General features: G+C 44.6%; 4 protein-coding genes and 2 long non-coding RNA genes across 39 annotated transcripts; 4 read left to right on the forward strand and 2 right to left on the reverse strand.

Moving 5' to 3' along the window:
• Nucleotides 1-70,038: 70,038 nt before the first annotated feature.
• On the forward strand, nt 70,039-695,286 carry dlgap2a (discs, large (Drosophila) homolog-associated protein 2a). Of its 20 annotated transcripts, none has more exons than XM_069885191.1 (17): nt 70,181-70,465; nt 92,956-93,168; nt 100,743-100,809; nt 103,700-103,914; nt 218,410-218,529; nt 257,839-257,871; nt 561,100-562,169; nt 590,558-590,763; nt 592,348-592,495; nt 601,571-601,790; nt 610,443-610,547; nt 639,797-640,155; nt 665,008-665,099; nt 669,690-670,105; nt 676,945-677,036; nt 687,305-687,457; nt 693,463-695,284. In XM_069885191.1, exons 4-17 carry the CDS (start codon nt 103,836-103,838, stop codon nt 693,679-693,681), a joined length of 3,312 nt encoding a protein of 1,103 aa, XP_069741292.1. In that variant the 5' UTR covers nt 70,181-70,465; nt 92,956-93,168; nt 100,743-100,809; nt 103,700-103,835; the 3' UTR covers nt 693,682-695,284. The 20 variants fall into 20 exon arrangements, 19 of the variants coding, with proteins under 19 accessions (XP_069741289.1, XP_069741287.1, XP_069741281.1 ...); XM_069885173.1 differs by lacking the exon at nt 610,443-610,547 and adding an exon at nt 95,733-95,812 and having other exon boundaries at nt 693,463-695,283; XM_069885180.1 differs by lacking the exon at nt 610,443-610,547 and having other exon boundaries at nt 70,157-70,212; nt 693,463-695,283.
• On the reverse strand, nt 105,806-108,064 carry LOC138736161 (uncharacterized). Its single transcript, XR_011340121.1, has 2 exons — nt 106,706-108,064; nt 105,806-106,092 (listed from the first exon to the last, which is right to left on the reverse strand). It is a non-coding gene; the product is annotated as an uncharacterized lncRNA (long non-coding RNA).
• On the reverse strand, nt 118,484-146,861 carry LOC138737519 (uncharacterized). The gene is made up of 2 exons (XM_069888203.1): nt 145,753-146,861; nt 118,484-118,904 (listed from the first exon to the last, which is right to left on the reverse strand). Exon 1 carries the CDS (start codon nt 146,594-146,596, stop codon nt 145,958-145,960), a length of 639 nt encoding a protein of 212 aa, XP_069744304.1. The 5' UTR covers nt 146,597-146,861; the 3' UTR covers nt 118,484-118,904; nt 145,753-145,957.
• A 26,800-nt stretch (nt 695,287-722,086) lies between the features above and the next one.
• On the forward strand, nt 722,087-772,224 carry cln8 (CLN8 transmembrane ER and ERGIC protein). 10 transcript variants are annotated; one of them, XM_069885197.1, is made up of 6 exons: nt 722,089-722,151; nt 722,623-722,794; nt 723,566-723,629; nt 754,567-754,663; nt 768,271-768,948; nt 771,399-772,224. In XM_069885197.1, the coding sequence occupies exons 5-6, from the start codon at nt 768,385-768,387 to the stop codon at nt 771,711-771,713; spliced, it is 879 nt and encodes a 292-aa protein (XP_069741298.1). In that variant the 5' UTR covers nt 722,089-722,151; nt 722,623-722,794; nt 723,566-723,629; nt 754,567-754,663; nt 768,271-768,384; the 3' UTR covers nt 771,714-772,224. The 10 variants fall into 10 exon arrangements, with proteins under 10 accessions (XP_069741300.1, XP_069741301.1, XP_069741298.1 ...); XM_069885196.1 differs by lacking the exon at nt 722,623-722,794 and adding an exon at nt 764,796-764,918 and having other exon boundaries at nt 722,135-722,204; XM_069885194.1 differs by lacking the exon at nt 722,089-722,151 and adding an exon at nt 722,167-722,204.
• A 2,439-nt stretch (nt 772,225-774,663) lies between these two features.
• Nucleotides 774,664-781,855, forward strand: LOC138736165 (uncharacterized). Its single transcript, XR_011340123.1, has 3 exons — nt 774,664-774,828; nt 775,777-775,854; nt 781,780-781,855. It is a non-coding gene; the product is annotated as an uncharacterized lncRNA (long non-coding RNA).
• Nucleotides 781,856-788,061: 6,206 nt separating this feature from the next.
• arhgef10 (Rho guanine nucleotide exchange factor (GEF) 10) lies at nt 788,062-1,054,951 on the forward strand. 6 transcript variants are annotated; one of them, XM_069885202.1, is made up of 30 exons: nt 788,062-788,222; nt 838,397-838,504; nt 883,403-883,645; nt 890,058-890,336; nt 890,928-890,988; nt 891,323-891,402; nt 893,949-894,008; nt 896,207-896,391; nt 897,831-897,944; nt 904,287-904,395; nt 907,105-907,217; nt 909,882-909,959; nt 912,494-912,673; nt 915,404-915,520; nt 918,316-918,408; nt 924,084-924,254; nt 932,034-932,179; nt 936,114-936,289; nt 951,204-951,319; nt 962,260-962,387; nt 967,139-967,213; nt 970,584-970,684; nt 970,950-971,071; nt 972,802-972,885; nt 980,656-980,879; nt 983,760-983,917; nt 1,005,507-1,005,649; nt 1,015,565-1,015,739; nt 1,043,164-1,043,286; nt 1,049,908-1,054,951. In XM_069885202.1, exons 2-30 carry the CDS (start codon nt 838,468-838,470, stop codon nt 1,050,420-1,050,422), a joined length of 4,206 nt encoding a protein of 1,401 aa, XP_069741303.1. In that variant the 5' UTR covers nt 788,062-788,222; nt 838,397-838,467; the 3' UTR covers nt 1,050,423-1,054,951. The 6 variants fall into 6 exon arrangements, with proteins under 6 accessions (XP_069741303.1, XP_069741309.1, XP_069741308.1 ...); XM_069885208.1 differs by lacking the exon at nt 1,049,908-1,054,951 and adding an exon at nt 1,043,445-1,044,577; XM_069885203.1 differs by lacking the exon at nt 788,062-788,222 and adding an exon at nt 834,876-835,000.
• The last annotated feature ends 14,926 nt before the right edge of the window (nt 1,054,952-1,069,877 follow it).

Genomic DNA, 1,069,877 nt, shown 5'->3' on the forward strand with positions numbered 1-1,069,877 from the left:
TAGAAGGTTCAGAATGTAAATTAGCATTGAGTTCTACCCTTGTAGGTATATTGATACATGTAAGCTGAGCTGACGGAAAATGTTTTTGTTATAACTAATGACAGGGATATTGTTATTAAAAAAAAATCTGCTGAAATACTGCACAAAAATTTTTTAGACAGTAATTTTGGTATCACTCTCTCGGATGGTGTCACTCGGTGCGGTCCGCGCCCCCCGTAATGACACCAGTGCAGAGGGATAGAGAAAGAGAGAGAGAGACAAGGGAGGAGCCTAATGGAAAGCTGAGATTGGTTAATGCCATCCGGCTGGAGAATGCCCAGTCAGAATATTAGGTGCTGCTCCTCCACTCTGTGGGTGGCTCGGCATGGCACTGCACGAGGCCATGGACAGACATGTTGGCATGGGAAGGGGGCACAGAATTGAAATGGGCGGCCACTGGGAGGTCACCACTATTGCAGCAGACAGAGCACAAATGAAACGATCTCCCAGTCTGTGTCCAGTCTCTCCGATGTAGAGACCGCAGCGGGAACACCGGATGCAGTCGATGACCACCGCAGATTTACAGGTGAATTGTTGCTTCACTTGGAAGGACTGTTTGGGGCCCTGAATGGTGGTGAGGGAAGAGGTGCAGGCCAAGTGTACCAAGGGGGGGGGCATTGGTGAGAATGAGTAGATGAGGGAGACCCAGAGGGCGCAGTCCCTGCAGAAGGCAGAGAGGGGAGGAAAAGGGAAGATGTGCCTCATGGTGGGATCATGTTGTAGGAGGTGGAAATTGCAGTGGATGATATGTTGGTGGGTGGTAGGAGAGGACAAAGGAGATCCTGTTCTTGTTGCTTCTTGGGGTGGAGCGGGCAGTTCTGCAGTAAATAGAGATGTGGGTAAGGGCCAAGTTGAGGTGTGAAGGGGAAGTTGTGTTTTTTGAACAAGGGGAACATCTTGGGTGATCTGGAATGGAAGACCTCATCCTGGGAGCAGAAAGCTATCACTTCCCAGTTCTTTTGGCCTTCTCCCCTCTCACCCATATCCACCTACCACCTCTTGCCTGCAGGCCTGTGCTCCTCCCCCTGCCCCCCCACTATTTTATTCGGGAGTCTGTCTGCTTTGTTTCCCCTCATACCTTGATGAAGGGCTCAGGCCCAAAACGTTAGTTTATGCATCTTTGCTACATAAAGAACACTGTGTGACCTGCTGATTTTCTCCAGCACCTTTGTCCGTTGGACGACAATCACAACATCTATTTTGTGTTTAACCGAAGGAATAATCAGCTAGTTTTTAAGGAAGAATGAGTTCAAATACTTTTGAGGTGCATACCCCTGAGAGGCAAAACCATAAATGTTCTGGAGACATGTAAGTAGTAAAAGCGAAATGTGCTTGGAAGATTATTAAGGATGGAAACTGGAACTTGCTCGTGAAAACTAAATGAGATGCAATTTGAGAACTAAACATTGGCCTTCATGAGGGAAGAGCTTGCCTCCAAAGAAATAATGAAGGCAGAGTTGGTTGAGATAGTGGAGAGATTAAAACTTCATGGCAGAGAGTTTTTAGAAAAGTTTGCCATGTTATATCTTGTACAGTGAGAAGGGTTCTTCTGTGAGCAGTCCAACAGGCTATCTCCAACACTCATGCAGCCCTGCAAGGTGGACAGAGGATAGAGTTACAAAAAGTACCAAGCATGAGGGCACTGATGGGGGGGTTGGTCCAACAGCCTGAAGGAAGCTGTCTTTAAACTTGCTGCTACGCCATTTCACACTCTTAAGGAAAGAGTGTGTCTTGTGTGTGATGGGTCCTTCAGTTGGTTGGGCTGCTGTTCCTGGGTCACGGGAGGGTGTGGGTGGAATCCATGAAGGAGAGATTTCATGACGAGGTGCTCTGAGCTGTATTCACCACCTTTTGTAGCTTCTTCTGATTTTGAGCAGAGCAGCTCCCGCCCCGTGCTGTGAGGTATCCATCTTTTGATGGGGTGCCTGTAGAAGTTAGTGAGGGTCGGGTGTGGAGGGGGGGGGGGTCCATGCTGAACATATTCTGTCTTCTGAGAAAATCGAGGTATCAGTGTCCTTTCTAGACCTCTGCTTCAATGTGTTTGTTCCAGGTTTATTCTCAAGAACTTGAAGCTGTCTACTTTTGCCACTTCAGCGCCATAGAAGTTGACAGGGATGTGGCTTCTGCCTTGTCTCCTGAAGACTGATTATTTTGTTAGTGTAGCCGACCACTACAAAGAAACACACACACACACACACACAAACACACAGTGTGGCAGGTTAAGCTCACTCGTTTATTAGGGCTGGAAAGGCTGCTTTTAGACTGTTCAAGTTCCCGCTGTTTTTGCTGGCGGGAACATTCATGCATATGAATGCCCTTCTTCTCCAGCCTGTTTCTGTTGAGTTAGCTGGGCAGCTTGACCAACGCCATTTTAGGGCTGATGCTGCCCCAGCTTCTACCCCTGCCGGTTCGTTGTCCTTGGAGTTGCTTTAGCGATCTCTGTCCACGTCTGCTTCGCGCGATGTGCCAGCCCAATCTCCGCAATTGCAGGCCGTCACATTATTCGTATTAGTGGTGAAAGAGACTTATTGATGCTGAAAGATGCTACTGGACTTTCAATCTCCGTCCTGTATTCCGTCTCATGGTAATTTGAGACGAGGATTTTAATTTGCATCGACTTAATGCCTCATCATTGATCCTGTTCAGAGACAACTCTGACTGTTGAATTTGGTAAAGAAATTGATGTTGAGGGACTTTGGAAAGGGAGTGTTATATTTCTGAAGGAATGCATTTGCTATATTGACCAAGGTCCTTGAATATTTGGGATAACTTGCACTAGAATCGTGTTTGTGTGAAGGTTCTGCTCCCATTAAAGTTCTCGTATACACATAGTGAAATAATTGGAACATTCCAACAGCGCTCATGGCACTTTGTGGCTTGGTTAAGGCACTGTGTGAGTTTAACAGCCAATGGAAGGAAAGATGCTCATTCTCTACCACCACAGCTTGAAGTCCTCCCGAAACATTGCAGCGACAAACTGGTCAAGGACACAGGCCCTCATATTTTGGAGGCAGCAATGGACATGCTTGATGAGAACGGAACATCAGGAGATGCCTGATGCACTTGCAGATCATGATGTGCGGAAGAGTAATGGGGAGAATGGGAGGTTCAGCCAAGGGGCAGTGCACAAGGAACTGGCCTCTGTGTTGGAAGAAGTTGTTAATAACTTTTCAAGCATGCTCAACATCAGTTAACAATTTAACCAGTCCTGTCCACTTATTGGCCTCACAGAATGCTCCACTTTTTACATTGTTGTCATGAATGCAACAACAATCTTGATCGTTTCCCCAGTTTGTGGTATCAACCCCGGATGCATGCTGTGGCTGACCAGTCTCCCAACCAGTCATACATCTTCAATTAGCTCTTGATCTTCTAAGCAGGAGCAGGTGGCAAGAGGCCTGTCCCAGAGAGAGATTGATTGTTCAGTGTGTGAAGGACACTCATTGTTTTGGGACCAGCTGCTGGAGAACATGGCCCTTGGTGGATCTGGGTGAACAGTTGCTTCCTCTCATCCCTCCAAGTGAAGGACAGGTGGTGATTGGGGCTGCTTGTGGGAGGGTAGCAGGCACAATGGTCCTGCAATAACAACAGAGAATGTTAGAGAAACTCACTCAGTCAGGCAGGACAGGGAGAGGGAGAGACAGGGAGAAAGAGTAAGGGATGGAGAAAGAAAAAGGGGAAGGGAGAGTGGGGGAAGAAAAGAGATAAGGGAGGGAGTGAGGAAAAGGGGAGAGAGAGAGAGAGAGAGAGGGAAGGAAAGGGAGAGGGAGGAAGAGAGAGGGAGAGGATAGGAGAAAGAGTAAGAGAGAGAAAGAGGGAGGGAGAGGAGAGATGGAGGGAGGCGAAAGGGGAGAGAAGGAGAGGGTCTGGAGGGAAAAGATAAGGGAGGGAGAGAGAGGGAGGTGACATGGTTGGCGTAGCAGTTATCACAAAATCTTTACTGCGTCAGCGCTTGGGACTATGTCTGCATGAGTTTTCCCCGGGGGCTCCTGTTTCCTACCATCATTCGAAACGTACTGGAGATGTAGGATAATTGGGTGTAAATTGGGCGGGATGGGCTCGTGGGCTGAAATGGGAAGGAGAGGGAAGGATGGGGAAGAGAGAGACAGAGAGAAGGAAAGAAAGTGGAGGGAGAGAGAGGGAGGGATGGAGTGACAAAGAAAGAGTGAAAGGGGGTTGGGAAAAGGTAGCTCTAAGGGTGTGGGTTTAGTGGGGTCAATGTTTTCTGGCTACTTCGGAGTTTGAGTGTGTCCATCAGTGCTCCTGCAGGTGCGATTCGTGGAGCAGAGCCCAGCACAGACCATATCCGATGCTATTTCCACTGCAGATAAAGTCAAGGTCACCCCACGTTGATGCACTGCAGCAGAAACTTTGACTGCAGTCACCTTGTCTGCCTTCCAATATTTAAATGCACATTAAGGACAGCACATAACTGCAGTGAGTGACCCCAGTATATGAACTGGATTGGTCTGGCCCCTTATCAAAGAGTGGACAGGAGAGGATGATTTGGGTGCCTCTTTCAGCATGAGAGGTCATCAGCGAGTCTGATCTCAACAATGTCCCTTGAACCACCTGCACAGATGGCTGCTGTTCATGCGTTCAGTGTGAAGCCTGAAAATCTAGTCTTTACTGGTTGCCTCGAGCTGCCTGATTCCACTGGGTTTGAATCCCCAATTGTCTGTACCTTCTCCTTGTGAGCTGTGCAGCTTTCTTCTGGATGGTCCAGATTCCTCCCATATTCTAGAAATGTACGGGGCTGCTAGGTCAATCAGTTACAGTGTGGGATTGTGGGACGAAGGACCTGCTACCGCGCTGGATCTCCAAAAATTAAAGGTTAGCACTGGAGCAATGGAATGATTTTGGTGTGGATTGGCAGCATAGAATTCTACACAAACTACACTCTTGTGGTCTGTGTTCAGGCAATCTCATTGTGATGGTCGCATGAAACAATAATACCATGGCATTTGGTTCCATTTGTACCATCCAGTGAAATAAATCCTGAAAATAGGGGCCACGTTCACGACATAGTGGAGGCAAGGACTGAGGACAATGCCTTCTGTTCACGCTTGCTGAAAGAAATGTTCGGAGTTTTGACAATGTGGTGATATGCTATTACACCACTAGGTCACCAGGGGCCACCACCTGATGACCTTGTATATAAAGCCGACCGGAGCTAGGCTCCTCCATTTTGATCTAGGCTTGCACAGAGGCAAGACCTAGCTGTATCTATTAGTCTATTAAAACTAGCGTTTAACTTGCACTCTGTCGTGTGTGGTTGATGTTAGTCACAGACAACACTGCATCAAGACTGAGCTCAGGTTGTAAATTATGGGGGCATGTATTTGAGTAATTTTTCCTTTTGTTCATACAATCTTTTTTTTTTTTTGTTTTTTTTTAAAAATTTTTTATTTTTCACACCATAAATCACAATAGCCATGATATACACTTTTTCTTTTCCACACATTTACAGTTGTTCATACAATCTTGATGTTCAAAATCATGATAAAACTATTTTCATCGTTAAGCTCGATTCATTCTTTCTCTCATTCTATTCCATCTGTTGGCACATTCTCTGGACTGCCACAACGATGAACCCAGCAGTTCATGTGGCATCAAGTATGGTGGAGGTCAGCCTGTGCAGTGGGTTGATTGATTGTGATCAAGCCCGTCGCTGTGAACCTGAAGAAAAGTGGAGACACTTTCAACGTAACTTAATCTAATTTACAGCCTTGTAAGTGTGTACCTTGCTTTAATTGCTCTCACCTCCTCATATATCTCTTCTTCGACTCTTAACGATGGCAGTTTGATTCCAAGCTGCTCTCCAGCGGGATTCACAGACATTCACTTTCCAGCAGAGGTCACCTGAGGCTGATGAGCAACGTTTTCTCATGTGGTCTGAAACACATTGAGAGATCTATTGGTGACTTGTCTACTTTCAAACGCATTGCAAGCAGAGGACTGACATTTAAACTCTCCTGGACAGTTCACAATTGACAGGGGAGTACAGATATTTAAATAACAGGTTTTAAACTATTGTTCCTTGATTCAGGATTTGATTGATAATCGTTCATTCATTCCCATGATAATTTTGACTTTATTATTTGGAGCGACAAAGGATGTGGGGTGACTAAATAGAGGTATACAAGATTATGAGGGGCCCAGAAAAGGAGGACAGCCAGCAACTTTTCCCTGGGGTGACAATAGCAACTACCAGTGGACATCAGTTTTAGGTAATTGGAGAAAAGTTTAGGGGAAACATCGGAGGTCATTTATTTTACACAGAGCGTGGTGGGTGCCTGGAATGCATTGCCAGGCTGAAGAACAGTTACAGGACTTCCTTGAGTCAGAGGAATAGGTGGTGTTCAAGGACTCAGCTGAGAACCTGCACGAGTACACTAAGGGCTGTCACAGACCTTATCAAAACAGCTGTGGATGAGTGTGTCCCCACCCAAATCTTTCCCCAACCAGAAGCCCTGGATGAACAATGAAATCTGGAACCTGCTGAGAGCCAGATCACAAGCATTTAAGTCCAGAGATCCAGATCAGTACAGCAGGAGCAGGTATGACCTGTGAAAAGTTGTCTCCTGGGCGAAGTGGAGATTCCGGGTGAAAATGGAAACAACAAGGGACACCTGACAACTGTGACAGGGCCTAAATTCCATAACCTGCTACAAAACAAAATCCAGTGAAGTAGCAGGTCGCAAAGATTCGGTCCCAGAGGAACTCAATGCCTTCTACGCCCAATTTGACCACAGTAACAGTGAAGAACCTTCTGTATTTGAGGATGACGTGAGTGCTGCCTTCAGGAGAGTGAGTCCGAGGAAAGCATCAGGCTGGATGGAGTACCTGGCTGAGTATTAAAAATGTGTGCTGAACAACTGTAGCGTAGATAAAAGCTCACACTCGACTGGGAGAAATAATGCTTTTATTAGCTTACAAAGCAGGTAGGGTTCATGAACAGGCTTCAGAGGGGTTCAGGATTTAGGAAGGAAACCAGGGTTATATACAGGCTCGCCGGGAGGCAGGGCCAGCTGTCGGTAAATGACACTTCTAGTGAATCCCAGTTAACTACACCAACTTACCAAGGTATTCACGGATATCTTCAATATCTCACCCCAGCAGGGTGTGGTACCCACCGGTTTCAAACAGCCATCAATTATATTGGTGCCCAGAAGACTGTGGTAACCTGCCTTAATGACTATCGACCAGTAGCACTTACATCAACAGTGTTGAAATGTTTTGAAAGGCTGGTGATGAAGTATATCAGCTCCTGTCTGAGCGGCGACATGGATACGTTCTAGTTCGCCATACGTAGCAACAGGACTATGGCAGATGCCATCTCACTGGCTCTACACAAAGTCCTAGAACACCTGGACAGCAAAGATGCATTCATCAGGATGCTCTTAATCGACTACCGTTTAGCATTTAACACCATCATCCCCTCAAAACTGATCAGCAAACTCCAAGACCTGGGACTCCACTGTGTAATTGGATCCTGGATTTCCTCACCTTCAGAGCACAATTAATGAAGATTGGTAAGGACAGCTCCACAATCTCCATCAGTACCAAAGCACCACAGGGCTGTGTTCTTAGCCCCCTGCTCTACTCACTTTACACCTACCACTGTGTGGCTCGGTATGACAATAACTCCATCTACAAATTTGCTGAAGATACCATGGTAGTGGGTTGTAGAAAGGAAAGGGATGAGTCAGCGTACAGGATGGAGATTGAAAACTTGGCTGAATGGTGCCCCAACAACAACCTTGCACTCAGTGTCACCAAAACTAAAGCTAATTGTTAACTTTAGGAAAGGAAAGCCAGAGGTTACAATCCAGTGATCATTGGGGGATCAGAGATGGAGTGGGTGAGCACGTTTAGGTTTTTGGGAGTCACTATCTTGGGGATCTTGGACCCAACACACTAATGGCCTCGTGAAGAAAACACGTGAGCACCTCTACTTCCTCAGGTGTTTGCGGAGGTTTGGTTTGACACCAGAAACCCTGGGAAATTTCTACAGAGATGTGGTGGAATGTGTGCTGACCGGCTGCATCACGGTCTGGTATGGGACACCAATACCCCTGAGCATAAAATCCTGCAAAAGGTAGTGGACACAGCCCAGGATATCAGACAAAACCTACAGGGAACACCTACAGGGAACGCTGCCACCGGAGAGCAGCAGCAATCATCAAGGATCCACACCACCCAGCACACGCACTGTTCTCGCTGCTGCCATCAGGAAAGAGGTACAGGTGCAATTCCGTATTTATCCTTCAACTGTTCTTCCCAGTGTTAATAAATTATTTCCCAAAAAACAATTTTTTATTCTCTTGATTCCTTTTCTCTTCCATTCTCCAAAAAATAAGTTGTCTATTGTAAAAGGGATTAGCGGATTTTGGGTCAATAGCATTTTTGGTATTTGGTAATTTATCTTTTTTCTTTCTACATGTATCTTCTTCCATATTTTAAGTAAATGAAGCAGTACTGCTTAATTGTTATATTGCACCAGCTTTTCATCCCATTTATAAAGTATATGCTCCAGTACCTTTTCTCCTATTTTATCTAGTTCTATCCTAGTCCAATCCGGTTTTTCTTCTGTCTGGTAAAAATCTGATGAGTACCTTAATTGCGCAGCTCTGGAATAGTTTTTGAAGTTTGGTAACTGCAATCCACTGTGTTTCTATCTCTCTGTTAATTTGTCCAGCGCAACCCTCGATTTTTTTTTCTCCCTTCCTTAAGAACTTCCTTGTTATTCTCCTTAGTTCTACAAAGAATTTCTCTGTGAAGGGAAATGGTAACTTTTGAAATAAGTATTGTATCCGTGGGAATACGTTCATTTTAATGCAGTTCATCCTCCCTATACCATAAATTTGAAATCTGATGGAAGCTGGTACAATAGGGGGCATTTAAAAGATTCTTAGATTGGCACATGGATGTAAGAAAAATAGAGGGTTATAGGTGTGAGGTTGAGAAGAAGTAGCTTGTTGTGGAGTAGATTTCCATAGGTGCCCTTTGTAAATTTGAGGAAGCTCACTGGGGGATAGTTGTGCCTGAAATCAATGTCGAAAGGATAGGAGAATAATGTACAATACACAGAAGTGCTGAAGAACTTAGCAGGTCACGCAGCATCTGTAGGAATTAAAGGGTAACCAAAGTTATGGGCCTGAGCCCTTTGTCAAGCAAGGTATGTGCAATAAATAGGCAGGTGCCTGAATATAAAGGTGGGGAGTAGAATGTAAAGGAAGGGGCAGGGGGAGCATATAGCTCTGAATGGAAAGGGGTGGTGAGCTGGGAGATATGGAAAGAGAAAGACTCGGGGGAGGGTTTTGACAGAAACTGTTGATGTTAATGCTATCTGGTTGGAGAGTGACCAGACGGACTCTTTTGCAGTAAGCCTCAGTTTGGCAGTGCATGAGACCATGGAAAGACATGTCCATGTGGGAATGGGAGTTAATGGTTGGCGTCATTGTTATTGCAGTGGACAGAGCGAAGGCGCTGAACGAAGTGATCTCCCCATCTGCGTTCAGTCTCTCCAATGTAGAGTAGGCCACAGGGGGAGTACCAGATGCAGTGGATGACCTCATGCAGATTCACAATAGAAGTGCTGCTTCACTTTGAAGGACAGTTTGGGGCCCCGAATGTGAGGTGGTGTGGGCTCAGGACTAGGTATCAAGTGGGCGATTAGTGGGAAGGGAGGAGTGGACAAGGGATTTCCAGAAGGAGCAGTCCCTCCAGAAAACAAAGAGGGAGGGTGGTGGGATCATGATGGGAGAGGATAATATTTTGGATGTGGAAGCTGGTGGCTGGTAGGTGAGGACAAGGGAAATTCTGTCCTTGTTGCACCTAGGGTTGAGGGGCCTAGGGCAGATGTGCAGGAAATAGAGGAGATGCTGGTAAGGGCTGAGTTGACGCAGTCAAGGTTATTCCACTTTTTTTGAAAAAGGAGGACACCTCAGATGATCTGGAATGGAAGACCTCATCCTGGGAGCAGATGCAACAGAATCAGAAGTTGGTGGGTTTGTAGAAAATATCTGTGGTGAGCTTATTTACTGAAATGGAGACAGAATGATCGAGAAAGGGGAGAGTGTTGTCAGAGATGGACCAAGTGAATTTGAGGTCAGCGTGAAAGTTAGCAGCAAAATGGAGAAAGTTAATGAGCTCATCATGAGTGCATGAGACAGCACCAATGTAGTCATCAATGTAGTGGAGGAAGAGTTGTAGTGTCTTGCCTGTGAAGGCTTGTAGCATAGATTTCTCCATACAGCCAATAAAAAGACAGGCATTGGTGGGCCCCATGTGGTTACTCATGGTTACCCCTTAACTTAGAAAAAGCAGGATGAGTCAAAGGGGAATTTGATGAGAAGTTCTTCCAGGCGGAGGAGGGTGGAAGTGGAGGGGGGGCTGGTGGGGTCTATTGTTAAGAAAGAAATGAAGGGTTTTGAGACCTTTGGTATGGGGGATGGAGGTGCATAGAGATTGGATGTCCATTGGTGAAAATGAGGCAGTCGAGTTCAGGGAACTGGAAGTTGTTACAGTGATGGAGGACATGTGGGTGTAGGTGGGGAGGAACTAGATCAGGGACAAAATGGAATTGAGGAAAGATGATACCATTTTGGTGGGGCAGGAGAATGTGGAGTCGATGGGTCCACCGGGACAATTGGGTTTGTAGATTGTGGGTAGGGGGTAGAACAGGGTAGTTTGGGTTTGGGAAACAATGAGGTTAGAGACGATGGGAGAGAGATGATTGGAAGTGATGATGTCAGTCATGTGTGATACAGTGGCTTAATGTTGATGGGATCCTGCTCAAGAGATAAGTCAAAGGAGCTGTCTATAATCGGTTGCCTGGCCTCGGCAAGGTCGTGGTCAGTACGCCAGACTACAACTGTCTGCAGGTTTGATTGTGAAGTTATTATTGGGGCAGAGAGAGTGGAGGGTAGTGCGTTCCAGGGGGATGAGATTCGAGTAAGTGAGGGGAGTTGTGACTTCAAGACGGTTGATGTCTGGAGAGCAGTTGGAAATAGAAAGATCCAGAGTGGGAAGAAGGCAGAACAAGGTGTCCAAGAGGAGGAAGAAGGTGGGACAAAGGGCTCTTTATTGGTGGTAGAGAATCCTGGTTGAAGGAATGGTCACAGAGACAGAGCCAATGGAAGAAGAGTTTGACCTCATGGCATGTGTGGAACTCTATGAGGTGAGGGTGAAGGGGGACAAAGGTGAGGCCTCTACTGAGGGCAGAACATCCCTTCTCCAAGATGGGAAGGTTGCAGGGGATAGCTGAGACAGGGCGAGTCAGAGTGGGGGAGGGGTGGGTCACAGATTGAAGGGGAGGTGTGTGGAGGGTAGAGGGAGAAGGTTGGGGTCAGAGGGGGTAGGTGAAGGGTTGGGTGTGTCAGGGGGGTTGAGGGTCAGAAAGGAGAAAGGTCGAGCTGCAACGAGTAGAAGGGTGGTGGGTTTGGGGAGGTATGAGGGAATAAGAAAGGATGAAGAATGATGGTGAGAGGAAGGGGCAGTGGGATCCAGGAGCAGAGGGATTTTTCACATCTGTACAGAAAATGGAAGAATGGAAAGCTTTCCTGGATCCAAGAGATCGAAACAGAGAAATAAAGAGAGAATACTTTAAGCTTCCGACACGTGAAGAAATCATGTCACAGTTTGCAGATGCAAAGTTTTTCAGCAAGTTGATGCATCATCAAGATTTTGGAAGTTAAAATTGGATGAAGCAGGTTCAAGACTGTGCACATTCAATAGTCCATTTGGCAGATACAGATTCCTCAGGTGACCATTCGGAATTGCCTCAGCTCCTGAAATGTATCATAAAACTATCCACATGGTCTATGAGCACCTGGACAGAGTTGATACCTCAATGGATGACATCATAGTCTGGGAAACCACGAGAATGGAGCATGATGAGAGACTAAGGAAAGTGCTGGAAGCAACAAGGAAAGCAAATGTGAAGCTGAATAGAGAGAAATGCCAGCTCGGGGTGACAGAACTAACATTTGTAGGAGATATTATTGGCAGTGAGGGCATCAGACCAGATCCCAGAAAGGTGTCCGCCATTGGGAACATGCTATGGCCATAATGAAAAAAGGGCATACAGAGGTTTAATGGAACAGTCAACTATATGGGTAAATTCATATCCAACCTCAGAAAAGATGGCTCCATTGAGAAGATGAACAGAAAAGAACATTGAATGGAATTGGAATCACGAGCATGAAAAGTCATGTAGCGAATTATAGAAATTGTTCACAGAAGAACCAGTTCTGAGGTTTTAACGACTCAGCGAGACCCATCAAGGTATCATCAGACGCATCACATCGTGGGCTCGGTGCAGTTCCTCCGCAAAAATATGAACTCATTGCGTATGGATCATGCTCAATGACAGATGCGGAGACACAATATGCTCAAATTGTAAAGGAGATGCTCAGCATCACATACGCCTGTGAACGATTTCATTAGTTTGTGTCAGGACAAGTAATCAGAATAGAGACTGAGCATAAGCCCTTGATTGCATTGTTCCAAAAGCCACTAAATGAATGTCCACTTAGAAGAAAGAAAAGCAAAAGTATTACTTTGACAGAGGAACGAAAAACCTACCGGAACTCTACACTGTTGACCAAATAAGGCTAAAAGACAAAACGAACTTATGGAATCAGAAGGGAACTGTCCTTAGTGAAGTTCAACCAAGATCATACGGCATTCAGACAGATGAAGGTGCTGTTCTGTGAAGGAATCGTCAAGATCTTCAAATGGGACCAGCCACAGTAGATGGAAAGACAGATACTGTTGAACAACTTGAATACACAGCTGAGAAGACACCATCTGAGGCAACAACTCAGATTCAAGGACAATCAATCAGGAGATCATCAAGACAAGTGAATCCTCCTAAGAGACTCATTGAGCAAATTTAAAGACTCCAGTTCTCGAATGAAGTGGTGCTATCTTATTCGCTCTTCAAGTTTTAGTGTATGTAAATGTGAACACACAAAACAAGTTTAAAAAATGTTGACAATGTTGATAATAATGAAAATGTAAAGTTAAAATTGCAGAGTTATAGAAAGAAAACATGTTAGTTAAAAGTAAGCTACTTTTGTTTTCAGAAAGGGAGATGGAATGATAGTGATCGTGGTTGCAAGGCAACTAGCAAGGCCTTACTGTTTGATTAGACTTGGCTGCCAGCAGGGGGCCCACACAGAGCAGGAGACACAGTGTGCAGAGCTTTAATGGAGATCTGCAGCCCCATGGCCTCATGGTGCTGTTTATCACAACTTTAAGTAAAGAACTTTTTCCTTCATCCATGTGTTGCCTAAGAACTCACCCCAACGAGTGCAAGAGGAAACACGGACCTCCTGAGTTCATCAGTGTGGAAGGCGTCTCTGGTCGTGTTCAGGTAGGCCTGGAAGCAACCTAGCCAGTACATGAACTCCTCAGCTGTGTTGGGGGATAGAGGGTCTATCAGCAGCCTACCTGGCTTGAGTAGCACTTCCATCATTAGGGAATAAGCTAATAAAATTGTAGCGTGAGTAAAAGTTTTTAGCTTATAACAAAGTGTTGGGTCTCCCAGAGGTCTTCAGAAGGGTTCTGGGTTTAGGCGGGAAACCAGGGTTATATGTGGGCAGATGGGGGCGGAGCCAGAAGGTTGGGCCAGCCACCAGCACATCACCCTACCCGTGAATCCTGGTTCACTGCAGTCAGAATGGTTCTCCCTTGCAAAATGACAGTATATCGAATTCTGGAACAGACTGTGACAAACCTTCCCTCAGCTCTTCCAATGTATCGAATTGTCACTGGCCTGTGACTTGTGTTGTGCTTTTGTGAAATGTTATATGTTAACTGACCATTCAGTTCCTCCTGACTATGCTATCCCTTATAGTGATCCTCCCATTTTACTAAAACGGGAGCTTGTAAAAAGTTCTACCATTCACCTATAAGATACAGTTAAAGGAGGACGCACAGCCCTGAGGCAGATTCCAAGGGCACTAAAAGAAAAGCTCAAGCAGGAACTCAACCGAATGACACCATTAGAGGGAGTCAGAGACTAGTTTGTTGCAGCTCAGGGATTCAAGATGGATGTCTCTGCACGTTCATGAGTTCTATAGCTAATATAGTTGTTTTAAAATAACCCAACTTTCTTTATTACAATAAAAGGAACATCACAGAATGGGTTGGCCTATGAGGAGAGATTGAGTCATCTGGGACTGTACTTCCTGAAATTTAGAAGAGTGAGAGGGGATTTTATAGAAACATCTAAAATTATGAAAAGCATAGATAAGATTGAGGTAGGTAAGTTGTTCCCATTGGTGGGGGAGACCAGAACCAGGTGACATAGCCTCAATATTCTGGGTAGTAGGCTTATGACAGATATGAGGAGGAACTGCTATTCCCAGAGGTTGGTGAATTTGTGGAATTCGCAGCCCATTGAAGCAGTAGAGGCGACCTCAGTAAATATACTTAAGACAAGGTTGGACAGATTTCTACATAGTTAGGGAATTATGAGGAAAAGGCAGGTAGGAGGAGATGAGCCTTTCAACTAATCAGCCGTGATCACATTGAATGGTGGAGCAGGCTTGATAGGCCGGATGGCCTACTAATGTTCCTATTTCTTATGCTCTTATGAACACCCCAGCGCCATCACTGACTTCAACAGCAAGCATTCACCTACCACTCCCTGTGTAAAACATCTACTTCTGACATTGCCCCTCAACTTTCCCCAACTCACCTCAAACCGATATCTTCTGATTGATGTATGGTTGAACAATTGTACATCTGCCAGATGATGCCCTTTTTATGTCACAACAGCAGCATATTACAATATAGAACGTTACAGCACAATACAGGCCCTTTGGCCCACAATGTTGTGCTGACCCATATACACAGTACACCTACCAAAAAAAAACCCTCACGACCTCATATCTATTTTCTTTCATCCATGTACACGTCAAAGAATCTCTTAAACGCCCCTATCGCTCCAGCTTCCATCATCACCCCTGGCGATGCATTCCAGGCATCCACAACTCTTTGTGAAAAAAAAAATCACCTACCCCCGATGTCTCCCCTAAAATTGCCTCCCTTCACTTTGTACAGATGCCCTCTGGTGTTTGCTACTCCTGCCCTGGGATAAAGAAGCTGACCTTATCTTTGCCATCTGGCCTGTCAAGCCTGCTCTGACATTCAATCAAATTATGGCTGATCTGGCCATGGACCTACCTGACCTACCTATCTGTTCCCACAACAATTAATACTTCTACTATTCAAAAATCTTCTAACTGCGTCTTAAATAAGGCTGCTGCTTCTTTGGTCAGAGAATTTCACGGACTCGGTGTTCTGTGGGAAAATGATGATAATGAGTGTATTGTCATACACATTGTACAATGTACACGTGTTCCGAAATTCCTACTTGCTGCAGTCAAACAGATACTTTTTGATTTAAAAAAAACCAGTACTCATTAACTTATTCCAGAATACATATGGTGGCACGGTTGGCGAGATGGTTAGAACAACATCTTTACAGCACCAGCGATCGGGATGGGGGTGCGAAACCCGCGCTGTCTGTAAGGAGTTTGTACGTTCTCTCCGTGTCTGTGTGGGTTTTGCCTGGGGGCTCCGGTTTCTTCCCACCATTTTAAAACGTACTGGGGGTGTAGGTTAATGGGGTGTAAAAATTTGGCTGAAATGGCCCGTTACTGTGCTATATGTCTAAATTAAAAAAAATATAAAAGGCAGGTAGAAAATAACTATTTACGGTCACAGCTTGAGCAATTTATTATGGTCCTGGGATAGTTTATGGTAAGGGTAGAATGGGGAGCCTGATAACTAGAAAATAAACTGTTCTTAAACCTAGAGATGCTGGTCTTCAGGCTTTTGTATTTGATTTCTGAAGATAGCAGTGAGAAGAGGGAAGCAACATCATAAAAGACCCCCGTCACCCTGATGTTGGTTGCCTTCTTGAGGCAAAGCCTCACATAGCCGTTTTCAGTGGACAGGAGGTTGGAGCCTGTGATGGACTTGGCTACGCTTGCTACCTTCTGGAGCCTTCTGTGTCCCTGGGCACTCAAATTTCCAAACCAGGCTATGATGCAGCCAGTCAGTGTACGTTTTATAGTACGTCTATCGAATTTTGATAAGAGTATTTGATGACATGCCTAATCTCTTCAGGCTCCTGAGGAAGTGGAGGTGTTGGTATGCCTCCACTGAGAAGGGAAAAACAGTTCCCCTCCCTGAATCTTGAGACCATTATGCTTTTTACACAGCTACTTCGTTCCAGGATATTTCTCTTTTTTTCCAGAAAGTGTGCTGTGTAAAAAGCACGGAAATGAACGGGGGTGTCATTCCAGTCCTGTCTTTTTACCGCAAAGGCGGAATGCCTGCAGTGTAACCCTCACTTCTGGCATTTCGGGACCAATTTGGGACATAATGTGTATTATGTACCTTAATTTTTTTTGGGCTGCCTGGTCTCTGCTGCGGCCCATTGTCTGGCTCTGCCCCAGTGGTCCCCTGCCTGCTCTCTCCCGTGGCCCACTGTTTGGCTCTGCCCCAGTGGTCCCCTGTCTGCTCTCTCCTGTGGCCCGCTGTCCCAGTGGTCCGCTGCTTGCTCTCTGTTGCTGTGGGCTGCTAACCCTAACCTGAACCCAAACCCTAGATTTGACACGAGGTGTGCCAGATTGTGAGCAAACAGGTCTGTGGGTTTGTCCTCTTTGAACAGTCTGGAGCCCAGCACCCCAGTCCCCCACTGACAGAATGTCACCAGACCCCAACGATGGGTAATGATGATAAGGGATTATTTAAGGTGGCATGTGAGTGAAAAGAAAAAGTTTGAAATCCACTTCTATAGATCAATACTTGCAGTAGATTTTCCCATACTCTTTTATAAATTCTGTGCATTTTATTAAATTGTACATGTATTTTCCCATGTTCCTTTATATTGTGTGTGTCTTATTAAATTGTGTGTGTTTTTTCCCATGCTCTTTTATAAATTGTGTGTGTTTTATCCCCACTACAATTTTCCCATGCTCTTCTATTAATTGTGTGTTAATAAAAGTAATATTTGATTGCAAACCCTTGTGTCCAGACTCGTCTCTAATAAATCTGACACTTTCTCAACACAACAATAACCAGTGTAGGGACCTACAGTGTTACTCACCATTATCACCCTAATTTTAACCTGGCACATAAAACCTGGGGGGATATTTTTCAGCCATTTTTTGGGAAAAACAAATGGCTCAAAAAAGCCATCAAATACGATATATGTGGCCAATGCACTGGGATGAATGAGCAGGGAACCCCGTACTCCAGGAATCTGGGGAAGATGTCTGTGATCAGTCCCAAATATGAAGGAGAACGAGTGGGACGTGGACACACGTTGAGAACCCATGTTGTGTGTGCGTCTGTGTCTTTGGAGGTGCTACTCAGGGGACATGTATGTTTTTTTACACAGCAATCCCACAATATTTCTGTAATGAAGACCCTCCAATATGCTGACATTGGTCATTCACACTGAAACAAAGCTGGCATTTTTCCGGGTCAGTGCATCTTTTTCACACAGTAAGCGAACAAAAGGGGCAGGACAACAGTGTCTGCATCTAGTGTCTCAGAGGTAGTCAGGGAACTCAGTTAAACTTAACTCCATCGCATATACAGGTGGCTTGAAAGCTAAAATGGCCGACCCAGTTGCATGCATGGGTCTCCGGGCGTGCAGGGCGTATGTCCTGCTGCTCCTCCAGTGACTACAGCATTCGCCTGACAGTGGTGCTCACAACAGTTGCCTGCTGTACTGCAGCACAACAGAGTTGGTTAGCCAGCATCTGAAGACCATTCCTGTCGGCTATTTGGACTTTGACTCATCATTTCCGGTAAGTGCATGGCGCATCATTCAACACGTCATCGCGGGGATGGGATCCCCCTTAAATCGCTGTGTTGGCGATTTAATGGGTTGATCCCCCTGCATCTTGAAAGGTGCTGGAAGCACTGTCACCCCACTAATCGCACCTGGATCCCAGGAGGCCTGCCCAGGTGCTGCAGCTTAAAAATGCCTAATGTTGTGACCTGGGATAACTTGAAAACAATGTTTGAAGGGGTCAGACTCAGGGACAGAACAAAGGAACATATACTCAAGGTTGACTAGAGGATGATAGAATAATAAAGTCATTAAATCCTACAGCCAATGGACCAGATCCAATGAAATGTGACACGGAATGGCCGTGTGACCCTTGGCCAACGAAATTGAACCACAGCAGTAAAGCTGACTGGTAGAAATATCAGAATGGAGAATTTAGAGGAGGGAAGCTCTTGAAATAATTACCTCACGTCGGAAACGTGGAGGTTTCTTCGGGATTGGGAGAAGCGCCTGGCCAGAGAAGACTCTGATTCCTGATGTTATCAGGAACAGATACTTATTTTTGGATGACTTGCGCGCTTGTTGAGATTAACTGTATCAGTGATGGTATATGTTCGTTAATACAGATTCTCCCTGCCCGGAACAATTGTTATTGTTGAAGGTCGAAAAGCAACAAGGGAGATACCTCTCAGATGATAGAACCCTCTGGCTTTGACTATGGCCTCCTTTCAGGATGTGTGACCAAAAACTGCAATGGTTAGCATGGCCAACTTGGGCTGAAGGGCCTGTTTCCATGCTGCATTACTTCATGGCAATCTGTTTCTTCTTACGTTCCTATCTTAAATAGAGACACAGATCGGTGTCAGGCCCTTCGGGTCCACGAGTCTGTACTGGCCAAATATACCAATGTGACCAATCAACCTACTAACCCTGTAAGTCTTTGGAACCTGGAAGGAAACCAGATCACTTGGGGAAAACCCACTTGGTCACAGGGAGAACATACATACCCTTGGCAGGCAGCGGCAGATTTGATTCTGGGTCTGATGCTATGATAGCTTCGTGCTAACCGCTATGCTGACTATTTATGACGATTGCAATGTCCCGTTGCCTGGTGACAAGATGATAGCCAATATAAAATAAGCATTGGCTATAAATGTTATATAGATAATGTGAACTATTTTGTAACTGCATAAGAATACACCATTCTCACTGTAGTAACTGTAGTGCACCTCTCTGGGGCGTATGTATATGAGTGCGTGTGAACAGCTTCCTGAGATGGTGGAAGACATCAGTAAGTAAAGTTTCTTCTGTTATTTGAATCTTGCATCGCTATGTTATTTAAGAAGCCTTCCAGGCAACTCAGGAGACACAAAATAGTGGCAGTGGTATAAGAGAACAGGAATAAAGCCACACAATTGATCATAAGTCACTGAAATACAAAGGGGAAGAAGAGAAAAAACATTACTGAAAAGAATGGCTGGAGCAACAGCAGTTCACCCAGTGATGGATTGGGAGGCTGAGAGATTGTTGAAAAGTTTAGAAAGTTTCAGCAGATGTGCAATTAAGCATTCAAAAGCTATTTTAAAAATGCAACAGCAGAGGTGAAGGTCAGTTATATACTTCTCTGGATAGAGGGAGCGAGGCCTTTACTTATTTAATAGCTGGGAGCTTACAGAGGTGGAGAAAAATGATCCAGAGCAGATAATTGCAAAGTTTGCTTCTCACCTTGAACAACAATAAGGACTCTGACACCCAGATACTGGACATAGAATCCATACACCTTCGCGAGATGTCGGGTGAGATGAAAGAAGGAAGTGAGTTCCACACAAGGATCCAAATACAGAGAACAATCCAGAGCAAGCCTACGATATTTAACCTTAAAGGTGAAGCTGGATACTGGATCATAAAACGGCGTTCTTCCACTCAGACTCTAACACCAGATGTTCCCAGAGAACATAACAAAAGAGTATCCAAAAGCCGGTGCATTGGAAACAGCAAATGTCACATTAACGACCTATGGTGGACCCATGATCAAGCAGCTAGGGAGAGGTAAGATCAATAGCTACCATAAGGGAAAGAACATCCTCTGTACATTCTATGAGGTAGATACAGATGGACCAGGAATTCTAGGTCTAGATAGCTGCTGGGAGTTGCAACTGATCTCTGTTAATTATGAGATCCAGACGAAGAAGATATCCAAAAGGATCAACAGAAACACACAACACAACAGAGGAAATAATTTCCACAGAAGTACCTGCCAGGCCATGGTGCACAGTGAGAACAGACTTGTTCACCGAGAATCAAGAGTGGTATTTAATAATAGCCCATTCCTACTCTAAGATTTTATTTGTCAAAAGGATGAAAGACCTGAGAGTGTCAATGATCACCTCAGAAATGAGAGCCCACCTTACTGAAGAAGGAATACCTGAGCAAGTAAAATGTGACAATGGAACACAGTTCACGTCACAAGAATTAAGAAAGATGGCTACAGAGTATGGGTTTGTTATCACTATGTCATCCCCATACTACCCCAAAGGTCATGAGTTCATTGAAAGACAAGTGCAAATTGTGAAACGCACACTAGTTAAGTGTCACAAAACCAAAGAAGACCCAGACCTCACTCTTCTATCATTACGAGCAACACCTTTAAGGGCTGACATGAAGTCCCCGGCAGAACTTCTAAATGGAAAGAGCTATAAAACAACTCTGCCAAGCAAAATACACCCTCCAGAAGACCAGGAGGAAACCAGAAGAAGGCTGACTGACCCGCAAGAAGAAGGAAGCCAGCATTATAACAAACAGGCTCAGACATTGCCAGAACTCTTCAGAGGGCAGCATCTGCAGATTCAGGAGCCCATGTTGAAAACATGGACCTCAGCAAAGGTCATTAGAGAAGCTGAGACACCAAGGTCACACATTGTTGAGACAGACTCTGGCAATCAGCTGAAGAGGAACAGAATTCACATCCGGCTGACACAAGATACGATGAAGCAGAAAGCTTTAATACCAGCAAAGCCTCCGACACCAATATCAAGTGAAGAGACCACAACCACTAATACCGAAGCATCAACACAGCTGTTGTCAGGTGAAGAACAACAAGCAACACAGAGCCCAACGGTCACAGCCAAATCCACAAGATGGCGAAGGAACCTACTGCTGTCAGTGTGATATCAATAAGGACTATTTAAAAAGATCGTATTATATGGCGAGCTCTCCACTGGCCACCGTGACAGAGGTGCACCAAAGAAAAGGTACAAGGACTGCCTAAAGAAATCTCTTGGTGCCTGCCACATTGACCACCGCCAGTGGGCTGATAACGCCTCAAACCGTGCATCTTGGCGCCTCACAGTTTGGCGGGCAGCAGCCTCCTTTGAAGAAGACCGCAGAGCCCACCTCACTGACAAAAGGCAAAGGAGGAAAAACCCAACACCCAACCCCAACCAACCAATTTTCCCTTGCAACCGCTGCAATCGTGTCTGCCTGTCCCGCATCGGACTGGTCAGCCACAAACGAGCCTGCAGCTGACGTGGACTTTTTACCCCCTCCATAAATCTTCGTCCGCGAAGCCAAGCCAAAGAAAGAAAGATTTAAAAATAGTTGTTTAAATAAACTAGTGTACAAGTTCAGTTACTTAAGTTGCACTGGAAAGAAAGTGATAAAGAACAGTAAATTTTTCTTTTGAGAAGGAGGGATGTTATAAAGTCAGGATAATGTGAACTATTTTGTAACTGTGTAAGAATACACCCTTCTCACTGTAGTAACTGTAATGCACCACCTTGGGGTGTATGTATATGTCAAAATGCATGTGTGTGAACAGTTTCCTGAGATGGAGGAAGACATCAGTAAGTAAAAGTCTCTTCTGTTATTTGAATCTTGCATCTCTAAGTTATTTAAGAAGCTGACAATGGTGTTTGGGAGCACAGTTCATGGATTCATCCAACACATCACCCACTGTCATTTCCAACCACATGTGGAACCCCTATCCCATCCCGTCCTCTTTGCACGCGGTTTTCTTCCAATTCCTCAGTCTTGGGAAAGGATTACAGCTCAAAATGTCAACCATCTTTCTTCTCCCACCAATGCTGCTGGACCTGCTGAGTTCCTCCAGCAGATTGTGGGTAGGTTGTTTCATTCAAGAACTAGGGACATGGCCAGAAGATTCAAGGGAGTTGATTGGAGACAGAGAGGAGGGAGAACTGCTCCAGAGAGGAGGGCACAAGCTGTGACATTTATATCCAAGGAAACATAGAAAATAGGTGTAGGAGTAGGCCATTTGGCCCTTCAAGCCTACACTGCCATTCATTATGATCATGGCTGATCAGTACCTGGTTCCTGCATTCTCCCCATTTCCCCTAATCCCCTTGGTCACAAGGGCCATATCTAACCTACACTTAAATATTGACAGGGAACCAGCCTCAACTACTTCCTGTGGCAAAGGATTCCACACATTTACCACTCTCTGAGAGAAGAAATTTTCCTCATCTCAGTCCTAAAAAACTTCCCCCTTATCCTTAAACTATGGTCCCTGGTTCTGGTTTTTCCCAGCATTGGAAACAACCTTCCTGCGTCTAGTCTGTCTAAACACTTAAGAATTTTCTATAAGATCCCCCTTCAATCTTCTAAATTCCAGAGAATTGCCTAGTCTATCCAACCTTTCTTCATATGCGAGTCCCTCCATCCCCGGTATCAGCCTAGTGAACCTTCTCTGCACCCCCTCCAAGGCAAGGATATCCTTCTTCAATAAGGTGACCAAAACTGCACGCAGTACTCCAGGTGTGGTCTCACCAAGGCCCTGTACAGCTGCAGCAGGATCTCCCTACTCCTGTATTCAAATTCTCTCACTATGAACGCCAACATACCATTCGCCCTCCTCACAGCCTGCTGCATCCGCACGCCCACTTTCAATGACTGATGCACAGCAACACCCAAGTCTTGCTGCATCTCCCCTTTTCCTAAACAGATACCATTTAAATAATAATCCTTTTTCCTGTTCTAACCTCCAAAGTGGATAACCTCGTATTTATCCACATTATACTGCATCTGCCACATCCTGGCCCACTCGCCTAACTTGTCCAAATCACCTTGCACTCTCTTCCTCCACACAGCTAACCCTGCCACCCAACTTTGTATCGTCTGCAAATTTTGAGATACTGCTATTTATTCCCACATCTAAGTCGTTGATATATATCGTAAATAACTGCGGCCCCAGCACTGAGCCCTGCAGTACCCCACTAGTCATTGGCTGCCATTCTGAAAAGATATTCCTACTCTTTGCTTCCTATCCCTCAACTAATTCTCTATCTACCTTAATACCATACCTCCTTTACCGTGCTCTTTAAGTTTAATCACTAGTCTTCTGTGTGGAACCTTATCAAACACCTTACTAAAGTCCAGATATACCACATCCACTGGTTCTCCCCTATCCACTCTACTGGTAACATCCTCAAAAAACTCTATTAGATTCGTCAGACATGATTTCCCCTTCACAAAACCATGCTGACTCTGTGTGATGATACCACTACTTTCTAAATGTACTGCAATTGCATCTTTAATAACCGATTCTTGCACCTTCCTTACTACCGACATCAGGCTAACTGGTCTGTAGTTTCCCGATTTCTCTCTCCTTCCCTTCTAAAAGAGTGAGGTTATGTTGGCCACCCTCCAATCCTTAGGAACTAATTCAGTATCCAAAGAGGTTTGAAACATTATCATCAATGCATCCACTATTTCCTGGGCTACTTCCTTCAGCACTCTTGGATGCAGATTATTCAGCCCCGGGGATTTATCTGCCTTTAATCCCTGCTATTTAACTAATGCAACTTCTCGACTTACAATTATTTCCTTTAGTCCCTCCATCACAATAGATCCCCCCATCCTCAATAATTTCCTGTGGATTAGTTATGTCTTCCTTGGTGAAGACAGAACTAAAATAGTCATTCAAACAGTCTGCCATCCCCTTGTTCTCCATGATCAACTCACCCGCTTCTGTCCGCAATGGACCCACATTTGTCTTAATTAACCTCTTTCTCTTAATGTATCTATAAAAGCTTTTACAGTCATTTTTTTTGTTCCCTGCCAGCTTCCTCTCATAATCCCTTTTACCTCTCATAATCCCTTTTACCTTTCCTAATTAATCCTTTTGTCCTCCTTTGCAGAACTCTGAATTTCTCCCAATCATCAGGGATATTATTCTTTTTGGCTAATTTGTTAGCTCCTTCTTTGGATTTGACACTCTCTCGATCTCCCTTGTTAGCCACGGATGCGCTACCCTCCTCGATTTTATAAATAGTAGAGGCTGCCTCGTGCAGAGAGGTAAGTAAACAGAAATACGCAAAAGCAGCAGGTGCTGGGATCTTGAGCAAACTAAGGCCTGCTGGAGGGACTCAGCGAGTCAGGCAGCATCGTAGGGAGAAATGGTCAGTCAATGTTTTTGGATCAGGGTCCAATGTTTAGATTGGAGTAAACAGGAGGTGATAATACATCTACAAAAGGGGAAAGAAGTTGGGGGGGGGGCGGAATGGTCAGGTATTGGATAGAATGTGGGAAAGGTGGAGAGCGAGGTAGAGGGAAAGGAAGGTATGGGAGAATAGGAATATTAAAGAGATGAAAACTGTGGGATCAGATGGGAGTGGGGTTACCTAAATTGAGAGAACGCTCTGTTCATGCCATTAGGTTTAAGGTGTCCAAGAGGAACATGATATGTTGTCCTTCAAGTTTATGCTTGGCCACATCCTAATAATTGATGGGTCTGCGGACAGACATGTCACTTGGAGGAATGGTTGGGGGAGTTGAAATGGTCAGTTGCAGGAAGCTCAGGTTTAGACCCACACACAGAATGTAGGTGAAGTGGTCCCCCAACCTGTGTTTTGTCCCACTGATGTAGAGGAGGCTACACCTGGTACACCAAATGAAATAAATCAGGTTGGACAATGTGGAGGTAAAGCTAATCCTCACAAGGAAGGTCTGTTTATGACCCCGGATGGAAGTGAGGAAGGATATGGAGGGTCGTTTTGCACTTTATGCATTTACAGGGGAAATGCCTCGGGGTGGGGGGAAGGGTTTCAGGGTGGGTGGGGATGGAAGAATACCGCCGGGGAATGTCACAGAGACTGATCCCTGTAGTAAGCAGATTGGGTTGGAGAGGGAAGATGTGGGTGATGGTGGGATCATGCAAAATCTCCCAGAATATGTCGGATGCAGAGGCTGGTGGGGTAGAATGTGGACCTCCGTCTCTGACCTTGTTCTGACTGGGGGGAGGTGGAGTGGCAGAGAGACAAAGAATTAAAGCAAAAACGGTCAATGATCGGACTTTGGAGAGTGTTGTGGAGCAGAGAAACCTCCTGAAAGTGGAGACACAGGAGGCAGGGTGGTGAAGCAGATGTTTGAAAAGCTTTGACATTTGACCAGAGTACTGAATACAGCAGTTGGGACATCAAGTAATAGCTGTACTAACCCTTGGTAAGGTCATGTTTGGAGTGTTATGTGTTGTCTGCTCATTCTTCCAGAGAAAGGGTGTCACTCAGCAGGAAATGGTCCAATAAAGTTTCACCAGGATGTTACCAGGACTGGAGGGTTTTAATTATAAGGACCACTGTAAAGACACTTATAGAGGCACTTTGATGTAAGAAACATATGGGCATGAGGAAGGGAATGATTAGATTATTGAGTAGATATACACAGGTTTGCAGAACATTGTGGGCCTGTACTGTGCTGTAATATTCCATGATCTCTCTCTCTCTCTCTCTTTCTACATATATATATATATATATATATATGTATGTAGATGTGTATATATATATATATATATATATATGTATGTAGATGTGTATATATATATATATATGTAGATGTGTATATATATATATGTAGATGTGTATATATATATATATATGTAGATGTGTATATATATATATATATGTAGATGTGTATATATATATATATATATATATGTAGATGTGTATATATATATATATATATATATATACACATATGAGAAACAGGATAGGCTGGGAAAGGAACTGAGGGAGGCTGAAACAAGCTGCCAGGTGAGGTGGATTCGGCTGATACAATTAAAACATTTAAAAGATATTTCGGTCGGGATCTAGTTAGGTAAGATTTAGAGCAGTGGTTTTCAAAACTTTTTCTTTCCACTCACATACCACTTTAAGTAATTCCTATGCCATCAGTGCTCTGTGATTAATAAGGGATTGCTTAAGGTGAGATGGGGGTTGGACGGGAAGTTGAGCATTACTGCTCTAGACCCAATTGTTACTGAAATATTTTGCTTGAGAAAAATCGTCACTGGCCCATTTCCTTTGGAGTTACGAAACTGTACACATCACGAGTCAATGTGGAATGATTAAAACAGTGGTTTTCAAATGTTTTCTTTCCACTCACATACCATTTTATGTAATCCCTATGCCATCAGTGCTCTGTGATTAATAAGGGATTGCTTAAGGTGGGATGTGGGTGGGAAGGGAAGGTTGAGAATTACTGCTGTAGACCCAATTGTTACTGAAATATTTTGCTTGAGAAAAATCATCACTGGCCCATTTCCTTTGGAGTTACGAAACTGTACACATAATGAGTCAATGAAGAACGATTAAAACAGTGGTTTTCAAATGTTTTCTTTCCACTCACATTCCACTTTACGTATTCCCTAGACCACAAGTGCTCTGTGATTAGCAAGGGATTGTTTAAGGTGGGGTGTGAGTGGAAAGAAAACGTTTGAAAACCACTGATTTAGAGGGATATGGTTGAATTGGGCTGAAGGGCCTGTTTCCATTGCAAATGAAGTCAACAAATTTCCTCACCCTGGGAGCCAGAAGCAACTGTGTTATGAGGACGAAGTGGACATGATGGAGAAAGAAATATGAGAAAAGTTGCCTTCCATGATGTCCATCTCAACTCTGGACATAGACGATTGTTTGTTCAGGGAGGAAGTTGCTGCACAGCTGTTGCTGACAATGTTCATACAGTCGTCAAGCAACCGGCAAAAAAAAAAATTGCGGGAATATAAATGGGTTGAAAAAAACCCCAAAAGTTTAAAATTGACGCCCCCTCACGGTTAGTTTACCAATTTCACAACACTTAATCTGAGCAACCGGAAGATTCACTTATCTGGCAACTACCAATCCTCATTGGTGCCGGATACCGGGGATTATACTCTACTTTGTTTTGTCCAAATGAGAGAATGGATGATAAGGATGCAGATGATGAGTCAAGTGTCATATGATTTAGACAATGGATATATTACACCCAAAATTCTTAACTGCTGCAGCTGAACAAAAAAAAACCATAATGGTAAATAAATTGAATTAAATTAAAAAGAGATAATAAATATTCACTGTAATCCTTGTGCAATAAAATATAGTTCAGACAGTTCTTTTGTGGTTTTGGAGCAGTCCCTGATTTGTGTACAGTGGCAGAATATATAGAGTATATAGATATGTTTTTGGGAGATAAATTGGGAAAGGTTTGTTAGAGTAGATCACATACAAACAGTTTAAAACAGATCTTACTTGAAATACTGGAGCTCTGCTAATGCTAGACATATTGGGCCTCAGAGCTTTTGCAAGAGCTTTGAAGAGTGCTCAAGTGACTTCACTGATGGATTATTGTTTACAAAAGGCAACAGATGAAAGAGGTTGTCAGAGCCGCAGACAATCTGAAGGAGAACTTGCTGTTCTAAGAGGGTCATGCTATTTTGCAAGCGGAGAGAGTCAAACAAATTCCACATCCCCTATGGACCTGGTAGACATAGACACTGTTCAGCCCTTCAACAGCCAGTCGAGCAAACAAGCCACCATTCCACTGGAACCAACGATACTTTGGAGATCTCAGCGCTGAATAAAAGTGCTGGAGCGGCTGAACCTTTGAACTGTATGGAGTACAAGACCCGTGGCGATGGACATTGCCCCACATCACCCTGCCAGACTTCATTCAAAAAAGGAGGGGTGAATGAGAGAGAGAGAGAGAGAGAGAGAGAGAGAGAGAGAGAGAGAGAGAGAGATTCACACAGAGATCACTTGTACAGTGTTACATCCAGCAGATAGCAGCTGGGACTGGAACAGGACAAGCTGGCAAGAAGCTCCATTTTGGAAGATGGCCTAGTCAAAGGCCTTGTGGTCCATGCAAGAGGAGAGGACTGGCTGTCTAATGTTTCACTTAGAATAAGAGAAACAAAAAGGAACTCTGTGATGACCTGAAAGAAAGGGTTATCATCTGGAGAACCCTGAAGGGGCAAGTTTCGTCAGCAAGACAGTGAAGTGGCTGATGGAAGTAAATCAGTTGTGGGTGTCCTGGAACAATGAATCTCTCTCTGAAAACCGACAAGAACCTTCCTGAGCAGTAACCATTTACTTTTCAAGCACCAAAGCCTGGTGAACTTTATAAATGTTAAATTCTGCACACAGTATAAGAATTGCCTGCAACCAGTGAACTTGGAGGAATGGGAAGTGAACCAAAGAACTTTTCTGAACTTACACACGCATATTACATACACGTGCACTTAGAATTAGAAGGGGGTTAAGTTAGGTTAGTTAAGTTAATAGTGATAAGTTAAAGTGTGAATCTGTTTTCATGTTTAAAGATAATTAAAAGTAACTTTTGTTTAAGTAACCAATTGTCTTGGTGAATATCTATTGCTGCTGGGTTTTGGGGTCCTCTGGGCTCATGACAGTATCAAGGGGCAGGTCAAGGGCCTGATGGCTGTTGGAAAGAAACTGTTCTTGAACCAAGAGGTGATGGTCTGCTCAAAGGTAGCAGTGAAAAGGGGTTGTGACCAGGGTGATGGGGGTCCTTAATGATGTTGAGTTCAACATGAAAACCTGCAGATGCTGTGATTGTAGTTTGCACAAAACCACTGGAGAAACTTGGCAAGTCATGCAGCATTCTTTAGATAGCAGAGATAAAGATACAGGTCTGACGTTTCGGGCCTGAGCCTTTCCTCAAGCAGCTAGGTGCTTGAATAAAGTATGGGGGTTGGGATCATGCAGGGCCACAGGCAAGAGGTCAAAGGTGTATGGGGCAGGGGGGGGGGGAGAAAAAGGTCACAAGAGTAAAAAAAGCTGAGGTGTTGGGGAGGGTGGGGGGGGGTGAAGAGAGGGTTGGGAAAGTCAGAGAGGGGAGGTAGCATTCTGGTGTTCACACTGTCTCCATCGACATTCTCTGCAAGGCTGACATCTTGGATTCCTCTGATGCTGGATGCCACTGCCTCATTACCCTCACACCCCCCCCCAATTCCTTGATCTCTATCCCGTCATCCTACTCACCCTTGAGCTCCCCCCTTTTACCTAACTCCCTCATTTTCCCCCCAAACTCTCCTCTGACTCCCTACTCTCCACCCTCTCCCTACCCCTGCCCTTCACCTCTCTGACCTTCCCTACCTGTTACTTCCACCCTCTGATCTCCCCACCCTCGACCTTCCCTCTCTGACTTCCCCAACTGTCCATTTACCCCGTGATGAATCTGTGTCATGCTGTCAGTCTTTCGCTGTGCTTAGTCTGCTCTACTGACATTGGACGTGTATTATCTCTACCACTAAAGACACTCCCCTTGGCCATAACTGTGTACGCACCCATTATCATTCATTATTGTACTACTGAGTTTCTACCAATAAAAGCCATGATTCCTGGTTAACTGCACAGCCTTTGATTTCTTCGTTAACTGGCATTTCAATTTTATTAGTAGAAACTCAGTAGTACAATAATGAATGATAATGGGTGTGCCTCACACAGATGTCTGTAATAGATGGAGGTCAGAGCTTATGATGGGCCTGGCTATGTTGCCGCTTTCTGTAGCCTTGTGCATTCTTGGGCACTTGAATTCCCAAACCAGGCTGTGAGAAATGTGTCTGTGATTGTTGCACACTGTTTGGCTTTCAAAACTCACAAACTAACAAGAAGTGCAAGCTGTGACGTATAAATGTTGGCTGGGGCGATTGGCAGTTTCTCAAAGTATAACAAAACATATCAATATTACATCCAAGTTCTGATGGAAAGGGATCCTTGATGGTGTTAAAGGGACCACCTCACTCCCAGTGATGGTCACTTGAGAATGCATGCATTGACCCAAAACCTTTGGTTGCCTCATAGCAGGCTTCTGGGAGGCCTTCCCCACCTGCCCCCAACAGACTATGTGTACACCTCTCCCTGCCCCTGATAGACCATGTGTACACCTTCCCCCCCCCCCCCCGACAGACTATATTTACACCTTCCCCCAACCCCGATAGATCATTTGTATACTTCCCCCACCCTTGACAGACCATGTGTACACCTCGCCCGACAAACCATGTGTACACTTTCTCCCCTGCCCCCCGACAGTCCCTGTGTACACCTTCTACCCCCAAAAGACCATGTATACACCTTCTCCCCTGCCCCCGACAGACCGTGTGTATGCCTTCCCCCTCGACAGACCATGTGTACACCTCCTCCCCCTACCCCCGACAGACCGTGTGTATGCCTTCCCCCTCGACAGACCATGTGTACACCTCCTCCCCTACCCCCGACAGACCGTGTGTATGCCTTCCCCCTCGACAGACCATGTGTACACCTCCTCCCCCTACCTCCGACAGACCGTGTGTATGCCTTCCCCCTCGACAGACCATGTGTACACCTCCTCCCCCTACCCCCGACAGACCGTGTGTATGCCTTCCCCCTCAACAGACAATGTGTACACCTCCTCCCCCTACCCCCGACAGACCGTGTGTATGCCTTCCCCCTCGACAGACCATGTGTACACCTCCTCCCCCTACCCCTGACAGATCACGTGTACACCTTGTCCCCCCGCCCCAGACAGGCCATCTGTACACCTTCTACCCCCCCCCCCCACCTCCCACAGACAATCAGTACACCTCTGAAAGGTCTGGTCCCCCTTACCCACGACTAATGATCTTTATACGTGGCATGATCAATGACCACTCACAGACACGAAGCAGGGAGTCAAAGGCTTTTTTGATCAGAAGACCTAGATATGCCTCTACATGCTGCTGGCTCACGTCCAAGGCAGGTATGAGGGAGGAGACAAGGGCTCTTGGCCTTTATTAGGGGATCTTATGGATGGGCTACAGGTACGGAAGGTGGGCCAGCCTGCCCAGCCCAGTGAGGACATGGCCGCAGCACCCTGTTCCACCTCAATCACCCCTTCTTTTTTTGAATGAAGTCTGGCGGGGTGATGTGGGGCAATGTCCATCGCCATGGGTCTTGTAGACTATAAAGTTCAGCTGCTTCGGCACTTTTATTCAGCACTGAGATCTCCGAAGTATCGTTGATTCCAGCGGAACGGTGGCTTGTTTGCACGGCTGAGTGTTGAAAGGCTGAACCGTGTCTGTGTCTACCAGATCCATTGGGGATGGGGAATTTGTTTGTAACAGTGGGAGGGGGGACACTTGGGGAGGCTGTGTTGAAGGTGGGATCACTACTTCACCTGTCAAGGTGATCTCTGGGGCTGACTGGTCGCTGCCAGGGAGTATCGGGTGCACCTCTTGTGCCGGGGCCCCTGCTCACACCAGGTCCCGGATGGACACTGTATCATTCTGTCTGTCCGGGTACTTTACCAGCACATACTGGGGGTTCGCATGCAGGAGGTGAACTTTCTCAATCAGTGGGTCTGCCTTGTGGGTTCTAACGTGCTTCTGGAGAAGCACCGGCCCTGAGGTCGTCAGCCAGACCAGCAGCGTGTTTCTCGATGCTGACCTCCTAGGGAAGGAGAACAATTTTACGTGGGGCATTGCGTTAGTTGCCGTGCAAAGTAGGGACCTGGTGGCATGCAGCTCTTCTGGAAGGATCTCTTGCCACTGGGATACGGGCATCCCTTTTGACTTGAGGGCCAAAAGGATTCCCTTCCAGATCGTACCATTCTCCTTCTCCACCTCCCGCGGGGGTTGTAGCTAGTGGTTCTGCTCGAGGCTATTCCCCTGGAAAGGAAGTATTGTCACAACTCCTCACTCATGAAGGTGGATCCCTGGTTACTATGAACATAACTGGGGTCCCCGAGCAGAGTGAATACTGTGTGGAGTATTTTAATGACTGTGCATATGGTCATATTGGGGCTGGGGATGGCAAATGGGAAAGACGATTACTCGTCCATGATGCTCAGGAAGTAGATGTTCCAATTTGTGGACGGGAAGTGTCCCTTGAAGTCCTTGCTGAGATGTTCGAAGGGGCGAGTGGCCTCGATGAGTGGACTCACTCTGGTCCGTAAAATTGCGGCTTCCATTTTGCACAAACTGGGCAATTGTGAGTCAGCTCCCTGACTTCCTTCACTGAGTTGGGGAGGTTACAGACCCTCACAAAATGATAGAGCATTGTGACCCCGGGGTGGCAGAGGCTATCGTGGAGGGCATGGAGGTTATCAACTTGCACCCTGGTGCAGGTTCCCCTGGACAGGGCATCAGGTGGCTCATTGAACTTGCCCGGCTGGTACAAGATCCCATAATTGTAGGTAGATAGTTCCGCGTGATCTTTTCATTTTTGATTTTACCTCACTGTGTATTGTTAAAAGTAAAAGCGATGGCTCTCTGGCCCGTCAGCAGTTGAATGGTCTGCCATGTAGTGCCTCCAGTGGTGCATGACCTCCACTATAGCCTGTGCCTTCTTCTCAATGGAGAAGTGCTTGGTGGAGGGTGCGGGGAAAAAAATGCCACTGACCTGCCTGCCTAGTTCATTGTGGTAGCCATGGCGAAGTTGGAGGCCTCACTCTTCACTTGGAATGGGTTGAATTCATCAATAGCATGCATCCCTGCCTTGGCAATCTTGTCCCTGATGCCCTCAAAAGCCTTGCAGGCCTCTGCCAATGGGGGAAAGTAAGTGGTTTTCACCAGAGGTTTAGCCTTGTCTGCATAGTTGGGGATCCATTGGGCATAATATGAGAAGAGCTCCAGGCACCTTTTTAAAGCCTTGGGGTTCTGTGGCAGAGGTAATTACAGAAGGGGCCGCATACGCTCCACCATGTACCCCAGAATTGCCAAAGGGTTGGTGCTAAACACACACTTTTTCTTATTGTATGTGAGGTTGAGGGCCTTTGAGTGGTCAGGAACCTCTGCAGGTTCTTGTCATGTTCCTTCTGGTGATGGCCACAGATGGTGACATAGTCCAGATATGGATACGTAGCCTTTAGTTCATTGTCATCCACCATGCAGTCCAGTTCCCTTTGGAACACCGACACCCCATTCGTGAGGCCAAATGGGACCTGCAGGAAATTATAGAGTCAGCCATTGGCTTCTTTTGGGTGAATCGGGATTTGGTGATGCACCGATTTGAGGACTATGGCAGAGAAGACCCTATACTTGGCAATCTCGTTCACAATATCAGCTAATATTGAGGAATGGGTAGGCGTCCAGTAAGGTGAAATGGTTGATGGTCTGACTGTGGTTTATCACCATCCAGCACTCTTCACCACCACTACTTGTGCCCTCTAGGAACTGTTACTCGGTTCTCCTGCCCTTCCCCAGCAGCCACTCCACCTCCAACATAATGAATTCCCTGTCCTCAGGGCTGTATCACCTGCTCATAGTGGCCCCAGGTTTGCAGTCCAGGGTGAGGTTTTAGAACAGTGGAGATGGAGGGACCTGGAGGGTGGCCATTCCGCAGGTTGGGAGCCCGGCCCGGGGTTTGGGCGAGTGATTGGGCCTCTTCGGGTGGAGGGGAGGGGCCTCCCAGAATTGGTTATTACTGCTAGTGAGGGGGGGTGGGGTTGGGTTGGAGGCCGTCATATTAAATCAGCACACCCTTAAGCTGGCACCGGAAATCCAGCTGCAATGTGACGGGTGAGTAGGGGTGGGGCATCACTCAAAGTCTGAAGTTCTTATATTTGGTGCCCCCAGCGGTTAGGGTCACAGAGCATCTCCCGCGGATTTCCACAGAGAGAGATTTGGAAGCAAGTGCACTTAGCTGGGGGCACAGTCAGGGAATAACATTTGACTGTGCCTTGGTGTATGAAGCTCTCGATGCTTCGTGTGTCAAACAGGCAGCTAGTGGTGTGACCGTTTACCTCATTGTTCATCATCGATTGCCCCAGATGGTGTGGTTTACTCTGGTCCAGTACGATGGAAACCAACATCAGCCCACTGTCCAAATCGCTGCTGCCATGTTGTTGGGTTGGCTGCCACCAAGACAGCCGTCTAGTAGATCTTGAAGATGGCCACCCCCATGGATCGCACACGATGGAGTCCGGAATAAAAGCCGGATGTGACATCCCTCTGTGTCGTCTCGCCTTTGGCCTGGAAGTTTGGTTCTCAGCAACCAGAAATGACGACGGAAGTGAGTCAGCCCAAGATGGCGACGCGGGTCATGATCCGCACACGACATTGCTAGAGATGGACTTAGAATGATATACCTTGGCATAGCGTCCCTTTCCTTTGGCAGTTTGAGTAGGTCGCGCTACGGGTTGGGCAGTACTTTTGCTGGTGTTTGCTTTGGCCGCAGTAGTTGTACCTCATGGGCTTGCTGGTGGAAGTGGCAGTCAGGGGCCCCGAGTCCCAAGATGGTGCCACCCGTTCTCCCCACCTGGTGGCCACGTGGCCTGCTGAGTAGGCCTCCGTGTTCTTTTGAGCAGTCTCCATTGCTCGGGCCATATGCACCACTTCCTGTAGGGACCAATCACCTTTCTCCAGGAGTCGTACTTGTATTTGATGGGAGCGGAATCCAGTGACTAGCCCGTTGCAGATGAGCTCCTCCTGGTAGGTCACCACAGTCATGTCTCGGCACCCGCAGTCTCGTCCCAGCTGCCACATGGCCCTCACGAAAGCATCAACCAACTTGCCCAGACCTTGGTGTCAGGTGTCAAGCTGGAAGCATGCGTACTTTGCATTCCTTGGAGTGGGACCATTGCCTCTTCATGTCCAGTGCAGTCGCAAATTAATTGGTACGCTTGGTGGCCCACCGCTGCGAAGAGCAGGTCGTACCGATCACCATTGGCAGTGGTTTCATGGTGCCTCAGGTAGGCCTTCAAACAGTGTAGCCACATATCAAACTTTACGGAGGCCTCTGGATCCTTTGGATTGATCTCCAGCTTCTCCAGTCAGATCGTCTTGTCCGTGGCATTTTAAAATTCTGATCAATAAATTGTGGCACTGTGGAGTTGGCCACAGCCAAGAAAGACACAGCCACCATGTTGAATGTCATTAACGACTGTTTTATTTAAATTCAGCGTGTGCCCATTTAAGGGCAGCATGAGCTCAGTCACCGTGTGCGTGATGACTTCATAATCACTACCCCAGGCGCGTGCTGGGCAGGAGACTTGATTCAGGGAGAAACCCTGATGGTGCCATCTTCACATGGCTGCCCCACCACGTGGCGTTACAAAAGTACTGCCCGGCCCGTAGTGCGACCTACTCGCCATGAGAGAGTGCGCCGCCACACAACCCCCCCACCCCAGAACTGGCTACGTGTCCTGCCGCTTGGGCGGACTGTCCCGGCGTTTTTGCATGGCCGTTTGCACCAGCTGTGATAGGTCCAAGTGCACTACCTTCAAATGGTCCACAGTGAAAAGTTCGCTTTTTCTGCCATGTCCAAAGTGAAAGTCCTGGCAGACCACTGGAGGACCTTGTATGGACCCTTGTACGAGTGTTGCAAAGGTGCCTTATGTGGGCCGTGCCGAACAAGCACAAATTCTACTGAGTTCAGCTCTTTGGGACGATGTGTCGGCCAGGCACCGTGAAGTGAGGGAAGTGGGGGGGGGGGGGGTGCTAGCGAGGAGAGCTTCATATGGAGATCCGCCAACAGGTTCGCATGCTTGGACTTGCCATTGGTCTCCGGGCCAAAGAACTCACCTGTGAGTGAGGGTGGCGTGCTGTATACGAGTTCTGCAGAAGACGCCTGTAGGTCCTCCTTGGGTGCTGCTGTGATGCCGAGGAGGACCCAGGGCAGTTCGTGTGCCCAGCCTAGGACAGTGAGGTGAGCCATGAGGGGGGATTTCATATGACGATGAAACCTCTTCACCAAACCATTTGCTTGTGGGTGGTAGGTTGTGGTGTAACAGAATTTAAACCCCAGGAGGTTCGCCAGCTGAGCCCAGAGTCCGGAGGTGAACTGGGCACCTCTGTCACTGGTGATGTGCGCTGGGACTTCGAACCTAGTGATCCAATGACTAACTAGGTTCCTGGTGCACGTCTCTGCGGAAGCCTCTTTGATGGGAACAGCCTTTGACCATCTTGTGGTTTGGTCGTCTATTGTGAGAAGGTAGCATGCCTCTCTGGACACTGGCAGGGGGCCTACGATGTCAACGTGGATATGCTGAAATTTCCATACCACCGGGTTGAATTGCTGGATTGGGGCCTGCGTATGTTGGTGGACCTTGGAGGCCTGGCACTTGGTGCAGTTCCTCACCATCTCAGCCACTTCCTTTTTGAGCCCGTGCCACACAAACCGCTCTGCCACCATTCGCACCGATGTCTTCACCCAAGGGCAGGGGCTAGGTCATAGACTAAGCTGAAAATCCTCAACCTCCATTGCAGTGGGACTACAGGGCGCGGCGAGCCGGTGGAGATGTCACAGAGCAGCATGTCCGGGCTGTTGGGCAACTGAATGTCCTGGAGATCGAGGCCAGAGATGGCGGTCTGGAAAGCCTGCATCTCTGTGTCCTGCTTCTGGGCTTGTGCCAATTGAGTGTAGTCAAGGCTTGGGTGAGAGCATTGATTGACAGATGAGAGAGCGCATCCGCCACGACGTTGTCTTTACCTGCCCTGTGCCAGATGTCGGTGGTGAACTCTGACACATAGGAGAGGTGGCGTTGATGAGCCGACCACAGATCTTTGGCCATTGTGAATGCCTGCGTGAGGGGCTTGTGGTCCACGAACACCGTGAAGGGCCTGCCCTCCAGAAAATATCGAAAGTGCAGGATGGTTAGGTACGGTGCCAGGAGCTCCTGGTCGAAAGCTCTGTACTTGAGCTCCGGTGGGTGCAGCTGTTTGCTAAAGAAGGCCAGCGGGCACCAGTGTCCAATGAGCCACTGCTCGAGTATGCCCCTACCGCTGTGGCTGAGGCATCCACCGAGAGTGCCGTGTGTGCTGCCGGGCATGGGTGCATCAATAGAGTTGCGTTGGTGAGGGCCTCCTTTGTTGCGGCAAAAGCGGTCTCTGCCTCCTCCGACCATGTCAGGACTTTCTCCTTAGCGGCGATCAACGCGAACTTTGGTCGCATGGTGCGGGCGGTGCTGGGGATGAACCAATGATAAAAATTCACCATCCCTATGAACTCCTGCAGGCCCATGAGGGTGGTTGGCTTGGGGAACCACTGGACGGCTGCGACCTTCTCTGGCACCGGGGCAGCACCTGCTGCCGAGAGGGTTTGCCCCAGGAACTGCAGCATCTGCTTGTCAAACTAGCACTTGGCCACATTGACCGTGAGGCCAAACTCCATCAGTCGGGCAAACAGGGTACGGAGGTGGGCCTTGTGCTCTTTGCAGTTGCGGCTGGCGATAAGGATATCATCCAGGTAGATAAACACAAAGTCCAAGTCCCTACCCACTGCGTCCATGAGGCGCTGAAAAGTCTGGGGCGCGTTCTTGAGCCTGAAAAGCATATGTAGGAATTCAAAGAGGCCAAAAGGGGTGATGATCGCCGTCTTGCCGATGTCCTCGGGGTGGACCGGGATCTGATAATAGCCCCGCACCTTAGATAGATCGACCTTGGAGAAGAAATTGCGCGCCATGGAGATTGGCTGAGAAGTCTTGAATGTGTGGAACCGGGTACCTGTTCAGTGTGGTCACCTCGTTCAAATGCCTGTAATCCCCACAGGGTCTCCAACCCCTGGAGGATTTGGGGACCATGTGATGGTAAAAGCATCAGGTGGAATGGTGCTCCTCTGGCTTGTGCTTGGGGGAGTGTTGCAGCCGGCTGGCTCCTGGTCACGTAACCTGACTGAGGGCTGATTCATTCTCCCTCTTGGTGCGCCAGAGGGTGTCCGCTTGGGCTGAGACTCGGTGTGGATCCGTGAAGTCCTCATCCACCAGAAGTAGTTAGATGTTCCCGGGCACCTGCTCGAGGAAGATCTGACGGAATAAGAAACAACGTTTGTGATCCTCCGCCAGCGACAGCATCTTTTCCATGAGGGCCGATGGTGTGCAGTCCCCAAGCCCATCGAGGTGCAGGAGTCTGAAGGCACGCTGCTGAAGGGAGAGCCCGAAAGTTCCTAGGAGCATGTTCTTGAGGGCAGTATATTTACCCTCGGCCAATGGGCTGTGTATTAGATCATCCACCCTGGCTGCTGTTTCTTCGTCCAGCACGCTCACGACATGGTAGAACATTGTGGCGTCTGCTGAAATGTTCCTCAGTCAAAACTGTACCCCCACCTGCCTGAACCACATACGTGGGCAATGGGTCCAGAAAGGGGGGGTGCAGTTTGACGGCAATGGCGTTGATCTCAGCCGGATCCATGTTCTTGAGACCAGAGAGGCATCTGGGCTCGTCGGGGTCACCAATGTGGAGCTGGCCACAGCCAAGAAAGACTCAGCCACCATGCTGAATGTTGTTAACGACTGTTTTATTCAAATTCAGTGCGCGCCCCTTTAAGGGCAGCGTGAGCTCAGTCACCTCATGTGTGGTGTCTTCATAATCACTGCCCCAGGCACACACTGGGCAGGAGACTTGAAAGAAACCCTGACGGCACCATCTTTCCATGGGTGCCCCACCATGTGGCGTTACACACAGGGCCAGTTTGCCACGAGAGAGTGCACCGCCACAGCGCGATCACTGACCACTCATAGACATGAAGCAAGTGTCAAAGGGTTTATTGATCAGAAGTCCCAGACATGCCTCTACATGCTTCTGGCTCACATCCAAGGCAGGTATGAGGGGGGAGACTAGGACTCCCAGCCTTTATTAGGGGATCTTATGGGGAGGGGCTACAGTTACAGAAGGTGGGCCCGCCTGCCCAGCCCAGCAAGGACATGTCCGCAGTACCGTGCTCCACCATATATACCTGGTCTTCTTTGGGCAAACTTGAGTGAAACTTGCTCCTTACTCCTGGTGAGAAACTTACACTCCAGTGTAATGATTTAAAAGGTCCTTGCAGATGTTTTGTGTGCCAGTGAATTGAATCTTCCTCCTTTCGAGCTCGATAGATTTCCTTTTCTTAACTATTTTAAATTTAAACATACAGCACGATAACAGGCCCTTTTGGCCCATGAATCCGTGCCACCCAATTAGACCTAATTGACCTGCAACACCCAGTACATTTTGAAGGGTGGGAGGAAACCAGAGCCCCTGGAGGAAACCCACGCAGACACAGGGAGAATGTACAAGCTCCTTACAGGCAGCGAGGGATTCAAACCCCTGTCCCGATTGCTGACGTTGTCCTGTGTCCTTTTTATTTGCTCTACCATATCTTGGCCCGACATGCTTTCAAAACAGGGTTCCCATTGGACACTGACATCAGTCTTGCTCAAAAGAACACGATCGACTGACTGCTGACGTTGATCAGCCAGGTAGATGTACTCTGAGCACGAGGATTGACCTTTGATTCGACTGCAGCAGTCTTGCCAAGTGCTTGATCTTCAGTCTTGTAACAAACTACAGGTTGTACCTCTTTAATCCAGTGACTTTGGGACCACAGAAAATGCCAGAAAACAGAAATTAAATATACTGACCGTATATTAACGTAAATTAAATTTACTGACTGTCAACTGGCAGCATCACTGCTCTTTGCATCACTCTGCAGCCTTGAGCCGATCCTCTGGCTGGATGATGGTTTCTATTAAAACTTAAGCCGTACAATTTGCCTGAAGTTCTGCCTTGATGTGGATTCAGCTCTCTGTGCTGTCTCAGCGATGTAACGTTTGCAGCAGGGTGAGTGGGCGGGTTCACCACGCAGGTTTAAACTGTGACCGAGCGAGGGGAAAAAGAACGAGGTCAATTCAAATGCTGCAAAAGCTGCTGGCAGCTCTGCACAGCACTTTTGCAGATTTTGTCACATTAGCGCTGCTAACAGCGCCGCCCCGGCGGCAGATCCACAAACTAATGGTGGCAGATTCAAAACGTGCCGGACCACGGGAATTGCCTGACCACAGATCGCTGATTAGAGAGGTTCAACCTGTATGAATATATAGCATATACTTATGTATTGGCATTGGGATGAAACAAATCATGTTCTTCCTTGGTGAATAGAAACACACAGTGTCATTGATGTTGTTTCCATTGATTCTTGAGCACTATAGAGATGGTGACGAGAACGGTTCGTTCTCAAAGACAAATTCAAAACATCCGCGAGGTCATGGGAACAATACAGATCACAGAGGAGGAGATGCTTGCTGTCGTGAGGCAAATAAGGGTCGATAAATCATCAGGAGCTGACTGGATATTCCTTTAGTCCTTTTTGAAAAATTTAAAAAAAATTTTCACACTATGAACCATACTAACCAAAATACACACAAACATTTCCCTCTTGAATATACACAGTGTCATTTTCTCCCCTTTTCCCCACTCCCTTCCCTCCCTCATTCACCCCCCCCACCCACTCAACGATCAACCTATATGATACATTAAACCCATTAAACAATGTCATCACACAATGAAAATAAACAAGAAATTTGTGTCTTCTACTTTTACATACTGGGTCAGTTCATTTCGTCTTCTTCTCATTCTGTCATTTTAGGTGGTGGAGGTCCACGGTAGGACTTCTCTGTTGTGTTCCATGTACGGTTCCCAAATTTGTTAGAATATTGTGATGTTATTTCTTAAATTGTATGTTATTTTTTCCAATGAAATACATTTATTCATTTCTATGTACCATTGCTGTATTCTCAGGCTATCTTCTAATTTCCAAGTTGACATAATACATTTTTTTGCTACAGCTAAGGCTATCATAATAAATCATTTTTGTGCTCCATCCAAATCGAGTCCAAGTTCTTTACTTCTTATATTACTTAGAAGAAAGATTTCTGGATTTTTTGGTATGTTTCTTTTTGTGATTTTATTTAATACCTGGTTTAGATCTTCTCAAAACTTTTCCACTTTCTCACATGCCCAAATTGCATGTACTGTTGTTCCCGTTTCCTTCTGACAACGAAAACATCTGTCTGATACTGTTGGGTCCCATTTATTTAACTTTTGGGGCGTGGTGTATAGCCTGTGTAATCAATTATATTGTATCATGTGTAACCTCGTATTTATTGTATTTCTCATAGTTCTGGAGCATAGCTTTTCCCATGGTTCATTCTTTATCTTTACGTTTAGATCTTGTTCCCAATTTTGTTTAGGTTTACAGCTTGTTTCCTCATTCTCTTTCTTTTGCAGTTTGATGTACATGTTTGTTATAAATCTTTTAATTATCATTGTGTCTGTAATCACATATTCAAAATTGCTTCCTTCTGGTAACCTCAGTCTGCTTCCCAATTTGTCCTTCAAGTAGGTTTTCAGTTGGTGGTATGCAAACATTGTTTGAGTTATATCATATTTGTCCTTCATTTGTTCAAAAGATAATAATTTATTTCCCGAAAAACAATTTTCTATTCTTTTGATCTCTTTTCTCTCCCATTCTCTAAAGGAAAGGTTATCTATTGTGAAAGGGATTAGTTGATTTTGTGTCAATATTAATTTTGGTAGTTCATAATTTGTTTTATTCCATTCTACGTGAATCTTCTTCTAAATGTTGAGCAGATGGTGCAGTACTGGTGAATTCCTATGTTGCACCAGCTTTTCATCCCACTTATATAGTATATGTTCAGGTACCTTCTCCCCTATTTTATCGAGCTCTAATCTGGTCCAATCTGGTTTTTCCCTTGTTTGATAAAAATCTGATAGGTATCTTAATTGTGCTGCTCTATAATAATTCTTAAAGTTTGGTAGTTGTAAGCCTTCTTGTTTGTACCATTCTGTTAATTTATCTAGCGCTATCCTCGGTTTCCCCCTTTCCATAAGAATTTCCTTATTATTTTCTTTAGCTCCTTGAAGAATTTCTGTTAGATGAATTGGTAACAATTGAAATAGGTATTGTATCCTTGGGAAGATATTCATTTTAATGCAATTTACCCTTCCTATCAGTGTTAGTGGTAAGTCTTTCCAATGTTCTAAGTCGTCTTGTAATTTCTTCATTAATGGCTGATAATTTAGTTTGTATAGATGGCCTAGATTATTATCTAGTTGTATACCTAAGTATCGAATTGCTTGTGTTTGAAATCTAAATGGTGATTCTTTCTTAAACTTTGTGAAATCCACATTATTCATTGGCATTGCTTCACTTTTATTTGTGTTGATCTTGTACTCTGATACTTCTCCATATTCCTTCAATTTCTTATGTAATTCTTTTATTGATATTTCTGGTTCTGTTAAGTATACTATGATGTCATCTGCAAATAGACTAATTTTATATTCCTTCTCTTTTATTTTTATTCCTCTTATTTTATTTTCTGTTCTTATCAGTTCTGCCAGTGGTTCTATAGCTAAGGTGAACAGTGAGGGAGATAGTGGACATCCCTGCCTAGTTGATATGCTTAATTTAAATAGGCTTGATATATATCCATTTACTGTCACCTTCGCCAATGGTCCCTTATATAATGCTTTAATCCAATTAATATATTTCTTTGGTAGGTTGAACCTCTGTAGTACTTTGAATAAATAATTCCATTCTACTCTGTCAAAGGCTTTCTCTGCGTCTAAGGCAACCACCACTGTTGGCGTCTTGTTTCCTTGTACTGCATGGATTAAGTTAATGAACTTACAGATATTGTCCATTGTTTGTCTTTTCTTAATAAATCCTGTTTGATCTAGTTTTACTATTTTTGGTACACAGTCAGCCAATCTGTTTGCTAATAGTTTAGCTATTATCTTATAATCTGTGTTAAGTAGAGATATTGGTCTATATGATGCTGATGTTAGTGGATCTTTCCCCGTCTTTGGTATTACTGTAATTATTGCTGTTTTGCATGAATCTGGTTTTTTTTGTGTTTCTTCAATCTGGTTGATTACTTCCAGGAGAGGAGGAATTAATAAGTCTTTAAATGTTTTATAGAATTCTATTTGAGTCCATCCTCTCTCGGCATTTTATTGTTCGGTAGTTTTTTTAAATATATCGTGTATTTCCTCTATTTCAAATGATTTTATTAATTTATTTTGCTCCTCTTCTTGCTATTTCGGTAGTTCAGTTTTAGCTAGAAACTCATCTATTTTGTCTCCTTTCCATTCGTTCTCAGTTCGATATAGTTGCTCATAGAATTCCTTGAAGTTTTCATTGATCTCTGTTGGGTTATATGGAATTTGTTTGTCCTTTTTCCTTGATGCCAATACCGTCCTTTTAGTTTGTTCTGTCTTAAGCTGCCAAGCTAGTATTTTGTGCGTTTTTTCTCCTAGCTCATAATACTTCTGTTTTGTCTTCATTATGTTCTTCTCCACCTTATATGTTTGTAGTGTTTCATATTTTATTTTTTTATCCGCCAATTCTCTTCTTTTTGTTGTATCTTCCCTTATTGCTATTTCTTTTTCTGTACTTGCTATTTCCCTTTCCAGCTTTCCCGATTGCAGTCCTTCTTCATCTTAGTTACATAGCTTATTATCTGCCCTCTGATGAACACTTTCATTGCATCCCATAGTATAAATTTATCTTTCACTGATTCCGTATTTATTTCAAAGTACATTTTAATTTGTCACTCAATGAATTCTCTAAAATCTGTCTTTTAAGTAGCATGGAGTTTAATCTCCATCTATACGTTCTCGGTGGGATGTCCTCCAGCTCTATTGCTAATAACAGGGGTGAGTGATCCGATAACAATCTAGCTTTATATTCCGTTTTCCTAACTCTCCCTTGGATGTGGGCTGACAACAGGAACAAGTATGTTTTATGTCTACCCGAATAATATGAGTATTCCTTCTCCTTTGGGTGTTGTCTCCTCCACGTATCCAAAAGTTGCATTTCCTGCATCGATTTAACCATAAAGTTGGTTACTTTGTTCTTTCTGCTAGTCTTTTTTCCAGTTTTATCCATCTTTGAGTCCAAATTAAGGTTAAAGTACCCTCCTATCAGTATATTCCCCTGCGTATCTGCAATCTTCAAAAAGATATCTTGCATAAATTTTTGATCCTCTTCATTAGGTGCATATACATTGAGAAAATTCCAAAATTCTGAATATATCTGACACTTTATCATTACATACCTCCCTGCTGGATCTATTATTTCCTCTTCTATTTTGATTGGTACATTTTTATTGATTAATATAGTTACTCCTCTGGCTTTTGAATTATATGATGCTGCCATTACGTGCCCTACCCAATCTCTCCTTAATTTCTTGTGTTCCACTTCCATTAGATGTGTTTCCTGCACGAATGCTATATCAATTTTTTCTTTCTTCAGTAAATTTAACAGCTTCTTCCTTTTGATTTGGTTATGTATTCCATTAATATTTATAGTCATATAGTTCAACATGGCCATTTCATACTTTGTTTACCTCTCATTTCCGTTTCCTCATCTCCTTTTTTTGAACACACTGTAAGACAACACTTCTAAAACATAATATATTTCCACTATTCCCACATCTAAAATTCCCTTAACCCCAAATTCCCCCCCCCCCCTCTCTGAGTTGCCCCTTATTCCTTGCCGGGCAACCACATCTCCCCTCTCAATTTGGATTGTGAACCCACTTGCAAGCGTCAACTGATTTTGCAGTGATTGTTATTCTCCCCCACCCAGCCCCCTCCAGAAAGATTTTTATCTTCACATATAACAAAGCTCACCCTCTTAATTCCCCCCTTGCTTCCTTTCTTCCCCTTCTTAGTTCTTACTTACACATTATTTTTCTTCTTTATATGAAGTTTGTCATCATTCTTGTTCTTGTTACATCTCTTCATCTCTCTGTCTGTTTTGCAGGCGTTCTGCAAATTCTCGTGCTTTCTCCAGATCCGAGAACAGTCTGCTTTGCTGCCCCGGGATAACTATTTTAAGCACCGCTGGATATCTTAACATAATTTTATAGCCTTTCTTCCATATGATCGATTTTGTTGCGTTAAACTCCTTCCTCTTCTTGAGGAGCTCAAAACTTATGTCTGGGAAGAAATTTTTTTTTGACCTTTGTATTCCAGTGGCTTTTTGTCTTCTCTCAATTTTTTCATTGCCTTCTCCAATATATTTTCTCTTGTCGTATATCTCAGGAATTTTACTAGAATGGATCTTGGTTTTTGTTGTGTCTGTGGTTTTGGGGCTAATGTTCTGTGTGCCCTTTCTATTTCCATTCCTTCCTGTATTTCTGGCATTCTAGGACCCCGGGGATCCATTCTTTTATGAATTCTTTCATATCTTTGCCTTCTTCATCTTCCTTAAGGCTCACTATCTTTATATTGTTTCTCCTATTGTTTTCCATTTTATCCATCTTCTGAGCTAACAACTCCTGTGTTTCTTTAACTTTTTATCAGATTCTTCCAATTTCCTTGTTAAGTCGTCCACTTCCATTTCTACGGCTGTTTCTCGTTCTTCCACCTTGTCTACTCTCCCTATTTCTGTCATGACCATCTCTAATCTACTCACTTTTTCTTCTGTACCTTTTATTCTTCTTTTTATTTCATTAAATTCTCGTGTCTGCCATTCTTTTCCTGCTTCCATATATTCTTCAAAAAATTTTCTATCTATGTACAGTCCCTTTATCTTCTATTTCTCTGTGCAGAGCTTGATGTTCTCCCTCCTCTTCCCCTGTGTCCACTCCAGGACCTTTGTCCTCTACCTCTCTTCTTTTTATCTGTGTCTCTCTGACTTTCTTGTTGGGCTGTTTATCTCAAGTTTGCTGGGTATTTTTTTTTAATGGTGTCTTGATGTTGGTCCTCTTCCTTTGGGCTGGTCATCTGCTGTGTCTCTGATTTCCTTTTTTCATTCTCCTCCCTCCCGTTCCCGTTATTTTCTATATCTTCCCGCTGGGAGACCTGCTGTCGGGTCTTTCTCAGCTGTTCAAGCTGTGGAGTTCCACTCCACAGCTGGTCCCCCTCCCGTCGGTGTTGTCTTTGTCGTGCGCATCACGCATGCGTGATTCCTCGTGCATGCGCGGTTGCGCACCTCTGTTTGGCTCCGTGAGCCATCCTTGTAGTCCTGCGTTCGGTGGGTTGCGACGCTTCGGGGTTTCCACTGACCTCAGGGTGTGGGCTCCTCTTTCCACAGCGGGTCCCTGCTTCTTCGTACAGGTAAGGCCTTCACCTTTCTCTTCCGACATCTTTCCTTCTTCTTTTCTTCCCGTTGTTTTTGGCTTTTCTTTCTTTGGTGCCATTTCCTCCACACCTTTATTTTTTATTTGTTGTGGTTTGTGTGTCTGTGGCTTTGCTTTTTCTTTACTTTTTTTCCTTCTTTTCTGGAGAGGGCTGGTATTCTCCTACCGGCCACTACTCCATCACGTGACTCCTTTCTATTCCCTTAGTCCTTGAGGGAGGCTTGTGTAGTGCAGTGAACTGGAATTCAGTGTCTTTGTACTGTTCAGACGGCCGGCTCCTCCCCTGGCTCCACCCTCACCTACCCCAATATAAACCCTGGTTTTACCGCCTTACCTCAGATTCTCCGGCCATTGATTGTCAGCTATTAAAAGCCTGTTTGTACTCCTCACTTATCTCTGAGTTCATTCAGTAGCGTTACATGTAGAAATTGCAGGGCCCCTGCCAGAGGTATTTAAAATGTCCTTAGCCATCGGTGAGGTGCCGGAGGGTTGGAGAATAGCTAATGTTGTTTTATTGTTTAAGAAAGGCTTGAAGAATAATCCGGGAAATATAGGTTGGTGAGTCTGATGTCAGTAGCAGATAAGTTAGTGGAAAGTATCCTAAGAGATTGGATATACATTTCTTGGACAGACAGGGACTGATTCATAATAGTCAACATGGCTAACCAATGAGTTTTTTGAGCTGGTAACCAGGACGGTTGATGAAGGAAATTCTCTGTATGTTGTCTATATGGACGATAATAAGGCCAAAGTCCCATATGGGAAGTTGGTCAAGATGGTCCAGTCGCTTGGTATTTGCGATGAGGTAGTTAACTGGATTAAGCATTGGTTTTATGGGAGAAGCCTGAAAGTGGTGGTAGATGATTGTTTCTAAGACTGGAGGCCTTTGAGGAGCGGTGTGTCAAAGTGATCAGTGCTGTGTTTAGTGTTGTTTGTCATCTATAGCAATGATTTGGATGCTAATATAGTCAATTGGATCAACAAGTTTGCAGATAATTCAAAGGTTGGAGGTTTAGTGGACAGCAAGGAAAAATGGGCTGCAAAATGACAGATGGAATTTTATATTTAGACGTACAGCACTGTAACAGACCATTTTTGCCTACGATTCCGTGCTGCCCAATTCACACCTCATTAACCTACACCCACGGTATGTTTCGAATGGTGGGAGGAAACCGGAGCCCCCGGGAAAAACCCATGCAGACACGAGGAGCATGTATAAACTCCTTACAGACACCGTGGGATTCGAATCCCTGTCCCGATCGCTGGCGCTGTAAAGATGTTGTACTAACCACGATGAGAACTGTGCAAGAGTGAAGTGTTGCATATTGGAAGGACAAACCAAGAAAGGACATACATGGTGAATGGTAAGGGCACTGAGGAGTTCAGTAGAACAGAGGGATCAGCGAATACAGATACACAATTCCATGAAAATGGCATCATGGGTGGACAGGGTCATGAAGAGAGCTTTTGGCACATTGGCTTTCATTAATCACTAGGAGTTGAGATATCATGGTAAAATTGTACAAAACATTGGCGATGACAAATAGGAGAATTGTGTACAGTTTTGATCGTCTAACTACAGGAAAGAGATCAATAAGATAGAAAGAGTGCAGAGAAGATTTACTACAATGTTGCTAGGACTTAAGGAATTGAGTTACAGGGAAAGGTTAAACAGGTTAGGTCTTTATTCCCTGGAGTGTAGAAGGGAAAATTTGATAGAGGTATACAACATTATGAGGAATATAGTTAGAGTAAATGCAAGCAGACTTTCTCCACTGAGGTTGGGTGAGACAAGAACTAGAGGGCATGAGTTAAAGGTGAACATTAAAGGTGAAATGATGGATGCTGATTTGATTTTAATATTTAAGGAACATTTAAACAGGTACATGGATGGGAGGGGAATGGAGGGCTATGGTCTGGGTGCAGGTCAGTGGAACATTATGGATAAATAGCTCAGCATGGACTGGATAGACTGAAAACCTGTTTCTATGTTGTAGTGTCCTGTGCTTCTGCTCTAAGGATTCCTGATACATGTGTGCACAGGTTAACTGGGGAAGAAGCCTTTCTAGATCTAGTATTGGCTAATTAACCTCATCATGTGACAGACCTCTTGGTGGGTTAGCATTTTGGAGACAGTGATCTTTAGCATAGCAATAGATGTGGATCGGAGTGGACAAAATGGACAATATTTAATTGGGAGATGATTAATTATGGTGGGAATTACGCAGGAACTTGGGAGAGTGAATTGGGAATGGGTTCCCAGAGAAAAGCACAGATGCAATGTGGAGAATGTTTAGGCATCACATGTGTGGTGTCCTGGATAGGTTTGTTCCACTGAGACAGGGAAAAGGTGGCAGGGTAAAGGTTGACAATGAAGGTGGGACAGGTCATCAGGGGGAAGAAGGAAGTATACATAATAGTTAGGAGGCAAACAATAGGTGGGGTTCTTGGGAATTATATGGTAGTCAAGAGGGAACAAGAAGGGACTTGGGGGTGCTGGAAGGAGTCATGAAAAGTCCTTGGCATGTAGGATTAAGGAAAACCCTAAGATGTTCTACATGTATGTGAAGAACAGAAGAACAGAAGGATGGCTAGAGTGAAGGTAGGACTGAGTAGGGATAAAGGTGGGGGGGGGGGGGGGAATGTACCTGAAAGCAGAGGAGGTAGGATAGGTCTTAAGTGAAAACTTTTCTTCAGTAAAAGGGAGAAAGAGACCTTGGGGAATGTGAGGTCACTGTTGAAAAGGCTGAAGTGCTGGAGCATGTTGAGGCTAAATAAGTTGTACTGTTGGAGTTACTGGTAGACAAGTCCTTGGGGGCCAGATGGGATATACCCCAGGTTATTGTCAGAAGTGATGGAAGAGATTGCTGGGGCATTGATGATGATCTTTGTACATTTCCTGGCCAAGGGAGAGGTACTGGATTGGAGAATAGGAAATGTGGTTCCCATCTTTGGGTCCAGCTTGGAATCCACAAAGTTGGTGCACATTGATAGGATGCTTCAGAAGGCCTATGGAATGCTGGACTTCATCAGTTGAGAACTCGAGTTGAAGCGCTGTGAGGTCATGTTTTTTTCTCAAACTCTCGTGAGACCACACTTGTTCAGTTCTGGTGGTTTAATTACAGGAAGGATACTTTAGTGAGGGCGCAGAGGAGATTTACCAGGCTGTTGTCTGGATTGGAGAACACGTGTTATGAGAAAGATTGAGCAAACTAGGGCATTTCTCTTTGAAGTGACAGAAAATGAGAGACAACTTAATAGAGGAATATAACATTATAAGAGGCATCGATATGGTGGACAACCAGATCAGAGGACATCTGTTTAAGGTGAGTGAAGGAAAATTTAGGGGATATGTCAAAGAGTCCAGATGGCTGATTCTTGCTCCTGTTCTTATTCTATAACTGTTTGTGGAGGAGATATATATTCAAGATTGAATTTATTGTCATAGTAATAAAACAGTGTCCTATTACATGAAATTCCTTTTTGCCTGCTGCAAGGAAGACAGATTCGCCACTGGCAGGAATTGCCAAAACACCTATTAACAGTCAGACTTACAAACAGAGAGAGAGGCAAAAGGGAGTCCCCCTCCACCCCAGAGTCACTGAATGTCCGTGGATTCGCCTCCAATGCTTCCGCAGCTACCCAGGGTCCAGTCCAAACCATTGGCAACCGAGCTCCTGATCCAAACCTCCGACATGGTAAAGGACCCTTCAGCACCCTTGGCACCTCCTTGCATCCCAGTTCCGATACCTGGTACCCCTCCGGCCAGTTTGAGCCAGTCTCCAGCAGCCCACAGCCTGGTGCGAGTCTCCAGCAGCTCACAGCTTCCACAGGTTCCTCGCTTCAAGTTGCCAGCAGTCCACTGCATGCACTGGTCTGTCAGTTGCAGAGCCCCCTCACTGGTTTGCCACCATGGCCACCGTCCTTGCAGGTCATCTCCTCTGCTTTTCCTCAGAAGGGGGTGGTGGGGTGGGTGATTTTCCCGACCTCTGGTGCCCTGTTCCAGTCCTCCGCTTCTCCGCCGTTTGCAGCCCCTGTGGAATTTCAAAGAAAACCAAGGTTGGCCTCTTCAACGGGCCGTTCAAAGCCCATGCAGAGCCGGTGGCAGTTGACTGGGCTGAACCCTGCTGAAGTGCTGCCACTCTGCTTCCCGTGGGTCTGCACCAGCGCTACAGCGGCTCCGGCAGTGCCGCCATATATGCAGATGAGAAAGATCTGATGTTAGTTCCCTATTTCAATGATTATTTCATTTTTCATGCTGAAGTATGAATGATATAAAAATGTGCACAATGCAATCTAATTTCTGGGAAGGCCTACAGTAAATCTTTGCCTTGCGATGAATTTGGGTTTCGACTGGAAGGGCAGCACGATTGAGAGAGAATGTCCTTGGCCAAGCTGAGCCTACCTGCAAATTGGAGAAACACGTTGTATTCCATCTCGGCACACTCCAAGACAGCAATAACAATGAATTTTCGGTTTCTGATAGTCCCCTCCCTTGGCTCTCTATTTCTCTGCCTCTTTTCTTGTAGATCCTCACCTCTTCCTTTCCTTCGACCAGAGAGCTCCCTCTGCTCTCTCCCCTTTCACAGAGAAAAAAGGAATCTCAGGGCTGTATGTATGTACTCTAACAATAAACCTGCAATCTGAATCTGATCACTTCTCAGCTTCTTTCGCATCCACCCTTCCTACCTCTGTCCACCAATGACCTCTTTCCTGTTAGCCTGTGCTCCTCCCCCAACTTTATTCCTGATTTCTGACGAAGGCTCGAGCCTAAATTGTAAAATTTAAATTAAAAAAAAATTTAAACATACAGCATGTTAATTGGCCCTCGAGCTCGTGCCACCCAATTAACCAGCAACCCCTAGTACGTTTCGAATGGCGGGAGGAAACCAGAGCCCCTGGAGAAAACCCAAGCAGATACAAGGAGAACGAACAAACTCCTTACGGACAGCGCCAAATTCAAATCCTGACCACTGGTGCTGTAAAGGCAACCGCTATGCCAACCATGCCACATTAGCTGTGTGAGCTGCATCTCCAGCATGTTTATGTATTGCACTCCACCTCAGCTTCTGCAAACTTTCTCGATTTGGGGCCTTAATTCTGAAAACTTGGGATGGCAATGATCTAAATCAGTGGTTTTCACACTTTTGTTTTCACACACGTCCCACTTTAAGTAGTCCCTTACTAATCACAGAGCACCTATGGCATAGGGATTACTTAAGGTTGGATGTGAGTGGAGATAAAAGGTTTGAAAACCACAGTTTTAATCGTACCTCATTGACTCGTTCTGTGCAGGGTTTCAGAACTCCGAAGGAAATGGGCCGATGATAATTTTTCTCAAGCAAAATATTTCAGTAACAATTGGGTCTAGAGCAATGATTCTCAACCTTCCCTTCCCACCCACATCCCACCTTAAGCAATCCCTTACCAATCACAGAGCACCACTGGTATAGGGATTACTTAAAGTGGGATGTGAGTGGAAAGAGAAAGGTTGAAAACCCCTAATCTAAATGACGGCATGATTGCATAGAAACCAGACAGCAGGGCCATACTGCTCAGTCCTGATGCTGACAGTTCTGTACAGGCTTTAAACAGCCTGTTAAAGCAGCCAACGGCGTTTTTTGAAATTCCAAAACCACGGAGGTCTATGCCCAAGATGGCGGTTGAGGAGTTGCAGACTCCAGAGGAGCAATCTACTGGTGCAGGGCACCAGAAATGGAGAGAACACCTTCTGCTGAGAAGATGAAGCTTTGAGAGACGATCCTACAGGATAGTGACCACGGCAGCAGACCAGTGAAGGGCTTAGTGGCTGAAGGACCCATGGAGGTTTACGACTTGCGGTCGAAGGACCACGTGTGTTATTTGTGTGAGAATTGTTCATTTTTTTTTAAACCTCTAAACGGGATTTCAGATGCCTGCAATTAACCATTTGGTCTGTTTCCCTCCCTTAGATGTGATAGGCGAGAAACTGTTCACTCGACACCAGCTGATGCTGAGGCTTCATGATCCAGAGGTATTTAGCGACCGTGGGGGATGCATCATCAGCATTGGTTTCTGCTGATTGATGAGACCTCATCAACCATCCTGCCCACCGAATGCATTCAGGGTGATGAAGATGTTTGTCGTCAATGATGATGGGGTTGTGGAGGAAGTTTGCTATATATGGCAAGTAAAGTGAATGATGTCACTACAATAGATGGTTAAAATCTTCATGCAGATCAAATAAGCACTAAAATTTACTCTAAAAATGAATTTGAGGGGATAGGTTCTTTAAAGTACCTTCTCAAAATAATATCTTGGCAATGATTGCACAACTGGTGTCAGTTTCTGGTTAGATGATGCAGCGTGTTTCAGAGATACTGCAAGCAGAGCTTCCATTATGGGAGGAGGTTCAGATCCAGGTTTTACTTTCCACCTTGCATATGGAACATGCATTGCAATCCTCTGCGAACCACACTGCAGCAGTATAGTGTTTTTTTTGCAGTCCAAATAGCAGTGTAGTCAAAGTACAGTGCACAAGGATGGAATAAATATGCCACGGGCCTGATCCTTTGACAAACAGAGAAACCACTCTGTTCTGCTGAATATGTACCTTGTTACTGTGTGTCAGCAAGAAAAGCCTCACTATTAGGATTTTACTGGGGTACACTAAATAGACTTGGAAGGTAAGTCTGGGCAACTCTCATTTTATTATTCATTAGATATATATCAAGTACCTTTGGAGGGAACTGTGACAGAATTGCATTTGAGAACTAAGATTTTAATGATGCAGGTTTGGAACAGTTTTCATGTTTTCAATATGGTACAAAAGGAAAATGTCATGCCAGTGACAGAGCTTGCTCCTTCAATTTGCACTTGTTCATCATTTCCAGTGTGCTATAGCACAGAGTGGTTCACAGTTGCTCACAGCAGCTGTAGTTTAGTATCTGAGCGCTGAGTAATGGCAGACATGGCTGCATTTCTGGCAGACCAACTCCGCGATCTGTTTGAGTATCATCAAATGCTTTGCCTTTTTACTTGATGACATTTCTAATTGAAGCAACTGACACCTTTGTCGTTTCCCTCTTGAACCGTAGATGGCATCGCTGTTTTGCAAAAAAAAATGTGGTGTTGCACAGAAACAGAACGTGTTCACTATGGAAACCATTTGTCAAAAGCAACACTGTAAAGTATCATGAAGGAAAATTCCACACACAATATTAATTACATCTGCGTTCCTCACCAGCCAAAAGGGATGGTCATGATAACACTGCCTCAGATTTGAACTTTGAACTGATCATTTTATCATTTTATTAACACCTGCCCATTCTTTCCACAATAACATCGGGAGGAAGCAGTTCTCCGTGCGTTTATTTTTAATCTGAGTTAGCTGGATTGCCAGTTTATGGCAGTCACTCCAATATATGTTGAGATTTTAATGAGCAGTTTGTTCTTTTGGAGATTTCCACTGAACGGCTGAAGACATTCGCATCTCAGTTATTGCACTGATTAATGGGAGAGGGAGAGATTGAAATAATAGTTTGAAAGTTAGCAACACAGTTTTGTTGGAGTGGAGATGTGGATACATCGTGGATCCAAATGGGAGCAGGGAGGTTAAAATCACTATCCTTGGTTGGTCCGAGACAGTGGTCTTAATTCATCCTGAATTCATTGTCCAGTTTAAAAAAAAACCAATAATTTGCAGATCAGGAAGGGAAGAATGCCACATTTTGTTATTATCTGCCAGCAATAAATTTCCAACATTTCATGATATCTCCTGTTCGAAGAAGTGTTGTATGCCGACAAATCTATTATGTGTTGCTCAGATCAGGAGTTTGGAACTTGCAATAAAAATATATATTATGAGTTGTGCAGAATGCATTTATATTACTTAAGGAGTGCTTGAAACCTTTATGTACATTTTCCTTTATTTTAAAGAATATTATAAAAGCATAATTTAAACATAGATGCCTTCTATGGTCCAGATTTGAACGGAGACTGCCATTTTGTTCTCACACTTGCAGGTCTTGTTTGAATCTCGAATATTTGTGAACAATTCACTCACTGGGTGTGAGTAGAGATTCACTGACCTTCCTCAAGGTTCCTTTTATTGTCTCAAGCTCCAGGTCCGAACCCCTGATACGACCAGAAAGACTTCAGTGCCTTCGGGAGCCCTGCTGGTCCTAAGCACCCTCCAAAATTCCAGTTCCGATACATGGTTCCCATGAGGCAATCTCCAGCGACCCGAGCCTGCGCGGGTTCCTCGACCGCAAGTCGCCCGCAGCCTGCTTGGGTCGTTCGACTGTAAGTCACCAGCCACCTGCAGCCTGCGTGGGTCCTTCAGATGCTCAGTTCCTCGCTGGCCCGCTGCTGTGGTCACTGTCCTGTAGGATTATCTCACAGGCTTCTCTTGCTTTACAGTGATGGGGAGGGGGTGGTGGTGAGGGTTTCCTCCCCATTTCTGGTGCTGTGTCTTCTGTGTCTTAATACATCCATTCTATAAATTGGTCAATTTTAAATGTTGCCATCTCAGTTTGTTTCTCGTTATATGACCTCAAAGTAGCGAACCCCATTTAAAAAAATCAATGTAATGCAAGAATAAAACTGTTTTGGTTGAAAGCTGATTATTACCAAGCAATAAATACCAGTTCTTTCAACAACTTGCAAAATAATAGGATCAGTGGCATGAATCCTGGGAGTCTCTATTATATCTTGATGACCTGGAGCAAATCTTCCCCTGTGAATTAAAATATTTCAGAAATTAGAAGTTGTTCATGTCCCTACATATCTGAAGTTAATCATGTGCATTTGAAATGATGTATTGTTAAAGGAGATGATTAATTTGTGGCAGAATCCCACAATTGTTGTAGAACACCAGCCGAAGCATCCTGTCAGTTCACTAGTAAATAACTTTGTATGTTACGCCAGAAAATAATTTACAAGGATTTTACCGAGACCTGGGCAGCTGAGTTGGAAGGGAAGGTTAAGCAGGGTCAGACTTTATTCCCTGGAGCATCAGAGAATAGGAGGAGATTTGATAGAGGTGTACAACATGATGAGGAGTAGAGCTAGGGTAAATGCATGCAGGCCTTTTCCACTGAGGGAGGGTGACACAAGAATGAGAGGACGTGGGTTAAGGGTGAAAGGGGAAATGTTTAAAGGGAACTTCTTCCCGCAGAGAGTGGTGAGAGTGTGGAGCAAGCTTCCAGCTGAAGTGGTGGATGATGGTTTGATTTTGAGATGTAAGAGAAGATAGGTACAAGACAGAAGTGGTACAGAGGGCAATGGTCTGGGTGCAGGTTAATGGAACACAGCAGAATAAATAGTTCAGCACAGACTCGATGGGCCAAAAGCACTGTTTCTGAGCTGTAGTGTTTAAGAGGGCGGGTCAGTTAGCGTAGTGGTTAGCGCAATACCATTACATCGCCAATGTTCGGGACCGGGGTTTGAATCTTGTGCTATCTGTAAGGAGTTTGTATGTTCTTCCTGTGACTGTGTGGGTTTTCCCCGGGGGCTCTGGTTTCCTCCCACAGTTCAAAATCTACTGAGGGTGTAGGTTAATTGGGTGGCATGGACTTATGGGCTGAAAGGGCCTGTTACCATGCTGAATGTCTAAAAAGAAATGTCTGACTGTCTGTGTATCTGTTTGTGTGTCCATCTATCTGTCCATCTATGTGTATCTATCTATCTGTGTGTGTGTGTGTGTGTGTGTGTGTGTGTGTGTGTGTGTGTGTGTGTGTGTATTATATTTTTTAAAAAAAACCTCTTTCACATTATCCCAGAATATATAGTAAGAGTTTATGTATGAACTGCATTTTATTAGGGTGGAGATCATAATGTAAATATTGAACACAGCGATTGAGGAGAGAAGATTAATTTGTTCATTGGGGTTGCTGTCAAATTGGCCCTTGGACAACCTTTTTCTGTAATATTTATATATTGATAAAGATGAACAAATACAGCAAGAAACGAGAAGTTATGAATCCTATTAGGGCTATAAAAGTATCTGTGGAATACAACTGATCGGGTTTGAATTGTGGGATCCATATCTATAGGGGCGGCATGGTTAGCGTAGAGGGGTGGCCTGATTAGTGCAGCGGTTACCACAGCGCTGTGGCAGCGCCAGCAGCCTGAGTTAGAGACAACGCTGTCTGTGAGAGGTTCTACGTGCCCCCCCCAAGTCTGGGTGAGTTTCCTCCATGTGCTCCGGTTTCCTCCCATTCTTCTAAGCATACTGGGGTTGTCGGTCAACCGAGTGTAATTGGGCAGCATGGACTTGTGAGCTGGAATGGCCTGTTACTGTGCCGTACGTCTTAAAAAAAAACTCGCCGAGTTTAATCTGATTGTTTCTCAAGGAGGCAACAAATATTCCGCAAGGAGATCAAAGCAACTATGTCATGATCAGAGCAGTCAAAATTGTGCAGAGCCTCATGTGGAATACGGAGACCTGCCTTTTCCTCTTTTAATAATTTTGATTGAGACCATGTTTATTCATTTGAGTCAGAAATGTCCTCATTCCACTGTCAGCTCTACCATTTCATTGGATCTGTTGGCTAAACTTTCGATCCCCATGATTTAGATCTCTGCACTTTAAAGGGGATGTACCGAGAAGGGTGTAATCTGAAGAGAAAGCTGTGACAGGTAAAAGGAAAATATGAGATTGAGCAAATCAGGATGTGTAGGGGGGGTTGGTATTTTTTTCAGTAATAGGACTAATTATATTTGATTTCTAAAATGCAGTTTTTGAAACTCATTTTAAATGGTGCAAATGAAATTACGGAACAGATTTTGTTTGTTTCACTCTCACACCAATGATAAAAGTCCATTTTTTAACTGTCATGGTTCTTTCTGTTATGTAACATTTTTATGTTCCCTGAATTTGCATCATGCCTTCTAATACGGTTGCCATGGTGAACCTAGAAAATTACGTTTACAGTTCTTGCATTCTTTTCTTATTTACACTACGATGTAAAGCAGGAAGACTTACCAGGAGAAAATGTAAGGCTTTTAACATTATAATTGGCAATATTTGTTTTACTCTATAGATCGATTATGCTTGCAAAATAACCTGCATTCAGCATGCTTTTAATAACTCTATAAGGCTCTATTCTGGCAGAGGTTGAACTGTCTAATTTACTATTTGCTTTTCAAATCCACAACAAATAAGACAGAGTGCATCATTAAATTTGGGACCGATCTGTAGCTATTAACCTTCATTGAAGGGAACGTAAGACCATAAGAAACGGGAGCAGGAGTTGGCCATCAAGCCTGCTCCACCTTCAGTAAAACCATGGCTGATCTGACCAGCTCCACCCACCTATCTTTGCCCCATAACCCTTAATTCCCCTGCAGTGCAAAAGTCTATCTAACTTTGTCTCAAATACATTTAATGAGAGAGCCTCTACTATTTCCTTGGGCAGAGAATTTCACTGATTTACTTCTCACTGAGAAAAGCAGTTCCTCCTCATCTCCATCCTAAATCTACTCCACAAATGCTGAGGTGGTGTCCCCTTATTCCCGTCTCACTCACCAGTGGAAACAACTTTCCTGTCTTCATCTTATCTACCCCTTTTATAATTTTATATCTATCAATAATATTTCCTCTCCTAAATTCCATTCAGTGCAGTCCCACAAGATGATTTCTTCTCACTTCTGGAATCTAACCACTGAACATCCTCTGCACCCACCTCTCAAGCCAGTATATCCAGTAAGGAGCCCAGTACCCTGTACAGTTGCAACAGAACCTCCCTGCACTCAAATTCAATCCCTCCAACAAACAAGGCCAAAGTCCCATTTGACTTCTTGGTCACCTGTAAGCCAAGCTTTTGCGATTCATGCACACACACTCCCAAATGTTTCTGAACTGTAGTATTGCTGCAATCTTTCATCATTTAAATAATAATCTGATCTTCTATTTTTCTTTCAAATTGACTGACTGCACATTTACCAATATTGTACTCCATCTGACAGACCCTTGCCCACTCACTTGACTTATTTGTCCCTCTCTGCATACTCCATAATTGGCTTTTGTACTTAATGTTGTGTCATCAGTTAACCTTGATTTCGCTACACCCAGTCTCCTCTTCCAATTTGTTAATGATTGCCGTGAACATTTGTGGGCCCAGCACCAACCTTTACGATACTCTGCTCACCGACCCTTACGGCATCTGCTCACCGACCCTTACGGCATCTGCTCACCAATCCTTACAACACTCTGCTCACCAACCCTTACGGCATTCTGTTCACCGACCCTTACAACACTCTGCTCACCGACCCTTACGGCATCTGCTCACCGACCCTTACGGCATCTGCTCACCGACCCTTACGGCATCAGCTCACCGACCCTTACAGCATCTGCTCACCGACCCTTACGGCATCTGCTCACCAATCCTTACAACACTCTGCTCACTGACCCTTATGGCACTCTGTTCACCGACCCTTACAATACTCTGTTCACGGACCCTTACGACACTCTGCTCACCGACCCTTACGACACTCTGCTCACCGACCGTTATGGCACTCTGCTCACCGCCGGCTGCTGACCCATTTGTCCCAACTCCCTATATTTTGCTGGTAAACCAAACCTCTATCCGTTCTTGGTGAAACGGAGGAGCTGCTAATTTGGGAATTGATATTTCCTTCTGCCATTTAGCTGAAAATTTGTTCTGATAGAAACTTAAAAAATCCTTTTATTTCTCTAGTACAGTATCAACTTCATAGACTACAGCTCCTCCTTCAATACCATTAATCCGTCAGTGCTGGTCAAGAAGCAACAAACTCTTGGCTTCTGTACTCCCCTCTGCAACTGGATCCTTGACCTTTTCTTTTGAATATTTTATTTAAATTCCACACATGTATTAACCCAAATACAGAATATAGCAATCATATACCACATATCTTTTATATGTATAATTGTTTCCCCCCCCCCACCATATCCATCCCATCCCTTCCCTCCCAAATAATAAGCCCAAAAATAAGGAAAAGAAATGAAAAGGTAGAAAAGTAAGAAGATAAAGATAGAACACACCAGGTTATTAAAATTTCCATAATTTCATAAACTTACACCTTGACATTTTAATCATATATTAATTAGTTGACTCCAACGATAAGATTCTTAGAGACCTAGGGGATAGCTTTTATAAATGAACATCTACAATTTGTAAATATGGACATCAAATTTTCAAGAAGGAATCATATCTGTTTCTTAAATTAAATGCCATCTTCTCGAGAGGTGTACAACTAAAAAAAATTCAGCATGCCGTCTATCCAATCCCAAATGTGAATCCGATTTTCATGTCCACTGCTAAACATTTTCTTGCAACTGTTAATGCAATTTTCACAATTTCTTTTTGAAACAAATTAAATTTCATTTTTGGTCATATCATGGATTCATTACCTCATAAGAAACGGACAGAATCTTTAGGGGATTTAACTCTGGTAATCCAGTCTAAAAAAACTAGTTCCATCCAAAACAGTCTTAATTTTGAATGTGACCAAGTGGAGTGTAAAAACAAAAGTACCTTCCTCTTGATTACATCTAAAACACTTATCTGATAAATCTGATTTCAGTCTGTGTAATTTCTGTGGGGTAAGATACAACTGATGTAAGAAATTAGATTGTATTAATCTGTATCTAACATTAAAAATATTTGTCATGCTATCATGGCAGAGTTCTAACCAATTTCAATATTTAAATCCATTTCCCATCTCTGCCTAGATCTATGAGTTCCTTGTGTTCACATTCCTTTTGGCAACAATACACACATAGCCAAAATAAATTTAAAAAAATTTATTACCAATCAAAATTTCCATCCCACTCCTTTCAGGCAATAACATTATTGGACCTAATTTATCACATAAATTTGCCTTTATTTGATAATAACAAAATATTCTGTATCGCATACTTATTTTTTAACTGATCAAATGTCATTAATTTTCCCTCTTCAAAACAGTCCATTATTTTCTTAATTCCTTTGGAAAACCAAATGTCAAACAATCATTGTAAATGGTATTAATCTATTCTGGGTCAATGGCATTTTTATGAATTATATTATTCCTTGTTCCCATTTCAACATTTATTTTGTCACATAATATAATCAAATGTTTCAGCAATGAAGTCTCCCCATCTCCAGTTATTAATCTCATGTCCCCTTTATAAATAAAATCTTCACACATTGTTTCTCCTATTTTATCCACCACTATTTTAATCCGTGATGTTTCTCTCCTTCCTCAAAGAAAGAAGAGAGAAATCTCATTTGTGCTGCTAAATAGTAAATTTTAAAATTTGGAAGTTGTAGCACTCCCAATTCCAATTTCCATGTTATTTTTTCTAATGAAACCCTTGCCATTTTACCCTTCCAAAGAAACTTTCTTATGTATTTATTCAATACATGAAAAAACTTATGGGGACAGATACAGGCAATGATTTGAAGAGGTATTGTCACCTTGGGAAAATATTCATCTTAGTTACAATTAACTCTACCTAGTAAAGTTATAGGTAACTGTCCATTTTTACAAATCCTCATCAATTTTCTTAAGTAAAGGATTAAAATTCAAATTAAATATGTTATTTAAATTATTATCTATTTGAATCTCTAGATATTTTATTCCATTCTTTGGTCATTTAAATTGGGTATTTATTTTGCCTTGCATATAATCGCCCCCAGTAATAGGCAAAAGCTCACTTTTATCCCAATTCACTTTATAGCCAGATACTATACCATATTCTTTCAATCTAAATCCTTGACTTTCTCATCGGAAGACCACAGTCAGTATGAATTAGAAACAACATCTCCTCCTCATTGATCATCAACACAGGCGAACCCCAAGAATGAGTGCTTAGCCCACTGCTCTACTCATTATACACCCATGACTGTGTGGCCAGGCACAATTCCAATAAGCATTATGTGTATTTTACAAACCAGGTACCCCCCCCCCCCCCCCGCACATTATATGTGCGCGCTATAAGAGAATATTTTTACTTGGTGAAAGAACATGCACAATTAATAGCGGGCGTAGGAAAGTCGAACTGGAAATTTATAGTGGTCGTTGGAATGTAATAGCAGCATTGAAAGAAAGCGCACAATTAATAGCGGCTGTGGGAAAGATGCGCCTGCAATTTATAACGAGCGTGGGAATATTATAGCGAGCATTAGAAAGTAATAGCGGCAGTGAAAGAACGCGCACAATTTATAGTGGGCTTGGGAAATTTTGATCTTGGAAATATCGCTTTATACTGAATGCCATGGTATTCCAATAAACAGGTTATTCCAGCTTGGGCACCTTATCAATGTTAATTGCCAGACCCGTCCCTCAGGGAGGAGATGAACATATCAAGTGCCTCTGATTTTGATTAGAATTAAAATCCTGCTTAAATTTGAAGCCTGTCTTTGATTTATTTAATTGATACTCTCCAAAGCTTGTTAATGTGTAGCAGGATATCATCTATATAATGGGCAATTGACACCTCTGGGGGAAGTTGATTGGGTGTTAATTGTGGCAGATACTTTTATGTGCTTTGTCTCATGTCCCATTTAAATGCAAATTGATTTTTCCAGTCTGTATTCAGAATACTACACCCACACATTATATGCATGTGCATGTTACATTAAATATTTTTAAATTATTTATGATTTCCTGTGCGTTACATGTGTGTGTATTATATGAGTGAAAATATAGCACAAGTTTGCCGTTGACACCACAGTTGTCGACAGAATCACAAATAGCAATGGGGAAGTGTAGAGGAGGGAGATAGACCAGCTTGTTGAATGCAGTAACGAAAGCAACCTTGCACTCAATGTTAGCAAAACTAAGGAGATGATTGTGGACTTCAGAAGGGAGTCATGGCAATGCAACCCAGTCGTCATCGAGGGCTCAGTAGTGGAGAGGGACAAAAACTTCAAATTCCTGGTTGTCAGTATCTCCGAGGATCTATCCTGGAGCCTCCATGTTGTTGCAATCACAAAGAAGGCTCATCAGCGGCTCTACTTTGTGAGGTGTCTGAGGAGATTCGGTATATCACTGAAAACTCTCAGAAACTTCTACAGGTGTACCATGGAGAGCATTCTGGCTGGTTGCATTACTGTCTGGTACAGAGGCACCAACTCTCAGAATAAACTACAGTGGGTTGTTGACTCGGCCTGCGACATCACAGGCACCCGACTTCACTCCATCAAGAACATCTATATGAGGCAGACTTAAAAAAAACAGCCTCAAACCTCAAGGACCCCCCACCACCCAGGCCATGCCCTCTTCACTCTGCTACCATCAGGCAAAGGGTACAGGAGTCAAAAGATGAGCACTCAGCGGCACAAGGTCAGCTTCTTCCCTGCTACCATCAGATTCCTGAATAATCAATGGACGAAAGACACTGCCTTACTTTTCATACATTTTTTTTAATATAGTAATGTTGTAAGAAGGTTATAAAATGAATGTTTGCCCGATGATGCTGCCGCAAACACCAAATTTCATGACTTATTCTGAACATATAAATAGAGAAATCAAGATTCCATATATTGTGTACACAAAGAACACAAAAAATTCCTCTCCTTTGCCCTCTAAGATACAGAGGGCCAACAACCCCTGTTAAGATGAGAAAGAGAAGCAAGTGAGAGTCCCCTCCAAGATGCTGAGTGTCCGTGGATCCTGCCACTTCCTCTGATGCCGCTGCCTCCTGCGTCCCTGTCACATCCGTAGTCGCAAAGTCTCCTGCCTGTTCCAGCAGGGAACTTGAGTTCCAGGCATCTGTCACACTCCTTGGCCCCTGGTTTTGAATGGGTAGGGTCATGGTGAACATGATATTGCAGCACCAGCAGCCAGGCTTTGAATCAGACATTGTCCTTAAGGAGTGTGTACGCTCTCCACAGTACCTGCGCCGGTTTCCTCGGGGTGCTCTGGTTTCATTCAAGTTTTAGTGTTTTATCGTCTGAGTGTACCTAACCAGATAAAATAGCATTTCTCTGGACCACAGTGCACACACAAATACAAGCAAATATAATCATATGTACACGCAAGTAAATATGTATTAATATTCTGGAATAATTGACTTATAAGAGATGCAGGATTACAAGATACTGTTCATCAATCTCACGGCCTGTGGGAAGAAGCTATTTCCCAATCTGGCAGGCCTGGTTTTCATGCTCCTGAAACTCCTTCCTGATGGTAATGGGTTAAAGATCACCTGTGATGCATGGAAAGGGTCATCATAGTTCTTTGAATCCTATTTAAGCAATACTGCCGCCCTTCAAAACAAACGGTTTGACAGGTTAATTGGGTGTAATTGGTTGGCACAGGTTTCATAGGCCAGAAGGGCCTTCTTCCGTGCTGCATCATTTTAAGATCCCTTGAAATGATCAGGAAATTGTCAGCACCTGAGGTACTTTGGGAGTCCTGCTCACCAGTGGCACCCTCTTGGATCCAGCTCCCAATTCCTGGTTCCCATGGGCTAGACTCCAGCAGACTACAGACTGGTGTGAGTTCTTCAGTCTCAAAGCCCCTCACTGGTCCGCTGCTGAGGTCTCCTTCCCTCTGGGTACCTTCCAGGCTTCTACTTCTTGGTGGGGAAGGCGTGTTCTCCCACCCTGGTGCCCTGCACTGGTTCCATGCTCCCCTGGATCTGCACCCTTCATGGTCTGGGCTGCCAAACGTGGGCGCTACCATCTTGAGCACAGACCTCTGTGGGTTCTCCAATGCTAAAATAAACACCACCTCCCTTTAGACCATTTGAACTTGTACAGGGCCATTGGGGTAGGACCCAGTGGAGGAATGTTGTGTCACTGCTTCCCTGCAGTCGTAAGGATAACAACTGGGCAGAAGGACCCAGAGGAGGAACTCAGTGTATTCGGTCCCCTGGTGTAACGACTGGGCAGTAGGACTCTGCAGAGGAGTCCTGTGTCTTCTTCGCCTGGGTACATGGCCATAGGCGAAACTACCGTGTTGTCTGTCCCAGCGGAGGAGCACTGGATCTTTGGTACCCTTGGGCCATCGGAGTAACAATCGGGCAGTAGAACACGGCAGAGAAGCGCTACGTCCCCCTCTCGCGGGTTTCCACCAGTGTCAATGCTGCCATTTCCATTCTTCCTGGACAATCACCATCTTGACCAATCAATGTATGTGGAAGCTATCCCATCAATAGATTTTTAATCAGCAGTTGACAGATACTTTACTTGTGAGGCATTTGTGGTGGAAGCCAAGAAAATTGAATGCGTTGCTGATGCAACCCATGTGCCGTAGGCTGGTGTACCACCTTGGAATATTGAACAATGCAGCACAGTATCAGCTCTTTGGCCCACAATGCTGTGCTGACCCATGCAAACCAATTCCACATCTATCTAACCTTTCCCTCTGTCACAACCCATAACCCTCCATCCATTTAGAACAGTGAATCCCAAACTTTTTCGGGCTGCTGCCCCCTTGGCTCTGAGGCTACATTCCTAGCGCCGCTACCCCACCCCGCTGCTCACGCGCAACACACACACACACACACACACACACACACACACACACACACACACACACACACACACACTGGCTGAAGATAACTTGCATTGCTTACAAACCAAGAGCCTTGGCCCTTGCAGACATGAAACTGTGATGATCACAAGTCCCCACAGCGTATGATGTCTGATCTGGCTGGCGTGTAGTGCACATCCTGTCCAGATAACATCACCAAGATACATTTTCTTCACTGCCCCCTTGGATCTTTCCACCCCAAACCCCACTCACCAACCCCCCACCCCCCCATCCCCCAATCAGAGGGGAAGCACTTTGGGAATGACTGATTTAGAATAATGCACCTTTGGCTTCTTCACCCACCGTGTTAACTTCCAGCATCCAGGGGGATGCTGACAAGAGGGGGAAACAAATGACCTCAATTACCAGGGTCCCCCGCCCTCTCATCATCATTGCTCTTGGAGCAGCTCCCACCCTTCCACGACATCCATCTTGGCTACATTTTACAGGACAAGAGTTGAGAGGGTCCTGTCCGGCTGCATCACTGTGCTGCAAAGCCTCAAACCTGAACTCAGTACAGAGGATCATCAAAATGGCCAATGTGATCACTGGAGTCACCCTTTCCTTTATTGATCACGTTTACCAGGTCTGTTGCTTAAATAAGACTAAAAAAAATTCAGCACACAGTCTCTTTGACAATGACCATCAGGAAGGTATTAGGATCAGGACGGCCAAGCTGGGAAATAGCATCTTCCTGCAGGCTTTGAGACTGATGATCGGCATCCTGCAATGAACTGAGTAAACTATTACAAAATATTTAAATATAATTATTATAAATTATGTTTGATTATTCTGTGCTGTTATTGTGCGTGCACCATGGTCTGGAGAAACACTGTTTTGTCTTGTTGTAAATGTACAGTCAGATGATAATGAACCTGAACTTTATATATTCTAAAATATGTACAGAAAAAGTAGAAACTGCTTTATAATCACTTGTTCACAATAAACCAGGAATTCTTGCACTGCAAATATCAGGTCTCATTTTCCCTCGGGAGCCTCAAGTTGGATGTCCTGTTGATTCTGTTCCTCAACCTGAATTTTAAGGAAAAGCTTGAGTAATTATATTTGAATTCTTTTAAAACCCATAAAATCAACGAAAAATTGTCTCCAGGTTTTGGTAAATAGATACTGTGCGTTGGGAAGCAGAAGGAAGGTCTTGTTCCGTGAGTAGTGGCTAATTAACAAACCGTTTGCAAAGGTTCGTTGGGAAACAGTGTCACTCTCTTTTAGATTCGCATATATTAGGACCCGGCAAAGTATGTAGCATTCCAGTCAGACTTCCCAAACCAGATGGTCGGAGAGAGATAAATATACTGTTGGCGAGATGATCTATGATTTCAAGGGCTCTTTTGAACTCGAGCGGTAAAATATAATACATCCTCAGTGGATGTAATCGTTGAAAGTGTGGAGATTTTAAAATAAATCCAGAGCACAGAAATGAAGAGCACTGAAGAATGAAGTGTCAGCGGAGTTCACTTTATCTTGCTCCCTTGAGGACATTGATCCTGACAGGGGGCTGAGGTTCAGTTTCAGCCCCAAGTGGAGTTGAAAAGAAGCTGGACCTTTGTGTGTTTTGGTCATTCATTTCCTGTAGTAGGTAGGGAACTGCCATCTGCTCTCAGACCAGTCCACGTGCAGTTAGAGACTTTGCTATGGTGCTTGAAGCATGAGCTGATAACACCGCAGAGAGTGTAATAAGAATCCAAAGTGAAGGGGGAATCTTTTGCCAGTTGGATTGAAGATTTGCAAAATAAATGGGACCAAGATCGAGAGGAAAGCACGTTAAAATGCACAGAGTCAATATGAAATCCGGTACAGAAAGAGGGGTAAAAGGAAAATAGAATTGAGAAAGGGAAAGAAAGGCAGGGTGAAATTTAAATGTTCGTAAATGTTGCTTTTTTAAACTCTCCTGTGCACATTAATAGCCATACTGTTGGAGAACCACGGATGTAGTGCTTAATTCTCGAAGTCATACATTCAGCTAGAAATTCATCAGCCCCTTTTGTCAGTGTGGACCATTCCCTCCCTGTTCGAGGAAAAGTACAGCTCACATTTCTGCGGCAGAAGGAAGTTCTCCTGATCAGTCTCACATCAGGAGTGGCCCTGAAGGGATTGTGCTCACAACATGAGATCAGGAAAGATGTGATAGAAGGATGAGTGTCTTCCGTTTCTCTGTGGATGGGATCATTACTTACATGGGGCTCAAATGATTAAGGATCCCTACCATCCAGCACGCAGTATCTTAAACCCACTACCAGTAGGAAGGAGGCATAGGGGCAACAAAATCAGGGATGCCAGGCTGGGAAATGACATTCCCTCCTGCAGGCTGTGAGATGGATGAACAGTTTCCTGTAACTGAGTAAATCATCCCAAAGCCCAAAATATTTATATATATTCATTAAAAATTCCAGATTTATGTTTGTGTGTGTATACACACACTCACACACTATGAGCTGTATATTGTATGTAAGTGTGCATGCATGCTGGTTCAGAAAAATAATGTTTTGTCCGGTTGTATATGCATGGATAGGTGATGATGAACTTGAACTTTATAAGTGTGGCATAATCTTTCCAAGGGGGAGAGAAGATTCAGCAATCTTCTATAATGTACACAGGAGGCAGTCTCTGTACAGTGGTATCACCTTGCAAGAGGTTGGAAGGCAAGCATGTGTTGGGGCACTGGAGTTCCCTCTGCATGTTGCATGTTTGGAAATTCTGCTTGTAACTAAATTCTCCAGTCAGCCGTGGGCACAGAAGATACACTTAACAAACGTGGGAGGTTCCTAACCTCATGAGACGGCACTTCTTGGCAAACCAGGAGCAGTGTTATATATTGCATGTTTCCGCAGAGGTAGCCTCTGGTGAACAAGGGATAAGGGTTTATAGAGCTTCAATGACCCTTGGTTTGACTTTGGGCATTGCATGTATGACGAGCCCAGAGGATCCTAAAACACAGGAGCAATAGATATTTACCAAGACAAATAATTACTTTTAATTATCTTTAAACATGAAAACAGAATCACACTTTAGCTTATCACTATCAACTTACTTAACCTAACTTAACCCCCTTCTAATTCTAAGCGCATGTGTATGTAATGAGTGTGTAAATTCAGAAAAGTTCTTTGATTCACAGTCCATTCTCACTTCTCATTCCTCCAAGTTCACTGGTTGCAGGCAATTCTTATTCTGTGCACAAAATTTAACATTTATAAAGTTCACTAGGCTTTGGTGCTTGAAAGGTAAATGGTTACGATTCAGGAAGGTTCTTGTCGGTTTTCAGAGAGATTTGTTTTACACTGGACACCCAGCCACTTCAGTGGCTTGCTGACAAAACTTGCCCCCTCAGGGTTCTCCAGATGATAACATCTTTCATACAGTTCCTTTTTGTTTCTTTTATTTCAAGTGAAACATCAGACAGCCAGTCCTCTCCTCTTGCATGAACCACAAGGGCTTTGACCAGGTTGAACTAAGCACTCGCAACTCATCTTCCAAATGGGGTTTTCCACAAGCTTGCCAGCTTGTCCTGTTCCAGTCCCAGCTGCTGCTGCTGACTGTAAAGCTGCAGAACTGGATTCTCTGTCCCTCTCTCTCTCAGATAGAAGACTTGTTTGACTCTCTCTGCTTGCAAAACCACATGACCTTCCTAGAACAGCAAGTTCCACTCCAGAGAATCTGTGACTCCAACAATCTCTTTTTGTAAACAACCATCAATTAGTGAAGTCTCTTGGGCACTCTCCAAAACTTTTGCAAAGCCTGTTGGCCCCAACATGTCTAGCATTAGCAGAGCTCCAATATTTTAAGTAAGATCTGTTTTAAAGTGTTTGTATGTGACCTACACTCACAAACCAGCCCCAATTTATGTCCCAAAAATACATCTATATTCTGTCACACAGGCAGCAGGGTTTTGCTGTTGGACACGTCCTTCTTAGTGAAACCCTGGGGATTGATTATGTTGTCCATCCATGCTGGTTTTGTGGGATCTGAGGAAAATGATGAGGCCATTGTGGGAATTTGAGACTGTTCCATAGAGAGGGCAGAAGATGGATATGAACCTGGGAGGTGGGCAGGTTGTGATGTCATCCACTTCTGCTTCAAACCCAAGTCTTCTATGTTGCTTCTATCCCACGGCCTTGGTTTCAAATGGCACCCAGAATAGTTCATGGCTCAAAGTATCTGGGAATTATTGACAGAGCTACACTTCTGCCAGAAAGGTTTGAGAACATTCCCTGAATACCCAGAGATCAGATATGTATCCATGCACTCCTTTGTAGATCACAGTCAGGGTCACCCCTCTCCGCACTTTAGCCACAAGGATCTTGCAGCCTTTCTCTATTGTCAACTCGGACAGTTTGGAGAAGTCTGTTGGTGCCTTCCAGGGAGATGCCTGCGAGGGCACAGAGGTAAACAAGAATGTCTGCAGATGCTGTGGTTAAGTGCAATCCACAAATGTGCTGGAGAAACCCAGCAGGTCACAGTGTCCACAGGAAATAAAAGGTAACCACCGTTCTAGGCCTGCGTCCTTCATCGAGGTGGAAGTCAAGATGGGAATTGCTGGGGAGAGGCATGTGTGTGAGATGGAGTCATAGAGGGGAGGAAGTTTGTGTGAGGGAGTCGATGGAGGGAAGGGGTTTTGTGACGGAGGGAAGGGGATATGTATGATGGAGGGGAGAGAATTTTTGATGGAGGGAAGGGGATGTGGGTGTGATGGAATTGATGGAGGGGAGGGGATTACTCAGGACCACGCATCCCTCTATGACTTCTACAGATATACCATCAAAAGGATTCTGTCAGGATGCATCACTGCATGGAATGAGAAATGCTCTATTCAAGACCGCAAGAAACTGTAGAGGGTTGGCTCAGACCATCACACCCACTCTCATTCCCCTCCATCATACATCCCCTTCCCTCCATCACACACCCCTTCCCCTCCATTGACTCCTTCACATTCCCCCTCCCCTCCGACTCCTTCACACACCCCCTCCCCTCCATCGACTCCATCACACACCCCCGTCGTGAATGTACAGGGAGTAGGGCAGGGGACTGAGCACACAGCCTTGCGATGCCCCTGTAGTGATGGTCAGCGAGGAGGAGGTGATGTTCCCGATGGGCTCCGATTGGGGTCTGCTAATGAGGAAGTCCAGGATCCAGTTGCAGAAGGTCAGACAGAGTCTCTGTCTGAGAGTTCCAGATCTTTGAGCTTGGTCACGTGTGTTGCTACTATTATGGTATTGAACGCTGAACTGTAGTCAATGAACAACAGCCTGATGTATCTTTTTTGATACTTAGGCAGCCAGACAGTCAGAGGTGTACAGTAGAGTGGGGGACTGAATACCTTGCCTTTCAGGGTAACTGTGGAGGAGGTATCTCTGATCCTCATTGCTTGCAGCCCACAGGACAGCAAGCCAAGGATCTAGTTACAAAGGGAGTTGCTGAGACCTGGGTCCCAGATGTTGGGGATGAGATTTTTTGGGTCTATGATGTTGCAGGCAGAGTTGTAATTAACAAAGAGCAGTTTGACATTGATATCCTTGTGTGCATTTTTCAGGGCTAAATTAGCCTGCTGTGGACCTGTCGGAGAAGTTGAGTGGGTGGAGGGAGGCTGGATTTAACGAGAGCCATAACCAACTGCATGAAGCACTTCCTGATGGTGGATGTGAGTCACCATGTAGTCATAAAGGCCCATTATTATGTCACTCTTGGGCTCCAGAAAGACAGTGGATCTTTAACACAGCTGGGCAGTTGAGGTAGTATTGAGGCAGAGGTGAAAGATGTCCTTAAACACTCCCACCAATTGGTCTGCACAGGTTCTCAGAATACAACCAAACTCCGTGTGAACTAGTCGCCTTTCTCAAGGTTATTTTCTGCGAGGATGACCTATGGAGAGAGGCTGAGTTGTTAGGGCCATTTGTGGAGGTTGTTGCAGGTTACCTTGTGGCCCCTGGGAGCATGATTCCCTGCTGCAGTCTGGAAACGTCCATGGGTTCATCTGCGATTCAGGTTTGAACCTTCACAACGCTGACTTTCATCGCCTTTTCAAAAACCTCAGGGAGGGGTTGAGCAGGCTGGGGCTTTATTCCTTGGACGAGGGATGATCTCTGAGAGATGTACAAAATCATGAGCTGAAATAGATCTGGTGATTGCAGATGCTTTTGCCCAGGGTAGAGGAATCGGTAACCAGAGTACATAAGTTTAAGGTGAGGGGTGGGGGTCAGACCTTTTCACACAGAGTGTGGGTGGGTGCATGGAACGGGCTGCCAGTGACTGAGACAGGTATATTTGTGTTTCAGAAACATTTGGACGGATAGATGGATAGGATAGATTCAAGGGAAATATGGGACAATGCAGGCAGCTGGGACCAGTGCGGGTGGGACAATTTGTTTGGCATGGAAAGTTGGGCTGAAGGGCCTGTTTCCTCACTGTGTGACTCAATGACTCAAAATATGTGGTTTCCCATGCACAAAGCCACACTGACAATTAATTTTGATAAAATTTTAAGCATTTAACATAGGTGTCATTTGGCTGTTGTTTTCAGCGAAGTAGATGGTTGGATTTTATGGGGTATGATTGTTGGTGTTTCCCTGTTTGAGTTCATTGCAGATTCAGCTCCAAATTTCTCCTTTTCATCTTTAGATCTGGATTAGTTCTGTGGGAACAGTTTCCAGCTCCCCCTTTTGTTCATGGTAGTTGAGTGGGAGGTTTGGGTTAATATCAGCTTCTGGCAACTTGGATATCGAACATTACAGCACAGTGCAGGCCCTTCAGCCCATGATGTTATGCCGACCCATATAAACCTACTCCACAACCTACAGGGCTGCACAGTTAGCACAGCTGTCAGTGCAATGCCATTACAGTGCCAGCGACCCGGGGTTCGAATCCCGCGCTGTCTGTAAGGAGTTTGTATGTCCTCCCCATGTCTGCATGGGTTTTCCCCGGAGGCTCCGGTTTTCTCCCACCGTTCGAAATGTACCGGGTTGTAAATCAATTGGGTGTAATTCAGAAGTATAGGCTCGTGGGCTGAAAGGGCTATGCTGAATGTCCAAATTTTAAAAAAAAATTAAAATTAAAAATAAATTACCAATACTTCCTTACCTCATGCCCATAACCCTCTATCTTTCTTGCTTCCACATGATTATCTAAGTCTTTTGACTGTCCATGTTGTGCCGGCCTCCACCATTAGCCAGGCAATGCATTCCAGGCACCCACCACTCTCTGAGTAAAAAAAAGTTACTTCTGGTATCTCCCTTAAACTTTCCTCCACTTATCTTAAACAGATGTCCTCTGGTATTTTCTATTGTTGTCCCAATGAAACATTGCTGGTTGTCCACCATGTCTTAGCACCTCATAATCTTGCCTACTTCGACTGAGCCACCTTACATCCTTCATTCCTCCAATTATATGCAAGCTTCACCGTCGAGTCCAATTCCCCCCACCCCCGAGTTAGGGGTGTTTTTGAAGACAGGGATTGATTAATATTGTTCCACACATAAAGAATAGGTTTTAATAGGGGGGTGTCCTTGTAGCCAGATAACAATTTAGAGTCCCATTTATAAATAAATTCTTCTGCCATCTTCTCACCTATCGTGTTCAGACCAATTTGTGCCCAGCATGGTGTACCTCCTCCCTCAAGGAATGAAACTGCACTGCTCAATAATATTTCTTAAAGCTGGGTAAACTCAGTCCGTCCAGACTATAATCCCAGGTTAATTTCTGCATAGAGACCTTGGCCACCCTGTTCCAAATGAACCTACTTACCTGTGAATTAATATTCTGGAAGAATCTCTGGGACAATGCCATGGGTTAAGTCTGGAAGAGGTACTGAAGCCTTGGCAACACACTCATCTTGATACAATTGACCCTGCCCACTAATGTGTTGGGCAGGGTCATCCATCTGTTTAAGTCCTCCTCAATCTTTTTGAGCAAGGGGCTGTAATTCAGTTTATATAAATTTTGCAGATTATTATCCACCCTGACTCCCAGGTACTTGATCCCCTTTTGTGGCTACTTCAATTGACAGTTTTCTTTAAATTGTCTACATTCCCTTTTGAAAGTGGGATAATTTTGCTCTTGTCCCAATTAATCTTGTACTCAGAGACTTTCCCATATTCCTCCAGTGTTAAGTAAAACTTGGTCAGCAAGCTTGTCAGATATATCAGCACATCATCCACAATCTGGGTTTGAAATAGGCTGCAAAATTGATGACCCTCCCTTCCCCCCCCCCCACCCCCCAACTCTTCCTTTTGTGGAGCAAGCATGCTCCAAGCCTACACAGGCAAGACCCCTCATCTCTTCCTCTGGTACATCGATGACTACATCAGGGGGCCTCATGCACCCATGATGAGATCGTCAATTTCATCAATTTCACGGCCAATTTCCACCTTAAACTCACCTGCTCCATCTCTGATAACACTTTCCCTTTTTTGGATCTTTCTTGTCTCCATCTCAGGAGATGGACTCTCCACTGACATTCGTTACAAACCCTCTAACTCCCACAACTACCTGGACTACTCGTCCTCACACCCTGTCCCCTGCAAGGACTCCATCCCCTTCTCTCAATTTCTCTCTCTGCCCCATCTGCTCCCAAGATGAGGTCTTCCAGTCCAGAGCCTCTAAAATATCTGCCTTCTTCCACAAACGTGGCTTCCCCTCTACCACTATTAACTCGGCCCTCACCCCATCTCCTCCATTCCTGCTCATCTGCACTAGCCCCCCCATCCCTAGAAAGAATAAACACAGAAACCCCACCCCCCCGGCCTGACCTACCACCCCATCAGCCTCCACATCGAACACATTATCCGCTGGAATTTCCAGCACTTACCACAGGACCCCACCACCACAATTTTCCTTCTCCTCCCCTCTCAGCCTTCTATAGGGAATGCTCCCTCTGTGACTCCCTTGTGCACTCTTCCCTCCCCACCCATCGCCCCCCTCACCCCCAGCACCTTCCACTGTGGACATAGGAGGTGCAATACCTGCACCACATCTCCTCCCTCACTATGGACCGAAGTCCCAAACAGACCCTTCAGGTGAAGCAACACTTCACTTGTACCTCCAAAGAACTTATTTACTGCATCAGGTGCACTTTCTGTGGCTTTCTCTACATCGGAGAGACGGTCGCAGATTAGGAGATTGCTTTGCCCGCCACCTCCTCTCCATCTGCAACAAAAGCGACCTTCCGGTAGCCAACCATTTCAATTCTGAGTCACACTCTCAAGCTCACATGTCTGTCCATGACCTTTCACACTACCCCACCCAGACCACCCGCAGATTGGAGCAACAACACCTCATTTTTCGACTGGGCACTCTCCAACACCAAGGCATGAACATTGAGTTCACTGCATTCCACTAATCAGCTTGCCTTCCCCCCCTCCCCCTTAACTAATCATTCCAGTTCCAATTTTCTTTCTCTCCACCTAGATTAGGCTCCTTTCCCCTCCCCCACCCTTCCTCCCCTCTCCACCTATCATCCCCACCCTCATCAACCCCCTCCCCCTTCCCCTTTTGTTCAGACATCTCTCATGTTCCCCCACACCTTGACGAAGGGCTCAAGCCCGAAATGTTGGTGATGTATCTTCACCTTTACTACATAAAGGCACTGTTTGACCTGCTGAGTTTCTCCAGCATTTGTGTGTTTTTTTTTCAAAACACTGGAGATCTTGCAGTTTCCACAGGAGGTAAAGATATATAACCAACATTTCGGCCCTGAGCCCTTCATCAAGGTAAGACTTATGAGGTTCTATCCGGCAAGTCTTGTCCTCCTTGAACTGCTTTTGGGGTATTAACTTCATGGGGTGCATAAACAAACAAAAAACACTTCCTTTCGATGAGCTGAAGGACAACATATGTTTTGTTTTGTTGTCAAAATGTTATTTGTCTCCTGGAGGGAGCAGCGTTCCTTGCCGCTGGATCTAATTATTTTTGCTGAGCTGTTTCTACCTTGGTGAATCCATTGCTCACCTGCCAAATGGGATTGCTGCACTTGTGTTTGTCAGCTGAGCTGTATAAATGATACATTTATATTTATTTTGATCCACAACCAACCCAATTGGTTTTGTCTTAACTCCACTGGTCTGTGGAAATTTTTTTTAGCTGAAGTTATAAAGCACTGTCAACAATTTTGTGTTAAATATTTTTAAATGCATTTTGCTGTTGGCTTGGTGAGTAATTTGTTTTAATCCTCTTTTTATTCCACATAATATCCAACTATCTGCACTCTCTGGCTCAACAATTTTAAGTCAATAGGTGCTAGAATTATTTTATTTTAGTTTCCACAGACTTACAAAATCCATCAAACAAATCAATCCTTCCAGCGCTCATATATATATATATATATATATATATGTGTAAAAATATATTAAAAAAATATATATATACACATATACATACCAAGCCTATATTTATGCCCACCCCACTCACCTCAATGTAGAGGCTAGAATCTTGTGGGATATTATTGTTGCTATTTCCTTGTAGATCATCACGTGGAACCTTTTTATCTGACTTCAACACATGTCACATAACCTGCCATTGTGTATGATAATTTTGTTAATTTAACCATTTCCTTTTTTTTAAATTTTTTTTATTTTTCACACCATAAATCACATTAGCCATGATATACACTTTTTCTTTTTCACACATATACAGTGACTTTTTCTCCCCCCCCCTCCTCCCAAGCCACCCTCCCACCCCCCACTCTCATCCATTTTAGGTATACAATCTAGGTTGCATTAAGCCAGTCAGACAATGTTGTCATTCAACAAAAATATACCAGAAATTTTACTGAGTCCATTCTTTTCTTTCCTTCTCCTTCCATCAACTTAGGTAATGTTTGTCCCATGTAGGTTTTCGCTATTGTATTTAATGTAAGGCTCCTATACTTGTTCGAATATTTCAATATTATTTCTTAACCTATATGTTATTTTTTCTAATGGAATACATTTATTCATTTAAGTTTAGTAGTTTCTTCCTTTTAATTTGGTTATGTATTCCATTAATATTTAAAGTCTTATAGTTCAGCATAGCCCTTTTATATTTTGTTTGTCTTCTCTTTCCGTTTTTCCATCATTACCTTTCCTCCTTTTCCATTTCTGTTTTCTTATTTTCAACTCTTTATAAGACAACATTCCTACAACATCCAACATTTTCCTTATTCTCCTATTTCTATCTTATTTATCCCCAATCTCCCCTTCCCCTCCTGAGTTGTCCTTTATCCCTTGTCGGACAACCACATCTCCCCTCTCCATTTGGATTTGTGAATCCACTCGCAAGCGTCAACTGATTTTGCAGTGACCGCTATTTCCCCTCACCCCGCCCCCCCCCAGAAAAGATTTCACTTTTCATATGTCACAAAGGTCACTCTTTTAATTCCCTCCTTATTCTCTCTATTCCATTACCTTCCCTTATTAATTCTTGTCTATACTATCTATATTTTCCTCTAAGTACAGATACATTCACGTATGCACATTGTCTCTATTCACTCTTATACCTCTTTACCCGCATACATATCAATCGTAATCATTTTTACTCTCATTACCTGTCTTCATCCCTCAGTCTATTTTTGTCTTTACCCACATACATATCCATCGTGATCATTTTAACTCTCATTACCCGTCTTCCTCCCTCAGTCTATTTTTGTAATTGTTCTGCAAATTTTCGTGCTTCTTCTGGATCCGAGAATAGTCTGTTTTGTTGTCCTGGAATGAATATTTTCAATACCGCTGGATGCTTTAGTATAAATTTATACCCTTTCTTCCATAAAATCGCCTTTGCTGTATTGAACTCTTTTCTCTTCTTTAGGAGTTCAAAACTTATATCTGGATAAATGAAGATTTTTTGCCCTTTATACTCCAGTGGTTTGTTGCCCTCTCTTACTTTTCCCATTGTCTTCTCCAGTACCTTTTCTCTTGTAGTATATCTTAGGAATTTTACTACAATAGATCTTGGTTTTTGTTGTGGTTGTGGTTTAGAGGCCCATACTCTATGTGCCCTTTCTATTTCCATTTCTTGCTGTAGTTCTGGACATCCTAGGGTCTTAGGGATCCACTCTTTTATAAACTCCCTCATATTCTTGCCTTCTTCATCTTCCTTAAGGCCCACTATCTTTATGTTATTTCTTCTGTTATGGTTTTCCATTGTATCTATTTTTTGAGCTAGTAGTTCTTGTGTCTCTTTAGTTTTTTTATTAGATTCCTCCAATTTCTTTTTTAAGTCTTCTACCTCCATTTCTGCTGCTACTGCCCGCTCTTCCATCTTGTCCATTTTCTTTCCCATTTCTGTTAAGGTCATCTCTATTTTATTCATTTTCTCTTCTGTGTTGTTTATTCTTTTTCTTAAATCCTTAAATTCCTGTGTTTGCCATTCTTTAAATGACTCCATGTATCCTTTAATAAGAGAAAGTATATCCTTTATCTTGCCTTTCTTTTCTTCTTCTATTTCACTGTACTCTTCCTCTTCCTCTTCTTCTTCCTCTGGGTTGGCCATCTGTTGTTTCTTTGGTGCCCTTTCCTCCTCTTCTTTCTTGTTTCTATTGTCTTCTGTGGTCTCTTCTTGCTGCAGGTGTTCTGCAGCTGTCGTTGCCGGCTGTGGAGATCGACTCCCCAGCTGGTCCCCCCTCCCGTCGGTGTGTTTTTTTTCATTCGCATCGCGCATGCGCGAAGAATCGCGCATGCGCGGTTGCGCACTCTTACTCGGCTCTGCGAGCCATTTTTGTAGTCCATTATTTACCGACCTGAGGGAGCGGGTTTCTCTCTCCGCAGCGGGCCTCTTCGGACAGGTAAGGCCTTCACCTTTTTCCTCCTTTGTCTTCTCTTCCTCTCTTCTTACCGTTGCTTTCGATTTTTCTTTTTTTGTCGCCATCTTCTTTCCACCTTTATACTCACTTTTCTGTAACTTTTATTTCTGTGCCTTTGTGTTTTCCTTTGTTTTTCCCGACTTTTCTGGAGAGGGCTGGAGTTCACCGTCCGGCCACTACTCCATCACGTGACTCCTCCCCAACCATTTCCTTATTTAAGTCAAACTGAACATCAACGATTTGGAATTTTTTTCTTGCATTCCAGTGAAGCATGTCTTTCTGCAACCCCTTTTAAAAAGATGCAATGCATAAACATGCTGGAGAAGTTCAGCAGGCCCTGCAGGATCCATAGATGCTCTCCTCCTCCCCACTTCCTGCACCATTTCATTCAGGCACCTGCCTTTTTTTCTTCGTACTTGATGAAGGGCCCAGGCCCAAAACGTTTGCTACCCGATACCTGCTGTGGATGTTGCGTGACCTGGTGAGTTTCTCCAGCATGTTTGTGTGTGGGACCTGATCCCAGTGTCTGCAGACTTCCTTGTTTAACTCAATTTTAAAAAAGAAGCTGAAGCAAACCATTCACCACTCACTGGTTTTCCTATCCATTACTCATTAAGTTTGCTTTTAATTTTAAAAGCTTTCAAAATAAATTTTTTGGCGACCTTGCCCTGGTTTGAATGCCCTGCTGTCTGTAAGATGTGGGTACGTTCTCTCTGTGACCTGCAGGGGTTTTTTCCATGTTCCCTGGTTTCCTCTCACCCTAGAAAAATGTGCAGGTTTGTCACGTTAATTGGGTGTAATTGAGCGGCGTGCATTTCATGGGCCAGAAGGGCTTTCTGTAATGTATTGTTAAAATGAAATTGTTAAATGTAATTAATATCTCCACATTCGTTATACCTGCCATCCCAGGAAAGATCACTTCTATCCTTCCTGACCTATACAGTATTCCAGGTGCGATCCCACTAAGTCCTCGCTAAATGGAGGCTAAGGTGCCATTTGCATCATTGGACATTGAGGCTCTCTCAATACCAACACCTTTCAATCTTGGACCTTTTAGTTAAGAAATCCTCATTTCTGTTTTTCAACCGAAGATGTGATGCATACTTTTCTCATGCAGAATCCCACCTGGAATGTCCTCGTCTCCTCCCTTGGAAGCCTCTTCGCTGACTTCTGAGAACTCACACTGGCACTCAGCTTTGTACGGGGTGTGGGAGAGGCTCATCATCCATCCCAATTATTGAGAGAGATTATGGGCAACTGTAGTTCTGGCACTGATCCATGTAGTAGTTAGCTCCTTCTTCCTCCCTTCTGCTTTCACCCTGTTACCCAGGCAAGTGTTGTTGCCACAAGTACCACATGTGTTAATGTTGTAGATCAGAGTCATGCTTAGCACTTTACTAATTCACTGATTCTCTCAGGGGCATTCTGCAATTTGCACTCTCTAAGAAGAAGCTTATCTAAGTAGCGAAACACCATTTCCGTTTTCCTAAATTTGAGTTGACTCTGTCCAATCCAGTTATTACTTTCCAAGGGTCCTGTAACCATTTCTTCAACCCTACACAGAGTGGACATACGACCATGTTGTGTTTTGTGTTTGGAAACTGTGATATTCCTGCATGAGAAAAAAATGTACTGGAGGAAGTTGCCAAGGGTTCTTCAACTGCACCTCCCAACCCTGCAGCCTCTCAAACCCGTGGTCTGCAGCATCCTGAAAAACAGCATCTTTTCTCAACCACATGGCATTCTGACTTGGATTTGTTTGAACCATCGTCAACTTTCCATTGAAATTCGAGAATTCTTTATTTAATTGCAATTTGAGAAGCTCTTTAAGACCAGGATGGTAAAAAGTAACACTTCAGGTAAAAAGGATGACCTTACATGGAACTAATTTTGTGAATTAGGAAAGAAATAGCTCAGTGCCTGCTGAAGAAAATCTTTCTGGTCCATTTGCCTGGGGTGGGACTGGGTACCCTGAACTCCCCATTCCAGCGATAGGCTCGAGCAGCTCCCAACATTGTTATTGCGAGGGGAAATTGTGAGATTTAAGTCAGTGGAAATCAAGTGGGAATCTGGTTTAAAACTGGTGCTTTCCAAAGGGATGCAAAATTTGGCAGTGGTAAACACCAGGGCCTCATATTAATGGTGTGATGAGGAAGAATTTTTTTTACCATTCTCTGAGGAGCGTCTAAAAACCTTTCAAATCCTTGATTAGTGAGAGAAAATGGAATGTTTGGAGGGTGATTTAATATCTGGTGAATCACTGATAATGTTGTCAAATACATTGTTCAGTGTACAGATGCACTGCTGCTGAACAGGTACTTTGTTATAAAAAAACACAACTGCAACAGTACACATGATTGAATTAAAGAGACAATAAGTACCAAAGATAAATATTTACAGTTACCATTGTGCAAGAAAAAAATTGATGAAACAATAGTGCAGATAGTCCTTTTGTTGTGTCAGAGCAGTCCTTGGTTAGCATATCAAGGGGAGGTTCAAAATCCTGATGGCTGTTGGAAAGAAACTGCTCTTGAACCTGGAGGTCTTCAGGTTTCTGCACCTTCTGCCCGAAGGTCGCAGTGAGGAGGGGCTGTGACCAGGGTGATGGGGGTCCTTTAGGAAGATGGCTTCTTTCTTGAGGCAGCGCCTCACCTAGATGTCTGCAATGGATGGGAGGTCAGAGCTTGTGATGGACCAGGCGATGTTTATCACCTTCTGCTTTCCTGGGAACATGAGATTCCAAACCAGGATGCAATCCAACTAAGTCAGTATCCTTCCCAGAGTGCATCTAGGAATTTGATTGACCATTCAACAACATGACAAATGTCCTCGTTGGAGTTCCTTCTTCACAGTTGCCTCAATGTGCTGGCTCCAGGAGAGGTCTCCTGAAACATGGACTCCCAGGAATTTGAAGGTTCTGACTCTCTCCACCTCTGGTGGTCCCTCCCTCAGCCTCCCCTTCCTAAAGTCTGCAATAAGCTCCTTGGTCTTGGAGGCATTGAGAGCAAAGTTGTTGTTCTGGCATCACCCAACCATGTTGTCGATCTCAATTCTGGGTTCTGACTCACCATTTCCAGTTATTTGGCCAACAACAGTGGCGTCGTCAGTAGATTAGGTTAGAGCTGAACTTTCATCACGGTCATGGTGTACAGGGAGCAGAGCGCAGGACTGAGCACGCAGCCTTGAGGTGCCAAAGAGGAGGAGGTGATGTTGCCGTTCCGCTTTGATTGGGGACTACCCATGAGGAAGTTGAGGATCCAGTTGCAGGAGGACGGGCAGAGTCCCAGATACCCGAGTTTGCTCATGTTGAACAATGAGCTGTTGTCAGTAAACAAACTGTGTGTTCCAGGTGATCTAACACACATTGGAGGGCCAGTGAGATAGTGTCTGCTATTGACCTGTTGTGTGATAGGTGAACTGAAGTGGGTCAAAGTCCTTCCTGAGATAGGAATCGATCTGTTCCTTAGCCATCCTTTATCACAGTAGATGTCATTGCCCTTGGCTGATAGCCGTTGAGGCATATCATGTTGCTCATCTTTGGTACTGTAATGGTGAGTGGTGGTGGAGTCTGGTACAGTACCAACTTTCAGAAGAATCTTAGATAGTGTGACAGAGTACATAGATATGGTTTTGGGAGATAGATTTGGAAAGGTTTGTTAGAGTAGGCACATAGAAACACTTTAAAACAGATCTTATTTAAAATATTGGAGTTCTGCCCCATGCTAGACAAGTTGACCAACAGTCTTTGGAAGAGCTTTGGAAAGTGCCCCAGAGACTTCACTAATGGATTGTTGTTTACAAAAAGGCAACAGATGAAAGCTCTTGTTGGAACCTCAGATTGTCTGGAGCTGTTCTAAGAGGGCATGTGATTTTGCAAGCAGGGAGAGTCAAACAGGCTTTCAGAGAGAGAGAGAGAGAGAGAGAGAGAGAGAGAGAGAGAGAGAGAGAGAGAGAGAGATCACTTGTACAGTGTTACAGCCTGCAACAGCATCTGGGTCTGGAACAGGACAAGCTGGCAAGCTTGTGGAAAATCCCATGTGGAAGACAGATTGTAAGTGCTTGATTCAGCTTGGTCAAAGCTCTTATGGTTCATGCAAGAGGAGAGGACTGGCTGTCTAATGTTTCACTTGGAATAAGAGAATCAAACAGGCACTCTGTGGTGACCTGAAAGAAAGAGGTTATCATCTGGAGAACCCTGAGGGAGCAAGTTTTGTCAACAAGACACTGAAGTGGCTGTGTGTCCAGCGTACAACAAATCTCTCTCTGAAAACCGACAAGAATCTTCCTGAGCAGTAACCTTTCAAACACCAAAGCCTAATGAACTTTATAAATGTTAAATTCTGTGCCCAGTATAAGAATTGCCTGCAACCAGTGAACTTGGAAGAATGAGAAGTGAGATTGGACTGTGAACCAGAGAACTTTTCTGAACCTACACACACATTACATACATGTGCGCTTAGAATTAGAAGGGGTTTAAGTTAGGTTAAGTAAGTCAATAGTGATAAGTTAAAGTTTGATTCTATTTTTGTGTTTAAAGATAATTAAAAACAACTTTTGTTTAAGTTACCATTTGTCTTGGTGAATATCTATTGCTGCTGGGTTTTGGGCTCCTCTGGGCTCATAACAATAGTCACAGAAATGAACAAAAGCAGAGGGTTATGGGTGTGAGAAAGGGATTGTTGTGGACTAGGTTTACACGACATTGTTGGGCGAAGAGACCATCAACTGCTTTTATAATCGATTATACAGCAACAGAAAAAAAACCCTGAAAAATGTAATTCATGGTGTGTTCAGAATAGTGCAAATAAGCATCTCAGTTTGTATCATTGCACTGCATTGATTTGATGTTCTGGTGACCCATCCAATTTTGGCTTCAAAATGTGAGTCAACAAAAAGGCTTTGATTGAATTCAACATCACTGAATCAAATGAATTCAGGAATCACTGATGTGGTGCATTCAGCAGAACATCAATGGATCACATCCAGACATTATTATGGGATTGTTGTCTTGCTTGGTTTGAACCTTTAAGATGTTTATTCCATTTGAATATTTCCTTTCTGTGCGAAACTCACATTTAGCAAGAGTCTTGCAACTGTTGGAACTTGCCTATTATATGTATCATAATTAAACCATAGAACATTACAGCATAGAAACAGGCCTCTTCAGCCCTTCTAGTCTGTGCTGAACCATTTTTTTTGCCTAGTCTCACTGACCTACACCCAGTCCATAGCTCTCTCATCCATGTACCTGACCAAATTCTTCTTAAATGTTCAAATTGAGCCTGTATTCACCACTTCAGCTGGCAGCTCGTTCCACACTCCCACCACTCTCTGTGAAGAAGTTCCCCCGATGTTCCATCTAAACTTTTCCCCTTTAACTCTTAACCCACATCCTGTGGTTCATATCTCACCCACCCTCAGTGGAAAAAGTCTATCTACATTTACTCTGTCTATTCCCATCATAATTTTAAAAACATTTATCAAATCTCCCCTTATTCTTCTACAATCCAGGGAAAAAAGTTCTAACCTGTTTAACCTTTCCCTGTAACTTAGTTCCTGAAATCTGGGCAACCTCCTTGTAAATCTTCTCTGCAGTCTTCCTATTTTATTGATATCTTTCCTTTGGTTAGGTGACACAATACTCTAAATTTGGCCTCACCAATGTCTTATCCATCTGTACCATATCATCCCAACTCCTGTACTCAATACTTTGATTTATGAAAGCCAATATTCCGAAAGATCTCTTTACAATGCTATTCACCTGTGATGCCACTTTTAGGGAATGATATATCTGAATCCCCAGATCCCTCTGTTCTACTACACTCCTCAGTGCCCTACCATTTACCGTGTATGTCCTTTCTTGATTTGTCTTTCTAAAATGCAACACCTCACATTTGACTGAATTAAATTCCATCTGCCATTTGTCAGCCTATTTTTCCAGCTGGTCCACATCCCTCTGCAAGCTTTGAAAACCTTCACAACACCTCCAATCTTAGTGTCATCTACAAACTTGTACACCACTAGTCACAAGCCTCCAGCTTCTTTGACTTCTCCTATCCAGCCATTGTCGAATCCAATTCATTACTTCGCCATGAATAGTCAGCGTCTGAACCTTTCTGACTAACCTCCCATGTGGAACCTTGTCAAAGGCCTTACTAAAGTCCATGTAGACAACAACCACAGCCTTTCCTTTGTAAACTTTCTTGTATATCTGATCTTTGAGAACACCTTCCAATAATTTACTTTCTACTTACGTCAGGCTCACCGGCCTATAATTTCCAGAGTTACTCTTGGATCCTTTTTTAAATAATGGAATAATATGAGCTACCCTCCAATCCTCTGGCACCACACCCATGGCAAAGGACATTTTAAATATTTCTGCCAGAGCCCCTGCAATTTCTACTCTAGCTCCCTTAAGGTCTGAGGGGATAACATCAGCCCCTGGGGATTTATCCACCCTTATTTTCTGTAAGACAGTAAGCATCTCCTCTTTAATCTGTATAGGTTCCATGACCTCTCTGCTTGTTTTCCTTATTTCCCACGACTCTGTGCCCATTTCCTTCATGAATACTGATGGAAAAGAAACATATAAGACCTCTCCCATCTCTTTTGGCTCCATACAAAGCCGACCACTGATCTTCAAGGGGACCAATTTTGTCCCTTTCTATCCTTTTTTCTCAGTAGAAACTCTTAGGATTTTCCTTCACATTGTCTGCCAAAGCAACCTCGCGTCTTCTTTCAGCCTCATGATTTCTTTCTTGAGGGTTTTCTTGCATTTTTTAATACTCCTCAAGTACCTCATTTGCTCCATTTTGCCCACCTGTTATACATCTCTTTTCTTCTAAATCAGATCCCCAATGTACCTCAAAAACCAAGGTCCCCAATGCCTTCTAATCTTGCCTTTGATCCTGACAGGAGCATACAAACTCTATACTTTTAACATTTCATCTTTGAAGGTCCTCCACTTACGTCACACATCCTTGCCCGTAAACAATTTATCCTAAGCCATGCATTCTAGATCCTTTCTCATTTCCTCAAAATTGGCCTTTCTCCAATTTAGAATCTCAACCTGAGGCACAGACCTATCCTTCTCCATAATTAACTTGAAACTAATGGCATTATGATCACTGGACCCAAAATACTCCCCTACACATACTTCTGTCATCTGTCCTGTCTCGTTCCCTAAAAGGGGATCCAGTATTGCACTCTCTCTAGTTGGTGCCTCTATATATGGATTTAGAAAAGTTTCCTGAACATATTTGACAAACTCCAGCCCTTTTACAGTATGGCAGTCCAGTCAATATGTGGAAAATTAAAATCTACTATCACAACGTTATGTTTCCTGCCAGCTGTCTTCTATCTCTCTACAGATTGCTCCTCCAATTCTTGCTGATGATTGGGTGATCTAAAATGCAACCCCATGAGTGTGGTCATACCTTTCCCATTCCTCAGCTCCACCCATATAGCCTCAGTTGATGAGGGCTCTGGTCTGCCCTGCCTGAGCACAGCTGTGATATTTTCCCTGACAAGCTCTTCCACTCCTCCCCCTTTCAACCCACCATTCTATCATGTCTTAAGCAACAAAAACCTGGAACATTGAGCTGGCAGTCCTGCCCATTCTGCTGTGCCAATCCATGCTCTAACCTTGTCTGCCTTTCCTACAATACTCCTTGCATTGAAATAGATGCACCTGAGAACATTTCCACTGTTCAACCCGTTGACCTGTAATGGTGAATGCAATTTTAGCATCATCTTTTCCTTCTTCCACTCCCCTATCTGCTCTGGCCCTCTGGTTCCCCTCCCCCTGCAAATTTAGTTTAAACCCACTGGTCCAGCACCAGCAAACCTTCCTGCAAGGATATTAGTCCCCTTCCAGATCTGATGCAAACTGTCCCGTTGGAACAGGTTCCACCTTCCCTGGAAGAAACCCCAATGATCCAGAAACCTGAAGCCCTCCCTCATGCACCGTGCCTTTAGCCACGTGTTAAGCTTCATTATCCTCCTATTTCTAACCTCACCAGCACATGGCACAGGTAGTGATCCTGAAATCATTACCCTGGAGGTCCTGTCCTTCAACCTTGCGCCTAGCACCTTGAACTCTCCTTGCAGGACATCCTCACTCTTCATACCCAGATCATTGGTCCCTACATCTACATGGACCACAATATTTGGCTGCTCACCCTCCCTCCTGAGAATGCCGTGAACTCGATCTGAGATATCTCAGACTCTGGCACCAAAGAGGCAACATACCATCTGGGATATTCAATCTCTTCCATAGAACCTCTTATCACTCCCCCTAACTATGGAATTCCCTATCACTACAGCTCATCTCTTCTCCTCGCTTCCCTTCTTAGTCACAGGACCAGAGATTGTTGTGGCTTGTCCTGGTAGTTCATTCCCCCACCCCCCCCCCTACACAGCACCCAAAATAGTATACTCATTATTGAGGGAAACAGCCACAGAGGTGCCTGTTCCATTTCCCTCTCCTGATTGTCACCCATCTACCCTCCCCCTGCCTCATAGCTGTGATAGTGTCCCTGTAACTTCTGTCTATCACCCCCTCTGCCTCCCAAATGATCTGGAGTTCATCCAGCTCCAGCTCCAATTCCTTAGCCTGGCTTGTCAAGAGCTGCAGCTGGATGCACTTATTGCAGATGAAGTGGTCAAGGATACTGCCAGCTTCCCTGACAATCCACATTCTGCAAGAAGCATTCCCCTGCCTTGTCTTCCATTCCCACTGTCCATGACTCAAACAAAACATATCATATTTAAAAACCTGCCCTTACCTGTGCTTACTAGTGGAATCCTTTTTGTTCCTTGAATAGGGTGGCCCTTTCTGACTTCAACTACTCTTTCTCACCTCTTACCTGTTCTCGCCGAAACCTGTTGAACCAAAGTCTCATCACTCTGACTCAGCCCACTCTGATGCTGAGTGCTCCCTCAATGACCATAAAAGATTAAAATGTTTATCATTCATCACTTAATACGTGATAACATTTATTAATTGAACTCTACTTTCATGTTTCTATTACAAGGCTTCAGCTTTTCCAGAGCTTAGAATAGTGTATCTTATCCAGAGTGGACACACTGTAACTTAGGGGCAGACATGTACCCTGGTTTTTTAAATTTTTTTAAATTTTTCACACTATAAACCATATTGACCAAGATACATAGAGACATTTTTTCTCTTAAATATATAGTGTCATTTCTCCCCCTTTATCCCCCCCTCCCTTCCCTCCCTCCCTCACCCCCTTTCCCATTTATTTGAAGTTCAATCTATAAGATACATTAAACCCGTTAAACAATGTTGTCACTAAATAAAAATAAACAAGAAATTTTACTGAGTCAGTTCTTTTCGTTGTCTTTTCCTTCTGTCATTTTAGGTGGTGGAAGTCCATGGTAGGATTTCTCCATTGTATTTCATGTATGGCTCCCATATTTGTTCGAATATTGTCATGTTATTTCTTAAATTATATGTTATTTTTTCTAATGGAATACATTTATTCATTTCTATGTATCATTATTGTATTCTCAAGTTGTCTTCTAATTTCCAGGTTGACATAATACATTTTTTTGCTACAGTTAGGGCTATCATAACAAATCTTTTTTGTGCTCCATCCATATCGAGTCCAAATTCTTTATTTCTTATATTACTTAGGAGGAAGATCTCTGGGTTTTTTGGTACATTGCTTTTTGTGATTTTATTTAATATCTGGTTTAGATCTTCCCAAAATTTTTTCACTTTCTCACATGTCCAAATTACATGAATTGTTGTTCCCGTTTCCTTTTTACAGCGAAAACATCTGTCTGATACTGTTGGGTCCCATTTATTTAACTTTTGAGGTGTGATGTATACCTGTGTATCCAGTTATATTGTATCATGCGTAACCTCGTGTTTATTGTATTTCTCATAGTTCCGGAGCATAGCTTTTCCCATGTTTCATTCTTTATCTTTATGTTTAGATCTTGTTCCCATTTTTGTTTAGGTTTACCATTTGTTTCCTCGTTCTCCTTTTCTTGCAGTTTGATGTACATGTTTGTTATAAATTTTTTAATTATCATCGTGTCTGTAATCACATATTCAAAATTGCTTCCTTCTGGTAACCTCAGACTGTTTCCCAATTTGTCCTTCAAGTAGGTTTTCAGTTGGTGGTATGCAAACATTGTATCGTGAGTTATATTATAGTTATCCTTCATTTGTTCAAAGGATAATAATTTATTTCCCGAAAAACAATTTTCTATTCTTTTGATCCCTTTTCTCTCCCATTCTCTGAAGGAAAGGTTATCTATTGTGAAAGGGATTAGTTAATTTTGCGTCAATATTAGTTTTGGTAGTTGGTAATTTGTTTTATTCCTTTCTACGTGAATCTTCTTCCAAATGTTGAGCAGATGATGCAATACCAGTGAATTCCTACGTTGCACCAATTTTTCATTCCATTTATATAGTATATGTTCAGGTATCTTCTCCCCTATTTTATCTAGTTCTAATCTGGTCCAATCTGGTTTTTCCCTTGTTTGATAAAAATCTGATAGGTATCTTAATTGTGCGGCTCTATAATAATTCTTAAAGCTTGGAAGATGTAAGCCTCCTTGTTTGTACCATTCTGTTAATTTATCTAGTGCTATCCTTGGTTTCCCCCCTTTCCATAAGAATTTTCTTATTATTTTCTTTAGCTCCTTGAAGAATTTCTCTGTTAGGTGAATTGGTAATGACTGAAATAGGTATTGTATCCTTGGGAAGATGTTCATTTTAATACAGTTTATCCTTTCTATCAGTGTTAGTGGTAAGTCTTTCCAATGCTCTAAGTCGTCTTGTAATTTTTTCATTAATGGATGATAATTTAGTATATATAGATGGCCGAGATTTTTATTTAGTTGTATACCTAGGTATCGCATTGCTTGTGTTTGCCATCTAAATGGTGATTCTTTCTTAAACTTTGTGAAATCTGCATTATTCATTGGCATTGCTTCACTTTTATTTGCATTGATCTTGTACCCCGATACTTCTCCATATTCCTTCAATTTCCTATGTAATTCTTTTATTGATATTTCTGGTTCTGTTAAGTATACTATGACATCATCTGGAAATAGACTGATTTTATATTCCTTCATTTTTATTTTTATCCCTCTTATTTTATTTTCTGTTCTTATCAGTTCTGCTAGAGGTTCTACAGCTAACGCGAATAGTGAGGGAGATAGTGGACATGCCTGCCTTGTTGATCTGCTTAAGTTAAATTGTTTTGATATATATCCATTTACTGTCACTTTCGCCAATGGCCCCTTATATAATGCTTTAATCCAATTAATATATTTCTCTGGTAGGCTGAATTTTTGTAGTACTTTGAATAAATAATTCCATTCTACTCTGTCAAAGGCCTTCTCTGCGTCTAAAGCAACTGCTACTGTTGGAGTTTTATTTCCTTGTACTGCATGAATTAAGTTAATAAATTTACAGTTTGGTCTAGATTTACTATTTTTGGTACATAGTCGGCCAATCTGTTTGCTAATAGTTTAGCTATTATCTTATAATGTGTGTTAAGTAGAGATATTGGTCTATATGATGCTGGTGCTAGTGGATCTTTCCCTGTCTTTGGTATTACTGTAATTATTGCTGTTTTGCATGAATCTGGTATGTTTTGTGTTTTATCAATCTGGTTGATTACTTCCAGGATGGGAGGAATTAATGTCTTTAAATGTTTTATAGAATTCTATTGGGAGTCCATCCTCTCCTGGTGTCTTATTGTTTGGTAATTTTTTTTAATATCTCCTGTAATTCTTCTATTTCAAATGGTTTTATTAATTTATTTTGTTCCTCTGTTTGTAATTTTGGTAGTTCAATTTTAGTTAGAAATTCATCTATTTTGTCTTCTTTCCCTTCATTTTCAGTTTGATATAGTTGTTCGTAGAATTCCCTGAAGTTTTCATTGATCTCCGTTAGATTATATGTAATTTGTTTGTCCTTTTTCCTTAATGCCAATACCATTCTTTTAGTTTGTTCTGTCTTAAGCTGCCACGCTAGGATTTTGTGTGTTTTTTCTCCTAGCTCATAGTATTTCTGTTCTGTCTTCATTATGTTCTTCTCTATCTTATATGTTTGTAGTGTTTCATATTTTATTTTTTTGTCTGCCAATTCTCTTCTTTTAGTTGTATCTTCCTTTATTGCTAATTCTTTTTCTGTATTTGTTATTTCTCTTTCCAACTGTTCTATTTCCCGATTGTAGTCCTTCTTCATCTTAGTTACATAACTTATTATTTGCCCTCTGATGAACGCTTTCATTGCGTCCCATAGTATAAACTTATATTTCACTGATTCCGTATTTATTTCAAAGTACATTTTAATTTGTCGTTCAATTCTCTAAAATCCTGTCTTTTAAGTCGCATGGAGTTTAATCTCCATCTATACATTCTTGGTGGGATGTCCTCTAGCTCTATTGCCAATAACAGGGGTGAGTGATCTGATAATAGTCTAGCTTTATATTCCATTTTCCTAACTCTCCCTTGAATGTGGGCTGATAACAGGAATAGGTCTATCCTTGAATATGTTTTGTGTCTACCTGAATAATATGAATATTCCTTTTCCTTTGCATGTTGTTTCCTCCATATATCCAAAAGTTGCATTTCTTGCATCGATTTAATTATAAATTTGGTTACTTTGTTCTTTCTGTTAGTTTTTTTTCCAGTTTTATCCATGTTTGAGTCGAAATTAAGGTTAAAATCCTCTCCTATTAGTATGTTCCCTTGCGTATGTGCTATCTTCAAAAAGATATCTTGCATAAATTTTTGATCTTCTTCATTAGGTGAGTATACATTGAGTAAATTCCAAAATTCTGAATATATCTGACATTTTATCATTACATATCTCCCTGCTGGATCTATTATTTCCTCTTCTATTTTGATTGGTACATTTTTGTTGATTAATATAGCTACTCCTCTGACTTTTGAATTATTTGATGCTGCTGTTACATGTCCTATCCAATCTCTCTTTAATTTCTTGTGTTCCACTTCAGTTAGATGTGTTTCTTGTATGAATGCTACATCAATTTTTAATTTTTTCAGTAAATTTAACAGTTTCTTCCTTTTGATTTGGTTATGTATTCCATTAATATTTAAAGTCATATAGTTCAACATAGTCATTTCATACTTTGTTTATCTTTCCTTTCCGTTTCCTCATCACCACCTTCCTTTCTTATCCATTTCTGCTTTTTTTGAACACATTATAAGACAACATTTCTAAAACATAAAATATTTCCACTATTCTCATATAATTCCTTTAACCCCAATAGTCCCTCCCCTTTCTGAGTTGCCCTTTGTCCCTTGTCGGGCAACCACATCTCCCCTCTCCATTTGGATTTGCGAATCCCCTCGCAAGTGTCAACTGATTTCGCAGTGACTGTTATTCTTCCCCACCCAGCCCCCCCCCATAAAATATTTTAATCTTCATATATAACAAAGGTCACTCTCTTAATTCCCTCCTTACTTCCTTTCTTCCCTTTCTTTTCCTTCTTAGTTCTTACTTATACTCTATTTTTTTTTATATACGTATATAGTTTGTTGTCATTTTTGTTCTTGTTACATCTCTTCATCTCTCTGTCTGTTTTGTGGTTGTTCTGCAAATTTTCGTGCTTTTTCCGGATCCGAGAATAGTTTGCCTTGCTGCCCCGGGATAACTATTTTAAGTACCGCTGGGTATTTTAACATAAATTTATAACCTTTTTTCCATAGGGTCGTTTTTGCTGCATTAAACTCCTTCTTCTTCTTCAGGAGTTCAAAACTTATATCTGGATAGAAAAAAATTTCTTGACCCTTGTATTCCAGTGGTTTTTTGTCTTCTCTTATTTTTTTCATTGCCTTCTCCAATATATTTTCTCTTGTTGTATATCTTAGGAATTTTACTAGAATGGATCTTGGTTTTTGTTGTGGTTGTGGTTTAGGGGCTAATGTTCTGTGTGCCCTTTCTATTTCCATTTCTTCCTGTAATTCTGGTCTTCCTAGGACCCTGGGGATCCATTCTTTTATAAATTCTTTCATATTTTTGCCTTTTTCATCTTCCTTAAGGCCCACTATCTTTATAGTGTTTCTTCTATTATAGTTTTCCATTATACATATCTTCTGAGCTAACAGCTCCTGTGTTTCTTTAACTTTTTTATCAGATTCTTCTAATTTCTTTTTTAAGTAATCTACTTCCATTTCTATGGCTGTTTCTCGTTCTTCCACCTTGTCCACTCTTTTTCCTGTATCTGTCATGATCATCTCTAATCTATTCACTTTTTCTTCTGTACTTTTTATTCTTCTTTTTATTTCACTGAATTCTTGTGTCTGCCATTCTTTTACTGTTTCCATATATTCTTTAAAAAAAATATATCCATGTACTTGCCCTTCCCTTCATCTTCCATTTCTCTGTGTTCTCCCTCCTCTTCTTCTGAGTCCAGGATCTGTGTCTTTTACCTCTGTCTCTTCTGGTTTTCTTGTTGGGTTGTTTATTTTATTTTGTTGGGTATTTTTGTTCTTCTTATTTTTATTAAAAGTGTCTTGGTGTTGGTCTTCTTCCTCTGGGTTGGTCATCTGTTGTTTCTTTGATTTCCTATTTTTATTCTCTTCTATGTTTTCCTGTTGAGAGTCTTGCTGTCGTGTTATACTTGTCTGTTTCAGCTGTGGAGATTTACTCCTCAGCTGGTCCCCCCTCCCGTCAGTGTTATTTTTGTCTTGCGCATCGCGCATGCGCGGTTGCGCACTTTTGTTTGGCTCCGTGAGCCATCTTTGCAGTTCTGAGTTCGGGGTTTCCACTGACCTCAGGGAGCGGGCTTCTCTCTCCACGGCGGGCTTCCTCGTACCGGTAAGGCCTTCACCTTCCTCTTCCGACATCCTTCCTTTTTCTTTTCTTCCCGTTGTTTTTAGTTTTTCTTTCTTTGCTGCCATTTTCTCCACACTTTCACTTTCAATTATTTATGGTTTCTGTGTTAATGATTTTGTTTTTTCTCTACCTTTTTTTAACTTTTCTGGAGAGGGCTGGTATTTTCTTACCGGTCACTACTCCATCATGTGACTTCCTCCATTGGCTGCCTTCTTGAGGCAGCCGCTCACTCAAACCGCTTTCAGGTGGAATCGCCAAGAGAATGCGCCTCCGGAGCCAGCTGCGGGTGTCTGCAAATGGACTTTCACATGCAGCGCTGAAGGCAATGTTCTGACACCTAAAAGATCCGCAGCAGGAAGAGGTGCCGTGGAGCAAACACCAGCTCCTGAGTCGGGGCAGGGGCAGCCGTCTGACAGTTCCCCTCCCTGCTGCCTGACAGCTCCCCTCCCCCCTGCCAACGGCCCCCCCGGCGTAGGACTACCCACACTGGCCACTCCATCCTTGTAGTCCTGCGTCATCCACTCCAGCCCTGACATTCCGCTCCAGGGGGCTGTCAGGCAGCGGGGAGTCAGCCCACCCCATGATAGGCACCTGAAAGCTGCTAGCCACTTTGCCTTGCTACTTTCAAGTGCCTAGAGGGAGCGCTCGGAAGCGGAGAATATACCTCCCCGAGGAGGGTTGGGTCAGTACTTTTCGGAGACAGGTTTCCAGCTTTCAGGTGGCCTCCCAACAGCTGCATTCAGGTATTTTAGGCAGCTTTACATTTGGGTATTCTGGCCACCTGAAAGCGGCTATAGATGACATGCATGGGGAGTCGCAGCCTGTTGACGGACCTGGTGATGTTTGTTGCAGCTTTCAGTGTTCCTGAGTGCTCGAATTCCCAAACCAGGCTGTGATGCAACTAGTCAGTATACTTCCCACACTGCCCCTGCAGAAGGTTGATAGAGCCTCCAATAACATGCCAAATATAAATGTGCTGGCTCCAGAAAAGGTCCTGTTATATGTCGTCTCCCAGGAACTTGAAGGCTCTGTCTCTCTCCGCCTCCATCACAGCAATGCGGACAGGTATGTTCCATTATCCTGAAATCATCAAAGAGCTCCTTGGTCTTGCTGACTCTGAGACCAGGTTCACAACCTCCATCCTGTTTTCCAACTCTTCACTTCCACTAATTGGGCAAACAATGGTGGTGTTGTCAGTGAGTTATAGAGCAGAACTTAGCTCTGCAGTCATGAGAGTTTCTGAGTGGATGTGGTGAAGCTGGAAAAAGTGCAGAAAAGATTCACAAGATCATTCCCAGGCTGGATAGATAGGGACTTGCCTCCCTGGAGCGTAAGAGGCCTAGGGGGACCTTGTAGAAGCTTATAAAACCATAAGGGTCTTTTTCCTGCAGGAGGTGAATGTAGTACGAGAGGCCAGAGATTGACAAGGGACCTGAGGGGCACCTCCTTCACACAGATTATGGCGTTGGGTATGTGGAACAAGATACCCCCAGAGGTAGTGGTGTAGGTGGGAACAAATGTAATGTTCAGCAGACATTTAAACCTGGATGGGAAAAGTTTACAGGGACAAAGGCCGAATGCAGGCAAATGGGATCAGGTTCGTCAGACAGGTTGGGACAATGGGATTGTTTTTGTGTCGTTGAATTCTGTATTGCTGAAGTTGCAGGTCTGGGTAATGTGAAATTAAATGGTGTGGCAACCACCTCTACCAAATCCCACATCCACGTCTGATGCAGATTTCTTCCCTAAAATTCTGTGTGGGAAAAACACCAGTTTGATCAAATGCTGGACAAGTGTTGTACTCTATTATCCTTCAGTGTGTCCGGTTCTAAGATCTAGGATTACCTTGCCTGTGACCAAAGTGAAAATAGCTGTTTTGTTTAATGTCCCCACACACCGATGGTTAATGCCCCCTCACACCGGTTTAATGCCCCCACCCACTAATGGTTAATGCTCCCACACACTGATGGTTAATGCCCCCTCATACAAATGGTTAATGCCCCCACACACTGACAGTTAATGCCCCCAAACACCGATGGTTAATGCCCCCACCCACTGATGGTTAATGCCCCCACCCACTGATGATTAATTCCCCACACACTGATGGTTAATGCCCCCTCATACCAATGGTTAATGCCCCCATACACCGACAGTTAATGCCCCCACACACTGACAGTTTATGCCCCCTACACACTGATGGTTAATACCCAGTCACATTGACAGTTAATACCCCCTCACTCTGGTTATTGCCCCCTCCACCGATGGGTTAATGACCTGTTCCCTCATACCGATGGGTTAATCCCCTTTTCCCATACTTATGGCATCTACACCTCTTTCCTGATGGCAGCCGCGAGAACAGAGCATGTGCTGGGAGGTGAGGGTCTTTGATGATTGCTGCTGCCCTCGGACAGCAGCCAACTTCCCTGTAGATGTAATCAATAGTGGGGAGAGTTTTGCATGTGATGTCCTGGGCTGTGTCCACTACTTTTTGGAGGCCTTTACACTCAAAGATATTGGTGTCCCCATACCAGACTGTGACGCAGCCGGTCAGCACACTTTCCACCACACCTCTGTAGAAATTTGCCAGGGTTTCTGGTGTCCTACCAAACCTCCGCAAACTCCTGAGGAGTTTTCACTCTTTTCAACCTTGTTTCCAAAGTACCACATTAAACCCTTTTATCTTACACGTGCAATGTTGCCCTGTTGACTGCCTTTCCTTCCTTCCCATCTCGCTATACATTGTATCTTTTTGTGTATCTTCTGCCCTATTCATGTCCTCTCATTCTAGTTCCTAACCTCCTGCCAAACCAGTTTAAATCCGCCCCAGCAGCTGTGAACCAGGATATTGGTTCCCCTCTGGCTCAGTTGCAACCCATAATTTTTGTATTGGTCATACCTTCCCCAGAAGAGATCCTGTCGCAGACGCTCGTGAGCCCCAATGCACCTGCGTGGTCCAACAAGGCAAGAGCAGGGACAGCGTCGGGGTCACTTGTGAGAAGCAGTGAATGGGGCAGCGCAGGGTGGGGATCAGAGAGGAGGAGGCTTGAATGGAGTCATGTTACATAAAGACACAATGTGGCATGGTGAGCTTAATATCGTTTGACCTGTGGTGGCTCACCACAAGGCAGGCGAACCAGCCCCGCTTGTAAGCCACGTGGTGGGGCAGCTGGCCAAAATGGTGCCATCGGGGGTTTCCCTTCCTTCCAGCTCGGGGTTCAGAAACCCGCGCTTGCGGACCACGTGATGCCCAGGTGACATCAGTGCCCTCCAACGTGGTTCTTAGCCAGGTCCAGGCTGGGAGTATAAGTGCAGCCCAGCAGCCTGCAATAAACTAGTCTGCTCACTGAGCTCAACCCGTCTGGTTGCGTGTGTTATTGCAGGAGCAGAGTAGCTGCCACTACAGTCCCTTAATTTCTGCGGCAAGATTCGGCAGTTTCTGCAACTGGTACTTCGCAGCACCTTTGTGGCAAAGATGGAAATGCCTGATGATAAAAACATTACGGTGGCGGTTGAGAAAGTCAAGCTCGACGTCAACCAATGCATGGGCATGGTGTTTGATCCTAGAAGCACAGTTCCATTTGTTGAATCAGGGGATGAAGTTCAGCTTGCTCACAGCTCGTCTCCCGCAGGTAGAAGAAGTGCTGCTTCATCCGGACGAGATGGCGCCATGTGACATGCTTAAAGCAGCCATCTTGGAGCCAGCGCAACTGTGAGTTAATCCTGCATTGCGGAACTGCTGGCAGATGTCAATCTCAGAGGGAGGTTAGGGGGCTATCACAAGTGCTGCAAAGATGGGGCAGAAAGGTTCGACAGCGAGATCTGGAAACTGAAGTGCCTCCGCTGCATGCCCACACAGGTTCAGGGGCACCTTCATCCATGACCTTGCAAAATGGGCCGTCGTCGTTATGGAGATGCCGTGCAGCTGGGTGTGGTCATGGCAACAACAATTAGACCAGATTTAACAGAGCTCATCATGTAAGCTGAGGTTTTAACGACCCAGCTGGATCATCCCTGTTTCCAGTTCCTTCCACACCAGCACCTGGGTAATGGCAAGGCCCAGTGGTAGAGGCAACTGGTGCTTGTGGACAAACCAACCACTGCCTTTTCCTGAACAACCGTCTCTCTGGTAAACCATACCTCATCGATTTGGGCATGGAGATATTGGTTGTGTGACAGAGTATATAGAATATAGAGATATGTTTTTGGGAGATAAATTGGGAAAGGTTTGTGAGACTAGTCACATACAAACACTTTAAAACAGATCTTGTTTGAAATACTGGAGCTCTGCTAATGCTAGACATATTGGGGCTTCAGAACTTTTGCAAGAGCTTTGGAGAGTGCTCAAGTGTCTTTACAAAAAGCAACAGATGAAAGATCTTGTCGGAGCCGCATTCTGTCTGGAGTAGAGGTTGCTGTTCTAAGAGGGTTATGTGGTTTTGCAAGTAGCGAGAGTAAAACAGGCTTTCTCTTTTTCTCTTTGAGAGAGAGAGAGAGCGAGAGAGAGAGAGAGAGAGAGAGATCATTCTACAGTGTTACAACCAGCAGAGGCAGCTGGGACTGGAACAGGACAAGTTGGCAAGCTTGTGGAAAGCCCCATTTTGGAAGATGGCCTTGTCAAAGCCCTTGTGGTTCATGCAAGAGGAGAGAACTGGCTGTCTAATGTTTAACTTGGAATAAGAGAAATGTAAAGGAACTCTGTGGTGACCTGAAAGAAAGAGGTTATCATCTGGAGAACCCTAAAGGGGCTAGTTTAGTCAGCAAGACACTGGAGTGGCTGGTGGAAGTATGCCAGTTGTGGATGTTCTGGAACAACAAATCTCTCTCTAAAAACCGACAAGAACCTTCCTAAGTGATAACCATTTGTTTAAGTAACCATTTGTCTTGGTGAATGTCTATTACTGGTGGGTTTTGGGATCCTCTGGGCTTGTAACAGTTGTCCTTCCCATTCTCCCTAACCCAGAATGTGTTTTTGCTATTGCGAGCAATTCAAGCCCACAGACATTTGGCTGGAGGCCAGTCATACTAGATTTCATTCTCCAGTGAATTTCCAAATGTTTCCAAACCTATTGTCGGTGCAAATTTTCTTTCTCATTTTTCCCTGCTGATGGATCTAAAAAAAAATTGCCGTTTATTAGACTGCTGCACACATGCACAGGGGAACTGTATTCGTCGCCCCACAACAGCCATCACTCACCTAACCAGTATCCAGCCCAGTGCCTTCCCATACCAAGAGTTGCTCAAGCTGTTCTCTCTCCTGCTTCCTCCTTCACACCACCACAGCCACGTCCAACACACAGTGATCCAACACCTGCAGACCTCCTGTTTTGGTCCATAATCGTAGGCTACCCTGAATCGCCACAAGATAGTGAAGGCTGCGTTCGATCATATGGAGGAGCTGGAGATCATCCAACGATCTGACAGCTGCTGGGTGTCACCCGCTTTATATGGTCCTGATAAAGTCTCCAGGAGATTGGTGGAGGTGTGGAGATTACTGTGCCATGAATAACATCACCATTCCTGACCGACAAAGCATCCCACATTTGCAAGATTACCAAATCCCGGTCAAGTCTGCAGTTCCCAGTGTTTACTCCTTTCAGTATGTTTGAATTTCACCAGAAGCCGTTTGGTTTGCGTAACAGAGATCAATCACTACAGCAATTCATGAACCACCCTCTCTAGCCTTGATTCGGACTTTGCTTCCATATATGATGTTCTGGTAGAAAGCACCAGCAAAGTGGAGCACATGAACCATCACATACGGGATTGTAATCAACCTGGGTAAATGCATTTTTGGTGCCAGTGAACTCATCTTTTTGGGACATTGTGTGACGCAGGAGAGCATCTGGCCAGAGGAGACAAAGATCTGGAAAATTTGCCGAATTCATTCAACCAGTTACAATGTTTTTTGGGGATGATGAATTTCTACCGCCATTCTCTATGTAATTCTTCCACATGCCTCCTCCCACTGACCCACCTCCTCACAGGGTTGAGAAAATCAATTTCCAAGAAACCTTTATGTTAATGTGAGGATATGCTAATGGCCTCCATCATTGTGAAGAGAACTCTTGTCGATGTCACTATGCAGATCCACCAGAGGCCCAAAGACCTACACTGGCCACATCAGTGTAATTAGCTGCCCTTTGTCATGTAGGAGAAACTTGCAAGATGGCGCCGAGAACAATTTTTGATTCAATGAGGTTGGACTTTGGATCACAGTGAGTCGAGTGTTACAAGTGAGAAGTGTTGAACAGGAGCTGGCCTGAGCTGATACTGTGGAGAACTCATCTGCTGAAGAACAGAGGTTTGGGCACAGCCTAGAGGAGGAGGTCGATCCGCTTTGTGTCGTTGTGGGGTTGCAGCTTTTAAGACTCTTCGGGTCAATGTCGTGGGTGTCCGCTGGCGGGGGTCAAGAGGAGAGGCTGTAGTGGCAGAGTTGGAGGTGGCATCTGGTTGTGACTCGAGTGCGGAGCTGTGACTGGTTCGGAGGTCTTGGGATGCGTTGCTCTGGGCCTTGTGGCGAGCTTCAGGTTCAGGGGCCTAGGGATGCCAACACCAATGTGACAAGCAGCTACTATGGTCTGTGTGCCAGCTGACTTACTATGTTCCGCACATGCCTTGTTTCGACACGACGCCATTCACCATCCATGTCAGCAAGCATATGATGGCCCTTATCAAGTCATCCAACACCAGCCTAAAAGTATCATGATCTCTTTGGTATGGAAAGATTGACACTGTATCGACCGTTTAAAGCCAGCATATGTCGTGAATCAGCTGACCACAGCAGCCACTAACTCCGCGAAGACCCCAGCCCTTCCTGTCAACCACCTTCCACGTGTCCGTACCAGGCGAGATCAGGCCAGACTGTCAACCTGCCAGACTGTTATGTGGATGGGGGGAAGGGTCTGACACGGGAGTATAAACACACCTGCGCGGGCCAAGGAGGCGAGAGCAGGGACAGCATTGCAGTCACGTGGGAAGCTGGGAGTTAGAGAGGAGGAGGAGGCTTGAATCGAGTTGTGCTAAATAAAGAAGACGCAACGTTGCTTGCTGACTGTTTGACCCTTTATTTTTGCAGCGAGATATAGCAGTTTCTACAATGATTGACCAAGCTGAACCCCTACTCCTGGTGTAATCTCTTGAACCACATATTCATCTACCATAATTTCCCATTCCTGCCTCAATGGCATGTGGCACAGGGATGATTACCTTTCTGCTTTTCAACTTGCTTCCTAACTCCCTCTATTCCCGCTTCAGTACTTCATCCCTTTTCCCATCTATGTCGTTGGTAGCAACATGCACCATGACGTCTGGCTGCTCACCCTCCCGCTTGAGAATGCCATGGACTCATTCTGAGACACTGGGAGGCAATATACCATTCGGGAGTCTTGATCTTGTTCATAGAACTTCTTATCTATTAATTCACTATTGCTCTTCTCTCCCCCTACATTTTTGCCAAAGAACCAAACACTGTGCCAGAGACCTGACGACTCTGACTTCCCTGGTAGATCGGTTCCCTCCCCCCCAACATCATCAAAACCAGTAAACCTATTGTTGAGGGGAACGGCGACAGGAGTGGTCTGCACTGACTGCCTATTTCCCTTCCCTCTAACAGTCACCTGATTACCCAACACTTGCCTCTTGGGTGTGACTATTTCCTTACAGCTTCTATCACCCCCTCTGCCTCAATGATCAGGTGTTCATCCATCTCCAGCTTCAGTACAGAAGGTGGGAGGTCATGTTGCAGTGGTATAAGATGTTGGTGAGGCCCCATTTGGAGTATGATGTTCAGCGTTAGTCACCGTGCTGCAAGAAGGACGTTGATACACGAAGATGTTGCCAAGACTGGGGGCCTGAGCTACAGGGACAGGTTGAGCAGGCCAGGGCTTTATTCCTTGGAGCAGAGGATGAAGAATGATCACATAGAGGAGAACAAAATCAGGGGAGGAATAGATTGGGTGAACACAGAAAGTATTTTGCCTAGAGTAGGGGAATCAGTAACCAGAGGACATAGGTTTAAGATAAAAGGGGAGAGACTTAACAGTAATCTGAGAGGTAACTTTGCTTATACAGAGGATTGTGGGTGTATGGAGCGGGCCGCTGGAGGAGGTGTTTGCTATGGCAATGTTTCAATAAATTGGAAAGATATGTTAATACCCAAAAATGCTGGAGAAATGTATCAGGTCCCACAGCGTCCATAGGAGGCAAAGATATGTAAGTAATGTTTCGGGCCAGAGTTTATTAACTGCCATCACAGCATCTGCAGACTTTCTTGTATCATTGGACGGATACATGGATAGGTTTAGAGGGACATGGGCCAAACTCAGGCAGGTGGGACTAGTGTGGATGGGACATTTTGGTTGGTGTGGGCGTGTTGGGCCAAAGTGCCTGTTTCCATGCTGCCTGAGTCTGTGACTCCATGACTCACTCAGCCCCAATGAAGACTCAGCCCCAAATTCACATTCCTATCCACCCATTCACTGATGTGATGCTGTGAAATGGCTCAGCTTTCAGTTATGGCTAAACGGTGATGACCAGTTCTCCCAAGCACACTGCACACTTCTCCTTCAATCGTGTGAAGGATAGGGTTTCCCTACGTTCCATTAGATCTGATGATTTGCTGTTTAATTTGTTTCCACAAGCATTAGGAAGAATGTCAAGGACAATGCCTTCAATACTGAAGTGCACGGAAGATTCCAGCAATTCAAGGTAGGACATTGTGCAGTGGAACTCGGCACACTCATGTGCAAACTTTCTGTCCAAACTTTCTGGAATGGAAATGGTCATCCAGTCTGTTCACACTCATGTGCAAGGCACCAAGGCCATTGTTTCCGGAATGGAAGTTGTGGCACCATCCAACCTTTCCAGAATGGAGGTTATTACCAGTCACTCTCGCTCGTGTACAAGGCACCAAGTTCAGTGTTTCAGAATGGAAGTCATCACCCAATCTGCTCGCACTGCTGTGCTCAATCCAACCTTTGTGGAATGGAGGTCATCACCCAATTGTTCACACTCAAGTTCATGAAAGGTTCACTCTCTGGCAGACCAGCTGCAAATGCAGCATCTGCTGGCCTGTGTCCCAGCAGAACAGGCAGTGGTCACCTTGTGCGAGCACACACTGCACCCGTGAAGACTCAGAGCTATGCTCATGGCTCCAGTACATACAGTGACTGGTTTGACTGGGGCCATGCTCTTTTCTCCAACCAGTTGCAAGTGTGAGACACTGCTCTCCATGAGCGGACACAGTTGTCTCTTCCTGGCTCTCTGTCAGTGTCTTGGTGCTACCGTGGCTGGTGATATGGTGTTGATCATGGTCTAGAACTGCATAGCCACCAGCTCGGAGGTCATGGAGACATGCTGCCATTTGACCTAACCAGTCTGCATTCCTTTGACCCATCCATTGACACTAATTCCAGTTTATTATCGCCCTCAGTCCCATTAACTCCAACTCCCCACACTGTTCTCACGATGCACTTTAGTAATTTACCTCGACAAATCATGTCTAAACCTGCAGAGCTTTGGGATGCGGCAGAAGAACAGAGCACTCAGAAGAAGCCCATCCTATCTCAGGGAGGACGTGCAAACTCCACCCAGACAGCACCCAAGGATTGATCGATACTGGCCCTCTTGAGCTGTGAGGCAAAGCTCTACCTCCTGCAACATGGCCTCCAAAATATTTAGTTATTTGCACGTGATCGCTGTGATTCGTACATCTCCAAGTCTATTTAGTTTTTCAGAATATTGGGTTACCATTCCAATTTCTTCACTATTTCTCTGAACAAGAGGGTCAATTGGCATCAACAAAGGGTTATCTTTCTGTTTTGAGATGTTTCCTCTGGGTGCTCCAGTTTCCTTCCATGCGCAGATGGGGTGAGAAGATTATTTGGTAATGAATGTATTTGGGCGGGGTGGGCTCGTGGGCTGGAAGGGACTGCTACCCTGAATTAAATCAAAATTAATAATTTGTGGCTTTCAAAGATTTTGATAATTTACCAATGTTTCCCTAGCTAACACAATATGAAATGTTATTTGGACTGGAAGGAAGACAGGCATGGCCTAATCTAATTGTTTTGCTACTGCACTGACATTTAGTTCTTTTTATCATGGAAAGTTGAACGGAAGTTCAAAATCTTCAATTTCTGGAATTATCAAAACATGTAGTGAGGGATTGTTTCACAGATAACCTCTTCTGCACATCAGAATCAGAATTTGTTGTCATGGACAAGTCATGAAATTTGGGGTTTGCTGCAGCATCATAGGGCAAACATTTATAACCACCTTATAACATTACTCTATAAAAAAAATTAAAAATGCACGTAAAGTAAGGCAGGGTCTTTGGTTCATTGATTATTCGGGAATCTGAGGGCAGCGGGGAAGAAGCTGTCCTTGTGCCGCTGAGTGCTCATCTTTAGGCTCCAGTACCTTTTCCCCAATGGGAGCAGAGAGAAGAGGGCATGGCCTGGGTGGTGAGGGGTCCTTGAGGATAGAGGCTTTTTTAAGACATCACCTCATGAAGATGTCCTCGATGGGGTGAGGTCTGGTGCCAGTGATGTCGCAGGCCGAGTTAACAACCACCAGGCTGTCGATTTATACTGCAATGACTGACATTCTTCACAAGGCAATATCATTTATCTCTTAAATTTAAAATGCATTACCTGTTCCTGGTTGTTCACTCTTTAATTTTCTATAATACATTTGTTTGACATATTCAGGTTATTATGAAAAGCAATTTGTGATATTTTAAATACTTTAAACTTGCTTTGCATTTGGAGGAAGATATGATCTTTTGGTCTGGAGCTGAATGTAAATAACATCCCACTAAAGGCTGCTGACTGAAGCAAAATAAGGGTCAGCGTGAAGATATTGAAAACTTTTACGCAACTGGTAAACAAGCATTGGTTTAAGTGCAAAGACAAAGTCTCCCGAAGCTCGAGGTTGATCAGGAACAAAGTGCCACCAGAGTATTAAGAGCTTAGAAGAAAATCCAATATTCTTATTGAAACCTTACCATTACAAAACAGTTATTGTAGAATCACAGAGTTAATAAATTTGGACTATTGCTCTTCAGTGATTCGCTTTGAGAAGACAAGGGTTTTATATTAGAGCATTAAGCAATGCAGGATATTATTATCTCCAAAACTAAAACCAGAAAGTAATGCTTGCAATAAATCATATGCCGACCAACTATTTTCACATCACAAGATGAAAATGGGGAATACAACTTGCATTTCAAAACAATATTTGATTTAATTCTCTGGAAAAACTGCAGGTAATTTGATTACAAATGGACACACTAAAACCTGACTCTGGTCTAACTACAGGGTCAGAGTATCAAACCGAATGAACTTTGCATGGTTAAATCTAATGGCCTGTGTATTTTCTGCAGCAGATTTCCACAAAGGCTGCGAAGAAATTTAGCCCACACAAAATTTGTGGAGCGGTGTAAATTGCAAAGTGAATGGTTTGTTTCTTTGGTAACAATGTTAATGATGGATCTTGTTGCGATGACTTCGTTGCATGGATGCATGCTTGGAAACCTTAAATCAGGTCTGGTGAAGGCAGCCCGCTGAGATTTTAAATGTACTTTGTGTGACTGCAGGAAGAATGGAAAGAGAAAAGGCTACTGATGGTGTGGTAGAGAGCCTTCCTAAAGGGGATTCGAAAACAAAAGTCAATCATCTAAAGGATCCAGAAGTGGAGCTACCCTGCTCATATTGACCAGGCTATTGGTGAAGATGCAATCTGTGATCAGTTGGCAGAATATTGTAAAACTGCTTAAGGGTGTTCCAAAGAACAAGTACAAAGAAAATTCATGTGAGTCCAGCAGTGATTGTTTTTGTGATTGATCACACAATGAAAATGCTCCTACCTTTCTTTTTGCCTTTAAACTGTTAAAAATCCAGAAATGACAACGTTAATGTTTTTTTTAAAATTGTTTTTAACATGGCCTTTTTGGTGGCTAGCACTAAGGAATGGATGGCAGGGGAAGTGGCAGAGTCAGGAGCACAGGCTCTTTGGCCCATCCAGTTCATGCCGACCACACTGGCATTCTGCGCTTGTCCCATCTGCCTGCACTTGATCCCTCTTATCCCTACATCTGTCTCAATGGAATTGTTCCCACTTCAACAGTTTTCTCTAGAAGCTTGTTCCAGACACAAATTGTTGAAGTGAAAATGTTACCCCTCAGGTCCCTCTCAAACCTCTCCTGTCTCATCTTAAACCGATGCCCTCCCATTCTGGAAACATCTACCCTCGGAAAAAGACTGTAAGCATTCACTTTATCCACAGTGCCCCCAAGCGTGGTCCCACCAACACCTTGTACAGCTGAATCATGAGGTCCTAACTTTTGTGGTCTACACCCCACTCAATGCAGGCCAGCGTGGCAAATGTCTTCTTCACCACCCTGTTCCCTTGACTTCAAGGAACGATGCACTTGTACGCCTTGGTCTCTCTGTCCTACAACACTCTCAAGGGTCCTGTCCCAATTTGACTAACCAAACTGCAACCCCTCACACTTGTCAGAAATAAATTCCATTTCCCCCTCCTTTTGGCCCACCTTCTCTACTGATCTAGATCCTGCTATAAACTTAAATACCCTACCTCACTGTCCTCTATAAACCAATAGTGGCATCATCTGAACATTTACTAATCGTGTCAGCTGGATTGTCATCCAAATTGTTAACATAGATAACTACCAGAGGACCCAGTACCGACCCCTGTGGCACACCATTGACATAGACCTCCAATCAGAAAAAAATTCCTCCATCCCCACTCTCTGCCTCCTTCTAGGGAGTCACTTTTGAATCTACTAAACCAGTTCACCTTGGGTTCCAATTGATCTAACCTTCCAGACTAACCTACCATGTGGAACCTTGTCAAATGCCTTGCTAAAGTTCACATTTACAATGTTGACTGGCGTGCCCACATCTTCATCACGACTCAAAAAACTCCATCAGATCTGTGTGACGTGATCTTCCATGCCACGGTTGGCGTGGCGGTTAGCCCGGTGCCTTTACAGCACCAGCAATTGGGACCGGGATTCGAAGCCTGCGCTGTCTGTGAGGAGTTTGTATGTTCTCCCCGTGTCTGCGTGGGTTTTCCCCGGGGGGCTCCAGCTTCCTCCCACATTCGGGGTTATCAGCTAATCAGGGTGTAAATTGGGCGGCACGGACTCGTGGGCTGAAATGGCCTGTATGTCTAAATTTAAATTTAAAAACTTTTTAAAAATCTTCCATCAGTCATTGACTGTCCTAATGTCAACAGATCCTGTCCTTCAGAATCCCCTCCAGTAACTCTCCCATCACTGACATCAGGCTGGGAGAAAAGTGGGTGAAAAGAAACAAGTTAAATTTTAAAAAGGTTTAATTTAAAAAGAGACATATTTGATTTTGGCACCTAGTTTTAACATTAATTAAAGCGGAGTCAGGTCTCTGATATTTTGCTCCATCTGTGCATTGAATGTCAACCCATCCTCTCCTTCCCTCTCACCTCGAGAAGTTCCCCATGCCAGTACTGCAGGTTTTTTAATTGCCCATCCCTCTGAACGACAGGTGAATTTGGATACCTGAACTTCACTTTCAGCCCTGACAATCTGCTCCAAGTTGAAATCATCTTGTCGAAAGTCCGGACTAGATTTTAGCTCATGTTTGAGATTGCACTGTTGATTTTCTACTCAAAATAGGAAAGGAATGGTTCAGCCGCCAAATAATTTAACGCTGTTTTTATTGACTTTTGTAAATCTGTTGCAATCAGCTTTTGCAAAAATGTACTGATCTGTTCTGCACAGTTGCCACTTTTATATGTTTCTAACAATTCAGAATATTTATCAAAATAGCAAAAGTTGCTCAGTAGTCATTGCCTTTTTTAGGAAGAACTTCATGCTTGCTGGGAGTTTATATGATAGGAAGATTTCTATCTGTCACCGTGTTGTTGCTCATTTCCAATCTTCTGCTCTGTGTGCAGTTTTGGATTGTCTCAGTTTTGCTCACCTCACTAGAGAAAAGATAAAACAAGAATGTTGCCAGGACGTGAGGAACTGAGTTACAGGGAAAGGATAAAGAGGTAGGAGTTTATTCCCTGGAGATTTGGTGAACGGGAGAGATTTGATAGAGGTATATAAAAGTATAAGGGGCAGAATAAATGCAAGCAGGCTTTTTCCACTGAGATTGGGTGAGTCAAGAACTAGAGGACATGGTTAAGGGTGAAAAATGAGATGTTTAGGGAGAACATTTGGGAGAACTTCTTAATGCAGAGAGTGGTGAGAGTGTGGAACAACCTGAAGCCAATTTTGACATTTAAGGGAAGATTAGATGGGTACATGGATGAGACAGGTATGGTCCGGTGCAAGTCAATATGACTAGGCAGAATAACAGTTTGGCACAGACAAGATGGGCTGAACGGCCTGTTTCTGTGCTGTAGTGTTTTAGCACAGAACAGTATGTGATCAATGGTCTGTGATCTATAGTTTTTAGTGAATGGTCTACGGTTCTGTGGTCTATGGTCTGTCGTCTGCAGTCTGTGATCTGTGGTTTATGGTGTATGGTCTATGGTCCCTGGACTCTGGTCTCAGGTCTGTGGCCTGATCTACAGGTAGATCCCTACTTACGATGGGGTTTCATTCCGGGACTTGCATCATAAATTGAAATGATCTTAAGTTGAAACGATAGTGCCCTCTACTGTTTTTTAAATTTTGTAGAGAGTGGTGCAGTGAATAAAGGACAACAAAAGTCATCTGTGAGCTGAACCAACAGAACTCTTTAATGGAATCTTTAGAAGAGTTAAAATAATTACAGTTGGCGTGCTATCACAATCACCCGATCTCTGAGGTCACGTATCTCCCAGAGTTCTTTGTACCCCCTGGCCACCGGGAACTCCTGATCCTGTGGGAGCCCGCAACTACGGACACCGGTTTGATAATGGGGTGGCACAGTTCACCATATAACCCCCCCCCCAACCTTCCTAGAACTGGGGTTCAGAGATAACACTGCAGTCTCACCTATACGGTTAAAACGGGCCGGTAGATGCCCCCTGCGCCCGGGGGCATGCCACCCAGACCGGCTGATCGAGGTCCACACATGCCAGCTTAAGGAGATCTGCCGAAACTGTTTCTTGCCTGCTGCTAATGTTCATAACAAACGCGGATCTGTCATTCCGAACCATTGGCGTCCTATGCACATCTCTGTACAGGAATGCATAATGACAGTCCTTGAGTTCAGGCAGAGACCCATGCTGAGTAGCTGGGTTAGGCATCAGTGTATACACATGTGAGTACTGAAGTGGGAGATTCTGCTGGCCCCATGCTGCTGGAATGAAATCCCTGGGACCGTTCGGGGGGGCTCCGTAAACCAATTTTGCAGAGGATGTAGCTAGATCTTTCTTCGGTGAGGTACAGATACCTAAAAGTACCTAAGGCAGTTCATCTATCCAATCTGGTCCATTAAGACATGCCATCATGCCATAAGAGCCATTTTCATATGATGGTGAAAATGTTCCACTGGATTGGGGATGATAAACCGTCGATCAATGCAGTTGGGTGCCCAGTAACTGTGTGATTGTGGACCATAACCTGGACGTAAACTGAGCTCCGCTGTCAGAGGAGATATGCATGGGTAGTCTGAAATGTGGTATCCAATTGACGATGAGGGCTCTCGCAGAAGCTGAGGCGGAGGTGTCGGAGAGCGAGACAACCTCTGGCTATCTCGTGAATCTGCCTGCTACTGTGAGTAGTGCCCTTGGGAGGGGGCAACAGGCCGACAATATCCATTTGGATGTGATCAAACCTGCTGAGCTACTGCCAAAGCCGTGTAGTCTACACCGGGAGCAGGTGAATGGATGGAAGCAGTGGTGGTGCGGGATAGCATAAATAGTGAGGTCCAAAATGTCATTTGGACTGTTGGGGTCTCCATTGCAGCGAGTGTTGCAGTAAAAAAAGGACAACAGAAGTTGTCTGTGAGTTGAACCAACAGAACCTTTGCAAGAGTTTAAATAATTACAGTTGGCGTGCTATCACAATCACCTGACCTCTGAAGTCATGCACCTCCCAGGGTTCTTTATGTCCCCCAACCACCAGGAACTCTGGTTTGATAATGGCATGGCACAATTCGGCACAGCTTAAATTTAATTTAAACGTTGAAAACCTGTTAAACAACACAATTTAAATTGAAAAAAAATTACTGCTCTGCACACTACCTTTTTTTTTAAATTTAAATTTTATTTAAACGGCGAAAACTTGGATGGGTGGGGGGCCTGGGAGAAGGCCGGCGGATGGGAACTTGGATGTGTGGGCGGCCGGTGCAAGGATCTGCGCTCGGGAGCTTGGATGCGTGGGCGGCTGGGGAAAGCATTACTGCGTTGCGTATCGCAAGTGTGGGGAAACATCGGAAGTAGAAATCGAAGGTACAGATTCTGACCATTGTAACTTTGAACTCCTGCAGGTCGGAACATCGTAAGTCAGGGTCTATCGATATGGTTTATGAAGGGTGTCACGAATGCTTTCCCTTTTTATTACCCTTCTGTTTCAAAGGAAGCAGATCCTTGAGTGGGGCAGCTTTCACACTTCCCATTGTTTTTAGGAGTTGACATCATCCTGCATTTCCCATTCAGGCTTGCGTCAATGTTTCATTCTTCAATTGTCTTTCATCCACTTTTGTGGGTTTGTACTTCCAGGTTTATTCCCCACATTGCTTGTCTCTTTGTTCTCTACTGTTTGCTTTGCTCCAATTTCGCCAAGTCATTCAACTACCTCACACCTCCCCCTCCCCCTCAACTTCATCAGTTGTCACTCTCTGTTTTTTAAAATAACATTTGCCATCCTCCAGACTTCTCCTGACCAGAGCGATGAGCCTGTCAAGGTCCCAACAAGTTCCTTCCCACCTTCCCACAATGTTCTGGAATTCACCTGGTCTGGACCTGGTGACTTATCCACCTTTATACAATCTAAGACTAGTGCTGATACAGACATGCCCTGGGGTATCTTCAGTTACCTTCCCTCTCCCCCCACTGCTGCCTACTGCTCCACAGAGAACGCATTCACAAAATTTTCATTTAAGATCTTCCCCATCTCTTTTGGCTCTACACTCTCCTGATCTATTCTTTCCTGCGTGACCATTTTGTTCCTATAAAGCTCACAGAATCGCTTTTAATTCTTCCTTACCCTGTCTGTCAAAGCTGTCTCATAACCCCTTTTCACCCTCCTCATCTCCCTCTTCCCTCTGCACCGATATCCCTTTTACTTCTCAAGGATTCCCTCAAACCTGTCTGCCTGTATCTGATATATGCCTCCTTTTCCTTTCTGATCTGTGCCCTGTATCCCTGGTTAAGCAGGATACCTTTACCTTGCCATCTCTGCCCATTACCCTCCTGGGAACATGCTGGTCCTAGACCTTCCTTATCAGAATCTTAAACCCCCTCCCATTGGACAGTCTCGCTTTTACTGTCTAACATCTGTGTCCAGTCAACTATTGCTAACACCTGCCAGATTGACCTTGCCCCAGTTTAGGATTCTAACCTGAGGACCAGTGTTGTCCTTTTCCATGACTATCTTAAAGTTGATTGAATTGTGGTCACTGGCCCCAAAGTGGTTCCTGACCGATACCTCGGCTACCTGACCAGTATGAAGTTCCCTTGTTGTCCTATCCATGTTGCTGGGGATTGTTCTCCTGGACACACTTCACAAAGATCTCCCCATCCAATCCTCTCACACTTTGATATTTCCAGTCAGTGATGAAATTACTGATAACAGCCATGATAACAGCCGTGGCTATTTTCACAGACCTCACCAATCTCTCTGCATAACTGATCCTCTTCCTGTGCTGAATTCGAACTTTTTCCCAGTCCTCAGGTTTGACGCTTTTCCTTGCCAATTTATATGTCCCTTTTTTGGTTAGCACAATGCCGTCACAGTGCCAGCAATCAGGACCAGGGAAAGTGATGCTTCAGTCGTAGTCCTGGCTGCGACCCTTAATCAGGTGGGTAGGCGGGTTGCATTTTTTTTCCAGGACTCTACAAGGGCACAAGCTTCAGAACCCATCAGTGAAGAAAGAGGCTCAAGCCATTGTAGAGGCCATCAGGCAGTGGAGGCACCACCTGGTGGGCAGAAAATTCACACCCTCACAGACCAGAGATCGGTAGCATATAATACAATAATCGGTTCAATAATACAAAACCGGGAAAAATTAAAAATGATAAAGTGACACAAGTAGTCAAGACCCAACAAGACTGGTGCACATAAATTCTTAAGTACATATATTCTGAACTTACAGAATTCCCCCTCCTGTAAAGATAAATGAATCATACAATATTCTTGAAAATTTACAGACTGTGTATGGATGCCAAAAAATACAATGATTAGAAGGATACTCTTTCTAAGTTTTTGGACTGTCTCTGCGACTATGAAGTTCTCAGTCAAGCCAGAGTCAATTAAACACACCAGTTTATGCCCGTTAACTCCCATCTTGATCGTGGAATTGTTCAGTTGGTGTGGTATCTCCTGGCCCAACACCATTGCTGCCAGGACTCCAGAGATGCAGACATTCCCCTCACTGGGGTTGGTCCCCCCCCCCTGCAGATTGTTGGCGCTGATTTTGAAAACCGGCAAGATGGCAGAGACCACGTGGTGCGACAATATGGCTGCTTCCCCTCGTCTGATGAGGATTGCGCCAGTTTTGAAATGCAGCAAGATGACCGCCAGGATTTCCCGCGTCACTGCCTTCGCCGCATGGCCCCACAGGAAGGCCATGGCACACAATACAGGCATTGGGAGGTCGTGGGATTGGGCTTTGGAATCGCCTCAGTCGGCCCATCAGGGGTTGTGCACATGTTGGACCTCTCAGCACTCTCACTCACCCTGCAGACCTTCATCCAGTGCCCCTTCTTACCACAACCAGAGCAGATGGAGACTTTAGCTGGACATCGAGTTCTTGGATGCCACTGCCGACCACAGAAGAAGCATCTCTTGGTGCCGGAGGCCATCGCCGTCAGGGCCGATGCCGCATGTGGAGCCGCTCCAGGAACCAGATCATCCTGGAGGGAGCCTTCTAGATTATCAGCTCCTAGTTGGGCCATCTCTAGCGACTTGGCCATTTGCACGTTGTCAGACAGCACCACATTGTCTTTCTCTAGCAACTGTTGCCTGATGTACTTGGATCTTGCACCACTGATAAGAGCGTCCCGGATCTACTCGTCTTCCCGTTCTCAAACCGTGCCGTCTTTGCAACTGCAGTTCCTCGTGAGTGCTGGTAGGACGAGGTCAAAAGCTGCAATGGACTCACCAGACTGCTGCTTCAGTTGCAAGAGCTGATGCTTCGCTAGGACGACATTTTGGGGTCTCATGTAGCGATCCTTCAGTCTTTCAACGGCCAACTCATAAGTAGTGCAGACCCTAATAATCGGGAATCCTTTAGGCCTGATACGTGAGAGTTCATCCGTGGAGTAGACTATTTGTGTGGCTTCCAGGTACATTTGGAAGCACTCCAGCCAGGACTTGAATTCCTCCGAGGATAGAGGGTCGATTAGGAGCATCGCTGGCTTCAACAGCACTTCCATTCCCTTCTTTATTGAATAAAATTGGAACATGACTGAGAGCACTCCAGACCACTTTCGACCCGAACACCCTGTTTTTTTAATCCAAATCTTTAACAAATGTTTCAATATCAGCATATCATATTGCTATAACAAAATCAAATTCCAATGAAATCCATCAATCCACTAATAAACTTCATCTGGGCTGCTTCATAATAGTTTTGAAAATGTGATAATTTTATTCCACCCAATGTATACTTCCATGTAATTCTGTGCAATGCCACTCAAGCTAATTTACCTTTCCATAAAAACTCTCACACTGGTTTATTCAAATCTTGAAAAAAGCCCATAGAAAGTAAACAAGGTATTGACTGAAATAAATGTTGAATTCAAGGAAAAATATTCATTTTAATACACTTTCACTTAATCAAATCTGCTTTAATCCATCTTAATGTAGGTACATAATTTAATTGATATAATGATTGATAATTAGTATCCATAAACACACCTAAATATTTAATTTTACTTGTCCACCTTAATTTTGTAATAGTTTTAAATTCAGAATAATCTCCCACTCCAATTGGTAAAATTTCACTTTTATTCCAATTAACTTGATATCCCGATAATTCTCCAAATTTCAGCAAACCCTCTTGCAATTGTTTCAATGACTTCCGGTTCCATCAAATATACCAACACATCATCTGCAAATAAGTTAATTTTATATTCTTTATTCTTAACCCTCATCCCTCTAATTTCTGCATTTTGTCTAATAGCCTGAGCTAATGATTCAATAACCAACACAAATAAGGCTGGTGACAACGGGCAGGCCTGTCGAGTTGAACGAGTCAATTTAAATGGTGAAGAAATCTGTCCATTTGTTACCACCTTAGCAATCGGGTTCGTATATAAACCCTTAACCCAACCAATAAAAAAGGGCCGAATTTAAATTTCCCTAACCCTTGAAATAAAAAAATCCCACTCAACCCTATCAAAAGCTTTTTCTGCATCTAATGGTTAGGTTGCTTTCGGTATGCGTTGACCAAAATAATTAATCGAAATATATTGTCTCATGCATTTCTGTTCTTAATAAAACCTGTTTGATCAATATGTACCAATTTGGGTAAACATTTAGCAAGTCTATTAGCTAATAATTTCACTATAATTTTATAATCTACACTTAATAAAGAAAGAGGTCTTATGAAAACACTTTTAATGGAACTCTATCTTTTTTTGGAATGACAGTTATTAAAGCACTTGAACATGATTCTGGTAACTTCTGATCTTCAGTAACTTGATTCAACACTTCTCCAAATACATTAGAGAAATCATCATAAAAAAAGTTTATAAAATTCCACAGGGAATCCATCATCCCCTGGGGACTTTCCATTAGGCATTTCCTGAATAGCTTCCTTAATTTCAAAATCCATAAATGGAGATTCCAATTCCTGAACATCATTTCCAACTAATACCAGTAACTTTAACTTAGATAAGTAAGAGTCAATAGAACCATTATCCTGTTTCCCCTCAGAAGTATATAATTTTAGATTAAATGAATAAAACTGATCATTAATTCCCTGAGGTTTATAAGTAATTTTTGAATTTTTTAACAGCATTAATAATCCGAGATGTCTGTTCAGCTTTCAATTGCCAAGCAAGTACCTTATGAGTTCTTTCCCCAAACTCATAATAACGTTGTTTAGATCGATTAATTAAGCACTCAAATTGATAAGTTTGTAAGGTATTATAACGTAATTTCAACCTCGCTAATGCGACTTTTTTATCTTATGTTACATCTTTCTGAAAATCTTTCTATAACTCAGCAATCTTATTTTCTAACTCTAAACTTTCTGCCATATATTGTTTCTTAACTTTCACAGAATAACTAATAATCTGCCCCCTCAAATGAGCTTTTAAACCATCCCATATTACAAAATGACTATCCACAGAATTAACATTCTTGGTCAAAAATAAAGAGATATGCTCTTTAACAAAAGTAACAAACTTCGTTTTTTTTCAGTAACATTGCATTAAAGCTCCATCCAAACGATGGACATACTATCTCCGAACTTTCACAGGAAAAAAGTAATAATGAATGATCTGATATAACTACTTTTATATTCATCTCTTAATACTCTACCTTGTAAATGTGCTGATACCAAAAATAAATCAATTCTAGAAAATGAATCATGTCATGAAGAATATTAAAGAAAAATCTTTCTCTGTAGGATTAACTTTTCTCTAAATATCCAGCAAATTTAAATCTTTCATTAATGCATTAATTTGTGTTGCCATCTTTGATTTCCTTATACTTTTTGGATTTCTGTCCAATAAAGGGTCCAAAACACAATTAAAATCACCACCAACTAAGACATTTTTATTAGCTTGAGTTAACAACAGAAAAGCTTCTGAAATAAACCACTCATCATATATATTTTAGGGGCATAAAGATTCAGCAAAAATTTTACAGTTCACTCTTAATTTTCTGCCAGCATGCCCCTCTGAAGATTTCCAATTCAAATGGTAAATTTTTATGAATCAAAATTGCGACTCCTCTTGCCTTAGAATTAAAAGAAGGAGAAAAAACATGATCAGCTCAATCTCTTTTCAATTTCAAATGTTCTTTTTCAGTCAAATATGTTTCTTGTAAAAAAGCAATATCAATTTTCATTTTTTTTTAATATAAGCCAATATTCTCTTTCTCTTAATTGGATTATTTAATCCCTGAACATTAAAAGTTGCAAAATTCAATTCAGACACCCTTTCTAACTACTAATATATTTACACACGATAAAATAATGCTCCCCTCTATAATTCTTCCAAAAAACCCCTCAAAATTAAAAAAAATAACATAAAAATACAAAAAAACCCCAAAGGTAGTAATAACCTAAAAATATGGGTGTGGTAAACCCACTAGTGGCAGATGACTATCAAAGTTTTCAGTGCTATCTACCACCCCCCCCCAGCCAGATACATATTTATTATTTAATTAAACACAATAAAGTATAGTCCATATATTAAGCCCAATGATTCCAAGCCCAACGACTGCTCCAAATCTTCAACATCAAGAAGACTTTGTGTCAACTCTTCTTTCTTTCCATTCTTTCCACACTTTCCATTCTTTCCATAGCCAAGTCCATTTCCATTTCCATTTACCCTCCTCTTAGTAGACAACAGAAGAGAACGCCAATTTCTTTGCAATTCTGGCAAAGAATTAGCAAAAACCAAAGCATTATGATCATTCTCAGAGAATTGAGTTTGAAAATTTCCATAAAAAACCTTCAAAATTGCAGAAAAATGAAAAGCAAACTTGTAGCCTTTTCACCACAAAACATCTTTGGCCATATTAAATTCTTGTCGTCTTCTAATAACCTCTTGGCTCAAATCGACATAGAATAACGCTCTGTTATTTTGAACCATTAATGGAGACTGATTCTGCTGTGCTTTCTGTACTGCCATACATAGAATCATTTCTCTATCTTGGTATTTTAAACAATGAACCAAAACTGCTCTCGGTGTTTGTCCTGGAAGTGGTTTTCTTCTCAGAGCTCTGTGAGCCCTATCCAATTCCAAGCCTTCAGGAAAAAGCTCTTTACCCAGCACCTTTGGGATCCAATGCTTAAAAAAAATTTATAGGATCGGCACCTTCAATGTCCTCTGGAAGACCAACTATTTTCACATTATTCCTTCGGCTTTGATTTTCCAACAAATCGATCTTCTTCATTAAATCTCTTTTTTGAATCCTCCAATCTACAAAAGATTATGTTCTACCTGATTTTGACACTCAGAAAAGGCTGTTTCAATTTTCTTAAAATTATCTTGCACAGTATCAACTGATTTTATACATCTATGAATATCACTCTTAACTACAGTCATTTCTCATTTCACAGTTGACATTTCATCACACAGGGTATTCATTTTTATTTTCATCTCCATAAATCTTTGATTCACCTGAGTTGATATTTGTTTTGACATATTGTGTATTTGACAAGCAATCCCTTCCAAAACAGTAAACACTGAATCCATTCCAGATTCCACCTCCACTTTTTGAGATCTACCTCCTTTAACTACAGGCTCCTCCTCTTGGACAAATTTCAATAAGGTAAGTTCCTCTTCTTCCTCAGTCATCGTAGGTCCTTTAGCTGAATGGCTGCGGGTCTGGACACCCGACGCCGGCACCCCGACCTCTTCAGAACACCGGGGTTTGGGTTCCCCCACAGCCCATACTTTGTCCAGCAATTCTCAGACCTAGGATGCCCCACACAAGCCAGGCAAAGCTGTCGGATGCACGGGAGCGTCCTCCGGTGCTACACTGCGTGCCCCCGGGTCACCTAGTGAGGTCGCGGGTTCACAGGTCCCCTTGTCGGCCGTGCCGCCCATGTGCACAGCTTCACGTGAATGTGGGTCGGCAATGGCTGAACTCACCAAGGTGTCGGCGCCATCTTGCGGAGGCAGGATCGGCGCCGGAGTCAAACTCGAACAGGCTGGAGTCCTCTGAGGCTTGGAGACTCCCAACAACATTTCCGTGGATTCAGTTATGCAGGTAGGCCTTAATTCTTCTTCACTTTTGTATCGTAATTTTTTCTGAAGTTGAGGTTTAAATCTTTTCACATTAGATGCCATCATAAATCACTGTTATTTAAACAACTGTAAATATTTTTAACCACTTTTATGTTTTTTAAAAACCGGATATTTAGTGATCCAGCAGGGGAAAGGTGGAATACATGTCTTTTTTCTACGCCATCTTGCCACGTCCCCCCGGCAGTCTCTAACCAGTTGACATTGTCATCAACTTCTCCAATTTCCAGTAGCCCACTCATCCAGTTTTTATTTTTCCTCTCACCCCTCATTTCCCTCATACCTCTGACTCTCTTTCCCCTGCCCATCACCCACCTCATTTCCTCCCCTCCTTTCCTCCAATCAGGGAGCATCTTCCTCCGCCTTCAGTGCTCTCCCCCATCACCTCTCAGCTCCAACCCCACCCACCTATGTCCTCTTGCCAGCCTGTGCTCCTCCCCCTCCCCCCCCTCCACCCTCCTCCCCTCTATTCAGGTGCCTGATTTTTTTTCCATCTCTGGTGAAGGGCTCAGGGTTTTTCCATGGATGCTGCACAACCTTCTGAGTTTCTCCAGCATGTTGGTACATGGCTTCAGCTTCACCTCCCTGCCTTTCCCCATAACCATCAATAAATACCCTGGCTGTGCCAAAATCTGTTTTACTTTGTATCAAATATAAAAACTGCTTCCTTGGGCAGAGAATTCCACAGATTCCCTGTTCTCTGAGAGAAGCAGATCCTCCTCATCTCCATCCTAAATCCATGCCCAAATCTTGATGCTACATCCCCTAGTTGGACTTACCATCCAGCAGAAACCACTTCCCTGACTCTGCCTTGTGTATCCATTTCAGAATTTTATGTTTCTGTAAGACCTGTCGCATTCTTCTGAATTCCAGTGAATATTGTCCCAGGCGAGTTCATCTCCCCTCATAGGATAACACTCTCACCTCCAGAATCAATCCCCACCACCTCCACAGCCAGTATATCATTTCTCAAGTAAGGCGACCAGAACTGCACGCAGTGTTCCAGGTGTGATCTAACCAGAACTCTGTACAGTTGCAGCAGAACCTCCCTGCTCTTAAATTCAATCCCTCCAGCAGAGCAGGCGACATCCAATGTGCCTGCTTAATTACCTGTTGCATCTGCAAAAACAACCTCATGTGATTTTTCATGCACATTCACTCCCAAGCCCTTCTGAACAACAGCATGCTGCAATCTTTCACCATTTAAATCATAATCTGGCTGTCTACTTTTCGTTCCCAAGTGGATGTACACACATTTATCAGTATTGTTTCATTTGTGGTCTTGTCCCTTACCCATTGAGCCCCTGCGACCATTGCTCTGCCTGTCCTCACCTTCCAATGCACAGCCTCAGAGCCAGTCGTGGTGCCATTGGCCTGGCTGTTGCTGCTGCCCTCTGATTGGTCAAACCCCACCACCCCCACACCCCCCCAAATGGGTTCAAAGCAGGTATACTTGTTCATGGTGAGAGTGGCCAAGGGGAACCCTGCACTCCCGTCCTACTCCCTTGACCTCTGCTGGTGGTCACTCAACTGTCCACAGCCTGTACTGCAACCTCTCAATGAATGTTTCTGTCTCTCGGAGAATCCTGAGGTCATCCAAATCCCACCTCAGCTCCGTTCCTCTCCCATTTTTGTCCACCTATCACCTCTTAACCTTTCAGTCTGCACTTCTCTCCCTGCCCCTCCCTCCCTCTTCCCTCCTCCCCACACCTTTTAATTCAGGCGCCTGCTTGCCTTTTTGCTCATTCCCGATGAAGGGTGCAGGCCCGAAGCATTGGTCCCCCTTTACTTCCGATGGATCCTGCGTGACCTGCTGAGTTTCTCCAGCATGCTTGTGTACTGCTCTCGACCCCAGTGTCTGCGGACTTACTTGTTTGACATGACTCATTCAGCCTATTGGATAAGTGCTCTCCGATCCACAGCCATTTAAGGCACTTGTGCTTCTGATGCTCATCAATATTCGAGATGAGTTGAGAGTTTCTGTTGCCATGCTTTGATGAGCGAGTTTCAGATTCCTGATGCAACCTTGCTGAAAAAAATGTCATAATTTACCCTCCAATAATTTTATCAGCCTTTATGTCCGATGACTCCCCCTCCTCGCTGGGAAGAAGCATGGCATCTGAAAACGGGGAGATATCCTCAGTGCGCTTGTGAAAATTTCACCTCAGTCAGTATCAGCAAGCAGACGATAATATTTTTAATTTTAAATGTACTTACCTCATGGTAGAAGACAGTTCTGGACCATGAAACCCATGCTTTTTTTCCCCCCAAAAATATACTTTATTGACAACAAATAATTTTAAAACAAGAAAACCATTTGAGACTTTTTACATTCATGGTGTCAATCATATCGATACATTCTCATCAATTTTACATTGTTCTCTCAGTACAGCATTACCACCACTGTGGTACCTTGTCATTTCTACACATTGTCATTGGACATAGCTGTCGAGAAAAAAAAATATGATTTACAAACAAGAAAAGAATTCAAGTCTTTTTACACTCACGTCAGTCCCAGCTCTACATTCTCGTCCATGTACATTGTTACATGTGTTCTCTCCCCCGCTTGGTCGAGGGTCTTCCCCCTCAGTCTCAGTGCCCGGTAATGGGAGGACTCTCAACCGGGGTCCTTCCCCAGAGTGCCCTTGAGTTTGCTGTGCATCCATCAGCACGTACCTCTGCAGCCAGGAATGTGCCAATCGGTAGGATTTCTGGACAAACATTTAAATTTAAATTTAGACATACACCATGGTAACAAGCCCGTGCCACCCAATTGCACCAAATTGACCTACAACCCCAGTACGTTTTGACATCTCAGTATGAAACTTGTGCTGCCCAATTACACCCTATTGAGCTGCCACCCCCGTAAGTTTTTGGAATGTTTGGTTGTTTTGAATGTTGGAATAATGTGTTTAGGTAGCTAAGCAGCACAGTAGGATTAGCAGAATCCCGGTATCAGCTGTTAAACAACAACAAGCTTTTACTCTCCACCTACGATACTGTGATTTGATCAAAAGTTTACAGAACACTGTATTTTATTTTTTCAACGCAATGTTGCTGGACATGTAACACTCAAAAGTAGTATTTTAGGTGGAGATGAATTTCACATTTCACATTAAAATAATGTTTTGCACTTGCCTTGATTCAGAACCATTTTGGCTATTTCACCATCAGTCATTTTCAACAATACCTTTGTAGCACAGAGCAGAGAATAAGCAAAAAACACAGCGAGTAATGCATGTAGGTGATGATGCTTGGTGAGAAACTGTAACCAACAGAGCATTAGAGCCCCACATGGGCATGTGAGGTCAGGTATGGAATTTTCCACTTGTGGTGTCATTTTTCAGATTTAGAGTGTTTCAGATTTTCAGATACGGGGTGCTCAACCTGTTTATGCAAATTTCCACTGTGTTTTACACGGGTGGAAAGAGTATGGACAGCTATAGTCTGGGTTGATGGGACGATGCATAGACTAGATGCCCACAGGGCCTGTTTCTGTTTTGAGCTCTATGGCTCTACAGTTTTCTGTTTACAAATGTGGCTCCAGTTGAAAACTATCTCAGTGTTGCTGCAGTAGTGCCTTTTCCCACTTTGAGACACTGGATCTCACCAATGCATCCCCATTAGCAGGGGCAGGCACCTTGATGTTCCATTCATCAGCCACTCTGTTACAGCTGCCTGTTGGTTCGATGTTGCTGCCATGCCCCTCCCTTACCAATCCAAGCCTTTTGTCCATTATCACCCAATCTCCTGGCATCGTTTGTCAACACACAGTGGCTGCACCAAAACATTTCCGGCTGGTCTGGGTATCTAACCTGATCTGGAGAGGTGCCTTTGCTGTGCACTGCAGTTGTGGTAAAGCCACCCCTTCACAAGTCATGGTCTCTGCTCCCTCAACCAAGGTTAATGGAAACACCAAACATTACAGCACAGTATAGACCCTTCAGCCCACGATGTTGTGGCAACCAATGTAAACCTTCTCCACAACAATCTTATCCTCCCTCCCTCACACCTATAACCCTCTATTTTCTGACATCCATGTGGCTGTTTAAGAGATTTCTGGCTGCCCCTATTGTACCAACCTCCTCCACCACCCCTAGTAATGCATTCCAGGCACCTATCACTCTGCGTGTAAAAACTTACCCCTGACATCTTCCCTACGCTTTCCTCCACCAATGTTCTCAAGTATTTGCTGTTGTCATCCCCAAGAGAAAGGGGCTGGCTGTCCACCTTATCTGAGCCCCTCATAATTTGATATACCTCTATTAAGTCATCTTTCATCTTCCATTGCTCCAAAGAGAAAGGCTCTAGCTTTGTCAACCTTGCTTCATAAGGTATCTTCTCCAATCCAGGCAACTTCATGGTAAATTTCCTCTGCACCCTCTTCAAAGCATCTGCATCCATTCTGTAATGAGGTGACTAGAACCGAATTCAATACTCCAAGTGTGGTCTAACCTGAATTTTAAAGAGCTGCAACATTTCTATAAGGCTCTTGAACACAATGCCATGACCAATGGACACCATACCCCTTCTTAAACACCCTGTCAACTTGTGGAACCTTGAGGGATCTGGAGACCTCACAATCCCTCTGCATTGTGAAGAATCCTGGCATTAATCATGTAATTGGCCTTCAAGTTTGATCTTCCAAAGTGCATCACCACACTTTTCTGGATTGAACTCCATCTGTCACTTCTCTGCCCAACTTTATATATTCTGTGGTAGAATGCATTGTTAGTTCCATTCTAATGCTTATTTCATGCCAGCGCATGAATAGTGATTTCTCTCATCTGAAGCTCTGCCACAAACCCGTCTTCTCTCCTTTATTCCTTGGACTTCACGGATATGCTCCCTCATGACTTCCCAAACTTGGCTCAGGCAAGGGAGACCTCTGGGTCTCTTGACTGAACACTGAAATAGAGCTAGCTCATTGGCTCTATGCCTGCTGTATTCTGCTATGGAAACCCACTGCGGCACCACTGTCACCCAGGCTCACCATTTCTTTGATGGTGAGCCCTTGCACTGTGCAAATTCCAACATTTCGTTGCTGTCCCCTACAATGGCTCATGCACCCCAAGTGTCGGTCCTCGCTGACTGACACAGGCCCCTGGTGCCCATTCATTTCCTATTTCAAATCCTCAGTTTCATGTTGACTCCACTGAACTTCACCTTCCCCCTTCACCCGTGACCTTGCTGCTCAACATCCAGACCCGAAACCTGAAACATTCCACAGGTTTGTCCTCGAAAACGAACCCTGGGCAACGTGTTGACTGTCCCTCCACATCTTCTCAGCATGCTATTCTTGTCACACGGTTAAATGCCTCAGTATAATAATGGCAATATATAAATGTAAATTGATGTGATTGTTGACTGCTACTACAGTACATTTCTGATTATCCAAATATGCTTGGGACCTGATCTCTTTTGGTTATCCGGACTTTATGGATAATTGAGAAATTTCTTTCAGCAGGCCAATAGCATCAGCAGGACACTTGAATCTGTGGTTAAACAACAACAGAAGGTTCATCAAGCATGAAATAATGCTTAATTCTTACCAAAAAGCAATGTGATCTTTGCTTATAAAATGCAACAACAAACACAAGAATTTCTGCATGACGGTTTTTTCCCAATGTTTCCTCCAGTGCCATCTGCCTCATTAATGATGGTTTTTATCTTAGCAGTCCGTCTTTGATTCTATATTTAACTTAAAAATGTTCATGACATAAAAGTTCCCATTGGAACCTTTTTTGAAGAGCAATATCCTGAATGCAATAGCGTCATTGGGCAGTGTAGAGACCTGCTCAAGAGTGTTTGTAACTTTTAAGGTTTTACGTTGAAAGGAACCAAGTAATTTAAGTATCCAGTATGCGAGAGCTCCGTTGATTCAAAATGGTGTTAACAGCGCAATGACCCCCACCAGATCTGTAAGATCTTTGACCAGTACGTGAGAACTCCATTGATTCAAAATGGCGTGAACAGCACAACGACCCCCCACTAGAGTTGTATCTTTGATCAGTACGCGAGAGCTCTGTTGATTCAAAATGGCGCTAACGGCACGATGACCCACACCAGAGCTGTATGTTTGACCAGTACACGAGTGCTCCGTTGATTCAAAATGGCGTTAACAGTGTGACAACCCCCACCAGAGCTGTACCTTTGACTAGTACGCGAAAGCACTGTTGATTCAAAATGGCGCTAACTGCACGTCAGGCCCCCACTTGAGCTCGTGGGTAAAAAAAGTTTCAACTTTTTTCAAATTGTGACGTCATGTCTCAGCCAAAATTATTTTTCACTAATTTGAGAATTTCGGTAGATTGGTTTGGATAATCTGAGACGTACTGTATTAATAATTTATGTTTACAAATGAGTGCGCTTCATTTCCCCCACCCTGCTCCATCCTGTCTATCTGACACGCATTTAATATTTTACAAAATCAGATCTCTTTCCTGGCATTTTGTATTGTTATTCAAGTATGCGGCCATGGTGTTTTATAGTAAATCAGCTATTCCACAAAGATTGGTATTTGTTGAAAAAGCACATTTTGGATCTCAGATAATGAGAATATTGTGAGGGGTGTTCCAATGCTATTTTATACCAGTAAATATACATAATAGAAATCAATTTTCATAATTGGAATGTGTTGGGTCCACTAAAGTATTTAATAGTTTTTTTTTTAACTGTTTATTGTGAAGGAATCAGAATTGTTGAATTCTCTTGATTCTTGATTATATCTCAATAACCAGAGATTTCAATGCTGGAGATTGTCATTTCTCTGAAATGCAGATTTCATTAATCTCAAATGCACTTGTGAACTGTGGTTTATGTTGAGATTTAATCATCTGATCCAGGTGAAATAATTTTCTCAGTTGCCCTCCATAAGTTCACAACCTATGAGGGTTTGACAGAAGTGTAATTGAGTTACGTATCCGGAAGAGAGGGTTTACGGCTTGTTCCATCTGCCTCCAATTCTTTTCTCGTGAATCTTTGGATCCATCTTCATTCAGCTCTGCTCTTTGCCTTCTTTGTTAAACTTTTGTTTCCAGATAAAAAAAATAGACAGAGCCAGTGCTGTAATTTGTGAGACAAAATTTGTCAGGAAAGGGAGCAAGCAGACCAGCTTATCCGTTGTCCTGTTCAGGACTGTTCCCCTGAGTGCCTCTGCTCCCACCCATTCCATCAATGTTATCAATAAGCACAAGTTGAGAAGATAGGCGCATTAACTTCACTTGGCCTGGGGAGTTTGATTAATTATCCACAAACGTAGCAAAGTTTGATTAATTATCAGACAGCACAGCAACCAGTTTGATTAATTATCCATAAAATGTAGCAACAAAAACTCTACTTGAGGAGAGAAGAGTGCAAACAGTGGTTTATTCATTTTATCACAGAACTGTGTTCATGTGTCTGTTCACACAGTTATCTCTGCAATATTGCTGTTTATTCTAACATCACTGTTTCAGTTACTTTCCTGGAAAAAAATGGACAAGTTCTGTTTGCATCAATGAACTAGAATGGATTTTAAAAAAAGTGATATGAGGTGTATACAGGGCTGAGAAAGGGTAGACAGCCAGCACCATTTTTATGGGGCTACAATAGCAAATACCAGAGGATATCCATTTACGGAGAGTGGAGGGAAGTGTAAGGGAGATGGCAGAGGTACTTTTTTTCCCCCATATATAGAGTGGTGGATGCCCGAAATGCATTGGCGAGGGTGTTCGTGGAGGCTGGTACAATTGGGACATTCAGAAGTCTCTTTGACAGACACATGGATGCAAGAAAAATAGAGGATGATGGACATGAAGGGAAAGGGTTACATTACAGTGGAGCAGATTTACTGTACATAGGTTGGCACAACATCATGAGCTGAAGGGCCTATACTGTGCTGTAATTTTCTATGTTCTATGACACTTTTTTGAATTTTCCTGAATAACATTCTGGTTTGGGAGTGATATTTGAGAAACGATGGTGTTGAGGTGTAGAGGGTATCTCTCTGGTAAGAGAGGGAAGGGGGTGGAGAGCTGGAGGAAAGTAGACAGAGGGATAGGAAAAGAGAGAGACTGAGGGGGGGGGTCAGCCTGATGGAAACTGGAGGTTGATGTCAATGCATCTGGATGGAGAGTTTTCTCAGTCAGAACTCTCCAATTTGTAGGCAGCCTTGGTTTGGCAGTGCATGAGAGCAGGAACAGACTTGTCGATGTGGGAATGGGGTGCAGAATTGAAATGGTTGGCCAATGATCTCCCAGACTGCGTCCAATATCCCTCTTGTTGAGAAGACCACAATAGGGCACCAGATGCAGTAGATGACTCCACAGATTCAGGTGGTAGCAGGGTGTTACAGGTGATGAAGGCCCGTCTCTGGGTGACAGGGTGTTGCAGGTAGTGAAGGCCCGTCTCTGGGTGACAGGGTGTTGCAGGTGGTGCAGGTCCGTCTCTGGGTGACAGGGTGGTGCAGGTGGTGAAGACCCATCTCTGGGTGATAGGGTGGTACAGGTGGTGAAGGCCCATCTCTGGATGACAGGGTGGTACAGGTAGTGAAGGCCTGTCTCTGGATGACAGGGTGGTCAAGGTAGTGAAGGCCTGTCTCTGGATGACAGGGTGGTACAGATAGTGAAGGCCTGTCTCTGGGTGACAGGGTGGTACAGATGGTGAAGGCAGTGTCTCTGGATGACAGGGTGGTACAGATGGTGAAGGCAGTGTCTCTGGATGACAGGGTGGTACAGGTAGTGAAGGCCTGTCTCTGGGTGACAGGGTGGTACAGCCGGTGAAGGCCTGTCTCTGGGTGACAGGGTGGTACAGCCGTTGAAGGCCTGTCTCTGGATGACAGGATGTTACAGGTGGTGAATGCCCATCTCTGGGTGACAGGGTGGTACAGATAGTGAAGGCCTGTCTCTGGATGACAGGGTGGTCTAGGTAGTGAAGGCAGTGTCTCTGGATGACAGGGTGGTACAGGTGGAGAAGGCCTGTCCCCTCTGAGTGATAGAATGTTACAGGCAGTGAATGCTTATTACTGGGCGACAGCTACCTAAACCTTTCAATGGCTTGACTATTTTAGACTCTCGTACAGTCACCAACATTCAGGTGAAATGCCCATGAGCATTCTATGAGAAATTAATCACAATATAAATCAAATAATCTCTTCAACCAACTCCAAGGAAAAATTGAATAACTTGAACACAATTTAAATGCTTTAGTTAATTTAATTTAGTGGTTTGCTTTCTCATTTGCAAACCTTCTCCAACCCCTCCCATCTAGATAAATGGAGTAATTTAATATATGCCAAATCCCACACATGGAATGTTTTCACATCCACAGTGGCCACCTCTGAGAAACTTTGGGATACTTGTTTGGAGCTCCCAGCCAGTTGTGTGTGTTATATGTAATGTTGTAATGATAGTGATCATGGTTGGAAGCAGCTAGCAATGCCTTACTGTTTGATTAGACTTGGCTGGCAGCAGGGGGCTGACACACTGTGGGGATCTGTAATAGAGACTTGCAGCCTCATTGCTTCATGGTGCTGTTTACAACAACTTTAAAGTAAAGGACATTTTCCTTCATCCATGTGTTGTCTAAGAACTCACACGTATGAATACAAGATGAAACATGGTGTCAGAAGTGGGATGAAGGCAATTAGAAGGAAATACTTTAAAGGTAAAATCTAAAATCAGCAACTGATCAGTGAAGAGAAGCAAACACAATGAAAAATGGAAGGATTACATCCACCAGTGAAACTTCAGCTGACAGGTAATGTGGCTGAAAATTAGAACAGATTTAAACAGCTTATTGGATTGTATTTAGTGGCAGTTGGAACTGATGAGAAAAGTGATGAAGTGAAAGCATCAGTTTTATTACATGTCGTGGGTGATGAAGCCCTGGACATATATAATAACGTCACATTTGCAGCTGAAGGAGACCAAATGAAACTGGAAAAAATAATGGAACACTTTGAGGCATACTGCATACCTAAACATAACGTGACGTTTGAAAGGCACAGATTTTTCACATGTACAGAAAACGAAAGAAAGTATTGATCAGTATGTGACTGAATTGAGAAACAGAAGCACAACGTGTGAATTTGATAGACTGACTGACTCATTGATAAAAGACAGACTTGGATGTAATATTCCAGATAATAGTCTAAGGAAAAGACTGCTTAGAGAGCAAAAAGCCATAGCACTCTGTAGGGCTACAGAAACTGTAAAAAATGCAGGCAAAACAGCTGTTCGTTGAAACTACTGCAATGTGGATGCAGTGAACAAGAACAGACAAACCGTTTAACAAAAAGTACGCCAAAGAGGAAAGAGAGATGTGGCCAGTGAACAAAAATGAAAGTGACAATCGAAAACCATGTCGTCGATGCGGTACACATCTACCAAAACAGTGTCCAGCATATGGTAAAACATGCTATATGCGCAACAAAAGCAACCATTATGCCCATTGCTGTAGGAACTAAGTGTAACAAAGCAAGGTTCATGTAGGGAGATAGAGGAATTCTATGTAGATGTTGTGACTGAAAACGTATGAAAACAGACAGGATGTTGAGATTAAAAGTGAATGGCTTATATATTTCAATTAAATTGGATACAGGAGCCCAAATTAATGTAATATCAGAGACTGATTTTAAGAAGATTAGTCCCAGACCAAAGATGTATGGAACAAAAGTGATAGGATATTCAGGTACCGATATATCAGTGCAAGGAGAATGCATGGTCAAAGTGAAATACAAAGACAAAGAGCACATGCTAGCATTCATCGTGGTACCAAAGGATGTACAGGCCATACTAGGATTAACAGCCTGTGAAAAATGAACCTAGTAAAAAGAGTCCTCATGGTGGAAAGCGAAGGAGAGAGTCTATGATGAACTCATGAAAGAGTACAATGACCTATTTCAGGGTCTAGGCTGCCTTCCAAGAGAACACATGATCAGAGTGGATAAACGTGTGCCACCGATAATACATCCATGCAGAAAAGTTCCATTTGCACTTCAAAAGCAACTAAAGGCAGAGTTGGACAGGATGGAAAGACTGAACGTGATTCAGAAGATAGATGAGCCAATGGAGTGGGTGAGTTCACTCGTCGTTGTGGACAAAAAGAATGGAAAGCTTAGAATTTGCCTGGATCCAAGAGATCTAAACAGAGCAATAAAGAGAGAACACTTTTCCGAAGCATGAAGAAATTATGTCACAGTTTGCAAATGCAAAATTTTTCAGCAAGTTAGATGCATCATCAAGATTTTGAAAGTTAAAATTGGAAGAAGTAAGTTCAAGACTGTGCAGGTTCAAGAGTCCTTTTGGCAGATACAGATTCCTCAGGTGACCATTCGGAATTGCCTCAGCTCCTGAAGTGTATCACAAAACTATCCATATGATCTATGAGCACCTGGATGGAGTCGATACCTCAATGGATGACATCATAGTATGGGGAACCACGAGAACGGAGCATGAAGGAAAGTGTTGGAAGCAACAAGGAAAGCAGACCTGAAGCTGAATAGAGAGAAATGCCAGCTCGTGGTGACAGAACTACCATTTGAGGAGATAATATTGGCAGTGAGGGCATCAGACCAGATCCCAGAAAGGTGTCCGCCATTAGGAACATGCCATGGCCATAATGCAAAAAGGACAGAGGTTTAATGGAATGTTCAACTATATGGGTAAATTCATATCCACCTTTCAGAAAAGATGGCTCCATTGAGAAGACGAACAGAAAAGAACATTGAATGGGAGTGGGATCATGAACACGAAAAGTCATGGGGCGAACTAAAGAAACTGGTCACAGAGGAACCAGTTCTGAGGTTTTACGACCCAGCGAGACCCATCAAGATACCATCAGATGCATCACATCGTGGGCTTGGTGCAGTTCTTCTGCAAAAATATGATGACTGGCAACCCATTGCACATGCATCACACTCAATGACAGACGCGGAGATGTGATCTGCTCAAATTGTAAAGGAGCTGCTCAGCTTCACATACACCTGTGAACGATTTCATCAGTTTGTGTCAGGACAAGCAATCAGTGTAGAGACTGACGATAAGCCGTTGATTGCATTGTTCCAAAAGCCATTAAATAATTGTCCACTTAGAATACAAAGAATGATTATTAGGCTGCAACGCTATATACTGAATGTGGCGTACACTCAGAGTAAGGTAATGTACATAGCAGACGATTTATAGAGCTGTTGACATGAGAGAGCCTGCTAACACCAAAATGGATGAAGACGTGAACACCTTCATGGACATGATCACAAGTGCACTGCCCATATCAGATGCAAAAATGGAGCTCATAAAGTCAGAGACAAACAAAGATGAAACACTGAGTCAACTGAGAAAAAGCATCTTGGATGGATGGCCCAACATGAAGCAAGACTGCTCATCTGATGTTTCAGGGTACTGGAACTGCAGGGCCGAACCATCAGCTCAAGTGTGGTATGTCACCAGCACAATTCCTTATGGGATGTAGGCTAAGATCAAACCTATCCATTCAGGAGAAACTCCTAAAAATAAAAGTGGGGGAGAAAGTGAAGAAGTTCAAAGAACAACAGAAAGAAAAGCAAAAGTATTACTTTGACAGAAGAACAAAGAACCTATTGGAACTCTACACTGGTGACCAAGTATGGCTAAAAGACAAAACAAACTTATGAACTCAGAAGGAAACTGTCCTGAGTGAAGTCCAACCAAGATCATGCACCATTCAGACAGATGAAGGTGCTGTTCTGCAAAGGAATCGTCAAGACTTTCAAATGGGACCAGCCACAGTAGATGGAAAGACGGATACTGTTGAACAACCTGAATACACAGCTGAGAAGACATCATCTGAGGCAACAACTCAGATTCAAAGACAGTCAATCAGGAGATCGTCAAGGCATGTGAATCCTCCTAAGAGACACATTGAGCAAATTTAAAGACTCCTGTTCTCGAATGAAGTTGTGCTATCTTCTTCACTCTTCAAGTTTTAGTGTATGTAAATGTGAACACACAAAACAAGTTTAAAAAATGCTGTACCATACATCAATTCTGCAGACATTGCAGACATACATTCTTTTGGAGCTGTTTGTACTCCTAGTAGTTCATCGACCCAGTTGGGGCCAATGAGTCAGGCCTTCAGTGAAGATTTAAGTTATCGATGGGAACGCTCCACCTGGCTGTTGGACTGCGGATGGTACGCAGTAGTGTGGTGTAACTGTGAACCACGAAAATGAGCCAAGGAAACCCATAATGCCGAAGTGAACTGTGGTCCACAGTCCGAAGTTATGTGTGTAGGCACTCCAAATCTAGTAATCCAATTTAAGATCAATGCTCTAGCACATGCCTCAATATCACTGACTGGTAATGGAATGGCCTCTGGCTAGCGTGTGAAGCAGTCTACTACCGTGAGAATATACCTCGTGTCCTGTGATACTGGTAATGGTCCAACCAGATTCACGTGCACATGCTCAAATCTTCTGTGTATTGTCAGGAAAGGCTGCAGGGGTGTCTTGGTGTGGTGTTGAATTTTCGCAGATTGGCAGGATATACACGTTCATGCCCATTGTGCGGTCTTTTTTCAGCCCATGCCACATGTACTTGTTTGATATTATTTTGAAGTCCTGATGGATGGGGGTGATAGATTGTGAATGTCATCAAAAAGACGCCGACTCCAAGATAGTGGGACCAATGGTCAAGGATAGCCCAACAATACTTCACAAAAGAGTTCTGGACTACCTTGTTGTGGTGCCACCTGTTGAATGTTGAGTCCAATAATAGGTGATAATATGCCTGTATATCTGGATCTGTGGATTGTGCTGCAGCCAGTTCAACAATGTTGACTCCACTTTGAATATGGCACACACTTGATCTAGAGAGCACATCTGCGTCCAGATTGTCTTTTCCCGAAATATGACCCATGCACGTAGTAAACTCCGAAATGTAGGACAAATGTTGTTGTCTTGCCGACCAAGGATCTGTGACTTTGCTCAAGGCAAAAATGCATGTTTTATGGTCTGTGAATATGGTGAAATGTCGACCTTCCAAGATATAAATCTATCATAAAAATTTATCATTCCCAAAAACTTCTGTAGCCCTTTGAATGTGACAGGTTTGGAGAATGTACAGATGTCGTCTACCTTGCCTGATAACGGAGATATGCCTTCTGCTGTAATTTTATGCCCTAAGAATTCCATGGTTGACTTGCCAAATTGACATTTGCCAGACTAAAGTCTTGGAGCCATTGGAAAAGGCAGTGCAAATGCAGGCGGTGATTTTGCTCATTTTGACTTGCTACAAAGATGTCGTCCAAGTAAATAGACGCATAGTCTCAATCTCTGCCGAGAGCGTCCATAAGCAGCTGAAAAGTTTGTGGGGCATTCTTTAAGTCAAATGGCATTCTGAGGAATTCAAAAAGACTAAATGGCGTAATAATTGCTGTCTTGGGAATATCATTCTCATGAATCAGTATCTGATGATATCCCTTAGCCAAATCAATCTTTGAAAATATGTGGCAATGATGCAGATGGGCAGTGAAATCCTGTATGTGTGGAATTGGGTATCTGTCAAGTGTGAAATCAATAACCCTACGGTAGTCGCCGCAGGGTCTCCATCCGCCTATCTTCTTGGGTACCGTATGCCAAGGTGAGGCCCAAGGGCTGTTTGAGCGTCGGATGATACCCAATTCTTCCATTGCTTTAACTTCTGCCTTTGCTTGCCACAATTTATCAGGCGCCAGACGACGAGCCCTGGCATGGACCGGTGGGTCTGGTGTGTCTATGTAATGAGACACACCATGGGCTGTTCTTGAGGGATTGAAGTTGGGTGAGAATATGGGGAAATTCCTTGTGTAATGTATGTACTCTGAGCTGTGAAACTCTCCCCTTGATGCACACCAGTGGATATGTCTGAAAGGTGGTGGTGTGAACTAATTTTCTGCGTTTTACGTCCACCAATAAGTCGTAGGAACATAAAAAATCTGCACTCTAAATGGGTTGAGCGACAGAAGCGAGGACACAATTCCAATGGAAGATGGTTCCACCTATTCCGATTGCAATTCGTCTAGTGCCGAAACTTGGAATGGCAGTTCCATTTGCCGCTTGCAGGGTCAAGTGGCATTTTTTAATGCATCCTTTCAAAATAGGTCGGCGGGAGCAAACTAAGTTCAGTATGTGTCTACAAGGAATTTGCACTTACCCGCATCGTCCTGAAGACAATAGGCCTGTATGTATGCCAGCTGCTGAGGCCACTACTGGCAGCTGGCTCTCTCATTTCCTGACTTCTTTTTGTAGTAGGTACACGGCTGGATGCACTTATGGGCATTTTTTTTCCCAGTGGCGATGGTAAAAACATCACTCTCGATGTACATCAGCACCTTCCTCTTTCTTGGATTGGACTGAGATACAGGAGGCTGGTAGGATGCGGGAGATGCTTATGCTGCAAAACCTGGATGTATTGGGGCAGACTCTTGTGTAGGATACGATAGATCCTGTCAGCCTCTCGAGCCACGTCATGGGGACAGCAGAAATCCATATTACCAATGGGTGAGCTGGCAATTTTGACAGAAATAAGATTTTGAAAAGCAGACAATGGGAATGACCATCTGACAATGCCAGGATCTCATTCATCAGGTCTGATGGATTCTTGTCATCTAGGCCTTCCATGTTCAAAAGACGCCGGCCATGGTCATGCCTAGAAAGTTCTAATGTGTCAAGAAGAAACTGGAGGAACCTGGTGTCTTCTGCCAGAGAATGAGCAATAAATTTGCTTACTCATGATGCAGTGCCACGTGCAATGTACTCACAACATGCCAAAATTTTGTGTCTTAGGGCATTATACCCCAAAGACAAAACTGGGTTTCAGCTTGAAGAAACCAAATTTGAGGTGTATGTGTCCAGAAAGGAGGCAAATGAAGCCCAAATGCATTAACTATCATGGCAACAGCAGTTGTTGCTGCTGTTAAAATGTCCTCCTTTTCCATAATCATTCAAATTCATTGAATCTTAACTTCGGGGTCACCAATTTGTAGCAGCTACTATGGTAAATGCTACTAAATAAAGGCAAACACACAAGGGTAATCAACTCAAGACTGGTTAATTGCAGACATACACAGACCTTTTATTCCCTTGCCTGTTAATGAGCTTGTTAGTGAACAGCTGCTGGTCGTGTGGACCAGCAGGTTAAAGCTATGAGCCATTAGCACCCTCTGCCTTTAGGTAGGAGCTTCATCTGATCTACTTGCTCTACTTTGGTGCCCAACACTGCTAGCCCGCAAAATGTCAGGTAAGTCTGTGAACTGATGGTGGCGGTTTGCAATCCCGTGCTGTGTGCCCTCAACAATGTAAAGTTAAAATTGCGGGGTGATACAAAGAAAACATGTTAGTTAAAAGTAAGTTAGTTTTCCTTTAGGAAAGGGAGATGTAATGATAATGATTATGGTTGCAAGCAACTAGCAAGGCCTTATTGTTTGATTAGACTTGGCTGCCCCACAGCAGGAGACACTGTGTGTAGAGCTGTAATGGAGACCTACAGCCTCAAGGTACTGTTCCTATCAACTTTAGAGTAAAGAACCTTTTCCCTCATCCATGTGTTGCCTTAAGAACTCACCAACATGAATACAGGATGAAACAACTATCATTTCTCCAGCGGAGAGGCAGAGCTGTAATGAGATTCATTACCAACTCTTTCAGAATTCATGGAACCAGTGTAAGTGTAATATTATTTACTTTTCCATTTGCAATACATTTTCCTGATTTGTAATGCATGTTTTCACTTACTATTTAGCTTGTGCTTGAATGCAGTAGAACAGCTGGACTCGAATAGATTTGGAATATTTAATGTGAATGTTAAATTTTTTAAAATACTCGTGTTGCAAAAATTTTATTGTCATTTTCCTGAGTAGATGAGATGTTTATGATTGGAATCTTTATTTTTACATGTTTGTGAAGTGGCATGTGTATAGTTTTGTATGTGAAAAGACTCCATAATTTTGTCTTGCCCCCTTGTGTAAAAAGTACCATCTTCTGCAACTCCTTTGATGTCTTTTAAATAATTATTCCTTCAAATAAACCAAATTTACTGATAATTAAGATGTTTACTCAACACAAGAATATAGTACTTTCTCATTATCATCTTAATGTTTCCATAGTGAATGAGCTAAACAAGAAAGTCTGCAGAGAGTGCAGTGCTCTAAAGTGCTGAAGAAACTCATTTCAGGCCTCCAGAGTGTCACAATTCCACAGTCCATTGTCACCCAAGGTGTCTGTCCATGACATTGTACACTGCCAAACCAAGTCCACCCAAAATTGGAGGAACAGCACCTTTTATTTTATCTGGGCAATCTCCAACCAGATGTTAATACATTGACTTCTCCAATTTCCATTTAAACCCTTCCCTGGTCTCTCTCTTTCCCTATCCCTCTCTCTGCCTCCTTTCTTCCAGATTCCCAACCTCTTCCCTTCATAGAAACATAGAAAAATAGGTGCAGGAGTAAGCCTACACTGCCATTCAATATAATCATGGCTGATAAGTACCTGATTCCCCATACCCCTTGATCCCCTTAGCCACAAGGGCCAAATCTAACCTACTCTTAAATATTGACAAGCTGGCCTAAACTATTTCTTGTGGCCAAGAATTCCACAGATCCACCACCCTCTGAGAGAAGAGATTTTTCCTCATCTCAGTCCTAAAAAACTTACCCCTTATCCTTAAACTGTGACCCCTGGTTCTGGCTTTTCCCAGCATTGGAAGCAACCTACCTGCATTTGGTCTATGTAAGCCTTTAAGAATGTTATATGTTTCTATAAGATCCCCTCCTCAGTCTTCTAAATTTCAGAGAATACAAGCCTAGTCTATCCATCCTTTCTTCATATGCAAGTCCTTCCATCCCTGGTATCATTTGAGTGAATCTTCTCTGCACCCCCTCCATGGTGAGGATGTCCTTCCTCAGATAAGGAGACCAAAACTGCACGCAGTTCTCCAGGTGTGGTCTCACCAAGGCCCTGTAGTGCTGCAGCAGGATCTCTGTACTTAAATCCTTTTGCTATGAATGCCAACATTAGCATTCGCCCTCCTCACTGCCTGCTGCACCTGTAGCCCACTTTCAATGACTGATGCACAGAAATGTCCAAGTCTCTCTGCATCTTCCCTTTTCCTAAACAGATACCACTTAGATAATAGTCCTCTTTCCTGTTCTTACCTCCAAAGTGGATAACCTTCTCCTATCAGAGGGCTACCCTCTGCCCTCTCCCCATCTTCTACACCTTCACCTGTATCCACCTATGATCTCAAACCTGATATCCTGTGCTTCCCCCCCACCCCTTCCTCCCTCCTCTGTCTGATTTTCAGCTCAAAACATTGACTACCTTTTATTTGCAATGGATGCTGAGTGACCTGCTGAGTTTCTGTTGCATGCATGCTAACTCCATAATAAGTGGGATGTTCATTAAATTTAGACCTATGGCATGGTAACAGGTCACTTCGGCCCATGAGTCCGTGCTGCCCAATTTACGCCCAATTAACCTGCATTCCCGGTATGTTTCGAACAGTGGGAGGAAACCGGAGCTCCCAGGGAAAACCCACACAGACATAAGGAGAACGTGCAAACTCCTTATAGACAATGCGGGATTTAAATCCTAGTCCCAATCGCTGGTGTTGTAATGGCATTGCACTAAGTGTGCCAAACTTTAGATTGAGTAAACACATGACATCACTTTTTGTGTTAGATCTAGAAAAAAAATCTTGCTTCCAAGTAAATCTTCTAAAAAAATGTATTTGTCTGATATATTGTATTCCTTTTGCTAATAAGGGGAAGTTTGATGATTCTGGGATTGAAAGGGTCATCATCTGAGGAACATTTGACAGCTCTTGGCCTGTACTTGTTGGGATTTAGGTGAATGAGGGTGGATCTCATTGTAACATATAGAATATTGAAAGGCTTAGAGAGAGTAGATGGAGAAAGGTTGTTTCCTATGGTGGGAGAGTCTAGGACAAGAAGGCACAACTTCAGGACTGAAGGGTGCTTGCTTAGAACAGAGGCGGATAAATTTATTTGGCTAGAGGGTGGTGAATCTGTGGAATTTGGTTGTGGAGCTCAAGTCATTGGATGTACTTAATGCAGAGATTGATAGGTTCTTGGTTAGTCAGGCCATCAAAAGTAATGGGGAGAAGGCCAAGGATGGGGCTGAATGAGACAATGTATCTGCTCAAGGCAGACTTGATGGGCTGAAAAGCCCATTTCTGCTCCTATGTCTTGTGGTCTTGTGTCTTAAATAATTAATGCTTCTAATTGAATGGATGAGATTGCTGAGTGTTTTTGCATTAATTAAATAGTCACTATATACTTAAATTTTCAAATTGGTTTCTGTGCCCAGGTGCTCAGTTTTGTAACACTACTTATGACGATAAACACCAGGGCCCTGAAACACCTGTAACATCAGTCGGTGATTTCTTTTTAAGATTGCTCATTCGATCATTAATGTTTTTTAGACTGCAATGTCAGGGAAATTGCTGCATAATTACTGCCCGAGTGGTCGTTCATACTGGGCACCATTTTTTTAAACTGTAAGAACCTGAATGCACCAGTCCTGGGGGTTGGGTGTGCAGTCGAGTGGATGACCAGCAATAAATTTTTATGGTGCGATTTACACTCCAGGCTTCCTCCAAAAAGTTGTAGGGGTCCTGCAAGATAAATCACAGGGCAGGAATCCTGCACATTCCTTTTTCGACTGTCCCGTGGAGCGGCCAAATTTCTCTATTGTACCGTTGTCTAAAAACCAGCTAACTGTGAAAGAAGTGATAAATATCTTTGTTTTGCAATTGTTCCTCTTGTCAGTGGGGTCTGTGCTGATGCTCAAGATGATCAATATATCATTGATCAATATCAATGATCTCTCATTATATCAGTGCTGTGTGTCTGATTCAAAGATGCAATTTTTCAGCAAAGAATTACTGGAGGAACTCAGCAGATCAGAAAGCGTTCATGGGTAGAAATAATCCATTAATGGTTCAGGGAGGGACCCTTTTTCGAGACTGAGATAAAATGAGTAAAATTACATACATAAAGGAGGAAAGATGAAGGGAAGGTGAAATAAGATGGGAGTGGGGTGTTAGTGAGGAAACAGGTTTGGTAGGTCTCAAAGGCAAGGACTCTGAACACAGTTTTGGTAGAGAAGGATTTAACTTACAGAAGGAAAGTGTGGGAAACAGATGTAGCGCACAGAGACAGACAGCCGCGGAGGGCGAGCGCGCGCCGCGGAGGGCGGCTCTATGCTACAAGGGACTCTAATTAAATGCTCCCAATTCTTTTAGCAGTGCACATCTTACCAACAGTTTCTCCAGCACCCTTCCACATTTTTAGGCCTGGATTGAAGCAGTGTTGTCCCAAGTTGGCAAAGAAGGAGAACAAAGAACACATGGCACCTTTGTAGTCCTGGAGGGTCCATCCCAGGTCATTAGTCTTGATGCCAGGAGGATCAATCCAATTTCAAAATCTTCTGTTTTTAAATTGCACTGATCAATTTTCGAGTGGATTACGGAACGATATTTGTTGACTGGCAATGAGAATGAACAATTTTTTTGTCCACTCTCAATGCTGCCACAACAGACCAAGTGGCAGATGTGTCCCTGAACTGAATCAGTACCAAGTGGTTTACTCCGCAAATTCTAATCTGTTTCCACAGTCTGCATGACAGTCCTCTCACACCTGTCTTGAAGGCATCTTGAAATGTGCAAATTTGGAAAAGCAATTTATTATGTAGTTTGATCTGTTCAAAGATGTTGTACTGTTCAGGCCTGCTGAGTCACATACAGGTGGAGTTCAGATGTTGCTTCACAACAGATGCTGGCTTTACATTTCAAGAAGTAAACTACCAGAGCTAAGTTTAAACATTCTCTTCAAATGTGAGCTACTTTTGTTTTTGCTACCTGCTATGTGCCTGGAAATCAGATTCTGTGGACTTGTGGATTTACACCAGGACTGACAGGCCAGTGTAATAGAATACTTGAATCATTGACCTTATTTATACTTGACCCAACAGAAGTTGACTTTTCCTCTATCAACTAGTGAAGACATTTCTGGTTCAATAAAGGCAATTTATATGCTGGGATTTGGATAAATGTTGTCCAACTGTCATCTCCTGGAGCTTTTGCTTGTATCACAGAGTTGGAAAGAATTTTTCACATTATTTCTCAAAGTAACAGCACCTACGAGGATTGCTAGATGCCGGATAAGTGAATTTTCTGGTTGCTTGAGATTGCATGTTGGCAAACTAATGGCGAGGCGTGGCAATTTTCAATTTCCCTATATTTACATGTTTATTTTCTGCTATTATTTTGCCAGTCGCTTAAGGTTGTCGGTTGCTTGCATTTTGGATAGCAGGGGTTTTGCTGTGTTGCCTTTTGCACGTGTGAGTTTCACAGAGATTTGAATGGTTTAGGGCTGTATCAGTGAATTTAAAAAAAAAAAAAAAAAAAAAAAATTAAGCTTAAGACAGCGTCCTAAATGTCTGTAAAAACAGTCAGGTCGAGGAACTCAGCAGATTGAGCAACATCTGTGTAAGAATAAAGAATGCCTGTTATTTTGAGCCGAACCTTTTCATCATGCATTGAGAAAAGAGTTCTGGCCAGAAACATCGACTACTTTTTTTTTCTCCCACTGAAGCCACTCGAGCTGATGAGTTCCTCCAGCAGACTGCGCTTCGTTTGATATTCTGTCATCTCTGGACTGCCTTCAAAATCTCAGTTTGGAGGAACAATGAAAGAGCGGGTGCCTTGAAGAGACTAGTAATTGTGAGGAGATATTCAGTGACGTCAGAGAGTTTAGCGGTGTGGTGAGCCAATTTTATTTGACCATGTATTAAAAGTGGCATTGCTTGAAATGAGCTTTTTCCTGAGGTCTCGTCGGAGTAGCTGAGTGAAAAATCACTTTTATGCAGAGCACAAGTGTGGAGGATGGTGGTGGCATGGGTGGAGGGGAAATGGGTGACTGGGGTGTTTCAGACAGTTACTCTGACCACAGGGTGAAGTGATCTGATTGACAGAGAGAAAAATATGTACAAAGGTATAGGATGACTTTGTTTGAAGATCTTGACTACTCCAGCAAGCAAATGCAAGTTTGTCTGAAGTTAAAAATTTTTAAACAAGGAGTTAGAGATTGGATTTTGTAATGAAGCCTATTTTCTTTTTGTATGCCATGTGAAGTATTTGCATATAAAGTTTGTGTGTACATGGATCCCAGAACATATTGCATTATTTTATGTATAATAAACATAGAACAGACTGGGATATCGCTTTGTTGATCTCCCAGTGGTCACCCATTTCAATTCTCTATCCACTTGCTGACATGTCTGTCCATGGTGAATAAATTGATGCGCAATAAATAACTCAAGAGGCTGACACCGAGTCGCTGATCTACAATGGACAGGGACCTCGTCCTGTGCCATGACCTGGGATCTCTGGGGAAGGGTCAGGACACTGGAGGCTTTGTAGAAGGTCAAGAGGAAAGGGCTACAGGTACAGTCACAGGATGGGGCAGAGCCAGGTAATCAGGAATACAACAGTTCAAGGATAGTCACGGGGAGAAAATAAAACATAATGGAACAGAGAAATGCCAAGATAATTGCCAGTGTTGAATTCACTCTGTGCAGAATTCATCTCGCTCTTTGTTTGTAAGCAGGAAGCATCAATAATTGGTTGCTTGTGACCATCCTCCATGCCATGGGTGTTGACAGCTCCAGCACCATAATTACAGGCCTCACAAGCAAATTTTAGCATCCCTTTTGGTGTCAGTCAATGGAGGATAATTCACTGGAAAGGTTCCTCTTGTTACTGCTCAAGCCAAAGCTATGGTTTCCTTTATGCTCCAAATGTGGCGAGATGTGACTGATGCAAGGTCCAACCAGTATCTGGCTCAGGGTTGGCATTTATATAGAAAAGGTCAAAGCTCTCCAGTATTTCTCTGCTCTCAGCAGTTCAGTCTTGCTACTGTCTTTCTCATGACGGGCTGAAATTTATTCTGCTCTACCATTCATCAAGTAAATACTACACATAGAACACTGAGTATAACAGCACAGTACAGGCTCTTTGGTTCATAATGTTGTGCCGACCTATGTAAACCTACTGCACGACTGGCTGACCCTTCCCAACATCACACTCATAACCCTCTATTTTTCTTACATCCTTGTGATTATTTCAGTGTACCAGCCTCCACCACCACCTCCAACAATGCATTCTCGTGCCCCACCACTCTGTAAAGAAAAAAAAAATTTTAAAAGTACCTGCCTCTGACATCTCCCCTGAACTTTCCTCTATTCAACTTAAACAGATGTCCTCTGATCTTTGCTATTGTCTCCCCAGGTAAAAGGGTGTTATCTCTAAATCCCACATTATCTATTATGTCATCCCTTGGGAAATAAAACCACATGTCCTTTGTTCAAGTCACTCCGATGCTTTTGGAGACTCATCACCACTTAAGTGGTCATTTGGAATGACAATCAATAGATCAATAAATGACCATCAATGCATCTTAATGCAGAGGCAAGACACTTAGTTTAGAGCAGTAAAGCTTCCACGATTCCCTGAAAATATCACTGAATAATTTCACCATACAAGGAAGTGTGGTGACTAAAGTGTGGTGCATACAGGCAAGCACAGAGTGGTGGGTGAATTGTTAGAGAGGATTCTGAGCGACAGGATTTAAATTACCTTTTGAAAACCAAGGAATGATTAGAAACAGTCAGCATTGCTTCATGGACAGGAAATCGTGTCCATTGGATTTGACTAAGTTATTTTTCAAGAGATAACCAGAAGCTTTAAGTTGCATTGAAATGTTACGTGGACTGACAGGCAGTAAAAAGCTTTGTTTAGTGTGCTCTCCAGGCAAGTCAGTCCACACTTAAGTAGAGTAGGTAGTAGAAAAATAAAATAAAATGCAGGGTGCAGTAATTCAAAGAGTAGAGGGTATAGATTTATAAAGACCAGTGAAGGGCATAGTGAAAGGTACAGTTAGAACAGTGGAGGGGTGTCATCTTTTCAAATAAGAGGTTTGTTCAAGAGAGTGATAACAGCAGAAGAGCAGTGCTTGAATCTGGGGCTTGCATTTTGAGCCTTTCTGTCTGAAGGAAGTGGAGAGAAGAGAGCGTGACCCTAGTGAGTCGGATTCTTTAATATGTTGGCAGCTTTCCCAAAATGGCAGGAGGTGTCATCGATGGAAGAGTTGGGGGTGGTGGGGGGAGTTTTATGATGGTCTGAGCTGCTTTCACAACTCTCTATGGTCACGGACGGAGCAGTCCCATCCTGAGCTGTGATGGATCGGGGGGGGGGGGGGTGGGTGGGGGCAGAGAGGAGAGACACTTTCTGCAGTGCCCCTGCAAAGGGTGGTCAGAAACACTGGGGTGTGGGGAATTTCCTCAAGCTTCTGAGGAAACAGAGTGGGAGAGGTTGTCCTCCGTCTCATTGTTGTTTGAAATCCGTCATCTAATGGTGTTTCTGGAACTGGGCCAGTGCTTGGTCACAGTCACGGATGTACAGGGAGTTGCAGGTAGTGGATGAGTACAGAGACATAGATGTACAGTGTGAAAACACCCAAACTGCCTATGCCGACTAAATATCCTACTCACCCAAGTAAAACTTGAAAATCTGCAGACACCATGGTTGAAGTAAAACATAAAAGCTGGAGAAACTCAGCAGGTCAAGCAGTTTCTGTTCTATAGCAAAGGTAAAAATACAGAACCAACGTTTCGAGCTTGAGCCCTTCATCAAGGTATAGGAAAATATCGGCAGGCATCCGAACAAAAGTGGGGGAGGGAAAGGAGTGGTTGCAAGGCAGGAGGAGATGGGTGGAGAAGGGAGGGACGGGGCAGCAGAGATCAAGAGGAGGAGGGATGGCTAGATGGAAGAAGGTGTGGGAAGGAGGAGAACTGAAAAGGGGAGGTGGATGAGGGGAGCAGGTTAGCAGAAACCAAAAAAGTCAAAGTTGATGCCCTCTGGCTGGAGAGGGCCCAGACAGAAAATAAGGTGTTGTTCCTTATTTGTGGATGGTCTTGGTGGGACAGTACATAAGGCTATGGCCAGACATGAGTGTGGAGGGTGACTCAGAATTGAAATGGTTGCTGCTGGGAGGTTGTTGTTGTGGAGGGAGTGAAGGTGCTTAACAAAGCAATCTCCCAGTCTACATCCAGTCTCTCCGACATGGAGAAGGCCACAAAGGGAGCACTGGTTGCAGTAAATCAGTCCTGTGGGTACACAAGTGCAGTGTTGCTTCACTTGAAAGGCTTGTTTGGGACCCAGGACCGAGGTAACGGAGGAGATGTGGGCACGGAAAGGTGTCGGGAGAGCAATTGAATGGGAGGGTTGAGTGCACAAGAGAGTCATGTCCAATCCATGTTTCCATCCAATTTTACTTCAACTTTGCAATGGTACCTGCCTTAACCACCACCTTATGAATTGCAGTCTGTAGGCCAGAGAGGCAAGGGTCCAGCTGCAGAGTGGAGTGCTGAGACGTCAGCCCTGAGTTCAGGGAGGAGTTTGATTGGTAGAATCAATTTGGCCACGATCGCTTTCTTGAACAGCATGCCACTGAACCTATCTTCGCATGTTATCTTAGAACTGGTCTTGTGCAATGACCCACATTACATTAACAATCTCATTGTAAATATCCTCTTGGAAAGAGTGATCACTTCCCACAGCAGCCTGGGGTACATCACGTCCAGCCCCAGGCACTTGCTTTCTTGATGTTTTTAAGAAGATCTAACACTTCTACTGCCTTAATCTCCACATTGTCCAGCACACAGGCCTGTTCTATTCCAATCTCACCCTGATTAAGATCCTTTACTCTTGTGAATACTATTCCTGAGCAGTAATGCTACTCCCCTCTTTTCTATCTCCCATCTTATTCTTTTTAAAACGTCTAAACCCAAGTACCTGGATCCAATCCTGGCTTCCTCCAGCCAAATTTCAGTAACGACCACAACATTGCAGTTCCACTTATTGATCGTGCTCTAAGTTCCCCCTTTATTCCTAACACTCCTCGGGTTGAAATAGACACACTTCAACCCCTCTACTGACTACTTTTATATTTTGTTCACTGCCGGTCCTATCTCACCAACTTAGAGCACATAGGATCATGCTCTTGTCCTTCTACCCTAATCTCTGCCGTCACATTCTGATTCCCACCTCCTTGCCATACTAATTTAAACCCTTCCTAACAGCTCTAACAAACCTGCCTGATATTGGCAGGTGCAGCCCATCTTTTTCGTGCAGGTTAGACCTTCCCCAGAAGATCCACAAATCTTCCAATGATCCACAAATCTGAACCCCTGCTCCACCATCAACTCTTCAGCCACACATTTATCTGCCACAACTTCCTCTTCCTACCCTCTCTGCTGCGTGGCACAGGCAGCAATCCTGAGATATCCACCCTTGAGGTCCTGCTTTTTAATCTCTTTCCTGACTCCCTATATTCTCTCCTCAGGACCTGATCCCTACTTCTATCTATGTCATTGGTCCCCATGGCATCTGACTGCTTTGCCCTCTCTAGAATGCTATGAATTCGATCAGAGACATTCCTGACCCTAGCACCTGGGAGGCAACATATCATCCTGCAGCCTCTATCTTGTTTACAGAACCTCCTATCTGCTCTCCTAAAGCAATGAGCCCACAATTACCATAGCTCTCCTTTTCTCCCCCATTCTGTGCCAGAGGCATAACTACCTCAACTTGCCCCTGATAGATTTCTGCCCCCCCCAACAGTATCTAAAATAATATACTTGTTGAGGGGAACAGTCACAGGGATTCTCTGCACTGTCTGCCTCCTCTTCTTCCCTCTCCTGACCATCACCTATTGTATTCGGAAGGGTTGTGGCTGTCATGTGACAGCACTGCTCTCTACCTAGTTGGAGGACACATCAATTGCCAATAAAGGTTTGGTTCTGCCCCACCCATCAGTGCACACCTTGCTGTGTGTGTGTGTACATGCTATATCTGTTTCCATTTCCCACACTTGACTTCTGTAAATAAAATCCTTCCCTACCAAAACTTTGTTTAGAGTCCTTGCCTTTGAGATCTACCAAACCTGTTTTCTCACTGACAACATGTCTCCTAACTTTTAGGGATGACTGCCTCCCTGAAACTCCTGTCTGTCACTACCCATGCCTCCCTTAAGATCTGAAGTTCATTCAGTTCCAGTTTCCTCATTCAGTTCGTCAGGAGCTGCAGCTGGATGCACCTTTTGCAGGTGTAGTCATCAGGAACAAATGCACTGTCCCTGACTTCCCACATCCTACAACCAGAGCACTGGACTGCCCTAATTACTGCCTCCATTACCTGCTCCTAAGTTAATTAAAGTAATTAAAGAAACTTGCTGGTGTTGCCTCACTAGGAGCAAGCTCTTCCTCAGACTCTGCTCGCCAAAGCCTCAAAGCTCCACTCCTACACTGGCCCATTCACACACTGGCCACTCCTCTTTAGCTACCCCTCCTTTTATTTGTCCCTGCCAATTATCTCAATTACTCCCACAAATCAACACTCTGTTCAACCCTTCAATTGCCCTCTGTGCTTTTTTTAAAGCTCACTCATCTCACACTCCTCTTTAGCTACCCCTCCTTTTATTCGTCCCTGCCAATTATCTCAATTGCTCACTTCTACAAATCAACACTTTGTTAAACCCTTCAGTTGCCCTCTGTGCTTCTTTTAAAGCTCACTCACCTCAGCTGCATTCACTGCTGTCTGAATCTTTCCCTCCTCCTACTTCGACAGTTCCGTGTTCAAAATATCCAGACTCTGACTTCCAACCAGCTGCCAAATGGTGTAGACGCAACCATCAGGCACTTCTGTGTACCCTCTGTCTTTTCACTTTTTGCCTTTCTTTTCCAATCAACGTGTTATATATTTTGTAGCTTACTTTTTTTAAATGCTTGTTTGTCTCAAAATGACTACAAGAAATGGGAAATGTAGGAAAAAAAAAGAAAAAAATGACTGCTAAGAATAGATGCTATTTCTACCCTACTGGATTGACAGACTGCTGGCCTCAAAGCTTCTTTTTGCCTGTTAGAAGTCCAAATCAAATCCGATCTTAAGTGGAGGAGCATGACCAGTGTTTGTTATCTCTGGAACATGCTTCTGAATACCTTCCTAAGCCAACGTGTTACTGAATTAGAAGATGTCTGCTCCAGCTTGTGTGAAAGTCCCTCTAAGTTAACGACTAAAGTTGTTGATCTGGAGAGCTGGAGCAGACGATGGAATCTGCGTATCTTGGGCTTGCCAGAATCTACTGAAGAAGGGCAACTTATAAAATTCTCCTCTGATTTGATATGAGGTTTTTGGGAAGGAGACGCTCCCAGCCCCACCGGATATCGATAGAGCTCTTTAGTACCTAAACTGGCTCCGGGACCATCATTCATTTACATCGCTATCAAATAAAGGACACTCTGATCTGAGGGGCCCAGTGGAGAAGGAAACTGGAATATCGTGGCCAACAGATTCGAGTGGTGAAGATTATGAATCAGTGAGCTGATGTACAATGAAGTCATGTTGGAATGAAACAACCGAAGTTTTAAGCCCTCCCTGCTGTATACTGCAAGACTCCATATCACACTCTCCAGCGGAAACAAGTGGTGGTGTTCAGTCATTGAGACCTGGAATTATATAAATGATCTCCCATATTGCGCCCATCGTAAATATCTGCTCGATGACTGAGGCTACTTGACTATTCTGAACCTTTTGAACTTCTGTCATACAGTATTTAATGGCGAGGACCATCTGTTCGGGTAACACTAATTTGGGCTGTTTTGTGAGTATTTGTGTGCTTTAAATTCTGGGATTTATTCAGTCTTTGTGAGAAAAACATGGGGGAATGTGTAGACTTTTTTTTAAGTAGCAGTTTATGTTTCTACTTCGTAATATACTTTTTTAGAATTGAATAAGAAATTCGAAAAATTAGTTGTTTCTTTTTCATATAATGGTTGTATTCCTATCCAAGTTGAATGCGGTTTTCAGAGTGCAGAGTTTTGTTTTAATAATGATATTGGAGCCAGGATGTTATTACATAGAACAGGAAGGTTGTTTTTGGCTGAGAAATGTTTAATTAGATGAGCTTGCTGCTGAGGGTCTTTGGCAGCTGTCTGGTTTTTGGGTGGGAGGGGGTCTTTTCAAGGTTGTTATTGTGTTAGGGGACTACATACATCAGCTTTGTCCTTGTGCGTTATTTTTATCTTAACATTTATTGAATGCTCTGTTCTTGCTTCAAGGCCAACATCTGGAGTTTAGTTGACATGTTTTTTCAACTCTTTTCTCTAACCATCGTCACTGGATAATTTAAAAAATTTTGTTAGTTGGAATGTGCAGCGCGAATAAAAGCTCTCATGACTGGAGGGAGATCACACGCTTTTAACAAAGGGTAGGGTCTTCAGTAGGGTTCTGGGTTTAGGTGGGAAACCTGGGTTATATATGGGTAGATGGGGGCAGAGACTGGGGGAGGGGCCAGCCATCAGCACAACCTATCACCGGATCTCAGTTCACTGCATTCACCCCTTCCTGGAGAATTAGGGCCTGTGGATGAAGACAGAGAACACACTCAGCAAAAAAAAATATCAGAATATATAAAATTATTTACAGACTTAAATGATCCGGGTGTCTGGAAATCCTGGAGGAACGCCTCAGCACAGGTGGGCCTTGGGCTCCTTGGGTTTCCTGGTCCCCTCGTAGGGGAGGCACGGTGGGTGGTAGGGTCTCCAGTTCTATGACAGAGGGGGATGACTCTTCCTCCTGAACTGAATCTCCTGAGACCCTGATTGGAGGTGGTGAGAAAAGGTTTGTGGTCACCTGAGACAATGGACTCGGGTAGGTGCCAGGTCCCTGATAAAGATGGTGACTTCTCTGTCATCCAGGTACTCCATGTAGGCGTACGTGGGATTGGCATGGAGCAGTCTCACCCTCTCCACCAGAGTGTCGGTCTTGCTTCTCCACTTTCTTAAAAGGACCGGACCTGGTGTGAGCCAGGTTGGGAGCGTCGTTCCCGATGACGATCTCTGCTCAAAATTTAGGAAAAGCTTGTGAGGAGTCAGATTGGTCACTGTACAGAGTAGCGACCAAATGGAGTGGAGCACCATGGGTAGGACATCCTGCCAACGTGAGTCTGGAAGGCCTCTGCACTTGAGGGCCAATTTAACAGCTTTCCAGATTGTGGTGTTTTCTTTTTCAACCTTCCCGTTCTCCCGAGGATTGTAGCTAGTAGTCCTGCTGGATGCGATGCCCCTCACCTGCAGGTACTGATGTAGATACTTGCTCATAAATGATGAGCCCCAGTCACTATGGATATAGCTGGAATACTCAAACAGGATGAAAATAGAATTTAGGGCCTTGATTACTGATGAGGTGGAGGTGTCTGGACATGGGGTAGTGAACGGGTAGTGGGAGTACTCATCAATGATGGAGAGAAAGAATGTGTTCCTGTTCATGGAGGAGAGAGGTCCCTTAAAATTGACTCTGAGCCATTTGAAGGGCCAGGATGACTTTATCAGGTGCACCTTTGCGGGGCATTAGAAGTGCGGCTTGTACTCTGCGCAGACCTGCCAGGACCTGGTCATTTCCTTGATGTCTTCCATGGAGTAGGGCAGATTGCAGGCCTTGACAAAATGAGCCATGGCGAACCGGCCCCGTTTGTATCGCCACGTGGTGGGGCAGCCATGGGGAAATGGCGTCATCAGAGGTTTCTCTCCGACTCCACCATCCCTTCCAGCGCACACCCTGGGCAGCGATTATGATGTCACAATGCACCAGGTGACTGAGCTCCTGCTGCCCTTATAGGGACGTGCTGAATTTGAATAAAAACAGTCGTTAATGACTCTCAACATGGTGGCTGTGTCTCTCTCACTGCTCACACTGCCACAATTAATTAATTTCTATAGCCATACATTTCAAATATAATCCCCACATATCAATAAAGAAAGAATAATTGTTTTTCACATTGTATGTTAATTTTTCTAAATACAAACAAGATTGTAATTCATTATGCCATCTTTGTAAATTTAATTGTACATCATTCTTCCATGTAACAGCTATACATTTTCTTGCTACTGCTAAAGCTAACTTTAAGAAAGCTAAATATGGTTTAGGCATTCTTAAATCGACAAGTGGGGCCTTATCATAACCCAATAAACATGACCTTGGATTCAATTGAATATCCATTTTAAACAAATCTCTCAAATTTTATAATTTCACCCCAAAAATATTTAATTTTCTTACATGACCAAACTGAATGTACATAAGTACCTATCTGTTCTCTACATCTAAAACATGAATCTGTTATACTAAATCCATATCTTTTTAATTTCTCATGAGTTAAATATAATTGATGCAAAAAGTTATAATTAACCATATTATATCTCACATTAATTAATTTTATAACTTGTTGCAACATTTTACTTTTGATGACTAGCCTCTCACATGACTTCCCAAAGACAGCGCACATCAAATCTATTCTATCACGTTACTTCAAGAACTCTCATCCATCTTTGGAGAATTCTAATAAATGTGTTGGGATTGACATGTACTTTATACAACAAAACTAGGCTCAAGGGTTTATTGTTTTACTTGTGTGTACATGCTGTCGTTAAATTTTAAAATGTAAAATTTTATTTACAACACGGTAGAAGCTGATTCTGGCCAGTTAAACCCGAGCCACCCAATTACTCACAACTTGCTGTAGCAGAGCAGGTACTTTACAAAAACTACAACAATTATACATTTTAAAATTTAAAAATTGATGGTAAATTCAAAAGAAAATACTGTACATATCAAATATTCGCAGGGGCCATAGTGCAATAAAAGGTTGTATTTTCAATACAACAGTCCTTTTGTGGTGTTGAAGCAGCCCCTGATTAGTGTAATGGGATAGTCAGTCCACGCTGTCACGGCAGAAAAACATGCACCAGAACCATAAAGCATGCAATTAAATAACACTGGTGGGAGTGAGGACTATTAACAGGTAGACAATGTCACCTGAGTCAATATTGACCCTCACTCAAAGATCACAGTGAAATGGTACAGTGTTCATTACCATTTCTGGCATCGTATCTCTTGCAAGTTGATAAGCGTATCTCTTTGAATTCATTTGAAGTATATTGTTAAAGTTCCTTGCTAACATCAATCATTGTGCCCTTTCTGAAGAAATGTAAATGATTGACGTGATTCAGCTATTCACATGTACAAGTGATACAGGTAAAATTTCATACCTTGCAAACTAATGAGGCGATGTCAAGAAGGGATTGTCTCCAATATACTTTGACATCTGTGTCCTATCTACATGAGGTTAAAGCTTTAATTATCACATGCAAATTTATCAGACTAGTAATTCAATTAAAATCTTAACATTCACAAAGGGAAATAAGTTTTAGTTTGAGGTTAAAACAGAAATACTCTTGGTACCTTAATGTTGACGTGTGAACCCTTATGATTTTTGACAAGCCATTATGCGGCTGGCGGTTGTAAAGCTCAGACAGCTGTTTTTGCCGGGGAAACTATTTATGAATGGAATTGCTGTTTTGACAGTTTTGGTTAGATTGCCCAAACCATTATAGCTTTAGTAAGCCTGTTAAACTATGCCCGAAACGCTATTTATATACTGTTTTCTTTGCCATTTATGGATGCTGCAGGACTTGCTCCAGCAAATGGACAAGGGGTGGGGGGGGGGGGGGGCTTTGAGGCTCTGCCATGAGAGGTCAGTTTGTGGGTGTTCATGGCTTTGGCTTGAGAGGTCAGTGTGTGTGTGGGGGCTTTGAGGCTCTGGATTGAGAGGTCAGTGTGTGTGTTGGGGCTGCTCTGCTCAAGAGCTTTGCACCAATGCTGTGTGACCTGCTGAGTTCCTCCTGAACATTTGTGTACTAAAGTTGTCTCCAAGAGGTGTCCATTCAGTGGCTTTGGCTTGAGACATTTTTGCAAGCAGAGGCTCAGGAAATTCTGCAGTTTTTGACCATGACAGCAACCCTATTGGCATCACGAGGGGGGTGTGCGGGTGTGCAGAATACACCAGGTGACACCATCAGAGGGGGTGACGCCAAAATGTCTGTCCATAAAATTCTTGTGCAGTGTTTCAGCAGAAATTTATTATTATAAAAATATCCCTGTAGTTAGAACAACAAACATTTTCTGTAAGCCCAGCTTACATGTATTAATACACCTAGAAGGATAAAACTTGATGGTAATTTACCTTTTGTACCTTCTAATGTGCTGTTGTTATTACCCAATTATAGTGATTCCCAAACTTTTTTGGGTTACTGCCCCCTTGGCTCCCAGGCCACATCCCTCCCGTCTCCCCACACATACAACAAACACACACCCCTTTCTTGGTATTAGGCTGACTACAAATTTCAAACAACAACTAATCTAACACTATATAAAAGCGTATGTATTTCACAGATAAAACTTTTTGTAAACCAATTTATTTAGCAATATAAAAGAGCAAATTTACATCTCAACTGTAACTACCTTGTTTTTGGGCTGTCAGGAGCTCGATGGGTGGGTGACTGGGGGAAGATCAACCATTGGGTGCTGTATTGGTGGGCGGTTGAAGCGAGGATCCGTGATCGGGCCATCTGGAGCTCAATGGGTGGTAGCTGGAGCGAGGATCTGCGATCAGGACATCTGGAGCTCGATGGGCAGGTGACTGGGGTGAGGATCAGCCGTTGGGAGTTGGATGGGCAGGTGGCTAGGGCAAGGATGGACAGTCGGGGTGAGGATCAGCTGTCATGTGCTGGATGGGAGGGCGGTTGGGGCAAGGATCTGCGATCGACACATTGGGAGCTCGTTGGTTGGGGCCAAAAATGGGGGGAGGGTCAGTGTATTTATACACAATTTAAATTTACCTTACAACCCAAAGATATAATTTGAAATTCTTATAAACCTGGAGCCTTGGCCCTTGCACATGTTAATGTGGTGTGTCCCTCGACCACCCCCTTTCTCCTCACCGCCCCCTTGGATCTTTCCACCGCCCCAGGAGGGCAGCAGCACCCTCTTTGGGAATCATTACCCAATTATAATGACGCTTTGAATCATGTGGTTTCATCTCCATGCGCTACAACCACACGTTGTTGTTTTCATCGCTGCTGGTGTTTTTATAGTTGCTTTTGTCAAATTTTCTAGTGTTTTAGCAACAATATTGTGGTCATTAGTATTTATGAGCCTAGATCAATAACTTTTTTGAAACTGTAGTAATTAAAAGGAACTATGTAAATGCATTTATGTTGAGTATATGATATTGTAATTTAAAGAGATAATTTAAATTTTGCTAGTTCTTTATCTCACTACTAATACCATGACATTCAGAGATGTATACGGGAATTACGAATTCTGAGTAAAATTAGTACAAAAAAAATTACTAAGGATTCTATATGGTCAGGTACGGGAGGAGGCCCATGGGGAGGATAACACTGAGTTACCACATTGGTTGACACTAATGCCACTGAGCAACCCTTCAGAAAAACAGCTTCAAGTCAGAAGACACAGATAAGAGCAGGTGAGTCCAGGTCAGGAATGGCAGCCAGGGCTGTGATACGCTCTTCTTGCACGATGTGGCAATTCTGGGACAGCTCGGGTATACCTGATGACGACACGCGCTGCAGCTTTGCAAAGACCAAGTTAGGGAACTGGAGCTGGATAAACTCCGGATCAATCGGGAGGTGGGGGGGTGGGGGTTGGTGGTGGTGACAGGAGTTATGGAGAGGCAGTCACATCAAAGAGCCAGGAAACGGGTAACTAGGGATGGTCACGAGAGGGAAAGAGAACAGGCAGTCTGTGCAGGGTATCCCTGTGGCCATTCTCCCCCCAATAAATGTATACTGTTTTGAAAACCGTTGGGGAATGACCTACCAGGGAAAAGCTGCAGCCGCCAGGTGTCTGGCGTAGAGTGTCTCTGTGGCTCAGAAGGGAAGGCTGGAGAGATGATAGGGATTCACTGGTGAGGGGAGTAGACAGGAGATTATGGGGAAGGGATCAAGGGTCTTGGGTGATAGGTTGCCTCCCAGGTGCCATGGTCAGAGTTGCCCTTGATCGAGTCCATAGAATTCCTGAGAGGGAGGGTGAGCAGTCAGATGGCCTGGTACACGTTGGTACCAATGACATAGACAGGAAAAGTGTTGTGGCTCCAAGAGGTAAATATTGGGAGTTGGGAAGGAAGCTAAAGAGCTGGGCCTCAAGGGTGGTCATCTGTGGATTGCTGCCTGGGAAATGTGCCATTGAGGGCAAGAATAAGAAGTTATGGCTGAGGAGTTGGCGCAAGGGACATGAGTTCATGTTTGTGGATCATTGAGATCTCCTCTGGGGAAGGTATGATGTACAATAGGGACAGATTGCACCTGAAGTGCAGAGTAACCAATATCCTTTTGGGTGGATTTGATAGAGATGTTGGGGATGGTTTAAACTAGCTAGGCATGGGAACCAGTTAGATGTCAGCAGTTGGTGAAATGTTAGTTGCTATGTGCAGTGAGATGATAAGGAAGGGCAGGCAATGGATGGAGCATAAATGCAGTAGGTTGGATGTGTTAAAATGTGTGTAGTTTAATATAAGGATTAAGAATAAGGGTGATAACTTCAAGCAGGATCAGTACATGTTGTGGCCATTACAGAGACTTGGCTGATGCAAGTTACAGGATTGGCTGAAGCAAGCTCCAAGGTTTAAATGTACCTCAGATGGAGATGGATTTGTCAGGTGTGTCCAGGCATGATCCTAACACAGTATGTGGACAAGGGAACTGGAGGAGAGGCCATTCTGCATCGAGTACTGGGTAATGAACCTGGTCAGATAAGCATTTTAGAGAGAGTGACTCTTTCTAATGGGCAAAAGAAATGACTGGGCTTAGTCAGTCTGGCTCATGAATACATTATCTGGCACCCTTCAACATCTCACCTTCTGTGACTTTTTTTAACTGGATGATTAAAACTGATGATTTAGTGTTATGACTTTGAAAGTCTTAATATTTGTTTTATAGTATTTTGCAGGGAGAGGGCTGTTTTGTCTTATGTAGTTAATAATCCATTATATTGGGAATCTGATGCACTTGGATTGTATTTATGTAAACATTTCTCATAATTAATTTACTGTATTACTTAATTTTTTAATGAGAAGAATAATTAGACCCTTGCATTCTTTTTAAAAAAAGGTTAAAAATTAATATGTTAATTTCAGTATATGTTGTTTAGAATTCTGAGAAGTTTTAATTGATTTTCCTTTTTCTCTACTGTGGTGTCTAAATAAGATTTCTTTATCAGTCCAAAGTATTCCAAAGCATTGGAGATGTTAATAAACAATATTGGACTTGGTACATCTTATCCAGCAAGAAGTAATATTTGGGTTTGCTCAATTAATTGTGCTGAGCTTGCTGTTGTCCTATCCAACAGCCTCAGGTCTTGGGATTGGAAGGGAGTGGGGTAAGAATTGTTTTATTTCCTTCATGTTGTTCATATATTTAAAATTTGTATGCATCTTGGCCAATCTATTCCAAACCTTGGTTTTTGATGTTTGCTTCAAGACTGCCATCTGGTGTTTGAACATTGTTTGTGCTGATGGCACAAGCTCCTACTTTTGGATTGATTTTTATTTGTACTAATCAACCTTTTTTATTAATAGAAAGGTATGGCTAATTCTATTAATTTTCTTAGCTGGAATACGAAAAGCCTGAACCATTTACTGAAACAGAGGAAAGTATTTTCACATTTAAAACAGCTTAAAACTACAATTGTATTTTTACAAGAGACATATTTGTAGTTGTCCGATGCGCTCTAGTATTTGCCAAAGCCCTTTCCTGCTCACGGTGTCGAAAGTTCCTCAACATGATTATCCAACTGCACGAAAACCAACAAGGTCGGGTCAGATACAGCAATGAGCTCTCTGAACCCTTCTCCATTAACAATGGCGTGAAGCAAGGCTGTGTTCTCGCACCAACCCTCTTTTCAATCTTCTTCAGCATGATGCTGAACCAAGCCATGAAAGACCCCAACAATGAAGACGCTGTTTACATCCGGTACCGCACGGATGGCAGTCTCTTCAATCTGAGGCGCCTGCAAGCTCACACCAAGACACAAGAGAAACTTGTCCGTGAACTACTCTTTGCAGATGATGCCGCTTTAGTTGCCCATTCAGAGCCAGCTCTTCAGCGCTTGACGTCCTGCTTTGCGGAAACTGCCAAAATGTTTGGCCTGGAAGTCAGCCTGAAGAAAACTGAGGTCCTCCATCAGCCAGCTCCCCACCATGACTACCAGCCCCCCCACATCTCCATCGGGCACACAAAACTCAAAACGGTCAACCAGTTTACCTATCTCGGCTGCACCATTTCATCAGATGCAAGGATCGACAATGAGATAGACAACAGACTCGCCAAGGCAAATAGCGCCTTTGGAAGACTACACAAAAGAGTCTGGAAAAACAACCAACTGAAAAACCTCACAAAGATAAGCGTATACAGAGCCGTTGTCATACCCACACTCCTGTTCGGCTCCGAATCATGGGTCCTCTACCGGCACCACCTACGGCTCCTAGAACGCTTCCACCAGCGTTGTCTCCGCTCCATCCTCAACATCCATTGGAGCGCTCACACCCCTAACGTCGAGGTACTCGAGATGGCAGAGGTCGACAGCATCGAGTCCACGCTGCTGAAGATCCAGCTGCGCTGGATGGGTCACGTCTCCAGAATGGAGGACCATCGCCTTCCCAAGATCGTATTATATGGCGAGCTCTCCACTGGCCACCGTGACAGAGGTGCACCAAAGAAAAGGTACAAGGACTGCCTAAAGAAATCTCTTGGTGCCTGCCACATTGACCACCGCCAGTGGGCTGATAACGCCTCAAACCGTGCATCTTGGCGCCTCACAGTTTGGCGGGCAGCAGCCTCCTTTGAAGAAGACCGCAGAGCCTACCTCACTGACAAAAGGCAAAGGAGGAAAAACCCAACACCCAACCCCAACCAACCAATTTTCCCTTGCAACCGCTGCAATCGTGTCTGCCTGTCCCGCATCGGACTGGTCAGCCACAAACGAGCCTGCAGCTGACGTGGACTTTTTACCCCCTCCATAAATCTTCGTCCGCGAAGCCAAGCCAAAGAGAAGAAAAAAGAAGATTTGTAGTTGTGATAATTCTTGCCTCATGGTGCAATGGAGGGGCATCATTATTATTTTTTTTGGGGGGGTGGTTGATTCTTAATAATCAAAACATTCCATTTGTAAGCACAATGTCATCAGACACAAATGGTCGATACTTTATTGTTTCAGGAAAATTGTACAACAAAATGGTGGTTTTTGCTAATGTTTGTTTCCAATGTAAATGATATGGGTTTTTAAAAAACGTTTTTTCTTCTTTCCCAGACTTTTGTTTATACTCTCCAGTCCTAGGCGGGAATTTTAATTGTTGGTTAGATCCTGTTTTAGATCATTCATATGTTAACCCTGCCATATTAAGTAAATCCACCTCATTAATTCATTTAAAAAAAATCAGATGATGATATTTTTGATGTTGGGTGTTTTTTTTCATCCTACTAGCAGAATATTCTGTTTTCTCACATGATCATCATACTTTTTTCATGAATTGATTATATTTTTTATTGATAATCAATGAATCCCACAAACTTGTGATTACCATAGTATTGCAATATCGATCATGCCCCTGTTATATTATCAATGATATTTCATAATCTTCCTCAAACAAAAAAAATTGGCTTTTCAATTCTGCTTTATAATCAGATAGTTATTTTGTAAAATTTATGGAAGAGCATATAACTTTTGGAAACTTCCAGTTTGGTTGTATGGGATACCTTGAAAGCCTTACATAGAGGAAAATTATTTCTTATATTGTTAATAAAAAAGGGAAGGCCAATAAAGAAAGATTAGAATTAATTATTCAAATGAAACAAATAGATAAATAATATCCTCAAGTTAGAAATCTGGCATTATATAAAAAGTGAATTGAACTTAAAACTAAATTTGATCTTCTTTCAACATATCCAATGGAATGTCAACTTCTGAAGACCAAGAGTCAGTTTAATGTTTTTTTAAATAATTTTTTAATTTTTCACACTGTGAATCATGTCAACCAAAATATGTACAAATTTTTCTCATTGAATTTACACAGTGACCTTTTCTCCCTTTTTCCCCCTTTCCCTCCCTCCCCTCCCCCAAAACTAATTAGTATTCAACATATACAATACAATAAAACCATAAAACAGTATCTTCACACAAAGGAAAATAAACAAGAAAAATGCGTCATCTATTTATTACACACTGAATCTAGTCATTTTGTCATCTTATCATTTTCATTTTAGGGGATGGAGGTCCTAGGCATGCTTTCTCTGATATGCTCCATGTATGGTTCTCATAATTTTAAAAAACAAAGTCACAATGTTTGAACAAATTTGTTATTTTTTCCAATGGAATACATTTATTCATTTCCATGTACCATTGCAGTATACTCGTGCTCTCTTCCATTTCCCAAGTTGACATTATACATTTTTTTTGCTACTGCTAAGGCTATCATAATGAATTTTTTTGTGCTTTGTCCAATTTAAGTCCTAATTCTTTACTACTTGTGTTATTTAAAAGAAATAGCTCTTTTTTTGGCATGCTATTTTTATAATTGAAATAACTATTATATCCTTGGGAAGACATTCATTTTAATGCAATTTACCATCCCTATCAACATTAGCAGTAATTCTTTCCAATGTTCTAAGTCTTCCTGCAATTTCTTTATTAGTGGCTGATAATTTAGTTTGTAAAGTGGCTTAAATTATTATCTAACCTGATCCCTAGGTATCGGATTACTTGTGTTTGCCATTTAAATGGTGATTTTTTAAAAAATGCTGTATAATCTGCGTTACTCATTTGCATCACTTCACTTTTATTTGCGTTGATCTTGTACCCCGATATTTCTCCATACTCCAATTTCTTATGTCATTCTTTTATTGATATTTCTGGTTCTGTTAAGTAGACTATATTGTCTGCAAATAAGCTAATTTTATACTCCTTCTCCTTTATTTTTATCGCTTTTATTTTATTTTCTATTCTTATCAGTTCTGCCAATGGTTCCATTGCTAAGGCAAAAAATGAGGGGGATAGTGGACATCCCTGTCTAGTTGACCTACTTAATTTAAACTGATTTGATACATATCCATTTACTGCTACTTTTGCCAATGGACCATTATACAATGCTTTAATCCAATTTATATATTTTTCTGGTAGACTGAAGTTCTGTAATACTTAAAATAAGTAGTTCCACTCTAAAAGTGAGTATAAAGGTGGAAAGAAGATGGAGACAAAAGGAGAAAAATCAAAATCAACGGAAAGAAGAGAGGAAGGGAAGACAACGGAGGAAAAAGGTGAAGGCCTTACCTGTCCGAAGAGGCCCGCTGTGGAGAGAAGACCCCACTACCTCAGGTCGGTAGAAAAAGAACTACAACAATGGCTCACAGAGCCGAGTAAAAGTGCGCAACCGCGCATGGAAAAAAAACACACCGACGGGAGGGGGGACCAGCTGGGGAGTCGATCTCCACAGCCGGCAACGACAGCTGCAGAACACCTGCAGCAAGAAGAGACCACAGAAGACAATGGAAACAAGAAAGAAGAGGAGGAAAGGGCAGCAAAGAAACAACAGATGGCCAACCTAGAGGAAGAAGAAGAGGAAGAATACAGTGAAATAGATAAAGGGAAAGGCAAGGTAAAGGATATACTTGCTCTTGTTAGAGGATACATGGAGTCATTTAAAGAATGGCAAACACAGGAATTCAATGATTTAAGAAGAAGAATAAACAACACAGAAAAGAAAATAAATAAAATGGATATGACCTTAACAGAAATGGGGAAAAAAATGGACAAGATGGAAGAGCGGGCAGTAGCAGCAGAAATGGAGGTAGAAGACTTAAAAAAGAAATTGGAGGAATCTAATAAAAAAACTAAAGAGACACAAGAATTACTAGCCCAAAAAATAGATATAATGGAAAATTATAACAGAAGAAATAACATAAAGATAGTGGGCCTTAAGGAAGATGAAGAAGGCAAGAATATGAGGGAGTTTATAAAAGAATGGATCCCTAAGGCCCTAGGATGTCCAGAACTACAGCAAGAAATGGAAATAGAAAGGGCACATAGAGCATTGGCCCCTAAACCACAACCACAACAAAAACCAAGATCTATTGTAGTAAAATTCCTAAGATATACTACAAGAGAAAAGGTACTGGAGAAGACAATGGAAAAAGTAAGAGAGGGCAACAAACCACTGGAGTATAAAGGGCAAAAAATCTTCATTTATCCAGATATAAGCTTTGAACTCCTAAAGAAGAGAAAAGAGTTCAATACAGCAAAAGCGATTTTATGGAAGAAAGGATATAAATTTACACTGAAGCATCCTGCGGTATTGAAAATATTTATTCCAGGACAACAAAACAGACTATTCTCGGATCCAGAAGAAGCACGAAAATTTGCAGAACAATTACAAAAATAGACTGAGGGATGAAGACGGGTAATGAGAGCAAAAATTATCACGATTGATATGTATGTGGGTAAAGACAAAAATAGACTGAGGGATGAAGACGGGTAAGGAGGGTAAAAATGACCACGATTGATATGTATGCGGGTAAAGAGGTATAAGAGTGAATAGAGACAATGGGCATATGTGAAAGTATCTGTAATTAGAGGAAAACATAGAGAGTATAGACAAGAATTAATAAGGGAAGGTAATGGAATAGAGAGAATAAGGAGGGAATTAAAAGAGAGACCTTTGTGACATATAAAAAGCGAAATCTTTTCTGGGGGGGGCTGGGTGGGGGAAAAGAGCGGTCACTGCAAAATCAGTTGACGCTTGCGAGTGGATTCGCAAATCCAAATGGAGAGGGGAGATGTGGTTGTCCGACAAGGGATAAAGGGCAACTCAGGAGGGGAAGGGGAGATTGGGGATAAAGAAGATAGAAATAGGAGAATAAGGAAAATGTTGGATGTTGTAGGAATGTTGTCTGGTAAAGAGTTGAAAATAAGAAAACAGAAATGGAAAAGGAGGAAAGGTAATGATGGAAAAATGGAAAGAGAAGATAAACAAAATATAAAATGGCTACGCTGAACTATATGACTCTAAATATTAATGGAATACATAACCAAATTAAAAGGAAGAAACTACTAAATTTACTGAAAAAGGAAAAAATAGATATAGCATTTGTCCAAGAAACACACTTAACTGAATTGGAGCACAAGAAATTAGAGAGATTGGGTAGGACATGTAACAGCAGCATCGTATAATTCAAAAGCAAGAGGAGTGGCTATATTAATTAGCAAAAATGTGCCATTTAAAATAGAAGAGGAAATAATAGATCCAGCAGGGAGATATGTTATGATAAAATGTCAGATATATTCAGAGCTTTGGAATCTACTTAATATATATTCACCTAACGAAGAAGATCAAAAGTTTATGCAAGATATCTTTTTGAAGGTAGCTAATACGCAAGGGAACATACTAATAGGAGGGGATTTCAATCTGAATTTGGATCCAAATATGGATAAAACGGGGAAAAAAATTAACAGGAAGAACAAAGTAACCAAATTTATAATTAAATCAATGCAAGAAATGAAACTTGTGGACATATGGAGGAAACAAAACCCAAAAGAAAAGGAATACTCACACTACTCGACTAGACATAAAACATACTCAAGGATAGACCTATTCCTGTTATCAGCCCACATTCAAGGGAGAGTTAGGAAAACGGAATATAAAGCTAGACTATTATCGGACCACTCACCCCTGTTATTGGCAATAGAGCTAGAGGACATCCCTCCAAGAATGTATAGATGGAGATTAAACCCCATGCTACTTAAAAGACAGGATTTTAGAGAATTTATTGAAAAACAATTAAAAATGTACTTTGAAGTAAATACGGAATCAGTGGAAGATAAGTTTATACTATGGGACGCAATGAAAGCATTCATTAGAGGGCAAATAATAAGTTATGCAACCAAGATGAAGAAGGACTATAATCAGGAAACAGAGCAGTTGGAAAGGGAAATAATAAACATAGAAAAAAAATTAGCAATAAAGGAAGATACAACCAAAAGAAGAGAATTGGCGGATAAAAAAATAAAATATGAAACATTACAAACATATAAGGTGGAGAAGAATATAATGAAGACAAAACAGAAATATTATGAACTAGGTGAAAAAACACACAAAATCTTAGCATGGCAGCTTAAGACAGAGCAAACTAAGAAAATGGTATTGGCAACAAGGAAAAAAGACAAACAAATTACATATAATCCAAAAGAAATTAAGGAAAACTTCAGAGAATTCTATGAACAATTATACCGAACCGAAAACGAAGGGAAAGAAGGGAAAATAGATGAATTTTTGACTAAAATTGAACTACCAAAACTACAAATAGAGGAACAAAATAAATTAACAGAACCATTTGGAACAGTAGAAATACAAGAGATAATAAAAAATTTACCAAATAATAAGACACCAGGAGAGGATGGACTCCCAATAGAATTCTACAAAACATTTAAAGACCTAATAATACCGCCCCTCCTGGATGTAATCAACCAGATTGATGAGACACAAAACTTACCAGATTCATGTAAAACAGCAATAATTACAGTGATACTAAAACAAGGGAAAGATCCACTCTCACCAGCGTCATATAGACCAATATCTCTGCTAAACACAGATTATAAGATAATAGCTAAACTATTAGCGAACAGATTAGCAGAACAGGTACCGAAAATGGTAAATTTAGACCAAACTGGATTTATCAAAAAAAGACGCACAACAGACAATATTTGTAAATTTATTAACTTAATTCATGCAGTAGAAGGAAATAAAGCACCGGCAGTAGCAGTTGCTTTAGACGCAGAGAAGGCCTTCGACAGAGTAGAATGGAATTACTTGTTCAAAGTATTGCAAAAATTCAGTTTACCGGAGAAGTTTATTAATTGGATTAAAGCATTATATGAGGGACCGTTAGCGAAAGTGACAGTAAATGGACATGTATCAAAGCAATTTAACTTAAGCAGGTCAACGCGGCAGGGATGCCCACTATCACCATTATTGTTTGCGCTAGCTATAGAACCACTAGCAGAATCGATAAGAAGAGATAATAATATAAAAGGAATAAAAATAAAAGACAGGGAATATAAAATCAGTCTGTTTGCGGATGATGTGATAGTGTACTTAACAGAACCAGAACTATCAATAAAAGAACTATATAAGAAATTGAAGGAATATGGAGAAGTGTCGGGATACAAGATAAACGTAAATAAAAGTGAAGCAATGCCTATGAATAACGCGGATTTCTCAAAATTTAAGGAGGAATCCCCATTCAGATGGCAAACGCAGGCAATAAGATACCTAGGTGTGCAAATAAACAAAAATCTAGGCCAATTATATAAACTCAATTACAATCCACTAATGAAAAAATTACAGGACGATTTAGAGCATTGGAAAGAGCTACCACTAACACTGATAGGAAGGATAAACTGTATTAAAATGAACATTTTTCCAAGGATACTATACTTATTTCAGGCATTGCCAATACAACTGACAGAAAAATTCTTCAAAGAGTTAAAGAAAATAATAAGGAGATTTTTATGGAGAGGGGGGAAACCGAGGATAGCACTAGATAAATTAACAGAATGGTATAAACAAGGAGGCTTACAATTGCCAAACTTCAAAAATTATTATAGAGCCGCACAATTAAGGTACCTATCAGATTTTTATCAAACAAGGGAAAAACCAGACTGGACGAGACTAGAATTAGATAAAATAGGGGAAAAGATACCTGAACACATATTATATAAATGGGACGAAAAATTGGTACAACATAGAACTTCTCCAGTATTACACCATCTCCTCAATATATGGAAGAAGATTCATGTAGAAAGAAATAAAATAAATTACCAAATACCAAAACTAATATTGACGCAAAATAAGCTACTCCCTTTTACAATAGACAACCTTGCCTTTAGAAAATGGGAAAAAAAAGGGATTAAAAGAATAGAAAATTGTTTTTCAGGAAGTAGATTCTTATCCTTTGAACAAATGAGAGATAAGTACAATATAACTGGAGATACAGCGCTGGCATATTACCAACTGAGATCCTACTTGAAAGATAAATTAGGAAGCAACTTGAGTTTACCAGAGGGAAGTAACCTTGAATATGTGATTACAGATACAATGTTAATCAAAAGATTTATAAAAAATATGTATATTAAACTGCAAGAAAAGGAGAATGAGGAAACAAATGGTAAAACTAAACAAAAATGGGAACAAGATTTAAATATAAAGATAAAAAAGGAAACATGGGAGAAGTTATGCTCTGGAACGATGAGAAATACAATAAATACGAGGCTGCGTATGATACAATATAATTGGTTACACAGACTATACATTACACCGCAAAAGTTAAATAAATGGGACCCAACAGTATCTGATAGATGTTTTCGATGTAAAAAAAGAAAGGGGAACAACAATTCATGCAATCTGGACATGTGAGAGAGTAGAAAAATTTTGGGATGATCTCAATCAGATATTAAATAAAATAACAGAAAACAATATACCAAAGAATCCAGAGATCTTTCTCCTAAGTAACATAAAAAATAAAGAATTTGGAATTGACTTGGAAGATGCACAAAAAAGATTTGTCAAGATAGCCCTAGCCGTAGCAAAAAAATGTATTATGTCAACCTGGAAATTGGAAGATAATTTGAAAATACAACAATGGTATATAGAAATGAATAAATGTATTCCATTAGAAAAAATAACATATAGTTTAAGAAATAATATTGAAATATTCGAACAAGTATGGGAGCCTTACATTAAATACAATAGCGAAAACCTACCGGGAACAAACATTACCTAAGTTGATGGAAGGAGAAGAAAAGAAAAGAATGGACTCAGTAGAATTTCTGGTGTATTTTTGTTGAATGACAACATTGTCTAACTGAATTAATGCAACCTAGATTGTATACCTAAAATGGATGAGAGGGGGGGGGGTGGGGGGGTGGCTTGGGAGGAGGGAGGGGGGAGGGAGAAATAGTCACTGTAAATGTGTGGAAAAGAAAAAGTGTATATCATGGCTATTGTGATTTATGGTGTGAAAAATAAAAAAGTTAAAAAAAAAAAATAAGTAGTTCCACTCTGTCAAAACCTTGTTCTACATCTAAAGCAGCAGTCATTGTTTGTTTCTTATTTTCTTGAACTGCATGAATTAGATTAATAAATTTACAGACATTGTCTGCTGTTTGTCATCTTAATAAATCCAGTTTGATCTTGTTTTACTATTTTTGGAACACAATCAGCCAATCTGTTTGCTAATAATTTCGCTATCATATAATCTGAGTTAAGTAGAGATATTGGTCTATATGATGCTGGTGTTAATGGATCCTTCCCCATCTTTGGTATTACTGTAATTATTGCCATCTTACATTAATCTGGCAAGTTTTGTTTCTTCTACCTGGTTCATTACTTCCAGGAGAGGAGGAATTAATAACTCTTTAAATGTTTTATAAAATTTTTTTGGAAATCCATCCTCTCCTGGTGTTTTATTGTTCGGCAGCTTTTTTAATATATCCTGTACTTCCTCTATTTGAAATGGTTTTATTAGTTTGTTTTGTTCCTCTTCTTGCAATTTTGGCAGTTCAATTTTACCTTAAAATTCCTCTATTTTGTCATCTTTTCCCTCGTTGGTATAATTGTTCATAAAATTCCTTAAAATTTTCATTAATCTCTGTTGGGTTATATGTAATTTGTTTGTCTTTTTTCCTTGATGCCCATACCATTCTTTTAGCTTGTTCTGTTTTAAGTTGCCAGGCTAATGTTTTTTCTCCCAGTTAGCAATACTTTTGCTTTGTTTTCATTGTTCTTCTCCACCTGATACATTTGTAATGCTTTGTATTTTAATTTTTTGTCCGCCAATTCTCTCCATTTTGTTATCCTTTTTACTAATTCCTTTTCTGTACTTACTATCTTCCTTTCCAACAGCTCTGTTTCCCGATTGTAACCCTTTTTCATCTTAGTAACATAACTTATTATCTGCCCTCTAATGAAGGCTTTCATTGTATCCCATAATATAAATTTATCTTTCACTGGTCCTGTGTTTATTTCAAAATATGTTTTAATTTGGCGTTCAATAAACTCCCTAAATTCCTGCCTTTTAAGTTGCATGAAGTTTAACCTCCATCTATATGTTCTTGGTGGGATGTCCTCTAGTTCTATTGCTAATAATAGGGGTGAATGATCTGATAGTAATCTAGCTTTATACTCAGTTTTCCTAACTCTCCCTTGCATATCTTCTCTTTGGCTTGGCTTCGCGGATGAAGATTTATGGAGGGGGTAAAAAGTCCACGTCAGCTGCAGGCTCGTTTGTGGCTGACAAGTCCGATGCGGGACAGGCAGACACGGTTGCAGGGGAAAATTGGTTGGTTGGGGTTGGGTGTTGGGTTTTTCCTCCTTTGCCTTTTGTCCGTGAGGTGGGCTCTGCAGTCTTCTTCAAAGGAGGTTGCTGCCCGCCAAACTGTGAGGTGCCAAGATGCACGGTTTGAGGCGTTATCAGCCCACTGGCGGTGGTCAATGTGGCAGGCACCAAGAGATTTCTTTAGGCAGTCCTTGTACCTTTTCTTTGGTGCACCTCTGTCACGGTGGCCAGTGGAGAGCTCGCCATATAACACGATCTTGTGAAGGCGATGGACCTCCATTCTGGAGACGTGACCCATCCAGCGCAGCTGGATCTTCAGCAGCGTGGACTCGATGCTGTCGACCTCTGCCATCTCGAGCACCTCGATGCTAGGGATGAAAGCGCTCCAATGGATGTTGAGGATGGAGCGGAGACAACGCTGGTGGAAGCGTTCTAGGAGCCGTAGGTGGTGCCGGTAGAGGACCCATGATTCGGAGCCGAACAGGAGTGTGGGTATGACAACGGCTCTGTATACGCTTATCTTTGTGAGCTTTTTCAGTTGGTTGTTTTTCCAGACTCTTTTGTGTAGTCTTCCAAAGGCGCTATTTGCCTTGGCGAGTCTGTTATCTATCTCATTGTCGATCCTTGCATCTGATGAAATGGTGCAGCCGAGATAGGTAAACTGGTTGACTGTTTTGAGTTTTGTGTGCCCGATGGAGATGTGGGGGGGCTGGTAGTCATGGTGGGGAGCTGGCTGATGGAGGACCTCAGTTTTCTTCAGGCTGACTTCCAGGCCAAACATTTTGGCAGTTTCCGCAAAGCAGGACGCCAAGCGCTGAAGAGCTGGCTCTGAATGGGCAACTAAAGCGGCATCGTCTGCAAAGAGGGGTGAATGATCTGATAGTAATCTAGCTTTATACTCAGTTTTCCTAACTCTCCCTTGTATATGGGCTGATGATAAAAACATAGCAATCCTTGAGTAAGTTTTGTGCCCACTCAAATAATATGAATATTCCTTCTCTCTTGGGTGCTTCCTCCTCCATATATCCATAAGTTTCAGTCAACCATAAATCTGGCTACTTTATTCTTATTACTTGTCTTTTGTCCAGTTTTATCCAACATTGGGTCCAAATTAAGGTTAAAATCTCCTCCTATCAATATATTTCCTTGTGTCTGCAATCTTAAAAAAAATCCTGCATAAACTTCTGCTCCTCCTCGTTAGGCGCATATAAGCAAATTCCAAAATTCAGAGTATATCTGACATTTTATCATTACATACCTCCCTGCCAGATATAATATTTCCTCCTCTAATTGGTACATTTTTGTTAAATAGTATGGCTACACCTCTAGCTTTTGAATTATAAGATGCTGCCGTGATGTGTCCTACCCAGTCTTTCTTTAATTTGTTATGTTCTGCTTCAGTTAGATGTGTTTCCTGCACAAATGCGATAATCTATTTTTTCCTTCAATAAATTTAGTAGACTCTTCCTTTTGATTTGGTTATGTTTGATTTGACAACAATTCCATTAATGTTTATAGTCATATAGTTCAACATGACCATCTTAAATCTTGCTTGTATTTCTTTTTCACCTCTTCACCACCTCCATCCCCCTTTTCCCCATTTTCATCTTAGTTTTCTCTTATTAAACTTCATGTATGTCAACACATTTAATACATACCCCCATGGTTCCCACACCCACTAATACCTTAACCCCAAAAGTTCTCTCCCTCTCTAGTTGCCCCTTATCCCTTGCCGGGCAACCACAACTCCCCTTTTCATTTGGATTGCTATCTTACTCGCAGCGTCAACTGATTTTGCAGTGATGGTTCTTCCCTTTCTCGCCTAGCCCTCCCCAGAAAACACTTTTTTTTTACCACATATAACAAAGCTCTTTTTTTCCACCCTTCCTTCCTTCCCTTCTATTTTCCCTCTTTAGTACTTTACATATACATTTCTTTTACATCTTTAAATATACTTTATCACCATTCTTCATTCTTATTACATCTCTTCTCCTGTCCTGCAAACGTTCTGCGAATTCTTGTGCTTCCTCTGGATCCAAGAACAGTCTGTTCTGCTCCCAGGTTATAAGACAGCTGGATGTCTTAACATGAATTTGTAACCTTTTTCCCATAAAATCATTTTCGCTGTAATTAAACTCCTTCCTCCTCTTTAAGAGTTCAAAACTTGTGTCTGGGTAAAAAAATAAAATATTTTTTGACCCTTGTATTCCAATGGTTTATTATCTTCTCTAATTTTATTCCTTGGCTGTTCCAATGTATTTTCTCTTGTTGTATATCTCAAAAACTTTGTATATTGGTTTTTGATGTGCCTGTGGTTTCGGAGCTAGTGCTCTGTGAGCCCTTTCTATTTCCATTTCTTCCTGTATTTCTGTCGTTCTGAGGATCTTTGGGATCCATCCTTTTATAAATTCCTTCATGTCTGTGCCTTCTTCACCCTCCTTCAGGCCCACTATTTTTGTTTTGTCTGCTATAATTTTCCAACATCTCAATTTTCTGAGATAAGAACTCTTGTGTCTCTAATTTTTTTGTCACTTTCTTCCAATTTTTATCTCAAGTCACTTACTTCCAATTCTACAGCTGATTCCCGGTCTTTCACATTCTCTACTCTTTACCCTATTTCCGTCATTACCAGTTCTAACCTTTCCATTTTATCTTCTGTTCTTTTCATTTTCCTTTTAATTGCATTAAATTCTAATGATTTATTCTTTTAATGACCTCATTTGTGCTTCAAAAAAAGCTTTATATTCTGTCCATCAGTTTTTCCTTCTATTTTTGTCCATCAGTTTTACTTTCTATTTCTCTGTGAAGATCTTGGTCATCTTCTTCCTCTTCTTCTGTGTCTGTATCTGTTTGTCTTCTTTGTGTCTCTGTCTCTTCTGTTTTTCCTGTGGATCTGCTTGCATCCCTTTGTTGGGCCTCTTGTTGCTGATCCTCCCCTCTTGGGCTACTTTTCTGTTGTGCCTCCTGTCATTGATCTTCTTGCCGGTCGTCTCTCTCCCATGTCGCTCCCTTCTCTGCCTTTCTCATCTTTCAGCTGAGTGCCTTGGTGTCTGGCATCCCTCAGCAGTTGGCGCTGCAGCTGCCTGCTCCTCTGCTGAGCCCCCCTCCCACTGGTGTCCTCTTTTCCCCTTATTTTCATTGTTTGCGCACTGCGCACTTTTGTTTGGCTCCAAGAGCCATTTTTGAACTCCACCGGCAGGAGAGTCGCGACTCTGCAAGGCAGGCACTGATCTCGGGGGTCAGGTGCTTTTTGCCACCACAGCATCATGTTCCTTTGAGTAGTGTTAGGTCTGCTTTGTTCATGAATGAGTGAGACAAACACCAGACTGAGTCGAAATCAGGGTTCTTTGTTCTTTATTACCGGATTGTAACACTTGCGACTAACAATGTTAGTCGGAGAATGCATTCTGCCGTTATCAGCAAAATGGTGATTTTTTATACCCTTGGATACATGCTTAGAACATCATCATATCATTACTTGTCCAATGACTAAAACTGTTGCTATCCTTTCCCTGCTAGCTTCCTGCCTCTCAATCCATCAATGTCTCTCTTATCTTGTAAGTACAAGGATGCATTCACATCTTGTTACAGCCCTGTACAGGGTAACTCCTTACACATTCCCATCTCATGATGTTTTACCTTACAGTAGGTAAGGCTTTCTTCTTTGGTAATTTTTCAACTAGTTTTATTCCAGTTGTTTTTATTTTCTCCTTCTTGGATGCCATCCTCTATCTCTGTAACTTTATCTTCTATTTTTTATATTTTATTTTTGTTGTGCTTTGTCTTTTTCTAACTTTTTTCCTGTTTTCCTGGAGAGGGCTGGTTTTCCCGACTGGCCACTACTCCATCACGTGTCTCTCCTCAGTCAGTTTAATGTTCACTGTGATAAATTTGACAAGTTTGTAGCCAGTTGAGAGGATTTTGAGATGAGCAACATATTACAAAGATTTGTAAAGATAATGTTAACATTACTACAGATCACTCGGAGATAAACAACACATTAGAAAATTTTACTCTTATCATTTGTACTTTCAGAAGTATAAAGTCAATAGTATGATTGCTGAATTTCCTCGATCGGTGAAATATTCCCAAGATCTCTTTAGATAATCAAATGAGATTAGATGAGCCGATAACTCAGAAGGAAATAGTTGTTGCTAATTCCTCATTACAATCTGGAAAGTCTCCGGGATGCAATTAATTTCCAGTGCAGATTCTCAACTCATTTTCTCATTTGCTCTTGCCTCGCTTAGGTATGGTGTTAACTGCCTCATTCAAGCAGGGTAAATTTCTAGTATAATTTAATGAAGGCTGTACATCCTTGTAGCGAAAAATGATATAGGTATAACCAAATACTCCTCCTATAGACCAATTTCTTAATTGAATTTTGATATTAAAATTTTAGCTAAGGTTTTGGCCAATAGGATGGAGAATATTTTACCATTAATTATTTCTGAAGATCATCTGCAAAAATCTAAAAGAAATGGATGTATAGTGCTACCTAATTTCCAGTTTTATTACTGGCCAGTCAATGTACTTTGCCTTATGTTTTGGTCACATTTTTATAATCTTGACAACCGTCCATTATGGGTAGCAATGGAATTGAACTCTGCCAAAAATATTTCCAATTTAGCACCTCTTGGATTTTCACTTCCGCTTCCTTTAACAAAGTTAATTGATCATCCTATTTTTAAGCATTCTGTAAGAATATGGCTACAGTTTAGAAAACATTTTGGATTTAAAATTTTTTCGCTTTCAAGCCTTTAGCTAATCATTTTTTTTCAACCTTTACATGACTTAGTCTTTCATAAATGAAACAGCAGGGATTCACTATTTTACAGATCCTTTTATTGACAACTGCTTTGTATAATTCAAACCACTCTGAAAAGTTTAACTTGCCCAGTATTTACAAATTAGACATTTTCTTCAGTCTCTGATTTCTGATTGATCTGGAGCTTCTGATACGATCATGGTGGATGAGTTTTGTTTGGTTTGCAGCCTTCTCATAAAGGATTAATATATTATTTATGATGTTACTAAGTTTTTAAATTTTTTAAATTTTTCACACTATGAACCATACTGACCAAAATACACATAAACATTTCCCTCTTGAATATACAGTGTTATTTTCTCCCCTCCCCCCCCTCCCCACCCACTCAACGTTCAATATATATGATACATTAAACCCATTAAACAATGTCATCACACAATGAAAATAAACAAGAAATTTGTGTCATCTACTTTTACATACTGGGTCAGTTCATTTCGTCTTCTCATTCTTCATTTTAGGTGGTGGAGGTCCGCGGTAGGACTTCTCTGTGTTCCATGTACGGTTCCCAAATTTGTTTGAATACTGTGATGTTATTTCTTAAATTATATGTTATTTTTTCCACTAGAATACATTTATTCATTTCTATGTATCATTGCTGTATTCTCAGGCTATCTTCTAATTTCCAGGTTGACATAATACTATGAGAAATACAATAAACACTAGGTTATGCATGATACAATATAATTGGTTACACAGGCTATACACCATGCCCAAAAAGTTAAATAAATGGGACCCAACAGTATCAGACAGATGTTTTCATTGTAAGAAGGAAGCAGGAACAAAAATACATGCAATTTGGGCATGTGAGAAAGTGGAAAAGTTTTGGGAAGATCTAAACCAGGTATTAAATAAAATCACAAAAAGCAACATACCAAAAAATCGAGAGATCGATCTTCTAAGTAATATAAGTAAAGAACTTGGACTCGATTTGGATGGAGCACAAAAAAGATTTATTATGATCGCCTTAGCTGTAGCAAAAAAAAGTTACTATGTTTAAGACTGGCTCTGTTATTAAAATTTAAAATGCCTGGGAATGGAATTTAAACCTTTCAATATCAGATGAAGTTTGGGATTTCATTTTTATGTTGGCCAATAGCTCAAAGTTATGTAATGGGTGCACATGTCAAAAGTTGTCTCGTTTTTATCCAGATATAAATTCTTGCAGTGTTTTACCCCTGATGTCTCCCTCAAACTTCCCTCCACTCACCTTGTACCGATGTCCTCTGGTGTTTGCTACTCTCGCCCTGGAAAACAGGTGCTAGCCACCCACCCTAATAACCTTGTAATAACAGCCCTCAGAATCATGTAGACCTCTACTAAGTCACCTCTCATCCTTTGCCCCAAAGAGAAAAGCCCCAGTTTACCTCATGGAGTTGTTCAAGTGAACTGGTACGGACTTGAAGGGCTGACATGGCCTGTTTCCGTGCTGTAAATGGTTATATGGTTAGAGAGGAGTGGCTTCTATAATTCATATTGTTTTGGACTTTCCCTGGTCTGGAAAGATACGGGCGAGATGTCTTCCATTCTTTAACTTCACATTCTTGACATAAACAGAGCTGAATCCCTTGGTTGCTCTTTTTGGAAAGGGTGATGTTCTTTAGCCTTCAACTAAATGGTGAACTCTGACCTTTGCTTCTCTTTTGGCAAAGCAAGCGATATTACTTAGATGGAAGGATGTTGCCCTGCCTACTCATGCCCAATGACTGAGAGATATCATGCCATGTTATTCAATTAATAATTCGGGTATAAGATTTAAAATGTTGTGGGGACCATTTATGAATAATTTTCTTAGTCTTTAATATAATATTTGACCTTTTTCTGTTTTCATTTTATTATTAAATATGCATGTTATCATACAAAACATGGACAAAGTAGGAATGGGATTTTTATTTTTAATTGGGATAAAATCATCAATCTGTTTATGAATTGTGGATATGTCTTATGATTTCTGTATTTTTTTACACAATTGCTTTCTGTACTTCTATATTTTTTAAAATCAAACTAAAAAAAACATTTAAAAACAAAAGTGAGACCACATGCATGGGATTCTGGATGGGGTTGTCCCACTGAGACAGGGAAAGGAGCTACAGTTGATACGAGAGGTGGGACAAGTCAGGCAGAAGAAGGCAGCAGGCATAATATTTAGAAAGCAAAAGTCAGTTAGGGTGCATGAGAATTATATGGGAGTCAGGAAAGAACTTGAGAAGGTACTGAGGAGAGCCAGAAGGGCGTATGCGAAGACCTTGTCAAGTAGGATTAAGGAAAATCCCAGGGAGTTATAACATGCATGTGAAGATCAAAAGAATGATGAAAGTGAGGATTGAACTGATCAGGGATAAAGGGGAGAATGTGTGCCTGGAGGCAGAAGAGGTAGGGAAGGCTCCAAATGAATACTTGGCTTGTGTTCCCAAGGAGAGGGAAAATGAGGCCCATGTAAAGCAGGTTAATGTGGATCAGTTTGGGGTGAAGAAAGAGGAAGTGCTGGATCTTCTTCAAAATACTCTAATAGACAAGTAACCAAGTCCAGATGGAATATACCAGAGGGAGGGCAGAGAATTCTGGGGTATTTGCAATGATCTCTGTGTCCTCCATGACCACAGAGGAGGTATGGAGGATTGGAGAATGGTAATTGTAGATCCCTTGTTTAAGAAAGGCCATAAGAATCCTGGGAATTATAGATCAATGAGTCTTATGTCAGTGGTGGGCAAACAATTGGAGAGTTTCTTCAGGACAGGATTTCAAGCATTTATAGAAGCTTAGACTACTAATAGATAGCGCAGCTTGGTGAGAGACAGATTTTGCCTCATTGAATTTTTTGAGGTGGTGACGACAGCAATTGATGAAGGTCAGGCAGTAGATGAGGTGCCTATGGATTTTAAGGTGGACAACCCACACCTTCTTTGGGGCAGCAATAACAAATACCAGAGGACATCTGTTTAAGGTAGGTGGAAGAAAGTTTGTGGGAGATATGGGAGGAAACAGTTTTTACACAGATAGAGATAGTAGTTGGAATGGTTTGGAGGTGGTGGGAATGGAGGCTGTACAATAGGAAAATTCAAAAGACTCTTGCAGAGGTACATGGATCTAAGAAAAATAGAGGGTTATGGGCGTGAGGGAGGAAAGGATTAGATTGTTGTGGAGCAGATTTTCGTAGGTCAGCACAACTTCATGGGCTGAAGGGCCTGTACTGTTTTGCAGTGTTCCACAAATTTTATTTTTAAATGTATTTTATAAAAATGTAGAGATACAGAGTTAAATGTAGAGATACAGCACAGTAACAGGCCCTTTTGGCCCATGAGCTTGTGCTGTCCAGTTACACCCATTAACCATTGATGGGTTTGTGGATCTTGGGTAGGAGGTAGAACTGGGCTGTGCAGGGTTGGGAAACAATTACCCTTTTACACTTGCAAGTGATCCTAGAAATTAATAGCCAATCAGCCTTTAAAGTGGCAAGTGTGAAAGCAAAATCAGCTCAACGTCGGCATCAGATGACGTAATCTCGGCCTCTAGCACAATCCTGGGTGTCTGCAATCGCCGGCGTTGAGATCAGGCAAGTGTGAAATGGGAAATTGCATTGTGGGATTGAAATGACCCAAGTTTTTGCGTGAGTGCAGGAACGTGAAGGAAGAAAAGATTAAAATGAAGGTATAAACTTTGCCATGGGAAAGTCTCAGCAGGAGAGGGAGAGAAAGAGGAAATAAATACCAATAGTGGACATTTTTTAAACAGCCTGGGAAAGTTGGTAGCGGTATTGCATACAATTTATAAAGATCATGGGGAAAAGCAATGATGGACCTGACTTCCCAGAATGCTGTGCGGCACAGAAACCCCTCCATTAATTCTCTGTGCATATAGCCCTTTCTCTGCCACATGGAATTCTGGGAGGGCACATCCGCCATTGCTTTTTCCCATGATCTTTATAAATTGTACGCGATACCACTACCAACTTTCCCACACTATAAATTGTGCACTCTAGCGCTACCAACATTCCCAGGCTGTTTAAAAAATAGTCTGCTATTGCTATTTATTGCTAGCACTTTCCCATGGTCCCTTATAAAGGTTTATATAGGTCGGCACAACAAGGGCTGAAGGTCTCAAACTGTGCTGTACATAAAGCTTAATTATCTTATAATTAAGCATGATTAATTTTGTTCAAATATAAGATCATAATACATTGATCAAAATTTAGGGCAGGTTCACCATCGCTTGATGTGTCATGACATCACCAGTAGAACGGTCCTAACTCTGGGGATGGCTCCTTGCAAGTGTGAAAGCATTCAGTGACCCAGTTAAGATTGGTTAAGTGTGAAAAGCCAAACCCCCATTCCTATCCCAGGACACTGAATGGCCAATTTAGTGGGGCACAAGTGTGAAAAGGGATAATGAGGTTAGAGGTTGTGGAAGGGAGATCATTGGAGGGGATGAGGTGAGTTGTGGAGCAGTAAATGTCAAGTCACCAGCTAAAAGATAAAACTGGAAGATAGATGAGATCAATGAGGGAAAAAAGATGAACAAGAAAAAGGAAAAATATCAAATCATGGATTCAAATTTGCAGCAACCTCCAGAACACCAGGTAGTGAGAGACAGAGAGCAAGCTTTGGCATTTATTAATTATGAATGCTGAGTAAGCAGGATATTAATGGAATTAATTATGGCACTTTACTTCAACTGAACATTAAATATTTATGTAATCTTATGAAAAGTGGGGATGCTGAGCTGAGGATACATTTCTGCAAATCTACTTAAAATTATTTCAGCATTCTGGGGTAAATTGCAATTCATGGAATGTCACCCTCAACATCATTCACGTTGTCCAGTTGTATCAACTTTGTCAGGAACATCTGTCCCAATTTCATGTCTTAGAAAGGCTCCATTTTTGCCCACACCTCCCCTTCACAACTATTCTGGGCCCCAAACAGTACTTCCAAGTGCATCTGAAGGGATCTTCTACTGCATCTGGTGCCGCCAATGTGGCCGCCTCTACTCGATGTTGACTGGACGATTGTTCCATTGAGCACCTTCCCTCTGTCCACTGCAACAGCAAAGACCTCCCAGTGCCCAACCGTTTTTAATTCCACAAACCACTGCTACACTGACATGTTTGTCCATGTCCTCGTGGACTGCCAAACTGAGGCCACCTGCAAATTGAAGGAGCAATACCTAATATTCTGTCTGGGCACTTACCAACCAGATGCCATTGACTTCCAATTTCCATCAACTTCCTCACCTCAGTCTCTCTCTTTTCCTTCCCCCTCTGTTTCCTTCCCTCCACCTCCCCACCTCCTTTCCTCTCCATTCAGAGAGCTACCTACCCTCTCAGTCTATCGCTTTTTTTGTCTTCTATCTCCCACCCATATCCTTGTTGGCTTGTGCTTCTCCCGCTTCCCCTTGCTCCCTCTTCTCTTCTTCCCTCTCCCCTACCTTTTTTCCAAGTGCCTGTCTATTTTTACTCCTACGTTGACGAAGGGCCCAGGCCCAAAATGTTGGTTATCCTTTACTCTTGTGATTGCTGCATGACCTGCTGAATTTCTCCAGCCTATTTGTGTATTGCAAATTACCCCATCATTGGCAAACCTTTTTATTGATGGTCTACATTGGAGATTGCAAGGTCAGATTGATTTTGTTGCAGTTGTCAAAAGTTGTGATGCCACCATTTCAAATTTCTCAAGTGATGAACTGTAGAACCTTACCACAAAATGTCATCATGTGATTCATTTTACTGACTGCGTTCCTTATATGGTTCTAATTCCATAATCAAATTTGCAGATGACACCACAGTGATTGGCCTGATTGGGTGTGGGGGGTGGGAGGAGAGAAGGGGAGAAATGATGAAATGGCCCAAACAGTCAAGGTCCAGCATCTGGCTGCATGGTGTGGTGTGCCGACGACAACTTGACACTTAACGCTTAGAAGACCAAGGAGATCTGTAGGAGACTTCAACAGGGATTTTATCTGAAGGTTGGACCTGGCAATTGGAGTCAGGTGACTCAGGCAGTTGGATTGGAAAAGCTCAGATCAGCAGGAAGATGATTGGGCAATAGAGATCAAGTGATCCAGGGAACTTGTGACACAGGGTGGTATTAATTCACATCAACTCAGCAGATTTGAGGGATGGTGCTATTGACTGGAGTTCCACACAGGGAGTAGGAAATTCACGACCAACTATTTTTTTTCTACAGATCATGTGGACTTCAAGCTTGCTGAAAGCCACACTCGCATCCCTATTTACATCAATGGAGATTTGGTGGAATGCGTATCAAGCTTTAAATTCCTTGGTGACCATATTTCTGATTATCTCAGCTGGTCCCTAAATTTTTCCAATCTTTATTTAAAATATTTTTGTTTTTCTTTTCATTTATATACATAGAAAATGCTCCAATATGAAAGTATTTTAAACACATATATATTTCTTACAAAAATAAAACAAAACAAGCCCTTCCCTCCCCCTCCCTTTCACAGTGTAAATCTACACACTGTCAGGGCTTACATTTATGTTGATCATCAGGAATTGTATCTGGAGAAGTCACTTGTATTTGTACTGTAGCAGCATCTATTATTACACTATTTATTATTGTATTTATAATTATAATTGGGCCCCTTTATGATCCAAATATGGCTACCATATCTTGATAAATATGTCATATTTGTTCTTTGAGTTGTATGTAATTTTTTTCTATCGGTATGCAACTATTCATCTCAGCATTTCATTCTGCTGTCTATTGAGGGGAGTCGGATTTCCAAGTAATAGCAATATATTTCTGAGCCACAGCTAAAGCTATTTTAACTAAATTTGGAATTTAGTTAGTTTATTGCTTATTTCAATAAAGTTGCCCAAAAGATAAAGCTCCGGTTCGTCCATGAAGGTCACCCCTGTTATAGTTGTTAATATTTCAGTAATATCCTGCCAGACAGGTATCACCTTGACACACGACCACATAGCATGTAAAAACGTACCTATTTCTGTCCCACACCAAAAACACATCTCTGATATTTCCAATTTTGATTTATGCAGCTTCTGTGGTGTGAGATATAATTGGTGTAGAAAATTGTATTGTATCTTGCATTTATAATTGACATCATGCTATTCAAACACCAATCAAACCAGCATCTTTCCATTATTGCAATACCTAGATCTGACTCCCATCGCTCTCAATCTTTGTAAACTGGTTTTGCACTTTCATTCTGGAGAGCATAGTACATCTTAGTTATAAATTTAGGTGCTTTCCCCGACCAAATAGTTTGTTCCATTTCACTAATTTCAAGTGGGGCCAGACTTGGCTCTTATCATTCTCTTAGGAATGATCTCAGCTGGAGAAAACAAAATAAAGTCCCATTATCTATTCCGTATTTGTCTCTTTATTGACCAAAAGACAAGAGATCCCTCCACATAAATAATCATCATGTTTTATTCCTGTGTTATACCAGGAATTCAACATTTCGTTACCCAGATGCACAGGCAACAACACATTTTTACATAATGATGTTCTTAATGATATACCTGCTTTTATCCAATACACTCATTTAATTCTTGCCATATTCTAATCATATTGGGTTATCTGTCTTTTTGTTATTAGCATTCCACTTGTAAATAAAGTCCTTCGCTGTTTCTTCTTCCATTGAATTCAATCCCATTTGGATCCAAGAAGGGGAACTGTCCTCTTCAAAAAAAAATGATAAAAATCTTGCTTGTGCTGATAAATAGTATTTCTTAAAGTCCGGAAGTCTAAATCCTCGCATTTTATAGACACATGTTAGCTTTCCCAGTGAAATTCTCGGCACTTTGTTATTCCAGAAGAATTGCCTTATGTAATTATTCAAATGCAATAGGCAACAATTGAAAAAGATACTGTAATCTTGGCATCACCTTCAGATCGGGTGTTCATTTTCCATTTTCTCCAGGATTTCATTTCTTGTCCCAACTCCCCAGCTCTGTCGGGGTCACTCTTATGCTGTTTCCTTTTGGGCTTTGCTCAATGTTCCTGGCTGAGTAGAAAATTCTTCAATTTTTGTTCTCGGCTGCCTCAGTTTCTTCGTACTTGTCCATTTTTTTTAGTGAAAAGATTCTTAATTTTAACATTTTGACTGTCTATTTTGATGTACTTCATGGAGAGCTCAATCAAAACAGTCCTTTGCATGGTTACGCCCCCTGAACTCTTCCATTCTGATCAAAAAGACACAACAGCACATTTATTTTCTGTGGAGCTTGAAGACCTCTGCCCCAGGATATTGATGGATTTTTACTGCTGTACCATTGAGAACATACTTACCCATGGCATCTCAGTGTAATGTGACAATTGTTTCATATCAGTCTGTGAGGCACTTCAGCGGGTGGCGAAAACTGCCCAGAAGATTATCGGCATCCTATTGCCCACCATTGAGAACATCTATCAGGTGCGCTGTCTGGGCAGGGTGACGAGCATCGTCAAGGATGCATCTCACCCTAACTATGGACTTTTTAAACTCTAGGACACTACAGGAGCCTTCACTCTCGAACCAGCAGGTTCAAGAAGACCTTTTTTCCCCCTAAGGCTGTGACCCTGCTGAACCTTAAATCCCAACCCTGAGTGATACTGCACTCACATTGTACTGTCAGTACTTTTATAATTGTTTGTTTGCTGGATGTGCTTATTTTTAGTTGCACATGGTTATTTGAATATGGCACTTTTATAAAAAAAACTTCTGGTTGGATGCTAATTGTATTTCATTAGATTTGTATTTTACTGGCACAATGATGGCAAAGTTGAATCTAATCTAACAAACATCTGCCTGTTGTGAAGAGCAAACTGTATTAGAGGAATTGGTCATCATTGGGGAGAACAAGTGGAAGACTCTGAAAATTAAATCAACTGGCAGTACATTTACCAGTGGTGTTCTTTTCACCTTGTTAAGTTGATCAAATTATTTTAGATAATTATATTTCAAGGGTTCAAATATTCATACACCTCTTGCTTTGCTCCACTCACTCAGCTTGTTTGTTGAGCAGAATTGAATAATTGTGCAGCCAAAAGCAAGGGGAAAAGTTATCATAACAAGGAATTCACAGAATGAGACTCTTCAGCCCATCATTGCCATATATGTTCTTTGTAAGAGCCACCCAGTCCATGCCCTTCTCAGTGCCAGGCACAGATTACATTTCTCAGGGCACACCTGTTTTCTATTTGGATGCTCCCACCACACATTCAGAGAGGTGGATGTCAGACCAAGTTGATTCACTGCAGAAAAGGACGCTCCATCTCCTTTTGGTCCAAATACAGATGTATCACCTGAGCATTTTGTGCATGGCATCTTCAACTCTGGATTGATTCCCCAGTACATTGAAATGACAATATTTAGAAAAAAAAACCTGTTTGGCTGATGTACGGCAGAAGGTGTCACAATGCATCTGACATGTCTTCTCACTGAAAAGTGTAATGGTAAGTCAATGGGTCAAGTTCAAGTTTATAATCATCTGACTGTGCATATACAACCAGATGAAACAGCATTTCTCTGGACAATGGTACACACAAATACAGACCACAATATGCTACACATGATAATCACATCTCCACATAAAGATATAAAATAAATATATAAATACTTTGGAATGATTTACTCAGTTTTATTTACAAGGGACCAAAGTGACAGGATATCATTCATTAATCTCACAGCCGGTAGGATGAAACTATTCCCCGGCCTGGCAGTCCTGAATTTGATACTCCTGTTCCTCCTCCCTGATGGCCGTGGGTCAAAGATCCTGTGTGCCAGATGGGAAGGGTCCTCAATAATTCTTTGAGCCCTATTTAAGCAACACTCTTGGTGAATGTGGACAATTGAGGAAAGATTGATCTTTGCAGCCATTTTGACGATCCCCTGTTTTGCATCTCCCATCCCTCACAGTGATCCAGCCGGGCAAGACACTCTCAACTGTGCTCCAGTAAAATGTTGTCAAAGTGGGAACCAGCAGCCACTGTTTGGAATTTGTGTCTGATTGGAAAGCCAATCTATAATTTCCAAATCACAGATTGCTATAAATACCCAAATATTCTGTTTACATGCTGCAACAGAAAAATATATTTCCAAACCATTGTTTTCTTAAATTTTATTGAACACCATTGATTTTGATTGAGGCCTGAACTTTTCCACTGGATACATGACATTTGTAATTGAGCAGGAATAGATGCAAAGAGTGAATAAGACAATGCATTGATGTTGTAATGCTGATCATTAGTTTTAGCGTTGACTTCATCAATTCCTCTAGTGCTGTGTCAGAATGATTGTGATCCAGGTTGATGTGCCTTTGATTCAAAGGTTGTTCCCTCTGAACTATGCAAGACACTACTGTGCTGGAGAAGCTCAGCAGGCCACACAGAATTCACAGGAAGTAAAGGGAGAACCAACATCTTGGGACTGGGCCATTTGTCAGATATAAGCAAAAACTGTGACACAGGGCTCCTCTTCCCCCCACTCCTCCAACCCCCAATCAATTCTCAGCTTTTCTCTTCTGCCTTCCTATTCATGTCCACCTATGGCCTCTTGGCTGTTGGCCTGTCCTCCTTGTGTCCTAGTCCCCTCACCCTTTTATTCAGGCCCATGTCTGTTTTTTTTTTTGCTCATGTCTCAATGAAAGGCTCAGACCTGAAACATTGATTATATATCTTTGTCTCTTATGGATACTTTGGAACCTACTGAGCTTCTCCAGCAGTTTAATATATTAAATACGATCACTGTTTCTACAGAATTTTCTACAGAAACTCCATTCAGCTGCTCCACTGTGAAATCTCAAAGGAATGCCTACCCTGAAGAAGTTCTCCTCCGCTTTCCAAAGGGAGTACTGAGATTGTCTCATACTGGTGCCCAACAGCATTCCCAGCAACTCCCAACTTATGACTTGACTAAGGGCACAGGCTCGAAACATTGCTTATATATCTTTGCCTCTGATGGACACTGTGGGACCCGTTGAGTTTCTCCAGCACACTGTATTTATAAACAAAAGCAGGTAGCGCAATGATCCCTTGTTTCTGTGTAACCGACACAGTTGGTGGGGTGGTTAGGGCAACTCCTTTACAGAGATGGTGATCAGGGTTTGAATCCTGTACTGTCTGTAAGGAGTTTGCCCTGTGTCTGCGTGGATTATCCCCAGATAATCTAATTGGGCGCGTAGACTTGAGGGCTGAAATAGCCTGTTACCGTGCTGTCTGTCTAAATTTAAATCAAATTTTTGAAAAATTTAGAAGTTAAAATTTAAAAAATTTAATTTAAATAGACAGGCGTTCATGGAGTGCAGACAGTGCTGCCTTCATGTCTCTTTCAGGTAAATGTAGCAAAGACAAGTGATCCCGGTAATATATAATTAACTAAATCACACCTCTCAAAGGAACATGAATTCTGTCAAAGGCTGAGAGGACACAGGGCAAACATTTTATTTACAGGCCAGGTTTTTCTGTGTATTTTATCTTCCTTGAATGGAACTCTTTCTCCTCCTTCCCCCCCCCCTCCCCCCCCACCCACCTTTTGTTATTTCCAGCCTCTGCATTTCTGAGAGATTTGTGCTGGAGTTGGTAGTTCAAGCAATGGGCATTTGGGCTCTCTGGAATCTGATTGACAGACAGACTTTAGTATTTGAACCTTGAGGGCTGTCTGGTACCAATCTAACACACCAGGCACATCTTCCTATCTCCTTCACCCACTCCTCCCTTCCCACCAATTGCGCTCCCTTGGTACCTACGCTATGACTGCAGCAAGTGCCACACTTGTGCCCACACCTCTTCCCTCACCACCATTCAGGGCCCCAAACAGTTCTTCCAAATGAAGCAACACTTCCCTTGTGAATCTGCAGGGGTCATCTAATGCATCCGGGTGCTCCCGTTATGGCCTCCTCTACATTAGAGAGACTGGACACAGACTGGGAGATCGTTTTATTGAGCACCTTTGCTCTGTGTGCGGCAGTAGCAAGATCTCCCAAAGGCTACCTATTTCAGTGAGCCGCCATATTCCCATGCTAATATGGTCCTGGGCTCTGCCAGATTGAGATCACCCTCAAATTGGAGGAACAACACCTTCTGTCTGACCATCTTCCAACCAGGTGGCATTAACATTGACCTCCGTTTTCCTTTAACAATTCCCTACTTCGTCTCTCCTGTTCCCTATCCCTGTGCCTACTTTCCTCAAGCTTGGCATTCACAGAGCCACCCCTCTCCCTTGATCAGTTCTCACCTTTCCTCTCCTGTCCTCCCCATGTCCACCCTCTGGCCTTTTGCCTGTGGCTTGTGCTCCTCCCCTTAATCCTTCTTTCCTCCTCCCCTAGCCTCTTTATTCAGGCACCTGCCTGCTTTTTATTTTAGCTTGTACTGAGGAAGGGCTCAGGCCCAAAATGTAGGTTATGTATCTTTACCTCCTTTGGTTGTTCCTCCAGCGTTTTTGTGCATTTATTATTTATTGCCACTTTCTCACTTTCTGCTGTGACAGAGTATATAGATATGTTTTTGGGAGATAAATTGGGAAAGGTTAGTTAGAGTAGGTTACATACAAACACTTTAAAACCGATCTTATTTAAAATACTGGAGCTCTGCTAATGCTAGACATATCAAGGCCTCAGAGCTTTTGCAAAAGCTTTGGAGAGTGCCCAAGAGATTTCACTAATGGATTGCTGTATTCAAAAGGCAACAGATGAAAGATCTTGTCGGAGCCACCTTCTATCTGGAGATGTTCTAAGAGGGTCATGTGGTTTTGTAAGGAAAGAGAGTCAAACAGGCTCTCTTTCAGAGAGAGAGAGAGAGAGAGAGCGACAGCCAGCAACAGCAGCTGGGACTGGAACAGGACAAGCTGGCAGGCTTGTGGAAAGCCCCATTTGGAAGACGGCCTGGTCAAAGGCCTTGTGGTTCATTCAAGAGGACTGGCTGCCTAATGTTTCACTTGAAATATGAGAAACAAAAAGGAACTGAAAGAAAGAGGTTATCATCTGGAGAACCCTGAAGGGGCAAGTTTCATCAGCAAGACACTGGAGTGGCTGATGGAAGTACATCAGTTGTGGATGTCCTGGAACAACAAATCTCTCTCTGAAACTGACAAGAACCTTCCTGAGTGGTAACCATTTACCTTTCAAGCACCAAAGCCTGGTGAACTTTATACATGTTAAATTCTGTGCACAGTGTAAGAAATGACTGCAACCAGTGAACTTGGAGGAATGAGAAGTGAGATTGGACTGTGAACCAAAGAACTTATCTGAATTTACACACACATTACATACACTTGCACTTAAAATTAGAAGGGGGCTAAGTTAATAGTGATAAGCTAAAGTTTGATTCTGTTTTCATATTTAAAGATAAGTAAAAGCAACTTTTGTTTAAGTCACCATTTGTCTTGGTGAATATCTTTTGCTGCAGGGATTATGGGTCCTCTGGGCTCGTAACACTCCCCACAGTCACCTATGATCTGAAGGATCGACACATGGGGTTCCCTTCCCTGAAAATATTGAGGCCACCCGTCTTGCCATTTGCATGCTCAGTTAGTGATTGGAGGTCGACCTTTCCTGAAGCGAATTAGTCCCGTGGTGGGAAAATCTGGGTCAGCTGACTCCAACAGAAGAAAGATAAAAGAATACTGCATGTATGCAGCACCTTCTACAAGGTGCTTAGTAGCCACCATGGTATATTTAATGCATTGTCTCTGTTATAATGGAGCAAAACTACCTACAAATGTCAACCCAACATCGGGCAATCTGTTTCGAAATGCACCACGAGGGATAAGTATTGGTCAGCACACTTCTCTCTGCCTGGATGTTTTCAAACGTTGATGCCACAGTCCAGGCAGAATCAATACATCCTGCCTGGGTTCATATTGAGAGAATGACGACTTGGCTGAATTGCGGCAATGATCATGAGGGTGAGTTTATTATCATACACAGTATACAATGTATGAACGCACCAAAATTCTTGCTTCCTGCAGCCTAACAGGTACTTTAAAAAAAAAACTATAATAGTAAAGCTAATTGAATTAAGAGACAATAAAGACAGATAATAAATATTCACGTCACCCAAGTGCAAAATCTGTGACTTTGCCACAGTGCAAAGAGTCCTTTTTAGAGTGTCAGAGCAATCTATGATTAATGAAGTAGGGAGAGGTTCAAGTTTGATTGATGCAAAAGGAAATTGTTTTTGAACCTAAAGGTACTGGTCTTCAGGCTTCTGTAGCAGAGAGAAGAATTTATGACCAGGGTGATTTCTTTATTGCCGTGTAATATTTCAGAATTTTATTGTTGCAAATGTGCCATGAAATTCATTGTTTTATGGCAACATTGCAGGGGAAATAATGCTGTAAAATAACATTTAAAAATAAATAAATTGGTGTGAAAATAAGAGAAAGTCGGTGCCTGTAATTTGTTGTCAGTTCAGAAACCTTGCAGCAGAGGGGAAGATGTCTTCGTGCCACTGGCCTCAGGCTCCTGTTCCTCCCTCCCGATGTGAAGAGGGCATGGCCTGGGTGGTTAGGGTCCTTGAGGACAGAGGCTGCTTTAAGATGGCGCCTCTTATGATTGCCTTTGATGGAGTGGAGACTGATGCCTGAGTTGGAGCAGGCCGAGTTCTGTAGCTTTTTATTGTCCTGTTCATTGGCACCACCGTACCAGGCCATGATGCAACCAGTCAGAATCATCTCTACTGACCTGTAGAAGCCAGCAAGAGTCTTTGGCGATGTACCAAATCTCCTCAAACCCCTCACGAAGTATAGCTGCCGGCGAGCCTTCTTCGTGATTGCCTCGATGTTGAAGCCCCTGGAGAGATCAGGGAGGGGGAGATGTTGTTTCAAATTTGGACTGACTGTGGTCTTCCAATGAGGAAGCCAAGGATCCAGTTTACAGAGGGGTATGCAGAGACCTATGGTTTGGAGCTTGTTGACAAGCACTGAGGGTAAGGTGGTGCTGAAAGCTGAGCTGTGGTTTATTAAGAGTAGCCTGATGTATGTGTGGCTGTAGTTTAGGTAATCCAGAGCTGAGTTGAGTAATATATGAACTTGCCTCTACCTGCCATGTCAGAAGATTTGCCGTGAATGTCACCTGGCATCCTTTACAATAAGAGAGAAAGAGAAGCAAAAGAGAATCCCTTTAGTGTCACTGAGTGTCTGTGGATTCATCTCCAGCACTCACCCAGCCTCTGCAGCCTCACAGATCCCTGTTCGATCCACTGGCCACCCAAGCTCCAGATACAAACCTCTGATATGATCAGGAAGGTTTCAGCACCTGAGGCCCTTTGGGAGCCCTTCCACTTCCATGACTCCCTCAACCACAAGCAAGGACCACAAGTGAGGTCCTCCAGCAGCTGAACCCCTCGCTGGTCTGCTTGATGGGGTCTGATGCTCCTCTTGAGACAGACTGGGCATCGAATGGGGCGCAGACAACCTTGGGGTCGAGTCCCCAGCAACTCTTGAGTGGAAGTGAATGTTTTGGTTAGTGCTTTTGTTTCTGGCGAGAGGGGGTTGGGGTGGAAGTAAGTGAAACAAGAAAGACTGTGGATGCTGAGATTATAGTAAATACACAAATGCTGAAGGAACTCAGCAGATCTCACAGTGTCTTTAGGAAGCAAATGTATATAACCATCATTTTCAGGATATGAGCTTGAACTAAAATTATGAGCCCAAAGGACCCCAAAATCCAGCAGCAATAGATATTCACCACAACAAATGGTTACTTAAACAAAAGCTGTTTTTATCTTTAAACGTGAAAACAGAATCAAACTTTAATTTGTCACTATTAACTTAACTAACCCAACTGAACTGTAGGGCTGTCTTCTCAGCTTCTCCTTCTCAAAGAGGGGGGGGGGGGGTGTGTTCAGATTTATTGTCAGAGTACCTACGGCACAGTTGGCGCAGCGGTCAGCGCAACACCTTTATGGTGCCAGCAATCAGAATAGGGGTTTGAATCCCACGCTGTCTAAGGAGTTTGTACGTTCTCCCTCTGTCTGCATGGGTTTTCCCTGAGGGCTCCAGTTTCCTCCCACCGTTTGAAATGTAATGGGGGAATAAGTTAATTGGAGTGTAAATGACTCATGAGCCAAAATGGCCTGTTCCCATGCTGTATGTCTAAATTTTAAATGTAATGACATCACATACAACCCTGAGATCCTGCAGGCACACCAGAATTACCACTAATTGGTAGTGCAAAAAATAAACAGTACATAGAGTAAACATGTAAGCAAATAAAAGAACTTTTTTTAAAAAAAAAAGCTGTCTCCACTCCCTGCCCTCCTGGATCTGCACCAGCGACTGTGCTGCCATAAGACACCACTGGGTCCTTTAGGATGTTGGCTGTCTTCTTTTGAAAATTTTATTTATCATTTGCATCATTATTTGTTTCCATCATTACCCATTCCTATATCAGAGAGGGTTTTTTGAGATTGAATTAAAACTGTAAGAGTTAATTTGGAAAGGTAAAATGCCACGAATAGCTTTGGAGAAATTTGAACAAAGAGGATTAAGATGACCAAATTTGAAAAAAAAAATTATTACAAAGCAGTTCAATTAAAATTCTTATCCTCCTGCTGTCAGATTGGTGAGAAAGCAGCATGGGGTCAGATTGAAATGAATAAAATTGGAGAAACTCCTCCAGAAATGTTTTTGTGAATTATTGAAGGCTAAAATAGAAGTACTGATTTTAAAGAATTTACTGAGGGTATGGGTTGGAATTCATAGAGAGAGATGAATTAAAAATGACCAAATACCTAAAATGATGTTTAAAAACAACATTAACTTAGCCCTTCTACTTTGATGTTGGCTGCCTTCCTGAGGCAGCACCTCTCACAGATCTCTTCAGTGGATGGGAGATCGAAACCTATAATAGACCTGGCTATGCTTACTACCTTCTGCAGCTTTGTGTGTTCCAGGGCACTTGAATTTCCAAACCAGGCTGTGATGTACCAGTCATTATACTTCCCAAAGTATGCCCGCAGAGGTTTGATTGAGGATGTGATGACATGCCAAATCTCCTCAGAAAGCAGAGGCTTTTGTGTGCCTTCTTCATCAATGCCTCAATGTGCTGGCTGAAGGAGAGGTCCTCTGTGGCTTCCTTCGCAGCACACCCTGTTGTTATTAGCACCTGTTCATCCCTGAACAGGGGGACAGAGCTGGGGTTGGGCGGAGAATCAAGGATGAGCTTGATGGGGTCTGATGCTTCTCTTGAGACAAACTGGGTATCAAATGGGGTGCAGACAACCATGGGGTCGAGTCCCCAGCTGTTCCTGAGTGGAAGTGAATGTCTTGGCTAGTGCTTTTGTTTCTGGCAAGAGGGGGTTGAGGTGGAAATAAGTGAAACAAGAAAGATTGCGGATGCTATGATTATAGTAAAAACACAGAAATGCTGAAGGAACTCAGCAGATCTCACAGTGTCTTTAGAAAGCAAATGTATATAATCATCATTTTGACCCAAAGCTCTTCTTCAAGATATGAACTTGAACTAAAATCTGTAAAACACTTGTTATGAGCCCAGAGGACCTCAAAACCCTGCAGCAATAGATATTCACCACAACAAATGGTTACTTAAACAAAAGCTGTTTTTAATCTTTAAACATGAAAACAGAATCAAACTTTAACTTATCGCTATTAACTTAACTAATCCAACTTAACCCCCTTCTAATTCTAGGTGCACGTGTATGTAGTGTGTGTGTGTGTGTAAATCTAAGAAAGTTCTTTGGTTCACAGTTCAATCTCACTTCTCATTCTTCCAAGTTCACTGGTTGCAGGCAATTCTTATACTGTGCACAAAATTTAACATGTATAAAGTTCACCAGACATTGGTCCTTGAAAGGTAAATGGTTACCACTCAGGAAGGTTCTTGTAGGTTTGCAGAGTTTGTGTGGTTCCAGGATTTCCACACTGAGGTACAATCATTACTCAACTCAATGTCTTGTTGATGAAACTTGCCCCATCAGGATTCTCCAGATGATAACCTCTTTCTTTCAGGCTATTACAAAGTTCCTTTATGTTTCACTTGTTCCAAGAGAAACATCAGACTGATAGCACTTCCAGCCATCTGCCACTCTGGAGCTTCTATTTCAGTTCCAAAAAGCTTCTCATGGCTTGTAACAGCTTTCTATGTCACACACGGTCAAAGTCTCCCTTCCATCTCTCTCTCTCTATCTGAGATTCAAACTCTGCCAGCAGTATATCCTTCTCTCTCTCACTTGCAAAACCCCTGACCTTCTCCAGCAAACAATAGGAGTTAGTCTTCTGGTCTATCTTTTGTTTTAGGTAAACAATAACCTCTCAATGACCTCGAGTGAGCACTTTGCAGAGAGTTCAAAAGCCTTGCAAAAAGGTCCAAAACAGACAACCTGGCTCTGGCTGTTCTTCCAAGATGATAGTCTTCATTTCCTGACATCATTTCAATTAGCACCTACTTATGAAATGTGCCTAGCATTCTCCATAGTTTCTGTAAAGTCACTGAATATGAAATCTTCAGTATTTCAAATAAGATCTGTTTTAAAGTGTGTGTATGTATGTGACCTACGTTTTCTATCACACACTGAGGACAAATACTGCCACACTGCAGATCTAGCTAATAACTTCCGAACATCAGATTTCAGATTTATAGTCAGATTACCTACATGATATCACGTACAATCCTGGCATTCTTTTTCCTGTGGGCACAGGAGAATTACCACTTACTGATAGTGCAAAAAAATAAACTGTACACAGGGTAAACATGTAAACAAACAAAGAACTTTAAACCGATAACTAATGTAAACAAACTGACTGTGCAATACAGAGAGAACAAAAAAGAAAATCAAAGTGCATAAGTAAGGCTCCTTAAATGACTCCCTGATTGAGTTTATTGTCAAAGAGTCTGACGGTGGAGGGTAGTAGTTATTCCTGAACCTGGTGGTGCAAGTCTTGTGGCACCTGTACCTCTTTCCTGATGGCAGCAGTGAGAACAGAGTGTGTGCTGGGTGGTGAGGGACTTTGATGATTGCTGCTGCTTTCTGACGGCAGCATTCCCTGCAGATACACTCAATAGCGAGGAGGGTTTGCCTGTGATGTCCTGGGCTGTGTCCACAACCATTTGGAGGGCTTCGCCCTCAGGGGTATTGGTGTCCCTGTACCAGACCATAATGCAGCTGGTCAGCACTTCACTCTATTACAGGAAGAACATCAATAAACTGGATGAGGTACAGAGGAGATTCACCAAGGTGTTGCCAGGACTTGAGGGGGGTGAGTTGTAGGTAAAGGTTGGATAGGCTGGGTTGTTATTCCCAAAAGTGAAGTAGTGAGGGGTTTATAAAATCGTGAGGTGCATGGATAAAGTGAATGCTCACAGTCTCTTTTTTAACGGTAGATGATTCTGGAACAAGGTAATTCGGTTTCAGGTGAGAGGGGAGAGATTTAGGAGGGATGTGAGTGAAAACCTTTTTCACTCAGATAGTGATCTGTAATTAGAATTTATAAATTTAGACATACAGCATGCTCACAGGCCATTTTGGCCCATGAGCCCATGCTGCTCAATCACACCTGATTGACCAACACCCTGTTTTTAATGGTGGGAGGAAACTGGAGCCCTAGGGGAAAGCCCACGCAGATGTGGGAAGAATGTACCAACTCCTTCTAGACAGCACAGGATTCAAACCCCCACTCCCGATCGCTGGGGATGTAGTAGCGTTGCACTAACCATTGCACCAACCATGCTGTCCCTTCAGGATGATCTGCCAGAGAAAGCTGAAGAAGGGGCACAACACCATTCAAAGACATTTGGACAGATTTATGGACTTGGATATGGACCAAGTGCAGGGAATAGCCTGCATGTTGTTTGGAATGGATTGGATGGGCCGAAGAGCCTGTCCTGTGCATTTATATTCCTGATTCTGATTTCAGTTAGTATGTGAGATCAGTGTGATGACCTCATGCCCAGAAACACAATGCTGTACAAGGACCAGATGCACACATCTGGATTTCAGATGCAAGAGAAATGCAGGCAAATCTATAGAATCCAATGTTAATTTGCAGAAACCCTCTAAAAAAGTGTCCTGATAAATTCTAATTCTTCACAACTTGCTGGATGAGTGTTAGCAGTATCCTTAACAAAATCAGAATTATATATCGGAATTTATCTTGATTCAGTTTCAATGCCAATGTACTTTGGTGCCTCCACTTTGGGTAGGCCATCGACTCAGAGTTCCTCTGCATGGAAACAAGCCCTTGGCTCAGCAACTGCCCATCTGCACTAGTCCCATCTCCCTGTGTTTGACCCATTTCCCTCCAAAACATCCATATCCTGGTACCTGTCGAAATGTCTTTTGAACATTGCAATTGTCCCCATCACTGAAATAATTACAACGCCTCCTGATGAGTAAGGACAGCCTAGCAGCCGAGGGCAAGGCTACTGACCCCCAATCTTGATAACATTTTGCAGGAGCACAATTTGAGAGTGTCCTGACTGGCTGCATCATCGTGTGGGACGGTAGCTGTAAAGCATTGGACTGGAAGACTATACAGAGGATCATCAAAATGGCCAAGAAGATTAAAGTAAAACATGAAAGTGTGCAGACGCAGTGGTTGAAATAAAAACAGAATCCTCGAGAAGCTCAGCAGGTCAAACTGTGTGCTTCATATAGCAAAGATAAAGATACATAACCAATGTTTAGGGCTGAGCACTTCATCAGAATCAGAATTTATTGTCATGACCAAGTCATGAAATTTGTTGTTTTGTGGCAGCATTGAAGTGCAAACGCTCACATAAACCACCTTATAAAAATAATACACGAAATGTCAAAGTAAGGCTGTGTCTTTGGTTCATTGATCATTCAAGGATCTGATGGCAGCGGGGAAGAAGCTGTCCCTTGGGTTTCTGAGTGCTCGTCTTCAGGCTCTTGTACCTTTTTTCCAATGGTAGCAGAGTGAAGAGGGCATGGTCTGGGTGGTGGGGGTCTTTGAGGATAGAGACCACCTCTTGTCAGTGACCTCAATGGAGTGAAGTCTGGGGCCCATGATGTCTTGGGCCAAGTTAACCCTCTGGTGTTTATTCTTGTTCTGAGAGTTGGCACCTCCGTACCAGGCAGTGATGCATCCAGCCAGGATGGTCTTCACTGTACACCTGTAGAAGTTTTTGAAAGTCTTCTGTGACATATTGAACCTCCTGAAACACCTCACAAAGTATAGCTGTTGGAGAGCCTTCATGATTACATCGACATGGAGGCTCCAGGAAAGATCCTCGGAGATGTTGACCCCTAGGAATTTGAAGTTTGTGATGCTCTCCACCATTGAGCCCTCGATGAGGACTCAATCGTGTTCTCCTGACTTCCTCCTGAAGTCCATAATCTATCCTTTCTCTCTCTTCCATACTTGGAATTTCAACATTTAGCAAAAATTCTTCAATTTCATTCTCATCTCCTAGTAATTCTGATTTGTATAGTTTAGTGTAATATTGTCTAAAAGTGCCATTAATTGTTTTTGCTTAAATACTAGTGTCTGTTTGTTTTTATAACATTTATCATTCTTGATGACTCCTCTGTTTTAATCTGCCAAGCTAAAACTTTGTACGCCCATTCACCCAACTCATAGTATTGCTGTTTAGTTTTTAATAGACCTTTTTCTGTCCTGTATGCTGATATTACATCTTAGCTTTTAATTCTCTAGTTATCTATATTCTTCTTGTAATCCTGATATTTTTCCTAGTTCTTTAATATCCTTCTCCAAACTGTTTACCTCTTCCATATGTTCCCTTTTAAGATTCTTTGTATAGGATATAATTTGTCCCCTTAAATATGCACTGAGCATGTCCCATATCAGAAAACTATTATTAGTAGATGACAGATTTGTTTCACAAAATATTTCTGTTTCTTTATAAATTTGCAGGTCTGTTCTTTTAAGCAATGTAGTATTGAGACTCCATCTGTATACATTCGCTTGCTTTTCTGTTATTGCTACAGTTAATGTTAATGGAGAATGATTTGATCGAAGCCTCACTAGATATTCAGTTTTTATCACTCTACTTTTTAACTGGGCAGATATTAAAAATATTAAATATTAAAAATCCTTGTATGTGAGTCATGCACCCTTGAGTAAAAAGAGTAGTCTCTCTCTCTGGGATTTATTTGCCTCCATACATCGATAAGATTGAGATCCTTCATGTATGAAATTGTGATTTTTTTTTTTGCTTTAGCCCTTGTTATTGTTCTTGCCAATTCATCTATTATTGTGTCCAAACAGAAATTAGTCCCCTCTGACTAATATATTTTGTCTTCCCTCTGCTGCTTTTAAGAAGATATCTTTCTTAAAGGCTTCATTGTCATAATTCAGGCATAAATATTCTTAAATGTCCATGCTTCTCCATAAACTTTGCAGTGTGCCATTACATACCTTCTGGTTTGGTCAATCGAGGTATCTTCTATTAATACTGGTGTATTTTTATTAATTTGAATCACCACCCGTCTTGCATTTGAATCAAAGGAAGATGATGATATTTGTTTCACCCATCCTCTTTTTAATTTATCATGTTCCAATTTGTTAAGATGTGTTTCCTGCGAAAGGATTATATCCATTTTTAATTTTGCCAAGACCCTCTTCCTCTTCGCTGTCCCATTTATCCTGTCAATATTAAGACAAATAAACCTTAGTATTTTGTCCATACCATTTCTTACACAAATATTATAGAACAATAATATCTTCCCTATTTTCTAAATGCTGTCATAACATTTCCCTATTAAAAAACATTTCCAACACCTACATTTCCCCTTTACGAAACGCACACACATCTCTATCTCTGGTGGTGACGTTGACAATAGTACCCAGAAGCCCATGAGAAAAACCTGCGGGTTCTTCCAAAGAAGAAACCCTCCCTTTGACGCCATCTTTTAAAATCTCACCTCTCCTGGCGCCATCTTTCCACCCCCCCTACCCCCAGCCGGAGTTCCCACTTTGCTGCTTTCCTTACCACCTTTCTGTCTTTTCAGAGCTCTCCCAATAAACCAATGATTTTTTTTTAAACAGTGAAAACAAGACAGTTCAGTACTATTAGTATAAATAAAAAGATGTTCCTTTCAGTTAGACCTGTTTTGAAATGGACTTTTCAGACCTTTCAGCTGGAAACTTTAATCTTTTCATAACTTTCTTAAAAATTATTCTTGAAAATTCATTAATTACCTTCTGAGATATCCACCCTCAGTGTTGCTGGATACATCATTGAATATTTAAAGTTTTCAGATTGCAGTTGTCTCTTACATCATCAAATTCCTTTCTTTGACCAAGGGAGGACTGAAGTCCTGGAAAAACATGACTTTTGCATTGTCCACCACTAATGGGCCATTACTATTTATTGAATATTTTTATGCTGCTCCCAAGATCATATCCCTCTCCTGGTCGTGGTCATTGTTCACCAGTTCTTCAAGGTCTGAGTGTCCGGTGAGCCCTTTAAATTTGCAGCTTTTCATTTAACTTGCCCCAGCATTTGTGGGATCCATGTTTCAAAGAAACTCAGTGCATCTTCTCCCTCAATTCCTTCTCTCAGTCCAATGTTCCATCTGCTGAAATTTTCTGTATGGTCAATCTTGTCCATCAGTCCTTTCTTTTCTGTATCCCATATTTTTGCTTTTTCTTCCAGTTCCCTCAGCCTGCCTTTTGTCCAGCTCAGCCTCTGAATAAGTCATCTGTTCATTTAAGTCTTCCACAACTTCTTTAATTTCTATGACCTTCTCTGCTATATCTCTCATCACTGATTCCACGCTCGTAAAGTTTCCATCATGTTCAAGATGGTGGCCATATCTTGGGCCGACCCCCCCCCCCCCCCCCCACCCAGCTCTGCTGGGTTCAGCCGGTCCCAGGGCCCCGGTTGAGTTGCTCTTGCTCTTCATCAGACTTCCACTTGATGTTCCTGGCTGAGCTGTTCTTCTATTTTTGTTTTTTTATTGCCTTGGCCATTTAGCGTTAGTTTTATCCATTCTTGATGATAAAATTCTGGTTTTTGATCTTTTAAACATTCTGTTTAATATTATTTGTGGGGAGCTCTTTCCAAGCACTTCTGCTCAGCTCATTAGCATGGCCATGCTCCCAGCCGGTGATAATAAACTCGAATGCTTCCTCGAGCAGTTCGTCCTGCATATCCATCATCTTGTTTTCGAGGCCCCCATCCTGAAAAAGGACTTTGACCTTCTCAATGCCACTCGTGATGTCATAAACCTGGACCAGGTCACTCTCCAGCCTCCTATATCCAGTAAATCCATCCTCTCCATGCAACTCCCACACTCCTGGGAACATCCTGGTGAACCTTTCACGCGACTTTTCCACATCCTTCCTATAGCGTTGCAAGTGGAAAAGTGGAATTGCTCATAATACTCCCAAGAGTCATTTCACCAATGTCATGCACAGTTTTATCAAGACGTCCCAACTCTTCTATTCTAATGCCCAATGACAGCAACCAGATCAAAAATCCTTCCTCAGCACCATGTCTGCCTGTGCTGCTACTTTCAGGGAGCTTTGATCAACATCAAAGGAAGATTCCATGTAGGAAAAATACACTAAAATCACTTTCCTTTATTTGCTCTCTAAAGAGGTGCCACCAGTCCTGTGCCCCATCAAGTTGAGAAAGAGAAGTAAACGAGAGTCCTCTCAGAGAGTACGAGTGTCCGTGGATCCTACCTCCTCCTCTGAAACTGTTGACTCCTGCGTCCCTATCACCTCCAGAGCTGCATGGCCACCTGCCCGTTCCAGCCTTGAATCTGAGCTCTAGACATCCACCTCACCCTCCTTGGTCCCTGGTTCCCAACCCCTGATGCAATCAGGAAGCTGTCAGCACCCGAGAGCCATTGGGAGCCCCGCTCACCATCGTCACCCCTCATTGATCCCGGACCCGATACCCAGTTCTCAAGGGCCAATCTCCAGCAGCCTGCACCCTGATAAGAGTCCTTCAGCTTCTGAACCCCTCGTTAGTCTGTCGCCATGGTCTCCCACCCTGCGGGGTCCTCTCCCAGGTTTCTCCTTCTTGGGGTGGATGGAGGGAGTTCTCCTGCCCTGGTTCCCTGCACCAATCTGGAAGTCTGGGAACCTGAAAGTGGGTGCAGCCATCTTGGATCCAGTTCCCCAAGGTCATTGGTGTACTTGTAAACCCAGATCGCTCTGTAATATCACATCTCCAGGACTGTCACTATGTCCTAGTTTAAGTTCCCAAAGTACAACATAACACTTGTCCCCATTCAACTCCACCTGTCAGTCTTTGGCCCCTTTTCTCAATGAATCCGATCCTGTTGTAATCAGATATCCCTCTTCACTGCCACAACACCAAACTTACTAACTTCATTCTCATCCAAATACACACTGCAAAGAAACTGCCATGGATGAAATTTATGATTGCAGCATGGTCAATCTTTGAGAGACAGAGGGTGATGAAATGGGGCATGGAATATCACTTCTGTGACAGTGAAATTTGTTCTAAATGCCTTAGATTTTTTTCCAACCTGCTTGTACCTCTTTAATTCAACTTTGTTGGGATCTGGCCATTGCTAGACCACATAAAATGCTGGAAAACATAAATTGTCCCCTAAGGGAACTCCCTATGTAAACATGTCAAAGGTAGAGCAAAACATAAAACAGGAAATAATACTGTGGGATGGTTAACGCAACGCCTTTACTGTGCCAGCGATCGGGGCTGGGGTTCGAGTCCCGCACTGTCTGTAATGAGTTTGTACTAATGGCGGCAGATTTAAACATGCCAGTCCATGGGCATTGCCAGTCCACACAGCGCTGGATAAGAGAGGTACAACCTGTGGTCTCCTCCCAACAATGTCATTCACATTCCTGAATGCAGTGGTCCTGAAAGTTCATATCTGGCCTGTCGAAATGGCTCCCCCATTCAGTGAGGTCACAGCTGATCAGGCTCCACTTCCCCATCTGTTCCTCATGACCTTTAATTTCCCTACTTATCAAAAATCTTTATATTTAATGAGGCAGCCTTTTCTGCTTCCTTGGGCAGAGATTTCCCCAGACTCACTCCTCTCTGGGAAAAGGAGTTCCTTCAGCTCATTTGTAAATCTCCTCCCCTGAATCTGGAGGCTGCATCTGCTAGGCTCACCTACAACCTCCCTGCTTCTATCTTAGCTGTTTCTTTCAGAACTTAATATATTTCCCACTCCCCACCCCCCCTTATCCTTCTAAATCCTAGTGAAAGTACCAGGCTATTCATAAGATGACCCCTTTCATCTCTGGAATTATCCTGGTGAACTTCCTCCTCTGAAGGAGAGTCTGATAAAGAGTTTTGGCTTGAAACATTGAGCACTCTTGTTTTCCCACTGATGCTGCTTGAGTTCCTCCAGCAGATTGCGTTTGGCTTCAGATTGTAGCATTTGCAGCCTCCTGTGTGACTCCAACTTGCTCTGCATCACCTCCAAAGCCAATGTATCCTTTCCAAAATACTGGGACCAGAATGCTCACTGTATTCCAGGTGCAGTCTCACCAGTACCCTGTACAGTTGCAGCGGAACCTCCTTGCTTTTAAATTCAATCCCTCCAGCAACCAAGGCCAACATTCCATTTGCCTTCTTAATTTCCTGCTGCACCTGCAAGCCAACCCTTTGCGATTCACGCACAAGCACTCCAAAGTCCTTTGGCAAGGCATCGTGCTGCAATTTTCCATGCATTTACTCTCGTTCCATTTACCAACATTGTGCTCTATCTGCTGGACTCTTGCCCACTCACTTGACCTATTTATATCTCTGTGTCCTCTGCACAATTTGGTTTTCCACTCAATTTAGTCTCATCAGCAAATTTAGATACTATAAGCATGGTCCCCTCTTCCACATCATTATGTTCGATTTTGGTCACCGTGATACGGGAAAGATGTCAAACTGAAGAGGGGTGCAGAGAAAATTTGCGCCAACGTTGCCAGGAATGGAGTTGCAGTGAGAGGTTGAGCAGGTTGGAGTGTAGGAGGAGGAGAGGTGATCTCAGAGAGGTGTACAAAATTAAGGCAGAAAGAGATCAGGTGAATGCACAATCTTTTGCCCAGAATAGGGGAATCGGTAACCACAGGACACTTAAGGTGTGAGGGGAAAGATTTAACAGGAACCTGTGGGTAACTTTTTTTACACAGAGGGTGGTGTGTGTATGGAACAGGCTGCTGGAGGAGGTAGTTGAGGCAGATTCTATTGCAGTGTTTTAAGAAGCATTTGTACAGATACATTAATAGGATAAGTTGAGAAAGATATTGGCCAATCACAGTCAAGAGGGATGGGAGATTAATCTTCAAATCAAGAATTTTTCAGTATGGTCCATACTTTAACAAAAAATATTTATCCCTCAAATTATGTGTTTTCTAAAGGAATACAGGATTTCATTTTCGTATGCCATCTTTGCATTCTTAAAACTAAATCAGATTTCAAGGTGATGGCCAAAAATTTATTAGAAACAGCAAAAGCCAAATGTAGAAATTCAGTTTGGTACATAGTCAATCTTAATCCTAAAGCAACTGACTTAATATCCACGAATAAAAACAACATTGGATCAAATGGAAGACTCACATTTAATACTTGCTCCAAAAATAACTTGTATCCAAAAAGTCTTAACTTTAGAAAAGGTCCAAATCAAATGGGGAAAAAAAAGTGCCCATCCACATTGAAAACAAATCGGGGGTTAAATATAGTTGATGTAAAAAAAATTATATTGTACTAATCTATATCTTACATTTATAACCGTAGTCATACTATTCTTACATAAATTTTTCCATTTTCATTTATCTTCCTATTTAAATCAGATTCCCATTTTAATCTTGATTTATAAACATTTAATTTAGACATTTTATTTTGTAACAACTTGTACATTTCAGAAATAAATATTTGTTTCTTCTTTAGTAAGTAATAATTCCAAAGCAGATTGTCTAGGTAATTTTAATACATGACCTAATTTTTCCAATAAAAAAGCTTTTACTGATAATAGCCAAAAAAGTATTACTCGGAAATTGAATTTTTTTCCTTAATTCGATGGATAAAAAACAAACTTCCCTGCCTCAAAACAATCTTCAACTTTTTAAATCCCCAATTAGTTCCATATCTTCAAAAACTGATTATTGCCAGTAAAAGGAAAATTTTAATTTTGATATAAACGCATTTTCGCTGAAATCTTTTCTTTTCTACCTATTTCATAATCAATTTTATTCCAAATTTCAATTAAATGTTTCAATATTGGTGGATCTCTGCCGATTAGCAATTTTGAATTCCATTTGTAAATAAATTCTGACATAGATTTCTCATCATTTTTATCTAACTCTATACTCGCCCAAATTGAAGGTTTATTCAAATTAAACATTGCATTAATAAATTTCAATTGTACAGCTTTATAATAATACTGAAAATGTGGAAGTTGTAAATCACCTAATTCAAATTTCCAAGTTAATTTCTCTAAAGGTACCCTATTAATTTTCCATTTCTTTAAAAATGTCCTTACAATTGAATTAAATCTTTTTTAAAATAAAAATTGAGGTATTGAACAAGGAATAGATTGAAAAATATGTTGAATCCTTGGAAAAATATTCATTTTAATACAGTTCACTCTTCCTATTAAAGAAATAAGTGAGTCATTCCATCTATTTAAATCATCTTTAATTTTATTGAATAGCAGTACGTAATTTAACTTTACAAATTTTCAAAAATCTGTCAACTTTAATACCTAAATATTTAATTGGATTTTGTGTCCACTTAAATTGAGCTACTCGTTTACATTGATCATAATCTCCTTCTACTAATGGCATAACTTCACTTTTATCCCAATTAATTTTGTAACCAGATATTCCCCCATAGTCTTGTAATTTTTTATATAAAGAGATTAAAGAATTTTCAGGATCTGTAATATAAATCTGCAAACAAACTAATCTTGTACTCCTTTTTAACTTTAATACTAAAATCTTGTCTTATTGATTGTGCTAATAGTTCAATTGGTAAAACAAATAATGGAGGAGATGAAGGACATCCTTATCTAGCCAATCTAGTTAATGAAAAAGAAGAATAACTACTCTCGCCAAAGGGTTTCTATATAAAGCTTTAATCCCATTTATAAATATTGACCCAAATTGAAAATTTTGCAAAAATTTAAATAAATAGTTCCATTCTAATCTATCAAAAGCCTTTTCGGCATCTAGCAATAAAACCAATGCTAAGTCTGATTTCTTCTGAGAGCTATGAGTTAGACTAATTAATTTAGCTATATTATTAACAGATTATATTTTTAATAAATCCAGACTGATCTAAATGAAGCAACTCAGGTAAATACTTATTCAATCTATTAGCTAAAACTTTAGCAACAATCTTATAATCAACATTGAAAAACTATATTGGTCTATAAGATATTGGTTAGTAAATCTTTACTTAGGTATTACTGTTATTACATCTTTTGAACAAGTTTCAGTTGCTTGTTTTAATACTTCCATTATTAAAGACATTAATAAGTCTTTAAATTTTTTATAAAATTCATGTAGTGTGTATCCTTGATGATTGCTGCTACTCTCTAACAGTAGATGTTCTTGACGGTGGGGAGGATTTTGCCTGTGATATCCTCGGCTGTGTCCACTACCTTTTGCAAGGGTATTGTTTCCCCCATACATGACAGTGATGCAGCTGGTCAGCATACTTTCCACCACACCTCTGCAGAAATTTTCCAGGGTTTCCAATGTCATATGAAACCTCAGGATACTCCTGAGGAAGTCGATGGGCTGATGTGTGTGTTGGGTCCAGGAAAAATCCTCCAAGATCTTTGATTAGTGATTAGTAAGGAATTACCTAAGGTGAGATGTAAGTGGAAAGAAAAAGTTGGAAAACCCACTGTTTTAATCGTCCCTCATTGACTCGTTCTGTGCACAGTTTCAGAACTCCAAAGGAAATGGGTTGATGGCAATTTTTCTCAAGCAAAATATTTCAGTAACAATTGGGTCCAGAGCAGAGATTCTCAACATTCCCTTCCCACTCACATCCCACCTTAAGCAATCCCTTACTAATCACAGAGCACCGATGGCATAGGGATTACTTAAGGTGGGATGTGAGTGGGAAGAAAAAGGTTGAAAAACCCCTGTTAGACCATTGGATCTTTGGTTATTTCATCCCTTTCCCCCTAAAATTAGATGTCTCTTGCCCTTTTCCTCCTTTGCTCTTTGCCTGCAGAAAACGTCCGCCCGCCCCCCCCCCCCCATTCTTGTTCTTTTGACGTGACATCTGGCTGAAATGTTAATTTTTGCCACCTCTCCCAGTAGATGCAGCATTTGCTATTTTAATTAATAATCGCAGCAACTGCAATATTCTGCCTTTCAATGACAATTGAATGGTTGACCAACACCCACACCTCAGCTTCACTTGCTCGTTTCCCTAGAAGGAATCCAGCAGGTTGGGGACAGAGCAGCAAACCCAACCTTTACAGTGGAGGGATGGTTGAGGGCACAAAAATAGATTTCTAACCTACTGATTCCAAGTGAAGTCCATTGGTTTCTGTTGATGAGACTTGAAAATAATTTTTATTTGCTTTTATTATTTGTTGCTTTGAATGAGAATATTCTTGACCTGCATTGTTCATTAATTAAATTTTGGAAACAATGAATTATTTACGTTATATCATTGGAACTGGGTAACGTTCATTTTGGGCAATGAAACAAGTTGCAGAGCACACAGCGTCAATCAATCAAAACTAGTTCATAAACCCTTATCGTTCTGATCAGGTCTTGATTTGTTGTTCTCTGTGGTGGAGGCTTTAATTTGAAAGGTGAACTGGAGGTTGTTCTCTGAATTGATGCTGATGCTTGAAATCTCAAATGTTTCCATTCATTGAACGGCTATCACTCCAATACTATTGTTTATTTTCTTGTTAAAATATTTTTATTGATTTTAATAAAGATCTATACAGGAGCCTAACGTTTATTCAGTATTTAGAACACCACCACCTCCAAACACTGGCACTTTTTTCGGTAGATGACATCTGCTCTTCAGAGATGGAATTTGCGCCAAACACAGCCCGAGGCGATCCTCACTCAATTCCCGTGTATCCTGTCACATCAATGAATTACCATTGGCAGATGGTGGTGTTCTTCTGCCAGATATCATCCTGGTTCCTGAGCAATGTTTTGGTCAGGGTCTTGCTCATCAATTAGCCACAAACTAGAAGGGGGCTGCCATGAGGCGAGCAATGCCGCTGGTGCAGGAACCAGGAACCAGGAACCACCCGGCAGCTGGCATGGCGTGAAAGGAGCCGATGACCAGCAAGGGTGAGCAGGGCTGGGGGCAAATGTGCATACAGAGGTAGGGTCCGGTTTGTCAATGGCCCTGAGAGTTAGTGACTGAAGAACAAACAGGAACCTGGGCAAGACGGGTGTGGAGCCAGCAAGGATGCAGTGGCAAGATCCTTACCCCACCCACCCATGACTATGAGGCCTACAGTTATCCTGGGTATCTTTGACATGTGGGATGCACTTGGGAGAGTAAGGAGGGCACAGATGTCATCAAAATTCCTGTTATTGTCATGTAATACTACAGTAAAACCCCTGGTATCCAGCCCCTATGGGGATTGGTGGATGCTGGATATGTGTATCTTACGGTTGCTTGAGATTGCATGTTGTGTGATTGGTGAACTATCACTTCTTGACCTTTTGGCTAAGATCAAGTGTAGTGTGATTGGCGAACTAATGGCGAGGATCACCAATTTTAAACATGCATTTTTTTACCTATTCATTTTCCGCAATTATTTTTGCCAGTTGCTTGATGTTGCCGGTTGCTTGAATTCTGGATAACAGGAGTTTTATTGCACATTAAAACTGTTATATACATGATTCTCTTCAACTTTTGTCTGCGGTCAAGTATACAAAAGTTGCCATGAGCATTGTCTGGCGGCCCTAACAATTGGAGAATCAAAGGAGTCCCTTCGGAGACATTGAGTGTCTGTGGATTCGCCTCCAGGGCTCCAGTAGCCTTTGCAGTCCTATAGACTCCATTTCAAACCATTGACAACCCAAGCTCAAGATCCAAACCTCTGATTTGAACAGGAAGACTTCGCTTCCCTCAATGCCCTCCTGAATCTTGGTTCTGATACCTGGTTCCCATGAGCCAGTCTCCAGCAACTTAAAGTCTGTGTTGGTCCTTCAGCTGCTAAGACCCTCACTGGTCCGCTACCATGGTTACCGCCCTGTTAGGTCATCTCCTATGCTTCATCTCATGGGGGGGGGGGGGTTTATCCCCATTTATGATGCCTTGAACCTGTCTGCTGCTTTCTGGAGTCTACAAACCCTTGTATGCTGTCCAGCATGGGTGCTCCCATCTTGGACATAGATCCCACCGATTGTAAGATTTTAACAAATGAACACTGTTGGCTCCTTTAAAAGGCTGTTAAAAGCCTATATAGAGTATCAGGACCAGGCAGAAGGACCTTGTGGAGCAGCACTCTGTCTCTGCTCCCCATTCTCCCGGGTGCCCACTAGCAACAGAGTTGTTGTTACAGCAGTTTTGGCATCGCCTCCTTTTTGGGAGAATGATAGCAGAAATATGGAGGATGTTCAGGCATGGGATCCTGAATAGGTTTGACTCACTGAGATACGGAAAAGATGCTAGGTAAAGGAACCATGGTTGACAAGTCTGTAACCCAGGTATGAATCCCCCACTGTCTGTAATAAATGTATACATTCTTCCTGTGACATATACGAGTTTCCTCGGGGTGCTCCACTTTCCTCCTACATCCCAAAATTGTACGGGGTTGGTAGGTTAATGGCCTTGTGGGTGCATTTGGGTTGCTTGGGCTTGTGGTCCAGAATGGCCTGTTACCATGCTGTGTCTCTTTAAAGAGGACATGAGAACACCTTGGTGAGTATGAAAACCCCACTGCCTTCCATGAGTACATGAAAAACAGAAGAATGAGTGGAGTGATGGTAGGACCACTCAGGGATCATGGGGAGAACATGCACCTGGAGGCAGAGAAAGTAGAGATGTCATGAATGGATACTTGGCTTCAGTGTTCACCAGGGAGAGGGACATTTGTGAATGTGAGGTCAGTGTAGAACAGGCTGATGTGCTGGATCAGTGGTTTTTAAACTTTTTCTTTCCACTCACATACCTCCTATACTATCGGTGCTCTGGGATTAGTAAGGGATTGCTTAAGGTGGGATGTGAGTAGAAAGGGAAGGTTGAGAATCACTGCTCTAAACCCAATTGTTACTGAAATATTTTGCTTGAGAAAGATTGTCAATGGCCCATTTCCTTTGGAGTTGTGAAATGGTGCACATAACGAGTCAATGAGGGATGATTAAAACAGTGGTTTACAAACTTTTTCTTTCCACCCACATCCCACCTTAAGTAATCCTTATGCCATTGATGCTCAGTGTAAAGGATTACTTAAAGTGGCCTGTGAGTGGAAACAAAAAGTTTGAAAACCACGTGTGAGGATAAGGAAAAGGTTCTGTTGGAGCTTTTTTGAATATTTTATATAAATTTTTCATTCATTTATTCATGTCAAAATACAATATAATAATCATGTAATCATACCAAATCTATTAATCATGATGATTTTATAAACCCCCAAAATGGAGAAAATAAAAACTCTGAAGCATTCGTGCTACGCAGGCATATAGAAGAACGACACGCACACCACAGCCTTAGAAAACTAGACTGATTTATTGCTCTGGTCATTGCGATTATATGGGGCCCAGATGCTAACATCTGGGCCCCACGTCATCGGAGTGCCATGTGGAGGTCACCTGGAATGGCGGCCGGTGTCACTCCCAGGTCCGCAAAGTCGCTGCATTCTCCAGCTATTTTGCAGGCCAATCCATGTCTCCGTGCGTGGGTCGCTGCTATCCTACCAACCCCTTCCACTCTCCCAAATAATAACCCCAATAAAGATAGAAGAAGGAAGAAAGTAAGTAAAAGGAAGCAGACCTGGTTGGCTTTCACTCGATTCTAACCTTTTTCAGTTTTGTTTATTATTCTAAGGAGTTAATGAGGTTTCACAAGGTTTAGGAAAAGCCATTTATAAATTTATACCTACAATATATAAATTTGAACACCAAATTTTCAAAGAAGTATCCAATTTATTTCTCAAATTATATGTAATCTTCTCAAGAGGTATGCAGCTATGAATTTCCCCATGCCATCTTCCCAAACCTAAATGATAATCTGATTTCAATATCACACCTGTAGATTTGCATTTTTTACAATTTATTTTTGATATAAATTCAGTTTCAATTTTGGTCTTATCCCTGAAACATTACCCAGTGAAAATAACATTGAATCCTGTGGAAATTTTACTCCTGTGTTGGAGCTTCTGACAAAGATTCAGGACCGGACAGGGTATAACCCAGATTTTTACAGGAGGTTGCTGGGGCATTTTGACGATGATCTTTGTGTCTTTCCTGAACCCTGAAGACATTCACCAAGAGCCTTGCTTAATTATTGAGGATCCCCTCCATCCATCACACAGGATCTTTGACCCTCTACTATCAGGAAGGAGGTACAGGAGCATCAAAATTAGGACTGTCATGCTATGAAATAGCTTCTTCCTGCAGGCTGTGAGATTGATGAACAGTGTCTTGCAGCAAAGTAAATCATTCCAAAATATTTATTTATTTATTATGTCTGTGTATATGTGATTATTATGTGTGGATGCGTGTGCACCGTGATGGTGTACACTATTTTGTCTACTTGTGTATGTACAGTCTGATGATGATAAACTTGGACCATCATCAGACAAGTTGAGGTTGGTGGACTGCAGAAGGCTTATTTCCCCATAGGACAGTGGTGGCTGCTCTCAGCTGGCAGCAGGATCTGAGTCGCCTTTGACAGAGTTGATTCGGTTTGAGTCCCTGGGATCCGTTATCGTCTGTGTGAGGACAGACCAAGCCTGAAGCAAATACCCTGCTCTTTATTCAGATCTAAAGCAGGGATAAATTGATGTGCTACTGAAATAAAAGGGTCCATTTTACCTCCTCCCCCTCCAATTTCTGCAGTGGCCATTGAGGGCAATGTGGGACACATATTCTCCAGGCCTGGTGGAGGTGGTTGGGCAGGTGGGCATGTCGGATGAGAGATGTGAGTGATGCTCCCTTTCTCATGACCACTCACACTCTGCTTCAATATACTCATGCTCAAGGTTGTCAGCAGCTGTCGCTGGTCCAAAATATACGTGAGCTCGAGCACTCCAGGGATTTAGCAGGGACATTGCATTTGTTTAAGGAAACTTTGAACACTTCTGTGAGGTGGAGACATCACTCACCATTCTCCACCCCATTGATGCACTGACGTGTTTGTCCATGGCCTCATGCACTGCCAAACTGAGGCCACCTGCAAATTGGAGGAACAACACTTTATATTCCATCGGAACAGTCTCCAACCAGACAGCATCAACATCACCTTCTAAAATTTAGGTTAAACCCCTCCCCCAAGTCTCTCTCTCTCTCTCTCTCTCCCTCACTCCTTTGTCTCCCTTCCTCCAGATCCCCACTCTTCCTTTCCTTCTGAGCCCTCTGCCCTCCAACACTACCTCAGCTTCCTTCTCGTTTACCCTCCCACCTGTACCCACCCATGCCTTCTTTTGTGTTGGCCTGTGCTCCTTTCCGTGCCCCTTCCTCCCTCCCTCCTCTCCTCTCCCCCCCCCCTCCACCATTTTATTCCAGTGTCTATCTGTTTTTCCTCATTTCCAACCAAGGACCCAATCGTAAAGCTTTGGTTCACGGTTGCTGTATGACCTGCCGAGTTTCTCCCAGCATGTTCGTGTACTGTGCATCTGTCCACTCCTTTCCTTTGTCCACCTGCTAATCTCCCCCCCGCCCCCGCTTCAGGAACCCAGTACCAGTGGCATCACTAGTGTTGGTGACAACCAGTGTGATAACTTATGGTGTCAACCACCTCCCCTCCATAGACCTCCCCCCTGTTCCAGACCCTTCAGAATCCTTAGTAATGTCTTGTACTAATGTTACTCATCATTCTTGATATCTCTGACTCTAATGGCAATGGTAGTGAGATAAACAACTAGCTGTAGCATCTGTGTCATCGTGCAAAATGAAGAACGAGACAATGATCAGACGTCGTCGAGTTGAAGTTCAGTAAAAGTAATTTACTCAAACAGTCACGTGCAGCTTTTTAAAACCCCCGCATGTTCCAAATGACGCCATTGCATCGCGATGTAACTCAGAACTTCCCAAGCAGATTCGATGAAGCCTCTGGTGAACTGCTACGTGGTTTTCTCCCACCACCCCACTTCTCCCCAGCACTGGCGATAGGAGGCTAAACCTCTGGTGCCATTATGATCCACTGCTCTTGGGCGGTCGTCTGCACCTTCGCATTGGGGGTCGTGGCGTGGGCCGATCAAGGTCAAGATGAACGGCCTTTAGTCAGTCAATTGTAAATGTCTCTGGATGCCCTCCAATGTCCAGTACACAAGTTGTACAATTGTTTCGTAGAACTCTGAAGGGGCACTCATATGGCCTCTGTAAGAGTGGTCTGTGTGCGTTTCTACGCATAAACACAAAATCACAGTCCCAGAGTTCCTTTGGGATGAAGGGTGTTGTTGTTCCATGCCTTGACATGGAAAATTGGGTCAATTTTCCAAGCTGCTCCTGCAGTCTGCCCAAGACTTCAGTTGGTGGCACGTCCTGTCTGTGTACGGCGGGCACAAACTCCCCAGGTACAGTGATTCTGGCTCCATAAACTAACTTGGCCGATGAGGATTTGAGATTCTCCTTGGATGCCGTTGTTATTCCCCAGAGGATCCAGGACAGTTTGTCCACCCAATCAGGTCTCTGGAGGCAGGCCATCAGTGCAGCCTATGGATCTGCTCCACCAGGCCATTTGACTGTGAGTGGTAGGCTGTCATGTGGCAGAGCTACATTCCCAGCAGTCATGACAAAATGTCCCAGAGTGTAGAAGTAAACCATAGAGCCTCTGTCGGAGGTGATACCCAGGCAGAAATAAAGTCTATGGTGCATGAATCAGTCAATGTGTCCATCATAGGAACTGCCTCTGGCCACCTAGTAAATCTGTCGATGACTGTTAACAAGTACCTAGACCCTCGTGACACCGGAAGCGTGTTGATGATGTCGACATGCATGTGGTCGAACCTGCACTGCGGTGGCTGGAAAGGCTGAAGCGGCGCTTTCATGTGCCTTTGCACTTTTGCAGATTGGCAGTCCATGCACGTCTTTGCCCAGTTCATGACCTGCTTTTTAAGTCCAGGCCTTACAAAATTGTCAGCTATCAGGTGGACTATCGATCGAATGGAGGGGTGGGACAGTCCATGAATGGCATCAAAAATGCAATGTCTCCACGCAGCAGGGACAATAGGGCAAGGCTGACCTAACCTCCTGAGCCGGTTCGATTAAGCCTTCAGTGAGCTGCTAAATAGCAAAATTAAATTACACCCTTAAATTAGAATATCCTACTTTTTTCTCAAAAATGTTATTGATCTAGGTTCACAAATACTAATGACCACAATATTGTAGCGAAAACACCAGAAAATCTGACATAAGCAGCGACTATAAAAACACCAGCAGCGACAAAAACACCAGCATGTGGTTGGAGCAGGTGCAGTCATTGTAACTGGGTAATAATGATAGCTCTGACCAGAGTGCATTAGAAGGTTTAAAAAGTAAATCAGCATTGTGTTTTAGCATTGTAAGTATACTGACACATGTAAGCTGGGCTGATGTAAAATGTTTTTGTTGTATAACTAACAACGTTATAACTAACTATAAAAAAAAATGCATTTTTGCAAAAACACTGCACAAAAATTCTATGGACAGTTATTTTGGTGTCATCCCCTCTGATGGCATCACCTGGTGCAGTCCGCACCCCCCAGTGATGCCAATTCCCGGTGCTAGGCAGAGATCTTCAGGTCAAAGTTATTGTCAGAGTACATACATGACATTATATGCAACCCTGATATTCTTTCTCTGGTCCAGGCAGAATTTCAAATTACAGGCAATTGTACTCAAAGAAAGAAAGAACTGAAACAAACTGACTGTGCAAATGTATAGATATTCAGAATAAATAATGAATAAAGGCAGAGTCCTTAAATGAGTCTCTGAATGAATCTGTTGTTCAGGAGTCTGATGGTGGAGGGGTAGCAACTATCCCTGAACCTGATGGTGCAAGTCCTATGGCATCCACACCTCTTGATGGCAGCAGCGAGAACAGAGCGCGTGCTGGGTGGTGTGGGCCCTTGATGATCGCTTCTGCTCTCTGACGGCACGGTTCCATGTTAATGTTCTCAATGGTGCGCAGAGTTTTGCCTGTTATGTCCTGGGCTGTGTCCACTACCTTTCGCAGAGCTTTCAGTTCAGAAGTATTGGTGTCCCCATACTAGGCCATGATGCAGCCGGTCAGCACACTTTCCACAACGCATCTATAGAAGGGTCCTTGTCACCCAAAACCTTCCCTATCAAATCCCCCCTCAGCTCTGATTCCCTTTTGAGATTCCCTTCCCACTTCGCAGTTCCAGGAATTGCTTACCCTCCTCCCCAAACAGCTGTCCGATCTTTTCACCTGATTTCTAAGTGAAGAGTGCCAGTTTAATATTGGGGCATCCAACAATGCTCATTGACCTTCGGTTCCTTGATCAGAACACCCCTCCCCCATCACCTTCTGGCAATAATGCTCCTGAGATCTGCAATCAATCCCGTCATTAATCCCTCCCCTCACCGAGATTTCAGCTGAGCTAACACGAGCACCCAATATCTATGGATCATGCTTGCAATCTTCCTCCCAGTGACCAGAAAATATTCCCAAGAGCTTTGGTTTTTTTTATTCAAATTCCAGCGATTGCTGGTCTCAGATCCTTTTGTTTTCATCTAGTGCAGTATCAAAATAACATTGTGTAAAAGAGACAGATGGGTTTCTGGGCCATTATCTCCAGTGAATGACTTATTTTGGTCCAGAAATTATAAAAGAAGTACTTTATTTTGCCAATGCGTGATTTTTGAATCAGGTGGGAGAACATTGAACATTTCTATGTCAAATATATTCATTAGATTTTAAATTTTACTGTTAGGTGGAGAACTGAGGACAGCAGATCAGCCACATTATGCAGCCTACTATTTGCTCCCTCAGTATCGGGATGTTTTGATATATTAAACCTTCTTGGCTTAAGTAGGCATCTGTCTCTATTTTGAGGACACATTGAAGGAAATCCTGAGGGTATTTTTTTTCCAAATGGCAAAGCTTATAATTATTCAATGAACATCTGAATGTGGAGAAAGGTCACACTGTGCTAATCCATGGGATTGTGACACTGATAAATGGAAGGGAGAATAAAACACACGCAAAATGGGTTCAGTCCACTAACGAAGGTGTTCATGGGGAATTGCTCCTTAACTGATGTCCTGACTTTGAAAATGAGAGTAATCAGTAACCAAACCTTCTGCCTCGTCTTATTTTTTTTCTCCAGTCAAGTATAACTGGGCAGATCAACACGGCAGGGGCGCTCCTTATTCACCACTCCTGCTGATTCCACCTCTCCTCCCATTGATTGCAGAACCCAGACTGTTGACATGTTCAGTCTCAGCTGAGCCACAAAGACCACTTGATATTCTCCCTGGGGCTGACCCCTGACATGAGATTGGAAAATTTGGAAAGAGTATTCCATTCCTTAGGATCCGCGAGACCTGCTGGTACCACTATTTGGTCACTGCAGGGAAACCAAAGGGCAACAAACGGGAATTCCAGCGCTTCTGTCCATTATACAACGTATATGCCAATAAACTCGCTGTCATCATTATCGTTGGGTGTCCATTAACATTTCACCAAGCAGCAGTGAAGACCTGTTTCATTGGAAAAATGGGTGGGAGTTAATTCGTCCAAACTTCTTTCCATTTAAAGTACCACGGAATTTCCCTTCAGTTTATAGTTGTGCAGATGATTTGAAGTTTACCAAGAATGTGAGCATCCTGCAGGCCAAAAACTTAGTTGAGGCCCAATTTTGCCTCCGTGCATGCCTTGACCTCTGGATCCATCAGCTGTGCACCTTTTTTCCAACTGCTGTCACTTATCTAACAGCCCATCCCTCTGGGTATGGAACAGAAGGCTAGCCATTTAACCAGCCAGAATTTCATTGGGTACTCTCAGAGCTAAACCCCTTTGAGCTCCATTTACTCCAGAGAAAACTGCAGCAACTGCCTTTCATACAATAAAAGCATCCCCAGTGATTGGAGCAGGAAGTTGCCAGCCCTAAAAGAAGTTATCGATATGGTGGTGATCACGGGCTGAGAAGGTCAAGAGGAGTGAGAGAGAAATTTCCTGAACGGCTAAGCACTGACAGTCTTCACGTAATCGAGAAACTCTGCACACGCCGGGTTCCAGATGAGTGCTGGAGAAACTCGGGGTCACGCAGCATCCACAGGAAGTCAAAGGCAGCTGAAGTTTTGGGCCTGTGCCCTTTGTCAGGAATGTTGAAAATCAGACAGAATAAAAAAGGTTCTCACCACATTCCCCTCCCTCTCCTCCCAATGGATTCCTCTTCCCTCTGCCCACTCCCCTTCACTTCTCTGCCTTTTTTTCTTTACCCTCCCCATAGTATTGTCAGCCTGTGCTCCTCCTCGTGCTCCTTCCTCCCTCCTCCTCACCCTCCCACCGCCCCCCTCATCTGTTATTCAAGAATTTGCCTACATCCCTGATGAAGAGTCAAGGCTCACAGTGTTGGTTACCCTTGACTTTCTCTGGATCCTGTGAGACCTGCTGAGTTTCTCCAGCATTTGTGTAGTGCACGAGACTCCGGAATCTGCACAGTTTCTTGTTTAACTCCAGAGGAAAGAGAGAAACCTTTTGAAGGGCTAAGCAACTACCATCAGCTTTTCGGAGTCACATAATTTGTCCTGTTTTCTTCTTCTTTCCAAATTAAAACTGTCAGATGATGATGCCTTTATTCCAGAACGAGATACAAGGAGAGAGCATCGAACATAGAAATCTATAGTACAGTACTGACCCTTTGGCCCACAGTGTTCTGCTGACATAATAACCTATTCTATCAACTGCCTAGAATTTCCCAACAGCATAACCCTCCATTATTTTCAGGTCTAGGTACTGATGTAAAGTCTCTTAAAAGATCCTATTGCACCTGATGTCACCACTGTTGCTGGCAGCACATTCCATGCACCCACCATCCTCTTAAATCCACCCCCCCATAATTACTCCCAAGCACCTTAAAACTATGCCCCTTTATGTTAGCCATTGCAGCACTGGGGAAGAAAGCTTCTGGCCATCCACACGATTATTGCCTCATCATCATGTACACCTTTATAAGGACATCCCTCATCCTCCGTTTCTCCAAGGAGAAAAGGTCGTTTGCTCAATTTATCCTCATAAGCCATGCTCTCTAATCCAGGGAGCATCCTTGTAAATCTCCTCTGCATGCTCTCTAAAGCATCCACGTCCTTTCTGTGGTGAGGTGACCAGAACTGAACACAAAAATATTCCAAACGGGGACTAACCAAGGTCTTGTATAGCTATAACATGACCTCACAGCTTTTGAACCCGATCCCATGGTTAATGAAGGCCGACATGCCATACACCTTCTTAACACTATCAACCTGTGCAGCAGCTTTGAGTGGCATGTGGACACAGACCCCAAGATCTCTCAGGTTGTCCACCTTCCTCTATAGCCCTCCCATTTACATTGTATTCTGCCGTCAAATCTGACCGACCAAAATGAACCACTTCACACTTTCCTGGGTTAACCTCCACCTGCCACTGCTCAGCCCAGCTTTGAATCCTGTCAATGTCCCTCTGTAACCTCTGATAACCCTCCAGACTATCCACAAGAACACCATCCTCTGTGGCATCCACAAACTTACTGACCCACCCTCCCATTTCCTCATCCAAGTTATGTATAAAATATCACAAAGAGTAGGGGTCCCAGAACGGATCCACAAGGAACACCACTGGACATTGACCTGCATGCAGAATGCAAACCATCTACAACCACCCTCTGTCTTCTCTGGACAAGCCAATTCTGTATCCACAAAGCAAGGCCTCTTTGGGTTCCATGCCTCCTTACTTTCTGAATGAGCCTTGCTTGGGGAACCTTATCAAGTGCGGGTATACCACATCCACTGCTCTACCTTCATCAATGTAGATTGTTACATCCTTAAAGAATTCATTCAGTCTCATGAGAAGCGATCTTCCCTGACGAAGCCATGCTGACTATCATTTTGGCATTCATAGCAAGAGGATTTGAGTACAGCAATCCTGCTACAGCTGTACAGGGCCTTGGTGAGACTACACCTGGAGAACTGTGTGCAGTTTTGGTCTCCTTATCTGAGGAAGGACATCCTCACCTTGGAGGGGGTGCAGAGACGATTCACTAGAATGATACCAGGGATGGAAGGACTTGCATATGAAGAAAGGTTGGATAGACTAAGCTTGTATTCTCTGGAATTTAGAAGACTGAGGAGGGATCTTATAGAAACATATTCTTAAGGGCTTACACAGACTAGATGCAGGTAGGTTGTTTCCAATGGTGGGAAAAACCAGAACTAGGGGTCACAGTTTAAGGATAAGGGGGAAGTTTTTTAGGACTGAGATGAGGAAATATTTCTTCTCTCAGAGGGTGGTGGATCTGTGGAATTCTTTGCCTCAGGAAGTAGTTGAGGCCGGTTCCTTGTCAATATTTAAGAGTAGGTTAGATTTGGCCCTTGTGGCTAAGGGGATCAAGGGGTATGGGGAGAAGGCAGGAACCGGATACTGATCAGCCATGATCATATTGAATGGCGGTGTAGGCTTGAAGGGCCAAATGGCCTACTCCTGCACCTATTTTTCTATGTTTCTATCCCTAATCAGATTTTACCTTCTGTATACCTGAAAATCCTGTCTCTTAAGGTCTTTTCTAATACCTTACCCACCACTGAAGTAAGACTCACTGGTCCATAATTTCCTGGGCTTTCTCCACTCTCTTTCTTGAATGGGAACAAACTTTGCACGCTCCAGTACGTCTACTGTCCTCAGTGATGATGTGAAGATCATCGTCAGTGACTCAGCCATCCCCTCCCTCACTTCCCACCGTAGCCTTGGGTAAATCTCACCTGATCCTGACAACTTATCAATGATCAAACTCATTGATGGTGTTCAGCAAGGCCATATTTACTGTCACAATGACATCCTTAATGACAAGCCTATTGCCCTTGAATGTGGAAAAAGGTTGAATAGACAGACCCAAGGAATGACTGATACTGGGGTACTCAAGAGTTTAAGGTGGGTACTACAGTTAGAGTAGCAGTTAGCTCAATGCTATCACAGTGCCAACAGGCTGGGTTCGAATCTGCCGATGTCTGTAAGGAGTTTGCATGTTCCCCCTGTGTCCTGCATGAATTTTCCCACGTGCTCTGGTTTCCTCCCACCCTCCAAAGGCGTCCGGGGTTGTAGGTCAATTGGGTACAATTGGGCAGCACGGGTTTAAATCGGGGAAATTGGTTTCTACCAAGGTGTATCATTAAAAGAAAGCAGCATTTGTGGAATGAAGCTAACATTTTGGGTTGAGACTTTCCTCAGAGGTTTGAAACAGTTGGATCCAGAAGAGGGTGAATGGCAGGTATGAGACCAGATATTCCATATTTTCTTAAAACTTAAATAAAATACTCAACTAAAAAAGATACGAGACCAGACGCAATTTCTGAAAGGGTTCGGTGGGGCAGATGTAGGGGGGAGGGTGGCCGGACTATTGCGGTCCTTAGTCTGAGTCAGGCAAGTGAAGGAAGGTGGAAGTCTGTGTAGTTCGGGTCTGCAGGGTTGAGACCATTGACAGATGAATGCCGGATCGTCTTCCCAGCAAAAGGAAACAGTGGAGTGACTGCTCTGGGACTAACAGCACTGTTGTCATTTTGACCATTGACACTTGACCTTTGATCTGAAGAAATGTATTGTAGCAATGTTAAAAGTCTCTGCCAATGGAACGTGAGATATCGCATTGTGAATCATCTGTAAATAGATAACAAGCTTTATGAAACTGTTGGTCCTTTATTTAGGAGGACTGACGTTTTTTAAGGTAGCTACACTGAGTTTGCTCACTTCAACCCATGCTAAGTCTGCTTATTGCAAGCCATGTTGTTGCTCAATACAAGCTGTGCTGAGTCGCTCTTTGGAAGCCATGTTGAGTCACTCGTTACAAGCCACACTGAGATTAGAAGCCATGCTGTCACTCATTACAAACCAGACTGAATCACTCCTTACAAGCCATATGCAACTCAAGATGTGGCAGCTGCCTAGCTGTGGGAGGTGGAGGAGGGGGGAATAGGAGGAAATGTGGGAGGTGGGGGGGGGGGGAATAGGAGGAAATATGTTAGGGGGGACGATCACTGGCACAGCTGGTGAATATGATTGTCACTATGAAACCAGATATTCCATTGAAATTGCTCATGAATGGGGGTGAATGTAAATCAGCAACAAGTACAGGGTGCAGAGCTTCCACCTTCCATCTCTCTCACAGATGGAGATACAGGGAGCTTGTGTGGACCATGTATCCCTGGATGCTATTTCATGAGCTCGTCGTTGCTATGACTAACTTCAGTTCTCATTCTCATCTACTCATGGTTACCTTTCATCCATTTTCAAACACAGTTTTAAAAATGTTCAGCTTCTGAACTCTAAAGAAGCTCTCTGAGAAGAGATTAAATAGGATAGTCTGCAGATGCTGGGGTTAAGTGCAAAGATCTGGAGAAATGCAGCAGATCATTGGAGTATCTGGAAGAAGTAAGGGGTCACCAATGTTTCAGGCCTGGACCCTTTCATTTCAGATATGTTTGCAATAGTTTCCTGATAAAAGATGAAGGGCCCAGGCCGAAATTATTGGTTCCCCTTTACTCTGTATGGATGCTCCGTGACCTGCTGAGTTTTTCAGGCACCTCCTGAGAAGTATTGTTTCACCGTACGTACACATTCTCGTGTTTGCTGATTATATCCAGTTCCCAGTTCTCCCCCCTCAAAGGGAATATCCTCTCCCACCTGTTACAATCCCTCAGGATTTCATACTTCAATCAGGTTCCCTCTTGCATTTCCATGTTCCAGCAGAAGACATTCCACTATTGCTGTTATTAGTCACAAAAACCTTTGGCGAAATGGTCCCCATGCATCCAGATCTTTCCTGAAGAGTACACCAGATGTGGCCACAATTACCCAATACAACTGAAGTTTATGCTCATCCTGTCCCCTAAGGAATGAGTGCGAACATTCACAACCGCATGCAGTATCTGTGTTCGGACATTCAGGACCTGAAGATCCCTTTGTACCTCAGAACTCTACAATTCCTTCCCATTTAGATGCTGGCTTTGAGTTTGTTTCTTGACGGGAGAGTTCCGCATCTTCTCATCATGCTCAGTTTGCCAGAGCCTTGGCCTCTCACTTGTGTAAGCTTTATTATTTTATAGCCTCCTCGTCGCCTCTTCACAACCTCTATTGCCCATCTTGAGCGCATCAGCCAGTTGACCAACCTTACCTCTGAAACCTTCAACCAAGTTACTTTATGGATCATGAGAAGCACTGACCCCCCGAGTAGCCCATTCCTTAAATCTTGCCAATCAAAAAGTCCATTTATGCCCATATTTCACTGATGTGAATACCTTCCCTTATTCACCTTGAGCCTCTTTTTCTATAATAGGCTTGAATGTGGCAGCTTATCAGATTTCTTCTGGATTTTGTGTTGAACGGGTCCAATGCTTCTTTATACACAGCACGTGTTACTTTGTCAATGAACTCTGTTATTTCGCACTTGCACGATTTCTTGTGAGTTTGAACTAATGTTGGCTGGGTTGCTTCAAGTTTCTTCCGAAACTACTGCTGAAGTTCATCCCTGCCATCATCTCCCACCAGGTGCCCTTGGCAGCTAATCTAAGCAACCTACTTGTTGCACTCTTCCCCCAGGTTCCATCTGTGTGGGGACGGTGCATGGCACAGTTCAGTGTGAATCATCAAGTCTGACTTAGTAACATCACTGCACAAAAGGAAGGGAAACCAGTCTGCTTTGGCTTTAACCTTAAACTTACTGTGGGTGGCATGATTAGTGTAGCGGTAAGTGCAACACTTTTATAGCACAAGCCACCTGGGTTTGAATACGTCGCTGTCTGTGAGGGGTTTGTACGTTCCCCCATGTCTGCGTGGGCTTCCTCTGGGTGCTTCACTTTCCTCCCACGTTCCAAGGACGCACCGTGATGTTAGGTTAATTGGTCACATGGGTATATTTGGGCAGTTTGGACTGATGAGCTGGAAGGGCCTTCTATCATGTTGCATCTCTGAATTAAAATAGAAAAAATTTAAAACCATTTCTTCATGAAGAACAATTTGCATGACTCTTGACCTCTCAGAAGTGTTGGTTTTCTCATGTACTAAAGAGCTCAAAATATCTTCAGACCTTTGCTTCGGCCAATCCTCCAGAGTGCTGGATGAACTCAGCCAGTCATGGGGATTTCCACGGACGGTTAAGTCCATCTATTTCATGCTGAACTATTATTCTGCCTAGTTCCAGTGATCTGCAGACAAACAACAGCCCCTCCATGCCCCTCCCATTTAAATTTTTCTTAAATGTCTAAATCAAGTCCACATTCACCACTTCAGCTGACAACTCGTTCCACACTCCCTACGTGAAGAGGTTCCCCGTAATGTTCCCTTTAAACATTTCCCCTTTCACCCTGAACTCATGCCCTCTAATCCTCATCTCACCCAACCTCCATGGAGAAACCATTTACTCTATCTATACCCCTCATAATTTAGTATATCTCTATCAAATCACCCCTCATTTCCCGATGCACGGAGGATAAAGTCCTAACTGGTTTAACGTTTCGCTGTAACTCAATTCTTCAAGTCTAGGAAACATTCTTTTAAATCTCCTCTGTATGTCCCACAGCGCAAGTTTCTCTAGCACTTTCGTGCATTGCACTTCACTGCGGCGCCTGCCAACTCTCTTGTTTAACTATTGAGATCCCTCTGAATTATAGAGATCCCTGTAATGAAAGGGAAGAGCACATCGGCATGAAACTAGTAAACACAGCACCCACAACACTGTCACCTCTCTGCAGTTAAAGTTGGCAACCTCACCTTCAGTGGCCTTCATGGAAAACCTCGCAAACTCCAACTTCCACAGCCTCCAACCTGCACAGCCGCTCATGCTGAGTTCCACTCTCATTTCAAATTGTGACCCTCATTAATAAATCCTAAAACTTTCTGCACACAAACTCTGCAGCTCCACAGAGTTTCACAATGCTTGTTGTCTACGACCAGGGGATCATCACACTGTCCTCCACAAAGTCTTACGTTCACAAAACCCTCTCAAAGCTGTTTTCTTGGTTAAAAAAACCCATCTGCATCAGGGCCTCTTTCCCAACACTGAATCCTTGTCTGGCATTTGTACCTGCTCTGTGAAAGTCAATTTATTGTCATCTGATTATACAAGTACAACCTGACGAAACAGCGTTCTCCGGTCCTCGGTGCAAAACACGCAGACGCACAACCAGACATACACATACAAACAAATAATATATATGCACGACAAGTATATCTGTATGAATGAAGAAATATTGTTTTGTACAAATGAGAGTCTCGGATGGTCAGTGTGAGCAGTTCCTTGGGTCGTTCAGCATTCTCACTGCTCGTGGGAAGAAGCTGTTCCTCAGCCTGGTGGTGCTGGCTCTGATACTCCTGTATCTCTTCCCCGATGGGAGCAGCTGAAAGATGCTGTGTGCAAGGTGGAAGGGGTCCTCAATGATTTTGCGTGCCCTCTTCAGACAATGATTCTGGTAGATCACATTAATTGGTTGGGGGAGGGGATGGAGACCCCAGTGATCCTCTCTGCCACTCTTATGATCCTGTGGATTGAGCTCCGATCTATTTCCCTGCACCAACCGTACCTCACTGTGATGTAGCCAGCCAGGACACTCTCTATAGAGCTCCTATAGAAGGTTGACATAATGGTGGCCGGTAGCCTTGCCCACTTCAGTCTTCTCAGGAAGGCAGTCGCTGTTGCGCCTTCCTGACAAATGAGGAGCTGTTGAGTGTCCACAATAGGTCACTAGTTAAGTGAACTCCAATGAATTTGGTGCTCTCCACTTTCTCTACTACAGAGTTGTCGATGTGTTGTGGAGGGTGGCCATTCCTGATCCTCCTGAAGTCCACGATCATCTCCTTCGTCTTGTCCACGTTGAGGCTCAGGTTGTTACTCTCAGACCATTTTGATGGAGACATTGGCAGAATCTTTTCCTTTCCCCGTTCATTTCAACATCATGTTTAAATACAAGTATTGTGCCTGTCTAAGCATCAAAGTGATGATGTTGAATGTCTTTGTTTAATAGACTTTATTCACTATAAACTTTTGACAGAAGCCTTTTCATATCCTTAGTGTCATTTCCATGAATGTATATTGTTATATTTCTTCTCTAGCACCATGGTCACTACTCTATTTCCTTGTCCTTATTCCCTTCTTCTTGGTGTCATCTCCTCAATGCCCAATAGCAGTAGGACCCTAGACTGTGGTCTTTCCCCACAGGACCCTCGTGTTGGCTGCGCCAAGCCTCGGTGCATTCCTCAGCATGTATTCCTGCAGCTTGGACTGTGCCAGTTAACAGCATTTCCTCACCGAGAACTCAGTGGGGTGGAAGACCAACCAGTTTTTGGCAGACCGAAGGGTGCTTTTCACCAAGTTGATGATCTTCAAGCAGGTCTGGATGAGTCAAATTTCAATGAAGAGCAACACTCCCTGCATGGGAAGCTGTGACATGGTCTGTCTGATGAACAGGAGTGTCCTAACCTTCCTGGAACTCTGATCTGAAGTAGGTTTGGTTTAAAGAGGTTGGGATAGGTTTTCGGAAGCTGCACCTTTAAGTGACACCTCCTCTTGTGATTCTGGTTAACCTTTTCAATTTGGATACGATGAAATGCTTTCTAAAAATGTTCTATCGCTGTCTTCACGCTGCTTAAAATGATAAGCCAAGTGCAGCAATCAGTCATCAAAATTCTGAGTCATCATGGGTAAAAATATCAGAAGTGGGGGAGATAAAGCCAGCTTTGGAAATAGATGCCACTTCTGAATGAATCCTTGTGTAAGTGCAACCTTGCTGCAGTTCATTCCATGTCTGCTTTGAAAGTATCCTGGACACTTGGAATCCAGTACGAAACATCTCTGCACTCAATCCATGCAAAGATCATGAAAAAAGAGGGTAGTTGTAGATGTAACATATTTTGCCCGGAGTGGTATTTCATATGGATCTGTTTAAATTTTATTTACTGAACGCCGATTCCAGCCATTTAAACCTGTGGTGCCCAATTTCACCCAAATTAGCCAACAACCCTGTACGTTTTGGAGGGCGAGTGGAAACTGAAGGCCCCAGGAAAAATCAACTCATGTGGGGAGAATCTCTCAAGGTTGCTGCGCAGGTTCATAGGGTAGTCAAGAAGGCTTATGGTACCTTCATTAGTCAGGGGATTGAGTTCAAGAGCTGTAGGGCTCTATAAAACCCTGGTTAAATCACACTTGGAATATAGGGTTCAGTTCTGGTCGCCTCATTACAGTAAAGGAGATGGAGGCTTCGGGGGAGGTGAATGGGAGATTTAACAGGATGTTGCCTAGATTGGAGAACATGTTTTGAAGAGGCTTTTCTTTTGGAGTGAAGATGGATGAGAGGTGACTTAATGGAGGTCTACAAGATTATGAGAGGCACACATAGGCTGGACAGCGAGCATCTTTTTTCTGGGGTGACAGTATAGAATGTCGGGACATCTGTAGTAAAGCAAAGAAAGTGTAGGGGAGGTGTTTTTTACACAGTGAGAAGTGGGTAGGGGTGGAGGCTGAAACATTAGGGGCATTTAAAAGTTAGACAGGCACATGGATGCAAGAAAAATAGAGGGTGTGGATGTGATGTAGGGAAGGTTAGATTGTTGTGGAGTAGGTTGGTACAACGTCGTGTGCTGTATTGTACCATTTCTCTATCATTTTTTTGAGGAAAGGATTCATCTGCGAATGTGTTCCACTAACCTCTTGTTTTCTTGCATTGTTAGTTGTCTTGCTGCTCGCTGTGTACTGAAATGGCTTCCTCTTTATTTTCTGTTTCCCCCCCCCCCCTCAACCCACCCCCATCCCGTTTTTCTCTCTCATCACAGGTCATTCTCCACCCCACATCTTCTTTCAGCTTGGAGGGCAGGATGACTTGGGTCAGGGACTTCTCCAGGATTGTTGTCACTGCCAGTCTGTGACTGACTGGCGAAGAAGGTGCGATTCAGGTGGGGTGCTGACCTTTTCATCACCCGTATCTCCCAGCCAAACCCAACCCGTCTCCCCCACGTACTTCCCAATCCACGTGAAATGCACAAACATGTTGGAGAAATCAGCAGGTCACACAGCAGCCAGAGGAAGTAAAAGGCAGTCAACGTTTCGGGTCCGGGTCCTCCGTCAACACATGAGCAAAATCAGGCAGGCATCTAAATAAAGAGATGACATGGAGAGGAGAAGAGGGAAGAAGGGGTGGGGGAGGGGCACTGGCTAATGGGTAGCAGGTAATTGGTGGATACAGGTGGGAGGGTAGAAGAGAAAGAAGCTGATAAGAGAGAAAGGAAAGGGCAGGGAGCTTGAGTAAGGGAGACAGAGCGATCAGGAAAGAGAGATTCGGGGGAGAGGTTTTAAAGAAAATAGGTGCTGTCTGGTTGAAGAGACCCCAGACGGAATATTACGTATTCCTTTGATTTGCAGGTGGCCTCAGTTTGGCAGAGCACGATGCCATTGACAATCCTGTCGGCATGGGAATGGGCTGTGGAAAGTGAGCCGGGGTGATCACATGGTACTTGAAGCTTGAGAGCATTAGGGATCACAAAGGGGAAGCAGTGAGGTAGGCTCTTACGGAACTCCCATCGAAAAGAGGAAGGGAACCTCCAGGGTCGGCATCTTTCAAAGAGACTTCACACTGGAGCAGCTGAGTGGAGTTCACTCGCACTGTACAGACATGCAGCATGTGACAAGCTGTTTCCCTTGTCATCAAACTTGTGCCTTTCTCATCCTTTCTCCATTCCCTGCTGCCAGCTTCCTCTTGAATGTGTCAGAGAGTTACACGGGACGGAAGCAGGTCCTTCAACCTAACTCATCTCTGGCAGCCAATGCTTCTCTCCAAGCAAGAGCCATATCTCCTGAAACCATTCCCAACCACGAACCTATCCAAATTGCACCGGTCTCGAACACTTCAAAGAACATAAAACATTATAGCACTGTACAGGCCCTTTGGCCCTCAATATTGTGGCAACGTACATGTTCTTACCAAAATAAAACATTACCCTTCCTACCTCATAACCTTCTGCTTTTATTTCATCCACGTGCTTATCTAAGAATCTGCTAAATGCCCTTAATGTTTCAGCTTCCACCACCATCCCTACAAGGCATTCCAGCATCCACAACTCTTTCTGTAAAAAAAAACTTACCCCTGATGTCTCCCCTAAACTCCCCTCCCTTAATTTTGTACAGATGCCCTTTGGTGTTTGCTGATCCTGGTCTGGGAAACAGCCGCTGGCTGCCCACCTTATCTATGCCTCTCAGAATCTTGTAGTCATCTATTAAGTCTCCTCTCATCCTTCTATGCTTCAAAGAGAAAAGTCCCAGCTCTGCTAATCTTGCCTCATAAGACTTGATTTCCAATCCAGGCAACAAGCTGGTAAATCTCCTCTACACCCTCTCCATGGCTTCCACACCATTCCAATCATGAGTTGACCAGAACTGAACACAAGTGTGGTCTCACAAGAGATTTGTAGAGTTGCAACATGATCTCTCTACTTCTGAACTCAGTCCCCCTATTAATAAAGCCCAGCATTCCATTCGCCTTCTTAACTATGCACTCAAACTTTGTGGCAACCTTGAGAGATATATGGATTTGGACCCAAGGTCCTTCTGTTCCTTCACACTGTTAAGTATCTGACCATTAACCCTTTACTCAGCCTTCACGTTTGACGTTCCGAAATGCATCACCTCACACTTATACAGAATGAACTCCATTTGCCACTTTTTTGCCCAACTCTGCATCCTGTCTATATTCTCTTGTAACCTTTGACAGTCTTCAGCTACATGCACAACTCCTCCAATTTTCATGTCAACCGCAAACCTACTGACCCATCCTTCCGCTACTTCATCTAGGTCAGTTATAAAAATCACAGAAAGCAGAGGTCCCAAAACAGATCCCTGCAGAACTCCACTGGTGACTGACCTCCAGGCAGAATACTTTCCATCCACAACTATTCACTGCTCTCTGCAGACAAGCCAATTTTAAATTCACACAGGATCCCATGCCTTAGGAGTTTCTGAATGAGTCTCTCATGGGGGACCTTGCCAAATGTCTTACTAAAGTCCATGTCAACCACATCCATCACCGTATCCTCATCAATTTCTTTTGTTACCTCCTCAAAAAACTCAGGCTCGTGCTGTATGTCTAAACTTTAAAAAAAATTACATTGACAAATAAATTGGTGCCACTTCATGCACCCATGATGAACTTGTCGACTTCATCCACTTTGCTGCTAACTTTTACCACGACCTCAAGTTCACTTGGTCCATCTCTAGCAACACTCTCTCTGTTCTCAATCTCTGGCTCAAGCTCAGGAGACAAAATCTCTACAGACATTTTCCACAAACCTAATAACTCCAACAGTTACCTCGACTGCACCTCTTCTCACCCTGTCCCTTGTTAGGATTCCATTCCATTCTCTCAATTTCTCTGTCTCTATCGCATCTGCACCCAGGTTGAGGTCTTCCATGCCAGATCAACAGAGATGTTCTCCTTCTTCAAACAATGTGGCTTTCCCTCCACTCCCATCAACTCAACCCTCACCCGCATCTCCTCAATATCTTGCACATCTGCCCTGGCCCCTTCGTAACAAGATTCCCCTTGTCCTCACCTACCACTCCACCAGCCTCAGCATCCAACCTATTATCTTCAATTTCCAGCACCCTGACAACATGATCCCCTCTCACCTTTAACCTCTTTTTGTAACTCTTCCTCCATTCCATTGACAACCACATTGGTGGTGTCTCATATACCCCTGAGCGGCTCAACAACTTTATCCACTTTGCTCTCCCCTCCCCTTCTGTGAGACTGCTACCTCTGACTCGTTTGACCACTCATCCCTTCCCGCTAATCACCCTCTTGGTACCTGTCCCTGTGACCGTAGGAAACACGACCCTTGTGCCCACACCTGCTCCCTTACCACCCTTTGGGCTCCCAAACAGTCCTTCCAAGTGAAGCAATACTTCACTTGTGAGCCTGCAGGGGATCATCTACTGCATCCGACGCTCACGATGTGGCCTCCTCGACACCAGAGAGACTGGTCGCAAACTGGGAGATCGTTTCGTTAAGCACCTTCGCTCTGACTGCTGGAATGGCAGGAACTTCCCTGTGGCCAACCATTTCAATTCCGCACCCCAGTCTCATGCCGACATGTCTGTTCATGTCCTCAAGCACTGCCAAAATGAGGCTACCCGCAAATTGGAGGATCAACACCTTTTCTGGTTTTCACAAGGCCGCTTCTCTCTCTGTTTCCGCTATCTCCCGCCCCCCCCCCCCCCCATCTCTCCATTCAGGGACATAATCCCACCCCTATCACCTCCTTGCTTTTTTCTCTTCTGCCCTTCCACCCATGCCCTCTTGCCAATGGGCCTGTGCCCCTTCCTCTGGCCTTCCCTTTTATTCAGGCACCTGTCTGCTTTTTGGTCATACCTTGATGAAGGGCTCTGGCCCAAAACATTGGTTATGTATCTTTGCCATAAAGGACCCTGCATGGCCTGCTGAGTTTCTCCAGTGCTTTTGTGTATTCAAATATTTTTGGGTACATTTTTTAACATGAATCTTTAACATGTGCCTGGTACTTGAAGTATATATTCACAAAGAGCAACCAATCATACTTTTCTGTGCGCATCCAAGAGATTTGTTACACATCCTTCAGAAGACAGCAGAAGTCTTGGGGAGCAAATCCATACATCCCTCAAGGTCGCCACACAGGTTGATAGGATAGTTAAGGAGGCTTATAGGATGTTGGGCTTCATCAATAGCGGATTGAGTTCAGGAGTAGAGAGGTCATGTTGCAACTCTACAAGTCTCTGGTAAGACCACACTTAGAGTATTGTGTTCAGTTCTGGTCACCACATTACAGGAAGGGTGTGGAAACTCTGGAGAGGGGGCAGAGGAGATTTACCAGGATGTTTCTTGGAATGGGAAACAAGTCTTATGAGGCAAGTTTAGCAGAGCTGGGACTTTTCTCTTTGGAGCATAGAAGGATGAGAGGAGACTTGATAGAGGGCTACAAGATTATGAGAGCCAGCACCTGTTTCCCAGGACAGGATCAGCAAATGCTAGAGGACATGTGTACAAAGTGAAGGGAGGGAAGTTTAGAGGAGACATCAGGGGTAAGTATTTTTACACAGAGAGTTGCAGATGACTGGAATGCCTTGCCGGGGATGGTGGTGGAGGCTGAAACATTGGGGGCATTTAAGAGACTCTTAGACAGACACATGGATGAAAGAAAAAATAAAGGGTTATGAGGTAGGGAGGGTTTAGTACTTTTTTTAAGGAAGGAATATGTGGGTGGCACAACATCGGGGCTGATGTTGTGCTGAATTGTTCTATGCTCTAAGTCATATTTATTGATTTGTATACATTGAAATGATCATTTTGGAGGCAGGGAATGGGTATTGCTGTCTCTTCTCTGTCTCTTTCCTTCATGGAAAAGGAAATCTTTTCAAGGATTGAAAGAAAAATTGACTATTTGAAAAAAAACATAATCCAAATGAGAACCAGAGAACAATATAACTTTACAGCACATAACCAGTCCCTTTGGCCCAGCAAGTCTATGCTAAACTATTATTCTGCCCAGTCTCACTGACCTACACCCAGACTATGGCACACCATCCCTTCCATCGATTTCACTATCCAATTTCCCATAATCGTTGAATTCGGACACACATCCACCACCCTTGCTGGCAGCTCGTTCCACACTCTCTCTGTGGAGAAGTTCCCCTAAACATTTCCCCTTTCGCCCTTAACCCATGTGCTCTGGGTCTTGTCTCAGCCACGCACAGTTGAAAAAGCCTACTTGCATTTACCCTATCTGTACCCCCCCCCCCCCCATCATTTTATCTAAATTCCCTAAAAGGTAGAGGAGCATGCCTCGCATAACAATTAGCACGATGTTATTACCATGTCAGCAATAAGGGTCTGCATGATAGACTGTTCTGGAAGGTTAGACCACATGGGATCCCAGGAGAAACTAGCAGGATGGATAGAAAATTGGCTTCATGATAGAAAAAAGGGCGATGGAGGAAGATTGTTTTTTTTTGGACTGGAGACCTGTGACGAGCCTTAGGGTTCAGTGCTGGGCCCATTGCTATTTGTCATCTACATCAATGATTAAGGTGAAAACATGCATGGAACAATTAGCAAGTTTGCAGATGGCATTAAAATGTGGTGTATTATACAGTGAAGATGGTTGCCAAAGATTGCAGCAGGAAGGATCCTTATCAGTCGGGCAGGTTGGCAGAGGAATGATGATGGAATTTAATGCAGCGAAATGTTGCATTTGGGAAATCTAACCTGGGTAGGACCTTCACAGTGAATGATAGGGATCTGGGGAGTAAGGGGTCTCTAGGACTACTGTTGCATCTTGAATGCAGGGCTGTAGGTAGATCAGGTGGTCAAAAAGGCTTTCGGCACATTGGCCTTCATCATCTGGAGTACTGAGTCTTGAAGTTGGGAGGTCATGTGGCAGTTGTGTGACACATTGGTGAGGCCCCATTTGGAGTATTGTATTCAGTTTTTGTCATTGAGCTGCAGGAAAGATGTCAAGCTGGAAAGGGTGCAGAGCAGATTGATGAGACTGTTGACAGGTCTCGGGGGCCTGAGCTATAGGGAGAGGTTGAACAGATTGGGCCTTTCTTCTTGCAGTGTATGAGTGGGATGAGGGGGTGATCTCATAGAAGTGTACACAATCATGAGAGGAATAGATTGGCTGAACACAGAGAGTCTTTTTTCCTAGAGTAGGGGAATCAGTAACCAGAGATCACAGGTTCAAGTTGAGGGGAGGGAGAGATTTAATGGGAACCTGAGGAGTAATGTTTTTACACAGAGAGTGGTGGGTGAATGGAACGGTCTGCCAGAGGAGGTAGTTGAGGTAGGAATTATTTAAGAAACTTTGGATGGACACATGGATAGGATGTGTTTAGAGGGATCTGGACCATATGCAGGCAGGTGGGACTCTGGGTGGGACATTTTGGTCGGTGTGGGCAAGTTGGGCGGAAGAACCTGTTTCCACGCTGTGTGACCCTGTAACTCGATGACTCCATGATGTAGAAGGCTAGAAAACTAGTTGGTAGGCTGGAAGCAGCGAATGCTTAGCAGGCAGTTACTGATAAGAGTACCACAAGGTTCAGTGCTGCGACCCCAGCTATTTATAATATATTTATACATCTAGACAAAGGAATTCAATGTAATATCTCTCAGCTTGAGATGGCGATAAGATAGGTGGCAGTGTGAGTTGTGAGGAGGATGCCAAGAACCTGCAGCGTGACTTGAACAGATGAGCAAAGTGGGCAAGTGTCTGGCAGATGCAGTGTAATGTAGATAACTGTGAGGTCACCCATTTTGGTAACAATAACAGGAAGGCAGATTATTACCTGAATGGTGACACATTTGGAAAAGGGGAGGTCCCACGAGGCCAGGGTGTCACGGTGCATCGGTCATGGAACGCAGGTTCAGCAGCCAGTGAAGAAAGCAAATGGCGCGTTGGCCTTTATTGTGAGAGGCTCTGAATATAGAAGCAGGGATGTCTGACTGCAGTTCTATAGGGCCTTGGTGAGGCCGCACCTTGAGTGTAGTTTTGCTCTCTTAATCTGAGGAATGGCATTCTTGCCATTGAAGGGGTGCAGTGAAGGTTCATCCACCCTGGGGTGGAAGAAGAAAGACTGGACAGACTAGGGATATATTAACTTGAATTTAGAAGAATGAGGGGGCTTCACATTGAGGCACTGAAAATTCTGACAGGGACTGGACAGGTTAGATGCAGGAAGAATGTTCCCGATGTTGGGGAAGTCCAGAACAAGGGCTCACTGAAAGGGAAGGGGAAAGCTACTTAGGACTGAGATGCATAGGTTCTAATTGCTCAGTGAGGTTCCAGTAGCTCAGTGGTTAGAGCACTGGGCTTGTAAACCAGGGATCGTGAGTTTGTTCCTCACTGGGGCCTCATTTCTGTGAGGGGTGCTGGACAAAGTGATGACTCTCTATCTTCCTTATGGTAGACAAAGTTAAAGAATATCATGTATGTTACATTTTTAAATGTAGTATCATGTGACAATAATGGAACCTTTACCTTTTATCTTTAAATGTCTTCACTTAGACAGTTATGAACTTGTGGAACTCTTGTCCACATAAAATTGTTGAGGTTGATTCATTAGATATATTCAGAAGGGTGTTGGATGTAGCCCTTATGGTTAAAAGGGTCAAGTGGTGTGGGGAGAAAGCCAGGAATAGGGGACTGGAGTCATCATATTGAATGGTGGGTCAGGCTCAAAGGGCTGAATGGCCTTCTCTTGCTCCTAGGAGATGGGTGAGGTACAGCACTAAAACAGGCCCTTCAGCCTATCTAATCTGTACTAAATTACTATTTTTGCCAAGCCCCATTGTCCTGCACCCACACCATAACTCTACATACCCTTCCCATCCATGTATCCATCCGAATTTTTCTTAAATGCCAAAATTGAGCCCATATTCTTACTTCATCTGGCAGCTTGTTTGACATTCTCACCAGTAAGTATATTCTGTCTGTATTCACTGTGGAAAAGGCTGTGGACCCTAGGAAATTGAAGAAAATTAATAGTAGTGTCTTAAAACATAACAGAAGAGGGTGTGTCTGGTAGTGTTAAAACACATTAAGATGGATAAAATCACAGGGCCTATCCAAGTACATTCTAATAAGAACTTATTCACAACATGCTAGAAGCCATTGAAAACGTACTGCCCAATTAACCTGATAACCCCGTATGTCTTTGGAAAGTGGGTGGAACCGGAGCACCTGGAGAATGTTGGAGAATGTACAGAGAGCGGTGGATTCGAACCTGGGTCAGTGGGCCTGTGATAGGGTAACACTAAGCCTACTGCCTTTGGACATGTCCCAGGACATTGAATAGGCAGCGGAGAAGTTGCACAAGCCTTGGCAGATATACCAGAATCATTGTTAGCCTCTGGTGAGGAATGAAAGGATGGAGGGAGGGGGGTGGGTGACTAATGTTTTACATTTATCAATGAAAGTCTGCAAGGTCAAGCCAGGGAATGACTGGCTCAACAACAACAGAGAGGAAGGTACAGGAGGGGATTCTGAGAGACAGGGTTTGCATTCATTTAGAAAGGCAAGGACTGATTTGGGACAGTCAGCATGGATTTGTACGTGGGAAATTGTGTCTCTGGAATTCTGAAGAGGTGGCAAAGGGGCTGATGAAGGTCTGGAAGTTGCTGAACAACAAGACTTCCTATCACACTTCACTTGCCTGATGAGAGCAGCTCTATCACCGGCACCAAACTGCTCTGAAGAATTTCTCTCTCCCTTTCCTGTCTCCTTTCACCCAGACATGATAAATTCCACCTAGTCTCTTATCACATCCAATTAACACCTTTTGTTGGTCTGGATTCCTCCCTCATTGTCGAGGCTTTCTAATATATCCTGCTTCTGCCTGTTCTGATTTCTCCTTGAGGAAGGGCTCAGGCCCGAAACGTCGGCGATAAGTCTTTGCCTCCGAGAGATGCTGAAAAGACCGGCTGAGTTCCTCCAGCATTTTGGTGTGTGCAGTACAATCACGGTGTCTGTAGCCTATCACTCAAGAAGTGGGAGGAACATAGGCTAAATGAGGAGTAGAAGTGCTTCTCGCTTCCAAAAGGGGAGGAAATCTTTTGCAGGGGAGGCTGTTGTTTCCATCTTAGATCATTATTCACAGAATTTTACTGAAGAAGCACTATGAGTAATCAAAAACTTTAAGGATTGAAAAGTCACCAATCCTGGTTATAACTTGAGAGCAGAATGTAAATTGTGAGTTACATAATCATCCATTCCCATGTAATCTAATCAAGGTGTCCTTCATTTGGTGAGTGTCATTGTCTAACAATAATTGTGCGCTTTCCATCCTTCATTAGCAATCTTATCTCTGCTGCTCTCCGCTAGTGATTGTAAGCAATAACAAGGACACTCAGTATTTCCAGCTTGTCTCCATCTCCTCTTTACATCTTCTCTACTCCCAGGATGTGTTATAATTGGCAGGGCCCTTGCAAGGCCATGTCTCTGTTTTGAAAGGAAATGTTATCTCTAATTAATCGTTTGCCTGTCTGGAAAGTCAGTCTGGCAATTCTCACAGAATTGCTTTCATTTTTTTTTAACCCCTCGGTGTTCTGAAAATGTTTAACGATTACTTGGAAAAATGAGACCGATTTGAATTTTCATAGACGGCGTATGGAATTTAGATCATGTATTCCATTGGGGGAAAAAAATAACGTATAATTTACGTGATGATTTTTTTAATATCAGAAAATTTGGAGACCTGATTTGGACTATATGGGTTTAAAATTTTGAATTCTCCGGCCATGCTGTAGTCGTGTTAGTTGGTTAGGAGAGGTTTGAGGGAAGGGATATGGGGGGGGGGGGGATAGTGTAGGGGAGAGTTGGAATGGGGGGGAGGGGGGTATTGTGTTTATATATACCATGTATTCTTTATTGATCATGTGTATTATTTGCTTATTGAAGGTATCATGGTTTTAATATTTTAAATGAAATATTAAAAAAATCCCTCAGTGTTCTGTAACGTCCACAAGGACAGAGCAGTGTATCAGGGCTGGATGGACTTTGATAAAGCCTTCAGTGTTATTGAGTTTAGAATCAGAATTTATTCTCATGAACAAGTCATGAAATTTGGTGTTTTGTGGCAGCATAACAGGGCAAACATTCATATTATAACCATCTTTCAACATGACTATAAATAAAAAAATTTTAAAAATAGTCCACGAAAAGTAAGGCAGTGTCTTTAGTTCATTGATTTTTAGGAATCTGGTGGCATCTAATGCTCATCTTTAGGCCCCTGTACCTTTCCCCCAATGGTAGCAGAGTGAAGAGGGCCTGGGTGGTGGGGGTCTTTGAGGATAGAGGTTGCCTTTTTAAGACGCTGCCTCATGTAGATGTCCTCGATGGAGTAAAGTCTGGTGCCAAGTAAAAAAACCCTCTGGAGTTTTTCTTGTCCTGAGAGTTGGTGCCTCCATACCAGGCAGTGATACAACCAACCAGAATGCTCTCCACTGTAGAAATTTACGAGAGTTTTCGGTGACATACCGAATCTCCTCAGACTCCTCACAGAGTATAGCCGCTGGCAAGCCTTCTTTGTGCTTGCACTGAACAATCTACAGCATGGAAGCAGGCCCTTTAGCTCAACTTGTCCATGCTGTCCATACTATTCCCCTTTGACTGCCTTTTGCCCTCTAAACCTTTCCTATCAGCAGAACATTCTCAATCTCTTTTACCTTTGTAATTGTCCCCATTTCTACCACTTACTCTGGCTGTTCATTCCATATATCCACCACCCTCTATGTGAAGAAGGTGTCCCTCAAGCCCCCTTTTAAATCTTTTCCTCTTACCTTGAACCTATGCCCTCTAATATTAGAGGGATAAATAGCTGTGATTATTTATCTTATAAATAATGGATGGAAGGAGACAGAAGGTGGTGGAGGGGTGTTGCTCAGATTGGAGACCTGTGACCAGGGGTGTGTAGCAGGGACTGGTGTGGGTCCACTGGGGTTGTCATCTATATTGATGACTTGGATGAGAATGTTGTTGGCATGGTTTATAAGTTTGCAGATCACACCAACATCAGTGGTATGGTGTCCAGTGAAGATTATCCAATATTTCAACAATGGTTTTCAAACTTTTTTCTTTCTACTCACATCCCACCTTAAGTAATCCCTATGCCATAAATACTCTGTGATTAGTAAGGGATTGTTTAAGGTGGAATGTGAGTGGGAAGGGAAGGTTGAGAATCACTGCTCTCGACCCAATTGTTACTGAAGTATTTTGCTTGAGAAAAATTGTCAGTGGTCCATTTCCTTTGGAAACTGCACAGAACGAGTTAATGGAGGACAATTAAAACAGTGGTTTTCAAACTTTTTCTTCCCACTCACATCCCACCTTAAGCAAACCCTTCCTAATCACAGAGCACCTATGGCATAGGGATTGCTTAAAGAGGGATGTGAGTGTAAAGAAAAAGGTTGAGAACCACTGATCTAGATGAATGGGGAAAGTGGCTGAGGAGTGGCAGATGGAATTTAAAGGGGGCAAGTGTGAAGTGATGCACTTTAGGAGGCCAAACCAGAGCAGGTCATGCATAGTGAATGATAGGGCCCTGGAGAGTGATAAAGAAGTGAGAGAGATGGAGGGATACTGGGTGCACACTTTCCTGAGAGTGAAAAGAGACTGATGGAGTGTTTAGCACATTTGTCTTCAGGGCACTGAGTGCAAGAGTCGGAATGATGTGTTACAGTTCCCAGGAAGCAACTATATATCCTCAGGAGGTTGAGGAGGGCCAGGCTACCAGCTCCTGTCTTGACAACATTTTACAGCCCAGTTAAGAGTGTCCTGTCTGGCTGCATCATTGTGTGGTACGGTAGCTGCAAAGTATCAGACTGGGAAGTCTATACAGAGGATCATCAAAAACAGCTGAGAAGATCACTGGGGTCTCTCGTTTCTCTACTGATGACATCTACCAGGAGCATTGGTTAAATAGGGCCCAAAGAATTACTGAGGACCCCTACCATCCATCCATCACAGTATCTTTGACCACTGTCATCAGGAAAGAGCATCAAAATCAGGACAGCCAGGTTGAGAAATAATATCCTGCAACTGAGTAAATTATCCCAAAATATTTTTAATATTTATTTTGTATTTAATCTTAATGTATATATGTGATTGGTATATGCTGTGTATTATGTGCATGTGTGTGTGCACCCTGGCCTGGAGAAATGCTATTTGATCAGGTTGAATATTTAGAGCCAAATGATAATGAACTTGACATTGGTGAAACTGCACTCGAAGTTCTGTGTGCTGCTCTGGTAACCTGGCAATAGGAAGGATATCATTCAGCTGGAAAGGAACAGGGAAGATTCAGAAGGACTGGAAGGTTTGAATTATAAAGAGAGCCTGATAGATTTATTCCCTGGTGTGTAGGAAACTCTACATGTATATGAGGGGAATAGATATGATGTAAGGTCACAGTCATTTTTCCAGGCTACGAGAGTGAGAGACAACCTTTTCATGCAGAAAAAAAGGTGGGTATCAGGAAGAATTTGCCAGGGAAATTGGTGGGGGGTGGGGGGGTGGGGGGAGGCAGCGACTGCCACAATGTTCAATGGACAGTTTGGAAGATACCCTGATGTAGATCAAATGAAGATAAATGGGATGATCTCAGGTTGGTGTCTTTCTTGGTAAGGATGATTTGGACCGAATGGCACTTCCCTGAGAGTGACCACAGGCAAGGTGTTTTGCATATTTTCCTTCAAGCCACTGAGGGCAAGCGTTGGGATGACGTGTTACAGTTGCCCAGGAAGCACTTAAATGTCCTCAGGAGGTTGTGGAGGGCCAATTTCATTCTCAAACTGAATGTAAGAAAGTATATGAATGTCCCAACAACAAATATTCAATGATAATGTCTAACTTAATGAAGATCAGGAGGAAAGCCTGAGATTTTTTTCCACAAACAATGACCGTATATTTTTGTATATAAGTTGACCTTCAGATAAGTTGGGTCCCCATTTTCTGCCTCATTTTCATGGTTTTATCATATATCAGGCATTGGCTGAAGGTGGTTGTTATCCTGGAGCCTCCAGCAAAACAACAAAAGTATGAAGCGAGCTTTAAGTTGAAAATGATAGAAATGGCCAAGAAAACCAACAACTGCTACTGCAAGAAAGTCTGATATCAATGAGAGGTTGGTAAGAGATTGGAGAAAGAAAGAATAAATTTTAAGAAAAATACCAAAAAGGCGATGTTTGATGAGAAGAGAAATCACTTGTTGGCCAGAGTTGGAAAATTACATCGCAGCATGGGTACGTGAACAGAAGCAGGATTGCTACATGGTCACGCAAAATAAAATAAAGAGCATTTGCACTGCAGTGGGCAAAGTTGCATCCAGAACACAGTAAAGATTCTGAGGCCATAGTTGGCTGGTGAAACCAGTTCATGAACAGGAAAAATCTGGTATTACGACAAAAAACAAAAATTGCTCAGAAACTACCGAAAGATCTTGATCATAAAGTTGTAAGTTTTCACTAGTTTATTATACGGAACCAGCAGAAACACCAGTTTGCTTTGGCAAATATCGGAAACATGGATGAAATCCCCATGAATTTTGACATGATAGGCAATAGAACAGTGGAATGGAAATGTGTTAAAACTGTGCAAACCAGAAGCAAAAGGACCAGGTTTACCGTGGTTTTAACGTGCATGGCCGATGGGACAAAGTTAAGATCAATGATTAATTCCCAGAGGTATTTTTGTACATTATGGATAGACAATGTGTGGATCAGGTGGCCAGGAGGTTTAAGCAAGGCATGGAGTTTGCTGGTTGGGGATATGTTTCGTAGCCACTTAACTGAGGACATTAAAAGTAGATTAACACTAAATTATACTTACATGGCGGTTATCCTGGGTAGATTGATGCCTATATTGCAACCTCTTGATGTCTGCTTGAACAAGCCATTCAAAGACCATGCGCATGAGGAATGGAATACATGGATGATGAGTGCAGAAAAGTCATTTACAAAGGATGTGGCAATGTGTGCTCGATCACTTGATTTGCTCTCTGACTTTGTGCTCAAGGCATGAGATAAAGTGACAGTAGAGACTGTAAGAAAATGTGCGGTACCTCTTGTGCAAGTGCCATTCGGTCCGAATCATCCTTGCCAAGAAAATCACCAACCTGAGATCATCCCATTTATCTTCATTTGACCTACATCAGGGTATCTTCCAAACTGTCCATTGAACATTGTGGCAGTCCCTGCCTCCCCCGCCCCCCCCACCCATTCTTCACAATAAGTCATCTTCCATGCCTTCAATTCCGTGCCATTTATTGCGAAGCTGAAGCCGCCTCATCAGATACAGACTGGGACCCGTATGATGACTGTTTAAACAGTAATGGATGTGCTTGCCGCCATCTTTGCCTCAGACAATGATAGTGAGAGTGATTTTGAAGGGCTCTAATTTTTTTTTTCAATAAAAATTCCATTCTAATATACTGGTAGCATGAAAATTTGTTGTAGTTGGATTTTTTTTGTTTTTCAATGGTCGACATATATGTCGAATCAGTGTTGAGCAGTTTTTTTAGTTGAATTTAAGGTCTCAAATGTGTATCTGGTACATAAGTCGCGCCACCCCCCACCCAGTTTTGATAAATTTTTGAGGATTTCAAGACTTGACTGATAACGCCAAAATATACAGTATCTTTAAAACTTCCAACCAGAACAGGGAGAAAGAGGCCTGAAATTTAATGTTCTTCTGGAAATTCATATAATTTTTAGTTATTAGTAATTTCCAAACATTGTTTAAAAAAATTGTGAAATATAATTCTGAATCTTGTATGAACACCCTCTAGGGTATTTACACAATGGCAAACTCCCAGTGCTATCAATGTACCTCTATGCTTCTAATATTAAAGTTGGGTAATGAAACAATTCAGCTCCTCACCTTGATTGGAGAACTTTGATCTTCAATGCAGCAGTCAACAGCGTGACATCTTAGAAGAAGCAATGCTACGGAGAGTGAAGGCAACTTTGAATTTGACAGCAGTGTGAGCTCCTACACAAGATGAAACTGGAGGCATGCTTTCCCTGAGCAACAGAAGAGCTACCTACTGAATGGGTCGTCCACATTGATATTCGTCCTGTAATCCCTGCCAATAAGTTATTGCTTCCCTATGAAGTTGGGCTTGATATAGTGCTTGATGTCACTTTTCCTATCAGATGTAAATTCGAGAAATCTGTCTATAATTGATTAATGCCATGCTAATGCAGTTCTTGTCTGTGTAAAACCTGTTTTTTTTGCTAACACGCATGTGAATTTTTAGCTGAGAATATCTAATTGATTCTGGTCTATTTCTGTTGTGTTAGCTTCCAACTGATCTCCTTTATCCTAATTGGCTTCTAATGGATGTTGATCATTCAGATTGGCTGCACAGACTATCCCTGTAATGTCAAACATTAAAAAAAGGAATGATAAAACCTGAGCACATGAAGAAGAAATTTTTTATGAAGAGGTGACGATGATCAGTAAGAAATCCTGTTTTTGGAGGCTGACTGGATAGCTTAGGAGCTCAGGGACAGTGAAGAACGGGAGGTGCAAGGTGTGACCTGGTTGACAGCTCATCGCCCAAGGTGAGATCGAGGGTTCAGGGAGGGGAAGGGAAGAGCCATTTCTGGATGGTGTCAACGTCAGAACAGGATGAAACTTAGCCGTGAATGTCATCCAACTTTCAATCTAGTTTTTTTTGGGGTGGCATGGTGAGTGTAGCAGTTAGCACAACTCCTTTACAGTGCCTGTGATCAGGTCCGGGTTTCAAATCCTACGCTGTCTGTAAGGAGTTTGTACGTCCTCCCCGTGTCTCTGTGGGTTTTCCCTGGGGCTCCGGTTTCCTCCCACCATTCAAAATGTACCGGGGATGTAGGTTAATTCGGTGTAAATTGGGCAGCATGGACTTGTGGGCTTAAATTGTGCTGTATGTCTAAATTTAAAAAAAATATATTTTAAAAACAGTGTAAATGCAGTTCATTAACAGCTGGTAAAGAGTCAAGGAAGGGGACCTGGGTACTTCTGAAGCAAGGGCGTGGTGAGGCCACTCACAAATTGGAGGAACAACACCTTACATTCCATCTCACGGTCTCCAATCTCCTATTAACTGACCTCTAATTTCCAGTAACCCCCTCCCATTTCCCCCATCATCCTTCTTTCCTCAAGTTCCCCCACTCCCTTCCCTTCCCTCTCCTCTCAGAGAGCTTCTTCCTCTGCCCTCTACCCCTCTCCACTGTTCATTTTTCTTCTTCCCCTCCCCCTGTGCATCCAACACCTGCTAGCCACTTCCCTCCCACCTCCCTTTGTCTTATCTGAACATTCACCTGATCCGCCCCATCCCCAATGAAGGGATCAGGACCAAAACGTTGGTCGCCCTGCCGCTTTCCATGGTGGAGGCGTGACCTGTGGACTTCCTCCAGCAGAGTAGCCTAATAGCCCGAATATGCCTGAGATTGTCTGATCTGAGAAGCTAAGCAGGCTCAGGCCTGGTCAGTACTTGGAGGGGAGACCGCCGAGGAACACCAGGAGCTGTAGGTTTCTGTGAGGGGCGCTGGACAAAGTGATGACTCTCTTTCTGCCTTACGGTAGTCAAAAGTCAGAATTTCATGTATTTACATCCTAAATGTAGTATTACGTGACAATAATGGAAGCTTCATCTTTACCTTTGTGCACTGCTTCAGTTCTGCAGCATCTGGAGACTCCTTGTCTTGGATGCAGGAGTAGTAGAGGCTTCACTGTCGGGGGATTATAAGACCATAAGGAGCAGAAATAGGCTATTCAGCCTATCAAGTCTAGCCCACCTTTCAATCATAATTAGGTGGGCACAGTTTCAGGAAGAATTGGGAGGCCTTCAATCCATAGATAAATTGGACATTTGTGGTGAAGATTAGAGGGTTGGGTCTGGGAAAATGGGAGCCTTCAAACATTGGACTGCATTACTGGTGGATTCATGGAAGATACTGGGCAACAGCAGAAAGAATAGAGTTAACAATAGGAACAGGTGATTATGTTGGACAAAAACAGGTTGTAAAATAATTTTGCCACAACAAATTGTACTTGAGGATCTTGGGAAGGAGGTAGAAATGGATGATGTATGGTTAGAGGACTGTGATGCTGGAAAGAAGTGGAGCAAATTAGATTATTGATGGCCCACAAGATAATTGGCCCAAACTTCAACAGTGAGAGGCAAGAGGTGGCATAAGAGAATTTAAGTGAGATAGAGGTCAGTTAGTCCATCAACAACAGGTTTCTCCCCTCTGTCTGCAAGTGAGAATGGTCATCAGCAGAATAGTCCTGGTTTCGGGGTGAGTGGGGCTGTGAGGTTTGCGTGAAGGGCAGCAGGAGATTTGAGATGGCCAGGATTTGATCATCCATGAACGACATGTGGGTTCAGAGAGGGAGACCGAAGGAAATCAGAGTTCTGGAAGTTGAGAGAGAATGGCCACATCCCAGCATGGGACACCCCTTGTAAAAGAAGAGTAGAGATGAACGAGATGCAAAAAATTAAAAATCACTGAACACCAGGTTAGAATTGGAATATATTGAGATGGAGACATGGGGTTGCAGCAACTTTGAGGTGAGATCTCTGCTGAGGACAGATAGTTCAGCATGAGAGATCACAAAGTGAAAACATAATGGGCAGAAACTAAGTCAGTGGAGAGTGAGGAGGAAGCAGCATTTAAAGCAGGATTTCAATTAAAGAGTCTGATAAAATAGTCATCTCTGATGGATGAAAGAAAAAAAGTTCTTTTTTGAAGTGTTGGATCAGAGTATTGAACACAGAAGTTGGGATGTTATGGTGAAATTGTATATGTCAATGGTGAGGGCAAATTTGGAGTATTGTGCGCAGTTTTGGTCACCTAACTACAGGAGAGATATCAATAGGTTGAAAGAGTGCAGAGAAATTACAAGGATGTTACTGACACTGGAGGAGCTGAGTAGCAGGATGGGACTTTATTCTCTGGGGCATCAGAGAATGAGGGGATATTTGATATTTGTATCGAAAATTATAAGGGGTATAGATGGAGTAAATGCAACCAGGCTTTTTGCACTGAGGTTCAGTGAGGCAAGAACTCAAGGACATGGGTTAAGGTGAAATGATTAAAAGGAACATCAGGGGGAATTTCACACAGAGTTGTGAGAGTGTGCAATGAGTTACCAGCTGAAGCAGCGGTGAATGCAAGCTCAATGTATAAAGATAATTTGAATAGTACATGGATGGGAGGGTTATGGAGGGCTACGGTCCGGGTGCAGGTCATTGGGACCAGACAAAATTGTAGATCAGCACAAAATTGACCTGTTTCTGTACACTAGTGTTCGATGCTTCTATGATTTTGTGAAGCATCATTTACAGGAGGATGTGAATGATAAGATAAGAGAAGTTGGTCATTTTTAATGGAAGGAAGGAAGGAAAAGATTCCTTTGTCGAAGTATTGAATGTGGTGAGGGATTAATTGGATAGCAGCCAGTTCAGGTTAAACATGCGGTTAGTGGTGATGTTGGAGAGTGGTCACATGCCCACAAGCATTAATGTGCACAGTAAATGTCGATCTCAGGATTGGATTTGAACAGTGATTCAAGAATCGTTGAAAAGCTTGAACAAAATGTATATGACAAAATGTGAAGAATAGAATTTCAGTTAGAATAATCTGGAAAAGAAAATAAATATTTCTAAAAATATTAAAATGTACAGTAGTTAGGAGCAAGTACTAGAACAATGGTCCTCAACCTTTTTCCACTCGCATCTCACTATAAGTATTCCCTCTGCCATCGGTGGTCCATGATTAGTCAGGGATTGCTGAAGGTGGGATGTGGGTGGGAAGGGAAGGTTGAGAATCACTGGTCGAGACCCAATTGTCGCTGAAATATTTTGCTTGAGAAAAATTGTCACTGGCCCATTTCCTTTGAAGTTATGAAAACCGTCCACAGAACGAGTCATTTAGGTGCGATTAAAAAAGTGGTTTTCAAACCTTTTCTTCCCACTCACATCCCACCTTAAGCCATCCCTGACTAATCACAGAGCACCGATGGCAGAGGGATGACTTAAGGTGGGATGTGAGTGGAAAGAAAAGGTTTGAAAACTACTGTCCTAGAACAACGAACTGCATAAAGATGGAAGGCCAAGGAAGAAATGCAATTGCAAGCAGGGATAGTGAAGAACAGGAGACTGTGAGTGATGGTGAGAATTTGTTTCTTGCTCTGGACGGCAGTATCTGGAGGAGATCCTCAGGGTCGTACTTTGATTAGTGAAGGTGTAAACATCAATAATTAACATGGAGAAGGGGTGCAGTGAACACATTTTCAAAATCTGCAGCTGATAACTTTAAAGAAGTGTGGGGAGGCAAGTCCTTGATGTGTATGGAAATGGTGGAGGAAATCCAATACTGAGAATTCAGAGTGAGAACTATGAAAACAATTCTAAAAGGTGTTCAGAAGCAGAGAAATCTCAACATATCTGTTGAAATTGGTGTGGCAGGTTGAGAAAGTGATCAACGTACTGCCAGGGTTGTTAGCAGTTCCTGAGGTCAGCAGGAAGTCTGCAGATGCTGGGGTGCAGTGCAATACACAAATGTGCTGGAGAAAAACAAAAGGCCACGAAGAATCCACAGAGGTAAAGGGTAACCAGCGTTTCAGGCTGAGTCCTCATGCCGTCCTTCACTTCGACATCTTCCAATTCTCCTTATTTTCACCATGGGCGTCCAGTCCCTGTACACATCCATCCTCTGTTTCTTCCTTAATAACCCAGTCCCCCTCCACCACTGTGGATTCCAGTTCATTTGGTGGACCTCACAAAATGACGATACCCCAACTTACGTCCTGGTCAGACTATTTTATTCTGCAGAATTGTGAGCCATCTGCTCAATGCCTCACAAAGGCAGACAGAGTCTGACCTCATGTTTCACAGTTCTTTCCTTTGTTCAGTCGGGTTACATTTGGCCCAATCAAATGTTTATACAATACATTCTTACTCAATGCAATTGCTTCTTACATACACATTAGATGGCTACATAAGATTGACAGCCTTTTATCAAACATTGCTCAAGTTGATTAGTTCAAAATAAATTCCTATAGTTAGTCTTTGTGCTAATTGGTCTCTTTTGAATTGCCTCACTCGCCTCACTAGAATGCTGCAAAATCTGGCTGTGTCCTTACTTGCTGTTAACCCCTTCCTTCCTCACCACTACCCTCCTCTGCCTGACAGAAATTCTTCTTGTCCTCAATAACTTCTCCTTTGACTCATCCCACTTTCTCCAAGGGGCAGCCATGGGTACCCGCATCGGTCACAGCTGTGACTGCCTTTTTGTTGGCTATGTGGAGCAATCCATTCGATCAATAAGGCCCCTCAACTGCATCAACGACTACGTTGGTGCTGCCTCTTGCACCCGTGCACTGCTAGATTGAGACCACCCGTAAGTTAGAGGAACAACACCCACCTCATCTTCCCAGTGGGCACCCTCCAACCAGATGGTATTAATATTGACTTGTCTGGCTTTCATTAAAATAGCCCCCCCACCACACCACTCCCCTAATTCGCCCATCATGTCTCCATTCCCTGTCTCCTTTTGCACAGACATGATAAATTCTACCTTGTCCCTTATCATATTCGATTAACACCTTTTGTTGGTCTGGATTCCTCCCCCATTGTTTGAATTCTGAGACTTTCTGATATATCCTGTTTCTGCCTGTTCTGATTTTTCCTTGAAGCAGGGCTCAGGCCTGAAACATCGGCGATGTATGCATGCTGAAAAGATCGGCTGAGTTCCTCCAGCATTTCGGTGTGTTTACCACAACCACAGCGTCTACAGTCTCTCGTGTTTCAACCATGATGAGCTCGTCAACTTTATCCACTTTGCTGCCTTAAATTCACTGAGTCCATCTCTGGTAACATTCCACAAGACACTGAATTTCATGACTTGTTCATGACAATAGATTCTGATTCTGACTCCTCTTTCTTAATTTTTCTATCTCCATCTCGGGAGACAAACTCTCCACTGGTATCTTCTATAAACTGACAAACTCCCAATTCCTTCCACTACACCTCTTCACATCCTATCTCCTGTAAGAATTCTATTCCTTCCTCTAAGTTCTTCTCCTTCCACCACATTTGGCCGAAGGAGTAGGTCTTCCATTCCAGGATATCTGAGATGCCCGCCTTCTTCACAATGCTCTCCTCTCTTCCACCATGCACTAGCCCTTACTCATATCTCCTCTATCTCTCATACATCTGCCCTTGCCCCCTCTGCCACTAGATGCAACAAGGACAGGATTACCCTTGTCCTCACCTACCACCCCACCAGCTTCTCTACCCAATATCATTCATAATTCTGCTACTTCCACCATCAGACACATCTTCCCCACACCTCCCCTCTCCATTTTCCATCGGAACCACTCCCTCCGTGACTCCCTCATCCGCTCACCCTTCCCACCAATCGCCCCCTCGGTACCTACCCCTGTGACCACATGCTACACTTGTGGACACACGTCCCCCCTCACCACCATTCAGAGCTCCAAAAAGTCTTTCCAAGTGAAGAAACACTTCACTTATGAATCTGCCGGGGTCATTTACTGCATCATGTGCACCCGTAGTGGCTTCCTCTTCATTAGCGAGCCTGGATGTGGATGGCGAGTTTCGTTGAACACCTTTGCTCTATCTGCTGCAACAGCAAGGACCTTCCACTGTCCAACCACTTCAATTCTACATCCTATTTCCACACTGATATGTCTGTCCATGGTCTCGTACTTTGCCAAACCGAGACTACCCCAAATTGAAGGAACGACACCTTTTATTCCATCTTGATAGTCTCCAATCAGACGATATTAACATCGACTTCTCCAATTTCTGTTCACCCCTCCCGCAGTCTCTCGCCTCCTCATCCCTTTCTCTTCTGTTCTCCACCTCCCTACCCCTTCTCTTACTCCTCCTAATCAGAGAGCTACCCCCTCCCCATCACCTCTGCTTTCTTCCCTTCTTCCCTTCCACCTGTATCCACCTATGACTTCTTACATGTTAGCCTGTACATTTACCCCTGCCCCTTCCTCCCTCCTCTTCACCTTTTTATTTAGCTACCTGCCTATGCCTGACGAAGGGCTCATGCCCAAAATGTCGGTTCCGCTGCCTCTGGATGCTGTGAGACTTCCCAAGTTTGTCCAGTACTTTTGTGTAGTGTTGTGAACCCAGACTCATTTGCTGCTCCGATAAAAGATTCTGGAATGAGATCCTGGATTGAAGAGAGAGGAGGGAATTTGATGAGTTGGATTGCTCTTGTGGACTTGATGGGAGAGTGACATGCTGATATGAACAGCTCAGAAAGTTTAACAATGAACTTAAAATTTCAGTGGTTGACATGAATGTAATAATCTAGCTTTCATTTTTGAAGGGTTTTGTGAGAAATATAGCAAGTGCTCACAGATAAACTGTGGAGAAGCATCTACGTCTTTTCCTTCACTGGGAAACGACTGCTTTTGGAAGATAACAGTTCACGTATCGATATGAAATAGCATTGACCGTGTTACTTGAAGAAGTAATTTGGTGATGACAAAAGCTTCACCTTCAATCTTTCCTGGGTTTTGTCTGCTCATGTGGCATTGCAGATGCACAGATGCTCCCATGACTTCAGTATCTTCAATTAATAATTTTAACTGTGAGTATTCATCGATATGCTCGATATAATGGCGATCCACTCCTGGAAAGAATGGCCGCAAAAGCCATATATCAGGATATATCAGATGTAATTTCTTCCTTTTCCCTATTATCTCAACTGAAAGAGAATGACAGTGTGATGTGCTGGAGAAACTCAGCAGGCCATGCAGCATCCTGAGGGAGTAAATGGTAACCGATGTTTCAGGCCTGAGCCTTTCATAAAGAATGTCAAAAATCAGGCATCGGCTAAATTACAATGTGGGGTGAAGGGGAAGGGAGAGGAAGACAGGCTAACAGACCAGAGGTAATGGATGGACACAGGCAGAAGGGTAGAAGAAATGGAAGCTGAGAAGTAATCAGGGAGGAGGCAAAGGGCCGAGGAGGGCCGCTGTCTGATAGGAGAGGGGAAGGGGATGGGGAGCTGGAAGAGAGCGAGACACACACACACACACAGGATCATGCATCTCTTGTAGTGTGCAAGGCACAACTTTTGCCTTCTCCCATTCAGCGAAGAGAACCATTGGGTGTGAATGAAGTGCAATAAAGTGTTAGGAGCTCAGAGGACCCCAAACCCAGCAGCAATAGAAATTCACCAAGTCAAATGGTTACTTAAACAAAAGGTACTTCTAATTTTCTTTAAACGTAAAAACAGAATCAAACTTTAACTTATTACTATTAACCTAATCTGTCACAAAAGGAAGAAAAGCAAGAAAACTATGGATTTTTTAAGAGGTTACAATTAAAAGGAAATGAGAAGAGAATGGTGAATGTGAGGTTCAAGATGCAGAGAATTCAGTGCCAGATTTTTTTTACATTCAGAGGATAACTGAGAAGTAAAGGGCAAAGAGAATGTTTGAGTAAAGGAGCACAAGAGGATGGTGATATCACAGAAGAGTACAAAATCATGAGAAGATTAGATCAGGCAAACTCAAAGAGTGTTCTGCCCAGAGTAGGGGAATCGATAACCAGAGGGCATCAGTTTAAGGGGAGGAGGGAGGGCGAGACTTAACAGGAAGTTGAGAGGCAATGTTTTTGCACGGAGGCAGATAGGAGTATGGAACAGGCTGCCGCAGGAAGTGGTTGAGTCAGGTTCTAATGCAGAGTTTAAGAAAAAACTGGACAGATACGTGGATAGGATGGATTTAGAGGGATATGGGCCAAACACAGACAGGTGGAACTAATGTGGATGGGACATTTTGGTTGACATGGGCAAGTCAGACCAAAGGGTCTGTTTGCATGCTGTGTGACTGTTAATGGCCGGCCACTAATAATGTTTTCCATCAAGTGATAATTTTGCAGCAGTTTCTAAATAGTGTAGCAGTTAGCACAATGCTATTACCGCACCAGCGACTTGCGTCTGTATCCACTGCTGTCTATAAAGAGTGTGTACATTCTCCCTACATGCCTGTGAGTTAGGTTTGGAAGGCACCAATTGGTGGCACCTTCAGGCAATTCCCCCATGACCTTGCTGTGAGACATCACAGGCTTGAAAGGCACCAATAGCATCACACAACGACTTTCCATGCTACAGGGAAATAATGGCAGAGGACTGAAGGTTTTAAAAAAAAACCCTAAGTACAGAGCAGACCCCCTTATGATGCTGGTGGAGAAACATTCAAAGGCCACGATTCATCGTCAACTGAAGAACATGCAACTGCCAACATTTTGAAGGTAACTTTTATATCAAAACTTGATTGGGTATCTCATAGAGGGTATTGAAGGTTATTGCATTTAATGTTCAGTACATGGACATAATGGGAATTAAACAAAACACCAGACAAAAGACTTGTTCACAAATTGGAGCCAATGAAACTGCAGATAGAGCAGCAGCTTTGATACAAGATGGGCAAAGGGACAGAAAGCAGAGGGTGAAGATGAGAGCAAATTATGCTGTGACGTCTCCCATTGGGTTTCGATGAATATGCCAATGACCTGAACTGAGGGACTGAAGCCAAATTTCAACAGACAAACTTCAAACTACAATTAGCCGTGAGAGGCTGATAAGTAACATTTATGGGGGAAATGGTGATGATATTTAATGCAGAGAGATGTGAAACAATGCAGGAAAACTCATTGGTTCAAATTCACGGGACTTACAGGAACAACAAAGTCTCATGACGCACATATTCAATTCACTAAATGTGCCAGGGCAGGTTAATAAGATCTAAAGAAAAGGGTTTCTTTGACTTCGCATATTGAAGCAATAAAAAAACTAAACCAATGAAATTATACTCAGCCTCTTAAATGCCCAGAGTGGGAACATTGGTTTACGGTGAGAGGGAAAAGATTTAACAGGAACCTGAGGGGTATCTTTGTTTAACACAGAGGTTGGTGGGTGTGTGGATCGGGCTGCCGGAGGATGTGGTTGAGGCAGGTATTGTTGCAATGTTTAAGAAAAAAATTGGATAGACTCATGGATAAGATGGGTTAAGAAGGAAATGGTCCAAATGTAGGCAGGTGGGACATGTGAGTGGGACATTTTGGTTGGCGGGCAAGTTGGACCTGTTTTCACACTTTATGACTCTATGACCCTGTTATCACCCACAGAACTGTCTGTTTAGTTAACTCTGCTTCCCCTGAAATTATATTTGTTGGGCCAGTGCTTATATTGGTTTTTTAGTGAGAACTGTGACTTCCAACCATTCTATGTCCTCGTATCTGCCTGGAACACTTGCCCACACAAATATCACAGCAAAACTTTATTACAGCACTGGCAGGTCGGGTTCAAAACCTTTGCTGTCTGTAAGAAGTTTGTTATGTTCTCCCTGTGACCTGCGTTGGTTTCCTCTGGGTGCTCTGGTTTCCTCCCACCCTCCAAAGTGGGTTATTTGGCCTCATGGGTGTAATTGGGCAGCTCGGGCTCATGGGCCAGGAGGGCCTGTTAACGTGCTGTTTCTCCAAATTTAAACCAGTCACAAAAAATTAACCAGTCACTGTCATGGCCACTCCCGGCTGTCCAGTCTTGGAACGGCTGTGTACCGATGTACCAGGGGGTTGCTTAATCTCCCAAACTCAGGGAGCGAAGACTTGTGACAACTAGCAGGAAAAAAAGGGGAAATTAAAATAAAATGCTTTTGTGCTATGATCTGGGAGAGTTGACCGAGTCTGTGGCGAGATGATCGTGGGTCTATGCTGAAGGCTGAGGAGAATTAACATTGCATAATTCTTTCAAAAAGCCAAACCTACCACTTGGTGTCCCGTGAAAACCTTTGATATCTAAAGGAAATGTTCGGAAGTTGCATTTCATTTAACCTTTTCTGATTTGAAGCTCAGGCTATTTCAGAAGTTTCCACCTTGCCTAACCAATAAAATTATGACACCTTATCTAAGTTCAAATTCTACTTTATTATCGTCTGATTGTACATCTACCGCCTGACGAAACAGACCATGGTGCACACACACAAAACACACTATATACTGTACATAATGATCACATAAATAATCAAAATAAATATATATATAAATATTTGGGATGATGTACTTGGTTACAGGACTCTGTTCATGAATCTCACAACCTGCAAGAAGAAGCTAATCCTCACCCTGCCAGTCCTGATTTTGATGCTCCTGTCCCTTCTCCTTGATGGTCGTGAGCTGGATGGAAAGGGTCTTCTATAATTCCTTAATCCCTATTTAGTCAACACTCTCATATAATGATCCAACTCCATCATGTCTTTCTATTTGAATATTTGACTTTTGATTTTCCAAACACTCAAGCAAATCCAATAATTTTACATTCTCTTTCCATGTAATTTGATTTACTGAGTCCTTCTTTTCCCCTTTCCTTACACCCTCCCCTCCCCATCCCTTAAATTATACAAATACCAAAATATAAAAACACAAAACCACCTAAATACTGTCAAAGATAACGATCCTCCTTGAGGCTAGAGGACCTCGGATATAAAATAAAAACAGGTTGGGGCATAAACACACATCATCCGTGTTCCCCATTTCATACTCTTAATCCTTTACCTGCTGGGATGGATTGTTATTTTCCTCTCTTATTTGGGGAGGGAGGGGGCTGTGAATTATATCTGTGAACCTTTGTGCCTCAGATACAGTTGCCACACTTTAGCAAATGTCACATCTCTTCTGCAAATTGTAGATTATTTTCTCCAGGGGAATGCAACCCTGTATTTCCATATTCTATCATGTGATATTTAACTGGGAGTCGGACTTCCACGTAACCACTATACACTTCCTGGCTACTGACAAAGCAACCTTCACAAACTGAATTGGGTGTTTAGGCAGTCTAAACTATACTACCCCAACTTCTCACAGAAGGTACAACTCCAGATCCTGTGGAAAATCCACCTTTGTAATTTTTTTCTTGAGTGTCAGGATCTCACCCTTGTACACAGCTAAGTGGAATGGACAAAGTTTCCCACCTCCACACTGCACTGAAAATACATTTCAAAAATTTCTGGTTCTGACGTGTAATTGTATCAGGGTAAAGAACAACTGATGCAAGAAATTATATTCCACCAGCATGTGTCTGGTATTGACAATTCCCATCAGACTATTCAAACGCAAATCTTTCCACTATTGTTCATCAATTGATATGCCCAAGTCCGACTCCCATCACTGATGTAAGCCTGGCACTGGGCCCTCACTTTGGAATATGGGATACATTCTAGAGATAAATTTACACACAATCCCCTTTTGAATTAGAGTCTCCATAAGTCAGGCAGGGTCATTGTTGGTCCCAGTTTGTCCCTTAGGAAAGATTTTAATTGCAGAAAGCAGAAGAATATTCTACTCGATAACTCATATTTAGTCCTCAACTGCTCGAATGACGTGAGCTGCCCTTGATGGTAACAATCCTCAATACACCTGATCCCTTTCTGTCACCAGGTGTCCAGGACCTTATTTCCCAGAGTCATGGGTATTAAATTGTTCTGGGTCAAGGGCATTTAAGGAGATAACCCCATCCTCAATCCAATACATTGATTTAGTCTTTGCCATGTCTGGCACACGTGTTTTATTATGGGGTTATCTGTTTTTTTCTAAACTAATTTTGTATCCCATTTGTATATAAATTCTCCTGCTGTCTTTTCTCCTACTGCAATTTGTGCCCAAGAAAGGGAACCCCCTCCCTCAAAAAATGAGGCAGTAAACTTTGCCTGGGATGTTCAGTAATATTTTTAAAAATCTGGCATTTTTAAGTCCCCCAATTTATATTCCCATGTCAACTTTTCCATGGAGACTCGAGACATCTTGTCATTCCACAAAAAGTTTCTGACACATCCGTTGAGCATTTTAAAGAAGGACTGGGGCAATGAAATGGGCAGCATTTGAAAAAGAAATTGTAGTCTTGGCATCACCTTCATTTTTACACAGTTAATTCTGCCCACCAACATTATGGGCAGTGTTTTCCATCTGGCCAGGTCCTCCTCAATCTTCTGGAGCAAAGGGAGATAATTTATATCTATTACGTAGATCATTATCCACGCTTATCTCTAGGTATTTAATGCCTTCCTGCAGCCATGCCTTCCCACTGATAGGGTCTATAATCTCCTTTCTACAAAGGCATGATTTCACTTTTATCCAGATTAACCTTATACACGGAGACCTTCCTGTAATCTTCCAGTATAGTCCTCAGTCTGGCCAATGACCCTCCCCCCCACCCTAAGGTTCCATCAAATACATGAACACATTGTCAGCAAACAGGTTGATTTTGTGTTCTACCTGGGTCACCTTGAACCCCTTTATGTCTGGATCCCACCAAATGATTCCTGCCAGTGGTTCAATAACTAGTATGAACAGAACTGGGGACAGTGGGCAGCCCTGCCTACTAGAACTACTCAGTGGGAACACTGGAGACACCTGCCTATTTGTGATGATTGTAGCCTGGGGTTTATAATACAATGTCCTTACCCAATTGATAAATGTTTGACCCAGTCCAAATTTCCCAGTCTTAAAGAGAAAATCCCACTCCAATCTATCGAAGGCCTTCTCTACAACCAAGGATACTTCTAGGTCCTCTCGCGACTGTGCCAGGTGTATTATATTGAGCAATCTGGCCACATTAACTGCTGATTGCCTCTTTTGAATGTATCCAGCCTGATCTGGGCTTGTTAATGTTGGCAGAAGTTTTGCTAATGTTTTTGTTATAATTTTATAATCTACATTCAAGAATGATATAGGCCAATAGGAGGAGGGTTTCAATGGATCACTGTCTTTTTTCAGGATCACCTTGATTATTGCTGTTGAAAAAGAGTCCAGGAGGGCATGTGTCTCTGCCACCTGATTCACAACCTTCACAAAGAGGGGCATTAAAAAGTCTTTGATTTTTATATAAAATTCAATGGGGAACCCATAATCTCCCAGTGATTTACCCCCTGCAGAGTGCTCAGAGTATGTTCGAGCTCTTCTCTAGAGAAGGGAGTGTCTAACACCTCCTGATCCAAATTTGATAGTTCCAATGAAAGCAAGAAAACATCTGTTTTGACAGGGTCCCTACCCCCGATTTTGATTTATAAAGTTTTTTTTATAGAACTTACTAAATGTATCATTTATTTTTTTGGCTTATATGAAATCTTGCCTTCCCCTGTTTGAATTGCATTAATTGTCCTTGGGACCCCTTCTGCCCTCACCTACCAGGACAAGACATATGGGCTCCTTCCCCAGCCTCGATCTTAAGATCAGCTTCTCTACTTTGTATGTCTGCAACGTACTGTATTTGAGATTTTTATTCACTAAATCCTTATATTTTTCCTCAGACTCCCTTTTGATAATCTTTTTTCCAACTGAGCTATGTCCTGTTCCAAATTATTAATTTCCTTCATATATCCCCTTTTTATCTCTTTAATGTATCAAATTATCTGGCCCCTTAAATAAGCCTTTAACAGGATTCAAATTTTTAAAATTGTTATCAGTAGAGGGGCAGTTCATCTCGCAGAACAGCTCTATCTGAGTGCTGACAAAACTACAAAATTTCGGCTTTCCCAACAGCAATGGATTTAGGCACCATCTATACAGCGTAACCTACTTAGTTGGCATTATGATAGACAAAGTCAGGGGTAAATGGTTTGACAGCAGCTGAGCTATGTACTCACTCTCCACTATCCTACTTTCCAACTGGGCTGATGCCAGAAATTTTTTTTTTAGTGTAGTAATTGTGTTGCCTCGAGTAAAAGGAGTAATCCCTTTCTCTCGGATTCAGCCTTCTCCAAATGTCTATGAGATTCAAATCTTTCATGGAGACCAGGTAGAATTAGCCGCTTTGGCCATCATCACCTTCTTAGCTGACTTATCCACGACTGTATCCAAACAAAAATTTAAATCCCCTCCAATCAATATATTACCCTCCACCCCCCCCCCCCCACCAATACTTTCAAGAATATATATTGTATACACTTTTAATCATCAAAATTTTGGGCATATATATTCATGTGTCCAGGATTCTGAGTATACTTGATAATGCTTCATCACAAACCTCTTTTCCGGGTCAGTGACCACCTCCCAAACCATTACTGGAGCATTCTTTCCTATGAGGATTGCCACTCCCCTGGCTCTGGAATTGAAGGTGGATGCTTCTATCTGACCTATTCATCCTGTTTTTAATTTGAAATGTTCCTGGTTCATAAGATGGGTTTCCTGCAGGAATACTACATCTGCCTGCAGCTTCTCTGTGTGTGAAGGTGCATGTCGGGTCCCTTTTGAATCTTTTCCCTTCCACCTTAGAACTATGTCCTTTAGTTTTAGATTCTTCTACCCTGTTAAAAAGATTATGATCATTTATCCATGGCCCTCATGACTTTATAAACCTCTATAAGGTCTCATCCCCTCCCCCCACCCCACATCAGCTTCCTATTGCTCCAGGGGAAAAGTCCCAGCCTCTTTTTATAATTTAAGCAGACCAGTACCAACAACATTCTCATGAATTTTCTGCATCTTTTCTAGCTTAATGATATCTTTCCTATAGCTGTGTGACCAGAAGTGTGGTCTTACCAACATCTTGTACACTTGCAACATGATATCCCTGCCCCTGTACTCAAGTGCCATGATCAGAAAAGGCATGTTTCAAATACCATCTTCACCACCCTGGCACCTTCATGAACCCCCAGCTCTCTTTGTTCTGCAGCACCCAAGGGCCTTGGCATTCACTGTGCAAGTCCTGCCCTGGTTTAACCCATCAAAGGCCTCACATTTGACTGAGTTAAATTCCTTTTGCCACTCCTTGGCCTACTTTCCCAGTTGACCTTGATCCTGCTGTAATCTCACATAGCCTTTTTCACTGTTCACCATACTACCAATTTTGGTGTCATTCACAAACTTACCCAACCATGCTGACTGCATTGCCAGCCAAGTTGTGACTCGAGATTCCAAATAACCCTGCAGCACACCACTGGTGACAAATCTCCAACCTGAGTAACACCCCTCCACCACCACCCTCTGTCTCCTACCAACAAGACAATTCAGCAAATGCTGCACTAGTCATGCAGATACAGTGTAGGGGTAAATCAGATTTATTGTCAGAGAACATACATGACATCACATACAGCCCTGAGATTCCTTTTCCTGCAGATGAGGCAAAGGCAAACTTAGTGGTTGTGTTAAAAAAAAACTACACAGCGTACACATATAAACAAATGTCAACAACTGACTGTGCAATACAGCAAGGAAAAAACAATAAAGTGGACAAGTAAAAGTCCTTAAATGAGTTCCTGATTGGGATTGTCATCGAGGAGTCTGATGGTGGAGGGGTGGCAGCTGTTCCTGAACCTGGTGGTGTGAGTCTTGCGGCACCCAGACCTCTTTCCTTATGGCAGCAGCGAGAACAGAGTACGTGCTGGGTGGTGCAGATCTTTGATGATTCCACCCTGACGCTCTCCGATGGGAGCGTTGCCTGTTCTCAATCGTGTCCCAGCACAGACGAGGGTGCAAAAACAATGATTTGCAATAGTGCACAGTACTTTTGTGATGTTGAAGCCAACCCTGGTGGGTGTTCAAGAGCCTGAGAGCGGTTGGATAGAAACTGTTCTTGAACCTAGATCTTTTCAAAGATAGCTGTGAGAAGGGATTGTGACCAGAACGATGGGGTGTCTCTATGCGGCTCACATAGATGTCTGCAACGGGTGGGAGGTCCGAGCCTGTGACGGGCCTTGTGATTTTTGCTCCCTTCAACAGCCTTCTGGGCCCTTGGATTCCCAAACCAGGGAAGGATGCAACCAGTCAGTATTCTCTCCACAGTGCACCTCCAGAGGTTTGACAGAGTTCTTGCCGACGAGCCATAATCTGTATTTACATGCTTGATGCTTCACATTGTGCATGGGCAGATATTTGGTTCTTTGGTAAAGGAGATCTGTGAAGCCAATTCTTTGAAAGCAGAGAAAGTTGTGCAAGGAAATGGCCTTGTGAGATTTAGCCGAGGAATGTCAGATTTCAATCAGGCCTGCCTGCCCTGAAATGCTGCCTGTGACCATAATCCGTCTCCGTTAGGTTTTATGTCCATCATTGTTCAGCCAATTTGAAAGCACATTTCTTTAATGTAATTCAGCTATAACACTTCATATGATTCAAAGTGCTGACCAATTTGCTGAGAGAACTTTAGAATTAGCTCATTCAATTATCAGAACAGTTGTGCGATTAATATGTTGGCCAAAGCAGACGAGATATGAAATGTTTCCAAGCTGCTGGCTTGTTATTTATGTCTCTTCTGTGACCATTTCACAGAAGCACAGTCTTGGGCTGAAATATTTCTGTCCTTATGGCTATACTTCAATAAATCAATTCTTTATTTGCTCCATGTGCAACCTTGACATTCATGGCTGTCCATTCTCCTTGCTCATAAAACCTCTTGAAAGTCAGCGAACATTGTAACATTCTTCACAATGTCTTTTGCAAAACAATGTTTTTGGAGAATGTTTAATGTTAATTTCAGTCTCACTTTTTTATGATCTCTTTTATGGAAGATAAAACATTACAGCACTGTAGAGGCCCTTCAGCCCATAATGTTGTGTCATCCTATGGAAACCTATCTCACTCTTCCCCACCTCACACCTTTAACGGTTTATTTTCCTTATATCCATGGACTTGTCTAAGAGTCTTTTAAATGTTCCTATTGTTCAATATGTTTGACATCACCTCATTATCATTATTATCAACCTTATCCCTTTCCTTAACAAACTTGAAACTAACAGTATTCTGGTCTTGGTTCTAAAGTTGTCAACCTCCTGATACTTCCAGCGTCTGCCAGTTTAATTTCCGAAGATAATGTCAAATGCAGTCCCTTCTCTACACAACTTCACTATCACAGGAACCCCCACTCATCATATTCTGCCTTTACGATGCCCCTTGCATTGAAGCTATCGTAGACCAAATTGGGAGAGATAAACTCCTTCATAACCCTCTTGGTTTTCCACCTCTGTGATTTGCTTAGAAATCTGTCACTCTAGAGCAGCGTTTGTCAAACTTTTTATTTTCACATACATTCCACCTTAAGTATTCTCTATGCCATAAGTGCTCAGTGATTAGTAAGGGATTACTTAAGGTGGTATGTGAGTGGGAAGGGAAGATTGAGATTGTCACTGAAATATTTTGCTTGAGAAAAATGATAATTGGCCCATTTCCTTTGGAATTCTGAAACCATGCACATAACAAGTCAGTTAGGGACGATTATAACAGTGGCTTTCAAAAATTTTCTTTCCACTTACATGCCACCTTAAATTGAGGGTGCCCAGACAGAATATGAGATGTTGTTCCTGTCTTTTGCAGGTGGTCTCAGTTTGGCAGTGCATGAGACCACGGACAGACATGTCGGCATGAGAATGTGGAATTTAAATGGGTGGCCACTGGGAGATCACCCTTATTGCCGCAGACAGAGCTGAGGTGCTTATCGAAGCGGTCCCCCAGTCTGCCTCTGGTCTCTCCAATGTAGAGGCCACAACTGGAGCAGCAGATATGGTAGATGACCCCTGTAGATTCACAAGTGAAGTGTTGCTTCACCTGGAAGGAGTATTTGGGGCCTGAATGGTGGTGAGGGAGGAAATTTGGGTGCAAGTGTGTAATGTCCACCAGCAGTACTAGTTCTGAAACAGATCTATTTTGGAATCAAGTCACATAATAAGCCCAAGAGATTTTTTTTAACATAAAGAGTAAAAGAGTAACTAGAGGACAAATAGGACCCCTCAGGATTCAATGTTCTCAACTTTTTGTAAAGCCACAGGAGATGGGCAAGGTCCTCAAGGAGTACTTCTCTTCTGTTTTTACTGTGGAGGAAGACACGAGGACTGGGGAATGAGAGTGTCTTGAGAACAGTGCTGCAGTTGAATCCTGATACATATGAAGTTAAACAAATCTGCCCTGATCAGCTGTATCTGAGGACACCGTGGGAAGCTAGAGACAAAATTTAAGGTTCCCTCACTGAGATTTATGAGTCGTCATTAAGTGCAGGAAGACTGGAGGACGGCAAACGTTGGGCCTCTAATCGAGAGAGGCTGCAGGGCAAAGCCTGGGAGCTACAGGTGAGTGAGCCTCACATCTGTGGTTGGTAAGTAACGAGAGTATTCTGAGCGAGAAGATATCCATGCACTTGGATGGATAAGGGCTGATTATGGATAGTCAGCATGGTTTTGTAACTGGGAGGTGACGTGTCACAACTCTGAGGTTTTTGAAAATATGACCAAGAAGGTTGACGAGGACAGATCTGTGGATGCTACAAGGCATTTGGGAGACTGCTCTGGAAGGTTAAATCACATGACATCCAATCTGAGAAAGCAGAATGGACAGAAAATTGGTTTCATGGTAGAAAGCAGTGGGTGATGGTGGAAGGTTGTGGGAGTTGGTGGGAGTCCAGTGACTAATGGTGGGCCTCAGGGACTCTAAGTCACTCAGTTCCTCTGCTGGTGGCACCTTAGAGGTGGTTGATGTGGAGTCAATCCCAGCACCATTGCAAGGGACATAGAATGAAAGATTGAGTGCACAGTTGGACAATGCTGATGGATGATTGATCTGCACACTCTATTCAGAAGCACAGGTGTTCTGAAGGTCAAAATAGGACATGTGACAAAAAAAATTAATTAAACTCCTTGCAGACAGTGCAGGATTCGAACCTAGGTCCAGTCCCAATTGTTGGTGCTGTAAAGGCCTTGCACCAAACGCTACACTAACCATGCTGCCCCTATGCCTACTGATCTGACCCACAGGTAACTCAAAGAGACATAAAGTGTGAAATAGACAGAGGGAGTGGAAAGAAAAGTTTGTAAACCACTGTCATAGGTTTTCTTAACCTAAAATAAACTTTAAACACAGTAAATGATTTACAAAAGGAAAATCGTTCAAAGTCTCTTTCCTTAGTTTCTTATCCATACCTTTACATCACTGGACATTCATATATCCTTATCACTTGTCATTACTCGCACCACCCTCCGCCCTCTGTTGTTTGAGGGGCTTCCCCTCAGTTTCAGCCCCAGTAATGGAAGGATTCTAGACTGTGGCCCTTCCCCACAGCATCTTGGCTGCACCAAGCCTCAGTGTGCCCATCTGGATGTACTCCTGGAGCCTCGAATACGCGAGTCAGCAACATTCCTGCACCAACATTTCCACGTGCTGAAAGACCGACGAGCAGACAAAAGTGAATTTTTCACCGAGATGATGAACTTCCAGCTGATCTGGATGTATGCATCCCCAGGAACAACCCGTAAATCAGAGTCCTCTGATTTGCTGAGCAAATCTGCATTTTGCATCGAGAAGAGCAACTTTCTCCTCTCCACTGCACTCATCTCGGGGACAATGCACGTGGAGGATGATGTATTGGTTACACATGAAGGATTTGACCAGGAGGGCTCATTTCATCACCAGCCAAGCCAAGGCCCAGTGAGTGGTTGTCAGCCCTAGCCATGAGGCATTCCGCCAGATCTTTCACAACTTCTGGGGCAGGTGGAACCTCAGCCAATAGAGGCACTTGATGCTCTTGCACTATAGTTCCACACAGCCTGATGCAACCGCACAGGAAGGTGGTCATCAGGATAAGGGCCACATTGGGCAAGCCCTTACCTCCATTGTCTGGCAACTTACACAGCGACCCTTCACACCCATTCCATCCTGGACCCCCATATGAACCGGAAGATTGTTCTGGTGACCGCCAGGGCAGAGGTGTGAGGGATGAGCCACACCTGTGCCATGTACAGCAGTACCAAGAGTATCTCACACCTGATGACCAGGTCCTTCCCTGTTATTGAGAGGGTGCACCTCACCCAGAGACTCAATTTCTTTTAGACCTTTGCGATCCAACCAATTCTTGTTGCAAGCCTTGGCCTCTCCAAGCCAAATCCTTGCCTGACCTGCTGTGTTTCTTAAGCACATTTGTGTACTGCATTCAATCCCAGCAGCGACAGATTTTCTTGTTTAATACACATTAAGGTCACACAAATGTCAGAAGTCACAGCGGGATGCACATTTCAATTTACAATCTCAGAGCCACACCACACAGAAATGAGACACAATGGTGGAATAAAGTGTAGATGAATTCATATCTGCCACAGGCATTAAAATGGCGGCCACTCCACACAAGGCCTTCTGCGAATCAGTCTTCAAAATTTTTCAGCCATTGATATTGATAATTGTTGCAGCAGAGTGATTTCAAAGGGCAAGTGTTCAAAGATATTGATTTATGGAGATATGCTTATATCTGACTACAGGTGTTTAATGGAGCAAACAATTAGGTGCTATAACCTTGTTGGTAGTTGTAGGCTTCTCTAAAATTAAACCTATCTCACTTTTTTTTGGAATACTTTATAAATTTTTATACCACAAAAATAGTTACATTACATTCAATTCTAAATTATTTCTAAAGAAGTTATACATGGAGTATATGTCATCCCATACACCCAACCCCCTCCCATCTCCCATCCCCCCACCCTTAAAGAAAAAGAAAGAAAAACCAGAGAATGCCAAGAAAATAACACATCTATACAATAAAGTCTATTGGAGGTTACCAAGAAGTGAGGTCTTCAGAGAGTCAACATACATGCAAACCAAAATTTTGTAAATATGGGCTCCATATTTTCCAGAAAACATGATATTTATCTCTCAGATTATAAGTAATCTTCTCTAATGGTATACAATTATAAAGTTCTGCATGCCATCTTTCCATACCTAAATCCTTTTCTGACTTCCATGATATTGCTATATATTTCCTAGAAACTGCTAAAGCAATTAACACAAATCCAATTTGATAAATATTAAATTTAATTTTGGCCTTATAGCTTTAATATTACTCAATAAAAATAACATTGGGTCCTCTGGGAATTTGACCCCAGTAATTCATTCCAAAAAACTACCTACAACTAACCAAAATTGTCTAACTTTAGGACATTGTCAAATTAAATGAAAAAAAGTTCTATTCTTGGATCTACATCTAAAACATAAATCTGATACAGCAGGATTTAATCTATTTAATTTTTGTGGAGTCAAATATAATTGATGTAAAAATTATAGTTAACTAACCTATACCTTACATTTATAAATTTAGTTATACTATTTTTACACAAATCCATCCAATCCTTGTCACTTATTTGTGTATTAAGTCTATTTCCCATCTTAATCTTGATTTATGCATCCCAATTTTGGGGGCCTTAGTTTGAAGTAAGTCATACATTACTGACTATTTTCACTTAATCCTTTCAATTGTTATGAACTAACAATCCTTTTAAATTTTGTTTGGGACTAAAGGGTTTTTGTCATCACTAACACAGGAACAGCAATGGAAAATTCACCAGACAATGGTAAATTCAAAATAATAGCTTTTATTAAACAACAAATACCATAACATTTCTTACTTATCTCTAAACTTAACTCTAAATTTTACCCCACTTAGCGCAAATGTAAAGTGTGTGTGTGTGTGTGTGTGTGTGTGTGTGTGTGTGTGTGTGTGTGTGTGTGTGTGTGTGTGTGTGTGATTGAAGTCCCACTCTGAAAAGTCAATTTTTAAGACTTCAGATTAATTTTAGTCTTGCTTGAAGGTCTTAAATTCTCAGTTCAGAAATAATTATAAAGCGCTTTTAAGCATCATATCTTCAGGCCTCTTTACTCACAATTCTTTTGATGAGATGTCCTGAGAGACATTCTTTAACTAGAAGTGACCATCTTCTGAACCACCAATGTACCTCCTGTGAAAAGGAGAATACAATTCCTGTCTTCCCAGGATCAAACCTTTTAATGAAAATTTTGGAATCTGTTTTTGACATGAAGAATCTGCCCTCTTTTCAAAGAGAGAAAATGTGACTATTTTCTTCCATGAATAATTCACAAACCTAGACAATGGTTAAAAGAATTGGCCTTACAAATTGGACCCAGTAGAATTCTGTCCTCTTTTCAAAAGAAGCAGTGAAGTGGTCCTCCTTATTTCAACAGCCACATATTCTGTGTTCCCCTTTTCTCAGGAGTAAAGCACAACAGCACCAATTCTGGTTACTGTAATTCAACCCTGTCTTTCATAAGGTTCCAACTCTCGCGTGTGTCACGGGAGTTTTGACTCTTGAAAAAACAGAAGTCTTTGTTTCTCATTTCGATAATATATTTCCAGCCCATTTCTCATCACATGGTATGTGACATAATTTCTGTCTTTGAAGCTCATAAGGTATTTTGACACAAATATGCTAAAATCATTAAAGTCCACTTATGTCTCCAAGAAGTCTACTTTCCTCAGAACTAAAATGGCTGTGTGTTTATACAGATGGTTCTGAACTAACATCTATTGTTTCCAATATCTCAAGAATCATCATAAATCCTTTTCATGTTCTTGACTCTAATTTCAATCAGCATCCATTTTTGTCTCAAGCTGGCTTCTGTCTTCTATCTCAAAGAACCATGTTTAAAATGCTAATGAGTTGTTTTTATGGCCCTGTAGCCACCCAAACTAACTTATTAAACCATATCTAGATAAAATATAGTTTTAACATTAAACTAAAGATTTATATTAACACAAATCCATTACACAATGAAATCATTTAAAAATGATCATGTAGATATTTTTGCAGAAATGATTGAGAATTTCTGAAGACAATAGATGTGGAGGAATAGATGCCAAACAAATCTCTGAAATATGACACCAATGGAAAAACTTTTTAATCAAATGAAACTTTACTTTTTCCAAGGTATTTTGGTTTGAATGTCATATTTTTATTCAAAATAGCCTTTTAAAATTGGGCAGGCAATGGAAAGGGAATGTGGTATAATAAACAACTTCAAATGATTTTCTGAAGGAAAACTAGTCATTTGGGACTGGAACTCAGACTCCTATCAGGGATATTCTGCACATCCCCAGCAAGTTCAAGTTTATTATCATCTGACTGTGCATATATAACCGGATAGCGTTTCTCTGGACCACGGTGCACACACATACTGTACACGCACAATACGCAGCATATAATAATTACATATATATGTACAAATATAATTTATAGTAAATATATATAAATACTTCAGAATTACTAAGTTGGTTACAGCATACAGTTCATTAATTTCACAGCCTGTGGGAAGCAGCTCTTTCCCAGCCAGGCTGTCTTGATTTTGATGCTCCTGTACCTCCTTCCTGGTGGTTGTGGATGAAAGACCCTGAGTGCTGGATGGAAAGGGTCCTCATTAATTCTTTCAGCCCTATTTAGGATGCAGTCCCAGTGAATGTGGTCAGTAGAGGAAAGGGAGACTCTGGTGATCTTTTCGGCCATTTTGATGATCCTTGACTTCCATCCGCGGTTTTGCAGCTACCGTACCGATATGGTAATTTCTAAAGAAATTTCTGAAATGTATAAATGGAGTTAAATCGTTAAATCATTCATTTGACTCAGCAGTGAACAGGAAAGGAAACAAAAACAAGATATGAGTAAACTGTGTAGGAGAATGGAATTTTAACACCAGTGAGCTTGTGGGTAAACGATACATGAACTTGGTTTGTCACGCAGCATCCATGGGAAGTAATGGATGGTGCATGACCTGCTGAGTTTCACCAACATGGTTGTGTATTGCACTCAACCATAGCTTTTGCAGACTTTCTTGTTTAACTCACATTGTGAGTCTAAAAGATTGAAAGACTAATGCTGTGTCTTTTCCATTGTTTGTTCCAGAATCACAGTGTACCTTGTGTGGTGAGCAAGAAGGTGAGTGAAACCGTTTCAATTACCTTTGTTGTTGATTGTGCAGAGTTCTATCAGAAACTTGAAAGTTGGAATGAGATTCCAAGATATTGTTAAACATGGCTATCTTTATTATTCATCCTTGGGTTCATATGTGTTCACTTTACATGATCAAAAGGCTCTTTCAATCATATCAGTTGATGTTTATTCGATGATTGATTTTCAACATTTGTGGCAACGTTGTGCTTTGGGTGAGAATCTGCCGAAGGTTGTATGTTGACAAAAGAATTGAGTTATGCTCATTGAAATCCAGTAACAAGATATTTCTGAAAAAGGAATCATATTTTTGGGAATGGATGTGAAAGATATTTTGTGCATGAATTTATTCTTGAAGTATATTTGGAAACCTTTTAATCGTTGCACCTCATGAAAGGTTTGATTACATTAGACACTAATTCATATCGTTACATCTTGAGTGGTTCAAGTGACAGATCAATTGCTTGGGTGGACATTTTGTGTACTTATTTTGATAGGTCTTCATCATCCAGTCGAACAAAAGAACACGCCAGTGGCGACAACTTTGGAAAGATTTTTTCATATAATATGACCTTCTGTTGTTTGCTTCTGAGCTGTCTAAATATGATAGGAAATTGTTTAACTTTTGCAGAATATCCATTGGATTCAATTATAGCCAACATCCTTACTTTTGTACATAGACATTTGCTGTTTGGTAGAATTGCTCATGTTTATAGAGACCATTGCATTTTTATATCCATTTTAATGTTTTGGATTAGCAAGCATATTTTTGCAGAGTATTTATAAGTTCTCAAATTGCAGCAACAATGTTAGTTGTACCAATAGAATGCACTGGATTGCAGCAATAGCAAAACCCAAGTCGTCCAGCTTGACTGCTGCCAGAAGCAGTCTTTCTTTGTGGTGTTAGCTGATGCCCTTTGGGAGAGGAAAGCATGCAGTGAAAGGCAGGGTTTTTAAAGGTGCATGGGATCCAGGACATTGTGGTGCCCACAATATGGCGCTGAACATTTTGGCCCACCATCCCACTCACTGTCTGCTGGCCAATTCCATCCTGCCTGAAACCCTAGTGTGACAGCACTGCCTGAACCCCCTGCATTATAGAAACTCCCTCTCCCCTCAGGAAATCGCTCCCCTGGTAAACAGGGCGTTTCGTAGCTTATAGCGACATATTTAAGTAATTAAAAACAGTCAGAAAAACAAAGGGTTTTTGGTAAATTCTAACAATATATTTATTATGTTTATTGGAAGTTTTTGTAAGTTTAATTACATATCATGGAATATATAATTAATTGAAATAAAAATTATTTTAAAATTAAAAACACTAATTAAAAACAATCCAGTTGACAAAAAATTATTAATTAAATTATGAAAAACTGATGATTAAAGAAAATTAATCAATTAAGTCAAAATTATGAGCAAAGCCTAAATACTCTAACGGTTCTTTCTCTCCATATGAAGACACTATCTTCAAGATTCTTTGTTCCGCATGTAAATATGCTGACTTGCTCTTATGTTCTTTTTTTATAAAGTTCTTTAGATGCTTATGAACATTATGACTCAAATATTAGAAGCAGCCTTTTAATTCCACCCCTGGTAAAGTGTCTCTCATTGTGAATAGGGCAGCTTGTTCAAAGTCACACTCTATGCTTTTTGGTTCAGTGCTTGGCGAGATAGCTCTAATAAGTTTAAAGAGCTTGATATATGTTACCCTTTGTTTGGAAGCAGTGCATCAATAATAGGGTGAACTTCACCATGCTTTTTGGTCAATATTACATGTGAAAACAATGGTGGGGCTAGATTAAAAGTTCCGTTGGCATAACAGACATCAGAATCAGCAAGGATTTCTTCACCCCACTATTTTCCTATCAAAAATCAAAATTCTATCTCCGAGTATAAATGGTTCACTTCCATTGCAAGTTTTGCAGATCTTAAAATGATCTGGAATCTCTAGGTCGAGCAAATTTGTTGGATTGGGATCACCCGATACATTGCACAGTGCTCCCTTCTTATAGTCCTTTTCAGGGAATCAGGACGTGGAATGGCTCCTTGGACTGCCTGCGGCAAATCTGCCAAATATTGATTAGGAATCATGGAAGTAGCTACTAAAGTTTCCTGAGCATAGTGCTTCACATTGGTTTTTAACCTGTTTTACTTCGACTGATACAGTGGAGGAACCGCGGTTGTGCTGATTGATTGCACAAATTCCCCCCCCCACCCCATTTTTTGTATGGATTCATCCTTTGCATATATTCTTGTTCTAACCCCACTAAAACACAATCAAATCATCTGTCTTCCTGCACTTGTCAAAAATATAAAGCATTGTGGGCGAATTTCTCTTCACCTCTTGTACTTAAAATGGCAGCCATTGATCCAAAGTTACCAACAGGTACACTGTGAGATGACTCAAGATGGGAATAAACCCATTAATTTCACATATCACTCTATTAGCATTTAAATAATGCTGATCACATGATAAATCACATTAACATACATGATTAATTGTAGAATAAGTGATTATTATTTAGTAAGTATAACAATAAATCCCAAATGTTTGCCAGGGGAAGCAGTTTCCTGGGGGGGGGGGGGGGGGGGAGGGGGCAGGTGGAGGGAGTTCATGAAGCAGTTTCTGAAACACCGGCGAGTTCAGGCAGTGCTGCAATGCCATGGGGAGCCAGCGCCAAAATGAGCACCAAAATGTCCGAAGGGCTACAAAAGTCATTTTTTTAACTAAAATGTCCGTCGCCAAAATGTCCAATTCCAGATATGCAAAGAGATCTTGGGGCCCAGGTCTGTAGCTCATTGAAAGTGGTCACACAAGTAGACAGGGCAGTAAAGAAGGCGTATGATACACTTGGCTTCATTGGGTGGGGCATTGAATGGAAGGGTAAGGAGTAGAAAAGAAACTAAATAAAACTTAGGTTGGACCACAGTTGGATACTCTGTGCAATTCTGGTCACTGTTTCAAGAAAGATGTGGAGGCTTTGGAAAGGATACAGGGAGAGATTTGCCAGGATGTCATCTGGCTTAGAGAGCAGGAGTTATGGGGAGTGGTTGAACAAAGTTGAGTTTTTTTTTCCTCTGGTCTAAAGCATCAAAGGCTGAGGGGTTAATAGAGGTAAATAAAATTATGCGAGGCATTAATATGATGAAAAGTCAGAATCTTTTCCCCCGGGTCAAAGCATCATATACCAGAGGAGCAACGATTAAGGAGAAGCAGTTTTAAGGGAGATTTGCATGGCAACTCTTTTACAGAAAGATTGGTTGGTGCCTGGAACAGGCTGTCAGGAACAGTGGTGGAAGCAGATGCAATAGTAGTGTTTAAGAAGCTTCCAGATAGATGCGGGAATACAAAGGGGATGGAGGGGTATTTGTCACGTGCAGGCAACAGAGTTTTACTGTAATTTACTGTTGGGGAATGAGATGGGTCAGGTGACAGAGGTATGTGTGGGGGAGCACTTCGGGTCCAGTTTCCATTAGTTTCAAGGTAATTATGGAAAAGGATGGGTCTGGGCCCAGAGTTGAGGTTTTTGAGTGGGGAAAATTTAGGTTTGAGGAGATGCGAAAGGATTTACAAGGGGTGGATTTGGACAATTTGTTTTCTGGGAAGGATGTAACTTTGTTTCCTTTAAATTTAGAGATACAGCAGGGTAAAAATCCCTTACTGCCCATGAGCCCATGCCACCCGAATCCACCCATTTGATACCAACTGGATAACCTGTGTCACTTAATTTAATGTCAAAACACTGAAATGTTGGAGGAACTTAGCCAATTCCTCAGGATTCACAGGAGGTGAAGATATATTATCGACATTTTTGGGCCCGAGTCCTTCCTCAAGATATGAGTGAAAGTGGACAAACCTCTGAATTAAAGGCTGAGGAAAGGAAGGGTGGGGTGGGGGGGGGAATGGGAGAATGGCAGGGGGAGGAGTGTAGACCATAGACAAAAGGAGTTAAATGGGTATGAGGAAAGATGAGAATTGATTTTGACTCTGTGAAAGGAGACAGAGGGAAAAGGGAAGAGTGAGAGAGGATGGGGGGGTGGTGTGGTGAGAGGGAGATGGGAAAGAAGATACGGGGGTTTAAATGGAAACCAGAGAAGTCGATGCTAATTCCATTCTGTAGGAGGGAGCCCAGACGGGTGTTGTACCTCCAATTGGTGGGTGGTCTGACAGAGCATGAGACCATGGACAGTCATGTCAGTAAGGGAATGGGATGGGGAATTGAAATGGGTGGCCACTGTGAGATCCACGCTACTGTGGGGGACAGAGTTGAGGTGCTCAACAAAGCAATCTCTCAGTCTGTATCCAGCCTCTCCGATGGAGAGGAGACCACAGCGGGAGCACCGGATGCAGTCGATGACACCCTACAGATCCACAAGTGAAATGTTGCTTCACTTGGAAGGGCTGTTTGGGGCCCTGAATGGTGCTGAGGGAGGACGAAGGATGGGACTCATTTGAATAGGGGTCCTGACCTCATAGTTATGATGAGTTATGCAGGTCTGATCTTTTCTTTGAGATTGTGGCCAACTTCCTAATTTTTATTTAGTGGATAATTTGTAATAACGCTCAGATCGAGCTGCAATATGGTGAGAGAGAACAACCTCTCCCCACCATGTATTGTTTGCTTTTAAAAGGTATTTTATAAGGGAGAAATGGTCCTCTCTGACCCTGTGGTAACATGAAACAGTACTGTCAAGAGGAATTGTCCCGGATTTGGCTGGTGAAAAGGAATTGCGTATTTCAAGTTTTTTTGATCTCACTGCAGACCATTTATGACCATGATCATCAATCATGGCTTGGCTTCACGAACAAAGATTTAGGAAGGGTGCTGTCCACATCTGCTCCAGGCTCGCTAGTGGCTGACGAGGCCAATCTGGGAAAGACATGCTCGGCCACAGCAGCTGCAAGTTTATTGCCATACACAGTGTACAACGAGCATGTGCATCAGTATGTTTACTTCCTGCAGCCAAACCACTTCTTTGAAAGAAAGAACAATTGGAATAACAGTGAGAATACATCCAAACATGGATTGGTAATAAATATTTATCCACGGAACAGACAGTCCTTTTGTGGTGACAGAGCAGTCCCAGACATAGGAGCAGAAGTAGGTCATTCGGCCTGTCAAGTCTCCTCCACCATTCAAATCACAGCTGATGGATTCCACCCCAATTGGCATGACCTGTTACCCCCAGGAGATCGTGCCGGCCAATTACACCCAATTCACCTACAACCCCTGGTACGTTTCGAACGGTGGGAGGAAAACGGAGCCGCCTGGGGAAACCTACGCAGACATGGAGAGAATGTACAAACTCCTTACAGACAGCGTGGGATATTTTTCATATTCCTGAGGTTGTTACGTTTCCTCTTTCCATCAAAGCACATTCAGTGCAGGTGAAAAATCTACATTGCTTAAACCAAGTAACTATGTGTGTTGGTAAAGTGCAATACCACACTGAGATTAACATGTTTAACTTGTACTACATCTCCAGCACATCATGATTGAATGTGCAAAATTAAGTCACAGGGAAGGAGCATCTCGTACAATAATGTTTGGGCTAAATAACATGCAATTAACTTTTGATAAATTGATTTGGGTACTATAAGACAAACCTGAGGTACAAATAGCTGCTGGAACATTCATGTCAAAGCAAATTCTTTGCAGCCTTACATGAAGTATTTGGTTAATCGGTTCTAATTCAACCACAAAGCATGAAATTAAGGAGTGGCCTCTTGATCTGTAACTCTACTCGACTCAGATCAATTGGCATGACCTGCTGTTCTAAGTGGGACTTTTCAATAATGAGATGGCGCTATTATTGTCCTTGGGTCTGAAACATTAGCTGCAATGAATGTAAAACTCCCTTTTGATGGCTATTGAAGGGTGGCATGGTTAACTTTGTGGTTAGCGCAATGCTATTACAGGACGGCCGACACAGCATTGTCTTCAAAGAGTTTGCATGTCCTCCTCATATTTGTGCAGGTTTCCTCCAGGTGCTCTGGTTTTCTCCCACGTTCCAAAAACTTATGGGATTAGTAGGCTAAGTGGTCACGTTGGTGTATTTGGGCAGTGCGGGCTTGTGAGCTGTAGGATCTGTAGCCTTGCTGTACCTATGGAGAAAGAAAAGAAATGCTTTGATCGAGATTTCCTCGACAACAACCAGTCACCTCAGCATGTGCAGAGAAATCTGCAAGATGAACCAACAGGTTTGCAGGTGATACAAAGGTACAAATATTGGGGTGTCATGGCAGTGAGGAAGGCTTTCAAAACCTGCAGAGGGATTTGTACCAGCTGGAAAAATGGGCTGCAAAATGGCAGAGGGAGTTTAATGCAGACAAATGTGATGAGTTGCATTTTGAAAGGAAACACCTAGGGAGGACATAACCGGTAAACAGTTGGGCACTATGGAGTGCGGTGGAACAGAGGGATCTGGGAATACCGATACACAATTCCCTGAACGTGGTGTCAAGGAAGATAGGGTTGAAAATAAAACTTTTGGCACATTAGCCTTCAGAAATCAAAGTGTTGAGGAAAGGAGTTAGGATGTTATGGTGAATCCGAAGAAAGCATCTGCCCCGGATGGAATACCCGGCCGAGTATTAAAAATCTGTGCTGACCAACTTACCAACGTATTCACCAATAACTTCAACATCTTACTCTGATAGGGTGGGGTACCCACCTGTTTCAAACAAGCATCAATCATACCAGTGCCCAAGACGGGTGTGGTAACCTGCCTAAATGACTATCAACCAGTAGCACTTACATCAACAGTGATGAAGTGTTTTGAAAGGCTGGTGATATCAGCTCCTGTCTGAGCGGTGATATAGATCTGTTCCAGTTCGCCTATTGTAGTAACAGGTCTACAGCGGATTCCATCTTACTGGCTCTACACAAAGCCCTGGAACACCTGGACAGCAAAGATGCATTTGTCAGGATGTTCTTTATCGACTATAAACAGCTTTTTACACCATTGTTCCCCCAAAATTGATCAGCAAACTCCCAAGACCTGGGACTCCACACTTCACTGTGTAATTGGATCCTGGATTTCCTCACCTCCGTCAGTGAGGATTGGCAAGAACTTCTGCTCCACAATCTCCATCAGTACTAGAGCACCACAGGGCTGTGTTCTTAGCCACCTGCTCTACTCACTTTACACCTACAAATGTGTGGCTCGGTACAACAACACCACCTACTAATTCACTAATGATATCATGGTAGTGTCATATAAAAAGGGGCAATAAAATGGCATACAGGAGGGAGATTGAAAACTTAGCCGAATGGCGCAGCATTAATAAACTTGCATTCAATGTCATCAAAACCAAGGAGATCACTGTCAACCAGGAAGGGAAAACCTGATGTGCACAATCCAGTGATCACTGGGGGATCAGAGGTGGAAAGGGTGGGAAAATATAAGCTCTTGGGAGTCACTATCTTGGAGAATCCTTTCTGCACCCAACACACTAATGTCATGAAGAAAGCACGTCAGCCCCTCTACCTCCTCAGGAGTTTGCAGAAGTTTGATATGACATCAGAAACTCTGCCAATTTCTCAAGATGTGTGGTGCAATATGTGGTGACTGGCTGTATCATGGTATGGAATAGGGATTTCATTACTCCCAAGTGAAAAACCTTGCAAAAGCTAGTGGACACACTCCAGGACATTACAGACAAAACCCTCCCCTCCATGGAGAACATTTACAGGGAGCGCTGCCATCAGAGAACAGCAGCAATCATCAAGGATCCACACAACCTGGACATGTTCTGTTCTCACTGCTGCCTTCAGGAAAGAGGTATCGGTGCCACAGGATTCGCACCACCAGGTTGCTACCCCTCCACCATCAGACTCCTTATCGACAAACTCAATCATGGACTCATTTAATGACTCTTTAAAAAAAAAATACTCTCTGTATTGCACAGACATTTGTTTATTTGTTTACATATTTTTTGCACTACTAATAAGTGGTGATTCTGCCTGGCCCACAGGAAAAAGAAACTCAGGGTTGTATGTGATGTCATGTATGTACTCTGACAATAGATCTGAAATCTGAATCTGACGGTGTCTCAGATATTAATGAGGCCAAATTTGGAGAATTGTGTGCAGTGTACGTCACCCAGGAAAAATATCAATGAGATTGAAAGAATGCAGAGAAGATTTACAAGGATGTTGCCTGGTCTTGAGGAATTAATTTACATGGAAAGGTTAAACAGTTAGGACTTTATTCTATGGAGCGTCAGCGAATGAGGGGAAATTTGATTGAGATATACAAATTTATGAGGGGTATAGACAGAGTAAATGCAAGGAGGCTTTCTCCACTGAGTTTGGGTAAGGCAAGAACTAGACGACATGAATCAAGGGTGCAAGATGAAATGTTGAGGGAAACTTCTTCACGTAAAAAGTGAAGAGTCTGCCAGTTGAGGTGATAAATGCTGATTCAATTTTGACACTTAAGAGGAATTTGGACAGGTACCGAGATGCGAGAGGTATGGAGGGCTGTGGTCCAGGTGCAAGTCAATGGGACTAGATAGGTCAAACTGGCCGCTTTTGTGTTCCAGGGTTTGAAATATCCAAGGTGTGAGCCTGGTGATTGAATGGACAATGTTTTTTTTGTTATGTTCAGGCCTCTAACTGTACTTGCGTGGAACAGTGAGTGGTCGAACATATTAACCAGGACCTCCATCCACCCAAGTCATTACTTAAGCTAATACCAACAGGTCTGCAGCCCTGAGCAATCAATTTTACAGTGAATGGCAGGTCGGATTTGGATTTAAGAGGTTTGAATGTGAATGAGTTGAGAGAAGCCATTTGCTTCTCATTTTCTCAGCCCTCATTTGTTGCAGAATTAATAAACAGATTTTTGCTGTTAAAGTCTGTAAATCTGCTCACGTGTTTGTTGTTTTCCCTCCTAACCCAGTTGAAGAACTGGTTGGGATTTTTGTTTTGAAAATTGCTAGCCCCATGATATTTATAAAACGGTTTCAGGAATTACATCATAGTGGAAAATCATCATGAGCTTAATGGAAGACTCGCCAAGTAGACTTTTCTCCTGGGTTAAGCATGCAGCGACTTGCTTCTCATTATTATCATGTAAAGTGCTTTGAGTATTCTGGCCTAGTTGAGCAAATGCCTTTGATGTGATCACTTTGATCTTCTTCTCCCAAGCCTTTTGGAGGAGCAACGCTAACAGCTCAGCTGCTCCAATGAGATCTTATGCTCAAGTATTTACCGCCTCATGAGGACAATACACAAATTAAATTATTTGGCTGGAAATGTTTTGGATGAAAAGAATGAATACGCAGATCAAAGGAACCAGTTTACAATGAGCAATTTTAATGCTCTTTGTTTGTTCTTGGACAGTATTGAACAAATTAAAGGGTTTGTGCCCAGGTGGATGCATCATGTTGAATTCTTTCCCCTCCTTGTTTTTCAATGTATAGAAAAGGATGGATTTAAATTTGGCCTTACAGCACGCTAATTCCGGTCTATGAGTCCAAGCTGCCCAAATGCCCCAATTAACCTACAATCCCCTTCCATTTTGAAGGGTGGGAGAATACTGGAGACCCTGAGGAAACCCATGCAGACACGGGGGAGAATGCTATAGACAGCGCGGGATCAGAACCCAGGTTGCTGGTTCATTGCACTAATTGCTAGGTTGACCATGTTGGACACACCCTAACTCAGGACTGGCCAACCTTTTAATTTTTAATTTAGACATTCAGCACAGTAACAGGCCATTTTGGCCCACGGGTCCGTACCAGGGTTGTAGGTTAATTGGGCGGCATGGACCCATGGCCTGTTGCGGGGCTATGTGTCCATATTTAAAATTAAAAGGCTGGCCACCCCTGAGAGATCCATGCAACTGAATACTCTTCTCAACGTTAGGCTTGAAGGTGAAGTTGAAAGTGTCTGAGGTTGGACATGGTTAGCGCAGTGTAGTTACAGTGACTCAGGTTCAAATCTCCCGCTGTCTGGAAGTGTATTCTCCCCATGATCTGCATGGGCTTCCTCTGGATCCTACGGTTTCCTCCCACGTCCCAAAGATGCACAGAGTCAGTAGGTTACTGGTATAATTGGGTGGCTCGGGTTTCATGGGCCAGAGGGGCCTTCTGTCATGCTGTGTTATTAAAAATTAAAGTTAAAGGATCCTGAGAAAGGGACATACATTGGAATGAGTGGCGGAAAAACCTAACAGGTCTCGCAACGTCCACAAGAAGCAAAGGGTAACCAACATTTTGGGCCTTGGCCTTTTGTCAGCTCCAAGCAAAAATAGGCAGGGGCCTGTGTAAAAAGGTTGGGAACTGGAGCAGCAGAAGCAGAGAGGAGGGGGGAAAGGGGAGGAGTACAGGCTAACTGGTAAGAGGCCATCGGTGAATACAGGAAGATATACATGGAGTATCCATGGAGAGTAGATGCTGACATGGGAACTTCCAAAGTTCCTGTGGGGAAAAAACAATGCATTTTGGGAACAATTACAAGGGTGTAGAGTGGAAGAGTGTGGAGCATCCACACCAAGTATCAAACACCTCTGAGATTCCACCCCTCACCTGTTCTTGAGGGGTCATTGTTTTGCAGAGAGAACCAGGCAGGAACAGATATCTAAATTAAAAATTATATCACATTTATGTTCAGCACGATGGAAGCTGATTCCAGCACACGAAACCCTGCTGCCTAATTACCTATTAACCTCGTTTGTCTTTGGAACATGGGTAGAAACTGGAGCACCCGGGGAACACCCACCCAAGTCACCGAGAGAACATACAAACTCCCTGCAGACAGTGGCAGATTCGAACCAGGGTCATTGGCCCTGGAACAGCATTGTGCTAACTGCTGTGCTAGCCGTGATGCCCAACAGGGTTGTAGGCTATCTGGAACTGGAGTAAAAAAGCAACTGCTGGAGGAACTTCAAGGGTGAGGGATGAAAACAGAGAGTGAAATAAAAACTGTATGGTGGCATTGTAAATTGTGGTGGACAAAATTAAGAAGATTCTATGCAAAAAAAAAATCAGACTGACATTCAGAGTGTCAGGGAATGCAAGCCAGGGCAGAACTTCCACAGTGACTATAGGGTCCTGGAGAGTGCGGCCTTCCTTTGTGGCGCTCTCGACATCAGAGAGACCAGATGCAGACTGAAGATCGCTTTGCTGAGCACCTCAGTTCCATTCGGAACCACAGTGGCCAACCATTTCAATTCCGGGTCACACTCGCGCTCACATGTCTCTCCATGGCCTTATGTACTATCCCATCCTGACCACCTGCAGATTGGAAGAACAACACCTTAGTTTCCCTCTGGGCACCCTCCAGCCATATGGCATGAACATTGACTTCACTGCTTTCCATTAACCTGCTCGCCTTTTCTTTCCCCTCCCCGCCCTTTCCTGTCCTTCGTTCTTTCACCCACTCAGCCCCCTCATTGCTGCTGTCCCCTCCTTCCTTTCTCCACGTATCACCTCCCACCTTTGCCACCCCCACTTCCACCCTCCTACCCTTTTGTTTGGACGCCTGCTGGCATTTGATGAAGGGCTCAAGCCCGAAACGTCAGGTCTGTATCTTTACCTTTGCTACATAAAGGACCCTGTTCGACCTGCTGAGCTTCTCCAGCATTTGGTGTTTTTACTCACTCGGCAGCACGAGGACAGCTTCTTCCCCACTGCCATCAGATTCCTGAATAATCAATGAACCAAAGGCACAGCCTTACTTTTTGTGCTCTATTATTGTAAGTATAATTTTATTTTTTTGTAGTAATATTGTAAGATTGTTACGATATGAGGATTTCCACTGTGATGCGGCTGCAAACACCAAATTTTGCGACTTATTCATGATAATAAATTCTGATCCTGATGATCAAGTAACGTTGAGAATGTTGATTGCATTATGTACTGTGAAGTGTGTAGATGCAGTATTGTGTATAAGAATGGATCACCAGTTCTCATGGGGGACTTTAGTTTGGGCAAATCAAATTGGTCTAGGCAGTCTTGAAGAGGACTTCATAGAATGCATCCATGATAGCTTTTTTGAACAGCATGTTATTGAATCAAAATCAGAGCTTGGTCTCTTAGATTGGATCATGTGTAATGTGATGGGTAAAATTAATGATCTTGCAATTGGAGAATCCTCTTGGAAAGACTGATTTAATTCCTTATACAAATGGAGGGTGCGATTGTTCGATCAAAAACCAGTTTATTATCCCTAAACAGGGGAGACTACAATTGGATGAGGGCAAACAAAGTCTGAAGAGAGTTATAGATAGTTTAAGAGAATGGGCAAGGGGCTGGCAGATGGAGTACAATGTTGGTAAATGTGAGACTATCTGCTTTGGAAAAAAAAGATCAGGTTATTATTAATATGGTGAAAGTTTGCGGCATACTGTTGTGCAGAGGGACTCAGGGGTGCTTGTGGAAAAATCACAGAAGGCTGGTTTGCATGTGCAACAAGTGAACAAAAAGGCAGATTGGATGATGACCTTCACTGATGGAAGGATTGAATTTAAAAGCCGGGAGGTTCTTCTGCCACAGTAGAGGGTACTGGTAAGGCTGTACCTGGAGTACTGCCCGCAGTTCTGGTCTTCTTACTTGAGAAGATGTACTGGCTTTAGAGGCGCTGTAGAGGAGATTCACCAGGTTGATCCCAGAGATGAGGGGGGTAGCCTATGAGGAGAGATTGAGTCGACCACACTCACTGAAATTCTGAGAGGTGATCTTGTAGACACATAAAATTATTAAAGGATGGAAAAGATCAAAGCAGGAAAGTTGTTTCCACTGGTTGTTAAATCAAGAACTGCGTAGGGGACAAAGCCTCAAGACATGGGGGATTTAAATTTAGGATGGAGATGAGGGGGAAATACTTTTTCCAGAGACAAATGAAGCTATGGAATTCTCTGAGCAGAGAGAAAGTAGAGGCTGCCTCAATGAATGTATAGTTGCATAGTCGAACGGGGAAGAATTAAGGCAGGTAGGTAGAGCTGAGTCCACAGCCAGATCAGCCGTAATCTTACTGAATGGTGGAGAAGGCTCGACGGGCCGGATGACTGACTCCTGCGCCTGTTTTTCATTTGTCTTTTGTTGGAATTCTTACTGACAGCAACCAAACAAGCACTTAGTAAAGCAAAAAACATCTCAAACAGTATTCATAAATTTAATTTAAAATGAAATAATAAATAAAAAAGAGATATATACATTTATATATATTGAGTGAGAGAGAGAGAGAGAGAGAGAGAGAGAGAATAAATAATTATAGTTAGAATAGAGCAGACCGTTCCTTTCTGGTGTCAGAGCAGTCCTTGATCAGTGTACCAAGGGGAAGTTAGGATTCTGTTCCTTCAGCCCAAAGGCAGCAGTGAGAAGATTTTGTGACCAGGGTGATGGGGGTCCTTCATGATGTTGGCTGCCTTCTGGATGCAGTGCCTCACATAGTTGTTTGCAATGGCTAGGAGGTTGGAGCCCACAATGGACCTTTATTCTGAGGCTGTGCCCTCTGGTCCCCACTCCTGGAAGAATCTCCACGGCCAAAAGGAAGGCCTAGGGCAATGTCAGCATTGGAAAGCAAAGGCAAAAAATGCAGAGGCTTGACAAGGTGTTGCTCAAACTACATGTGGAGAAATGGGAGGTTTTTTTGGTCCCATGTCTTGGAAAGGATGGGCAGGTGGGCGATGGAGAAGGTCCAGAGGAGGTTTATGAGAATGGTCACATGGATGAGGGGGTTAATGTATGAGAAGCATTTGATGGCTCTGGGCATGTACTCCCTGGAGTTTATGAGAGTGGATGTTGGAAGGGGTGGATGGAGGAAGGGGAGCTGAAAACATGATCATAAAGCAGTATACCAGGGCAACAGCGGCAAAAAACATCAGCAAAACCTCGCAGAAGTATTCAGAGAAGGGGGGTTGTCGATCAGCAAATACTCTGAATGAATGCCAATTCAATTATTCTGGAGGAAGGAGGAACTTTTCATTAAGCAAAGTACCAAGTGATAAATGAGCTAGAAGTCTGAAAGGTCTTAAATCAAATATCGTACCTGGTTGAAGCCAGGGGACATTTTGAGGAAGGTATTAGATGCAAACAAATGACCAGAAATACAGAAAACAATTTGAAAAAAGGGAACTCTGGAAACAACAGATCCAGTCATCTTCAATTGTATTCACAGACATGAAATCCATCAAAAGGTAAGGTTTCCATTATTGTCACGTGATACTATATTTAGAATGTAACATACATGATATTCTTTACCTATATCTACCGTAAGGAAGGCCGAGAGTCTGCACTTTGTCCAGCGCCCCTCACAGAAATGAGGCCCCAACGAGGAACAAACTTGCAATCCCTGAGTTTACAAGACCAGTGCCCTAACCACTGAGCTATGGAACCAAGCAAGATTAGATGACACAATACCCCATATACAATGTGCCAGATGATGCTTCTTGGGGAGATGAGAGGCTCAATACATTTTGGTCATTACCCACAGAGACATCTCAAATCAAACCAAAATGTCTCATATGGAAGGCATCGTGAATCCACAGTTTTTAAAAAAAATTATTTCAACATTGTCAATGTTAATATTAACAATATCAATATCAATTGCAATTTACAATTTTCAATTTTGTACAAAATTTCCTGTAGAGTTCAAGCTTTTACCTTCCCCTTCCCTCCACTCCATACCCTCCACATTTAACACTTAATACTCAACCAATCACAATTACACATAACATTTGGGACATTCACATCAAAGGTATAAGGGGTTTATGGGTTTGTCACACCTCAGCAGGCAGTGCTCAGGCTGTTTTCTTCTCTTGACTTTTTCTGGTTGGGATGGGATGGACCCCCATCCCGCCCCCTGCCAGTCCCCTCGCCAATTGAGAAGTAGATGGGGATGGAGGGGGTGGGATCCATCCATTTTCTGCCAGAGATGGCTCCTTTCCACTCCCCACATTGTCACCTTTTTTTCCAACTTCACTATTCAATCCTCATTGTCCCCTGTTCTCTCCTGTACCTCAGCCAGACTTCCTTTTAAAACATTTTCACATCTGTCCAGATTAGTGTTCACCTGTCCTGTTTTTTTTTGCTTGTCCAAAGATAATCGTTTATCCATTTTCTCCATCACCTCCAGGATAACCCACAATGAGGGTTCCTCTCCTCTCACTGCCGCCACCATCTTTGCTGCCTCATGCTGCCCGACGTCATCCCTCTGGCCACTACTACTGGCCACCACGTTGCCTCCACCATTGCTGGATGGGTCCGTTGCAGCATCAACTGACTCTGCCTCTGTGGGGGTCAAGATCTCCCTCTTCCCCGCTTGCTGGCAGTGTGCTCTCCCACCATTGCCAGATGAATCGGTTGCGCTCTCTGCCGCCTCTGCCATTGTGGGGCCGAGGTCTCACATGCCTCCCCCCTTCCCATGCCTGCCGGCCATCGTGCTTCGTATTCAGGTGCTTTGCGCCCATGTTCTGGGGAGGGGCTGTTCCCTCTGCTGCTTGACGTGCTAGCATCTCCTATCTCTCTTGCTGCGGGGCTGAGCGTCTCCTTGCACTCTTACCGTCTGTTGGGCTCTGGGCTGAAGCCCCCCTGGGATTCTAACTGCCACTAGGGTTGGTCCCTTCCATGGGCCCCCTGTCTCTGCACGCGTCGTCAATCTTTTCGGGTCTTCAGCCTCACTGTTGACCATTCCCCTAGGAGAGCCCCGGATACTCTCCTCAGGTGGCACTGCCGCCACCACCATTGGGGGCAGTTAGGGCTCTGGGTCCACAGTCTCCCACGCCACCTTGATTCCGTCAAGTCGGGCTGGATCAAGCTGGCTGCCATTCTCCTCCCCCCTCTTTGGCAGCTACATGATTTAGTCTTATTCTTGGTGCTCTTTGCGTCTTCTGACTTGGATTTTCGTACCTTTTTTCCCTCTATGGTCTGGAAGCTCCTGGGGTCCTTGTCCTCCTAATCTCTCTGCATCCTCCCTAAATATTTTATTTCCTTTTTTAACAATTATACAGAATGCAAAACATCAAAGAAACTCCTCTTCCCTACCCTTTCCATATAAACCCAATTAAACAAAGTACAGTGAAACACACAGAGACATGGTATTACCACAGTGTTGTATCCTTTAAAGAGGCCTTCTGGCTAACCAGAAATGATCACATCCCTATGGTGGCGTCAGTGAACTGCTTTTATATTCTGGGTAAGGCTGCCAAATGCTCAGCAAGGTGTTGTATCCTTTCCTAAGTCCATATGCGATCTTTTCAAGAGGAATACAGCCGTTCATTTCCGAAGACCAACTATCAATGAGGAGAGGGGAGTCAGATTTCCTTGTCACTGCTATGCATTTCCTGGCCACACATGAAGCAATTTTTGTCAATTTAAATTAGAAATTAGTTAGCCATCTACTTGTGAAATTCCCCAGTGAACCAAGCTCAGGATCTAATGGGAAAGTGACTCCTGTGATAGTCAAGGTGTCACAGAGGTCGTACCAAAAGGGCCTCCTCACCTTTGTACAAAGCCAGGTAGAGTGCAGGAAGGAGCCAACCTCCATATGAAGCACATTTCTGACAACTCAGGGTTGTATTTCTGTGGGGTGAAGTATTGGTGATGGAGGAAATTATAGTGAACTAATCTGTACCAGGCAGTAATGGTAGCCGACAAATTGCCTTGATTAAATCTGACCAGAGCTATTCATCAATTGTTATGTTCAAATCTGATTCCCCTCGCGCTCTGCATTTGTGTAAACCTGGCTTTGGGGCTTCGATCAGTAGTCAGGAATACATTCTAGAAATCAATTTGCATACATTTCCCTGATGAAACAGTTTCTCCACTTCACTAAGTCCAGGTAAAGTCATTTCAGGGCCCAGGTTGGTTTTAAGAAAAGATTTTAACTGAAGAGAGCGGAAGAAGGCCTTACTGGACAAGTCGTATTTCCTCTTCAATTGTGCAAATGACATGAAAAGTCCTTTATCGTAGTGGTCTTCCAAATGTTGAATGCCAAGTCTCCAGAATCTCGTGTTTAAAGTCTTGGGTCTGAGTTCATTTTGTCTCGGAGGTGTTTTTGGTGACTGTCCCATTTTCAGTCCAAACTTTCATGAGTCTCACACTAACATAAGGCCATTCCAGCCTATCAAAGACCTTTTCAGCATCCAAAACTACAGCAGTACTAGGCTCAGTCTTAGGTTTTGCATAGTGGATAATATTAAAGAGCCTATATAAATTGTTATCTGACTGACATTTCAAAATAAAGCCACTCTGGTCTGGATTTATTAATTTTGACAAACATTGGCCAAGCCTGTTAGCCCGGGCCTTAGAGATCAATTTATAGTCTAAATTTAATAATGAAATGGGCTGAAATGAAAAGCACTTTAATGGGACTTCATATTTTTTATGAATCACAGTGATTATGGCAGTAAAGAATGTTTCAGGGGGAGTTTGAATTTTAGATGCTAAGTTAAGTACATCCATGATGAGAGGGATGAGTAAATCTTTAAATTCTCTGTAAAATTCAGGTGGAAAACCATCTTTCCCTGGTGATTTATTAGATTGTAGTGAGCCCAAGACCTTATCAATTTCTTTTGGGGTAAATGAAAGATCCAAATTTGTTTGATCTTCTTGGTCAAGTTTGGGCAATTCAACAGTGGACAAAAAATCATTAATCTTGGTCAGGTCTTCTAGCAATTCCAATGCATATAAATTTGTATAAAACTGTTTAAGCTCATTTCAGTTTGAATTGCGTTAATTGTCCTTGAACTTTCCTCTGTTCTCAGTTTCCAGGACAAGACTTTGTGTACTTTCATTCCCAATTCATAATATCTTTGTTTAGTTCTTAATTTTTTTTTCAATTCTATAAGTGAGTAGTGTATTGCATTTGAGCTTTTTGTTTAAAAGCAATTGATGAAATTCCTTGGAACTCCTTTTCCAATTTCAAAATTTCTGTTTTCAGTACTTCTATTTCTGCCATGTATTTATTCTTAATACCTTTTGTATATGAGATTATTTGACCCCTTAAATAAGGTTTGAACGTGACTCACAAAGTAACTCTATCATCATATATTTACAAAATTCTGGTTTTTGAAGAAAGGGTGAGATTCAAATGCTATCTATATGAGTTGGTTGGTTTCTCTGGCATCAAGATAGACAGGGTCAACAGTGAATGATCTGACAAGATTCTAGATAAGTATTCAGACTCTAATGTTCTATGAATTTGCTGTGTTGAAAACAGAAAAATAGGTTAATCCTAGTATGAGAATTATGGGGCCAGGTATGGAAAGAATAGTCCCTGGTTTGAGGGTGTTTATGCCTCCACACAGCTGTCAAATTTAAATCTTTCATAAACGCCAGGGTGGTTTTGGCCACTTTTATTTTGGATGGTGTTGATTTATCCAGAACAGGATCCAATCAAAAATTAAAGTCGCTCCCTCCCCCAACACCTTGAGAAAAAAGTCATGAATAAAGGATTCTTTGTCATAGTTAGGTGGGTATAAATTCTGAGTAAATCTGAGAATTAACATTTTGAGCTGATGGATCAATAATAGTTTCTCCAATCATTACTGGAGTGTTTTTATTTATCAATATGGCCACCCCTGGCTTTGGGATTAAAAGATGATGATATTATATGTCCTACCCATTCTCTCCTCAGTTTCCTATGATCCTGTATAGTAATGTGGGTTTCCTGTATAAAAGCAATTGCATTTTTTTCAAGTGTGTCAATACTCTTTTCCTTTTAACTGGGTGGTTTAAAGCTGACAAATTTCACTACCTTATTCATCAACAATATGCGTATACATATATCAAAGTTTTATGACCTCTTTGCAGAATCTCTGTGCAAGCAAAAATGTGTCTCTTGCGGTAAAATAATAAAAAGTAAGATAAAGCACTGACATAGTTAAGAACCCCCCACAAGTGGAGACTACTGAACATCAAACTGGGATGTGCAATTTGCACTTGTTAGACACGTCCGACTGATTTGTAAACATCGTGCTCGGCCTTGAGCTCAATCTAAAAATGTGAGTTAACATACAGAAATATTCAATTTTGAATGAGACAATGAGTTTTGAATACACCCCATTTAAAAAATAGTTACTACAGAAATTAATCGGTTTAAGCTGAAACCCATCTATCAAATGTAAACTGAAAATGTGACAACAGTTTTAAGCATAGAGCTATAGCAGATCGTAAAAATGATGGCACATATGATCAGACCATTATTTTCTTTGGACTGATCTAAGATTTTTTCCTGGTCTTGATATTCAAACAGGCATATCAGAACATGTAGGCGGACAGGGTGCAAGAGCCCAATGCGCTCCCTCTATAATTATGGGCTAAGTAAAATGCTCTTGTCCTCATGATGTCTGTGAACTAGTTGGCAAAAAAGTTTACAGGGTCATTTGCCTCATAACCTTGCTGAAGATTAACAACACATGTTATTGTATCGGCTGTAGTTCTCCAGTTGATTGACTTTCTCCATTAAAAAAGTTAATTCCCTTCCTTAACGTACTAACAGAAGAGTCCAGCTCAACCACACTAACACATTCTTCCATCTCAGCCATGTGGGAGCTCAACTAATCTAGCACAATTTTCAGTCCAGAAATAGACTGATTAATTTAGGTAGTTTTAGAATCAGGTTTGCCAGAAATGGTTTGATTACCTTTCCTTATCCCTTGAAGAAGGATAAGTGAGTCTCCTCTGTTCAGATGTTCCTGGTGCCATCAACATTTTATGAACTCCTTGGCAGCCAGATCCGGGAATAGTTTTGTTTATAGATGTTGAGATTTGTTCATTAACTGAATCTCCTTGTTTATTCTTCCGTCTCTGGTCCATACTGTAGCTGCCATACGAAATTAGAAGCACGTTTGGGTGTTTTTAAAGGTTATAAATTGAATTTGTTTTGAGAGTCCTTAGGGGTCACGTCTACCGAGCTTTGCTGCATCACGTGACCCCCGAAACCGCAGGGTTTTAAGCAGTGATGGAAAAACCAAGAAATTGGCTAAGGCATTGGGAAGAAAACTAACAGGAAAAGCATATTGCCACTTGTGGGAGTAGTCAAAATAAGCATTTAAAAATCAGTGGCACAGTTAGAGCAAGGTTTTTACACTGCCACCAACCTGGGGCGAATCCGGCGCTGTTTGTAAGGAGTTTGCACATTCTCTCTGTATCCTGCATGGGTTTCCTCTGCATGCTTCAGTTTCCTCCCACGTTCCAAAGATGTATGGGGATGGTAGGTGAATTGGTGTATTCGGGAAGGGAACATGGGCTTATGGGCTGGAATGGCCTTTTACTATGTTGCATCATTAAACAAAATGCAATTTGGTCAAATCTGCCTTATACACCAGTCTAAGATGGGGAGTAGAAATTGTCTGAATGTGAGTACAACAATGAGCTGAGCAAAACTTGGGGAACTCTAACCCTCATTAGTCAGGAAGGCACGGCAGCGCCTACATTTCGTAAGGAAGTTGAGGAGGGCGGGGTTACTGGACACCATCTTGATGACCTTTTACAGGAGCACATTTGAGAGGCTCCTGTCTGGCTGCATCACCGTGGGGGACAGTACCTGCAAAGCATTAGACTAGAACTCAACACAGAGGATTATTAAAACAGCCAAGAAGATCACAGGGATCTCCCTTTCCTCCATTGATGACATTCACCGGGTGTGTTGCCTAAATAGGGCTCAAAGAATTATAGAGAATCCTTACCATTCAGCACACAGGATCTTTGACCCACTACCATCAGGAAGCAGGTACAGGAGCATCAAAATCAGGACAGCCAGGCTGGAAAATAACTTCTTTCCACAGGCTGTGAGATTGATAACCAATATCCTGCAACCAAGAAAATCATTCCAAAATATTTATATTTATTTATTATGTCTGTGTATATGTGATTATTATGTGTGGATGCGTGTGCACTGTGACGGTGTACACTATTTTGTCTACTTGTGTATGTACAGTCTGATGATGATAAACTTGGACCATCATTAGGCAAGTTGAAGTTGGTGGACTGTAGAAGGCTTCTTTCCCCATAGGACAGTGGTGGCTGCTCTCAGCTGGCAGCAGGATCTGAATCGCCTTTGACAGAGTTGATTCCATTTGAGTCCCTGGGATCCGTCACCGTCCGTGTGAGGACAAACCAAGCTTGAAGCAGATACCCTGCTCTTTATTCAGATCTAAAACAGGGATAAATTGATGTGCTCTTAAAATAAAAGGGTCCATTTTACCTCCTCCCCTTGTGATGAAAGAGGACTGGTTCCCCTCCAGTTTCTGCAATGGCCATTGAGGGCCAAGTTAGGAGTCCTATGACGGAGATCATTGGCCAGATCCGGACATCCCAGGCAAGGGTGACTATTCAATCAGAATTTGTTTTGAATATTGGATACACTTTGTAAGAAAAAGAGATGGACAACTGTCCCAACATTCCCCACACTTTCCCGAAACGTGTCAGGTTATTTGCGAGTAACTGATAGAACTGTCCACTTTGCAGAACAATAGGTTACAGCCACCAACTGAAGGTTAGTCTGGTCCTTCCCTGAACTACATGCAACCAGCAACAATATGGATATTTGTGGATCACTTGACATGTCCCATTGCATGAATTACGGATATATTACATTCAAGTTATTCTTTTCATGCTGAGATTTGGGCCAGTAAGCTCTGGATAAATAAATTGGAAGGGTTACTAAGTTTATAGATGATACTAAAATCAGTAGAATTATAGACTGTGTAGAGCATTATCAAAGACGACAATAGGATTTAAATCAGTTACAGAAATAGGCAGAGAAATGGCAGATGGAGATTAAATTTAGACAGGCTATTTTGGCCCACGAGTCTGCACTGTCCAATTTTCATCCTATTAACCTACACCCCTGGTATGTTTCAAACGGTGGGAGGAAATTGGAGTCCCTGGAGAAAACCATACAGACATGGGAGAATGTACAAACTCCTTCCAGATAGTGGGGGATTCGAATCCCGGTCCAGTCCTGATCACTGGGGTCGTAAAGGCATTGTGCTAACTGCTACGCCAACCGTGTAATTGAGACAAGTGTGAGGTGTTGCATTTTGGGAGGTTAAATGTAAGGGGAATGTACACAGTTAATGGCAGGGCTCTTAAAAGTATTAATGTGCAAAGCAATCTGGGCACTCAGGTCTATAGCTCATTCAATATGACCACACAAGTAGATAGGGTGGTAAATGTCAGAAATAAAACTTCTCACAAATGAGTCTCTTTAAAACTGATGACACAACAAGCTTTATTTACAAGTCTGCAGAGTTGGACTCAACTGGCTTCTCACCAGTTAAGCCCCGATACATACAGTGCATTGATTTTTATACCCTTATTGTTTGCCCTTCCCCTTCTTATTAATACTGTTTTAATTGGTTAGTATTTCAAAAGCATTCTAAGTACAACTGCATTTTTAAATATCACATTCGTTACGTACGCTGCGAACTCTACATACACTAAATTCTGTTTCTCACCCTTCTTATCAATCTTTTGTCTCCTGCATGTCTCTCACTATGACCATGAAAAGATATGTTTAAAAAAACATATCCAGCTGAACTTTTTGTCCTTGGCTGCTAGTAAGCTCCCTGTCCGTTCTGGCTTCCCTTTTTATGATTAATCATCACATTTTAACTTAAGCCATTTTAACCTAAATTCTCTATATATAACAATCCACCCCTTTCTCTCTTTAAAATGTGTGTATTATATATATATGAATGGGGATTTTAACTAGGGGAAGAGAAACGTCTCATGATAAATTAATTTCGTGCTGAAGTAAAATTCTAATGGGGTCTCCCAGTTCCCCTGGTTGCATAGTCTGTTGGACCATGGAAATCACCAGGCTGCGTAGACAGGGAATAATACAGGGCAAAACAAGTAGGAGGAATAAAATTACCCTCCTTTCTTCCCCAAATTACCCTCCTTTCTTCCCCAACCACTGTGTCTCTGCATTTCTTACATTTCACACCTGATAAAGACATAGGCAAACTAAGAAAAATCAAAGAACATAACAATAACATTGTGAATCAAGTCTTTTTGTGAAATTGCAAGGTAAGAGGTTTTTCTCCAGGAACACAAGTCCAATCTGAGTTAGTATCAGGGTCCTGAGGCGCCTCTACAGGTCCCTTAAATCTGGATGCGTGTGTCCACCCCTTCTCTCTTGTTCGTGCTGCAGCCTCTGTAGTTAAGAGAACTTGGTATGGACCTTCCCACTGGGGCTGGAGTTTTTCAGTTTTCCAGGTCTTGATGAGAATCCAGTCTCCTGGTTCCACTTTGTGTAAAGAAAAGTCTAGAGGCGGTGTTTGTGCCAATAGTCCTCTCTTTCGTAAATCTGTAAGAGAGCGTGACAGTGCCTGTAAATAGTTCCTAACAAATATATCCCCTTCCCCCAAGGTGGGACACCCCTCAACTGTACTCCAGAAGGGAAGCCCAAACATCATTTCATAAGGGGACAACCCTACATCTTTTCGTGGGGCAGTACGAATTCTCAATAAAGCCAGGGGCAGACATTTTATCCAAGGCATTTTAGTTTCCACCATTAATTTTGTCAATTGCATTTTTAGGGTTCCATTCATACGTTCAACCCTCCCTGAGCTTTGTGGATGCCAAGGGGTATGCAATTTCCAAGAGACCTGTAATGCATTACAAATCAATTGCTGGATTTTTGAACAAAAATGTGGACCCCTGTCTGAGTCTATAGAATCCATTATACCATATCTGGGGATTATCTGCTCTAGGAGGAGGCGAGCTACTGTAGAGGCTGTAGCATTTACTGTTGGGAAGGCTTCCACCCATCGGGTAAAGTGATCTATTACCACCAACAGATACTTCCATCTTTGGACTTGAGGTAACTCTGTGAAGTCGATCTGGATACTTTGAAAAGGGCGTATGGCTAATGGTTGACCTCCCATGGTCCCTGTCCTCATTACCTTCTTATTAATTTTTGTGCATAGGTGACAATTCTGCACCTCCTGTTGGGCCAAGGTGTAGATTCCCTTACACACATATTCTCGAAGCACTGTGTCACATAAGGCTTGGGTGCCCCAGTGGCTCTGATGATGCAGGTGTTTTAAAATATTGCGAGTTATTTCTTTATTTAGAACCATTCTTCCATCTGGTGTCTTCCATGTTCCATCAGGCAGCTGGCTTGCGCCCAGCTGAGCCATGTCCTTTTCTTCCTTAGCAGTGAAAATGGGAGCCTTCTTTATGCCTTGTCTTATTGGGATTAAGGTCAGCAAACGGACTTCTTGTTGCATGGCTGCCCTTTTGGCTTCTTCATCAGCCAGTCTGTTTCCAATTGCTGTCGGGGTATCTCCCCTCTGATGGCCTGGTATGTAGACCACTGCTATTTCCTGGGGTAATGTCAAGGCTTCTAAAGTCAGAGTAATCATCTGTTCGTGTGCCAATTCCTTTCCTCTTGATGTAATTAGACCACGCTCCTTCCAGATCTTACCAAAGGTATGCACTACCCCGTATGCGTATTTGGAATCAGTGTAAATCGTTCCAGTTTTCTCTGCCAGTATTCTGAGGGCTCTCTGCAAGGCATATAGTTCACAGGACTGTGCTGACCAGCTTCCGGGTAGTCTCGTGGATTCTACTACTTTCCAAGTATTTCCTTCTATTATAGCATACCCACTTCTTCTCATTCCATCAACACATCTGGCGGAGCCGTCAATGTAGAATTCATATCCTTCTCCCAGAGGAGTATCGCAAAGGTCTTCTCGGGTCTTGGTCTGAAGATCCGTCAACTCGACACAGTCGTGCTCCACCTCTCTCTCTGTTTCACTGCCGTATAAAAACCGAGCTGGGTTGCAGCTATTAATCTTTGCAAACTGTAGATCTTCTCCGACCATTAAAATGGTTTCATACTTTAATATGCGAGAATCAGTCAGCCATCGATGGGCAGTTTGTGTTAATAAAACACTCACAGAATGGGAGGTGTACACAGTCATCTTTCCTCCAAAAGTAAGTTTACGTGCTTCCTCTACCAACAGAGCAGCAGCCGCTACTCCCTGGATACACGTCGGCCATCCGCGAGACACTGGGTCCATCATTTTGGAAAGGAAAGCCACTGGGTGTCGCTGACCGCCTTTTTCCTGTGTTAAAACTCCCACAGCTGTTCCTTGGTTATGAGTGACAAATAGCTGGAAGGGCTGTTTTAAAGAGGGCAGAGTGAGTACCGGGGCTCGTGTCAGGCGATGCTTCAAGTCCTCAAACCATCCCTTCTCCTCCTGGGTCCATTTCAATGATATTCATTTTCATTTGTCAGCTTTTCATACATAAACTTCACCAACGCTGAGTAGTCCTCTATCCATAACCTACAGTAACCTAAGAGTCCCAGGAATTGTCTTATTTCCTTCTTATTACGGGGTAACGGCATTCTAGTGATTCCCGCAATCCATTCAGGGGTAATCCGTTTCTGTCCTTTACTTATCTGGTGTCCCAGATATACCACAGTTCTCTCAACGAACTGTAACTTGTTCCTGGGCACCCGTAGACCCTTTTTCCCCAGATAATTCAAGAGTCTAATTGTATCTCCCCTCATTTCTTGTTCCTTGGGTCCTGATAATAGTAAATCGTCCACATACTGCATTAGTTGGGAATCATCAGATTGTGGATAGTCCGCCAGGATTTGTTCTAGCATTTGTCCAAACAGGTTCGGAGATTCAGTGAACCCTTGGGGCAATACAGTCCACCGAAGCTGTCTCCGTCTACCTGTCCATGGATTTTCCCATTCAAACGCGAACATATCTCTACTTTCCTCTTCTAATGGACACATCCAGAAGGCATCCTTCAAGTCGATAACACTAAACCACTCATGGTCTGGGGGAATCCGACTCATAATAGTATAGGGATTAGGCACCACTGGGTGGCGGGTCTGAACAATAGCATTCAAACTTCTTAGATCCTGAACTAGGCGATAGGATCCATCTGACTTTTTCACTGGGAGTATAGGGGTGTTATAAGGTGACATGCATTCTTCTAATAGTCCGTCTCGTATTAGAGTCTCAATTACCGGCTGTAGCCCTTTTCTCCCTTCCAAAGAAATAGGATACTGACGTTTCCTTACCGGCTGATGACCTGGTATTAATGTGACATGTAAAGGTGGGATGTCCAGACCTCCTCGATTTCCCTCCTTATACCAGACTCTCTCGTCAATCTGCCGTTCATCCTCTTCCTTTAGAGCACAGAGGTGGACTCGCACTTCTCCGTCCACAGGGAGAGCACCCAAACCTAGGAGAGCCTGTAAGTCCCTTCCTAGGAGGTTAAATCCAGCCGACGGTAACAACAAGAGGTCTTGTACCCCTTCTCTTTCTTCCAGTTTCACTGTTACTTGGGGAATTATTGATACCATTCTGGGAGCCCCTTCTATCCCAGAAATTTTCAAATTACTTTTTACAGGTTCAGTCCCGATTGGCACAGTTATTACACTACTTCGTTCCGCTCCTGTGTCCACCATAAACACCACCTCTTCTCCCTTGGGACCAATTTTTAGTTTTACCAGGGGTTCCCTCTTATACTTGGTCCCCAACATTTGGAACCCCTGACCCCCCTAATCTTCTTCCATAAGTTCGAGGGCACGCAATTCCCTCTTGTATCGGGGGCATTCCCTCTTAAAGTGTCCTTCCTCATTGCAGTAATAGCACTTAACGAACCTCCGGGGTCTTCCCTCTCTTGGATATCTTGGATTGTTTAGAGGAAGGTTTTGTTTTCTTTCCCCTCTGGATTCGGCATTCATCTGTCGGATAGTCTGTACCATAACCTTTGTCGCCCTCTTTTGATCTTCTTCTTCTCTCTGCACATATACTTTTTGCGCCTTTTTTAACAGGTCGCTTAGGGGTTTTTCGCTCCAGTCCTCCTCCTTTTCTAGTTTCTTTCTAATGTCCTGCCATGATTTGGAAACAAGTTCAATTCGAATAAGCTGTTCACCCATTGGTGTACTAGGGTCCACGCCCGCATACTGTTGGACATTCTTTCTCACCCTCTCCAAGAAATCAGTAGGGGACTCGTCTTTCCCCTGGTGGTTCCCAAATGCCTTGGTGAAATTGTGACCCTTTGGCACAGCCTCCCGTATCCCTTTAATTGTCCACTCTCTATATTGTCTCATACTTGCCAATCCCTCGGGTGTTCGTTTGTCCCACCTGGGTTCATTTAAGGGATATTTTTGTTCATGGGGTCTGGGGTCCCCAGGTTGTTCATATTTCCACATGAGGAGGGCAGCCCGTTGAATCATCTGCCTCTCCTGGGGTGAGAATAATGTTCCCATTATTGCCTGCATCTCTTCCCACGTATATGTGTTTGGTCCCAGGAATTGGTCGAGCTGTTCGGCCAGTCCTATAGGATCTTCCAATAACTTTTTCATTTCTTTCTTAAATCCCCGCACCTCTGTACTAGTTAGGGGAACATTCACATATCCCGTTCCCCCTCCCGGTCCTCCCATAGGAACTTCCCTCAGGGGATTTAGGCTTACTGAAAACTTTGATGGTCCTGGACCAGTCTGGGATCTTGTCTAGGGTCGGTTTACCGGTGGAAGTTTAGGGTCCGACTCCCTTAATTCATTCTTTTTTTCCCGGCCCCTTTCGGGGCAATCAGATTCATCACCTTTCCCCTCCGGTAATGAGCTTTCCTCGGGCGCAGTAGGCACCGGGGGAATATAAGGAGGGGGAAGGTTGTCCAGAGGTTCCCACTTCTTTTCTCCCGCTACCCTCAATTTAAAACATTTTGTTAAGGATCCTGGCCAGGGAACCCAACAAAATGCATATGCTGACTCTTCTTGATTCACCTTTGGTCTCGAATTTACATATATGTTTAATGCTTGTCTAACCCAATCCTCATCAGATCCAAATTTCGGCCACCAGACCGAGGAACCTTTAATAGGTTGTTTCGACCAAAGGAGACAATATTGAACCATCTTTTTCTTGTTTTTGTCTCGATATCTTTTACTATCCCAATTTTCAAACATTCTCCCCCAAGGGCTGTCAAGGGGAACTCCCAGGAATTGTCCTGAATTTTCAGACGAGCCCTTAGATTTTGATCCTCCCATTTTCCCACCTAGATCCGTTTATCGTTGCTGAGGACCCTCTCGTTCTGGACCCTACTCCCTTCTTCTCAGACGCCTCGTCGGAGGTACTGTCCCTCCTTCGGTTACCGCTGAGGTTTCCCTGGGGTCGACCCCTCTCTTCTCGGCACTTCGTCGGAGGTGCTGTCCCTCCTTCGGTTACCGCCGAGGTTTCCTTGGGGTCTATCCTAGAGTCCCACGACAGGGTCCTCACGCCACGACAAAAGCTCTATACCTGATCTATTACGTTAGGTTTTTTTTTTATCCAAACAGGTGTATCCCGTTACACCTGTTACCCAATCCCCACACCACAATCGTAAGTCGTCACTTACCGGTGTCTTCCCGGGGATTGAACCGTCACCCTTCTCCTCTCCGTCTTGTCGTGTCACCTTGTCCGGATACCACTAGCTCAAGCCGCCCGAAGCGACGAGCAAGGGACTAGGAGCCGCTGAACTCAGCGGGGTGCACCACCTCCGATGTCCCTCTTCTCGCCTCCCCTCACGGCCGGAGTGTAGATCCCGGACGAGCCCCCATTTGTCAGAAATAAAACTTCTCACAAATGAGTCTCTTTAAAACTGATGACACGACAAGCTTTATTTACAAGTCTGCAGAGTTGGACTCAACTGGCTTCTCACCAGTTAAGCCCCGATACATACAGTGCATTGATTTTTATACCCTTATTGTTTGCCCTTCCCCTTCTTATTAATACTGTTTTAATTGGTTAGTATTTCAAAAGCATTCTAAGTACAACTGCATTTTTAATTATCACGTTCGTTACGTACGCTGCGAACTCTACATACACTAAATTCTGTTTCTCACCCTTCTTATCAATCTTTTGTCTCCTGCATGTCTCTCACTATGACCATGAAAAGATATGTTTAAAAAAACATATCCAGCTGAACTTTTTGTCCTTGGCTGCTAGTAAGCTCCCTGTCCGTTCTGGCTTCCCTTTTTATGATTAATCATCACATTTTAACTTAAGCCATTTTAACCTAAATTCTCTATATATAACAGTAAAGGCGGCAAATAGTATTCTTGGCTTAATTGAGTGGCCTATTGAGTTTAAAAGCCAGGAGGTCTATTGTAGCTGTATAAAACTTTGTTTAGGCTGCACATGGAATACTGTGTGCAATTGTGCTGGCCCCTTCACAGGAAGGATGTGGAGGTTTTGGAAAGGATGCAGAAGACGGTTATCATGATGTTGCTTAATTTAGAGGGGAGATAATGGACAAACTTGGGTGGTTTTCTCTAGAGTGTCAGAGGCCAAAGGAAGACCTGAGAAGTGGACAGTCAGAACCTGTTTCCCAGGGAAAAAGCATCACACATGAGAAGACATGTATTGAAGGTGAGGGGGAGGAAGTTTAAGAGAGATGAGTGGGCATATATTTTACATGGAGAGTGGTGGGTGCCTGGAATGGGCTGCCAAGAGTAGTGGTGGAAGCAGATAAATAGTAGCGTTTAAGAGGCTTCCAGATTGGCACATGAGGAGAACTTATCAGGTACAAGTGGCAGAGTTTTAGATTGGTTTGAACATCATATTTAGTACAGACACATAGGACAAAGGGCCTGTTCCTGGTGTTACAGGATCAAATCAGCAACCACAAAGAAGGCATATCACACAGGGGTAAAGATGAACAATTACTTTATTAACAAAATTCACCTTCAAACTTTAATTCAAAATCCCCCCTTTTATAACAATGCCCACTGGTTACAATGAAAATTTCTATTACAGTGTAAAACTAATAAATTCCCCAGCCTAAATATAACATATGTAATTAAAGTCTAAGTTATATTTCCAACCAGCCCACAGAAAAACTTAGACACAAAACAAACACAAAACACACAAGACTCACAAAACTTCGATCTCAGCCGAAGCAAAGATCATAAACAAAATTCAGTTTGTTTGGTCAATTGAAGCCAAAAGATCTTAGAGAGAGAGAGAGAGAGAGAGAGAGAGAGAGAGAGAGAGAGAGAGAGAGAGAGCACAAAATTCGAAGTTGTCTTGTGTTGCTTGCAGAGAGAGGAACCACTGGCTTGGTCCGGATCCTTCTGGCTGCCTTAGGAATGTTCATCCCTTTTAAAATGCTCAACATTCTAAACTGTTTTCCAGACAATGACTCATGTTTTGGGCCTTCTTCCACTCCACAGCACCACCCAGTGGTAGTTTGTCTTCCAAGTCCAGAAATTTCTAGATCATCTTCTGCACATGCCCAGTCTGTCTCCCACTCTCTCAGCAGTCCATCCTCACCTTGGCTCTCTAAGGCAAACTGTCACTTTCCAACCCAAAAACGCACAACACGTAGGCCAATACACAACACAGAACTCTGTAACACTGGTCTGTGTACAGCACAGACAGGCGGGCTGAAGGACCTGTTCCTGAGCTGTCCTGGTCTGTGTACAGCATAGACACATGGGCCAAAGGACCTGTTCCTGAGCTGTCCTGGTCTGTGTACAACACAGACACCGTGGGCCAAAGGGCCTATTCCTGAGCTGTCCTGGGTCTGCATAGAGGACAGACATGTGGGCTGAAGGGCCTCTTCCTGGGCTATACAAATGCTGTGGTCTTCTCTGCTCAGTTGATGAAGCAGCACACTTTGAGGATAATTTTTTAATGGCTAAATGGGGAAGCCTGGATGGGATTGGAGGAGAGGTTCAGATGCTTCAATATTATTACTGACATAACGATGGAGACGAAACTGTGATTTTCAATCCAGAGACAGCAGAATTAGCCAGAGTGAGCATGATCTGACTTGTCACTTGCCCTGGCTTTCCCTGCGCCACACAAACCATCCATCAAAGATCAGTGCATCTTAGCTCAGTGTTTCGGAGAATGATGAGATATTTTTGAAGACTTTGCTATTCTGAATTAACTGTGTCAGCATATTAAATATTTTCCTTTTTTAATCTGTTTTATTTATTCCAGTCATGTTTCAAAAATAATATAATCTTATTAACCAGTTTGTTAGTTCGGTAATTGATGTGCTTGTGTCATCCGTGCACTTTTGCTGGTTTCATTTCATGATTGTCTCCCATTTATGTATTTTCTAGCCCTGCACTATTCAATTTAATCAAGAGAGTTAAACCAGAAAGTCTGCAGGTGTTGGGGTGGAGTGCAGTACACAAACATGCTGGAGAAACCCAGCAGGTCACACCACATCTGTTTTGGGCCTGGGCCCTCCATCAGGGATCAGGAAAAGCAGGTTGACGCTTGAATTAAAATAAAAAGGTGAGGGGAGGGAGTAGAAAGGGAAGGGGGAGGAGCTCAGGCTAGCAGATTCATAGGTTGATCCAGGTGGGAAGATGGAAAAAAGCTGAGGTGAAAGGAGGAAAGGGCAGGGGTGAGCTCTCCGATAGGAGAAGGAAGGGGTTGGGGAGCTGGAGGAAGGGAGAGAGAGAGAGAGAGAGAGACCAGGGAAGGTGATTAACGGAAGTTGAAGAATCCGATATTGATGCTGTCTGGTTGGAGACTGGTGACTCAGAGCATTGATTTCACCATCTCCAGGTTCAGACTGTAGATTTCAGATTTGTTGTCAGAAAACATGCATGACATCACATACAACCCTGATGCTTTCTCTTGTAGGTTAGGCAGAATTATCCCTTATTGGTGTGCAATAAAAATTGTACACAATGGACACATGTAAGCAATGAAAGAACTGTAAACAGATAACGAATGTGCAATGGAGAAAATAAAAAAAAAGATCAATAACGTGCATGAGTCCTTAAATGAGCCCCCAAATGAGTTTGTCATTGAGGAGTCTGATAGTGGATGGGCAGCTGCTGTTCCTGAACCTGGTGGTGCGAGTCTTGTGGCACCTATACCTCTTTCCTGATGGCAGCAGCGAGAACAGAACGTGTGCTGGGTGATGAGGGTCTTTGATGACTGCTGCTGCTCTCCGATGGCAGCATTCCCTGTAGATGTTCTTGATAGTGGGGATGGTTTTGCCTGTGATGTCCTGGGCTGTGTCCACGACCTTTTGGAGAACTTTACGCTCAGAGGTATTGGTGTCCCCATACCAGACCGTGATACAATGGGTCAGCACACTTTCCACCACATTTAAAAAAAAAATTTGGACACACAGCATGGTAACAGGCCATTTCAGCCCACGATTCTGTGCCACCCAATTTACCTACACCCCCATACGTTTCAAACGAATGGTGGAAGGAAATCGGAAACTTGGGGAAAACTCATGCAGATACAGGGACAAAGTACAAACTCCTTACAGACGGTGCGGGACTCGAATCCCGGTCCTGATCACTGGCGCTGTAAAGGCATTGGGCTAATTGTACACCAACTGTTACGACCCATCTGTAGAAATTTGCCAGGGTTTCTGGTGTCATACCAAACCTCTGCAAACTCCTGAGGAAGTAGAGGTGATGATCTGCTTTGTTCACAATGCCAATAGTGTGCTAGGTTCAGGAAAGATCCTCCGAGATAGTGACTCCCAAGAACTCTTTCCAATTCTGATACCCCAATGATCATTGGATTGTATTCCTCTGGTTATCCTTTCCTGGATTCAACAATCAACTGGTGATGTTGAGCGCAAGGTTGTTGTTGGTGCACCATTCAGCCAAGTTTTCAATCTCCCTCCTGTATGTTGACTCATCATCTCAGTTTGTACCACTCACTACTGTATCATTGGAAAATTTGTAGATGGTGTTATTGTCGTACTGAGCTACACAGTCCTAGGTGTAAAGTGAGTAGAGCAGGGGGCTAAGAACACAGTCCAATGGAGATTGTGGGGGAGAAGTTCTTACCAATCCTCACTGATTGTGGTCTGGAGGTGAGGAAATCCAGGATCCAATTACCCAGTGGGGTGTTAACTCCCAGGTCTTGGAGTTTCCTGATTAGTTTTGAGGGGATGATAGTGTTAAATGTTGAACTGTTATCGATAGAGAGCATCCTGTCCAGGAGTTCTAGAGCTTTGTGAAGAGCCAGAAAGATGGCATCCTCTATAGTCCTGTTGCTATGATATATGAACTGGAATGGATCCCTCCCCTGGTCTCTCATTTCCCAAACTCTCTGTCTCCCTTTCTCCAGATCCCCCATGCCCTTCCCTTCCTTCTCCCTTCTTCGCTCTCTCCCCTCTCCCCATCACTTCTCAGCTTCTTTCTCTTCTACCCTCCCACCTGTATCCACCCATGACCTCTTGTCTGTTAGCCTATGCTCCTCACTCTTCCTTCCTCCTCCCCCCAATGATTTATTCAGGCACTTATCTGTTTTTCCTGATTCCAGGCCCGAAATGGTGGTTACCCTTTACTTCCTTTAGATGTTGCATGACGTGCTCAGTTTCTCCAGCACGTCTGTGTGTTGCAATTTAATCAATAACCAAGTTGGAAAAAATTCTTTTCCCATTAATTCACTGCAGTCAGATACAGTAAGTAGACAGGATCCCACAACTCTGGGGAATTCAAAAGATGCAGACATATTTATTTTAAATTATATCTTAATGAAAACATGTGATGTTATGACTTGTGTATTGTGCGTTTATGTGTGTGCACTGTGGTCCGGAGAATCGCTGTTTTGTCGGGTTGTATATGTAAGGTCTGATGATAATAAACTTGTACGTGAACTTGAAGCGGGAAAGCAGCAAACGAGAGCAACAAGTGAGAATTGACAGGTTTCCAAAAGAAATCAGTTCCACTCAAAGTAACATCGAATTCAATGTACCTTCCAACACAGTGTGGAGGCTCCAACCTGCTTTAACATGGTTTGCCATGCATCAGACTGAGTTAGGGTATCTCTCCTTGGTTTGCAATATGGAAATGCTCACTTGGGATGGACATTTCTGCTCAGTGTTGTTTGTCTTCACTTTCACTTGGCTTGGTTGAGAACCATTGATCTAGTCTATGCCTAGGTTCATTGGTCTGAACGCAGACCGTACCCGTCCATAACCCTCCCATCCATGTACCTATCCAAATTTTATTCAATGTCAAAGTGGAGCCCGCGTTCACCACTTCAATTGGCAGCTCGTTCCACGCTCTCACCACTCTCTGCGTGAAGAGGTTCCCACCTAATATTCTCTTTAAATATCTCATCTTCCACCCTTAACCCATGTCCTCTGTGTCTGGCTCACCTGATCCTGAGTTCACCCAGCTTCAGCTCCCTAAATTGGCCTGTGTGGAGCTGTTGCTGGGTGCACATCTTGCAAGTGTAGTCATTAGGGATGGTTCCAGATTCCCACATACTGCAAGGGCAGCACACCACTGGCCTGGCTGCCATTCCCACTGCTCTGACTGTACAATAGGAAAATACCTTACCTGGGCTTACCTGCTTTACCTGAGCTTACTTACTGTAGTCTTTTTCCTGTTGGGCCGCTGTCACCTCCACCAAAGCCTTTCCAGCCAAAGATTCCTCAAGGACCTTGTCTGATTTCAGTTTCCAAAACTTATCTTGTGCTTCCTTTCATTTTTTGACTGAATTTGCAACATCTCATCATATGAAGTTCCAAAAATTTTCTATCCATGTCCTTTCCTTCTCTTGGGAATATGTTCGACCTGAAGTATGAACTCATGACTGTACTGCCAAGTCAGCTCCAACTCAATCTACATATTCACTCATGACACCACCGCTGTTGGCCGAATAACCGGAAATGATGAGTCAGAATTCAGGATTGAGATCGAGAATACGGCTGGGTGCTGCCATACAACAACCTTGTTCTCAACATCATCAAAACCAAGGAGCTTATTGTTGATTTGAGGAAGGGGAAGCTGAAGGACTAAGCACCTGTCCACATTGATGGGACAGTGGCAGAGAGGGGTAGAACCTTCAAGGGTTGGTGAAGCAGTTAGCAGCAAGGCCTTTACAGTGCCAGCAATCGGGACCGGGACTCAAATCCCATGCTGTCGGCAAGGAGTTGGTATGTTCTCCCTGGATCTGTGTGGATTTTTCAGGGGGGGATGTAGGTTAATTGGGTGTAATTGGGCAGCACAGACTCATGGGGTAAAATGGCTTGTTGCCGTGCTGTATGTCTAAATTAAAAAAAACATCCTGGGAGTCCACATCTTGGAAGATCCCTCCTGGAGCCAGCACGTCGAGGCACCTGTGAGCAAGGCACACCCAATGGCCCTAATTTCTATCAAATATTTACAGGTGCACTGTGGGAAGTACACTGACTGGTTGCATCAAGAGCCAGGTGAGTAGTGCAAGGCCCAGGAACACAGAAGCTTCCAGAAAGCAGTAAACACAGTCCGGTCCATTGCAGGCTCAGATCTCCCATCCTTTGAAGACATCTACATCAGGAATGACTTCAGAAGGCAGCCAACAGCATAAAGGACCCTGTAGCTGGCAGCAATTTAGCCAGTTTACACACAATTTAAGGAACACACTCATCTTGTTTCTCAGTAGAAAATAGAGTCGACTCGCCTTATTCTTCTTAGACACAACAATGCATTCTTCATCCCACAAAACACCACCCAGCCAAACCCCTCTGATCTTTTCATTGGATCTCCGCTGCAAAGGGGATCTTGACACCCTTAATGACCTCCTCCTGCATCTGTGATCCATCACAGTGTAAGGCAGCCCTCCATTCCGACCTGCGCACATGCACTATTACTCCTGCGCATTGGTCAGGATACGCCATCGGCACCACTCCTGACACAGGTAAGTATGTGGCGCCATCACCCTGGTCACAATCTCTTGTCACTGCTACTTCAGACAGAAGGTACAGAAGCCTGAAGGACAGCAGTTTTTCCAATAGTTATCAGGCTCTGGAACATCCTGTTTACCACTGTTACGAGCCCACAGGACCCATAAACCCAGCAGCAATAGATATTCACCAAGACAAATGGTTACTAAAACAAAAGTTGCTTTTAATTATCTTTAAATATGAAAATAGAATCACACTTTAACTTAACTCTATTTACTTACTTAACCTAACTTAACCCCCTTCTAATCTTAGCGCACATGTATGTAATGTATGTGTAAGTTCAGAAAAGTTCTTTGGTTCACAGTCCAATCTCACTTCTCATTCCTCCAAGTTCACTGGTTGCAGGCAATTCTTATACTGTGCATAGAATTTAACATGTATAAAGTTCACCAGGTTTTGGTGCTTGAAAGGTAAATGGTCACCGGTCAGGAAGGTTCTTGTCGGTTTTCAGAGAGAGATTTGTTGTTCCTTTTACTTCCATCAGCCACTTCAGTGTCTTGCTGACGAAACTTGCCCCCTTCAGGGTTCTCCAGATGATAACCTCTTTCTTTCAGGTCACCACCGAGTTCCTTTTAGTTCCATTAATCAAAGTGAAACATTAGACAGCCAGTCCTCTCCTCTTGCATGAACCTCAAGGGCTTTGACCAGGCCATCTTCCAAAATGGGGCTTTCCATAAGCTTGCTAGCTTGTCCTGTTCCAGTCCCAGCTGCTTCTGCTGGATGTAACACTAGAATGATCTCTGTCTCTGTCTTTCTCTCTCTCTCTCTCTCTCTCTCTCTCTCTCTCTCACACACACAAACACACACACACACACACACACACACAGAGACACACACACACACACACACACACACACACACACACAGAGACACACACACACACACACACACACACACACACACACACAGAAAAGCCTGTTTGAATCTCTCTGCTTGGAAAAGCACATGACCCTCTTAGAACAATTTTTCTTCAAGACAATCTGAGACTCCAGCAAGATTTTTCATCTGTTGCCTTCTGTAAACAATCCATTAGTGAATTCTTTTGAGCACTCTTCAACGCTTTTGCAAAAGCTCTGAGGCTCTGACATGTCTAGCATTAGCAGAGCTCCAGTATTTTAAATAAGATCTGTTTTAAAGTGTTTGTATGTGACCTACACTAACAATCCTTTCCCAATGTATCTCCAAAAAACATATCTATGTACTCTATATACACACCATCCTAACCATAAACAACTCCAGGACCTCAAAAAGACCTCAACACAATCTTTGGGAGGAGTTCTGCAGGTCAGGCAGCATCAATGGCAGAAAAAGAACTGCCGACATTTTGAGCTGGAACCCTTTATCGAGACGTTCTATTTATTTTTCTCCTACTGTTGCTGAATTACCTATTGAGTCCCTCCAGCAAATTGTGTTTATCTCCAAAAGCAGACTGATGCATTAATTAAAATGCTACATTATCTTTTTCTTGCATTAACTGCATCTGTGAATATTTATTTCTTTACCTTTTATATTTATGATTAAAAGAAATGGCAGCGCTGCTTGTGTGGACCCAGGAGAATGGGGAGCACTGCTCCACAGGTTCTTACTTCCCGGTCTTGGTGCCGACAGTTCTGTACATGGTTTAAACAGCCTGTTGAAGCAGCCAACAATGTTGTATTTTAAAATCCTGCAGTCACAGAAGACTGGGCAGCGTACCACGAGGTCTGCAGACTTCGACAGAGCAGTAGACCAGATGCAGGGGGAACATCCCTGCTAAGAAGAAGCTTGGGAGTCGACCCTACAGGAAGGTGATCATGGTAACGGACTAGCGAGGGGATCAGCGATCAAAGGACCCACGCAGGCTGAGGGCTGCTGCCAATTTGCAGTCGAAGAAGCCACACAGGTGGCAGGCTGCTGGAATCTGGCTCATAAGAACCAGAGTATTGGAAATGGGATTTGAGAGGATGTTGAGGGCAAGAAAGAACTCCTGAATGGCCTCGGGTGCTGAAGTCATCCTGATCGTATCGGAGGTTTGGACCTGGAGCTCGGGTTGCCGATGGTTTGAACAGGAGTCTGTGCGGCTGCAGAGGCGGCAGGAGGGCTGGAGGCGAATCCACGGACACTCAGTGTCTCTGAAGGGAATCTCTTTTGCTTCTCTTTCTCTTACTGTTGGGGGCACCGGGCAATGTTTATGGTGACTCTTTGTTTGCCTTACAGTGGACAAAAGTTGAAGTATATCATTAGATTTTTATGCATTATTATGTGACAATAAAAGGACCTTGAACCTTGATATGTATTATCTCTTTCTGTGCTTTAATGGGGTAATTTAATGCCTGCCAATCGTTAGGGTTTTGTTGCCAAAAATATCTATGGGGGAATTCCAGCGCATCCGTACATTGTGCACTGTGCATGACAATAAACCTATTATCACGCTCAAAATGTGGCCAATAACAAACACTTCCAATCTGCTCATAATATCTTTGACAGTTTTAGTTTCAGATGAAAGCCCACAGATGTTTCCAGAAGATATCCGGTTAGCCATGTACGCAATTGTTGGACTCTGAAAGATAACCAGTTGTGAAGGAATAATTAGCAAACTGAGGCATTGCCAGTGCCCAACACTGGATTTTGTTCAGAGTGCTCTAGGATCCATTGGTTGCAAAAAGAAACCAAGTGTAAATAAAGAAATAACAATTAATTTCTTTAAACGTGTTTGAAAAACCTGCAATTTAGGAGGAAGCAAAGACTGAGAAAGACAGGGGCTTTTTTTTTAGACACAGTAAATGATAATTTGGAGCAGATGATTGCAATCATTCTCGGTTTAAGTACAATGTAGGTGGGGAACATGTGTGGGAGAGTGTTTGATATCACAGCAATACTGATGTTACGAAACACCAGAGAGAGGTTATTAGGGATGGCAGAGCTGAGCAATGTCATCCACATGACATTACTGATCGCCAGTCACGGCACCAAGTGGGAACAGGCCCTTCAGCCCAACTTGCCGGTGCTGACCAAAATATCCCATCCACACTGGAATCACCTTCCTGCCCATATCCCTCTGAACCCATCTTTTCACGTTCCTGTCCAACTTCTCGAATTCCCATTGACTGTTGGGGGCCCTGTAGTCTACTCTCAGATTTATTGCATGGAAGGTGGCCTATCAGTCCATACTGACCAAGTTGTCAATCTAAACAAGCCTCATTTTCCTATGTTTGACCTATTTCCCTCTGAACTTTTCCAACCCATGTAATTTTAAACATTGTAGCACCCCTGCCCTCTGACCCTTTCTCTGGCAGCTCATTTCACGTAGGTTCATGGAGGTGGGTGTGTCATTGTGCTACACAGTTCTATGTCCAACTGTCCTTTGTGTGAAAGAGTTGTCCCTTGTCTCCCCTTTAAATTTATACCCCCCGACCTTAAGAATTCACTCCCCTTGAGACTTTATATACCTCCCTCAGCCTGTCCAGCAGCCTCTCCTTCCAGTCCCAGTAACATCCTTGTGAATCTTTTTTGCACTTTTTCCAGCTTAAAGATGTTTTTTTATTGCTTTTCGTGATTGAGCAGGTAAAAAATTCAGAAAGGTCCCTGCCCATCCAGAGTGTAAGATGTCCCAAGAATGTTGTACACCTGAGTTGTCACACCTCCAAGTAATATCAACGAACAGAGACATCCTGAAAGCATTATGTTTGAAACACAATGCTTTCTCTTTCTCGGTTGATAGCGTGGGAGTGCGTGAATGTCTTTACAGAAAACCCTAGTTTTGCTTTGCTAACACTGGCATCGCCGCCTGCCGCTCCATATGTCGAAGATTAATCGCTTGGTTGCACCCATTGACGACTCCATTTTCCAAGTGAATGTTCCCAGTGGGAGGTCAAATGCATATAATGGCTGCAATACACAGCAACTCAGCAGGCCACGCAGCATCTGTGGGAAGTGAAAGGAAACCAACGATTTGGGCAAGTATGAGCAAAAAAACCAGGCAGGCACTTGTTAGCCCCGTGCAAGGGCTGCCGTGGGTTGTCAGTTCTAAAGCAGAGAGGATTCACTATTCCAATGACAGCATCAATGTAATGGGCCATTTAAATTAACCACAGAGGCCGAAACTCACAAAATCAAGCTTCTGGCAGGCTCACTGGGCGTTAGAATCAGCAGTCCCTCATAACCTACTCTGGATAACTGCTGGCATGCTCCAGCAGCCAATCGACGCTGCATTCACACTTTGCCACACCATTCAGATCTGTTGAAGGTCTGATGGCATTCCTTGCAGAGGCCCCAACCTGTTCTTCAGGCTAATGTAAACCTTTTGTAAATAAGCAGCACAAAATGGATTGAGCTTTCAATCAGTTGTTACGATTCGAACTTCGAACCAGAATTAGATTAAGCTTTGGAGTGTTGTGTGCAGTTTTGGTCACTGGGCTGCAGGAATGATGTGGCCAAGCTGGTGAGGGTGCAGAGAAGAGTGATGAGGATGTTGCCAGGACTCAGGGATTTGAGCAGGCCAGGAGCACAGGCTGAAGAGGGGTGAACATAACCATGAGAAGAATAGATCGGGTGAACGCAGAGGGTCTTTTGCCCAGACTAGGGGATTCAGTAACCAGAGATTTAAGGTGAGTGAGGGAGAGATTTAACAGGAACTTGAAAGGTAATTTTTTTTACACATAGGGCGGTGGGTGTATGGAGCGGGTTGCTGGAAGAGATGGTTGAGGCAGGTACTGTTGCAACGTTTAACAAACATTTGGACGGAGTCGTGGATAGGATGGGTTCAGAGGGATTTGGGCCAAACACAGGCGGGTGTTATGCGTATGGGTGGGTGGAACAAAGGGTCTGTTTCCTTGCTGTATGACTCTGTGACTCCAAGTGTTGGGGGGCATAAAGGTTAACTTAAGGGACAAGGCACAATGAAGAACCTTGCACAGCCGCTGATCCTGAACTGCATGTGTGAAATGATCAGGTGTGAAGACATGGATCACACAGAATGAGTTCAGATTTGATAAGCTTTAACTACACACTGACATGTTGGAAGAACTCAAGCGGTCTTTCGGCATCCATACGAGACAAAGATATGTTGCCGATGTTTCGGGCCTGAGCCCATCTTCAAGGAATAAGTAAAGTATAACCAGCACTGGATTAACCTAGTAGCAAAAGTAGCATATGCTACAGGCCCCACGTTTGCAAGGGCCCTGCGCTAAATGCTTAAAAGCATGCTGTGCTTTTACATGGCCTAGTCCGAGGTAGCCCGCCAGATGGGCGGTCCGGATTGCATCACCGAGACCTACCTCATCCTTGCGTGGGGCCATGAGAAGCTGCGTGAGTTCTCTGTGAAATCCCTGTGCCCGCTGCTGCTCCTCTGATTGGCAGGTCACTTCGCCCCTCCTGGGCTGCTGTTGACCAAGGTGTATACGCATTGATGTCGCAGTTAGCAACGAGCTAATTCACAGAGGAGGCTGCAGCCTTGCCCTGGGGTGGGGAGGGGGGGGTGGTGGAGGTGAGAATTTCCCCAGGTGGGCAGAGCGGGAGGGAAATGGCCAGGGGGGTGGGGGGGTTGAGGGGTTCTGGGTACCCAGGGAGCGGGCCCGACCCTTGTTGAAGATGTGCTGCCCTGAGGTGGAGCCCGTGCTGCCAGGGGGTGAGCATGGCCTTGAGGGGGGGGGGGGCAAGCAGCACTGAGGTCTGGGTGAAGTCTAGCTGGAGCCTTGTCCCCCCCAGTCAGGCCGGTGAGGGAAGGGAAGGGGCTGGGAGGGAGGTGAGTGCAGGGACCGCACCTTCTGCAACAAGGGGCCGATTAGGGAGAAGTGTCCCTGACAATGCCGTGGGCAGTGATTGTGTCCAGCCGCAGCCCCTGACCGCATGGATAGTTGGGAGCAGCAGTCAGACTGAGAGGGAAGGAGGGGGGGACAGGAGGTAGACAGGCCCCTAGACAGGACAAATGTAAGGGCGGGGGCGGCGGAAGGAGGCATCCATGGGAGGAATGACACCCACTCTTCCCCTCCCCCGCTGAGTGAGTTCTCGAAAGGCACTTTGTATCCCCCACTCCCGCGGTAACTCTAATGCCCCCCTGATTGGATCTGTTATGGGTTATATTATACATAAATATGCTTTTAAAAGAGATAGATTATGGGGTTTAGTGTAGGTCACCACAAACAGATATTCACATCTCATTTAAAATGCAAGAGCTTTGCTAAAGCCAGACATTCAGGCACCAGTGATCTTTGCAAAGACAATGGAACTGCTTTGGAAAGAATTTAAAAAAGCAGGTGGAAATGAAAAGTTCGAGAGAGAGAGAGAGAGAGAGAGAGAAGAGGGAAGTCAGTTCAACAGTAGCAGTTGAGGTTGCAACATGGCAAGCTGGCAGTTTGTTGAAACCCCATTTTGAAGACGGGTTGTGAGTTCTGAGTTCAGCCTGTTGAAAAACCCTTGTCGTCCTTACAAGAGGAAATGGCTGTGGCGAGAGTGTTTCTTCTGAAATAAGGGAAACTAGAGGAACTCTATGGTGACCTGGAAGAAGAGGTTATCATTTGGAAAACCCATGGTGGGGCAAATTTCTTCGGTAAGACACTGAAGTGGCTGATTGGAAGAAATCAGTGTCCAACAAGCAACAAATCTCTCTCTGAAACCAACAAGAACCTTCCTGAGTGGTAACCACTTAACTTTAAGCACCAGAGCCTGGTGAAAATTCATAAAGTTAAATTCTGTGCACAGTATAAAAATTGCCTGATACTTGAACTTGGAAGAGGGAGAAGTGAGATTGGACTGTGAATTAAAGAACTTTTCATGAATGAACATATGTTACACACACCTGCATTTAGAATTAGAAGGGGGGTTAAGTTAGGTTAAATTAATAGTAATGGTTAAAGTTTGATCCTGGTTTTATGTTTTAAAGAAAATTAAAAGCAAATTTTGTTAAAGTGACCATTTGTCTTGGTGAATTTCTATTGCTGCTGGGCTTAGGGGTCCTCTGGGTTCGTAACAGATCTGATGCCGACTTTTCTGTGCAAGTAAAAGATTTATGTGTTGTAATATTTAGGTGTATTTTTAAATTTAGGGCCCATTTATAACATATGCTACAGGCCCCGCACTAGCTGAATCTGGCCTTTCAAGGAATAAGCCAAATGAGCAAAATAACAGGAAGTCTCTGAATGGAGACAGTGCCAGCCAGGGGAAGGGTCCAGACCAACAAAAGGGGTTAATTGGATGTGATAAGGGACGAGGTGAGAATTTATTATGTCTCTGTGAAAGAAGACAGGAAAAAGGGAGAGACGGAACAGGGGGAAGGAGTGGGGTTTAAATGAAAGCCAGACAAGTCAATATTCATGTCATCTGGTTGGAGGGTGCCCAGTCAGAAGATGAGGAATTGTCCCTTTATCATATCCAATTAGGACCTTTTGTTGGTCTGGACTCCAGCCAGCAATGTCTGTATTCTGAAAATTCCTGATTTTTGCTTGAAGAAGGGCTCAGGCCTGAAATGTCGGCAATGTATCTTTGTCTCCTATCGATGCTGGAAATGCCACCTGAGTTCCTCCAGTATTTTGGAGTGTTTTTACTATAATCGCAACGTCTGCAGACTTTCAATTTACATTAAGCTTTAATTTCGTTCTTCCACAACTTATCCATGACCTGAGATTCAGTTATGAATTGTACTACTTATTTTAATATGTATTGTGCATGGGTGAAGTATAATAACTGCATCATTGCTCTGTAGTAAGAGCTGATGACAAGAGGGAAGTGGTTAAATTACTGGTCTAGTAATTGAGAGGCTTGGAGTTGTGAAGAAAAGTCGGGAATCTGAATCTCACAGAGGCTGGAGAAATTAAATTAAATTCATTAAATAAATGTGGAATAAAAAGGGACTTGAAAGAATGAATTTAGTGGATTGCTGTGAAGATTTTAGTGAGACATTTGACAAGATTCCTTTTGGGAGGCTCATCCAGAAGGTCACGAGCCATGGGGTTCAAGGAACCCTGGGTGCTTGGATTCGGAATTGGCTCGCCTGCATTATGGGAGAAGGTGGATAAGTACTGTACTTGTATTGATGCAAATGAAAAATAAAATTTACAGAAAAAAAAGTGCTAAGTGATCCACTTTGGAAGGTTAAACTTAAAGGCAGAGTATGTGGTGAATGGCAGTGTGGAGGAACAGAGGGAACTTGAGTTCCAGGTTCATAGATATTTCAAAGTTCCTAAGCAAGTTGATAGGGTAGTTAAGAAGGTGTACGGTATAGAGGCTTTCATTAGTCAGAAGATTGTGTGCAAGAGCCACAGGTAATGCTGCAGCTTTAATAAATCTCTGGTATTGCATAAAATTCCAGTCACTCCTGTTTTCGCTGAAAGACTCAGGCCTGAAACGTTGACTGCTTTTTGCTAACCTTGGATTGTGTGTGACCTGCTGAGTTTCTCCATCATTTTGTGTACTGCTCTAGTTCCCCAGCATCACATACTCCTCGTCTAACTTAAAATATGCCCAGCAAGGCATTCGATAACTGTTAAAAATCCTGTTGTATTCTCTTTGAATTTTTCCAGAAGTTGGTCTAAAAGACAGCAACAAACTTATGCCCCTGACCACAGATCCCGGCCTATGTACCTACTCTTCTCTCAGGAGTACACAGTCAGGACACTTGTTTGCCAGGGTTAACCTTCAGGAGGACTAATTTTAAGAATACTCCAACAAACTATTGTTGGGCTTGATTCTAATTAACCTGATGGGCATCATGCCAGCTTTGTGCTGCCAGATCATTGTAACTGAGCAGCTCTGTACCAGAATGGTTGGATGCGTCAGCAGGCCACTCATTGTGTTCGATAAGCAATAGTTGACCTTAAGGGAGTCTTAAGACAAAAACATCTGCAGATATCGGGGTTGAGTGCAATACACAAATATGCTGGAGAAACTCAGCAGGTCACATAGCACTAAACTGGAGGAAGTAAAGGGGGAACCAACAATTTGGACCCAAGACCTTCGTCAAGGTATCATGTTTTAGGAGCTAAAAATGCAGGGAAAGAAGTGTTTTATTCTTCAGTTAATGAAAAATGTGCTCTTTATTGCTGGTCAAACTTTCAGGACAGTATAGTTACTGTAGTGGTTAACACGATGTTATCACAGCGCCAATAACCTGGATTAAGTCCACCGCTGTCTTATAAGGAGTTTGTACGTACTCCCTGTGACCTGTCTGGTTGCCTCCGGGTGCTCCGGTTTCCTCCCATGTTCCAAAGGTGTGCTGGGCTAGCAGGTTCATTTGTCATATGGTGAACTTGGGCAGCGCAGGCACGTAGGCAGAAGGGCCTGTAACCGTGCGGTGTCTCAGAATTATGTATTAAACTAAAACTAAACTAAAATCATCAAATGGGAGCCAGGGATTACTTGTTGAAGAAGGAGGGTGCAGATTCAAATTATGAACCTGAATGGATGCCAATGGAGAGGGCAGCACAGACTGCTGAGACAGTTTACAGAGTGTGTCCAGTGGGATAACTCATCCAGGAATAGTTCCCATGCTGCAGAGCACAATTATAATAGAGCCACTCAGCAAGTCAAACAGCCTCCATACAATGTAAAAAGTAACTAACGTTTTGGGCCTGAGCCCTCCCTTATCAAACTTAGACATTCACCTGCATAAAATGATGGGGGGAAGGTGGGAGGAGGAGAGGAGGGAGGAAGGGGCAGAGGGGAGAGCACAGGCTAACAGGTGAGAGGTGGTCACAGTAGGGAGGGAAACGTTCAAAGTTCAGATGTATTTTCAGAGTGCATACATGACGTCACATACAAACCTGAGATTCTATTTCCTGCGAGCCAGGCGGCAGAATTTCTACTCATTGGTAGTGCAAAAAAAACATACTCAAGAAAAGATATGTATATAAAAGAGAGAAATATAAACAAAGAAAGAAATGCAAACAAACTGACTCTGCAATACAGAAAATAAATATTCAATGTGAAATAATATGCAAAGTCAGAGCCCTTAAATGAGTCCCTGATTGAGTTTGTTGTCGAGGAGTCTGATAGTGGAGGGGTAGCAGCTGTTCCTGAACCTGGTGGTGCGAGTCTTGTGGCATCCATACCTCTTTCCTGATGGCAGCAGCGAGAACAGAGCATGTCCAGGATGTGTGGATCCTTGATGATTGCTGCTGCTCTCTGATGGCAGTGTTCCCTGTCGATTTCCCCAATGTTGGGCCTGTTATATTCTGGGCTGCGTCCCCTATCTTTTGCGTGGCTTTCCACTCAGAGGTATTGGTGCCCCCATACCAGACGGTGATGCAGCCTATCAGCACACTTTCTACTACTCACCTGTCAAAGTTTTCCAAGGTTTTCAATGTCATACTAACCCTCAGCAAACTTGTGGTGTGTTTTCTTCACAATGACATTTGCGTGTTGCGTCCAGGAAAGGTCCTCTGAGATTGTGACTCCTAGGAATTTAAATTTGCTCAGCCGCTCCACCTCTGATCTCCTAATGATCATCCCTTCCTAAAGCCACATTTGACTCCTTGGTTTTGGTGACATTGAGTGCAAGGCTGTTGATAGTACACCATTCAGCCAGGTTTTCACTCTCTCCTATCTGCTGACTCTTGCTGCTTTTTATACAACCCACTACTATAGTATTGTCAGCAAATTTGTAGGGTGTTATTGTTGTACCGAGCTACACAGTTAGAGGTTTAGAGTGAGTAGCACAGGGGGATAAAAACGTAGCCCTGTGGTGCTCCAGTGCTGATGTAGATTGTGGAGATGTTCCTACCAATCCTCGCTGATTGTGGTCTGGAGGTAAGGAAATCCATCATCCAATTACAGAGTGGGGGTGTTAAGTCCAAGGTCTTGGAGTTTGCTGATCAATTTTGAGGGGATGATGGTGTTAAATGCCAAACTGTAGTCGATAAAGAGCATCCTGATGTCTGTATCTGTCAACCATGCTTCATATGACATGTTCTCCAATCTAGGGAGGAGAAAATAGCGAAGAAATGATAGGGGTAGAGGGTAGCTCTCTTATACGAGAAGGTACAAAAGTGGGTAGGGAGCTTAATTTAATTTTTATTTTTAATTTAAATTTAGACATACAGCACAGTAACAGGCCATTTCGGCCCACGAGTCCGTGCCGCCCAATTTACACCTAATTGACCTATAACTCCCGATACACCATTTTGGATACTGTTGCGGGGTGGGGGGGGGGGACTTACCAGGGACAAGCCACAGAGTCTGGCCCTGTAGAAAAGAAGGGGAGAAGAGGCAAATTATAGTGATGGGGGATTCCATAGTTAGGGGGATGGATAAGAGGTTCTGTGGAAGAGATTGAGTATCCTGGATGGTATGTTGCCTCCCTGATGCAGGGTCCGAGATATCTCAGATCGAGTTCACGGCATTCTCAGGAGGGAGGGTGAGCAGCCAGATGTCATGGTTCATATAGGTACCAATGATGTGGGTAGGAAGGATGAGGAGCTCAGGGAGTTGGGCACTAGGTTAATGGACAGGACCTCCAGGGTAATGATCTCAGGATTGTTACCTGTGCCATGTGCTAGTGAGGTTAGAAATAGGAGGATAATGCAGCTTAACACGTGGCTATAAATGGTAGAGGAGGGAGGGCTTCAGGTTTTTGGATCATTGGGCTCTCTTCCAGAGAAGGTGGGACCTGTTTGATGGGACATTTGTATCTGAACTGGAGGGAACTAATATCCTTGTGGGAAGGTTTGCTGGTGCTGCTCCAGTGGGTGTAAATTAAATTTGCAGGGGGAGCGGAACCAGAGTGACAGGGCAGATAGAGGAGTGGAGGAGGGAAAAGACGATGTGAAAATTGCATGCACTGTTAGAGGTCAATGAGTTGAATGTGGTGGAAATGTTCTCAGATGCATCTATTTCAATGCAAGGAGTATTGTAGTAAAGGCAGATGAGCTTAGAGCGTGGATTGGCACATGGAATTATGACATTGTGGCCATTAATGAAACTTGGTTGCAGGAGGGGCAGGTCTGGCCGCTCAATGTTCCGGGCTTCCGTTGCTTTAGACATGATAGAACAGGGATGAAAGGGGGAGGTGATGCATTGCTTGTTAGGGAAAATATCACAGCTGTGCTCAGGCAGGACAGACCAAAGTCCTCATCAACTGAGGCTATATGGGTGGAGCTGAGGAACGGGAAAGGTATGACCACACTCATGGGGTTGTATTATAGACCACCCAATAGTCAGCAAGAATTGGAGGAACAAATCTGTAGAGAGATGGCAGACAGCTGCAGGAAACCTGAGGTTGTGATAGTAGGGATTTTACTTTTACACAAATTGACTGCAACTCCCATACTGTAAAAGGGCTGGAGTTTTTCAAATGTGTTCAGGAAAGTTTTATGAATCAATATTTAAAGGTACTAACTAGAGAGAGTGGAATACTGGATCTCTTATTGTCGGTATTCACTAGGGAAAAAAATGTTGAACCAGTTGAAGTAAAGAAAAATAGTGGGGAGGTCATGAAGCATATAAGGATAACCGAGGAGGTAGTTATGGCTGTGTTAAAAAATATAAAGGTGGATAAATCTCCTGGACCGGACAAAATATTCCCTAGGACACTCAGGGAGGCTAGTGGACAGTTAGTGGGGCCATTAACAGAGATATTTAGGATGTCACTGGCCACGGGGGTGGTGCCAAAGGATTGGAGGGTGGCACATGTGGTTCCTCTGTTTAAGAAAAGGTCCAAATGCAAACCTGGGAATTATAGGCCTGTAAGTCTGACGTCTGTGGTGGGCAAGTTGATGGAAAGTGTTCTGAGGGATGGTATTTACAAATTTTTGGAGGCACAGGGATTGATAGGGAGTAATCAGCATGGTTTTGTCAGGGGTAGATCATGCTTGACAAACCTGATTGAGTTCTTTGAGGGGGTTACAAAAATGGTTGATGAAGGGAAAGCTGTGGATGTTGTCTATTTGGACTTTAGTAAAGCTTTTGACAAAGTTCCCCACGGGAGGTTAGGAAAAAAGGTGGAGGCATTAGGTATAAATAAAGAGGTAGTGAAATGGATTCAGCAGTGGTTGGATGGGAGGTGTCAGAGAGTAATGGTAGAAAATTGTTTGTCCAATTGGAGGCCGATGACTAGTGGAGTTCCTCAGGGTTTGGTCCTGGGTCCTCTATTATTTGTTATATATATTAACGATCTGGATGTAGGGGTGGAGAATTGGATAAGCAAGTTTGCGGATGACACAAAGATTGGGGTGTTGTGGACAGTGAGGTAGATTACCGTAGATTAAAAGGTGATTTAGGAAGGCTGGAGGTGTGGGCTGAGAAATGGCTGATGGAATTTAATACAGATAAATGTGAGGTGCTACATTTTGGAAAGGCAAATTTAAATAGGTCATATACATTGAATGGTAGACAATTGAGGAGTGCAGAGCCACAAAGGGATTTAGGAGTTATGGTAAATAGTACCCTCAAGGCTGATACTCAGGTAGATGGTGTGGTGAAGAAGGCATTTGGAATGTTGGCCTTCATAAATCGGAGTATTGAATTCAAGAGTAGGGAGGTTATGATGAAATTGTACAAGGCATTGGTGAGGCCAAATTTGGAGTACTGTGTTCAGTTTTGGTCACCAAATTATAGGAAAGATATAAACAAAATAGAGAGAGTGCAGAGAAGGTTCACGAGAATGTTGACAGGATTTCAGGGTCTGGGTTACAGGGAAAGGTTGTGCAGACTGGGGCTTTTTTCTCTGGAGCGTAGAAGATTGAGAGGGGACTTGATAGAGATGTTTAAGATTTTAAAAGGGACAAACAGAGTAAATGTGGATAGGCTTTTTCAATTAAGAAAAAGGGAGAGATTCAAACTAGAGGACATGGTTTAAAATTGAAGGGGGAAAATTATAAGGGGAACAAGAGAGGAAATTTCTTTACGCAGAGGGTGGTGGGGATGTGGAATGAGCTTCCGGCAGACGTGGTCGAGGTGGGATCATTGGTTACATTTAAGGAAAGACTGGATCGTTACATGGATAGGAGGGGACTAGAGGGGTATGGACCGGGTGCTGGTCAGTGGGACTAGGAGGGTGGGGATTTGCTACGGCATGGACTAGTAGGGCCGAACTGGCCCGTTCTGTGCTGTAAGTGGTTATATGGTTATATATGGAACGAGACAGGTCAGGTGACAGAAGTATGTGTAAGGGGTCTAGTGATCATGATGCCATTAGTTTCGTTAATTATGGAGAAGGATACATCTGAGCCTCAGGTTGAGATTCTAAATTGGAGAAACGCCAATTATGAGGAAATGAGAAAGGATCTAGAATGCATGGGTTGGGATAAGTTGTTTATGGGCAAGGATGTGCAAGGTAAGTGGAGGACCTTCAAAGGTGAAATGTTGAGAGCATAGAATTTGTATGCTCCCATCAGGATCAAAAGCAAGGTTAATAGGTAAAGGGAACCTTGGTTTTCAGGAGATATTGGGGATCTGGTTCAGAGAAAGAGAGAGGTGTATAGCAGGTGAGGATTAAATGGGGCAAATGAGGTACATGAGGATAAAATATGCAAGAAAAACCTCAAGAAATAAATCAGGAGGCTGAAAGAACCCTGGCAATTATAGGCCAGTGAGCCTAATGTCAATAGTAGGTAAATTATTGGATGGTGTTCTAAGAGAACAGATATACAATCAGTTGGATAGCCAGGGACTGATAGGGAGAGTCAACATGGCTTTGTGCACAGTAGGTTTTGTTTAACCAATCTTATAGAGTGTTTCAAGGAGGTTATCAAGAAAGTTGATGAAGGAAAGGCTGTGGATGTTGTGTACATGGAGTTTAATAATGCCTTTGACAAGGTCCCGCATGGGAGGTTAGTCAGGAAGGTTCAGACGCTGGGTATTCATGGTGAAGTAGTGAACTGGATTCAATGATGGCTGGATGGGAGAAGTCAGAGAGTAGTGGTGGGTGATTGCTTCTCAGACTGGAGGCCTGTGACTAGTGTTGTGCCTCAGGGATCGGTGCTGGAACCATTGTTGTTTGTCATCTATATCAATGATCTGGATGATAATGTGGTAAATTGGATCGGCAGTTTGCAGATGACACTAAGATTGGAGGCGTTTTGGACAGTAAAGAAGGTTTTCAAAGCTAACAGAAGGATCTGGACCAGCTAGAAAAATGGGCTGAAAAATGACAGATAGAGTTTAGTGTGAGGTGTTACATTTTCGAAGATAATCCGAAAAAGGACGTACACAATAAATGGTTGGGCACTGAGGAGTGTGGTAGAAGAGAGGGATCTGGGAATACAGATACGGAATTCCCTGAATGTGGAGTTACAGGTGGATAAATCAATGTATTGAGTACAGGAGTTGGGATGTTATATTAAAGTTGTATAAGACATTGGGGAAGCAAAATTTGGGGTATTGTGTGCTATTTTGGTCACCTAACTACAGGAAAGATATCAATAAGATAGAAAGAGTGCAGAGAAGATTTACTAGGATGTTTCCCAGACTTTAGGAACTGTTACAGGGAATGGTTAAACAGGTTAGGACTTTATTCCCTGGAGCTTAGAAGAATGAGGGGAGATTTGATTGAGGTATTTAAAATTATATGGGGGATAGACAGAGCAAATATAGAAAGGCTTTTTCCACTGAGGGTAGGTGAGATACAAACCAGAGGACATGGGTTAAGAGTGAAAGGGGGAAAATTCAGGGCGAACATGAGGGGGAACTTCTTCACACAGAGAATGGTGGGAGCTGAAGTGCTGAATGTGGGCTCAATTTTAACATTTAAGAAGAATTTGGATAAGTACATGGATGAGAGTGGTATGGAGGGCTATGGACTGGGTGGAGTTCAGATGGACTAGGCAAAAAAAATGATTTGGCACAGACTAGAAGCGCCGAAGGGGTCTGTTTCTCTGCTGTAATGTGCAAACTCCTTACAGTCAGTGTGGGATTCAAATCCCTGTCCTGATCACAGGCACTATAAAGACATTGTGCTAATCACTCTGTCAACCGTGCCACCCAAAAGAAAGGAAAGGAAGGGAGACAGAGGCAGGGAAAGAGAGAGAGAGAGAGGCTGGGGGAGGAAGTTAATGGAAATTGGAGGTCAATATTGATGCCATCTGTTTGGAGACTCTGTACAAACATGCCTGTGTGGCAACGGGGTGGAGAATGGTGAGCGATGTGTTTACCTCACAGAAGTGCTCAAATGTAAAGCCCCGCTAATCCCTGGAATGCTAAAACTCAATTTGCAGGTGGCCTCGATTTAGCGGTCCCTGGTGTGGAGCTAAAATGGGGTCGTCACTGGATTAACACGCAGCAATGTTAACCAAATAGTCTGGCGCGCAGCTGATGAGACACATCTTGTAGAAGGAATGAAATGATTGGATCATTGCCTCGAATGCAAATACTTCATTGACAGAACATATAAAGAGAACTGAAGGGCCATCACTCATTTTCTTCCTTCTTATTTTTTAAATCTTTCAATTTGAATCAAATGGATTACCTTGAAATCAAGCATCAGTTCTTGTTCACTGTGAACAGATTTGCTTAATTTGAACAAAAGCAAACCTTTTGAATGTGGTTGTTAAAACAACACTGCCTCATCAGTTTCAAGTTTGAACGTAGAACATAAGAACATTACAGCACAGTCCGAGAAACTCAGCCTGTGACGTTGTGCAAACAGAAGTAAGCCTACTCCACATCAATCTAACACTTCACTACCTCACACCCACAGCCCTCTATTCTTCTTGCATTCATGTACCAGTCCAAGAGACTTTTGAATGCCCCTTTACTACCAACCTCCACCATCACCCCTGGCAATGGCTTTCTGATTTTAGCTTCCTAAACCTGATGTATGGTTCTTCTTCTTCTTCCTGACAAGCTGTCCCACCTCTCTTGTTGCCTTACTCTACCATCGTTTCCCTGTCTCAGTGGGACCAACCTATCCAGAACCCCACAGACGTGGTCCCCCAACATCCTCCACATTTCTGCTGTGTATTTCCCTAGAGAACATCTGCTCCGAATTTACACTCTCAAGTTGCTGCTTTATCCCATTGTAATTAGCCCTTCCCTCATTAAACACATTCCCATTTTGTCTGCCTCTATCTTTTCCCATGTCCGTGCTAAAGGTCAGGAAGTTTTGGTCATTGTCTCCGAAATGATCACCCACGGAGACAGGGTTCATTATCCAGTACTAGATCCAGGCCTCTCCTCTAGTCAGCTTGTCCATATTCTGTGTCAAGAATCCTTCCTGGACACAACTGACAAATTCTGTTGCATCTGAACCTTTTGCATTCTGGAGGCACAGTCAATGTTCAGGAGGTTGAGGTCTCTCATGACAACAATCCTGGTAGTTTTGCACCTTTCAAAGATTTGCCTCGTGTCCTCACAGCTATTTGGGTAGGGGGAGGTGGGGTGGAGATAGAATAGTTCCACTAAAGTGATCGCTCCTTTCCTGTTTCTGATTTTCACCCCCATTGACTCAGTGGACAATCCCTCCACAACACCCTCCCTTTTTGGCAGCTATGGTACTATTCCTGAATAGCAATACCACTGCCCCCTCCCTCTCCTTGATGAGAGCTCCCCGCCATGCCCACTGAACAAGGTGGATATTGGGGGCTGCTTCACATAATGAATGATCTACTAAAGCAGAAAAGCTCAATCTGTTTGAGGTTTCACTTCCATTTGATGCAATACCCAGACAAATTTTGCAAACATTCCAATCTGCCAATCTGTTTTAACTGGATTGCATCATGCAGAACCTCATATTTAAGTGTTGCTTGGCAGAACTTTGAACTGATTTCAGCAGGCCACAAAGCCAATTTAATTAAATTAATTTTTTGGTCACATGTCCTATTTTGACCTTCAGAACAACTGTGCTTCTGAGTAGAATGCATATATCAATCATCCACCAGAATTGACTAACTGTGCACTCAATCTTTCGTTATATGTCCCTTGCAATGGTGCTGGGATTGATTCCAGATCAACCACCTCTAAAGTGCCACCAGCAGAGGAACTGAGTGAGACCCACCACTAGTCACAGGACTCCGGTCCAAAAAAACAACCTTCCACCATCATCCACTGCTTTGAATGGGTCTCGGACATTTCGGCCTTCACAGTTTGGTTCCACAATTTGGCGTTGGACATTTTGGCCTGCCACCCCACTCATTATCTGCTGGCCGACTTCTGAAACTCTGGCGTGGCAGCACTGACTGAACCCCCTGTGTTGTAGAAACTCCCTCCCCCCCAGGAAACCACTGCCCTGGAAAACAAGGGCATTTCATAGCTTATAGCGAGATATTTATATTATTAAAAACAGTCAGGGAACAACCAAAAACAAGGGCTTTTATATTTATTGTAAATTATTTTAAGTTTAATTACATATAATGGAATTACAATCACAGTGACTGCAGAGTTTCCTGTTTAACCACATTGTTTTTTAAAGTGAGGTAGATGGAGCAGTTTCTGGAGCATCGGGTATTGTGGGTAATATGGATGTCATCGCCCTTTTGTGGAACAGCAGAGAGCAAGAGCTTGTGAAATGTTCTCCACAACAACAGGAGGTAAAAAAACAGAACCTGTTCAAGATTATTGCTGCGGGGATCCAGTGGCAATGATAGAAGTTGTCTTGCGAACAGACCAGGGGCCATCTCAGGATGGCGGCGCTACTGCTGCTGCTGTCATTGGTGCAGACCCAGCGGGAGTGGCGCAGCAGAACTGCTTCTGTCAGCACTTCTCCGTGGGATTGAATTGCCTGGTGTTTCCATCGATGGCCTTGTGCAGGTTTCAACTGCCTGTAGAACGGGACTGGAGGAAGTTCCAAAAATGTTTCCGAAACACCACAACGCCCCGGGGAGTCGAGCCAGCACCAAACACAAACCTAAGTATAACAATAAATCCCAGAATGTTTGCTGAGGGAGGGTTAGATGATTTGTATATTAAGCGATCATTTAATAAGTTTAACAATAAAATGTTTCTGAAATGCCACAATGTCGAGGGTTTCTGGGCCAGTGCCAAACTGTAGGCGCCAAAATTTCTGAAGGGCTACAGAATTCCTTTTTTTCGTCAAAATGTCCGGCACCAAAATGTGGCCACCAAAATGTCCGATTCTAGCTTTCTACCATGAAACTACCATCGTTTCCCTGTCTCAGTGGGACCAACCTATCCAGAACCCCACAGACGTGGTCCCCCAACATCCTCCACATTTCTGCTGTGTATTTCCCTAGAGAACATCTGCTCCGAATTTACACTCTCAAGTTGCTGCTTTATCCCATTGTAATTAGCCCTTCCCTCATTAAACACATTCCCATTTTGTCTGCCTCTATCTTTTCCCATGCCCATTCTTCTGTCTCAGTTTGGATGTCGTGTGATTTAACCTTCCAGAACAGTCTCCTGTGCGGAACCTTATCAGATGCCTTGAAGAAATCCATTTCTGCAACATCCACAGATCTGCCCTCGTCAACCTTCTTGGTCACATTTTCAAAAACCTCAGTCAGAGTTGTGACACGTCACCTCCCAGTTAGAAAACCATGCTGGCTATCCATAATCAGCCCTTATCCATCCAAGTGCATGGATATCTTCTCGCTCAGAATACTCTCGTTACTTACCAACCACAGATGTGAGGCTCACTCACCTGTAGCTCCCATGCTTTGCCCTGCAGCCTCTCTCGATTAGAGGCCCAACGTTTGCCGTCCTCCAGTCTTCCTGCACATAATGACGACTCATAAATCTCAGCGAGGGCACCTTAAATTTTGTCTCTAGCTTCCCACAGTGTCCTCAGCTATACCTGATCAGGGGAGATTTGTTTAACTTCATATGCATCAGGATTCAACTGTAACACTGTTCTCGAGACACTCTCATTGACTGCCTCACATTTCCCAGTCCTCGTGTCTTTCTGCACAGTAAAAACAGAGGAGATATACTCGTTGAGGACCTTGCCCATCTCCTGTGGCTTCACATAGAGTTGAGGACATTAGACCCTGATGGGTCCTATTTGTCCTCTAGTTACCCTGTTTTCTCTTATGTAAAACAAAATCTCTTGGGCTTATCGTGTGACTTGATTCCAAAATAAATCTGTTTCAGAACTAGTACTACTGGTGGACATTACACACTTGCACCCACACTTCCTCCTTTCAGGCCCCAAATACTCCTTCCTGGTGAAGTAACACTTCACTTGTGAATCTACAGGGGTCATCTACCGCATCTGGTGCTCCAGTTGTGGCCTCCACATCGGAGAGACCGGAGGCAGACTTGGGGACCGCTTTGTTGAGCACCTCAGATCTATCCGCGGCAATAAGAGTGATCTCCCAGTGGCCACCCATTTCAATTCCACATTCTCCTGCCGACACGTCTGTCCACGGTCTCATGCACTGCAAAAGACAGGAACAACACCTCATATTCTGTCTGGGCACCCTCAATGTCTCTGGTTTCTATCAGCACCTGGCCCCCATCTGTCCCTCTAGCTCTGTCTCCCACTCCCTCTATCCTTTTCCCTCTGCACCCTCCCTTGATCATTTCTCTCCTTTGCTCTCCTTCCCCCATCAATGTCTAATTATCCTTTGGTCTGTGGTCCTCCTCCTTACTTTCCTTCTCCCCAACCTTTTGATTTCGGTGCCTGCCTGCTTTTTACTCATACGAAGAAGGGCTCAGGCCCGAAACGTCATTTATATATCTTTACATCCTATAGATGCTGCGAGACCTGGTGAGTTCCTCCAGCATTTATATCACAAGATCACAAGATAAAGGAATGGAAGTAGGTCATTTGGCCCATCGAGTCTGCTATCAATTCCACCCTGAGCTAAACAATGCTTACATCTAGTTCCAATATTCGGCCTTTCCCCCATATCCATTGATACCCTGACTAACCTCCCCCTTAAATCCTCCACAGCTGTAGGTGGCAACCAATTCCACAAATTCATGACCCTCTGGCTAAAGAAATTTCTCCTCCTCTCTGTTTTAAATGGGTACCTTCTCATTCTAAGACTGTACCCTCTTGTCCTGGATTCACCCACCAAGGGAAACATCTTATTCACATCTACTCTGTCCAATCCTTTCAGCATTCGAAATGTTTCTATGAGATCCTCTCTCATTCTTCTATACTTCAATGAATACAGTCCAAGATCCGATAAATGTTCCTCATATGTTAGTCCTTGTGTTCCAGGAATCTTCTTGGTAAATCTTCTCTGTTCTGTCTGCAACATTAATACATCCCTTAAAACATAGAAACTTAGAAGATAGGAACAGGAGTAGGTCATTCGACCCTTCAAGCCTGCTCTGCCATTCAACGAGATCATGGCTGATCTTAAAGTTCAGTACCCCGTCCCCGCCTTCTCTCCGTAACCTTTAATACCCTTATACTGAAGAAATATATCTAATTCCCTCTTAAATATATTTAAGATATATCTAAGATAAGGGGCCCAAAAACTGCACACAACACTCCAATGAGGTCTCACCAGTGCCCCATAGAGCCTCATCAACACATTTTACTCTTCCTATTCCCCTTGAAATGAATTCCAACGTAGCATTCGCTTTCTTTACTGCCGATCCAACCTGGTGGTTAACCTTTAGAATATCCTGCACGATGATCCCCAAGTCCCTTTGCACTTCTGAATTTTGAAATTTCTCCCCATCCTACTAATAATCTGCCTGTTTATTTCCTCTTCTAAAATGTCCAACTGTACATTTCTCAACATTGGATCTCATCTGCCATTTCATTGCCCACTCTCCTAAACTGTCCAAGTCTCTGCAACCTTTCGGGTTCTTCAACACTTTATGCTCCTCCACCCATCTTGGTGTCACCTGCAAACTTCACCACAAAACTATTCAATCCATAATTTATATCATCGATATATATTGTAAAAAGAAGCAGCCCCAACATTGACCCCCGCGGAACATCACTAGTAACCGGCAACCAATTGGAACAGGATCCTTTTATTCCCACCGGACTTGTCAGCCACAAACGAGCCTGCAGCTGACGTGGACTTTTACCCCCTCCATAAATCTTCGTCCGCGAAGCCAAGCCAAAGAAAGAATTAGCCAATGCTCCACCCAGTCTAATATCTTTCCTGTAACTACATGAACTCTCATCTTATTAAGCAGCCTCTGATGTGGCACCTTATCGAAGGGTTTTTGAGATTACCTCAAAAAAAGTCCAGTAGGTTGGTCAGGCAGGATCTTCCCTTCATGAACTCATGCTGGCCTGGACCTATCATATACACCTTATTTAAATTTTTTTTATTTTTCACACCATAAACCACATTGACCAAGATACATACATTTTCCTTTTCAAATATATACAGTGTCATTTTCTCCCCACCCTCCCTCCTCCCATCCCACCCTCCCTACCTCCCCCCCATTCATTTAAAGTACAAAATCTAAGATACATTAAACCAGTCAAACAATGTTGTCATTCAATAAAAATAAACAAGAAATTCCACTGAGTCAATTCTTTTCATTTCCTTCTCCTTTCGTTAATTTAGGTGGTAAATGTCCCCGGTAGGTTTTCTCTATTGTGTTTCATGTATGGCTCCCATATTTGTTCAAGTATTTCAATATTATTTCCTAAACTATATGTTATTTTTTCTAATGGAATAGATTTATTCATTTCTATATGCCATTGTTGTATTCTCAAATTATCTTCCAATTTCCAGGTTGACATAATACATTTTTTTGCCTCGGCTAGAGCTATCTTAACAAATCTTTTTTGTGCACCATCCAAATCAAGTCCAAATTCTTTGTTTTTTATGTTACTTAGGAGGAAGATCTCTGGGTTTTTTGGTATATTGTTTTCTGTAATTTTATTTAATATCTGGTTTAGATCTTCCCAAAATTTTTCTACTCTCTCACATGTCCAGATTGCATGAATTGTTGTTCCCATTTCTTTTTTACAACGAAAACATCTGTCAGATACTGTTGGGTTCAATTTATTTAACTTTTGAGGTGTAATGTATAGCCTGTGTATCCAGTTATATTGTATCATACGTAACCTCGTATTTATTGTATTTCTCATCGTTCCAGAGCTTAACTTCTCCCATGTTTCCTTTTTTATCTTTATATTTAAATCTTGTTCCCATTTTTGTTTAGTTTTACCATTTGTTTCCTCATTCTCCTTTTCTTGCAGTTTAATATACATATTTGTTATAAATCTTTTGATTATCATTGTATCTGTAATCACATATTCAAAGTTACTTCCCTCTGGTAACCTCAGACTACTTCCTAATTTGTCCTTCAAGTAGGATCTCAATTGGTAATATGCCAACACTGTATCTTGAGTTATATTATATTTATCTTTCATTTGTTCAAAGGATAATAATCTATTTCCTGAAAAACAATTTTCTATTCTTTTGATCCCTTTTTTCTCCCATTCTCTAAAGGAAAGGTTATCTATTGTAAAAGGGAGTAACTGCTTTTGCGTCATTATTACTTTTGGTAATTGGTAATTTGTTTTATTCCTTTCTACATGAATCTTCTTCCAAATATTGAGCAGATGATGTAATACTGGAGAACTCCTACGTTGTACCAATTTTTCATCCCATTTATATAATATGTGTTCAGGTATCTTTTCCCCTATTTTATCTAGTTCTAATCTAGTCCAATCTGGCTTTTCCCTTGTTTGGTAAAAATCTGATAGGTATCTTAATTGTGTGGCTCTATAATAATTTTTAAAGTTTGGCAGTTGTAAACCTCCTTGTTTATACCATTCTGTTAATTTATCTAGTGCTATCCTCGGCTTCCCCCCTTTCCATAAAAATTTCCTTATTATTTTCTTTAATTCCTTGAAGAATTTCTCTGTCAAGTGTATTGGCAATGCCTGAAATAGGTATAATATCCTTGGGAAAATGTTCATTTTAATACAGTTTATCCTTCCTATTAGTGTTAATGGTAAATCTTTCCAATGTTCTAAATCGCCCTGTAATTTTTTTCATTAGTGGATAATAATTGAGTTTATATAGATGGCCGAGATTTTTATTTATTTGTATACCTAGGTATCTTATTGCTTGCATTTGCCATCTGAATGGTGATTCCTTCTTAAATTTTGAGAAATCTGCATTATTCATTGGCATTGCTTCACTTTTATTTACGTTAATCTTGTAACCCGACACTTCTCCATATTCCTTCAATTTCTTATATAATTCTTTTATTGATAGTTCTGGTTCTGTTAAGTATACTATAACATCATCCGCAAATAAACTGATTTTATATTCCTTGTCTTTTATTTTTATCCCTTTTATATTATTTTCTGTTCTTATCAATTCTGCTAGTGGTTCTATAGCTAACGTGAACAATAAGGGTGATAGTGGGCATCCCTGCCTTGTTGATCTGCTTAAGTTAAATTGCATTGAAATATATCCATTTACTGTCACTTTCGCCAATGGCCCCTTATATAATGTTTTAATCCAATTAATATACTTCTCTGGTAAACTGAATTTTTGCAATACTTTGAATAAATAATTCCATTCTACTCTGTCAAAGGCCTTCTCTGCGTCTAAAGCAACTGCTACTGTTGGCGCTTTACTCCCTTCTACTGCATGAATTAAGTTAATAAATTTACAAATATTGTCTGTTGTGCGTCTTTTTTTAATAAATCCAGTTTGGTCTAGATTTACCATTTTAGGTACATAATCTGCTAATCTGTTTGCTAATAGTTTAGCTATTATCTTATAATCTGTGTTAAGTAATGATATTGGTCTATATGACGCTGGTGCGAGTGGATCTTTCCCTTGCCTTGGTATTACTGTAATTATTGCTATTTTACATGAATCTGGTAAGCTTTGTGTTTTGTCAATCTGGTTGATTACTTCCAGGAGGGGAGGAATTAATAAATCTTTAAATGTTTTATAGAATTCTATTGGGAATTCATCCTCTCCTGGTGTTTTATTATTTGGTAGTTTTTTTATTATCTCTTGTATTTCTACTATTTCAAATGGTTCTGTTAATTTATTTTGTTCCTCTATTTGTAATTTTGGTAGTTCAATTTTAGTTAAAAATTCATCTATTTTGCCTTCTTTTCCTTTGTTTTCAGTTTGGTATAATTGTTCATAGAATTCTCTAAAGTTTTCATTAATCTCCGTTGGATTATATGTGATTTGTTTGTCTTTTTTCCTTGATGCCAATACCATTTTCTTAGCTTGTTCTGTCTTAAGCTGCCATGCTAGAATTTTGTGCGTTTTTTCCCCTAGTTCATAATATTTCTGTTTTGTCTTCATTATATTCTTCTCCACTTTATATGTTTGTAGTGTTTCATATTTTATTTTTTTATCTGCCAATTCTCTTCTTTTAGTTGTATCTTCCTTCATTGCTAATTCTTTTTCTATATTTACTATTTCCCTTTCCAACTGCTCTGTTTCCTGATTATAGTCCTTCTTCATCTTGGTTACATAACTTATTATTTGCCCTCTAATGAACGCTTTCATTGCATCCCATAGTATAAACTTATCTTTCACTGATTCCGTATTTATTTCAAAGTACATTTTAATTTGTCTTTCAATGAATTCTCTAAAATCCTGCCTTTTAAGTAGCATGGAGTTTAATCTCCATCTATACATTCTTGGAGGGATGTCCTCTAACTTTATTGTCAATATTAAGGGTGAATGGTCCGATAATATTCTAGCTTTATATTCTGTTTTTCTTACTATATCTTGCATACGAGCTGATAACAGAAATAGGTCTATTCTTGAGTATGTTTTATGTCTACCCAAATAATATGAATATTCCTTTTCCTTTGGGTGTTGTTTCCTCCATATATCCAAAAGTTGCATTTCTTGCATCGATTTAATTATAAATTTGGTTAATTTGTTCTTTCTGTTAATTTTTTTCCCAGTTTTATCCATATTTGAATCCAAATTAAGGTTGAAATCCTCTCCTATTAATATGTTCCCTTGCGTATCTGCTATCTTCAAAAAAATATCTTGCATAAACTTTTGATCTTCTTCATTAGGTGAATATACATTGAGTAGATTCCAAAACTCCGAATATACCTATCATATACACCTTGAAGTATTTCATAACTGTGTCCTTGGCTATGGCTTTACAACAATCACGGTGTCTGCAGACTTTCACGGTTCACTCCACACATTACACAGCTGCAAAGTTTCACATTTAAAACCAGTCTTGAGTTTCATTTGGGAAAACAAAGCCAAGGTTCCACATGAGCAATACCCCAGCATGCTTATTCTTGAAAAACCAAAGGTGCAGTTGGGCAGCCTGTCTGCCAAAGTGAGTGACAATGTCACCATGTATGGAATCAATTAAACATGATTGCGAATTTGAAACACAGACTGTTGGAACCAGTCTTGAGAAAATGTGACTTTGTTCACATTTATCATCATCTGACTATACGTATACTGCCAGAAAAAACAGCATTTTTCCAGACCACAGTGCATGCACATACACACACAATACTAGGCACATAATAATTGCATTTAGTATAAAACACGAAACTCTGCAGACTCTGTGAAGTGTAGATAAAAGCTCACATTCAACTGGAGGGAGGACTAATGCTTTTATTAGCTTACAATATAGGTAGGGTTCATGAACAGGCTTTAGAGGTGTTCTGGGTTTAGGCAGGAAACCCGGGTTATATATAGACTCCTGGAGGAGGGGCAAGGAGGCAGGACCAGTTGTCCGTACAGCACACTCCTAGTGAATCCCAGTTCACTACACTCTGTGGTTGAAACACTGCTGGAGAACTGAGCAGGTACTTTAAATAGCAAAGATAAAGGTACATAACAAATGTTTTGGGCTTGAGCCCTTCACCTATATACATGAAGGTATAATTTAAAATAAATATAAATGAATATTTTGGGATAATATACTGAGTTACAGGATACCATTCATCAATCTCACAACCTGCAGGAAGAAGCCATTTCCTAGTCTGGCTGTCCTGATTTTGATGATCCCGTACCTCCTTCTTGATCGTAGTGGGACAAAAATACCGTGTACTGGATGGAGAGGGTCCTCAAAAATGGTTTTTCCTGATGATAACAAGAATGTTTCTGTCCAGAGAAAACAATTCTAAGTTCGGGTGAATCCAGCAGTGTGTTTCAAATGAATGAGCAGACTTCAGAAAGTGAGCATTTAACTCCAGAATTGAGCTCATTAGTGTTGTCCTTTCAACACACCAGATGCTGATCGAGTCCAGCTTCCTGTACAATTGAGCTTGCACACCTTTAGTCTTCTGCTAAATTGGATAGTGTAGCATAGTTGGACATGCCGAAAGTGTGCAGATTGTTAGTGACATCAGGATTCATTGAATATTGATTGGATGCCAAAACCGGTTGTAAATTTTCAGCCACGGCCTCGTGTTGAACAGCTCTGGCATTCAGCTGTAGAAGAAGGTAGTCATCACAGCCCAGGACATCACAGGCAAAACCCTCCCCACTGATGAGAACATCTACAGCTGTCAGAGGGCAGCAGCAATCATCAAAGACCCTCACCCCCACCCCCCCAGCACATGGTCTGTTCTTGCTGCTGCCGTCAGGAAAGAGGTATCGGTGCCACAAGACTCGCACCACCAGGTTCAGGAACAGCAACTCCCCCTCCACCATCAGACTCCTCGACAACAAACTCAATCAGGGACTCATTTCAGGAACTTCACTTCTGCACTTCATTGATTTATTTATTTATTTTCTCTGTATTGCACAGTCAGTTTGTTTACATTTGTTATCTGTTTACAGTTTTTTGTTTGTTTACATGTTTGCACTGTGTGCATTTTTTTCTATGACCAGTTAGTGTTGATTCTGCAGGAAAAGCAATATCAGGGTTGTATGTGATGTCCTCTGACTATAAATCTGAAATCTGACTAACCCTTAGCTGTCTTTCAATACTCCCTATGCTTTGTAAGGAAATCCTGAATGATGTCCTTTTTGGCACATGGAGTGAGTAGATTTGGTTGCAGCCGGGCATCAGAGGAGAACAATCCCCTCTCCGCCGAGCGAGAACAGCTTGGGAGAGGTCCCTACAGGTTGGGAGATCACGGCAGCAGACCAACTTGGAGCCCGAAGACCTCACACCAGGCTGCGGGCTGCTGGACACTAGCTCATGGGAAACAGCGATCGGGACAGCACCAATGTAATCATTGATGTAGCAAGGAAGTATTGATGAGCCTTGTCTGCCTCGGCTTGTAGCACGGACTGCTCCACATAGCCAACAAAAAAGCAGGCATAGCTGGAGCCCATACGAGGGACCCATGGCTTTCCTTTTGATTTGGAGAAAATGAATCAAAGGAGAAGTGATTGAGGGTGAGGACAAGATTTGCCAGCTGGAGAAAGGTGGGGGTGGGGGGTGGTGTACTGGTTGGGTCTATTGTCGAGAAAGAAATGAAGGGCTTTGAGCCTTTTGGTATGGGGAATGGAGGTGAATAGGGATTGGATGTTCATGGTAAAGATGTTCGAGTTCAGGGAAGTGGAAGCTGTTGAAGTGATGGAAGGCATGTGAGGTATCATGGATGTAGGTGGGGAGGGACTGGACCAGTAGGGACTGTAGAGACTGGAAGTTATACGATAGGCACAGAATTGAAAGATCCCACTCACTCGATCTTCAGTACAAAAATGGCGTCGACCTTCTTTATTCTTCTCTTCCAGCTACAACTCTCCTTCTTCCTATAAAACCCCACTCAGCCCAGCCCCCTTCCCCCTGGCTTTTTATTGGCTCTCCGCCACATGGGTGACCGCGACGCTCCTTTACTCCTCCTCCTGCAACCCAGCTCATGCATGCGGTCAATTGCAGTGTGCGCACCCACCCAGTACTGACCTGTGCATGCGCGCTACTATTGCATGTCACTTTGTATACGTCACCAGGGCCGATTGACTGCTTCCAACTCACGTAAGTTAGTGACCATGAGAGCGCCCACCTCAACCCCCGAGCTGTGCGAGGAGATGATGGACTGTATCTGTCTGGTTACATAGCAGACTGGAGGGCTGACGTTCCAGCCTGCTTAGTCCGGTGCTGTAAGGCAGGTGGTGTATTCTCTGACTGGCAGGGGTGCAGCTGTACCTTCGGCATAGGCAGCGACAAAGAAAATGGACTGTTGATATACTCCAGCTTCACACGCTCAGTGGAGACAGAGTCAGCTTTCCCATTTCTCCAGTTCACAAAACATTTTGGGTGGTCTTGTATGACCTTGTAAGGGCCGTCGTAAACAGGCTGAAGTGGTCGGCAAACAGCGTCATGTCAAATTAACACGTTCGTGCAGTGTTGTAAATCATCTGGCACACACACTGCAGGTGATGCATGTCGTGTAGGTGTTGGCCTGAGCAGCCGCAAGCTTTCCCATAGACAGTCGACATAATTTGACAGATCATTCAGCACTGTTCCTGTACCTGGATTAACCAATTCACCAGGCAGAGTCAGTATGGTGCCATATGCCATTTCTGCTGCTGAATAACCAAGGTCCATTTTTACAGCAGTACGCATGGGCAAATGCTTGCTCCATTGGGATGCATCGCCAGCCCCTGTCAATACTGAACGAGATCATGGGCCTGCAGATGGTAGGCCGTCGTCCGAATGCAGCTGGTTGAAGCTTGGACTGGCACCGTGAGTGCTGCCATTTGCCACTCCAGCTCAGTTGTCTTCTGCTGACTGACTGATTGGGTGGGTGCTGTAGTCTATTGTTCCAGCTTGGTTTTCTCCTGCTGACCAGGGATAGTGGTCGTTGACTCTAGCTACATTTCATAGGCTGTGGGTATCATGAGGTTGGCATGTCTTGCTGACTCCTCGAGGGGTGGACACGCGAAATACATTTTCAAGGGGTCCCTGAATTTGAGGAGGCAAAATTGAGAGGAATCTCTGCTTCTGTGCTTCCCCCTCAATAGGCTCTTCCCCAGCCAGCCTGTGCCATCTCCTCAGCATCTGTGGTGGCTTCCTGTCACCTTGGCTGTCATTGACCAGCAGTTCAGCAATACCAGACTCCTGGGGTGGTGGAGTTCACTCCAAAATAGCAGCCTTAAGGACGCTGTAGGGGAAATCATTCGTTCGATGAACCAGAACGTCTTCCACTTCACAGGCAATCTGCTCCGGGAGTCACACCACATTGGTGATAAAAAAATGGGGCGGGGGAGGGGGGGATTCTCAAGCTTGACTGCGACCGAAATGGGTTTATCTTCATTTCTTTCCATTTTGACTCAGAAGGTTCTGTGAACCCACAGGGTCACCACTTGTAGAGAGTGGAAGTTATACATTATACACACAATTAAAAGAACCAACTCACTCGTTCTTCAGTATACAAATAGCTTCGACCTTTTCTTATCCCAGCTGCAACTCTTCTTCCCATAAAATCCCACTCAGCCCAGTCCCCTGCCCTTTTCATTGGCTCTCTGCTGCACAGGTGACTATGACACTCCTACTCTCCTCCTCCTGCGACACTGCGCACAAGTGAGGTCCGTCACGGTGTATACACACCCCCACCCCATTCTGCCCCGCACTTGGCACATTACTACACTCGCATGTCGCCCTGGATACATCACCAGCGGTGACCGGCTCTACTTCTGATTCACATAAGTATGCAACTGCAATAGGACAAAACGGAGTCAGGGTAACTACGGTAAGGGGCAGCATGGTTGGTGTAGCAGTTAGCACAACACCTTTACGATGGCAGCAATTGGGTCTGGGGTTTGAATTCCATGCTGTCTTTAAGGAATTTGAAAGTTATTCCCATGTCTGTGTGGGTTTTCCCCACGGGCTCCGGTTGCCTCCCACCATTCAAAACATATGGAGGGTGCATGTTAATTAGATGTAAATTGGGCAGCACGGACTCATGGGCTCAAATGGCCTGATACCAGTTCAGTGGGGCAGGAGCATGTTGAAACTATGGGTCAGTTAGGACAATTCTTTTTGTAGATCTTGGGTCGGTGGAAGGACCAGGGAATGTGGGGTTGGGAAACAATGATCTTGGAGGTCGTGCGAGGGAGATGACTGGAAGTGATAAGTTTGGAGAGGGGTCAATGGGGTGGAGGGTGTCAGGAGAGACAGGAGTTCGGGGTGTGCCAGGAAGTGGAGGGGAGGAAGGATCCAAGGGTGGGAGGGGATGGTTTGGAAAGTTAGGTGGGTTAGGGGGAAGGTGTGAGGGGCCAGAGGGAGAGAGTTCATGAAGGAGGTTTATTCCTGTGGGCTGCCAGGGCTAGGGTAGGAGTTCGCGTCGGTGCTCCCATTTGCTCTCTCCTTCATTGGTCAGACTGGACGCAGAATGTGAGATTGCTTCATTGAGTACCTCGGCATTGCCCGCCACATTAGCGTGGATCTTCCTGGGGCCACCCATTTCAATCCACTGCAGCATTCCCTTGCTGACGTGTCCGTCCATGGTCTCGTGCTCTGCCAGACTTGAGACCACCCGCAAATTGGAGGAACAACACCTCATCTTCCATCTGGACACCCTCCAACTGGATGGAGCCTCATCATTCCCGGTCTTCATTCATGTGGCGCTCTTTCTCTCTCCCTCTCTTTCTCTCGCTCTCTCTCCTCTTTGTCCTCTGTCACCTTTACCCCAGCTCTCCATTCAGAGCCAACACCCCTCTCCTCCCCCCATCAATCTCCCCTTTCCTCTCTCCTGCCCTTCTCTCCATATTCAACCCACATCCCTTGTCTGTTGGTCTGTACTCCTCCCCTACCCTTTCTTTTATTCAGGTGCTGCTTGGTTTTGACTTATACCTTGAAGAGTTCAGGCCCCAAATGTTGGTCATATATCTTCACCTCCTATGGACACTTCGAGACCCACTGAGTTTCTCCAGCATTTCTACATAAATATTGTGGCTACAGCAACAAGTCGGAGGATGGGTGTCCTGTGATCAGTTGATTCACCTCTTTGTTCCCAAGATTCGTTACAAGCCTCTGCAAGGCACTGGGTGAATTCAGCTTCCACACAACCCTGGGAGAAGCACTCACAATATTGGCTGCTCGTCCTGTTAAATGATCACCCCAGGAGCACTGGCTACATACAGCTGGCAAAAATTAACATGCAGATGTTGATCTTCTTAAAAACATTAGGACTGTTGAATCCCTGGGACCAGACGGCGTATACCCCAAGTTACTACAGGAAATGAGGCAAGTGATTGCTGGGGCATTGGCAATTATCTTTGCCTGGCCACAGGGGAGGTACGGGAGGACTGGAGAAAGGCAAATGTAGCCCCCGTGTTCAAGAAAGGGGATAGGGAAAATCATAGGAATTATAGAACAGTGATAGGCAAAACTGTTGGAGGGATTTTTAGGGGCAGGTATTATGAGCATTTAGAGAAGCATAATCTTATTGGGAATAGTCAGCATGGCTTTGTGAGGGGCAGGACATGGCCCCGGAGCCTGTGATTTTTTTGAGGAAGTTACAAAATAAAGGGTGGTTTATGTAGTGCATATGGATTTTAGTAAGGTATTTGACAAGGTCCCCACCCAGTAGACTCATTTAAAAAGTAATGAGGCATGGGATCCATGGAACCTTGGCTGTGTGGAAAGAAAGCAGAGTGTAGTAGTAGACAGAATGTATTCTGCCTGGAGGTCAGTGACCAGTGGAGTTCCGCAGGGATCTGCTCTGGAACCCCTTCTCCTTGTGATTTTTATAAATGACCATGACAAAGAAGTAGAGGGGTGGGTCAGTAAATCTACAGATGATACAAAGATTGGAGGTGTTGAGGATAATGCAGAAGGTTGTCGTGGGTTACAACAGGATATAGAGAAGTTGCAGAGTTGGGCAGAAAAGTTGTAATGGAGTTCAATCCGGCTACGGGTGAAGTGATGGTTGAATTTGAAGGTGGAGTACATGTTTAATGGCAGGTTTCTGTGGAAAAACAGGGACCATGGGAGGCAAATCATAGATCTCTCAAAGTTGCCATGCAGGCTGATAGGGTAGTGAAGAAAACTTCTGGTATGCTGGCCTTCATTAGTTGGGGGATTAAGTTCAAGAGTCATGAGGTATTGTTACAGCTCCATTATCTCTGAGTAAACCACACTTGTAACATTCTATTCAGTTCTGGTTGCCTCATTACAGGAAGGATGTGAAAGCTTTGAAGAGGGTGCAGAGGAGATGTACCAGGATGTTGCCTGAATTATGGAATGTGTCTCATGAGGAAAGGTCAGCAGAGCTAAGACTTTTAACTTTGGAATGAAGAAGAATGAGAAGCAACTTAATAAAGGTCTACAATATTATGAGAGGCATGGATAGGCTGGACAGTCACACCTTTTTACAGGGGCTGCAGTAGCAAATACCAGAGGACATCCATATAAGATGTTTAGGAACATAAGATGATAAGAAAAGTTTAGGGCAGATGTCAGGACTAAGTGTGTACCTAGAAAGCATTGCCAAGGATGGTGGTGGAGGCTAGCACGATAGGGACATTTAAAAGACACTTAGACAGGCACATGAATGCAACAAAAAATAGGTTATGGGTGTGATATAGGGAAGGTTCAGATTGTTGAGTGGGTTTCTGTAGGTTGGCACAATGTGGGCCAAAAGCACTGATTGTTCTGGTATGTTCTCTCTATCTAAACCAGACACATTGCAATCCAACCCTGCTTAGCTATGAACATGTACGTGCGTGTCTCGTGTGTACGTATGTCAGTATTGTTTGATGTGTGTGCGCTGAGTTGTGTATGTGTTGTGTGTATGCATATGTGTGCATGTGTTTATGTACATGTGTGCATCTGTGTGTGTGCATGCATGTATGTGTGCATGTGCACATCTGTGTGTGTGCATCAGATGTGCGGTTGTCAGTGTGGTGTGAGATGTGTGAGTGCCATGTTGTGTATGTGCACATCTGCATCTGTGCATGTATATATCTGTGTGTGTGCATGCCTGGCCTGTGTGTGTGTGTGTGTGTGTGTGCATGCCTGGCCTGTGTGTGTGTGTGTGTGTGTGTGTGTGTGTGTGTGTGTGTGTGTGTGTGTGTGTGTGTGTGTGTGTGTGTGTGTGTGTGTGTGTGCGTGCGTGTATGTGTGTGTGGGCGCGTGGGCATGTGTGTGTGTTTTGTGCAACAATCATGTGTTTTTATGTGCACATGCAATGAATGGATTATTTCTGTCACCTGTCCTAATTTTTAAGTTTATCACATTATTTCAAACAATGACTATATTGTTTAACAAAGGCAAAGAGGTCGAGTTGATTGAAATATCATGAAGATTTTTCCATGCTTTCTGGTAAATGAATGTGAAATCTGGTGTCAGGGTTCTGTCGGATTTACCAGTTTTAAAGCAGCAGTCAGAGAATTATGAAGCATGGAAACATCCATGTCAGCTCTACCCCTCGACCATCAGACTCCACAACGACAAACTCAATCAGGGACTCATTTACTTGGGCACTTTACTGATCATTTTATTCTCTCTTGCCAGTTTGTTTACATTCGTTATCTTTTTACAGTTCTTTATTTGTTTACATGTGTGCGATGTGTACAGTTTTTTTTGCACTACCCATTAGTGGTAAATCTGCGTCTCCTGCAGAAAAAGAACCTCAGGGTTGTATGTGATGTCATGTACGAGTACTCTGATCAGAAATCTGAAATCTGAAAAAAAAATCTGCTCCCATTTTCCTTCACATGACTCATATCCATTTGAATCCTTCCCATCCATGTACCTTTCCAAATATCTTTGAAGCAGGTTCGATAATCACAGACCTTTCGCTGTCACCACACAAGCAAATGGATCCATGACTCATAACTCCTGTTTGTCTTGTGCATAATATCATTTACACAACGCCATGTATTAACGTGGCTGTGGGAACAAACAGACAGCTTGAAATCTCCTATTATGGTTGTATTTTTATTATTCTATTTAAATTAGAACACCTGTGGTTCATACCGTATATACCAGTGTGTAGGATGACTTGTTTATAGCATGACCTGGAATTTCCACCGTAAATGTTGGTTTTGAGCCATCACCACCCCCCCCCATCAAAATATGGCACTTACCGCTGACCAGTGGATGCTGTTAAAAGAAAATCACAATATTTTAATAAATTACCATGTAAAACTTTAAATTTTTTTTGATATTTTAAAATAAACCATTGACTGCTCCTGCATCAGCCCTGTACAAATCTGATGGCAGGCCGTGCCGGGTGGCTGGACCCCTCAGAGGAGCGCTGAGACGTTGCAAAAACTAATGGGGCGTGTGTGAGATTGCGCCGGAGCCAGCAGGAAGATGGGGGTGGTGTTGAGATTTCATCGGCAAGATCCGGATTTTAGACACGACGTACAGGACTACCCTGATTTTTTTCTTTGAATATTTTATCATCACAAACTTCTTCAATATATACAAAAGTCCACCAACTATTACATGGGAATACACCTGTCCACCGACTGATAAGGAGAGGGGAGTCAGACTTCCAGGTTATCTCTATACATGTTTTTGCTGCGGACAAGGCAGCTAATACGAATTGAATTTGGAATTTCGATAGTTTATAGCTTATGTCCATAAGGTTCCCCAAAAGATCCAACGTCGGGTCCAGTGGGAAGGCTCCTCCATAGCTAAATCCTGCCGAAATGGGCCCACCTTTACACAGGACCAGGTTGTGTGAACAAATGATTCGAACTCCACCCCACACCTAAACCACATCTCCAGCACCTCCGGTTTCGCCTTATGGACCTTCTGAGCTGGTGCAAGAGTTGTATTGAACCAATCTGTATCTAGAATTAATCACTGCTGTGACTACCCTGATTTTAAGCTGAAATTTTTGTTTCGAATCATCCGATATGACGGAAAATACAGAAAATCTATCAGATTAAGGTTACAACATAGTTTAGGGTACCTTTGTGTTTACGGGACATTAATATGCATAACTTGTGTTCTGCAACTAAATTTTGAATTGAATATTTCTTTATATAGCACATTTTAAACACAATGGAATGTTGCTCCAAAGTGCATTACACCAATTAACAAATGAACTCTTTGCTTTCACAAATCCCTTCATAATTATTCTGATTGTTGTTATAGTATTTAATTTGTGGATTTAATGACATTCAGCAGTTTGCATCTATTGATGGATAATGACCTTTCTTGATGGCTTGGAGCTTCTTCCACAGGCAGAGTTCAGAGTTCAGATTCATTGTCAGAGTAAATGCATGACATCACATACAACCCTGAGATTCTTTCTCCTGCGGGTGAGGTAGAATTACCATTTATTGGTAGTGGAACAAAAAACACTACACATGTAAATAAATTAAAAAATGTAAACAAACTGACTGTGCAATACAGAGAGGAGAAAAAAATCAATGAAGTGCAGAATTAAGAATTCTTAAATGAGTCCTTGATTGAGTTTGCCGTTGAAGGGTTTGATAGTGGAGGGGTAGCAGCTGATCCTGAACCTGGTGGTGCGAGTCTTATGGTACCTGTACTTCTTTCCTGATGGCAGTAGTGAGAACAGAGCGTGTGCTGGGTGGTGTGGATCCTTGATTGCTGCAACTCTCCAACGGCAGTGTTCCCTGTAGATGTTCTCGATAATGGAGAGGGTTTTGCCATTCTGTTTTGGGCTGTGTCCACTAGGTTTTGCAGGGTTTTTCACTCGGGAGTAAAGATATTCCTACTCCAGACCATCACATATTGCACCACACATCTTTAGAAATTGGCAGCGTTTCTGATATCATACCAAACCTCCGCAAACTCTTGATGAAGTAAAGGGACTGGCGTGCTTTCTTCATTTGGCATTGGGGTGTTGGGCCCACGAAAAGTTCTTCCGCAATTGTGACTCCCAAGAACTTAAATTTGCTCACCGGCTCCACCCCTGATTTCCTCAATGATCACTGGATTGTACACCTCTGACTTTCCCTTCCTGAAGTCAACAATCAGCTCCTTAGTTTTGGTGACATTGAGTGCAAGGTGACACTGTGGCACCACTCAGCCAAGTTTTCAGTCTCCCTCCTGTATGTGAAAGTGATAGAAATAAATAATTGCCACAAAGCAGTGGTCAATTGCAATGTAAGTGAACAGAATGTAAATGTTCCTATTTGTTCATCAAAATACCAGCAGTTCCAAAGGAGACTTGCCAGAGTAAATTTGTCCATTAGTTTTCCTCTTCCTTTTAGCACAACTTAGGATTTATCCCACAAAATAAGTTACTTCTACAAGTAAAAACACAAGGCTGGAGAAACTCAGCAGGCCAAGCAGTGTCCTTTATATAGCAAAGGTAAAGGTACAGAACCGATGTTTCAAGCCAGAGCCCTTCATCAACCTGAAGTAAGATGAGGGCATAGAGCCCTTCATCAACCTGAGGTAAGATGAGGGCATAGAGCCCTTCATCAACCCGAGGTAAGATGAGGGCACAGAGCCCTTCATCAACCTGAGGTAAGATGAGGGCATAGAGCCCTTCATCAACCAAGGTAAGATGAGGGCATAGAGCCCTTCATCAACCTGAGGTAAGATGAGGGCACAGAGCCCTTCATCAACCTGAGGTAAGATGAGGGCACTGAGCCCTTCATCAACCTGAGGTAAGATGAGGGCACTGAGCCCTTCATCAACCTGAGGTAAGATAACCTGCTGAGTTTCTCCAGCTTTGTATTTTTATTTCAACTATGGTTTCAGGAGATATTCGTGTTTTACTTCATTTGCTTCTAAAAATTCGTCCGGAAGTCTGTAGTGCATCACTTTTGGTTGAAGAGACTGTATTAAATCTCCAGTGTGAAATATCTCCTGTTAGTCCAAGTTGTTGGTGTCACACAGTAATCTGCAGAAATGCCAAGTTAAAAACAAACATGCTGGACAAACTCAGCACACAACATCCATGGCAAGTAAAGGGTGACCAACATTTTGGGCCTAATCCCTTTGACAGGTAGAGGCAAACAAAGCCAGGTTCCTTTAATAAAAAGGTGAGGGAAAGGAGAGGAAGGAGTACAGGCTAACAGATAAGAAGACATAGGTGGATACAGGTGGGAGGGTAGAAGAGAAAAGAAGCTGAGTTGAAGGGGGAGAGGGTCATATAGGATGGGGGTGGGGAGCTGGAGGAAATGAGGCAGAAGGGTAGGAAAAGAGAGAGACCAGGGAAGGGTATTAACAGGAATTGGAGAAGTCCATGATGATGCTTGTCTGGTTGGACACTGCCCAGATGGAATACAAGGTAATGTTCCAACAATTTTTCCAGCTCGTTTGTGTATTGCAGCAAGTTCCTTAGAGTTCACTCAACTAGTGACCTATCGTGGACACTCAACGTCTCCTCACTTGTCTGAAGAGGGCACGCAAAATTATAGAGAACCCCTTCCACACCGCACACAGCAGCTCGCCACGGGAAAAAGATACAGAAGTATCAGAGCCAAATTTGCAGGTGACACCAAGATAGGTGGTGGAGCAGAACGTGTTGAAGAAACTGTAAAATTGCAGAGGGATATAGACAGATTGGGCAAATATTTTGCAGATGAAGTACAATGTTGAGAAGTGTTCAGTTCTGCATTTTGGCAGTGGAAATAAACAGACAGAACTATTTGGATGGGGAGAAAATTCAAACCTCGGAGGTTCAGAGAAACCTGGGCGTCCTCGTGCAGAATCATCCTAAAGTTAATGCCCAGGTGGGATTGGTAATGAAGAAGGCAAATGCTATGCTAGCATTCATTTCAAGAGGAATAGTGTATAAGAATAGAGAGGTGTTAATGAGGCTTTATGGGGCACTGGTGAGACCCCATTGGGAGAACTGTGTAGTTTTGGAGAGGGTGCAGAGTGTGGGGAACGTTTGGCAGCGCTTGGGTTGTATTCATTGGAGTACAGGAGAGTGTGGTGAGGGGGGGGAAGGGTGGAGATCTCATAGAGACATTTCGAATATTGAAAGGTTTTGACAGAGTGAATGCAGATGTTTCCCATGATGGGTGAATCGAGGACAAGGGGTCATCTTAAAATTAGAAATTATCCAGTTAAAACAGAGAGGAGGAAAGAACTTCTTTAGTCAGAGGGTCATGGATCTATGAAACTCACTGCCGCACAAAGCAGTGGAGGCCAGATCACTGGGAGTACGTATACAGGAAATGGAGAAGCATCTCATTAGGAAGGGTATCAGATATGGCGAAAAGGCTGGAAATTGGAACAAGGCGTGAGCATAGTTCAGCTTAGTGTAGAGTCACGGAACAGACTTGATGGGCCTAGTGGCCTGCTTCTGTTCCTGTACCTTGTGAGCACCACCAGGCTGAGGAAAAGCTTCTTCCCATGGGCAGTGAGGATGCTGAACGACCAAAGGAACTGCTCACACTAACCAACCAAGACTCTCATTTGTACAAAACAATATTTATTTATTTATCTGTATAGATAAAACATTGTCCTGCATATGTATTGTTTGTCTGTATGTGCTATGTCTGCTTGTGTGGCTGCGTGTTTTTGCACCGAGGAGCGGAGAACGCTGTTTCATCGGGCCAGATGACAATAAACTTGACTTGGTATTACACTCGACCCTCAGCATCTGCAGAATTTCTTGTTCACCTGGTTCACAGAGGTGAAGTTTGAGGGTTGTGAAGCAAAGCTGTTGCACAGGTGTTGTTAGGAAAGCGTACAGTATGTTGGCCTTCATGAACCATGGAGCCAAGTTTAAGAGCTGTGAGGTAATGTCACAGCTCTTTAAGATCTTCCTTGACCCCACTTGGAATACTGTGTTCCGTTTTGTTCACCTCTCTACGGGAAGGATGTGAATGCTTTCAAGAGGAGATTTACAAGGATTCTGTCTGGATCGGAAAGCATTACTATATAATGAGTGAACAATATTTTTTTAACTGGTGTGACGGAGGATGAGGGGGTGACCTGATCGAGGTGCACAAGATGAGAGGCATTGATCATGTGGATGGCCAGAGGCTCTTTCCCTAGGACTCAAATGTCTAACATGAGAGGGCATTGTGATAAGGTGCCTGGGAGCAAGTACAGGGCGGATGTAAGAGGTTGGTTTCTTGCACAGAGAGTGGTGGGTGCATGGAGCATGCAGGTGGAAATGGTGGTGAAATCAGGTGCCACGGGATCTTTGAACAGACGATTGGGAGGTACATGGAACTGAGAGAAAAAAGAGGGTTATGCTGTAAGGAAATCGAGGCAGTTGCGAGAGAAAATGATTAGGTTGGCACAACACTGTGGGCCGAAGGGCCTGTACCCTGTTGTAGATTTCTATGTTCTGTGTTCAGAAACTTCACTGTATCTATCTAATTAGGTTAGGGTTAGGGTTCATTGAACTTTTCTTCTGGTAACAGTAACAAAATGTTGATCTTCCACCTTTAACAACACACAAAACTGGTGAAGAAATCCATGCACCACAGTGGGAAATCCATGGGCTGGCATGGTTAGCTTAGTGGTTGGCTCAATACTGTTACAGCGTGCAACACCACTGATTGCACTCAGAAACAAGTGAGGAAAAAAAAAACACGCTTTTACTAGGTTACAATCAATGGCTAGTAGACACAATAGTCCTCAGGGGAATCTGAGGTAAGGCGGGAAATCCAGGGTTTATATTGGGGCAGGTGAGGGTGGAGCCAACCATCTGAACAATACATAGACAGTGAATTCCAGTTCACTACATTCACCACTTCCTTCAGAATAGAGCCTGTGGGTGAAAACAGAGATGATTCATTAAAAAAAACCCAAAAAGTTTACAAATATTTATGTTAAGTCTGTCAGGGGGTCTGATAATTCTGGTCGAGCGCTACAGTACTGGAGGACTTTGGACTTCCCGAACTTCCTGGACCCCCTGTGGTGCAGGGTCATTGGGTCTCGAAGGGTCCAGCTCAGGTTGCGGGGTGAATTGGACCACTTCCCGAGCAGTGTCCTCCGGGAACCTGAGTGGGGTACTTGGTGGTTCCTAGCTCACTTGAGGCATCGGACCTTCAGTTCCAGCGGGTGCCAGGTCTTTGATTGAGACTGTGTCCTCTCTGCCATCAGGGTAGGCCATGTAGGCTTACGTTGGGTTGATGTGAAGCTGGAGCACCCTCTCGATCAGGGGGTCTGTCTTGCTCTGCCTCACATGCTTTCTCAGCAGGACTGGCCCTGGTGCCATCAGCCAAGCCACCAGAGTTGTCCCAGACATGGATTTCCTCTGGAACGTAAACATAAGGTCGTGAGGATTTGTGTTGGTTGCCGTGAAGAGGAGTGACCATATGGAGTGGAGCGCCATGGGTAGGACATCTTGCCAGCGTGAGTCTGGAAGGCTTTTGGACCGAAGACCCAATTTCACAGCCTTCCATACAGCCGCGTTCTCTTTTCCAACTTGTCTGTTCCCCTGGGGATTGTAGCTAGTCATCCTGCCTCAGGCAATGTCCCTTATGGGCAGATACTGGCATAGCTCTTCACTCATAAATGATGGGCCCTAGTCAATATGGATATAGATGGGATACCCGAACGGGGTGAAAATAGAGTGCAATGCCCTGTTGACCATGGTGGTGGTGGTCATGTTCTGCAAACGGAAAATGTGAGTACTCATCAATGACGTTAAGAAAGTACATGTTTCCATTGGTGGAAGGGAGGTGACCCTTGAAGTTGACACTAAGTCATTTGAAGGGGCAGGATGCCTTTATCAGGTGCACTCTGTCCGGCCACTTCATACCGACTTGGCAGGACCTTTACTTCCCTGATGTCCTCAACGGAGGAGGGCAAGTTGCGTGCCTTGACGAAATGAGCTATTCGGGTGATGCCCAGGTGACAAAGTTCACCGAGCAGTGACGACAACTGGCTGGTGGTACTGACACAGCTCGTCATTCATAAAGGCTGGACGCTGGTCACTATAAATATAGCTGGGATACCTGAACAGGGAGAAAGTGGAGTCTATGGCCTTTATGACTGATGAAGTGGACGTATCTGGACATGAAATGGTGAACGGGTACTCATCATTGACAGAGAGGAAGAAGGTGTTCCCGTTCGTGGAGGAGGGAGGTCCATTAAAATTGACGCTGAGCCATTCGAAGGGCCTGGATGATTTGATCAGGTGCACCTTCGCGGGGCGGTAGAAGTGCAGCTTGCAGTCCGCGCAAGCCTGGCAAGACCTGGTTATTTCCCTGACGTCCTCCATGGAGTAGGGCAGATTGCGGGTCTTGACAAAGTGAGCCATGTGGGTAACCCCTGGATGGCAGAGCTCATTATGCAGAGACCGCAGTTGGCAGGTGTGAGCAGAGGCACAGCTTCCTCTGGATAAGGCATCTGGAGGGTCATTAAGGGCTCTTGGCTGATAGGCAATGTCATAATTGTAGATGGAGAACTTGATCCCCCACCTAGCAATCTTGTCATTTTTGATTTTGACCCTCTTGACATTATTGAACATGAATGCGACAGAGCCCTGATCAGTGAGGAACGTAAATCTCCTACCAGCCAGGTAATGCTTCCAGTGCCTCACGGCTTCTACAATGGCTTGAGTTTCCTTTTCCAAAGATGAGTTTCAGAGCTCGTGGCCTTGTAATATCCGAGAAAAAAATGAAACCGGCCTGCCCACCTGGTTCAGGGTAGTTGCCAGGGCTACATCTGAAACGTCGCTTTCTACTTGGAAAGGTACACTCTCATCCACCGCGTGCAAGGAGGCTTTCGCAATGTGGTTCCAGAGGTAGTTAAAAGCCGTTTGGGCTTCAGCCGAGAGGGGGAAATTAGTGGATTTTAAGAGAGGGTGAACCTTATCAGGCCTATTGAGGGATCCACTGGGTGTAATATGAGAAAAACCCCAGGCATCTCCTCAAAGTCTTTGTGGTTCTGGGGATGGGGAGCTCTAACAGCGGACGGATCCTATTGGGATTGGGGCCAATGATGTCATTCTCCACCACGTAGCCAAGGATAGCCAGATGTTTAGTCCTGAACACAGACTTGTCAGAGTTATAAATGAGGTTCAGGGCTTTCGACGCATGGAGAAAACACTGGAGGTTGGTGTCATGGTCTTCCAAGGTGTGGTCACAGATCGAGGTAGGGGAACATAGCCTTCAACCCATACTCAGTCCATCTGCCTTTGGAAGCTAGAAACCCTGTTAGTGATACTGAGAAGGACCTTCCAGAATTGTTAAAGATGACCGTTAGCCTCAAATACTGTATATGGATGGTCCTCGGAACGGATTGGCAGCTGGTGATAAGCAGCTTTCAGGTCGATGGTTGAATAGACCCGATACTGCTTAATGTCATTCACTGTGTCTGAAATTCAGGGAGGCGGTATGCGTCCAGGAGTGTGTTCTGATTAATAGTTTACCTATAGTCAATTACTAGCCTGGACTTGTTTTCCCCTTTTACCACTACCACTTGTGCTCTCCACAGGCTGATGCTAGGTTCAATTATACCATCATCGAGCAGATGTGTATGAAATCTTGGTCTGCTGTACTGTACCTCCTGCTCTTGGTAGCAATGGGTTTGCTGTCGGAGACAGATTCAGGAAGAGAGGAGGGGGGTCGATTTTCAGTGTGGAGAGGCTGCATGTGGGTTCTGATTTTAGGGGCCCTCCGTTCTGAACTGTTACAGGAGGGAGGGGATCAGAATACTCCAAGGTCATGCTTTTAAGGTGACTCAGGAAGTCAGACCCAATAACACCAGAGCACATAAATCAAGTATTTACAGGTGATATTTACAGAAATCGCCCCCCCCCCCCCCGCTTTCAAACGACGGATGTATTATACAATGTTGTTGAACATGCATAGAATGTGAATGAGATGCGAGAAATAGCGGTAATTGGAAGGATAAATCTTCAAGTTGTATTTTTGCATGGTCCGTGGGTCTATGAAGCTTTCAGTAGAGCCTGTGTCGATTAGGCATTTAGTGGAATGTCCGTTTATCTTCACAGTCAATATGGAGTTGTTGATCTAGGACCATTGAGGTTAGGTCCCCAGAGACTCCATGCTCCTCGGTTGAGTGGCACCCACTGTCCTGAGTTGCCCTGCGCAAGTAAGATAGTGTTGACCTCGTGGCGCGGCAAGATGGCCACTCTCCTTTCTCCTCCGACGATGATGACACCGAGTTTGAATTTGGGTCATGGCAAGATAACTACCGAGCCTTTTCGCGCTGTTTCCTCACTGCCACCCTCTGTCGGCGTGTCGTGCATCAAATGGGTTCGGGTGAATTCGGGGCAGATGGCTAGGAGCTGGAATCGGATCCGGGAGCGGTACAGGCCGTGGACTTCCCTGGGCTTCCCTTCACGCAGCAAACCCTCACCCAATGCCCTTTCTTGCCACAGCTCACACACACTGAGTCTTTTGCTGGACAATGAGATCAGGAATGCTGGCTCTTGCCGCAGAAAATCCTTGCTTTAGCACTGGAAACAGGAGCCATTAGGGCTGGGGTAACAGGGGCAGTTGGTCCTTGGGAGGAGATGCCTGGGTGACCGAGCTCACTGGCTTTGAGGTCGTCATTCTCCAGCTTGGCCTGTTCCAACAATTTGGCCAGTTCGACGTGACTAGCCAGGTCCTTCTGACCCTACTCGAGCAATCACTTCCTCATGTACCTCGAGCAAACCCTCCACTTCTAGAGTGTCTCAGATCTGTTCTTCCACACGAACGTGGCCCATAGCCACTTCTTACCTGCACTTCTTGGCAAGTGTCCACAGATCCAGCAGGTCTTCAATGATGGCCTCTCCTGGTCGCTGGTGATGTAGAACAAGTCGATGCCTATCTAGGACCTCGTTCTATGTCTTCAGGTACCAAGCCTTCAACGCCTCGATGCCAGAGTCATATGTAGGGCGGTCCCTGATAACTGCATACCCTTTCATTCCTACCCTCGAAATGAGTGTGGACCTCCTGAGTTCATCGGTGTTGAAAACGTCTCTGGACGTGATCAGGTAGGCCTGGAAGCAATCTAGTTAGTACATGAACTCCTCAGCCGTGTCGGGGGATAGAGGGTCTATCAGCAGTGTACCAGGCTTGAATAGCGCTTGCATCATTAGGGAATAAGCTAATAAAATTGTAGCACGAATAAAAGCTCTCACATCTATAGGGAGATCAAACACTTATATTAGCTTATAACTAAGGGTAGGGTTTCACAGTAGTCTTCAGAATGGTTCTGGGTTTAGGCGGGAAACCAGGGTTATAAGTGAGTAGATGGGGGTGGAGCCGGGAGCACAACACACGACCAGTGAATCCCAGTTCACTGCAGTGAGCAGTGTAAATTTTCTGCCGGCCAGGTAATGCCTCCAGTGCCTGATGGTCTCCACAATGGCTTGAGCCTCTTTCTCCACAGATAGGTTCCGAAGCTTGTGGTCTTGTAGGGTGCGGGAGAAAAAGGCAACCGGCCTGCCCGCCTGGTTAAGGGTAGCAGCAGATCTACATCAGAGGCATCGCTTTCCACCTGGAAGGGGACATTCTCATCTATCGCATGCATGGTGGCCTTTGCGATGTATCTCCAAATATAGTCGAAAGCCGCCTGGGCTTCGGCCGACAATGGTTAAGAGGTGGACTTTAAGAGGGGTCAGACCTTATCTGCATTGTGAGGAATCCACTGGGCACAGTAGGAGAAGAATCCCAGGCACCTCCTTAAGGCTTTCTTTGAGATTTTGAGGTCTAACATGGGGAGCATTCGATAAGGGCCAGGGCCAATGATGCGATTCTCCACCACATAGCCCAGGATCACCAGATGCTTCATCTGGAACACGCACATACTGGAGTTGTACGTGATGTTCAGTGCCTTGGTGGTGTGGAGAAACCTCTGGGGTTGTTGAGATAAGGGAAGGTGACCTTCAACCCGTACTCATCAACCATTTTGTCTATCTATTTCTGGAAGACCAAGACCACTAGTGATGCCAAAAGGAACCCTCTGGAACTGATAGAGCTGTCCATCTGCCTCAAATACTGTGTAGGGGCGGTCCTTGGAATGGGTTGGTAACTGATTGTATGCAGCTTTCTGGTCGATGGTCGAATAGACCCGATACTGTGCAATTTTGTTTACCGTGTCCGAAATTTGAGGGAATGCATATGCGTCTAGGGGTGTGAAGCGATTAATTGTTTGGCTGTAGTCAATCCTAGCCTGGACTTTTCTTCCCCTTTCACGACTACACCTCGGCTCTCCATGGGCTGTTGCTGGGCTCAATTATATTTTCTTTGAGCAGCCACTGTGTCTCGGCTCTTATAAATTCCCAATCCCCGCACTGTATCACCTGCTCTTTATGGCTATTGGTTTGCAATCAGGAATCAGGTTCAAAAATAGTGGGGTGGCGGGGGAAATCAATATTTAGGGTGGAGAGACCTCGTGCGGCATCTGGCTTTTGGGCTCTTCCATTCTGTACCATGATTGAAGGGAGTGGGCCAGAGTACTCCATGATCACGCTTTTAAGGTGACAAAGGAAGTCCAGGCCCAGCAACACAGGAGTGCACAAATTCTTCAGTACATACAATCAGAACTTACAAAATCCACCCCCCCCCCCCCCCCCCTTTTAGTTAGATTGACTATACAATGCCCCTGGATCGTCACAGAGTGTGAATGCGGAGCTAGGAAAATAAGATAGTCCATCGGGTACACTTTTAAGTTGTACTGCAGAGCCGTCACAGCCACTGTCTACCAAGCAATCAGTCAAATATCCGTTTACCCTCACCTCCATCGTCGAGTTATTCAGTTGTTGAGGTACTGCCTGATCCAGGACGACCGATGCCAGTGCTCTGGAAACCCCGTCACTCCCCACACTGATGTCGACTCTCTCCTCTTGGCCCGTGGGCAGTCAAGATGGTGTCAACCATGAGGTGCAGCAAGATGGTCACCAGAGCTTCCCATGATGCTTTACCTCTGGTGGCGGGTCTCGCCACGAGGCGCAGCAAGATGCTGGTGGCGAGCAGCACAGAAAGGCTGGGGCTGAAACTTTGTGACTCAGGCATGGGTCAAGTGATGATTCGTGGATTGCATATGCGGTCACCCGATTTGGATTCCCTTTAGCCTGGCAGACCTTCACCCAGTGCCCTCGTTTACTGCTCTTTGAGCACAAGGAGTCCTTCATGGGGCATTGGGTGCGGGGGTGCTGTGCCTGTCCACAGAAGTAGCATCCCCAGTTGCATGTGATTGCAGCAGTTGGCGCTGGGGCGGCAGGGGTCATCGGCGCCGCAAGGCGCTGCTTTCACCCATGAGATCATCAGCTCCCAGTTGGGCCTGTTCGAGTCCTTTCTCCAGGGACAGAGAAAGGACTCCAGGGTGCTGGCTAAGTGTTTCTTCCCCAACTCTAGCAGTCGCTGCCTCACGTACCTCGACTTCACTCCTGCCATGAGGGTGCCCCGGATTTGTTTCTCCTCTCTCACCTGGGCCTTTGCCACTTCGTAGTGGCATTTTCTAGTCAAGGCCCACAGTTCAAGAACATAATCGTCCAGTGACTCACCTGGACGCTGCAGACTTTGAGAGAGTCAGTGTCTCGTGAGCACGTCGTTCTGGGGCCTCATATAGCGGGACTTCAAGCTTCTATGGCTGACTCATAGGTTGCATTATTAGTGGGGTCTCGGTTTTCCAGAGACAGGTGGACAAAATGGTCGACAAGTACGAGTTGAAGGCCACCTTCCCTTATCTCGATAACATCACCATTTGTGGACACTCTCTGGAAAACCATGTCGCCAACCTCCAGAGGTTTCTCCACACGGCCAAGGCCCAGAATCTCACATACAACTCCAGTAAGTGCGTGTTCAGGACGAAACATCTGGCGATCCTGGGTTATGTGGTGGAGGATGGTGTAATTGGCTCTGACCCCGATCGAATGCGCCCCTGTTATACCTCCTGATCCCGAGGAACATGAAGGCCTTAAGGAGGTGCCTGGGCTTCTTCTCCCACTACACCCAGTTGATCCCTCACTACGCAGATAAAGTCTGCCCCCTCTCAAAGTCCACCTCCTTCCCATTGTCAGCTGAAGCCCATGTGGCTTTCGACTATGTTCAGAGCTACATGGCAAAGGCCACCATGCATGTGGTGGACAAGAATGCCCCCTTCCAGGTGGAAAGCGATGCCTCTGATGTGGTTCTGGCTGCTACCCTTAACCAGACAGGCAGGCCGGTTGCCTTTTTCTCCTGCACCGTACAAGACCATGAGCTTTGGAACCCATCAGTGGAGAAAGAGGCTCAAGCCATTGTGGAGGCCATCAGGCACTGGAGGCATAACCTGACCAGCAGAAAATTTACACTGCTCACCGACCAGCAATCGGTGGCATTTAGGTTTAATAACGCAAAAAGGGGCAAAATAAAGAATGATAAGTTTGCCAGGTGGAGGATCGAACTTTCTACCAATAATTATGACATAGCATACAGGCCTGGTGCACTCAATGAGCCTCCAGATGCCCTGTCAAGAGGAAGCTATGCCTTTGCAAACACTGGCCAGTTGCAGTCACTGAACAATGAGCTTTGCCACACAGGCATCACCCGCATGGCTCATTTCGTCAAAGCACGCAACCTATCCTACATGTTGAGGACGTCATAAAAATGACCAGGTCCTACCAGATCCGTCTGGAGTGAAAGGCGCACTTCTACTGCCACAAGAAAGCACACCTGATAAAGGCATCCTGCCCTTTCGAATGACTCATTGTCAATTTCAAGGGACCCTTCCCTTCTAACAATGGAAATGTGTACTTTCTCAATGTAGTCGACAAGTACTCATGTTTTCCGTTCACCATCCCGTGCCCAGACGTGACCACCACCACGGTCATCAGAGCCTTCCACTCTATTTTCACTCTTTTCAGGTATCCCAGCTATATTCATAGTGACTGGGGCCAATCATTTATGAATGAAGAACTATGCCAGTACATTGCCTCAGGCAGGATGACTAACTACAATCCCCAGGGGAATGGACATGTTGGAAAAGAGAATGCGATTGTATGGAAGGCTGTGAAATTGGCTCTTTGGTCCAAAGGCTGTCCAGACTCACACTGGCAAGATGTCCTACCCATGGCGCTCCATTTCATAAGGTCACTCCTCTGCCTGGCAACCAACGCAACTCCTCACGACCTTATGTTTACGTTCCAGAGGAAATCCATGTCTGGGACCACTTTCATGGCTTGGCTGATGGCACCAGGACCATTATGCTGAGAAAGCACGTGAGGCAGGGCAAGACAGACCCCTGATCGAATGGGTGCACCTGCTGCACACCAATCCAACGTATGTCCATGTGGCTTACCCTGACGGCAGAGAGGACACTGTCTTGATCAGATACCTGCCACCTGCTGGAACTGAGGATTCGCTGCCTCAAGTGAGCCAGGAACTACCAAGTACCCCACTCAGGGTCCCAGAGGACACTGCTCGGGAAGTAGTCCAATCCACTCTGCGACCAGAGTCGGAGCCATCAAGACCCAGTGACCCTGTACCACAGGGGGTCCAGGGAGTTCAGGAAGGCCAAAGACCTTCAGTACGTGGCACTTGACCAGAATTACCAGCCCTCCTATAAACTTAACGTAAATATTTGTAGAGTATTAGTTTTTTTTTAATGAATGTTCTCTGTTTTCACCCACAGGCTCAATTCTGAAGTAAGTGGTGAATGCAGTGAACTGGAATTCACTGTCTATGTACAGTTCTGATTGCCGGCTCCTCCCCTAGCTCCACCCTCACCTACCTCAATATACACCCTGGTTTTTCCGCCGTACCTCAGATTTCCCTGAGGACTATTGTGTCTTCCAGCCATTGATTGTCAACTATTAAAATTAAAACATGACTGATTGCACACAGAGACAAGTGAAGAGCACAAATACGCTTTTAATAGCTGTCAATCAATGGCCGGTAGACACAATAGTCCTCAGGGGAATCTGAGGTATGGCAAGAAAACCAGGATGTATATTGGGGTAGGTGAGGGAGGAGCAGCCATCAGAACAGACAGGGAATTCCAGTTTACAGCACAGCGACAGTAACCCAAGTTCAAATCCACTGCTGTCTATAATGAGTTCTTCCCATGACCTGCCCCACCCTCCATAAACATAAAGGGTTGTGGGTTAATTTGGGTGAAATTGTGCAGCACCGGGTTAAATGGCTGGAGTCAGCTTCTACCATGTTGTTGATAACATTTAATTTAAAAAAATTAATAATTGCTGCAAGAAACAGGGGTCGCTGAGCTTTTATTAGAACGTTCCGGAATGCGACCCCCCCCACCTTCCCTTTCCTTAGCAGCTACTGTTCCTCTGAACGTCACCAGCAAACCCCACTTTTTCTGTCAGCGCTCTCACATCTGATGTTCCTCTTCTCTAATTACATATTTATGGGTGAATTTACAAAGCTGACCACTGGAATGTTTCCTTTGGCCTCACTAGAAGAGCATCTGCAATAGGATTTCTGTTCTGTTATTCAATAAGGTAGAGACTGCAAGATGTTGGATGCTTTGAAGTGCTGAACTAGTTAATCACGGCCTCTGCTCTCAAATCGATGCTCAGCCACGTGGATGGAGGGAGTTTGCACCTCTACTTTAAACCTTATTTGGAGGGTAAAATACATTTGGAACAGCATGAAATTTTCAGGGGCAACTGTGATCTGAATATTTGATCTGATGAGCTCGCCAACTTTATCTGCTTTGCTGCCAACTTTCACCCTGACCTCAGATTCCATCTCTGGCAACACTCCCCTCTCTCACTCTCTGTGTCTCCATCTCAGGAGACAAACTATCCACAGATATCTTCTCCAAACCCACCAACACCCACAGTTACCTCAGCTGCACCTCTTCCCAACCTGTCTCCCATGAGGTTTACTCCTCTCTCTCAATGCCTCCGCCGCTGCCACATCTGCTCCCAGGATGAGGCCTTCCATTCCAGGACGTCTCAGATGTCCTCACTTTTCAAAAAACAGAGCTGCCCTTCTACTACCACTAACTCAGCGCTGTCCCATATCACCTGTGTTTCCTGCACATGTATCTTGGCCCTTCCCCCTCGACCTCTGGTTAATGTTTTCCCCCATTCCCCCACCTTCGTCTCTCTCTTTCCCTATGTCTCTCTTCCTCGAGCTGCGTCTCTCTCTCTCTCTCTCTCTCACTCTCCCTTTTCCTCCACCTCCTTCCTTCAACTCTGCATTTGAAGAGCCACACCTCTGCCCTGATTATTTCTCACCGGTCCTCTCAACCATATCCAATTATTGCCTTTTGCCTGTTGGCCCAACCTCCTCCTCCGGCCATTTTATTCACCTTCTTGCTCATACCTTGACGAAGGGCTCAGGCCAAAATGTTGGTTCTATATCTATGTATGCTGTGAAGCCTGCTGTGTTCCTCCAGTATTTTTATGTTGTTATGAGGTTCTAAGTGAGTACTTTGTAACCATGTTTTTCCAAGGAGACGGACAGGGACACTGATGGACTGGAGTTGGGAACAGCCAGTGTTGTTCCTTTATTCAAGTTGGGAAATGAAGAGAATCCAGACTCACATTGTGGTGATGATGCCTCAGAAAAGGATTTATGAACATCTAGAAAGTCATGGTCAAATTAGGACAGTCCGCGTGGCTTTGTGACGGACAAGTCACGCTTACCAATTTGATTGAGTTTTTTGAAGGTGACCAAGATGGTCAATAAGGGTGGGTCAGTGGATGTTGTCGACATGGAGTTACATAGACTTTAACAGTGCAACTCATGATGGTTGATTCAGAAGGTGTAGATACATGGAATATATGGTGAGTTGATAATTTGTGTGTGAAATTGGCTGGACCATGAAACACAGAGGCTTGTGACCTTAGGGATTGGTGTTGGGACCCCTGTTGTTTGTGATTTATAGAAATAACTTGGATAAAAAAGTGTGTGGATTTGTAAGTTTGCAGATGATATAAAGACTGGTAACAATGTAGAGCAGGGAATACTTAAGGTGGGAAGGGAAGGTTGAGAATCACTGCTCTAGACCCAATTGTTAATGAAATATTTTGCTTGAGAAAAATTGTCACTGGCCCATTGCCTTTGGAGTTTTGAACCCGTGCACAGAACGAGTCACTGAGGGATGATTAAAAGAGTGGTTTTCAAACTTTTTCTTTCCATTCACATCCCACCTTAAGTAATCCCTGACTAATCACAGAGCACCCGTGGCATAGGAATTACTTAAGGTGGGGTGTGAGTGGAAAGAAAAAGTTTAAAAACCACTGGTGTAGAGAGATATTGATGAATACAACAGGATGTAGATCAGTAACAGATATGGCAGATGGAGTTTAATCCAGACATGTGTGAGGGGTTGCACTTTGGGAGATCAAATGGAAAGGAAAGTGTACAGTTAATGTCAGAACTCTTAAAAGTACCGACGTGCAGAGGGATCTGGGGGACCGGGCCCATAGCTCTGTGGTGCGCTGTTGGTCAGAAGCAAATACACAAAACCAAAAGACTGTACAACAGGCTTTATTCAATGTTAACTTCCACAGAGCTAGCTGTGAAGAGAGCTGCTCTAAATTCTGAGAATGTCTTCGAAGGGCCAGCTCAGGCTTGTATCACAGAAGGTGATTGACACTCGACTGGATGGGTCTTGGTCCATTCAGGTCGGCTGATTGACAGCCGGCCAGGTGTTGTCTTGTTCCCATGCTCTTCTGCAGGTACAGAGGTTTCCCCCTGCAGTAGGCCAGTTGTGTACCACCACAAACTCCTATAAAGTGGCAACAGAAGTAGATTGGGGTGGTAAAGAAGGTATTTGGCACGCACTTGGCTTCACTGTACAGGGCATTGAGTATGAGTGAATGGGAGTTTGATTTGGGTGTACTCGGGGTATTCTGTACTTTTTGCTTGCCCCATTTGAGATTAGGAGCAGGGAAATCAAGTTACTGCTTTCCAAGATGTTGGTGAGATACACTTGGAGAACCGTTAGGCGTTTGGTCCCCCAGCAATAGGAAATATATCATTAAGCTGGAAGGGATGAGACGAGATTCACAAGAATGTTGTGGAGTGCGTAGGTCGTGCTTTGTAAGAGAAGCTGGATAGACTGGGACTTTTCTCCCTGGAGTGTCGGAGGCTAAGAGGGAACTTATAGAGGTTTTTAAAATCATAAGATAAATAATCAGAGTCTTTACCCCATGATAGGTGAATCTAAAGCTAGAGGTTATTCCTTCAAGGTGAGAGGGGAAAGATTTAAAAAGGATCTGAGGACACTTTCTTCAGACAGAGGGTGATGGGTGTATGGAACAAGCTACCAGAGCAAGTGGTCGAGGTGGGACAATTCTAACAATCAATCCGTTGACATGTAGACAGATGCACGGATAGGAAAGGTTGCGCGGAACAGGGTCCAAACACTGGCAAATGGGATACACATGGTTGGCTCGATCAAGTTGGGTCAAAGGCCTCTTTTGCTTGGCAGGACTATGACTCATTGCAGAAGGATGTAGCAAGTTAGCACAATGCTATTATAACACCAACAGTCCGGGTTCAAACCCACCACAGTCTGTTAGGAGTTTGTACCTTCTCCCTGGGCCTCTGTGTATTTCTTCCGGGTGCTCCCTCTCCTCCCATGTTCCAAAGACTCGCAGGGTTAATTGGTTAATTAGTCACATGGGGTATTGGGGGCCAGAATACCCTGTATCTCCAAATTAAAATTAAAAGTAACATTTTGCTCATATCAGGAAACATTCAAAACATCTGTGGAAAGATAATCAGTTAATAATTCAGTCGATTATCTTAGCGATACATGGTGACCAATGGTCAGTGGCCCTTACTGTCCTGTGATTTTTCTTAAATTGAATTTTTGAGAGTATATGAGCTCTGAAACAGCTGATCTTACTTCATGCATCTGTGGTTTTAAATATCATAAAAATTGAGTTTGCTGCAATTTGAAAAATCAAGAAGACAGCAGAATATCATTTCCTGTCCTGGTGCAGACTCAGATGACTTGATGACAGATGGTCTCAATTGGGTGAACTTTTCAGAATGATAAAGGATTTGGAAATGTTAAGTTCATTATCACAAGTACCAAGTGTGGCAAGATGGCGTAAAGGGCAGACGTGCAATCCTACTCCACCTCAGCCAGTTTTTTAAGCATTTGTCCTTAAACTTTATCTAAGTGAATAAAAGTTGTATTTTTATTTTTGGGTCACAATGGCAACTAATGTTAAAAAAACGAAAGCTTAATTACAGAAGAAATTACCTTTTAAAAGTGCTGAAGAATTGAGGCCTACCTGTCCAGTTGAAGCCACGGAATTGTACCTCCAAGGTACAGAGAACTCCTACCAGGCTGAGTATTACACCAGCGCCGTCCTTGTCTCCACAAGATGGCACCGGCATGTTGATGAGCTTAGCCGGAGTTGATTCACACGTTCGCGATGTCAGACGCGCAGGCGACCCGGCTGAGAGAAGGGTCCTTGAGCTGCCGTTGGGTGAATCGGGGACGGACAGAATGGAATTGGAAACTGCCTCTGCGCAGTCCCTGGCCTCGCCAGGCATGCACGGTGCCTCTTGGGTCCGTGAACTACTGGACTGTGTGTGGGGCTGTGGGGGGGCCCAAGCGGCAGCATCCTGACATGTTCGGAGTGCCGCCGTCAGGTGTGCAAACCTGCAGCCGCACCGGGAAGGGCTTGACAACGTTGGAAGAAGAAGAAGACTTACCTTTAACGAGCAGTTCACAGGAACAATTGGAGGTGAAGTCTAGAGAAGTTAGGCCTCAAGATGTGGAACTGGAACATGGAATGGAGTCTGTACAGTTTTGGAAGGGATTGTTTATCATATGGACAATATGTCTAAGCAAATGATTCAAGGATTTTTGGATGTGACAACTAAAATATCTAATATGTCTGAAGATATATCTACACTTAAGAGGGATGTCAGTAAATGTATTAAATCGGTGGATACAATGCAAGAAAATTTTTTAAAAATTGAAACAGCTTTTTCTGAATGTAAAATTTAAGTTGTACATAATAAAGAAAAAATAGAGAAAGTGGAAGATTCATTTGTGGATTGGGTAATCCAGAAGAAAGACTTACTGAAAAAAATTGATTCATTGGAAAATCAAAGTTGGAGAAACAATGTGAAAATTGTGGGTCTTCTAGAAGACATTGAAAGGTCTGATCCAATAAAATTTTTTTAAGATTTGGATTCCCGAGGTGTTGGGTAAAGAGTTTTTCTCAGGAGGTTTAGTATTGGAGAGGGCACATAGAGCGTTAAGAAAGAAACCATTACCGGGACAACCACCACGAGCGGTCTTAGTTCGGTCCCTGAACTATCAAGACAGAGAAATGATACTACAGTGGGCGGGACAGAAGGCGACAGTCAATCTCCAATGATGACTCAAAATAATAGAGCATTTTTTAACGCAGATTTGAGTCAAGAAATTATTAGGTGATGACGGGAATTTAATTCAGCTAAAGAAATACTGTGGCGGAAGGGTTATAAATGTGCTTTTCAATATCCTGCTGTGTTAAAGGTCTTTTATGGTAACTTTCAATCTCAATTTTTTGAGAATGATCATGTTGCATTAGTTTTTGCTAATTCATTACTGGATTTACGAGGACATGGAAGAGTTTCGGAATCATCACCCAAAAAGAGGGCAAATGGAAATGGAAATGGGCAGAATGGGAAGAATGGGAAAAATGGAAAGAAAGAGGTTTTAACACAAAGTCTTATTGACATTGAAGACCCAGAGCAATCATTGGGAATGGAGTCATTGGGTTGAATATATTTACAGTATGAATTGTGTTAATATGAATGATGTATTTCTGGCTGGGGGGTGGATAGCACTGAAATCTTTGATAGTCATCTGGGGTTTACCACACCCAGATTTTTAGGGCATTATTACCTTTGGGTAGTGTTTTTTATTTGGGGGGGTAATAATTATTTTTTTCTATTTTCTTTTCAAAAATATTTAGGGGAGGGAGAGTGGTTTTCATTTATTAGAAGGGGAGCGATATTTTGTAGTAAGTGGCTAAATTGTTAGTTTGTAAGGATGTCTAATTTGAAATTTGCAACTTTTAATGTTCAGGGATTAAATAATCCAATTAAGCGAAAGCGAGTTTTGGCTTATATCAAGAAAATGAAAATTGATATTACCTTTTTTACAAAAAACACATTTGACTGTAAAAGAACATTTGAAATTGAAAAGAGATTGGGTTGGACATGTGTTTTTTTTCTTCATTTAATTTTAAGGCAAGGGGTGTAGTAATTTTAATTCATAAGAATTTGTCTTTTGAATTGCAAACTATGGAAGGGAATGCTGGAAGGGTTTTAAAGGTGAATTGCAAAATTTTTACTGAATTTTGGACTTTGCTTAATATTTATGCACCTAATGTGGATGATAAGTGTTTTATTTTGGATGCTTTTTTGTTATTAAATCAAGCTAATGAAAATATTTTAGTTGGGGGAGATTTTAATTGTGTCTTGGATCCTTTGTTGGATAGATCCCCAAAAAGTATAAAGAAATCAAAGATGGTGATACAAATTGGGGCCTTGATGTAGGATTTAAATTTGGTGGATATTTGGAGAAGGGTTAATCCTATAGAGAAGAATTTTTCTTTTTATTCGTCTTGACATGATTAATTTTCGAGAAAAGATTTTTTTTAAGTATCGGCACATTTACAAGGAAAGATATCGCAGGCAGAATATAAAAGCAGGGTTATATAAGATGATTCTTTATTATTTTTTTAATGTAAGTTCAGAAGTGGTACGTTCATCTTATAGATGGAGATTTAACACAATGTTGTTGAAAAAACCAGAGTTTGTTATTTTTGTTAAAGAACAGATTACTTTTTTCTTGTCTGAAAATGCTAATTCATTAAAAAGTCATTTTGTGTTATGGGATGCATTAAAAGCTTATTTAAGAGGACAGATTATTAGCTATACCACTAAAGTTAAGAAACAGTATATGGTTGAAAGCTTTGAATTAGAAAAGCAAATTGACGAATTGGAGAAGGAATTTCAGAAGGAAGTGACAGAAGATAAAAAAAAGTGGCTTTGAGTAAATTGAAATTGCGTTATAATATGTTGCAGACTTATCAATTTGAATGTTTAATTAATCAATCTAAGTAGCGTTATTATGAGTTGGGTGAGAGGGCACATCAAGTACTAACATGGCAGTTAAAGAAGGAACAGGTTTCACGGACTATTAATGCTGTAAAAAAGAATTCAACAGTTACCTATAAACCTCAGGAAATTAATGACCAGTTCTATTAATTTTATAAAAAATTATATACTTCTGAGGGGAAACAGGATAATGGTTCTATTGATTAAGGCGGCTATGTTGGAAATGCCCAATGGGAAGTCACCAGGTGATGATGGATTTTCGGTGGAATTTTATAAAACTTTTTATGAAGATTTATCTTCGGTGTTTGGGGAGATATTACAAGTGACTGAACAGTATGAGTTACCAGAATATTGCTCTAGTGCTTTAATTACTGTAATCCCAAAGAAAGATAGAGACCCGTTGAAAATGTCTTCGTATAGACCTATTTCTTTATTGAATGTTGATTATAAAATAATAGCAAAAATGTTAGCTAATCGACTTGCTAAGTATTTATCTAAATTGATACATGTTGATCAAACAGGTTTTATTAAAAATAGAAATGCTTCAGATAATATTCTTCAATTGATTAGTTTGTTCAATGCATATCGACAGCAGCCCAACCATTTGATGTGGAAAAAGCCTTTGATAGGGTCAAATGGGATCTTTTATTTAAAGTACTGGAGAAGTTTAAATTTGGCCCTTTTTTATTGGTTGGGTTAAGGCTTTATATACGAACCTGACTGCTAGGGTTGTGACAAATGGTCAAGTTTCATCATCGTTTAAATTGACACATTCAACTCGACAAGGCTGTCCATTGTCACCAGCCCTGTTTGCATTGGCTATTGAACCTTTAGCTCAAACAATAAGGCAGAATGAACAGATAAGAGGGATGAGAGTTATGGATGAAGAGTATAAGATTAATTTGTTTGCAGATGATGTTTTGATGTATTTAACAAACCCAGAACAATCATTTCCACATTTACAGGAATTTTTATTACAATATGGAACATTATCTGGATATAAAGTTAACTGGGATAAGAGTGAAATTTTACCAGTTGGAGAAGGAGATTATTCAGAGTATAAAAATATTATAAAATTGAAATGGTCTGATAAAATTAAATATTTAGGAATAATTATAAATACTGATTATCAATCTTTATATAAGTTAAATTATGTTCCATTATTGAAAAAGATTAAAACAGATGTAATTAAGTGGAAAGATCTTCCGTTAACTTTAATTGGTTGAGTTAATTGTATTAAGATGAATATTTTTCCTCGTATTCAATATTTATTTCAATCATTTCCATGTTCTCTTTCAAAGAGTTTATTTCAGGATTTAAATAAAGTTACAAGAGAATTTTTATGGAAAGGTAAACTACCACGGGTAGCATTAAATAAATTTACTTGGAAGTATGCATTAGGTGGGCTTCAATTACCTCATTTTCAAAATTATTATGAAGTATCCTCCGAGTTGGGCTAAGGTTGAGATGGCCTGTATTTCTGAAGTTGAGGTGTTTCAATTTATATTTTGATGGAACGTAAATTTGTTGAGGGAATATAATATGCCGATATTAAAACATTTATTAAAATTATGGATTAAAAAGATAAGATTTTAGGATCAAAAGGTAAATTGTCAATTTTAACTCCATTATATAATAATCAGCCTACTTTTTCAATGTTTAATAGTCATTTAAAGAGTTGGGATTGTAAGGGTATAAAAACATTACAGGATTGTTTTGTAGAAGATCCGTTTCTTTCTTTTAATTAATTGAAAGAGCGTTTTGATATTGCTAAAAATTCTTTATTTGTTTATTATCAACTTTGATCTTTGGTGAAAAATATGTATGGTAGAGATATGATCTTACATGTATTGACGGAATTCGAGTCTTTGATTTCTTCTATACCAAAAGGGTGTTATATTTCTGTAATGTATCAAGTATTACAAGACAATATGGATAAGTTGGAATGGGAGAAATCTAAACTTAAATGGGAAAATGATTTAGCTTTTGTTTTTCCTGAAGACTATTGGGCAGGAATGTGTCATGACAGTGTTACTAAATTACCGAATGTGCGGTATGGAATGGTTAATTATAACTTTTTACATTAGTTGTAATTAACACCAGAGAAATTGAAAAAATATGCTTTTAGTAATTTTGACTTGTTTTAGATGTGGTGTATGTACTGGAACTTTTTTACATGCTGTTCGGTCTTGTATACATGTACAACCATTCTGGGATGAAATTAAGTTAATTTTGGAAAAATTATATAATTTTAAGTTACCATTAGATCCATCTAATTTTTTTAATGGGTTATATGATTCCTTTAAAGGGATTAGGGTTGGATAAATTCCAAATTGCATTTATATATTTAGCATTGTCTGTAGCTCGAAAATGTGTAGCACGTACATGGAAAGATAATATAGTCTTTAATATAATGCAATGGCATAATGAATTGAAAGCTTGTATCATTATGGAAAAAATTACATATAATTTACATGACAATTATTCTTTTTTTGTTAATAAGTGGTTACCATATTTGGAATATATGCATTTAGATATATTTTGATTTATTATATACTTTTAGTTTCTGTTTATATATTTTTAGCTCTCCTTAAGAGAGTTGGCTGATGGGGTGGGAGGGGGGTGGGGACAATTTAAAAAATATATATACTCATAAAATTTTCTTTAAGGAATGTACTTTGTATTACTATTAATGATTCTTCAAATAAATAAAGTTAAAAAAAAAACAAATTTGTGAACAGACCTGCTGGACATCTCAGCCATATGCAGGTAAGATACAGGACAGAAGTACAACATTGCAGAGAGAAATCAACTGGCACAGAGCAAAGGCAGTTGGAAAGAAACTGTCCTTGAATCTGGAGGTGTGTGATCTCACAGCTGTGAATCTTCTTTTCAATGGGAGGGAGAGGTTGGTGAAGAGTATGTGGCTGGGGTGGGATGAGTCCTTTAACATGTTGGCCGCCCTTCCAAGGTAATGTGAAGTGCAGATGGAGTTGAGAGTGGGGAGGGTGCAGGATGGGCTGAGCTGAGTTCACAATTCTCTTTCGCCGCCATTGAGGGAGTGACTTTGCTTGATTTATTCAGGCCTTTGGCTCGAGAAGCTTCGGCAGAGGGCAGAGCAGGGTTACAGGTGGGGTTAATTTTTGTCCTCTCAGGCAGTGCAGCAGGGAAGAGGTTTGCTCCTCCTGCAGCATATGGGAACTCCGCCTGTGGCAAGGGTGTTCAGGTGCAGGGTATCGGACCTGGCGGAAGAAAGAGCACCGAGAAGATCACAGTTACAGTAAGGTGGTCACGTCCAAGGCTGTTGCTGCAAGGGGAAGCTGGAGGGTGCAGGAAGTCAGTGCAGAGCTATCGCCCTCAGCAATAACTACACATGTGGATACTGTGTCGGGGGGTGGGGGGTAGGAAACAGTGGCAGGGGTTGGCACTGCGTCAGGCAGAATGAGAGTCACCAGTGATGTTATCATTATAGGGGCGGACAGGAGGATCAGTGTCTGTGAGAGAGACACCAGGATGAGTGTCAGGGTCAAGAATGACTCTGAGCTGTTCCAGAACATTCTCCAGGGGGAGGGGGAGCAGCAAGAGGTCGTTCTGAACATGGGCATCAATGACAGAGAACAAAGGATGGGAAGGAGGCGAGGAGAGCAGGGAGAAAGGTGCAGGAGATGTAGCACATTAACAGGTAAGAGGTCATGGATGGATACAGATGAGAGGGTGAAAGAGAAAGAAGGTAATAGAAGGGAGGGGATGGGGATCTTGGAGAAAAGAGACAGGAATAGGAAAAGGGGGAGACTCAGGGGGTGGGGTGTTGAAGGAAGTTGGAGATGCCATGTGGTTGGAGGGTGCCAAATGGAAGACAAGGTGCGGTTCCTCCAATTTGCTGGTGGCCTCAGTTTGGCAGTGCATGGGGCCATGGACAGACATGTTGGTGTGGCAGTGGGGTGTGGAATTAAAATGGTTGGCCACTGGGAAGTCTCTATTATTGCAGTGGATGGAGTAAAAATGCTCAAAGAAACCATCTCCAGTGAAGGGAGAAGCAGTTTCTTTATCTCATCTCAAAGACCTTGACTGCTGCAGACGTTATAAAAATCATTTGCAGTGTCGATTGTCTTTTTCTTGCCAATACGTTCTTCCAAGCTCCTGGGAGTGATTCACTAGACTTTGTACAAATGTCAATCTCAGATCACTTGACAACAGACACATTTTTCATGCCTTCTACCTTTGCATGGAATGAAAAAGAAAATAATTTGCCAAGATGGATAAACAGGCACTGAATTTCAAAAGCTTTGTTTGTAGTCAGCATGCTGAGATATTAACTTGTCTGGAAATCTAGTTGCAGTCATCAATCAAAAGAGGTTTCCAAGACCCCCCCCCACCCCCCATCCTCTAGCGCTGGGTATCTATGGTTCATAGAACATCATCACACTGATTACACTTCAGCTCTGGAATCTTGCACATATTTTACTTCTCAATAATTCCTATGTGGCAGCATTATTTGAAGAGTATCGCTGGTGGCAGATAAAGTACATGCACTGGTACTCTGGTACAAAGCCCTGATGGAACTTAAATTTATTCACTTGTCATTTCTTTAGCCAGAGGGCGGTAAATCTGTGGAATTTGTTATCACAGGGGATTGTCGAGTTCAAGCCATTGGGTGTATTTAAGGCAGAGAATAGTTTCTTAATTAGCCAGGGCATCAAATGCTCTGGGGAAGGGCATCAAATGCTCTGGGGTAGTGAATCACAAAGTAGGCACTGCCGCTCCCCTGTGGGCAGTGGAAAGATCCAAGGGGGCGGTGAGGGGAAAGGGGAGGGGAGGTTAGGGGGCGGTGAGGGAAAAGGGGGTGGTCAGGAGGCGATGAGGGTAAAGGAGGTGTTCTAAACCTTCAGTCTTGTAACTATTCAATCTGCTGCAAAGTTTAATGAAGAAGCCAGTGCAGTGATTCTCTAGTCAGACTCACGGTGACCGTAGAGAGCAAAATAAACAGCGACAGGGCGTTCTCGCGAGAGCTGGTCTCAGTGGCCACCGTGTGGTACTGGTGTCACTACCTCGGTGCCAGTGCCGCCACCATTCCCCCATCACTCAGTGCTGCCACTAACCCCCCCACCACCACTAACCCCTCCCCACCCCTAGTGCTGTTGTATTGGGGAGGGGGGTGTCACTCTGGATGTGGCCTGAAGGCCAAGGGTTGGAGGGGCAGCAGCCCAAAAAAAGTTTGGGAACCATCGCTCTGAGGAGAAGGTCAGTACATGGGGCTGTGAGAGAATGATTAAGCAGCAGGGCAGACTCGATGGGCTGAACAGCCTATTTCTACTTTTACATCTTAAGGTTTTATTGTCATGCCCTCTAGCTCCTTGGTCCTTGTCTCATTTACCATGTAGGTGCAGATGTTTTAATTGTACCCCTACCCAGTGAGTTCCAACACACACCTGCTGGTTGGAGTGGACAAGTTCCAGGATTTGCTCCACCATGATCTCTGACTCCATACCCCTGCTATTTGTCCACCCCCCTGCACACTTCCCCCACCCCCCTCATTGAAATGTTTGTGGGGTAAAACTCAATGCCTGAAGTGTCACTCTGTTCCACCATTTGGTTCACCACCACAAAACAAGTATTCCTCTTGGAGTCAGCATTTTCAAGGCCCTTAGCAAACAACAATTACCGGAAGCTCTCGACTGATCTCTCAACATCTACATCTCCCCAGGATGGTGACCCTTTGAAGAAGAAGTGGGAAGACATCGCAGAGAAAGGAGTGCCTTTGATCCCTTTAATTATACCCAGCTATTGGCACCTGTTGCATCAAGCAAATTGTTGGGAATCTGGGTGCAGAAAATAATGGGTGGGATGTGGAGTCTGGTGGATGGTAGGTGAGGAAATTGATGATTGTTTTTCATCGTACCACAGTGGACGAGGTACTAATGAATACTTGGCATCATGGATGGTGTTTGGGAGCATCACTTGAAGAATGCTCATGAGTTGGGGACGTTTGGGGGGTGTTGTGGCTTCTTATGAAGAGCATTAATGTGGTCGAGTCCCCTGAACCTGATGTGATCTATCCACAGATACAGAAAAAGGCAGCTGAGGAGATTGCTGGGGGCTTGACAAAGATCTCTGTGTCCTCACCAGTGATAGGAGTGGCACAGATGACTGGAGAGTGGTTTAATGGTAAAACACAGGATTCTGTTGACATTGTGGTTAAGTGAAAAAACCACCCAAATGTTGGAGAAACTCAGCAGGTTAAACGGTGACTTTATGTACCAAAGATGAAGATACATCACCAATGTTTCGGGCTTGAGCCCTTCGTCAAGGTGTGGGGGAACATGACAGAGGTTTGAACAAAAGGGGGAAGGGGAAGGGGGTTGGTGAGGGTGGGAGACGATAGGTGGAGGTGGGTGGGGAGGACTGCAGGAAGGGGGGAGGAGTCTAGGCTAGGTGGAGAGAGAAAGAAGGGGGGTGGGGTGGGGAGGGGGGAAAAGGCAAGCTGATGAGTGGAATGCAGTGAACTCAATGTTCATGCCCTGGGGTTGGAGGGTGCCCAGACAAAAAGTGAGATGTTGTTCTGCGGGTGGTCAAGGTGAGGTAGTGTGAAAGACCATGGACAGACATGTGAGCTTGAGAGTGTAACTCAGAATTGAAATGATTGGCTACAGGGAGGTCGCTTCTGTTGCAGACAGAGAGGAGGTGCTGGGTGAAGCGATCTCCTAATCTGTGACCAGTCTCTGCGATGTGGAGTGTGGCTAATGGTGCATGTTTGTTCAAAGAAGGGAAATGAGGATAATTCAGGAAATGGGAGACCAGTAAACCTGTGGTAGGGCAACTATTGGAGAGGATAATTCGGGACTGGATTTACACGCATTTGGAAAGTCAAGGTAAGATTCGGGACAGTAATGTGGCTTTGTGAGGTCATGATTTGATTGGTTTTTTTTTGCGGAGGTTGTTGATGAGTGGGCCAGTGGATGTTGTTTGACAAGGACCCTCCTGGTTGGCTGATTCAGAAGATACAGATCTACGGAGAGTCAATCATTTGGATATGGAATTAGCTGGTTCACCGAAGAAAGAGGGTAGGAGTGGAGTGTGTTAGTCAGGCTGGAGACCCATGACCAGCAGTGTTTGGCAGGGCTTGGTGTCGGGAGGAATAAGTAGGAGCGTGAGGGAGTTTGTTTTCAAACGACTTTGCGTTTCATGGAGACGAGGAGAGCACAGAGGGCCATCAAAGCTTTTCTCTTTGTCTCAGGGGCTCAGTGGAGACATGATTGAAGTTTATCTGTTTAGAAGAGGAATAGATGTGGCAGAATCTTTTTCCCGGAGTAAAAATGTCAAGTTCAAGAGGAATTAGATTGAAAATGAGGTGTGGGTGAAGTATGTGAGGCAAATATTTTACACAGAGTGGGGGAGTGTGTACACATCATTGAGGAACATCAGTGTTGAGTGTGACAATGGAGGGAATATTCACCATCATCATTGACTGTGGTCTGTCAGACAGGAAGTGTAGCTGCTAGGGGGTGGGAGGATGATGCTGAGGCCCAGATCTGGAGATTTGGGAATGTTTGCCGTTGACTATGGTGTTCTGCAGTGGTCTAATGGAGGTGCCCTTGGGCCTGGATGTTCCAGGACCAAGTGGAAAATCAGGGGAATGGTGTCTGCCGTGGATCTGCTTAACTTGTCGGCAAACTGAAGTGGGCCAAGGATGGCTGGGAGGCTGGAGCTGATGTGAGCCCTGACCAGCCTCTCAAAGCACTTCTTGATGTCAAAATCACCGGCTGATGGTCATTTAGACCCGTTATTGTGCTTTTCTTTGGTACTGGAATGAGGGTGGTCACGAAGCAAAATAGGAACCTTGTCCTTGTAGCGGCCCACTCCATGGGCTGACACAGCAAACAGCCGTCGAACACAATGATTGGGTAGAAAGCACATGGAATGAGATTGATGACACATGGTACTACTACGTGGTCAGCGCCATCAATCAAGACACCGCAGCTTGCATCATCAACTTCCTCCAGCAGCCCCCAGAGCAAGGAAGGTAACGTGGCCATCAAGGAGCTACTAACCTACACTTTTGGGCTCTCAAAGCACGAGTGCATGGCCCGACTACTGCATATTAACAGTTTGGGGGACAGGGCCCCCTTCCGCCCTCAAGAACTACATGCTTGGTCTCAATGATGGCCACACCTCTTGCCTGCTGTTTCAGCAGATCATCCTGGAGCGGTTGCCTGAAGACATCAGGCTGCTCATTGCAGAGGAAGACTTTGACAGCCCTAGGAGGGTGGCTGCTATGGATGGTGAAGAGAGACGCCTGCACTACATTTGAACAGGTGACGGCACCTTGTCAGCAATGCTTGGCTTGGAAGCCCGTCGACTGACCGTGCGACCACCCAATCGACGCACCCCACCAGTGAGCAGTTCTGTTTCTATCATCAACAATGGGGTACACAGGCCCATCGATGCCGCTCCCTCTGCGCCTTCCAGGGAAATGCCAAGGCTGGCCGTCATTGATGGCTGCGATGACCGACCAACTGCATAGCCTCCTCCACATCCAAAACTCCCTGTTGGGCTGACGTTTCTAGGTGGACACCAGGGCACAGTACAGTATCCTTCCCCCATCTAGCCTAGAAGCCTGCAACGGCAAGGTGGGCTAAGAGCTTCAATCAGCAAACGGCTCCAACATTCGGACATTTGGCACCCGTACAATTCTCCTCTGCTTTGGTAACAGACAATTCACCTGGAAGTTTATGGTGGCGGCTGTACAACAACCGTTACTGGGTGCTGATTTCCTGAGCACCAACTTGCTACTGGTGGACATTAAGGGGCGTTGGCTGGTACACGCCCAGGCATTTCAGACACTCTCACTCAAGGGCACTGAACATACTAACCCCCATCTACACTTGGTGAGTACTGTCAACAATGAATTCACTTGAGTCTTAGTGGAATTCCCCTCCATCACTACTCCCCATTTCAACTCAGCGGAACCCAAACATAGGATGAGACACCAAATCATTACGGAGGACCCTCCCTTCCACACTAGGGCGTGGCGTCTCCCCCGCCCCGAGAAACTCAACCTGGCTAGATAAGAGTTTTGAAAGATGGAGGAACTTGGCATTGTGCAGTGCCCTGATAACCCATGGGCCTCCCCCTTCCATATAGTACCTGAGGCAGCTGGAGGTTGGAAACCGTGCAGAGATTACTGTCATCATAATGAGGCCCAATAGATATCCAGTGGCCCATATCCAGGACTTCATCACTAATCTGCAAGGGGTATGGATATTCTCCAAGGTGGACCTCGTCAGGAGTTATCATCAGATCCCACTCCACCCCGATGACATTCTCAAAACTGCCATCATAGCCCCCTTTGGATTGTTTGAATTCCCTCGCAAGCCATTCGGGCTAAAAAATGCGGCTCAGACTTTCCAGAGGTTGATGGACACAGTGGACTGGGATCACAGTGGACTTTGCCTTCATCTACCTCAATGACATTTTAATAGCCAGCCACACTCGCATTGAGCACAACGCTCACAGTTTTCCAGGCTAAGTGAGTTCAGTTTAACCATCAATCCGGCTAAGTACCAGTTTGGCTGAGAGACAATTGATTTCCTGGGCTATTGCATTGACCAACGTGGGGCCAGGCCGTTACCCACCAAAGTGGACGCTATTCGTTCCTTCCCCAGACCAATGACTGCAAAGGGACTGCAAGAGTTTGAGGCTCTCTAAAACTCTGATTAGACCACACTTGGAGCATTGCGTTCAGTTCTGGTAACTTCATTGCAGGAAGTGGCGCAGAGGAGATTTACCAGGAAGTTGCCTGGATTGGAGAACATGCCATGTGAAGCAAGGTTGACAGAGCTGGGGCTTTACTCTTTGGAGCAACGAAGGGCAAGAGGAAACTTAATACAGATGTGAAAGGTTATGAGGGGCATTGATAGGGTGCACAGGCAGCACCATTTTCCGAGGGCAGCAATGACCAATATCAGAGGACATCTTTTTAAGGTGACTTGAGTTTAGGGGAGAGGTCAGAGATAAGTTTTCTTTACACAGAGAGTGGTGGTGCCTAGAATGCAATGCCAGGAGTGGTGGTAGGGACATATAAAACGTTCTTTGATAGGCACATGGATGTAAGAAAAATAGAGGGTTATGGTGTGTGGTAGGGATTGGATTAAATTGTTGTGGAGTAGGTTTACATAGATCAGCACAACATTGTATTGTAACATTGTAGATGAATAAGTACTTTCATCTACTCACTCATTTATAATTACGATATGAATATTATATTAATATATAGTACACTATACTATCTGTCTAGGAAAATAATTTCCAAATTTATCAAGAACGAAAGGGTCACCAGAGGAAGAGTAGGTCCCCCTCAGAATCCGGAGGGGCATTTATGTGGAGAGCCAGAGGAAATGGGGAAGATCTTTAATGATGATTTGGTGGAACAGGATAAGGAGGAGTGGGAGGGAGGGAAGAACTAAAGACAGCCTCGGGGCATGTCTGCATCAGTAGTGAAGAGGTGTTCGCAGTCTTAGATCGTATCATGGTCGATATCTCTGGGTGCAGAGCAGATGCATCCCTGAACATTGTGGGAAGGCGGGAAGGTTATTGTTGGGACCACGATAGGCTCATCGCCGGGGAAAGGAGAAGTTCCGGAGGATGGCAGGATAATCTGGGTGACTGCAGACTTGTTAGTCCGGCTCTGGTGGTCGGGAAACTGCTGGAGAGGATTCTGAGGGAGAGAATCTATCAGCATTTGGATGGCCAGGGGAAAAATTAAGAGCGGCAACGTGGATTTGTGCATGGGAAATTGTGTCTCATGAACTTGCCAGAATTTTTTGATGAGATACCAGAGAAGGTAGATGATTGCACGGCAGTTGGTTTTGTTTATACGGATTTTAGTAAGGTGTTTGATAACGTCCCACATGGGAGGTTGGTGTGGAAGGTTAGGGCACATGGGATAGGAAGATTACAGCCCACTAGATAAAAGGTTGTCTCAGTGAAGAAGGTTTTCTGGGTTTACAACAGGATCTAGACCAGATGGGGACACTGGGCTGAGGCAGATGCAGAAGGGCGAGGAGCTGCATTGGGGTAAATTGAACAGCACAGGACTTGAGATCTAAAGAGTGTTGTGGAGTGGAGGGAGCTATGGATGCAGGTAATTAGGTCTTTAAAGATGGCAGCACAGGTGGACAGAGTGGTGAAGAGAGCACTTGGGGTGACTGTCTAGAATGGAGCAATCCAAGTCAAAAGTGTATAACTACAAGGTGAGGGTGTGGTATTTAGAAGGGACGTGAGGCGAAAGTTCTTCACTCAGTCAATGGTGGGCACATGGAACGAGCTGGCAGGCTAAGTGGTGGAGGCAGGTATGTCAGCTTTCTTTGAGAACACAAGGTTAGGATGGGGGTGGTGGTTTGGGAGTGTTGTGGGCCTAATGTGGGCAAATGGGACAAAAGCAGGAGGGCACAATGTTCTCTCCCTCCCTCCCTCCCCCTCCCTCTCCTCCTCTCTATCCCCATCTCTCTCTCCCCCTACCTGTCTCTCCCCCCACCTGATTCCCCCCACCTCTCTCCCCATTCCTTTCTTTCTCCTCTCCTATCTCTTCCCCCTCCTCCCTCCCTTCTTCTCTCTCTCCCTCCCCCTCCCTCCCCTCCCTCCCCTCTCTCCCTCTCTCCCCATTCCTTTCTTTCTCCCCTCCTATCTCTTCCCTACCTCCTCCCTCCCTTCCCTCTCTCCCTCCCTCTCCCTCCCCCTCTATCCCCCATCACTCTCTCCCCCTACCTGTCTCACCCCCACCTGATTCCCCCCACCTCTCTCCCCATTCCTTTCTTTCTCCCCTCCTATCTCTTCCCCACCTCCTCCCTCCCTTCTCTCTCTCTCCCCCTCTCTCCCCATTCCTTTCTTTCTCCCTTCCTATCTCTCCCCACCTCCTCCCTCCCTTCTCTCTCTCCCTCCCCCTCCCTCCCCCTCTCTCCCTCCATCCCCCTTCCTCTCCTCTCCCTCTTCCTCCCTCCCCTCCACTCTCTCCCTCCATCCCCTTCCTACCCCTCCTCTCTCTCCCTCCCTCTCCCTCTCCCTCCCTCCCTCTCCCTCCTCTCCCTCCCTCTCCCCTCCCCTTCTCTCTTCCCTCCCTCTACCCATCCTCTCTCTCCCTCCCTCCACCTTCCTTCCCTCTACCCCTCCTCTCTCCCTCCCCCTCCCTTCCTCCATCACCTCTCCCTCCCCTCTTTCTCTCCCTCCCCTTACTCCTCTCTCTCCTCTCACTCCCTCCCCCTCTTCTTTCTCTCTCCTTCCCTCTACTTTCTCTCCCTCTACCCCTCCTCTCTCCCTCCCCCTCCCTTCCTCCATCACCTCTCCCCTCCCCTCTTTCTCTCCCTCCCCCTTACTCCTCTCTCCTCTCTCTCCCTCCCCCTCTTCTTTCTCTCTCCCTCCCTCTCCCTCCCTCCCCTCCTCCCCTGCTCTCCCTCCTCCTCCTCCCCTCCCCTCCCTCCTCTCCCCTCCCCTCCTCCCCCCCTCCCCTCCTCCCCCCTCCCCACTTCCCCCTCCCCTCCCCTCCCTCTCTCCCCCCTCCCCTCCCTCTCTCCCCCCTCCCCTCCCTCTCTCCCCCCTCCCCTCCCTCTCTCCCCCCTCCCCTCCCTCTCTCCCCCCTCCCCTCCCTCTCTCCCCCCTCCCCTCCCTCTCTCCCCCCTCCACCTCACTCTCTCCCTCCCCCTCTTCTTCCCCTCCCTCTCTCCCCCCTCCACCTCTCTCTCTCCCCTCCTCTCTCCCTCCTCTCTCCCCCCCTTCCCCCCATCCTCTCTCTCCCCCTCCCCTCCACCACAGGAATATGGCATGGTGAAATTGGGCCAAAAAGTCTACTGACAAGTTGTAAAACTAGATGACTATCGATCCAATGTGGGGAGATTAAGCAGACTGTGCCTTTGCTCTGCTAAAATTAGGAGGCTACATCATTGAAACAACAAAGGTTGTTCCGTGGCTTGTCAGGAAGCCAATGTCAATGAGAACACACAGGGTGGATATGGTCAAGGGGTTCATTTCATTCACTGTTGAGTCAGAGGTGGGAGAATACCAGTGATTTGGATGGTTTAAAAAGGGTGTGGAGGGCAAAGAGTTAATCCAGTTAAGAGTTGATTAAGAGTGAGTAATTGGGTAATGGAGTTAATTAGCAGGGACCAATAACAGGATGGGTTCAGAGTAGAAGTGGAGCTTTGAGGCGTCAACTCAAGAGCCTTTGGTGAACAAAGGCTGAGAAAGAGCTCACTTACTTGCTGCAAGAGAGGTAAGGCCGGGTCAGGGAAGTCTCTGATTGAGTAAACATCATTTGGGAGGGAGGTGCAGCCAGATGTTGTGGTCCATGTGGGGACCAATGATCTAAATAGAAGTGGGGATGAGGTCCTGAAGGAAGAATATGGGCAGTTGGGGAAGAAGTTGAAAAGCAGGGCTTCAAGGGTGGTAATCTTGGGATTTCTGCCTGTGCCACATGCTAGAGAAGGTAGGAACAAGGTGTGGTGGACAAATGTGTGGCTGAAGAGTTGGTGCTGGTGGATCGTTGGGAACTCTTCTGGGGAAGGTCTGACCTCTACAAAAGGGATGGGCTGCACCTGAACTGGAGGGGAAACCAATATCCTGGTTGGCAGGTTTGTTAAATCTGTTGGGGAGGGTTAAACTAGTTTGGTAGGGGGGTAGGGTAGAAGGACAACTAGATTTGAAGGGAGAGAGGAATCAGTTTGTTAAAATTAATGAAGGAGAGGGAGTAGTAAAAGTAGACGGTAATCTGCTGGAATGTGCGGGACCTTCTCTTGTGTATATATTTCAATGCAAGGAGCATGGGGAGTCAGGTGGATGAGCTTGTAGCATGGATTGGCTCATGGAAATATGATATTGTTGCCATCAGTGAAGCTTAATTGCAGGAGGGGCATGGTTGGCAGATATATATTCCAGGATTCTGTGGCTTTAATTATGATAGAACAGGGGAGATAAAAGGCGGAGGATCCGCCGCGCTGGTCAGCGGCGGATCCGCCGCGCTGGTCTATATATGAGGCTGCTTTGGCAGGCAAAGTACAAATAAATCCAAAGGGTTTCTACAGGTACATTAAAACTAAAAGAATAATGAGGGATAAAATTGGAGATCAGAGGGGTAGGTTATGTGAGGAGTCAGAACGAGTGAGGTCCTGGATAATGTACAGATTAATGAGGTAGTACTGGATATTTTAAAGAGAATAAAAGTGGATAAATCTCCAGGTGCTGACAGGATATTCCCTAGGACTTTGAAGGAGGTTAGTGTAGAAATGACGGGGGGCTCTGATTGAAATATTTAAAATGTCATTGACCATGGGGGAGGTGCCACAGGATTGGAGGGTAGCTCATGTTATTGCACTGTTTTTTTTTTATTTTAAAAAAAAGGTTCTAAAAGTACTGGGTAATTATAGGACTGACTGGTAGGTAAATTAATGGACAGTGTTCTTAGAGATGGAATTATTCAATTATTTATATAGACAGAGATTGATTAGGAATAGTCAATGTGGTTTTGTGTGTGGTAGATCATGTTTAACAAATCTTAGTTTTTCGAGGAGGTTATTAAAAAGGTTGATGAAAGGAAGGCTGTGGAAGTTGTCTATATGGACTTTAGTAAGGCCTTTGACAAGGTTCCACATAAGAGGTTAGTTAGGAAGGTTCAGTTACTAGGTGCTAATGTTGAAGTAGTGAAATGGAGTCAATGATGGTTGGATGGGAGATGCTAGAGAGTAGTGGTGTCAAAACGGAGGACGGTCACTAGTGGAGTGCCTCAGGGATCGGTACTGGGTCCACTGCTGTTTGTCATGTATATTAATGATCTGGATGATAGGATGGCAAATTGGATTAGTAAGATGCAGATGATGGTGTTATGGACAGTGAGGAAGGTTTTCAAAACTTGCAGTGGGATATAGGCCAATTAGACTTGTGGGGTGAAAGATGGCAGATGGAGTTTAATACTGATACGTGTGAGGTGCTACATTTTGGTAGGATTAATCAAAATAGGACATACTCGTTAAACGGTAGACAGTTGAGGAGTGCAGTGGAACAAGGGGATCTGGGAATTCTGCTACATAATTCCTTGAAAGTGGAGTCATATGTGGGTAGGGTGGTGAAGAAGGCATTTGGTATGTTGGTCCTTCATAAATCAGAGTATTGAGTACAGGAGTTGGGAAGTCATGTTGAATTGTATAAGGCATGGGTGTGGCCACATTTGGAATAGTGTGTGCAGTTTTGGTTGCTGAATTATAGGAAGGACATCAACAAAATAGAGAGAGGGCAGAGAAGGTTGCCTGGGTTTCATGGTTTGAGTTAAAGGGAAAGGTTAAACAGGTTAAGATTTTATTCCCTGGAGTGTAGAAGATTGAGGGGTGATTTGATAGAAGTATTTAAAATGAAGAGATGTCAGAGAGAATGTGGATAGGGTTTTTCTATTGAGAGTGGGGGAGATGGATATGGATTGAGATTGAAGAGGGGAAATTTCTTATGAGGGTGGTGGGAGTGTGGAATGAGCTTCCGGTCAAAGTAGTAGATGTGGGCTTGATTTTAATCTTCAAGGAAAAGTTGGATAGGTATATGGATGAGAGATGTGGAAGGTGCGGGTCAATAGGAGAAGGTGTTTGGCGTGGACTAGAAGGGCTGAACTGGCCTGTTTCTGTGCTGTAATTGTTATATAGTTATAAGAAAGTCAGTTGGGGAGAGATGAGCCTGATCTTAGCTCAGTCTTTGCTTCTGTCGGTATTGTTCTCATCAGGAATGAAGCAGAGGTGATGTGTCCGAATCTGTCCAATAACAAGACGCAATGGACTGACTTGGAATGTTAATAGCGCAGCGATGGAGGCGAACTTGCTTCTGTGACGCACTTAATCATTTAAAGTCTGTGGCCAGATTCACATTTTTAGCACAGAATACAGGGAGGAGTATGATGTGACTTTCAAATATTAATATTTCATGTTGTGTGGGGGAGTATTACATGCTTTGAAATAAACATAACAGAAATGAAGTTGGTGCATATTTAAACATTTTTTTGGTGATTCTTTCAGCAGTCTGAAATTGAATGATTTCTTTTAACCATGACCCACTCCGTCCAGACACTGATTTCTGAGTTTACTGTTACTTTCAACTTTTCAGATGCTGTTTGAACCTGAACCTTAGCCTTCATCCACAAGTTGCATTTTGGGAGGATAATGGGGGTAGGGCCTACACAGTTAATGGTAGAGATTACCATTCAGCACTGTAACAAGGCCCTTCCAGCCCATGAGCTCATGCCACCCAAATAATTTACAACCCCTGTACACTTCTTTATTTTGGAAGGGTGGGAGGGAGTCTACACAGACACCAGGAGGATGTACAATCTCCTTATAGACAGCTTCGGATCTGAACCTGGGTTGCTGACACCGTAATAGCATAGTGCTAACCATTCCATTCACTGTGCCACACGGGTTGGAGAGTAGAGCGATCCAAAGAACCTGAGGGTTAACATTTTTACATGGGGTATATGGAACAGGCTGCCGCTGGAGGTGGTTGGGGCAGAAACTATTGCAATGTTTAAGAAACATTTGGCTGGATATGTGGATAGGATGAGTTTTGAGATGTATGGGCCAAATGCAGGCAGGTGGGACTTGTGTGGAAGGGCATATTGGTCCGAGTTGGCAAGTACGACTCGGACTCTTGTTTATCATACAGAGAACCTGGTAAATTGGCGTGTCAATGGCCCTTGTTTAAGGTCAGATCGGCGCGTTCACACTGAACCAAGCAAAGATAGTTCAGTGTGACCTACATAGGTACCTGGCATCTGGTGCAAAAGGGATGGGACCCTCAGCATTGCACCGTCGGCGACTGGGAAGGAGGGCAAGCCTTTTACACATGAACTGATGGAAAACACATTGTCTCTGATACTCCTTACCTTAGTGGGTGAGTACCGGGATGAAAATGACCCCCCCTCGCCACCCCCCCCCCCCCCAATCCTATGTTGGTCGTGTTCACCCAGGTAAGTGAAATGGTAAAAAGGTGATTTTAAATACTGGCTTTCAGGGGCAGTTTGAAAGCACCTTTTGATGCATAACGTATGATGAAGTATAGGTATTGTTCTCAGGGTTTTGTATGGTCTCTGATATCCAGAAGAATCTCTGCTGTTATTTTAAATTTCAATTTAAATTTTAAAAAATAGACACATAGCACAGTAATATGCCATTCTGGCCCATGCATCCATGCCACCCAATTGACCTACACCCCGGCATGTTTCGAAAGGTGGGAGGTATGTTGTGTGTAAGTAAGAACTACATTTCCCAGCATGCAATGCGGTTGGGTGGAAACTGGACATGGCATATGAAAGGGGGTCAGTTGGAAGTCGCTGTAAATCAGCTCAAGGAAAATAGTCAGTTAAGTTTTAAACCCATGTAAAGTCTTGAAAGAACAAGCATAACATGGTGTCCGAAGTGTCTGAGATAAGTTGAGTCCTCCCACACCGACGCAGTTTACTGGCCATCTAGCTGATAACTGGAAACACTTCAAACAGCGATTTAACATTTATTTAGAAGCTGATAGAAAATTGAAAGCGTCTGTTTCTGCACGTGATGGGTGAAGATGCCTTGGACATCTATAACAGTTTTCAAATTGAGACCCCTTTGATATTGGACACTGACAAAATTTGAGGAGCTTATTTTGGGTTTTTCCTCCCGTGACCAGAAAGGAGGTAAGAGTTTTGACCAATACTTTCCCGAGCTTCAGACACTGAGCAAGTCCTGTGAATTTGGAGATTTGAAAAAGTCACTAATTAAAGACCATAGTTAGTGGAATCTCAGATAATGGACTTGGACTGTTGGTGAAAAAGGTTTGACTCTGGAAAAGGCTGTGAATATGTGTAGGGTAGCAGAGACTACACAATCACAAGCCCAGGAGCTTCACAGGATGAACACAACAGTTAAGGAGCTGTGCAGGAGAGGCACAACAGTGCATGTGGTGAACAACAGAAGTAGAGCAGCAGGAGTTCCCAAAGCAAAGTGATAACCTCAAATAGCAGGTGTGTGGGTAGATATGTTCCAAAGTTGGGTCCTGCCTATTGGAAAGTCCTGCTATAAATGTGGGAAGAAGCATCTTTTTACAAGCAAAGCAGGGGATAACAAGAGAATGGTACCAAATTTGACAGCATACATGACGCACTTTTTATTCCAAAATAATTGGCTCAAAAATATCCCTCGGGATATGCGAAGTTGAAATTGGGCCCCTGCCAGCAGTGCTGACCACCCCCACTGAGAAGGCCATCCACAGCGGCCCTCGCTAGCAGTGCAAGAGGTGCAGGAGTTACCCATTTGCCTACTTAGCCATAAATACACTAAAAATATTTTTTCTTAATATTCACTTTTGAAATGGGAGGTGGCATCTTGTATGCCCATGGGTCTGGTATGCTGTCAAATATGGTATACACAGTAGATGAAGAAATGCAGGAATTCTTCACGAATTCACTACATACTGGCAAAATGGAATGGATCGTTCGAGTGAGTGAATGAGACAGTGATTCCATTTAAGCTTGATGCCAGAGCCCAGGTGAATCTGTTATTTTAGACAATTACAAAACCCTCACTGTAAAGAGCAAGATTCATCCTGTGAAATTAAAAGTGACAGGCTACACTGGAGAGAACTTTCCAGTAAAAGGAGGATGTATGATAACCTTCAAACACAAAGGGCGGCATCTAAAGTCACAGCTACTCATTGTAGAAAGGAGAGTACTGTAGCAGCCCACACTCGGAGACACGAACCAGCCTGCAAAATGGCCAATGACTACAAGGACCTGGGGATGACACCAGCCGTCATCCCAGGTGACCTCCACACGACGGGAAGACTTGGAAGTCTGGCAGGAACGCCGGCCAACGAGAGGTCGGTCCTCCAATGCCACGAGCCTCTGATGTCAGTGCCAGGGGCCCACATAAGCAGAGCTCCTGGTGCAATCAAGCAGTCTTCAATTTCGACTCCTAATGTGTGCCTTCCTTCCACACTTGTCGTCGCGCGTATACTACAGTACAGCCAATATTAGGTCTGCCTGAATGTGAAGAACTCGACCTGGTGAAAAGAGTTTTCATAGTGGTTTCACAGACCGAAGATGAATACACACTTGTGGAAGATAACTACATTGGAAAAGTGATGCTTTAATGTAGAGAGAGAGAGAGAATATCCACCTCATTACATGACATGAATGACAAATTGGAAAATAAGGATGCTTTCTTACACCAGCTAGAAGACAAAAATAGTTACAAGAATGTCTGGAACTGGCTGAACAGAAGCTGCAGCAAACAATGAAGCGAGCGGAAACGTTACCAGAAGTAGAAGCTGAGCTGAACTTGCCCAGCGAATTGCAGCTCTGACAAAGGCTGAAGAGGGGCACAGCAGTGTGGAAGAACTGTAGAATGCTACAGCACAGAAAACAGGCCTGTCGGGCCCTCTAGTCAGTGTTGACCATCTCCCTAGTTCCACTGACCTACTCCCATTCATACCCCTCCAGTCCTCTCCCATCTACTTTTAAAACACACTATTAAGCCCACCTTCACCACATCACATGGCAGCTCATTCTACACTCCTATCACTCTGAATAAAGAACTTTCCCCTAAACCTTCCCCCTTCAGCTTAAAACTATGACCTCTTGTAATATCTCCCCCAATCTAAGTGGAAAAGGCCACCTCTCATCCACTCTGTCTATACCTCTCATAGTCTTGTAAACCTCTATCTAAGCTCATCTCATTCTTCTACGCTCCAAGGAATAAAGTACTAACCTGTTTAATCTTTCTCTGTAACTCAACACCTGAAGACATCATAATAAATCTTCTCTGCACTCTTTCAACCTTATTGATATCCTTCCTGTATTTTGGTGACCAGAACTGCACACAGTATTCCAAATTTGGCCTCACCAATGTCTTAAACAACTTCAACATAACATCCCAACTCCTACATGCAATATCTTAATTTATAAAGGCTAAGATGCCAAAACCTTCTTTACAACCCTGTCCACCTGTGACACTACCTTCCGGGAACAATATATCTGCACTTCTCAATCCCTCTGCTCCTCAGTGCCCCATCTTTTACTGTATATCTCCTACCTTGGTTTGCTCTTCCAAAATGTATCACCTCACACTTGTCTGCATTAAACTCCATCTGCCACTTTCTGGCCCATTCTCCCAGTTGGTCTAGATCCCTCTGCAAGCTTTTAAAATCTTCCTTGCTGTCCACAACCCCTCCTATCTTTGTGTTATCATCAAACTTGCTGATCTAATTCACCACATTATCATTCCAGATCATTGATATGACAACAAACAACAATGGTCCTAACACAGATCCCTGATGTACTCCTAGTCACGGGCCTCCAGTCTGAGAAGCAACCATCCACTACCACCCTCTGTTTTCTCCTGCACAGCCAATTACGAATCCAGTTTACAACCTCTCCTTGAATACCCAGTGTCTGAACCTTCTGAACTAACCTCCCATGTGGGACCTTGTCAAAGGCCTTACTAAAAGTCCATGTAGACAACATCCACAGCCTTTCCTTCATCCACCTTGGTAACCTCTTCAAAGAACTCTACAAGCTTCATTAAACATAACTATTCACAAAACCATGCTGACTGTCCTTAATCAGCTCATGACTATCCAAATATCTATATATCCTGTCTCTCAGAACTCCTCTAATAATTTCCTCACTACTGACCTCTGGCTCGCTGGCCTATAATTACCTGGTTAATTTCTGGAGCCCTTTTTAAACAATAGGACAACATGAGCTACCCTCCAAACCTCTGGCCCCTGACATTTTGAATATATCTGCCAGGGCCCCTGAAATTTCTACTCTAGCCTCCCTCAAGGTCAGAGGGAATATCATATCTGGCTCAGGTGATTTATCTACCTTTATTTGCTCTAAGGCAGCAAGAACCTCTCTCTCCTTAATCTCCATCTTTTCCATGACTCTTTTTGTTTCCCTTCTGCACTCTACCAGTTACCTGAGTAAATAAAACTATTTAAGATCTTCCCCCATTACTAGTTGACCACTCTGATCCCCTAGGGGATCCATTTTGTCCTTTACTATCCTTTTACTCCTCATCTAGAAACCCTTCGGGTTTACCTTCATATTATCTGCCAGAGCAACATCGTCTTCGTTTTGCCTTCCTGATTTTCATTTTTTTTTTATTTTTTTATTTTTCACACCATAAACCACATTGACCAAGATACATACATTTTCCTTTTCAAATATATACAGTGTCATTTTCTCCCCCCCTCCCTCCTCCCATCCCACCCTCCCTACTTCCCCCCCCCATTCATTTAAAGTACAAAATCTAAGATACATTAAACCAGTCAAACAATGTTGTCATTCAATAAAAATAAACAAGAAATTCCACTGAGTCAATTCTTTTCATTTCCTTCTCCTTTCGTTAATTTATGTGGTAAATGTCCCCGGTAGGTTTTCTCTATTGTGTTTCATGTATGGCTCCCATATTTGTTCAAATATTTCAATATTATTTCCTAATCTATATGTTATTTTTTCTAATGGAATACATTTATTCATTTCTATATGCCATTGTTGTATTCTCAAATTATCTTCCAATTTCCAGGTTGACATAATACATTTTTTTGCCTCGGCTAGAGCTATCTTAACAAATCTTTTTTGTGCACCATCCAAATCAAATCCAAATTCTTTGTTTTTTATGTTACTTAGGAGGAAGATCTCTGGGTTTTTTGGTATATTGTTTTCTGTAATTTTATTTAATATCTGGTTTAGATCTTCGCAAAATTTTTCTACTTTCTCACATGTCCAGATTGCATGAATTGTTGTTCCCATTTCTTTTTTACAACGAAAACATCTGTCAGATACTGTTGGGTCCAATTTATTTAACTTTTGAGGTGTAATGTATAGCCTGTGTATCCAGTTATATTGTATCATACGTAACCTCGTATTTATTGTATTTCTCATCGTTCCAGAGCTTAACTTCTCCCATGTTTCCTTTTTTATCTTTATATTTAAATCTTGTTCCCATTTTTGTTTAGTTTTACCATTTGTTTCCTCATTCTCCTTTTCTTGCAGTTTAATATACATATTTGTTATAAATCTTTTGATTATCATTGTATCTGTAATCACATATTCAAAGTTACTTCCCTCTGGTAACCTCAGACTACTTCCTAATTTGTCCTTCAAGTAGGATCTCAATTGGTAATATGCCAACACTGTATCTTGAGTTATATTATATTTATCTTTCATTTGTTCAAAGGATAATAATCTATTTCCTGAAAAACAATTTTCTATTCTTTTGATCCCTTTTTTCTCCCATTCTCTAAAGGAAAGGTTATCTATTGTAAAAGGGAGTAACTGATTTTGCGTCATTATTAGTTTTGGTAATTGGTAATTTGTTTTATTCCTTTCTACATGAATCTTCTTCCAAATATTGAGCAGATGATGTAATACTGGAGAACTCCTACGTTGTACCAATTTTTCATCCCATTTATATAATATGTGTTCAGGTATCTTTTCCCCTATTTTATCTAGTTCTAATCTAGTCCAATCTGGCTTTTCCCTTGTTTGGTAAAAATCTGATAGGTATCTTAATTGTGCGGCTCTATAATAATTTTTAAAGTTTGGCAGTTGTAAGCCTCCTTGTTTATACCATTCTGTTAATTTATCTAGTGCTATCCTCGGCTTCCCCCCTTTCCATAAAAATTTCCTTATTATTTTCTTTAACTCCTTGAAGAATTTCTCTGTCAAGTGTATTGGCAATGCCTGAAATAGGTATAATATCCTTGGGAAAATGTTCATTTTAATACAGTTTATCCTTCCTATTAGTGTTAATGGTAAATCTTTCCAATGCTCTAAATCGCCCTGTAATTTTTTTCATTAGTGGATAATAATTGAGTTTATATAGATGGCCGAGATTTTTATTTATTTGTATACCTAGGTATCTTATTGCTTGCATTTGCCATCTGAATGGTGATTCCTTCTTAAATTTTGAGAAATCCGCATTATTCATTGGCATTGCTTCACTTTTATTTACGTTAATCTTGTAACCCGACACTTCTCCATATTCCTTCAATTTCTTATATAATTCTTTTATTGATAGTTCTGGTTCTGTTAAGTATACTATAACATCATCCGCAAATAAACTGATTTTGTATTCCTTGTCTTTTATTTTTATCCCTTTTATATTATTTTCTGTTCTTATCAATTCTGCTAGTGGTTCTATAGCTAACGCGAACAATAAGGGTGATAGTGGGCATCCCTGCCTTGTTGATTTGCTTAAGTTAAATTGCTTTGAAATATATCCATTTACTGTCACTTTCGCCAATGACCCCTTATATAATGCTTTAATCCAATTAATATACTTCTCTGGTAAACTGAATTTTTGCAATACTTTGAATAAATAATTCTATTCTACTCTGTCAAAGGCCTTCTCTGCGTCTAAAGCAACTGCTACTGTTGGCGCTTTACTCCCTTCTACTGCTGAATTAAGTTAATAAATTTACAAATATTGTCTGTGGTGCGTCTTTTTTTAATAAATCCAGTTTGGTCTAGATTTACCATTTTAGGTACATAATCTGCTAATCTGTTTGCTAATAGTTTAGCTATTATCTTATAATCTGTGTTAAGTAGAGATATTGGTGTATATGACGCTGGTGCGAGTGGATCTTTCCCTTGCTTTGGTATTACTGTAATTATTGCTGTTTTACACGAATCTGGTAAGCTTTGTGTTTTGTCAATCTGGTTGATTACTTCCAGAAGGGGAGGAATTAATAAATCTTTAAATGTTTTATAGAATTCTATTGGGAATCCATCCTCTCCTGGTGTTTTATTATTTGGTAGTTTTTTTATTATCTCTTGTATTTCTACTATTTCAAATGGTTCTGTTAATTTATTTTGTTCCTCTATTTGTAATTTTGGTAGTTCAATTTTAGTTAAAAATTCATCTATTTTGCCTTCTTTCCCTTCGTTTTCAGTTTGGTATAATTGTTCATGGAATTCTCTAAAGTTTTCCTTAATCTCCGTTGGATTATATGTGATTTGTTTGTCTTTTTTCCTTGATGCCAATACCATTTTCTTAGCTTGTTCTGTCTTAAGCTGCCATGCTAGAATTTTGTGCGTTTTTTCCCCTAGTTCATAATATTTCTGTTTTGTCTTCATTATGTTCTTCTCCACCTTATATGTTTGTAGTGTTTCATATTTTATTTTTTTATCTGCCAATTCTCTTCTTTTAGTTGTATCTTCCTTCATTGCTAATTCTTTTTCTATATTTACTATTTCCCTTTCCAACTGCTCTGTTTCCTGATTATAGTCCTTCTTCATCTTGGTTACATAACTTATTATTTGCCCTCTAATGAATGGTTTCATTGCATCCCATAGTATAAACTTATCTTTCACTGATTCCGTATTTATTTCAAAGTACATTTTAATTTGTCTTTCAATGAATTCTCTAAAATCCTGCCTTTTAAGTAGCATGGAGTTTAATCTTCATCTATACATTCTTGGAGGGATGTCCTCTAACTCTATTGTCAATATCAAGGGTGAATGGTCCGATAATATTCTAGCTTTATATTCTGTTTTTCTTACTCTATCTTGCATACGAGCTGATAACAGAAATAGGTCTATTCTTGAGTATGTTTTATGTCTACCCGAATAATATGAATATTCCTTTTCCTTTGGGTGTTGTTTCCTCCATATATCCAAAAGTTGCATTTCTTGAATCGATTTTAATTATAAATTTGGTTACTTTGTTCTTTCTGTTAATTTTTTTCCCAGTTTTATCCATATTTGATCCAAATTAAGGTTGAAATCCCCTCCTATTAATGTTCCCTTGCGTATCTGCTATCTTCAAAAAAATATCTTGCATAAACTTTTGATCTTCTTCATTAGGTGAATATACATTGAGTAGATTCCAAAACTCTGAATATATCTGACATTTTATCATTATATATCTCCCTGCTGGATCTATTATTTCCACTTCTATTTTAATTGGTACATTTTTACTGATTAATATAGCTACTCCTCTTGCTTTTGAATTATACGACGCTGCTGTTACATGTCCTACCCAATCTCTCTTTAATTTCTTGTGCTCCAATTCAGTTAAATGTGTTTCTTGCACAAATGCTATATCAATTTTTTCTTTTTTAAATTTAGCAGTTTCTTCCCTTTGATTTGGTTATGTATTCCGTTAATATTTAAAGTCACATAGTTCAACGTAGCCATTTCATACTTTGTTTATCTTCCCTTTCCGTTTCTCCATCATCACCTTTCCTTCTTATCCATTTCTGCTTTCTTGCTTTGAACACTTTATAAGACAAAATTTCTAAAACATCAAACATTTTCCTTATTCTCCTATTTAAAACTTCTTTAACCCCATTCTCCCCTCCCCCTCCTGAGTTGCCCTTTATCCCTTGTCGGGCAACCACATCTCCCCTCTCCATTTGGATTTGCGAATTCACTCGCAAACGTCAACTGATTTTGCAGTGATCATAACTCCTCCCCACCCAGCCCCCCCCAGAAAAGATTTCAATTTTCATATGTAACAAAGGTCACTCTTTTAATTCCCTCCTTATTCCCTCTATTCCCTTTCATTCCCTTATTAATTCTTATCTATACTCTATATATTTTCCTCTAAATACAGATACATTCATGTATACACACATATACATACACATCTATAGACACATACATATGGTTCGTGGTCATTTTTACTCTCATTACATGTCTTCATCTCTCTGCTTGTTTTGTAGTTGTTCTGCAAATTTTCGTGCTTCCTCTGGATCCGAGAATAGTCTGTTTTGTTGCCCTGGAATAACTATTTTAAGTACCGCTGGGTACTTTAACATAAATTTATATCCTTTTTTCCATAAGATCATTTTTGCTGTATTGAACTCCTTTCTCTTCTTCAGGAGTTCAAAACTTATGTCTGGATAGAAAAAATTTTTTTGACATTTGTATTCCAGTGGCTTTTTGTCTTCTCTTATTTTCTTCATTGCTTTCTCCAATATATTTTCTCTTGTTGTTTATCTTAAAAATTTTACTAAAATGGATCTTGGTTTTTGCTGCGATTGTGGTTTTGGGGCTAATGTTCTATGTGCCCTCTCTATTTCCATTTCTTCCTGTAATTCTGGTCTTCCTAGGACGCTGGGGATCCAATCTTTTATAAATTCTCTCATATTCTTGCCTTCTTCATCTTCCTTAAGGCCCACTATCTTTATATTATTTCTTCTATTATAGTTTTCCATTATATCTATCTTCTGAGCTAACAGCTCACGTGCTTCTTTAACTTTTTTATTAGATTCTTCTAATTTCTCTTTTAAGTCCTCTACTTCCATTTCTACGATTATTTCTCGTTTTTCCAAATTATCCACTCTTTTTCTTATCACTGATATGACCATTTCTATTTTATTCATTTTTTCTTCTGCATTCTTAATTCTTCTATTTATCTCATTAAATTCTTGTAATTGCCATTCTTTCACTGATTCCATATATTCTTTAAAAAAAGATATATCCATTGTCTTGCCTTTCTCTTCCTCTTCCATTTCTTTCTGTTCTTCTTCTTCCTCATCTGGGTTGACCATCTGTTGTTTCCTTGTTTTCTTTTTACCCTCTTCTTTCTTGTTGTCATTATTTTCTATGTTCTGCACCTGTTTCTGTGTTGCAGGTGTCTCTCTCAGCTATGGAGATCGACTCCGCAGCTGTTCCCCCCTCCCGTCAGTTTTTTTTTTCATGCGCGGTTGTGCACTTTTACTCGGTTCCGCAAGCCATTTTTGTAGTCCCGAGCCCGGGACTTCCACTGACCTGAGGGAGCGAGCTTCTCTCTCCGCGGCGGGCCTCCTCGGACAGGTAAGGCCTTCACCTTCTTCTTCCGACGTTCTTTCTTCTTCTCTTCTTCCCGTTGTTTTCCACTTTTCTCTCTTCGCTGCCATTTTCTTCTCACCTTTATTTTAACTTTGTTTTAAATTTTAATCTTGTACCTTTGTGTTTTGTGCGTTTTTTTTTAAACTTTTCCGGAGAGGGCTGGAATTCCCTGACCGGCCACTACTCCATCACATGACTCCTCCGCCTTCCTGATTTTCTTGAGTATTTTTGTTTGAGACATTTAGAGACTCAGCTTAAAGAGAATCAGGAACTGAAAAGGGCCTGACAGAGAAAATGAATGAAGATAACAATGTGAATGTCAGCCACAGTGGACAGATTTGTTGACGGTCCAACCAGCTGCATCTAAAAGAAAATGGCTGCATTAGAGGATAAGAATATATCGATACAAGAATGTGAACTCTTAAGAAAACCACTTCAAGAATCTCTTCATGATGAGGAATTGGAGAATGCAAACCATCTTCTTTCAGCTACAAAACTTAAAGGAGCAGCCACACGGTCCGAAGAGGAACAGGCAGCGATGTCGCCCACTGCAGCAGCTGTGGCCAAGATTTTGAAGCCTGGAATGAAACTCACAGAGTTGTATCATAGATATGTTGAAGCCCAAGATCAATTGCTATTGGCAAAATAGGGAAAATAAGAGGGTGAATAAATATTTGGATGAAATTGTGAAAGAAGTGGAGATGAAAGCCCAGCTTCTGAAATGCCAGTGTGAAGAACATGAACGTGTACAAAAAAAAAATCTGTGGCAAATCTCTCTGCTAAATTAGAAGATGCCATGAAGGAAATTCGCCGTTTACAAAAATGCACTGATGAGGCGAATAAGCCTCATTACTCAACAAGGAAAATCAGATATGGGATGCAAGCGTCTGATCTTTCACAGCAGAATAGGGTGCTTTTGATGGAACTAGAAGATGTGTGAGGAAATCCTATTTTATGTGAAGATGAAGTTAGTTCTGCTGACATAAGCAGTTCCTCTGAAGTGATTTCTCAGCATCTGGTGACTAATCTTAATGTTAATAAACTGCAACAGCAAAATCAACAGCGACAGGTGACTGTGAACTTGCTGATAAACAGGAAAAGGAAGAAAACCTCTTGCGGATTTCTGAACTTCAGCTGAATCTTGCAGATGCCTTGAATGAACTTGAATGACTTCGTGAAGCCAGAAGTCATCAGATGCATCTGGTGGGGAGAGACTGGCTCTGGAATGTCACTGCGAGACCTGGCAGACCTGCCTTGGTCCCGATCCAGGTTCCTCAGCACCAGGGCACTATTGGGACTGGGTGTGATACTGGAGCAGCACATAAGTGATAACGAGATTTGTATGAATTATAGATACTTTTGTTATGTAGATGTAGAATTGTTCGTTTTATTTTAAAAGGGGAAAGTTATGATGTGTGTAAATAAGAACTATGTTTCTCAGTATGCAATGCATGTGGTTGGCTGGAAAGAGCAAGTGACAAATTGGGTGTCCATTGGAAGTCGGTGAAGCAGCTCAAGAAAAATAAATAAATAAAGTCAGTTAAATTTTAAACCCACGTAAAGTTGTTCTTGAAAGAGCGAGCTAGCATAACAGGAGAAAACCGGAGCCCCTGCGGAAAACTGATGCAGATACAGGGAGAACGTACAAGCTCCTAACTGACAGCACAGGATTTTAACCCAGTTCCAATCGCTGGTACTGTAACACTGTTGCTCTAACAATGCCTAACTGAGTCTATATCAACTCCATGGGCTTGGTATCAACGCATGAATTTGACATAAATCGAAGAACAATGACGACCAAAACTTCATTTTATAATTGGCAAGATCCTGACCAATTAAGTGCAGCACCTGGTGAATTCACCAGACACCCACCCACACTTGGTGCGGCATGGAGGAGCAAAGATGCAGAGGATGGTGAAAATCCAAAACAAAAGTAGAACGTACAGGAACTACTCTGGTCTCTCAATCTACAGAGACAAAAGCTTTCTATTTCAGCAGTAATCTGTGATCAGCCCTGAACAGTTCTATGGCAGATGTTGGGAAGGGTTTCAACTCAGTACAATTCTGGCAAAAGGTGAGGAGAATTCCAAATCCAACTGGTGTTGGATCAGCTGCTGCTCTCCTGTCTCCTGCACACCTTCACTGGGTCAACCAGCCCAAGGTTGCTACACAATAAGGCCTGACCGATCTGCTGCCATCCTTCATACAGTCTTGCGCTAAACATGCTTCGATGAGGGTTCCATTGAAGTGGTGTATGAGACCCATGCATACACACTGTACCCTAATGTGAGAGTTTCATGACCACTGTTTAACCCCAACATTTTTGCTCCAATTGCAGTATATAGGTTATGCCACGACATCTTGGAACAAGTCACTGAGTAACCAAGTGCGCTGTTGCATCTACCCATTAACTGACAGAACTCCATGTACTCTGCTACGTAAATTGTGCCTCTTGCTCTGAGATGGTCATCCAAAAAATCAAATAACTGGAAAAGCAGAACATCTGAAATAAAAGGAAAGTGCTGAAGGTAGTGATGAGAAGAGATTGTGACCAGGGTGATTTTTTTCTTTTTTGGGGGTGAGGGGGAGGGTTCTTTATGATGTTGGCTGCCTTCTCGAGTATACAGGACACCTGTAGAGTGTCCAATGACATCCCATTATCTCCTACACTCCTTATAAAGGAGTCTTCATGGATATCTCAATGCCTTCTGAAATAGGGACTCTCAAGAAGTTGAAGGTTCTGACCCTCTCCACCTCTATCCCATCAATATGGATGGGTGAGTGATCCCTTCACCTCTTCTAAAATCAACAATAAGAACTTTGTCTTGGTGATGTTGAGAGCAAGGTTGATGTTCTGGCACCACCCCGCCAGGTTCTCTACCTCCGTCCTGTGTTTTGACACATCATTTCCTGTAATTGGGCCAATGCCTCTCAGGTACCCTCTCACCTGAAGCCTATGCCCTCTAGATTTAGGTTCTACTTGTACCTATACAAGTCACTCCTCAGCCTTCCTCGTTCCAGAGAAGTCAGTCTCAGCCATCCTTGTAACTCAGGCCTTCTCATCTCTGACATTGTTGTGAATCTTTTCTGAAAGCTCTCGAGATTAACCACATCCTTCCTTTCGTGTGGTGACCAGAACTGCTCACAATATTCCAGGTCTCACCAATGTCTTGTGTAGCTGAAACATGATGTTCGAACTAATGTTCATCTAATAAATGTCAGCGTGCCAAATGCCGTCTTCATAACCCTGTCCTGCTGTGTTCCTGCTTTCAGGGAATATCTTGGTCTCTCTGTTCTGCAACACTTTCCATAGCCCTGCCATTACAGAGTAAGTCCTGCTTTGGTTTAACTTTTCAAAGTGCATCACTCGTACACATTTCCAAGTTAAATTCCATATGCCATTCCTTCTTCCATGTTCCCATTTAAGCTTGATCTTGGAGTAGCTTTTGGCAAACTTCTTCACTGTCCACCACAATACCAATTTTATTGTCATCTGCCTACTTACTAATCATGCCATCTACTTCTCAGCATAATTGTTAGTATAGATGACAGTCAACAGTAAACAGGCCCGATTCCTGTGGCCTCTAAACTGAGTAGCTAGCCTCCATGACAAACATCTGTCTCCTACAATCATGTGATCAACCTTTCTGGGGGATTCACCATGTTGTCAAAGACACTAAAAACTCAGGTCATGCTCCTGATCATACCTGGTGCAGGTTGCTCTCTGATCATGCTCCTGGTCATACATCTGGATTTTTGACTTGACTTATTTACTTACTTAACTGTAATGAGGTTTATTCTTGCATTTACTCAGAGATGTCACTGAAGGTGCCACTGCACTAGAGCTCTGGATGAATCACATCTGTGGCTCATAAAAAAGTGCTTGTAAAATGGTGTAAGAACAACCACCTGAATCTCAAAATGGACAAGGCAATGGAGATGATTGTCGACTTCAGGAGGATGAGGGACGACCACTCTCCACTACACAGCTTGCTTTCTTTATCAATCTTTTTATTAATCATATAATAGGTAAACAATACATGAGGAGAATAGGAGAACATAATCAAGAAGTAGAAAATATAACTATATGACATCATGCAATATAACCTATTGCAATACTACAATTAACGAATATGGTCCCATCTCCTCAAACTGAAATCTTCAAAAATAAGAACATTTTTATTTCATAAATCTTAATCTTTCATAAATCACCTCATCTTAAAAAAGAAAAAGACTGGCAAATCTATCCTGAGAATTTACTAATAAAAATTAATCATCTGATCTTCAACAAAGAGAAAAAATAAAATATAGTCTGGAGGGAAAAATAATTCTATTAGGTCATGTGAAGTAATTAATAAAAGGTTGGAAAGTCTCTTCAAATTTAACAGAAGTATCAAATGTACTACTCCTAACTTTCTCTAAACTTAAATGTGACATCATTTGAGAGAGCCACTGAGTCAAAGAAGGTGGATTAGAATCTTTCCATTGAATAAGATTTCTCTTCTAACCAACAATGTAGAAAAGGCTACAACCCGATGTGTGGAAGGGGGAAATCGTCCCACTTTTGGAAGAATAATTCCAAAAAGAGCAGTCAATGGGTTAGGCTGCAAACTGATATCCAGTATAGTTGGCAATGTCTTAAAAATATCTCTCCAATACCTCTCCAAAAGACAGCATGACCAAAGTATACAAGTTAGAGAATCCACTTCTGATTTACATCTATCACAAGTAGGACTAATGTTAGAAAAAAATTGAGTCAATTTGTCTTTCAACAAATCAGCCCGATGTTCCACTTTAACCTGAATCTAAGAATGATAAACACATATTGAAGAGATATTAACTGATCCAAAAATTTTCTCCCATGATTCCTTTGGAAAATATGACTGAAGTTCCTCTTCCCAGGCCCTTTTAATTTTGTCATTAGAATTTGATTGCAATCTTAACATATAAATGTTGCCTATTAACCCCTTATGACAGGGGTGTCAAACTCAAATACACGGAGGGCCAAAATTAAAAACTTGGACTAAGTCGAGGGCCGAACTAAATATTTATTGAAAATTTTCAACAACATCTGCATGTTTTCTCTTCTTTCAACATATGTAATGTTAAACTTTTTCTTATTAAAATAAATGTTTAATAATAGTTTTGGATAAACTCTTTCCAGAAGCATTAACAAATGAGAAATAAAATATTCAATAAATAATATTTCTCTATAGAGGATTTGTCAAATGTTGCTAGTGTGCTGTCGAATAGTAAAATCTGAGGGCTATTGAGAATGTGGGAGAATAACATGATTCCTGAAACAATCAAATGGGTGACTGATTGTGGACATGAACTCTAGCAGGGTTATTTGCCATGCCCTTTTTCCATTGGTACAGATATCCTTTGATTTACACACTTTTCAAGTTTTATGCCTAATGAGCTTGTATCCAGGTGCAGAACCATTTTTAACCAGGAATATATTTATCACTGTGACATGAAATGATTGGAAGATCATTTTATCCTGAGATTAAAGTTCATAATACTTACTCAGGCCTGTGTGCGGGAGGGCGGGGTTTGCGGGAGATCGGGTTGGACAACGACAATGCGGGGGCATCGGCTCTCGCTGCAGGGCGGCATCTCGGCGGATCAGCGGCCCCGTCACTGTGAGTTGTGGGTCGGCCTGCGGCAGGGAGGGGGAGTGGGCAACGGTCCTGGTGAGGTCAGGCCCCCCCTGAGTTTCTTCCGGACCCCCCCTTGACCTGCTGAGTTTCTCCCGGACCCCCCTTGACCTGCTGAGTTTCTCCCGGACCCCCCTTGACCTGCTGAGTTTCTCCCGGACCCCCCTTGACCTGCTGAGTTTCTCCCGGACCCCCCTTGACCTGCTGAGTTTCTCCCAGACCTCCCTTGACCTGCTGAGTTTCTCCTGGATCCCCCTTTGACCTGCTGAATTTCTTCCAGACCCCCCTTGACCTGCTGAGTTTCTCCCGGACCCCCTCCCCTTGACCTTCTGAGTTTCTCCCGGACCCCCCTTGACCTGCTGAGTTTCTCCCGGACCCCCCTTGACCTGCTGAGTTTCTCCCAGACCTCCCTTGACCTGCTGAATTTCTCCCAGACCCCCCTTGACCTGCTGAGTTTCTCCCGGACCCCCTCCCCTTGACCTTCTGAGTTTCTCCCGGACCCCTCCCCCTTGACCTGCTGAGTTTCTCTCGGACCCCCCTTTGACCTGCTGAGTTTCTCCCGGATCCCCCCTTGACCTGCTGAGTTTCTCCCGGACCTCCCTTGACCTGCTGAGTTTCTCCCGGACCTCCCTTGACCTGCTGAGTTTCTCCCGGACCCCCTTTTCTTTCCGTGCCGGTGTCCCAGGACCTTTCCAGGGCAGTCTCCGTGCTCAGGACCGCGCTGGGATCCCGGTCAGCGGTGGAGGAGCAGGTGAGCGCGGCTAATCCCGATCCAGCCCACGCCACTCCCGAGATTGGCGGGGGGTTCCACTCTACCTGCCCGACCAGCCTCGCTCTCCACGTGTACTCCGGGCACCCGCCGCTGGTCCGGTGGGAAGGCGCATGGTGTCCAGCGGCCAGCGCCCCCATCGCCCGGCGGGGAGCCCCAATCTTCCCTCCGGCGTCCCGACTCCATTTGCAGCTCCAAGAAAAGCTGTGCCACTGGGGAAGCGGCCTCGGCTTCCCCTGACACCGGCCAGGCCGCGCTGCGGTGGGGGGGGTGGGTGGGGGGGGGGTGGGCGGGGGGACACGACAGCGTGTTCATAAAACCACCCACCACTACTTTTCAAGGACCAGGACTTTTCTCTCTCTCTCTCATCCTGGGACACAGCGGTTACTGTGCATGCGCTATACTGGCGCGGCGGCCAGCGGGCCACCTCTAATACATTTTTGATGTGATCTTGCGGGCCAAATATAATTATATCGCGGGCCAAATTTGGCCCGCGGGCCAAAGTTTGACATGTGTGCCTTATGAGATGGGTTCAAATGAATAAAAAGTATCAACTGAATCCAGTTGGTACAATGTTGGAAAGTTAGGCAGTAACTTTCATTCAGAAAATGTCTAATTTGGAAGTATCTAAAATAAGATTTGACTTGGAAATATTATTTATTGGATAATTGTTCAAAAAACAGAAAACTACCATCTATAAACAAATCTGAAAAAGAAACAATTCCTTTAACTTTCCAAAAAGAGGTTTGTTCAATTATAGAAGGTTGAAAATAAAAATTAAGAGAAATGGTGCTAGATAAAATAAAAATTTTCAAGTCTAAGAACTTCCAAAATTGAAACAGAATCCGTAATGTATGTTTAAGAATTGGGTTGAAATTTTGTCTCCTAATCTTGGAAAGTGTAAAGGGAAGAGCTGCCTCCCAAAAGAGGCACAGAATTCAATTCCAAGTCTACCCAATGAGGATGTTCAAATGTATCAGAATAGTCAATCCCGAAAATAATATAACGCAAGCTACATGCCCAATAATCGAGTCTAAGATTAGGTAAAGCCAGACCACCATCTTCCTTTAATTTCCGCAGATGGAATTTACTCAGTATGGGATTCTTTTTTAGTCCAAATATAAGAAGATATTTTGGAGTCAATATTATCAAAAAAAGATTTTGAAATGAAAACTGGGACTGCTTGAAATAAATACAAAAAATTAGGTAAGATTATCATTTTAATAGCATTAATATGACCAATTCAAGACGAAGCCAATGGAGACCATTTGGAAAGGGATTGTTTCACGTAATCGTATCAAAGGAAAAAAAGTTAAGTTTATATAGATCTTTAAATGTTTTGGTAATTTTAACCCCAATATAAATAAAATGGTCTTTAACCACTCTAAAAGGTGTAAGAATATAAGCAGATACATGCATGTTTATTGGGAATAATTCGCTCTTATAAAGATTCAAATTATATCAGGAGAAGCAGCCAAATTGGGAAAGCAAAGACAACGTCGGAGGAATTAATGTCTCACCATCTGAAATATATACTAAAAGATCATCGTAGAGAGCAATGTTCCTTGGTGTGCATATAACTGATGACCTGTCCTGGACCCACAACACAGCGGTGCCTCCACTTGTAAAGGAAGTGGCTGCCAGACCCCATCTTGACAGCATTTTGCAGGAGCACAACTGAGAGTGAGTGCCCTGACTAGCTGTATCACTGTGTGGTACAGTACCTGTAAACCATTGGACCAGAAGTCAATACAGAGGATCATCAAAATGGCTGGGAAGGTCCCTGGGATCTCCCCTTCCTCTATTGACCACATTTACTGGGAGCTTTGCCTAAATAGGGTTCAATTATTGAAGTTACTTTTTATGATCATCAGAAAGGAGGTACGGGAGCCTCAAAATCAGGACGGCCAGGCTGGGAAATAGCTTCTCCCCGCAGGCTGTGAGATTCAGAGCATTCTGCCACCAAGTAAGTCATCCCAAAATATTTATATGCATTGATTTTAAATTATATCATCTTGTATATATGTTATTAATAAGTGTCATGTGTGGTGCATGTATGTGTTTCATCATGGTCTGCAGAAACACTACCCATGTACAGTCAGATGATAATCTACTTGTGAAGCTATCTGTGGTGTTGGGTTAAACAAAGATGAGAGGTGTGGCTCATCAGCACAGAACTGTGAAACTCAGAGCTGAGAGTGAAAATTGATCACATTCACCAGGTGTTGCCAGACCATCCACACTCCCCACCACCTTGTGTTGGGTGTGGCAAAGGTTTACTAGGCTGCACTGTCCTTCTACCCCTTGAGGTGGTGGGAGTGAGCTTGACGACAGGAGGTCGTAGCGGAGACGGCAGGATCTGCGCCAGGTGTTGATGGGTGAACGCAGGCTCTGCCACTCCCCAGCGACAGGTGCCAATCCATCTGACACATGCTCTCAACACTGAGCTCTGGCACTTGCTGTTCTAACCCATCCAACACTGGTGCACATAGATGACATCTCCACACCCAACCTTGGTGGAGGTGTGCTGGGTGACAACAGCAAATACCCAAGATCATTGGTTTCAGGTCACTGGAGGGAAGTTCAGGAGAGATGTCAGAGGCATGCTTTCTCCACAGGCAGTGGAGAGTGCCTAGGATGCATTGCCGGGGGTTGTGGTGGAGTCTGTTCCAACTAACTACAATTAGTTCTTGCCTTTTGCATTCAAAGTTGACGTTGTCTCAATCCCAAATTTTAACATGCAGTTCTGCCCTGTCCATAACTACCTTAAGCCTGATAAAATGCTTCTTATCCATTCGGTCAGTGCTAAACGTGGATTCAACAAGTGCAGACAAAAAGTTGTCAATTCCTCTTGTGACTAAAAAGGATTGGCTGCTGCAGTATTTCCTGATGTGAGACCACACTGCAGTGTTAAGGTTGGTTAGAATACCAAAGAGAAGGTGAAAACATATTTATCAACTTTAAATGAGTGAGTAGTAAAACTGTTCAGGATTTCTAAGTCAAATATGTAAATATCAACATGAACATTGCAAATATGAAGATGTAGCTTGGCCTGGTTTATGTGACACTCTGAAGGATTGCATGCTTTATTTGGCACTCTTCCAGGACAGTCTGATGATCTAATGAGATGCATCAGCCTGGACTGCTGACCGCAATGCCGCAGCCTTGCTATGATTCTGTATGATGTGTGGATGGTTGATCAGCGCATCGTTCAGATGGGTGGGGGGGGGGGGTGGTGGTGTGGGGTGCTGAAAGTCCAGCCACAATTAGTATATCCCAAAGACTGGTCCAAAAAGTGTGAGAGAGTTTGGTTGTACAAAAGACTGACCCTTTTCTCACCACTCATGTTAACTTGCATTGAATTTGGGATCCACAATAATAGAAATTTAATTTTCATTATTCTGTGAAAATTGGAACAAACAAATCAAATAATGTATTTACAATTCAGAAATAAAAGACTGAAATGATTGAATGCAAGCTGAACATGTGGATTTACAGTTAGCGACCATGTCATTTTACAAAGGAAGTGAGATATGTATTTACAGCTGAGCAGAACATTTATTGCACTCACTGGATTTCATGCAGGTCGAAGTGTGTTGCTCAGAATCATTGAAACATTTGACAGGTGGGCTTGCCAACTCGTCGAGAGAAGGGTGGGAAAATTGAACTGTTTCAGATTTTTCCATTTGAATATGTTGCTTCAGATGTGGAGCATTGTTTAGCAGTGAACGAGAAGGTTCACTCAGAACCTGGGAGATGTTTCATTCTCGCTGGGAATGCACAGATCAGCTTTCACTGGGTGAACCCGTTTGTCACCCTCGTCAGGTTGTGACTGGAAAATGGGGCTGTTGGCCCAGAGCTGATTGACGAGGCAGAAAATAACTAGGATTGTTGGAACAAGTCCTTGGATCAGACCCATCCAAATAGATCAGTCAGGTGGCCTCGTCTCCCAATGGGGGTCACAGGTGGCCCCATTGCTCAATCTGATTCATAGATGGTCCTCCCTTCCTAATATAATTCGTAGATGATGCTCTACTCAATGTGGTTTACAGATAGTTCTTTCTCCCTATTTGGGCAGTAGGACCCAGCAGAGGAGCACTGTGTTCCTTGTCCCTGGCCGCCAGGTGCCCAACTGTAACACCGTCTCAATTAATCACAAAGCTAATATAATGTGCTGTTGCAGCCAATGTTCCAATCTGAAGTTTCTGTTCAACACATCTGCATTTCAAAATAATCAGAAATGCAAGGTGGTGCATGATGGTACAATAGAGACGTTCAAAAGACTCTTCAACAGGCACATGTATGTAAATAAAATACAGGGTTATGGGTGTGAGGTAGGGAAGGTTTGGATTGTTATGAAGTAGGTTTACATAGGTCAGTACAGCTTTGTGGGCTGAATGGTCTGTACTGCGCTGCCTGCTCCATGTTCTGGATATGTTCTATTTATGCGTATTTCACACTGAAAATGTTAATTCATCAAAATTCTGGCCTTGCATATATCAATATATACTAAGGGCAAGTTTATTATCAGCGAACTGTACATCTACAACCAAACAATAGTGTTTCACCAGACCACAGTGCACACACAATACACAGCACAAAATAATAACATAGATTGGAGATAAATTAAAATACATATAGCGAAATATTTTCGGACGCTACATGTCCATGTCCATTACAGGACACTGTTCATCAATCTCACAGCCTGCGGGGAAGAAGCTATTTCGCAGCCTGCGGGGAAGAAGCTATTTCGCAGCCTGCGGGGAAGAAGCTAGTTCGCAGCCTGGCCATCCTGATTGTATTGCTGGGTGGAAAGTTTCCTCAGTAGTTTGTTTCACCCTTATTGTGAGCCTCAGTCCCGATGAATGTTGTTAATTGAAGAAAGGGTGATCCCAGTAGGAAAAAAAAAGGGAGACTCTAGTGATCTTCTCAGCTGTTTTGATGATCCTCTCTGTTGACTTCTGGTCCGATGCTTTGCACCAATGCTGCAACTAAACAGGACACTCAATTGTACTCCTGTAAAATGAGTTAGTTTCCTGTAAGAGTTGAGGAGCTGCCCAATTATTTGCCTGGTTCTCCAACACTTTAGATTTGATCTGTTCAGTGATTGTTTTCACTGATCCCTTCTTTTGGTTCTGTTCTGTTCTGATAACTTGGAATCATGAGAGGAATATGTTGGGTGAAGACTTGCTTTGCCCAGAGTAGGGGAATCATTAACCAGAGGACATGGGTTTAAAGCGAGGTGGGAGAGATTTAACAGGAATCCAAGGGGTTCATGTTTGACACAGAGGATGGTGAAATGGACTGCCAGAGGAAATGGTTGAGGCAGGTACTGTTGCAACAGGAATCCAAGGGGTTCAAGTTTGACACAGAGGATGGTGAAATGGACTGCCAGAGGAAATGGTTGAGGCAGGTACTGTTGCAACAGGAATCCAAGGGGTTCAAGTTTGACACAGAGGATGGTGAAATGGACTGCCAGAGGAAATGGTTGAGCCAGGTACTGTTGCAACAGGAATCCAAGGCGTTCAAGTTTGACACAGAGGATGGTGAAATGGACTGCCAGAGGAAATGGTTGAGGCAGGTACTGTTGCAACAGGAATCCAAGGCGTTCAAGTTTGACACAGAGGATGGTGAAATGGACTGCCAGAGGAAATGGTTGAGGCAGGTACTGTTGCAACAGGAATCCAAGGGGTTCAAGTTTTACACAGAGGATGGTGAAATAGACTGCCAGAAGAAATGGTTGAGGCAGGTACTGTTGCAAAGTTAAAAAAAAATATATTGGACAGATCCATGGATAGGATGGGTTTAGAGGGCTATGGGCCAAATGCAGGCAGGTGGGACTAGTGTGGGTGGAACAGTTTGGTCAGGTTTGATTTATCAGTGATCTTGGGATTCATGGCCTCGGGTTGGCCATTTGACTGAGCTCCAAGTCAGCGGATCCATGGTCCTGCAAGGCGAGGAACTTGTGGTGCTGGCAGAACACCATGAATCTCTCCATCGCTCTCTCTCCCGAAGCAGTGGGATGAGGGGGTTGGGTGAGTTAACCCACCGTTCCAGTCAGAAAGAATGGAATGGGATCTTCATCGACTTTAAATTCTCTGCTCCCAAGCTGGCAGCAAGTGTCTATAAATGTGTGCCACACATTTAGTACTGTAGACACTGCTTATTTAACATGGAATCTGAGACAAATCGTGGGTCAATTATGAATCCAACACAATGAATCATCAAAAACTCAACTGCAACCAATATTTTGCTTCTGTTTCTTTTCCTATTTAATTAATTTAAGTAAAATTTATTTGACATGTTGCTACTAACATTAGCGCATAGCATTTCCTGGATTGAAAAGTTAATTAGCTTTGGTGAAGGGACATCTCATTCTCGTGTCAGGTTAAGGAGGTTTTAAGAATTAGAAAACACTGCATCTTGTAACTGCGAAGTCGATTGGATGCATCTGAACGATAAAGTCGGCAGATGCTGGGGTCAATTGGAATCCACAAACGTGCAGAGAGCTTGTAGCCTGAGAAGGAGACAGAGTGGTCAGGAAAGGGGAGAGCGTTTCCAGAGATGGACCAAGTGAATTTGAGGTCTGGGTGAAAGGGGGCAGCAAAGTGGATAAAGTTGACAAGCTCAGTGTGGGTGAATGAGGCCACACAGATGCAGTCGTCGATGTTTCGTTTGTGTATTGCACTTGGATCTTATGCTTGTAACGTTTATAATGTATATGGGCTTATGTGTGCATGTGACCTTCGTATCGGCTTAGTAAACAGGAATGTTTTACTCTCGTTATTTTGAGAACTGTTACAAACAGGTGGCTTATTAGATGTGTGAATACTGCTGAAATGTTACTGTGCTGATCAGAACTGGCTGAGGCTTTTCACAGATGTCAGTGAAAGACTCTCTGAAAATGAAAAGGAAACAACTGCTGGAAACCTTAAATAAAAACTCAAATTGCTGAAACGGTGGAAGGAGAAACCGAGTTAATTTCTGGAGTTACACAGAACATATCAGCACCGAAACAGGCCCTTATAATCCATGCCGAACCACTTGGTTTTTTTTTGCCTAGTCCCATGAACTGCACCCATACTTACGTTAGATTCTTCACATACTACCGATTCTGTCACTGGGTTGATAATATTGAAGAAAAATCCGTGGAAGGTAATAAACAGCCAACATTTGGGCTGGAAACCCTTTATCAAGAAATAAGGGAAGGTTTTCTGTGTGTGGCATACTTCCAGTTTACTTTCTTTTCTACGTGTTACACTCTTCCGAGTTAAATCAGTTCATTCTCCTCAGCATATCAAGAGGGTGGTGTGGATCATCAAAGCATTTGTTATAATGGAGACTGGGTGCTGCATTCAAAGTGTTCTACATTGGCCATACACATTCACAAGAAGACACATGCTTCATTTAACTGGACCATCTTAAAGCGACCTGTAATGTAGCCAGAGGAGGGACTGTGAGGAGATCTGTAAGAAACAGACGCTTAGGAGCACAGCAAATTAATCAGCATGCAAGCGTGTGGGCCCGAAGGGTACTGGACATTGTTCTGGTGGTTCGAGTGGATGAGGTAGGATGGAAGAAAGATCCCAAACCACAGGAGATGTGGAACAAGAGGTCTTGCAAACACACAAAGCAAGCAAAGTGGGAAGAAATAGCAGGTGAGCACTGGTGCCAAGAACATAATCCCGAGAAACTGGAAGCTGTTTTGGAAGCAGCGGAAGAATCTCGCCACAGTGGTCATGAGCAAAGAACATGTCCATAACTCAGAGCAACGAATCAACCAATTTCATCAAGTGGAAAGGGCTGACATTCTAGCCAATGATGTCCTCAAATCAGGGCAATTTCAAACACCCACAGCCTCTATTCACCCACATCAAGGATTGACACCATCCACACATTAGGGTTAGGGTTAAGAAAACAGCACACTCTGTTCTCAATTCTGCTATCACTTAAGAGATAAAGGTGACCTGTATTGCCAGGTTCAGAAATAGCTGCTACCCCTCCACCATCAGACTCCTGAAGAACCTTCTCATTTACTTACTTTTCTCAACATTTATTATTGAATATTTATTCTTCTGTCTTTCCACAGTCAGTTTGTATATATTGTGTTTGCATGCATTTTCTTCCCTTATACCATTTGCAATTACTGGTAATTAGATATTCTGCCTGTCCCACTGGAAAAAGAAGTGTGCGCTTTGGCAATGAATTTGAACCTTGAGTCCTTGATCTTGAAACATGTCGTGACTTGTCTCACCTGTGTGCTTGAGCCTAGCTGCTGCTTTGTGGGCCCACTGAGGGGGGGGGGGGGGTGGGGGGGTAAATGGTGTTTGTGGAAAGGTCGGGATGCCAAGCACTGGGGGCTACAGTTCTTCCACCAATCACTTTCCGTTTCACCACAAATTGCCCACAGCGGGATCTGGATCCCACATCACAGGGACACTCAAGCATTGAGTGAACTTGGAAAAAGACCTTGTAATTCCATCTCAGCAGATCCAACCAGATGGCTCTTTGAGGTGGCTGGCTTCTGAGAGGCATTTGTCCTCCAGCTGAGGACTCAACTGCAGAGACGAGACCACCTGACCTCAGACAAAAAAAAGCTTACAGCTTTAATTCTTTGATTTAAAAGCCCAGGACCAACTGTTTGGAAGGAGAGAATAGCAAAGCAAACTGCCCAGTCTGAATCCAGTTTTTAGCAGCTGTGAGCTGACTGGGTTAACATTCTTGTGCACTAGATTTGTTGGAGGGTTTGGGAACCGACTGAGCTGGTGCCCAGGCAGATGATTTTCATTTTAAAGATACAATGTGGTAGTAGCCCTTTCTGTAACCGCTGCTGCCCCAGTACCCCCATGTGATCAATTAACCTAGTGACACCCTCCATCTTTGGAATGTGGGAAGAAACCAGATCACCCGCAGGAAACCCCCGCGGTCACTTGAGAGAGCATCCAAACTCCCTCCAGATAGTGGCAGATTGGAACCCAGGCCACCGGCACTGAGATAGCATTGGGATAAATGCTACACTAACAATTCTGCTCTAGGATCTTCTGAGGCACCAGCTTAAGGCAGAGCGAAATGTCCAAAAGTGATGAAATTGACCAGGGTGCACTTCATTCTATTTTGTGGCAGTTAAGATGAAAAGTGATTCATTCTTATGGGAAGAAAAAATCTTCAATGAGCACAAAAAAATGAAAAATTAATCTAAGATGTAAGTCCTGCATTGTGCCTTTCATATTTGTTTCCATGGTTCACAGTCACGGGTTGTTTTGTGGTGTGGCAATGGATGAGTATAGTCACAGCTTACACCAGTGGTTCTCAACCTTTCTTTCCACCCACATCCCACTGTGATTAGTAAGGGATTGCTTAAGGTAGGATGTGGGTGGAAAGAAAATAGTCTGAAAACCACTGTTTTAATCGTCCCTCATTGACTCGTTCTGTGCACGGATTCAGAACTCCAAAGGAAATGGGCCAACAACAATTTTTTTTCTCAAGCAAAATATTTCAGTAACAATTGGGTCTAAAGCAGTGGTTTTCAACCTTCCCTTCATACTCACATACTACCTTAAGCAATCCCTTACTAATCACAAAGCACTGATGGCATAGGGATTACTTAAGGTGGAATGTGAGTGGAAAGAAAAAGGTTGAGAACTACTGGACCACATAGAGTTTGTCAGATCAAGTTTTGCTCAACCAGAGGGATTCAGGGGAGCCATCGCTAAGTGAGGGAAACGATTGGCAATGTTACGACCTTGCAGGCAGCAATAGAACATCGAGCAAACCTGCGGTGGCAATGGCCTGCAGCTGATTGTCCCACTCATGTGTCCCGAGCTCCGCTGCTGTGCCAGTGCCAAGGTGCAGTCGCTATTCTCCTGAGTTCCTCCTGGAAGTTCATTGAAGAAATGTAGCTGAGGATTAACAGTGCGTGGGTTCCACTAAATCTCTTTCGTATCACGTTTATCCTCATCTGACTGCGCAGATGCCACCAGACGAAGCAACGTTTGTCTGGATCACGGTGCCCACACAGAGGCACACAATACAAAGCACATAATAATCACATCGATACATATAGCTATCATCAGAAAAAAATATTTTGGAATAGTTTACTTGGTAACAGGATGTTGATTATCATTCTCACAGCCTGCAGAAATAAGCTTGAATCTGCTGCTCCTGTACCTCCTGATGGAAGTGGATCAAAGATCCTGTGTACAGGATAGAAAGGATCTTCAGTAATTGAGGCCTATTTAGTCACAAGGGGAAAGGGAGACCCTGGTGATCTCAGACATGTTGACGATTCTCTGTATGACTTCCAGTCCGGTACTTTGCAGCCACCATTCCACACAATGATGCGGCCAGGCAGAACAGACTCTAATGTGCTTGTCATTCCTCGTTACAGGATCAGAGAGCTGCAGGCTGATTTTTAACTTCCAATCATACATTCTTGTCTGGGCAAGGGGCAGTTTGGGCTTTAATATCTTAAGGAGCAGTCAGAAGGGCAGCAGTGATCAAGTACCTAACAGCATCCACTGTTAGGGGGAACAATTACAGAGATATCACAAAAGCAAACTCTTTTCCAATAGGAAAATACTGAAATTTGAAATGTTCTGGCAATATGTTGGAATCTTAAATTTTTGGCTTTGCCCGATAGTGTCAAAAGACACTTTGCATATCCCCATTTTTACTTCCATCTACTTCAGAGGGAATCGCATGTCAGGCTGAGTCTGTTCCTTTGTCGTACTTCGTTGCGCTGAATTTATTTCTGGGCTGCTTTATTTAAAGCAAAAGCTTATTCAGATGGAAAACAGTTTTCTACCCATTACTCATAATGCTGGATGCACACCACGTTAAGCAATGGAAGAATTATTGCTGAGGTTGGCAGTGAGCAACCCATTATTAAAGGTCCACCATTAATTGATTTAACATCCACACAAATATTTATGGACCAGAAATGTTGATACTTAAAATAACAAAGTACGATTGAAAGAAATCAACCTTTAAACTATTTACTCAATCTATTGTTGAGAAGGCACTGTCTGTAAGGAGTTTGTACATTCTCTCCGTGTCTGTGTGGGTTTTCTCCGGGGGCTCCGGTTTCCTCCTGCCGCTTGAAACGTACTGGGGGTGCAGGTCAATGGGGTGTAAAATGGGCGGCACAGGCTCTTGCGCCAAAATAACCTGTTGCAATGCTGTGTCCCCAAATTTCAAATTTAATGTACAATATTGTTATTATATAGTGCAGGGCTTCCCAAACCTTTTAGCACATGGAACCCTTTTGGGGGAGCACTTGGAAATAGCAGAACCCCAATCGTCAATTACAGTTTAAAAGACCTGGTATATACACAAACACCGTAAGGAAGTAAATAAACTCACCATTCTCCACGTTGAAATCATTTGTTGCCTCCAATCTATATTTAATGGGATGAATGAAATTGTTTCTTGTCCTCACAGATGTTTTTAATGTTGGGCACAATATAAGATAGTTGTATCCTTATGCCAGGAGCGGCACCAAGGTGGATTATGTATTTTGTTTTCGTTGCTGCATAATACAAAAATTGGGCACCTGGTGCCTCTTTATTCCGGCTGAGGTGAATTCAAGCGACAAATAATTTTTGTCATACCTTCGTTTCTTTATAACATTTGATTTTTGTGATATAGGTGTAATCGAAGAATCTACATGAAATAATAGTGGTACCTCAGTACTTTCTTCAGACGAATTATCCTGTCTCCTAATCTTTTTTATTAATCCAATGATCCATGATTCTTAAAATTTCACACATGGAATATCTTTAAAATATGGCCAGCTTAGCGCCAAAAGAAATTGAATTCTCATTGGTTGAAAATAATGCGCAGGCCTGACCTCTGTGCTGCTGACGTCAGGCCTCATGATCCCATTTTGGTTTCTTAGGGTGGAGTGCCCTGTTTGCTGTCGCCCCAGAAACAAATGGAATTAAAGGCAGAGGGAATAAGTGATTTAAAGAAAACTAGGTAGATTTCTGACATTTCTTCCACAAAACCCCTCCGCCTTTCCACAGAACTCCAGTTTATAATGATGTAGTGTGTAATGATTTTTATGCATCCTGAAGGTGCAATTAATCTTGTGGCTATCTGGAGTGATTTAAAGTTGGAAGCATTAAATTCTGGGAATTTGACATAATACACACCTGGTGTATGGCATTATCAGTTGCCCCAATAATTACAAGGACAAAGACTGAGGGGAACAATTGGCTTTATTTTACAGAAGACTTGAGCTGGCTCGGATCCAAACTAGGGAAGTGCAAGGAAGGGAGAGGTGGCCTGACCTTTATGGGTTCCAGGGGAGGAGACCAAGTAAGAATGTCATCAGGGGGCAGGCCAGCCTGAGTCAATTAGCATATCCAATCCATACCATTACAACTGGCAAATCTATTTGATTAACACAACAGGCTCCTGGAAATAAACCTCCAGAATTTTGAAATGATGTTTGTATTTATCAGCATTTTTCCAGCCACTTATCTTTATTTGAGAATGCAAACTTTGTGAATTTTAGTGTGAGAATATCTTTGATTATAAATAGTCTGCATTTGAGCTTTTAATTATGGTGTGAATGACACTGTTGAATCTGATAAATTCAAGAACAATAAATTATGAGCAATAATTTGGCTTCATTTATAATTGTTATTCTGATTTCTCATCTGGTATTTGTGCCTCTTGTAAGGTCTGTGTAAACGAGGAAGTCTGCAGAAGCTAAGGTCTACAAACCTGCTGGAGAAACTCAGCAGGTCACATAGCACCTATGGGAAGCAATAGGCAGTTTGGGCCTGAACTCGCCCCTTACCCTCTGCCGCCTCCTCCCTCTGCCAACCTTTTTTAGCCAGGCATTCACCTGTTCCCCCCCCCCCCACTGATTGCTGAAGAAGGGCTCAGGCCTGAAATGTTGACTCCTGTGCATGCTGCGTGGCCTGCTGATTTGCTCCATCAAGTGTGGGTCCCATGTAAAGATCCTGGGGCGCTTCAATCACAGTCCTGCCTCTGCTTTGTAGGGCAGCAGAAACTGAATTGATTTGACTGAAAAGAAGAGCAAATGAAAAAGGTTCCTTGTTCAGCAGCTTCTTTAAGAAGACAAAAATCACAGGACAGAACAAATGAAGGAAAATCTTTGCCAAAATACTTACTCCCTTTTTGAAGTTTTGAAATGCACCTGCATATTTTTTTTTCACTTGGATAACTGTGAATATTTATTAATCATTTGTTGAGAATTTGTTCAATTAAATATTTATTTTTTTAAAAATTCAGACATACAGCACGGTAACAAGCCATTTCAGCCCACGAGCCTGTGCCACCCAATTTACACCCCATTATCCTACACCCCCTGTAGATTTTAAACGGGAGCCCCCAGGGGAACTCCCATGCAGACACGGGGAGAATGTACCAACCCCTTACAAACAGCGCAGGATTTGAACCCTAATCCCGATCGCTGATGCTGTAAAGGCACTGCGCTAACCACTACAGCAACCATGCCATCCTAGTACACCTTTGTTTCTAGTTTTCTGTAGTCAATATTTCTTTTTCTAACAAGTATCAGTTCAGCTACAGCAAATTAAGATTTTCGTGCATATGTAACAAAATCATGAGAGGATTAGATCGGGAGAGTCTTTTGCCCAGAGAAGGGGAATCAGTAATTTGGGGACTAAGCTGAGGGGGGAGAGATGTAACAGGAACCTGAGGGGTAACCTTTTTACACAGAGGGTGGTGGGTGTGTGGAATGCATTGCCAGGAGTGGTGGAGGCAGGTACTGTGGGTTTTTTTCCAAAACATTTGAGCATGGATAGGATGGGTTGAGAACGATATGGGCCAAATGCAGTGTAGTGCACATCAAAAGAATCAAAGGTTTGTTGATCCAAACCAAGGCTTTTATTAACCAAAAGACTGGAGAGTATCACATGTAGGTCGACCAGTCCAGAATGATCTGGGTCTGGCTAGGAGCAACCCTTTAAGACCATCACAACCATCCTATACTACAATATACACATACATACATTGGTGATAGAATCTATACTATCGGAGGCGTGGTAAGATGGCGTAGAAGAAAGACGTGTGTTCCACCTTTCCCCAGCTAGATTATTAAGAACCCGATTTTAAAAAGACCCAAGTATTTATGGATGTGAAAATAAAAATGAATACTTTGTGTGATGAACTTTCAACTATGAAACTAGAAATAACTGTAGTTAAGAGTGATATTAATAAATGCATAAAATCTGTTGATATTGTACAAGATAATTTAAAAAAAAAAATTGAAACAGCCTTTTCTGAATGTAGAAATCAGGTGGAATGTAACATGGAAAAAGTGGAAGGTTCTTTTGTAGACTGGGGGATTCAAAAAATTGATTTATTGAAGAAGATTGATTCATTGGAAAATCAAAGCCGGAGGAATAATGTGAAAATAGTTGGTCTTCCAGAGAATATTGAAGGTTCCAATCCAATAAAACTTTTTAAGCATTGGATTCCTGAGGTATTGGGTAAAGAACTTTTTCCTGAAGGTTTGGAATTGGATCGGGCTCATAGAGCGTGGTGGTCAATGTGGCAGGCACCAAGAGATTTCTTTAGGCAGTCCTTGAACCTCTTCTTTGGTGCACCTCTGTCACTGTGGCCAGTGGAGAGCTCGCCATATAACACGATCTTGGGAAGGCGATGGTCCTCCATTCTGGAGATGTGACCTACCCAGCGCAGTTGATACATACTGATCAAATAGGTTTTATTAAGAACAGAAATGCATTCGATAATATTCTTCGATTAATTACTTTGGTCAATGCATACCGAAAGCAGCCTAACCATCCTATGGTGGTTGCAATAGATGCGGAAAAGTCTTTTGATAGGGTTGAATGGAATTTTTTTATTTAAGGTGTTAGAAAAGTTTAAATTTGACCATTTTTTACTGGTTGGGTAAAAGCTTTATATACGAACCCAATTGCTAGGGTGGTGACGAATGGTCAGATTTCTTTACTATTTAAGTTGACTCATTCAACTCAACAGGGCTGCCCATTGACACCAGCCTTATTTGTGTTGGCCATTGAACCATTAGCTCAGATTATTAGGCAAAATTATGAAATTAGAGGGATGAAGGTCATGAATAAAGAATGTAAGATCAATTTATTTGCAGATGATGTATTGATATACTTGTTGGAACGGGAGCAGTCATTGAAGCAGTTACAAGAGTGTTTGGTGAAATTTGGAGAATTATCAGGATATAAAGTTAACAGGGATAAAAGTGAAGTTGGAATAGGAGATTATTCTGAATTTAAAATTGTTACAAAAATAAAGTGGACAAATAAAATTAAATATTTGGGTGTGTTTGTAGGTGCTAGCTATCAGTCATTGTATCAGTTAAATTATATGCCTATTTTAAAATGGATTAAAGCACATTTGATTAAGTGGAAAGATCTTCCATTAACTTTGATTGGTCGGGTCAATTGTATTAAAATGAATATTTTTCCACAAATTCAATATTTGTTTCAGTCAATACCTTGTTCACTTTCAAAGGGATTCTTTCAGTATTTGAATAAGGTGCTGCGGGAGTTTTTTATGGAAAGGTAAATTAGCTCAAGTGGCATTGCATAAACTTACATGGAAATATGTGTTAGGTGGAGTTCAGTTATCACATTTTCAAAATTATTATGAAGCAGCCCAGTTGAAGTTTATTAGTAGATTGATGGATTTAGATCAACCCTCTAGTTGGGCTAAGGTGGAAATGGCATGTATTTCTGAGGTTGAAGTTCATCAATTTATATTTCGTTGGAACTTGAATTTTTTACAGAAATATAATATGCCGGTATTGAAACTTTTGTTAAAGATCTGGATAACAAAAAATATGGTTTTGGGATTAAAAGGTAAATTACCAATTTTAATTCCATTGTATAATAATCAGCTTATTCCTTTTTCAATGTTCAATAATTATTTAAAGAGTTGGGATTCTAAGGGTATAAAGACAACACAGGATTGTTTTGAAGAGGGGAAATTTCTTTCTTTTAATCAATTGAGAGAGAGATTTGATATATCTGCAAATCCTTTGTTTGTGTATTACCAATTCAGAGCCTTAGTAAAAGATAATTATGGTAGAGAGATGAATTTACCTACTTTGACAAGATTTGAATCTTTGATTTCCTCTGTACCAAAGAAGGGTGATATTTTGGTTATGTACAATTTGTTACAAGATAATATGGATAAGCCGGATTGGTAAAAAAAATCTAAACTTAAATGGGAGAGTGATTTAGTGTTCATTTTCCCTGAAGATGATTGGGCTGATATGTGTCAGGATAATGTAATTACGTGCTGTTTGGATTTGTGTTAAAGTTCAACCATTCTGGCAAGGAATTAAAGTAGTTTTGGAAAAGTTGTATAATTTTACATTACCACTAGATCCAATGATTTTTTTTTTGCTGGGTAATATGATTTCGTTGAGGGGAATGGGTTTGGATAAAATTCAAACTGCTTTTGTACGTTTGGTGTTATCAGTAGCGCGTAAATGTGTTGCTTGTACTTGGAAAGATAATACCGAGATTAATGTAGTAAGCTGGCATAATGAATTGAAAGCTTGTATTATGGAAAAAATTACTTAAAATTTACATGATAATTATTCTTTTTTTTGTTAGTAAATGGTCTCCATATTTGGAATATATGCATTTAGACATACTTTGAATTGTTATGAACATTTATAATATTCTTTTTTATATATAATCTATATTTTTGGCTCCCCTTAAGGGAGTTGGCTGAAAGGGTGGGGGGGGGGGTCTGTAAAATCAATTTTTGATTATTATTAGACTGTATGTTATGTTTCTATTATCTTTTAAATAAAGTTTGGAAAAAAATCCGTACTATCACATGCAGGCAGTTGGGACTAGTAAGAGTGGGACATTTTGGTCTGTGTGCGTAAGTTGGGCCAAAGGGCCTGTTTCCACCCTTGTGTGACTCTATAACTTCCCATTTATTGATGCCCTTTTTTTTTAGCTGAGCAACCAGAATTGCACACTGTACTCCAGGCATTCTCTTTCCAGTACATTATCCAGCTCTATCATGACGTACCCAACTTTTGTACCCAATGAAGGCCAGTGTGTCAAACACCATATTCACCACCTTGTCCACCTGAGTCTCAAGGGACTGGCTGCTGTACCCTTGGGTCACTTCTCTCTCAATGACGGAGCCTTGTTCATTGAAATGATGAAAGATCAGCCATGATCTTTCAATCTTGGACAAGAACTTGATATTCCTGTGATATTGGCCACCATTTTGGCTCCTGCTTCCATTGGAGTGTGAGGACATTGAGATGAAGACTGAATTGGCTGTGGTACAGAACTCTGAAACCATGTGTGTGTGGGCCAGGTACATCTGTGTAGCTCTAGAAATGTTCATGAAACTGCTGAGTGACATCTTGTCATTCCTGGGGGAGTAGGGATGAGGTTGAACGTCAGCTGTAGCATTTACATTCTTTATTTCCATAATGACAGTGTTTCTATGCTTAACAGAGATAACTTAATTCCCCAAATGATCTGCTTACTGCAATAACATTCGGCAGGATGTTGTATCCTTTTGGAATTACCCACATAAGATAAAACATGATCTCTGACGCCGGACTCGTGCGACAGCGTGAGAAAGTCCTCGTGCCTCTCCACAAGGCACCGTTTTAGAACTGAATGCTCTGCTGTCACATTTTCAGCGATCAAGGTTAAAACTGAGGCTGGCCAAAGGATCTGTTCTGTGTTACATTATTTTACAACTGTAAGAGCATTTCTAATCTTTGCTTTTCCGAGTAACAAGGGGTCAGCTCACAAATTCTCCTGTAAGGAACGCAAGCTATTGCCATGGTAGCATCTGGCTCCTTTATTCTTATGCTGAACTCAGCTATAAATCCAGGTTAAAACAAGGTTTGAAGTGACAGAGGCAGTGGGGTTGGAGCCACTTCTCCCTCAAAATGGACCGAGTGTACCGAGCTCAGAAGAAACAGGTGTGAGTTCCTTGTATGTCCGGGTTCGGAGCTGGGTGTGGGGGTGGTGGCGCGGATCTGGGGCTCAGTTTCTGCTGAAACACTGCACAAAAATTTTATAGACAGTCACCCCACCCCCTCCCCCCCCCCCCCACCACGATGGTGTCACCTGGTGCGGTCCACTAGCTCTAATGATGTGAGTGGACAAGAGGTTTTAATTGAGGTGATCTGAATTCAAGACCATACTATTGCTAAATTATATGGTATCAAAATGAAATTGGGATGAGACATCTTTGGGGAACAGCTGATGGTGATTTGATGAGAACTAAGCACAGCACATGAATGGAAAATTGATACTCAGTGATGACCATTGTAAAGTGAAAGGACAATAAACATTAAATAGGAGGCACATTAATTGCAGAGTAAAAAGATGTGGGTGAGGCACTCCAACACCTCTATTTTCTCAGAAACCAGAGGATATTTGACATGCCATCTTATCAGAGTTCTACAGGATCATGGCCTGGTTTGGGAATTTGCGTGCCCAGGAACACACAAGGCCGCAGAAGGTCCATCATAGGTTCTGACCTCTCATCCATTACAGACATTGATAGGACATCAGAAGGCAGTCAACGCCATAAAGGATGCCCAAAACCCTGGTCATAACCTCTTTTTTTTTAAATTTTTTTTATTTTTCACACCATAAATCACATTAGCCATGATATACACTATTTCTTTTTCACACATATACAGTGACTTTTTCTCCCCCCCCCTTTCCTCCCAAACCACCCCGCCACCCCCCCCTCTCATCCATTTTAGGTATACAATCTAGGTTGCATTAAGCCAGTCAGACAATGTTGTCATTCAACAAAATTACACCAGAAATTCTACTGAGTCCATTCTTTTCTTTCCTTTTCCTTCCATCAACTTAGGTAATGTTTGTCCCCGGTAGGTTTTCGCTATTGTATTTAATGTAAGGCTCCTATACTTGTTCGAATATTTCAATATTATTTCTTAACCAATATGTTATTTTTTTCTAATGGAATACATTTATTCATTTAAATTTGGTAGTTTCTTCATTTTAATTTGGTTATGTATTCCATTAATATTTAAAGACATATAGTTCAGCGTAGCCCTTTTATATTTTGTTTATCTTCTCTTTCCGTTTTTCCATCATTACCTTTCCTCCTTTTCCATTTCTGTTTTCTTATTTTCAACTCTTTATAAGACAACATTCCTACAACATCTAACATTTTCCTTATTCTCCTATTTCTATCTTATTTATCCCCAATCTCCCCTTCACCTCCTGAGTTGTCCTTTATCCCTTGTCGGACAACCACATCTCCCCTCTCCATTTGGATTTGCGAATCCACTCGCAAGCGTCAACTGATTTTGCAGTGACTGCTATTTCCCCCCACCCCGCCTCCCCCAGAAAAGATTTCACTTTTCATATGTCACAAAGGTCACTCTTTTAATTCCCTCCTTATTCTCTCTATTCCATTACCTTCCCTTATTAATTCTTGTCTATACTATCTATATTTTCCTCTAAGTACAGATACATTCATGTATGCTCATTGTCTCTATTCACTCTTATACCTCTTTACCCGCATACATATCAATCGTCATCATTTTTACTCTCATTACCCGTCTTCATCCCTCAGTCTATTTTTGTCTTTACCCACATACATATCAATCGTGATCATTTTAACTCTCATTACCCGTCTTCCTCCCTCAGTCTATTTTTGTAATTGTTCTGCAAATTTTCGTGCTTCTTCTGGATCCGAGAATAGTCTGTTTTGTTGTCCTGGAATAAATATTTTCAATACCGCTGGATGCTTTAGTATAAATTTATACCCTTTCTTCCATAAAATCGCCTTTGCTGTATTGAACTCTTTTCTCTTCTTTAGGAGTTCAAAACTTATATCTGGATAAATGAAGATTTTTTGCCCTTTATACTCCAGTGGTTTGTTGCCCTCTCTTACATTTTCCATTGTCTTCTCCAGTACCTTTTCTCTTGTAGTATATCTTAGGAATTTTACTACAATAGATCTTGGTTTTTGTTGTGGTTGTGGTTTAGAGGCCAATACTCTATGTGCCCTTTCTATTTCCATTTCATGCTGTAGTTCTGGACATCCTAGGGTCTTAGGGATCCACTCTTTTATAAACTCCCTCATATTCTTGCCTTCTTCATCTTCCTTAAGGCCCACTATCTTTATGTTATTTCTTCTGTTATGGTTTTCCATTGTATCTATTTTTTGAGCTAGTAGTTCTTGTGTCTCTTTAGTTTTTTTATTAGATTTCTCCAATTTCTTTTTTAAGTCTTCTACCTCCATTTCTGCTGCTACTGCCCGCTCTTCCATCTTGTCCATTTTTTTTCCCATTTCTGTTAAGGTCATCTCCATTTTATTTATTTTTTCTTCTGTGTTGTTTATTCTTTTTCTTAAATCCTTAAATTCCTGTGTTTGCCATTCTTTAAATGACTCCATGTATCCTTTAATAAGAGCAAGTATATCCTTTACCTTGCCTATCTTTTCTTCTTCTATTTCACCATACTCTTCCTCTTCTTCTTCCTCTGGGTTGACCATCTGTTGTTTCTTTGTTGCCCTTTCCTCCTCTTCTTTCTTGTTTCTATTGTCTTCTGTGGTCTCTTCTTGCTGCAGGTGTTCTGCAGCTGTCGTTGCCGGCTGTGGAGATCGACTCCCCAGCTGGTCCCCCCTCCCGTCGGTGTGTTTTTTTTCATTCGCATGCGCGGTTGCGCACTTTTACTCGGCTCAGCGAGCCATTTTTGTAGTCCATTATTTACCGACCTGAGGGAGCGGGTTTCTCTCTCCGCAGCGGGCCTCTTCGGACAGGTAAGGCCTTCACCTTTTTCCTCCTTTGTCTTCTCTTCCTCTCTTCTTGCCGTTGCTTTCGATTTTTCTTTTTTTGTCGCCATCTTCTTTCCACCTTTATACTCACTTTTCTGTAACTTTTATTTCTGTGCCTTTGTGTTTTCTCTTGTTTTTCCCGACTTTTCTGGAGAGGGCTGGAGTTCACCGTCCGGCCACTACTCCATCACGTGACTCCCCGGTCATAACCTCTTCTGAGGACTAGCACCACCACCTCTTAGTTCAAGAGCTTCTGTCCAACAGTGATTAGGCTTTTGACCCTACACTTGTTGCTCTAATCAGGGACTGCACTGATACTACAAAATGGCTCTCTGCACCATTGTATCCCTACTTTTACTTTGCTTGAGGATATCCAGCTAATTGTTTTTCACATCTCTCACCTATGAGGCAGGTGGAAGGAAGCTGGGTGACCATCAGGAGAGGGAAAGGGACCAGGCAGTCAGTGCAGGGCACACCACACTCCCCCTATTATTCCCCTCAATAACAAGTATACTAATGCCGTAAATAACTCGAGAGGCTGAGAATGAGTCACTGATCTACAGGCTTTTATTTAAAATGGACAGGGACCTCGTCCTGTGCTGGGACCTAGGCTTTCTGGGGAAGGGTCAAAGTGTTAGAGGCTTTATACAAGTTCGAGGAGGGAGGGACCACAGGTACAGTCACAGAATGGGTCAGAGCCAGGTAATCAGGAATACAGCAGTTCACCACACTATTTTGGATACTATTGGGGTAAAGTACCTGCCTGGGAAGCCATGGTGATCAGGTCTCTGGCACAGAGTCTGGCGCTGTGGCTAAAAAGGGAAGGGAGGAGAAGAGGCGAGCTATAATGATAGGAGATTCCATAGTTAGGGGAACAAAAAAGAGGTTAAGTGGAAGAGATCGAGAATCCCGGATGGTATGTTGCCTCCCTGGTTCCAGGGTCCAAGATATCTCAGATTAAGTTTACAACATTCTCAGGAAGGAGGACAAGCAGCCAGATATCCATGTAGGGACCAATGATATGGGTAGGAAAAGTGAGGAGCTCCAACAAAGAAAGTTGGGGGGAGGGTTAGGAAGAATGTTGAAGGACAGGACCTCCAGTGTTGTGATCTCAGGATCACTAACCTTGTAAATGTCCTGGTGAGGTTAGAAATAGGAGGAGAATGCACCTTAACACGTGGTTAAAGACATGGTTTAGGAGGGAGGGCTTCAGGTTTCTAGATCATTGGGCCCTCTTCCAGAGAAGATGGGTCCTGTTCCCATGGGACAGTTTGTATCTGAACTGGAAGGGGACTAATATCCATGCGGGAAGGTTTGCTAGTGCTGCTCCGATGGGTTTAAACTAGATTTGCAAGGCGATGGGAACCACAGTGACAGAGCAGATAGGGGAGTGGAGGAGGGAAAAGATGATGTGAAGACAGCAGGTAAAGTCAGAAATAAAAAGTTTTGCATGGTGGAAATATTCTCAGGTGCATCTATTTCAATGTAAGGTGTATTGTAGGAAAGGCGGAGGACCTTAGAGCATGGATTGGCACGTGGAATTGTGACATTGTGGCCATTAGTGAAACTTGATTGCAGAAGGGGCAGGACTGGCATTTTCTAGCTTTGTGTTGCTTCTGACACGATAGAACAGTGGGGAGGAGGGGTCAGGGTGGGGGGAATAGTTGCGACAGTAGGAGATTTTAACTTTTCACATATTGACTGGGACTCGCATACTGGATGGCTTGGAGTTTGTCAAATGTGTTCAGGAAAGTTCTAAGTCAATATATAGAGATACCAACTAGAGAGAATACAATACTGGATTTCCTGTTGGGAAACGAGACAGGGCTGGGGACAGAAGTAGGTGTAGGGGAATGTTGTGATCAAAATGTTGTTAGTTTCAAGTTAACTATGGAGAAGGATAGGCCAGGACCCCGAGCTGAGATTCTAAATTGGAGAAAGGCTAATTTTGAGGAAATCAGAAAAGATCTAGAAAATGTGGATTAGGACAAGTTGTTTTCTAGCAAGGATGTGTTGAGTAAATGGAAGGCCTTCAAAGGTGAAATTTTGAGAGTACAAAGTTTGTATGATACTGTTAGGATTAAAGGCAAGGGAATCTTGGTTTGGGGGGGATATTGGGGATCTGGTTAAAAGAGAGGTGTATAGCAGGTATAGAGATCATGGAGAAAATGAGGTACTTGAGGAGTATCAAATGCAAGAAGGAAATCATGAAGACTAAAAGAAAACATGAGGTTACTTTGGCAGACAAGGTGAACGCAAATCAGAAGAGATGGGAGCGATCTTAAATCAGTTTTTGCATCAGTATTTACTCAGGAAACTGGCGAGAATCTAGGGAATGAAGGATAAATACAGATTGAAGAGGAAGAGGTGCATGCTGTCAGTCCTTGATGGAGGCTAGTGTAGAATTTGCAGGGTCTTAGTAGAAATATTGTCAAATGTGTTCAGGAAAGTTTTCTAAATCATTGTTTCGAGGTACCAACAAAGAGAGTGTAATACTGGATCTACTTTTAGGGAATGAGACAGGACAGGTGACAGAAGTATGTGTCGGGGAACATTTTGAGTCAAATGATCATAATGCCATTAGTTTCAAATTAATTATGGATAAAGATAGGTCTGGTCCTCTGGTTGAGATGCCATTAGCCACAGGTGATGTGCTGGAAGATTGGAGGGTACCTCATGTTGGTCTGTTGTTTAAATAAGGCTCCCAAAGTAACCCTGGAAACTATAGGCCATTGTGCCTGATATCAGTAGTAGGTAGATTAATGGAAGGTTGCCTCAGAGATTTGATATATAAGTGTTTGGATAGCCATGGACTGATTAGAGATTGTCAACAAGGCTTTGTGAATGGTGGGTGATTTTTAACCAATCTTAGAGTTTTTCGAGGAGGTTATCAGAAAAGAAAAGAAAAGGCTGTGGATGTTGTCTACATGGACTTTAGATAGGCCTTTGACAAGATCCCACATGGGAGGTTAGTCAGATGCTCAGTATTCATGAATTTTACATTGGTTAGATGGGAGAAGCCAGAGAATGGTAGTGGATGATTGCTTCTCAGACTGGAGGCCTGTGATGTGCCTCAGGGATCAGTGTTGGGACCATTGTTGTTTATTATCAGCCAGATCATTGATATAGATGACATAGTATATTGGATCAGCAATTTGCAGATTGGAGGTGTTGTGGACAGCGAGGAAGGCTTTCAAAGTTTGCAGAGGGATCTGGACCTGCTGGAAAAATGGGCTGAAAAAGATCAGATGGAATTTAATGCAGACAAGTGTGAGGTGTTGCATTTTGGAAGGACAAACCAAGGTAGGACATACACAGTAAATGGTTGGACACTGAGGAGTGTGTAGAACAGAAGGATTGAGGAATATGGATATGTAATTCCCTGAAAGTGGTGTCATAGGAGGAGAGGGTTATAAACAGAGCTTTTGGCATATTGGCCTTCATAAATCAAAATATTGGGTGTAGGAGTTGGGATGTTATGGTGAAGTTGTACAAGTATTTGGAGTATTGTGTGCAGTTTTGGTCACCTAACTACAGGAAAGATGTTAATAAAATCGAGAGAGTGAAGAGAAGATTTACTCGAATGTTGCCCGGACTTCAATAACTGAGTTACAGGGAAAGGTTAAACAGGTTAGGACTTTAGTCCCTGGAGTGTAGAAGAATGAGGGGAGATTTGATTCTATTTGCCTGTTCGGCTGCAAGTAGGAATTTCATTGCGTCTGTCTATAGTGCAATGTGAATGACGATAAATGTTATAAAATGTAAGATAATTGCATGTATTTCCGTTGTTTAAGTTTTGACTTGCTATGTTCAATAAGAATATTGCTTGAACTTCTGGTCTTACATATGGCATCAAGACGAAAGGAGTAACGTTGCCATCATGCTATCCCCAGGTCTACCTGGCAGTGTATGAAGCTATCGAAGTTTTAGCCAATGAGGAATATATTTTGCTTTGTTTCCATCATGAAATGTTTCTTTCGTTCTTTGTTTGACTTTCTCCTTCACTGGAGCAAACGATTCGGCTATTGGTCTCCTCATAAAATTGCCCAAAGAAATTACATTTGTTTAATCTCCAGAAAGTTAAGCTGGGTGAAAGTAATTCGGATCACATTCAACTTAAAAAGTAGACAGCAGGTAAATGACTCACAGCAGGAGAAGCTGTACAGAATGAAAAACAGGTAGTCCTCAACTTATGACTGGAATCGGGACTGAGGGATTGGTCGTCAATCAGAACTGAACCTGAATAGCACCAGTCACAATTCTGAGATGCAGGAGCAAAACACATAGATGCTGGAAAAACAGCAGGTCATGGAGCATCCATGGGAAGTCAAGGGGAACCAACATTTTGGCCTGGGCCCTTCGTCAGGGCAGGCGCCTCAATAAAAAGCCAGGGGAGGAGAGGGGGGAGAAGCACAGGCTAACAGGTAATCAAGCTGAGAAGTGATGGGGTAGGGGTCAAATCTCGACGATCACATGGTCATAGGTCTCTCTCTCATTACTCCCCCACTGTTACCCACACTGCTCTCGGACTCTACAACCATGTGATCAGCCCTTTCCCCCATCACTTCTCAGCTTCCTTCTTATCTACTCTCCCACCTGTATCCACCTCTTATCCTGTGCACCTCCTCCCCATCCACCCTCTTGTCCTCTCCTCTGCATCCGCTGTTTTATTCAGGCCCCTGCTTATTTCTGATGAAGGGCCCGGGCCAGAAACATTGGTTGCCCTTATGTCCTCTGGATGCTGCATGCTCTGGGTTTCTCCAGCATGTTTGTGGATTTCACACGACCTTAGCATTTGCAAACTTTCTTCTTAAACTCTGAGACAGATTTACGTTGCATCAGGATAGATCCCAGGGAGGTTCCTGACCAAAAAACAAACTTGTGTGCAGGTTGGTGGAGATTCCACACCCAGATGTTATTTTACCATTCCAGCCTCAATACCTGTATGAGCTCTGCAAGTGAAAATAAGAGCTGCAAATTTTTACCTAAATTTGACTCGACTGAGGGTCAGTAACCCAACGATACCTGCATGATGGCCCTTTCTGGTTTCATTCATGCTGTGTCATACACGCCTCATCGCACCACATCTAATCTTTTCCAGATTTTCCCCTTCAAAAATCAGGATGGTCCATCATAAGACACCAAAGGGCACCACGTGGAAAATATATTAAAAAATATGAAGGTGTAACAATGTTCTTTCTCAGATCATGTTCTTATTAAAATCCCTTTTACACTATTTGCTGCTGCCTTTTGTTCGTTATTGAGTCAACTTGCTGATTTTTTTACATCCCTGACCTGCCCAAGCTTATATTACCATTCTGTACAAGATTAATCTATTGCTGACAGCAAATGGATGAAGATCTCATCTCACAGAGAGTGAGTCCACTAACACCCTGCTGTGGTTTCCATCGAACACAAAAGCACAGAGACAGGCCCTTCAGCCAATCTGAACTATTCTTCTGCTCATTCCCATTGTCCCAAACGCTCTCTTCACCGCTCTGTCTACCTGTGCTGCCATCTTTAAAGAGCTAATTACCTGGATCCGTAGCTCCCTCCACTCCACAACACTCTTTAGATCTCAAGTCCTGTGCTGTTCAATTTATCCCAATACAGCTCCTCGCCCTTCTGCATCTGCCTCAGCCCAGTGTCCCATCTGGTCTAGATCCTGTTGTAAACCCAGGTAAACTTCTTCACTAACCACCATAGCACATATTTTTGTGTGGTCAGCACACTTACTCAAACATCCTCGTCCAAATCATTTGTGTATATATTAAAAAGCAAGAGTTCCAATACCACACCCTGAAGCACTCCACTGGTCACAGTCCTCCAGTCTGGAAAAGCTGCCATCCACACCCACCCTCTGACTCCTGTCACTGAGAAAACCTTTTATCCAGTGGGCTGTTGGCCTCCTATCCCATGTGCCCTAACCTTCCACACCAACCTCCCATGTGGGACGTTATCAAATGATTTACTACAATCAACATAAATAACACCAACTGACTTGTCCCTGTCTACCCTCTTTATCACCTCCAAACAAGTCTATCAGTTTTGTGAGACATGATTTCCCACTAACAAATCCATTCTGGCTCTCTTGAATTGACCCCTGGCCATCTAAATCTTGATAGATTCCCTCTCTCAGAGTCCTTCCTCTCCAGCAGTTTCCTGACCACTGATGCCAGACTAACAAGTCTGAGTTACCCGGATTATCCTGACAGACCTTTTTAAATTATGACACCAGTCCTCTGGAACTTCTCCTGTCCTCAGTGATGAGTTAAAAATCTTTCACGGGCCCAACAATTTCCTTCATGCCTTCCCACAAAGTTCTGGGAGGCACCTCTTCTGGGCCCCAGGGATTTACTCACTTTCATATGATCGAAGACTGGCAACACCTCTTCCACTGCTGAAGCAGACTTGCCCTGGACTACCTTCAGTGACCTGTGAAACACGAAAGCTGTAATTGTTTGAGAAGTACAGAAATGCTGGAGGAACTGCTGAGCTTTTCCTATCTTCAGCTACCTCCCTTCCCTCCCACTCCTGCTTTCCCTGCTCCCCAGTAAACACATTCACAATATATTCATTTAAGTTCTTCCATCTCCTGATTCTTTCCCTCAAGACCTTTTTATTCTTAATGTACTAATAAAATCATTTTCCAAATCCTGTCTGCCAAAACTGTCTCATAGCCCCTTTTCACACTCCTTATTTCCCTCTTCCCAATATCCCTTCTACTCAAGGATTCCCTCGAACCTGTCTGCCTGTATCTGATATATCCCTCCTTTTCCTTTCTAATCTGTGCTCTATATCCCTGGTTAAGCAGGGTTCCTTTACCTTGTCATCCCTGCCCATTACTTTCCTGGGAACATGTTGGTCCTAGACCTTCCTTATCACAATCTTAAACCCCTCCCATTTGGACAGTCTCACTTTTACTGTCTATCAATTTTGTCCAGTCAATTATTGCTAACACCTGCCTCATCATGTCAAGATTGACCTTGCCACAATTTAGGATACTAACCTGAGGGCCAGTGTTATCCTTTTCCATATCTATCTTGAAGCTGATAGAATTGTGGTCACTGGTTGCGAAGTGGTCCCTGACCGATATCTCTGCTACCTGACCTTCATTCCCCAGTACGAGGTTACCTTGTTCCCCTGACCTCATGTTGTTGGGATCGTTCTCCTGAACGCACTTCACAAAGATCTCTCCATCCAATCCCCTCAGACTTTAATATTTCCAGTCAGTGTTGGAAAATTTAAAATCACCAACAATAACAGCCTTGCTATTTTCACAGACCTTCAGCTCCAGGTGACAGCTTGGTGGCCAGTAATATAAACCCATCAAGATGACTACTATTCCTCAGTCCCTGATTTCCACCCACACTGCCATATACAATGGTTCTCCAGCAATATCTTCTCCAAAGACAACTGTGATAGCACCTTTGAACAGTATTGCAAACGACAACCCCCCTCATCACCTCTCTCCCAATTATTCCCATCACTCCTGTAACTATGGTAGCCAGAAGTAAAACATGAAAATTTGCGGACATCGTGGTTGAAGTAAAAACACAAAGCTGGAGAAATTCAGCAGGTCAAACAATGTCCTTTATAGCAAAGGTTTAAAAAAATACATAAGCGACATTTCAGTACCTTGATGAAAATTCCCTGATGAAGGCCTCTGGCCTGAAACATCAGGTCTGTATTTTTTACCTTCACTATATAAGGACATTGTTTGACCTGCTGAGCTTCTCCAGCCTTGTGTCTTTACTATTTTACCCAGAACATTGAGGTGTCGGTTCTGATCCTCGTCCAACAACAGCTCTGTGGTGCTTACAACATCCCTCTGTTCTGAAATGTCCCACGCCCTGTGATCATCCCGCTTTCCATGTCAGGCTTCATACAATAAACACAATGAAGGTCAACCCATCCTACCTTGGTGCTGGCCCTCCACTGTCCTGATCTTTTCAATGAAGAAAAGACAATTTCATGCTGTCCCTGATGAAGGGTTTTGACCTGAAACATCTGCTGGCTATTACCTTCCTTGGATGCTCACTGACCCACTGAGTTCCTTTGTGCATTGGTCCTGTTCAGCAATGGCTTAGAAGGGTGTGGATCAAATGCAGACAAATAGGATTAGCCTGGAATAGCATGGTTGAAGTGGGATGAAGAGCCGGTTCTGTGACTATGTGATGAGTCGGCTGACAGACAGGAGTTTGGGAGGCCTGTAAAATGGTGCAAGAACAACAATCTGAGTCCCAACATGAACAGGACAAAGGAGATGATTGTGAATTTCGGGAGGACTCAGTTCGACCTCTCTCCATTGCACATAAATGGTTCTGTCATGGAGAGGTCAAAGAGTACAAAGTTCCTCGGTGTGCGCTCATTGGACAACCAGTCCAGGACCCACAACACCCATGCATCTTAAGGAGATTGAGAGGAGCAAGGCGACCAGCCCCCATCATGACAACATTTTACAGGAGGACAATATGGAGGGTCCTGTCCGACTGCATCACTGTGTGGGACGGTAGCTGCAAAGCATCGGACCGGAAGTCAATGCAGAGGATCATCAAAACGGCCAAGAAGATCACAAGGGCCTCCCTGTCCTCCGTTGAATAATTAGTGCTCAAAGCATTATTGAGGATCCTTTCCATCTTTGACTCAGTACCATCAAGAAGGTGGTACAGGTGCATCAAAATCAGAACTGCCAGGCTGGGAAATAACTTCTTCCTGCAGGCTGTGAGATTGATGAACGGTGTCCTGTCGCCAAGTAAGTCACCCCAAAATATTTATATATTTTTATTTTAAATGTTTTTCTGTATCCATGTGATTATAGGCACATGTACTGTGTACTGTGTGTGTAAGTGTGTGGACTGTGATGCAGAGAACACTGCTTCTCAGACTTGAACTTGACATGTGATCCAAATGAGAAATCAAGTGACCTAAAGTTGTGAAATTCAGTATTGATCCAAAGAGTGCAACATGCCCAGGGATAATGAGTAGTTATTACTCCAGCTTGCTTTAATGCCACACGACAGGAGGTCATGGACCAATCGGTCCGGGTGTGAGTGGGGGAGGGGAACTGAAGTGGTGGTGACAGGTAAATCTGGGTCACGCCTACAGACAGAACACTGGTCCCTACCAAGAGATTAGAGAGAGGAACTGGAAGGACAGAATGAAGTGGGTCTCAGCCTATCCCACAGAGAGAGAGAGAGAGAGAGAGAGAGCAAATGAATATACAGTAAATGTCTGAAAGTTGGGAGAAATTAGAAACAAGTGGGTAATGCCCCAGTTCAGCACTGCAGCAGGAGAAAATGCCCTCCAAAAGTTTAAAGAAACATTGGTGGTCCAGGGCTGTGGCAACAGAAGTATGGTCACTGGTGGGGACCCAGGAAGGCAGGGACACAGTGCTCATCTGCAGGGTCCTCCTCCCCAACCTGTTGTTCTGATGGCCTAATAGAGGGTTAAACAGCCTGCGGAAGGGGCTGGCAGTGTTTTAACATTGGAGAACCCACAAATATCCATGCCCAAGATGGCAACACCCATGCTCGGAGCCTAGATCACAAGGGAGTGGCACAGGGCTCTTGGGAGGGAGAACATCCCCACTTACAGAACCCCCTTTCCACCCTCCTCCCAGTTGAGAAGGAGAAACCTGGAAGAAGACTCTACAGGGTGGGAGACCACAGCAGCAGACCAGCGAGGGGCCCTGGGACCAAGGGCGCACACCAGGTTGTGGGTTGCTGGAGACCAGTTTGTGGGAACCAGGGATTGGGACCAGGATCCGTGAGGGTGCCGATGGCCTCAGTGCTGACAGCTTCCCGGTCGTATCAGCAGTTGTGAACCGGGAGTTGGAATGGACAGAAATCGTCATACCTGACAAAGGGCCAGGTCCCAAATGTTAGTTATCCTCTACTTCCTATGGATGCTGTGACCTGCTGAGATTCTCTAGCTCATTTATATATTCCACTCATAGCCTGTGGGGTCAGGGTTGGTATGCAGGGCCTGTTTCTGTGCTGTTGAACTCTGTGACTCTCAGGGCAGAGAGATGGGGCCTCTGTGATCAGAAGGAGATTGATGGGTCAAAGTACGATTCCTTTCACAAGTGAGGCCGCTCTCTGCACCTGAAGAATTATTGAATCAGTCAGTTGCTGTGATAATTTGAGTTTAATGTAGTAATGCAATTCAGCAACATCTCTGTCCCTATAAAAGAATTCCAGTATCAGTTATGGAAAGGGGGGGGGGGGGGGTCCAAGTCGCTTATTTAAATTATCAGGGCTGAAATTAAAACTGAAAGCTATTCAAGTCACAGAACAACAGAATGTGGCAATCTCGTCACATTAAGCAAGCTACTGATGACACAGTTCCCGTATTTAAAAACCTTGCAGTACTTTTTCTAAATGTGAGGGTCTGCCATGATGCAAGATGACACCATTTGGGAACATTATGCATTGGTGTTGATGCGTCTCCCATCCCTAATTGACGCATTTAAAACTGATTCATTGTAAATATTCAGTTCATCTTCCATTTCTCTCAGTTTTCATGATTTAAAATAATGATGTCATGGGATTTTGTGGTTTAAGGTTGTTGACATCCCTGACTTACCCTCCTCTTCACCACCTCCTCCAAATTCACTGCACCTTCTGTGTTTACCATGTTCAAAATAAAACACTTCTGCAACGCTGTGGGGCTGAACGTGACGACTCTGTTCCACTCTGGTGAATTCTGAAGATGTTAAAGGAAGCCACTGTGGGGACAGAGCCGCCTTCACATTGAACCATGGGCTGGGCAGAGGGGAAGCCTGTGAGATGGAGCCTTCCTTGAGTTACGCAGGGCGTCAGTGTGTTCCGAGGTATGGTCTCGCGGTCCCCTCTTCAATACTCGTTCTCCATTTGAAATGTTCATTGGCCAGGGTTCCTCAGGAGTCCATGGGAAGCAAATAATAATAATTATATAATAATTTAAAGATACAGCATAGTGATGGGCCCTTCTGGCCCACACTGCCCAAATTCGTTCGTGATCAAATAACCTCCGAACCCCTGTACATTTTTGGAACGTGGCAGGAAATCCGAGCACACAGAGAAGACCCATACAGACACGAGGAGAACGTGACAACACCTTAGAGACAGTGGTGGATTTGGACCTGAGTTGCTGGCACTGTAATAACACTGTCCCATTAACCATACTCTCCACCTTCCAGTTTGAGCTCCCAAAGTGCATCATTTTAAACTTATCCGGACTGTACTCCATCTGCTACTTGTCCATCCAATTCTACATGATGACCTTCCACTTTAACCACAATACCTCCAACTTCTGTATCATCTGCAAACTTGCTGACCCACCTGTTCAGCCAAGCCATCAATGAATGAGGATTCCAGATAGGATCCCTGCAGAGCACCACCAGTCACTGACCTCCAGACAGAATATGTTTCATCCACCACTACCCTCAATTCCGAATCCAAGCAGCCAAGTTTCCTTAGATCCAATGCCTCATTATTATCTGAATGAGCCTATCATGGGGGACCTTGTAAAAAAGCAAAGACAAAGGTTCCATTATTGTCTCGCAAAACTACATTTAGAATAATGGTTCTCAACCTTTTTCTTCCCACTCACATCCCTCTAAGTAATCCTGATGCCATCAGTGCTCTGTGACTAGTCAGGGATTGCTTAAGGTGGGATGTGAGTGGAAAGGGAAGGTTGAGAATCACTGCTCTAGACCCAATTGTTATTGAAATATTTTGCTTGAGAAAAATTGTCATTGGCCCATTTCCTTTGGAGTTCTGAAACCCTGCACAGAACTGGTCAATGAGAGACAATTAAAATGGGGGTTTTTAAACCTTTTTCTTCCCACCCATATCCCACCTGAAGCAATCCCTGACTAATCACAGAGCTTCGATCACACAGAGATTACTTAAAGTGGTATGTGAGGGGAAGGAATAAGGTAGAGAACCACTAATTTAGAATGTAACACACATGAAATTCTTTAACTTTTGTCTACCCTAACACAGACAGAGGCTTGACGTTTTGTCCAGCGCCCCTCACAGAAACCATACGCCAGATTCTGAGTTTTTTTTGGCTTATCGCTATTTTGAAGAGAATATCATAGAAACATAGAAGATAGGAGCAGGAGTAGGACATTCGACCCTTCGAACCTGCTCCGCCATTCAACGAGATCATGGCTGATCTTAAAGTTCAGTACCCCGTCCCCGCCTTCTCTCCGTAACCTTTAATACCCTTATACTGAAGAAATAGATCTAATTCCCTCTTAAATAGATTTAATGAACCTGCTTCTACTGCCCTCTGTGGCAATGAATTCCACAGATTCACCACCCTCTGGGTAAAGAAATTCCTCCTCATCTCAGCCCTAAATGGTTTGCCTTTTATCCTCAAACCATGGCCCCGGGTTCTGGATTTTACCATCATTGGAAACATCCCATCTGCATCCATTCTGTCCAGTCCTGCCAGAATTTTATATGTCTCTATGAGATCCCCTCTCAATCTTCTAAACTCCAGCGAGTACAATCCCAATTTGCGCAATCTTTCCTCATAAGTCATTCCTGCCATTCCAGGTATCAGCCTGGTGAATCGCCTCTGCACTCCCTACATTGCAAGAACATCCTTCCTTAGATAAGGTGACCAAAACTGCACACAATACTCCAGGTGGGGTCTCACCAAGGCCCTGTACAGCTGCAGTAAGGTATCCTTATTCCTATACTCAAACCCTCTTGATATGAAGGCCAACATACCATTTGCCTTTTTAACCGCCTGCTGTACCTGCAGGCTCGCCTTCAGAGACTGGTGTACAAGTACCCCTAGGTCTCTCTGCACTTCCCCATCTCTTAATCTATTGCCATCCTGATGTTCTGTTCTGTGTCCGTGTCATGTGAGACTCTATGATGTGAGCATGTAAACATAGACCTCCAGATTCAAGGATAGTTTCTGCTGTTACAGGTATTAGACTTTTGAATTGATCTCTCATTGGTGAAAGATGATGCCTCGAGTCTTTTGAATCCTGTACTCTTTGGCTGAGTGTACACTGCTCCCCAGAGTTTTGCTTTATTGCTGTGATAATTCAGTTTGGATTGTCTTGCCCGGATACCATGCAAATCAAAGATTTTCACTGCATCTTGGTGCATATGACAATAAACAATTCAACTCCTTCTGGACAAACCAAGATTCATCAGAAAGGCATGGGGTGAAACTGTCCTGAGCTTTATTGGTCAAGGCTGTAATGTTCGGACAGCGAAGTGTAGAATTACATCTCCAAATCGTGATGCTGGAAGTTGAAAATAAAATCAGAAGATATTAGAAGCACTCATATATAAAAGCATGGGAGCAATAGATCGGGTCCTGCGCTGTCTGTAAGGAGTTTGTACATTCTCCTAGGTCTGTGTGGGTTTTCCCCGGGAGCTCCAGTTTCCTCCCACCATTCAAAACGTAACAGGGATGTAGGTTAATTGGGTGTAAATTGGGCGGCACGGTCTCACGGGCTGAAATGGCCTGTTACCATGCTGTACGTCTAAATTTAAATTTAATTTAAAATCTAAATTTGGAGTCTTTTGCCCAGAGTAGGGAAATCAGTAACCAGAGGACAATAGGTTTAATGTGCCGGGGGTGGGGGGAGTTTAATAGGAACCTGAGGCGTAACCTTTTTTCACAGAAGGTGGTGGGTGTATGGAACGAGCTGCTGGAGGAGGTGGTTGAGGCAGGTACTATTCCAATGTTGAAGAAACATTTAAATGGAGACATGGATAGCATGGGTTTAGAGGGATATCGACCAAATACATGTTGGTTGGGGTGGGCAGGTTGGGCCGAAGTGCCTGTTTCCCCACTGTGTGATTCTGACTCTATAAATATTATCACTCATCCAAAGGCAGTAAAACAACGAAGCCAGATGTCCCCGTGCTAGGTCCAATGCTGTGCCCTTGCAGTAAATCCGACTGTGGATAGCTACCATTGGCTGTGAAGCAGCAAGTGATGTCCTGAGACCGTAAAAGGCACAGTGCGCACACAGACTTCCTGCTTTATGCACAGATCTTAGTAATGATGAGATTCAAACCATCCGATAAAAGGACTGCTCTGCCAAATTTGACACCAATTGGTACCACAACTGCTGTAAATCTGAAATAAACTCCAGAGAAACAATGGAAGTAGCAGTAGAATAGAAGCACAGAGCCCTGCAACACAGATACAGGCCCTTTGGCCCATCTAGTCTGTGCTGAAATATTCTGTCCAGTCACTTTGACCTGCACCTAGACCCTAGTCCTCCACACTTGCTTCCACCTATCCAAATTTTTGTTCCATATCGAAATTGAGCCCACGTTCACTACGTTAGTTGGCACCTTGTTCCACACTCTCTTGCATGAAGAAGTTCTCCCTAATTTTCCCTTAAACATTTCACCATTCATCCTTTACCCACATTCTTTATTTCTTTCCTCACTAACCTCAGTAGAAAAAAAGCTGCTTTAATTTACTCAGTCTATAATCTCTGGTAATTTTGTTTATTTTCCCTCATTCTCCGACACTGCAGGGAATAATATCTTGAATGCGAGTGACTGAACTCTCTTAACCAACCTCCCACGTAGGGCCTTGTCAAAGGCTTTACTAAAACCCATTAAAATACATTGAAGCAGGCCCAGAACGTCGGTGGTGCAACTTTCCATTGGAATTTCCACAGATGATGAATGAGGAGAGGTATTTGGGAAGTGTTTCCATCCTCTCTGGAATTTACTTCATTGACAGAATGGGCAGTGCGACATCCCAAACATGCACAGGATGTACTAAGAATATCGGTCCTTGTTCTTCAACTGCCATGGGTTCTGTTAAATTAGAAATTTTGCATATATATTTTGACGATTATGGTTTGAAATTAGGTAGGAGAAGAAAAGTATCTAAAGCTCAATGTAACTGGAAGCAAGTTTCAACAAAGCAGCAATTGCCTCCACTGGGCACATTCATCTACACAGGCAAGGCCCCCACAACTCTTCCTCTGCTACATTGACAGCTACATTGGTGCTCCCTCATGCCCCCATGATAAGCTCATCAACTTTATCTACTTTGCTGCCAACTTCCACCCCGATCTCAAATTCATTTGATCCATCTCCGGCCACACTCTCCCCTTTCTTGATTTCTCTGCCTCCATCTCGGGAGCCAAGATTGTTACAGACATTTTTCACAAACCCACCAACTTCCACAACTACCTCGACTACATTTCTTCATACCCAGTCCCCTGAAAAAATTCTATTCCTTTCTTTCAATTCCTCTGTCTTTGTTGTATCTGTTCCCAAGATGAGGTTTTCCAGTCCAGATCATCCAAGATGTCCTCCTCCTTCCAAAAGCGTGGCTTCCCTCCTCCAACATCAGCTCAGCTCTTGGCTGAATTTCCCGTTCATCTTCTCTGCACCCCTCTGCCCCCAGACGCAACAAACACAGGATTCCCCTTGTCCTTACCTACCACCCCACCAGCTTCTGCATCCAATGCATTATCACCTTCAACATGATCCCACCAGCAGATGCATCTTATCCTCTCCTCTCCTCCTTCCATAGGCTCCACTCCCTCTGTGACTCCCTCATCCACTCATCCCTTCCCACACTACCTCTACCTTCACCATCATTCAGAGCCCCTAACAGTCCTCCCAAGTTAGGCAACATTTCACTTGTGATTCTGTGGGAGTATCCAGTGCTCCCCGTTGTGGCCTTCTCTATATCACAGAGACTGGACACAGACTGGGAGATCATATCACTGAGCTCCTTCGCTCCATCCACATTGATTATAGGGATCTCCAAGTTGCCAACCATTTCAATTCTGCACCCCACTCCCCCGCTGATGTCTGTCAATGGCCTCGTGTACTGTCAAACCAACACCACCCATAAAATTTAATTTTTTTAGATTAAAAATTTTAAATTTAAATTTAGACATAGAGCACAGTTACAGGCCCTTTTGGCCCACGAGCTCATGCCACCCAATTACACCCAATTGACCTACAACCCCTCAGGTACGTTTTTTAAAAGTGAGAGGAAACAATGGCACAGAGAGACACGGTGAAAGAAACAAGCAGAGTGATAGAGGAACACATCTTGGTGGAGACGCACAGTGACACACAGAGAAACAGAAGACACAGTGACACATACACAGTGACAAACATTGACACAGAGTGACAATTGGGTGAATACTGACTGTGATACACTAGGTGACTGACAAGAGGATATAAAATTAATGAGAGCCACATAGAGTAAAACACACAGCATCACAAGAGTGCTAAACAACGTAACACAGAGTTGCACACCTTGTCACACGGGGCCACATGGAGCTACACAGAACCACTCAGACATGCATAGAGCCACACAGTGCCTCACAGACACCCCACACAGTGCCTCACAGACACCCCACACAGTGCCTCACACAGACTGATAGAGAGACACACAGAGAGTTACACAGAGCTACACACAGGGAACTACAGTGCAGTTAAGTCCAAAAATGGTTATTTATAAAATAATGATTGTAGAGTGAGCTACAGCCAATCCAAGCTGGCCATATATTCTCGTCTATTCGGAATTCTCCAATTCCTGTTTAGCACCCCCCCCCCCCGCCCCCGTATCTCCCTCTTTCCCTACCCCTTTGTCTTCTTCCAGCTCCTCTCCCCTTTCTCCTCTCAGAGAGCCAACCCCTCCCCTTTCACCTCCCAGCTTCCTACCATCCCACCTCCACCTGCATCCACCTATGAGCCTGTGCACCTCCCCCTGCCACTTCCTCTCCTCCTCCCGCCTCTTTATTTAGACGCCTGCCTATTTTTTTGCTTGTACCTTGTCGAAGGCTTCAGGCCTGAAACTTTGGTCACCCTTCCTGTGGATGCTGCGTGACCCACTGAGTTTCTTCAGTGCATTTATGTATTCCAGTCTGTACCACAACCTTTAATCATGACGTTTCTCAAGGGCAGAGATGACAGAGTAAGAGGGAAATTGTGGAGCCCTCCAAATATTCCAAGGAAGTACTTCAGCACCAGGAGGAAGGAAGGACCCAGCTGTTTGCAGCTCACCCTCTTCCCCTCCTGCACCAGGCTTTCTCCATCTGTCATGTTTCACTCCTCCTTTGCACCAACAGCTCCCTGTTTTCCCCCTTCCCTCTCCTCCATAGTTGCTGTCATCGTTCAAATTTATTGTCATCTGATTGTACATATACAATCTGACGAAAACAAGGTATCTCTGGTCCATAGTGCACGCCTATAGACACATAGTATGTCCTGCACCAAACGACAAATAGACATGGCAATCCAAAATAAACATGTATAAAAATAATTTACAGGTGTGGTGATACGATCACAATCTCTGTACCTGCAGGAAGACCACATAAGGGGCTGACTCCATCTGGCCGGTTGTCAATTAGCCGACCTGAATATAGACCTGATCCGGCCCCTCCTGAGCCGGTCACATGGGGAGCCACCAAAGCATGAACTGGTGTTCAGACTTTGACTGGAATAAAGCCTGTTGTACAGTCTTGTGCTTGTTTGTGCTTGTTTGCTGCTACCTCAGGGCACCACAACAGGTCTCCAGGATTGTTCAACAGTCTCACCACCTGCAGGAAAAAGCAGTTTCCCAGCCTGGCAGTGCTAGTTTTTATGCTCCTGTACCTCTTTCTTGAAGATAGTGTATCAAAGATACTGCAGGCTGGATGATAAGGTTCCTCAATGATTTTCTGAGCCCACTTTAAGCACTGCTCCCTGTAGATAGAGGGAAGGGAGGCCCCAGTGATCTCAGCAGTTTAAATCTCCCTGCGTATTGACCTCTGGTCTGATCCTTTGCAGCTACCATACCACCCCATGATGCAGCCAGACAGGACACTTCCTATTGTGCTCCTGTGGCACGTTGTCAGGATGGTGACCAGCAGCTTTTTCCCCTCAACCTCCTTAGGAAGTGTCGGGCTGGTGCACCTTCCTGACTAATGAAGAAGTGTGGGTGTAGGATAGGATGTCCTCTAAATGGTCGCCAAGGAACTTTATGGTAGAGCCACTGGTATATAGTCGGGAGTGGTCCTTCGACTTCCTGAAGACCACAATCATCTCCTTGGTCTTATCCGGATTGAGACTCGAGTTGTCACTCTCGCACCATCGTAAAAGCTCCTCTCTGTAAGACGACTCATCATTGTTGTCGATGAGGCCACCTACAAGCGGTTGGTCAAGCGAGAGTCTCTTGATATTGAAAAACGAAAGCTGATCCAGAAATGAAGGAGGGCTCTCTGCCATCAAAGAAAGTTGCAACAAAGGTGAAAATTGTCATCCTGAGGAGAGATGATTTGGAAATGGGAGCATGAATGGAGGGCCTCACACAGTTAGCATAGCAGTTAGATTAATACTATTACAGCTGCTAGCACCCTGGGTTTTGGGTGGGGGGTGTTGTAGGTTAATTGGGTGTAATTGGGCAGCATGGGTTTTGAGGGCTGGAATCAGCTTCTAGCATGTTGTGAATGCATAAATCGAAATACTCATAGACTTTGAATTATATGGGAGTACATTAAAAAAAATAAGGCTGCTCAGACATGACCACGTGATGGGAGGTTGCAGATTAACTAAGAAAGCCTGCTGATGCTGGGGCCAATACAATACACTAATGTGCTGGAGGCCACACAGCATGCACAGCAAGTAAAAGGCAGTCGACACTTTGGTCCTGAGCCCTTCCTCTGGAATCAGAGGCATCAGGACCTACCCCCATGACTGCAAGTTGTGCTCCACTTGTGCTTACACCTCCTCCCTCACCACTATTCAAGGCCCCCAAATAGTCCTTCCGAGTGAAGCAACACTTCACTTATGAACCTACAGGGGTCATCTACTGCATCTGGTGCTCCGGTTGTGGTCTCTTCTTCATGGCAGCAGACTAGGATATGATTTCGTTGACCACCTTTCCTCTGTTGCTTCAACCTCCCAGTGGCCAACCAATTTAATTCCACCGACATGTCTGTCCATGGCTAGCCAAGTGAAGCTACCTGCAAATTGGAAGAAAAACACCTCATATTCCACCTGGGAAATCTCCCAGATGGGATTAATATCGAATTCTCTCATTTCCACTAACCCCTGTCCCAGTCTTTTTCTTTCCCTACCCCTCTATATCCTTTCCTCCACCCTTCTCTTCCTTCTCCAATCAGACACCTATGTTTCTTAACCTCCCCGGTTACTTCTCAGCTTATTTTTCTTTCATCCTCCCATCTGTGTCCATCAGGGACGGCATGGTTGGTGAAGGTTGGCACAGTTGGCAAGGGGCGGGGAGGGATGGCACAGTTGGCACAGCACCTTTTGAGCACCAGCAATCAGGACAGGGGTTTGAATCCTGCGCTGTCTGTAAGGAGTTATAATGTTCCCTGTCTCTGCATGGGTTTCCCTGGGGGTTCCAGTTTCCACCCACCATTCAAAACGTATCAGGGGAGTAGCTTCATGGGTGTAGATTAGGCAGCACAGACTCATGGGCTGAAATGGTCTGTTACTGTTCTATTACCTCTCACCTGTCAGCCTGAGCTTCTCCCCCTTCCTTCCTCCTCTTCTCTCCTCCTCCCCTACCTTTTTATTTGGAGTCTGCCTGTTTTTCCACATCCCTGACGAAGGGCTCAAGCCTGAATCCTCGACTTCCTGTGGACGCAGGTGACGTACTGAGTTTCTCCAGCACATCCTCGCCACGGAGGGGGTGCAGAGACTGATACCAGGAATGGAAGGACTTGCATATGAAGAAAGGTTGGATAGACTAGGCTTGTATTCTCTGGAATTTAGAAGATTGAGGGGGGATCTTATAGAAACATAAAATTCTTAAGGGTTTAAACAGACTAGACGCAGGTAGGTTGTTTCCAATGCTGGGAAAAACCAGAACCAGGGGTCACAGTTTAAGAATAAGGGGGAAGTATTTTAGGACTGAGATGATGAAAAATATCTGATCTCAGAGAGTGGTGGATCTGTGGAATTCTTTGCCACAGGAAGTAGTTTAGGTCGGTTGCTTGTCAATATTTAAGAGTAGGTTCGATTTGGCCCTTGTGGCTAAGGGGATCAAGGGGTCTGGGGAGAAGGCAGGAACCGGGTACTGATCAGCCATGATCATATTGAATGACGGTATAGGCATGAAGGGCCAAATGGCCTACTCCTGCATCTATTTTTCTCTGTTTCTATTTGTGCTCATCAAAGCTAATGGTAGAGATCATAGTCAAATATTTCACTTTATGTTTCTGCAGAGAGTGATGAAATAAAAATGTAAAAAGAAGGAAGGAAATACTCCTCAGTGATGGGGAGAAAACTGATTAGTTGTGTAAAGATGATTATACCCTTGTTAAGATACCAGATGTGCTGGTTACACTTTTACAAACCGTCTGAAATATGGAATTCTGCCACTGAATTGTGGAATTGACAATGTAGCACATCTGCACAGAATTATTGAACTGCCTTTTTAAACATTGTTCGACTGGGCTTCTGTTTTCCAGTGCTCTGCAGTTGAATTCACGCCCACACTCCAACTCCTACTCCCCTGCTTCACTTTAACTCCCAATGTACTAATTGAGAGCCAAGCAAAGAACCAAAGAAGTTGCAGTTGTAAATTTAATCTATTCTCCTTCAGTATCTGATGTTGTAACATAAACCCTAGGCGGTTTTTCCCACCCACCCCACCCCCAGTGGAACTTGGACAATCCCAGTGTTCCATGGTGCACTGAGAATTGATGAAACCCTTCCAGTTGATGAATGAAATTTTGTGCGTATGCCAATGGTCACAACATGGGTTCTAAATTTAAATTTAAATTCAGACATACAGCACAGTTACAGACCCTTCCAGCCCCTGAACCCACAAATACCCCAATTAACCTACAACCCCCATACCTTTTTGAAATGCAATATTGGACTGCATCACCAAAATTCACTTCCATTGACTTCGTGAGCCTCTTTTCACCGCTACCTTTGAAGAGCAGGAGGAAACCAGAGCACCCAGAGGAAACCCACGCAGACATGGGGAGAATGTACAAATTCCTTGCAGACAGCGGCAGGTTTTAACCCAGACCGCTTGGTGCTGCAATCGCATTGTGCAAACTGCTACGCTGGACAAATCGTTGAGACAAATCCTCCGACCACTTTGAGGAAGAGAGAGAGTCTTTAATCTGATTGGTGGTGCCCACAACGTGAGTCCATTAGCAAAAAATCTCACCTCTCCCAAATTTCTCACACTTGGAGAAACTTGACTGAAATTTTCAAAGTGAATGACTAAGATCCCTTGGTAAATGTATTTAGCTTGACCTTCACCTTCAAGGAGTGCCGTCACCGTCAGGAGGAAATCACAAACTGCTGAGGACGCAGAGATTGTGATTGGTGAGAATATTCCTCAGAGAGTCAGCTGAGTCCAATTGACTTAAGGCCGCACGGTCAACGTACCCACTGAGCCGGGTTTGAATCGCCCGCTGTCTATAAGGAGTTTGTACGTTTTCCCAGTGACCCATATGGTTTCTTCTTATCTTCCAGAGGGTTAAATGGGTATAATTGAGTGGCATGGGTTTCATGGGCTGGTATCAGCTTCTAGTGTGCTGTATTAAATTTAAAATTTAAATCCATTTCCCCTTTGATCTGGAGAACCTCAAGCATAACCTGGTGCTCAGCTCCTGTTTGGCTCCCTGCTCATGTGCTCCTTATTCATGTTTGTCTGTAGCTTTCTTGAAACATCAGGTTTGGCTGGTTGGATCTGATGTGAACCATTGGTCTTCAGGTAAATCAGCTGGAGCTAGGTACATCTGTCTTCAACTCCGCAGTGGATTGTAAATTGACCTTCAATGGCTGACAGTTTCCACTTCATCGCATTCCACAGCATAGATCCAGTCAATGCAAGATCATTGCCCAGTGCAACACACAAACGTGCTGGAGAAACTCAGCTCGTGCAGCATCCAAAGAAGCCTGGGACCTTCATTGGGAATTATCATCCAGTTGATTTTTCACTGCTCCTCACCTTAGGAATGATTTGTTTAAACCCATGTGGAGATCAATAAATCATCCGACACACACCTAGAATTTGCTGAGTGGTACTTCTGATTATGGTGATAGTGCATCATTTGAAAACTTGGAACCAAAGTCTCTCATGAGCTTTAAATTCACCAGTAAATGTCCATGTGATTTGTCCACATAAATGTTTCTCTGAGAAGGGGCAAGACTGAAAGGGAAGTAATTTCAGTTGCAGGGATCTCATCAATTGCATTCACATGCTTATCTTCCTTCAGGTGAATGCTGAGAAGCATCTGGTTTCTATAATGTGATGCCCTCCATCATTTTTTGGCTTTGACTGTTCAGGCATTCACATGGTCTTTCTGCAAAGAAAGTACTGTCATCTCTCAATTCATTTACTACCCAGAAAGTTCCATGGTGGACTGCGTGGTATTTGATATGAAGTTTCATTGGATATCTTGCTTCCTATTTATATATTTGCGCAAATCTGCACTTGAAAACCACTTCAAACATTTGCAAACAGCGTCACAATTCGACAGAGTCCCTTTCAAACCCAGTTATTTAACCATATTTGGCACTCTTCCTCCTATCGCTGTTTGTGCTGCACAATGACAATTTATCCTCCAACACATTTTGCATGAATTCAGGAATTACTCAGGACCTGACCCTCTATCCCACTCTCTTCCACCTTGATATTTTTATTCTGCACCTGATTCAATTAGATGACTCACTGATTCATTGAGTTCCGCCATATTGTGTCCTTTCAATCTTTTCAGAGTCTGCAATATTGAAACTCTGATGGAAAAGTATCATCTTGGACTGTGTGCAGTGATCCCACAGTGCAATATTGTACTGCACCTCCAAAATTCACTTCCATTGACTTCGCAGCCTCTTCTCGCTGCTTCCTTTGGGAAGAGGTCCAGCGCCTTAAGGTTCAAGAACAACTTCTTTCCAACACCTCTCAGACTCTTGAACTGCTCCATGTTATACTCATCCAGGACTGTCTGACCCCACAGAAGGACTGTCTGCACTCTTGCTAAGTCACTGCTTTAGCCACGAAGATAACTGAATATTTATTTTCTATCTTTTGAATTTATTGTCCTTTTTTAATTCAAGTGCGTATACCATTAGAATTGTTTTTCAGTTGTTCCCTTGCACTTTTATTTTCAAGGACCTGTATGGCTGTAGTTTCGGAGCATATGTACATGATACAATATGGATGATGATAAATTCATACTGCCATTCTCTCTTTCAAATCTCCAATCTCATAGGGTGACCAGGTTGACGTAAGGTATCACGGTTGGCCTGGGGTGGCACCATTGGTGTAAAGTGGCACAGTTGGCATAGGGTGGCACAGTTGACATAAACATAGCTCAGTTGGTGTAGAGGTGCCACCATTAGTGTTGGGTGGCATGGTTAGTCTAGAGGTGAGTGCAACACCTTTACAGCACCAGCGATCAAGACTTGGGTTCGAATCCCGCACTGTCATTAAAGAGTTTGTATATTCGCCCCGTGGCTGCATGGGTTTTTCCCGGAGGCTCCGGTTTCCTTCCACCCTTCAAAAACTTACTGGGGGTGCAGGTTAAATGGGTGTAAATTGGGCGACACTGATTCGTGGGCCAAAATGGCCTGTTACCATGCTGTATGTCTAAAATTAAATAAATAAATAAATAGACACTTTCCTGGACTCATCTCTCCTCTATAACACCCTCTGGTCCTATAGTGATCAGAGAATTTTGGGATTTTCCATCTTTGACCTCACTAATGGAATCTCAGCCTCCAAGGCCCTGAGCTATGGAGATACCTCCAGAAACCTTGGCATCTCTCCAACTATCTTCCATTCTTCAAAGTGCTCATTAAAAAGAAAACCAAGCTTTTGGTCATTGGGCTTTAAATGTCCTTGTGTAGCTTGGTTTCAAATTTTGTTTTATTGTGGACCTCAAAAACGCAAGAGTATGATTTTGCTCCTTTAAAGGTGGGATGTAAATACTCGTCGTTTCAACCCACTGCATGCTCTCAGCAAGAAAATGGAGATATTGCCTCATGTTTTCAAGGGTGAGAATATTTGCAAATCCTGTGCTTATAACTGGCTGCCATGCTCAAAAGAGTACACATGAGAGAATTGGTGCCAGGGTTCTCATTCTAATGGCTTCGTGCCAGGAGAATCGGATGGAATTTGCTGGTTCCAGTGGAACTGCGGCCATTTCAAATAATCAGGCATCAGATGAATCATCAGTAAAAGCAGGGGAAAGAAGGGTTTTCAGGAATACCATGTGAAACCCTTCTTGAGCATTTACATACAGTTCTTGATACTTCATTTTAGAAAGCGTATTGGCCTAGGATGGATACTTATTGGAGTAACCACATTCTGAGGGTTAAAATATGAGGGGAGAATGCATAAGCCCAAGCTTTGTGGAATAATGAAGATAGGGAGTGAATTCACATAAAATTTAAGGTGTGGCCTGTGTACTGAGAGAAATAGATTTCAATTGAAAAAACTCTGTGTGTATATAGTGCCTGGCTAAGCTCTGGACTGCGATTATTAACAGGCTGCTGGGGGTGGATTCAATCACGACTCTTGAATCAACATCCAAAAAAATACAATGCGGGTTCATAGGGGTCGGCATGTGAGAGGGAGCAGTTAGCGCTATTTTATTGCAGCACCCGAGACACTGGTTCGAATCCAGCGCTCTCCATAAGGAGACTGTACATTCTCCCTGCGTCTGCATGCATTTCCTCCGGAGTCCTCCCACCCTAACCTCCGTGGATTGTAGGTATTGTGGGAGGGTGGGGGGGGGGGGGGCGGGTGCAAGGGCTTGTGGATTGGAAAGGGCTGTATGCCCAAATTTAACATTTTCACCCAGAGAGTGTGGAATGAGCTGCCAGCTGAAGTGGTCAATTTGAACATTTAATTAAAAAAATCTCGAACAGGAAAATAGATGGGAGGGGTATGGTCCAGGTGCAGGACAGTTACAAGAAGGGTATGGATGCTTTGGGGACGGTGCGGTTGAGATTTTGCCTGGATTGGAGAACACGTATTCTTAAATAAGGTTGATAGAGCCTGGGCTTTTCTCTTTGGACTGACGGAGGATGAGGGATGGCTTAATATTACGAGAAACTTAGGGTGGATAGCCTTTTTCCTGGGGCGACAATAGCAAATATCAGAAGACAGCTGTTTAAGGTGAGTGCAGAAAAGTTTAGGGAAGACATCACATTTAAGTTTTGTCCACAGAGAGTGGTGGGTACCTGGAATGCTTTGCCGTGGGTGGTGGTGGTAGGATGGGGGAATGGTACCATAGTGCCACTCAAAAGACTCTGAGAAAGGCGCGTAGACCTGAGGAAAATAGAGGGTTATGAATGTGAGGTAGAGAAGGATTAGACTGTTATGGAGTACATTTACTTAGGTACAGGTTGAAGGGCCTGTGCTGAGCTGTAATGTTCTGTGCTTTACCTGCTTAGTTTCTCCAGCACACTGGTGTATTGCAATTTGGAGAACAGGCTATATGCTATGTCTGTGTGCATGAGAAAAACAAGGATTAATAGTAAGTTTGTTTGGGTCAAACAATGTGGAAGATGTTGGGCTTGTAAAGGAGGAAAGGGCCCTTTGGTTGTTATCAGAAGCAATTGTCAAACTTCAACAATAAATACAGAGAAGCAAGTTCTTCACTCGATGTGTTCGTGAAATGTTATTCTCCCAGTTCAAATGTTTCCAAACGTTATGGATTTACAAAGAAGAAAATAATTCAATCATGCCACAGTCATCTGCATCCCTCATTCTGTCTCTCCTTGTTAAAATATTTTCATTAAAGTTGAGCTTAAATACAAAATTGACAATTACTTAATAATTAATTTGTATACAAGTAAGCATTCATTCTTTATCTGGAGCTCATTGAAATAATTAGTCTATGCTAGTTTGTAGCCAGTTATGATCTATCAGTGACATAAATCAATAAGCAACTGCTGGATGCCTTGGATCATATTGAATTCATAGACGTCAGACTATTTTTTAAATTTAATTTTTACAGTGCAGCACTGTTGAAGACCCTTCTGGCCCAAGAAATCTGTGCTGCCCAGTTACACCCTATTAACCTATCAACCCCACATATGTTATAACGGTGGCAGGAACTTGGACCACCTGGAGAAAACCTACGCAGATCATGGAGAGAACGTTCAAACTCCTCACAGGCTGCGGCGGATTCGTACCCAGCTGGCAAGTGCTGTGAAAGCGCTGTGCGAACTGCTACACTGACTTGTGCTAGTGCACCACACACAAAAGACAATTGAAGGATGCCCCCAAAATACTGCAGCAGGTGATCCTTCCACTGCAGAGTTTGCTGCATCTTTGTGGGACCTCTCGCCGGTTAGCTGCACGCACAGTCACTGTGGAGTTTGCTCATTAAGTTCACTATACTGAAAGTTGATGTTGCCCACTTGATGGTCCTTTCATGCATGACAGAGGTTACAGACTGGAAACAGGCACACGGGCTATCCATTTTCACATCAACCCATTTTCCCGACATTCTCACCAACTCCCACCCCAAGTTCCACCATTGCTGGCCCTCTTGGAGGGAATTTACAGAGGTATTTAACTTCTCAAGCTGCATGTTTCTGGGATATAGGAGGAAACTGCAGCATCGAGAGGAATCCCATGTTGTTATAGAGTGTATGCAGCAGAGAAGCAGGTTCTTTGGCCCAACTCATCCATGCTGACCCATCCAAACCAGTCACATTTACCTATGTTTGGCCCATATCCCTATAAAATATGGAACTATAGAAATATAGAACACAGAAACAGGCCATTCAGCCCTTCTAGTGTAAGCCAAAATATAATTCTGTCTCATCTCACTGACCTTCATCCAGACCATATCCCGCCATATCCCTCCCATCAGTGTACCTGGGCAAATTCTTGTTACATGTCAAAATTGAGCCCGTGTTAGCTTGTTCCACATTCCCACTACTCTCTGTGTGAAGAATTTCCCTCTAATGCTCCCTTTATTTTTTTTTCCTTTTCACCCTTAACCTATGTTTTCTAGTTTTTATTTGGCTGAACTTGGAAAAAAGCCGGCTTGCATTTACTCTGTCTATACCCCTCATAATTTTGTATGCCTCTATCAAATCTCCCTTCATTCCTCTCCCTCCAAGGAATAAAGTCCTAACCTGTTTGACCTTTCCCTGTAACTCAGTTCCTCAAGTCCCAGCAACATCCTTATAAATCTTCTCTGCACTCTTTCAATCTTGTTGATATTCTTCCTGTAGTTTGGTGATCAGAACTGCACACAATATTCCAAATTTGGCCTCATCAATGTCTTACCTTTTCATGAATGCAGTAATTTTGCACGACAGGGAAGTAGTAATTCTGCCTGGCCCTCAGGAAAAAGAATCTCCAGGTTGTTTGTGAGGTCAAGTACATACTCTGACAATAAATCTGAACTTTGAAATTTCAATTTTGGCGTGAGTGTAAAGTGAGGGGTGCAAAGTTTAAAGAAATTATGCAGGGCAAGTCTTAAACCTAGAGAGTGGTAGGTGCCTGGAACAGGCTGCCACTGGGAGTGATGGAAGCAGATGCAATGGTAACATTTATGAGGTGAAAAGCACAGAACAGCACAGAAACAGGCCCTTCAGCCCATCTCGTCCATGCCAAGCAATTATCCTGCCTTGTCCCATTGATCAGTACCCGGAACATAACCCCCTGTACACCTCCAAACCATGTAACTATCAAAATTTCTCTTAAATGTCCAAATTGAGCCTGCATTCTCCAATTCAGCTGACAGCTCTCCCATGCTACAAAGAGTTCATGTTCCCTTTAAACATTTCACTTTCCACTCTTAACCATATCCTCTAATTCTTGTCTCACCCGACCTCCAGTGTGGATAAAGGTATTCAAAATTTAATTATAAAAAAATGGTAGGTGCAGTATTCTTTTTCAACTTGCACTGTGTCTGCCGGAACACAACCCCATCATAAGTTGAGGAGCACCTGTATTGGCTTCAGTCATCCCCCTCAGTCTTGATGAAGGTTCCGGCCCAAAACTGTGACTATTCTTTCTCCCCCGCTAACGCTGATCGATCTGCTGAGCAACTCCAGCAGATTTCCAGCACCTTCAGCCTCCGGTGTGGCTCCACTTTTGGGGAAGTGTGTACTTGCACCCCTCCGCCCCCCCAGTCTCTCCGTTCCACAACCCTCTCAAGGGTAAAAGGGAGCTGGCACAGTAGAGAAGTTGAGGCTGGCATCAATCTGCGTGGTCACCTCGAATGGTTGGGCAGGTTCGGGACCCTGGTGGCCTAGTCCTCCTCCGAGTTTCTGTGCCCTTCTGCTGTTGTGTGCCAACAACAGCCTCTCCTTTTCTCCTGCTGACTACCAGTCTCCACTGGAGATGACCAGAAGGCAACAAGGTGAAGAGAGCAGAATTGAAGGTCAAAACATGGCATATAGTATGTATTCAACTTCATGTTATCATTTGACTGTATATATCCAACCTGATGGAACAGTGTTTCTCCGGACCATGGTGGACACACTTACACATATACATAGAATATAATTTAACATACGCTTTGGGATTATTTACTTAATCACTAGATACTGTTCATCCATCTTATAGCCTGTGGGAAGAAGCCATTTCCTGCACCTCCATCCTGATGGTAGTGGGTCAAAGATCCTCTATGCTTGATGGAAAGAGCCCTCAATAATTCTTTAGCCCTACTTGAGCAACACTCCTAGTGAATTTTGTCAGTAGAGGAAAGGGAGACCCCAGTGATATTTTCAGCTGTTTTGATGATCCTTGGCATTGACTTCTGGTTCGACACTGTGCAGCTACCGTCCTACACACAGTGATGCAGCTGGACAGTGAACTCCCGACTGTGTTCCTGTAAAATGTAGTCAAGATGGGGGCCGGTATCCTTGCTCTCCTTAGCCTCCTTAGGAAGCATTCCTGCAGAGTCTGCCTTGGGCTGTCCTGATTCATCTGCTCAGTTGTCCCTCATGAATGGAAAGAACGATGAGGGGCATGTAAATTCTTTGAGCGGGGGTGGAGGCGGGTGGTGTTGCCCGCAAGCTGCCACACAGAGGCGACATTGAGGTTTCAAATGATCAGACACCTATGGTTGTCCCCAGTGCTTGCAGCATGGGTGAGTCAGTGAAGTGGAGAACAAGTTCATCTAACTCTGAACCCTGAGGACATTCTGCACATAACTCAGTAACAGAGGGTGCAGTTTATATCCTTGACTCAAAACATCAGGGTTTGATCACAGTTCCTGTTCTCCAGCAGAATGATGCTCCCTGCAGCTATTGTAAATTAGACTGGATGGCGCGAGTTGGGGGAGCATTGCTTGAGACCCTTGAAGCATTGTTATGTGCAGCCAAGGCTGCACCTGAGCTTCCATTAGGGAGAGCTCTCTGAGCTTCCATTGCACAATGTGGAATTTCACATTCAAGTTCGTTAACATCTGATGGTTCATGTTTGCATGCCCACACCCAAGTGCTGGGTGGCTTCATCTTGCGGCATTGACACTGCATCATGGCTATCCCCATATATACCCCAAGCTCTCTGCAATGAGCATCTTCCCAATGCTCCCTGGTGCAGCGCGAGGCGTTCCCAGCAGCCCTGCCAACTCCCCAGCTGTCCTACAGTGGGCAGCTGTCATACTTCCGAAGGCACCTCAAAAGTCCTTCCCCTCTCGCAGAACTGATCTAAAACCTTGCTCTCAGAATACACCAGGGAGCAACACTTAACAACCGAAAACCAGTTTGTGCCCTGGGTCCGAATGTTCACTGTTTTTTTTTCCCACAGATGGTGAGCATTTGCAGAATTTTGTTTTCGGTTTCCAGCATCTGCAGCATTTTGAGTATCATATACCTTCAGGTGAACTGACCCCTGTTCTTCTACTTCTCTCCTTCCCAACCCATGACTCCCCATCCCCCACAGCACCATTTCCAGATGACGTCGTATGTCGCTGGCATTCCTTCCAATCCGATGCATTCAGTGTTTACCGCAAGGCCCCCTGCCACAGCAGAGGGGACAAACGCCAATGGGTGATGGTTTCACGCAGTGTCTGCACCCAGTCCGCAGGGAGGAACTTGGAGCCCTCTAGCTGCCTTCCCTCTTCTGCTCCCCCTCTCACCTCTCTGTCAGTGGGCTCCTGCACTTCCACAATGAGCCCCATCAAAAGGTGGTGGCACGACAGCTGATCTTCTTTCTGCACACCCTGCCGCTTCAGGACTCAGTAATGAAATCTTCAACTTTCAGGCACTCACTTTATATTTGTGTCTGTGTCAGAACTAGTCACGTCTATTTGACATTATCTTGGCTCCAGTTATCTGTTTCTCTGAGTTTATTGTGGCCTACTGGACTTGTTCACCAATTAGGAACGCACAATGCAGACAACAATGTTCAATCAAATTCTAAGTGCGACAGAAATGCTTTATTCATTCACTAGGTCGTAATCTGTTAGAGATATTCCCTTTGTTCCACCATCCCTTCCCCACCTTCTCTGTTATTGAAAACTAAGGTTTACTCTCCCTCTCTCACTATCCCTTACCCCTCTCCCTCTCTCTTTCTAGCTCATCCCCTCCCTCTACCCTTCCTCTCTTTATACCTCCCTCTCCCTCCTTCTCTCCCTCGCTGTCTTTCTCTCTCACACTCTCACTCTCACTGCCTTACCCCCTCTCCTCTCTCTCTCTCTCTCCCTCCCTCCCTCCCCCAGCCCGCCCACCTCCCTAGGAAGACACCTGACCTTTAATTCTGTCGCCCTTTCCAGAGGTGATGCCAGTCTCTCTTGTCCTCCCTGGATTCCCAGGTGTCCTGTTGGAGATTTCCGCAATCTGTAGTTGTCTGACTCCATGCTGATGATTGGGATTCCACACTGGCAGGACACGAGGCTCCTCCTCGCCGTGCTTCGAAATGACTGCTGTGGGATCTTCAACATGAGCAAAAAGAGCCGAGAAGGCCCTGTCTTCAGGCATTCTGCTGTCAGGCAGAACTTGCAACCCTGCACCCTGTGGCCATGTTGTCTTTCTCCCTGACTCACTGGTGGTGCAGGTAAGCTGCAGCGGTGCAGCGCAGTTCATGGTCGGGGGCGCCTCGTGCAATGTGCAGAGCGTTTGGAGCAACCTGCGCACGGCTTTTATCTTTGTCAGCGGGCAACACCTGGCCAGCATGTCATGTCACCAGCCTCCAAGGCTGCAGCCACTGACGAATCCTGCAAAGTGACTGCTGGAACCTTGCTGGAGAAATTAACCCTCGTTAACATCGGCAGGGAACAAAATAAAACAGAGGAAGGCTCCTCTCTCCATACCTCCCTCTCTCTCCCTGACCACGGTGGGGTGGGGTGATGCCTTTTGCCAGATTATGGCCAGATCCTACTCTATTGCTGTGGCATTTTTAATTTTTTTTGGCAGAAATAAAGTAGGACGGAGAGAGATGCCTGATTTTTTGAAACGCCACGGCTGGAAGTTGCTGTCTGATCCTGCTTTCTTTCTTGTTTTGTCATCCTGTCGGCTCGTTGGGTTGTGATTCACACTCATTCACATTCACGCTCTCCTTCCCTCTCAGATTGGGTTGAGGTTAAACCAGCCCACACTCCCTGGCCTTCTCAGTGAGGACTTCCTCAGAGCAGCCCGTGTACTTGTTGCCACAATGTAATTGGGACTTAGCTGAGTGAGTGCCGGGAATAAACACCTCTCTGCATTCTGGTGGCAGATCCTGGAACAAGGTAATGGAGGCTCCACGTTTAACTTGTTGCATATGAGTAATAAAGGTCCTTAGTAAATCGTTTTATTGCCATTCATGGTCTGTTCACTGAGCTAGAATTAGAGTCGAAAAAGGGGTATGATTTGATTGTGTTTGCCTTCATTTTAATTGCACAAGAGATAGATCTGTACAGATCATGGCAGGAAGGATGTTTGTTGCTTAGTTACTGCTAACTTAAAAGACAGAAAGCATCAAATATACCCGCACAACTATTGTGTTAAAAATACCAGTCAATCAATTAGCATTGCTTTGTATTTTTGTGTAGCACCAATAAACTCAGCTAAAAACAGAGTATGTTCAAAATTTATATGAGGGAAATCAGCTGGAAACTGTGGGTGTGCAAAAGTAAATGAAATATTTACATGAGGATTGTGTTCCTGCAGCACAATCATGAGCAGGTGGGTTAGAGGAGCGTTTTAAGAGATAGCTGGAGGTCTACAAACAGCTCATTATTCCACAAAAGCATCTCAGCTCTCTTGCCTCGCGTCTGACAGAGTGGATCAGGAATACGTAGCAGTACTGAGCAGGAACCGGCGTGCATCCTAATTATGGTTCACCACGTAGCATTGCTCCCTGAGCCCTGAAATCCGACAAGGGAGCGGCCTCTTTTTCCATTGCGTGACATTTCAGGTCACAACTTCGGAAAAGTATGAAATGCAGTAGAATTCAAGCCAACTTACAAAGTCCGTACTCTGAGCGATTTGATAAACAACTCAAAGCGCAGTGGCGGGACTCTGAAGTAAAAACTCAGCCGAACAAACTGCATCTGCAGAGGGAACCCTCAGTCCCCCCCCGTAAACTCACTTCCCATTTTAAGTAATCCCGATGCCATCGGTGCTCTGTGATTAGTAAGGGATTGCTTAAGATGGGATGTGGGTGGGAAAGGGAAGGTTGAGAATCACTGCCCTAGACCCAATTGTTATTGAAATATTTTGCTTGAGAAAAATTGTCTTTGGCCCATTTCCTTTGGAGCTATGAAACTGTGCACAGAATGAGTCAATGAGGGATGATTAAAACAGTTGTGTTGCGCTGCAGTGTGAACAAATAGACACAAACAATGAAAGGCTGTACTTCACCTGGTTCTGTATCCTTCCTGGCTCCGTGTGCTCTGCTCCTGCCCAGGGGGCAGCATGAGGCTTTAAGTGGGGCCGGTGATTGGCAGGGAATAGGTGGAGCCAGTCTCCCAGGTTACCTCCCTGCGGGTACAATGGGTCGCCCCCTGCAGTAGGCAGGCAGGAATGCAGACAGGTGCAGGCAGTCACCGACAGTCCAGTGGTTGTATTACCACATTCATCCCCTTAAAATGAGCCCTGGGTGGGGGGGGGGGGGGGGGGTGAGGAAAATCAAGGCCCACCAGTGGCATCATGCTAAGTGTCCACTAGATACCACATCATTGGGAAAGAAAAGCACATATTTACAAAGTTCACAAACTTAGGCGATCTGGTGGTCACTATTGCCTCTGAGACCGTCGCAGGATGGGCCCCTGGTCATTGGTCGGTGGGGACAGGGCCGCCTGAAGGTTGGCTGGGTCAGGGGTGGTCGGGGCAACTGGTGGTGTAGTCAGGGTGGGTCCGTGGGCAGCGGGGTCCTGTGGTTGATGGTGGGCAGGGGGAGGATGTCAGCTCTGGGAGTGTCCTGGAGGTACCGGGGTGACCGGGATAGGGGGGGGGTGGCTACACTCCCGCTGGTGCCAGGTCCCAAGTCGAGACAATGTCCTCACATTCATTGGGGTACACCACATAAGCATTATGGGGGTTTGCATCGAGGTGGGCCTCGGATTTGTGGGTCTGCCCATGCCTACAGAGGAGGACTGGCCCCGGAGACACCAGTGAGACTCCCGTCACCAATTTCCTGGCGAAGGAAAAGAGGCGTTCATGGATGGTCTGGTTGGTAGCCATACAGCATGGAGCACCTCGGGAAGGGCCTCCTGCCTGTAGTTGGTGGACCATCCTTTCGACCAAAGGGCCAGGAGGACTGCCTTCCAGATTACCCTGTTATCCTGTTCTACCTGCTCGTTGCTCCTGGAGTTGTAGTCAGTCGTGCGACTAGATGTGATGCCCCACATCACCAGGTACTGGCGCAACTCCTCACTCATGAAGCCAAACCCAGGACACTGTGGATGAATGGTGGGTGTCCGAACATGGTAAAAATCTGTGCCAGTTCCTTGATAACAGAGGCGGTGAAGGTATCAGGGCAAGGGAGGGCGAAGGGAAAATGGGAGTATTTGTCTATAACCGAGAGGAAATAGACGTTTTTGTTCATGGAAGGCAGAGGGCCCTTAAAGTTGATGCTGAGTCGTTCAAAGGGCCGAGTGGCCTTCATTACATGGGCCTGTGTTGGGCGGAAGAAGCACAGTTTGCGCTCCGCACAGACCCGGCAGGACTCAGTCATGGTCCGGACTTACTGGACAGTGAAGGGGAGGTTCCAGGATTTCACAAAATGGTACAGGCGCATGAAGCCCTGATGGCAAAGGGTGTCGTGCAGCACCTGCAGTTGGTCGGACTGTGCATTGGTGCAGGTCCAGCACAGGGCGTCAGGGGAGTTGTTGAACTTCCCGGCCTATACTGAACGTGGCCAGCTCAACTCTCCAGAGCAAGATCTTGTTGTTTTTGATCTTGCCTCTGTGGGTGGAGCTGAACATGAACGCCACTGCACACTGGTTGGTGAGGAGGATGAACCTCCTGCCTGCTAGATAGTGGCACCAGTGGCGGACTGCTTCCACGATCTCCTGGGCCTCCTTTTTGATGGAGGAGTGCCTGAGCTCGGAACCACAGAGGGTCCGGGAAAAAAGGCCACGGGTCGGCCCCTTTGGTTGAGGGTGGCAGTGAGGGCAATGTCAGAGGCATCGCACTCCACCTGGAATGGAGTGTTCTCGTTCACGGCATGGATTGTGATGATGGCGATGACTTGTCTGATGCGGGTGAAGGCTGCTTGCACCTCCACAGAGAGGGGAAAGATGGTGTCTTGGGCCAGTGGGTGGACTTTATCTGAGAACTGGGGGACACACTGGGAGTAGTCAGAGAAGAGCCCTAGGCACCTGCACAGGGCCTTGAGGATGTGGGGCAGGGGAAGTTCCATCAGGGTGTGCTTGTATTCTGGGTCAGGACCAATGACACCATGTTCTACAATGCATCCCAGGATGAGGTAGGTGGTGCTGAACATGCACTTCTCCCTGTAATAGGCGAGATTTAGTGTCTCTGCCATACAGAAGAACTTCTTCAAGTTAGCATTGTGGTCCTGCTGGTCGTGGCCGCAGATGGTGACTTATCCAGGTATGGGAAGTTCGCTCTGAGGTTGTACCAATCTACCATATGATCCATCTCCCTCTGAAACATGGAGACTCCATTTGTGACCCCAAAGGGAACCCGGCGATACTGGTAAGGGTGCCCGTCAGCCTTGAAGGCGGTATAGTCCTTATCCTGGGCCTGGATGGGGAGCTGGTGATAAGCCTACTGTACTGGGCTATCTCATTGACCATGTTAGCAATACAGGGTAATGGGTAGGCATCCAGTTGGGTGTACCAGTTGATGGACTGACTATAGCCGATGACCATCCTCCGTTTACTGCCCCCTTTGCCCACCAAAACTTGGGCTTGCCAGGGGCTAGTGCTGGGCTCTATTACCCCATTTTCCAGAAGCCATTGCACCTCTTGCCTTGATGAAGGCCCTGTCGGCTGCACAGGAGCACCTGATCTTGACCACATTGGGTTTGCAGTCTGGCATCAGGTGATTGAAAAGGGAGAGAGGGGGTATCCTTAGGGTGGACAGTCCACAGGAGGAGCAGGGGCAGTCGCTTGGCAGTCGTTGTGGATGGTGAATGGGGGGAGTGGGCCACTGAAGGCCCACTGGAAATCAAGACTCAAGGTAATCAGGGCACAGAGGTCTGGCATGACCAGGAGCCTGAACCCTTTGTATGTTTTCCCCCTCCCACAGTCAGATTTACCTAACAGCATCCCAGCGTGTGATGGAGTGGTCCAGGGTCGTAAAGGCAATGGAAAAGTTCACTGGGTATACTTTGAGCGCCAGCATACGGACAATGTGTGGGTGCACGAAGCTCTGAGTACTACCTCTATTGAACAGGCATTTTATTATCTTCCCATTGACAGTGATATTTATCATTGAGCACCCAAGACCATGGGGGATGCTGTCTGACAGTGGGGTGGACTCGGGTCTGAGTTGCTACTTCCAGCTGGTGGCGATGAGTAGTGGTTTGTAGGTGCAGTCCTGATGAGCCAGGATGGTGGAGGCTTTGTCCTCTGTGCGGCGTGGGTTGGTGTGAGGAGTGACGAGTGCGCAGTCTGGGAATGGCTGTCCATGCACATGTTGACCACGTTGTCGGGTCAGCGGGACGGAAGTGACGTATTCAGTGCAGGTGGGAAGTTGGCTGGTCCTAGGTGGCGGCGATCATGGGAAGCATATGATGGCAGCATGGATCAACGGCCGGGCTGGAAGTGATGGCACTGGTGTGGGCAGAAGAGATGGGTGGAGCAATGGCGCTGCCCAATACTAACACGTGGAGGCACCCATAGGGTCGAGGGGGGCTTCCCACTGGTGGTGGCGGGCTGCAGCGCTCCTGGTGGGTTTGGAGAGGCACACCTTGGCAAAGTGGCCTTTCTTACTGCTCCGGTAACAATGCAAGTTCGTCACGGGGCAGTTCTTCCTGGAGGGTCTGTTGGACCCACACCGGGTCCTGCAGTACTTACAGTGGCGGGATGCATTGGCAGCGATGATCGCATCTCCACAGAAGGGGCTCTCAGTAGTGGTGGTCGTCTGCACAGGCCAAGCTGAAGGGGGCTGCAGGTGGGCATTGAAGGCTTCGCGTGGTGGGCTGCAGCTTCTAGGGAATGGACCATATCGATGACCCTTGTGAGGGAGGCATTGCTTACTTCCAGCAGTCTCTGTCGGGTCACCCTTGATCGCAGGCCTCGCACACACACATCCCAGATGAGTCGTTCCACTTCCCCAGTGGCCATGCACTGGTGCACCAGCTCACACAGTGCCCCATGGTAAGCCTCTACTGTCTCACCTGGCTGATGTAGCCTGGTGCTAAGCAGATACCTGGAGTAGAATACCTTCGCTGGAGGCTGGTAGATGTTTTCCAGGATGGCCATCACCGGTTTGTACTCGGTGCAGTCACGGATTGCTGGCAATGCGAACGGGCCCAATTTCGTGCACAGTACCATGAGTTTCTTCTGGCCTGAGTTGATGACCTCAGCCTGAATGTGGATGATTGCCCCGATTGCATGCTTCCAGATCTCAAAGTGGACTGGAGCTTCTGGGCGTTGGGGATTGATATCCAACTTCTCTCTGCTGAGAAACTTCTCCATGGTTCTTTAAAATTAAGCTCATTAACTTGTGGTGCGCTGCAGTGCAAACAAGCAGCCACAAACAACAAAAGGCTCTACTACAGGTTTTAATCAGCTTAAAACTTGCACACCAGGTTCTGTATCCTTTCTGGCTCTGTGTGCTCTGCTCCTGCCCAGGGGGCGGCATGAGGTTTTAAGTGGGGCCGGAATTAGGTGGAGCCAGTCTCCTAGGTTACCTCCCTACACCTGCAGGTACAGTGGGTTTCCCCCTGCAGTAGGGAATGCAGACAGGCACAGGCAGTCACAGACAGTCCAGTAGTCGTATCACCTCAACAGTGGTTTTCAAACTTTTTCTTCCCACTCACATACCACCTTAAGCAATCCCTTACTAATCACAGAGCACTGATAGTGTAGGGATTACTTAAGGTTTAGGGGGGCAGTTGGAAAACCACTGCTCTACACGTTTCCATTTTAATGAAGGGTCTGTGACCTGAAATATGGAGTGGCTTTGTCGTTCCACTGATGGCCAACTTCTTCCAGCTTTTGATTTTAACTCTGAAGTATCCTCCCAAACACACAGCGGTTGTCATGACTGACTGGTACTCAAAGTACACGGGCCACGTGTACCTGTGAGCTACCCCAGGGCCAAAATGCATCATACTGTAAGATGTATGTTATTGGTCATGATTTGTAACTGCAAGTTTGACTTTAGTCCTGACAAGGAGAGCTATCCCAACAGATGAGATGAAACCTAGGGGACATAAATTATGGAAAATAAGAAAATATATTTGGAACATCGAGCAGTACAGCCAGTACAGTCCCTTTAGCCCACGATGGTTGAAGTGAGTGGCCAGGGCTCTGGCGGATGGAGCACAATGTTAGTAAATGCGAGGGTATCCAATTTGAAAGGAAAGTGGAACTCAGATTATTATTTAAATAGCAAGCGATTGCAGCATGCTGCCATACAGAAGGACTTGGGAGTGTTTGTGCATGAATCGCAAAAAGTTGGTTTGCAGGTACAGAAGGCGATCAAGAAGGCAAATGGAATGTTGGCCTTCATTGCTAGAGGGATTGAATTTAGGTCCTGCTGCAACTGTACAAGGCCCTGGGTGAGGCCGCATCTGGGGTACTGTGTGCAATTCTGGTCTCCTTACTTGAGGAAGGTTGTACTGGATTTGGAGACAGTGGAGAGGAGGTTCACCAGGTTGATACTAGAGAGGATGGGGTTGGCCTATGAGGCTTACCTGAGAGGGAAAGCAACTCAGGATTTAACCTGAAAGAACTTGTGTTCGTAGTTCTTGTGGTTTGAAACTTCTCTAGAAGCAAGGTTAGCATAGTGGTTAATACAAGACATTTACAGCACCAGTGATTGGGTTCGAATCCCACGCTGTCTGTAAGGAGTTTGTACATTCTCCTCATGTCTGCGTGGGATTTCACCGGGGGCTCCGGTTTCCTCCCACAGTTAAAAAAAATAGAAGGGGTATCGGTCAATTGGGTGCAATTGGACAGCACGGACTCATGGGCCAAAATGGCCTGTTAACCATGCGGAATGTCTAAATTTAAAAATAAATTAAAAATTAAATTTAAAAATCTTAAAAAATTTAAGCACCAGCTGGTCTAAGCAGCATTAACGAGCAGAGTCACTAGGACTGCAGCATCACGCAACACCCACACGGAGACTCTCACAGCCCACGCTGACCATCAAGGCCCCATTTCCTCCAATCCAACAGTCATCGGTTTATTTTTTAAATTCTTCCTCCATTTCTCATCAATTCCCCCCAAACACTCCACCACTCACCTGAACATTTAGTGGTGATTTACAGCGTCCAACCCGCAAATGTTTGGAACGTGGAAGGAAACCAGAGGACCCGGGTGAAACCCACACACTCATGATAATAACGATGAGGAGATAATTCTCATACTCTTTGTACAATGTACATGCACACTGACATTCCTACTTGCTGCACCCAAATAGGTACCTGTTAAAAAAAATAACTGCAATAATATACGATAAATTGAAAGGGGGTAATAACTAGAAAAGACAGGTAGAAAATAAATATTGACAGTTCCCATTGTGCAAGAAACAAAGTGCCTTGCAAAAGTGCAAACGGGCCTTCTGTGGGGTCAGAGCAGTCCCTGATCAGTGTAACAAGGGCAGGTTCAACAGCCGTTGGAAAGGAACTGTTTTTAACCTAGACAAGCTTGTCTTTAGGGCTTCTGTACCTTCTGCCTAAGGTGGCAGTGAAGAGTAGTTGTGACCAGGGTGACCATGATGTTGGCTGCCTTCTTCAGGTATGGCCTCACATAGGGGTCTGCAATGGATGGGAGGTCAGAGCCGGTGATGGACCTGTGCTGCCTTCTGCATTCTTGGGCACTCACATTCCCAATCCAGGCTGAGATGCAACCAGTCACTATACCTTCCACAGTGCACCTGTAGAAATTTGATCAGGTATTTATTGACATGCCAAATCTCCTCAGAATTCTTAGAACGTAGATGATGTGCTGGCTCAGGAAGAGATCTTCTGAGATGTGGACAACCAGGATCTTGAAAGATCTGCCTCTTTCCACCTCCATCCTATCAATACGGACAGGGGTTTGGTCCCTCAGTGTCTCCTTCCTAGAATCAACAATCCTTCGTCTTGGTAACAATAAAAGCAAAATTGTTGTTTTGGTACCACACAATCAGGATCTCTATCCCAATCCTGTATTGTAACTCATCACTTCCAGTTATTTGGTCAACAGTGGTGGTGTCAAATGTGTAGAATGAGCTATGGATTGAATTGTAGATTCATTCTAAAGTCCAAAACATGGTAAAACCTGTCAAGTTGCATCCACTGGATAATCTGCAAAATAAATAAATAGAGTGTCTCTCCAAAGCCTTCAGATATATCAATGTTGCTTAAAGCCAGTGAGGTATTTTTCTGAAAACTGGTCTTGCAAGGTAACCAAATTGTGTACAGCAAGTGTATGTAATTTGCATGTGGCAATGACCAAACAATCTGCTTTCATAAATGGTCAGGGTCATTTCCACCTCAGTATGTTGCTTTGGGAATGTTGCATTCAAACCAGAGAGCTGTGTTTGGGGATATTGGACCTAAATGGGACAGCTCTGTTTGGGAATATTGGACCCAAACGGGACAGTTGTGTTTGAGTATATTGGATCTAAATGGGACAGCTGTACTTGGGAATGTTGGACCCAAATGGGACAACTGTGTTTGGGAATGTTAGACCCAAACGGGACAGCTGTGTTTGGGAATGTTGGACCCAAACGGGACAGCTGTGCTTGGGAATGTTGGACCCAAACGGGACAGCTGTGTTTGGGTATATTGGACCCAAACGGGACAGCTGTGTTTGGGTATATTGGACCCAAATGGGACAGCTGTGTTTGGGTATATTGGACCCAAATGGGACAGCTATGCTTGGGAATGTTGGTCCCAAACGGGTCAGCTGTGTTTGGGAATCTTGAACCCAAATGGGACAGCTGTGCTTGGGTATATTGGACCCAAATGGGACAGCTGTGTTTGGGTATATTGGACCCAAATGGGACAGCTGTGTTTGGGTATATTGGACCCAAATAGGACAGCTGTGCTTGGGTATATTGGACCCAAATGGAACAGCTGTGCTTGGGTATATTGGACCCAAATGGGACAGCTGTGTTTTGGTATATTGGACCCAAATGGGACAACTGTGCTTGGGTATATTGGACCCAAATGGGACAGCTGTGTTTGGGTATATTGGACCCAAATGGGACAGCTGTGCTTGGGAATGTTGGTCCCAAACGGGACAGCTGTGATTGGAAATCTTGAACCCAAATGGGACAGTTGTGCTTGGGTATATTGGACTCAAATGGGACAGCTGTGCTTGGGAATGTTGGTCCCAAACGGGACAGCTGTGTTTGGGAATCTTGAACCCAAATGGGACAGCTGTGTTTGGGAATCTTGAACCCAAATGGGACAGCTGTGTTTAGGAATCTTGAACCCAAATGGGACAGCTGTGCTTGGGTATATTGGACCCAAATGGGACAGCTGTGTTTGGGTATATTGGACCCAAATGGGACAGCTGTGTTTGGGTATATTGGACCCAAATGGGACAGCTGTGCTTGGGAATGTTGGTCACAAACGGGTCAGCTGTGTTTGGGAATCTTGAACCCAAATGGGACAGCTGTGTTTGGGTATATTGGACCCAAATGGGACAGCTGTGCTTGGGAATGTTGGTCACAAACGGGTCAGCTGTGTTTGGGAATCTTGAACCCAAATGGGACAGCTGTGCTTGGGTATATTGGACCCAAATGGGACAGCTGTGTTTGGGATTATGTGAGAGAGGACCATGTACTCACTGTAAAAACTATCAAAAATAGTTTACATTTGGATTTAAATTGCAACTCATGGGAATGAAACCCCCTCCAGTTTATTCACATTGGAAAACTTTGAGTAATGACAAAAGGATACAGGACTGTTTCCTGCATTTAGTTACTCAAGGGATTAATGCCTGTTGCAAAAGTTTCCAGCAATGTGTAAAAAATACTTCACTTCCAATAATTCATCATTCATTTCCCATTAACTCAGGGCAAGTGCAGTTGACAAGACAGTGAGCATTCTTGATAACAGAGGAAATAACATTAAAACATTACAGAGGTAGTGAAAGTACTCATAAAGGGTCAATGCATATTGAGCAGAAGGGATTCTGAAGAAGTCAATAATCAGCATCCATAGTATTGCCAGAAAGAGCAGGTCAATTGGAGGAGGCCATTCCTCGCAGGTTGGATGCAGCCGCCCAGTCTGCTATTCACTGACAATTAAATTCTCATCTCAATGGTTTGTGGAGATAGCTTCTCAATGGGTAGGATGCTCTCGAAGGCTCCCTGAATGCCACACATCTTGAAGAATCAGCATGAAGTTCTGGACTTAAATGATTATTCAGGGATTTCTAAATGTTAATGCTGAAACATGCTCTCAACACAGATGGCACAGTGCTGCAGTGAGTTCTTGGGCATAGAGTCAGATAACAGGCCCTTTGGCCCAACTCTTCCATGCCAACCACGTTGGCATTCTCAGATGGCCCATTGGCACCTGCATTTGGTCCATGTCTTCCCAAGCCCTTACTGTCCACATATACATCCATTGCAGAAACATGCAGGAGCAATTCAGCAGGCCACGCAGCATCCATAGGAAGTCAAGGGGAACCAACATTTCTTGCCTGAGCCCTTTGCCAGGTATAAGCCAACATATGTTTGGTACAGCAGTGGGGCAAGGTTTAAACTAATTTGGCAGGGGTATGGGAACCTGAGTGATAGGAAGATAAAAAAATAGCCAGAAAAAGTAAAATAGGAAAAGTAATGTTGGGAGGAGAAAGTAAAAAATCAGATGGTGCAGTGAGTTTTCGGGTCAATGATAGTGTTAAGAAATTTACAAAGAAAAATAGTGGGCAGAAAAATCAAAAGAAAAGGTTACAGAAGTCATTAGATATTAAAAGGACAAAGAGCATAAGGGCACTTTATCTGAATGCCCGCAGTATTAGAAATAAGGTTAGTGAACTTGAGGCGCAAATCGGTACCCATGCCTATGATTTGGTAGCCATCACAGAAACATGGCTACAAGGTGACCCTAAATGGGAATTAAACTTTCAAGGGTATCAGGTGGTGCAAAGAGATAGACAAAATGGTAAGGGAGGTGCAGTTGCACTCTTAATCAAAGATGAGTTCCAGGCAATAGTGAGGGATGATATAAGATCTAAAGAGCATAATGTTGAGTCCATTTGGGTAGAGATAAAGAATAACAAAGGGAAAAAAATATTGGTGGTGTTATCTATCGCCCACCAAATAACAATAGTTTAGTGGCACAGGAAATAAATAGAGAGATAAGTGAGGCATGTAATAATGATACGGCAGTAGTCATGGGGGACTTTAACTTCCACATAGATTGGGAAAATCAAATTGGTTGTGGGAGTCTAGAAGATGACTTCATAGAATGCATCCGCGATAGCTTTCTTGAGCAGCATGTTAAGGAACCCACAAGAGAAAATGCTCTCCTGGATCTAGTGTTGTGCAATGAGATAGGTAGAGTAAATGATGTAATAGTCAGAGACCATCTGGGAAATAGCGATCATAGTATGATTGAATTTCTCATTCAGATGGAAGGGGAAATAGTTAGATCTAAAACTAATATATTATGCTTAAACAGGGGTGACTTCCATAGGATGAGGGAGGAATTGGGCAGAGTGGACTGGGAGCACAGGCTAATTGATGAAACAGTTGAGGAACAGTGGAAGATTTTCAAAGAAATATTTTGTAATGCTCAACAAAAATATATTCTGGTCAAGAAAAAGGGCAGCAAGGGAGGGAAAAATCAACCGTGGTTAACAAGGGAAATAAAGGAAAGTATAAAATTGAAGGCACAGGTGTACAAAGCTGCAAAGAACAGTGGGAAACTGGAAGATTGGGATAACTTTAAGAGACAACAAGGGGTTACAAAGCGGGTAATAAGAAATGGGAAAAAGGATTATGAAAGTAAATTTGCAAAAAATATAAAAACAGAAAGCAAAAAATTTTATAAATATATAAAATGGAAGAGGGTGGCCAGAGTTAACATAGGACCCTTGGAGGATGAGAAAGGAAAACTGGTAGCAAAAAAATGAGGAAATGGCCGAGGCATTGAACAAATATTTTGTGTCAGTCTTCACAGTGGAAGACACATCCAGCATGCCCAAGTGCAGAGTTAAGGATGCGAATGTTGAGGAAGGCTTTGATAAAATAGTTGTTACAAAGGAAGTAGTGATGGAGAAACTAATGGGACTAAAGCCAGACAAATCACCTGGTCCTGATGATATGCATCCAAGGGTTCTGAAGGAAATGGCAGAAGTTATAGTTGATGCATTGGTGGTCATATACCAAAATTCCTTGGATTCTGGGCAGGTCCCGGCAGACTGGAAGACAGCAAATGTCACGCCACTTTTTAAGAAGGGATGTAGGCAGAAGACTTGAAATTATCGGCCAATTAGCTTGATGTCTGTGGTTGGAAAAATGCTTGAAGCCGTCATTAAAGATGAAATAGTGAAACTTTTGGAACATAAGGGTTCAATCAGGCAGACGCAGCATGGTTTTAGAAAGGGAAGATCTTGTTTGACAAACTTGTTAGGATTCTTTGAGGATATAATGAGTGCAGTGGATAGAGGGGAACAGGTTGATGTTGTATATTTGGATTTCCAGAAAGCGTTTGATAAGCTGCCGCACAAGAGACTTATCAGTAAGTTATAGGAAAGTGGAGTCCGGGGAAGTATATTGGCATGGATCGAAAATTGGTTGTCTGACAGGAGGCAGAGAGTCGGGATAAGTGGGAGTTTTTCAGGTTGGCAGAGAGTGGTAAGTGGGATGCCACAGCGGTCAGTGCTAGGCCCACAACTGTTCATCATTTACATTGATGACTTGGAGGAGGGGACAAAATATGGTGTAGCCAAGTTTGCGGATGACACCAAATTGAGTGGAAGAGCAAATTGTAATGAGGATGTGGAGAGTCTGCAGAGGGATATAGTTAAGCTGGATGAGTGGGCAAAGGTCTGGCAGATGGAGTACAATGTTAGTAAGTGAGAGGTTATCCACTTTGGCAAGAAAAATAAAAGAGCTGAATATTATTTAAAGGGTGAAAAACTACAGCATGCTGTTGTGCAGAGGGACTTGGGAGTGCTTGTGCATGAATCGCAAAAAGTTAGGTTGCAGGTGCAGCAGGTTATTAAGAAGGCAAATGGAATGTTGGCCTTCATCGCTAGAGGAATTGAATTAAGGAGTAGGGAGGTAATGTTACAACTGTATAAGGTACTGGTGAGACCGCACCTGGAATACTGTGTCCAGTTCTGGTCTCCATAGTTGAGGAAGGATATACTGGCTTTGGAGACGGTCCAGAGGAGGTTTACTCAGTTGATCCCTGGGATGAAGGGGTTGACTTATGATGAAAAATTAAATCGTCTAGGATTGTATTCGCTCGAGTTCAGAGGAATGAGAGGAGATCTTATAGAAACATATTGGATTATGAAGGGTATGGATAGGATAGATGTAGGAAGGTTTTTTGAGCTGGCCGGGGAAACTAAAATGAGAGGACACAGTCTCAAGATTCGGAGGAGTAGATTTAGGACAGAGATGAGGAAAAATAGTTTTTCCCAGAGAGAAGTGAATATTTGGAATTCTCTATCCAGGGAAGTGGTTGAGGCTGCCTCATTAAACATATTTAAAATTCGGTTAGATACATTTTTACATGATAGAGGAATTAGGGGATATGGGGAGAAGGCAGTTAGGTCATAAATTAGATCAGCCATGATCTTATTGAATGGCGGACCAGACTCAATGGGCCATTTTTGGCCTACTCCTGTTCCTACTTCCTATGTTCCTATGTAGGCAAGCTCATGAATAAAAAGATGGGGGTAGGGAGGAAGGGGAGGGGAGGAACACAGTTTGAGAGGTAAAGTGTCTGCCTGATTTTCAGCATTCTTGAGGATGAGCACAAGCCTGAAAAGTCAACCTCCCTTTACTTGCCACGGATGCTGCATGGCCTGCTGAGTTTTTCCTGCACTCCTGTTCACTGAACCCTGGTGGTGTGAGAAGGTTACACATTCTCCCTGTAATTGCAGAGGTCTCCTCTTGGTTCTCTGGCTGCCTCTCACGTCCTAAAGACGTGCTGTTTACTTTGGCCACTGTCACTTGTTGGTAGGTGAGGGATGGTATCTGAAGAAAGTTGAGGGAATACAGGGAGAATGGTTTATAGGAAAAAGATTAAGAGGGGAAATGTAATCTGAGAGACAGCATGGGCTCAGTGGGCTGAATGGCCTCCTCCTTTGTGGAAAGTGAATGGCAGTATTTCCCAGCTCCTCCAACAAGAATGACCAATGAGATACAATGTTGACAATTTGTTCATAATTCAAAACCTGCAGCATTTTTGACAGTTTTATGGATTCAACATTCAGCAATCTGAACTTCAACATGGTCAGGGACCCTTCAGCACCCTCAGCACCCCCTTGCATCCAAGTTTCAATACCTGATACCCTTTCAGCCAGTTTTGAGTCAGTCCCCAGCAGTCTGCAGCCCAGGCAAGTCTCCCGACAGCAGTCTCCAGCAGCCCACGGCCTCAGTGGGTTCCTCACCTCAAGTCGCCAGCAGCCCGCCACCTGTTCTGATCCCTCAGCCGCAGTCACTGGTCCGCCGCCGCGGTCACCATCCCATGGGTCGTCTCCTTTCTCCTTCTCAGACGTGGGGGCGGTCTCTCCGTTTTCTGGTACTCTGCACCAGTCCTCCGCTCCCTCGAAGTCTGCAACCCCTCATGGCTGCTGCCGATCAGAAGTGCCACCGTCTTGGGTGCCAGAATTTTAAAAATAAACTGCCGCCGGCTCCTTTAACGGGCTGCTCAAAGCCTGTGCGGAGCTGACAGCAGTTGACTGGGCGGTTGGACTCTGCGGGAGCGCTGTTATCTCCACTCACCACCGGCCTGCACCAACAGCAATGCCGCCATTACAGCGGCTCTGGATGATCTTGCGTCTATTGCCTGGTCCTTATCTCCAATCACTACCTGCTAGCAGGCGTCCCCTAAACATTATTTTCATGCATTTCACCCACCACCTTTCTGATGTTTGCAATGTTAACAGTGGCAATCTATCCCAGTAACGTCCCCTTCCTGCCCACAAGCCCTCACTGCCAAAACCCATCTGTGCGACCAATTAATCTTCCAAGCTCATACGTTTTTGGAATGTGGGAGGAAATTGGAGCCCATGGGGGGGAATCCACAAGGTACAAACTCCTTACAGCAAATGACAGATTTGAACCTGGGTCACTGGCGCTGTCATAGCTTTGTGCTAACCGTGTCGCATTTAGATCTATTTCTTCAGAAACTGATGAGATTGTGAGCTGTTCATTGTGTCCATGTTTTGCCTGCTTTTTTAAGCTTCATCCAAATTGGTGGATGTTCTGTTTAGTCATGATCTATCGTCACGGCTTCTAAGTGTGACATTCACTTTTGCAACAAAAAAAAATTCTTCCAAGCAAATTACCAGCAGAAAGGGAATTGGATTTGAATGCAAAGGTCGAGAGATTCATTTTCAGGTTGTTAATCTGATTGAATGCTCAGTTTTATCATTGGAGGGTGTAACCAGTGTCTGTTAGCTCTGTGATGGAAAGGTCCAGGAATGATTTGATAATAAAGGTCAACATGGAGTAAGAGAGAGGTTTGGTCCGCATTTGTAGAACTAACACTGTACAAGTGCTCTTGCTTTAACAAGTGTAATTAGTTGAAACTTTCTGAAGGTAGTTGGTAGAAATTAGGGCAGAACAGTTAATGTAGTGGTTAGCGCAACCCTGGTACAGCGCCAGCAACTGGGGTTCAAATCCCGCATCCTCCCCGTGTCTCTGTGGGTTTCCTCCGGGGGCTCTGGTTTCCTCACACCCTCTAAAGTGTACCGGGGTTTTTAATATAATTGGGTGTAATTGGGCAGCACAGGCCTGTGGGCCGAAAGGCCCTGTTACCGTGCTGTATGTCTAAATTTTAAAAATTAAATTAAGAAAAAGAATAAAGAGAAGTTCTGCTTTCTTTTTCAGCAATGAACGTCATGCCCAATGGGTACAGGATGTTATGTCTTGCTTGAGTTTGGAGAAAATAGATCTAATATTAAGGAGATCAAGGATGAATTTGACAAGATATGAGGCCCATTCATGGACTAAGATCGTAATTTAAGGACTTAGGCAGGGGTGCTCTGGGGGTTTTCTATCCGAGATCTGGCTCTTTATTTGGTGGTGACCGTGTTTAGTGGGAGGGATTAGTATTGGGGGGAGGGGGGGGTCCTTCCTTTTTTTTTCTTTTGTTTTTATTTTTTTCCACAACTAGATATATCTCTACTAGAATATGAGGAGAAATTCTCAGAAGGATTTTTCACTTTTTCCAAGAATTATATAAGACAATTTATCAATGATATGTGACTCATATTGTGTATTGCATTATAAAAAAGCTATATCATTAATTAATATCCAAACAATATATACATGGAATATTTCTCTCTATCGAATTAATAGAAATGTTTTAAAGAGAAAGTAATGGACAAAGAGGAAACGTTGTTTTGGGACAGATATGTGTGAAAAACTCAGTGGACATTTCAAAGTTCATTTAAGAAGAAGAGTTGGGTTGGCTTCCTGTATAGTTTTGCCCTCTGCTGAATTTGAGGATTTAAATTTAAAATTACAAATTTAAATTTTAAATTTAAATTTAGTTACATCTAGACGTACAGCATGGTAAAAGTCTATTTTGGCTCATGAGTCCACGTCGACTAATTTACACCCATTTAACCTACAACCCCCGGTACTGGGGAAAACCCACGCGAACATGGGGAGAACATACAAACTTCTTACAGTCAGCACGGGACTCGAACCCCAGTCCCGATCGCTGGCGCTGTAAAGGCATCGCGCCAACCGCCTCGCCAACCGTGCCGCCCAAATTATAATAGGGATTCTACTTTGGCTGGCAGCAGAGTCTGCTGTGAGCAGTCGATGTGGATACTTGCGGTGGAATAAAATGAGCAGCATTTCAACACAGCCCATCCCAGAAATTGGAACTAGTTAACACCCATTAGAGTGGCTAGTGGGCAAAATTAGAAGATCATGCACTGCATCAGGATTGACTGCTCTCCTAGTGCTGGTATAGCAATGCAACGTTGAAGCAAATGAAAGAATATATGAGAGAGGGAAAGAGAAAGCACCGATTCATGCAGGCATAAACCATGGAGTGACTGAGAATGAGAGGTTAAAATGTGCCCAAGAAGAATATCCTATCAAAGAACACAGACCAGAGCATCTCAGGAAGAAGCCCTTTGGCCCAAACATGGCATCCACATCAAACTGAAAGTCTGCTGCTTGCACCTGAAAGATTCCCTTCCATTCCCTGCAGATTCATGTTTCTGTTTAGAAGCCTCTTAAATGTTACTATATTATCTGCTTCCATCACTATTCCTGGCAGCCTATTCCAGGCACCAACCACCTACCAAAAATTGCCCCACACATTTCTCTTACACTTCCTTCCCCTTACCTTAAATCCATTTTCAACTTGGGGTAAAGATTCTGGGTGTCCACACTATTAATGCCTTTCATAATCTTACACCCCTCCTTCAAGTCTCCCCTCAGCCTCCAGCACTCCAGAGAAATCAACCCAAATTTGTCTGACCTCTCCCCAAAAACTTATCCCCTCTAATCCAGACAACATCTGCTTAACCTATCCCTTTTCCAAAATCTCCACATCCTTCCTGTAATGGGGTGACCAGAATTGCAAAGAGTATTCCAAGGGGAGCCAAACCAAAGTTTTAGATCACTGCAATATGATTTCCTTACTTTTATACTGAATGCCCCGCCAATGAAGCCAAGCATTCCACATGTCTTCTTTAACATCCTATCTACTGCCTGGTCACTTTCAATGAGCTATGGATCTGGACCCCAGATTCCTCTGCACATAAATTCTTTGAAGAGCTCTGCTATCAACTGTACACATTCTGCTTTCACTTGACCTCCCAAACTGCAGCACCTCACACTTGCCTGGATTAAACTCCATCTGCCATTTCTCTGCCCATATCTGTTGCTGATCCACATCCTGTTATATTTGTCGATACCCCTTTACACCGTCCACAATTCCACTAATCCCTGTATCATCTTCAAACTTACAGACCCACTGATCACCAACAACAAGGGTCCCAACACCGATTCCTGTAAAACACCACTGGTCACAGGCTCCAGCCCAAATAACACCCTTCCACCACTATCCTTTGTCTTCTATAGGCCAAGCAATTTCAAATCAAAGCTATCAACTGACCATGTACCTTCTGAATCAGCCTACCTAATGAGGGAACTTGTCAAAATCCTTACTGGTCCATGTAGACAGCATCAACTGCCCTACCCTCATCAACCATCTTTATTACCCCCTGAAAAATTTATGGGATCTAACCAATCCCTCATAAAGCTACGTTGGCCATCCTTAATCTTAAATTTAAATTGTATTTTAAATTAATTTTTAATTTTTTTTTGACATACAGCACGGTAACAGGCCATTTTGGCCCATGAGTCCGTGCTGCCCAATTTACACCCAATTAACCTACACTCCCGGTACATTTTAAATGGTGGGAGGAAACCGGAGCCCCTGGGGAAGCCCATGTAGAAAAGGGAAGAATGTACCTAGATGTCAGATCCAGAGGCAATGCACCATTCAAGAGAGACAGGAGAGATGTTGGAACTGGAGCAAATCATAATCTGCTGGAGGAAAGCAGTGAGTTGAACAGCATCTCAAAAAGAATGGTTGAAGTTTCAGTCCAGAAATTTGCGTTGAAAACAGCAAGAACCTTCACCCTGATCGGACCCCTTGGTGTTACTGAGGGGAATGACTACACTTCCTGTCTTAACCCAATTGGCTGGAGCCTGCACCTCAGAAATGACTGCAAGTTAGGACGTTCTATGCCTCTCAGATAATCCCAAGTTCATCCAGCTCCAGCTCCAATCCCTTGACGAATAGGGTAAGGAGCTCCAGCTGGATGCATTTCCCACAGATGTCATCCCACAATTCTCCCCGATGACCCAAGTCCTGCAGGAGGAGCAAACCTTCTGCCCTATCTGGGTCTGAAAAGTAAAACCAAAGGCCTGAATACCCATTATCCTTCACCTATTCCTAGTTCACCAATTCCCCTCACTACTGGGCCTTGCCCAACCCCTCCCACCCCTCAGTCTAGATGAAGGATTCTGGGTAAAGACAGTCCTTTCCTCCCCCAATGCTGCTTGACCCACTGAGATCCCTCCAGCAGAACGTTGGTTGCTCAAAACACCCAGAGTTTGGTTTGAGTTTAAGATGTGCCTTTCTCGAGCATCCTGTGGATGGAACCTTTTGAGGTCGAGCATTGTGATGCTGGAAGTTGTCTCTGCAAGATCCTTCAAGTGACCTCACATATTCTACCGGCGACCCTGGATACTTTGCCTGCCGACTTGTTGAAGTGGAGTGTTAAAGATATTTTTCTGCAGGGGTCATGGATGGAACTGCTGAAAATTATTAGCAATTATTAGTGAACTTTCATTTTATTCATGAAGTGATTGTCAATGTTATTCTTCTGGTGAATGTAGCCAGTAGATTAATTGAAGAGAAGCATTCAGTTTCAACGATGAACCTCTCCAATTCAAATTGGGTGATTTATAAAAGCCAACACAGTCTCCAAGCTTTAGTACCAGTTGCAGCCTCCTGCACATCATCTCTCATTTTACTTTCCATTCAATGCAATGAGAACCAATTAAATCCAGTTCACACATTACTCTAGTTGCTTTGAGGATAAGAACATGTATCACAGTCGAAAGCAGAGTTATGATTATGATCAATAATTTCTCCAATCCACTTACAATGAAAATGAGCACCCGCTGTTCATTCAAAAGCAGTTAAGAGAAAGACTTCCGATGTATTGTCAGAGTACGTACATGCAACCCTAACATTCCTTTTTCATGCAGGGGTGGCAGAATGACCACTTATTGGTAGTGCAAAAATAAACTGTACACGGCGTAAAACATGTAGACAAATAAAAGAACTGTAAACAGCTAACAAATGTAAACAAACCAACTGTGCAGAAAGTACATCCCTTTTGCAATAGTCACAGGGCCTTTCAGGAACCGAGATCATAGAGAGTACAATGGAAGAACAGGCCATTCAACCGACCTATCTCCATCCTTTGATCCCAGTTTAAATTCCCATCTGCCAGCATATCTCTCCAAACCCTCCTGTTCATGTGTCAGACTAAATGTCTCTTGAATGTTACGATTGTATCCCCCTCCTGACATTGACACCTCCATACCAGAGAGCGATGCAACCAGCCAGAATGCTCTCCATGGTGCATCTGTCGAAATTTTCAAGAGTCTTTGGTGCAATTCCAAACTTCTCAAACTATTAATAAAGTATAGTTGCTGGTGAGACTTCATCTCTGTATTGACATGAAGACACCAAGTAACTCTACAGGGATGTTGAAGCCCAGGAATTTGCAGTTCTTTACACATTTTCCACTGCTGATTCCACAGTGAGGACAGATTTGTGTGCTCATGGTTTCCCTTTCCTGACGTCCACAATCAGGTCCTTGGTTTTGCTGAAGTTGAGTGAAAGGTTGTTGTTCCAACGAGCTGATCTATCTTGCTCCTGTACAACTTGTCATTGACGTCTGTGATTCTGCCAATAACCATGGTGTTATTGGCAAATCTGTAGATGGCATTTGAATTGTGCCTCATGGGTGTAGAGTGAGTAGAACAGTGGCCTCAGCTCACATCCTTGAGGTGCACCTGTGTTGATTGTCAGTGAGGAGGAGGATACATGGATTGGATGGGTTTAGAGGGACAAATGCCAGCAGGTGGGACTAGTGTGGGCTAGATATTTTGGTGGGCGTGACCAAGTTTGGGAGAATGGCTGAAATTAAATTTAAATTTAGAATTACAGCACAGATACAGGCCATTTCAGCCCATGAGCCCGTGCTGCCAAATTACACCCAATTAAACTACAATCCCTGACACATTTCAAACAATGGGAGGAAACTGTAGCTCCGGGGAAAACCCATGCAAACATGAAGAGAATGTACCAACTCCTTAAACACAGCGCAGGATTCGAATCCCGGTCCCGATCGCTGGCGCTAATGGCATTGCGCTAACTGCTATACTAACCATACTGCCCTATGGCTTGTTTCCACAATCTATGTAACTCTACGATTCTGTGATCTTTTTCACTTTTGACCACAATGTACGCCAGACTGGCACTCCTTTGGAGACTGGAGGTGATATCAGTCGGGTTTGATGATTGCATGAGAAATGAGAAGTGGGTGCAGAAGTTAGCATATTGTCAATCAAAAAAGAACAACCTTGGAGCTTTTGCCATTTTTAAAAATCATTCAACTACTACCTCTAAAACAGGACACCGAGACATTATTGTTGCTTGCAGAAACTTGATCTCAAATTAGGGCAGCATAGCGGTTAGCGTGACACTATTTCCGCACCAGCGACCCGGTTTCAAATTCACCGCTGTTGGTTGAGGAGTTTGTACATGCTCCCAGTGTCCGCGTGGATTTCCTCCAGGTGCTCCGGTTTTCCTCCCGTGTTCCAAAGACGTACATTTTGGGGTGGGGTGGTCGGGGAATGGCATTTGTAGGTTAATCAGTCACATGGGTGTGTTTGGGTGGCATGGGCTCATGGACCAGAAAGGCCTTTTATCTGCTGCATCTCTTCATTAAAAACATTTTTAAAAAATATCCTGCTGTGTTTCCTGTGTCGCAGACTTTAATAGGGATTTTATCTGAAGGCTGCACCTGGCAATTGGAGGGAGGTAGGTGACTCAGGCAGTTGGAGTTGAAAAGCCCAGATCAGCAGGAAGCTAACTGGGCAAGAGAGATCAAGTGATCCAGGGAACTTGTGACACAGGGTGGTATTAATTCACTTCAACTCAGCAGTAGAGGGAGTCAGTACTTTTTGGACTGGATTTTCACACGGTCCATGCTGCAATGAGTAGGAAATTTACAACTGACTTTTTTTTTCCTACACCTGCAACAGAGCAAAAATAGTACTTTAATGGACATAAAGAACTTTGTTGTGATGTGAGCTTGTAGAAAACATGTAAAATCTCTTCTTTTCTGTCATTTTGAACATTGTGATTCATTATAATCGGAATTTTCACCCAGTATTGTTGCATTGTTTCTGGGTTTCAATGGCATTGCCTCAGAGCTAACGTAAAAATCACGACTGAAGACAATCATTCATTCTCTCATTGAGCAGTAGTATCTAATACAGCAGTGCATCAAGATCAAACGAGTTCTTAATAGTGCTTGAAGGTCCTTTCCTCCAGGTCCCAACTCCCTTCTTCGCACTCTGTCCTCTTCCCCATCACTTCTCAGTTTCTTTCCCTTCCACCCTCCCACCTGAGTCCACCTATGACCTCTTACCTGTTGGTTTGTGCTCATGCACGAATGTCAGAGAGACATTTTTAATGCTGAAAGGCCTGGACAGAGTAGATGTGACAAAATTGTTTCCTATGGTCGGGGTATCTAAATTTTAAATTTAAATGTAGTCATACAGCACGGTAACAGGCCCTTTCAGCCCATGAGCCCCTGCTGCCCAATTACACTCAATTAACCTGGTACATTTTTTTTTATGGTGATGTTCTGTTTGTTCCTTGAAGAAGAACAACTCTGAGTGGTTTTAATGCTTAAGCAACTTTATTTTTTGAGCTGCTTGAACCAAGAGTGCACTTGACTTCTGTCGCAGTCTACTTTTGTTCCCACACCAACTGTATGCATTGCCTACTGGGAAATGTAGTTCTTTATTATACACGCATAATAACATATTGTTCCTCTTTTTAAAAAAAACACAAAACTATGTCTACATAACAAAGATATCTCCATTCTGTGTCCAGCCTCTTTCCACTCTGCAATCAGTCTCTGAGATGGTTTAACTGTCCTTTTTGGTATGGTCTGTGTTTCCACCGGTGTATTACTCACATTTGCTGTGTGAGCATTTGTGTCTTTTGATGAACTCTCAACAACATTTTCCTTTTCTACATCTGCTGGCCCCTTTTGTGTACTGACAAGGCACGACCATGGGTTGGAGCAGGTGATCATCAATCCACGCGATTCCTTCTCACCTCCCTCTGCATCTGGTAGGAATGTGAATCTATTTCCTCTTGCACATCTTGCGTGGACCATGTGGCGGAATTGTGATGTTGGATTCGCACTTGACCTCCAGGCTTCAGGGCTGGTCGGCTTTTTGCAGACTTATCATGACACTGTTTCTGTTTTTACTTTCTCTTCCACTTTAGCCCGTTTGACATCTTTAGATGTCAAAAGGTTTTCATGCATTGGAAGGTTGATCTGTATGTGTCAACCCATCAGCATTTGGGCTGGAGAAAGGCCATTCTGTAGTGGCACACTTCTGTGAACTGTTAGACTTCTGTGGAAATCCTCTCATCCATCATGCGCTTTCTTCATGAGCCTCTTCACCTTCGCAGAACTCTCTGCTGGGCCATTAGACTTTGAGTGATGTGGGCTTGAAGTTGTATGTCAAAACCCCCCACCCTTCCCCAAGTATTGGCAAAATATTCAAATTCACTGCTCGAACATTGTGGGCCATTGTCTGATACTACATCACAAGGAACTCCATGCCTCACAAATACACTTTTCATGTAAGGGATAACTGTTTGGCTGGATGTTGACTGCAGTGTTGCTACCCCTGGGTAATAGAAGAATAGTCTGTTACTATATGACTCTTCCCATTACAGTCAAACAAATCTACTCCCAAGTTTGAAGTACTGGTACAGGGGGTGGTGTAAGCGGTTCTGCTTGCTGCTTTGTTCTATAGGAAAGGCATATTTCACATGAAGCAGTATGTCTTGATTGATTCTTGGCCAATACATCACCTCTCAAGCTCCATATTTGCATTTTTCCTCACCAAGATGCCCTTCGTGTATCTCCTGAAGCATTTCCTTGTGTAGCAATACTGGGATCATAAACCTGTTTCCTTTGAAGACCATATCATTCGCAACTGATACAGTTCCTCTCTGCATGCCCAGTAATCCTGAATACCCATTGGCCAGTCATTCTTAGCTGCCGGCCATCCTTTCTGTATTGTACCTTTTGAGCGCTTTCATTGTTTCACCTGTAGTGTTCTATGGTCTCAGTTGCCTTTTTGATCTGCTCTGTTCGATCCTGAGATACTGGAAATAAGGTGATAAGGCCTGTATCTCTGCATTAACCTCTTGGTCGCTCTTTTCTTTCTTGGCAACTGCTCGAGACAGTGCATCAGCTACAAACATGTATTTTCCTGGCATGTAGATCATTTTCACATCATATTTCTGCAGCCTTGTCAACATGCGCTGTACTCCCATGGGACAGTGCTTTGGATATAATTGAGACCAGTGGTTTATGGTCTATCTCCACCTCAAAATCTTGTCCATAAATGTATTGATGGAACCTTTCATGATGCATAAGTGCTGGCAAGAAGCTCTTTCTCTATCTGTGCATAGTTGGCTTCTGTACTTGTTAAAGCCCTTGATGCATGGGCCACAGTTTTCCACCTGTCCTTGTGTTGCTGCAGGAGTCCTGCTCCAAGGCCACGTCGGGATGCATTAGCCGAGATCCTGGTGCACCTATCTGGATCATAACATTTTAGTACAGGCTCTTCTGTAAGGACTTTGTTGAGTGCCTGGAAGTGCTCGTGTGACCGGATCCACTCATTTTTCTGCTCAGGGAGTGATCTAAGTGGCGCTGACTCACTTGACAGACAAGGGATGAACTTAACCAGGTAAGTCACCAGAGCCAAGAAATGTCTCACCTCCTCTTTGTTTTGGGGTCTTGCAAAATTCTCATTGGTTGAAGTCTTTCCTGGATCAGGCTTCACTCGCTGTTCAGATATGTCATGTCCAATGAACGTCAAAGTCTTTACACCAAACTCACATTTTTCCTTACTTAATTTCAAATTGGCATTCCATGTCATGTCAAGCACTTGCCTCATTCTTGGTGGACCCCACACAATGATGTCATAATTCCCGGTCTGAACTCCAGGTAGACTTTCAAAGATCATGTGGATGGTTTCAGGGTAGACTTCTGGTGTGGATGAGATCCCATATGGTAGCTGAAGAAAGTGATATCTTCCTTGTGGAGCATTAAAAGTGCATATCTCAAAATTCCCTCATCGAGCTTCATCTGCCAAAACCCCAATGATGCATTGGGCTTGTGAAACTGGAACATGATTTCCTCCCGTGTCAGCAATTTAAAGTGCTTTATTGAAATCTCTTGGGTCCAGACGTAAACACAATGCTCCATTTTTCTTTTGCGCGATGACCAGTGAGCTGATCCAACTTGTAGGTTCTTCAATTTTCTGGATGACTTTCATACGTTCTATGCCTGCTAGTTCTTGCTTAAGTTTGTCTCTTAGTGGAAACGGAAATTACCTGCATGCATGGACAACAGGAGCCATTGTCTCATCTACGTGGATCTTCCATGTACTCTTCCATGAGTGTTTTCTGCTCATCTTCAGTCTATGAAGTCCCGATGAAAACTTGTTTTCACCAGGTTGAGTTCTTCACATGCACTCAGACCTAATATTGGTCATTCTTTCTTTTCTACAATCAGTAGCTGTGTCTTTGTGTTTGAAGGTTACCAGACAGTCCCCTTTTACAATCTCTCCAGTGTAGCCTGTCACTTTTAATTTCACAGGATAAATCTTGCTCTTTATGGTGAGGGTCTTATAATCGTTGATAGATAACAGATTCACTTGGTCTCTGGTATCAAGCTAAAATGGAATTACTGTCTCATTCATAGTCACCGAAATGATTCATTCTTTTTCTTAGCAGCAGCAGCTGTCTATAGTGAATCCACAAAGAATTCTTCCATTTCCACCCACTGTGTGCACCTTTTCCTTGGTAGCCCCTGGTTGCAGCACTTTGCAAAATGATTCTTCTTCCCACATTTACAGCAGGACTTTCCATAGGCAGGACACATCTTTGGAATATATCTAACCCCACACCTGCTGCATTTGCTGTTTGAGGCAATGTGATAGTACAGATCTATCACCAAAGTATATAGTGTATATAGTTACAGTATCTAGACTGTGCTTACAGCGATTGGCTGAGAGCTAAGCCACGCCTACTGTCTGGGCCTTAAAGGGTTGTGTCCCTAGCCAGGTCGGATCATTCCGGACTGGTCGGCCACCTGTGAAGAGCTCCTGTCTTTTGCTAATAAAAGCCTTGGTTTGGATCAACAAGTCTTTGATTCTTTCGACGAGCTCTACAGGCAACCACTTTGGTTTGTTGTTGCTTTGGGAAACTCCTGCTGCTCTGCTTCTCTGTTTTCACCACATGCACTGTTGTGTCCGTCCTGTGGAATTCCTGAGCTTGTGCTCTTGTGGTCTCTGCTGCCCTACACATATTCACAGCCTTTTCCAGTGTCATATCTTTTTCACAGTATTGCGCATTATCTGGAATTCCGCAAACTATTCTGTCTCTAATGAGTGAGTTTTTCAAATCTCCAAATTCTTCACTGGACTTGCTCAGTGTGTGAAGCTCAGCTAAGTATTGGTCAAAGGTCATACCTTGTTTCTGGTCACAGGAGAAAAAACTTGAATCTCTCAAATGTGACGTTTTTACTTGGAACAAAATACTCCTCAAATTTTGTCAGAGTGTCCAATGTGAAATCTGACTCATAAATTTGGAAACTGTTACAGATGTCCGAGGCATTTTCACCCATCATGTGCAGAAACATAGACTCTTTCCATTTTTCATCAGTCTCTCCCATTCCCACCAGCTTCTAAATAAATGTTGAATCGCTGTTTGAAGCACTTCCAATTATTGGTTAGATTGACGGTAAACTGCATCGGTGTGGGAGGACTCGACTTATCCAGGACGGGAACTATTGTCTTATTTACACACTTCTGACACCATGTTATGTTTGTTCATTGAAGAACAACAACCTTGCGTGATTTTAATGCTTAAACAGCTTTATTTTTTGAGCTGCTTGAACCAACAGCGCACTCGACTTCTATCATAGTCTACCTTTTTGTTGCTGTGCCAACCGTGTGCATTGCCAACTGGGAAATGTAGTTCTTTATTATACACACATGTTAACACAGGTGGGAGGAAACTTGAGCCCCCAGGGAAAACCCAAGCAGATGTACAAACGGTGTACAAATGTCAGAGAACCATGGAACATTACAACACAGAAATAGGCCTCTTTGGCCCTCCTAGTCTGTTCTGAACCATTTTTTGTTTTTGCCTAGTCTCACTGACCATACCTCTCCCATTCAGAGAACATAGAAACACCTTACAGGCAGCATGGGATTTTAACCCCAGTCCTGATTGCTGGATCCACTAACCGTGCTGCCCTAAAGAACAAGAGGCCACAATTTCAGGATAAATTTAAAACAGCCAGAGGGTCGTGAGTCTGTGGAACTTGTGAAAGCGAGGTCATTGATGTATTTAAGACAGAAATTTGACAGGTATTTGATTAGTCAGGACATCAAGGGTATTGGGGAGAAGGGCAGGGAGTGGGGCTGAGTGATAAGGATCAGCTCATAATTAGATAGCAGAGCTGACCTGATGGGCTGATTGGCCTACTTCTCAGAAGCAGAATTTATTATTACTAACAAGTCATGAAATTACATGTTTTGAGGCAGCATCACCGTCCATACATTCATATTTTAACCATCTTACAACATTACTATAAATTTTAAAAAATTAAAATAATAGTGCATGAAAAGTAAGGCCGTGTCTTTGGTTCATTGATCATTCAGAAATCTGATGGCAGCGGGGAAGAAGCTGTTCTTGTGCCGCTGAGTGCTCGTCTTTGGGCTCCTGTACCTTTTCCCCAATGGTAGCAGAGTGAAGAGGGCATGGCCTGGGTGGTGGGGGTCTTTGAGGATAGTTGGGTGAAGTCTGGTGCCTGTGATGTCGCAGGTGAGTTAACAACCCTCTGGAGTTCATTCTTGTCCTGAGAGTTGGCGCCTCCATACCAGGCAGTGATGCAACCAGCCAGAATGCTCTCCACGGTACACCTGTAGAAGTTTATGAGAGGCTTCGGTCACATACTAAACCTCCTCAGACATTTCATGAAGTATAGCATCTGATGCATCAACATGGAGGCACCAGGACAGATCCTTGGAGATGTTGACACCCAGGAATTTTGAGTTTTTGATACTCTCCTCTTCATTGCTGTTTGTGATTCTGCCGGCAACTGTGGTGTCATCTGCAAACTTGCAGAAGGCATTGGAATTGTGCCTGCCCACACAGTTATGGGTGTTTAATGAGTAGAGCAGTGGGCTAAGCACATATCCTTGAGGTGCACCTGTGTTGATAATCAGTGAGGAGGAGACATTGTTTCCAATTCATACTGACTGTGGTCTTCTGATGAGAAAGTCAAGGATCCAGTTGCGGGGTGGGGGTGGGGGGGGGTGGTGGTGGTATAGAGACCTAGAGTTTGTAGTTTCTTGACCAGCACTGAGGGAATAATGGTATACAAGGCCGAGCTGTAGTCGATGAAGAGCAGCCGTATGTTTGAATTGCTGTTTTTGAGGTGATCCAAAGCTGAGTGAAGAGCCAGCGATATTGCATTTGCTGTGGAGCGATTGTGACGATAGGTGAATTGCAATGGGTCCAGATCTTTGCTTACGTACATGTTAATTCTGGCCATGACCAGCTTCTTGAAGCATTTCATCATAGTAGAAGTTAGTGCTACTGGGCGGTAGTCGTTGAGGCAGCTCGTACCACTCTTCTTGGGTACCAGGATGATTGATACTCTTTTGAAGAAGATGGGTACCTCTGACCGCCACAATGAGAGGTTGAAAACATCCGTAAACACTCCAGCTAGTTGGTTGGTGCAGATCTTCAGTACCCTGCCAGGTACGCCGTCAGGGCCTGACGCCTTGCGAGGGTTCACCCCCTTGATGTTCTGACCATAGAGACCGATATTACAGGGCCCTCGACCTTTTCAGGGATTCTAGTAGGCATTGTTTGGTTCTCCTTCTCAAAGCAGACATAGGTGTTCAGCTCATCGAGTAGTGAAGCATCACAGCTGTCTATAAGTATTCTGCTCTTGTACCTTGTGATCTTGCCCCTCTCCCCCCATCTTCTTATTCAGACGTCTGCCTGAAGTTCCATATACCCGACGAAGGACCCAGGCCCGAAACTTCGACTGCCGTTTATTTCATGTGAATGCTGCGTGACTTGCTGTGTTTCTCCTGCACCAGACCCCAGCATCTGTAGCTTTTAAAGGTTCCCTTGTAGCGGTGGCTACACTACTAACTGAAGGATCGCACAACCAGACGGGTTGAGTTCAGTGAGCAAAAACTGATTTATTGCGGGCTGCCTGGCTGGTCTTATACTCCCAGTCCGGACCTGGCTGAGAACCACGCTGGGAGCCCCGACATCACTGGGGCGTCACGTGGGCCCCCAAGTGTGGGCTTCTGAGCCTGGTGCCGAGGTCGGGAGGAAACCGCAATTTTGGCCGACTACTCTACTGCGTGCGTGACAAGTGGGGCTGGTTCGCCTGCTTAATGGCGTACTGCCACACAGCAACCCCCCCTCCCCCAGAACCGGCGCCAATGTCCTTTTCTGTCAGACAGCCTCACTTCTTGGTTGAGCCATAACTACTGGTTCGGTGGGGTCGAGATGGGCTTGCTTTAACCTGTCCATCGTAAACAGTTCCCTCTTACCATCGATCTCCAGTGTGAAAGTGGATCCTGAACGCTGGACGACTTTGTACGGCCCTTCATATGGTCTTTGTAGAGGTGCTGTGGATGGACCCCGCCTGAGAAAAATGTACACTGAGGAGTACAGCTTGCTGGGGATGTAAGAGGCCTGTGTGCCGTGTATGGGCGGTGGTGGGGGTGTGAAGGAGTCCAACTGTGCCCGAAGGTGGGGAAGTAGACCGTGTGGTGACTTCTGGGGGTTGTGAGGTACGTTGATGAACTCACCCGGTAGGGCTAGCGGTGCACCGTAGACCAGCTCAGCTGATGACGCCTGTAGGTCTTCTTTGGGTGTCGAGCGGATGACCAGGAGCACCCATGGTAGTTCGTCCACCCAGTCATGGCTGGTGAGGCGGGCCATAAGTGCCGACTTAAGGTGGCAGTGCAATCGCTCGACTAGCCCATTGGCCTGTGGGTGATAGGCCGTGGTGTGATGTAGCTTGATCCCCAGCCTGTTGGCGAGCTGTGCCCAGAGTGCAGAGGTGAACTGGGTGCCCCAATCACTGGTGAGGTGGTTCGGGAGGCCGAAGCGGGCAACCCAACCGTTCAAAAGCGCTCAGGAGCAGGAGTCCGTGGAGGCAACTGGCATCGGGATTGCCTCGGGCCAACGAGTGGTGCGGTCTACCACTGTGAAAAAGTAACAGTTACCTTGGGAAACAGGTAAGGGTCAGACGATGTCCAGATGTATGTGGCTGAACTGTTCCCGGAACTGTTCAAAATCTTGTACGGGTGCTCTGGTGTGCCTGTGTACCTTGGAAAGCTGGCAATGGGTGCAGGTTCTGACCCAGTCTGCAATCTGCTTCTGAAGCCGTGCCAGACAAAATGTTCTGCCACCATTTGGACTGTGGACCTGATGGAAGGTTGGGAAAGGTCATGGATATGGTGGAAGACTTGCCTGTGCCACTGCTGGGGAACCACTGGTCGCGGCGTGCCATTGGAGATATTGCACAGGACGGTGCCCTCACCGTGAGGAGTCGGGAGGTCCTGGAACCGCAGGGCCGTGATGACAGTCCTGAAGGCCCGCGTCTCCCTCGTCGGACTTCTGGTCTCGGGCAAATTGGTCAAAGTCGAGGCCGGGTGTCAGCGCGCAAATGGCCGGTTGTGAGAGTGTGTCGGTGACCACGTTGTCTTTCCCCACCTTGTGCTAAATTTCAGTGGTGAACTCCGACATGAAGAAGAGGTGTCGCTGTTGGCGGGTGGACCAGGGATCTCTTGCCATAGAGAGCACCTGACTGAGGGGTTTGTGGTTGGTAAAAATTGTGAAAGACCTCCCCTCCAAGAAATAGCAGAAATGACGCACTGCCAGATACATGCCCAGCAACTCACGATCAAAAGCGCTATACTTGCGCTCTGGTGGCCGAGGAAATCGGCTAAAGAATGCCAGTGGTTTCCACTGTCCATTCACATGTTGCTCAGGACAGGGCCAGTGGCTGTCGATGAAGAGCGCCATATGCAGGTCAGTGCATGGGTGGATGAGCTGGGTAGACTTCGTGAGGACATCTTTCGTGGCTTCGAATGTCCTGCTGGCCTCTGGACTCCAGGCGAGTGGCCACATTGAGGGCGAAAAGTAGCTGCATGATGCGCGTAGCGCCTGGAATGAAGCGGTTATAGAAATTGACCATACCCACGAACTCCTGTAGCCCCTTGAGGTTGTCCGGGCATGGGAACTCCCTGACTGCAGCGACTTTCATAGCAGCAGGTGTAGCTCCTTCGGCCGTGATGGTATGGCCAGGAACTGCATGGACTATTTCCCGAACTGGCACTTGGCCGGATTGATTGTTGGGCCTGAGTTGGCCAGTCGAGAGAAGAGGGTGCGCAGGGGAGACTTGTGTTGTGCCCGGTCTCTGTTGGCGACAAGGATGTCATCCAGGTAAATGAATACGAAATTCAAATCCCTGTCCACTGTGTCAATAAGGCTCTGCAAGGTCTGTGTGGCGTTCTTGAGCCCGAACGGCATGCATAGGAACTCAAACAAGTCGAAGTGGGTGACGATGGCAGTTTTAGGTATGTCCTTGGGGTGCATCGGGATTTGGTGATACCCACGCACCAGGTTGACCTTGACCGTAAAGTCCTGGATGTGAGGGATCAGGTAACGGTCAGGTACTGTCGCGTCATTAAGCCGTCGATAATCTCTGCAGGGGCGTCAGCCGCCAGAGGCTTTCGGAACCAGGTGGAATGGTGAGGCCCAAGGACTGTCGGAGCATCGAATGATCCCCAGCTCCTGCAGATGTGAGAACTCTTCCTTCGCTATCTGGAGCTTATCCAGCAGGAGCTGGCGGGCCTTGGGTGGGAATGTAATGAAACCCCCGTGGCGTGGTGAGGCAGCAGAGAACTGCGGCTTGAGGAGGGATGGGAACTAGTCCAGGATACGCTGAAACTCATCCTTAGGCGTACTGACCGTGGCCATCTGTGGCTGCTCTGTGCAGAAGGGGTTGAGGTGAACGAATTGGAAGATACGGGCATCTACCAGTTGCCTACCTCGAATGTCGACCAGGGATCCGTGGTTGGCGGTTGGAAGGGACAAAACAGTGAACCTCCACGAGAACTTATGCTGGCCGATCTGTAAATTGTCGGTCTTGTCTCCATATGTCCGGATCTCCATCAAATTGGCTGCACGGAGGGGAGGTCCTTGAGGCCGCTTCCGGGACTCGAAGGCTGTGGCTGGGATGATGCTGATCTGGGCCCTGGTGTCGATGAGGAAGCGTCAGCCGCTGACTGAATCCCACAGGTAGAAAAGACTGTGTTCTTGGCCAGCCGCTGCAGCCATTAACAGCGGCCGGCCTGCTCGTTTCCCTGGAACGAGCAGGGCTGACGACACTTCCAAGCCTTGGCTCCCCAGCGCTGGTGGAAGAAGCAGAGGCCTGAAGTGGATAACTTGCTTCTGGCTATGATCTTTGAGGCCCCTGCATGGGCCGAGTGTTCCACTGCAGCGCTAGAGGAAGGCTTGGCGTGGTCACGCCCGTGACTCGTATCCTGCTGGACTGCTGAGCCTTCTGGGAATCGTTCAAGCCATAGCTCCTGAGCCTTTTGAGTGACCTTCCTAGGGTCAACGAAGCTCTCCTGGGACAGTAACTGCCAGATGTCTTCAGGCAGATGTCGAGGAAGATGCGCTCGAAGAGTGGGCAGTTGGTATGATTGCCCATTAGTGCGAGCATCTCGTCCATCAACTCGATTGGAGTTCTGTCCTCCAAGACGTTGAGGCACAGCCTCCAAGTGGCACGCTGGTGCCTGGAGAGGCCGAGGGAGCCGGTGAGCACCCGCTTGATTGTCCCATATTTATCTTCTGTGGATGGATGCTGAACGAGGTGCTGCACTCATTTGGCAATGGCCTGGTCCAGGGCGGCGATCACATGGTAAAACTTGGTCAAATCCGATGAAATCTGGCGGTGGTGAAACTGAGCCTCTGCGTGGTTGAACCAGGTCTCCGGCTCCTGAACCCAGAAGTCAGCAAGCTTGATGGCTATAACGTTGATCAAAGGGTCATTCATGTTGGGTTCAAAGATGTTTGAACCTATCGGGGTCACCAATTGTAGCGGCGGCTACACTGCTAACTGAAGGATCGCACAACCAGACGAGTTGAATTCAGTGAGCAAAAACTGATTTATTGGAGGCTGCCTGACTGGTCTTGTACTCCCAGCCCGGACCTGGCTGAGAACCGCGCTGGGGACCCCGATGTCACCGGAGCGTCATGCGGGTCCCCAAGCATGGGCTTCTGAGCCCGGTGCCGAGGTCGAGAGGAAACCCCCGACAGCATCATTTTGGCTGGCTGCCCCGCTGCGTACGTGACAAGCGGAGCCAGTTCTCCAGCCTAATGGCGTACCACCACACCCTCACATTTATGGGCACTGAAGACTTGTAATATACTCAGAGCCCGCATTAAGAAAAATATCAGAACAAAGTCTCAATGTTGAATGTTGGTTCAATTTTAACATTTAAGAAGAATTTGGACAGATACATAGATGGAAGATGGAGGGAGGGCTGTGGGCTGGGTGCAGGTCAGGGGAACTAGGCAAAAAAAATGGTTTGGCACAGACTAGAAGGACTGAAGGGGTCTGTTTCTGTGCTGTAATGTTCTATGGTTGGTTGTAAAAAAATTACATCTAGTTGTTATAGGTAATTGCAACTTCTGGGCTACACTGTTTTCCTCTGCACGCTGTGAGATCCTTGGATGCTTTTCCATAGAACACAATAGCAAAGGAACAGTGCCTTTGGCCCCTCTAGTCTGGGCCAAACTTATTTTGCCATGCCCCACTGACCTGGACCATAGCCCTCCCATTCACGTACCTCTCCAAATGATTCTTCAATGTCAAAATGGAGCCCACGGTCCCCACTTCAGCCGGCAGCTTATTCCACACTCCCACCATTCTGCGTGATGTGCCCCCCCCCCAAATATTTCACGTTGCATCCTTAACCAGTGTCCTGTAGTTCTTTTCTCACCCAGCCTCAGTAGAAATAGCATTTACGCCATCTCTACCCCTCATAATTTTGTGCACCTCCAACGCGCCAGGGAAAACTGTCCGAACCTCTTTAACCTTTCCCTGGAACTCAGTTCCTCAAGGCCCAGCAACATCCTTGTAAATCTTTGCACTCTGAAAGTGAGGCCAGTCTCAACCTCCAACCCACAACCACTGCACCAGATTTCAGCTCATTTATCCTTAATCATGGCAAGGCAGCCTTAACATCTGAAGTCTCCTCTCCATCGTACTCTCTGAGTCATCCTTCAGATTTATTTTTGGTGTGGGAGCAGTATTTGGAATGCTGATGAATAGCAAGATGCAGTGATGCAGTAGAGCAAAAGAGCGATTTGCAAAAGGTGGTGGTGGATGCACAAAAGGTCCAAATGTTCCATGTAAAAGTCCAGAGGTCTGCTCAGACCTGCCAGCTTTTGCCCACGGGAGTTGACAAAGGCTGGAGATTCCCAATGCCAGTGTGCAAATTTCAGCCTGGCACTTGGCTGGAGGGAGGTTCTGGGTCTCCTATGTTGTGGTCATAGAACCACAATCCATTGAACGCTGCAGGACAGAAACAAGCCCTTCAACCCATCAGGTCTGTACTGAACTTTTACTCTGCCGAGTCCCATTGACCTGCAGCAGGGAGAGCCATTGAACAACGCTTTGGTGCCAAGGGGACAGATTGGAAACTGAAAGAGCAAGGCCTTCATCTATCAACGTCCCAGCTAATGGCTGCAAAATCTGCCCACTGTAATAGGTCGGATGGCCTGCTGAAAGGAACTGGAAGTTCATTTACTTTGTCTTTCATTTAACTCAATTTGAGTCACAGAGTCACACAGCTTGGAAATAGGCCCTTTCGCTTAACTTGCCCACACTGACTGAAATGTCCTACCCACATTCATCCCGCCTGCTTGCATTTGCCCAATATCCCTCTAAATCCATCCTATCTACATTTCTTAAATGGGCAATAGTACCTCCCTCAACCCCGTTCATTGCACCCACTGCCCTTTGTGTCAAAGAAGCAAAGTTGGCCCTCAGGTTCCTGTTAAATCTTTCCCCCCTCACCTAAATCTCTGCGTTCACCCCATCTATTTGTCTCATGATTTGGTCCACCTCTGTGAGATCACCCCCTCATTCTCCTGCACTCCAAGGAATAAAGCCCCAGCCTGTTCAACCTCTCCTTGTAGCTCGGGCCCCTGAGTCCTGGCAACTTGCACTGCCAGTTGTGTTACACCATGGAAAGACTTAGTCTCATTGCTCAAGGCAAAACAATTTTTTTTGAAAGCAAGTTGCAACACTATAATCTAATACCAGCTGCAAGTGCGCAGGAACACAAGTAATGGTTGCATTCAAAGCAGAAGTGAATACGTGAATGGGAGTAAATTGTCAGGGCAACAGACAGGGACCCAGCTGATTGTAGTCACACTTAACGGAATGTGGTCTATCACCCCATAATTCCATCCCAATGTTATTCAAAGGTTGGTCATCACTAAAAATTAGTCATATGATGTCCCCCAAAGTATTGGTTGTTAGGCAGATGCCTGGCCTTTAAAGCAGATTCACTTCTTGGATTTTAAATCAATGCCTTGTGATACTGATGCATTATTATTTCAGAGACTCAATGAATCTCAATCAATCTGACCTCATGACTCTGCCCCCTGAGTAGAAATAAACTGAGGTCAGCCCTTAACACCTTGTATTGAGTTTGGGCAGTTTCCAACCAGAACACCAAACTCTACTTTCTGTTAAACCCCTTTGCTAAGTCTTTCTCTCTATCCCTTTCTCTTTTCTACCAGTTCTCCACCCCTTCCCTTCCTTCTCCTATCAGAGACCCACACCTGTCCTGTCCCCTCACCTTTCTCAGCTTTTTTCTACCCTCCCATGACCTGTTATCCTGTGCTCCTCCTCTTCCTCCTTTTCCTCTCCTCCTCCCTCTTGTCCATTTTTGCTTGTACCTTGGCAAAGGACCGAGGCCCAGAACATTGATTACCCTCGAATTCCCGTGGGCACTGTGTGACCTGCTGAGTTTCTCCAGCACGCATACGTTGAATGGATGGAAATGTACAACGGATAAGTGCAGTAGGGATGGTTGTGAACCACAGCAGACTGAGGGACCTATATTCCTCTTGTCGAGCTTTTGGTGGACACAAGGACTGCACTTGAACCACCTACTGTGAGAAGAGATTTCACCAAGACGCTATAACCTATAGTCCAACAACCTATCCTACATCCCGTCCCAATTTTAAGATGGATTTCAAGATGGAAGAGCAGCATGAACAAGACCAAGAATTACACAGCCGTCGACAGAAGCATTGCTGACAGAAGCTAGCAGCTGGTTGACAGATGTCTATAGAATGACAGAATTCTTAGCAGTGCGGACAAACAGAAGAGACCTGGGGTCCAGGACCATAGATCCCTCAAGGTTATCATATAAGTCGATAGGATGGTTAAGAGGCATATGGTATGCTAGCCTTCACGGATTGGGGGATTGAGTTGAAGAGCCGTGAGGTGATGTTACACCTCTATAAAACTCTGGCTAGACCACACTTGGAATATTGTGCTCTCGTACACAAGCAAGACTTCACTCGTATATCTACAGGACTCATTTACTGCATCGGTGCTCCCATTCTCCACATTGGAGAGACCGGTCGTAGATCGGGAGACCGCTTCGCTCAGCACCTCCTCTCCGTCTGCAACCACAACAACTTCCTGGTAGCCAACCATTTCCAATCTGAGTCACTCTCCCAAGACGTGGCCTTTTGCACCATCCAGCCCTGACCACCTGCAGATTGGAGGAACACCTTCCGCCTGGGCACCCTCCAGCCACGTGGCCTGAACATTGACTACTCTGCTTTCTGTTAAACTTGTTCGCTGTTTTTTTCTCTCCTCCACTTTCCTGTCTTTCCAGTTCTCCCCTCCCTTCCCCCTTACGCACCCAGCCATCCCTCCTCTCCCCTGATGGCCGCTGTTCCCTCATTCACCTATCATCCCCTGTCTTTGCCACCCCTTCCCCCCTTCCCCCCCTCGCACCCCCACCCTATTGTTCAGACACTTGCCAGCATTCTCTCATACTTTGTGAAGGACTCAAGCCTGAAATGTCAGTTAGGTATTTCTACCTTTGCTATATATTTTGTCCTGCTGGAATTTCTCCAGCTTTTTGTGTTTTTTACTTCAACCATTAGTGTCTGCAGATTTTCATGATTTACTTGGAAAATAGTGTTCAGTTCTGATTGCCTCATTATAGGAAGGATATGGAAACTTCCGAGAGGGTGCAGAGGAGATTTACTAGGATGCTGCTTGCATTGTAGAACATGTCTTATGAAGCAAGGTTGACAGAGCTGGGGCTTTTCTCTTTGGTGTGATGAAGGCTCAGAGGTGAGTTAGAGGTAGATAAGATTATGAGGGGCTTGGATAGTGTGGAGAGCCGGCACCTTTTCCCAGGAGGGCAATGGTAATTGCAGATGACATCTGTTTAAGTTGGGTGGAGGAATGCTTAGGGGCGATATCAGAGGATGGTGGGTGCCTGGAATGCATTGCCAGGGGTGGTGGTGGAGGCTGGTACAAAAGGGATATCCGGAGGTCTCCGAGATAGGCACATGGATGGAACAAAAATTGAGGTCTATGGGCTGTGAGGGAGGGAAGGTTTGGAGGAGGCTTAAAAGGGTTGGCACAACATCATGGGCCGAAGGACCTGTACTGTGCTCTAAAAGTAAAAACAATCTATTATTGCATTCAAGTTTATTATTATTTGAATGTATATATACAATGAGAGGAAACAGCATTTCTCTGGATCACGTTGCACACACATTACATACAATGCACAGTATATAATACTCTTTTAAATATGTAATCATATAATGTAAAATAAATACGTACAAATGTTTTGGAACAATTTATATGTTTCATTTATAAGAAATCCAAGGTTACAGGATACCTTTCTCACAGATTGCGAGAAGCTACTTCCCAGCCTGGCCAGCCTGATTTTAATGCTCCTGTACCTCCTTCTTGATGGTAGTGGGTCAAAGATCCTGTGTATAGATAGTAGGGATCCTCAATAATTCTTTGAGCCCTATTTAAGTAACGCTCCAAGTAAATGTCACCAGTAGAGGAAATGGAAACCCCAGTGATCGTCTCAGTCATCTTGATGATCCTCTGTATCGACCTAGTCCGATGCCTTGCGGCTACCGTCCCACCAGTGATGCAGCCAGACAGGACCCTCTCTATTGTCATCCTGTAAAATATTGTCAAGATGGCATCAGTAGCCTTCCCCTTCTCAACCTCCTGAGGAAAGAGGGTCCAGGATAGGTCGTCTTGGTACAATGTAAATTTAAGAATTTGGTTTTCCATGTTTCTCATTTATTTTGAAAATGTAGTGCTCAGTTTTTAAAAAAAATCCATCCTTAGCTACTTTAAGTCTTAATGGGTTGGGCACTGTGGTAACAGTCACTCCTTATTGGACCCAGAGGGTTCAAGGATTCACCCAATGCCCATGGTTTTGTGCACAAGGAATATGGCTCCTGCAGCATCTGCCTTTCACTGTGTGTCTACACTCAAAGTTTGGAGTCAACCTGCATTTGCCAGATTTCACGGTTATTGTGGTGTTCACCACAACAGTATTTCAGCGCCAATGACCTGGGTTCTGTAAGGGGTTGGCACATTCACCCTGTGTCCGTGTTTTTGGGTTTCTTTTGCGGGTTCCAGTTTCCTCCCACGTTTCAAAGATGTACGGGATTAGTAGGTTGAAACCTCCTCCTTCCTCAGGAGGTTGAGAAGGGGAAGGCTACTGATGCCATCTTGATAATATTTTACAGGACGAAAATAGAGAGGGTCCTGTCTGACTGCCTCACTGGTGGGACGGTAGCCGCAAGGCATCGGACCAGGTTGATACAGAGGATCAGCAAGATGACTGAGATGATCACTGGGGTCTCCATTTCCTCTACTGGTGACATTTACTTGGAGCGTTACTTAAATAGGGCTCAAAGAATTATTGAGGATCCCTACCTGGGTTTATTTGGGCGGTGTGGGCTCATGGATTACCATGCTGTATCTAAATTTAAAATTTGAATCACACCATTAAGCAATTCTTAGGGTGAGAATTTTCCAAAGGGGCCTATGATTTCCAGGAGGGGACCTCACTAGGGTTGTCAGAACACAGAGAAATGTGTCAGATGTAAGAGCAGGAGCTCCCTTCAAGGCCAATTCACAACTAGATGTCCTGGGAGAGGGGGGAAGAGTTGGGCAGCTGGGGCAGGCATCTCTAGAGCAACAGGCAGCCTAGAGCACCATGGTCCAAAGTCCTTTCGTTGACCATGGTCGCAGTTCAACCATCAAAGAGATACAGCACGGTAGCAGGCCCTTCTGACCCACACCGCCCAAATACACCCATGTGACCAATTAACTTATGAACCCGTGCATTTTTGCAACACGGGAGAAAACCGGAGCACCCAGAGAAAATGGCAGATTCGACACTGCCATAGGATTGCCCTAACCATGCTGCCCACGTGCCCAGTGACTGCAGAAGCTGGCTACACCTCAGCCCCACCTCTGCTGATGGCCAAGGGCAGAAAAAGTCCTTGCATCTCAACACAAGCAGAGCTTTCTTTGACCACGGTCAGCAGCTTTTCTGGTTGAGTGCTCGTCACAACAGGTGACCTGGGAGCTCAGACCCGGCTGCTCAGCACAATTCTGCTCAACCCTAGCTGATGCTCTGGGTCTCTGGACTTCGGATTCGTCTACCATCGTGGCCTAACAAAATCCTCACTCAATCTTTAGTTATATTTATGTTGTACATTTTTTTTCAATCTGAGGGTTATACATCTTTGGAATCTCCACTCCAGCGTCGAAGTCTGCGGCTGCAGGAGTGCTGGAGGTGAATCCATGGGCATTCAGCATCTCCGAGCCTCCTCTACATCGGAGAGACAGGACGCAGACTTGGAAATCACCTTGTTGAGCATCTTGGCCCTGTCTGCCCCGATAGTGTGGATCTCCCAGTGGGCACCCATTTCAATTCTCCATCCCATTCCCTTGCTGACATGTCTGTCCATGGTCTCATGCAATGTCAGACTGAGACCACCCGCCAATTGGAGGAACAGCACCTCATCTTCCCACTGGGCACCCTCCAACCAGATGGCATTAATATCGACTTCTCTGGCTTTTGTTAACCCCCCCCCCTCCTTTTCCCTATCCCTGTCTCTCCATTCCATCTCCTTGAGTACAAACATGATAAATTATTACCTCATCCCTCATCATATCCTTTTGTTAGTCTAGATTCCTCTCCTAGCCAGCTGAATTTTGAGACTTCCTGCTTCTGGCATATTCTGCTTATTCTTCGAAGAAGGGCTCAAGCCTGGAACATCAGCAGTGTATCTTTGTCTTCTATTGATGCAGAAAAGACGGCTGAGTTTGTCAGCGACCAAGGCTCTTCCCATTGGCTTGCGTTCTGCCCATGTCCCTCTAAACCTGTCCGTGGCTGACTGCATTCAAGGCAAGGGCATATGTGCAAGGGCAGGAGGAGTTGGAGCACGAGACTTCAGATGAATGGCAGAACGGGTTCAAGGGGATAGGTGGTCATCCCACCACATCCGCCTTGGGTCCCTTGTTGGTCTCATCACTTCCATGCACCGCTCACTTCACAGGACTTCAGCACCCACAGTGACATGATAGTTCCCCCTACTCTGCTGTGCATTATGAAGGAAGCTAATTCAAAATGAATTGTGTTCACACAGGTGGCACGGTTAGCATTCCGGTAGAGTGACACTGTCACAGTGCCAGTGACCCAGGTTTGAATCCACTGCTGCTTGTAAGTAGTTTGTCGTTTCTCCCTGTGTCTGCGCAGGTTTCCTCTGGATGCTCTGGTTTCCTCCCACGTTCCAAGAATGAACAGGGATAGTAGGTTAATTCGTCACCTGGGTGCATTGAGCATCACAAGCTTGTGGGCAAGAAGGGACCGTTAGCCTGCTGCATTTCTAAATTATTTGCCTTCAAGAAGAGAAATTGCATTATGCAAAGTCCATGACGTTCACTTAATTTGCAGGATATAAATGGCACCTGTTTAACTACTGCATAATTATACTAATCATGACTTAATCTTTCTCAAAATGTTGATATAATCGGCAACTTAACTGGAATGATGTCACAATTTCCATCTGTTCTGGATATAATCATATGTTAAATCACACTGCCTGGAAGTTCATTCCCAGGTGATTGCAATAATCATTGATCACTACAGCACGGAAATAGGCCCTTTGGCCCATCACGTTTGTACCAAGCTATTATTCTGATTTATCCCATTGGCCTGCACCCAGGTCATACCCCTCCCATTCTAATTTTTCTGATATGTCAAAATCAAGTCCGCATTCACTATTTCAGCTGGCAGCACGTTCCACGCACTCACCACTCTCTGTGTAAGGAAGATTCCTCCTAAACATTTCACCTTTAACCCAGCCTCTAGTCCTTGCCTCACTCAGCCTCAATGGAAAAAAACCTGCTTGCATTTACTCTGTCTATCCCCCTCATAATTTTAAATATCAAATCTCCCCTCATTCTCCCACACTCCAGGGAATAAAGTCCAAACCTTTTAACCTTTCCTTATAACTCAACTACTAAAGTCCTGTAAACATCCTTATTACTCTGCACTCTTTCAATCTTATTGATATCCTACCTGCTCATCAGATCCTGACTGCATTTCAGTCCCACGTTCCTGATCTCCGATCACCGAGTGAGGAGGGGATGGGTCGCTTGGAGTATTTCCTGGTCGGTTGGCTCCTGAGCCTGGCCAAGTTGGCCATCCATAGGTCCAGGTCGCAAGCAGTCAAAGATTTGGCCCAGGCAGACTGCCCCTCTCCCGGGGGATATGTCTGTGGCTGGGTATCCCAAGAAAGGGAGCACGCAGTGCCCATGGGTGTGATGGGATATTTCTGGAACCAGTGAACTCCACGGGGGTTTGAGTGTGTTCGGGCAGCAATGACCATATGATTTGAACCTGTATATCAGCCATTTTCGGGGAAGGAGGGTTGGGAGGCACATTTAAGTACTGAAGATTTTTTTATGTAGTCAGTAGGAGAGAAGTACAGGAAAAAAAACTCAACTAAACTTGACTGCTTCACGGGGAAGGGGAAGGGGGCCCATAAACAGGGTCTTAGGGGATATAGCCAAAAAATGCTGCTGTATATAGTGTGTAACTGGAAGTACGGTAACACAATTAATGCGATTTGTTGTAATCAGCTCTGTCGAAGGGCAAAATGTCAGAAGCTCTGCATACAGTTCATTCTCCGATGTCCGCTGCACACACATTCTATCCACCTGCCTTTAGAGTATTGGGGTACACTTTAGAGTATTGGGGTACACTTTTACCTCAGCTGAAACATTCTAAGAGTAACTGTACCTGAAACCTCTCGTGTAGTAAACTTGGATTAAAATCACAAAGTTGGCAACTAAATGAGGCTAACAGATAATCCATATTATGTTCATTTATATATTCTGAATGTTTAAAAAGTTTATTACTACCATAAGCATCATGCTGGTAAATACCTTCCAGGAATTTATTTAAATTCCATGACACAGACGAAACAGAGGGACCTATTTTAACATCTAATTCTTATCAATTTCCTCATCCAGTTTTATAGTTGTTTGGCTTCTAGTTAAAGTAATTGAGGATTCAAAGTTAGTTTTTAAACAACAAATTTAGTCAATGAATGAAAGTAATTCAAAGTAATTGGTGGCCAGGTTGGCGTAGCGCAATGCCTTTACAACGCTAGAGATTGGGAGCAAGGTTTGAATCCTGCACTGTCTGGATTTTGTACGTTCTCCCCGTGTCCGCATTGGTTTCCTTGGGGGCTCTGGTTTTCTCCCACCGTTCAAAATGTTCCTGGATTAAAGGTTAATTAAGTGTAAATTGGGCGGCACAGACTCGTGGGGCGAAATGGCCTGTTACTGTGCTGTATGTCTAAATTTAAATTTATTGATACCATTGGGGAGGAAAGATGGTGGCCTTCAATGCTAGGACCATTCAATTTCTACCAAGGTATGGTTGTGACGACGATGCCAATCAAAGTGTGGTAATTTGGTTTCTAAAACTCTCAGAAGTTTCTCTTCAACAATTTGGCAAGTACTCAACAATGTGTTGGGTGCAAACAGTCTCCAATACTGGAAAGGCATTGATTACCTGAAACTGCAAGATAAGCAAATTTGTGGATGATATTAAAGTGTCTCGTATTGTAGACAGTAAAGATGGTTACCAAAAATTGCAGTTGGATCTTGATCGGGTGAGCAGATGGAATTTAACACGAAGAAATGTGCAGAGTTGCATTTTGGGAAGTCTAACATGGATAAGCCTCGCATAGAGAAGGGTAAGGATCTCAGATATGTTGTAAAGGAGAGGGATCCAGGAATACAGATAGTGTGGGATCAGATAGGGTAGTGTGGTGCTCTGAGGTAACAGCAAGCAAGCACAAAATTCGAAAGACTGTGCCACAGGCTTTATTCAGGTAAAAGTCTGAACATCAGTTCATGGTTTGGTGGCTCCCGTGTGACTGGCTCAGGAGGGGCCGGCTCAGGTCTATATTTGGGTCAGCTGATTGACAGCGGGCCAGGTGGAGTCAGCCCCCTAGAGGGTCTATTCAGGTCAGCTGATTGAAAGCTGCAGGTACAGAGATTGCCCCCTGCAGGTGGCTGGTGGTCGTATCAGCACAGGTAACAAATGTTTTTGGCAAATTGACCTTCATCAGTGAGTATAGAGGTTGGTCAATAGTTCCTCTGTTTGCGCGAAAGCCGTGATTCTGGGAGAACATTTTCGGCGATACTAGGTATTATTCTATTTAGGAGAATCCTAGCGAATATTTTGCCTGCAATGGAGAGCAGCGTGATTCCCCTGTAGTTTGAGCAGTCTGATTTCACTCCTTTGTTTTTGTACAGGGTGATGATGATGGCATCACGAAGGTCCTGAGGCAGCTTTCCTTGGTTCCAGCAGAGCTTGAAAAACTCATGCAGTTTGGCATACAGAGTTTTTCCGCCAGCCTTCCAGACCTCTGGGGGGGATTCCATCCATACCTGCTGCTTTGGCACTTTTCAGTTGTTCAATTGCCTTATATGTCTCTTCCCGGGTGAGGACCAGCTCTAGCCTTAAGGGCTGTTGAGGGAGCTGGAGCAGGGCGGATTCTTGGACTGAGCGGTTGGCACTAAAAAGAGATTGGAAGTGTTCTGACCATCCGTTGAGGATGGAGATCTTGTCACTGAGGAGGACTTTGCCTTCTGAGCTGCGCAGCGGGCTTTGGACTTGGGGTGAGGGGCCGTACACAGCCTTTAGAGCTTCCACCAGCGTTGTCTCCATTCCATCCTCAACATTCATTGGAGCGACTTCATCACCAACATCGAAGTACTCGAGACAGTTCCAAGAAAAGTACAGAGAACAAAACAAAGGACTCTACATCACCTTTGTTGACCTCACCAAAGCCTTCGACACCGTGAGCAAGAAAGGGCTTTGGCAAATACTAGAGCACCTCGGATGCCCCCCAAAGTTCCTCAACATGGTTATCCAACTGCACGAAAACTAACAAGGTCGGGTCAGATACAGCAATGAGCTCTCTGAACCCTTCTCCATTAACAATGGCGTGAAGCAAGGCTGTGTTCTCGCATCAACCCTCTTTTCTATCTTCTTCAGCATGATGCTGAAACAAGCCATGAAAGACCTCAACAATGAAGATGCTGTTTACATCCGGTACCGCACGGATGGCAGTCTCTTCAATCTGAGGCGCCTGCAAGCTCACACCAAGACACAAGAGCAACTCATCCGTGAACTACTCTTTGCAGACGATGCCACTTTAGTTGCCCATTCAGAGCCAACTCTTCAGCGCTTGACATCCTGTTTTGTGGAAACTGCCAAAATGTTTGGCCTGGAAGTCAGCCTGAAGAAAACTGAGGTCCTCCATCAGCCAGCTCCCCACCATGACTACCAGCCCCCCCACATCTCCATCGGGCACACAAAATTCAAAACAGTCAACCAGTTTACCTATCTCGGCTGCACCATTTCATCGGATGCAAGGATCGACAACGAGATAGACAACAGACTCGCTAAGGCAAATAGCGCCTTTGGAAGACTACATAAAAGAGTCTGGAAAAACAACCAACTGAAAAACCTCACAAAGATTAGCGTATACAGAGCCATTGTCATACCCACACTCCTGTTCGGCTCCGAATCATGGGTCCTCTACCGGCATCACCTACGGCTCCTAGAACGCTTCCACCAGCGTTGTCTCCGCTCCATCCTCAACATTCATTGGAGCGACTTCATCACCAACATCGAAGTACTCAAGATGGCAGAGGCCGACAGCATCGAATCCACGCTGCTGAAGATCCAACTGCGCTGGGTAGGTCACGTCTCCAGAATGGAGGACCATTGCCTTCCCAAGATCGTGTTATATGGCGAGCTCTCCACTGGCCACCGAGATAGAGGTGCACCAAAGAAGAGGTACAAGAACTGCCTAAAGAAATCTCTTGATGCCTGCCACATTGACCACCGCTAGTGGGCTGATATCGCCTCAAACCGTGCATCTTGGCGCCTCATAGTTCGACGGGCAGCAACCTCCTTTGAAGAAGACCGCAGAGCCCACCTCACTGACAAAAGACAAAGGAGGAAAAACCCAACACCCAATCCCAACCAACCAATTTTCCCTTGCAACCGCTGCAACCGTGTCTGCCTGTCCCGCATTGGACTTGTCAGCCACAAACGAGCCTGCAGCTGACGTGGACATTACCCCTCCATAAATCTTCGTCCGTGAAGCCAAGCCAAAGAAGAGGTTGGTAGGTCACTTTGCAGTGGTGTAAGATCTTGGTGAGGCCCCATTTGGAGTATGGTGGTCAGTTTCTGTGCTACAGGAAAGATGTTGACAAAGTGGAGAGTGAACATAGAATATTTACAAGGATGTTGTCAGGTCTTGGGACCTGAGTTCTATTTCTTGGAGCTCATGAAGGTGAGGGGTGATCTCATCAATGTGAAAATAGCACGAGAGAAAAAGATCGAGTGATTGCAGAGCATCTTTTGCCCTGAGTTGTGGAATCATAACCAGAAATCAATGTTTTAAGGTGGTGTGGGAGGTGGGGGTGGTTGTGGTGATACAAATATGTTTATATGTGACTCTCAGTGGGTAGCTGACCCATTCCCCCCCCCCCCCCCACTGGTGATTCGCTCCCTTATAATGCCTCCCCTTGTGACCCTGGAATAAAGGTCAACCTACTGCTCCCTGTCTTCAGTCGAGCACTTGGAATCGGGCCAGCAACAAGTCTAAAGTGTAATAAAGCATATCGCTCCTCACTCTACGGCTTTGGAGTTATTGATAGAATGAATCGGTGGGGAGAGAGAGATTTAACAGGAACCTGAGGGGTAACTTTGTGAGGGTAGTGGGTGCATGGAACTGGCTGCCGGAAGAGGTGGGGGGAGGCAGGTATTATTGCAATGTTTAGGAAACATTTGGACTGGTGCATGGATAGGATGGGTTTAGAGGGACATGAGACCAATGTAGGCAAGTAGGACTAATGTGGGTGGATATCTTGGCCAGCATCGACAGGTTGGGCCGCAGAGTCTGTTTCTACAATCTGTGACAGAATAGCTGAAAATTAAAAGTCCTGTTTTCTTGGGGCCACAGCTGCATTCAGATGGAATCACTCAGCAGAGAAATGGTTGATGGGCTCCATCTTCTTGAAAATACCATCCAAGTAGTCTCCACACATCCCAGTGACCTGCAGAAGGTGCCAACAATTGATATCATCCCAATGTGCTCTCACTCCTTTCTTGGAAAATCTAGCCAGTGTGCATCAGGTGGTACGTTCCCAATCTTGACTGTGTGGGGAAATTCATGAGTATTGGTGAACCAAAACCCCTCGGTCAGTGGAAAATCTGGCGGATGGATCACAAGGAGCAGTTAATTCAGGTGATGCTTCAGTGATCAGTTGCATTTATCCATTAGCCAGTGTCTGACAGAAGAGCATCTCCTGGCTCTTTCCATCGGTGAGGTTCATTGATCTGACGATCTGCCTCAACCATGTTTTTAAACAAAAGAAATACCATCACTTGCAATAACTGCCATCCAAGTAGAATCGAGTGAAAAATTAGAGCTGGTGAACTGGATGAGTCTCAGAATTTAATTTACAGATAGAGACGTTTTACAAAATCAATTCTGCAAGTTGAGTAAGGAGGAGATACAGTGTTGGACTGATGGGGATTGCTGGGTTTTATGAGCAACATCTCAATAATTTTAATCCACACTATTAATCTCTGTTCTGAGGTTCCTTGGTTATATCTGCTGTGTTGTCCTGAATCTGTTCTGTTTCTACAGGTAGTAGTTCCTGTACTGTTTCTGTTGCACTACTGTGTTGATCTATGGTAAGTTTGTTTTGTTGTTATTGTGTTACATATGTTGCGAACTGGTGTAAGTTTTCTGAGAGCCTTGGTGAAAAATTCTCAGTTGTTCAGCATGACGGAGTGTGTGTGTTTTTGTGTTGTGTGTACGTAATAGTGTTTCGTTGACTTGTGTGCTCCCAGTATAAGGTTTTGGATGGTTTGTTGCCTTGGTACCCTCCTCAAATTTAACACAGACCACAGAAAATTAGTTGGTCAGGATTCTGGTTTTAGCAAATAGTGCATAATATGCAAGTTGTAAAAATACTCCTGATACAAATGTTCATTCTTGGGAGTCGGAATGATTACAATGAGTACATCTTAAAGGGACGATGGCTATTCGTGTGTACAATTAGCAAGAGGTGTCTTAAAAATGGGGATTTCATGAGACTTAAAATCCATGCAAAGGCAAATTGCAGAGTTAACATGATTGGATCAAACAAGCAAACAGTCATTAATTTGATCTAAAGACGAATGTTAAAAGGATGCATGTGATATTAAATGCGAATGGTAATATTAAATAACAAATGGGTGAAAGTAAATGTGTTAAACCATGAGGCCATTGCCTGCAGTTCCTGTGTTTTGTGGGAATCCCAGAGCATGTCATATACTCCGCAGAAAGTCCTGCAGTTGCTGAAACTTGAAGGCATGTCCTCTGACGGGAATTTCACCAGAAGGTGATCAAGTCACAGGCACGGCAGCTTCTGGAGGATGGTAACCAGAGGGAAAACATTCTGACGGTGTTACATTCTCAAAGTCGGGAGTGAACAGAGTGTAATTCAGGACTGTTGCCTGATGGGGCAATTCTCAGTTGTCTGGCAGGCGAAAAGGTGGGGTGGTAAATTTTGGCCATCTATAAGAGGGTGCTAGGAAAAGGTGACAAGCAGAAAGGCATTTGTCAAGGGGATGTGCACGCATTCCTGTTTCTTGTGGGGTTCCCAGGTGCCAAGGCAGCGTATCTGAGACTGGCGATGGCCAAGCTGCGTGCAAACGGACCAGATAAAACTAAGAAATGAAAGGACTCAGAAAATAAACATACAAGAGAATCAATAAACTTTTACAATTATCAAAATATCAAAAAGCTTGGTGACTTAAAGCTGGCTGAGGAGCATGGTTGAGATCACAGATGTGCCAGGTGCCACCTTGCAGTCATTAGAATATAGGACATTGCAGCACAACATTTCATTGGCATATGGAGTTCCACAGGGATCTGTTCTGGGACCCTTGCACTTTAAGACTTTTATCAAGGACCCATTCCTCTACTTCAATGGGTTAGAAGGTTTGCAGATGATATGAATGTTGGAGGTGTTGTGGATAATGTTGAAGGCTGTTATAGGTCACAACAGGGTGCACAGTTTAGACAAAAAAGTGGCAGATGAAGATCAATCCCAATAAGCATGAGGTGAAGCATTTTGGTAGGTCAAACTTGAAGGCAGAGTTCATGGTTAATGTTAAGATACTTAACAGTATGGAAGAACAAAGGGACCTTGGGGTCCAAATCCATAAATCCCTTAAGGTCACCTCTCGCAGGTTAGATCGGACAGTTAAGAAGGCCATTGCTATGCGGGGCTTCGTTAATTGAGGGTTTGAGTTGAGGAGTCATGAGGTATTGTCACAGGTCATAAATGTCTGATGAGAATGCATTTAGAATATTGTGTTCAGTTCTGGTCATCTCATTACAGGAAAGATGTGGAAGCTTTGGACAAGGTGCAGAGCAGATTTACCAGGATGTTGGCTGGATTGGAAAGTATGTCTTATGAAGCAAGGTTAGCAGAGCTGGGACTTTTCTCTTTGGAGCAAAGAAGAGGTGATGAAAGGTGACTTACAAGGGACTACAAGGTTATGAAAGGCATAGATAAGGTGGACAGCAGCATCTGTTTCCCAGAGCTAAAGTAGCAAATATCAGATGACATCTGTACAAAGTTTAGAGGTGACATCAGGGGTAAGTTTTTTGCACAGAGACTTGTGGGTGCCTGGAATACATTGACGGAGGTAGTGGTGGAGGCTGGAACAACAGGAGCATCTAAGAAACTCTTGGGTACATGGATGAAAGAAAAATAGAGGGTGATGAGGTAGAGATAGTTTAGTTATTATTTGGTAGATACGTATATGTGGGTCTGCACATCATTGTGGGCCAATGGGCCTGTACGGTGCTGTGATGTTCTATGTTCTAATACAGGCCCTTCATCCCACAATGTTGTGCTGACTCATGTACTCCACAACAATCTAACCCTTCCCTACCTCACCTTCTATTTTTATTACATCCAAATGCCTGTCCAAAATCCTTTTGAATATCACCAGTGTATCAATCTCCACCACCACTCCCAGCAATGCATTTCAGGCAGCCACCTCTCTCTGAGTAAAAAAAAACTAGCCTCTGGCCTCTCCCCTAAACTTTCATCCACTTGCCTTAAACAGATGTCGTCTGGTATTTGCTATTGTCCCCCCTGAAAAAAAAACATCACTTGATCCTTCCCTCATAACCTTATAGACTTTTATTAAGTCATCTCTTAACCTTCATCACTCCATAGAGAAAAACCAAGTTTCATATGACATGTACTCCAATCCGGGCAACCTCCTGGTCACAGAGAAGGTATCAAAAAGACAGAGTGAGAGGGAGGCAAGAAGGAGTAGAGATAATATAAAATAGAGCAGAATTCTTAACATGGGGGCACAGCCGAGAGATGTCAATGTTTTTACCCACCATGCAAAGCGGTGCAGAACCATCTTGCCCGCCTTAAAAAGAATAAACAAAATCACGTGATCTCCCGAAATGACATCATCACGGAGAGCGCCCGCCCTCTCATCCCCGCTCCCAATCCTCCACCAATGCTCGAATTTGGAAACCTGTCATTCTCTGGGACCCACCTCCAGGCCAATCGCCACCACGTGTCCCATGCTCCCCGTGTCCCATGCTCCCCATTGGATTCGGCAATGGAAACTGTCAATCATGCTCCCTTGCTCCTGCGTGCTGGGCACCCTGAGGGGGTGGGCGACCTGTGCTTCTTTTGCAAAGACAGCTTCTGTAAGGTCAAGTTTTGTTTGATTTTAATTAAGTTTTTCCTCCTCTCCTCCAACCAAATGTCAACTGGTATATTCCCAGCATATCCCCAGAGGATAAATTTAAAATATGTGAGGGCATCATGCCCAAAGGCTAATGAATGGAACAATTTCACTTTCTTCTATTCAACGAAGTGTGGGAGCCGTGGGGCAAGGTCGGGAACTGGGGGGGGGGGGGGGGGGGCGGAGTGCCTTACTAAATCTCAGCCTTGGGCCCAGGTGGTAGTTAATCTGCTTCTGTGTCCATAGTTAAGAGCTTATCATTGGTGATTGGGAATCTCGAACAAAGTGAATTGCCAGTGTGAAAACTATGTTGTTCAAGTTTATTATCATCTGACTGTACATAATAACCAGAGGAAACAGGATTTCTCCTGACCACAGTGCACACACAATACACAGAACATAATAATCACAGATACACATAAAGATAGAATTTAAAATAAATATGTTGTCTGATGGGAGTGACTGATGATTAAGTTTTGATAAACTAATGGAGACCTTTGATAAAGATCAGTGAGGTTGGTGAACCAGACAATGTGACCTCAACGTGACATCAAGGGCTGAACGGTTGGCATAGCAGTTAGCGCAACGCTGTTATGGCACCAGCGATCAGGACTGGGCTGTCTATAAGGAGTTTGCACGTTCTCCCCGTGTCTGCGTGGGTTTTCCCTGGGGGGTTCAAAATGTACCGGAGGTGTCAGTTAATCAAGTACAATTGGGCTGCACAGACTCGTGGGCCGAAAGGGCCTGTTATCGTGCTGTATGTGTGTCCATATCTCAATGTCTGAGATTTTTTTGGCAGCACTGAGAACCACATGATTCACAGGGGGCAGAGGTTACATGGAAATGGCCAGAAAGGGAAGCCAGCAGTCATTTGTCTGGCCACACACGCCAGGCAGGAAATATACCAGATGTGTTTGTGAATTCAAGCTCCACAATCACCAGCTAACAGTATGCAAATCCTGCAGCTCCAACATGGCTCAGCGAGTGTTATCACTATGTAGCTCAGCCCTCCACCCCTGGGCGTCTTTTAACCTCCTACAATGTTAGAAAGCATGAAGGGCATCTCATTATGCGATTATAGGGCGTCGTTAACCCCTCACAGGTTAGTTGCTTTCTCATTGCAGTTTCATCCAGGGGCATTTTGAAGTGTTTGTGCAATGAATTCTCAATGGGGCTTTTTCCTGAATTGAGGCACAACCTGGTGGACAAGCCATCCAATTGCTAATCAAACATGTTGATGTGGTTTTTTTTGGGGGGGGAGGGGGTGATGCACAGCTGGCTTGCAATTACCATTGCAGAATGCAAATTAAGCAGCAGGAGGCTGACATCCTTGTGTATTACACCGTATCACCATATGCATTGCTCCTCTGTGGCGCAACGATCTTTGAATGGAGGTGGAGATCCATTATCTGCTGGTGTGGTGGGTGGGAGTGCACAAGTACAGGAACATTGACTGTACAAACGAGGTAAGAGTAGCTTGTACCATTGCGTCACTGACCATTGAAAGGAATCTGGCAAAACAGCAAGAGAATCGGGCCCGGGGACAGCAAGTCGAGGATAAGTGTTCGATGGCAGGTATTCCTTGATTCGTGGAAAGCTTGTTTTATGAAGTTTTGCTCTAATTCCATTGCATCCTTGGAATGAGTCTCATCAGTAATCAAGGCAATGTTTTGCAGTTACAAACAGGGCCCAGCGTTTCATGTACAGGAGTGGGTTCTTCCCTACAGGTCCCGATGCATTTCATCCAGCCTTTTCAATTCATCAAATTCCATTGAGCAAAATGCTTTCCAGGAACTAAGTAAGATATTCTGCCTATCTCTGACATGCATAAATTGTAACTCATATCCAAAAGTGATATTCTAACTAGTATGTACCTTCTTAGAAAAATCTTTAATAATGCCAAAAAAGAAAGGAAAGAAGAAAATAGTAAAGGAGAAAAACTCAAACTCCTTACCTAACCTAAGTTGTTGAAGGTTTCAAGAGGATATTGACAGGATGCAGAGTTGGGCAGAGAAGTGGCAGATGGAGTTCAATCCGGATAAGTGTGAGGTGATGCATTTTGGAAGGACAAACCAGAAGGCTGAGTACAGGGTTAATGGTCAGTTACTTAAGAGTGTGGATGAACAGAGGGAACTTGGGATCAAAATCCATACATCCCTCAAGGTCACCGCACAGGTTGATAGAATAGTTAAGAAGGTCTATGGGATGTTGGGCTTCATTAATGAGGGGATTGAATTCAGGAGTAGGGGAATCATGTTGCAACTCTACAAATAAATCTCTGGTAAGACTACACTTGGAGTATTGTGTTCAGTTCTGGTCGCCTCATTGTAGGAAGGATGTGGAAGCCATGGAGAGGGGGCAGAGGAGATTTACCAAGATGTTACATAGATTGGGAAACAAGTTTTATGAGGCAAGGTTAGCAGAGTGGGGACCTTTCTCTTTGGAGCATAGAAGGATGAGAGGAGATTTGATAGAGGTCTACAAGATTATGAGAAGCATAGATAGGATGGTCAGCTAGCACCTGTTTCCCAAGGCAGGATCAGCAAACACCATAGGACATTGGGGGTATTTAAGAGACTCTGAGACACATGGATGAAAGAAAAATAGAGAAGTGTTATGGGGTAGGGAGGGATTAGTACTTTTTATAAGGAAGGAATATATGGGTTGGCACAACATTGAGGGTTGAAGGGTCTGTACTGTGCTGTATTGTTCTATGTTCTGCACATGGGTGGGGTCCGCATAGGGTCACTTTAACTATTGGCTGATAGAGGGTGACTGATTCTGGGATTTGTTCAGATAGTGCTGGACCACCTGGTGGATTTCTGCTCCCTGCGGCTGTGGTGGGAGGTGGACAAAGCCCACACTCATCTGTTGTGTCAGGAATACACCAGGGTGTCAATAAAAGGTCCAGAGTCTGAGATCGAGTGGCTTCAGAGAGAGGTGCTCGACAGAGTCTCATCCCGGTCCGAACCCTGGGGGCCCAGACCTGTGGCAGATGCACTGGGGAAGAAGGATGTGCTAAGGGACCTGCAGCTTGAGCAATCCCAATGCATGTACTTGAGGTCATGGATCCAACTCCATCATGATTCGGACCATGGCTCCCCTTTCTTCTTCTCGTTGTAGAAGAGCCAGGGTATCCGGAAGCAGATGGTGGAGCTGCTGACTGACAATGATCTGGGAGAAATCCATGTAGCCCTCCGCTCTTTCTATGGAGCCTCATCCATACTGGACCTGTCTCATGAGGACATGTGCAGAATCCTCTGGGACGGTCAACCTCTGGGAAGGTTGACCTGGAGTTTGTTGAATGGACAATACTTTCCTGACACCAGTCGAGTTTGCTGTGGCCCTGCACCAGCTGCGGAGGTGGATGTCCCCTGGCTTGGATGGCCTTACTGTTGAGTTCCTTCAGGATTTTTGGGATGCACTTGTACTAGGCATAAACCTGGCTAATACCGAGATGCTATTCTCATGGCAAAGAGCCATTGTAGCCCTGCTGCCAATAAAGGGAGATCTCTGCCTGTTGAAGAACTGGCACCTGGTTTCTGTCCTGCAGACAGCCTATGAGGTCTTTGCCCAGGCATTGGCCAACCATCTCAGCTCGGTGCTGGGGCAGGTTGTCTTCCCCAACCAGGCTTGCATGGTCCTGGATTGGTCCATCCAGGACAATGTCCATCTGGTCCTGGAGCTGATCCATTTGTCCCGGAGACTGGCTCACCAGCAGCCTTTCTCTCCCTAGATCAGGAGAAGGCATTTGACTGGGTGGACCATAGTTTCATGATGGGCACTCTGCAGGCTTTTGGGCTCAGTCCACACTTTGTAGGCCAGACCAGTTCTTATACTCTGCTGCTGAGATCCTTATCAAAGTGAATGGATCTTTAACAACCCACATCCCTTTCCAGGGGTGAATATATCGGGGGGGGGGGGGTGCCCCAGTTGGACGCCATCAGCGTGGAAGTCATTCCTGAGTCTTCAGAGGAGGAGGTTGATGGGAAAAAATTCTACCTGATCCAGACATGGAGGTTATCCTCTCCTCATGGTGACTGACCCCATTCAGGGCACCCACAAGTTTTCTCTACTGCGTCCTCTGCCAGGATCAACTGGACTAAAGGTTCTGGACATTTAGTGGGCCAGTGGTAGGTGAGCTCCCCGACAGAGGAGATGAAATGAGACCATTTGCGTGGAGTACCACGTGTCTCTTCTACCTTGGAGTCCACAGGAGACCTGGCTGGTGAACTGCCAGAACCTGGAGACAAATGTCACTGCCCGGCTGGGATGCTGATTGAGAGTCTTCAGGTGCTTTCCTACCGACTGGGGCAGGTGGCACCGTCCATTTGGTCATCTTAGTCCTACCTGCTGACTTTGCCATAGGAATCTAAAAAAGGTTATGTGGACTTCTTCTGGGGCAACAGGAAACACTGGGTCTCTGCAATGGTCCTGATTCTCCCAATTGGGAGGGTGGACAGTCACTCATGTGCTTGCATGCACAGGCCATGGCTTTCTGTCTCAGGTGCCTGCAGAGATTCCTATAGACTGAGTGACCTCATAGATGCCATGTGCTGACCAGATACTTTCTCCGACGGGGTTACTGCCTTCACGAGGGCACACAGTGGTGGGCATCAGCAGGGCTGCTCTGCAAGATTTGCCCAGGAACCACCTGGACCTGCTGAAAGTCTGGAACGTGGTTTTCGCTGGCTAAGACCCCCTTTTCACCTGCGTCACGGCCGTGGGAATAACCTGCCCCAACCTTTGCCTCACAGAGGAGGGGGTGGCCAGGGTGGAGGCACTGATTCCGGCTGAGCTCACCTCCGTTCAGGAATTGCTCATTGGATCCAGGCCCCAGAGTTCTCAGCTGGGAACCCACCCCACACAACCTGAGCAGTCTCTTGTCAATGCCCACTGTGCCACTCCGAGACGTGAGCAGGAAGTTCCTCTACGAATTACTGCTCCACACCTTCCACTTCCTCACCCTTGTTTACCATCTGAGCATGCACTGGTCCTCGGCTTTACCATCTGCCAGTCAGGGGGCATCCCCAGTGGTGGTCCCTCCATGCAGGGGCCTGATCCTTGTACACTGGGAACCTGGGTTGGAGGGTGCTGCATTGAACAGTGCCCTGCAATAAGTTCTTCAGTTGGTACATGGATCTCCCAGCTGCATTTCACTTCTGTGGACTGGGGGAGACCGTGTACCACATGTATATGGAACGTGCAAGGTGGAAGCCCTTCTTTGCCTTTCCAAAGAGACTGCTCCCCATTGTATTTCAGCCTATCCTTTTTATCTTTGGCCTCCCAGGGTGGGGAAGGGGTAGCAGAAAGAGAGGGGGATATGCTTGCAGTATTTTCTCCCATGGTTGGCAAAATTCGCCATCCGTGGGTCCCAGATGCGAGCAGCTCAGGCCTCCACCTGAAATGACATGCATCTTTCAGGGGCTCGTTCAAGCCTGGGTGTCCTTAGAACGGGAACCTGCAGGATCCATGGGAATCATGGAAGAGTTTCGGGAGAACTGGTGCACTACATCCTCAATAGGGGTGGCAATATTTGACTTGAATTTTGAAATAATTTGATTTAGTTTTGATGTACTTGGTTTAATAAAGTTTACAAAAACCAATGTGTACCTTGGTTTGCCTGGTCACCAGCAGGCTGCCCCGGTCTCAGCTATTATCATAGGTTTGACCATCCCAAGTCCTTGTTGGATCCCACTAGCTTGTCAATATGGCACAACACGAGCATCCTCCACGAGGACGGCTGATCAGATGCCAAGATTTATAGCACCATCTTCTCCAAGTCTTCATCAACCCAAAAAATCTGTAGGCACAGACTGACCAAAGATATCTTTGATACAGAATTATGCTATTATTAATATTTACTTTATAATATATTTTAGAGAGATACATTGTGGTTGGAAATGGGGATACACCCCAAAGACACTTACACGCAGATGCTGAGTCTGCTATGTCCAGTTGTAAACAGAGTAATAAAACTAGAGTTGATTGTTCCATAGAAATACTGAAGACAATGGATGTTTGCTCAGAAATGCACCTGTGTACATCAACAGCCATCTTCTTGTTGGATTGTGTAGACAAGCCGGAGACCATCTACTTGTTAACTCGTACTTTTGGAAAAGTTGGAGAATGCAACCTAAAAATCAGTTAGTGATCAAAGGAGTCATGTGATTAAACACACTTGAAGCAGCATTTTAGATATTCAACCAATTTTCATCTGAAGTCAGAAATGCAGCAACATTCTGTGAGGAAAGGCTGCTGTTGTGTTCTTGTCAAAGGAGGAACTCAGAATTAAAGGAGCTTCCGAAGTGAGGGCTACTTCGATGGTCTCTCTTTGTTAAGAGAGAGCAGTGCTACCGTAAGAATTGTAATGGGTCATTTCATCTAAAAATCCTTGCCTGGGTTTGTGAAAACATTGTGGAAATCACAAGTTCCATAACCTTCAAGCAAGAAAGGGAAATTGTGGAAAAATCATTTCTCTGAAAGCAACTCGACAAGAATTGAGAAGTCTGATGATTGGCACTTCACCTGCTCCATAATTACTTTTGAAGAACAAATGAAAGATTCCGAATTTCAACACAAAAGATTTATAAGCCATTTCAAAACCATGCCTGAACTGTAATGGTTTGGGATCAGACACACACACACACACTTATGCATAGTGGGGTTAAATTTAGAGTTAAATAAGAACTATTATTAATAAAAAATATTATTTTGAAGATACCATTGCCTTTGTGAATTTCTATTGCTGCTAGTCTAGGTCATAACATCTGACCCACTTCCCTGTTAACAAGTGTTAATGCTGATGGACACCCTTGTAAAATGCGCACACAAGTCAGGGCCTTCCAAATAAATGAAAACTTGCATTTTTCATGCTTCACTTCATCTACTGGGCTAAATGGTGGCTAAAGACACCCTGACGTAAATGTTCATGAATAATAAATGAAGCTGCTGAACCAGTGATTCATACCTAACCTAAAGTTAGGGCTTCGAATACATTATTCAACGAATTCCATCACTTTGTAGCCCGAACTAACTTCAGGTTATTACCTGTTGTGCGGCATAACAAGAACTGCTTTATGAATAATCTGCAACAGGATTCATTCATTCAAGCCAGTTTTAATTGGTGTTTATTGATGGTGCTGACGAGGGGTGATTTGTATCAATGTTCTCTCTCATCTTGCTGTCCAGCACTTTGGGTAGGTGGTTCTTGCTTGCAAAGTGTGATGAGATTGGACGTTTGTTCTTCTCAAGTGGGAAAGAATCCAAACTGAGTTAAATTAGTTCAAAATTCATAGGTGGAATTATGAATTTTTAAGACTGGGCTATGAGACTGGTAAAATGCAGCATTGCACATTGAAATGAAAAGACAGGTCAACATTTGGGATTGTGGCAGAATCGAGAAACAGAAGTAAAGAAGTGAAGAACTGAGAGCGGATGCTGTAATAATGAAGGAAGGAAGGAAGGAAGGAAGGAATGCTTTATTGCCATATACACAAGTGCAATTGTAGACGCAATATAAGTCTTGAGCACAGAAACACACACTGACAATAACTTAAGTATAATTAACACAGAAGATACTTGGAAGAGAAAAATGGTAACAAATGTACAGGAAGGTAAAATAGGTCACCATCATGGCTTGGCTCAGTTGGTACATGGATCGTAGTCATGGGTATGCCCTTTGAACCTTCACAATGGATTTTTTAGGTGGAGTGCAGTGTGTGCAGTGCTGGCCCCACCCTTTACACCCGGGGTTTATCTGCCATGGCCCAGCTCACTGGGACGGTGATGGCCAGGTCCTCAGGTCGTAGGTGTGACATCGGAGTGTCCTCCTCCTAGATGGATGGCCTGATGAGGCTAACGAGCCCCATCTGCCCGGGTTTGAAATCAGACGTCCTTCTTTTAGGCTGGCTGCTGACCAAGGCTAACGAGCCCAGCCTACCTGACCAGTTACACCACTGGACACTCATTTGTGCCATGATGTAGCTAACTCAGGGGACACAGATGAGAAGGTGTCGCCAATGTAGCAGTAATGTAGGAGAGGCCATCTGCAGTGACCTCCTGCCTGGCTCACCAAGGGGCCATGCAGCGATCACTACACTGAGAAAAGAGAGGCGATGTATGACGTGTCCACTCTCCCTGGGTGAGCGGGACATCAGGCCCAGACCTCACCTGCACACCCAAGAGAAAATAAATAACTAAATAAATAGATTCTAAGTTGGTTGGTGCAGACAGATCTTTGCTGGTCCCAGAATAGTTTATGATTAGGGTCTTATAGGGGCCTGAGAGCTGTTAGAAATAAACTGTTCTTGATGGTGGTCTTCTGATTTTTGTACATTCTGCTCAAAGGCAGCAGTGAGAAGAAGTTGTGACCAGGGTGATGGAGCTCCAGCATGATGTTGGCTGCCTTCCTGAGGCAGTGCCTTGCGCGGATGGGAGGTGGCAGCCTGTGATAGACTTGGCTGTGATTGTGACCTTCTGCAGCCTTCGACATTCCTGGGCACTCGCATTCCCAGCCTGTGATGCAACTAGTCAGTATACTTTCCCCAGTGCACCTGATGTCATGCTGAATCTTCTCAGACTTCTTGGAAAGTTGAGGCTTTGGTGTGCCTTTTTCATGGTTGCCTGAATGTGCTCGCTCTGGGACAGGTCTATCCCGTCCCTTCAATGCATTCAGGTGTGCGGTCCCTCGGCTCCTCCTTCCTAAAATATGCAATCACCTCCTTGGCCGTGGTGGCGTTGAGAGAAAGATGGTTGTTCTAGCACCACTCAACTAGGCTCTCAATCACCATCCTGTATTCTGACTCCCCGCCCATGACTGAGCCAAGAGCAGAAGTGCTATCAGTGAACGCGCAGATCGGGTTGGAGCCCAACTTGGCCGCACAACTGTCGGTGGTAGAGCAAATGGAGCAGGGGACTGAGCCCGCAGCCTTGGGGGGACCCTTGTGTTGATGGTCAGTGAGGGGGAGGTGATGTTGGTGATTGGGGCTGCCAGTGAAGAAATTGAGGATCCATCTGCAGAGCAAGGAACATGGTCTCACACCCATGAGTTAGGTTGTCAAATTGGGTGGTGTGTTGATGTAAACCACCAAACCTAGCATGGGTGTGCTTGAGGACCTCCTGATCCAATGTAGAGTAGAGGGCAAGTGAGACGGCATCCACTATTGACCTGTTGAAACAAGAAGCAAATTAAAATGAGTCCTGAGGCAGGAGTTACTAGCCCCTGGAAGCTCTTCATCGCTGTCGATAGTCATTGAGGCAGGTCACCCCTTGCTCTGCTTGCCACCAGAATGATGAATGGCCAATTGAAGCAGGTGGGGATAACAGGGAGAGGTAGGAAATGTCTGCAAACACCCCAGCCAGTCAGTCCATGGTCAGGAACACCGTCTAGTCTGGGCCCTTCCTGAGGTTTCTCCCTCTTGAATGTACTTCTGATGTTGGCTTCAGTCACAGGGACACCAGAGGCTGATGAGGGTCCATCATTATTTTTCCCTTTCCAAGAGAGTGCAGAATGCTTGGAGTTTGTCTGGAGGAGATGTATCGGAGCAACTGGTTTCACGTTACAGGAAGTGATGCGTGCAGGGGTCGTCCATCTGTCTGAGACTCCACCATGGTCCAGGATTGTCTCTACATTGGTGATGACCTTCCAGATGAGGTACCTGCTCCTTCTGTCTGTTTCTGAATTGTCTTATTTCAACATGACAAGGCTCGTCAGATTCTGGTCCATGCTTTAGGTGATGAAGTCAGTGAAAATGGCAGCACATTTATTCAGATCTGCTGCCAAGTCCTTTGATGTCATCAAGTTTGACAACTCCAGACAGTCAACAAGTTGCTCTCCTGCTTGCGGAGATCATCTGGACAGCCTTCAACTGCTGGCTCCTTGCCCTTCCATTTTCCAACATTCCCAGAACATCTGGACAGTCGTCACTGCCGTTTTCATGTTCTTTGCCTTTGGTTGCATGAGGAAGCAGGAGCACAGACAGATTTCTGATTTGCCAAAGTACAGGGGCAGAATGAAGCAGTCTTCATTCTTAATAGTGGTGTACGAGATGGGCAAGAGTATACGACCGCTGGTGTAGCAGTGGCCGAGAATGTTCAATCCCCTGGTGCAGCAGTGGGCGAGGGTTTTTGATCCCCTGGTGTAGCAGTGGGCGAGGGTGTATATAGCAGTGGGTGAAGGTGTTCGAACCCCCGGTGTAGCAGTGGGCGAGGGTGTGTGTAGCAGTGGGCGAGGGTGTTCGATCCCCTGGTGTAGCAGTGGGCGAGGGTGTTTGATCCCCTGGTGCAGTGGGAGAGGGTTTTCGATCCCATGGTGTAGCAGTGGGAGAGAGTGTTCGAGAGTGTTCGATCCCCTGGTGTAGCAGTGGTCGAGTGTGTTCGATCCCCTGGTGTAGCAGTGGGAGAGAGTGTTCGATCCCCTGGTGTTGCTGTGTTTGAAAGTGTTCGATCCCCTGGTATAACAATGGTCGGGAGAGTTCAATCCCCTGGTGAAGTTTTCGGCAGTGTTTGATCTCCTGTGATTGCAGGACACTTGCTGGGACTTGTGAGAGCAGTCGGTATACAAAATAATGTGGAGAGACAAGAACTGGAGGGCATGGAATCGAGGGTGAAAAGTGAAATGTTTAAGGGGAATATTCGGGGGAACGCCTTCATGCAGAGTGGTGAGAGTGTGAAATGTTCTTCCAGCTGAAGATTATAAACTTTTGGATCTGTTCGTGGATGAGGGCGGTAAAAAGGGCAATAGTTTGGATGAAAAATCCATGGGACGAGGCAGAATAATTGTTCAGCACAGACTAGATGGGCTGAGAGGCCTGCAGTGTTCGGTGGTTCTTGGACTATTTCAGCATTGACAGGTTTAATTGCAGCTTCTCCAATTTATAGCTCTCTTTTACCATTTGCAAGGGTGTTGTACAGATACTCTTCAATTAAGCCTTTGTGCAAATTTTACAAAATCCTACATGAAGACATTCTGTTGATTTATTAAGACCAAAATGGAACTTCAGTCGATTTGAACCCTTCTGGATTGTTCATGTTAAGGCAAAGTGTGAACCCTAGTGTGCATAGTAAGGTATTTGATGGAATTTTTAAAATTTAATTTGTAACTCTTCACATCAATATCTTTCTTGGGCATTTATCATGGACATTTTTGCTCCATTATCATTGGGATGTGATGCTTCATTGCCATTTTTTCAATGTTACCCTGTGGTGAGGGAAAAAAAATCAGTGGATCCCAAGAATATTCTTCATTCATTTGTGTTCGGGACGATTCTTGTGATTGATGCTGAGGACACAAGTTGATTAAACCTGGTGTGATGCTCTTGAGAAAATGAAGATTGAGAGCGAATCTGAGCGAGATGTTTGAAACGAGGAAAATGTTGAATAAATATGGGGGAATTAGCGTCACTGGATGGAGAGGAATTGGAAGGCGAGTGGAGGAAAGTTTAGGGAAGGCGCCAGTGGTTACATGGAGAGTGGTGGGTGTCTGGAATGCATTGCCGGGATTGGTTGTGGGTGCCTGGAACGCATTGCCGGGATTGGTTGTGGGTGCCTGGAATGCATTGCCGGGATTGGTGGTGGAGGCGGGACAAAAGGGAGATTCAAAAGGCTCTTTGGTCAGCATATGGATGTAAGAAAAATAAAGGGTTTATGGCTGTGATTTTGGGGGAAGGGTTGGATTGTTATGGCGTAGGTACACAATGTATTAGGGTCTTTACTGTGCCGCAGTGTTCTAGGAGGGAACAAAATAATTTGGGTGTGGATCCTAAAGGCATGTTTTCATGTCAGGGGAGCACAATTCTGTCCATCTTATGTTAACGCTCGGGCAATTGAGATGTCTCTCATGAGATGGTAAAGGGTTGGGCTTAGCCAGGAATTCATGAACAATGGACACACTCAAGGGTTCATATGGTGTGTCTTTCCTGGGACTGGTATTTAGCGGTGGTAAGACAAACTCAGTAAGTTGTCACACCAAAGCATATCTGAGTCAATGAAGATAACCCGTCGAAATACGTTACAAACACCCACAGTGATGTTAGTATTTTGGCTGGTCAGCAGTTAGCACAACATTACCGCAGCGCCTGTTCCCTAGGTTCACATTTGCCTCTGTCTGTAAGGAGTTTGCACGCTCTCCCAGTGTATGTGTGGCTTTCTTCTGGGTGCTTTGGTTTCCTCCCATGTTGCAAAGATGGACAAGATTGGTGGGGTAATTGGGCGATGCAGATTTCAAGAGCAGGAGGTGTTGTAATTAAATTTAAATATCAAATTTAGTCAATCAATGTATTTTAAATGGGTGGCGCAGTGATTGGAGCAGGTAGAGGCACTGTGTCACAGTGGCAGCAACCTCTAACCCTTCCCAACCGCACATCCATAACCCTTATTTAAAGTGTGTTCTCTTGTTCACCCCATGACCTTGTGGCATTTTCTCCCGTGCTCCAACTTCCTCTCACCTTTCAAAGGAGGTGCTGGTCGTTAGGTAGATACGGGCTGCACTGAATGGTCGCTGATGCAGGTTGGTGATAGGGGAATTGGCGGAGTTAGTGGAACTAAGGAAGGCAAATGACTGCAGGGATGGATGGGATCAGTCTGAGAACCATCATAAACATGATGGGCCAAATGCCCTGCTCCCAGCTCATCATTGAAATAATGGATTGCAATTTGTTAATAACCAAATAACCAACAAGAAAAAGGGTCTCGAAGGGAATAAGAAATTTTGAATTTAGATATACAGCACGGTGCCATGCCCTTTCTGTCCACAAGCCCGTACCGCCCAATTACACCCACAACCCCGGTTCGTTCTTTTGAAGGGTGAGAGGAAACCGGAACCCCGGGGGGAAAACCCACGCAGACACAGGGAGAATGTGCAAACTCCTGACAGACAGCATGAGATTCGAACCCCGGTCCCGATCGCTGGCGCCGTTAAGATGTTGAGCTAACCAGCATTTCCCTTAATGTGCTGTGCTCTGAGAGACTTGGGGTGTGTTTTGATGCTCAGTTGATGGAAACTCAACCGACTTAACTAAATTCATCCGATTCTGCTGGCACAGAACTGAAATTGATACAAACCATGGTTTCCTGATCTGTGTGACCTTTAGTTGATACAGTCAATAAACTAACCTTTCCACACCAAGACCACCTTCAGCTTTCACGCCACTTGCTTCATTGACTGGCATTGCATTTTGGAGAGAAGTCGCCTGGTGAAAGGTTTCAATGCTCGCTCCTGCTGAGGGTTCAAAGAATGGCTGACGAAACTTGTCGAGGTTTAAGATGGGACAAAGGTAGCCCTATTATTCCGTCTCCGATTGAGGCGGTCACTGGCTGAGAAAGATTTTTCCACATTTGCCCTTCAGGTTACAAGAACCCGAGCTGTCCTGCATTTTGGGCAGTGGCGTACATCTCGGGTGAAGAGCGCCTAAGGCAAGCACTGGAACTCTGCTCCCCCCCTGTTAAAACCTGCTCACTTCGCCATGCCATCCACTGAGCCTTCCCTAACTGTCCTCACCACCATCTCTCTCTCCGCGACGTGCCCCTCATCCTCTCATTCCGCTGGTCTCGGGGAGGACGGGACGGGGGGGGAACAACAAGTGCCGGTCAGCAGTGGCCGACTCTCCTTGCCCCCTCCCAGAGTCCCAGGGGACCCAATGTGCGCCGCGAGCCCGCCGACACTCAGCGCCCGCCATGTGTCTCAGTCCTTGGTGACGCCAGTGCCCGCCACCATCCAGGACAAAGTGCGCGCGCTGTTAAAAATTCCCCGCCCGTTTAGTTTGGCTTTTTGCTTTACAGTTTGCGCACCTGCTCAGTCCCTGAGTGGGACAAGGAAGCTGCCCAGTGCATGAAATGAGCAGCAGGGACCCAAATTGTCCAAAAGGCACAGCCCCGCACGGGACATTTCACTGGACACGCTGGCCGAAAACAAATGGGCGCTGCAAGTCACGCCCCAATAGCACAGGGATCACTGAACCAACAAGAATCCTTTGTTTTGATCACCTTTGATGATATTCATCAACCCCAAGTACTGATCTGCATCAGCCCTTGGTACCAGCATGAAGATTTGCATTCAAGTGTGGTTGTTTTTTCACCGTAAATCAGGGAGCAAAAAACAAAGTGTTGGAGGAACTCAGTGGGTCATGTCGAATATTCTGAAGTTATGTATTTAAATTATGCCAGAGGGCATTGATTGCAGACAAGGTGCTCTTCTGCAATTCCTATCTCAACATTAGTGGCAAGTGGACATGAGAGCAAATGGACTTGGCTCAGTCAAAATAGCAACAGACATTTTCAAACAGCCTCAGCATTCACACCCTTACTCAGATTTAAAGACATATAAATTCAAGTTTAATGGAGGGATTATATTTAGATTATTTTTTCCTATAGGATCAGTGAGGCCAAGGCAGTTGGGTGTCAGGAATTAGATGGGGGGGGGAGGGCGATAGATGGGGCTAGCTAGGATCAGCGAGGCAGTTGGATGTCGGGCTTACTCAGGCAGTGCCGCAGCTGGGGGTGGTGGGGGGGGGGGTTAGGGGGCAGGATCAGCGGTCTGGTCGGCGGGTGACAAGCGAAAGACGAGGATCTGCATTGGGCTCGGCTTGCGAGTTCGATATTGGGCGGACGAGGCGCGGCCACAGGTGCCCTGGCAGCCATGCCCTAGATAGGCCTACAATTGTGGCAAAAGTCATCGCAATACTTGTTCATGCCACCAGATAAAATGCAACACCTTATATTCCATCTTTGCAGATTCCAACCAGATGGCATCAGCGTCATTTCCAATTTCCGTTAACCTCCTCCCCCGGTCTCTCTTGCTCTCCCGACCATTTCCTCCATCTCCCCACCACCTCCCTTCTCCTATCAGAGAGACCTCCTGTTCCCTCTGCCTCCTCCCCTTATCACTTCTCAGCTTCCTTCTCTTTCACCCTCCCCTGGGCCCATTCTTCGTCCTCTCCTCCTCCCCAAGGCATCTACCTGTTTTTTCCCCCCTTAATTTAGTTTTAATTTAGCCATACAATGAATGGAGTGACAGGCCATTTCGGCCCATGAGTCCGTGCCACCCAATTAGTCTACAACCCCGGAACGTTTCGAACAGTGGGAGGAAACCGGAGCCCCTGGGGAAAACCCTTACAGACAGCAAGAGATATGAACCCCAGTCCCAAATGCTATGTCAACTGTGCCGCCTCTACTCCAACCATGCCACCCACAACTCCCTGAACTTATTCTTGATGAAGGGCCCAGGACCAAAACGTTGGTTCCCTTTTACTTTCTATGGATGCTGCGTGACCTGCTGAGTTTCTCTGGCACATTTGTGTACTGCTTAAGGTTCCTTTGGTGTATTAGGCTAATTATGGCCCATTTGGACATTGTCTCTCCTGCTACATTCAGACACAATGAGAGGACATCAAGGAACACATAAGTAGGCAGATTTTGGAATGATGCAGAAATTACAGGGTTGTTATTATGGGAGACTTCAACTTCCCAAATATCGACTGGCACCTCCTGACTCCAAGAGGGGTAAATGTGGCAGAATTTGTCAGGGGTGTCCAGAAAGGATTCCTGATACAGTATGTGGATCAGCCAGATAGAAGAGAGGTCACACTGGATCTAGTACTGGGTAATGAACGTGGTCAGGTGGCAGACCTCTCGGTGGGGGAGCATTTCAATGATTGTGACCACAACTCCCTGAGCTTTACCATAGCAATGGACAAAGATACAGACAAAATGGGAAGGTGTTTAATTGGGGAAGGGCTAATTATGATGGGATAAGGCAGGAGCTAGTGAGAGTAAATTGGAAACAGATGTTCACAGGAGAAACCACAAAAGTAATTTGGAGGATGTTTCGGGGCCTCTTGCACAGGGTTCAGGATGAACTTGTCCTATTGGGACATGGAAAGATGGTAGAAAAAGGAACCCATGGTTGACAAATCAGGTGAGCCAGTTAGTTAAGAGGAAGAAGGAAGAATACATTAGATTTAGGAAGCAGGAAACAGGAAGCGTTCATGAGAATTGATGGTAACCAGGAAGGAACTTAAAAAAGGAGAAAGGACTTTGGAGAGCTCCAAAGGGTAATGAGAAGGCCTTGGCAAGTAGAATTAAGGAGAAGCCCAAGGTGTTCTATGCGTATGTGAAGAACAGGATGACAACAGTCAAGGTGGGGCCGCTAAAGGATAAAGGAGGCAATGTGTGCCTGGAGGTGGAGAAGGTTGGGGAGGTCCTAAATGAATATTTTGCTTCAGTATTCACCAGAGAAAAGGAACAGAGGTTGGAATAGAACAGGCTTGTGTGTTGGACCGTGTTGAGATTAGGGAAGAGAAAGTGTTGAATCTTAAAAACATATTCCCAGGGCTGGATGTGATATAATCCAAGTTGCTGTGGGAGATAGCTGAGGTGTTGGCAATGATCTTTGAGTCCTCTTTGGCCACAAGGGAGTTGCTGGAGGATTGGAGAATGGCAAATGTGGTCCCTTGTTTAAAAAAGGTAACAGGGAGAAGACTGGGAATTATAGACCAACGAGTCTTACAACAGTGGTGTGCAAACTGATGGAGAGGATTCCTAAGAATTGGATCTATGAGCATTTGGAGAGGTACCTTCTATTCAGGGATAGTCAGCATGACTTTGTGAAGGGAAGGTTGTGCTTCATGGACCTAATTGAGTGTTTTGAGGAGGTAACAAAAGAAATTGGTAGATGTGACCAATATGGATTTTAATAAGGCATTTGATAAGGGCCCCATGAGATACTCGTGCAGAATGGGAACTAAGGAACTTCAGCTGTGTACTGACAATAACCACACCAGCAGTGCGGGTATAAGACAGCTTAATAAACTAATATGTACACTAAGAGGTCTTATCTCTCTGCAAGACAAACCTGGAAGGCTTGACTGTAGCTCTGGACTGCTTTATATACAAGGTCACTGGGATGACCCCTGGTGACCTAGTTGAAGTGCCAGTTGATGAAGTAGACAAAGACGATGTGGTCAAACAGTAATCATGCCTTTTATTAGCAGAAACTCATGATACAATAATGAAAGACAATAGATCCATATACAGTTATATCCAAGGGGAGTGTCCTTAACAGTAGAGATAATGCACAGCCAAAGTTAGAACAGCAAGGCTCACCAGAGCGAGGAGACAGGCAGCTTGGCAGACATTCACCACACTAGTGGTGTAATTACATATCACCACAAGCTGTATGGATTAAAAATTGTCTTGCATGTAGAAAGCAGAGAGTAGTAGTTGATGGAAAGTACTTTGCCTGGAGGTCAGTGACCAGTGAAGTTACACAAGGATCTGTACTGGAACCCCTGCTTGTTGCAATTTTTATAAATGACCTGGATGAAGAAGCAGAAGGATGGGTCAGTAAGTTTGCAGATGATACGAAGGTTGGAGGTGTTGTGGATGGTGCTGAAGGTCATCGAAGGTTACATCAGAATGCAGACTTGGGCAGAAAAGTGACAGATGGTTTTCAATCTGGATAAGTGTGAGGTGATGGACTTTGGAAGGTTAAACCTGGAGGCTGACTACAGGGTTAATGGTCAGATAATTAACAGTGTGGAGGAACAGAGGGGCCTTGGGCCAAATCTATGCAGCTGCTCCCCTACTTACGATGGTCCGACTGATGAATTTTCAAAGTTACAATGGTTGGAATCCATACTTTCAATTTGTTATTCTGATCTGTTCCCGCAATTGGGATATGCGGTGCACTACTCTCTCGCGATGCTGGGCGATGGTGCGAGTATCGTGCAGCGTACTCTCTCACAACACTGACTCAACCACGCTCACAGTCTCTGTTGCAATCACTTGAACGAGTGCACTGTAAACAACCCATCATGTCTACTAAACGCCCACACGTGTCTCCTGCTTCTAGTGATTGGAAAAAGAGGAAAGCAATTACTCTGGAGATGAAATTCAAGACACTTGCTCGCTTTAGCATCTCCACCATCCAGCAATTATTTTAGTTCAATGCTGCAAACATTCTTCATGCCCAGTGTCCTTTCTACTGTGTACATTAATGGTTATTTTTTTCAGTGTGGAATAAAGGTATTCAACATTTCATTATAAAAAAAATGGAAGGTGTGGTATTTAACTTAAGATTTTTTTTTACTAACGATCGGTTTACTGGAACACAACCCCCTCGTAAGTTGAGGAATACCTGTGCATCTTTCAAGGTCACTGCACAGGTTGATAAGATAGTTAAGAAGGCCAATGGGATGCTGGGCTTCATTAGCCGGGGGATTGAATCAGGAGTAGAGAGGTCATGTTGCAACTCTACGAATCTCTGGTGAGACCACACTTGTATTCAGTTCCGTTCAACTCATGATAGGAAGGATGTGGAAGCTGTGAGAGAGCGCAGAGGAGATTTACCAGGATGTTGCCTGAATTGGAAAATAAGTCTTATGAGGCAAGGTTATCAGAGCTAGGACTTTTCTCCTTGGAGCGAAGAAGGATGAGAGGTGACTTAATCGAGGTCTACAAGATTCTGAGAGGCATCGATAGGGTGGGCAGCCAGCGCCTGTTTCCCAGGGCAGGATCAGCAAATATCAGAGGACACGTGTACAAAGTGAAGGGAGGGAAGTTCAGGGAAGATATCGGTGTGTTTTCTTTTACGCAGAGAGTTGTGGGTGCCTGGAATGCCTTGCCAGGTGTGGTGGTGGAGGCTGAAACATTCGGGACATTTAAAGGACTCTTAAACAGGCACATGGATGGAAGAAAAATAGAGGGTTACGGGGTAGGAAGGGTTCAGTATATTTTGGTAGGAATATGTAGGTTGACACAACATCAAGGGCCAAAGGGCCTGTACTGTAGAAGTCTATGATATTTCTCACATGATTCCTCATACATTAGGTGAGTAAATATTTGACTAAAATATGAAGGTGCATTTTAGCTCTGTCACAAAATGCAAGGATGAATGTTAACACAGGGTTAGTCTTGCTCTGAGAATATTTGAAACATTCTTTCTTTTGAATTTGAAAAGTAATTGTCAGTTCACATTTCTGTCCTGATGGTTAAACCCGCTTTTCTGGTTTCTGCTACGATTCGTGATTCTTTTAATCTATTCAATATTTCATTACCTGAACTATGGTTTCCCATGTTATTCTGTTTTCCACACGCTATCAAGGCAAGAGAGGTTACTTGGCAGCTCTATTGCAAAAACCATGATTTCTGTTTGTCCTCTCCGATAATGCAACGTTGTCCAGGCGGCCAGCGCTGTTCTTAAGGAACGTGCATTCTTCCCATGCCCCCCTTGGGATTTCCTCCGAGTACTCTTCCCACATTCCAAAGATGAACAGGGCAATAGGTTAATTGGGTGGCATGGGCCCGAAGGACCTTCTTACCATGCTGTACCATTAAAAACATAATAAAAGAAATGTGATGCAGAGAAATTCAGATTGAGATGGGCTGTGAGCGTGGCTCATCTCCTTTATGAAATGTCTCCAAATCAACGGCTAATAATTAAGCAATTAAAAAAAATTATTGTGAATTTCTAATTTAAATGCAAGAAGTAAAATGACTCCTTCTGACACCTTCAGCAGAAACGATGCAAAGACATAATAGGAACGACTGTTCGTCATCCACACTTTCCAGCAAAACTTTCACGGAAATGTTTGCACTTTTCTGTTATCCCCGTTGCTTGTTTTGATTCCGCAGTTAACAAATGGTTACAAAGATTATGGAAATAAACTCTCTGAGAAATAAATGCAAATTGTTTGCTGATAGTGAAGAGAATTTGCAAACATCTGCAGCAGGAAGCCCAATACCTGGTTAAGTTGTTGAAGGACAGGTCGAAACAAAACCATCTTTCATCAAGCTGGGAAATATTAAACAAACACAATTTTAATCCTGTCGACTAATAAATCCCATCAACCATTAGGCATGAAAGTCGTTCAATGTAAGGTGGAAACAAGGTTGTCAAAAACACCAGGAGCTTATTAGTAACGTCTTTCTAAATTTCACAGAAAGCACATAGAAGCTGTCCAAATGGAATTATGACACAGAAAACTACAGCGCAGTACAGGCCCTTTGGCCCATAGAGTTGTACTGTCCTAATAACCTACTCTAACAACTGGCTAGAATTTCTCTACCACACAACCCTTCATTTTTCTCAGTTCCTACCTAATAGTCTCTTAATAGATGCTATTGTACCTGCCTCTGCCATTGTTGCTGGCAGGGCATTCCATGCATCCACCACTCTGCGTGTGAAGAACTTCCCTCTGCCAACACCCAAGGACCTTAAAACTATGCACCCTGGTGTTAGCCATTTCATCCCCAGGGGAAAAGCCTCTGCCATCCAGACAATTAATGCCTCTCATCATCTGAAACATCCCTCTCACCACCCCCCCCCCCGCCCCTTGTCTTCAGTTACTCCAAGGAGAGAAGAACACACTCACTCAAACTATCCTCATAAGACATGCTCTCCAATCCAGGCAGTCCTCTGCCCCTCTCTATAGCAACCATTTCCTTCCTGTAGTGAGGTGACCAGAACACAATATTCCAAGTGGGATCTAACTAATATCTTGTATACTGGAGCTGTAACATTATCTCACAGCTCTTGAATGTGGTTAATGAAGAACAATGCACCATAGGCCTTCTTAACAACATGGTCAACCCGAAAGTGATTTGGAAAGATTTGCATTATTAGTGGTGATTGTTGCAGTGGTCTCATGTGGTTTTGTGTTCTGCTACAATCCAAGTTTTCACTTCTGATATGTACCTTGTTCACAACAAGGTAAAGATTCTCCTTGTTCTTACCAACCAACCCACTAGCCTCTACATCCAATGTATAATCCTCTGCAATTTCTGCCAACTACAAAGTGATCCCACCACAGGACACATCTTTCCCCCTCCCCCCACCCCCCCATCTTCCACAGGATCTACTCCCTCTTTAACTCCCTTTCCACTCATCACCTGGTTGATGTCAACAACCCACAGGAAATGGTTTATTTGTGTCCACACCTCCACCCTCACCACCATTCGGGGCCCCAAATGGCCCTTCCAAGTGAAGCAAGTTGTGAATCTACAGGCGCTATCTACTGCATCATCAGGGTGGTGAAGGGCTCAAGCTCGAAACATCGGGTCTGTATCTTTACCTTTACTACATAAAGGACACTGTTTGACCTGCTGAGCTTCTCCAGCCTTGTGTTTTTACTTCACTTATGGCCTGTGTTCCTCCCAATGCCATTTCTTCCCTCCTCCACCACCTTTTTATTCAGACGCCTGCCTGTTTTTTGGTCCTACCTTGATGAAGGGCTCAGGCCTGAAAAGTTAGTTATGTATCTTTGCCTCCTATGGACTTTCAGCACTTTTAGGTTTTAACTCGAATCACAGCATCTGCAGAATTCTTGTTTCACCTCAACATACATTTGTCCTCACTTTACTCTGGACACCAACCTGAAAGCTTTGCTACTCTGGAAACAGATACACAGCCATAGTGTTTCTGCTCAGCTCCATGTCAACAGTTGGGTACGTTTATGCCTGGCTACCATTTGGCCAGTGCACGAGAGGGTTCAAGGTCATTATTATCCTGCAGTAGATATGCAAGGTCGAAACAGTGTTTCTCTAGACTAGAGGCCTTCAAAGTGGTTGATATCGACCCCTGGGGGTCGATGGGACTCTCCAAGGGGTTGAAAAATACCAGAGGTCATTAAACACTGGTGGGGGGTGTGGTCAAAAGAATTGTGGAGCCCATGGTCCCCACTCCTGCCGGGAACCTGAGCTGACTTCTTCGATGCAGATAGCACCGCACCTGATGTTGAGAATGGAGTCGCTGTCACTGATGCGGAAGATTTGGACCCAGCTCTGTTTGGCATCTTCCCAGCCAGAAGCATAGGGTTTTTTTTAACTGTTATTGTAATCGCTCGTTTGGTTCATTTACAAATTTGTTGCTTGGCGATTGGGGTGTTGTAACCAAGTTTGGGTTGTTGCTGGGAGGCCTGGACACCAGTCTCTGGCACATTCCTTGTAGCCGCTCTAAGGCATTGAGCAGAAAATTGGCAGGAAGTCTTGCTGATACACATTTCTGATTTATATATAATTAGTTTTTATTGTCTATTTATTTTACTTTAGGATTAGGGTTACTGAAACATATGCAACAAATTCATTTATCATACTGCATTTCCACTTATTATGGTAACATTAACATATTTATGTTGAATTCCAATATTATATTCAATATTTTGTACATTTCTCAAGATTTCCACAATGACAGTAAACAGTTTTTTCCTTTTTGTGTCCTTATATTTCACAAGAGATATTCACGGGGGGAGGGGATACAGAACCACAGTCTCATAGTTCTTGGGATGCAGTCACTTATCTGTCTATTTATTTATTTGTTTGTACATGCCTCGGGACCTATGAGGGATCAAGGATTCCATGAAGGGGTTGATGGTCTAAAAAGTTTGAGGACTGCAATATAATCAGGATAATGTGAACTATTTTATCACCATGTAAGAATACACCCTTCTCACTGTAGTACCTGTAGTGCACCACCGTGAGGCGCATGTATATGTATGAGCATTTGTGAACAGTTTCCTGAGATGGTGGAAGGCATCAGTAAGTAAAGTCTCTTTTGTTATTTTAATCTTGTTATTTAAATTATCTAAATTATTTAAGAAGCCTCCAAAGTAACAAAGGGAGTCCCCATCCTAAAGTGCAAAAGTCTCTTATAGGAAAAGATAACTGACCGAAGCTATAGACCCAGCCAGAGGATGCAAATGAAATCCCACCACTGCTACCATGTTATCTCTGTATTACTGGGGAGGCTTCTTAAATAACTTAGAGATGCAAGATTTAAATAACAGAAGGGACTTTACATATTGATGCCTTCCACCATCTCAGGAAAACTGTTCACAGACACACATATCCCCCACAGTGGAGCACTCACTTTCTACAGTGAGAAGGGTGTATTGTTACACAGTTACAAAATAGTTCACATTATCCTGACTATATAACAGGGACCCCTGCTCTAGACCATGGTGCCCACACAATATACAGAACATAATAAAATCACAAATACTGTATACAAAGAGATACCATTTACAATAAAAGTATATGAATATTTTAAAATGATTTGCTCAGTTGCAGGATACTGTTCACCGATCTCTCAGCCTGCAGGAAGAAACTATTTCTCAGCCTGGAAGTCCTGCTTTTGATTTTCCTGTATCTCTTTCCTGATGGTAGTGGGTCAAAGATATGGTGTGCTGGATGGAAATAATTAATGTCCTCTATAATTGTTTAAGCAAGGTTCCTGGTGAATCTCATCACTAGAGGAAAGGAAGGCCCCAGAGATCTTCTCAGCCGCTTGGGTGGTCCTCTGTATTGATTTCGGTTCCGATGCTTTGCAGCTCCTGTCCCATACAATGATGAAGCCAGGCAGGACCCTCTGAATGGTGCTCCTGTAAAATGGTCTGGTTCCTGCCCCAGTGCCACTTTCCGATTCTGAGAAAGAGGAGTGACTTCTTCGGTTGAGTCTCTCTCCCTAGTTCTGCTCTTGCGCTGAGGCAAAGATCACAACAGCAACTGTTCATTGACAGCCATTACTCAGTTCAAGGCTGATGCAGATGCTGAGTTTCATTGACCTCAGTTATGGAACATTATTAGAAAAGCTACAAGGTGCTATTTCTCTCTTGTCATTGGCACACTGCCAGAGAGAAATAGCATCTTGTAGCTTTTCTAATAGCTCCAAGTTGTCATTGGCAGAAAATGTGCTGGAGAAACTCAGCAGGACACACAGCAGCCAAAGGAAGCCAACGTTTCGGGCCTGGACCCTTCGATAGGGGTCCAAGCATAAACAGGCAGGGCCCTGACTAAAAAGGTGAGGTGAGGGAGGAAGGGGCAGGAGGAGGAGTGGAGGCTAAAAGGTAGGAGGATTCAGGTGGGAGGGTGTGGAAGAGAAAGAAGCTGAGAAGTGATGGGGGAAAGTGCAGAGGGTAGTTCTCTGGTTGGAGAGGGAAGGGAAGGCGGTGAGGATCTGGAGGATAGGAAACAGATGAACGGGGAAAGAGGGTGTTAATGAGAATATTGATATTGTGTATGTCATCAATTCACCAGGGCACAAGGGCAAGCGGTGCCTGTTGAGGATCGGCCTGTACGGCCACTCCAGGGCACACAAACTGACTGAAAGGAATCATCATCATCCTATAGGATGAATGGCCAGAAGAGAAGAGCACAAGGGCGTGGACAATAGTGTGGCAATAGTGGTCACTGGGAGGTGAACCCCATCATGTATCACCTCCCTTGTTTAATTCCAAGATGCAATTGGCATAAAGCAAGAAAATGTGCTTAACATGCTGAGCTTGGCCTGGTTTGATGATTATTCAAATGCGATACTCACTTCTTTCAAAACTCTGAGTGATTGAGTCTGCTGTAGCTGCCATACAGAGGGTAAAGGGAATTACTGTGGGTAGACTGCATGTGGTTAATGATCATGCTGGACATCGGAGGATGTCAGTGGAATATTGTTAACCTAGTGAAATTTTGCAAAGAACAAGTAGATTTGTTAGTTTTTTCGCACTTTATCTGTGAAAAGATCAGATTCTTTTTACCTCTTTATGTGGAGTACTTTTTTTTCTGGCACAGGGTCCAGAGATGTTGTATTTTGGAAGGACATACATGGTAAATGGTTGGGCACTGAGGAGTGTGGAGGAACAAAGGGATCTGGGAATACAGATACACAAGTGGCATCACAGGTGGACAGGGTTGTAAAGAAAGCTTTTGGCATCTTGGCTTCATAAATCAAAGTACTGAGTACAGATGTTGGGATGTTATGGTGAGGTTGTATAAGACATTGGTGAGGCCAAATTTGGAGGATTGTGTGCAATTCTGGTCACCAAATTGCAGGAAGGATATCAGTAAGATTGAAAGAGTGCAGAGAAGATTTACTAGGATGTTGCCAGGTCTTCAGGAGTTGAGTTACAGGGAAAGGTTAAACAGGTTAGGACTTTATTCCTTGGAGCGTGGAAGAATGAGGGGAGATTTGATAGAGGTTTACAAAATTATGAGAGGTATAGACAGAATAAATGCGAGTAGGCTCTTTCCACTTAGTTGAGGAGAGATAAATATGAGAGAAAGTGGCTTTAGGGTGGAAGGGGAACATTAGAGGGAACTTCTTCACTCAGAGTGGTGGGAGTGTGGAATGAGCTACCATCTGACGTGGTAAATGTGAGCTCACTCTTAGGTTTTAAGAATAAATTGGATAAATACATGGATGGGAGAGGTCTGGAGGGTTATGGAATGGGTGCAGATCAGTGGCACTAGAGGAATGATATTTCAGCACAGACTAGAAGGGCCAAATGGTCTGTTTGCTGTACTGTAGTTTTCTATGGTTCTAAGATTAGAGGTTAAAATCAAGCCTCATGGATTGGTGTGGGAGAAGTGGATTCCAATTCATCGGAAATTGGCACCAATATTGGGGAAAGAAGGAACAGTTCAAAGGGGACGGGCTCCATCTAAACTGTAATGGGAACTGATCCTGGTGAATCGTATAACTAGGACTTTGGACAGGGCTTTAAACAGTTTGGGGCTGGCTTCAACAGATTGGAAAGGGATGGTTAAAGTAAAAGAGAAGAGTGTGGATAAAGTAAAAGTTTTCTCTTTTTTAACTTTTGCTAAGTGTAGAGGAGAGAAAAGTCAAGTGCAAAAGATGCAAAGATGACCAGATTTTAAAAACACAATGGGTGTAAGGTCACTTTATCTGAATGCATGCATTTGAAACAAGGTCAGTTAACTTGTGGCACCAAAAGGAGTATGATTTAGTGACCATTACAGAAACGTGGTGGCAGGGATCGGCAATTAAATATCCAAGGATGTCAGGTTATAAGGAAGGGCAAGGGTGGTGGGGTAGTGCTCTTTGTTAAGGGGAAAATCAAGGCAATAGAGATGATGCCAGATCTAAGGAGCAAAATGTTGAGCCCATTTGGGAAGAGATTAGGGATAGTAAATGGAGAAATCACAAATGAGGGTTGTCCAGGCTGCCCAATCATTAAATTACAGTGGCACAGGCAATAAACCAAGAAATATCAGGCATGTAGGGATGGAACTGCAGTTATCGTGGGGGACTTTAACATTCATATAGACTGGGTGAATCAGGTGGTTGAGGCAACCTTAAGGAGGACTGCATACATGAATGCTATCTTGAACAGCATGTTACTGAACCTACGAGGGAACACGTTATCTAGGATCTGGTCGTGTGCAATGAGACAGGTAAAATTAGCGATCTTGTAGTTAGGGATCCTCTTGGAAACAGAGATTACAGATGATTGAGTTTCTCATACAAATGGAAGGTACAATAGATTGGCCTAAACAAGGGAAGCTACAAGGGTGTGAAGGAGGAGTTGGCCAGGGTAGACTGGGAACGCAAGCTATATGGTGGGACGGTTGAGGAATAGTGGAAGACTTTCAAAGATCTTTTTCATGGTGCTCAACAAAAGTATTTTCCAGTTAAAAGCAAGGACAGTAAAGTTGGGGACAGCCAGCCCTCGATAATGAAGGAAATGAAGGAAGGCATCAAACTAAAAGCTCATGCAGAAAATGTTTCCAAGAGCAGTGGGAAACTAGAAGGTTTTGAAAACTTTAAAAAGGAACAAAGAACCACAAAGTGAGTGATAGGAGAGGGAAGGTAGACTATGAGAAAATTTTATAAAGTACAAAAGGGTGGCTAAAGTGAAGGTTGGTCTCTTGGAGGATGAGAAGGGGGCATTGATATTAGGTAATAAGTCTTTGAATGACTCTTTCATGTCATTCTTCATAGTGAAGATGTTGAACATGCCAAAGACAGATGTAATGGATGTAATAGCTGTCACTAAAAGAGGTCATACTCAGAACACTTGAGGATCCAAAGATAACTGATTGAATGCATCCCAGGCTACTGAAAGAAATGGCAGAAGTTATAGTCAAGGCCAAAATTCTCTGGATTCTGGACAGGACCCGGTAGATTGGAAGACGGCGAATGACTCACCACTATTCATGAAAGGATGTAGGCAAAAGGCAGGGAACTATAGGCTAGTTCGTTTAACATCTGTGGTTGGGAAATTGGTTGAAACTATCATTAAAGAAGAAATAGCGGGGCACCTGGAGTAAAATGGATCCATACGGCAGACGCAGCATGAATTCAGCAAGAGCAGGTCCTGTTTAACAAATTTGTTTTTTGAGGATATAATGAGTGTGGTAGATAGAGGGGAGCAGGTGGATGTTGTTTACCTGGATTTTCAGAAGGTATTGATTAAGGTGCCATATAAAAGACATACAGAAGATAAGGATGCATGGAACTGGGGGGTGATGTATTCGCATGGATACTAACCAATAGAAAGCAGAGAGTTGGGGTGCAGGGCTGTTTTTCTGGGTGGCGAGTGGTGTGCCACAGAGATGGGTACTGTTCACAAACCCATGTGGAAGAGGGGACAGAGTGTAGTGTAACTAAGTTTGCTGATGACACTAAATTGAGGATAAGGAGAATCTGCAGGGAGATATAGATAGGCTAAGTGAGTGGGCAAGGGACTGGCAGATGGAGTACGATGTGGCAAATGTGAGGTTATCCACTTCAGAAGGAAAAATAGAAAATCAGATTATTATTTAAATGGTAAGTTATTGCACCCTGCTGCCCTGCAGGAGGACTTTGGAGATATTGTGCATCAATCACAAAAGGTTGGTTTTCCGGTGCAGCAGGTTATCAAGAAGGCAAATGGAACGTTGGGCTTAAATGCTGGAGGGATGGAATTTAAGTGTAGGGAGGTTATGCTACACCTGTACAAGGAACTGGTGAGATTGCACCTGGACTGCTGTGTGTGTTTCTGGCCTCCTTACTTGAGGAGGGATGCACTGGCTTTGGAGGCGGTTCAGAGGAGGTTCACCAGGTTGATTACAGAGATGAAGGGGTCAGCCCATGAGGAGTGATTGAGTCATCTTGGACTGTACTTGCTTGAATTTAGAAGGATGAAAGGGGATCTAATAGAAACACCTAAAATTATGAAAGGCATAGGTAAGATGAGGTAGGTATATTGTTTCCATTGGTGGGGGAGATCAGAACTAGGAAACATAGCCTCAAGGTAGTAGATTTAGGAGAGAGATGAGCAGGGACTGCTTTTCCCAGAGGGTGGTGAATCTGTGGAATTCATTGCCCATTGAAGCAATGGAGGCAACCTCAGTAAATATATATATAAGGTTGGATAGATTTCTACATAGAAAGGGAATTAAAGGATATGTGGGAAAGGCAGGTAGGTGGAGATGAGCTGATCATCAGATCAGCCATGATCATATTGAATGGCAGAGCAGGCTCGATGGGCTGGATGGCTGACTCTTGCTCCTATTTCTTATGTTTGTAGCAGACTTCAGCAGGGATTTTAACTGAAGGCTGCAACTGGCAATTGGAGTCAGGTGACTCAGGCAGTTGGACTTGAAAAGCTCAGATCAGCAGGAAGCTGATTGGGCAATAGAGATCAAGTGATCTAGGGGACTTGTATTTTTTTCATGAACTTGTGATGCAGGTTGGTATTAATTCACTTCGACTCAGCCATCTGGAGACAGAACTATCGACCAGAGTTCCATACTTCATATGAAGCAGTGAGTAGGAAATTCACAACCAACTAGTGTTTTTTTTGTCTGCATGTCCTTCTTGGAGTTTACTTTTTCATGAGAGAGGATTATAGTTTTAGTCCTGATGTTAATCGCAGGATGAAATGGCTGAATTCTCCTGCAAAGTTCATTTGACCTCAGCAGGACTTGCTGGAAACACAAAACAGTGGGCAAAGATTGGTTGCAAAAGCCCAGCGGATCACACAGGCTAATTGTCAGCATTTTCCACCACTACTTGTAACTGTTGACATCCGAGGAACTTCCTCGGATATCACTGGGATGTGGAGCTGGATTGTGTGCCAGGATGCCATCTGTTGTCCCAGTACTGAACTTGGCATGGAGTTGGACATGGGAGAGCAAACCTGACAAAATTCCTTGTTCTGTTTGGCAAACTTGCAGGAGAATTAGTCGAAGGAAGTATGGGATCCTAATGACCTAAACAGAAGGAAATAAATAAAAGTCCAGATGGAAAATCCAGATTTGAGTGGCATGATTAACATAGTGGTTACCTTGATACGATTACAGCACCAGTGACCTGGGTTTAAATCCGTGACTGTCTGTAAGGTGTTTGTACGATATCCCTGTGACTACGTGGGTTTCTTCCTTCAGGTTCTCTGATTTTTCTCCCACATTCCAAAAACATAGGGTTAGTAGTTTAATTGGTCATCTGGCGTAAATGTTCAGAGAGCATTTGCATGATGCTCTGCATAAGTATATTCCATTGAGATAGGGAATGGATGGTCAGGTGAAGGAACCATGGTGTACACAGGATGTAGAAAATCTAGTTAGAAAGAAAAGAAAAGCTTACAAGAGGTTTAAGAAGATAGGAACTGATAGAGCTCGAGAGAATTACAAGACTGCCAGGAGAAGACAGGACTTCATCTACAAATGGTCATGAGAAGGCCTTGTCAAGCAGGATTATTGAAAATCTCAAGGCATTCTACAAGTATGTTAAGAACAAGAAGATGAGTCGTGAGGATAGGATCCATCAGAGGTGCTGATGGAAACTTGTGCATGAAGAAGATACCGGATGTCCGAAATGAATACTTTGCTTCAGTATTCACCAGAGAAAAGGATCTTGGTAATTGTGCAGATGATTTGGGGTGCACTTGAGAAAGAGGATTTGATAAGCATGAAATTAGATAATCACCACGACTAAATGAGATTCACCCAAGGCTACTGTGGGAGGTGAGTGAGAAGATTGCTGAACCACTGGTGATGATCTGGGGGCAGGAGAAGTACCGGGGGAATTGAATGGTGCAAATGTTGTTCCCCTGTTTGAGAAAGGGAATAGAGATATCCCAGGAAATTACAGATCAGTGACTCTTACTCCTGTAGTGGGCAAGTTGTTGGAGAAGATTCTAAGAGATTTGCAATCATTTGGAAAGGCATCATCTGATTATGGGCACTCAGCATGGTTTCATCAGAGGAAGGTCATGTGTTATGAGCCTGATCAAATTCTTTGATCATTGGTAAAGGTAGAGTGGCAGATGCAGTGTATTTCAGTAAGGCTTTTGATATATTTTCCCATGCGTGGCTCATGCAGAAAGTAAGGAGGCATGGGTTGTAGATACAGAATTGGCTTGTCCAGAGAAGGGAGAGGGTGATTGTAGATGGTTTGTATTCTGCACGGAGGTCAGTGACCACTCGGGTTCCACAGTGATCTGTTCTGGGGCCTCTTGTGAATTTTATGAATGACCTGGATGAGGAAGTAGAACGGTGGGTTTGTAAGTTTGCAGGTGACACGAAAGTGGGTGGTGTTGTGGATAGTCTGCAGGGTTAGAACCATAAAACACGACAGCACAGAATGTGCCGAAACATCATTCCATCAGACCCACTGACCTGTGCCACAGGATACAGAGGTAGGCTGAGAGGTGGCAGGTGGAGTTTAACCCTGGAAAGTGTGATATGGTTCCTTTCAGTAGGTCAACCTTGAAAGCTGAATGCAATGTTCATGCAAGGCCTCTGACCAGTGTAGGCCAAGTTAGAGATCTTGGTGTCAGAGTCCAGAGGACACTCAAAGCTGCTGCGCACAGGTTGATGGTGTTGTTAAGAAGGCGTATGGTGTGTCGGCCTTCATTAACTGTGGGATCGAGTTCAGGAGCTGTGAGGTAATGTTATAGCTATACAAAACCTTGGTTAGACGCACTTGGAATATTGTAATCAGATCTGGTCACCTCATTACAGGAAGGATGTGGATGGTACAGAGGAGATTTACAAAGATGCTGCCTGGGATGGGAGGACATGCCTTGTTTTGATAGGTTGAGTGAACTTGTTTTTTTTTCCCCTTGGAGTGATGGAGGATGAAAGGATACCAGATGGAGCTGTAGATTTCGTTTGTGGATAGTTTGAGGTTTTTTCCCGGGTTTGAAATAGTTCCCATCAGGCGGCATAGTTGTAATGTGCTTGGGAGTAAGTATAGGGGGGATACAAGAGGCAAGTCTTTCACCAAGAGTGATGGATGCTTATAACACACTGCTGGCAACAGTGGTGGAGACAGGTACAGTAGGATCTTTTAAGAGACTATGAGTTAGGTTCATATAACAGAGAAAAATGGAGGGTTTTGCAGGAGGGAAATTATAGAGTAGGTTATTAGGATAGCACAACACTGCAGGCCAAAGGGCCACCTCTGCGCTGTGGATTTCTATGTTCGAAATTAAATATATTGAGAGTTTAAAAATTCCTTTAAAAAGATTGCCCAAGTCATTTTTTCCATCTACAATGCATGATTCATTTTATTTCTTCAATGCATTCAAAAATGTTTGCTTCTATTTGGAAGTGTTTCAGAATGTTTTAGCGTCTTTTGGGACTTTTTGTTGTTTACTTGTGTTTTTAAAATGTTATAATTTTTTTAAAAACTTTTCATGGTTTTCCATGTTATTGAATGTCATAAAAGCATTCAAAGCGTTGAAGAAAGATGCCATTTTGGGCCACATTGACTATGTAAGTCGGCCATCTTTCATTTATTTTCTTCTCAAGCCTCATGAGATGATGGAGAGGACCTCATCACAGGGAATTAATTCTCCCCGAGCATCGTAGAGTCACCCAGCGTGGAACCTGGCCCTTTGGCCCTCGCAACCAAAATGTCCCACCCACAGTCACCCCACCTGTCTGCGTTTGGCCAATATGCCCTTCATGAATTCATCCATTTCTTTTCTTAAACTCTTCAATAGTACCTGCCTCAACCACCTCCTCTGGCAGCCCATTCCATACACCCACCACCCTATGTGTTTATATAAAAGAAAGGAATTCATTATCCTTCTGGTTCCAGTTGAACCTCTTCTCCCCTCACCTTAAACCTATGCCCCCCTGGTTCCCAATTTCCCCTATTCTGGGGAAAAGACTCCCTGCATTCATCTGATCTATTGCACTCATGATTTTGTACACCTCAGTAAGATCCCCCCTTGTGCTCCAAGACACTCAACCTCATTGTGTTCAGTTCTCTGCAGAAACAGTGTGGATGCTGTAGAGAGGGTGGAGAGGCAATTGACAAAGATGCTGCCTGGATTAGCGAGCATGTCTTGTGATAAACTTGGTCTTTTCTCCTTGGAGTGATGGAGGGTGAGGGGCAATAGAGCTGTATGAGAGGCATTGATCGTGTGGATGGCCAGAGGCTTTTTCCCCAGGGCTGAAATGGCTAACACCAGGGACATAATTGTAAGGTCCTTGCGACCAATTACAGAGGGGGAGGGATGAAAGAGGTGATTTTTTTGTTCACACAGTGGGTGGTGGGTTGTATTAGAATGTACTCCTGGCCATGGTGGAGGAGGCAGGTACCATGGGATCTTTTAAGAGACAATTAGATAGATACATGGAACTGAGAAAAATGCAGCAGGCAAATTCTAAGCAGTTATTAGATTAGGTTATTAACTGCAAAACACAGTGCATTGAAGGGCCAGTAGATCTCTGTTCTATGATTACTGTGTGTATTTATTGTCTACCTTGTGCGTTTGTTGTCTCTTTTGGGTTGGCACGGTGGGTGTAGCAGTTAGCACAATGCCTTTACAGTGATCAGGACTGGACCGGGGTTCAAATCCCGTGCTGTCGATAAGGAGTTTGTGCGTTCTCCCCGTATCTGCGTGGGATTTCCCCAGTGGCTCCGGTTTTCTCCCACCGTTTGAAACGTTGTGGGGGAGGGGGAGGTTAATTAGGTGTAAATTGGGTGGCATGGGCTCGTGGGCCAAAATTACCTGTTACTGTGCTGTATGTCTAAAAAATTTTTTAAATTAAAATTAAAATTTTTAATTCAATTTGTTTACTCTGATAACTTTTCTCTGCAAGTATCTGTTTGGCTGCAGCAAGTAAGAATTTCAAAGCATGTGTACATTGTACAATGGGCATGACAATAATTTCGTCATCATTATCGATTTGGTGCTTTCCTGCTCTGCCATTATGCCAATAAGAGACTGTTGGAAGGTCAAAGTGCTGTGTTCAGGATGAGTGCTGAGGCTTTGCCTTGAGATCTTCCAATGAGGAGACTGGCAGTGTTAGACTCAGCTTCCCTCTTGAGTCTTTGTACGATTGAGATGGCAGTCAGGGCAGTGCAGCAGGATGTGGGAAATCAGGAGAATCTTCCATCGTCCCTGTTGACTGCATCTGTGGGAAGTGAGTCCAGTTTGAGATCCCAACTGACTACATTGTGGCTGGAGGTGCACTGGTCAGGGGCATCCAGGATTGTCAGAGCCTAATAATGAAGGGCTTTAGTGTGGTGATCACACCCAGGGAAGGGGGAGCTGTACTGGGATGGACACACTCAGGGAAGGGGGAGCTGTACTGGGACGGTCACACCCAGGGAAGGGTGGGGGGTCTGTACTAGGGCATACAGGAGGAAGGGGGATCTGTACTGGGGCAGTTACATCCAGGAAAGGGGGAGCTATACTGGGTGGTCACACCCAGGGAAGGGGGAGCTGTACTGGGCGGTCACACCCAGGGAAGGGGGAGTTGTACTGGGGTGGACAAACCAGGGAAAGGGGAGTAGGACTGGGGCAAATACACCTTGGGAAGGGGGAGCTATACCGAGATAGACACACACAAGGAAGGGGAAAATATACTATGGTGGATGCTCCCAGGGAAGGGGGAGTTGTGCTGGGGCATACAGTGGGGAAGGAAGAGCAGTACTGTAGTGATCACTCCCAGAAAACGGGAGCTGTACTAGGGCAGTCACACCCAGGGAAGGTGGTGCGGGACTGGGGCAGACACACCCTGGGAAGAGGGAGCTGTACAGGAATGGCAACAACCAGGGAAGGGGGAGTGTACTGGGGCAGAAACTCCCAGGGAAGTGGGAGCAGTACTGAGGCGGTCACATCTAGGGAAGGGGGAGCTGTACAGGGATGGACACACCCAGGGAAGGGAAACCTATCGTGGGGCAGACATACCCGGGGAAGGGGAGGTTGCATGGGCGAACACACGCAGCAAAGAGAGAGCTCTGCTGGGGTGGTCACACCCAACGTGTGGATTTGACAGAGAGTGCAGTATCTGTCTGTGGCTGTTACCATCAAATAACACGTTTCCCGAGTTGGATCGTGTTGGGTGGGATTTTCCTTGAAAGGGGAGCAGTGGCACCATGACTTGCTGAGAGGCTGGAAAAGCTGAAAGACAAGGAAGATTTGGTAGTTTGGGGACCGACAGGAATTTCTGTAGCTACGAGTGAGACCACGATGGAGTGTTGCCTCTTGGGAGCCAAGGCCAAGGATGTTTCCAAGCGGTTACTGCTCCTTCTCATGGAACAGCCGGAAGTCATTGTGTGCAGTTACCGACATGCCTACAAACAGGTGAGGATCTGCAGTGAATCGATAGAGTTCAGCAGGACCTCAAAGTGATAATCTCTCGAAAGCAGCAGGAGGAGAGGACAGATAACAGTGTGGCTGCAGAAGGAAGGGATTTACTCTCTTGGACCATTGGGTTTTCTTCTGGGGAGGAGGGAGGGCTGAAAATTTTTGAGTGAAGATCAGCAAAATGAATATCAATGTTGAACCTTAATTGCTGTGGGTTTTGGATTGAGCACATTTGATGGTTGACAAGCCAGACATTTGATTTCCTGTTCAGCCAAAACAATCAATGCGATAAACAATATTTTGTCAGTGAGATTTCTGAGAGTGACGTGAGGGTATATACTAGACTGGCAGGGGACTGGTGGATGACGACATTGAGAAAGTGCAGATGTCAATGAGAGCCCGCTCAGTGTCATGTCAGGCAATGAGTCCAACAGGGAGAAAGACTGATGGGCAACTGCAGTCATTTCAAAGCAAGAACACAGAACAGTCCAGCGCAGTAACAAGGCTGAACATGGTCCAAATCACATGATGTCTAAAACCCTTCTGCTTGCACCTGATCTGTGTCCCTCTTGTCCGTATCTCCCTCAAGCAAAGAGCAAGGCTGTTGGGAGTCTGGAACCCTGGTGAAGGACAGCGAGGCTTTGACTGAGAGATTGAGATAAAGGAGGCATGTGTCAGGGGACTTGGGCCAAACTTGGATCAGGCCAGAAAGGTTGTTTACCCTTTACTTTCTGTGGATGCTGTATGACCTGATGAGTTTCTCCAGCATGTTGGTATGCTGCACTCTTGTGTGTTTCACAATGATCCTGTCCTTTGACCCCATCCTGCTGATCATGCCCGTTATGTCTATGAATAGATCCTCTACACATTCAAAACATAAGTTTTGTCATGGCCCACAGTGTGATTTGTTTGCCCTCTCAGCTCTGATGTGCATGAAAGCAGTGATGCCATAAAGTAACCAGGACAACAGTTACCCAGTTGTAAACCTTGATCTATGATTCTGCAGCAGTTTAGAGGTGGTCAGCAGAATCGTACTACTCTGTATGCATGCTCACGAGTGACTAGAATCAGTGGAATCAACATTTAACCCACTGTGTAAGTACAACCAGGCTCCTCCCTTCAGTGAAACACTGTCCTGAGCCTCCACACGTCATGTCGGGGATCCTCTGCCCTCATTGATAGAACTAATGTGTACCAAGTATGGGGCTAATGTCTCAGTATTGCAGAGTGGTTAACCAGCCAAGTTGATTGTACTTGGAATAAGGCAGGCTAAATTTTATATACTGTATTGGGATGTTTGAAGATGAGGTGCAAAGTTATTGTCATGTACAAAAGTACAATGTTCTCATCGAGCCCTCCAGTGTGGAAACAGACCCTTCAGCCCAACCTGCCCACACCAACCAAACTGTCCCTTCCGCATTAGTCCCACTTGCCCGCGTTTGGCTCATGTCCCTCTAATCCCATCCTGTCCGTCCAAATGTTTCTTAAACGTTGCAATAGCACCTGTCTCAACCACCTCCTCTGCAGCCCATTCCATATACCCACTGCAGCCCATTCCATATACCCACCACCCACTCTATAAAAACTTTACTTCTCAGGTTCCAATGATGCAACCAGTCAGTATACTTTCTACGGTGCACCTTATGTCATAGACATAACATTGCAGCACACAGTAGCCCACGATGTTGTGCTGACCGATTTTAAACCTGCTCCGTAAATGAAGCCTTCCCTACCTCATAACTCTTGATGTTTCTTTCATCCATGAGCTTTTAAATGTCCTTATTGCACGAGCCTCCAGTACCATCCCGGCAATACATTCCAGGCACCCACAACTGTCTGTGTTTTTAAAAAAAAACTTATCCTGACATCTTTCCTCTCCTCAGTTTATACAGGTGTCCTCTGGTGTTTGCTACTCTCACCCTGGGAAAAAGGTCCTGGGTCTCCAACTGTCTCTGCTGCTCATAATCTTGTACACCTCTATTAAATCACCTCTTATCTCCCTTCACTCCAAAGAGAAAATCCCAGGCTCTGCCAACCTCGTCTCATATGATCCAGGCAACGTCCTAGTAAATCTCTTCTGCACCCTCTCTGTAGCTTCCACATCCTTCTTATAATGAGATGACCAGGATGGAACAAAATTTCAAGTACAGTCTAACTAGATATTTATAGAGCTGAAACATTACCTCTCCCCCAATAATTTCTCCTTTGACTCATTCCACTTTCTCCAGGTTAAGGGGGTAGCCAGGAGTAACCGCATGGGCTCCAGCTATGCCTATCCATGATTCAAAGCCTACACAGGCAAGGCCCCTCAACTCTCCCTCCACTACATCGATGACCACTTTGATACTGCCTCATAAAGATCTCATCGACTTCGTCCACTTTGCTGCCATCTTCCACCCTGACCTCAAATCCACTTGGGCCATTTCTAGCAACGTTCTCCCTTTCCTTGATCTGTCTGTCAAACTCGGGAGACAAACTCTCAACAGCCATCACCGACTCCCACAGCTACCTTGACTACACCTCTTCCCACCCTGTCCCCTGTAGGGATTCCATTCCATTCTCTCAATTCCTCCATCTCCATCGCCTCTCCATCGTTATTAGAGATGTACTTCTTCTTTCTCACTACAACCATCATCTCAGCGCTCACCTGCATATCCTCCCTTACCCACATTCTGTGTCCGGAATCCTTCATGGACACACCTGACAAATTCAACCCCAGCTGTCCCTCTTGCAGCGAGAAGGCGGCGCCAGTTAATATTTGGGAAGTTGGTCTCCCATAACAACCCTGCTATTTCTGCATCGTTTTGAAATCTGCCTACTTATCTACTCCACAGTGTCTTGAGGGTATTTGGGGGCCTATAAATTATTCCCAATAGAGGGATCACTCCCTTCCTGTTTCTGACTTCCGCCCACACTGTCTCCGTAGACAATCCCTCCACAACGTCCTCCATTTCTGCAGCCGTGATACTATCCCCTAATGAATCCCTTAAACCCATGACCTCTCACATTTGCCATTTCAATGCTGGGAAAAAGACCATCTACCCGATCTGTGCCTCACATGATTTTATCTACCCCATCTATGCCTTTTGTGGATTTGTAACCATAAATAAATTAACAATCCTTCCTTACCTCATGCCTGTAACCTCTATCTTTCTTGCTTCCACATGATTATCTAAGTCTTTTGACTGTTCATGTTGTGCCGGCTTCCACCATCACCCAGGCAATGCATTTCAGGCACTTTAATGTATTTTTAAAATTTGGACATTCAGCACAGCAACAGGCCCTTTTGCAGCCAGGCAAATTGCACTTCTTTAAGATCCAATCTGGTATCCTTGCCCTCCTCAATCTCCTTAGAAAGTCTGGGCACTGCTGAGCCTTCCTGATGAATTAACAGGCGTGGTGGGTTATAAGGGTAGCCAATCATGGCAAATCTTGTCAAATGCTTTACGAAAGTCCTTGTGGACAACATCCACTTCCTCACCCTCCTCCCTCATCCCCATCCCCTCCTCAAAAATCTCAGGCCCCTTGCAAGACAAGACGTCCCCATCAAGGCAATGCTTTACCAGATGCAAAATTCATTATTAAAGAGTTAATAACTTCAAACTTTTCTATTTTTATTCCACACTCACCAAGCCAATACCCAGCTTTTTAAGGTTTGTTTTTGTGATTGAGTTTTGCTTTTCCAAATCCGCCAATCTTCAAAACATCATAATTTTTGCAAAAATAATGTGGATGCTTGCAACTATATTTCTCATTGCTGTGGATACTTTTGAACTCATCTTTGGATGGCAGAATTGTCTTGCCCGTTCACTCATTTCACCACTAGGAGCAGTGTCTGTGGCCAGAGAATGGTTTTAATCAGATGGAATATCATGCTGATAAGCGTGCAGTAATGTATTATGTATGGGGGGGGGGGGGAGGGGGGCTGTAGAAAGTACAAGGCATTAGATGCGATTTCGCCAGGGAATGATGTGGAACATGTGGCCTTGCTGTATACACCCAATGATGCATGCAGATGGGGTGGTGAAGAAGGCAGACATGATGCTGGCTTTCCTGAGCTGGGACGTAGAACATGAGGGCAGAGAGGTTGAGGTACAACAACTTTATAAACATTTGGGGAAGTCACAGCTGGAGTACCGGGAACTGTTCTGGTGACCACCCTAGAGGTCAGAGGTGACTGCTCTGAGGAGGCAGCTTCACCAGGAGGTGGCTGGAGAAGAGCGTTGTAGTTTTGAGAAGAAACTCGATGGCCTAGGTTTGTAGTTTTGAGAAGAGACTCGATGGCCTGGGTTTGTAGTTTTGAGAAGAGACTCGATGGCCTGGGTTTGTAGTTTTGAGAAGAGACTCGATGGCCTGGGTTTGTAGTTTTGAGAAGAGACTCGATGGCCTAGGTTTGCTTTCCTGGGAGCAGAAGAGACTGGGGGGGGGGGGGGTGGTGGGGGGAGTGGGGGGGAGAACCTGAATGACATTTGCAAATGCATGAGAGGGGTGAGTCAAGAGAAGTTTTGTGATGGCACTGATTTACCCCAGTTTACAAACAAATAAAGAATACACTCAATCCTTTGTTTCAGCTCACCATTATTTTCTGCAGGCACAATGTCGCCTTCTTCAACTCCCCAAACACCTCCCAGCCAAATCCGTCTGACCTCCTCATTGGTTCACCACCACACAGGTGATCCTGACCCTCTCACCCTCCTCCTCCTGCATCTGAGATCCCTCACCTGTATGCTGATGCTCAACACACCCGCATGTAAACACTACGTGTCGCTTCACTTACATCATCAGCGGCAGCTGGCACCGCTCCTGACTGAGGTAAGTACCTGACTGTGATAGTGGCAGAGGGGCATGGGCTTAAACTGAGGGGTAAGAGGTTCAGAGGGGATTTTCTCCACCCAGTGGGATGTTGCTGTCTGCACCACACTGCTTGAGGTGGTGGTAAAGGGAGGTACTCTCACCACCCCGAACGAGCATTTAATGAGCACTTTAATTACCAAGGCATAGACAGTTGCAGAGCGAATGCTGGTCAATAGAATTAAAACAGATGAGGCCAAATCCACTCCGCTGGTGGAACTCAACAGGTTGAGCAGCATCAGTGGGAGAAAAATAATGGTCGACAGTTCGAGCCAAAAGTCTTCTTTGGGTTCCCATGAGAACCCACGTCACCCATTGACACCAATTAACCCTAACCCCATCCATCTCGGGAACGTGGGAGGAAACCAGAACACCCAGATGAAACCCACACAGTTACAGAGTGAACATGCAAACTCCTCACCGAGTGAATGTGCAAACTCCTCATGGATTCAAACCCAGGCCACTGACTCTGTAGTGGCATTAAGCAATGAATCAAGTCTAGAACCCACGAGGTGGGGTGGGGGGGCAGGTCACATTACATTTTTTCAACCGAATAATTTTTGTTCTCTTGCCTAACCCTGTAACCCTGAGAGGTTATGGATTGACTCGTGACTGAGTCTCAAATAATGTGTTTGAGAGCAAGTGACATTAAATAGCAGCAAAGCTTGGTGAGCTCACTATGATGGGACAAAGTTTGCCCAGGGTAAACTGGGCAATTCCAACAGCTGAAAGGAGCTGAAATCATCTAGATACAACTTGGAGAAATTGTATCTTAACATTAGGGACCTGATCCCAACTTGCTGTGGAAACTAAAGAGGTGTAAGATTTGGAATAAAACTAGAAGGTAGAAAATACCTCTGAGGGAATTGCAAATTAGAACACGCCAAAGAAAAAAAGATAATAAAGGCAATAAAAATGTCCTGTGGTAAAAAAGCTGAGGTGTATTCAAAACCAACCTAAAGGTTGCGACCATCTTGTTATGAGCCCAGAGGACCCCAAAACCCAGCAGCAATAGACATTCCCAAGACAAATCATTTACTTAAACAAAAGTTGCTTTTAATTATCTTTAAACATGAAAATAGAATCAAACTTTAACTTATCACTATTAACCCCCTTCTCATTCTAAGCACAAGTTTGTGTAATGTGTGTGTAAGTTCAGAAAAGTTATTTGGTTCACACTCCCATCTCACTTCTCATTCCTCCAAGTTCACTGGTTGCAGGCAAATCTTATACTGTGCACAGTAAAGTTCACCAGGCTTTGGTGCTTGAAAGGTAAATGGTTACTGCTCAGGAAGGTTCTTGTCGGTTTACAGAGAGAGATTTGTTATTCCAGGACATCCACAACTGATGTACTTCCATCAGCCACCTCAGTGTCTTGCTGAAGAAACTTTATCATCTGGAAATCAGGGTTTTCCAGATGATAACCTCTTTCTTTCAGGTCACCGCAGAGTTCCTTTTTGTTTCCCTTGTTCCAAGTGAAACATTAGATAGCCAGTCCTCTCCTCTTGCATGAACCACAAGGGATTTAACCAGGCCATCTTTCAAATGGGGCTTCTTGCCAGCTTGTCCTGTTCCAGCTTCTCTTGCTGGCTGTAGCACTGTCCAGTTGATCTCTGTGTGTCTCTCTTTCTCTCTCTCACACACAAAGAGAAATGCCTGTTTGACTCTCTCTTCTTGCAACCACATGGCCCTCTTACAACAAAATAATTTCTTCCAGACAATCTGCAGCTCCGGCAAGATCTTTCATCTGTTGTCTTTGGTAAACAACAATCCATTAGTGAACTCTCTTGAGCACTCTTCAATGCTCTTGCAAAGGCTCTGAAGTCCTGATATGTCTAGCATGGGACAGAGCTCTAGTATTTCAAATAAGATCTGTTTTAAAGTGTTTTGTATGTGACCTGCTCTAACAAACCTTTCCCAATTTATCTCCCAAAAATGTATCTATATACTCTGTCACAGACTGCATAAAATGCTGATTGTGAAGAGCCACAGAAAGGCCTGGCTCACTTTCAGACAAATTTGTTGCGGTGCTGAATGACTGCTTTGCAACACGATTCAGGGCAGTGTTGAGAGGATAATGTGCAGGATACACTGAGGAATCACAGAAGGTTAATGCTGGGAATGCACCTAGAATGACAGTTAGCCCAATGACTTTGTTAAACAAAGTCTGCAGAGGGCAATTCACCATGTGCAGGTCACACAGTGAAGGGTGACCAAGGTTTCGGGCTGGGGCCCTTTGTTAGTGTACAGTGAATGGTGCAGGAACACTGAGGTGATCAGAGAAAGCCAGCACGAGCTTATGACAGTAATTCAAACCAGACAAGCCTGATTGTTTTATTAAACGTGGCTTAAGTAGTGAGAGAGTGAATTTGTACAGATTAATTATACGGATTTTCAGAAAGCAAATGATGAAATGCTGTCAGCTGAAGTTCATGTCAATGCACCCAACTTATTGTCCTGGCTGAGGGGTTGAAAGAAAAAAACTGAAGTGACAGAACAACTCAGACAATCAAGCAGCATCAGTGGAGTAAGAAGGCAGCCCGCGGTTCAGGCCAGGACCCCTTCCTTGGAGCTGGGGAAAGGAGCCAGGTGGACTTTCAAGAGGAGCGGAGTCAGACAAGAGGCGACGTGGAGGGATACGGGAGTTGGAGGGGGGGGTCGGGTGGCCATGGGCTCGAGCAACTCAAAGGCACGAGTTGGGAATTGATGAGAGGGCATTCCGCGCGAAGCTGCACACTTCATTCCGGAAGGTTCGCAGTTGGAAGATAGGATTTTGCTCTTTGAAAATACGTCAGGGCTCAGAAGAGCCACCGTTGGGTTTGAATAGGGGAAGGATTGGGAATTAAAATAGTGCCTATTGAAAGAACAGGATCATTATTACTCCGTGAATTAAATTAATTTCTATTTATTTACAATACAGTAGAAGCTGATTCCTGCCATTGAAACCCTTGCTGCCCAACTACATCCAATTAACCTACCAACCCTGTATGTCTTGGAGGGTGGGAGGAAGCCGGAGTATCCAGGGAAAACTCATGCAGGTCAGGGGAAGAATATACTAACTCCTTACAGACAGCACCAGGTCGCTGGTGTTGTGACAGCATTGCGCTAACTGTACTGTGACGAGATTGTCCATCCATGCCAGGTTTCTCTGGTGAAGTTGGAAACCAGTTTGTGAACACTGCGTGCAGTCTTTCAGACTGAGTAAAGCTCATGGTTTGCTTCACCTGCAGTGTCAGTTGGTTCCCTGGACAGTCAGAGGGTAGAGCGCAGGCATGACACCTCCATGGGATTCATGGGAAGGTGCAATGGGATGGGGGAAGAGGCAGACAGGAGGGTGGCAAGCTCAAAGGAAAGGAGAGGGGAAGCATGACTGGCAGTGGGTGTAGCGTGTCGAATGACTCAAAGACTTGTAGATTCAAACCAAGGCTTTTATTACCAAAAGACTGGAGCGTAGTACATTGAGGTCAACCAGGCCAGACTGACCTGGATGTGGTTAGGTGCAGCACCTTATGACCTGTCCAGTAGGTGTGGCTACAGCTCTCAGCCATTCATTAGCACTATATATACAGAGGTGATAGGATCCCATACTATCACAGTAGGGTCATGAAGTCAGTGGAAGGTGGGAGGTTATGAGGGAAAGGATGTTGAATGTGAGGGATGGTGGGGTGATGAGCACCAGGAGCGCTCTGTGTTCTCTCCTGGGGGGGGGGGTGGGAGGAAGAGAAGATGCGGTAGTGAGCTCCATCCACCTGGGGGAAGGGGCAAACCATGTTTCAGAGAGAAGAAGGAACATTTCAGAGGTGCCAAATGAGATGGGGATGAAAAACTTTGGCAAAAAGGTATGGTCTCCTTCCACAAGGCAAGATGAGAGGTGGCTGCGGGAGTCTGGGGTTTATGTAAGAGATGTTAGAGGCCAATGAGATAGAAACATAGAGGTGTGCCCAGGGAGGTGAGATGCTTGAGATCTGCATGGGTGCCAGATGTGGTAGCACGGCAAAGTATTGAAGAAAGAGCTGAGGGAGGTGATCATCTGGAAAGAGGATGCCTCCATATAACCAACCAAATGGCAGGTATCACTCAGGGCCGGATGAACTCCCACAGCAACTCCTTCGATCTGGAGCAAGTGAGCGAACGAAAAGAGATGTCGCTGAGTGTAAGGACAAGTTATGCCAATCAGTGTGTGATGGTGGGGGAAGGGGTTAAATCTGTTGGGCTTCCATTTGACATGGTGAAGAAGAGCTTGTTAGGACCAGAAATCAAAATGGTGGAGGGCATCAGAGGTGATATAGAACAGGATTTGAGATTCAAGATTCAGTTTACTCTCATGTAATAAAGACAGAGCAATATTATACAAAATTTGTTTTTTTCAGCTGTCAATTACTCGAAAAACTGTTGTTGAGAAACCAATAGGTTTTTATTCACTTAAGAACAATGGCACATCCAGACTGTTCGACTGTCCTGCGCTGAGGAGGGGCTGTGGAACAGCCACCTTTATACAGGAGCTTGTGGGGAGGGGCCACAGGTACAACCGGCCAATAGGAATGCCTGACCAGTGGTTTACCACATTCACCCCTTGTTTTTAAAAGGAGTCCGATGGGGTGAAGTGGGATTGACAAAGTTACAAATTCAAAATCACGTTCAGCCTTTCAGGAGGTCTGGTCATTCGTTCGATCCGCTGTTGTCCTGGTTACGGTTGCACTGCAGTGGCAGGATCCTGGACAGTCGCCCGCGCCTGTACGTACTCATCAGTGTTGGGCTGGTGGGTGGGCGCCGATGACCCCGGTGTCTCCTCCCTCAGGGCAGAGGCAGGGTATCAGGGGTCAGGTGCACCTTGTGTGTTCAACGGTGAGGGGTGTGTGGGGTGATCAGCAGGGGTCTCCAGAGCCACTGAGGGAGGCTAGTCCCTGACAGAGACAGTGTCTTTGTGCCCATCAGGGTATGTCACATAGGCATGTTGGGGGTTGGCATGGAGGAGGTGAACCCTTTCGACTTATGGCTCCTCACATGCTTCCTGAGTAGGGCGGACCCTTGGAGGCATCAGCCACGCCGGTAGTGTGGTCCCTGGCTCAGATTTCCTGGGAAAGGTAAACACACGTTCATGCGGTGTGGTATTTGTGACAGTACATAGCAGGGACCTGGTAGAGTGAAAAGCCTCTGGGAGGACCACACTAGCGGGAGACAGGAGGTCCTTAGACGACAAGGCCAGGAGGACTGCCTTCCAAACCATAGCATTCTCCCTCTCCACCTCCCCTGTACCCCAGGGGTGGTAGCTAGTAGTCCTGTTCATGGCCAACAGGTACTGGTGCATCTCGTCACTCATAAAGGGGGGCCCCAGTCACTGTGGATATAACTGGGGAAACCAGAGTGAAGATGCTACACAGCTCCTTGATGACTGTGGCAGCAGTTCTATCCGAGCAAGGGATGGCAAATGGAAATGGGAGTATTCATCGATGATGTTAAGAAAATACACATTGCAGTCAGTGGAGGGCAGGGGTCCTTAAAAATCAACATTGCGTCGCTCAAAGGGACAGGTGGCTTTAATTAGTTGCACATTATCTAGCTGTTAGAAATGCGGCTTGCACTCAGCGCAGACCTGGCCGTTCTTTGTCATGGACCTGATCTCGTCAATGGAGTACGGCATGTTGTGTGCGTTGACAAAGTGAACAACCTGGTAACTCCAGGGTGACAGATCGCTGTGGAGGTTTGGCAGCCGGTCGATCTGTGTGCTGGCTCAGGTCCTGTGGGGCAGGATATCTGGCAGCTCATTAAGATATCGTAATTGTAGGTGGACATTTCAATCGTCCATCTCAGAATTCTGTCATTTTTGATTTTACCCAACTGCTGATTGTTAAACATGAACACAACTGCACATTGATCACTCAGCAGGTGAATTTCTTACCGGCCAGGTAAAGGCGTCAGTGCCACACTGCCTCGACAGTGGCTTGGGCCTCTTTCTCAACTAAAGAATATTGAATCTCGGGGCCCTGCAAGGTGTGTGAAAAAAATGCGACAGGCCTGCCTGCCTGGTTAAGGGTGGCTGACAGAGCAAAGTCTGATGCGTTGTTTTCCACCTGAAACAGGGTTGATTCGTCCACAGCGTGCATTGTATCCTTGGGGATATCTGCCTTGATGTGATTGAAGGCTGCACTGTCAGGGGGAAGGATGTGGATTTGATGAGGGGGGCCTTGTCTGTATAATTGGGAACCCACTGGGCAAAATAGAAAAAGTACCCGAGGCACCTCTTCAGGGCCTGGAAGGGGAAGCTCCAGGACCAACCGGCTGCATGCAGTTAGGGTCAGGGTCAATGACTCCATTCTCCACGACTCAGCCAAGGATGGCCAGATGGGTTGTAGAGAACATGCACTTGGCTTCATATGTAAGGGTAAGGAGCTTGGCTGTTCAAAGAAATTTCTGGAGGTTGGCATTGTGGTGCTGCAGGTCATGGCCACAGATGGTGACATTGTCAAGGTGGCCCACAACTTGTACTGATCCACCATGCGGTCCATCTCCTGCTGGAAGATCGAGACACTGTTCATGACACCAAAGGGGACCTACAGGAAGTGGTAGAGGCGGGCATCTGCCTCGAACCCCATGTACTGGCGGTCCTCCAGGTAGCTGGTTGATGGTTGAAAAGATCTATAACCATATACAGCACAGAACAGCCCAGTTTGGTCCTACTAGTCCATGCTGGAACAAATCCCCACCCTCCTAATCCCACTGACCAACACCTGGTCCATACCCCTCCAATCCTCTCCCCTCCATGTAATTATCCAGTCTTAATACCTGATACTGGGCATTTTGATTGACCATGTTGCTGATGCGTGGGAGGGGGTATGTGTCCAATTGCGTATATCTGTTGATGGCCTGACTCTAGTTGATGACCATCCTGTTCTTTTCCTGGTTCCGTACTACCACTACCTGTGTTCTCCAAGGGCTGGTGCTGGCTTCAATGACCCCATCCTTGAGTAAGCGCTGTACCTCCGCCAGGATGAAGGTTCTGTCCCCTGCACTGTACCATCTTCTTTTAGTGGCAACGGGTTTATAATCGGGAGTGAGATTGGTCAATAATGACATGGGGTTGATTTTAAGTGTGGAGAGCCCACAGTTGGGCATGGTGAGTGGTTGGGTTGTTGGTCGTATACAATAGGGGGTTGCGGAGAGCAGGTTGCGTGCAGTGGTCGGTTCTAAAATTTCCGGTTAAACACAGTGAGGGGTGGATGGGGCCCATTGAACTCCATAATCACGTTTTTAAGGTGAAGATCCAGTCCCAACAGCACAGAAGCACAGAGCTGCAGCGTTACCAGCAGTCTAAAGCTTTTATATTCAGCAGACTATTAGAGACACTGCACAGATACCCCGGACATCTGCTGTGTGCAACTTGGATGCCAAGGAGACCTTCTGGTGCACCGGCAGTATTGTGAGGGAGAGGCACCACACTGTGTCTGGGTGTATGAAGCTTTCCGTGGTCCCGCTATCGAATAAGCAACTCGTCATGTGGCCATTTACCTGCATATCCACTCGGCTATCCTGGTTGAATGTGATGGAGGCCAATGTTGGATCGCTGCACATTGTTGTTGTGGAAGACGGTGATGTCCAAGATGGCGGTCCCCAGGGCCTGCACGTGGCATTGCTGGATCCCGAAGATGGCGGGCCCCCCATGGATCACACATGGTGCTGCAGGTCCCCGTTGATGACGGTGTCCAGGATGGCGGCCCCCATGATCCGCACATGGCGCTGCTAGGAAGAAGTTAGGACATACACACTTTGGCGTAGTGGCCCTTCTTCCCACAGCTGGAGCACATTGAATCCTTCGCTGGGTAGCGTTTTCTCTGACTCTTGCCTAGAAGTAGCGCTTTAGATGCTTCCGTTGCACTGCGGCTGTGTTCAGGTCATCACTGGAGAAAAGAGCCAGATGAAAGTGATGGGAAATGGTCGTGGAGCTCTGCTGCCATGGTTGAGTTGCTAACAGAGCGAAGGGTTGGTGGCACGTGTCAGGATAGCAGCATCTGGAGTAACCACGAGGTGGCCAGGTTGTCGGTCGAGTAGGCCTCCATGTTCTGGAAAGCCACCTCCAGTGTACCTGCCAGCTCATTAGCTCTCCTCAGACTGTGTTCCCCTTGCTCCTCTCTGTTGTATGTAGTTCGATCTGATCCCTGTGATGTAGGCATCCAGGATCAGGTCCTTTGTGTACTCTGTGGTGGACACAGCCTTGCATTCACAGGCTCTGCCAAGAGCTCACAGGGCCTGGAGATATTCGGCATTGGACTCACCGGGTCATGGTTTGCGGGTCACTAGAAGGTGTCTGGCATAGATGACATTGATCCTACATAGGTACTGTCCTTTGAGTATGTCCATGGCTTCCTGGTATGATGTAGTGTTCCTGATCAGGGGACTGATCCGGGAGTGCAGCACTTGTAGCTTATCAGTCTCTGATCGCACAATGGTGGAGGAAGCCTGCAGGAGTGTTTCAAAACAGCGCAGCCAAAGCTCAAAGTTGGTGGATGTCTCGGGCAATTGAGAGTCGATCTGCTTCATTGTAAAAAAAACTTTTAAGGAATAAAATTGATGCACCATCAATTACTCAAAAGACAATTGTAGAGAAACCAATAGGCTTTTATTCATTTAAGAACAACGTACATCCATACTGTTTGACAGTCCTGCACTGAGGAGGGGCCTGTAGGGTGGGACCACAGGTCTAGCTGGCTAATAGGTGTACCTGACCAGACAATTACATGCAACAATGGTTTACCACACTGTCAGGATCAAAGGCTAGGTTAGCAGGCATGGGGAACCTTGGTTTTTGAGCGATATTGGGGATCTGGTTCAGAAGAAGAGAGAGGTGTATAACAAGCATAGGTTACATGGAGCAAATTAGGTACTTGAGGAATATAAAAATTACAAGAAAAACCTCAAGAAAGAAATCAGGAGGCAAAAAAAAAGACATGAAATTGCTTTGGCCGACAATGTGAAGGAAAATGCTAAGGGTTTCTCCAGATATATTAAGAGCAAAAGGATAGTAAGGGACAAAATTGGTCCCCTTGAAGATCAGAGTGGTTTGGCTCCCCTAGAGTGGAGCCAAAAGAGATGGGGGACATCATTAATTTTTTTTTCACCAGTATTCATTCAGAAAAAGGGAAGAAAGTCTTGGGAAGTAAGGAAAACAAGCAGTGAGGTCATGGAACCTCAACAGATTAAAGAAGAGGAAGTGCTTACTGCCTTAAAGAAAATAAGGGTGGATAAATCCCCAGGGCCTGACAGATATTCCCTTGGAGGGAGGCTAGTGTAGAAATCGCAGGGGCTCTGGCAGAAATATTTAAAATGTGTGGTGCCAGAGGATTGGAGGGTAGCTCACGTTGTTTAAGGAAAGCTCCAAATGTAACTCTGGAAACTATAGGCTGGTGAGCCTGATGTCAGAGTAGGTAAATTATTGGAAGGTGTGCTAAGAGATCAGATATACAATTATTTGGATAGCCAGAAACTGATTAGGGATAATCAATATGGCTTTGTGTGTGGTAGGTCATGTTTAACCAAACTCGTAGAGTTTTTCAAAGATGTTACCGGGAAGGTCGATGAAGGAAAGGCTGTGGATGTTGTTTACATGGACCTTAGTAAGGCCTTTGACAAAGCCCCTCATGGGAGGTTAGTCAGGAAGGTTCAGACGCAAGGTATTCGAGGTGAAGTAGTGAACTGGATTCGACAATGGCTGGACGGGAGAAGTCAGAGAGTAGTGGTAGTTAACTGCTTCTCAGATTACAGACCTGTGACTCGTGGTTTGCCTCAGGGATTGGTGCTAGGAGCATTGTGTTTGTCATCTATATCAATGATCTGGATGGTAATGTGGTAAATTGAATCAGCAAGTATAATTGGGAACCCACTGGGCAAAATAGAAAAAGTACCTGAGGCACCTCTTCAGGGCCTGGAAGGGGTGATGACACTAAGATTGGAGGTATTGTGGACAGTGAAAAAGGTTTTCAAAGCTTGCAGAGGGACCTGGACCAGCTGGAAAAATGGGCTGCCAAATGCCAAATGGAATTGAATGCATTTTGGAAGGACAAACCAAGAAAAGACAGACAGGGTAAATGGTAGGACACTGAGGAGTGCGGTAGAACAGAGGGATCTGGGAATCATCATCATTCAGGTGCCTTGCTGTTCGGCGTGGGCGATCATGTCTCTCCATCCGTCACGATCTCTGACCCTCTGAATTGCAGTTGTTATCTCCCTGCTCTCCTTCGGGGATGGCTCCATCTTTGAGCCGAGACCGTAGTCAATGCTACAGGGGAAATTACTAAAGTGGTTTCTCGTCGCCTTCTCCAGTTGCAGTGTCCACACTGGATGGGTAACACTGCCATTGATCAACAGATTCATCTGCCCAGCATTTTTAGCATTACAGCCATAAATTTCAGTTTGTAGAATCTGCTTGTGAAAACCATCCAGCATCTGCTTCACATGACCCTGATTGAGAGACTAAACAGGTACAACACCTTGCCCAAGAGTGACCTGTAGGCTATCGGACGGAAGGAGCGCCTTACACCTCCTTTAGCTGAGCAAAGCAGCATCGACAGCGAAATGGGAATACATAGGCATAATGCCTGAAAGTGGTGATATAAGTGAATAGGATTGTAAAGAGACCTTTTGGGAAATTGTCCATAAATTGAGTATGTATTGAGTACAGGAGTTGGGATGTTATGGTGAGTTGTATAAGACATTTCTGAGGCTAAATTTGGAGTATTGTATGCGGTTTTGGTCACCTAACTACAGGAAAGATATCAATAAGATAGAAAGAGTGCAGAGAAGATTTACTAGGGTGTTGCCCGGACTTCAGGAACTGAGTTACAGGGAAAGGTTAAACAGGTTACGACTTTATTCCCTGGAGTGTAGAAAAATGAGGGGAGATTTGATAGAGGTATTTAAAATTATGAGGGGGATAGACAGAGAAAATGTAGATGTGCTTTTTCCACTGAGGGCAGGTGAGATACAAACCAGAGGACATGGATTGAGAGTGAATGGGGAAAGGTTTAGGGTGAACATGAGGGGGAACTGCTTCACACAGAGAGTGGTGTGGGTGTGGAGTAAGCTGCAGGTTTAATTTTAATATTTAAGAAGAATTTGGACAGGTACATAGATGGGCTATGGACTGGGTGCAGGTCAGTGGGACTACTAAGCAAAAATAAATGGTTTGGCACAGACTAGAAGGGCCGACGGGGCCTGTTTCGGTGGTGTAATGTTCTATGGTTCTATCTGAATCTCCGACACAATTAGGAATCCTTCAGCGCATCCTGTCGCATCCCAGTTCTAATACCTGGTACTCTTTCAGCCAAACTTTAGCCAGTCTCCAGCAGTCCGCAGTAAATTCCTCGACTGCAGTCGCCAGCCACCCCCTGCCTGCATGGGTTCCTTGCCTTGAGTCATCAACAGCTCACCACCTGTACGTTCTTCAGCCTCAGAGCCCCTTGCTGGTCCGCCGCTGTGGTCACCATCCTGTGGGTCATCTCCCCTGCTTCTCCCCAAACGGAGTGATCTCGCTGTTTTCTGGTGCCCTGCACCAATTCTCTGCTTCCCTGGAGTCTGCAACAACCCCCCCAACCACCCCACACCAAGGCTGCCGCCGATCACAAGCACTGCCGTCTTGGACACAGAGCCTGCGGATGCAGTATTTTAAAATTCAATTTAAGATAAAACAACCTTTGGCTCCTTTTACCAGCCATTTAAAGCCTGCATGGAGCTGGCAGCAGTCAGATTGGGTGGTTGGACCCCGCTGGAGCACTGCATCTCCACTCCCCGCTCTCCACAGGTCCGCACCAGTGGCAGCTCCAGCAGTTCCGTCATTTTCATAGAGCATTACAACACAGAAATGGCCCCTTTGGCCCTTTAGCCTGTGCTGAACTATTGTTCTGCCTAGGCCCGCTGACCTGCTCTGAGACCATAGCCTGTCCATCCATGTACTTATCCAATGTCAAAATTGAACCCGCATTCGCCACTTCCACACCCCCGCCACTCCCTGGGTGAAGAAGCTCCCCCTAATGTTCCCTTTAATCCTTTCCCCTTTCATCTCTTGGCCCACGTCCTCTCGTTCTTGTCTCACCCAACCTCAGTGGAAAAATCCTGCTTGCATTTACTCTGTCTATTTCCCTCATAATTTTGTTTGCCTCATTCTTCAATGTTTCAGGGAATAATAATCTTCTCTGCATTGTTTCAATCTTATTGTTGTCTTTCCTATGGTTATAACATCCCAAATCCTCCGCTCAATATTTTGCTTTATGAAGGCCAACGTGCAAAAAGCTCTCTTTACGACCTGATTGAACTGTGATGCCACTTTCAAGGAAGAAGGAACTGGACTGGGGTCAGCAAGAAACGAGCCTGCTTGGGCAAGAGCCCGCTGAAACTCTCAGCCTCCAGTTATAGTCTTGTTAGTGGATCTTGGAAGAGGTAGACGCGAGGAGTGCGGGAAGGTCGGAGGGTCTGGAGGGGAGATCGCCTGATGAAGTAAGATCTGTGACAATCTTGCAAACATGTGGGAACATGGCCCAGAGGGAGATTGGTACTGCAGCCTGAGTCACTTAATTGCCTATTTAGTGAGTTGCCAGTGTGAAAGGGGCTGAGACGATGCTTGACTTCAGCAGATAGTGGTAGATTCACCAGGTTGCATTGTCTTTGGGGGTGAGACCAAATCTGGTGGTTTGCAGTGAGCGGAGTGTTGTGTATTCAGAAGGGCATGGGTTGCAGAGCGTGAAGGGTGTGAAAAAATCAATACCAGCAAATTATGATGATAAGATCCATAGAGGGTGAGAGGCTGGGGTTGGGGTCCAGCTCAATTGGAAACACTGGTAAAAGAGCCATTAGCCGGAGATACAGATTCCTGGCCAAAGAAAGGAATGAAGATGAAGAAGAGTTCAACTTGTCTGTGCTGGGAGTGTGGGGTGGGGTGGGGTGGGGGGGGCATGATTCCTCAGAGGGGATAATCGATTGGGGTTGGAACTGGAGTTGGATGTGTGCAGGAATGTACTCAGAACAAGCGTTGCAAGTCGAGTGCAGGGGGTGATTTTGCAGACTTTTCTAAAATTCTTCAAAAATTTCTAAAATTTAGAAACACAGAACAGTCACTGGCCCTTCCAGTCCACAAGCCCTTGCGACTATTAACCAACCAACACCCTTGTGTCTTTGGAGCATGGGAGGAAACTGGGGCACCCAAAAGAAGCCCACGGAGACACAAGGAGAATGTACAAAGGCCTTGCAGACAGCGACAAGTTCGAACCTGGGTCGCTGGTGTGGCAATAGCGCTTCATTAACCGCTGCAGTAATTGTGCTGCCTCGAGTGAGATCACCAAAAATTGGTGGGAAAGTCTTGAAAGGCATTATTTCTTTTCATTTTTTTTTCTAAAATGCTACTAGATGCCCCACTGTGTTAAAGGTGTGATAAAATCCCGGCTGGTGATACAAGCAGAGTACATGGTTAATTGCAGGATTCTTAACAGTACAGAGTCCATAGATCGATCGAGGTTGCCACCCAAGATGATTAGAGGCATATTGTGTGCTGACCTTCATTAGTCGGGGGGAGTGAATTCAAGATCCGTGGGGTAATGTTGCAGCTTAAAACTCTGGTCAGACCACACGAAATATTGTGTTCAGTTCTGGTCGCCTCTTTGTAGGAAGGATGTAGATATTTTGCAGAGGGTGCAGACGAGATTTTTTGGTTCTGTTTTGTGCTTTATGCAATAACTAAATCCTTAAAACTGAATGATTACATTCAGAAAAGTATGGGAACAATAATGTTGTGAATTAGATCAGCAAGTTTACCAATGATACAAAGATGGGGGGGGGGGGTGATTCTGGACAGCGAGGAGGGTTATAAAAGCTTGCAGAGGGATCTGGATCAACTGGGAGAATGGGCCAGGAAGTGGCAGATGGAGTTTAATGCAGACAAGTGTGAGGTGATGCATTTTGGAAGGGAAAACCAAGGTAGGAGATATATGGTAAATGATAAGGAACAGAAGAGTGTGGAGGAGCAGAGGGATCGAGGAGTGCAGATACATTATTCCCTGAAGCATGTGGACAGGGTTGTAAAGGAAGCTTTTGGCATCTTTGTTTTTCTCAATCAAAGTATTGAGTACAGGAGTTGGGATGTTATGTTGAAGTTTTTTAAGACATTGGTGAGGCCAAATTTGGAATATTGTGTGCAGTTCTGGTCACCAAACTACAGGAAGGATATCAATAAGATTGAAAGAGTGCAAAGGAGATTTACTAGGATGTTGCTGGGTCTTCAGCATTTGAGATTAAACAAGTTAGGATTTTATTCCTTGCAAGGAAGAAGAGTAAAAGAAGATTTGGTAGAGGTTTTCAAAATTATGAGAGGTATAGACAGAGTGGATGTGAATAGGCTCTTTCCACTTAGATTGGGGAAGATAAATACAAGAGGTCATAGTTTTAAACTGAAGGGGGAAAGGTTTAGGGGGAACATTAGGGGGAAGTTTTTCACTCAGAGAGTGGTGGGAGTGTGGAATGATCATGTGTTTTAAGGGTAAATTGGATAGGTACATGGATGGGAGAGATCTGGAGGGTTATGGCATGGGAGTAGGCCAGTGGGACTAGGGAGATGATGGTCGGCACAGACTAAAGGGGCCAACTGGCCTGTTTTCTGTGCTGTAGCATTCTTTGGTTCTAATATCCTCTCATATTTGCTACTGGGCTGACAATAGTACAAACCAAAGGACACCTGCTTAAAGGAAGTGGAGGAAAGTTTGGGAAGATGTCAGAGGCAATTCTTTTCAGTCAGAGAGTGGTTGGTGCCTGGAATGCATTGTTGGGGGGTGGTGCTGGAGGCCGGTAAAGTCGTGACATTCAAGAGACACTTACGTGGATGTAAGAAAAATAGAGGGCTATGAGTCTGAGGCAGAGAAAAACTGGATTGTGCTTATTCATTTATTTCTTATTTAGACATGTGGCACGATACAGGCCCTTTCGACCCATGAATCTGTGCTGCCCAATTATACCCAATTAACCTACAGCCCCCAGTGCATTTTTGAAGGGTGGAAGGAAACTGGAGCGCCCCCCCCCCCCATTCCCCCCCCCCTCCCCACTGCAGGAAAACCCACATAGACACAAGGAGAACATACAAACTCCTTACAGACAGCGTGGGACTCAAACCCGGGATGCTGGTGCTGTAACAGCATTGCGCTAACTGCTATGTTAAGCGTGCCGCCCTGTAACAGGTGGCACTAACCATGCTGCTTGCTCGCGAAGAAGATTTACATCGGTTGGCACCACACCATGGGCCAAAGAGCCTGTACTAGGCTGTAATGTAACTTTCTGTGTATTCTTCTTGCTGACATTGAGAATCTGCCATTGATTAATGACAAACCTCATGCCCAAACCTCCAGCAGGCAGTTTGTTGCACTTGTGACCCAGGATCCCCGAACACCGTTGACAATGGGTAGTCTCAGATATCCTGAAGTGAGGAAGAGACCATTGTAATGCTTCCCTGATTGCACGAAAGGGGAAAATCTGGCATCACGTCTGTGGAAGATCGTCCCTACCAGTGGAAATCTGGACTGAAAATACATACAGCCTTTCACAGCTGAAAGGGCACCTTTATATATTTTTATAAATATATATATATATATATATATATATATAAATCTTGTTTCCGTTTCACAGCTGTTTTCATCTGAAGCAAACACAGAGAGTGGGTTATTAATGACAGGGAGGGCGTTTGCTCACAAGCTGCTGACAGGAAGATTGGGAGTGATGAACTAAGGGCGCCAGGTTGGCGGAAGTCAGAGTGTTGAGATTCTGCCATTAGCAGAGCGTTAGCATTCAATTCTTTTCCTTTCGGAAGGTACTGTGTCGTTTGAAATTTAAATTGTGAGGCATTGAAAGTAATAATGCAACTTTGAATGAGGGGGAACTTTTGAATTGGTTTATGTGAGGGAGCAGGAATATTTGCTGATAAAAATAATTAATTATAACAATAGTCTCCTCTTACCTCAGCAATATAAGACCAGCCTGTCCAACATCTAAATGCAGATCCTAATCCAGTAAACCTTCTTTGAGCTGCTTCCAATGTATTTAGGATTGATAATGGTACAGTGTACAGATGCTCCAAAATCCTGACCTGCTGAACAGGTATTTTGCAACATAAAAATGACTCACAATAAGTAATTAATTTAATTAACGAGAAGCTATCAATATGAAAAGATATTTACAGTTCTCCTTATGCAAAGCAAAATAATGCAGACAGTTCTTTGGTGGTGTCGGAGCAGTGTAACAAGGGGGAGGTTCAAGAACTGTTGGGAAGAAACATTCTTGATCCAAGGGGTGCATGCGTCTCTGACACATCACCTTTATTTTGGTCCAGTAACTGCAAATTTGAATATTTACTTACCTAACCTTTTATATCAATGATTCTTTGACTGCCTCAGCATACTGAGGTGATTTTAGTAATTTCTGTACAAATTTTAGCATATTTTAAAAATAATTTAGAGATAAAGCACAGCAACAGACCATTCAGGGCCATGAGTCCACAGTGTGACTGAGTGAATCTTGCGTTACCCTGTCTGGCTGAAACAAATAAGAATTTCAGTGCATCTGTACATTGTACTTGTGTACATGACAATAAAGTCTCGTCTCACTCCACCCCACTGCACCTTAACCCCTTCCCCACCTCACCTCTCCCCTTCACCACTCCACCTTACTTCCCATCTCGTGCCTCTCCCTACCCCACCTCACCACACCCCACTTCACCACTCCACCTCACTTCCTATTCTCACTTCTTCCCTCTTCACTCCCCACCCCACCTTACCTCACCATAGCCCTCTGCACCTTATCCCCATCCCACCTCACCACATCCCACCTCCCACTCCACCCCACTCCCTACCCACCTCACCACATCCCACCTTCCACTCCACCTCACTCCCTACCCACCTCACCACACCCCATCTCCCACTCCATCCCACTCCCTACCCCACCTCACCACACCCCACCTCCCACTCCACCCCACTCCCTACCCCACCTCACCACACCCCACCTCCCACTCCACCCCTCTCCCTACCCATCTCATCACCTCACCTCCTCACCTCACCCTACCCCACCTCACCTCAGCCCACTGCACCTTACCCCCTACCCCACCTCACTTCCCATCTCACATCCCCCTGCCCCACCATACCTCCCCTCAGCCCACTGCACCTTATCCCCATCCCACCTCACCCTACCCCACCTCACCACACCACCTCACTTCCCATCTCATGCCTTCCCCTCACCTCACTCCCTACCCCACCTCATCACACCCCACTGCACCTTATCCCCCCACCCCACCTCACCCTACCCCCACCTCATCTCATCTCTTTCAACTGGAAGAACTGCTTGGGTTAAACAAGATGGTATGCAGGCGCTGGGGTGGAGAACACACAAAGGTGCTGAAGGAATTCAACAGGCCACGCAACATTTAGAGGAAGTAATAGGGAACTAACAATTCGGGTCTGAGCCCTTCATCAGGCACAAAAACACACAGGCCCCTGAATACAAAGGTAGGGAGGTGAGGGGGGGGGGCAGGGGGAGAGAGGAAGGGGCATGTTGTAAATGTGCCAAGTGCTTGTGCTGTGCATGCATTGTGTGGAATACAAGCTTCCACCTCATTGGACCTGGAGAGAAATGACCGACACCAGTGGTTTCCCAAATCCACAGAACAAACCCTTTTATTTACAGTTAGAGAACTATTTATAGTATTTGCAATGCTCTTGGTCCTGAGGGAACTCACGTAAGCCATCTCTCACACACGTGTGTCTGGATTAATTGATTGATGGCTCAAGTCCCGAGAACCGGTAAAACTCACTCCTGGCGATGAGTTTAGGGTGTCTTAGCAGGGCATGGGGAGCCGCGCACACTACAAGTAGGAGACCATAGGTAGATACAAGTGGGCGGGTCAGTTTTTAAAATTGAGACGTACAGCACGTTATCAGGCCCTTCCAGCCCTCCAGCCTGTGCCACCCAAATATCCCAATTAACCTACAACCATTGCGAAGTTTGATTGGGAGAAAGGAAATGGGAGCACCCGGACGAAACCCACGTAGACACGGGGGGGGATATACAAATGCCTTACAGACAGCGCTGGGTCCAAATCTGGGTTGCTGGTGCTATAATAACTAACTGCCATGCTAACCAATAGCTGAGAAGTGATGGGAGAGGGGTTAGATGGGAGAGGAGGTGTTGGGAGAGGGGGTGATGGGAGAGGGAGTAGATGGGAGAGGGGGTAGATGGGAGAGGGGGTAGATGGGAGAGGGGGTAGATGGGAGAGGGGATAGATGGGAGAGGGGGTGATGGGAGAGGGGGTAGATGGGAGAGGGGGTAGCTGTCTTATGAGAGAGGGAAGTGATGTGAGACAGAGGAGTCGGAAAAGAGAGAGACGGGGTGGGGGAGGTTAACAGAGATTGGAGGTCGACGTTAATACAGTCTGTTTGGAGAGGACCCAGACGGGATATAAGGGGTTGTTCCTCCAGTTTGCTGGTGTCATCGGTTTGGCAGTTCATGAGACCTTGGACAGACACGACTGTGTGGGATTAGGGTGTGGAACTGAAATGGTCGGCCACTGGGAGTTCCTTCCTATTGCCACGAGCAGAGCAATGGTGTTAACCGCACGAGTAATTTTCATACTTTCTCTTTCCACCTTCGTATCCCCACTTTAAGTAATCCCTATGCCATCAGTGGTCTGTGATTAGTAAGGGATTACTTAAGGTGGGATGTGGGAGGAAAGGGAAGGTTGAGAACCACTGCTCAAGACCCAATTGTTACTGAAACATTTTGCTTGAGAAAAATTGTCACTGGCTCATTTCCTTTAGAGTTCTGAAACCGTGCACATCACGTGTCAATGAGAGACGATTAAAACAGTAGTTTTCAAACTTTTTCTTTCGACCCAGATCCCACCTTAAGCAATCCCTTACTAATCACAGAGCACCGATGGCATAGGGATGACTTAAAGTGGGATGTGAGTGGAAAGAAAAAGGTTGGAAACCACTGAACTAAATGATCTCCCAGTCAGAGGAGCCAAGTCAGTTCAGTATTCATTGAGCTAGCGGAAAGCTGGGGGAAGACCATGGAAGACTACGGCACATTTAGTGACTGACTCACCATCATTCCCTTGACCAGCGGTTTGCCTGACAATGGACAGTTAGTTTTACTTTGCTTGAAGGCTGAGCAGTACACAGTTTCGTTTAACAAGGCTTTTCCAAAGAGGAACCTTTGCGATTGATTGCCATCTGTGTGCTGCCCAGCAAGTTACTGCTTCTACTGTTAAAACATGAAAGTATGCAAATGCTGGGATCAAATGCAAAGGTGTTGGAGAAACTCAGGAGGTCAAAGCATCCTTCGGAAGTAAAGGGAAACCTACAATTCAGGCCTCAGCCCTTTCCATTTTGGCATCTACCTGCTTTTCGCTCGAGCCCGAAAGGTAGGTTCCCCTTTATTTCCTGTGGATGCTGCATGACCTGCTGAGTTTCTCCAGCACGTTAGGGCCCCCCCCATTCTGCTTCTGCTGCTCTGGGCTGTGAAATCAGCCCTGGAGATCAGTAGCTCAATTTTACAAAATAAAGAATCCTGAGAAAAGGACAGTTGAACTGCACAACTTTGCTTGGTTCTGAAAGACATTTCTGGAACATTCTAAAGCAAAGTTTAGGGATTCTGTGAGGCTGAAAGAATGATGATGATGTTATTTAATTTGTATTTCAGATTATTGTCAAAGCACATACATGACATCACATACAGCCCTGAGATTCCTTTTTCCTGCGGGCGCGGCAGAATTATCACTAATTGGTAGTGTAAAAAATAAACTGTACACAGTGTAAACACGTAAACAAAGATCTGTAAATAGATAATGAATGTAAACAAAATGACTGTGCAATACAGAGAGAACAAAAGAAAATCAATCAAGTCCAGAAGTAAGAGTTCTTAAATGAGTCCCTGATTGAGTATGTCGTTGAGGTGTCTGATGGGGGAGGGGTAGCAGCTGTTCCTGAACCTGCTGGTGTGAGTCTTGTGGCACCTACACCTCTTTCCTGATGGCAGCAGCGAGAACAGACTGTGTGCTGGGTTGTGTGGATCTTTGATGATTGTTGCTGCCCTCTAATGGCAACGTTCCCTGTAGATGTTCTCAATGGTGGGGAGGGTTTTGCCTGTGATGTCCTGGGCTGTGTTCACTACCTTTTACAGGGCTTTATGCTCAGGGTTATTGGTGTCCCCATACCAGACTGTGATGCAGCTGCTCTGCACACTTTCCACCACACCACTTTTCTGGTGTCATACCAAACCTCTGCAAACTCCTGAGGAAGTCGAGGTGCTGACATGCTTTCTTCACAATGCCTTTGGTGTGTTGAGTCCAAGAAAAATCCTCCAAGACAGTTACTCCAAAAGATCTTAAATTTGTTCACCCTCTCCATCTCTGATCCCCCAGTGATCACTGAATTTTAAACCTCTGGCTTTCCCTTCCTGAAGTCCACAATCAGTTCCTTGGTTTTGGTGACACTGAGTGTAAGGTTGCTGTCGGTGCACCATTCAGCTAAGTTTTCAATCTCCATCCTGTACACTGACTCACCCCCTTCCTTCATACTACCCCCGACCGCGGTATCGTCAGCAAATTTGTAGATGGTGTTATTCTTGTACCGAGCTACACAGTCGTAGGTGTAAAGTGGCTAAGAACACAGTCCTGTGGTGCTCCGGTACTGATGGAGATTATGGAGAAGTTCTTACCAATCCTCACTGATTGTAGTCTGGAGGTGAGGAAATCTATGATCCAATTACACAGTGGGATGTTAACTCCCAGGACTTGGAGTTTGCTGATTAGTTCTAAGGGGATGATGATGTTAAATGCCAAACTGTAGTCGATAAAGAGCATCTTAATGAATGCATCTTTGCTGTCCAGGTGTTCCAGGGCTTTGTGTAGAGCCAGTGAGATGGTATCTGCTGTAGACCTGTTGCTATAATAGGCAAACTAGTATGTATCCATGTCACTGCTCAGAGAGGAGCTTAGTCATTAAGGCAGGTTACAATAATCTTCTTGGGCACCAGTGTGATTGACACCTGTTTGAAACAGGTGGGTACCAGGCCCTACTGGAGTGAGATATTGAAGATATCCATGAATACCTTCATAAGTTGGTCAGCACAAATTTTTAATACTCGGCCAGGAACTCCAACTGGGCCAGATACTTTCCTCGGATTCACTCTCCTGAAGTTCTTTTTAAGAGGTTTTCTTGCCTTGATGTTTCTATAAAGGGAGAATTTCTTCACTTTGCATCAGAAATGCACACAAAAACTATTTGAATAAATACATGATTAAACTCACCAAAATTAAACCAGTTCCACTCTCGCATATGCTCATCCTCCTCTATGAGGTCGGTTTGAGTCACCAGGTGTATTTTTAGTTCGATTTGTTCAATGGCAGAACAGGGAGTTTGTTGTATTAGGCAAGAGCACAACATTTCCTTCATTCAAAGGTTCAGGGGCGTTGGTGGTATTTGGTAGCAGATTTTCAGTGCCTCACTGGCTTATCTCCCACAATGTCAAATTATGCACTTCATTTTAAACAGAAACCATGCAATGTGAAGTGAGCTGCCAGTTTGTTAACACAGGTTTTATTTTCGCTGGCAGGAAACGCATCCCACTATAACATATCCACCGTTTCCTGAATAAAGGCAGCAGGAGAATGAATTTTCAAAGTGAGGTGCGACAGCTCAGCCTAAGAGAAACGAGCTCTGATGCGGACGGCAAATTTGACATTCCTGCCCACTGCGCATCAAAGCAGCTGATCAATTAAATCCCAATCAGTCCTAGCGTCAGAGGGACGTGGTATGCCCGATTCAATCATCGCATCGATTTACAACAGAGCAGGCTTGGGGGTTGAGGTGGGGGCGGTGTTTGGCATTACCAGATTCTATTCTTTGTGTTCTTTGCCTCTCTATTTGGAGGTGTGGGGAAACAATGGCATTTCATGCAGAGATGTCAGCTTGAAATTTTTAAAAAAGTTTTATTTAAAAAATCTCCATGCATATAGTCATCAAGAATGTCTATAATACTATGTTCCAAAAGGAAACAAGCTAAAAATTACTTACATGACGGTATTTACCCTCCTCCCTCAAAATAATCAATATGAAAAGTGCAATATAGTTGGATAAAATAAAAGAAAAGAAAGAAAAAGAGATTTTCAGGATATCATATAACACACATATCTAGAGAATTCTTTAATCCAATTCAGAGGAGATTCTCGCAGGTCCAGAGGCCCAGGAAGGACAAATTTGAACCCAATACTTGGGCATACGGGCACCAAATTTGCAAGAACTTAGAATATTTATCTCTCAAACAATATGTAATTTTTTTCCCTAAAGGAATGCAACTTTGAATTTCTGCGTTCCATCGTGCCCTACCCAGATATGTATCTGATTTCAAGGTACCTGCGATACATTTCCTTGCCATCGCTAACACAACCTTAACAAATTCCAGTTGATGTGTTGACAAATCTAGTTCCTTCAATATTTCCCAATAGAAATAAATCTGGATTTTGAGGAAATGCAACATTTGTGACTTGTTCCAAAACATTCCCTAAATCCATCCAAAAAGGTCTCACCTTTGGACAAGACCAAGTTGAGTGCAATAAAGTTCCTACATCTTCACCACACCTCAAACATTGGTCTGATAAATCTGACTTCAATCTATTCAGTTTCTGTTGCATAAGATATAACTGATGTAAAAATTATACTGAACTAATCTATCTTCCATTAATAATATTAGTCACCCTGTAGTGTTCGCAGTATGCGGGTGTGGAGAATAATGACGTGCACACCAAAGACTGGTTTATTGCTCTGCCGCCACTTTTATATGGCCCCCAGGCGCTGACGTCATCGGAGCACCGGTCTAGAATTGGCCGGCGTTCCCGCCATAGTTCCCCATCTTCCTGCCGTGCCTGGGATGACAGCCGGTGTTGCCCCAGGTCCGTGCAGTTACCGCATTTGTCGGCCATTTTGTGAGCCGGTCCACATCTCCGTGCGTGGGCCACTGCACCACAATCCTTACATAGATCTGCCCCTCTTTGTTCATCAATTATAATGTTCAAATCTGATTCCCACCTCTGTCTAGATTTATGAACTCCACGCTTAGAAGTCCCAACTTGTAATAAAGAGTGTATCTTAGAAATAAATTTCTTAACAATCCCTCTCCTCATAAGAAGCTCTACTTCAGTAGAACAAGGCAACAACGTGGTTGGTATATCAACTTGCAATTGACTTTATTTGAGAGCATGTCTTCCGCCAGCAAGCTCACCCCTTCATTTTGCTCATCCCGAATCATCAGGTTATGGTTCCTTGGCTACTGAAGGTCTCTTGTTCTCCATTGTCAGAAGTTAGTGACTAGGAAGGAAGAGGAGCTAGATGGACTAAGCAGGTCAGTCTGTGTCCATGGAAAGAGATGGACTGACCATGCTACAGGTCAGAAGGAAAGTGGGAAGGAGAGAAAGTGACCATGAAAAGGGGAGTGGGGAAGCAGGGAAGACGTAATAGGATACTGGGTAGAAGGGGGAGCTACAGGGAGAGGAGAGATGTGTGTGGGGTGTGTGTGAGAGGAGGGCACGGAGAAGGAAGGGGCAGAAGCTCAGCACGTTCACCCTTATCCACATCTCAACGTACCGTGACCGCTACATTGCTGAGGCCCTCCATGCCTGTGTCTCCGAAAATGTCCCGTCAGCACACCCCACCAGATTCCCTGTCTCCAACCACCCTATTCCTCTTGCACGCCCACCCCCCCCCCCTCCCCGCCAAGCCTCGTTCTTCCTTTAGATCATCTCATTAGCTGCAGAGGACCATCTACCCCCCCCTCACCCACCTCACTCCCCCTCCCATTCCCACAACATGCTGCTCTCAAACGTGATTAGCCCCACCCCCTCACCCACCTCCCCTTCCCCAATCCTGCTCTCCAATACCACTGACATCCCAACCCTTCACACACATCACTCTCCTCGCCCAACATGTTCTCCATTCCCACCCCCCTCCCCCTCCCCAACATACTGTTCTCCAATACTACTACCCCCCCCCCCCACACCACTCTGACATTCACTTGGACCATTTCTGTCAGCTCTCTCTCCTTTCCAGATATGTCTCAATCTGAGTAGATCAGCTACCATTTATTACAAACCCTCTGCTACCTGATTACACCTCCTTCCCACCTGTATCCTGGATGGAAACCATCCCTCTCTCCTGGTTTAATCACCTCCACTGCATCTGCTCTCAAGACAAAGTCTTCCATTGCCAAACAATGCAGCTACCCCTTCACCATGGACAATGGAGCCATTTCCCTCATTCCCTCTATGTGTCGGAGTTCCATTCTTACCTCTACCCTCCCAAACAGAGTAGGGACAGTCCCCTTTTCATCACCTTTCACCCCACCGGATTCAGATCTCAGAGGACGTACATGACATCACATACAACCCCGAGGTACTTTTTCCTATGGAGAGGCAGAATTACCACTTATTGGTAGTGCAAAAAAAAGTGTTTAATGTACGTGTAAATAGATAAAAATGTAAACAAAATGACTGTGCAAAACAGATTTTTTAAAAATCAGTGAAGTGTACAACTAAGAGACCTTAAGTGAGTCTCTGATTGAGTTTGCAGTTGAGACTGATGGTGGAGGGCAGCAGCTGTTCATGAACCTGGTGGTGAGAGTCTTGCGACACCGATAACTCTTTCCTGATGGCAGCAGTGAGAACAGAGTGTTCCCTGTAAATATTCTCAATGGTGGGGAAGGTTTTGCCTGTGATCCCCTGGGCTGTGACCACTACTGTTTTCAGGGCTTTATGCTCAAGGGTTTTAGTGCTCTCATACCAGACAGTAATGCAACTATCAGCAAACTTTCCACAACACATCTGTAGAAATTTGCCAAGGTTTCTGGTGTCCTACCAAATCTCCGCAAACTCCTGAGGAAGTAGAGGTGCTGACGTGCTTTGTTCATGATGCCACTGGTGTGTTGGGTCCTGGAAAGATCCTCCGAGATGGTGACTCACATCAACTTAAACCAGTCCACATCCAGCACATCATCCTCTGTCACTACCACCAGCAACTAGACCCCACCACCAGACACACCTACCCCTTTCCGTCTTCCACGGGACTGCCTTGTCCTCTACTCCCTTCCCACCCACCTCTCTAGAATCAGAATATATTGTCTGAAATTCAGTGTTTGCAGCAGCGTCATCGAGCAAACATTCATAATATGAACCATCTTGTGACATTACTATAAAAAATAAAAATAATAGTGAACGAAAAGTAAGGCAGTGCCTTTGGTTCATTGATGTTGGAGGGGAAGAAGCTGTCCTTGTGCCGTTGAGTGCTCGTCTTTAGACTCCTGTACTTTTTCCCCGATGATAGCAGAGTGAAGAGGGCCTGGCCTGGGTGGTGGGGGTCTTTGAGGATAGAGGCTGCTTTTTTAAGATACCACCTTATGTAGATGTCCTTGATGGAGTGAAGTCGCAGGTGGAGTTGGTGTTTATTCTTGTCCTGAGAGTTGGCACCTTCATACCAGGCAGTGATGCATCCAGCCAGAATGCTCTCCATGGTACACCTGTAAAAGTCTTCGAGAGTTTTCAGTGACATACCGAATCTCCTCAAATGCCTCACAAAGTATAGCCGCTGGCGAACCTTCTTGATGACTGCAGCAACGTGGAGGCTCCAGGACCGATCCTTGGAGATGGCGATACCCAGGGTTTTGAAGTTTTTGACCCTCTCCACTACTGAGCCCTTGATGGGGACTGGGTCATGTTTCCCTGAAGTCCACAATCATCTCCTTGGTTTTGCTGATGTTGAGCAAAAGGTTGTTGTTGTTACACCATTCAACGAGCAGATCCATCTCCCTCCTGTACACTTCCTCATTGCTGTTTGTGATTCTGCCAACAGCTATGATGTCATCCGCAAACTTGTAGATGGCATTGGAATTGTGCCTGGCCACACAGTTGTGGGTGTATGAGGAGTAGAGCAGTGGGCTAAGCACGCGTCCTTGGGGTTCGCCTGTGTTGATGGTCAATGAGGAGGAGACATTGTTTCCAAATTGTACTGACTGTGGTCTTCTGATGAGAAAGTCAGGATCCAGTTGCGAGGTGGGTACAGAGACCGAGAGTTTGTAGCTTCTTGACCAGCACCAAGGGAATAATGGTTTCTAAGGCCGAGCTATAGTCAATGAAGAGCAGCCGTATGTATGAATTGCTGTTTTCAAGGTGATCCAGAGTTGAGTGGAGAGCCAGTGATATCGCATCTGCTGTGAACCGATTGTGACGACAGGTGAATTCCAGTAGGTTCTGATCTTTACTTAGGTGCGTGTTAATTCTGGCCATGTCCAGCCTCTCAAAGCATTTTATCACAGAAGTTAATGCTACTGGACGGTAGTCAATGTGGCAGCTCACACTACTCTTCAAGGGTATCAGCTTTTGAAGCTAGTGGGAACCTCTGGCTGCCACAATGAGAGGTTGAAAATGTCCATGAACACTCCGCTAGTTGGTTGGTGCAGATTTTCAGCACCCTACCAGGTACGCCGTCAGGGTCTGGCGCCTTGCAAGAGTTTTTCCTCTTGATGATGTTCTGACGTCATCCTCAGAGACAGATATCACAGGGGTCCTCGGCCTTTTCGTTGAATCTAGTAGGTACTGTTTGGTTCTTCTTCTCCATGACTCCCTTGTCCCTCCCACCCACCTCCCCATGACTCCCATCTCCCGCCCCCGTCTTTGTCTGCGTAGCCCCCCCCACCCACCGTGATCCCCCGTACTTTCCCCTACAACCACAGGAGGTACAACACTTGCTCTCATATCTCCTCCCTCACCACCATCCAGGGTCCCAAATCGCCCTTCATTGTGAGGCAAAGATTCATGAGCACCTCCTCCAGCCTCACTGTCTGCACCCACTGCTCCTGATGTGGCCTTCTCTCCATCAGTGAGACTAGTGGGAACCGTCTAGCACTGCATCTAAGCTCTGTCCACATTGATTATCTTGAGCTTCCAGTTACCGCCATTTCCATCCCACACTAACCTGTCTGACTTGGCCTTCACTACCAGAGTGTGGCCCAACATAAACCAGAGGAACAATACCTCATAATCCATTTGGGCAATGATGTGAACATAGAATTCACTAATTTCAGGTAAGGAGTCCCACCTTCTGCTCTACCCCCTCCCACCCCCCTCCCCCTTTATATCCCTTTTCCCACCCACCCATAGCTATTCTGATTCCTCTTCCTCCTTGTTTCTATTCCCTCTGCTCCATATCCCCACTGGATTCCTCCACTCTATCACCCACCTCCCACCCTTCAGTTCCACCTGATCTCTTGTAATCCTTCTCCCCCACCGTCCTCACCTTTGTCCCTTCCCATCAACTCCTCCCCCCACCCCAGTCTGACTCTTTATTCCCCTACCTCGCCCCTTGCTATTTCATGCCTTGCTCATCCTGTGCCTGGCCTCTGCTGATCGAATGGCTCTATCCGTCATGCTTCACCTCTGCTTGGTTCACCAGTCCCACCCCAGCCCTCTTTGCACTGCTCCTATGCCCTTCCCTCAGTCCTGATGAAGGGTTTTGGCTCGAAATGTCGACCACTCTCTTTCGCCCACTAAGTTCCTCCAACGGATTGTGTTTGGATTCAGCTCCTCACCCCCTCTGCACCAACCCCTACCTCACCATCAAGTCCACAGACAAAGAGAGGTGGTGTTGTCGTCGCTAAGTCCAGTGCCCAACTCATGGATGCTTCCTGTGTCCACCCCTGCGCCAGAGCCCCACCAACTATCACCAAGATATTATCTCGGGTACCACTGAAGGTCTGAAAGTCCCTCAACCCTGCACTACCTATCTGTATCTCTCACCCAGGACTGCCTTGGAAGATCCATGGTTTCACCTTCAAATCCTGCTCACCTTTGAAACACACAGAGGAAGCCCATTTCAAGTCAAAGGAAGAGCGTCCTGACAGACAGTACTGGATTTGAACCCAGGTTACTGGTGCTGTGAAAGCATTGTGCGAACCGCTATGCTAAACATGCTCCTCAGATGGGGACTGAATGGCGAGAGGGCCCTGAGGCCTTCCTGATGGGCAATGAGTGTGTAGTGGGATCGGCCCCCCACGGTGGAGGCCAGCCCAATGGGAGTGCTCAAAGAGGTGGAGAGAGTGAATGGTGACCAGGATGTGGGCAGGAGGGGACAGATGAGGGTGAACAAGATGGTGTTGAGGTTTGAGAAGCTTTCAGTAGGACAGGAGGAATAGGATGAGGGGGCAAGATGGAGTTGCAGTTGGAGGAAGGGAGTTCGAAGGGCAGGAGGGATGGGATAAGGGGGAGAAGATGGTTTAACAAATTTGAGGAGGTTTTGACGGTGCAGGAGGGACAGGCAAGATGATATCAAGGTCTGAGGTGGTTTTGGTGGGCAGATGGATGGGGAAGTGGGGGGGGGGTCAACCAAGTTGTTCAGAGTAAAGGCTTGTTCTGCCAAGTGGAAGAGAGTATGGGGATCCCTTTGAGGCATTCCACGGCATCAGGCCCTTTGAAGGCTCGTGGGAAGGAAGGGCCTTGGTCTGTGGAATGTCTCAAAGAGAACCCCACACTCTCCTCCACCTGGCATGACAAGTCTTTACCCTGAACAACTCCTTTGGCTCCTCCCATTGTCTGCAAATCCTGTGCAGCCATAGGGAAAAGCCTCATCAGTGATATGGAATAGACCCTGTTTGAATCACACTTAGCTCCCACTTCCCCTGCTGCACCAATGACAGCATTGGTGCTGTATGCACCCGAGGAGAAACCCATCAGCTTCATTTTTTCTCTTTTGCCCTCCCTATGACCTCTTTGTGATAGTACAGATTTGATCACCAACGTGTATATGTACATAAGTACAGATGGTAGTGTAGGATGACTGTGATTGGCTGAGAGTGTAGCCACATCTACTGGCAGGTCTTAAAGGATTGCTCCTAGCCAGACCAGGTCATTCTGGACAGGACAACCTACTTGTAATATGCTCCAGTCTTTTAGTTAATAAAAGCCTTGGTTTGGATCAACGTCTTTGGTTCTTTCGACACGCATTACACTCTTACCTGTTAGCCTGTATTCCTCCCCCCTGCCTCTTCCTCCCTCCTCTTCTTCTCCTCCCCCCCCCCACCATTTTATTCAGAAACCAGTCTGATTTTGCTCATGCCCTGATAAAGGGCCCAAGCCCAAAACATTGATTGCCCTTTATTTCCTCTGTGTGACATGCCAAGTTTCTCCAGTGCAGTTCCTGCCCACGCTTTCCATGGTCACACACAGTCGTCGACTCGTACAGCACAGAAACAGGCTCTTCGACTCGATGCATCCAAGCTGACCCCATTTGCTAACTCTTGGACCATATCCCTCTGTGGTTTGCCTGTTTATGTATGGGATCCCGCCACCTCCTCTGACAGTGAGTCCCTGAAATTAGACACTCTCTGTGCCCGAATGCTCCCTGCTCAAATTACCGCCTCTTCGCACTCCTTGAGTCCTCCACATCCAAACATTCTCCACTCTCAAAAGGCAGGGTAGTTCATGCAGTATTCTGACTGTCGAGGGTCGTGCTGCTGTCAAAAGTCTTTGAAACAGCTTTTTTCCGCAGTTCAAGGCGCATTTCACTGAAATAATTTATCATGTTGAGATTAAAGGGTAACAAATCAAGCCCTTTACCTGGAGTTAAACAAGAAAAATCGGGCAGCTGGGACTTAGTGCAGGAGACCAACATACTGGAAAAACTCAGCAGATCACTCAGCATCCATGGGAAATAAAGAGGTAGGAAGGTTTGGAGCCTTAACCCTTTGTCAAGAGTGTCAAAAATCAGGCAGACACGTTATGTGGGTGTGTGTGATATGTGGGTGGGTGTGTGTGTGTGGGTGTGTGTGGGTGTGTGTGGGTGTGTGTGTGTGTGTGTGTGTGTGTGTGTGTGTGTACCGTGGTCTGAAGAAATGTTGTGTATGATGATGATGAACATAAACAATAAGCCTTTGAAGTTGGCTGCAGTAGAACGCACAGGCAGTTGCCTGTCTAATTGCTTTTTTATTGCTTCCTTTCCTTGCCCACAGATTTCATTTCATTTTACTCCTCTGCCTTTCAATCTGCGCAGAACTGTTTGCAGTTTCAATTTCCATTGAATAATTTTTGTGAGTCTTTCAGCATGTTCTCAGAGAAGATGTCCTGCTTGAACACCTTATTAAAGATTATTAAGAAATAATGTTATTTGTTTTACAAAACATTTATCAAATTCTTAGGAATTGTCATCTGTGATTATTTGGGAACATGGAACATTCCAGCACAGGGCAGAGCCTTCAGCCCAAAATGTTGTGATAGCCAATGCCAACCCCGCGACCATCCTTCCCTACCTTGCACCCATAGCCCTCCATTATTCTTACTTGTGCCTGGCTTTTGAATGCCGCTATTGTAACAACTTCCACTACTGCCATGGGCAATCAATCGCAGGCACCCACCACTCTCTGTTTAAAAGATAACGTCCCCCTGACGTCTTCCCCAAAGTTTCCTCCACTCACCTTGAACAGATGTCCTCTGGTATTGGCTAATGTCGCGCCATGGAATGAGCTTACAGGAGAAGTAGTGGCGGCAGGGAAAGATTTTAAGGAAAAATTGGGTAGGCTTATGGATGTGTGTGGAAGGGAATGGAGGGTTATGGGCAGGGTGCAAGTAGGTGGGACTAGAAGAGTGGGTTTGGTTTGGTGCGGACTTGAAGGGCCGAGATGGCCTGTTTCCGTGCTGTAATTGTTCCCATATTTTTCTGAAAATATGATTATTCCGTTTAAAGGATTTAGTTATTGAATAACACATAAAACAGGACTGTATAAAGTCTGTCCATTCAGTTAAAAAAGCAAGTCGATGTTTTGGAAGAGCTCACATGCAGAAAATGTGTATCCGAATTCACCTCGAGGGAATATAATCCTCCGATAGTCAACAGAACATTCTGTTCTCTGTGGTCTCGTGGTGAATCTGTAATGAGCAAAGGGGTGTGAGGAAATGAAGGAGGCACATTCCCTGTGTGTTGTTGATCAGCGAGTGCAACCTTTCAAATGAGTAGCGTTGATGTACTTCAAAGGCAATGACCAGATCCTGACGTTCTACCAAGTGCACCATCGGAATATATGATGCAGGGAGTCATCCCAACATGTTGGCAGTTTCTTTCCTACGTACACACGCACATGCAGAAGGTACATCGATGCGTCTTCTTCCTCAGGAGTTTGCAGGGGTTCGGTATGACATCAGAAACTTTGGCAAGCTTCTACGGATGTGTAGTGGAAAGTGTGCTGGCCGGCCGCTTTTCATGCATTGCCAAGGATGTTTCAGAGAAAGCACTCTGTATTGTTGAAGTACATATTTTACACAACAGCTGGGGTGTACCAGGGGTGCCATGGATTTGTGATCAGATGGCAGAGGATCCCTGGATCATATCTAACTTATACTGTTGAGGCCGACTGACATTCCAACATATTTCAGGAGATGCTTTCTGTCTTGGTGCAAAGGAGGATGAGGAATGATCTCATTGATGTGTATAAAATTATAGAAGGAATAGGTTTGGTGAAGGCAGGGAGCTTTTTGCCCAGAGTAGGGGAATTAGTAAACAGGTTTAAAGTGAGAGGAGAGATTATGTGGACTCGACCTGGCAGAGTGGAGAGCAGAGACACAAGGGTTCGAACAGGCCTGTTAAAGGAACTGATAGGGTTTGTCAGTAAAATCCTTGAGCCCAAGATGGCGGTGCCTGTGCTTGGAAGCAGCCGCATGGGTGTTGCAGACTCCAGTGGACTAACACAGGGCACTAGAAGAACAACCCCCACCCACCTCCCCATCACCCTCGCTTCCCCCCATTGAGAAGGAGAAGCAGAGGGGACAACTGTAGAGGATGGTGACCACGCAGCAGACTCAGTGAGGGGGTCAGCAACTGAGGGTCTTGCACCAGGATGTGGGCTGCTGGAACCTGGCTCTTCGGAACTGGGATTGAAGAGGCTGCTAAGGGAAAGGAGGGCTCACAAAGGGTTTCAGGCGCTGAAGGCTTCCTGACGGTGTCAGAAATTTTGATCCAGAGCTCGGCTTGCCGATGGATCGAACAGGAGTCTATACGGCTGCAGGAGCCTGGAGGAGAATCCATAATTAATCCATAATTAATCAGTGGCTCCAAAGGGGCACTCTTTTGCTTCTCTTTCTCTGGTGTTGTCAGGGGTGTTGGGTGACACTAATGGCAATTCTTTGTCTGCCTTACAGGAGGCAGAAGACCATTTTGTGTAACATGACAGTAAAACACATACTGGGGTACCGTAATTGGGCGGAACAGACTCGTTGGAATGAATAGGGATGTTACAGTGCTGTGTGTTTAAATTAAAAATTTTTTAAAAGGAATCTTGAATCTCAACAGGAACCTAGAGGGATGACCTTTTACATAAGCTCCTTTCAGGTGCTCGGACGCAGATAATGCGCTGGCAGCCGCGGCTGGGGGAGTGCAGCTGGGACGTTCGGGTGCCCGCGGAGAAGACGCCTTTCTCTCACCTGAACGTGCCGGCTGAAGGAGAGCCACATCCGAGCGAACGCCGGCTCCTGTGGAGTGTGGCCTTAGTCCCACTGCTGCATTCCCTTCCCCTCTCCGAGCCCTGTATCTCTTGAGACCTCTTCAGACCTTTAATTTTGACCTCTTATTTATGTCAGCATTTAATTGTGCCAACTTTGGCAGCCCTGCCTTCAGTTGTCAAGGTTCTGAGTTTTGGAACCAATGTCACTATTTTTACCAAGGTTTTGGTTATGTAATTTAATAGACCAAATAGACGCTTTGCGACGTTAAAGTCACAAACTAAACCTATGTCGCTGTTGTTAAATTTTTACCTATCTGATGGCGAGAGAAACAATATTTAATAGGATATTAAATCTTATATTAAATATCTTAGGATTGTGTCTTGGGCTGCATTCACGATGCTGCGTTCAGGTGCAACGGGGGATTCTCTGAGCCGGAGAACATACCTGCCCGAGGAGGGTTAGATAAGTGCTCCTTGGGGCCGGGTTCTCCACTTTCAGGTGGCCACCCGGCAGCCGCATTGGGGTAGAATAGGCAGCTTTACAGTCGAGTATTCTGGCCACCTGAAAGCGGCTATGGAGAGTAGTGGGTGTATGAGATGGGCTGCCAGAGGAGTGGCTGAGGTAGGTACTATTGCAATGTTTAAAAAAGAATTTGTCTAGGATGTGTTTAGAGGCCAAATGCAGGCAGGTGGGTCTAGAGTGGGTGGGATATTTTGGGCAAGATGGGCCAAAGGGCCTGTTTCCATTCAGATTTATGTTGGTGGGGCAGCAAAGCAACAGTGAAGGAATGTTGGGAATGAGCGAAGGGCTTGGGGTGAAAGAACAGTTGAAAGGAAGAAACAAGAATGAGTGCAATGGCAAATGAGGAGTTGGTTGAGGACGTTATTCAAGGCACACTCTGTTTTGGTTGATGACCTTGACGTACAGTTAGTACTGACTCAGTCACTATGCAGCAGCGGGTTTAACAACAGAGAAACGTCAACCCTTGGTTTGCGCAGAACTATTAAGTGGAATTAGTTGAATGCTTTTCCCACTGAAGTAGAACGAACCCCACAGAGACAGTCAGCCAGTCATGACACAATTAGACAGTGCTTTTGTTTCCTCTGGCCTTGAATTATTCGTTAATTTGCATTGCTATGGCAACATGAGAGTTTTGGGAGCATAGGTTTACAGAATGAATCTGCATTAAAGTGCCACCAGCTTAGCCAACAATTTGTGTTCTGCTGCATTATCATTGGACGTTTCCACGATCAAGACCCAGAAAATGGTGGGGCTTCGGGTAAGTTCCTCGAGGGCACAGCGTCATCATTAAAAAGGAATGTGGCGGATGCTGCTGTTCGAGCACAAGGAGTTTGAAAGAGCCTCAGTGCAATGTGCCAACATGCCAAAGAAACTCAGCAGGCCGCACGAAGTCAAGGGTGACCAACGTATCTGGCCGGGGGTGGGGAAGGGGGAAGACCTTCGTCAGGTATTTGGAGTCGGTTCAGGTTGTCTGCTCTCTGTTCCTCGCTGAGTTGGTCCACATGAGCCTTCCCTCAGGAATCTTATCATCTTAGCGGAAGGCCGATTTCTCCGTCCAGCTCAGATCTAAACCTGAGAGAATCTCTGGCACTGTCAGGCCATAGAATTGGGCAGCTGTGATCTTGTCTTGAATTGGCTTCTAGTTTAAGACAGCCATTGATTTTTGATTATTATGAACATTACAGCACAGAACAGGCCCCGTGACCTTTGTATACCACTCCACTAAACTCCCCTCAACTTAAACTGGTGTCCTCTGGTATTTGCCATTGCCACCCCAGGAAAAAGGTGCTGGCTGTCCACCCTATTGAAGTCCCTCGTAACCTCATACACCTCCGCTAAGTCTCCTCTCACCCTTCATCAAGCCCCACCTCTGTCAGCCTTGCTTCGTATGAGATGTTCTCCAATCCAGGCAACATCCTGGAAAATCTCCTCACACCCTCTCTGAAGCACCTACATCCTTCCTGTAATGAGATGACCAGAACTCAGAGCAGATTCAGATTTCAGGTTTATGGTCATGGTACACACATGACATCAGATATAACCCTGAGATTCTTTTATCCTGCGGGTGCAGCAGAATTACCACTTATTGGTAGTGCAAAAAAATAAACCATACATAGCGTAAAACATGTAAACAAAGAACTGCAAACAGATAATGAATGTAAACAAACTGTGCAATACAGAGAAAATAAAGAAAATCAATAATGTACACAAGTAAGAGTCATAAGATTACAAGATAAAGGAAGAGAAGTAGGCCATTCGGCCCATTGAGACTGCTCGCAACTCCACCCTGAGCTAAACTGTTCTCACATCTGGTTCCAAGTTCTGGCCTTTTCCCCATATCCCTTGATACCCTGACTAATTAGATACCTGTCAATCTCCCCCTTAAACTCCCCCAATGGTCAGGCCTCCACAGCTGTAAGTGGCAACAAATTCCACAAATCCATGGCCCTTTGGCTAAAGAAATTTCTCCTCAGCTCAATTTTAGAGGGGGTACCTTCTCATTCTAAGACTGTGCCCTCCTGTCCTGGAGTCACCCAACAAGGGAAACATCCTATTCACATCTACTCTCTCCAATCCTTTCAGCATTTGGCAGGTTTCTATGAGGCCTTAAATGAGTCTCTGATTGAGTTTGTCATCAAGGAGTCTGATGGTGGGGGGATAGCCGCTGTTCCTGAACCTGGTAGTGTGAGTCTTGTGGTATCGATACCTCTTTCCTGATGGCAGCAGCGAGAACGGAGCGTGTGCTGGGTGGTGATGGTGCTTGATGATTGCTGCTGCTTTCCGATGGCAACGTTCCCTGTAGATGTAGTGGGGAGGGTTGTGCCTGTGATATCCTGGGCTGTGTCCACTACCTTTTGGAGGACTTTAAACTCAGGTGTCCCCATACCAGACTGTGACGCAGCCGGTCAGCACTCTTTCCACCACAACTCTAGAAATTTGCCAGGGTATCTAATGTCCAAAGCAAACCTTTGCAAATTCCTGAGGAAGTAAAGGCGCTGACGTGCTTTTTTCTGAACTTTCGCTAGCGCTCATTAAAACACAAACGGTGCACCTGCTGTCTTTGTTAACCTTCTTGTTTTCTTTTGTCGACAGACCAACAATTCTCATGGTCACCTTCGCACCACTTCAATGAAGGCATCTGTTCTCCATCGCCCAGGACCATGAAAGGATTGACCTCCAGCCGGACCCAGCCCCAGCTCAGTTTGCCACATACCTGCGGACTGGTGACTGACGAGTGCCAGCACTCCCATGACCATCTGCTGCACGGCCTAGATTCTCGGCCACAGTACTTGCTCAGCCCGACGGACAGCTGTCAAGTGGACCACCACCGCTGTTCACCCAGAAGCTCCATACATTCCGAGTGTGTGCTCCCAGTGGTTTCCGGAGAGCATGTGTCCAGCAGCACCTTCCCCAGGATGCATTACACCTCCCATTATGACTCCAGGGATGACTGTACCAGCGTGTCCTACACAGGTAGCAAGATCAATCGCATCCCCGCCAACCTGCTGGACCAGTTCGAGAAGCAGTTGCCCCTGCACCGTGATGGTTTCCACACGCTGCAATACCAGCGGGCGTCCACAGCCGCCGAGCCGCGGAGCGAGAGCCCTGGCCGGATACGCCACCTCGTGCACTCCGTCCAGAAGCTCTTCACCAAATCCCACTCCTTGGAAGGTGCCTCAAAGGGCAACGCCAATGGCACCAGGGGCGAGGGCCGGCATGCGGATGACCACCATCACTCCCACCACCCCAAGCATGGCAAGAGGAGCAAGAGCAAAGAGCGCAAACCGGAGCCCAAGCACAAGTCAGCAATGAGCGCCTGGTGGAGCTCGGACGACAACCTGGACAGTGACAGCAACTACCGTGCCTCCAGTGCCCTGAGCAAGCATCACATGGACCACATCTCTCAGTACTATCCAGAAGGCGGCCCGGGGGCCTTCAGTGACCTCACTTTGAAAACATCGAAAAGCAACAATGACGTGAAGTGTTCCGCCTGTGAAGCCTTCCCCATGGCAGCTGAGGGGAAGTACATGAAACGGAGCTCCTGGTCCACACTGACTGTAAGCCAGGCCAAGGAGGCCTATCGCAAGTCATCCCTTAATCTGGAGAGACCTCTTGTCCATCAGGAAATAAAGTCATCTCTAAGGCCATGTCATTACTTACAAGTAAGTACTCTCCCCACCTTTAAACGTGGCAGGACCCTTCCTTTCCAGTTGCCGTTCATTGTATTAGGAATGCATTAAATGAAATGGAAGTCACTAATTATTGTATCTGTTCTAATACATGCCCTGTATTTACCAAACCGGAAGTACAGGGTGTTATAAAGACTGAGTATTTTGTCCCCTAATCTCCGATACATCTTTTGGCTCATGTTCAGCCACCACACCTTCCAGTTCTCAGTCCGATTCACAAACATGCCAGAGAAACTCAGCAGGTCACGCAGCATCCAGAGGAAGTAAAGGGTCCTTGATCAGGTAACTGAGATGTACTGAGTTTCTCCAGCATGTTTATGTATTGCCCTCGGTCCCAGCATCTGCAGGTTTAAACGTCCAATTGTCCGACCATTGACGATATCTGGTTATGGAATGGAAAGTGACAACCTCAGTGGGGCAACTAAGTCACTTGGTGAAGTGAAGTGCGGCTCCATGTTAAAGCAGTTTGCTGCCCCTTGAATAGGACCAGTGAAGTCTGCAGACTGTGGGTCTTATGCAGTAATGATCTATGTTCCAATAAGTGAGATCTGATTTAGAATCTCCGGCTGACTGACCCCTGGCTGAGATCAGCTCCCCAGCACCACACAACAACCCTCCTGATTGCAAGGGGGATCTCGAATTTGTGAACCTTTGTGATAATAATGTTATGAGTTAAGTTGAAGTAGAAAAGAATTGGTTTGATATTGAGAATATTTAATCAAATTTGCATGTTATTTATGAAGGACAAGAATAGGTGATACTTTGTCAGGACACGAAGGCCTTGAAATTCTATTGCCTATGTGCTTATATGTAATACAAGGTTTGTATTAAAGTGATTTGGAGAGAAAAATAGGGGAAATATGGTATGTTCGACGGTCGATGATTTTCCCTTCTAGTGCAATAAACAAAGGTGCTGGAGAAACTTAGCAGGTCATGCCTCAGCCATGGTAACTAAAAGGCAACCAACGTTTCGGACCTGGGCCCTTCGTCAGGAATGGGAAAATTCCACACCCCACTGCCGTGCCAATGGGTCTGTCCGGGGCCTCACATACTGCCAAAGCAAGGCCACCCGCCTTTTGCTTCCCATGGGTGCTGGTGACATCCTGAGTGTCTCCGGTGTGTTTGTGAGCTTGCTGCACCCTTGCACATCAGGGCTTGGATTTGAGTCTACAGTTCCACTTCTGTGATACTCATGTCTTACAAATGGGCTTAAGTTATTGGCTGAGGCAATACCAATTAGAACATCAATGAGTACAGCACTGGATCAGGCTCTTCGGCTCATATTGTCTTCACTGACCATGATCCCAATCTCATCTGCCTGCACATGGTCTATCTCTTTTCATTCCTTGTCTTCTACCATTTAGACAGACACCTACGATTTTCTGTCCAAAAAAAAAGCTTACCTGCACCTCACCTTTAAACTTTTCCCCTCTCACCTTTGCCCTCCACATTTTGACATTCCCACCCTGGGCAAATGGCTGACTGTCTACTTCTATCTCTGACTCTGGGAATTTAATAAGCATTGATCAGGTCACCTGTCGGCCTCCTCCCGAGAAAACAACCCAAAGTTCGGCTTCTCTTTGTAGCTAAAACACTCCAATCCAGGCAACATGTTAGTGACCCTCTCCAAAGCCTCCACATCCAACCATAACTGCACACAGTACTCCAAATGAAGTTTTATACATCTACCAAATGACTTCCCAGCTCTTATACTCAACCAATAAAGGAAAATATGCCCTTACCTTCTTTACCAACCCGTCCAAGTTCAAGGACTTGAATCCCAAGATCTCTCTGCAGATCTCTACTCATGAGGTCCCTGCTTTCTTCTTGAATTTGGCCTCTGAAAATGCATCATCTCACACTTGACCAGGTTAAACTCTGCACACCAATTCTACACCTGTTTCCAACTCATTTATATCCTGACGTATCTTTTGCCAGCCTTCCCCTTGTCCACAACTCTGCCAATGTCTGTGTCACCTGAACACTTACCAAAAAAAAGATGATCATCCGCCTCTTCAGTCAGATCACGAGTAAGCACCACAAAGTGCAGAGGTCCTCATGAAACGACACAGGGCATGGAACTCCAGTCAGAGAAACCACTCCCTTCTGCTTCCTGTGCTCAAGCCAGCTTTGGATCCAGTTTACCAACTCACCTGGACACCTTATGACTTAATCTTCTGTACCAACTGACCTGATGACATGCTTTACTGAAGTCCACATAAACAACATTCACTAATTATCTTCGTCACTTCCTCAACAAAAAATGATGTTCTATCCAGATTCCCACCAGAATCTTTGGAACCTCACCTGTGGCTAAAATGGAGACTCTGTCAAGGCCCCAACAACCTTCCCCCTTGCTTCCCTCTGCATCCTGGGATAGATCCCATTAGGCCCTGCTACCTTTTTCAAAATGTACAGCACCTCCTCTTCCTCGACATCCATATGCCCCAGGATATTCCCCAATCATGCCTCCATCTCACCATCATTGCCAAGTGCTCATTGTGGAGTTTACCCACTTCCTTCATGTGCACACTCCCTTCTTCATCCTTGAGGGGACCAATCCTTCCTCCAGCTACTTCCTTGCTCCTAATATACAGAGAAAATGCCTTGAGATTTTCCTTCATCCTTCTTACCAAGAACATTTTGTGGCTTAACAGAGGTGGACAGGAGTATGAGGAGCATAGGTGGGCAACCAGCACCTTTTTCTAAAGGTGGGAATGGCCAATGCCAAAGGACATCTTTTTCAGGGAGTGGAGGAGAGTTTAGGGGAGATGCCAAAGGGAGGTTTTATACAAAATGAGTGATGGGTTTCGGAAACCCATTGCCAGGTGTAGTGGTACAATAGGGACGTTTAAAAGACTCTTAGCTTGGCACACAAGTGAAAGAGAAATAGAGGGTTATGGGTGTGAGGTAGGGAAGAGTTAGATTGTTGTGGTGGAGAGTAACATAGTTTGTCACAACATTGTGGGCTGACATACGTTCTGTGATGTTCTATGTTCCAATAAATGAAGTCTGATTTAGAATCTCCGGCTGACTGACCCCTGGCTGAGAGCAGCTCCCTAGCACCACACAACAACCAAGGCTGAATCTCATCCCCTCCTGATTGCAAGGGGGATCTCAAATTTGTGAAAGTGTGTGATAACAATGTTGTGAATTAAGTTGAAGAAGAAAAGAATGGGTTTGATATTGAGAATATCTCATCAGGTTTTCGTGTTATTTATGAAGACCTTGAAATTCTATTGCCTATGTGCTAAATGTAATATAACGTTTGTATTAACATGATTTGGAGAGAAAAATAGGGGAATATGGCGTGTCTGTAGGTTTAGCATGTTCTTGTGCACGTAATGTTTGAATATGTCCAAATCAAACTAACCGACAACCCCTGGTACATTTCCAAAGGTGGGTGGAAACCGGAGCCCCCGAGGAAAACCCACAGAGGTCATGGGGAGAACGTGCAGACTCCTTACAGACAGCGCAGGAGTTGAACCCCAGTCCCGATTGCTGGCGCTGTGAAGGTGTTGCGCTAACCGCTATGCCAACTGTGCCTCCCCAAAGTTGAGTGAGAAACATCCAATGGAACAAAGTATTTTGAAGGCTGAGTGAATGTGAAACTGCTTCAAAACCAAAACACTAAAAATTTATTCATTGAAGCATGGGAGCTGCAAGTTAATAAAACAATGTAAAATAGCTACTAGCAAAAGCAGAGCACAAATGATCTCGATCATATATGAGAGTGGAATAGCGATGTTTTGTTCCTTACAGTTGATTTGTCAATGAAGCAGGAGCTGTCAGGGTGGGGGCCATCAGAGCGGGAGCCATCAGGGCGAGGGCCATCGGGCAGTGGCCATTGCAGGCTGTGACAGCCTCACCGGGCCGCTAGTCAGCAGCTCCAAACGCAGCAGAGCAATGGCCACCTACCCTACCCATAATCCTCCACGCAGCTGGAACTGTTCTGGGAAAGACAGAGCAGTTTCAGCTGCGTGGGGGGATCATGGGTAGGGAAGACGGCCATTGCTCTGCTGCGTATTAATGATGGGTGGCGCTACAGCACCAGTCTCCCGCCTCCGTAGGCTCCGGAGGGCGCTAAGCCGTGCCCCTCAATATGAATGCATCACAAGTGCAGCCTTTTAGGGCTGCTTCATGAAAGCTAAGTTTATGTTTACCCTCCACACTTGTAGCCATGGCCTGGCATGAAAGGGCCTTCTGCTATATAAAGTACATGGTTTGACCAGCTGAGTTTTCCACCATTGTGATTTTACTCTGAATATAAGATGATCTGCTGAGTTTCTCCGGCAATTGATGTATTAGATTTGATCCCAGCATCTGCAGATTATCTTGTGTAACTTAATTAGTGATCAGCCCTTTTCAGAAATGCTCAAAAACAGAAGGGAACTAATGCCTGCCAACGCTTTGTTGAACAACCATCAGGAAAAAAATATTTTCATCTTTGGCAGAACCACGCCACATATTAAAAGGCAGACAGCTTTGAATGAGTTGGCTGACATCCTGAGCTGCTTCACCTGGATGGGATTCGAAGCCTTTGCAAAATGATACTGCTGCTGTAACTATCAGTCAGGATGTGTTTTTTTTAATGCTATGACTCTGGATCAGAGAGGATGTCTATTGAAGCAAGGTTGACAGAGCTAGGGCTCTTCCCTTTGAAACCACAAAGGACAAGAGGCAACTTAATAGAAAACAACACAATAATGAGGAGCTTAGAGAGAGTCGACAGCCAGCACTTTTTTCCTGAGGTGACAAAACAAGTATCAGAGGATATCAGTTTAATGTGAGTGGCAGAAGGTTTAGGGGCCATATCGGAGGTTAGTTTCTCACCTCGAAGTCACTGGATGTCTAGAATGCCTTGCTTGGGTTGGTGGTGGAGGCTGGTACATGGATATAGGTTGGTATAACATCATGGGCTGAAGGGCCCATACTGTGCTGCAACGTTCTATGTTCCATGCTGTTGCCAAAAGTTTGGAAGCATTTCTTTCAGGTTATTAGTCTCAATCCTTTCGAGCACTGATGCCAACTGGGTAAAGGAGGAAAGGCATCGTCAGAGAAATGAATTGCTGGCTATGTGCATTTTGTTCATGCACGTATCAGCCTTCTGTGTCACAGAGAAGATTAATTCATGGACTTTGCTGTCTATCCCTTAGTCATGGAAATGACAGCTCCCGTTCCCTTGAAATGAAATATGTAGATCTTAAGAGAGTGAAGTGGAACGAGTCCTAACAATCTGCAAGCAATGGACAAGTAATAACATGGGAGAAGTGGATTCTCCTTGGTTTTCCTTTCTGAATACAAATCTCATTTGCTGTTGAGGGCCAACGCATCATTGACATCACTCTTCACTCCACTAGAGGTAGTCACTGAGGTCGTCAAGAGTATCAAGTTCCTCGGAGTGCACTTGGTGGAGAACCTCACCTGGTCTGTCGCCAAGAAAGCCCAGCAGTGCTTCTACTTCCTGCAAAGGTTGAGGAAAGTCCATTTCCCACCTTCCACCCTTGCTACATTCTACAGAGGATATATTGAGAGCATCCTGTGCACCTGCATCACCGCCTGATTTGGAAGCTGCACCTCCTCGGACTGCAAGACCCTGCAGAGGATAGTGAAGTCAGCGGAAAAGATCATTGGGGGCTCCCTTCCTACCATGTCGGACTCGATGCAGGCGACAGTCAATGAACATTGTGCAGGACTTCACACACCCCTCACGTAAACTGTTCTCCCTTCTGCCATCTGGTAGGAGGTACCGTAGCATTCGGGCCCTTATGTCCAGATTGGGCAACAGCTTTTTCCCCTAAGCCATCAGGCTCCTGAACTCCAAGAACATTTGTGGATAGTGTACCATGAACTGTGACTGTAAACATCTTAATATTTTAATGTGTTGAATGTCTTTTCTAACTTATATCTATGTAAATATGCTCTGTGGTCCTGGAGAAACCCTATCTCGTATTTACTGTGCAAGCAGGGTATGAAGGATAAATAAAGTTGACTTGACTTGTCTTGACTTGGTGTCTGAAGAAAACAGACTCTAAGCTCAAGGACCTTCACTACCCAGGCCGTGCCCTCTTCACCATCTGCAACCATCAGGAAGGAGGTACAGGAGCCTGAAGACAAACACCCAACAGTACAGAAACTGCTTCTTCTCCTCCGCCATCAGATTTCTAAATGGACAATGAACCACAGACACTATCTTTTCTTATTGCACTAATTTATTGTTTAAAAATGTTATTCATAGCAATATATACACCCCTAATGCTGCAAAGCAACAGATTTAATGATATGTTCATGACAATAAATTCTGATTCTGATCATTTCCAGCATTCACTCAGTGAAGTGATGGAACAGCAGGTAACAGAGAATGGTACTTCTTCTGTACTCGAGGCTCCGCAATCACTGGAAACACCTTTCACTGGTTCCGCATGCACTGGGGTCTTGCCCATTAAGCTGTAGGCTGACCTCAGAAACACCAATTGCTTGCTACAATGTTTAATGATCTCCGGGCACAGAGAATGGTGCATGGATGGAAAAATAAACGACATTCTAAACAGGAAGTTGATGAATCTTTCAAAATCAACAATACTCCTTTGTCTTTGTAAGTTAATGCAAAAAGATAAAATGAATCTTCCAGGTCAGAATGTACAAAACCCAGAAGACATCCTTGCCATGAAGGGGGTGCAGGGAAGGTTCACTAGACTGATACCAGGGTTGGAAGGACTTGCATATGAAGAAAGGTTGGATAGACTAGGCTTGTATTCTCTGGAATTTAGAACATTGAGGGGGGATCTTATAGAAACATAAAATTCTTAAGGGTTTAGACAGACTAGACGCAGGAAGATTGTTTCCAATGCTGGGAAAAACCAGAACCAGGGGTCACAGTTTAAGGATATGGGGGAAGTTTTTTAAGACTGAGATGAGGATAAATTTCTTCTCTCAGAGGGCGGTGGATCTGTGGAATTATTTGCCACAGGAAGTAGTTGAGGCCAGTTCCTTGTCAATATTCAAGAGTAGGTTAGATTTGGCCCTTGTGGCGAAGGGGATCAGGGGGTATGGGGAGAAGGCAGGAACCGGGTACTGATCAGCCATGATCATATTGAATGGCAGTGTAGGTTTGAAGGGCCAAATGGCCTACTCCTGCACCTATTTTTCTATATTTAACAAAGTGCCCCTTTCCAATCTGGGCTGATGATGGAGCCCTCGTTCTTGTGCCAGGGCTGTAACTCCAGTCGCCCACTCATCACTGCTGCTGTGTGACATGCCCTTCAAGTGTCCACTCAGCCACAACAACAGAAGTAAATATTTAGACTGAGCCTCTCAATGAAGAGCAACACGCAAACATGCGGGAGAAACTCACGCCATGCTCACAGGATGTAAAGGGGAACCCACATTTTGGGCCTGACCCCCTTCGTCAGGGTATAAGCAAAGGCAGGCGGGTGCCTGAGTAAAGAAAGGTGGGGGAAGAGGGAGAAGGGAGTGAGGAAGGGCCGGCGGGGAAAGGGGGGAAGCACAGGTTAACAGGTGGATACAGGTGGGAGCGCAGAAAAAGCTGAGAAGTTATTGGGGGAGAGGGCAGGGGGAACTCCTGATAATAGAAAGAAGGGAAACGGGTGGAGAGCTGAAGGAAAGGACAGAGGGAGAGGGAAAGAGAGGGGGAGGAGTGTTTATGGAAATCCACGTTATTGTGGTCTGGGTGGAGAGACAAAGATGGAATATATGGTGTTGTTCCTCGTTTTGTCAGTGTATCACCTGCCGAGTTTCTCCAACGTGTTGGTGTATTGCACGACCCTAGCATCTGCAGACATTCAATTCAAAATGAAGTCTATCATATTCTATAGAAAAGCCAATTCATCATCCTTGTGTTATCTCTTTGTGCTTGCTGTCACCTCCCAGTGGACATCTCCATACCATGACTTGCAGCACAGGCGATGTAAGGATTACTAAGTACTGTCCCTTGGAAGAGACCACAGGTGAATGGTGAATAGCACTCTAGGATAAGTGGATCAGTTCTGTCCTCCTCGTGAAAAGAACTTGGGCTCTGGGTCACAGGCCATCCCAAGCCCAGTTGCCACCCAGCAGCCCTTCCCACCCACATCCCACCTTAAGCAACCCCTTACCAATTACAGAGCACTTACGGGATAGGGATTGCTCAAGGTGGAATGTGAGTTTAGGGGGACAGTTTGAAAACCACTGGTTTAGGGGTACATGGGCAAAATGCAGGCAGGTGGGACGAGTGTGGGCAAAGGGCTTGTTTCCTCACTGATTCTATATGGACAAATAAAAAAGGCGCCTTCCTGGATTTAAGCATCACAAAAGCTACTGTTGGCACTAGAGCTTTGATCAGCAGGAACAGTTTAGTGGTCGCCTCTCTTCACCCCACATGATATCGGTTTTCCACCTTTGACCAGATGGGAGTCCAGTGTTCAGTGAAAGGCTCCCCCCACAACAGGATGAGGGACAAAGGCTGCTGAAGGCCATCACTGGAGAATGAGGCCTGCTTGACTGGAGCTCCGCTCTCCACCAGAGTCACTGATGGGCCGCCACCGGCACTGCGAGTACCTTCTGCTAAAGGCACTATGGCTCCTCGCCCTGGACACTCGGGCAGCGACTCTCAGGCTTGCGGCCTCCACTTCCAAGGAGGGATCATGGGTGCCTCGCTGTTCCTTCCACCAGCTCCTTCAACACGCCCGTTTGGAAGTACATCAGCTGGCTGCCTAACTTGCTGCCCAACAACGTGAGAAGGACCAACATGCTGCAGCTTTGCCACCCCCCTCAGGAAGTCACCAAGCCCTGGCCTTGCGAACAATCCGCAGAGAAATGCTTATTTGAGAAATTTAGTGATACAGCACAGTTACAGACCCTTCCGGCCCATGAGCCTGTGCTACCCAAATACATCCATGCGAGCAAGTCTTTGGAATGTGGGAGGAAACTGGAGCACCCAGGGAGAGCGTGAAAATTCCTCACAGAGACAATGCTGGATTTGAACCCGGGTCGCTGGCGCAGTAATAGCACAGTGCTGACCACTACACTAACCGTGCTGACCCAAGTACAGAAGTCACAAACAAAATCAGCCTTGGTTGGCTGTCAAATTTATTTTCCTTGAATTTATTCCAAAACTGGTAAATCTTTCTTTTTAAAATGTCTTTATTGAGTTTAATAGAAAAAAACCCTATATACATGATTTCTAACTGATTACATAATTCAATTTAATTCACAGTATAGATATATATATATAACATATATAAACTGTAAACAGAATATAATTATCAGGCATCTTATCTTGGTCAAAACCTCAGATTCGGATGTTGAACAGAAAATAAGAAGATAGAATTAAGAATCCCATATCGGGGCTATAAATCTTCATTCTATTCTATAATGTGATCAATCTTTTCAAATCTGTGATCCATTCTGTCTTTTGATCATTATCATTTTGACATGAGCAATGAATTGGAGTTTAATAGCTCCATTAATTGGCAGTAAAGGAACGAAGATAGTTTAAACTCTCATTAAGTTTCAATTATCTTATAAATGTTGAAATCTAGAAAATAATTCATCTCATTTTGTCTCGGCATTTACCCAGTTTACTTACCTCAAGGATTTCTTGTTAGTGGAAGGGAAATTACTGTACATTTAGGATAAACGAAGAGGCATCATTGTTGACCTCAAATCATTAGGAAATGATGAGATGCAGGAAGAACCACGAGTGGAAATGGTCAGTCGACGTTTTGGGTTGGGACCCTTGATTGATGCAACTTTGATTCTCCTTCTTCATTCAACATCATACACGTTCTTTCTGAAGAACAATTAGATCCATGCCAAGAGTGGACGTGGCAGTACCGGCAGCAGAGTGAGGAAATGCTTCCTGGTCCAGTGTTGCTTGGAAGTCCCATGGTCCTTGTTCAGCCACCTTTAACAAGAGGGCAGATCTTCCAATGGGCAAATGCTCTGGGTTAACCTCTGTTCAACATGAATTGTCTGAAGGCTCGGGACTACCAAAAGCAAGAACAAATGGATCAGAGTGGCAGAGACAGAGTAAAGCCCCTCTAGCCGTTCATGTTCCTTCTGTCCATTATACGATCTATGCCAGTGGTTTTCAAGCTTTTTCTTTCCACTCACATACCACCTTAAGTAAGCCCTTTGCCATCGGTGCTCTTTGATTAGTAAGGGAATTACAGGTGATAGGTGTGTGGGAAGGGAAGGTTGAGAACCACTGACCTGGACCCGATTGTTACTGAAATATTTTGCTTGCGAAAAATTGTCATTGACCCATTTCCTTTGGAGTAATGAAACCATGCACATAACAAGTCAATGAGGTACAATTAAAATAGCGGTTTTCAAACCTTTTCTTTCCATTTATATACCACCTTAAGCAATCCTTTACTAATCACAGAGCACTTATGGCATTGGGAATACTTAAGGTGTCGTGTGAGAGGAAAGAAAAGGTTTGAAAGCCACTGGTCTACAGCAATCCCATTTGCCCCCATTAGGTCTGCAAGCTTCTGTGCTTTGAAAATTCAAATGCTTCTGAAACATTGTGAGAATCTCTGCTTTCAACACTTGCTGGTTGATGGATTTACTATCCGCTGATTGGTTCGTTTCCATTGTGGCCTATGGAAGAAGGCTCTCTAGCCCCTTGCCGCCTGCTCGATCGTCGTGTTCGGACGTCGCTACTTTTGTTGGCCTGCAGAGTAGGCCATGGGTAACTACACGCCAGAACCGGTGATCTGTGTGTCAGCTCTATCCTTGGGAGGCCTGCTTCTGCGACGTGGGGTCATATGGGTGACCAGCTGGCTAGGGTCCAAATGTGCTGGTTTGAGATGGTCGATCGTGAATGTCACCTCCATGCCTCTGATGTCCAGCACACAGGTGATCCCGTTGTGCTTGAGCACCCAGTAAGGTCCTTCATAAGGCCATTAAAATGGCGCTCAGTGAGCCCCTCGTCCCACAAAGATGAGTCTGCAGTCCTTTAAGTCTTTAGGGAAGAAGGTTTTGGGCTTGCTGTGTGCTTTGGGAAGAACTGGGACCTGTGTGTCTAGTAGTTCTCTTAGGCGAGTCAGGGTGGTTTGTCCATGGTTTTGTCCCAGGAATTCTCCAGGTATGACCAGGGGTGCGCCTTAGACCATCTCTGCTGCTGATACATCAAAATCCTCTTTGAGGGCGGTGCGGATACCCAGAAGGACCCATGGGATTTCATCGGCTCAGTTAGGGCCTGTGAACCAGGCCATGACGGCTGCCTTGAAGTGCCTTTGGAGCCTTTCCACCAATCCATTGGCCTGCGGGTGGTACGCCATGGTATGGTGGAGTTGTGTTTCCCAGGGTGTTGGCTAAGGCCACCCAAAGGCCTGCTGTGAACTGAGCCCCTCTGTCTGAGGTCAGATGTTCTGGAACCCCAAACTTGCTACCCATGTGTTCAGTAGGGCTCTGGCTCATGTTTCCATTAAAGTTTCTGCCAGGGGAACTGCTTCCGGCCACCTAGACAGGTGGTCCATCATCGTGAAGAGGTATTGTGCTCCTCTTGATATTGGTAGGGGCCACAATGTCCCATGTGCATGACTGAACCTTCATCGGGCCGGCTCGAAATACTGGGGTGGGGGGGTGGTGGTGGGGGGGCTTTGATGTGTGCCTGCACTTTTGTTGCCTGGCACTGTGTGCAGGTCCTGGCCCGCTGACTGACCTCTTTGCTGAGATCATGCCCTATGAATCTGCTGGCCACCATCTCCACCATGGTTCTGATGGCTAGGTGTGCCAGGTTATGGCACTCAACATGGATTTGTGGGAGGAAGGTCATGTTTGACCAATCTGATTGAATTTTTTGAAGAGATGACTAGGAATGTGGATGAGGGTAGCGCAGTGGATGTTGTCTATATGGACTTCAGTAAGGCCTTCGATAAGGTACCACATGGAAGGTTAGTTAGGAAGGTGCAGTCTTTAGGTATAAATTTTAAGATAGTCAAATGGATTGAACATTGGCTGAAAGGGAGAGGCCAGAGAGTGGTAGTGGATAATTGTCTGTCAGGTTGGAGGCCGGTGACCAGTGGTGTGCCTCAAGGATCTGTATTGGGCCCATTGTTGTTCGTTATATACATTAATGATCTAGATGATGGGGTGGTGAATTGGATTAGTAAATATGCAGACGATACTAAGATAGGTGGAATAGTGGATAATGAAGAAGGTTTTCAAGGATTGCAGAGGGATTTGGGCTGCTTAGAAAAGTGGGCTGAAAAATGGCAGATGGAATTTAATGCTGATAAGTGTGAGGTGCTTCATTTTGGTAAGAAGAATCAGAATAGGACATACGTGGTAAATGGGAGAGCTTTGAGGAATACAGAAGAGCAGAAAGATTTAGGAGTGACGGTGCATCGTTCCCTGAAGGTAGAAACTCACGTGAATAGGGTGGTGAAGAAGGCTTTTAGTATGCTGGCCTTTATCAATCATTGCATAGAATATAGGAGTTGGGAGGTGATGTTGAGATTGTATAAGACGTTGGTGCGGCCTAATTTGGAGTTCTTTGTGCAGTTCTGGTCGCCTAATTATAGGAAGGATATAAACAGAGTGGAGAGAGTGCAGAGAAGGTTTACCAGAATGTTACCTGGGTTTAAGCATCTAGAGTATAGGGAGAGATTGGACAGATTAGGTCTTTATTCTTTGGAACGTAGAAGGTTGAGAGGGGATTTGATAGAAGTATTTAAGATTATGAAAGGGATAGACAGAGTGGATGTGGATAGACTATTTCCGTTAAGAGGAGGAAAGATTAAAACAAGAGGACATGAGTTAAGAATTAAGGGGCAGAGGTTTAGAGGTAACATGAGGGGGAACTTCTTTACTCAGAGAGTGGTAGCCGTGTGGAATGATCTTCCGGGAGAAATAGTGGCGGCGGAGTCAATTGTATTATTTAAGAAAAGGTTGGACAGGTATATGGATGAGAAGAAGATGGAGGGTAATGGGCATTGTGCAGGGAGGTGGGACTAGAAAGGGGTGTTTGGTTCGGTGCGGACTAGAAGGGCCTAATGGCCTGTTTCCGTGCTGTAATTGTTATGTTATGTTATGTTATGTTATGTTATGTTATGTGATGTTGAAAACCAGTTTCCTCCATGCTGCCGGCATTATAGATTGAGGTCTCCCGGTCGAGGTGTCACACAGAAGTGTCTATTCCCCTGGGCCGATGCCTACGTCCTCTAACTGGAGACCGGTTATTGAAGTCCTGAATGTGGGGATGTCGGGGTATGATTGTTGTGCTTCCCCCAGGGCTAGCAGATGATTTCTGGGATGGGGGCTTGTATGGCCAGTATGAACAACTGTGATAGTGCGTCGGCTACCATGTTTGTTTTCCTGGCAACGTGTTTGATGTCTGTGGAGAACTCAGATATATAGGACAGGTCCCTTTGTTGCCTGGTTGACCATGGGTCTGATACTTTGCTGAAAGCAAAAGTGAGCAGCTTATGGTCCGTGAACATCAGGAACTCTCTGCCCTCCAGGAAGTACCTGAAACATCGGACCGCTAGGTATAACCCAGGAGCTCTTGTTCAAAGGCACTGTACTTGAGCTCAGGTGGCTGAAGAAAACTGGAGGCTGCCATTGTCCATCGACCAGCTGCTCAAGTTCTCCCCTGACGGCAGTGTTTGAGGCGTCCATCATGAGGGGGGCTGGGGAGTCTGTCCTTGGATGCACCAGGAGGGTGGCATTGGCCAGGGCATCTTTGGCTTTCTGGAAAGCCTCTGATGCTTCCTGAGTCCATTCGATTTCTCTCTTTTGACCTGCCATAAGGGAGAATAAAGGTCACATGGTATGGGCCACCAATGGTATGAAATGGTGATAAAAGGTTAACCATACCGGTGAACTCTTGAAGGCCTTTTACTGAAGTTGGCTTTGCAAAGACCGGATGGCCTCCACCTTTTTGGGCAAAGGCCTGGCCCCATCTTTATTTATTCTGTGCCCCAGCAAATCGATTATCTCTCGTTCGAATTGGCCCTTGGCTGGGTTGATTGTCAAACCAAATGAGATCAGGTGGGTGCACAATTGCCTTATGTGGACCACATGCTCGACACAGTTGAGGCTGGCTAGCAGAATATCATCTATGAACTTGAGGTCCCGGCCCATTGCGTCCATCATTCTTTGGAAGGTTTGAGCAGCATTTTTCAGACTAAAAGACATTCTGTTTAACTCGAACAGTCTGCAAGGGATGATGATTGCAGTTTTGGCAATGTCCTCGAGGTGGACCAGGACTGGTGATAGCCCCTAATGAGATACACTTTTGAGAAGTTCTGTGCCCCTTGAAGGTTGGCGGTCCTGGATGTGGGACACTGGATATCTGTCCGGTGTGGTGGCCTCGTGAAGGAGGCAGTAATGCCAGTAAAGTCGATGCCACCTTGGGCATCACGTGGAGTGGGGAGGCCCAGGAGTTGTCGGAGGGCCGCAAGATGCCGAGCTCTTCCATTTTTCAAAACTCCTCATGGGGAGCTTTTCGGGGGTGAAAGGCAGCATGCCTTGGCGTGAAAGGGCGGGCCCTCCATGAGGATGTGGTGTTGCACCCTGTGTTAGGTTCTACTGAGGTAAAGTGAGGCGTTGCGATGGAAGGGATTTCGGTCACAATCCGAGCAAACTCGTTATTGGTGTTGGTTACTGAGTGTAGGTGGTGGGGGGGGGGGGGGGCGATGGCAAACTTAGTTCCCTCAAGGGAGAGGGTCTGAAGATTTGGCATGCACTAATCTATGCCCCTTGACATCCACCAATAGGGAGTGCGCCCTGAGGAAATCCACCCCCAGGAGTGGCTGTCGTATGGTCGCCAATGTGAATTTCCAGGTGAACCAGTTGTTCCCGAAGTGGATGAGTATGGTCCAGGCGCTGAAGGTCCGAATGTCCGACTTGTTGGCCGCCCTCAGGCCCCGGACCACACTAGAAGGGGGAAGGACACTGAACTTGGCCCCTGTGTCGACCAGGAACTGGTGGCCCAACAAGGAGTCCCGAATGTGCAGGAGGCCATCTTGTAGGCTGGCCACCGCAGCCATCAATGACGGTCGGCTCTGGCGTTTCCCTGGAATACGCAGGGGGAGTGGCATCGACGGGCCTTGGAATCCCACTGTTGATGATAGAAACAGTATTGCTCTCTGGTGGGATCCGTTGGCTGGTTGTTTGGCTGTCTTGTTGTAGCCAGGGTGTGGTCACTTGCTCCAACGTTCTTCATGAGTCCCTTTTTGACGCCCAGAGTGCATCCACTCAGGCAGCTACCTTTCTGAGGTTGCTGAAGTCCTCCTCTGTGATTAGCAGCCGGATGTTCTCTGGCAGTCGCTCCAGAAAAATTTGCTCGAAGAGCAGGCAAGGAGTGTGCCCATTGGTTAAAGTGAGCATATTGCTCATGAGGGCAGAAGGGGCTCTGTCCCCCAAGCCACCCATGTGCAACAATCAGGCCACTCATTCGCGCTTTGAGAGCCCGAAAGTGTGGTTTAATAGCTCTTTGAGGGCCACATACATCCTTTGCTATGGAGGGTGCTGGAGGAAGTTGATGATCCTGACCGCCGTCTCTTGCTTGAGAGAGCTCACAATGTAGTAGTAACTCATGGCATCGGCGATGATACGTTGAATGGCGATTTGTGCCTCGGCCTGTAGGAACCACACCTGTGGTTGCAATGTCCAGAAGGTCGGAAACTTCAATGAAGTCACGTTGATTGAAGGTCGCTCGTCCATCTTCTGATCCAAATTGTCAGGGTCACCAATGTGGTGTGTGGCTGCAGTTATAATTCTGGGTTAGAGCTCTAGAGAAGACACGCACAGTTGAGAGTACAAACAGTACTGGTCTATTGGGTCATTCACTCTGCCTTTTATAGGCCGGCTGAGCCTTGCTCCTATGTCATCAGCGGGCATGGCCTTGGCTCTGCCAATCGCTGATTGGTGGCTTTACAATCCTCCGATTGTGGATTGGTCCATTTCCTTCATTGCTACTGAGGCCTATGGAAGAAATCTGCAGTGAGAACAGAGAATGTGCTGGGTGGTGAGGGTCCTTGATGATTGCTGCTGCTCTCTCGACAGCAGCGTTCCCTGGAGATGTTCTCGATGATGGGTTTATACTTACTGGGCTGTGATGTACTTACTAGGCTGTGTCCACTACCTTTTACAGGGCTTTCCAATCAGAGGTATTGGTGCCCGCATACCAGGCCATGATGCAGCCGGTCAGCACACTTTCCACCAGACATCTGCAGAAGATTGGCAAGGTTTCTATGTCATACCAAACCTCCACAAACTCCTGAAGAAGTAATTTTTTTTAAATTTAGACATACAAGCACCATAACAGGACCTACACCCCTAGTACATTTGAATGGTGGGAGGAAACCGGAGCCCCTGGGGAAAACCCACGGAGACATGGGGAGAACATACACACTCCTTACAGACAGCGCGGGATTTGAACCACGATCCTGATTGCAGGTTCGGTAACAGTGTTACGTTAAACATTACATTAACCGTGCCTCCCTAAGGCAGGGAAAATTTCCCGCAGATAAAGTAGAGGCGCTGACATGCTTTCTGCACGTTGACATTCATGTGTTGGGTCCAGGAAAGATCCCCTGAGATAGTGACTCCAAAGAACTTAAATTTACTCACCTCTCCACCTCTGATTCCCCCAGTGACCACAGGATCGTACACCTCTGGTTTTCCCCTTCTAAAGTCCACAATCAGCTCTGAGCCACACAGTCATAGGTATAAAGTGAGTAGGGCAGGGGCTTAAAAATGCAGCCCTGTGGTGCTCCGGTACTGATGGAGATTGTGGGGAGATGTTTTTTAACCAATCTTCACTGATCATGGTCTGGAGATGAGGAAATCCAGGATCCAATTACACAGTGGGGTGTTGAGTCCCAGGACTTGGAGTTTCCTAATTAGTCTTGAGAGAATGATGATGCTAAATGCCGAATTGTAGTCAATAAAGAGCATCTTTGCTGCCCAGGTGTTCCAGGGCTTTGTAAAGTGCCAGTGAAATGGCATCCGCCATAGACCTGTTGCTGCAGTAGACAAATTAGAACGGATCCATATTATCGCTGCTCAGACAGGAGCTGATGTAATTCGACACCAGCCTCTCGAAACTCTTCATCGGTCTCCTGCAAGTGCCTCTGGTTGGTAGTTATTTAGGCAGGTTACCACATTCTTCTTGGCCACAGGTATGATTGAGGCCTGTTTGAAACACATGCGTGCCATGCCCTGCTGGAGTGATTATTGAAGATATCCATTGTCTGAAATCATTCCTTAGATAGGACATCAATTTCAACTTTGAAATACAAAAAAAACAGGAAGAGTCTGAGCTTACTGTTCACCTTCTCTGTTAATTGCATTCAGTTCTGGCTGCCTCATTACAAGAAGTGTGCAGAAGCTTTGAGAGGTTGCAGAGGAGATGAGCCAGGCTGTTGCCTGGGGAATGTGTCTCATGGAGCAAAGTTGACACTTTAACCATATAACCATTTACAGCACAGAAACAGGCCAGTTCAGCCCTTCTAGTTGGTGCCGAACATCTTCCGCCACCATCTACCCACTGACCCACATTCGGGCCCTAACCCTCCACACCTCTCCCGTCCATGTACCTATCCAACCTTTCCTTGAATATTAACATCAATCTTGCTTCTACCACTTCTGCCAAAAGTTAATTCCACACCCCCACCACCCTCTGCGTGAAGAAATTCCCCCTCATATTTCCCCTAAACTTTTCCCCTTTTACTCTCAATCCATGCCCTCTTGTTTGAATCTCCCCCACTCTCAGTGGAAATAGCCTATCCACATTGACTCTATCTGTCCCCTTATAATTTTGAATACCTCTATCAAATCACCCCTCAATTGTTTACACTCCAGGGAATAAAGTCCCAGCCTGCTCAACCTTTCCCTGTAACTCAAACCTTGAAGCCCTGGGTACTGTTTATATCCTTCCTGTAATTCGGCGACCGAAACTGCACACAGTAATCCAAATTTGGCCTCACCAGTGCCTTATACAACTTCAACATAACATCCCAACTTCTGTGTTCTATGCTCTGATTTATGAAAGCCAACATACTAATTACAACAACTTTCAGGAAATTATGTACCATGACTCCTAAATCCCTTTGTTCCACTGCATTCCTCAATTGTCAACGTGTAAATGTCCTATTTTGATTAGTCCTACCAAAATGAGGCACCTCACATACATCAGTATAAAACTCCATCTGCCGTCTTTCAGCCCCCTGGTGCAATGAAGGACAAGAGGTGATATATTAAAGGTATATAAAATAATTTGGGCCCTCAATTGCATGAGAGCCAACACCAGAGGATATCTCTTTAAGGTGAGTGGAGGAAAGTTTTGGGGAGATGTGAGGGGTACGTTTTTTTTCCAACAGAGAGTGGTGGGGGCCTGGAATTCATTGCCAGGGGTGGTGGTGGAGGCTGGTGTAAACGATTCTGAGGCAGGAACATGGATGTAGGAAAAATGGAGGGTTGTGGGTGTGAGGCAGGGAAAAATGTGAATGTCGTGGAGGTTTCCATAGGTCGGTACAACATTGTGAGCTGAAGGATCTGTACTGTGCTGTGATGTTCTCTGTGAAGTGGTGGCTGTGTGGCCGAATGCAGTTTGCTGTTTGGCAACTATATTTAAATCACATTAATTATTAAGTGGAGGCACATACACCAGTTTAACATTTATGCAACATGTTTTGTCGAGGCTGACTGCATCTTATCAACACTTAATCATGTGAAGTATTCCCTTTTATTTCCTGCAATTTAGTACTGTTTTACCTTCAAAGCGTGACCCTGATCTTCCTTATTATTAATGCGCCATGGCACTTTGCCCCTGGTAAAAGTTTTGAACTGGTTTTCAACTTCAGGTTAATTGATCGGAAACATTCAGACAGGCACATGTTGGCAGGGGGTTAAACAGGTGCTGTTATTGTGCTGCATGCACACGTGCTGTCAGCGGAGGCTCTCCAGCACTTTGGTAAGGTGTCCACCTGGCAGGTGGGATAAGTCAAATTTGGCATCATGGGTAGCACAGCTATGCAGGGCTGAAGGGCCTCTTTCTGTGCTGTACTACTCTGGTGATGAATTTATTGTTACATTGTTCATGTGCAATGAAAATCATTTTATTGTAGCAGAAAGTACTCAAAGAAATAGGATAAATTAAAACAACGTGTCAGAGGAGATAAAAGATAATACATTTAAAACAATAAGCAAATATTCACTATTAGGACTGCAGCAAAAAATGAACAGAGTCAATCATGCAGACAGATCTTTGGTGTGTTATGGAGTCTAGAGGATCCCAAAACCCAGCAGCAATAAATATGCACCACGACAAAGGGTAACTTCAAACAAAAATTGCTTTTAATTATCTTTGAACATGAAAATAGAATCAAACTTTAACTTATCTCTATTGACTCACTTAACCTACTTAACCCCCTTCTAATGCTAAGCGCGTGTGTGATGTGTGTGTAAGTTCAGCAAAGTTCTTTGGTTCACAGACCAATCTCACTGGTTGCAGGCAATTCTTGTACTGTGCACAGAAGTTAGCATTAATAAAGTTCACCAGGCTTTGGTGCTTAACAGGGAAATGGTTACCACTCAGGATGGTTGTTGTTGGTTTTCAGAGAAAGAGTTTTTCTTGTTTCAGGTCACCACAGAGTTCCTTTGTTTCTCCTATCCCAAGGAAAACACTGGACAGCCAGTCCTCTCCTTTGACCAGGCCGTCTTGCAAAGCTTGCCAACTTGTGTCTCTGGAACCGATGTCTGTGTGTCTCTCTCCTGTCTGAGGGCAAAGCCTCTTTTTTTCTGCTCTCTGCCTGCAAAGATCACATGACCTTCTGTTTTCCAGATAAAGCTACTACTGCTTTTTGTTATACTTGTTGCATTTTCAAACAGTCCATCATGAGTCTGAGCCCTCTTGCAAAAGCTCCTGCAAAAATTGTGTTTTAAAGTGTTTGTATGTGACCTGCTCTAACAAACCTTACTCAATATATCTCCCAAACACCTCTATATACTCTGTCACAGATGGTCCTGGAGTAGTTAACGGTCAAGGTTTGGGGAGTGCAGGGAGGTTCAAGGGCCTGATGGCTGTTGGAAAGAAACTGTTCTTGAACCTAGAGGTGCTGGTCTTCAGGCTCCTGTATCTTCTGGCTGAAAGTAGTAGTGAGAAGAGGTTGCGACCAGGGTGATGGGGGTCCTCTATGATGTTGGCTGCCTTCTTGAGGTAGCACCTCACATAGATGTCTGCAATGGATGGGAGACCAGAGCCTGTGATGGATCTGGCTATATTTGTTATCTTCTGCAGCCTTTTGCGTTCATGGGCACGCGTGTTTCCAAACCAGACTGTGATGAAACCAGTCACTTTTCTATCTACTGTGTACTTGCAGAGGTTTCATAGAGTACAGTATTCAACAACATACTTTGAAGTGGATTGTGACTTGAAAAGAGTTCACATTGCAGAAGAGGAGATGCTGGAGGTCTTAAAAGGGATAAAGGTTGACACATTCCCAGGGTCTCTATTCTCAGACATCATGGGAAGCTCAAAAAGAAATTGAAGGAACCTCAGCGGAGATATTTGTACGGGTGAGGCGTGTGGTGATACAACCCCACTGAACTGTCGGTGACTGCCTGTGCCTGTCTGCACTCCTGCACTGCCTACTGCAAGGGGAAACCCACTGTGCCCGCAAGGAGGCAACCTAGGAAACTGGCTCCACCTACTCCTTGCCAATCACCAGGCTCACATAAAGGTTCTCTCAGGCCCTTGGCCAGGGAGCAGAGCACATGGAACTAGAAAGGATCCAGAACATGGTGTGCAGGTTTTAAGCTAATTAAAGCCTGTAGAACAGCCTTCTGTTGTTTGTTCGCACTGCAGCGCACCACAAAGTGAACGGTGGCTAAGGTTATGTCTTTATTTTTTTAAAAAAGGCCACAAGGACAAAACAGGCTCATGTGTTTAACATGATTCATGGGTTAGTTATCAGAGGGGATTCTGAGAGACAGGATCTAACATGCATTTGGAATACCAGGGACCGATCAGGGATAGTCAGCTTGACTTTGTGGCTTTGACAAGGTTGTGGCCTGAGCTATAGGGAGAGGTTGAGCAGGCTCAAACTTTATTCTTTGGAGAGAAGGAGGATGAGAGGTGATCTCATAGAAATGTACATAATCACTCCCCAGATCCCTACCATTCACTGTGTAGGACATACCCACATTAGACCCCACAAATGCAATGCCTTGCATTTCTCTGTATTAAATTCTATCAACCATTCCTCTGCCCTTCACACTTTCATAGAAAGTACAGGTGTTGGTGTGCCTTCTTCACAGCTGGGCCCACGGGTGGTCTTTTGACACATGGATGCCCAGGTACCTGAAACTGTTAACTATCTCCACTGCCACCCCACCAATAAAGATTGGTGTACAGTCTCTCGGCACCCACCCCTTCCCCCTCCTCAAGTCCGTAATAACTTCCTCGGGCTTGCTGGCGTCAAGAGCAAAATTGTTGTTCTGGCACCAGCCAACCAGGTTCTCAATCTCCATCGTGCATTCTGACTCTTCATTTCCAGTTATTCGACCAACATCAGTGGTGTCATGTGTGAATTTGTAGATTCAACTTGTGTAATTTATACAAGATAAATTACATGCACCCCCCACCCCCGCTCTGGAAATTCAGGAGGATTAAAATAGATGGATGTCCCTCCCTGCCCGTTACATTAGTGGGCAGGTTTAACTATATTAAGGTGAATGTGTCAGAACTGAGTTTGGCCACACAAGTGTGGTTATAGAGGGATTAGAGCAAGGGGCTAAGCACCCTTGGATGCCCCTGTGTGTGGTTTGAATATTTTATTTATGATTTTTCCATGCAAACTCCAACAATTGTCAATATCATTATCAACAATATTCACATTAATTACATTTTGTATTTGTTAATTCCTTACAGTCCTCTCATGGAGTTGAGTGTTTATTTTTATCCCCTTCTCCCCTGACATTAAACATTTAACACCAAACTAACTGTATTTCCACACAATAACCAAGATATTCACAATAAAGGTTTGTCGTGTCACAGCAGCCAGCACATAGGCTGCCTTTTTCTGTAGTTTTTCCTGGTTAGAATAGGATGGACCCTCTCCACTCCCTCACCAATGGAGGGGAAAATTGGGAAGGCAGGGTGGCAAGGTACCGTGGTTCACTCTACTACCACTGTGTAGTTCAAGTAGGGCTGGTAGACCTTCAAAAAAAATACCATATTGTTTCTTTAGTTTGTAGTTAATTTTCTTCTGGGGAACACGTCTCTGCATTTCTGTGTTCCAACATTCAATGCACCAGTAGAGTTGGACTTCCAAGCAACTGCTACGCATTTCCTAGCCACCACCAATGCGATCATAACAAATTGGATTTGAAATTTGGATAGCTTCATTGAATGCAAGTCTTGCATCCATTATGTTTCCCAACAAGAAGAGCTCTGGGACTTGTGGGAATTCTTTGCCTATGAGTTTTTTTTTTCCAGGGCTTGGCTCAATTTCCACCAAAAGGGTCTCACCTTGGCTCATGTCCAGGTTGTGTGCACAAAAGTCCCTGTCGCAATGCCACTTCGTAAACATTGATAGTTTAGGTTTAGATCTGTTCAATTTTTGTGGCCTCAGGTACACCTGGTGCAGAAAATTGTATTGCAACATCCTGACTGCAGTCTTGCTGATCCAACCTCTTCCTTGACTTCTCATGGTCTAGCTTTGGGCCATCTGTTTGGAGCAAGAGCTACATTGCTGAAATGAACTTCAGCATGCTCCCCCCTCAAACCATGGTTTCTGTCACTGCACACTGGTTGGCCCATAGTTGGACCTAATACTTCCTGTAAAAAAAAAGATCTTATATGAAGATAGCAGTGAAACATCTTATTTGATAAATTATACTTATACTTAAATTGTTCAAACAAAACTAGCCACCCCTGCTTGTAATAGTCCTTTACATACCTGACAACTTTACGATGCTAGGTGTCCAGGATCTTGTAACGTACCGTCAATGGTATTAATATATTTGGCGTCGGGTGTTTTTGGAGACAGCCCCACTTTGGTTCCTACATATTGGTTAATTTTGTTCCAATTAAGGATTATTTGTTTTAAATTGAGGTTGGCTTTCTTTTCTGATAGCAATTTAGCCTCCCATTTATAAATAAAGTTCTCTTCTACCTGCTCGCCTATCACGTGCAGGCTGATTTGTGCTCAGGATAGTACATCTTCCCCCTCTTCGAGGGGGGAGAGATATCTCAACTGGGCTGCCCAATAGTATTTTTTAAGGTCTGACAGTTGCAATCCACCCAGACTATAATGCCAGATTAATTTTTCAATAGAGACCCTGGCTACCTTTCTATCTATAGGAATCTCCTCATTCCCTAAGTAAATTCTTGAAGAATCCCCGGGGCAATGGCACGGACAGTGTCTGAAAGAGGTACTGGAGCCTGGGAAACACATTCATCTTAATTATAGTTAACGTTGTTCACTAATGTAATGGGCAGGGACGTCCATCTAGTTAAATTCTCCTCAATTTCCCAAGCAAGGTGGGGGGTGTAATTTATCTTGTATAAATTACTCAAGTTTTTATCTATTCTAACTCGTAGATATTTGATCCAATTTGCGGCCACTTTAATTGACTATTTTCTTGACACTGACTGTAGTTCCCCCTTCGTAAGTACATGATTTCATATTTATCCCAATTGATCTTGTACCTGGAGGTATCCCCATAGCCCTCCAGAGTGGAGCACAGCTTGGACAACGAGTTTGCCAGGTCTGTCAGGTGTATCAAAACATCATCAGCAAACATATTGATTTTATGCTCTTCCTGGCCTGCTCTAAAACCGTTAATGTCCGGATCCGGGCAAATGGCCTCGGCTATTGGCTCCATGACTAGTATAAACAGCTGGAGATAGCGGCAACCCCTGCCTACTTGATCTTGTCAGTGGGAATGCTGGCCAAATTTGTCCATTGGTCACAACTTTAGCCTTGGACCCGTGGTAAAGCACACTTATCCAATTTATAAAGTTGGCCCTATCCCCAATTTTCCCACTCTAACCTGTCAAATGCCTTCTCTGCATCTAGGGCAACAGCTAATCCCTTCTCATCTCTCTTTTTTCCCAGATGCATGACACTCAAGAGTCTACCAATTTTAACCATCATCTGTTTATTGGCTTTGGCAAATCTATTTTGTAATCTGTTTAACAGAGCAATGTTTCTATAAGAAGACAGCATTAGTGAATCCTTGCCTTTTTTAAGTATTGTCATAATGATTGCTGTTGAAAAAGATTCTGGGAGGGTTTGGATCTCCATTGCCTGGTCCACCACCTCCATGTAAAGAGGCATCAGTAAATATTTAAACTCCTTATAGAACTCAGGTGGAAACCCATCCTCCCCCAGAGACTTGTTAATTTGAAATTCAAAGCTTTACCTAACTCTTCCTCTGTAAAGAGAAGATCTAACCCTTCTTTTTCTTCAAGGCCTAAACTTGGCAGTTCTAAATTAGACAGGAGCTCACTGGTTTTATCAGGACCCCCCCTCCCCCCATAAATTCTGATTTATATAGATCTTCATAAAATTCCTTGAAGATCTCATTAATTTCATTTGGTTAATGCGAGATCCTGTCACTCCCAGTTTGTATCACATTGATCATCCCTGAGGCCTGTTCTGACCTCAGCTGCCAAGAGAGGACTCTCCCCCAATTCATAGTATTTTTGTTTTGACTGCATTATGGCCTTTTCCATACCATACGTTTGTAATGTATTGTACTTCAATTTTTTTTTTGTTTGATAGAGCCTTACATTGGTCCTCTGAACCTGATTTTTATAGGTCTTTTTCTAAGTGAGTAATCTCCCATTCTAATTCATCATCTTCCTTCATATATTCCTTTTTAACTGTTTTGGTGTACTCAATTAACTGACCTCTCAAGTACACCTTGAGAGTATCCCATAAGAGAAATGTATCTGGAGTAGAGGCGCAATTGGGCTCATAGAGCATATCTATCTGTGCTCATACAAAATTCCAGCTTCTTTAACAGCAGTGCATTAAGACCCAACCTATATCACATATCCTGCCTGTTTGACATTTCTATTGTTATTAATAGGGGTGAATGGTCTGAGAGGATCCTTGCTGCACATCCAGCCTCCATGATCCTACCCTCTATATGGGATGAAGCTAGAAAGAAATCTATTCTAGTGTAGGAATCATGTTGTTTTGAATAGAAGGAATAATCCCTCTCCCTGGGATGCTTTCACCTCCAAATCAGATTCAGCTTCTTCATACAGCCAATGGTAGCCCTCGCTGCTTCTTTTGTTTTAGTTATTTTCTTAGTCGATTTATCTAAAACAAGGTCCAGACAAAAGTTAAAGTCCCCCCACCCCACCAAAATATTCTCCCTTCTGCCAGTTTTAGAAAGGTTTCTTGTTGGGGTGTAAACATTCCTTAAGGTCCAGGGTTCTGAATATATCTGACAGTGTACCATTACAAATCTCCCTGCTTTATCTGTGGCCACATGTTGCACTCTCGCCGAGACTTTTTTTGCCACCCCCCCCCCTGTCTTTGAGCTGAACAAGGAGGCTGTTATTGTCCTACCCATCCCCCCTTTAGCTTTTGGTGCTCCTGCTCCATCAGAAGTGTTGGAGAAAGGCCAGATTCTCCCCCATTTTTCTAACATGTGCCAAGACTCACTTCCTCTTAACTTGACCATTCAAACCGTTAACATTGAAGCTAATGCATTTTATACTCTTAACCACTGCCTGTGGGATTCCTAGACTGGTGTCCCCACCGTACCCTCACTGCTCCAAGTTCACCATCCGTCCAACCCTCTTTCTTCAGCCCATGACTTCTGGTTGCTGGGTCCATGACAAACCCTGGGAAAATTAAACAAACATCAAAATGACCGAACCAAAAAAGACAAATAAGAGAAAAAATATTGGATGCTGGTCAGTAAGGTGCAGGTGATGCTCCTGATCCACCCTGACTGAGGTCTGCCGATGAGGAAGTCAAGGATCCAGTTGCCGAGAGATGGACAGAGTCCTAGAATCCTGCATTTGATCATTAGTTTTGTTTGTATGATGGTGTTGAACACCAAGCTGTAGTCATTGAACAACATGGGTGTTCATCTATTCCAGGAGATCTAATGCAAAATGGAGAGCCAGCATATCTTTTTGTTTTATGATCCCTGCTACAGTTCACATGCCTGTTATTGGGCCATGTTCCAGGTTCCACCCACTAATGGCAGGAAGGGAGAATTTCCCTTCGATGAGAAATCTGTGTTATCCTGTTTTGACCCATTCCTTGGATATGGGGATCACTGAGAATGAGTCTTTCCCATCATTAATTGGCAGAGAACTTTCCAGACTCTGGGCATGACAACATCCACAAGGAAATAGATTCGTATGCTCCCGGTTCATTAGATTGGCGTCATCTTGTGGGTGGCCCTGTTGGGGATGTGCACCAGCAGTGCATCTGCAGAAGCAGCCAGTTCAGGTGTAACAGTGAGGTCCCATGGCCTCTGCTGTATCTGGTGCTCCTCCTGTCACATGCTGTGAAGAGGAGGATTGTGGTTGGATGTGGAGAAAATGTGGGTTTTCTCTTGTGCTTGAGTTTCACCCCATATTGTAGGCAAAGACCTAATGACAGTGCTTCTGCCAATCGGAGTCTCCTCCTCAGTTTGCTCCCACATCCTGCATATCTTTCAAATCTTCAACATGGAAGAACACTGATTCATCAGGTGAGGGAAGGAAGAGGGGATCTAGAGTGAAGGAGGGAGAGTGATGGTGCTGCGTAGCAGGTTTCACCTCAGTTGTTTATCATTTATGTAAATGATTTGGATGAAGGGATTAATAACTACATATGCAAATTCGCAGATGACACTAAACTGGGTGAAGTGCGAGGAGGATGTCAGGAAATTGCAAGGGGACTTGGACAGTTTAGGGGAGTGGGCGGAAAGATGGCAGATGAAGTTTAATGTGAGTAAATGCGAGGTTGTCCATTTTGGAGGCAGAAACAAGAGAGCAGAATATTATTTAAATGGAGTTAAGCCAGGGAGTGGGGTAATGCAAAGGGATCTGGGCGTACTTGTTCACCAGTCATTGAAAACTAGCATGCAGGTTCAGCAAGCGGTGAAGAAGGCGGATGGCATGTTGGAGGGGATTGGACTATAGGGGTAGAAAAGCCCTCCTGCAGTTGTACAGGACCCTGGTGAGACCTCACCTGGAGTATTGTGTCCAGTTATGGTCCCCATATTTAAGAAAGAACATACTTGCTATAGAGGGAGAGCAGCGCAGGTTTACAAGGTTAGTTCCAGGATGGCAGGATTGTCATACGCGTATAGGTTAGAAAGACTTGGATTATATGCGATGGAGTTTAGAAAGATGAGGGGAGACATGATTGGGGTATTTAGGATTATCAAAGGGCTTGACAGGGTGAAATCAGAGCACATGTTCCCAATGATGGGTGAGACTAGGACTAGAGGGCATAGTTTAAGAATACAGGGAAGGCCATTTAACACAGAAATGAAGAGAAATTTTTTTACCCAGAGAGTTGTGGGTCTGTGGAATGCATTGCCACAGAGGGTAGTGGGGGCAGATTCACTGGATAGATTTAAGAGAGAGTTGGATAAGGTTCTTATGAGCAGGGAAGTTAAGGGTTATGGGGATAAGGCTGGGATTGGTTATTGAAAGAGAAAGATCAACCATGATCTGATAAATGGCGGTGCTGCCTCGTTGGGCCAATTAGCCTACTCCAGCACCTATTGTCTATTGCCTATTGTTACAAAGAACTCCCTCATGGAACTCCTTCCTTCAGTAATGTAGGCACTGCTGCACCTTCCAGAGTAATGAGGAGATGTTATGGGTCCAGGATAGGTCATCCATTATATGCACATTGAGGCACTTTATGCTCCCTGCTCTCTCCATGACGGAACTATTCATGTGCTGTGGAGTGTGGTCAACCTTCGTGCTCCTAGTCCAGAATCTAGTCCACGTTGAGAGACTCAAGTTGTTGGTCTCACATCATTTACGAGCCTCCCAACTTCCTCTCTGCAAGCCAGGAGCATGTTTGCAAGTCCATTAGATTGGGATTGGTTTAGTTTTGAAGATTCACCTTTGTGCCCAGTCTGATTTTATTCCTTGTATTTTTAATGTTAATGGAGCAGACAAGACTTAAATACATTGCTGTGGATGTGACTACAACTGCACAGGGACCGAATGCTTCCATTGCAAGGAAGCCGTGATTGACATCGATGCTGCTGCTTCATTTAAATAATTGAAGTTCAAATTTGCACAGGTGGGATTTGCACATCCTTTTGGATGATAGATCCTGTGCTCTGCCTGTTCACTGCTGCCATTCTATTATCACGACCTGATATCTAAGTGTGCTAATCATTGCCGGACATTGTTTCAGGTGCCCCAGGATGAGTGGGGAGGATATCCACTCGGAAGCAAAGATGAGGAAATTCCTTGCCGAAGGATGAGAAGCGGCAGTTACATCAAGGCAATGGGGGATGAAGAAAGTGGTGAATCTGACACAAGCCCAAAAGGTTCACCAAAGTCTGCCAGTCTCCATGAAACCCTCATGAAAGCCGCTGGTCAGAAAATGGACACTCAGAAGTAAGCTCTCCTTTCATTTCCTGCTTATCAATCACGTGCTTTCCATTTGTCGTAGATTCTGACTTCCTCATGTGATTCAGGGGACAGCTCAAAACTGGAAATGTGCTCCAAGGAAATAAGGGCAATTCCAATGCAGTCTGGATCAGCTCATGGACACCATGGAGTCACAAGGCCCATTGTGGTTGAGAGCAAACGATAAGGCTTCATTTTGCATGCTTCAACTGAAGGAGAAGTTGGCAGCTTTGGAAGAGCAAAGCCTCGATTCACCAGGATGATCCCTGGGTGGAAGTGTTTAAATGGATGCATTGGGTTGAAATAAATATAAAAGATTAAATGGTTATTTTAAAGCGTTTAGGTATCTTTTTCAGTTGTGTTTACTTCACTGCACATTTATACCTATAATTAAGGATAATGAATTATATTTTCAATACGCGAACACTGTATTTCTTGAACAATAATATTTTGTTGTTTTAATTAATTTTGTCTACTTTGATATGCCTTTTTATTGCCGTTGTCAATGAAAATCAAAGAGAGTTATAGAGATACACAGTGTGAAACAGGCCCTTCAGCCTCCAACTTGCCCTTGCCATTCAGAATGTCCCACCCACACTCGTCCCACCTGCCTGTGTTGGCTCCATATCTCTCCAAAGCCATCCTGTCTGTGTATCTGTCCATGTATTTGCATGAAGCCTTGGGGGTGGGAGCAGTGAGGGCACATGCTAGCATTTAGAGTGAGATCGATCAGGATCCAGCACATCTTCTCAACAGAAATCATTCACTGCCCAAGCAACCTCTTAATCAAGTCAGTAGGGAATTAACTCAGCTCTTCTCATTGATTTGGATCAGAGACATTTGCCTAAATATTGGTCTTTTTACTAAACATGACACCAAATCAAACTAAACCCCTGTTGTTTGCACCTGACAGATGGCTCTCCATCCCCTTCATGTTCACGTGTCTGTCTCGAAGCCTCTTAGAACAGGACAGTAGAGGCCCTTCAGCCCATGATTTTGTGCTTGATACAACAATCTAAAACTTTCCTACCTTACGCCCATAATCCTCTATTTTTTTCTTACATTTGTGTGCCGATCTAAGAGTCTTTTGAATGTCCCAGCCGCCACCACGACCCCAGCAATGCATTCCAAGCACCCACCTCTCACTGTGTAAAACCGTACCTCTGTCATCTCTTCTAGCCTTGCCTCTACTCACCTTAAGACAAATGTCCTCTGGCATTGGCAATGGTCGCCCCCAGGAAACGCTTGGTGAAACAGCGTCAGCAGCGGTTCCTCTGATTGTTCACCCATGGTCAGGTACCCATGGTACCGCCATGGTCAAGAGATAGCCCTACAAAAGATTCAGGCTGAGGTTTTTGTACAGAGTCCAAACTCAGAGTGCAGATACCTGCCTTGCATAGACGATGCCATTCAACTCCTCAGATGTTAACAGTACTGTTCACTCCTATTTCTTTTCCATACTATGCTCCTACCATGAAGACATTTTGCACATGGGCATGCATGAAAGGTTCTGTAAGATGCTGACAAAGTGCCAATCTTGCTTCGACCTGAAGTGTCATTATTTCTCTGCAGCCAGAGCTACCTACAATCTGCTATCGAGGTAACCATCAACCACAGCTTGGATCCCAGCGCCAACGAGAACTCACCCAAGTTCCGGTCCAGAAACCAGAGCTACATGAGAGCTGTCAGCACCCTGAGCCAAGCCAGCTGCGTTAGTCAGGTGAGATCTTGCCCTGCGCCAGAAAGGAAGTTCGGGCAAAATCAAGACACCTGGCAGAAAAGTGATTGATGGCCTTTGATGTGAATAGTTTGAAATGTAAAGCTATCTGCCCGACATCTCTGATGGCATCAAGTCCAATCACGCCACATCCCCACTGAAAGGGACCTGTGCACCACCTGAAGACAGGTCAAAGTGAACCCAGACTGATTAATTTAATCGGAATAAAGTCTAGCCACATTTTGATTTTACAAAGGCAGTATGTTCCTTTTTTAAAAGATTGTAAAACCTTGGGAGGTATGCTGAGCTAAATTTTAACTCTAAATAAAACTCTGGTTGCACCAATGAGAACTGGAAATTCTGCAGACGCTGAGGTCAAGCATGCTGGAGGAACTCAGCAGGACACACAGCATCGAAGGGCCCAGGCCCAAGACGTTGGTTCCACTTGACTTCCTTTGGATGTTGCGTGACCTGCTGAATTTCTCCAGTGCGCACATGCTCTGCAATAGGAACATCCTGAGCAGAACAGCATTGAAGATACTCAGACAGGGGTGTTGGTTATCTGTCACATCCATCTTGGGCACCTTGCAAATTTAGAATACTCTCTGTCCATTTCACTACAGAATGAACCTGTGGGGAATTTCATAACTAACACAAGGCTGGAAAATGTAGCTCTGCGAGAAGCTTGGTTTTCCCTTAAAGCCTCTGGGAGTCTCAAATATGCACCAACAGGTCTTATTTTGTGATGTTTCCATGAAACGGAGAATATTTTTTTAGACATACAGCATGGTAAACAGGCCATTTTGGCCCATGAGTCCATGCCATCCAACTTGTATCCAATTAACGTACATTTCAAACGGTGGGAGGAAACTGAAGCCCACAGGGAAACCCAGGCATTGAAAATGGGCAGTGGCCTCCAATGTTCATCGACTAACTTCTTACAGGCTGTGTCCACAAGGCCGGAGTGAATTGTGCCCCTCTGTCCATAGTGATGTGGCCTGCTGTCCTGAACCAGGATATCCAGTGTGTGAGCACTGCCCTGGCACAGGAGTCTGTGGATGTGTCTTTGAGGGAGATGGCCTCAGGCCATCTCATGGCTCATTCGACCACTGTGAGGAGATGCCGAGTTTCCCGTGAAACGGGCAGGGGACCAACGATATCGACGTGGATGGGATCAAATAATCAGCTGAGTGGTTCAAACTGCTGAACAGGAACTTTCGTGTGTCTGTGGACTTTGGAAGTCTGGCAATGTGCGCAAGTGCGTGCCCAGTCCGTGACTTGTTTTCGTAAGCCATGCCATACAAACCATGCAGCCACCATGCGTGCTGTGGTCCTGATGGATGGGTGTGAGAGGTCATGGATGGAGTGGAAAACCCATTGTCTCATTGACCTGGAATGACTGGCTAGGGCTGGCCGGTGGACACATCACAGAGCAAGGTGCAGCCAATGTCTAGCAGGGAGATGTCTTTGAAGCAGAGGCTGGTGATAGCTGTGCAAAAAGCCTGGATCTCCGCATCACCTTTTTGCACCTGTGCAAGCTCGGAATAGTCTAGACCTGGTTCTAAGGACTGAATAGCTGGCCTTGAGAGGGCGTCAGTGACATCATTCTCCTTGCCAGAGAGGTGTTGAATGTTGGTGGTGAATTCAGAGACATATGCCAAGTGGCGTTGTTGGCGGGCCAACCAGGAGCCGGAGACCTTTGCAAATGCATAGGTGAGGGGTTTGTCGTCAGTGAAGACAGTGAAACGTCTGCCCTCGAGGAAGTAGCAGAAGTGTCTGACTGCGAGGTAGAGGGCAAGGAGTTGCCGGTCAAAAGCACTATATTTTAACTTGGGGCGGGGGGGGTGCAAATGGCGGCTGAAAATGGGCAGTGGTCTCCAATGTTCATCGACTAACTGTTCGAGTACGCTCCCTACTGCTGTAACCGTTGTGTTGATTGTCAGGAAGGAGGGAACATCGGTTCTGGGGTGGACCAGTGACATGGTGTGGGCTAGGGCTTCTTTGATCTGTTTGAAAGCCGTGGCTGCCTCTTTGGTTCAGGCCAAGTCTTTCTGTTTGGAGGTCATCATGGCAAAAAGGGTGCTGTGGGGGATGCAAAGTTGTTGTATAAATTGACGATGTCGACTAATCCCTGAAGGCCCTTGAGCGTGTTGGACCTGTGAATTGCCGAATGGCCTCCACCTTCTCCAGCAATGGTGATCCTGTGGCCGAGGAAATTTATCACCTCCTGGCTGAACTGGAACTTTGCTGGGTTGACCGTGAGCCCAAAGTCAGCCAGGCAGGAGTAGAGTTTGCGAAGGTGGGTAGTGTGTTCCTGGTGATTCCTGCTGGCGATGAGGACGTCGTCCAGTTGCATAAACCTGGCTGCTCTCTGGCATCTTGAGAGCTCATAGGTGCTGATGAGGAGCGCCTTCAATGCAGAGTATTTACCATCCTCCGGTGGGTTCTGTATGAGGCTGGCTGCGGTTTCCTGGTCCAGGGAGCTGATGACATGGTAGTACTTGGTGAAGTCTGAGGTGATCTGGTTTATGTGGAATTGTGCTTCTGCCTGTCCAAACCAAGTGTGTGGGCGAAGTGTCCAGAAAGTCAGGAGTTTGAGGGCAACTGCACTGACTGCTGCAGCATCCATAATGTTGAGTCCAGAGGCGTCTGGACTTGTCAGGGTCACCAATGTAGCAGCAGCTAAACAGAGTTGAAAGAATGAGACCAGTACTCGGTGGGCTCATCTGCACTCCAGTTGTTTATTGAAACATCCCATGCTGCGCTTTACAAGGCCACTCATGCCAGAAACCATGTCATGACATTACCCTGTGCGCATGTAGACCCGACCCAGCCAGCAGAAGAGATGACCCCGGCGGCGCCATCTTGACGTGGCCGCTCCTCTGCCTCAACCATAACATGCAGAGCCAGTTCGCCTGCCGTCAGAGATGTGCACCCCCACACCGCCACGTTTTTCTCAGATACAACGAGTATTCAGATTCAGATTTCAGATTTATTGTCAGAGTACATATTGACATCACATATAACACTAAGATTATTTTTCCTGCAGGCATGGCAGAATTATCACTTATTGGTAGTGAAAAAAAATCTGTACTCAGTGTTCACATGTGATTTTCAAACTGCCCCATAAATTCACATTCCACCTTAAGCAATCCCTAGGCCATAGGTGCTCTGTGATTGGTAAGGGATTGCTTAAGGTGGTACGTGAGTGGAAAGAAAAAGTTTGAAAACCATTGTTTTAATCGTCCCTCATTGACTTGTTCTGTGCACGGTTTCAGAACTCCAAAGGAAATGGGCCAATGACAATTTTTCTCAAGCAAAAGCTTTCAGTAACAATTGGGTCTAGAGCAGTGATTCTCAACAAGGAGGGACAGTTTGAAGATCACTGATGTAAACAAATAACCACTTCCTGGTAGTGCAAAAGTAAACTGTACACAGCATATACAGGTAAATGAATAAAGAACTATAAACAGATAACAAATGTAAACAAACTGACTGTGCAATACAGAGAGAATTTTTAAAAAATCAATAAAGTGCACAAGTACGAGTCCTTAAATGAGTCCCTGATTGAGTTTGGTGTCGAGGAGTCTGATGCTGGAGGGGTAGCAGCTGTTCCTGAACCTGGTGGTGCGAGTCTTGTAACACCAATACCTCTTTCCTGATGGCAGCAGTGAGAACAGAGTGCGTGCTGGGTGGAGAGGGTCTTTGATGATTTCTGCTGCTCTCCAAAGGCAGCGTTCCCTGTAGATATACTCAACCGTGGGGAGGATTTTGCCTGTGATGTCCTGGGCTGTGTCCACTACCTTTTCCAGGGTATTGGTGTCCCCATATCAGACTGTGATGTAGCCGGTCAGCACACTTTCCACACTCACCTGTAGAAATTTGCCAGGGTTTATGATGTCATATCAAACCTCCGCAAATTCTATGAGTGTGTTGGGTTCAGGAAAGAACCTCCAAAATATTGACTCCCAAGAACTTACATTTGCTCCCCTTCTCCACCTCTGATCCCCCAATGATCACTGGACTGTAAACCTCTGGCTTTCCTATTCTGAAGTCAACAATCAGCTCCTTGGTTTTGGTGACATTCAGTGTAAGGTTGTTGCTGTTGGTCCACCATTCAGCCAAGTTTTCAATCTCCATCCTGTGTGCTGACTCATCCCCTTCCTTTATACAACGTCAAATTTGTAGATGGTAGTGTTGTCATACCGAGCCCCACAGTTGTAAGTGTAAAGTGAGTAGAGCAGGGGGCTAAGAACAGAGGCCTGTGGAGGATAAGTTCTTGCCAATCCTCACTGATTGTGGTCTGGAGGTGAGGAAATCCAGGATCCAATTATGCAGTGGGGTGTTGAGTCCCAGGTCCTGGAGTTTGCTGATCAGTTTTGAGAGGCATTGTCCCAGATAGCTTAACCTCTCCTCACAGGCTAACCCCCTTTATCTCCGGAATCAAACTGGTGACCCTCCTCTGCAAGAACATCCTTCCTCAAGTAAGGAGGCTAGAATTGTCTGTAGAACTCCAGGTGCGGCCTCACCAGCACCCTGTACAGTTCAGCAGAACCTCCTTCCTCTTCAATTCCATCCTTCCAGCAATGAATAACAACATCCCATGTCATCTTAGAGCGTGGAACATTACAGCAACGTACAGGCTCGTCAGTCCACGATGTTGTGTAAACTTTCTCCGCCACGGACCAGAACTGAATGCAATACTCCAAATAGAATTTTATAAAGCTGGCTCCTGAACTCAATCCCCCAACTAATGAAGGCCAACACACCACATGCCGGCTTAACCAGCTTGCATGTTTACAGATCACTTTACAGATCATCAGTGCCCCGTGCTCTTACCCCCTTGTGCCAGGTACAATGAAATCTTCAAATTGATCCTTTGCCGTTCAAGATAGAAATTTAAGTCAAACAGATCCTGGCTGAAGTGCAATGGAACACAGTTGGTTCAATTCCATCAAATCACTCATCAACAGTGTGGGAAAGTTTGTGCTCAGACACACAAACAGATGTGAAAAAGCAAGGATACATTTCCCTCATTTACAGTTTCTCGTGGGAGCAAATGGCAATGTTCCTTTTTATTGTGGGATTGGAAAATAAAGTCAGAGAGTCACAAGCATGGTATCTTTGGTCCAATTTGCCCAGACTGACCAAAGTGTCCAACCCACACTAGTCCCGTCTGCCTATGTTTGGACCATATCCCATTAAAACCCATCCTATCCACATATCTGTCCATGTTTTTCTTAAACGTTCCAATGGTACTTGCCTCAACCACCTCCTCCTGGAGCTCATTCCACACACCTACCACCCTCTGATGTGTAAAAGAAACATTACCCCTCAGCTTCCTGATAAATCTTTCCCCCGTGCCCCACCACCTACCCCCCCTCACCTTAAACTGATGTCCTCTGGTTCCCGGTTCCCTTACTCCAGGCAAAATACTCTCTGCGTTCACCCAGTCTATTCCTCTCATGAATTTGCACACTGGTGTTAATAAAGATCTTCAAGGATATTTCCAGGGCTAAGGGAGCCTGAGCTCTAGGGCAGGCTGGGGCTTAATACCTTGGGGAGCAGGTAGATGAGGGGTGGTCTCAGAGGTGTACAAAATCAGGTATATGCAGAAAGCCTTTTTGTATGCTCTTCCGATGTCCGCATATGTTTTCTCCCACGTTCCAAAGATGTACTGGGTGAAAAGGTTAATTGGCCACATGGGTGGATTTGGACGATGTGGGTTTGTGGGCCAGAAGGGTCTATTGCTGCGCTGTATCTCTCAATTAAACATTAAAAGGAAGAAGCAGGAAAATGCAGGAAAGGTCAAGCAGAACATTGATTCTTGAGACAAGTTCTTGTCATTTCACGGGCAAACTCTGTCGGGGCAGGAGCTGCTTCTGATGTAACTGAGCAGAAAGACCATTTTCACTGGGGCACCTCACTGCAAAGTCATAGGTTTAAGGGGCCGTGAAAATGCTGTTGCATGCAGAGATCCAGAGGGTGACATGAATCTAGGGATTCCACTGGGATCGATGCTGGGCACCTCGCCGTCTGCTCCATAGTTCCAAGCTCCAGGAGGGCACGGGCGTTGGTGGAGTTGTTGATAGTCTGGGAGGTCATGTCAGGTGGACTTCAATCCAGACAAACGCGAGGCTGATGAGTCCAGGACACACAGCCGAAAAACTGATCTTGTCCATGCCCACCAAGTTGTCTTTTTAAGCTAGTCCCGATTGTCTGCCTCTCTAAACTTTCCCTTACGATAGGGGTCTCACGGAGTATTGCTACACAGAGGAGTACAAGGAGGATACGTCCATAGATCACAAGTAGACAATGTGGCCAGGAGGGAGGGCACAAACTCAACCAGGGGCTTATTTAAGGACTCTCACTTTAGCACTTTATTGATTGTTTTCTTCTCTCTGTGTTGCACAGTTTGTTTACATTTCTTTATCTATTTACATGTGTACACTGAGTCTGTTTTTTTTCACGACTAATAAGTGGTAATTCTGCCTTGCCCGCAGGAAGTAGAATCTCAGAGTTGTATGTGATATCATGAATGCACTCTAACAATGAATCTGCAATTGACTTTATAAATCCTTGCTCAGACCTCAGCTGGCATTCTGGATGTGACTGCACTGGAAGGGATGCAGATGTTGGCTGGGATTGAACAATTCAGTTATTAAGAGAGAATGGAGAGGCTTGATGTTTTCTTCCTAATATGAAAAGAGATTTAAAGGGGGCATGCACGAGGTACATTAAACGATGAGGGGTGTGGGCGGCCAGAAACCTCTGCCCAAATCAGAGGTAGATGAAACTAGAGGACTTTGTCTTCAGGGAAGAGAGTTGGAGGAGAATCTTCTTCACCTAGAAAGCATTCAGTTCCTGCAGAATGGTGATGCTGGGTGACTGGCAGCGTTTAATCTGTGTCTATGAATTTCTCGGACTCTATGAATTTCAGAATTTGACTCACCACATTTTCCCCTGCCCCCCCCACCTTTTCTTTTTTATTTGAAATAAAAAGCAAACAGCAGCATGAGCCAGAAATCTGAAATGAAACCAGACAGAATGAGCAATGCTCAGTGGACCAGTTAGCGTATGTGGAGAGAGAAATGGATAAGGTTTCAGAAAGATTCAAGAGCACGGCCTGGTTGGCGCAGCGGTTAGCGCAACGCCTTGGGACTGGGGTTTGAATCCTGTGCTGTCTGTAAGGAGTTTGTACGTTTTCCCTAGGAGCTCCGGTTTCCTCCCACCCTTTGAAATGTACCAGGGTGCAGGTTAACAGAGTGTAAATTGGGTGGCACGGACTTGAAGGGCCGAATTGGCCTGTTAACGTGCTGTTTGTCTAAATTTAAAACATTCATGTTTTCTCCCTCTCCACAGAGAGCCCAATCTGAAGAGTATTTTTGGTTATTACAAAACCTAAAAGAGGCCCACTGTTATTGAGAATACACTGAGAGATGGATCAAGTGCAAGCAAATGGGATGAAAACTGACCAGCATGGACACATTGGGCCAAATGGCCTTTCTCCATGCTGGATAGCTCTTCATTTGCATTCTGTATAAATGTGGGTGTTTGCTACTCCTGTGGTTTCTCCTTTTATAATATTGCCTTCAAGTATAATTCAAGTGGAGAACTATAAACAAGAAAGTCTGCGGGTGCTGGGGGCAAGTGCAAGATACAAACATGCTGGGGAAATGCGGCATCATCCAGAGGGGATCCAACATTTCGGGTCTGGGCTTTCATCTGGCAAGCTGGGCCCTTCACACCTGACAAAGGCCCCGGGCCCATAATGTGGGTTGCCCTTTACTTTCTGTGTAGGGCAGAAGCATATTACACTTTAAAACCACAATCAAATTCCATTTGGAAAGAGTTAAACACCAACGTCTGCAGATGCTGGGGTCAAGTGCAACTCACAAGCATAATGGAGAAGGGAGAGGAGGGGAGAGGAGAGGGAAGGAGGGGAGAGGAGAGGAGAGGAGAGGGGAAGAGAGGAGGGGGAGGAAGGGAACAGGAGGAGGGAGAGAAGAGGAGAGGAGGAGGGGAGGAAGGGGCATAGGGAGGAGTGCAGGGAAACAGGCAAGAGGATGTGGATATGGTTGAGAAGGTGGAACAAAATCTGACAGGGGGTGGGGTTTGTTCCTTGAACGGAGAGGAAAGGTGAGGGGGTGGGGAACTGGATGAAAGGAGACAGATGGATAGGGAAAGAGAGAAACTCTGGGGAGGGGTTTGAAGGAAATTGGAGGTCGGTTAATGCCGTCTGATTGTAGGGTTCCCAGATGAAATATTCATTGTTGTTCCTCCGGTATGTGGGCAATCTGGGTTTGGCAGTGCACAAGGCCATGAATAGACATGCTGCTGTGGGAATGGTGTGTGGAATTGAAATTGCTTGCGGAAGGGAGGTCCTTGCTGTTGCAGCGTCAGAGTAAATGTGTTCAACGAAATGATTTTCCAGTCAGTTTCCTTTCCCCCGATGTGAAGGGTGCCCCAACGTGAGCACCGGACGCATTAAATGACCCCCGCAGATTCAAAAGTGAAGACTGTTTGGGGCCCCCGAATGGTGGTGAGGGAGGAGGTGTGGGCGCGAGTCATGGGAGTAGGTACCACAGGGGCGAATGGTGGAAAGGGATGAGTGGACGAGGGTGTCATGGAGGGACCCATCCTGCGGAAAGCGTGGAGGGGAAATGGGAACTTGAATCTGGTGCTGGGATCACTTTGTAGGTGGCAGAAAATGTTGGAGGCAGAGGTTAGTAGGGAGGTAGTTGAGGACAAGGGGAATCCTGGCCTTGATATCTCCTCAATGTCTGGAGATGAAGGCTGCCAGGCCAGATGTGTTGGAAATCGAGGAGATGGGGCGAGAGCCAAGTTAATGGCAGTAGAGGGGAAGCCATGTTTTTATTAAAGAAGGAGGGTGTCTCAGATGTGCTGGAATGGAAGAACTTATTCTCCGAGCAGCTGCTTCAGAGGCCAAGGAACTGAAAGAAAGAACAGAATCCATCTAGGGGACAGGGTGTCGTCGGGGTCACTATGGGTGTTATTAAGAGTTTGTGCGCTCCTCATCTCTAAACATCCTGAATCTTTCTCAATTCTGCTCCGCAGGTGAGTGAGGCAGAGGTCAATGGACAGTTTGAGTCCGTGTGCGAGTCTGTTTTTGGAGAAATTGAATCACAGGCAGTAGACGCCTTGGACCTTCCTGGCTGTTTCCGCACGCGCAGTCACAGTTACCTGCGGGCCATCCAAGCTGGCTACTCACAGGACGATGACTGTATCCCATCCATGTCATCAACGATGATGGCCTCCTCCATCAAATCCACCACAGGTGACTCAGCTCACGTTTTACTTCTGTTGCGCCTGCTTTCTTGCTTCACAGGTCTCATGGCCATTCCAGGAGATGCCCATCTGCGAGGTCGCACCTCAGCTGAGCCCCCGATACCTTGGCTCCCAACTGCCATGAGGATTTCACATGCAGCACGCAAACTTGCTGGAGAACCTCAGCAGGTCACACAGCACCTACAGCAGTGGTTCTCAACCTTTTTCTTCCCACTCACATATCGCTTTAAGTAATCCTGATGGCATTGGTGTTCTGTGATTGGTAAAGGATTGTTTAAGGTGGGATGTGAGTGGAAAGGGAAGGTTGAGAATCACTGCTCCAGACCCAATTGTAAATGAAATATGTTGCTTGAGAAAACTTGTCATTGGCCCATTTCTTTTGGAGTTCTGAAACGGTGCACATAACGAGTCAACAAAGTCTGATTAAAACAGTGGTTTTTAACCTTTTTCTTTCCACCCACATCCCACCTTAAGCAATCCCTTACTAATCACAGAGCACCGATGGCATAGGGATTGCTTAAGGTGGGATGTGAGTGGAAAGAAAAAGGTCAAGAACCACTGATCTCTAGGAAGTACAGGGGAACCAATATGTTGGGTCTGGGCCCTTCATCGGTATGTAATATATGGCCTAATCCATTGCCCAAAAGGTACTTGTCTGAATGTCCTTGCAATTGGTTCTCAACAATATGCTGCAGCATCCTCAATGTTTAGAGCCTGGTCTCTTGTCTATTGACTATTTTTTACCCTTCTGTTGGAAGCTCCAGCTCAAGAATTCCCTTTTAATGCCCTTATCCCTCCCCACCTTCCTCCTTCAAAACCACCTTGAGGATTGCCATTGCTAATTCTCTCCCTGATTTAGCTATTTTAATGTCACAACACAGTAGAATGCCCTCCTGAACCATGAAAGCCGCATTGCCCAATGACATCCAATTAACCTACAAACCGTGTGTGGCTTTGGAACAAGGAACGAAACCGGAGCAACCGGGGAAAGCCCACGCAGGCACGAGAAGAGCGTACCAGCTCCTTGCAGACAGAGGCAGATCCAAACCTGTGTCGCTGGGGCCATGGTAACATTGCGCTGTCCGTGACACCAGCGTTCTGAGTATTTACTCTGCCGGAGATGCTTTGGGATGTTTTCCTCTAGTAAGTGTGCAATGTTCATCAAATTGTTTGAAGCCTCAATACCTGTCATTACCAGTGATGCTGATGGACAGAATATTGCGGGGACTTTGCATCTGGTATACATTTGTGTTATTGAGAAGCCCACAAACAATTTCACCAAAATGGGCACTGAGTGCATTAAAATAGCCGACAATAATTTGTACTCTGCCGCTTGCAGAAGCTTCCAAAAGTAGTTAAAGGTGATGGCAATCTTATTCATCCACCAAGATGATTAAATGAGCAATTGTTTTCACTCGTTAAGAGTTCAGACTGAAAGCCCTTCTTCAGCAAAAGCAGCGAGGTTAAAAGGGAATAGAGATTGATTAATTAGTTGAGAGGTTCCAACGGTGACAAGTTGAACAATGTGCACAATTCATCTTCCTCTTTGCAGTGTCATTCTGCGGCATGAAACTGATCTTGTCTCCTCAGTGACATCAGAACGTTGCAAATCCCTGATATCCGAACCAAAGGCAGTTCAGACCACACCTGAATCCGATGACGGAGCGGAGTGAAGGAGATGGCCTGGCGGGTGGAAAGAAAAATTAGCCATGTCCTCCAGCAGCTCCATCTCGCTGAATTTTTATTACCATTTGCTGGTTGGCCTGTCTGTGTGCAGTCCTCCCAAGACAGCTAAGTTGCCACTCAAATTGCGACCGTGTGAATTGCACCAGAGGAGCATATATTTTCCAGTTTAATTTGGGATCCATGGATCTCCCAGAAGAGTATACATGAGCAAATTAAGTGGGCTGAATCAATATCAAGCATGTATGTTTGTTATCTCTGCTGCTCTCAACCTTTGCCACTAAGTACTCACCCAGACGTGCTTCCACAGCCAACTTTGCCTTCCTCGCTAATTCTCTTCAATGCATGTCAATCAATATTCGCGACTCGTAGCATTTTTTCCCAACCCGCTTTTGGGGGACGCTTTGCGCATACTTCTTGTGCTAAGAAATCTTGTTACACAATTTTGGACTTTGGAAGCATCATCTACACGCTGGAGGCTGTTTGAGGTTCCGATCATCAAGATCAGTGTGGGTGCCAGTATTTTTGCATTAGATGGACATCACTCAGCGGAAAGAGGAGCCATTCATTGACGACCAGGAAAGACTAGGGGAAAAGCATTGGCTGTCCACCCCAGCTTAGCCCCTCTAATCTTACTTACTTCTATTAAGCCACCTCTCATCCTCTAAAGAGAAAAGCCTCTCTCCACCTTGCTTCATAAAACGTGTACCCCAATCCAGACAACACCCTGGTAAACCTCCTCTGCACCCTCTCCCTTCCTGTAATGAGGTGACCAGAACTGAACACATTACTCCAAGTGTGGTCTAACCTGGGTTTTATGGAGCTGCAACACTACTTCACGGCCTTGAGGGCAATCCCTTGACTAATGAAGGATGACACACCATTTGCCTTCTTAATCACCTCATCAACTTGCACTGCAGCCTTGAGGAATCTTTGGACCTAGAGCCCAAGATCTCTCTGTCCTTCTACACCTGCTAGGGATCCTGCCATTCATGATGTGCTCTGCCTTCAAGTTCTATCTCCCACTTTGCATCACTTCACTCCTCTCTGGGTTGAAATCCAGTCCCGCCAGGTGGTGTCGCTGAATCGAAGATCCACGGGTCAATGAAGCAAGCAGCTACTAGTCTGCTTGCATTGGCAGCATACATTTTTCCCAGAATCCTGCCTCAGTGGCATACGGAAGAGTCAAGACACACACACACACACACACACACACACACACACACACACACACACACACACACACACACACATTCACACACACCCACACACACACTCACTCACACACACACATTCACCCCCATACACACACACACACATTCACACACACACACTCACATTCACCCATACACACACACTCACACACACACAGATTCACCCCACACACACACACACACACACACACTCACTCACACACATTCACCCCCCACACACATTCACTCACACACACACCCACTCACACATCTACACACACATACACACATTCTCTCTCTCTCTCTCTCTCACACACACACACACACACACACACACACACACACACACACACACACACACACACACACACACACACACACACATGAAAATCTGGGCTCCTGTAGATTGACCCAGAATACTTGCCACTCTGTTGACATGCAACATAGAAACAGGCCCTTTGCTCCATCTTGCCTGCACCTACCAAGCTCGTCCCATTTACTTTTGTTCACCCCCTATCCCATTCGATATTTCCTGACCCAATGTCTGTTTGAGCATTTATTTCCCAGCTGTGAGGCCTGATTCTCCACTCTGCAACAGTCTGCCCTCTCTACTGGAAGCAGACTTGCATGTTGACGTCGTTTAGGAACCCAGGGCACGAACGGCAATGGGACATGGCCAAAGAGTGAGACCCCCACAGCTGGACCCATGCTTCACAGACAGGCGACCGGTAAAGGACCAACTATCACCTTCCCCTGCCCCGTCGTCACCACCAGTTTCTCAAGGAAATGGTTTCCTCGGGAAGTAAAACTCAACTGACGGCCACGCTGTTTCACCAATGCAAGGAAGGATGCATCAAAGATATGTGGACTCGTCAGGCGAACCCAAAACATCAAAGAAAACCTCAGATGCTGGAAACATGAGACATACGCAGAAACTGCTGCAAACAGCTCGTCAGGAGAGCAAACAAAACGAGTTACTGCTGCAGGGCAATTTCCTGATAAATGTCCGTGAAAAGTCTCCAACAATCAATATCGACGACCTATTTCCCACAACCCCCTCTCCCTTTCCCTACCCCTCTGTCTCCTTTCCTCCAGTTCCTCACTCCCTTCCCTTCCTTATTCCATCAGCCCTCTGCCCCCTCCTCCTATCACCTCTCAGCTTCCTACGTCCCTCTCCCACCTGTTGAACAGCTCCTCCTCCCCCCCCCCCCCCCACCCACCTGCACCTTTTTATTCAGCTCGGGCAGGAAACATCAACTGCCTTCTACTTGCTGTGGATGCTGTGGATGCTGTGTGACCCGCTGAGTTTCTCCCGCACCTCTGCATACTGCACTGAATATTCCCACTTTTACTTAGCCTTGCATCTGTCAGCAAGAAGGTGCCAGTGTCTGCAATCTGAGTACCTGGAAATGTCTTCAGCTGGCAAGAGGGTGTAGCTGAATATTTATGGATGCTGTACATCTGGATCGAAAGGCAAAATGAGCTGGGAAGCCAGGGGAGGGTGAACAGAATACATTCAGATTGGCAACATGCTGTCTACAATGATCCGCTTTTGGGCTTGAATTACTCCATTCTGCGAGATGAGATCGAGGTCCAACACATTCAAGTGTCCCGAAAGCACAGAGACAGCCAACATTCTGAACAGTGGGGGATGGAAGCCTGAAAGAACAGATATTAGCAGATGGTGAACAATGAGTTGTGGCATTTATTGCCAGGTTTTAGATTAACCACTTTGGGCGTAAAAATGGTAGAAGGTGGTGAATGGAATGGAGGCCTAACTTGGTGAACAGATAGGTCCCTAAAATGAGGTAACCAAAACCCTATTGGAAAGTTATATTAGGAGACGAGTGAACAGACCACTCCTGGGCATACGAGAAGGACTTGGGTGCAATGTATATTTGCCACAGTCATACCCGCAGTTCAAGAATCAAGTCTCAAGGAGTCATTGCACTTGTTTATAAAGTTTATTTGTTTGAACTGGAATGATTTGATTGACGTTTTCAGGATATTCAGGAGATTTGACGGGCGTTATTTGTTGTGGCTGGACTTGAGGATGTGGTGTGAAAACTGGACTTGAGGAGTGAATTTAAGAAATGTTTCACACATGGAATAGAACAAGTGGTCTCCAATGTCGGATCTCTTAAATTTTTTTAATTGCAAACTTAATTTGCAAATTGCAAATTTTAACAGGCCATTTCGGCAAATGGTAACAGGCCATTTAGGCCCATGAGTCCGTGCTGTCCAATTTACACCCCATTAACCTACACCCCGGTACATTTTGAAGTCCCCGTGGAAAACCCACACAGACACGGGGAGAACGTACAAACCCCTTACTGACAGGGCGGGATTCGAACCCCAGTCCCAAGCACTGCCACTGTAAAGGCATTACACTGACCGCTACACCAACCGGGCTGTCCAAGTTTTAAAAATTTATATCCTCGATTGCTGTATTTTTAATAAACAAATGGTATCAAAGGTCTCCTTGCTGTAAAATGCTACTGTCTTTGCCTTATATTGCAGACAGTGTTTTACTTCGGTCGCTGTTTGAAGTCCACTCTGCAGTCACCTACTCATACTGACCTTGCTTCAAATGATAAGGAATTGGAGTAAACATTCTTTTGCCTTCATCCACAGCTCTGAAAATTGCAACTGAATGATAATCACAATTATCAAAATGCCCCTTCCACCTATCCAGCCTTATTTATGCAAACAATCCAATTTCCCCTATAATCCTAGCAATCTTTATATTGTTTCGTTCAACCCAGAATGACATTTTTATTTAATTGATTTGCCCATCAGATCAGCGTTCTTCACGGGCGTAGGGTCACGTAGCACGGAACAGGCCCTTCAGTTCACCTGTCCGTCCCACTTGGACCCTTTCCTTCTAAACCCTTCCTTTTCAAATAGCTGTCCAAATCCCGCTCTAGCCCCTCTTAAATCTCTCCCCTCTCACATTGCACATACGCTCCCTAGTTCTTGAATTGATTCCCCTAGGAAAGAGACTGTGAGCATTCGCTTTATCCATGGCCCCTCATAATTTTATAAACTTCTATGATGCCCTCAGCCTTGTACACTCTATCCAACCTCTCCCCATAACTCAAGCCCTCCAGTTCTGGCAATGTTCTGATGACTCTCCCCTGCAGCCCTTCCTACCTATTGATGTCCTCCTGTAGCTAGGTGACTAGAACCGCACACCATGCTCCCGGTGTGGTCTCACCCACACATTGTACAGCTGAATCATGGCTCCCTATCCATTGAATGACAACCAAACAGGTTCTTTACTATTTCATCCACCTGAGTTGCCACGTTTAAGGAACAAATTGCCTGTACCATTGGGTCTTTCTGTTAATCCCAATTTCTCCTCATTGGTTATCCTCTTTATCTCTGGAATCAACCTGGTGAACCTCCTCTGCACCATCTCCAAAGCTAATATTTACCCTCTCAAGTAAGGAGACCAGACCTTCATACAGTACTCCAGAAGCAGCCTCACCAGTATCTTCACCAGCAGCAGAACCTCCCTGCTCTTAAATTCAATCCCTATAGCAATGAAGGCCAGCAATAGCAGCTTTCATTAGTCAGAGTGCTAAGTATAGATTTAGGAGGTCTCGTTGCAGTCGTACAAGCCGTTGGTGAGTCCCCATTTGGAGTGTTGTGTTCAGTGTTCGTCACCGTGCTGCAGGGAGGATGCTGTCAAGCTGGAGAGGGATTTATGAGCATGCTGCCAGGACTCGGGGACCTAAGCTGTAAGGGGAGGTTGAGCAGGCTGGGGCTTTATTCCACAGAGGTGGACAAAATCATGAGAGGAATAGATTAGGTGAACGCAGAGAGTTTTTTGCTCAGAGTTGGGGAATCGGTGACCAGAGGACCTCAGTTTAAGGTGAGGGGAGCAAGATTTAACAGGAACCTGATGGGTAGCTCTTTTACACAGAGGGTGATGGGTGTGTGGAATGAGCTGCTGGAGGAGCTACCTGAGGCTGGTAACTATTGCAATATTTCAGAATAAATGGGGCAGATACATGGATAGGATGGGTTCAGAGGGATATGGGCCAAACACAGACAGGTGAGCAAATGTGGGTGGGACATTTTGATTGACATGGACAGATTGGGCCGAAGGGCCTGTTTCCACTCTGTTCAACATCCCATTTACCTTCTTGATTTCCTATTGCACCTGCAAACCAACCTTTTGTGATTCGTGCACAAGCACCCAAGTCCTTCTGCACAGCAGCAGGTTGCAATCATGCACCATTTCGATCATCATCTTAGCTACTACTTTTTCTTCCTTTGGAGAGGGGGTATCGTTGTTTTTTCACATTCTTACCACCTCTTTGCACAGTTAATCCTTCTCACCTGAAGACCATGTCAGCAGGAATATTGAGTTGTCAGTCCAATCCCCCCCCCCCCCCTGCAGCCACTTGTCAGAATGAACAATGAAGCAAAGTTTCTACCCTCTCCCTGCATTCCCCAGCTTTATTTCCACTGAACACATTGTTATTTATCATCCAAAAAATTGGTTCACCCTATTTGTGGCCATCCCAGTGCAACTGCACCTTCTGCCATCCAGAGACCATTATGCATCCTTGTGCCAAGCTGGTTAAAACATTTCCCTGATGGACAATCTGCTTCAAGCAGATGAAACCATGAAGTGCAATGTCATTGAGAATTCATTTTCTGCATTCGCCCTCAGACGTCTTCCCTGCTGATCCTAGTGCAGTCAGCGATGAACATGGTGAAAAGCAGTGTCAGTGCTGGCCGATGATTGTCGGGCACTGACACGATAGGCATTAGATGCTAGGTATGAATGAAAATCAGCGGTAAACATTTTTACGTCAGTTGAACTAACACCATGTGTCAGCATCGTTATACGATTAAACATGCTAAATTCAACAAAAGTTAATTTAATGTTTTTCAAACGTCGGATGTGATGCAGTAAATCTGAAATTAGCTTTGTGTTCAGCCTGAAGTTGTTTTCATAATTCCCTTTTTTTTTCAGGAAATTTTGAAAAATTTGTTGTCCAATGTAATAATTATTTTCACTCATATTTGGTTTAATTTGTCACGGCCAAGGACCCATAGCAGTGTATTAAATAGCTCATTGGCAGTTGAAGGTTAATGTGTTTCTACATGAAGAGGTTCCTTTCGGCCATTACTTTACGACTTTTATTGCCTAAAATTCTCTCCAAGAACTTCTGGCAGCAGACTTTTAGATTCCTTTGCCAAATGATTACATTGCAAAGTGAGATTTTGATTGCTGGGCAATAGATTCAACTCTAGAAAGATATACAGCCACTGTGGTCCTTGGTTGTGTGGTGGGGGCCAAGAATCAGACCTGCTAGCAGGTGTTGAGCACATACCCTACAGCAAAAACAACAAAGCTTTCTTGTCACTGCCAAGCCCTGAGACAGTCTGTGTCCGAGGAGAGCTTGGAAATATTAACCAGTGAAAGTGAAGCTTGGTTTCAGCCAGGCATCAAACTGGTTAACCTGGAGTTTGGGCACGATCAGTACAAAGACTCACATTTAACCTGGAGTTTGGGCACGATCAATACAAAGACTCACATCTGCTGAGCTGCAGAATACAGTATTGATTTGGATGTGAGTCTGTGGTCAGCTTTCGGACAGAGGGATATGTGGAAGCACATTACTTAATTCTGAGCAGCATTTGGCTATTTTTCTCATAGCTATTTCCTGCAATTTCATGTGCTGATATTTGATTCCCCACAACCCCCCCATTTTTTTTAAAAGACATTCTTTTTCCCATTTATTCAGCATTCCCCCTCTACGGCATACAACACTGCTCGCCAAGAAATCGAGAGCTCAGCGCGTGGGGAGTTTCAGGCACGACAGGGCATCCTAAAACACCGCATCATATTGGTACACCAGCACTGAGCACTTGCTCTGTGCTTCTCTCTCTCTCTCCCACCTCTCCCTTCCTCCCTCCCTCTCTCTCTCTCTCTCTCTCTCTCTCTCTCTCTCTCTCTCTCTCGTTCTCTCTGTCTCCGTCTCTGTGCAGTTGTAGTGTCCATTCTCTGGCTGTCAGTGTTGTGATTCTGTGTAGCTTCAGACAAGAAGGCGGAGTGAACGCTCTGAACTGCTATCAGGTTGGATGGGCGATAGTTGAGAAAGGAGGGAACTCGGGAACGCAGCAGTAATGATATTTTACATCTATAGAGTGCATTTCAGGCAGGAAAGCATCCACAGGGAGCATAATCGTTAGGAATTACACTTATTGCCAAAGAAGGATCTATCAGGAAGAGTAAGTCATGGTTTGATTGGAAACATGGAACATTACAGCAGAGTACAGGCCCTTCAGCCCACTGACCTATGTAAACTTACTCGACAACAATCTAACCCTTCCCACCCTAACACCCATAAACCTTGATTTTTATTGCACCCATGTGCATGTCCAAGAAACATTTGAATCCCCCTATTGTACCAGTCTAAACCACCACCACCCCCAGCAATCCCCACTCTGAGTATAAAACTTACCTCTGACATCTCCCCAAAACTTTCCTGCACTTATACAGATGTCCTCTGGTCTGTGCTATTGTCACCCAAGAAAAAGGCGCTAAATGTTCCTGTGCAGTTTTATCTCTGTTCACCTGGAACCTGCTTCTTTTCCAAGGCAACTCTTCAGTGGACAGATGAACCTGCCCATCTAGTCATCAGATTGAAGAGCCATTGCATCTGATGAATAAATTGACGGAAACAGGCATTTCAGCCAAACCTGCCCACATTGACTCTAGCCCCACCTGCCTGCATCCCTTTAACCAAGTGATTCCCAAAGTAGGCAATGGGGGAAAGGGGGGCAGTTAGGGGGGTGGTGAGGTAAAAGGAGGTGTTCTGAACCTTCTGTCTTGTTACTATTCAGTCTGCTGCAAAGTTTAATGAAGAAGACAGTGTGGTGATTCTCTGGCCAGACGCGGGGTGGCCGTAGTGAGCAAAATAAACAGCGTCAAAGCATTCTTGCAAGAGCCGGTCTCGGTGGCCGCCAAGTTGTATTGGCATCACTACTGCCCTCTCAGGGCTGCCACCAACCCCCGTCTTAGTGCTGCCACCAACCCCCCTCTCAGGGGCACCACCAACCCTCCCACCCCACTCAGAGCCGCCACTAACCCTCCCACCCTGCCCAGCGCTGCCACTAACCCATAAAAAGTTTGGGACCTATTGCTATTCATATATCTGTCCAAATGTTTCTTAAACATTGCAATCGAACCTGCCTCAACCACCTCCTCTGGCAGCCAATTCCATACACCCACCACCCTCAATGCAATAAATGTTACCCCTCCGCTTCCTATTAAGTCTCTTCTCCCTCACCTTAAACCGATCCCCCCCCTACTCTGGGCAAAAGACTCCATGAGCTCACCTGATTGATTTGTCTCATGGTTCATAAAAATCAGAACTCTATAAACAGCAACTCCTGGGCCCTTCAACAATGGAACTGGAATGGCATACTGACACAGCTTAGAGAAAAGTGACCCGCGTTCAATCCCGATGTATGGTACAGGGCTTGCGCCTTCTGCCTGTGGCTGCGTGGGTCTCCCTCTGGTGCCTCAAAAGGTTTGGTTATTTAATTAGGCACTGTAAATTGCCCTAAAGTGTAGATGAGTTGGGGTGGGGGTGGGGGGGTAGAGTTGGCAGAATTATATAGAAATTTACACAGTCATCACAGACTCAATGGGCTGAAGGGCCTGTTTGCATGCTATATGACTCCATACCTCTGTAACTGCTAACCGTTGGGAATTTGACTTTCTTGTTCATTGTCCCCTTGGAGATGAAAACTCATTTCCCAGAGTTTGGTTTTTTTTCGCTTGAGGTCTCATCTTGCTGACTGCCCAATTACTTTCTTCATTAACCCTGACAACACTGAGAGCTGGGCTGAGAAAACTTGCACACTCCATGAGGAAAGCAGCTCGGAATAAGGTTATTAACAGAACAGTGAAAGCCACTCATTACACTAACAATGGACGTCATCCCACTAAACAGTGTTCCCAGCAGGAGACAGGGCTCACAGGAAGTCAAGAGAACGTCAGACCATGAGAGCAACCTTGCATTCACCTCAGCCGTCCAAAAATTACACTTTTTCTCCCTTGCACTGTTTTCCACCTCATCTCAGAAAAGTTCCTGCTCCAAGTTGCTTACATGAGCAACTTCTGTAAGCGCGCCTACTCTGTAACATAAACTTTGTCAACAAATCCATCCCTTTCAACTGCGGTGGATACTAAAGGTTACTGCCAGTGTACAAAGAATGAACAGATATGAGGAGAAAAATATTTGCTTTATGGGATACCTGTCACATACGTAGGGCCCTACATCCACATCGAGAGTGTTTAGAAATGTCACCACTTTTGTAACAAGGAAAACACCACGACGGCTTTGTGTGCAGCAAGACCCCCACATCAGTGAGAGAGAAGCTGCTGGAGACTATAGGATTTATGGACATTTGTGAAGGCGCAAACAGATTAGGGACAGTCCATATGGCTTTGTGAGGGGCAGGTCGCTTCCTTCTTATAATCTAGAGGTACAAATGGTAACAGGCACTTGAGCCCAGACCAACTAACCCCCTACGTCTTTGAAATGTGGGAGGAAACCCATGCAAACACGGGGAGAACTCATATGCTCCTTCCAGTCAGTGCCAGATTCGCTGTGATAACGTTGCACTAACCACTACACCCTGCTCATTTCTTACCAATGTGATAGAATTTTTTGAGGAATTGGCAAAGTGGGTAAGGCAGTGGATGTGGTTCGCTTTAATGGCACTGAAGTAGAAGGAGTAGATGGCTTCAAGTTTTTGGTGCAAGCAGGCTGACAGGACAGTCAAGAACGTGCAGCAACACGTGTACTCTTTACGATGTTGGCTTGGTTTGAATATCAGCCATTACTTTACACTGAAGAAAAGAACGTAGGAAATCTGCAGCACAGTACGGGCCCTTCGTGCCAACCTAATAACCTACTCTAAAACCGCCTCAAATTTCTCCACTGCATAACCTTCCATTTTTCTCAGATCCATGCATCTATCTCATAGTCTCTTAAAAGTTCCTATCATACTGCCCTCCACCTCCGTTGCTGGCAGCACATTCCAGGGACCTACCACTCTCATTGTGGAGATCATCCTCCCTGTACTTATCCCCAAACATCTTAAAACTGTATCCCCTCGTGTTAGCTATTTAAGCCCTGGGAAAAAAAGCCTCTGACCATTCACATGATCAGTGCCTTTCATGATCTTGGCAACTTCTATCAAGTCACCCCTCATTCTCCGTCACTCCAAGGAGAAAAGTCCAAGTTCACTCAACCTATCCTCATAAGGCATACCCTTCAATCCAGCCAGCATCCTTGTGAATCTCCTCTGCACACTCTCTATAGCCTCCACATCTTTTCTGTAATGAGGTGACCAGAAATGAACTCAATATTCGAAATGGGGTCTAACCAAGGTCTGTAGGATTACCTCACAGCTCTTGAACTCAATCCACAGTCAATAAAGGATAACACACCATACATCTTAACAACATCATCAACCTGTGCAGCAGTTTTGAGGGTCCTCTGGACACGGGCCTCAAGATCTTTAAGTTTGCCCATATTACTTAGAGTTCTCCCATTCACATTGTATTGTGCCTTCAATTTTTGACCGACTATAATGAATCACCTCACAACAAGCTGGGTTAAACTCCATCTGCCACTGCTCAGCTCAGCTCTGCATCCAGTCAATATCTTTCTGTAACCACTGGCATCCCTCCACACTGTTCGCAACACCACCCACTTTTGTTCCATCTACAAATTTACTAACCCACCCTTCCATTTTGTTTTAGACAAACAGCACAGTAACAGGCCATAAACTTCATTGCCCAATTTACACCCAATTAACCTATACCCCACCAAGTTTTTTAAGGGTGGGAGGAAGCTGGAGCCCCCAGGGAAAACCAATCCAGACAGCAGGAGAATGTACAAACTCTTTACAGACCGTGCTGGATTAAAACCCCTGTCCCAATTGCTGGCGCTGTAAAGGCATTGACTAATGGCTATACCAACCATGCTGCCCCAAAACTTCCATTTCCTCATTAGGTCATGCATAAATTCCCAAACAGGAGGGGTCCCAAAACAGATTCCTGTGAAACACCAATGGTCATCGACCTGCACGTAGAATACAAACCATCTGCAATTGCCAGCTGCCTTTTCTGGGCCACCCAATTCTGTATCCACAAAGCAAGTCCTCCTTGGATATCATGCTTCCTTACTTTCTGAATGGGCCTTGCATGGGGAACCTTATCAAGTGCCTTACGGAAATCCATATACACTGCGTCAACCACTCTACCTCCATCAATGTTACATCTTCAAAGAATTCAATCGGGCTCATGAGACATGACCTTCCCCTGACGAAGCCATGCTGACCATCCATAATCAAATTGTGCCTCTCCAAATGCTTGTAAATTCTTTCTCTCAGAATCTTCTAAAACAGCTTGCCCACCTTTGAAGTAAGACTCACTGGATTATATTTTCCCCTCATACAAATTAAATGTTTCCCAAATTGTCTATCCCTGTTCTTCTCCATCTGAATGGTAAAGGAGAGAGAGTTCTGATCATCTTCTCCAAACTGTTCTTGCACTGAGACATCCGTCACATGACCTGGTCCATTTCCCAAGTCTTCTCTCATTGGTCTATCTACATATTGTGTCAGGAAATCTTCCTGAACACAACTAACAAATTCCACTTTATCCAAATCCTTCAGTCTAAGATGGTCTAGAAAAGTTAAAATCATCCATTACAAATATCTTATTATTTTGGATCTTTCTAGATTCTGCCTCCCTATCTGCTCCTCAATGTCTCTGTTAGTATGGGAGGTAGAGGGGGGTGGCAATCTATAATATACACCCACTTGGGTAATTGCCCTTTCCTGTTCCTGACTTACACCTACACTAACTTAGATGACCATCCTTCCACTACTTCCCCCTTTTTCTGCAGCCATTATGGTATCCCTGATCAGTAATGCCACACTCCCACATCATTACCTCCCTCCCTGTCCGTACTCCCATTATTTACCCTTCAGGACCTCATCACTTTTCCTGTCTGTGCCCTTGGTACCAATGTGTAATTTAGTTCCAATCCCATGTGACCTGAGCTATTCCTTGTGTCCAGTCCCATGTGACCTAAGCTTTTTCTCATGTCCAATCCCATGTGACCTAAGCTGTTTTCTCGTGCAGAATCCCATATGTCCTGAGCTGTTCCTCCTGTCCAATCCAATGTGACCTGAGCTGTTCCTCGTATCCAATCCCACGTGCCCCCATGATGTCTTGTCATTGCCTCTGAGTTAGGAATTGAACCTGAGGGAAAGATAAGAAGCAAGGAGTGACTACCAATTGAGCTAAATCTCAATCAAAGGATTGGAGCATAACATAGCTGGGCCTTGAGGAACATGGACCACAATATTCAACAGAATGTCCTCAATCCTTAACAGGAAAAAATATATAAGAACCAATTTAACAAACTATTTGTATTTGGTAAATATGAGGAGAGATCTTTAATAAATAAATAAAAGGAAAGGTTTTCAATCTGGTAAAGGCAATGAAAGAATTTCTTCTGGGAGTTCAAGAAGATGATCCTAAAATTAAGCTCATGCCTTTCAGGGATTAATGAAGAGACTCATTTTCACACAAAGGGGAGATGGAAATCTGCAACTCAGTCACCCAAGAAATGAAATCTTCACTCTAGTTGATTGAATTTAGTTCTGTAAGAGTATCATGGGAAAGAGAAAGACAGGCAGATGGAATTGAGATTCAGATCGGCCTTAATCTAATGGAACAGCGGAATAGTCATAGGAGACTGGAAACCCTGCTGCTGTCCCCATGACTCTATCCCAGGTTTTGCTCACCAGTGGTTCCAAACTGAAATTGAGATGCTTAAGTTTGCACCCATGGACAGTCAAGTCCACAGGTCCCAAACTTGGTATCACAGAGTCAGAATTTTCCAGCATAGAAACAAAGCCTTCACCCCAATCTGTCCATGTCCATTAAATTGTCTACCCAAGCAAATCCAGTTTGCCTCCATTTTCCCCATGTCCCACTAAATCTATTCTATCCAGGTATCTGTGTAAATGTCCTTTTAAGGTGGCAAAGGTGCACCCCTCTACCATTCCTCTCCACATACCTAATACCCTGTGTGTGAAAAAAGTGGCCATCGGGTCCCCTTTAAATCTTCCCCCTATCTATAACCAGCCATGTTAGACTCCTCTTCCCTGGGAGAAGGTTTACCCAAATTGAAGCGCTCACCCAGCATATGCATTCGGTGAACTGGATATGACTTCATCTACATCGGTAAAACTAAATGCTGATTGGGTGACCTCTTTCCCGAACATGCGCGCTCTGATTATGGGTCAACTGGAACCCCGCCCCGGTTGCCCACAATTTCAATTCCTCTCCCCATTCCCATATGGACATGCCTGTCCTCTACCTCATGCATTGCCAGGGTGAGGCTAAACCTAAACAGGGAAACAAAACATCATATTCCCCCTGGCAAGCCTTAAACCCAAAGGGGTGTGCATTGATGTTTTCCAACGTTAAGTAACTCCCATTCCCACCTGGTTCCACTGTCTCCATCTCTTTTATTTATTTTAAATTTAGATATCCAGCAAAATAACAGGCCATTTCAGCCCCCGAGACCATGCCAACCAAGGTAGGAGGAAACCGGAGCCCCCAGGGAAAACCAATGCAGATATGGGGAAAACATGCAATTCCCTTACAGACAGTGCAGGATTTGAACCCCGGTCCTGGTCACATTGCACTAACCATCTTCTTTCCCTATCCCTTTTCTCGCCACCCTCCTCCCCCCCCAACCCGAGGTCATTCCACCTCTCCCTCCTTCTGTCCAATATGCTGCCATCTCTTTGCCCCTCTGCATTTTTTCTGCCCCCCGAATGATACATTTGACATCATCCCTTAGGAGTATAGTCTTGATAAAGGGTCCCGACCCAAAACATTGCCTGACCATTTCCACTCATGGATGCTGCCTGACCTGCTGAGTTCCTCCAGCTTCTCACTGCTTGCCTTGCTTTGTGTTTCATTGCCCGAGTTGGAGCAAATGAAACAGTTCCTCTGCATCCCAATTGGACTGGATCAAGAGAAAGGCAATTGTGGGCAATTTCAAAGGGTGAGAGGTGACTGATTAGAGCTATATGTTAATGAGGGACTTAGATAGGTGGACAGCCAGCACCTTTTTCCTGGGATTACAATAGCAAATACCAAAGGAGATCTGATTAAGGTGAATGGAGCAAAGTTTGGGGGAAACAAGGTTTATACACTAAGAGTGGTGGACTCTGGGGGAGCTGGTGGAGGGTGGTACAATAGGCATTTTCAGAAGACTCCTAGACGGGCACTTGAATTAAAGGAAAATAGAGGATGATGGGTGTGAGAGAGAGAAGGATTACAATGATGGTTTAGATAGGTCAGCACAACATTGTGAGCTGAAGGGCCTGTACTGTGCTGTCCTGTATGTTTGATGTTTGCGGCATCTGTTCCAGTAGCTCAAGGCTGATCTTCTCCGATTTTAAGTCCAAAGTCCGGCCAAATGGTCCCTTAAGAGAAACGAGACAAAGACACAAGGCAGCTGATGTGAATGCTGACCTCCTTGGAAGTGAGAGTGGGAGGTGTATACGCTGCCCTGAACGCCTCAATGGTTTTGAAGCATCACTCTTTCAAGTGAGAAGGAACAAGGTTGGTGGTGCCATGAGCTGTGTGGTGTACAAAGTGAATGAGCAATGTTGTCTTTGGTAGACCCACAGTATGGGCCAAGTCAAGCCACCGAATAGTTGCGCCACACGAGAAAACAGGCAGTTCTGGATCAGACAGAGCTTGGAAAAGTAACTTAGCAACGAAGCAAATTATACAAACAGTATCAGTGACAAAGGCAAGAGGATCGAATAAAATCACACCAGGCTCTCTTTATAATCATTGTCCATTGAAAGCTGGACATCTCCAAACATATGTTTCCAGGGAAATAAGACATCTGCAGTTGCTGGGCTTAAGTTCAGTGCCCACAAGTGCTGGGGAAACTCAGCAGGTCATGCAGCATCTGTGAAAAGCAATAGGCCGTCAACGATTCAGGCCTAAATCCTTCTTGAGTTGTAGAAGGGCTCAGGCCCAAAACGTCATCTGCCATGGATGCTGCATGACCTACCGAGGCAGTTAATTAGTTAAAAACTAGAAGTAATTAAAAAAGGAACCGACCTTCTGCCCACTTCTGCATTGTGTCAATATCCTGTTGTTAAGAATAAGGTTGTGGTTCTGTTACCCAACTGAACCAATATTAATGATAATGAGATCAATGGGTTAGAGCCGGCCTCTATAGAATTCAAGCAAACAGTTGATTGTTTAAATGAGAATGCTGTCAAATACAAATTTAACAACTCCTATCTTTACTGATTAAATACCCATTTTGCAAACATAAACAGTCACAGAATGCTAGAAACTATGAACAGGAAAAGGCTATTCAGCCCTTAAACCTACCTCACAATTCGATATGATAATGGATCTCCACACCCCTTGGCCCCTTTAGCCACAAGGGCCACATTCAATTCCCTTCGGAATATATCCAACGAATCAGCCTCAACAATTTTCTATGGCATGGAGTTCCTCAGGTTCACAACTCTCGCCACATCTCAGTCGTAACTGGCATCCCCCTTCTCCTGAGATGGTGACCCTTTGTTCTGGACTTCCCCAACATTTGGGTCCATAAGAAATGCCCTTGGGCCCAGCTGTACAACTGCTGCTCCTGCTCTGTCCACTCAGCGGGAACATGGATGATCTTCTGCCTACTCTGGACCAAACTGTCTCCAGTCCAGAACTCACCTTCTTCAGTAGAGACTGGATCGTGCCCACCTTGGAAAGCATCATGGGCTGAGAGCAAACATCAATGTGATTAGGACCACTTCTGAATTATCTATGTGTTAATGATTAGAAGTTGACATTGGAATGAGTCAGGAGGAGTGACAAATTTGAAGTATTACTGAAACCCAAGGAGCAGCGTTATAATTTAAGAAATTTGATGAAGCAACTCTTGAAGGACGGCATGGTTCATGCAGCGGTTAGTGCAACATTACTCCAGCGCCAGCGACTCAGGTTTGAATCTGGCACAGTCTGTAAGGAGTTTGTACATTCTCCCCCTGACCTACGTGGGTTTCCTCTGGATGCTCTGGTTTCCTCCCACCCTTCAAAACATACGCAGGGGGTTGTAAGTTAATGAGGTTATTTGGACAGCATGGACAGAAGGGCCTGTTACCACGCTGTATGTATGTACATCGCGCAGGGGCAATCCACTGAGGAAAGAAAAATTAAAGTGAAGCACAGAAGTCTGCAGACGCTATGATTGCCCTGAAACACACACTGAAGTATTGGAAGAACTTAGCCAGTCTTTTCAGTGCCCGTGAAAAGCAAAGGTATATTCCCGGTGTTTCGGGCCTAAGAGCTCCTTCAAGGAATAAGCAGAATTAGGAAGTAGGAAAATTAAGAAAAAAACAAAAAGCTGCCCATTAACCGGTCGTATGTAATCATCCTGCAAACTGAATGCTTACAAAGGAGCACTTGCAGCTGCGAAATCCACCCACATCCAAGCACGAGTGGGGAAGTGAGACTTTCACGGAACAGAAATCCAAGTGCGCTCATCTGTGGTTTAATAATTTAACTTGGTGGTTTCAACTGAAGGTAGAAATCAAACATCGTAATGGGATGCTCAACTGATGTACGTGAGGTTTCAAAGCATTGTAACGCGTAACTTTTCTCCAAGGCAACTTGAACTCAGCACACCCACTGACTTTCTCCAGCAGATTGTTTGCTCAAGTTTATTGTCACACGCAACCTGATGCACACGCAATACACACACAGTACCCAGCACATAATAATCACACATAGATCCATAAAGATATAAAATTAAAAATGTATAATTATTTTGGAATAATTTATTTGCTTTCTTTATAAAATACCCAAGGTTACGGGATACCATTCATCAATCTTACAGGAATAGCGAGAAGAGGCCTTGCAATCCTGATTTTGATGCTCCTGTACCTCCTTCCTGATGGCAGTGGGTCAAAGATACTGTGCACTGGATGGAAAGGGTCCTCAATAATTCTTTGAGCCTTAGTTAAGCGGCACTCCTGATGAATGTTGTCATAGAGGAGAGGGAGAACGCAGTGATGATCCCCTGTATTGACTTCCAGTCTGATGCTTTGCAGCTACATTGGCAGCATCTGCAATCTTTTGTGTCTCTTTTGATAATTAATCCTATGGTTTTAGAACCATAGAATGCAACAGCATGGAAAACAGGCCATCCGGCCCCTCCAGTCTGTGCTGACCATCATCTTGCCCGACCTACTCCCATTCCATAACCCTCCAAGTCTCTCATATCCATGAATCTATCCAATTTATTCTTAAAACACATGATTGGGCCCACATTCACCACATCAGATGGCAGCTCATTCCACACTCCCACCACTCTCTGAGTGAAGAACTTGCCCCCCTAATGTTCCCCCTAAACCTTTCCCCTTTCAGTTTAAAACGTTATCTCCCTGAATCTGAGCAGAAAACACCTACTCGTATTGGGTTTCATTATGCTTGACGCATTGTGATTTCTTTCTCACCTTTTTAAAGCAAGTTACTGATCAGTTGAGCAGTCTTCCTGCTCTGTTCTAAACGGCAGGATTCCTCCTGAATGCAGGGTTGATCCTTCCTGCTCACTGACACAAGTGAGATCCCAGAGTGACCACTCCTCAGTGCACCTTCAAAACACACGGATGTCTGTGGGCAGCTACCCCTTCAGACCTGAAGTTGTTTCAGACCTGTTTAGTGTTCAAGGGGAACTATATACTGGGCACCCAAACGTCGGGATTCGCAAGCTTCCCGGAATCAGTCCGCCCCTCTGGAAACATATCCTGTCCATTATTCACCTTCCTTTCTACTCTCCTCACAGCGACCAAACCAAAGATCCAAATGCAAAATAAACACCCGAAAGCATGAACAACAAATATTATCTGAATATATTTGGCGGTATATAAGACTATGAGGGGCTTAGATAGGCATTGGACAGCCAATGCCTTTTACCTGGGGTGACGGGTAAAATTGGTTCATCAGAGGTACGTGTTCTCCTCAGGGAGCAACTGGTTCCTGGAGGCTGGTACAAGGGGGACGTTTAAAACTCTTGGAGAGGCACATGGACATCAGGGCAGATTATGGGTGTGAGATAGGGAAAAATTAGATTGCTGTAGGGTAGGTTTACATAGGTTGGTGCAACATCATGGGCTAAAGGGCCTGTAGTGTGCTATAATGTTGTAGGTTCCATTCAGTGATGTCTGATAGAAAAAGTAGAATGCATTGCTGCCTCTCCTCTTTCCTCCTTCCCATCCATCCAGTCTATTTTGTGGAATAACAATGCCGTGAAAGCCTCAGCTTCTGTTGTAAAACAGCATTGCCAAACCCACTTTCTGGATTAGAGTCACCGTGTGGAAACAGGCCCTTCGCCTCAACCTGCCCATCCCCACCTACAATAGTCCCACCTACCTGCATTTGGCCAATAACCCTCTAATCCTATCCATGCCTCCATCCATATTTTAATTAACCGTTGCAACAGTAGCTGCTTCAACCACCTCCTCCAGCAGCCCATTCTATAAACCCACCATTCTCGATATAAAAAAATACTAGTTACCCAATGTGTTCGTGTTATTGGCCTGCTATACATTGCTGCCAGTCACCCACAAGTGACAGACTGTCTTGGGCTGGCAGGGAAATGGGACCATACCCAGTTGCTGTGGTTCTGGCGTCCGACAGATTGTCACTTCACTCCAGGCGCTCAGAGAGAAAGTATCAGTCAGAACAAACATTCCGTGGAAACCTGTCAGTCGCCAGAGTGCAACCAAGGAAGGAAAGAGAGGGAGGGAGAGCAAAAGAGTGGGAGAGATGGAGAGAGGGAGAGAAAGAAAAGGAGCACAGCAAACCAAGGAAGGGTGAGAGTGCAGTTCAAGTGAGAGAGAAGAGAAACTGTAGTGACCCAAGCTGTGGGCTTTTGCATGATGTATTTTGTTCCAGGAGTCAAGCAACTTTGGTACTGCCTTCTGAGTATAGGGCTGGTGACGAAGTGCTTGAATTAGGTGTGGAGTTGGGGTTTGATTATTATTGTATAACTTACTAATTGCCACTAAGTCAGACAATGAAGCCAAGTATGATAACAGTGGCAAAAAGTGCCAGTGAAGAGTGAAGAAGTATTGTACGATTAAACTCTACCTGAGTGTGCAATGTGACTGGGTGAGATGGTCAGCAAATCCACAACCACACCCAGGTCAGAGTTGGCAATGGGAGGCAAGCCTTTAATTGGCAACAAACAAAGCCTGATCTTCCTGATCCGCTGCACCAATTCCATGTGCCCAAACCTCCTTGGTGATAATAACAATGAGATTATTGTCATACACAGTGTACAATGTACACATGCACCGAATTTCCAACTTGCTGTATCTAAACAAATACATCATTAAAACAAAAGCTACAATAACATTAAAAGGAGGCATTAAGTACAGGAGGAGATCGATAATAAATTTTCAGTTACCACAGTACAAGAAAAAAGTGGTTACCATAGTTCAGGGGGTTTTGTGGTGGTGTTGGAGCAGACCCTGATCAGTGTTACAAGAGGAGGTTCGAGAGCCTGAGAGCCGTTGGAAAGAAACTGTTCTTGAACCTAGAGGCGCTGGCCTTTCCTGGGCAGCCAACCACGAGGCATTCCAAACTCCAGGGGGAGCATCGGACCAGTGCAGAGGACTAGAAACGGGGAGAACACCCCCCTTTCCTCCCCCCATTATGAAAGAGAAGCAAAGGAAATGATCCTACAGGACCCTGATAACAGCAGCAGGCAAGCAAGACACTCGGCGGCTGAAGGACCCACAGAGGGCTGTGGGCTGTTTGCGACTTGCGGACGAAGGATTGACACAGGCATCCGGTCTGGCATCATCCGGTCAAAGGATCCACATGTGGGCTGCTGGAGTCTGGTTCATGGGAAACAGGTATTGGAACCGGGATTCGAGAGGGTGTTGAGAGCAAGAAGGGCACCCGAAGGGCCTCGGGCGCTGAAGACTTCCCAATTGTTTTGGAGGTTTGGATCTGGAGCTTGGGTTGCCAATGGATCGAACAGAGGCTGCAGGTGGATCCGTGGGCACTCATGTCGAAGAGATGATCTTTTGCCTCTCTTTCTCTTACTGTTAGAGACAATGGGCAATGCTAATAGTGACTTTGTCTGCAAAAGGAAATTTTTGTGTATATTACATTTTTTGTATTATTATAACAATAAATGAAATCTTCACTCTTCTGTACCTTCTGCCCAAAGGTAGCGGCGCAAAGAGGATGTGACCAGGGTGATGGGGGTCCTTTATGATGTCTTGAAGCAGTGCCTCCTTCAGATATCCTCAGTAGATGGGAGGTCAGAGTCTGTGATGGGCCTGGCTATGTTTGCTACCTTCTGCTTTCTTGAGCACTTGAATTCTCAAACCAGGCTGTGATGCAACCAGTCAGTATAGACTCCACAGTGCCCTTGTAGAAGTATCTGATGACATGCAGAATTGCCTCAGGCTCCTTAGAAAGTAGATGGGCTGGTGTGCCTTCTTCACCCTTGCCTCAATGTGTTGGCTCCAGGAGAGGTCTTCTGAAATGTGAACTCCCAGGAGAGTTCTAACCCTCTCTAACTCTGTCCCATCAATGCAGATACTCTTCTCCACCAAGGCAAAAGAATTTGGTGGGGAGGGGGGGGGAGAGGGGTGTGGGCGTGGCGTGATGCCGTAGGGAGAAGACATGGGAAGACACCCGAACTATCTGAAACCTGTTTGAAATTTTTTTATAACTGTTCATTACATTGCTGAAGTACCTTACAAACAGTCATTAGGAATATTAAAGCCCAAACAGCCAAGAAACCAGCCATTAAACAGTCAACAATTATCGAAGAAACTCGGCCTACCTTTGCACATGGAGCCTCCGGAGTCAACTTCAATGCAACCTAGACCACAGCACCATTCAACTGGTAGGATGTATTCCACACCAGTGCCGATCTTGCATACCATTGCGCAAGATGGCTTCGGCGACCGTCATCGATCTCCTCCAGACCAAAAGGATCAACTGTGCAGGCGTGAAGTTTCGCACATGTGCACTGCATTTGAAATGGTCCAGGCTGCAATGGGGGGGGGGGGGGGTTTCGCACCCGTAGTTGGGTCATGCTGACTCCTGTTTCGGTGGAGGAGGAGGAGGAGGAGGGCGTCGCTGGAATGGAGGAAAAAACTGTCATGTTTAAGGGTAGGCCTACAGTGAGGCAGGCTTTTAAGCTTAAGTCTGACCCTCATCATTCAGATTCTGCTTTGCCTGAGTTATCTAAACAAGTGGAGAATTTGGCTATGCAAGTGAGCCAAGGATTTTCTGTTGTGAAGGATCAATTTGCTGAAAGGCAAAAGAATTCATCTGCCTGCCTCGTTCTCTGCCCACTTTGTGCAAGCCGTAAACAAGCATTTTTTTTTCCAACTGCGCATCTGTTCAGAAGCACAAAATCGCCAGATGTTAGAAACTTGAGCAACGAATGACTGGCTGGAGGAACTCAGCATCCATGGGGAGAAATGGTCAGTCACCATTTCAGGTTGGGGCCCTTTATCAAGCCTTGATGAAGCGTTCAGCCATGAAACATTGACTGACCTGCCCACAGATGCTGTCTGACCTGTTGAGACCCAATCTTTGGATCGTCTACATTGGTTCAACGTAATACTACATTTAGAATGTAATATGAAATTCTTTAACCTTGTCTACTGTAAGGAAGACAGATAGTCACCACACTGTCCAGTGCCCCTCACAGAGTTGAGGCCTCAGCAAGGATCAAACTCATGACCCCTGGTTTACAAGACCAGTGCTCTAACCAGTGAGCTATCAGAGCCTCGGAGTCTTCACTCAGGAGAAAGACCTTGGCAGAGCAAAGGTTCAGTGCTGGGAATGACAATAGATTTAAGAACGATGAGACCGCAGATATTTTAGAACACGTAAAGGTGGATAAACAAGTCTTGTGTAAGGGATAGATAAGGAAGAGGCAGGAAGGTTGTTTCCATCTGTGGGTGAGATTCAGGGATTAGGCGTAGGACAGAAATGAGGAGGAGTGGCTTACCTCAGAGAGTAGTGAATCTGTGGAATTATCTGCCCATTGATGGATGCTTCATTAAATATATTTAGGACACAGATAGATTTGGAGAGAGCACAGAGAAGATATGCTAGAATGTATCTGGGGTTACAGGCTCTAAGTTATAGGGAAAGGTTAAATAAGTTAGGTCTTTATTCTTTGGAGTGTAGAAGGTTTAGAGGGGATTTGAATGAGGTATTTAAAATTATCAAATTTTAGATAGAGTTGACATGGAGAGGCTTTTTCCTTTAAGAAAGGGGAGATACTAAGGAGAGGACATGAGTTGAAGGTTAGGGGGCAAAAGTTTAGAGGAAACATGAGGGGGGACTTTTTTACTCAAAGAGTGGTGGGTGCGTGGAGCAAGCTTCCAGACGATATGGTGGAGGCAGGCTCGATATTAGCCATTTAAGGAGAAGTGGGATATGTGCATGGATAGGAAAGGAATGGAAGATTACGGGTTGAGTGTAGGTCAGTGGGGTCAGGTGGGAGAAAGTGTTCGGCATGGACTAGAAGGGCCAAGTTGGCCTCTTTCTGTGCTGTATTTATTAAATGTTTGGAAGTGGGGGTGCAAGTCAGTTTGGGCGTAAGTTGATCATTATAGGTGAAATATACTACACAACATTAATAAAATCTATTCCTCTGACAACGAGATGAAATATTTATTTTAAAATAGTCATAAATTTAATAACTGCCACCAGATCTTGTTTGACACACACCGGGCAGCAATTTACATTTCAAATCAGTGCCTGGATTGAAGCAAATTGCACTTAAATATGTGGGGAGCTGTAGGCACTGCCTGGACAGCCCGTCTGGGCCTGTTTGGCTCATCAGATCAGTGGCTAGATTAGTTCTGGAAAGGAGGATACAGGCAGCACTTGGATACCATGGATTGGAACTCTTCCTGGCATCGGTTGGATAGCTACAGGAGAGCAGAAGGAGAGAGGGCAGGTGGAAGACGTGGGGGAGAGATTAAAGGAAATATAATATAAAAGAGGAAGAGAGAGGGAGAGAGAGAAAAAATAAAGAGAGCATCAGAGAGCAGCAGTAGGGACAATGGTGATCTCGGACGTAACTGTGATCAGACGATACTCCATCGGGCTGTATAGTAGGAGAATTAAGGTTTACGGGGAACAGACAGCAAAGTTGAATGGCAGAGCAGGATTGATGGGCCGACTCTTGCTCCTATTTCTTATGTTCTTAACAATAGGTGTAATATGCAGCGCTCTACTTTCCAAAGTTGCAATAAAATCACCCACACCTTTTTATGAACAGCAGTGTGCAGTGACAGATTTACAACCAGTGAAGCCATCCTATCACACACTGTACCTGGGGGAAAAGAATTAAACTCGTGGATGGAAATTAAGTGCTAAAAGATTTCTTTCCCTGAAGAGGGGTTCAGGCCCAAAACATTGGTTATATATCTTTGCCTCCTATGCACACTGCTAAGTTCCTCCAGCATTTTTACTACAATCTCAGTGTCTGCAGACTTTCCTGTTTTGCTCCAAAAATTTTCATTCATCAACACTTCTGTGTCATGGATAAAATCCTGACCATTTAATATGTTCCATTACAACTATACTTTGCACACATGAATCCCTTTGCCTTTAAGGTTAGACAAGATTGAAACATTTAACCTGTGGAAGGTGTCATGTTAACGTTTCAAAAATGAAAAGCATAATCATCAAAACTATTTGGAAAATACATCTTTAGAGTGCACTGTTATTCGTTCATGCTTGAAAAATGCAAAGGCCGGGTTACCTGATCAATGTCTATGGATAAAACATAGAATTTAAGATTAAATTAATGATTTGCATTGCCCCTCAGTTGACTTGAATCAATTTAGCAGGAGTTCTGGGCAGACAATGAAGCAGTTTGTATGCTCCTGAAGCAAGCCATCTCACTGGTTGGATAACAGCCAAGCTGAACCACATCCTTTCAAGCTGAACTGTGTTATTTTTGATTTAAGTTTCTAATACTGAGTAGCTGTCGCAGTCTGAGTTCCAACAGTGCCTGGTATGTAATGAAAATGATGCATTTCCTTCTCCAATGTGAAATGATCAAAGTCTGTGCCTGGAATGCATGGCCTGGGGTGGGGATGGAGGCCGGTACAATAGGGACATTCTTATGGATGTAAGGAAAACAGAGGGTTATGGGCTTGACGTTGGAAAGGGTTAGATTGTTGTAGGGTAGGTTTCCATATGTCGGCACAACATCGTGGGCTGAAGGGCCTGTACTGAACTGTTTTAGGTTATAAGAAGGGTATTTTCTAATTTCATCCTGTGGTGGGAAAAGGAGTGTGGTCTGAGCAATTCCATCAGAATGGCGTTAAGCAGGACAGTCTGCAGATGCTGCGATTGCACTGCGACGCATAAAAGTGCTGAGAAAGTGCTGAACTTCTCCAGCACTCTTGTCCATTAGACTGGTCATCCCAATGGTGTCCCATTCACATCTACCAGCCCATGCAAGAGTCCCAGTTGTAGAAACCAGCCAAGGGTTGATGTCAAGTTGAAGGAATCTCCAGCCAAGTTCGGTGTGAAGCGAAGTGGGGGGGGGGGGGGGGAGCAAATGAGAGCAGTTTCAGCAACGCTTCCAAAGTGCTTTTGACTTTTATGGCCCAGGAATCCCTCACAAACTACAAGGAGGGGTCTCTGAATGGATTCCATTGCATGCTGGATTGGTTCCAGCCCCCTGTGTGTTGGAGGAATTTATGGTTCGTACCATACAGATATGAAGAGTGACATCAGTAACATGGTGTCACTCCACTGGGCTGGTAGCTGAATATGAGCAGGTCCAACACATACATGGCTTGCTTCCACTGAGCTTGAAACCGTCTTGAATGGACAGGTGTGAGGCTATTGTCATTGGTGCACTAATCCACCTCACACTGGTCTACATCCCTGATGACCACCCCCCACCATGAATATCAGATCTCTCCCTCACTTCATCCAGTGTCTTGAACTGGTCCTCAATGCCCCAGTTTAACTACTCCTCCCCTTTCTTCACTCTGGCTGGTCTTCTCTTACCTATGCACCCCTTACCCCCAGATGTACAGTCTGATGTGATTTCCCAGATGGCACACCGTGACCAACAGCTTACCTGCTCCTCAACAACTACAGGAGAAATCCCAGACATTTCCTTAGTCTCAAATATTAGTCCCATTCCCAAAGTCTCTGCGACCAAGACAAATCTCTTCTGTCTCTTTTCCCAGTTCCAATCTCAGAATCTCAAAACATTAATATTTCATTTCCCACCAAAACCGCCTGACTTGCTGAGCAGTTTCTGTTAGAAGGTACAGGGAATCTTGATTTTTGAGGGATATTGGGGATCTCGTTCAGAATGAGAGGTGTATATCAGGTATAGGCAACGTGGAGCAAATGAGGTACTTGAGATGTATAAAAAATGCAAGAAAAACTTCAAGAAGGAAATCAGGAGGCTAAAAGAAGACGTGAGGTTGCTTTGGCTGACAATGTGAAAGAAAATTCTAAGGGTTTCTACAATAAGGAACAAAATTGGTCCCCTTGAAGATCAGAGTGGTTGGCTTTATATGGAGCCATAAGAGATGGGGGGGATCTTAAATGTTTATATTTCATCAGTATTTACTCAGGAAACTGGCTTAGAGTCAGAGAAGTAAAGAAAACAAGCAGTGACGTCATAGAACCTCTTTGGATTAAAGAGGAGGAGGTGCTTGCTGTCCTATAGCAAATAAGGGTGGATAAATCCCCAGGGCCTAACAAGATATTACCTCGGGCCTTGAGGGAGGCGAGTGCAGAAATTCCAGGTGCTCTGGCAGAAATATTTAAAATGTCCTTAGCCACGGGTATCGTGCCAGAGGATTGGAGGGTAGCTCATGTTGTTTAAAAATTGCTCCAAAAATAACCCTGGAAATTAAAGGCCAGGGAGCCTGATATCAGTAGTAGATTATTGGAAGGTGTTCTAAGAGATCAGATATACAATAATTGGGAAAGCCAGAAACTGATTAGGGCTAGTCATCGTGGTTTTTGTATGGTTGGTCATGATTAACCAATCTTTTTCAAGTTGTTTACCAGGAAAGTTGATGAAGGAAATGCATGGATGTTACCTCCATGGACTTTAGTAAGGCCTTTGACAAGGTCCTACATGGGAGGTTAGTCAGAAAGGTTCATGGTGAAGTAGTGAACTGGATTCGACAGTGGTTGGACTGAAAAGGTTTCAAAGCTTGCAGAGGAATCTGAACCAGATGGAAAAATGGGCTGAAAATGGCAGATAGAATTTAATGCAGACAAGTGTGAGGTGTTGCATTCTAGAAGGACAAACCAAGAAAGGACATACATGGTAAATGGTAGGGCACTGAGGAATGCAGTAGAACAGAGGGATCTGGGAATACAGAGACATAATTTCCTGAAAGGTAGATAAATAGGGTCATAATAAGAGCTTTTGGCACATTGGTCTTCATAAATCAAAGTATTTAGTACAAGTGTTGGGATGTAATGTTAAAGTTGTGTAGTACATTGGTGAGGCCAAATTTGGAGTATTTTGTGCAGTTTTGGTCACCTAACTACAGGAAAGCTATCTATAAGATAGAAAGAGTGCAGAGAAGATTTACTAGGTTATTGCCCAGACTTCAGGAACTGAGTTACAGAGAAAGGTTAAACAAATTACGACTTTATTCCCTAGAGTGTAAAAGAATGAGGGGAGATTTGATAGAGGGATTTAAAATTATGAGGGGGATAGACAGAGTAAATGTAGGATAAGCTTTTTCCACTGAGGGTACATGAGATACAAACCAGAGGACAAGGGGAATGTTTAGGGGAAACTTCTTCAGACAGAGGGTGGTGGGAGTGTGGAATGTGCTGCCAGCTGAAGTGGTGAATGCAGGCTCAGTTTTAACCTTTAAGAAGAATTTAGACAGGTACGTGGATGGGAGAGGTATGGAGCGCAATGGGCAGGGTGCAGGTCAATGGGACGAGGCAAAAAAAATGGTTTGGCACAAAATAGAAGGGCCTTTTTCTGTGCGGTAATGTTCTATGGTTCTATGGTTGAGTTGGGCTAAAGGGCCTATTCCATAGAATATGGAACAATATAGCATAATACAGTCCTTTCAGCCCATGACCCATATTAAACCATCTTTTGAGCCATCTAACCTTTTGCCCTTCACACCATTTTTCTTACATCCTTGTGCCTATCAGAGTCTTTTGAATGTCCCTATTGTACCAGCCTCCTCCAACACTCCCCCTCTGAGTAAAACAATGTACCTCTGACATTTCCCCTAAATTTTCTTTAAACAGATGTCCTTTGGGATTTTCTATTGTGGCCCCAGAAAAAAGGTGATGGCTGTCCACCCTACCTATGCTCCTCATCATCTTACACACGTCTATTAAGTTGTCTGTCATCCTTTATCACTCCAGAAAGTCCTCGATCGATCAACTTTGCCTCATAAGATACCTCCTCTAATCCAGGCAACATCCAGGTAAATCACTTCTGCACCCTCTCCAAAGCGTCCACATCCTTCCTGTAATGAGGTGACCAGAAATGAACACAATATACCAAATGTGGTCTTACCACAGTTTTATAGAGCTGCAACATTTCCTCGTGGCTCTTAAACTCAATCCCTGAATAATGAACATCAGCATCTCATACATGTTTTTAACTACCGTATAAGCTTGCAAGGTAATCGTACGGATCTGTGGAGTTGGACCTCAAGGTTCCTCTGTTCCTCCACACTGTCTAGAATCCTGCCATTAACCATACTCCACCTTCAAGTTCAGCCTTCCAAAGTTCATCATTTCACTCTGCTCTGGATTGAAATCCATCTGCCACTTCCCTGCCCAATTTTGCATCCTGTCTCTATCCTCCTGTAACCTATGACAACCATCCGCACTATCCACAACACCTCCAATCTGCAAACTAACTGACCCTCCCCTCCGCTTCTTGGTCCAATTCATTTATAGAAATCACGAAGAGCAGGGGTTCCAGAACAGATCCCTGCAGAACTTGACCTCCAGGAAGAACACCTTCCATCTACTACTCCCCTCTGCTTTCTGCAGGCAAGCCAATTCCGAATCTATACCGCCATACATCCCATGCCTAATGATTTTCGGGATAAGCCTATCACTGGGGACCTTGTCTAAAATTCATGAGCACCACATCCACTGCTTTCCCTTCATCAGCTTGTCACCTTCTTGAAAAACTCAATAGACCTGAGAGGCATGACCTGCCCCTCAGAAAGCCAAGCTGACTATCTCTGAAAAGACTACCCTTCTCCAAATTTTCAGCAACGCTGTCCCCAGAAAGGGTTAACTGCAGGATCCTGTCTAAACATTTTATTTTCCAATATCCTTGCATGGGTTTCGAAGGCCTTGCCCTGACATGAGCACAGCACACAGCATTTGCCTCATCTGCGCTGATTAAATTATCGTGGATTGAATTAGTGACCAAAACTGAACACAGATCCAGTTTAGCCAAGGTCAGGCTGCAGTTTTGTCAGAGTATCTGACTTAAGCCCAACCAACCAAACAGTATAATTTAACATTTACTTTCCTCAGCTTCTCAAAGTGGTTTGAAGCATTGGAGCGTCAAATCAGCCCATGTCCCTTCTTAGTTCCCCTTCATTTATTTTCTGCATCATCTAAAAGATTTTTGTGACATCCATGCTGTTACTCACATCTGTGTTCACCTCCCCTAATCTGGCCCACTTATTGGTTCTGTACCCACCTTTCTGGAACCAACACTGCTGCTTCTAAGACAGAGATCCTTCATTAGCCAGAGCATCAAAGGTTATGGGGGGAGAAGGCCCGGGAGTGGGGTTGAGTGGGAAAATGATTAAAAGGGGCGGTGGTGGGAGGCTCCATGGGCTGAATAGCCTATTTCTTCTCCTACGTCTTATGGTCTGATGGAATACAGTGTAGGGATGTACATGATCATTCACTTTGGTTGAAGGAATGGACTATTTTCTAAGCAGAAATCAGAGGTGCAGAGGGACGGGAGTCCTCGTGCAAGACTCCCCAAAGGTTCACTTGCAGGTAGAGATCAGTGGTAATAAAAGCAAGAGCGATGGAATGAATTAGAATCAGAACTTTTGATCACGAATATGTCATCATGAAATTAATTACTTTGCGGCAGTGTTTCAGTTGCAAATATTGCTATAGATTACATTTTTTTAAAATAAATTTGTGCAAAATGAGAGGATGTGAGGTAGTGTCTGTGGTTCACTGTCCATTCAGAAATCTGATGGCTGAGGGGAAGAAGCTGTTTCTGTACCGCAGGGTGCTTGTCTTCAGGCTCCTGCTTCTCCTTCCCGATGGTAGCAGTGTGAAGAGGGCAGGGCCTGGGTGGTGGTGGGGGTCCTCAAGGATAGAGGCTGCTTCCTTAAGACCCCACCCCTTGTAGATGTCCTCAATGGAGTGAAGACTGATGCCCATGATGGCATTGGCCGAATTCACAACTCTCTGCTGTCTTTTCCTGCCTTGCGCATTAGCACCTCCATAACCAGATAGTGATACAACCAGTCAGAATCCTCTCCACGATACACCTGTAGAAGTTTGCAAGAGTCTTTGATGACATACCAAATCTCTTCAAACTCCTCATGAACTATAGCCACTGGCGAGCCTTCTTCATGATTGCATTTGACATGGAGGGCCCAGGATGTTGACACCCAGGAACTTAACCCGTTCCACTGCTGAGTCATTTATGAAGACCTGATGAGCAATATAAAAGCAGGGATGTAATGCTGAGGCTTTATAAACTATTAGTCAGACCGCTCCTTATCCAAGGAAAGATGTGTTGGGATTGGAGAGGATCAAGAGGAGATTTACGAGAATGATTCCTTGGATGAAAGGAATTATAGCACAGAAGAAGGCCCCTTTGACCCTTCTAGTTTGTGCCGACGAATCTGGGACTGTACTTACTGGAGTTTAGAAGAATGAAGGGGGATCTCATGAGAACCTATCAAATGCTGAAAGGCCTGAATAGAGTGGAGAGGATGTTTCTTAGAGATGATGAGGAATTTCTTCAGCCAGAAGATGGTGAATCTGTGAAATTCGTTACCACGGACGGCTGTGGAAGCCAAGTCACTGGTATATTTGAGGCAGAGGTAGATAGGTTCTTGATTAGAAAGAGAATCAGGGTTTATGGGGAGAAGGGAGGAGAATGGGGTTGAAAGGGATAATAAGTCAGCCATGAAAGAATGGCAGGACTGACTTGATAGGCCGAATAGCCTAATTCCACTCCTATTTTTAATGCCTTATTTTATTGTTATTTCCACAGTGATTGAAATTCCACATCCTGTACTTCTGATACAAGATCTAGTTATTTCTATCTTTTTTTTTGACGTACAGCACGGTAACAGACCATTTTGGTGCACGAGCCCGTGTTGCCCAATTACGCCCAATTAACCTACACCCCCCAGTATGTTTCAAATGGTGGGAGGAAACCGGAGCCCCCGGGGAAAACCCACACAGACACAGGGAGAACACACAAACTCCTTACAGACAGCGCAGGATTCGAACCCCAAACCCAATCACTGGCGCTGTAAAGACGCTGCACTAACCGCTACGCCAAGCGTGCCACCCTACGACAGATATTTTGATCATCTGAGACATTAGGCAATGTCCAAAGATCCTGCGTGCTGGATCCCTTCAGAAAGTAGACTGTATTCTCTGATGCAGACCAGATAGTGATTCGGGCAGCGTGCTGCTGCATTGATTCAGTATGGTTCTTGAACATCATCATTCTGCCTCATATTAGACTGCCTCAGACAAAGACAACTTATTGAAATTTAGGAGGATGAGTTGGTGAGTCAGGGGGACGGCAGTCTTATAGACACAAAGAATATTATGAAAGGGATAGATTAGATAGAATCTGGGAGGTTGTTTTGCAGTGGCAGGTGAGAACAGAACCCGTTGTCAAAGCCTCAAGATTCGGGGAAGTAGATAGAGGTGAGGAGGAACTGCTTCCCCCATAGAGAAGCTGCAGAATTCTCCGCCAATGAAGCAGTAGAGGTTGACTCATTAAATGTATTTAAGACACACTAAGATTTCTCTCTCTCTGACTGACTGTAAGTCTGTCCGACTAAGAACTATAAAAGGCGTTTAGGTTGTTCCTGCCAGTGTCGAATCTGTCTGCCTTGCAGCAGGCAAAGAGGAATTTCATGCAATGTTACACTGTTTTATTATCATGACGATAAATTGAATCTTGAATCTTGATAGATATTTGAATAAAAAGGGGAATGAAGGGTTTTGTGGAAGAAAGTTAAGAAATATCAAAAGAATGATTTAAGTCATTGTGTTCAGTCTGGAGAGGTCTAATATAATTGTCATATATTGGCAACATATCCAATATTTCTCTTCCACCAGTTAGAAATGGTTGCTACCTGTTCCACCTCCAGGGTAAAACTTTTTGTTGGACTCTTCTGGTGCTGAACTGGTTTGAATTTTGTGTTGGTGGCACTGAATTGGTGTGAAAAGTACAAGATGTCTTGGAGTATTGTGCAAAAGTTTGGTCTCCATACACCTAAGAAAAATCCCTGGGGTCTCCCTTTCCTCTCATGACAATATTCACCGGAAATGTTGCTTAAATAGGGCTCAAAGGATTATTGAGGACCCTTTCCATCCAGCCCACAGGATTTTTGACCTTTTGACCTACTACTATCAAGAAGGAGGTACAGGAGCCAGGCTGGGAAATAGCTTCTTCCTGCAGGCTGTCAGGTTGATGAATGATAGCTTGTAACCTTGGGCCTCCAGAAAATATTTATACATCGGCCTTTCCTCTATTGATGACATTCTCTGGAAACGTTGGTTAATTAAGGCTCAAAGGATTATTGAGGACCCTTCCCATCCAGCACGCAAGATCTTTGGAAGTAAAAGACAAAGGTCTGCAGACGCCGTGGTTGAAGTAAAAACACGAAGCTGGAGAAACTCAAACAGTGTCCTTTACGTAGCAAAGATAAAAATACATAATGATATTTCAGGCTTGAGCCCTTCATCAAGGTATGGATACTGACATTCTTCCATCTCTTGATGAAAGGCTGAAGCCCAAAACGTCAGTTATGTGTTTTTATCTTTGCTACGTAAAGGACACTGTTTGACCTGCTGGGTTTCTCCAGCATTTTGTGTTTTTACATCGTATCTTTGACTCACTACCATCAAGAAAGAGGTACAGGAGAAGCAAAATCAGAACTATCAGGGTGGGAAATAGCTTCAGTAAACACACAGTAAATGCAGGAGGAACTTGGCAGGTCCTGTCGCATCCAGAGGAGGTAACAACATTCGGGACTGAGCACTTCTATCTTCACTTCCTATGGACACTGGGAGCCCGGCTGAGTTCCTCGCTGCAATCACGGCATCGGCAGACTTTCGTGTTTCACTGGGAAATAGCCTCTCTCATGAAACCTTTGCTGCCCAATTATACCCAATTAACCTTGAATGTCTCTGGAATATGGGAGGGAAACCGGAGCACTCAGAGCAAACCCGTGCAGACACAGGGAGAATGGTACAAACTGCTTCCAGAGAGCGGTGGATTCGAACCTAGGTCACTGGCCATAATGGCGCCCACTGGCCATAATGGCGCCCACTGGCCATAATGGCGCCCACTGGCCATAATGGCTCCATGTGAATTGCTAAATGTGTCTGTTCCTCATTTTTTGGCGTTGCTGAATTTTGCTGTTTGAGGTCATATTTTGCACAATTACCAAAGGAAAATGCAACCGGCCAAAATGACATTGTATTACGACGAAAAGCAAAATGGGATGTGAATACTCTGAAGGCTTTGTAAGAAAAGTATTGTTTACTTTTGTAGAAATAATTCATTGACTTTCCTAAAATATTCAATTTCTTTCATTTTTGTGTTGTTTTAGCATATTTTAGAGCAGAGAACTGAGATCATAGAACATTACAGCACAGTGCAGGCCCTTCAGCCCTCGATGTTGTGCCAACCTGTGTAAATCTGCTCCACAACATTCTACCTCACACCCACAACCCTCTATTTTTCTCACATCCATGAATCTGTCTAAGAGTCTTTTAAACATCCCTATTGCACCAGACCCTAGCACCACCCCCAGGCACCCACCACCCTTGATGTAAAAAACTTACTGATGCCCCGTCAATCACTCAGGAGACTATTGTGGAGAAACCAATAGGCTTCAATTCACTTGAGGACATAGCATATCCTTTCTGTTCGTCTGTCCTGCACAGAGTTGCAGGGGGGTGTGGAACAGTCACCTTTATTCAGGAGCCGGTAGGGAGGGGCCACAGGTACAACCAGCCAATAGGTGCGCTCGACTAGATAATTATACATTACAGTGGTTTACCACACTTACGTCTGACATCTCCCCTGAACTTTCCACCGCTAGCCATCAACAGATGTCCTCTGGTATTTGCTGTTGTCACCATGGGGAAAAGGGACTGACTGACAACCTTGTCTACACCCCTCACCATCTTCCATACCTCTATTAAGTTACCTTGCATCCTTCACTGCTCCAAAGTTAAAAGCCCTATCTCTGTCATCCTTGCTTCATAAGACAGGCTCTCCAATTCAGGCAGCATCCTCTGTGCCCTTGAAATGAGGCAACCAGAACTGAACACAAGTGTGACCTAACCGGAGATTTGTAGAGCTGCAACATTGTCTCACAGCTCTTGAACTGAATTCCCCCAGTATATTAATCATTGTGTTCAAAGACTGTTCTTTATGTATTGACTCTCATTCCATTGCTGTGTAACCACTGGCTTGTCTTGGCCTGTTGTGGAGAGAGTGACCCTGGTCCATAGGCATTCACTCACATTCTGCATCTGTTGTGTTTGATCGTTAGAAGTCACTATTGTTATTACAGATGTGGGCATCCAGAAAGACAGGTTTGGAAAGTGGAGTCAGCTCAACTCTTGTCCTGGTGGAGTTTCTGTTTGCAAAGTTTTGTTTCCTGGTAGCAGGTTGTCGAGGTGAGTGGTTTGGCATCGCTCTACTGGCCTCCCACAACACCTGCCAATGCCAGCCTGGCAAGTGGTAAAGGGCGTTGCAGAAATCGAATGTGCTGGAGAAACTCAGCAGGTCACTCAGCACCCAGAGGAAGTAAAAGGCAACCAACATTTTGGGCCGGAGCCCTTCTTCAGGAATGCTGAAGATCAGGTGGGGGTGGAGGGGGAGGAAGGGAAAGGGAGGCTAACAGGTCATGGAGCTTGAGAGCAGAGAGGCTGTCACAGAACTCCCTTCAAAGAGAGGAGAACTTCTTCAGGGGCAGACATCCCTCAAGGAGACTTCGCAGTGGAGAAGCCAGATGGCGGGGAACAACCGTTTTTACATCCTTTGGATGCTGCATGACCTGCTGAGTTTCTCCAGCATTTTCATGATTACAAAGGAGGTTCCATTCTTCGCAAACCCGGCAGTGGAACCCAAGAACCATCGGGCATTCTGAAAGCATCAGCAATTTTCCATCAGCAGCTTGATGTCTTCCCGTATTAGAAATGGGCTTTTCATGACTTGTCCACTGACCAAAGGTGTGAACGCGGAGGATAACCAGGCACTCTGACTGGTTCACAACAAGGGTTGACTGCTGGTTCCGGACAGTTCCAGTGAATGGATCAGATGGTCTTGTGCTACTTGATCATCATCACCCATTCACTTGTCATCATTTGAATTTCAATTTAAGACATGGAAGTTGAAGCCAGAACAATTTAAGATTGAACTGGTTTCTTCAACGAAGGCAAGAAGTTGGGTCACATGGAAGGGTGGTTATGTCTTCCATAACAGTCCAAACATTTGTCCAGCCAATATGTTTTACTTTATAAAACTGAATATTTTCAGGAGGATAAGTAACTTGTCCCATGAACGAAGTTCCACAGAGATATCTTGAGCTTTGGTGGAGCAAACAAAGCAAAGAGTTGGTTTGGACCATTCACTCTGTTGCCCGCGGACACTCACTGTATGCAACGTTAAAGAAAATAAGATGTAACACTCAGCACAGGAAGCCGCACACTTGGATTAGAGTTCAATCGGGCTGCTCCAAAATGGTCTGCTGGGTACTTGAGTTGGTGGGCAGACAGAGAGACTGTGGTTAGCGAGTGCTGGGACCACCACCTGCCCTCTTGGAAGAGGCAGAAAGGAAGGCTGGGCCTGTTCGAGTGACCAGCGCAGGAGTCACCTTCACTATTCTGCCAAGCTCTCGCTGTTTCCCAGAAGGACACCTCATTGGGAAATGCCACCACAAACGGTTTGGGAGGAAGCCAGAAGGGGTGGTCCACATGGGGAGTTATTTGGCTCCCTCCTGAGTGTGCTTCTCTCCCCCCACCTCACTGCATCTCCCTCCTTGTAAACTGTTCACCCACCCCCGCCCCCTGCCTCGTCTCGGAACCAACCCTTCACCGCTGTGTGACCAGTGAGCAGAAATCAACACCCAAGTATGGTTGGGCAATCCCATCTGCCTCACCCGCCCACCTCTTATTTTCCTGTTGCTCGCTAGAACATAGAATATTCCAGGCCCTTCAGCCGACCCATGTAAGCCTACTCCACAGCAGTCAAATTTTTCCCCATTTATTGATCTTCTAAGGGGTAATCAATGACCCCTGGGATTCAGTGGTAACTGGAGATCGTCAGTCAGTTATGGCTAGCACAGAGCATGGAACAGTACTGCACAATACAGGCTTTTGGCCCATGAGGTTGGGCCGACCTGTGTCAACCAACTCAACAGTCTAAACCTTCCCTACCTCACACCCATAACCCTCTATTTTTCTTGCAAGAGTCTTTTAAATGTCCCTATTGTACCAGCCACCACGACTGCCCAGGCAGAAGACACAGAGCAGGAGATCAGGATGAATGGGGGTCAGATTGGGAGGGAGAACCTCCAGCTTATGTACTGCCATGCCATTACCAGAATCAGGTGAATCATTCCCCACTGTTGGGTATCAAGGTCTGTGTGGTATCCGTCCCCATTTCTTTGTAGCCTGCTTGTTCCTGGGCTTGGCAAGAACTGTGGTAACCTTGCTCCTTCTGCTCCACAGTATCCTGCACTCATTATAAAAAGACTCCTCCACCGGTCCCTCCACGCACAACATCCAAGCCAGTCATTTCAGTGACAGCCCAGAGCAGTACCGAATCAACTCAGGATGCCTACCACGAGAACCGATCTCAGAGGAGCTCCCCGTGGCCCCAAGAAGGCAAGGTCATCTATAACTCGACAGACAGCCTGGATAGCGCCAAGGCGGTGAACATGGCGCTGGAGTCGGTCGCAGCCCAGCATCACGGAATCAGCCACAGCAAAGGGAGCATGGTGCTCACCCGAGACAAGGCCATCCTCACGCTGGATGTGGCAAAAGCACAGCAGCTCCTGAAGAACCGAAGATCCTCCATTGGCATTCAGGTGAGCAGATGCGCGCATTGCTGCTGTGACCAGCACAAACTGACTGTTAGTCAGATGAGCAGACTGTACATCACAGTGCACAGCGAGAGGAAATCCAGCCCAAAACAGGTTGACCAAAGGAAAATCTCAATCACAGCCTGTCTTACCATAGAAACAGGCCCTTCGGCCCATCTTGTCGGTGCCCATTTATTATTTTCCCTAGACTCATTGGCCTGCACCCAGACCCCAGCTCTCTATATCCCTGCCATCCATGTCCCCATCCAAATTTTTTCTTAAGTGTCAAAATCAAGCCAGCATTCACCACTTCAGCTGGCAGCTCATTCCACACTCTCACCACTCTCCGTGTGAAGAAGCTCCCCCTAATGTGCCCACTAAACATTTCACCTTTCACCTATGTCCTCCAGTTCTTGGAGCAGAACGGTTGGCATAGCGGTTAGCGCAGCGCCTTAACAGCACCGGCAACCAGAACCGGGGTTTGAATCCCAAGGTGTCTGTAAGGAGTTTGTACATTTGCCTGCATGAGTTTTGCCTGGAGGCCGTGGTTTCCTCCCTCCATTTGAAATGTACCGGGAGCTGTAGGTTAATTAGGCGGCATGGACTGTAACTGTGCTGTATGTCTAAACTTAAAATTTAAATTTAAAATTGTCTTGTCCAACCTCAGTGGGGAAAAAAGCCTGCTTGCATTTACTCTATCTGTACCCCTCCTACACCTCAACAAAAAGAGATTAACAAAAGGACATGTAAAACTAAATTGTTCCATCACTGCTATTTTTAACAAGAAATGATTTGCTGTCAAGTAGGGAGTTTATAGAAGTTTTTTAGCACTACTTCTTTTCATCGCATTTCTCCAAACATTGTAGCATTCCCCACGAGGCATTGTTTTCCCAATTCATGGGTCATCGTTCCCTCGAGCATTGGAGGATGATGGGTGACTTTACAGTGGTTTATTAAATCGTGAGGGGTGTAATTCAATTTTTAAAAATTTAGACATACAGCATGGCCACAGGCCCTTTTCGACCCACAAGCTCGTGCCACCCAATTAACCTACAACCCAGTACGTTTTGAACGGTGGGAGGAAACCGGAGCCCCCAGGGAAAACCCAGGCAGATACAGGGAGAACGTACAAACTCGTTACAGACAGAGTGGGATTCGAACCCCAGTTCCGATTGCTGGGACTGTAAGGATGTTACGCTGACCGTGCCGCTGACTGGATAAAGTCTGATTTCCACTGACTCCCACAGGTCCCGTGACCACACTTTCTCCTCCTTCCATTCCTCCTCTAAGGATTACATTCCACTCTTGTACAGTCTCCAGCTCTGTTGTTTTTGCTTGGACATTCACGTCTCTGGCCAAGTTTGCTTGTGAGAGGTCTACTGTTCGATGGTGGAAGGACTCTCAACTGTGCCCTCTCTTTCACAATATCTCCTCCCACAGGAAAAGGATGAACCCCCCCCCCCCTCCATCCCCGCCAAAATTCTCACTTTCCAATCTAATGAGCTGCAGACTAACAGGAGTTAGAGAAGAATGTCTGCAGATACTGGGGTCAGGTGCAGTACACTGACATGCTGGAGAAACCCAGCAAGCCTGTAGGAAGTAAAGGGTACCCGACGATGGGTCCAAGACCGAAGATTTGGTTCCCCTTAACTTCCTGTGGATGTGCGTGTTCTGCCAAGTTTCTCCAGTGCGTCCCTGTGATCCACACTGAAAGAACCATGTTCTGCAATTGCTGCCAACATCACCGTGGTCTCACCACCAGAAACATCTTCCCCTCCCTTTCACCATTTCAAAGGGACCATCACTTTAAAAGTGGTCCACTTTTCTCTGCCAACCAAAAGCCAATCCATGGAGCCTGAGGGTGGAGTACAGCAGATGGAATCTCTGCTCTTCGCCAAAATACAAGGACCTGCCATTTGGTCAATTGATTCGTTTGTACTTCTTCCAATTGACAGACTCGTGCTCAGAACCTGGTTGTTTCTATACTGGAGAAACCGGCTTGGATTGGGTTACTCTTTGCAGAAAACCTTCAGGCAGCCTGCAAAGCACAAAGCTGGTTGCCTGACACTGAGTCACCATTCACTCCCACTTTGGTGCTATCTCAGTGAAGTCAAATGCAAAGCAGTATCTTGTCTGACAACGAGCCATGTTTGTTTGTGGTGAACCTAATTCTGATCAAAGATCATCCTTCTGAAACTTTAACTCTCTGCTCCTCTCTCCTTATTCGCTATTTATTTCCTGCTTGTGATTTGGATTTCCATCATCCATAATTCTCTCTTTCTTGGGCACTGCATAATGTGCTGCACTAATTCTGCCTGAATTTGTACTTCCAATAGTTTCGATATATATTCACAGTCACACTGTTGTTCATCTCTCAGTTCCAAAGTTTCCTTTCCTTTTCTGTCTTCATTCATCTCCTTTTATCTGGCGTCAACTGCAAGCTCTTCCCTCATCCAGTGCCACTGCCACCTTATTCCTCCCGGTCGCCCTCCCTTTACTCTCTCCGCCCCTCTCCTCGGTTCGATTTCTACATTTCCACAGTGCTGAGGAGAGGTCATCAACCCAAAACCTTGATGGTGTTTTCCTTCATTGCAGGCATTCAATGACAATTTTTAAAAAATGTAAAATGTGGACATACACCAATGTAACAGGCCAATTTGTTCCTATGAGTTTGTGCTGCCTGATTTACACCCATTGACCTACACCCCAGTACGTTATGAAGGGTGAGAGGAAACTGGAGCCCCTCGGGGAAAACCCACGCAGATGCGGGGAGAACATACAAACTCATTACAGACAGCATGGGATTCGAACCCCAGTCCCGATCGCTAGCGCTGCAAAGGCGCTGTGTAACCGATACGCCAACTGTGCCGCCCCATGAGGGAGCTTATACTTGTATTCAGAGAAAGTGGGCAAGATGAGAAATTAGAACTTTGCATCATTGGTGCTCACTAAGGACAAGGTCAGAGAGGAAAGAGAGAGAGAGAGAAAGAGCGAGTGAGCGAGCAGGGGCCGGGATGCTGTTGTTGTCAAAGAGGAGGAGGTGATCGGTCTTTGGTAGAACATTCAAGGGCTCAATTCCTCAGACCCTGATGGGATCTATTCTTGCTTATTGAGAGAGGCAAGACGAAAGATGTGGGGCGGCAGGGTTAGCACACTGGTTTTGAATCCAGCGCTGTCTGTAAGGAGGTTGTATATCTCCCCGTGTATGCGTGGGTATTTTCCCGGGTGCTCCGGTTTCCTCCCACCGTTCCAAAGACGTATGGGGTTAATTGGTCACATGGATGTATTTCAGTGACAAAGGCTCATGGGCCGGAAGAGCCTGTTACATGCGTATCTCTGAATAAATTAAAAAAGAAATAAATTTCTGGGGTCTTGACAGAGAACTTTTGCCAAAAATGAGATTCCAGTGGATTAGAGAGCAGCCAGCATTATTCCTTTTATTAAGAAGGGAAAGAGGGACAAACTAAGAAATGATAGGCAGTGAGTCTTGCAGTAGTGGTAGGGAAATATTGGAGAAGGTAGGTTGATGCACATCTGGAAAACCATGGGGGAGTCAGTATGGCTTGGCTGAGATTTTTTTTGTTGAATATTTTATTTAAAATGTTTGTATCACATGACATAACATTAATTACGGTATCTTGATATAAACATAATGTGATTAATTATGTAAAAAACCCCAACCACCCCACTAAAACCCTCCCTCCTCCCTTACCCACCTACAAAAGAAAGAAAAGGAGATTATTAACAAATACGATCATATTCAATCTGTTTAGCTGCGGATGATGGGCTCCAAATTGTAATAAAGAAAAAATATTTATCTCTCAAATTATATGTAATCTTTTCTAAAGGAATACAAGCTTTCATTTCAATGTGCCATCTTTTCATGCTTAAAACCAAATCAGATTTCCATGTAATAGCTAAACATTTTTTAGAAACAGCCAAAGCTAGATGTAAAAATTCAGTTTGATACAAAGTCAATCTCAATCCTAAAGCAATTGACTTAATATCTCTTAATAAAAATAATCATGGATCAAAAGGTAATTCACTTTTAATACCTGTTCTAAAAACAGGTAGCCAAAAACATTTAACTTTAGGGCAAGTCCAAGTTGAGTGAAAGAAAGTACTTATTTCTTTACCATGCCTGAAACACAAATCTGAAGAACTGAGTTGAAATTTGTTTTCAATTTTTGTGGGGTTAAATATAATTGATGTAAAAAATTATACTGTACCAACCTATAACATACATTTATAACCTTGATCATATTATCTTTACACAAATTTCTACAAACATTTTCATCTATCTTTCTATTCAAATCTTGTTCCCATTTCATTCCTGATGTATGAACATTTAATTTGGTATTTTATTTTGTAATAATTTATACATCTCAGAAATAAATTTACTGGAATCATCCTTGGTAAGTAATAATTCCAAAGAAGATCGACTAGGTAATTTTAAACTATGACCTAAATGTTCCGACAAAATGTTTTTAACCTGATAATAACAAAGGTGGAGATGAATGTTGTCTACATGGACTTTAGTGATGTGTTTGAAAAGGTCACTCGCGGCTGGCTGATCCAGAGGGGACGTTTGTAAATTGATCGTTCAGATCTGGAATTGTCTAGCCAATGGAAATGAGAGAGCAGTGACCTTCAGTGAGTGGAGAAGGAGAAATTTCTCCTTGGGAAAAGTGGAGCGGGGTGGGGAGGGTGGCAGGTGGCGGTATCACTCCGAAATTGGCGGAAGTGTCGGATGCGAAGGGGTGAGAAGTGAGGACCAGAGGGACTCTGGCCTTGGGATGCAGTTTGTCTCCTAAGCAAGTGAACCAGTGAATCACTGAGAGAATTGCCATCAAGGATACTACAATGATCATTGCCAATGGCTTTGAAAACCCCTCAGTGGTAGCTCCATTGGAAATAGAACAACTGACCCTTTGGCTGATTTGGTGTTCCTTTTAAAGCCTGGTTACAGAGCAGGTATGGCAAGCAGCCAGAAAGAACATCAAAAGCTGACTTTCTGTCTACCTATCATTAAATCTCAAAATAAATCGCTAGCCTTAACAGAATTCTTAATTCAATTGTTGCTGTTACATCCATTAGTTTAAGATTGTCACTGTGAGTGATTTAATTATCAGTCACTATTTTCCCGAAGCAATGAGATTCCAGTCGTCAAATTCTTGAAGTTTCAGAAAAAAAAGTGATGTAAAAACATGAACCCATGCATCGAATTACAGTTTGAAATTCATTGCTGCGATCAGTGGTCAGCCAGCAGTCAGGTTGCTGAGTTGTCTTTCTCATTCAAGGTACGAATTGGAGGATAGGTCTACCCCGACAATTGAAGCTCACTTCAAAGGGGAGTGGGGTGGGAGTCTGCCAATGTCTCAGAGTGAACAACTTGCACATGAAGTCCAGGGCGGCCTCCCGGATTCGCCAAGAAAGGAAGTGTGTTTTCACCTTGTTAATTAAAAGTTGATTAAAAAAAGCAATCAAAATTAAAACCACTGCAGGGAGTAGTGTACAGTAAGTCAAAGCATGCAAGAGTTAGTCTTACAGTAAGTCAGTAAGTACAGCTCATAGTTTTACAGTGAGTCGAAGTGTTACAGTCGGTCAAAGCATGCAGATCATAGTGTTAGAATAAGTTAGAGTGCAGGGAACACTGTTATAGTGAGTTAGAGTACAAGGTGTGGTGTTACAGTAAGTGCAGGGTGCAGTGCTACATGACGAAGTGCCGGGTATAGGGTTGCACAGGACAAAATACAGGGTGTACTGTCATGGGACAAAGTAGCCCCTTTTAAACTGGAGCTCCTGGACAGCCCGCCTGGGACCCAGGTGCAATTACTGGAGGAAAGGTGCTGGAAGCACCTTTTAAATTGCAAGGGGTTGTAACCTTGGCGATTTAAGGGGGATCCCGCCCCCACATTGACACGTCATACACTCACTGGAAGTACCGCCGGATGTTCGGATGCTGGCTGTCTGGTGACGCACGCACACAAGTGCTGATGTCACTGGAATAAGCGAGTTGGCCATTTTCATTTTCAAATCGCCCGTGGACGTGACCTTGGTAAGTTTAACTGGGTTCCCTGTCTACCTCTGAGGCAGGTCAGGGACCTAGTTGGGTTCTGACAGGGTTGACCGGGTCAGACCCTTTCTATCTGCTGCGTAACTGGGGCGCTAACCGGGCATATTGCCTGTTTAACCCCCTTTTATACAGCAGTTTGAAAGGGCCTAGTGACTCAAAGTCAGCCAGGGTACAGATCATAGCTTTATAGTGAGTCGAAAGCCCCACTGAATAGCTATGAGCACTGTCTGTATGAATGTACTGTATGGGCTGGCCCGCCCCTGCACCTGTGACTCCTCCCCTCAGAATCCCCTTAAAGGCTGTTACACCCAGACCCCTCCCTCAGTACCTTCCTTGGAACCAGGCAAGCAGCATGAGAGGTGTTCTGATGTTTTACGGATATTAAAGCCCATTAATCACGCCTCTTAGTCTAATGTGGTTGATTGCTAGTGCGACAATTTAATCACCATAATTATCATGCCATGGACAAGGCAATTTGGGTGGATAAACTGGACACCAACCCTAAAGACCCGAAGACCTCCATCAAACTCAATCACTGCCTCAAAGCTTTCATGAGGCGCAACGATGTGCAGAGTGAGGAAGACAAACAGGACCTACTCTTCGCTCAGGTCAGCCACCGTGTCTTCCAGATGATAAGGGAGTGAATGACTTACTCAGCCGCAATGGAGCTCCTGCAGAGACCATATCTGATCCCGATGAATGTCATCTAAGCCAGGTACCTTCTGGGCAATCGTGGGCAAGCGCCTGGTGAGTTGGTGGATGGTACACGCAGGTCCTGGGGAGCTGGGGTGAGCCTGTGGCTGCAGAGAAGTCTCTGCTGCCGTCCGAGGAACTGATATGTGACTCATGTGTGGCTGGATTCAAGTCTGATCACATCAGATGGAGACTCCTAGAAAAGGGTGATGGAAGTCTGCAGGAAGTCGTTGACCTGGCAAACTTGCTTGAGACAGCGCAGCTGAATATGGAAGTCTTCACCTCTGGAAATGAGACCAACACATGGGAAGCAAGGGTGCCACCATCTTAGGACGCAGGGTCCCAGGTCTCCGCTGCCGCCATTGAGCACCCAAAGTGCTACTCCTGCAGTCATGCTAAACATCCCTATAAGAGCTACCTAGCCAGAAAAGCGACATGTCCTGCCTGTGAGAAGAAGGGACACTGCAGGAAGTTATATAGTTCCCAACCTTCCTTCAGCAGTGCCGCCAACTTGGACCGCATCACTTCTGGTGCCACTTTCGGTCGTGGGGAATGACTCAGCGGGACCATGGGGAATGCAAATCAGGATGGTACCACATCCAGTGGCAAGGAGCAGCACCATGCGGGCAGCCATCTTGGGGGGGGGGCATCAGTGATTCAGACAGCAACCAGATCACCCTGGACCAGGACAGCCCACATCAACTGGCCAGGGCCATGATGGACATCAAGATAAACGGTCACATCACAAAGTGCTTATTTGATACCAGGAGCATGTAGACCGTCATTCACCTGGGCACTGTGGTAACTCTGACGAAGTGTAAAGGTACTCTGGCCTCCAAATCCCACTCAGCCGAGATCCACGGTAGCTGCACCATGACATTAACTGTGTGTGGCACAAAGAATTTTAAGCTCCATATCATGCCACAGCTCTGCGTGCCAGTCATACTGGGACTGGACTTCCAGTGCCAACTCAAGAGCATTCAAACACAGTCTGACGGGCACCACTCCCACCTCATGGTCCACAACTATCAATTTTTAAACCACCCACCCTCCTGTCTGAACATGACCTGTGGCCTGCATATCCTCTGAGTCCCACCGTTCCAGAACCTCACCTCCAACTGCAAGCCTGTCACCACCAGATCAGCCCCAGGGACAGAGCCTTCATCAAAGCAGAAGTTAAATGACTTCTGGCTGAAGGGATCATAGAACCCGCACCAGCCCCTGGAGGGCACAGGTGGTGGTAGTTAAGAGCGGAGAGAAACACCACATGGACATTGACTATGATCAGACCATAAACCCAGCTGGATGCCTACCCCCTCTTCCGCAATGCTGAAATGGTGAACGAGATCACCCAGTACTAGGTCTTCTCAACCGTCATCTCAAGTCAGCTTACCACCAGCTCCCGATCCGCCCAGAGGACATCCCGTAGGTAGATGGCCACCTCTATCACTTCCTCTGGGTCCCCTTCAGGGTCACCATTGGGGTCTCTGTCTTCCAGATGGAGATAAACAACTACGGGCTAAAGTCCATGTTTCACTATCTGGACAACGTGACCATCTGTGGCCATGACCAGCAAGATCATGGTGCCAACCTATAGAAATTTCTCCAGACGGCCAAAAGTCTCAACCTCATGTACAGCCAGAAGAAGTGGGTGTCCAGCACTTCTCAGCTGACTATCTTTGAATGTGTGGTGGAGGACAGCAACATTGGGCATAGGGAATACTTAAAGTGGTATGTGAGTGGAAAGTAAAAGGTTGGGAACCACTGGTATAGTAGAAATCAAAGATTCAAATTTTGACAAAGTAGGTAAATACACCTTTCTACCATAATTATCTTTTACCAAAGCCCTAAGCGTATACAGAGCCGTTGTCATACCCACACTCCTGTTCGGCTCCGAATCATGGGTCCTCTACCGGCACCACCTACGGCTCCTAGAACGCTTCCACCAGCGTTGTCTCCGCTCCATCCTCAACATCCATTGGAGCGCTTTCATCCCTAACGTCGAAGTACTCGAGATGGCAGAGGTCGACAGCATCGAGTACACGCTGCTGAAGATCCAGCTGCGCTGGATGGGTCACGTCTCCAGAATGGAGGACCATCGCTTTCCCAAGATCGTGTTATATGGCGAGCTCTCCACTGGCCACCGTGACAGAGGTGCACCAAAGAAAAGGTACAAGGACTGCCTAAAGAAATCTCTTGGTGCCTGCCACATTGACCACCGCCAGTGGGCTGATAACGCCTCAAACCGTGCATCTTGGCGCCTCACAGTTTGGCGGGCAGCAACCTCCTTTGAAGAAGACCGCAGAGCCCACCTCACTGACAAAAGGCAAAGGAGGAAAAACCCAACACCCAACCCCAACCAACCAATTTTCCCCTGCAACCGCTGCAACCGTGTCTGCCTGTCCTGCATCGGACTTGTCAGCCACAAATGAGCCTGCAGCTGACGTGGACTTTTTACCCCCTCCATAAATCTTCGTCCGCGAAGCCAAGCCAAAGAAAGAAGCTGATAAAACACAAATAAAGAATTTAAAGGTATTTCAATTCATTCTCTCAAATGAATAAAAGAAAGAAATTTTCCCTCTACAAAACAGTTCTGTATTGTCTTTATACCTTTAGAATTCCAAATCTTTAAATAACTATTAAACATTGAAAAAGGAATAAGCTGATTATTTTATAATGGAGTTAAAATTGGTAATTTATCTTTCAACCCTAAAATTTTATTTTTTTTAATCCAAATCTTTAATAAATCTTTCAGTATTGGCATATCATATTCCTGTAATAAAATCAAATTCCAACAGAATATAAATTCATGTATCTCCGTTCTAGGTAGATATGATATCTCCACCTTAGCCTAACTAAGAGGTTGATCCAAATCTATCAATCTACTAATAAAATTCAACTGAGCTGCCTCATAATAATTTTGAAAATGTGGCAATTGTAAGCCACCCAATGCATATTTCCAAGTAAGTTTGTACAATGCTACTCGAGCTAATTTACCTTTCCACAAAAACTCTCATACTGCTTTATTCAAATCCTGAAAAAATCTCTTTGAAAGCAAACAAGGTATTGACTGAAATAAATATTGAATCCAAGGGAAGATATTTAACTTAATACAATTAACACGTCCAATTAAAGTTAATGGAAGATCTTTCCATTTAATTAAGTCTGCTTTAATCCGCCTCAATATAGGTACATAATTTAATTGATATAATGATTGATAGTCATTGTCCACAAACATACCTAAGTATTTGATTTTATTCGTCCATCTTAATTTTGTAATATTTTTGAATTCAGAATTATCTTCTACTCCAATTGGTAAAATTTCACTTTTATCATAATTAATTTTATATCCCGACAATTCTTCAAATTTCGATAAACACTGTTTCAACGATCTCTCAGACTCCGTCAAATATATCATCATATCGTCTGCAAATAGATTAATTTTATATCCTTCACCCTTAATTCTCATCCCTCTAATATACTCATTTTGTCTAATAGCCTGTGCTAATGGTTCTATAGCCAATGCAAATAGGGCTGGTGACAATGGGCAGCCCTGATGAGTTGATTGAGTCAATTTAAAAGGTAAAGATGTCTGTCCATTTGTCACCACCCTAGCAATGGGATTAATATATAAAGCCTTAACCCAACCAATAAAGAAAGGGCCAAATTTAAATTTCTCTAATACCTTAAATAAAAAGTTCCATTCAACCCTATCAAAAGCTTTTTCAGCATCTAATGAAACTACTATAGGATGATTAGATTGCTGCTGATAAACATTGATCAAAGTAAGCAATCGAAGTATATTATCTGAGGCATTTCTATTCTTAATAAAACCTGTTTGATCAATATGTACTAATATTTAGCAAGTCTGTTAGCTAATACTTTTGTCATAATTTTATAGTCTACATTCAATAAAGAAATAGGTCTATATGAAGATACCTGTAAAAATCTCTGTCTTTCTTTTGGATAACAGTTATTAAAGCACTCGAATACGTTTCTGGTAACTTCTGATCTTCAGTAACTTGATTTAACACTTCCCCAAATATATTAGAAAATTCATCATAAAAAAGTTTATAAAATTCCACAGGAAACCCATAATCTCACAGGGACTTACCATTAGGCAATACCTGAATAGCTTCCTTGATTTCAAAATCCACAAATGGAGATTCCAACTCCTGAATATCTTTCTCATCTAGTACCAGTAACGTTAATTTAGATAAGTAAGAATCAATAGAACCATTATCCTGTTTCCCCTCAGAAGTATATAATTTTTGATAAAATGAATCAAATTGGTCATTAATTTCCTGAGGCTTATGTTATTATTGAATTCTTCTTAACAGCATTAATAGTCCGAGATGCCTGTTCAGCTTTCAATTGCCAGGCAAATACCTTGTGAACCCTTTCCCCCAACTCATAATAACATTGTTTAGATCTATTAATTAAGCGCTCAAACTGGTGTTTGTAAAGTATTATAGCATAATTTTAGCTTCATTTATAGGGCTTTTTTAAAAATCTTCTGTTATTTCCTCCTGAAAGTCCTTCTCTAGTTCAGTAATCTGATTTTACAACTGTAAATGTTCTGCCATATATTGTTTCTTAACTTTCGTAGAATAGCTAATGATCTGTCCCCTCAAATAAGCTTTTAAAGCATCCCATACTATAAAATGACTCTTTACAGAATTAACATTTTCAGTCAAAAATAAAGAAATGTGCTCTTTTACAAAAGTAACAAACTCTGGTTTTTTCAATAACACTGCATTAAACCTCCATCTATATGTTGAACGTACTATCTCCGAACTTTCACAAGAGAAGATTAATAATGAATGATCTGATATAACTCTACTTTTATATTCAGTTTGCAGTACCCTACCCTGAAGATGTGCTGATACCAAAAATAAATCAATTCTGGAAAACGAATCATGCCTTGAAGAATAAAAAGAAAAATCTTACTCAGTAGGATTAAGTTTTTTCCACATATCTACCAAATTTAAATCTTTCATTAATGCATTAAGTTGTATTGCCATCTTTGACTTCCTTATACTCTTTGGATTTTTATCTAATAAAGGATCCAAAACACAATTAAAATCACCACCCACTAAAATATTCTCATTTGCCTGATTTAACAAGAAAAAAGCTTCTGAAATAAACTGCTCATCATCTGTATTGGGTGAATATAAATTAAACAGTGTCCAAAATTTTGCAAAAATTTTACAATTAATTCTTAAAACTCTACCAGCATTCCCTTCAGTCGATTCCAATTCAAATGGTAAGTTCTTATGAATTAAAATCACTACTCCTTTTGCTTTAGAATTAAAAGAAGAATAAAAAATTCGACCAACCCAGTCTCTTTTCAATTTCAAATGTTCTTTCCCAGTCAAATGCGTTTCTTGTAAAAAAAGCAATATTAATTTTCATCTTTTTTATATACACCAATACTCTCTTTCTCTTTATTGGGTTATTTAACCCCTAAACATTAAAAGTTGCAAAGTTCAATCTAGACATAATTTTAACTATTAGTAAATACACACACTAAAAAATTAAACTCTATAAATTAATGCTCCCCTTTATAATCCTTCAAAGATTAAAAAAAAGAGGAGGAAAAAAACCGTCTTTAAAAAAATCAAAACAAATATTTAAAAAAAACACAGAAAAAAAAACCACCCAAAGGCAGTATTACCCTAAAAAACTGGGTGTGGGAAACCCACTGGTGGCAGATGACTAGCAAAGTTTTCAGTGTCATTTCCCCTCCCCCCCAGCCAGATACATATTTATTATATAGATAAACACATTCAAATATAGTCTATATCTTCAACCCAGTAACTCCACACCCAACGATTGCTTCGAATTCAAGATGATTCCGTATTTCTTCTTTCTTTCCATTTTTTCCATTCTTTCCATTTCCGCTGCCATTTCCATTTCCATTTAATCTCCTTTTAGGATAGAAAGGGGGAGAACGACTATTGAAAGTTCGCAAAAACTAAGGCGTCATGATCATTTTCAAAAAACTGAGATTGAAAGTTTCCATAAAAAACCTTTAAAATTGCAGGGTAACGAAAAGCAAATTTATAACCTTTTCGCCACAGAACATCTTTAACTGTATTGAATTTTCGCCGTCTACGAATAACTTTCTGACTCATATCAGCATAAAAGAACACTGTTGTTTTGAACCATTAATGGTGATTGATTTTGTCATGCTTTTTGTACTGCCATATGTAAAATCATTTCTCTATCCTGGTATTTTAAACAACAAATCAAAACTGCTCTCGGCAGTTATCCAGGAAGCGGTTTTCTTCTCAGAGCTCTATGAGCCCCATCTAACTCCAAACTTTCAGGAAAGAACTCTTTACCCAAAACTTCTGGGATCCAGCGTTTAAAGAATTTTATAGAATCGGAGCCTTCAATATCTTCTGGAAGACCACATTTTTTCTCCGACTCTGATTTTCCATAGAATCAATCTTCTTCAATGTCTCTTTTTTGAATTCCCCAATCTACGAAAGATCCTTCCACTTTTTCTATTTTTTCTCTATTATGCTCCACTTGACTTCGACACTCAGAAAAAGCTGTATCAATTTTCTTAAAGTTTTCTTGTACAGTATCAACATATTTTATACATCTATTAATGTCACTTTTGACTACATTCATATCTTTGTTCATATTTGACATTTCTTCACATAAAGTATGCATCTTCATTTTCATCTCCATAAATCCTTGATTCATTTGATCTGATATTTATTTTGACATATTACCCATCTAACAGGCAATCCCTTCCAGAACTGTAAATACTGGATCCATTCCAGATTCCGGTTCCACTTTTTGAGGTTTACCTTCATAGGTTGCTGGCTCCCCCTGCTGGACATATTCTGCAAAGGTAAGTAATTACTCTTCTGTCGGTGTAGATGCCTTGATAGTGCAGCTGCGGGTCTGGACACCCGGCGTTCAAGCTCCCCTGCAGCCCACACCTTGTCAAGGAGCTCCCGGACTCGTGATGTTCCACGCAGGCCGGGCAAAGCCATGGGGCGTGTCGGAGCATATTCCGACGCTACTCCGCACATCCCCAGGCCCCGCCTGGTGCCACGGGTCCCTTTGTCGACTGTGTCGTCCGCGCGCATGGCTTCACGTGCGCGTGGATCGGCAGCGTCCGAGCTCACCAAGGTGCCGGTGCCATCTTGCAGGAACAAGGTTGGCGCCGGTGTCAAAATCGGCCGGGCTGGGGTCCTCTGGGCCTTGAGAATTGCCAAAATCAACTCAGAGGATTCCGCTGTACAGGTAGGCCTCAATTCTTCCATACTTTTCAATAGGAATTTCTTTTGGAGTTGAGCCTTAGATTGTTTTACATTAGTTGCCATAGTAATTTACTATTGTTTAAAAAATTAAAAATATTATTTTTAACTAATTTTCACTAAGTGTGCTTAGTTAATGTGCACTAAGTCAGGCGTTTAATGCTTCAGCTGGGAGAAGGTGGAATACACGGTTTGCCTTTATGCCATCTTGCCACGCCCCTCATGATTAAAACCTATTAATCACGACTCAATCTAATGTAGTTAATTGATAGCGCTACACCTTTTCAAGTTGCGTCCCAGTAAATTGGTCATTCAGTGTCCCAGGATAGGAATGGGGGTTTGTCTTTTCACACTTGGCCACTCCTAACTGGGACACTGAACACTTTCACACTTGCAAGGACCCACCCCCAGGGTTAGGACTGTTCTTCCTTCTACCAGTGATGTCATGACACATCGAGCAATGGTGGACCTGCCCTAAATCTGATCAATGTATTATGATCTTATATATGAACAAAATTAATTATGCCTGATTATTACATAATTAATCTTTATGTACAGCACAGTATGAGCCCTTCAACCCCTGTTGTTGTTGTGCCGACCTGTATAAACTCTTATGAGGGACTATGGGAAAGTGCTAGCAATAAATAGAAATAGCGGACAATTTTTAAACAGGGTGGGAAAGTTGGTAGCACTATTGCGTACAATTTATACAGCGTGGGAAAGTTGGTAGTACTATCATGTACAATTTATACAGTGTGGGAAAGTTTGTAGCATCATTGTGTACAATTTATGCGGCATGGGAAAGTTGGTAGCGTTATTGCGTACAATTTATAAATACTGTGGGAATGAAGCAATGGCGGACCTACCCTCCCAGAATTCTATGCAGCAGAGAAAGGTCTATATGCACATGATATTCTGGGAAGTCAGGCCTGCCATCACTTTTTCCCATAGGTTTTTAAAAATTGTGCACAATAGCGCTACCAACTTCCCCACATTTTAGTACAGTAAGTCAAAGAGTGTAGATCATAGTGTTAGAATGAGTCGGAGGGCAGGGTACAGAGTTACAGAGTGTAATGTTATAGGGCAAAGAGTAGGGTGTGGTGTCATGTCAAAGTGCAGCGTATAATGTTACAGGACAAAGTGCAGGGTGCAATGTTACAGGGCAAACTATAGGGCCCAGAGAGTACAGTTAACTGTACTGGAGAATGGAGATAGTCCCATGTTGAAGGAGGGAGGTATGAAGGTGTGTTGAGAAATTACAGCAGCAATGAATTTTCAAAATCAGTATGAGAAATAATACTGAACAAATGAGATTAACAAACAGCTTCGTTCTGAAGGCCGATGGTCAGAAATCAATTCATCATTAAAGTGTGTGAAAGGGATTTTTTTTTTTGTTCATGGACTGTGGGTGAACATTTTGGCCTCGAAACTGATGTCCATCTTGAAAGGCATGAAACAGGTCATCGTGGAGCCTTAAAATCAGTCCGAGGATTGGACAGCCAAAATCTGGTGTCCTGGTTGTGGAGATTGATCAGCTTCTCATACCAGGGGATTCAAGGGGTTGGAGACTGAGGTGACCATGAGTTCGGAGATGAAATTGGCCAGTTTTGGCCAGAGTCAGAGATATCTCAGATTGCGTTCACAGCATTCTCAGAAGAGAGGCTGAACAGCCAGATGTCGTGGTCCATGTAAGGACCAATGGTGTGGGTAGAAAGGATGAGGAGGTCCTGCAAGGAGAGTTCGGGGAGTTAGGCACTAGGTTAAAGGACAGGACTTCCATGGTAGTGATTTCAAGGTTGTTACCCATGCCACGTGCTGGAGATGTTAGAAATAGGAGGATAATGCAGCTTAACACATGGCTGAAGACATGGTGCAGGAGGGAGGGCTTCATGTTTCTGGATTATTGGGCCCTCTTCCAAGGAAGGTGGGTCCTGTTCTGATGGGATGGTTTGGATTTGAACTGGAGGGGACTAATATCCCTGAGGGCAGGTTTGCTCGTGCTGCTCCGATGGGTTTAAACTAGATTTACAGAGCCCACCTCACTGACAAAAGACAAAGGAGGAAAAACCCAACACCCAACCCCAACCAACCAATTTTCCCTTGCAACTGTTGCAACCGTGTCTACCTGTCCCGCATCGGACTTGTCAGCAACAAACGAGCCTGCAGCTGACGTGGACATTACCCCTCCATAAATCTTCGTCTTCGAAGCCAAGCCAAAGAAAAGAACAGGGGGAGGGGAACCAGAATGACAGAGCAGATAGAGGAGTGGAGGAGGAGGGAAAAGAGGATTTGAAAATTACATGCACTGTTAATGACAATGGGTTGAATGTGGTGGAAATGTTCTCAGGTGCATCTATTTCAATGCAAGGAGTATTGTAGGAAAGGCAGACAATCTTAGAATGTGGATTGGCACATGGGATTATGACATTGTGGCCATTAATGAAACTTGGTTGCAGGAGGGGCAGGACTGGCTGCTCAATGTTCCGGGCTTCCGTTGCTTCAGATGCCATAGAACGGGGGATGAAAGGGGGAAGAGTGGTATTGCTCATCAGGTAAAATATCACATCTGTGCTCAGGCAGGAGAGACCAGAGGGTTTGTCTATTGAGGCTATATGGGTGGAGCTGAGGAATGGGAAAGGTATGACCACAATCATTGGGCTGTATTATAGACCACCCGATAATCAGTGAGCATTGGAGGAGAAAATCTGTAGGGAGTTAGCAGACAGCTGCAGGCAACATAAAGTTGTGGTAATTGGAGATTTTAATTTTCCACCTATTGACTGGAACTCCCATACTGTAAAGGGGCTGAATGGCTTAGAGCTTGTCAAATGTGTTCAAGAAAGTTTTCTCAATAGAGGTACCAACTAGAGAGAGTGCAATACTAAATCTCTTATTAGGGCACAGGAGAGGACAGGTGACAGAAGTATGTGTAGGAGAGTTTTTTGGGTCCAGTGATCATAATGCCATTAATTACGTTAATTATGGAGAAGGATACGTCTGAGCCTCAGGTTGAGATTCTAAACTGGAGAAAGGCCAATTTTGAGGAAATGAGAAAGGATCTAGAATGCATGGGTTGGGATAAATTGTTTTCAGGCAAAGATGTGCAAGGTAAGTGGAGGACCTTCAAAGGTGAAATGTTGAAAGTATAGAGTTTGTATGTTCCTGTCAGGATCAAAGGAAAGGTTGGAAGGTAAAGGGAACCTTGGTTTTTGAGGGATATGGGGGATCTGGTTTGGAAGAAGAGAGAGGTATATATTACAGGTGTAGGCAAAATGGAGCAAATGAGGTACCTGAGAAGTATTAAAAAATACAAGAAAAATTTTAAGAAAGAAATCAGAAAGGCTGAAAGAAGACATGAGGTTGCTTTGCCAGATAATGTGAAGGAAAATCCTAAGGTTTTCTACAGGTATATAAGAGCAAAAGGATAGTAAAGGACAAAATTGGTCCCTTTGAAGATCAGAGTGGTCGGCTTTGTATGGAGCCAAAAGAGATGGGGGAGATCATAAATGTTTTTTCGATCAGTATTCACTAAGGAAAAGGGCACAGAGTCGTGGGAAGTAAGGAAAACAATTAATGAGGTCATGGAACCTAGACCAACAAGATATTCCCTCAAGCCTTGAGGAAAGATAGTGTACAAATTGCAGGGGCTCTGACAGAAATATTTAAAATGCCCTTAGCCAAGGGTGTCATGTCATAGGATTGGAGGGTAGATCACGTTGTTCCATTATTTGAAAAAAAAGGCTCCAAAAATAACCCTGGAAACTATAGGCCGGTAAGTCTGACATTAGTAGGAGGCAAATTATTGGAAGATGTTCTGAGAGATCGGATATTCAATTATTTGGATAGCCAGGGACTGATTAGGGATAATCAACCTGGCTTTGTGCATGATAGGTCGTGTTTAACCAATCTTATAGAGTTTTTAGAGGCGGTTACCAGGAAAGTTGAAGGAAAGGCTGTGGATGTTATCCACGTGGACTTTGACAAGGTTCCGCATGGGAGGTTAGTCAGGAAGGTTCAGACGCTGGGTATTCATGGTGAAGTAATGAACTGGATTCAATGATGGCTGGACGGGAGAAGCCGGAGAATAGTGGTGGATGATTGCTTCTCTGATTGGAGGCCTGTGACTGGTGGTGTGCCTCAGGGATTGGTGCTGGGATCATTGTTGTTTGTTATCTATATCAATGATCTATATGATAATGTGGTAAATTAGATCAGCAAGTTTGCAGATGATGCTAAGATTGGAGGTGTTGTAGACAGTGAAGAAGGTTTTCAAAGCTGGAAAAATGGGCTGAAAAATGACAGATGGAATTTAATGCAGACGAGTGAGAGATGTGGCATTTTGGAAGGACAAACCAAGAAAGGACGATAAATGGTAGGGCATTGAGGAGTATGGTAGAACAGAGGGATCTTGGAATACAGATACAGAATTCCCTGATGGATAGGGTGTAAAGAGAGCTTTCAGCACATTGGCCTTCATAAATCAAAATATTATGAGAGTTGGGATGTTATGGCAAATTTGTATAAGACATTGGCAAGGCCAAATTTGGAATATTGTGTGAAGTTTTGGTCACCTAACTACAGGAAAGATATCAATAAGATAGAAAGAATGCAGAAAAGATTCACTAAAATGTTGCCCATGTGATGTTTATTTTATTATAATAAAGAAACTTGGGTTCTTTTTAAACAACTAGATTTATTAACTAAACAAACAACACTAAGACAGAACACACACAGACCATTCCTCATGTGGAGACATCCATCTTGAATCTGCCCAAGATACAACATTCCCCAGATGCCACACACTCTGTCCCTGACTCCTCCTGGTGATAGCACTCTATCACTACATCCCCTGTCCTTGAGATGTTTAATCTAACATTACACATTAATGCAGTATTCTTTCAATTTAAAGTTCAACACAAACATAACACGAACATCAGCAACACAAACTTTTAAGTGTGCAGTTCTTTTTCTTTTAGATGCTTTGACAATTTGTGTGGACCTTCTTAACACAGGTGCTTGTGTCAGCTCCATGACTGTCTAGCACTGGTGGTGTTCCCTCTGTTTCTGGGCAGGCTGGATCCTCTGCATCTCCAGTCAAGTCAAGTTACTGTTATTTGCCATTTGTTACATGCTTGCATGGTAACGACGAGACAGCATTTCTCCAGGATCACGGAGCGTATTTACATAAATATAAGTTAGAATAGAAGTTAAACACATTAAAGTATTAAGATGTTTACAGCAACAGTTCATGGTACACTAACCACAAATGTTCTGGGAGTTCAGGAACCTGTTGGCTTGGGGGGAAAAGCTATTGCCTAATCTGGATGTAAGGGCCCAAGTGCTATGGTACCTCCTATCAGATGGCAGAAGGGAGAACAGTTTACGTGAGGGGTGTGTGGAGTCCTTCACAATGTTTATTGCCTGTCACCTGCATCGAGTGTAGTAGATGTCCTTCATGCTAAGAAGAGGTTCCCCAAATATCTTTTCTGCTGACTTCACTCTCCTCTGCAATGTCTTGCGGCCCGAGATTCTCTTGCAGGGTCTGTCTATTCCTGTAGTATCTCTTGCATTTCACCAGGCTCCTTCGATTCCTCCTCAGTATTTAACCCTCCTCTGTTCTGACTGTCTAGGTTCTTGGATTTACTTCCTCTAGATGAGTGGCCTTTTTGTCCCAGGTGTTAGAATCTCTGAGTCTCTCTGTGTAGTGTTGTGCCAGTGGCCCTATGTTTCTTGCTGACTTGTCATAGTTTTCCTTTTGTCTCTCTTGCAGATGCTTTTGTTTCCACTTGACATCTCGGTTCTTGTTTGGGTCTGCAGAGTAGGGAAGTATGATGCGTAGTCTATGTCCCATCAGGAGCTCAGTGGGTGACGTGCCATGTTCAAGTGGTGAAGCTCTGTAACTCAACAGAGCTAGATACGGATCTGAGCCCCTATCTAGTGCTTTCTTGAGCAACTGTTTAACTATATGAACACCTCTTTCTGCTTCGCCGTTTGACTGTGGATGCAGAGGACTTGAAATCTCAGGTTGGAAATCATACTCTTCTGCAAAGTTCTGGCATTCTCTACAGCTGCAATATGGTCCATTGTCACTGTAGACAATGTGAGAAATTCCAGGTTTTGCCAAGATCAATTTAATATATTTGATCATACAAGCCACAGACACGCTAGGAAAAAGCACAATCTCCAGATAGTTCAATAGATAATCAATAACCAGCAAGTAATTCTTTCCATCCATGTGGAACAGATCAGTCCCAACTTTCTGCCATGGTTCTGCTGGTACGTCATTAATGATCATGGGTTCCTTTGTCTGCTTTGCGTGATGTTTCAAACAGGTCTCACAGCTTCAGACCATTCTATCAATGTTAGCATTTATCCCTGGCCAATAAACAGCAGTTCAGGTCCTCCTCTTGCATTTTTCCATTCCAAGGTTCCCCCATGCACCCTTTTCAGCATCTCGTCACAGTGATTGAGGAATGATAATTCTGCTCTGTCTGAGTGGAAGCCCATTGACAACACTCATCTTAACTCTGATGTTATAGTATGGCTGACATTCCCCTCAAGGCCATCCTTCATTCAGATTCTTAATGACCTTCTGTAGAACTGTGTCCTTTTCTGCTTCAGCTGCGATCTGCTAGGATTTAATGTCAGATATGGGAAGAGATTCAGTGATCAGATTCACATGGAGATTCACATCTGTCTCTGTGGAACTCTCATTGTGTGCTTCACTCTGTGCCATTGCCCTGGATCAGGCAATACAATGTTTCCTTGGTGTTTATATTAATTCAAAGTCATAACATTGTAGCTTCAAAATCAGTCTTTGGATTCAGGGTGAAATTTCATTGAGATTTTTATTGATTATGGTTATTAAAGGCTTGTGGTCTGTCTCTGCCATGAATGTTGGTAGACCATACACATAACTGTGGAATTTCTCAAGTCCATGGACCAGACCTAGACACTCTCTCTCTTTCTCTGCGCACATCGACATTCAGATGTCATCATCCTTGATGCGTATGCAACTGGCCTCCAATCTTTTCCCACAGCCTGAAGTAGTACAGCACCTATTCCGACTTTTGAAGTGTTCGTTGACATTTTCGTCCTTCTGGATGGGTCAAAAAGCATCAAAAGCACTGGTTCTGTAGTTAGGATGGTCTTCAGTCACCTATATTCTCCTCATAGTTGTTTGTCTACATGAATTCACATTTTTCCTTAGGTACATTGTTTGGGAAGACAAGTTTGTTATGAATTTACCAATGAAATTGATCATTCCCAGCACTCTCAATACGCCTTTTTTATCAGAAGGTCTGGGCATCTCTAAAATTGCTTTCATCTTGCTCTTGTCTGGCTCCACACCTGCCTCTGAAAGTTTATCTCCCAGAGAGGTGGTTTCCTTCACACCAAACAGACATTTTTCTCTGTTTAATCCATACGTCTGGATGTGTTGTAGCACTTTGATGAGCCTCTTGTTGTGTTGTTCCTGTGTGGCTCCCCATTGGATCATATCACCCATGTCCACACATTTATGCCTTCTATGATGTCCTGTGGAACACTTCAGGAGCTGAGGAAATTCCAAAAGGCATCGTCAGACAGGAGTATCAGCCTAAACGGTGTATTAAATGTACAATATTTTGTGCCATCATCATGCAGTTTTAATTACTAGAAGCATCCAATTTTGTGAAAAACTTTGCACCAGCCATCTCACTTGTAATTTCATCCCTGGTTGAAATCTGATAATGTTCCCTCTTTATATTGGCCTTCAAGTCTTTTGGGTCCATATCCACATGGAAGTCTTCTTTTTGACACACACCGTTGAATTCACCTTTTCTGTGGGCTCCTCCACTTTCTTTATGACCCTCATATCGAGTTCCTGCTTGAGCTTTTCTTTTAGCAGTGGTGGAACCTGCCTCAGGCCATGCACTACTGGCTGTGCATCTTCCTTTAACTGTATCTTAAAGGTGAACTGTAGACCTCTAAACCTCTTGAAGATGTCGGGAACCTCTTGAAGATGTCAGGAAATTGATTCTCAATGCGGTACACCCCCATTGACTAGGCTTATGTTTTCACATGCTTTGTCATTAAGCAGTGAATAATGCCTATCTGGAACTGCTGTGAACCTGAGGAGGTGCTCTTCATCTTTAACTTTCACCTTGAATTTACATGTACCTTTCATATTGATGCTCTGACCATTGTGGGCTTTAAACAGTACAGAACTTGGATGGATGGATGACTTTATCTTCATTGCCCTGATCAAATTGACCTTTGTCCCTGTGACCAGCTTGAAAGGAATATTTGTTCCATTTGTATGCAATGACACAGTCCATTTATCCTACATGACACTGTTCACTTCAGGCACTGCCATGCCCACGAAAAGTGTATCACTAAGAGCAGTTTCTTCTATAGTGTGTACACTTTTACTTCTGTCTTGTTTCCCCTTGGAAAAACATTGCTTTGCATAGTGATTCTGCCCTTTGCACTTATTACAGATTTTCCCGTAAGCTAATGTTACGAGCGCAGAGGACCCATAAACCCAGCAACCAAGTCAAATGGTTACTTAAACAAAAGTTGCTTTTAATTATCTTGAAACATGAAAACAGAATCGCACTTTAACTTAACTTACCAAACCTGACTTAACCCCCTTCCAATTCTAAGCACATGTGTATGTAACGTGTGTGTAAGTTCAGAAAAGTTCTTTGGTTCACAGTCCAATTTCACTTCTCGTTCCTCGAAGTTCACTGGTTGCAGGCAATTTTTATACTGTGCACAGAATTTAACATTTATAAAATTCACCAAGCTTTGGTGCTTGGAAGGTAAATGGTTACTGCTCAGGAAGGTTCTTGTTGGTTTTCAGAGAGAGATTTGTAGTTCCAGGACATCCACAACTGATGTACTTCCATCAGTCACCTCAGTGTCTTGCTGATGAAACGTGCCCCTTCAGGGTTCTTCAGATGCTAACCTCTTTCTTTCAGGTCACTACCAAGTCCCTTTTTGTTTCACTTATTTCAAGTGAAACAAAAGACAGCCAGTTCTCTCCTCTTGCATGAACAACAAGAGCTTTTACCAGGCCATCTTCCAAAAGGGGCTTTCCACAAGCTTGCCAGCTTGTCCTGTTCCAGTCCCAGCTGCTTCTGCTGGCTGTAACACTGTAGAATGATCTCTATCTCTGTCTCTCTCTCTCTCTCTGAGAGAAAACCTGTTTGACTCTTTCTGCTTGCAAAACCACATGACTCTCTTAGAACAGCAAGTTCTCTTCCAGACAATCTGCAGCTCCAACAAGATCTTCCATCTGTGGCCTTTTGTAAACAATCCATTAGTGAAGTTTCTTGGGCACTCTTCAAAACTCTTGCAAAAGCTATGGAGCCGATATTTCTAGCATGGGGCAGAGCTCCAATATTTTAAATAAGATCTGTTTTAAAGTGTTTGTATGTGACCTACTCTAACAAACCTTTCCCAATTTATCTCCCAAAAACATATCTGTATACTCTGTCACACTAACAACAATAATAATTCACATAAATTTGTAATGAGAAGATTTTGATTGATGTATTGAATTTTTTGAGGAAATATTGCATAAGTGATCATAAATTTGGAATTTTAGAAAATGTTTGATGTGCCAAATTGGAGGAACGTTACTGCACACAGCATCCAGCCCTGAGGGTCAATAACAGAAAGATGAGGGTGATCCTGGCCCTAAGGGTCATGTGACACAAGGACAAGGGCGACCCCATCCCTGAGGGTCACATTATACAAGGACAAGGGTGATCCCAGCCCTGAGGGTTATGTGACACATGAACAAGGGCGATCCCAGGACTGAGGGTCACATTACACAAGGACAAGGGCGATCCCAGCCATGAGGGTCACATGACACATGGACAAGGGCAATCCCAGGACTGAGGGTCACATTACACAAGGACAAGGATGATCCCAGCCCTGAAGGTCACATGACACAAGGACAAGTATGATCCCAGCCCTGAGTGTCACATGACACAAGGACAAGGATGATCCCATCCCTGAGGGTCACATTATACAAGGACAAGGGTGATCCCAGCCCTGAGGGTTATGTGACACATGAACAAGGGCGATCCCAGGACTGAGGGTCACATTACACAAGGACAAGGGCGATCCCAGCCATGAGGGTCACATGACACATGGACAAGGGCAATCCCAGGACTGAGGGTCACATTACACAAGGACAAGGATGATCCCAGCCCTGAAGGTCACATGACACAAGGACAAGTATGATCCCAGCCCTGAGTGTCACATGACACAAGGACAAGGATGATCCCAGCCCTGAGGGTCACGTAACACAAGGACAAGGATGATCCCAGCCCTGAAGGTCACATGACACAAGGACAAGGATGATCCCAGCCCTGAGGGTCATCTGATACATCCTGTTTATGCTTTAGTTCCATATTTGCTTGTTTGCCGGGGTAACAGGACAGAAGAGAAACATGGTGGGGTTGGTATACATTGCTCTGATTGTCCAAGTTAGAAAGCAGACAATACAAGAGTAAAATTTCAGTTGATTGAAGCATTGATCCAACATTGTTACTTTAAGAACAAAATCAAGTTTAGAATGTTGTCTTTTGCATTGCGGTTTATTGGTGCATGTTTACCAGAGTGAAGAAGGCAGAAAAGGTTGCTTGGGCTGGAATTGGATCGCACTGGGACAGGATAAGCTAAGAATTCGTGGAGGATTATGATGGAAATGAATGCTTGGATCAATGGGACAGATAGAAGTGGGTGGGTTTAACAGCTCCTCTGTGCTCAAGTTAATGTGATCCTATTAAATGCTGCCTGTGTTTCTTGCACCAGGTGGATGCTGTTGAGCCAACAGACTCGGATACAGACAGCAGAGGCCTTCGGGAGTATCACTCAGTGGGAGTTCAGGTTGAAGATGAAAAACGGTAATTCATGCGCGAAATGAGTGTTGTGGCAAAAGATACGACATGGAGAACATCTGGTAAAAAAAAATCGCAGTTGCCAAGGAGATGGATAAAGGTGCATGAAATTGGAATGGGGTTAATGCCCAGTTGCGTTCCAGAGCAGTACTCCTACAAACCAAGTGTGAAAGATTAATCGTTAAAAAATTGCCCAATGCTTCCTTTTCCAGAATTGGTAGAATTTCTGAATTCTTGTTGGCAGAATTTAACTGAAAATTTTAATTTAAAAAAAATTACACATACAGCATGGTACCAGGCCTTTTCAGCCCACGGCCCCACGCCACTCAATTACACCCAATTAACCTACACTCCTGGAACACCCAGAGGAAACCCACAGACACAAGGAGAATGTACAAGTTCCTGACAGGAGGCATGGAACTTGAACCCCGGCTCTGAGCACTAGTGCTGTAACAGTGTTGTGCTAACCACTAGACTAACCGTGCTGCCTAGTTGAATGAAATCCCCCCAGAGATCCTGGTGAATGAGATCCCCACAGAGATCCTGGTGAATGAGATCCCCACAGAGATCAGGAGTGAAAGAGATCCCCCAGAGATCCTGGTGAATAAGATCCTCACAGAGATCCAGGAGTGAATGAGATTCCCCACAGAGGTTCAGGAGTGAAAGAGATCCCCCAGATATCCTGGTGAATAAGATTCCCACTGAGATCTGGGAGTGAATGGGATTCCCACAGAGATCTGGGAGTGAATGAGATCCCCCAGAGATCCAGGAATGAATGAGATCCCCCAGAGATACTGGTGAATGAGATCCCCACAGAGATCCAGGAGTGAATGAAATCCCCACAAAGATCTGTGAGTGAATGAGATCCCCCAGAGATCCAGGAATGAATGAATGAATGAGATCCCTTAGAGATACTGGTGAATGAGATCCCCACAGTGATCTGGGAGTGAATGAGATTCCCACAAAGATCTGGGAGTGAATGAGATCCTGGTGAATGCAATGCCCACATTAGAACTTTCTTGCATTTCAGTCCAGGCCTGGGGGAAGAGAGCAAACCAGTGCCTCAAATTGAAACAGAGTGCAACCCACTGAAACTCACTTTGGGTCTCACAATGGACCATCGCTTTCCTGGCTGGGCCCTCCATCTGTATCCTCCATCAATAAGATTAGCCAAAGCTCCTGACACTTGCACAGTGCATGGTCACACAGGACCTGCTGGCACACTTTGCCTTCCAGCGTTTGTTTTCAACATTACAGTGCTCTACAGGCCTTTCAGCCCATGATGTTGTCAACCGACCCCACAACAATTTAGCTGTTCCTTCCCTCACACCCATAACCTTTATTTATCTTACATCCCTATGCCTATCTAAGAGTCTTTTGAATGTCCCTATTGCACCAGGCCCCCTGTGTAAATAACACCTCTGACCTCTCCTCTGAACTATCCTCCACTCACCTTAAACAGATGTCCTTTAGTGTAAGCCATTGCCACCCCGTGAGAAAGGTGCTCCTGCAGATTGAACTCCATCTGCCTTTTCTCCACTCAACTCTGCATCCTGTTGACATCCCGTTGTGACCCTACAACAACCTTCTACACTATCAATGGCACCTCCAACCTTCGGATCATCTGCAAACTTACGGGCCCACCCCTCCACTTCTTCATCCAAGTCATTGATAAAGATCACAAAAAGCTGAGGGCCCAGAACAGATCTCTGTGGAACCCCACGACTCACCGACCACCAGGCGGAATGCTCACCATCTACATTAACCCTGTCTTCTGTGGGCATGCCAATTCTGAATCCATGCAGCAGTGGTTGCATGGATCCCATACTTCATGGCTTTCTGAAAGAACCTACCACGTGGAACCTTGTCAAACTCCTGACTAAAATCCCCACCCACCACATCCATGACTCTACCTTCAAATTTTTTTGTCGCCCTCCTCGAAAAATTCAATTAGGCTCGTGAGGTTTTCAAATCCCTCTGTGATTTTGACACTCCCCATTCTATAACCTATTCCACCCCAACAATCTTTTATGATTTTGAAACTCATCTAATTTTGTCCTATTTCACACCCACCTGTTTGAAGTGCATCACCATTGATGGCGATCGCTTAACTAGACTAGGTTCTAAACCAGGTGTGGGCAACCTTTTAATTTTGAATTTAGACGTACACCACGGTAACAGGCCCTTTCAGCCTACGAACCCGTGCCGCCCAATTACACCCAATTGACGTACAACCCCCACCCTGTATGTTTCGAATGGTGGGAGGAAACCGGAGTCCCTGGGGAAAACCCACACAGGCACGGGGAGAACATACAAACAAGTGACAGACAGCGCAGGATTTGAACCCCGGTCCCGATCGCTGGTGCTGTAATGGCGTTGTGCCAAGCGTGCCGCCGTCGATTCTTCAAATCCTAGGTCTCTGACCAAGTGTTCAGTCACCCTTCTGAACATCTCCTGTCTGTGGCCCTGACATATTTTGCGCAACCACATCTCAACTATCTGGCTTGCGAGGTTTCAATGCCTTAAAGCCACGTCGTGAATGCAATTTGTTATTATTGTTTAAAAATTATTCTCTCGGTTAGCAGAAAAATATTTGAAGAACTTCTTGAAAAGCATATTTGACTGATTATTCTTTTGGTTGTATGTAACATTGTATGTTTGCCTTCAGGACTCTGCGGTCCAGCTTAGATAATGAAGAATAGCAATTGAAAGTGGTTGAAATTACAAAAATCTCTGTGGATTAGGCAGGGAAAGGGATGTCAGTGAAGCCATTATGGTCACTACCAAATTGCAATACTTGAATAATTTATATGAGGAATTACAGCTACTCTGTTTGTCACCAGGTGGCACAAAAGCAATTACAAATGATAAATGAAAGCTAACTCATTCCCATATCGACGACAAAGGAAATAACAGAAAGCGGTAAAACTTAATGCAAAGTATAATTCAAAATGACAAAAAAAAAGCCCTGACAAGATCATTTTACCCTCTGGAGGACTGGGAAACTTACAAGCATTCTCATTTTACCCCATGGTTAAATTGTCACACATGCAAGCATTGGGGGGGGTGGGGGGGGAGGAATTTTCAGGGAGATGTGCAGGGACGTTTTGTTGTGCACTGAATAGTGGGTGCTGCGAACAAGCTGCAAGGAGTAGTGGTGGAAGCAGGCAAAAGCATGAATGTGGAGAGAACTGAGGATTGCATACACAGAACATTAGAACATTACAGTACAGTACAGGCCCTTTGGCCCACAATGTTGTGCTGACTGATGTATACCTACTCCACACTAACCTAACCCTTCCCTCTCTCACACCCATAACCCGCTATTTTGTTTACATCTAAGAGTCTTTTGAATGTCCCTTTTGTACCAGCCTCCACCACCACCCCTGGCAATGTGTTCCAGGCACCCACACCTCATGTACAAGCAGAAAGGTTTCAGTTTACATTGGGCCTCATGTTCAGTGTAGCCTGCGTTTGTGCTCCATGTTTTAGGCACCTTGTCTTTTCATTCTCATTCAGGATTTAAACTGATCCACAGGGATGAAAGTGTGGATCTCGGTCTGAGCACAAGAAAACAGAATGGAAGCCAGGCAGAAACCAGGCATGATCATATCTGTGGCCTGCAAGATATTATACACTTTGTACTCTGAAGATTCAAATCATAATTGAAGGAAGTGGAATATTCTGATGCCTTTGCATTAACCTGCAGAGTTAAACATAGAATATGAGAATGCAAAGTACAGGGCCTTCAACCCACAATGTTGTGCAGACGTATGTAAACCTACTCCACAACCATCCAATCCTTCCTAACTCCAGCCTCCACCAACACCCGCCGCCAATGCATTGCAGGCCCCCACCACTCTCAAAGTAAAAAACGTACACCTGACATCTCCCCTAAACTTCCCTCCACTCACACAACTAACAGGAAGAATGTAGATGTTTTGGAGTGGGTGCGGAGCAGATTTAAATTAATTTTACTTTTAGACGTCCAGCACGGTAACAAGCCCACGAGACTGTGTCACCAAATTACACCCCATTAATCTGCAGCTCCTGGTGCATTTCGAATGGTGGGAGGAAACCGGAGCCCCCGGGAAAACCCTCGCAGACACGGGGAGAACGTACAAACTCCTTAAAGACAGCACGGGATTCGATCCCCAGTCCTGATCACTGGCGCGGTAAAGGTGTTTCATTAACTGCTAGCCGGCCGTGCCGCCCGGTTGACAGGATTTAACAGGAAGTTGCCTGGATTGGAGAACGTATCATATAGAACAAGGTCAACAGAGCTGGGGCTTTTCTCTTTGGAGACATGAAGGATGAGAGGTGAATTAGTGGAGGTGTACAAAGGATATAGATAGGGTGGAGAGCCAGTACCTTTTCCCAGAGGAGACAAATACCAGAGGATTATGGGTGTGAGGGAGGGAAGGGTTAAATTGTTGTGGAGTATATCAGTCAGCACAACATTGTGGGCAAAAGGGCCTGTCGTGTTTCATGTGCTTTCTGATGCAGGGTGACTGATCTGCAGCACCAAGTACTAAAGAGAACCTCATTTCCACTATACCATTGTTCAGTAGCTCATCCATCCATTCTGTCTTCCAGGCATGGGCGATTTAAGCGCTCAAATAGCGTGACGGCCAGCGTACAGGCTGACCTGGAGATGGAAGGGTTTCCTGGACCGGTAACCATGGAGGACAAGGCCCTTCAATTCGGTTCTTCGTTCCAGCGGCACTCTGAGCCCAGCACCCCCACCCAGTACACTGCACTCAGGACCGTGCGCACGCAGGGCCTGCTGAGCTACAGGGAGGACTACCGAGCGCCGCTTGACACTTCAAACTTCCCGCCACCCGACCCTTGGCTGGAGACCACCCACCCTCCCGTGGAAACCGGGCGTGTATCTCCTTGTCGGAGGGATGGCCACTGGTTCATGAAACTGTTGCACGCGGAGACCAAGAGGATGGAGGGATGGTGCAAGCAGATGGAGAGGGAAGCTGAGGAGAATGACCTGTCCGAAGAAAGTAAGAACGTCAGCCTCTTTTGTCTTTCCAGGTGTTGGTGAGACTCCCCATGATGTGGGGAATGGGCGTTGGGTTAGAGGGCTCGGTTATCACTTTTGAAGATGGGCAGGGAAATTATGCACCATGTGGGATTTGACACATTTCCTGCCATATCCCCTGAATCAATATGTCACAATGTGGAAAGAGGCCCATTGGCCCAACTTGCCCATTCTGACCAAAATATCCTACCGACTCCAGTCCCACCTGCCTACATTTGGCCCATATCCTGTCCATGTACCAGTCTAAATGTTTCTTAACTATTGCAATAGTACCTGCCTCAACCACTTCCTCCAACAGCCTGTTCCGAATACCCACCACCCTCTGTGTAAACAACATTAACCTTTAAGTTCCTGTTAAATCTCTCCCCCCTCACCTTAAACTGGTAACCGATTTCCCTACTCTGGGCAAAATACTCTACATTCTCCCGATCTATTTGTACACTACTTTGTGACCCCCCCCAATCCTCCACTCCAAGGACTCCCCAGCCCGCTCAACGTCTCCTGAAAGCTTAGCGCCCCCCCCTCCAAGTCCTGACCACAACCTCATAAATCTTCTCTGCACCAGCTTGACGGCACCTTTCCTGTGGCACGGTGAGCAAAACTGAACACAGCGCTCCAAATGGGGCCTTACCAATGACTTATACAACTGCCACATGATCTCCAAATGTTTTTAGTCAGAAGTCTGACTGAAGAAGACCAATGTGCCAAAATCCACTTTCAAGTTTAATGAACGTATGTGTGGCCCAAGGTCCCTTTGCTCCACAAACGCCTTCAGACTCCTAACCTCTAACTTAGGACCTATTTATGTTAGATCAATTGCAATTTTAATTTCGACATGCAGTGCGATATCAGGCCCTTCCAGCCCATGACCCTGTGCCACCCCAATTAACCTACAACCCCCATACATTGTTGAATGGTGGGAGGAAACTGGATAGCTGGGGGAAAGCCCATGCGGACATGGGGAGAACATACAAACTCCTTACAGACAGTGCTGGATTTGAACCCTGGTCACTGGGGCTGTAACAGTGTTTTCCTAACTGCTACGCTCACCCTGCCACCCAAACGTCTTCAGAAACCTAATCAATCTTCTCCCTGAACACCTCATTTGTTCCATCTGCATCTGACCACTTTCTACTTTATTTTCAGCTTCTCTCAGACATTATTTATCTCCAATCACAGGTTGACTATGGATGCTTCAGAGTAGTACCACACAGAATCAAGCCCTTCAGAGTAGTACCACACAGAATCAAGCCCTTCAGCCCATAACATCTATGCTGACCATTGCTCTTATCCTTACTACCCATTTACATATGTTTGGAGCTCAGTCTTCTGCGCCCTGTCCAAATTTTTTCATTTTAAGTTAGCACAGTAATAGTCTCTTCTGGCCCATGAACCCGCACCACTGAACTACCCCAATTAACCTACAACCCCCCCCCCGAACACGTTGAAGGGTGGGGGGAAACCAGAGCACCCAGAGGAAATGGACCCAGGTCACGGGGAGAACAACTTACAGGCAGTGCCAGATTTGAACCCCAGTTGCTGGTGTTGTAATAGCATTGCACTAGCCATACTGCCCAAAACTTCCATCGTTTTTCATAAAAAATATTTTGTAATGATATTATTACCTTGCTTTTATAATACCACTTGCCACGGCTCCCAGTTCCTTACAAAATCCATGCAGAAGTCTCCTTGCGTGAATTGTTTTCTTTGCTGAAGTAAATCCTTCGTGAGAGGTGAAAAAGAGAGAAGAAGGTTTTGTCCCTTGATTTGGAATTGACTGACCCTTATTGCCTGAGTCAGTGAGCCCCTCTTTGTGGACAAGATAAGAAGGTGCAGGAATATTGCAGGGATTGTTCATTGGTGTGAAACATTGGAGGTCTCCTCCTCCTCCTCAGGGAGACGGGATGCAGACTGATAAATCATTTTGTTGAGCACCTTCGCTCTGTCTGCTGCAATTTAAAGACCTCCCAGTGACTGACCATTTTAATTCCACACCCCACTGGCACACCAAAATGTCTGTCCATGGCCTCATGTATTGCCAATGTGATCCCACCACTGGACATTTCTTCGCCGCTCCTTCCCTCTCCACCTTCTGTGGGGGGTGGGGGAACGGCTCCCTCTGTCACTCTGTCGTCTTTTCCAACCTTAGTACCTACCTCTATGACCACAGGAGGTAAGCTCCCAGACCTCCTCCTTCACCACCATTCGACGCTTTAAACAGTTCTTCCAAGTGAAGCAGCATTTCACGGGAATCTGCAGGGGTTATTTACTGCATCTGCAGCTCGCAGACTGGGAGATCGCTTCATTGAAAACCTTCTCTTTGTCTGCTGCAATAGAGGGATCTCCCAGTGGCCACTCATTTCATTGCCATGCCCCACTCACACACCAATATGTTTATCCGGAGCCTCATGCTCTGCCAAACCGAGACCACCCATAAATTGGACAAACAGCACCTAATATTCCATCCAGGCAGCCTCTAACTACGTGGCATTGACATCAACTTCTCCAGTTCCCATTAGGCCTCTCTCTCTCCCCTATCCCTCTCTCCTTTTCTTCAGCTTCCCATGCCCATCCCTTTCCATTCAGAGAGCTCTCCCTCTATCATTTCCCAACTTTTTCCTCCTCTCCCCTCACACCCATATCTGTGTGAGACCTCTTGCATGTGGGCCTGTTCTCCTCCCCCTACCAATTTACACACGCAACTCTCTGCTTTTTGGTCATACCTTGATGAAGGGCTCAAATCTAAACCGTTTCTTTGCCATAAATAACGCTGCGTGACCTGTCGAGTTCTCCAGCACTTTTGTGTATTAAACTACAATCACTGAGTCTGCAGATGTTCTTAACTTTAAATTAAGTTTATAAGTTTCAGTTTCACCAATAAGGCGGCACGGTTAGGCGTAGCAGTTAGCGCAATGCCTTTACAGCACCAGCGATTGGGACCGGGGTTTGAATCCCACGCTCTCTGTAAGGAGTTTGTACGTTCTCCTTGTGTCCATGTGGGTTTTCCTCTCACCGTTTGAAACGTACCGGGGGTATAGGTTAATTGGGTGTAAATTGGGTGGCATGGACTTGTGGGGCTGAAATGGCCTGTTACCGTGCTGTATGGCTATATTTAAAATTTTAATTTAACAGGCCATTTTGGCCCATGAGCCAAATGCACCCATACCCCATGGAACCCCCATACGTTTTGAAAGGTGGATAGAAACTGGAGTCCCCGGAGGCAATGCCCACAGACACGGGAAGAATGTACAAACTCCTTACAGACAGCGTGGGATTTGAACCCCAGTCCCTGTGGCTATGCCAACTGCGCCGCCCAAGTTCTTGTTTAACTCCTTTGAGACACTGGAGCTTTGTCTCACTTGAGGCTCTTTGATGGGACTTGGAGGGTGCTGAGCACATAGCACAGGCTGGGCAGAGGTGAGCCCTGTCACTGCGATTGAATGCTGTCAGCATCTATGCTGTCTCCACAAACCATTGGCACATGGGAAATAAAAGTTAAAGTATCATTCAAAGTGTAATGTGATACACTCACACACCTCAGTTGAAAACACTTAACCAGGAACTGCGTTTTGGAAAACATTCTGCCAGTATCCAGCAAATGATTTCTCCCATTCAATCAAATGGGCTGCCATTCCTGCCTTTGGCATGGGCCAGCGGACAGATTCTCCGGGCGGAGGGGGGAGAATTCCTAGTGGGTGGAACTGCCAGTGGACAAATTTCCAGCGGATTAATTTCCGAGTGGAGAGATTCCCAGTTTACAGATTCCCAGCAGACAAATTCCCGGTGTACAGCTTTCCAAGAGGATGCATTTCCTAACGGGGACATTTCCCAGTGGACTGATTGACAGCGTGATTGCCATAGTGGTTAGTGCAATGCTATTACAGCGCCAGCCACAAGGGTTCGAATCCCCCAAGTCCGGGTTCTCTGGTTTCCACCCACCCTTCAAAATTGTACGGGGAGAGCAGGTTAATTTGTGTATTTGAGTGACCCAGTCTCGTGGGCTGGAAGGGCCTGTTACCATGTTGTATGTCTAAATATTTTTAAAAATTAAATTTAAATTCCCAACAGACCAATTTACCAGCAGATAGGTTCCCCAGTGACCCAAGAGAGCCTGCTGTGTGCCCCAAAGGCAGCAGGTCAGAAGGTACCAAACTTGTTAAATGAAAGAGAATTGGGAATAAAAAGGAAATTGTTAAGTTGGAAGGCTCTTGTTATGGACACCAGCACACACTGTGCAGATTTCAAGTCAAGTGTATTGTCATCTGATTGTACAAGTACAACCCGATGAAATAATGTTCTCCGGTCCTCGGTGCAAAAACACAACCAGACCTAACACACATATAGACAAACAATACATATGCAGGACAAGTCTTTCATCTCTGCAGATAAATAAATAAATGTTATTTTGTACAAATGAGAGTCATGGATGGTCAGTGAGAGCAGTTCCTTTGGTCGTTCAGCATCCTCACTGCCCGTGGGAAGAAACTGTTCTTCAGCTTGACGGAGCTGGTTCTGATCCTCCTGTGTCTCTTCCCCCAACAGGAGCAGCTGAAAGATGCTGTGTGCAGGGTGGAAGGGGGTCCTGTGATAGTACAGACCTATCACCACTGTATATAGTTACAGTATCTAGAGTGTGCTTACAGCGATGGGCTGAGAGCTTAGCCACGCCTACTGGATGGGCCTTAAAGGGTTGTGTCCCTAGCCAGGTCGGATCATTCCGGACTGGTCGGCCACCTGTGAAGAGCTCCTGCCTTTTGCTAATAAAAGCCATGGTTTGGATCAACAAGTCTTTGGTTCCTTCGACGAGCTCTACAGGTCCTCATTGATTTTGCGCACCCTCTTCAGACAACAATCCCAGTAGATCCCATTGATGGGAGGGAGGGAGACTCCAGTGATCCTCTCTGCCACTCTTATGGTCCTGTTTTCTCTTCCCCACCTTCGTTTATGTTCTTGCAGCAATGGTTGAAGACCATTGTAGACAAAACAAAATTCATAAGCTTGTGTTTAAAGTGAACTTTAATATTAAAACTGAAGAATCAAGTCAAGTAAATACATGAATTGAACGAGGAAATTGGTGGGACTCAATTAGAATATTTCCTTTAACAAATTTAGGCAGAAATATACAGTGGTTCACCTATGCTAAACACCTGCATTCAGTACATGGCCCAGTTACCAAACATTTTAATTCACAGGTCTGCCCTCAGCCTCATCCATTGTCAGGGCGAGGTTAAATGTAAACTTGAGGAACAACATGGGCTGGATAGCCTGAAACCTAACGTTTCCAATTTTAGGTGACCTTCCCTCACTCCATCTGGTTTAACCATTTCCATCTCTCTCTCTCTCTCTCTCTCTCTCTCTCTCTCTCTCTCTCTCTCTCTCTCTCTCTCTAATGCACCCAGCTTCTGTCGAACACTTTATCATCTCTCCATGCCAGCTTCTTCTGTCCCCTGCCCCACTTTCACATACTCAGTATCATCCCTTCCTACCTAGTGTCGATGAAGGGTCCAGACCCGAAAGGCTGACCATTTCTACCCATGCTTCAGCATCTCATTGTACACACCAGTAGCTTCGTGGTTTGTTGCATCATGTTTTCCCCACAATAAACTATGTCAGCACCATAATCTGATTGTCAAATCAGGACAGAATTTAAATCAAAAGGCTCTGCATAGTCACATGAATGATTTAACCTGATTAGTTCGTTATTTAGAAATTTCTGCATTTCTTTGTGGTAGGATTGTTGTTTAACATTATTGCCTTCATGTAGAGCAATGGTTTTCAAACTGTCTCCCAAAACTCACATCCCTCTTTAAGTAATCCCTATCCCATCGGTGATCTGTGATTAGTAAGAGATTGCTTAACATGGTATATGGGTGGGAAGGAAAAGGTTGAAAACCACTGTTTTAATTGTCCCTCATTGACTCGCTATGTGCACGGTTTCATAACTTCAAAGGAAATGGGCCAATGACAATTTTTCTTAAGCAAAGTATTTCAGTAACAATTGGGTCTAGAACAATGGTTCTCAACCTTCCCTTCCCACCCACATCCCTCCTGAAGCAGTCCCTTACTAGTCACAGAGCACTGATGGCATAGGGATTACTTAAAGTGGGATGTGTGTTTAGGGGGGCAGTTTGAAAACTACTTATGTAAAGCCATACACGAAGAAATGAATTAAATACATTTTGCGAAACGTTGGACAGATACATGGACAAGATGGACCTATAGGGATGTGCGCCAGGTGTGAGGGTGGGTGGAACATTGTGGTTGGCATAGGCAAGTTGAGCCGAAGGTCTTGTTTTCACGCTGTGGGACTCCGCGACTCTGAGGCCCGTTATGCCATAGGCCTGATGTCTATTTTATCGCTGTCTGTTACTCTTAGTCTATGCATCAACTGCATGTTTGGAGTTACTTAATCTGCAGAATAATTTGTGGAATAATGCTTATTTCCACTTTTTGTATGATTTGGTTTTCAGTTGAGAACAGAATGCTGCTGAGTTGTAAAGAGACAGTTTAGTTTGAAGGCGTATCTGAGATTGGCAGCCTCAAAGTTAGAATGGAACTCCGCAATTTGGCCCTTTGAGGAGTTAAGATATGTCAACTCAGTCATGTTGCCTCACATTGTTCTTACTAGTCACCTCTTTCCCTGGAACCTGAGATGCGGGCCCCATTGCGAATGTTTCCCTGTGGCTTTGACAGCGCAGTGATTGCCATGACACTGACAACACGTTCGGCTGCTTAAATGCGAAGAGATTAAATCAAAAGTTCAAGGGTTTAATTATATATATTTCTTTATCTTTTCCTCAGCTTTGGGTAAGATTCGCAGTGCAGTGGGAAGTGCTCAGCTTCTGATGTCACAGAAATTCCAGCAGTTTTACTGGCTTTGCCAGCAGAATCTGGTAGGCGCTGCTTCTTTCTTTCTTTTGAAAACATTGGCTCCTCTGCTGTAATGACTGCATCATGTTATTCCTGTGTGAGATTTTGACAGCAATTGCTTTGCTTGTACAAATCTTCATCTCAATTCAAGAAGCCTTTATTGCAACAGGGTACCTGGTACCAACAAACTATGGGGCTAGGTAGCTGTTGTTGAACATTCTGTTGTTCTGAACTGAAGATTATTTTCTTGTCCGATGGCAGGCTTGGGGTATGCCTACAGAGGGGTGTCAGTGGGAGGGCTTTCTGTGGGATGTCAGTGAGAGTCTGCAGGTAGAATCTTCAATGAGATATCTGTGAGGGTCCTCGGGAGAATCTTCAGTGGGAGATCATTAAGGATCTTCAGTGGGATGTCATGAGGGTCTTCAGGGAGAATCTTCAGTGGGACATCAGGGAGAATGTTCAATGGAGACCCCAAAACCTCTGTTTAAAATTGGACTGCCTCATTCCAATTCGAAAGTGACCCACCCTCTCCTGCCAACAAGTTGGTCTCTCCATCCCATTTCTTAAATATTCAAGTGAACAATATGAATGATTCATCAGGAGCTCCAGCCTGTAGATACGTGACCAGAGTGAATTGTATCCTTAAAAGATTTGCGATCTTTCTCTTTGAACTTTCTAAATTTTAAATTAGAATACTTTCTTTCTAAATTTAGACATATTGCAAGGTAGTAGGTCCTTCCGGCCCACAAGCCCGTGACGCCCAATTACATCCAATTTACCCTTCCTCCCTCCTCTCCCCCTCCCCACTCTCCCACCTTTTATTCAGACACCTGCCTGACTTTTCCACTTTCCTGATGAAGGGCTCAGGTCCAAAATGTTGATTCCCCTTCACTTCCTGTGGATGCCACGTGACCTGCTGAGTACAATTTGTGTTCTGCTCTATTTCAACTGACCTTGGCTCTTTGCCTCTGATTGAAAGAATGAGAGAGAGAGAGAGAGAGAGAGAGAGAGAGAGAGAGAGAAACCTGTATACGGGGACACAGTGCAGAAACAGGTTCTTCAGCACACCAAGCCTCTGCCACACGTCCAAGCTGACACCATTTCCTCTGTGCCTTACCAGTTACGTCTTCCAGTTCAACCCCTCCCCTATATCCGAATTTTCTGCAGCCAAACCTACCAAGGTGTGCCTCTTTGGGATGTGGGAGGAAGTTTGGAGCATCCGGAGGGAAAACACGGAATCAGAGGGAGAAGGTATAAACTTGAGGGATGCAGCTCCAGAGGTCAGGCCTGATCGTGGAAAGCAGCAGCTGTGTTGTGGTGCTGAGTTCAGCCGCGTGCCTTCCTCGACATTACAACACATTGAGTCATGGACCACTCACAGACTGACACTCAGCTGCCGCTTGCAGTCCTGCTGCAACAAGAAACTTTGACCAGCACTCCAAGTGCCAGAGGAATTCTGCAGGTCAGGCAGCATCTGTAGACAGTTGACATTTCTGGCCGGAACCCTTCATCAGGAACAACAAGAAATGGGCTGATGGAAGTTTCGCCATGATTCCTGTGGATGCTGTGTGACCTGCTGAGCTGCAGGCAGTCCTCGGGTTACGAACGTCTGACTCATGAACAACTCGTACTTACAAATGGTCTGCGCGCAGCTTCAGCGTTTCGTCGAGGAAGAACGCCGACCACCATTTTAAGTCGGATCACATTACCATTGACAATCAAAATCAACGTAATATACCTGCTAGTCTATACTTTGGTACAAGAAAAGGCTCGAAGCATTTTCAATGATTTAAAAGACCCACGTGCAGCAAGTTCTGACTTACCTACAAATTTGACTTAAAGGCAGGAATGGATCTGGGGACTGCCTGTGCTCTAGCATATTTATGAATCACCTCTTGCCTGTTACCCTGTGTTCCTCCCACCTTCCCCTTCCCTTTCCTCCCTCCATTCTCCCCTTCCCCTCCCTCCATCCTCCTCTTCCCTTCATCCATTTTCCCTTTCCCATCCCTCCATCCTCCCCTTCCCCTTCCCATCCCTCCATCCTCCCCTTCCCCTTCCCCTCCCTCCATCCTCCTCTTCCCTTCATCCATTTTCCCTTTCCCATCCCTCCATCCTCCCCTTCCCCTTCCCATCCCTCCATCCTCCCCTTCCCCTTCCCATCCCTCCATCCTCCCCTTCCCCTTCCCATCCCTCCATCCTCCCCTACCTCTCCCTCCATTCTCCCCTTCCCCTTCATCCATCTTCCTCTTCCCCTTCATCCATTTTCCCTTTCCCATCCCTCCATCCTCCCCTTCCCCTCCCTCCATTCTCCCCTTCCCCTTCATTCATTCTCTTCCTCTCCCTCCATCATCCCCTTCCCCTTTCCTCCATTCTCCACTTTATCCATTTTCCCATTCCCCTTCCTCCCTCCATCCTCCCCTTCCCCTCCCTCCATCTTCCCCTCACTCCATCCTCCCCTACCCTCCCTCCTTTCTCCTCTTCTCCCTCCATCCTCCCCTTCCTCCCTCCTCCTTCTGCCCCTCCCCCTCCCCCTACCACTTTATTCGGACGCCTGCCTGTTATTCCACTTTCCTGAAGAAGGGAACAGGCTCGAGATGTTGGTCACCCTTTTACTTCCTGTGGACTCTACTGAATTTCTTCAACACAGTTGTGGACTGCCCCCTCCAACCAGACGACATTAACATCAACTTCTCCATGATCCGTTAACCCTCTCTCCCTTATTCCTCTGTCTCCTTTCCTCCACCTTCCCACCATTCCTTTCTCCTCTCAGAGAGCTACATTTCTTCACCCTCTGCCCTCTCCCCCATCATTTCTCACCTTCTTTCTCTTCTTACCTCCTGCCTATATCTAACTATGACCTCTTACCTTTGCTCCTCTCTCTGCCCCTTCTTCCCACCCCCCCCCCCCCCGAACCCACATGCTCAAAGACCCAATGCACAACAGAGTTACTGCCTGCTCCTTCTGACTCTTCTGGTATCCAATCCCCTGATACCTTTTGCATCCTGATTCCCTTGGTTCCATGGACGTCACTTGGAGCAGTTGGCCGCGTACCCATTCACAGCCCTGCCTCCTACATTGATTCACCATGAATCCTCCACTCAATTGAAGTGGCGCCAACTGTTCCTCAGAAATACATTGGCTTTGTTAATATTTTTTAAAAAACAAGCAAACGCCACGTAGGCTCACCACACCCTTATCTGAAAAGGCCAACATTCCTTTGACCATTCTCCACACTCTTGCATCATCTAGAAGTTGCTAAATTTTACCCTGCATACCTTGGGAAAAATCCTTCATTGATATTGCCAAATCCCTGGGCAACACTACTGATCAGAACATTTCTACCTGAATTGGGATCATGCCAAAATGAGAATGAACAGTCTGGATATGCAAGTGGAGAGAGTTAAAGGGAACTCTCTGATCCGCACCGATCCCCAATTCTGGTCAACTTCTTTCCTATAACTGGAAGGTGTAACTTCACATTAGCAAATTAACTTGAAGACTTCAAGAGTAGTTTTAAATACATTTATGCCACACTTCAAATGATTTTTTCTTCCTCTGTTTAGAGCATTTTGTTCAGTTTTGCTCAGTGTGTTGGAGGAAGGACGTTGTCAAGATGGTGAGGGTGTAGTGATTACCAGGATGTTGCCAGGACTCGAGGAGCCTGGGTAACAGGGAGAGGTTGAACAGGCTCACGTCATCATTGACAATCAAAATCAAAATAATATACCTGCTAGTCTGTACTTTAATACAAGAAAAGGCTCAAAGCATTTTCAATAATTTAAAAGACCCACATGCAGCAAGTTCTGACTTAACTACAAATTTGACTTAAAGGCAGTAATGGATCTTGTTCGTAACCTGGGGACTGCCTGTGCTGGAGCGTTATTCCTTGGAGTGCAGGAGGATGAGGGGCGATCTCATAGGCGTTTACTTAATTATGAGGAATAGATGGGGTGAACACAGGGAGTATTTTGCCCAGAGAAGGGGAATTGGTAACCAGAGGACAGAGGTTTAAGGTGGGGGGGGGGGGGAGATTTAACAGAAACCTGAGGATAACTACACAGAGGGTGGTGGGTGTATGGAACAGGCCTGCTAGGTGAGGTGGTTCAGCCATATTTAAGAAAATTTGGACAGATACATGGATAGAACAGTTGAAGGATACATGTTCACGCTGTGCGCAGTTAATTTTTTTCACTGCCAATTAGTGGTAATTCTGCCGCGCCCACAGGAAAAAAGAATCTCAGGGTTGTATGTGATGGTCATGTGTGCACTCTGACCAGAAATTTGAAATCTGAGGGATATGGGTCAAACGCAGGGAGGTGAGTCTAGTGTGGGTGGGACATTTTAGTCAGCCTGGACAGGTTGGGCTGAAGGGCCTGTGTGAACACCGTGTGACTCTATGATGCTAAAAAGATGATGATGTCATTTTCTCCAGAATCATAGGATGGGGATAGGTCAGAAGACCATATGGCCTAGTATGTTTGTGCCTGCATTCCGCGAGAACAATTCCAAATGTCTACTTTTTTCTAAGGCCCTTAAAATTTATTCTCCATCATAATGTGGCTTTGTGTGGGGCAGGTCACAAGCGTTATTGAGATTTTCGAGGATGATGGGTGATGGATGTAGTGTAAATGGAATTTAGTAAAGCATTTGTCGAGGTTCACCCCCACCCCACCCCCATGGTAGGCTCATCCAGAATGTCTTAAGGCATGAGGCCCATGGAACCTTAGCTGAGTGGATTCAGAATCAACTTGCCCACTGAAGACAGAGGGTTGTAGTATTCGGGGCATATTCTGACTGAAGGTCGGTGACGAGTGGATTTCCTCAGGGACCCGTTCTGGGACCTCTGCTCTCTGTGACATTTAGAAATGACGGACAAAGAAGTGGAGTAAGTTTACAGATGACACAAAGATTGAAGGAGTTGAGGATAGTGTAGAGGATTATTGCAGGTGACAATGGGATATAAACAGGATTCAGGGTTGGGCGGAGAAGTGGCGGATGGAATTCAATCCAGTAAAATGTGAAGGGATGCACTTTGGAAGGTCGCACTTGAACGCGGAGCACAGGGTTAATGGCAGGAACATTAACAGTGTGAAGGAATAGTGGGATTTTGGGGTCCAACTTCACAGATCTCTCAAGGTTGCCACACATGTTAATAAGGTAGACAAGAATGTGCATGGCATGTCGGCATTTGATCATTGGGATATTGAGTTTAAGAGCTGCAAAATAGTGTTGCAGCTCGAGAAACTCTGATTGGACCACACTTGGAGTATTGTGTTCTATTCTGGTCGCCTCAGTAGAGGAAGGATGTGGAAGCTTTAGAGAGGGTCCAGAGGAGATTTAACAGGATGTTCCCTGGATTGGAGAATGTATCATATGCAGCAGGCTTGGCAGATCTTGGTCTTTTCTCTTTGGAGTGATAGAGGATGAGAGGCAACATAATAGAATTGCATAAGATCAAGAGAGACTTGGATAGGGTGGACGGCCAGCATCTTTTCCCCAGGGAGACAATAGCAAATACCAGAGGATATCTGTTTTTGGTGAGTGGAGGAAAGTTGAGGGCAGATATCAGAGGTAGATTTTTTTTACACAGAGAGCGGAGGGTGCCTAGAATGCATTGCCAAGGGTGGTGGTGAGATTAGTTCATTAGGGACATTTAAAAGACCTCACTGGTACATGGATGTAAGAAAAATAGAGGGTTACGGGTGGGAGGTAGGGATGGGTAAGATTGTTGTGGAGTGGGCTTCTGTAGGTCAGAACAACATTATGTGCTGAATCGCCTGAATTGTGCTGCACTTTTCCTGTGTTCTAATGACCTCAAAGCCACAGGGGAACATACATCCAGCACCTCAGCATTCATTCTAATGTTTTGGACTTCACGTGGGTTTAAAAATCCTGAAACTGCTGAACAAAGTCATTTATATTCAGGGCAGAAAACAAATCCTTCCTTGAAAAATCAAATTAAAAAAATCCAGACACTGGAAATCTGAATTAACAGCAAACCCTTTGTCAAACTAATCAAAGATCACGACCCAAAATGGTTTCCCTTTGTGATAGTACAGTACAGATTCTATCACCAATGTGTAGAGGTACAGGTTGTAGTGTAGGATGACTGTGATTGGCTGAGAGTGTAGCCACACCTACTGGCAGGTCTTAAAGGATTGCTCCTAGCCAGACCAGGTCATTCTGGACTAGTCGACCTACTTGTGATATGCTCCAGTCTTTTAGTTAAGAAAAGCCTTGGTTTGGATCAACAAGTCTTTGGTTCTTTCAACGCGCTCTACATCCTTTCCACAGATGCAGCCTGACCTGCTGAGTTTTTCCAGCATTATTTTTTGTATGTGAATCCAATGTTATTTCATGAAGATTGTCAGGCTACCAACTGCCTGTGGAGAGGGCAGCGTGAATCTTTAGCTGAGAACTTAATGTTCTAGTGACTGAAAACAAGTCATTTTCAAATATCCTAACTGCCATACAACATCTTTGTAAGCCATGAATGTCATTAGGAAACTGATGATACGTTTTTCTTCATTCGAAGGTCCATTGTAACAGTGACTAACTTGTTAAGATCGCTATACCTCCACACAATTTCACAGAACTGATCATGTGTTTGGACAGCTCCAAACATCTGTCTCTGGAAGTTTCACAGTCTGAATCGCCCTTCCTGCTGTGGTGGAAATACTGAATTTTGTGATAGGATAACTTATTTCTTTAAAGGAAAGTAACTGCTGTGCCGTGGGATTATTAGATGAGCTGACCATGTCTTGGGGACTGTGGCATCATGAAAGACTTTCATTTGTTATACCAGTGGCCTCCCACCAGCCTTGATTCCAAAGGGATCACTTAAAGCTCTTTAAGTTTGCGTCTCATGAGTGAATTTAAATGATACACTCCAGTTCTCATCCACCTCAACAGCAGAAACCTGCTGCCAACTTGTTCATGGGCACTTTAGATGCCAGAACGTTGGGGGGATTGGGGGGGGGGGAAGGGTTGGATCAATTACGGTGACTGATGGGAGTTTGAGGGTTGGGGGGAAGACACATCTCACTCCATGTAACCACCTCAGTAGAACCAGTGGGTCAGCAACTAGGAACGAGGAATTGTTCCTGTCCCTTCCCTTCCTCCCATATCATTCACCACCCACCCCACCCCCCCCCACCCCGTTGTTCCTCCTGTCACCCACTGCAGCCTCCCTTCCTCAAAAGGTTCAGCATCACTTACAAGACCTGTCAAGTTTCAGAATAGAAAGAACCAAGCCACACCAAGATCTGACGGGTCAACACCAAGTCCCACCTGCCTCAGTCTGCACCTGTAACAGAATAATACAGATTAGTGAGGCCAGTGTGCTACATGTTGAACCATAAGCTCTCTCTGTACTTGTTCTGGAACCTATTCACTTGCCAAATTACAGGAAGGATGGGAAAGCAATGGAGAGAGTGCAGAGGAGATTTACTAGGATGTTGCCTGGATTGGAGGCAACGTTTACAGAGTTAAGGCTTCTCTCTTTGGAGCAAAGAAGGATGAGAGGAGACGTAATAGAGGTCTACAAGATTATGGAGGCATAGATAGAGTGGACAGCCAGTGCCTTTATCCCAGTAGCAAATAGTAGCAAAGGTAAGGAGAGGAAAGTTTTGTGGAGACGTCAGGGGTGAGGATTTTTACACAGAGTAGTGGGCGCCTGGAATGCATTGCTGTGTGTTGTGGTAGAGGCTGGTACAATAGGGACGTTCAAAAGATTCTCAGATGCAAGGAAAATGGAGGGTTGTGGATGCAAAGCAGGGAAGGTGTAGATTGTTGGGACAACATTGTGGGTTGAAGGGCCTGTACTGTGCTGTAATGTTCTATGTTCTAAGTTCTTTAGCCTAGGAACCAGAGGACATAGGTTTAAGGTGAAGGGGGAAAGCTTTAACAGGAACCCAGAGGATGTATGGCTGGAGGAGGTGGTTGAGAAAGGTGTTGAAGAAAAGTTTGGATGGATATACGCAGAGAATGGGCTTGGAGGGATGGGGGCTAAACACAGGCGGGACCAGTGTGGGTGGGACATTTTGTCCATGTGAGTAAGTTAGGCTGAAGGGCCCGTTTCCATGCTGTGCGACTCTGTGACGTTTCTAATTGTGACAGGAGAAGAAATGGTGTTGCTACAAAAATTCTCTCTGCCTGCTTCTAATTTTGAAAAACATTCAAGACTACAAGGAAACTATGTGGTGACACAAAAATAGTTTTCTCTGATAGACAGCGACATAAACAGTTCAGCTTCATTTAAAAAATGATCATCACGTTAATCACCAGAGACCAAGATAAAGGGAAAGATTATTGTTCGTATTAAAATACTAAAATAAACATTGCATCTTATTTTCTGCATTTCTGTGGGATTATTGAGCTCCATCATGAGATGGCACTGTCAAGACATATACCAGTTATAGTAATGCTTCACTTGTGAAGTCATTAAAGTATTGATGTTTCACAGTCAAAACCACCAGGCTCCCACAGACAAAAAATAGGTTAATGTTCTGTGAAGACAAAGTAATATTCACCAGAGATGTTTTAATCCTAATGGAACCAATATCTTTGCTTTGCCTTTTTATATTTCATTGCTTTCTCATATCTAACATGAACATTAAACCAAAATTTATCATTATTTTGGTGTCTGCTGAGTAAAGGTTGTTTGCATTCCTGAAATCAGTGGTGCAGGAGAAGGCCATTCAACCCATCTAGTCCATGCCAGCCAAACAAGATCTACTGCGACTCCTCCACGTTCCAGCTCTCTGTCCACATTCTAGGAGTTTGCTGGTGTTCACCCAGGTACCCACTCAATAAAATGGTTTTAGGCACCTAGCCGGCAGGGAGTTTCAGCCAACCACTCCTTCAGGAAGAACTACACCCAACAACTCCAGGCAAAATTACACCCAACCATTCCTTCAGGTAGAACTACATCCAGCCACTTCAGGCAGAACTACATACAACTACTCCTTCAGGCAGAACTATACCCAACCACTTCTTCAGGCAAAATTATACCCAACCATTTTTTCAGGTAGAACTACACCCAACCACTCCTTAAGGAAGAACCACACCCAACCACTCCTCCCACCTTTCTTTGGGTGTAAAATGTTCCCTCCAATCCACAATTAACCTCTAACCTTACATTTGTGTTCCTCATATATTGGCCTATCTGTTGAGGTCATTGGGTCCTTGCTGTTCATTATATCTGGGCCTCGCATACTTTAAATGCCTTTATTGATTCTAAAGAAAAAATTTCCAGCACTTAAAACAGGATCCTGCTACCAGACACATCTTCCCCTCTCCTCCCCTCTCTGCCTTCCATGGGGACTGATCCCTCTGTGACTCCCATTTGCACTCATCCCTCCCCACCAATCACCTCCCCGGCACCTTCCCCTGTGGCCGCAGAAGGTGCCACACTTGTGCCCACACCTCCTCCCTCACCATAGTCTGGGGCCACAAACAGGCCTCTCAAATGAAGCAACACATTACTTGTATATCTACAGGACTGCTGTACTGCACCTGATGCTTCCTTTGTGGCCTTCTCTGCATTGGAGAGACCGGGCGCAGACTGGGAGATCACTTCGCTGAGCACCTTCGCTCCATCTGCACCAGTGACAGGGACTGCCTAGTAGCCAACCCTATCAGTTCTGCGTCACACTCCCACACTCACATGTCTGTCCATGGCCTTATGAACTGTCCCAACCGCACATTGGAGGAACAACACCTGGTATTCCGCCTAGGCCCTCTCCAGCCAGAGGGCATTAACATCAACTTTCCTGGTTCCTGCTAATCTGGTCTCCTCTGACCTGCCTTTCTTTCCTGTCCCCCTTCCAGCTCTCCTCCCCCTTCCCTCCCTTCACCCAGTCATCCCTCCTCCCCTTGATCGCTGCTGTCCCCTCCCTCCCTTCTCCACCTATCCCCTCCTGCCTGTGCGACCAGGCCCCTCCCCTACTCTTTTATTCGGATGTCTGCTAACAATTTTCCGTCCCTTGATGAAGGGCTCAAGCCTGAAACGTCAGTTCTGTATTTTTACCTTTGCTGTATAAAGGACACTGTTTGACCAGCTGAGTTTCTCCAGCCTTGTGTTTTTACTTCATCGATTCTAATTGAAGTATTGTTTTCTAAAGTAGACAATTCCAGCCAATCCTTTCAACCTGGGCAAGAGGTTATGAGATTTGTCAGACTTTTAAGGGTGTTGAAAAGTGCAGGAGTGGCCAGACCTATTCTTCAGTGGTGTGAGGAATATATCTCAGTCTGTTCTGAGCTGTTAATGAGTTGATCTGGTGCCTCCTAGGATCCCAGTGCTATGCCACGCCCTACTTCCCAGGATCTCGCTGGATTTTGGGATCTCTTGCAGCTCTCCATTGAAGATGTCAGCATGAAGTTTGATGAACTGCACCAGCTGAAGGCAAATGATTGGAAACCTCTTGAGCCACCGGAAAAGCAGGTGATTATCATTTTTTTTTTCAAATTATTTATTCACTCGCGAGGACAACTGGAATTAATGACCATCCGTCGCCGCGCTCTGAAACAGCCATCTCTGATCTTGCCTGTTGGGCCACGTGGGAGAGGATAAGAACTCTCCTCCTCTGGAGGCCATGAGGGAATGGGTGGATGGGAAATTGGATTGAAGGTTTGGTTTATTCAGGCTGAGTCAGAGAAATGCACAGCAAGGAAGCAGGCTCTTCTGCCCATTAAGTCTGTGCTGACCACCATCCCTATCTACTCTAATCTCACTTACCTGCATTAAATTCATGTCCCTCCAAGCCCTGCTCACTCATGTCCACGTGCCACATTCCTCTTCCTGCCTCCACTCCTTCTTCTGGAAGCTCATTCCAATGATGCTGTGAGCAAAAAACTTATCCCTTAGATTGCCTTCAAACCTTCCCCCCTCCCCTCCATGTGCCTCCAAATTACAACCTCAGTCTCTTACTATTGAAAATATTTACTGGCTATCTTCCCTATCTAGGCCTCTCGTAACACTGGACAACAATTTTTTTTCAAAAGGTTTGCTTCCTGAAAAGAAATTGGGGATTATGTTAGACAACTTCAAGCCGAACACAAAGATAATTTCAAATTTGCTACATCACCTAGGAAGTTGGAGAAACATTACATTAACTTTTATTCAATTTAGTGTGTTTATAATCACATAATGATGCTGACATATTCAACTAAAAATGTTTTGCCACCGATTTTAATTGTACTCAGCATCTGATGCCTCTAGTGTCAGTGTTAAACCATATTCAGCCAGCATTGAGGGATTCCAGTTGCCCTGATATTGCTTTTTCATGGTGGCAATGTCCTGGTGAAACCTTTCACCATGCTCATCACTAGACCGTTCCACACCGCAGTATAAAATGATGACTCCTGGCAAGTTTTCTTGAGAACCCTCCTGTGAACCTGTGGTGTGAAAAGGTTAGCCCGGGAATTTTAAATGACGTCGGGCCACGGACCCAGGTAGTTTTCAAGGACCACCCTTTCCCTGCATTGTGAAAAGGCAAGTGGCCAGGCTGGGGAAGCCTCTTGACGTCAGAACTTGTGTGGTGCATCTCGTGGGTGATTAAAATTACAAGGTTTATACCTCCTGACAACAGCAGGGTCACTTCGGCCCATCGCAACAGCAGCACAATGCGGGATGAATGGCCATCCTCGTTAACCATAATCCTTCATGCAGTTGGAACTGCATTGTACTTCCCAGAGCAGATCCAGCTGCATGAGGGATTATGGGAAACAAAGTCGGCCATTCATCCCACATTGAGCTGCCGTCACGACGTGCCAAAGTGGCCCCAAAGCACGGGAAGAGGGGGGAGCAACCGACCAACCTACGGACGGACAGCCTGGGAGGGCAGAGAGGGAGGGAGTGAGTTGGCAGGCAGGTAAGTGACTGACAATCGGGATGGAGTGGGACTTACTCTCACTCCTGTGAGTGCGTAACGCGTCATTGGTTGGGGGGGCAGGACCCTCCCCTAAATTGCAGGGGAGGGCAAATGCCCAAGAATTTGGACCACTCTGTGAAAGGCCCAGGAGGTTCTGCATTCCCTGGAATTCCACCGGGTCCAAGTCAAGTCAGGTCACTGCTCGCTCGCAGGATCAGCAGGGAAGTCCAAGTGTGAATTTTCAATTACAAGTTGCACTTCATAGATTTGTATGCTTGAAGTAGATTTAACATATGACAGGAAATCTCAAAGATAGGTTATAACTAAAATACGGTACCTGATGGGAAAATATTAGGGTGATTTTCCGGATCAATTTCCCAAAATCCATAAAATACACTCAAAAGTGTTCAGGAAGCAAAATCTTTGTTGTCCAGTGTAATCCTATCATGGTCCAGGAAAAAGACCCAACTCATCCAAATCTCTCTTGATAACTCAACATCCTCATGAAGCTTCTCTGAACCCTCTTGCTTAATCAAGTTTTTCCTGGTGACCAGAACTGCATACAGTACTCCAACTGCTAACCCTTGTCCTGTGCAGTTGTATAATTCTAATGCTGCCCCTGTTCCTACACTCATTGCCCTGACTAATGAGGGAAATCATGCCAAGTGCCTTCTTAACCACCCTGCCTAACATGTCGCCATTCATGGATCTCTGTACCTACACCCTGAGATGTTTTCCTGTTCAGCAACACTCCCCAGGCCCCTCCCATTCACTGTGCAAATCCTCCCCTGGTGTAACTTCCCAAAATGCACCATTTTGCACTTGTATGAGTTAAATTCAATCTGCCACTCCTTGGCCAACTTTCCCAGTTCACCTTGATCCTGTTGTGATCTCCGATAATTTTCTTCACTGTCCACCAAATTATTGATGTTGGTTTCATCTGCATGTCACTGACTTTGATATCCATGTCATTAATATAGCTGACAAACAGTGGTCCCAGGAGTACACCCCTCCACTACTACCCTGTTTCTCACCAACAAGCCAATTTTGTATCCAATTGGATTCCGTGTGATCTGACCTTCCAGAGCAGTCTACCATGTTGGACCTTGTCAAAGGCCTTGCTAAAATCTAAGAGGGAACATCTCCATGTTTGACCTTGACAGAGAAGTCAATGTGGACAACATCTCCATGTGGGACCTTGTCAAAGGCCCTGCTGAAGTCCTGCTTCCCACAGCGCCCAAGAATACACTTGGTCAGGCTCCTGTTGTTCACAGGATAAGACCTTCAGCACCTCCCCCTTGATGTAATACTGACATGTTCACAATACCACAGTTAAGTTTTGGTCACCTAACAACAGGAAAGATATCAATAGGACTGAGTGAGTGCAGAGGAGATTTGCAAGGATGTAGCTGAGACTTGAGGGGCTTAGTTGTAGGGAAAGGTTAAAGAGATTAGGACTTCATTCCCTGGAGCATCAGAGAATGAGGGGTGATTTGATAGGGGTATACAAAATTATTAGTGGTATAGATACAGTAAATGCAAGCAAATTTTCCCACTGTGGTTACATGAGACCACAAACAAGAGGACATAGGTTAAGAGTAAAAGGTGAAATGTAGAAAGGGAATAATAGGGGAAACTTTTTCATGCAGAGAGTGGTAAAAGTGTGAAACAAGCCGCCATCTGAAATGGTAAATACAGGCTCAATGGGAGATTTAAACCCCTAATATTGACCTTCTTGAGTGCAAAAGGTTTAGGTGTGTCCAGGAAGGATTCCTGATTCTGTATGTGGATAAGCAAAACAAGGTAAGAGGCTTTTCTGGATCTAGTACTAGGTAATGAACCTGATCAGGTGACAGACCTCTCGATGGGGGAGCATTTAGAAGGCAGTGTCCACAGCTCTTTGGCTTAGCTGTGGACAAGGGTAAAAGCAGAAAAAAAATGGGAAAATATTTAATTGGGGAACATACTTTAATTATGTTGGGATTAGGCAGAAATTTGGGGTGTAAATTGGGAACAGATGTTCCTAGGGAAATGAACAGCAGAAATGTGGAGCATTTGTGAACATGTGCAGGGCTCTGGATGGGCTTGTTCCACTGAGACAGGAAAAGGACGATAGGGTAAAGGAGCCATGGTTGGCGAGAATGGTGGAACAGTTCGTCGAGGGGAAGAAAGAAGCATACTTATGGTTTAGGAAGCAAAAACAGGCAGGGAGAATTATATGGTAGCCAGGAGAATCTAAAAAAGGGACTTAGGAGAACTGGAAGGGGACCGAGAAGACTTTGGCAAGTTGGATTAAGGAAGCCCCTAAGGTGTTCTACACACACTTGCAGAACAGGAGGATGACTAGAGTGAGGGTAGGACCAATTTGGGATAAAAGTGGGAACATGTACCTGGAGGTAAATGAGGTAGGGAGGTCCTAGATGAATTTATTGCTTCCATGTTCATGAGAGAAGAACATGTGAGTTCTGTGTAAAAAAGGAGCATATGGAGTTTAGGAAAGAGATAATGTTAGGCGACTTCTGAAAGATTTTAGGATAAATAAGTCCCAAGGACCAGACAGGATATACCTCAGATTATTGCAGGAAGCGAAGGAAAAGATTCCTGGGGCACTCCCAATGAAGTATGCATCCTTTCAGATGGCAAATATGGCAATAGAGAGAATCCTGGGAATTACAGACCAACAAGTCTTTTGTCTGTGGTCGGCAAACTATTCAAGAAGATTCTTAGCGACAGGATTTACAAATATTTGGTGAAACATTGTCTTGTCAAGGCTTTGTGAGGGCCAGGTCATGCCTCACGAACCTAACTGAGTTTTTGTGGAGGTGACAAAGGAAATGGGTAAACTGGTGGACATGGTGTTTATTGATTTTAGTAAGGCATTTGACAAGGTGGACTCATTCAGAAGGTCCATGGAACTTTGACTGCTTGGATTCACAATTGGCTTGACTACAGAAAGCAGAGAGTAGAAGTAGATGGAACGTATTTTGTCTAGAGTTCAGTGACCAGTGACGTACTGTTCTGGGACCTCTACTCTGTGTGATTTTTATAAATGACTGGGATGAAGAGGTGAAGGGGAGGTCAATAAGTTTGCAGATGCCATGGAGGTTGGAGGTATCGTGGATAATGTAGAAGGTTGTTGTAGGTTACAATGGGATATAGAGGGGATGCAGACATGGAAAAATGGCAGGTGGAGTTTAATCCAGATAGGTTTGAGGTGATGCACTTTGGAAGGTCATTCTTGAAGGTGGAGTATGAGGTAGACTCAGGATTCTTTACAGTGTGGAGGAACAGAGACATCTTGGAATCTAGATCCATCATCCCTCAAGGTTGATGTAGAGGTTGACAGAGTGATTAAGGAAGGCTTCATTAGTTAGGGGACTGAATTCGAGAGCCTCAAAGAAATGTTGCAGCTTCACCAAACACTGGTTAGGCCACACAGAGTATTGCAGCCATTTCTGGTTGCCTCATTATAGGAAGGATACAGGAGCTTTAGAGTGGGAGCAGTGGGGATTTATACCAGCATGTTGCCTCATTTGGAGAGCATGTTGTGTGAAGAAAGGTTGAGCAAACTTGGGCTTTCCTCTTTTCGAGTGATGGAGGGTGAGAGATGATGAATAATGAAAGGCATAGATAGGTTTAGATCAGTGGTTTTCAAACTTTTCCTTCCACTCACACCCCACTTTAAGTGATCCCTGTATCATCGGTGCTCTGTGATTAGTAAGGGATTGCTTCAGGTGGGATGTGGGTGGGAAGGGAAGGTTGACAATCACAAGAAAAATTGTCATTGGCCCATTTGAGTGCTGAAACCATGCACAGAATGAGTCAAGGAGGTCCAATTAAAACAGTGGTTTTCAAACGTTTTCTTTCCACTCACATCCCATCCCTCAAGTAATCCCTTACTAATCACAGAGCACCGATGGCATAGGGAATACTTAAAGTGGGATGTGAATGGAAAGAAAAAGTTTGAAAACCACTGGTTTAGAGGGATATGGGCCAAACACAGTCAGGTGGGCTAGTGTGGGAGGGTCATTTTGGTTTGTTTTACCAAGTTGTTTCCACACTATGGGTGACTGTGACTCCCCCCCCCACCCCCACGCAACCCCTCTCTCACAACACCATGCCCTCTGTATTTGACATTTCCACCCTGAGAAACAGACTCTGACCATCCATAGAACATTACAGCACAGAAGCAGGCCCCTTCGGCCCTTCTAGTCTCTGCCACCCTACCAATGGCTCACATGGCTTTATAAACTCCTCAGCCTCCGAAGACCCAATGAGAACAACACAAGTGCGTTCAGCCTCTCTTTCTAGCGAAAAACGGGTGCTGCTCAGATTAGCCCAAAGTGGCTGCGACTGAGAAAACCTGTGGAGCGATATTGGTTAAATTGGGCCAAAGGGACCTGTTTCCATGCCGTGTGATCCTCTGGCTCTGTAACAGCAGAGTCGAGGAACATTTGAGGAGCAGACGAAGTTAACTCATTTTACTCGAGTTTCTATTCGAAGAGAACAGAGCATGTTCCACATTCTATGTTCGATTCTGTGCAACAATAATAATCAGTACTTCATGATTATTTAGGAGGAAAAGAAGATTCCACCCCCAGTACCAAAGAAACCACCAAAAGGGAAAATCCCCATTGTGCGTGAGAATTCTCTGGACCTCCCTGACAGACAGCGGCAGGAGGCAAGGAAGCGGCTCATGGCTGCCAAGAGAGCAGCTTCCTTCCGGCAGAACTCGGCCACTGAGCGGGCAGACAGCATCGAGATTTACATTCCCGAGGCACAGACGCGGCTCTGAAGTCCAGCCCTTTTTTTGCAGAATCTCCTCCTCTTCTGTTCGCCGGCGGCTCTCGATGTTTGTCATGTCCATCTCACACCTTCAACCTGATGGAATTAGTGATGGGGTTTCCGTGGTGATCCTTGTCCAGCTACCAGTTTGTGTGTGTTCATTCTACCACGTGACACAGTGGAACGGTTACAGCTCCAGGTTTCTGAGTCCAGTGCAAAACTCCCTTTATTCTGTTAAAGAAATCAGCCCATGAAGTTTGCACTAATTATTCTTTTACAAAAAAATTCTTTAGAGTTACTGCATGGTGACAGGCCCTTCTGGCCTTCGAGCCCATGCGGTCTAAATGCACCAATTAACCTATAAACCCTGTCTGTTTTGGGAGGGTGGGAGGAAACCAGAGCACCCAGTGAAAACCCATGCAGGTCACAGGGAGAATGCACAAACTCCAGGCAGGCTGACGGATTCGAACCCAGCTCACTGGCAATGTAATAACATCCTGCAAACTACAATGCTAGCCATGCTCTTTCAGAGACTGTTTCAGTGGTAGACTTCTTGAGGAAGAAATCACACTCAGCTGAGCCACCATTTCCCCTGAATTGGTTTGCTTGATGAGTTAAACTGGTGAAAGCAGTGTCACTGGAGATCACCAGAGGTGAGAAGGTAGAAATTAGAAGGTGCTGTTTTCGACAACAAAAAAAAGAAAGAATGCATGAAATGTCAACATCATTTCTTATTTCTTAACGTTATTAATGGACCCAGCTCCCAACAAGGGAACGGGAAAGCATCCTGCTCTCTGCTTAGCAGAACTGATCCCCACTCATTACTATTCAGGGACTCAACTCCAGTGTGCATTGGGGGAAGTGTAGGTAAACAGGTAAGAAGTATTTCTCAAACCTAACTCTTACAGGATATAGCCTATAGCATCCAGAAGGATACAAAATACAGTACTTTTATCCAACGTGACAAGGTACTGAGACCCCCCTCAGTTATTTGCCAAAATATTTGATGCTTGAGTGGGAGATATTTCAATACTTTGGAAATGTGCTGAAATAATATTCAGCAAATTGTTATCTTTCAGGTGGAGGCATTGGGGCTTGCGGGTTTTGGGTGGGGAGAGGGTTGTTAATTGATCACCTTGTCGGTGGTAGATGTGCAATAGTGATCAACCTAAACTTAAACATGTGCAATTAAAAATGTGCCAACACTGCAAGTAATCTGAAAGAAAGAAATTGAATGTAAGTTCCCCTTGAAAGCTTGCCTTACAGGACCTTGATACTGGCAGTTCCATCTTTCAACTAAAAGGAATTTTTGAAGTAACTAACCTCCAATGTCCCTTCCATTTCATATATAGTTTTGAGATTTTTTAAAAACATGTTATTTATTTATTTACTCGTATATCTTTATTTAATGGTATAACACTTGAATTGGCTTGCAGATCTTTTCTCATTCAAACAAAAATTATATAAGTTTGCTCGTGATGACCTCGAGCATATAAATAATACATATGCACAGTGATCTTTTTTAATTTTGCAATTTTTGTGTATGGATTATTTTAGACATTTGATTGGACTCTGTGTGTGTGTCCATGTGCGTGTTTGTGTATTCATGTGTGTGTGTGTGTGTGTGTGTGTGTGTGTGTGTGTGTGTGTGTGTGTGCGCATTTGTATGTGTGTGAATGTGTGGGCGGGGTGTGTGGGTGAGTGTGTATATATGAGCATGTATGTGTGTTTGCATGCATGGGTGTGTGTGTGTGTGTGTGTGTGTGTGTGTGTATGGGTGTGTGACCAACAGAAAACTGCTTGAAAGTAACTGCCTGTTGTCCATTTGTCCCACCACAAACAGAGATGAATTTACCTGAGAGCTGGTTGAACTATTTTTTAAATGAATTTCCACATTGTTATCAAAAGGAAGAGACTGTTTAAATTCTGCCCTCTTTGTCGAACCAATAAATTGGTCCAATGGCATTGGCCCTTTCCAGCAGAATTCAGAACCATTATGGCAGGTCCCTCCAAAGCACCAGAATCACCTCGTGCACCATTCTTATTGTTGCCAGCAGCCTTAAACTAAATTGGAAGCGAAACCATGAATGTACAGCCCCTAAATTTGCAAAAAAAAGTGCCCAAGTAATTGTTCATGTCGTAAGTAACTCCAACCTGACCGAGTACTTGGCGAGATTGAAATAACATGACAAGGCCGGCTAAGAAATGCATGACCACCCCTCCCCCTTGCTTTTTCCGAAAATAATGGTAACTGTCAGTAACCTTGCTCCAACTTTCTAAACTTATGAGAGCTGACTTATTTTTGGCATATGATCTGGATTGCTTTATGCAATGTGAAGATGAATGAACCAATTCTTAACAGGTTCAGACTGAGCCTGCTAATCTCAGCTTCACTGGTACAAAATTACATTCACCTTCAGGGCCCAACATCTGGAGATTTTAAAAATAATACCCATCAGCTGTTAGTGCTGACTCCCTCAAACTTAAAGGTCATTAAAACATTCTTTCCCCCTTTTTTACCCCCTTCTCTGCCACTGAGCAGCAGTGCATTGACACATCAGGCAGACTTCTCTGTTCAGAGTGGCAAAGCCTACCTTTTTCTACACAAGCAGATTTAGGAAATCGTTCTATTAGAGGAAATATACCAGTATACCAGTTTTCTGATCTTTACCAAACGGAAATGCTTCTGTTTGATTTCCCCCAATTGCTGAATCCAATGTGGATGTATTGCCTTTGTTCCTGTCGGTAAAATGCTATCACCTTTGCTGGGTTGAATATCCTATATTTCTAAGTGCAATATACCATTGGTGATCAAGCTAATATCAGAGCAGCTGAACAAATGACAATGCTCGCAGTACACAAAGATGCTGGAAAAACTCAGCAAGACCTCCAGCAAGTGGAAACGCTTTATAAAACCCTCCTCGGTTCTCCATTAGGTGAACAACAAAGCTTTTTTATACGTGTACCAGACATTATGAACTGATTGCAAAACAAAGCTAAAATAAGCAAGCAATTTTGAATGTTCTGTTAAGTACCATTAACTTTACCTTCACAGTAAATAAGCAGGATGTTTCCTATTTCACATGCAATCCATTCTGCCATTTTAACTAACTGTACTTTATAAATTGGACAGATTACTTACTCAAAAGGTATTGGGGTTTTTTTAGTGGTGGGGTAACAGGAAACGGGCGAGACTGATTTTTTTTAAATTGTTTTTCTATGAACAACTGATCTTCAACTAGGTCCTTTGCAAATGGAAAGAATCCCATGAACATTTGCTGGCAGCATAATTGTGAGATTAATGCATGCACATCGCCGTGGTGAGCGCGGAAATTGTCCAGGGAGATGTATTCGGACTTGTGAGCTTGAGGACTTCTAGTGTGTGTCCTCACGAAAGGAGCAGCTCATCATCGTTGCCTTTGTGAGTTGCAAGAAATTGCAATATTTGCACATTAGTGAGCCATTAAACCCAAGACAGCAAGTCAGGGTGGGGACTTCCAACTGCACACCGGTTTAATGAGGAAACTTATTTTCCTGCAACCTCACGCAAACATCTCTGGCCTAAAAGAGAAACAATTTAACGCGTGGAGTCTCATTCCTGTGTGTTGTCGATTGTACCTTGAGAACAGTGAATTTAATGTTTAATATTTGTCCTTTTCTTGGAAAACATTGTTTATAGTTTTACAGACTTTATTATAGGGGAACAACCTCCCCTTTTACAGGTCAAAAAGACCTCTTTTTTTCCTTCCTTCCCCAACCCATCCTTCACCCACCCTCCCACTTCAACCCAAGTAAAAGCATAAAAATCAATTATTAAAAATAACAATACAAATGCATGAGAAAAACAAGGGGGAGGGGGAGCCAGCAGAATTCATCGAAGAGTGTCAGCCATACCTGCAACACATCAAAACACAGGTGTGATTAACCTTCCCAGGGCCCTTCTGAGCAGGAATACAGTGAATAACAGGATGGCCACAGCCCTGGAATATTTGTCCTTTTCTCAGTCGGTTCTTATTATATTTTCTTATGACCTCTTTCTGCACTTGAGCTGATTCTAGTTCACCCACTTTCTGCTCCCTGGTTTTCCTCTGTTTCTCTTTCAGTTGTTAGACAGTCTGTTGACCCCTTAGGTTCACCAAGGTTCCACTTGCCACACCATTTGCAAGTTGTTCTTCCAGCTCTCAAAGCATCGGACACCTGGGGGGAAAGCCCAAATCGCAGATGCCCGACCCCAACTAATTGTGGACTGGCATCTCCAATCGTAGCTTGGATTGGTAACAAATCTCAACAGAGGCAAATCAATCGCAACTCTTTCTTTCACGTGCCACTTGGAATCCAGTTCTATAATTCAACAAGCTAACTCAATTAAAACAAGAGTGGAGTGCCAAATATTGTTACATTGCACACTAAAGCTTTTTTAAAGCAGAAAAATTATTTCCTTGATTCAGTCTATTTTGCCATCATATTTCTTTTGAAACAAAGTATTTATTTGCATGTAAAACAGAGAAATGAATATTGAATGTACAGTGCGCTAATTTGCTGAATGTGATTCCTTGGTACTTGCTAATGCCTTCTTCCGCAGTAGGGTGAATCATTCTTTATTGGGGGACGTCTCACTTAATTTGCACTACCTTTTTGTTTGATAACTGCTTTGATTTGTTGATGATCACGAGATGTGCTTTATTAGTGTGTCGTTCCAGTGCTCTCTTTGACAGAGTTCACACACACACTATGTACCGCTGATGTTCATTTAAACAGTTGTAAATATCTTTGCACTCTAAGGGTTTACTTGGGGGTTAAGTCTCTAATGCCTTTGTGCACCTGCCAAAACCCAGTGAAACCAATGGCAGAACTGAACTCTAACGCCACTGACTTTGCTTCTGATTGTACAGAAGGATATCTGCCCTTCACACATTTATTTATTTCCCATATTTACACAAAAATTATATCAGAACAAATTGTAAAGAAAAAAAAATCCAGTCTTGATTTATTTCCTTCCAATGAAATCTGAGCTGAATGTTTGATAAACTTATGAGTTGTTTCAAAATGATGGCCTCGTGTGTTCTATTTATGGACATCATCGAGAGTGTGGGTGTCAGGGCCTCGCTTTTTTTGCGATAAAGTGCATCACTGCTCACCCTAGCCACGTTTGGTGGCTCTTCTATTAAAGAGCAATGAAAGACAGAGAGACAAGATTATGAGGAGCTTAGCCAGCACCTGAGGTCCTGGGGTGACAATACCAAATACCGGAGGGCATCAGTTTAAGGTGAGTGGAGGAAGGCTCAGGGGAGATGGCAGAGAGTGGTGGGTGTCTGGAATGCATTGCTGGAGGTGGTAGTGGAGGCTGGTGCAACAGGGACAAGACTCTTACATAGACACATGATTTAAGAAAAGTAGAGAGCAATGGGCACGTTAGGGAAGGATTAGATTGTTGTTGGAATAGGCCAGCACAACATTGTGGGCCAAAGAACCTGTACTGTGCTGCATTGTTCACTTTTCCATGAATTACATCTTCAGCGTCATGAAAGCGGGTTTCCCTTCGAGCTCAAACATGAGGGACCTCACCTTTGAGCTGTTGAAATCCTTTGTGGCTTCAGAGAAGGCTCAAGTCGGACAGGTGGGATAGGACTGGGGCCAGTGCGGGATTCGGAGGAGCATTTCAACTAGCGATGGGGGGGTGTAGGGGTGAGGGCAGTCTGCGCCTTGTTAACGAAGGAATGGACTCACCTTTAGTTGGCAGCATCCAATGATTCTCGAGACTGCTGTCCCCTCCCCTCCATCTTTCACAGAATAGCTAGGCAAAGGACCCTTGGATCTCACCATCCTCTGTGTAAAAAAGTTACCTCTCAGGTTCTTGGGAAATCTCTCCCCTTCACCTTAATCCCATGCCCTCTGGTTAACAATTTCTTCATTGTTGGAAAAAGCCACTTGGCGTTCGTGTAATCTACTCCTCTCATGATTTTGCCCAACTCCATAGATCACCCCTCATCCTCCATGGAATGAAACTCCAGCCTGTTCCACCTCTGTAGCTCAGGCCCCTGAGTCCTGACCACATCCTCATCATTCTTCTCTGCACCCTCTCCAACTCGATGACACCTTTCCTGTAGCACAGTGACCAAAACTGAGCACAGCACTCCAAATGGGACCTCATCAATGTCTTATACAAATGCCACATGATCTCCCAGTGTCTATACTCAATATTCTGACTGATGAAGGCCAATGACCACCCTATCTACCTCCGACACCAATATCAAGGTACAATGCACCTGTACTCCTGGATCCCTCTACTCAACTGTACTGCCCAGATCCCTACCACTCACTTAGACCTCCCAAACTGCAACATCTCCCATCTCTCTGTTTTGTTGAGTGTCCATGATAAATCACTGATTCATTGAACTTCAAGGAACTTGGTGCTCTCCACTCACTCTACAACAGAGTTGCTGATGTGTAGTGGAGGGTGGTTGGTCCTGGTCATCCTGATGTTCTCTGGGAAAAGAAATTCTTCCTCATCTCTATTCCAAAGGATTTTTTTTTGTATTCTGAGGCAGTGCCCTCTGGTCCTGGACACCATAGGAAACATCCCCTCCATCCAGGCCTTTCAGCATTTGATAGGTTTTAATGAAATCCTCCTTGTTCTTCCAAACTCTAGCGAGTACTATCTCAGAACCATCAAATTCTCCTCGTATGATAACCCTTTTATGGCCGGAATCATTCTCATCAACTTTCTCTGGACCCTCTTGAATGCCAACACAACTTTCCTTAGATAAGAACCGCTCACAAGTGTGGCCTTATTTTCACAAAATCTACGAGATTGGAAATAGTTGATGTGAAGATATGGACAAGTGAGGTAAACTCTGTACCACCAACTCAGGGTGAACGTGTACTTCACAGATTGAACCACTCACCAACTCAAGGTGTAAGCGTGCCTCACGGTTTAAATCTGTCACCCACTCATATCTGCGCTTATCAATTTTAAACAGGAAGTCTGCAGGCTCTGGGCTTGGAGAAGGTCCGAGACTGACAGATCAATGTTCTGGGCTACCATTTGACAGAAAAGTGGTGGGAGAGGGTTTGCAACGTTGGTCAAAAAAGATATCACAGTAGACTAGTGGTTCTCAACCTTTTACTTCCCACTCACATACCACCTTAAGTGATCCCTATGCTGTCAGTGCTCTGTGATTAGAAAGGGATTGCTGAAGGTGGGCTGTGGGTGGAAAGAAAATGGTTGAAACCTCTGCAGGAGGATATTGCTGGTGAACTATTGTGGGAGACAGTGTGGGTTGAAATCTGGAACTGGAATGGAGTAATCGCCATGATGTGTCTGTACGATAGGTCACCGAACAGTCACCGGGAGCTGGATATTAAATAAGTGGGGAGGATTACTGAGGTCTGCGAACTAGCAGGGTTGTTAATGTGGGTGATTTCAACTTCCCCGACATTGACTGGAAATCTCAAAGTGTTGGGGGGTGTGATGGGGTGAACTTTGTCAAGTGTTGAGGGTTCTATCCTCAAGATTCAAGATCCCTTTGTCGTCATGTAATAGTACAGAACACGTGACATCACACAAAATTTCCTTCTGCCTGCTCGTAAGGCGGAGAAAGAGTTGCCGTTCATGCTGCCCGGCAGACGAGAGAAAGAGAAGCAAAACGAAAGCCCCTCCAGAGACACCAAGTATCCGTGGATTCTCCTCCAGCCCTCCTGTGGCCTCTGCAGCCTGACAGACTCCTTTATAACTCATCAGCCACGTGAGCTCCGGATCCAAACCTCCAACTTGACCAGGAATCCTTCAGCACCCTTTGGGAGCTCTCTTGAACCCCGGCACCAATACCTGGTACCCACAAGCCATTCTCCAGCAGTCTGTAGCCTGTGTGGGACCCATGATCGCAAGTCACCCGCAGTCTCTGTAGGTCCCTCAGCCGCCGAACCCTACCTTGATAATAATTTAATTACACTATAGATAATAATTTAATTAAAAAAGACCACTGCAAGTAATATAACTGGCAAATAGCCTTGAGCTGCTATAATAAGGTAATATGTCACGATGTGCTTGTCTCAGAAAATGGGATCAATTTCGGCTCAGCAGAGCGAAGGTACATTTTCTAAAATTGGCATTGTAAATCAGTGTCAATCTGTCAACTGTCTGTAATGTATCAAGTCACCCAAGATCCTTTCAAAGCATGTAAAACTATTTGCCAGTTATGTTGCTGCAGTAGGATGTTTTTATTAAATTAATATCAATATTGTATCATTGTTCAAGCTATCTCCGGCACTCCAATTCATGTCAACAGCCCATTTTACACTTGCATCCCAGTAAATCGGCTATTCAGTGTCCCGGGATAGGAATGGGGGCTTGGCCTTTCACACTAGACCACTCCTAACCAGGACACTGACATTTTCACACTTGCAAGGGTTTATCCCCAACATTTGGTCTGTTCTACCATTAATAGGAAGTGCCTGCAATGCAATTACCCTTTTCACACTTGCCTGATCTCAACGACGGGGTTTGTACTAGGGGTTGAAGCTGGCAATCCCCGGCATGGGATGATGTCATCTGACGCCGCCGTTGAGCAGATTTTGCTTCCACGCTTGCCACTTTAAAGGCCGATTGGCATTCAATTCCTGGGATCACTGGCAAGTGTGACAGTGGCCTACAGCTCCGTGCAATACCGCAATTAAAGGTAACGTGAATATTGATGACTCCATCCAGTAACAGGAGCGGTTTCGTGGATGAGGGCAGAACGCGGCTCCCTGGGGTTTGAATCTCATGCAAACAGACCTGGGAGCAAACTCCCCAATAGGCTGTGTGAGCCTGACTAATTTGGACCAAATTGCATTGAGAAACCTGAGACCCCCAGCTAAGGGCGAAGAGATGCACATTGGAAGGTCGAATTTGAAGATGGAGTATGTGAGCTGTATAAAACTCTGGGTCAACCACACTTCGAATAATGGTCATCTCATCACAGGAAGGATATAGATGCTTTGGAGAGGGTGCAGAGAAGTTTTACCAGAATGTTGTCGGGACTGGAGAATATGTCATATGAAGCAAGGTTTTTCTCTTTTGGAAGGAAGAATGATGACTTAATAGAGGTAAATAAGATTATGACAGACTTAATGGGGGTGGACAGCCAGCACCTTTTTCCGGGGGCCACAGTAGCAAACAGCAAAGGACACCAATTTAAGGTAAGTGGAGGAAAATTTAATGAGATGTCAAAGGTAAGTTTTTTTTACACAGAGCTGGGGTGGTGTGGTGGATGCTACCTCAATATGGACATTCAAAAGATTCTCAGGGAAGCACTTGGATACAAGAAAGGGTTAGGGTCTGATAGGGAAGGGTTAGATTGTTGTGGAGTAAGTTTCCATAGGTTGGCACAACATCATGGGCTGAATGGCCTGTACTGCACTCTAAATTTCTGTGTTCTGCTTTTTATGTACCAGCATCACCTTACTTGTTTTTCTAACTTTGCCAAGTTTAATGTTAGCAGCAGGAGATGCAAGTCCACAGCTTGAGTTTTGTTTGAGCCTGTGAACCCTTCCTGAATTCACCAGCTCCAAACCTGCATGAAGCCAGTGCCTTTTGCTTTGCTGCTCCAATGGTAAGACTGGCCTGCAGGCACTCTCTGCAAACCATTCACTGGAGTGATCATCTGCTCCGCCGTCTGCTCCCTTGGGAATGAGCAACTGCACAAAAGCGAGAACTAATCCGCGGGCCAGCCAAAAGCTTGCAAGGGAATCAGCAAAAATGGATTCTGAAGTCTTTCACACAATTCCAAACAGTGGGGTGACCGAGAAGGTCATTTATTGGCATACAGTTGAATGATGTAAGGCAGGGGTTACTGGAGGAACAGAGAGGTAACGGAAAGCTGCAGGAAACATAAGGTTTTGATCGTAGGTCATTTTAACTTTAACTGGGAATCCCATGCTGTAAAAGGACTGGATAGGTTAGAGTTTGTCATGTGTGTTCAGGAAATTTGCCTTATAGAAGTCTCAACTTGAGAGAGTGAAATATTGAATCTTGTATTCGGGAATGTGACAGATCAGGTGAAGGGAACACTTTCTGTCCTGTGATCATAATTCCAAGTGTTTCAAGATAATCATGGTAGGTCCTCAGTTTGAGATTCTAAATTGGAGAGAAAGGCTAATTTTGATGGTATCAGAAAGAATTTGGTAAGTGTTGATTGGGACAGGTTTTGTTTTCTGGCAAAGTTGGAGAGTTAGTAAATGGGAGGTCTTCGAAGGGGACATTTTGAAAGTACAAGAATATGCTCCTGTCAGGCAAGACTAACAAGTATCGAGAACTTTGGTTTTCAAGAGATATTGAGGCCCTGATTAAGAAGAAAGAGGTGAATAGCATGTACAGACAGCCAGGAACAAACAAAGGATGAGGAAGGGTATAGGAACTACAAGAAAATGCTTAAGAAGGAAATCAGGAAACAAAAAAAAGAAGACACGAGGTTGTTCTGGCAGGCAAGGTTGAGGGAAACCACCCCAAGGGGTTCTATAGATAAATTAAGAGCAAGGGCAAAATTGGTCCCCTTGAAGATCAGAGTAGTTGACTATATATGGAGCCAAAAGAGATGGGGAGATTTTAAATTGTCTTTTGCATCAAAATTTACTCAGGAGACAGACAGAGTTGAGGAAATGAGGCAAAACAGGAGTGCGGTCATAGAACAAATTACAGAGGAGGAGGTGCTTGCTGCCTTGAGGGAAATAAGGGTAGATAAATCCCCAGGGCCTGACAAGACATTCCCTTGGATCTTGAGGGAGGCTCGTGTAGAAATTCCAGGGGCTGTGGCACACTTATTTAAAGCGCCGTTTGCCACGGGTGAGGCGCCTGAGAATTGGAGGTTGGTTAATATTGTTTGAGGAAAGCTCTAAAAAATACTCCAAAATAATTATCGGCTGGTGATCCTGAAAGTTGTGGGTAAGCAATTGGAAGGTATTCAAAGAGATCGGTTGGATAGAGAGGGCCTGATCAGGGATAGTCAAGATGGATTATCATGGTAAATCAGGTCAAACCAACCTTGTAGAGTATTTTGAGGATGCGACCAGGAAGGTTGATGAAGGATAAACAATGGATGTTGACTGCATGACTTTTCTAAGTCCTTTGACAAGGTTCAGCATGGGAAGCATAGACAGGAAGCTTCGGTTGCTCGGTGTTCATGGAAAGGTAGTAAATTGGATTGGACATTGGCTTTGTGGGAGAAGCCGGATAATGGTAATTATAGGTAGTCCCCAATTTACAACTTCTGCAATTTACCGTCATCCATACATATGACCAAAGCTTTAAAAAAATATTTGTAAATATAAAAATTATAGCTTTCAGGGTGAAATTAGGGGCCTATCTTCTGAAAACAGCATCTATGGCAGGGGCGACCAACCTCTGGTGAGAGCCACCATGTTATATTTGATGAACAATAAAATGGATGCAGTGAATTTCCAACGTACACTCATTTCGCGATACGGCTGGTCGGTCAGAACAGAACTCAGTCATACGTTGAGGACTACCTGTAGATGATTGCCTCTCTGACTGGAGGCCTGTGATGAGCGGTATGCTTCAGGGGTCGGTACTGGGTCCATTGTTGCTTGTCTTCCACATCAATGATCTGGATGATAATGTGGTCAATCAGACCAGCAAGTTTGCAGGTGACACTAAAATTGGAGGTATAGTGGAGAGCGTGGAAGGCTTCCAAAACTTATTATGGACCAGCTGGAAAAATGGACTGCAAAAAGGCAGATGGAAAATGGAAGATGCAGACAAATGTGAAGTGTTGGACTTTGAGAGGACTAACCAAGGGAGGAATATACCAATACATGGTGAATGGTAGGGCATCGTGGAGTGTGGTAGAACAGAAGGAGCTGGGAGTACAGATACATAATTTATTGAAGGTGACTTCACAGGAAAATAAGGTCATGAAGAGAGGTTTTGGTACATTGGCCTTCGTAGATCAAAGTATTGAGTACAGGAGTGGGGAGATTGAAAGAGTGCAGAGAAAGAAAATCTACAAGGATGTTGCCAGAACTTAAGGAACTGAGTGATAGGGAAAAGTAAAACAGGTTAGCACTTTATTCCCTGGAGCTTAAGAAAATAAGGGGAGATTTCATACTGAATTACGAGGGGTTTTGAACGGATAAATGCAAACATTGAGGTTGGATGAGGTAAGAACTAGAAGACATGGGTCAAGGGTGAAGGGTGAAACGTTTAAAGGGAATGAGAAGGGAAACTTCTTCACATCGAGAGTGGTGAGGGGGGGCGGAACGAGCTGCCAGCTGAAATGATGAATCTGGGGTCGATTTTGACATTTTAAAGAAGATTGGATAGGAGGGGTGTGCAGGTCGATGGGACTGGGCACAATAAATAGTCAAGATGGGCCTATTCTGTGGTTCTAAAGGCGAAAGCTCACAGAGAAGCATTCTGTTCCGCAAGGCACAATGACCTGGTTCCCTTGTGGGGCAGAATAAATGACCCCAGTGTCTGTGGACGTCCGCGCTTAAGAGAATAAAGGAGCCTCAAACTTTATCAGCGTTTGACTTCCACTGGTCAGTCAGAACTCACCTTCATCACTACCCAATTGGATGGTTAGTTTTGCCCATGGGACATAATTGGGGCATGACTGATTTAGATGACAAGCATTCAAATTTTAGATTTTCTTTCAAGTGTTTTCTTCGTTTTTCCACCATTGGTGAGGGTGTTTCCACATTGATACCTGAAGGTAGGTCTGGGAGATTCTCCAATGCCAAGTGCCTGATGCCTGCAAAGGGCTGTAATTGACTGAGTTAGCAACAGGGTTTACTTACGACATTATTACTTCATTCCTTCTGGAACAAATCATTCAATCGTATCCCAGGGTAAGAAAAATACAGTGAGCACATTACTATCACAAAAAAAAATGAAAGCAAGTCATTTTGAGTTTATTACGTGGCAATACGTAATGCACCCAGAGAAAATGACAAGGACAGGTGCCCCATAAATTCTGTGGCAGTGTGCACTGTGAGCTTGGAATGGGAACCGACTTCTCCTCATCCAAAGCAGTCATTGTGAGAAATCCTGGTTAGCTGTATGGTTGAGTGGGTGACGAGCTGCACTTCATGCCACGGAACGTTTTTTACTTTCTCACTGACTCCTCTCAAACAGAGATACAAACCTCCTCTCCACCATTCAGTTATCAATGGCTCCTCATTCCTTCAACTGGGACCATCTGTTGGAGGCTACCAGTCTCTTTGAACAGTCCATCCCAGACGATGCTCGTGCTTTGAATCGGGAATTCCTCAGGCAAGATGAATGGAGCCCGCTGGGGACCTGAGTCACTCCAATCTGAACTGTGCTGAAGGATATGCTGCTTCCTGGTGGGGAGGTCCTGGATTCAGGTGCTGACTGGGTGTGTGCCAGTGCATCATTCGCCCTGAGCCAACATGGGGCTCCCTGCTGGTGGAGCTTCTGCACGATGGGAATCTGCTGAGGACTCTCTCTCTCTCTCTTTCTGCTCCCACATGGGAAGAACCCATTAACTTCCTGGTTCTGTTAATCCACTGAGAACCACCATGTAAAGCAAGGATGATTGATCATTCTTTGCAAGGTTTGAACAGTACAGCACAGGAACAGACTCCTCGTCCCACATGTCGGTGTCCAAATCAAAATAAAACTCTGCAGCTTGCACCTGATGGATATCCCTCCACCCTCTTCATATTCTATCCACAAGCCCCCTGGACACTACTATTGAAGCCCATTCCAGGCACTCTCCAGTCTCTTCCCCTTAAACTTCCTCCAGCTCAGCTTACAGGCATGTCCTTCTATGTGTGACCTTCTTACACTGGGGAATAGATTCTGACTGTCCACCCTTCTCTCATGATTTGATAAACCTCTATCAGGTCTCCCCTTGACCTCAGACGTTCCAGCGAAAACAACCAAGTCTCACCCCATAACTCTCACCCTCTAAACAGGGCAACATCCTCTTTCATGTGCTTTCCAAGGCCTCTAAATGGGGCAGCCAGAATTGCGCCCAATATGCCAAATGGACCACTGCCAAAGTTTTCTATCGCTGTGAGATAACCTCCTTTCTTTTATACCCTATGCCCCACCCAAGAAAGCCAAGAATACCCTACAACTTCTTTTCCACCCTATCGACTGGTGTGGCCACTTTTAAGGAGCTATGGACCTGAACTCCAGATAACTCTGCACATCCATGCATTTAAGAGGCCTGACATTCAGTATACATTCTCCTTACGTTTGACTTTTCAAAGTGTAACACCTCATGCTTGTCTGGATTAAATTCCATCTGCCATTTCTCTGCTCATATCTATATCCTATTGTATTCATCGATAGCCCTCCAACAAGGATAACACCCTTTCACCAATACCCTCGGTCTTCTATAAACCAGCCAATTCTGTATCCAAGCGATCAACCTACTGTAGACCCCATGGATCTGCACCTTTTGAATTAGCCTACCTCAGAGGTCCTTTTCAAATGCCTCACTTCTGTCCAGATGGACAATGTTCACGGCCCTACCCCCAACCATCTTCGTCAATTGTTGAGGCGTGACCTGCCCCTCACAAAGTCCCTCACTGAATGTCTCAAATCTAAGCTGGACTTTCCAAATGTGCATAAATCTTATGCCTAAGTACCTTCTCCCTACCACCTTATCTGGCTTATAATTTCCTGGATCATCCCGAATTCCCTTCTTTAACAAAGTTCCAGTATTAACCACTCTCCAGGCTTCTGAGACCTGTCTTGTCACTAGTGAGGAAGCAAAGATCCTTGCCAAGGCCCCAGCCATCTCCTCTCTTGCCTTTTTCAATAACAGTCGGTATACTCTATCAGGCCCAGTGGACATCTACCTCAGAGCTCCACAGAAGACCCAACACCACACCCTTCTTGATCTCAAAATGCCCTAACACATGGCCATGCTCCCCATCACTGTCCATGTCCTTCTTCTTGGTGAACACTGAACATTTAGAACGTCGCCCACTTCCTCACATAACAAGCATTATTTCCTTCCTTTGTCCTTGAGTGGTCCTATCCTCTCTGGAGGCATCTTATTTTTAATGAAAGTATAAATCACCTGGGATTTTCTTTAATCCTGCTCAACAAGCAGATCTCATTACCCCCTTTGGCCTTCCCAATACTGTGCTTGAGTTTTTTTCCTTCAAAAATACCTCCAGGGCCCGGGCTTATTGTAGCTTCCTGAACCTTACACATGCCTCCTTTTCCTTCTTGACCAAGGTAATGACCTCTCTTGTCACAGCCAGAGGGCAACTATTCCATCTGTCAAATTCCACACCACACAGACCGTCCCGCAACTGCAGACACACCTTGGACAACAGGTGCTGGTCATGGACAGGTGCTGACCTTGCACAATGGATGCTGACCATAGATAATGGGTACCAACTTTGGACAATGGACCTTGGACAATGAGTACTGGCCTTGGGAGATGGCTGCTAACCTTAGACAATGGATGCTGACCTTGGACTTTGGTTGCCAGTCTTGTACAATGGACGCTGACATTGGAAATTGGGAGCTGGTCTTAGACAATGGGTTCTGTCATTGGAAAATGGGTGCTGCCCATGGGCAATGGGTGGTGACCTTGGACAATGGATGACAACCTTGGAAATGGATGCTAGTTTTTGACAAAGGATGTTGGCCTTGGAAAATGAGTGCTGTCATTGGACAATGGGTGCAGATCTTGTACAATGAGTGGTCACCTTGACCAGCAGGTACTGACTATGGACAATGGGTGCTATTCTGGTACAGTGGGTGCTGACCTTGGATAATGGGTGTTGTACTTTGACAATGAACACTAGTCCTGAACAAGGGTGCTGACCTTGAACAATTGGTGCTGACCTTGAACAATTGGTGCTGACTTTTGAAAACAGTTCTGATGGACCATGGTGTTGGTTGTGGACAATGGGAGCTGATCAGGGATATTGGTTGCCAACGTTGGACAATGGTTCTGATAGACAATGGGTGCTGACCTTGGACAATGGGTGCTGACTTTGGATAACAGCTCATTGCAGCTCACAGGATACATGATTTCAGGTAGTTGTAGAGATTCAAATAAGGTGAGCCGGAAATTATACAACCTACCTAGGTGGTCCATCCCTGGGATGATTTGACACCTGCATTCATGCTAGCCCTTTAACCCTTTATATTGGCCGTTAATTACTAGGATAAGGTACCAGTGTGAATGGGGCTTTGGATAATGCATGCTGTTTTGTACAATGGGTTGGACAATGAGTGCTGACCTGTGCTGATCTTGGATGAAGGGTGCTGTACTTTGACAATGGGATCTGAGCTTTGATAATGGATGCTGGACTTGGACAGCCATTTTGAAAGACAATGGGTGTTGCTCTTGAACAATGGGTGTTGAGATTGGACAAAGGATGCCGTCCATGGGCATTGGGTGCTATCCTTGGATAATGGATGGCCAATCAAATAAAAAAGGAGCTCACGTTGAGCAGCTATTGTGGGACTGGTCTGTGAGTGAGCTGGGCTTTGAGGCTTTGGCTCGTGATGCTAAGGTAGCACCTTCAAGGATCCCAAGTGCTTATCCATCTGGATGTATGAAATCAAGGGTCCCTGTGCTCTCCCGTGGCTCTAAAGGTTGTCTTAGCCAGAGGGTGGTAGTGGGGATGAGCTCCCACTGCTCCACAAATGCTCTTCATTCCATGCATCTCAAACAGCCTCTGACAAACAAGCCCAACTCCTGGCCTTCACGTGTGGTGTAGTTGTTATGCCCGGTGGAGCTGTTCTCACTGACAGGAGAAGATGGGCCACAGGCTCCTTGAAACCAGTTGCTCCGGGCAGATGGGGCTCATTAACTATGGATGGTAACTCATCTAGGAGGGGTAAACTCCATCTTCAAACCTCTGCCTTGTAGCTGTACCCGCTCACGGGAAAGGGTTTGGGAATGAACCCCGAGGAGAAATCCAGAGTCAAGAGTCCCGAAAGCTGCTGACTGCTGTACCCAGCACTGGCTTGGAAACTGCTGCAAAGCTGCTGGAACCAAACTGTATCGACTTTGGGCCTGTCATTGGCATGGAGAGGTGGGTGGGGGGGCATCCAACTGCATGGGCCACAGATGGATCTCCATATCAACTCTGTGCTGCCTTGCACCCTTGAGAGGCCACTCCACAGTGACTACCAGAGGCGCAGCACCCACAGTCAACCACGCAAATGCTCTCCCGTCGGTGGCGACTGTGAGATGCGTCCCCAGCGGCAGTTCCTGGCAAACAAGGTCAACGACCTGGAGCTGCCGTCTGTGCACTCCAGATAATCTGAGATGCTGAGAGCATCGGAGATTAGACCTTCACTGAGTTGGTCACACCTGTGCGGCAGCCAGCAGATAGACAGGTGACCCCCCCCCCACCCCAGGATAGGCAATGGGAGTAAATGCAGAGCTCTCCTGTGGTCATTCCCTTCACTGACAGGTAGACCAGTTGTAAATATAGCCGGTGATGATGTTGTTCCAAAAACGTGATCAATACATTTGGTCAGGGCTGCCGGAGCTCACCCGAGCACCGCTCCAGCACCTCGTTGGGCTGCTTCAGGGCCACTCTGGCACCTATGGGCCTACCCAGACTGTTGGCAGCAGACCCCCACCTTACGCTATTCTTCATTCAGGAATGTTTCTTCCACGACCGGTTGTCCTACTTCATAGACCTACAGTTCACTGTCAATTATGCAACTTGGCATCCACCAAGCCAGGTCTCACGAGACCTCCTTTTCGCTGTTTTTTGGTGAGCTCCAGCACCTAAAAGAGCACTGCACCCCCGAATTTGGTTAAATGCGAATAAATAAACACAAGGCTCCCTCTAGTGGTGTTCCAGAGAGCTGCAGCAAGGTCAGCTCGAGAATCATGTCCTCCACTTGCCCTTTGATCTTTGTCTTGGGAAGCAAAAGGAAATGTTTGCAAACACAACTTGAACCTTTTGTACCAGGATGCTGAGAATTCATTTTATTCCATCTCTCAGCTCCAACTTTATTTTTTTCAAATCTCTGCTGTGTTTCACGGCAAAGTCGCATCTAAAAACGTGAGCTTGGAATAAACTTAATTCTTGTTGTGACGTCTCTTTTGTTCCTCCCATCTTCTTGTATGAGGCAAAACAATTGACTTTTTTTGTGCAATCTCTTTACTCACAAATAGAGAAAGAGGCCATTCGGTTCACGGACTAGAGCTGGTGTACAGTCACGCGCCGCATAATGTCTGTTCAGGCAACCTCCGATCGCATATATGTCTGAGGTCCCATAAGTTTATAATAGTTCTGCAATCCTGAATGAATAACAGGGTGTAGCGAATGCAACAGCTTCTCGCATACAACCTGTGTATCTCGTCTCTTGGATACGCAGTGATTGTGCTGCCAGGCGTATAATGGCACAGTACATATATAACCTGTAATATGTATGTCTTGTAGTCACAATAAACGCCTATGTTACTGGCTTATGTATGTACTGGACTTTCTATTGTTATTTTAATGTGAACTTTCCCTACTTACAAATAAAAAGTTTACTGTATAAGAGTGTACGCTTCGACTCGTAGACAGCAGCATCCAATCTCGTGTATCGTGCGCCTCTTGAGTGTTGTAGCTTTGCTAAGTATATAACATGGTGTTCAGATGATGTCCACATCGCATAGCGTCCTGTTCCACAGAACATACTGTGGAGATTAGGTGGCTGTATTTGAAACCATAGAACACTCCAGCACAGAAACAAGCTCTTGGCCAATCAAGTCTGTGCAAAACTATTCCTCAACAGTTTAAAGCTGTGGTTCTCAACCTTTTTATTTCCACTCACATCCCACTTTAAGTCATTCCTGTGCCATCAGTGCTCTGTGATTAGTAAGGGATTACTTGAGGAGTTGTGTGGGTGGGAAGGGAAGATTGAGAATCACTGCTCTGGACCCAATTGTTACTGAAATATTTTGGTTGAGAAAAATTGTTATTGGCCCATTTCCTTTGGAGTTCTGAAACCATGCACATAACAAGTCAATGAGGGATGATAAAAACAGTGGTTTTCAAACTTTTTCTCCCCACTCACATCCCATCTTAAGCAATCACAGAGCACCGATGGCATAGGGATTACTTAAAGTGGTATGTAGGTGGAAATAAAAAGGCTGAGAACCTGGTTTAAAGGTTCCTTTTAACACAACCTTTGGCTGCCATAAGGCAAACAAAGAGCCACCATGAGTATTGCTCAATGCCCCTAACAATAGGAAAAAGAGAATCAAAAGATTGCCCTTCAGAGTCGATGAGTGTCCCTGGATTTGTCTCCAGTGCTCCTGCAGCCTTTGTGGACACAGACTCCAGTTCAAACAGTCGGCAATCCGAACTCCAGATTCAAACCTCCGATATGATCAGGAAGCATTCATCTCCGAGGCCCTTCGGGAGCCCTTCTTGCCCTTAGCACTCTTTCCTACCCCAGTTCTGGAATCTGGTTCCCACAAGCCAGCCTCCAGCAGCCTGCAGCCTGTGGGAGTCCTTCGACCACGGAGCCCCTCGCTGGTCTGCTGCCATGAACACCTCCCTGTGGAGTCATCTCCTATGCTTCTTCTCTTCGGTTGTGGGGGAGGGAGGGAAAAGGGGGATGTTTTCCCCATTTATGTCCCCTACACCAGTCCACTGCTGCCCTGGAGTCTGCAACCACAGGCCTTCGGAATTGGAGGATTTAAAAAAAAAGCTCCATCACCTCTTTTAACAGGCCATTTAAAGCCTGTAAGAAGCTGTCGGCATCAAGACCGGGCAGTAGGCCCCTGCAGGGCAGTGCTGTGTCTCCACGCCCACTCTCCTGGGTCTGCACCAGCAGCCGCACTGCCATTACAGCAGCTCCAGCAACAATGCCTATTTTTATCTGTCCAGTCCGAACGATGGGCATCTGGACCAGTGCCCTCCAGACCCCTCCCACATACATCTATCCAAATTTTTATTCCATGTCAAAACCAAGCCTGCATTCACCACTTCAGCTGGCAGTTCGTTCCATACTCTCGGCATTGTCTGGATGATGACGGTCCCCCTCATGTTCCCTTCAAACATCTCACCCGTCTGGATCACAAACCCTTGCCAGTCGGGCTGTGCGTCACCTGCCTAGCACTATCACGGTCGGGCCGCTGTCAGCCCTCCGGATCGTTACGTGGCAGGGCAGTTCCAATTAGTCGCCTCCTTGCATGGCTCGGGGTGGGTGAGGGGGTACTGTCCTGGTCGTGTACCTACCTTCGTCGGTAGGATGAGGGTGAGAGTGTCAGGTTCACCTGTGTGGTGGTAAGCCGATGAGAAGTTCAGAGAAGTTTGGCTGGGTGGTGTATTCTTTATTTATTTGTAAGCTGTGGTAAATCAGTGCTGTTATACACCCTTAACCCATGTCCTCTAGTTCACCGAATCTCGGTGGGAAAAGCTGGCTTACATTTTCTCTATCTGCACCCCTCATCATTCTGTATACCTCTATCAAATTTCACTTGGAATAAGAGAAACAAAAAGAAACTCTGTGGTGACCTGAATGAAATCCTAGCCTATTTAACTTTTCCCTCTAACTCAGTTCCTCAAGTCCCAGAAACCCCATTTTGAATCTTCTCAGCACTCTTTCAATATTATTTTTAATCTTGTAGCGGCCTATGGCCAGCACACGAGACACCGTTGGAACGCGGCAATCGGGTGGGCTGCATAAGGCGTCAGCAGCCCGTTCCCATTGGCCGCTGCAAAACGGGCTCTGCCAACCAATCACCGGATCACAAAGGGGGCCAAACGGCGCCCAGGGTGGCACAAACTACACCCGTTGGCGATGCTGCAGCAAAACCGACCGATCCAGCCAGTCACCGAGGACACCAGAAACACAGCTCCTGCCCATCGGTCACATGGCAGCCAGGGTCAGCCCGACTATATAAAGGAGAGCAGCCAGTTCATTAAATCAGTGTCAACTGCCCTCCTTGTTGTGCGTGTCTTATTTCCGAGCTAGAACCTCGAGACACTCCTGTAGTGTAGATAAAAGCTCACACTCGACTGGAGCGAGAACTAATGCTTTTATGAGCTTACAACACAGGTAGGGTTCATGAACAGTCTTCAGAGGGGTTCTGGGTTTAGGCGGGAAAACCCGGGTTATATATGGGCCCCCGGGGGAGGAGCTGGGAGGCGGGACTAGTCACTAATACAACACACTTCTAGTGAATCCCAGTTCACTACTGTGATGATGTAATGGGGGGGTGCATATTATACTGACAGCTTGCTATTGGCTATGGTATAACAGATGGAGATGCCTTCCCACTGGCCAGTTTAGAGGTGGTTCTAGTCTGTTAATTAAAGCCCTGTATTGGTATAATACTTGACTGGTCCATGTCTATGGCATATCAATTTTATTAACAGACTCATTCCTCCAAGTTCACTGGTTGCAGGCAATTCTGATACTGTGCACAGAATTTAACATTTATAAAGTTCACCAGGCTTTGGTGCTTGAAAGGTAAATGGTTACCACTCATGAAGGATCTTGCCGGTTTTCAGAGAGAGATTTGTTGTTCCAGGACATCCACAACTGACGTACTTCCACCAGCCACTCCAGTGTCTTGCTGATGAAACTTACCCCCTCAGGGTTCTCCAGATGATAACCTCTTTCTTTCAGGTCACCACAGAGTTTCTTTTTGTTTTCTTATTCCAAGCGAAACATTAGACAGCCAGTTCTCTCCTCTTGCATGAAACACAAGGGCTTTGACCAGGCTGAAATAAGAACCCGTCTTCCAAATGAGGTTTTCCACAAGCTTGCCAGCTTGTCCTGTTCCAGTCCCATCTGCTGTTGCTGGCTGTAACGCTCTCTGTGTGTGTTTGTGTGTGTGTCTCTCTCTCTCTCTCTCTCTCTCACTCTCTCTCTCTCTCTCTCTCTCTCTCTCACACACACACACACACACACACACACACACACACACACACACACACACACACACACTCTCTCTCTCTCTCTCTCTCTGAGAGAAAGCCTGTTTGACTCACTCTGCTTGCCAAACCACATGACCCTCTTAGAACAGCTCCAGACAATCTGGGCCTCTTACAAGCTCTTTCGCCTGTTGCCTTTTTGTAAACAACAATCCATTAGTGAAGTCTCATGGGCACTCTCCAAAGCTCTTGCAAAGGCTCTGAGGCACCGACATGTCAAGAATGAGCAGAGCTCCAGTATTTTAAATAAAATCTGTTATAAAGTGTTTGTATGTGACCTACACTAACAAACCTTTCCTGATTTATCTCCCAAAAACATATCTATATTCTGTCACAATACAAAGGTTGTAGGGGTTCAGAAGAGTGCAGAAGATTGTCATAGCATATAGACAGGAGAAGTGGCAGATGGAGTTCAATCCAGATGAGCATGAAGAGGTGCACTTTGGAAGGTCAAAATTGAAGGCAGACTGTGTCGCTGATGGTAGGATTCTTAACAAAGTGGAGGATCAGAGAGAGAGAGAGAGAGAGAGAGAGAGAGAGCCAAGGTTAATTGATCCCTCAAGGGACCCACGCAAATTGACAGGGTGGTTAAAAAGGTATATCATGTGCTGGCCTTCATTAATCAGAGACTGAATTGAGGAGCTATGAGATAATGTCACAATTTAATTGTGATAACAATTTAATTTAATAACAATTTAATTGTGTTCGGTTCTGGTTGCCCTATTATAAGAATGATGTAGAGGTTTTAGAGAGGATGCAGAGGAGACTTACCAGGATGCTGCCTGAATTGGAAAACATGTCAGATGAAGACAAGTTAACAGAACTAGGATTTTATCTTTAAAGCAATGGTCGGTGAGAGACATAGATAGAGTGGACAGTCAACACTCTTTTTTCCCCCAGGGTAGCATTGGCCAATACCAGAGGATGTCTGTTTAAAGTGAATAGAGGAACATTTTGGGGGGGGGGGGTCATCAGAGAGTGGTGGGTCCCTGGAATGCCTTCCCGGGGTGGTGCTGGAGGCTGGTACCACAGGGACATTCAAAATCTTGGGAAAACGCATGGATGTAAGAAAATGAGAGGGTTATGGTTGTGAGGTAAGGAACGGTTAGGCTGAGGTGGAGCAGGTTTACATAGGTCGGCACATCATCGTGGGCTGTATTGTGCTGCATTGTTCGATGTTCTCCAGTCATGATCGGATCTGCCAAGTTGACCTTCAGCCTGTGTGGGGAAGTGAAGGCTTTCCCAGAATGCTAGAAGCCAGAGGTCTTTTTGAGAACCAACAAGAGCAGGTCCCTCATGATCAAAAGAAAAATGGTTCAGCGTTGGAAAGCAAGTGGGTTCTGCCCATTCCTTACCTGCACAGAGAATCCATAGTGACATCACTGACCAACCCCACTCTCTGTTAATTCTCTACTCACCTTAAACACATGCCCTTAAACATCCTCCACTCACCTTAACCACATGCCCTTAAACTTCCTCCACTCACCTTAAACACATGCCCTTAAATACATGCTTTAAACACATCCCTTTAAACTTCCTCCATTCACTTTAAACGCATGCCCTTAAACATATGCTTTTAAATACATGCCTTTTAACTTCCTCCTCTCACTTTAAATACATGCCCTTAAACACATGCATACTTCTTCAGTTATCATCTCTTAACAGGTCTCCTTCATCCTTTACTTCTCTGGGGACCATTACCAAGAAGCCTTTGATGGGCTGTTAGGCAATAGGAATGCACTGGAAGGGACTGGAGAAAGAAAAGTCTTTCTCCAATCAATCTCTGAGTTTTCCTCTGTCCTCTTTATTCCTCTCTCTCTCTCTCTCTCTCTCTCTCTCTCTCTCTCTCTATCTATCTCTCTATTTGCCTCTCTCTTCCACCCCCCCTCTCTCTTTCCACCCTACAGGGGTTCTCCAACATGGGGCAGCGGGTTACATTGCATCTTGTTTAACACGCAGACAAGTGAATCTGTGCTTGGAAGTCCTGTGAGGCAAGAAGGGCAAAGAAGTGAACAAAGCTAGTTACTGATTCTATTAATGTACTCAACTCAAATATCCATTCTTTTAACAATGCCCGTGAGGAACTATTTGCAAAACATATGTTCTCAACACAGTCCAGCTGTATAAGGCCCTATTGGGTCCAAAACCCATAAAACAGACTGATCAACAGATGGCTACCTCTATACTAGTGGCAAACCAGGCACCTCAGCACCACATCAATGAGAAACAAATCTGAAATTCAGAACCAGGTGAATAATATAAGACAATTTCAAGTTAGTTTTAGGCTCATGCAAGGGATAAGCTGTAAAACAGGATAAAATGAATGGTTGAATCTCAGAGATGCTGGAGGAACTTGGCCAGTCTCGTAGTCTCTCTAGGAGGTAAAGATATATTACTGACATTTCAGGCCTGAGTCCTTCTTCAAAGTATAAGGAGAAAGCAGGCATATTCGCATATTCCCCTCTCCACCTTCCACGGGGACCACTCCCTCTGTGACTCCCTTGTCCACTCCTCCCTCCCCACCCATCGTCCCCTGGGTATCTACCCTTGTGACTGGAAGAGATGCTCCTCTTGCGCCCACGCCTCCCCCGCACCACCATCCGGGGCCCCAAGCAGTCATTCCAAATAACTTGTGAATTGGCAGGGGTCATCTACTGCATCCGGTGCTCATGATGTGGTCTCCTCTATATCGGAGAGGCTGGACACAGACTGGGAGGTCATTTCGTTGAGCACCTCGACTCTGTCAACTGCAATAGCGTGGATCTCCCAGTGGCTGCCCATTTCAATTCCCCATCCCATTTCATTGCTGGCATGTCCGTCCACGGTCGCATGCCCTGCCAGACTGAGACCACGCCCCAATTGGAGAAACAACACCTCATCTTTCAACTGAGCACCTTCCAACTGGATGGCATTAACATAGACTTCTTCGGTTTCCATTGGAAACCCCCCCTATCAATCCTCACCTTTCCTCTCATAATACTCCATGAACACCTTTTGGCTGTTGGTCTGTACTCCTCCCCCTTTCCATTCTTCCCCCTTTCTCTCCCCCAGGCTTTAATTCAGACGCCTGTCTGCTTTTTGCTTATACCTTGAAGAAGGGCTCAGGCCCGAAACATCAGTGATATATCTTCAACTCCTGTGGACGCTGCGAGGCCGGCTGAGTTCCTCCAACATTTCTGTGTGCAATCACAGTGTCTGCAGACTTTCGTGTTTCACTTAAGTCACATGGTGGAACTGATAGATATAATGAACTATACTTATTCAATGATTGCAGCACAGAAAGAGGCCATTAGGCCAATTACTGGCTCCAGGCTGAGCAATTGCAGCATTGCTGTCCTCCACTGACATCCCTGTCATCCACTCTGTCTCTTGTGCCCACCTACCCCCGGGTTCTGTTTCTGCCCACCTTCACTTTGAGTAATGAAGAGACCAAGGGACTGACCATGGTCAGCACAGGAGCAGGCCTGTCCACCCATGTGTCTGAGGCCAAATTAAACTAAATGTCTCCTGCCGGCACGATCCATGTTCTTCCAACCCCTTCATATTCTATCTAGGAGCCCCTAAAACACTACAATTCCACCACAACCCGTGGCAGCCCATTCCAGACACCCACCACTCTCTGTAAAACAGTTGCTTCACACATCTCCCTTAAATGCCCTCCACTCACTTTAAATACATGCCCTTAAACATCCTCCACTCCCTTAAACACATGCCCTTAAACTTCCTCCATTCACCTTAAACACATCCCCTTAAATGTCCTCCACTCACCTTAAACACATGCCCTTAAACTTCCTCCACTCCCCTTAAACACATGCTTAAACACATGCCCTTAAACTTCCTCCACTCACCTTAAAACACATGTCCTTAAACACATGCCCTTAAACTTCCTCCACTAACCTTAAACATATGCCATTATATTTCCAATGCACAAAAATGTTGGAGAAAGTCAGCAGGTCAGGCAGTATCCATAGGAAGTAAAAGGCACTTGACATGCTTGGCATTTCTACCCCAGGAGAAAGATTCTGCCTCCCCTATCTGTGTCCCTCATTCAACCTCCTGGATGTGGAGGAACCTGGAAACTAGTCACAGATGAATGTGGAAAATTCTCGCAGGCCATGATCAAATGAGCTTCCTGGAGGACTGAAAGACCCAGCACCAACTGCAGCACAACCTGCACCATTTCCTCCACAAGTCAAGTTTCAGTTTCCTGTAAATGCTGTCGGACCTGAAAAGCGAGGTTTTTATTTTATTGAATGGTTCTAAATATTTTCTATCAATTATGCTTCCAAGTCAGTCAAATAGAGAGCATTCCCCAGAACCATTTCCTGAATTGAGCATCTTTATCCCATGTAATGTTGAACCAAGGCAGTTGCATTTATGCTGGATTAAACAGTATCCAGCAATTGTTGAACATTTTTGTATATCAGAATCTATTTTTGTTTTTTGCTTGTCATAATGACTAATACCTAAACAATCTTCCTTTTGATGTGTTGAACAAGGAGACACAAATCAAGATTCCACTCTCATTTTCTTATTTCTGTTTAATCAGGGTTTCAAGGTCCCTGCCATTCTGCACTCAAGTTGCTGGAGGATTTATATTTTGTTGACATTAGTCAAGGAATTTCAAGACTCAAAGAGCTTTTTTCAAAAATAAGGAACTTCTAAATCACTTTAAAGCTTTATTTCCTCATGTGTTTTTGTGTTCTGCTAAAATATTTGGCTTACTTGCAGTGGGCTTGCATTAAACTGGGTAATTGCTCTGACAAATGAACCTTGCGTCACTGAGAGCGATTTGTCCTTCCAGCACCCTGCACTGTTCTTTTCAACCTCAAAGCAACATAAGAGGCATCGAGTTTTACAGTCCAGGAACAGGCCCTTCAGCCCAACCTGAACATACCAATCCAGCTGTCGACCTGAGTTAGTCCGGTTTGCCTGCGTTTGGCCCATATCCCTCTAACCCAGTGGTTATGAACACAGACTGTCAGTGTAGTTTCTCATACAGTCCCTAAACGTGGGGCTTTTGACAATCTGGGGCCTGCAGCACATGCTACTCTTGCTACTACGTTAATCTGGCCCTGACTATTGCCAATACATTCAGAGATATATGGGAATTACGAATAACATGAGTCCAAAAAAACATTACTAAGGATTCTGCATGTTCTGGGACAGGAGGAGGTCCATGGGAACAGTGGGGGGGGGGTGTCACGATTTACTGCACTGGATGACACCATCTTTAGTGACTCCCCCTCCCGGCCTCTCTCTCTCTCTCTCTCTCTCTCTCTCTCCCCCTCCTTCTCCCTGTCCCTCTTTCACCCCACCACTCTCTTTCTCTACCCCTCCCCCACTCTCTCTCTTGCTCTCCAATCTTTCGCTGAATCTTAAAACCCAGAATTATTCAACTCTTCCTGCTTTTGCTAAGAGGCATTTGGTACAAAAGTGTTCTATCTTTCTCTCTTCGCCTCTCCGACAACTGCAGTATTTGTTTTTCTTATTGTTTTGTTTTCTTCTTTGGCTTGGCTTCGCGGACGAAGATTTATGGAGGGGGTAAGTGTCCACGTCAGCTCCAGGCTCGTTTGTGGCTGACAAGTCTGATGCGGGACAGGCAGACACGGTTGCAGAGGTTGCAGGGGAAAATTGGTTGGTTGGGGTTGGGTGTTGGGTTTTTCCTCCTTTGCCTTTTGTCAGTGAGGTGGGCTCTGCGGTCTTCTTCAAAGGAGGTTGCTGCCCGCCGAACTGTGAGGCGCCAAGATGCACGGTTTGAGGCGATATCAGCCCACTGGCGGTGGTCAATGTGGCAGGCACCAAGAGATTTCTTTAGGCAGTCCTTGTACCTTTTCTTTGGTGCACCTCTGTCACGGTGGCCAGTGGAGAGCTCGCCATATAACACGATCTTGGGAAGGCGATGGTCCTCCATTCTGGAGACGTGACCCACCCAGCGCAGCTGGATCTTCAGCAGCGTGGACTCGATGCTGTCGACCTCTGCCATCTCGAGTACTTCGACGTTAGGGATGAAAGCGCTCCAATGAATGTTGAGGATGGAGCGGAGACAATGCTGGTGGAAGCGTTCTAGGAACCGTAGGTGATGCCAGTAGAGGACCCATGATTTGGAGCCGAACAGGAGTGTGGGTATGACAACGGCTCTGTATATGCTTATCTTTGTGAGGTTTTTCAGTTGTTTGTTTTTCCAGACTCTTTTGTGTAGTCTTCCAAAGGCGCTATTTGCCTTGGCGAGTCTGTTGTCTATCTCGTTTTAACGCAGTGCTGCAGATGTGGTATTCGTTGTCTCTCCAACTGCTGTGGATGGCAGGGGTGCATGAAAGGGAACACTGGCTTCACCTCCCTATGAGCCTTGGGAGAGCAGAATGATTGACAGGTGAAGCAGAATGATTGACAGTTGAAGCAGTGGGAGGCCAACAGGAGGTGTCTCGTCTGTCCAATCAGCTTCGCAAGCGTCATAAAGGCCGCCCACCCCATATCAGTTGGAGCCCCGCGCTTCCCTCGCCCAAGTGGTGGATTGACGGCAGCGGCGGCCAATGAGAGAACGGCCAGGATCGTCGCGGTCAGGCGAGCGAGTCACGTGGTAGGTAACGTCATCTGGCGGCGATGAAGGAGTTAGGTTTGAGGGGATGGTCGGTGAGTGGCGCATTGAACGGGGGATTGGGACGTGGACCGAGGGTGCGGGCGGGTCGGGGCAGCGACCGGGGTGGGGTGGGTGGGAGGGAGGAACTCCAATCAGTCACCTCCTCCCTCACAGCTTCCATTCCCCACTAGTGCGCTCTTTCCCCCCCCACTCATCACCCTCCCACCCATCACCCTGCCACCCATCAACCCATCGACCCATCACCCTCCCACCCATCACCCCCCCCCACCCATCACCCTGGCACCCAGCACCCCACCCACCCTTCACCCCCCCCCCCACCCATCACCACATCACCCCCCCACCCATCACTCATATAGAGTCCATGCCCATCAAGGTTCAAGGTTGACGTTCCTTTTATTGTTCTATGATAATACATTAAATATGTACCATACATTAATTCACTTTTACCAGCTACAAGGCAGAGTCACATCACTGTTGCCCGGCGCCCCTTACAGTATGAGAGAAAGAAGCAAAAGTGAGTCTCTTCAGAGACACTGAGTGTCAGTGGATTCACCCCCAGAGCTCCCGCAGCCTCTGCAGCCACACGGATTCTTGATCGATTCATTGGCCACCTAAGCTCCAGGTACAGACCTCTGATATAATCAGGAAACATTTGGTGCCCTGGGCCCCTTGGGAGCACTTCTTGCCCTCAGTACCCTCTTGAATCCTGGCTCCAATACCTGATTCCAATGAATCAGCATTGTGCAGGACCCCCGTACGCTGGTCGGCAACAGCCTGCACCCTGTATATGGGTCCCTCTGCCGCTGAGCCCCTCGCCGCTCTGCTGTCGTGGTCACCGTCCTGTAGGATAATCTCCTCTGCCATCACCCATGCTCAGCCTACCTTACATCCCCATCACCCAAACACAGCCATGCCCCCTTGCACCGGCTAAACTCAGCAAAGCCCTCCCCCTGCACATCCTACCCCATAACCCATCTATCTCCACCCCTACACACTCCTCTTGACACCGACTCTTACTCCTATGTACCCTACCTCCCCCACCACTGTCACATAACCTTGATCACACCTCTTCATCCTCCTTTGCTTCAGGATAAACAGATCTTGCCAATTTAATCTCAGGGACACTCCTTTGCTTTTTCCCTTATTGGTGAGAGCGCCTCTGCATGTGCCTTTACGGCTGGCAAAAGTTGACTTTTTTTGGGGTGACAATAAAGGAATGTTGAATCAAGGCAACATCTTTGTGAACCTTTACTGCACCTTCTGGATCTCCATTTTCTCTTTCATGTTGTGTGCCAACCAACATTCATCCCAAATGCTGCCGATCCAACATTTTACATATGCATTAAAAGCAAACATGCTTTTTCACCACCCTGTTCTGTGTTATCTCTTTCAGAGAAGTATGCACCAATACCCCAAGTTCTTTGTTCAACAGCACTACCTGGGACTCTGCTCCTCAAGTAAGTCCTGCCCTGGTTTGACCAACCAAAGTTTGTTTGAGTTAAGTTCCGTCTGCCATTCCTTTAACCACATTCTCAGATTACTTAGAGCAGCAGTTCTCAACCTTTTTCTTTTCACTCACATACCACTTTAAATATTCCCTATGCCTCTTAAGTCGCATCTCATCCTTCGTCGCTCCAAAAAGAAAAGCCCTAGCTCACTCAACCTTTCTTCAATCCAGCCAGCATCCTGGTAAATGTTCTCTGTAATGCAGTGGTTCTCAACCTCTTTCTTTCCACTAACTTAAGTATTCCTTATGCCATCGGTGCTCTGTGATTTGTAAGGGATTGCTTAAGGTGTAGGAATAGAATTAAACCCACCCCCATCGAGACTGTTCTACCATCTAAATCATGACTGATGTATTTTTGCTTTCAATCCCATTTTCCTGTCTTCACCCCGTAATCTTTAACACCCCAACTTTTAACAAATCGTGGTTCTGCTGGAGCTGCTGCAACAGCAGCGCTAATTCTGGTGCGGACCCAGGAAAGCAACGAGTGGAGCTCCGTAGGGTCCTGCTGCCTAATTAAGTTGCCAACGGCTACGCACAGGCTTTGAACAGTCTGTTGAGGGTGCTGACGGTGTTTTAAAATCCTGTAGCCATGGAGGACTGTGCCCAAGATGACAGTGCTTCTGCTGGGCAGTGTACCACAAGGGAAGCAGACCCTGAGGAGCAGTGCAAGGCACCAGATATGGGGAGAATGCCTCCATGTTGAGATGGAGAAGCATGGGGAAGGAGTCTAGAGTGAGGTCAGCGGCTGAAGGACTGCGGGCTTCTGGCGACACAGTCGAAAAACCCACACAGATTGCGAGCTGCTGAATACTGGCTTATAGAAACCAGGTGTCAGAACTGGGATTTGAGCAGGTGTTGAGAGCAAAGGGTTTCTGAAGTGCCTCGCAAGCTGAAGGCTTCATGTTAGTATCGGAGGTTTCGACCTGGAGCTCATGCTGCCTGCCATTTGTACAGGAGACTGTGGCTGTGGAAGTTGTGGGAGCACTGGAGGCGTTTCCACGGACACTCAGTACCTCTGAAGGGACTCTCTTTTTTAATTGGTCGGGGCACTGTGCAACATTGATGGCAACTCTTTGTATGTCTTTATGCAGACAAAAGTCGGTGTATATTACATTTTTATGTATTATTACGTGACAATAAAAGCAGCCTTAAACTTTCACATATAACCTCGAAGCTTTAAACATACCCAGTGACTGTCCTCCACAGCCATCTTTGACAACGAATTCCACAGTCTCTGAAGAAATTTCTCCTCATCTCTGTTCTTAAGGGACACCCTTGTATTCTGTGGCTGTGTCCTCTGGTTCTGGACTCTCCTGCCTCTGGAAACATTTTCTCCACATCTATCCAGCCCTTTCAGGTTTTGATAGGTTTCTATGATATTCCCACCCCCTCCCCCGCCACTCATTCTTCTAAACTGCAGTGAGTATAAGCCCAGAGCCTCGTATGTTAATACTCACATCCCCAGGCTCATTCTCGTAAGCCTCCTCTGGACCCTCCAAGACCAGCTCATTCTTAGATATAGGACCTAAAACTGCTCGCAGTTTTCCACGTGTGGTCTTACTTGCCATGCCAGTGTTTGAAGAAAAGCATCAAGCTTTTAGGGACCAGACCTTTTTGATGACAGTGCACCCCTCACCATGTATTTCCCACCAAAATGGCCACGTGGTCGAACTTACACTTCGAAATTTAACTGCTTCTGTTGATATCATTGTCCATCCTAAAGCACCAAAGAGAGAATTATCATGGGTTTCAGTTGGAGCACTATCTTTTTTTAAAATCTTCAGGCAAGCTGCTTCCTCCTTTGTCTAGCTTTATTTACTGTAATCACTAAACATTCGAGGAAGTAAAACCTAATGTGGGACTGAAAATACATTGAATGCCAGCTGGAGAGGAAAGTTTTTTCAGAATTGAGTTTGCTGTTATTTGCCTAAATGACCAAGATCAGTTTGTTGCAGAGCTAAAAGCTGTGTTGGATTGGCTATTTAAGTGGTTGAGCCGTGAGGAATCAAAACTTTTGGCCTTGGTGCACAGCTTCCTGAGGGAGCCGATTCCAACTGGACCAACACTTGATTTGGAGTCTTGGGTGACGGGGACAATTCATGCTGGAATCGTGCTTGACCGGATGACTGGTGAGGGCCTGATGTGGGACAGTGGATGAAAGTGTTTGGTAATTTTGTTCAATGGAAAATGTGGTGGGAAGAGCAGTAAAAACTTGTGGCACTGGCCAAGTGCTGCAGGTTTGGTTTCTGAATCCATTAGGTTTTCCATTTAAGATGGGAAATTAATGGAATCAGTTGAGAGAATGAAGGTTCAAAGGTTCCTTTTATTGGCACGCAATAATACAGTAAGAATGTAATGTACATCATATACTTCAACTTTTGGCTGCCATAAGGCAGTCATTAGGAGCATTGCCTGACGGCCCAATAGGAGAAAGAGAGTCCTTTCAGAGTCGCTGAGTGTCATGGATTTGCCTCCAGCTCTCCTCCAGCCACACAGACTCCATTGGCAACCTGAGCTCCAGATTCAAACCTCCCATATGATCAGGAAGCTTTGGGAGTCCTTTTTTCCCTTAGTACTCTCTTGAATCCCAATTCCGATACCAGGCTCCCAGCAGCCTGCAGCTTGATGCAAGTCCTTCGACCACATGTCACCAGCAGCCCGCAGCCTATGTGGGTCCTTCAGCTGTTGAGCCCTTCGCTGCTCCTCTGCCGTGGACATCATCCTGTAGGGCCGTCTCCAATACTTCGCCATCACCATCGTTTGACAGAATACTCTAGTTTCCATTTCCCCCTCCCCCCGGCAATCTGGTTTAAACCAACAGCTCCAGCAAATCTGCCTGCTGGGACATTGATCTCTCTCCAATTCAGATGCAGTCTGTCCTATTTGTACAGGTCATACCTTCCCTAGAAGAGATCCCAAGGGTCCACAAGTGTGAAACCCTAAACCCTTGCACCAACTCCAGCCACTTCATGTCTTATAAATACTGTCACCCTCTCCTAGACGTCAGCTATGTCAGATTGAGGGCAATCTTTGGTCACGAGTTGTCCATGTCGCATGCCATGTTGCTCTTCCCTCTCCCTCCACCTTTTTATTCAGGCATCCACCCAGGCCTGAAACATTGATTACCCTTCCCTCAGATGCTGCATGCCCTTCTGAGTTTCCCCAGCACGTTTGTGTATGCCCCAGTGTGTTGTATTCAACACCAGCATCTGCAAACTTTCCATTTGGTCAGCGTATTTCAGCAGATAATGGATGTGTACTTCAAAAGTGCAACAGGAGTATTTTTGTATATTGCATTTTTCCAAGGTATGTAAATACCAGGCACCAATATGCCAGCATGGGGATCATTATCAATAATTTTGATCAGATTTTAGGTCTTAAAACAGTGTTTAGATTTGGGTTTGTTGATTGTCATGTACACTACTCACATTTAACATCCATTCTTGTCTGTGCACGTGTGTCATGGTGCACCAAATCATTTCTTTCAGCCCATTGTGGTGTAGATACGCACTTCCTGTGGGAACAGATATCTATCTGCATCCTTTGCCTTCCTGTAAAGGGATGAGTTGGCTAACACCCGAGCATTGTGAGTGTGGCCGGGCCATCCCACGAACACATTGTGAACCTTAAAGCAAACAGCGCCATGCAATGAGTGACAACCTGTGGGCACCTACTTCCACAGGCTAAGCGTATGTCTCTGTTACCATCCTTATACCAGCACGGGGATCATTATCAATGGTTTTGATCAGATTTTAGGTCTTAAAACAGTGTTTAGATTCGGGTTTGTTGATTGTCATGTGCATTACATGACAGTGAAACGCTTCCTTTAGCATCCCATGCAAAGGCTCCAGTGCCATCTTGCAAAAAAAAGTAAAGGCGAGAAGAAAGGAAAAGAAATAAAGATGGCCCCCTCAGACGGCGAGTGGACGAGGATTAGGCTGCCTCTGCTGACTCTTGACTGCGGGCTCAAGCCCCAGTATCAGGCTAGGGTCCCAGCTATGCCTGACTGTTTATTGGCTATGTGGAGCAATCCGTGCTGCAACCCTACATAGGCAAAGCTCATAAACTCTTCCTCCGTTATATGTCAGTAACATTGACCTTGGTGCTGCCTCCTGCCACTGTGAGGAGGTTGTCAACTTTATCCACTTTGATGCCCACTTTCACCCTGACCTCAAATTCACTTGGTCCATCTCTGGCAACTCTTTCCCATCTTGATCTCTCTCTGCCTGTATCTTGGGAGGCAAACCTATCCCTGACGGAGGGCCCAGGCCTGAAATATTAGTTCCCCTTCACTTCCTGTGGATGCTGGGTGACCTGCTGAGTTTCTCCAGCACGTTTGTGCATTGCTCTCACCCCCCATCATTTAACTTGCTGACTGGAGAAACTGGTGAATTGTCTCTGCAGTCTTTGACCTAATGGCAGAGACCAAGAGAGGGTCCGAGGTCTCAGTACGAGATAAGTGATCAGACTCTGCATCCAGCCTGTTTTCTTACACACCTTAAAGCTCTTGGACTTGACTTCTCACTAAGTAACACCCAATTAATCCAAATCAATTTAGCAAGACTGCTAAAGACAGGCTGCGGACTAATTTTAGAGTTCATGACAAAATAATTTTGAATGAGCAACTCAAATTAATTGAAAAACATCTGAAGACTTTCTTGTTTAAGACCTCTCAGCTGCTCTCTTCTGGAAGGCCAATGCATTTCCCACCCCCCCAACCACAATGGTATCCAAAACAATATAACAATATATTATTTTGAGAGGTAATGGACACAGGGGAACTGTGCTAATCCCCACTTCCTTCCCTGATCGTCACACCTGTTGCCTGCATCTTGCATGTGACTATCTCACTTAAACTCCTGCCTTCAGTGCTCTTGGCATCCAAGCTCTTCCTGAGCTCCAGCCACTTGACATGGTCATTGAGAAGCTGCATTTGCACTCACCTCCCACAAATATAATTATTTTTTTCACATCGTCAACGACCCAGGTTTGAATTAGCCGCTGTCTGTAAGCAGTTTGTACGTTCTCCCCTTGTCTGTGTGGGTTTCCTCCCACCTTCCAAAGTCATGGGGTTCAGTATCTTGATTGCTATTTGGAAAGCACAGGCTTATGGGCCAGAGGGCCATTTCCGTGCTCTGTATCTCAATTAAGCTCAGTATCCATGAGTAGAAATGGACAGTCAACATTTTGGGGAAAAATAATTTCTCATTGATAAAGGATCCAGATTTGAAACATTGACTATTTCTACTGTGACAGATTATGTTGTGTTTGTTTTGTATATAGATATGTTTTTGGGCGATAAATTGGGGCAGGTTTTTCATTACTGTAGGTCACATACAAACACTTTAAAACAGATCTTATTTAAAATACTGGAACTCTGCTCATGTGAGACATGTCGGCTCCAGAGCCTTTGCAAAAGCTTTGGAGAGTGCCCAAGAGACATCACTAATGAATTGTTTACAAAAAGGCAACAGATGAAAGAACTTGTGGGAGTTGCAGATTATCTTGAGTGGAACTTGCTGTTCGAGGAGGGTCATGTGGTTTTACAAGCAGAGAGAGATCCGTTCTGCAGTTTTTACAGTCAGCAGCAGCAGCTGGGACTGGAACAGGACAAGCTGGCAAGCTTGTGGAAAACCCCATTTGGAAGACAGGTTATGAGTGCTTAGTTCAGCCTGGTCAAAGCCCTTGTGGTCATGCAAGAGGAGAGGACTGGCTGTCTAATGTTTCATTTGGAATAAGAGAAACAGAAAGGAACTCTGTGATGACCTGAAAGAAAGAGGTTATCATCTGGAGAACCCTGAGGGGGCAAGTTTCTTCAGCAAGACACTGAAGTTTCTGATTAAAAGGAATCAGTTGTGGGTGTCCAGCATACAACATCTCTCTCTCTCTCTCTCTCTGAAAACCTTCCTGAGCAGTAACTATGTACCTTTCAAGCACCAAAGCCTGGTGAACTTCATAAATGTTAAATTCTGTGCACAGTATAAGAATTGCCTGCAACCAGTGAACTTGGAGGAATGAGAAGTGAGATTGGACTGTGAACCAAAGAACTTTCCTGAACTTACACACACATTACACAGTATCCATGAGTAGAAATGGACAGTCATCATTTTGGGGCAAAATAATTTCTCATTGATAAAGGATCCAGATTTGGAATTAGAAAGGGGTTAAGTTAGGTCAGTTGTTAATAGTGATAAGTTAAAGCGTGATTCTGTTTTCATGTTTAAAGATAATTAAAATCAACTTTTGTTTAAGTAACCATTTGTCTTGGTGAATATGTTTTGTTGCTGGGTTTTGGGGTCCTCTAGGCTCGTAACACTTCCCACAGATACTATCTGTCCTTTTGAGTTCTCGCTCAAGATTCCAGTATCATCAGCTTTTCATTTCTATGGTCTTTTTAATCATGTGTATTTCCAAAGGAATTACACATTCTGATGTGAGGTTATCTGTTGGCACCAACATACAAGGAGAACTTTAAAATGATGAAAAATTATGTGCTTTGTTTATGAATTTTCTTGTGTCAATTTGCTAATGTGCATTTCGTATTCGGGTAGGGCACCTCCTCTCTCACCAGTACTTGGGGCCCCAAACAGACCATCCAAATGAAGCAATGAATCTTACCTGGTATTCTATCTCTGCAGTCTCCAAAAAGACGGCATCAATATCATCTTCAACAATTTCCGTTAACCCTCTCCTGCAGTCTCTCCTTTTCCCTGCCTCTCTTGTCTCCCTTTCTCCAGCTCCCACCCCTTCCTTCTCCTCTCAGTGATCTTTCTCTTTCTCACCTCAGCTTTCTTTTCTACCCACCCACTATATCATCCATTGTTATTATCTGTTAGTCTGTTCCCCACCTCCCCCTGCCCGGCCACCTTTTTTGGGGGGAGAATCTACCAGAATCCTGAAGAAGGGCTCAGACCCGAAATGTTAACAGCCTTTTACTTCCTCCAGCAATTTTGTGTATTCAGAGATTTAAGACTCAGTTTACCTTGGACATGTGTAATTGGAACTTTTAAAAGGCAGTCTTGTCAATTAATATGTTAATATCTTTAAATCGTATGCAAGGATTTTCATTTGGCTGTAGTTTCCAGTGTAACTAAAATCTGACAAAGTACCCAATTTTAAAAGTGGAAGTTTCAACTGCACAGGGCTTTTCTCTTTGGAGTGACGAAAATGAGATGGGCTTAGGTAGGGTGGACAACCAGCACCTTTTTCCTAGGACAGCAGTAGCAAACACCATGTGGCATCGGGACAGGGGTTCGAATCCTGCGCTTTCTGTTCTCCCCGTGACTGTGTTGGTTTTCCCTGGGGGCTCAGATTTCCTCCAACTGTGCAAAACATACCGGGGCGGTGGGGGGGGGGGGGGGTGGGTGTAGGTTAATTAGGTGTAAATTGGGCGGTACGGACTTGTGGGCTAAAATGGCCCGTTACTGTGCTGTATGTCTAAATTTAAATTTATGAGCAAGTTTCCATCAAGCCAGATTTCCATATCAGAGCCTTTTCTCCTTTTTTTGATGGTTGCACTTCAAGAAAGTATCATTTATTATGCTTCAAATATTTTTGTAGAGAGTTTGAAATGTGACCATCTGCCTAGCTGAAAGATGACTCGCAAAATAACATTTAAGTCTAATTTCAAATTAATTAATGCTGAATGAGATGAATCTTGCTGAAACTGTTCCTGCTATTCTGTAGAGTTCCAGAAATATTTAGCTGGAAATGCATGTTTGGGATCAGACACTCTTTTATGTGATTACATGGCCAGTCAATGATTGAATGCTGGGGGGGGGGGGGGGGGGGGGGCAGGGGGGTTGGGGGGGGAAATCTTCAGAATTTTTTACCCCAGAGGCTCAGTCTAAAACTATTTACAATGAAGGTAGTAACATTTTTGGGAATTGAGAGCAAGGAAGAGATGAGGTCAGAGGAAATCAGCCATACGCATTTTTTTTTCACACTCCAAACCATACTGACCAAAATACATACAGACATTTTTCTCTTGAATATATAGTGTCATTTTCTCCCCTTTTCCCCCCACCCTTCCCTCCCTCTCCCCCCTTCCCATTTATTCAAAGTTCAATCTATAAGATACATTCAACCCGTTAAACAATGTCGTCACTTAATAAAAATAAACAAGAATTTTTTATCTTTTACTTTTATATACTAAGTCAGTTCATTTCGTTGTCTTCTCCTTCTGTCATTTTAGGTGGTGGAGGTCCATGGTAGGATTTCTCTATTGTATTTCATGTATGGTTCCCATATTTTTTCCAATATTGTGATGTTATTTCTTAAATTATATGTTATTTTTTCTAATGGAATACATTTATTTATTTCTATCTACCATTGTTGTATTCTCAAGTTGCCTTCTAATTTGATGGAGGAGTCACGTGATGGAGTAATGGCCGGTAGGGGAACTCCAGTCCTCTCCAGAAAAGTAAAAAAAAGGTAGAGAAAAAACAAAGGCACTAACACAGAAACCATAACAAATTGAAAGTGAAAGTGTGGAGAAAATGGCAGCAAAGAAAGAAAAACCAAAAACAACGGGAAGAAAAGAAGAAGGAAGGACGTCGGAGGAGGAAGGTGAAGGCCTTACCGGTACGAGGAGGCCCGCCATGGAGAGAGAAACCCGCTCCCTGAGGTCAGTAGAAACCCCGAACTCAGGACTACAAAAATGGCTCACGGAGCCAAACAAAAGTGCGCAACCGCGCATGCGCGATGCGCAAGACAAAAATAACACTGACGGGAGGGGGGACCAGCTGAGGAGTAAATCTCCACAGCTGAAACAGACAAGTACCACACAACAACAGGAAAACATAGAAAACAATGACAACAAGAAGGAAGAGAATAAAAATAGGAAATCAAAGAAACAACAGATGACCAACTCAGAGAAAGATGACCAACACCAAGACACTTTTAATAAAAATAAGACCAAAAATACCCAACAAAATAAAATAAACAACCCAACAAGAAAATCAGAAGAGACAGAGGTAAAAGACACAGATCCTGGACTCAGAAGAAGAGGAGGGAGAACGCAGAGAAATGGAAGATGAAGGGAAGGGCAAGTACATGGATATTTTTTTTTAAAGAATATATGGAAACAGTAAAAGAATGGCAGTCACAAGAATTCAGTGAAATAAAAAGAAGAATAAAAAGTACAGAAGAAAAAGTGAATAGATTAGAGATGATCATGACAGATATAGGAAAAAGAGTAGACAAGGTGGAAGATTGAGAAACAGCCATAGAAATGGAAGGAGATGACTTAAAAAAGAAATTAGAAGAATCTGATAAAAAAGTTAAAGAAACACAGGAGCTGTTAGCTCAGAAGATAGATATAATGGAAAATTATAATAGAATATATAATTTCCAGCTAAATATTTCTGGAACTCTACAGAATAGCAGGAACAGTTTCAGCAAGATTCATCTCATTCAGCATTAATTAATTCTAGCGTGGCAGCTTAAGACAGAACAAGCTAAAAGAATGGTATTGGCATTAAGAAAAAAGGACAAACAAATTACATATAATCCAACGGAGATCAATGAAAACTTCAGGGAATTCAAAGTGAAAATGAAGGGAAAGAAGACAAAATAGATGAATTTCTAACTAAAATTGAACTACCAAAATTACAAACAGAGGAGCAAAATAAATTAATAAAACAATTTGAAATAGAAGAATTACAGGAGATATTTAAAAAAAACTACTACCGAACAATAAAACATCAGTAGAGGATGGATTCCCAATAGAATTCTATAAAACATTTAAAGACTTATTAATTCCTCCCCTCCTGGAAGTAATCAACCAGATTGAAAAAACACAAAACATACCAGATTCATGCAAAACAGCAATAATTACAGTAATATCAAAGACAGGGAAAAATCCACTAGCACCAGCGTCATATAGACCAATATCTCTACTTAACACAGATTATAAGATAATAGCTAAACTATTAGCAAACAGATTGGCTGACTATGTACCAAAAATAGTAAATCTAGACCAAACTGGATTTATTAAAAAAAGACAAACAACGGACAATATTTGTAAATTTATTAACTTAATTCATGCAGTAGAAGGAAATAAAACTCCAACAGTAGCGGTTGCTTTAGACGCAGAGAAGGCCTTTGACAGAGTAGAATGGAATTATTTATTCAAAGTACTTCAAAAATTCAGCCTACCAGAGAAATATATTAATTGGATTAAAGCATTATATAAGGGGCCATTGACGAAAGTGACAGTAAATGGATATCTATCAAAACAATTTAACTTAAGCAGAACAACAAGGCAGGGATGACCACTATCTCCCTCACTGTTCGCGTTAGCTATAGAACCACTAGCAGAACTGATAAGAACAGAAAATAAAATAAGAGGGATAAAAATAAAAGAGAAGGAATATAAAATCAGTCTATTTGCAGATGACGTTATAATATACTTAACAGAACCAGAAATATCGATAAAAGAATTACATAGGAAATTGAAGGAATATGGAGAAGTATCGGGGTACAAGATCAACACAAATAAAAGTGAAGCAATGCCAATGAATAATGCGGATTTCACAAAGTTCAAGAAAGAATCACCATTTAGAAGGCAAACACAAGCAATGCGATACCTAGGTATACAACTAAATAAAAATCTCGGGCATCTATATAAACTAAATTATCATCCATTAATGAAAAAAATTAGAAGACGACTTAGAGCATTGGAAAGACTTACCACTAACACTGATAGGAAGGATAAACTGTATTAAAATGAACATTTTCCCAAGGATACAAGACCTATTTCAGTCATTACCAATTTACCTAACAGAAATTCTTCAAGGAGTTAAAGAAAATAATAAGGAAATTCTTATGGAAAGTGGGGAAACCGAGGATAGCACTAGATAAATTAACAGAATGGTACAAACAAGGAGGCTTACAACTACCAAACTTTAAGAATTATTATAGAGCTGCACAATTAAGATACCTATCAGATTTTTATCAAACAAGGGAAAAACCAGATTGGACCAGATTAAAACTAGATAAAATAGGGGAGAAGATACCTGAACATATACTATATAAATGGGATGAAAAATTGGTGCAACGTAGGAATTCACCAGTATTGCATCATCTGCTCAACATTTGGAAGAAGATTCATGTAGAAAGGAATAAGACAAATTACCAACTACCAAAACTAATATTGACGCAAAATCAACTAATCCCTTTCACTATAGATAACCTTTCCTTTAGAGAATGGGAGAGAAAAGGGATCAAAAGAATAGAAAATTGTTTTTCGGGAAATAAATTATTATCCTTTGAACAAATGAAGGATAAATATAATATAACTCACGATACAATGTTTGCATACCACCAACTGAAAACCTACTTGAAGGACAAATTGGGAAACAGTCTGAGGTTACCAGAAGGAAGCAATTTTGAATATGTGATTACAGACACAATGATAATTAAAAAATTTGTAACAAACATGTACATCAAACTGCAAGAAAAGGAGAACAAGGAAACAAACGTAAATCTAAACAAAAATGGGAACAAGATCTAAACATAAAGAATGAAACATGGGAGAAGCTATGCTCCGGAACTAAGAGAAATACAATAAACACGAGGTTACGCATGATACAATATAACTGGATACACAGACTATACATCACAGCTCAAAAGTTAAATAAATGGGATTTCTGGATCATTGGGATCTCTTCTGGGGAAGGTCGGACCTGTACAAGAGGGACGGACACCACTTGAACTGGAGGGGGACCAATGTGCTGGCAAGTAGATTTGCTAGAGCTGTGGGGATAGGTTTAAACTAGTTTGGCAGGGGGGTGGGGAACAGAGGGTTAGAGCAGTGTCCATGGAGGATGGCCACCTAGCTAGGAATAAAAAAGATAAGAAAGGTAGGATGGAGATTAGGGTAGAAGATAAAAAAGAGAATATATGTGAGGGTCATTCTCTGAGATACATATATTTTAATGCAAGAAGCATAGTGAACAAGGTAGATGAGCTGAGAGCATGGATAGATACTTGGGGTCACGATATTGTGGCAATTAGTGAGACCTGGCTACAGGAGGGGCAGGACTGGCAACTTAATGTTCCGGGATACATTTGTTTTAGATGTGATAGATCAGGGGGTAAAAAAGGAGGAGGAGTTGCTCTGTTTGTTAGGGAGGACATTACTGCCGTGAGGTGGCAGGATGGTATGGAGGGATCGACCAGTGAGGCTGTTTGGGTGGAATTGAGGGGTGGAGGAGGCAAGAGGGTGCTAATAGGGGTGTATTACAGACCACCAAATGGGCCAAGGGAATTAGAGGAACAAATTTGTAGGGAGATAACGTATATGTGTAAAAATCATAGGGTAGTGATCATGGGAGATTTTAACTTCCCACACATTGATTGGGATACCCATACGGTTAGAGGGCTGGATGGGCTGGAGTTCGTTAAATATGTTCAGGATTGTTTTCTAAATCAGTTAGTAGAAGAACCGACTCGGGATGGTGTAATACTGGATCTCCTGTTAGGGAACGAGCTAGATCAGGTAGCGGACATTAATGTTGGAGAACCAATTGGGTCTAGTGACCATAATTCTGTTAGTTTTGGGGTAGTTTTAAGGAAGAGCAAGGAGAGGCCTAAAGTTGAGGTTCTGGATTGGAAAAGAGCAAATTTCGTAGGAATAAGAAGGGATTTGGGGAGTATTGAGTGGGACAGGATATTTTCAGGTAAGGATGTTAATGAAAAATGGAGGATATTCAAAAAAGAAATTTTGAGGGTACAGAGTAGTTATGTCCCAGTCTGGATCAAAGGAAAGGCTGAAAGTCATAGGGAGGCTTGGTTTTTGAGGAATATTGGAAATTTGGTTAGGAGAAAAAGGGAGGTGTACAAGAGGTATAAAGAGCAGGGAACTGAGAAGTTGAAGGAGGACTACAAGGAGTGTAGAAGGAATCTTAAGAAAGAAATTAGAAAGGCTAAAAAAAGGCATGAAGAGGCTTTGGCTGACAGAGTAGAAATAAATCCAAAGGGTTTCTATAAGTACATTAAAAGTAAAAGATTAGTGAGAGATAAAATTGGACCCCTTGTAGATAGCTAGGGTAGGCTGAGTGAGAAGTCTGAGGAAATGGGGGTAATTTTGAATGATTTCTTTGCCTCGGTATTCACTAGGGAAAAAAATGTTGAACCAGTTGAAGTAAAGAAAAATAGTGGGGAGGTCATGAAGCATATAAGGATAACCGAGGAGGTAGTGATGGCTGTGTTAAAAAAAGATAAAGGTGGATAAATCTCCCGGACCGGACAAAATATTCCCTAGGACACTCAGGGAGGCTAGTGGACAGTTAGTGGGGCCATTAACCGAGATATTTAGGATGTCACTGGCCACGGGGGTGGTACCAAAGGATTGGAGGGTGGCGCATGTAGTTCCTCTGTTTAAGAAAGGGTCCAAATGCAAACCTGGGAATTATAGGCCTGTAAGTCTGACGTCTGTGGTGGGCAAGTTGATGGAAAGTGTTCTGAGGGATGCTATTTACAAATTTTTGGAGGTACAAGGATTGATAGGGAGTAATCAGCATGGTTTTGTCAGGGGTAGATCATGCTTGACAAACCTGATTGAGTTCTTCGAGGGGGTTACAAAAAAGGTTGATGAAGGGAAAGCTGTGGATGTTGTCTATTTGGACTTTAGTAAAGCTTTTGACAAAGTTCCCCACAGGAGGTTAGGAAAAAAGGTGGAGGCATTAGGTATAAATTAGGAGATAGTGAAATGGATTCAGCAGTGGTTGGATGGAAGGTGTCAGAGAGTAGTGGTAGAAAATTGTTTGTCCAATTGGAGGCCAGTGACTAGTGGAGTTCCTCAGGGTTCGGTCCTGGGTCCACTATTATTTGTTATATATATTAACGATCTGCATGTAGGGGTAGAAAATTGGATAAGCAAGTTTGCGGATGACACAAAGATTGGTGGTGTTGTGGACAGTGAGGTAGATTACCGTAGATTAAAAGGTGATTTAGGAAGGCTGGAGGTGTGGGCTGAGAAATGGCTGATGGAATTTAATACAGATAAATGTGAGGTGCTGCATTTTGGAAAGGCAAATTTAAATAGGTCATATACATTGAATGGTAGACAATTGAGGAGTGCAGAGCAACAAAGGGATTTTGGAGTTATGGTAAATAGTACCCTCAAGGCTGATACTCAGGTAGCTGGTGTGATGAAGAAGGCATTTGGAATGTTGGCCTTCATAAATCGGAGTATTGAATTCAAGAGTAGGGAGGTTATGATGAAATTGTACAAGGCATTGCTGAGGCCAAATTTGGAGTACTGTGTACAGTTTTGGTCACCAAATTATAGGAAAGATATAAACAAAATAGAGAGAGTGCAGAGAAGGTTCACGAGAATGTTGACAGGATTTCAGGGTCGGAGTTACAGGGAAAGGTTGTGCAGACTTGGGCTTTTTTCTCTGGAGCGTAGAAGATTGAGAGGGGACTTGATAGAGGTGTTTAAGATTTTAAAAGGGACAGACAGTAAATGTGGATAGGCTTTTTCAATTAAGAAAGGGGGAGATTCAAACTAGAGGGCATGGTTTAAGATTGAAGAGGGAAAATTATAAGGGGAACATAAGGGGAAATTTCTTTACGCAGAGGGTGGTGGGGATGTGGAATGAGCTTCCGGCAGACGTGGTCGAGGTGGGATCATTGGTTACATTTAAGGAAAGACTGGATCGTTACATGGATAGGAGGGGACTAGAGGGGTATGGACCGGGTGCTGGTCAGTGGGACTAGGAGGGTGGGGATTTGCTACGGCATGGACTAGTAGGGCCGAACTGGCCTGTTCTGTGCTGTAAGTGGTTAACAGTATCAGACAGATGTTTTCGCTGTAAAAAGGAAACGGGAACAACAATTCATGCAATTTGGACATGTGAGAAAGTGGAAAAATTTTGGGAAGATCTAAACCAGATATTAAATAAAATCACAAAAAGCAATATACCAAAAAAACCCAGGGATCTTCCTCCTAAGTAATATAAGAAATAAAGAATTTGGACTCAATTTGGATGGAGCACAAAAAAGGTTTGTTATGATAGCCCTAGCTGTAGCAAAAAAATGTATTATGTCAACCTGGAAATTAGAAGATAACTTGAGAATACAACAATGGTACATAGAAATGAATAAATGTATTCCATTAGAAAAAATAACATATAATTTAAGAAATAACATCACAATATTCGAACAAATATGGGAGCCATACATGAAATACAATAGAGAAATCCTACCGTGGACTTCCACCACCTAAAATGACAGAAGGAGAAGATAACGAAAAGAATGGACTCAGTAAAATTTCTTGTTTATTTTTATTAAGTGACAACATTGTTTAACGGGTTTAATGTATCTTATAGATTGAACTTCAAATAAATGGGAAAGGGGGTGAGGGAGGGAGGGAAGGGAGGGGGGAAAAAGGGGGAGAAAATGACACTATATATTCAAGAAAAAGAATGTCTGTATGTATCTTGGTCAATATGGTTTATAGTGTGAAAAATAAAAAATTTTAAAAAAAAGTTGTCTTCTAATTTCCAGGTTGACATAATACATTTTTTAATGGAGGGGCAGGTTAAAGGGGCCAGGTAGCCATTTTCTCCTTGTGTTCTTTTATTATGTTTGCTCTTTGGTCATGTTTGGAAAAAACAAAGCTGTCATTTTATGGAATATTTTGTGTGTCCATCACTGGCCTGTCCTTGCCAGTCACCCAATCACTCCTCATTTCAACTTGTTCCATCTCTTTTTCCTCAATGGACCTTGTCCTCTATCCAAAATATGTCAAGAGGAAAAGATTGGTGAAATCCAGAGTAGGTCCCTTGCATTCGGAATCAGGGGAATATATAATGGGGAATAAGGAAATGGCAGACCAATTAAATTCTTACTTTAGTTCTATTTTTACAAGAGAGGATACAAATAACCTCCCAAGGATGTTGGGAAACATAGAGACTAATGCAAGGGAGGAACTGAAAGAAATCAGTATCTCTAAGGACATGGTCTTGGGGAAATTGATGGGATTGAAGGCAAATAAATCCCAAGGGCCTTATAATCTACATCCTAGGGTACTTAAGGAAGTGGCCATTCAGATAGCAGATGCTTTAAGAATTATTTTCCAGAACTCGATAGACTCAGGATCAGTACCCATGGATTGGAGGGTAGCTAATGTTACCCCACTATTTAAAAAGGGGGGTAGAGAAAAAGTGGGGAATTATAGGCCGGTGAGCCTTACATCAGTAGTGGGCAAAATGATGGAATCCATTATTAAAGATGTAATAGCGGAGCATATGACTAGCAGAGAAGGGATCGGATGGAGTCAACATGGATTTACAAAAGGTAAATCGTGCTTGACATATCTATTGGAATTCTTTGAGATGGTGACAGGTAAAATAGATAGGGGAGAGCCAGTGGATGTGGTGTACCTGGACTTCCAAAAGGCCTTCGATAAGGTCTCGCATAAACGACTGGCTTCCAGAATCAAGGCTCATGGGATTGGGGTCAAAGTATTGATGTGGATTGAGAACTGGCTGGCAGGTAGAAGACAGAGAGTTGGGATAAATGGCTCATTTTCTGAGTGGCAGGCGGTGACCAGTGGGGTGCCACAGGGATCTGTACTGGGACCCCAGCTGTTCACAATTTATATTAATGATCTGGATGAGGGGATTGGATGTAATATCTCCAAATTTGCAGATGACACTAAGCTAGGAGGGCTTGTGTGCACGGAAGAGGGGGTCAGGAAGCTCCAGTGTGATTTGGATAAATTGAGGGACTGGGCAGATACATGGCAAATGAACTACAATGTGGATAAATGTGAGGTTATCCACTTTGGTAATACAAACCGGAGGGCAGATTACTATTTGAATGGCAATAGATTAAGAGATGGGGAAGTGCAGAGAGACCTAGGGGTACTTGTACACCAGTCTCTGAAGGCGAGCATGCAGGTACAGCAGGCGGTTAAAAAGGCAAATGGTATGTTGGCCTTCATATCAAGAGGGTTTGAGTATAGGAACAAGGATACCTTACTGCAGCTGTACAGGGCCTTGGTGAGACCCCACCTGGAGTATTGTGTGCAGTTTTGGTCACCTTATCTAAGGAAGGATGTTCTTGCAATGGAGGGAGTGCAGAGGCGATTCACCAGGCTGATACCTGGAATGGCAGGAATGACTTATGAGGAAAGATTGTGCAAATTGGGATTGTACTCGCTGGAGTTTAGAAGATTGAGAGGGGATCTCATAGAGACATATAAAATTCTGGCAGGACTGGACAGAGTGGATGCAGATGGGATGTTTCCAATGATGGGAAAATCCAGAACCCGAGGCCATGGTTGGAGGATAATAGGCAAACCATTTAGGACCGAGATGAGGAGGAATTTCTTTACCCAGAGGGTGGTGAATCTGTGGAATTCATTGCCACAGAGGGCAGTAGAGGCAGGTTCATTAAATATATTTAAGAGGGAATTAGATCTATTTCTTCAGTATAAGGGAATTAAAGGTTACGGAGAGAAGGCGGGGACGGGGTACTGAACTTTAAGATCAGCCATGATCTCGTTGAATGGCGGAGCAGGCTCGAAGGGTCGAATGACCTACCCCTGCTCCTATCTTCTATGTTTCTATGTTTCAAACAATGCCTGTCTTTGATTTACTTGCATTTAAATTCTACTCTTCTATTATCTGATTACGATCTGAACAACAGACAGAAGAAACAAACTCAAGTTTCAAGATTCAATTTATTGTCATGTCATAAAAGTGTCATTTTACACAAAATTGCCTTGTGTCTGTAGAAATTGCCTGAAGCTCAGTCAGAGAAAGAAAAGCAAAAGAGAGATCCCCCCCCCCTCCCCGAGAGTCACGTAGTTTCCATGGATTTGCCTCCAGCACTCCCGCAGCTTCCGCAACCACACAGAGTTCAGTCCAAACAGTTGGCAACCCAAGCTCCAGATCCGAATCTCCGACACGGCCAGGAACCCTTCAGCACCCTCTCGCATCCCAGTTTCGAGACCTGGTGCCCCTTCAACCAGTTTTGAGCCAGTCTCCAGCAGTCCACAGCCTGGTGTGAGTACCTTGACCACAATCTCCAGCAGCCCTCAGCCTGCGTGAGTTCATCTCCTTAAGACACCAACAGCCTACTGACTGTGTGTGTCCTTCAGCTGTAGAACCCCTCACTGGTCCCCCACCATGGCCACCGTCCTGTGGGTTGGTTGTCTCCTCTGCTTCTCCTTCTCAGTCCGAGGTGGGGGGGGGTGGTCTCCCCACTTCTCCAGAGTCTGCAACCCCTCATGGCCTGCTGCTGATCACAGGCACCACCATCTTGGGTGCAAAGAAAGTGGCATAAAGATGGACTCTCAGACAAATCTCGACAGCTGATGTGAGTTGCTATGGGAGCTGAAAAATGTATCAGTTTTCTTTCACCTGTTTAGCCTGAATGGGTCACAGCTTAGTTTCCAAATATTTCCATGAATGCACCCATCCCAAATGTTTTCTTGACCCTAATATAATCCCTCAGTGTGAGATTTTAAAAAGTGCTATTTTGGTCCAGAATTCTGCTCTTGGATCAGATCAGATACTCTTTATTGTCATGTAGTAAAACAGAAAAGTAATATTACATGAAGTTGCCTTTAGTCTGCATAACCATTACAGCACAGAAGCAGGGCAGTTCAGCCCTTCTAGTCCATGCCGAACACCTACTCTAACCTAGAACCATTGACCTGCACCCGGCCCATAACCCTCCAGACCTCTCTCGTCCATAAAGCAGACAAAGACTCGCCATTAGCATTGCCCGGTACCCCGTATAGTCAGAGAAAGAGAAGCAAAAGAGAGTCGCCCCAGAGTCACTGAGTGTCCCTGGATTCGTCTCCAGCACTCCCACTCCCTCTGCAACCACACAATACCAGTTCAAACCATTGGTACCCCAAGCCTAACTCTAAACCTCTGACACGATGAGGAAACCTTCATCACCCAGGGCCCTTCAGAAGCCTTCCTTGCCCTCAGCATCCTCTTGAATCCAGGTTCTGATACCTTGTTCTCATGAGCAGCCACGAGTCGCCAACAGCTCGCCACCCATGTGTGTCTTTCAGCCACAGAGCGCATCATTGGTCCACCACCGTGGTCACCATTCTTGGGGTCTTCCCCTCTCTCCTTCTCAAACAGGGTGTGATTTCCCCGTTTTCTGGTGCCCTAAGCCAGTCCATTCCCCTCCCCACCCCCCCCCCCCCCCCCACTCCAAGTCTACAACCCCTTGAGGCTGCTGCTGCCAGACACAGGCGCTGCCACTTTGGCCCAGATTTTGTGGTCTCAGGATTTTAAATAAAACCAGCTCATTTAATAGGCCATTTAAAGCCTGTACAGAGTTGATGGCAGTAGGATGGGTGGTAGGACCCTACGGGGGAGCTCCAGCAGTGCCGCAATATTTTTATGGGTGGGATCTCATTGATTCCACAATTTTTTTTGAAGACCGCTACTTAAAGCTTTGTCTTCCTTCTTGATAGTTTTCATACTAGAAGAGCTGAGTTATCATAAATTCATCATCTATATGGGTCCTCTGCATATCTTAGCAAATAGGAATGAAGTCCCTGCCTTGGTTATGGGCATCAGATAGGAGATAAAGCAAGGCTTGAATAACCACTGCAGGAAGGCAGCATTAACAAGATGAAATTATAGTGTAGGGCTATTTTTGTATAGAGTAGCTGAAGCACAATGTGGCTACAACATGGAGTGAAGCCACTGACCTTTGTAATCAACACTCAGTCCACAGAAAAGCAGTACAGCATGTCCCCTCGTCACTCTTGTCGTAACAGCCCTGCAGATCACTCATATTTTTGGGATTTGAGGTTGACCATTAAAGAAACCTTTATTTCCTAACATTCACCAGCCTTGAGAATTTTTACATGTTACCTTTTCATACATTCCTCTTGATTCTTGTATTAAAAACTAGGGAGAAGATGGGATCACTCACAGACAAGGGGGATTAATGTTTGGAGACAGAGGAACTTTGCATCAGTATTCACTGATGAGGTAGTGCTGGGACTTAAAGTAGTAAGTCTGCAGGTCCTGATGGGATATATCCTAGGTTAAAGAAAGAGGTGAGTAAGGAGACTGGGGCATTGACAAGTATCTTTGTATCCAAACTAGCAACAGATAAGGTCGAGAGTAGCTCATATTTTATCTTTGTTAAAGAAGGGGGGAATAAAAAGATAATCCAGGAAGTTATAGGCAGGTAAATCTCACATTAATAGTAGGAAAACAAATGGAGAGAATACTTGGGGATAGGATTCATACACATTTGGAAAGTCATGGTCAGATTCTGGACTCCTTAGAAAATAGAGGTGTTGGTGTGTCTTCTTCATGGTTGCCTTGATGCACTGGCTCCAGGAGTGATCTTCTGATGCAAGGAGTCCCAAGAACTTGTAGGTTCTGATCCCGTGCACTTTCATACCATCAATGCGGACAGGTATGTGGTCCCAAGGTACTCCCTTCCTAAAATCACCAGTAAGCTCCTTGGTTTTGGTGATTTGGAGAGCAAAATTGTTGTTCTGGCACCACCCAACTCATTTCTCAATCTCTGTCCTGTATTCTGACATTTCCAGTAATTTGGCCAGCAACGGTGGTGGTGTCAGCAAATTTGTAGATTGAGTAGCAGCTGAATTTGGCCACACAGTCATATATGGGAAGCTGAGCAGGGGACCAAGCTTGCAGCCTTGTAATGCCCCTGTGTTGATGGTCAGAGAGGAGGAGATGATGTGGCTGATTTGCACTGATTGGAGACAGGTATGAAGTGTTGCGCCTTGGGGCAGATCCAATGCAAGGGGAATGTATACAGTCATTGGCAGGGCTCTTAAGTGCATTGATGTGCAGAGAGATGTGGTGGACCAGGTCCATGGCTCCTTGAGAGTGGTCATGCAAGTAGAAAGGGTGGTAAAGAGGCATTGGTATGCTTGGCTTCATTAGGTGGGGCATTGATACAAAAGTAAGTCAGTCACGTTGCAACAATATAAAACTTTGGTTAAGCCACACTTGGAATATTGTGTGCAGTTCTAGTCACCTCATTACAGGAAGAGCTTTCTTACACTGAAGGTTCGCCAGATTGATCCCTAGGATGGCAGGACTGACATATGAAGAAAGACTGGATAGACCAAGGACTTACTCATTGAGATTTAGAAGAATGGGATGGGATCTCTTAAGATGTATAATTCTGACATGAAGAAACAAGTTAGATGCTCCTGACGATGGGGAAGCCATTTAGGACTGAGATGTGGAGAAACTTCTTCACAGAGTTGGAAACTTGTTGAATTTCGTACCACATGAGGATGTTAAGGCCAGTTCATTAGTTATATTCAAAAAGGAGTCGGGTGAGGCCCTTGTGGCTAAAGGATAGAACTGAGGTAATATGACCACCCATGATCATATTGAATGGTAGTGCAGGCACGAAGGGCTGAATAGCCTCTTCCTACATCTGTATTTTTTTACGATTCACTGAGAGGAAGTATGTGAAGGCTTTGGGAAGGTGACAGAAGAGGGGATCCGTTTTAGAGGGGATGAGTTCTGGGAAGACATTGGACAAACTACGGTTGTCTTGTCTGAGGAGAGACCTGATAGAGCTGTATAAAATCAGGAGAGGTATTGATGGGGAAGACAATATTTATCGCACACTGCAGGACATGCATTCAAAGCGGGTGGGTGGGTGGGGTGGGTGTATAGAATGTACTGAGAACTTTTTTACTTTGAGAGTAGTGGGTGCCTTGAATGGGCTGCCAGGAGTCGCGGTTGAAGCAGATATGTTAGTACCATTTAAGAGGCTTATCAGTACACATTAATATGGAGATATATCTCAGGTGCAAGCAACAGGAGTTCAGTTAGATGTGGTCATCATGTTTGAGGTGGGCCGAAGGGCCTGTTTCTGTGCTGTACTGTTCTATAGATGATGAGGGTGAGCTGCTATTTCAAACCACAGCAGTCCGTTTGGAGAAAGTACTACTGCAGTGGTGCTGGCTGGGGAGATAACTTCAGGTCAGTATGTTGTGTGACTGAGAGGCCACCAGCAGGAAGTAATGTTCCCATGTCCCTGGTGCCTCCTCAATGACAGAGGTCATAGGTTTGGGAGGTGTTGCTGGAGTGGTATTCAGCACTACTTTAAATCTGGCATTAGTGGATCCGGACCCGAATCACTGCACTTTTAAAAGAAGAGTTTCCATGTAATTTTTAACATCTTTTTGCCATACAAAGTTTGGGTTGGGCCATTTACAGATAGACAAGAAATCCTGACGTATCAGTTAAACAAGAATGTCAGCTGATGCTGGAATGGAGTGTAATACGCAATCATGCTGGAGGAACTCAGTAGGTCACTTAGCACCCAGAAGAAGGACCCAGACCTGAAATATTGGTTACCCTTTACTCCCTATGGGTGAAGCAGGACCTGCTGAGTTTCTCCAGCATGTTTGTGTACTGAATCCTGACATCAACAATGCAGATGCCCCAAAACTGAATCTAAAGAAAATGCTTTATCCTCAGAAGGAAAAACAATGTTTAAGTTTATTATCATCTGATTGTACATATACAACCCAACGAAACAATGTCTCTCCAAACCATGGTGCACGCACAAAAACCCGCAATATACAGCACATATCTATCACATAAATAATCCAAATAAATAGATACAAATACTTGGGATGACTTTCATGGTTACAGAATACTGTTCATCAGCCTTACAGCTTGCGAGAAGAAGCTATTCCCCAGCCTGGCAGTCCTGATTTTGATGTTCTTCTTGATGGTTAGTGAGTTGAAAATACAGTGCGCTGGATGGAAAGGGTCTTCTATAAATCCTTGAGCCCTATTTAGGCCACCTCAGTGTCGTCTCAGAGGAAAGGGAGATCCCAGTGATCCTCTCATCTGTTTTAACGATCCTCTTCCAGTCCGATGCTTTACAGCTACCCTACCACACAATGATGCAGCCAGGCAGGACTCTCTCATTATGCTTCTGTGAGATGTTTAATCTACTGTAGCCAAATACTTAGATTGGGTAGGTGGGAAACATAATGTGACACCTGTCACATTTGTGGCCCGAAATGTGAAGTTAATAAAACATCAAACACAAGTTTTATCAGGTAAACTTCTCAGTGTCTTTATTTTCCAGTTTCCTTTGTTCTCCTGCTTGTGCTCTTATCTCTCTCTCATACCACGTGACTTCCGGTACATCTCATACATATTCATTATCATGACATCCCTCCTTTAATCAGAAATAAACTTTACCTTCACTTACCAATATCCCTCGGAAACCTACAAACATCGTAACTAATGGTAATACTATAACTCAACTACATAAAATTTACTTCCTACAGCACTCATACATGCACTTTATGATATAAGATTAAATACTGTCCCAAAGTTCTTATTAAAACTATGGCACAAAGTCTTCGTATCGTTTGGGCACTTTCCGGTTTCATTTCGGTCTGCCTGCGATATTGTCGTCGCTTCTCGGTTGTTCACTCTCAGCGTCGGACATACTGCTCGCCACGGCTTCGGGTGTTTCTGGCGCTCTAGTCACTTTATCAGGAGTTCTGGTAACTGCCTCTGGAACATCATCAGGTCTCTCAGTTTCAGCATCTCGTATTGGCCTTTCAACCTCTTCGCTCGATGTATCTCTGGACTGGTGCCTTTTCACACTTGATACCTTTCTCTTATACAGGACTCCAGTCGGAGACTTGACTGTCACCATACTGCCACTTCTGGATACGACAGTATAGGGTTGATGGTAATAAGGTGTGTCTAGCTTACCACCAGTTTCATGCCTCACTAGAACATTATCTCCTTGGCATGATGTCTGAGTACTTGGCTCCACGTTTCGAATCTGTGTACAGCTTTGCTGCACCTTTCTTTTCAGCATCGTGGTCCCTCATCTCCTGGTCGTCTCGGATTTCCTTTATTTCTGGCATTTTTGTGTGGATTTTTCTCCCAAAAAATGCTTCTGCAGGACTTTTTCCAGTGGTTGCATGAGGCGTTGCTCGATAGACAGCCACATAAGATAGCAATGCTTCTCGCCAATTTTGTCCTTCGGCGTGTGCAATCCTCAATCGTTTTTCAATGGACTGATTTTGTCTCTCTACTTCTCCGTTGGCTTGCGGCCATTTCGGAGTTACTTTATGATGGTGGATACCTGTAGTCTTCATGTATTCCGCAAATGTCTCTGAAATGAATTGTGGACCATTGTCAGAGTATAATGTAACAGGTAATCCATATCTCGTGAATATCTCTGCTAACGCTTGTATTGTTTTTTCAGTGGTTGTGGACTTCAACACCACGTACTCATAGTATCTGCTGTAGTAATCTATCACTACCATAATTGATTCACCCGTCGGTAAAGGTCCAAGAAAATCAACAGCTACGTCGATCCATGGTCCTGTCGGGAGTTGCGTACTCCGGATCGGTTCTGGCGGATTACTCCTACTTGTGATTTGACATCCGTGACAAGTTTTAACAAATTTCTCTGCGTCCTTATCACAACCTGGCCACCATACCTTGGTCCTGAGGTTTTGCTTGGTACCAACAATACCTAGGTGTCCTTCATGCGCTAAGGATACGATCTTCGGTCTCAATCTTTGCGGTATCACCAATCTGCAACCTCTTAATACACACTGTCCGATGCAACAAAGTTCGTCTCTAATGGGAATGTAAGCCTTGTGAGTACACTTGTCCCATTGTCCACTCTGTATGCATTCTCTTACTTCCCTGAGTTCTGGATCACGTTCGGATTCTCTCTCGACCTCCTTCGTAGTCACAGCTTTCGGTGTCGACTGAATAGCTACGAAGCGTACAAAGCTCTCTGTTTCTGTTCCCAATTCTGACTTGGATTGTGGACCACCATCCTTCACCAATCTGGACAGCGGATCTGCAATGTTTGCTTTCCCTGCAATGTGGATTACTTTATATTTGTAGGGTTGTAGTCTGAGTACCCATCTCTCTATTCTGGCACATGGCTTGGATCTAGGTGCATAGATCACCTCTAATGGCTTATGATCTGTGATGAGTTCAAATTCAATGCCGTATAAATATGCATGGAACCTCTCACAGGCCCATACAAGTCCGAGTGCTTCTTTCTCTGTCTGAGAGTATCTTCTTTCCACATCTGATAACAATCTGCTGGCATAGGCAATGATTCTTGGACCTCCATCATGCATCTGGACCAACACGGCTCCTAAACCAACCAGGCTGGCATCCGCTATGACTTTGGTTGATGCCGCCGGATCGTAATATCCAAGAGTTTTTGCATCTATCAGGCTTTGCTTCAGCGCTGTGAACGCTTTCTTCTGCTCAGATCCAAAATGAAAAGGTACACCTTTCCTGGTTAGTTTCCTTAGTGGTTCTGCCACTGTAGCGAAATTAGGAATGAACTTTGCACAAAAATTGACCAATCCCAGGAAACTCCTCACCTCTGTTGCGTTCTGAGGTGTACATGCCTCCGCAATAGCTTTCACCTTGGCCTCTGCAGGGTTTAGTCCTTCCCGTGTAAGTCTGTGTCCCATGAAGTCCATTTCTGACAGACCGAACTGGCATTTGTTTCCATTCACAGTAAGGCCTGCCTCCTGTAGTCTAGATAGTACACGCCTCAACCGTTTGTCATGCTCTTCCTTCGTTGGTGCACGGACTATGATGTCGTCAGAAATGTTGGCAACTCCAGGAATACCTTGAATCACTCGATGGATTTCATATTGGTAGATCTCCGAAGCTGCATTAATTCCAAATGATAGTCTCTTGTAACGATACAATCCACAGTGAGTCACAAATGTCGTTACATCTCGGGAACCTGGATCCAGCTCTAATTGATGATAGCCCCATTTCAGATCAATTTTTGAGAATACCTTGCTGGTAGTTAGTTCTTGAAGTATTTCCTCCACTGTTGGTATAGGGTGTCGTTCTCTAATTATAGCTTCATTGGCCATTCTCATGTCAACACATAGTCTTATGTCACCCTTTGGTTTGGGCACAATCACTACGGGACTGACCCATTGTGTCGAATGTTCCACCGGTTCAATAATGTCTTGTTCGATCAATTCTTTAATTTTGGCTTCGACTTTCCCACGAAGTCCTAACGGAGTTCGGCGCATTGGTTGTGCCTTGGGTTTAACCGTTTCATCTACCGCTAGCTTCAATTGTCGACCTTTCAGCTTTCCTACTCCTTGGAAGACTGCGGGGAATTCTTGCTTCATATCCTCGTAAGACTGAATTGAATTGACACAAGCTCCAATATGAAGTATTGCCAGGTCTTGCGCTGTGCTTCTACTCAGCAATGGTTCTCCCCTCTCTTCTATGACCATAAACTCTGCTTCGGTGTACTTATTTCCAGTTTCAACAGTTGCAGTAAAACATCCAATGGTCTGCAATGGCTTGGTTGCTGTGTATGGATACAGTTTCTTGGAACACTTCTTTGAGGTACAGATGATCTTTTTCCTTTTCAACTTCTCCCATAAATGTCGATCAATCACATTACTGTCACTGCCTGAGTCTACAATGACCTGCACTGTCACTCCACCAATGATCACTGGGACCTTCTCATGACGTACATCATTCAACGTAAATTGGCAACAACTCTGTCCCTCCTGGGTATCATCATCGTCACCGTCTATCTGGCGAATGGTGTCTTTCTTTCCAGGATACTTTCCTTTCCCCCAGGCTTTACCTTTGGAAGTTGTACTCTTCCTCTTCTGGTCTGTATTGGACTTGCTTTTGCACTTCTTCGCAAAGTGGTCCTTACCTCCACACTTTCTGCAAACTTTGCCTTTGGCCGGGCAATATGGGTCTTTTCCAAAGTGACCTCGGTTTCCATATCGATAACACTCCACGTCCTGTGTCGACATATATCTTGGCTAGTTATGGCTGGTTATGGCGATGTGAGAGCCTCTTAATTTGCTGGCTTGAGTTGTCTTTCAAGGTCATGGTATGAAATTGCCCTTCAACAGCCTCTAATGCAGCAGCAATGGCTAAAGCATCGGTGAGTTCCAACTCACTCCCTCTTTCCAGTAGACGTCTTCTGAGTTTATCTGATCTGCAGAGCTGTACGACTTGATCCAATAATTGGTTGTCCAAATCAGCTGGCATGTAATTGCATCCAACAGCTAGCTGGCGTAGTCTCGTCACGTACTGAACAATTGTCTGGCCATCTTCTTGTCTCGTTCTCCGAAACAAATGGCGTTGAAATGTAGCATTCGGTGTCGACTGAATAGTGTGCATTTAATGCATCTACCGCTTTCCGGTACTCATCCTTTCTTCCAGTATTCAAAAGTGTCTTAAATGTTTCCCGAACTGCGGGATCAGCAGTGAAAAGAAGTAACGCCCTTCTCTGCGCTTTTTGTTCAACTGTACAGGTATCTAGAAATAGGCCACGACTGTCGGCGTAGGATTCAAATTCTTCCAGCCATGCCTTCCACTTCACACTTACAGTGCTTGCATCACCCGTTGGGTCAAAATGAGCAATTCCACTATGTATTAGAAAGTCACCGTCTGCCCCAGCCATGAGGAAATATTCCAGCCCCAAAAGTACTGAGTCAAAGAGAAAATTCTTATCACCTTGAAGTTGTCTGTAATCCTCTGTAATCTTATTTAGTCTTTAATTTTCTTCAAGCTTCTTTCATCCTCATCGCCAATGTCACATTTGTGGCCCGAAATGTGAAGTTAATAAAACATCAAACACAAGTTTTATCAGGTAATCCAGTGTCTTTATTTTCCAGTTTCCTTTGTTCTCCTGCTTGTGCTCTTATCTCTCTCTCATACCACGTGACTTCCGGTACATCTCATACATATTCATTATCATGACAACACCCGAGTCTTTTGAATGTCATATTCACATCATGTTTTACCATCCGTGGGTAGATCCCTTGGATTTGCTGCATTTGTAAGCCCTGTCAATCTGACCTAAAGTGCCGTAACCAGAGGTAGTGGTCCAGTTGTGGTCAAACCAATCTGTTAGGAAAATAAATTCTAGTTGTAGATGCAAACCTCAGATTCCTGAATTGAACCACTTCCTCAATCTGCACTTCCACTTCTAATAAAGGCTGTCAATAGATCTTCTGCTCTTTTTCCTGCTCTCCCATGCCCCTCCCCACCAACAATGCTTCTGACAACTGTGTCCTTGTCGTGGCTGCTATACACACAGAAAGATACCACAGGACACGGTGGATGTTTCAGTGGAACTGTTTATTTGAATTTCGCGTGTGCCCCTTTAAGACCAATGGGAGTTCTAGTCCGCGCAGTGGTGACATCACCACGTTGCCCGGGGCGCGAGCTGTGGCCTAAGCTACGAAGCAATGAGCAAGCCCTAACGGCACCATCTTCTGCAGCTGTCCCACCAGTGCGGCGGTACAAGCAGTGCCGGTTCGCTCACAGGGATGTGCCCCGCCACAGAACCCCCACCCCCCCCCAGAACCGGCTTACGTGTCCTGCCGCTTGGGTGGCTGACCCCTCCGTTTAGGTTGGGCCATCTGCACAGGTTGGTCTTAGTCCACATGCGCCGGCTTCAGTCGGTCGACCGTGAATAGTTCCTCTCTGCCCCCAATGTTCAGAGTGAAAGTCTTTCCCGATCGATGGAGGACCTTATATGGACCCTCATATGGGTGCTGCAGGGGGGGTTGGGTGTGGGCCACGCTGGACAAACACGAAATCTGCTGAGCCTAGGTCTTTGGGGATTTTCGCCGGGTGCTTGCCATGGTGGGGTGCCAGCGAGGCGAATCTGTTACAAAGGTCCGCAAAAAGGGTTGGGATCTCACCTTCATATTCTGCACCCACTCCAAAAAACTCCCCTGGTAGTGACATTTGTGCACCGTAGACGAGCTCCGCAGATGAAGCCTTGATGTCCTCTTTTGGAGCCATTCAAATGCTAGGCAGGACCCACAGCAGCTTGTCTGTCCATTTGGGTCCTTTTAGTCCTTTTAGCTGTGCCATGAGGGCCACCTTGAGGTGCCAGTGGAAGCGCTCTATGAGTCTATTCGCCTAGGGACGATAGGCCGTGGTGTGGTGGAGCTTGATTCCCAAGCAGTTTGCCAGTTGTGCCCAGAGGACGGTGAACTGGGCGCCCCTGTTGCTGGTCATGTGGGGTGGAACGCTGATCTGATGGGGATGGCTTCCGGCCACCTCGCCATTTGGTCGACCACAGTCAGGAGATAGAGTGCATCTCTGGACACCAGTAGGGGTCCCATTATATCGATGTGGATATGGTCAAACCTCCTGGCTGGCGGGTTGAAATGTTGTATCGGGGCGCTAACATGACGCTTGGCAATGTATCCAATTCCTTGCCATCTGGGCCACTTGTTTTTTTAATCCGTGCCATATGAAACGTTCTGCCACCTTGCGTACCAATGTCTTGACTGAGGGGTGAGCCAGGTCGTGAATCATTCGGAATGCCTCCTGCCTCCACTGCGGGGGCTACCAGTCGTGGCGAGCTGGTGGAGACATTACACAGAACTGTGTCATGACTGCCCGGCAGCTTCAGGTCCTCAAGGCTCAGGCCAGTGATGGCAGTTCGGAAGGCCTGTGTTTCTTCGTTCTCCCTCTGGGCCTGAGGAAATTGGGTGTAGTTCAGGCCGGGGGACAAGTTGTGGATGGTAGGTCTGGAGAGCACGTCGGCAACAACATTGTCCTTACCCACCTGGTGTCGGATGTTGGTGGTGAACTCTGAGATGTAGGAAAGATGTCACTGTTGGCGCACTGACCAGCGGTCTTTAGCCATGGTGAGGGCCTGAGCAAGTGGCTTGTGGTCTGTGAAAGCGGTGAACAGTCTGTCCTCTAGGAAGTAGCGGAAGTGCCTGATAGAGAGGTACAAGACCAGGAGCTCCCTGTCGAATGCACTGTACTTAGCTCGGATGGTCGGAGATGCTGGCTGAAGAACGCCAGCGGGCGCCACTGCCCGTTGACTTCTTACTCAAGGAGGCCCCCAATGGCCTTGGCAGACGCATCCACTGAGGTTGCTGTGTGGGCGTCGGACCAAGGTTGGGCCAGTAGGGTGGTGCTAGCGAAGGCTGCTTTGGTCTGTGCGAAGGCTGTCTCAGCCTCTTTTGACCACTCGAGTGTCTTTTGCTTGGCTGAGATCAGGGCATACAGTGGGCACATGCAGGTGGCCCCCAAGATGAAGTGGTGATAGAAGTTAACCATCCAGGTGAATCCTGTAGGCCCTTGAGGGTGTCTGGCCTGGGGAACTGCTGTATGGCCTTGACCTTGTCCTGTGACAGTGCTACTCCATCTGCAGTGATAGTGTGGCCCAGGAACTGTAGAGACTCCTTCCCGAACTGACATTTGGCCATGTTTTTTAAAAAATATTTTATGTGTGATTTTTCCAAACTCAGACAGTTCCAATAATTCACAGTACAACAATCACGTTCATCAAGTATATTTACATTTTATACCTGCTCCCCCACAACACAAAATAACCAAAAAAAACTATTTTTAATAAAATGCATAACTTGCATGAAAAGGCAAAAACATTAAGAAAAAGACACCACTGACCAAGGATGAATAACAAATTAGAAAAGAAAAAGAAAAACATTAACCATAGGAACTGTTGGAGCTCAATGCCCATCCTCTAGGTCTCTTACATTCATCTCAACTTAGCCTAATTGGAATGGGCCCCTCCCCCCATCCACCCCCCAGGAGAGGAAGGGGGGGGTGGTCATGCAGTGAAGCACCTACATTCTTGCACCTATATCCTTGCACCTATGTAATGCAGGTAGGGTTGGCAGATTTTAAGAAAAGTCTCATTTTTTTCTCCAAGGGAATGTAGCTCTGCATTTCCATATTCCAATGCACAATGCCCAGATAAGAGTCTGACTTCTAGGTAACTGCTATGCACTTCCTGGTCACTGCCAGAGCAATCAATAATAAATTTGATTTAAATTTGGTCCACTTCATTGTAAGTCTTATGTTCATGATGTTTTCCAACAGGAAAATCTCTGGGTCCTGTGGAAACTCTTTACCTATGATTATCTCTAGGGCTTGGCCTAGCTCTACCCAAAAGGACCTCACCTTGGAGCATGATCAGGTTTTTATTTTATTTTTTTTATAATTTTTTTATTTTTCACACTGTGAATTATATCGACCAAAATTTATACAAATGTTTCTCATTAAATATACACAGTGGCATTTTCTCCCTTTTTTCCCCCCTACCTTCCCTCCCCCCCTCCAAAACCAATAAATATTCAACATATACAATACAATAAAACCATTACACAATGTCATCACACAGTAAAAAATAAACAAGAAAAATGTATCTTCTACTTTTACATACTGGATCAAGTCGTTTTGTCTTCTTATCATTTTAGGGGGTGGAGGTCCGAGGGAACAACAGTACATGCAATTTGGGCATGTGAGAAAGTGTTATGTTCCATGTATGGTTCCCAAATTTGTTCAAATAATGTGACTTTATTTTTTAAATTATGTTATTTTTTTCCAATGGAATACATTTATTCATTTCCATGTATATCATTGCTGTATTCTCATGCTCTCTTCCATTTTCCAAGTTGACATACATTTTTTTTGCTACAGCTAAGGCTATCATAATAAATCTTTTTTGCACTTTATCCAATTTGAGGCCCAATTCCTTACTTCTTATATTACTTAGAAGAAAGATCTCTGGATTTTTTGGTATGTTATTTTTTGTGATTTCATTTAATATCTGATTTAGATCTTCCCAAAACATTTTCACTTTCTCACATGCCCAAATTGCATGTACTGTTGTTCCCATTTCCTTCTTACAGCGAAAACATCTATCTGATAATGTTGGATCTCATTTTTTTAAACGTTTGGGGCATGATATATAACCTGTGTAACCAATTATACTATATCATGCATAACCTTGTGTTTATTATATTCTTCATAGTTCCAGAACATAACTTTTCCCATGTTTCATTTTTTATCTTTATGTTTAAATCCCTTTCCCACTTATGTTTGGGTTTATAGCTTATTTCATCATGTTCCTTCTCTTGCAGCTTGATGTACATGTTCGTTATAAATCTTTTAATTTTCATTGTGTCTGTTTCCTTCTGGTAATCTCAGTCTGTTTCCCAATTTATCCTTTAAATAAGCTTTCAATTGATGATATGCAGACATTGTACCATGAGTTAATTCATATTTGTACTTCAACTGTTCAAATGTTAATAAATTATTTCCCAAAAAACAATTTTCTATTCTTTTGATTCCTTTTCTCTCCCATTCTCTAAAGGAAAGGTTATCTATTGTAAAAGGGATTAGCGGATTTTGCATCAATCGTAATTTTGGTATTTGGTCATTCGTTTTTTTCTTTTCTAAGTGGATCTTCTTCCATATATTGAGTAAATGATGCAGTACTGGTGAGCTTTTATATTGTACCAGCTTTTCATCCCACTTATAAAGTATATGTTCTGGTACCTTCTCCCCTATTTTATCTAGTTCTATTTTAGTCCAGTCTAGTTTTTCCCTTGTCTGGTAAAAATCTGATAAATACCTTAATTGTGCTGCTCTATAATAATTTTTAAAGTTTGTAACTGCAAATCACTTTGGTTGTACCTCTCTGTTAATTTATCTAACGGTATCCTCGGTTTCCCCCCTTTCCACAAGAATTTCCTTATTATTCTCTTTAGTTCATTAAAGAATTTCTCTGTTAAGGGAATTGGTAACGATTGAAATAAGTATTGTATCCTTGGGAAGACATTCATTTTAATGCAATTTACCCTCCCTATCAACATTAGCGGTAATTCTTTCCAATGTTCTAAGTCTTCCTGCAATTTCTTTAATAGTGGCTGATAATTTAGTTTGTACTAGTGGCTTAAATTATTATCTAACCTGATACCTAGGTATCGGATTACTTGTGCTTGCCATTTAAATGGTGATTCTTTTTTAAATTCTGTATAATCTGCGTTACTCATTTGCATCACTTCACTTTTATTTGCGTTGATCTTGTACCCCAATATTTCTCCATACTCCTTCAATTTCTTATGTAATTCTTTTATTGATATTTCTGGTTCTGTTAAGTATACTATGATGTCATCTGCAAATAAACTGATTTTATACTCCTTCTCCTTTATTTATATCCCTTTTATTTTATTTTCTGTTCTTATCAGTTCTGCCAATGGTTCTACTGCTAAAGCGAACAGTGAGGGGAATAATGGACATCCCTGTCTAGTTGACCTACTTAATTTAAATTAGTTCGATACATATCCATTTACTGTTACCTTCGCCAATGGTCCATTATATAATATATCCAATTTATATATTTTTCTGATAGATTGAACCTCTGTAATACTTTAAATAAATAATTCCATTCTACTCTGTCAAAGGCTTTTTTTGTGTCTAAAGCAACAGCCACTGTTGGGCTTCTTATTTCCTTGAACTGCATGAATTAGATTAATAAGTTTACAGGCATTATCTGCTGTTAGTCTTTTCTTAATAAATCTAGTTTGATCTTGTTTTACTATTTTTGGTACACAATCGGCCAATCTGTTTGCTAATAATTTTGCTATTATCTTATAATCTGAGTTAAGTAGAGATATTGGTCTATATGATGCTGGTGTTAGTGGATCCTTCCCCGTCTTTGGTATTACTGTAATTATTGCTGTCTTACATGAATCTGGCAAGTTTTGTGTTTCCTCTATCTGGTTCATTACTTCTAGGAGAGGAGGAATTAATAACTCTTTAAATGTTTTATAGAATTCTATTGGGAATCAATCCTCTCCAGGCGTTTTATTGTTCGGCAGCTTTTTTAATATATCCTATATTTCCTCTATTTCAAATGGTTTTATTAGTTTGTTTTGTTCCTCTTCTTGCAATTTTAGCAGTTCAATTTTAGCTAAAAACTCTTCTACTTTATCATCTTTCCCTCGTTCTCAGTTTGGTATAATTGTTCATAAAATTCCTTAAAGTTCTCATTAATCTCTATTGGGTTATATGTAATTTGTTTGTCCTTTTTCCTTGATGCCAATACAGTTCTATTAGCTTGTTCTGTTTTAAGTTGCCAGGCTAATATTTTATGTGTTTTATCTCCTAGTTCATAATACTTTTGCTTTATTTTCATTATGTTTTTCTCTACCTTATACATTTGTAATGTTTCATATTTTATTTTTTTGTCCACCAATTCTCTCCTTTTTGTTATATCATCCCTTTTTACTCGTTCCTTTTCTGTACTTACTATCTCCCTTTCCAACTGCTCAATTTCCCAATTGTAATCCTTTTTCATCTTAATTACATAACTTATTATCTGCCCTCTAATGAAGGCTTTAATTGCGTCCCATAATATAAATTTGTCTTTCACTGATTCTGTATTTATTTCAAAATATGTTTTAATTTGGCATTCAATAAACTCTCTAAATTCCTGCCTTTTAAGTAGCATGGAGATTAACCTCCATCTATATGTTCTTGGTGGGATGTCCTCCAGTTCTATTGCTAATAACAGGGGTGAATGATCAGATAGTAATCTAGCTTTATATTCAGTTTTCCTAACTCTCCCTTGAATATGGGCCGACAACAAAAACATATCAATCCTTGAGTATGTTTTATGCCTACTTGAATAATATGAATATTCTTTTTTCTCTTGGGTGTTGCCTCCTCCATATATCCATAAGTTTCATTTCCTGCATTGATTTAACCATAAATTTGGCCACTTTTTTCTTTTTGCTAGTCTTTTGTCCAGTTTTATCCAACATTGGATCCAAATTAAGATTAAAATCCCCTCCTATCAATATATTTCATTGTGTATCTACAATCTTCAAAAAAAATCTTGCATAAACTTTTGATCCTCCTCATTAGGTGCATATATATTGAGCAAATTCCAAAATTCTGAATATATCTGACACTTTATCATTACATACCTCCCTGGTGGATCTATTATTTCCTCCTCTATTTTGATTGGTACATTTTTATTAATTAATATAGCTACACCTCTAGCTTTTGAGTTATATGATGCTGCCGCTACGTTCCCTACCCAGTTCCTCTTTAATTTGTTATGTTCCACTTCAGTTAGATGCGTTTCCTGCACAAATGCTATATCTATTTTTTTTCTTTTTTCAGCAAATTTAGTAGCCTCTTCCTTTTAATTTGGTTATGTATTCCATTAATGTTTATAGTCATATAATTCAACGTGGCCATCTCATATCCTGTTTACACCTCATTTCCGCTTCCTCACCACCCTTTTCCCCATTTTCATCTCTCAGTTTTCCCTTTTTTATGACAACACATTTAAAACATAAAATACTCCAACAACTCCCACATTCAATATTCCTTTAACCCCAAATATCACCCCCACCCTCTCTGAGTTTCCCCTTATCCCTTGCTGGGCAACCACAACTCCCCTTTCCATTTGGATTCTGAACCTGCTCACAAGCGTCAACTGATTTCGCAGTGACGGTTATTCTCTCCCCTTCAACCCCCCCCAGAAAACTTTTGTTTTACACATATAACAAAGTTCTCCCTTTTTTCCCTCTTACTTCCTTCCTTCCCTTCTCTAGTTCTTTACATATACATTGTTTTTACATCTTTATATATATTTTATCACCGTTCTTCATTGTTACATCTCTTCATCTCTCCTTCTGTCCTGCAAGCGTTCTGCAAATTCTTGTGGTTCCTCCGGATCTGAGAACAGTCTGTTTTGCTTCCAGGGATAAATATTTTAAGCATAGCTGGATGTCTTAACATAAATTTATAACCTTTTTTCCATAGGATCGATTTTGCTGTATTAAACTCCTTCCTCTTCTTAAGAGTTCAAAACTTATGTCTGGGTAATAAAAAATATTTTTTGACCCTTGTATTCCAATGGTTTATTGTCTTCTCTAATTTTATTCCTTGCCCACTCCAGTATATTTTCTCTTGTCGTATATCTCAAAAATTGTACTAAAATAGATCTTGGTTTTTGATGTGCCTGTGGTTTCAGAGCTATTGCTCTGTGTGCCCTTTCTATTTCCATTCCTTCCTGCATTTCTGTTGTACCCAGGACCTACGGGATCCATTCTTTTATAAATTCCTTCATGTCTGCGCCTTCTTTATCTTCCTTCAGGCCCACTATTTTTATGTTGTTTCGCCTACTATAATTTTCCAACATATTAATTTTCTGAGCTAACAACTCTTGTGTCTCTTTCATTTTTTTTATCACTTTCTTCTTAAGTCATTCACTTCCATTTCTACAGCCGTTTCTCGTTCTTCCACATTTTCTACTCTTTTCCCTATTTCTGTCTAATCTTTGCATTTTATCTTCTGTTCTTTTCATTTTTCTTTTAATTGCACTAAATTCTAATGACAACCATTCTTTTAATGCTCTCATTTGTTCTTCATAAAAAGCTTTATCTATATTCTGTCCATCTGTTTTACCTTCTATCTCTCTGTGAAGATCTTGGTTTTCTTCTTCCTCTTCTTCTGTGTCTGTCCCTGTGTTTGTGTCTTCTTCTCTTCTTTGTATCTGTGTCTATTTTGATTTTCCAGATGAGTTGCTTGTCTCACTTTGTTGGGCCTCTTCTTGCTTGGCCTCTTGCTGTTGGTCCTCTTCTGAGCTGCTCATCTGTTGAGCCTCCTGCTGCTACTCTTCTTTCCTTTCACCCCATCGACTTTCTTTCTCACTTGGTACTTCACTCCCTCTCCTGCCACTTTCCTCATCTTCCAGCTGAAAGCCCTGGTGTCGGGCATCCCTCAGCTGGTTGCGCTGTGGTTGCCCGTGGTTCCTCAGCTGAGCCCCCCTCCTGTCGATGTTTTCCTTCTCCTTAGATTGCGCACTGCACACTTTTGTTTGGCTCAGAGAGCCATTTTTGCAGTCCAGCAGTCGGGGTGGGGGGGGGGGGGGTCGTGACTCCGTTGGTCCATCACCAACCTTGGAGATCGGGCACTCTTCTCCACCACGGCTCCCTGTTCTTTCGTGGAGGTAAGGCCTTCTTTCTTCTTTTTTCCCGTTGTTTTTACTTTTTCCTTCTTAGGTGTCATTTTCTTTCTCTTCTCTACAACTTTATCTTTTATTTCTTATATTTTGTATTAATTGAACTTTGTCTTTTCTTAACTTTTTTTCTTATTTTCTGGAGAGGGCTAGTTTTACCCTACCGTCCACCATGTGACTCCCCCTACATTTGGCCATGTTGACGGTGAGGCCAAATTCAGCCAGGCGGACGAACAGTGTGCGGAGATGGGTCTTGTGCTCATTGTGATCTCGACTGGCAATGAGGATGTCATGGAGGTAGAGGAACACAAAGTCCAGGACTCTACCCACTGTGTCCATGAGCCGCTGGAAGGTCTGGACTGCGTTCCTCAGGCCAAAGGGCATCCACAGGAATTTGAAAAGGCCGAACAGGGTGATATGGCGGTTTTGCCAATATCATTCAGGTGTACGGGGATTTGATGGTAGCCCCTCACAAAGTCGACCTTAGAGAAAACTCTGGCACCATGTAGGTTGGCCATAAAGTCCTGTATGTTAGGGATGGGGTACCTGTCAGGTATTGTTGCGTTGATGAGCCAGCAGTAGTCCCCACATGGGCGCTAACCCCCAGAGGCCTTTGGGACCATGTGCAGGGGAGAGGCCCAGGGTCTGTCTGACCTGTGGACTATGCCGAGTTCCTGGAGGCAGGAGTTGTCTGGCCTTGGTGTGGAGTGGAGGGCCCTGTGTGGCTGTTGAATGGCAGGGAACTCATCTAGGATGTGGGAGTACTCATTCCTGGGTGTGCAGATGGTGGCTATCCCCAGGCTGTGCGCGCTGGATGGCTCAAGTCGAAGAGACTGGAAGGTAAGGGCATGCACGAGCCTCTTGCCCTTCAGGTCGACCAGCAGGCTGTGTCCTCGGAGGAAATCTGCTCCTAATAGTGTAGTTCTCAAGGTGGCCAGTAGGAACTTCCAGCAGAATTTGTCTGGCCCGAGGTGTACCTGAATGGTCCGTGTGCCGAAGGTCTTTATGCCGGTGCCGTTCGCTGCCCACGGGGTCGGGCCTCGTGCTCTCGTGCAGGATTTGAGGGCAGTCGGGGGAAGCATACTCAACTCTGTCGACCAAATATAAGAGGCTGGTCATATGGCCAGCCGTCAGCGGCGGCTGGCCTAGTCGTTTCCTGGTATGAGCAAGGCTGTTGGCACTCATGGTCTTGGCCTTCCTAGCGTTGGTGGTAGAAACACCAAGTGGTTTAGTGCTCCTCTGTTTTCTGCCTGGGGGGCAAGCTGTGGTCAGCTGGGTCCAGGGCAGGTGACCTGATTCATGGCGGCCTCGTTCTCCCATTTGGTTTCCCAAAGCACGTCGGCACGGCCTGCGATCTTCTGGAGGTCCGTGAAGTCCTAGTCTGCTAGTAGGTGCTGGATGTCTTCCAGCATTTGCTCAAGGAAGGGTTGCTCAAACATCAGGCAGGGTTTGTGGCCTTCTGCCAGTGAGAGCATTTCATCCATTAGTGCGGATGGGGCTCTGTCCCCCAGGCCATCGAGGTGCATCAGCCTGGCTGTGCGCCGCCGACAGGAGAGACCGAAGGTGCTGAGGAGGAGAGCTTTGAGGGCGACATACTTTCCCTCCTCTGGAGGATCGTGAATCAGGTCGTCCACTCTGGCCGCAGTTTCTTCATCAAGGGCACTCACCACATGGTAGAACATCGTGGAGTCAGAGGTGATCTGTCTGAGATGAAACTGCACTTCCGCCTGCCCGAACCACGTGCGAGGTTGATGGGTCCAAAAGGGGGGAAGTTTCACAGAGACAGTGCTGATCACCGACGAATCCATGTTGTGAGACCAGATAACGTCTGGGCTCTGCGGGGTAGCAGCTGCTACACACAGAAAACACCACTGAACTCGATGGGGTTTCAGTTGAACTGTTTATTTGAATTTCGCGCGACCCTTTAAGGCCAATGGGAGTTCTGCCCCGTGCACTGGTGACATCATCACGTTGCCTGGGGCGTGAGCCGTGGCCTAAGCCACAAGGCAATGAGCAAGTCCTGATGGCGCCATCTTTCTGCAGCTGCCCCGCCAGCATGGCGATACAAGTGGGGCCGGTTCATTCACAGAGATGTGCGCCGCCACACAGTCTCGTTCATTTGTGCTTTGCGTTCTTCCTTGGTTGATTGTTTCAGGCATTTTCTGGTCTTGCTTTAGCTTTCCAACATCTGCAGCTTTTAATTTTGTCATCTCTCTTTTGGCATCTCCCTCCTTGCTGACATTTACTATCTTCGATGGAATGTCATTGACCTCTCTGATTCTAGCACTCACACTTTTTACTTCAGATTTCCAGCATTTGTTGATTTCCTACTATGAAATGAGATGGAATCTTAAAGAACTTCCTTGAGGAGCTGTTTCTCTGAGCCAGATCGTCCTCAGTGATCACAAGATAGAGGAACAGAACTCCACCCTGAGCTAAACTGTTCTCGCATCTAGTTCCAAATTCCAGCCTTTTCCCCATATTCTTTGATACCCTGACTAATTAGATAGCTGTCAACCTCCCCTTTAAACTCCCCCAATGCTCAGGCCTCACAGCTGTACGTGGCAATGAATTCCACAAATCCATGACCCTCTGGCTAAAGAAATTTCTCCTCCTCTCTGTTTTAAATGGGTACCTTCTCATTCTAAGACTGTGCCCTCTTGTCCTGGATTCACCCACCAAGGGAAACATCTTATTCACATCTATTCTGTCTAATCCTTTCAGCATTCGAAATGTTTCTATGAGATCCTCTCTCATTTTTCTATACTTCAATGAATACAGTCCAAGAGCCGATAAATGTTCCTCATATGTTAGTCCTTGTGTTCCAGGAATCATTCTGGTAAATCTTCTCTGTTCTGTCTGCAACTTTAATACATCCCTTCTAAGATAAGGAGCCTAAAACTGCACACAACACTCCAATGAGGTATCACCAGTGCCCCATAGAGCCTCATCAACACCTCTTTATTCTTATACACTATTCCCATTGAAACGAATTCCAACATAGCATTCGCTTTCTTTACTGCCGATCCAACCTGGTGATTAACCTTTAGATTATCCTGCATGATGACCCCCAAGTCCTTTGCACTTCCAAATTTTGAATTTTCTCCCCATCCTACTAATAATCTGCCTGTTTATTTCCTATTCTAAAATGTCCAACTGTACATTTCTCAACATTGGATCTCATCTGCCATTTCATTGCCCACTTTCCTAAACTCTCCCAAGTCTCTGCAACCTTTCAGTTTCCTCAACACTTTATGCGCCTCCACCCATCTTGGTGTCACCTGCAAACTTCACCACAAAACTATTCAATCCATAATCTAAATCATCAATATATATTGTAAAAAAAAAGCGGCCCCAACATCGACCCCCACGGAACACCACTAGTAACCGGCAACCAATCTGAACAGGATCCCTTTATTGCTCTTCCTAGTCTAATATCTTTCCTGTAATTCCATGGGCTCTCATTTTATTATGCAGCCTCTTATGTGGCACCTTATTGAAGGTCTTTTGAAAATCCAAATACATAACATCCACAGCCTCCCCCTTGTCCATCCTACCTGAGATTACCTCAAAAAGTTCCAGTAGGTTGGTCAGGCAGGATCTTCCCTTCATGAACCCATGCTGGCCTGGACCTATCATGTCATGCACCTTGAAGTATTTCATAACTTTGTCCTCGAGTATCGACTCCTATAACTTTCCAACTACCGACGTCAGACGCATAGGTCTATAATTTCCTTATTTCTGTCTCCCTCCTTTCCTAAACAGCAGAACTATATTTGTGACTTTCCAGAACCATGTCAATCTATTGATTTCTGGAAAATCATTTCCAATGTCTCCACATTCTCCAAAGCCACCTCCTTCAGAACTGTTGATGCACTTCATCCAGTCCAGGTGACTTATCTACCTTTAGTCCATTCAGTTTACTAAGCAATATCTCTCTCGTAATCCTGACTGTACTTAATTCTACTCCGAGACTCAGACTATTAGGTATATTGCTATTTTCTTCCTCAGTGAAGACTGACAGAAAACACTCATTTAGCATTTAGTTCCTCTGCCATCACTTTGTTACTCATTATAATTTCTCCAGCATCATTTTCAAATGGTCCTATATCTACCTGTGTCTTTTACTCTTCAAATATTTAAAAAACCTCTTTTGTATGTTATTTACCAACTACCTTTCATAATTCATCTTCTTTCCTAATGAATTTCTTTGTCTCTGTAACTTTTTAAAAGTTTCCCAGTCCTCTGTTTTTCCACTAATTTTTGCTTCCTTTTGCTTTTAATTTAGCCTTAACCTCTCTTGTTAGCCACATTTGTGCCATTTTCCCTTTGAAAGCACGAAGCCCCAAGCACTGAGAGGATGAACCATCTGGGACTTCCAGTATTTGACCATTGCAATAGAGGCTACAAGGTAATTCACACCACAATCTTTCGAGGAAAGAGTGAAGTTGAAAGCAAGGGTTGAAGCAGCTGTCATGTTGGGGAAAAAAATCTGCTCCAGAATTGGCTCTCATTTCAGACTGTTTGAGTGCAGGTGTTTCATTTAGCAATGAGGTAGTGTGATCATTGCCCAGATTTGGGGAGGGAGCCAATTGGATGAGCAACACCTTATGTTCCATCTTGGCAGTCTCTAATCAGACAGCATTAACATGGACTTCTCCGTTTTCCAGTTCCCCTATCCCTCTGTCTCCTCCCTTTTCACATCCCCTTCCCTCTCAATTTAGAGTTATCACCTCCACCTATCACTTCAGATTCTCTCTCTTCTACCCTCCCACCTGAATCCAGCTATTACTTTTTACCTGTTGGCTGGTGCTTCTCCTCTTCCCCTTCTCCCACCTTTTTATTCAGACCTGTTTTTGCTAATGCTTGTCAAAGGGCCAGGGCCAAAATGTCCATTCTCCTTTTTTTCTTATGGATGCTGCGTGATCAGCTGAGTTTCTCCATCACATTTGTGTACTCAAATTCAAGTTCATTATCATCCAATGGTACAAGTACAACCCGATGAAACAGCGTTCTCCAGTCCTCAGGGCAAAATATGCAGACACACAACCTGATGTAACACACATACAGACAAGCAATACATGTGCAGGACAAATATGCATAATAAATAAATATTCTACAGTGAATAGTAGAATCAAGGATGGTGACTGTGAATGGTTCCTTTGGTCGTTCAGCATTCTCACTGCCTGTGGGAAGAAGCTGTTCCTCAGCCTGGTGGTGCCTAGCTCTGACACTCCTGTATCTCTTCCCCGACGGGAGTAGCTGAAAGCTGCTGTGTGTGGGGTGGAATTTTATGCATCCTCTTCAGACAACAATTCTGATAGATAACATCGATGGTCTGTTCTCTCTGCCTTTCTTATGGTCCTGTGGATTGAGTGCCGATCCAATTATCCACAGCAACCAGTGCACACTGTGATGCAGCCGGCCAGGATGCTCTCGATAGAGGTCCTATAGAAGGTTGACATGATGGTGGCTGGTAGCCTTGCCCTCTTCAGTCTTCTCAGGAAGTCCAGTCGCTGTTGTGTCTTCCTGACAAGTGAGGAGATGTTGTGTGTCCACATTAGGTTACTTGTTAAGTGGTCTCCAAAGAACTTGGTGCTCTCCAGTCTCTCCACTACTGAGTTAATGATGTGTGGTTGGCGTACTTGATCCTGCTGAAGTCCACGATCATCTCCTTTGTTTTGGCTACATTGTTATTCTCACACCATATCAGGAGATTTTTCCACCTCTTCTTTGTCATGCAATTCATAGATATTGTTGATGAGGCCACCTACTGCTGTGTCATCTACAAACTGTTGGAGCTGGTGGAAATTTGGAGGATATTTCCATGCCACTTATGTCCTAATGGGATCTGGACTTGATTTGCTCTCACCTGCCTGTGGACCATGATGGGGCTCCCTCCAAGTTTAAGTTCAAGTTTATTTATTATCCAATCGCAACTCTACGAAACAGCGTTCTCCCGTCCTTGGTGCAAAACATGCAGACACACAAGCAGGCATAATATACATACAGGGAAGCATTGGATCTGCAGGTCAAATATACATATACAAAATACATATGGTTTAGTGGATGTGAATGCCTTTGGTCAGGCAGGTTATGGATCTGAAAGTGCAGCAGGTGAGACTCTCGCCAGATTTGTCTGCGTCAGATGTTTGGGGAGAAGACTTTACAAAGTTGGCTGGGCTCGGATTGACTTTGGCATGCTTTTATTTAAAGCCCTAGTCAACACCACGTGGTCTGTCCAATAATAGTACAAGTGGGTTATATGGTTATATGGGTTGCTTGCTTGGCCCTTTCTGAGGCCATTCAAGTCAACCCATGTCCACCTTCCTACCAGTGCTCCTGACACCTTGACTGCCTGCCCATCGGAGCTCCCAATGCCTTGAACACAGACTCTTGCCAAGGCCCTGGCCACCCATCCACCAGAGCTCCTGACATCTCCACCACCTGCCGATCGGAGCTCCCGATGCCTTGAACGCAGACTCTCACCTAGGCCCTGGCCATACTCGGATCTGACCTCCTGCCGCCCCAAACACGGACTTATCACCAGTCCTGGCCACCCACCTGCCCATCCGAGCTCCCAATGCCTCAAACAATGCAGCAACTTACCATGATCAAAAGTAGTATGTGTGTAATATTCGACCTGAATTTTACCCTAAAAATTGGTCCACGAAATTCAACAATCACTCGCTTCGAAATGGTCATTGTTAACTTTAAATTCTGTGACTACAAGTTAGAGTTTGAACTCTTGGTCACTCTTGGTCTCAAACAGATTAGCTGTTGATGTCTACTTGGTGGGATCCTGCTATTTCTAATTTATTGCGAACAGTAGTTGCATCTTGCACTTGCAATAATATGGAGGTGTAAAGATTGGGCCAAACAAGTTTAAATTCCATCACAGGCTGTTAAATTTAATTTGGTTGAAAGAATGGTGCAGGTAATGGTGACCTGATGCTAGCTTTATGGGATGTGGGGTTGATCTACTCCCACCTGCCTGCAGATCACACTGGGGCTGTGCTGCATTAGGGATGGGGGAATCTGTACCTGGTCAGTCAACTCTGGCGACTCTCAGGGAAGTAAATTCTGTGTTATTTGCATGATCTGACTGGTTTCTGACTCCATACCTGTGGCAGGGTGAGGCCACACTTGGAGAATCGTTTGTAATATTGTGGCCCATCTTTAGGATAGGCGCGGAAGAACTTCACCAGATGTTAGCAGGACATGGGGGCTTGTGTTATAGGGAGAGGTTAGATGGGCTGGATCTTTGTTCTATGCTGTAGAAGGCTGAGGAGTGACATTGTCGAGGTTTATAAAATCACAAGGGGTATGAATGAAGTGAATTCACAGTCTATTGCCCAGAGTAGATCATTCTTAAGCTAGATGATGTTTTTTTTTGTTGAGAGTGAACCTCTGCCTATTTTTTGGCGAGGAGAGGGGTTTAGGGGTTGTTGGAATCTAAGTGAGAGGAGATTTAATTTTCAATTTGCATAACTTCAGCCAAAAGGCCAGAGGTTAGCAAGTTGCTATTACAGCATCAGTAGTCCGGGTTCGAATCTACTGTCTCCCCCCCCCCGTTATCTGGATGAGGTTTCCACGGATACTCCGGTTTCCTCCAAAACGTACAAGGTGGGTAGGTTTAGTTGGTCACATTCGTGTCCATTGGGGCAGAAGAGCCTATTTTCGTGCTGTATCTGAACAGCAAAGACGCACAGGGCCGATGGCTCTCTTCATACAATAATTGTGTTTTGTTTGTTATCATCCAGGTCGCTTGTGACTGCTCGCATCTGTCTTCCTGTAAAACTGGCTGGACTTTTCACGAGGCCCTCGGGATGGTCCTGTTGCTTGCATTTTCTTGACCAGATGACCTGCGACAGAACATGACTCATTCTGCTGACAAAATGAAGCCTCTCTCCAGTGTTGATTTTTCCCAGAGTCTTTTTGAGATGGACTACTTTTCCTGGAATGTCCGCTGCACACTGATATCTGCTGGTTTTCTCTTCTACTTTCTCATTTTCCTTTTAACCCACGTGTGCAGCCTTGCCCTGTCACTGACCTACCGATCTCTGCCAGTAAAGGAGAAAGTCTTCTGGAACCTCGCAGTCAGTCGTGGGATTTTTGGAATCCAGAGCATAGTGGCCGGACTTTGGGCTCTCCTCAAAGATCCTGCCTTGCAGTCTGATAAACTGCTAGGCCAGCAGGACTGGTCTTGGTTCAACATGCTGACAGCGTTTGGGTTCTTCCTGTTTGAGAATATAGCCCTTCATGGGTCCAATGTTGTTTTCAAAACCTTTGACTTGGCCTTGGGACTTCATCACTTCTTTGCTCTGTCTGGCTATGGCAGTGCTTTGATCTGGGATAACCTTGGCCACTACTTACCAATGCTGATACTGCTGCTAGAGATGAGTACCCCTTTCACTTGCATCTCTTGGATGCTGCTGAAGGTAAGAAAACTAACTTTTCTCATCCCCAAACAAACAAGAGAATGAGAAGAGAAGGGTTGCTGGAATTTCTCATTCAGATCTCTGAAACAAATTGAATATGCCCTTTTTGGTACTATTTATTATTTTGAATTAGAAACTGAATCTGTATGGAACATTCCAGAACAGTACAGGCCCTTTAGCCTACGATGTTGTGCTGACCTATGTAAACCTACAATCTCATTGTTCCCACGCTCACACCCATAACCTATGAGGTTGTACCTCTTTAATCTGGAGACATTGTGACGTGGCCATCGCCGGACCACAGAAAATGCCAGGAAACAGAAATTGACTCCTAAGGGAACCTTCTTTGTAAACATATCAAAGGTAGAACAAAGCTTAAAGCAGGAAATAATGCTATGGGGCAGCCCGGTTAGTGTAGTGGTTAACGCAAGGCCTTTACAGCGCCAGCGATCGGGATGATAGTACAAACTCCTTCCAGACAGCGCGGGACTTGAATCCTGCTCCTGATCGCAGCAGATTCAACCTTTACAGCGCTGTCAAAGTGTGCCAGACCATGATTCATCAATCTCAATGTAATGATATCAAACAATTGGATAATTGAATTACAAGCCAGAAATGTCTCAACAAGGAGAACTAAAGAGTTACCATTTATTGCAATAAAAACACCAAAATGTTGGAGGAACTCGGCCAGTCTTATCAGCACCTCTAGGAGACGAAGATATAGTGCTGATCTTTCGGGCCTGAGCCCTTCTTCAGGGAAAAATCAGAAAAGGGAGAACCAGGATATATCAGGAAGTCTCAGAATTCAAACAATAGGGGAGGAATCCAGACCAACGAAAGGTGTTAATCGGATGTGATAACGGACTAGGTAGCATTTATCATGTCTGTGCGGAAAGGAGACAGGGAATGGAGAGACAACGGGGGGTGGGGAGGGGAGGGAGGGGGGTTATGGGTTAACGAAAGCCTGAGGTCGATATTAATGCCATCCTGTTGGAAGGTTCCCTGTCAGAAAATGAGATGTTGTTCCTCCAATTTACGGGTGATCTCAGTCTGGCAGTGGACAAGACCATGGACAGACAAGGAAATGGTATGGAAATTTGAAATGGGTGGCCACTGGGACAAAGCGATCTCCCAGTCTGTGGCCTGTCTCTCCGACGTAGGGAACAGTGGATGCAGTTTATTTCAAAACGAGAACAAGTGTTGATCTGCATAAAGAAATCCAAGTAGGCTGAAATTCAGTGGTAGTTTAGTGTGTTTTGTCTTAATAATTTGTAATGGTAAACGTTAGTCTTCAGGTCTTGATGTAGATTAAAACAATTTCAGATAATCAGCCATTTCAGTCCTGTAATTTTTTTTTCAGCTCTACTTGTTTTCCATGTTTCTCCATCTGTTTGGAATTTAATCTGTCGTTTTCACCTTCTACGGAGAAACCTTGTCCTCCGCTTGTCAGCCAAGTCCCTGGTCCACCACTTGCAGCGCACTTTCCTGAACACCCCTCTACTTCCCTTTTATTTTCTCTGCTCCTCCCCCTTTCTCGTCAACTTGAAAGCTGCTTCATTTCCAGTGTTTCCCAGTTCTGCTGGGAAAGCATTAACTCTGTACAGATGCTGCCTGACCGTAAAATTTTCACCTGGGTCTCTTGAGTTTATGCAATTGTTTAACTTTTAATTTTTTTAAAATTCAGAAATACAGCACAGTAACCAGTGCAAGAGCCCACACTGCCCAAGTTCACTCATGTGACCAATTAACCTACTGACCCTGTAATGTCTTTGGAAGTGGGAGAAAACTCATGCGGTGACTGGGGGAACGTCCAAACTCCTTACAGCCAGTGCTGGATTTGAACCTACGTTGCTGGCACTGTTATAGCATTTTGGATGAGCGTATGTCTTGTATTAAAGTAATATTTTTTGTGTATCCATGGTGACATTGACTTAAACAATGCTGTGAATGAAATCTCCAAATTCACTTATGTTCATATTTGAGATTTGGGACAGTGCAAGGTCCCATAGTCGTGTATTTCGCTCGTCTTTCTCCAAATTCATTGAATATTTCAACCCTCGTGAAATATAAGAAAGGAATAAGTGAAAATAACCCTTGATCCTCGAGCAAAAATGTTGTAACTGCTCAGAGTTTCGATTAGTATGATGTGTTCTTGGAATTTTAGTCTTTGCAAGAAAAATGTCTGCAGCTATATCTGTTTCAGTGTCCTGGAGAAACTGGTCAGGCAGCATCCAGAGGAAGTAAAGGGTAACCAACGTTTCGGGCCTTGGCCTTTCGTCAGATGTACAATTCCTGTGGATGCTGCATGGCCTGCTGCGATTCTCCAGCATGTTTGTGTGTTGCTCTTGGCCCCAGCAGCTGCATACTTTCTCGTTTAATCATTGCAGTGTGGAGGGGAAATCCTGAGTTTCCCACATTTGATCTCATTGTCCTTGTTAATCTTTCTTCAGGCTGGTTTTTCACACCTCCGCCTTTGGAAACTGAACCAGTGGCTTATGATCCACCTATTTCACTGCCGTATGATCCTCACCTACCACATCTGGTGGGTGTGCTGGCAGAATTTGGAGAGAATGAAGCTCCACATCAAAGTCCCACAGATGGCATTGTTCTTTGCTGGACTTTTTCTCCTGACTTTTGTCATCAATCCCTACTGGACACACAAGAAGACCTTGCAGCTTTTCAATCCGGTGGACTGGAACTTTGAAAGGCCAACCGGGAAAGTGTCGAATGGTGAAACAAACACAGCTTTGAAGAAAGCAGCGTGAGGTGGAAAATACAACTGTAATTAGGGGATAAAATGATGGTCGGACACAATCAACTTCCTTGGGTTCACGACTGATTCCCAGATTTGGAGTTTGGCTTCTAATGTGGCTTTTAATTATCATCGCCATCAGAGGATCTGTCTGTACAGTCGAGATGATGCAACAAGTGATTGAGGTGAAGGAAGGTTTGATGATCTGATCATTTCAGGTTTTTACTCCGCTGGCTGCTTTTATATGTTTAGAATTGGAACTCTTGTTTGACAATAATTTTGTCAGATTTTTTGAAAATGGATTTTCCAGAAATTTCTTTTTAATTATTCTTCGGACAGAAATAAACAATAGCAACCAAATGACTGAATTAATATTTTGGGGGTAATTTTTCCTTGGCCATGGACATTTTCAGGCCTTTGTTTTCAGCGTAAAGTTTAATGTGATAAATATTTGCAGGAATCACTGGCATGTGTGCACTCCATGAACATTTCGTCAATAAAGCTTTACATTTTACCCTTTTTAAGATGTTGTAAATTTTTCAATTTAGTGTTTATTTATCTGTCTTGATATAGCTGTTCAAACAATCAAGTTTCTGGAGGGGTTTCTGCGGGTCAGGTGGCATCAGTGGAGAGAAATGATAAGTCAATATTTTGGACCCTTTATCGAGGTAAGGAAACGTTGACTGACCATTTCTCTCCCGGTAAATCACAAAATTTTGTAGATGCCGTGGTTGAAGTGGTCGCCCTCTTCCCTCTGCTACCCTAGGGGAAAAGGTACAGGAGCCTAAAGACGAGCACTCAGTGACACCAGGACAGCTTCTTCCCCGCTGCCCTCAGATTCCTGAATGATCAATGAACCAAAGACACGGCCTTACTTTTCGTGCGCTATTTATTTTTTTATAGTAATGTTGTAAGATGGTTATAATATAAGTGTTTGCACTGTGATCCAGCCGCAAAACACCGAATTTCATGACTTGTTCATGACAATAAATCCTGATTCTGATTCTGAAACCACAAAATGCTGGAGAAGCTCAGCAGGTCAAACTGCCCTTTACGTAGCGAAGGCGAGGATACAGAACCGACATTTTGGGCTTGATGAAGGGCTCTGGCCCTAAACACCGGGTTCTGTATCTTCACCTTTCCTGCATAACGGGCGCTGTTTGACCTGCTGAGCTTCTCCAGCATTTCATAGTTTTTATTTCCCTCCGGCAGCTCTCTGTCTGCTCCAAGTCCCAGCATCTGCGATTTTTGTGTTTCTCTTTGACACAAGGGCATCTTACATCCTTAACATTGTTGATTTCCTGAAAATCCAGTCTGTGGCCTGTAATAGCAAGTGTTTGTACATCTGTTAATTTAAAGTTTCAGTGAATTGCCAATGAGATGTTGACATTGGAGTCACGGGGGGGGGGGGGGGGAAGGCCTGTGATAATTACCCAAGTCCCGGCAGTGCAAATGCACACCCAACTGTGTTTCTGCAGCAATCATTAATATTACAGTTCACCATTATGGAGGGGATGTTACTCTTATCTCTTCTTGACCAGTTTCCAAAAGTTTGACCCTATCACTGGTTTGGATTTGTAACTTGCCTTGTGCTTAGTGAAGATAATGAATGAGAAGTTTTTGTTTAATTTAATTTAGAGATACAGCACGGTAACATGCCCTTCTGACACATGAGCCCACGTGACCAATTCATCTACTGTACTCCTTTGGAACATGGGAGGAAACTGGAGCGCCTGGATGAAATGGGGAGAATGTACAAACTCCTTAGACAGCAGCCATTTTCTGGCACTTTAACAGCATTGCACGAGGTGCCCCGGCAATCGTGCCATCTTTGATTGGGCAAGCTTTTTAGTTTCTCATTGTAACAATGATTCCTGTTACTTCTGGGGTGGACTAACCAGTGCCATTCCCTCTATGAATTTGCTGTGCATGGGAAGCTGAGCCTCCTATCCTATGGGCCCTAACCTTCCACACCGACCTACCATATGGGACATTATCAAACACCTTCCTAAAATTGACCTAAATAACACCAACTCCCTTGCCTTCGTCTACCCTCTTTGTCACACCTTCAAGAAATTCCAGCAAGTTCATGCAACACAATTTCCCGCACAAAATCCATACTGGCTCTTCTAATTGTTTCCCGAGGCCATCTAAATACTATAGATAGTTTCTCTCTCTCTCTCTCTCTCTCTCTCTCTCTCTCAGAACCCTCTTCAGCAATTTCCCTACCACTAACATCGGGCTAACAGGTCTGGAGTTACCCAGATTAATCTTGCAGCCCTTTTTAAATAGTAACCCCACATTTGCCATCTTCCAGTCCTCCAGAACTTCTGTCCTCAACGACGAGCCTGTCATGACCCCAACAATTTCTGCTTTATCGTAATGTGCTGGTGTCTGTCCACCTGGTCTGGACCTGGAGATTTATCCACCTTTATATCATCTAAGACTGCTAACTCCTCTTCACTCCAGATGCAGACTTGCTGTCTTCACTCTCCTCCCATTCCAGCTTACCCTGATCCACAGTGAACACATTCACAAAATATTCATTTACGATCTCTGGCTCTGCACATCGATGCCCCTCCTGGCCTTTTTAGGGAAACTAACAGATCAGACGGAAACCACCTCTGGTTGGGAAAGATGGGATTATAGGGTATGGGCTACAGTGTGAGGTTGGAGCTTTTCAGGAGTAATGATGTTCGGTATTCGCATGGATTGTTAATTTTAAATTTGAAGTTTCTATTGTTCAAGGAACGTGAAACCCTCGTGATAATCACAGGCTCTGACCTTGCGCCCATTGCAGACATCGGTGTGAGGCACTGCTTCAAGTAGGCAGACACTTCTACCTTTGAGCAGACGCCTCAAGACCAGCACCTCAAGACCAACAGCAGCTTCTCTTGTTACACTAATCGGGCTGCTCCAACACCACGAAAGGACTGTCTGCACTATTAAAGTCATTTTTCTCTCCTTGCTCGATGGTAACTTAATATTAATTATCCATGTTTCGTATTTATTATCTCCATGATTTAATTGCAGTTCAACGAGAAAGTTTGCAGGCGCTGAGATTGTAGTTTAATAGAGAAAAGTCGTGGAGCACTCAGCAGGACCCACAACATCCATAGGAAGCAAAGGTACATAGCCATGGCTTCGGGCTTGAGCTCTTCGTCAAGGCATGAGCAAAAAACAGGCATGTGTCTGAATAAAAAGGTAGCGGGAGGAGGGAAGAAGGGGCAGGGGGAGAAGCACAGGCCAACAGCCAAAACATCACAGGTGGATTTGGCTGGGTGTGCAGAAGAGAAAAAAGCTGGACAGTTGTGGTGCAAAGGTATAGCTGAATAGAGATGGACAGGGGAGGGGAGCTAGAGGAAGGAGAAAGAGGGAGGGGGAAAGTGAGAGACAGGGTTAACAGAAACTGGAGAAGTCAGCATTAATGCTATCTCATTGGAGAGTGCCCGGACAGAACGTTAGGTGGTGTTCCTCCAATTTGCAAGTGGCTCAGTTCGGCAGTGCATGAGGCCATGGACAGACTCGTCGGTGTGGGAACAGGGCGCCAATTGAAATGGTTGGTCACTGGGAGGTCAATGCTATTGTAGCAGACAGGGCAAAGGTGCTCAACGAAGCGATCTCCCAGTCTGCGTCCAGCCTCTCCGACGTTGAGAAGGTCCCAACAGAAGCACAGGACGCAGTAGATGGCCCCTGCAGATTCATGAGTAAATTGCAGTTGTTTTTTTTATATTTTTACCAAGTATCTGTTTGGCTCCTGCAAGTAAGAATGTTGGTGCGATGGTACATTTGTGGCAATAAACGTCATCATTATCAAAATGGAGTTGGTCACAGCTATGCCTGCTGCTGATGGGTGGTATAATCATGTCACACATTAGCCACCAGGCGGCGATGAAAGGCCAGAGACCTGCCTGACCCTTCATAAGTTTCTGCACCAGCTCCTTCGTTCCAGATTCCAGCAAATGCAGTCTCTCGTGCCTCCACCGTGGTTCAATCAGATTTATGCACATTTTTGATACACTTAATCAGTGCTCCTTTCTCATGCAGAGGCTGAATCATGATTCCTTTAATTTCAGACACAAAACACAGTGAGGAAACTCAGCAGTTCATGGGACGTAAAGGGAGACCAACATTTCGAGCCTGACCTCCATCAGGTGTGACTTTCATCCCCAACTCCTTTGTTATCATGTGCAGATACACAGAATGTTATAATACACAAAATTTGTCAGTTTTTGCCTACCGTAAAGACACACAAGGCGGCACCGCTTGCCCGAAGCCCTGACCAATGAAAGAGAAGCGAAAGACTGTCCCTTCTGAGACATCGAGTGTCCATGGATTGGCCTCTGCAGCTGCACGGCCTCCTGTCCATTGCAGCGGTGACCCCAGCTCCCGAGGCCTTTCGAGAGCCCCTGCTCACTATTGGTACCCTTCTCGGATCCCGCCCCCCCTGGCTGGTTCTTCTCAGCTGTATCCTGTGGCCTGGTGAAAGGCCTTCAGTCTCCATTCTCAGAATAAGGGGGAAGGATCCTGATTGGTTGGGCAGCTGAGCAGAGGAATAGTTGTTGGAATTTATTGCAGAGAAATGTGAGGTGTTGCGTTTCAGGAGGTGTAATATGGGTAGGACCTTCACAGGAGGGATCTAATAGGATGGTATTTTGAATGTGGCATATGATGGTGAAAAAAGGCTTTTGGCGCATTGGTCTTCATTAGAGCATTGAGTTTAGAAGGTGGGAGGTCATGTTGCAGTTGTATAAAATGTTAAAGAGGCCCCATTTGTGTTCAGTTTTGATCACTGTGCTGCAGGAAAGATATTGTCACACTGGAGAAGGTGCAGAGGATATTTATGAGAATGTTGCCAGGAAATATAATGGACATAAGACGTACAGTGAAGCTGTCCAAACTCCAATTTCAATCCATAATGATCGTATTGGCAGTGGCCAGGAAGTGCACAGCAGTCCCCTGGAAGTCTGACTCCTGCCTGAGCATTCCGCACTGGAGCACGGAAATGCAAAAATGTGTTCCCCTGGAGAAGATCACTTACAACTTAAGGGAAAAAAAATACGATACTTTCAAAAAAGGAATTTGGTAACCATACTTAAATTCCACAGGAGCATGACCGTCACCCTGCCTTCCCTGTCTGCTCCTCAGATGCTGGGTGGGGTGGGGAGGTGGAGGGTCTATCTCATCCCAACTGGGCAAAGTCAAGAAAAGAAAGCAGCCTGAGCTCTGACCCCCCCCCCCCCAAATAAACCTCAACACGTTTCATGCCTTTGTTGCGAGTGTCTTTAGTGTAATGCATAATTGTGGTTCATTAAATGTGGTTAATATTGAAGGTGGGGGAGGCGGAGAAGGAGGGGATGGAAAGAGCTTGAGCCCTGCAGAGATATTTATATGGAATTGACAGGGGTAAACTGTACTCAATGCTGATGCCGTTAACATTGATACTGATAAGACTGAAAATTGCTCGTGTTAGAAAATCTTAAATAAAATCGTCAAACAAAAGGGATGTTGCCAGGACTTGGGGGGGGGGGAAGTGGGGGGCTGAGTTAGAGGGAGACGTTGAGCAGCCTTGCAGCACAGGAGAATGAGGGGTGGTCTCAGAGAGGTGTACAGAATCAATGGATCAGGTGAATGCCCAGAGCAAAGGACATCGGTTTAAGTTGAGAGGGAAGCGGGGGAAGATTCAATAGAAACCTGAGGGGTAACTTTGTTTTGCACAGGGCAGGTGTATGGAAATGGTTCAGGAATTATTTAAGAAAAAAAGATTGGACGGATATGTTGGGTTTAGGGGGATATGGGCCAAACGCAGGCAGGTGGGACTAGTGTGGAGGACTAGTTGGGCCGAGGGGCCTGTTTCCACGCTGTCTGGCTCTGTGACTATCCTTTTGTTCTAAGAGTAATTCATCAGGATTTATTTCCAGCAAAAGAGAAAGTTCAAAAGTAAAAGGGTGATGCAGTCAGGTATTCCTCGGAGGACTGAGCTTGAAAGTGATGGAAGATTTGCTTTAGTCTCCACGTCTCAGAGAGGCTGTAGTCGTATAACAGGATTTCCTCCACGGATAGCTTTTGTAAAATCATGAACGTTCCAGTTAATGATTGTCACAATTTCACGAGTGGATTATATAACAAAAAAAAGCCTCACTCAAATTTGTTATCTAACTGTACATGTACAACAAGACAAAACCTCAACTCAGCACAAAAATCACATGCGCGCTATATACATACAGAAATCATTTGAAATAAATATAAACAAGTATGAAATGACATTTGGCATTTTCAACAAAATTAATCCAAGGATCTGTATAGCAGAGCTCTCAATAATGCCGTGTCACTTGGGTGAGGGCAAAGACTGTGGGACACGTGCCTTTATTGAATCCCTTTAATGATAGCCAGGAGAAGTCAGGGCTGAAAGTTGGCTTGAAATCAAAGCTCCTGAAGCCCCCACCCCATGAGGTATTTGCTTCTGTTAATGGGAGGGCCGGGGCAATGCTGTCATTGTTGAGTGGGAACAAAATATATACAGCGTTTCTTTCCAGTGTTTGATCTCTGACACTCATAATCTGTAACTTTGAAACAGTGAACTGTAACTCCAATTCCCAGAGTGAGCTTAAAGACATTATTACTACAGTTCAGGGTGATTAAAAACGAGAAAAGCACAACAAAAAGGTCCACTACAAAGGCTGAACCCTGAATGCACATAACAAAAGATGCGATGGGATGTCCAATGTTGAGGTTTAGGTTTCCGTGGCAACATCTCTCGCCTGTCTTGCTGAGAGTTCTTTGCATAATAAGTGACGTGTTTCTTGTGAGTTGCTGGCTGAAATCAGTTTTGATGAGCATTTCGTAGACCCTCAAATCGAGAAGAGGAACAGATTGAAGGGTAGTCTTTTCCTGTGGAGGTGGGGAGGGGCATTGGGAGAGTTCAAAAGATAGATTAGTCAGGGGCCACCTCCAGTGAGAGAGGATCAGAGGGGAGGCTGTTCCAGGTCAGAGTGGGTGGCAGACAGGATGCTCCACCAACACGGGATTTCCCCCCCCCCCCCCCCTACAATGCTTCCTTCAGAGTGTCTGCATATCTCTGTGAGTCACTGGCAGGATAATGTTGCCGAACTTTGCCTCAGCCCTGCAAACTTGAGCAGGTTCTCCCTGCTTTGTGTACTCCAATCCCTACAGGAGGTAAGGGCTTCCTGGTTGCAAGAGGGGCAAGACCACCCCTCTGAGGTTGGGGCATGCGGTGGTGACTAAATAACTCAGTCATGTGGTACACCTCTTACCCACGACACTTCCAGCAATGTCCACGGTAGCGATCTGGTGTGGAGCGATATCCGGAGCTTGGACCACAAGACAAAGAGAGAGAGAGAGAGACTGTGCTGTGCATTGGTGTTATATTCTGTGCTTCTAACCAGTAATGACTCTAGGTGATTTAAATTAGCCAACGCCAAGCTGTGCACTAATTGACAGGTGATGTGACTAACGAATAAGTTTCAGATGGAGGGGACACGTGACCACCTGCAATCCACAATATTCCAGACAGGCAGGGAGGCCCTGTTTCCTCCACACACAACAGGCAGAGAAATGGCAAATAAAATGTCGAAAACTGTACGGTCATGCACTTTGGTAGAAAAAATAAGTGGGCAGACTATTTATTAAATGGGGAGAAAAATGAAAATACTCAGATGCAAAGAGACCTGGGATTCCTTGTGCAGGATTGCCTGAAAATAGACTTGCATGTTGAGTTGGTGGTGAAGAAGGCAAATGGAAATGCTTTCATTTCAAGAGGAATAGAATATAAGAGCAGAGATGTGATGTTGAGGCTTTATAAGGCACTGGTGAGACCTCACTTGGAGTATTGTGAGCAGTTGTGCTTCCTCATTTAAGAAAAGATGTGCTGATGTTGGAGAAGGTTCAAAGACAGTTGTTAGGTCTGCTTTGTTCATGAATGAGTGAGTCAGACACCAGACTGAGTCAAAATCAAGGTTCTTTGTTCTTTATTACCGGATTGTAACAGTGTTAGTTGGAGAAGGCGCATTCTGCCGTTATCAGCAAGTGGTGTTTTTTTACACCTCAGGATACGTACTTAGTAAATTATCATACCATTACATTGTCCAATGAATAAACCATTGCTATCCTTCTCTGTTAGTCTGCTGCACATCATTCTTGTTAGTGCAAAGCTTATCTTGAGTGTACAAGGTCACATCTGCATTCTGTTACTCCTTAGTACTGGGTGACTCCTTCTCCGGTCCCATCTCATGATGTTTTTACCTTACACAGTTCACAAGGATAATCCTGAGAATGGAAGTGTTATCGTATGAGGAGTGTTTAACAGCTCTTGGCCTGTAGTTGTTGGAATTTAGGAGAATGAGGGGTGGATCTTATGTAATATTTTGAACGTTGAAAAGCATGGACAGAGTAGATGTAGAAAGGTGGGAGAGTCTTGGACAAGAGGGCACAACTTCAGGATACACAGGAATTTCTTCAGGGTGCTAAATCTGTGGAATTTGTTGCCACAGGTGAATGTGGAGGTCAGGTCATTGGGTGTATTGAAGACAGAGATTGATAGGTTTATGATTAACCAAGGTGTGAAAATCTGCCGACACCGTGATTGTAGTTAATACACAAAAGAGCTAGAGAAAGTCAGCAGGTCCTGCAGCGTCCAAAGGAGGCAAAGTTATGTCACCAACATTTCAGGCATGGGCAGGCTCCAAAATAAACAGGTGGTGGGGGGAGGGAAGATCGGGAAAGGGCAGGCACAGAGATTGAGGGCAGCAGATACTTGCAGGAAACATAAGGTTGTGATAGTAGGGGATTTTAAATTTCCACATATTGACTGGGATGTCCATCCTGTAAAAAGAGTTGGAGTTTGTCATAAGTGTTCAGGAAAGTTTTCTAAATCAATATACAGAGGTACCAACTAGAGAGAGTCCAATACTGGATCTCCTATTAGGGCACGTGAAAGAAGTATGTGTAGGGGAACATTTTGGGTCAAATGATCATAATGCCATTAGTTTCATTAATTATGGAGAAGGATAGGTCTGGGCCACGGGTTGAGATTTTAAATTGGAGAAAGGCCAATTTTGAGGAAATGAGAAAGGATCTAGAATGCGTGGATTGGGATGTTGTTTTGGGGCAAGGATGTGCAAGGTAAAGTAGAGGACCTTCAAAGGTGAAATGTTGAGAGTATAGAGTTGCATGTTGAGTTGGTGGTGAAGAAGGCAAATGCAAAGAAATCATGAAGGCTAAAAGAAGACATGAGGTTGATTTGGCAGACAATGTGAAGGAAAATCCTAAGGGTTTCTCCAGGTATATTTAAGAGCAAAAGGACAGTAAGGGACAAAATTGGTCCCCTTGAAGATAAGAGTGGTCGGCTTTGTATAGAGCCAAAAGAGATGGGGGAGATCATAAATGTTTTTTTTTCAATCAGTATTCACTAAGGAAAAGGGCACAGAGTTGTGGAAAGTAAGGAAAACAAGTAGTGAGGTCATGGAACCTAGAAAGTTTAAAGAGGAGGAAGGACTTGCTGTTTTAAAGCAAATAACGGTAGATAAATCCCCAGGGCCTGACAATATATTCCCTCGAACCTTGAGAGAGGCTAGTGTAGAAATCGCAGGGGCTCTGACTTAAATATTTAACATGTCCTTCGCGACGACCAGAGGATTGGAGGGTTGCTCACGCTGTTCCATTGTTTAAAAAAGGCTCCAAAAGTAACCCTGGAAACTATAGGCCGATGAGCCTGACATCAGTAGTAAGACAATTATTGGAAGGTGTTCTAAGAGATCGGATATACAATTATTTGGAGAGCCAGAAACTGATTGGGGATAATCAACATGGCTTTGTGCATGGTAGGTCGTGCTTAACCAACCCTATAGAGTTTTTCAAGGAGGTTACCAGGAGCATTGATAAAAGAAAGGCTGTGGATGTTGTCTACGTGGACTTTAGTAAGGACCTACATTGGGAGGAAGGTTCAGATGCTCGATATTCATGGTGAATTAGCAAACTGGATTCAACAATGGCTGGACGGGAGAAGCCGGAGAGTCATGGTGGATGACTGCTTTTTAATTTAATTTTTTTTTCCTTAAAAGAAAAGTAGGAAACAGAAAAAAAAAAGAGAAAAAAAGAAAAAGATCCCTCTCCATCAAAGGGAAAAAGAAAAAGAGGTAATACTGCTGAAGTGATAAAATCATCTGTTTTCCAAAAGCATTAATTACATAAAGATGAAACAATACATGATTCATTCCGAGCTTCCTTCCTCCCTTGACATAGACATCGCTAGCGATACTGGAGATGGTATTGGAGACCGGAGGGGAGAATCAGCAAAGGTTGTGTATATTAAAACAGGATCCATGTTCTTAAAAACACGTTGTAACAATTTCTGAGGATCGACGTAATCTTCTCCAGCTCTGCATTTTTGACCTAGTGAGGCAGACTCAGTTGGGAATCAGATTTCCAAGAAATGGGTATGCATTTCCTGGCCATCACTGAAGTGAATTTAACAAAATCCAATTGATATTTTGACAGCCTCATTTTAGGTCATATCTCTGCTAATTTCCCCAATATAAACAATCCTGGCACCTAAGGGTATCGAATTCTGAATGATTGCTTCTCAGACTGCAGGTCTATGACTAGTGGTGTGCCTCAGTGTTGTTTGTCATTCATATCAATGATCTGGATGATAATGTGGTAAATCACATTAGTAAATTTGCAGATGACACTGTGGACAGCAAAGGAGGTTTTCAGAGCTTGCAGAGGAATGTGGACCAGCTGGTAAAGTGGGCTGAAAACTGGCAAATAGAATTTAATGCAGACAAGTGTGAGGTGTTGCATTTTGGAAGGACAAACCAAGAAAGGACATACATGGTAAATGGTCGGTCACTGAGGAGTGAGGTGGAACAGAGGGATCTGGGAATAAGATACACAACTCCCTGAAAGTGGCATCACTGGTGAATAGGGTGGTAAAGAGAGTTTTTGGCATATTGGCCTTCATAAATCAGAGTACTGAGTACAGGAGTTGTGATGTCATGGTAAAGTTGTATAAAACTTTGATGGAGCCCATTTTGGAGTATTGTGTGCAGTTTTGGTCGCCTAACAACAGAAAAGATATCAATAAGACAGAGAGAGTTCAGAGAATTACTAGGATGTTGCTCAGACTTCAGGGACTGAGTTACAGGGAAAGGGTAAACAGGATAGGACTTTATTCCCTTGAGCATAGATGTATGATGAGTGATGAGGGGTATTTAAAATTATGAGGGGATAGACAGAGTAAATGTAGATAGGCTTTTTCCACTGAGGGTAGGTGAGGTTCAAACAACATGGGTTAAGGGTGAAAGGGGAAAAGTTTAGGGGAAACATGAGGGGGAACGTCTTCACTCAGAGAGTGGTCGGGGTGTGGAACGAGCTTCCAGCTGAAGTCCTAAATATAGGCTCAATTTTAAAATTTAAGGGAAATTTGGATAGGTATATGGATGGGAGAGGTATGGAGGGCTATGGATTGAGTGCAGGTCAGTGGGACTAGACAAGAAAAAGTGGTTCAGCACAGACTAGAGGGGCCAAAGTGGCCGGTGTCTGAGCCGCAGTAGAACAGAGGGATCTAGAAATACAGAGACATAATGGATAGGGAGCTTTTGGCATATTGGCCTTCATAAATCAGTATATGTTAAAGTTGTATAAGGCATTGGTGAGGCCAAAATATGTGTCACTTAACTACAGGAAAGATATCAATAAGATGGAAAGAGTCCAGAGAAGATTTACTAGGATGTTGCCTGGTCTTCAAGAATTGAGTTATAGGGAAAGATTAAACAGATTAGGACTTTATTCCCTGGAGTGTAGAAGAATAAGGGGAGATTTGATCGACAGGTTTTTTCCATTGAGGGTAGGTGAGATATAAACAAGAGAACATGGGACAAGGCAAGAATAAATGGTTTGGCACAGACTAGAAGGGCCAAAGAGGCCTGTTTCTGTGCTGTAATGTTCTATGGATTGCAGTTAATACACAAAAGTGCTGGGGAAATTCAGCAGGTCCTGCAGCATCCATAGGAGGCAAAGAAGCCACCGTTTCAGGCCTGGGCCCTTTATCAAGGTAGGTTTGTATAACTCAACTGGACTTACAAAACAGCAACTCATATTTACGGCTGCCCTTCATCGTCTACAGTTCAGCCTTCATCTCCATTATTCCCTCAGTGCTGGCCTGCAAGCTCCAAATCCTGGCTCTCTACACCCTGCCCTCCGCAACTGCATCCTTGACTTTCTCATCGGAAGACCACAGTCAGTACCAATTGGAAAACATCTCCTCCTCACTGACGATCAACACAAATGCACCCAGGGATGCATGCTTAGCCCACTGCTCTATGCACCCACGTCTGTGTGGCCAGGCAAAATTAAAAATGCTATCTGAAAATTTGCCAATGGCTCCACAGTTGTCAGAAGAATCACTAATGGCAATGAGGAAGTGTACAGGAGGGAGACTGATCCGCTACTTCAGTGGTGTCATGTCAATAACCTTGCACTCAACGTTAGTAAAACCAAGGAGATTCAAATTTAGATTTTTTTGTCAGAGTACATACACGACAGCAACAGGGAACCTCTTCATCCTCACGTCCTCTGACAATCCCACCCTGTCCGTATCTGAGGATGACGTGCCTGCTGCCTTCAGGAGAGTGAATCCGAGGAAAGCATCTGGCCCGGATGGAGTACCCGGCTGAGTATTAAAGATCGGCGCTGACCAACTTACCAAGGTATTCACAGATATCTTCAATATCTCACTGCAACAGGGAGTGGTACCCACCTGTTTCGAACAGGCGTCAATCATACTGGTGCCCAAGAAGAGTGCAGTAACCTGCCTTAACGACTATCAACCAGTAGCACTTACATCAAACAGTGATGAAGTGTTTTGAGGCTGGTGATGAAGCTGATCAGCTCCTGTCTGACTGGTGACATGGATCCATTCCACTTCGCCTATCATAGCAACAGGTCTACAGCAGATGCCATATCACTGGCTCTACACAAAGCCCTGGAACACCTGGACAGCAAAGATGCATACATCAGAATGCTCTTTATCGACTACAGTTTGGCATTTTATACAATTTGCTCAAAACTGATCAGCAAATTCCAAGGCCTGGGAGTTAATACCTCACTGTGTTATTGGATCATGTATTTTCTCACTTCCAGACCACAATCAGTGAGGATTTGTAAGAACTTCTTCTGTCTTCCTGATGGTATACAAATTAAAGAATTTCATGTATGTTAAATTATAACTATAGTATTACATGACAATAATTGTAGAGCGCGTCGAAAGAACCAAAGGCTTGTTGATCCAAACCAAGGCTTTTATTAACTATAGACTGTAGCATATCACATGTAGGTCGACCAGTCCAGAATGACCTGGTCTGGCTAGGAACAACCATACCGGCATGGCTCACGGTTCCCAGGCCGGTCCTCCTATGACGCCACGTCCAGTACTCAAAGAATGACCCCTTGGTTGACCGAGTGACTCTACTCCATGCAAACCCGCATTATGCCAACATTGAGTACCCGGACGGGCGGAAGGACAGTCTCGGTAAGGGACCTAGCCCAAGACGGATCAGGTCCAGCAGTGCTTCCAACTCAACCTCCCCCAAATCCTTCTCCCCTAGGTCATGTGCTTGAAGAGGGACCAGCACCACCCCACCAGCTCAGGCCAGACTGTCGACAATGCCATTGGGGAATTGAGCGAAGCAGTGGCCGCACCCGACGAACCTGCCGGTGTCACAACTCCAGCGACCCCAATCCCGGCACCACGGCAGTCACGCCAGATGGTCAGGCCCTCTGACTGGTACAGCCCCTAACCTCCACCGGGCCCTTTTTTTCTTACAGCCCTCCATCTACCCTGGGGTCAGTTCTCACAGAACCTTTACAATCTCCATCAGTACTGGAGCACCATAGGGCTGTGTTCTTAGCCCCCTGCTCTACTCACTTTACACCTATGACTGTGTGGCTCAGTACAACAATAACACCATCTACAAATTCACCGACAATACCACAATAGTGGGTCATATAAAGGAATGGGATGAGTCAGCGTACAGGATGAAGATTTTAAACTTGGCTGAATGGTGCTCCAACAACCTTGCACTCAATATCACCAAAACTAAGGAGTTGATTGTTGACTTCTGGAAAGGAAAGACAGAGATGTACAATCTAGTGATCATTGAGGGATCAGAGGTGGAGAGGGGGAGCAAATTTAAGTTCTTGGGAGTCACTATCTTGGAGAATCTTACCTGGACCCAACACACTAATAGCATCGCGAAGAAAGCACGTCATTGCCTCTACTTCCTCAGGGGGTTGCAAAGGTTCAGTATGACACCTGAAACCCAGGCAAATTTCTACAGAGGTGTAGTGGAAAGTGTGCTGACCGGCTGTATCAAGGTCTGTTATGGGGACACCAATACCCCTGAGCGTAAAGCCCTCCAAAAAGGTAGTGGACACAGCCCAGAACATCTCAGTCAAAACCCTTCCCACTATCGAGAACATGTACAGGGAATGCTGCCGTCGGAGAGCAGCTGCAATTATCAAGGATCCACACCACCCAGCACGTGCTCTGTTCTCGGTGCTGCCGTCAGGAAAGAGGTATTGGTGCCACAAGACTCGCACCACCAGGTTCAGGAACAGCTGCTCCCCTTCCACCATCAGACTCCTCAACAACAAACCAAATCAGGGACTCATTTAAGGATTCTGACTTGTGCATTTTATTGATTTTCTTTTGTTCTTTCTGTATTGCGCAGTTTGTTACTTTCGTTATCTGTTTACAGTTCTTTGTTTGTTTACATGTTCACGCTGTGAACAGTTTAATTTTTGCACGACCAGTAATAGGTGATTCTGCTTTGCCCGCAGGAGAAAAGAATCTCAGGGTTGTATGTGATGTCATGTAAGCACTCTGACAATAAATCTGAAAGACATCACATACAACCCTGAGATCCCTTTTCCTGTGGCCGTGGCAGAATGACTACTTATTGGTCGTGCAAAAAAAAACTACACAGCACACAGAAAAGAGAAAAAATGATCAATAGAGTGGACAAGTGGACATTGTCCTTAATTAAGACCTGTTGCTATGACAGGCAATCTGGAACATATTCATATCACCACTCAGACAGCAGCTAATGTGCTTCAACATCCGCCTTTCAAAACACGTCATCACTGTTAATGTAAGTGCTACTGGTCGATAGTATTTAAGGCAGATTACTGCACTCTTCTTGGGCACTGATATGATTGATGCCTGTTTGAAACAGGTGGGTACCACACTCTGCAAACCCCTGAGGAAGTAGAGGCGCTGACGTGCTTTCTTCACGATGCCATTGGTGTATTGGGTCTAGGAAAGGTTCTCTGAGATAGTGACTCACAAGAATTTAAATCTGCTCACCCTCTTCACCTCCGATCCCTCAATAATCCCCCTCACTGAATCGTACACCTCTGGCTTTCCCTTCCTGATGTCCACATTCAGCTCTTTTGTTTTGGTGACATTAAGTGCATGATGATTGTGGACTTTGAGAGGAAGTCAGAGGAATACGACTCAGTCCTCATCAAGAGCTCAGCAGTGGAAAGGGTCAAGAACTTCAAATTTCTGGCTGTCAACATCTCCAAGGATCTGGGCTGGAGCCTCCATGTCGATGCCATCGTGGAGAAAGCTGGCCAGTGGTTATACTTTGTGAGATGTCTGAGGAGATTCAGTCTGTCACCAAAGTCTCTTGTAAACTTCTACAGGTGTACCGTGGAGAGCATTCTGGCTTGTTGCATCACTCTCTGGTGTGGAAGTGCCAACGCTCGGGACAAGAAGGAACACCTGAGAGTTGTTAACTTGGCCTGTGGCATCACAGGCACCAGACTTGACTCCATCGAGGACATTGACATGAGGCGACGTTTTCAAAAAGCAGCCTCTATCTTCAAAGACCCCCACCACTCAGGCCGTGCCCTCTTCACTCTGCTACCATTGGGGGAAAGTTACAGGAGCTTAAAGACCAGCGCTCAGCGGCACAAGGGCGGCTTCTTCCCCGCTGCCATCAGATTCCTGAATGATCAGTGAACCGAAGGCACGGCCTCACTTTGACATTTTCTTGCACTGTGATGCTGCTACAAAAAAACAATCTTGTATAAAAATAACTTGGTTAATCCGGCAGGGGAGGGGAAAGTTCACCCAATCTGCAGGTTCACTTCCCCCTCCCGCAGCAATGTCGCAGAACGGGGCAGGTGTTGCCCCATTTACTCCAAGCGACGACGACTCGGTCTCTCCAAAACGAACCTTCTCCCCGGCGCCTGGAATGTCTCCAGCGGAATGTATCTACTGCCTGATTGATGCGCGTGTGAGCCAATCGGATGCGGAGGGAGGGGAGAGTCCGGCTGACGCCAATCAGCGAAGGGGAGCGGGGCGGGCGGCGGCCGGCGGCCGGAGAGCGGAGCTACAGCCAGCGGAACGGACGCTGAATGTGGGTGATCCAGCCGGCGCCGGCCGCCGGGTGACGCTGGCCCTCGGCTCGGCTGTCTTTGCGGGAAAGGGCACTCCGTGAGTTGAAACGACAGATTTGGTGCGAGTTCGTGCAGCGGGACCGGGCTGAGTGGCCGCAGCGGGACACCCCAAGTTGTCATTCCAACTTGGAGTGGAGTGGCGAGATGTCATTGCGAGGGAGAGAGGGAGGGGGAAAGTGGGAGAGAGGGAGGGGGAAAGTGGGAGAGAGGGAGGGGGAAAGTGGGAGAGAGGGAGGGGGAAAGTGGGAGAGAGGGAGGGGGAAAGTGGGAGAGAGGGAGGGGGAAAGTGGGAGAGAGGGAGGGGGAAAGTGGGAGAGAGGGAGGGGGAAAGTGGGAGAGAGGGAGGGGGAAAGTGGGAGAGAGGGAGGGGGAAAATGAGGGACAGAGAAAGGGAAAAAGTGGGGAGAGGGTGATGGCGGGAGAAAGTGGTGGAGGGGAACAGGGAAGGGGTAGAGGGGAGGGGAGAGAGATTGAGAAGGGTTGAAGACAGTGGAGGAGAGGGAGGGAAAAGCCTGGGGAGAAGGGGGAATGAGGGAGGAGTTGAGGGGGGATGACGGAGGAGGTGAGAAATGAAAAGAGGAGATGGGGAAGGAGGGATTGAAAGAGGAGTTGGGGGAATGGGGGAGGAGATGGGGGAAGAGAAAGGAGTTGGGGGGATGAGGGAGGAGGTGAGGGATTGAAAGAGGAGATGGAGGAACGAGGGAGGAGATGGAGGAACGAGGGTGGAGTTGGGGAATGTGGGAAGAGATGGGGATGAGGGAGGAGGTGAAGAATTGAAAGAGATGGGGAATGAGGGAGCTGTTGGGGGAATGTGGGAGGAGCTGGGGTAAGTTGGGGGAGGGAGAGGGGGCTGGCAGGTTTGTGGTGAGTCTTGTCCAGACGTTTCAGTTTCCACTGAGCAAAGCAGCCTACTAAAGGAACTAAAATGTCCGAATTTACTGTCAAACTTTCCTTGCTTCCTTTTGGGAATTGGTTTTCAAGTATTGAAAACTTTGCAAGTCCAGTATTCCAGGCAAGTGTTGCTTTTCAGGGGGGAGTCTTGTGTATCCAATCGAGAGCACATTATTCCTCCTCTGCTGAAATATTTTTGCGGGAACCAACATTTTAAATACCTTACAGATTATGCGTAGATCAAGGAACCCAGTGTGTTGGTCTATACAAGGTCAATATAAGGCACAGTCTAGAAGACCTGGAGTTTGTAGCACAAGTAGCTCCTAATGTTCAAAACTAGTTTGCTGGGGAGTTCCACTATTTGGCTAAAAAGAAGGTTTGGAATTTTTGAATTCATGAGCGGGGGTGTTATTTTTGGAATAAATGCTTAATAATTACCCTTTTAATACATTGGAACCAACCTTTTTAAAGATCCAGCAGGACATTGGTTCGACTGCACCAAAATTTGTATAATTGTATTCCAGAAGAAATGAGTGAAAAGCAGTCGTCACTAATTTGGTAAATTAATTAAAATAGTGCTCTGTTGTATTTTGGCTCTGAGGCGTGATAATTATCGAAACAGTGTCTGAGGAGTAACTGCAAAACTCTTTGCATGATTCACGTCATAAGTGGTCACGCCTATACTCAGTGTGGTTTCAGCTGTGAGGATTAAGCGGAGCTGGTCCTTGGTCACTACAGAGAACCATGTCCCTGGGCCACACTGGTACATGTTCTTGAATAGTTTGTCATGTGATCATGGTGCCTCATGTGCCAAATTAATTGTGGAAGGTCCAAAATGAAGTAAGCTAATTTTCGTTAAAAACACTTCACCATAGAGCACTGCAGAAAACAGGCCATTCGGCCCTTCTAGTCTGTGCCAAAACATCATTTCACTAGTCCCACTGACCTGCACCCATCCCAGACCTCTCCCATCCATGTATCCATCCAATTTATTCTTAAAACTTGAGGGTGAGCTCGCATTTACCTTGTCAGATGGCAGCTTGTTTCACACTCCCACCACCCTCTGGGTGAAGAAGTTCCCCCAAACCTTTCCCCTTTCACTCTAAAGCCATGTCCTCTTGTTATTTATCTCTCCTAATCTCCTAATCTAAGTGAAAAGAGCCTACTCTCATTTACTCTGTCTATTCCTCTCATAATTTTGTAAACCTCTATCAAATTTCCCCTCATTCTTCTAAGCTCCAAGGAATAAAGCCCTAACCTGTTTACTCTTTCCCTGTAACTCAACTCCTGAAGACCTGGCAACATCCTAGAAAATCTTCTCTGCACTCATTCAATCTTATTGATATCCTTCCTGTAATTTGATGACCAGAATTGCACACAATCCTCTAAATTTGGCTTCACCAATGTCTTATACAACCACACCATAACATCCCAACTCCTGTACTCAATACTTTGATTTATGAAAGCCAAGATGCCTAAAGCTTTCTTTACAGCCCTGTCGACCTGTGACGCCACTTTCAGGGAATTATATATCTGAATTCCCAGCTCCCTTTGTTCATCCGCACTCCTTGTGCCTATAGCTGCCTTTCACTCCTGATTACATGTGGGTTGAACCAGGTAATTTAACGGGTCCTTTCCCAGAAATTGTGCGGTGTGCAACGTCCCAACCTGCCAGGGTGAATTGAATTCAACCAGGCTCTGACACAAGTGCCAGGTTGCCGATTAACCCAGGTAAATCATGGTACAGTGGGAAAGACTCCCATGTGCAGCATGCCCAGTAAGTCTTCCCGCTTCCTAGGAGGGTTGGCAGTGTGAAAGGGGCTGGTCTGGCCCCGGACTCAGCTCCACCAGCCTGCCTTTTTCCCAATAACCCTTAATTCACTTACTGTGCAAAAATATGGCTTAAATATATTTAATGAAGCAGAGAATTTCACAGATTCACCACTTTCTGGGAAAAACAGTTCCTTCTCATTATCTGTCCTAAATCTACTCTCTCGAATCTTGTGGCTACGTCCTGTGACAGAGTATATAGATATGTTTTTAGGAGATAAATTGGGAAAGGTTTGTTAGAGTAGGTCACATACAAACACTTTAAAACAGATCTTATTTGAAATACTGGAGCTCTGCCCTATGCTCAACATATCGTCTACTCAAACCTTTTGAAAGAGCTTTGAAGAGTGCTCAAGAAACTTCACTAATGGATTGTTGTTTACCAAAGGCAACAGATGAAAGAGCATGCCAGAGCCACTGCTGTCTGGAAGAGAGCTTGCTGTTCTAAGAGGGTCATGTGGTTTTGCAAGCAGAGAGAGTCAGAGAGAAAGAAAGAGAATACACACAGAGACCACTTGTACAGTATTACAACCAGCAGAAGTAGCTGGCTTTTGGAAGACGGCCTGGTAAAAGCCCTCGTGGTTCATGCAAGAGGAGAGAACTGGCTGTCTAATGTTTCACTTGGAATAAGAGAAACAAAAAGGAACTCAGTGGTGACCTGAAAGATTATCATTTGGAGAACCCTGAAGGGGCAAGTTTCGTCAGCAAGACACTGAAGTAGCTGATGGAAGTACATCAGTTATGGATGTCCTGGAACAACAAATTTCTCTCTGAAAACCGACAAGAACCTTCCTGAGCAGTAACCATTTACCTTCCAAGCACCAAAGCCTGGTGAACTTTATAAATGTTAAATTCTGTGCCTGCAACCAGTGAACGTGGAGGAGTGAGAAGCGAGATTGGACTGTGAATCAAAGAACTTTTCTGAATTTACACACATGTGCTCTTAGAACTAGAAGGGGGTTAAGTTAGGTTAGTTAAGTGATAAGTTAAAATTTGATTCTATTTTTATGTTTAAAGATAATTAAAAGCAAATATTTGGAGGTACAGGGATTGCTAGGGAGTAATCAGCATGGTTTTGTCAGGGCTAGATCATGCTTGACAAACCTGATTGAGTTTTTTGAGGGGGTAACAAAAATGGTTGATGAAGGGAAAGCTGTGGATGTTGTCTATTTAGACTTTAGTAAAGCTTTTGACAGCGAGGGGGAGGCGGCAGCCCCGATCTGGGCTGCCTCCCCCTTGCTTCTGCCCGGACCGGGGCCTCCGCCTGCTTCGCTCTACTGAGGCCCGGGCCGCTGCCTCCCCCTCGCTTTTGCCCAGATCAGGGCCGCCGCCACCTACCTTCTGCTCGGACTGGGGCCGGGGCCACCGCCACCTACCCTCTGCCCAGACAGGGGCCGGGGCCGCCGCTGCATTCCCTGTGCCCGGACTGGGGCCGCCGCCTCCTTCTCTGTGCCCAGACCGGGGCCTCTGCCTGCTTCGCTCTACCGAGGCCGGGGCCACCGCCTCCCCCTCGCTTTTTACATTTTACACCCCAGTTACGCAGCAGTAAGAAAGGGTGTGACTCGGTCAACCCCGTCAAAATCCAACCGGGTCCCTGACCTACCTCAGAGGTAGTTAGAGAACCCAATTAAACTTACATAGGCCATGTCCACAGGTGATTTGCGACCAGGTATGGTCCGACCTAGGAGGGGAGGCAGGCCCCTCTAGGAGGGGAGGCAGGCCCCTCTAGGAGGGGAGGCAGGCCCCTCTAGGAGGGGAGGCAGGCCCCTCTAGGAGGGGAGGCAGGCCCCTCTAGGAGGGGAGGCAGGCCCCTCTAGGAGGGGAGGCAGGCCCCTCTAGGAGGGGAGGCAGGCCCCTCTAGGAGGGGAGGCAGGCCCCTCTAGGAGGGGAGGCAGGCCCCTCTAGGAGGGGAGGCAGGCCCCTCTAGGAGGGGAGGCAGGCCCCTCTAGGAGGGGAGGCAGGCCCCTCCAACCCGGGTAAGAAACCTGCATAGGAGAAGGCCACTCCGATATAAAACCTACGACCCAGGGACCTCGCTGCCACATCCCAGCTTGCTTGGCCACGGCACACGAACCATGGGTGTAAAGGGTGGGGCCAGTACTGCGCACACTGCACTCCACCTAAAAGCTCCTTTGCGCAGGCCCGAGGACATTTCCACATCCTCCCTCTCAAAAGATGCTCACAAACTCAAGCTAGCATGCTGGAACATCAGAACTATGCTAGACAAGGCTGACAGCCACCGACCTGAACATCGGTCTGCCCTCATCGCACATGAACTCCTCAGACTTGACATCGACATAGCCGCTCTCCAAACCGTGCATCTTGGCGCCTCACAGTTCGGCGGGCAGCAACCTCCTTTGAAGAAGACCGCAGAGCCCACCTCACTGACAAAAGACAAAGGAGGAAAAACCCAACACCCAACCAACCAATTTTCCCTTGCAACCGCTGCAACCGTGTCTGCCTGTCCCGCATCGGACTTGTCAGCCACAAACGAGCCTGCAGCTGACGTGGACATTACCCCTCCATAAATCTTTGTCCATGAAGCCAAGCCAAAGAAGAAAGAAGAAGAAAGCTTTTGACAAAGTTCCCCACAGGAAGTTAGGAAAAAAGGTGGCATTAGGTATAAATAAGGAGGTAGTGAAATGGATTCAGCAGTGGTTGGATGGGAAGTGTCAGAGAGTAGTGGTAGAAAATTGTTTGTCCAATTGGAGGCCGGTGACTAGTGGAGTTCCTCAGGGATCGGTCCTGGGTCCACTATTGTTTGTTATACATATTAATGATCTGGAAGTAGGGGTGGAGAATTGGATAAGCAAGTTTGCGGATGATACAAAGATTGGTGGTGTTGTGGACAGTGAGGAAGATTACCGTAGATTAAAAGGTGATTTAGGAAGGCTGGAGGTGTGGGCTGAGAAATGGCTGATGGAATTTAATACAGATAAGTGTGAGGTGTTACATTTTGGAAAGGCAAATCTAAATAGGTCATATGCATTAAACGGTAGGCTATTGAGATGTGCAGAGCAACAAAGGGATTTAGGAGTTGTGGTAAATAGTACCCTCAAGGCTGATACTCAGGTAGATGGTGTGGTGAAGAAGGCATTAGGAAGGTTGGCCTTCATAAATCGGAGTATTGAATTCAAGAGAAGGGAGGTTATGATGAAATTGTACAAGGCATTGGTGAGGCCAAATTTGGAGTACTGTGTACAGTTTTGGTCACCAAATTATAGGAAAGATATAAACAAAATAGAGAGAGTGCAGAGAAGGTTCACGAGAATGTTGACAGGATTTCAAGGTTTGAGTTACAGGGAAAGGTTGTGCAGACTGGGGCTTTTTTCTCTGGAGCGTAGAAGATTGAGGGGGGACTTGATAGAGGTGTTTAAGATTTTAAAAGGGACAGACAGAGTAAATGTGGATAGGCTTTTTCAATTAAGTGGGGGAGATTCAAACTAGAGGGCATGGTTTAAGATTGAAGGGGGAAAATTATAAGGAGAATATGAGGGGAAATTTCTTTACGCAAAGGGTGGTAGGGATGTGGAATGAGCTTCCAGCAGACGTGGTTGAGGCGGGATCATTGGTTACATTTAAGGAAAGACTGGAGAGTTACATGGAGAGGAAAGGACTGGAGGGGTATGGAGCGGCTGCTGGTCAGTGGGACTAGGAGGGTGGGGATTTGTTACGGCATGGACTAGTCGGACCGAACTGGCCTGTTCTGTGCTGTAAGTGGTTATATGGTTAACTTTTGTTTAAGTAACCATTTGTCTTGGTGAATATCTATTGCTGTTGGGCTTTGGGGACCTCTGGGCTCGTAATAATACCCAAGCTCTTGTCTCACTCTCCTGCCTCAATCTGTTTATTCTTTTCTTAATTGTATATGTCCCTATGAGATCCTCTCTCGTTCTTCCAAACTGAATGTAGCCCCAGAAGAGTTTGGAATTGCAGTTGTAATGATAACAAGTGAAAGAAGTGGCTTGGCTGCCCCAGCTGCTGTGGTTGGAACACTGACACTGGTGCAGACCCGCGGTGAGTGGGGACCGGAGACGCAGCGCTCCCCCAGTGGAGTCCAACTGCCCAGTCTGATTGCTGTGCGGGCTTTAAACAGTCTGTTAAAGGAGCCAACAGTGGTTTTTATTTAAAATCCTGCGACTGTGGAGTCTGGACCCGAGATGGCTGTGCCCCTGAACAGCAGCAGCCACGAGGGGTTGCAGGACTCCGGGGAACCAGAGGATCACACAGGCTGTTGATGACTCAAGGCAAGGAACCTACGCGGGCTGAGGGCTGCTAGAGACTGCGGTCAAATGAGATTCACACCAGGCTGTGTATTGCTGGAGAGTGGTGGAAGGGATACCAGATACAGGAAGCGGGATGCGAGAGGGTGCCAAGGATGCCAATCATGTTGGAGGTTCCAGTCCAGGACCCGAGTTACTGATGGTTTGGACTGAAGTCTGTGTGGCTGTGGGAGTGCTAAAGATGAATCCACAGAGACTCAGTGATTCCCAATTGTTACTTAAATATTTTACTTGAGTAAAATTGTCATTGGCCCATTTCCTTTGGAGTTCTGAAACTGCACATAACGAGTCAATGAGGGATGATTAAAACAGTGGTTTTCAAACTTTTTCTTTCCACCCACATCCCACCTTGAGCAATCCCTTACTAATCACAGAGCACCTATGGGATAGGGATTACTTAAAGTGGGATGTCAGTGGAAAGAAAAAAGTTGAGAACCACTGCCACAGAGGAATCTTGGATGTTGTTGTTTCTCACAGAGACTGGCAGTGAACTCTGTCTAGTGGATATCAAGTACATTATCATCAGACTGTACATGTACAACCCAACAAAACACCACTCGTCCGGAATATGGTGACAAAATACACAGCTCATAATAGCCTGTATACATAAAGAAATAATTTAAAATAAATATTTGAGAATTATCTGGCAGTCTGCAGGAAGAAGCCTGGCAATTCTGATTTTGATATACCTCCTTCCAGATGGTAGTGCATCAAAGATCCTGTGTGCTGGAAGCCAAAAGGGTCCTCACTAATTCTTTGAGCCCTATTTAAGCAACGCTCCTGGTGGATGTCATCAGTAGAGGAAAGGGTGACCCTAGTGATCTTTATGGCCGCTTTGTTGATCCTCTGTATTAACTCCTAATCTGATGCTTTGCTGCTACCGAACTTCACAAAGATGGATGCAGGCAGACAGAACACTTGCAAATGTGCTCCTGTAAAAAGCAGTCAAGATGTGGGCTGGTTCCCTTCCCCCCCCCCCCACCCCCTCACTGACCTTAGGATGTGTAGGTGCTTCTGTGCCTTCCTGACCAATGAAGTGTTGTGGGTCCATAATACGCACACTGAAGAACTTTACTGTCCACAGCAGGGCCATTGATGGGTCGTGGAGAGTGGGCAACCTTCATCCTCCTGATCCTCCTGACGTTGACAATTATCTTCTTTGTCCACGTTGAGACAATGTTCTTGCACCGTTTTGAGCCTTTCAGCCTCCTCTCTGTAAGCCAACTCATTACTGTCGATGAGGCCAACTACTGTTGCATCATCCACCAACCTGATCCTGTCTGAACTGAATCCTTTGCTGCCAGTGAGTGATATGTTGCTCCTGCAGGTGTAATCGAATAAAAATCAACTTCGACTGTCCATGAACTAATCAATCTGTGGCAAAATACTTTGAGAATATTTTGTTGTATGATATTGTTGAATTTTTAGTGGTTGACTTAGCCATAATTACTACTGAACAACTTTGCTGGACAGGGGAAAAAAGTTTGCGTGAGAGGAATAAATATCAGACTAATTCAAAGTTCCACGTTTTAAAATATAATTCAAGACACTTTCAAAGTTTGTTCATGTATGTCGTGTTCTCAATTTCACATGCATTGCAATCTTTTGACTCAAAATATTCTTTAGAAGTTAGTAAAAAGTTGGAATGTTGCACCTTCTTGTGACAGCATGGAAGACGACTGGCAGGAGGGAACAGACCCCACTGGGGCTTCCGCCGGCTCGCTATCCGCAGCAGCGGGATCCAACACGCAAATTGCAGGGGGATCTACCTATTGCGTTGCCAACCCGGCAATTTAAGGGGGATCCCGCCCCCGCGATGACCTGCCAGGTACTCACTGGAAGTACTGCCAGATGTTCGGATGCTGGCTGCCCGGTGATGCACGCAAGCACTGACATCACCAGAATAAGCAGGTTGGCCATTTTCATGTCACCTAGGTAATTTTAATTTGGTTCCCTGACTACCTCTGAGGTAGGTCAGGGATCCGGTTGGGTTCCGATGGAGGGGCAACAGGGACCTTGCATCGACAGCTACTTTTTGAGAAGCAGGTCAAGTCAGTCGACTGAAGTTCAGCAGCAGGACAAAACCCAAAGTCTGCATGACATCAATGCCCCTGCCCCAGCGGAGGAAGAGCAAGGCACAGGAGAGCCACATAAACCCAGCCCATTTCGACTGGCAACGGAAAAGAAGATCCAGGGGAGAAAGCCGTTGATCGCTTGGCAAAACCCCTGCGAGGGGGTTGGAGGAGGCCATTGGAGACCTCTGCAACATCTTAGAGATGATCAGAGGCAATACCATGTAGAAGTTGGAAAGAATGGGGGAATTAATCTATAGCTTTGGGGCGGAAGAACACTGCACTGACAAGGTCCAAGAGGCAGAAGGCAGAGGAGGCAGCTGAAGGAACCATGGAGGAAGGCCACAGAGAAGGAAATGGAAGGCATAAACCTTTTGCAGGCAGCTATCTGGAGCAGGCTTGCAACACCTGGTAAGGAAGTGCAGGTAGAAGGAGCGGACAAGAACAAGCTTCTACAAAGATCCCTTCAAGTTTGTGAAGGTCCTCTTTAGAGAGGAGAAGAGTGGGTCTCTCAAGGGCAGAACTAGAAAATCACCTGGAAAAGCTCCACACAGGCCACTGACACCGCAAAGAGATCACCATCCTACCTGTCGTGCCACCAGTCCTTCCACTGGAACACCAACCTGACATCAGCCCACCTAGATGGAGCAAGGTGAAGAAAATTGTGCCTAGAGCCCCAGATCCCAATGGAGTGCCACACAGGCTCTACAAAAATGCACCAGGTGTCCTGCGGTTCCTCTGGAGGCTTATGCAGGTGGTATGGCGTAAACAGGAGATATCAACATTCTGGCGGAGAGCCGGAGGAATCCTGATCCCAAAGGAAAAGAGTTTATCAGAAATTAGCCAATTCTGCCAGATCAGTCGCTTGAACATTGAGGACAAAATCTTCTTCAATATGAAAAAGGCTGTCAAGATATCTGCAAAGGAACCATCTGATTGATACATCAATCCAGAAAGCAGGGATCTCGGGCTGTCTGGAACAATACTCGCACTATCTGGCATCAGAGCCAGGATGCCAAGAAGGAGAGAACAGATCTTCGTGTGGTGTTCCTGGACCTTGCTTTTGGCTTTGTCCCTCATAACCTCCTCTGGCTTCCTCAGGGTCCTTGTGGCCCTGAAAAGGCTCATTAAGGCCTACGTCCAGGATGTCCAGCTATGTTTGACAACAACCAACTATGCCACAGCTTGGTGGGAATCATGACCGGTTGTACCATCTCCCCGCTAGCCTTCACCATGGCCATCGAGGTGATCACTAGAGCATCTTGATGGGTGGTTGGAGGGCAGCGCGTGAGACGAGGCTTGAGGCTGCCGCCTGTCAGAGCACAGATGCATGATTTCACAGCACTGACCACGACCAAGGCTTGTATCACATGCCTGTTGAGGAAGCTTCAAGAGAACATCGAGCAGGCTGGAATGAAGATGAAGCCGAGCAAGTTCAGAAGCATCTCCATGGCTCAGGGGAAGCTGATAGACCAACAATTCGACATGGGCGATGAGACAATTCCAACAGTCTTCGAGAAACCAGTGAAAAGCTTGGGTCGGTGGTATAACGCATCCCTCAAAGATGCAGAGCAGGTCCATCAGCTCAGGAAGGATGCCATCTGTGGCCTTAAGACCATCAACAGAACCACACTACCTGGCATGATGAACCTCTGGTGTATGCAGTTTGGGCTCTTTCCACGTCTCATGTGGCCACTAACTGTATGAACTTCCAGTCTCGAACATGGAAAAGCTGGAGAGACTGATCAACTCGTACATAAGTAGCTTGGTCTTCCCAGGTGCCTCAGAGGCACAAGACTCTATGGCAAAGAAGTCCTAGAGCTACCCATTTCCAGTCTTTCAGAGGGGTATAAGAGCACCAACATAAGATTGAAGATGATGTTAGCAGAGGCGAGTGATCCATTTGTAGCTCAAGCTGCCATCATCCTGGATTCCATCAGAAGCAACTAAAAAAGCAAAGGCATCACTCAAGCATAGGGACATCATGGGAGGAATGATCTTGGGGCCAGTACACCAGCCTGGAACAAGGTTGCTCCATCTCAGATGTAGGCTTGTGACACAGGAGATACGTCGCCAGGAGGAGGCAGGGACGTACGCAAAGGCTGTTGCTCAGGCAAGGCAGGGGCAATGGACAAGATGGGAGGGAGTTGAGAAAAGGAAGATCTCCTGGTAAGAGTTGTGGGAGATGGAGACATTCAGAGCAAGCTTCACCATCAGGGATGTACACGATGTCCTGCCATTGCCACGAATCTCAGCCAGTGGTATGGAGAGGACCCTACATACTCCATCTGCCTGACTTCAGCAACACTAAAACATATTTGGGTGGGCTGCAAGACCTCATTCAAGGCCAATACCCCGGCGTCACAACCAGGTGCTACGGTGTCTTGCAGCAGTGCTGGAAAATCGGCTGAGAAGAGTCAATGCTCTACCTCCCCCTTCATTCCACTGGGTGTTAACAGCATTTGTCCAGGAAGGTGAGGGTCAAGCCAGTATGGCCACATCAAGATCAGACTCCTCTCGGTTAGGCAGGGCATGTGATTGGAGGATGATGGCAGAGTTAAGCCAGAGGGTCTGCTTCCCAAATAAAATAATGGAAACCTACCTCAGGCTAGGCCTCGTGCTGTGGTCAGCCTCACTCCATCTCATTTACATCATCGAGCCCTGGGAGGATGCAGTGGAGGAGGCTGAAGAGCACAAGAAACTAAGGGGCGCTGAGCTTGCAGCTGGTGTGCAGCAACGTGGCTGGAAAGCAAAGGGTCCGACCGGTTGAAATGGGCAGCAGAGGATTTGTAGCCACATCGACAGTGAAGCAACTATGGGAGTTGGAAGTGAGAGGAAAGATACATCGACAATCAGTCAAAGATCTCTCCAGATCTGCTGAAAAGGATAATGACTCTGGATGAGGAGAAAGGATTCTATCTGGGCCCCCAACTGAGTGAAGGGCATCGAGGAGGGGGTGGCCCCGGGACGCTGGGATTCACAGCTGAACCTTCCAGAGGTGTCTTGGGTCTGTCAACGAAACACTGAGGAAGGAGGGCTCCCACTTGATGTCCCAGAAGATGCCGCCACTCACTTGGCTGCCCTGCATAGTCCAGTCAGCAAGTCTCAGGAGTGCAATATTAGTATCTAGTCCTACATAACATGCCTGCTTGTCATCTCTGAAAAGTCTGTTTGCAGTTATCAGCTCAGCTGACTTGACAACACAGAGAAGCCCCTCATGCGGAATGTGAGAATTAATCTTGGTGAAGGTGAAATCTTCCAAAATCAACAGAGATGGTTTAATAGCTGCATCGCGCCGAGACATTGCCTTTTGATGACCCACCTCGCCTCCTTTCATGACCTGTTCTCTGACTCCTGGAATGTGCTCCGAAGTCGAAGGTGGTGAATCCTGGGTCAGGAAACAGAGAGCATTGCACCACAGGAGCAGGTCACTCAGCTCACCATGTCGGTGCTGATCATAAACCATCCACCTGCCTACAACACAGTCACTCTCCTTCCATTCCCTGCCTGTTCATTTGAATGCCTCGTAAACATTGCGATTGTATCTGCTTTCACCACTTCAGGCACCAGTCACTCTCTGCATAGAGAAAAAAACCCTTGCCTCTCGCATTTCCTTTTAACTTTCTCCTTCTCACCTTAAGTCTTGCCCCACCCCCACCAGTGTCTGACTCTTCTTTCCTGGGAGAAAGATTCTGACTGCCTAGCCCAGGGTCCCAATTTGTCTGGCATGCGAACTTGCGTGTGAAGTGCGGTGAGAGATTTGTAAACATCTTGGTGGCATGGTGTTGACCATTCGGCACGGACCAGAGCAGGGGGCCCGGGGCACTCCTGTGGGGGAATTAAGTGGCTCAAGACCAATGGTCGCTGAAGCCCACGTTGGTTCTAACAAGTACCGTGGGACTTGCGGGGGGGGGGGGTGGGGGGAGGGGGAGGAAACTCAGGAATTTCCTTCCTTTGCACCCAGCTCCCTCGATCCAAGGGGTGCACATGTCAACAGGCCCAGGGCAAGGAGCCACCCCTTGTCGCTCCAGCTGAGCGGGGAGGGGGAGTGGATGTGAGCCGGGAGAGAGGGAGGGCCCTGCTGATCGCTGCGCGGCTGTGAGCTTGCCTTAATATGAGGAAGTTGGTGTGTGGGAAAGATAAACACGCCAAAGACCAACTCAACCTTAAAGTCATCTTTACCGGAGCGAATTAAAGGCTGGAGCAACTAGTCGACAGCGAATGTCAACAAGTCAAACCCCTAGTTAATTAGCTTTATTCGAGCTAAACACATGTCAACATAGGACGAGGTCCATCTGGAAAAGAACAAGATCAGTGCATGAAGTAGACTCCAAGGAATGACACCGTTCAAATTGAGATGGGTGGGGGTGCGGGGGCTTGCCTCAAATCCTGGGGGATTAAATGACAAGTCATGGTAGTTGGAAAGAAACAACTCATGAAATTCAGCAGGTGATGTTTGAGGATCAATTATTTTTCTCATTTTTTCTTTCACAAAAATGTAGCTAAATGTAGTTTTAATTCTTGCAAAGTATGGGGGGGGGGGGTAAAAAAAAAAACAGGGATGCTTCGCTGTGAATGCAGGTTCCTCTGGAGTGCCCCTGTTGAGTCATGGGCAAACTTTGGTGGTGGGGCATGAGTGGGAGGACCTCATCATTTCGAGTTTTCACTGGTGCAGAGGAAAGGCATCATTGTAGTTTGCTGGAGGGAAGACGGTTGATCTCGTTGCGTGAACTTTTTCTGTGGATTGCTTTTTCATAAATTATTCTCAGTTATCGTACATTGTACATTACATACTTCAAGCAGAGACCATCGAAGGAAATCAAGGGTCCCCAAACTTTGTAGACCATCAACCCCTTCATGGAATCCTTGATCCCTCATAGACCCCCAGGCAGGTGCAATAACTAAATAAATAAGTAGACGTGCAGATTCCATAAGCATTAGTGAGGGAAACTGCACGGTGTTGGGGCCTCCCAGTAACAACCCAAACTTTCTTACAATCCCCCCCCCCCCCCCACCATCGCCAAGTAACAAATCTGTAAATTAACCAAACAAGTGATGACAATAACAGCAAAAAAATCCTTTTCCTTCTAGCCAGAAAGATGCCAGACGGATTTGGGTCCAAAGTTGCACCGGGCTCCTGGGCAGGAGAGGGGGGGGGGGTGGGGATCGGGCTGCCGGGTAGGAGCGGGGAGGTGGGGGGACATCGGGCTGCCGAGCAGGAGCTGGGGGATGTTGGGCTCCCGGGCAGGAGCTTGGGGGCGGGGTGGGGGGGCAGTGTCAGGCTCCCGGGCAGGTGGGGTATTAGGTTCTACAGTTCTTTCAACCCCAAAGTTTCAATGGACTGCCCCCCCCCTATGTTTATAGACCTCCCTGGCATTTTCTGACCCCTTGGAGAGTCTCATCGACCCCCAGGGTCAATATCAACCTCTTTGGGGATCACTAATTTAAAACTTAAATACTGAAACACAGATATTGTGTAATTAATTTATCAGTGCGGCCCGCCATTCAACCATTGACACCCTACCATCTGGCCCACACATGGTAAAAGGATGGCCGCCCCTGGTCTAACCCCTCTTGTAATTGTATGCACTTCTATCAGCTCGCCCCCTCAGCCTCCAACACTCCTGAGAGAACGTCCCAGTGTGTCCAATCTCTCCTTGTAACCATTGGATACCATTCCAATTAATTTTGTTAGTAAAAGCACAGTGCTGGAGAAACTTAGCAGGTCAAACAGTGTACTTTATACAGTAAAGATACAGAGCCAACGTTTCAGGCTTGAACCCTTCATCAAGGTCTTACAGAAATTATGTAGCCTTCACACCCTGAAAAAAAAGACTTAAAAAAGAAACACCCTGACGCTGGTTCTACAAAAGTATCGAGCAGGTGGAAATGGGTGGGGTTTCAGGGTTTTTTTTTGTTTTGATGTTAATGATTCAGATTTATTGTCAGAGTATATACATGACATCAGATACAACTCAGAGACTCCTTTTTCTGCGGGCGGGGCAGAATTACCACTAATTGGTAGTGCAGAAAAATAAACTACACTGTGTGAACATGTAAACAAATAAAGAGAAATAACCAAACTGTGCAATGCAGAGAGATTGAGTTGGTCATTGAGGAGTCTGATGGTGGAGGGGTAGCAGCTGTTCCTGAACCTGGTGGTGCGAATCTTGAAGCATCTATACCTCTTTCCTGATGGCAACAGTGACAACAGAGTGTGGGCTGGGTGGTGAGGGTCCTTGATGATTGTTGCTGCTCTCTGACGGCAGCATTCCCTTTACATGTTCTCGATGGTGGGGAAGGTTTTACCTTTGAGGTCCTGGGTGGTGTCCACTACCTTTTGGAAGGCTTTACTCTTGGGTATTGGTGTTCCCATACCAGACCGAGATGCAGTTGGTCAGCACACTTTCCACCACACCTCTGTAGACATTTTCCAGGGTTTCTGGTGTTGTAGCAAATGTCCACAAACTCCTGAGGAAGTTGAGGCACTGACGTGCTTTCTTCACGATGCCGTTTGTCTGTTGGGTCCAAGATAGTGACTCCCAAGAACTTTGCTCACCCGTTCCACCTCTGATCCCCCAATGATCATTGGATTGTATACCTCTGGTTTTACCTTCCTGAAGTCAACAATCAGCTCCTTAGTTTTGGTGACACTGAGTGCAAGGTGACACTGTGGCACCACTCAGCCAAGTTTTCAATCTCCCTCCTGTAGGCAGACTTATCCCCTTTATACAACCTACTGCCGTGGTATCGTCAGCAAATTTGTAGATGATGATGTTGTCGTACCGAGCCACACAGTCGTAGGTGTAAAGAGCAGGGGGCTAAGAACACAGCCCTGTGGAGCTCTGGTACTGATGGAGATTGAAGGAGAGATGTGGTTTGGAGGTAAAGAAATCAAGGATCATAATAGGGTGTTGAGCCCTAAGTATTGGAGTTTGCTGATCAGTTTTGAGGGGATAATGGTGTTAAATGCATCTTTGCTGTCCAGGTGTTCCAGGGCTTTGTGTAGAGCCAGTGAGATGGCATCTGCCTAGACCGGTTGCTGTGATAGTCGAATTGGAATGGATCCATGTCACTGCTCAGATGAGCTGATATGTTTCAACACCAGCCTCTCAAAACACTTCACTGTTGATGAGAGTGGCACTGATTGATAATCGTTTTGGCATGTTACTGCACTCTTGGGTACCAATAGGACTGACGCCTGCTTGAAAAATGGGGGTGACCTGCCCTGCCGGAGTGAGATGTTGAAAATATCCATGAATATATTGGGAAGCTGGTCAGTACAATACTTGGCCGGATACTCTGTCCGGACCAGATGCTTTCCTCTGATTCACTCTCCTGAAGGCAGCCCACACGTCATCTTCACGTATGGACAGGAGGCGATCATCAGGGGACATAGGGGTGCGCATTAGTTTATCTTTCTTGTTCTGGTGGTCGAATCTGGTGTAGAAGGCATTGATTTCACCTGGGAGTGAAGCTTCGCCGTCTCCTACTGCACTGGATTTTGCTTTGTAAGCAGGTTATGTCATTAGGACCCCCCCCCCCCCCCATCACCCTGCTGCAGCAATGAGAAGAGGTCGTGACCAGGGTGACAGGTCCTTCGGCTGATTTATTGTACTCTGCTTGTTTTGAAGCTCATGATGCAGGGGACAGCGTTGGTGGGTAGAGTTGAAGTGGAAACTGATCAGATGAAATGTTCTAATCGACAGTTCTAAAATGTTTTGACCCCCCCAAATACTTTTCATTTATAACCTATCGGAGCTGCAGAACTCATTCTTTGGGGGGGAAAAACAAATGTTTTGCTGCATTTAACCTATAGGACCTTGGCCAGACCATATTTGGACCACGTCTGGCTCCCAGGTGGAGGAAAGATCCCATTAAGTCAGAAGGAGGGGGGGTCAGGATTGGGTCTGCAGAGCTCCAGGTAGGATGGTCTTGTGTTTGATTGAAGTGACTGGGCTTTACCTTCATTCACGTGGATTATTTAAGACGCTAAATTCTCCTCTGCTAAGAAAGAAGCTAATCCTTTTGAGTGTTTGTTGTTTAACAAACGTTCGTAGAACTTGCGTCTGAGCAATATTCTGAATAATGAAAATTGTTTTGTTGTGATTCAGTTGAGCATTAGTTGTAATTTGGCAATTGAACGCAGCATAACCTTGGCATAAAAGTTAGGGAGGCCAGCGGAGAGCAATCCCACACCCTGTCACAGTCATGGAGACTGTAGTGCTTCTGTTGATCGAACCACTGGTGCAGCTCTCTGTTGGTATGACACAAGGTTTGGTTGTTAAATCGATTAACTTAGATCTTGAAAAAGGAGTTAGACAGACATACGGTAACAGCCCATGAGCCTGTGCTGCCAAATTAACCCTCGGTACATTTTGAAGGGTGGGAGGAAACCAGAGGGCCTCCCCCCTCGGGGAAACCCCCATGCAGGCACTGGGAGAACCGTACAAACTCTCCATAAACTCTGTAAATCTTCACGATACTATTTGTCTGTTCAACCCTCGGTCCTGATAGCTGGCGCTGAAAAAGTCTTATGCTGACTGCTACGCCAACCATGACATCGCAGACCTCACTGAGGGGTGCACACGGGGGGTGGGGGTGGGGGGTTTGTGCTGTTCGCTGAGGAGCTTTTCAGGACCCTTTTAATTTCTTTCACCTTTCACCCTCTAGTTTTAGATTCATCTATTCAGGGTGACAAAAGGGTCTGACCTTATTAGCACCCCTGATGGGTTTATAAACCTCTCAGCCTCCAGGAAGGAAAGTCTAAGTCTATCCACCCTCTCTCTATAACTCTCTATAACTTAAGCCCTCCACTCTTGGTTCACATTCTCGTCAGTCTTTTCTGCCCCCTTTCCAACTTAACGAGATCTTTCCTTTGCCTGGGTGACAAGAAGTGGTCTCACCAACCTCCTGTACCATTGCAACGGGTATCCCTGCTCCTGTACTCAGTGCCTTGGCCTATGACCGCCCTGTCAACCTGTCTTGGAACTGCATATCTGTAGTCCCAAGTCATGAGTTGAGACAAGTGGGAATATTTCTCCCTGATACCTTTATTCTGTCCCCGTCCAAACTGGTGGGAGGTCACCCTTCTGCCCACAAACCTGGCTGACAGAAATTATGACAAGCTATACATGCATGGGGGGGGGGAAGAATGGGGAGAGAGGGTTCAATGTCGTGGGGGGAAGCTTGGAGGTGATAGAAGAGGCAGAGGGTTGAGGAAGATGCCCTCTGGTAGGAGGACTGGATCACAGAATGGAAAGGGGGAGCTGGTGGAATGAGGAGAAGGTAGAGTGGGTGGGAAAGGGGCCAGGGAAAGCAAGATGGGGAAGGGGGTTGCCTAGAAATTGGAGGTCAGTGTTGAAATCTGGCAGGTCATGAGGGCCTATTTCCCTAAGTGAGGGCTGATGTGTGTGTTTAAATGTAACTTTCAGCCAGTAACTGCAATGGAAATTTTTGACGCCCAAATCCTGTATATCACCCCTTCCTTCACAGTACATCGTAGATTATCAAAGAATTCATCCTTGGCACAGAATTGTGACACGTATGTGTTTCCTGGACAATCAGCACTGATATTTTTTGGATTTGACAGTGTCACTGCCAAGAGGGTAAAGCATGTGTTTTACTCATTTATCAGGGATTAAATTCTAATAAATTTGTGGTGACATTGTGTGGGTACGTTTGAATGGTATGGATCTTGAAAGCTGCCAAGTTAATCCTGCAACTAATGCTAATCAGATTTAACTGTTTCAAATCCTGGCAAAACTCTGGTGTCCAACCACTAAAGTTTTTCCCCCACTGAAAGCAACATTATGAAACTACATATGGATTTTCAACCTGCTGTTAATTCAGAAAATTTTGCCGAATTCAGCCTTGATTTAAAATCAGTTGCAAACAATGCGTTGTGTTTGCTTCATTGTGTTTCTGGGTGGTAATGGGGCAGATCGTTCTGTCTCTGTCCGACACCAGGTGCTATGATCAGGATCGAGGAGCAGAATTGGGATTGCTGGGCCGAACGGCAAGCGTGATGCCAAAAGTGCAAGGTGCCGCCCCCTTTGGGGAGTTTCAACCAGAAGGGAGCTGGGGACCTCGGTTCAGTCCTGATCTCGGATGCTGTCTGGGCGGAGACTGCACATTCTCCCTGTGACTGCATGTTTCCCATGGGTGCACTGGGTTCATGGAACATTACAGAACAGGCCCTTCAGCCCATGATGTTGGGCTGACCTATTAAAACATACTCCACAACAATCTAACCTTTCCCACCTTGCACGCATAACCCTCAATTTGTCTTGCATCCATATTGAATGTCCCTATTGTACTAGCCTCCACCACCACCCACTGGCAATGCAATCTCATTAAAACTGCCCTCTGATATCTCTCCTGAACTTTCCTCCACTCACCTTAAACAGATGAACTCTGCTATTTGCTGTTGTCATCCCAGGAAGAAGGTGTTGGCTGTCCACCCTATCTAATCCCCTCGTAATGTTGTATTCCTCTATTGTCACCCCTCATCCTTCGTCGCTCTAAATAGAAAAGCCCCAGCTCTGTCATTCTTGCTTCATAAGACACGTTCTCCAATCCTGGTAAATCTCATCTGCCCTCCCTCTAAACCAGTGGTTCTCAACCTTTCTCTTCCCACTCACATCCCACTTTAAGTAATCCCTGTGTCATTGAGTGGGAAGGGAAGGTTGAGAATCACTGCTCTGGACCCAATTGTTACTGAAATATTTTACTGGAAAAAAAATGACCATTGGTCCATTTCCTTTAGAGTTCTGAAACCATGCACAGAATGAGTCAACGAGGGACGTTTAAAACAGTGGTTCTCAAACTTTTTCTTTTCACCCACATCCCACCTTAAGCAATCCTTTACTAATCATAGAACACCGATGGGATAGGGATTACTTAAAGTGGGATGTGGGTGGAAGTAAAATGGTTGAAAACCACTACCAAAGCATCTGCACCCTCCCTATCATGAGGCGACCAGAACTGAACACACTCCAAGTGTGTCTGACTAAAGTTTATAGAGTTACAGCACTACCTCTCAGCTCTGTGAACTCGATCTCCAAGTATTGAACACCAGCCTTTTAACTACATTAAAAAAAACTTTATTTTGAATTTTTCATACTTGTAGTATACAGGTCCATATACATCCATCATTTTGATACAGATTAATGCTGACTACAATAAAATAAAATGAAGCCCCCTCCCCTTAAAAACTAAAAACCCTCCCTAACCCCAACCCCCTCAACACCAAAAGTCAATAATTACTTATACATGTTAATAAATATAATATACTTAAGCATCCTAAAAATTGAGAGATCCATGGGCCTGGACCCCAAAATCCCACTCTTCCTCCACACAATTAAGAATCCTGCCATTGACCACCTACTCCACCTTCAAGTTCAATCTTCCAAAGTCCACCAATCGGATTGAACTCCATGTCCCAAAGATGCAAAGAGTCAAAGGGCTAATTGGATGCTGTTTGTTTGTGAAGGCAGAATCTGGTAAACCGAGGAGAAGAAATGAAATTCATGTCAGATTTGCATGGGCTCAGTGGGCCGAATGACCTGTGACTGTACGCTGTGTCTTTCTGACACGAAGACTTTGAAAATAACCAACTGCATTGGTCTTCTAAATGGACCTGGACTTTCCTGTTTTGGCTCCACGCCTGGGACTTGCTGATGACTAACATGACCCACGGGTCACGTAAAGAAGACCTGTCCACGTGGATGCAGAAGGGGGGCTACAGGTTAAGCTGAGGCGCTGGACCCTGAGGCTTCCATACCCTACCCTCCTCCTGGCCAATGTGAAGTCCTGGGAGAACAAATTTGATGAACTTGAAGCCAGACTTCAACATCAGAGAGTGGTGCGTGAGAAGGATGGTTAAATACAAGCATTCTGGACACAGCGCGACAGCCCGTGGGCTACCACCTCCACTTCATTGGCCGGTCATGAGAAACTAGGGGAGGCGGCATTTGTGTCATCATCAATTCTTCATAATGTACAAATGTGACAGTCATATCCCAGTCTTCCCCAGACCTGGAACATCTGGCGACCAAGTGCCGCCCTGCCGAAGGAGTTCACCGCCATCATCCTGGTCCATCCCAGGCCAATGTCAGGCTGGGAAAAACACGATGGGCTGCAGACACCGTGATTGTAGGAAACATACCAAAATGCTGGAGGAACCCAGCTGGTCTTTTCAGCATCTACAGGAGTCAAAGATATATTGCCCACGTCCAACAGGAACATCATTGATGAGTACTCCAGGTTCCCTTTTGCCATCTCCTATCCCGACAGCCACCATCATAAAGGCGGTCTGCAGCATATTTACCCTCTTTAGGTACCCGAATTACATCCACAGTGATCAGAGATCCTCTTTTATGAGTGAAGAACTGTGGCAGTACCTGTTGGCTAGACACGCCTGAGCCCTTAGATATAGACATAACCATACAGTTCGGTAACAGGCCATTTCAGCCCACGAGTCTCTGCCGCCCAATTTACACCCAATTAACCTACACCCCTGGTACATTTCGAATGGTGGGAGGATACCGGAACCCCCCCCCCAGGGTAAACCCACGCAGACATGGGGAGAACGTACAAACTCCTTCTAGACTGTGCGGGATTCAAACCCTGCTGAAGCTGTAAAGGCGTTGCGCTAACTGTTACTTCAACTGTGCCACCCCCTCTTCAAGGAAAAGCAGAAGCAGGATGTTTCAGAATTCAAACCATGGGGGAGGAATCCAAACCAAAAAAAGGTGTTAATTGGATATAAGGTAGAATTTATCATGTCTGTGTGAAAGGTGACAGGGAATGGAGAGGTGAAGAGGGAAATGGGGTGGGGGTTTGAATGAAAGTAAGAGATATTAATGCCATCCGGTCGAAGGGCTCCCAGTCGGAAGATGAATGTTGTTCCTCTAATTTACGATGGGTCTCAGTATAGCAGTGCATGAGACCATGGACAGACATGTCAGCAAGGGAATAGGATGGAGAATTGAAATGGATGGCCACTGGGAGATCCAAGCTAATGAGGTGGAGCACCTGATGCAGTGGATGACCCCTGCAGATTCACAAGTGAAATGTTGCTTCACTTGGAAGGACTGTTTGGGGCCCCGAATGGGAGGAGGTGTGGGCGAAAGTGGAGCATCTCCTGCGGTCATTGGGATAGGTCCCAAGGGGACAATTGGTGGGGAGGGAGGAGTGGATAAGGGAGTCACAGAGGGAGTGGTCCCTGCGGAGAGGGGAATATGTGTCTAGTAGTGGGATCATGTAGTACATAGAAATAGAGGAGAGGAGGATGTGTTGGATGTGGAGGCAGGTGTGGTGGTAGATGAGGACAAGGAGTTCTGGATGCACAGCCCCTCCAACCTCCCCCATTGCCCTCTTATCCCCCTTACTCCCGGTAGGGAGTTCTACATTCATCCCTTCCCCCCCACCCCCCACTCCCTCCGGTAGGGAGTTCTCGGGCCTCCCCCCCCCCCCCCCCCCCGAATGGGAAGACATCCATTCTGCCAAATACTTCGAGCCTGTCAGAACTCTGGACGTTTCAGTGATGCCACTTCTCATTCTCTTTAAACGAGGGCAGATATTCCAGATGTGATGTGATGCAGTCATTTGTTTTGTAGCAGATGCAAATGGTTTTCACTCTTCACAGCTCCCTGTGCTGGGAAGGGTCATCATTCTACCTGCTTGAAAACCTGCTCGTGGAATGTCGTGGTTGCAATCCTAACTGGGATAGGACCCCTGGAACAGTGGCTAACTGCCCACGACAGTGATCGAGCATGTTATGTAAATTTACCCTTTCATATTGCTAAATAATTTGGTTTACTGTAAGTTTTATTTGTAAAATAAATACACTTGTTTATAGTGTTAGATGAGTTATTTGAAATTTGCATTAGACCCAATGGCAAGAAAGGGGTGCGTGTTCTTTGCATGGGACCAAGGGGGCGGCAGCCCATAAAGGTTTGGGAACCACTGGTCCATACTACTGAAACATCACTTTATTTTATATTTAACTGCAGCTGCAGATATTTATCTTTCCTGTTATATTAGGTATTTCCTCTGAAGTGAGGATTTAATTTATACTTCGTTTGTTAGTGGACTTCACTCCCATGAGGCAGGGTCTTAAATAAAAAGCAGCCTCTATCCTCAAAGACCCCCACCACCACTCTGCTACCATTGGGGAAAAGATACAGGAGCCTAAAGACGAGCAGTCAGCGACACAAGGACGGGTTCTTCCCCTGCTGCCATCAGATTCCTGGATAATCAATGAACCACTGACATGGCCTGACTTTCATGCCCTATTATTTTTAGTATTATTTTTAATCGTCATGTCATAAGATGGCTTTAATATGAACATTTGCACTGTGTCGCTGCTGCAAAACCCCGAATTTAGTGACTTGTTCATGACAATAAATTCGGATTCTTTAGGCACTTTTAAGCTGTAGCACCCGGGTAAGCCTCCTGGGACCCAGGTCCAATTAGTGGGGTGACGGTGCCTCCAGCACATTTTAAGCTGCAGGGGATCCTGTGTGTTGAATGACGCACTTACCGGGAACGGTCTTCAGATGCAGGCTAGCCAACTCTGCTATTCTGCAGTACAGCAGGCAACCTTTGTGAACACCGCTGTCAAGCGAATGCTGCAGTCACTGGAGGAGCAGCAGGGCATACGCCCTGCGCAGTTCAGTCAATGGTTAGTCACTGTCCCAGCTGGTCACTGACACAGGCAGTCACCACCCTGAGCAGCCACTGTTCCAGTGGTCCTGTCCTGGGCAGTCACCGTCTCGAGCAGTCGTTGTTCCAGCAGTCCTATGCTGTCCCCATCCTGAGTGGTCCCATCCTGGCCAGTCATCCCCTCCCCCTCCTCACCTGACGGATAGCGCACGTTGAGGGCTGAGTTGGCTGGAAATTTTCGGACCTGCCCCCCCCACCCCCCTTTCCTCACTGGGCCCTTGGATATTTCCATTGCACCCGGTGGGGGTGTAGCATCGCCCACTTTGGGAATCACTACTGTCGACTGATCTGGTGGTTCCAGTCTAGTTTATAGTTAGGGCATTATGGGGAGGTTTGAGTTTGATGGCTGTTGGAAAGAAACTGTTTTTGAACCGAGAGGTGCTGGTCTTTGGGCTCCTGTATCTTCTGCCCAAAGGTAGAAGTGAGAAGAGGTTGTGACCAGTGTGATGGGGTCCTTTATGAGGCATCCCCTCACATGGATGTGAGGTTGGAGCCTGTGATGGATCTGGCTATGTTTATTGCCTTATGCATTCTTGGTCACTTGAGTCTCCAAACTAGGCTGTGTTGCAACCAGCCAGTCTATTTTTCACAGTGCACCTGTAGAAATTTAATAGAGTATCCGACAACTTGTCAAATTTCCTCGAAAGTAGTTGATGTATTCAGGAGGTTCATCAAGTGTGTTAGCATTGGAAGAGCTTTGGATTGCCATTCTGCTGTGGAGATATTTTTCTCAGGAGTTGGATTGAAAGTGGCTGAATTCACTTGGTGTAATATCAGTGTGAGATGGATGCTATTTCAATCGTGAGACACTTATACACAGGAAATTTTCTGCTCCGGTGGCGTTGTGAAAATGTCAAGACAAAATTTATTATGGGTCTTCAAATGAACACTTGGATAACAAGAGCCTAATATTATAACATATTGGGCCTGTCACCATATAACCATATAAGTTGCCAGGAACAGCATTTCCATTAGTTCTAAAGGGGTGTAGTCTCCCAACCCATCGAGATGTAGTCATTTGGCTGCCATTTTCCTACAGGACACACCATATATGCATAGTGGATCCTGTAGGAAGTCGCCGATCCTCTCAGTGAAGGCCTGGTCCAGGGCACTGACGAGATGGTAATAATGAGTGGTGTCCAATTTGATTTTGCAAGGGTGAAATTGTGCTTCGTCCTGTTGGAACCACATTTCAGGCTCAGCCATCCAGAAAGGTAGCAGCTTCACAGTGACAGCTGCAGAGTCCACGTTTGTCCAAAAATATGTTTTTGGACTTGTCGGGGTCACCAATTATGGCCACTGGAATCGCAGTGGACTCGACGAAATAACCACACAAGGAGTTTCTAGAGTGAATGAAACGGATTTACTCCTCATCACCTGTGCAACCTTTCAAAAGCCAGAATCACGCACTCGACACGCGCTGACATCATCACGCACTGATGTCACATGGCCGGTTCGATGCCTTCTGGGAGTTGTAGTGACACCGTAGCGCCGCTACAGTCCCATAATTTTTTTCACTGGGACCCCTACACATTTTTACGGAACGGCTGCAGCCACTCCATGAGAAACAGGCCTAATTAATATGATGGTCCCCCTCCGACAAACTCTGAAACGTAGGAAAGCCTGTGTAAAAGTGCCCCTGTGTACACCACCAGATCGGGACACACCAGAGGGAAGTATGCTAATTTTTTTAAAAATAATCCCGAAGTTTCTGCATTTATATTTTAAAAAAATGCCAACAGTCGCTCTGTCTGCTAGTTCTTTGTTAGAAACTTTAAATAGGTCATGAACACATTCACCACTCTTCTCAAATAATTGACAGCTTAAAGAGCATCTCAACAACCCAAAATTGTTGGATTTGCTTCAGGTTTAGCATTATGTTCTTGGAAATTGTTTAACAAAGTCATCTGGTTGTTAACCTCTGAGGTTTGTGATGTGCAAACACGATCCTAAAAATTCCAGCAGGAAGCAGAGGGAAAAACACACGATTCTTTGTCTCATCTGAGAGATGAGTGGTGTGCCGTGTTGCTGATTAGGCCATGTCCTGTTCTTTCCTTGAATCGATATCCGAATGTTTCTGCCTTAATTCATCACTGGTCAGTAATGTGGACTCTGCTCAGGTTGTCAGCGCCAGCCTGTCCCCCAACTTTGAGATTAATTCCTGACTGAACTGAAGGCAGAATCGGATGCTCTGTCATCATGTTTGAAGTGGCTGACCCAATTTTTTTTTTTAAAAAGCACCTTTATTGGCAGGCTCTCCCATGCATTCCTCACAAATAAAAGCAATTATTTTTAACTCGATCAGTGATTAGGTTTCATGGAGAAACACATAACGGAATCGGCCTTCTGCCCAATTCGTCCATGCCAACCAAGTTGTGTGCCTGAGCTTGCCCTGTTTCCTTTCAAACCTTTCTTCACTATGTATCTGACCAAATGCCTCCTGACTTTGAAATTGCACCCAGCTCTCTTGTGCAGCAAGCTGGCTTAGTGATCTGATGGGTGGACGTGCATCGGCCCCACTGACCGCACAATGTGAGGACACAAGCAGACTTCAATCAGGCAGCTGAGGAACCATCGTGGGCTGGTCGAGCTTTAGATCTGGGCTTTCGAACTTGGGCAGCTATTGGCATCAATGCCAAGCACTCCCAAGGCTGAGAGTTGTGGACAAAACTCCGTTGGAGAAGAGCACCCTGAGTAGATGACAACGAAACAAGTGCACGGTGCAAGAGGGCTTGGAGTGGGGAGGACAGCCACAACAGAGTCTTCAGATCCAAGGATGACTTAGCTTGATGAGACAAGGGGTAGGAAAGGTCATCAGGACAAATATAGTGCTGGAGTGTGTGGGGTTAGTGAGACAGGCTGGTGTTGCAGTATCTGGGGACGCGATTCCTGGATGGGCTGTCCACCTTGGCCTAGAATCCAAGGCGTCATTGGCCACCAGGTCTGCAAAATAACCCGAGTAGGTGGCTGATTGATATGATGAGTAGAGCTTGAAACTGAGTAATCCCCAGATAACTCTCCATGTCATGCAGCAGAGAACACTGGGAGGATGATGCAGATGGCGGTGCAGAAGAGAGGCCTTCACATGCTGGGACTTTGGGAGCAGATCCACACAGTCTATACGCCTGCAGGGTTCGACCATAACATCACAGATTTTTTTGGTGATGTCAGCCAGGATTTAAACTGCCATAGCAAAGGAAATTAACTCTGGTATTTTTCATTTGAAGAGAGAACATCAAAGGTGGAAATAGAAATGAAAACATTTGCTTTTTTTTAAGGCAGATTAAAGGAACTGTATTAAACGCCCAACAAATTATTTGGGCAGTACCTGAATATTTTAATTAATGGAGGCTGCATCGTAAAGGTTGAAGGAATATACAAATGGATGTTAGACTGTAATGGCTATTGATGGTTGTTAAACAAGCCAAGAATATCAGCAGACCATTGCTGTTTGCATATTTTCAGATGAGCTTGAGGTTAATACAAAGATGAGGTAGGCCCTAATATTGGTACAAGCCGTGGTTCGCAACCTTTTTCTTCCCACTCACATCCCACTTTAAGTAATCCCTTTGCCATTGGTGCTCTGTGATTGCTTAAGGTGGGATGTGGGTGGGAAGGGAAGGTTGAGAACCACTGCTCTAGACCCAATTGTTACTGAAGTATTTTGCTTGAGAAAATTTGTAATTGGCCCATTTCCTCTGGAGTCATGAAACCGTGCACATAACGAGTCAATGAGCTACGATTAAAACAGAGGTTTTCAAACTTTTTCTTTCCTCTCACATCCCACCTTAAGCAATCCCTTACAAATCAAAGAGCATCGAGGCATTGGGATTACTTAAAGTGGGACGTGAGCGGAAGGAAAAAGAACCACTGGGGTAAGGAAAAGATTACTGGGGTGTCGTGCCAAATGGGTCACTGAATGAAGTCACATGGTTAAACAAGAAGGAAGAAAAAGGGCCCAATTCACACTGAGTTTGCATTGGTTCCCCAAATGGAGCAAGTGCAGAAATTCCACTTCCTGACATTAATTGAGCCAGCTGTGAACTGTTCAGAATGATGAGATGCGGGTGGTGACCAGATTCACCGGAGTTGTGGGTTAGGGTGAACAAACCTGAAGTAATTAATTTCTTAACTGAAGGAACACCAGTTTTCTAGACTGAAATATGAACAGTTAATAGTGGCCTGAAGATTTTGGATGGCCAGACCAATGGGAGGTCTCCAAGGAAGACTTGGGGGTTTTAAAGGAACACATCCCAGAGAGGGGTAAGTGGACGGGACTCGTGACTTTGGAAAGGCTGGAAAAGGTGAAGAAGGAAAGCTTCTGTCTGATGGAAAGAACTTGCCATTGCCAGACTTCTGGAGGGGTACAGAAGATGTGGAGTGAAAGTGAACAGAAAATCAGGGAAACCAAGGAGAGAGATGATGAAGGACGATTAACACATGCAAAGGAAGGAAACAACACTGTGATTATACTGAAGTAATGAGTGTGAATATTGGATGGGATATGTTAAAGGATTGGCATCTTTGGTAAAATGCATTCTGATCTTTAACAACTCATGATGTGGTCCTTCAGGGAAAGACGAGTAAAGTACGCAGGACTGAAGATGGCTTCATATTGTAATGGGAAAATGGGATAGACCAGGTAATTACCTGGCAGGCATGTTAACTGCAGTGATTTTACAAATTGTTGAGGAGAGAAAGGCAAAACAAAAAAAAAGCCCCAACCCATCCTTCCAAGTGAAGCAACACTTCACTGGTGAGCCGGCAGGGGCCATCTACTGCATCAGGTGCTCCCGCTGTGGTCTCCCCTATGTCGGAAAGACAAAGACGCGAGATCATTTTGTTGACCATTTTTGCCCTGCCCTCTGCAATAGCGGAGACCTCCTAGTGGCCACCCATTTCAATTCTTCCCACCCCCCACTCCCATGCTGTCCATGGACTTGTGCAGTGCCAAACAGAGCTACCTGCAAAATGGGAGGAGCAACACCTTAGGTTCTGCCTGGGCACACTCTAACCAGACAGCATGAATGTTGATATTTCCATTTTCCATCAGTGTGCTTCCCAGACTGTTTCTCCTTATCCCTGCAGCTCCCCACCCTTTCCCTCTCCATTCGGAGAGTTAATCCCTCCCCTGATCACCTCAGCATTTTTTTTCTCCTCATCTGCCCTCCCACCTATATCCACCAATGACCACTTGCCTGTTGGTCTGTACTTCTGCCCATTAATCTTAAATTTAGATATACAGCACGGTAACAGGCCCATCCCACCCAAATGACCAACAACCTGAATGATGGGAGTAAACCAGAGAACCTGGAGGAAACCCACGCAAGCCTGGGGGGGAAAAAAATACAAACTCCTTGCTGACAGTGCTGGATTCGAACCGCCGTGTTAACTGCTACACTAACCATGCCACCCTTCTTCCCTCTTCTCCTACCCCCATCTTTTTTCTCAGGCAAATGTCTGCTTTTTTGCACATACCTTGATGAAGGACTCAGGCCCCAAACGTTGCTTCTCCTGTATTTCCCCCAGTTGCTGCATGACCTGCTGAGTTTTTCCAGCACATTGGTGTATTGCACCATACCCCAGCGCCCGCAGATCTTTTCTGGTTAACTGGAAGCAATGAATGCATTGATTTGTCCTGGGGCAACAGAATAAATCAGAAAAGTTTGCGAGAACTTGTAATTAGATTTTCTTTTTCTGAAAAGATGAAAAGGTGACCCTTTTGATAATATTAATTGGGATTTTAGTGTGGCTGTTGAGAAGATTCTTTGTGGAAGACTGAGCAATGAAACAGTGTATGGGACCCAAAGGAAGATGGGCCTTTGATCTGCTATGGATGGCTGTTTACCTGGTGCAGGTGTCTTAACCTTTTATCCGGAATTCTGAAAACCGGCAACCTCCAAAACCCAGCACGTTTAGCGGTAGATGACATCTGCTCATCAAAGATGGAGTTTGGCGCCGAACGTGATCAGATGTGACTATCGCTCAACTCCCGTGTATCCTGTTGCATTCCATTATTTTATAAGAACCTCCGAATTGCTAAATACTGATACCCGTCCAGAGTCGCGGTGCTTTCAGTTGCCCCGGTGGCGGCTCATTGGCCGTCATTGCTACCAATGATCCCCCACACTGTACCAGTGCAGGGGAACTGAGAAGGGGGCCGCTTTCCTGGCACTGGTACGGGGGGGGGGAGAGAGACAGAAGTGCGACATGGGGGGGAAAGGGGGGGGGGAGAAAGACAGTAGCGCGACTTGAGTGTGCAAGGGGGAGAGACGGCAGCACGACTCAAATGGACAAGGGGGAGGAGAGAGAGACAGCAGTACGACTCGGGAAGGGGTTGGACACGGCAGTGAGATTTGGGAAGGGGTTGGACGCAGCAGTGTGACTCGGGAAGGGGTGGGACGCATCAGTGCGACTCGGGCAAGCTTAAAGGGATGGAAAACCAAAATGATTCCAAAACCTGTACTGTTTGCTAAGCTTTTGTAAAGCACACGCTTTAATAATCGAGACTTAGGAACCCGGTTAAGGGTTTGAATTAAAACTCTAATGTTGGGAATGAAAGTGAGAAATGTTGCAGTCAATCGGAGGACAAGTCAGCTGGACAGAGAGGTGGCAGGTGGAATTCAGTGGTGAGAAGGTGAGAAGGACAAGGAGTAACACAATGTGTTGCAGATTCTCCCCTTTGTAGAGGATTTTGGATTGCAGGTTTGTGATTCTTTAAAGGTAGCAGGGAGCATGGCTAAATCAGTCAGGGCAGCATGGTACACTTCAACCAGTGTTTGCTTCGGAAGAGGAAGAAAGCCGGCCTTGAACTGTGCAGTATGGTTTGGCCAGAATGCATTGCTCTCACCGTGGATGTAGGAGGGCGTGATTGGACAAGGGAGAGGTGGGAAATTGATGCGGTTGTTACTGGGGCTGGAGAGCCTTGGCAGAGTTGAGATTAGATAGGCCAGAGTTGTTGTTTCCTTTGAGGAGGAGGAGTCATCGATGGCAGGCTTGCACGTTGACTGTCTCGGGGAAGAAATGTGGCCTTGACCATTTGAATAAAACTTTTGGCACAGAAGATGTGGCACTTCTGAACTTTGTTTCCATTGAAGTCAAAGTTGAACATTGGAAACATGTTATTGTGTCTTGCCATTTCCCCCAGAGTGCAGTTAACAGCAGGAACAATGTTAAATGCGACCTTCAGGATCAAATGTTCCCAAGAATCCCTGTTATTGGAGGAAGATGTCCCGGGTCCTGGATAATGAATACGCTTTCCAGTAATTGGCTGTTTATTACTTCTCCCTGTTATTTCCCGGTTTTTAGTGAATATGTTTCAAAAGTACTTCGATTGTGATTTACTTCCCTCAAGAGTAAAGGGTATTATTAAATTGTATCTTCCTGCATCTCACTCTTCCAGGCCCTGCACTCCTCAACTCCTTCATACGTGTTCTCCCACCCAGCCTTCAATTCATCCGAAATGCGACTGTGCCCACTTACCTTAGCTGCTCTCTATCCCTAAGGGTGGTGGCCAGATCATGAGATGTGCTTAAGTTGGAGATAGATAAATATTTGAAGGGTGGAGGAATTGAGGGTTATGTGGGAATAGGGACAGAAGAGGGGTTTGGGTCGACAAAGATCAGCTGCAATCCTCTTGAGCAGTGGGGTAGGCTCAGGGGGCTGAGTGGCCTTCTAGCTTCCACTGTTCCTGGTCTCCTCGGGACCTGTTGATGAGCATTTACTTGTGTCTCCGGAGGCTTAACTAGTTTCATGGTTCTGGTCCTAGGCTTTGCAAACCAGAAGGCCATAAGATATGGGAGCAGAAGTAGGCCATTCAGCCCATCGAGCCTGCTCTGCCATTCCATCATGAGCTGATCCACTTAGCCCCACTCCTTGGACTTCTCCCCGTAATCTTTGATACCCTGGCTATCAACCTCTGCCTTAAATACACCCAGTGACCTGGTCTCCCCAGCTGCCCGTGGTGGTAAATTCCATAGGTTCGCCACTCTCTGGTGAGAGAATTCCCTCTGCATCTTGTTTTAATTGGTCACCCTTCAATCCTGAAGTTGTGCCCTCGACTCCACTACCATAGGAAACATCTTTGCCACCTCTACTCAGGCCTTTCAACATTCAAAATATTTTCCATGTGGTCCCCCCTCATTCTTCTGAACTCCAAGGTGTACAGTCCAAGAACCATCAAGTGTTCCTCATGTGATAATCCCTTCATTCCAGGAATCATTCTTGTGAATCTTCTCTGAACCCTCTCCAATGACAGCACATCCTTTCTTAAATAAGGAGCCCAAGACTGTACGCCGTACCCAAGTTCCATATGAAGCCTCAACATCACATCCCTGTTCTTTTATCCTATTCCTTTCCCTACAAATACTAGCATTCCATGCGCCTTCTTCACCATTAATGACCTGGAGGTTAACCTCTAGAGTATCCTCCATGGGGCCAGGATCCTGGCAGGGATATTTGCTAAGGGTACTCAGGAGACTTTAAACTAGAATGGTTGGGGGGGGGGAGGGAACCAAATGGAAGAGAACAGCAAGGAGAAGGTTAGATTGTAAACACAGAAAGCTTGTAGAGAGTGTTTGTGGGTAGAAAGGCAGTGATAGAGAAGGGACATGCTCTGTACGAAGATGGAGGGGAGATGATAGAAAAAGATAGGGGTAAACAGAGTAAGAAGTGGGAAATCTCTGAAATGCATATACTTTAATATATTGTATTAAGGAAGGTGGATGAGCTGAGGGTATGGATATACACTTGGCAGTATAACGTGGGAATGATTAGTAAAAAGTGGTTGCAGGAGGGGTGTGATTGGCAGCTAACTATTCCTGGATTTCGTTGCTTTAGATGTGATAGAATCGGAGGGGAAAGAGGGGGTGGTGTAGCATTGCTCGTCAGAGAAAATATTACAGCGGTGGTTAGACAGGATAGATTAGAGGGCTCGTCCAGGGAGGCTATTTGGGTGGAATTGAGGAATGGGAAAGGGGTAGTTACACATATTATAGACCACCTAATGGGAAGTGAGAACTAGAGGAGCAAATTTGTAGGGAGATGGCAGATATTTGTAAAAAGCACAGGGTTGTGATTGTGGGAGATTTTAATTTTCCACATATAGATTGGGAAACCCATTCTGTGAAAGGGCTGGATGGATTGGAGTTTCTAAAATGTGTCCAGGATAGTTTTTACAGCAATACGTAGAGGTACCGACTAGGGAAGGGGCAGTGTTGGATCTACTGTTGGGGAATTAGGTCAGGTGTTAGGGAACACTTCGGGTCCAGTGATCGTAGTGCCATTAGCTTCAATGTAGTTATGGAAAGGGATAGGTCAGGGTCTGGGGTTGAGGTTTTTGAGTAGGGTAAAGCTAGATTTGAGGAGATGTGAAAGGATTTACGAGAAGTGGATTGGGACAATTTGTTTCATGGGAAGGATGTAGTAATGAAATGGAGGCCTTTTAAAGGGGAGATTTTTGAGGGTACAAAATCTTTATGTTCTTGTTAGGTTAAAAGGCAGGGTCAAAGTTTGAGAGAGCCATGGTTTTCAAGAGATATTGGAAACTTGGTTTGAAAAAAGAGGGAGACCTACAATAAATATAAGAAACAAGGAATAAAGGAGATGTGTGGAGAACACATTGAATGTAAAACAAATCTTAAAGAAATAAGAAAAGCTGAAAGAAGGTACGAGATGGCTCTAGCAAATGGTGAAAATAAATCCAAAGGGTTTCTACAATATGTTAATAGCAAAAGGGGAGAGAGAGGGATAAAATGAGTCCCTTAGAGAATCAGAGCGGACAACTGTGTGTGGAGCCGAAAGAGATGGGGGAAGATAGAGAATAATTTCTTTTCTTCGGTTTTCAATAAGGAAAAGGATATTGAATTGAGCAGGGTAATTATGGAAAATGTAGTGATTAAGAAAGAGGTGGATAAGTCTCTAGGTCCTTATGGATTTTCCCAGGACCTTGAGATGTTAGTGAGGAAATAGCAGAGGCTCTGACAGTGATTTTTCAAATGTCACTAGAGAAGGGAATAGTGCCAGAGGATTGGCGTATTGCACATGTGGTTCCTTTGTTTAAAAGGGGCTTGATGAGCAAGCCTAACAATTATAGGCTTGTAAGTTTGACATCTGTGGTAGGTAAGTTAATGGAAAGTGTTCTTAGAGATAGTGTATACAAGTATATGGAGAGACAGGGCCTGATCAGGAATACTCAACATGGATTTGTGCATGGAAGGTCATATTTGACCAATCTTGTTGAATTTTTTTGAAGAAGTGAGCAGGAATGTTGATGAGGGTAGACAGTAAAACCTTCAATAAGGTTCCGCATAGAAGGTTAGTTAGGAAGGTTAAGTTGTTAGGTATTAATTTTGAGATAGTCAAATGGATTGAACAGTAGCTGGAAGGGAGATGCCAGAGAGTCGTAGTGGATAACTGTTTGTCAGGATGGAGGCTGATAACAAGCGGTGTGCCTTAGGGATCAGTATTGGGTCCGTTGCTGTTTGTCATTTACATTAATAATCTGGATGATGGGGTGGTAAATTGGATTAGTAAATATGTAGATGATACTAAAATAGGTTGGAATTGTGGATAATGAAGAAGGTTTTCAGACTGCAGAGGGATTTGGACTGCTTAGAAGAGTGGGCTGAAAGATGGTGGATGGAGTTTAATGCTGAGAAGTGTGAAGTGCTTCATTTTGGAAGGAATAATCAAAACAGGACATATGTAGTAAATGGGAGGGTATTGAAGAATGCAGGGGAGCAGAAAAATCTAGGAATAATGGTGCATCATTCCCTGAAGGTAGAATCTCATGTAGATAGGGTGGTGAAGAAGGCTTTTAGTATGCTGGCCTTTATAAATCAAAACATAGAATACAGGAGTTGGGAGGTGATGTTGAGACTGTTCAAGGCATTGGTGAGGCCAAATATGGAATACTGTGTGCAGTTCTGGACACCGAATTATAGGAAGGATATCAACAAGGTAGAGGGAGTGCAGAGAAGATTTACAAAAATGTTACCTGGGTTTCAGCATCTAGATTACAAAGAAAGATTGAGCAGATTAGGTCTTTATTCCTTGGACTTAGAAAGTTGAGAGGGGATTTGATAGAGATTATGAGGGGGATAGAGAGAGTTGATGTGGATAGGCTTATTCCATTGAGAGTAGGAGAGATTGAAACAAGAGGTCACGAGTTAAGGGGCAAAAGTTTAGAAGTAACATGAGGGGGAACTTCACTGAGAGAGTGGTGGCTTTGTGGAATGAGATTCTGGGAGAAGTAGTGGCGGCAGGGTCCATTTTGTCATTTAAGGAAAAATTGGATGGGTATATGGATGGGGTGGGGGGAGAAATAGAGGGTTATGGGCAGGGTGCAGGTAGGTGGGACTAGAAGAGAGGACGTGATTCGGTGCGGACTAGAAGGGCTGAGATGGCCTGTTTCCGTGCTGTAATTGTTATATGGTTAAGAGGACTCCTGCCCATTTGCACCTCTGAATTTTGAATATCCTCCCCATTCAAAGTCTGACCTTTTATTCCTTCAACCAATGTGGATAACTGTTCACTTTCCAATGTGCCAATTCTTTGCCAATTCTCCAACTCTGTTTCCTCATTACTGACTGTCCCTTCACCCACCTTTGTAGCTTCTCTCTGCCCTGATCCTTCTGATGTTCCTATCCCCCAGCACGTGAACTGGCCCAGTCTCAGCACTCTGCAGCTCCTTGCCCAAATCCCACCAGCCTCCAGCCCTTTTTCCTTCAAAAGCTGCTGAAAATGGTTCAGAAGGAATCTCGGTGAACCGATCAGCCTTGACATTAGTTCTCCGGTGAACAAACTTGGAAGCACCATTTAAAACGCGTGGCAAAATCGGCGAATGATTCCAGAATTGTGGCATCTCCACTTTGTGAATGGGTGATCAGAACCACGCGTGGAGGTGGGATAGATTCCGACACAGACACCCAGGGGAGCTCCTAGACCAATGACCTGGTAGCAAGGAAATACCTTTGGCGGGAAAGGGAAAGCATTTGGAATGGAAGGAGTTTCCTGAATAGCATTTTTGCTTCCATTGCGTAGCTCATTTTGTAATAAATTGATTTTTTTCCTCTTTCCACAGAAATAACTATTCTTAGCATGCAGAGGTAATCTGCCTTTGCAGAACCTTCCTGATTGATATCTGCTCATGTTGGTGTGAAAGACAATCGGGCTTTGTTTAGAGACTGTGATTTAGTCTTTGGGTGGAAATCTTCTCGCACCTCCCGCAGTTCAGCATGTTGCCCAGAGTGACTGAACTTGATCCGGGGAGAACACCTCTGAGCATTTGTTGCTTTCCAGCAGCTCCACTCGCTTCACTTCTCCGCGCTCACCACTTTCACAGATGGGTCGTCACGCAAATAACGTGCCCTCGTAAACCTGGGAGTAATCTGACCGCTGGCCTCCGACGGCTGAAGAATGCAAGGAATTAGTGTAAAGCCTGTCATTTTTCAAACTTTGGTTTCAGTTTGTGTGGGCTGCATATTTATTTTTAACAAGGCCCAGTGTTTCGAAGGGCTGCAATTCTTTTGTGAGCATCACTGGGCGATGGTACTGATTTACTGAAAATTTAATTGCTGAGTTTGCTTTGCTTGCTTTTCTTATTCAATCTTTGTCCCTGAAACACTGAGGTCAACATTGTAATTGATTGTTTGAGAGCATATTGTTCCATTGGGATCCATAACAATGCTTCACACAGGCTTATTAAATAACATCTCTAAACCTCTAATCTGATTTTATTCCTCGGAGAGATTCCTCTTTCTGGCCTGTCATGGTTTTGTGCATAACGGCTACCACTAAATACTTGTGAAACAAGAATGTCTACAGATGCTGTGATGGCCATTAATACACGGAAGTGCTGGAGAAACTCCCCAGGAGGCAAAGATGTCCAAACAATGTCTTGAGCCCGAGCCCTTCGTCAAGGGGTGAGCTAAAAGCAGGCGGGTGCTTGAATAAAAAGTGGGGGGTGGGAGCAAAATCCACGGGTGTTCTTAAAGGTGGAGTCTTTTTTACAACACAATATTTAAGAGGCCTCTTAGACAGCCAGGCGAATGTGGAGAGATAGCTATTCAGTGCAAACTGCAGAGTTTTACTCGGGACTTCGTGCTTGACACTGACACGTGTGCTGAAGGGGCCTTTTCTTGAGCTGTCCTGGTCAATGGGCTGTAAATGTAAATTAAAATTTTATTTTTGACGTACAGCATAGTAACAGGCCATTTCGACCTGTCCGCCCAATTTGCACCCAATTAACCTATGCCCCCACCATTTCAAACAGTGGGAGGCAACAGGGCCCACCCCTGGAGAAAACCCACGCAGACACGGGGAGGATGTACAAACAGACAGCCCGGGATTTGAACCCCGGTCCCGTAGAGGCGTTGCGCTAACCGCTACGACAACCATGCCACGCCAAATGTTGAGAACTTTGAGGACAAACCCACCTGTATTTAACTGTTAAGAATTCAACCTTACAATTCAGTGAATAATGAGATACCTGTGCTGAAAGCATAATAAACCCTGATGATAATTTGTTGATTTTCCTTTTGATCAATTGTTTTCAAAGCTAACTATGCTTTGAGGTCCATAGGTACATTCTGATGTGATACCTTGTCAATGTTTTAGAAAAAAATATAATGATATTCCAATTTTTTGTTGGTGGTCTAATGTTCTAGGGCAGGAATGGTGACATTGATGTGAAATGGTGTGCTGTGGACCGGAGTTCCTTGAAAGCCATGCTTTGGGCTGGGGTTGGTGGACTATTGGAATTGTCAAGGTCCTGCTTTCCCAGGAGCTGTTCAGGTCACAGTGGGTGATAAACATCAGGGTCCTGCATTCCCAGGAGCTGTTCAGGTGGTAAACTTCAGGGTGGAGTGCAGTTGGCTGTTTGCAGTTGGTGTCGGTCACAACCACTGTGTTTGAGTGAGTTTGGAAAGTGTTGAGAATCTTTCGACTTTGATCTTTTGAACTGAAGGTTTATTCTGGAACATTTGGGAAGGAATGCAAGGGTTAGCTTTGAAAATGTAACTGGAATCAATCGATGCTGCTATTATGAGAGAAAGCATTGTTTATTTCTGACTCAACCAGGCCTGCTCATAGAAAATGACAGCACAGAAATGATGTTTTGGCCCTTCTAGTCTGTGCCAAAACATCATTCCACTAGTCCCACTGTCCTGCACCCATCGGATAACCCTCCGACCCACTCCCACCCATCCACCCCCACCCAATTAATTCTTAAAAATTATCCCTCATTTACCACGTCGGATGAAAGCTTGTTCCAAACTCCCATCACTTTCTGAGTGAAGATATTCTACCCCCCCCCCCACCCCCAAGCCTTTCACCGTAAAGTATCTGTCCAATCCTATTCTGTTTTTCTAATCTTTTCCCTATTTAGTGTTTGAAGCTGTGATGGAGGAATGGGAATGCAGCCAGTATTTGTGCGGCGTGTAGGGAGATTGGATCCAATATTGGACAGCATTATCTGCCCAAGATTCAGGAGCAAACACCAAGGCTCCCAGAGCACAGGCAACAAGGGCAGAAGTGGGTCACTCGGAGCCTCGACTCTGCTGCGCCACCGATGAATAGCATTGCCGGCCATCTCCTTTCTCACTGTGTTTTCTGTGTCTCGTGATGTCCTGATATCTATTGAGCTCTGCCCTGAACTCTGCATGTACAACTGCTGGGGATGGAGATTTTGAATGTCTGAACTTCTCCATTTGCAGGAATGGCAGAGCTGTCATTGGTCTGAACCCAGGTGAGTAGGGAGCACTTTCCAATGGCCTCTCTGCAGAGTTCAACCTGTCCTATCTGACAGCCTCGAGCAGAGGGGCTGTAGAGGGGTGGTTTGTCCGTGCTAAGGTGGTTGGCAGCTCAAACAACAAAAGGTGTGGGCTCTGAGGAAGCAGAAGAGCACAGGCGCACTCAGCCCGCAACTGTTCACGTTGATTCTAGAGTCACACAGGGGCAGGCTAAATCAGTATGTCAGATTTCCTTCCCAGAAGGACATCAGTTGGTTTTTAAAGAGAGATTTGTTGTTCTTGGACACAAACTGATTCCTTTTAATCAGCCATGTCAGTGTCTTGCCAAAGAAACTTGCCCCCTCAGGGTTCTCCAAATGATAACCTCTTTCATTCCTTTTTTGTTTCTCTTATTTCAAGTGAAACATTAGATAGCCAGTCCTCTCCTCTTGTATGAACCACAAGGACTTTGACCAGGCTGAACTAAGCACTCACAACCCGTCTTCAAAATAGGGTTTTTCCAGAAGCTTTCCAGCTTGTCCTGTTCCAGTCCCAGCTGCTGCTGCTGACTGTAAAATTGTAGAACTGAATTCCCTCTCTCTCTCTGAGAAAAAGCCTGTTTGACTCTCTCTGTTGCAAAAACCACGACCCTCTTAGAACAGCAAGCTGCACTCCCAGACAGCCTGCAGCTTTGAACTACTACTCCAATCTCTTTCATTTGTTGCTTTTCAAAACAACAATCCATTAGTGAAGTCTCTTGGGCATTCCCCAAAGTCTTTGCAAAGGCCCCCAGGCCTCACCCTGTCTGGCTTGAGCAGAGCTCCAGTATTTTAAATGAGATCTGTTTTGAAGTGTTTTATGTGACCAACACTTAAAAAAAACATGCCCCAATTTATCTCCCAAAAACATACCTATATGCAATACAAACACAACATAATCTGTCACAGACATCACCCAAAATCTTAGGATTACCAAAATCAACTGTTTGGATCATCGTTTAGAAGAGAGCGTACTGGTGAACTCAGTCATTGCAAGGGGACTGTTAGGCCAAGGAAGACCCCCCACTGCTGATGACAGAAGAATTCTCATCATAATAAAGACAAATCCCCAGACACCTGTCTGACAGATCAGAAACACGCTTCAGCAGGTAGATGTGGATGTGTTAATGATGACTGTCCGCAGAAGACTTCAAGAACAGAAATACAGAGTCTACACTGCAAGATGCAAGCCACGTGTTAGCCACAGAAACAGGATGACCAGATTGCAGTTTGCCAAAAAGTATTGAAAAGACCCTGCAGAATTCTAAAAATAGTAATGCGGACAGATAAGACCAAGATTAACTTTTGTCTGAGTGATGGCAAGAGCAAAGTGTGGAGACATAAAGGAACTGTACAAGATTCAAAGCGTACTACCTTTCCCATGGTTTGTAGTAGAAGTCCTCCTTGGAATACCAGTCCCTTTGCGATTACTGTGCTCAAGCCGGAAATGTTGGTGATGTATCTTCACCTTTGCTACATAAAGGCACTGTTTGACCAGCTGAGTTTCTCCAGCATTTATGTGTTTTTTCACTTAACCACGGTGGCAACAGGATCCAGTGTTTTACACCCCCCCCCCCCCACCCCCCCAGCTCACCAGTACTCTTTCTTCTTAATGAGGTTCCAAATGGTTGATTTTGGTAATCACAAGGTTTGGGCGATGTCTCTTACTGTTTTATTCTTGTTTTTCAACCTCATAATGGCTTCATTGGCATAACTCTAGTCCTCATGTTGAAAAATGGCAGTTGAAGACTCTAAAGGTGATCAAAAAGCTGAGAAGCAAGCCCAGCTCTCTTGTACCTGCACCAATGAAGCAATTAAACACCTGAGCACACACAAACAGCTGCAAAGCCAAATGTCCCAAATGTTATGGTGCCCTGAAATCAGAGCTGGCCTCAGGAGCTCCAATTGCAAACATTTTTTTTGCAGGGCCCCAAGTTCACAGCCAAGTTCTGTAGAATCTTCGAGATATAAATAAAGCTTATTATATCTCTATAGTAGATTGGAAAAGTTCACTAGACTGATACCAGGGATGGAAGGACTTGCATATGAAGAAAGTTTGGATAGACTAGGCTTGTATCCTTTGGAATTTAGAAGATTGAGGGAGGATCTTATAGAAACATATAAAATTCTTAAGGGTTTAGACAGATTAGATGCAGGTAGGTTGTTTCCAATGCTGGGAAAAACCAGAACCAGGGATCACAGCTTAAGGATAAGGGGGAAGTTTTTTTTTAGGACTGAGATGTGGAAAAGTTTTTTCTCTCAGAGAGTGGTGAATCTGTGGAATTCTTTGCCACAGGAAGTAGTTGAGGCTGGCTCCTTCTCAATATTTAAGAGTAGGTTAGATTTGGCCTTTGTGGCTATGGGCTTCATGGGGTATGGGTAGAAGGCAGGAACTGGGTACTGATCAGCCATGATCATACATATTGAATGGTGATGTAGCCTTGAAGGGCCAAATGGCCTTCTCCTGTACCTATTTTTCTATGTTTCTATGTTAATCAAAATGTGTGCTTTAAAAAGTGCATGTGGGTTAATGAACCAAATAGATCTAAGCGCATTTTAATATAAAATTGCCTTCATGTAAACAAACAATTTCAACAGAATTTTTAAAGAGTTCATTACCTAGGGTAATCTGGTATTTTGGACTTCTATTGTACGGTAAAACAAAATTCAAAATATAACCAGTATAAACAAACTACTGAGCTTTTCAGAATGCAGAAGAAAATTAAAATCATTACTGTTCTCTATAAAGCCTGCAATGTGGTGTTAGGTGTATGTTGCAATGTGCTGTGTGTGTAAGGCTAGAGAAGATATTACCCTGGCACGGGGCTCAATTGGGAGCAGTTGGTCCGATCGGCTCAAAGTTGGCCTTTAAATGAAGGGGCTATGGATAAGAAGTGCTGTAATTTGTACATGGTCAAACCAAAATGCATACAAACATCCTTGAGTAGAATCTGGAATGTGCATTTTAATTAAATGTGAATTGTTTGATTTTAAGAATGTAAAACTCTGGAGTACGGGCAAATAAAGGAAGAAAAGTCTCTCTGTCCCAAACATTGCTTTATATAAAATAACTGGATCAGCAGCAGAACTGAGAAAATGTCTTTTGCTGGATGGAGGACCTGAGGGATAGTTTGAAATTTATGATGCAGTTTGGGGAAATGAATGCAGAAAATACCAGCAAAGTCCTAACTAGTGCTCATAATGATAAAGGCATTAATTATCAGTTGTGAACATAGCGGGGGTCGCATTTATTTTGCTTCTCCTGTTCCATCAATGTTTGCTGTGGACTCCTTGGCTGTTGCACCTCATTTAATTCCCTTTATCCAAATAGTCCGCAAGTGTTTAGCAATAGCGTGTGGAATCGAAACGGCTAACCACTGTGAATAAAACCTCTGCCTGACGCCACAGCAAGGACCTCAAAGCACCCAACCGCTTCAGTTCCACACAATATCAGCCACACCAACTGGTCTGTCCATGGCCTTGAGGAGTGCCAAACCGAGGCCACTTCGGGGAACAGCACTTTAAAGTCCACCTCGGCAGTCTCCAACCCGACGTCATTAATGTGGACTTCTCCAATTCCTGTGAACCACATTTCCCCCCCTCCCCCCCCAGCCTCTCTCTCTCCCTATTCCTCTGTCTCCCTTCCCTCTCCTATCAGAGAGCTACCCTGGACCTTCTCCACCATCACCTCTCAACTTTTTTATCTTTCCCCTCCCACCTGTATTCACCTTACCTGTTAGCCCTTGCTCCTCCCCCTTTCTCTCTCCTCTCCTTCACCCTCATCTGTTTTCTTGATTTTTGACACTCCTAACGAAGGGCTCAAGCCCAAAATGTTGTTCACTTCCTGCGTGACTCAAGTTTCTCCAGCACATTTGTGTCCTGTCACCTGTTGACGCCTGTGGGAACTAATTTTTAATTTGAAATAACCTTGGCTGTTCACTGCAGTAAAACCAGCAATGTGCTCCTTATCTTCGGGGCTATGTACATCTTTGAAATTTGCGGTGAAGCTGCTCTACGCTTCTGTACAAAAGCAGAGTTCTGTGTGATAGGTGACCTATTCAATTAAATGCAAGAAGGTTGGAACATTCAGCTGGTTAGACAACAAATTTGGGTAAAGAACCAAAAACTGATGATCCACCATTACAATTCTGCGGTGACTGCTCTCAACCCACACATTCGTCCTTCCTTAATTTCATTTCCTGTTCTCCCCCCTTTCTCATCAACCACCCCAAGGTTCCACCGCTCACTCAAGCTCAGCCTAGTGTGTCTGACCTGAGGCAGCACCCAAGGAGCCCTGGTAGAGTGGAACCCACTGCCTGAGTTAATTGTTGAATGATTGGTCTGCATGTCATTCTGACTGATTATAATGCTGCACAAAGATGGCTTGTCAACCGTCGAGCTGCTCAGACGGTTTCTGCGTTCGACTTGAGTGCGGACCAGGGCACTTGGATGTTATTCCTTTAAAATGTATGAATTGTATTGGGACGAAGAAGAATGATGCTCCTGTGGCAGTGTGAGCAGTGAGAGAGACACAGCCACCATGTTGAGGGTCATTAACGACTGTTTTTATTCAAATTCAGCACGTCCCTATAAGGGCAGCAGGAGCTCAGTCACCTGGTACATTGTGACATCATAATCGCTGCCCAGGGTGGGCGCTGGAAGGGACGCTGGAGTCGGAGAGAAACCTCCGACAATGCCATATCCCCATGGCTGCCCCACCACGTGGCGATACAAGTGATGCCTTCAGGTGCCTGTGGAACCTCTCCACCAACCTGTTGGACTGCAGGTGGTATGCTGTGGTGTGGTGGAGCTTGACACCCAGGAGCTTCACCATCTGAGTCCACAGGGCAGACGTGAACTGCGCCCCTCTGTCGCTAGTGATGTGCGCCGGGACTCCGAAATGGGCAATCCATTGGCTGATCAGAGTCCTGGCGCACGTCTCCGCGGAGGCCTCCTTAATCGGGACAGCCTCCAGCCACCTTGTGGCCTGATCCATCACCATGAGGAGATAACGAGCCTCCTTGAACACCGGCAGGGGCCTGACGACATCAATGTGGAGGTGTTGGAATCTGCGAACCGCCAGGTCGAAGTTCTGGATGGGGGCTCGTGTGTGTCGCTGGACTTTGGAGGTCTGGCACCTGGTACGGTTCCGCCACCTTCTTCAGCCCGTGCCACACAAACTGCTCCATGACTATCTGTACAGTTGTCTTCACTGCTGGGTGAGCGAGGTCGTGGATCAGACTGAAGACCTTCGTCCTCCAGTGCGGTGGGACCACCGAGCGTGGCGTGCCTGTTGAGACGTCGCAGAGCAATGTGTCCAGGCTGCTGGGCACCCAGACATCCTTGAGTTTGAGGCCCGAGATGGCAGTCTGCAAGGCCTGCATCTCCGCATTGTTCCTCTGTGCCTGAGCCAGTTGCTCTTAATCCAGGTTGGGCGTGAGAGTGTTGATGGCTGGAAGGGAGAGCGCATCCGCCACTACATTGTCTTTGCCGCCCCTGTGTCGGATGTCGGTCGTGAACTCAGACATGTACGAGAGGTGGTGCTGCTGTCAACTGGACCACAGATCCTTGGCCATTGCCAGTGCTTGAGTGAGGGACTTGTGATCTGTGAAGGCTGTGAATGGCCTGCCCTCGAGGAAGTAGCTGAAATGGCAGATGGCTAAATACAGCACCAGGAGCTCCTGGTCGAAGACGCTGTTTTTGAGCTCCAGTGGACGCAGCTGCTTGCTGAAAAAGGCCAGCGGGTGCCATGGTCCATCGAGCCACTGTTCCAGAACCCCTCCCATTGCTGTAGCTGAGGCGTCCATGTGGCCTCTGGCTGCGGATGCACTAGCAGCGTGGCACTGGCTAGAATCTCCTTTGCCGTGATGAAAGCCCCGTCCGCCTCCTCTGACCACGATGAAGTCTTTTCTTTGGTGGCCATGAGTGCGAACAATGGGTGCATGGTGCACGCGGCTCCAGGGATGAAATTATGGTAAAAGATCACCATCCCCGCGAACTCTTGGAGGCCTTTCGTGGTGGAGGGTTTGGGGAATCGTTGAACAGCCACTACCTTCTCTGGTGCCGGTGCGGCCCCAGCCACCAAAATGGTGTGTCCCAGGAACTGGAGCGACTCCTTGCCGAACTGGCATTTGGCCATGTTGACCGTGAGGCCGAAGTCCACCAGCCGGGCAAAGAGTGTGAAGAGGTGGGCTTTGTGTTCATCGCGGTTGTGACTGGCAATGAGAATATCGTCCAGGCAAATGAACACAAAGTCCAGGTCTTTTCCAACCGCATCCATGAGGCGCTGGAACGTTTGGGCCGCGTTCTTTAGACCGAAGGGCATATGTAGGAACTCGAAGAGGCCGAAGGGGATAATAATGGTCATCTTACCCATGTTGCCTGGATGCACTGGTATTTGATGGTATCTCCATACGTTCCACTTTGGAGAAGATCTGTGCGTCATGGAGGTTGGCGGAGAAGTCCTGTATGTGGGGCAGCTGGTACCTGTCGGGGGTGGTTGTGTCATTCAACTGACGGTAGTTCCCGCATGGTCTTCAGCCCCCATACAATTTTGGGACCATATGGAGTGGCGATGCCCAGACGCTGTCCGAGCGCTGGACGATTTCCAGTTCCTAGAGCCTGGAGAGCTGCTCCTTTCCCTGCTGGAGCTTCTCAGGCAGCAGCCATCTGGGTCTAGCATGCAGCGGGGGGTCCTGTGTGGTGTTGTGGTGAAAGACCCCATGCTGGGGCAGGGCGGCATTGAACTGTGGATCTAAGATGGCGGGGAATTCGTGGAGGATCTCGTTGAACTCATCCCTGGCGGTGGTTACGGCGGCAATTTTGGGCCTGTGGGCGTCTGCTGTGTCCAGTCGGGTGGAGTGGAACGTTCGGGCGTTGACCAGCCTTTTGCCCTTCATGTTAGCCAGTTGGCCATGAGCTGTGAGGAAGTCGTCGCCTAACAGCACAGTGCCCACGGAGGTTAGGACGAACCTACAGTGGAACTTCTCCTTCCTGATCTGGATCTGTGCCCTGCGGGTGCCATAGGTCCTGACGGTGGAGCCGTTGGCTGCCTGCAGGGTTGGACCTCGAGATCAGGTGTGAATCTCTAATGCAGTGGGGGGGGGGGGGGGGGGGGAGATGCTGAGCTCAGCCCCTGTGTCCACCAGGAATTGGCGGCTGGTGGATCTGTCCATCACATGAAGGAGGCTGATTGTGTGGCCAGCCGTTGCAGCCATCAATGTCGGCTGGCCTGGTCTTTTCCCTGAAACCCGCAGGGCTGGCGGCACTTACGAGCTTGCGCTCTCCAGTGCTGGTGGTAGAAACTCCAGGTCGACTGGGCATCCTCTGGCTTGGTCTTGGGGGCGGCTTACAGTCGGCTGGCTCCTAGTCGTGCCACCTGATTGAGGGCTGCCTCTTTCTTCCTCTTTGTGCACTAGAGGGCATCTGCATGGGCTGCTGCTCTCCTTGGGTTTGAGAAGTCTTCATCTGTGAAGAGCAACTGGATGTCCTCCGGCATCTGTTCCAGGAATATATGGCGGAAGAGAAAACAAGGCTTGTGGTCTTCCGCCAAGCCAGCATTTCATCCATCAGCGCTGACGGACTACGGTCCCCAAGCCCATCTAGGTGAAGGAGCCTGAAAACCCGTTGCTGGGGAGTTATCCGGAAAGTTCCAAGCAGCAGGTCTTTGAGTGCAGTGTACTTGCTTTTAGCCGGGGGGTTGGTGGATGATGTCATCCACCCTCGCTGCTGTATCTTGGTCCAGAGCACTCACGACATGATAGAACATTGTGCCATCTGAGGAGATGTTGCAGTGTTGAAATTGTGCTTCCGCCTGCCCGAACCATGTTCTCAGTCGGTGGGTCCAAAAGGGGGGAAGCTTGATGGAGACAGTGTTAACCTCTGCTGAATCCATGGTGTTTGAGTCCAGAAAAACGTCTGGGCTCGTTGGGGTCTCCACTGTGGTGGTGTGAGCAGTGAGAGAGACACAGCCACCACGTTGAGGGTCGTTAACGACTGTTTTTATTCAAATTCAGCACGTCCCTATAAGGGCAGCAGGAGCTCAGTCACCTGGTGCATTGTGACATCATAATCGCTGCCCACTGGAGTCAGAGAGAAACCTCTGACGATGCCATTTCCCCATGGCTGCTCCACCACGCGGCGATACAAGCGCGACCAGTTCGCCATGAGGATGAGTGCTGCCACACTCCCTTCATTAACTGGAGCTCCTTGTTGAATGTAGTCCATTGGCTGATTTGGGAAGGTCCTGAGTCTCTATTTTAAATTTAATATTTTGTGCACTGGCAAATGCACTCTCCTAGTGTTGCAATTCAATCCGGATTTTGTGGAACGAGCTTCCACAGATGTGCCTGAGAAACCTCTGGTGTGACAGTCTCCAATTGGGATTTATTGTTGCCGGAGAGTGGTAGGCCCAGGGAGAGAGGAACTGTACATTTTGTTATTACTGCAGGCCCCATTTCTCTTGCTACCAATGGAATAATTTTAAATTGTGATTTCTGATGGAACACTGAGAAATGGTAGCCAATTTGTGTGATGCGAGCTCATGCAAAGTCTAATTGCCCGGTCAATTTTGGCTATTTGATCTAAATACAGGACAGGCCCAAGGCCTGGTGTTGGACCAGACCCTGATTAGTGCAACAAGGGGAGGTTCAAGAGCCTGATGGCTGCTGGAAAGAAGCTGGAGGTGCTGGTGTTCAGGCTTCTGCCCGAAGGCAGGATGATGGATGTTGGCTGCCTTCTTGATGCACCGCCCCACATAGATGCCTCCAATGGATAGGAGATCGGAGCCTGTGATGGGCCTGATTAAACCTTCTGTATTCCTGGGTTATCAAATCCTTAAACCAGGCAACTGGTGTGTGTTTCACCCTTTGGATACCCGAGTGCTGGTGCTTTCAATTGCATCCATCTGTTTCCACTCTTTCCCACAGGTACTGAGTCAGTCACCAAAGGTGTATCGCGTAGATGGAAGTAATTTGGGTCATTCTTGTCTGTGTGGGGTAACGATGACCCACCCCTCATCCCCAAGAAGTTACATAAACAGATGTGAAAACAACTGGAGTAACCAGTGCTGGGAGATGAAAATACAGATTATTTGCTGGAATTTTAGATGGCTTCCCTGAATCTTGAGTCTGTGACTCCTCAGTCCAATCTCACCAACTAGCGAAAACAGCTTTCCTTTCTCTATCTTTCAGAATTTTTATCATTTTCTAAATTATCCTCTCTTGTTCTTCTGAATTCCAGTGACGACAGCCCCAGACCACTCGATCTCTCATCACAGGTGCAGGCCCTTGTCTGGAGTCAACCTGGTGAACCTCCTCTGCACCGCCTGCACAGCCAGTACATCCTTTAAGTGAGGAGACCAGAACTGCACGTAGTACTCCAGATGTGGCCCCCACCAGTACCGTGTACAGTTGCAGTATAAATTCCCCCGCTCCTAAATTCTATCCCTCTAGTAATGAAGGCCAACATCCTTCTTGACAGCCTGTTGCACCTGCAAACCAACTTTTTGTCTTCATGCACAAACACTCTCTAGTCCCTCTGAACAACAGCATGCTGCAATCATTCACCATATATATCGTAATATGATCTGATTCTCCTTCCAAAGTAGAAGACCTCACATTTACCAGCATGGTACTCCATTTGCCAGATCCTTACCCACTTACTTGACCTATTGAAATCTTCCTGCAGGCTCTCTATATCTTCTGCACAATAGGACTATGTTCCTTATTCAAGATGCCTCCAGTGGTGAAAGCAACCCCATAGGTGCCATGTCGTGCCTTCTTGGGCCCTTATGTCTCAATGAGATCACCATTCATTTTTCAAAACCTCACAGAATATCAACCTAATCTCTCTTAATGTGATTCTTTTTGTGAATTGTCAAGTTTATTGTCATCTGATTGTACAAGTACAACTCGATGAAACAGCGTTCTCCGTTCCTCAGTGCAAAATATGTAGACACACAACTAGATGTAACACACATACAGACAAATAATACACATGCAGGACAAGTATTTTATTGATAAATAAATGAATTAATATTGTTTTGTTTAAATGAGACTTGCATGGTCAGTGTGAGCAGTTCTTTTGGTCGTTCAGCATCCTCACTGCCCATGGGAAGAAGCTGTTCCTCAGCCTGGTGGTGCTGGCTCTGATCCTCCTGTATCTCTTCCCTGATAGGAGCAGATGAAAGATGCTGTGTGCAGGGTGGAAGGGCTCCTCAATGATTTTGCGCGCCTGCTTCAGACAACTATCCTGGTAGATCACGTCAACTGGGGGGAGGGAAACTCCAGTGATCCTCTCTACCACTCTTATGGGTGGACCTGTGGATTGACCTCCGATCCATTTCTCGGCAGCAGCTGTACCACACTGTGATGCAGCCGGCCAGGACACTCTTGATAGAACTCCTCCAGAAGATTGATATAATGGTGGCCGGTAGCCTTGCCCACTTCAATTTTCTCAGGAACTTCAGTCGCTGTGGCACCATCGTGATAAGTGAGGAGATGTTGAGTGTCCATGAAAGGTCACTAGTTAAGTGAACTCCAAGGAACTTGGTGCTCTCCATTCTCTCTACTACAGAGTTATTGATGTGTAGTGGAGATGGTTGTTCTTGGTCCTCCTGAAGTCCATAATCATCTCCTTCATCTGTCTTTGTTGAGACCCGGGTTGTTCCTCTCGCACCATTTCTCAAGATTTTCCACCTCTTCTCTGTAGTGCGACTCATCATTATTGCTGATGAGCCCGCCAACTGTTGTGCCATCTGGCAACCTGATGATTCTGTTGGAGCTGGATCTGACAATGCAGTCATGGGTCAGTGGCCTGAACAGGAGCAGGCTGAGCACACAGCCCTGGGTTGCTCCAGTGCTCAGCGTGACAGTGCTTGATGATCTGCTAAGTGACCTAGGCAGACTTTGGTCTTTCTGTTAGGAAGCCCAGGATATCTAATTACAGAGAAGGGTTGTTGAGTCCCGGTGAGGACAGCTTCTCCAACAGCCTCCAAGGGATGATCCTATCAAATGCCGAGCTGAAGTCAGCAAACAGCAGCCTGGTGTATAAGGTGTCTTTCTCCAGGTGGGCCATTGATTTGCAACTGAAGATGCTTTGTCCACCTAACTTCAGGAAGGATATCAATAAGATAGAGAGTGTCCAGAGAAGATTTACACGGATGTTGCCAGGTCTTGAAGAACTGAGTTACAGGGAAAGGTTAAACAGGTTAACACATTATTCCTTGCACATTTGAAGGTTTGAGAGAGATATATGAAACTATGAAGGGTGTAGATAGACTAAATGCAAGCCGGCTTTTCCCACTGAGATTGGTTAAAAGTGAAAGATGAGATGTTTAAAGGGAACTTCTCCATGCAGATGGTGGTGAGTGTGGAATGAGGTGGCAGCGGGCTCGATTTTTGACATTTCAGAGAAATTTGGATGGGATGGGTATGGTCGGGGTGCAGGTCAAGGGAACTCAGCGAAATAGTAGCTTGGCACGACATAGATGGGCCAAAGGGGCTTGTTTCTGTGATGCAGTGTTTGATGGATTGCATCTTCAGAGGACGGTGAGGTTGACCTGTTCTGCAGAGGCGCTAAACTGAGATTTTGAGCCAGGATGATTGAATTCTGTAATAACTTGCGGTTCTCTTTGCAGGGGAATGAATGCTTTCAGGACCAGCTCTGCACACTCAAATGTGAACCTGAGTGGGCTGAGATCCAAACAGCATGGATCAGGATGAGTTCCCACCCCCACCTCCTGAAGGTAAGGCGTTCCAATTCTTCATACCAAATGACAACTAGTTTGCAAGTTGTTGCTCTCCACCCTCAGTTGAGTGGCTATGTCATAGATAATGAAGTTGGCCCAAATGGAGGGGGTGAATGCTCATTTATTCCAGGAATGTACAAGCCTTGTGTTTTCTACATTTTTTAAATAGCGTGGCCCATTATTTATTTGTTTTGCAATGTTTTGATCAAGTTTCTTTCAAGCCTTCATTACAAGGTGATCTTGTGTGGGAGGCATAAATGAGTTTATCCATCTGGTAAAATGTAAATTGCAGTAATGAAAGATTGTTTTGTTAACATTTCTCGAGGTCTGGGATCCTGATTTGGCTATTTAGTGCAATTGTCTGAACACTGGAATTTCAAACTGAATGTCATTGCTTCCTCCGACACACATCAGAATTTATTGTCGTGAAAGGGTTACAAAATTTATTGTTTTGAGGCAGGGTCGCAGTGCGATTGTTGCTCTAATTTGCATATCAAAAATGTGCAATAAAAATAGGAGAAAGTGAGTTAGTGGCTTTGGTTCATTGTCCACTCAGAAATCTGATGGCGGAGGGGAAGAAGCTGTCCTTGTGCTCATTTTCAGACTCCTGTTTCTCCTTCCTGATGGTAGTGAGGATGGGGGTGGGTCCTTGTTCATCTTCAGCAAATGCACTTCAATGAACGAGACAAAAAAGCTGAAAGTATCCAAAAATATTTCCAACCCGGTCACCTTTCTTGATGTCCCGATTCTGTGATGTATGTGGTCAGTGGTAATAGCCCGCAGCTTCTCTGTGGCTCCACCGTACACCGCGCACTGTCCCGCGGATTACCTTGGTTTGTGGGGCTTTCTCTGGCTTAATTTTACTGCAAGTGATGGCGCGGTGTAACCCGTTAGGCTTGCTTTGGTTTCCTAATTTTTGACCCATTAACCAATGGCATCCCACCTTGTGCAGGTTGTACCTCTCTTATCCGGTGCTCTGTGGTTTAGCGACTCCCGTGGTCCAGCTTGTTTGAATTTGCTGCCATTAGTACAAACTCCTTACAGACAGCGTGGGACTCGGACCCCAGTCCCGATTGCTGGCACTGTAAAGGTTGAATCTGCCGCCGTTAATGTAAACTCCTAATAGACAGCGCAGGACCCGAACCCCGGTCGTGATCGTTTGTGCTGTAAAGGATAAATCTGCTGTTGTTGGTACAAACTCCTAAAGGTAGCATTGGACTCGAACCCTGGTACCAATCACTGGAGATGTAAAGGTTGAATCTGCTGCCGTGTCATTAGTACAAATTCCTTACAGACAGCGCGGGACTCGGACCTCAGTCCTGATTGCTGGCGCTGTAAAGGCGTTGTGTTAACCACTATACCAACTGTGCTGCCCCACAGTATTTTTTCCTGCTTTAAGCTTTGTTCTACCTTTGATATGTTTACATTGGGCATTTCCTTAGGGGTCAATTTCTGTTTTCCGGCATTTTCTGTGGTCCGTCTTTGGCCAAGTCCCAATATTGCTGGATTAAAGAGGTACAACCTGTACCAAGTTAGTTCTTTTCGGCTGCGAAGTTGCTCCTTCAAAAAGAAAAGCAGGAAATGCTGAAAATACTCAACAGGTCAGGCAGCATTCACTGGAGAGGGGTGTGATTAATAGAACAGAGCATTACAGCACAGTGAGGGCTTCGAAACCTTTCCTCTCTCACGCCCATAACCCTCTATTTTTCTTTCATCATGTGCCTTTTAAATGTCTCTATTGTACCAGCCTCCACCTCCACCCCGGGCAATGCATTCCAGGCACTCAAAAAAAAAACGCCTTCCCGAAACTTTCCTCCCCTCACCTCTGGTATTTACTACTGTCGCCTGGGGGGAAAAAAGGTGCAAGATGTCCACCCTCTTTATGCTTCTCGTAATATTGTAGTCATCCTTCCACCTTCATCGCTCCAGAGAGAAACTCCCGAGCTTTGTAAACCTTGCTTCATATCGCATGGTCTCAGATTCAGGCAACATCCCTTGTAAATCCCCTCTGCTCCCTCTCCAAATCTTTCACATCCTTGGTCAATCACATTACTGGCTTTGTCAGATCATCTTTGAGCTTGAACATCCATCCAAACGCTTGTTCCCCAATTCATTCCAAGCGACTTGACAATTTGCTCTGCCCTGTGGTGGAATCTCTTGAAAGAGTGTGCTTATCGATCAGTGTAGGCTGGGTTGGAAGTTCGAGTTTAAACACTGTCGGTGCTGGAAGATGGAAATATTTCAGCCAGGCAGCATCTGGAGGGGAAATCAAATAGTTGTGTTGGATTGTTCGTTGTTGCGTGTACTCAGGTGCGATGGAAAAAATTAGTTTTGCCTTGCTACAAAGTACAGGGCATCATGTTAAAATGTGCAGTTACACAGAGCAGGGCACCATCTTGTGTTGGTGGCTGGACCCTCCAGGAGTCTGACAACAGCAGGAAAGCAGCTGTCCTTGAACCTGGAGGTCCCCGCTTTCAAGACCGTGTATGTCCTGCTTAAGGGAAAGGGGAGGTGGGGGGGGAGAGGGAAGAGAGTGTGACCAGGGTGGGACGGGCCCTTTCACATGTTGGCAGCATTCCCAGGATAACGGGAGGTACAGACGAAGTTGATGGAGGTTGGAGGGGGGGATTTGTGTTCTACACTCTCCGCAGTTTCTTGGGGCCTTGAGCAGAGCATTTCCCGTCCCAAGCTGCAAGGACAATTTTAAAAAAAAATCTATTCTTGATAAATCATGGGGCGTAAATGCAATGGCTGATTTATCTTCGCCCAGTCAAACAACGAATACTAGTATAGGCATGTTTATTTTAATAGAAAGGATTGTCGGATCATGATTTCCCAAATTTCTATAAAGATGGATATTTTGGTATATTAATTTTGCAACTATTTGTCTTGTGTGTCTGAGTTGTTGCAGCAAGGATTATGATGTATCTGTGCAGAGCACATATTGCATGTGATAACGAAATCTTATACAAAATAGTTTCATCCAGATTTATCTTCAAAAGTTTGGGAGGTGGCCAAATAAATGATCAACATTTGTTCCAGTCCATTGCATCTAATTAGACTTCAAAGAGACCACTTTAAGATGATACCCGTCATTAACATTGCTGTGTTGAATATCGGGGTATCGGGGTAAATACTGGCATTAGGAACAGTAGGAGGAAAATGTCTGGGATTAGAGGATTAGCCAACCTTGAGGTACAATTGGCGGTTAGCGCAACGCCTTTACAGTGCCAGTGATTGGGGCCGGGGTTCAAATCCTGTGCTGTCTGTAAGGAGTTTGTATGTTCTCCCTGTGTCTGCGTGGGTTTTCCCCGCGATCCCTAGTTTCCTCCCACCGTTTGATCCGCACCAGGGAGTGTTGGTTAATTGGGTGTATTTAGTTGGTACAGGCTCATGTGCCAAAATGGCCTGTTACCATGCTGCATGTCTAAATTTAAATGTTTTTTTTTTAACATGGCGGGCACTGCTAGAGCTGCTGTAATGATGCAGACTTGTGGGGAGAGGAGACGCAGTGTTTGCCCCGCTGGGTCCAACTACCCCGTCTGACTGCCGTTGGCTCCGAACAGGCTTCCAGTGGCCTATTAAAGGAGCCGGCAGTGGTTTGTTTTTTAAAACATGCGACCACAGGGTCTGGGCCCATGATGGTGGCTTCTATGCTCGGCTGCGGCCTTGAGGGGTTGCAGACCTCCAGGGAAGCAGAAGACTGGCACAGGGCACCAGAAAATTATCAGACCACCCCCCCCCCCGCCCTCCGCCACCTCCCCTTTGAGAAGCAGAAGGGAAAACCCACAGGGCAGTAACCACGGCGGCAGACCAGAAAGGGGCTCTGAGGCTGAAGAACACACAGGTGATTGGTGACATGAGGCGAGGAGCCCAGGCAGACTGCGGACTCCTGGAGTCTGGTCAAGACTGGCCGAAGGGGCATCAGGTATCGGAACCATGGTGCGAATAGGGTGCTGATCATGTCAGAGGTTTGGATCTGGAGCTTGGGGCTGCTCTGATTTGGAACGTCGACTGGGGTTAGACATGGTGGTGTGGGGATCAGTGAGTTATTCTGTAAAATTTCACATCTTATTTCTTTCACTCTTACCGCAGTGCTAGAATCAGATAAAATCACTCAGTAGGTGTATTCTAATGTTTTAAATATACACATTTAGACATTTTCAAAACAAATCTTTTTGATCACTCCACTCCTTTGCTCCAAGTCTTTCAGAGACTGAAAGTCCATTTAAAGGCCTAATTCTCCATTTCATTTTATAGTGTATCTAAAAATATTTGCACAAAACATGATGGACTGGAATATGATGGCACTGGTCTGAATTGTGGTGAGTCAACTTTCTAAAGGTCCCGATCAGGGCAAGCTTTCCGACGGAGACGAGGACTGCATTTCAATGAATATGGATCAAGAGGTTGTATGTTATATGCTGCCCTTTTAGGCTTTTTAGCCCATGACAGACATTGAAAATTCCACTTGATGTTGAAAATTCTGAACAATCATTGGTTAAATCGCAGTCTGGATACAATGGGCCTTTCTTCACGGAATGTGCTTTGAATGAATCGCACAGAGCAGGATGACTGTCAAATCCTTGGAGAAAAGTAGGCTGTTGTGCAGCCTGTCATCGCAGGAACCCTTCATTATTTTGTCCACGGCTGCGTCTCAACTTGGCAGCCAATGGGGGAGTGGGGGGGGGGGGGAGTTTTCTGCCCCTGTTTGTGTTGAACACTTGTAGAAACTGCCCACAATTAAACCAACAGTGGACGTAGAATGTCATGCTAACCAGTTGACTGTTATGTGAATGCTTCAAGGTTAAATTTAAACATAATGTTTAAATTTCAATTGATTTTAAATTCAGACATACAGCATGGTAACAGGCCCTTTTGGCCCACATATCCATGCTGTCCAATTGCACTTAATTATCCAACTCCCCCAGTACATTTTTGAAGGGTGTAAGGAAACCGGAGACCCCAGGGAAAACTCACACAGACATGGGGAGAACTTACAAACTCCTTACAGACAGCATGGGATTCGAACCCAATCACTGGTGCTGTAACGGCTGACCGTTACGCCAACCGTGCCGCAGTTCAAGGCTCCTTTCATTGTTGCGTAATGAGACATTAAAAATGATAAACTTCAACTTTTGCCTGCTGTAAGGCAGACAAGGAGTCACCGTGAGCATTACCCAGAACCCCTAACAGGAAGAGAAACTCAAGAGAGTCCCGCCAGAGACACTGAGTTGTCCATGGATTCGCCCCCAGTGCTCCAACAGCCTCTTCAGCCGCACAGACCCCTGTTGGAGACGTTGGCAACCCGAGTTGCAGATCCAAACCACCTGTACGACCAGGATCGTTCATCCCCCTTCCGCCCGAGGCCCTCGGGGAGCCCTTTTTTGCCTTCAGTACCCTCTCGAATCGTAGTTCCGATTCCTGGCTTGCGCAGGCCAGTTTCCAACAGCCTGCAGCGTGTGCGGGATTTCCCACTGCAGCCTGCGGAGGTCCTTCAGCCGCTGAGCCTTTGCCGGCCCGCTGCTGTGAAGTTGGCAGTAAAAGTAAATATTTTTCCCCATTTAGAATATTGAACCAGTGCAACTGGAGAGACTTTGCCGCTGGCGTCCAGTTGGTATTCCACAGGATTCGGTGCATGGACCTTCTTTTCACATTGCATTGTGGCCAGGTTTGCACATTGGAGGGGAGTTGGTGCAGAGTCTGCAGAGAGACTTGTAGGAGAAGGAAATGGCAGATGGAATTCAGTGCAGGGATGGATTTGATCGTGCATTTTGGGGGAAGGAATAAAGGTACCGACTACTTTCTCAACGGGAAAAGAGTTCAGAAATCGGGGGTGGGAGTCCTCGTGCAAAATTTTCTAAAAGCTAACTTGCAGGTAGAGTCGGCAGGAAAGAAGTGTAAGATTGCAAGAGGAAGAGATTGCGAGTGGAATGTTGAGGTTTGATCAAGGCATTAGTCAGACAACACTTGAAGCATTGCGAGCAGTTTTGGGCTCCTTATCTAAAGAAGGATGTGTGGGCATTCGAGAGGGTCCAGGTGAGGTTCCCTGAAATGATCCCCCCCCCCCCCCCGAGGTGAAAGGGTTTTCATATGAGGAGTGTATGATGGCTCTGGGATTGTACACACAGGAGTTTAGAAGAATGGGGGGGGAGGGTGTTGGAATCTCATGAAACCTGAAAGGTCTGGGTAGAGTGGACGTGGAGAGGATAATTCCTACGGTGGGGGAATCTGGGACCCGAGGAAACAGCCTCAAAATACAAAAACGTCCCTTCAGGACAGAGATGAGGAGGAATTTCTTTGTCCGTAAGGCGGTAAATCTGTGGAATTTGATGCCATAGATGCTGTGGAGGCCAAATCTTTTGGTATATTTAAGACAGAAGTTAGATGGGTTTGATTAGGAAGGGTATTGAGAGTTATGGGGAGACTGCAGGTGAATGGGATTAAAAGGGATAATAAATCAGCCATGGTCAGACTCAATGGGCTGAATTTCAAGATTCAATTTATTGTCAAGTAATAAAACAGTGTAATATTACACGCAATTGCTTTTGCCTGCTGTAAGGCTGACAGAATCGCCATCGGCAGAAATTCCCTGAAGAGCCTCTTACAGTCACAGAAAGAGAAGCAGAGTGTCCCCCCCCCCAGCCCCCTGAGTCACTGAGTATCTGTAGATTCACCTCCAGCTCTCCCACAGTCTCCACAACCACACAGAGTCCAGTTCAAACCATTGGCGACCCGAGCTCCAGATCCAAACCTCCGACACGGTCAGGAGCCCTTCAGCACCCCATTGCGTGCTGGTTCCGGTGCCAGGTACTCCTTCAGCCAGTTTTTTGCCAGTCTCCAGCAGTCCGCAGCCCGACACGAACCTCCAGCAGCCCACAGCATCTGTGGGTTTCTCACCTCGAGCTCCACTCTTCCTTCTTGTGGATTCAGATACCAATTCTTGAAAGCATTCTGGTTTGTTTCGGGAGCTGGATTTGTCAATGAAGTGAGTTTTGACAAGTTGGAGCCTGCTGATTGTTTGCGGCCTGCATTTATTTCTGCTGTTGAGCTTTCCAGGTAATGCAAGGTTCAAAGAAAATATGTTTTGGGCAGTGGCGAGCGACAGCAGTGTTCCTAAAATGTGCTTCTCCTCTTTCCTTGTCGGGAGTGTGGAGGAGAAAAGATTGCTCTGAAAAGTGTTTATTGTTGAAAAAATGATTGCTGACGGGCAGTTTTCTTGTTGACTGAGCATGCGATGCACATTCAGGAACCTTTAATCTGCACTCGGCCTTGTGAAGGGACTGTGCCTTGATTTGGACATGAGCGACTGGTGGGTTGAATGTTTGAAATGTAAGTACTCAGATCTGGTGAAGAGATCAGCTGACCTTGCTTTTTGTCCTGGTTCAGTCAGACGTGGACGGGATAATAAATTCAAGCCCTCATAACCAGATAGAAAGACCAACATTGAATCAGACACTTGGTGCAGAACCAGGAGAATGCTGCTGTCAGGAGTTCATCATCAGGCCATGTGTGGTGTTCTTGCCCCACTTCAAAGAAGAATGAGAGAGTTCTCCCATCATCCCGGCTGACCTTGATTGTCGACCGACATCAGGGTTGCCTTTTGGAGAACACTTTGCTGCTTTTTGTGGGTTTGTGCTATTTTTCTTTCCAAAAAGAAACTTTAATCATAATAAATTGCAGTACAGCCCCGATTATCAGAAAATGTCAGGACCAGGCCTATTTTGGATAGGCAGTTTTTAGTCGGAGAACAGGTCATTTTTTTTTTAAAAAAAGCAGCTCAGTAGCAACAGCAAATCAATATTTAACCAACAATGAAATTAGGCTTTTAAGCTTTAAAATAGGAAGGAGAGGCAAGGGGCCGTGCGCCTGTCCACATCAGAGAGGTGGAGAGGGTCTCCTGGGGCCAGTACCTCAAGGCAATTGTGAGGAACGCGCACCAACGCCTTGACTTTCTCGGGTTTGAGGAGATTCGGTACGTCGTTGGACACTTAACTGAACTTCGATCACGTGAACTGTGCACCCCCCCCCCCCCCCCCCACTTACGATGGTCCAACTTGCGATTTTTGAAAACTGCACTGGTTTGAATCAGTACTTTGTTTCGAATTCCAATCCGTTCCTGTGCTTGCGATATGCAGTGCACTGTTCTCTCGCGACACTGACTCAGCCAAACTCACAGTCTCTATAGGGATCACGCGAATGAGTGAAATTGATGACCCTATCGCTTTAGCATCTCCACCATCCTGCAGTTAATTTTAGTTTAATGCTTCACACTTTCTTCATGTCCAGTGTGCTTTCAGCTGTCTACAGTAATGGTATTTTTCAGTGTGGAATAAAGGTATTCCAAATTTAATTATAAAAAATGGTAGGTATTGTATTCTGTTTTGACTTACGATGGGTTTGCTGGAACATAACCCCGTCATAAGTTGAGGAGCATCTATAGTGAATGGGTGTAGCGTGTTGTGAGTGAGCGCAGCGTAGAGACTGAAGCGGCAGGCTGTGTTCTCAGGTATCACAACTAAGTGATCTTATTTGAATCTCGCACGCAGCCTTTAAGCCCAACTCCTTTCCCCCCCCCCCCCTACGCACCAATGCTCATGTCTCGATGACGCGAAAGCATCCATGCACTTCTGGTCTGTCCCAGATGAGATGTCCCATGACGTCATCTTTGCCATGGCTGCCCCGCCACCCACGCATAACGAGCGGGCCAGTTCGCCGCTGCAATTATATGCATGGCCACACAACACCCCCCCCCCCCCCCAGCAGAACCAGCACTGATGGTCTTGTGTTGCATCGCGGGGGAGGTGTGCCGCTTTGGCTGTATCAGTTGGGACAAGTCAAGCTGGGCCAGATTCAATCGGTCCATGGTGAACAGCTCCTCTTTGCCCCCAATGTCGAGAGCGAATGTGGACGCCTTCCTGTGTATGGTCCCTCATAAGGTCGCTGAAGGGGAGATCTGTGCGGGTCACTGTGCATGAATACATAGTCACAAGAGGCCATCTGGGGGGTAGCTGCAGGGTGGCTGACCATGCTGGTGCAAGTGAACCCAGCTTGTGCCGCAACCTCTCGAATAGGGCAGTGGTGTCAGTGTCCTGCTTCGTCGAAGGTGGGAGGAACCGGGCAGGTACTGAAATGGTCTCGCCATAGATCAGTTCAGCAGAGGAGGAACCAAGGTCGACCTTGAGCGCCGTGTGTATCCCCAGTAGCACCCAGGGTAGTTCGTCCACCCAGTTGGACCTTTCGAGGCATGCCATCAACACTGCCTTGAGGTGGCAATGGAACCTTTTGACTAGGCCGTTTGCTTGTGGGTGGTAGGCCATGGAATGGTGAAGCTGGGTACCCATGAGTTTTAAGAGCTTCATCCGCAGGGCGGAGGTGAATTGTGCACCTCGGTCTGTTGTAATGTCCGCAGGTACACCAAAGTGTGAAACCCAGGCAGAGAGGAAAGCCCTTGTGCACATCTCGGTCATAGCATCTGGGATGGGTATGGCCTCTAGCCAGCGAATATACCTGTCCACCATTGTGAGCAGGTAGTGCAACCCTTGGGAGACTGGTAAGGGCCCTTCGGCATCCAGTGAGAGGTCTTGGAGCTGCAAACCCATGATTGCCGTTCTGTAGCTGAATGTCTCTGGGTCATCTAGCTGTGCATGGGCCAGCCCACGGTAGTCTATTCTGTGATGAGGTGTATTATATTTTATATTATATATAAATATGTTTTTTTAATAGAGATAGATTGTGGGGGGGGGGTTTAGTGTAGGTCACCACAAACAGAGTAACACTTCACATCTCATTTAAAATGCAGGAGCTTTGCTGAAATTGAGACATTGAGGCACTGAGTGCCTTTGCAAAGACAATAAAAAATTATTTCCTCAAATTGTTACGGGCCCAGAGGACCCCAAAACCCAGCAGCAATAGAAATTCTCCAAGACAAATGATTACTTAAACAAAAGTTGCGTTTAATTATCTTTAAACATAAAAATTTTAACTTATTATTAACTTAACCCCCCTCTAATTCTAAGTGCACGTGTATGTAATGTGTACGTGTTCAGAAAAGTTCTTTGATTCACAGGCTTATCTCACTTCTCACTCCTCCAAGTTCTTCTACTGTGCACAGAATATAACATTTTCGAACTTCACCAGGCTCTAGTGAAAAGGTCATTGGTTACCACTCAGGAAGATTCTTGTCTGTTTCAAAGAGAGATTAATTGCTTGTTGGACACAAACTGATTCCCTCTGGTCAGCTATTTCAGTGTCTTGCCGAAGAAACTTGCCCTATCAGGGTTTTCCAAATAATAACCTCTTCTTCTAGGTCACCACTGAGTTCTCCTTATTTCAGGAGAAACACTCAAGCCAGCAATTTCCTCTTGTAAGGACTACAAGGGTTTTTCAACAAGTTGAACCCAGAACTCACAACTGACCTTCAAAACGGGCCTTTCCACAAGTCACTGCAGAAGTCTCTCTCCGAGAAAGCCTTTTTGGTCAATTCTCTCTCTCTCTGTTTGCAAAACCACATGACTTACCTGCAAGGCTCCAGACCCAGTCTCTGAAAGATCTTATCAGTCTCTGAGTGTGGACTGTTTCATTTGCACCTGCTTTTGAAGTTCCTTAGCAAAGCATTTTTCCAAAATAGTTTTTATTGTCTTTGCAGAGGCACTCAGTGCCTCAATGTCTCACTTTCAGCAAGCTCTTGCATTTTAAATGAGATGCGAAGTGTAAGTATTGTTTGTGGTGACCTACACTAAACCCCCCCCCCCACCACAATCTATCTCTTTTAAAAAAACATTTATATATAATATAAAATATATAACTTGTCACAATTCCCTGTGACAGAGCATTGACTGTGGGTCTGGCGAGTGCGTCTGCAACCACATTGTATTTTCCCGACAAGTTTCGGATAGCAGTGGTGAATTCAGAGACTTAGGATAAATATCTTTGTTGATAGCCAGACCACGGATTGGAGGACTTTGAGAAGGTGAAAGTGGCTTGTGATCGGTGTAGATGGTGAATGGACGCCCTTCCCAGGAAGTGGCAGACAGCCAGGTAAAGGGAAAGTAGCTCCCTGTCGAATGTGGTGAACTTCAACTAGGATAGCCACAGGTGTCTACTGAATAAGGCAAGAGGCTGCCACAAATCATTCACAAACTGCTCCAGGACCCTGCCCATGGCAGTATTGGAAGCATCCTCTGTGAGGGCTATCGGTACATCCATATGTAGGTGTACCAGCAATGTCGTGTTGGCCAGGGCCTCCTTCATCTGCTCGAACGCTCTGCACACCTCCTCTGTCCGTTCAAACTCCATCGATGAACCCGACATCAACGTGAAAAGCGGGTGCATGACCTTGGCAGCTACAGGGATGAATCTGCTGTAGAAATTCACTATGCCCATGAATTCCTAAAGACCCTTCACTGTTGCCAGTCTGGCAAACCGCCGGATGGACTCGACATTGGCTGGCAACAGGGTGACTCCCACTGGGGTAATTCTGTGGCCCAGAAAGTCTAGCTCCATGAGGCTGAACTGGCATTTCTCTGGGTTGACGGTGAGCCCAAACTGTGTGAGGCGGGTGAAAAGCTGGCAGAGTTGCCTCATCAGCTTCTCAGGCATGCTGCTGGCTTCCAGGATATCCTCAAGGTAGATGAAAAGGAAAGGCAAGTCCCTTCCGACTGCATCCATGAGGTGCTCAAAGGTCTGTGCTGTATTTTTCAACCCAAATGACATATGTTGGGACTGGAAAAAGCCGAAAGGGGTGATGATCGCTGTCTTCAGGACGTCATCTTGGTGCATGGGAACTTGATGGCATCTCCGGATCAGATCAACCTTGGAGAAGAGTTTTGCGCCATGGAGATTTGCTACAAAATCCTGGATATGGGGGATTGGGTAGTGGTCTGGTGTTGTTGAAATGTCTGTAATGATCACAGAGCCTCCAGCTACCATTGGATTTAGGCACCAACTGGAGGGGTGAGGCACATGGGCTATCGGACCGATGAACGATGCCTCGCTCCTCCATGCACCTCAACTCTGCCTTTGCGAGGTTGAGTTTGCCTGAGGCCAGGCATCGGGCATGTGAATGAAATGGTGGGCCAGTGGTAGCAGTGTGGTGTTGGATGGCATGTTTGGGCATGGCTGCTGTGAACTGTGGGCACAGAATGGAGGGATAGTCCACCAGGAGGTGGCTGTACTGGCTGTGCTTCGTCTCCACGGAAGCAAGCTGGGTGGACGGTCCGTTGGACCTGCCGAGGGGCACCATGTAGAAAGACTCTGTGTGGACTAGCCATGTGCCCTGGAGGTCGATGACCAGAGAATACGGCCGTAGGAAGTCTGCGCCAAGCAGGCATTTGTCCACCAAAGCGAGCGTGAGAGTGTTATTGCCGAAATGTGCAGGAATCTGCCTTTTTCCGAAAGTTCAATTGGCAGAGTTGTTGGTGGCTCGAAGAGCAGGGCCCTGGGGATCTGTGCGTGTTTTGAATGCCATAGGGGGAAATTGTGCTTATCTCCGCCCCCATGTCCATGAGAAACCTGCGGCCTGAAATGCTGTCCCAAACATGGTGAAGGCTATTTTGTTGGCCAGCCACTAATGGCAGCTGGCCATGTCATTTCCTGGGAACAAACATGGCTGATATCATCTCCGGGCAGATGCCCATCCAAAGTTGGTAATAGAAACACCATTTGGGATCGGACCTCTGTTTTCTGATGGGGAGTGGCCTGCAGGACTTGAGCGTTGCCCTCAGTGGTGGCCGTGAGATGTGGTTGATGGTGTTTACTACCTCATGTTTTGAACGGTAAAGGATGTCTGCATATGCTGCAACCTTGTGCGGATTGCTGAAATTGGCATCGGCCAACAGGAGCCTGATGTCCTTGAGTACCAGTTCAAGGAGTGCTTGCTCGAACGTGAAGCAGGGCTTGTGTCCTTCTGTCAGTCTGAGCATTTTGTCCATGAGGGCTGAGGGGGATTCTGTCACCCAGGCCATCTAAGTGCATGAGCCTGTCTGCTTGCTCACATCGTGAGGGGCTGTATGTGCCAATGAGGAGATTTTTCAGAGCCATGTATTTACCTTCCTCTGGCGAATAAGGTCATCTGCTCATGAGGCAGTTTCCTGGTCGAGCGAGCTAATGACATAGAAATATCTCATTGAATCACAGGCTATCTGTTTGATCTGGAACTGGGCCTCCGCTTGGCTGAACCAAGTGTGGGGCCTGTTCGTCCAGAAAGTCGGCAGCTTCAACGCAATGGCATTGACAGCTGCTTGTTCCATTGTGTCGAGTCTTCAGGATATGGAGACTGGTCGGGGTCACCAATGTAGTGTGTTGTGGAGTGAGCGCAAGTGCAGGGACTGAAGCTGTAGGTCGTTAACTTGGGTATCAGAATGAACTGATTTTAATTGAATCTCGCGCACAGTCTTTAAGCCCGACTCCTCCCCTGACGCACCAGTGCTCGCGTCACAATGACCTAAGCACGTACACGCCCTGTCCCGGAAGAGACGGTCCCGTGACGCCATCTTTGCCTTGCTGCCCGCGTGTAACAAGCGGGGCCGGTTCGCCACTGCAATTGTGTGCATCGCCACATTAGTTGGATCATAGCCTGGTTGGAAAATCTGGTGCCCAGGGACACAGAAGGCTGCAGAGACCTACCAAGCCAAATCCCCCACGGGTAATGACCTACCACCCATCGAAGACAACACTGTGAGATCAGGCTCTTGAACCTCCCTCTGCTGCTGCTCTCACTGAGACCAGCAAAGCTCTGACTGCGTGACTGAAACAGCACTTTTTACTGCAACTGAGAATATTTATCTTTCCTATTTTTTTGTGGATTGTTTTAAAATAATTTAGACTAGTGTTTGTTGATGTCATTTCATTCTTGTGAGGTTGTTGCTTGAAAGAATTTCATTGTACTTGTGTGCATGACAATAAACTCTTGGCATCATCATCTAATTATTTTTGCTGTCTTTTTCAGTTTTGCCATTTTGAGTCCTTTTGGTTTTTTTTTAAATTGCTTTCCACAACTGTTTGCACTTCCACAACTAAATGCTCCTTCTCTGCAAGCACTGTGGAGAGCTGACGATGGAGTATATTTGACTTGGCACTCCACTGTTTCTGGGATTGTTTCTCCTGGGTATTTCTGCCTGCGCTCTCCGCAAACCCCCCCCCCCCCCCGCCCCACACCCCCACTCCCATTCCTAGACTTGCTTTTACCCAATGTGCACAGTGAATGGCATTTACCATGGAGATTTATGAAAGGGATGATCAGTTAAGAATTATTCAGTTCTTTCAATATTTGCCTCGGTGTTTGCATTTGCCTTCCAGTTTTTAAATATATTGTTGTTCTCTTATGCTTTGCAGCATAGTTCAAATCTTGAGTGAAACATAGCAGTATACTAAAGAATGTTTTTGTATAATTTAAGACTTAAATTAGAACCATTAAATTAAGACCACGGAGCCAAACTCAACCACACGGGAGGGGGAGGACATCGCACATTCACCCAGAAACCTCAAAAGCGCAAAAACCTTTGGATGCATTTGCAAAGCACAGGAAATGAAGTAATGCAATATGTAAACCTCCCAGTGAAACTCATTATGCATAGAAAGTAAAGGGTAACCAACATTTTGGGCCTGGGCTCTTCATCGAGGTGTAAGGAAAAGTAAACCTGAATAAAGGGGTGGGGTGGGGGGAGGAACAGGGGAGAAGCACAGTCTAAAGATGAGAGGTCATGGATGGATACAGGTGGGCAGGTAGGAGCTGAGAAGTGATAGGGAGGAGAGGGCATCGGAGAAGGAAGGGGCTGAAGGGAGAAATGCGACAGAGGGATAGGTAAAGAGAGAGAGAGAGAGACAGGGGGAGGGGGGGACGGTCGATATTGACACTGTCTATTTGAAGACTGCCGGGTTGGAATATTAAAAAGTTGTTCTTCCAATTTTTATTGCACTCGAATTACCATTGGTAGATTTCCTTGTTTAACCCTGAAATGAAATAATGACATTTTGAAAGCAATTCAGAAACAGTATGAAACTAACCGTAATTAAAAGTCCCCTGATTCTCCGGGTGACCTCATTAATCCTGATACAGATGGTGGGGAGGGAGATGTTGGCAACTCTAGGTCAGCTGTTTGACTCCCTGGGTGGAGGGGCGAGATCGGTGTTTGCGGGGGCAGGGCGAGGAAGTTGCTGGAAGAGTTTGGCCCATAGGTTTGGGGAAATGATGCCCTTGATATTTAGGGTGGCCATGAAATGGCGACAGAGAGGGACGGGAAATGCTCGGCGCCATCAGATGGTTCGATTTGCAACTTCTGCAGACTGACCTCCCAATGAGATGCGATGTTGTGGAAACTGCGCCTTATTACTGCTACATCGATGTTAGAGTTGACTTTTTATTTCAAGATATTAAGTTCAGCCATACAACATGGGAACAGGCCCTTCCAGCCCCTAAACCAGCACCACCCAAACACAAATGAACCTACACACCCAATACACTGTTGAAGGTGTTGCAGAACCATTCTGGGTATGATTGAGAAATAAACAAGGTGCAGAAATTGTGGAGAAGCTTGTGCGCCGTAAACATTCCCCACACTGAGACGAAGGCAATTAATTTTTATGGAGGCTCAAGGAACAAATTAGGTTTAAATTGGCTGAATTAATTTCTGATGTGGTTGTTTTGGGGGTGACAATGACAAAGACCAGAGGGCATTCGTTGATGGTGAGTGGAGGAAGTGTGAGGGGAGATGTCAGAGACGTTACTTTACACAGAGTGGTGTGTGTTTTGATTTATTTCTGCCGAGGTGTCTTTCAGGTTTGAAGAAGGCATCTAGTTGTGTGTCTGTGGTGTGAGGACAGATGGAACATGGCATTGTTTTCCCTAGCCATCCCAGCACAGTTAGACATGGTGCTGAGAAGGTGGTTTGCACACCTGGACATCGAGGGCAGGAGTCAGGATGTCATTTGACAACTGTGCGAGATGTTAATGAGAACACATGGAGAGATGCAGAGATGGGAGAGAGATGGAAGGCTATGGATTGGGTTTAGGTCAGTGGGATTAGGCAAAAAAAATGGTTCGACACAGACTAGAAGGGCCGTAATGTTCTATGGTTCTAATTGTGAGCAGCTCTGGGTGCCACACTAGAGAAAGGGTGTGATTAAGCTGCAAAGGGAGCAGGTAAGATTCAGAAGGATGTTGATGGGATTGAATAAGGCTGGAACAGTTTCCCCTGGAGCGAAGAAGGCTGAGGGGTGGCCTTAAAGGCTGATGTCAAATCAGAAGGGGTATTGATAGGGTTGAAATTCGCAGTATTTCCCAGGCTCGGAGAGTATCATGCCAGAGGGCATAGGTTTTAGGTTTAAAAAGGGACCTTTACGATGGGAGGCTGGGTCATTGGGGGAGAGCACAAAGTTCCTTGGTGTGCATGTAACAGAGGACTCAACTTTCCTTTCATTACTCAGGAAGGCACAGCAGTGCCTACACTTTAATAAGGAGGTCGAGGAGGGCAAGGGTTCCAACCTCCCTCGTGACAACATTTAACAGGAGCACAAGTGAGAGTGCGTCATTGTGTGGCATGGTAACGGCAAAAAAGCTGACCATATGTCAAGATAGAGGATCATCAAAACAGCCGAGGAGATCACCAGGGTCTCCCTTTTTTCTGTAGACGACATTCACTGGGACCGTTGCTTAAATAAGGCTCAAAAAAGTTAGAGAATCCCTACCATCCAGCTTGCAGAATCTTTGGCCCACTGCCATCAGGAAGGAGGTACAGGAGCATCAGAATCAGGACAGCCAGGCTGGGAAATAGCTTCTTCCTGCAGGCTGCGAAATTGATGAACGAGGTTCTGATAAATGAAAAGGAGAAATTATTCCAAAATATTTAGTTAGTTTGTAAAATATTTTAGTGTATTCATGAGCTGTGTACTGTGTGTATCTGTGTATATTATGGTCCGGGGAAACACTATTTTGTCTGGTCGTATAAGTGCAGTCAGAAGATGATGACCTTGAACTTGAATGTGGAATGAGGTGATCGAGGAGGTGGTAGAGGAGGGTATAATTACCACATTTCAAGGACCTTTGAACTGGTAAATAGATAGGAAAGGTTTACGGGGATATGGGCTGATCGTCCGCAAATGGGATGAGCTCAGGGAGGTAACTTAGTAAACACACTGAAATGCTGGAAGAACTCAGCTGCTCTTTGCAGCTCTTTATAGGAGACGAACATTTATCACCGATGTTTTGGGCCTGAGTCCTTGTTCAAGGGAAAATCAGAAAAGGGAGAAGCAGGATATTTAGGAAAGTCTCAGAATTCAAACAATCGGGGAGGAATCCAGACCAACAAATAGGTGAGAATTTATCCAGTCTATGCGAAAGGAGAAAGGGAATGGAGAGATGACAGGGGAAGAAGGGGTGGGGGGGGGAGGTGTTGTTTTAACAAAAGTCAGAGAAGTCGATATTAATTAATGCCATCCAGTTGGAGGAAGCCCAGTCAGAAGATGAGGCGTTGTTCCTCCAATTTACGGATGGTCTCAGTCTGACGGTGCATGAGATCATGGACAGACATGTCGGCAAGGGATCGGGATGGAGAATTGAAATGAGTGGCCACTGGGAGATCCATGCTATTGCAGTAGACAGAGCCAAGGTGCCCAATGAAGCGACCTCCCAACCTGCGTCCAGTCTCTCCAATGTAGAGCAGATCACAGCGCGGGCACCGGATGCAGTAGATGACCCCCTGCAGAATAACAAGTGAAACGTTGCTTCACTTGGAACAGCTGTTTGGGGCCCCAAATGGTGGTGAGGGAGGAGGTGTGGGCTCAAGTGGAGCATATCCTGTGGTCACAGGGGTAGGTCCCAAGGGGATGATTAGTGGGGAGATTGATGGTCTGGATTCTTACTCCACTGTTTGAATTCGGCCTATTCCTTGAAGAAGGGCTCAGGCCCGAAACATCGGCAATATATCTTTCTCTCCTAGAGATGCTGAGAAGACCGGCTGAGTTCCTGCAGCATTTCAGTGTGTTTACCACAATCACAGTGTCTCAGCTTCTTGTGTTTCACTCTGGGAGGTAACTTTGCCAGCCTGGGCGAGTTGGGCCAAAGGGCCTGTTGCTGTGCTCCATAACATGATGACTCATTGGGGCTCAGCAAGTAGAAGAGAGAAAACAAAATGTTAATTGAGGGTTTAAACGGTGACATGTCAGGTTACTTTACAACTGTGCAGTAGACATTGGTGCAGGATTTGTACGGACTTGTAACAGCAACAACGTCCAGTTTCTCATTCCTCCCTTTCAAACAGAGTTCAATTTTTTTTTGTGTGGTTATGTTGAAATAGAGTTAAAAGTTCAAAATTCTTCAAGTCCAGAACGTGTTTTTAAAGTTTACATGTGGGGCCTTATCAAATGGAATCTGTTGGTATTTTCGGTAACTTGCTCAATGAAAGGCCATCCCTTCCAGCTGATTTTCCACGTGCATGCCTGAGACGAAGCCCGCTGCTGTCCTCTGGAACATAAAGGTGTTCGTCAGTCACCTGTTGATTAACACTCCTCATTCTTTTCAAGAGTTAGCATCCCATGGATGGTGTGCGCACAAGTCGTGCCCTGCAGCTCTTCATGTGCACACATAACATTAGCTACATTCCGGCCTCCCCCTGATGAATGCGAAACATGGTCGAACTTGTTGCAGGAGGCTCATCGTGTGCCAGCTGCAGTTCACACTGCCAACGTGCCACCTCCTGGGAACTGGAGAAGGCATTGTTCCATTACCCAGCAGTGCGAGTTGCCTGAGAGGATTACAATCTGCCCTTTATCAAAGATGACAGTGCAGTAGAGGAGTTTTAGTGTGGATCTGCGTGTCTTGCCGCCCTGCCTCCCCCATCTATCCTGGGGGTGGAGGGGGGGGTCCATTCCAGCCCAATCAAGTGAAATCAAACAAAATGTACCAGCCGAGGTGCTGGCTGTCGCGCTGTGATAAATCCCTGATGTGTTTTCTACCTTGGTGTCTTGAATGTTGTGTGTAACTGTGGTCTGTTGAATGTGGGAAGTGGGGTGGGCGGGGGGGGGAGTGGCTCAGACCCGACGGCTTGTGATTGATTACTGGAAACTGTATGAATTTGAAAATTTATAAATAAAATATTCAATAGATGACAGTGTAATGATTTGACTGTCAGGAAAATGGGGTTGGGTGGTCCACTGTGCACTTGTTGCTATTTTTAATTTCTATTTATTTCATACTTTTATCAGAAAATAGAATTAAATTTGTTCCTGCTTCTGTCCCTAAAATTTTACTTTGACCATCAGTGATTTGGGACAAATGGGCCTGTGGTACTTGGCTGTCAATTAGGTGCAGGATTACTGTCAGTCCCCAGTCACAGGGGTCACTGATTGCAGATGAACCAAAGTGATCTGTGTGCCAGGTTCAAAATAAGTGATGACGTCCTCACTTGCAGAACTGTCTTAGAACAATGGCTTTCAAACGTTTTCTTTCCACTTTAAGTAATCCCTATGCCATAAGTGCTCTGTGATTAGTAAGGGATATGAGTGGGAAGGGAAGGTTGAGAATCACTGCTCTACACCTAACAGTTACTGAAATATTTTGCTTGAGAAAAATTGTCATTGGCCCATTTCCTTTGGAGTTCTGAAACCGTGCACATAATGAGTCAATGAGGGACGATTAAAACTATGGTTTTCAAACTTTTTCTTTCCACCCACATCCCACCTTAAGCAATCCCTTACTAATCACTAATCACTGATGGCATAGGGAATACTTAAAGTGGTCTGAGTAGAAGGAAAAAGTTTGAAAACCACTGTCTTGGAACATAAAATGTAACAGCACAGGGCAGGCCCTTCGCCCCTCCATGTTGTGCTGACCTATGTAAACCTTCAGTTGAATTTTTCACCACCTTGCATCCATAGCCCTCTGTATCCTTTTAAAGTCCCTGTTGTAACACCCTCCACTACTACTCCCGGCAATGTGCTCCAATCACTCCCCCCCCCCACCCCACTCTCTGTGTTCAAAGAATAAATACTTGCCTCTGACCTCCTCCTTAAACTTTCCTCCCCTCCCCTTAAACCGATGTCCTCTGGTATCTTTTGTAATTAAAAAAATTTAGATAGAAAGCATGGTAACAGGCCATTTCGGTCCATGAGTCCATGCCACCCAATTAAGCTACACCCCCGGTACGTTTTGAATGGTGAGAGGAAGCTGGAACATCCACGCAGAGGAGGGGAGAATGTACCAACTCCTTACAGCGCAGGATTAGAAACTAATCGCTGGCGCCATAAAGGCGTTGAGTTACCACTACACCAACCGGGCCGCCCCTTTGCTATTAATGCCCAAGAAGAAAGGTCGTGGTTGTCCACCCTCTATTACCCCCTCATGATCTTATTGCCTTATTTCGTTACCTCTCTCACTGAGTCTTCAATGCTTATGTGCTGGGCAAACCATTTTGAGTGAGGAGGGCAGAGACTGAACTCTCCTGAGTACATGAGTAGAAATGTTGGAAGACTATTGTGGATCAAATACTATTTGTGTAATGTGATAGATTGTCTTTTGAGGTGGAATAACAGAAAGATAGATAATTAATCCAACAAGTTAAAAATGTTTTTTTTACCCATGCGGATATACTGAAGAAGTTTACATAATTATGACAAATACTCAAGACACCATTTTCTCTTGATGATTTCTGAGTTTCATTGCACAACTTGTTTTTATCTTTTCGACCTAGTTGATGTTGTGAGTCTCCCACAATACCAGGTATCGATCCTATGAGTGAATTAGACTTGGAAGCAAAGGCTAATGATTTCACAAGGCGGATTTATTAATGTTCTGATTTTCGAAGATAGCAGTACTATGAACCGTGGTGGTGGGATTGGCTATCTTCAGGTTTTAATTGAATTGGACAGAGGACATTATCTTTAAATTGGCCAGCTTTCCACCATCTCGGTGGTTAATGAACTGCATTCCACGTAGAGAAAGGAGTGTAAAAGGGACATAAGAACATTGAGGCAGGAGTCAGCCATTCGGCCCGTCGAGGCTGGTCCACCAGTCAATGGGATCGTGGCTGATCTGATGGGCTCACCTCCACCGACCTGCCTTTTCCTCGTAACCCTTAATTCCCCTACTATGCAAAGATCTATCCAACCTTGTCTTAAATATACAGTGCTTCAATGGGCAGCAAATTCCACAGTTTCACCACCCTCTGGGAACAGCAGTTCCTCTTCATCTCCGTCCTAAATCTACTACCCTGAATCTTGAGGCTATGTCCTCTAGTTCTAGTCTTCCCCCACAAATGGGAACATCTACTCTCTCTTATCCATGCCTTTCATAATTTTCTATGTTTCTATAAGAATCCCCCTCTCATTCTCTTCAATTCCAGTGAGTACAGTCCCAATCTTTCCTCAAAGACCAACCCCCCCCCCCCCCCCCACCTCTCTGGAATCTACCTGGTGATCCTCCGCTGCACCGCCTTCAAAGCCAGTACATCCTTCCTCAAATGAGGAGACCAGAACTGGACGCAGTACCCCTGATGCGGCTTCACCAATACCCCGTACAATTGCAGCGTAATCTCCCTGCTGCTCAGTTCAATCCCTCCAGCGATGAAGGCCAACATTTGCCTTCTTGATCTCCTTCCACACCTGCTTTTGCGATTCATGCACAAGCACTCCCAAGTCCTTCTGCACGGCAGCATGCTGCAATTGCTTGCAGTGAAGGGAAGCAATGTTCTAATGGTCAGTGGGGCCTGTTACTCCTGAGAGAGTCTGCAGTGGAGAGGCGAGGTCACAATCTTGCAGCTTTTCAATTCGTCCCAGTTGCTCATTCAGAATTATTTTATAATGAGTTAGCAAACTGCTATTCAGTGTTGCTAAATTGTTTTGAGTTAATTGGGTTGCTGCTTGTTACAGGTGCTGTAAGAAAATGGGCAAGATGCAGAAACTAGTTTTGAGCCCTTGAAACCTCTCTTGCTCGCTGACATTCGGTCCACGGCTGCAGAGGCAGTTTCTGCAGTCAGCTGCCGTCAGCAAGCACAGGGTTGAAGAGGGGATAAGAGATCGAAGTGTTCTCCCTTGACTTGCTGATCCTCGATTACTTACAGTGATATTTAGCATGAAGCTGATTATGGTTACTTCCCTGGAAGGAATTTCACAAATTTCATGATCTAATGGTTGGCAATCTTCAGAACAAGGACCCAAGTACTTTCTTCTCAATTGTAGTCTTTAGGTTCTGTAACCAGGTCAAATCGTTTTGGCTAGTTTAAAATTTACTTTTGCCAGTGAAATTATTTTGAGAACACCGCTCTGGAAGCAAGTTACATTTGTGGTGCTCATTACAAGGCGAGAAGAGAAAATCTTGCTGAACTCACACTAAACTTTTTTTTCTACTGTTAATCCAAAAATCTCTTTCTCAATAATGGCACATCTAATGTTTCATGAAAATGGCATGACTGGTCTGATCATGATCACCTCTCATAAAATATTGGCTTATTTTGACCAGTTGTAACTGTTGGTTCCTGAATTAACTCGTAGAGAGAGTGGAGACCACCAAGTTATACATATACCAACGGACGACCTCCTCATTAGTCAGGAAGGCACAGCACCGTCTACACTAGAACAGAACCCCCCCTTTAGGCCTGGAACAGAAAAAAAAACTGCCAAGACTAAAGATTCAGTCTCACCAGTGACCTCCTCTGTCTAAAGGACCTGCGGGGAGCAGGGGTGGGAGTAGTCTACTGTTCCGCCAGCCGAGTGTCTACAGGCGGTGTTGGACAAGATGGAGAGGGTACTGTCCATGTCGGGGGATGTAGGTCACAGAACTGAAGGGAGGCGAGGTCAGTGCCCTGATGGGAGCCGGTCCCGTTGGAGTGAAATCTGCCGGGGGTGGTGTCCCAGGCAACTCTGCCCCTAACAGTGAACCCCATTGTGGGGTAGTGTGAAATGCAGGGTTAACAGGGGTGTAACGAGTGGTTCTGGGCTCTCCGGCATGCGCCAGATCCCGGACGGGTACAGTGTCCTCGTGGCCATTGGGATACCACACAGAAGCGTATTGAGGGTTTGCATGAATGAGGTGCACCTCTTCGACCAACCCCTCATGTGCCTCCTGAGCAGGACCTGACCTGGTGTCGCCAACCATGGGGGAATCGAGGAACCATTTGCAGACTTCCAGGGAAGGCAAACATGCATCGTGAGGGGTGGTGTTCGAGGCAGTACAAAGGAGTGAGCGGATGGCATGCAATGCCTCTGGTAGGACATCCTGCCAGCGCGACGCTGGCAGGTCTCTGGACTTCAGGGGCAAACAGTGGTGATCTCCCATCCCACCTGTCCATTACCCACGGGGTTATAACTGGTGGTCCTACTGGTGGCTATGCCTCTGGTGTGAAAGTACTGGCGCAGCTCCTCGCTCATGAACGAGGAACCCCGATCACTGTGGATGTAATCGGGGTACCCGAACAGGATGAGATACTGCGTATCTGTGGCCAAGGTAATATCCAAACAGGGGATGGCAAAAGGGAACTGAGAGTTCTCGTTGATTACATTCAGGAAATAAATATTTCTGTTTGACGAGGGAAGGGGGCCCTTGGAATCAACGCTCAGTCGTTTGAATGAGCGAGTGGCCTTAATGAGACGTGCCTTGTCAGGTCTGTAGAACTGTGGCTTGCATTCTGCACAAACCCAACAGCATCTGGTCATGGACCTAATATCCTTGATGGAGTAAAGGAGGTTCTGAGTTTTGATAAAGTGGAACAGTCTCGTAATTCTGGGGTGGCAGAGGGAATCGTGTTGGGTTTGGAGACGGTCAAGATGCATACCAGCACACATCCTCCGGGATAGGGCATCAGGCGGATCATTGAGTTTACCTGGTCGGTACAAGATATTATAATTATAGGCGGAGAGCTCAATTCTCCACCTGAGGATCTTGTCATTCTTGATTTTACCCCACTGCTTCGTGTTGAACATGAAGGCGACAGCTTGTTGGTCCATCAGCAGGGTAAATTGTTTCCCAGCCAGGTAGTAGCGCCAGTGGCGCATCACCTCAACAATTGCCTGCGCCTCCTTCTCAACTGAGAAGTGCCATGTCTCAGGGTCGTGAAGGGTATGGTCTTCTACTGGCCTGCCTGCCTGGTTTAGTGTGGCGGCCAGCGCAAAGTCGGAAGCATTGCTCTCCACCTGAAAAGGGATGGATTTGTCCATGGCATACATCGTGGCCTTAGCGATGTCCTTCCAGATCTGATGAAAAGCATCGTGGGCCTCCGTTGATAATGGGAATGTTGTGGACCTAATGAGGGGGTGGGCCTTATTGGCGTAGTTGGGCACCCATTGCAAATAGTAGGAGAACAACCCCAGGCACCTCTTCAGTGCTTTCAGGGTTCGGGACTGGGAGCTCCATGAGGGGCCGCATGCGGTCAGGGTTTGGGGCAATGACACCATGTGCCACGACAAATTCCAGGAGAGCCAGGTGATTGGTATTAAAGACACACTTGTCTTTATTGAATGTAAGATTGAGGGACTTTGCAGTCTGCAGAAATTTAGCAAGGTAAGGTTAGTGTCATAGTCCTGCTGATCGTGGCCGCAGATGGAGACGTTATCGAGGTAGCGGAAGGTCGCTGCCAGATTGTGCTCCTCCATCATCCTGTCCATCACCCTCTGGAACGCGGAGACACTGTTGGTGACACCAAAGGGAACCCAGAGAAAATGAAAAGTTTCCCGTCAGCCTCAAAACCTGGATAAATTCAGTCACAGGGGTGGAGGGGAAGCTGGTGATAGACCAACTTAAGGTGAATGGTCGAGAATACACAATATTGTGTGACCTTGTTGACCATGCCGGCTATCCGGGGAAAGGGGTAAGCGTCTAGCTGGTTGAATCAATTGATAGTTTGACTGTAGTTAATGACCATCCATGGCTTGATCCCACCCCTGACCACCAGGACCTGGGCTCTCCAGGGGCTGGTACTCGGAGCAGTGATCCCTTCCACCAGGAGTTGCTGAACCTCAGCCCAGATAAACATCATGTCCTCAGTGCTGTAGTGCCTGCTCTTGGTAATGATGGGTCGACAATCCGGGGTGACAGAGGAGATACCCAAAGGGTAGTGAGGCCACAGGCCAGAGCTGGGTACTGCGGGCGGGGTGAGGGATCTGTGAATTGTAGGTTGCTCACTGTGAGGGGTGGCTGGGGGCCTCTGAATGCCATCGTCACGCTCTTGAACTGGGTTTGAAATTCCAACCCAAGAGGATCAGTGCACAGAGTTGGGGCATAACAAGCAGCGAGAAATTATTGTAACACTCATCCCCCACCGTCAGAGATGCAACACAATACCCCCCCGATGTCAGTTTGGTGGTCTTTGGCTGCCAGCGATATCAAGCCGCTCATCGGTCAGACTGGGAGCGAGAGTCTGCAGGCAATGTCCAGGTGAATAAAACTTACTGTGCTGCCGCTGTCAAATAGGCAGTTTGTTTTATGTCCATTCACCTTGATCTGCATCATTAAGTGGGCGATCGGATAAGGGCTGGTCTGATTCAGCATTACAGATGCCAGGATCGATGCACCATCTTCTTCGTTGGCATGGAGACCCGATGCACAAGATGGCGGTCTCCATGTTGACCACGCAGTCATGGCTGTCGATGAAGAAGGCGGAAAAGGCGTCGGCGGAGCAGGCTGCGCCTGTGTAGGCCATGCAGAAGGCGGGGGCTGTGGCAGGTAAGATGGTGCCCCTCTCTGCGCGTATGTGGTCTGTACTGGAAGTAGGGGCAGGATCCGCCCGTCAGCTGTACACGCCGCGCTGCTTCGAACAGAGGTCTTAGCTTGACATACCCGCAGACAGTGTCCCCTCTTTTCGCAGCTGTGCCCCTCGTGGGACAAAGTTGTCATGGGTGCTTCGGCTGCCCTCAGAAAAAGCACTTTGTGCGTTTGGTCACCACCATTGCCATCGTCGGGTCGCCCGGCCCCGATTCCATCTCCCAAGATGGTGGCATTTTTGACACGCAAATGGAGGGCCTGCTTTCGATTCTGCATGGCGCTGGGCCGAGTCTAGAGACCTGATTAACTGTATGGCTCACTTCAGTGACAACTGGTCCTCGAGGAGGTGCTGTCGAATGTAATCGGACCTCAAACCCGACACACAGGCGTCCCGGACTAGGTCTTTGATGCATTTGGCCAGTGGTATAGGAGCCGTTGAACTACTCCCACAGTCTTTCCCCAGCACAAGCAAGGAATGAATGAATGAATTCTTGGGTCGACCCACCAGGTTGTTGCTTTCGAGAAGGCGGGAGATAACACGAGTAGACGTCATTGATCATTGGTATAGAGGGCTCAACCATCGCCTTGGTGTACATGACACAGCCCATGATTGCCTGGAATGCTCTCTGGCCAACTCTTGTTTGCAGTACCTTGAACTTCTCTTCATCAGAGTCCACCAGGTCAGCAGCACCCTCGAGGAAATTACCAAAGCAGCCGATCCACTTCTCATAGAGTTCAGACAGTCCTGGGAATTGGGGGTCCACTTCCAGTCGATCAGGACGCAGCAGCTTACCCATTACCAGAGAAATAATTTCTGTGTGTTAAATTGTAGGGCACTACCAGTAACCAAAAAGACAAGCTGAGGGAATGATAGGCTTTAATACACAGAAGAACCTTGCTGGCCCGGATCCCAGGATAGGAATGGAGGCAAGGGAGAGGTGGCTCGACCTTTATGGCCCAGGACCATGGGGAAGGAGTCATAGGGTATGAGTCATCCGTGGGTGGGCCAGCTGCATATATCCAACCGACAATGATAACTATATACAACGTATAACCACAATTATTGTGTGGGATGGTAGCTGCAAAGCATTGGACTGGATGTCAATACAGAGGATCATTGAAACGGCTGAGAAATTCACTGAGGTTGTAGTGGTAGCTACCAACACTGAAACACACCTCAGGATGCTGAGGGGTTTCAGTTGAACTGATTTATTTGAACTTCACGCACGCCCTTTAAGGGCATTGTGCTCTGCCCCGCGTGGGCAGTGATGTCATCACATTGCCCGAGGTGCGCGCTGTGGCCTGAGCTCAGATACCCATGCTGGCATGGCGATACAAGCAGGGGCTGGTTTGCCACGAGAGATGTGTGCCGCCATAGGGTCACCCTTTCCTCAACTGACCACATTTACTGGAAGTGTAGCCTAAATAGGACTGGAAGAATTTTTGATGACCCTATCCATCCAACCCTCTACTAGCAGGGAGTTTCTTCCTGCAAGCTGTGAGATTGATCAATGGTATCCTGTGACCAAGTAAATCTTCCCAAAATATTCTATATATTTATTTTAAATTATGTGTTTTTGTATATATGTGATCATAGTATAGTCTGCACTGCAGTCGGGAGAATTGCTGTTTCTCTGCTTGGACAGGGTGTCCCCAGGTTATCAACGAGATCTGTTCCCACGTCTGTCTTTAAGTTGAATTTGTAGGTGATTCGGAACAGGTGCATATGGTTCTTATTTATCGTCAGTTAGTCAAATGTTTGTCGTGGTATTGTTTAAAAAGAAATTAAAGAAACTGTTCTTAAAACAGTTTGGATAGAGAAAAAAAGATCATGATTAAAAGTTAGCACTTACGCTCATTCCATCGATGCCCTGCATGCATCCATGAGGTAATATTATGCACGTGCCATGAATTGGGAGTGTAATTTGTTCGTAACTGCAAATGTAAGTCGGACGTTCATAACCCAGGAACTCCCTATATAGATAGAGTCAGGTGATAACAATTTTTTTGGGTATTTAAAAAAATTTATTTAATTTCACAAATGCATTTAAAAAAAAGCTTGTACATAAATTTCTTATTTGAAAATAATGAAAAAAATTAATACATGGTGATTTTTATGCATATTCACTTCTAGGTCTTCTGCAAGTTTAGTTCTAACATTTGATTTTTCCATTAATGTACTTTATTTCCTTCATCATTACCATCATTTGCTTATTTAAATTCTGTATTCTCAGAGTTTTTCCCCCCCCACTTAACTCCTGGGGAGGACAAAGTTCTGTAATGTATATGGCGCAAGTCTTCAGCTGGAGGAACTCAATGGCTCAGGCAGCATCCACAGTAAGTAAAAGGCAGTGGACGTTTTGGGCCTGAGCCCTATGTCATGAAAAATGTGGCCGATAAAGGCCCCAGACCCGGTTACCTTTTACTTCCTAAAGGTGGCTGTGTGACTTATGCACCATCAATTACTCAAAGACTGAAGATGAGAAACCAATTGGCTTTTATTCACGAAGGAACAAAGGCATGCCCATACTACCCGACTGTCCTGCACTGAGGAGGGGGCTGTGGAACCGTCACCTTTGTACAGGAGCCTGTGGGGAGGGGCTACCGCTACAGCCGGCCAATGGAGTGCCAGACCGGACAAATACATACAACAGTGGTTTACCACATTTCACCCCTTTTTAAAAAGAGCTCAGCAGGGCAAAGTGGTGCTTACAAAGTCACAAATTAAGTCTCTCAGGTGGTCTGGTCATTCGTTGGGACTGTCGTCATCCCGGTTGTGACTGCAGTGTGGTGACAAGATCCTGGATGGTCTTGGGTGCCAATATGTGCTCATTGGTGCTGGTGCGTAAGCAACAATGAGTCTGGTGTATCCTCTGTTGGGAGGAGGCAGGGTACCATGGTTCAGGTGCATCGTGTGTGGTCAGGGGTGAGGGGGGTGATCAATGGAGGTTCCCTGGATGAGCCAGATCACTAATGGAGACAGTGTCCTCGTGTCCATCAGGATACACCACGTAGGCATATTGGGGGTTGGCATGGAGGAGGTGGACCCTTTCGAGCAGAGGATCAGAACTTATGGCTCCTCACTTGCTTCCATAGCAGGGCCGGCCCTATGGATATCATCCACGCCGGCAACATGGTCCCTGTTGCCAGTTTCCTGGGAAAGGAAGACATGCGTTCATGAGGTGTGGCATCAGTGGCAATACACAGAAGGGGCTTGATGCAGTGGAGCACTTCTGGGAGGACCTCTTTCCAGCAGGAGACTGGAAGGCCCCAAGATCAGGAGGCCTTGGTTCTCCCTTTCCACTTTGCTGTTTCCCTGGGGGCTGGAGCTAGTGGTCCTTCTTGTGGTGATTCCCCTGGCCAGCAGGTACTGGCGCAGCTCATCACTCATTAAAGAGGACCCCGGTCGCTGTGGATATAGCTGGGGAAGCCAAATAGAGTGAAAAGACTGTGCAGGGCCTTGATGACTGTGGCAGCTGTCACGTCAGAGCAGGGGATGGCAAATGGGAGTATTCGTCAATGATATTGAGGAAATACATGTTGCGGTCTGGGGAGGGCAGGGGTCCTTTAAAGTCAACACAGGCCCTCGAAGGGGCAGGTGGCTTTTATCGACTGTGCCCTATCTGGCTGGTAGAAGTGTGGTTGGTACTCAGTCCAGACCTGGCAATTCTTGGTCATGGATCTGATCTCTTCAGTGGAGTTTGGCAGGTTCTACACTTCTATGAAGTGGAAGAACCTGATAACTCCGGGGTGGCAGAGATCATTATGGAGGGTTTGTAAGCAGTTAATCTGCCCATTGGCACAGGTCCCGCAGGACAGGGCGCCCGGTGGATCATTAGGTTTCCATGGCTGGTACAAGATATCATAATTGTAGGTGGGTAGTTCAATTCTCCACCTCAGTCTCGTGTCATTTTTAATTTTGCCCCACTGCTGGTTGTTAAACACAAACGCATCTCCACGTTTGTCAGTTAGCACGGTAAATCGTTTACCAGCCAGTTAATGCTCCGGTGTGTACTACCTCGACCAAGGTGTGTCAAATTTCTGGGCCCTGTAGGGTACAGGAAAAGAGAGCAACTGGTCTACCTGCCTGGTTAAAGGTGGCAGCCAGGGCGAAGTCTGATGCATCACTTTCCACCTGGAATGGGACAGATTCATCCACAGTGTGCATTGTGGCCTTGGCAATGTCTGCCTTGTTGTGGTTAAAGGCTGGACAAGTCTCCGCCGTCAGAGGGAAGGATGTGGATTTAATGAGGGGGAAGGCCTTGCCTGCATAATTAGGGAACCATTGGGCATAATAAGGGAAGAACCTGACTGGGGAGTGGGAGTTCCAGGAGCGAGAACATGCGGTCAAGGTCTGGGCCAATGACTTTGTTCTCAACGACACAGCCGAGGATGGCAAGGAGGGTTGTGCGAAATACGCACTTGGCCTTGTTGTTCATGAGGTTAAGGAGCTTGGCGGTGTGGAGGAATTTCTGGAGGTTGGCATCAAGGTCCTGCAGGTTGTGGATGCAGACAGTGATGTTGTCAAGGTACGGGAATGTTGCCTGCAGCTCGTATTGATCTACCATGCGGACCATCTCCCACTGGAAGACCAAGACGTTGTTTGTTACACCGAAGGGGACCTGCAGGAACTGATGGATCCGGCCATCTGTCTCGAACCCAGTGTATTGGTCTAAGGTGAGTGGAGGAAAATTTAGGGGAGGTCAGAGGTAGATATTTTGGTGGGTGCCTGGAATGGATTGCCAGGGATCGTGGTGGAGGCTGGTACAATAGGGATATTTAAATGATTCTTAGACAGGCACATGAATGTAAGAAAAATGGAGGATTATGGGTGTGAGGGAGGGAAGGATTAGAATTCAGTGGTTCTCAACCTTTTTCTGTCCACTCACATACCACTTTAAGTAATCCCTATGCCACAGGTGCGCTGTGTTTAGTAAGGAGTGGAATGTGAGTGGAACGAAAAAGTTTGAAAACTACTCTTTTAATCGTACCTCATTGACTTGTTATGTGCAATGTTTCAGAACAAAAGGAATGGGCCAATGACAATTTTTCTCAAGCAATAAATTTCAGTAACAATTAGATCTAGAGCAGTGATTCTCAACCTTCCCTTCCCACTCACATCCTACCTTAAACAATCCCTTACTAATCACAGAGCACCGATGGCATAGGAATTACTTAAGGTGGGATGTGAGTGGGAAGAACTGGGTTAGATTGTTGTGGGGTAAGTTTTCATAGGTCGTCACAGTACTGTGGGCCGAAGGGCCTGTATTGTGCTGCAAGTTTCTAGTTCTGGAAACCACAGAAGAAACATTTATAAATATTACATTTCTTCTATTGTTTTTAGTTGCTTGCCTTAACACTCCATTTTACTTGAGGGTGCAGGGAGGTGGATTCGAAAGTGTCTCAGAAAGTGTTGCGCAGCAGAGGGAAGGTGGAGAAAACAGATGTTTTGAAATAAGTTCAGTAAGAGTGTCAAGGTTTGGTAACGCTGTTTCGATTGGATCATTTGCGAGTCCGAGATTCTGAAACCATGTAAACGTGGCAGTTAAGGGCAGTACTTAAGAAGCTGTTCTTGGCTTTGCTTTCACTGCAGATAGGGGAATGAGTCATTTGCTTTACACAGGCCAGATTTATTAACATGCTTTCAATGGCCTCCTCGCTGGTTGTAATCTAAGCAGGCTGAACAAATGATTGCAATATGGTCCCTGAACATATGTTAACAAGAATTAACAAATGGAGTCATTATGTTTTAAAGTCATTATATTGTGAAAGCAATGTAGATTTGAATCGGCAGCAAATTAATTGTGTAAGAATTCCACGTATGAATTAAATCTTGTTTGGATGTATTATTGAAACTATTAGATTTTCAAGCAGGTGTCCTGGACATTCACTCGAGGTGAGCTACTTAGTTACTTGCACCAATGATGCTTTCCATTTGCATAAAGTTTCATATGATCTTTATTCATCTCAGGAATAGTATATGGAACATGCCACATGGTGCACAGTCCATGCTTTCTCATAAGCTGAAGGTTATATATGTTCTATATTCTACAGAATACTTGCTACCTTACTAAGAGGGTATGGAACATGGTACATCCGGCATGATGAATTGAACATGGTGTAGTGTCGTGGTACGGGTTGCAATGACTTGTTACATGTGAAGTGTATGTAGTGTAGAGTTGTGGTGCAGAGTCGTGGTGCAAGGTGAAGAGTCGTGGTGCAGAGTCGTCGGGTCATGGCGTGTAGCACATTCGCAGTGTAGAGTTGAATGGCAAGGCGCAGTCTCAACACTGAGTCATGGTGCGTGGCGCAGAGTCGCGGCGCCTAGTCGCAGTGTGTGGGGCAGAGTCGCGGTGCGAGATGCAGAGATGTGGTATAGAGTCATGTTGCGTGGTGCAGAGTCGCGGCACTGAGTCCTGGTGTGTGACGCAGAGTCACTGTTCATGGCGCAGATTCGCGATCTGGAGTCATTTTATGTGGTATAGAGTCATGGTGTGTGGCGGAGAGTCGTGGTCCAGAGTCATTGTACATGGTGCAGTGTCACGGTGCGTGGTTCAGAGTCATGGTGCTGACATTCACACGCTATAAACAGGAGTTCAACACACCCTCCCGGACCCCTGATCACTGGGAGGTGGCTCCAGACCACAGTGTACACAGGGGTTATATTCACCCTCCCGGACCTCTGATCGTCGGAAGGTGCAGCTCTATTGCAAGTTTTGACCTATAGGAATACTACGACTCAGCTAGACACACAGTAGTGACCTGGCATGGAGTGGTATCCAGGACTCGGACCACGAGGCAGAGAGAGATAAATGTGCTCTGTGCTGGTGCCTAATACATTCCTAATCTGTGTGTCTAGCCAATAGTGACGTTGAGTGATTTGAATTAGCCAACACAACAGCAAGGAGTGCACTAATTAGTAGCTGGTACGTGATGTGACTTCCAAATAAGTTATTTTAAAAATATTTTTATTGATTTCACTGAAGAACCTGTACAAACAAAAAGGATACAATTCAATAAGATAGTATGGGCAGTTACATAAATTAAATAAGATGCATCACTAACATATGTAAATGGTCTGTTCCTGATGGGGAAGACAGTTACCTCCGGCAATACACACATTGTTGACAGGCAGGGAGGCCACGTTTCCTCCCTGCTCAACAGTGGTGCATTGTAGTGGTACATGGTTCATTATCGATATGTGTGGTCCTTGGTTCGTGGTGAGTGGTCATGGTACATGGTGCACAGCCATGGTATATGTTCGTGGTCATGGTGTGGAGTGTATAGTCATGGTGCAGAGTCATGTTATGTGTTACATGGTCGTACGTGGTTGTGGTGCATGTCATAGTGCGTGGTTGGAGAACATGGCCGTGGTTTGTGGTCGTGGTGCAGAGTTGTGTTATGTGGTTCATGGTCGTGGTGCAGAGTCGTGGTATGTGCATCATGGTGCGTGGTATGTGGCTCGTGGTCATGTGTGATCTTGGTCGTGGTTCGTGAGGCGTAGTCGCATTAGGTGGTATGTGGCGCAAAGAGCAATTCAGCACAGAACAAGGCCCTTCAAGCCCACAATGCCTGCAGAGAATACGATGCCAAAAGAGGTTGTTTATACAGCCCGTTTTGGACTCTGTTGGCACATTGGCTTTCTCGTCACTTCCTGGAGTAGAATGAGCAAAACTCAGAAAGAACAAAAATGTGTTATCTGGAAGGTTTGCTGTCTCCCCAACGTGGGTTTCAAAAGTGATCCACCAGCCCCCCCAGAAAAGATGGCACATTACCTAGAGAAAAGACGTCGACAATTCTGCCTGGAAATTCCCCCATTGTTGGTTCTGCTGAATGCTGTGAGCCACTGACAGTCTTGAAAATTTGGGATGGGTGGCTTCATTGGGAGCAACTCATTGCTCCTTTGTGCTCCCATATTTTCTCCTCATGAGGGGATGAATCTGCCTGCATTTTGTGTTTCAGCAACCACCTCCTTCCCTCCCTCCCACATTCCCAAAACGGGCTGGGTGTGCAGGCTATTTGGTCACATGGGTGTAATTGGGCAGTACAGGCTCATGGGCCGGAAAGGCCTGTTACCATGCTGTATCTCAAAATTAAATTACAATCATGTTCCAGCTCACCAACATCAGCGATTTTAAAAATTGGTATCAAGAGCAACCTTTCCCTTTTGTTGCCCTGCCCACCTGCAGAAGGGCTTTACTGCTGTCCCAAAATTTATCTTACCTCCATTCTATTTTGAGTCATTGCTTCCCCTCCCCTCCACCCCCTAAAGCAAACCGGTTCACATTTGGGATGCTGCTGTTGATGCATTTCTTTCAGTTTGCTTTGGTTAGAACCCCCCCCCCCCCCACCAGAAACATAAAATAAACCTGCTTCGACAGTGAACAACTCGAAGGCCCAAAGCCAGTGTTCATAGCTACGTCAGCAGTCATTTTAATTCAGGGCACTCTCACCTCATGGGCATGGGCTTCAACAATATTTTTGAGGCAACACAGTTAGTGGAATGTTAATACTGCGCCAGCAACCCGAGTTCGAATGCACCCCTGCCTGCCCGGAGATTGTATGTTCTCTCTGTGTGGGTTTCCTTCGGGTGCTCCAGTTTTTTCCCATGTTCCAAGACCACACAGGGTTCATAGGTTAATTAATGGCTGGCAAGGAAAAGAATTGGATGGGTACATGGTTAGGAGAGGTATGAAGGGCTATTTTGCCTCTGATCGTTCCATTTTTGTGCTTGCGTTTAGCATCTGTTACCAATGCGCCAACTTTCCTAATATTGACTGGCACTTCCTGTCTGCAAGAGGGATAGGGGGCAGAATCTGTGAAGTGTATCTAAGAAGGTTTCCTGACACAGTATGTGGACCAGCCGACGAGAGGAGAGGCCATACCGAATCTAGTGCTGGGTAATAAACCTGGTCAGATGGCAGACCACCGTATTTCACTGAAAGTGACCCCCCCCCCCTCCCTGAGCGTCAGCATGGCTTTGGACAAGGATTGAAGCAGACAAAATGGGAAAGTGTTCAATTGGGGTAGGGATAATTACAATGGGATGAGGCAGGAACTGGCAATGTTCAAGGGTGAAAGCACAGCACTAATAGGGAGGAAGTTTAGGGACCACGGTCTGGTTTCAGGATGGGGTTGTCCCACTGGGACAGGGAAAAGATGGGAGGAAGAGGGAACCATGGCTGATGAAACAGGTGAAGCAGATAGTTAAGAGGAAGGAGGAAGCAGACATTAGATATAGGAGGCAGGAAGGGCTCATGAGAATTAGATGGTAGCCAGGAAGGAACTTTTATTTAAAAAAAAGGACAGGAGAGCTCGAAGAGGGCATGAGAAGGCCTTGGCATGTAGGATTAAGGAGAACCCCAAAGTGTTCTATGCGTGTGTGAACAGAAGACAAGAATGAAGGATAATGGAGGCATCATGTGTGTGGAGGAAGAGGAGGTTGGGAAGGTATAAATGAATATTTTGCTTCAGTATTCATAAGGGAAAAGATCCTTGATCAGGATGGGGTCAGAATAGAACAGACCTGTGTGCTAGACGATGTTGAGATTAAGGAAGATCTTCTTTGAAAACATTAAGATTGATTAATCCCGGGGGCCAGACAGGTTGCTATGGGAAGTGAGGGAAGAGATAGCTGGAGCAGTGATTATGATCTTTGAGTCCTCTTTGGCTACAGGGGAAGTATCGAAGGATGTTATTTAAAAAAGGTAATGGCGAGAATCTTGGGAATTATAGACCAGCAACGCAGTGGTGGGAAAACTTTTGAGAGGGTTCTTGAGGCCAGGATTTATGAGCATTTGGAGAAGTCCAGTCTACTCAAGGATAGTCAGCATGGCTTCGTGATGGGAAGGTTGTGCCTCACGAGTCTAATTGAGTTTTTGAAGAGGTAACAAAAATATTGATGAGGGTTGGGCAGAAGTTGTTGGCATTTGACTAGGTCCCCCATGAGTGAGACTCATTCAGAAAGCCATGAGGAATGGGATTGACAGAACCTTGGTTGCATGGATTAAAATTTGGCTTGCATGTAGAAAGCAGAGAGAAGTACTGGAAGCAAAGTATTCTGCCTGGAGGTCAGTGACTAGTGGATTTCTGCAGGGATCTGTACTGGAACCCCTGCTCGTTGGAATTTTTATAAATGACCTGGATGAAGAAGCAGAAGGATGGGTCAGTAGGTTTGCAGATGATACGAAGGTTGGAGGAGCTGTGGCTGGTGCTGAAGGTCGTTGCAGACTTGGGTAGAAAAGTGGCAGATAGTTTTCAATCTGGTAAGTGTGAGGTGATGCATTTTGGAAGGACAAACCAGAAGGCTGAGTACAGGGTTGGGTCCAGTACATCCCTGAGGTCGCCATGCAGGTTGATAGGATAGTTAAGAAGGCCTATGGGATTCTGGGCTTCATTAGTTGGGGGATTGAGTTCAGGACTAGAGAGGTCATGTTGCAACTCTACAAATCTCTGGTGAGACCACACTTGGAGTACAGTGTGCAGTTCTGGTCACCCATTGAACTAGCCTCCACAGTCGACTGTGACCATAGATTTACTACACTTTGATGAAATAAATTTCTCCTCATTTCTGTTCTAAAGGGATGTCCATTTCTTCTGAGGCTGTGCCCTCTGGTCCCAGGCTCTCCCACTGCTCGAAACATCTTCTCCCACATCCACTCTCTCCAGCCCTTTCAATATTCAACAGGTTTCAATGAGATCTTTCTAAACTCCAGTGAGTACAGTCCCAGAGTTAACAAATGGTCCTCCTATGTTAACCCCATCATCCCCGATATCAGTTTTGTAAACCTCCTCCGGACCCACTCCAAACACCAGCACATCCTTCCTTCCGTATTCGACCGAACACTGCTCTCAATACTCCAAACATGGTCTGGCCATCCAAGGCTTTGTAAAGCCTCAGCATTACATCCTTGTTTTTATATTCTCGCCCTCTAAAACTGAATGCTGACTGTGAGATTCAGGTCAACATGAGGAGCTGGGCTGTGTGAATGGGTTCAGTGTGGGGGATGAGTGAGATGATGGTCCTTTTTTTTAAAATTTTTTATTTTTCACACCATAAACCACATTAACCATGATACATACTTTTTCCTTTTCAAATATATACAGTGCCATTTTCTCCCCCCCCCCTCCCTCGTCCCATCCCACCCTCCCTACCTCCCCCCTCCCGTCCATTTAAAGTACAAAATCTAGGATACATTAAACCAGTCAAACAATGTTGTCATTCAATAAAAATAAACAAGAAATTCCACTGAGTCAATTCTTTTCATTTCCTTCTCCTTTAGTTAATTTAGGTAGTGAATGTCCCCGGTAGGTTTTCGCTATTGTGTTTCATGAAAGGCTCCCATATTTGTTCAAATATTTCAATATTATTTCTTAAACTATATGTTATTTTTTCTAATGGAATACATTTATTCATTTCTCTATACCATTGTTGTATTTTCAAATTATCTTCCAATTTCCAGGTTGACATAATACATTTTTTTGCTACGGCTAGAGCTATCTTAACAAATCTTTTTTGTGCATCCTCCAAATCAATTCCAAATTCTTTGTTTTTTATGTTACTTAGGAGGAAGATCTCTGGATTCTTTGGTATATTGTTTTCTGTAATTTTATTTAATATTTGGTTTAGATCTTCCCAAAATTTTTCTACTTTCTCACATGTCCAGATTGCATGAATTGTTGTTCCCATTTCTTTTTTACATCGAAAACATCTATCAAATACTGTTGGGTCCCATTTATTTAACTTTTGAGGTGTAATGTATAGCCTGTGTATCCAGTTATATTGTATCATATGTAACCTCGTATTTATTGTATTTCTCATCGTTCCAGAACATAACTTCTCCCATGTTTCCTTTTTTATCTTTATATTTAAATCTTGTTCCCATTTTTGTATAGTTTTACCATTTGTTTCCTCATTCTCCTTTTCTTGCAGTTTAATATACATATTTGTTATAAATCTTTTGATTATCATTGTATCTGTAATCACATATTCAAAGTTACTTCCCTCTGGTAACCTCAGACTACTTCCTAATTTGTCCTTCAAGTAGGATCTCAATTGGTAATATGCCAGCACTGTATCTTGAGTTATATTGTATTTATCTTTCATTTGTTCAAAGGATAATAATCTATTTCCTGAAAAACAATTTTCTATTCTTTTAATCCCTTTTTTTTCCCATTCTCTAAAGGAAAGGTTATCTATTGTAAAAGGGAGTAACTTGTTTTGCGTCAATATTGGTTTTGGTAATTGATAATTTGTTTTATTTCTTTCTACTTGAATCTTCTTCCAAATATTGAGTAGATGATGTAATACTGGAGAACTTCTATATTGTACCAATTTTTCATCCCATTTATACAATATGTGTTCAGGTATCTTTTCCCCTATTTTATCTAATTCTAATCTAGTCCAATCTGGCTTTTCCCTTGTTTGATAAAAATCTGATAGGTATCTTAATTGTGCGGCTCTATAATAATTTTTAAAGTTTGGCAGTTGTAAGCCTCCTTGTTTATACCATTCTGTTAATTTATCTAGTGCTATTCTCAGTTTCCCCCCTTTCCATAAAAATTTCCTTATTATTTTCTTTAACTCATTGAAGAATTTCTCTGTCAGGTGTATTGGCAATGCCTGAAATAGGTATAATATCCTTGGAAAAATGTTCATTTTAATACAGTTTATCCTTCCTATTAGTGTTAGTGGTAAATCTTTCCAATGCTCTAAATCGTCCTGTAATTTTTTCATTAGTGGATAATAATTGAGTTTATATAGTTGGCCGAGGTTTTTATTTATTTGTATACCTAGGTATCTTATTGCTTGCATTTGCCATCTGAATGGTGATTCCTTCTTAAATTTTGAGAAATCCGCATTATTCATAGGCATTGCTTCACTTTTATTTACGTTAATCTTGTAACCCGACACTTCTCCATATTCCTTCAATTTCTTATATAATTCTTTTATTGATAGTTCTGGTTCTGTTAAGTATACTATAACATCATCCGCAAATAAACTGATTTTATATTCCTTGTCTTTTATTTTTATCCCTTTTATATTATTTTCTGTTCTTATCAATTCTGCTAGTGGTTCTATAGCTAACGCGAACAATAAAGGTGATAGTGGGCATCCCTGCCGTGTTGACCTGCTTAAGTTAAATTGCTTTGATACATATCCATTTACTGTCACTTTCGCCAATGGTCCCTTATATAATGCTTTAATCCAATTAATATACTTCTCTGGTAAACTGAATTTTTGCAATACTTTGAATAAATAATTCCATTCTACTCTGTCAAAGGCCTTCTCTGCATCTAAAGCAACTGCTACTGTTGGCGCTTTACTCCCTTCTACTGCATGAATTAAGTTAATAAATTTACAAATATTGCCTGTTGTGCATCTTTTTTTAATAAATCCAGTTTGGTCTAGATTTACCATTTTTGGTACATACTCTGCTAATCTGTTTGCTAATAGTTTAGCTATTATCTTATAATCTGTGTTAAGTAATGATATTGGTCTATATGACGCTGGTGCGAGTGGATCTTTCCCTTCCTTTAGTATTACTGTAATTATTGCTGTTTTACATGAATCTGGTAAACTTTATCAATCTGGTTGATTACTTCCAGGAGGGGAGGAATTAATAAATCTTTAAATGTTTTATAGAATTCTATTGGGAATCCATCCTCTCCTGGTGTCTTATTATTTGGTAATTTTTTATTATCTCTTGTATTTCTACTATTCCAAATGGTTCTGTTAATTTATTTTGTTCCTCTATTTGTAGTTTTGGTAGTTCAATTTTAGTTAGAAATTCATCTATTTTCCCTTCTTTCCCTTCATTTTCAGTTTGGTATAATTGTTCATAGAATTCTCTAAAGTTTTCCTTGATCTCCTTTGGATTATATGTGATTTGTTTGTCTTTTTTCCTTGATGCCAATACCATTTTCTTAGCTTGTTCTGTCTTAAGCTGCCATGCTAGAATTTTGTGCGATTTTCCCCAGTTCATAATATTTCTGTTTTGTCTTCATTATATTCTTCTCCACCTCATATGTTTGTAGTGTTTCATATTTTATTTTTTTATCTGCCAATTCTCTTCTTTTAGTTGTATCTTCCTTCATTGCTAATTCTTTTTCTATATTTACTATTTCCCTTTCCAACTGCTCTGTTTCCTGATTATAGTCCTTCTTCATCTTGGTTACATAACTTATTATTTGCCCTCTAATGAACGCTTTCATTGCATCCCATAGTATAAACTTATCTTTCACTGATTCCGTGTTTATTTCAAAATACATTTTAATTTGTCTTTCAATTAATTCTCTAAAATGCTGCCTTTTGAGTAACATGGAGTTTAATCTCCATCTATACATTCTTGGAGGGATGTCCTCTAACTTTATTGTCAATATTAAGGGTGAATGGTCCGATAATATTCTAGCTTTATATTCTGTTTTTCTTACTCTATCTTGCATACGAGCTGATAACAAAAATAGGTCTATTCTTGAGTATGTTTTATGTCCAGCCGAGTAATATGAATATTCCTTTTCCTTTGGGTGTTGTTTCCTCTATATATCCAAAAGTTGCATTTCTTCCATCGATTTAATTATAAATTTGGTTACTTTGTTCTTTCTGTTAATTTTTTTCCCAGTTTTGTCCATATTTGAATCCAAATTCAGGTTGAAATCCCCTCCTATTAATATGTTCCCTTGCGTATCTGCTATCTTCAAAAAAATATCTTGATCTTCTTCGTTAGGTGAATGTACATTGAGTAGATTCCAAAACTCAGAATATTTCTGACATTTTGTCATTACATATCTCCTTGCTGGATCTATTATTTCCTCTTCTATTTTAATTGGCACATTTTTACTAATTAATATAACTACCCCTATTGCTTTTGAATTATACGACGCTGCTGTTACGTGTCCTACCCAATCTCTCTTTAATTTCTTGTGTTCCAATTCAGTTAAATGTGTTTTTTGCACAAATGTTATATCAATTTTTTCTTTTTTCAGTAAATTTAGCAGTTTCTTCCTTTTAATTTGGTTATGTATTCCGTTAATATTTAAAGTCATATAGTTCAGCGTAGCCATTTTATACTTTGTTTATCTTCCCTTTCCGTTTCTCCATCATTACCTTTCCTTCTTATCCATTTCTGCTTTCTTGTTTTGAACACTTTATAAGACAACATTTCTAGAACATCAAACATTTTTCCTATTCTCCTATTTAAAACTTCTTTAACCCCAATCTCCCCTCCCCCTCCTGAGTTGTCCTTTATCCCTTGTCGGACAACCACATCTCCCCTCTCCATTTGGATTTGCGAATTCACTCGCAAACCTCAGCTGATTTTAAAGTGACCGTAACTCCTCCCCACCCAGCCCCCCCCAGAAAATATTTCAATTTTCATATGTAACAAAGGTCACTCTTTTAATTCCCTCCTTATTCCCTCTATTCCATTTCCCTCCCTTATTAATTCTTGTCTATACTCTATATATTTTCCTCTAAATACGGATACATTCATGTATGCACACTATATATATATATATACACACATATACCCCTTTACACATATACATATAGATCGTGGTCATTTTTACTCTTATTACATGTCTTCATCTCTCTGCTTGTTTTGTAGTTGTTCTGCAAATTTCCTTGCTTCCTCTGGATCTGAGAATAGTCTGTTTTGTTGCCCTGGAATAATTATTTTAAGTACTGCTGGGGACCTTAACATAAATTTATATCCTTTTTTCCATAAGATCGTTTTCGCTGTATTGAACTCCTTCCTCTTCTTCAGGAGTTCAAAACTTATGTCTGGATAGAAAAAAAATTTTTGACCTTTATATTCCAGTGGCTTTTTGTCTTCTCTTACTTTCTTCATTGCTTTCACCAATATATTTTCTCTTGTTGTATATCTTAAGAATTTTACTAAAATGGATCTTGGTTTTTGCTGCGGTTGTGGTTTCGGAGCTAAAGTTCTATGTGCCCTCTCTATTTCCATTTCTTCCTGTAATTCTGGTCTTCCCAGGACCCTGGGGATCCAATCTTTTATAAATTCTCTCATATTCTTGCCTTCTTCATCTTCCTTAAGGCCCACTATCTTTATATTATTTCTTCTATTATAGTTTTCTATCATATCTATCTTCTGAGCTAACAGCTCCTGTGCTTCTTTAGCTTTTTTATTAGATTCTTCTAATTTCTCTTTTACGTCTTTTACTTCCATATCTACAAATGTTTCTCGTTTTTCCATATTTTCCACTCTTTTTGCCAATTCTGATATGGCCACTTCCATTTTATTCATTTTTTCTTCTGCATTCTTAATTCTTCTTTTTATCTCATCAAATTCTTGTAATTGCCATTTTTTCACTGATTCCATATATTCTTTAAAAAAAGATACATCCATTGTCTTGCCTTTCTCTTCTTCTTCCATTTCTTTCTGTTCTTCTTCTTCTTCCTCTGGGTTGACCATCTGTTGTTTCCTTGTTTTCTTTTTACCCTCTTCTTTCTTGTTGTCGTTATTGTCTGTGTTCTGCACCTGCTGCTGTGCTGCAGGTGCCTCTCTCAGTTGTGGAGATCGACTCCGCAGCTGTTCCCCCCCTCCCGTCAGTGTTTTTTTTTCATGCGCGGTTGCGCACTTTTACTCGGCTCTGCGAGCCATTTTTGTAGTCCCGAGCCTGGAACTTCCACTGACCTGTGGGAGCGGGCCTCTCTCTCCGCGGCGGGCCTCTTCGGACAGGTAAGGCCTTCACCTTCTTCTTCCGACGTCTTTCCTTCTTTTCTTCCCGTTGTTTTTGGTTTTTATTTCTTCGCTGCCATTGTCTTCACACTTTTACTTTCACTTTGTTTTGGTTTTTAAGTTTGTGCCTTTGTTTTTTCTCTATCTTTTTTTAACTTTTCTGGAGAGGGCTGGAGTTCCCCGACCGGCCACTACTCCATCATGTGACTCCCCCCAGAGATGATGGTCCTTGATGTGGGGTTTTATTTTTTTGTCTTTGTTAGGCCCTGAATATGGGTTTCAACTGTGTTTGGGGTGAGTGCAATGAGGATTAGTTTGGAATGAGTGGAGGATGTGTTGCATGGGTCAGTGAGTCATCCTGGGACAGTGGTGTGTGTGTGTGTGGACATAGGGGGGTAGTGCATACAGTTTGTGTGGGTTCTGTATCTATGTTGGATAAGTCGTGACAAGTCCATCATGTACACAACTAGATGTATATGCAGAGTTAAACAAGAAAGCCTGCAGAGACTGTGATTGAGGGCAGGGCACAAAAGTGCTGGAGGACTTCAGCAGGTCACGCAGTGTCTTTTTGAAGCAAAGGAATATAACCGACGTTTCGGGTCTGAGCCCTCCGTCAAGGTCTACGCAAGCAGCAAGCAGGTGGCAGAATAGAAAGGTGGAGGGGAGGGAAAGGGTGGGGGGAGGAGCACAGGCCAATGTTACAGAGATCCTGTGAGGGGGAGGGGGTGTTGTAGGAGTGTGCCTGGATCCACAGCACATCCTCGTAAGGAAGGTGCAACAGCACCTATGCTTCCTTAGGAAGTAGAGGAGGGTAAGGCTACCGGCCCCCATCTTGACAGCATTTTGCAGGAGAACAACTGAGAGTGTCCTGCCTGTCTGCATCACTGTGTGTTACAGTAGCTGCAAAGTATCGGGCCAGAGATTGATACCGAGGATCATCAAAACGGCCAGGAAGATGACTGGGGTCTCCCTTTCCTCTGTTGACGACATTCACCTGTGAGCATTGCCTAAATAGGGCTCAAAGAATTATTGAGAATCCTCTCCATCCATCACACAAGATCTTTGTCCCACTACCATCAGGAAGGAGGTACAGGTGCATCAAAATCAGGACTTGCAGGCTGGAAAATAACTTCTTCCTGCAGGCTGTGAGAATGATGAAGGGTATTCTGTCAATGAATGAGTAAATGATCCCAAAATATTTATATTTATTTTCCATTATATCTTTATGTATATCTGTGATTATTATATGCTGTGTACTGTGTGTACTGTGGACTGGGGAAATGCTGTTTAATCGGGTCACTCGTCTGAGTGCTACTGGTACCATGTAACCCAGTGCTACCTGTCACATGTGGTCAGTGACTAAACCAGCTCCCCCACCAGCCTTGCTTGGTATGGAGGGTGGCTAGACACTCTGCAGGATGAAAAACAAGACCTGTCAAATGGCAGACCAACCCTCTCGTAGGGTCAACGGCCATCTAACCAACACATGCCGTGAAGGGCATCCCTTGCATCGAACCTTGGCCTGGTCATTCACTGCAACAAACCTCCCCCAGCCGTCTTGGACCTCACCATGCCACTGGATGTGGGAGGGGATGTCGAGAGGGTGGGTCTGGACCTGGGCAAACCCCCCATTCACCTAAATCCATTCACGCACACGCTGTTCCTTTCTGAGGAGTGGGGTATAAACCCCCACAAACTGACTGAAAGGAACCATAATCATCCTATGGTATGGAGAGCCAGAAATATTATACAGTCAGATAATAAACCAGAATTTGGTTACGGTGGAAAGAGTGTTTAAAAATAAAATATTGATAGGAATGTTACTGGAACTATGATTTACAAGGAGAGCTTGGATAGTCTCCCTGATTCGGGTCACTTAACAGGTTGATAAAATCACGAAAAGCATAGAGAAGGTGAATAGTCACAGTCCACAGACAAGGGGAGTCTCAAACTATAAGTTAAAGTGAGAGGGGAAAGATTAAATGAATAACCCCACATGTCTGTCCATGGCCTTTCACACTACCCCACCCTGACCACCCGCAGAACAACACCTCACTTTTTGTCCGGGCACCCTCCAACCCCAGGGCATGAACATTGAATTCACTGCATTGCACTCATCAGCTTGCTTTTTCCTCCCTCCCACCCACCCACCCCCCATTAACTAGTCATTCCAGTTCCTTCTTCCTTTCTCTCTCCACCTAGCTTAGACTCCTCCAAACCCCCCCCCTCGCCACCCATCATCTCCCCCTTCCCCCGTTTGTACCCCCACACCTTGATAAAGGCTCCAGCCCAAAATGTTGGTGATGTATCTTCACCTCTGCTACATAAAGGCACTGTTCAACCTGCTGAGTTTCTCCAGCATTTGGATGCATTTTCATAGTCCAGTGTTGATGGGCATCAAATATTTTGGATAATGTTAAGCCAAGTTCATGCAGTAACGTGGAGAATCCATCACATAAAATAGTTTAGTGTCTCTCCTAAATATACTGTTGCATTTTTCTTCAGTGCTCGAACACGAACTTCTGGATGATATTGAGGATGATCAGGAAGAGGGCCAAGCATTTGACTTTGACAGTGATGAGGTCCCAGAAGCAGATGGCGAATCCACCCCTGAACACCTACCTGTGTTCCTAAATGCACAGGGGCACGGGTCACCAGAGAACGACGTCTGCCACGAAATCACAGGAACCAGCAACATGAGCCCACGCGGAGATGGTGCAACTCCTAGCTCAGAGACCAAAGCGCAAGGTATTTGTGCCAGAGGGAAAACCCTGTGCAGTTCTGAACCGTGACTCGCATTTCAAAACATTCAGTGCTCGTGCAAATCTTGTGTCCAACCTCACTGGGCTTGGGGGGGGTGGTGGGGAGGTGTCCAGTCTGAGCCAGCAGGGGCGGGCTGTGTCTGGGAAGAGTGCAGATTCATCAGGATGATATCTGGCTTCAAGGTGTACAATGATGAGATGAAATCGCATTCAACTTTCAGATGGTGTTTTCAATATCATTGAGTGGAATTGTGAAACATTGAGTGATGCCCAGGCCATTTAGCTCCCATTGTCCAGCCCCATGTAGACAGCTGCAGAGGCCTAGTCTCTACAACTGGGGTCCAGAGGCACCACCCCTTTCACCACCAGCTCCCAAAGTCCAGCCCACTCTGTGTCCTAATTCCCAGGACTCCCCCTGCTTCTTTCCCAGTGACCCATGCCATGTGTTGCACTCAGGACTGGGGTGGAGTGTGTGGCCTGGGGTGGGGTCCAAAAGGAGTCCCTGGTCTGTGGTGTAGTCCAAGGTCTGAGGAGGGGGTTCCTGGTCTGGCCAGGGTCTCTCATCCGGGGTGGAGTCTGCACAGGCTTCTCTGATCTGGGGAAGGGCTCTGGGGTGCACTCTGACCCGGGTGGTCCCTGTGGCCTGTGTGGGGATGTGTTCTCCATCATCCTGCCGAGGGACTCTTGCAGCCCGGGTGGGGTCTCCGCGACCTAGGTGGGGTCTCCCTCTTCCAGGCAGAGGTTACTCTGGCAGAGCCGCTGGTCTGGGGCGGAGTCACTGGTCAGCGAAGGGTCTCCCCTCCTGCACAAAGGTTCTGGGATCACATTTTTAATTGTCGCAGACATATTCCAGCAGTTAAAACCTAATCATGTGATTTGTTATGTTAGGAATGTTTTATTGATATTAAAATAATTCTAATTAACAACACGAAGCACTTAAAATGAATGACAAAACAGGTAGTTTGGCAGGTGAGTGGGAGGCTGGGTTTGGACCAGAGCCTGCTTAGAGGGCCTGACTGAGGGAGGCAGTACTGCTGGGGCTTCTCTGTCACCAACCAGCGGGCCCAGATTTGGGGGATAGGTGAACTGAAGAAGTATTGGGTGCTGGAATTGGGTACTTGATGTGTGAGGACGAAGTAGAGGTTGACTCCACGAACTTTCGGAAGCACTTCAGCATTAATTGCCCAGGTGATTAGGTTAGGGTGGGGGTCGTGGACCAAGTTGCTGATGAATTTGGAACCATGCCGATGACAGGCACATGGAAATGATGGGCTACTGGGCTTTATTCCGAGCAGTGTGACCTGTGACTCCCTCCCTCCAGACTTCCCTGAGCAGGCTTGCCTAAAAATGCTGAGCAAATGGAGTCTCTAGCACAGCTGGGCACACAGTCTTGGGGAGCCACAGCAACACGGGACTTGGCCGAGATACATCCAGCTAGGGTCCCTTGCGCTGTGACCACAGCGGCCATGCGCCAGGCCTGGACCTGCTCTCAAGCCGTTGGTAGCAGGCACTTGGGAATCTCTGCCACAGCCTGCCCGACCCCGCCCCCCCCCCCCCCCCCCCCCCCCCCCCCCACCGTGCCTCCTGAAGTGAGGGGCAGGCTTCAGTGGGTGCCCGCATCAGTGTAGAGTTTGCAGAAGGCCTGTCTTGTTTGCAGGGAAGAGAGGTCAATCAGGCTGACACTGCAACACAATCAGAGTCCTGCTGGGGTCCCCGACTCAGGGCAAGAAGGCATCGCTTATTGATGAACTTTGCTTACTTCCGGCAACTGACGTAAATCTGCCCGTGCAGAGACAAAGGAATCTTTCAAATGACTTGAACAGAGCCATACAAGGCAAGGACTAGTTCTTGGGGAAGACGAGGCTTTTATTGACACCCTCACGAATTCCGTCAGTCCAGATTGGGGAGCGACACAAAAGACTATGCTTTTTCTCCTCTGTAGTTATATTTCCAATATCTGTGTGATAAAGTACTAGTTCAAGTGCTATTTTACTCTTAACCGTTCAGAGCTTTGTGAGCTCTGACAAGTCATGCGATTGGATATAATTTTTTAAGAGGGTTAGAGTCAGTGTCCCACCTTCAATCCTCCCCATGCTGTCTGTGTGGAGTTTGTACACTCCCCCCTCTGTTTTCACCTGGGTGTCTTCCAGCTGCTCCGGTTTCCTTTCACATGGAGGAAACTCGCTTTACAACCTCCAACCGTGCGGCTCGGTATGACAGCAGCACCGCGTACAAGTTCACTGACGATACCACGGTATAAAAAGGGGTGGTGAGTCAGCATACAGTAGGGAGACTGAAAACCTGGCTGAATGGTACACCAACAACAACAACCTCGCACTCACTATCAACAAAACTAAGGGCTGGTTTTCCCTTCCTGAAGTCAACAATCTAGTGATCATTCGGGGGATCAGAGGTGGAGAATTAAGTTCTTGAGGGGGTCACTATCTCGGAGGATCTTTCCTGGACACACACATGGCATCGTGAAGAAAGGCCCTCTGCTTCCTCAGGAGTTTGCAGAGGTTGGGTCTGACACCGGAAACCCTGGCAAATTTCTACAGAGGTGTGGTGGAGAGTGTGCTGCCCGATTGCATCATTGTCTGGTAAAGGGACACTGATACCCTGCAAAAGGTAGTGGACACAGCCCAGGACATCACAGGCAAAACCCTCCCCACTATTGAGTACATCTACGAGGAACGCAGACGTCGGAGGGCAGCAGCAATCATCAAAGACCCTCACCACCCAGCACACACTCTGTTCTCACTGCTGCCATCAGGAAAGAGATGTAGGTGCCACAAAACTCACACCACCAGGTTCAGGAACAGCTGCTACCCCTCCCCCTTCAAACTCCTCAAAGACAAACTCAATTAGGAGCCCCTTTTCCACTGGGATCCCAGTTAATTGGCTGTGTAGTGGCCTGGGATAGGAAGCCCTTTGTGCCATTTCCTCTGGGCCACCCTTAACTGGAACTTATCCCTGGGGATAGGAATGTTTTACCTTCATTTGGAAATGGGCGACTTTCTGCTGTCCCTTTACCACTGGTTTTGCTGATGTCAGCAAACGCTGGGGATATGAGTCGGGGTCGAGGTGGTTAACCCTCGCCGTGAAATGACGTCATTTGGCGCTGGTGCGCTGACAGTTTTCTTTTTCCACTGTACCCTGTCCAGTTAATTCCTGGGACAAGGGACCAGTAAAAAAGGGGCAAGGGAGTTATTTAAGGACTTTTAATTTCACTTTATTCTTTCCTCTGAATTGCACAGTCAGTTTGTTGACATGTTTACATTGAGTCAGGTTTTTTTTTGCATGACCAGTAAGTGGTAATTCTGCCGCGCACGCAGGAATCTCAGGATTGTATGTGATGTCATGTAGATACTCTGACCATAAATCTGAATTGGAGTTTATTCTCATCCAACAATCAGACGAAGCAGCAGTTCTCCAGACCACGGTGCAGCAGATAATAATCACATATCTACATAATGATATAGAAAATATGTATGTGGGCAGATTTCAGAATAATCCATTGAAATTGGTGGGTTCATTGGCTGCTGTAAACATCCCCTTGCATTTGGGATTTAGTCATGGATCCTAAATTTTACACCAGAGAAAGTCACCCTTTGGCCCAACTTGTCTATGATGACCTTGTTTTCTCCTCAAACTCATCCCCTTCTTCAGCATTTGGCCCATATCCCTTCGCTGTCCATTTATCTGCTTAAATGTAATTAAATGTTGTCCCCTCTACTAATTCCTCTGGCAGTTCATTCCACAACCGTCTGTGTCCAGAAGGTGCTCCTTTGATCTCTCTTAACTCTTTCCCCGCTCACCTTAAATCTGTGTCCTTCAGTGTTAGATTTAGGCCAGACCACAATTAACGAGGATTGGAAAGAACATTTCCTCCACGATCTACACAGCCCCACAGGGCTGTGTTCTTAGCCCCCTGCTTTACATGCTATGCACCTATGACTGTGTAGCTCAGTACGAAAAATTTGCCGATGATACCACAGCAGTGGGTTGTACAAAGATAGGGGATGAGGTAGCATACAGGAGGGAGATTGAAAATGTGGCTCACTGGTGCACCAACAACAACCTTGCACTCAATGTCACAAAACTAAGGAGCTGATCGTTGACTTCAGGAAGGGAAAGCCAGAGGTGTACAATCAAGTGATCATGGGGGATCGGAGGTGAAGAGAGTGAGCAAATTTAAGTTCTTGGGAGTCATTATCTTAGAGGATCTTTCTTGGTCCCAACACACTAATGGTATCATGACATCGCAAACCCTGGCAAATTTCTACAGAAGTGTGGTATAGAATGTGCTGACCGGCTGCATCTGGTATGGAGACACCAATATCCCTGAGTTTAAACGCCTCTAAAAGAACGTCTACAGGGAATGCTGCCATTGGAGAGCAGCAGCAATCATCAAGGATCCGCACCACCCAGCACATGCTCTGTTCTCACTGCTGCCATCAGGAAAGAGATATCGGCGCCACAAGACTCACACCACCAGGTTCAGGAACAGCTGTTACCCCTCCACTATCAGACTCCTCAACGACAAACTCAATCAGGGACACATTTAAGGACTCTGACTTGTGGACTTTATTGATTTTTTTTAAATTTCTCTCTGTATGGTACAGTTTGTTTACATTTTTGAACACGACCAATAGCCTGCAGTAAAAAGAATCTCAGGGTTGACAATAAATTTGAAATCTGATCTGGATTCCCCTACCCTTGGGAACAAACTGTGATTGTTTACCTTATTAGAGCCTCTCAAGCCCCCCACCTCAGCCTCTGACACTCCACAAAAAGTCCCCTCATGATTAGAGCCCACCCCCCCCAGTCTCCATAACATTTTAATGAATTTTTTTTGGTACCCTTTCCATCCTAATGATGTCTTCCCCACAGCTGGATGACCAGAACCGCGCACGTAACTCTGTGTGGTCTCACCCTCGTCTTGTACAGTTGATGTCCCAACTCCTGTGCTCAAAGCAGTGCTGGAGAAACTCAGCAGATCGCACAGCGTCCAGAGGAAGCATAAGGCAGCTGATGAAGGCCCGCATGCCAAAGGCCTTCTTGCCTCGCTATGTGGCCACGAGAAGGAAATGATGTTCCTGTACCCCCTCGGTCCCTCTAGAGTGAGAAAATGCGACCATAAACGCTCCAAGCGGCTCCAAGCCGTCGACTCCAATCCCTCTTCAGGCTTGTGGCAGAGGTGGAGCACAGGCTGATAATGTCGCGATTATACCATCAGCCCATGACCCAGGAGCCACCAGCAGGGGCCCTATGTTGATTGGTGCTGGGGTGAGGACTCCCTCCTGCCCTCTGGACATGACCTCTTCCCGCTTTCCCCCTCGCTTCTTCACCGAGACCGAGGAGCATGAGGGCAGCGGGAATGGGAATGCAAGGTGAAGGGTTGGAGGGAGTCCAGTCTGAAGTGCGTGGAGGCCCAGCAGGGGCACAGAGGGTCGGGGTCTGCTAGGACCAGAGGTCGAAGGGGCCCGGGAGGAAGGAGGAGAGATGCTGAGGAGTGGAGCCGGGGAGTCCGATGGATGCAAGAGGGGAGCGAAGAGCTGTGCTCGGCGTGCTGGATGGACAGTGCTGGCCTGAAGAGCTGGAGGAAGGATCAGTGTTTCCCAGACAGGTTCCAGCTGCACGGGGGATTATGGGTAACGAAGATAGGCATTGCTCGGCGTGTACGTTAGCCCTCACGGTGATGGGCAGCGCTACGGCACACTCTCCCGGCCTCCATATGCTCCGGAGGGCACTACAAGATGCCACCCTTCATAAAAGCGAAGCAGGAGTAGCCTTTTAGGGCTGTTCCATTAAAAGGGAAGTTCAAATTTTTCTTCACAGATGGGGCCAGCCTCGAGGTGGAGGGGAGACGTAAAAACACCTGCTGTTCTACAACACTCCCCTGGGCCCTCACTATTCACCCTGTAAGCTCTTCGGAGAAAGGCAACAGATGCTGGAGTTGAGTGCAATACTCAAACGTGCTGGAGAAACTCAGCAGGTCATGCAGCATCCGTGGGACCTAAAGGGTAACTGACGTTTCGGGCCTGGGCCACTTGTCGGTGTCAAAAACAGACAGGCACCGGAATAAAATGGTGGTGGGGGGGTGGTGGGACGGAGCAGAGCACAGGCTAACAGGAAAGAGATGGTTGCAGATGGGAGGGTGGAGGAGAATAAAAGCTGAGGTGGTGGGGAAGGGGAAGTCCTCTGATAGGGCGGGAGGAAAGATGACAGGGGAATAATAACACATATTCTGTCTGGGGACTCTCCAACCAGACGGCATTAACATTAGCTGCTCCGATTCCTGTTTAAACCCCCATCCCTTGGTCTCTCGTTTCTGCCTCTTAGTTAACGATGGGGAGAACGAAATGCTTTTAAAGAAATGTCATTGGCTTTTGCAGAAAACCACACAGCAGGCAGGTTATTGACCGCAGCTGAGATTCCAAAAGTGAACCCGTATTCAGTGATCGATATCGCGCCGCTCCAGGGCGTTGAACATGTTGGGTCTGCAGCAACTGAACAAGGCCATGAGGAGGGCAAAACGACGGCTCCCGGGCTGTCTCCTGGATACTGTATCCCTGTTCCCTGTGGCTACGCTGTACCGTCCAACGTACCAGTGCTGCTCCCGGCATATTCCGCTCCAGTAGGCCTAATAAGAGGCGTTTCCGTTGAAGAGGAAGGTGAGGGCTCTACCTTGTAAAATCAACAATTGTTGATGAATTGTTAACGGGATGTTATTATTCTCCTCCATGGAAGAATGTGAGACAATTTGAAGGGAAAAAATTTATTTACAATGTTAAGAACACAGAACATTACAGCACAGTACAGGCCCTTCAGCCCACGATTTGTATTGACCTATGTAAACCTACTCCACAACAATCTAACCCAGTGGTTCTCAACTTTTTTTTCCCACTCACATCCCACTTTAAGTAATCCCTATGACATTGGTGCTCTGTGATTAGTAAGGGATTGCTTAAGGTGCACAGAATGAGTCAATGAGGTACGATTAAAACTGTGGTTCTCAACCATTTTCCTCCCACTCACATCCCAACTTAAGCAATCCCTTACTAATCACAGAGCACCTATGGGCACAAGGAATACTTAAGGTGGTAAGTGAGTGGAAAGAAAAAGGTTGAGAACCACTGGTGTCAAAGGGCCATTCAGCTAGTTCTGGTGCTGATGGTCAGTTTGGATTTAGCAGGGCTGCTTCTGTGGCTGTATGATTGTGCGCTAAGTTTTTATTGATCTTCCCCTTTGCTGTATCTTTACAGGATCATTTCAAAGTGAAGAATTTCAAGGCAGTCCAAACCCAGGGAGCGATCACCAGGCTGGGTAAGATTGCTGAATTTGTCACTGGGGGATGTTCTTGGCTTCCTGGCCGGAGGTTTACAGGGGCCGTGCATTTTGTGACACTCTGCAATTTCACTTCTATGATTAAATGGCAAATTTCTCAGTGTAACCGGAACACTGCCTCACTTTGTTCAAGAGGTTAACAGCTCTTCAGACTGAGAAGGTTGCCTGGTCACTGGGAAATGGAATCAGAGTCATTCTGGATCTTGCCTGCTTCAATCTTCCACAGCTGTTTCCTGATTTCTCGAGTTCTGCTGTTTGATTTCCGTTGGTGAGCATTGCATTTCTCAGTCTTTTCCATTTTGTGTGACCACAGGGAGGACGATCCAGCTTTTGAAACGGGAAACGCCTTTGCCAAGTGGGCTTCAGACCCAGAAAATGCCGCGTGGCTGGAGGGTATGTATCGACTGGAGGGTATGTATCGACAAGATGAGCCCCACTGTGTGAGGGGTCAGACTTTCTCAGCCAGGCCTCTGTTCTGGCACCGGGTGTCAATTCCAGCAGTTAAGTTAGCTTCTAGGGAGAGAACAACAAAAACACACCAAAATACTGGACGAACTCTGCTGGTCTTTTCAGTGTTTATAGGAGACAAAGATACATTGTTGACGTTTTGGGCCTGAGCCCTACTTCAAGGAACAGGCAATGAACAGTGAGGGGACAAATTAGGTTGATCACTGATCAAAGTCAGAGTTGGGGAGGGATGCATCTCCGACAGATTAGCTTCCCAGGACCCCAGCATAGTGAATCTTCGTGGTACTCCCTCTGAAGCAAAACACCCTCCACTCAGGAACTGCACACAGTGTAGCACATAAACGTGTTGGAGAAACTCAGCAGGTCGCACAGCATCTATAGAAAGCGTTTCGGTCTTGGGCCCTTTGTCAAGGTGTGCACAGTCTCCAAGTATGGTCAGATCCAGGCACCTGGACACAGACACCTTGATACATTGTACAATCCACATATGCCTGGAATTGTTTCCTGCTGCTGCCAAACAGGGAGGGGGGGGTTCATATTATTTGCTGAATAATCAATTCAGGATTGAAAAGCCCAGACTAAGCTCTAGAATTTCTCCTTGCTACACTCATCATGGTCTCTTGAACCTTCCAGGAGATTTAGTCTCTCCACGTAGGTCAACCCCCTCATTTCCTGGATCAACCTGGTGAACCTCCTCTGGACTGCCTCCAAGTATATGTATATTTGAATTTCCAGAAGGCGTTTGATAAGGTGCCGCAAAAGAGACTTATCAATAAGATACAAATGAATGGAGTCAGGGGAAGTTTAATGGCATGGATTGAGGTTTAGTTAACTGAAAGAAGGCAGGGAGTTGGGATAAATAGGTGGCAGACAGTGGGAAGTGGGGTGTCGCAGGGGTCAGTGCAGGGCCCGCAGCTGTTGCTGATTTGGAAGAGGGGACAGGGAGTAGGGCAGCCAAGTTTGCGGATGATACTAAATTGAGTGGGAAAGCAAATTGTACAGAGGATGTGGAGAGGCTGCAGAAGGATATAGTTAGGTGAGTGGGCAAAGGTCTGACAGATGGAGTCCAATGTTAGTAAATGCGAAGTCATCCACTTTGGTCGGAAAAATAGAAGAGCAGATTATTATTTAAATGGTGAAAGACTGCAGCATGCTGTGGTGCAGAAGGTCTTGGGAGGGCTTGTGCATGAATAGCAAAAAGTTTGGTTGCAGGCACAACAGGTTATTAAGAAGGCAAATGGAATGTTGGCCTTCATCGCTAGAGGAATTGAATTCAGGAGTAGGGAAGTCATGCTGCAACTCTACAAGGTACTGGTGAGGCCACACCTGGCGTTCTGTGTGCAGTTCTGGCTTCCATAATTGAGGAAGGATTTGCTGGCCTTGGAGGCAATCCAGAGGAGATGAGGGGGTTGACCTATGAGGAGAGACTAAATCGTCTAGGATTATACTGACTCGGATTCAGAAGAATGAGAGGATATCTTATAGAAACATATGAATGGGATAGATAAGATAGAGGCAGGTGGGTGAGACCAGAACTAGGGGACACATCCTCAAGATTCTGGGGAGTAGATTTAACATGTAGATGAGGAAAAACTCTTTTTCCCCAGAAAGTCATGAATCTATGGACTTCTCTGCCCAGGGAAGCAGTTGAGGCTACCATGAAACAGATTTTTACTTAAAAAAAAGAATTAAGGGATATGGGGAAAAGGCAGGTGGGTGGAGGTCAATGATCAGATCAGCCATGATCTTACTGAATGGTGGAGCCGACTCCTGCTCCTATTTCTTATGTACACTCATCATGGTCTCTTGACTCTCCTCCCATTGATGCACTCAAAGACCAACTATGATAGTAAAGTAATTGAATTAAATATTAAAAAAAACGTAATAAATACATAAGGTAGATGATATTCACAGTAATCCTCATGCAAAAAAAAATGACTTACAACAGTGCAGCCCATCCTGTGGTTTCAGAGCAGTCCCTGATTAGTGTACCAAGGGGAGGTTGAAAAGCCGGCTGAGTTTCAATGCTGAATTAACATTTGGGAAATATTATGAGCTCAATTTGTTGGCATGATCCATTGTTGAGTTTCCCAGTGCTGTCCCCTGATTGATTTCTTCATGCTGTGCAGACATAATGGGCCTGTCCTGTGGCCAGCACCTACCCCACTGTGCTTGTTGCTCCAGAATGGACCAGTGCCCAGACCAGCAACTCCAGATGATGAGGGGAGGGGAAAGATGTGGCTTCATGTGAAATGGAGAGGCAGAGCAGCTGGCGTCTCATGGCATGGGGTGTGGGGCTGAGATTGAACTCCCAGAGAATATCAACCATGACGATAAAGCTCATTGGTTCTAAATCTGCTGTCTCCTGCTTATGGCTGGGCAATGTGAGGCATCCCTGTCTCACAGAATATTAATGCCACGGCCCTCTGTGTAATCACCCTTTTAACCTCACGTGTACCTTACCCACACAGGTCAGGATGAAGTGATTTATGATGATGTGCCAAGAGAGAATTCCGACGCGTCAGCAACAGGCAAGTGCTCATTAATGTGCTTTTGTTGCCTGCTGGAAATGGACAGATCCTGGTGACCTATAGAACAATACAGACCCTTCGGCCCTCAATGTTGTGCCGACCCATATATTCATTCCTTTTTAAAAAAAAGGACTAAATCCTCCCTATCTCGTAACCCTTTATTTTTCTTTCATTCATATGTCTGTTTAAGGGTCTCTTAAATGGCCCCAATGTTTCAACCTCCACCACCATCCCCAGCAAAGCATTCCAAGAACTCACAACTCTCTGTGTATATAAAAAAAAACCCTGAAAGCTCCCCTACTCCCCTAAAACTCCCTCCCTTCACTTTGTACATACGTTCTCTAGTATTTGCTGATCCTGCCCTGGGAAACAGGGTGCTGGCTGACCACCTTATCTGTGCCTCTCATAATCTTTTCAGATCACTAACAAGCCTCCTCTCATTCTTCTACACTCCCAGCTCTGCTAACCTTGGCTCATAAGACTTGTTTCCCATTCCAGACAACATCCTGGTAAATCTCCTCTGCACCCTCTCCACAGCTTCCACGACCTTCCTATAATGAGGTGACCAGAACTGAACACAATAAGTGTGGACTCACTAGAGATATGTAGAGTTGCAACATGACCTCTCGGCTCTTGAACTCAATCCCCCTATTAATGAATCCCAACAACACATAGGCCTTAACGATCCTATCAACCTGTGCGGCGACCTTGAGGGATGTATGGATTTGTACCCCAAGGACCTTCTGTTCATCCACACCCTTAAATAACTGACCATTAACCCTATTCCCAGCCATCTGGTTTGTCGTTCCAAATTGCATCATCTTATACTTATCTGGATTGAAATCCATCTGCCACTTTTCTGGCCAACTCTGCATCCTGTCGATATCCTCTTGTAACCTTCAACAACCTTCAGCTCCATCCACAACTCCTCCAACCTTCATGTCATCTGCAAACTTACTGACCCATCCTTCTGCCTCTTCATCTAGGTCATTTATAAAATTTGGAAAGAGCAGGGGTCCCAGAACAGATCCCTGTGGCACTCCACTAGTCACTGACTTCCAGGCAGATTACTTTCCTTCCAATACTGCTCTCTGCTTTCTTCCAACAAGACTATTTTTTATCCACATGGCCAAGGTTCCACTGATCCTGTGCCTCATGACTTTCTCGTAGGGGACCTTGTCAAATGCCTGGCTAAAATCCACGTGGACCACATCTATCACCCTACCCTTCATCTTGTTACTTCCTCAGAAACTCAATTAGACTCATGAGGCACAACCTTCCCTTCACAAAGCCATGCTGATTTTTTTTGAGTAGACTGAACTTCTCCAAATGCTCATAGATCCTATCCTTAAGAATCCTCTCCATTAGTTTGTGGACCACTATCGTAAGACTCACCAGTCTATAATTCCCAGGATTCTCTCTATTACCATTTTTGAACAAGGGGACTACATTTGCTATTCTCCAATCCCCCGGCACCTCCCCTGCGGCCAAAGGGGATTCGAAGATCATAGCTACCATCTAGCTATCTCTTTTCACAGCAGCCTGGAGTATAATTGCACCTGGCCCTAGGGATTTGTCAATCTTGATGTTTTAAAAAAGATCCAACACTTCCTCTTCCTTAATCTCCACATTATCCAGTAAACAGGCCTGTTCAATTTCGACCTCACCCTGATCAAGATCCTTATCTCTGGTGAATACTGAAGCAAAGTATTCATTTAGGACCTCCCCAACCTCCTCTGCCTCCATGCACATGTTGCCTCCACTTTCATTCTCATCATCCTTCTGTTCTTCATGTATCCATAGAACCCCTTGCGCCCCGCCCCCCGCTCTGTCCCCCTCATGCTCCCACCACTCCATCCCTGCCTCATGCTTCCCCACTCCGTCCGCTCCGTCCTCCGCGCAGCCCCCTGCTCCACCTCCCTACCCCGCCCCACTTGCGTGCCTTGCTCCTTTCTCACCCTCACTCCCTTGTCCTAGGTCTCGCCCCCTCCAGCTCGCCCGGTCCCCCCACCTCTTCCACCCCTGCCATCAACCTCACCCAGCCCCGTCACCTCACCCAGCCCCGTCACCTCACCCAGCCCCGTCACCTCACCCAGCCCCGTCACCTCACCCAGCCCCTCCACCTCACCCAGCCCCACCACCTCTCCCCTTTCGTGTTGCAAAGTTTGAAGTGCCTGTAACTGGTTCCATGCTATTAGACCCTGAGGAACTGATTTATGACGATGTGGAGCATGGTGATGAGGCAGCGACTAGTTCATTGGATTATGGTTGGAGCTCCAGTGAGTTTGAGAGCTACGAAGACCAGAGTGATGGAGATTCAAGAACTGAAAACGGAATCCCTAATTCCTTCCTCCAAGGCCGATCTCACAAGAATAAGATACACGTACGTGTCATTTATTTTTCTCTTTGCGTGGAAGGGTTGCATCCTGAAAGGAAAAAGATATTTGGAGTGGGACTTTGAAGACTGTTTTGGTGTTGCAAGGAGGGAAGGGAGGCACAGAGAACAGGCAAGGGGAGTGGGGGGATGCGCACGGTCACCTGCCCCACACCTCTCCTCCCCTTTCCCCATCCTCTCCTCCCTTTCCCCTCTCCTCCCTTCCCCCTCCTCTCCTCCCTTCCCCCTCCTCTCCTCCCCTCCCCCTCATCTCCTCCCCTTCCGCCACCTCTCCTCCCCTTCCGCCTCCTCTCCTCCCCTTCCCCCTCCTCTCCTCCGCCCTCCTCTCCTCCCCTTCTGCCTCCTCTCCTTCCCCCCACCTCTCCACCCCTTCCCCCTCTTCTCCATCCCTTCCCCCTCTTCTCCATCCCTTCCCCCTTTTCTCCTCCCCTTCCCCCCTCCCTCATCCTCTCCTCCTTCCCCTCCCCAAACTCTCCCCCTCCCCGACCACCTCCCTCCCCTCCCCTCCTCTCCGCTTTTTTTTAACATTCAGGCTGTTTCCTTGCACCTGACGTAGGGCCCAGGCCCGAAACGTTGGTTACTTTTTACTTCCTGTGAATGCTGCGTGACCTGCCGAATTCCTCAAGCACGTTTGTGTGCTTGCTCATCCACCAGGCAGCCAAAACACTGAAGGACCCATCAGACTGCGGACATCCCCTCTCCTCCCACTGGGGAGAAGGCTCGAGTGTAAAACCTGCCCCCCACACTCTTAAAGACAGTTTCCTCTATCAGCTGTCAGTCTCCTAAATGAACCCCAAAACTGGGCACTTATGCTGCCCTTGGTGCTTTTCATGGTAACCCTACACTCCATGATGATGCTGGTGACATACATTGGAAATAACCTGTTAGACTCCTTGCAGAAGAACCCTTCTCACAGTACGAGGTGACAAAGAAACATACAACCTGAGCACTGACCAACAAAAGCTGTAGACGCAGGAAACCTAAGCAAACAAATGCTGGAGGAACTCTGTGGGTCAGACAGTATCTGAGGGGAGGGATGGTCAGTCATCGCTTCAGGGAGGGACCTTGCATCAAGGCTCAAAGAGAATTATCGACGTTTCAGGTTGGAATCTTTCTAGATGTGGAATTTTGCATTGTATAGTGCAAACCGCCTGCCCTCCCCCCAGCTGGCCTCTCTGACCTCCTAAACCCCCCCCCCCCCTAACCGCTGGCATCTCTGACTGCCTGCCCCAGGCCGACATCACCAAGTGTCTGACCCCCCCCCCCCCCCCACCAGTGCCTCAAAAGGCCTGAGCCTCATTGAACATGCGAATGTAAACTTGTGGATGATTTTCACGAATCCCACATTTGCCGGAGAAACGACCCAGGTGTTTTCCTCCCTGTTGTCCACTGGCTGTGACTGAAGACGATGTATGTCTTTGTTGCAGCTTTCCCAAGACCTAAGTCGGTTAAAGGAGCATTACGAGAAGAAGATGAAGGAACTGGCCAGTGCTGTTGGCAATGTGGAACTTCAGCAACTGAAGCAGAAGCAGGAGCGCAAGGTACCCTCCCTCCCGTCAGATTCCTGTCGGCATCAAGCCCCAGTTAGTAACCACGAGTGAACTCTCAGCCTGACAATCTGTTCCTTTGGACTCGTTCCAAACTCGATCAGGTTTTTCCAAAACAGTCTGTGGTTTGAGCTGATTGTGGGGCCGATAGTTTTGAGTTATTTTCTGCATTTCTCCCCTGCCTTCACCTGCCGAATGTTGCAGTGTCTTCTCTGTGCTAGAAATTGGTTCCGATAGTTGGCTGCCAGTGACCGATGATGTTCCACAGGGCTCAGTGCTGGGACAGCTTCCTTTCACATTGGATGCGGGAGATTGATGGTTTTTCGGCCAAGTTTGCGGACAACAACAGAGATTGGAGGAAGGGCAGGTTAAGAGTGACGCAGGAGATTGGGCAAGGAAATGGCAGATGGAATGCAGTGTAGAGATGTGTAAGATCGTGTACTTTGGTGGAAGGAATGGAGAGCTTTCTAAATGGTAACGAGTTCCGAAATTAGAGAGGCAGAGGGACTTGCGAGTCCTTGTGCAAGATTCCCTAAAAGTTAATTTGCAGGTGGTGTTGTTGGTAAGGAAGGCATTCATTTCGAGAGAGAATATTAAAGCAGGGACGTAACGTAGAAGCTTTGTAAGGCAGAAGACAGACAGCACTTGGAGTCTTGTGAGCAGTTTTGGGCTGTGTGGCGAAGGAAGGATTGGAGAGGGAGCAGAGGAGGCTCACAAGAATGGTTCCCAGAATGTAATGGTTATCACCTGAGTAGTGTTTGATGGGTCTGGGACTGTACCTGCTGGAGTTTAGCAGCAGAAGAAGGGAGGTATCTCATTGATACCTGTCGATTGCTGAAAGACCTGGCTCGAGTGGACGTGAAGAGGATGCACAGCCTCAGTACAAAAAAATTGTCCCTTTGGAACAGAGATGAGGAGGAATTTCCCTCCCCAGTGGGTGGTGAATCTATGGAATACGTTGGCATCGATGGCTATTGAGGATATTCAAGACAAGGGTTCGTTAAGTTCTTAATTATTAAGGGAATCAAGGGTGATGGGGAGAAGGCAGGAGAATGGGGTTGAAAAGGATAGCAAATCAACCACGATGGGGTGGACTCGATGAACTGAATGGCCACATTCTCTCTGATAGTCTGATGGATGAAAGTTTGCTTTCCCCATACTCCTCCGTGGATTCCACAAGATCATTCTTGTTTCGATGCTTGCTGGAGGCTCATTCTGCTGTTGGCTGTGAAGTAACGCAGCTGGGGAAATGGTGTTGTCTCGTTCCGATGCCTTGTTGAGTCCTTGAATGGCAATCTCAGTGGAACGGTGCAAAAGAATATCAGCTAGTTCAACAGCTGCAAGGCTTTAGCTAACAGCCTCCATCATTTTAAATGGTTTGAAGTTGCGGAGGAGGCCCACAGGAACGTAGCAAAGGGAAATGCACAGGCTCATGGATGAGCCAAGATGTGGAAGGTGGAAAATGTGAAACGTCCCATTTTTTGGAAGATTAATGAGGGAGATGCTTGTTACTGAAATGGGGAGAGATAACAAGGGCATGGACAGATCTGAGGGGTCCCCAAGGTGGGGAGGGGTGGTGGGTGGCCAATCCCAAAGGGCTTGTATTCAGGTGCAGTAGGTCATTGGGAACGCACAGAGTGCTGGTGCTTATTCCCAGGGGAATCCAGCACCAAAGTGGAGATGAACACCTCAGGTCCGCCAATGGAGCGGAGAGGAGGCCGAGCGGCTGCAGAGGTGATGGGAGCGCAAGAGGCGAATCCACAGACATGCAGTGTCTCCGTCTGGCCTACCTTCTGCTACTCTTTCTCTCATTGGTGGGGCACTGGGCTCATGGTGTCTCTTCGTGAATCCTTATGGCAGGTAAAAGCGGACGCATTTTGTGCATTATTACATTTTGTGTATCAGTACATGTCAGGAAAGGAATCTGAGCTGAAAAAGTGCAAATGCTGGAATCTTGAGCAAAGAATCAGCGGGTCAGACAGCATCCATGGGTAGAAATGATCAGTCAACGTTTCGGGGCGAGACCTTTCATCAAGACTAAACCTAAGATAAGACCCGGGTCTTGTGTGAATTAACATTTGAATTAAGCTTCAAACCATTTTTAAAAAAGGCAAAAGAAACTAAGTATGTCCAGGGAGAGAACGCAGAAGTGGTCCTTGAATACTACAGCAGAGAACCAGGCCCTTTGGCCCATCTAGTATTCTTCATATCCCCATGGACTTGCGCCTGGATCACATCCCTCCACCGTGCACCAATCTAAATTTTCTTCATTTCATTCACCCCTTCAGCTGGCAGCGCGTTCCACACTCTCACCACTCTCTGTGTGAAGACGTTCCCTTTCAACATATTACCATTTACTCTTTATCCAAATCTTCTAATTCTTGTCTCACCCGACCTCAGTGGGTAAAAAAAGCCTGCTTGCATTTACTCTGTCTGTACCCCTCTTAATGTTGTAAATCTCTATCAAATCTCCCCTCATTCTCCGATGATCCAGGGAATAAAATCCAAATCCATTTAATCTTTCCATGTAACTTGGTTACTCTCATCTCAGCAACATCCTAGTAAATCTCCTCTTTCAATCTTATTGGTATCTTTATGGTAGTTCGATGACCAGAAGTGCACACAATACTCCAAACTTGGCCTCACCAATGTCTTGTACAACTCGACCATAACACTCCAACTCCCCTATACTCGATATTTTGATTCATGAAGGTCAGTGTATCAAAAGCACTCTTTACAACCCTATCTAGTTGTGACGCTACTAAAGTATTTGTCAAATTGTGTGGTTGGTGGCAGATCACTGTGGGCAAACCGAATCCTTTGTGAGGGAGATGTATGGAGGGCTTTGTCTGAGTGCAGGTCAATGGGATTAACCTGATTAATAATATGCCACAGACTAGATGGGCTGAAAGGCTTAATTTAAATAGTCGTCCAATAACAAAAATATCTCTCAATTCAAATAACATTGAGTCACTTGCACCAAATTATTTCCTACTTCTTAAATTTAAAGCAGTGGTTCTCAACCTTTTTCTTTCCACTCACCTACCACTTTAAGTATTGCCTATGCCATAGGTGCTCTGTGATTAGTAAGGGATTGCTTAAGGTGGGATGCGGGTGGAAAGAAAAAATTGAAAACTACTGTTTTAATCGTCCCTCATTGACTCGTTATGTGCACAGTTTCAGAACTCCAAAGGAAATGGGCCAATGATAATTTTACTCAAGCAAAATATTTCAGTAACAATTAGGTCTATAGCAGTGATTCTCAATCTTTCCTTCCTACCCACATCCCACCTTCAGCAATCCCTTACTAATCACAGAGCACAGATGGCAAAGGGATTACTTAAAGTGGGATGTGAGTGGAAAGAAAAAGGTTGAGAACCACTGATCTAAATCTTTGATGCCTCCAGGTCAATTTCAGAAAAGAAGATGGAAAGCAGTGCAATTTATTGCAGATTTATTTTAGAAAAGTTGGATTAATTAATATCTTTCGTTATTACAAGAACGACAAATATGGTCTAAAGCTAAATGCAATTTTGTATGCGGAGATATTGTGATTATCATGGACAATTCTGTGGTTCGACGAAGACGTAATTTATAAATAGAACAACTACAATAACAGCTGAAACAACTATTATAGTTGTACTTAATTGAATTAAACAGGAAATTGTTATGAGCCCAGAGGACCCCAAAACCCAGCAGAAATAGATATTCACCAAGACAAATGGTTACTTAAACAAAAGTTGCTTTTAATTATCTTTAAACATGAAAATAGGATCAAACTCTTAACTTATTACAATTAACTTAACCCCCTTCTAATTCTAAATGCACGTGTATCTAATATGTATGTAAATTCAGAAGAGTTCTTTAATTCACAGTCTAGTCTTACTTCTCACTCCTCCAAGTTTACTGGTTGCAGGCAATTCTTATACTGTGCACTGAATTTAACATGTATGAATTTCACCAGGCTTTGGTGCTTGAAAGGTAAATTGTTACCACTCAGGAAGGTTCTTGCCGGTTTTCAGAGAGAGATTTGTTGTTCGCTGGACACAAACCGATTCCTTCTAATCAGCCACGTCAGTGTCTTGCCAAAGAAACTTGCCCCATCAGGGTTCTCCAGATGATAACCTCTTTCTTTCAGGTCATCACAGAGTTCCTTTTTGTTTCTCTTATTTCAAATGAAACATTAGGCAGCCAGTCCTCTCCTTTTTGCATGAACCACAAGGGCTTTGACCAGGTTGAACTAAGCACTCACAGCCTGTCTTCCAAATGAGGTTTTTGCACAAGCTTGCCAGCTTGTCCTGTTCCAGTCCCAATTGCTGCTGCTGAACTGCAGCACTGTAGAACTAAATTCTCTTTCTCTCTCTCTCTCTCTGTCTGAGAAAAGCCTGTTTGACCTTCTCTGCTTGCAAAGCCACATGTTCCTCTTAGAACAGCAAACTGCACTCAGTCAGCCTGCGGCTCCAGACCTAATCCTCTGAGTTCTTTCATCTGTGGCTTTCCAAAGCAACAATCCTTTAGTGCAGTCTCTATAGGCACTCCCCAAAGCTTTTGCAAAGGCACTCAGAGCCTGGTCTGTCTGGCTTGAGCCGAGCTCCAGTGTTTTAAATGAGGTCTTTTTTGAAGTGTTTGTATGTGACCGACACTTAAAAAAAACTTGCCCCAATTTATCTCCTTTAAAACATAGTAAACATAACATAATTTGTCACACAATAAACACAAAAAAATGATAGATGTTTTCAATAATCCCAGTGACTTGCAATAATGCAGGCTGTCCTTTTATAGAATCAGAGTAGTCCATGATTGGTGTAATAACGGGAGGTTCAAGAGCTTGATGGCCGTTGGAAACAAACTGTTCTTGAACCTAAAAGGTGCTGGTCTTGTGCCTGAAGGTAGCAGTGAGAAGAGGTTGCAACCAGGGTGGTGGTGGTGGTGGTGGGGGGGTCCTTATGGCTGCCTTCTTACAATGGATGGGAGGTCAGGGCGTCAGATGGACCTGGCTATGTTGGCAATCAGAACACGGATAACCTGGAGGAATTCAGCCGGTCTCTCGGCGTCCATAGGTGGTAAAAATATATTACCGACGTTGGAAAAAATACAGGGTCCTGAATTGAAGACTGTGCAAAGAAATGAGGAAGAGGGTCCAGCAGACATAAGGTGTTAATTTGGATATGACAAGAGGGAAGGTGAGAATTGATTTTTGGCTCTGTGAAAGGGGACAGAGGAAAGAAGGTGGTGGGGTGTTGCCTAGAGAAATTGGAGAAGTCGATGTTAATGCCATCTTGTTGGTGGGTACCCAGCTGGAAGATGAGGTGTTGTTCCTCCAATTTGCAGGTGGTCTCAGTCTGGCTGTGCATGAGACCTTGGACAGACGGGTCAGCTAGAAAATGAGGTGAGGAATTGAAATGAGTGTCCACCACGAGATCCATGCTATTCCAGCAGAGATGCTCCACAAAGCAATCTCCCAGTCTGCGTCCAGTCTCTCCAATATGGAGGAGACCACACCGCGGGCACCGACGCAGTAGATGACCCCTGCAGATTCACAAGTTTTGTGTGGCTTCACTTGGAAGGACTGTTTGGGGCCCTGAATGGTGGTTAGTGAGGAGGTGTGGGTGCAAATAGAGCATCTCCTGTGGTCACAGGGGAAGGTGCCAAGGGGATGATTTGTGGGGAGGGAAGGATGAATGAGGAAGTCACAGATGGAGCAGTCCCTGCAGAAGGCAGAGAGGGGAATATGTGTCTCGTGGTGGGATTACATGGTAGGTGGCAGAAATGGTAGAGGAGGATGTGTTGGACGTGGAGGCCGGTGGAGTGGTCGGTGAGGACAAAGGGAATCCTGCCCTTGTTGTGCATAGGGGCGGAGGGGCCCAGGGTAGATGTGTGGGCAGTGGAGGATCTGTGGGTAGGGGCCCAGTTGATGGCGGTAGGGAAAGAAGAAGGACCTGTCTAATGATCTGGCATGGAAGACCTCGTCTTGGGAGCAGATGTGACAGAGACACAGGAATTGAGAGAAAGGAATGGAATCATTACAGGTGACAGGGTGAGAAGAGGTGTGGTCGAGGAAGTGGGTCAGTAGAAGATGTCTGTCCGTCCCGAGATGAAGACAGAGAGATCAAGAAGTGGGGAGGGGGGGTAGAGTGTTGCAAGAGACGCTACCTTCCGCAGATCGTCCACAATTCCTGAGGGACGTCATGCTCACCTTGGTCAAGAGCTGTCAACTCCGCAGAGATGTGCAAGTGAACTAGAGCCCAAGCTGATGGTGTTGCTGTCAGCGAATAGTGTTGAGGATCAAAAACAGCCTCCACTGTGTGTTGAACTAAGCACTGTGTTAACTTCCAGATGCAACAGCTGATGAAAGCTGCAAAGGAGGGCACAAAAGATGGCATAGAGAAGACGAAGGCAGCTGTTCTTAAGAGAAGCCGCTCATTTATCCGACACAGGAATCAAGGTCAGTGGCTCAGCCTGTGAATGTCACAGAGGGAACTGCAAGAGACTTGAGGCTGGAGTAATTCCTGACGATGGGAGCACCTTTCACAAGTTTTGGGGTTGATCTCTGATCACGTAAAGTAAGAAAATGATTTTTAAGATTTTCTGAATGGATCAAGACTTGAAGAACATTTTCCCCTTTGATCCATTGTGCCCAGTGGGAATTGCAAACAGGAATTGTAATGGGAACTGCTGGAAATGCTCAGCAGGTAAGGCAGCATCCATGGAGAGTGAAGCTGTGTTGACGTTCCCCTTCATCGACTTCTCAGTGATCTCGGATCTGTGCGTTGTACATCACAGAAACAGGCCAACTTATCCATGCTAATCAAGCTAGTCCCACTTGCCTGCCTTTAGTCCATATCCCTTTCCATATATCCGATAAAATGTCTTTTAAATGCTACAGTTGCCCTTGCCCCTGCCTCTACCACTCACTGGCAGCTCGTTCCACACACCCACCACCCGCTGTGTGAAGAAGGTGCCACGTTCAAATCCCTCCCTCTCAAACTGATGCCTATGACTACTTTCCTTCTGGGTGGAATGGTTAGCACAATGCCGTTACAGCGCCAACAATGGGGACTGGGGTTGAATCCCGCTCTGTCTGCAAGGAGTTTGCACATTCTCCCTGTGTCTGCATGGGTTTTCTCTGGGGGCTCCGGTCTCCTCCCACATTTCAGAAACGTACCGGGCAAGCAATAGAGCAATACGGGCTCGTGGGCCGAAATGGCGTGTTACTGTGCTGTATGTCTTAAAAAGAAATTCTCCATGCCCCTTGTGATTTTGTATTTCCCTCCGTTCAACCTCCTATGTTCCAGGGAAATATGTCCTAGCCTTTCCAGCTGCTCCTTGCAATTCAAGGCCTCCAGTCGGGATAAAATTGTCCTGAATCTTTCTACACCCTTTCCATCTCCGACTGCAGGGTGACCGAAACTGCACAAAGTCCTGTACACCACGACCCTGCTCCTGGACTCCGGGCCCTGACCAATGAAGTGCTGGACACCTTCTTCACCACGCGACACAGGACCTCTCAGGCAACATTTTGCCTGTACTCCTGCATCCCTCTGTTCTCCAAGACTCCCCGGGGGCCTTGACGTTCATCCCACTGGTAACTCTCGGCAGGCTTACTGTGTGGCAGCTAATTGTTTCCCACATTAATTCCGAGACACAGTGTAGAAATAGGCCCATCTGGGCCCATGCCACCCATTTGACCAATTAACCCTGTGACCCCTCCCCACCTACATCTTTGGAATGTGGCCTTCCAAACATTACAGCCATAATCAAAAGAAAAAACACTCACGTAGCTACACCTTTCCTGTGGATGATCTGGTGCCAGAAAAGTCACACTGAAAATATAAGCCTTTCCAACACTGATTGATGCAGTAGGAATGTGCACAGTAACGGCCAGTGGGTTACACTGAGTGTGGGTCAATACAAATCAGAAAGGTTCCCGCGTCCACTGGAACCGTGACTGTCACTGGGCAGAAGATAAGACTCACACAGCTTTGCTGTGACTCTAAAATAATACACGTCAGGAATCTGAAATAGGATCAGAAAATGGCAGCAGGATCAGCACGCTGCTCTTACAGTGCAGGCAGCCTGTGTTCAAATTTGCTGCTGCCTTTAAGGGGTTCGTATGTTCTCCCTGTGACTTGCCTGGATTTTTCCCAGCTGCTTCAGTTTCAGGGTGGGGTGGGGGGTTGGTTAGCAGGTTCATTGGTCACGGGTGGATTTGGGCAGTTTGGGCCGGGAAGGCCTATTACCGCACTGTATCTCTAAATTAAAAAGGAAAAATAAAGCATTGTCGCGTTGTGACGACTTGTAACCCAGGCACGGTGATGGAGCCCAAAGGTGGGGGCAGCCATCTTTAATCTGCCCTGCTCTTCGGGATTGCTGCTTGCAGTTGCCCCCGGAGCATTGTGGGATACAGAGGCCCTCCCTGTTCAGGTCCCCAGTGGCTGCACAGAGCAGGCTGACTAATGAAGCCTGGACCTGCACTGCAGCCGACAGCAAGGGCCAGCCAGCTCTGCACGGGTCAACGCTTCATGTGCACGGGTGGCAGCGTGCTTGCTTTTAGACAAAATAAGTCCTGTACGATTTAAGTTGATGCCCCTCAACACTTTTAATCCCCTTAACATCTTATCCAAAATAGCCTAAACCAAGTACCTTTTCTAAATAGAATGTTCTTCTTTCGGCTTGTTTGAGCTGATCATCGTGATATCGGTGCCCATCGTGCCTAGGTGAATCCCTCTGTGCCCAACTCGGCCAAAAATAGAAGCACTGCTTAATGTGGTGACTGTGACAAAATAGAGAATGGCCTTTGCTAAAACTCGTGGCTCATCAGAAACCAAAGGCGGGGCACGTTCCAGGGATGGAGACGCACCAGGTGTGATGCAGATTGTGACTGTCAGCCAGACTCCCTTGGTTCACCCTCGGGGCTCGAGGAGCTAGCCCCCTATCTCGACTGCAATACCGGAAAAGGAAGACTTCTGTTCCATTGCAAACCCCTGAGTTAATCGGGCATCTAGCAAAATTTATGGGAGGTTGTTCAGTGCTATACAGGAAGAGACAATAGTGTTATAGACCACCCCCCCCCCCCTCGTGAGCTCCTCCAGTGTTCACTGTGTGACCACATCCAACGCTGTCAACTGCATTTGCCACTTGTTTTGTTTCCCAGATCACCGGCTGGGCTGCTTGGATGAAGAGGAACAGAATCTCTTCATCGATGTGGACTGCATGCACCCAGAGCCAGAAATGACTCCCATGCCTGAAGGCCTGACACAGCAACAGGTACACTGCGGGAACCTCTAGCCGGTACTCCGGAGTAGCAAAGTTAGCGTGACCATCCTGGTATCGGTGCCCGTTGTGTCTATGCACATTCCTCTGTGCCCAACTTGGTCAAATACCTGCCTTTTAAATGTTGTTCCTGTTCCTTACTCTACCACCATCCCTGACAGCACATTTCAGACACCAGCTCTCTTTGTGTGAGAAATTTACCCCTTGTTTCTTCTTTAAACCCCCTCCTCACTTTAAACCTATGCCCCCGCTTTAAACCAGCCATTCTCATCCTCTTTATGGCTTTGGACTCTGCTCAAGGCAAGTTTATTTGCAATCTCCTGTACTTCTCGACAACAGAAAAACAAAAAAATATTCTGTAATTTCAGTCCGTGACTCCCCTTGACTGTGCTCTGGCTTCCAGTCGGGAGACACGTGGAGAATGGCTGCTATAGACACCTCTGCCTCGGGTGCAAGACTCTGGCGATCTGCCCTACGTCTATGCCACTCAGGATTTTGCTCCCTCACTCCAGATTAAACCAATGTAGCCTGCCCAATCTGCCCACGTCACAAGCCCTCCAATCCAGGCAATGTCCCTTTCAACCTTTTCTGCCCCCTCTTTAGTTGAATCAAGTTCGTATCATCTGACTGTACATATAAAACCAGATGAAACTGTGCTTCTCTGAACCTCAGTACACATACATTGCCACACAATGCACAGCACATAATCACAATATACGTAAATATATAATTTAAAATAAATGCATATAAATATTTTGGGATTACTTGGTTCATCAATCTCACAGCCTGCAGGATGAAGCTATTCCCCAGCCTGGCCTCCTTCCTGATGGTAGTGGGTCCTGTGTGCTGGATGGAAAGGGTCCTCAGTCATTCCTTGATCCCTATTTAAGCAACACTCCCAGTGAATGCCATCAATAGAGGAAAGGGATCTTTTTGGCCATTTTGATGATCCTCTTCATCGACTTCCAGTCCAATGTTTTGCAGTGACTGTCCCGCACAGTGATGCAGCTGGACAGGACACTTTGTATTGTACTGTAAAATGCTGTCAAGATGGCGACCAGCAGCCTGGACTTCCTCAACCTCATTCGGAAGTGTGGGCGCTGCTGCGCCTTCCTGACTCAAGAGGTGCTATGTGTCCAGGAGAGGTTTTCTGTAACCAGAAGTAATTTGAACATTAGAGCATGGTCGAAAGCCCCGGCCATTGAAACCCGTGCTGCCCAATTAATGTACTAATTTCTGTATATATTTGAACTGTGGGAGAAAACCTACTCAGGTCACGGAGAGAATGTGCAAACTCTTTACAGACTGAAATGGAGTTGAACCAGGATCTGATAGCGTTGCGCTAATTGCATCACCCCTGCCCCAAGGGTGGCTGAACCAACATTCTGAATTACTGTTATACAGCATCCCAGCTCCTGTATTCATTGCTTAAGCTGATGAAAGGAAGCTTGCTAAATGTTGTTTACCTGTATAGTAATGTACCTGCACCCTGACAACAGATCATTGCCATTACAGTGTGTACATCCTGCCCTGGTTTGACTTGCCAAAATGCATCACTTGTCTGAGTTATATTCCATCTGCTCGTCCTTGACCCACTTTCCCAACGATCCTGTTGTAACCTTACACATCGAACTCACTGTCCTCTCATTACACCACAAATTCATGATGTGCTATGTGAAATACAACAGTGAACCCTGTCAAAGGTGGGGGCAGAGGGAGAAGGGGACATTGGGAGAAGGGAAGAAGATTGGAATCTCCACGCTCTCATTGAGAAAGCCCTAGCCCCCATCTCCCCCATTTCCCAAACTTCTGCTCTCGCCCTCCCTCCCCCAGTTCCCGATCCTCACCTTTCACCCCACCTGCCTCTGCGTCCAGCAGCTTGTCCTCCATCGTTCCTGTAAGCTACAACTTTATCCACCACCCACCGTATTGCCCCCTCCCCACCCTCTTCTCCTCTCCCGGTGGCCTCCGTCCCCGTGCACTTTGCCGACAACCTCCGAGCTTGCATCTCCTCCCTCACCTCCATCCAGGGCCTCCAGTAGGTGCCCCACACCACACTGCATTGTGCATTGCCTGCTCTCAGTGTGGCCTTCTCCACATGGATCATCACGAGCTCCTGCTTTATGAGCCTATTCCCACACCCACCTGCCACCTCCTCCTGCCACAGACGAACAGCACTCCATGTTGCACCTGGGCAGTTTCTAACCCAATGCCATGAAGACTGCTTTGCCCACATCCAGTCAGGTCCTTCCTCTTTCCTTCTGACCCGCCCTGGTCCTTTCACTCATCCCCTTTCAGCACCTTTAAAGTCAGCGAATCAGATCTTTAAACTCAACAAATATGATATTTAAACTCAGCGAATCTGATCTTTAAACTCACCACGTATGATGTACTCTTAGAAAAGTTATCAGCTATCATGCATATTGCTAGAGAACAGGTACTGGGATTTGTTTATCTATGCAATATGTTTTCCAAAAATTGATGCCACGTAAACTGTTTACATCCGAGAGAACCATACCCTGGTAGCTTTGGTGTGCAACAAACCTTTAACCAGGGTGGCTACTGCTGCGGTAATTGAATCTGCCCTACAGAAGGTGTAGACTGCAATGTTTAAAAGGCATTTTTGCATCAATTCCACGAGATTCCATCTTTCACCAGGTGATCCGGCGACGTATCCTTGGTTCCATTGTGGACAGTGAGAGGAACTACAATGATGCGTTGAAGCGAATTCTGGAGGTGGGTGATCTCGCCTTTCGTGTCTGTTTTGCCACTTGCTTGTGGACTGATTTAATAACCAGGCATTTCTATTAGAAATGAAATCGTGTTGAATCTTGGGAGTGCTTCAGTTCATAAGGATTTTAATTTCACAATAGACTTCTGCCAAGGTGACGTTTACAATATGGTAACCTGGAAATGATTGGAAGCAAGGAAACCTGAATTGTTCCCAGGTTGATAGGGTTATAACGAGAGCTTTTGGCATCTTGGCCTTCAAAATATTGAGTATCCGAGTTGGGATGGTATAAGAAGAAGACATTGGTGAGGCCAAATTTTGAGTATCGTGTGCAGATTTGGTCACTGAAGTGCAGAAAAGGTATCAATAAGATAGATGGAAGAGATTTACAAGGATGTTGTCAGAACTTGAGGGGTTAAATTACAGGCATAAAAAACATAGGTTAGAATGTTATTAACTGGAGCATCAAAGAATGAGGGGAGATTTGATAGGAGTACACAAAATTTCAGAAGATATAGTCGGCTTTTTCCACTGAGGTTGGGTGAAACAAGGACAGGGGGACATGGGTTTAGGGTGAAAGGGGAAATGTTAAGGGGGAACTTCCTCACCCAGATGATGGTGTGGAAAGCTGCCGGCTGAGGTGGTCAATGAGGGCTCGATTATGACAGTTCAGAAAAAAATTGGACAAGTGCATGGATGGGAGGGGGTCTGGAGGGCTACAGCCTGGGTACAGGTCATTGGGATGGTTTGGCACAGATGGGATGGGCCGAGAATTCTGTTTCTGTGCCATAATATTCTACAAAGGGTGTACAGCTTGAGTCATTCACAAAGTCACGTGACATTTCTGCTTCCAAATTTTTTTCTATATGTACCGAGCTTTCCTAAAGAGTCGGATTTTAATCTTAGAAGGCCTGCGAGTGTTTACGTTGGCTTGTAAATCGTTCATGACAAACAGTAATCCCTGTGTAAGTAATCCCTGTGCCATTGGTGCTCTGTGATTAGTATGGGAGCTTCAAGTAGGTCAGGAAGAATTGGTAATGGAGGTCAGCCATTGAACTTTATGAGGTGCTAAAGTACTTGGAGGACCTTGTTTTCACCTACTATTCCCTCAGTCTCAGCATCCAACGCATTATCCTCCGCAACTTCTGCCACCCATGGCATGATCCCACCACCAGGTACATCTTCCCCTCCCCTCTCCACCTTCTGTAGGGACCGCTCTCTCTGGGACTCCCTCATCTACAAACCCCTTCCCACTAATCCCCACCTTGGTGCCGAACCCTGTGACTGCAAGAAGTTCTACACTTAAGCCCGCTCTTCCTCGCCACCCATTCGAAAGCCCAAGCAGATCCAAATGTGAATCTGCAGGGGTCATTCACTACATCTGGTGCTCCGGCTATGGTCTCTACATCGGGGAGACTGGACGCAGACTGGGAGATCGATTCGTTGAGCACCTCGGCTCTATCCACTGCAACAGTGAGGACTATAGCAGGCCAATCCATTTCAATCCCACACTGACATGTCTGTCCATGATACTGCCCAACCAAAGCTACCCACAAATTGGAGGAACAGAGCCTTGTATTCCATCAAGGCACCTTCCAACCAGATGGCATTAACAGCCACTTCTCCAATTTCAATTACCCCCCACCCTGAGCCTCTCTTTCCCTATCCCTGTCTCCTTTCCTTCAGATGCCCACCCTTCCTTCTCGGATCAGAGAACTACCCATCTCAGCTTTTATTTTCTCTTCTACCCTCCCGCCTGCGAGCTGTACTAACCTCTCCTCCTCGCCCTACCTCTTAATTCAGCCGCCTGCCTTTTTATTTACACCTGACGAAGGATCCAGGCCCGAAATGTTGGTTCCCCTTCTCATGGACGCTGCATGACCTGTTGAGTTTCTCCAGCGCGCTTGTGTATTGCACTCAACCCCCAGTGCCTGCGGACCATCTTGTTCTACTTGAGATAATAAATCTAGTTAACTCATGTAGGAGTGGAATATTCACTCCCCGTGTCCCCATAGCTAATCTGGGTGCTGGGGTAAAAAGAAGTTGGAGTAACCCGACTGTTGGCTGTCAGTGCCGATTGTGCTGAGCTCAAACACCATGCTAGCTCCAACAAGCCCAGTGGTCTCAACCTTTTTATTTCCACTCACATCCCACTCACACCCCTGTGCCATTGGTGCTCTGTGATTAGTGAGGGATTGCTTAGGGTGGGATGTGAGTGGAAAGAAAAAGTTTGAGAACCGCTGTTTTAATAGTACCTCATTGACACGTTCTGTGCTCGGTTTCATGACTCCAAAGGAAATGGGCCAATGACAATTTTTCTCAAGCAAAATATTTCAGTAACAATTGGGTCCAGAGCAGTGATTCTCAACCTTCCCTTCCCACTCACAACCCACCTTCAGCAATCCCTTACTAATCACAGATGGCATTGGGATTACTGAAGGTAGGATGTGAGTGGAAAGAAAAAGGTTGAGAACCACCGAACTAGAAGCTTTTGCATGTGTTAATAAGTTGATTATGTTTAGCCCTTCTTTCTCCACAGCAATACAAGAAACCTCTTTCAGAAATGGATCCAAAACTATTAAGTGAAAGGAAACTAAAAATGGTATTTTACCGAATAAAGGAGATTCTCCAGTGCCATTGCTTGTTCCAGATTGCCTTAGCAAGCCGTGTGACGGAGTGGGACGCAGTTGAAATGATTGGAGATGTCTTTGTTGCCTCAGTAAGTCCATGAAACCAAATCAACGTGATCGTTGATACAGAGTCAAAATGGTGTTAGGAGCATTTGCTCAGAAGATGGTATTTCCATCGGAAAACAGCAAATGCTGGAAGTTCTCGGCAGATCTGGCAACGTTGGCAAGGAGAGAAAAGAGGTCAATATTTTGGATCAAGGGCCTTTCATCATAGCTGGGAAAATGAGGAGACGAGTGTGTTTTAAGTTGAAAGGGGATGGGGGGGGTTGGGTAGTGGCAGATGGTGGATACAACCGAGGGATTGATTGTGATAGACAGCGGATGAAAGATGACTGGTAACAGTTTGAAAAACTTAAGTTGGAACAAAATGATGCAGTGGCAAATTGAAAGAATGGGCCGGTCACATCCCTCACATGTGAATTTTTAAAAAATATTTAGATGTACAGCATGGTAAAAGGCCACTTCAGTCCACGAGTCCATGCCGCCCAATTTACACCCAATTAACTACAGCCCCCGGTATGTTTCGAACGGTGGGAGGAAACTGGAGCCTCCGGAAAAAACCCACGCAGACATGGGGAGAAGGTGCAAACTCCTTACAAACAGTGCAAGATTTGAATCCCAGTCCCGATCACTAAAGCTTTTTCAGGAGATCAAATTCTAAATGGGGGGAACAAAAATCTAAATGAAAGAAAAGCATTTCAAAATAACCTTTTGAAAGAATCTTGAGGCTTCCGTTTGTAGCGTGAATAAAAGTTCTCACAACTGGAAGGAGAGCATACACTTTTATTAGCTTATAACTGAGGGTAGGGTCTTCAGAAAGGCTCAGGGTTTGGGTGGAAACCATGGTTATATATGGGGAGATGGGGAAGAGCCAACCATCAGTAGAAGACACCATTCTCAGTTCACTGCACAGTTTTAGATAATTTACGGTGGCATGGTTAGCATGACACTATTACAGCCACAGCATCTCTGGTTCGAACTCAGCGCTCTCGAGAAGGGGTTTGTATGTTCACCCTGTGTTTGCATGGGTTTTCTCTGGGCACTCCCACCCTTCAAAAATGTACCGGGGTGGGATGGGGGGTCGAAGGTTAATTGGGAGGTTTGGGCAGCATGGGCGTGTAAAAGCAATTTACAATGTGCAGTTCTTGTGTCGATATGCGACTGAATGGAATGGAAGAGAGGGTTTACCTCCTATATGTAGGACGTCGATTTGGTGCACACTTGGTGAGACTTGCCTGGGATGCAGGAAGGCCCATTACCGAGCTGTATGTCTGAATTAAAATTTAAAATTAAAGTTAAATGATTCTTCCACAAATAGTAACTCACCAACGACAATATAATTCGAAGTGGCCCCAAAAATCCAGTCATGACAATTTAAAGGCCATGTTGAGGATGAATGTTAGCCATTCTTAAACTCTAAACATCTCATCTTTTCACTTGTTGAATTAAAAGAGATTAAATTTTGGGTCAGAGCATAGTATCAGGGCCTTCGAGCCCACACCACCCAGATATACCCATGTAACCCATTAATCCACTAACCTTGTTCGTCTTTCTTAGGGAAATAGTTTAAAGTGCTGAAATCTCCGTGAGTTGTCACTGGTTTTGAAGTGTTTCACTGGCATCATTCAGATTTGTGGCCTGTTAACCCTGCAGCACAACATCGAGTAGTTCCGAGGAGGGCTCATTCGCTGATGCAGGAGTTTGCAAAATTTCATCCTGAAATTTGTTCCCCCTGAATTGGACTTCTAAAAATGAACATATTATTTAGAACCATAGAACACTGTAGCCCAGAAATGGACCCTTTGGCTCATTTGATCTAGAAGCATGGAACATTACAGCTCAAAAACAGGCCTCTCTGGCCCTTCCAGTCTGTGCCAAACCATTTTTGCCTAGTCCCACTGACCTGCACCCAGTCCGTAGCCCTCCATACCTCTCCCATCCTTGTACCTGTCCAAATTCATATTAAATGTTAAAATTGAGCCTGCATTCATCACCTCAGCTGGCAGCTTGTTCCACATCCCCACCACTCTCTGTGTGAAGAAGTTTCCCCTAAACTTTTCCCCTTTCACACTTAACCCATGTCCTCTGGTTTATATCTCACCTTCCCTCAGCGGAAAAAGCCCATCTACATTTACTCTGTCTATCCCCCTCATAATTTTAAATACCTCGATCAAATCTCCCCTCATTCTTCTACGCTCCAGAGAATAAAGTCTTAACCTGTTTAGCCTTTCTCTGAAACTCAGTTCCTGAAGTCTGGGCAATATCCTAGTAAATCTTCTCTGCACTCTTTCAATTTTATGGATATATTTCCTGTAGTTAGGTGACCAAAACTGCACACAATACTCCAAATTTTGCCTCTTAACATAACATTCCATCTCCTGCGCCCAGTGATTTATGAAGGCCATCACACCAAAAGCTCTCTTTATGACCCTGTGATGCTACTTTCAGGGAATTATGTATCTGTATTCCCAGATCTCTCTGTTCTACCCCATTCCTCAGTGCCCCACTGTTTACCATCATGAATGTCCTACCTTGGTTTATGCTTGAAACCTAAACTCTTCACCTTCACATCCATTAAGGGGACTTTCAGAAACTCAGATTCAGTTGAATACGTACCAAACTGTTCAGCATCGAAGGGTAAACCCTCCCTGGGAGGGCAACAATACACATTTTTCATTGGTTTATCAGGTGATTCCAAGCAATGGATTATGTCAAACTCAAAAGAATGATTTCTGGAGCTGTACTTATTTCTGTTTCAGTTTTCAAAGTCAATGGTCCTTGACGCGTACAGCGAGTACGTGAACAATTTTAGCACTGCCATGGGGATTCTGAAGAAAGTCTGTGCCACCAAACCCGCCTTCCTGGAATTTTTGAAAGTAAGTGAAGTGCCCAGTAGAGGAAAAAAATATTGTTTGGGCTTTAAAAGCAATTTACAATGCGCAGTTCTTGTGTCGATATGCGACCGAATGGAATGGAAGAGAGGGTTTACCTCCTCTATGTAGGGCGTCGATTTGGTGCACACTTGGTGAGACTTGCCTGGGATTTATACTCCCAATGTACTCTAGCTCCTTACCTCTCGCGCATCTATTGTGGTCAAATTGTCGACCACAGTTGACAGTAGGTTGACCAGGAACCAGTCTTTTCATCTTTAGATTCATAGACCTATAGCATTAGCATCAGAGAACTGGCCCTTCACCCAACTCCCCCATGCTGACCAAGTTGATGTTCTGGATTAATCCCATTTGTCTGCATTTAATCCGTATTCTTTAGAGCCCTGGAACTGTTTGGTCACTGGGAAGTCCTGCTGCTGCAGTGGGGACCTCCCAGTGGCCATCCATTTCAATTCCACACCCCACTGGCACGTGGCCTTGTATACTGCCAAATTGAGGCCACCCACTGATTGGAAGAACAACGCCTTGCATGCCATCTCTGCACTCTCCAACCAGCCGGCATTAATGTCGACTTCTCCAATTTCTGTTAACCCCATTCCCTGGTCTCCCTCTTTCTTTATCCTGACGATCTTCTGAGGGTCCGTCCTGGAGCCTCCATGTCGATGCAATCACAAAGAAAGCTCACCAGTGGCTGTACTTTGTGAGGAGTTTGGAGAGATGTGATGTGTCACTAAAGACTCTCAAACACAGATGTACTGTGGAGAGCATTCTGTCTGGTTGCATCACTGCCTGGTATGGAGGTGCCAATGCACAGGACAAGAACAAACTCCAGAGGGTTGTTAACTTGGCCGAACTCACCCAGGCTGGCAAAGTTACCTCCCAGAGTGAAATACAAGAGGCTGCAGATGCTGTGATTGTGGTAAACACTCGAAATGCTGGAGGTACTCAGCCAGTCTTTTCAGCATCTCTAGGAGACAAAGATACATCACTGATGTTTCGGGCCTGAGCCCTTCTTCAAGGAGAAATCAGAAAAGCCAGAAACAGGATATATCAGAAAGTCTCAGAATTCAAACAATGGGGGAGGAATCGAGACCAACGAAAGGTGTTAATTGGATGTGATAAGGGACTTGGTGGAATTTATCATATCTGTGCGAAAGGAGAGAGGGAAGAGAATTTACGGGTGGTCTCAGTCTGACAGTGCATGAGACCATGGACAGACATTTCGGCAAGGGAATGGGACAGAGAATTGGAGTGGGTGACCACTGGGATATCCACACGAGGGTACAATTGGTAGAGAGGGAGGAGTGGACAGGGAAGTCATGGAGGGAGCGGTCCCTGCGGAAGGTGGAGAGGGGAGGAGAGGCCGATATTCTTCTCTCCATTTGCGCCCCCACCTCCTCCGTCAGCACCACTCGGGGCCCAAAGTTAGACTTCTGATTTACTATGTTGTAACACTGTGGCACCTTGTCATTACTCGCTCCCAACTGTTGTTTGAGCGACTTTCCTCTCTGGTCTCAGCTCCTCAATGCCCAATAACAGAGGGACTCTAGACTGTGGTCTTTCCCCACAGCCCCCCCCCCCACCACCCCCCTGCGTTGGCTGCAACAAGCCTCAGTGCACCCTGCAGCCTGCAATGTGCTAGTCGGTAGCATCCCGCACTCCCACCTCAGTGGGCTGGAAGAACAACATGTTTCAAGCAGAGCAAGGGGCATATTTCGCCGAGATGATGAATGGAATTCACTTCATATTCTACCTTTATTCCAGGGTTGGTCAGTGCTCCCTGCTCACAAAGCAGTGTAAACACCTCCACCTCCTGCTGATGGTAATTAACAGAGCGCAGCTGACCTGCTTGACTTTGATGTAATGTCTTGGTACAGTGCTGCACCTTCCCCCTGCTGGCGCACTGTGGAAATGAAGCCAGTCTCATCAAAAACCTAGACGCCATCTACAGGGCTCTTAACAGCACTTAGAATTATACAGCAGAGCATAGATCTATCTCTCAGCCCTAAAATGTTGTGCTGACATCTGAAAACCAACCCTTCCCTACCTCACTCCCACAACCCTCAAAATGAGGGTTGAACCCTTAAATGGGCACAGGAAGAAAAAGTTTTTTAAATGGCCTTATGGTACCACCATCTCCCACAAAGGTATTCCAGGCACCCATCGCTCTCTTGAGTAAAACAAAATCATACCTCATCTCCCCTTAACTCACCTTCTGATGTTTGCTATTATTGCCCTGGTCAAAAAGGTCCATCCTGTCTTGGCTCCTCGTAATCTTGTACACCTCCATTGAGTTATCTTTGTTGCTTCATAATACACACTCTCCAATCCAGGTGCCATCACGATTAATCTCCTCTGCACTCTCTCGAAAGCCTCTATATCCATCCTGTAATGATTCAACCAGGACTGGATACAGTGCTCTGAGTGGTCTAACGAGAGTGACTGCAGTGTCACCTTACATCTCTTGAACCCAATCCCCTGATTAATGAAGGACAGCTGCCTTCACCACCCCATCAACTTGCCCGGCGACCTTGCGGGATCCATGGGCCTGAATCCCAAGATCTCTCCATTCCTCCGCACAGTTTAAGAGTTCTTCAAGCCACACAGATGGCGTGCCCACGTGAATCCTTTCCAAAATAAACAGAGCCAAAGTGAAATGATAAATTTTCTTCTGTGCTTCTGGATTGTTTGATTTCAAGCTTTGCTGAGTTAAACATACTGCAGGCAAGCTAGCCTTAGCTGTTTGCTGGCATTCTAAAAATTGTTTCCTGCCATCACAGAACTGCCACGAGACCAGCTCTGATCGTATTACACTGTATGGCTTGATGATGAAGCCAATTCAACGGTTTCCACAGTTCATCCTTCTGCTCCAGGTCAGTATATTCACTAGCGAAAGGAGAGTTACCCTTTGACAAGATAGAACATAGTGAACACATTGATCTTTTGTTAGTCTGTGTTCACAAAGCATTTTCATTGGCTGGTCTTGGTCAGAAATGTTCTTGCCTTCACACCTGAAAATAAATGTGCCGTATAGTTTGGCGTATAAGATGACCTTCAGATAAGACGGGTCCTCAATTTCAGCCTGAATTTAATAGTTTTTAATCAAATATTGCGTGTATAAGACGACCCCCCCACAAAAAAATACGTGTGCTGACTGAGCTGTTGGGCGTGGCTGGAAGGTGGGCATTATTACGGAGCCCCCAGCAAAGCGAAGCAAGTATGAAGCGAGTTTTAAGTTAAAGGCCATTGAAGTGGCCGAGGAATCTACCAACGGGGCTGCTGCAAGGACATTGGACGTAACTGAGAAGATGGGAAGAGCGTGGAGAAGAGGAATCGTTCGCTGGCCAGAATGGGCGCTCGAACAGAGGCAAGATCGCACAAGAAATAAAATCCGAGCCTGCACACTGAAGTGGGCAAGGTCAAACCCAGAACTCAGGAACGATTTTGAGGCTGCAGTCGGCTGGTGTGGCCATTTCGTGAACAGGAAAAATCTGGTGATACGACAAAAACCAAAAATTGGTCAGAAACTACCGAAAGATCTTGGTCGTAAAGTTGTCAGTTTTCACCAGTTTATTATACGTTAGCGGCAGATACACCAGTTTCCATGGTCAAATACTGGAAACGTGGACAAACCTCCCCCCCACCACCATGAATTTTGATACGCTAGACAATTAACTGTGGGACACTGGCGGCGAAGCGGAACTAGATTCTGACTGCGACCCGCATGTCAACAGTGTAAACAGTGATACTCTGGATGTGCTTGGCCAATTCTTTGCCTCAGACGATGATGGTGATTTCAAAGGATATTAGATGTGGTTTTGTTTAAAAGCAATAAAAATTTTAATATACCAGTAGCTTAAAAACTTGTTGTAGGGTGGGGTCTGATTGAACTAATCGAGTAGTATTATTTTAAGGTCACATTTTTGTATCTGGTCTGTAAGAGGACCCCTGATTTTGATGTATTTTGGGGTGCTTCAAGGATTGTCTTATACGCCAAAATATATGTTACTCTCTTTTTAATAATAAGCCCGCTGTCTCTGGTTTTATAAAGTATCAGGGAAGGAGATGGAAGTGAGTGTGAGTTCAGGGTTTTTTTTTTGGCTGTCCAGTGTTATTAAATTTCCCAGCAGAAATTGGGAGGAACACAAACGAATGAGTTAAGTTTAACACAAAATTTATGAACCAAACTAACAATAATAGAATTAACTCAATAAACTTAACACCTGAACACCCAGCCTTAATGGCAACTCTATATCAACAACAGACTATTATACAGTCTATGTGGGGGAAAAACCTCAGACAAATGCCCCCCAAAAAAATAAAACCAGAACCCCCAAGTCAGTCACGTCAAGACTGTCAGGGGAACACAAGACTGCCTTGTGGTTCGAGTGGGGCTACCACCGCCCTTCACTTCCTTTATCCAAGAATTTCCTGGTCCCTATATGAGGTTCACACCTCCGAAGCCTACTTGAGGGTTCACAAGTGCCCCTCTGGCACGCGGGTCCTCTTCTTCGGACACCTTGTCTTGAATGGTCTGGTGACCCTTCGAAGCCTACCTTAGGGTTCACAAGTGCCCTTCTGGCACCCAAGCCCTCTTCCTTGATCTTCCTTGAGGGTGATCTTCATATACATCACTGTCAATTCCTCACACTCCACTGACTAATCTCCCCTCAAAACTAGCGCACTGGGCATTTTAAACTGCCCCAGCGTGACCTCTAGCTCTCCCCATTGGCGGGGAGGTTGGCAGATGCAGGCTCGCTCTCCTGCAAGCCCACAGACTTCCAGTGCCTGGTTCCCGCGCTTTCACCGCTTTCAAAATTTCCTAGTGGCAGCTTGGCACTACTACAGTTTCTAGTGGCTGTCAAATCCCCTGTGGCAAGTTCGGTCCTTTGACAGCAGTCAAAGTCCCCTAGGGGTAGCTTAGCGCTACTACACCTGTCAAATCCCCAGCAGTAAATTCAGTCCGGTCCTCAGTCAAAGAACACAACAGTCAAGGTCCATAACAGTGTTGCTACTGAAGATAATGAACCTCTTGTAATGCTGCAAGTTTATTGTCATACATATCTTGCACCAAAATTCTTGCTGCAGCTAAAAAAAAGCACAACTGGAATGATGTGCATAATTAAAAAGGCAATAAATATAAAAGATAGATAATAAACATTTAGTTTCCCCTCATGCAAATAAAGTGGCTTTGCAATAGTGCGGAGAGTCCTGTCAGAGCAGTCCCTGATCAGTATAACAAGAGGAGGTTCAAAAGCCTGATAACTGTTGGACAAAACTGTTCTCAAGCCTCGAGGTGCTGTTGTTCAGACTTCTGTATCTTCTGCCTAAAGAAGAGGTTATGACCGAGGTGGGGGGGGGGGGGGGAGGGGTCCTTTATGATGTTGGAGACATTATCTTGGACTACATCTTGAGGAAAAAGTGAAACAAATATTTTCCATTCTTGGCCCCAGCAAGTGGTAAATGTCTCATTCTTCCATGTAATTGGAGGAGATATTCAGTTTAGTATATAACAGGGAATTGCTGAAAGGAGCAGCTAATCCAGAGGTCATTGCCCCTACAATTCGGATAGATGTCCAAGACAAACCAGAGGACCAGGATTTTATTTTTGTCAGTGCTTTGTCTTCAATAATCACTTCAACTGTTGAAAGATCAAGGGTGTGATCCAACTTCCTTCTCTCAAGCCACCTTAAAAACAGGCAGGAGAATCATGCAACATCCACAGAGGAACCATCTTTCCCGACAAAGGGCCCAGGCCCAAAACGTTGGCCACGCTGTAAATCATCTGAGTTCTGTGTGTCCTCCTGAGTTTCTCTTGCACTTTTGTGTACTGCTCACAACCCTAGTATCTGCAGACTTTCTTGTTTAACTTCATTTTAAAAATGAAAATGTTTCTGTTGCATTTTTGGCCAACTTGTTTTTAATTTTTGTTTCCTATTTGTCGAAGCAAGACTTCTGAAAACCACACTAGCCATTCATTCTGACCCTTGTTCTCCAAAAATGTTCCTCGTGCATCGAAGTTTGGATGGCTTTGGATGCCGGTGTTCTCCTGTACTGGATTTTAAGCTGACTGGACCATCTTTTCCAGGATTTTGACATTGAGGAACTATTTCTTCGGACAGAGGGCGGTGAATCTGTGTAATTCATTGCCACAGATGGCTGCAGAGGCCAAGAAATTGGGCAGATTCAGAGCAGAGGTTGATAGGTTTTCAATAAGTCAGAGCCTCAAAGGTTATGGGGAGAAGGCAGGAGAATGGGGTTGAGTGCATCAGCCATGATTCAAATAGTGGAGGCGGACCAAGGGAGTTGCTGGACCACAGAGTGCTGGATAAGAGAGGTATAACCTGTGTAAAATTGGAACGTGGAAATAATCTGGCACTCAATTAACGTATTAAATAGGCAGGCCCAATAACTCTGCAATCGTTTTTGACTCCTACCCCCAAGGCTCCTGTTTTATTGTGTGCCCTCCTGCTGTCCATGAGCCTTCTTCCATACTCCCTGAAGGTCCATGAACCCAGCCAGTGCTCCTGAAGGTCATTACTTTCTGCTCTTATTTCCAGTCAGCCTCTTGTTTTTGACCAGTGCATCCCCTTTCCTGCATTGCACCTGTTCAAATGTGCCCCACTCCCAACCACATGCATCCTGTCGAAGATGCCCCACTCCCAACCACATGCTCCACTCCCAATCAAGCATGTCCTGTCCAAACTCACTCCACTCCCAACCACTCACGTCCTGTCCGAACGCGCCCGACTCCCAACCATACACCTCCTGTCCAAACGCACCTCACTCCCAACCACGCACGTCCTGTCCAAATGTGCTCCATTCGCAACCAGGCATGCCTTGTCCGAACGCGCTCCACTCGCAACCATGCACGCCCTGTCCGAACACGCTCCACTCGCAACCACGCATGTCCTGTCTGAACGCGCCCCACTCCCAACCACACGTCCTGTCCAAAGGTGGAGTCACAAGACAGCACCATTAACCATTTCTCAACCTGTTCTGCTACCTCACAAGCTCATTGTTGTTCTTTTTCCTTGTTGTTACTTTCCTGCACCCACAATCCTTCAAAAATAAAATTAAAAAACAATCAATGATTTGCACATTTTAATTTGTATTTCCAGTACCCAAAACTGAAATGGTACTTTGTTTTAGAGCTATTGTGTCAGCAAATTTGATCCCAAGAAATCCACTAAAATCTCATGCTCCTTCTAAGCCTGAGAGATTTAGCACCTTAGAACATGACAGTAAGTATTTGTCCCAACCCCCTGCCCCCCACCTACCAAAGCGAATACATTCCAAAAACTTATCTCGATCCCACTCATGGGCCACACGACCCCCATCTGGACCTGGAATGAAAAGAAATCACAACGGCAACACTATTCAAAGAAAACACTCGGAAAGAAAGAAAGTCAAAAGAAAAAAAATAATGAAGGAGCTGAAAAGAAAAGGGCAGGCATGTTGTCCACACCAAGTCTTATTTCCATGATCACACCTCTGGCCGTACAGGGATAATTTAACTTTACCCCTATTTAAAAGGGGGGGGGTATCAATCTATCTGAGTACCAATGAACTCCAAATAAGGCTGCCATACTCCACCAAATGCGTCATGTTCCCTTCTAAGGTTGTGTGATTTTCTCCAGGGGAATGCATCTCTGCATTTCCATATTCCATTGTGTGGTATTTAGCTTGGAGTCGGACTTCCACGAAACCGCTATACACTTTCTGGTCATCACCAAAGCGACCTTCACAAACAAAATGTGGAATTTAGTCAGTCTAAACTGCACTTCTCCAATATCCTCCAAGAGGAACAGCTCCGAATCCTGTGGAAAATCCACTCATGTAATTTTTTTTTAGAATATCCCCTAGGTCTTCCCAAAGAGGTCTCAGCTTTGAGCGCAGCCAGACAGGGTGGACGAAAGTTCCCACCTTCACACCACATCTGAAACGCATTTCTGAAATCTTCAACTTCGATCTGTGCAGTTTCTGAGGTGTAAGGTACAACTGGTGGGGGTAGTTATCCTGCACCAACCTATATCTGCCGCTGATGACCCCTGTCGCACTGTCCAGACATGGGTCCTACCACCATTCATCATTGATTGTTGTACCCACGACCGATTCCCATCTCTCCCTCAACCTTTGTAGGCACGGTTTCAAACGCTCACTTTGGAATATGTAATACATCTTAGAAATAAATTGGCACACATTCCCCTTTCAAATTAGAATCTCCACTTCGCTGCATTCAGGTCGGGTCATTGCTGGTCCCAATTTTTCCCTCAAAAAAAGATCTTGTAGAAGAAGAATTGTCTCATGTAATCTTAGTGGAAAAGCCTACATACATTTAGTCTATCTATACCATCATAATTTTGTATACCTTTATCAAATCCCTCCTCCAACGCTCCAAGGAATAAAATCCTATCCTTTCCCTGTAGCTCGGCTCCTCAAGTCCCAGCAACATCCTTGGAAATCTTTTCTGCACCCTTTCAATCTCACTGCTATCTTTCCTGCAGTTAAGTGACCACATTCAATGTGGATGTATTGATTTCTTCAGGACATGCTGAGGAACACGCCCAAGGGACACGCTGACAGACTGCCACTCCAGATGGCTCTCACTGAACTGGAGACACTGGCAGAGAAACTGAATGAGCAGAAGCGAGAAGCAGATCAGTGCTGCGAAATGAAACAGATCGCAAAAGCCATGAATGAGCGTTACCTGAACAAGGTAGAATCTGTGGAAGTAACAGTCTCTCTTTGCATGTGCTGGGTTGGTCAGTAAATTGCTTGCAATTGGGCAGCTCGGGTTTCATAGGCCCAGAGGGGCCTTCTACCCCGCTGTATTGTTAAAGTTAAATTTTTTAAAAAGCAGTTAACCCAGTTAGTTTCACCATTGCCAAATGAGTCACATGCAGAAATTATGGTGAAATCATGTGAGGTTCTCACTGCCTGAGATTCACCAGGTGTCAGGTCCAGTTCAGATTGTGAGCATTGTTGTGCATGGTTTTAAATGTCCCCTCGATTGTTCACCCCTTGCACAAACAACTCCACAGAAGTGAAGGCTGGATGGTCTCTGGGTGGGTGTAAAGGTAAATGAAGCTGGCCAGTTCCTTCTCCAATGTCCCCACTGGTTCTTCTGACTGGAGGACAGTAAGCCTCTGGAAATAACACAGACTTGGTCCAAGATTTTGCTCACCACTTCGTGTCTGTCTTGCACTGAATTCACTATCGGGGATGAAGAGTCAACAAGATGGTCATATTTGGTGTTAACTTCTGCAAGATCCAAACCTGGAGTTGGCTTACAGAGAGGAGGTTGGGAGGCTCATCAAATGGAGCGAGAACAACAACCTGAATCTCAATGTGGAGAAGATAAATTAAATGATTTTTGGACCTCAGGAGGGCAAAGATGAACTATTCTCCATTACACATCAGTAGTTCCTCCGTGGAAAGAGTGGAGAGCACAATACCTTGATGTACACGGAATGGACAACATACTCAGGAACCACAACTTCTCATTAGTCAAGGTGCAACAGCGTCTGAACTTCCTAAGGAGGCTGAGGAGGGCAACTGGCCCCCAACTTGACCACATGTTACTGGAGAGCAATTGGTAGTGTCCTGTCTGGCTGCATCACCGTGTGGGATGGTAGCTGTAAAGCATCGGACTGGAAATCATACAGAGGATCATGAAAACAGTCGAGAAGATCCCAGGGTCTCCCTTTCCTCTGTTGATGACATTCACCTGAAGAATTATCGATAACCCTTTCCATCCATCAAAAGGTATCTTTGACCCACTACCACCAGGAAGGAGGTACAGGAGCATCAAAATCGGGATGGCCAGGCTGGGAAAGAGCTTCTTCCTGCAGGCTGTGAGATTGATGAACAGTAACCAAGTAAATTATTTCAAATTATTTATAACTATTTTGTATAATATCTTTATGTACATATGTGATTTTATGTGCCATCTGTGTGTGTGTGTGTGTTGTGGTCAGGACAAACACTGTTTGTCATCCTCCCCTTTCTCCTCTCCTTCACTCTCTCCTTTCCTCCCCTCTCCCCTCAACTTCCATCTCCTCTCCTCTCCCCTCTCTGCTCTCCTCTCCCCTCTCTCCTTCCCTTTCGTCTCCTTCCCTTTCGTCTCCTTCCCTTTCGTCTCCTTCCCTTTCGTCTCCTTCCCTTTTGTCTCCTTCCCTTTCGTCTCCTTCCCTTTCCTCTCCTTCCCTTTCGTCTCCTCTCTCTCCTCTCCTTCCCTTTCGTCTCCTCTCTCTCCTCTCCTTCCCTCTCTCCTCTCCTTCCCTCTCTCCTCTCCTTCCCTCTCTCCTCTCCTTCCCTCTCTCCTCTCCTTCCCTCTCTCCTCTCCTTCCCTCTCTCCTCTCCTTCCCTCTCCTTCCCTTTCCTCCCCCCTCCTCCCCCCTCCTCCCCCCTCCTCCCCCCTCCTCCCCCCTCCTCCCCCCTCCTCCCCCCTCCTCCCCCCCTCCTCCCCCCTCCTCCCCTCCTCCCCCCTCCTCCCCCCCTCCTCCCCTCCTCCTCCCCCCCTCCTCCCCCCCTCCTCCCCCCCTCCTCCCCCCCTCCTCCCCCCTCCTCCCCCCTCCTCCCCCCTCCTCCCCCCTCCTCCCCCCTGCTCCCCCCCTCCTCCCCCCTCCTCCCCCCTCCTCCCCCCTCCTCCCCCCTCCTCCCCCCTCCTCCCCCTCCTCCCCCCTCCTCCCCCCTCCTCCCCCCTTCCTCCCCCCTTCCTCCCCCCTCCTCCCCCCTCCTCCCCCTTCCTCCCCCTTCCTCCCCCTTCCTCCCCCTTCCTCCCCCTTCCTCCCCCCTCCTCCCCCCTCCTCCCCCCTCCTCCCCCCTCCTCCCCTCCTCTCCCACCCTCTCACCTCCTCTCCCCTCTCCCGCCCTCTCCCCTCTCCCGCCCTCTCCCCTCTCCCGTCCTCTCCCGCCCTCTCCCGCCCTCTCCCCTCTCCCGCCCTCTCCCCTCTCCCGCCCTCTCCCCTCTCCCGCCCTCTCCCGCCCTCTCCCCTCTCCCCTCTCCCCCCCTCTCCCCCCCTCTCCCGCCCCCTCCTGCCCTCTCCCCTCTCCTGCCCTCTCCCCTCTCCCGCCCTCTCCCCTCTCCCGCCCTCTCCCCTCTCCCGCCCTCTCCCCTCTCCCGCCCTCTCCCCTCTCCCGCCCTCTCCCCTCTCCCGCCCTCTCCCCTCTCCCGCCCTCTCCCCTCTCCCGCCCTCTCCCCTCTCCCGCCCTCTCCCCTCTCCCGCCCTCTCCCCTCTCCCGCCCTCTCCCCTCTCCCGCCCTCTCCCGCTCTCTCCCCTCTCCCGCCCTCTCCCCTCTCCCGCCCTCTCCCCTCTCCCGCCCTCTCCCGCCCTCTCCCGCCCTCTCCCGCCCTCTCCCGCCCTCTCCCGCCCTCTCCCGCCCTCTCCCGCCCTCTCCCGCCCTCTCCCGCCCTCTCCCGCCCTCTCTCCCTCCCCCTCTCCCTCCCCCTCTCCCTCCCCCTCTCCCTCCCCCTCTCCCTCCCCCTCTCCCTCCCCCTCTCCCTCCCCCTCTCCCTCCCCCTCTCCCTCCCCCTCTCCCTCCCCCTCTCCCTCCCCCTCTCCCTCCCCCTCTCCCTCCCCCTCTCCCTCCCCCTCTCCCTCCCCCTCTCCCTCCCCCTCTCCCTCCCCCTCTCCCTCCCCCTCTCCCTCCCCCTCTCCCTCCCCCTCTCCCTCCCCCTCTCCCTCCCCCTCTCCCTCCCTCTCTCCCTCCCTCTCTCCTTCCCTCTCTCCCCTCTCCTTCCCTCTCTCCCCTCTCCTTCCCTCTCCTCTCTCTCCCCTCTCTCCCTTCTCCTCTCCTCTCTTTCTCTCCTCTCTTTCCCTCCCCCACCTCTTTATTCAGACACCTGCCTGTGTTTGCTTATCCTTCAACATCCCCTCCCTGCTCTTACATTCTATATTCTTGAAATGAACGCTAGCCTTGCATTTGCTTTCTTCACCGCCATCTCAATGTGCAAGTTTACCTTCAAGCTCTCCTGCTCGAGGGCTCCCAGATCCCTCTGCATTTGGTTACCTTCAACTCCTCGACCACGGGCCCAGGCCTGAAATGTTGGTCGCCCTTCACTTCCTCTGGATACCGTGTGCATTGCAAGGATCTCTACCTCAAATCCGAAGGAAAACACTTCCAAAAATTGAAGTTGTTCTTGAGAAAAGTGAAGGGGATGGTGGCAGTAGCTGGACTAATTCAGGCCCTGAGATGAACTCCCAGAAGTTGGTCAAGCCTTTGCCGCCTTTAGATATTTCTAGTGGCCTTGGGGCAGAGGAGATACATGGAAAGTTCTGCAGTGTGAAGCAGCCTTCGCAATTCCATTCAAACTCTTCAGCTCACATGTGATGCACAAGTGCTGTGCAATGGTATGACCAAGAAGAGGAAATGCCCTCCTCTTCCTTTCCTCCACTGCTGTCACTTTGATGACCCAACCAACTCCATTCATCCACTAAGCTCTTCTCACACTGTCAACAAAGCAGAGGCAAGTGCTTCTTCCCCAGTTCTGTGGGGGGGAGGGGGGGGTCAATGGAATACCGTGCTTCAGAAACTTGCCAGTGAAGGGAGTCTGACTTTACTTCAGAAGAGGAGTGTCGTACTGGAAACAGAAGCTGCCCATTTCTCGCAACGTGGATGGCTTCATCTGTGAAGATCCACCAATCGTGACCTAGTTCTCAATTTAATGTGTGTTTTCTGCAACATTTACACAGTGGGTCCCAAAGTGGCAACATCAAAATGAGGACCATTTGGGAGTCTGGTCACTGGCAGATCAACAAATAGAAAGAAAGGATTTAAATTTAGACTCCCATCTTTTACCTTCATGAGATTTTCCAAACGTTGTGAAGCACCTGTTCCCTTTTAATGCAGGTAACGGAGCGCACGGCTAGAACCCCGAACCAGATATTAAAATAATAATCAAAGCACAGGCTAAGAGGTCGTAGGTGAATACAGGTGGGATTGAACATTGGCTGAAAGGGAGAGGCCAGAGAGTGGTAGTGGATAATTGTCTGTCAGGTTGGAGGCCGGTGACCAGTGGTGTGCCTCAAGGATCTGTATTGGGCCCATTGTTGTTCGTTATATACATTAATGATCTAGATGATGGGGTGGTGAATTGGATTAGTAAATATGCAGACGATACTAAGATAGGTGGAATAGTGGATAATGAAGAAGGTTTTCAAGGATTGCAGAGGGATTTGGGCTGCTTAGAAAAGTGGGCTGAAAAATGGCAGATGGAATTTAATGCTGATAAGTGTGAGGTGCTTCATTTTGGTAAGAAGAATCAGAATAGGACATATGTGGTAAATGGGAGAGCATTGAGGAATACAGAAGAGCAGAAAGATTTAGGAGTGACGGTACATCGTTCCCTGAAGGTAGAAACTCACGTGAATAGGGTGGTGAAGAAGGCTTTTAGTATGCTGGCCTTTATCAATCATTGCATGGAATATAGGAGTTGGGAGGTGATGTTGAGATTGTATAAGACGTTGGTGCGGCCTAATTTGGAGTTCTGTGTGCAGTTCTGGTCGCCTAATTATAGGAAGGATATAAACAGAGTGGAGAGAGTGCAGAGAAGGTTTACCAGAATGTTGCCTGGGTTTAAGCATCTGGAGTATGGGGAGAGATTGGACAGATTGGGTCTTTATTCTTTGGAGCGTAGAAGGTTGAGAGGGGATTTGATAGAAGTATTTAAGATTATGAAAGGGATAGACAGAATGGATGTGGATAGACTATTTCCGTTAAGAGGAGGAAAGTTTAAAACAAGAGGACATGAGTTAAGAATTAAGGGGCAGAGGTTTAGAGGTAACATGAGGGGGAACTTCTTTACTCAGAGAGTGGTAGCTGTGTGGAATGATATTCCGGGAGAAATAGTGGCGGCGGAGTCAATTGTATTATTTAAGAAAAGGTTGGACAGGTATATGGATGAGAAGAAGATGGAGGGTTATGGGCATTGTGCAGGGAGGTGGGATTAGAAAGGGGTGTTTGGTTCGGTGCGGACTAGAAGGGCCTAATGGCCTGTTTCCGTGCTGTAATTGTTATGTTATGTTATGGAGGACAGAAGACAGAAAAGGCTGAGAAGTGATGGGAGAAGGGGTCGACGGTAGCTCTCTGCCAGGAGAGGGATGAGAAGGTGGTGGTAGCTGGAGGAAGGTAAAGAGAGAGACCGGGGGGTCGGGGGATCACCAGAAACAGGAGGTTGATATTGATGTCGTCTGGTTGGAGCCTGGCAAGATGGAATACCAGGCGTTGCTCCTACCCTTTCTCCCTCCCCGCCTGTCCACCCACCTTTTAATTGAGACCATCCACCTGATTGTCCATGTTTCTGGCGGAGAGCTCAGGCCCGAAGCACTGACTGCCCTTTTACTTCCCCTGACTGCTGCATTCTGTGCATTGATCTTTATTTATCAAGTCAAGAGAGGGGCCGATGACTGAGCAAGTCTCTGGGAGAACTCGCGGTGGTGGTGGCATCCTTGCTTTCAGAGTGGATGAATGATGAGGAACAGGTTGCCACTTAGATAAAGATAGCAGCAAAATAAGTTCTTCAGAGGAGCCTCTCCTACAGTCTGCTTGCTGCCTCTGGTTGCAAGAATATTCTCCCGAGAAATGGCACGAGGCAATTTCAAGGAGATGGTGCAGTCATCCATGCCGGCTCATAGAGTCATTTGTTGCCTGAAGTCAAGAGAGCCTGTTGACCTGATTTAGTGTGCATTGAAACTGGCCTTTTCTGTTATTTTTTAATCACTTTTCAGCAGACAGGAATTCACCTTTTTTTTGTAAAAAAAGGATATCCAGGAAACTCTCCCCTAATAGATTATTTTCTGTTGTCTCCAGTGGGACTGATGTAAAAATGATGTTGGCCAAAATTACATTCATAACACGTTAACATTTCTTTCCTGGCACGTGCTTCACTATAACCAGCAGGCAATCCCTTCATGCGAAGCTGCTGCTGAGTGTTGGATGAAGCCTGTGGGGGAAGTTAATTGAATTTTGATGGGTGGCATGAGTAGTAGATTCTCTGCGCAACTGACCGGCTTCCTTGTCACAGTGTACCAGCAGATGGCGCTTTGGTACCACTCCCCACAGGAACCACCACCGGGAATGGGATCGCAAATGGGATCAGGACGGAAGGGTGGAATTAGGAATGGGGATCGGGGACGGAACAGAGGATCGGGAACAGGGAATGGGGTGGGGGACAGGACAGGGGATGGGGCGAACGGGACAGGGATAGAGGGATGGGACAGGGGGACGGGATGGGGGATTGTGAATGGGACGGGGGATGTGGATTGGGAACAAGAGGGGGAATAGGGCAGGAAAGTGGGATCAGCAATGATCAAGTAGCTGTGGAGGCCAGGTCATTGGGTCTATTTAAAGGGTTCTTGATTAGTGAGAGTATTAAAGGCCAATTCCAGTGCTCCATTTAACTCCCTGGGTCGCCAATTCCAGTGCTCCATTTAACTCCCTGGGTCGCCAATTCCAGTGGTCACTTTGACTCCCTGGGGCGCCAGTTCCAGTGCTCCCTTTGACTCCCTGGGGCCCCAGTTCCAGTTCTCCCTTTAACCCCCTGGGTCACCTGTTCCAGTGCTCCCTTTGACTCCCTGGGGTGCCAGTTCCAGTGCTCCCTTTGACTCCTTGGGGCGCCAGTTCCAGTGCTCCCTTTGACTCCCTGGGGCGCCAGTTCCAGTGCTCCCTTTGACTCTCTGGGACGCCAGTTCCAGTGCTCCCTTTAACTCCCTGGGGCGCCAGTTCCAGTGCTTCCCTTTGACTCCCTGGGGCCCCAGTTCCAGTTCTCCCTTTAACCCCCTGGGTCACCTGTTCCAGTGCTCCCTTTGACTCCCTGGGGTGCCAGTTCCAGTGCTCCCTTTGACTCCTTGGGGCGCCAGTTCCAGTGCTCCCTTTGACTCCCTGGGGCGCCAGTTCCAGTGCTCCCTTTGACTCTCTGGGACGCCAGTTCCAGTGCTCCCTTTAACTCCCTGGGGCGCCAGTTCCAGTGCTTCCCTTTGACTCCCTGGGGCACCAGTTCCAGTGCTTCCCTTTAACTCCCTGGGGCACCAGTTCCAGTGCTTCCCTTTAACTCCCTGGGGCACCAGTTCCAGTGCTCCCTTTGACTCCCTGGGGCACCGGTCGGTTCCAGTGCTCCCGTTTTCCCTCTGGGACTTCAGTTCTCGTGCCCCTCTCACATGCCAAACCCACTTTCCAACACTGACTCGAAACTCAGTGAGTTCCCCAGAAAATGTCTCATTCTACTGTGTCATGTCTGGACAACATATTAATTTAACTGTGTTAGAATATGGATGGAATGGTATCATTTCATCCTGGGTCATCAGTCTGAGGATATCGGTGACCTCTGATGAAAGAAACAGGCTTCTAATTTTACCCTGCCCAGTGGGCAGGACACGAGGTACATTTTTGGACTCAACTTCAATGCATTGTCAACTAAAGGCAGCCGCAGTTTAAAGTTGGTACAATACGTATGTGTATATGTGTTCGTTACATCCTATTTCTCTATATAATTCAGCTCCTTCACAGTGGAAACAGATACCTCATCAGGTCAGATGACATGGTGGAAACGGTTTACAATGAAAGGGGAGAAATGGTGAAAACCAAAGAACGACGACTCTTCATGCTGAATGATGTACTCATGTGTGCCACGGTCAGTTCCCGGTATGTGCAGCAAACGATGTTTTGGTATGACTGCTCCTGTTTAATAATGCTGGTTCTCAGTAACTGTGTTTGCACATTTTAACCTGGTGAAAGCAGTTGTTGCCAGTCAATTTCTATGTGACGTTTCCAGGAGAGAGTGAGGAAGGGGAAGAAAAGGACCTCGCGGTCCTGGTCCACAGATCCCTCAAAGTTGCTGTGCCTTTCAATAGAGTGGTTAAAGAAGGCATGTGGTGTGCTGGCATTCATTCATCAGGGGATTGAGTTCAAGGGCCGCGAGGTCAAGTTGCAGCTCTCTTAGACCACGTTTCGAGAATTGTGTTCAGTTCTGGTCGCCTCATGACGGAAAGGATGTTGATCCTTTGAAGATGGTGCAGTGGGGATTAACCAAGATGTTGCCTGGATTGGAGATGATGATATATTAAGCAAAGCTGACAGAGCTAGGAGTTTTCTCTTTGGAGCAGCAAGAGGTGTATACGAGGTCCGTAGAGAGGGTGGATGGCCAGTGTTTTTACCCCTGGACGACAGTAGTAAATACCAGAGGACACTTGTTTAAGGCAAGTGGAAATAATGTTTTGGGGAGATGTCAACAGGTAAGTATTTATTTTACAAAGAGAGTGGTGAGTTAGGGCTTTTGTCTTTGGAGCAATGGAGGATAAGGGGTGACTAAGATGAGGAAGGGCATAGACAGTGGACAGCCAGCACCATTTTACCTGGGCAACAATAGCAAATACCAGAGGACGTCTGTTTAAGGAGAGTGGAGGAGAGTTTCGGGGCAATGTCAGTCAGAGGTAGGTTTTTTTAAATTTGGAAGAGTGGTGGATGCCTGGAATCCATTGCCTGGGATGCTGGTGGCCTCTAGTGCAAGAAAGATGTTCAAAAGATTCTTAGTTAGGCACATGGAAAGAAGGAAAATAGAGGGTAATAGGTAGGTGGGGCGGGGGGGGGGAAGGATTAGATTTATGGTTTATTGGGCAGACCATTCTGATAATAAATTCTGTCCCTGTCGACTTAACCTGATGTTTGCGAATGCAGTCATTTTTGAATTGATGTGTAATGAATGAAGCACGGTAACAGGCCATTTTGTTCCACAAGTCCATGCCACCCAATTTGCACCCAATTAACCTACACCCTCCTGAACGTTTCGAACAGTGGGAGCAAACTGGAGCCCCCAGGGGAATCCCACGCAGACACGGGGAGAACGTACAAACTCCTTACAGCACTGCATTCAAACCCCAGTCCTGATCGCTGGCGCTGTAAAGGCGTTGCGCCAACCTTGCCGCCCCTTGTAAATCCTTTCTACACCCTCTCCAGCATGTTAACGTTCTTCCTGCAGCACAGTGTCCGAAACTGAGTACAGTCCTCAAAATAGGGCCTCACCGACATCTTGTACAACTGACACATGGTGGCTTGTTCTGCGATTCTACTGCAGTGTTGGGCATCGAGCTAAGATCTTACTCTGCAAGTGGAACATGAATTCACTTGCTCTTCGTTGAAATCTTCTTCGTGCAAGAGTTTCCTCATTCGCCTCCAGTATATTTCTGCTCTGAGAGGTGACCACCCACAGATGGTCAGTTTGGTTAAAATGGTGCGAGCCGGCCTGATAGCAAAGCACTCCTCTCAGATCATGTGCATGAGGTTACCTGGGCTTCAGCTTCAAAGAAATTATGACAACAAGGAACTTTCATGTGCTGTTTACTTGGATAGCTCACGAATGATGCAGGTCTTTGTGTGTAATGTATTGTTAGCTGGCGGACGATGGGATTTGTGGTTCAGGTTTTTTTTGTACAGTGAATTTATTATTGTTGCTGTGGAATACAACTAACAAAAAAAAATACAAGGAGATGCTGACAGTAAAAAGGAAACATGAGATTGGACAGAATCCAGGTCTTATGTTCACTCTGGGTCCAGTCCTTGGGGCTTGTTGTTGGCGTTACTGATGAATTGAGCTCTCGGATCACTCTGTGAGCACCATTGTTGTGAAACATGGTAAAAGATGGGGTCTCAGAATCGAAGGCAGAGAAAAGATGCTCAATGGTGCCCATGTCCCCAGTGTAGAGGAGGCCACAACAGGAGCACTGGCTGAAGTCGATGACCCCTGCAGATTCACGTGTAAAATGTTGCTTCACTTAGAACAACTGTTTGGGGCCCTGAATAATGGTGAGGGACAGCGTGTGGGCACAAGTGTTGCATTCCTTCCGATCGTGGGGGTAAGCACAGATGGGATGACTGGTGGAAAGGGCTGAGTGGATCAGGGTGTCCCAGAGGGAGCTCTCCCTGCAGAAGGCAGAGAGGGGAAGATGTATCGAGGGAATCCTGTTTGTGGGTGGCAGAAATTTCGGAGGGTAATATGTTGAATGTGGAAGCTGGGGGTTGGGGGGGGGGTGGTAATTGAGGACAAGGGAAATCCTGCCCTCATTGCACCTTGGATGAGGTGGGCAGGGCAGGTAGGTGGGAAAATAGAGGAGATGGGGGTAAGGAATTAATTAATATTTGAAGGAGGAGGACATTTTGGTAGGACTAATCAAAATAGGACATACGTGGTGAATGGTAGGGCATTAAAGAATGCAATTGAACAGAAAGATCTAGGAATAATGGGACACAGTTCACTAAAAGTGGAATCTAGGGTGGAGAGGGTAATGAAGAAGGCCTTTAGAATGCTGGCTTTTATAAATCACAGCAGAGTATGAGTTGGGAGGTACTGTTAAAATTGTAAAAATCATTGGTGAGGCAAAATTTGGAATATTATGTTCAGTTCTGGTCACTAAATTATAGGAAGGATGTGAACAAAGTAGAGAGAGAAGATTCACCAGAACGAGACCTGGGTCTCAGCACTTAAATTATAGAGAAAGGTTAAAAGAGTTAGGTCTTTATTCCTCGGATCATAGAAGGCTGAGGGGGGATTTGATAGAGGCCTTTAAAATTTTGAGGGGGAGAGATAGAGTAGATGTGGATAGACTTTTTTTCATTGAGGAAAGGTGAGTTGAAACATGAGGACATGAGCTGAGAGTTTAGGTGCTGCACAAGGGGAAGCTTCTTTACTCAAAAAGTGGGGTCTGTGTGAAACGAGCTTCTGGTGGAGGTAGGTACAATATTATCTTTTAAGAAAAATTTGGAAAGGTATATGGATGTAAAAGGTATGGAGGATTATGGGCAGAATGCAGGTCAGTGGGACTAGGAGAGGGCACAGACAAGAAGGGCCGTGATGGGACTGTTTCCATGCTGTAATTGTTATATGGTTATATCAATGGTTCTCAACCTTTTTCTTTCCACCCTATGCCATAAGACCTCTGTGATTAATAAGGGATTGCTTAAGGTGGGATAAGAGTGGGAAGGGAAGGTTGAGAACCACTGTTCAAAATGCAATAATTATGGAAATATTTTGCTTGAGAAAAATTGTCACTGGCCCATTTCCTTTGGAGTTCTGAAAGCATGCACATCACGACCAAATGAGGTACAATTAAAACAGTGGTTTTCAACCTTTTTCTTTCCACCCACATCCCACCTGAAGCAATCCCTTACTAATCACAGAGCACCTATGGCATAGGGATTACTTAAAATAGTCTGTGATTGGAAAGAAAAAGGTTGAGAGCCACTGGGGTTATATGGTTCTGGACTTGTTAGACCATATTGTACAATTCTGGTTACCACTTACAGGATGGATGTGGTGGAAACTGAGTGAGTGCTGAAGAGATTCTCCAGGATGTTGTTTGGAATGGAGGGCGATGGTTGTAAGGAGAGATTGGATGGGCTGAGTCACCTTGCACAATGAGGCTTTGGATTGAGTGGGCGATTCCACCTCTTATAACTCCTGGCCCGAGATGTCGACTTTCTGTCGCCTTTCATTTGATCCGCAGAGTTTAGTGGGCAATCCCGTCTGAATGTTGCTGAGGCAGTTGGTTGGTGTTGCGACTGAATCATCCATTTTGCATTCCAGACCCCAGCACGACAGCGGTGGCATGATGCCCTCGGGCCTGAGGTACTTGCTGAAGTGGAGTGTCCCACTGAAGCAGGTGGAAGTGGTCGAATTTGGGAACACCGAGGATCTAGCTGAGAAAAGTCGACTGGCGCCGCCGCTTTCTGGGGAGAAGATCCTGATCAGTGCAAAACCAAGTAAGTACATGCGCCAGTTTGGATTCTTCTGCCTTGTGACCATCATTGCAGTTGGCATCAGACTTGAATTCGGCCATTCGGTCCATTGAGCATCATTCAAATGCTGGCTGATGTATTTTTCCTCTCATGCCTGCTCTGTCTCCCATTAGCCTCTGACCCTTTCCGTGTGGGATCGGGTCGGAGCCCTCTGCAAGCTCCCATCCAACCTCCCCGTGTTAAAGTGCTGCTGATGGAACAATCCTGAAACTTGGACATTGCCCATAAAACAGCAAAGAATAAGAAACTCCAACAGCCAGCAAATCCATTCCACAGATTAACCAGCGGTGAAACCTCCCAACATCTGGAAGCTTTAAGATAGAAAGGCAAGACATCTGTAATCAAAATGAGAGGCGAGTCTGATCTGCCATTTGAATCATGGCTGATTTATTTTTCCTTTCAGTCTCATTACCCTGCCTTCTCCTGTAACCTCCTTACTGATGAATGTCTACTTTAAATCTCCCCTATGATCTGGCCTCCTCAGCCATCTGTGGCAATGAATTCCACAGGCTCGTCACCCTCTGGCTGAAGAATCCTCACCTCAGGGGACGTTCTTTCATTCCAAAACTTTGCCCTCTGGTCCTAGACCGAGACTTTCCCACTGCAGGCGCCTAACTTTTTATCCGGAATTCCAAAAACCAGTGACCTCCAAAAACCGGCACTCTTTTTGGTAGATGACATTACATATAAGTAATGTTATTTTCCCGTTTGGTTTGAACAAGCTCATTCCCAATTCCACATACACCAGGTAACTGCCGACTCCACAAAGTAATGCGCTAGACCAGGAAACTGGCAGGCGCATTATCAGTTACTTCCACCACCCACCAGCCGACAAGTTCAAAGGGATCAAAATGCCCGTCGAGCTTACATTTGGTCTCTCCCACCGTGACATCCCCAAGATGGCTCTCATCACCCGATTCATGCGCATACCTTTCGGCCTCAAGAACGCTGCCCAAGGTTTCCAAAGGCTGATGGACGTGGTAGGCCGCGAGCTTGACTTCGTGTTCATCTACCTCGATGACATCCTCATCGCAAGCCACTCTTGCCAGGAACGTGGCGCACACCCCCAACAGCTCTGCCAGAGGCTCGACGAGCATGGCCTGGCAGTCAACCTTGCTAAGGGTCATTTTGGCTCCACTTCCGTCAACTTCCTCAGCCACCACATCAGCTGTCCTGCTCCCATCCAAGGTCAAGGCCATTCGCAAGTTTCCCAAGCCCTCTACTGTGAAGGGACTCCAAGAGTTTGTCGGCACGGTCATCGTCTATCACCGATCCGTGCCAGCAGCAACCAGGATAATGCCACCGCTTTTCAAGGTCCTGGCCAACAAGCCGAAAGAGCTCATTTGAGACCACATGGCCACAACCGGGTTCAACAAGCCGAAGAAGCGCTGGCAAATGCAACAATGCTGGTACCTCCACGGGCCAACACACTGACCACTCTCATGATTGGCTATCTGGCCCAGCCATGGGTGGAGTGCTGGCAGCCCCTCGCCTTTTTCAGTCATTATCCGAGACTCTCCGAGCAGAAATACAACACTTTCATCTGAGAGCTCCTTGCTCTCTCCCTTGCCATCTGTCGTTTCCACTACTTTCTCGAGGGCGGGGATTTCACAGTGTTCACAGACCATAAACCACTCTTGTTTCTCTTTGCCAAAATGTCTGATCCTTTGTCAGCCCTATGGCAGCGCCAACTGACCTACAGCTCGGAATAAGCGACTTCCGTCCAGCGCATCGCAGGCAAGAGTAAGCAGGTTGCAGATGCGTTATCCTGCACAGCCATCCATGCTCTGGCCCCAAGTGTTGCCTACACGGCCGCCCAGCGGGAGGATAAAGAGATGTTCGCCTACCACACTGCCATCTCAGACCTGACGATGGAGGATGTGAGATTTGGGCCTGCTGACACTGCACTCCTCTGTGATATGTCTATGGGACAGCCAAGACTCATCATCCCCGCTGCCTGGTGTGGTTCACAGCCTAGCTCACCCTTCCATTTGGGCAATGAAGAAACTTATTGGGTTGCGCAAACAGGTCAGCAACTGGGCCAGAGTGTGCATCCCCTGTCAAACCCCCAAGATTCAGCGACACATCACTTCTCTGTGACACACTGACATTTCAACTACATCCACGCCGACATTGCAGGACTGCTGTCCCCATCCAGAGATGACACCAATGTGGACAGATTCACGAGATGGCCAGAGGCCGTCCCACTCTTGGAGACCTCCACCGTGATCTGGGCACGTACCCTCACCGCCCACTGGATAGCCCATTTTGGTTTGCCAGCGGACAACTCCTCCGACAGAGGTGCGCAGTTTGCCTCTGGGCTGTGGTCAGCAATAGCCTGGCTGCTTGACACTAAGCTCCACCACACAATGGCCGAGTGGCAGTAGAACGTTTTCACCGGCATCCCTCAAGGCACGGCTCACAGGCCCAGAACAGGATGGACTCATTGCCATGGGTCATGCGAGACGTGCGCACTGCCCCAAAGGAGGATCTGGCAACTTCCTCTGCCGAGCTGTTGTGCAGTGCCCTGCTCATGGTCCCGGGGGTGTCATCCCGGCAGCGCATGGACATCAAGAACTGCCCACGACCATGGTGATGCGCGTCTGTGAGTAGGTGGCCACGCTTTCTCCAGTCCCAACATCCCGACATGGTCTCAGAACCATGTCCTGACCTCCAGGACTGCCAGTACATTTTCTTTCACTGAGATTCCCACTTTACACCTCTGCAAACGGCGTACAAGGAGCCCTTCAGAAACAATGCAAAACAATGCCACAGTTTTTATCATCGACACGGGCGTCAGACTCGAGATTGTCTCCGTGGACTGTCTCAAGCTGGCACTCTTGGACAGTGGCCGACCAGCGCAAATGGCACAACCCTGCCTCAGGGGGCGTCCATCATTGTGACCAAACCCACCCTCAAATGAACAACTAACCATCTCCAATACTGTTTTTTTTGGGGGGGGTAGTCATGTGGCGGATCATACCACTTAGTTCTTGAAACACCATCCAGAGGTTCGGGCACCCGCGAGAGCGGGACCCCGGGGTGTGAGGTGGTCCAAGCAGCGGTCTGGCAGCATGAGGCTGAGCGGCCTCTTTTCCTCTTTCTGAGTCGGCAGGTCAGCTCGCGTTTTTGACCGTGGATGCCAATTGAGCTGAACTGTTGTAGCGGGCGCACAGCACGGTATTGCGAACTGCCACCGTCAGTTCACAGACTTACCTGACACTTCGCAGGCTAGCAGGCGGACAAAAATGATAAATCAATAAAGGATCTAGTCATTCTTCTATTTGAGACAACACTCCTCTCTTCTGGCTTTTCATTGGAGGATCCGCAAACTCATGCAAATCGCATTTACGTTAATGCAGGCGAGCCAAAATATTCCTGGTGCTCCAAGGTGAACATTTAACACACACATATATGCTACTTCCTTCTATTGCAAAGCTGATCAAAAACAGAAACTTTCATTGATAAAAAGACGATTTTACTGCATTGTTGCAATAATCAGGCCCAGATTAATTTGGGGACTTTTTCCCTCAAATGACCCATGTGCCCTAAAGTGAAAATGACAACTCAGCAATGTTGTTGACCTCAGTCTAAAGGTACCCGTCAACATTTCGACAGAAAAGGAAACCAAGATTTATATGCCTACTCATGGTGATAAAAATAAAAGGGAATGCTGGCAGGGAAGTAAAAATCTGCACCAACCAGCTAGCCGGAGAGTTCACAAACCTTTTCAACCCCTCATTGCTGCAGTTAGAGGTTCCCACCTGCTTCAAAAGAACATCAATCATCACGGCGCCCAACAAGATCAGCGTGAGCTGCCTCAACGACTACCGCCTAGTAGCACTAACTTCTACTGTGATGAAATGCTGGTCATGGCCAGAATTAACACGTATCTAAGTAAAGATCTGGGCCCCTGCAATTCACCTATCGTCAGAATCGCTCTACAGCAGATGTGATATCGCTGGCTCTCCAGTCAGTTTTGGATCACTTCAAAAACAGCAATTCATACGTATGGCTGCTCTTCATCGACTACAGTTCGGCCTTCAGTTCTGGTCAAGAACTACAAATTCTAGGCCTCTGTACCCCATGCAACTGGATCCTTGACTTTCTCGTGGGAGGCCACAATCAGTATGAATTGGAAACAACATCTCCTCCTCACTGATCATTAACACAGGAGCAACCACACGCCCACCCGACAGCTTGCTGTCAGTCCCCACACTAATCACACTGCCTTGCACTCTCCCAACAGCGCTGTATCAGTCTCCACACTGAGTCTGCTGCCCTGCTCTCTCCTGACAGCCTGCTATCAGTCCCCACACTGATCCCACTACCCTGCGCTCTCCTTGAGAGCTCCTTGAATGCTATTTTTGCTTTTTGCTTTTCTTAAAGGCAAAAATCCTTTCGGTTCGCGAAGACAGCAACGAGTGTAGATCTTTGGTAAAAGCGAAGTGGCATAAAGCGAACTTTCAAAAAGCGAGGGAATACCTGCAATTAGTCTTCCTTTTTAAAAATTCAAAGCAAAAACCAATGTGGTTAAGATTATAACCCTAATATCTATGGAGGGAATGCCATGTTCTCCTTCTGAGCAATTAAATTGATGTTTGACTGACTGAAACTTCCTGAGCAAATTGTCGGGGTTGCTCGCCGGATTTTTTTTTTGCTGCTCAACGATTGTAGATACACGTCCCTTGTTTGCATTTGCTGAAAGCTCCTCTTTGGTGTTCTTAGTTAGCAGTGTTTCCTTGCATTGCACGTAATATTTATTCCACACAAGTCAAACAATCGTTACTTTGTACGCTCTTTCAATTGCCATGCAAGGCACAGAAAATATATGGGGCTGGCCAGTGAAAATTTCGACCTTGCTTTAAATGGTCAATGAGGCTGAAACCTAATTGTGTAAATTGCAGAGACAGAAACATCTATCATCATTTTTGGAATGATTCGCTGAGAACACATATTTCTCTTCAGGTGAAACAAAGTTTTGGCTTGCGTTCCTGAGATGAGCAACACATCAACTTAACTCTCAGTGACATCCTGTCAGATGCGAAAGAATTCTGGTGTTTTTTATCATGTTGTTTTGTCAACAACAGAACTTAATTTTAGAATTTCTATTCACTAATCTGTGGGATTCCTGTGGTCCACAGTGCAATGTTATGATGAAACTAACATGGAAGGTGAACAATCTACATGGTCATGAAAAGTTCACGGTTTCAAACTTGTCAAATTCTCACGTGAATCAGCATGGCTATCATTCTGTGGCTAATAACAAACGTTCTTGAAAGTCAGATTTCTGTTTGTTTCCTCCAGAGCAGTTTTATTTTGTGAGGGTATTTCACTTTGTGATTATGCCAGTGGGATTTCAATAACATCAGGAAGGAGGCACGGGGGGGTGGGCAGGAGGCATGATGCTGTAAGGAGAAGAAGTGGAAAACGCCTCTCCTGGCAGAATTAATTAGTACCTGATTTTTTTTTTAAATTAAGTTTAACTGCTTTATAAAAACTTTCTAGAGATCTCAGAAAATGGCTACAAAGAAATCCAGAACTCAAACTACAAAAGAAAATGGCTGGAAGAATCAGGGCCTACTCTGAAGACTCAGCCTCCGATCCTAGTTCCTCTTCAGCGGAAAGGAAGGCTTAACGGGTGAGAATTCATACTCCTGCGCTACCTTCTCGGGGAGCCGGGAAGATGGCGCTGGAGCATGGAAAAAACTACAGAGATCGCTGCAGAGACAATGCGCATGTGCGTCACAGAAGCAACTGAATCGGAATCTGTGGATCTGACTTTGACAATGGTCACGGGTCAGACAAGGGCTAAACAAAAAGCCCATTCACAGTTTCAGCCCCTGGCAACCTCAACGGAGGAGGAAGAAGATGATCCTGGAGTAGAAGAAAGTTTTTTTGCCACAGTCCTAAGGAGTGGAAACAGAAGAAGGAGGAGATCAATATATTCAAGGTAAAATGGGTGCATATTATGTTATCCCAAAATCTCTTGACCCACAGGTTTTTGATACATTTTTTGGAAAAAAATGGAGTTAGTCAGAAAATGGATACAAATTTTTCAGGTTAAAGCTGATTTTACCAAGCAGTTGGGAGTTATTAAAGAAGAAATGACTGTATTTAAAACAAATAGGGCAAAATGTAATAAATCTGTTGACAAAATTAAAATTAAAGTTCAAAAATTTGATGAAGATTTCCAAGAATGTCATATGGAGGTGGAAGAATGTAAAGATACAGTTAATAAGATAGAAGTATGGCAGCACACCACTAGGCAGGCGAACCGGCCCCGCTTGTAATCCACACAGCCAAAATGGCACCGTCAGGGGTTTTCCCTTCTTCTCAGCACAGGACTCAGAAGCCCGCGCTGGGGGACCACGTGACGCCCGGATGACGTCAGCGCCCCCCAGCGCGATTCTCAGCCAGTATATTGGAGTATAAGTCCAGCCCAGCAGCCTGCAATAAATCAGTTCTGCTCACCAAGCTCAACCCGTCTGGTTGTGTGTTCTTTCAGTAGCAGTGTAGCTGCCGCTACAGAAGATTCTTTTACAGGGTGGGAAGTTCAGAAGAAGGATTTATTGCAGAAAGTTGGCACGTTGGAAAATCAGAGTAGAAGAAATAATGTGAAAATTGTTGGTTTGCTGAAGATTTTGAAGGTAATTATCCAGTGAATTTTTTTCAAAATTGGCTGCTTGAAATTCTGGGACCAGAGAATTTTCCCAATGGTTTGGAGCTTGATAGAGCACATAGAGCTCTAAGGAAAAAAATGTATCTGGGAAAACCACCACGCTCTGTCTTGGTTAAATGTCTATGTTATCAAGATAGGGAAATAATTTTAAGAATGGCAGTTCAAAAAGCAAGAGAACAACAGACCTTTAGTGATTCAGAACAATAGAATATTCTTTTATTCGGATTTGGGTAACGATATTGTTAAAAGAAGAAAAGAATTTAATCCAGCAAAGTCAGTTTTGTGGAATAAGGGATATAAATTTGCTTTTTGATATCCATCAGTTTTTTATGGACAACATCAAGCTCAAATGTTTTGTTAATGAGTCTGAAGCCTTGGAATTTGCCAGTTCATTGCCTAAATCTTCTGTACCTCAACAAATCGAAGCGGATCCAGAAAAATCGAAGGGAGGGTTTTCGCCTGGAGGACGGCCAACTGAAGCTCAAGTTGAAATTGATGTTGATCGAGTTAATAGAGACTGATTTAAGTTTAATTTTGACATTCTGTCTGGAGGGGGGGGGGGGTCAGATTCTCTTTTTTCCCGCTTTCCTTTTCCGAGGCCTCGTGCCACTAGTGGCGAGGGCCATTTCTCATTATTAAGGGAGTTAGTGGTGACCTAATCGGTGCTTTGGGAGGTTTTTTTTCTTTTCAATTTTATTCTTTTATTTTGGAGTTTCTTGCTTTCTGTCTTAGAGATAGCATGTTTTGAAAATTGGCTTGTGGAGCTGGGATGAGCCAGGGTGGAGAGGAGAGTTTTATATTTTCTAAAATTAAAACATAGCAATAAAAAGTTTGAATTATGTAGCGTTAAATGTGAATGGGCTCAATAACCCAATTAAAAGGAAGAGAGTTTTAGCTCATATTAAAAAGTTAAAAGTAGATATTGCTTTTTCACAGGAAACTCATTTGACAGAGAAAGAACATCAAAAGTTGAAAAGGGAATGGGTTGGACAGGTTATAGCTTCATCTTTTCATTCTAAAGTGCAAGGAGCAGCCATTTTAATTAACAAAAATTTGCCATTTAAATTGCAATCAACAATTATTGATCCTTTTTATTAGTAAATTGTCAAATTTATTCAGCATCTTGGATTGTTATGAATATTTGCGCTCTTAACATGGATGATGAAAAATTCATTCAAGATGCCTTTTTTAATTTGGTATAAGTAGATGGAAATATAATAATTGGTGGAGATTTTAAATGTTGTTTAGATCCAATTTTAGATAAATCTACAAAAACTTTAGTTAAAACAAAAATGACCATAAGATTATTGTTATTAGTGGAAGAGTTAAATTTGGTGGATATTTGGAGAAAATTGAATCCTAGAGAGAGAGATTATTCATTTTATTCTTATCAGTTTGATTCTTATTCAGGAATTTATTCTTTTTCTAATTTTGGCTCATCTACAAGGGAGGATTGAATATGTACAATATAAACCTCGAATTGTATCAGATCATTCACTGTTATTGATGTCATGCTTAAATTGAAATAGTTTATACGGAGATTTAATTCATCATTATTAAGAAATGTAGAGTTTTGTGATTTTATAAGAAATCTAATACAGATATATTTAGATACAAATGGCATTTCAGTTGATAATAAATTTGTTGTATGCGATGCATTAAAAGCTTATTTGAGAGGTCAAATAATGTTATTTGACTAAGATTAAGAAAAATTATCTTAAGGAAGTAGGTAAGTTAGAGAAATAAATTATGAATTTGGAAAAAAAATTTACAAAAACATCCATCTGGGGGACAAAAAGTTAGAATTGATAAATAAAAAAATGCACTTGTAGCGGCTGCTACACAGAATGAAACACACCACTACCATGTTGGGGGTTTCAAACGAACTCTTTATTCAAATGTCATGTGTGCCCTTTAAGGGCGGCGTGTGCTCCACCCCTGTGTTGTCAGTGACGTCACCACCCTCACCTGAGGAGGGTGCCCTGGCCGAAACCACGAGGCGCGGAGGCCCGCCGACGGCGCCCTCTCCTCACAGCTGCCCCGCTGGTGCAGTGATACAAGCGGGGCCGGTTCGCCATGAGGATGTGCACCGCCACACAACATCCCCCCCACCTCGTCATTTCCACCGGGCCGTCAGTACTGGCTGGCTAAGGTCCAGGTGTGCCACCTTGAGTCTGTCGACTGTGAATATCTTCCCCTTGCCCCCAACGTCCAGGGTGAATGTCTTGCCTGAGTGTTGCAGGACTTTGTAGGGGCCCTCATAGGGATGCTGCAGGGGCACAATGTGTAGGCCTTGCCAGATGAAAACTAACTCGGCTGTGGCTAGTTCTTTTGAGGACCAGAATGGGTGGCTGCCATGGTGGGCTGGTGGTAGGAGCGCTAGTAAGGCGAGCTTACCCCGCAGGTCTGCCAGTAAGGTCTAATTCTCGGTCGCGGAACCAATGCTTGGGATGAAGAACTCCCCAGGGACAACAGGCACCATAGACCAACTCAGTGGACGATACCTGTAGGTCTTCTTTTGGAGCCGTTCTGATGCCGAGCAGGACCCAGTCCAATTCGTCTGTCCAGTTGGGGCCGGTGAGGCAAGCCATGAGGTCTGACTTGAGGTGCCGGTGGAAGCACTTCACTCAGCCGTTGGCTTGCAGATGGTATGCAGTGGTGTGGTGGAGCTTGATCCCCAAGAGGTTTGCCAGCTGTGACCAGAGGGTGGATGTGAACTGGGCACCCTTGTCGCTCATCATGTGCACCGGGACTCCGAACATGGTGATCCAGTGGGCGAGTAGGTTCCTGGCGCAGGACTCAGCGGAAGTGTCTCTCAGCTGACTGGCTTCTGGCCACCTCATCGTGCGGTCGACCACAGTCAACAAATAGCGGGCATCCCTGGACACCGACAGGGGGCCCATGATATCGATGCGTATGTGTTCGAACCTCTTGGCCGTGGAGTCAAACTGCTGTACCGGGGCCTTAACATGGTGCTGGACCTTGGAGGCATGGCACTGTGTGCAGTTTCTCACCATCTTGGCTACCTGTTTCTTGAGGCCTTGCCACACGAACCATTCCGCCACCATGCAAACAGAGGTCTTGACCAAGGGGTGAGCCAAGTCGTGGACCATGCTGAAGGCCTGTGGCCTCCATTGCGGTGGGACTACTGGGCGCGGCAAGCCGGTGGAGACGTCACAGAGCAGCGTGTTGGGGCTGTCCGGCAGTTTGAAGTCCTGGAGCTGGAGACCCATCATGGCAGTGCAGAAAGCTTGTATGTCTGCATCATCCTTCTGCGCCTGTGCTAGCTGGGCATAGTCCAGGCTGGGGACGAGGCTGTGGGTGGTGGGCCTGAGAGCGCGTCTGCAACGACATTGTCCTTACCTGCTCGGTGTCAGATGAAGGTGGTGAACTCCGATACATAGGACAAATGCCGCTGCTGTCGCGCCAACCAAGGATCCTTTGACTTTGCGAGGGCCTGGGTGAGCGGTTTGTGATCGGTGAAAACAGAGAATGGCCTGCCCTCCAGAAAGCAACAGAAGTGTTTGATGGCCAGGTGCAGGGCCAGAAGCTCCCTGTCAAAGGCACTGTATTTTAGTTCCGAGGGGCTGGAGGTGCTTGCTGAAGAAAGCAAGCGGGCGCCACTGGCCATTGACTGATTACTCCAGGACACCCCCAACAGCCATCGCAGAAGCGTCCTCTGAGAGTGCAGTGTGGGTGTCAGGCTGCGGGTGGGCTGGTAGGGTGGCACTCATCAGAGCGTCTTCCATCCATTCCAGGGTTTTGTTCTTGGCGGCGATCAGTGCAAACAATGGCTGTATAATGCGAGCCACCCCGGGATGAACCGGTGGTTGAAGTTGACCATGCTGACGAATTCCTGTAGACCCTTGAGGGTGCCAGGCTTCGGGAACTGACATATAGCTGTGACTTTCTCAGATGCTGGGACGGACCTGTCCTTGGAGATGGTGTGGCCCAGGGACTGCAGGGACTCCTTGCCGAACTGGCACTTGGCCACGTTGACCGTGAGGCCGAACTCTGCCAGATGGGCGAATAGCATATGGAAATGGACCTTGTCTTCATTATGGTCCAAACTGGCAATGAGGATGTCGTCGAGATAGATAAACATGAAGTCCAAGTCTTTATCCTCTGCGTCCATCAGCCGTTAAAATGTCTGGACCGCATTTATAAGGCCGAAGGGCATCCGTAGGAACTCGAATAGGCCGAATGGGGTGATGATGCGGACTTGCTGATGTCATCGGGGTGGACCATGATTTGTTGGTAACCCCATACCAGGGCGACCTTCAAGAAAACCCATGCGCCGTGCAAGTTGGACGTAAAGTCCTGTATGTGTGGGATGTGGTATCGGTCCAGCATGGTCGCATCGTTGAGGCGACGGTAGTCCTCGCATGGGCGCCAACCCCTGGAAGCCTTTGGGACCATGTGGAGGGGGGAGGCCCAAGGACTATCTGATCTGTGGACGATCCCCAGCTCCTGCAGTCGGGAGAACTCCACCTTTGCCAGTTGCAGCTTCTTGGCGGGCAACCGCCTGGCTTTAACATGGGGGGGTGCCCTAGGTTGAAATGTGGTGGCAGACTCCACGTTGGGGCATGGCAGAGGTGAACTGCGGCTGCAGGATGGAGGGGAACTCGTCAAGCATGCGAGAATACCCGTCCTTGGGGCGCTGATAGAAGCTATCCCCGGGCCATACGTGTTTGTGGAATTGAGGTGGATAGATTGGAAGGTGCAGGAATGTACCAACCGCTTGCTTTTGACATCCATCAACAGGCTGTGCGCCCGGAGGAAATGCTCTTCCAGTAGCACTGTGCCCACTGAGGCCATACGAACTTCCAGCGGAACTTGTCCCTGGCAATCTGGATCGGTATGCTGCATGTGCCATAAGTCTTGATGGAGGATCCATTGGCCGCCCGTAGGGTTGGGCCCCATGCGCGGGTGTGGATTTCAAGGACGGTCGGGGGAAACAAGCTCAGTTCTGCTCAGGTGTCTACCAGGAAACACTGGCCACTGAACATCAATCGCATGCAGGAGGCTGTTAATGCGGCCAGCCGCAGCAGCCATTAACGGCACTGGCCAGGTCGTTTCCCTGAAATGGACAGGGCTGCCTGCACTTGCGGGCTTGGGTCCCCCAGCATTCATGGTAGAAACACCAGGTGGGGTAGTGCTCTTCCAGTTTGTGCTTAGGGGATGCTTGTGGCTGATTGGGTCCTGGGTGGATGATATGGCTGAGGGTGGCCTCGTTTTCTTGCTTGGTCCACCAGAGCACATCTGCGCAGGCTGCGACTCTGTGTGGATCTGAGACATCCTATCTGCCAGCAGGAGTTGGATGTCCTCAGGCATCTGTTTGAGGAAAGCCTGTTCGAACATCCATATAACCGTTTACAGCACGGAAACAGGCCATGTCGGCCCTTCAAGTCCATGCTGGTTCACTTGAACAACTCCACTAGCTCCCCCCTCCCGCTCTCCGCCCATAACCCTCCAACCCCCTCACATCCATGTACACATCCAACTCAAACAGGGTCTGTGGCCCTCTGCTAGTGCCAGCATTTCATCCACGAGGGCAGATGGGGTTCTGTTGCCCAGACCATCCAGGTGTAGGAGACTGGAGGCGCGCTGCTGGCGGGAGAGGCCAAAGGTGCCAAGGAGGAGGCTTATGAGAGTGAGGTATTTACCTTCCTCTGGTGGGCCGGGGCTTCTTTGTCGAGTGCGCTCATGGCATCTGAAGTGATGTGTCTGAGGCGAAACTGCACTTCCGCTTGCCCGAACCAAGTGCGTGGACAATGCATCTATAAGGTGGGGGGGAGGGGGTGTAGTTTCACCGCGACCACATTGATTGCTGCGGAATCCATATCGGGAGGCCAGAAAACCGTCTGAACTCGCTGGGTGAAACGGGAACTTGATTTGAATAGAAAGATAGATGAAAGTATTTGGAGAAATTTGTGTAAAAATATTATGACTAAGGTTATAAACATAAGATATAGACTGGTACAATATAATTTTTTACATCAATTGTATTTAACTCCTCAAAAATTAAAGAAATTTGAATTAAGTTCTTCAGGACTTAACTAGGTACGAAATTGAATTTTTACATTTGGCTTTCTAAAAAAAACATTTGGCCATTACATGGAAATCTGATTTAGTTTTAGAAATGTAAAGTTGGCATCCTGAAATGAAATCCTGTATTCCTCTAGAAAAGATAATGTATCATTTGAGAGATAAATATCATTTTTTTTGTAAAAGTATGGAACCCATATTTAAAAACTCTTCGTATTAAGATTTGATCTCCCAACCCACTCCGATGGTGTCTCCGTTTCCACAGCTAAAAAGTTGGTTATGACTGTTTTTAATGATGATCTCCTTCTTTCTTTCTTTGTAGGTGGGTAGGGGAGGAGGGAGGGTGTAAGTGGGGTGGACGAGGAAGGTTGGAGGGGGTTTCCTTTTTTAAAAAAAGGAAGGAGGCATGGGGCATCAAAACTCAGGACTGCCAGGCTGAGAAATAATTACTTCTTGCAGGCTGTGAGATTGATGAATCCTCCCAGTATCCTGTAACTGGGCAAATCATTCCAAAATAATTAAAAAGGGATATGTATTTTAAAATATATTTGTGATTATTTTGTGCTGTGTATTCTGTGTGTGTGTCTGTCTGTCTGTCTCCATGTATGTGTATATTGTGTGTGCACCATGATTTGAACAAACGCAGTTTGGTCAGGTCATATACATACAGCCAGATAATAAACTTGTGTTTCTCCCAGGGCGATAATCATCTATGGATGTCAAGAGCGGGGACATCAACCAAATGCAGCTTGTGGAGCCTGGCCACTAGGACTGGTGGCTATTGACATTCAAGACACTTTAAAGCTGCAGCACCCGGGCAGCCCTCCTGGGACCCAGGTGCAATTACTGGGGCAAAGGTGTTTTTAACACCTTTTAAGCTGCAGGGGGTCGACCCATTAAATCGCCAACCCAGCAATTTAAGGGGGGATCCCGTCCCCGCAACTCGCCATGCACTTACCGGAAGTGATGAATCAAAGTCCAAATAGCTGACGGGAATGGTCTTTAGATGCTGGCTAACCAACTCTGCTGCGCTGCGGTACAGCAGGCAACTGCTGTGAGCACTGCTGTCAGGCGAATGCTGCAGTCACTGGAGGAGCAGCAGGATGTACACCCTGCGCAGTTCACTCGATGCAGCCTGGAGACGCACGCACGCAAGCGTTGACGTCATCGGAACAACTGGGTCGGCCATTTTTGTTTTCAAGCTGCTGGTGGATGCGATCGAGTTAAGTTTAACTGGGTTCCCTGACTACCTCTGAGGTAGGGCAGGGACCCAGTTGGATTTGGACCACGCTGACTGGGTCGGCCGCATGAATGAGACGCTAACCGGGAAAATTGCCCAATTGACCTAATTTTACACAGCAGCTTGAAAGGGCCTTCAGATGTAGGGATGGCAGGGAGAAGAAAGATGCTGCAGCAGTATTTACCCTCAGTATACCTGTTATACAGAGGAACAGAACCAAGCAAGAATGTAAGGACAGAACTAGCTGGCTCTCCCATGATAATCTGAATAAAAGCAATCTTGTGTTTGCAATCCAATATTTATTCAAAATATTTTTTAATATGGTGATAATATCACTTAATTATATGGAAAGATAAGGATATTATTTATTCTGAACAAAATAATCTCATCAACCTTTACAAATGGATTGGAGGTCAATCCACAGGACCAGAAGAGTGGCAGAAAGGATCTACTGGGATCGGTGGCTGAAGAGGGCATGCAAAATCATTGAGGACCCCTTCCACCCTTCACACAGCATCATTCAGCTGCTCCCATTGAGAAAGGGTTACAGGAGTATCAGAACCAGCACCACCAGGCTGAGGAACAGCTTCTTCCCACAGGCAGTGGGATTGCTGAACGACCAAAGGACCTGCTCACATTAACCAACCAAGACTCTCATATTCATGAAACAATATTTATTTATTTGGACAGATGAAATACTTGTCCTGCATATGTATAATTTGTATGTGTGCTCTGTCTGGGTGTGTGTCTGCATGTTTTACACTGAGGACTGGAGAACACTGTTTCGTCGGGTTGTACTTGTGCAATCAATTGACAATAAACTTAGCTTGAAATGTTGTCTTCAACTGGATCATATAGTTTGCTCCCTTACTATGGTTCTCAATTATATTTTAATTTTATTATTCTAGGCAAACTCTATGTGGGACCATGTCAACTGTATCAGGATTTACAAAATCTGATGCATGATTTCAGTGTGGTTGGCCAGATTACACAGCTTGTCTGTACTTTGAAAGGAAATTATCAGGTACAGTAAAATTTCACAATCTCTATAAAAATGTCTTGTTATCCCAAAATCAAAAAGTTTTCACAAGCATTTTTTCCCCCCTTGTGACATTGATTCACTTTAAGGTCTTTCGAGAGAAGGATTGGGAGTAAATTTTAATTTTCAGCATTAGTATGAATTGGATAGCATGGATTCATGTGTCAGTAAGACATCTCTGTGATTTTTATTTTCATTTGATCCAATGAATTTGAAAAACAGGAAGTACATAATGATCAATCTCAGCATGTGGTTAACTTCCCCCAACTCCAAATCTCGAAACGTTGCAAGCTTCACTTTAACTCTTGTGCTCAACGTCGGTGTGAATTTTCGGAGGCAGCAGGTTTTGGCACCAACTTCACTGCACTGACACGGTGCAAGTTCAGAGATGTTGATTCTTCAATCAAAATGTTTGGCAATGAACTGATTTAGGGTGGGATAAATACATCCATGAACTGACTGACGCAAGCGAGGTTTAAGGGATTACTGACTAGTTTCCTCGACAGTTGATTGGTGCAGGAATTTCACTTGAGGACTTGAGAAACCGTAAGAAATTTAAGAAACAGGAGCAGGAGTTAGCCACCTGGTCAGTCGAGCCTGCCCTGCTTTTCAATGTGATCTGGCTGTGGACTTAGTTCCACTGACCCACCTGTTCCTCATAACATTCAATTTTTATTCAAAAATCTCTTTATCCACGTCTTAAATGCATTCAGTGATGCAGTCTGTACTGCTTCGTTGGGCAGAGAATTCCACAGATTCACTACTCTCTAGGAGAAGCAGTTCCTCTTGATCTACATCCTTAATCTGCTCCCCAACCTTTTGGTTCTGTTCCCTAGTTGTGTTGTCACCTTCCAATGGAAGCAGACCAACCCCCCCCCCACCCCTTGCTTCTGTCTTATCTATTCATTTCAGAATTTTGTTAGTTTCAATAAGATTTCTCCATCTTCTTAATTCCATTAAGTATAGCCCCAAGCTGTTTAATCTCTCCTGTGAACCTATGCACCATCTCCAAAGCTAGTCTTTCCTTTCTCAAGTAAGGAGACCAGAACTGCATGTCGTAATCCAGGGGCAGCTTCACCAGTGCCCTGTACAGTTGCAACAGAACCTCAGTGCTCTTAAATTCAGTCCCTCTAACAGTGAAGGTCAACACCTCATTTGCCTTCTTGATTATCTTTTTTAGAATTTAGACATACAAGCACAGTAACAGGCCATTTCGACCCACAAATCCATGCTGCCCAATTTATACCCCATTAACCTACCCCCCCCGGACGTTTTTTGAAGGGTGGGAGGAAACCGGAGCCCCCAGGGAAAACCCACGCAGACACAGGGAAAATGCACAAACTCCTTACAGCGCAGGATTCGAACCCTAGTCCCGATCGCTGACGTTGTAAAGGCATTACACTAACCGCTATGCCAACCATGCCACCTGCAAACCGACCTTTTGCAATTCGTGCACTAACACTCCCAAGTCCCTCTGAATGCCGCAATCTTTTACTACTTAAAAAATAATTCAATTTACTATTATTCCTTCAAAAATGGTTATTTCACATTGACCAACAATCCACTCGATCTGCCAGACCTTTATCCTCTCAAACTATCTATATCTCTCTCAGACTCTCTGTGCCTTCTACACAATTTGCTTTTCCACCTCCAAATCGCACCAGAGAAACACCCAGTTATCTGAACTCTCTGCCATCTACTGATTAACCAATACACCGTCTAAGCTAATACATAACCTCAACTCCGTGCACCCCTGTGCAGAATTATTTTATGCTGCTTATAAAAATCCAAGTATATAAAACCCACCTGTTCCCCTCTATCCACTGCACATTATATCTTCAAAGAATTCTGTATTAATTAAATGCAACCTTCCCTTGCTGAATCCATGCTGCTTCTCCCTGATGGATCCATTGGTTCGTAATCTGTGCCACCGAAATGTTACTCATTCGCGGTCTACAGACAACTCCTACCAGTGACTTCTTCCCCTGACTCTTCCTAATCTCTTTGAGGCTAGATTGTCTCTTCATTGCCCTGATCTCAATTCTTAATTAAGCACACTGTCCCTGTGAGCACTGCTGCACAAGTAATTCTGACGCAAAGTCCACAGGCTTTAATTAGCTTAAACTTGTACACACCTCAGTATACTGCTGGCTCCACGTGTTGTTAACTTTCCCCAACTCCAAAGCTTGAAACATTGCTGACTGTCCCTGAAGGGGCCGGCTTGAGTCTTTATACAGACAGCTGGCCAGGTGGGGACACCCTCCAAGGTTGCCTACCTGCATGTACAGTGATCGCCCCCTGCAGTAGGCTGGCGGGAGTACAGCCAGTGTGATTGTATCACCACACATTCATCTCCCTTATCTTCCTGCTCGTACTTCCGGTTATCCCTGGATGTCTAATTCCCACCCTACTCCACCCTGCCATGTTATTGTAATGGCCACTAAGTCATATTCCTTTGTACTGATTTGTGCCATGATTTCATCGACCTTATTTCCAATGCTAAGGACTTAATTTGATTTTTCTGCCCTTCAGTTTAACTTTTTATTTTTAAACTTTTGCTTCTGCCTCCATATTACTTCCCTTTGTCTTTCTTTATGGACTCCCCCCTACCCCCCCCCCCCCCGCCATCAGTTTAAACCCTCCCCAATGATATTAACAAACAATCCCCCTGAGGACATTAATCCCTGTCCTGCCCAGGTGGAGGCAGGTCTGGTTTATGCTGATTCCACCTCCCGCAGGTGCTCCAGGAATCTGCAGCCCTCCCTCCTCCACCCCTGCTCAAGCTGGGTCTTGTGTGCGAACTGTCCTGCTGTTTCGAGTATGTGACACAGTCATCCAGAGATTGTTGCTCGATCCTGGCAACTGTGGAGGGAGAGCAATCGAACGAGGGCAGAAGACCTGTCAAACTCTGAAAGTTCCATTCGATTCCTCTCCAATCCTTTTATTCCCCAAATTTCAGTAATTATTCTATTTAAAAATTGAGTTTGTAGAGGCTGAAGGACAGTTTGGCACAGGATCAGACCTCCAACTCATGCCCATGTTGAACACAATGCTCAAGTTAAATGAAAACTGCCGCTTGTGCCTGATATGCAGCCCTGTATCCCTTCATGTTCATTGATCTATCAAGGTCTGTTAAACACAACTATGGCATCAGCTTAGACTGTTGCTTCTGGCAGCCCATTACAGGCACCCTTCACTCTGTGTATGTTTTTTTAAAATATAAATGTAGACGTATCACAATAACAGGCCACTCCAGTCCATGAATCCATGCCACCCAATTTTACACCCAATTAATCTACAACCCTGGTACATTAAAAAAAAATGTTTTCCTGCCCATCTCATCTAAACACTTTCCCACCCACCTCCGCTGCCCCCCGCCACCACCAACTTTCCAGTGTGTGACACTTTTACCTTGGAGGAAAGATTCTGACTAACAACCCCATGATTCTATAAATCTCGATCAGGCCTCCCCTCAGCCTTAACGCTTCAGAGAAAACTACCCAAGTTTATCCAAATTCTCTCCGAGACTCAAGGTTCCTTTATTGTTACATAACAGTACAGAACATGTAACATTGTACGAAATCACCTTCTGCCTGCGGTCAGGCAGAGTTACCATTGGTGTTGGCCGAGGCCCCTTACAGTAAGAGAGTAAGAGAAACAGTAGAGTGGTGGGTTCAGGCTAGAGTGTCTGTGGATTTGTCTTTACAGTCGCACAGACCCCTGTTCGATTCATCAGCCACCTGAGATCCAAATGATCAGGAAGCCCTCAGTGCCCGAGGATGCAAAGATCTTTATCAAGGCCCCAGCAAACTCTTCACTTAAGTTTTTCACTAATCTGGGCTATCTCCCATCAGGCCCTAAGGATATAGGGCTTGATGGGATATATCAAAAGGTCCAGAACCCCCATACCTTGATCTGAAAATGCCCTCACGATCTTCCACACACTCTTCTGTGAATGATAATGCACACTACTCATTTAGTACCTCACCACTTCCTCTGACTCCAACCATAAGTCCCTTCCTTTCCTGAGTTCCCCTCTTGGAGTAAGAACGACATGCACAGTTGAGTCGAAGTCGATTTATTGCTCTACCAGCTCTGTTTATAGTCACTCCCTGCCTCCGACAACAGGAGCGATGTCATCACAGTGCCGGCCTCCGACTGGCTGATTTTTCCGCCATGCGGGAGGTCATGCGGGATGATGGCCTCGTGATCGTGATGTTAACCGGCTATTTTATAACCACTACACAACTCTCCCCCTGACCCCACCCAGAACTGATGATCAGAGTGTCCGTTGCCATTTTAGGTGGTCTACCTCTGCATCGCGGGGGCTGAGTCTCGACTGGCTGGCTAATGTCGACATGGGTCAGATTCAGGCAGTCGAGGGTGAAGTTTTCCTCTTTGCTGGCAAAGTCCAATACACATGTCGACCCATTGTGCCTAATGACTCTGTACAGCCCCTCGTATAGCTGTTGGAGGGGTGTCCGGTGTGTTCCCCTTCACACAAAAACATTCACAGGTTTCAAGTCCTTGAAAGACTTGGGCTGGCTGTACGGTGGAGGCAGTGGAGGGGCTAGGGTACTCAGTCTTTCCCTCAGTTGTTTCAGTGCCACTGTGGTGGTTTCTGGATCCTTGGCAGCAGCTAAGAACCCCCCTGAAATTACCAAGGGTGTGCCGTAGACCATTTCTGCTGCGGAGGCATTAAAGTCCTCCTTTGGCGCAGTGCATATCCCCAGAAGGAACCAAGACAGTTCATCTGCAGAGTTGGGCCCTTTGAACCGAGGCATCAGGGCTGGTTTAAGTGTCTGTGGAACCATTCCACCAACCCATTGGTCTACGGGTGATATGCCATGGTTTGGTGGAATTGGGTTCCCAACAGTTTGGCCAGTGCCACCCAGAGCACTGAGGTAAACTGTGCTCCTCTGTGGGAGGTGAGATGTTCTGGGACACCCAGGTGTTGATTAGTGCCCTGGCTCAGGTTTCCGCGGTCACGTCGGCCATCAGGGCTGCCTCCGGCCACCTTGTGTAGCGGTCAACCATAACGAGGAGGTATCTTTCCCCATGGGAAACCGGTAGTGGCCCCACGATGTGGACCTGACCGAACCTACACCACACTGGCTCAAAAGTCTGGGGAAGTGCTTTAATGAGAATTTGCACCTTGAATGCCTGGCAGAGTGAGCAGGTCTTGGCTCACTAACTGACCTGTTTGTGGAGCCCGTGCCAGACGAACCTGCTGGCCACCAACTTTACCATGGTTCTGATGCCCAGATGTGCCAGGTTGTGCATCGCATTGAAGACCTGCCATCTCTATTTTGCCGGCAAGATGGGGCAGGGTTTGCCAATGGAGATGTCGCAGAGGAGCATATGGTTGCCGAGGGCAAAGAAAACAACCTCCAGCTGCAGCCCAGAAAGCGCTGTCCTGTACGCTGGGATCTCAGGGTCGTCATGTTGTTCCTTGGCTTGGGCTAAATAGTCTATGCCCTGGGATAGGGTGTGGACGGATTCAATGGCGGGACGGGAGAGTGCATCAGCCACCATGTTCCTCTTGCCGGCGAAGTGTTGGATGTCCGTGATGATTTCAGACATGTAAGAAAGGTGCCTCTGCTGCCTGGACGACACAGGTCAGACACTCTGTGGAAGGTGAAAGTCAGTGGATTGTGCCTGACCGCCAGGTACAGCGTCAATAGTTCCCGGTCAGAGGAGATGTATTTAAGATCAGCTGGGCAGAGGTGCCTGCTAAAGAAGGCCATGGGCTGCTATTGCCCATCGATTAGTTGTTCGAGGACCTCTCCGACCGCAGTGCAGAAAGCATCCACCGTGAGGGCGGTCGGCACCTCCAGTGTGGGGTGAACCAGAAGAGTGGTATTAACCAGAGTGTCCTTAGCCTTCTGGAAATCATCTGAGGCCTCTTCGTCACAGGCAATGTCTTTATTTTTCCCTCCCAGGAGCGCAAAAAGAGGGTGCATGATCTGAGCTGCTGCCAGTATGAATCGATGGTGGAAGTTAATCATACTGTCAAACTCCTGCAGCCCTTTCATGGTGTGAGTTTTTGTGAACCGTCGAACGGCCTCCACCTTCTCAGGCAGTGGTTTCGCCCCGTACCTGTCAATACGATCCCCCAGCAAGTCAATTGTGTCCGGCCCGAAATGACACTTGGTGGAGTTGATAGTCTGCCCGAACTCCTGCAAGCGGGTGAATAGTTGTTGAGGTCAGCCGTGTGCTCTGAATGGTGGCGGCTGGCAATAAGCAATCTGTCATCCAGGTAGATGAATGTGAATGGGAGGTCCTGGGTTTCCGTGTCCATCAGCTGTTGAAAAGTCTGAGCCGGGTTCTTAAGCCCAAACTCAAACAGGCCGAAGGGAGTGATTATGGCAGTTTTGGGTATGTCCTTGGGGTGCACTGGGATTTCACGATATCCCCTGATTAAATTGACCTTTGAAAACACTCGTGCCCATGTAAGTTGGCGGGAAAGTCTTCAATATGGGGCATGGGGTATCTGTCCAGTGTGATGGCCTCATTGAGGCGCTGGTAATCACCACATGGCCTCCACCCTCCTGCCATCTTCGGGACTGCCGCTCTATCTCCAACTCGTCCATTTTCTTAAACTCCTCTTTGGCAAGAGTGAGCTCGGGGGGAAGGCACCGTGGCTTGGTGAGGCCGTGGGGGCCCTCAGTGAGGTTGTGGTACTTTACCCCGTGCTTCGGTTCCGCGGAAGAGAATTGTGGTGCCACGATTGCAGGGAACTCAGCCAGGATGCATGTGTCGGACAGCATGACAGAGTCGAGGTAGGGGGGCTGGTAGTTTAGCTTTCCCCAGAGGTATTGTTTGAAAAGTTCTGGTGTGCACCAAATGCCGCCCTTTTAAATCTACCAGCAGGCAATGGCGTCCGGGAAATGGGCTCCCAGGAGCGGTTGCACCACTGCCGCGATGGTAAAAGTCCACTTAAATCGGTGGCCAGCAAATCATAGGGGGATGGTGCGGGTGCCATAAGTTCGTATAGAAGTGCTGTTTGCTGCCCTCAGTGCTTGGTGTTCCGAGTGTTGTAGGCCATGGGGGAAGGACACTTAATTCGGCACCATTGTCCATGTGGAACCACCTTCCCGACAGAGAGTCCCACACGTGGAGGAGGCAGTCATGTTGGCCACACCCAACGATGGCTGAGCATGGCATTTCCCGGAAACACGCAGGGTGGGCAGCATCGACGGGCCCCTGCACCCCATTGTTGCCTCTCCGTCTGCTGTGGCCTCATTGCCAGCTGGGGTCGGGGCTTGACGATCTGTTCCACCGAGCAACTGTTTTCTTTTTTTGCTCTCCAGAGCACGTCCACCCAGGCTGCAACTTTCCTCAGGTCGCTGAAGTCCTCGTCGGATATCCTCGAGCAGCTGCTCCAGGAAAATCTGTTAAAAGAGCAGGCAAGACTTGTGCCCCTTGGCAAGTGCAAGCATCTCACTCATGAGGGCAAATGGGACCCTTTCCCCCAAACCGTACAAGTGCAGCAGACGGGATGCGCGCTCCCGCCATGGTAGCCTAAAAGTGCGGGTTAGTAGCTCTTTGAAGGCACTGTATTTGCCTTGCTCCGGAGGCTGCCATAGGAAATCATGACCTTCGCTGTCGTGCCCTGGTCAAGCGAGCTCACTACTTAATAGTAGTTGGTGTTGTTGGCAGCAATCTGTCAAAGGTTCGAACCACATGTATGACTGGGATGCTCAGAATGTTGGCAGCTTGAGCAAGACCGAGTAGAGAGCTGCTCGGTCCATCATCTTTGTGTCCAAGTGCCAGTTGGACCTGTCGGGGTCACCAACATAGCATGCGCACTACGTGAAGTGTGGAGTAAGAACGACACACACAGTCAAGTCGGGGTCAAATACTGATTTATTGCTCTGCCAGTTCTGTTTATGTTCACTCCCTGCCTCTGATGACAGGAGTGCCATCATTCACAGCGCTGGTCCCCGACTGGCCGGCGTTCCCGCTGTTTCTTGCCATCCGGGAGATCATGCGGGATGACTGCCATTGGGTCCCTGCAGGGCCCTCACGATTGCCTCGTTCGGCAGCCATTTTGTGAGCCAAATTGCGACTCGGTTCGTGGGCTGCTACAGCCCCATCATTCTCCTTACTCCTGTTTGCCAAAGACATTTCATTGCCTCGCTTGGTATTCCCGATGTCCTGCCTGAGCCCTTTCCTGCAATCTTTATAAATCTCAAGGACCCTGTCTGATTTTATGTTCCTCAGCCTTTCATATACTTCCTATTTTTTGACTTGAATTCACAACCTCTCTCATCACCCAAGTTTCTCGTACCTTACCACCCCTTTCCTTCCCTTGCACTGGAATATGCCGGTCCTGAACTCGAATTAGTTGATCCTTAAACAAGTCAGTTGTGGGCTTGCCTGATAACAGCTGCTGCCAGTTTACTCCCCCAGCTCCTGCTTAATCATGTCAAAGTTTGCCATTCAGCAATGGGTGGCCCGGTAAGAGCAATGCTGTTATAGTGCCAACGATAGGGACCAGACCAGGGTTCGAATCCCACGCTTCCTGTAAGGAATTTGCACGTTCTTCTCGTGTCTGTGTGGGTTTTCCCCGGGGGCTATGGTTTCCTCCCACCGTTCAAAACATACCAGGGTGTAGGTTTATTGGGTGTAATTGGGTGGCATGGGCTCGTGGGCCAAAATGGCCTGTATGACTAAATTTTAAATTTAAAATCCCCTTCCACTGAATCTCTGATCATCTGGTCTGGCTTACTTCCTAGTTTAAGGACCAGTGTAACCCCTTTCCCTGGTTAGATTTGTCTTCATGCTGATTCAAGAAACCCTCTGGAAGCACCCAACAAATTCTCCTCCATTTCAGCCATCATTGCTCTGGAAACCCCAATCCATGCTGGAGAAATTGAAGTCTCCCACTTGTACATCTCTTTCATGGAAAGATTTGTATCATCACATGATCTGATTATTTGAACCCACCAGGTTTATCTTCCTGTCGTTTTCCATTTCAGCTGTTTGTTTCAACACACTTTGACTGAACTTTCGGTCATGCAGAATTCTTCATTCCCTGGCCGAGCTTGCAATGTCCCTTTAGCCCATTAGCTCAGTACATACTTTCATTGCAAGGACACAAAAAAAAGGAGGAACAGGAGAGGGTCTCCAAGTTGACCCCTAATCTGATTCAATCTGATCATGGATGTTCTGTGCTGCACTTGCTTCCTCTTCTGTTCCAGTTCCACACAATTCCCCCCGTTTTTCAAAAATGTATCTACCTCCACCTTGAAAACATCAATAAACCAGCCTTCTCCACTTTGTGGGGTAGAGAATTCGAGAGTTTCACCACCCTCATTTCCAGGAATCTCTGTATTAATTGATGGACTCATCTGGAAACCGTGTCCTCTAGCTTGAGCCTCTCCCGCTCGTGAAAACGCCTTCCATCCAAGCCTCTTCAGGGGCTTTAGTCATCCAAATAAGGTCATCACTCATTCTTCTGAGCTCCAAAGAATATAGACCATAAGAGATAGGAGCAGAATTGGGCCATTCAGCTCCACCATTCATATCATAGCTGATGTCACTCAACCCCATTCTCCTGTCTTCTCCCCATAACCTTTGACAACCTTACTAATCAAGAGCCCATCATTCTCCACTTTAAATCTACCCAATGACCATCTGTGTCAATGAATTCCACAAATTCACCACCTGAAGAAATTTCTCCTCATCTCTATTGCAAAGGGAGGGTCCTCCTTTTATTCCGAGGCTGTGCCGTCTGATCCTGGACTTTCCCTCTACTGGAAACATCATTAGAAAACACTGGGTTAACTTTAAAATTGGATTTACAAATCGCTTCATGATTCACTTTGTCCTATTTCTGTGGTCTTCAGTTTTTTTAATCATCTTCGGGCATCTACATTCCTCCAAACCGATCATCCCCAAACTTAACTGCCAGGGTCGTTTCAGGAGGCAAAGCCAACAAATATCTTGGTTTCTCCCTCCACCTCGACCCATGTCTCCACTCCCTCTACCTCCTTTAATAAATTCTCTGAAATGAGCTTGCAAGAACAGGGTTTTTTTTAATCCTGTGGGATGTTATTTTGTATCCAAACAGAAGTTATTTTGTCATAGGCCCTAAGGCCTGTCGAGTCTTCACTGAGCTGTTTATCCTGTTTAGTCCCATCAACCTGCACTCAGACCGTAGCCCTTCGTACCCGTCCCATCCATGTACCTGTCCAATCTTCTCTAAGTGTCAAAATTATTGATGTTCCCTGAATGTCCTCTCGTTCTCGTCTCACTGAACCTCAGTGGGAAAAGTGTATTGCATTTACCCGATGTGCACTGATGCCCCGTCAATCACTCAGAAGACTATTGTGGAAAAACCAAAAACACTTGCAAATTTAGTGTATCACTACTGTTCAGCTGTCCTGCATGGAGTTGCAGGGGACCACCTTTATACAGGAGGCTGTGGGGAGGGGCTATAGGTACAACCGGCCAATAGGTAGGCTTGACCAGATAATTATACATTACAGTGGTTTACCCAATGTACCCCTCGTAATTTTGTAAGTCTATCAAATCTCCCCTCAGGTGAGGTTGGCAACATTACTGTGAACAAAGTTCATTTTCAATTTAGAGGTACAGCACGGTAAGAGGTTCTTCCAGCCCACGAGCCCGCTCCACCCAAACACTCCCATGTGATCAATTAACTAGCTAGCCCCTGTATGGGAACATGGGAGGAAGACTGGAATCTCAGTCGCTGGCGCTGTAATGGCGTTGTGCTAACTGCTATGCTGACATTTTATGTATGTAATTGCAGAAATTGCTTGAAATGGAGACAGAGTGGAATTAGTCAATGGGGGTGGTATACACACGCAGCAGGGAGTATCTGCTGCATTTGCATCCTGGGACCTTTCCGATTTCTCAACACAGGCCTTTCAACTTCTTCCTTTTGTCTGTGACAGAACCTGAATCCGGCTGTGAGCCAAGATTGGACAGTTGGTCTTCAGAAGCTGATCTATAAAAAGGAGGAAGAAATAAGAGCAGCGGATCGTTGCCGAATTCAACTGCAGTTGCCTGGAAAAGCAGACAAGTTGGTATTGTGCCGATTTACCGTCTCTTGTACGGATCCTTTGAAATGTATCTTTTGACGCTGCAGCATCATTAATGGATCGTAAATTCTTCGACTCTAAATTAAATGCTCTTCCGCACGTCATTTTGATTCAAATGTACTTGTTGAACGATAGCAAATTTTTGCAGTCATTTGGCTTGAGATGCACCAGGCAGTTGGATCTCAACGCACCAGGTTGGAGCCACACGCAAAATGGAGGAAAACCGTCTCCAATTTCCAGTCTTCTTCACTCTCTTTGTTTTCCCTCCTCTCTCTGGCCCCATCCCTCCTTTGCCTTTCCTTCGCCCTTGCCCTCTCCAACTGCCTTTCACCTACAGCTCGCCACACTGTTCCCTTCCTTCCTCTGCATCTTCCTGCGGCCTCTGCCCCTTCCAACAATCACCCCCTAGCACCTTCCTCTTTTATGCCCATTTCTTCCCCATCCCCCCCCCCCCCTACCTGGCCTGCATTCACCTATCACCTGCCAGCCCATGCAGCTCCCCCCACCATTTTATTCACTTCTTGTTATCCCTGCTGAAGGGTCTCGGCCCGAATTGTCAACTCTTTATGGCCTTTCACAGATGCTGCCTGATTTGCTGAGCTCCTCCAGTGACACAATTACTCGTGTTGCTCTAGTTACACAGTTCTAGTGTACACAATTCACAGCTCTAGTTCCTCTTCTTTGAAATGTACTTTTGTCGGAATAAGGCTGTTTCAAACCAGCACCTGCTATTTAGTCTTTGCTTTTTGGAAGACTGAGCTGTTGTTGTTTTACTTTCAATGTTCACCTGCTTCTGAATCTCATTTACACTACGATTATCTCCCGAGTCCTCTGCGGTTTAGCAAGAGGGGTGTAAAGAAACCAGACAGGTGGGTGAAAGGGGGCAAGGAAACTCAATATGTAAGATGGGATTTAGACAGGGTGGACGAACAGCACTTTTTCTCCCCCCCCCAGGGCAGCAGCAGCAAATGACAGAGGACATCTGTTTAAGATGAGTGGAGGAAAGTTTAGGGGAGATGACAGAGTAAGTGGTGGGTGTCTGGAATGCATTGCTTGGGGGTGGTGATGGAGGCTGGTACAATTGGGGCATTCAAAAGACTCTTAGAGGGGCACATGGCTACAAGAGAAATAGGGGGTTATGGGAGTGAGTTTGGAAAAAATTAGCTTGTTATGGATTAGATTTACATAAGTCAGCACAACGTCGTGGGCTGCAGGGCCTGTACTGTGCTGTTGTGCATTCTATAAAATGGCCCTGATCAGCTGAATTGAAGAGGTTTCAGAGTTTCTCTTCAATTTCCCTTAAGGTTTCAGATGTTGCCCGAGAAGCTTGTTGGAATTATTTGAGGGGAGAACCGGAAGGACCGATAATGGAGGGTCAGTGGATGCTGTTGATTTGGAGTTTCTGAAGGCCTTTGTCAAGGTGCCGCACATGCAAGCCGGATGAGAGCCTGCGGCATTATGGGAAAGATATTAGCATAGATAAGAAAATTGGCTGGGCAGCAAGAGGCAAAGGGTAAGGATAAAAGGGGCTTTTCTGGTTAGCTCCCAGTAACCAGTGGTGTTCCAAAGGGCCCAACGCTGGAGCCGCTTCTTTTCGTGTTACACGTCAGTAATTTGGATGAGGGAATTGATGGCTTTGTGGCAAAGTTTGCGGACAACACAGATGGGAGGAGGGGCAAGTAGTGTTGCGGAAGCACTGAGTCTGCGGAAGGACAGACAGGTCAGAAGGCTGGGCAAGGAAATGGCAAATGGAATTCAATGTAGAGACGAGTATGATCATACACTTTAGTGGAAGGAGTAAAATGTAGACTTTTTTTTCAAACGGGCAACGAGTTCAGAGATTGGAGGTGCAGAGGGACTTGGCGTCCTTCATACAAGATTCCCTAATGGTTAATTTGCAGCTAGGTTCTGTAGTTAGAAGGCAATTTTGAGAGGACAGCAGATCAAAGTAGGGATCTAATGTTAAGGCTTTATAAGGCATTGGTCAGGCCTCACGTGGAGTATTGTGAGCAGATTTGGGCTCCTTATCCAAGATGGAATGTGTTGCCATTGGACAGCTACCAGAGGAGATTTACAAGAATGATCCCTAGATCATATGAAGAGAATTTCATGGCTCTGGGATTATACTCACTAGTGTTTAGAATAATGAGGGGGGTATTTCATTGAAGCTAATCAGTTACTGAAAGACCTGGACAGAATGGACATAGAGAGGATGCATGGCTCCAGAAGGCATAAATGTCACTTTGGAACAGAGATAAGGAAGAATTTCTTTGCCCAGAGGGTGGTCAATCTATGACTCAATGGACCAAATGGTCTAATTCCACTTCTTTGACTTGTGGTCTTATTGATGTATTAGAAGCAAGATGGTAGCTTGGGAAAGAGGATATCTTCATCAACCAAAGGGTTGGGTGAGGGGGGTCTTTATGTGGAGCCAGGATATACGCCATGTGCAGAATGAATGCTTTGGCGTTTACCAGAATGGGGAGAGTGAAGAATTTGGGGAGGTATAAACTGATAGTCTGGAAAATGCTTGTACTGGGAAAGTGTTAGAGACGTGGACATGCGTTAATGTGGACAAATTCCCAGCGCCCAATGAAAACTCTCACAGTGAATAATGGGAAGCATGGGTGGAGGCTCTGGCAGAGATTGTGGACCACCGTTCACCATGGGTGAGGCATCAGAAGACTAGGGGGTGGCTAATGTATTCAAGAAGGGAAGTAGGGATAAGCCAAGTGACAGTCGACCAGTGGGCATTCCATCAGGAGAAGAGAATCTATTGGGTAATAGTTAAGGGCAGGGTTAATGATGTTATTTAGCATGCTATTGTGGAAGGGAAATCCTGTCTCACTGTCCTGATGAAGATCTCTGAGGAGGTTGCAGAGAAAATTGACGAAGGTAAAGTTGTAGTGCACTATCGGGAGATGTTTGACAAGCTCCTGCATGGTAAGTTCATTCAGAAGGTTGGGGATTGTGGGATTGAAAGTGTTTTGGTAATCTAGATCCAAAACTGGATTGGAGATAGGAGGTAGAGTATCATAGGAGAGGCTTGTTTTCCCCCACTGGAAGTCTGAGGCCAATACTGCACAGCAGAAATCCATACTGGGACCTTTGTCATCTGTGTTAATAACTTGGGTGAGAATGCCAGTAATCTGATTCACAAGTTTGATGTCGACACAGAGATTTGACTTGTCAATAGTAAGGATATTTGCCCAAGGATTCAGAGGAACAATGATTCCCGGAGCTGTGGCAGGTGCAATTAAATCCAGACACGTTTTCTCAAAGTGGCCGGACTAATTGGCAGGGCCCTCAGAAGCATTTACTTATCCAGGCAAGTTGATAAGTCCCTGACGGATGAACAAAACATTTGGCAAGGCTATTGAGCACAAGAATTGGGACGTTATGTTGCAACTATACATAAAATTGGCTTGGCCACATTTGGAACATTGAGTACAGTTGTGGCCAGCACAGTACAGAAAGGATCTAGTGGTGCAGAACAAACTCACCAGATACCGCTGGAACTGGAGTGCTTTAGGACATAGGACATTAAAGTTCAGAACAGGCCTTTTGGCCCATGATGTTGTGCCACATATATAATCCTACTCAAGAATCTAGACCAGCGGTTCTCAACCTTTTACTTTCCACTCACTTCCCACTTTTAGTAATTCCGATGCCATTGGTGTTCTGTGATTAGTAAGGGATTGCTTTAGGTGGTATGTGGGAAGGGAAGGTTGAGAATCACTGCTCTAGACCTAATTGCTACTGAAATATTTTGCTTGAGAAAAATGGTCATTGGCCCATTTCCTTTGGAGTTCTGAAACTGTGCACAGAACGAGTCAATGAGTTACAATTAAAACGGTGGTTTTCAAACTTTTTCTTCCCACCCACATCCCACCTTAAGCAATCCCTTACTAATCACAAAACACCTATGGCATAGGAAATACTTAAAGTGGGATGTGAGTGGAAATGAAAAGGTTGAGAACCATTAATCTAGACCTTCCCTACTTCACACCCAAACCCTCTATTTTACTTGTATGCATGTGCCTGGCTAAGAGTTTTTTGAATATCCCTCTTGTACCAGCCTCCACCACCACCCTGGAAACTCATTCTCGATGTGAAAAAACTTGCCTCCCTTCAGCTTATTCAGTAGTAGTTGCTGCTGTTGCCCTGGAGAAAAGATGTTGGCTGACCACCCTATCTATGCCTTTCATAATCTTGTAAATCTCTATTAAGTCACCTCTCCTCTTTCTTCACTCCAAGGGGAAAAGCCCACGTTCTATCGATCTTGCCTCATCAGGGAGAAATTGGCTAGCCTGGGACTGAGGGATTGTTCTCACTGGTGTGTCAGAGGCTGGAGGGGAGAGAACGTTTATCAAGTCACAGCCTTTTCCCCAGGGTGGGGGAATCTAAAACAAGAGGCTGTAGCTTTAAGGTGAGACAGGAAAGATTTACAGTAGGCCCAAGAGGTACCACCTTCACACAAAAGTTGGTGCATGCATAGGACAGGCTGCTGGAGGAGGTAGTGAAGGAAAGTGCAATCTTGGCATTTGTAAAAAATATATCTGGACAGGTAGCTGGGTTGGAAAGGAACCACAGGGATGCAGGCCAAATGCAGGAAAATGGGATTGCATCCATAGGCATCTCGGTACGAATAGATGAGTCGGGCCAAAGGTCCTGTTTCTGCATTTTATTGACTCCGTCATATGTGAAGTTTACTTTCTTTTTCAATTATAAGCGAGGAAATCCAGCAACATCGATTGGGAGGCCTGGGGCATAAAACCTGTGAAGGTTTAAATTCATCAAAGGCGATGTACGTTGGCTTTGAACATCTGTTCTTCTCTCTGTGACGCTGCATGAGAATAAAAAATGCTCTGGCAGAATTTGCAACAACGCAAGCTAGTTTGTGAAGAGATGAGGGCCAAAGAATGAAAAATGCTGAGGGATCCTGAGTGCATCATGCGATCCCAAAGCCTGATTATTAATCATTCAACCTCCAGCTTGAACATTTAGCCTCTTCAGCAAAATTCCTTCAATGCGACCCCACCCCCCCCCCCCCCCCCCAACCCCGGTAGAAGCCAAGTGTTTGGAAGCATTCACCTGCTACATTATGCATGTTCAGCATGGCAGTTGGCTCTGATAGCTTAAAAGCGGTGAATAGAACATTACAGCTTGGTACAGGCCCTTCAGCCTACAACGTTGTGCCAAGCAACATAAACGTACTCAACAATCTATCCTTCCCTCCGTCATAACCCTTTATTTTTCTTGCATCCATTTGCCTGTCCAAGAGGCTTTTAAATGTCCCTATTGTAGTGACCTCCACCACCACCCCTGGCAATCCGTTCCAAGCACCCAACTCTGTCTAGTACAAAAAACGTACCTCTGGCATCGGCCTTAAACTTTCCTCCACTTACCTTAACCATACGTCCTCTTGTATTTGCTGTTGATGCCTGGGTCAAAGTTGCTGGCTGTCCACCCTGTCTAAGCCCCTTATAATCTTACATACTTGCATTATGTCACCTCTCATCCTTAGTCCCTCCAAAGAGAAAGGCCATAGCTCTGTCAACCTTGCTTCATATAACATGATCCAGACAACATCCTGGATTTAAAAACGCAAAGCTGGAGAAACTCAGCAGGTCAAATAGTGTCCTCTATATTAGTAAAGGTACAAATACATGACCGACGTTTCGGGCTTGAGCTCTTCATCAAGGTGTGGACAAATGTCGACAGGAGTCCGGATAAAAAGGTAACGGGGTGGGGGGAAGAGGTACATGCTAGGAAAGGCGGAAGGTAATAGGTGGAGAAGGGAAGGGAGGGCACACAGCAAACAAGGGATGAAAGGATAACTGGGTGAATGGAGAGGGAAGGGGTTGGAGAGCTAAGGGAAAGAAGACGGGGAAAGGAGAGTAGGTCAGCCGAAACCGGGTGAGTCGATGTTAATGCCATCCGGCTGGAGAGTGCCCAGATGGAAAATCAAATTTTGTTCTTCCATTTTGCAGGTGGTCTTGGTGGGATAGTACATGAGGCCATGGACAGACATATGAGTATGGGAGTGTGATGCGTAACTGAAATGGTTGGCTACTGGGAGGGTCCCTATCATTGGTGCGGATGGAGCGAAGGAGTTCAACGGAGCAAGCACCCATTCTGTGCCCAGTCTCTCCAGTGCCACAAAGGGAGCACCAGATGCAGTAAATCAATCCTGCGGATACACAAGAGAAATGTTGCTTCACTTGAAAGACCCATTTGGGGCCCCGGACCATGGTGAGAGAGGAGGTGGTGAGAGAATGAGGCACCTCCTGTGGCCACAGGGGAAGGTGCTGGGGGGGGGGATTGCTAAGGATGAATGCATGAGAGGAACGGAGGGAGCGGTTTCTATGGAAGGCAGAGAGGGGAGGAGATGGGGAGATGTGTCTGGCAGTGGGATCCTGTTGCAAGTGCCAGAAATTCTGGAGAGGATAATGTATTGGTTGTGGAGGCTGGTGGGTGGTAGGCGAGGACAAGGGGGATTCTCTGTTTGTTGCTTCTGGGAGCAAAGGGAGCCAGGGCAGATGAGGGGGAAATGGAGGAGATGCAGATGAGGGCTGACTTGGTGATGGTGGAGGGGAAACCACATTTGTGGAAGATCAGAAGATCTGAACTGGAAAATCAAATCTTGGGAACAGATGAGGCAGAGACAGAGAAATGGTGAGAAGGAAACAGAAAACTTGCAGGGAACAGGGCGTGAGGAAGTGCAGTTGAGGTAGTTATGGGAGTTGGTGGGTTTGTAATATACTGTACGCCTGTCTCCCAAGATGGAGATGGAGAAATCCAGAAAGGGGAGAATGTTGTCAGAGATGGACCAGGTGAGTTTGTTGCCAGCCATTTCAATTCTGTGTCCCACTCCCATACTCACTTGTCTCCAATGTCTGTCCAAGGCCATATGTACTATCCCACCAAGACCACCCGTAAATTGGAGGAACAACATCTAATTTTCCATCTGGGCTCTCCAGCCGGATGGCAGTAACATTGACTTCTCCGGTTTCTGCTAACCTGCTCCCCTTTACCCCTCCCTTCCCTGTCTTCTTTCTCTCGGCTCTCCACCCCCTTCCCTCCCTATTCACTCAGCCATCCTTCCTCCCCCGATCACTGCTGTGGCCTCCCTCCCTTCTTCATCTATCACCTCCTGCTTTTGCAACCATACTCCTCCCCCCATGCCTCTCCCCATTACCTTTTTATTCAGATGCCTGCCGACATTTGTCTATCCCTCGATGAAGGGCTCAAGCCTGAAACGTTAGTTATGCATTTTTATCTTTGCAATCTGAAGGATGCGGTTTGACCTGCTGAGTTTCTCCAGCTTTGTGCTTTTATTGCAACCATGATATTTGAAGACTTTCGTGTTTTAATTCTGATTAATATCCTCTGCACCCTCTCCAAAGCCTCCACAATCTTCTTGTAATGAGGCCACCAGAACTGAACGCAAGTCTCCAGTGTGATCTAACCAAAGTTTAATAGAGTTGCAACGTTACGTCACAGCTCTAGAGCTCAATCCCCTGACTAATGAAGACATAGGACATATGTCTTCTTAACCTCCCTGTCAACTTGTGTGTAGCCTTGATGGATTTATGGACCTGTACCTCACTTTCTTTCTATACCTCCATTAACCATGTGCTCCATTCAACCTTCCAAAATGCATCACTTCACACTCAACTCCATATCCACTTCTCTGCCCAGCTCTGCATCCTGCCTATGTCCTGTCTACACTGTCCACAACACCTTCAACTTTTGCCTCGTCTGCAGACTTTCTGAGCCACCCTTCCACTTCATCCAAGTCATTTATAAAGATCACGAAGAGCAGGGGTCCCAGAACAGATCCCTGAGGAACCCCGCTCGTGACTGAGCATCAGAAAACATAGGGAGTGTACATGCTTTAAGTCACACGAAAAAAAACTCCCTCGCTTGCAAAATATGTCATTTTGCTCAGATCTTGATGAGGTTGGTCCTCTTTATGGAGCTTAACACTGAAGTGCCTAACTAATTGGACATCAGAGGCAAATGATGTCTAATGCATGCCTCAATGCTAACAGATGCAAATGCTGCTATTTTAAATTACCACATACAGTTTATTTTTTTTAACTTACTAATCTGATCAAATTTTTTTCTCTTTGGCTTTGACAGTTTTTAAATGGCCAGATCTTATTTTTCAGGTCCGGGAAACCTTCATTCTTCACTGCCGTGTTCAATACATTCACTCCAACCAACAAACTCTCCTGGATGAGCAGTTTACAGATGGCTAAACTGGCCCTCGGTAAGTGTTCCAATCTCAAGATATGCCTTGGAACTTGAACTGGGCTCCTTGTTCTTTGAATGACAGAATGCCCAATCATGCCTCATGAGGAATATCTGAGGAGGGAAAAATATTTGGACTAACGTTTCAGGACGTCAGAATTATTAGCGTAACGCTGTCCTTTGATGAGCCTTGGAGGCTACGCTTGCAAATCGAGTTTGGAGGGTGGCAAGGTACAGCTCAGTCCTTCCATCTCATGCTGTCCCTTTCTGTGTGCCTGGTACAGCTGAGGAAAACCATCTGGGCTGGTACTGTGCGGAGGACGATGGAAAGGATGTGAAGCAGCAGAAGCACCCCCTTCTTGTTAGACAAATGCCTGTGATGATGTCCAAACTTCAGGAGTTCAAGGTGAGCTCACAACCTTCAAGGTTGATGACGGATTTGGAGTCTCTTGATCCGTCCATCTTCCAACTTCATAGGGTCCAACAAACAAGAGCTGGAAATCATTTAATTAAAAAGATTAAGCATGGAAGCACTCTGCAGGTCGGGCGGAGAAAGAACCAATCAGTTCATCAGAACTTCCTTGGTCTCAGAAGGACAGATGTCAACAGGCATACACAGTAGATGAGTCCTCATTTAGCTATTTTTTGGCTTGCCTTGGTTACTGCAGAGATGTTGGGTATCATTACTTGGGGAGCCTGTGGAGTAAACTGAGATTCATTGTCAAAGCCTGGCTAAAGCTGCAATCAGTTATCCAACTTGGATATTTCCCTTTGACTGCATTGGCCCACTGCTATAAAATATCTACTTGCAAACAGAATCAGAATCAATTGTCATGAACAAGTCATGAAATTCGCTGTTTGGCAGTTGCATCATAGTGTAAACGTTCATAATGTTACCATCTTATGACATTATAAAAATACAATAATAGTACACGAAAAATCTTTGGTTCTTTGATTATTCAGGAATCTGAGGGCAGTGGGGAAGAAGCTGTCCTTGTGCCGCTGAGACCTTGTCTTTACGCCCCTGTACCCTTTCCTGATGGTAGCAGAGTGAAGGGGTCATTGCCTGGGTGGTGGGGATCTTTGATGATAGAGGCTGCTTTACCTCATGTAGATGTCCTTGATGGAGTGAAGTCTGGTGCCTGTGATGTCGCAGGCCAAGTTAACAACCCTCTAGAGTTCATTCTTGTCCTAAGAGTTGGTGCCTCCATACCAGGCAGTGATGTGACCAGCCAGAATGCTCTCCACCGTACACCTGTAGAAGTTTAGGAGAGTCTTTGGTGACAGACCGAATCTCCTCAGACACCTCACAATGCATAGCCTCTGGCGAGCCTTCTTTGTGATCAACACCCTATCCACAACTAAGCCCTCGATGAGGACTGGGTCGTGTTTCCCTGACTTCCTTCCTGAAGTCCACAGTCAGTTTTGCTGGTGTTGAGCGCAAGGTTGTTATTGTAACACCATTCAACGAGCTGATCTATCTCGCTCCTGTACACTTCCTCATTGCTGTTTATGATTCTGCCGACAACTGTGGTATAATTGACAAACCTGTAGATGGCTTGGAATTGTGTCTGGCCAAACGGTCATGGGTGTATAGAGGAGTGGGCTAAGTACGCATCCTTGGGGTGCACCTGTGTTGATGATCAGTGAGGAGGAGATGTTGTTTCCAATTCATACTGACTGTGGTCTTCCGATGAGAAAGTTAAGGATCCAGTTTCAGAGGTGGGGTACAGAGGCCTTGAGCAGTGGTTCTCAACCTTTTTTTTTCCACTCACATCTCACTTTAAGTATTCCCTATGCCGTCGGTGCTCCGTGATTAGTAAGGGATTGCTTAAGGTGGTATGTGGGTGGGAAGAAAAAGTTTGAAAACCACTGTTAAAATTGTAGAGTTTGCAGCTTCTTGACCAGCACTGAGGGAATGATGATATTGAGGGTCAAGCTGTAGTCGATGAATTGCCGTTTTTGAGGTGATCCACAGCTGAGTGGAGAGCCAGCGATATTGCATCTGCTGTGGAGAGATTGTGACGTGGGCCAGTAAATCATCTACCCCTGTCAATCACGTAGCTTGAGGACTTCAAGCAATACCAATTTTCCCCTTTCAATCTCACTTCTAAAGTTAAGCATTTTATTATCCAGGTTGAATGTGCCGTTCATAACCCAGAATGCTGTCATGCATCCGATGTGGCAAACTCATTATCCCTGGAACATGGGTACTTGTGGGTAAGTCTGCTGTTGGCAGGTGAGAATTGTTTAAACTGCTCGTGACGTTATGAGAAAATATAATGACGTGCGGGTTCTCCTGAGTATTTTGATATGCAGTGTATTAATTTCTGTGTCTTGACTCACAAAAGCACAATTGTATCTCTGATCTCTCAAGAGACCATTTCAAATACTTCCAAAACATTGTTTTGTTGCTTCTTCTCACTTAAAATCCGTATAACCATATAACCATATACAGCACAGAACAGGCCAGTTTGGCCCTACTAGTCCATGCCGGAACAAATCCCCACCCTCCTAGTCCCACTGACCAGTACCTGGTCCATACCCCTCCAATCCTCTCCCCTCCATGTAATTATTCAGTCTTTCCTTAAATGTAAATAACATTCCTGCTTCAACCATCTGCGCTGGAAGCTTATTCCACATCCCAACCACCCTTTGCGTGAAGAAATTTCCCCTCATGTTCCCCTTATAATTTTCCCCTTTCAATCTCAAACCATGGCCTCTGGTTTGAATATCCCCCACTCTTAATTGAAAAAGCCTATCCACGTTGACTCTCTCTGTCCCTTTTAAAATCTTGAACACCTCCATCAAATCCCTCTCAATCTTCTACGCTCCAGAGAAAAAAGCCCCAGGCTGCTCAACCTTTCTCTGTAACTCAAACCCTGACATCCTGTCAACATTCTCGTGAACCTTCTCTGCACTCTCTCTATTTTGTTTATATCCTTCCTATAATTTGGTGACCAAAACTGTACACAGTATTCCAAATTTGGCCTCACCAATGCTTTGTACAATTTCGTCATAACATCCCAACTCTTGAATTCAATACTCTGATTTATGAAGGCCAACATTCCAAATGCCTTCTTTACTACTCTACCTGAGTATCAACTTTGAGGGTACTGTTTACCAGAACTCCTAAATCCCTTTGTTGCTCTGCACACCTCAATTGTCTACCATTCAATGTATATGACCTATTTAGATTTGCCTTTCCAAAATGCAACACTTCACACTTATCCGTATTAAATTCCATCAGCCATTTCTCAGCCCAATGCTCTAGCTTTCCTATATCTCTTTTCAAGCTACAGTAATCTTCCTCACTGTCCACAATACCACCAATCTTTGTATCATCTGCAAACTTACTTATCCAATTCACCACCCCTTCTTTCAGATCGTTAATATATATAACAAACAATAGTGGACCCAGGACTGATCCCTGAGGAACTCCACTAGTCACTGGCCTCCAATTTGACAAACAATTTTCTACCACTACTCTCTGATACCGCCCATCCAACCATTGCTGAATCCATTTCACTACTTCCTTATTTATACCTAATGCCTCCACCTTTTTACCTAACCTCCTGTGGGGAACTTTGTCAAAAGCTTTACTAAAGTCTAAATAGACAACATCCACAGCCTTCCCTTCATCAATCTTTATCGTAACCCCCTCGAAAAACTCTATAAGATTTGTTAAGCATAATCTACCCCTGACAAAACCATGCTGACTACTACCTATCAATCCCTGTTCATCCAAATATTTGTAAATGCCATCCCTCAGAACACTTTCCATCAACTTACCCACCACAGACGTCAGACTCACAGGTCTATAATTTCCAGGCTTACATTTTGACCCTTTCTTAAACAGCGGAACCACATGCGCCACCCTCCAATCCTCTGGCACTACCCCCGTGACCAGTGACATCCTAAATATCTCTGTTAATGGCCCCACTATCTGTACACTAGCCTCCCCGAGTGTCCTTGGGAATACTTTGTCCGGACCTGGAGATTTGTCCACCTTTATCTTTTTTAACACTGCTATCACTACCTCCTCAGTTATCCTTAAATGATTCATGACCTCACCGCTATTTTTCTTTACTTCAACTGGTACAATATTCTTTTCCCTAATGAATACCGAGGAAAAGAAATCATTTAAAATTTCCCCCATTTCCTCTGACTTCTCACTCAGCCTACAAGGGGTCCAATTTTATCCCTCACTAATCTTTTACTTTTAATGTACTTATAGAAACCCTTTGGATTTATTTTTACTCTGCCTGCCAAAGCCTCTTCGTGTCTCTTTTTGGCCTTTCTAATTTCTTTCTTAAGATTTTGTCTACACTCCTTGTAGTCCTCTTTCAATTTCTCAGCTCCTTGCTCTTTATACCTCCTACACACCTCCTTCTTTCTCCTAACCAAATTTCTAATATTCCTCGAAAACCAAGGCTCCCTATGACTTCCAGCTTTTCCTTTGATCCTCACTGGGACATATCTACTCTGTACTCTCAAAATTTCTTCTTTGAATATTCTCCATTTTTCATTTACATCCTTTCCTGAAAAAAATCATGTCCCACTCAATACTCCCCAAATCCATTCTTATTCCTTCGAAATTTGCTTTTCTCCAATCCAGAACCTCAACTATAGGCCCTTCTTTGCTCTTCCCTAAAACTACCCTAAAATTAATGGAGTTGTGATCACTAGACCCAATTTGTTCTCCAACATTAACCTCAGACACCTGACCTGTCTCGTTCCCTAACAGGAGATCCAGTATTACACCGTCCCGAGTCGGTTCCTCTAAGTGTTGATTAAGAAAACTATTTTGTACACATTTGACAAACTCTAGCCCATCCAGCCCTCTTATTGTATGAGTATCCCAATCAATGTGAAGGAAGTTAAAATCTCCCATGATCACTACCTTATGTTTATTACACATATATGCTATCTCCTTACAAGTTTGTTCCTCCAATTTTCTTGGCCCATTTGGTGGTCTATAATACACTCCTATTAGTGCCCTCATGCCTCCTCCATCCCTCAGTTCCACCCAAACAGCCTCACTGGACGATCCTTCCAAACCAACCTGCCACCTCACAGCAGTAATGTCCTCCTTCACAAGCAGAGCAACTCCTACCCCTTCTGGTTATTGAGATGCTTTGTCCATGCAAACCATACATAAATTTAAACAGGCTCTGTGCAATTTCCAGGCTGCATGGAGAGCCACTCCCAATTGTTTGATAGCAGCCTGCTGTCACGCAGAAGGACCTGGGAGTGCGTGTGCATGAATTGCAAAGGGTTGGTTTGCAGGTCATCGAGAAGGAAAATGGGCTGTTGGCCTCCATTGGCTAGAGGGAATAAATTCAAGTGCAGGTTCTGCTGCTGTGGTACAGGGTACCGGGGAGGCTGCACCTGGAGTACTGTGCGCCTATCTGGTCCCCTTCCTTGAGGGAAGCTACACTGGCTTTGGAGGAGTAGTACCTGATTGATACCAGAGAGGAGGGGGTTAGCCTGTGAGGAGAGATTGAGTTACCTGGGACTGCACTCACTGGGATTCAGAAGTGATCTTATAGAAGCATGCAAAATTTTGAAAAGGATCGATAAGATAAAGGCAGGGAAGTTGTTTTCATTGGTACGTGAGATTGGAACGAGGGGACCTAGATTCAAGATGTGGAAGAGTAAATTTCGGATGGCGATGAGGAGGAACTTCCAGAGGGTAGTGAATCTATGGAATTCTCTTCTTGTGGAAGTAGTAGAGTTGCCTTATTATATATACTATTTAAGATAGAGTTGGATAGATTTTAAAGTAGGGGAATTATGGGAAAAAGGCATGTTGGTCTCGACCAGATCGACCACGGTCTCATTGAATCATGGGGCAGGCTTGGCGGCTGGATGGCCGTCTCTGCGCCCTCTCCATGTGGGTTCCCCCCCGAGTGCTTGGGCATCCTCTCGTATCCCAAAGACATGCGGGTTGGTCGGTGAGTTGGCCGCTGGAAATAACTCCTGGTGTGTCGATGAGTGGTGGAATCTGGGGAAGCCAAGGCAAATAACGGTGTGATGTGCTTCGAAAGAACCAAAGACTTGTTGATCCAAACCAAGGTTTTTATTAACTAAAAGACTGGAGCATATCACAAGTAGGTCGACCAGTCCAGAATGACCTGGTCTGGCTAGGAGCAATCCTTTAAGACCTACCAGTAGGAGTGGCTACGCTCTCAGCCAATCACAGTCATCCTACACTACCATCTGTACATATACACATTGGTGATAGAATCTGTACTATCACAAACGGGCAGAATAAATGTGGGGTTAGAGTCAATGGGTACTTGTAAGTCACCAGGGCATGATGGGGCAAAGGGCCTTTTTGGAACTGTCGTGGTGATGGATCTGTAATCATCAGGTTTATTCTCTTCCTTTGGTGTAGCATTTCTACTGCTCTGTACCACCCTGAAATGGGGAGGTCTCCAAGGCTGTGATGAGCTCTTCCGATATTTCTCCCCCCAATTTCCCTCCGCAGCCTCAGCTGCATCTCTCCTGGACCAGGTGTCTCTCCACTCCGACTTCAACTCAAGCAACTCATCAAGCAACTCTTTCCATTACTATCTGATCCCAGTGTGTCAGCAGCTTCTTCCTCGTTTTAGCTATGTCACATTTTTTTTCTGGTGCCTCAGAAACTGTGCCGCAATCAGCAGACCACCAGTCCACCCTTGTCTCCTCGTGCAATCCTCACGCCCTGAGAAAAGCCTTCACTTCCCAGAGACTGTTAGTTTGCCTTACACGTCCCTGCTTCTTTATAATCACCCTGATTCTCCTTTGTTTGGTTCATATTCATATTAATCCATTCTCATCTTCAACTTTATCATCTGAAGAGTTTTGATCGAATCCTCTTTCTCTCTTACAAATGAACTCCTCTTGAAAACTGCCTATCAGTGCGTTTCAGTTTCGCTGCCGCACTTTGACTCTTTGGCCAACTTTCAATTTTGACCTGCACGATAGCCCCAACAACCTCTCCCGGCTAAGTTAGAGTGCAAGATATGCATTCGGGATCAGTTTTTAATGACAAAATTATCTTTGTTGCAGTTTATTTGACATTTTTTTCACTTGCATTTCTCAAGTGAGAAATCAATTTTGCAGGAATATTAAACTGTGCTTTGAATACTGTGTGCAGTTCTGGCCGCTGCATTGGAAGAAGGAGGTGGAGGCTTTGCAAACCGTCCAGAAACTATTTAATGGGATGATGCATACTTTAGAGAGGATGTTAAATAAGGCATACAGCACTGTATCAGTATCTGTGCCACCCAAATTGCACCCCATTAACTTACATCCCTTTACTTTTTTTGAACGGTGGGAAGAAAGCAGAACCCCTGGGGGAAACCCACGCAGACACGAGGAGAATGTACAAACTCTGTCCAGGGGATTCGAACCAAGGTTCAGTCCCAATCGCTGGGACTATAAAGGCGGTGCGCTAACCGCTACCCTAATCGTGCCACCCTTGTGGGGAGAGGTTGGACAAGCTTAGCTGGTTTTCTCTAGATCAGTGCTTCTCAACCTTTTTCTTTCCACTCGCTTACCACTTTAAGTAATCCCTGTGCCATCGGTGCTCTACGATTAGTACCCCCATGGGATAACTTAGGGTGGGATGTGAGTGGGAAGAAAAAGTTTGAAAACCACTGTTTCAATCGTACCTCGTTGACTCGTTATGTGCACCGTTTCATAACTCCAAAGGAAATGGGCCAATGACAATTTTTCTCAAGCCAAATATTTCAGTAACAATTGTGTCTAGAGCAGTGGTTCTCAAACTTCCCTTCCCACCCACATCCCACCTTAAGCAATCCCTTACTAATCACCGGCATCGGGATTACTTAAGGTGGCATGTTATTGTAAATAAAAAGTTTGAAAACCTCTGCTCTAGCGTGTCAGAGGCTGGGAGAGGAGGGGGTGGGGGAGAGACTTGACTGAAATTTATAAAATGAGGGGGAACCTCTTCACTCAGAGAGTGGTGAGGATTGGAACAAGCTGTGTCTGAAGTGGTGAATACAGGCCCAATTCAGAATGAGAACAAGTTGTAAAATTCAGTGTTTTGTGGCAGCACAACAGTGCAAATGTTCATGTTGTGACCATCTTACAGCATTACTATAAAAAATATCAATAATAATGCACGAAAAGTAAGGCAGAGTCTTTGGTTCATTGATTATTCAGGCAGTGGGGAAGAAGCTGTCCTTGTGCTGTTGAGTGCAGAGAAGATTCACGAGAATGTTGGCGGGATTTCAGGGTCTGAGTTACAGGGAAAGGTTGTGCAGACTGGGGCTTTTTTCTCTGGAGCGTAGAAGATTGAGAGGGGACTTGATAGAGGTGTTTAAGATTTTAAAAGGGACAGACAGAGTAAATGTGGATAGGCTTTTTCAATTAAGAAAGGGGGAGATTCAAACTGGAGGGTATGGTTTAAGATTGAAGGGGGAAAATTATAAGGGGAACATGAGGGGAAATTTCTTTACGCAGAGGGTGGTGGAGATGTGGAATGAGCTTCTGGCAGACGTGGTCGAGGCGGGATCATTGGTTACATTTAAGGAAAGACTGGATCGTTACATGGATAGGAGGGGACTAGATGGGTATGGACCGGGTGCTGGTCAGTGGGACTAGGAGGGTGGGGATTTGCTATGGCATGGACTAGTAGGGCTGAACTGGCCTGTTCTGTGCTGTAAGTGGTTATATGGTTATATTGAGTGCTTGTCTAGGTTCCTGTACCTTTTTCCTGATGGTAGCAGAGAGAATAGGGCATGGCCTGAGTGGTGGGGGTCTTTTTTAAAGACACCACCTCATGTCAATGTCCTCAATGGAGTGAGGTCTGGTGCCTGTGATGCCGCAGGCTGAGTTAATAAACCTCTGGAGTTTATTCTAGTCCAGGCAGTGATGCAACCAGCCAGAATGCTCTCCACGGTACACCAGTAGATTTATGAGAGTCTTCGGTGACATACTGTATCTGCACAGACACCTCACAAAGTATAGTCGCTGGCGAGCCGCCTTTGTGATTGCATCAATGTGGAGGCTCCAGGACAGATTCTCGGAGATGTTGACACCCAGGAATTTGAAGTTCTTGACCCTCTGCACTACTGAGCCCTGGATGAGGACTGGGTTGTGTTCCCCTGACTTCCTCCTGAAGTCCACTATCATTTCCTTGGTTTTGCTGACATCGAGCACAAGGTTGTTGTTGTCGTTACACCATTCAGCGAGCTGATCTATCTCCCTCCTGTACACTTCCTCGTTGCCGTTTGTGATTCTGCCGACAACTGTGGTGTCATCAGCAAACATGTAGGTGGCATTGGAATTGTGTCTGGTCACACAGTCATGGGTGTATAATGAGTTGAGCAGTGGGTTAAGCTTGCATCCCTGGGGTGTGCCCGTGTTGGTAATCAACGATCAGTAAATTTTAATATTTAATAAGATTTTGGACAGGTATGCGGATGGGAGAGGGATGGAGGGGTATGGACTGGGCACAGGTCAGTGGGACAAGGCAAAAAAATGGTTCAGCACAGACTAGAGGGGCCAAAGAGGCCTATTTCTGTGCTGTAATGTTCCAAAATCATGAGATGCATTGAAACAATCTGATCCCCAAAGAACATGTATTTAAGCCACGTCAGAAGCGTCTCGGTTGATGCACGCTAATGACTCTCCTCCCGCCCTCCGGCCATGTCACTAGCATGTGTCAAGCATCAGTAGCATCTAGTGGCACTTGATGCTCAAAATTGCTAATGCCCCCCTCTAACGTGCGTCCTGGTGCTGACCGTGGTTTAAGATGGGGAATGGGCACAGTGTTTTAGGGTGATGTGCAGGGTAAATATTTTACACAAAGAGTGATGTAAACACTTTAGAGAAATTTGGATTGGTATGTAGATGGGAGGTGCAGGTCATTGGGATAACAGTTCAGCATGGATTTGTTTCTGAAGGGCTTGTTTCTGTGCTGTAGCGTTCTATGGGCCCCTGGTCTATGACTCACTCCTCTGTTTCATTGAGTAGATTGGAAGTTGCACGAATCAAATGGGGCAAATCACCATCGTCGCGTTGCACAAATCCAATCCAAAGGTCATCGAATGTTTCAATGTTGAGTCTCGTATCCTGGCCATGGCGTACGTGCCAGGTGAAGACAAACCCGAAGATTCCGAAGTCTTCCGTGACTCTGAAGCAGCAACTCCCAAGGCCACTGCAAGCCCAACCATCTGCCTTGGCATGGAGGAAGGCAGGTGAGAAGGAGAGTGATTACACCCTATGCAGGGTGTACTGGATTGTTACCGGTGATGCTTTGTATGACGGAACAGGACAAGCCAAGGTGCTGAATCTCCCAATGCACTATATTCACCCAGCAGACTGCAGGCTTTCAATTGAATGATAATTTAATATTTTACAACAAATAATACAGATGCTCCAGTCATTCATTTACCCACATTATTTAAATAACAATTTCCACTGTTCTTCACTGAGTCATCAGGAAGGTTCACTGCCCCCACTGATGCACATAGATCCAGTCCCTGTGAATTTAGAATTCACAAGTTGATGGCCAGTACCAGTCACTAGATGGGCCAGCTCGAGCATTTTCATCCGTGGAACAGATTCTTTTCCCCATCGTGGTCACTTAAGAATCCTCCCGCTGAGTGCTGCTTCCGAGGGGAGATGGAGGAATCAGTGGAGTTGGCTCCAGATTATTATTTTGTCCCATTTGGCAGCTGCTGCTTCAAAACCGAAGCAGATGTTCATGGTGGTTGGGGGCGGGGGGGATTGTTCTCTCTCTGTGACATGGGAAGATCAGAAGACAGATGATGGGTAATGCAGGGTGGATTATGAAGCACGAGTGTGTATGTCTGTTTATGTGTATCTATGTATGTTCGTTTGGGGTCTATGTGTGTGTCTGTATGCTGAGATTTTAACTGCATTGCAACGTCCGTCTAAAGAAATGTAATCATGAACCCTGTCTCTGAAGTCCAGTCCAGCTACATTGAACCCCTGCCATCCTGACATTTTGAGATGAAAACATTCTCAGCTAAAGTAACTGAGCAATCCAAATAATTGTACAAAGAGCCCTTGTGTGAACTGCCCTTGAACACTGCAGCCTTGTTTTGACTGGATCCTTCCTCTGAACACTTCTGGCAAAGTTTAATCCAAAGATGGGAGCCCCACAGACGGTGTTTAATGTCAGGATGATAGGAACGCTGTCACACTTGCACATTTTCTAATCAAAGGCTTTCTTCGACTTTGTTCAAGTACATTTGGTTCAGTCAGTTTGTAGCATCAGTTGAACTGCCCTTTAAACTCAAAGCTGTCTTCAGCAGATATTTGAAGCTAAGTAATAATCTAAATTTAGGGAGTTAAACAAGAAAATATTATAGATTTATAAACATAAATTTAAGGCATTTTTTTCTGGATTGGAGGACATAACTGCCTATAGTTTACACATGTCATTTGTTATTATTGTAAGAATAATTGTTGAAAATTTAAGTTCATGTATTTGATTTTAAATAAATGCATATCTGAATAAACTTTACACAAATTAGCATTTTAAGAATATTTAGTAAACTGCTAGATGATTTCAGGCAAATTGTGATCTTAAGCAGGCCCTTAACGAAGCAATTTCAGGCCAGGCTGATATCAAGCAAGACTGTCTGACAGCTCCCACACATTTCTGGATCTTCCAAATTTATCATCATCGGACTGTTCATGTACATCCAGATGAAACACCGTTTTTCCAGAGCATACGCACGCAATAAGCAGCACATAATGATCACATGTATACCTATCTCCCTTGCCTCACCTCCGGACCTTGCCCCTGCCCTCTCTTTCCCTCTCCCACCTCCCTCCATCTCCACACGTGACAAGAGTCCACCTCTCATTTCTCCTTTAGCCTGCACCCTGATGGGCATTGGGAACACGCCACAATGGTCAGTTACCAGCCAGTGTCATGCCTCGCTGAGATAACACACGTTAGTGCCCTTCAGAGTGCTGCACTGACATGCCTGTTCCAATTTCAAGGGAAATATTTTCATGCTTTCCCTGAAGCCTCTTTATCCCTGTCATGAAATATTAACATGAAATTGGAGAAATGCATTAAACTTTAATCTTTTCTGGCATTTATTCAGAGATGAGTGAAATTATTTTCCTTTACCCTTATTGTAGAACCAGAAGTTAACAGTACGTGTAGCTGAGAACAATGCTTATTGAAAAAAAATCCTGTGTTGATAGGATGGGTGGGATGGGGATTGACTTTGTGTGAAGTGCCTGATGGTGAGTTGGCATTTCATTTTCCTCTCTGACTTTTATAACCATTGATTTTTTTAAAAAATAACAGTTAGAGGATATGTAAAATACGCTAAGATAACTGTTAGCGCAACACTATTACAGCGCCAGTGACCAGGGTTTGAATCCAGCTCTGCCTGTGCGTTCTCCCTGTGACCTGACTGGGTTTTCCCCAGGTGCTCCAGTTTCCTCCCACCCTCCAAAATGTACGGTTAATTGAGTGTAAATTGGGGTTTCAATGGCCTAAATTTGCTTCTACCGTGTTGAAAATATACTTTTATTAAAAAATGAAAATAAACAGCATTTTGGTGTCATCCATTTTATACCACAATATAAAGGTAGTGCCTGTTGATATGAATCTGATCATAATTGTAATTTAATTTTATATTTTAGACACAGCATTTCCCAGCCCACTAACCCAAATGCACCCACGTGACCGATTAACTTGCTCACCCCTGAACATTTTGGAGTGTCAGAGCAATCTGACGCAGGTCAAGGGGGAAGGTACCAACCCCTTACAGACGGGGTGGATTCGGACTCTGGCCGCTGGCACAAAAACAGCATTGTGCTTAACCCAATGGTTCTGAACTTCTTTCCCCACCCCCCCCCCCACCTTACCAACCCATCCTATGCCATCAGTGCTATGGGGTTAGTAAAGGATTACTTAAGGTGGTACGTGAGTGGTGGGGGGGGGGGTGGAGAATGGTTGAGAACCACCATGCCGCCCCATTTGGCTGAGTACAGCTGCAGACAAGCATACCCTGAGACGATAAGATACCTGATGTGGCAAGGATGGGGCTGTGAAAACCATCTTTCCTGTTTGTTTTTCCCTGCAGCATTTTGGTGTTCAAGAGCAATCAAGCTTCGAAAAAAGTACGCCTTCAGCAGTTCTTTGCTGCAGACAAGTCAACGGTGCTGAGCCTGGCCTATAAGAGTCGATGCCTGTATGCTGGACTTGTCAATGGGAATATCTCCATCTACACAAAGGAAGAAGGTAAGGTAGATTCCATCCAACGCCACAAACTGTTTGCAGATTTTCATTGCAAGAGTTCCCTGTGTCTTTGCATTGCAAAAACACAAACCTCTCCCTGTTTAAGATTCCACTTTCAACGAACAATGGGCAGTGAATGCCTGATCTGCTTTTTGCGATAGATTCTCGGAAAGATTTACGATCAGTGAGATGGACAAGGGACAAATTGGGAATTGTCAGCATGCTTTTGCAACTGGGAAGTTGCATCTCGCAAAGTTAATGAAGTTTTTTTAAAGATTTGATTGAGAATGTTGACATGAGCAGAGCTACAGACAATGCAGAAATGGATTTCAGTAAGGCATTTGCTCAGATTCCACACAATTAGCTGCTCTGGAAGGTTAGATTGCATGGGGGTCCAAGGTGAGATAGCCGACTGGATAGACAATTGGCTTTTTGGTAGAAAGCAGAGGATGACGGTGGACGGTTGTTTTTCAGACAGGTGGTGTGGCACAGGGTTCGGTGCTGGACCCACTGCTGTTTCTCATCTGATTCAATGATTTTGATGAAAATGTACGAGATCAGCAAGTGTGTGGATGACGCTAATGTGTCCAGTGTGTTGGATAGTGAAACCAGTTACCACAGATTGCAGCAAGGTCTTGATCACTTGGACAGGAGGGCAGATGAATGTTTGACAGAATTTAATGCAGAGAAGTGTGAGATTCTACATTTTGGGAGGTCTAACATGGGTAGGACATACACAGTGAATGGTAGGGGTCTGGGTTGTAGACCAGAGGGATCTTGGAGTACAGGTATGTAGTACTTTGAAAGCGGTTTCACATGTAGATAGGGTGGTCAAAAAGGCTTTCAGCACATTAGCCTTTATCAGTCAGAGTATTGAATATAGAATTTGGGAGGTCATCTTGCAGTTGTATAAGACATTGATGAGGTCCCATTTGGAGTGCTGTGTTCAGTTTTGGTCACTGTGCTACAGGAAAGATGTCGTTGAGCTGGAGAAGGTGCAGAGAAGATTTAGTTGCAGGATGAGGATAACCAGGCGAGGGTGTTATTCCTTAGAGTGGAGGAGGGTGAGGGGTGATCTCATAGAGATGTTCAAAATTATGACTGAAATGCTTGAAGCAAGTGTGTGGTGTCAGACATAATGCTGCAACATGTTCTGTGTTCAAAGTACCAAACTGGGTGGGATGGTGAAAGTCCTATAGGAAATCCTTCAGAATTTGACACTGATGTAATCTGGGTCTGCTTTTATACGTTATTCATGTGGGCTTCCAAGAGGTGTTCAAAAATGTTCCAAACAAGAAGTAAAAGTGAGTGAAGTGTTACATTTGTTAGGAAGAAGGAATAATGAATATTTGTTTGAATTGGTAAAACATTATCAAGTTCAAGTTTATTATTATCTGACTGTACATATCCAAGCAGTTGAAACAGCATTTCTCCAGACCACAGCGTGCACACACACACACACTCTCTCTCTGAACAAAATACACAACAGGTAATAATCAATCACATACCTATATAAAATATTTAAAAGGGACAAAAATAAATAAATAAATAGTTTTGCCGCCTTTATATAATTATATATATATATATATATATATATATTTATATATTTATATATATATAGATGAACAGCATCCTGTCACTGAGTAAATCATCCAAAACATTTTATTTATTTATATATATATATATATAAATATTTTTGGATGATTTACTCAGTGACAGGATACTGTTCATCAATCTCTCATCCTGACTATTTCCCAGCCTGGTTCCTGCATCTCCTCCTTGATGTTACCCCAGTTGATTCCTTCCCTCTCCCTCCCAAATAAGGTTCTTGGGAACAAGGCAAAAGATTTCAAAGGTTTTTGTGTTATGTGGGCTCTTGTGAAACTTGATCAAAGGTTTATAATAATGGAGGCTCTTGTGAATCTTTATCAGAGTTTTATCTGTCTTGATGAACTAGGCTGATTCGAAGATGTTAAATTGAAATGTGACCTTCACAATTCAACACTGCCTTAACCCCTGTCCAAGTTTTCCAATTAGCAACCGAATATGGACAATCTTCTTTTCAATATTTTTACTGGTTTTATCAAATAAATGAATGTGTAGCTGAGGGGCTGGTGTAAAAGACAGGGTTTTGGCTTCTTGGACCATTGGGATCTCTTTTGGGGAAGGCATGACCTTTACAAGAAGGATGGGTTACACCTAAACCCAAAAGGGATCAATATATTGGCAGCTAGGTTTTGGTACAGCCGTCGGATGCGGTTTAAACTAATTTGGCAGGGGGGGTGGGAACCTGTATGATAGAGCAAAGGACAGCAAAGATAAAATAGGAAAAGTTAGGTTAGGCAGCAAAAGTAAAATATCAGAAAGAGGAAGGAGGGTGAAAAAAGCAAATATGAAGGCTTTATATCTTAATGCAAGAAGCATTCGGAACAAGGTAGATGAATTGGCTGTGGAAATTGAGATAAACAAATATGATTTGATTGGGATTACAGAAACATGGCTGCAGGGTGGGCAAGCCTGGGAACTTAACATCCCGGGGTATACGATATTTAGGAGGGATCGGCAAGAAAGAAAAGGGGGTGGGGTAATATTGATGGTGAGAGAAGGGACCGACATGATTGACAGGAAGGATATCAACTCGGAAGATGCGGTATCTATATGGGTAGAACTGAGGAATAGCAAGGGGCGGAAAACGTTAGTGGGGGTGGTATATAGGCCTCCAAATAGTAATGTAGAGGTGAAGGAAGGCATAAAAAGATAAATTAGAGAAGCGTGCAATAAGGGAACAGCTGTCATCATGGGAGACTTTAATTTACATATAGATTGATCTAGCCAAATTAGTAAAAATACTGAGGAGGAGGAATTCCTTGAATGTTTACGGGACGGTTATCTAGACCAATATGTCGAGGAACCAACTCGGGAGCAGGCCATTTTAGACTGGGTATTATGCAATGAAAAGGGGCTAATCAACAATCTTGTTGTACGAGGCCCTTTGGGTAGGAGCGATCACAATATGATCGAATTCTCACTCGACATGGAGAGTGAAGAAATTAAAACCGAGACTAAAGTCCTGAATTTAAATAAAGGGAATTATGAAGGTATGCGACAGGGGTTGAGTAAGATTAATTGGGTGGTGTTTATGGGGGGGGTTGATGGTGGATAGGCAATGGAAAGCATTCAAAGATCTAATGGAAGAATTGCAGAAATCGTTTATACTGGTTTGGCATAAAAATAAACCAAAAAAGGTGACTCAACCGTGGATAACAAGGAAAATTAGAGACAGCATTAGGTCCAAAGGGTGAGCATATCAATTGGCCAAAAAAAGTACCAAATCCGAAGACTGGGAACAGTTCAAGATGCAGCAAAGGAGGACAAAGGGATTAATCAAGAGGGCAAAAATAAATTACGAAAGTAAGCTTGCGGCAAATATAAAAACCGACTGCAAAAGCTTTTATAAATATGTCAAGAGGAAAAGATTGGTGAAATCCAGAGTAGGTCCTTTGCAGTCGGAATCAGGGGAATATATAATGGGGAATAAGGAAATGGCAGACCAATTAAATTCTTACTTTAGTTCTGTTTTCACAAGAGAGGATACAAATAACCTCCCAAGGATGTTGGGAAACATAGAGACTAATGCAAGGGAGGAGCTGAAAGAAATCAGTATCTCTAAGGACATGGTCTTGGGGAAATTGAAGGGATTGAAGGCTGATAAATCCCAAGGGCCTGATAATCTACATCCTAGGGACATTCAGATAGCAGATGCTTTAAGATTTATTTTCCAGAACTCGATAGACTCAGGATCAGTACCCATGGATTGGAGGGTAGTTAATGTTACCCCACTATTTAAAAAGGGGGATAGAGAAAAACTGGGGAATTATAGGCCGGTGAGCCTTACATCAGTAGTGGGCAAAATTATGGAATCCATTATTAAGGATGTAATAGCGGAGCATATGACTGTCTGATCCCTTCTCTGCTAGTCATATTTACAAAAGGTAAATCGTGCTTGACAAATCTATTGGAATTCTTTGAGATGGTGACAGGTAAAACAGATGGAGGAGAACCAGTGGATGTGGTGTACCTGGATTTCCAAAAGGCCTTTGATAAGGTCCCACATAAATGACTGGCATGCAAAATCAAAGCTCATGGGATTAGGGGCAAGGTATTGATGTGGATTGAGAACTGGCTGGCAGATAGAAGACAGAGAGTTGGGATAAATGGCTCATTTTCTGAGTGGCAGGCGGTGACCAGTGGGGTGCCACAGCTGTTCACAATTTACATTAATGATCTAGATGAGGGGATTGGATGTAATATCTCCAAATTTGCAGATGACACTAAGCTAGGAGGGGTTGTGTGCATGGAAGAGGGGGTCAGGAAGCTCCAGTGTGATTTGGATAAATTGGGGAACTGGGCAGATACATGGCAAATGCACTACAATGTGGATAAATGTGAGGTTATCCACTTTGGTAATACAAACTGGAGGGCAGATTACTATTTGAATGGCAATAGATTGGGAGATGGGGAAGTGCAGAGAGACCTAGGAGTTCTTGTGTATCAGTCACTGAAGGCGAGCATGCAGGTACAGCAGGTGGTTAAAAAGGCAAATGGCATGTTGGCCTTCGTATCAAGAGGGTTTGAGTATTGGAATAAGGATACCTTACTGCAGCTGTACAGAGACTTGGTGAGACCACACCTGGAGTATTGTGTGCAATTTTGGTTGCCTTATCAGAGGAAGGATGTTCTTGTAGTGGAGGGAGTGCAGAGGCGATTCACCAGGCTGATACCTGGAATGGCAGGAATAACTTATGAGGAAAGATTGCATAATTTGGGATTGTACTCATTGGAGTTTAGAAGATTGAGAGGGGATCTCATAGAGACATATAAAATTCTGGCAGGACTGGACAGAATGGATGCAGAAGGGATGTTTCCAATGGTGAGGGAGTCCAGAACCCGGGGCCATGGTTCAAAGATAATAGGCAAACCATTTAGAACCGAGATGAGGAGGAATTTCTTTACCCAGAGAGTGGTGAATCTGTGGAATTCATTGCCACAGAGAGCAGTAGAGGCAGGTTCATTGAATATATTTAAGAGGGAATTAGATCTATTTCTTCAGTATGAGGGAATTAGGGGTTATGGAGAGAAGGCGGGGACGGGGTACTGAACTTTAAGATCACCCATGATCTCATTGAATGGCAGAGCAGGCTCGAAGGGCCAAATGATCTACTCCTGCTCCTATCTTCTATGTTTCTATGTTCCATAGATACATAGCAATAAAATAAAGCATTAACAAATCTTGTAAAGCAATACAAATAGTACTGAGATTTATGTTACATTAAACAGAAAGATAAAAAGAAAAATATACTAAATATCTAATTCAATCCCCTCCCTTCGGAGGTGATTGTCTACATAAACAGTCCACTACTAATAATAAAAAAAGGGAGGTTGTACCGTTTGTGCTACGTGGGTGTGGAGAAGAACGACATGCACACTAAAGCCTTGAAGTTGCACTGGCCGTTGCATTTATAAGGGCCCTAGGCGCTAACCTCAGGGCCCCACAGCATCGAAGCGCCAGCCTGGGATTGGCTGGTGTTCCCACCACAGTTCCCCGTCTTCCCACCGTGCGGGAGGTCACCTGGGACGACGGCCAGTGTCACCTCCACAGGTCCATTCGTTGGCCATTTTGTGGGTCCATGTGCAGGCCGCTACAAGGTAAACAATGGGTTCAAAAACCAAAAACTGGTTAATTGTACAAATTTTGAAAATAATTAAGAAAAGAAACCCCATAAAGAAACTAAGTCAAGATTCATTTCAGTCGTGGAACATCTAATTTTTTTTCCCCCAAGGTCAGATACGCCCTATATCAGACAACCATTGAGTGGGAGGGGCAGAATCTTCCCATCTCATTAAAATGGCCCTTCTAGCGAAAAGGAAGGCGAAGGCAACGACATGGGATTGTAAAGCAGTCAGAATTAAACCAGATGACCAAATATGCACAATCTTGTGCACAGACTGCTCGTCTCCTCATGACTGCACTTGAGCTGGCTAAATTAATTTTCCTACTGGGGAAAAAAGGAGCAATGAAGCAGATGATGTGTATTGAAGGGTGTATTCTTTCAGTCGAGTTTCTGAATTTTGACTTCTTTTATTACTGCCACGAGATGGAAAGCTTCAGTCGTTGTTTGCAGAGTTGAGTCTGTGATGCACGGGTTCAGCAGCAGCAGAGAATGTGACTGGCTCAGGGTTGTACACTCCTCCAAATGGAAAATTGGTATGAACTATCAGTTCCCTTAACATACTGTAGGTATTCAATGATCTCAGATGTGCGCAGTGTTACGAGCCCAGAGAATCCCAAAACCCAGCAGCAATAGATATTCACCAAGATAAATGGTTACTTAAAGAAAAGTTGCTTTTAATTATCTTTAAACATGAAAATGGAATCACACTTTAACTTATCACTATTGGCTTAACTAATCTAACTTAACCCTCTTCTAATTCTAAGTGCACGTGTCTGTAACGTGTGTGTGTGTAAGTTCAGAAAAGTTCTTTGGTTCACAGTCCAATATCACTTCTCATTCCTCCAAGTTCACTGGTTGCAGGCAATTCTTATATTGAGCACAGAATTTAACATGTATAAAGTTCACCAGGCTTTGGTGCTTGAAAGGTAAATGTTTACTGCTCAGGAAGGTTCTTGTAGGGTTTGCAGAGAGAGATTTGTTGTTCCAGGATTTCCACAACTGAGGTACCACCGTTAGTCACCTCAATGTCTTGCTGATGAAACTTGCCCCATCAGGGTTCTCCAGATGGTAACCTCTTTCTTTCAGGCTAGCACAGAGTTCCTTTCTGTTCCTTTTATTCCAAGAGTAACATCAGCTAGATAGCACTTCCAGCCATCCGCCACTCTGGAGCTTTCTGTTTCATTTCCAACCAGCTTCTCCTGCTGACACTGTTCATCTCTCTCTCTCTCTCTCTCTCTCTCTCTCTCTCTCTCTCTCTCTGTCTCTCTCTCTCTCTCTCTCTCTCTCTCTCTCTCTCTCTCTCTCTCCATCCTTCTCTCTCTCACTTGCCAAAACCCCCTCCTTCTCCAGCAAACAATAGGAGTTAGTCTTCTGCTCCCATCTGTTGTTTTTAGGTAAATAAGAACCCAGGAGTGACCTTTGAGTGAGCACTTTGCAGAAAGGTCAGAGGTCTTATAAAAATGTTCAACACAGACGACCTGTCTCCAGTCCATTAATTTCATGACATCATTTCAATTAGCACCTACTTGTGAAATGTGCACAGCATTCTCCGTTGTTTCTGTAAAGTCACTGAATATGAATTCTTCAGTATTTCAAATAAGATCTCTTTTAAAGTGTGTGCATGTAACCTACTCTAATTTTACTAATTTATCTCCCAAATACATTTCAAAATATTCTATCACAACCTGTAAAACCACTTACTAGATTCTTAGTGCCTTACCGTTTACTGCGTATATCCTACCCTGGTTTATCCTTCCAAAATGCAACACCTCACTCTAGTCTGCATTAAATTCCATCTGCCATGCTGGTCCAGCACCTGCTGCAAGGTTTGAAAGCCTTCCATGCTGTCCACTGCATCCTCAATCTTTGTGCCATCTTCAAACTTGCCAAATAACTACATTAGAGATGACCTCCAGCGATAAACCCAGCACCGATCCCTGAGGCACACCTCTGGTTACAAGTCTCCAGTTAGATCGGTAGCCTTCCAGATTTCAGATTTATTATCAGAGCATATACATGACATCACATCCAACGGTGAGATTCCTTTTCCTCTGGGCAAGGCAGAATTACCATTTATTGGTCATGCAAATAACAACTGTACACAAGATACACATGTAAACAAATAAAGAAATGTAAATAACTGACTTCAATACAGAGAGGGGAAAAAACATAAAGTGGACAAGTAAGAGTCCTTAAACGAGTCTCTGATTGAGTTTATTGCTGAAGAGTCTGATGATAGAGGGGTAGCAGCTGTTCCTGAACCTGCTGGTAGGAGTTTTGTTGCACCGATACCTCTTTCCTGATGGCAGCACCAAGAACAGAGCGTGTGCTGGGTGGTGTGGATCCTTGATGATTGCTGCTGCTCTCCAAAGGCAGCAATCCCCATAGACGTTCTTGATAGTGGGGAGGGTTTTACCTGGGCTGTGTCCACTAACTTCTGCAGGGCTTACGCTCAGAGATATTGGTGTCCCCATACCAGGCCTTGATGCAGCTGGCCACTTCCAACAAATATCTGTAAAAATCTGCCCGAGTTTCCAATATCTTACCAAAACTCTGCAAACTCCTGAGGAAGTAGAGGCGCTGACGTGCTTTCTTCACGATGCCATTGGTGTGTTGAGTCCAGGAAAGATCCTCCACATTAGTGATTCCCAAGAACTTAAATTTTACTCATCCTCTCCACCTCTGATCCCCCAATGATCACTGGATTGTATTATCTCTGGTTTTCTCTTCCTGAAATCAACAATCAGCTCCTTAGTTTTGGTGATATTCAGTGTGAGTTTAATTGTTGCTGCACCATTTAGCCAAGTTTTCAATCTCCATCCTGGATGCTAACTCATCATTCTTTTTTATATAACCACCTACTGTGGTATCGTACGCGAATTTGTAGATGGTGTTGTATAGGTGTAAAGTGAGTAGAGCAGGGGGCTAAGAACTCAGCCCTGTGGTGCTCCGGTACTGATGGAGACTGTGGAGGAGAAGTTCTTACCAATCCTCACTGATTGTTGTCTGGACATGAGGAACTCCAGTATTCAATTACACAGTAGAGTGTTGAGTCTCAGATCTTGGAGTTTGCTGATCAGTTTTGAGGGGATGATGGTGTTAAATTCTGAACTGTTGTCGATAAAGAGCATCCTAATGTATGCATCTTTACTGTCCAGGTGTTCCAGGGCTTTGTATAGAACCAGTGATACGGCATCCGCTGTAGACCTGTTACTACGGTAGGTGAACTGGAACAGATCCATGTCACCGCTCAGACAGGAGCTGATCTGCTTCATCACCAGCCTGTCAAAACACATTATCACTGTTGATGTGAGTGGCACTGGTCGACAGTCATTTAGGCAGGTTACTACACTCTTCTAGGCCACCAATATGATTTGAAGCAGGTGGGTACCAGGCCCCGCTGGAGGGAGATGTTGAAGATATCCGTGAATTCCTTGGTAAGTTGGTCAGCACAGATCTTTAATACATTACCATGTACCCCATCTGGGCTGGATGCTTTCCTTGAATTCACTCTCCTAGGGACAACCCATACGTCATCCTCAGATACAGAGAGGAGACAATCAGTAGGGGACCTGGGGGTGCGCAGTGGTGGTTCTTGCTTTTGTTGTCGAATCAGGTGTAGAAGGCATTGCGTATCAGGAAATCATTCTCTCTGGTATCTCCTGCAAAGTTCAGTTCCAATCCAATTTCAGGGAGGGGATTCTAGAACTTTAGGGCCTTGGTCACATGACAGATGGTCACAGTCAGAATTTTGGCAAGTTATGCCCATGTGCAAAAGGAAATGACCATCCCCAACTAGATGGAGATGAACCCCTCCCCTTGACATTCAATGGCTCAGGCAATGCTGAGTGTCCCATAATCAATAGGATTTACACTCATTTGAAAAGTTATAATCAGATTTAGGATGGTCAGCGTAGCTTTGTACAATACAGGTCATGTCTTAAAATTTGATTGTTTTTGAAGAGGTTGGAGAAATGTATACAAGGATAGTATGACTAAGATGTTGATTAGTACAGTATAATTTTTTACATCAATTATATTTAACCCCTCAAAAATTAAATTAATTTAATTTAATTTCCTCAGATTTGTGTTTTCGATGTGGAGAAGAGATGGGCACTTTTTCATTTGATTTGGACCTTTTCTAAAGTTAAGACTTTTTGGGTACAAGTAAAATTATTTTTGGAGAAAGCATTAAAAATGAGTCTTCTATTTGATTCAATGTTGTTTTTATTCGGGGATATTAATTTGGTTGTTTTAAGATTAAGATTGAATATGTATCAAATTAAATTTCTACGTTTAGCTTTGCCTGTTTTTAAAAAATGTTTGTCCATTACTTGGAAATCTGATTTAGTTTTAAAAATGCAAAGACGGCATCCTGAAATAAAATCCTGTATTTCTCTAGAAAAGATAATGTATCATTTGAGGGATAATTTTTTTTTTAAATATGAAGCCCATATCTAAAAATTCTTGGTTTGAAGATTTAATCCCCCAACCCGTCCCGGTGGGCGTCTTGGTTTCCACAGCTAGATAACTGAATGTTAGTGGGTAGAAGGAGGAGGAGGATAGGTATTAGTGGGGAGGATGAGGGAGATTGGGTGGTTTTTTTTTTCAATTATATACTTTAAGTATGAATATACTACAATTTATGCTATATGATTTAAAAATTATAACTAAAATAGTCAAAAAAATAAATTTTTTGAAGAGGTTAATGAGGGTTAGGTGGTGTCTGTTGTCTCCATGAAGATTAGTCAGGTATTTGACAAGGTATTTGATGATCGGCTGATCCAGGATGTGGTGCATTTACGGAATTGGCTGGCCCATAGAAGACAGAAGGTAGTGGTGGAAGGGAATAATTCAGACTGGAGGCCTGTCATCAGTGGTTTGATCGATGTTGGGACCCCTGTTGTTTTCCATAGGTTTAAATGGCTTGAATGAAAGAGTAGGTGGTTGGTAAATAAGTTGCCGATGATATGGAGACTGGTGGATTTGTGGACAGTGTAGAGGGTTATCAAAGAATACAACAGGATGTAGATCGATTACAGAAATGGGCAGAGAAATGGCAGATAGAGTTTAATCCGGACAAGTGTAAGGTAAAGGGAGTGTGTACAGTTTATGGTGAGGCTCTTAAAAGCATTGATGAGCAGAGGGATCTGGAGGTCCTTAGATCCTTGAAAGTGGCCACACAAGTAGATAGGGTGGTAAAGTCAGTGAATGGTAATATATGACAATCAATCTGAAATCGGACATCATGTATATCACAGGCATGTGGACCGATGGGCCTGTTTCTGAGCTACGCTTTTCTGGTATTCTCATGACAGTGCAAGGCTGGGTTTCACATCCAGAAGAAAAATGGAGGCATGAAAATGTGGACTGCAGAGGCTAAAGACGGACAGGCTGATCTTGGCCCCAGAATCGGGGATCGTTTACTGCCTTACAGTTTAAGAGGATCAGGATTTCTCTGAGCAGCTCAAAGATTCATTCATATTAATTTCCCACATCCTTTTTCTTTCTGAGCCCTTTTGTGTGGCTGCTATGAATTTGGTGCAATCTGCTTCCAGCTCCAGTCTTGTTTGAATCCTGGAATAGTGCAGCCAGAATTCATCAATACATGCATGATGACCCTTGTTCAGCCCTCATCCTTCTCTGCTTTGTCTGTCTAAGTGTCCCTTAAACATAAACCGCTTTCAGGTGCTCGGACACAGATAATGCACCAGCAGACACAGCTGGGGGAGTGCAGCTAGGACGCTCAGGTGGCCGCGGAGAAGATGCCTTTCTGTCACCTGAACGTACCAGCTGAAGGAGAGCCACATCCGAGCGAACGCTGGCTCCTGTGGACTGTGGCCATAGTCCCACTGCTGCTTTCAGGTGGAACGGGGGATTCTCAGAGCCAGAGATTATGCCTATAGGAGGAAGGTTAGTTAAGTGCTCCTTCTGGTCGGGTTCTCCACTTTCAGGCAGCCTCTCAAGAGCCACATAAGGGTAGAATATGCAGCTTTACATCGGGGTATTTTGGCCACCTGAAAGTGCTGACAGAAATATTTATCCAATGTCGATGTTCTGTGATGCAGTTCCTCTTCCCCAACCTCCGTGATAGCTTGCCTCAAAATTTGTTTGGTTTTTGAACTTGAAGACACTTGCTTTGTTTTGTTATGTGGAAAAACAGGTAGATGTCTCAATAAAAGGGGTGTGGGTGGAGAAAGGGGGAAAGAGCACAGGGTAACAGGTGAGTGGTGGATAAAGGTGGGAGGGTAGAAGAGACAGAAGCTGAGAAGTGATGGGGAGGGTCAGAGGGCTAAGAAAGGTAAACACTGTGATCGGAGAAGGAAGGGAAAGGGGTGAGGTGATGGAGGAAGGGAGAAGGGGTGGGATACTCCTTTATGCAAAACTTCACGTGAATTGTAGGGCCATTTACTGTACCCAGTCCTCCCACTGTGGCCTTCTCTATATCGGGGAAACTGAACGTGGACTGGGAAATCGCTTCACTGAGCACCGTCGCTCTGTCCGCTGCAACGGCAAGGAGCTACCAGTGGCCAACCATTTAATTTCACAGACGGACATGTCTGTCCATGGCCTCGTGTCAAATTGAGGCCACCTGCAAATTGGAGGAAGAATGCATTATACTCCGTCGGGACAGTGTCCGACCAGACGGCATTAACGATAACTTCTCCAATTTCCTTTAAACCCATTTCCCGAGTCTCTCCCTTTCCTCTGCCTCCTTTCCTCCACCTCCCCACCCTCTTCCTTCGGAGAGCTGCCCTCTTCCCCCAATCTTTCTCTTCAACCCTCCCATCTGTATTCACCTCTCACCCTGTAATCAGCGCGCTTCCTCTTCCCCCACTTCTCCTCCCCCTTTTTCTTTATTTAGGTATCCACCTGAGGAAAGGCTCTGGCCCAAAACGCCGATTGCCTTTTACTTCCTCTGAATACTGCTGTACCTGCTGAGTTTTGAATAGACCACACTGACCTTTTAAGTTGTGTTTCATACAAGAGGTGAGATCAAACCTCCATTCTAAAGTGTAATTTGAAAGTGTCCTTTCAACAATTAAAGGAATGGATCTGTCTCAGCTTGCTATAATAGAGAAGATGGATTGATACAATTCTGCTGCTCTCACTCTGGAGGTTGTAGTTCACAGTGTGAGTCAGTTCGAAATGGTAGTTTGAACCTGCTTTGGGACTGAATCAAGGTTCGCACGTCTGATAAGAATGTCCTCAACTGCCACAGCTTGGAAACAGTCCTTTCTGTGCACATGTTCATGCTGGCCAACAGGGTCCACCTGCATCATACCATGGTGCATTCTGCAGCCTTCGACATTCAATCAGATGCTTGTCGTTGGGAGACTCGGAATCCACTGCCACCTCTGATGGAGAGGGCCGGATTTCCTCCAGGTGGAATTATCCTTCATCAGAAGCCCTTCAAAACCAGCTGCCCCTCACTGCGCTGATTGGAGGAAGTTTCTTGCAACCTCCCCGGCTCCCCGGAACTGAAACATTCCATCTCGAGCAACATGCTGGCGAACCTCCTCTGCTCCCATCCCTGTGCAGTCGTGCACTTTCTCCAGTGTGGCCTCCGCATCAACGCCCAGTATCCCAGCGGTGGCCCGCCCTGTGTCTTATTAAGTTGTCCCTGATCGTTACTCAATGGGCCAGCCAATAATGGCCAGTATCACATGCACCTTCTTAACTCCTTGCCCACCTGTGCTGCCACACTCTGGAATCCCTGGTCTGGCACTCCAAGGTCCCTTTGTTTCTTCAGTATTTTCAAGTTGAAGCTCAAGTTTATTTTCATCTGATTGTACAACCCAACGAAATAGTGATCTTCAATTCTCGGTGCAAAAACATACAAGCATAACACATATATGCACAAAGCAATACGTATACAGTACATACTACATCTATAAAAATAAAAAAATATTGTTAAATAGACAGTAGAGACTGGGAAGGTTTGTATGAGTAGGTCATCGGTCGTTCAGCAGTCTCTCTGGCTGTGGGAAGAAGGTGTTTCTCAGCCGGGTGGCTCTGATAGTCCTGTATCTCGTTCCCAATGGGAGGAGCTTGAAGATGCTGCGTGCAGGGTGAAAGGGGTCCTAAAAGATTTTGTGAGCCCTCTTCAGACAACAATCTTGGAAGATGATGTCAATGGGGGAGTGGATTGACCTCCGATCCACTTCTCTGCAGCAACCGTACCACAGTGTGATGCAACTGGCCTGGACGCTCTCAATCGAGCTCCTGTAGAAGGCTGACAGGATGGTGGCCGGTCGCCTTGCCATCTTCAGTCTTCTCAGGGAGTGCAGTCGCTGTTCCACCTTCTTGGCAAGTGAGGGGATATGTGTTCAGGATAGGTCACTTGTTAAGTGGACTCCAAGGAACTTGGTGCTCTCCACTCTCTCCACTACTGTGTAGTGGAGGGTGGTCGTCCCTGATCCTCCTGAAGTCCACAATTATCTCCTTTAATTATGTCCACGTTGAAACTCAGGTTGTTATTTTTGCATCATTTTGCGAGATTTTGCTCCTTCTCTGTATTTTGTCTCATCAGTGTTGCTGATGAATCCAACGACTGTTGTGTCATCACCAGGGTCTCCAATCAAAATTGGGTGGGAAGTTTTGTGCATTACAGTCCTATCGATGCAACATTTAAAAATCTTTAGGTTCATCTGTGTCTTAAATCTTTAAAGTTATACCTGCAGGCAACCTTGATGGAGCTGGATCTGACTTTGCAGTCGTGAACAGGAGTGGGCCGAACACTCAGCTCCAAGGTGTGCCACTGTTCAACGTTAAGTGTGCGCGATGTTCTGCTGCCAACCTGGACAGATTAGAACAGAGAACAATACAGCACAATACAGGGCCCGTATTGTTGAGGGTTCTTTAACTTCCCAAAGTTACTTGTGCGTGAAGAAAGGTTGATACAAAATTTTCTTTGCTTCACTCTATTTTATTTCCTTTTTTTTTGCCCAAGTAAATCAGTCACAGTTTTGAACAGTCAATGTCTACCTTGGCACGTTAACGAGGCAGAAACCTTGTTTGTCATCTTTCCTCAAGAGTGACATATCCATTGGGAAAGCTCAGAGCCAGTTTAACTCCACCGTGCTTCCAGGGAAGGCAAGGGAATGAATAGGTGACGTTCTGGCCCCCAGTGATGTTATTTCTGGAAATAATAGGGAGAAATTGCCCGCAGAGGAATGGTGGGGGTAGATGTTACAGGAAAAGAAAATGGTTCTTGTGTGAATGGTATTTGTGCAATCTTTGGCTTGGCTTCGCGGACGAAGATTTATGGAGGGGGTAAAAAGTCCACGTCAGCTGCAGGCTCGTTTGTGGCTGACCAGTCCGATGCGGGACAGGCAGACACGATTGCAGCGGTTGCAAGGGAAAATTGGTTGGTTGGGGTTGGGTGTTGGGTTTTTCCTCCTTTGCCTTTTGTCAGTGAGGTGGGCTCTGCGGTCTTCTTCAAAGGAGGCTGCTGCCCGCCAAACTGTGAGGCGCCAAGATGCACGGTTTGAGGCGTTATCAGCCCACTGGCGGTGGTCAATGTGGCAGGCACCAAGAGATTTCTTTAGGCAGTCCTTGTACCTTTTCTTTGGTGCACCTCTGTCACGGTGGCCAGTGGAGAGCTCGCCATATAATACGATCTTGGGAAGGCGATGGTCCTCCATTCTGGAGACGTGACCCATCCAGCGCAGCTGGATCTTCAGCAGCGTGGACTCGATGCTGTCGACCTCTGCCATCTCGAGTACCTCGACGTTAGGGGTGTGAGCGCTCCAATGGATGTTGAGGATGGAGCGGAGACAACGCTGGTGGAAGCGTTCTAGGAGCCGTAGGTGGTGCCGGTAGAGGACCCATGATTCGGAGCCGAACAGGAGTGTGGGTATGACAACGGCTCTGTATACGCTTATCTTTGTGAGGTTTTTCAGTTGGTTGTTTTTCCAGACTCTTTTGTGTAGTCTTCCAAAGGCGCTATTTGCCTTGGCGAGTCTGTTGTCTATCTCATTGTCGATCCTTGCATCTGATGAAATACAACTAAAGTAAATAGCAGGGAAGATGAGCATTGAATCTCAGAGAGGGCTTGTTTTATGTAGGTGCTATGAGTTAAGCAAGGCAATGAAAGCAAACTGTCCAGTTCAAAATGTCAGTGGTGTCATTGTTATAAAAGGGTTTCTTCTTGGTCACTCTCCATCCACACTGAGCAATGTGTCTGTCTAATCCCAGAGCCCCAGGGGAAAACCCACGCACACGCGGGGAGAACGTACAAACTCCTTACAGACAGCGCGGGATTCGAATCCAAGTCGCTGGCGCTGTAATGGCATTGCGTTAACCGCTACGCCAACCGTACTGCCCTGACTTGCCTTTCTCCCTCACTTTCTCCCCACCCTTCCCATTTGTCTCTCCAACCCTCCCACCTGCTGCCCAACGCACCATCATCTCTTGACCCTCTCCCCCTCCCCAGCTTCTCACCCCCTTCAGGTAAGTAATATCAACCCATTCTTACTGCTGTCCCAATAAAGGGCCCTGACCCGAAACACGGACTGCCCATTTCTCCCCACCAGATGCTGCCTGACCCAGTGAGTCCCACCAGCAGTCAGCACAACAATGTGGATAGAGGACACTGCCAGCGTGTCTGTGTCTAATTCCAGTTCAGAAGCTCATCTCCCCCCACCCCCCACCATCGTAACAGTGCAACAGAAGCAGCCTCCTTCGACAAGACAGTGCGGTGGGTGGGGGGGGGGGGGTGGAACAGGAACGTAAGGGAATAGATGAAGCAGGGAGAGATGAGGGATGATGGACTGGTGAGGAGGATGAAGAGCAGAGTTGGCAGGCAGAGACCATCGGTGGGCAAGAGGCCAAGAAGGAAGAGGAACAAAGGCGAGGAAGGTTAAATGAGACGGTGTGAAGCTGGAGGGCGACGAGTGCCAGCCAAAGGAAACAGTACTGGAATCTGATGAGTCACGAGGCCTGAAGGAGACATAATGGAAATGATTCTGGGAAGGCGAGGTGAAGGACAGATTGAGCAAGGTGGGATCGGAAGGGATGCAGTGGGTGAAATGTCAGTCAAAGAGTGTGGCGGGGGGAGGGGATGGAAATGCGGGTGGGGAAGGGAAAAGAACAGCAGTGGATCACAAAAAGAGAGGGGATATTGGATGAAATTGGAAAATTTAGTGTGGGAGAACGAGATTCATCAGTGGGCTGAACTGGGAGGGCAGAGGCCCTGGCAGCATTCCTTTGATTTCCCACTCCTCTGTTCTCTCTCCCATCCATATACCCATCCAAGTTCTTCTTAAATGCCTTTGCTACATAAGGAACGTTGAGTTTCTCCAGCACTTTTGTGTATTGATCCTTCTCTGTGTTGCAGCCCATATTTTTCTTGCAGTTACATTCCTATCTAAGAGACTTTTGAATATCCCTGTTGTACCAGCCTCCTCCGCCACCACACCTGGCAAAGTATTCCAGGCACCCACCAGTCTGTGGGTTTAAAAAATTTTTTTGCCTCCGACAACTCCCCTAAATGTTCCTCCACTCACCTTAAACCAGTGGTTCTCAACCTTTCTCTTTCCACTCACATCCCACTTTAAGTATTCCCTAGGTGTACTCCCTTTTACAATAGACAACCTTGCCTTTAGAAAATGGGAAAAAAAAGGGATTAAAAGAATAGAAAATTGTTTTTCAGGAAGTAGATTCTTATCCTTTGAACAAATGAGAGATAAGTACAATATAACTGGAGATACAGCGCTGGCATATTACCAACTGAGATCCTACTTGAAAGATAAATTAGGAAACAACTTGAGTTTACCAGAGGGAAGTAACCTTGAATATGTGATTACAGATACAATGTTAATCAAAAGATTTATAAAAAATATGTATATTAAACTGCAAGAAAAGGAGAATGAGGAAACAAATGGTAAAACTAAACAAAAATGGGAACAAGATTTAAATATAAAGATAAAAAAGGAAACATGGGAGAAGTTATGCTCTGGAACGATGAGAAATACAATAAATACGAGGCTGCGTATGATACAATATAATTGGTTACACAAACTAAACATTACACCGCAAAAGTTAAATAAATGGGACCCAACAGTATCTGATGGATGTTTTCGATGTAAAAAAGAAAGGGGAACAACAATTCATGCAATCTGGACATGTGAGAGAGTAGAAAAATTTTGGGATGATCTCAATCAGATATTAAATAAAATAACAGAAAACAATATACCAAAGAATCCAGAGATCTTTCTCCTAAGTAACATAAAAAATAAAGAATTTGGAATTGACTTGGAAGATGCACAAAAAAGATTTGTCAAGATAGCCCTAGCCGTAGCAAAAAAATGTATTATGTCAACCTGGAAATTGGAAGATAATTTGAAAATACAACAATGGTATATAGAAATGAATAAATGTATTCCATTAGAAAAAATAACATATAGTTTAAGAAATAATATTGAAATATTCGAACAAGTATGGGAGCCTTACATTAAATACAATAGCGAAAACCTACCGGGAACAAACATTACCTAAGTTGATGGAAGGAGAAGAAAAGAAAAGAATGGACTCAGTAGAATTTCTGGTGTATTTCTGTTGAATGACAACATTGTCTAACTGAATTAATGCAACCTAGATTGTATACCTAAAATGGATGAGAGGGGGGGGGTGGGGGGGTGGCTTGGGAGGAGGGAGGGGGGAGGGAGAAAAAGTCACTGTAAATGTGTGGAAAAGAAAAAGTGTATATCATGGCTATTGTGATTTATGGTGTGAAAAATAAAAAATTTAAAAAAAAAAAAAAGTATTCCCTAGGTGTTCTGTGCTTAGGAAGGATGCAAGTGTGATGAAATAGTTTGAAAACCACTGTTTTAATCGTCCCTCATTGACTTATTGTGTGTACGGTTTCAGGACTCCAAAGGAAATGGGTCAATGACAATTTTTCTCAAGCCAAATAGTTCCGTAACATTTGGGTCTAGAGCAGTGGTTTTCGACCTTTTCTTCCCACCCACATCCCACTTTAAGTAATCCCATTAATCACAGAGCACCGATGGCATCAGGATTACTTAAAGTGGGATGTGAGTGGGAAGAAAAAGGTTGAGAACCACTGCCTTAAACAGATGGCCTCAAGTATTTGCTATTGTGGCAGTGGGAGAAAAGTGCTGGCCGTCCATCCTATCCCTGCTTCTCTAATCTTACGTACCTCTATTCTGGCTCATGAAATCCATGCCGCCCAATTAATGTACCAGCCCCCGCACGTTTTGGGAAGGTGGGAGGAAACCGGAACACCTGGGGAAAATCCACTCAGGTCACGTGGAGAACGCAAAAACTCCGTACAGACTGCAGTGGATTCCAACCCAGGTCACCAGCGTTGTAATAGCGTAGCCAACTGTGCTGCCAAATCCTCGACTGACATTTCATTCCAGTGATTTCAAGTTCAAATGTCACCCAGTTCTTTTCCAATAGATTCATGAAAATGGCTACAAATTGGTTGGGTATTTATAAAGACCTAACTGGTTCACTGTCATCCTTGAAGACCTCTGCATTTTTTATTTCTGTGGGCCTCATTAAGGAACTCAGCATCCCTGCTGGCGCAGATCCCGTGTTTCACAAAAGTTGAACTGTTCTGTCAGTGCTGTTCCAGATAACACAAATCAGATCAGCGTGAGTGGAGGCCAAAGGCAAGTTAATGCCTGCAGCTGTGATCACTACCTACCTACATGCCTCATTAACGCTAAAAGACGGATGTTACTCTGTCGCTTTCCAGTAGAAATTTGCAAGTGTCTTCGGTGACATACCGAATCTCCTCCAACTCCCAGCAGCTGGCGAGCCTTCTTCACGAGTGCATCGGCAAGACATTGGCACCCAGGAATTTGAAATTCCTTACCCTTTCCACTGCTGACCCCCTCCAAGAGGACTGCTTTGTGTTCTCCTGGTTTCCCCTTCCTGAAGTCCACAGTTAGGTCCTCAGTTTTGCTCATGTTGAAGGCAAGATTGTTGTTGTGACAGCACTCAACGAGATGATCATTCACCATTCACACTCTTGGATGCTTCCTCGTTGCTTCAGGACGACCATGAGGTCATCAGCAAATTTGTAGGTGACATTTGGATTGTTCCTGGCCACACTGTCGTGGGTGTATAATGAGTAGAGCAGTGGGCAAAGCAAACATCCTTGAGGAGCCCCTGTGTTAGTCGTCAGTGAGGGGGACATGTTGTTTCCGATTCACACTGGCTGGTCCAGTTGTGGGGGTGGGGGGGTGGGGGTGGTGAAGTGTAGAGGCCCAGGTTTTGGAGCTTACTGATCAGTACCGAGGGTATGATGGTATTGAAAACTGAACTGTAATTGATGAAAAGCAGCCTGATGTATGTGTGGCTGTTGTTTAGGTAATCCAGGACTGAGTGGAGTGCCAGTGAGATTGCATCTGCTGTGGAGTGATTGTGGCGGAGGGTGAATGCAGTGGGTCCAGGCCTTTGTTTAAGCGCTAGTTGATTCTGGCCAGGATGAACCTCTCGAAGCATTTCATTGCAGTAGATGTTGGGGCTTCTGGGCAGTAGTCATTGAGGCAGCTCACCCTGTTTTTTTTGGGCACCAGGATGATTGGTGCCCTTTTTAAAACAGGTCAGAATCTCCGACTGCAGTAATGAAGTGTCTGTGAACACAACCCAGCTGGTGAGTTGGCACAGTTCTTCAGTACCCTGCTAAGGTACGCCATCAGAGCCTGATCTTGATCTACCTGTGTAGGGGGTTCCCCAGTTGTTCCATTTACCTCCCACTTTCTGAAAGCATACTGCGGGGGTTGGTGGATTAATTGGGTGGCACGAGTTTCATGGGCTGAAAGGGCTTTCCACCGTTTAAAGTTAAAACAATTGAAAGGAGAAATCTAAGCATTTACATATCAACAGTATTTTGTGGTTCATAGCTATTTTTGAAAAATAATATTCATTACTGAAAACGCCTTTAAGATTCTGTGACTGTCCACTAACTGATGTCCATTGCTGCAGAAGTTTATGCTTGAGAAAAATCATCCAAATATCAAATGTGACACTTTGCCAAGTATTTAAAACCCTTTGAGACCAATGGAACAAAGTGGTTCGAATTAAAGATATTTGCAAATGATGTATCTCAGTTGCAAGGATAGCTTATATAAACGTTGGAGGCAATCTATTATTTCCAACAGATAAATGTGTCAGGAAGGAAAACGATATGAATATTGCACTCCAGTCAAATACAAAGAACAGCTTAGGGGTTCTCAGGTTTCCACATTGTGTCCTGATGCACTGTTCCGGAGAAAGTAGCCACAAATGCTGGGAGAACTCGGGCCATCAAGCATTGTCTGTGGGCAGGGAGCCCTGTTCATGTTTCAGGTTGGGGAGGGAGAGTTGCCCCTTTTCAAAGGGGAGGAGTAAGACAAAAAGGCCCTGCAGAGATGGGTTGCTTTTGGCCAGGCGACGAAAGGCAGGAGGGCCGACCACAAGGGAGGCAGCTCAAAGAAATGGGGTGAGCAGAGAGGTGCAAGGGTGAGAGTGGGAAAGGCTGAGAGAGCTGTTTACCAGTTGGAGAATTCACCAGGTTGCCGAGGTGCAGGATAAAGCATCGCTCATCCAGGTTACATTAGGGGAGGAGGAGAGCGCCGACAGCCAGGTCAAAGTGGGAATGGAGATTCATTCACCTCATCTCTTCCTCTGCTCTCCTCTTCACCCAGTTTTGAGGAAGGGCTCCTGGCCCAAAACAATGCCGGATGAATTCTTTCTGCGATTCTGGGTTTTTTTTTGTTTCAGATCCCAGCATCCATTTTTAATCTCAAAACAAAAATGCTTGCGCTCAGAATCGCATTTGGTGTCCCGCATCATTGATGACAAGAATATTGAAAATACTTTCTCTCAATTCCTCTTTGAAGATGGATCGTGGAACGCTGATTCTCCCAAAGTGCTAAGGCTCGGAGATTTTCCGATTAAAACCATCCTGGTAATGGACGACACAGTCTGGACTGCTTCTGGAGGACGGGTTTTTATCATCAGCTCCCAGACACACACAGTGCAGGTAAGTGTTTGGAATCAAATTTTTGGCTGGTAAAAATTTTGTGCCAATAATTGTGCCAACTTCAAAATTTGGTGATCTGCGAGTGGGGGTGGGGGGGGGGTTCAGTGAAGTGAGCAGAACAGTTAACACAAATCTGTACCGCACCAGCAGCCTGACGCTAATGGAAGGAGTTTGTACGTTCTCCCCGTGATGTGCGTGGGTTTCCTCCGGATGCTCTGGTTTCCCTCCAAAGACAGATGGGGTTAATCGGTTAATTGGTCTTATAGGTGATATGGCTCATGGACCAGAAGGGCATGCAACCCTGCTGTATCTGTTGAACTGTTGAGGTGTAGCCTGCCTGATGCAGGTACAACCAGCGATCATACATCTCTGCAATTTTACTTTAAAAGTTGGTGTGTTTGCATTTTTTTGGCATGGAGGAGGTTGGGATTTATTCTGTGGAAAAGAGGATAATTCCACCTGTGTCCAGGGGAAAACGGGACCAGAGTATGTTGGGATGTGCTGGAGAAACACTGCAGGTCAGGCTGATGCCATGGAAAGGGCATCCATGGAGGTTTCTGGTTAAAGAACCTTCAGTTGAACTGAGAGAATGAGCTTATTTCTGCATCCGAGAAAGCAGGTGGAAAGATCTAACCATTGACTGGACAGTTCAAGGTCCCGTTTTAAATAATAATAATACATAAAAATGTAACAAGTAGGATATACTTTGACTTTTTCTGCCTTAAGGCAAACAAGGAGTCGCCGTGAGCATTCCCCGGCATCCCTCTCAATAGGAAAAAGTGAAGCGAGGGAGATTCCTTTCAGAAACACTGAGTGTCTGTGGATTCTCCTCCAGCCTCCCGCAGCCTCAGTTCAAACTCAAGCTTCAATACGTTGAAGAAGCCCTTCAGCGGCCAATGCCTTTCGGGAGCCTTTCTTGCCCTCAGAAGCCTTTCAAATCCTGGTTCCAATAGCCAGTGTCCATGAGCCAGTTCCTGCACCCTGCAGCCTGTGGGGGTCCTTTAACTGCTGAGCCCCTGTCTGGTCTACTGCTGTGGTCAACTAGATAATGGGGCCGCTTCCTGTGCTTCTCCTTCTCAGCGGTATTTGGGGGGAGGGGGTGGTTCTCCCCACTTCTGGTGCCCTGCTGCCAGTCCACTGCTTTCCTACAGTATGCCTTTTTGATGCGTTGCTGACATAATGAGGTCCGGGTGATGCACAAACACAAGGAAGTCCGCAAACACTCAGGCCGAGTGCGATAATTTTCTGGAGAGATTCAGCAGGTCTCACAGCATCCAGAGGACAACCAACGCTTCAGTGTCGGAAACGAGCAAAAAAAACAGTATTGGGGTGGGGGCGGGGGGGGAGAAGGGGAAGGGGGAGGAGCACAAGCTTACAGTTTCCGCTGGCACCTGAGATTTGAGGTGCGGATGGTCCATAGAATTCAGCGAGAGAAGTGAAGAGATCCTCGTGGAGGCCTAGAAATGGAGCCGGGAAACAGTTGGCACAAGATGGCAGCCAGGAAGGACACGTGGCTGTAGAAGGGAGTCAAGGGGATGTAGTCCATTGGACTGGGACACTCCCTACACATCTGGGTACACAATGGAAGAGAGGAGTGGCAGGTAGGTGTCCCATCTTGACAGAATCGGAAGTTGTAGAATTTATCTGACAATAGTACAAAGGCCATAATATTGTGGTTTGTGGTTTCTTTAAAAATCTGTAATGACAGATTTCTAAATAGTTCAAGTTTATTACTGTCTGACTATACATAAACCAGCAGACCACAATGTATACAGCACATAATAATCACATAATACAAAGCTAAAAATTTAAATATATACAAATATTTTGGGATATTTGCTCAGTTCATCAATCTTGCAGCCTGCGGAAAGAAACTATTTCCCAGCCTGGCCGTTCTCATTTTGATGCTCCTGTGCCTCCTACCTGATGGTAGTGGGTGGATGGAATGAGTCTTTGATAGTTGTTTGAGTCCGATTTAAGCAAGGCTCCCAGTGGATGTCGTCAGTGGAGGAAAGAGCGATCCTGACGATTTTGTCCATTGGTGTGTCACTTTATCCTGCTGGGGACCAAAATTCACTGGAACCTATTCATTGTGCGGCTCAACCACCTCCACCTTCAACCAATCCTTCTAGCATTGCTCTTACCTGCCCATTGCCGTCAGTTCTCTGAGCTTCATTGGTTTGACATTGTGCAGCTCTGGGCAGAAGTGTTTGTTTCCTCACTTACCATGGTACAGTTGGCGACCACCCCAACCCTCCCCTGGAGCATCTCTCGCTGTTGGCGAGAGGCGCAGCCAAGTCTTCTGGAGGCAGCGTAAACAATCTTGTGTGCTTCCCACCATCCCATCATTCTCTGTTTGCCTCTGGATCTTGTTTCTCTGTCGCACAAGCCTCAGCTGGTATCAGCTGAGGTTACTCTGATGTTCTGCCCGGAACTGATATCCATAATGATTTTCCCTGACATTTGTCCTGTTGGAAAATGTTCTGGATTAATTACAGGGAGTTTTGCTTTAAATCAATTGAAACTGGAGAAAAATAACTTGCAAGGTCATGTTGGAAAATTCCCTTCACTTAGAGGAGGTTGGGAGGCCCATAAAATGGTGCGAGAGCAACAACCTGAATCTCAACGTAGTCAAGACAAAGGAGACGATTGTGGACTTCAGGAGGATGAAGGTCAACCATTCTCCATCACACGTCAATGCCTCCGTTACAGAGAGCACCAAGTTTCTTGCTATGCATACAAAGGATGGTCCACAACGCTTCCTCGTTAGCCAGGAAGGGGCAGCAGTGCCTGCACTTCCTGAGGAGGTTGAGGAGGGCGAGGTTGCAGGAGCACAATTGAGAGGGTTCTGTCTGACAGCATCACCTTGTGCTACGGTAGTTGCAAAGCATCGGAGGGGAAGACAATGAAGAGGACCATAAAAACAGCCAAGAGGATCACTGGGTCTCCTTTTCCTCTGTCAAAGACATTTACCGGTTATGTTTCTTAAATGGTGCTCAAAGAATTATTCAGTGAAACATGAAAACCTGCAGATGTTGTGATTATAGTAAAAACACACTGGCCACCTGCTAAATCTGTGGTGAACAGGTATTTCGATCCACATGACACGGGGAGTGGGCCAACGATGTCGACATGCACATGGTCAAACCTTCCTTGTGGCAGGTTGAAGCGGCGCCTTCACATGTCGCTGCACCTTAGCTGTCTGCAGTCTGTGCACATCTTAGCCCAGTAGGCCACCTGCTTCCGGAGTCTATCAAATGCCAGACGAATTTGTCAGAAAGCAGGCGGACTGTCATGCGAGTTGAGGGGTGTGCCAATCCGTGAAGTGCGTTGAAAATGCGTTGTCTTCAGGCAGCAGGGACAATGGGGTTGAGGCTGATCCATGGACACATCGCAAAGGAGAGTCGTTCCTTTAGGTCCAAAGGTGATGTCCTCAAGGCGCAGACCAGTGACTGTGGTTCGGAATGCTGAAATCTCTTCGTCGTCTTGTTGCACTTCAACAAGCGCCATATAGTCAGCCCCTGGCGATGGAGATCGCGATACCTGAATGCAGGGGCGGGACAGTGTATCCGCTACCACGTTACTCTTACCAGAGATGTGGTTAGTTCTTGTGGTGAACTCTGATATGTAAGAGAGGTGGCGCTGCTGTCAGGCTGACCACAGATCCGACACTTTTGTGAATCCAAATGTGAGTGGTTTGTGGTCCGTGAATACTGTGAAGTTCCTGCCCTCCAAGAAATAGCGGAAATGTTGAACCACCAGGTACAGGGCCAGTAGCTCCATATCAAAAGTGCTATATTTTGTCTCCGGGAGTCATAGGTGCCTACTAAAGAACACAAGAGGTTTCCAGGGACCTTTGATCCTCTGCTCCAATACTCTGCCCACTGCTGAATCTGATGCGTCCACCGTGAATGCAGTTGGCGTGCCCATTCGCAGGTGGCCCAGCAGATTTGTCTTTGCCAGGGCGCTTTTTGTGTTCTCGAACGCTGTTGTCGCTTCCTCTGTCCATTCCAGGTCCTTGGCTTCTATGGACATGAGGTCGAACAGGGGCTTTGTGACCTGGGCTGCGGATGGTAGAAAGCGACGGTAGACATTGATCATTCCTACAAACTCCTGTCGGCCTTTGACTGTAAGCGGTCTTGAGAATTTGAGGATGCTTTGGCTGGTAATGGGATGACACCCTGGTTGCTGATCTGATGTCCCAAAAAGTCGATTGGGGACAGCCTGAATTTGCCCTTCGCAGGGTTTATTGTTAGACCTAAGTCCTGTAGGTGACAGCAGAGTAAACGCAGATGCTGAAGGTGCTCTTCATGGGAGTGGCTGGTGATGACCATGTCATCCAAATACATGAAGAGAAAGTCCATTCCTTGCACCACTGTGTCCATAAGCCATTGGAATGTCTGCACACCGTTCTTAAAAGGCATACGCAGAAACTAGAAGAGGCTCAATGGTGTTATGATAATAGTTTTGGGTATGTCTTCTGGGTTCACCGGGATCGATGATACCCTCATACCAAATCAATTTTCGAGAATACCCTGGCCCCCTGGAGATTTGCGACGAAGTCCTGTATATGAGGCACGGGGTAGTGATCTGTGATGGTGGTGTCATTGAGCCACCTGTAATGCCCTCACAGCCTCCTGTAGCCTTGGGCATCATGGGAAGCGGGGAAGCCCATGGGCTGTTGGACCTGCACACAATCCCCATTTCCTCCATCTTGAGGAATTCTTGTTTGGCCAAGCGCAGCTCGTCAGGCGGTAGTTGGCAGGCTCGGGCGTGAAGTGGAGGTCCATTCATTAGAATATGATGTGCGACGCCATGTTTGTGTGCGGCCATGAAGAACTGTCCGAGAACTCCGCAAGAACCATTGCAATTTCATTGGAGTACACCACTGAGTCCAAATGTGGGGCGGGTAGTTTGGCTTCTCCTAGGTTGAGAAATTGAGAGGTTTTCGTATCCACCAGCCTGTGCCCCTTTAAATCTACCAGCAGCGAGTGAGCGCTGAGAAAACCCGCTCCAAGCAACGGCTGAGAGATTGCAGCCAGTGTGAACCCCAGGAGAATTTGTTACCACTGAACCGCAAGGGAATGATTTGCTAACTGTACGTGCGGATCGTAATTTTGTTAACTACTGTGAGAATTGGGCCTGCACTCCGGTACGGGTATCAGAGCCAGTCGGGGGAAGGACACTAACTTCAGCTCCTGTGTCGACCAGAAACATGCACCCAGCCAGCTCATCCCATACGTAAAGCAGGCTGTTACAGTGGCCAGCCACCATAGTCATTAGCAATGACCGGCCCTGGCGTTTTCTGGAAATGCACATGGTGTTCGGCGACGGTGCATTCCAGAACCTCGTCGTTGGTAATAAAAGCACCAAGAGTCTGTCTCGGTGACTTCTTTTTATGGTGTTGAGTGTGTCCTGGTCACTGGTGTTCGTGGAGCCTGGGCCTTTGAGCGTGACGCAGCACTAATTTCAGTGGGGCACCTGCCCTGCTGCTTCATGTAGCACAGACCATCTGCACGGGTAGCTACCCCCCGGGGATCTGCAAAGTCTTCAGCGGCCAACGTGAGGCGGATATCCTCTGGCATATGCTCAAAGAATATTTGCTCAAAGAGCAAGCAAGGTTTATGACCATCTGCCAGCGTCAACATATCGGCCATTAGCTTCGACGGGAAGCGGTCACCCAAGCCATCCATATGCAGGAACCGCGCAGCTCGCTCGTGCCGGGAGAGACCGTATATGCGGAGAAGTAGGTCTTTAAGAGCCAGATACCTGCCGTGATCTGGTGAATTACGGAGGAAGTCGACTAATCGACCTGCCATTTCTTGGTCGGGGGCGTTTACCACATAGTAATATTTGGTGGCATCTGCCCCTATTTGACAAATGTAGAATTGTGCCTCAGCATGTCCAAACCACACCACTGGTTGATTTGCCCAGAACACAGGCAGTTTGAGGGAAACTGGTGAGCTGTCAATTTTTTGGGTCCAAAAGTCTTTTGGGCCCGTCGGGGAGGGGGGTGTGGGGTTAGGGGAAGGGGTCACCTATGTGGTCACTGCATCGCGGTGCAAAACGAAGAGTTGCAGTCGAGTTGAGTTCAAACGGGAAACCCCCATGCCACGCAGAACCAAAGGTGACATCATCGCGCTGCCCGAGCCGGTCTGATTCCCTGGCAGGTGAGCTGCCACACACCTGACGATAATGGAGCCTTGAACCTGCTGATGAGAAATGGTGCCGGTATTGTGCAATAATGTTCCATTGTTCCATCAGTGTGGTGAGGCAAGTGGAGAGGGTGGTGAACTGCTTGCCTCAGTTGGTCAAGCCTTGAGGGCAGGATCAGAGATGTTGTGTCACAGCTGTACTAGACCTTGATCAGAACCCACCTTGGAGTACCGTGCTCAGTTCTGGTCACCCTGCTAAGGAAGATACCATTAAGATTTACAAGGAAGTTGCTAGGCTGGGGGGTGCGCCATGAATTATAAAGTGAAGTTGAATGAGCTGAAACTTGCCTTCCTGAAAGATACGTGCTGCTGGCACACCTAATAGAGGTCGAGGGTTGCTCACTGGGAGGAGGAGGAAGGGAAGGCGGTGGGGAGCTGGAGGACAGGAAATAAAGGGGTGGAGGAAGAGAGAGAGATAGGGGAAGTGGGGGGGTTAATGGAATTTATATAATGTCGTCTGGTTGGAGAGTGCCCAGATGGAACACATGGTGGTGTTTCTCCAATTTACGCGTGGCCTCGGTTACTTGATGCCAGCGCCTGCGGGCTTTCTTGTTAAGCCAACCTGAGATGACAACTGTGTTGTTCCACTGCTTATTAATTACATTTGGGAGTCTTTACAGTACTAAAGAAAATCTGATTTGGTACAAAATTTCCATTTTAGCCGAGATTCCTTAGTTTTAATGACTAACATGAGGGGGATCAGAACAAAGGCTGATTACGTTCTGCAAACAGAATAGGGGCAGCAAGCAAAGAATAGAATGGTTTGGGTAACTGGGAGGCACAATTAGCACCAGGATTTGAATCCCCTGCTGTCTGTGAGGAGTGGGTCCCTTCTCTCTGTATCTGTATCATCCTCCAAAGTCGTGAGAGGCCAGTCGGTTAATTGGTCCCCTGGGACGGCACAGGCTCGTTGGCTGGAAGGGCCCTATTACTGTGCTGTGCACCGAGATTTAAAAAATAATTATAAATCAGAGGATTAAAGGAGGGGCATGTGGACGAAGGCTGAACCAGGAATACTGAGGTTAATAAAGGATAATTGTAGGAAGGTGGGTTAGGAGATCGGGAAGGCTGAATGAGGAAAGGGCTGCCAAGTAAGCACGGAACGGATGATCTCATTCACAGGGAAATGCAAGTTTTTATTTCAGATTTCCAACATCTGTCGCATCTTTTTTAAAGTGGACTGGTTAAAAACTGATGTTGGGGAAGAAGGTGAATCGTGGTCATATTGCAACATCTTGTCTCCCACAAGTCGGCCAGAGTCTGTGTCACATCTGGACTAATGGGCTTTGTTTTAGAATAGAATAGAGTGGAACAGTGCAGGCCCTTTGGCCAACTGATATAAGCCTGCCCTGCAATTACTCTAACCCTTCCCCCTCCCTCGCTGTCCATAGCCACGCCCATTTTCTTGACTTTGAGTTTTAACTGTGAGGTGGGATGGGGAAGAGAGAAGTGATCTGTGTCATCTGTAAGTTGACCATCTCAGCAGACCTTACAGCACAGTGAAGCATGTAGACAGCAGATGCTGGACTCCAATATACATAGTGAAACACCAATTTATCACAAATTCAGATATAATGCATCAGGCTCCTGCCAGGAGCGGGGGTGTCGGGATCCCAGCAGGAGCAGGGCCACTGAGCTCCCGGACAGGAACAGAGTTGTCGGGCTTCCGGCAGGAGCGGGGACCTCAGGCTCTTAGCAGGAACGGGACACCAGTCTCCCAGCATGAGTGGGTGCGTTAGGCCCTTGGCAGGAGTGAGGATGTCAAGCTCTAGGAAGGGATTTATTGAAACCCTAATTTAGCATGACCCTGCTTTTTTCACCATTAGATTTTATGGACCCCAACAATTGCATTATAACAGGGCCACACTGTATGTGCAGCCGGAGGAATTCTGTGGGTCAGACAGCATCTGTGAATAGTAATGGTCAGTCAATGTTACAAGTCAGAGCCTTAATCAGGACTAAAGTGAGAAGGGAGTAATATTACACATACATAAAGGGGGGAATTGAAGCTGGGAGAGGGCTCCAGAAGTGATAGGGTATAGGACAGAAGATGTGAGAGGTGGAGAGACAGGGATAGGGAGAAACCACTATGATTGTGGACTTCAGGAGGGTTTGGGGAACACGACCCAGTCCTCATCGAGAGCTCAGTAGTGGAGAGGTTCAAGAACTTCAAATTCCTGTGTGTCAACATCTCCGAGGATCTGTTCTGGAGCCTCTATGTTGATGCAATCACAAAGAAGGCTCGCCGGTGGCTATACTTTGTGAGGTATCTGAGGAGATTCGGTATCACTGAAGACTCTCATAAACTTCTACAGGTCTACCGTGGAGAGCATTCTGACTGGTTGCATCACTGCCTGGTGTGGAGGCATCAACTCTCAGGACGAATGAACTCTGGAAGGTTGTTAATGGCCTGTGACATCACAGGCACCAGACTTGACTCCATCGAGGACATCGACATGAGGCAGTGTCTTAGAAAAGCAGCCTCTATCCTCAAAGACCCCCACCACCCAGGCCATGCCCTCTTCACTCTGCTACCATTGGGGAAAAGGTACAGGAACCTAAAGACGAGCACTCAGCGGCACAAGGACAGCTTCTTCCCCACTGCCATCAGATTCCTGAATGATCAATGAACCAAAGACACGGCCTCACTTTCCATGCACTTTTTTTAAATATTTATTGTTGTAAGATGGTTATAATATAAATGTCTCCACTGTGATGCTGCCACAAACACCGAATTTAGTGACTTGTTCATGATTCAGAAGCAGGGAGGAAAGGTTAGAGGAGAAGAAAGAAGTACAGGAGTAGGTGAAGTATTTGTTATCTTCACTTCAGATCAAAGGGGCTTTGATTGAAGACCTTGCTTGAGAAGAAATTGGTTCGGACCAGAACAATACTGGTGAACTGGATTCAGTGTTAAATGGGCAGTACTGGAGAGAGCATAATTTTTACCAGTCAGACCACAAGCACAATATTGTTTGCAGATGTAAATGTGGATTAACTGCCTGATTTTGGCCTTTTACATTATCCCGGATGAAATCATTATGGTCGAGTCTGAAGCCAAGCCACGAAGGCTTCATGTGACTATTACATCACAGGTTTCCACGTTACTGTTTTACAAGCTCAACAGAAACAGCAATGAGCTCACTTGCGAACAGTTCTGGAATTTGGGAGCATTTTCGCCAAGACTTCAGACTGTGCTTGGGTGTGCTGCAAACTCTTTCAGTGCTCAGAGCTGGGCCTCCATTTCCTCGTTTTCCTCTCCAGCCACCTTGTCAGGCAGCCATGTTGGAAGAGAGAATTGCCCCAAGGTGCTTGGCTGCAGCCACAGGAGTCACTGCGGGGACAGGGAGGCAGGTTTTAAGGAACAATTGGAGGAGGAAAATTTCAGCCCAGGGATTTGGCAGTTGGAGGCACAGCCACTAATGACAGGGGTTGTAAACTAGGGGCGGGCCCAAGAAACCAGAAATGAAAGGGTTGCAAGGTTCGGGGAGATTAACATCCTCTTCCAGATCCTCTTTGACCAAGGTACTTGCTACAACTTTGTCATCTAGTCTTTGGGTGCCAGAGTTTTTGTTGCTGCACCTGGACTTTTTGTTGTTGTTGATTGCATGGAGTTAATGGTCCTTGGCCATTTTAGCAGGTGCGGGCACCTGGATATCGATTCAAGCATCCTTGACACTTCAATTTTTGCTACTTTCAGCAACAGTTTGATGCTCATCAGGAAGAGGGAATGGTGATCTCCCACATGGCGGTCGCTGGTGTGGGAGTCTGGATCGCCTTCAGCTCCGGCTCCGCTCTGCGCTTGTTTCACACGGAGACACTCGAGCACCTTCAGGATATCAACATAGCAACACCCATTCATAACATGATACCAGGTAAATCTGCACAAGCTAAGCAAGATAAGCCTGGGGTGGCAATGTTGCATGCTCTAATTTGGGAATTCAGGTGTCTCGTACCGTGTGCAAGTTCCGGTATCTTCCGCTGAGCTATAGTTTTGGTCAACAACATATTATCGTGGGTCATCAACAGCAAAAATTGCAGACACTCCCACACTATATATTCCGTTCTGTCGGATTAATCAGGACCAATGATCATGTTCCACCCCCCACCCAATTTAAATGTGTAACAGGGGGATCAACTTCTGCTTGCTAGTTTCTTGTGCTTAAAGTTTATTATCATCTGAGTGTACACGTACAGCCCAGCCAAACAGCACTTCTCCAGGTCACATTGTGCGCACAGGTGAGCGCGATCACGGACACACATCCGACACCATGTAATAATCACATAAAGATATTGTTTAAAAATGAATATATATAAATACTTGTGGATGATTTACTCAGTTACAGGACCAATCTCACTATATATAAATATTTGTGGATGATTTACTCGGTTACAGGACCAATCTCACTATATATAAATACTTGTGGATGATTTACTCGGTTACAGGACCAATCTCACTATATATAAATACTTGTGGATGATTTATTCAGTTACGGGACCAATCTCACAGCTAGCGATTCCCCAGCCTGGCAGTCCAGAGTTTGATGCTCCTGTACCTCCTTCCTAACGGTAGAAGGTCGAGCATAGGTGTGAGAGGTTTGTTCTGCTGTATAAACTCCTGCAGCAATGCCTTGGAGCGATATCCTTCCAGAGCTACAGCACATTCGCCAGACAATGGATGTGATGTGCACCAAAGCCCTTGAACACAGTTCCAGCTTTCTCTGCCAGTGCATTGTAATTGTGGACTGTGACCTTCTCTTCAACCACTGAAGACCTTGCACTTACTTTTGCCAAGCATTGTTCTGACACAGATGCAATGAATGCAGCCTTGTTTCTGCAACCAAATGAAAGCCACCTGTCTGTAAAACTGCAGTCTGAATAAGAGATTTTCAAATAACTGAGTAAACTTTCTCACCTGCTAGTTTACTCTCTCTCAGAAATATGTAGATCAGTTTCAAACTTCCATGCTTTTGTCAATCCAGTTTCGAGTTTATCATCACCTGTTTGTACGTGTCCAACCAGACGAAGCAGCATTTCTCTGGCCAACAGTGCACGTACATATACACACAATCCTATCACACAGCGTGTAATAATTACAGAAAAAGCAGGTTCATGGTTAGGCGAGCACTCTTGCAGCGCAAGCAACCCAGGTTCGAATCTGCCACTCTCTGAACAGAGTTTGTGTGTTCTCCCCCAGGACCCGTGTGTGGTACTCCACCACCTTCCAAAGGCTTACAGAGGTTAGGAGGTTAATTGGTCATGCGGGTTTAATTGGTCATCGCGGGCTCAAAGACCAGAAGGGCTGTATCTCTAAATTTAAAATTAAATGTTAAAAAAAAATCAATATACTTGAGAAGATAATAAAATAAATATTTAATCACATTAAACAGTTTCATTAGAAAATTGGAATTGACTAAGAATTCATGACTAAAGTGCAGGCAGTTGCTATTGCCTCGATTTTTTTTTTCCCCCCCGAAGTTTGAGGGCATTCTGACGGTAGCCTTCCAGGAAATTCGATATGAGCCTTGTCCAGTTCCACTGATGGTATCAGCTGTTTGGAGAGGAGGGTGAATGAGCCTGACCTCCCAGTTACTAGTGCACGCAGTGAAGGGAGGCTAAAACTCCCTGACATGACAACACATCAGGGCTCTGAGTTTCTGACAGCTCCTCCAATTATAAGAGTTTTAGATTTCTGCTCTTCATTTAATTAGGGAGACTACAATTTTTTTCAAGTTTAATATCATCTGACTCTACTTACACAACCCAACAAAACAGCGTTTTCTGGACAATGGTTCACACACAACATTCGGGCTCTCCATCCCATGGGATGATGATGGTTCCTTTCAGTCAATTTGTGGGATTTATACCCCACTCCTCAGAAAGGAACAATGTGTGCGTGAATGGATTTAGGTGAGTAGGGGGTTTGCACAGGTCCACATCCACCCTCTCGACATCCAGCAGCACCGTGATGTTCAAGTTGGCTGGGGGATGTTCTGTTGCAGTGAGTGGCCAGGCCAAGTTTGATGCAAGAGATGCCCTTCATGGCATGTGTTGGCTCGACTGCCATTGACCCTACGAGAGGGTTGGTCTGACCTTTGACAGGTCTTGTTTTTCATCCTGCAGTGTGTCTAGCCACCCTCCACACCAGGCAAGCCTGGCAGGGGAGCCAGTTTAGTCGCTAACCACCCAACCATGCGACAGGTAGCACTGGGTTACATGGTACCAGTGGACGAGTGACCTGACATTCTTACGCACACAACAGACAGCACATAAATCACATATATACATTTAAAATGTATATAAATATTTTGGAATGATTTACTTGGTTACAGGATACAGTTCATCAATCTCATAGCGTGAAGGAAGAAGCTATTTCCCAGCCTGGCTGTCCTGAATTTGATGCTCTTGTACCTGTTTCATGGTAGTAGGTCAGAGACACTGTGTGATGAATGGGAGAGATTCTCAATCCTACATTGAGCCCTATTTACGTCATCAGTAGAGAACATTCTTGGCCATTTGGCTGATCCTCTTTACTGACTTGTGGTCCAATACTTTACAGCTACCGTCCCACACAGCCAGACAGACCACATTCATTTGTGTTGCTGTAAAATGTTTGTCAAATCAAAGAAGATTTGACATTTAAAGCTCTGAGTAGGATGAATAATGTCACGCAGGGAATGGATAAATCAGAAAATAAAATTGAAAATTTTCCAGATGATGTACAAGTAAGATCTAATGTGTGTGAAGATTCGATGACTGGTTTAACTTCAATGAATGAAAAACTGATGGATGAAGTGGATATTTTGGAAAATGTTAGTAGAAAAAACAATGTTAAAATTGTGCAAATGTCTGAAGGTAAAGAAGGGCCTGATGTGATTCGTTCTTTACAAGAGTAGATTCCGAAGATATTTGGAGAAGAACATTTTGAAGACGAGATCTTCATAGAAAGAGCCTATAGAGCTTTAAGACCCAAGCCATTCCCAGAGACCTCAATCTATCCTGGTTAGATTTTTGAATAATCAGGATAGAGAGAGGTTTCTAGGTTTGGCCATGAAAAGGTCCTTTGATTTATGAACGAGATAAGATGGAGGCTTTGCCCTGCTCATCTCCTTGAGAAGTATAGGTGCTGCTACCTCATGGCACAGTGAATTAAATTTCTGATGGAAAAATCTAGTTGCACCATATCTAACAATTGTGGTCCATATTTTGTTGTATTCCTCCATTAGTTTTATTTTAAAAATCATAGAAGCACACAGCATTTTAAACAGGTTGTTACGTTGAGCAGTATGTTTAGCTGAGAGGTTGACACTCTGGCAGCATTTTAGGACGTGATGCTCTTCATTCCAATGCTAAACAATTCCACAGGGAAGCATCTCCATCCTCAGCCTTTTGAAGATTGCATTAGCACTTTTATCAAAGAGCCAGTCTGTTATATTATTAATCTCTTGAAGTGCTGGGAAGTTTTCAGTCTGTAGCCTCCAGTCATTAATAACACTTCAAGTTGCATCATATGTCAGGTGTGTAATGCGAATTATGGGCAGGGCTCGTCCACTTGGTTCCTCCATCCTGTTCTTCAGAACCCTGTATCCTCTCTGTATTCCCATCCCCCTTTAGTCCCCATGACTAATATAAATTCAGATTTTATTCTAAAAAGACTCTGCTTCTACCACCTCATGAGGGTTCTGAAGATTCACAACCCTCAGAAAGAGAGAATTTTGCTTCTTCTTTGTGCAAAATAGACAGGCCCTTGTATTGAAACTAAATTCTTGATTTAGAGATATTATCTCGATATCCACCCTGTCAAGACCCTCAGGATCTCAGCCAAGTCTCCTCTCGCCCTTATGGATGTACGCCTAGCCTGCTCAACCTTTCCTCAGTTGACAACCTGCTCGATCCTGGTCCAAGCCAAGTGAATCTTCTTGACACTAGTTTCATTGTGTTACCGTCTTTCTTTAAATAAGGATTCCAAAAAAGTTGTGTGAGTGGCCAGTCTAAGAGTGGGATATCGAAGCTTTGGCTCGAGAGGCCGGTCTAAGAGTAGGTAATTGATGCTTTAGTTCCAGAGGTTAGTGTAAGGGTGGGGCTTCACCTCCATGGTGAAAAACTTACTTTTTAAAATATTTTTTATTTTTCATACTGTGAACTCTATCAACCAAAATATATACAAACGTTTCTCATTAAGTATACACAGTGGCATTTTCTCCATTTTTTTCCCCCTACCTTCCCTCCCCCCCCTTCCCAACCACCTCCAAAACCAATAAATATTCAACATATACAATACAGTAAAACCATTAAACAATGTCATCACACAATGAAAAATAAACAAAAAAAATGTGTCATCTACTTTTACACACTGGATCAAGTCGTTTTGTCTTCTTATCATTTTAGGGGATGGAGATCCGAGGCAAGCCCTCTCTGTTATGTTCCATGTATGGTTCCCAAATTTGTTCAAATAATGTGACTTTATTTTTTAAATTATGTTATTTTTTCCAATGGAATACATTAATTCATTTTCATATACCATTGCTGTATTCTCAGGCTCTCTTCCATTTTCCAAGTTGACATTATACATTTTTTTGCTACTGCTAAGGCTATCGTAATAAATCTATTTTGCACTTTATCCAATTTGAGGCCTAATTCCTTACTTCTCATATTACTTAGAAGAAAAATCTCTGGATTTTTTGGTATGTTATTTTTTGTGATTTTATTTCATATCTGACTTAGATCTTCCCAAAACTTTTTCACTTTCTCACATGCCCAAATTGCACGTACTGTTGTTCCCATTTCCTTCTTACAGTGAAAACAACTATCTGATAATGTTGGATCCCATTTTTTTAACTTTTGGGGCATGATATATCATCTGTGTAACCAATTATACTGTATCATGCGTAACCTTGTGTTTATTATATTCTTCATAGTTTCAGAACATAACTTTTCCCATGTTTCAATTTTATCTTTATGTTTAGATCTTTTTCCCACTTTTGTTTGGGTTTATAGCTTATTTCATTATTTTCCTTCTCTTGCAGCTTGATGTACATGTTTGTTATAAATCTTTATTATTATTGTTTCTGTAATCACATATTCAAAGCTGCTTCCTTCTGGTAATCTCAATCTGTTCCCCAATTTATCCTTTAAATAAGCTTTCAGTTGATGATATGCAAACATTGCACCATGAGTTATTCCATATTTGTACTTCAACTGTTCAAATGTTAATAAATTATTTCCCAAAAAACAATTTTCTATTCTTTTGATTCCTTTTCTCTCCTATTCTCTAAAGGAAAGGTTATCCATTGTTAAAGGGATTAGTGGATTTTGCATCAATCGTAATTTTGGTATTTGGTCATTCGTTTTTTTCCTTTCTAAGTGGATCTTCTTCCATATATTGAGTAAATGATGCAGTACTGGTGAGCTTTTATATTTTACCAGCTTTTCATTCCACTTATAAAATATATGTTCTGGTACCTTCTCCCCTATTTTATCTAGTTCTATCTTAGTCGAATCTGGTTTTTCCCTTGTCTGGTAAAAATCTGATAAATACCTTAATTGTGCTGCTCTATAATAATTTTTAAAGTTTGGTAACTGCAAACCACATTGTTTGTATCACTTTGTTAATATATCTAAAGCTATCCTCGGTTTCCCCTCTTTCCACAAGAATTTCCTTATTATTCTCTTTAGTTCATTAAAGAATTTCTCTGTTAAGGGAATTGGTAATGATTGAAATAAGTATTGTATCCTTGGGAAGACATTCATTTTAATGCAATTTACCCTCCCTATCAATGTTAGCAGTAATTCTTTCCAATGTTCTAAGTCTTCCTGCAATTTCTTTATTAGTGGCTGATAATTTAATTTGTACAAGTGGATTGTTATTATCTAACCTAATACCTAGGTATCGGATTGCTTGTGTTTGCCATTTAAATGGTGATTCTTTTTTAAATTCTGTATAATCCGCATTACTCATTGGCATCACTTCACTTTTATTTGCGTTGATCTTGTACCCCAATATTTCTCCATACTCCTTCAATTTCTAATGTAATTCTTTTATTGATATTTCTGGTTCTGATAAGTATACTAAGATGTCATCTGCAAATAAGCTGATTTTATATTCCTTCTCCTTTATTTTTATCCCTTTTCTTTTCTTTTCTTATCAGTTCTGCCAATGGTTCTATTGCTAAAGCGAACAGTGAGGGGAATAATGGACATCCCTGTCTAGTTGACCTACTTAATTTAAATTGGTTCGATACATATCCATTGACTGTTATTTTCACCAATGGTCCATAAAATAATGCTTTAATCCAATTAATATATTTTTCAGGTAAGTTGAACCTCTGAAATACTTTGAATAAATAATTCCATTCTACTCTGTCAAAGGCTTTTTCTGCATATAAAGCAACAGCCACTGTTGGCTTCTTATTTCCTTGAACTGCATGAAATAGATTAATACATTTACAGACATTATCCGCTGTTCGACTTTTCTTAATAAATCCAGTTTCATCTTGTTTTACTATTTTTGGTACACAATCGGCCAATCTGTTTGCTAATAATTTTGCTATTATCTGATAATCTGAATTAAGTAGAGATATTGGTCTATATGATGCTGGTGTCAGTGGATCCTTCCCTGTCTTTGGTATTACTGTAATTATTGCTGTCTTACATGAATCTGGCAAGTTTTGTGTTTCTTCTATCTGGTTCATGACTTCCAGGAGAGGAGGAATTAATAACTCTTTAAGTGTTTTATAGAATTCTATTGGGAATCCATCCTCTCCAGGCGTTTTATTGTTCAGCTACTTTTTTAATATATCCTGTACTTCCTCTATTTCAAATGGTTTTATCAGTTTGTTCCTCTTCTTGCAATTTCGGCAGTTCAGTTTTAGCTAAAAACTCTTCTACTTTATCATCTTTCCCTCGTTCTCAGTTTGGTATAATTGTTCATAAAATTCCTTAAAGTTCTCATTAATCTCTATTGGGTTATATGTAATTTGTTTGTCCTTTTTCCTTGATGCCAATACAGTTCTATTAGCTTGTTCTGTTTTAAGTTGCCAGACTAATATTTTGTGTTTTTCCTCCTAGTTTATAATACTTTTGCTTTATTTTGATTGTTCTTCTCCACCTTATACGTTTGTAATGTTTCATATTTTTTTTTGTCCGCCAATTCTCTCCTTTTCGTTATATCATCCCTTTTTACTCATTCCTTTTCTGTACTTACTATCTAACTTTCCAACTGCTCAATTTTCCAATTGTAGTCCTTTTTCATCTTAGTTACATAACTTATTATCTGCTCTCTAATGAAGGCTTTCATTGCGTCCCATAATATAAATTTGTCTTTCACTGATTCCGTATTTATTTCAAAATATGTTTTAATTTGGCATTCATTAAACTCTCTAAATTCCTGCCTTTTAAGTAACATGGAGTTTAACCTCCATCTATATGTTCTTGGTGGGATGTCCTCCAGTTCTATTGCTAATAACAGGGGTCAATGATCAGATAATAATCTAGCTTTATATTCAGTTTTCCTAACTCTCCCTTGATTATGGGCCGACAACAAAAACATATCAGTCCTTGAATATGTTTTATGTCTATTTGAATAATATGGGTATTCCTTCTCTCTTGGGTGCTGCCTCCTCCATATATCCATAAGTTTCATTTCCTGCATTGATTTAACCATAAATTTGGCCACTTTTTTTCTTTTTGCTAGTCTTTTGTCCAGTTTTATCCAACATTGGATCCAAATTAAGGTTAAAATCCTCTCCTATCAATATATTTCCTTGTGTATCTACAATCTTCAAAAAAAATCTTGCATAAACTTTTGATCCTCTTCATTCGGTGCATATATATTGAGCAAATTCCAAAATTCTGAATATATCTGACACTTTATCATTACATACCTCCCTGCTGAATCTATTATTTCCTTCTCTATTTTGATTGGTACATTTTTATTAATTAATATAGCTACACCTCTAGCTTTTGAATTAGATGATGCTGCCGCTACGTGCCCTACCCAGTCTTTCTTTAATTTGTTATGTTCCACTTCAGTTAGATGCATTTCCTGCACAAATGCTCTATTTTTTTTTCAGTAAATTTAATAGCCTCTTCCTTTTAATTTAGTTATGTATTCCATTAATGTTTATAGTCATATAGTTCAACATGGCCATCTTATATCCTGTTTACACCTCATTTCCGCTTCCTCACCACCACCATCCACCTTTTCCCCATTTTCATCTCTCAGTTTTCCCTTTTTTAACTCAATGTATGACAACACATTTAAAACATAAAATACTCCAACAACTCCCACATTCAATATTCCCTTAACCCCAAATATCACCCCCACCCTCTCTGAGTTTCCCCTTATCCCTTGCTGGGCAACCACAACTCCCCTTTCCATTTGGATTGTGAACCTACTTGCAAGCGTCAACTGATTTTGCAGTGACGGTTATTCTCTCCCCTTCAACCCCCCCCCCAGAAAACTTTTGTTTTACACATATAACAAAGTTCTCCCTTTTTTCCCTCTTACTTCCTTCCTTCCCTTCTCTAGTTCTTTACATATACATTGTTTTTACATCTTTATATATATTTTATCACCATTCTTCATTCTTGTTACATCTCTTCATCTCTCCTTCTGTCTTGCAAGCGTTCTGCAAATTCTTGTGGTTCCTCCGGATCTGAGAACAGTCTGTTTTGCTTCCATGGATAAATATTTTAAGTATAGCTGGATGTCTTAACATAAATTTATAACCTTTTTTCCATAGGATCGATTTTGCTGTATTAAACTCCTTCCTCTTCTTAAGAGTTCAAAACTTATGTCTGGGTAAAAAAAAATATTTTTTGACGCTTCTATTCCAATGGTTTATTGTCTTCTCTAATTTTATTCCTTGCCCACTCCAGTATATTTTCTCTTGTATATCTCAAAAATTTTACTAAAACTGATCTTGGTTTTTGATGTGTCTGTGGTTTCGGAGCTAGTGTTCTGTGTGCCCTTTCTATTTCCATTCCTTCCTGCATTTCTATCGTTCCCAGGACCTTTGAGATCCATTCTTTTATAAATTCCTTCATATCTGTGCCTTCTTCATCCTCCTTTAGGACCACTATTTTTATGTTGTTTCGCCTACTATAATTTTCCAACATATCAATTTTCTGAGCTAACACCTCTTGTGACACTTTAACTTTTTTTCACTTTCTTCCAATTTTCCTCAAGTTGTTTACTTCCATTTCTACAGCCATTTCTCGTTCTTCCACATTTTCTACTCTTTTCCCTATTTCTGTCATGACCAGCTCTAATCTTTGTATTTTAGCTTCTGTTCTTTTCATTTTTCTTTTAATTGCACTAAATTCTAATGACAACCATTCTTTTAATGCTCTCATTTGCTCTTGAAAAAAAGCTTTATCTATATTCTGTCCATCTGTTTTACCTTCTATTTCTCTGTGACGATCTTGGTGGTCTTCTTTCTCTTCTTCTGTGTCTGTACCTGTGTTTGTGTCTTCTTCTCTTCTTTGTATCTGTATCTCTTCTGACTTTCCTGATGAGTTGCTTGTCTCACTTTGTCGGGCCTCTTCTTGCTTGGCTTCTTGCTGTTGGTCCTCTTCTTCTGAGCTGCTCATCTTTCCTTTCACTCCCTCTCCTGCCGCTTTCCTCTTCTTCCAGCTGAGAGCCCTGGTGTTGGGCATCCCTCAGCTGGTCGCGCTGTGGTTGCCCGCTCCTCGGCTGAGCCCCCATCCCATCTGTGTTTTCCTTCTCCTTAGTTTGCACACTTTTGTTTGGCTCAGAGCCAATTTTGCAGTCCAGCAGTCGGGGGGGTTGCAACTCCGCGGGCTCATCACCAACCTCGGAGATCGGGCGCTCTCCACCATGGCTCCCTGTTTCTTCATGCAGGTAAGTCCTTCTCCTTGCTCTTCCGGCGTCTTTTCTTTTTTTTTTCCCGTTGATTTTACTTTTTCCTTCTTGGGTGCTATTTTCTTTCTTTCTCTACAACTTTATCTTTAATATCTTATATTTTGTATTTATTGAACTTTGTCTTTTCTTCACTTATTTTCTTCTTTTCTGGAGAGGGCTAGTATTACCCTATCGGCCACTTCTCCATCACGTGACTCCTCCATGAAAACTTACTTGAGGGGATTTTTTTTTAAATTATAGTCACATTTTAAATATACAATATATTCAACTTTTTCCCACATACAACAACAGTCCTTCCCTCTTCCCCTTCCATACATACAGATTCATTCACCATCAGACCTTACATATATTTTAAGTGTATAGAGTACAGTTGGGGAAACTGTTTTTATACGTATGTAATAGTTACTTTTATACCCTTTTTTGTTCCTTTTTATTCCTGTATGTAGGCCTCTATGTGGTCCAGGTATGGCTGCCAGACCTTTACAAAAGGGTCATATTTATTCTTTAAGTTGTATGTGATTGTTTTCCCCACAGCTGTTCATTTCCGCAGTCCATCGTGCTATAAGTAGAGGGGAGTCGGACTTCCAAGTGATCACGATACATTTTTTTTGCACCGCCAGTGCTATTTTTATGAATGAGATTTGATATTTGGTCAATTTATTGCTTATTTCCATGAAATTACCTAATGGATACAGCTCTGGGTTGCCCGTGAAGGCCACTCCTGTTATACTGGTTAATTTTGTGCAATTTCTTGCCAAAATGGCCTCACTTTCACGCATGACCATGTGGCATGTTAAAACGTTCCTGTCTCAGTCCCACATCTGAAACACATCTCTGAAATTTTGGCTTTTGATCTGTTACTTTTGTGGGTTAAGATATAATTGGTGTAAAAAGAATTATACTGAACCATATCTTACATTTATAACTGATGTCATGCTGTCCTTACACCAATCTGACCAGCTTCTTTCTGAAATTTCCACACCCAAGTCCGACTCCCACCTTTCCCTTGACCTCTGCAACCCTGGATTTGCACTTTTGCTGTGGAGAGCAAAGTACATTTTTGTTATAGGTTTGGGTGTATTCTCCATCCAGACCATTCACTTTCATTAATTTCTGGTGGGGTCAACATTGGTCCCCATCTTTTTCTTAAGAACGATCTAAGCTGGAGAAAACGGAAGGTCCCATTGGACACTCTGTATTTGTGTTCTAATATTCAAAGGACATAAGAGTTCCTTCCATGTAACGGTCCTTAATATATCTTATACCTTTGTCATACCACAAATTTAATATTCTATTGCCCATGTTCATAGGCAATAACATTTTTACACAATAGTCCTCATACTTTTTTTCCTACACATTCATTAATTTCCTGCCACATTCTAATCATATGTATTAGAATGGGGGTTATCCGTTTTTTCCTTTAGTAATTTGACATTCCATCTCTAGATAAAGCCCTTTGGTTCCCCCTCCTCCATTGGGCACATTCCCATTTGATCCCAAGGTGGGGGGGGGGGGGCGGTTGTCTTCAGTCAAGAAGGCAGCGAGAAATCTAGCCTGTGCAGCTAGGTAATAAGTCCTCCAAGCCCATAGTCTATGTCAGTTTTTCCAATGCAATTCTTGGTTCCTTACTATTCCATAGGGACTGTCTAAAGTGGTTATTTAGTAGCTTTAAAAAGTGTTTTGGAAACAGAATAGGCAGTGTTTGAAAAAGGTATTGGCGTCTTGGCACCACTTTCATTTTGATGCAGTTAACTCTTCCCACCAAAGTAATCGGTAAGTCTCTCCATTTCTCTAGGTCTCTTTCTATCTTCCCAAGAAGAAGAAGGTAATTTAGTTTGTACTGATTTTGCAAGTTATTCCAAGATATTTTATTCTATCCGTCTTCCATTTAAACTTGCTTCTTTTTTGATATCTTTCATATTCAAAATTTGTTAATGGCATTATCCCACTTTTATATATATTTATTTTTGTAGCCTGATATTCTTCTATATTTTTCTAGTGTTACTTGTAATTTTTCCAAAGATTTAGCCGGTTCTGATAGGTACAACAGCACATCATCAGTGAATAGACTGATTTTGTGTTCCTCTTGTCTGACTTTGAAGCCCTTTATATGCGATCTCCTCTTATTATCTCTGCCAGTGGTTCAATCACTAAAATAAAAAGCACAGATGATAAGGGGTATCCCTGTCTACTCGATCCACTCAAGTGGACACTGCCGGCATCTGATTATTTGTTATTATTTTAGTTTGTGGTGTTACGAGCCCAGAGGACCCCAAAACCCAGCAGCAATAGTTATTCACCGAGACAAATGGTGACTTAAACAAAAGTTGCTTTTAATTATCTTTAAAAATGAAAACAGAATCACACTTTAACTTATCACTATTGACTTAACAACCCTAACAATCCCCTTCTAATTCTAAGCACATGTGTATGTAATGTGCGTGTAAGTTCAGATTCACAGTCCAGTCACACTTTTCATTCGTCCAAGTTCACTGGTTGCAGGCAATTCTTCTACTGTGCACAGAATTTAACATTTATAAAATTCACCAGGCTTTGGTGCTTGAAAGGTAAATGGTTACAACTCAGCAAGGTTTTTGTCGGTTTCCAGAGAGAGATTTGTTGTTGTTCCAGGACACCCAACAACTGATTTGCTTCCATCAGCCACTTCAGTGTCTTTCTGACAAAACTTGCCCCCTCAGGGTTCTCTAGATGATAACCTCCTTCTTTCAGGTCACCACAGAGTGCCTTTTTGTTTCACTTATTTCAAGTGAAACATTGCATGAACCACAAGGGCTTTGACAAGGCTGAACTAAGCACTCACAACCCGTCTTCCAAATGGAGTTTTCCACAAGCTTGCCAGCTTGTCCTGTTCCAGTCCCAGTTGCTGCTAGCCTGTTTGACTCTCTCTGTTTGTAAAACCACATGACCCTCCTAAAAGAGCAAGTTCCACTCCAGACAGCACGTGGCTCCAACAAGCTCTTTCATCTGTTGCCTTTTTGTAAACAACAATCCATTAGTGAAGTCTTTTGGGCACTCTCCAAAGCTTTTGCAAAGGCTGTGGAGCCAATATGTCTAGCATTAGCAGAGCTCCAGAATTTATATAAAATCCGTTTTATAGTGTTTGTATGTGACATACACTAAAAAAAAACTGCCCCAATTTATCTCCCAAAAACATAGCTATATTCTGTAAGAATGGTTTATGGTATTAAGGTTTTATCCAATTTATAAATGTTCAGCCTATACCATATTTTACAGTGTTTTAAATAAAAAGGACTATTCCAAACAGACGAGTGCTTTATCTGCGCCCAGGGAGTCTGTAATACTTGGATTTTGTTCAGATTTAGCCATGTGTATTATATTAAATAATCTTCCTGGACTATTGTCTTCCTTTAAAAAATGCTGCTTGGTCCATGTGTAATCAGTTTTGGCAAGTATTGTCTTAACCAATTGCCAATGCATTCTCTAGTATCTTATAATCAGCATTTAACAGGAATGTTGGTCTGCATGACAAAGTTTTTTGTGGGTCACTATTCTTTTTTGGTAACACTGTAATAATCGTGGTTGAGATGTGAATTGGGTAAAATAGATTGGCAGATGGTACTTAAAGGACTAACGGTAGAAATGCAATGGCAATCATTTAAGGATAGATTGGAGCAGGTACAACAAATGTACATTCCAGTTTGGAAAAAGAATAAATCAAGGAGGGTAGCGCATCCGTGGCTAACAAGGGAAATCAGAGAGAGATTCAAATCCAAAGAAGCAGCATATAAATTAGCCAAAAAAATTAATATTCCTGATGATTGGGAGAAATTCAGAGTTTTGCAGAAGAGGACAAAAGGATTAATTAGGAAAGGTAAAAGAGATTATGAGAGGAAGCTTGCAGGGAACATAAAAAACGACTGTAAAAGTTGTTATAGAAATGTTAAGAGAAAGAGGTTGGTTAAGACAAATGTGGGTCTGTTGCAGACAGAAACGGGTGAGTTAATCATGGGGAACAAGGGTATGGCAGACAGTCTGAATGACTACTTTAGTTCTGTCCTCACCAAGGAAGACATAATTAATCTTCAGGAAATTGTTGAGAATCGGGGATCTATTGTGAGGGAGGGTATAAAGGAAATAATTGTAAGTTGAGAGGTTGTATTAGTTAAATTGCAGGGATTAAAGGCGGATAAATCCCCAGGGCCGGATGGTCTGCATCCAAGAGTGCTGAAGGAAGTTCTGCCCAGGAACAAGTGGATGCATTAGTGATAATTTTTCAAACCTCCTTAGATACTGGATTGGTTCCTGAGGATTGGAGGCTGGCCAACGTAACCCCACTCTTTAAGAAGGGAGGGAGAGAGAAACAGGGAAACTACAGACCAGTTAGCCTGACATTGGTCGTAGGGAAGGTGCTAGAATCAGTTATTAAAGATGCAATCACAGTACATCTGGAGAGTAGTAGCATCATCGGACAGAGTCAGCATGGTTTTGTGAAGGGAAAATTATGTCTGAGTGGAAGGGGGGGGGGATCAGTGGATGTGGTATATCTGGATTATATTAAGGCATTTGATAAGGTTCCATACAGAAGACAGTGTACAAACTTGAAAAGCATGGTATAGGAGGTATGGTATTAAGCTGGATAGAGAATTGGTTGATGGACAGGAAGCAAAGTGTAGATATAAATGGGTTCTTTTCGGAATAGCAGCCAGTGACTAGTGGGGTACCGCAGGGTTCTGTGCTGGGGCCACAGTTGTTTACAATATATATCAATGACTTAGATGTGGGAATAGATAGTAATATCTCAAAATTTGCAGATGACACAAAGTTGGCTAGCGGGGTTGGCTGTGTTGAGGACGCTAGGAGGGTGCAGAGTGATTTGGCGAGTGGGCCAGGACGTGGCAGATGCAATATAATATGGATAAATGTGAGGTTATCCACTTTGGAGGTAAGAACAGGAAAGAGGACTATTATCTAAATGGTATCTGTTTAGGAAAAGGGGAGATGCAGAGAAACTTGGGTGTTGCTGTGCATCAGTCACTGAAAGTGGGCGTGCAAGTGCAGCAGGCGGTGAGGAAGGCGAATGCTATGTTGGTATTCATAGCAAGAGGATTTGAGTACAGGAGTACAGTGATCCTGCTATGGCTGTACAGGGCCTCGATGAGACCACATCTGGAGTACTGTGTGCAGTTTTGGTCTCCTTATCTGAGGAAGAATATCTGAGGAATATGTGGCCGTCAAACAGGGTGAAGAGAAGGTTCACTAGACTGATACCAGGGATGGAAAGATTTGCACATGGAGAAAGGTTTGGATAGACTAGGCAATTCTCTGGAATTTAGAAGATTGAGGGGGGATCTAATAGAAACATATAAAATTCTTAAGGGTTTAGACAGACTAGACGCAGGTAGGTTGTTTCCAATGCTAGGAAAAACTAGAACCAGGGATCACATTTTGGGATAAAGGGGAAGGTTTTTAGGACTGAGATGAGGAAAAATTTATTCTCTCAGTAAGTGGTGGATCTGTGGAATTCTTTGTCACAGGAAGTAGTTGAGGCCAGTTCATTGTCAATATTTAAAAGTAGGTTAGATTTCGCCCTTGTGACAAAGGGGATCAGGGGGTATGGGGAGAAGGCAGGAACCAGGTACTGATCAGCTATGATCATATTGAATGGTGGTGTAGGCTTGAAGGGCCAAATGGCCTACTCCTGCACCTATTTTCTATGTTTCTATGACTCCAGGAGAGTCTGTATTTCTACTGCTTGGTCCAGGACATCCATTAAAACAGGCATTAATAATTCTTTAAATTGTCTATAAAGCTCAGGTCGAAATTCATTCTCTCCCAGTGATTTATTAGCCTGTAGGGTGCCCAGGGCCTTTTTGATTTCTTCCCTTGTGAAGGAAGTATCTAATTCTGTCCTTTCTCTCTCTTCCAGCCTTGGAGTTTGACATTCAGCAAAACTTCTTCCATTTTATTCTCATCTCCTAGTAATTCTGATTTGTATAATTTAGTGTAATGTTGTATAAAAGTGTTATTTTTTTGGTTATATACTAGAGTGTTTGTTTCTGTTTTTATAATATTTATCATTCTTGATGACTCCTCTTTTAATCTGCCAAGCTAATACTTTGTGTGCCCATTTACCCAACTCAGTATTGTTGTTTAGTTTTTAATAGAGCTTTTTCTGTCCTGTATGTTTGTATTGTATCTTAGCTTTTTATTCTCCAGTATTCTGTATTCTTCTTGTAGTCCTGTTCTCAGTCCAATGATTCTTACGTTGTTCCGTCTGCTGAAATTTTCCATATGGTCGATCTTGTCCATCAATCCTTTCTTTTCTGTGTCCCATATTTTTGCTTTTTCTTCTAGTGCCTTAAGCCTATTTTTTGTTTTATCCAGCTCAGCCTCTGAATAACTTATCCATTCATTTAAGTCTTGCACAACTTCTTTAATTTCTTTTAACGTCTCTGATGTATCTCTCATCACTGATTCCATACTCGTAAAACTGCATAATGTTTCCAATATGTTCAGGGTGGTGGTTATATCATGGGCCGACTCCCCAGCTTTGCTGGCTTCAACCAGTCCCAAGGCCCTGTCTGAGTCACTCCTCATCAGGCTTCCACTCGATGTTCCTGGCTGAGCTGTCACTTTTTCAGTTTTTGTTCTTGGTCGCCTTAGTCGTTTAGCACTTGCTTTGTTTATTGTTGATGATAAAATTTTGGTTTTTGAACTTTTAAACCATGTTTTTAATACTTTTTGTGGAGGGCTCTTTCAAAATGCTTCTGCTCAGCTCATTAGCATGGCCACGACCCCCTGCTTGAGAGGGATGTTGAGAGACAGGATCTACCTGTATTTGGAAAGGCAAGAACTTGTTAGAGGTAGCCATTATGACTTTGTGTGTGCTCACCAATTGGACTGAGATTTTTGAGGAGGAGACCCAGAAGATTGACAGGCACAGATTGATAGTCATCACTTTTGACAAGGTCCCACATGATAAGCTCATCTGGATGTTCAGATCGCATGGGATCCAGGATGAGCTGGCCAACGGGTACATAATTGGCTTGAAAGTAAGAATCGGAGACTGGCAATGGAGAGGTGTCACTCAGATTGGTGGCCTATGACCAGTGCTGTGCTGCAGGGATCAGTGTTGGGTCCACTGATGTTTGCCATCTGTATCAATGACTTGGATGAAGATGTAATTGGCCTTGTTACTAAGTTTGCCGATGGCGTCAAGATTGGTGGCCTTGTGAACTGAGAGAAGGCTACCTGAGATTATAACAATATCTTGATGAGGGAAAGTGGGCCAAGGAATGGCAGATGGAATTTCACTCAGACAAGTGCAGTGCTGCACTTTGCTGAGTGAAACTGGGGTGCATTGAACAGGAGGGCTTTGGAGAGTGTTGCAAAACAAAGACTCTTGGGAGTGCAGGCACATAGGTCCATGTGCCACATAGGCTGGTGGTGGCTCAGGTAGAGATGGTAGTGAAGGTGTCTGGCATGTTTGCCTTCCTTGATCAGGATGCTAAGTTTAAGAGATGCAATGTCTTACTGCGGCTGTGCAGGACAGTGGTGAGACCACGCTTGGAGTACTGTGATTGGTTCTGGTCACCCAGGGGCAGGAAGGCACTGGGCTGGAAAGAGAGAAGAAAAGATTCATGACAATATTACCAGGAGTTAAAGGCTTGACTTACAGAACAGATTGAATTTATATATAATATCATGAAGGGCATGGGGAAGGTCTTTTCACCAGCCAGTGGGGGGTCTCAAACAGCAGGGATTTAAAGCAATAGGGATGAGATTTTTTTAAAATTTAGACATACAGCACGGTAACAGGCTCTTTTGGGCCATGAGTCCGTGATGCACATTTTACACCCAATTAATCTACAACCCCCAGAACGTTTTGAAAAATGGGAGGAAACAGGAGCCCCCGGAAAGACCTACACAGACACAAGGGGAATGTACAAACATCTCATAGACAGCGCGGGATTTGAACCCCGGTCCCGATCACAGGTGTTGTGCTAACCGCTACGCCAGCCGTGCTGTAAAATGGACAATATTTTCACACTGGAAGGTCGTTGGGTTTATAGGAGTATTGTGTGCAGTTTTGGTCACCTAACGATAGGAAGGATATCAATAAGATGTGGGATCACCTTGGCCAGTATGGACAAAGTTTGGCGGGTGAACATGTCTCCGTGCTGTGGAGCTCCACAGCCTCCATATCACTGAGTTGTGGCGGAGAGTCACCACAGCCTGGATTGACCGTAATCCTGACTCCATTGGCCAGACCTGGGATGGTGTACTTGCGTGTCTCCGTGAGTCCATGCTGGCCAGTGGCAGATTAACTACCATCCGGGCCCAAGGCCCCTCCTGACCATGCCCCTGGGCTCCCACCCTCTACTGAATAGAATAAAGTGAAATGGTTCCATTTATTAGGCTTTGGGCGTGATGTCCTCACATATTCTAAATTTATCCACGAGGAATGTGCTGAGAATACACCACTTTGGAGGAAAAACTTCATTAAAATCAAACAAAACTTTACCTGTTCATTTACTGTTGTTAATTTGAAATTGGGAAGTTGCTGCGATCGGGTGGAACGGGTTAGGGTTTAAATAATTAATGTTTTAAGTGGGACAGTCTGTAAAAAGACAGCCGACCGGTGTATTATGGCTGCTGCCATTGTGTAGATATAAACCAATTTATATCCACCAATCCAGTGCTTGGATCAACATGCTTTGTGTTAAATGCACTACCTTACAGAACTCGTCTGTCCACCCCAAATCATTTGAAATGTCTGTTAGTTACAAAAGGATAAATAAAATCAGTTCTAAAAAAAAAAGTCTCGATACAAAATAACACGGAGAGAGTCTTTTTTTTAAGAAAGGTAAACCTCCCGTTGAGTGACACTGCATGAGCCGAGGTCTACTGCAGGAGGAAGACCTCAGACTGGCGCACATATACAAACAGTGATGGACAGGCAGCACTGGGACCGGTGGAGCCTGAATGGATGCATGGGGCCGAGCTGCTGATCAACAGGTGAATGCGGTACTTCCGTGAGCCTTGATTGGCAGCTGGACCCAGGACTAATGCGAGCCAATATTGGCAAGTGGTTACGTTGGTGTACCAGTGGTTGTGATGGGCCCCCTTTACCTTCCGGGCCCCTAGGCTTCAGCCTAATGATTAATCCACCATTGGCGCTGGGCCGGTATCTGGAGAATGTGCTGAGGTACAGCTGGTTGCTCTCGGCACAAACGAGAACTGTTGCTTCTCAGTGTCGTCTGGAGACACATTTTGGGTGTTGCAGTTGTGTTGATGTCATCTGGTGGGGGGAGTTATGGAATGGAACGAAGGTGCAGAAGCCAATGTCCTGCACGACATTGGTGACTGAATCCCTGGACAAACACCAAGCTACAAGGGGTGCAGAGAAGATTCTTTCCTAGGTGCATTTACGACAAGCGCAACATCTGCAGCCTGGTTCATTCACTCATTTGGCATCACTGTCCTATTGTTTGGAGTTATGGGAAATATGAAATGGTCTGATCTGTAACTGTTTGGGAGAGATGTTGAAGACAGGTCAAAATCCAAAACAAGATAACCCAGTGGGTCTCAGTGGAGTAACATTTGATCTCAGAAGTGAATTCTCAGATGCTTCCTTCATATTCCCCCCCTCCCCCCTAGACTGCAGACGAACAAATATTGTGGCTTTGATCGCAGATGTTTCCTGCCTTGCAAACATCCTTTGCATTGTGAAGCCTGGGCAGTTTCCTGTTGAGTTCAGCTTATTTCAGCCCTTGCACTCCATTGTAGGACATAGAACATTGCAGCACAGTACAGGCCCTTCAGCCCAGCATGTTGTGCCAGCCTTCCTGACCTCACACCCGTCATACTCCATTTTTCTTCCATCCAGATGCCAATTCTTTTCCAAGAGTTTCACCAACTTTTGGTGCTTTTGACGACTTATTTTTTTAACGTTCATAGTGGGGGAAATTGTGAGAACTGCACGTCAAGCTGGAGTTACTTATGCAATGTAAGGACATAGGGACTGCGCCAATACGTAGATAACTTCACCCCATGGACAACAATTGTATCTTGGACCCATCAATTGGCTCTGGCTAAGGCTAGTTGAGGGATACCTTTTAAAATGTAGCATGGTTCCAGGTCTTCCAGCCCACGGCTCAAATACACCCACGCGACTGATAAACCCCTGTACATCCTCCAAACGTAGGGGGAACCTGAAGAAAACCCACGTGGGTCACGGGGACAATGTACAGGCAACGGCAGATACGAATCCAGGGCGCCGGCACTATAATAGCATCACACTCACTGCGCGGCTCCATTTAGCGCGTGTCTGGGAAGTATTACAAAAAAATTCACGAGGACGTTTCAACTGCTTTCTCTTCCAGTGCTCCAATTATGAGCCTATTTCTTTCTTCCTGTATGAGCTTGAAGGTAAAGCACAATTCTGTTCCCAGCTTCTCGCAGCCCTTCTGTATTTGTTTGGAAACTTTTCAAGTTTGATCCTTCCTCGGGATGTATGTGGCCTTCATAACCCAATCATCACATGTGGCTTCATGTACCTCGTCATTCCCTGCATTCATGGCATCAACAATTGCTGCTGCTCATTGCTCAAGACCTTTGCTCAGCCCTGAGTTTTGTTCCCATGGAAACCAGACCCAGCCTTGGAGGACTACAGTGTTTTGTCCCCACCCATGGTGACAGCCGAGTCGTCCTTCATGTTTTTTCCCATTTCCTATAAGACAGCTGGAAAAATGTCCGCAGGTTGAGACATAACTGAGAGGCGAGTCTGGCCGGGAGCCATGTCCCTGCCGATCAAAAGGAGAGTGGAGTTCAAACAAATGGTAGGCCTGCTCGTCCTCCTCCCTCACCACTATCTGGGGCCCTAACCAGTCCTTCCAAGTGAAGCACATATGTCAGGGACACCAGGCACAGACTGGGAGAGCACTTCGCTGATCACTTTACCTCTGTTTGCTGCAACACCAAGTATCCCCAAGTGGCCAACTATTCTTAATTCCATGGCCTCATTCACTGCCAAGCCAAGGCCACTTGCAAATTGGAGGAATAACACTTTGTATTCTATCTGGGCACTCTCCAACTGACGTCAACCTCCAATTTCCGTTAACCCCCTCCCCCAAATCTCTCTTCTTCTGTATCCCTCTGTCCAATGTCCTGCAGCTCTGGACCTCCCCCCATCCAACTTCTCAGCTTTTTTCTCTAACATGAGACCACAAGACATTGGTGCAGAATTAGATCATTTGGGTCATTGCGTCTGCCCCACCATTCAAATCACGGCTGATGTATCTTTCCTCTCGATGCCATTCTCTTGCCCTCACCTCATAACCTCTGAGACTCTCACTAATCAAAAACCTATCAACCATAGAACCGCATAACATTGCAGCACAAAAACAAGTCTTTTGGCCCATCTAGTCTGCTGCTCAAACTGCCTAGTCCCACTGACCTGAACCATACCCTTCCCATCCGTGCCCTTCCCATCCATGTCCCTCCCATCCATGCCCCTCCTATCCATGTCCCTCCCATCAATGTTGAAATTAAGTGCACATTCACCACTTCAGTTAACAGCCCATTCCACCTGCTCACCACCCTCTGTGTGTAACAGATCCCCCATAATATCCCCTTCAAACATTTCCCCTTTCACCCTTAACCCATGTCCTCTAGTTCTTGCCTCATCTAATCTCAGTGGAAAATCCCTGCTTGCATTTACTCTTTCTATACCTCTCACAATTTTGTTTGCCTCTATCAAATCTCCCTTCATTCATTGACACTCTGAGGAATAAAGTCCTGAGCTATTTAACCTATCCCTGCAACTCCGTTCCTCAAGTCCCAGGAACATCCTAGTAAATTTCTGCACTCATTCAGTCTTATTTAAAACTCCGCTTTAAATCTACCCAACAAAACAATTTATTTTTATTACGATTATCTGTCTCCAGAGATTGGTTTTGAATTTGATCATCAGGTTGTGTTCTCTGTGTCTTCCCCTCATTGAAGAGGGAAGCCTCTTTGCATTTGCAGTCCAAGCAGGATATTAAGTGGCCTGTAGTGTTAATGTTAACCAGACAGTTGCCTGCTGCTGGGGTAACCTACTGAAGGCTGATGGCATGACAAAATGCAAGAACTGAGTAGTATTTTCTTCTGAGACTGGCACAAATCCCACAATCAATTTCCTGGTTCGATTTTTTTTGAACAGCGGCCAGTAGTTGAGCAGTCAGAATCTGCTTGCTTTTGCCTGCCCACGTTCAGGGTAATTCCTGTTCTTGCGCACCTCCCAGAAAGATGCCCCAGGTCACTTCTCATAACCCTTCCCAGAAAAGGGAGCGTGTTTGGTGGAGAACCAGAGAGTTCCACAGCATGGGGAACAGGCCCTTCAGCCCAACTTGTCCATGCAGCCAAGGTGGTCCCAGATGCCCACACCCCTTGAACCTTTCTGCTCCACGTACCTGCCCAAACATCTCTTGAATGTGACAATTGTCCCTGCCTCTACCACTTCCTCTGGCAGCGCAATCCACATACCCACCACCCTTTCTGATGAATCAGTCCCTCAGGTCCCTTTTAAATCTTTCCCCTTTCACCTTAAATCTATACCCTCTAGTTTTAGAAAGAAAAGGCTTTGATATTTTTTCATGCCCCTCATGATTCTATAAATCTCCTTTGTCTCCTGTGCTGCAGAGAGAAAAAATTCCAACCTATCCAGCTTCTTGAGCGTCCAGTCACAGTAACACTTGTGAATTTTCTGCATCCTTTCCAACTAATAACATCTTCCTACAGTTGGGTGACTAGCACTGCACACCATACTTCAAGTCTGGTCTCACCAACATCCTGCATAATCCCTGCTCACGAACTCGATGCTCTCACTGACAAAGTCGATCCTGGACTTCTTGACCAAAGACCACAGTCATCCAGGTTGGCAGCAAAACCTCAAGCCCCATCACGCCGAGCAGTGGCGTGCCTCAGGGCTGTGCGCTCAGCCCACCACTGTTCTTGCTACAAACGGATGACTGCACTGCTGGATTCAATTCAGATTCGTTGAGTTTTGCGGATGATACGACAGTAGTTTTTTCTCTTCGACACTAATGATGAGTCGGCTTGCAAAGAGGAGGTTGGGAGGCTCGTCAAGTGGCGCGAGAACGAGACAAAAGAGATGATTGTGGACTTCAGGAGAATGAAGGTCAGCCACTCTCCATTACACGTCAATGGCTCTGTTGTGGAGAGAGCAGAGAACACAAAGTTCCTTGATGTGCACATAACGAATGACATGCTTGGACCCACAGCACCTTCTCATTAGTCAGAAAGGTGCAGCATGGTTTGCACTTCCTATGGAGGTTGAGGAGGGCCAGGCCACCAGCCCCTATCTTGGCAACATTTTACAGGAGCACAAGTGAGAATGTCCTGTCTGGCTGCATCACTGTGTGGGATGATAACTGCAAAGCATTGGACCTGAAGTCAATACAGAGGATCAGCAAAATGACTGAGACGATCACTGGGGTCTCCATTTCCTCTACTGATGACATTTAACAGTCGCATTGCTTAAATAGGGCTCAAAGAATTATTGAAGACCACTTCCATCTTTTCACACAGTAACTCTGACCCACGACCATCAGGAAGGAGGGACAGGGGGAACATCAAAATCAGGACGGCCTGGCAGGGAAATAGCTTCATCTCGCAGGCTGAGAGATTGATGAACAGTATCTTGTAACCGAGTATATCACCGCAAAATATTTATGTATCTTTATTTTAAATGATATCTTTATGTATATATGTGATATACATGTCCTGTGTATTGTGTGTGTGCATATATGTGATATTTATGTGCCGTGTATTGTGTGTATGTGGCGTGCACCTTTGTCCAGAGAAACGCTGTTTCATCTGGTTGTAAATATATAGTCAGATGATAATAAACTTGAACTTGAAAAGTGGGGAAGTGGGAAGAATGTCCCTGGCCACATGTCACACCAAGACTGATCATCAGAAAGAGAGAGAGTTTACTGGGGTGGTTTTCAGGCAATGGGCTGACACACAATTTCCCAAGAGGATAACTGAAAAGATAAATCTTCCTGATGATGAACAAGAGGGTGGAGCGATTGGTGTAGCGCTTAGCATAACACCCTTACAGCGCTAGCGATCGGGACTGTTTGCAAGGAGTTTGTATGTTCTCCCCGTGTCTGCATGGGTTTTCCCCAGGGTCTCTGGTTTCCTCCCACCCTTCAAAACATACCAGGGTTGTAGTTTAATTGGGTGTAAATTGGTGGCATGGACTCGTGGACCATAATGGCCTGTTACCATGCTGTATATCTACATTTTTTTTAATTAAAAATTGAATTTTGCTTCCAATTTTCAATGTCCCCAGATCTGGGTCACAATGTTTTGAACTTGCCCCACACAGCAGGTACTATTTGAGAGCAGGTAAGTCTATAGAGCCATAGATCCATAGAATATTCCAGCACAGAAACAGGCCTCTGGCCCCTCAACTCTGTGCCAAATCATTTTTTTCCTAGTCCCATTGACCTGCACCCTGCCCATATCTCTCCCATCCATGTACCTGTCCAAATTCTTATTAAATTATTTAAAATTGAGCCTGCATTCACCACTTCAGCTGGAAGCTCATTCCATACCTCGACCACTCTCTGTGTGAAGAGGTTTCCCTAAACTTTTCCCCTTTCACTCTTAACCTATGTCCTCTGGTTTGTATCTCGCCTACCCTCAGTGGAAAAAGCCTATCTACATTTACTCTGTCGATCCCCCTCATAATTTTAAATATCTCTATGAAATCTCTCCTCGTTCTTCTACGCTGCAGGGAATAAAGTCCTAACCTATTTAACCTTTCCCTATAACTCAGTTCCTGAAGTCTAGGCAACATCCTAGTAAATCTTTTCTGCACTCTTTCCATCTTATTGATACCTTTCCTGTAGTTAGGCGACTAAAACTGCACCCAATACTCCAAATTTGACCTCACCAATGTACAACTTTAACATAATATCCCAGCTCCTGTACTCAAGACTTTGATTTATGAAGGCCAATATGCCAAAAGATCTCTTTAAAACCCTATCCATCTGAGACACCACTTTTAGGGAATTATTTATCTGTATTCCCAGATTCTTCTACCACACGCCTCAGTGTCCTACCATTTACCATGTATGTCCTTTCTTGGTTTGTCCTTCCAAAATGCAACACCTCACACTTGTCTGCATTAAATTTCATCTGCCATTTTCTGGCCCATTTTACCAGCTGGTCCAGATCCCTCTGCAAGCTTTGAAAACTTTCTTTGCTGTCGAAAATGCCTCCAATCTTAGTGTCATCTGCAAACTTGCTGATCCAATTTACCACCTTATCATCCAGATCCTTGATATAGATGACAAACAACAATGGTCCCAGAACCAATCCCTGAGGCACACCACTTGTCACAGGCTTCCAATCTGAGAAGCAATTGTCCACCATTTCTCTCTGACTTCTCCCATTCAACCATTGTCAAACCCAGTTTACTACTGCACCATGAAAATTTAACATCTGAACCTTCCATTCAGGACCTTGTCAAAGGCCTTTCTAAAGTCCACATAGACAACATCCACAGCCTTGCCTTCATCAACTTTCATTGTCACCTCCACGAAAAGCTCTATAAGATTGGTTAAACACAACCTATCAGGCACAAAAAAATGCTGACTATCCCTAATCAGTCCTTGGCTATCCAAATTATTGTATATCCAATCTCTTAGAACACCTTCCAATAATTTACATTCCACTAATGTCAGGCTCACTAGCCTATAATTTCCAGGGTTAATTTTTTTAAACAATGGAATAACATGAGCTACCCTCCATTCATCTGGCACCTTGCCCATGGCTAAGGACATTTTAAATATTTCTGCCAGAGCCCCTGCAATTTCTACACTTGCCTCCCTCAAGGTCCAAGGGAATATCTTGTCAGGCCCTGGGGATTTATCCACCCTCAATTGCTTTAAGACAGCACTTCCTCCCCATTAATCTGTGTAGGTTGCATGACGTCACTGCTTGTTTTCCTTCCTTCCCACGACTCTGTGCCCGTTTCCTGGGGGAGCTCCGACTGTTGCATGTTGCCATGTGCTTCCCTGACCTTTCCACCTGTTCTCTTGTTCCGCACCTCTGCCTGAAGCCTTCTCTTCAGCCCCAATCAGGAGAAGCCCCAGCGAACGCGGCGGAGCCCAGATCCCAATAACTGGGTTACTTTTAAGCCAAGGGATCGCACCGAATTTTCAATTCACCTGCAGACTTGCCTGCTGTGACTGTCCTTTCTGAAGTTTTAATTGAACGCTGACATGAAGAGACAGCAAAGTTCTCACAACATAAAGCAACCATCATACTTGTGTACATCTGTTTGGTTTATTGTCTGAACAAGTTCCTCTCTTGTGTTGTTTAGACATCTTCAGTGTTTTCCTTGACCTGCCCCATTGCTGCTGCATCAGGTTTCTGGGAAGTGAGCAAGTTTGGTTTTACTACCTGTGCTGCAAATCCCTCCCCCAACCCCCTCCCCCCCACCCCATCCCTTCCACTCCACAACATGCTGGACGAGTTGCTTAAATAGAGCTCAAAGAATCATCGAGGGCCCTTGCCATCCATCACAGGAAATTTGACTCACTACCCAGCAGGAAGGAGGTACAAGAGCATCAAAATCCGGACTGCCTGGCTAGGAAATAGCTTATTCCCGCAGGCTGCGAGATTCAGGAACGGTGTCCTGTCACCTTGGGTCTCTTATGAAGGAAACGAGTAAATTATATCAAAATATTAATGTATATTTATTTTGTATCTTTATGTGTACATGTGATTATTATGTGTTGTGTATGGGTGTGCACCATTTATTTTTACACATACAAACTTTATTTAAAACTACAGTATCTCAAGACACAAAACGCACACACAGCTACATTAACATGCACCAAAACCCCATGAGAAGCAGTAATCATGACTGCCTTTCTATTACACTGTGTTTCACATCAAATTAAAATATGACTTTCATCATCAGTCACACCCATGATCCCCTAGGGAGTCCACCATTCCCAGAAATTGTGTGCCCACCAGGGTCCGAAGAAGCGCAGTTTCGACTGGTTGTATATGTACAGTCAGAGGTTAAGGAACTTGAATTCAAATGGGGGGTCACATATGAAATCTATGAAACTCCGATTGGAACACAGTAACAAAATAAAAGAGAATATGAGAATTGACAAAATAAGATGGATATGATTCAATGAGCTCCAGGATTGCAAGAATCTCCTGCAGATATTCTACTGGTGGCTAATAAAGAGGGAGTGTGGTTCTTTAGTACCTTTCATTCTCCCTTCAAGCACTGTGATCTGTCTGAAGCGGCGTCACATTGTAATTGAGGGAGATGATGGGGATCGCTCGCTTCTCTAGGCTTTAACATGGTGTGTGCGCTTTGTTTGAAATTCCAGGTCAACAGCGAATCACGGTAACCAGTCTTCTCACCTGCCATGGATTACTGTTGGTCGGAACCAACCTGGGTGTCATTGTAGCGTTACCAGTTCCTCGGCTGCAGGGAATACCCAAAGTTACAGGTGAGGCTATTCGAGCTTACACACCTAGTTTTGTGTGTTTTGACGATCGTGTGATTTGCACGCAGATTAAGATGGCATGGATTGAAACAGCCCCCACTGTCCTAACCTACCATCAACCACCAAGTTACCCTTGCCCTCTTTCATTATTCTCCCCACAGAACCGTCACCTGGTTCACTCATCGACGTACAAAGGGCAATTTACAAGGGTCTCCAACCTGCCATATCTTTGGGATGTGGGAGGAAGCCAGAGCACCTGGAGGAATTCCTTGCGGTCAGGCAGACAGTATGCAAACTCCACATGGACAGCCACCAGGATTGGAGACAGGTCCCTTGATCTGTCAGGCAGTGGCACTACCTGCTATGCTGCTGTACGTGGGGAAACCACATCAATGTCTGACCTGCAAGACCCAGCACAAAACTCCCTTTGCAGGTTGTTATTAAATTCAAGGAAGTTTTTATTTTAAACCCTGTTATTCAATGTTGAAGACATAACTTACACGCACAAAAAAAAACCTATTCTTCAACATACACACTGCACAAAAACCCACCCAAAAACACACATGCGCGCACACACACACACCCGCATACACACCACACGCACACACACATTCACGCACACACACCCCCACACACATGCACATGCATATACATGTGCACCCCCACACACAAACACATATGCACCCCCCACGTGCACACACATACCCAAACACATACACAGACACACACCCCCATGCACATGCACCCACACATACCCACAAATGCACACACACCCCCACCCACACACCACACGCACACAAACACATTCACGCACACACACCCCCACCCACACACACATGCACATGCATACACATGCGCACCCCCACACACAAACACATATGCACCCCCCACGTGCACACACATACCCAAACACATACACACACACACACACCCCCATGCACATGCACCCACACATACCCACAAATGCACACACACCCCCACCCACACACCTGCACACACGCACACACAGCCCTCTCATGACTGAAGAACAGGGTGAATGATGGGATTCGAATAGCTGACCTCAGGCTTGTTGCTGCCTCTTGGCCTGTTATCACCAGCTGCATCACTGCTTGCATCAGACTCATGAGACATAATTATTTTCCATGGCTCATGAAATCTGTGAATTAAAATAACAGACATAGGAAAACAAAATCTCATGTTGAAAGGCTGTTTATTTCATTAGTTGCAACAGTAGTCATCCCATCAGAAGGGCTTTATTACCTGTGAAATGCTTTGGGAGGGTCTGTGAATAAGAAATGTAAGTGTTATTTTTACAAATAAACTATGAAAGAAACAATGAAATGAGCTGTTATCACCGGACATGTTCAAGGTCGGAAACCAGAATGTAGTTAAGGCAAAAAAGTTAAAGCACAGTGCTGGAGAAATTCAGCAGGTCGAATAGTGCTCTTTATATAGCCACGATAAAATAATACAGAACTGATGTTTCGGGCTTGAGCCCTTCATCAAGGTATGGCAGCAAGGAGCAGCAAAATGCCATTCAGCCCCTTGAATCCCTCCCCTAAATCAATACGATCATAGGTTCGTGTCTTCTTCAGCAACAGTTCCCCAGGGCCTTTGATCCCCTCATCTTTCAAACCCTGACCACTTCCATTTGTTACATCACAGACCAGCAGCAAAAGAAATTCACCAAGACAGTCATATTGGCTTCTTTTAAGACAATATATTTAATAATAACTAAAAATAATATAACACATTAATTAAATTAACCCAAACTATGCGCAAAGATGTATGTGGGTTGGGGGGGTGGGGGTACCCAAATCGTTACAGCTTAGGTACAATTCTGGAAAGTCATTCCAAAGTTCAGTCTTAGAAATCCTGTGTTAAAACGCAGACTGTTAACCTGATGCCCAGAAGTAATCACAAAGAAGGTGGGAAAGACCTGACTGCAGAAAACTCGCGTGTTGAGTTTCTTGCTGAGAAATATCCTTTTGGATGATTGGTTGTCGCAACTCCCCTTTTTCTTGTGTTGGGGAAACAAAACCTGTGACTTCCTCGAGGCTTCCACAACCCAGGTTCGGGTCAATCAAAATGGCCATTGGTCACAATCTGATGCAGGAATTCTCCTCGCTTCTAAAACCCAGGTATGGGACAGTCGAAGTGACCTTTCCTTTGGTCACAGTGTGGTTCAGTAATTCCCCTGACGGGGAGAATCAGCCGAATTGTCCATTTCACGCACAGTCAGTCCACCCCAGTTTTCCATGAGATGGCTGGTGGTCACTATTTCCTCCAGTGTCCCACTCACCACCTGTGCCCCTGGCTAAAGCAACAAATGCTCTTTCTCTTCCTCCAGAGTATCAACTTTGTGTATAGTCTGTACAAGGTGTTGCCAACCAGTCTTTCCACAGTTGTGAATGGTTGCAGCCAAGAATAGTCAGTGATACTGACACTCAATGAAACGGGGACTCATAACACCCTTTTTCAAAATCCCGAAGATTTCAATCCTCTGGAGGAGACAATTCCAGAGATTCGCCAGCCACTGTGAAAAGAACTTTATTCGAAATGATCGCCTCCTAGCCTTGTCACCAGGACCTATCAATCAATATTCTCTCACGTAAACTTGTGGAAATAACTGTGTGCCCATTCTGTCAGTCTCTTCACACATTCTTATGATGATCACTCCTCACTCTTCTCCACTGTAAAGAATAATTTCTTCATCTACATCTGAGAGGACAACCCTATCAACAGTGGAATTGCTGTCATCGCCCATGCTGACCAAGATGGCATTCTGGGATCGTCCCTTTTGACTGCATTTGTCCCAGAATCACCCAACCCCATTCTATCTGACCAAATGTCTTTTTAAATTTGTAATTGTACCAATTTCTATACCTTCCTCCGCATTTGTGGGAAATGCACCGTAAAGTCCTTATTCAGAGAGAATTGATTCTGGCACATTGGAAAGCTTGCCCCTTGCCTTCAGCCCCCTGAACTGATGGTGGAGGGAGGGAGCTGACATCAAAGGAGTCTTCACTGGTACACACCCTCAAATCTCCATCGGCAGATCCAGATGCCCAGATTTGATGGTCTGTATCCAACAAAAATTTTACCAGACATTGACGCTCCTGTTGTGGTTGCCTCTCCATCGGAGAGACTGGACGCAGACTGGGAGATTGCTTTGATGAGCACCTCAGCTCTATCCACCACAATAGCGTGGATCTCCCAGTGGCCACCCATTTCAATTCTCCATCTCATTCCCTTGCTGACATGTCTGTCCATGGTCTCATGCACTGCCAGACTGAGACCACCCATAAATTGGAGGAACAACACCTCATCTTCCGCCTGGGAACCCTCCAACTGGACGGCATTAATATCAACCTCTCTGGCTTTCATTAAGCCACCTCCCCCCACTTCTTCTCCCCATCACCTTGCCCTATCTCTGTTTCTCCCTTCCCTGCCTCCTTTCATACAGAAATAATAAATTCTCACCTTTCCTCTTATCACATCCAATTAACACCTTTTATTGGTCTGGACTCCTCACCCAGCCAGCACTCTCTGAATTCTAAGATTTTCTGCGTCTGCCTCATTCTGCTTATTTCCTAAAGGGCTCAGGCCCAACATGTTGGCAATATATCTTTGCTTTTTATGGACACTGAAAAAACCGGCTGAGTTCCTCCAGTATTTCAGTGTGATTTTTACTGGCCAAATCTCACCCAAATGGACAGAAGGTGTGACCAGTCATTGAACTCATGAAATACCATGGATATCTCGCTGTCAAGGTATTGGCCACAGGCACCCATCATGATGGGATTGTTTCCACCATGTAGACACCATGGGTGTCTCTGATGCTCATCAACCCACACCTCACATCTTCACCACATCTTAGCCATCGCTGTCCCTGACAAGTCGAGCCAAGTTTATTATCATCTGATTGTACAAGTACAACCCGATGAAACCGTGTTCTCCAGGCCTTGGTGCAAAACATTCAGGAACACCCAAACATAACACACATTTTATCTATTCAAATAAATATTGTTTTGTGGATATGAGAGTCTCGGATGGTTAGTGTGAGCAGTTCCTTTGGTTGTTCAGCATTCTCACTGCCTGTGGGAAGAAGCTGTTCCTCAGCCTGGTGGTGCTGGCTCTGATCCTCCTGTATCTCTTCCCCGACGGGAGCAGCTGAGAGATGCTGCGTGCAGGTGGAAGGGAGTCCTCAGTGACTTTGCCCGGGCTCTTCAGACAACGATCCCGGTAGATCACGATAAATGATGAAGCGATTAGATCTGACCGATCCCTGATTTAAGGTCAGACCTGAAGTTTCTGAATGTCATGATAAGCAATCATAGCAAGTAACCCAGAGAGGTTTCCCGTCCCAAAGTACACATCTTATGGCATTATTGGAAATGTATCGATCAAGTACAAGAAAGAAAAGGTGGGTGTAAACCGTCAATGCGGCCAGGAGGCATTAGCTGATGTGCTGTGAGCTGGATTTGATGGAGTCATCACATAAGAAAGGGCTGTGCTCTGATCTAAGATGACCCCACAGAGGCATGCCATCTCTCCCACTGAATCCAAACTCTCTGAGTAACCCTGCCTGCTTGATGAACATCACCAGTTCCTCTGAACTCATGCCGGAAGGGAAATCTCAACTGGAATTTTTGGATTTCTATGTAACGAGAAACAGCCTTGGAACAGATTCTATGTGATGGGTTCATCATGAAATAATTCCTGGTGTGAGCAAAGGTGGGGAATCCTAGCCCAAATGTCTGTTTCCAGGATAGAGTGGCATCACGAGCAAGTTTGGGAGCTGTATTCTGGAGATGTTGCAAGCATACTTATTTAACTATCTATCGACTATCCATTTATTGCTTACAACACTGCAAAAACCAATTCCACCATTGAAACCCAAACTGCCCAATTAACCAACCAGGCCCGTCTGTTTATGGAGGCAAGGGGGAAGCCAGAGCACCCAGGGAATAACCACGCAGGTATGGGGAGAACAAATAAACTCCCTATGTCACAATATCTCGAGGAGTTTCTCCAATCGTGTTGTGAAAACTTGCCAATCCCGTGCAAAAGTTGGAAAAACAGTGGATTAGGGTGGCATTAGTTAGTGTAGTACCAGCGACCCAGATTCGAATCCCCCACTATCTGTAAGGAGTTTGTGTGTGACCTGTGTGGGGTTCCTTGGGGTGCCCCTGTTTCCTCCTACGTTCCATAACCTACAGGGTTTGTAGATTAATTGGTCGGGATCGTAGGCCGGAAGGGGCTGTTACCGTGCTGTGATTCTAAAATGTTAAAAAATATATAAAAATGAAGTCTAAGCCTTTGCTTTCAGTAACACATGCAGTTGGTTTGCTTTGACTTAATTATCCCAGACATCCATAAATAATAGCTTGAAGTTGCAGTGTTGAGTTCCATTTCTGTTGGGCTACATTACTGTTATGAGACGAGAATGTTTGCCACGCGTTTAATCAACGATCAGTCTGCCTTGTCACAAAGTACACCACCAAAGATATTTTCTTTCTATTTGGAATAAATTATTCGAATACTATGCATTTTATCTCCCTACCGAGTATACATTGGAAGGAATTTAAGATAGCATCAAAAAAGAAATCTGAATACTGTGTATAATTTCCCTGTTCCAATAAACAGAGGGAAAACGCTTACGCTGGGGAGGGTAGGAGAGTTGGAGGGGACCTGAAGGAAGGATATTGTTCACGCTGAGAGTCTGGAATCTGGAACACACTGATTGAGGGGGTGGTGGAGGCCACTCTCACAACCTTCGCAGCGTCTGCAGGAGCACTTAAATCACCAAGGCAGTGTGGGCAAAGTGCCAAGAGCGAGTGAATGGGGCCGTCGTGCTAAGGCAGTGGGTGGTCGGTATGGACTGAAGGTTTCAGGCTGATGTGACCAATTGGATCACGGTGCCGTGCAGCTCAACAGAGGAACAACTCGGCTTCCAGTTCATGTATTTAAGCATGTTTGTGGTTATACTGCAATGACCCAGTGGATAACAAAGGATTTAGTCAGATTTAAGGACATAGCTGAGCTTGGAATGAGTACATTCAATTATTCTCAGCCAAATTATGTTTTCTCCCTCTTTCTCTGTCTCTTTCCCTCTTGCACTCTCCCACCCTTCTCTCTCTTGTTCTCCTCTCTGCTCCTCTCACTCTCCCCTCTCCTCACTATCCTCTCTCTCCCTTTTCCCCACTTCTCTCCCTCTCTCCTCCTCCCTCCCATCTCCCCCTCGTTCTCCCTTGCTTCTCCAACCCCATTCTTTCCCTCTCTGCTCGCCTCCCCTCCTCCTCCCCCTCCCTATCCACCACTTCTCCTCCTCCCCTCTCTGCCTTCCATCCTTTCTTCCCTCTCCCTTCTCTCCCTCCTGGCCTCTCCTCTCCTCACCTCCCCTGTCCCTGCCTCTCCCCTCTACACATCCCTCCCCTCTCCTCTCCTCCTTTTCTGCCCACCCTCACCCAGTTTATTTTCAGCCATCCATATTCTGTTTTCTCAATGAGTGCTCCTCCAACAACCTGTGCAGGTCTCAGTTCCCGTAGGAGCACTGCCCTGCCCATTGTTCAGCCAATGCATTGTAATTGATTCACTCAGTGTTGTTTTCTCTTGTTCCAGGCAGGGGAATGGTGTCCTACCACGCTCACTGTGGTCCTGTTCGATTTCTCACAAAGACCACGACTACCATGACAGATAAAAACCCCTCGCTCACCAGCCTGTGCCTGCCACTGGAAGAGAAGAACGGCGAGAAACTTGGTCATGGTGGGACACAAATGGAATGGTCAAATACAACTAACAGGGACAAAGGGATTTGGCTTGGAGAATCCGTCGCACCCACTGCACAGCACAGCAGCCCATCTTCAGCCACCGGGTCCCCGAGCTGGTCCCTCCAATCTAGTGCCCTCGAGCATGGTCCTGAGGACAGTGCACTCTACGAGCTCACGAATGACCCGAGTCTCTCTCCTAAAAGCAAACAAGTCGACAGTGAAAGGTTAAAGAAGACACTGATGAGTTCTGTTTTAGTCATCTCTGGAGGCCAGGGAAATAAGCGCCTTAACAAAAAGTCCAAACAACGGCAAGATGAAACCACTTCCACTGTCCTGATTTGGCAGATCCCATTGTTAAACATGTGACTAGTTGGTCTCATTGTCAGATATCCTGTTCCCCTCCCCTCCGCCCCGCCCCCACCATTGTGGGTGATGGATGTTGTATAGAGTGCAGAGTTGGCATCAGAACAAGTCTCATCGGGTGGGGGGGGAGTTAGGGTAACTTCAGGGGTGGGGGAGCACAAACTGACATTCAAGAACTCACTCAGTGGGGTGGAGAGGGGGAGCAGATGCCGTACCTGCCATGAACTTCCTCTGTGCACACTTCCCCCTCCCTCCGACGCAACAGAAAAGCGTGCGTGCTTATAGCGCGTGAGACAAAACCATGTCATTTTGGTGACACCCCCCTCTGATGGCATTACCCACTGCGGTCCGGATTGGGAAGGGCACAATAACCCATTTGGCAGGGGGGAGGGGGGGGCATGGCCTGCGATTGCTCCCCACATGATGCCGATCCTGGCAAAGTGTGTAAATGGGCTGACAGTTTTGAAAAAGGTCTGAATTTCCCTTTGAATCACTTCATTCCTGTTTTCTGAAATTAGGAAGTTTCACTCGCCTGGTTATAAAGTCCTACAGCGTGGAAACAGGCCCTTCAGCCCAACATGCCTATGCTGATCCAAATGTCTGACCCATTCTTGTCCCACCTGCCTGCATTTGTTCCACATGCCTCTAAACTCATCCGTGTATCTGTCCAAATTTTTCTTTAACATTGCAATAGTCCCCACCGCAACCATTTCTTCCAGCAACCTGTTCCATGTACCCCACTACCATCTGCTAAATCTCCCCCTCACCTTAAAACTATGATCTCTGGTTACCAATTCACCTACTCTGGGCAGAAGACTTTGCATTCATAGAACATAGAACGCTACAGCACAGTACAGGCCCTTCAGCCCTCGATGTTGTGCTGACCCATATATCCCTAAAATAAATTACTAAACCCTCCCCACCCTGTAACCCTCTATTTTTCCTTCATCCATGTGTCTTGTCTATGACCCCCAATGTTTCAGCCTCCACCAGCAAGGTATTCCAGTCACTCCCAACTCTCTGTGTATATTAAAAAAAACCCCTGATGTCTCCCTGAAACTTCCCTCCCATCACTTTGTACTCGTCCTCTGGTGTTTGCTGATCCTGCCCTGGGTAACAGGCGCTGGCTGTCCACCCTATCTATTGCCTCTCATAATCTTGTAGCCTATCAAATCTCCTCTCATTCTTCTATGCTCCAAAGAGAAAAGTCCCAGCTCTGCTAACCTTGCCTCCTTCTTGGATACACCACTCTCTCCTGCCCTGTCCCTGCCTCTCCCCTCTCCACATCCCTCCCCTCTTCTCCTTTTCTGCCCACCCCATCAGTCCCATCTCTCCCTCTTGTAGCCAGGAGGTGCCAGTCAATATTAGTGAAGTTGAAATCACCCATAACTACAACCCTGTATTTCCTATACCATTCCAAAATCTGCCTGCTTCTCTGCTCTTCGGTGTCCCAAGGGCTATTTGGGAGCATCTAGACTACTCCCAGCACAGTGACAGCTCCATTCTATTTCTGATTTCCATCCACACGACTCAGTGGACACTTTCTCTGCAGTGTCCTCCCTTTCTATAGCCATGATACTATCACTGACCACTAATGCTACTCTTCCCCTCCCCCTTCCTACCTCCCATCCTATTCTTCATAAAACATCTAAACACAAGTACCTGGATCCAATCCTGCCCGACCTCCAGCCAAGTTTCAGTAAAGGTCACAACATCACAGTTCCACATACTGATCCATGCTCAAAGTCCACCCCCTTTATTCCTAATACTCCTAGCATTGAAATAGACACACTTCAACCCCTCTAACTGGCTGCCTTTATGTTTTGTTCCCTGTTGGTCCTTCCTCACCCATTCAGAGCACCAGCATCAAGCTTTTGTCTTTCTACCCTAATCTCCGCCCTCACGCTCCCCAACAGACCTAGCAAACCTGGCCGCCAGGATACTGGTCCCCCTCCTTTTCAGGTGCAGCCTGTCCTTTTTGTACCAGTCAGACCTTCCCCAGAAGAGACCCCAATGATCCACAAATCTGAACCCCTGCCCCCTGCACCAACTTTTCAGCCACACATTCATCTGCTGCAACTTACTGTTCCCACCCTTTCTGATGTGTGGCACAGACAGCAATCCGGAGATTACCACCCTTGAGATCCTACTTTTTAAACTTCTTTCCTGACTCACTCTATTCTCTCTTCAGGATCTCATCCCCACTCCTATCTATGTCATTGGTCCCCACGTTGTCCACAACATCCAGCTGCTTGCCCTCCCCCTCCAGAATGCTATGAGATTGATTAGCAACATCCCTGACCCTGGCACCTGGGAGGTAACATACCATCTGGGAGCCTCAAACTCATTCACCAAATCTCCTATCTGCTCTCCTAACCAATGAGTCCCCATAGCTCTCCTTTAACCTTCCCTTCTGAGCCAAGGGGCCAGCCTCTGCGCCAGAGACGTGACCACCACGACTTGTCCCTGGTAGATCGACCCCACCCCCCCCCAAACAGTCTACTTGTTGAGGGGAATGGCCACAGGGATGCTCTGCACTGTCTGCCTCTTCCCCTTCCCCCTCCTAACAGTCACCCAGTTTCCTCTCTCCTGACATATAGGAGGTGACCGTCTCCCTGAAGTTTCTATCTATCAATGCCTCTGGCTCCCAATGGTCTAGAGTCCATCCAGCTCCAGCTCCAGTTCCTTAACCCAGGAGCTGCCGCTGGATGCACCTCTTACAGGTGTAGTCATCAGGAACAATTGTGCTGTCCCAGATTTCTCTCAACCTGCAATTGGAGCATTTCACTGCTGTCTCCATTAACTTTTCCTAATTTAAATCCAAAGATTTTACCTGATGCACACTTTGCGGGCTAAGTGGAGTAAGTTTGAATCATTCACACCCAAGTGCAGGTGCAAAGATGTGGTTCTCAGGGGCAAAGGAGACTTTCTGCTTCACATTTTCAACACCCAAAGGTGCCCTCAGTGGCAGTTGGTCCCCATCGTCATTGTCAGTTGCCAAGATCTCAGAACTCTGCAATGGATCCCCATTTTGAGGCATGGCGAAGGTTTTACAGAACTCTGCTTGCAGCTGCCTGATTACCTGATCTATTCCTCTCCTGATTCTGTACCGCTCTATGAGATCACCCCTCAGTCCCCCCATGCTCAAAGCCTGCTCAACCTCTCCCTATAACTCAGGCCAACATCCTCGTCAATCATCTCTGCCCCCCCTCTATTCTTTATTACAATTCCAAAGATCTGTGTTTGTTCTGGAAAAGTTAAGCTGGTATTTCCCTCCCTAAGTGCCTCCTGTGACAACAGGTGGATATATATACAGACCATTAATTTGTTGATAAGCATTTGCTGGTCAATTTTTTAATGATTTTTTGTTTCTGGGACATCAAAAGTAATAAGAGACATCTGTCAACTCACATATCAGGGAACAGCACGGAAGTCGGGAAGAATGCTCCTGCTGTTGGTGGAGATGAACTGAAATATTGCTGATGCATTTGTTTTCCAGAGTAACTGTTTTAAAGAACTATATATTTAACTATTAAAAAAAAACATACATTTTAAAAAAAGAGTTGTTAAAATTTTAAATCAGTTCAGAACAGCTAATTAATTTTTTTTAACAATTTTTACTTTATTTGCCAGTAATTACCCTTCTGATTAATGCAATAACAGTTTTTTAAAGTTTAAGTCATATTGCAACCAAATGAACTGCAGTTACCATACCAGTACTTTAACACAGACAATCTTTGTCCCTGTTCATTGTCCGTTGTCCGTGGGAGATGCTCATTGTTAACAGGAGCTGTATTTCCTGTTTCTCTACTTTTGCACAAACTATTACAAAATAATCATATATTTTAGTTTTTTTTAAAAAGTAGATGGCATGCAAATTGGTTTTCAATTCTATTTGCATGTTCATGGACCATACCAAAATGATTACCTAGTGTGAATGACACACTTGAATGGGTTTACACAAGACCCTGGTAAACTGAGAACATTCCAGACCAGATTGTGCAGTGTTGGATAACCTCTCGGTAATGTCAGGGTGACCTAAATTAGTTTTCAACCATCTTCGTATCCACAAAACTTGTGTCGAGCTGAACTTCAGTAAAGTGTCAAAAGGAAGAGAACCAGTTCAAATGCTGAAGCTGAACTGGTTTCTGATGAAGAGAAGCTCAGTCATTCCCGTGCCGGTAAACCTGCTGTAACTTCCCGGCAGCCTTTTTCATTTCAAGTGTCCGGCAGTCGGGACCCTTTTGTTGAACCTTTCATTTTCAGCAAATTGCTGCTTTGTAATTTTGCCACAGTGATAATTGGTGTTTCTGACATGGCGTTATGGCCGGTTTCAAATCCAACTATGAGCCAATCAGTGTTGGGTCAATGCAGACATGACCATTTTCCAGTTGCCCCTGCTGTACTACTTGCAATGCTGAAGTTTTGTTCTGGTAAGCACACTTAATTGTTCAAATTATATTAACATTTTAACTGCCGTCACTTTGCTTATATTTATGTATTAAAGCACAATCTAGTGCAGTTGAATTTTATTGTTTAGTTTGTCCCAGTGATATTTTACTTAATGCAGCCATATTTATGCACGTCACTGACGTCTGTTGTAATGCACAATGCACAGAACCATAGAACGGAAACAGGCCCTTCGGCCCATCTCGTCTGTGCCAAACGATTATTCCTCTGAGTCACATTGACCTATCCCAGGACCACAGCCTATCCAAATTTTTCTTAAATGTCAAAATTAAGCCTGTGTTCACCACTTCAGCAGGCAGCATGATCCACACTCTCTGCATGAAGAAGTTTCCCTAAAATTCTCTTTAAACTTTTCACCTTTCACCCTTAACCTATGCCCTCTTGTTCTTGTCTCACCTAACCTCAGTGGAAAAGCCTGCTTGCATTTACTCAGTCTATACCTGTGATAATTTGTAAACCTCTATCAAATCTTTCATTCTTCTATGCTGCAAGGAATCAAGTCCTAACCTGTTTGACCTTTCTGTAACTCAGTTCCTCAGGTCCTGGCAACGTCCTAGTAAATCTTCTCTGCATTCTTTCTATCTTATTGATATCTATCCTGTAGTTCGGTGACCAAAACTGCACACAATACTCCAAATTTGGCCTCACTGATGTCTTATGCAATTTTACCATAACATCCCAACTCCAACACTCATTACTTTGATTTATGAAGGCCAATGTGCTAAAAGCTCTCTTTCCGCCCCTATCTACCTGTGACATCAAGGAATTATGTACCTGTATTCCCAGAACCCTCTGCTCTATGGCACTCCTCAGTGCCCAACATTTACTGTGTACGTCCTCCTTCAGTTCATCCAAGTTAACACCTCTCATGTGCTCGGTTTCCTGATACTGGTTGTCATATTAAACTCGCTCACCCTAAATATTAGTTATGATGCAGTCGGCAGTGCCCACTTTAACAATAAGGAAATAGTTTTCTTATTATTTTCATTTCATGTCCAACACCCTGGCTGTAGATTTAAAAAGGGAACAGGGATGGGCTCTGAGATAACAAAGTCTGCGAAAGCATCACATTTTTTTGCAAGGTGATTAATTTGCTTTTGGTCAGTATGTTTTTTTTTAAATCAGCATTGCTCTTGAAACTTGGGCATTTCTGAACTAAACTGAGTTTGCACAATAGCATTTTTCACTCAGCTTCCATGGAGATAGTGTTTTGGGCACATTTTGGCAAAAGCCGTGCTATTGATTATCCAAATTTTCACAGAGCATTGCAGAAGATAACCTAACCTGTACAATGTGTATGGCAGCTGATTATCATTAAAATCACGTTGCTTCACATCCATTATCAAATGCCTATTGCTGCACAGTCAAGACTACCCAATGTCATTTGGAGCTGAGATATGTTGGCTATTGACAGTGCAGACCAGTCACACAGCGTGGAATCAGACCCTAAGGCCCCTTTTTCCCATACCGATCAACCTGTCCCACCCACACTAGTCCTGCCTGCCTGTGTTTGGCCCATATTCCTTGAAACTAGTGATTCCCAAAGTGGGCACTGCCGACCCCCCCCCACCCCTGTGGGCGGTGGAAAGACCCAAGGGGGCGGTGAGGATGAAGGGGGCTGTCTGATTCTTCAGTCTTATTCAGTTTGCTGCAAAGTTTAATGAAGAAGCCAGTGCAGTAATTTTCTGGCCAGAAGTGGGATGGCTGTAGTGAGCAAAATAAATGGCGACAGGGCGTTCTCGCGAGAGCTGGTCTCGGTGGCCACCATGTTGTACTGACTTCACTACCCCCTCCCCCGCTCAGTGCCACCACTAAATTCCCCACCCAGCACAGTTGTATTAGGGGGGGATGGGTGCTCGGGATATGGCCTGAAGGCCAAGGGAGTTTGGGAACCACTGCTCCAAACTCATCCTGTTCATGTATCTGCCCATATTTTTCTTAAATATTGCAATAGTACCAACTGAAACTGCCTCCTCTGGCAGCTCGTTCCACACACACCCACTGCCCTCAGAGTAAAACTCCTTAGGTTCCTGTTGAATCTCTCACCCCCTCACCTTAAGCCTATGTTCACTGGTTAATGGGTCCCCTACTCTGGGCAAAGGTCTCTGCACATTCACCCGATCTATTTCTCTCATGATTTTGTACACCTCCAATGGATCACTCCTCATCCTCCCGCACTCCAGGGAATAAAATCCCAGCCTGCTCAACCTCTTCGAGTCCTGGCAACATCCTCGTCGATCTCCTCCGCACCCTCTCCAGCTTGACATCTTTCCTGCAGCGTGGTGACCAAAACGGAACATGATCCTTCAAATGGGGCCTCACCAACGTCTTATACAACTGCGATGTGACCTCCCAACTTCTGTACTCAGTACTTTAACTGATGAAGGCCTACGTGCCAAGAGCAGTTTTGACGACCCTATCTACCTGTGACACCACTTCCAAGGTCCTATATACCTGAGGACCTTGATCCCTCTGCTCTGCAACACTCCCCTGATCCCTACCATTCGCTGAACTACTCTCACCTGTATTATATGTTGCACGTGGCTTCACAGCCAATTGACTCATTTTATGTGGTTGAGACGTTGACATTTTACCCAGTGGGGCAGTCAATTTGTCCACACAATAAGAGCTCACGATCAGCCGTGTCTCTGCATAGTCTCTCAGCTCAATGAAAAGCAACTTCCTAAAAGCCCAACATATAACCAATCAAAACTGGGACCTGACCCAGTAGATGTTCTCCTCAGAGGTACCACCGCTGAGCCACAGTGTTCACTGCCATTTGCTGAAGGAATTTAATAGCTCATTAAGTGGTGATGAACTGGTAATATCCTCAATTTCTCGAGTCATCCCACCACCTCTCTCTGTCTCTGCCAAGTCTTCTGAAGCCTCAAGTGCCCCAGAAATTCCTGCTGCCAGCTGTGGTCACTCTGTATGGCTTTCAGATCCCTATTTCACTTCATCTAGTAAAAATCACATGAATTCAGATTAAAAAAATGTTAAATGTTGCAATTTTTCTGTCCAGAAGGGGTTTCCACCCAATTGAGTCTGGCCTGGTTCCAATCTCCTATCTGGGTATGTGCCAGCTCAACATGAAGAGATCCCATCACTCCAACATTGTCAAAGGAGAACAGTTATTAACTAGTCTTTGGGTTCTTTGAAGGATAGATTTTACAGGGAGAAAGGGGTATTTACTGCCAGCTTTGCAATGCTATTTACAAAGTTTTATAATTTTTAATTTAGACATGCAGCACTGTAATGGGCCATTTCGGCCCACAAGCCCGTGCCACCCAATTTACACCCCAATAACCTACAGCCCCCTCAGTACATTTGGAATAGTGGGAGGAAACCGGAGCCTCCGGGGAAAACCCACACAGACATGGGGAGAAAGTACTAAAATTGAGGAAGTACAAACTTACAGACAGCGCGAGATTTGAACCCTGGTCCCGATCGCTGGTGCTGCACTAACTGGTACGTCAACCGTGCCGCTCCTAACCACGGTATTGCAGAGCTGAACCAATCGCTGCCCTTGAATCTGTAAAGTCACACTTTCCAATTGAATTAAATCGGTTCCGCTGAAACATTTTGGCACCAAAACTGTGCAACACTTCAAACTGCATTACCATACCGTGCAAAACTCCCACACAAGTTTGAAGAGAATTATTTACAGAGAGGGAAAGTGTTTTTTTTAAATAGCTGTTTTGTGCTAATGGTAACCTCCAATTTTTGAAATATTCTGAATGACGCTGTCACTGTGCACAGAGTATCCTGTTCATTTATGAATTTCTGTCAGACTTACACAAGCAAAGCTGTGGATTGTGCTGGAATTTCTTCCAACACAATTTCTTAAGTGATTTAATTTTTTTAAGGGATTATTTTGAACGGATGGAATTTTCACTCAGCAATGTTTTTCATTTAACAATCATTGCTGTGAAGTTGCTGGAGGATTTATAGACACAGGCAGAGTAAAGTGTCAATGGAGTTGCAAATTAAACGTTATCTATACGCAAGGCAGTCAAAGACTAATGGTTTTGTTAACCAGAAGAATTTTTGATTTGATTGTTTTATTGATTTGCAATTTCTGTAGCAGGAAATGAAAAATTATTTCAACCCACTGCCATCAAGTAAGTAGAATAATTTGGAGGTGGCCACGTCAGTAGAAAAATGGATCTCGGAAAGGAGCTGTCAGTAAGGATGATGTATCAGGTTGTTCCTTCAAATTAACCATGTAACAATTGCAGTATGGAAACAGGCCATCTTGGCCCTTCTAGTCTGCACCGAATCAAAACCAAATCCTCTAGTCCCACCTATCTGTACCCTGCCCATAACCCTCCACTCCCCTCCCATCCAATTTTTCCTTAAATAACAAAATGGACCCTGCTGCCACTACTTCTCCCGGAAGCTCATTCCACACAGCCACCACTCTCTGAGTGAAGAAGATGACCCCTCATGTTACTTCTAAACTTTTGCCCCTGAACTGTTGTGTCTTGTGGGAAACTTTATGAAAAAGAACTATCATATTCCAGGTTTTGAGGTCATTGATTAGGAGTGGGGCATTTTTAAATTTGTGGCTTTTGAGATGGGCCTTTTTAACCTTGTAAAAACACCGCAGTTTATGTTGGAGTAGCCACTTTAAATCTTACGATATAGATCAATTCTATCCTTCGATATCTTGTTCAGTCGGTTCCCCCGTCTAAATCTGAATAAAAGATCTCAGTGGGACGTACCTTAATTTAACATTAAACTGCTCATCAGGTCAGGCACCACGTGTTGAAAGATGAACAGAATCTGTGTCTCAGGTCTTCTCTTACTTTCTTCATTGCTTTCTCCAATATATTTTCTCTTGTTGTATATCTTAAGAATTTTACTAAAATGGATCTTGGTTTTTGCTGCGGTTGTGGTTTCGGGGCTAAAGTTCTATGTGCCCTCTCTATTTCCATTTCTTCCTGTAATTCTGGTCTTCCTAGGACCCTGGGGATCCAATCTTTTATAAATTCTCTCATATTTTTGCCTTCTTCATCTTCCTTAAGGCCCACTATCTTTATATTATTTCTTCTATTATAGTTTTCTATTATATCTATCTTCTGAGCTAACAGCTCATGAGCCTCTTTAACTTTTTTATTAGATTCTTCTAATTTCTCTTTTAATTCCTCTACTTCCATTTCTACAATTGTTTCTCGTTCTTCCATATTTTCCACTCTTTTTCCTATCTCTGACATGGCCATTTCTATTTTATTCATTTTTTCTTCTGCATTCTTAATTCTTCTTTTTATCTCATTAAATTCTTGTAATTGCCATTCTTTCACTGATTCCATATATCCTTTAAAAAAAGATATATCCATTGTCTTGCCTTTCTCTTCTTCTTCCATTTCTTTCTGTTCTTCTTCTTCTTCTTCCTCTGGGTTGACCATCTGTTGTTTCCTTGTTTTCTTTTTACCCTCTTCTTTCTTGTTGTCATTATTTTCTCTGTTCTGCACCTGTTGCTGTGTTGCAGGCGTCTCTCTCAGCTGTGGAGCTGTTCCCCCCTCCCGTCAGTGTGTTTTTTTTCATGCGCGGTTGCGCACTTTTACTCGGCTCTGCGAGCCATTTTTGTAGTCCCGAGCCTGAGACTTCCACTGACCTGTGGGAGCGGGCCTCTCTCTCCGCGGCGGGCCTCTTCGGACAGGTAAGGCCTTCACCTTCTTCTTCCGACATTCTTTCTTCCTCTTTTCTTCCCGTTGATTTTGACTTTTCTCTCTTCGCTGCCATTTTCTTCTCACCTTTATTTTTACTTTATTATAAATTTTAATCTTGTACCTTTGTGCTTTGTGTGTTTTTTTTAACTTTTCGGGAGAGGGCTGGAATTCCCTGACCGGCCACTACTCCATCACGTGACTCCTCCCGATCTGTGTCTCAGGTCGATGTGAAAGTTGTAAGGCTTTGATCCAAAGCATTATTTCACTTCTCCCTCCACAAATGCTGCCTGGCCTGGTGAGTGATTCCAGCATTTTCTAGTCATTTTCAAGTTCTAACATTTGAATGATTTTTTTTGTTGTGTACATCATGTAATTCTGCAAAATCAATTTGATGAATTGACAACCCACTCTGCCTTTCACTTTTTATTTCCCTGACATTTATTTATGACAAAATGTAGTGCTGCTGCTGGTGCATACCCGGGAGAGTGTAGAGCAGAGACAGAGCACTGCTCTGAAGGGTTCAGTTGCCTGGTCCTAATGCTGATGGCTCCTTCTTCTTGGTCTCCGTCAGTCGTGGTCAACCATGGGTATTGGGCCTCTGCTAGTCACTGGTTTATTTAGCAGCATCGACTGTGGCTATGGAGGTCGATCCTGGAATGACAGTGTCTGCCACAGTTGCTGCAAATATAGGGCATCGTTGAATTGTTGTCCGTTGGGCTCTTCATTTAGCTCTCTGCTCCTCAGACGGTGGCTCCATACAGGCTTTAAATGGTGTGATAGTACAGATCTATCACCAATGTACATAGTGTATATAGTTACTGTATCTAGACTGTGCTTACAGCGATTGGCTGAGAGCTAAGCCACACCTATTGTCTGGGCTTAAAGGGTTGTGTCCCTAGCCAGGTCGGATCATTCCGGACTGGTCGGCCACCTGTGAAGAGCTCCTGCCTTTTGCTAATAAAAGCCTTGGTTTGGATCAACGTCTTTGATTCTTTCAACGAGCTCTACAAATGGTCTGTTAAAGGAGCCTGAAACCTCAGAGTTTTGTGCCCTTGATGGTGCTGCTTATGCTCAGCAGCGGCTACAAGGGGTTGCAGACTCAAGGGAGCAGTGAGCCAGAAATGGGAAGAACACCTCCTGTTGAGAATGAGAAGCATGGGAGATGACCCCACAGGACAGCGAGTTGGGCAGTGAATCAGAGAGGGCTCAGTGATTGAGGGACCCGCACGGGCCGATGGAGACTGACTCATGGGAACCGGGTATCGGAACCGGGATTCGAGAGGGTGCTAAGGGCAAGCAGGGCTCCTGAAGGGCCTTGGCCACTGAAGCCTTCCTGATCGTGTCACAGATTTGGATCTGGAGTTCGAGTGGCTGATGAATCGACCGGGAGTCTTTTTGACAGCAGAGGGCGCAGGAGGGCTGGAGGTGACTCCATGGACTCTCAGAGCCTCTGAAAGGACTCCCTTTTGCTCCCCTCTTAATGTTAGGGGTGATGGGCAACACTTATGGTGACTCTGACTGTCTTATGGAAGGCAGAAGGGAATTTAATGTAATATTACATGTTCTGTACTATAATATGACAAAGGAATCTTGAATAACATAATGATAATATTGTTCAAAGCTAGCAACAATTTTGTTTTTTTCATGGTATTTTCCATTCAGGATATATGTTGGCCTTGTACGATAATTCTTGGTAATCTAAGCATGTTCTCAATTTAGAGACACAGCACAGTAACAGGCCCTTACGTCTCCACACACCTGCACCACCCAAATACATCCATGCGACTAATTAATCCCCTATCCCTTTGGCATCTGGGAGGAAACCGGAGCACCCTAAGGAAGCCCATGAGGATGAAGGGAGAATGTACAAACTCCTTACAGACAGCGATGGATTCAAACCCCGGGAAATAACGTTGCGCTGATCACTACGCTGACCCATTTAATATTATAATCATTAACAGCACAGAAACAAGCCATCTCTGCCCTTCTAGTCTGCACCGAACCAAGTCCTCTCCTCTAGTCCCACCTACCTGCACCCTGTCCATAACCCTCCATTCCCCTCCCATCCATTTACCCATCCAATTTTTCCTTAAATGACAAAATGGACCCTGCTGCCACTACTCCTGGATGCTCATTCCACACAGCCACCACTCTCTGAGTAAAGAAGTTCCCCCTCATGTTACTTCTAAACTTTTGCCCCTTAACTCATGATCTCTTGTTTCAATCTCTCCTACCCTCAAGGGAAAAAGCCTATCCTATTAAAAACAGAACAGACATTACAAATTATTAATGCTGTTAAAAATTCAATAGTTACCTATAAACTTCAGGAAATTAATGATCAGTTTTACTCATTTTATCAACAATTATATACTTTTGAGGGAAAGCAGGAAGCTGGTTCTATTGATTCTTATTTATCTAAATTAAATTTACCTGTTTTAGGAGAGGAGGAGGTAAGGGAATTAGAAGCTCCTTTTACAGATTTCAAGATTAAAGAAGCTATACAAGAGATGCTGAATGGGAAGTCACCGGGGGATGATGGTTTTTCAGCTGAATTTTATAAAGTATTTTATGAAGAGTTATCCTCGGTATTTGGAGATGTTCTACAGCAAATAACGGAGGATTAGTTGTTATCAGAATCTTGCTCAAGTGCTATAATTACTGTGATTTTAAGGAAAGATGGGGATCCATTGAAAGTATCTTCATTTAGGCCTGTTTCTTTACTAAATGTAGATTATAAAATTATGGCAAAAGTATTAGCGAATAGACTTGCTAAATATTTACGTCAGTTGATACATGTAGATCAAACATGTTTTATTAAGAATAGAAATGCATCTGATAACATTCTTAGATTGATCACATTGGTCAATGCATCTAGACAGCAACCCAACCACCCAGTGGTTGCACTGGATGTGGAAAAAGCTTAAATATTTCTATCAAATCCCCCCTCAACCTTCTATGCTCCAAGGAATAAAGACCTAATCTGCTCAATCTTTTTCTGTAATCTAAATTCTGAAACCCAGGTAACATTTTCTCTGCACTCCCTCTACCTTGTTGATATCCTTCCTATAATTCGGTGACCAGTACTGCACACAGTATTCCAAATTTGGCCTCACCAATGCCTTGAACAGTCTCAACATCACCTCCCAACTCCTGTATTCTATGCTTTGATTTACAAATGCCAGAATACCAAAAGCCTTCTTTGTCACCCTATCTACATGAGAAACCACTTTCAAAGAATGATGAACCATTATTCCTAGATCTTTCTGCTCCACTGCATTCCTCAATGCCCTTCCATTTACTATATGGATCCTGTTTTGATTATTCCCTCCAAAATGAAGTACTCCACACTTCCCAGCATTAAACTCCATCTGCCATCTTTCAGCCCACTCTTCTAAGCAGTACAAATCCTTCTGCAATCTTTGAAAACCTTCTTCATCACCCACAATTCCTCCTATTTTAGTATCATCTGCATATTTACTAATCCAATTTACTACCCCATCATCCTATGGGCATTTGAATGTTCATGCACATGAAATGTTGTAAATGTGTAGAGTGTTGCAGTGTTGTTCAGTGGTTAGGGTAAAGACACAAGTTCAGGTCAAATGGATCATTACTTGATATTGCTAGCACTGTGCCAAAGTTTAATAGAAATCCTCAACTCAGGTGCAGCAAGCTTCACCACCAAACTGCTGAAGAGTAGTGGCTGAGTGGAATGACCTTCCGGAAGAGATGGTTGCAACAGGCTCAATTTTGTCATTTAAGAGGAGGTTGGATGAGTGCATAGATGTGATGGGGTTGGAGGGTTATGGGCAGGGAGCAGATTGGTGGAAACAGTGAAGTTTCACTTAAATCAATGCAGGGTCAACATGGCCTGTTTCCATAGTGTAATTGTTATATGGTTATATGGTTTCAGTCTGCTTAAGGAACTGCAGACACAGGCTCGCTGATGGGGATTCTTAACTGCCAGCAGTGATCCGTCACCACTGGCATGCCTGTCATTATTCATTCACATGAAATGGCCACTCCGTACTCATCTATGGACAGCATGCATTGTATTGTGTCCCAAATAGGAATGCCTTTAATTTGTAAATTCAGAAATCTAGGCAGAAGCAGTGAAACAACTGAAAATTAATGTGTTTGTGAAGAAATTAAGAATTTGAACCTTGAACATGCAGAAACAGGCCTGCTGGCCGCCAGACTAACCATTTTCTCCATCTGCATGAATCCTGTTTGTCTGCATTAGAGACCACATCCTTATCTGCCTTATCTGTTCAAATGCCCGTCTAAATGCCCTTTATTTTAGAACAGTAGTTTTCAAACATTTTCTTTCCATCACACACCGCCTTAAATAATCCCTATGCTGTAGGTGCTCCATGGTTAGTATTAAAATGATGTCCAGTACTTCATGATGAGATTAAAAAGACTTGGGAACTAGATCCTTATCTGAAAATCTATGGGATAAGGTTTTTAAACTGGTAAATACCCAGGGATGCAGTGCTGCCAGAGCTCACTGGAGCTCCTCTATGGTACCTCATGGGGCCGCTCCGGGCGTGCCACTCTCTCCCCCGCCCCCCCCCCCCCGCATCCCCTCCCCTCAAGTACAATTCTGGACATGAAAGGAACCTGTTTCATCCACAATCAGTCATCTTCCTTCCTCGTCCTACTGTTCACTCTCAATTATACAATGCCAAATGCAACATGGCGGCCACCAAGGCTGGGTCTCATGAGACCTCGTTGTCACCGTTCTTGGTGAGCTCTGGAACCTAAAAAATTAGCACTGCCCCCCCCCCCACTGTAAATACTTCTTCTTTATGTGCCCGACATTCATTAATCCAATTCCAAGTGGTGCATCATGTTCACATGTCCAAAGAAAAATTGGCTAGTATCTTTTCTAATATCTGTGACAGATGCAAATCTGAAATTGCTACATTGATACACATAATTTGGTCTTGTTCATCCTTAAAAAACTATTGGAAATAATTTTTTAAATATCTTTTCAGCTATTCTCCAGGTGGAGAACCCAACCCAATCCAATAACTGCTCTTTTCGGGGTTATTGACCCAGACATAGGGAGTTTTATCTGAACCTGTGCAATGGGTTGTGGCCTTCTTTACATTGTTGGCTAGAAGAAGCCATCTTATTCAAATGGAAAGACTCTAGACCTTCAACAGGGAAGAGATTGATCTGTGCACAAAAAAAAATCTCAGGGTTGTATCTGACTTCAAATATGTACTTGGTCAATAACTCTGAACTCTGAACTTATGAGAACTGAATATTAGATTGGACACATAACAGGAGACCAATGAATGATGGCCATTCTAATGCTATTGACCAAATTGAATTTCCACTTCAGTCTATTTTAAATTGACCTTGTATAGTCATTGAAAATGAACATGCAATGGTGCACCAGTGGAATATGTTTGGCATGGTGCTTTGAGCTTTTTTTTTTGAGCCACTTTTACGACTTGCCATCCTTCATGTTGAAGGCAATTTCAGACTTGTACTGAATTAGTTTATAGCCTGAAGTAGAGGTCAGGATGTTTGAGATTTAGGTGAATTTTTAGACATATCAATGTTCGAATCAGTTGGATTTTTATATCTTGAGTCTAATATTTGTTCTTTGCATGTTCCATTTCCTGGATTATTAATTAATATCCAAAGTAGTGATAACTATAACCTCTGTCACATTTACACATTTCAAAGTAAAGATTTAGTCAATTAATTGATTTGATGATGTATAGAGTTCAATGTTCAGTGATGTTCATTTTACTATTTTGGTGACAATTTTGGTCCGCACTATTTTATTTCTTATTCTTATTTGAATAGAATTGTGTAGAATCAAAATTCTAAAAGAACATAGAACATACAGCACAGTACAGCCCCTTCAACCCTCAGTATTGTGCTGGCCCATATATTCTTTTCTTTCAAAAAAAGTACTAAATCCTTCCTACCCTGTAACCTTCTATTTTTCTTTCATCCATGTGCCTGTCTTGGAGTCTCTTAAATGCCCTCAAATGTTTCAGCCTCCACCTCTGTTCCTGGCAAGGCATTCCAGGCACACACAACTTTCTGTGTAAAAAAAAACTTACCCCTGATGTCTCCCCTAAACTGCCCTCCCTTCACTTTGTACTGATGTCCTTTGGTGTTTGCTGATCCTGCCCTGGGTAACAGGTGCTGGCTGTTCACCCTATCTATGCCTCTCATAATCTTGTAGACCTCTATCAAGTCTCCTCTCATCCTTCTACGCTCCAAAGAGAAAAATCCCAGCTTTGCTAACCTTGCCTCATAAGACTTGTTTCCCAGTCCAGGCAACATCCTGGTAAATCTCCTCTATATACCACTAAGTTCAGGGTCAATAGATCTCTTGCTAACCTTGCAAGATATTTGATTGAAACTATTCCATTAGTATATGAAATTAGACTTGGAAATAGCCATGGTTCCTGTGGAAGGAGAACCCAAGGTCATATTTCAGGTAAATGACCTTCAATCTGAACTAAGCTGGAGGTGAGAAAGGTTTTACAAAGAGGAAGTGAGAAGGGAATTGGCCCTGGCAGGTTGGGGTGGGGGGGGGGCGGGTGTCACTCTGTTTGGACAGTTCAATGTCAAATTATTGCCAGACACGACATGAGTCCAATGTACAGATGCAGTTGAGTTTTTGCTTGCTGCAGCCAAACAGTAACGCAAGATAAACCAACCTCAATGGTAAAAATTTAAAAGGCCAGATTACTTTATGGTTCTGGTTTGGAGGTTCAACATCTTGATAGCTGTTGGATAAAAATTGTTCTTGAACCTGAAGGTGCTGGACTTCAGGCTTCTGTACCAAAGGTGGCAGTGAGAAGAGGTTGTGATTGGGATCCTTTATGTTGGCTGCCTTCTTTCAGTTGAAGGGAGGTCGATGCCTGTGATGGGCCTGGCTTGGCTTGGCACTTGAGCTTCCAATCCAGTCTGTGATGCAACCAGTCAGTACACTTTTCACCATGCACCAGTAAAGGTTTGATAGAGTATTCAACAATATGACAATGTCTTAGAAAATAGAGGCCATGGTGTGTCTTCACAGCGGCCCCAATGTGCTGGCACCAGGAGAGGTGCTCTAATATGTGGACCCCCCGAAACATGAAGGCGCGATCCCTCTCCACTGCTGTCCCATCAATGAAGGTGCATGGTCCCTTGACCTTCCCTTCCTGAAATTAACAATAAACTCTTTGGTCTTGCTGACATTGAGAGTAAGCTTTCAGTTCTGGCTCCACCCGACCTCCAACCCATCTTCTGACTCACCATTTCCAATTACTGAGCCAGCGTCAATGGTGTGGTCAGGGATTGTGTGGATGGTATTGCAGTTGGATAGCTGCACAGTTGTGAATGCTGAGGGAATAAGCTAGGAGGAGGTGATGTTTCCAATCCGCGCTGATTGGGGTCTGCCGATGAGATGGTTAAGGATCCAGTTGCAGAGGGATGGGCAGAGTCCCAGATCCCTGCGTAGGATTATTTTGCTGAAATTATGGTATTGAACAATGAGCTGTAGTCAATGGGAAAACAAGACGATCAGGGGTAGACCAAAGGATTCTCACATATTCTCCTGTTCTCTTCTTGGTTTCCCTGCTGTTTTCTGCTTTTGATAAGATCATATTTCACAAGGCCATTTATGTGATTTGATCTATCGGGATGCACCCAAATACCTTTTCACCCATTGTGGCTTTCCGGTGCTTTTAAAAGGTCCTGGAATCTTTGCCTTCATTATACCTGGACTGTTCTCAAGATCAGTTTTTGCTTCCGTAAATACCTTTGTGCTCTCAATCGTAAGATAGCCTTTTAATTATATCATTTTATTTCTTTGATCATTTTGATATTTTTTGCAATAAAGAGCAAATAGCTATATAAAACAAGTCTCAGTTTTTATTTCATGTATTCACCATGCCAGAAAGGCAGAATACTTTTCACATTCAGGCTCCCAAGGCCACAGTCTTCAGCAGCTGTGTCATTCATGAGGCAGCAGGTACCCAAAACTTGAATTGGGAACCTTTCCACTGTCTCAGAATTATGGGGTTTTTTTAAGACTGCAGGCATGTAATGGCACAATCAACTAAATTTGCTGTTAAACGGGCAGTCTGAAAAGATAAGTGCGGGGATTTTTAGTCAATTCCTGCACCCCGAAGGACCCCAACTATTTTTTGGGGGAAGTCTGCAATCTAACTTGTGCCGCAAAACTCCCCTCGTGAATCCAGCTGATTGTGCAGGCCACGTAAAAGCACCGGGACTAACGCGCAGAGTAAACGACCACAAGGTGAGTAATTATATTAATTTATGTAAATTTTTTCCAACATTGCTGTCCAAAAAACACTAATGTCCATTTTGCTGAGAACCTGTTCGTGTGTGTCTGATTTTCTAGCTCTATGATAGGATCTGGTTCTCTACAACATGTCACCAGTTTTGAGTTCTTTTTTTCCAAACATAGATTTTGTTCACAATAAATTATTTACAAAAACAAAATCGCTCAAATTTTTTGGCACCCTTAGTATCAAGTCCATACATTCCCACATCTTGTTCTTACTCCCCCTTCTGATTTTTGAGAGGCTTCCTCATGGTCTCAGCCACTCAATGCCCAATGACAGAAGGATCCCGAACTGTGTTCCTTCCCCACAGTGCCCTCGCTATGGCTGTGCCAACCATCAGTGCGTCCCTCAGCTCAAATTCCTGCAGCTTGGAATGTTCCGGTTGGTAGCATTCCCTCACCGGCCTCTCTGTGTGCTGAAAGTCCAACCGGTTTCAGGCAGACCAATGGTCACCTTTCACTAAATTGATGGTTTTCCAGCAGTTCTGGATGTCTGATGGTGTGTGCATCCGAGGAACATGCTGCAAATCAGAGAGTCCTCTGTCATGATGCTGCTGGGGATGAACCGTGACAAGGACCCCTGCATCCTTCTCCACACACTCTTAGCGAATCTTCATTTCTGCATAGAGGTGGGCGATTGTCTCCACTCCACTGTAGTCATCTCAGGAACAGCATGCATTTTGTTGATATTTCTGCTGGACAGAAAGAATCTGACTGGGAGAATTACTTTCACCACCAGCTGTCTTAGTGCTCAATCAGGCATTCCGCCAGATGACCTGGACAGTCCATTCAGGGAACCACCCCACAGTATCCATTGAGTTTGTGTCTCACAGTGTCTGCAGAACATTTTGTGCTGATCACTGCCTGATGGGCTTGTGGTCAAAAGTGTTTGTCTGGAAAAACTGGAAGTGTGCCAGCTCACTGAGTTCTGTCCAACATTATGTCCACATAATGAGATTAACTTTTGAAAATAATGTTCAAGGTTCC

The sequence above is a fragment of the Narcine bancroftii genome, chromosome 6, assembly GCF_036971445.1.
Source record: "Narcine bancroftii isolate sNarBan1 chromosome 6, sNarBan1.hap1, whole genome shotgun sequence".
NCBI classification, from domain to species: Eukaryota; Metazoa; Chordata; class Chondrichthyes; order Torpediniformes; family Narcinidae; genus Narcine; species Narcine bancroftii.

Bases quoted from the DNA above. Each gene is read 5' to 3' on its own strand.
- dlgap2a (XM_069885191.1), top strand. From the start codon at position 103,836: ATGCAATCTGTGATCAGTTGGCAGAATATTGTAAAACTGCTTAAGGGT. The intron at 640,156-665,007 runs GTGAGCAGATGC...TTCTTGCACCAG, and splicing joins GATCCTCCATTGGCATTCAG to GTGGATGCTGTTGAGCCAAC. The intron at 687,458-693,462 runs GTGATTATCATT...ATGATTATTTAG, and splicing joins TTGAGCCACCGGAAAAGCAG to GAGGAAAAGAAGATTCCACC.
- LOC138737519 (XM_069888203.1), bottom strand. From the start codon at position 146,596: ATGAACAGGAACACATTCTTTCTCTCCATCATTGATGAGTACTCCCAC.
- cln8 (XM_069885199.1), top strand. From the start codon at position 768,385: ATGACTCATTCTGCTGACAAAATGAAGCCTCTCTCCAGTGTTGATTTT. The intron at 768,949-771,398 runs GTAAGAAAACTA...ATCTTTCTTCAG, and splicing joins TCTCTTGGATGCTGCTGAAG to GCTGGTTTTTCACACCTCCG.
- arhgef10 (XM_069885202.1), top strand. From the start codon at position 838,468: ATGGATCAGGATGAGTTCCCACCCCCACCTCCTGAAG. The intron at 883,646-890,057 runs GTATTTGTGCCA...TGGCTTTTGCAG, and splicing joins CTCAGAGACCAAAGCGCAAG to AAAACCACACAGCAGGCAGG. The intron at 967,214-970,583 runs GTACGTTGGCTT...CTTATTTTTCAG, and splicing joins TTAAATTCATCAAAGGCGAT to GTCCGGGAAACCTTCATTCT.